This window comes from Malaya genurostris, chromosome 2 (genome assembly GCF_030247185.1).
Source record: "Malaya genurostris strain Urasoe2022 chromosome 2, Malgen_1.1, whole genome shotgun sequence".
In the NCBI taxonomy this organism is placed as follows: domain Eukaryota; kingdom Metazoa; phylum Arthropoda; class Insecta; order Diptera; family Culicidae; genus Malaya; species Malaya genurostris.
Window position 1 is genome coordinate 210,246,521 of NC_080571.1, and position 1,146,896 is coordinate 211,393,416.

The 1,146,896-nt window shown below is 37.6% G+C and overlaps 12 protein-coding genes and 1 long non-coding RNA gene across 30 annotated transcripts; 10 read left to right on the forward strand and 3 right to left on the reverse strand.

Moving 5' to 3' along the window:
* The first annotated feature begins 8,730 nt into the window (after positions 1 to 8,730).
* On the forward strand, positions 8,731 to 33,299 carry LOC131427344 (protein argonaute-3). 2 transcript variants are annotated; one of them, XM_058590442.1, is made up of 7 exons: positions 8,731 to 8,748; positions 29,560 to 30,172; positions 30,233 to 30,814; positions 30,885 to 32,073; positions 32,152 to 32,299; positions 32,375 to 32,623; positions 32,693 to 33,299. In XM_058590442.1, exons 2-7 carry the CDS (start codon positions 29,584 to 29,586, stop codon positions 32,777 to 32,779), a joined length of 2,844 nt encoding a protein of 947 aa, XP_058446425.1. In that variant the 5' UTR covers positions 8,731 to 8,748; positions 29,560 to 29,583; the 3' UTR covers positions 32,780 to 33,299. The 2 variants fall into 2 exon arrangements, with proteins under 2 accessions (XP_058446425.1, XP_058446426.1); XM_058590443.1 differs by lacking the exon at positions 8,731 to 8,748 and adding an exon at positions 28,672 to 28,811.
* A 4,340-nt stretch (positions 33,300 to 37,639) lies between these two features.
* Positions 37,640 to 38,032, forward strand: LOC131429112 (uncharacterized). Its single transcript, XM_058593159.1, has one exon. The coding sequence runs from the start codon at positions 37,640 to 37,642 to the stop codon at positions 38,030 to 38,032; it is 393 nt and encodes a 130-aa protein (XP_058449142.1).
* A 9,777-nt stretch (positions 38,033 to 47,809) lies between these two features.
* LOC131427345 (insulin receptor substrate 1) lies at positions 47,810 to 680,534 on the forward strand. 16 transcript variants are annotated; one of them, XM_058590446.1, is made up of 13 exons: positions 47,810 to 48,138; positions 48,751 to 48,931; positions 62,795 to 63,188; positions 216,047 to 216,926; positions 601,754 to 601,934; positions 607,529 to 607,654; positions 619,467 to 619,615; positions 620,462 to 621,007; positions 646,901 to 648,049; positions 662,687 to 663,023; positions 663,113 to 663,233; positions 663,615 to 663,823; positions 674,311 to 680,534. In XM_058590446.1, the coding sequence occupies exons 4-13, from the start codon at positions 216,134 to 216,136 to the stop codon at positions 677,291 to 677,293; spliced, it is 6,594 nt and encodes a 2,197-aa protein (XP_058446429.1). In that variant the 5' UTR covers positions 47,810 to 48,138; positions 48,751 to 48,931; positions 62,795 to 63,188; positions 216,047 to 216,133; the 3' UTR covers positions 677,294 to 680,534. The 16 variants fall into 16 exon arrangements, with proteins under 16 accessions (XP_058446429.1, XP_058446432.1, XP_058446438.1 ...); XM_058590449.1 differs by having other exon boundaries at positions 47,810 to 48,039; XM_058590455.1 differs by lacking the exon at positions 646,901 to 648,049 and adding an exon at positions 627,262 to 627,705 and having other exon boundaries at positions 47,810 to 48,931.
* An 11,632-nt stretch (positions 680,535 to 692,166) lies between these two features.
* LOC131427350 (MPN domain-containing protein CG4751) lies at positions 692,167 to 697,364 on the reverse strand. Its single transcript, XM_058590465.1, has 7 exons — positions 697,049 to 697,364; positions 696,865 to 696,966; positions 696,502 to 696,751; positions 696,344 to 696,446; positions 695,860 to 696,278; positions 694,314 to 695,798; positions 692,167 to 694,239 (listed from the first exon to the last, which is right to left on the reverse strand). Exons 1-7 carry the CDS (start codon positions 697,118 to 697,120, stop codon positions 692,501 to 692,503), a joined length of 4,170 nt encoding a protein of 1,389 aa, XP_058446448.1. The 5' UTR covers positions 697,121 to 697,364; the 3' UTR covers positions 692,167 to 692,500.
* Positions 697,365 to 704,111: 6,747 nt separating this feature from the next.
* On the forward strand, positions 704,112 to 705,109 carry LOC131432351 (COP9 signalosome complex subunit 8). The gene is made up of 3 exons (XM_058598565.1): positions 704,112 to 704,268; positions 704,328 to 704,398; positions 704,539 to 705,109. The coding sequence occupies exons 1-3, from the start codon at positions 704,212 to 704,214 to the stop codon at positions 704,972 to 704,974; spliced, it is 564 nt and encodes a 187-aa protein (XP_058454548.1). The 5' UTR covers positions 704,112 to 704,211; the 3' UTR covers positions 704,975 to 705,109.
* Positions 705,110 to 860,922: 155,813 nt separating this feature from the next.
* Positions 860,923 to 899,195, forward strand: LOC131427359 (uncharacterized). The gene is made up of 5 exons (XM_058590479.1): positions 860,923 to 861,276; positions 896,548 to 896,718; positions 896,785 to 897,479; positions 897,538 to 897,885; positions 897,947 to 899,195. Exons 2-5 carry the CDS (start codon positions 896,670 to 896,672, stop codon positions 898,622 to 898,624), a joined length of 1,770 nt encoding a protein of 589 aa, XP_058446462.1. The 5' UTR covers positions 860,923 to 861,276; positions 896,548 to 896,669; the 3' UTR covers positions 898,625 to 899,195.
* Positions 899,196 to 903,646: 4,451 nt separating this feature from the next.
* LOC131427360 (zinc finger and SCAN domain-containing protein 2-like) lies at positions 903,647 to 907,821 on the reverse strand. Its single transcript, XM_058590480.1, has 9 exons — positions 907,568 to 907,821; positions 906,937 to 907,511; positions 906,619 to 906,877; positions 905,365 to 905,478; positions 905,182 to 905,309; positions 904,853 to 905,120; positions 904,515 to 904,800; positions 904,304 to 904,431; positions 903,647 to 904,195 (listed from the first exon to the last, which is right to left on the reverse strand). Exons 1-9 carry the CDS (start codon positions 907,700 to 907,702, stop codon positions 903,746 to 903,748), a joined length of 2,343 nt encoding a protein of 780 aa, XP_058446463.1. The 5' UTR covers positions 907,703 to 907,821; the 3' UTR covers positions 903,647 to 903,745.
* A 4,143-nt stretch (positions 907,822 to 911,964) lies between these two features.
* Positions 911,965 to 914,639, forward strand: LOC131427361 (protein hook). 2 transcript variants are annotated; one of them, XM_058590481.1, is made up of 4 exons: positions 911,965 to 912,981; positions 913,052 to 913,609; positions 913,667 to 914,009; positions 914,133 to 914,639. In XM_058590481.1, exons 1-4 carry the CDS (start codon positions 912,118 to 912,120, stop codon positions 914,423 to 914,425), a joined length of 2,058 nt encoding a protein of 685 aa, XP_058446464.1. In that variant the 5' UTR covers positions 911,965 to 912,117; the 3' UTR covers positions 914,426 to 914,639. The 2 variants fall into 2 exon arrangements, with proteins under 2 accessions (XP_058446464.1, XP_058446465.1); XM_058590482.1 differs by having other exon boundaries at positions 913,667 to 914,023; positions 914,133 to 914,268.
* A 2-nt stretch (positions 914,640 to 914,641) lies between these two features.
* Positions 914,642 to 915,681, reverse strand: LOC131427362 (uncharacterized protein C1orf50 homolog). The gene is made up of 2 exons (XM_058590484.1): positions 914,890 to 915,681; positions 914,642 to 914,831 (listed from the first exon to the last, which is right to left on the reverse strand). The coding sequence occupies exon 1, from the start codon at positions 915,499 to 915,501 to the stop codon at positions 914,923 to 914,925; it is 579 nt and encodes a 192-aa protein (XP_058446467.1). The 5' UTR covers positions 915,502 to 915,681; the 3' UTR covers positions 914,642 to 914,831; positions 914,890 to 914,922.
* A 6,397-nt stretch (positions 915,682 to 922,078) lies between these two features.
* LOC131427363 (E3 ubiquitin-protein ligase MIB2) lies at positions 922,079 to 1,017,919 on the forward strand. The gene is made up of 6 exons (XM_058590485.1): positions 922,079 to 922,854; positions 984,937 to 985,117; positions 1,002,360 to 1,002,699; positions 1,011,746 to 1,012,047; positions 1,012,106 to 1,012,760; positions 1,015,049 to 1,017,919. The coding sequence occupies exons 2-6, from the start codon at positions 985,060 to 985,062 to the stop codon at positions 1,016,994 to 1,016,996; spliced, it is 3,303 nt and encodes a 1,100-aa protein (XP_058446468.1). The 5' UTR covers positions 922,079 to 922,854; positions 984,937 to 985,059; the 3' UTR covers positions 1,016,997 to 1,017,919.
* Positions 1,017,920 to 1,023,202: 5,283 nt separating this feature from the next.
* Positions 1,023,203 to 1,034,418, forward strand: LOC131427364 (D-3-phosphoglycerate dehydrogenase). The gene is made up of 6 exons (XM_058590486.1): positions 1,023,203 to 1,023,493; positions 1,023,553 to 1,023,603; positions 1,027,556 to 1,027,710; positions 1,033,302 to 1,033,654; positions 1,033,722 to 1,033,940; positions 1,034,016 to 1,034,418. Exons 1-6 carry the CDS (start codon positions 1,023,410 to 1,023,412, stop codon positions 1,034,150 to 1,034,152), a joined length of 999 nt encoding a protein of 332 aa, XP_058446469.1. The 5' UTR covers positions 1,023,203 to 1,023,409; the 3' UTR covers positions 1,034,153 to 1,034,418.
* Positions 1,034,419 to 1,080,855: 46,437 nt separating this feature from the next.
* LOC131432361 (uncharacterized) lies at positions 1,080,856 to 1,081,441 on the forward strand. Its single transcript, XR_009229835.1, has 2 exons — positions 1,080,856 to 1,080,908; positions 1,080,998 to 1,081,441. It is a non-coding gene; the product is annotated as an uncharacterized LOC131432361 (long non-coding RNA).
* A 21,022-nt stretch (positions 1,081,442 to 1,102,463) lies between these two features.
* LOC131427365 (guanylate cyclase 32E) lies at positions 1,102,464 to 1,143,750 on the forward strand. Its single transcript, XM_058590487.1, has 18 exons — positions 1,102,464 to 1,102,894; positions 1,109,212 to 1,109,342; positions 1,109,463 to 1,109,574; positions 1,114,255 to 1,114,437; positions 1,114,508 to 1,114,625; positions 1,114,687 to 1,114,833; positions 1,131,072 to 1,131,228; positions 1,131,294 to 1,131,384; positions 1,131,512 to 1,131,664; positions 1,131,751 to 1,132,076; positions 1,132,146 to 1,132,260; positions 1,141,229 to 1,141,298; positions 1,141,414 to 1,141,822; positions 1,141,885 to 1,142,054; positions 1,142,115 to 1,142,292; positions 1,142,353 to 1,142,493; positions 1,142,554 to 1,143,206; positions 1,143,268 to 1,143,750. Exons 1-18 carry the CDS (start codon positions 1,102,631 to 1,102,633, stop codon positions 1,143,663 to 1,143,665), a joined length of 3,816 nt encoding a protein of 1,271 aa, XP_058446470.1. The 5' UTR covers positions 1,102,464 to 1,102,630; the 3' UTR covers positions 1,143,666 to 1,143,750.
* The last annotated feature ends 3,146 nt before the right edge of the window (positions 1,143,751 to 1,146,896 follow it).

Here is a 1,146,896-nt window from a genome sequence, read left to right on the forward strand (position 1 = left end):
ATATATCGGGTTTGATTCCTGATTTGTTCAAGGATCTTCTCGGGTACGAAATTTTCTTGGATAACCCTAGATAGTAAACCGGAAATATTTTAATGTTTTCTTGTTCTCAGTTGTAGAATTTATACCTGCTGGATCAACCAGATCGTTTTATATTTAGTTAGGGTAAGGGCTCCCTAATTCATCTCATTTGTAAGGACGTTACCTTGAAAACCTTGTTCATCCACTAAAATCACTACGATTTTTTCATATTTCTGCTTAATTCGCCTTGCTCTACATTAGGAATTCATCCACATTCCGCTGAAATTAAAATAATATTAAAAATTCAGCTAAAAACACTTCTGATATTGTTACGGACCAGTTTAGTAATGCAATTATATCAGTTTAGTAATGCAATTATATCAGTTTAGTAATGCAATTATATCAGTTTAATAATTCAATTATATCAGTTATAATTAAACCACAGGGATTTATCCGATGGCCCAAAGAGTGGGTCTAGACATTGTAAAGTATTAAGAAAATAATGAACAAAATTAAACCGCTTTTCAAGCGGTTGTAGTACCTCAATAAAGCAGGTATAGATTTATGATTTGTGTGCAAGCCGAGACAAGCCGCTCTTCAAGCGGGTCTAGGGCCAAATATAAGAATTTCCACATTTAGAGCAATAAAATCTTTCCGCTCAGCTTTCGATAAGGACTAAAATATGTACACAAACATCATCGGTCTGAGCCGCGCACCAGGATGTATGAAGTAAATAATACCTTTGTAAACAAGCAGGTAAAACTAGATGCGCGCGCTGTCATAGCTAGATATCAGTGTGAGTTAGGATCCCGCAATGGGATAGAAAGGGAAAACCGAGAATGTTGCGGTTAATGTCGCGCAACATTTACATTTGTTGTAAGGAAAATACTTGTATATATAGTTAAGATTTTGTTAAAATAAATCACTTGCAATTCACTGCAGTCAGGGGGAAATTTGTTACTCATCCGAAAACAGCCCAAGTGGAATTGATTTCAAGGTGGATAGACCGCTACGAGAGCTATCCGGCTGCGAAACAATTACACTAGGCTTCATCCAGATACCCCTTAGTAACATTGGTGGCCCCAAGAGGAGCCAAGAAAAAACTGGTCTCTAACGCCAGTAACATTGGTGGCTGCAGAAAGGAATCTCTGCGGTCAATAACATTGGTGACTCTAGAAAAGAGTCTTACCAATAACATTGGTGGCTCCAGAGAGGAGCCAAGGAAAATTAGTTCCTTCCCTCAGTAACATTGGTGGCTCCAGAGAGGAGCCAGGAGAAACGAGTCTCGCCAATAACATTGGTGGCTCCAGAGAGGAGCCAAGGAAACAGTCTTCGCTCATTAACATTGGTGTTCTCCAGCGAGGACGAGAACTCACGAAGATCGAATTCACGTTATCAGCACGAAACGAAGACTTTCGTTATTAACAGATATGTTCACTACTGTGCTCCTAATTTCATCTCAAAGATTTTATATTCATCCTATCGTTGGTTCTTTATTCATCCTATCCCATGAATTAACAATGGCGACAGAAATCAAAACTAAAATATTGCACTATTACACTCCCAGGTTCAAAATGTCAGAATTTTCCTTAAAAAGGGCCTAATGCAAACTATGAGACAACACACGATATTTTTAGAAACAGTTTGGAATCATTTCTACGTTTCAAATATTTTGGATCGTTTTCGTTACCTTTCGTTTTAAATTTCAAATTTTACTGTGCAGTTAATTTGGAGAAATTAAAAAGAAACAAAAAAAAAGAATTGTTACTATTTAGGCATTAGCCCTTCTAAAAACAAAATGCAGAACCAGAGATGCCATTTATACAGATTTATCTGTATTGTATAGTTATTTGCGTTCGCATACTGATTTAAATCAGATTACAGATTTAAAACAGATTTTCTAAATTAAATACAGATTTGTAAAGGTTTATAAAAAGTGAGAAGTAAAAAATTAGACTTTTCTCTCTGAGTATCTGTTAATATTCGATTGCAGTACTTCTTTAAAAATTTATTATTCAACGGACAAACCACATGTTAAAATGGCAATCTTGTGATGAACACTGATAAACATTTATATTAAAATTTTAAACCAATTTGAACTGATTCATTTTATTAGAGAAAACAGATAGAGCAGATACTTATTTTCTATGGAAGTATCTGGCATCTCTGTGCGCAATCGATGAAACACACACTGTTAGTGTTATGGTGACGTATAGCGGAAAGAAACCAGTGCTACTAGATTTGCCACAATGGTTACTTCATTGGTATTCAACATGCTCTTTCCGGTAATATTCGAAGCCAAAACAGTTTTATTGAAATATAAATATCAAAAATATAATTAAACTAATGTCACGGATACCAAAATAATACTTGTTGATGATAATATGAAGAAGGACAACAATTTTTTTTGTAACATTATGAGAAAACTTGGCAACTTTGCGAAACCAAATGAGATGAAAACAAAGCGCAATCAAGTGAACTAAGTGAAAAAATTTCATCTCATATTCTTGAAGACTTTTATTATTTGTCGGGTAATTTTTGAAGCTTTCAATCGTTAATTAAACAAGTGGCAAGTGAACATTAATAATTATGAAGTCATCCAGCATTCAATAGTAGTGAAATTGTGCGATAGTGATCATGTTTTGAGACGAATCGATTAGTAGATATAATTATTAGACATGCCGAACTGTAAATCTTGAGACGAAAATGTGTCCTAAATTGAAAAGTGAGTTTGTTTCAAATGAAAAAAACTATCACCAAAGAATTTAAAACAATTTCTTATAACGAGAAAGTTTGACAATAGCTTGAATAATCATTTTTAAATATTCTACAGTTTGGTTCAGGTACGTTGTAAGATATTATTCATGTTCAAAGTAATGAGGTGAAGGGATGAGATGGAAATAGGAGCTCGGATGAAATAGGGAGCCGTTACCCTAACTGGTTAAAATATGTGATACAATGGGCCGTATGAATAAAGTGTAGTAAAGTCTGTTGTTTGTAGTATCTTCTCACAAACAAAGTCCACAGAGTAAAACCCGTTTGATATGAATAAAAAAATCAAGTTCGAACTTGTAGTTAATGCTACCTTCGAATTTGAGCATTTATTACATGCCGTATCGAATCGGAGCCGGAAAAGCTGTAATAAGTATGCACAAAGCAAGAAACGTACTTACTGCTGCAAAAATGCCACTTTAATAAACAAACTTTATCAGCAAACACCTCATCACTAAAACATCAGCAACCTCTGGAGCTACCTATCGATAAATTGTAGTAAATACTACATGTTCTAAAGTTGTTGTGTAGTAAAGTCTAAATATATGAAGTATGATCCACATGTAGCATTTACTACCGAAATTCAAGCATGCTACGTTTTATTCATACGGACCAATATTTATTATCATTTTTACCGTTTTCGTTTTTGAACCTACACACGGGTGACTCTGACTCTGAGTAAAACGAACACGTGGTACGCACCCTAAACAACAACTCACCCGAGCGACCCGAGAAAATTTTCAGAGCGAAACTACGCGATTGGAGTCCGATCTAGAGCGACCTCAGGTTGCTAAACCAAACACATCAAAAGTTGTTTGGGTGACTCTGGGTCAGCTCTCGGACTGATTCTGATCAATAAACAAAAACGGTATTAGATAAATCTTCCAGCCCACACCTTTATAGAGGTATGAGGCGAAACCATCATCATCATCAGTAACACGGGCGCCAGTTAATCCCTCTTGGTATGGACCAGCGAATTCCTTAGCCATTGGTGATAGACAATAGAGATGGGTAATTCACTCCTGAGCTGTTCCAATGAATCGAATCATAAAAGTGAACTGACAGCTCACAGCTCTTTTTAAAAGAACCGCAGCTCACCAGCTCACTCAGTTCGCCGCATTGTAAAGAGGGGAATAAGCTACGAGCTGAACGGATGTTCGGCTCTTGAAGAGCGAGTTCTAAATAAGAAAAAATGTTTGCACCAAGATTCGTATTACTAACATGTCTGCATATATCCATCTTTAACGGATTGAATGAGACATATTTCGTTAGAATCGGATTTTGTCGAATGAATGTTAAAATTTGCATTCTCTAATTCGATCGAATAATGCTTTTGTATGGAAAACTCGAACACGATCGAGCTACATATTCAGAATCGGGTTGATTATCAGTAAGAAATCTTACCTCTCACGGCGCAAAAAACGGGTCACAAAATTAACCATTAGTTCAATCTAAATGAGCTGATGAGCTGATACATCGAATCGATTCATTTTGGTGAGCTGATCGGTTCGAAGCTGCTCACCAATATGAGCTGTTTCGCACACTTCTATTAGACAACGACAAAAGTTTTTGGAGAGTACCTTGTAGGCGGCGTTCAGCAATGTGACTGTGCGTTAGTTGCAACAGTCAAGTTTATCACCTTTTTCGTAGATAGGATATACCACCCTTTTCATCCATTCCATCGGTTGAATCTCCTCCCCCCAAATCTTAGAAATCATCCAGTGCAGCGCCTGTCTGTATCGTTGTTCGTACGGTGTTGCAGCATCATCATCCTTTGGTGTATTTTTTTCTTCGACCTACTGCTGCCATTCGCCGTCAAACCAGTCAATTCCTCGATTCGATAACCTCGTACTTAGTACGGTTGCGGCAGTGCTAACCATATGGCGGACCTTATATTCCCCTTCAAGAGTCGCCGTGCCAATGCTCTCTTTCGTTGGTAGAACTAGCTCCAACTGATGAGCGTTTTCCTCGACGGTACAATCGCTACTTGAAATTGAGTCTCGGCGTTCGTGTTCGACTAGTGTTGATTACCGTCAATAGTTTTGAATGCATACAGATCGCGACAAAGTAGTGGTCTGAATCAATATTTGTACTGAGGCAGGTGTGGACATTAAATTTGGTTTACCGTATGTTGATCTCCAGGTGGGCTCTTTGCGGGCGAAGTAGGTGCTTCGGACTACCATTCTTCGGGAAGTAGCAAAGTTCACACACCGTTAAAAATTGTCGTTTTGAGCCTTATGCAGGCTCTCCAGCCCGATTACAGGTGTTTACATAGCATCCCGGTCTACCTGAGCATTCATGTCTCCCCGTAGGTAGCTATCGTAGGTTCGTTCTAGATGCGCGTGAAATGCTTACTTTTCTTCATTAGGTCTCGTCTCATGTGAGTAGTGTACGTTGATGATGCTGTAATTGAAGAAATGGCCTTTTATCTTCAACACAAACATCCTATCGATGATTGAATTCCATCCGACTACGCGCTGACGCATCTCGCCCAACACTATGAAGCCTAGTACACTAAAAGTACCACCGCTCTGGTAGAAGGTAGTCGCTTGATTCCACTGCTCTAAACCTTCTTTCCCGTCCAACAATGTTCCAGAGGGGCTACGACACCGAATTTGCGAATTTTCAATTCATCGTGCAATATTTCATCGCACACTGGGAAACCAAGAGATTTACATATTCATGTGCATGAGGTAGGGGCTATGAAATATAAAACGCAATTATTATGTTTTTTATTGAATTTAATGTCCTATGATTTTACGATGTTACAATACTTCATGTTAAACATTTATATTTATTTATTTACATTTATATTTTTCTTTGTTTGCCATTTTATTTTTTGCAGAATGCAAATACTCTTGATCTATCTTCCGAGCCTATAAAATTATAGCCAATATTTTTCCGAATAATTATTATTGGATTTGAGGGTGTTCAATTTCCACTCTTGAGACTATATTTTTTGTGATATGAACGAACGGTAAAAACTAACTATTGTAATTAGGCTAGATTCGTTTTTCAGAATGTCTGCTAATTTTATCCAATTTTTGAGATTCACTGGTAGGCTTTGATTTTTATAATAGTACAGTGAATAGGTCTCCGTTCAATGTTGGGAATTCTTACGTAGAATGTTTTTGATAAAAGTGCTATCATTTTTGATTCAGCGTCAACTAATCGGATTCCACCTCTATCTTAATCCAAGCTATTCCCGGTTCGTTTCGCATATGTAACAGTTCAACAAGAATTGTCCTTTCACAGACTTTGGCCCTTATTACCGTTCTTACTTCCACTTTCACTTCACTCACATGTCACTTCACTTGATTTTACCTATTACCAGTATCACGCTCAATAATCACTGTATTTAAAAAAAACATTTTTTCCAACAAAATTTGGGTTATTTGATATTCATAATAACAACAAGCTCATCTGAATAATTACTTTTTTACTTATATAGATCAGATCTACGATGCAAAGAGCATTTGTCGATACTTAAACACAAATAATTTTTCGTGCACGTATGTTTGTATAATTTGCTGTAGCTCACAGCAAAGGTCTCGGAGGCATTTAATAACTTTGAAAATTTTAGTGTTATCGCCATAGAAGAATCTGCATTCCGGTGGTAACAGTTAGAGAAAGTCGTTCATGAGTATTGACAACAGTAGCGGCTCAAGAATGCTGCCTTGCGGAACTCCAGACAGGTATTCTCAACTTCTGAAGTAGAGGAACCGATTTTTACACTGACTGTACGATTTATCTCCACACTCATCGATGAAACTACCAAACTTGCATTCTCGAAAGAAGTATTCCGTGATTCCCTCGGTCGAATTCTGCTTTAAGATCCATGTGCGCTGCATCGATTTGCCATCAAGAGTCCATGGTCTGCACACATCTAGAAGTAAAGAACATAAGCTTCTACAACTGGTAAACAGAAAATCATTCACAATAATTCAAACAACTTTGAGCAACGTTGATCACCTCTCTCTTCGAGCTGGTAAAAGATAGGAGTACTTAAATGGAGAGGGAAGCTTACATTTTTGGGTTTCGCTAGTGGATAACTGAGAGCATATGCATAACGCTTCAGCACAGATGAGGAAATACCGTAGGGTCCTGCAGTGAACGACGGTTTCAATTTGTGCAATCCTACTACGATCATCTTTCCGGTTGTAACTGCTTCGTCTATTTCAATCAGTGTAGCAGAGCTTACGTTAAACTTACGCTTGAAATGATTGGAAAATAAATCACACTTTTCCTTATCATTGTGGTCCGTTTCTTGGGTTAAAAACCTAAAACCTTTTTGAACTGACGAGATACCAGATGCGTTTGGTTTTTTTTTGTGCAGAGATTCATTCCAATGCGTCTTATATAGCAACTATATAGAAATAGGTTGTACCGGCGATACTATTTGGTTGCTGGCATCATTTTCAAATAATAAATCTAACAGACAGATCATTTTGGTTCAGGCAAACGCCATCGTAAACCGGGCAGATTATAATCACCGAACAGTAAAGCAGGAGCATGACGATTTAAACTGAATGATATCGAACTCAAGGAGTCTATCTGCTCATTGATACTTATCGAATCGGTTGTACGATCAGAAGATAGTAGGATCCTGGTGGCTTTGAATCATCATTCCATGATATATATTTCGCTTTTCATCGTAGCAGTTGTGATGCAGGGATGCGAAATCTTTCCGCAGTCCCAAATAGCTTGCCAGACCATAGCTTTCTTACCAAATTGTTCGTCTTTATTCGATATCTCGGACTTGTTCAATACTTGCCCTTCCCGGTTTCATAGTCCATGATTACACAGTTTGAATTCCTAGCAAACATTGCATCGTACAACTTTCGAACTGTGGGCCTGGCCGATGCATTTCGATGTTTCGAACTGCGTTCCGACTGCTTCTGCTTCTCATATGATCTGAAGTTCAAACGAAGATCATTTAACTTCGAAGGGTCAATATTTTTAGCCACACCCCGAACTGATCAGCGTCCTTTTTCTGTGTCAGCATCTTAAGTATACATTTATCCAAACAATGTTAAGTAGGACATTTTTTCGATCCGTTTTCGATCTATCCTCTACGGTGTTATCTTCACCGAACTTCCTGATCGCTCTTCGCACGGCTTGCTCATGGACTACTTATATTTTTGCTATCCGTTTTAGTGACGCTCTGGGTTTTGTGCAACATTTGTGCACAATATTTCGACATTGTTGTTAACGGATTTCCAATGCGTCCATACTTTCTGGGACAGTCTTTAGACTTCAAATTCACACATAAATGCAATTAAATTTATGATAGAAATTCCGATTCGGGCTCTGATAGAAAAAACTGCTGTAATTTGAATGAAGAAACTCATTAATATAATACCTACCTCCTTAAAATCTATTCAAGCCTTTCCGGATCGGTTCCGCGCACGAATGTCAATATTCTCCCACACGTTTCACTTCGAGTATTCACACTTGTCTGGCACCGTTTTGTGTCGGTACTGAACCGGACAAGTGTGAATACACGCATTGAAACGTGTGAAAGAATATTGGCGTCCGCGCACGGAACTGTGCCGGACCAAAAGGATACTTCTAATCGACAATTACCCCACTGCTTTGCAACCAGGCAACTGCTATTTTCCACAATTTTCTACCTCATTCCATTATCAGGCTCTAGGACAATCATGAGTGTCTAGCTATTGTTTCGTACTCTATTGTTCTTGAGGCCCGTGGTATTCTTCGACTTACAATCAACTGCCTGAAATCAGTCCACTTTTGAAATCCTATTGCTTCTTTAGTTCAATACCAACAGTTCACACGTACAGGTCGTTGACATTTGAAGGCGCGAATAATTTCTGAAGAATTTAGTGGTGTTTAAAAGTGATTACTGTATTATTCCAAGCTTTGTAGCTTTGAAAGCTGCCTATGCCTTTGTGCTGAAACACGCGCAATCAATTAAAGAATTGAAAGGAATACTGTGTAAGTACTACTGAAACTACTGTAAGTACTATTGGTGTGATTAAAAGGAAACCAAATGTGTTTGATTTTGTTTAGTCGCCATTTTGGATTTCGGCATTATTTCTTCATCAATGCAGGAGTTCAAGAAATTCAGTTGTTTTTTTTAGCTATACTAAAATATGCAGTTTTAGCGTATCAAGCATATTGTAAACAACATATGAAACCGAAAACAGATATTTTCATTTTAAATGTGTCTTCGTTCATTGTAAAATCGATTATGTGATACACACTATTGAAGCGACGACAAGTATCCATTGGATTATTTTGACCGTATTGTGTGCGAGGAATCAAGTCCATTTTCCGCAATAATCTTCCCGGAATATAGAGATAGAGTTTCTTCAAAAGCATGGGGAAATCGATGTTATTTGGAAGCAAGTTGAATACAAAGCCGTCGAAAGACTGACATCCATTCTGGTGTCCGATGGCTTCACCGCTGCCAGACATACACCTCAAACGATACAACCGTATCCACCAGGATTTCCCCTCATCGATTCCACGATGTAAAATACCTGGTGATCACGTTTTTCTATGTGTTAGTGCGGTTGTCATTTTATTTTGGAATAACAGAGAGACGTGAAGAAGAAAACACATAAACAAATGACGTTTCGGGAGTTGCTTTTATGAAAATATTTAGAGTTGGTTCTGTTTGCGAAAATATTGACAGTGAAATGCGGTGTTTTGTTCCGGGATGTTTCAATCGTTTTCATCACCTGCATTTGAAATGCCACCCACAGCACAATCACTCCATTATTCATAATAACTGTAATAGATACCACAGTGCGATCCGCCAAATCCTTCCTCCAACGAAATGAACAGAATCGGATGTGTGTAAAATTTTCTATATTTCGACGTTACCTTGCAAGTCCTTGAAGAAAAAATGTCCAGATTTTCAATTCGTGCCAAAGATTCGCCAGGCTGCGCGACAACTGGAATAACTTAGAAGTGAAATCCCGATCTGAAATGGTCGTTTGTTTATGTTTACATGCTTGAATCCCGGCGCGCCATACTTAATTTCGTGAGAAAATTACCAACACAACCAAAACTGTCTTATTACGCCACCAGTGTATTTTACGTCGTGCATCGATTCTGAGGAAGACATGGCTGCTATCCACGCTCTTTGAACATAACTCATGGTTTGAGTTGCGATTACTCAAATTCATAAACTGGAACAATATGTCAAAATTTGAGTATGGATTTGAGTAAAATAAACTCATTGCCATGAGTTCTCTCACATTTGAGTGAAAAAATACTTCTTGCAGTTCAGTGCGTTTTCATTCTCGGAATATTCTTATCGAAATAAAGAATGCAAGAATACGTCGTTTTTCATTGCCGTTTCTAGATCCGGTTTTGAGAATATGAATCAACGTCAATCATAGATGTTTTGTGGTTTCAATTATGCTTAGTGAAAATCGCAGGATAAGGATACCAAAATAATTCAACTTTGACTCCAAACCGTTCAAAAGGAAACGGGTTTGAATCACTATTTTGCGCATTCAAAAGAAAGAAGAATAACTTTGTATATGAAATTAACGAAGAAAAATTTCTTCATTTGAGAACAAGGAACTCAAATTTTGAACAAAATATTTTTGTCTTATTTTGAGTAAAAATTACTCAAGTTTTGACAATTTCGTCCCTTAACGCAAAAATGAGTAAATAGGTGGTAACTCAAGTTTAGAGTACGTGCACTTTTTATGAATTTAAGTGATGTGTCACTCAATTTTGAGTTATGTTCAATGAGAGTGTACACCACCTATCTACACGGAACCGCAAATCAACCTAATTTTAAGTACATTCCACCCAATTTGGGGGTTTTCGTTCAATAAACTAATTTTAGGTAAAGTGGCTCTAGGTAGTTTTCGTAAGACACGTGCAAAAAAAATCTTAAAGATGGGTTATATTTACTCTACAGTTGAGTCGTATTGACTCAATTTCAAGTTAATACGGTTTACTTAATTTTAGCTTATTGAACGAAACTCTCGCTGTTGGGTGGTTTTGCTCTTTGTATTTTGACAACAATTGAAGGAGTGAATGAAAGGAAGTACTCAAAATTAAGTAAAAAGAAGTCAAATAATAGGTAGTTTTTATTTTTCGTGTACTCATTTTTGAGTTAAGAGTCGAAGCTGTCAAAATTTGAATGTTTTTCACTCATAATAAGAAAAGAATATTTTTTCAAAATTTGGTAAGTTTAACTCAAAATTTAAGTTCTTTGCACTAAAAAATAAAGATTTTTTTCTTCGTTAATGTTTATATACATGGATTTCAAGTTAATGTCATTTTTCTTTCTTTTAAATGGAAATCGCAAAAAAAATATTCAAAACTATTTACTTTGGATCGGTTTGGATTTACTTTCGACGTTTCATTTAGCATAATTAAAACCACGAAATTCCAACTATGATTGATGATTTCTGGATTCAAAAACCGGATCTTGAAACTGCAATGAAAAACGACGTATTCTTGCATTCCTAAATTCGATTAGAATATTCCGATAATGAAAACGCACTGAACTGCAAGAAGCATTTTTTTCACTCAAATGTTTGAAAACTGAACGCTTGCTCTAATGTATGAACAAATGCGAAAGAACTCATGGTCTGAGTAAATTTTACTCAAATCTATAATCAAACTTTGACATATTGTTCCTGTTTATAAATTTGAGTAATCGCAACTCAAATCATGAGTTATGTCCAAAGGGCGTGTATCTACCCTACATTGAGTACAATGAGTGTTACGCAATTTGGGGTAAATATGCTTTTCGTAAAATTTTAGTAGAACTTATTATCTTTTGTTAACATTTGTAAATATGTGGAAAGTACGAAATATTATTCAACCCAATGATGTTTAAATAAATTGATCCAAAAACTTTTGAAAAATAACTACGTTTTATTGCAATCCCCTCATGCAATAGGTTTAATTCAATGTTTTTTTTTCAAACATGTATCCGTAACAGTCTTGCTTCTCTCAGTATCAATCCACCAAGCAACCACAAACGGGAAGTTGGAAATCTGTTCATATTTCAAACGTATTTTCATTGCATAATGTAAAAATGCATTTTAATGTATTTCACTTTCCAGCTAGAGCCTGACACGACTCGCTGTCTATAACACTTTTAATTCCATCCATCCGAAAAAACTTGAAAACGTCGGGTGGCGCGGTTAAGTTACTTTGACTCATAAGATTTTAAATTCTACTCATTTTAGACATCTGTTCGCAATGGCCCTTATTACCGGTATAACTACACGATTAAAACCAACCCGAATAAAAAATATTGTAGAAAAACGATACGATTTGCTGTTACAAAACCTCCCACAATTTTGCTTTGATCATTGAGAATTATTTTAATGTATTGTTACACACTATTCAATTAATTTTGAATATGCTTTTTACAATAGAATGTATAGGTTGTTAAGTATCGTAACAATTCAAATCATAAAATTTTCTCATACATGTTTTCTTGGAAAACCATCAAATGTACAGTTTTGCATATTGTTTGAAACACCACGTGTACAATAACTTCAATTGTAGAATCGTAGAAACAATATATTGAATCGTTGGAAATGAAAAAAATTTTGTCAAGATACAATAAAATGTATTGTAACCCATATATCTAATTGTGAATCAATTATTTATGCTAGAAAGTCAATGGTTTATTTTTAACGGGACAAGATTTCCAACCATTTAGTATATTGTTTCTACGATTGTACAATTGAACTTATTGTACACGTGGTGTTTCAAACGATATGAAAACTTTACTTTTGATTGTTTTCCAAGAAAACATGCATGAGAAAATTTTATGATTTGAATCGTTACGATACTTAACAACCTATACATTCTATTGTAAAAGGCATGTTCACAATTAATTGAATAGTGTATAACAATACATTAAAATATTTTTCAATGGTCGAAGCAGTGTTGCGAAAATATCAAATAATCAAATCTCACCGCTGCAGAAAATCATGCGCGATTTTCGACAGCGATTATCACTATCTACAATATCAATGATAATTGTGATCACTCGAAGTGAGTATGGAAAATATCACACCCCGTCCAATATCACCATAGTGATGTTTCGTAAACTCACACATGATTATAAATTATCATCATTGAAAATCATTCTCACAATTATCAGCCATGCAAAGATTTTCACTATCACATGGTGATATTCAATGAGGTGAGTGAAGTTTTGAAAATCAATTTCAACCAAATCTTATCATGCAGTATGATTATTTTTGGAATGGGTGGTGTCGAATCTCGATGTCTGAAGTAATTTGAAATTGTTGATAGTGAAATTCGGTTCGTAAAAATTCATCTAAACCCATGGCAATATGGATATTTTTGAAACGGGTATGATGAGTAGATGTTAAATATCGATGTCTGGAGTCATTTTGAAATCCAAGATGGCGGCTCTCGGATCATGAAAATTCATCTGAAACCATGCAATATGGGTATTTTTGGAACGGGTACGATGAGTAGATGTTGAATATTGGTGTCTGAAGTGATTTTGAAATCCAAGATGGCGGCTTTCGGTTCATGAAAATTCATCTGAAACCATGCAATATGGGTATTTTTGAAACGGGTACGATGAGTAGATGTTGAATATGGGTGTCTGGAGTCATTTTGAAATCCAACATGGTGGCTCTCGGTTCATGAAAATTCAACTAAACCCATGCAATATGGGTATTTTTGGAACGGGTATGATGAGTAGATTTTTTTTTTTTCATAAATACGTTTATTTCTTAAGGCAGTTTACATAAGTTTTTCTTCGCCGTAGCATCACTTTTACATAATATTCTTATCCTAATTTAATTCTAACATAGTCACAACGTTTTAAATTTATTAAAACATATTCTCTTATAGCTTAAATATCATCTTAGGTAACTCGTCATTAATTATGAAATCTACTCGGATATATTATTTGAACCAAACGATTACCTTCTATAAATTATAAAATAAGCTGTTTTTTTTGACATTTTGTTGATAATTTCATAAACTGTTTCGAGTTTGTGTGTATCATTACATAATTTTTATTCTAATTTAGCTATTGGATGAACTCATGGACGCAGCTGGGATCAGAGCTAAGTCTTAAAAGGGGCCTTTATTAAATTGAAACTCCAATTTTCTTTATGAAATGATAAATAAGTTTCATGTATGAAAGGTCACGACAAGCAAGAATGTCTCGAACTGGGATATTGGATAGTCTACCTTGGGTACGCAAAGAATTTATTAGTTGAGATCTGACATCACGATACTCCACGCATGTCCAAACGACATGATCAATATCCCGATAACCTTCGCCACAAGCACAATGATTAGTCTCGGAGAGCCCAATTCGAAGGAGATGTGCATCTAACGTGTAGTGATTGGACATGAGTCTGGACATCACACGAATGAAATCCCTACTCACATCCAGTCCCCTGAACCATGCCTTTGTCGATATATTCGGAATAATTGAGTGCATCCACCGACCCAGATCATCTCTATCCCAAGAAGCTTGCCAGCTGGCAAGTGTTCTTTGGCGAGACGAGCTATAGAATTCGTTGAAAGCAATCGGTCGCTCATAAATTTCACCCTCAATAGCACCACGTTTGGCTAAAATATCGGCTCTTTCATTGCCAGGAATGGAGCAATGAGCCGGGACCCAGACTATAGTGATTAGATAATTATTGTTCAATATGTCGTTCAGGCACTGTTTTATTTTGCCCAGGAAAAACGGTTCAGTCTTGCCAGTCATGTTTGAGCGAATGGCTTCAATTGCACTCAGACTATCTGTGAAGAGGAAATAATGGTTTGGAGATAATGTGACGATTACACTCAAACTATAATGAACTGCTGCTAGCTCTGCTATATAAACAGATGCAGGTTCTTGAAGCCTAAATGAGGCCGAAACATTATTGTTGAACATACCAAACCCTGTCGCTTCTTCAATTCGCGATCCGTCCGTGTAAAACATTTTCTCAGAGTCAATATGCCTGAACTTACTTGAAAATATTTTTGGGATTTCCGTCGAGCGTAGGTGATCCGGGATTCCACGCACTTCGCGCTGCATGGATGTGTCGAAAAATAAAGTTGAGTCAGGGACATTTAGGAGGCTGACATGGATAGGAATATATCTTGAAGGGTTGATTTCCTGTGACATATGGTTAAAATATACTGTCATGAATTTTGTTTGAGATCGAAGCTCGACTAGTCGTTCGAAATTATTAATTACCATGGGATTCAGCACCTCACATCTTATTAGCAGGCGTGATGAAAGCTCCCAAAATCGATCTTTTAATGGAAGAACTCCCGCCAGAACTTCAAGACTCATTGTATGTGTTGAATGCATGCAGCCTAAGGCAATTCGCAAACAACGGTACTGAATTCGCTCAAGTTTGATAATATGAGAGTTTGCAGCGGAACGAAAACAAACGCATCCATATTCCATCACTGAAAGTATCGTTGTTTGATACAATTTTATTAGATCTTGCGGATGAGCACCCCACCAAGATCCTGTTATTGTTCGAAGAAAATTTACTCTTTGTTGGCATTTCGTTATCAGATACCTAATGTGTCCTCCCCACGTGCATTTGGAATCGAACCACACCCCGAGGTATTTAAAAGTTAAAACCTGTTGGATCATTCTTCCCATCATATGGAGCTGAAGCTGCGCGGGATCATGCTTTCTTGAAAAGACGACTAACTCTGTTTTCTCCGCAGAGAATTCGATACCAAGATGAACAGCCCAAACGGACAAGTTATCTAAGGTATCTTGCAATGGTTTATGCAGATCAATAGCTTTGGGTCCAGTAACTGAAACCACGCCATCATCTGCCAATTGTCTTAGTGTACATGGGGTTACAAGACAGCTGTCAATGTCATTCACGTAAAAATTATAAAGGAGCGGACTGAGGCATGAGCCTTGCGGTAGACCCATGTAGCTAATTCTGAATGTTGTCAAATCGCCATATGAAAAATACATGCGTTTCTCTGACAAAAGGTTGTGCAAATAATTATTTATAACCGCTGGGAGTCCATGTTGGTGGAGCTTGTCTGAAAGAACATCAATGGAAACTGAATCAAATGCTCCTTTAATGTCTAAAAATACAGATGCCATTTGTTGCTTTTGAGCGAAGGCAATTTGGATGTCAGACGAAAGTAATGCAAGGCAATCATTCGTCCCTTTATTTCTACGGAAGCCAAACTGAGTATCTGACAACAAACCGTTCGTCTCGACCCAAGTGTCGAGACGTCGTAGAATAATTTTTTCGAACAATTTTCTGATGCAGGACAACATCGCAATGGGTCTATATGAGTTGTGATTGGAAGCTGGTTTCCCCGGCTTTTGAATGGCGATAACTTTCACTTGTCTCCAGTCAGGTGGAACAATATTTTGCTCAAGAAACTTGTTGAACAATTCCAACAAACGTCTTTTTGCGAGGTCGGGCAGATTCTTCACCAAGTTGAATTTAATTCTGTCCAACCCAGGAGCGTTATTGTTACAAGACAAGAGTGCTATAGAAAATTCCATCATTGAAAATGGGTTATTAATAAAACCATTATTTGGAGGAGATTCCCTTATAATGCTCTGCGTAGGAACAGAATCTGGGCAAACTTTCCTAGCAAAGTCAAATATCCATCGGTTCGAGTATTCATCACTCTCATTGCCCACGTTACGATTCCTCATTCGTCTGGCCGTGTTCCAAAGAGTGCTCATTGAGGTTTCTCTTGACAAACCTTCGACAAAATGTCTCCAATAGCTACATTTTTTGGCTCGAAGTATGCTCTTGTACTTGGTTTCTAAAGCCATAAGTTTTTCAAAATTCTGAGGAGTTCCTCCTCCCCGTTTTAGAAACGTCTTGCAAGCATTTTGTTTTGCGAGTTTAGCCTCTGAGCACTCTTTGTCCCACCAGGGGTTGGGAGGCCTTCTGTTAGTCGTTGGCCCAGGAAAGCGTTTAGTTTGGGATTGTTCTGCTGCCTCCAGAATCGAACAAATGAGGAAGTCATATTCTTCAAGTGGAGGGAGCTCTTCCATTGAATTCAAAATACTAGAGATACTACTTTGGTATTTAACCCAGTCGATATTTTTTGTCAAATCATATGGAATACTAGCTGAAGTAGCAATGCAATTGCTATTGCTAATTGAGATGATGATTGGTAAATGATCGCTACCGTGTAAATCAGGCAATATTTTCCAGGTGCAATCTAGTCGAATTGATGTTGAGCAAAGAGATAGATCTAATGCACTTGGGCGTGCAGGAGGTCTTGGGATCCGTGTCATGCTACCCATATTTAATACCGTCATGCTAAAATTGTCACAAATGTTTTGTATTAAAGATGATCTGCTATCATTGTAAACGGAACCCCACATCATTCCGTGCGAATTTAAATCCCCCAGAATCAATCGTGGAGCAGGAAGGGCTTCAACCATTTCATTAAGCTGTCGCTGTCCAACTTGTGCTTTTGGAGGAATATAAACCGAAGCTATGCAAATATCTTTGCCTTTAATGTTTATTTGGCAAGCAATAACTTCTATACTAGAAGTTGAAGGGATGTTTAATCTATAAAAGGAATAGCATTTCTTAATTCCCAAAAGCACTCCACCATACGGAGAGTCTCTATCGAGACGTATAATGTTAAAATCATTAAAATTTAAAGCTATGTTTGAAGTAAGCCATGTTTCGCATAAAGCAAATACATCACATTTTTGGCTATGCAATAAAATTTTAAATGAATCAAGTTTTGGCATGATACTTCGACAATTCCACTGCAGGACAGTGATTGTATCATTTGCGGCGGGTGATAAATTATCCATCAAAAGATACAAAACCTGAGACAATTGGCCATTGAGCTGATAACTGCTTAAAAAAATTTCTAGCTATTGGAAGGAATGCCATTATGAGGGTCTTTAAGGGTTCAGATATATTGAATGCTGAGAAAATCCATTCAACAATTTCCGAAAACTTCAGTAATCCTGTTGGTGGCTGTGAAATGGAGCCCACTGGATTATTATCTTTTTCTGTACTAGATCCTGGATTGGTTTGTGAATTTGACAAACCAGGAGGCACAGTCTTTGGTTTTGACTTTTTTTGTTTAACACGGGGATCTTTTTTTGAAGATGAAATTTTAGGTGTCTTTTTTGGTAATTTGGAAGAAGACTTCTTTCTCTTAACTGACCCTTGGGTAGTGATAAACGAATTACCTTCACTATTTTCGTCAGAGTCAGAGTCCTCTGGTTCCTCTAGATTTGAAAACCCGTTTTCGGTTTCCAAAGGGGGGACATCAATGACCGTTTTAAGCATTTCTGCATATGTGCGCTTAGACCGTGCTTTTAAAGAAAGCTTAATTTTGTCTTTGTGTACTTTAAATGCAGTGCATACTGAAATATCCTCATGAGGACTTTCTCCACAATAAATACATTTTTCAATATCCTTGTTGCAATCATTATCTTTATGAGGCCCTTCACACTTAATACATTTTGGTTTATTACTACAGTAAGTAGCTGTGTGGCCGAATTTTTTGCAGTTCGTACAATTCATTACATTTGGAACAAAAAGCCGAACAGGGAGGCGAATTTTATCGACATAGACATGGGACGGCAACGCAGACCCGGCAAATGTCACTCGAAACGAGTCTGATGGGCGATAAACTTTCTTTCCCTCTTCATGAACTACTGAGTACAGTTGTTTGCACTCCAGTATTTTCACACCCTCAAGCATAGAGTTCTTGAAACGACCAACACCATGCTTGAGTAAATCATCTACCGAAAGACTCGCTTCGGTAACAACACCGTCAATTTCGACATCTTTGGAGGGTATGTAAACTTTATACTCTTTGTTGAAATGTTCCGAAGAGACAATATCATTCGCGTGTTTCAAATTATTTACCACAACACGAATTTTATCGTTATTTACTTTTATGATCTCTTTGATTGAAGAGTATCGTGATGTCAAACCTTTATTAATTTGTAAAATGTTTAATGGCTTTGATATACGTCTAAAAAAGACTATCCAAGGCCCAGAAGAGCTCTCCTGATATTTTTTCGTTCGTGGGGGTATCGGATTCATGCTAGGATTTACGTCCATGGATTCATCCATCACATTAAAATTTTTAATCAAACTTTAAATAAAAAATGAAACCAACACTACACAGTACTCAATCAAAAGGAAAAGAAAAAACTTCTACCTTGAAATTGTTGTCTATCTCCGTTGCACTGCCGTGTAGATTCTCGTTGCTCTAGATGTTCTTGTTGGCTGCTGATTGTTGGATGTGATGCTACTGCTACCTGACATCCACACGATTTCCGATTCTCTTTTGTCTTCGCCAGCTGTAACCAGCGCAGGTCACCGGTGTATACCTGCGTGTTGTATGGCAGTGGAAAGACCGAGTTGTCTTGTCTCCTTCTTCCTTGTGCTCCGCACCGATATGCTTCTGCACCGAAGTGCCTTCGCACAGGTGTGCCTTTGCACTCTCCTGCTTCTATGTGCCTTTGCACTCTCCTTCTACGATGTGCCTTTGCACTCTCCTGCTCAGCACTTGTGGCTGTATATTGAGGCCTGGGTAGAGCTTGGGAAACGCCTTTTGTTGTTTCCTTCACCAGCTTGGCCCAGCACTAGGGCTCTCTTATGCAGCACGACTATACGTTTTAACGGCTGCTGCCAACAGGTCTCTACCTGTAGTTCAACCGTTGTCGTATTTAACGCGTGTAAACTAACCAGCGTTGTTAAACTGTACGCTTCTATACACAACCTTCTCGGTTGAACGGCTATTACTGAATGATGATGAGTAGATGTTGAATATTGATGTCTGGAGTCATTTTGAAATCCAAGATGGCGGCTTTCGGTTCATGAAAATTCATCTAAACCCATGCAATATGGGTATTTTTGGAACGGGTATGATGAGTAGATGTTGAATATTGGTGTCTGAAGTGATTTTGAAATCCAAGATGGCGGCTTTCGGTTCATGAAAATTCATCTGAAACCATGCAATATGGGTATTTTTGAAACGGGTACGATGAGTAGATGTTGAATATGGGTGTCTGGAGTCATTTTGAAATCCAACATGGTGGCTCTCGGTTCATGAAAATTCAACTAAACCCATGCAATATGGGTATTTTTGGAACGGGTATGATGAGTAGATGTTGAATATTGATGTCTGGAGTCATTTTGAAATCCAAGATGGCGGCTTTCGGTTCATGAAAATTCATCTAAACCCATGCAATATGGGTATTTTTGGAACGGGTATGATGAGTAGATGTTGAATATTGGTGTCTGAAGTGATTTTGAAATCCAAGATGGCGGCTTTCGGTTCATGAAAATTCATCTGAAACCATGCAATATGGGTATTTTTGGAACGGGTACGATGAGTAGATGTTGAATATTGGTGTCTGAAGTGATTTTGAAATCCAAGATGGCGGCTTTCGGTTCATGAAAATTCATCTGAAACCATGCAATATGGGTATTTTTGGAACGGGTACGATGAGTAGATGTTGAATATGGGTGTCTGGAGTCTTTTGAAATCCAACATGGTGGCTCTCGGTTCATGAAAATTCAACTAAACCCATGCAATATGGGTATTTTTGGAACGGGTATGATGAGTAGATGTTGAATATGGGTGTCTGGAGTCATTTTGAAATCCAACATGGTGGCTCTCGGTTCATGAAAATTCAACTAAACCCATGCAATATGGGTATTTTTGGAACGGGTATGATGAGTAGATGTTGAATATTGATGTCTGGAGTCATTTTGAAATCCAAGATGGCGGCTTTCGGTTCATGAAAATTCATCTAAACCCATGCAATATGGGTATTTTTGGAACGGGTATGATGAGTAGATGTTGAATATTGATGTCTGGAGTCATTTTGAAATCCAAGATGGCGGCTTTCGGTTCATGAAAATTCATCTAAACCCATGCAATATGGGTATTTTTGGAACGGGTATGATGAGTAGATGTTGAATATTGATGTCTGGAGTCATTTTGAAATCCAACATGGTGGCTCTCGGTTCATGAAAATTCAACTAAACCCATGCAATATGGGTATTTTTGGAACGGGTATGATGAGTAGATGTTGAATATTGATGTCTGGAGTCATTTTGAAATCCAAGATCAGCAATAAAAATATACTACGAAAGTAAGAAAATTGTTTGAAGTGATAGATTAAACATAGCAAATTTTCGAAAATATGTATAATTGGATTGTGTTAGTTTTCAATCGCCAATCATTTGGTTGACAGCAACCAATTTGATGTCAACAATTCGACTACCAGAATGCTCAACAAACGAGTTCCTTACTTTTCCCAAGCTTTAGAACAGTAGTATTGGTTCAAGTGCAATATTTGCAGAACTGTCGATGATAAATTTTTGATAGTGATTCTTAAATAAATGGCTGCTTTCGCACAATGAATTCAAATCTACAATACCGTCTCGAAGTGTTGCACTAATTTTTCAAAGAAAATTGTCCGTTTTTATTCGAAATTTGAAAAAAATTACCTCTATAAACAAACGGTAAGTAATGTCGGAAACATTACTGCAAAATCGACGTTAATGCGCAATAGCCTGCACAGTTGTCTTCTAGTAGACCTACAAGCTTATGAAATTAGAATTTAGAGATGCAGATTATAGCGACAAAATTACAAGGTTGTGTAGCAGATACTACCAATCACGGTGACGTTTAATATTTTCAATTCACACTTAATGCCATTTAATATATAGTAAATGGTTAATTGATGAGTGTTACTTGCCGCTAGATGACACTCAACTCCCGAAAAAGTTAAAACTCCGTGGTTTTCACTTCAGTTTTGGTGGGTAAAACACGGTGATAGATTGCATTCACGAGAATAAAATACCAACACCAAAAAAGAACTTCCATGCACTGTCCACCCTTCTGGCATCAGTTGTAGTTTCTTTCCTCTTTCAAATTCATCATTTCTCCGTTTTTAACAACAAAAATATTGAATGCAACACTGGAACCTGCAGAAAAATCCGACCGAAACACAGCGAAACAACGCAGAGCAACAAAGAAATACAATCGCACGCGACGAGCGTTCTACACAAACTAAGTTCAAATTTTTCGAAAAATTTTCATAAACTAGAAGTTCACATTTTGGATATCAAAATGACTCCAGACATCGATAATCGACACCTACTCATCATACCCGTTCCAAAAATACCCATATTGCATGGGTTTAGTTGAATTTTCATGAACCGAGAACCACCATGTTGGATTTCAAAATCACTTCAGACACCAATATTCAACATCTACTCATCATACCCGTTCCAAAAATACCCATATTGCATGGTTTCAGATGAATTTTCATGAACCAAGAGCCGCCATCTTCTATTTCAAAATGACTTCAGACACCAATATTCAACATCTACTCATCATATCCGTTCCAAAAATACCCATATTGCATGGTTTCAGATGAATTTTCATGAACCAAGAGCCGCCATCTTCTATTTCAAAATGACTTCAGATACCAATATTCAACATCTACTCATCATATCCGTTCCAAAAATACCCATATTGCATGGGTTTAGTTGAATTTTCATGGACCGAGAGCCACCATGTTGGATTTCAAAATGACTCCAGACATCAATATTCAACACCTACTCATCATACCCGTTCCAAAAATACCCATATTGCATGGGTTTAGTTGAATTTTCATGAACCGAGAGCCGCCATGTTGGATTTCAAAATGACTCCAGACATCAATATTCAACACCTACTCATCATACCCGTTCCAAATATACCCATATTGCATGGGTTTAGATGAATTTTCATGAACCGAAAGCCGCCATCTTGGATTTCAAAATGACTCCAGACATCAATATTCAACATCTACTCATCATACCCGTTCCAAAAATACCCATATTGCATGGGTTTAGTTGAATTTTCATGAACCGAGAACCACCATGTTGGATTTCAAAATCACTTCAGACACCAATATTCAACATCTACTCATCATACCCGTTCCAAAAATACCCATATTGCATGGTTTCAGATGAATTTTCATGAACCAAGAGCCGCCATCTTCTATTTCAAAATGACTTCAGATACCAATATTCAACATCTACTCATCATATCCGTTCCAAAAATACCCATATTGCATGGGTTTAGTTGAATTTTCATGGACCGAGAGCCACCATGTTGGATTTCAAAATGACTCCAGACATCAATATTCAACATCTACTCATCATACCCGTTCCAAAAATACCCATATTGCATGGGTTTAGTTGAATTTTCATGAACCGAGAGCCGCCATGTTGGATTTCAAAATGACTCCAGACATCAATATTCAACACCTACTCATCATACCCGTTCCAAAAATACCCATATTGCATGGGTTTAGATGAATTTTCATGAACCGAAAGCCGCCATCTTGGATTTCAAAATGACTCCAGACATCAATATTCAACATCTACTCATCATACTCGTTCCAAAAATACCCATATTGCATGGGTTTAGTTGAATTTTCATGAACCGAGAGCCGCCATGTTGGATTTCAAAATGACTCCAGACATCAATATTCAACATCTACTCATCATACCCGTTCCAAAAATACCCATATTGCATGGGTTTAGTTGAATTTTCATGAACCGAGAGCCGCCATGTTGGATTTCAAAATGACTCCAGACATCAATATTCAACACCTACTCATCATACCCGTTCCAAAAATACCCATATTGCATGGGTTTAGTTGAATTTTCATGAACCGAGAGCCGCCATGTTGGATTTCAAAATGACTCCAGACATCAATATTCAACATCTACTCATCATACCCGTTCCAAAAATACCCATATTGCATGGGTTTAGTTGAATTTTCATGAACCGAGAGCCGCCATATTGGATTTCAAAATGACTCCAGACATCAATATTCAACACCTACTCATCATACCCGTTCCAAAAATACCCATATTGCATGGGTTTAGATGAATTTTCATGAACCGAAAGCCGCCATCTTGGATTTCAAAATGACTCCAGACATCAATATTCAACATCTACTCATCATACTCGTTCCAAAAATACCCATATTGCATGGGTTTAGTTGAATTTTCATGAACCGAGAGCCGCCATGTTGGATTTCAAAATGACTCCAGACATCAATATTCAACATCTACTCATCATACCCGTTCCAAAAATACCCATATTGCATGGGTTTAGATGAATTTTCATGAACCGAAAGCCGCCATCTTGGATTTCAAAATGACTCCAGACATCAATATTCAACATCTACTCATCATACCCGTTCCAAAAATACCCATATTGCTTGGGTTTAGTTGAATTTTCATGAACCGAGAGCCGCCATGTTGGATTTCAAAATGACTCCAGACATCAATATTCAACACCTACTCATCATACCCGTTCTAAAAACACCCATATTGCATGGGTTTCGTTGAATTTTCATGAACCGAGAGCCGCCATCTTGGATTTCAAAATGACTCCAGACACCAATATTCAACACCTACTCATCATACCCGTTCCAAAAATACCCATATTGCATGGGTTTAGATGAATTTTCATGAACCGAAAGCCGCCATCTTGGATTTCAAAATGACTCCAGACATCAATATTCAACATCTACTCATCATACCCGTTCCAAAAATACCCATATTGCATGGGTTTAGTTGAATTTTCATGAACCGAGAGCCGCCATGTTGGATTTCAAAATGACTCCAGACATCAATATTCAACATCTACTCATCATACCCGTTCCAAAAATACCCATATTGCATGGGTTTAGATGAATTTTCATGAACCGAAAGCCGCCATCTTGGATTTCAAAATGACTCCAGACATCAATATTCAACATCTACTCATCATACCCGTTCCAAAAATACCCATATTGCATGGGTTTAGTTGAATTTTCATGAACCGAGAGCCGCCATGTTGGATTTCAAAATGACTCCAGACATCAATATTCAACACCTACTCATCATACCCGTTCTAAAAACACCCATATTGCATGGGTTTCGTTGAATTTTCATGAACCGAGAGCCGCCATCTTGGATTTCAAAATGACTCCAGACACCAATATTCAACACCTACTCATCATACCCGTTCCAAAAATACCCATATTGCATGGGTTTAGATGAATTTTCATGAACCGAAAGCCGCCATCTTGGATTTCAAAATGACTCCAGACATCAATATTCAACATCTACTCATCATACCCGTTCCAAAAATACCCATATTGCATGGGTTTAGTTGAATTTTCATGAACCGAGAGCCGCCATGTTGGATTTCAAAATGACTCCAGACATCAATATTCAACACCTACTCATCATACCCGTTCTAAAAACACCCATATTGCATGGGTTTCGTTGAATTTTCATGAACCGAGAGCCGCCATCTTGGATTTCAAAATGACTCCAGACACCAATATTCAACACCTACTCATCATACCCGTTCCAAAAATACCCATATTGCATGGGTTTAGTTGAATTTTCATGAACCGAGAGCCGCCATGTTGGATTTCAAAATAACTCCAGACATCGATAATCAACATCTACTCATCATACCCATTCCAAAAATACCAATATTGCATGGGTTTTGATAAAATTTTACGAACCGAAATTCACTATCATCAATTTCAAATAACTTCAGACAATGATTTTCGACACCACCCGTTCCAAAAATAATCATACTGCATGTTAAGATTTGGTTGAAATTGATTTTCAATACCACACTCACCTCACGGAATATCACCATGTGGTAGTGAAAATCGCGCATGGGTGATAATCGTGATAATGCTTTTGAATGATAATCATGTGTGAGTTTACGAAACATCGCTAAAGTGAGATTGAACGGGTGATGATTTCCCCCATACTCAGCGGTGATATTTGATGTTTTGAAAATTTCGCACACCGATATTAAGTGATAATCGTTTTCTAATATCATTCTCAGAATATCAAATGATTTTCTTCATGATGTTCGGCGATGATTTTGTAAGTGATAATCACCAACAATTATTATCGGCGATAATAACTGATTTTTGATATTTTGAGAATGATAATGCCAACACTGGGTCGAAGCAAAATTGTGGGAGGTTTTGTAACAGCAAATCGTATTGTCTTTCTACAATATTTTTTATTCGAGTTGTTATGGCATAACACTTTGGGCAAATTCACATTTACCCATATCCGTTATCTAAAATTGTGGAGATGCACTTTAGTTAATTTTTGTAGGTTTTGACCCAAAACCTGCCTGTGCAAAATCTGTGCACGTTTTCCGTTCCATAATAGCTGATCGGAATCGTTTTGGTGAGCAAAAAAAAGGTCTCGCTACTTCCAATCGCTCTGTCCGGTTCTCAGTTTTCCCTAGCAAACGCTTTCGTTTGGAGCTTATTGCCAGTCCCTGTGATCGATTTCAGAAATTTTAAAAATCTGTGCAGAAAATTGAAAATCTCTGCAGGTTTGTTAGGTTATTAGCAACGCTGTTTCATTACGTATGGGTTGATCTATTTTAGATCTACGACTAAACCATGTCAATCACCACGCTGAGATCTAGTTCTATTGAAAAGCACAAATTTGAAACAGATTTAAAACTGTCGATGAATTTGTTTCATATTAATGAATATTTGAAACACCAATAGTACACTATTTTATATTTCTTACGTGAGTGTGGGTAGCGAAATGTCAAAGTTTCGAATTACATATCAGAAATTGTCAACATAAGCAGGAAATGTTTTGCACTGAATAGTACAATATCATTTAAAAGCACTGTAGCTCACTATCATCGAGAAATTTTCTCTAGAAGTTCGTGACAAAACTTTATATCGTTTTCGAAATTATTTATTCTGTTTATTTGTTTCTGTTTTGAAACATCACAGTGAGTTGACATAACACCAATACATTCCCAAGTAACAATTTTAATATTAATAAATACTTGTAGCTGTCTTTAATGCTACATAATAAATCTTGCATTAAAACTTTAAACTCCACGAAAGCCCACTGAAAACCTCTATAAGAGCATGTTCCTGCCAAGTGGACCATTCTTCATAAGGTTTATAAAGCAAAGTGAAGAATTAGCATAAACCTGCGTTAAAACTCCAAATTCAAGAAAATTTTGGAACCAGCTTTACGATCAACATTTAATTTATTTGGATGGAATGAATTCCACCATGAATAAACTGACGTTTTGATAATATTTTTCTTGACTACGTGTGTGTCATGTCTACTTTGAATGCAATCAGTAAGAATATATTAGTTCATTTTTTAACGGTTTGAGGCTTTTTCCGAACGTAAAAACTTCATGCGCTTTTATTTTTATCGTGAATGTAAAGATAAAAATAAGAATTATAACTAATTGCCTTTAAATAAATGCGGTTTTTGCGAAAGTCTTCATGATTTATGAAAATTATTTTTGTTATTCATCGTCATTTTTATATAAAACTATTTCGTGGCGTTCAAACTTGTGCATATATTCTTAAAACGAATCATGAGTCCATCATATTTCCTCGTTTTTGCATTTCGAAATTTATTTGATGTCAATAAATGCTACGGTATAGGACATCATAATGGCGGCCACGAAATTTTTTTTAATGCAAATTACGCTTAACCCAAGAAGCAATAAATCAAATAGCCCACAACAAATGTGTCATAAATGTACTTCAGAACCCTCAAATTGGCTCTGAGTGAAACTGTCATCCAATGAACACGCACACACACAAAACTAGATTTATGAAAGAATTTTACTGACAATAATGTTTTAAAGAAAATGTTTGAAAGCATTATTAAGAGTGTTTGCATGGTTTTATTCTAGTACACATTGTTTTATTTTTAGTCCAGTTGTTAGTCTGGGTGAAAAGTTTTATAGAAGCTTTCAAAACTATGATATTACTTGTCAAAAGAGACATTTATTATAGTCGTCATAAAACAGGTAGTGATTGAAAAATCAGTTACAAAACTCCTATAAATGACAATCAAATCCATTAGGCATTCGAATTGTTACTTGGGATTAACAGATAAATGTAGAACAGATTTTGAATCTTCGCGTTGAGATCATCAGAGCAAATTCAGCACCTAGCGGTTCTATATGGAAGATTTATAATAGAACAGATACTGGAATGAACGTATCCCCAGCAAGCCGTTCTAGTTTTATTTATTCGGCCAGTTCTTCTGTCACATTTAAAACTGGTCTACGATGCCGTTCTATTTTTTGTATATTTGAAACACGAGTAAAACACTGCTGGGGCTGCCAATTTCTGGATTTTATCCAGATTTAAATATTGTAACTGACATAAATTATGCCTCTAGAACTATAGAACACTACTGAATATGCCCTCAAGCTCGAGTTTTATTTTTAACAGTTTTAAATTCGACGACAGCCTGTCATTTTAGAACACACTCTTACCAGCCGCTACCTAATTTTGGGTCAAAACCTACCCAAATTAAATAAGGTGCATCTCCTCAATAGCGGCCCTTACACGAGCATTATTGTTGTCATTTTTAATGATGACTAAGTAATGATGTATTTCAAATTTGATATAAATCTCGTCATTACTGCACCATTACACGTGCATGAAAATGATATTATTTTTTAGTAATGACATTTTTAATGACTCGTGTAAGGCCGCTAATTTTGAGTTACGAGTGATGATCTCAAAATTTAGGTGAATGTAAGTTTAGTACAAGTGTTATGCCATAACAAAGCATGCTATCCATTTTTACCGATCAACTTAAAGTTTGAGTAGATTACAATCTAATTTTGGGTAGTTTATAGAAGAGCTCGACAATGAGTGATTTCTCCTAAAAAATATAGGTAGAAATGATTTTCAGTGCAGATATCCATCACAGAGTTGCGAATGTCTTACACAATTAAACCTAGGTGGTCACCAGTGCATTCAACATCAAGGTTTGTTAGTGAGTGCTCACACTGCTCACTGAAATCGGCGCTCATCACTCACACTCGCGTACCGGCCATTCTTTTATTTGACGAATATAGTCAGTCGCTCGTTTTGCATTTCACAACTGCGTGCTGAAATTTGCATCCTCGTTTTAATAAGTTGCATCTAGTTTAGAAACCTAAACTTGTTAGAAACTCGTGTGCTTGAGCCAGTAAGTTATATCAATTAATATGTTTTTATGTAATATTTTCGACACTAGCTATTAGTAGATTACAAATTTCTGTATGTCCAGAATGCGTTCGCATTACTCGATTGAAGTCCCAAATTTCAGCGAAAAAATAATTCGAGCAGTTTGTTTACTTGTTGCAGTAGAAGCTGCCACTTGAACCGTATCAGAAAAAACTGACTGTTTCTTTATCAGCATTAAGTTGAAAAAAAAAACAATTCGTTCCGGTGTTCTGATTGTACTAGCAATTAGGAGGAAATATTGTTTTTACTCTGGAGCAAGCAGAAATGTTGGTCGGTTCGATTTACCGTCCTGTCAGTTACAAATAGAAAAAAGCAAATAAAGAATAAATTAAGGCTGGTATGCACCTGTACATTATAATCATCGAAGCAAAATCTCGAATTTTAAAAGAGAATGTGGTCTTGACATTGTAATTGTAAACTTTCAATATGTAACTTAATATTTTTCTAGTATTCTAACAACCCTATTTAATCCCATTGACTGCAATGTTCCAGTGGCGAAACTGTTCCAGTTCTCCGACCCTAACTGTTGTCAAATCCATACATTTGATAGCAGTACGGTTCGAAGTTGAGTTGGGATCACTAACAAAATCACTTAGGATTGCTTGTCCGACATAACGCATATAAAAGAAAAGTTATTTTACGGATTGTAAATTTTTGAAGTTTACATTCGTTTCAATTGATGCTTTTAAAGTTTTTTTCAAATATTTTAGGTGCTGTAGTTGAATGACGGCAGAATGTCATCTCGTCTAAATTTAGTGCGAACTTTTCTCAGTCAGTCGAGCTCATCTGGCGATGCCGATCGCTCATTGCCACTTTCGGGTGGAACCCCCAGCGAAGGGGTTGATAGCGGGTTTCAAACACGTACACCGGACAGCACTCCGACAACGCAGCGCAAAGTTATCGGGCGTGGTCAATTGACATCCGGGATAGGAACTACCATCGCTACCGGCATCGGAACGGGAACATCTTCCGAGTCCGATCAACAATCAAGCATTGCCACCGCTGCTCCATCGACTTTGGGACGGGGACGGGCTCAGTTCATTCAAGCGCTTATTCGACAACCGCTGGAATCGACACGATCGGTTGTGTCTGAAGATGCCAGTTCCGTTGTCTCGGCCAGAATTTCTACAATCGGTGGTGGACGAGGACGGTTCATTCAGCAGTTGCTAAATACGGCTCAGGATGTGTCGGGTGTGGTTACACCAACATCTAACGGGAGCAAGAAAGATTCAGATCTGTCGGAGAAAATGTCTCAGGCCACGATCAGTGCGGTAGAAACTATCGACGTGGAGAAGGCTCCTCTCGTGAAGACGGGAACAAAAGGTTAGTTTTGTGTGTTATTGTGAGTCTCAGAATCATAGCCGATGTATGAAATATTTTTAGGAACTCCTGTTCAATTGATGACCAACTACATCCGCATTGCATGTGATCCGGATCGTGGAATCTACGAGTACGAAGTTCGTTTTTCGCCTGAAGTCGATTCGAAGGCTTCCCGTGCTCGATATATCGCTCAACATGCAAATGTGATTGGCAACGCTAAAACCTTCGACGGGGTTAAACTGTACCTGCCGAAGAAACTGCCCAACGCGGATACCATTCTCTACGCGAACAATCCTGTAGACGGCCATCAAGTTACAATAAAGATTATGTATAAGCGCAAGCAAAGAATGAGCGAAAACGTTCAGTTCTACAACATTCTGTTCCAAAGGATAATGAAAGTTCTCAAGATGGTCGAAATGGCTCGTAAGAATTTTGACCCCTCGGCACCGAAGTTGATTCCTCAGCATCGGTTGGAAATTTGGCCGGGGTACGTGAGTGCGGTGGATGAATACGAAGGTGGGCTGATGTTAAATTTGGACGTTTCCCATCGCGTTCTACTCCAAACGACCGTCCTTGATCATATCAAAACTTTGGCTCGAGCAAATCCGCAGGATTACAAAAATATGTCCACAAAGTCGTTACTCGGTAAATGGTTTGATTGTAGAAGATGATGTGTTATTGTTTCTCAACTTTTTGTGGATTTTTTATTTTGTAGGTGCGGTTATCTTGACTCGTTACAATAACAAAACTTACCGCATCGATGACATTCTGTTCGATCAGAATCCAACTATGACATTCCAGGCAAGCGGCAAGGATATTTCTTACATTCAGTATTACAAGCAACAGTACAACATTGACATTCAGGATTTGAAGCAGCCGTTGTTGATTCACCGCAAGGAGCGCCGCGTGGCTGGCCAGGATAAACCACAGGAGATGATGATGTGCCTTATTCCGGAAATCTGTTACCTGACTGGGCTGACGGACGAAATGCGAAGCGATTTCAAAGTAATGCGGGACATTGCTGCCTTCACTCGGGTGTCGCCGAATCAACGTTGGAATAGTATGAAGCAATTTTGCCGAAATGTCAATGAAAACCGTGAGGCTCGAGAAATCTTGGAAGTTTGGGGACTGAAGTTGGACATGGATCCATTGATAATGCAGGGCAGATGTTTCGACGAAGAAAAGGTCATCTTCGGGAATGCTCAGATTGGTGTTGGCAGGAACGGTGATTTCAATCGTGCTGTCACCAGTAACCATATGTTACAAGTGGTTAACATTCGGAACTGGCTGCTGATCCACACGGCAAAGGATATCAAGATAGCTAGGTCTTTTATGGATTGCGTCGATCGAAGTTGCCGCCCAATGGGTATCCAGATTGTTCCGCCACAAATTGAAGTACTGAACTCCGATCGAACGGAACAGTATGTTCAAGTTTTACGCACGAAAATAAATCAGGACACGCAAATCGTGGTTATCATTTGTCCAACATCCCGAGACGATCGATACGCTGCCATTAAGCGAATCTGCTGCTCGGAGATTCCGGTGCCTTCGCAGGTCATCAATGCTCGAACGCTTAGCAATGAGGCAAAGAATCGAGCAATCGTACAGAAAATTATTCTTCAGATGAACTGCAAACTGGGAGGCACGTTGTGGAGCATTAAGATTCCGTTCAACAACGTCATGATTGCTGGCATCGATACCTATCACGATCCGAAGCAGAAGAGCAGCTCGGTATCGGCTTTCGTGGCCTCACTGAACGGTGAATACACCCGATGGTACTCGCGGGCTTGCATTCAAAATAAAAAAGAAGAGTTCATGAATGGGCTATGCGCGTCACTGGAAAAATCTTTGAAGGCATACCAGAAATTGAACTGCGTTTTACCCGCAAAGATCATCATTTTCAGGTGAATTATTATCCCTTCCCTTATTTCTTTTATATATGATTTTATTAAATCTTTTACCCAAACGTTCCTCTTTCGCAGAGATGGTGTCGGTGATGGTCAGCTGAAGATGTGCGCAGAATACGAAATACCTCAATTGCAGGAGGCTTGCAAACTACTGGCACCCGACTATTGCCCTGAGTTTGCTTTCATCGTAGTTCAAAAACGCATCAACACCCGAATGTTCCGAGTGAGTCAAATGCATTGCCCTTTGAAGAAAAATCGGCGCGATCATTGATTGCATTTTTTTTTTAATTTCCAACAGGTCGACGCATCTAACCTGGACAATCCAAACCCGGGAACGGTACTCGATCACACCGTGACCAGGCGGCATCATTTCGACTACTTCCTGGTACCGCAATCCGTCCGACAGGGCAGTGTTTCGCCGACCCATTACATCGTGGTCCACAATCAACCGGACTATTGCCCGGACATTCTGCAGCGACTCAGCTACAAACTGTGCTATTTGTACTATAACTGGCCCGGAAGTGTGCGAGTTCCAGCTTGCTGCCAGGTCAGTATCTTACTCAAGATGACGTAACTTTAGATCTTGATGTTTTATTCGTTCTTTCTTTGTTTTCAGTACGCACACAAAATGGCCTATCTGATAGGTCAATCCGTGAAACGCAATCCCGACGAGATTTTGAACGATAAGCTTTTCTACCTGTAGGAAACGAGTCCCGTTGTTTGTTTTCTCATTTTCATTTCTCATTCATCAGGAGCATTAGAGTTGATTTCCTTTTTTATCCTACGTTTTATCTGCAAAGTTATGAGATCAAATCCCATGACCATGACCATAAAGCTGACTTGTTAAGTGTCTTAGAATTTAGTGAGTAGCTTAGTATTTCACGTGAGAGAATCGATGCCAAATTTGAGAGAAACTATTTTTTTAAATCTCGTTTTGTTTGCTAATGGATCATTGAGTCGTACTATTGTATTTGAAGATTGCCTACGATCTACAAGGACTGGCTCTATTTTTTTTAAAGAAACGTTCTTCAATGATTCATTGAAGATTTTGTGAATTGCTGTTAAACAGAAAACGAAGAAATTATTGTTTTTGTTTTCATATATTGGTGTTAACTCTTTGAAATCATAACTATTATATAACCGAATCTACGAGTCCAGTGAGGTAACATCAATGCAATAAACATAGTCATGATGTCAAACAGTTGATATCATCAATCATGAAATTCTATTTTTATTTACATGTATCACTTAAATCTTAAATCACGGGTCGGTAAGTAAAACTAAAAATTATTTCTGTTGTGAATACGACTTACTTTACTATGGGGTGCCTTTTCAAAATTAGCCATATGGAAGAATGGACAGAACTTAATCGTGAATATCTCGACTTGTATTAAGGGCAGCAACATAATTCTCTCACTATTTCATCAAAAATATGATCAGGAATTTACGATAATATTTTGAACAGTGTGAGAACCAGTCATCTGACACCGGTATGTGAGCACCAGCCATTTGAAAGTACACCAATTACGTTGAGCCCCTCGCGTTTCGAGCCCCAAACACTGCGATGTTTTGATACTCATCGCGATTCTCAAATTGTGAAAATTATCTATACTTGGTGTCCCAAAACACAGTCTGCTGTATTTTTACTGAACCGACAAGTTATTGTGAGAGAGTCGACCCAAAATTCACTAATTTTCGTACACTAATGCCCCGTTTACACTTCTGCTGGCTGCCAGCATGCTGGTGTCAGTGTACTGCCCTCTGAGGAAAAAAACGTTCAACGGTGGTCCTTCGTTGGTCTAATACTTTGGATCATTGGACCACAGTTGAACGTTTTTTCCTAAGAGGGCAGTACACTGACACAAGCATGCTGGCAGCCAGCAGAAGTGTAAACGGGGCATAAACGAGGTAAACCGTAAAGCAATTGCATTACTAATTGTTTGGTTACGTTTGAATCAGCTGATTTTGAAGTTCCGATTTTTATCTCATCAAGATGGCGTCGTGACAGGGGCCCGGTGAGAACTATAAACAACTCAAAAATTAAATTGTGCCCCTTCTGCGTGGTTAATAACCTCAAACGCTCAGTTCGCAGCTCTCATTTGGACTTCAGTCGTCCGGTGGAGCAGATGGCAATGAAAGCAGGCCTTTTGCGTGGTATAAAGCCTCAAACGCTTATGTAGTGTTTTCATTTGGACTTGAATCGTCGGATGGAGCAGTCGTCAATGCTTTCATTTGGACTTCGGTCGTCAGATGGAGCAGTCGTCAATAATAAGAGCAGACCTTTCGCGTGGCATGAGGCCTCAAATCGTCGGGAGCAGCAGTCGTCAATGCTTTCATTTGGACTTCGGTCGTCAGGTGGAGCAGTCGCTAGTAATAACAGCAGACCTTTAGCGTTGTACAAAACCTCAAACGCTCCGGTCGCAGAGCCAGTTTTTCTTTCGAAGAAGATCGATTACTGTTGGTGGTCGTTTGCATTGGAGCAAAATACAACGGAAAATGGACAACAATGTGGAACATTATGCAAAATCAGCCCTTCTAATAGCTCTAAATGTTACCCAAAGAACTATAAAGATTGCTTCTTTGTAAATCGATAATTAAAATTATCAGTGTAGTGCAAATCTAAGATAATTTGATCGGTTTTTTGCAATTTTCTAAATGCTGAATTCTAAATTCAGTTCTAAATTCGCAACAGTGTTTAAAATCGTTTATATCAAATCAGTGTATAATATCTTAGAAAATTATACAATGTGGCTCTTCTGGGATGCCAGAAATTAATCTTTTACTAAAATATTGAAATCCGAAATGAAATAATCGATATCAAAATTCTCTAAGGTGCCATTCAGAAGCATAATTTTATACCCAAAGAATTAGGCGAAATTTTACTTCACTATACTGTATACGGCCCATTTTTCAACCAGTTGTAGTTTGTAGTGAAATTTCTGCAGATTTGCTATATAAAATATAGCACCGGCGCAGAAGCCATTCATTTCGAATTTGGCTGTCGTCATCGTGTTCATTATGGTGCGATCGAAGAATCTCCAAGCGAAATACTAAGCTTACTACCGCAAGCGGAAGAAGCAAGAGACTCCAACAGAACACATATCAGTTTCGCATTCATGGACAACAGGTCATCCTGGAAATAGAAGACGGAAGTCAGCGGTATCCATCGGAATTCGTCACTCTCCATCACGAACGCCTAAAACACCATAAAAGGTTCTTTTCAGAACCACCATTATTTTATGAACTGGTGATTTCGTAATATTTGTGTGTCAGAATGTTTAATGTAACTAAACTGAACTGTAGTTTAGGTGTATCGTTCCAAATTCTAATAGTGTAAAAGGGCAAAACTTGCACCGACGACACGACCAGGCACTCCAAAGAAAAATCTAAACAAAAAGTGTTCGTGAGTGATTTACCGCCAATTACCATAAATATAGCGACCCCTCGATAATCATAAAAATAATCTTCTTGAGCAACACTGTTTAAGGTGCTACGAATCGAATTACCAAGGACCGCTATAATAAATAAACAAACCATTTAAGAAAATTGTGAAACTGTGTTATAAATTTAAATTTTGTTACAACGTTCTTTGTCGATTTGTGCCGACCACAATGACCAAATCTGGCACTAGAAGTAGTACTACGACAGGAAGGTGTCGTACTACATATATCATCCACAGCTACCCATTAGCTCTATCTGTAGTGTAGTCATCAAACTCATCCATGATGACGATCACTATTTTTCGAAATATCCAGTCGAGTTTCCGAAACACATCACTTTTGCTTGATATACTGTCAACAAACCCGGAAGTTAGTACCAGTCTTCACGAAACAAAAATGAGACTTCATTGTTAAATTGTATCCGACACTCTTCACATTCGACTACTTCAATAGGTTCCAGCCGCCTTACGGTAGACTGTAGTTACAGTCTATTTTCTATTTGAGACACAAATAATCAAATTATTTGAAGACCTGTTTTCATGGGTGGCTTTCGATGTGCACTTAAAATCTATAATTCCGATCAGATCTAATATCCTAAAAAAATTAATTCCCGTGCTTTTCAAGTGTCTTTTAAATTCATCAAAGTATACACGCACTTTGCGAAGACCTCAAATCATTGAGAGTAGAAGTAGAGGAGTTTCCAGGAGGGCTGAATGATTTGGAAAAAGGGGCGAGAAAGTCATTAGAAAAGAACAAATATGTTTTCGATACTAAATTCTGATAATCGGACTGATAAAAAGATTCGAACTGATGAATTAAATGACTGCAAAACATAACACCATTTAAAAACTCATTTACATAGAAGATAGTCATTATATATCTAAGTATGGTTACGTTAAACTATTTAACAAACATCGATGAATATTGAATTGTCTGGAAGTCACTTTCAATATGTTCAAGCACCAACAAGCCTTAACGAAGACCTCTATCCGATTAAACTATTCGATAATTCCACTCAGGGCAGTTTGTTTTGTTTACATTTCCCAAATCTTCAATATGCAGTAACCAAGGTTATGGTAACTGTTATTTAAAATAAATAATCTGAACTTGTGTTGCCAGTTTCAATAGTTTTTCAGGCGATTTCGTTTTGACATTACCAGTTACTGAGGGGTAGTTAAATTTGCGATACAGTTTCGATAGCCGAGTGACAGGTCGTGTTGTCGCTTGCACAATTCACACTATCGATCAACTAATTTATATTCGGAAGTATAAAGTAAAAGTGTCAGTTTTATTCATATTCACGACATCCAGTTATGTCTCTGACATTACACACCTGTACTTTTTTATTTTTTTTCACCACTCAAGATTCTAACGGCTAAACAAAACCGGCTTATAGTTATACATTTTGTATAGATAAAACAATTGAAATATTTGTCTTATGGGGTATAGTTTATGATCTGCCCGATCCTGCGCTTTTCGAGTTGTGTGCGCACCTACCGAGAGAGAATTGAGAGTCTATCGGTGACAGTTACACAATCACTCACAGAGAGAACAACGCACCGCAGTTATATTAACCTCGAACGGAAAGAAGGACGCTTTCCTCACAAACTAAGAAATATATAAAATCAGTTTGAACTCCCGTGAACGGTTCGTTTTATTCCGTGTTCGTTTCCGAGTTGGTGACCCCGACGTGATTTTGCAAGTATCGTACAAGTGCGCATTTTCGTGATATTTCGATTCCGGTTTTCTTCGTCCCGGTCCGGTAACTTAACCTCACCTCCGTTTCAATCGGCGCGTTCCGGTACCTAATCTTCATTGTTCAACCATGTCAGAAGAGGAAAATGACACTCCCCGCACTGCCGCGGTTTCAGTAAAACTTCCAGAATTCTGGAAGACGGATCCAGAAATGTGGTGCGCACAGGCGGAAGCGCAGCTTGCTTTAGGCAACGTCACGATGAATTAAACTAAATTTTACCACATCACCGCAAAAGTGGACCATTCGGTAATCTGTCACATCGCCGAGTTGGTTACAAATCCACCACTACAGGAAAAATACAAAGCCATGAACGGTTACTGGGATCGTCCGATCTCGGTGACATGCGCCCTACAATCTTTTGTCTAAGATGCAGGAACTCGCAAACGGACTAAATGTCAACGACGGTCTCCTCAAAATGCTGTTTCTGCAACGAATGCCAGCCCATATTCGACCCATATTGACCATCAGCGAAGGAGCGTTAGCCAAGCTAGCGGAAATGGCCGAAACTCCGCAAACAGCTGCCGTATCTATGAAATCCGAGGCAAATGAAGAGATGCAAAAAATAAAGGAACAACTGGAGGTGCTCAGCACGGAATTCCGTCGATTCAAGCCTGGCCCGACTCAGGATATCGATCGTCGTCGGGGTCGATCGTCGTCACGCTCCAGAAGCGAATCAGATGTATGCTGGTACCATCGAAAGTACGGAGAACATGCAGAACGATGCAAGCAGCCGTGCAATTATAACCAACCAAAAAACTAAGTGCTTACCCACCTGAGTCGGCCGAGGTGGGCACCGTTGTTTCAAGCCGACGACTGAAATTGTATGACAGGACGAGTGGTATTCGCTATCTCATTGACACCCGCTCCGACGTCTCAATCGACGACACGACCAGGCACTCCGAAGGACAATCAGAATAAAAAGAGATCGTGAGCGATTTACCGTCAGTTACCAGAAATATTGCGACCCCTTGATAATGATAAAAATAATGTTCTTGAGCAACACTGTTTAAGTTGCTACGAACTAGTTATCTAGGAGTCCCACAATTATTTATTGTGGGACTCCTAGATAACTAGTTCGTAGCAAACCATTTGAAGAAGTTTTATAATTTTAAATTTTGTTTCATCAGCGCAAAATTTAATAAAAACTCATTAATTATTCTGAAGAAATACACAACTTAAGGACAATAAATCGACGAAAAATGCTATTGGCGGTAGAGAAAAAATATTTCAACTAAAAAAAAAAGGAAATAGTATGAACGGTTTGGAACAAATAAAGAAGTGGCGAATGAATAATGATTTTGCGAACAATTGAAATCGTTTTACTTCAGTCATTAGTCATTTGAAAAGCATAAATATAAATTCTGTATTTACACCGATGACGTGCTTCTCTGCGTCGTTTTCGCTTGATTTGGCATCACCTAACCCAGTTTCCACCCTAGCTACTGTCAAAACGATTGTTTGAAGCTAGTTTCGAACCTAGTTTTTAAGTTGTTGAACTGAAAATCGAGTCAGTTTCGAACCTGGTTTTTATATCAGGTTTGTTCGAACCCCCGTTGCTAAGTGCGAAGCCAACACAGTTTCGTGAAAATTGTTTGCTTGATGAAACTGCCCTGGGTCCGTTTCAGTTTTCTCAAGCGAAAACGACATAAGTCGTTAAAACGTAACGTGATACCGACAATACATTGAAAGTATCCAATACAATAAATATTGGCCACATACGGCAACCTGATAGCGCTGGCTCCAAAAAACATTTTTCGCATGTTCGAGACCCAGCCAGCGCTCAAGAAAGCCTCTATCTGATAAAACTGATCGATCTACGGCTCTAACAGGTGATGAAACTGGAGAACTTGCTACTAATCCATTCGAGGCAGTTAGTATTTGTTTACATTTCTCAAGTCTTCAATATGCAGTAACCAAGGTGATAATAACCGTTATTCAAAATCAATAAATCGGTAGTAACATGTGATTAGGGCATATCGCACGATAGGCCCTTGCGAATGTTACAAAATGTACTCGGCTCTACAACCTTCATTTACACAATAATCGATATAATCTCGTAGATAGAAGCCCAATCTACGATATTGTGCGCAACATGCTTGAATTTCATGTTTAAAACTTGAGTAATGAGCATTATTTTTCGTAACTTTCTAAAGGGCATATCGCACGATATGCCCTAATCACATGTTAGTACCGAAATCATTATCTTGAGTTGCCAGTTTAAATAGTTTTTCCAACGATTTCATTTTGACATTACCAGTTACTGAGGGGTAGGTCAATTTGCGATACAGTTTCGATAGACTAGTGGCAGGTCGTGTCGTCGTCTCAATCGTCCCAGCTTCAAAACGAGACAAGCAATCAACGCCGATTCCGCAGCATATTCGACCAAGTTCTTTACTACGGATCTTGGACTAAGAAGGCGTTTCACATGGAACTTTTTAGTATCAGATGTTAGCCACGCAATAATCGGAGCCGACTTCTTAGCTCACTTTGCTCCAGTCATTGACATAAAAAACCGAAACCTTATCGATCCTAAGACGAATATGCGATCTAGCGGAGAACTAACGAAAGCTGATGTTAACACCATCACCACCGTTAATTGGAATCACCCATTCCAGGCCCGTGCGCAGAGGGGGGTTTTGGGGGTTTTAACCCCCCCCATGAAGATTTTTTTTAAAATTAAGTTTCATGAACAATGGAGTACTTATTATATTAAAGTGCAAATAACTTGACAATTCATATTTTTTATCAATTTATAAACTGACATAATTTGAACTCCCCCCCTCCCCCGCTTTAATGATTCCTGCGTACGAGCCTGTCAGAATTTGTTTTACATTGTCAATATAGTGTATGAGGCGCCTTTTCGCCTTTTGGACACCCCCTCTCCCCTTGAAACCCCCCCCCCCATGGATGATTTCTGCGCACGGGCCTGACCCATTCCACGAACTCTTGAAAAAGTATCGGGAAATTACATTACCAGCCACCTTGCGAGCAAAAACAGAACATGGCGTCACACACCACATCGTAACAAAAGAACCGCCAGCTGCATCAAAAGCCAGACGAATGCACCCGGACAAACTTAGAGCAACTAAGGAGGAATTCGCCTTGATGAGCGAATTCGGAATTTGACATCCTTCTAGTAACAGCTGGGCTAGTCCACTCCACTGCGTAATGAAAAAGAACGGACATTTTAGGTTTTTTTTGTAATAAAATTTTTATTCTGGCCTTTTTGCGTAAAAGCTTTACGTCGCCGATTGGTTTACATTTTTGTTACTTAAAAATTTTTTTGCTATTGGATCTCGTTGTCACCCTTTTTCTAGGGGGAGATGAGTTTCCATTTCCATCCAACGAGGATCGGGGGTCACTTCGTCCGCGGCTTATCTCATCATCCATCCCTCGGTGTTGTGAGACTAATCATTGTGGTTATCGGAATATTGTCATGTCGTTTGGACATGCGTGGAGTATCGTGATGTCAGATCTCAACTAATAAATTCTTTCGTATTCAAGGTAGACTATCCAATGTCCCAGTTCGTGACATTCTTGCTTGTCGTGACCTTCCATACATGAAATTTCTTTATCATTTCATAAAGAAAATTGGAGTTTCAATTTAATAATGGCCCCTCTTAAGACTTAGTTCTGATTCCAGCTGCGACCATGAGTTCAACCAATAGAAATTATGTAATGATACAAACAAACTCGAAATACTTTATGAAAGTATCAACAAAATGTCTGAAAATAACAGCTTATTTTATAATTTATTGAAGTTAATCGTTTGGTTCAATTAATATTTCCGAGTAGATATCATAATTAATGGCGAATTACATAAGATGATATTTAAGTAATAAGAGGAATATGTTTTAATAAATTTAAATCGTTGTGACTATTTTAGAATTATATTAGGATAAGTATTTTATGTAAAAGTGATACTACGGCGATGAAAAACTTATGTAAACTGCCTTAAGAAATAAACGTATTTATAGTAAAAAAAAAAGGTCCTGTCAAATTTTTAGTGCTGGAGCAGCCCGCTGCAGTGATGCCATGTTACTGTGGTAAACATTCTTCTGCAAAGATCAAAACCAATGGCTAGCCAAAAATTATCATTAAGGTGAAAAGTAAGACTTTTATCGATTAAAAATGCTGGATTATTTGTTAACCATATTTTTAGCTCCTTATTTTCAAAGCATAGCGAATTCAGAATTTACACGAATTCTCGAAAAAAACTGTTCCAGCTTGTATATCTGTACACACAAACGAAAATAACTGTCAAATGTTAACCAAAAGTTAAAATTGTTCGCGAAATGGTTCATATACAAAATAATCGAAAGAAGATTTAAAAGTGCAATAATGCAATGAGATTTAATTGTTCTACTTTTCCGTGACATCAGTTCTCGATTTAGTCGGTAAGTTAATGAGACGCTGTCGAATGCATACAATTTCTGATTGCAACCGAATTCTAGTGAAATGAGAGGAAATAAATCTTACAAAAATTTCTTATGATAACCTTCTACTCGTTCCACATTATTATTATACTCGTTTATTTTAGCCACGATCTGTTTACAACACCTTCAAAACGTCCTGCAGTTTTTTTTTATGATAAGTGGAATCCTAACTGCAATCTTTTTCATAACAACATGACTTAAACTACCGATTGGACATCCTTTTTACAAAACTAAACAAATAATTGTCTTCTAAAGCTTGAAAAATATAAAAAGTCAACCGTTCTTGACAACTGGTTCTAAAGCATGCCATCAATAGTTATATCCTATAATTCATACAGCGCAGACAAACTATGTTCCATAGGCTGAAAACATTGCCCTTGGCACCCTTTGCATATGATTTAACTTCTACGTAACAAATTATGCAATACCGGACCTTCTCTTCCTGCTTTAAATACACGAGGCATAGAGAATTAATGTTGCACACGAGATCGCTTTCATCAGCGCATCACATCCTTTTGACCCAATTTGAGATGTTGGCAAGGCTCGTTTTTTTCTTAAGCACAAAGTCTACAGCGTTTTATTTTTTTTTTGCTACGAACCTTCCTCAAATTGAAGAATGTGGGTGTAGGAGGACAAGGTACAAGTTACGAGAACTCTTTTTATCGTTCTCGCAGGGTGCAAGGTAAACGCCTTACCTTCTCGACTGAAGCTGAATTGTACCCATATTATGGTTCCAAGATCAAAATTTTGTCAACGTTTACCATTCATGGGGAACTCATACAATGTCCAATTTTTTCGGCTCCGAAGTCCCGGAAGTCGAAACTATGGCCCAGCACCCTTGCTGGCGTGAAATGGGCGTTGTACGTGGAAACTTGAACGAGAACGTAAAGCTTTTTGCCGCCTCAGTCATGCTGAAAAACATTGAGGTTTAGTCAGTCTCTCTGCTCGCGCGTCACAGTCAACAGGGAAAACGTTCAGGGGAAAAGCTGCTCAGCACTCCGTTTGTCGGCCGAGGGTGTAGGGCCTCGGGACTGGGAAATGAGTTACCACGTTCTGCTTATGCACCCACACACGCGAAATCAAACATCTAATATATGTATATAAAACTGAAGAGATGTTTCACGAGTTGCCGCCATTCGGGGTTTAGAGTTATTCGCCCGTTGGACTACATACTGGAAATAAGTCAGGCCGAAAATTTGATGGTATATAGATCATAGATAATCGAAGTATCCGAAGTGGTAGCACTACTGGAGCTTTGAAGTGCCTGAAAAATGTTGCACAAAAGTGTGGAAAATCCAAGTTTCACATGTACATTGAGTATCGCTAACGCAAAGAGTGAAGGTATACAAAAGTGAGGAGCACGACGGATGCTAGATGCTCAGTGGACGGGTATATCTTAAAATTATTATCTTAAAATCTCTGAAATCGAAACCAAAATAAATGTCCGATGCTCTTTATCGCTCTATCGGGCTAATGCCTAATGTTAATTTTGTATCTATTCACTCTTAATGTAAACGTTTCTTCAAAATTAGATACAAGTTTTCGTTTCAGATATGTAATCGTGCTAATTTTAATCAGTGTATTCCAAGTCGTTGCAAGATCATTTAAAATCATTCCATAATTTTGACATTTCCAGTAGATTTTGCAAATAAGTGACTCTTCAGTATGGGATGATTGGGATGCCAAAACTCTTGTAACGCTTGTAACACCAATAGATTACCAAAAGTAACACATATAATGCTCCGTAACTCACAAAACGTATTAAAGAGTAAAGGATGTAACACCCCGTGTCCCGGGTTGACGGTTCATTGCATAGGGCACTGGTCTTACAAACCAGTTGTATGTTCGAGCCCAGACCTGGAAGGATTCGTAGTGTCAGTAGAATTGTAGCACCAGCAATGCAATGGTTCTGTACACTCTGAATTGGCTGCGAAGTCTGTTGAAACAGAAGGTCAAATTCCACTACAGGAATGTAATACCAAGGCTTTGTTTTGCTATGTAACGCCTCGTAACACTTGTACCTTTTGAAAATGTCACGTTTTGTAACACCTAAAACTTACGAAAGAGTAATACATGTAATGCTTCGCAACTCAAACTAAAACTTATTTAAAGTAACGAATGTAACGCTTCGTAAAACTTTGAACTTACCACTTCATGTAACGCTTCGTAACACTTATAACTAAGGAAAAAGTAACATATGTAACGCTCCATAATGCCTTTACCTTCAAACAATGTAGTGCATGCAACGCTTCATGACGCCCATAGCTAACAAAAAAGTAACGCAGGTTGCGCTTCGTAACACCTGTAACTTACAAAAGAGCAACGCCCCCCCCCCCCTTCTGGGTAGGTAACTTGAAGAAGCAGATAACATTTCTATCTATATATATATAAATGGATGTAAGTTTGTATGTTTGTAACGCGATAACTTCGGAACTACAGAACGGATTGCCACCAAACTTGGCACAGGTACTACTCGCATTTCAGAGATGGTTTAGGGAGCATTTCTATAGGGGAGGGAGCGTAGCAAGTGTAATTAACAGGAAGGAGTCATGAAAAAATTCATACAACTTGACGACAATCGATACGTTTTGAAGACTATAGAAACATTTTGCATACATTAGATATGACTTAACGGGGGGTGGATGTAGCAAGTGGCTTTAAAAAGGGGTTTGTAATGTTTGAAACGGCACAATTCCGAAACTATTTAACGGAACTTGGCACAGATACTTCTTGCTCTTCTGAGAAGGTCATAAGGGTATTTTAATGGGGGAGAGAGCGTAGAAAGGGTCCTTAACCTGGTCATGAAAAAATTGGTCTAATTTGACGAGAATTGATACTTATTTAGACCATAGAAACAGTTTGCATATATTAGATATGATTATATGGGTGGTGGATGTAGCAATTGTAATGTTTGTAATGTAATAACTCCGGAACTAATTAACGGATTGCTATCAAACTTGATACAGATACTTATTGCTCGTAAGAGATGGTCATAAGGGTATTTTTGTGGGGGAAGGAGCGTAGCAAGTGTTCTCAAAAGAGGGGGGGGGGGGGGGTTTGTGGTGTCAAGAGAAAATGTGTCTAATTTAACAAGAATAGATAATTTTTGAAAACCATAGAAACATTTTGCATTCCGTAGGTATGATTATGTGAGGGTTGGATGTACCTTTAAAAAGGGCGGTGTAATGTTTTTAACAGCATAACTCCAAAACTACTGAACGTATTGCAATTAAACTTGGCATAGGTACTTCTTGCTCTTTAGAGATGATCATTAGGACAAGCGTTCTTAATTTGAGGAGGCCATGTCGAAATTTATCTTATTTAAAGAGAATTGATAATTTTCTAAACCATACATACATTTGGAAATCTCAAATATGGTTCTAATGATATTTGTGGGGGTGGATATAATGAGTGCCTCTAAAAAAGGAAGTTTAATGTGAAGTTTATAGAATTTACTTTTTACTATTCAGAGGTGGTCACGACAAGCTTAGATATTCATGACAAAGGTTTATTGTAACATTTTCTTATTCGTCGTCAAACAAGATAGGGGGGCGGATTCAGACTAGGAGAAGAGGGATCTTGAAAATCAATTTTCATCTTGATTTTTTTTATAAAATAAGAGAGGGGCAAGAATGTAAAGATTGTGCTAGATAGTATTGCTATCGTTAATTTGAATTAAGTAGTACTGCTATTGTTAATTTTAATGAATTAATCGATACTTTTTGAAGAGCACAGATACTTCGTACACTACTAAGAGGTGGTCATAAGGGTTATCATGGAGGAGAGCTATAGTTCACTAACAAAAGGGGAGTTCAATATAAAATTTATTCTACGATAAACGATGCATCTTGACAAATACAGATACTACTTTTATGTCAATGTAGATTAAAAGGTTATTTTAAGGGAGAGGGAGTACAGCAAGTGCCCCAAGCATGGGAAGTGTAAGGTAAAATTGATTGAATGGCAACATAAAACTGCTCAGAGTATTACACTAAGTAAGATAACTTCGGGAATTTTGTTCGGCTTTTTGTTCCCGAAACATTTCCGAGCGAGGCCGGGTCATTCAGCTAGTTACTTATAAAATGTGTACAAACTTCATCCGCGAGAGAACAAATGCTTTTAAGAATAAAACTAATACGATTCATTTGAACGGTTCACTCAGTTGTATCATTACAAAAATAAGACCCTAGATAAATTGACAAACGTCAGTTATTACCGAAATTGATTTCGGGATAATTGTTAATAACCAATATGTGTTGAGCACAAGTTTTTACCAAATCTCGGCAAAAAGATGAGCTTTGCTGAAAAATCAGTAAATCAACTAAACGAATCTCGAAACACATAATATTGATTACTGAACAATCAGCAAAGTTGTGTGTTGCCAAACTGTCTTGGCATTATACTTTACCGAGCTCGAGAATTGGTTTTAAGTGTGTGACTAACATTTTGATTCATCTTCTAACTAAAATTCATCATAAATTAAAAAATCTGCTAACAGCTTTGTTATCTTAAACATGCTCCATTTTTCTGCGTGTACCTTGCTTGAATGTAGATTCAAGGAGATCTTTAACTAAGGTTTTATATAGACTATTTTAGCATAACTATGTCGAAGTGGCAAATTATTCAGAAATTTCATAAGATATGAATCTAAGCGAGAAATTATCAAAAGTCATGAATCATGGAACATGGAACAGCACATTTTGTTATAGGAAGACAAACACTATAAAAGGTCCTAAGTTCAAATGACAGTTTCTCTTTGTTTACTATCTCTTTCGATTATTACGGCCCTATCGGCAATTCCTATCTCTAAAACTTACCTAGAATAATGAATGAAAGAATCAACTTTCGATCTGTACTTATGAATTTGTTGAAAAATACACGAATCTGCTCTAATAATTGGAAACGAAAGTAAACAAAGAGAAACTATCATATGTACTTGGGACCTTTTCTAATGTTTATCGAGATAGGCTAGAAAACTTAGACTTTAGTCTTGTGGGATCCTTGTAATAACCCATTTAATTAGTAACATGTCTAAAGGTGTCAAAAACCCAAATAAAGCTGATTGTAAAAGGTGACAGAACAGTTCAGACAATAATTTTTTCTCACCCTGTAAAATCTACGGTATTGACATTGCAAAATTCACCTTGCTGGTGTGAATAAAACTAAGTTGCATTATTATTGTTTGAAAAAATAACTTACGTTCGCAGTAGTGCTTGTCATTTATTTTCAGCCATCTGCCACTGATTTGTTAGCACTAGCCATTCATACTTTCGATTATGTTGGGCCCCTCGCGTTTTTGGTTCCAAACACTGTAATGTTTTGAAACACTATTCGCTTCACCAATTGTGAAAATTATCTCTACATGATGTCCCAAAACGCTTTCTGTTGTATTTTAGTTGATTCTTAAGGAATCAACTCAACAATCTCAAACTTTTGTGCAACAAACAAGAATAACCGAAATATTATTGCATCACTAATTGTTTATTTACGTTGCAAGCACCTCATTTTTGTCTTTTCAAGATGGAACCAAGGACGGCCTCCTGGCTTTGTTTGGTTGAGTTATGAGAAAATAGAGTAGTATATTCCTAGAAATTTAAGCTTCCTTAGAACTTGATTATAGAAACTAGCGTAAAGGTGCGCCTTTGAAACGTTATCTATTTGCTGACAACAAACTAACCAAACAGGTTTATAATTGAGCCATTCTAATATTGCATCATCTTACCCCTTGTACGGTTTTTGTTTGCGCACTCACCGAAATCCAATGCGCACCTTGTGAATGGCGCATGAATGAAAATATTTACTCTCCTCGTGTTCCCACACAGGTATGCAAGTTGTTTCTACTGCGTATTCCTACAGTGCAGCAATGTCGTACTCATACGCAACCGGGGTCTCACCGGCACTCGTGAGTGTTTGTACGTTACATAGGTAGCATGTTTTCCCAAGGCTTGTTATGAATTCGTTCCCGTTATCTTGGCTTTCGCTTCGATTGCGAGCCGTCTTATTTTGATTCTGCGTGCACTGGTGTTGGTGTCGGTAGTTGTTTTGGCATTCGCCACCCTAGCAGTGACTGGTATTCGTGTGAGGCACTCAAAAGCCAAGATGGACGCGTTTTACTACGTAGTGAAAACTCGTACTGCTGGTGGAAATAATCAAAACACATGGTTTTTCATGTGAATTTTCGGTCAAATTGCGTTTGGTTTGCTCCAGATTCGACACCTTTGCGGCAGAATCGAGCGATTCACGTGAATTGCGACGGTTTTCAGTGAATCTATTCGTTTGTTTTGTGTTGATGGCGCATTCCGAGTGGAAAAGTGAACGAATTACGAAAAAAGTGCGGAAAGGAATTTACTGTGTGGTGTAGAATATTTTCTGCTGTGCTCTTTCCTTCTGCAGTGTTGTCAGCTCGTGCCAGTCTTGCGTGTTGTGCAATGTATGTTGAACCTTTTATTTTTTGCTTGCATCTAAGCACGATTGTTTTCAATTTCATCAGCACATTGCATATTTTGTTGTTATAAGAAGCGCATTGTACGTTTGGCATAATATATTTGTTGTCAGACGTATATCGAATATATTACAGTGTAGAACATTAAAACTAAAAAAAATGGAATAATCTAAATTTAAATGATCGGATACCTTACGATTACGCTTGTACAATCATTGCCTTCAACGAATTAAATGGTAAAAATCTATGACGGCATCACTGCAGGATGCGTTCGACCTGGTTAAATGGTTGCACGGGAGGTTCTTGTGGGCTTCGCCCTGTTTTCCGGAAATAAGTAGCGCTCTTTTGCAGCGTACTATAGGACAAATCATTCAGCAGCTTTTGTAATTCCCTGACCAAGACTGTATTACATAGTGCTAGGAGAAGGCAATTGTTGTCGATAATGGATGGTGGCATGCAGTGCTCCACAAACAGCGACTTCTGTGTGGTGTTTTTGTTTTGCTATCGCTCCGCCACCAACTTGTGCTGGCCGACGACGTCGTGTTATGCAGTGTTGTTTTGATCCAAGTATAAATGGTTATTTTTGTTTTGTTCTAACAGAATAGAGCGAGTGTCCCCGTAAAGGCGTGTTATTATTGTATTGTACTGCGAGGCAACCGAAGCAAAGTGGATAAATACGTATAATTGCGACTGATAGAGAGGTCCGGTAATACGACAGAGACTTAGTGAACAAAAATAAACTGATAACTGGTTGAATTGTTTTGAAATCGTGCAAGATAAGGTAAGAATTAGATAACTTGACAAACTGACAAATGGTTTTATGTAATACGAATGCTTGCAAAATGGATGAGAAAGGATGATATGTTTATGTTACCGAAGCTCAACACGGCGCTATCCAAACAGTTTCGTAATGAATGTGGAAAGGTTCCATTGCGACAAAATTTGGAGTTTGTGTGAGCATGTTTTGGGAAATATTTTTACTGCTATTGCTGTAAACTATGATTCAGATGCTGTTTTTGGTGTTATTGTTGGTTCGTACGAAGAAGCGAAGAAAAACTCATAGATGAAGAGTTATCACGGATCTGGGTTGTTTGTACTTCGAAATGATTACGTTTCTTATGGTGCGATTGGTGAAGTGTGTTGCGATATTAGTGTAATGATAATTTTTTTCATTGAGGTTTTTCTGAAATTTGTTGGGCAAGATCCATTTAGAAATAGTTTTGCAAAAAAAATCTAAGGCTCATACATTTTTCAACTGCAACTATATGACAGTTCGAATTCTCAAAAACTCATTACTCAGTAACTCCGAAACTGGGTGTCGTTTCCGACAAAAATCAAGATTACCCAGTGAAACTTGAATACCTTTTATCAGAGTTGAAGTTTGTGAAAATCAGATTAGCTATCTTAGACAAATCGATGACAGTTTTATTCCGGAGTTTCTTGGTCACGGCTGTCGGTGATTCTAGATCTTAAAATTGGGCCCAGTTTTGGTTTAATAAGACCCGCTTGCTAGAAAAAAATACTGACTAGTTTTAAGAAATTTGATCCTTTTTACATCCTTATGAAAATGCATTTTTTTATCACTCATCACTTTATAATACCGGAATCGACAGGCAGATTGGGTTAAAATTTGATACTAATATGAATTGCAACTAGTATAGTGTAATTTCATATGGTTTCAAAAATTTCTTCGTAACGGAAGGTAGTAAAACAGAAAGATTTCCAATCGCATTATACCATATAACCGAAAGTGAAAATAATCAGAATAAGCTCTCACTTTCAGATTGGATTCTAAAAGTTTTTCATCCAATGGTTACAAAATTCACTGCCAGCGTTTTTCCAACTACAACATCATAAAATTCAGACCAAGAAAAGTTTTGGTTTCTTTTAAATTCGATTCTAAAGAATTTTTCATTTCGTTGTGCTTCGATTTCTTTCAGGCAGAGAAATGTATTGTAAAATTAGCTCAATTTTTGTTTTACGCAACGAATTATTTTATCGAAAAAGTGACAAAAGAGAAAAATACAGTGCAAATATTGTTGCTTGAAACTAAAAAGCTAGATTTTTTATTTTTCTCAGTGGATTAGTTTTTTTCAATGAATATTGTGATAAAATTAACAAATTTTGTTGTGCAATTTCTTGACAAACAAAACCATAGTAAATTTAGCTTGCAAAATCAGTTTAAAATGAACTAGTTTTGGATAAGGATAATATTTATAGTGCTTTGAATTTGTAAACTTGGCAGTTGAAATGAATGATAAGATATACACCCTCATTCTTGTCCGTATCGACCATACGACGAACGAATAGGAATAAACTATTCTTGTTTTCACTCATATGAATGAAGGAATCGCTCCAATTCTTGTGATTAATCATATGCGAAACGCTAGAATATATTCCAGTGTAGTTTCGAACTAACCAATAAAAATTTGATCCAATTTCACCATCCACCGACGAAATCGGTAGTCTGCAAGATCGGTTGTATTCACGACTGATTTCGTAGTGTATCGTTGACTGTTCCGATATTGTAATATATTATATTTCATGATGTTATTAACAAAAAAAGATAGTGATATAAATTTAAATTAATTTTGTTACGAAAGTAGGGAATCTCGTGGGAAAAAAATTATTATTGGGATTCCGAGAACTAAAACTACAAACTAATTATTTTATCAAACTGTTGATGTCTTTATATTGAAAATCATGAATTTTCCTCTGAAATAATAATTGAAGTCAAACAATTTTACACGATGCACACAAAACATCATTTTCTTGCAAAAAATCGATTTTTTCAAGAAGGGAAGAAGAAACTTGGTGCAACGAATGTTTTTGATTTTTGAATTCATTTTCACACCGCAATCTTAACTGTAACGTTGCTACCAATAAACTGTCAAAGTTAGGATTCGATCAGTGGCGCGACATGTGTCTACAAGTTAAGCCCGTATTCGAGTGAGTTGCGCTGCGGTACACTTTGCGCATGCGGGTCGTGGTTGAAAAATTCACTGCTCCGAATGTATTATTCTCTCCACTCTGAAACTTTGCCAAGATTGAGTTAAGCATCAAAGGCTTCTGTTTTCAACTAAACAAAAAAACAAAATTAGGCCCAAGTTTGATTTTTTTTTCATTCGTTTATTATTTTTAACTTTTTTCATTAAATAAAGGTTAATTTATGGAATCGCTTATTTGAAAGCTAAGAAAAAGACGCACAATTCATATTTTGAACGAATTTTTGTATCTTTATTAGATTTTACAGTATAGGCTGTTGAAAAAAAGGCTCTTTTAGAAAATGCGAAACTTAAAAAAATCATCTCGAAAATTTCACGTACCGTATTGAAATAAAAAACGTGATTAATCCACCTAGCAGTGAGATGATACCTTTTTTATCAATCCGCATATGTTTTTTGCATGGATATTCTTCGGTGTTTTAGTTCTCATGACATTATCTTAATGACCGTCGTTTTAAGACGCAGTTTGAGATTTCAACCATTCCGACATTACAGTGTCATGTCGAAACTGCATATCGGATCGAATTTAAACGTGTTACAATCGATTGAACATTCCATGAGATGTCGGAGTAAGTTCCACTTTAGAGTTTATCTACGGTACTTCTAGAGCCAGTATTCAGGAACCAGCATAACCTAATATGATGAATGAATTGCAATAGTTTTGAATCCAACCTTGAAGCTTTTTGGGATGGTAATCTTTTATATTGGTTTGTATTTTAAAAGCTCATCACCCTGTAATTCCAGAATTGGATAAAATTCATTAATTTTGTATGGGGCTATAAATCCTTAGATTTGAATTTTTGTTTTTGAAATTCGATTTACGCTTTTTTGAGAAAACGATTGAGCTTTGAGAAACGATTCGAAAATCAGTGTAGCCGAAGTCAGTTAAATTCACCTTAGAAGCTGTATAGTTTACATTTGATTCCATATGTTTGAAGATCATAATTCAGGAACCTTGTTTGGGAGCATACGATTTTTCATATGAATCTGTGTTTGTAGAAAACGGTGGAGTCATCTCCGAAAAAATTGAGTGAAATTATTTGTCACACAAGCCATTGCTGATCTCGACGAACTGATTCGAATGTTATATGGGTGTTATGTTCTTCAAACATTTATTGATGTAAGTAGTTTAAATCAATATAATTATGGAATTGCTCCAACTCGAAAATGCTACCATCTGGTTTGTATATGTCATATTCGAACGATTATGTTGCCAAAAACGAACCGTGCTAAAATCGGTCCAAGGCAAATTGTCATGAAAAAGGATGCTGTACACAGTCTTTTTGGTACTTAGAAACGATTGTATGTCACAGTATAAAAAATCGTGTTTTACGTTGCTCCCAAGCATTGCTTTGTCATACAGCGCTCAAAATTCCTACTGATGGAATAGGGGGAAAAGTCGCTTACACAAAATATCGATATTTCCGTTAAAAGTGGACGGATTTTAACAATCTATGGCTTGTTGGATATTACCGTGCGGAATCTAAGTATGAAAAAATATTCTGTTTTCAAGGTCAAGTGTGACAGATACTGTCAAAAAATTTTGACATAAAACTTCGTATAACTCAAAAAGTAAGCATCCGATCTCAAAACCATTCAATAGCGTTCTGGGTGACGGGGAGACCTTTCATATGCGACTAGTTTGATCAAAATCGGTTCAGCCATCTCTGTGATCTCGACCTCTTAGTTGACAACACACATACACACACACACGGACATTTGTTCAGTTTGTCGAGTTGAATCGATTGGTATATGATACTCGACCATCCGGGCCTCGGAAATTTTCTCTAAAGTTTGAGCGAATTCTATACCTCTCTCGCTTTTATGGCGCAGACCATTTGGTCCATATCAGCTAATTCTATACCTATTTTTTATATATATAAAAAAAGTATAAATACGTGTCGAAATGAAATATGGAAAAAAAAATTTTGGGTGGCTGATTTTGCGTGAAATGCCCCATATAAATTTTCCGAGTGTTATATACCAATCGATTCAGCTCGACCAACTGAGCAAATGTCCGCGTGTGTGTGTGTGTGTGTGTGTGTTGTCAACAAAGAGAACGAGATCTCAGAGATGGCTGGACCGATTTTGATCTAACTAGTCGCAAATGAAAGGTCTCCCCGTCACCCAGAACGCTATTCAATGGTTTTGAGATCGAATGTTTACTTTTTGAGTTATACGAAGTTTTATGTCAAAATTTTCAGTTTTTTGACAATATCTGTCACACTTGACCTTGAAAATAGAATATTATTTTAGACTTAGATTCCGTACGGTAATAGCTATCCAACAAGCCATAGAATTCAAACCGATATACAAGATGACAATCCCGAAAAGCTTTAAAGTTGGATTCAAAACTATTGCAATTTATTCGTCATATGGCCATACGAATCGGTTTGAGTTATGCTGATTCCTGAATATCGGCTCTGAAAGTACCTTAAAGTACCGTAATGTCTAAAGTGGAACTTACTTCGACATATAATGGGATGTTCAATCGATTGTCACACTTTTAGAATCAAGTTCGATCCGATTTGCAGTTTCGATATTACAGAGTAATAAGTGATTAAAATATCATAATTGCCGCTTAAAACGACGGTCTTAAATGTAATGTCATGAGAACTAAAGCACCGAAGAATATTCATGCAAAAACACATGAGGATTGATAAAAAAAGGTTTCATCTCGCTGCTAGGTGGATTAAGCACGTTTTTCGTCAAAATGTTGATTTCGGTCTTTGCGTGCAGATTTTTCGTCTGAAAAATGCAGATTTAAATGTGGCAACCCTGCTAGTGGGATCGTTCAATTCCATAAAAAAAGGTAACCGATGGGAATGCGAGTGCGCGCCACCAAATGGGTATGTGTTGGTGGGTAGGCACTCAGCAGCAGCTTTGATAATATTAGTAGCAGCAACGCTAGTGCACCACTCACCAAGCGGACCACATTCCAGTCCAGTAGGAACGAGAGACAACATAAACAACAGACGGCAGCCAAAAACCCCTCCGACTCCTTCGAAGTTTACACACGAACGGACGCGGAAGGTTCGGTTTCTCACGAGCGAAAAAACAATGAAGCTGCAATTGAACAAACCACAGACAGGATAGATTTGCGCCTTTCCCAATGCGAAGCGTGCTGTGGTCTGTAGAAACCCTTCGGAATTGGGGCAGGGGCCGTATCGTGCCGTACGTACACATGCGATAGATAGGTATAGCGTTTGATGGACGGACGACGCACCGTCCGTGAGTTACCGAACCAAGGGACCGGACGGGGTAGCAAAAACAACAATCTGTAAATAAGATGTTATTTTTGCCTCCGACAATGGGGAAGTTGTATCGATATTTAATTGATTTGTTCTCTGTTTCCGAGCTCGAACCGATAGTTGCGAAACTCTGCGTTGAATAGCCAATTCATGTTAAATGCCTTTATGTTATGATGAGAGCAGCTGTAGAAGGACAAAGAAAAGGAAGGGTTTTGTTTTTATTTATTTACTGGATTGGAATAAAAAGTCGTATCATTACTTCTCGTTAGTCGTACCGCCAACGATGTCTGTCTGTCTGTTCGTCTGTTTGTCTGTCTCACGCACACACTCCTCCTGGTCGTCTTGAAACAAAGTAGAGAAAATACGTCAAGGGTTTGGTCTTCGATGCCGTCGTCTACCGGAATGAATGCCCGTCGTACAGCAGAACCATCGCGTGTAATGTAGCTGCAAAATAAACAGGATAGTAAACAGTAATCACCGGAGCACAACCGAATGGATGGAAGAGTTTACCATCGCACCAGAAGATTACTATTATTGTGTGCGAAGTACCATTCATAAACAGCCTATATCTGCAGCATGGTTGCATGGTTCTGCATCGTAATAGTGTGTATTGTCCGGCTACGTATGTAAATGCGCCGTACTATCAAAAATAAACACCAGAGTGAAGCCCCCGCGTCTAGTGCTCTGCTCGGAAATTACCTTTCAAATATTTCCATATTCAACTGCACAACAAACTGCATATGTTTACTGCAGTTATCACAATTCCTTGCACCTTCCATTCCGACAACTATAAATTCTACCTTCTACCTCTCACATTACAATCAATCATACATGTTTGCAGCACATTTTCACCCGCCAAACAACGTTTTGCTACAAACACAACTATATCATCTTGTGCACACCGATATAGGCTGGCACCTTCTTCATTCGTCGGTCGTCTTGTTTTTTCCGTTCTTGTTGTTGTTGTTGTTGTTGCTGTTGACTGCTGTTGGTGCTGCTGCTGCTGTTACTGCTGCAGAGCCCAGTGCAATATGTATGCATTTCCGCGGCACCGAGACCGTAAGGATTGGCAATTGCTTGCATATTTTTACGGCTTGTTTTTGTTTACTCACTCGCTTATTTGCCCTTTTGCTTTCTAACCTACCACAACTCGTCAGAGTTCTACCCCGCTCACCGCAGCACCGGTCCGTCGTTCCCGTCGTCGCTTTGCACTGACCCCAATACACCTGGCCAAGGCTACGAAAGAAGCTACGCTTTACGATTCGGCCTCGTTTTTTTGTTGTGTTGTGTTGCTCCATTTGACAGGGGCTCATTACCTCCGGTGTAGACATGTGCTTCTGTTGGTTTTATTTGTGTTGTTTAAAAAAATATTATTTGGGAACTTCGTCAGGGGAGAATAAATTCGCCTACATGAAATCGATCTGGTGTTAAGTGCCTAAAGCTTTTTTTTACTTATCGTTTACGGCTACGTTCGGAACTCATCAGCGCGTACCAGTGTAATTTGAAAGTCTAAAGTTCTCTTCAGATGATTAATACTTTTATAATTGTCCCGCGTCTTTGGTTAAAAGTATAAGGTTTTGGCTAATCTCGCAAGCCAGTTGTTGTTTTTTCAAGCTCCGATGCGGAAAGATCTGTTTATAGCAGTGAGACCATAGTGCTAGTTATGCAATTGTTCTTTGCGCTAATTTATTCAGAAAAGTCCACTAAAGACATGATTCTTAAGATCTTATTTTCCAGCAGGCGTTAAACAGGGTGGCAAATGACCGACAAAATCGGGAAAAGTCGGGAATTTGGTTTCTCTAAGAAAAACCGGGAAAAAGTTGGGAATTTTAATGCAAATCCGGGAAAAAGTTTACTACTCCTAATCTCATTATAAATAATATAGATAATTTTAATGCTTCTGCTGGATTTCTAATAAATTTCATAATAAGTATGTAAAATGGTAAAAGTAACATCAGGTAACATGTCTAATAAATTTATTAAGAAGGAGCCTTCATATTTTTAAGATGCCCCAAATTTCATTAAAATTTGTCTTCAATGTCTGCAATGTCATTGTATTTTCGAAGAAACATACAAAGTTTCAGAAAAACGAAAGGACGGTTCAATAGAACTAATTCTTTCGGTATAACTATGAAGTTTTAAACGATTCTTTAATATGAACGGTTTTGTCCATCTCTATAATACACTCCCAATTTGAACAAGTTTTCGTAAGGCCTGTTTTTCCAGATAGCTTTAAAAAGATTGGTTCAGTGGTAGTCTTGCAAAAGATTGAATAGTTCGAAAAATAATTATTTTAATTTTAATCGCAAAGCTTTAAATTTAGTTTTTTCATTATTTGGCTTTAAAATTCCTGATGATATTTTTAGCAACCTACTATACACCAACAATAATTTAATTTGATGTGAAAGCCGCGCTTAAGAGCATTATTGGGAAAAGCATGAAGTCAAAATGTGTTGATTTTTTCGAGAAAATTGCAAGAATTTGGATGCTTCATTCCTTCGTGAAATGCAAGGACCGATCACTTTTATCAACGTTGTCCAGATATGTTTCTTGTTTGAATCCCATTGTTACATCCAGTAGTATGGGGCAATCGATGTAATTATTTAGTAGGTTGAACACGAAGAGTTGTTGAAGGAGCACTCGTCTGTTTTGTAATGTAGGTGAGTTGATGAGAGCACAGAGATTCTCGTAACGAGGTAGTTGAGGACGATTTATCCAAGGTAATCTTCGAGGTGCGAATCGGACGAAGCATTTCTACACCCTTTCGATCCGATCGATATGAACACTGTGATACGGAGCCCAAATCGTAACTCCATACTCCAGAATAATGAGTACTAGAACAACTCCTTGGTGGAATACTGAACTTGCTAGACTAAGGAAACTATGCAGAAGCGCCTGGAACCACCGACGCAGGGATGGGTCGGAAGCATTCGTGTCGGCTCGAAGGGCTTACAAATTTCTCTTCGATCGTCTGAGCGAAGTGGTTGGAAAAGCCTTTGCACAAATGTCGGGTAATCATTTTTTTTGTAATAAAATTTTTATTCTGGCTTACATTTTTGTTACTTAAATTTTTTTTTTTGCTATTGGATCTCGTTGTCACCCTTTTTCTTTTCCTTCCAACGAGGATCGGGGATCCCTTCGTCCGCGGCTTATCTCATCATCCATTGCTTCATCGTCGATGTTGTGTGTGATTTCGGTTTTCTTTTCGTTGTCCTTGTTGATCGTAGTCTTGGGCTCGTTGAGAGTTGCTGTAGATGCGCCTTGTTGTACATTGGTTACAGTTGCTGGTTGGTTGGAGGGTAAGTTGTTAACTGCAGCCGGTGTACTTTGCTCTAGAGAGGATACTGATGGTTTCGTTGAAGGGGATGCTTCATTGTTGTTGGCGGCTGTCACAGGTGTACTGGGGTTGCTTGGGGTTGGTGTGGAGGAAGCACCGTTGTCCTTTGGTGTAGTTGTCTCCTTGTCCAGTTTATCACATGACTTACCGTAGTGAACAGCTTTTTGGCAATATTGACATGTGGCCATCTGATTGTCATAGGTAACAAGTGATTTGCACGGAATTCTTGTATCTTGACCGAAAATCACATAAGAAGGTATAGGCCTCTTTAAGTGTATGCGTAACAAACGTACGCCATTTAGAATACCGGGGAAAAAGTTCTTCCACTTTTCTTTTTCGATAGAGAGAATCTCTCCGTATTGGGTCATAGTTTTGCGAATATCAGAATCGGTGACGCTTGAGGGAAGATCATGCACACGCACTTCTATAGCAGTATCTTCCATATATACTGGAATGTTGTACTTGATGTTCTCGTGCTCCTTATAGTGCACATTGTTATTGTCTTTTGTGAATTGAATTGCATCCAATTCTTTATAAAACTGAATGTAAACAACATTATTCGTCTTATTGCATTGAAGTAAATGCACACGTTTAATGTCAAGATGCATTTGCTCCTTAAGCAAACCTACAAGTTCTCGTATCGAAGGTCGAATTTTGCACTGCCTGAAGTCAACAACAATTGTGTTCTTTCGTGCCGGTGGTAGCTTTTGTTCGTTTGGTTCACTCATTCCGAGGTCGTTCTTTTATACACTACACAATACTGTACTTGGATTCTTCCGTCCCGAACGTAAGCGGTTTTGGTATATCGACTGACTTGAATGAGATGTGAAAGCGAACTGAAATAATTTATTTCTCTGGCGTATAATAATGGATCCAGCCAAACATATACTCGAAGTGCACTTGCGCTCGTCTTTTTAGTCCTAAATAAGTATGTGCGAGATTCAGCGGCAGGATATCTTTATAATTTGCAGAGTCTTGTTCAAAATGTAAGCTCGCGCTCGTTCTCTTTCCAGTCATCCAGAACAATTAAGTGTCTTATTATTATTGTCGTTTATGCCCCGTATTAATATTTCCATTTTATTTAGTTTTGACACTGTTCGCTTCGTATCAAACTTTTTTTTTGTTTCTCTGGGTACGTGCCTGTTAAAGACAGTTCCAATTTAGTTAGTTGATGGTCTTAATCCATGAACATGGACTTAGCAAAGCACCTATCACAGAAGATAACACAAACTGGTGAATAAATTGTTGCTAATTAGTTACGGTAATTTTGAGTTTATTGCAAAATTTTTTTAAAATTTTTCCATGTACTTCGCTTAGTTCATATGAAGCTAACGAAACACCCCTTCAAAATAAATTTGAATACAAAATACCCAGTAAATAATTGGTCGCTAGTTAGTTGCTAATTAGTTACGGTAATTTTAAATTTGTTGCTCATTTTTTTAAGTACTTTTCTGAGTTCATATGAAGTTAACGAAATACCCCTTCTGAATAAGCTTAAAAAGAAATCGAAATCCAGTGGAGAGCAATTCCAGGAATGAGTAGACGAAAAAGTGACAAAATCAGAACCGACCTTCTCCGATTTGGATGAATCTTTGCACATGGCAACAGTATGGCAAACCATAAGTTTCGAACCGATTGAGAGGTCAATCCGACTCACGACTGATTTTTAATAAGGGCGTATGTATTTTTGCATTTCACAAAAATTGCCTTTTTCAAATCGTTGTAACTCGGAAACCGTTAATTGTACAAAAATGGCGTTCAGGAAGAAGTTGTAGGGAATAGATGGGCACTCTAAAAAAAATATTCACTGAAAAAAATCCGAAAAAGTTAAATAAAAAAAGCATGGTTTTAATTTTTTTTTGATAATTTTTATTTTAAAGCTGTTATTAAAACCTACAGATGGCTATCCCATCCGTGCCTTTTGAAAAATGAAGAAGTTACAGCTAAAACAGTTTACGGGTCTCGTTGTAATTCGGAAACCGTTCATCGTACAAAAATGGCGTCCAGGAAGAAGTTGTAGGGAATCGATTGGGCACCCTAAAAAAATTTGATTTTTTTCTCAATAATTTCAAAATGAACCAAAAAAAATCAATTAAAAAAATCAGGGTTTCGATTTTTTTTTTGATAATTTTAATTTTGAAGCTCTTATTGAAACCTACAGATTGATGGCTATCCCATCCGTGTTTTTTGAAAAATGAAGAAGTTACAGCTAAAACAATTTACAGATATATTCGAAATTTCAAGTTCTCGTTGAAAGATAATCATTTAAACAGTAGAATATTATTCTACAGGTTAAAGGCAATAGATTTTGTTAAGAGGTTTCTTTTTACGTGATTTCGTTTGTAGCTTTTTCACTAATGGGCGGACCTAACGACTATAAAAATAGCAGCATATAGAATTTTAATGTCGATTATTTCATTTTGGATTTGCATAATTCATTGAAAGAAACTATCAAAATGGGATCCGTTTCTATCATTCAGAAGGCTTCACTTGATCTTGATTACTGTGAATTCCACACAGCGAAAAGTGCATAAATCTAATCAAACAGTTCTAGATTTGCACTAAACTGAAGATTTTTACCTTCGATTTGCGAAGAAGAAATTTTAATAGTTCTTTAGAAAACTTTTAGAGCCATTAAAACGGCTGATTTTGTGTGATGCTCTCCACCGTTGTTTTTTCACCAATGTAAACGACTAGCAGCTGTGACGTAATCGCTCTTGTCGGAAGCGTAACTAGCTTTGCAAACGACACACAATACATCTCCTCGCAGTGCTGTACGGGATTCATTCCTGCCTTTCAGAAGGACCAAATTGTGGAACTCACTACGATATTAAGCACTGTTCGAAACATGTTTCTCGAACGATTTGTTGTACAGCAGCAGATATTTTGTTCTCTTCCTCAGAACGCGTTCTGATTGGCTGGTGTTGACATGGGTCAAATGAGACCGGTTTTTCAATAGTGTACTATTGAAATACTTCAATGCTGTTGCTAAACACGTTTTAGTTGAAACATTTCGATTCTATTGGTAGTTAGATTATATAAATCCTTTCACAGATCACTGAGCTATGAGCTTTCAAAATACGAGAAAGGCAAACGCGCCTTATGAATTATCCTCTTTGATACTCGTTTATACCAAACATTTCAGAAAAGTTTAATTTTGAATTATTTGAGATAATGTCACACAACTAAAAATTTTATCATAAAATTGTGATCATATTTTCGATGGCATGTAGCAAAAATTAGGTTGATTCGTTAGATATAACATGAGATATTCACGATCAAAAACTTATCACTCTCTCAGAGTGCGAAGCCAATTCAGCGGTCGATTTCTCGAAATAATGTTGTCATTGAAATGTTCTTTCAATAAGTCGATTGTTTCGGCCGCAGTATGACTAGTGGCCCCATCCTGTTGAAACCACATTTCGTTCGCATCCATCTCTTAAAGATTTGGCAACAAAAATTCATTGATCATGGTTCTGTATCGATTTTCATTCAAGGTAACGCATCGTCCTTCCTCATTTCTAAAGAAATAAGGACCGATGATTCCACCAGCCAAACAATACTGAGTAGAGACGTCACCTAACACTGTCAAAACAACTTTAAGGCAATAGAGTAATTCCTTTTGAAAAAACAAGCCTCCTAAGAAACACCCGTTATTTTGATTATTTTTTCACTGGTTTTATTGGATGCGGTCAAAAAAAAAAAAAACGTTCGCATTTAAGTAATAAAAAAAAACTCGAACTCTGTGCTCATTGCACATTTCTTTTCGAGCATTTAATTGTCATTTATTGTTACTTGTTTTGTATAAGGATCTTATTCGGGAAACGCTTAATAGCATGCAGATTTCAACTGAGGTCCTTTAAAACTATGTATGCTATCAAACCTATCAATGAAATCGATACGAGCAAAACATTTCAATTTGGGGGTCATTGGGCGTGCGAATTACTATCTAATCCAGTTCACAATGAGCTTACATCCATTTCAAGGACTTAACCGAATAGCGCTAGCGATGGTAAACGCCGGTGCTAGTTCAGAGTATCGGGTCCGAATCGCAGAGGTCATCGGCGTCGTCGCCATCGTCGTCGTCGTCGTTGTTGTTGTCATCGGCTGCTGCACCGTGGCACTGCACTTCTACTAGGCCTGATGCAGCCAGGAAGACAGTTGTACTTGCGGAAAGTGAAGTGTACCCGCTCTGCACCATTCACTCACCTCTGGGCGCTGGTTTCGGACCATTGATGCAGTTTGCTGGTGAAGTTCGTACGATGGTATTTACGCTTGCTTGTTTTCTGCTGCCGTCACCGTCGCCGTTCACAACCAGCTCGTGTGGTTTCAGTTACTGGCCGGCCATACACGGTCGCGGGGAACGTGTCGGAACTAGCAGCACACGGCGAATATTTCCACCCTTTGGGCGAAGTATTTCGATCTTCGCTGTTTACATCCATAAAACCTAATAGTTCCAGACGCCGACGGAGGATTACTGCGTCGTTAGTCGTTCGCCCTTCCATGCCCTATTCTACACACAGTGCCCTATTCTACAACCTGGGTTAAAGGGGCGGAGGGGGAGGGGGGGGGGGGTATGCTGACGGGAGGTACTAGAAGAGTGGTGTGCATTTTCGAGATTGCGAGAATCCAATTCGTTGCACGTTGGGATAGGTCGCGTGTAAACTCTCTGGCCGTGTGTAGAAATGTTTGTGGCAAAATAACAAAAAACAAAAATTGAAGAAACACACAACACCACCGTCTGCATAAAGATATCAGTTTCGGCTCTCGACCTCTCCGCGATGGATTTGGACGCATTCTCATAGGACTGACTGGCTACAGCCGGTGTTGAAATTTATGAGCCGTAGCAGCAGCGGCAGCAGAAAAAAAACTGTCTATCTTTACTCGTAATTAATATTAAATTAATTATGCATTCATGCCTTAGGGTTTGTGTTTGTTTGCGGAAAGGGAAGATTTCACCGATCGATGAGATCATAAAATAAACTGTGTCTTACCAGCATGCTATGATCATTTTCATTTGATAACAAACTGTTTTTCTGTTTTTTTTTCAGAATTGTTAAACTGCTCGTCTGTCGGTACGTCAACAGCCTTGAATATCCTGTGAATCAAACGTCGAGATTGTAATAAAAAAAACCAGCATTGAAACAAGCATCAATCGAATCGTATTAGCAAATAGCGCGTGTTGCCTCAAATAGGTTTAGAGTGTAAAGTATCAGCATTGTAGTAATTGTACTGAATCCGTGTGTAAAGTGTTTATGTTACATGGTTACAGTGTGAAGTGTTTCGTAAACTGGTCAATTGTGGTTTAACGAAAAAAAAGTGTTAAGTGTCAATTGTGTTTACATCAGTGAAATCGTACCGAGAAAAAAAAATTGTGCCAGTGAATAAAGTTTGAAGCTGGTTATTGATTGTCATTTGAAATAGTGGATAGTACAGATCTGAAAGGTGAGTTAATATTTTTCATTATTTTTTCGAAACATTTATTATTATAACATTTATCTTGACCCCGATTTCACTTTTTTTAACTTCTCAGCTAAACAAACATATTCGCATTTTGAAGGGTTAAAACGTATGTAATTGAGCTGAAAATACAGGGAAAATTGCAGCTTCCATCAATCAGTGAACAGTGGGGAAATGGAGAAAAAACGGGATGGATTTTTGGGAAGTATGGTACCTATTATCTTTCTCCAGACAGTGCCTGCCTAAATGCCGTGTGAATTACGGTGGAAAAAAATTTAACCAAGAATAGATCTACTGGGTTACTGTTTCCATGTCGTAAAAGGCGAAAATTGTTGGAGTTTCTTTTTTGCTTCAGTTATCAAATTTTTACAACGTTTCACATCTGATTACTCTATTTTACTAAATTATCTCTTCATCCAATTTCATTAAACTTACCAATTTCCGACTAGCTTCTGAGAAAAGTTTTATTTGGTATTTTTTCTTCTTCCACGTTATTGCTTAACATTCACGATTATAAATTGAATTATGAAAATCAACTATGGCGATGATCCGTAAGTTTAACAATGTGATTAACAGAGACAGCATAGATCGATGTATTGAATAAATAGTAGTAAATACTTGTTTGTTTAATAAATTAAAAAATTTTCCTCGGTAGCTGGCTGCCCAGATCAACCAAACTAAGAAATTAATCATTTTTCGCGATAAATAATAAAGTGAAAATAATCAACAACCAAGACGCGGTATCTAAATCCTACTCACTCGGTAATTTTGTAGCAGGCAGTTCCATTTAGAAAAACCTTTTTTAATCCACCCAGTGGTGTAATGATGCCTTTCTCATATTATCTATATTTTCAATAAGATCATTCTGTCAAAACATTTATATTTTCAATCTCGAATGAAATAAAAAACTTTCTTTGGGTATGAACTAACATAACCTTTTCAATTTGTAAACAGTTATGTCAATTATTTTTACATTTCGTCTTTGACTCACCAGTGCAGAGCAGTTCAAATTGAACGGCTTAGTGCTAAACTCGGCAGTTCAATTTGAACCGCTAAGCAGACGTTAAATTTTTGCTACTTACAGAACACTTTTTGTTTTGCAACGAAGTGCAATGTCTTTTCTGACGTGCCGAACGAAAACATGAGTTAGTCTCGTTTTAAACTTTTTGATCACTATTTCCGGTACTTCTGAAACCGGGAACTTGGAACCAGTGTAACCGAACTCGGTTCGCTTAGTAATTAACTAATTGAATCAGTTTTAGAGCCAAATCTAGAAGAATTTTACCCTTTTTTGCAATGACGGTGTGAAATTCAATAGCAACCTATGGGACTACGAGATTTTTTTTTCATGAGTGACATTATTTGACACAAACAGACACAGACAATTTTCACTAGTCAAATTTTCAAGTGATTGCATAAACTTTCTATATGAGAAAGGCAATAAGTGTACTTTTATAGAAAAGCATCTTTATCATGATCTTGTAATAACACTAACAAGTTGAATAAAAGAATCAGCAATTTATATTTTTTCACCTGAGAAATATAAATTTAAATGTGGCAACCCTGCATGCTATACGAAATTGAACAAAGCACGCTGCGGACGAAGCAAAGCCGCACGTTCCGACGCGTACCAGTTTTGCATCGTCATTTTGAATGACGATTTGAATGTTTTGACTCCCTGTAATTTTGGAACCGGACGTCGGATCTGGATGAAGTTGCACAATATATTTAAAGACAACTAGATGAATTTAGCAGTAAATTTTATAAAAATGTGCACCTCGTTTCGCCATCGCTTGTGAAAAAATACTCATGGAATTGCAAATTTTCACTAATCGCACTGTAATGCCGGAACCGGAAGCTGGATCTGGATCGGGACTTTTTAAAGAATTTCAAGACCTTTTATTTGCTTCTTAGTTTGTGAAATTCGGTTAAGAAATTTCCGAGAAAATTGAGTGCGTATTTTTAATAAATTTGCTCATATTTCCTAGTAATTCCGGAACCGGAAGTCGGATCCAAATGAAAATCAAGAAAATTGTGTGAGGCCATGAGACCTTTTATTTGAATCTAAGTTTTTGTAAATCGGTCACGCCATCTCTGAGAAACGTGTGCGACTATTTTTTAACTTATTTTGGTGCACATCACCCTGTAGTTCCAGAGCCGGTAATCGGATCCAAATGATACTCAGGAACTTGGGATGGGATCTAAAAAACCTTTAATTTGATTCTAAGTTTGTGAAAATCGGTTCACCATCTCTGAAAAAATTGAGTGACATTATTTGTCACATACACACAAACATACATACATACATACATACATACACAGACATTTTGTTATCTCGACGAACTGGTACGAATGGTTTTTGTGTAAAATGGTCTGAAAAAATGAATCTGTGGATTTGGGAGGACCGTACAGAATGCTATCCTGCTCATTTTACCTCAAGCTCCCCTTTTTGTACTGGCTGTATTCTCGTTTGACTATATAAGATAAATCCGGGGTATCGGCAGAAGATCATATACAGTGTTTTTTGATGTAGAAGACTTTGACAACTCTATTACATATAGTTTTAATGACCGTACAATACTCGTTGAGCTGTTTTACACCAATTCTTCTGTAATAATACTATTCAGTTGGACTTTATATGTAATTCTGAAGCATATCAAACACGACTTATCAATTTGAGTTCACATCACGAAGAAAACTCCGGTAACCCGAGTGTGTACAATCAGGGCTGGAAAAATCACCGAGAATCAAAAATTATTGATGATCTAGGATCACTGCTGATCGTACGATCACAGATCGCGTACCTAAAAAAAGCACTACTGATCTCATCGCAAGTGATTTTAGCCAAGTATAAAATCATCGTTGCGTAATCACAACTGATCTGATCTGAGGGTGATTTTAATTTTTGTATGATCATGATAATGTCAAGCCAAGATCAGTAAAGGTCGAAATTCTAAAAAAAAATTACAACTGATCCGATCGGAAGTGATTGATGTAGAAAATCGTTTTGGATGTCAAACGGTCGAACTTAAGTTATGCAGTGGTTGGTCATATCGGAATTTCATGCTTCGTGATGAATTTGAAATTTGTTCGGCAATATCGTGTGGGCGGAGTAATATCATCAATAAAAACAGCAAATAATATTAACATTTATGCTGTAATTAATAATTATTATGATGATAAGCAGAACATGTTCAACCATAAAGCATGCTATGCAGCTGATTAATTTACCCTATTTAGCTTGAATATCATACACAGAAGTAACAGGAGTGCATGATTTTACTACGCCAATTCAAACGCTGCGCCTGCTGTGTGTTTGAAACATGCCAAGTCCTGCGCTCCTGTTACTTTTTGAGTTAAATTCGTGTCCAATAGCGTTTTATTGGGTTAAATCAAAATAGTGCATGAACATCATCATCAGCGTCAACCAGCTGGAAGTAAAACAAAGTCTTTTGTCGCTATGATCACTATTTGGTGTAAAATATTTTTATTAACTAATTTTGAATTGCGTATTGCTATGGCGTAGTGAAAGTAGTCAAATGAATAATATCAATATGATTACGATCCAAACTTATTATTTTCAAAAAAACCTTCATTTAGCATTTATTTCCTTTCATCTAGTATTCATTTTATTGTGAATCAAACAACCGGTTGCGAAATCGAACACGGGGTGCATCAAACGATAACATGTGCTGAATCTACGTGAACTATGCCGAAACAAAGCCGGTATTTTTTCCAACTTTGGTGATAAGGAGTGTTGAGGAAGCATTCCCGAAAACTGCAAATCGACGATGTTCGTCAATTTGGGCATCCTCACGCATATAATTTGACACAAATTTTCGGTGTAAATGCTCTTTTAATATTCTTCACCACCCATAACTATATTCTCGAAAGATACGAAATTGAAAATTTTCCATGATTTTAGAAGTCTCATTGACACGCGTTATCCTTAGTTATAAATTCCTGTAGGATTGCTGTTGTCACTTATTTTTCACACCCCTCATCGGGGGATTAACGATTTTAGACGTCTTAGCCTTACAAATCGTTCCAGTCTCAGCGATGACTTCATCATTCGATGTAAATCTCTGTCCGGCAGGTCTCTAGGTACCAACTCTTACTTTCAAATTATCAACAAACAGTTTCTCTTCGATACCCAACATTTTTGTTTGGCTTTGAATAGCATTTGACTACCACTAAATTCTACTTACTCCCTCGACGCGATTGACATGAACAGGTTGCAAGACGAACCTTACTCTCAAGGTGAATATTTTCCATTCCCAAACTGTGGTTAAACTCAACGATCTCTACAGTCGGTATTGATGTTTTCCTTCCATCCTATCATCCACCGTATTGAGGAAAGTTTACCACCGGTGCCAGTTTTTATCGTCATTTTCATTATCATTAGACTCCGAACAGCACCTAAGTAGCGAGAAGGGATATTCTGAGGAAAAAAAGCAAAACCACGCGTTTTCTTCTACGACTACGGCGGAAAATGCGACTCTTTTTCCCGTGCAAACATATTCCCAGCGAAGGTAGTTTTAGCAAAAGAAAAATACGAAAAATCGAAGTAAAATTCGTTCCCTTCCCTTCTGTCGGTCCAACCCAACACCCACCGAATGTCTGATTTTTGCGCTACCTGTTGTGTCTATCGTATCCGGCTCCCGTTTATGAAACGGAGCTTGAAAACCCTCCTCAGGAACCAGAGCCTTTCCCGAGCCTCTGAATCTGCTTCTCATACATTCGATTTTATGTGGACCGACAGCAACACAGTGACTGTCTGTGTCATTGCCGTTCCCAGGCAACTTTGATAAAATCGTCCCTTTTTGTCCCCTCAATGGATTGAAATTACTCTGTTGAAGCGTAGAATTGTTTCTGTGAGGTTTGGTGTTCTTTTATCATTATTTTACTGGTGGACAAATCGCTGACGACTGTATCGGTTTCGGATTTTCCGGCGGTCTCGAACGGTGAACGGAACAGTTGGTGGACCAGCCTCCGAGCACTAGGAAAGTCAATTAGCTTCACTGTGTAGCTACCGGTTCGATTTTCCCCCAAGTAATACGAAGTTAATTCAACGAAAATTTTATGAACGTGGAACAATTTCAATTCGGAATCCAAGTGTTATCTTTGTGTAGCAAGACACAGTACCGAACCGTTTCCGTTCTTTCGCATTTGTCCCTGGACGGACTTGAAAAGTGCCATTCCATGTTTTCGGTCCAACACAGTGTAGTTCGTGTGCTACAGACGGTTGCCCCGGCGGGAAATCCATCCTCAGAAAACTCCCGTAACGGGAAAGTTCTCCAGAAAACCGGTAATTGACCAAAAAGAACGGTAACTTCTCGCATCATAATGCCATTCCTGGGATCAATTAATTAATACCGCTAGTAATGTCGGGTTGTTCTACACGGCTAGGTTATAGCAAAAAGGTCGTTCAAAGTTAGGATTCGGGCGTGGGGTAACTCACCGTGTTCAAAAGAAACATGGCAAATGTAGAAATTCTTTTCAAAAACGTGTTGTTTAAATTAAAGTTTGTGGATGATAGTTCTCCAAATAACTCGTTCATTAATGTCACTAGAGTAGTATCACGGTTTTGGTTAACTTCGTTTAAAGTAAACCTTACAAATTGTACAGTTAGTCGTTTGATTAGTAGGCACAGCAAAAACTGATATGAGTTACACGGCACGGAAATCAACAGTGATATGCAGTGTTGGGAAAATCATGATCAAAAATAGTTCGTTTCATTACTACTCGTGAGAAAATTTAGTTCAAGAGATTTTCTAAAACAACTCAGAAAAGGAAAAAAATCACTTCCGAGAATTTCATTTATGAAACAAGCATCCACCAAACTCTGAACTTCGAAGTTCACAAGTGATTTTTTGTGTCAGCGAAACTTGACGAGTTTTGACCTACAGAAATATTACTAAATAGATAATCGAAAGGGAGAAGAGTCCCCGATGATATTTCGATGCCAAATTTCCATTATGCTTCGGTTCGCCACCGAAGTGTTTCATGCAAGATTCAATTAACTAATTCCGATCAATAAAAATGAATCGCTGCTGAATAAATTCGCAATTTTCGATGCACGCAGAGTGACAAAATGTACAACAATATTTTTTTCACTCCTTTTCTTTTTTTTTAACGAGTAAAAAATTAACATGATGGGTTTCCATCGGGGTAGCGATGAATGGAGCGCTACTGAACGCCGCTTACAACCTAGGCTAAACAGCCATCACGCTGTGACTCTGGGCACATAAGAAATAGTTCGAACAAACCTTCCATTCCGATATTCAACTAGCCGCATAGAGATAAAGAAAAAACATCCATGCAGTGAAGAACTCATTGTGTGTGAGAATGCCGTCACAAGTAGAAAGTGACAACTTCTGGTAACTTTTCTTTTGCCGGTTCGGATAGTAAATGGTAAAAGACTTTTATCACTACTTTCCGACATACCAGAGACTTGAGTGATTCGCATTGTTCAGATGCCTGAACCTAACTCCTCTGGTAGAAGGTAAAAGTTTTCTGCTTGCTTAATGACCCTCTATCACGTCTCACCTTTTCCTCTCCCTTGAGTACTATCATTCTTTAATTTTCATTGTCAAAAATGGTCTCTGGTTAGGAGAATATCGCAAAAAGAAAAAAAATATTTTTTTCTACATTCCAAATAGCGAATATTGCGAGTAAAGGCTGTTTTAATTCCAACTAGCTGATTACACTGCACTATTTAGATTAAACTCAATAAAACGCTATTTAGCATGAATTTGCTTCATAGAAGTAACAGGAGCGCAGCATTTTGCATGTCTCAAACACACAGTAGGCGCGGCGTTTGAATGACGTGTTTGAATTGGCTTCGCGATAACTTGCCCTCCTGTTACTTCTGCGTATGATATTCAAGCTAAATTGGCTAATATTTTTCAATCAGCTGCATAACATGCTCTGTGATTGATTTTTATTAACGTTATTATCATCATTAACTATTAACCCCCCCATTTCCGTCTGTTCGAGAACCACATCAGATATATTCAATGTACAAAAATTTTTCTTGAATATTATCGAGAAGAATGTTCGTTAGTGGACTTTTCACAACTGATTTTTTGCCATGTGAAATCAATTTCAGTGAGAATCGCATTTGCAAAAAATCACTGCTGAACTTCACGATTTTCGAAATTTTTATTCTTTCACAATCCGGATCCAACTTCCGGTTCCGGAGTAACGAGGTAAAATGTAGAAAAAATGAAAAGCGCAATAAATGTTCTAGAAGATCACTGGTTCAATTTTCGCATACTAAGATTCTAATCAATGGTCTTAGAGTTCCATAGCCTAGTATTGAGTTTTATCCAGATCGCTATGAAACTTCCGGTTCCGGTGTGACTTTGGGTTATTTCTGTATCAATTCCGTTGGATTATCTCCAAAGAACGCTAATGGCATACGAGAATCAAGTGATTTGCTGACAATCAAAGTGAAAGATTCATAGTCCGAAGACTCATCTGTAGCTGTACTGCTGAGTGGCGTAGCAGTTCTGCATGAAATGTTATGCACAGCAGAGTCGAAAACGCAATATAAAACAAATAATTACTTGTACTCAAAAACCCGCGATGATAGCAAAATTGTTGTTCTAATAAAAAAAGGCGGTAAAGGTCATGTCAGAGGCATAACTGGATGACATGAATACTAATAAAACTGGCATGCTTTTTGCGGACATCCGAATATCGATGATCGCACGTACTCGTTGATTGATTGAGTGAATTTTGAAAACGAGGGCAAAACCAATAAAATCGAAAATGCAATGTTCAAATTTAAATTCATAAATTGAAAAATCCACAACAAATCGTTTTTAACCTTCTAGTATTTCCAAATTTGGAGATTAATATGACATTAATTTCAATAACTTACTTGTCAAACCCGTCTCGAAAATACAAATTGTATAGCGATTTGAATTAATATCCTTAAACCGAATTCAAGAATTAAAAAAAAAGATTATTGTTATCCACTTATCAAAACGTATCTACATTGTTTTCAGAAGGCACGAGAAATGGTAAAATATTATTCACTTATATAATGATATGACATGCACTTTAAAACCTCGAGATTTTAAGTGAACATCTTACAGCCCAAGTAGCAATCCGCAACTAGTTCTGATACGAATAAGTCCAAACTATGTTGCAACAAAAGCACGAACAAGTTTTTTTATATTTTATACTGGTTATAAACAAAAGTGACAGCATTAATTACTCATAACATCATAAATATTATTGTGGAATTCGCAAAAACAACTGCTCATTGAATAGAAACAGGAAGGTTTGTTCGGACTTAATCTAACAAACGCTACAAAGCCTGTTTACCTTGTAGTTTCGGAACCGGAAGTAGTATCCACAACAAAATTAGGAATTCCATATGAAACTGTAAGACTTTTCCTTTGAATCTATAAATTTGTGAAACTCAATTTGGCCACCTTGAAGAAAAGTGAATGATCCTTTTTGCAGTTTTTGATCACTATTTCCAATACTTCCGAAACCGGATTCAGATGACCGGAATAGCCGAAGTTAGTTCGTTTGCCAGCAACAAATATGACCTCCAAATTGGAATAGTTTTGAACCTAGTTAAACCTAGACTTACTATCTCATGCTCTATTTCGATTGAACCAATTAAACGAGATTTAACAAACGAAGCGTTTCTGTTACGTCTGCATATGTAAGTCAAGATAAACAACATGAATCAGCAGCATAAAACATGTATTAGTATTATTATTATTATTTTTATTATTATTATTATTATTATTATTATTATTATTATTATTATTATTATTATTATTATTATTATTATTATTATTATTATTATTATTATTATTATTATTATTATTATTATTATTATTATTATTATTATTATTATCATTATTATTATTATTATTATTATTATTATTATTATTATTATTATTATTATTATTATGATTATTATTATTATTATTATTATTATTATTATTATTATTATTATTATTATTATTATTATTATTATTATTATTATTATTATTATTATTATTATTATTATTATTATTATTATTATTATTATTATTATTATTATTATTATTATTATTATTATTATTATTATTATTATTATTATTATTATTATTATTATTATTATTATTATTATTATTATTATTATTATTATTATTATTATTATTATTATTATTATTATTATTATTATTATTATTATTATTATTATTATTATTATTATTATTATTATTATTATTATTATTATTATTATTATTATTATTATTATTATTATTATTATTATTATTATTATTATTATTATTATTATTATTATTATTATTATTATTATTATTATTATTATTATTATTATTATTATTATTATTATTATTATTATTATTATTATTATTATTATTATTATTATTATTATTATTATTATTATTATTATTATTATTATTATTATTATTATTATTATTATTATTATTATTATTATTATTATTATTATTATTATTATTATTATTATTATTATTATTATTATTATTATTATTATTATTATTATTATTATTATTATTATTATTATTATTATTATTATTATTATTATTATTATTATTATTATTATTATTATTATTATTATTATTATTATTATTATTATTATTATTATTATTATTATTATTATTATTATTATTATTATTATTATTATTATTATTATTATTATTATTATTATTATTATTATTATTATTATTATTATTATTATTATTATTATTATTATTATTATTATTATTATTATTATTATTATTATTATTATTATTATTATTATTATTATTATTATTATTATTATTATTATTATTATTATTATTATTATTATTATTATTATTATTATTATTATTATTATTATTATTATTATTATTATTATTATTATTATTATTATTATTATTATTATTATTATTATTATTATTATTATTATTATTATTATTATTATTATTATTATTATTATTATTATTATTATTATTATTATTATTATTATTATTATTATTATTATTATTATTATTATTATTATTATTATTATTATTATTATTATTATTATTATTATTATTATTATTATTATTATTATTATTATTATTATTATTATTATTATTATTATTATTATTATTATTATTATTATTATTATTATTATTATTATTATTATTATTATTATTATTATTATTATTATTATTATTATTATTATTATTATTATTATTATTATTATTATTATTATTATTATTATTATTATTATTATTATTATTATTATTATTATTATTATTATTATTATTATTATTATTATTATTATTATTATTATTATTATTATTATTATTATTATTATTATTATTATTATTATTATTATTATTATTATTATTATTATTATTATTATTATTATTATTATTATTATTATTATTATTATTATTATTATTATTATTATTATTATTATTATTATTATTATTATTATTATTATTATTATTATTATTATTATTATTATTATTATTATTATTATTATTATTATTATTATTATTATTATTATTATTATTATTATTATTATTATTATTATTATTATTATTATTATTATTATTATTATTATTATTATTATTATTATTATTATTATTATTATTATTATTATTATTATTATTATTATTATTATTATTATTATTATTATTATTATTATTATTGTTATTATTATTACTATTATTGACATAACTACACCACCGGCATGGTATTACTGCACTACTGTTTGTGTTCCACCGTTCCACCATGTACTGGTGTTGTACATATAAGGCGATTTGAAAACTTTGACACTCATCGCCCTTTAACTGCGGAACCGGAGATCGGATACGGATGAAATTTCACAGTAGCTTCAAAGATAATATGAGCTTTAATTCGAATCAAGATTTGTGAAAATCGGTTCAAGCATCGCAGAGAAATCGAAGTAAATTCTTTTTTTGGAGTTTTTCTTCACCACTTTGGGTGCTTCCGGAACAGGAAAAGTAGTAGTGCCGAATCAAGTTTTTATGCCCACAAACTAACAAGCTCTGCAAACTGAGAGAATTTATCAGACAGTTTTATTGGATTTGTATCTGTTTTGGATCATCGTTCGGGAAAAATACTAATGAAATTGCTAATTTTCCTTTTATCACACTTTAATTCCGGAACCGGAAGTCGGATCCGGATAAAAGGTTCTACAAATTTGTAGGAAACTATAAGACCTATCAATTGAATCTTAGTTTGTTAAAATTGGTTGAGCCGTTTCAGAGAAAATTGAGTGCACACTTTTTCTCTAATTTTCACATATTTCACATATTACCATGTAACTCCTGAACCAGAAGTCGGATCCAAATGAAATTCAATAGCAGGCTATGGGATCATAAGACCTTTTATTTGAATCTTAGTTTGTGAAAATCGGTTCAGTCATCTCTGAAAAAAGCGAGTGCATATTTTTGTCACACACACACACACACACACACACACATACAGAGAGAGATATTTACTCAGTTCGTCGAGCTGAGTCGAATATTATATGGCATTCGGCCTTCCGGGTTCCTCGGTTAAAAAGTCGGTTTTCACAGTGATTGCATACCCTTTCTATCTGAGTTAATTAAAATTGAATTTCGCTCAACAGTTTCAAAATCGTTGTAAAATTTGTACTTTGTATCAAGTTTTTTTTTTTTTTTTTTTTTTTTTTTTTTTTTTTTTTTTTAAATAACTATTTATTGGAATATGAGTTAGAATTAAATTATTAAGATTTAAATTGGGTGTTCAGCCACAAGTGGTGACTTTTCAGCCCTGTTATATATATATGATTTGGTTATTACCATGAAGACATCATTTGCTTCCGCAATTCTGAGATTTTTGTGTAGGGAAAATTCTAAACCTACTTGTATTGTGTAATGGGGAAAAGGAACTTATATACTAACTTACTAACTAATACAGAGAGCGAATCGATTCAATTGAAGATTGCATCGATTTTTGTCGGAATTTGCTTATAATATTATGTGACATTACATCTAATGGTTCTATATTTGTGAGTCTGTGTAACTCATTTGTACTAAACCAGGGAGGACGCTTCAGAATCATTTTCAGAATTTTATTCTGAATCCTTTGAAGCGTTTTCTTCCTGGTGGAACAACAGCTTGACCAAATTGGTACCGCATAAAGCATGGCTGGTCTGAAAATTTGTTTATAAATTAACAATTTGTTTTTTAGACAGAGCTTAGAATTTCTGTTTATAAGAGGATATAAACATTTAATATATTTATTACACTTTGCCTGGATTCCTTCAATGTGATCCTTGAAAGTGAGTTTTTTGTCATACGTTAAACCTAAGTATTTAGCTTGATCAGACCATGTCAATTCCAAGCCATTCAATTTGAGAATGTGATTATTGTTTGGTTTAAGAAAAGAAGCTCTTGGCTTGTGAGGAAAGATAATTAATTGCGTTTTTGCTGCATTTGGTTTAATTTTCCATTTTGACAGATAATCACTGAAAATATTTAAACTTCTTTGTAGGCGACTGCAGATCACTCTTAGATTTCTACCTGTGGCTAACAGACTTGTGTCGTCACAGAATAGCGATTTCTGACAACCAACGGGTAGATTTGGAAGATCAGAAGTGAAAATATTATACAAGATTGGAGCTACACTCGAACCCTGCGGAACACCGGCTCGTACGGGTAGCAATTCAGATTTACAATTCTGATAGCTAACCTGAAGAGTACGATCAGTTAAATAATTTTGAATCATTTTGATCAAATAAATAGGAAACTGGAAATCAGACATTTTTGCTATTAAACCTTTGTGCCAAACACTGTCGAATGCTTTTTCTATGTCTAGAAGAGCAACTCCAGTGGATAACCCAGAAGATTTATTTGATTTTATCATGTTCGTTACTCTGACAAGTTGATGAGTAGTTGAATGTTCATGACGAAATCCAAACTGCTCTGGTAAAAAAATTGAATTCTCATTTATATGAGTCATCATTCTTAACAAGATAATTTTTTCAAAAAGTTTACTGATAGAAGAAAGTAAGCTAATTGGGCGATAACTTGATGTTTCTGCTGGGTTTTTATCAGGTTTTAGGATAGGAATTACTTTAGCGTTTTTCCATCTTTTTGGGAAGTAAGCTAATGAAAAACACTTGTTGAAAATTTTAACCAGGAGTCTCAAGGCAACATCGGGAAGATTTTTAATAAGAATATTAAAAATTCCATCATTACCAGGAGCCTTCATGTTTTTGAGTTTCCTAATAATTGATTTAATTTCATCAAAATTCGTCTCAATAATGTCATCGTGTGATAACACTTGGGTTGAAATATGATCATACTTCAGTGAGACTTCATTTTCAATAGGACTCACAACGTTTAAATTAAAATTGTGGACACTCTCGAACTGCTGAGCTAGCTTTTGAGCTTTTTCACCATTTGTAAGAAGTATTTGATTTCCTTCCTTGAGAGCAGGAATTGGTTTCTGAGGTTTCTTAAGAACCTTAGAAAGTTTCCAGAAAGGTTTAGAATATGGTTTAATTTGTTCAACTTCTTTAGCGAAATTTTCATTTCGCAAAAGAGTAAATCTATGTTTAATTTCTTTTTGTAAATCCTTAACTATGTTTTTCATAGCAGGATCACGAGAACGTTGATATTGTCGTCGACGAACATTCTTCAACCGAATGAGCAGTTGAAGATTGTCATCGATGATAGGAGAATTTAATTTAGTTTGAGCTTTGGGAACTGAAAGATTTCTAGCTTCGATAATATAATGATTCAAATTATCAATTGCTGTGTCGATGTCCGCAGAATTTTCTAAAATAGTTTCATGATCCACATGATTTTCAATGTGAGATCTGTAATCCAACCAATTAGCTCTATGATAGTTGAAAATAGAACTAATTGGATTAATTATAGCTTCGTTGGAAAGTCTGAATGTTACAGGAAGATGATCTGAGTCAAAATCAGCATGAGTAATTGGTTCACTACAAATGTGACTTTGATCTGTTAGAACCAGATCAATTGTAGACGGGTTTTTCACGGAAGAGAAACAAGTAGGATTACTGGGATGAAGAACTGTAAAGTAACCATCTGAGAGTTGATTATGAAGTATTTTACCATTACTGTTATTTTGCCTACAATTCCACTGGACATGCTTAGCATTTAAGTCCCCTATTACGAAAAATTTCGATCGATATCTTGTAAGTTTTTGCAAATCGCCTTTAAAGAAATTTAATTGTTCGCCGGTGCATTGGAATGGCAAATATGCTCCAGCGATGAAATAAATTCCATGAATGGTTTCAACTTCGATTCCCAAGCTTTCAATAACTTTAGTATTGAAAGAAGGTAAAATTCGATGTTTAATTTGCCGTTGGACAAAAATGGCAACTCCACCACCAATTCCAGTAAACCTGTCAAATCGATGAACCACATAATGTGGATTACTTTTCAATTTTACATTTGGTTTAAGAAAAGTTTCTGTCACAATGGCAATATGAATTTTGTGAACTTTGAGAAAATTATAAAATTCATCTTCACTCGATTTCAAAGATCGAGCATTCCAATTTAAAATATTCAAATAATTATTTAACATCACTGTTAAATTTTAAATTCATTATAATATTATTTGCAAATTTCCATCCGATTTGAAATGCTTCAAAAAGTGATGAAGTCGAATTCATTTGGATGATCATTTGAAAAAGTTGATCTTGTAGGTAGATCATTTTATTTTCAGTTATATCGCCTAAATCGACTTCATTTAAAGAAGCGAATGGCATTGAAGGAATATTTGTAGGTAGACTGCCATTAGAAGAAGATGATTTGGCCGGTCTACCTATTAATAAATTGTTTTCGTTAGAAGAAGAACTGCAAGGCGGTCCTGTGTTTTGATTATTTACATTAGAAGAAATAGGAGATAGATTTCTACCTAATATACCAGCATAACTGACATTAGAAGAAGATGATGACGAGGTCGATCTACCTGTCAATAAATTGTTTTCGTTAGAAGACGAATTGGCAGGTGCCTTAGAAGAATTTTCAGGTATGTTCTGTAAATTTAAGGTCGTTGATTTGACTTGTTGTCTAAGCGAACGAGCGTTTAAAATTTTTTCCCTGACAGGACATTTCAAATAATTGGATTTATGATTTCCATTGCAATTTGAACATGAAAATTTATCAGTGGTTTCATTCATTGGACAAACGTCTTTCGAATGCGATTTACCACAATTCAAACACCGTATATCCATATGACAATTTTTGGTTCCATGGCCGAAGCCTTGGCAACGACGACATTGCGTTAAGTTTGCAATACGATTATGCCGTTTATAATGTTCCCAATGAATTTTAATGTGGGAAATGAAACGTACTTTTTCTAAAGTTTTCAAATTGTTTACATCACTTCGATTGAAGTGTATTAGGTAAAGTTCATGGGAAATTCCAGAGCGTGGTTTAGAAGTACCATTTGCTCTTTTTTTCATAAGTATTACTTGGGAAGGGGCAAAACCAAGCAATTCTTTTATTTCATTTTTAATTTCATCAATACTTTGATCATTTGATAATCCTTTCAAGACAGCCTTGAAGGGTCTGTCTGATTTTATATCATATGAATAAAATTTATGAAGTTTTTCGGACAAATATCGAATAAGACGTTCGTAATCTTCCAATCCATCCACCAAGACTCGACATTCTCCTCTTCGTCCGATTTGAAATGAGACTTTTACTTCCGGGAGAAAAGTAGAAAGCTCAGTACGGAATGCTTTGAAGTCGGAAATCATCACCGTCACTGGTGGCATAGATTGATGTTTCTTCCCAGAACGACAAGCGTCCATTTTGGGAATTTTTGAAGAATTTTCTTCTATGTCGCTACAATCGGATTCAGGAAGAATCTCGTAAATATTGTTAGACGGCATAGGATCAACGGAAGGGAAATCCGTCCGTTGTCTTTTATTTTTACATTCAGATTCTATAAGATCGTGAATGTTATTAGAAAAATGTTGAATACCGGATTGTGATTTATTCCGTATTGAATTATTTTTAGCCTTAGGCTTGTTGCCTTTCCGGTTGGACGCAGGCATTTTTGAAATTAATGAAATTTTAAATTAAATTAACTAGGCTAAATTAGTCTTCGATTAGACTCCTAGCTAGCCTTAAAAAAGGCTGATTAATTTCTTAGTCACTCTAATATCACTCTTTGTATCACTTAGTCACTCTAATATCACTCTTTGTATCACTTAGTTAGTGATTCAGGTAGCCTTGAAAAAGACTGAAGCCTTGAATCAATGAAACTCTAGGTAGCCAGAAAAAAATTCCAGGAGCCAAGAGCTATACGCGTGCGGTGCGAACGATTGTTCAACACCGACTGGTTTTGTATCAAGTTTGTAATTTCAAGTACTCTTCTGCCTTTTTATTGCTGATGGAGAAGTATTTTGGATTCATTTAATGTTTATAATGTCGATAGTGATTAGGTTTCAACTAGTTTACTTGAAAACAAGTTATGGAAAGATAAGTTATGGCATTACAACGTAACGATAACTTGTTCTTAGCCGACTTAGCAACTAGTATAAACTGCACTTTTTGAGTCACGCAAGTGGTTAGATGTTAGCAACAACCACTCAAATTGTTACTTGGAAATCCAGTTGTAATTCCACATGAAAATGATCTTGTTTGAATATTGTTTAGTTCATTTATAAAATGATCCATAGTTGGAATCTGCTAGATAAAATATTGGCAAAGGTTGGTTTGGCATGCCAAAGGTTTTGATCCGTAATCAATTATAAGTGCATTTGGTTATAAAATGAACATAGTTAGTGTCTGTTGTATTAGCGAACAAAAAATGTCTACAAACAACACTTCACTCAACCTGTGAAAATTTTCCATATTGCTATGAGTCGGTTTTGTACTTTGGCATTGAATTTCACCTTAATGCTTGTTCATACCAAATATTTACGAAAACATCAATTTGAGTTATTTGTGGTTATCTCATACTACTGTAAATGTTATCATAAATTGCTGATCAGATTTCCGATGATATGAAGAAAACATTATGTTGCTCCGTTAGATACAACAAGAGATATTCGCGATTAAGTTCTACTCATTCTTGTACTGGGTAAATTAAGAAAAGGCGTCCCACAGTATAGTAAGTCACATTCACGACAAAATGAAGTTTACCTTCCTATCTTTGCAATCAATTGTATGACGCAGTTATTTGTTTGAATATGACTCCTCTATGTTGACGTTGTCGAAAAAGAAAAACAAAACAATTTCAAATCTCATTTGATCTTTTCCAACAGATACGGCATTGCAGCGAATCTGCACTTTCTCCAAAGCTAAAATCCCGCCATCAGCGTAAAGATAAACTTACAGTTCGCTTTCCCCATTTGTTTCGGCAGAAGTTAACCTGCAAATGGCAACCGCAACATTTCACAAATTGAATTGAACCGACGAACGGTACTCCTTTCCTTTCCGAGTACTAAAAAAAGGATCCATTCAATTGTATGATTGGATGTGTGTGTGTATGTAAGGGAGGGGGAGACGTTCTACCTTCAAAATTACTAATTGAAAATCCGCTCTTTCGACTACCTGAAAAGCGGCAAACAGTCTCGGGTTTAGCCGAACCGCAATTGGATTCGCGTCGGACCACACTCAGCTCAGATAACCCCGACGGCAATAGTGCAGGATAATGGAGTCCTGATTTAATTTTATCGATCAAATGGAGCGTACAGCGGGGTCGTTCGTTGACTGCCGGAGGAGCATACAGCGGCACGGGGAGACGTGCGATCCCTTCTCCAAAGAATGAAATGTCGCTCGATTTTCCTCCGCATGAACAAAATTATGACCGCCCGTGCTGTTGCAGGTTTAGCTTCTGCAGGTTGACCACAGGACAGATCCGGTGTGGAACCGTCCGTGCCGAGGCGACGGTAAAGATGGTGGCAAACGTTTCAGTTTGCCACGAGTCCTAGCTCGCTAATAAGCGTTAGTTTCAATTACCATCGAGTGCCGAATGGAGTACTACTTACCTAGCGACTACCACCACCTAGCCATAGCCAAAAACCACCGCGGCAGGATTGTACTTCACGGCAGTGGAAAGCAAGCTTGACACAATGCCACACACCAAGCTGTGCTCTCTGCGGGTGTGCCTTGCAGAAGTTAGAACTGCTAGGGAGGGACCAGCGGGGCGATTATTGATTATTACATTTGAGATGATTTCTGATGATAAGTTTTCGGTGTTTCGGTTTCGTTGGGTTCCGATTCTGGTTGACGATGAATTGTTCGGTAAAAATATTTGAGCAATCAAGAGTCATATCACTTTCCTTACATACTGGAACCAGAATAACATATTGTACGTCTCAAAGAAAAGACTACATTCGATAAGGCTCGACCTCTGCGAGACCATGGTTTCCAGATTGAAGGTCAGGCAAGATTCACTCGAACATGGGTTAGCTAAGATCACTAGGCACAAGTGGACAATTTAAAAAAAAAGAAAAATACATGCACTTGCCAGTGCTCTCTTATATACAATGCTCCCGTCATCCGTCATCCGTGCTCGTTGGCAAGGCGGTCTATTATTGTATCTCGAGTTGCATCAGCTCACGGTTTATGTAAATGTATGTGATCCTGACCCAATTTCAGGCGCGTGTGTTCCTCTTATCTCGACCTGTGTGTTCAGCCTATGAAAGTTACGTACGTACCTTGATTTGCCACGTCGCTCGGTGCTCTATTGATGCACTATACCTGCACTACGAAACGATGCTGGTGGGGGTGGACTCAATTAAACATCCGCTTCTATCTGCTTCTCTCTCTCTCTATCTCTCTGCTGCCACCGTCGTAATTTGTTGTTGGTAAAACGATGGACATTTTCAGGTACTTGATTCCAGTTATGGATGTGCGGCACTCTGTAGCCAACAAGGACTTTTTCCCGATCTGTGCAGCATCCGGTGAAAAAATATTTGCAATGACTGGACCCAGAGAATTTTGTTTTACTAATATTGATTCGATTTCAAGATTTTGTTTAATGAAAGAAAAACTTCGCCGAAGCTCTCAATAAGTCAGAGTTGACTTGCGCAAGGATTCAGAAGAGAGTAAAATAAAACCAACATTTGTAATAACAAATTTAGTCAAGATTGTGTGACTCTAATCTAGGTCGAAAAATTCAGACTGAAGCAAAGAGCTTTGCAACGATGCACCGAAGTTTCACAAGACGAGAAATGGCCTCACCCAAGATTGTATTCGAAATAAATGATCACCATAACATATATTTTTTAAATCTCTCAGAGAAAAAAAATTAAAACATATTAGTTATGTTGTTGCAAAGTTGGTTTATTCAACCTTCTCAGCTGGGCTGAATTCTCCCGCCATGAACTTAATGCTACCCATGAAATCTTGTGGAACAGTTACGTCATCACTTTGGTCCAATATTTTCCAAATACATATCTTTAAATTTAATCATTTAAAATTGATGCCCGAGTTGGCGGTCCAATGCATACGACACTGGTCTCACAAGCCAGTTGTCGTATGTTCGAGCCCCGACCTGGAAGGATTCTTAGTATTAGTAGGATAGAGGCACTAGCCATGAAATAATTCTGTACGCTATGAATCGACTGCGAAGTCTGTTGAAACAGAAAGGCCAAATTTCACAAATGAAAAGTAATGCCAGGACTTTGCTTTTTCAAATTTGATCAGTATCTTACGAGGGAAACAGATTGAAAAAATGACGTGCGAATGCAACTATGTATTGAAAACCGCGAAAATGTTACCGCAAAGACGGGACTCGAACCCGTAGCTAGCTCCGGGGAAATTGTTTTGCCAATTCAAATACCCTGCATATGAAAACACATGAAGAGACATCCTAATTGACTAGAAGAACCAAGTATGCTTCACCAAGGATGGCTTTTATCGTATCAAAGAACGCTCACTGGCAACTCTTCACACGATTGAATCAGTGCCATCAAAGAGAGACGAATATCATCGCAACAACGAAAACCCGGCATGGCTCATTTAACATTGAATCGACACCAGTGCGAGAGCGATTTTCTCTCGATGACTTGTCTGTAAATCAAAGGTTAGCACGCTGCTGTGGAGATCCTCTCTGAAGCAACAAACGGCCGCTTATTCTCGTTTCGCGATCCGATTCTATACGGGCAGTTGATAATTGCGATAGAATCATTTTACTATTGCCGCTTATTCTAACTATGTGCATATAACCTTTGCATAAGTTGTGTCTATGAAAATGTCTGTGAATGCTCCACACAAGGGTTTTGAAATATTGCAACCTAGTATGAGAGTCATCAAGTTGAATTATCGATTCGATTTTCTGCGATAATTGTCAACTTGCGAGTCTGTTAATTTTTTTTAAGGACCGTGAAATACTTAGAGTATGAAATGGAGCGAAGAAATGTAGAAAAATTCTCTCACGGTTCATGCATTGAGAGACACGAGTTCTTGTAGCATCTTCTACCGGATTGAAAATATTGTATACAATGTGGAGAAATATCTAGCAGCTTCTGTCAAATTATCGGCAATTACCAACACTGTGCTTCACTTTACTTGGCCGCTACAGCATTCAATTATATGTCTATATGAACCCATCCAACAACACACACCGCATGGCAAGTATATCTTCATTCTATGCTTTGCCGTCAGATGCTGTCAGTGACGATTGTGATCTCGAACACAATATATTGAAGAACAACTGAAACCTCCGACAGACTTCTTATGATTTGTTTTTAGTCTTGTTAAGATGTGTTGTGATGCGATTTTTCTGTTGGATGGGTTTCCATAGAGATAGTACTATAATTGAATGCTGTAGCGGCCAAGTAAAGCGAAGCATGTTTGGTTCTTCTAGTCAATTAGGCTTTCTCTTCATGTGTTTTTTTCATAAGCAGGGTAGTTTAATTGGCAGAACAATTTGCCCGATTAGGAGCTAGCTACGGGTTCGAGTTCCGTCTATGCGGTATCATTTTCGCAGTTTTCATTGTTCCATTCGAATCTCTATTTTCCAATCTAATATCCTCGTTAGATACTGATTAAATTGAAAACTAGCTCAAGATGGCACTACGTCTTAACAAAACAAAAAAACAAATCATCAAATATAGTGTGCTTCTGTGGCTTAGTCGATTAACGGACGTACTTTGCAATCCAATGATTCTCGGTTCAAGTCGCGGTGGTCGCCTTCAGTATTCATTTAGCACATCTCCTTCGAATTGGGGTCTCCGAGACTAATCATTGTGCTTGTGGCGAAGGTTATCGCGATATTGATCATGTCGTTTGGACATGCGTAGAGTATCGTGATGTCAGATCTCAACTAATAAATTCTTTGCGTACCCAAGGAAGACTATTCAATGTCCCTAGTTCGAGACATTCTTGCTTGTCGTGACCTTTCCTTACGTGAAACCTCTTTATCACTTCATAAAGACAATTGGAGTTTCAATTTGATAATTGACCCTTCAAGGATTTAGTTCTGACTCCAATTGCGTCCATTAGTTCAACCAATAGCTAAATGAATAGAAATGATGTATTGATACAAACGAACTCGAAATAGTTTACTAAATTATCAACAAAATCTATAAAAATTATAGCTAATTTTATAACTTATAGCGGTTACTCGTTAAGTTCAAATAATATTCGTGAGTAGATTTAATAATAAATGACGAAATATCTGATATGATATTTAAAATAAAAGAGGAATATTTTTTATTAAATTCAAATCGTTGTGACTATATTAGAATTATCAGGTGTACAACTTTGCTTCCGCCGTTTTCCGATAGGTGGTGGCTGTTCCGGCTGAAGCTGGTTAAAATACATAGATGATAATGCCTTTAAAGTGAGTGTGTACAGTGCCTAACGAATTGTCATCGCCGTTTCAGTGACAGTTGTATTATTCACGTTTTCGTATTATTCACGCTCGAAAATGTCTGTTTATGTGCCCAATTCTCGCCATTTGCGGGAAGTTTCACTTTTCTGTTACAATTGGATGCTGCTCTGAGTAAAAGAACGTGTCGGGAGTGGTTTCAGCGTTTTAAAAATGGTGATTTCGATGTCGAAGACAAACATGGTGGTGGAAGAGAAAAAAACCTTCAAAGATGAACAACTAGAAGCATTGCTTGATGAAGATTCGTGCCAAACCCAAGAAGAGCTTGCCGAATCGTTGGAAGTTAGTCAGCAAGCCATTTCAAAACGTCTCAAGGCTCTGGGCATGATTCAGAAAGAAGGAAACTGGGTGCCGTACGAGTTGAAACCGAAGTACATCGAGCGCCGTCTATTTGTATGTGAGCAACTGCCTCAAAGATAAAATCGTAAGTGGTTTTTACAACGAATCGTAACCGGTGATAAAAAGTGGGTTCGATACGAAAATCCTAAACGCAGAAAATCATGGGAAAAGCCCGGGCATGCTACTTCGTCGAAGGCAAAACCGAATACACACGGCGCCAAGGTTATGATTTGTATTTGGTGGGATCAGCTCGGTGTGATTTACTACGAGCTCTTAAAACCGGGTAAAACCATCACAGGAGATCGCTACCGAACGCAACTGATACGCCTTAGTCGCGCGGTAAAAGAAAAGCGGCCACAATATCAAGAGCGACATGACAATGTCGTCCTCCAACACGACAATGCTCGGCCTCACGTCGCAAAAGTGGTCAAAAAGTACCTGGAAACGCTGAAATGGGAAGTCTTGCCTCACCCGCCGTATTCCCCAGATGTCGCCCCTTCTGACTTCCACCTATTCCGTTCGATGGCACACGGCCTGGCAGATCAACACTTTCAATCCTTCGAAGAATTGGAAAAATTGATTGCTTCATTTATAGCGTCAAAAGAGAACTCCTTTTTTCAAGACGGGATCCGAAAATTGTCGGAAAGATGTGAGAAAGTTGTCACTAGCGACGGGCAATACTTTGAATAATACATCTGTAAGCACTTTTTCGCAATAAAGCTTTTAATTTTGGAAAAAACGGCGGAAGCAAAGTTGTACACCTAAATGTTTCTTTCAACTTGACCGATTGTGCAGTGCACGAGGTGCACATGAGGACGAAACGCCACTGCTTCAGTCATAATTTTTAAAACCCATGTACTATTAAATTGCTATATTTTGGAATATTGCAGCCTGATATGGAACCCATATAATATTATTCACGATGAACGCATTGAATCGATACAAAAACAATTTCTTTTATATGCACTTCGTAAATCAAACTGGACAGCATTTCCTCTACCATCATATGGAGCACGTTGCATGTTCATCTATACACAAACACTTAAAGAACGCCGCAACTTTGCAATCCTTTATTTTATCAGCGACATTATTTCTCGACGCATTCAATCACCTTTATTATTATCGCAATCAAATTTTTATATATCTAGCTGTCAACTACATTCCAGGAAATTCATTTTAGAAAGACATACTAGTACAAATTATGCAAAATACAGTCCAGCCAATCGAATAATGCGCCATTACAATCAATACTGCGAACATCTCGACCTTCCTATGTCAATAAATCAAACAAAATTGGTTGGTCGTTTTTTACTTTGCTTCCAAACATAACATGCAGCTCAAAACTCGGATTGAAATAATCTATATAGCTGGTTGGATTGATTTTACCATTAGATATGAAACTTACTTATTTTTTGAAAACTGAAAATATTGACATAAAATTTTGTATTACTCATAAAGTAAAGATCAGATTTCAAAAAAATTGAGTAGCTTTTTGCACAACGAGGAGACCTTTTATTCGCGACTAGTTTGATCATAAACGGCCCTACCACGTCTAAGATATATAACTTTTTACAAAGTTTGAGCAAATTTTCTGGCTACTTTTTATATTTATAAAACGTGTCTTATCCACCTAGCAGTGAGATGATATTTTCGTTATCGATCCGCATGCTCTCTTAATCAATATTCGTTGTCACTCAAAAGTGGTAATCGATTGCAGTATTATAATAAATACGACAAAAAACTTTTAGATATAGTTTTAAATGAATTATCAATTATTAAATATGTTTATTTTCTCGAATATATGAGAGTAATATGATATTTAGTCACAATCGATTTAGTTATCAAATGTATGTGTTATCACTTTAAATTCAATGATTTTCCTGTATTTCCGAACAATTATGTTGCCAAAACGGAACCGTGCTAAAAACAAAGGGATTATTATGCTGAAGAGTACTGTATTCATTTTTTCTATTGCACAGGGACGATTGGATTGGGAATTTTGTCTGATTAATGTCAAGCGTCATTCCATCGTGTTTCGTCCAAAACCCCTATTATTGGGATTGGTCGGAAAATCACTTGCGCAAAAATATCGATATCTTCGTTAATAATCAACGAGTTCTTACAACCTATGGCTTGTTAGATTGGTATTACGATAAGGTATCCAAAGTTGTAAATCATATTTAGTAGTTTAGAGGGTATATATACAATCGCTTGTAGTCTTCTCTACAGTGCCAGTCGTTGCCTGGCTATCGTCAGCGACAGACCGCATGAAGGCTGTTTGACAGTCGGCCCTTTCACTACCAGAAGCAGATTGTTACGGAAAATCAGAACAACAGAATCGAGTTGGAACGCGATTGTTTTTAACGATTCATTAAGTGGAAAATAGATATAGAGCGAGAAGAGTAGTGTTTTTTGTCTGATTTACAGAGAAGATGTTTGGATATAAAGCACCGGTCGTGGGGCGGCTAGGATTTGAATCATTGTTCGATATACGCTTACCAACTCGTTGCTGTTGTAGAACTCTCTTTACCACAGCTCAGGGTGGCGGAAATGTTAAAGGCGTATTCAAGGATTGCATAAAAACGCAGGTTCGAATCCTGCGCCTCAGAGCGTATCTTTTTCCAAAAAATCATCTTTTCTGTGAGTTTCTCATTCAGTTGGCTTCTTCAAAATATGTTTCCCCTCATTCATAGAAAAACAGAACTTAGTTATGGCGACTTTACGGAAAACCAATTAAAAATAATAAATCGTTGATAGCATAGTTACTTCCAGGGAGACCTTTTATTTGCAACTAATTCGGTCAAAATTGGACAAACTATCTTTGAGAAACACGTTTCCTAATTTTGCGCACACAGGCACGAGTTGGATCGATTGGTATACGACACTCGGCCTCCGTGCATCGGTGAAGTTTTCCAATGTTTGAGCGAATTCTATACATATTTTATATTTTTCAAATAAGGTAAAAAATAATAAACGACATTTCCAGCAAGAATCTATAATACTGTTGGACGACAAATTCATGGAAGAAAACTCTGCCTCCAACTGTAAGAAAGATGGTGATGTGGGCATCCTGAAATTATCACTACTATTAAAATGAAATGCGTAATTGAAATGGATTAGATTCCAGAATACCATACCCCAAACCGCTCTAATAAACTTCATCAGCCCTAATGAAATTTAGTTTTTGTGTCATAATTGTTGGGCAACCGGCTGCAGAGAATGCTGGTGTGCTCAATTCGCCCACGTCACTTGTCGTCATCATGCGGAGAAATACGCACCACTTAGTCAAACTATATTTAAACATGAAACACCTTGGATTGAATCCTCTACTGTCCTGATGTGGGAATTACAATTACAATTGGCCTATAACGAAAAACTGGTTCGAGTTGTGATATAGGTAGCTCAATGGCAGAGCATTTCTCTATATATTAACAGATATATTAAACTCACATTGAGCTAAGATTTCTTATGTTAAGATTGATTCTAGAAATAATCAATTGTTTCACAAAGTATTTCATTGAATTTTATTATTCCTCCGATGTTTTCAAATTGCTGACAAGCATGTTCCATTCGAACCCACCGCGATGACGTAGTTAAATTTGGGTGGAGTAGTACTCTGCTGTCGATCACGCGGACGCTGCTTGTAATGACGCTTCTGCCAGGAAGGGAGGGTGTTTGTTTTTCACCTGTCCTCGTCGCCGCCACGCTACTACTACACACCGTCTTGGGCTAAGTGCTACTTGGTATATATGTTTTTTGTACCCGTATTACACTCACTCGGTTGGTGTGTGTGTGACCATCTATAGCATCTCGATGTTGGTAGTGCTACGTTTTTATTTTTGCTTAGCGCTCTTTCATCAAATCTCCTCTGCTTCAATAAACCGATCCGCAACCGAAGCAGACGCCAATCCCGCGCAGAAATTTTTGTTTTGACTAGACTGTTACCGTGGTGTGTGTGTACATTATGCACTGAGCCATTGGCGTTGTGGTAGTAACAACAACACTGGCTGCCCTACCGAGAACTCACTGCGGGTTGGTATGCGAGAACCAAGAGCACCTTCACCGATTTACCAACTTGCGTCTCGAATGGAATTGGCAAAGTTCAAGAGAACGAGAGTCCACTCTCCACACCGACACTCATTCATCAGCGCCAGTAACCAGCAGCAGCAGTAACAGAAAAGAGTAAGACAGAGTCGAACTTTCTGCTATCGCTTTTCATCTGTGCAAATCATCAATCACCAAACAACGAACGGAACGGATTTTGCAGCATTTCAGAACAACGCACGACACAACTCTCCCGGACCTGCTAGCGACGGCTCGGAAGCGTCATCGTAGTGGCACTAGCGACACAAACGTAAGAGCGACTTCCGGCTCAGTAATTATGAATGAATTTTACGCATTAGGTAAAATGGTTCGTCGTTTTCGCCGCCGTCGCTTGATGTATGTCGTGTGACTCGCGGGGCCGGAATCTCACACCAACTCGAGGTCGCCGTCGCCGTCGTCGTCGTCGTCGTTGTTGTTGTCGTCGATGATCATCGTCGCACTGAACCGCAGCAACCACACATCGTTGCTGGCCCGGCGGCTTTCAGATAAGTATCACTGATGAGGGCTTTCCGCGGTTAAGGTTCATTGTGGCAGTAAGAATACTGACGATCTTTGCTGAATGAGCTTGTTGAGCCAATTGGCTTGAGTCGGCTTTTGTGTACATCGTGTTTAATTGGCGACACAAAAAGTGGTGTGATCGTTGGGAGTTGCATTCCGCTGAACGAGCTCAGTGTGACCGATTTTTTTTGCGAGTTTTGTAGGGTGTATTCGAACAATAAAATAACCAAAATAATATAACAACAAAAACTGTCACTCGAATGATCAATTGAGAAACATATTCTATTGATAACCAGACGAACGCATTCAAGAATCACAGTTTTAGGGTCGAGCTCCGTCGTCCAATCCACGAAACTGCACCGCTTTTGAGCTTCCTTGGAGATGCGAAGCAATCTCGATTTAATCAAGCTACCGTACATGTTCACTGTGCACGGCCAGTGAATCTCTATTTTGATATTGCCTTCTATTTGACCCTACTCGAGAGTGTCAAAACGTGGCCAACAGTCTGTACTTTAAGAGACGATTAAGAGCTAAGATGTTTTAATAAAAATTTCACAAGATCATCTAACGTTTCCGTTAAAGGAAGTTGTCGTATGTTCGAGCCCGGATCTGGGAGGATTCCTAATATCAGTAAGATCGTAGCACCATCCATGCAATGGTTCTGTACGCTATGAGTCTGCTGCGAAGTCTGGTGAAACAGAAGTTCAAATTTCACAAAAAAAATCTAATTTCAATGCTTTGCTTTGTTGAAATCATTTTTATTAAAGGGACCAATTTGAAAAAATTTCTCGGTGAAAATAATTTTTGGTTATAGACGAATTTCGCTGCAAATCGTATTTGCAATTGGCAACATTCTCTCAATATTAGTATTCATACAAAATCAATAAAATTTTCGACTAAATTAAAAAAAAGCAATTCACTATTGAAAAAAATTTAAAACCAATTTACCGGGTTTGTTTTTGATTTTAATAAAATTTTGTCCAAAGATAGATGATTATACCCTCCCGTGGTTGATGGGCTTGACGGTATTGCAAACATCATCAGATACAATCAATTTTCGTTACAATTTGATAAAGAAATGTGTTACAGCTTTAGCTTCATTATTGAATTAAATGAATAAGTTATGGAACGACTTGTATAAGATTTTGATTGCATTACGCTCCATCATCCGGGTTTGGAGAGGCCGGTAGGGCTTAACTGAGCTCTGTTTTATGTTTCATTTTCATACTACCGGCCCTTATTACCAGTGCACTATGGTCCTAAATGGGAATTGGCGTGACAAAAATATGTTCACTATTAAATATTAGTTTTTTGTAGTTGGTGTCTTCACAAAAGTTGTTTGTAATCAAATGGCGCTCCTTTTGATTAAAAACTAGGGTGGTCCTTATTTAGATTGAAATCTGAAATCTAACTTTCTTAATTGAACTCAAAAACGATTTTGTTGTACAATAAAGTTGTAGAAAATTTTATTGGAAGCAACTTTGCTGACAAAAGCACCTCTCTAGCTCTTCATTTGATCGAGTTACATCAATTTTTCCGAGTTAAAGTAGGGTGGCTCCTGAAATATCACTTTTTTTGTTCTCACTTTTTTTGTGAATCGTTCCACCGAAAAGTCGTCGTTAGAAGAGTTGTTGAACTAATCATTGCGCACAATTTTGCTCAAACAAACTTTTTCATATGAGCTACCAGTAAAAAGTTGTGATTGTTTTTTCATCAAAAACAAGTCAAGTTTCAAATATCAATATTCATTAGATGCCAGATCGATAAAAATGTATCCTATGAATATTCCTGAAAGGTCATAATATAAGTAAAAATTTAAGAGAAAATTGGAAGGGTGTTATTTTTTAAACTTATTTAAATTAGTTTTAAAAATACCTCCAAAAACTCAAAAACATTGCATAACTCTTAAACGCCTTAACGTATCAACATACTTTCTTCAGCAAAATAATAGTATCAAATTAGTTGTACAAATCTTCCATTCATTGTACTTTCGAGAAATGAGACACACAAAAACTACAGCCGAAAATAGATTTTTTGTAAGTCAAAGCACTTCCTGAAACCCAAGAAAATCATTAGTTTGTTAAAATGAGTAGAATGTATTGAGCAAAATTGTGCGCAATGATTAGTTCAACAACTCTTCTAATGACGACTTTTCGGTGGAACGATTCACAAAAAAAGTGAGAACAAAAAAAGTGATATTTCAGGAGCCACCCTACTTTAACTCGGAAAAATTGATGTAACTCGATCAAATGAAGAGCTAGAGAGGTGCTTTTGTCAGCAAAGTTGCTCCCAATAAAATTTCCTACAACTTAATTGTACAACAAAATCGTTTTTGAGTTCAATTGAGAAAGTTAGATTTCAGATTTCAATCTAAATAAGGACCACCCTAGTAACTTTTTTGATCAAAAGGAGCGCCATTTGATTACAAACAACTTTTGTGAAGACACCAACTACAAAAAACTAATATTTAATAGTGAAAATATTTTTGTCACGCCAATTTCCCATTTCGGACCATAGTGCACTGGTAATAAGGGCCGATAGTATGAAAATGAAACATAAAACAGAGCTCAGTTGAGCTCTACCGGCCTCTCCAACCCCGGATGTTGAAGCGTAATGCAATCAAAATCTTATTCAAGTCATTCCATAACTTATTCATTTAATTCAATAATGAAGCTAAAGCTGTAACACATTTCTCTATTAAATTGTAACGAAAATTGATTGTATCTGATGATGTTTGCAATACCGTCAAGCTCATCAACCACGGGAGGGCATCACCTATCTTTGGACAAAATTTTATTAAAATCAAAAATAAACCCGGAAAATTACTTTTAAATATTTTCTAATAGTGAACTGCTTTTTTTTTAATTTGGGACAATTTCGACTGGACTTTTCGGTGGAACGTTTCACAAAAAAGTTGCAACAAAAAAGTGATTTTTCAAGAACCACCCTACTTTTACTCGAGAAAATTGATGTAACTCGATCAAATGAAGAGCTAGAGAGGTGCTTTTTTTAGCAAAGTTGCTCGCAATAAAATTTCCTACAACTTTATTGTACAACAAAATCATTTTTTGAGTTCAATCAAGAAAGTTAGATTCCAGATTTCAATCTAAATAAGGACCACCCTAGTAACTTTTTCAATCAAAAGGAGCGCCATTTGATTACAAACAACTTTTGTGAAGACACCAACTACAAAAAACGAATATTTAATAGTGAAAATATTTTTGTCACGCTAATTTCCCGTTTCGGACCACTGTGCAGTGTAAAGTGGAAATTAAATGAAGTGAACATATCCCAATTGGGTTTCACACGATAAGAGCAGATGAACGGTAAATCAAGTTCATCTTTGACGTTTATTGTTTTTTTTTGTGTACCATAGAATACAGTGGAATAAGATGTAATATAGTGAAATAGAATATAATAATACACACTGAACATGTGAGCAAACCACTGATAGCTGTCAAACGATGTTCATCCAGTTTATTTTGTAAGGATGTCTAATGGGTGGGTTGATGTGTGAGTGAAATGTAGGACGAAGTGCATGCAAGAATGGTAATAAAGGCCACCGTTTCAGCTCAGGACTAACGATCGACCAATAGTAGAGATAAAAGTAGGGTAACGGTTCCCCCTTTATCTCACCTCCATCAATCATCTCATATGCAAAAACCATTAGCTAGAGTGAGATGCGTTGTTTCTGTTCGATAGATTGACTTCAAGAGTGAGATGAAATTAGGAGCATTCGCTTCGAGTTTTCGCGTCGCTATAACAATAGTATCAAAAAATTACTTTTTCTGCGGTATCGCTTCACAAAACCGAAACAAAAATATTGTATTCGATTGTATCATAATTCATTGATTGAAAGGTAATCGGTAAAATAAAATGGCGACTCTACTAATTAGATGACTATTGGTACATTAACCCTAGTTAAAATCTATTAGAATAGAAATAGTAACTCAATGTATGTATGTAAGTGCAATATACATTGTATAAAAAAAAACAAACAAATACATGAGATGACGAGAACTGCAACTTAATTCATAAGACACAAACATGAACACACTTTACAACAATTTTATAAAGTCTGTTTGAATTAGCACAAAAGGTGCACCAAGTGGGCACCATAGCCTAGGAACGTCTGTGTGTTGATTTAAAATAGAAGCTCATAGAAACAAATCTTATCAAGGATCCAGTGTAGAATTGAAGCAAGGGACTGCTGCCACTGTGACTACTTACAAAGAAAGAAAGAAAGAATGTTGTCCAAAGATAGATGATTATGTTCCCTAGCAACCGTTTATACATATGATGTCCCCCCTCTCGAAACAGAAAACGGTTTTCCAAATCTAGAGTCAGAGGAATCTGACGCTTATGAAAATAGTGCAGGTACATCGTTTGTCACTCCTCAAGGTTCTGTTAAGAGGAAGAAGCCCTCCCCCAAATTACCAAAAAAGGGCACCTAAAATTACTCTCTAAAAAAAGATCCACGTGTTAAATCTAAAAAGCAAAATATAGAACCAAAAACTGTGCCTTCTGGTTTGTCAAATTCACAAACCAATTCAGGAACTAGCACAAAAAAGACAATAATCCAGTGGGCTCCGTTTCACAGCCACCAACAGGATTACTAAATTTTTCGGAAATTGTTAAATGGATTTTCGCAGCATTCAATATTTCTGAACCTCTAAAGACCATCATAACGGCATTCCTTCCATTAGCAAGAACTTTTTTGAAACAGTTATCAGCTCAATGGCCAGTTCTCTCAGGTTTTGTATCATTTGATGGATAATTTATCATCCGCCGCAAATGATTCAATCACTGTCCTGCAGTGGAATTGTCGAAGCATCATTGATTAATTTAAATTTTTATTGTATAGTCAAAAATGTAAATACAGGCTTTGTGCAAACATGGCTTACATCAAATATAGCTTTAAATTTTAATGACTTTAACATTATACGTCTCGATAGAGACTCTCCGTATGGTGGAGTGCTTTTATGAATTAAGAAATGTTATTCCTTTTATAGATTAAACATTCCTTCGACTTCTAGTACAGAAGTTGTTGCTTGTCAAATAAACATTAAAGGAAAGGACATTTGCATTGCTTCGGTATATTTTCCTTCAATTCGCACGAAATGTTCCGTTTACAATGATAGCAGATCATCTGTAATATATAATATTCGCGACAATTTTAGCATGACGGTATTAAATATGAATAGCATGGCACGGATCCCAAGACCTCCTGCACGTCCAAGTGCATCAGATTTATCTCTTTGCTCGACTTCAATTCGACTAGATTGCATCTGGAAAGTATTTCGTGATTTACACGGTAGCGATCAATTACCAATCATCATCTCAATTAGCAGTAACAAAGGCATTGTTAATTCAGTTAATATTCCATATGATTTGACAAAAAATATTGACTGGATTAAATTCCAAAATAATATGTCAAGTATCTTAAATTCAATGGAAGAGCTCCCTCCACTTGAATAATATGACTTCCTCGTTTGTTCGATTCTGGAGGCCGAGGAACAAGCACAAACCAAACGATTTCTTGGTCCATCGTCTAACAGAAGGCCTCCAAACCCTTGGTGGGACAAAGAGTGCTCAGATGCTAAACATGCGAAACAAAATGCTTTCAAGACGTTTTTGAAACAAGGAGGAGGAACTCCTCAGAATTTTGAAAAATTCTTGGTTTTAGAAACCAAGTACAAAAGTATACTTCGGGCCAGGAAATGTAGCTATTGGAGACATTGTGTCGAAGATTTGCCTAGAGAAACCTCAATGAGCACTCTTTGGAACACGCACGGAACCCCTCGCGATCGTGAAACAACCAAAATATTAGATGTTTTTCTGAATTTTAATGGTTAAAATTTGGTACAACTAATCGATTGTTGTTTTTTCTAAACTGTCATTTTTATTTTTCGATCAACTGAAACGATGGTTGAAAAAACAAATTTTTTTGGTTGAAAAAAAAAAAAAGATGCTGTCAGTTAGTCAAGACACACACCTTTAAAGATAAAAATATTAGTTACAAAAACCGACCTTGTTTTTGATTTAACAGTTATGTGAGTTGAAAAACAAATCGGTTTTAGTTGTTTTAGATATTACGATTAGTTATTTCAACTTAAGCAAAATTATTGATTTTGAATGATTTAAAAATATTCCTTATTGATATACGTTCTGATTTTTTTAATGAAAATTCGGTATGTTAAGATATTACCTTCCATCTATCGGTATGATAAAACCTTTCTCAGCCCTTGCTTTATATTAAATGAATTATTCATTGAAACCATTTTTATTTTTGTTTTTAATATACTGTCTTTTAGTAGTGCTGGTGTCAACGCAACTTTCTAATTGTGACCACTATATTACTTATGAACAAAAAGTCGAACCGAATGCACTGATTTTCATTTTTTGAGCCATTGCAACTTACAGTTTCAACAGATTATATGAATGAATATTAAACATTTTCAATTTAATCACTTTGTTCATACAATTTTTGTACATGACTTGAAGATAACATGATGCTCATTCATTAACATGCATTTCACGATGGAGAATCAAGTTGATTTTAAGACCAAAATTCAAACGCATACAATTCACTGGGTTCTAGTTTTGGTTAAACAAGTTTTGTTAATTGCAATATCTCTAACGGCACTACTTTATATCAATCGTTTCTTCTTGTAACACCAGAGCAGTAAAGATGTAGATAATCTATCATCACATTAATATTCTGACAACTAGTGTTATGATAAACATTAATTTACTATCATTCAAAAGTTACTCTTCACGAGTTTTACAAACGTATAATAAGCGAATTTCGTTTGCAAGAAAATTTTTAAGAAACGCGTTTGAATTTCAACTAAAGTAATGGTTGCTTTTCCATTGCGATTTTTGTTTTGTTTTGTGCTGTTTTTGACATTGGACAGCATTAAAAACAACATATTTTTCAACTACTTCAATATGTGCAAATCAAATAGCAAATTGGTTGAATCAACTAATTATTAGTTAGACGAACAACTGCAAAAATAAAAAATTGCGAGATCGTAATTTTTTGATTGGAGGGTTTTCCGTGCGGCCAGACAAATGAGGAGTCGTAACGTAGGAAATGATGGATATTTGATTTTTCGAGGAAAGTTTGTCCAGATTCTGTTCCATTATTCGGGAGTCTTCTTCAAATAATGGTTCCATTGATGGCCCCTTTTCAATGATGGAATTTTCTATAGCACTCATGTCTTGTAGCAATAACGCTCCTGGGTTGGACAGAATTAAACTCAACTTGGTGAAGAATCTGCCCGATCTTCCAAAACCAGTGATAACCGTCTCACGAACGAACGTGATATGTAAAACATGGATCAATAAGTCCCGAGACTAAAGCAGAGATGGCGCTCGTAGTAAACCAGTAACCACGTCTTTCTAGAGTACTAACCTTTTCTTGAAACGGGTCAAAATTTTAAGTCGATCCGACCAGAAACAGCTGAGTTATCGAGGTTGGAGTAAAGTCGTTTTGTAGTTTGTTTAAAAAATGGAAAAAACCGAGTTTCGTGTTTTGATAAAACATTGTTTTTTAATGGGTAAAAACACCGTGCAAGCGAAACAATGGATTGAAAAATGTTATCCGGACTCTTGTCCATCAAAAGCAACGATTTGTCGGTGGTTCGCCGAGTTTAAACGTGGTCGTACCGACACAAATGACGCGGAACGCTCGGGTAGACCTGTGGAAGCCGTTACATGGGAAAATGTGAGTGAAGTGACAAAAATTATAATGAAAGATCGTAAAGTGAAGCTCCGTGAGATTGCTGAGATGACACAGGTATCATATTGAAGTGTATTTACTATCCGTCATGAAAAATTGAACATGAAAAAGGTTTTTTCCAAGTGGGTGCCGCGATTGCTTTCGATGGAACAAAAACAGCAACGAGTCGATGATTCAGAAAGCAGTTTATTCGCAACAAAAAAGATTTGTTGCGTCGTTACGTGACCATGGACGAAACATGGATACATCACTACACTCCAGAGTCGAAGCGGCAGTCATCTGAGTGGCGCACAGCTGGCGAAAGCCGTCCGAAGCGTCCGAAAATGCAGCAGTCAGCTGGCAAAGTCATGGCGTCAGTTTTTTGGGATACGCATGGCGTGATTTTCATTGACTACCTCGAAAAAGGTAAATCGATCAACAGTGATTATTATATTGACTTACTGGTGCGTTTGAAGGTGGAAATCGCAAATAAACGACCGCACATGCAGAGAAAAAAATCCTTTTTCATCAAGACATGCACCCTGCCACAAGTCGATGAAAACAATGGCGAAATTAAACGAATTGGGCTTTGATCTGCTTCCCCACACCCCATACTCGCCAGATTTAGCACCCAGTGACTACTGCCTCTTTGCTGATCTTAAAAAAATGCTCCAGGGAAAAAGATTTGGCTCAAATGAGGAGGTCATCGCTGAAACTGAAGCTTATTTTGAAGCGAAAGATAAATTTTCTTATAAACATGGTATTGAAAAATTGGAAAAACGTTGGAACCATTGTATCACCCTAAAAGGTGATTATGTTGATAAATAAAAAAAATGTTTCCATTGTAAGTCTCGGGACTTATTGATCCATGTGTTAACTGTCCCACATTGACGCAGCTACGTATCCGGGTTTTTGGTTCTCCATACATGATTGAGTCCGTGTATGCGGAGCTAAAATTAAAGGATATTCTATCGTTTCTCACCCAATGTGGTAAGGAGCTATAGTCAGAAGGGTTCATCGTTCTTCCTGGAGTGAATGAATCCTTTCTGTATTGACCTTAATGGGTTTTAGCAGATTGTTTGGCATCCTTTATGGGGTGCCGAATTTACTTCTGCTCATTCATGTTGCGAATCGTTCTGCATTCTTCCGGGAATGCAGAATTGTGTCGCTTTTGTAAAATCTCTAAATCTTCTCGAGGGTTGGAGGATTCATTAACTGTTCATTTTTGCAGTTGCAGATCGTTTAGCATCCTTTCAGGCATGCAGAACGATTTGTTTCTGTATACTTTGTGTGTTTTCCCACCTCAAACACTTTACTATTCCTTTCCATGTTCTCTTTATCCTACCCTTCCCACCAGGAAATTGATAAGAAGCCACGGCAAGGCACAAATCTCCAAATAATTAGGGGAAAGTGCCACTTGAGCTAATCCGTTCTGATTCCTGATGTGTGTGTGTGACAAATATTGTCACTCACTTTTCTCGGAGATGGCTAAACCGATTTTTACTTTACTGAGATTCAAATGAAAGGTCTTATGGTCCGATACAAAGTTTCTGAAATTCATTTAGATCTGACTTCCGGTTCCGGAATTACTGAGTTATATGCACCAAAAATATGAAAATTATGTCTAGGAGATAGCTTAACCGATTTTCACATTGAATCATTTCAACCATTTGGATTCAACTGTAAGGTCTTAAGATGCCATAAGAATATCCCAATTTTTATTCGAATCAAACCCCTGGTTCCGGAGGTATGGTGCTTAGTGTAAAAATGTCAATTTCAACAATTTTTTTTTTCATATGTTACCTTATATTGGCTAGTGAATTTCTCTAGTTTGCAGACCGTGAGAGTCTGTAACCAAATATACTATTGATAGTCCCATAAATGATTTGCTGAATTTTATCCAATTTAGACTACCAGTACTTTTTTCCCAATAGTCAAATCGTCATAGAGAATTGTAAAAGAATTTGTAGGTCATTTTAGTTAATGGTTGAAGGAATCGAATGTCACTATGTCGATATCCAGCTTTCGATTCCGGAAGAACCGACTTCAGTAATCAAATGTGATAAAATTGAGCTCACTTCACTTTCTTACATAAGATCAATGTTAGGAAAATCATGATCAGAAAAAGTTCATTTCGCTATTACTTGTCAAAAACAAACAGTTCAAGAGATTTCCTAAAAAAAAACTAAGTGGATGTAAAAGTCACATACGATATTTTAACTCATGACACAAGCGTCTACAAATTTCTGAACCTGGAAGTTCACAAGTGATTTTTTTTTGTCCGTGAAACTTGATGACGAATTTCCGCTCATAGAAATATCGCTATGGTATTTCGATGCTGAAATTCCACTACGCTTCAGTTCAACACCGAACTGATTCGTGTACGATTTTATTGTAATATTTTCATAAATTAAAATATCTCTGCTGAATAAATTTGCAACTGAACTGCGGAACTGAATAATAATTACTGCGATATTTTCGATGCACGTCGGGTGGTCAATATGAAGATCAATATTTTTTTCCTAATTCCAAACAGTGATTATAGCGACGAAAGGTTGCTTTGATTTCAGCTGGCTTTTTAGATTAAACCCAATAAAACGCTAATAAGCATGAATTTGATTCATAGAAGTAACAGGAGCGCAGTATTGTCAGCATGTCTCGAACACACAGTAAGCGCAGTGTTTGAATTGGCATGGCGGTAGTCTGCGCTCCTGTTACTTCTGCGCACGCCATTGAAGTTGGTTAATATTTTTCAATCAGCTGCGTAATATGATTTGTGATTATTTTTATTGATGTCTTTATTAACATTCTAACCATTTTGAAGTAGTGTTGAATAAATTTCAAATACATCACCACTACTGATTCTTTTATCAATCACCCTACGCGCACTGAACATTTTCTAAAAGGTTCAGTTTTTGTTCATTTATTCATCACGTATTCTGCAAAGGGCTGAGATACGATGGCTATGAAAATTCAGTTTCCAAGAATCTTCTGTTCGAGAATCATTTTAGATATTTTTTTCGGTTCAGTGTATATCGAGTCAATACAAGTCCTTGAGTTTCGCTCTGCAATAAATCATCATTAAATAGTGTAAAGTTATCGCTTTCATCATAATCTCATTTCGCGCTTGTTTAATAATCGTGTATCTTTCGTCGTGAACTTTTGGCAACTCACTTAGTGCGCCTTTATCAGTGAAAAGAAACAGGACTGCCTACTCATATGTCGCTCGGAGAGGTTAAATCATCTACCTTGCCTGATATCTGCAATCTATTGAAAAGGCACTTCAGTAGCGTTTTCTCCTATGAAATCCTCAGCAGTTCCGAAGTATCTAAAGCGATAAACAACGTTCCTCTTCGTACCCCTGTTGGACCACACCCTACTATTACACCGACTATGATAAGTAAGGCATGCTTCAAATTAAAAAGTTCTACAAATGCAGGACCTGATGGTATTCCTTCAATAGTACTAAAAAGTGCTTGGATAGCCTCGTCTCACCACTGACAATGCTGTTCAACATGTCCCTCCAGTTGGGAACATTTCCTGACCTCTGGAAAAAATCTTACATTTTCCCGGTTTTTAAGAAAGGCAACAAATCAGATATTACAAATCACCCTGGAATAGCCTCCCTTTGTGCTGTTTCCAAGTTATTTGAAATCATTGTTCTCGACTTCATAACTCATAAGTTAAATGACTATATATCTGAAAATCAACACGGATTTATGCCTAAACGGTCAACATCTACTAACCTAGTAACTTACACATCTTTTATCATGCAATCCATGCAATCTCGTCTGCAGGTAGACGCTATCTACACTGATTTTTCAGCGGCATTTGATAAAATAAACCATCAATTAACAATTGCTAAATTTGATAGACTTGGCTTTGGTGGTTCTTTACTGAATTGGATGCATTCATATCTTACTGGTCGTGAGATGTCGGTAAAAATAGGAAACTGTACAACATCACCGTTTGCTGTGAGTTCTTGAGTACCTCAAGGAAGTCACTTAGGACCGTATATATTTTTACTCTACCTTAATGATCTGCACTTCTTACTGAAATGTTTCAAACTATCATTTGCGGATGACTTCAAACTCTACCATCTGATCAAAGAACAAGAAGATGCACACTTTTTGCAAGCTCAATTGAATACATTCGTTGAATGGTGTCACTCCAACAAGATGGTATTAAACGCCTCTAAATGCTCCGTCATATCATTTTCCCGCAGGCACTCAGTAATAAGATATGACTACAATATTTCGCAACATGTTCTTAAGCGTAAATCGTTCGTGAAAGATTTAAGAGTTATTCTTGATAATAAACTTAATTGACTACATTGACTACGTGATTTCGAAGGCATCGAAACTCTTAGGCTTCATATTTCGAATTACCAAAAAATTCTCTAATATACACTGCTTGAAAACTCTTTATTGTGCACTAGTTCGATCATCGCTTGAATATGCGGCTGTCGTTTGGTCACCTCATTTTCAAACTGATATTGATCGTATTGAAGCTGTTCAACGCAAATTCATTAGGTTTGCTCTCCGAAATCTACCATGGAGAGACCCATTAAACCTTCCAAGTTATAATGGTCGTTGCCGACTGATCGAACTGGATCCGCTGTGTATTCGTAGAAACGTCTACAAGGCTGTTTTCATCGCTGATTTAATACTATTACGTATTGATTGCCCTGATCTCCTACGATTGGTCAACTTTGACATCCATCGTCGCAATCTTCGTTCACATCCATTTTTACGAATCCCTCGTGCTAGAACTAACTACGGATATAATGAACCGTTTCTCAGTATGTGTCGTTTGTTTAACAGTTGCTCGCAGGTCTTTGATTTTCATCTCTCGCGTAATGCGATAAAACGCTTATTCAACGATTCCTTAACTATCCAGTAAATAAATGTTCACCATCTTCATTGGAAACTAATCAGATTCGCCGAAACTAACCTGTTCGTCCTCCCTCTTATTTTCTCCGTCTTCCACCATCTTTTTGTTCACTAATTAGATCTACATGCCGGTTCTAACCCCGTCGTTCGTCCACGCTCACTCACTGCTCCCTCAACCAACCTTCTTCTTCCATCTTTATATCCACTTTTCTCTTCTATCTCGCCTTTCAAGGAAGCTGCTCTGTAATGCTGTAATATTGTGTCATCAACTAGTTATAGAGTTAGTGGTTTAGCTTTAACTGTTAGTTTTAATTGTTAGTTTTAAACGTAAATGTATCTGTTGGGTCATTGTAATCTGTTGATACAAAAGATGAGGAGGTTTCATGCCTGCTGGAGAGAGAGATTGCTATATTTCATCTCCATCGGGCTTTTCCCTGCTCCCCAAAATAAATAAATAAATGTGCGAGCTTTTTTCTTAAATATTATCGAGCGAACAGTGAACTTTTCACCACTGATTTTTTTGCCATGTGAATACAGTACTGAACTTTTCTGCACTGCATATGATTGATTAGATTTTCACTAGCTGCAATTCAAATGTTAGTGTACCAATGTAGTAGTAGTGTGCTACAGAAATCTTCAAAACTCTTTTTTAAACTTTTTTTAATTTTTGGTGAATCAGGGAATTTTCACTGTAATATATAGACGAACATGAATAATACGAGAAAGGCATCATTACACCACTAGGTGGATTAAAACAGGTTTTTTCAAACGACGCTATTTATCGAAAGGCATACACATCCAAAATATAAGTGATATCCTAGCTATCTTATATTTGTGCAACATTCTGTGCATCGAAACGGAAGTGCACTGAAACACACACACACCAAACAACAGTTCCGTATGACAATCTTATTCAGCATCGTAGGTCGAGCACAAAGTAAAAAAGTAAGTAAAACAAACAAACAGCAACGCAAAAGTGCGAAAAACATACCGGAATGAGAAAAGCACCCCCCGATGGCATGGCAATGTGTAGGCAATCTTCGTAGGCTCGAAGGGCCCGAAAAATTGCGCATTAGAAAAATCCAATGTTACCATCAGGTACCAACTCGACGATAGAAACAGCAGCAGCGGCAGCATCGCCGCTCGAATCTGTTCGACCAACACGGAGCTCTCGGCTACCGACTAGGCGGCAGCAACGAACTGCCGGCCGGATCGAACGTGGCGATGACGAAACTCGTGGATGTGGCAAATTTGTGTGACGTGTGTCGTGCCTTCGCCTAGTCCTAACCGTCGATACCGGCAAAAATTGGGGGAAAGGAGATGCTGGACCGCACGGGGGACAGCGTGGGGAAGCAGTTGCGTGAGTGTGATTCTCGTGACTTGTAACGTTTTATTTTATTTCTGCGTTGGCTCAGCCGTTGGACAGTTGGTTGGAGGTTGTTTTCTAGAATGCTGACCGTTCGCTAGTTGTTGTTGTTGTTATTGTTTTTGTTGTTGTTGTTGTTGCGTTCTGGTGCCACTGTCAATCATGATTGAATGCCTTAGGAATGCGATAAACTATTCGAGCTATTTATCGAGGTGTGCAATCGTTGATCGCTGACCGACCGTTGGTCATTAGACTGCGTTGTCGGTTTTGCGTAGGATGACCGCACTGGTGAAAGGCTCAGTGGAAGCGAATGATGCTTCCTGAGACTTGAATTACCTCGGACGTAAGAATTGAGTCATTTGCAGCGAACTGTAGCGAAGTCAAGCTAAGTGAGAGTACATTTGCGTCGCGTAAAATTTGGAAAGAATGTTTTTCATTTTGAATTTTGCTTGCATTTCATTTCATTTTTGTTAGATTTTTAATGTTTGCAATTTATAGAACGGTTAGCGGAATGAGCTTCAGAGAAAAGAAAATTTAATTTAGTTCTACCATATTAACATTTCTTTACTATTTCGTCACTAATGTAACGAAATCGAAACATACACAGATACTAGTGCTCCGCTCTTTCTTAAAATTCAAATTCAAATGAAAGGTCATATGATATCATCGGCTTCTATTGAGTTGTTGCTGCTATGCTATTGAAGATCCGACTTCCGGTTCCGGATCCTATGCAGGGTGAAGTTATACAGGTATAAAATTACAAACCGTCATTCAGAGTGACAAGAAAACCAAAATATCTGGTTTAACCCACATAGTAATGTAATGATGTCTTTCTCATATAACTCATAAATATTACTAAGGAATTGTTCGAAAAACTGTTATTTGAATCTCAAATAAGAACAAAATTCTTTATTGGTTCAAATACTAGCATATCCTTTCCAATTTATAAAATTTTTAATTTGATTTTCGCTTCACTTGACTGACGGCCGGCTTCCCGAATAAACACCGAACACCATGCTCGCGATAGTTCTGCACTCATATAAACTCTCAAGTCGTGTACAAATCCGAACTTATGCAATTGTGCACGTGTTCGTTTGTACAACTGTACTGTTCACTTACATCATTTACGGACTCAAGGTTTCGATGTTCGTCTACTGCTGAACAATGATGCCGTATTATCACGGTGTTCATTCTGGAGATTAAAGGCTGAAAAGTAAGGTAAAATGATCTAAAACTTAGCTCTTTTTTAGAGAAAGCAATGTTTCAAAATTTCCAATGTTACGGCACTACTCAAGCATTCTTATGTTACTATTAATTTCGAATTTGTGAATTTGACGTGTCTTTAAATTCGAAATATGTATTTTTGCATGTATGTATGTATGTATGTGTCAAGCCACCATCAGCTCAAGGCATTACCAGTGTATGCGGGTAGGCTTACAGTAGATCCGAATTTGATTATCGGATAGCTTTCCTATAATTGCTGCTAAGAAGGCCAAAATGGGTGTTGAGGACCCGGTGCCTTCCAGCAAGAACATCCGGCCATATAATAAAGAATTTCGATATACCAGCTTAAACCCGCCTGATGGTTTGTTTGTTAGAAGGGTGCGTCTTACTCATTTCAGACCTTCAGAGAAAAACACAAAGCTTTCCCCACGTGACTCAGGTTGGCAATCCACTCCATCATCCAGCCATTCACTTGTATTATACCCTGATGCACTCCCTGGCCCTCCCCGTTTTCGATATACTTGAGCATAATAAAATATAATATAATATAATATAATATAATATAATATAATATAATACAATATAATATAATATACTATAATATAATATAATATAAATTTATAGAAAAAATTTAATATAATACAGTACAATATAATATAATATAATTCAATATAACATAATATAATATAATATATACAGAAATCAGACATCCAAGCTAGTACAAACTTCTTTAAAAAGCTGTGTAAAGCATACAAGTGAAAATCCGTTAAAAATCACCGTTGCACACGACTTTGCACGTATGAATGTCTGTTGGATATCTGTTCTCTGTGATATAACATAATATAATATAATGTAATGTAATAATATATAACATAATATAACACAGTATAATATAATATAATAAAGCACATTATAATATAACATCACACAATTATAATAATAGTAATAATAATAATAATAATAATAATAATAATAATAATAATAGTAATAATAATAATAATAATAATAATAGTAATATTAATAATAATAATAACAACAATATATAATACAATGTAATATAATTCAATTCAATATATAACAAATAATGCAACAAACAACAGAACCACATGTGGCAATATACTACCATAAATATTGCACTTTAGGATGAGCTTCAGACTACAAGCCATTTCGCACCCTCTCATTCTGCTACTAACGCAGAAGGCGATAGCACCCAGTCGACGCCATTCTATTGACCAAATGTCATCATAGACGCTCGGGGAGGCATGAGATAGGAACTTGTGAGGACTTAGTTATCTCACCATTTGACGACCATGACATCAGTTTCCGATGTATTGTAGAAAAATTACATTTTTATGCATTTCACTGATTATATTGAAGAAAATCCTAGTTTCTGTGAAACGCTCGCACTTTGGACATGACATTCTTCATTAAATTCTGCACAGTTTTTTTTAACTCCTGCATGTTTTGGGACACTGTACCTTCCTTCCGAAAGTGCCGCTTGACAATTGCCCAATACCTTTCAATTGGCCGAAGATCCGGGCAGTTCGGTGGGTTGATGTCCTTCTCCACGAATTGTACATTATTTTTTGACAACTACTGTAGAACGGAGTTGGCGTAGTGGGCTGAAGCCAAATCCGGTCAGAAGAGAGGAGAAGCCTTATGCTTTCTGTACAGTGGCAGCATTCTCTTCTTCAAACATTCTTCCTCGTACACCTTGGCGTTAATTGTGCCCTTCGTGAAGAAAATCGACGACCGCAAACCACAGGTACAAATTGCTTGCCAGACCAACACCTTCTGCCCAAACTTTTCCATCGCCACCGTGGTGTCAGCGTCGTCCAGGTCCTGGTACACCGATTTCGTATAATATTGCGGTCCGGGCAGCGCTCGAGAGTCTTCCTTGGCGTAGTTTTCGTCGTCGAGCAGGATGCATCCTTCTTTATTCTGTAGAATCCGGTTATACAGTTTCGCGCTCTTGTTTTGGCCTGAACTTGCTGTACCAGGAACTTTTTCGGCACCTTCTGTTTCTTGTACGTTTTCAGGGAGTTCCGAACTTTGATCCGTTGAATCATCCCGATGCTGGTGTTGAACTGCTTGGCCAAATCCCGCGTCGACGCCGATGGGTTTTTCCTGATGTACTCAACCACTTTTAAGTCCCTGCCGGGCTGGCTGGGACACGTTTTCCTACCGGATCGGGGCAAATCCTTCATGGAAAGGGTCTTACCGAACTTCTCGATAGTATTTTTGACACTGGTGTGGTGCACTTTCACCCGTTTTGCAATTTCGTTTTACGTGACACCACTTTCTGAGCACCAAGTGTGCAGAATTTTCAATTCCCGGAATTTTTTTGATGCCAAAAGTCTTCGAATGGCAAGCTTTGGTGTTATTTAAAAAATCTTTAAATTTTAGAAATTTTTTTAGATTTTCGAAATCGAATTTTCGAAATTGCATGAATTTTTTTCGGAATTACACAAGATATCTACGTTTCATGCAATTCTAAGACATTTGAGATTAAAAAAATCGATTTCGGAAGTTTCCAGTCCCAGAAAGCCAAACAAATGTTTGTACAGATGGTACCAAATTTCGACGTTTCATGCAATTCTAAGACTTTCGGCATCAAAATAATTTTTTCAATTTAGGAAATCTCAAAATTTTCAAAAAAACACTTTTTTTAAATGATACTAAATTTTGACATTTCATGCAATTCCAAGACGTCGAAAAAATTACGAAAAAATTGACTTTCTGGGAATTAAAAATATTTTGAGATTCTCAAAATCGAAACAACACAATTTTTACTACTCGTATCGTCTATGGGAACTACCATGTATCTGAGTATAAGAGTTGAGTTTTTAAGGAATTAGATAGATGTCGCTAGTAAACCAAAGGAACAGTTCACAGCTCCTTGTCAAAGAACGAACCCCTAAATGACCAAACCTGCATCGGCCAGAAATAGCCGAAAGCACGTTTTCGTTCGGCACGTCAGAAAAGACATTGCACTCCGTTGCAAAACAAAAAGTGTTCTGTAAATGGCAGAAACTTTACGTCTGCTCAGCGGTTCAAATTGAACTGCCGAGTTTAGCACTAAGCAGTTCAATTTGAACTGCTCTGCACTGATAAGTCATAGACGAAACGTAAAAATAATAAAAATGGTTAACATATGTGCCCTAGCACAAAATTTGGCTAACCCCTAAATGACGAATGAGCAGTTAAAAAATCAATCATAGTCAAAGCAATTATAAAAGCATTTTGGTTATGAATAAATTTAACTATTCAAAATTGCGTTCGTTCCATTCATGTATTTGGAATTTTGCGCGCCTTATTTTGGCATTGAATTTTACCTTAGTGCTTGTTCATACCAAACATTTTAGAAAACTTCAACTTTGAGTTATTTTGTGGATATCTTTTGCTACTGAAAATTCTATCATAAATTGTTGATCATATTTTCGATGGTATGTAGAAGAAATTATGTTGCTGCTTTAAATGCAACAAGAGATATTCACGATTATGTTCTACCTATTTCTGTACAGGGTAAATTTTGAAATGGCGTCCCATGATTTTTTGATTTTCAGTTTCGGGGTTGAAAATTTCACATCGTCGATCGAAGCATGATTCAAAAATCGTAGAATGTTTCGCCTTCGATTCGTCAGTGCATAACCGTTTATGTTCAACCGTTATGCCACTCAGCAGACATAAAATTTCAGCTACTTTCAGAACACCATTTTTCGTGGTCCGAAGTGTAATGTTTTAGCTGACGTTCCGACAAAACTTTCTTCTAAATTTGACTAAAAACCGGATAATGTTAGTTGATGACCATATGAATTCGACTTCGACTATATCGGTTTCCGGATTCCGAATGTGCCAGAAATAGTGGATCTCACATCGTTTTCTCAGAGATGGCCTAACCGATCAGAGAACTGTTTCAGTTTGTAGGTTATGATGAGTTAAAACAATTTATCCTACTAATTTCAATACCAATCATATTGTTTTGAGAGGAAATATCTCCCGGAATATTCTCATCGAAATCTGATTTTACCAATTTACGAAATAAAATCAAACTAAGCTTCTGATCGCTCTACCAAATGCGGCTAATGTCAGAGAAATATTCCAACGGGATGCACCTTTCCTCTTCCCTATTCTGCTACTCCGGCTAATTTCTACTGAACAACCGGACGAAAAAAAATGCTTTCCTAATTCCCATCCGGAACATGTCTGGGGCAGGGTTAGGCAAAAAACTGGTTTACTTCTAATAGCACTCATTTCTTGTCCAAAAATGGGTACAAAAATGTTCACTTCAAGTAAAGGGTGATTTTTTAAGAGCTTGAGAACTTTTTTAAACAATAAAACGCATAAAATTTGCAAAATCTCATCGGTTCTTTATTTTAAACGTTAGATTGGTACATGACATTTACTTTTTGAAGATAATTTCATTTAAATGTTGACCGCGGCTGCGTCTTAGGTGGTCCATTCGGAAAGTCCAATTTTGGGCAACTTTTTCGAGCATTTCGGCCGGAATAGCCCGAATTTCTTCGGAAATGTTGTCTTCCAAAGCTGGAATAGTTACTGGCTTATTTCTGTAGACTTTAGACTTGACGTAGCCCCACAAAAAATAGTCTAAAGGCGTCAAATCGCATGATCTTGGTGGCCAACTTACCGGTCCATTTCTTGAGATGAATTGTTCTCCGAAGTTTTCCCTCAAAATGGCCATAGAATCGCGAGCTGTGTGGCATGTAGCGCCATCTTGTTGAAACCACATGTCAACCAAGTTCAGTTCTTCCATTTTTGGCAACAAAAAGTTTGTTAGCATCGAACGATAGCGATCGCCATTCACTGTAACGTTGCGTCCAACAGCATCTTTGAAAAAATACGGTCCAATGATTCCACCAGCGTACAAACCACACCAAACAGTGCATTTTTCGGGATGCATGGGCAGTTCTTGAACGGCTTCTGGTTGCTCTTCACTCCAAATGCGGCAATTTTGCTTGTTTACGTAGCCATTCAACCAGAAATGAGCCTCATCGCTGAACAAAATTTGTCGATAAAAAAGCGGATTTTCCGAATGGACCACCTAAGACGCAGCCGCGGTCAACATTTAAATGAAATTATCTTCAAAAAGTAAATGTCATGTACCAATCTAACGTTTAAAATAAAGAACCGATGAGATTTTGCAAATTTTATGCGTTTTATTGTTTAAAAAAGTTCTCAAGCTCTTAAAAAATCACCCTTTAGAAGTACCGGCAAAAACTGACGTCGGGTCCATGGGGCTTCTAATCCGGTATAACAATTTATCTACCGACGGATGAAAGGGTATATTTAAGTGTAGCAGGCTGTACTCCTTTTTTTTTGTTGTTACTGTCTCTCACAATGACGCAAAGAACTATCAGCAATGACCACCATCCGAACCAAAAAAAAAATAAATGGTACACAGAAACGATACCTACATTATAACGCATGCGTTCATTATCTACAACTCCGCATGTACGTAATGCGTTTTAGTCGGTGTCATACACACGCGTGGGCATCGCCGGTAGCGCAACGAAGGCGGAGGTGCCGGGCGACCTCAATTCTTATGGACTGTTATGGTTGTAGCGTTTTTTTTTTTTGCAGCGGACATGAAGCAACGGTGGCTTGATGAACAAGGAAGAAGAAACAACCCCGAATGACACACATTTGCTGCAAACTGCGTCGTTTCGGCTGTACACAGAGTCTCGTAGTGCATACGGTGTTGTTATATTTATTTTCGCCTGATGCCTGGTTTTCCGTACAGTTGTCGCAACGCAACTTCATGAACCTGGGGAGAGCGGTTGTCTGTCCAGCACGGACTTGAGGGACTGTAGGCTACGTACCGTTCCGGGTACTGGTGGGTACGAATTATAGCATATAGTTAGGTATATCGCAAGAACTGGTCACCACCGGTGAACACTTTCCATGGCTGTTTTTTGTCAATAATTTGTAAATGTTAATGGGAACTTATGGGCCAGCGATAACTAACATCGCCTCCTGGTTTTTCTACTTTCGTTGATAGGATCTCACCGAAAACGGTTTATATCCGGGTATCATTTGCTCCTACAGCGGAAAAGGGATTTACCCGTTTAAGTCGTAATTTACTTTAATGTTAACTATTGTTGATTCTTGATTTTACTGTGGATTTGATTAAATTTATTGGTTGAAAAAGTCGAACATTGCTCTTTATGATCGATTTGTTGGTTCTGAAAAGAACCATTTAAAATATTTCACCGTCATTTGGCAATGTTGAGTACTTTCTCAGATTCTATAGGCATCGAAGTTAAAAATAGTCACTGTTGTCAATTGTTGGATTCCATCATCACAAAAGCATCAATATTTTACCTCTAGTATGACTTTCCAATACAGCTACTCTTGGTAGCAATAAATTGTGTAAAACCACTGATCATTTTCCGTCTAGCGCACATGAAGAAACGATCAAATTTTTCAGGTTTCATTTACACTTTTCCAGTCGGAAAGGGTGTCCCGGATGTAACTGACTACATAGAAACCTTGGTTCGAGTTCGAGAAACAAAAGCAATAGTGTTGCTAATCTATTTCCGTTGGCATGCGTTATATTATTGATTAAAAAAATGTAATGTAGGTCTCAATTTCTTACAATTGTTTAAAGTTTCATTATCTCTGGGCACTAACTCATCTCGTATGAAATCATTTACAAAGTTAACATATAGCAGGAGAAAGTGTAATAGGTTCGATCACTTTTTATTTCGAGCGATTTTTTAGGTTTTTTTTATTCGGCTTCTTTACACTTAAGTTTAACGCTGCCGTTTTACAGTAAAAAAGTACGGGTGTGTAATGTAAGAGACATAACTGGATGTCGTGAATACGAATAAAATTGACACACTTTCTTTATACTTCCGAATTCGAACTGGTAGTTGATCGATTGTGTGAATTGTGCAACTTTCTCCTTTTTCACTACTAGAATTTTAAACAATGCGCCTAGACTAAATTACAGATTAGTTACATTAAACATTCTGAAACGCAATTGAATGTAATGAAATAACTAGATAGTTCTTTATAGTAAAAATGGGCCTTAAAGTAAAATTTCGCATAATTCTTTAGGAGTATTATTATGGTTCTAAAAAGAACCGATTTGAAGAATTCTGGAATTAGGAACTGGACCTGAGCTCAAGAACTAAATTCAGAACTTAGAACAGACTCAGAATTCAGTTTGATTTTAGTTCTAGAACAACAATTTCGAAACTGAAATCAGTTCCGAAATCTTTTTCCAGAATCCAGTTCAGCACACAGGCTCTGAATTCTAAACCCGGAGCTAAGCTCTGAAACTTGAAGACGGTTTTTCGCCTCGACCATCAAAATGGGTTGTATAAAGTACAGTAAAGCAAAATTTCGCATAATTCTTTGAGAGTATTATTATGGTTCTAAAAAGAACCGAATAGAATTCTAGAATAAGGAACTGGACCTGAGTTCAAGACCTAAATTTAGAACCAAGAACAGAAGTTCTGCTTTCATTGACGACTGCTTCACCTGACGATTGAAGTCCAAATAGAGCACGACCTGAGCGTTTGAGGTTTGGTCTGCTCTCATTATTGACGACCGCTGATCCCGACGATTGATGTCCAAATGAAAGCACGACCTAAGCGTTTGAGACTTTATACCACGCAAAATGTCTGCTTTCATTGCCGACTGCTCCACCTGACGACTGAAGTCCAAATGAGAGATGTGACCTGAGCGTTTGAGGTTTTTAACCACGCAGAAGGTGCACTCTCCGAAGCTGCTGGTCCCACGGCGTCTGCTTGCATTCAACGCACAAGAAGAAATGATCAAATTTCGACCACGGCTCCCCTTTTATACGCAGTCAGTTGAAAATATGTGCCTGACTACCTCGTCGTCCTTGCGCGGAAAAGCCAAGCAAAAGTTAAGAGTTTTCCACGTTGTTTTTCAAAATTTGAGAAAACCTAATATTTGAGTTGTTTGTGGTTATCTCACAATATTATCCTAAATTCCTGATCATATTTTTGATGAAATGGTGAAAGAATTATGTTGCTGCCATTAATACAAGTCAAGATATTCACGATTAAGTTCTGCCCATTCTTCCATATGGCTAATTTTGAAAAGGCACCCCATAGTAAAGTAAGTCGTATTCACGACAAAATATTGATTTATTTGGCTAAATTTTGTTATAATTTTTTTTTCTAAGAGGAGAGGCGCTTTCACTGTTATCTAGCGAATGAAGAGAGAGCAGTGGTTCGCTATTCACATTCCCGTCTATTGGTTCAGCTTTTTGGCAATATTATCATGTGGCCATCTGATTGTCATAGGTAATAAGTGATTTGCACGGGATTCTTGTATCCTGACCGCATGTCACATAAGAAGGTATAGCCCTCTTCAAGAGCATGCTTAACAAACGTACGCCATTTAGAATACCGGGGAAAAAGTTCTTCCACTTTTCATTTTCGATAGAGAGAATCACTCCGTATCGGGACATAGTTTTACGAATATAAGGATCGATGACGCTTGAGGGAGCACTATCTTCCATATATACTGGAATGTTGTACTTAATGTTCTCGTGCTCCACATAGTGCACATTGTTATTGTCTTTTGCGAATTGAATTGCATCCAACTCTTTATAAAACTGGATGTAAACAACATTATTTGTCTTATTGTATTTAAGTAAATGCACACGTTTAATGTCAAGATACATTCGCTTCCTAAGCAAACCTTTAAGTTCTCGTATCGAAGGTCGAATTTTGCACTGCTTGAAGTTAACAATAATTGTAATAATTTTGTTCGTTCGGTTCACTCATTTTCGAGGTCGTTCTATTGTTCACTACACAATACTGTACTTGGTTTCTTCCGTCCCGAACGTAAGCGGTTTTGTTTTATCGACTAACTTGGATGAGATGTGAAAGGGATTTTTTCAGGTAAACTGATCCATAGATTTTATATATTTGTGCTTCAGTATGAACGTGAACTTAGCGAAGCATCCGTATCTGATGATAACACAAATAAATTAATAATTGGCCGCTAATTAGTTACGGTGGTTTTGAATTTGGTTCGAGCGCTTCGCTTAAATAAGCTTGAAACCTAGTTGAAAATTTGTTGCTCATTAGTTACTAATTAGTTACGGTGGTTTTTAATTTTTTACTCAAATTTTTTTTATTTTTTCGAGTGTTTCGATAAGTTAATTGAAGTTCCCAAAGCACTCGTCCTAAATAAGCGTGAAAACAAATCGAAACCCAGTGCATTATTTGTTGCTAACTAGTTTGTAACCCAATTAGTTACGGTGGTTTCGAATTTGTTGCTCATATTATTTTTGTCATTTTTTAAAGCGTTTCGCTAAGCTCATATGAAGTTAACCAAGCATCCATCTAAAATAAGTTTGAAAAATTAGTTGAAAATTTGTTGCTCATTTGTTGCTAATTAGTTACGGTGGCTTGAAATTTGTTGTCCATTTTTTCGAGTGCTTCAGTAAGTTCATATGCAGTTCCCGAAGAACCTTTCCTAAACAAGCCTGAAAACAAATCGAAACCTAGTAGTTTTTGTGTTGCTAACTAGTTACTTATTAGTTACGGTGGTTTTGAATTAGTTTGAGCGCTTCGCTAAACTAATATGAGTTGACAAAGCATCCCTCTTAAAAAAAACTTGAAAACAAATCGAAACCCTGTGAATAATTTATCGCTACTTAGTTGCTAATAAGTTATGGGATTTTTAGATTTGTTGCTCATTTTTTGTCATTTTTTTGAGTGCTTTGGTAAGTTCATTGAAGACCCAAAGCACCCGTCCTAAATAAGCATGAAAAAAAAATCGAAACCCAATGAATTATTTGTTGTCTAGTAGTTTCTAATTAGTTACGTTGGTTTTGAATTTGTTCCAGCGCTTCGCTAAGTTCATATGAAATCAACAAAGCATCCCTCATGAATAAGCTTGAAAACAAATCGAAACCTGGGAATAATTTGTCGCTACTTTGTTGCTAATTAGTTACGGTGGGTTTTAATTTGTTGCTGATTTTTTTCTTATTTTTTCGAGTGCTTTGATAAGTTCATTCAAGTTCCCGAAGAACCCCTCCTGAATAAGCATTAACACAAACAGTGTTGGTGATTGCCGAAAATTTGACAGAAGCTGCTCGATATTTATCAATATTGTATACAACATTTTCAATCCGGTAGAAGATGCTACAAGAACTCGAGTCTCTCAATGCATGAACCGCGAGAGAATTTTTCTACATTTCTTCGCTCCACTTCATACTCTGAGTATTTCACGGTCCTGAAAAAAATTACAGTCTGGTAATGATTGGTGCTGTGTGGAATATACCAAGAGAAAATCGCAAGTTGACAATTATCGCAGAAAATCGAATCGATGATTCGATTTGATGATTATCATACTAGGTTGCAATATTTCAAAACCCTTGTGTGGAGCATTCACATACATTTTCATAGACACAACTTATACAAAGGTTATATGCACATAGTTAGGATAAGCGACAATAGTAAAATGATTCTATCGCAATTATCCACTGCCCAAACAGAATCGGATCGCGAAACGAGAATAAACGAGAGAATCCCCACAGCAGCGAGCTAACCTTTGGTTCTCAGACAGGTCATCGAGAGAAATTCGCTCTCGCACTGGTGTCTTTTGTATGTTAAATGAACCATGCCGGTTTTTCGTTACTGCGATGATATCCGTCTCTCGTTGATGGCACTGATTCAATCATGTGAAGAGTTTCCAGTGAGCGTTCTTTGATACGATAAAAGCCACCCTTAAACACAAATCGAAACCCAGTGAATTATTTTTTGCTTACTAGTTGCCAATTAGTTATGGTGGTTTCGAATTTGTTGCTCATATATTTTTCTTCTTTTTTCGAGTACTACGTTAAGTTCATATGAAGTTAACAAAGCACCCCTACTGAATAAATTTGAAAAATAATTGAAACCCAGTGAATAATTTGTCTCTATTTATTTGCTAATTAGTTGCGGTAGTTTGGAATTTGTTGCTGATGTTTTGTTATTTTTTCGAGTGCTTCGCAAAGTTCATATGAAGGTACCAAAACACACCCTCCTGAATAAGCTTGACCAAAAAACGAAACCCAGATTATAATTTGTTGCTAACGAGTTGTTAATCAGTAACGGTGGTTTTGAATGTGTAGCTCATTTCTGTTTCAATTTATCTAGTACTTAACAAAAATGATATAAAGTTACGCGAAGCACGCATCCTAAATAAGTTTGAAACAAAAAATTGAAACCCAATGAATAAGTTGTTACTAATTAGGTGTGAATTTGTTGCGGTAGTTTTGAATTTCTTGCTCATTTTTTTTAATTTTTTCGGGTGCTTCGGCAAGTTCATATGAAGTTAAAGAAGCATGGGTAAATGAAGGTTACTGGAGGAGCAAATTCAATTCCAAAATATCAACAACTTGTTATCGAACTTACTCCACTCTCCCCTAATCACCTGTCAAAGTGAGAAATGTGTAAAAGAAGTCAGTTTATGGTATATGCCGTATTTTTCCTCGATCTGCAAAAATAATTTACTAACAGTTCTGCTAGCCAATATTACTAATTTTGACGTCAATTTTCGCACTGAGAGAAACAATACAATTGATGAAAATTTTAATTTTTCGTTCGGCGAACCGGGATTTGTTCCAAATAAAAACGAAATAAAAATCAACAGCAGTCTAATAGGTCCTTAAGATGTTTAACTTGAATCTAAGTTTTTAAAAATTGATTCGAACGTTTCTAACAAAAATTGATGAAATAATTTGGCGTAGTTTTTTTTCCTTTTGGGCTGAGTTCTGGGGTGTTTGGGGGGACAGACGTTCTTCGAATCTATTTATGATGCCAGACATCGTTGAATTCACGATTCCCAACATTTTTTTTCAGATGGCGCGATACAACAGATCCTTCTTTTCACATTATTCGTGCAAAACTTTTTAGCGAACGCACTGTTCTTCGGTCGCTATTTTGAAAACTTTTTCGAAAAACTGAAACTGATCCAACGCCATTAGCCATAAGATATAAATTCTAAATCTGTGAAATTCGGTTCAGTTTGTGGAAAAATTGATAGCGTTTAATTTTTATTTTGTTGAACTTATCACTCTGTAATTCTAAAGCCGGAAGCTCCTGCGTCCCTGAAAAATTTGCATAAAGAAAACCATAAAATTTTCCGAACTCATCAGACAAATGACAAAACTTCGGAAATCTGCGCAAACACAAACTACATGAAAACCGCACAAAAATGTTTGAAAATATTTCAGCTTTTATTAAAAATAAGTAAAACAGGTAGGGGAATGCGGGGCAAAGTGGGGACCCCAACGGTCCGGGATGGCGCAGTGATACACGGGAGTGACCGACAACTCACCGCTTTATCTTGCTTCCCACTTTGCTCCGCATTCTCCTGGATGAAGGCCCCTATAATTCGAAAATAGACAATACATAAATCAGGGCAAGTAGTAGAAATATCTTGAGCAACCGAAACAATTGAAGAGTAGTCAATTTAATTTACAGTTCAGTTAAGACTTGATATTTCTGTTTTCTTTACGTTTCGTCTTCGATTTGGCAGTGCTTCAACAATTGACATTGTGTTTCTAGTGCAACTGAGCAGTGCAATATTGAAAATAATCAAGCAAAAAACGCACTTGAATTTTCTTTTTCTCAAGAAAGTAAGTGTTAAGTATAAACAAATATAATCGTTCCTGTGCTCTTGTATACTTTTTTTTTCTACGAATAGAACTTTTTTTTCAGCAAAATGGAAATTTGCTTGAAAGATTGAATAAAAGAAATTGGTTCCAATGTAAGAAATTTAATTAAAACTATATCATGAATTTACACTATTGCTTTGCTTAAAAAATTGAAAATGCTTCGAACAAACTTGTGAAGCATTCACGGCTAAAGTATTGCATAATTTGAATGCATGAAATTTAATTTTAATAATTTTATTTTCAAGAGTGGCGCACTAATCGTTAATAATAGGGTGATGGTACCCCCATTCATCTCAGTTGCAATAGTCATCTCATATACAAAAACCAATATATTTTTTGTTTCGATTATAGAGGTTTTAACCTTAAGGACATTCGCCTCTTTGGGGCCAGAAAAACATTTTGACCTTATGTGCGGGGTTGGGAATTGAAGTAAGATCTACTGTCTTTATTTTAAGCGTAAGTTGAAAATAGGTGCATTCACTTCGAATTTTCGCGACGCTATATCAACGGTATTGCACAATTTTCGAACTATTTTTTCTGCGGTATTGTTTCTTAGAGCCGAAGCGAAGTTTTTGTGTTCTATTTTATCACAATTCGTTGAACGAAAGTCTAGTAATCGGCAAACTAACATGGCGAGATCTCCTAATGAGATGACTTTGGCTACAAACAAACCTATCAGTAAATGTTTGAGTTCTAAAATGTTTGCTAAAACAGTGACATGGTTTCCCTAATTATTTGTATTTTTTATCTTTTTCATTTCAGGTAATTTCTAACTAAATTGAATATTCTATACAAACTGTGAGAGGTACTTAATCAAGTAAGTATTGTTACTTCTAACAGGAAAAATTCGCCGATGCACAGGTTTTTGTCACCGATTCATACTAATATCTGTACATTCATTTGATCTGCGCGATTCAAAAGATTTGGCAACGTTAAACTATGAAATGAATCAAGTTTTCATACACGACTTTTTATGTGTCAAATTATACATAACAGCTATAGCGCACTAAACATCATCAGTTGTCGGTTACAACATATCAAAAAATAAAACAAATCGAATATACCATTTTTGAGGAAATTGATGCTTAGGTTTTATTTTCAGTACAAAATAAACAGACCAAATTTTTTTTTCGCTTAGGTCCTTCTCATAGTTAGCTCTAGAGTTAAAATGACAAACTGGTGGTGCAAATTGTCCTTTTTGGTCATGAAGAATACAAAACTGAATCGACCTTCGATTGCATATGGAATTGCTTAGTTGGGATTATTCAAAAGTTACTATGGGGTTAAGTTCGGAAAGGACAACTGGTGAGCAACTATTCGTTTCGGGAGATGTAGCCTTATAGATGACGTAACGGACAAATCGCAGTATTTTCAAAAACGCTAAATTTATTCGGAGATGCTTGTTCAGATTTCGAAAATCTTAGACGCGTTTAAAAGTTACTGTTATGTTAAATCAGTGATTCCTAAACTGGTCCCCACTGCCCACCTGTGGGCGCTAGCTTATTTTTAGTGGGCAGTAAACTCTAATTGGTCAACATGTGGGCAATATGTGTTTAACCGTCAACTGATAAAAACTATCAAGTGGAGAAGATTTTAGGTCGATTTAGAAATTTTTTTACGGTTTTTCTCCCTTTTCAGTGATGGTATAAATTTTTTAACACGCTTTACCCTATATTTCCGGATCCGGATGAAATTCAGGAATTACCACAGGACCTTACATTTGAACTTAAGTTTGTGAAAATCGGTCGCGCCATCTATGAGAAAAGTTAGAACACATATATTAATTTTTTTTGCACATTTTACCCCATAACTCCGGAACCAGAGGTTGGATCCAAATAATATTAAGGAATTTTGTATGAGACCACAAGACCTTTCATTTGAATCTAAGTTTGTGCAAATCGGTTCAGCCATCTCCGGAAAAAAATAGTGAAAAAAACTACAAGGATCAGCCACATGGGGTTGTTCGAGCCATTGATGTGGAACAAGGCAACCAAAATTTCTAATGTTCTACAATCAAAAAGTTCAATCAATCCGAACCAACACCGAACATCATTTGTCTTGATTTGCATTTGTTTTATAGCCAACGAAATTACACTAATATCCCAAATGTATGCAATTATCTTTGTATATATTTGCGATTTCAATAATTAAGCTACTCTTCGCCAAGCTTGTGTTCAAGTTTTTCATGCAAGCAGTTTTTTTAGAGTTAAGTTTCTCTACCAATCTGCGATTTCGGTTGAAGCGATAAACTTTTTCTCATTATCAATCGAGTTCATCTAATATAAATTAGAAATTAATCTTAAGCACTCAAAATTTACCCTGGGGTATTTGTCATTTTCTCAGGCGAAACGACATAACATGGAATTTCATCCGGGCTTGCATGACACAAGATCAGAGCATACCAATTAAGGGCTGAGGCCAGTGTGTTTTTAGGGCGTTTTAAAGGGTTCACGCTTCAAATCTGATTTTCTCATAAACGGTGACGAATATCAAAAACCCAACTGACAATCTCTTAGAAAATTAGTTTAGATTTTTCTGTGAAAATTTCAGAATGATTCATTGACTTTAGTGGTCGGGAAAGTCTTTTTTCTGAAGGAAGAATTGCATAGCTGAAAACGGCAACATTCAACTTGTTCATTGAATATCTCGCCTTCAAAAGGATGGATCAAAAATCTATCTCGACAATGTCTAGATAATTTAGTTTAGATGCGATTAGTGCATAAAAACATATATGTTGTCGCGATAAAAATTAAGTGAATGTTATTTTTGTAATGGTAAGTACGTTTCTATGGCGGCACCATTTTTTCTGCTCTTGTATCCTGATATCGTAACGAAACATGAGAGAGAAATAAAATCAGCTCATCAAGGCTGCCAAACAAGCGGTAGCTTTGTTGGATTTTATGTGATGTAGTCAAACTTGTAACCGAAAATATCAAAACTTTCTTGGCCACCCGGCCACATCGAGAGTCATTTTACACATTTACGAGAGAGCATGAAGAGAAATGTAATACGCACAGCGAGCGACACGGTTTTACGCTAACAACTGGCATCAGCCCTTAAAGCTTCAAATCGTTTTATGGCACGTTTTTGTCTTGCTGTCTAGCAACAACCTACCTCTAGCATGCTAGGAATAGGACTGAAACGTTAGCTTTAATTTCGCTTCTATTTATAGATTCGCGTGGTTCCAACAGCTTCGCTTTTGCATCGATTGACCAATCAGAGCGATGCTCTCTCTTTGATTCATCGCTTACTCCTTCAAAACCGTCGTCTATGGCAGGGAAATCCGGTATGCCGGAGATTTTTAGCAGACAAAATGAACATTGCTCGCTACTAATCAAAATTTCAATCATATATAAATGAAAATACGTTGGTTGATACATTCAAATCGAAACGTAGAAATATTTCCTATCAAATGATGAAATAATATTAATAATTGATACAAAATAGACTGAGCTGTAAGTGTTTAAAACCTGACCACATTTCTACGTGTACAGGGTCCGGCACTCGAAGTGTAACCAATTAAAAAGGCCATAAATTCAGTTTGGAAAATTACTTTTACTTAATTCAAAGTACAAAATGTGTAAAAATAATACAAAATTCAGAACCAATTCACTTTTGCTCGATATGACCACCTTTTGCCTTGACTTGATGACTAGAGAGAGCGAAGGAGTTGCTTCGTTTGGCCGAATGTGACTTGCAGGTATTTTGGCCCACTCGCGGACAATAACTTTTTTCAGCGTCTCGAGACTGGTGTATCTTGTAGTTCGGACTTTGCTCTCCAATATGGCCCAAAGAGAATAATCCATTGGATTCGCATCTGGTGAATTCTAGAGCCATTGTGTGGACGTGATGAAGTTCGGAACGTTGTTTTTCAGCCATTCTTGGTTCACTCGAGCTTTGTGAGACGGTGCCGAGTCCTGCTGAAACGTCCATGGTCTGCCTCCGAAATGTTTGTCTGCCCACGGCTTCAAAACAACCTCCAAAATACTTTCCCGATAATATGTCGCATTTACCTTGACGCCAGGCTCGATGAAAACGATTGGAGAGCGCCCATCTGCGGTTACAGCGGCCCAAACCATTATCTGTTGCGGGTGCTGCCTCCTGGTGGCCAATCGATGACTCAAATTCTCGTATGAACGGTCGGTCAAGTAAACCCTATCGTTTTGAGAGTTTACGAATTGCTCAATTGGAAAAATTTTCTCGTCAGAAAATACAATGTTCGGAAATTGACCGCTTTCGGCCAAATGAAGCAACTCCTTCGCTCTCTCAAGTCATCAAGCCAAGGCAAAAGGTGGTCATATCGAGCGAAAGTGAATTGATTCTGAATTTTGTATTATTTTTACACATTTTGTACTTTGAATTAAGTAAAAGTAATTTTCCAAACTGAATTTATGGCCTTTTTAATTGGTTACACTTCGAGTGCCGGACCCTGTAGTTTTTCTTGAGTTTTTGTGATTTGCACCACTATATAGAAAATAAAGATGTGTTCCACATCAAAAAAACGTTAAATACACACATACACACACAGACATTTTGCGTATTCAACGAACTGAGTCGAATAGTATATTGTACTCGGCCCTCCGGGCCTCGGTTTTAAATTCGGTTTTCACAGTGATTGCATAACCTTTCTATATGAGAAAGGCATACATTGAGAAAGTGTCAAAACAAATGCCCTACTTGATATGTTCCTCGATTTCGAGCTATATTTTCGTAAGTCGACAGTTCTGCTAGTTTTTCTATTCGATGCACGGTTGTAGAAGACATTTCCTGTTTGGACTTCCGGCGTTCGATTTCAACCATTCCTGTTGTCATTTTAATCAAAAACGATTGCTTTGCGTGCGAGTAGTTCGGATTTTTGCAATGGACGAGCAAAATTTTGACACGCTGCTACTTTTGCTTAGATGATTTTTTTCAACCGATTAAAATTCAAAATCAAACAGTAAGTATGATGTTTGAAGGAATCGAAAACGACATAGTCTACTCTAAGTACTAAGCCATTGCAACGCGATTAATTTGATTGAGACAAAGACCTTTGAGCTTCAATTTTTAACGTAAAACTTCATCCACAAATCAGTTCAATTACGAAGTCAAAGTTATTTAACGTTTGTACCAAGGAATTTGGAAATCTAAATTACCGACGATTAGTAGTTTTTTCGGATCATGTGGCGCGGATTTCGCGCGAATTTCAAGAAACATTGTTTCACATTTGTGAATAATTTGTTCAAAAAAAAAGTGCAGTTTTATGAAATTCCAAAAAATCAAAGGTGGGCGAACGTTTCAGCAATTGGTAGAATTAGCCGTCAAAACCATGATCAAATTGGACAAAACTTCGTTTTTATACTCTCCGATCTCGAGTTGGGCAAGAAAATAAACGAAGAAGAAAAGGTTAAAACGTTTATCTAATGGTGGACCCGACAGGATTCCAACCGTAACTTCGGAGATCCGCGTAAAAAAAACTTAGAATGGAAGAATTTTTTGTTTGATGCCAAATGTCCTAGGAATGCATGAAACGTCCAGATCTGTTGTAAACTCAAAAAAAATTTTTTTGTCAAAACCGATTTAGGAACTTAGAAAAAATTTGAAATTTCCGATATCGAACATTTTTTTAAGCCAATTGTCTTAGAAATGCATTAAATATCAAGATCTGGTGTAATCTGAAAATTTTGTTTTCATTGAAAAGTGTCAGAGAGTTGACTTAAAAAATTGAGATAACACCAGATCTCGACGTTTCATGCATTTCTATGACAGAGCAAGAAAACCGCGTTACTTCGGAAATTCGCTTCAAAAACCGCGTAACTTCGGAAATCCGCGTAAAAAAGCATCGTAAAAAACCATTTGCTGTTACCTCTGAAGTTCCTCGAGGAAGTCACCTTGGACCGTTTATATATTTATTGTATCTCAACGATCCAAATTTTTCTATCAAGTGTTCTAGTGACTCAGAGTTCCTATAAGAACAATTGGATAATTTAACTAATTGGTGTAACATCTACAATATGGTTTTGAAGGGGCTACCACGTTTGGCATAAAGACATTTGACATAATACCGTTTGGCATAACGCCGTTTGGCATAATGGTTCTTTGGCATAATGGTCATTTGGCATAACAGATGAACAAGCTGTTTAATAGAAGTTGTTCTAATTTACTGTAATTTTGAAAGGTCTAATGCTGCTCGCTGCTGCTCATTCGGACTCAAGTGAGGTATAGCTCCTAGCTTTGAGTAATCCGGGCAAACGCCCGAAACTAGACAGAGGTGATTCCTACTTCAGTCGCGAATCGATTGCTCCGAGCTATTGCAATTGTTACAATAAGTCATTTGGCGTCATAATCTTCTTTCCTATTTTTTCTTCGGATTTCCTATGACAGAACTAATTTTAGATATAACAAGTCCATTATTAGCATGTATCGCATATTTGACAAATGTTTTTTTTTTCGTTCCACATGTTATTGTCTCATTAGATTTCTTTTCTATAGAAGCACTAGATTAAAGAAATGTATAATTTGGATAATTGTAATCTGTTGGTGCAAAAGATGAAGGGGTTTTATGCCTACTGGAGAGCAAGTTTGACGGAAACTAATTCCAGTGGGCTTTGCCCTGCTCCAAATAGAAAAATTAAAGATGAAGAGGAAAAGAATGACGTTCAGAGTAAAATCCGACGACAAAAAAAGGTGCTGTCTCAGAAAACAAAAACTAAATAGGAGGTGATAAATAATTGAGACTGAAATTATAAAGATTAAATCAGATCATCCTGATGTAGTCTACCTTAAAATTCTTCTTATCGAGAAGGAAAAGTTTGCCGAGTAAGAAGATTTTGAAACAAAAAAAAATGTCCTCATTGAAATCTGGTTAACTTCTTAAAAAAAACTTATGCAGAGTTTTAGATTATATTCAAGTGGACTTTTAAGTTCTGCTGAACATAACAACTGTATTTTTATGGTGTAAACGCTTCGCTCGAATATCGCGCGTTTTAGTAGTAGACTTCGCGCGGATCTCGCGCGTTTTGATTTCGAAATTTTTCGTAACAACCCTGGAATTGCGCTGGTTACAACCATATTTTCTGTTTTTGGAGGGGGTTCAAAGACCAAATTCAAATGCATTATAACTTTCGGTTACATTCGGTTCCGCGAATGTTACCGAAAAAGCGACACAAGTTTTAATGTACGTTTTTGTGTATCACTCGAATCAGGTTGTGTAAAAAATTGCTGTATGAATAAAATGGTTTTAGTGAGGCTATTTGAAATGGTAAGATATTATCAAACGACTAGGTGGATAAGGAGAAGGTTTATTTCTCCTATGGTAAGAGAGGTGGTTTGAATTTCTCAAAACGGAATGACATCGCCACCCCCAGACTAGGTAGGACCGAAAGAAAACGGCATTCATTTTCGACGCGATTCCTACACATATTCTATCGGCAGATCCGCTTTAAAACATAATTTAAATACGTCACGGCCGGTTCTACCCTCGCCTGGTGGCCGCACTTAACTGTGCACGGTGGGGCACATAGACACGGTACATAAGAGCCCGTACCCTCCCTCCCTTTTGTCTACAAATCCGTTTTTATTGCGCTGCAAAATTGCAATGTTGTCCTCGGTCTGGGTTCTGATGCACCAACTTTTCATAGTGGTATTGAACTTGCACTCACATTCGCAGCTCTCGGGTGAAATTTCGTCCTGGATTTGCCTGCTGCTGGTGGTGGCACCGTATATATATATAGAGGTGTAGCACATATGTACACCAGAAGGATCGCACTGGTCCTGACCACAGACAGCAGATCTCCGTTTCGTTTCGTCGTCGTCGGTAGTAGTAGTACGTGTGCATCGTCTCACTGTCTGCTGTAACGAGGAGAGGCACCGTAATGGATTCTCGTCCTAGCACGACGAATGCGAACGAAACCATAGGAATCAGAACAACAGTGCCCAGCATTTGCGAGGATGGATCCTTTGGCATGTCGTTAGGAATTAGTTTCCCCTCGGTATTTCGTGCTAACTGGTGCATATTTCTCGGGCTTTCGATTCGATTCTAGGTTACACGTGGCGGCTATCAACTTATAAAGTACAAAAAAAACAAGTGGGTAGACAGTTTGAAATTATCCAACAACAAAAGGTAGTCAATAATCCAGATAGTGTTTGCTATAAAAGAAATAATTACAAATGAACAACCCAACAACCCTCCTCCCCTGTTCTGTCTGGGACTCGCAATCTGCCGTACATCCGCGAACATTAAAACGCAATTAAATTTTATGTCCTGACGACTATCAGGTTGTTGAATGCTGAGCCAGGACCGACGAAAGGATTCACCACTTGCGGAACCCTTGCTCGTGGTATGGTATATCATCAGCACTGACGGATTCTTCGGGCTTCGGTCTGTGAAACAGGAAAGGATTCCTGATGTTGACCTTGAGACAGCAATGACGACGACAACGACGACTAAAACGACGATGACGGCTTTGTTTGAGTTTGCTCCTATCTGTTTGCTTTTTAAGCTGCTCACGAGTGCTCACCACCGCACAATAAAATGGTTTCATGGCAGAGAAGAAGCATAAGCAACCCTAAGGAACCGAACCAAAATCGCAATTTATTGTTTGCCCATGCCCATGCCCTGCTAGCTAGCGGGACCCAGCCGGGGTAGGATACCGAGGGGAAAAGTTTGCTCTTATTGTAATTATATTTTTTCCTCGTGGCAGTGTAGCTCGATGTTTTCGAGAAATAATACAAAAAAAAAAGATAGAGAAAGCAAACACTTCTTTTGTTGTCACTAGTTTTTTTTCTGCGTCGGGAAAAAGCTCGGAAGGAGACCAAACCTAAGGGATATAACTTCCGCCTTAGTGGCGAACACTGATGAGTGCGCCGCATTCAGTTCTTTTCTTATTTTTTTTGCTTCCATTCTGTTCCGTGTGACCCCCAGCGGGCATCAAGATTTGAATAGTTTGAAATTAGGGGGATTACATTTCCATTTTCTTCTCGGTGAATGAAAAACCTTCATCGTTTTTTTTCCTCTCTATCTCCAGAGCAACTATTGTCCGTGAAAGGCGTGAAAGTATGGAAATGAAAGGCGCAGAATTGTTTCCTCACTCGGGGATCGGGGTGGGTTGTACTATTTCTGGGCTCATGGAACCAAAACAAAAGGATAGTGCTTATTTTTATCATCGATTCAGGGCCATTGTGTCGGTCGTTCGGTTCCGTAGGGTTCTGCTGTTCGGTGCCGGAAAATGCGTTTTTCTGCTCGCCGAAGATTATTGCGATGACGATTCGGCGTCGTGGGTCATTTCGCAGGAATCGACTTTTAATTAGATTATGGAGTGACGGGGACAGATTTGTGTGACAATCATCAGTTTCGGATCTTTTGTTCCGGAATCGGGATTACTCTTTAGAACAATTGAATCGTTTCCGATAATCAATCATATTTTGAATGTTTGTTTTGTTTCTGATGGCACTCGACCATTCTGAAATACTTCTCACGTGTCCAGCAGCACTTCCAATCAGTAGTTTGATGCCCAGCCCGGCTCGGCCAAGGTATCGTCGTTGTTTTTCAGTTTGTTTGTTTCTTTACGCGTCGCCCGCTAGCTACGGAGGAAATTTGCACATTAGTTGCTGTCAGAGCGCGGGTGTTCGCTCTCTGTATTACAAGTGATAAAGGCGATAATAGCTTTTGCTACATTGTAGTCAAGCAGCAGTACTATCCGTTGGCGGAATAGAAGCAAACAGTGAAGTCAGTCGACCGGACATTTTCATTCAGAAGATTGAAATTAATGGCACCCATATGAGGTATTTGTCCGGATGTTCGAAGGTAAGGTGCTATATTTGTGAACTTAACGAAAAACTACACTGATCAGCCCCATGGGGTTGTTCGAGCCATTGATGTGGAACTTCAAGGCAATCAAAATTTCTAATGATCGACATTTTCAATTATCGTCACACTTTTTAATCCGCAACTGCACGAGAGTCTGCTTAGATTGATCTTTATTAGGAACCAACACCAAACACGCGAACCCAGAATCTAGACTCTATTTGTTGTGATTTGTATATGTTTTATAGCCGACGAAATTACATCAATAGCCCAAATGTATGCAATTATATGTTGGTACATGCTTGCGATACGGATATCGATATTTGAAGACAAACACGAGAAAAGGTCCTAAGTGTAAATGAGAGTTTCTCTTTGTTTACTTTCTCTTTCGAGTATTACGGCTCAATCAGCAACTCTCCCATCTAACACTTCACATAGGACGATAGCAAAAACCATCAACTTTCGATACAAACTGTAGAATTTGTTGGAAATTACTGGAATTCACCGTAAGAATTGAAAGAGAAAGTAAACCAAGAGAAACTGTCATTTGCACTTGGGACCTATTCTAAGGAGTGTATCGATAAGTAGTTAGCAACACTCAAACAGTTATTACTCTGAAATGGCTTAATTTTTTGCAGCGTGTTTTGCGGTGACATGTTTGTTTACATGTCAATAATAGCTGCGCAATCGATTGGTTTCGGTACGGTTTATCGTTTCAATGATGAGTCGAATTGATCCGGAAACACGAAAGAAAATTCTGCCCACTTGGTGCTCAAAAAGTTTTGTCACGTACAACGAAATTTCAAAACGGGTGAAAGTGCACACCAGTGTCTAAAATATCATCGAGAAGTTCGGTAAGACCCTTTCCATGAAGGATTTGCCCCGATCCGGTAGGAAAACGGGTCCCAGCCAGCCCGGCCGTGATTTAAAAGTGGTTGAGTACATCAGGAAAAACCCATCGGCGTCGACGCGGGTTTTGGCCAAGCAGTTCAACACCAGCATCGGGATGATTCAACGGATCAAAGTTCGGAACTTCCTGAAAACGTACAAGAAACAGAAGGTGCCGATAAAGTCCCTGGTACAGCAAGTTCGGGGAAAAACAAGAGCGCGAAAACTGTATAACCGGATTCTACAGAATAAAGACGGATGCATCCTGATCGACGACGAAACCTACACCAAGACTAAAACTAACACAAAAACTAGGATTTTCTTCAATATAATCAGTGAAATGCAGAAAAATGTAATTTTTCTACAATATATCGAAAACTGATGTCGAAATATGTTTTTTTGCTTTTTTATTCAATAATCAATGTTGCTAACAACTTTTCGATACACTCCTTAATGTTCATCGAGTTTTAAGCTTCTCTTCGCCAAGCTTGTGTTCAAGTTTTGTATGCAAGCAGTTGTTTTTATAGCGTTTTACTACCATTACTACCATTCTGCGCTTCCGGTTGAAGCGATAAACTTTTTCTCATTATCAATCGAGTTCATCTTATATAAATTAGAAACTAATCTTATTCACTCAAAATTTACCCTGGGGTAGTTGCAGAGATGCCAGATCTGCAGATTTGTCTGTAAATCTGCAGATTTCGGATATAGTGCTGTAGACATTTTTTGTTGTGCATACTTTAGGAAATCGAGTTTTTCGCAGACTTTCGGTCTAAATTTACAGACTTTTTTTTACTCGCCAAGTCAGTTATGCGTGACATACTTAATAGAGAAATTACTGTCAGCAAGGCATGCTTGCTGACTGCAGATTTTCAATTTCTCAGGCCGAACGACATAACATGGAATTTCATCCGATCTTACATGACACAAGATCAAGGCATACCAATTAAAGCTTCAAATCGTTTTATGGCACTTTTTGTCTTGCTGTCTAGCAACAACCGACCTCTAGCATGCTACGCGTAGGACTGAAACGTTAGCTATATTTTGCTTATATTTATAGCTTCGCGTGCTTCCAACAGATTCACTTTTGCATCGATTGACCAATCCCTTTGATATATCGCTTACTCCTTCAAAACCGTTGACTATGGCAGGGAAATCCGGTATGCCGGAGATTTTTTGCAGACAAATAGGACACTGCTCGCTACTAATCAACATTTCAATGATACCCAATTAAAAATGCATGGCTATGAACATTCAAATCAATACGTAGAAATATTAAATCAAATCAAATGGTGACATAATATTAATAATTGATACCAAATTGACTGAGCTGTAATTGTTCAAAACCTGACCACATTTCTACGTGGTATTTTTCTTGAGTTTCTAATTTGCACCCCTATATAGAAAACAAAAAGGTGTTCCACATTGAAATATGTACATCTCAATTCGTCGACGTAATTCGTCGGGTTTGAGTTATAAGTTGGTGGTTTGTAATGTTTGTAATGAATGTCGGTAAACCTCCGTTCACGAACACTTTTTTTACGTTACCTCTTTTTACGTAACTCTTTTTACGAACCCAATCCCAAATAAGGTAAATTTTTTTACGAACCTACACAGATAAAAATATTCTGTGAATTTACATCTACTTTCATGCATATATTGAGTTTATTTTTAATGGTTAGTGTTAAGTCCAAATGTATCTGTTGGATCATTATAATCTGTTGATACATGATGATGAGGAGGTTTTATGCCTGCTGGAGAGAGAGAGATTGCTAAATTTCATCTCCTTTGGGCTTTTCCCTGCTGCAAAATAAAAAAATTAATTAAATATTTGGAGCAGGCAAATAAACATAAAATAAATTTACATTTCTGTACGTTTCAATATTATTTAGTCCAGGCAAAACTAGGCGTTAATTGAAAGATACAGTTCTATTCATTGGAAATTCAATGCAATTCAATTTAGTTTTGCATCCATGATGGTTTTCAATCAAATATACGATTCAACCCATGTCGAAATTATTCCATGTGACTATTGATTTACATGTCGTGTAAATTTCATTATTTCTTCGTAAAATGAGGTTTTTGAGCACAATGAAAACGATTTCTTGTTCATTTATATTCCATGGAAACTACTACAGTATGAGTATTTTTGGAACGGGTTTAAAGAGTAGATTCCAGAAAAAGATGTTTGAGGTATTTTGGAAATCCAAGATGACGACTTCCGGTTTATTGATATTGCTTGAAAACCCTTAAAATATGAGTATTTTCGGAACGGATTTGATTAAATGGTGACGGAAAACAATGTTTTGGTTCATTCCAAAATCTAAGATGGCACCTTCCAGTTTATTGATATTCTTTGAGTACACTTACAATATGAATATTTTTGGAACAGATTTGGTGTTTGAGATCGTTCCCAATCCAAAATAACAACTTCCGGTCTATTGATATTCCTTGAAAACCCTTACAATATGAGTATTTTTGGAACGGATTTAAAGAGTAAATTCCGGAAAATGATGTTTGAGGTATTTTGGAAATCCTAGATGGCGACTTCCGGTTTACTGATATTCCTTGAAACCCCTTAAAATATGGCTATTTTCGGAACGGATTTGATGTATACGTGTCGGAAAACAATGTTTAGGGTCGTTCCAAAATCCAAGATGGCAACTTCCGGTTCATTTTTTTTTTAACAATTTTTATTCAGGCCAATTTGCGTATAGCTTTACGTGGCCGATTTATCCATGTTTTTGTTACTTAAAATTATTTTTTTATTGTTGGATCTCGTTGTCACCCTTCTTCTAGGGGGAGAGGAGCTTCCATTTCCTTCTAGCGAAGATTGGAGGTCGTTTTGTCCGTTGCTCGTATCATCCATTGCTATATCGTTGGAGTTGTGAGCGGTTTCCGTTTCCTTGATTTCGTTGTTGATCGCCGTTTTGGGTTCATTTGCAGATGCCGTAGATGCGCTTTGTACATTGATTGCAGTTGATAATTGGTTAGATGGTGAAGGTGTTTTTGAAACAGGAGCACTGCATTCACTAGTTTCCGTTGTTGAGCGGTTGTCCTTGTTTTTGTTTGTTTTGTTTGTTTTCGCAGTTTCAGTGCAAGGTTTGCCGTAGTGTGCAGGTTGTTCACAAAACTGACATGTAACCAATTGATTTTCATACGTAATCAACGTTTTACACGGATGTATCCCGTCTTGACCACAAATGATGTAAGATGGAATTGCTTTACGTAGTTGCATACGTACCACTCTCACGCCATTCCGGATACCCGGGAAAAAATTCCGCCATACTTCCTTTTCGATGGAAAGAACTTCACCGTACTGCGACATACAACTAACCCTGGCTGGTCTGCGGGAGAAGGTCATGCACGCGTACTTCTATGGCATTGTTCACCATGTACACAGGGATTTTATATTCAACATTGTCATGATCAATACTGTGCACCCCGTTATTAACCGAAGCAAATGCAATTGCATTTGCCGTTGTTGAGCGGTTGTCCTTGTTTTTGTTTGTTTTGTTTGTTTTCGCAGTTTCAGTGCAAGGTTTGCCGTAGTGTGCAGGTTGTTCACAAAACTGACATGTAACCAATTGATTTTCATACGTAATCAACGTTTTACACGGATGTATCCCGTCTTGACCACAAATGATGTAAGATGGAATTGCTTTACGTAGTTGCATACGTACCACTCTCACGCCATTCCGGATACCCGGGAAAAAATTCCGCCATACTTCCTTTTCGATGGAAAGAACTTCACCGTACTGCGACATACAACTAACCCTGGCTGGTCTGCGGGAGAAGGTCATGCACGCGTACTTCTATGGCATTGTTCACCATGTACACAGGGATTTTATATTCAACATTGTCATGATCAATACTGTGCACCCCGTTATTAACCGAAGCAAATGCAATTGCATCTTTTTCACGTTTAAACATAATGTACACACAAATCGACGCCTTGTTGAATTGAATCTCACTAACATCATTAACGTTTAGATGCATTCGTTCCTTAAGCAAGGTTTCAATTTCGGTTGCTGCAGGTCTAACTTTGCAGCGCTTGAAATCAATACAAATTGAATTTGGCCTTGTAGGCCAAGTTTCAGGCTTTGTTAAATCGTATTTGCCCATTTCGTACACTCTATTGTTCACTGCACTTTATTGTCTTTGTTTCTGTCGTCGCGACCGTAAGAAATTTTGGACTGCGTCGGATGCGATGCGAGCACGAACTGACTTCCGGTTCATTGATATTCATTGAATACACTTACAATATGGATATTTTTGGAACATATTTAATGTACAGGGAAGCGATGTTTCGAAATCCAAGATGTGCGACTTTCGGTTTATCGAAAATCCTTGAAAACTCTTACAATATGTTTATTCTTGGAACGGAATTGATTAGTAGGAACCGGAAAATTATGTTTGGGTACGTTTCGAAATCCAAGATGGCGGCGACTTCCGGTTTATAGGTTCATTTTATAATTCGGATACATTTGAAACGGATTTGATGATTAAGTGCAAGAAAACAGTCCGTTTTTTGCAATCACTGAGTGGTAACATAAATTGGAGAATCCAAACGAATGAGAAACTCACAGTAAAGATGATTTTTTGGTAAAAGATACGCTTAGAGACAGGACTCATACCTGTGTTTTTATGCATTTCGTGCATACGCGCTACCATTTCTCCACCCTGAGCCTTGTGATAGGCACAGCTCTAACACACGACTGGGTATGGTAAAGCGTACATCGAACATGGTCTAAATCTTAGCCGCCTCACGACCGGTATCTCATAACCAACCATCTTCTCTGTTCATCAGACAACAAACACTAGTCTTCTCACTCTATACCTATTCTTTCGCTCAAGCACTGGGTAGGAGAGTATATTTATAATCACCTGCAGCCTTTTTTGTGAGGCGGCTAGGATTTAGACCATGTTCGACGTACACTGGGTTCTTTTTTATGCGGTTTCTTATTGCGTGGCTTTTTGACGTGGAAGTTACGCGATTTTTTTCACCCGGATTTCCCTAGTTGCGTGGTTTTCTTGTTTTGTCTTAGAAATGCATAAAAATTAAGAGATCTGGTGTTATCCCGGATTTTTTTAAGTCACTCTCTGACACGTAGAAAATTATCGATTTAAAAACTATGTTCAGATTACACCAGATCTCGACGTTTCATACATTTCTAAGGCATTTGGCATCAACAAAAATTTTTCCATTTTTTTTTGAAATAATAATTAAAGTCAAACAATTCAACACGATGCACACAAAACATCATTTACTAACAGAAAAAATCGAATTTTTCAACAAGGCAAGAAGAAACTCGATGCAACGAATTTTTTTTTTATTTTTGAATTCATTTTCACACCGCGATCCTAACTGAAACGTTGCTAACAATAAACTGTCAAAGCTAGGATTCGATCAGTGGCGCGACATGTGTCGACAAGTTAAGCACGTATTCGAGTGAGTTGCGCTGCGGTACACTTCGCGCGTGCGGGTCGTGATTGAAAAATTCACTGCTCCGAAAGTATTAATCTTTCCACTCTGAAACTTTGCCAAGATGGAGTTAAATCCCTGAGGCTTCTTTTTTCAACTAAAAAAAGAAAAAAAAATTAGGCCCAAGTTTGAATTTTTTAATTTGTTTTCATGAAACTAACTTTAAAGGTTGTTTTATGGAATCGCTTATTTGAAAGCTAAGAAAAAGACGCACATTTCATGTCTTGGACGAATTTTTGTATCTTTATTGGATTTTACAGTATAAAAGCTGTTGAATAAAGACTCCTTTTTTTGAAAACGCGCAACTTAAAAAATTATATCTTGAAAATTACACGCACCATATTGGAATAAAAATATACGTGTCGAATATTTTCGAGTTCTTTACCGAAAAAATAGTTAGAAGAAAAAAAAAATTTTTGGGTGGCTGATTTTGCGTGGAATGCCCTATATATATTTATCTTTGGAAGATTTCGCACGGGAGACATCTCGAATCTTCGAATATATTCCGCCACTCGGGACAATCAACTTCGGTTTTGATTCGAAACCGAAACGAGAGCACTCTCCGTTCCGGAAAAATCTCGCACGGTACCGCACAGTTTTGCACGACTCTACGAGCGCTAGAGCGCAAAAACGAAACTGTCGTCACTCGTCGTCCTCTCCGGCGAATCTAAACCATCGTCGTATCGGCGAGCTCGACCATGTAGGTATTACGTAGTTTGTTTTTATTACCACATTCTCCACACGACTCATAGTGCAAACCTGTCACCGCGCACACCGTCGGACCGTCGTCGTCGTCGTCGTCGTCGTCAGACACACGCATCTCGAACCCCCCCTCTCTCACTCTCTCTCTTTCACTCTTTCTCTCTGGCCGAGTGGAAACAGGAGACGACGACGACGACCGGCAGCGGGAAAATATTTCACATTGTATGGACCGTACGGCGCTGGCGCATACTATTCCACTACGAAACTCACGGGAACGTATTTACACACTAGTGCGCGGTTTCGCGTAGTCATCGATTCGTGGAAAATCAACACATACCGATGCACACACCGGACAGAGCGCGTAGATGCGCGCCGTTTGTTTTGATTGCCTTAACGTTCATTCCGTTGGGTGGTTGTGTGTTCGGCCTTTTTTACGATTTTCCTCCTCGGGCTGAATCTGGATCCGGAGCGATCATCACGAGCAAACAGAGCGCAAGGGGCAGAACGCGCCTCTCCGGTTAATCAATGAATTCACTCTCGCGCGGCTGCAATCGGGGCATGGCCGCAGCCCCATCATATGACAAGAGCGAAACCGATCGTTCTCTCTGGGCCGAAACCCGAGCCGGTATGCTCTCTCTCTCTTTCTCTCTCGCTCTTTCAGACTGGCGAATTGTGATCAGCGCGACGACGGTGGCCACGAAAATCTCCCGGACCCCTCTAATTCATAATAAATTTAGTTCTTGTTTTAGTTAGTTACCGTCTCTCCGACTGAAGTGAACGTATTTCTTTCGCGCGGTGCGCCTCCGTTCGCGCGTCCGTTTTCTACTCACTTTCCGGATATCCTGCTGTTGTTATTATTATTCTTATTAATATTATTATTATTGTTACGATTAATAATCTTATTTCTATTATTGCTGTTTTTCTTGTGTTATTACGGTCGTTCTTCACCATTCGCCAGCCGGTGCGAGGTGATCTGGTCGTCGGTGTTCGTTAAGTAAGAAAGCAAGCAACAACAACAGTAGCAGCAGTTGCAGAAACAAAAAAAAAAAAAAAAGAAAACAGTGATCACCATAGAGTGATTCCACGTGTGCGCGCCCCTGTTCGCCTGATTGTCGTCTGTAGCGGGCTCCTGTGGTAAGGTGCGATACACACAGAGTGGTTGAGAGACACACGGGGATTGTGAAAGGTGGTGAAATATTAGCCCACGGACAATTCCCCCGCGGTGGGGTAGTGTTTCGCAAGCAAAAGTCGCCGCCGTCGTCGTCGTAGTCGAATAGTCGTTCTCAAGTGCGGAATGTAATTGAGCGGTTCGCGCGGGTACACACGCACACGCACACATACACATCGTTTGGTTTTTTTCTTCTTCTTCCTTCAATCACTTGTGCTGCTCTGACCGCTGCCGCTGTATGCGCATCGATAGCTCGCCCATCGTCGTCGTGTCGGTCGGTGGTGGCCGTAGATTTTGGGCAATTGTGGGCCTTGAGAAGCGATGATTTTTTCGCGAATTTTCGCGAATCCGCTTTGGTCCGGTATCAGAAGAGTGCTACATGCGTAAATGGTGGTGGCCAATGCCACGAAGTATGAGCGTGATAAGTGAGCACGGAATTCAGAAGAAGTGAAAGCATGAATCGTTGGAAGATACGCACATACAGCAGGCAGACAGGCCATGCCAAGAGTAGCCGGTCTATGGTCCGGTCTCGGTGTGTATGCGTGTGTGTGTGTGATGGGGCAAGGGGACCGGCAGGCAAATTTCTGATCGAATCAGAAAGCCACGGCAGCGAATGATTGAGCAGCAGCGTGAGTTCCGCCGATTGGAAACAGAATAACAGCGGAAACTTTGCTGCTGATCTGTGTGGTTTTTTTTTCGTGTGCGGCCGAATCGGTTTGCTGCCGCGATCAAATGAACGCGCGATGTTTTGAAATGAAACTAAACAAAAAAAATAAAAAATAACAGTAACCGTGGTGCAATCATTTGGGGGAAAAATAGACCGCACATTACTCAACAATTTTTTTTTTCTAATTTGCGCTACAGAAAATAAACGAAGCACGACACAGGATAGGGTGAATCGGTTTGAAGTTTTTTGTTTCATAAAGTTTCCCAAATAGTCGAAGGTTTTCGACTGGATCGAAAGTTTGATCGTAGAAATCGATTTGCTTAAAATACTATCAAAACTGATGGCAGTTGAAAAAATTAACATGAAATAAATAAATATAAAAAATAGCTATAGCATTCGAATAAAGTTTAGAAAACTTTTCCGAGCCCGAGTGTCATATACCAATCGATTCTGTGAAATTTTGTGGAATTGACTGTCAGTGCTGTACTAAATAAAGAGGTGTGAATCTCAGAGAAGACTGGACCCATTTTTAATAACCTACTTACAAATGAAATGTCTTCCAGGAAGTACATACGCTATTCTTGTTGGCTTTAGATCAGATGGTTACTTTCCGAGTTATACTAACTTTTATTTTAAAATTTTTGCTTTTGAAATTCAAAAATTCGTTCCTATTTTAGATATCTTATCGTAATTCCAATCAAACGAGTCGTAGATCGTCACTATTCACGGTTTTGAACGAAGCACGATGAAATGACGCTTGGAATCAAACTTAGACAAAATTACAGTCAATACAGTTCTTTCTGAGTGAATGAAAGATTGAATACAATTCTCTTTAGCATAAAGTTTTGGCTCGATTTGTTTTTAGTACGGTTCTATTTTTGGCGACATAATTCATTCGACTGTGACGTGGAAATTCTGAATTAGTAGGTTTATAACTTTGCTTCCGCCGTTTTTTCCAAAATTTAAAGCTTTATTGCGAAAAAGTGCTTACAGATGTATTATTCAAAGTATTATCCGTCGCTAGCGACAACTTTCTCCCATCTTTCCGGCAATTTTCGGATCCCGGCTCGAAAAAAGGAGTCCTTTTTTGACGCTATCCATGAAGCAATCCATTTTTCCAACTCTTCGAAGGATTGAAAATGTTGATCTGCCAGGCCGTGTGCCATCGAACGGAATAGGTAGAAGCCAGAAGGGGCAACATCTGGGGAATACGGCGTGTGGGGCAAGACTTCCCATTTCAGCGTTTCCAGGTATTTTTTGACCACTTTTGCGACGTGAGGCCGAGCATTGTCATGTTGGAGGATGACTTTGCCATGTCGCTCTTGATACTGTGGCCGCTTTTCTTTTAGCGCGCGACTAAGGCGCATCAGTTGCGTTCGGTAGCGATCTCCTGTGATGGTTTCACCCGGTTTTAAGAGCTCGTAGTAAATTGTTATTCATCTTTGAAGGTTTTTTCTCTTCCACCATCATGTTTGTCTTCGACAACGAAATCACCATTTTTAAAACGTTGAAACCACTCCCGACACGTTCTTTTACTCAGAGCAGCATTACCGTAAGTTTCTGAAAGCATTCGATGTGCTTCAGTTGCATTTTTTTTTCGAATTGTAAAAGAAAAGTAAAACTTCCCCAAATGGCGAGACATTTTCGAGCGTGAATAATTCGAAAACAAAAACAACTGTCACTGAAACGGCGATGACAATTCGTTGGGCACTGTACACACTCACTTTAAAGTCATTGTCATCTATGTATTTTAACCAGCCTCAGCCGGTACAGCCACCTATCGGAAAACGGCGGAAGCAAAGTTGTACACCTGATACCTTCGAATTCAAAGTGACGAACCTATTCATTTTTATAACTCTAAAGATTGTAACTGTCTTCAGTAACAACCATTGAAAAACCGAAACTTTCATATCACTCAAATCTATTAAAGAACCTATTTTAATCCACCTAGTGGTGTAATGATGCTCTTCTCATTTTACGTATACTTTAAAAAATATCTCTAGAAGATTCTGTGAAGAAATTTTTTTCTCAATCTTGATTAAAATAACAAACTTTCTTTGGGTATAAACTAACGTAACCTTTTCAATTTGTGAACTGTTATGTCAATGAGAAGAAGAATTTTTCTTTATTTTGCATCGTCCCACTAAATGATTAAACACTTTTTACCCTATCGTTCCTGTGAGACTATAGGAACTTTTATTCGAACCTTTTTTGTGGAAATTGATCATATCATCTCTGAGAAAATTGAGTGAGTCTCGTTCTAAACTGTTTGACCACTGAAAAATATAAATTTAAATGTGGCAACCCTGAACGCTGTACGAAATTGAACAACGGAGAAAAGCCGCACGTACCGACGCGTACCAGTTTTGCATCGTCATTTTGAATGTCGATTTGTCGAATGTTTTGACACTCAACGCCCTATAATTTCGGAACCGGAAGTCGGATCAGGATGAAATTGCACAGTATATTTAAAGACAATGAGAGCTTTAATTTGAAACATGATTCGTGAAAATCGGCTTAACCGTTACTGGGAAATCGGAGTGAGTTCCGTTTTTGGAGATTTCATTCACTATTATCGGTGCTTTCGGAAGCGGACACCGAGGACTAGTACTCCCAATGTAGTTTTACATATTTACTAACTTATAAGATCTATCAACTAGATGAATTTATCAGCAAGTTTTATAAAAATGTAAAAATTTACACTAATTGCACTGTAATACCGGAACCGGAAGTCGGATCTGGATGAACTTATCGGGGACTAAGTGGAATTTTAAGGCTCCTTATTTGCTCATTTAGGGGTTAGCCAAATTTTGTGCTAGGGCACATAACCGTTGTTATTATTTTTACGTTTCGTCTTAGACTGATCAGTGCAGAGCAGTTCGAATTGAACTGCTTAGTGCTAAACTCGGCAGTTCAATTTGAACCGCTAAGCAGACGTAAAGTTTCTGCTACTTAGAGAACACTTTTTGTTTTGCAACGATGTGCAATGTCTTTTCTGACGTGCCGAACGAAAACGTGTTTTCGACTATTTCTGGCCGATGCAGGCTTGATCATTTAGGGGTTAGTCAAATTTATTGATTATTTGCTTCCTAATTAGGATTTAAGAAATTTCCGAGAAACTTGAGTGGCCATTTTTTAACAAGTTTGTACATATTTACTTGTGATTCCGAAACCGGGAGTCGGATCCAAATTAAATTTAAGAAAATTGTATGACGCTATAAGACCTTTCAATTCATATATTAAAAATTCTGCATTACCTTCGAATTCAAAGTGATAACCCATTCATTTTCATAACTAAAATGATTGTAACTGTCTTCAACTATTATAACCACTAAAAAAAACGGAATTTTCATATCACTCAAATATATTCAAAAAAATTGTGATATTTTGTGAAATTGCCCTGATTATTTGGTCCTATTTATTTTTATAAAGTAATCAATAACCAGTCTTACTAGTCACAATTTTTGAGAGAAAAAAGATTATCGAGGCAGAGAACATGTAGATCGATAAAAAAAGATATCGCAATTAGTGTTTAAGAAATTACCAATTTCCTTCAAACCAAATGCTCTCACAATATAAACTCCAGGAATTCAATGAGTCAATACCATGATTTTTTTCAAGTCTAACAGTTAATTAGATATTAATTCAGGAATTTCTGGAAGACTATAATTTTTCCATAAATCCGGAAATATTGTTTTCCTGAAGAGTTGCGAAGTAGGGGAGACCGGGGTTACACTGGGTAGCTTTTTCTTTGTTGAAATATTATTTACAGAATGGCAAGTGACCATGAGTATCGGAAAAATCGGGAAAACTCGGGAATTTGGTTTCACCGGGACAAACCGGGAAAAAGTCGGGAATTTTTGGTAAAAATCCGGGAAAATATTACTAGCTTGATTGTAAGTAACCGTTGTTAGCATCATGATTTTTTTTTTCAACAAGTGAAAAGTAGAAGACAAAACCAACTTTGCGTTTGAGCTAGGGGCTTTCAGTAGAAGGGCTGAAACAACTTATTGTCCCATACAGGTTCGGTGTTGAACATTCCATTGGAAATGGGGCTAACACCCCATATCTCGTCCAACGATTTTTAAGGGTTTAACAGCAATTTTAAATTAATCAGGAAGCATCAGAGCTTCCTTACTTGTTACCATAACAGAACAATGAACATTTTAAAAAATAAGAATTTGAATGCTTATGTTGGATTCAGTTTTAGAATAATTAATCAACACACTTGTAAAATTGATGGCAAAGTCTCAAGGTTACATCGGGAAAATTTTTAACAAAATTTCATGATTCACATTGCTTTTGATATGACCCCTGTATCCTAGCCGATTGGCTCTAAGGTGGTAATGTATAAAACTAATTGAAAGAATCATTGCTTAATTTGAAACCCTGAATGTTATTGGTATATGATCTGAATCAAAATCAGTTCACTACAAGTATTACATTGATCTGCAAGAATCAGGTCAATTGTAGAAGGATTTCTCATAGGAGATAAATTAGTTGGGCTATTTGGAAATAAAACTGACTGAACATCAGCGAAGATATCATCATGAAGAACTCGCACTTTCTGATTACTCCACGAGAGATGATGCCTAGCACTTAGAATCCTATTCGAAAAAAAAAGATCGATATCTTGTGTGTTTTACAGGTATCATGTGATTTATTTGCTCATCAACGCATCGTAATCGTAAACATCTATTGTTTACTGACCAACAAATACAATAGAACAAAAGTTGGTGTTTCAGAAGAGCCAGTCGTGGCAGCCGAACGGTTTTACTAAATCTCAGGTATATGTATATGTACATCTGATGATTTTGTATTAAATTTTATAATATGAGAATTTAATTTTTTTTTGTCTGATAGAATATTGTTAATAGTTGGTTTTATTGCTTCCACTACAATCAGATCATGACAATCTGTTCATTAGACATGTTAGCAAGCGAATTACTATGGTTGTAACAGCGTATGTCCGTATGGCAATTTGTTGTACCATGGCCGATATTATTTTAGGTTCGCTGTGCCATAATGCCGTTTATAATTTTACCGCCATACTGAGAGTTTCACTTGCACTTTCGGGAAGAACGAAGGAAGCTCTGTATAAAATGTTTTGAAGTTTCTTATTGATTTATTTTCCTTGTTTGAAATCGTTACGTGCAACCAAAACCTGTATGCTTTTCTTATATGCACTAGTAATAATGAATATTTACTATTTATGCATCGAGATATCCGCAAATGAACTTCAATACTCAATTAGCAGGTCTTTTATAATATTCTTTATTGGACATGGGATATCTGTTCAAAGCTTGAATTATTGGGATATTTAAGAAAAAAAGCTAAAAAGAGGCTGTTTGAGGCTATTCCAAAAATCGGAAAATTTCATTTTGCAAACCGGGAAAATGAAATCGGCAACTCACTTGCCACCCTGTATTTATTGCAATATGAGTAAAATTTAAATGGTTAAGATTTAAGTTGGGTGTTTAGCCACAAGTGGTGACCTAGTAGTCATATAATACACTTGATTTAGTTATTACTATTAGGGCATCATTTGCTTCCGCAATTCTGTGATTTTTTTGTAGGGAAAATTATTAACCTACTTGTGCGGAATGGGGAAAAGGAACTTATAATACAGAGAGCGAATCTGTTCAATTGAAGGTTGTATCGATTTTCGTCGGAATTTATTTATAATACTATGTGACACTACATCTAATGATTCTATATTTGTGATCTCTGTATTTGTACTAAACCAGGAAGGACTCCTTCTAAACGTTTTCTTCCTGGTGGAACAACAACTTAACGAAATTGGTACTGTGTAAATCATGGCTTTACGTCTGCTTAGCGGTTCAAATTGAATTATTTAAGTTTTTGCAGTAAGCAGTTCAATTTGAACTGCTCTGCACTGACGAGTCGAAGACGTAAAGAATAGTGAAATCGAACAATGAAAACAATTGTAAGGGTTTGGCAGCGATTTTTAGTGGATCAGAAAGCATTTATTCTGCTTTTGCTGGATTTCTGTTAAATTTCAGAATAAGTTTGCATAATATGATTGCAAATGAAATATCAGTTAACGTGTTTAATAAAATTATGAAAAATTTCTAGGAGCCTTCATATTTTTGAGTGGGCTAATAATTGTCCTAATTTCATCATAATTTGTCTCAATAATGTCATCTTGAGACAATACTTGTGTTGCAACCTTGGTATGCGCGTGTTGATGTCGACGAAGAATCAAACTTGGATCATCTCAGTCACCAGAGGTATAGATTGTTGTTGTTTTTCCAGAGCGACAAGAGTCCATTTTAAGAATTCTAGAAGGATTTTGTTCTGTTTCGCTGAAATTCGATTTTGAAAGAATATTGTATATGTTGTTAGATGGAATCGGGAGGAGAATTGTTTCTTGTTCATTTCTGACCTTAGGTATAATTGTTTTTAGACTATACTAGTTTAAAATAGTATAGGAATACTTGAGAGATGGGCAATCCGTTCACGAACAGCTCAACGAGTTATTTCTCCTCCAAGAGAGAGAGAGTGAATTTTAGTTATTTATTTAAGAATGATAGTTCTCTATATAGAAATGAAAAAAAAGTCGAATGATTGCAGGTTTGTGAAATCTGGTAGAAGTTACACACATTCGTGACCTTTGATAACATATATAAAGAGAATGATTGTTGGTAGAAATATATGCAAAAAGTACTCACTATACTTGAATCTGTAATCTGTAGCTCTCATATTATTTTCGAAGAAACGTACAAAGTTTCAGAAGAACGAAACCAAAAAGGTTGAAAACCGGGATAAAATAAATGACATATAAAAAAGAAGAACGAAGGAACGGTTCAATAGAACTAATTCTTTCGGTAGTAGTAACTTTTAAGTTTTGAGCGATTCTTTGTAATGAACGGTTTTGCCCATCTCTAGAATACACTCCTAGTTTGAATCCTAAGAGTCTTGAGAACTACTGATTTTCCAGATAGCCTTAATAAGACCTATTTAGAGGTAGTCTTACAAAATACTGAATAGCTCGGAAAATAACAATTTCAATTTTAGTTATAAGGCTTTAAATTTAATTCTTAATTATTTGGCCTTTAAATGACTGATGGTATTTCTGGCCACCTAGAAAACACTAACAATAATCTAATTTGGGGTAAAAGCTGCACTTAACAGAAATATTGAAGAGAGCATGAAGTATAAATCTTCTATTAAGCAAATCCTCATACTTAATACAGCGTTTCGTTGATAATTCTATATTGAATTCTGGGAGCGAAATTAACAAAACAGTGCTCAAAATCATATAATCGATACAAGGAGGCTGTCGAACCGAAGAAACAGTTTCTAATCAAGATTAGAGCTTATATTTTCACTCTGCAGATCTCCACCTGTTCACCCTTTTCACAACCGGAAGTCGGATCCGGATGAAAAGCGAATGGGACCACAAAAAAAAATCGGTTCAGCCATCTCTAAAAAAAAATCGATTTTCGCAGTGATTGCATAACTTATCTATATAAAAAAACCAAGAACGACTTCTTCCCATTGTTATGTGAACTTGGCATAATAAATATTTCCTATTTCTAAACCGAGATACCCAAAAAATACTCAACTCTCGATGTTCTTGTGGATATGGGATTTCTTGAAATATTCAAAAAAAAAAAAATACTGATCATAGGCGATTCAAGTCTATTCTGAAAACCGGGAATTTTTTGTCTCGTGCAATGTCAGAAACTAAAATTTGCAACATTGCTGGCTACAGACAGATGACATATATTCACTGTGTTTCTGGTTTATAACCAAAACGGAGTAAAATAAAAAAAAGGTTTGTTTAGTTTTACTGTCTTTTCCTTTTCAAGTAAAAGGACGTCTTCAATAGCTTCTAACGACGGTTGAAGGTCGATTCGTTCACTGTTTGCATTTTCAATTTTGTCTTCACCGCCCCATAGCTCACAAATGTTTTCTTATATTAAACTATTCGGAAATTTTTGCCGTGGTTAATTATCGGTTGAGTGTTCATTTAGGGGTTAGCCTATGTTTGTGCTTAGGGCACATAACCGTTTTTACTTTTCTTTACGTTTCGTCTTAGACTCGTCAGTGCAGAGCAGTTCAAATTGAACTGCTTATTGCAAACTTAAACAGTTCAACTTGAACCGCTAAGCAGACGTAAAGTTAATGCTATTTGCAAAACACTTATATATTTGGTACCGAAGTACCACGTCTTTCCTGACGTGCCGAACGAAAACGTTGTTTTCGGCTTATTCTGGCCGATGCAGGTATGGTCATTTAGGGGTTAGCCTATGTTTGTGCTTAGGGCACATAACCGTTTTTACTTTTCTTTACGTTTCGTCTTAGACTCGTCAGTGCAGAGCAGTTCAAATTGAACTGCTTATTGCAAACTTAAACAGTTCAACTTGAACCGCTAAGCAGACGTAAAGTTAATGCTATTTGCAAAACACTTATATATTTGGTTGAGTGTTGCCGGGGGCAGTTTAGTTTAACTTTGGCCCCTTTTTGCTTGGTCTATCGACTGTCATTGGTAGACGTTTGGTTGAAGATGCGGAATCATTGGCAGTATCACTACAAGAATTTTCGTTGTCGGCATGTTTCCTGAAAAATAACTATGATATGACACCATTTTGAACACAATGGAAAAAAAAGTTTCTCAATTTTTCTTTTCTCATGTTTGTGACGAATAATTACGAATCACATATTCAGTAGTTTTCCAAGAAAGACGGCTAAGAAACAAATTGAATATTCAAAAAGAAAATAAACCTTGGAACATCTTAGTAAATATTTGCGATAAAAAGAGAAAATATCAGTGATCACAGAGTGTCGCCTTGCGGCGCCTATCTAACGTGCTTTTTCCGAACCTACCATTTTTTTGTTGTCAGAAACTTCAAACTTATTCAAGATTCGAAATGATTCGCATAAACACCTCAAACAACTATTTTAGCATTGTGCAACATTCGACTCAACTCCCAACTGGTAGCACCTTCGTGAACAAACTGATAACGACCTGTTCTTCCTTCGACAGCGCCATTAATCCAATTTAACAATAACATCATAATCAAGCTGTTGGAATCCGTGAAAGGAATTCCGCTATCTGGTAATGGAAACAGTGGTGACATAGCATTTTAAACCTTTAAAAACAATATAAATCGACGTGTTTGTGAGTGTTTTGAGAAGAAAAAGAATAAAAACTCGTAATGGTTAAAAGAGAATTAATACAACTGAAGTGTTGCTGTCAGTTCTGTTTGATGACCAATCTTGGCAGCAAACTGGTCAATATTGATTTCTAAGAAGTGTACAAGAAGAACGTATGCATTATCGAAGCGTAATGTGAGTGTGTTTATGTGTTTGGTGAAAACCGAAGTGCTAAAAGTTGCATAATATATAAAAGCTGTAGAGCGTAAGCGTCCGGTTCTGCAGGACCAAAAAAGTGGTTTGCAAATTGCATACAGCCGACTTATCTGCGAATCGGAATTTCATTTCGAAGCTGTCATCGGAAACCCGCAGAAAATTGTGTTCCCTACCGCCGCACCACTCCTCGAGAATAGTCCTTTGGTGTCGGTGCTCAATTGACGAAGAAAAATCCAAGCGGAAGAAATATTAGTGCATGCGGTAGTTTGTGCGGTCCGGCAAAGAAAGTGCTATTACGTGATCAGGGTTAATAAATTGGAAGCTGAATATCCAAGGAAAACCAAATCAAGTGAAGGTCCCGGCAGGCACAAGAGTGGCCTAATTGGTTTCCCGCCCCCTCCCGCATCCGCCCTCTTGGGGCAGCGTGGTGTGTGCGTGTGTGTGTGTGTGTTGGTGCATGGTTTCCCGGGAGCTTTCTTCGGGTGGTCAAAACGAAAAACGAAAGTGGCAGTAAAATTTTATCACCGAACGACGACGGTCAACTGCTTTGCGGAGTTCACCTGGCCACCAGGACACGCGCGTGGTTCTCGACCGTGCCTCGAATCGGCGGTCCCCTTTTCGATTATATCATTTTAACATCACGTAAGTGTGTTTGCTGAAGTTGTTTCGCAGTTGCTGTTCGGTTTTTTTTTGGATTTGATTTGAACTAGGGAGCTTTTTGGGTACGGTTTGTTATTGTTTTTCCTTTTTTTTGCATAACCGGATTCGAATCTGGATTGGTAAAATTGGTGTAAGAAAAATTCTTTCTTTTGATTCATGTTTAATGGCAGCCTGGGGATCGATTTTATATTCATTGGTTGTATCGGAGAAATTTGTTTTCAGTTCAATTGTTATTCATTTAATATGTACACGGGATTCGTTTGAACACTTGTGAATATTCGGTTGTCTTTTCAATTTGACTCGACCTTTTTCTAGCTAGCATTTTATGTAAGGAGTGTATCGAAAATAAGCTTTTCTTTCAAATTGTGACAAAAACGGTATTTTATACAAACTAAAAATTGATCCTTAGTTGTACGAGGTTAAACTTGAGCATAATGAAAACCGGATGAAATTTAAGTTATTCCTTCACGAATTTTCGATCTATTGATCGAACGCTCTTCATCAAGTTCCGGACAAGTGTTGTATCGCATTTTTTGGACGCTTGAGCCCAAATTTTTTTGAACTTCTGCATGTTCCCAGCTGCCTTACCAGTCTTCTTGAAGACCGTCTTCACGATTGCCCAGTAACGTTCGATAGGTCGAAGCTGAGGGCAATTTGGTGGATTGATATTTTTCTCAACGAAATTCACACCCTTTTCCGCAAGCCAATTGAGAGTGGTTTTGGCATAGTGAGGCGACGCTAAATCCGGCCAAAACAGTGGAGGTGTACTATGCTTCTCATATAAAGGCAGCTGTCTCTTCTGGAGACACTCAGGTCGATAGATTTCTTTTTTTTATTGTTCCGGTAGTGTAAAAAATGGTTGACTTCAAACCACAGGAACATATTGCTTGCCATACCAGTACCTTTCGACCGAATTTCTCCACTTGAATCGACCTGTCCGGATCGCTCACATCCTCCTGAACGACGACAGTAAAGTATTGTGGACCAGGAAGGGTTTTTGAGTCCTCCTTTACATAAGTTTTATCGTCCATCAAAACGCATGCAGTCGGACACTGCAAAAGACGCGAATACAATTTTCGGGCCCTCGTTCGCTTCTTCTATTCCACACTTTGTTTCGAGAATTTCTGCTTCTTGTAGGTCTGCAGGTGATTTCGCCTCTTGATACGTTGGATCATTCCGACGCTCGTTCCTGTCGTTTTGGCCAAATCACGTATTGACATTGATTTGTTCTTCGTGATTAGAGATACCACTTTCTGGTCCAGTTTTGGGTTGGAAGAACCGGGTTTTCTGCCTCTTCCTGGTGGGCTCATCCAAAGAATAGTGTTCCCCAAACTTATGTATGTTGGTTTTACCACTGGCATAATAAATTCCAAACCGCTTTGCCAATTTTCGAATAGTAATATTCTTTTCACTTAGCCATGTTTCCAGAACCTTAATTTTCACTTCCTTTCCAAAACGCGACATTTTGAAAACGCAGAATTTCAACCGCACAAACAAGTGAACAAACGAAAGCTGACAGCCAATCGCATAGCATGCTGTGATCTGAGCATAAAAAAAACCATCACAAATACATGCGTACAACTCAAATGTATGTGGATAGCTTATTTTCGATACACTCCTTATTGCAACGCTATCGTTTGTTCATATTAACTAAACCGAAGCTTAAAATCGATTGGGCAAAACGAGTAAACCTAGACTGATGTGATTGGCGACCTATGGTCGTATCTCCTCGAATCATTTATGACGGCACTTTTCTTCGCTTACGACCGGAACGACTGAAATGAAGTTTATTACACAAGTTTTTTTTATGCGGTTTTTATGTGAATGTTCAAAGTTACATGTTTTTCAAATTTCAAAGTTATTCAAATATCCTTTCCTGTTGACTTCAAGTAATGTAAATTTTCACGCAAGAAGCAAGTGCATCTCGATCTGCAGGAGGTGTATTTACTTCAATCGAACCAAACTAATAATGTTGTATACATTCAATTCTGAAGGGTATCGTCCAACTACCAAAGTCACTTCTGGTGTTTTTGTCAGAAAAATTTGAACATTTCTCATGGATAGATTTACACCAGAACAATGCTTTGAAATTGTGAAAATTTATCTTGAGAACAATAGATGAATTCGCGAAATAAACAGAAAATTGTGTGACGATTTCGACGCTCATGGACGGGCCGTCGAGTGACGAACAAATTTCGCACGGATCACTCTTTATTGGACCTTAAACCATCGGCTCTCGCTAAAATATTGACATTATGAAGATTGAGATGTCTTCATCTTGGGTTTCGGAACGACCTCAAACGCAGTTCTTGTTCTACTCATTAAATACTTTCCGAAAATACTCATATTGTAAGGATTTTTATAAAATATCAATAAACCGGATGTCGCCATATTGGATTTTGAAACGACTTCAAATATCATTTTCCGGCACCGGTTGTTCACATACGTTTGGAAAATATCCGTATGATTAGGTTTTACAATAATCGTAGCAACAACAAAATTTTTTATAACTAAATCCCAAATAACGTAAACGTTTTCTACAAAGTTAGTTCCAAATAATGATTTTTTTCTACGAACTGATTTGATTCATAAACCTCTACTTTAGTTCGTAAATGGAGGTTTGGGTGTATACACTGTACAAATATTTGAAAATAAATGTAATGGAATGTCTATACTAACGTAAACAGTGACGACGGAAATCTATATGAGCTATAATTTTCCATTGAAGGTAACATCAATTTAAGAGTATTTGTTCACATATCAAAATTAAGTTTGTTTCCAATTTTCTATGCAGCAATAAATTTAGCGTTGAAAAAGCGCATTTTTATGTTTATCATCTGTATTTCTCGTCAGGATTGATTAAATTTTACATACTTCTTACGTAATTTTCAATCGCCGCTTTCAAACGGTCAGCTACTGCGACTGTATGAGTATATGCACCATTTACCTACCACGCAGATATGTGTTTCTGTAGCTCAGGCGATCCACGGACGATCTTTGCGACCCAGTAATTCTCGGTTTGAGTCTCAGTCATTACCAATATTTTTATTTTATATTTCATAGATTTTATATATGAGTGAGTGCATATTTTTGTTACATATATACACACACACACACACGCAGACATTTGTTCAGTTCACCGAGCTGAGTCGAATGGTATATGACAATCGGCCCTCCGGGCCTCGGTTCAAAAGTCGGTTTTCACAGTGAATGCATAGCCTTTCTATATGAGAAAGGTAGAAAGAATTTTTTTAACGTTTTTCTCTTTGCCGCTTTTAGTGACAGTGTAAAAATTTTTAGCAATCTTCACCCTGTCATGCAAGAATCGGATGTCGGATCCACAAAATTATTAATTTAAACCGGAGTTTGTGAAAATCGGTCAAGTTAAGTGAGTGAGATCCATTGTGGAATATATAACCACTATTTCCGATGCTTCCGGAATCAGAAACCGGGAGCCTAGATAGCCGGAATCGGTTTATTTGGATGTCTACTGGTAATGGCTACCTAATGGAGTAGTTCCGAGGCCAACTAAGATTTTTTTTTACGCTTTTCGTTACACCGCTCTTAATGATGGTTTTGAATTTTTAACACACTTTACTCTATAAATTCGGAACCGGAAGTCGGATGAAATTTGGAAGCTTTGTATGGGAGCATAAGACTTTTCATTTGAAGTTAAATTTGTTGAAATCGGTTACGCCATCTCTGAAAAAATTGCGGAAGTAATTTGAAATAGGAATTTTAATCACCCTGTAAGTCTGGAACCGGAATATGGATCGTAATTAAATTCAGAAACTTTGTATGAGATAATTATACCTTTCATTTAAATCTAATTTTGTAAGAATCGGTTCAGCCGTCTCTGGGAAAAGTAAGTGCACTTATTTTCATTTTTTTTTGCACAAATCACCCTGTGATTCCGGGACCGGAAGTGGGATTCTAATAAAAACCAGGAACTTTGTATGGCGCTACAAGACCTTTTATTCGAATCTAAGTTTGTGAAAATCGGCTCAGCCATCTCCGAGAAAAGTGAGTGAAAAAAAATGTTACATACATACATACACAAACAACATACAGACATTTTGCGTACTCGACGAACCGAGTCGAATGGTATGTGGCATTCGGCCCTTCGTGCCTCGGCTCAAAAGTCAGTGATTGCATAACTTTTCAATATGAGAAAGGCAACAACATGCCATTAGCCATACTTTTCGTCAAAAGTTTAAACATATTTTCTGACCCCAGGAATTTTTTTACGGTGTTTTATTGTATTACGAAATTTTATTTACGATTTTTGAAAAGTTCAGAACATAGAAAAATTCAATTGTTTTGATAAATTGTATGAAATAATCATGAAAAAAGTTTTTTTCTCATTTTCATACAATTATATTAAGATTATTGGTTTATTCGAAATTCGTGAAAGTTTCTTTCAAATATGTTTATTATATTTGTATTTAATTATTTTTCGCTTTTTTCATTGTTTCATTTGGAAAGTCAGTTTAATGATAAAACCTGTTTTAATTCACCTAGTGGTGTAATGATGCCTTTCTCATATCAATCATACTATCATATATAGTCCTGTGGTATTCTTCAAAATAATAATTCGATTTTAAAAAGAATAATCTTCGATTTTAAAAAGAATAACTGAAATCAGTCAAAAACCGTCTACTGATAAAAACTATCAATTGGGAAAGATTTGAGGTCGATTTGGCATTTTTTTTACGGGTTTTCGCCCTTTTCAGGAATGATATAAAATTTTTAACACATTTTACCCTATATTTCCGGATGAAAATCGGTCGCGCCATCTATGAGAAAAGTTAGAAAACATAAAATTTAATTTTTTTCACATTTTACTCCATAACTCTGGAACCCGAAATCAGATCTAAATGAAATTCAGGAACTTAGTATGGGACCTAATCAGCTTTCATTTGAAAATCGGTTCAGTCATCTCGTAATAATAGATATCAAAGATATGTAATAGATGTCAAAGATATGGAATAGTTTTTTTTTGCTTGTTCAAACCATGGATAGAAGCATTGCCTCTGCTATAAGCCAGGTACTAAATAGCAATTGATTATTAGACGTTTTACTAGAATAAAATGCTTATTTAGTAGACGCATATTCTTACATTAAAATCTGCCTAATGATATTTTCAGTTTATTCATATTTTGTAGCACACGACAACTGCCAAACTTACAAAGCAGAAAGATCCTACGACAATATAACACATGGGCTGAAAAGTCCCAGACCTAATACATAGATGGCGCTAGTTCTCACTAGGTTTTCTCGGAAATGGCTGAACCGATTTTGACAAACTTAGATTCAAATGAAAGGTCTCGTGGTCCCATACGGAATTCCTGAATTTCATCCGGATCCGACTCCCAGTTCCGTAATTATAGGGTAAAGTGTGTTCAATATTGTACACCGTCACTTAAACCGGCGAAACAAAAATCGTAAAAAAATTCTACACTGGTCTCAAAACTACACAAATCGATAGTCATTATCAGTAGGCAACTAAACAAACCGATTCCAGCTATCCTGGTTCCCGGTATCCGGTTCCGGAAGTACCGGAAATAGTGGTTATATATACCAAAATGGATCTCACTCACTTTTATCAGCGATGGTTTGACCGATTTCCACAAACTTAGATTCAAATGAAAGGTCTTTCGGTCTCATACGGAATTCCTGAATTTCATCCGGATCCGACTCCCGGCTCCGGAATTATAGGGTAAAGTGTGTTCAATATTGAACACCGTTACTTAAATTAAACCGTCACTTAAAATTTTTTTTCAGAACAATGGATCAAAACCAGTTTCGTGTTTTAATTTTACACTGCGTCTTGATGGGTAAAATACCGTTCAAGAGAAGCAATGACTTGAAAAGTGTTATGGAGACTCCGCTTCATCAGAAACAACAATAAAACGTTGGTTGATGAACAACAGAAAACATAAAAAATTCACAAGATCATTTTGAATGGTCGAAAAGAGTGTAGTTGCGTGAGTTAACTGCCATCGTAAAAATATCAGAAGAACGTGTTGGCGTTGTATTGCATGAGCATTTGACTATGAGTAAGCTCTGTTCAAAGTGGTTGCCGCGTTTGCTCACTGTTGACCTACAACGAGCACGTGTTGATGGTTCTGAGCAGTGTTGGGCCATGTTTAAACGTAGCAAACCGGAATTTCTGCGTCGATATGTGACAATGGATGAAACATGGATTCATCATTTCACTCAAAACGACCGTAATCTGAGTGGACAGCAACTGGTGAACCTCGTCCGAAGCGCCCGAAAGCACAACAATCGGCTGGAAAGGTTATGGCCTTTGTATTTTGGGATGTGCGTGGTATAATATTTATCGACTATCTTGAGAAAGGAAGTACCATTAGCAGTTAATATTATATAGCGTTATTGGAGCGTTTGGCAAAGAAAAACAACACGCCGTATCACAAGTTAATCAAAACAATGGCCAAACTATATGAATTGAACTTCGAATTGCTCTCACATCCACCGTATTCGCCAGATTTGTCTCCCAGCGACTACTGGTTGTTCGTAGACCTTAAAAAATTGCTCGCTGGTAAGAAATTTCTCACGAATGAAGAGGTTATCGTTGAAACTGACTTAAAACTTTATAACTTTTGTTTCGAAAAATCATAAATTCTTAAAATAAAGGAAGAGACTCTTCTGTTAGTAAAGGCCCTTAATAATACTTTCCCCTTTCAAGAAAAGGAATGCATTGGTATCAAAATATCGTGTGAAATAGCTGCGAAATACTAATGCTCAGTGCCTACCTTAATTAGCTTAGAAGCTTCGGTTTTATCTATGTGAATTAATTCTCAGCCAAAATATTTCGTCTCTACTTTCATTTTAAGTCGGTTGATTAGAATTATCTAATCTACCGAGAAACCCCTACCGAAGTCGAGCTTCTCGCTCTTGTCGAATCTCTGTCCCACCTTGAAGCTTTCAAGCGGACGACGATGTTTCGGCATGAAATACTCACACGTTGCGGTAACCGCACCTGCTTGCCCCCCAACCCCGTCGGATGATCAGTCCGCCACTGCCCAGCGGTGTGAGCGTGTGACCATGTGTGTGTGTGTGAAATATCGGCGATGATGAGTTCCGCCGCGTGTTGGCCGTTAGGCGAACGATAGCCTTTACCCCGTTTTTACCCGTTCTCTTCGTCTGTCTGGTGCGAAAAGAAATTGATAAATTCGAATTCGTAGCTCGCACAAAAAAATCAACACACCTTCTCTATCTCTCTCTCTCTCTCGTACCCTTGTTTTGACTGGTGGTGGCTGTCAGGTTTCAAACAAAGGCTAACATCCGTCCAACAATAACAGCAAAACCTGAAGCAGAACTATTATAAGTTTACACCGGTCATTTTCCTGTGACTATATTTTTAAAAATAGGTACGCAAATTCCTCGCATCGCGCCTGCAGACGGCGGCTATTCTTCCCACACATGCATAATGTGTATTTTTGTTTGAATGCGTCTGTGTGACTCGCGGAGTAGTTGGTGAAAGGTAGGAATGCAGCGGTGGTTTGTTTACTTCTACGGAAGACTTGTTTTTTTTTAAAAACCTGACTCGTGCAATGCCCGCCTACCTTCTTTTTTCTCTCTCTAGTTCTATATATATATCTCTCTCTCTCTCTTTATTGGTTGTCTAATCTCGCACGGTTTGCAAAAATTGTTTGATTTATCTATCTTTGAATGCAACGGGAGAAAAAAAATAAGCACGACCATGAGTTTTTGGGTAAAATTTCAAAGTGGCATAAAAAAAAATCGAAATTCAGGCCGTCGTACAAAAGTTTTTTTTTCTCGGGTGTTCGTGGAAGATATCGCGAAATTGGCTGTGTGATTGGAATTTCTCCGAAAAACCGATCCTTCGTGGATGAGACAGATCCAATTCTGAACCGTGGGTTCCGTTTTGTCAAGGCCAGCGATCGGAGAAACGACCGTTGAAGCTGGAGTTATGATCACCATTTGAATTCATCAAGGCGATATGTCAAACGCCACTGATTTTATGTTGAACGATAAACTTAACTACTGTTTGTTGTTGTTGTTTTTGGTAAATTTATTTCGCTGGGAACGTTCCATCGCCAATTACCGACTTGGGGCAATTAAATTATTATCGCAACATGATCAAAATCAACAACCTTCCGTCAAAAATGTCCATTTGCCAACCACGCTGTTCATTGCCCAATTAGTCAACACCTCGTGGCTTGTGAAATTGTTATTCTTTTTTTTGTTGTTTTGTTTTGTTCAAATTTTTGATTGTTTGAACGCCTGCTCCAGCGAAGGGTGTCGACAACCTTTCGGGATAATGGGAAAATTCAGTGTGCACTTGATTTCCTACTGTTACACGTGCGCGCCACTGCTGTTAGTTTCAACGTTCCACTCGATAAAAATTATTTTCCTTTAATTGTCGAACGATATGCTTTATGTTTGATTTCGTAGCGTCCGAAAGCTACAACCGAAAGGGTAAAAATCCGACAGCTGAGAGCAGGTAAATTTTGGGCGGGGGGTTTTCTCCAGTGTCTAGCACCCTCTCCGTCCCTCACAATATCCGAGAATGTAGTGCAACAAAAAAAATTGTGCCGTTCCAGGAACAAGGGTCATCAGCGAGATATGATGAGTTAGGACGGTGTTTCAGAGAAAGAGTAAAAAACCATAGACAAAAAAAAATTGAAATCGGTTTAGAGTTTTTTTCCGAAGCAATTCGCTTGTTGAACATATTCTTCATCGTCGCCTTTGGGATGTTACCTATAATCTTTCGAGGGGATGCGCTGCACTAGCATTGCATAGATGAGACAGAAACAGAAAAAAAACATGTTTGATATGAAGCGAACTGCGTCAAAGCTAAATAAAATTAAGGTTTAATCCGGGGCAAATAAACGACAATAATAAAAACACACTAATTTGCACTGAAAGACCGCCAAGAGAAAGTGCACGAGCTTACCATAGTTGGGCAAGATTCTGCTGATGAGAAAGTTGTCCTGCCGCTGGATCCCGCACATACTTATTTAGGACAAAAAATACGAACGCAAATGCACTTCGAGTACATGTTTGGCTGGATCCATTATTATACGCCAGAGAACAAAATGATTACCCAACAACCTGGAAGGAAGGCACATTGGGTCGGAAAGATAATGATTCCGGATTTCTGGGATTGTCATGGTGTACTTTTGGAGGACTACCTCAATGCTTGCAATTGACTAGCATGCATGAATCGAGCGATTAAAACCCGAAATCGCTGTGAAAGGGCCTTACATGGTTTACTTACCTTGCCTGACAGATATAGGCCTGGGGTGTTCTTTGCTGTATCAAGAATACGTCTCCACATAACTCGGTCCATGGCTGCTCGTCGCCAGCCATTCAAGGCACGAACGCTTCTGAGATCACCCTCCACTTGATCGATCCACCTTGCTCGCTGCGCTCCTCTTCTTGTTGTACCAGTCGGATTAGATTCAAGAACCATTTTCACATGGCTGTCGTCCGACATCCTTATGACATGCCCAGCCCATCGTAGACGTCCGATTTTAGCTGTCCGTACGATGGTACGTGGTTCTCCTAGCAGCTGTTGCGATTCGTGATTCATACACCGTCTCCACGTTCCGTCGTCCATCTGCACTCCGCCATAGATGGTCCTCAGTACCTTTCTTTCGAAAACACTGAGGGTGCGTGAGGTGTCATTATCGGCGGTCACCAGTGAGCCCAAATACACAAACTCATCAACCACCTCGATATCGTCACCGTCTATCAATATTCGTGGTGGAAGGCGTAGTGTTTCTTCTCTAAAGCCTCTATTTTGTTTTCGACGCATTCATGGCCAGTCCGATACGTCTAGCTTCAACTTTCAGTCCGATGTAGGTTTCCGTCATCTTCTCAAGGTTACGTGTCGCAATATCAATATCGTCAGCGAAGCCAAAAAGTTGTACGGACTTTCGGAAGATCGTGCCACTCGTGTCGATCCTCGCTCTTCGAATCACACCTTCCAAGGCAATATTGAACAAGATACAAGAGAGTCCATCATCTTGCCGTAGCCCTCTCCGAGATTCGAAGGGATTCGAGAGCGTCCCAGATACTCGGACGTAGCACATCACTCTATCCATCGTTGCTTTGACCAATCGCGTCAGTTTATGCGGGAAACCGTATTCGTGGATGATCTGCCATAGCTGTTCTCGATCGATTGTGTCGTATGCCGTTTTGAAGTCAATGAATAGGTGATGCGTGGGTACGTTGTATTCACGACACTTCTGGAGTACTTGTCTAATCGCGAATATGTGATCCGTAGTGGCGCGGGCTCCAGTAAATCCCGCTTGGTACGGCCCTACGAATTCCTTAGCTATTGGTGGTAGACGACGGCCAACGATTTGGAAGAGTACCTTGTAGGCGGCGTTGAGCAATGTGATTGCGCGGTAATCGCAACAATCTAACTTATCGCCCTTTTTGTAGACGGGACATACCACTCCATCTATACATTCCTGCGGCAGAATTTCCTCCTCCCAAATCTTAGAAATCATCCAGTGCATCGCTCTAGCCAGTGACTCTCCTCCATGTTTGAGCAGCTCGCCTGGTAACTGGTCTTTGCCCGCGGCTTTGTTGTTCCTCAGCTTGCCGATCTCCTCACGTATCTCCGTCAGATCAGGTGCTGGGGATCTGTCGTCGGCTGAGCGTGCACCCAGATTGATTCCTGTGTCGTTCTCTGAATCCTGTGCTTCGCCATTCAGATGCTCGTCATAGTACTGCTTCCACCTGTCGATCACCTCACGTTCGTTCGTGAGAAGGTTACCAGTGGTATCTGTGCACATTTCGGCCTGTGGCGAGAAAGCGGTTCACCTTCTCGTAGAATTTCCGTGTATCATTTGCGCGGTACAGCTGTTCCATCGCTTTGCGATCTTGGTATTCCTGGTGGCGCTTTTTCCTCCGGAAAACCGTGTTCTGTCTGTTCCGTGCCTGTCTGTATCGTTCCTCGTTCGCTCTAGACTAACTGCTGACATTCGTCGTCAAACCAGTCATTTCCTCGATTCGATAACCTAGTACCTAGAACGGTTGCAGCAGTGCTACTCACGGCGGACCTTATATTCCTCCAGCCGTCTTCAAGAGTCGCCGCGCCAAGCTGCTCTTCCGTTGGTAGCACTAACTCCAGTTGTTGCGCGTATTCCTCCGCAGTACGAATGCTACGTAGCTGCTCGAGATTGAGTCCCGGCGGTCCTGTGCGACGAGTGTTGTGCACCGTCGATAGTTTTGAGCGCATACAAACTGCAACAAGGTAATGGTCAGACTTAATGTTGGCACTGCGGTAGGGGCGGGCATTGATGACATCGGAGAAAAATCGCCCGTCGATGAGAACGTGATCGATTTGATTTTCCGTATGTTGATCAGGTGATCTCCAGGTAGCTTTGTGGATATCTTTGCGGGAGTAGAAGGTGCTTCGGACTACCATTCCTCGGGAGGCTGCACAGTCCACTCATCGTTGGCCGTTGGTGTTTGTTACCTCGTGCAGGCTCTCCAGCACGATCACAGGCCTGTACATTGCCTCCCGGCGTACCTGAGCATTCATGTCGCCGATGGCAAGTTTTACATCCCGCCGTGGACAGCTGTCGTAGGTTCATTCCAGCTGCGCGTAAAATGCTTCCTTCTCGTCATCGGGTCTTGTCTTATGTGGGCAGTGCACGTTGATGATGCTGTAATTGAAGAAACTGCCCTTGATCTTCAATACGCACATCCTATCACTGATTGGCTGCCACCCAATCACGCGCTGGCGCATCTTGCCCAACACTACAAATCCCGTTCCTAGAACGCTGGTTGTCCCACAGCTCTGGCAGAAGATAGTCGCTCGATGTCCACTTTTCCACACCTTCTGTCCCGTCCAACAAAGTTCCTGCAAAGCTACGACATCGAAGCCGCGGATTTGAATCTCATCATGCAGCATTCGGTCGTATCCTGGGAAGCCAAGCGATTAGCAGTTCCATGTGCCAAGCTTCCAATCGTAGTCCTTATTTCGTCGCGTTGGTCTTTGCCGATTATTCCGAGTCGTATTTATTGTTAGGCCTACACCAACCTCCGGTATCTCCGGAGGGCTATCGTGTCAGCACTGTTTAGAGCCCAACACTGACACAAGGACGGTAATCAACCGCCCCTTACATGGAGAACAGACGCTGTTTCGAGCCGCCCCAACATGGAGAACAGACGCTCGGGTAGGCTTGCTCTCTGTAAAGAGAAAGCAAGCCCCCCCCCTTCCCTGTCAGCATACGATCAACGTCCCACCGGGGTTGGTTACCCGATCTTTCCTATGATTACTCGCACCCCAGCCGGCACCGCGGGGAGGTATGGATAGGAGTTACTGGACAAGAGGCTATGAACCGCATTGGGGCCTGAATTGCGCATTGCCCAGTCGTTTACCAACCATGAAGCACAATTCCAATTACTTACCCATCCACCTTGTTCACCTGATTGGCCTCCTCAAACTATTATCTATTCCAAAACCTCAAGTCATCGATGTGAGTCTCCCGCAAGAGACGAGTTAGAAACGAATTACAACCGTCCGCTGGCACAATAATAAAATTTCTTTATCATTATTTATTACGTTACGGAATAAAATTCTTTTATCATTATTTATTACGTCAATACTCAAGCCCAGAACTCAAGTTGTATATGGAAACACATGGTATTTAGTTCTAAGGGCATGTGGTATATGATTCTAGAACTAAATACCATGCGTCTCCATCGGATGATGACAATTTTGTGGGGACGCATGGTTCTCCGAATGATTTATTTTTTCAAAGTCTGATATTATACCCGCTCACATTTTTTAAAAATCAGAAAAAATTGCAGCGTAACGTACTCAAAAACATTTGAACATTTTTTTCCACATGAAATACATTTTGAGAAAATTCTGAAAAAAATCAGAGAGGTTTCTAATAATTCCTAAAATATTCCTGATTTTTTTTCAATTTTTTCGCCAGAGAGGTTTTTGAAAAAATTAAATAAAATGAAAATCAGAGAAACCACCCTAACTCCACCAATCTGGAAGTTAAAGGGTTTAAATTTTGGGAAAATCATCTCCAATATAAAACCTTCCAAACAGCGTATATATTTTTTTTTCTGTTTGGAGGCAGTTTTTATATGCAACCGCGGCTACACCCTTTATCATTTTACTAAATTGATAATAATTTTTTTTCAATCGAATGAATCAACTTTGTTTCTTATTCAGTTGTTAGCTAGGGACTTCAGCTCTCCATTGATGTATATATGTCCGCATAATGTACACTTATTCAGAACTTATAAGCTTAAAAGAAAAGGGTGCCGGTAACCGAACACTCTCCCCTACATAAGCAAGCCTCAGTATCATTAATGTTTTTTTATATCTGAGGGCCCCTCCCGAAACGAAATCCTGTGTATAGGCCTGGTTAGGCATTAAGTTGAAGGTTTACCGGAGATATCATGAACGTTTCAAGTAATTTCACTAACGCATAGTTTTTTCTTTTCTTTACAGGTAAGTGTCAACAAAGGATAAATACAAATACTCGATCAGCAATTGTAAGTAGCTGCGTTACTGCCAAAATTCGGACTGATACTTTTTTTCGTCACATTCTCACTGCTAAAAAAATTATAGACAAAAAAAAACAACATTTCTACAAATAAACCTGACGAATTTCTGTGGAATTTTCATCACAGTTCACTTTCGTGTAGAACTAAATTCATGAACTGAGTTCTGTATCTGAGTTCCAAACAAGAATTTGGAATTGGACTTATATCGTCTTTGTTTCTTGAATTCAGTTCCTGAACTCTGCTCCAGAATTTTGGTTCTGGTGTAGATAGATAATCGATGGCAAAAAGTACTCAACACTTGTGAACATCGGCAAAATTGCGCAAACCGGTTCGTTTTTGAACCATTCAAATATTTCCAAAGGCGTATGCGAAGTTTTCCTCTACTCGGTATGTAAATCCACAACAAACTACTGTAACATTGTTAGTTGTAATTTTTTTGTTCCGTATTATTTAATTGTATGGTAGAATATGATTTTCACTCAATCAACTAATACGAGTGATTTACTATATTCGAAAGTGTGAAAGAATCATGTCAGTTTTATTCGTCCTTCAGCTATGTCCGCGCCACTCGCAATTTCTATTGAGCGAAGTTTTTGCGAGTTTGGTGTATTTGCCTCCTTCAGTACAAAAACATCGTTGGCTTCGTATCACTTCATCATCGGTTTAGCGTGAAGACACGATGCCAAATCCGACCAAAATTGAGTATCATCTTCGTGGAACTGAAGGAAGGGCAGCTAGTGCTTCTGGATGCATTCTATTTTATACATTTGACCGTTGATCGTGTCGGTCGTTATGTACGATTAACCACAGATCACCAGCCACACCAAGTTATCTGCTGGATGAACCACGGGGCGACTTTATCTTCTTGGCCCAGTTCCGTATCGAAAGGTTTGAATTGTGCTTGAAATAGTACACCATGTTCCTGTGCTTGTTCTCTGAACCATAACCTAGTGTACGTGGATGAATGCGCCAAGCTGTATGAGCCTTGCATATGCACTTAAAGAAGTCCTTTCTTATGTGGTCTTCGGTTAGGACGAAAGCTATCTAGTTTCAATTTATTATCTTTATTCTAGTTCCGAACAGAATCTCAAATATAATGATTAAAATGGTGTATGGTGCTTTAGCTTCAGATAAACAGAACCTCCGAAATCAATATAAAAATTCTTCTGTTCTATAGGTTTTACGAAAAAATTATCCTCAATTATCAAGCTTATGATAAATGACCATCACACTAGTTGACCCCTTTAACAGAAGACATGATGATAAAATCTGGATCTGAATGAAACACTACACACGTCTTAAGTATGGCCAATAGGGTGGAAGAAAATTTAGATTTCAACTTCACCAACTATGCAAAATTTTAGCTCGATCGGTGAAACTATATTTTCGAGGTTTAAAGTTTGTATGGAACTTAGTATGGGGAATCTGACTTTTTACAACAAAATCGACTGGAGTTCAAACTATACACTTTAAAAATCAATGCATGTGTTATTTATGTTGGAAATTAAACGAGAAATAAAACCTTCGTAGATCGCAAAACTATCCGACATATGCAGAAAAGGTTATTAAAGAAAAACCGACACATACTACTTTCTTGTTTAATTTTCAACAAAAATAACACTTGCATTGATTTTTAGAGTGTCGATTTTGTTTTGTAAAAAATCAGTTTCCCCATACTAAATTTCAAACAAACTTTATACCTTAGGTGCGAAAATATAGTTTCACTGATCGAGCTAAAATTTTGCACGGTTCTTATAACACCCAGAGGGAACACGAAAAGTTGAGTGGAACAAGAAAAAAAACCCTTTTCATCTTTTTCCCATAAAATCTCGTCCCACCCTAATGGCCAAACATTCATTCAAATTTCAAGACTAATACTCAAAAAGGGCGAATGTCTTTTTTGCATGCCTTAAATAAAAATTATCCCTATTATTTTTTGGTAAATCGGGCTTCTTTAAATAATTTTATAATATATTTATTTCCTAGTGACTATGAAAACCACATTTTGGCGTTAATCTGATTAGTGCATTTTCAAAACTTACAAATAAAACAATTTGAAGGCATTTGCTATATTACAATTTGTTTTAAGGAAAATAATCATTGGAACACTAGAATATGGTTCTAAAAATTAAATTCAACAAATTTGCTTCTAATGATTTTACTCTAAGATGTGGTTGTACTCGAGATATTTCTGCATTAATGTCCAAAGCATCATGTTTTGCTAAAATGCGTCGTAACTGGAAAAACGGTAATTGCACAAAAATGGCACCTAAGAAAAATTTGTGTTAGGCGTTCAAAACAAAATGAATCCCAAGTGGGAGCGGGTCATTTCACCGAAAATCGTTGCGCCGAATGCAATTTCGTTGGAGTTAGACCGGAGCAAGTCTGAAAACTTTAGTCAAGAGAGTAATCTGTCTCGATTTAACGCAGAGAAGCGAATTAATGCGTTGTTCTAAATATGAGATTTATTTATTTATTTGGGAGCAGGGAAAAGTCCAATAGAGCTGAAATTTACAATCTCTCTCCAGCAGGCATAAAACCTCGTCATCATTTTATATCAACAGATTTTAAAAATCCGACAGATATATTGCTTAATACTAAGGGCTTAACACTAAGTAAAATTATGCCTCCCGGCGAGGGTCAAGAGGGTTGAAGGCCGCATCCTGCTGGGTCCGCCAAGTCACGAAAACTCGGCGGGTGGCCCGCATGTCGGACATCGACGAGAGTGGCCCCCGGGGTGTGGTGAATAATATTAATCGTTTTGGACAGTTTCCGGAGAAAATTATCGATCTACATGAGATTAAGTTTTCCGGGACATTACGACATTTCAGTTTCCGTAATCTACTCTAACTTTTGTCAGAACACCCTTCCTAAATTCCATCTTGATTCGACTTTCACTGTCCGAATGTAGTACCATGAATTTGATAGTTCTACCTGAGCTGACAACTATTTTGTTTTTTTTTCAAAATTTGTATTTGTTGGAATAATCAATCTGAACAACATCTAGGATGAAAAATTTATTGTGAGCGGGTCACCTGGTACAACATTATGCCATCAAGCACAAAAATTGAAAATCGGTATTTTTCTGTATGAAAATTAAATTGTCGGTATTTTAAGAGAACATATTCTTATTTTATGGTATATGTATAGTGTACAAAAATCGGTATAAATGCCGATAAATTAGTATGGTTGGCAGCGTTGAGTTCTACAACCGGTTCATGGAAACCGATCGTGTTCCAACAAAAACAAATTTGATGCTAAGTTTGGCTTATTGCGATATGTTTATTTAAACATAGTCCTCGTGAGTCCTCGAAGGAACCATGTACAGGGTACTTCCATGGCAAAAACATCGACGTAAACTGGGGATTTGTAAATAACATTTTCATGTTATTGACATTATGCAGATGACTGTATTCAGTTAAATTTACCAACTGTATCTTACTAAAAAACTGTATGTTTAGTGTACTTTCAGTATTGTTCAATTGTATCATACACACCTGCTTTACATTGGAGTTCATTTGTCCTTTTTGATTAACTTTGATTGAATAAATTGGCCTCTGGATTAAATGGATGATTGTTTTTATGTAGCATCATCAAGCCCGTGCTGTTTCGAGGAAGACTTGATTTGCCCTAATCATTGCAAATCCAACCAACACCTGGTAATCTATTAAAAGCACAACTTTGTATTCGGCTAGCAACGAACCTAGTTCAAAATTGACAAAACGTGTTTCTTGACATTTATGCCAAGTCGATGCCTAATGATTCATTCAACTCATCGACATTCCTTCCAAACTGCGTCCAATGAAACCTACAAATGTAAGAGAAAAAAAAAATTATCAGCAACTGAAGTTAACCTCGCGCAACTGCAATAATGAAATTCAAAAATTCAAACTCATTAAATGTCATGCCCGATGAGCAACAGGAGGAATAAATCGTACGAACGAGTGTTTGATGAAGCAGCCCGCGGCGGCGCCACCGCCGTCGCCGTCGCCACTGCAAAGAGCGTGCTGGAACGCACCAATGAACAGCACGAAAGAAGACTTCTCAGAGGCATACCGGATTGGCTGAAATCAGTGCAAAGCCTTTTTTTGTTGTTGTGGCTCAAACTGAAATTTTATTAGTTGAATAATTGATTCAATATTTTTGATTGTAATCTACATTTAACATTCAATGCATTCAAGTGCTGAAATTCAGATAATAATCTAAGTTCGGTTTAGTTCAGTACTGTGATTTTTACCGTAGCGATAACTGTTAGGTGAAAAGCAAAGTTTAATTGAAAATTCAGGATGAGCCATGCCATTTCTGAAGTCGAAAAAAAAAAAAACTTTTATGCCAAAAGTCTTAGAATTGCATGAAACGTCGAGATTGAAATTGTTGATATCGAAAATTTCACTTCACTCCTTACCCATGTCCGATTTAGCTCAAATTCAGCATGGAGACTTTTTTGAAGTGCTTAAACTTTTGACCACTAGTGCTTTACGAAATTTATAAGAGAGGCAAAAAACAACGTGTTTTGTCGGTTACGTCACTTATACAATCATATCTCCGGAAACAGAAGTCGCACTAATTTGATCTTCGAACTTGATCAATGGCCTAACAATAGCTTTCAAATGGGCCTAGGCTTGGTAAAATCGGTTCAGCCATCTCCGAAAAACTTACGCGGTAAAAAAACAACGCGTTTTGTGATTAAAAATTGAAAAAAATAGATGATATAAAGAATTGCGTTTTGTAGGTTACGTCACTAATATCATCGTATCTCCGGAACCAGTAGTCACAGCCATTTGATCTTCGAACATGATCAATGGCCTAACAATATCTTTCAAATGAGCCTCGGCTTGTTAAAATCGGTTCAGCCATCTCCAATAAACTTGCGCGTTAAAAAAACAACGCGTTTTGTTGGTTACGTCAATTATACCATCATATCTCCGGAACCAAAAGTCACAGCCATTTGATGTTCGAACTAGATCGATGGCCTAATAATAGCCTACAAACGGGCCTAGACTTGTTAAAATCGGTTCAGCTATCTTCGAGAGACTTGCGCGGTAAAAAAAACAACGCGTTTTGTCGGTTGCGTCATTTTTATCATTATATCTCCGGAACCAGAAGTCGCAATAATTTGATCTTCGAAATTGATGAATGGCCTAATAGTAGCGTTTAAAAGAGCCTAAGCTTGTTAAAATCGGTTCAACCATCTTCGAGAAACCTGCGCGGTATAAAAAACAACGCGTTTTGTCGGTTACGTCATTTATATCCTCATTTCTAATATTTTTCTATAGAGATTTTAATACCTTTCTATAGAGAAAGGCAAGAACTATTCAAATAATACTGTGTCAAAGACAAGAGAAAAGCATTATCGCACCACTGGGTGGATTAGGAAGATGCTTTTTTCATCTGTCGTTTAAAATGTGCTTCTCGTTGAGTTCTGATACGGAATTTAATAAGACTTTCACTTTTCTTCAGCATTTTTTTCGATCACAGAGCAAGCAAATGTTATATTTGAATGAGAATTTTATGTTTTTCAACGAAGAGACTTTTAGTGAATGTCATACTTTGCGATCTATGTGCGAGTCAATGGTTCTATTTAATCTCCTGGCTTCCATAAACCAGATGTCGTATGCTCGAATACTGACCTGGAAAGATTTGCAGAGTCTGTAGGGCCAATACGTAACAATAACCATGAAATTTCACCAGCCCCGCCTTATTGACGGTAAACGTGCAATGACGCAAGTATTGAATGAAAACTATTTCATTCCGTTAGCATCGGCCAAGACACCAACGCACAGTGGTCCGAAACGGGAAATTAGCGTGACAAAAATATTTTCACTATTAAATTTAAGTTTTTTGTAGTTGGTGTCTTCACAAAAGTTGTTTATAATCAAATGACGCTCCTTTTGATGGAAAAAGTTACTAGGGTGGTCCTTATTTAGATTGAAATCTGAAATCTAACTCTTTAAATTGAACTCAAAAACGATTTCGTTGTACAATAAAGTTGTAGAAAATTATATTTTGAGGAACTTTGTTGAAAAAAACACCTCTGTAGCTCTTCATTCGATCGAGTTACATTAATTTTCCTTAGTAAAAGTAGGGTGGCTCCCAAAAAATCAATTTTTTTGTGAAACGTTCTATCGAAAAGTTGTCTTTAGAAGAGTTGTTGAACTAATCCTTGCGCATAATTTGGCTTAACCAAGCTTTTTCATATGAGCTACCAGTGAAAAGTTATGATTGCTTTTTCATCAAAAACTAGTCAAGCTTCAAATATCAATATTCATTATATGCCAGATCGATAAAAATGTATCCTATGCGGTTCCTAAAAAGTCATAAGTAAAAATTTAAGAGAAAATTGGAAGGGTGTTATTTTTTTAACTTATTTTTGAGTTGAATTAAGAAAATTAGATTTCAGATTACAATCTAAATGAGGGCCACGCTAGTAACTTTTTCCATCAAAGGAGCGCAATTTGATTACAAACAACTTTTGTGAAGACACCAACTACAAAAAAACTAATATTTAATAGTGAAAATATTTTTGTCACGCTAATTTCCCGTTTCGGACCATAGTGCAACGGTGGGACTGGTTGTATTATTTGCAGCTTACTATACGCTTCAAAGGATTAAAAGCGACTTTCGGTATTCAAAAGTGTGTTGGAAGCGTGTCAGTTTAATTCGTATTTGATGTCTTACAGTTATGTGTCTGACACTAAACATCCGTTTTTTTTTTGTTTCTTTTATTAGCGACTTTAACCGTGTTATTTGCCGATTAAACATCCGTCATTTTGTTCTAAAATTCGTTGGGGAAGTTGTTCTGTTTTATTTCTTTTATGTACATTCAAATTGACAAAAGGGTGTGATTAAATTTTGTTTACAACTGATAGTCGAACTTATTCTTCGGATTTTGCTAGTCCCCGAAATTTTATTCTGACAACAAGTGTCTGACATTCAAGTGTATTTATACTAAAGTTATTAGGTATGCTATGCTTAGCTCGGTTATGATCTCATTGTGATGTTCATTCTCTCAGTCGGTGAATTAATTAACAATGCAATAGTTTCTTTGTTTCTAAATATTTCTCTGACTCAAGTAAACTGTTTGAGTAGTTTAGGGCATATTCAGTAGTGTTTAAGTTCTAGATGCATAATTGATGCCAGTTACAAAATTTAAATCTGGATTTTATAACAAGAAAAACTGGCAGCCCCAGTAGTGTTTTACTGTTTCACTGTTTACTGGTGTTTCAAATATACAAAAAATAGAACGGCATCGTAGATCAGTTTTAAATTTGACAGAAGAACTGGCCGAATAAATAAAACTAGAACGGCTTGCTGGGGATACGTTTGTTCCAGTTTCTGTTCTATTATAGATCTTCCATATAGAACTTCTAGCTGCTGAATTTGCTCTTAGTATTTATATCTGTATCTATATGATGATTATGTTTCATGATTTTAAAAAGATTTCTTTCCGTGTGTTGCAAATTTTGATTTGCAGTTTTCCGATAAATGAACATCATTTATTAAATTGTCAGATTTAGAATAGTATTTGGAATATAATTGTAGTAAAGTAGATCAATCTAATGACCTTTAGAAACTTATCTCTATAACGATAATATATTGTAATTCAAGAATACATAATTCTTTTATCTCTGAATAAAAAGAAAATGCACAGATAATAATTATCATAACGAAACATAAAAGTCATCTTGGGCTACCAACATTGTGATCCTACTTCATCACTTTACCAACATTCAAAACCCGCAGCCAGTATTTCACTGGAACTCAATTTACCGACCAATATTTGGCTCATTATTTGCTGGATCTTTGTCATCGTGATCAATTGCGTTCGCTCTTTCTCTCATTCGTTCTTACTCTTTCTCTCTCTCTCTCTGTTTCGCTCTCGCTGTTCAACCAAACGCAACGCAACCAAAACAAAGCAAAGCATTTCGCGAGCACCTCGACGGCGGAGCTTCCTCGTCCAATCGAATGTTCGATGTATTGGTGCCGCAAGATGCGTTGACTTGACTTGACTTGACTCGGCTGTTTCATTTCGTTTTGCCTGTTTGCACTCACTTGCTCACTTGATTGCCGGCCGCAGTCTTCAAGGCTGTGGTCGATTTTTTCCTACTTTGTTTTTAGAATGACTATTAATTTGTTTATCAAGCAGCGGTAACCTTGCCGCCGTTCATTGACATTTTTGGCTAAATTCACGCGTTTTTTCCTTGCTTCTGCTGCTGCGTCGGCTATTCCTATACATATTGTGCTTAAGCCGGTTAAGGTTGTAGGTGTGTTTTGGCACGCCCGGTCACGAGTGCACGAACTGACTTACTGGGCTTATCAGTGGTCTAATGGTTTGTGTTTTTCCCGGTTTTTTTGTGTTATTTTTCTTTGGCTCGTTATCGTTGTGAAGCTGCGGTTCCACAGCTTCAACGGATGTGTTTTGCCAAATTTCCGAGTGGCGATTGTGTCCAAGATACAAAGCGGGTGTCACACATGCAAAAATGTGCCACTATGCGATTGGGTTTATTCGGTGCTGATTCAAGTAATTCTGGAATCTTCTGGTTTAACTAGTTTAAACCGAAATATAAACCACAATCCAAAGGTCTAGTCATATTAGATTTTGCTATATATTATGCGTGTTGTAGTTATATTTTTATCCTTCCTTTCGCGAGCTCAATTGTTTTACCTTCGCTTCCGCGATAAACAAATAGCATTAACTCATGATTCATGTGATGTTTTTTTTAACGGAAAATGGTCACGTTACCTGACGTTATAATCTTTTTTGAGTCACTGTTAATTAATTTTATGCGTTTATGCGGTTCTTCTTTCTGTTGAGTAAACAAGGAAAGAGCAATTTTCGAGTTTATCAACAGGAAATGTGACAAAATCCGAATCGCTTTGCACACACCTCTTAAAAAATTGACGGCTTTCTCAGTCAGAAATCACTGGACACACGATTTATTTCTTGAATTGTCCGACGTTTCGGTCGCTTTTGGAGACCTTTTTCAAGGGAAACTGTAAAATTATTTTTTTATTATTGTTAGAAGGTAGGTAGTAAAACTTACATAAAAACATGAAATACAAACATATTTTGAACTCACTTTAGTCTAGTCGTTTTTGACGAGTACGTTGATTGGCAGCGGTAAAAAGTTGAACTATTTTATACTGCTTTGATTGATTCACATTCTTACATCTTCAGTATGGCAATCCATTTGTTTTGCACGAATGAAGAGACTGATTCGTCTTAATATGACTGATTTTTAAAAAGAATGGATGTTTCTTTGCAAGCGCTTTTTTTCGCTTTCAATCGTTGTTACTCGGAGACCGCTGGTTGTTCAAGAATGGTTTCCACGAAAAACCGGTTGGGAATCGGAACCTAGGAACGTTACATAAAGAAATCAAAAACAAACCAAAAGCATATATTACTGTTTGTACCCTAAATCAGCAACTGATGCTCTACAATTCCAACCGTTTACCTCTGCGTAAATTATATCTCCCAGTTCGATCAACCATATCTCAGGAACAACTCGAAATTTTATATAAAATTAACACTATAGCAGTCCTTAATGAAATATTTACCACGTTAGTGATGAATTAACGAAAAACCCCGTTTACAGGCGAAGGTCCTCTTGAGACCCTTATACAAAATTTCAGAAGTTTATTTTGATTCGACTTCCGGTTCCGGATTTCCATGATGGTTAGTGTAAAAAATTCAATACATGAAGTATGTTCTTTCAACAGGGACCCTATAATAAGCAGAAATTTGCTAATAAACTTCTCTAATTTGTAGCGCTTGCTAACAGATGATCAAAAAATTTTACTTTAGCTATACCGGAAATAAAGGTCTATACCGGACTTGAAAATGGTAGTCACTTCAATTTTTCCTATTTGGCCAGACCGATTTCCACAAACGTAGATTCAAATGAAAGGGCGTGTAGTGTTCCAGATACGTTCTGCATGCTATCCAGATCCGACTTCTGGTTCCGGAATCATAAGGTGATAAATGTTGAAATTTAAATTCGTAAGTATTGCTGGGAGTTATGATCGCAAACAAATCATCCGAATTTTATTCAGTTCTGACCTCCAGTTCCTGATTCGTAGGGTGATAAATGTTTAAATTTCCAAATCGTTTTGTTTAAAGCAATGTTGCAAAAACGTGCCTAATCCACCTAGTAATGAGATGATACCGTTTTTTGTTCATCAATCCGCAGGTATTTTTTGCATGATTATTCTTCGGTTCTTTTAGTTTTCATAAAACTATTTTAATGACTTGCGTGACAGTTTGAAATTTACTGTGTAATTTCGGAACTGCAAGTCGGATCGAAAAAAGAAAATATATAAAACCATAAAATTAAATCTTTCACTCTAATCGTTTGACAATTGATTAAGCATTTTGTGAGATGTCGAAGCGAGTTTCACTTAAAAGTTTTTGGACTTTATTGACGGTACTTCCGGTTTTCAGGGATCACCATAACCCCAACCGGTTCGTATGGCCATGAATTACCATGACAAATATATATGGAATAGTTTTGAGCCTAATTCTAAAGATATTTTGGTTTCGTCATATTCTGGGACGGTTTAAATTTAAAAGAATCATCACCCTGTAATTGCACCCTGTAGATTGCATAAGTCTTTTAATTTGAATTTTTGGTTATTAAAATTGGTTGATACTTTCGGAACCGAAATTCGGATATCGGTGCAATCGAATTCAACTAAATTAACCACTGAATCAAACCATTTCATTTGATTCGAAATTTTTGAAACTCAAATCAACATTTTTGGATACCTTCAAAGATCAGAAACCGGTTTATTTATGTGAAATTGACATGTTTACACTAATCATCCTGTATCTCCTGAACCGGAAGTCGGATCTGATTGAAAAATTAAAAAGTTTCATGGGATCTTAAGACCTTTACTTTTTAATACAGGGTGCTCCAACTTTTATGTCGGTATGTAAACGCTGAATAACTTTCACATTTACCAACCGAGCGATTGCATCAGATATGTTTTGGAAACGTCACTTCAGTACAATTTCTGCCATGGCTCGCTTTACACCGAAACAACGCGCTGAAATAGTGACACTTTACATCGAAAACAGTCGTTCCATTGTGTAAACCGAACGTGCATATCGGAAAAAATATCGCGGCGACATTGACTGGTCACCCAGATCACCTGATTTAACCCCCCCGGGCTTTTTTTGTGGGGTTATCTGAAAAGCATGGTTTACGCCAATCAGCAGTTTTTTTTTTTTGAGTTCTTCATGTACTTAGTTGTATCTATGCGAAACTTTTTTTCGAAAATATTTCTTTGGATCGCTGTGTTGGAAACCTTTTCTAATCCACCTAGTGCAGTCAAAAGAACATGTATCCACAGACCTTGTTTATAGAAAAACTTACCAGAAAATGACTTTTTTCAAAGTCGTGGCTGCGTATCTCGCTTTCAAAAAACGTTTGTAACGGTTACAAAACCTCCGATATACAATAAATCTTATCATTGCAAATGGGAACATATCTCGCTTGCAGACGATCGCAGACGAGTAATTTAACCACGGTATGAAACTCTCTTTTGAAGTAGTTTTATATGTAAGTGGTCTCATCTGCACCTTTCTGCGCCTTTTGTTGATAGATAAGTTAGAATTGTGTGAAAAAAATTTGATGAATGGCTCTATTTCATTAAACTCATTGAAATTAATAATATATAAGTTTTCTTACAAAACCTGATTTCAGGACACCCTTTCCAGAAAATACATTATATCATGATTTCAACTCAAGTTACGGGAATGGTACTTTCGGAATTTTTTTTTGAAATGACTCTGTACAAGTTAGAAGTTACTTAGCCCCTATGTTGAACCTGAGCTAAAATAATATTTTTATATCACTTATCACATAAATAAAACTTCCATAAAATGGCACCTATCATTCTGAACAACTTTACTGAATATACTGTACCTCGAAAACCACGTGTTTTGAACCACTGTGTAGTGATATAATTATGCCTTTCTCACATTACTTATATTTTCAAAAACATCACTTATTTCGCTTTCACATCTCATCCAAGTCAGTCGATAGAAAAAACCGCTTACGTTCGGGACGGAAGAAACCAAGTACAGTATTGTGTAGTGAACAATAGAACGACCTCGAAGATAAGTGAACCAAACGAACAAAAGCTACCGCCGACACGAAAGAATACAATTATTGTTGACTTCAGACAGTGCAAAATTCGACCTTCGATACGAGAACTTTTAAGGTTTGCTTAAGGAGCAAATGCATCTTGACTATTGAATTCGCAAAAGACAATAACAATGTGCATTATGTGGAGCACGAAAACATTAGGTACAACATTTCAGTATATATGGCGGATAGTGCTATAGAAATGCGTGTGCATGATCTTCCCTCAAGCGTCATCGATCCTTATAACATATTCGCAAAACTATGTCTCAATGCGGAGAGATTCTCTCTATCGAAGAAGAGAAGTGGAAGAGCTTTTTCCCCGGTATTCTGAATGGCGTACGTTTGTTACGCATGCGCTTGAAGAGGCCTATACCTTCTTATGTAACTTTCGGTCATGATACAAGAATCCCGTACAAATCACTTGTTACCTATGACAATCAGATGGCCACACGTGAATATTACCAAAAAGCTGTTCACTACGGTAAGCCATGTGATAAACTGGACAAGGAGACAACTACACCAAAGGACAACCCCAAGCAACCCCAGTACACCTGTGACAGTCATCAACAACAGTGAAGCATCCCCTTAAACGAAACCATCCAACGTATCCCCTATAGAACAAAGTACACCAGCTGCAGTTAACAACTTACCATCCAACCAATCAGCAACTGCGAACAATGTACAACAAGGCGCATCTACAGCAACTAGCAACGAAATCAACAACAATACCACCGATGCGCAATGGATGACGAGACGAACCACGAACAAACTGCCCCTCAATCCTCGCAGAAGGGAAATGGAAGCTCCTCTCCCCCTAGAAAAACGGTGACAACGAGATCCAATAAAAAAAAAAAATTATCTCAAAACTAAGCTCAATCGGCCACGTAAAGCTTGTTCGCAAAAAAATGTCTTTTAAAAAATAATTTCTGTAGCAAAAAACATCACTAGAAGATTCTGTCAAGATTTTGTGTTTTCTAACTTGAATAAAATCAAAACTTTTTTTTTCATATAAACTATCATAACCTTTTCAATTCGTAAATAGTTATGTCAAGCTAATATAGATTTAAATGTGGCAACGCTATACAAAATTGAACAAAGCACGCTGTGTGCTAGGCGGTGGCGTTTTCTTCTTCCGTACCAGCACGTACCGGTTTTGTATCATTTTGTATGACAGTTTGAAAGTTTTGACACTTATCGCCCTGCAATTTCGGAACCAGAAGTCGGATCCGGATGAAATAGCACAGTATTTTTTTTTTAAAATGGGAGCTTTAATTTGAATCGTAGTTTGTGGAAATCGGCTTAACCGCTGCTGAGAAATCGAAGCGAGTTCCGTTTTTGGAGCTGTTCTTCACCATTACCGGTGCTTTCGGAAGCAGAAAGCGGAGTGACTACGAGTCTCAAAGTAGTTTTATATATCCACTAACTACCATAACAAGTCTGTCAACAAGATGAACTTAACAGTAAGTTTTACTGGAACCGAAAGTCTGGATCTGGATCAAATTTTTGGTGACTTTTTAAAGAATTTCAAGAACTTGTATTTGGCATCTTATTTTCTGAAATTCGATTACGAAATTTCCCAGAAAACTGAGTGCATAGATTTGCACCAATCACCTTGTAATCCCGGAACCGGAAGTCGGATGGAGATAAATTTAACAGCAAGCTATGGAACCATAAGACCTTTTGTTTGAAATTAAGTTTGTGAAAATCGGTTTAGCCATGTTCGAGAAAAGTAATTCTATAGTTTTCATTTCCTGTTTCTACAAAATGATCTCTGAATAGGTGAGTATCGCAAAAAGAAACAGAAGGTCAAATTCGACAAAAGGAATGCAGTATCACGGATTTGCTTTTAAATTTGCGGAACTGCTCAGGTGCAGCATGAAATGCATTTATGTAATGTAATTTACGATCCCCCGAAAACTACTCCACGGCCCTCCGGCCGAGGTCCGCGGATCATCGGGATGAAAATATCTGTTTTAATCCGATAATCGCTACACGTGAAAATAACATTTTGAATGAAAATCCTAAGCCACCATAGCCGAACCAGGGCGGGCCGGTTTGAAACGAGTTAAATGATCCTAAAAATACCACAATGAGCTAAAAGCATGTTTGTCCTCTTGATTTATACCCAACTGAGTGAATTATATTCGAGCTTTACTTGGATCCCTCGAGACAAGCCAAATACAGATTTTCCTCAGCCCTAGCGATAGCAAGCGTGCAGGGGTAGAAACACATCCTTCTGCCGAGGTGTATTCGGTTGAGTTGTCGCGCTGAATTGGAGTGAGTCAGGAGAGAGAGAGAGAGAGAGAGAGAGAGAGTAAGCACCTTCGCATTCGTCATGTAGCTTAGCATCACGGGAGATAAACGTTGTTGTTGTTGTTGTTTTTTTTTGTGTGTATGTGCTAGGTAAGCTTAGTGAAGAGTGTTGTGAATTACCAACATCACCAGCCGTTGTTTGTGCTCGAATAAGTATGTGATTATCAGTAGCAAGCAGCTGATTGCAATTTGTTTTTTTGTTTTTTTTTCTTCTAAAGTCGCCAGTAACGACCAAAGTCGGTGTCATGTGATCAGTATACGGCTTGGTTCGAGTGGACGTAATTGTGTTGTTTGGATTTGAAATGATCCTAGTTCCGAGCGAAAAAAATGTTATCACTAGATAGACTAGTATGAATGTTATCAAAATTATAAATTACAGTAGCCCCATTAAACATTTTTACTCCGTTGAATTTTGGCGCCTGTTACGGACTCGAATGGCATGAGTATTGTTTTTTCCTGCCTTAACGTGCCCACTTCAGTTCAAAATTCCTTTTGACCATCAACCAATTTAAAACGTCGAGCATTGCCGAAAGAGCCTTCCTCTGCCATGTAGGTAAGTCGTTGAAACATACCAGGCCTACCAGAGACAATGATCAGAAATGGCAATACAGCTGTCATCTAGCCCGTCAATAAGAGACCACACCTGAGTAGCGACCGCAGTAGACAATCTGGACGCTCAACTCGGCGGCAACCGCGGTCGGTATGTGATCACAATCGGTTGCAAATAACAGACATCGGCGATGATAGCGGCGACGGTGGCGTTGGTTGCAGTGCGATGAAGGTATATTTGCATAAATACCTCTCACGGCACATTTGCTTGCAGGGTGCTCCAATGGACCCGACGTCTACCGAACATAACCCAGGACGAGTTTGACAATTTGAAACCACGCACCGTGGCACATCGGCGGAAGGCCACCGTCGCTGCCATGGCTGCCGAAATAAAGTTGTTGTTTTATGTTTCACTAGCAGATGATTTGGATCATGAGCCTTTGATTGAGCGGAAGAGGAAGAGAGGGGGTAAGTTCACTCCGACGGCGGCGGTGCAGCGGCACGATATTTGGTAACTTGTTGGGTGCTCGAGGAATCTACATACGTACGAGCAGCTATAAGCGATTGTCATTGCAGACAAAACCCAACCTGTCGGGTTAATGGCTCAGACCTTTTTGTCTTTTTTTCTTAGCTGGCGAGACGACAAAGCACAAAGCTTGTTGTGCTTTTACATTTTTTTTAAGACAAACAACGGCTTGCTAGAAACCATTTATTTATCTAAATTTATGAAATTAGTTAGTAGCTCTAATTTGGCTTCTGAGAGTGAGTATCATCGAGCTTTAGATTTAAAATATGAACAATTTCATCCCGTTGTTTGAGTACTCGATATTTATTCAAAAACAACTAGAGTCTTAACAAATGGAATTCTAGAAGAAAACAGTGAAATGAATCAGCAAAGGTCATATCCGAGTGAGCATGTGTAATTTAAACCCAAGAAAATTCTTATGCTCATACCACACTTGAAAGAGTTCGAGCTGGAGACAATGTTCAACAATCAAAATTTCAACTCTTTGACTGCTATTTTGACAGAGCTAGGATAAAGACTGTCCCAGAAAGTATGGACGCACTTTGATTTCGCTGTAAATAATTCACAAGTGTTAGATATTCAAATTTTATTCGATATACATATTAGACTACAACAACAGAATATTATTCTCAACATTTGTTACTTAGCCATTGTAGACCAGCTGGTGCACCTTCTTGCCAACGTTCCTCATTAAATTCCGTACAGACTTCTTGGCGACAAGTTTTAACACTTTTTTCCAATCTTTTTCGAACTGTTGAATGATTTCGGCTGCCGAGACATGTTTCGTAAGATGTGCCTTCGTTAATGCCCAATTGGTCGATTTGGTGGATTCATGTCTTTTGGGACGAAAGTGACATTTTTGGTAGTATTCCATTCAACCGTTGATTTCGAGTAGTGGCAAAAAGTAAAATCTGGCCAGGAGACAACAGGATCCTTGTGGCTTCGAATCATGGGTAGAAGTCGTTTCCGTAAACATTCCTTGATGTATATTTCGCTGTTCATTAAAGCAGTGGTGATGAAGGGTTTCGAAATCTTACCGCAGCTGCAAATTGCTGGTCAGACCATAGCTTTATTATCAAATTTTTCGATTTCAATCGATGTCTCGGACTGGTTTAACACTTGCCCTTCTCGCACCGTATAGTATTGTGGTCCCGGCAAGGATTTGTAATCGAGTTTCACGTAGGTTTCGTCGTCCATGATTATGCAGTTCAAATTTCCAGCAAGAATCGTATTGTACAGCTTTCGAACCCTCGGGCTGATCGATGTTTCTTGTTTCGGACTACGTTTCTGCCGGTTCGAAGATTCAAACGTTCTTTAGCACGAAGAACATTTGACTTCGAAGTGCCCACTTTTTTGGCCACATCCCGAACTCCTTCCATTTTTGCTATCTTTCTCAGTGACAGTTCGCGTTCTGTGTACCATTTGTACACAATTTTTTGACGTTGTTCTGCTGAAAGTCCACGCATTTCGAAACAAACTAATGAACACTAATAAACAACTGCACAAGTGGTTAGAGAAGAGTGTAAACAACAGGACGCAGCCATAAAAATTCACAGATTCTGAACCATTGCGAAATGGCAGCACTCCATCGAAAAATTTGAAAAAAAAAATCTGGAATGTTTTCGGTCATATCGGAAAAGTTTACAATTTTTCTTTCTTACATTAACAAATTTCTAAAAATTATGAAACACATTTTTTCACACTTCCGATCTTGGTAGCACTCTGGATTTTCAAGGTAAAGAAGTTGGTCAAAGTTGGAACATACCGAGATCGATTAAATAACATTAATGTAAAAAATGAAAATTGTAATTATCTCTGCATCGATCACGGATGTATTAGTGCTTGAAATAGACAACAGGTCATCAGGTGGTTTCAAGCTTTATTATGCCTGGAATTGGTCACCAATTTGGATTATTTCAGGAATTTTCAAACAATTCCTTTCCACAGAACCTTGTTTCTTTCTTACTCTAAATTCATCACTCTCAGAACGGAAATACGATTATAAAGTACTCAATAAAATACTCATAGGATAAAAAAACTGCTAAAATTCCGTCGCACATTTCAATGATTATAACAGAACGGATACTGCCTACTGATCTGTGGAAGAAATGAAACATACTAATCAAATCTTTCATGATTGGTGGTATGTATGCAGGTACGTACACAGAGAGGGGTCCAAGGGGCTCTGGCCCCTCCGGAAATCGGACACTTTTATAGATTGTTAACAAAAGTAATGATACGAGATTATGTGTCTAGTGCTTCTTTGGATTGCACCGTGAAATTGTGGTTTCGCTGGATACCGTGGATGCATACTCAGGCAGGACTAAAAAGACAAACGCGAGCGCACTTCGGAATCATGTTTGGCTATACTGATGCAGATTCGGCTAGACTTTTGGTGTAGATTAATAATTGTTGACCAAACCTGGATCTTAATGGTTGGACGTCAGTTTTCTTGGATTGTCATGACAAAGTTTTCATGAACTACTTAGAAAAACAAAAATTATACCATAGTATTAGTGTGCATTATTGCAGCGATTAAATACCGAATACCGCTACCATTGAAACGCTACCATCTACGATTCACCTTATTCACCCAATGTAGCATCCTCGAACTATCACGATCTCCTTGCTAATTATTTGTTCCAAAATAATTATAAATCCATATGAGTTCAATTTTGAAGATACTTCCGGAACCTGAAATCGGGATCCGCCAAAGTAAGTTTGTATGACTATCAACTAATATGTCGTATAAATTGGAGTGACGAGTTCAGACGACTTTCTGTTCCTCATGAGTCCAAACAAGGGAGCCACTTTGGACCACTCATTTTCATACTATTCACGAATGATCCTAAAAATATATCGCATCACCGTAACTCCTTGTGGATTGTGGTGTTCTTCAAATGGAGAGGGTTTTGTACATATGTAACCGAAACGTCATCCAGATTATTTTTGTTGCTGCGAAGGCCTATGCCAAAGGCCTATTTGGTTTTCATCACATGCAACACTCAAGACTTCAATGATGTGTATTTTCTCTGGAATGTTTATATTGCACTAGTACGCAGTATTCTGGATTATGAAGTTACAACTTGTACCTTGTATAACAATGTTCACATCGATCGGATCGAAAGGGTACGAACGATGGAATTGCTTCGTCCTATTTGATATTCCTTCAACGGTTTTTCGTTTTCGATTCACTCGAAACGTCGCATATAATATATGATAATTTACTTGAAGTGATAATTATTTGCTATGGGAGTTCGAAAATTCTTTTGAATTCATTAATTACTTTTGAATCTGGACATAGGATTCTAAGCAACAAGAGGTAGGGGAGAGTGTTCGGTTACCGGCACTCTTTTTTCTTAAGCTTATAACTTTTGACTAAGTGTAAATTATGCGGATATGAATACATCAATGGAAAGCTAAAGTCCTTAGCTAACAACTGAATAAGGAACTAAGTTGATTCAATCGATTGAAAAAGCTTTATTATCAATGTAGTAAAGTGATAAATTTTGACCATTTCAAAAAAGGTTTTCGGTTACCGGCACCCCAAGAAATTTCGCTAAAAATGAAAAAAATTAAGTAAAAACTCGAGTCAATTCAAAGAAAAAACCGAATTTATTCTTTTAGGAAGCGTTTTGGACAAAAGTCTTCATTGTCTGATGGTGACTTCGCCTTGGCTGTCTTGGCCAATGATTTGGATGAAATTTATTGGCTTCTTAACATCTAAGCAACGTATAATTACATTTTAAAAATGTCGAATACAACTTTATTTGCGAAAATTTTGATAGCATCCGGTATAAAATCACGAAATAGATCGATTTTACCTCATAAATATTCAACTCACTCACCTTTTCGATCGATGCTTTTCAATTTATGATATTATAAAAAAAAGTTATAAAAAACTTTTGTGTTGGTTTTCACGCATTCAAAATTTGTTTTAAGCGCAGCAAAAAGTACAAGCGTCTGTTTGCTTTGGTATTCAGCACAAGTGCTGCTATTACACACACATGACATTTGTCGGAATGGCGCTATCTGCTTTCTGTCAAAAGTGACTGTGGGGTGCCGGCATCCGAACATCTTTCCCTACTAAATGCACACCAGTAATTAAATACATAATAATGGTAGATGTTTTATGTTCGATCAGAGCCTCTCCCGAAACGAAATCCTGTACTTTGGCTCAGAAAGGGGAGTTGAATCATGTCCTCTTTGTCACCTCTGGAAGCCGCAGACAGCGTGGGCAACATCGTTCAAAGTCTACACACCTAGTACTTTGATTGCATGTTATATGTAGCTCTCTCTTGAATTGCGATGTACTTTCTATGATATTCGTTACTTTCACTCAATTCCTTACTATCAGGAATCAGAACTAATTGGCTTAAATGTCACGTTCAATTTCCTGATGGGAAGGGAAGGATAAACGGAACATGAAAGGAAACTGTTTGGTTAGTGAGGTAGGAAAACAGCACCTAACAAATAGAAACAAATTGTTCTGCATCCCCGAAAGGGTGCTAAACAATCTGCAGGTGCCAAAATGCACAGTTAACAAAACCTCCAACCTCCGAGAGGATTTAGAAATTTTACAAATGCGAAACCATTCTGCATTCCCGGAAGAATGCAAAACAATTTGCAGTATGTATGAGCAGAAGTAAATTCGGCACCCCATAAAAGATACCAAACAATCTGCTAAAACCTTTTTAAGGTCAATACAGAAAGGATTCTTTCACTCCAGGAAGGACGATGAACCCCTCTGACTATAACTCCTCACCACATTGAGTGAGAAACGATAGAATATCCTTTAATTTTTGCTCCGCATACATAGACGCCACCATGTATGGAGAATCAAAAACCCGGATACGTAGTTGAGTTAATACGGGACACTTACATATCAGATGTTATGAAGTACTGTAATCGCATTCACACAAATCACATGAATAATACTCAGGACGCTGAATAGTGATAATTGAGTTTGCAATCCTTCGTTGCTAGTGTTCATTTGGGCAACATAGCCTAGTTCGTCCAGTATGGAAAGTGTAGAATTTTGTAACCCTCATCCTCGGCCAGAGTGGTCTATAAAGGGGTAGAAAAATATTGGAAAGTCGCATTTGCTCTGCAAGACTTCTTTTCCAATAGGACTCCCATCGTTCAAATCAAAATGGTGGACGCTCTCAAACTGCTGCTGAAATTTTTAGCTTTTTCGCTGTTCATTAAAAAGTATTTGTTTTGCTTTTTTGAGAGCTGAAATAAATTTTTGATGTTTCCTAAGAATCTTAGGAAATATCCAGAAAGGTTTAGAATACACTGCAGTCTATTTTACCCGAAGGATACGTACCGCACAAAACAATGCTCATAAGTGTAATTTCAGAAATCCGCTTGGCAAACCGCCTAGCTTCGGAAATCCGTATAAAAAAACCCGCAAAACTATACAAAAATTTTTTGTTGCCTGATGTCTTCAAACCCTTGCATTTCTAAGACATTTGGCTTAACAAAATAATTCTATGGCCGAGTAGATCTCAAAATAAAAAATTTAAAAATATCGAATACTGTGTCAGAAAGTTGACTTTAAAAACAATTCGGTATAACATCAGACCTCGACGTTTCGTGCATTTCTAACACCAAACAAGAAAACCGCACAATTTTGAAAATTCGCATAAAAAACACGTAACTTCGGAAAACCGCTTAAAAACTGCATAACTTCGGAAATCCGCGCGAAAAAAAACACGCTTATAAAAATACTTCAGTGTATGGTTCAATTTGTTCGACTTCTTTAGAGAAATTCTCATCTTTGTAAATACTTAACTATGTATTTCACAACAGAATCACGAGAACGGTGATATTTTCGTCGACGATCATTCTTCAAACGAATGAAAGGGTCGAAGATTGTGGTCGATTATTGAAGAATTGAATTTAGTTTGAGCTTTGGGGACTGATAGATTCCTTGCTTCAATTATGCCATAATTCAAATGATCTATTTCTATATCGACGACGGCAGAATTTTCCAAAACAATTTCATGATTTTTAATATGAGATCTGTATCCTGATCAATTAGCACGATGATACACCCAAACCTCAGTTTACGTAAACTTTTTTTACGTTACCTCTTTTTACGTAACTCTTTTTATGAACCAAATCCCAAATAACGTAAACTTATTTTATGAACCTACTTCGTAAAAAGAGGTTTTTGCATACAAGGAAGATCATTTCCAGCTCATTTACATTCCATGGGAATTACTACAGTATGGGTATTTTCGAAACGGGTTTGATGAGTACATGTTGGAAAACGATATTTGAGGTGGTTCTGAATTCCAAGATGGACTTCCGGTTTATTGGTATTTCTTGAAAACCTTTACAATATTGGAAAACGATGTTTGAGGTAGCTCTGAATTACAAAATGGCGACTTCCGGTTTAATGGTATTTCTTGAAAATCCTTACAATACGGGTATTTTCGATACGGGTTTGATGTGTAGATGTCGGAAAACGATGTTGGAGGTAGCTCTGAATTTCAAGATGGCGACTTCCGTTTATTGATATATCTTGAAAACCCTTATAATATGAGTATTTTTGGAACGGGTTTAATGAGTACAAATCGGAAAACGATGTTTGAGGTGGTTCTAAATTCCAAGATGGCGACTTCCGGTTTATTGGTATTTTTTGAAAACCCTTACCATACGGGTATTTTCGATACGGGTTTGATGTGTAGATGTCGGAAAGCGATGTTTGAGGTGGTTGTAAATTCCAAGATGGCGACTTCCGGTTTATTGGTATTTTTTGAAAACACTTACAATACAGGTATTATCTATACGGGTTTGATGTGTAGATGTCGGAAAACGATGTTTGAGGTAGCTCTGAATTCCAAGATGACGACTTCCGGTTTATTGATATATCTTGAAAACCCTTACAATACGGGTATTTTCGATACGGGTTTGATGTATAGATGTCAGAAAACGATGTTGGAGGTAGCTCTGAATTTCAAGATGGCGACCTCCGGTTTATTGATATATCTTGAAAACCCTTATAATATGAGTATTTTTGGAACGGGTTTGATGAGTACAAATCGGAAAACGATGTTTGAGGTGGTTCTAAATTCCAAGATGGCGACTTCCGGTTTATTGGTATTTTTTGAAAACCCTTACCATACGGGTATTTTCGATACGGGTTTGATGTGTAGATGTCGGAAAACGATGTTTGAGGTAGCTCTGAATTCCAAGATGACGACTTCCGGTTTATTGATATATCTTGAAAACCCTTACAATACGGGTATTTTCGATACGGGTTTGATGATTACAAATTGGAAAACGATGTTTGAGGTGGTTCTGAAATCCAAGATGGCGACTGCCGGTTTATTGGTATTTCTTGTAAATCCCATATTGTAAAGGTTTTCAAGGAATATCAATAAACCGGAAGTCGCCATCTTGGAATTCAGATTTAACTCAAACATCGTTTTCTGACATCTACTCGTCAAACCCGTTCCGAAAATACCCATATTCGGATGGTTTGTAACGAATATCGATGAATTGGAAGTCGCCATCTTGCAAATTGATGCGATTTAGAACATGTAGAACATTTTCCTGCAGATACTAATAATTTTTGTTCCATAGTTATCCATTATATCATACATATCCAATAATATACATACATAGGGAAAACTTGTTTTACGTTGAAAATTCCAAATAACGATAACTTTTTTTACGTCATAATTCGATTTACGAAGTTCCGATTATTACGTAAATGGATGTTTGGGTGTAGTTGAAAATCGAGCTAATTGAATTTCATTTGAGATCCTGAATGTCAATAATCTGAGTCAAAGTTTGCAGGTGTAATCTGTTCACTGCAAATGTGACGTTGATCAGCTGGAACCAGATCAATTGTAGAAGGGTTTCTCACAAAAGAGAAACACGTTGGGCTGTTAGGATATAAATCTCAATTGTAATCAGCAGTTGAGTTGATTATAAAGTAAGCGAACTTTCCAATCTTTTTTGCCGGCAATCCGATTTGGAATGCTTTGCAGTGAGATTATTCATTTGCTTGTTTGAAAACTATTTGTTGACCAGCGCATTAGAATAGTAAATATGCTGCAACAATGCATCGACCTTTCTTTTTCAATTGATTTTGAAACCTCTCCAGCTTCATGCAGTGCAAATTTCCTCGATTTGGCACGAAAAGATATCTAAGCTCATCGCACTATTTACCGAGGTAATAAAAGAAGTATTTTAGAAAATCCATAAATCCATGAAAAACAGTTTTACCCCGCATAGGTGAAGCTCTTCAACCAACTAAGGCTGCCGTTTTTCGAAGACGCGGAGTTGTTATCTACCCACTCCACCCGACCAAAGTTTCCAATCAGTTGCGTAGCGCTGCGCCGTGTTCCGTCCGCTCGGTCCGCCATCACGCGATAAGCGCATTTTCATCGCCAATCTCCGAATGACATGCTCGGTCAGCCGGTTAATCGTGATTCGTCCGAATAATTGCGGTGGCGCCTATCACCAACAATTGCAACAACAAACAGAAACAGCAATTTACAACTGCCACTTTACTGGGGCAGAGCTGGTTGCCGAGTGCCGCCCGGTGGATGTTGTTTTGACCGCATCACCAACCGGCGAAGTGAGCGAGTAGTGCTAGTTTTGCTTATCGCACGTAAACAACATACCGATAGCGCAAATCTGGAAGCAACTCTCGCATGTGGTAGGCGGATGTGAACGGTGCCGAGGGGAGGATCGGTGGGAAACGTGGTCGGTACTGTTCGCTATCACGACACGGTTGCGAATTTTGGGCCGGACGCACCTAGAAACCGATGATCGGTTTCAAGGCTGCTGAAGGAGCCGGCATTCTTATCAGGCCAGTTTGAAAGGTGCGAATGAACTCTCGAAATTTGTGAGCGGGTGAGTTATTTTTTATCTGATCGTGAACTTGAATGTCTAAAAATATATGCTTGATTATAGGCATCAGAAGAAAAAAGTTATAAATTCCGAGTTATGTTTGACGAAAAACAACATTCAACCGAGCTGACTCGAGATCCATTCTCATGCTTGAGTGATTGATTTCTGGCAAACAGTGGTGCTGCCACAGTTTTCTATCGTGTTTATTAGTTGACTCTTTTGTTTAGTCATCATGTGCCAGATATTCACTTGCGTCATGAGACTGAAACTGCGCACGTCAAAACGAGCATTCGTAGAGATCTAGTTTCCCCTCCCTCCTCCCTTGGCGTGCTCGACAGTCTCATTTAAGCTCGCCGACGTGTTCCGTCTGGGATCGGTGTTGTTATTGTTCAAGTCGTTGAGTTTGTTTTGTGATCGCAGAGGAATAGGATTTAATGTTTTGTAACTTTTTTTACGGTGACTCGCTTTATAAGTTATGTATTTACATATTTATTTATTCATTTGTTATTAGTTGGATTCATTTAACCAATGTTTTATATTGAGGACAAAAATAGAAGTTAGAAGATTCATGCTTCTATTCTTCTCCATTTTTGTGGTAGCAACGCTTAAAAAAACGTTTTCATCTTCACGTCCAAATTCGATTCTTTTGTTTCGAATTTAAAGGTTTCAAACATAAGGTCACATTCGCCTCACGAATCAGGAAACTTTCTGATCCTATGTTCGGGGGTTGGAAATACAGTCCAGGTGGGCTTCGAATTCGATTCTGTTTGGAAAGGAAAATTATACTACTCCGATACGCAAGCAATCTGCAAGCAAGGTAATTTTTTGATACGTTGATTAATCTGGGCAGCCGGCTACCGAAAATGTTCAGTTCACTGGTCTCGCATTCGTCCATTGATTCGATGTTGCCTTTGGTTTTCGTTGCTGGAAGCATTGTCGTCGGATATTTTTGTTTCATTTTCGTCGTTTCGCGAAATTCTCATCTTCGTAAATCCCTAAATATGTATTTTACAACAGGATCACGAGAACGGTGATATTTTCGTCGACGAACGTTCTTCAAACAAATGAGCAGTCGAAGATTGTCGTCGATGATTGAAGAATTGAGTTTAGTTTGAGTGTAGACTGATAGATTCCTTGCTTCAATTATGCCATAATTCAAATGATCTTTTTCTATATCGAGCAAAATTTTCCAAAATCATTTCATGATTTTTAATATGAGATCTGTATCCTAACCAACTAGCACTATGATAGTTGGAAATCGAACTAATTGAATTTTATTTGAGATCCTGAATGCCACTGAAAGATAATCTGAGTCAAAGTTTGCAGGTGTAATCAGTTCACTGTAAATGTGATGTTGATTAGCTGGAACCAGATTAATTATAGAAGGGTTTCTCACCGAAAAGAAACACGTTGGGCTATTTAGAAATAAAACTGAATAGTAACCAGAAATTGAGTTGATTATGCAGTAAGCAGACTTTCCAATTATTTTTTGTCGTCAATTCATTTTGCAATTTCGTGATCATATGCAGCTGTTGGTTCACTGGTCTCGCATTCGTCCATTGATTCGTTGTTGCAGGTGTTGCTTTGGTTTTCGTTGTTGGAAGCATTGTCGTCGGATATTTTGGTTTCATTTTCGTCGTTATTATTTTCCCGATTGTTTTTGTTGTTTTTAGCAACATCAGACATGCCCTAGTTCACATCGGTTGTAGTTGACGACTTATTAGAAGACCGTTTTTCATTGGTTTTCGATTGAAGTTGGAGTTGTAGTAGTAGTAGTAGTTTAGTTGTCCTTGGAAGCGAATGTTTTAAAACTTAGTTTTTCGTAAGGCTTACCAAATCGAACGGGCTTATGGCAATATTCACATCGATTTCTTCACCTTTCGCACAGACAGACACAATGTTTATATTATATATGTATCACTTTTCGGATATTGCACCAAGGTGCAATATCTTTTCTGATGTCTAGGGCGTAAACGCTCGATGACCGACAACTGGTCCTTGCCGAATATGAACTTTTCTGGGTTTTTGGTTTGTACAATAAGTTTACGCGTGAGACGTCTGAGAAGATATTGCACCTTCAAAAAATGTAACACATCTAGTGTAAACTTTGCGTCTGCTTGGCGGTTTAAATTGAACTGCTAACCGAAGATGGCAGTTCAATTTGAGCTACTTTAGGCAGCGAAACTTAAAGAAATCGAAACAAAAAATTTACCTCTTGAACAAACCGAAAACCCCTAAATGTTCAATATTCACATGTGACCAGCTGATTATTGTAGGCAACCAGCGATTTACATGGAATCATGTGACCGAAAACCGCATAAAAAGGAACCTCTCTCTAATCGCATTCTTTTAAAACCATTGCCATTCAATATGCCGGAAAAACAATTCTTCCACATTTCGTTTTCGATGAAAAATATCTCTTCGTACTACGTCAAAGCTGTTCGTACATAAACCTCTGTAGCGACTGAAGAAAGATGATGCTCTTTCACTTCTATGGTTCGATCCTCCATGATCGCTAGTTTATTGTGTTTCACGTTTTCATACTCAACATACTGCTGTTGGCAGCTGCAAATTTGACTACCTCGCACTCAGAAGAGAATTGAATGTAAATTTCACTGCTGCATTTGTTTAATTGAATCTCGCACAACTTCTCTAGATTGAGATGCGTTGGTTTCCTAGGCAAAATATAAATTTTTGCGGATTTTTTTTTCAAATTTTACGCCGTATAATGCTAATAATTGTTGTCTATTTGCATTGCAATAAACGGCTTTCGATAGTAAAAACGATTTGGCAGACGATTTGTTTTCATATTTGCCCCGATTATAGCAGCCGTTTTTAATGGCTTTTTTCGAAGGAATTTCGACTGTCTTCGGCTCGAGGTCGTGACGGTATCTTTTAAAATAAAAAATCTCGTCTGGAACATAATTATTTTATATTATTATTAAATTAGACAATTTGTAACTTATTTCATCAATCAGCGTAAAAGAATCGCACTATTTTGTAAATCCGCATAAACATAATTTCATTATTTTCTTAGTTGCTACAGACGTCGGTGCAATAAGTGTTTTGCAAATAGCGTTAACTCTACGTTAGCTCAGCGGTTTATGTTGCACCGTAAGGTGGCGTCAGCAGTTTAACATAAACTGCTGACGCACTGATAAACCGAAGGCGAAACGTAAAAATTTCACAGTTGAAAACACATCTTCGCGATATTTCACTGAAAACATTATTCTGGAAAACGTGCATAAAAATGAAAAAGACCCAGTTCTTCATGAAAAGAGCCTTTATGGAAGTGGATTCGCATCGCTTGGAAGAATATTCCAATAAAAATTTCGCAAAGAAAAATCAATCCACCTAGTGGTGTAATTATGCTTCTATGATAATCGTAAATATGTGAAATTGATGCAAATTCAAGTTTTGGTCTCTACTTGCGATATATTCGGAACTGGATCCCGTATGGGTATAAACTAACAAAATTTTCAAAAAGGTTGCGATTTTTTTATGCGATATTTCTTATGCGGTGCGTATCTCTCACATAAAAAAGACTTGAGTGTAGTTCTTTGAGTTCTTTTTACTTTTTGATGCATTCGTCAGTGGGTAGACATCAGACATTGAATTTCGTGATATTTGTAGCGGTTTGTTTCACCACCCAGCTCTCGTGGGGTTGGTATTGGATTTCCACCCCAGCTCTCGTGGGGTTGGTATTGAATTTCCATAATCACGAGCCAGACTTGAAAGTGCCAACAATAGCATTACGGCAATATTTTCCATTGGATCATCATTAGGTGCGTACGTACTCATAATGCATCATACAGTAGTAGTTTTGAAACCGTTTGGCAGATGGAGTCGGAAGAAAAGCAACGGCGTAAAATAGCTTTTCTCACACACCTTAAAAATCTGGATCGCTCTCGTCGTATTATCGGCAGGATACTGGAAAATCCACAACCTACGGTATCTCATGTTTTAAATCGAACGAACGGACTTTCAGCAGTTGGTCGAAAGGAAAAAAATGACACAAAAAAGATTTCCGCGTAAGCACAAATCTCCAGTTAATTGAGGGAACGTGCCACCTGAGGCAATTTGTTCTGATTCCTGAAAACGTTCGTGCAAGACGCAAAAAAAAAACGCGAAGGACTACATCCGTACCAAGTGCAACAGGTGCGGAATCGCAATGAACGGCAGAATACGGTGTGAAAATCTCAGATGTTGATAAAACTGCGTTTTCTTACTATTGATGACGTACGTGAAAATAGACTTACGGCAGTATCCCGGGCTCTTGTTTTTCACTGCCCATCATAAGTTTACCGTCGCAGAAGACGTTAGAATGCAGCAGACGTCAAAGTTTGCCAATAAATACATGATTTGGCAAGCAATTTGCTTATGCGGTAATCGGAGCACTCCAATTGTGATAACCGGGGACGATCAATGGGCACGCTTACATCAAGGGAAGCCTCGAAATGCGTCTACTTCTACTTCTACGGTCACACAATGATCCTACGCTTCTCTGGTTGGATTTAGCCTCCTGCCATTATCCGAAAAAATGTTTTGAATTGGGACAGGACTAATGAGGTCAACTTCGTGCCGAGGAACTTCAATTCCTCGAATGCACTGGAACAGTGGCCAATCGGAGAAGAATTGGGCGACGAACGGATGAAGATAAGAAGAAAACATGGATTTCCACACAAAAAAGTTGGCGCTGGAATGATTGCGTTGCTCTTGATGGAGATAACGTTGATGAATAAAGTTCATTTTGAACCAAAAAATCGTGTTCTCTTTGTTAGGTCCGGGACTTTTCAGCCCATGTGTTAAGTTTGATGTCCCAGAAGACTTTAGAGTGCAGAAGATTTCAAAATTTTCCAATAAATGCATGATTTGGCAAGCAATTTGTTTATGAGGTAAACGAAGCACTCCATTTGTGATGACCGGGGACGCATCTTCAATAGGCACGTTTACATCAAGGAAAGTCTCCTAATGCGTCTACTTCCACTTCTAAGGTCACACAATGATCCTACGCATCTCTGGTCGGATTTAGCCTCGTGCCATTACTCGAAAAATGTTTTGTAGTGATACAAGACTAATGAGGTCAACTTCGTGCCGAGGAACTTCAATTCCTCGAATGCACCGGAGCTGTGGCCAATTAAAAAAGAATTGGACGACGTACGGATGAAGATAAGAAGAAGACATGGATTTCCACACCAAAACGTTGGTCCAAACGTTGTAAAAGATTACAACGTTAGTTTGGACTAACAAAGACTACTGGCTGCTCGCAGACCTGAGAAAAATGCTCGCCGTTGATGAATAAAGTTAATTTTGAGCCAAAAAAAAAACAAAAACGTGTTAGGTCTGAGACTATTTAGCTTATGTGTTAAGTTTGATGACCCAGAAGACGTTAAAATGCAGAAGATTTCAAAATTTGCCAATAAATATATGATTTGGCAAGCAATTTATTAATGTGGTACATCAAGGAAAGCCTACAAATACGTCTACTTCCACTTCTGAGGTCGCACAATGATCCTTCAAGCTTCTTCGGTTGGATTCAGCGTCGTGCCATTACTCGAAAAACGTTTTGGAGTGGTACAAGACTAATGAGGTCAACTTCTTGCCGAGGAGCTGTGGCCAGTTGCAAAATATTTGGGCCATAATGACGCAGACGCTTGTCCAAATGTTGTACAAGACCTCATGAGTCAAGAGAAAGGTTCGTGCATTTGGATGTGGTATTGAAATAGAATAAAGCGAACATAGAAATAGTCAAACAATATCTTTGATTTGATTTCCTGAAGGTTTGAGGATGATCCGTTTCGGATCAATTTGAGTCCGTACACCTTTTATAACAATTTCTTAGTTAAGTAGATTGGAAATTAACGGACAATTTTTAAATCACTTCATTCGTATCTAACTGATCGTGAAATAGTATTCGTTGTTACCTCTGGCCCGGATTGACTATTCAATGCGTAGGACACCTGTCTTACAAGCCAAGCCAGAGGTCGTATGTTCGAGTCCCGACCTGGAAGGATTCTTAGTGTCAGTAGGATCGCAATACTAGTCATGCAATGATCCTGTACGCTATAAATCGGCTGCGAAGTCTGTTGAAACCGAATGGTCAAATTCCACAAAATCGAATGTAATGCCAAGACTTTGTTTGTTACCTCTCGACTTCCTCGAAGAAGTCACCCTGGACCGTTTATATTTTTACTGTATCTTAACGTTCTTAATTTTTCGATCAAATGTTTTAAACTATCGTTCGCAAATGACTTCGAATTTAATATTTTTACGTTTCGTCATTGACTCATCAGTGCATAGCAGTTCAAATTGAACTACTTTATGCAAAACTCGGCAGTTCAATTTGAATCGCTAAGCAGACGTAAAGTTTCTGCTACTTACAGAACACTTTTGTTTTGCAACGAAGTGCAATGTCTTTTCTGACGTGCCGAAAGAAAACGTGTTTTCGACTATTTCTGGCCGATGCAGGTATGCCCTAAATGCCCCTAGATGACCATACCTGCATCGACCAGAAATAGTCGAAAACACGTTTTCTTTCGGCACGTCAGAAAAGACATTGCACTTCGTTGCAAAACAAAAGTGTTCTGTAAGTAGCAGAAACTTTACGTCTGCTTAGCGATTCAAATTGAACTGCCGAGTTTTGCATAAAGCAGTTCAATTTGAACTGCTATGCACTGATGAGTCAAAGACGAAACGTAAAAATAATAAAAACGGTTAAGTGCCCTAGCACAAAATTTGGCTAACCGCTAAATAATTTCGAATTGTTCCATCGAATTTACAGATGGCACGAATTTGTTACAAAGACAGATGAATAACTTAACGAATAGGTGTAATATCAACAGAATGAATTTGAGCCCCTTCAAATGCTCGGTCATCTTTTGTAGTCGCGAACAGTCTGTACTAGTTTTAGTTACTGTAGAAAAACACAGGACACACGAGAATGGGTCATTTGGATGATTGCAATCTTTTCATTCCAAAGATGAGAAGGTTCTATGCCTGCTGGAGTGCATGTTTGACTAAAACTAATTCTAGCGGGGTTTTCCCTGCTCCAAATAGAAACAAATAGAGTGCTGCCGACTCTGAAACAATAAAAAAAGATTAAAATAATGCGTACAGTTCGTTGTTTGGGTAACGATTTCTGAAGTAACATTTTCCCGTTTGCTTCGTTTTGTTTCGTATTTTCACGTGCTGTGATCACATCGGGGTGGGGTGCCCGTATTTTTAATATTAATATCATTACAGCAGAATCAGCAATTTTTGAAATGGGATCCGATTACAAACGGAACGAAAAATGTAAAATAATTCAGCCTCATGCCATGTCAAAAGTAGTCATTAGGGTACATCATCGCCCCGGGAGGCCTCTTCTAATCCGTCCCGGGCATTAGGCCAAAACAAGCCATTGAAAGTCTAATAACTTCCAAATCAAACACCCCAACCAGATGAATCGCAGCGATATGTAAATTCTGGAAAATGTTAGCATGGATTTAAAGAGAATGAAGTGCGACTTCCGTGACTGGCTTTCACAAGCCTAGCCCGTGCTGGAATCACGGTACAAAAGCGAGCAAAGCCACCAACAACAGAATCAGCCACGCGAGAATTGAATCAGTCCAAACATCAGTCCACCCGGGGGAAGCCAGGCTCACAACCAAAGGGTTATGGACGGAGGTCTGTGATTAGGACTAAAGTTTCCGCGTTGCCGTTGAGCTCAAAAGAAAAGGTAAGGAATACAAAAATGGGGGTGAGCGAAAGAGTAAAATGCAGGAGATGCCCGTCCGTCGGTACAGTGCAGACATCAAATGAATGCCACCTGCATCCGGCCTAGTTCGGCCTCTGCCACTGTACTTCACCTTTCTCTCTCTCTCACTCTCTGTCTGTCCTTCGTATGCGCGACGAGGGTAGTGCGATGGACGCGGAATGAGGAGGTTTCTTGCACTGGGAACTTTTCGGCAAACCACCCGGAGTGGAAGGGTTCACCGGAGGTTAATTGATTGCGACTTCGCGTATGACCGACCAGCCGTTCGGTAAATAATGCTTGTACTCGAAGACAAAAAAACGGAACCGAACGCCGATGATGGGGTGAATGGCAAGGATCGGCGCAGCGGACTCTGTAATTGGTGATTGTTGATTATGTGGTATTGACTCCATGCAAATGTTGGTTTTTGGTAGGGCTGATGATTCGAGTTTAATTTTAGGACCTGACAAGTAGGCGGCGGGGCAAAACGGGAAGTTGTGCTGATGTAAAAGGTGCATGAACTGCTCGTTTCAGCTGGACTGTCGTGCGGGGTTATGTTTGTTTGGTCGAATTAGATTGTGTGATCCACAAAACTTAGCACGTTAGACAGATTTCTTCAAATTTTGTGACGGATCAATTTCTTTCGGCTAGCCACCGCCAGTCATTATAAATTTCAAGCTACAATCGAGCTACGGAACTCCAAACAACGTTCCCAGCTTCGTCGCACGGAGGCAACTTTCCGACCGGAACACGCGTGGTAACCCGAACAGAAATCAGACCGATGTTATGCCAATCAACTTCGAAACTTTACGCATCTACGGTTTGCATTATGGAAGTGTTAGTGTTCGAGCTAAGTGTCTGTTGAATGTGAAGAAAAAGGCCATCATTAGAAATCAGCCGACGAAGAAGAAGGAGCAAAACACAAAAAAAAACAGTGCGTGCGCCCGAACCCCGTCATTTGGCCTCTTGACCGGCAAAGGTCCGTTACGAATCCGGTCGAGGTACGGAGCAACAACGCCACGGTAGCCGAAAATAATTTGTGCGTTGGTGATTCGAAGGCACTGGTTTTTTTTTCGCAATGGTTGAATGGGATTTAAATGGACTAACAACCATACCACAATAAATGACTCGCAAGCCTCTGGCCTTCAGCGTCTACGGTGAAGCCCGTCGTCTAGTCGTCGACCCTGGGGGGGCCGCATCCATTTACCGCACCGCATTGAGCAATATTTTTAAGAACTGAGTCCGGCTAAGGTCAACTGGGTTCGCGTCAATACATCCGCTCCGCCGTACAGGCATCCGGAAGAGGCCCCACCGAGTTCGAGTGATGGAATTCACTGCCGCAACCATCAATTTCAATATTTGCAACGAAAGACTAGACTGAAATTGAGTCTGATGGGGTATGACCGCGAATTTTGTCAAGGCTAGGTGATCGTCGTGTGCAGCTCGATCGGTCGGTGATGGTTGTGCAAAATCGCTCCGAAACATAATCGTCTTGGTCATGCTGAGGAATGTATTTTTCCTCGGTAGGTTAAGGGGAGCTTCTCCTGTGAACGAGGTTTTTCGTTCCTTTATTTAAAAAACTGTGGGTTGTTGAATCTTTAATTTGGATGCAGTTATTATTTTATGTAAAAATATCGAATTGTTTCTGAGATATGGTTGCTCAAATTGGAGCATGTTATTCAAACTGACATGCACGATGACTAAAGAGCAGCTTCACCGATTTTCAAAAAAAAAAATTTATCGGATTTTTATTTCATATACAAATTCGAATGGAACGCAGTCGATAAAATTGTAGAAAAAAATTCACACAAACAAACAGGACAAATTTAATGAAAAAAAATGATTTTTTTTGTATTTTTTGTAAAAACCATTTCTGCGAAACAAAAACGGAGTTCAATAGAGAACTCAAAAGCAAACAAGAAACAGTTTTATTAGTTTAGATAGCAAAACAATTTCCCCGGTTAGGTTCGAGTCCGGATTCTGCGGTAACATTTTCGCGGTTTTTTATTGCATAGTTGCATTCGCATGTTATTTTTTCAATCTGTTTCCTTCGTTAGGTACTGATCAAATTTCAAACTAGCTCAAAGCGGCTCTACTTCTTAAGACCGAAAACAAATCGGTATAACAAATCCGACATCATGCTTGCCAGACGGAACAAAATGCTTGCCAGACGTTTTTAAAAATGTTTGATTTTAGAAACCAAGTACAAGAGCTTACTTCGGGCCAAGAAATGTAGTAAATGGAGACATTTTGTCGAAGGTTTGTCAAGAGAAACCTCAATGAGCACGCCCAGACGAATGAGGAATCGTAACGTGGGAAATGACAGTGAGGAATACTCGAACCGATGGATGTTTGACTTTGCTAGGAAAGTTTGCCCAGATTGCTGTTCCTACTCTGAGCATTATTCGGCAGTCTACCCCAAATAATGGTTCCATTGATAGACCCTTTTCAATTTTCTATAGCACTCTTGTCTTGTAACAATAACGCTCCTGGGTTGGACAGAATTAAATTCAACTTGGTGAAGAATCTGCCCGACCTCGCAAAAAGTCGTTTGTTGGAATTATTCAACAAGTTTCTTGAGCAAAATATTGTTCCACCTTACAGGAGGCAAGTGAAAGTTATCGCTAGAGCCAAAAGCCTGTTTCCAATCACAACTCGTATAGACCCATTGCAATGTTGTCTTGAATCAGAAAATTGTTCGAAAAAAAAAATTCTTCGACGTATCGACACTTGGGTCGAGACGAACTGCTTGTTATCAGATATTCAGTATGGTTTCGTAGAAAGAAAATGACGAATGATTGTCTTGCATTACTTTCGTCCGACATTCAAATTGCCTTCGCTCCAAAACTACAAATGGCATCTTTATTTTTAGACATTAAAGGAGCATTTGATTCAGTTTCCATTGATGTTCTTTCAGACAAGCTCCATCAACATGGACTTCCAGCGATTATAAATAATTATTTGCACCACCTTTTGTCAGAGAAATGCATGTATTTTTCACATGGCGATTTGGCAACATTCAGAATTAGCTACGTGAGTCTCCCGCAAGGCTCATGCCTCAGTCCGCTCCTTCATAATTTTTACGTGAATGACATTGACAGCTGTCTAGTAACCCCATGTACACTAAGACAATTGGCAGATGATGGCGTGGTTTCAGTTACTGGACCCAAAGCTATTGATCTGCAAAAACCATTGCAAGATACCTTAGATAACTTGTCCGTTTGGGCTGTTCATCTTGGTATCGAATTCTCTGCGGAGAAAACAGAGTTAGTCGTCTTTTCAAGAAAGCATGATCCCGCGCAGCTTCAGCTTCATATGATAGGAAGAATGATCCAACAGGTTTTGACTTTCAAATACCTCGGGGTGTGGTTTGATTCCAAATGCACGTGGGGAGGACATATTAGGTATTTGATAACAAAATGCCAACAAAGAGTAAATTTTCTTTGAACAATAACAGGATCTTGGTGGGGTGCTCATCCGGAAGATCTAATAAAATTGTATCAGACAACGATACTTTCAGTGATGGAATATGGATGCGTTTGTTTTCGTTTCGCTGCAAACTCTCATATTATCAAATTAGAACGAAATCAGCATCGTTCTTTGCGAATCGCCTTAGCCTTGAAGCTCTGGCGGGAGTTCTTCCGTTGAAAGATCGTTTTTGGGAGCATTAATGGCGACTGCTAATAAGATGTGAAGTACTGAATCCCCTGGTTATTAATATAAATAAAACAGTGCCTGAACGTCATATTGAATAATAATTATCAAATCACAAAAGTTTGGGTCCCGGCTCATTACTCCATTCCAGGCAATGAAAGAGCCGATATTTTAGCCAAATGTGGTGCTATTGAGGGTGAAATTTATGAGCGACCGATTGGTTTCAACGAACTCTATAGCACGTCTCGCCAAAGAACACTTGCCAGTTGGCAAGCTTCTTGGGAAAATGATGATCTGGGTCGGTGAATGCACTAAGTTATCCCTAAAATATCGACAAAAGAGTGGTTCAGAGGGCTGGATGTGTGTAGGGAATTCATTCGTGTGGTGTCACGTTGAATGAATTCAACAAGCGTCTTTTGAGAGTGTCAGGCAGATTTTTCATTAAGTTGAATTGAATGCTGTCCTGCTTCGGGGCTTTATTGTTACATGACAAGAGCTCTTTCAGCGAAATCGAATATTTAGCGGTTTGAAAATTCTTTGCTTTCACTGGGACTTCATTCGTGTGATTTCACGTTAGATGCAGATCTCCTTCGAATTTGACTTTCCGAGACTAATCATTGTGCTTGCGGCGAAGGTTACCGCGATATTAATCATGTCATTTGGGCATGCGTGGAGTATCGTGATGTCAGATCTCAACTAATAAATTCCTTGCGTACTCAAGGTAGACTATCCAATGTCCCAGTTCGCGACATTCTTGCTTGTCGTGACCTTCCTTACATGAAACTTATTTATCATTTCATTAAGACCATTTCAGTTCGAGTTTAATGTTTATTTTATGTTAGACTCCTTCCTTTTCCATGAGGTCAACTTTCTTACATTGAATAAAACTGATACAAACAAACCTGAAACAGTTATGAGATCATGTAAAAAATGAAAGTTTAGATTTTATGTAATTTATAATAGCAAATTGCTTGATAAAAACATTGTTTAGATTAACTAATGAATTTCGACATACTAAGATGAGATTCGAAATGTATTAGGTTTAAAGTATTGTGGATGCTATGGCGAAGGAAAATCTTGTTACGGTTGTTACGGGCGCGCGGGTTTCGCGATTTTCGCGGATTTAGCGCGGTTTCTGCTAAGGTTTTGATGCTATGGCGCGGATTTCGGGCAAATTTCTCATCACATTTGTGCATTATGTGTTCGAAAAAAAGTTCTTTTCAAATTCTTGAAGCTTTGCAAATTCCTAAAAAATAAAAAATGGGCGAACGTTTCAGCTATTGGTTGAGCTGGCCGAATTGGTGAATGATAAAACCTTGATAAAACCAAAATTTACTAGAAGGTGGTTCTAGCAAATGTTTTCTTCAGTGGACAAAATTTTTATTTTATGCTGTTCGATCTCAAGTGATACATATTGCTATTTCAACAGAGCGATCATATCTAACTGGTCATGAAATGATAGGAAAAATAGGAGACTGTACAACAGGGTCACTTTTACAGATGGGCAGTGGAGCACGTGGCCCCGGGCCCTCGATGGGACCTGCCGAGCAAAAAAAGATCATTTAGTTAGTAAGGGGCACGCAAATAAATCTTGCCCCCAGGCGTATACGTAAAAGTGGAGCTGCTGTAAAACCCCATTTGCTGTTATCTCTGGAGTTCCTCAAGAAAGTCACCTTGGACCGTTTATAATTGTATTATGTCTTAACGATCTAAATTTTTCGATCAAGTGTATAAAATTATGTTTCAAAATGGTTTTAAATGCCACTAAATGCTCCGTTATTTCTTCTATAATATTCCACAAACTGTTCTTAAACGCGCATTGTCTGTTAAGGACACGGATGTTCTTCTGGATTCCAAGTTAAATTTAAAGAGCACATAGAGCTTACTATCTCCAAAGCCTCTAAGCTATTAGGATTTGTTTTCCGCGTTACTAAAAAATTCTCTGATGTACATTGCATGTAAGCTCGGTATTGTGCTTTAGTTCGCTCAACTCTTGAATATCCAATGCATTGAAGCGATTCAACGAAAATTTGTCTGATTAGCTCTCCAACTTCTTCCATGGAGATATTCTTTAAAATTACCGAGTTACCATGACCGCTGCAAACTGATTGGTCTCGATTTATTATTTGTCAGTCGCGGTGTTTGTAAGGCTAGTTTAGTGACAGACCTACTTCAGTCCCGGATGGATTGCTCCGAACAATTGCAATTGTTACAATTTGACATTCAACGTCGTAATCTTCGATCCTATTTCTTTCTTCGGATTCCCTATGTTAGAACTAGTTATGGATATAACGAGCCCATTGCTAGTAAATGTCTCAAATCTTTCGACATTCATTTATTACGTAATGTTATCAAGAAATCTACTGTCTCATTAGATTTAGCTACTATAGAAGCAACAGATTAAAGGAATTGTGTCATTTGGATAATTTTAATATATTGATTCAAAAAATGAGGAGGGTTTATGCCTGCTGGAGAACAAGTTTGACAGAAAAGAAAGACATTCAGAGTGAACTCTGATAACAAGAGAAGGCGCTATCAAAATTGAAACTGAAATTAAAAAGAGTAAATCAGATCATGCTCATCCTGGTCTGCCTTAAAATTCTTCCTACCAAGAAGGAAATGCTTGCCGAGCAAGAAGATGTTGAATCAAAGAAATGTCTTCGCTGAAATCTGTTTAACTTTTTTCAAAATCACAATTTTAAGCATTTTTATTTTTAACGTACCATTTTCCGTACATCAGAGAGGGGTTTCTCAAAGTGACGTGTTGTATGCGGGCTTATTTATTGTGTTCATATGACAAACTTATGCAGATTTAGAAATTATATTCAAGACATGGATCAATAAGTCCCGAGACTAACAATGGAAACAACATTTTTTTGCAAATTTTTTTTTTATTCATCAACATAATCACCGTTTAGCGTGATACAATGGTTCCAACGTTTTTCCAATTTTTCAATACCATGTTTATAAAAAAATTTATCTTTCGCTTCAAAATAAGCTTGAGTTTCAGCGATGACCTCCTCATTTGAGCCAAATCTTTTTCCCTGGAGCATTTTTTTAAGATCAGCAAAGAGCCAGTAGTCACTGGGGGCTAAATCTGGCGAGTATGGGGTGTGGGGAAGCAGATCAAAGCCTAATTCGTTCAATTTCGCCATTGTTTTCATCGACTTGTGACAGGGTGCATTGTCATTGTCGAAAGCAATCGCGGCACCCACTTGGATAAAACCTTTTTCATGCTAAATTTTTCATGAAGAATAGTAAATACACTTCCATATGATATCTGTGTCATCTCAGCAATCTCACGGAGCTTCACTTTACGATCTTTCATTATAATTTTTGTCGGCGAACCACCGACAAATCGTTGCTTTTGATGGACAAGAGTCCGGATAACATTTTTCAATCCATTGTTTCGCTTGCACGGTGTTTTTACCCATTAAAAAACAATGTTTTATCAAAACACGAAACTCGGTTTTTTCCATTTTTTAAACAAACTACAAAATGACTTTAATCCAACCTCGATAACTCAGCTGTTTCTGGTCGGATCGACTTAAAATTTTGACCCGTTTCAAGCAAAGGTTGGTACTCTAGAAAGACGTGGTTTCTGGTTTACTACGAGTGCCATCTCTGCTTTAGTCTCGGGACTTATTGATCCATGTGTTAAGTGAATTCTCAAGTTTTGCGGAAAGTATAACCTGCATAAAAATAGTGGCGTAAATATCGGAATATCGCGCATTTTAGTTTTCAACTTCGCGCGTTTTGATTTTGAAATTTTTCGTAACAACCCTGTAGTTATATTGCCTTATAAAATAAACGTATTTATGAAAAAATTTCAAACTATTCCAAATGGTTCTAAGTAATGAAAATCACGTTGTATTATTTCAACAAGCGCATTTTGGCAATGTCTGGCAGATTTTTTTAAAGTTGAATTGAATTCTGTCTGGCTCCGGAGCTTTATTACTACACGACAAGAGCGCAAGTGAAAACTTTACTTTTTTGCAAAATTTGATATTCTGCGGTTAGAATATTCTTTGCTTTCATTCGTGGTATTATCATTGTAGCCGCGTTTCATTTTAACTTATAGTGCCGCGTCGTTTCTATCTTTATCAGGTGGCTCGTTTTTCCTAAACTTGATTTCCGCTATTTCCGCGTTTATTTCTTAGCACTGTTAGCAAGTGAATTACCATAATTTAAACAATGGCGATTTAGGTGTATTCTAAAAACCGGGAATTTTTATCTCTCAAACCGGTAGAAACCGGTCAAAAACCGGGATATTGAGATCGGTACTCCATTTGCCACATTGATTGAAATAAAAAATTATACCGAAGACTGCACGTCTTTGGAGGAAACAAAGAAAAATAAAAACTCTCCGATAACACATGAAGAACTAGTGCCAATGGAAAAAAAAGTTTAAGGCTAGGTAGTTTTGTAGTTTTAAAATACTTTACATTTACATACCACAATGCTTCAAGTCACGCCCTATGCTCTTTGATCGACGGTTCATTCAACCAACAACAATGAAATAAAATAAAATATTCCTTTCACTCGCGATCCTCGAGGTTGTGCATTGATTATCCGATCTGGAAACTTTTCAACAATATCTCTCTCTTTCTCTCTCGCTCTCTCGATAAACTTGCTATCATGCGAAAGCATTTTGTTTTCCCTGTGGGCCCGAAGCAAACCAACAGTTCACACTAGTTCACCGGTGAAATCCCATAAAAGTCGGTTGTTTATCGCTATCAATTACCTAAAACCTCGTTCAAACCTGGAAATTTATTCTCCGGAAAATTATTACTGCCACTACCACCACCCTCCCGGTTCATCGCACCCGAAATGACGGGCGCCAATTAGTTGTGCGCAGTTTATTTTTTAGTTGGCCGCAACCCGTCTCGTCCGTCCATCATCACCGGAACCGTCGGCTGGCCAACTGCAGGCGGACAGGTGCAGCTCCGGACAAGATGCCAGCCCAGCCAAGGAGCACTTAAAATTCAGACCACACCCCCATCACACCGAGGGTCGAGCCTAATGAACGGAACCGGCGGCCCCACACAAAAGAGAGCGGAGGGCTCAATGAGCAGAACCGAAATCATTTAATTCAATATAGTCCGACTACCGATGGCCGATGCCACTCGATGCTATTTCCGGAATCTCTACGACTGTGGAAGGACGGAGTAATGGGGTAGGGAGGGGCACGTGTTGATCTTACAGTGGAGGGGACCGTGGAAATCTTCCCAAGCGAATCTAACCACCACCACCTCACTTACTTTACGCGGTGTTTCGCGACTGTGTCTTGTGTTCGTGTCGTTCGTCGGTACGAACGGGGTGGAAGGGCACCCGAACGGCACGACATGGTTCGCGTTAACGGCCTGTTCGCAATTGGTGATAAACATTTTTAATTCGGTTATGGGTCATAAATTTTCTCTCCGTGTACTTTTGCGTCTATTAATCCGAAGAGGAAACCTCTAATCGGTGCACATCGGAATAAGTCATAAAAATGCGATTTCCTCTATATTTTAAAATATTTGCCGCGAAGTTCGACAGTGAGTCTCCGAAATAAACTAATTTTAGATGTTTCGTGACGGATTCGGCAGCCACCGCACACCACTCTATCAGTCAATTTTTTTTCTGTCTTGGAACCGTAGAGGCGTTTTATCTGCCGGAGAGCAGCGAACAACAACAAATTGCACTAAGCCGGTAGACATTTGCACGGCAAGCAAAAGGGCGGTAGCCGCGAAGAGTGGTGGAGTGGATGGTGAGGATAAAAATAAGCCGCAAACTTGATGCTGATGTTGACAAAACTGACAAACAATCCAGCGATTGCTGAGCGAGTGATTTCGGAGAGGTACCAGCACTGGAACTGGTTTTCTTCTGATAGCGGGCCGGGGTCAGCGTATTCTGGGACAAGTTTCTGGGATTGTAAACATTAATTTACATGCGGATGGATGGACGGACGGATGGATGGATGGATGGATGGACGGTTGGATGAATGACATGGTTCGTAAATTCTTATCGGTTTTCTTAATCGGATTTTTTTTCGAATGCGTATAAAAGCCTCTGCGATGTGAAGGTAAATCGGTTGGATATTCAAAAGACGTGATTCGGTTTTAATTTTTTCCAACGTCCGGCTAGTATGTACTGAATTTATTTAGGATTTTATTCAGATTTCAACAGCTTTAAGGATTAAGGATTAGGGGACTTCCATGGGCGAGTTTCACCCCCCGTTGGATCAGTACATGTTATTTAACGAACCGAATAACTGACAGTGTCTTCCCGAGACGTTCAGATTAATCAGGTATACCGTTGATCCAATCGGTACCTGGAACTGCTGCTGGATGGATTCGGAATCGAGGAAATTTAGCACACTGGAACCTCAATTTACGCGCAGAGTCGGGGGTGCGTAAATTAAATTTCGCATAAATTTTATAAAACATTGCGTAATTTCAAATTTTTCGCGGGTTTTTCAAATTTCACTTGATTTCAATGAAAATAAAATGAACAATCCTACTACGTCCGAAGCTTTAGCGCCTGAGGATCTTCTGAGTATGCTCTGAGACTATGGAAATGCATAAGAGATGTTCCAAGATCTAAGATCTACTTGGAGTATTGTCCTTAGGGACTACACTGTGTCGCAGCAAAAGCTACAACGGCTAATACATTTTTTGTTTGTGGTTCATTCTTTTTTAGCTACACATTGCTTACTTGTCTATTTAGAGCTGTTCCAGGTAGGTTCCCAGTCATCCAAGCATTCAGTAGACCGAGAATGATATGTTCGTTAATGCACTTTGTTACATTGGTAGATCTTAAGACCTGAACTCCAGATAGTTTTTGGATGGCTTAGAGAAATCAAAATCGTTCTATTGATTGCATCACGGCATCACGAATATGGACCGAGTACGATAAGTTCGCTAATGCACTTTGTTACACTGATAGATCTTAAGACCTCAACTCCAGGAAATTTTTGGATGGCCTAGAGAAATTAAAATTGTTCTATTGATCGCATGTGGCATCACGAATATGGACCGAGAATGATAAGTTTGTTAATGCACTTTGTTACATTGGTATATCTTAATGCCTGAACTCCAGATAGTTTTTGATGGCCTAGAACAATCACAACTGTTCTATTGATCGCATGTGGCATCACGAATATGGATCGAGAACGATAAGTTTGTTAATGCACTTTGTTACACTGATAGATCTTAAGGTCTGAACTCCAGGTAGTTTTTGGATGGTCTAGAGCAATCAAAATTGTTCTATTGATCGCATGTGGCATCACGAATATGGACCGAGAACGATAAGTTCGTTAATGCACTTCGTTACACTGATAGATCTTAAGGCCTGAACACCAGGTAGTATTTGGATGGTCTAGAGATTGCAATTATCCTATTGATCGCATGTGGCATCACGAATATGGACCGAGGATGATATGTTCGTTAATGCACTTTGGTATATTGGTAGATCTTAAGGCCTGAACTCCAGGTAGTTTTTGAATGACCTAGAGAAATTAAAATTGTTCTATTGATTGCATGTGGCATCACCAATATGAACCGATAATGATATGTTCGCTAATGCACTTTGTTATATTGGTAGATCTTAAGGCCTGAACTCCAGGTAGTTTTTTGATGGTCTAGAGCAATCGCAGTTGTCCTGTTGATCGCATTTCGCATCACGAATATGGACCGATAACGATAAGTTCGTTAATGCACTTTGTTGCATTGGTAGATCTTAAGGCCTGAACTCCAGGTACTTTTGGATGACCTAGAGAAATCAAAATTGTTCTATTGATCGCATGTGGCATTACGCATTTGGTCCGATAACGATAAGTTTGTTAACGCACTTTGTTACACTGGCAGATCTGAAGGCCTTAACTCTAGGAAGTTTTCGGATGGATCATCGGTTACGTTGGTAGACCTTACGGCCTTTTCCGAGAAGCTTTCTGGGATGAACAAGTTCTTCTACAGATCCTAAAGACTGTATGGATGCAACCAAAAACCACAGATTCTACAGATCCTAAAGACTGTATGGATGCAACCAAAAACCACTGCCATTTTGCGATGGTTCAGAATCTGTCAATTTTTATGGTTGCGTGCTATTGTTTACACCCTTCTCTAACCACTTGTGCAGTTGTTTATTCGTTTTCATTAGTTTGTTTCGAAATGCGTGGACTTTCAGCAGAACAACGTCGACAAATTGTGTATAAATAAACCGAAAACAGGTCGAAAAAAGGTCTTACTAACCCTCAGTTGGATAAACGTATACTGAAGGCGTTCGAGCAAAAGAAGGAGGTTTCAGTTCGGGATGTGGCCAAAAAAGTGGGCACTTCGAAGTCAAATGTTTTTCGTGCTAAAGAACGTTTGAATCTTCGAACCCATAAGAAGTAGAAACAACCAAAACGTAGTCCGAAACAAGAAGCATCGATCAGGCCGAGAGTTCGAAAGCTGTACAATACGATTCTTGCTGGAAATTTGAACTGCATAATCATGAACGATGAAACCTACGTGAAACTTGATTAAAAATGCTTGCCGGGACCACAATATTATACGGTGCAAGAAGGGCAAGTGTTAAACCGAGACATCGATTGAAGTCGAAAATTTTGGTAAGAAAGCTATGGTCTGGCAAGCAATTTGTAGCTGCGATAAGATTTCGAAACCCTTAATCACCACTTCTTCAATGAACAGTGAAATATACATCAAGGAATGTTTACAAAAACGACTTCTACCCATGATTCGAAGCCACAAGGATCCTGTTGACTTCTGGCCAGATCTTGGCCACTACTCGAAATCAACGGTAGAATGGTATACTACCAAAAATGTCACTTTCGTCCCAAAAGACATGAATGCACCGAATTGCCCACAACTTCGACCAATTGAGGAATTTTTGGGCATTAACGAAGGCACATCTTAGGAAACATGTCTCGGCAGCCAAAACCATTTAACATTTCGAAAAAAATTGGAAAAAAGTGTCAAAACTTGTCGCCAAGAAGTTTGTACGGAATTTAATGAGTAACGTTCGCAAGAAGGTGCGCCAGCTAGTCTACAATGGCTGTTGTTGTAGTCTAATATTATTAATATATCGTATAAAATTTGAATATCTAACACTTGTGAATTATTTACAGCGAAATCAAAGTGCGTCCATACTTTCTGGTACAGTCTTTATCACAGTATGTTAATTTTCTGTAAATAGTACTACGGGTACATACCGCACTCAGTAGTTATATAAAAGCGATTATTTCTTATAATTCTTGGATGCCCACGCTCTTATTTAGTTTCTTTGAATTTTGAATTCGTGTAAATTATGCTCGTGTAAATTGAGGTTTTAGTGTATAAACTCTTAACGCACTATATTGTGGTTGAAACAGAATTTTCCAAATAGATTTTGAACGGAAACATAACCTACGGCCGAACGTTGTCGTGATGAAAAATAACGGCTGGACTTATATTCTGGTCGTTTTTTTTTCTTGCCTTCAATGCCTGCTTCAAAGCGAACTAATATCGTCTGTACGAGTTTTGACCTGAAAGGGTTTTTAGTGTCATTTGCATCGTACCCGTAATCTGTCCGTGTGGGTCCGCGGGAAACTACGAAGGCCCGGCGGGTGGCCCGCATGCTGGTTTTCGACTGGAGCGGTCTTCCGTGGGCGGTGATTGTGATGTTACGGAAGAGAATAAAAAAAGGTGAATATTGTGGAAACGGGGTAAAAAGGGGATGTGGGGACAAAATGTCAGAAAACGACAGAGATCTAATTAGTTGCCATCGAGATGGTGAAGAGACAAGGAAGGGGGAACGAAAAGGTTAGTGACAAAAAAAAAGATCTTGTTAGTTCCAATGAAGATGGTGGACAAATTCATTGTTTGTTTAGTTTTTAATAGAAAGACGCTGAATAAAAAACTCAGTTTAGACAAGAAATAGTTTTTGTTTGAAAAATTGTCACTTCTTAAATCTTGCAATGTATGATCGGTTAATAATGGTTTTGTTTTGTAAATAGATTTGAAATTTTCATAATCAATATATTTTTCAGTGTAGTACTTGTTAAGGATTTTTTTTTCAGTATTGAATTGAAATTTTTATTGAAAAAATTGACTGATTTTGTGAAAATCACTAGTATAACACCTTTTATGGGATTTATCATTTTTGACAATAGATCTTTGAAAAAAAAATCGCGACGTTAGTGGCGAAATAGTGTAATTTAAAAGGGTAAAACCCGATAGAGATGAAATTTGGCAATCTCTCTCTCCAGCAGGCATAAAACTTCTTCAACTTTTGTATCAACAGATTACAATGATCCAACGGATACAATTCTGCTTAACACTTTCAATTAAAACTAAACCTATAACCATATAACTAGTTGATGACACCAAGCATTACTGGGTAGCAATATTGTTCTTGCTTAAAAGGCCAGAAAGAAAAAGAAGAGAAAAGTGGGCGTGGGCTAACAACGGGGTTAGAATCGGCAAGTAGATCTAATTAGGGATCGAATAGATGGTGAAAGACGGAGAAAGAGAGGAAAGGGCGAGCGGGTTAGGATAGACTAGTGCATCTGATTAGTTTCCAATAGAGATAAAGAAGATTTTTAAATATAGTGGAATTAATTAAATTTAATTTCTTTCGACTAACTGCTCAAAAAAGTAGTTTTTGGAATTAAAACGATTAAAAATGTTTAGCCCTTCTCGAAAGACCGTCAGCCAAAATTGATCATTTTGAAAAACCAAATTATTTCACATGTCCAGAAAGTTTCATTCAAATCAGAGAGGGTGCTGCCAACATTTGTTCGAGAAGAGTTTTCGTAACATAATAAGGGGAAGGTTTGAACCTTCAAACCTTCCCCCTCCTTCTTGCACACGCACCTCGGGCTGATCCTTGTAGTTTTTTTTTCGTGAAAACGTCAATGAAACACGACATTCTCCATTGAACTTTCGAAAAATCCAATTCAAACATAAATTTTTGTTTCTGTCGGTTTCCTATTTCTTGGCCACTTCTGAGATTTCATTAGATGTGCATTTTGGCATCTCCAGATCGTTCAGCATCCTTTCGGGGGTGCAACACGATTTGCTTTGCTCTGTTTTCCACCTCAGGCACTACACACATCCTTTCCATGTTCCTCCTATCCTTCCCTTCCCAACAGGAAAATAATGAGAAGTCATGGCTAGGATCAAATCTTTAAATATCTAGGGAGTTCATTTTAGTTGTTTTAATTTTAGTTCAGTGCTAAGACCAACCAAAAGGAATCATTTTCCAAGTCCACTTTTAGTTTAAAGCTGTTAATCAATCAATCCAACACAAACGAACTATGTTGGAAATATGTTAATTAAACTGTATCCAATTGATGCCATTGACTTTGTCGACAGACGTCGGTCTCGTCGTTCGTCTCTGAATCAATCATTTTAGTGCGATTTGTCCGGACAGACCGAACCGAAACTGGCAACTGTATTTTAGTGTTCCGATCAAAATTCAGCTCATGTAGCTGCACTATAGTTTCGAATTGAGCCCCAGTGTCTGCTCCCCCCCACACACACACACAACATCTCCCCAAACCACCCATCGTCAGATCACTCAGCTCAGCTACGAATTGTACATACATGATACTACGATATCTTCAAGTGGTGCAAAACTTTGTTTTCAATTTATTTTTACCGCAGTTGAGTTCATTTACTCATACTATCCCCGTCCGTCCGTCCGTCCCGCCATCACTAGCACTGTGGTTTAAGCTCGTCCCCTGCTTAGTTACTTAGTCGTTGCCGTTGTGTCCTGTTTGGCTTGTTTAGGACGAAGGAAAATGGCAGGGACAGTAGTTGCAAGGTGTGGTCCTTGTGTATAGCACTTTTTCAGCACCCGGATTGCACGCTTTTCACGTGAATCACTGCTACTTGTGTTTTTTTTCTTTATTTTTTTTTGCGTTGAACTAGTGACTAAAAGAGGGGGGGGCTGGGGTTGTAGCTTGTGAGTGAAGATAAAAAGACTAGTGACTGCAAATTCGTTGTTTTGGCTTGGGTTCTTGTTTTGCTACTTCTCGTGCGCCCAGCGACTTGGTGAATGAAGGTGGGTGCCTTCGACCAGATCACTCTTACCCCCCCCCCCCCCCCTCTCCCGCTTTTTTTCGCCCGCCAGGACGATCAACGTGTGGAAGCGGAGCATCGGTATCATCATCATCAACATCATCGGTGGTGGTCCATCGTTTCGTTCGTTCGTTCGCTCGCTCGGTTGTTTCGCCTTTGTTCAAAGTTGGCAAAACATTTGTTGCAACAATTATTCGGAAAAAGTTGGACCTGTTTTGCAGTGTGTCCTGAATACAGATATGTATGTCTCACCTTGTCGGGACGACGACGACGACGACGACGATGACGACGGCGGGTTCGGCGGTGGTGGTGCCAAAGGAATATTAGCTATTAGGTGCTTGGATTACGTCGGCAGCGGAGACGTGCCGAAGGTAGCTACTCTCGTTGAAGCGAACAAGTGAACTCTGAAAGAAGAAGGACTGTTGCCAACAAGGTAACGGAGGTTTCGCGACAGTCATGATGCTGTGGGATGTTGTGGTGTGCAATGTGCGGTAGTTCGGTAGGTGGTTGTTTTTTCCGAAGACTATTTCTGCGTCACAGCGGGGCAAATTTTGTTTTGCGATATCACATAAAAGACAATTTATCGTTTGAAATATACTTTTTTGGTAAAGGGCTAGGTAACATTTTTCATTTCCTAAACGATGCTTCACAATCGTTCCTGTTCCGGCGAATCCAGTGAAAAAAAGCGTTTATTTCATTTTGCGTAGTTTCGAGTACAGCCGTTAATAGATATCTCGATATATTTTACAAAATCAAGTCGAACTCCCTTGAACTGAACGAACTTTACGGCAACTCGAACCAATGTTGGCAGCCACCTTCTCAGATTTAAATGATACTGTCTAGACATGTACACTTTTTTCACAGAAAGCCATTTTAAATATATAGTTTTCTTTTCAAAAATTGATCGAAAATTCGTACAAAATTTATACAAAGAAAAATGCTGTAAGCATCGAGTCCTACACTGAAAAAAAAAAACTATTTCAAAGATTGAAAATTGATTTAAAAAGAAATCTGTATAAAATGTTCAAAACGACGTATGTAACAATGAGAGATTCTCTTTGTTTACTTTCTCTTTCGATTATTGCGAAATATTCCTGCTTTTTTCGGTAATTTCTCCAGAGCAGATTAAAAGATGATAGCTTTAGTTATTATTATCGGTAAATGATTGGAGAGAAGGATTGCTAAGAGTGCCGTAATAATCAAAAGAAAAAGTAAACAATGAGAATCTCTTATTGTTACATACGTCGTTTTGAACATTTTATACAGAAATACCCTTTTTGATTTTACTTTAATTTTGTCCCACGATAGGTAATTATGCTTCCCCTACCAACGGTTAATACATTAAGATAGGGACTTTAAAGCAGTGATTTCCAAACTATAGGGACCTATAGCCCACTAGTGGGCATTAGCTCATTTTCAGAGGGTAGTAAACTCAAAATTTTTAACCGGTGAGTCGCAAATAGTTGGCTTCAATACTTAAAAAATCTTTCTGAGGAAGGCCCTGAGTAAAATGTATTCATGACAAATTTATATAGATATGTGAGTAATATACACAGTTCGAAAAATTCTTGTGATTTTACATCTTCTAAGATGCACATAAATTCCACGCCAATTTATATTCAAGAACATGTAAAATTGTGTGACTTGAGAAATACACGACTTGAAATTGAATGACATAAAAAACAAAAAAAAATCTATAGCACCTGCGCGACTTGAACCGAGAAACATTAGATCATAAAGCAAGGCGTTTAATCGACTGAACCTCAGAAGACCAACTCTGCTAGGCTGGTAAATGGTGCATATAAATTCATTCACCTGTAAAATTCTGTGTTTCATAGCGAAAAAAAAACCATTTCAAAATTCCAAGAATCTTGCTTCCCGGTTCAGAATTTAGGTTCAGATCTAAAACTTCTGTCAGGAATTCAGACCCAGAATCTGGGCCTGGGATCAGAGCTTATGTCCAAAACACATGAAAACCTATGTATTCCTGTCAGAAGTTCAGGTCTATAACCCAGGTCCGAAATGCAAGCCTAAAATTCGGATCCCGGTTTTCGCTCAAAAAGCCAGGTCCATGTTCTGAAACTAGGTCCAGAATTCAGGTGAAAAGCCAAGCTTTAGCCTCAGGTTCAAAAACTCTGTCAGGAGCTGATCCGGGTCAGAATGTCAATAATTTTGGTCCAGAATCTGAGTCCAATTTCAGAATTCAGATGCAGACTAGAAAATCGAATCGAAGTCCCGATTTTAGGTTCAGAATTCAGATTCTGCACTCAGATCAGAAATTCATGTTTAGAGGTTAGGTCCAGGTTCTGAGTTCCAGTTATAGTACGGAATCCTGGTCTGGAATTCAGATCTTGGCTTAGAATCTATATATGTTACATCATCCAGGTCCAAATTCAGAATCCAAATAAAAAATTCTGTATCAGTTTCAGAATACAGAATCAGGACCCAAGGTCAGCATGCAGGTCCAGAACTCTGTTCCAGGAACCCTTGATTATGCTTCAAAACTTTGGCCCATCAGTCGGTGTTGAAAAGTCGTTCGCACCGCACGCGTATAGCTGTTGGCTCTTGGAATTTTTTCTGGCTACCTAGAGTTTCTTTGATTCAAGGCTTCAATCTTTTTCAAGGCTACCTGAATCACTAACAGTCTTTTTAAAGACTAACAATTAGTCAGCCTTTCTCAAGGCTATACAAATAGTGATATTCTTATATAATCAATCTTTTTCAAGACTAAGTAATTAATCAGCATTTTTTAAGTCTAGCTATTCAAAGAACTATTCTTCGAACTAATCAGTTTTATTAAGACTACCACAAAATCAGTCTATATCAAGACTTTTTCAAACCAGGAGTTTAATCAAAGACTAATTTAGCCTAGTTAATTTAATTTCAAATTTCATTCATTTCAAAAATGCCTGCGCCCAACCGGAAAGGCAACAAGCCTAAGACTAAAAATGATTCAATACGGAATAAATCACAATCCGTTATTCAACATTTTTCTAATAACATTCACGATCTTATAGAATCTGAATGTAAAAATAAAAGACAACGGACGGATTTCCCTTCCGTTGATTCTATGCCGTCTAACAATATTTACGAGATTCTTCCTGAATCCGATTGTAGCGACATAGAAGAAAATTCTTCAAAAATTTCCAAAATGGACGCTTGTCATTCTGGGAAGAAACATCAATCTATGCCACCAGTGACGGTGATGATTTCCGACTTCAAAGCATTCCGTACTGAGCTTTCTACTTTGCTCTCGGAAGTAAAAGTCTCGTTTCAAATCGGACGAAGAGGAGAATGTCGAGTCTTGGTTGATGGGTTGGAAGATTATGAACGTCTTATCCGATATTTGTCCGAGAAACTTTATAAATTTTATTCATACGATATAAAGTCAGACATACCCTTCAAGGTAAGGCTGTCTTGAAAGGCTTATCAAATGATCAAAGTACTGATGAAATTAAAAATGAACTAAACGAATTGCTTGGTTTTGCCCCTTCCCAAGTAATACTTATGAAAAAAGAGCGAATGGTACTTCTAAACCACGCTCTGGAATTTCTTATGAACTTTACCTTATACACTTCAATCGAAGTGACGTAAACAATTTGAAAACTTTAGAAAAAGTACGTTTTATTTCCCTCTTTAAAATTCATTGGGAACATTATAAACGGCATACTCGTATTGCAAACTTAACGCAATGTCGTCGTTGCCAAGGCTTCGGCCACGGAATCAAAAATTGTCATATGGATATACGGTGTTTGAATTGTCGTAAATCTCATTCGAAAGACGTTTGTCCAATGAATGAAACCACTGATAAATTTTCATGTTCAAATTGCGATGGAAATCATAAATCCAATTATTTGAAATGTTCTGTCAGGGAAAAAATTTAAAACGCTCGTTCGCTTAGACAACATACATACCTGAAATTTAAAAAACCGTTGCAAATGCCACGCCTAATTCTTCTAAGGCACTTATTTCTTCGAATTTAAAACAAAAAACAGATACGCCTTTCAATTCGTCTTCTAACGAAAACAATTTATTGCTACAAAGATCGACCTCGTCACCATCTTCTTCTAATGTCAGTTACGCTAGTGTAACAGGTAGAAATCTTCCACTTAATTCTTCTAATGTAAATAATCAAAACACAGGAAAACCTTGCAGTTCATCTTCTAACGAAAACAATTTATTAATAGGTAGATCGGCCATATCATCTTCTTCTAATGACAGTTCTAATGGCAGTCTACCTACCAATATTCCTTCAATGCCATTCGCTTCTTTAAATGAAGTCGATTTAGGCGATATAACTGAAAATAAAATGATCTACCTACAAGATCAACTTTTTCAAATGATCATCCGAATGAATTCGACTTCATCACTTTTTGAAGCATTTCAAATCGGATGGCAATTTGCAAATAATATTATAATGAATTTAAAATTTAACAGTTATGTTTAATAATTATTTGAATATTTTCAATTGGAATGCTCGATCTTTGAAAACGAGTGAATATGAATTTTATAATTTTCTCAAGGTTCACAAAATTCATATTGCCATTGTGACATAAACTTTTCTTAAACCAAATGTCAAATTGAAAAGTAATCCACATTATGCGGTTCATCGATTTGACAGATTTACTGGAATGGGTGGTGGAGTTGCCATTTTTGTCCAACGGCAAATTAAACATCGAATTTTACCTACTTTCAATACTAAAGTTATTGAAAGCTTGGGAATCGAAGTTGAAACCATTCATGGAATTTATTTCATCGCTGAAGCATATTTGCCATTCCAATGTACCGGCGAACAATTAAATTCCTTTAAAGGCGATTTGCAAAAACTCACAAGGTATCGACCGAAATTTTTCGTAATAGAAGACTTAAATGCTAAGCATGTCCAGTGGAATTGTAGGCAAAATAACAGTAATGGTAAAATACTTTATAATCAACTCTCAGCTGGTCACTTCACAGTTCTTCATCCCAGTAATCCGACTTGTTTCCCTTCCGTGAAAAACCCCTCTACAATTGATCTGGTTCTAACAGATCAAAGTCACATTTGTAGTGAACCGATTACACATGCTGACTTTGACTCAGATCATTCAGACTTTCCAACGAAGCTATAATTAATCCAATTAGTTATATATTCAACTATCATAGAGCTAATTGGTTGGATTACAAATCTTACATTAAAAATCATGTGGATCATGAAACTATTTTAGAAAATTCTGTGGACATCGACACAGCAATTGATAATTTGAATCAAGCTCAAACTAAATTAAATTCTCCTATCATCGATGACAATCTTCAACTGCTCATTCGGTTGAAGAATGTTCGTCGACGACAATATCAACGTTCTCGTGATCCTGCTATGAAAAACATAGTTAAGGATTTAAAAAAAGAAATTAAATATAGATTTACTCTTTTGCGAAATGAAAATTTCGCTAAAGAAGTTGAACAAATTAAACCATATTCTAAACCTTTCTGGAAACTTTCCAAGGTTCTTAAGAAACCTCAGAAACCAATTCCTGCTCTCAAGGAAGGAAATCAAATACTTCTTACAAATGGCGAAAAAGCTCAAAAATTTGCTCAGCAGTTTGAGAGTGTACACAATTTTAATTTGAACGTTGTGAGTCCTATTGAAAATGAAGTCTCACTGAAATATGATCATATTTCAACCCAAGTGTTATCACACGATGACATTATTGAGACGAATTTTGATGAAATTAAATCAATTATTAAGAAACTTAAAAATATGAAGGCTCCTGATAATGATGAAATTTTTAATATTCTTAATAAAAATCTTCCCGATGTTGCCTTGAGACTCCTGGTTGAAATTAAGTTAAAATAAGTTCGTTTTCCCCATTACACAATACAAGTAGGTTCAGAATTTTCCCTACACAAAAATCTCAGAATTGCGGAAGCAAATGATGTCCTCATGGTAATAACCAAATCATGTATATAATAGGGCTGAAAAGTTACCACTTGTGGCTGAACACCCAATTTAAATCTTAATAATTTAATTTTAACTCATATTCCAATACATACCTTATGATCACAAAAGAACCAGAATTTTCATTTTAAAATTCCCGCGCTTGTTCAATCGGTAAACTTTTATTCTCTCAGCGTTGGCAACACTTTTATACACATTCTGTCAAATTTTGACGCATATCGTACGATTAGTTTTTGTTGGGCTTCTATACAAAGAAGTTGAAAAATTTTCGTGTGGCGATTTTTATAATGGATGAAAATTTAGAACAACGTGCGTGCATCAAATTTTGTGTTACAAATGGATTTAAGAGTTCCGAAACGTTGAAAATGTTAGAAAAGGCCTTTGGTGAATCGTGTCTAGGAAAAACACAAGCATACGAGTGGTATAAACGCTTCAAAGGTGGTCGTACAAGCTTGGATCATGATGAAATCGCTGGCCGCCCAACAACATCTGTTACTGAGCAAAACATTGAATTCGCGAAGCAAATCGTGTTGCAAAATCGTTCTGTACCAATTAGAGAGATTGCTGTGTTGTTGGGCATCTCTTATGGATCAGCCGAACACATTTTAACTGATGTTTTGGGTTTGAAACGCGTCGCTTCTCGGCTGGTGCCAAAAAAGCTGAATTTCATTCAAAAACAGCGTCGTGTTGATGTGGCCAAAGAGATGATTTCCAACGCAGATAGTGACCCCACATTCATCGAATGCATCATAACTGGTGATGAGGTGTGGATCTATGAATAAACCGCACAACAATCGACCGAATGGCGCTTTGAAGGCGAACCGTTGTTCTAAATTTTCATCCATTATAAAAATCGCCACACGAAAATTTTTCAACTTCTTCGTATAGACGCCAAACAAAAACTAATCGTACGATATGCGTCAAAATTTTACAGAATGTGTATAAAAGTGTTGCCAACGTTGAGAGAATAAAAGTTTACCGATTGGACAAGCGCGGGAATTTTAAAATGAAAATTTCGGTTATTTTTTGATCATAGGTATATACCCGAATACAAAATCAATGAAAGTAACAAAACATGTTGTGCGGACTGTGTCACATGTTTTCTTTCTTGTATTGCTGCCATAGTATTTTCAAACACTTTTCGGATATTATCGACGCATTCTAACGAAGGATAAAAAAACTACTACTACTACTACTACTACTACTACTACTACTACTACTACTGATATCATAGTTTCACGGTTACTGATTCAACATTTTTCGATCAAAATATATAAAATCTTCGCTTGAATCGCTGTTTATAAAACTAATCAGTCTGATGTCGTTCTTGAAAATTATCATTATGATATAAAATCGTTTCATTTGTTCAGGTTTATATCTTGAGGTTGCTCGTATCCAAAATTGATCTTATAAAAAACTTTGAAATCATCATTTAAAGTATTCAAAGTGACTTTTTGTGACAAAGTCTACATGTCCGAAAAGTTTCGCTAATATCTAAGAATGTGCGTCCAACTTCGAACACGATTTGCTTTGAAATTCGTCGACCATTTCGACTACTAAACAACAACCACAGAACATTAAAAAACTTGATCGAATCTTGCTCCGTCGACAATGTCTGTCTCTCTTAGGCACTGACAATTTTGACCACACATACGGCTCCTTCGATGCCAACCTTCGAGTGGGAACCCGTCAGCCGACGTTGCCACCTGCCGTGGCGCCCAAAACTATCGCGAACACTCAGAGGTACCGCTCTGTGGTTGTGCCAAATATTTTGCAGCGATGGTCTGCCAGTTTCGAGTGGAAACTTATTTTTCGGTAATGGTGCGGTATGATTCAATTACGTTTTATTTATACTTTGTTTTTTTTTTTTGCGGCGAGCTCTCGTCTTTGGGTGCCACTTCGAGGGAGGTACCACGACGATTCAGTTTCAACCCCCGCGCGCGCTTTTGGTGCAAGAGAAGATATTTTTTCGTACTCACAGCTCGTACCACCGGCTGTTTTCGGTTCTGTTTTCAGGTCAATGACATTTTTTCTAGTTTTAAGCTCGCGCCGCGGTAGAGATGACGAAATTAGATGTGCGATGTTCTGGCAGTTTCGTACTGGTATAGTTGAGCAATCGTAATGATTTAATTTTCATTCCCGTTTTTTTTTCTTCTTCTTCCAGACCATCAAGACGTCTTCGGAAAAACCACCCTTCCGGTCACGTTGCAACAGTTCTCATGGGCCACCGTGGCGGAAAATTGCCGCCGCGATGTCCACACTCACTAGCAACGCTAACACCAACAACAATAACAACAATCTTATCATTGCCGCATCCTCACAAATCACAACAGGAACCTCATCCGGTAGCAACATTAATAACAACAATAACAACAACAACAACAACAATAACACCATCAACAACAACAACCACCACCATCACCTGGGAACGCAACCATTTGGCACAACGACGTCGTCCCATCACCAGCAGAGTGCGCTCGCGTCCGGTGTCAGCAGCGCCAAACGATTACTTCCGTTCACTCGCAGCATGTCATCCTCATCGAACGGGGGTGGTGGTGGGGGCGCCGGTGCAGGCCCAAGTGGCAGCTTCGGTATCGGCGGATTGGCAACGGGGGCTGGAGCGGCCACCGGTGGACCCTCGGCTCCCACCAGTGCACTGTCCGCTTTGATCCCCCCGGAACTGAATGTGGTCCTCCACGGTAGCCACCGGAAGCTGAAGACCAACAGGAAGAAGTACTTTGTGGTGTACGGGGACACGACAGAGAAAAGTGCCCGGTTGGAGTATTTTGACAATGAGAAAAAATTTAAACAGTCTTGGCTGAAAAGCAATTCGGTGCAGGCCAAGCGAAGCATAGTGTTGCGAAGTTGTTTCAATATCAACAAACGGCATGACACGAAGAAGCATGTGATTGCGCTGTACACCAAGGATGACTGTTTCTGTATAGTGTTTGACAGTGAGGAGGAGCTGAACCGGTGGCTGCGCACGCTGCTGTCCCTGCAGCGCGGCGAGGAGTCGGAGGGTGAACCCCCGCGACCTACTTTCGGTGAGTAAAGCGATGATTTGGCATATTTCTATTGGCACAATTTATTGTTTGGTTCGGTTTCTTCTCAAATGCCGATCTGACTTCGGAATTTCAATTCCTTTGAATGGGTATCGGCGGGAGTTTTGCTTCAGCCTTGAAAAAAATGTTCTTTCAGACAGCCTGAAATAACTAACAGAAAGCTTGTATCGGCCGTTCGTTGGTATGACATAAACGATAATGGTGATTTATTATGACATGCGTTTTTGTAATGCACTGAAGTCTTTTTTTTACGCGGGTTGATGTTTTGAAGGTTAGAAAAACGCAAAATTTAACAATTTTTTATGCCAAATGTCTTAGAAATGCATGACACGTCCACATCTGGTGTAATCTCAAAAAAATAGTTTCTCATAATAAAAAATAATCTAAAAAAATATTTTCTGTTTGGCTTAAAAACAAATCGGGATAAAACCAGATTTCGACGTTTCATGCATTTCTAAGACAAAACAAGAAAACCGGATAGCTGGAAATTCGCATAACTTCGGAAATCTGCGTAAAAAAAGCGCGTAACTCAGGAAATCTGCGTAAAAAGCGCATAGAAAAAGCGCGTAAAACAAAACCACGTAAAAAAAGCCGTGTAAAAAAAAGTACGGGTGTGTAATGTCCGAGACATAACTGGATGTCGTGAATACGAATAAAACTGACACGATTTCTTTACACTTTCGAATTCGAATTGATAGTTGATCGATTGCGTAAATTGCGAAACTTTTCCCCTTTTCACTACTAAAATTTTCAACGATTTTTGACGTCGATTATCTCATTTCGGATTTGTATATTTCATTGAAAGAAACTATCAAGATGCTGTACAGGATTCATTTCTGCCTTTTAGAAGGACCAAATTGTGGAATTCTCTACGATATTTAGCACAGTTCGAAACATTTATCTCGAACGATTTTCGCACAGCGAAAAGTGCACGACGCAAATCAAATTATTTTGGATTATCACTAAACTGATGATTTCTACCTTCGATTTGCAAAGAAGTAATCTTAATAGTTCTTTAGATAACATTTAGAGCCATTGGAACGGCTGATTTTTTTTATAATGTTGTCCACTTTTCGTTTCTTGTTTTCTTCCTCTTCAATGCAAAAACCATCAGCACGTTCAGTTGAAGATATGTGCCTGACTACCTCAAAATCGTCGTCCTTGCGCGAAAAACCCAAGCAAAAGTAAAGTTTTCCGCGTTGTTTTAAAATTTTCAGAAAACCTAATTTTTGAGTTGTTTGTGGTTATCTCACACTGTTCAAAATATTATCCTAAATTCCTGATCATATTTTTGATGAAATACTGAATTATGTTGCTGCCATTAATACAAGTCGAGATATTTACGATTAAGTTCTGCCCATTCTTCCATATGGCTAATTTTGAAAAGGCGCCCCATAGTAAAATAAGTTGTATTCACGACAAAAGAACCTATTTGAAGAATTCTGGAATTAGGAACTGGATCTGAGTTCAAGAACTAAATTCAGAACTTCGAACAGACTCAGAATTCAGTTAGAATTTAGTTCTAGAACTACAATTTCGAAACTGAAATCAGTTCCGGAATCTTTTTCCAGAATCCAGTTCAGCACACAGGCTCTGAATTCTAAACCTATATTCCGGAACTAAGCTCTGAAACTTGAAGACGATTTTTCGCCACGATCAACAAAATGGGTTGTATATAGTACAATAAAGCAAAATTTCGCATAATTCTTTGAGACTATTGTTATGGTTCTAAAAAGAACCGAATAGAAGAATTCTAGAATAAGGAACTGGACCTGAGTTCAAGAACTAAATTTAGAACCAAGAACAGACTCAGAGATCAGTTGCAATTCTAGAACTATAATTTCGAAACTGAAATCAGTTCCGGAATATAGTTCCAGAATCCAGTTTCAGCACGCAGGAGGGATTGGGGTCCACTAGGAGATTGATTGTACCTATGAGCTCTCTCCGGACTGTACCAGCCTAGATGCCGTGTGGAATCCGGCGGGAAAAAATAAACCAAGAATAGATCCACTGGGTTCCTGATTCCATGTCGAAAATGGCGACAATTGCAGGAGTTTCTTTTTCCTTTCAGTTATCAGATATTTTCAACGTTTCACTTCTGATTACTCTATTTTACTAAATTATCTCTTCATTCAACCTATTAATTTCCGTCTAGCTTCGGAGAAAAGTTTTATTTAGAATGTTTTCTACTTCCATGTTATTGATTGTCTTTCAGGATTATAAATTGAATGATAAAAATCAACTATTGCGCAAATCATAAGATAACATATATCGGTATATTGAATGCAAAGTGAAGAATTTTTCTCGGTAGCCGGCTGCCCAGATCAACCAATATAACCAATTAATAATTTTAATAAATAATTAAAATAATAAATCGGAAATAATAAAGAATCAAGACGCGTGTGAAATCTGTTGACCGTTGATTTAAAATGATTTTATAACAACTGTTTAGAATATGTCAATGCAATGAATCAACTATTTTGTCTTAATCCTATTCACTCGTTTATTTTGTATCACGTAATTTCATTTATAAAAAAATAGGGAAGTTTTTATTCTTTACGCGGTAGTATTGCAAATTTTTCTTCAGTTTCCTCGAATAAGAGCTGTGAATCAAGACTTTTCGGAACTTCAATATAGGATATTGTTGAAACGTTCACTCGGGAAGTCAGTGAGTTTAGTGGTGCATCCGAGCATCTTGAAACCGGAACATACTGAGTCGCGCGCGAATACTACCAATACTGAAATTTTTACTAACAAATATCCTTCTCCCGTGACACTTGTGGAGTGCGCAGTAGTATATACGGCCTCTAGTAACAGCAAGTGTTGAACTAACATCCCTTCCCATTCCTTAGACGATCTATGTTCGGGCCTGGCCGGCGCCGGTACTGATCAATGAATTCTTGCGTTACCAGAAGATGTACATTGAAGGATGATTTACCAGTCCCAGGTCGGATCATCTAGAAACTCCCTGTACAATTTCAGCTAATCCCGATCAGTAACGGATTAGCAACCAGGGGTGGTCGCTCAAGCTCAAGAATCCAGTTTCAGCACGCAGGCTCTGAATTCTAAACCTATATTCCGGAACTAAAATCTGAAACTTGAAGACGACTACCGAAAAGCAAATGAGAACTGCTCTCATTATTGACGACCGCTGCTCCCGACGATTGAAGTCCTAATGAATGCATGACCTAAGGCTTTATACCACGCAAAAGGTCTGCTTTCATTACCGAGTGCTCCACCTGACGACTGAAGTCCTAATGAGAGTTGTGACCTGAGCGTTTGAGGTTTTTAACCACGCAGAAGGTGCACTCTCCGAAGCTGCTGGTCCCACGACGTCTACTTGCATCCAACGCACAAGAAGAAATGATCGAATTTCGATCACGTTTCCCCTTGTATACGCAGTCAGTTGAAGATATGTGCCTGAGTACCTCAAAATCGTCGTCCTTGCGCGAAAAACCCAAGCAAAAGTAAAGTTTCCCGCGTTGTTTTAAAATATTCAGAAAACTTAATTTTTGAGTTGTTTGTGGTTATCTCACACTGTTCAAAATATTATCCTAAATTCCTGATCATATTTTTGATGAAATGGTGAAAGAATTATGCTGCTGCCATTAATACAAGTCGAGATATTCACGATTAAGTTCTGCCCATTCTTCCATATGGCTAATTTTGAAAAGGCACCCCATAGTAAAGTAAGTCGTATTCACGACAAAAACCGCGTTAGAAAAGATCTCAGTGTACTTCGTTTGAAGTACCATATTTGAATTTAATGAGTTTAAGTTGATTTGTTTTGAAGGATAAAAATTTGAATCTCTCGTTATTGTTTGGTAATGGTAATAATTTACTTCAGTATTTTACTTCCTTAAATTGTTACACTATTTTACATATTTCGTAACTGTTCTTAGAGTTTGTAATATTTCACTAAAAAAACCTGTTTTAATATACTTAGCGGTGTAATGATGCCTTTCTTATATTACTCATAACTCAAGTTTGTATATATCGACTGTTTTGGAGTTTTATCGGAAAAATGCGGCTTTCTCAATCAAATGGATATAGGCAAACGATTTGTTTATAAAATTGCCCGACATTTCGGCCGTTTTTGATGGCCTTTTTCAAGGGAAACTAAAAATATGCTTTTATTTTACAACATTGAATGGACTTTTATGGTATATGGATCATTCTTCACACCATCAAGGCATCGAAGTGTGGAAGAAAGAAAAGCACAAAAACAGCCGAATTGGAGACATCAATCATGCCCACCACGTAATTGTACCCACAAACCAATAAACTAATAATTGTCAGATTCACTGCATACACCAAACTCTGTGGCAATAGTGCTATCCGATGAAAAGTTCTTCAACGAACTTAGTTTATTTTATATATGTTACCGTAAATAGACAACAGACATCCCACCGTTGGAAATCAACGAGACTGACAATAACGATTAGACCAAAGTGAGTTTATAAAGTACATTAGAATAATCCATATACCATAAAAGTCTATTCAATGTTGTATAATAAAAGCATATTTTTAGTTTCCCTTGAAAAAGGTTATCAAAAACGGCTGAAACGTCGGGCAATTTTATAAACAAATCGTTTGCCTATATCCATTTGACTGAGAAAGCCGCATTTTTCCGATAATTACTCATAACATTATAAATATTACTGTGGAATTCTCCAAAACAACTGTTCATTGAATAGAAATAGGAAAATTTGTTAGTACTTAATCTAAAAAACTCTACAAACCTTGTTTACCCAGTAGTTCCGGAACCGAAAGTAGTGTCCACAACAAATTTAGGAATTCCGTATGAAACTGTAAGACTTTGTTTGTGATGAGGTAGGATGATTACAATTATTATTATTATTATTATTATTATTATTATTATTATTATTATTATTATTATTATTATTATTATTTTTATTATTATTATTATTATTATTATTATTATTATTATTGATATCACTACACCAACGGCATGGTCTTACCGGCAGTGAAATTTGCATATTTTTTCAAATAAACTTCAATTCATTGACATTTTTTTTATATCACTTATTTTACACCGGCTTTACATTCTTTTATTCTTTCGGTCGCACTTATCATAAAATAGCTCAAATTTTTATCAACAGCACTACCATCTTTTACCAATATCACACACTAGTAGCAGACATCCATAACCGTTTCGATTTCTTCATAGCGTATACGAAATCGAACAAAGCTCGCATCGTTAGATTTGTGTTTTCTTTTTCTTCCGGTGTTGTACATATTGCCACTCTATATGGCGATTTGAAAATTTTGACACTCATCGCTCTGTACCTGCGGAACAGGAAGTCGGATGCGGATGAAATTTCACAGTAGCTTTAAAGATAATATGAGCTATAATTCAAATCAAGATTTGTGAAAATCGGTTCAAGCATCGCAGAGAAATCGAAGTGAATTCTTTTTATTGAGTTTTTCTTCAACATTTTCGGTGCTTCCGGAACAGGAAAAGAGGGAACAAGTAGTGCCGAATTAAGTTTTTGTGTCCACAAACTAATAAGCTCTGCAAACTGGAAGAATTTATCAGTCAATTTTATGGGATATTTACCTATTTTTGACCATCGTTCGTGAAAAAATACTAATGAAATTGATAATTTTCTTCTTATCACACTTTAAGTCCGGAACTGGAGGTCGGATCCGGATAAAAGGTTCTACATTTTTTTAGGAAACTATAAGACCTTTCATTTGAATTTTAATTTGTTAAAATTGGTTGAGCCGTTTCAGAGAAAATTGGGTGCACACTTTTTCTCTAATTTTCACATATTACCATGTAACTCCGGAACAGGCCTTATGCACGCGCGCTCTTTATTTTGCGCTGAGACAAATAAATTCTCATTCTCATAAGACAACCACGCGCATGCGACGTACTTTTGCCGCTCTCAAGAGAACTCTTTGGCACATTTACGTACCGCACCAGAAACTGATGCACGCTTCGTTGTAAAGTCTCATCGCATTCTGCCAAGAGCGAGGCTCAAGCGCTCTCGTCGCATGAGATAGCGCGGCGCGCTCGCTTCATGCGATCTAGGAGTGGTTTGTACGTTATTTTCATCCTCTTCATCTCTTCCTTTAGGATAGGACACAAGTCGCACGAACCGCTCTAGGCACGAACAAATAATAATAACAGCAGCTTTTACTGTGGCTCACATAGCACACAAGCTGCGCTCATAAAAAATCTCGTGCGCTGTCTCGTGAGACCAAAGCGCACGAGTCGCGCGCAGAAGAAAATGCGATGCTCTGAAATTTCAAGCAGCACATCCCGTTTCTATGTGCCCGCTACGCGTCTCTTACTTGCTTTTGGTTTGCTCTTTGAGTCGGTGCTCACGCTCACAGGATAAATATGCGACACACACATTATCGGTGCGCTCTCGCTGTCGCATTTTTGCACGCATGAGCATTCGGAAGGCCTGCTCCGGAACCGGAAGTCGGATCCAAATCAAATTCAATAGAATCGTAGTTTGTGAAAATCGGTTCAGTTATCTCTGAGAAAAGTGAGTGCATATTTTTGCTACATACATACACTCATACACACACGGACACATACGCACAGACATTTGCTGAGTTCGTCGAGCTGAGTTGAATGGTATATGACATTCGGGCCTCTGTTAAAAAGTCGATTTTCACAGTGAGTGAGAAAGGCAAAAAGGCGCGCTCACCTCGAAAGCAATGACTCTATCATTTTTAATTATTCCTAACAGTTCAATACATGGAAAAAATACATGAAACTTAATCAAATTATAAACTGTGTATTCGAAAAAAAAAACCCGCAAACATTTTTCTCCGCGCAGCACAACTGGCTGAGCGCGAGTGAATTCAAAGAACTATATCAATTTCAATTATAGAGGTTTTAACCTTTATGTAATTCGTCTTTTCGGGCTAGAAAAACATTTTTAACCCAATGTGTTGGGTTGGGAATCGAAATCAGGTAGGCTGCATGAAAGGCATCGACGAAAGGCAATAACTTTTTTTGACATTTAACATTTGAATATTATTTTGGGCATACGGCCGCCAAGACTATTTTTCACAAAGATCATTCAGTAATGTCACGATGAATATTGGTTTCCAAAGCTTCAATCGTTGTTAGCTTATTCACATTAACCTAACATTTTCTCTGGCTTGTCGATGGCTTGGCATCAAAAAGAGTGAAGGAAGACCGAAATTTGGTAATTATGTTCGTTATGGTGGTCTCATACGGGCGACTATGTGTACCATAACATTTACGAGGTGCTCTATAAACAGTTTTATTTGATCACTGATTTTGAGAATAAATTTCCACGAAATGAAAACGTTGTTCTAGAGTTAACTTATCCATGATGATTTGCCAAACAATACTGAGTAGACACATCACTTTACACTGTCAAAACAACGTTCAGACAATAGAGAAATGTCTATTGAAGACACAAACCTCCTGAAAAAATACCTGCTAGTTACAAATTGAAATTGAATTAAAAAATTGTGTTTTTAAAAAATTCGAAAAAAAATATTTTGAAACACCCTCTCATAGAAATGGTCACCATAATGAAAATATCAAAAATATTTCGGTCAAATGTTTTTCGATGAAGAATAATTCTATCGAATATTGCAATTCTCTGAGAAATCTGTTTTTTTTTTGACAAAAGAGATTATAAAATTTCGGCTTCTGAATGCTTTTCCCTGCTCCACAAAACTAACAAAGTAAATCCCAGTTTTCTCATTATCCTATGTTCCCAAGAGCTATTTTATATATCTATTTGAATTTTTCTGGGTTGATTTCTGCCTTTCGGAGAAGGCTGAATCGATTGTAACAAAGTTAGGCTGGTTTTAAAGCCACTATTGGGTTATGAATCAAGTTCGGAGATCAAGTTGCTGTCATTTTCGAGTTTCGGAGATATATTGGTATAAGTGACGTAACCGACAAAACGCATTTTCGCTCTCCAAACAATTTTCTCGCAGTAGGTCGAATCGATTTCAACAAACTTAAGCTCGTTTGAATGCTACTATTGAGTTGTGAATCAACGAAGAACAAGTGGCTGTCACTTTCGGATCCGGAGATATATTGGTATAAGTGACATAACCGGCAAAATGTAGTGTGTTCTCTCCGTGCATTTGTTCGAAGATGGCTGAACCAATTTCAACAAAGGTAGGCACGGTTGAATTGGGTTATTGGGGTTTAAATTAAGTTCGCAGATCAAGTGGCTGTCACTTCCGGTTCCGGAGGTATATTGGTATAAGTGACGTAACCGGTAAAACGCATTCTGTTCACTTCATCTAATTTTATCGGAGATGGGTTAATCGTTTGTAACAAACTTAGGTTGGTTTTGATGCTAGTAATGGGTTGTGAATCAAATTCAAAGGTCAACTGGCTGTCACTTCTGGTTCCGGAGATATATTGGTATAAGTGACGTAACCGACAAAACGTATTTTGTCCTATTTGTCCAATTTTATCTGAGATGGCTGAATCGATTGTTACAAACTTAGGCTGGTTTTGAAGCTACTATTGGGTTATGAAGCAAGTTCGCAGATCAAGTGGCTGTCACTTTCGGTTCCGGATGCATATTGGTATAAGTGACGTAACCGACAAAAGGTATTTTTTTCTCCTTACAATTTTTTCGAAGATGGCTATACCAATTATACCAAGCAACGATGGCTTTTATCGTATCAAAGAACGCTCTCTAGCAACTCTTCAGACGATTCAATCAGTGCCATCAAAGAGAGACGGACATAATCTCAGCAACAAAAAACCGGTATTGTTCTTTTAACATAAAATGAAAACCAGGGCGAGAGCGAATTTCTCTCGATGACCTGTCTGAGAATCATAGGTTAGCACGCTGCTGTGGGCGAAGATATGTCGAAAAATTCTCTCATGGTTCATGCATTGAGAGACGCGAGTTCTTGTAGCCTCTTTTACCGGATTGAAAATGTTGTATACAATATAGAGAAATATCAAGCAGCTTCTGTCAAATTATCGGCAATCACCAACACTGATAACAAGCCTCATCTCGTTTGAAAGTAACTATAGCGTTGTGAATCAACTTCGAAGATAAAGTGGCTGTCACTTCCGATATATTGGTATAAGTGACGTAACCGACAAAACACTTTGTTTCCTCTCCGCACAACTTTCCCAAAGATGCCTTAACCAATTATAACAAACTTATGCTCGTTTGAAGGCTACTTTTGAGTTGTAGATCAAATTTGAAGAATTGGCTGTCACTTCCGTATCCTGAGATGTAATGGTATAAGTGACGTAACCATTAGGAAGAATCATTTTTTCGCCGAGCTATTTTCTTGAAAATTGCTGAACTAATTTCAACAGGGTTGAATACGTTTGAAAAATACTATTGGATTGTGAATCAGATACAAAGATCAAGTGACTGTCACTTCTGGTTCCGGAGATATAATGGTATAAGTGATGTAACCGAAAAAACGCGTTTTTTCTTTACGCCCTTTTTTTCAAACAGTAAACAATTATCTAGTTTAAATATATTATTGCTCAGTTTTTGCAATGACTGAGCGGAAACATATATTGGAGAAGCCAAATGAATGAAAAACTAACAGAAAAGATGAATTTTTGGGAAAAGATACGCTCAGAGACAGGACTCGAACCTGCGTTCTTATGCATTCCGTGCATACGCGCTACCATTTCGCCACTCTGAATCTTGTTTTAGTCACTCTAAAACGCCAGTCAGACACAATAGCGCGTACATCGAACATGGTCTACATCCTGGCCGTCACCCGACGGTTTGCTGATTCTTTCAATGATTAAAAAGATGGGTGGGTAATGTCAGAGACATAACTGGATGACGTGAATACGAATAAAACTGGCACGCTTCTTTCACACTTCCGAATATCATTTAGTTAATCGATTGTATGAATTGTTCAAGTTTTCCTCTTCTTCACTACTAGAATTTGAAACGATGTACCAACACTAAAGTACATCAGACACCACTCTCACACTCTGCAGTCAACGAAACGCATTCAAATCTACAAACATAAATACCAATTGAAAGTGAACCGAGGAAAAAAAAGTTTCTAAATAGAATCTTTCAGACTGTAAACCTTCACTAAACTGATTATATCCCTATTTTTCACTTGGAGCTGTTAGCGGAATATATTCAAACAGCTGCACTATTTTTGTACCATTAAAGTATAGTGACTTTGTGAAAGTGTAATAACGTGACAGTGAAATAGTGGAATTAAATGGTACAAAAATAGTGCAGCTGTTTGATTATATCCGCCTCCGGCTTGCATATTGGAATAGATAAGTAATTCTAATAGTCCGTTGGACATCATTTGGAGCTATTAGAAGGGCTGATTAGACATAATGTTCCCCATCGTTGTCCACTTTTCGTTGTATTTTGCTCCAATACAAACGAGCAGTAGCAGGATGACGCAATCGCTCTTGTTTGAAGCAAAACTGGCTCTGCGAACGTCCCGCAGCAGAACTGCTTCATGTGCGAATTGATTCAATACCAAAGCATGGTTTTGGTAAAGGGTTTTCTTTTTACGTGATTTCGTTTATTGCTTTTTCACCGATGGGCGGTCCCAATGGCCACACAAATGGCAACATACAAAATTTTTATGTCGATTATTTCATTTCGGATTTGCATATTTCAATTAAGGAAACTATCGAAATGTTGTTTATTACTGGCGTTCAGAAGGACCAAATTGTGGAATACTCTACGATATTTAAAACTGTTCGGAGCATTCTTCTCGAACGCGAAGCGGTCGAATGGTGGCTTTATTCGCACTCGTTTGGTGCTTTAGATTTGTACTAAACTGTTGATGATTATCTACGATTTGAAATCTTTTTAGTTTTAAGTTAACATTTGAAGCCATTAGAAGGGCTAATTTAGCATAATGTTCCCCATCGTTGTCCACTTTTCGTTGTATTTTGCTCCAATGCAAACGACCAGCAGCTGAAGGACGTAATCGATCTTCTTTGAAGAGACCACTTCTCAACACTGAACTGGTATGTTTGATAATGCAACTGGAACTGAGTTCTGGACCTGAATCAAATTTATGTCAGAAATTATCCTAAAGAAGAAAATATATTTAAATGAGACTGGTTCGAAAGGCTTTATCACACCACTAGGTGGTTTAAATATAAGTTTTCTGTGATTATATTTCCAGATGCTGGATATCGATGTCAACGGAAACGAGTCTGTTTCCATTATGGACATTATTTCGATATTGATACTTCGACACATTCAATCACAACATCAATTATTCACTGTTTCTCCGTACAAAGTCGTGAACTCTGTACGTGTTCTATATCATGAATTTATATTATTTTTATCGGCCACGTACGACCATACATTCGGGGTCTTGGAATGGAAAACAAAGCTGATTTGATTTGGTAGCACACAATCTCCCGTTCGACGTCTGAAATCGATTGTCTCCTTTTGTGCATCCCTGGAGGAATGTGTTTGTGTACGTGCTTCTCATCGGGTCAAAGATCAAACGCATCTAGCTGCTGTCCTGGCAGTCTAACGCAACCATACTTACGAAACCCTAGCAAGAATTGACGACGACCATTAAGCTGAGTAACTTTTATCGCCCTGCACATTCTAAGCTCTTGATTGCTAATCCTGAAACTATAATAGTTCGCTTTTACGACGGCATGTGTCTATGGCAATCAAACAAACCCATCAGTAGTGTCATCTTTTATGTAGTAGACAAGGGTCAGCACACACCGGGGAGGGCCATAATTTGGTCAATTGATTTTTAGTAACCACCTTTCACTGTTTGAAGCGCTCGGCCGCTGCGAGCAACAGAAGAAGCATGTCGTTCGTCTTTGTTTTATGTCTGGCACGTATCAATCCTTCGCGATTGGGGACGAACGGTGGGTGATCTAACAACGGCTGTGTCTATCGGACCGAGTACACTCTAGGACTTGTTTCTGTTTTTTTTTTTTTGGTTTTACTGCTTGTTTCGATTCATAAAACTAATTCATCACGCGGGTTCTTCTAGCATAAGTGCATCGCGTGAGGAGGAACCGTGTTGTTGGCGCCCTCCTCCTCCTCCTCCTTCTCCTCCTAATGGTTTACTACTTGTCAGTTTTAATAGGCGATAAATGATGAGATAATCCGGCTCCGTCTCTCCGGTAACCTTCCGATATCCTGTCGACCACGCGGTCGAAACCCGAACCCATTCCGGCAGTTCGGTATGGCGTGCACTGACGATGCGATGCCACGATGGTTTCCATTCCAAGGATATGCTTCCACACAACGAACAACGAAAAACCGAAATTTTATCCACCGGAGTCCGGACGAATTGAGTTGAAAAAGTGTATCGTGTTTGGGCCTAGGCCTATAGTCGGAATGACGACGCTGGCTGAGAATGGTTGGGACGGTTGGAGCATGAGGTGGCATGAGATGAATGGCGAGAAGCGCAAATTTGCGTCATCGCTAATTTCTGGGAAGGCTCAAACAAACAAGCAAACAAACAACCATTGCTGTTTTCGTGTTTCTTCTCTCGCCCCCCCTGGCTAGGATATGTTTTAAGGCTTGTTTCGTACTTTGAAATGGGTACTCGGAGGCAGCCAAGCCAACAATTGTTCACACAGATAATGGATTACGCACCAGGGCGGTTTTGAATATTTGATTTCGGTTAGACTTTTGCGTAATTTATCGATTTTAAAACAGACAATTTCAGTGTTCACGACACATCGATAGTATGGATAGGCACGGGTGTGCGCTCTCTTCCTTTCCCCACCATTACGCAATCAGCGACAGTTAGGAGCGGAAGTTCGCCCTTGAACTTGTGTCATAAAACATCCACACAATGGCTATCGTTTACTTCCAGCTGTTAAAAGTTGTCGTAAAACACAGCACCGTTCCGCTGCCACCTCCCGGTGCACATCGCGAGCTCCGGAATACATGTGACTTCCGTTTGCATCACCCACCAGTTGACAGGAGCTTCTGGCTTTTTCTCGCAAAACACGGTCTCGTCGGCAGGTTGCGAGATTCGAATTGAAGTTGATGGTAGAAGCGTTCCACGAACCGGTAGCAACTGAGAGACATTAATCAGATGCGAACACCGTGGCACGTTAATGCGCTTGCGAGTCGGGCTGACCCGGTACTTGAACGATTTTCCATACACACAAACACACACACACACGCATACACTCTGGAACAATGAACTTTTACTGTCATCGACATCGCGCCACGTTCGGAACGTGCCGAATGATACGCTTGATTACCCCACACTCCGTTCTATTTGCTGTGGAAGGGAAGAGGACTTTACGACCCGGTTGCAACATTGTTGCACCGACTGACAAAGAGCTCGATCGAAACGGTAGAGCTGAAGAGTGGATGTACGGTGCGCTTTGTTGGAATTGCGGTTATGATTGGGTATCGTGATCCAAGCAAGTTATCAAGATAGTTGATTTGATCACTGATTTGAATATTTATATTTACAGGGTGGCCCCGATTTTCAATCAAATATATACGAACCCTCGAAAACCACGTGTCACATAAAATCTATCGTTTGGATTTCTCTTCTCACTTTAAACTTGTAAAGTACAACATTGGGGTTATTTTCCAACAACGATGCTTCAAAAAATACTACCATCATTCAAATATCAAATTATAAGTAATTAAAATTCAAATGCCCACAGTTTGTGTTCGCGAATCGCATCTCATCCGACACAGTCGAAAATTGCTTACGGTCGAGACGACCGAAACAATGGCAATACAGTGTAGTGAACAATAGAGTGTACAAAATGGGCAAATACGATTTAACAAAGCCTGAAACTTGGCCTACAAAGCCAAATTCAATTTGTATTGATTTCAAGCGCTGCAAAGTTAGACCAGCAGCAACCGAAAATGAAATTTTGCTTAAGGAACGACTGCATCTAGACGTTAATAACAATAACAATCATGACAATGTTAAATATTAAATCCCTGTGAATATGCTGGACAAGTTCGTTCGGGAAAATTTGTCGCAGAACGGTAAAGTTTTTTCCATCAGAAGGGAAGTATGGGGGAATTTTTTCTCCGGTATCCGGAATGGCGTGCGAGTGGTACTGTTCTGCAACTACGTAAGGCAATTCCATCTTACATCGTTTGTGGTCAAAATGGGATACATCCGTGTAAACGAACGCTGATTACCTATGAAAATCAGCTGATTACGTGTCAGTTTTGTGAACAAACCTGCACACTACGGCAAACCTTGCACTGAAACTGCGAAAATGACATCTTCATCAAAACGATGCCGTTCAACAACGAAAACTACAGGGTCCGGCACTCGAAGTGTAACCAATTAAAAAGGCCATAAATTCAGTTTGGAAAATTACTTTTACTTAATTCAAAGTACAAAATGTGTAAAAATAATACAAAATTCAGAATCAATTCACTTTGGCTCGATATGACCACCTTTTGCCTTAACTATATCCTTGAGACGGTCAAAAAACGAATCGCAAGCTGCCCGAATGTGACTTGCAGGTATTTTGGCCCAGTCGCGGACAATAACTTTTTTCAGCGCCTCGAGACTGGTGTATCTTTTAGTTCGGACTTTGCTCTCCAAAATGGCCCAAAGAGAATAATCCATTGGATTCGCATCTGGTGAATTCGAGAGCCATTGTGTGGACGTGATGAAGTTCGGAACGTTGTTTTTCAGCCATTCTTGGTTCACTCGAGCTTTGTGAGACGGTGCCGAGTCCTGCTGAAACGTCCATGGTCTGCCACCGAAATGTTTGTCTGCCCACGGCTTCAAAGCAACCTCCAGAATACTTTCCCGATAATATGTCGCATTTACCTTGACGCCAGACTCGAAGGTCTGAAGTTGGTTACACTTCGTGTGCCGGACCCTGTAGTGAACGCAGTACTCCTGTATCACCATCAAACCAACAGCAACCGCAATTAATGTACAACAAGGCGCGTATACAGCACGCAACAACGTGACAATGATATCCAATAGTAAAAAAAATGTTTTATCTAATAAAAACATGGTTCAATCAGCCACGTAAAGCTTGTACGCGAATTGACCTGAATAAAAAAATTTTATAAACAAAAATCTCGATACTGTTCTATGAAATGGTTAATTCTCAAACTGCCGCTGTGGATGTGTAGTTTTAGGCTTTTTCAAGGTGCGTAGGGTTGGCTACGAATGCGAAACAAACAATTTTTGGAAAAACTACAAGGATCAGCCCCATGGGGTTGTTCGAGCCGTTGATGTGGAACAAGGCAACCAAAATTTCTAATGATTTACAATCAAAAAGTTCAATCAATCCGAACCAACACCGAACATCATTTGTCTTGATTTGCATTTGTATAATAACCGACGAAATTACACCATTATCCCAAATATATGCAATTATATCTTTGTACATACTTGCGATTTTGATAATTAAGCTTCTCTTCGCCAAGCTTGTGTTCAAGTTTTGTATGCAAGCAGTTATTTTTATAGCGGTTTTTCTACCATTCTGCGATTTCGGTTGAAGCGATAAACTTTTTCTCATTATCAATCGAGTTCATCTTATATAAATTAGAAATTAATCTTAAGCACTCAAAATTTACCCTGGGGTAGTTGTCAATTTCTCATGGGGAAACGACATAACATGGAATTCCGAGCTTGGATGACACAAGATCATAGTATACCTATTAAGGGCTGAGGCCAGTGTGTTTTAGGGCGTTTTAAAGGGCTATTTTCATGCTTCAAATCTGATTTTCTCAAAAACGGTGACGAATATCAAAAAACCCAACAGACAATCTCTTAGAAATTTAGTTTAGATAATTCTGTGAAAATTTTAGAATGATTGTTTGACTTTAGCGGTCGGGAAAGTCTTTTTTCTGAAGGAAGAGTTGCATAGCTGAAAACGGCAACTTTCAACTTGTTCATTGAAATCTATCCTAACAATGTCTAGATAATTTAGTTTAGATGCGATTAGTGCATAAAAACATGTATGTTGTCGCATTGAAAATAAGTGAATGTTATTTTTGTAATGGTAAGTACGTTTCTATGGCGGTACCATTTTTTTCTGCTCTTGTATCCGTAACGAAACATGAGAGAGAAATAAAATCGGCTCATCAAGGCTGCAACACAAGCGGTAGCTTTATTTGATTTTATATGATGTAGTCAAACTTGTAACCGAAAATATCAAAACTTTCTTGGCCACCCGGCCACATCGAGAGTCATTTTACACATTTACGAGAGAGAATGTAATACGCACAGCGAGCGACACGGTTTTACGCTAATAACTGGCATCAGCTAACAACGGGCATTTGAAGCTTAAACTTCAAATCGTTTTATGGCACGTTTTTGTCTTGCTGTCTAGCAACAACCTACCTCTAGCATGCTTGGAATAGGACTGAAACGTTAGCTATAATTTCGCTTCTATTTATAGATTCGCGTGCTTCCAACAGCATCGCTTTTGCATCGATTGACCAATCAGAGCGATGCTCTCTCTTTGATACATCGCTTACTCCTTCAAAATCGTCGACTATGGCAGGGAAATCTGGTATGCTGGAGATTTTTTGCAGACAAAATAGGACACTGCTAGCTAATAATCAACATTTCAATGATATACAATTCAAAATACATGGCTATGAACATCCAAATCAATACGTAGAAATATTTCCTATCAAATGATGAAATAATATTAATAATTGATACAAAACAGACTGAGCTGTAAGTGTTTAAAATCTGACCACATTTCTACGTGTAGTTTTTCTTGAGTTTCTGATTTGCACCCCTAATAAAGATGTGTTCCACATTAAGTTAAAGCCGGGTATAAATAAACGATATAAAAAAAAATGTGTTCCACATCAAAAAAAAATTCAAAGATCAATTGGATATAAAGAAAAGTCAATATTGATAGAAAAATACTAAATTTGAGCATTTCCAAGTGGCATAGGGTTGTCAGCAAACCGAAGTTACTGAATTAAAGTATTTTCAATATGCGTAGGGTTGTCTACCAATGATAATTGGTAAATTTTATGAAACTTCCATATATTATTTAGTTGTTATTTCATTCTGTAATTTATGTATTTTTTTAGAATTGGGAATTGCGTTGATAGACAACCCTACCACGTTTTCGTTTGGCACGTCACTTCGATGCAAAACAAAAGCGTTCTGCAAGGATCAGAAATTTTACGCCTGCTTAGCGGTTCAAATTGAACTACCAAGTTTTGCATTAAGCAGTTCATTTTGATGGCAGTATTTTCAAATTCAAAACAATATTCAATATTTATATTGATTTATACTGCTTGCTGGAAGAACACAACTTTTTACACCCTTATACCGTTCGAAGATGTTCGTCGAGATAAGCAAATTTGTGTGTGAAAAATAATTTCATGAATTTTTCCCGGCTTAACTGATTTTTACAAACTTAGACTTATATTAACGGTCATATGCTCTCATATAAGGTTTCTGCATTTCATTTGGATCCGACTTCCGGTTCCGGAACTACAGGATGATATATGTAGTGAAATTAAATTAATGTCACTCGTTTTGTTCGTAGATGGCTAACCCGATTTCGTCCATCTAACATTCAAATGAAAGGTCTTAAGGTTTGATAAAACTGTTTGTTTTTTAATCACATCCGACTTACGGTTCAGGAGATACAAGGTGATTGGTGTAAAAATTTTACATAGTAATTTTCGAGATTTTAAGATTCGATGACCAATTAAACTTATTTCAGTTTTACCGGTATTCGGTTTTCGATCCTGGAAGGTACCCAAAAATTTTATGTTGAACGCACTACGATTTCTCTAAGATGGCTACACTGACTTTCAAAAATTTCGAATCTAATGGAATGATTAAAAATCCATTTGAATTTGAATTTAACTGACTTCGGCTGCACCGATTTCCGAAGGTATCGGGAATAGAGAAGCTCAAAGAAGACTCAAACGAATTTAATAAACAAAAATTCAAATTAATATAAATTTATGGTCCCATTCAACATTGGTGAATTTTATCCGATTCCGACTTCCAAATTTGAAATTACATGGTTAATTAAAATTCAAACCGTCACAGAAGACGACGATACCAAAAAATCTTTAAAGTTGGGCTCAAAACTATTTCAATTTATTCGTCATACTAATCCATGAACATACGAACTATTTTTGATCACGCTGGTTTTTGAATACCATTTTTGGAAGTACCATAAATAATGACAAAAATTTCTACATCTCATGGAATGCTTAATCGATTGTCACACGTTTAGATTAAAAGGCATAATTTTAAGATTTCATACAATAGATATTTTCGATTCGTCTTGCAGTTTCAAAATTTTTATTACAAAACATTTATAACTACGATCATTAAAATAATTTCATGAAAACTAAACACAACGAAGAATATTTACGTGAAAAACACATGCTGATTGATAAAAAAAAGGTATCATCTCACTGCTAAGTGGATTAAGCTCGTTTTTTATATAGTTATGAGTTACAAGTTTTTCTAGTTTTTCTGTCAAATATTCTACAAAATCATCAACTGGTTTTGTTAAGATCTCTAGGTTGCATCTATCAGTAGTTATCTATTGTTCGAAAGATAACTCATTTTCAATCTTCTGCTCAAGTTCCTCTAACAAGCTTTCCTCAGGAATTGAAGAGGTGAGGCATTTCGTGCATTCGCGGAGATAACAATCGTTTGTTCTTGTTTGATATTCTGCTAAATCGGACAAAAACCAGATGCTTCTTTGAACTGTTTGAAATGTATTGCTTGTGCACAGTTTTGCTTGTAACAAAAATTAATCAACTTCTTTCGCCACAGTTACAAATGGCCTGCCATGCAAAGTATGATTTTGTTTCATAAATCGACTCTTTCGTGCGGAAATATTCGCTTAAGGTAAAGTTGTTAGTTTTAAAACCCATTAACGTCTTTGGTATATTTTAATGAACTATTTGAACTTATTTCAAAATCTATATATGTTTTTTTCAAAATCCACTATATACACGTAGATGGGTATAGAACAATATTTAGATGGATCAAAACAACCAGTGCTGTCAGTTCGCTTTCACATCTCATCCAAGTCAGTCGATAAAACGAAACCGCTTACGTTCGGGACGAAAGAAACCAAGAACAATAGAACGACCTCGAAAATGAGTGAACCAAACGAACAAAAGCTACCGCCGGTACGAAAGAATAAAATTATTGTTGACTTCAGGCAGTGCAAAATTCGACCTTCGATACGAGAACTTGAAGGTTTGCTTAAGGAGCAAATGCATCTTGACATTAAACGTGTGCATTTACTTCAATGCAATAAGACAAATAATGTCATCGATCCGTATTATTCGTAAAACTATGTCCCAATGCGGAGAGATTCTCTCTATCGATAAAGAAAAGTGGAAGAACTTTTCCCCGGTATTCTGAATGGCGTACGTTTGTTACGCATGCGCTTGAAGAGGCCTATACCTTCTTATGTAACTTTCGGTCAGGATACAAGAATCCCGTGCAAATCACTTGTTACCTGTGACAATCAGATGGCCACATGTCAATATTGCCAAAAAGCTGTTCATTACGGTAAGCCATGTGATAAACTAGACAAGGAGACAACCACACCAAAGGACAACGGTGCTTCCTTCACACCAACCCCAAGCAACCCCAGTACTCCTGTGACAGTCACCAACAACAGTGAAGTATCCCATCCAACGAAACCATCCAACGTAACCCCTATAGAACAAAGTACACCAGCTGCAATTCACAACTCACCATCCAACCAACCAGCAACTGCAAACAATGTACAACAAGGCGCATCTACAGCAACTAGTAACGATATCAACAACCATACCACGGCAATGGATGACGAGAAGAACCGCGAACAAATTGCCCCTCAATCCTCGCAGGAGGTTAATGGAGGATTCTTCAGTTTCTAGTGCTAATGCTATTGCTCTAGTCGAATTTATCCTTTGGTTGACGCTAGCTCTCGGAATGTTATTCGAATAATGATGTCAATTCTCAGTCTGTCGACGAATTTCTCAGACTTATTCACATAGACAAATGATGTTTTTGCTAAATTACCCGACGTTTCGGCCTTTTTCAAGGGAAATTTGGTTTGACCGTTATTGTCAATGACGTTGCTTTCCAACGGTGGGAGGTCTGTATTGTATTGTCCATGTATCGTTACAGTTACAGATAAGTCGTTACACCAAAACCTGCATAGCCATTTAAATTGGAAACACAGAAAAAATATAATTTTTTATTTCATTTCGATTATAATTTATTTTGGTATGAGGAGATATGCTACAGTATTTTTTTTAATGATATCGCGTAAATGGCCACCTTCGGCCTTGAGTACAAAATGTATCCATTTTCGGCGCTTTCCATAGTTTTGCACAATGTATCGGTCGATATGGCGGCGATTTCGCGTCGTATGTTGTCTTTGAGTTGAGTTATGGATACCTTGGATTTCAAATAGCCTCACAAAAAAGTATGGTGACGTCAAATCGGGCGACCTCGGAAGACAGTTGAAATCACCGTTCTTCGATACGACTCGTCCAGGGAACAATGGTCGTAACAAATCGATTGTTAGTCGAGTTGCATGGCATGTTGCACCGTCCTGTCGAAACTAGTAGCCATTCAAATCATTTGCATGAACAATGGGCATCACAAAATCATTTATCAAGGCTCAGTAACGATTACCATTAACAGTTTTCATTGCTCCATCACCGTCTTGGGACCAATCACCACATCAAACTGTAACTTTTTAGTCATATAGAGGCAGTTCCTCAATTACTTGGGGGTTTTCAGTGACATAGAACCGATAATTTGGTTATTAACACAAGTTTTATTTTTTGCCATTCCATTAATCTGTTATACAACACAACACCTGATCACTTGATTCAGAAGATGCAAAGTGGAGGAAAATTAATGTTGAGTTTCACCTTTTCCGACCATGATTACTTTTCATGGGAGAAAAATTATTGCCTTTGATCATAAAATTATGAATTATTTTCATGACTTCATGAGATGATAAAATTAATGGCTTCGTGACTTTTCAATCAAGCCAATGGTAACGGATTTCTTCCTTCTCATTTATTTTTTAATTCCTCCTACCTTCCGATTGTGACTTCCTACAGTCAGGATGGAATGTTTTCAGAACACTTTATGAACAGTAGATTTATGGCAAGCTTGTGGTGTGGTAGTTTTCAATTACCGTTTGTTTTTTATGTTCAATATAAACCTCATTGGAAGGTTTTTAATTGATGAAATAATTTGTATCTGGTGCGACTCATTGGAAGCCCTTTCCGACGTTAGCCATGAAATTTTCTCACGAAAAAAAAACTAAAAGCCCTCTCCAATCGAACCAAAATGTCGTAATTGTTGTTGCTTATCCCTGCTTAGCAGCATTCGGAGCATTTGCATATTTAATCATTTTATGAAAGCCGTTTGCTTCGAAACTCGAAATAACGATAGATTTTCCCATAATTACTTCGAAGCCGTAAACCCGAAACAACTCATCATGCAGCTTGCATCCACGTTGCGCCACGGATTTCTCCCTACTAACACCGATTCCGCCGAGTGGGCTTTCCCGCTATTTCAGCTAATCCAATTATGTTAGAAAATTTACAAACGCCACACCGAAATCGCTTTCGGCCAATTAGCTGACCGCGCTTCGGTTCACTTACTGGTTTGGGCAAGTGTGAAGAATTGGTTTTACTACGGTGCGCCGTTGCCGCCGGTCTCCTCTTCTCTCGGTAGCACCACCGGATCGAGCCGAAATCCAATAAAACAAAACGGTACAGAGGGACGTATCGGCCAATTCATGCACTGATAATCAGCGCACCTGGCCGATGTGATTGCTAGCAGCCAGCAGACCCCCCCCCCCCTTCCTTCTTCCTTTTTCTTTTCATTTCTCAACCACGTTGGGTGGCTTTTCGGCTGAGAGGTGAGGTATTGCCAGGTTCCAGCATTGCATTGACTGGTGGTGGCAATCCAATCTGAGAAATCTAATCCAATTCCAGGCCTGCACTAACGCCGGCCAGCTGCAGCCGTTATTGGCTTTCAATCGGGCGGTGGTATCGCTAAACCACATTAAATTGCATCTCTATAGCATCGACCGACCGACCGACCGATCGACCGACGGGCCAAACAACAATGTCGAACTCGTGCCACACACAGGCTCCCGGTCAGACCTCCAGGTCAGCATCAGATAACAGCGCTACCGAAAATAGAAGTCTTGAATAGAAGAATCCACGGTGAAAACTGGACGGTTGTGGTGAACAAAGAGAAAGAGAGAGAGAAAGAGCGAGAGTTACATACGGGGGAAGTTTCGGTAATCACTGGATCTACGTTTACAATTGTTGCAAGGGACGGTGTGATGTTTCATTTTTCGTAATTAGGTGTCATATTCGGAAATCCAACCGCAGACGCAAGGATATAAACACCGGTCACTGCAGGCTTAGCGGTGGATAAAGAGCACAATTATGTCAGTTCGATATTTGATGCTTATCGCCGAGCTCCCATATATTGGGAAGTCTCTTTCTCTCCCTCTCTCTGTCTATCTGTCTGTCAGTGTGTGTCTGTTTATGAGTTACCAAGTTTCGAGTAATAACTTCTTGAATTTCACCGTGTTAGCGTGGCAGTTTCCGGGATGATGCAATTTTGCTGCCTTACCTCATGTATCGGATAAGGTCACCACGACACGGTCCAGTGGGCCGAATGCCGCCGCCGCGCCGTGCACGGTAATTAAAATTAACGACCGTTCGATTCTGCCTTTGCGGTGCGTTATTCGTACGATGAACCCAAAATTCACCAGGACGCCGGCAGCGAAAGTGATGATTAAAGTAGTACCTTGAGTATGCAAATCAGTTGCCGGGAGGTTCGGAGCACTGGAGTTCGCGTTACTAGTCAATAACGGAACATGAACTGATTGCTTATCGGGGCCTTTCGAGAGATTGCGGGAATAATATTAGGACGCAAGTCGATGACAAAACGTCATTGACTTGACAGGTCTACCATATTGATGCACAACAATGAATTTCCGTTAACATTTGGTTTGGTCTTTAGTACAAATAATCTTTTCTATTATTTACGTTTAAAAGATTGCTAGAAACTTGAATCACTAACCAAAAATAAATTTGTCTCCTTCTATATTAACCAGGCAACAATAATTTGTTTTATACGTAGAAAAATTTCAGGGTAATGGGAGGCAAAACTTGATATCTTTTCTGGAACATGGTGCCATCTACCGAGAAAATTTGGAATTTCATTTTGAAACACTGCAAATTGAAACAATTCGAACAAATATTCACGATTCGTTTGTTTGTGAGTTCGCAATTAGAAACATTAAATTTTAATTAACAAAACTACAAGGATCAGCCTTACGAGGTTGTTTGAAATATATTGTTGTGGAACAAGGCAACCAAAATTTCTAATGATCGATATTCACAGTCAAACAGTTCAATTAATCGCCATGCTTTTGAATGTGCGATTGCACGAGAGTCTCCTTCGATAGATCTACATCCGGATTTATATGAGTTTGCAACGGACTTTTTTGCGAGAATTTTCGAAACTACACGGTTTTTTAGAGGATTTTCGAAGTAACGCGGCTTTCATGCTATTTTTTACGCAGTACGTATCCTCTGTTTGTCTTGATTCGTGTTTGTCTTGTATCGAAAGAACATCAATAGCCCAAATATATGCAATTATACGTACATGTATACTAGCGTAACAGATTTCGACATTTAAGTTTCTTTTCGTCAAGCTTGTATTCAAGTTTTGCATGCATGCAGTTATTTTATAGCGTAAAGTTCTCTACCATTACTACCTTTCTGCGATTTCGATAATTAATCGAATTCATCTTGTTTAAATTCGAAATTGAACTTGAGCACTTAAAATTTACGGTGGGATACTTGAAAATTTCTCAGGGGGAAACGACAACATTACACAAGATCAAAGCAAACCAATTAAAGCTTCAAACCGTTTTATTGCGCTTTGTGTCTTGTTGTCTAGCAGCTACCTTTCTCCGACATGTTCCACGTGATACTGAAACGTTGGCTATAATTTCGCTTATATTTATAGACTCGCGTGCTTCCCTATAGCTTCGCTTTTGCATCAATTGGCCAATCAGAGCGGTGCTTCCCAGTCGATAGATCACTTGCTCGTTCAAAATCGTCGTCTCCGTAAGGAAAATCCAGAAAGCCAGCATAGCGTCTTGGAAGAAATCCATGCTGACAAAATGGGACACTGCTCGCTATTAATCAAAATTTTCAAACATATGTAATAAAATACGTGCTTTGATGCATTCAAATCGAAACGAAGAAATAATTCAAATCAAATGGTGAAATAAAATTAATTCATTGATAATTGATACAAAATTGACTGAGCTGTAAGTGGTCAAAACCTGACCACATTTCTACGTATATTTTTCCTTGAGTTTCTAATTTGCAACCGTATATAGAAAACAAAGATGTGTTCCACATCAATATACATAGGAAACACAATATTGTTTTTGATATGTGCTTCGTTCGATAAGGCGGTGACGTTTTCTCTTTCCGTAGCAGCACTTACCCATGCGTACCGTTTTTTTTTTTATCATTTTGTATGACAGTTTGAAAGTTTTAACGCTCATCGCCCTATAATTTCGGAAACAGAAGCCGGATCTGGATGAAATTGTACAGTATCCTTTAAGGCAATTAGAGCTTTAATTTGAATCATGATTTGCGAAAATCGACTAAACTGTTGCTGAGAAATCGAAGTGAGTTCCGTTTTTGGAGCTTTTCGTCACTGTTACCGGTGCGTTCGGATGCAGAAACCAGAGACTAGTAGTCTTATATATCCCCTTACTAACAAGGTTTGCCAACTAGATGAATTTTCCAGTAAGTTTTATAAAAAAAATGCATTTCGTTTCACTGTCACTTGTGAAGAAATGCTCAAGAAAATGAAAAAAATCACTTATCGCGCTGTAATACCGAAACCGGAAGACTGATCTGGTTAAAATTTTCGGGGACTTTTCAAAGATTTTAAAAACCTTTTATTTGCATCTTGATTTGTGAAAATCGGTTTAGAAATTTCCTAGAAATTTGAGTGCGCATTTTCTCATAGTACATATTACCTTGTAACTCCGAAGCCGGATGTCGAGTATAGATAAAATTAAGACGTTTCGTTTGATCTTAAGTTTGTGAAAATCGGTTTAGCCATCTCTGAGGAAAGTGAGGGACAGTTTTTATTTCATTTTTGAGGCATAACCTTTTATCAAACCTTTTATTTGAATTGATATTATTTGTCACATACGCACAGACATTTTGTGATCTCAACGAACTGATTCGATTGGTATGTGACTCTCGGCCCTCCGTTTAAAACGTCGGTTTTCACAATTGCATAGCCTTTCTGTATGAGATTGCATAGCCTTTTTTATATGCTTTGCCCCCTGCATGGGATAAAGTGGGAAAGAGAAAACGTTTTGTTTTTTCGGCGCTCTGAACAATGAACGCAATTCCATGGGAAAACGATATAGTAACCCTTCAAAAATTTGTTATATTTTGGTACAATCGTTCTCCATCGAAAAATATTAGACCCGTATTTTATTCATCATTTGCCATTAGGGTGACCATTTCCATGTTAGGAGGGATCAGAAGATTTTTTGGAAATCTAACTTTTTTTTAAACCTTAACTTGGTAATCACTGAATCGATTTTTTGAACTTTTGGATGTGTTGTCCAGAAGTGTCAATAGTTTCTAGTTTGATGCGGGTGCGACCAATTAATGTTGTTTCAAATTAAAAGATGATTTTTTGCTCAATTGGCTTCTGGTCAAAAGAAGTGACAGCCATTTGATTTTCGATCTAGATCAATGGACCAATAGTGACTTTTAAACTAGCCTAAGCTTGTTGAAATCATTTCAGTCACCTCTAAGAAAACCTCTGATAGGTAAAAAACAACTTGTTTTGTCGGTTACATCACTTATGGCATCATATCTCCGGAACCAAAAGTCACAGATATTTGATCTTCGAACTCGATCAATAGCCCAAATGTAGCCAAACGAGCTTATGCTTGTTAAAATCAGTTGAGCCATCTCTGAGAAAATTGGGCCGTAGAAATATCTTCGAAAACTGTTTACACATACACACACTGAGACATTTTCCGATGTCGTTGAGCTAATTCGAATGGTATGTTATAACGCTGTGGGGCTCCGAGGCTCCGTTCGAAAATCGGAGTTTTTAACAATTCTAATACCTTTCTATAGAGAAAAGCATAAAAAAATATCTTTTGAACGACTTAATCATTTTTTTTTTAATTTTTGGATGGACTCTGTAAAAATGCTTGTTTTTTTTTACTTGAGCATGACCGGCCACCCCTGGTTGCTACTCCGTTGTTAATCGGGATCAGCTGACATTGCGCAGAGAAATTCTGGAAGATCAAACCTGAGGATGGCAAATCAACCTTCAATTCTCATCTGTTTTTTTCCGAAAGCCTGGTTAAAACGCTAGAAATTGTAAGACCCATTCTGAAAAACTTCAAAATTCTACCCGTCAAATTATATAAGGATGATATGCAAAATGCTAATTTATTAATTGACTGGTTGAAATGCTGCAAACGGTTTTCACGAACACAAGTTGACAATTTAAAGGTGCATTAAGGGCTTAAATACACTTCAGCAATAGGACATCAAGGCGTAATACTTGACCTATTTGAAGGGTTTTAGGTAATTTTATTGTTTCAAATGAATTATTACCTACAAACAAATTCACGCCCTCTCATTCTGCTACTAACGCAGACGGTGATACCACCCAAATCTATTGACCAAATGCCATCATAGACACACGGAGAGGCATGAGATAGGAACTCGTGAGAACTTAGTTATCTCACCTTTTGACGACCACTGGAAAAATGCTTGTATTTTCCATAAAAAGTATGAAAGCAATAAAAAGTTGAATTTTGGTTTTTATGAACGCTAATTTTATAAGTTTTTAACAAAACTTATCAAAAAATTAGCCAAGCGAAATTTTCAAGAAATTTGACTCAAAATCGAGTAATTTTATTTCGTGATTTTTTTTTACATATTATGAAAAAAAAACCTTTTTGAAAAGAATACAAAAATATAGCGCCATCTATCTAGAAACCACTAAAACCGCTGAAAACTTGTGCAATTGGATCAGAATTCGTAAAATCGCCCAAAAAAATCAATATTTTATTTTTTTCAAGTTTTTGATAGTTTTGTTCTATTTGATCATTAAAATGATTTTCTGAAAAAAAAGTTGAAATTTTTTTTATCAAATATTTTATAAAGTCATGCCATTATTTAACAAATAGACATAATTGAATGAAACTTTCACAGATCGTTGATAATACAATAAACTTGAAATTATTGTATAAAAAGCCCAAGAAACTTTTTTTTGTACTTTTTCTATTCAATTTTTTTAAACAATGGAATTTTCCAATGTACGTTGACAAATTTGCATTAGGAATAGAATAGAATGCACGTTTCGCAACACCCGTTTTGTATGAAATGCACAAAATACCCTAAAAATCGGAAAGTTAAAAAAAATCAAAAAACGTTCATGTTCGTTTTGACATGTACATGATTGACACCAAACTGAATTGACTCAACGCCACCCAGCTAACGCCTACCTGGCAATGAAAGCCCGTTTACAAAGTCTATCCATGAGTCGAAATAACTGCTGGTTTATAAGACATTAAAGCTGTCTGGTTTATCTCCATGTCCAACTTTGTCTCGGTCTCCCCTATTCATCAAATTCTGGGCCACACTTGAGCGTACTTTCTTACACACTTTCAGTCAATATTTCTTCAAATTCTTGTTGTTATTGCATAACTTTCCAATTTCCTGAAGCTTATTGTTCAAAATCTTCAAAGACTGGTTTAATTGGACGAAAATCAGACGAGTTTCACGAATTTACCTTTTTCGCCACGCAAATTACATCGTTGGCTTCGTTGGCACTCTATCATCGTTTTTTCGCAATGGCACGATGCCAGATCCGGCCAAAATCTCCGGTCACATTCGAGGCACCGGAGGTAAACGCGAAGTCATTGGTTTATGTGGATAAAACAGTCCTTGGCGAAATGACCTTTCGATGAAATGGCTTTCAGCGAAATGGCTTTCTGCGAAATGACCCTGATCCCCTGAGATCGTACATAAATGTCGAATGCCAAGAAATTAACTACGAAATAGAACAAAATTTGGCCATTTCATAATTTGGCATGTGTTTTTCTTAAATTTCAAATCAGCAAGCTCTAAAAAACACTTTTCAAAAGTAATCATTTTGTTCTGAAAGATTTCTGACCCATACTGAAGTGGTCAGCAGGTGCTTCTGGAGGCATTCTGCTTTATATGTTCGACTTCGGATGGTGCCATGATGATGGTCGTTATGTACGGTTCGCTAAATTTACCACAGCCACAGATCGCCTGCCACATCAAATACTAAAGCTTGCTTCAGATAGAATTGGAACAAAGACATTTGTCTGTATTTGAGTTATTTATTATTGAATTCAAAATCTTTTTTAATGTGGAACACATTTTTGTTTTCTATATGGGCGTGCAAACTAGAAACTCAAGAAAAATACATTTAGAAATGGGGTCAGGTTTTGAACAATTACAGCTCAGTCAATTTTATATAAATTATTAATATTATGTCACCATTTGATTGAAAATATTTCTACGTATTGATTTGAATGTTCATAGGCATGTATTTTTAATTGTGTATCATTGAAATGTTGATTAATAGCTAGCAGTGTCCTATTTTGTCTGCAAAAATCTCCGGCATACTGGATTTCCCTGCCATAGTCGACGGTTTTGAAGGAGTAAGCGATATATCAAAGGGAAAGCATTGCTCTGATTGGTCAATCGATGCTAAAGCGCAGCTACTGGAAGCACGCGAATCTATAAATATAAGCAAAATTATAGCTAACGTTTCAGTCCAATGAGAAGCATGCTAGGGGTAGGTTGTTGCTAGACAGCAAGACAAAAAGTGCCATAAAACGAATTTGAAGCTTTAATTGGTATGCTCTGATCTTGTGTCACGCAAGTTCGGATTAAATTCCATGTTATGTCGTTTCGCCTGAGAAATTGACAACTATCCCAGGGTAAATTTGGAGTGCATAAGATTAATTTCCAATTTATATAAGATAAACTCGATTGATAATAAAAAAACTCACCTCAACCGAAATCGCAGAATGGTTGTAATGGTAGAGAAACGCTATACAAATAACTGCTTGCATACAAAACTTGAACACAAGTTTGGCGAAGAGAAGCTTAAATATCGATATCCGTATCGCAAGCTTAAATATCGATATCCGTATTGTGTACAAACATATAATTGCATACATTTGGGCTATTGTTTTAATTTTGTCGGTTACAAAACAAATACAAATCACGACAAATAAAGTCTATATTCTGAGTTCGCGTGTTCGGTTTTGGTTCCTGATAAAGTTCAATCTAAGCCGACTCTCATGCATTTGCGAATTCAAAAGTGTGACGATTGATTAAACTGCTTGATTGTAGATCATTAGAAATTTTTGTTGCATTGTTCCACATCACTGGCTCGAACAACCCCATGGGGCTGATCCTTGTAGTTTTTTATACAAATGTAGCGTTTTCATCACACTTTTAAGAAAAAATACGGATAAAATTATTCGTCACGGTTTCGAAGCACTTCTCGAATTCTTCTTGTAACACGGCTCATTAGGCAGCGCACACCTTCTTCGTCCATCGTTTTAGCTATCTTATTCCACCAGGTCGTCATCTGATTGATGTCTTCGACGACCTTTCCTTTTGCCTTGAGTCTCCTCTTCATGATTGCCCAGTATTTCTCAATAGGGCAGTTGGGTGGGTTAAGGTTTTTCGGAACAAACTGGACCCCTTTCTCTGCATACCATTCTAGAACGACTTTCCTGTAATGAAAGCTTGCCAAATCTGGCCAAAACATTACGGGATGGTCGTGGGATCGAATGAACGGCAAAATCCGTTTTTGTAGACACTCTTTTTGGTATAGTTCCGATGTCATTGTCTTATTTGTAATGAAAACTTTCGTTTTTTGCCACAGCTGCAAATGCCCTGCCAAATCATAAATTTCCTTGCAAATTTGGTGGCAAAAACAAATATAAATTTGGCTGGAGCATCCCCCCGAGCCGTTGCCAAGTAAAATGTTTGACCTGGGATTAGCCCGAAGTCAGCCTTGATATAGGTTTCATCGTCCATCAGAAGACACCCGTTGAACTTGGTCAGCACCTTTTCATATAGTTTCCGAGCACGAATTTTGACCACACTATTCTGTTTTATGGTCCGATTTGGCTGTTTGCTAGCTCGATACGACTTGATTGCTTCCTGGAGTCGAGTTCTCCTCACGGTACTATGGGCAGCACCGAATTTTCTGGCCAAATCACGATCCGACAGATTAGGATTCCTCTTAATCGTCTTCAAAATCTTACCACGCAGTTTCCGGTCGACAGTTCCACTCCGACACTCTAAACTAGTTTTTTTTTTCAAAATTTGCTACTTTTTTCGGGTACCGTTTGTATAACCGTAAGAAAAATTGAAGCATACAGCTTTCTACTGTTGAAATTCGTACGCTTACTACTTCCAGAATACTTCCGGTACAGTAAAAAAAAAATCTAGCATCTCCCTTCGGAGCATGAACGTTCTTTGCCTTCGAAACAACCTACTTCTCGTGTGCGGCGGGTGCGGATTCAACGTGGGTGTATTTGTGTTTATGTATCAAATAAAACACCTATCGTTGAGAAACATCCGGTACCGACGAAACGTAGTAGAACAAACAACAACAAAAGAAAAAAACGGATCTGTAATTAGCAGGTGGGATGGCATTCGCGGAAATTCCACCCAATCGCTGGCACCGAAGATGGAAGCCGGATCTGTGCTCCGACATCGCTTATAGAGTAACTAACCACCTTCGCCATAAACTGGCTCGGAAAAGTGCATGCGTGGTGAATTGGTGGAACTGGAACAAACCCAAAGTGCCGGTGGCCCTTCACTCACCACTAATTGATTTCGATCCGCTCTAGAATAGAATGAAACCGATCTATTCTAAACCGAACTCTAAGCTATGCATTTCAATCATAGTGAATTTGAATTTTCCTAAGTAGACTGGACTACTGCTTCGACCGATCGGGGTCCCACTCCGCACCTCGGATAAGCCGGGCCGCAATGGGACAGACACCCAGTCACGTCCTTCGAGGAATTCATGTTCTTACGCATTGCGCACCGTGTTCTGCTCGCATAACCCCTCTTGTACATATTATTTAGCATCTGTACACGCATCACGCGTAGCGTTTTGACACGTAAAAAGCCGCATCGAAATGTTCTCGCTACACTCTTCACAGCTGATGTCCTCTGGAAGATTCCATTCCATTCCATTCCGTTGGCGCACGTATTTCAATTTCAAATTCTCTCTGATGTTTATTGAAGTGTCTCCAATTGGTCAGAATTATTATGGGACAAAAAGAGCAGACTACCTACGGCTACGGGTCTTGGCGGCGTCTCGACCGTTCTGACCGTTGGAAACCTGGCTAGAAACTAGTCCGACATTTCACCAAACTAACCGAAAGTGGCATGTCTTTTCAGTTAGCAGAATGCAAAGCGGCTTCCAGCGTTTTTTTGTTGTTGCTGTTGTTGTTTTCGGTTGCCTATTGAACAAACTAACGAACAGAACAATTCCACCACTGGAGCAATAAAATATATTAACAACACCAAGAACAGGAGCAAAAACTAACTTTGGGAGTTGCCAAGGGAAGGAAATTAAATGCAACTTGTCTTGCCGTCGGTTTTTTTTTGCACCCGTCCGTCGGCGGGAAGCCATTTGGGGACCAGGTTGTTGCCTGCTGCAACCGAACTGCCGGCAGCTTGTTATAGGCAAAATTAAATTTAGCAAAAGTTTTTATTCAATTTCGGTTCCAGTAGCTCTTGGCTGAATAAAGAAATAAATTTAATTGAGTGGGTTTTTATCGTGCTTCTGCCTCGCGGCCGGAAACTTGTAAGTGCATTAAATAATGGACTTTACACTGATTTAAATTTTCTCGATCTGTTTTTTTTTTTCGTGGGTTCTGGGGCGGTAGAGGAAAACTCTCCATGTTTGCTAGTGAAAATATGACAAATAATGTCGACTGTTTTCGTTTGATGTCACGACTGTTTTGTTCGCTTCTCATAATCGTGAGTCAACATGTGTAGGGGCCCCGAAAAAAAAAACGTCGACGGCGAAATGGTCACGGGACGCAAGAGTTCGGTTCCGTCGACCTTTTGCTATTTCGGGGTCGTTTCGGGAGCGAGGGTGCTATAACCTATCTGTTGAACTTGAATGGCCTTCGGTGTCGCATTTTCGGCAGTAGTAGCAGCAGCAGCAGCAGTCGACGGTTTTATCGGATTAGGTTGAGGTCGCTTTGTGTTCGTTCATTGGTGCCTTCGCGTAATGTCGAACGGTCTGTGGGTAAGGAAAGTGAAGGTAATCGAATTTTGCCACCACCTTTTCTTGTTCCATTATTATGTGGCTGGGGCTTGAAATCCTAACAAGTGGACAACTTTGAATAATTTTCAGCACGCTGATGATGAAAGTATTTACAGTTTCAAATTTACCTTTACCAATACGCCAATCAAATGTCAAAAGCTGTTGGACCTCATTCATTGCTCTTTCGGTGGGGTGGAAAAGCTATCAAGACTGTACTTAAAAATAACTCGACTGTACAAATTCTTTTGTGTATAACTTTTCATTGCATGTGTAAAAAATATTATATGTTGGGTAAAACTAATTTAGACTGTAACTTTTACATGCGCAAAATTTCGTCACAATCTGTCAAGTGTTTATCGAGATGGTTTTCAAGCACGAAGTGCTTCGACGAAAAGCTTTTGACCTGGTAGTGAAAAACATAGCCAGTCCCACAGGTGGATTGGGAATCGACAATTCCACCGAGTTTCGGGTGGAAAAATTGTCCACGAAGACCCAGACCAATCAGCGGCGAGTTGACTGAGGAAAAAAATAGAATCTCGTGTACGCAAGGAAGGTAAAGGTCCTTCTTAATTCGGGACGTGACCAAAAAAGACGAACGGGTAATGTCAGAGGCATGACTGGATGACGTGATTACGAATAAAACTGGCACCCTTCCTTCACACTTCCGACTGTCAGCTAGGTAATCGATTGTATGAATTGTACAAGCTTTCTCCTTCTTCACTACTAGAATTTGAAACGATGCACCTACACTAAAGTACGGATTAGTAACAACAAACATTCTGACATACAATTAAATATTACGAAGTAATTAATATAGTTCTTTATAATAAAAAACCTGTTTTAATCCACCTAGTAGTGTAATGATGCTTTTCTCATATTACTTATAACATCATATCTTATGTTCAAAAACAAACCGGAATTTTCATTTTAAAATTCCCGCGCTTGTCCAATCGGTAAACTTTTATTCTCTCAACGTTGGCAACACTTTTATACACATTCTGTCAAATTTTGACGCATATCGTACGATTAGTTTTTGTTTGGCGTCTATACAAAGAAGTTGAAAAATTTTCGTGTGGCGATTTTTATAATGGATGAAAATTTAGAACAACGTGCCTGCATCAAATTTTGTGTTGCAAATGGATTTAAGTGTTCCGGAACCTTGAAAATGTTAGAAAAGGCCTTTGGTGAATCGTGTCTAGGAAAAACACAGGCATACGAGTGGTATAAACGCTTCAAAGGTGGTCGTACAAGCTTGGATCATGATGAGATCCCTGGCCGCCCAACAACATCTGTTACTGAAGAAAACATTGAATCGGCGAAGCAAATCGTGTTGTAAAATCGTTCTGTGCCGATTAGAGAGATTGCTGTGTTGTTGGGCATCTCTTATGGATCAGCCGAACACATTTTAACTGATGTTTTGGGTTTGAAACGCGTCGCTTCTCGGCTGGTGCCAAAAAAGCTGAATTTCATTCAAAAACAGCGTCGTGTTGATGTGGCCAAAGAGATGATTTCCAACGCAAATAGTGACCCCACATTCATCGAATGCATCATAACTGGTGATGAGGTGTGGATCTATGAATATGACGTTTCTTCGAAAGCAGGTTTTAAAAGTCCGTGTCCATCGTCATTAAAAAACTACTGCACCAATTTTTTTTCAAATTTTGCACACCCTTTCTACATATAAAAAACCAGACCCCAACGTTTTCCTTTTCGTTGCTTGTTACTTTGGGGAGGATTAACAGCTACAAAATGGCGAATTATATATGAGAAAAATTGTAGTTTTCTCTTTGAACAACCACTAAAAATAAAAAAAAAAATTAAAAAGTCAAACAGAAAGGTTGAGGTCTAGAAAAACTTCTACTCTAACTATGCTGCGTTCATTTGTTCACTTCTGATTAATCTGCGCTGAGATACAGTGGACACCGCAACTTATGATTTTTAAGAAGCGTTCTCAAAAATACCTCTTCATCGGATCAGGGTCATGTCGCCGAAAGCCGTTTTGCCGAAAGTCATTTCGCCGAATGTCATTTCGCCGAATGGGCCACTTCGCCGAATGTCATTTCGCCGAAAGCCGTTTTGCCGAAAGCCATTTCGCCGAAAGGGTGATTTCGCCGAATGTCATTTCGCCGAATGGGCCACTTCGCCGAATGTCATTTCGCCGAAAGCCATTTCGCCGAAAGCCATTTCGCCGAAAAGGTCATTTCGCCGATTCCTCCAATTGCCTTAAAATCGTAATGGGATTCGATTTAAAATAAAGACAAATTGAAGATGATAACGTTAACGCCCGCTTTGTTGACCTACAATTGTACTTCTTGAATAAAGATTGATTCATAAACCTAAGAACGGAGCTCCCAAAGAAACTTTTTGACTACTAATCATCAAAGCAATTGCATAGGTATCTACCAAGCAAATGTATGTGGTATTTTCGGTTTACTAAATGAAAAAATATCTAATGCGGCTTCGCCACATCGATTTGATTCCTGTGCTGTCCGACCTCGCTACCGCTCGTTCGAACCTAATTAAAACAAAGAAACCTAGCTTTGAGTAGACCGGGCAAACGAGGCGGTTACAGGTTTGTATGCAAGAGGCCGCCGTTTCCGACGGCGGGTCGGTGGCCAACTCAGCCGGCGTCGTCGCCTCGGCGGCTTTATGCCGCCGAGCCATTTTGGCTTCGGTTATGTGGCTGCGCCACATCAGTTGTACAGGAGGCATAATAACACAAAAAATAATTTGATGTATTCGAAGTTACAATTTCGGCGAAATGACCCTTTCGGCGAAACGACTTTCGGCGAAATGACCTATTCGGCGAAACGACTTTCGGCGAAATGGCATTCGGCGAAACGACTTTCGGCGAAATGGCTTTCGGCGCAATGACCCGCTCCCCTCTTCATCGACTATTTCTCAATATTTTACCACGAAAAAACTACAAAATGTTTTTCGAATGATGCTTTTTATCATGCAAAACATTTGAATTTATTTTGTTGAACGAGGATTCTGGAAAAAAAATTAGCAAAAATGATGATTTTTTTCTTCGTTTAGACCCGTGCACAAAGCCTCGGCGAAAAGTGCACAAATCTAATCAAATTATTCTAGATTTGAACTGAACTGGTGATTTTTACCTTCGATTGGCAAAGTTCTTTAGATAACATTTGAAGCCATTAGGACGGCTGACTTTGTATAATGTTCCCCAACTTTGTCCACTTTCCAGTTCGCTTTCACATCTCATCCAAGTCAGTCGATAAAACAGAACCGCTTACGTTCGGGACAGAAGAAACCAAGTACAGTATTGTGTAGTGAACAGTAGAACGACCTCGAAATGAGTGAATCCAACGAACAAAAGCTACCGCCGACACGAAAGAATACAATTTTTGTTGACTTCAGGCAGTGCCAAATTCGACCTTCGATACGAGAACTTGAAGGTTTGCTAAAGGAGCAAATGCATTTTGATATTAAACGTGTGCATTTACTTCAATGCAATAAGACGAATAATGTTATTTACATCCAGTTTTATAAAGAGTTGGATGCAATTCAATTCGCAAAAGACAATAACAATGTGCATTATGTGGAGCACGAGAACATTAAGTACAACATTCCAATATATATATATGGAAGATAGTGCTATAGAAGTGCGTGTGCATGATCTTCCCTCAAGCGTCACCGACTCATATATTCGCAAAACTATGTCCCAATACGGAGAGATTCTCTCTATCGAAAAAGAACAGTGGAAAATTTTTTCCCCGGTATTCTAAATGGCGTACGTTTATTACGCATACACTTGAAGAAGGCTATACTTTCTTATGTGATTTTCGGTCAAGATACAAGAATTCCATGCAAATCACTTGTTACCTATGACAATCAGATGGCCACATGCCAATATTGCCAAAAAGCTGTTCACTACGGTAAGCCATGTGATAAACTGGACGGACAATGAGACAACTACACCAAAGGACAACGGTGCTTCCTTCACACCAACCCCAAGCAACTCCAGTACACCTGTGACAGCCACCAACAACAATGAAGCATCCTCTTCAACGAATCCATCATCATCCCCTATAGAACAAAGTACGCCAGCTGTAGTTAACAACTTACCTTCCAACCAACCAACAATTGCAACCAATGTACAACAAGGTGCATCTACAGCAACTATCAACGAGCTCAAGACTACGATCAACAAGGAAAACGAAAATAAAACGGAAATCACACACAACACCGACGATGAAGCAATGGATGATAAGATAAGCCGCGGACGAAGTGACCCCAGATCCTCGTTGGATGGAAATGGAAACTCATCTCCCCCTAGAAAAAGGGTGACAACGAGATCCAATAGCAAATTTAAGTATCAAAAATGTAAGCCAATCGCCCACGTAAAACTTTTATGCAAAAAGGCCAGAATAAAAATTTTATTATAAAAAAAAGGTGCATTTACAGCAACTATCAACGAAAAGAAGACGGAAATCGACAACAATACCATCGATGGGGCAATGGATGACGAAACGAACCACGAACGACGTGCCCCTCAATCCTCGCAGAAGGGAAATGGAAGCTCCTCTCCCCTAGAAAAAGGGTGACAACGAGATTCAACTTAAAACAAAAATATTTAAAAAATCAGCTCAATCGGCCACGTAAAGCTTATTAGCGTCCTGAATAAAAATATCTTTTATATATAAAAAAAATTGTTCACTTTCCGTTGTATTTTGCTCTAATGCAAACGACCAGCAGCATGACGACGCAATCTTTGAAGGGAAACTGGTTCAGCTAATGCAGTATTTCCGATGGCATGTAGCCAAAACTATGTTGATACGTTAGATCAACACAATTTTTGGCTTATTGATATCCTGTGAAGATCTGAAGAATTGGCTATTGAATAAACCCAGCAGCAAGACTCTTCATCATTGCATTCATTTTCAACAAATTTCTGAAAATTACGAAATTATGATAATTAAAAGTTCTGTCAGTTGTTAACAGTTGTTTCGCGTGCCATAAAATAAAACATAAAAAAAACTATCGTGCACTAATTTCACTACTTCACTGCTCGTCAGGTGTTGGGTAACGATCTACGACTACTTACTCTAAGTGATGAAACAATTAATGGAAGGCCGGTTTCTACATCGAAGTTGTTAATTTACAGGGAGGCATACCCGGTAGAGGTTTGTGCATCATCAAAAATTTAACGATCATTCGCTAACAGTCAGCATGTCGAGTATCGTGTTCGTTTGATGTCTTCCTACGGTGAAGGCCGGCCATCATCGTAACCGCCGTCGGCCTTCTCGATGTTTGCCGGGTACTTTGGGACTTTGAATCCTAGAGTAACTGGCTACAGTAGCAGCGTCGTCCAAAGCAGCAGCTATTTCGCACCAAAGTGCGACTTGTTCTGGTTTTAGGCAGAACGAGCCAACAGCTGACGAATGGAACTTTCTACCGTGTTGTTCACGTGTGGAAATCGATATGATTCATATTGATATTATGCCAAAAAAAAAACTAACAATAAAAAGTGTAAAAAGTCTAGAAAAATGCCACGCTTCGCTAGGTCTAGTGAATCACATTCAATCGAACCGGCCTCTCCGACGAGATTCAGCAAACCAAAGCCAACGCCATATGTCAAAAGTAGCTACAGCTCGCTGATCGGTCCGTGACTGGAATCCCCATAAGTACCCGGAATAGCTAAAAAAAGCCCAGTATTTACTGCTTTATTGTTATTTTATTGCTGTGCCCCTTTCCGTCCCGGCCGCGGTACCGCTCTCGCAGCCCGAGCTTAACTTCGACATTGCCGGTGGCGCTGTCCGTATCTTCGAATAAAATAAGATGGGGATTTTTATGGATGTTTCAGAAATTTATATCGAGTGCGTTTCGGAATACTTCATGCTTCATCAGCCCCTTGCCAGAAAACAAACAGCCGGCATGGCTCCAGTGTTTCGATGACAACGGCGAATGATAGTTCCGTTCTTTTTTTTTTGGTTTTTCCCCCTCTCTCTCTCTCTTGGTCTCTGGTATCTGACTTTCAAGGCCCGGCTCTCGAAAGTGATGCGCCGAACGTGCAGCCGCGGATTGCTTTCATTCGGTACGGATCCGTTTTTCACCCTTTTTTTCAATGAAGCCTACTTACGATCAAAGACATGCAAAACTACCGGACCGGATTTCATTTATCGATAACTTCCAGCGGCAGAGGATTGCGCCGAACAGTACCCCGATGACTAAAACAACTAATTCACATGGGCGAACGTGGCCACCAAAGTTGCAAATATTAATAAACTCATCAACATGATTTGCCGACGGATACGCCCCATTCAATACTTATTAGCATCGCCGCGTTGTGTGTAGCGAGAAAGATAGAGAGAGATAGAGAGAGAGGGGGAAAATTTCCACTTGAAACAAGAAGCGAACACCCGTCCGCGGCCGGGTGAGTCTTTGAACCTCGAGGGGGAGACGGGATACTCTAAATCTCAGCCGTTTGTTTTGGCCAGATATTTATTTTTTTTTAGTTTAGTTCCTTGTGCTCAACACATTTTCGTTTCGTGCCCGTGGATTCGTGGGCCGAGAGCAGCCGGGGCGTATCGTTTTACACCATGGCGTTATCTGGTTAGCAAATGTCGAGAGCTGCACTCCGATTCCGAGTGCCGGTCGCAGATGAACTGCCGGTCGCACTGCTGCCAGGATGTGGCGGGGATGGTGGAAGGTGTTTAGCGGATGACAACCTCCGCGTCGTCTGTGTCGCAGCTCGCTCAAGATGGCGAAGTACAGTCTCAAACCCAGTGGAACGGCAAGTGGAATTCCCCCCGGTCGGTTTAGTCTTGTCAGTCAGCGTTTAAGTCATTTGACAAGGGCGGCCCCGGTGGTGCTGCTGGCAGAAGGTGGTGGTAATTCGATGCCCAGATTGAAGTACTTGTCAAAAAAAATTTGATATTCTTATTCTGTCGGAGAAATTGAGCGTGTCGTTTAGTCTGTCGAGTCGACGGAAAACGAAAAGAAAAAAGAATGACGTTTGCTGGTTCAATTGGCAGAATCACATTTCCGACTCCCTGTCATTATGCCATAGTCGGTCATGAATGGGTGAAATTCTGTTTTGATGATTGGTTTTCAAAAACGATTATACTATAAAACTTTTTCTGCTTACTCGTAAGCAAAATGATAGTTTATAAAAATGACTCCGATTGTATTAACTTCCACAAATTGATGATCCTATGCAAACAAATGAATGTCATTCTACAACATAATGATTGATTCAATTACAGCCGTTTCAGGGTTTATCATTGCGGACGAAATTTTTTTGACTCATGATACTACATCTTTTTAATATCAATTCCTAAGCAAAGATTCAAGCTTAAACTAGTTTGAAATATTTCAAAATATTCACAGGGGACGCACAGTGGGGAAAAATGAACCAAAAACGCGACGATTTTTTTGGAGGCATGATACAGCTGACCACAAAGCACTTTTTTGGTGTAAAATGGTCAGTAAAATCGATTCCATGTATTTAGAAGGACCGCACGAAACGCTATCATGTTCATTTTACCCCAAGTTTCCTTTTGATACTGCATTGTATTCAAGCTTAACTATATAACATGAAACCGAAGAACTTGCAGAAGAGCGAATAGAGAGTTTCCGATGTAAAAAAGTCTAACAAATCGATTGCATATAGTTTTATTGACAACAGAAAACTCGTTGCACCGTTTTACCCCATTTCTTTTCTAGTTATAATATTCAGTTGAATTATGATCTACAATCCAAAAGCAGATCCAATGCGATCTATCAATATTCGTTCATAATACGTGCAAAACATCTGTGATCCAATAACACACAATGGGAATGACAGTACTAGTCCGTTTAACCCGTTTTACCCCAATTTATATCAAAAGTCGTATTTCTATTTAAACTTTCTCTCGCATACCGAAAGCAGGCTGATTGCGGTTGAAGAAAATCGATTGATATTACGAAGAAAGACCTGAAAATAGGATTACAAATGAATTCAATGACCGCACGAATCTTGCTATACCGTTTTACCCCAATTTATTTCAAAAGTCGTATTCCTGGTTAAACTTTCTTTCGCATACCGAAAGCAGTATGATTGCGGTTGATGTAAATCGATCGATATTACGAAGAAAGACCTGAAAATAGGATTACAAATGAATTCAATGACCGCACGAATCTTGCTATACCGTTTTACCCCAATTTATTTCATAAGTCGTATTCCTGGTTAAACTTTCTTTCGCATACCGAAAGCAGGATGATTGCGGTTGATGTAAATCGATTGATATTACGAAGAAAGACCTGAAAATATGATTACAAATTAATTCAATAACCGCACGAATCTTGTTATACCGTTTTACCCCAATTTATCCTTTAACTGAGTCTTAAGATTTTGCTCCACATTTAAAAAATAATTTCAAGTCTTTCTTCGTAATATCAATCGATTTACATCAACCGCAATCAGCCTGCTTTCGGTATGCGAAAGAAAGTTTAACCAGAAATACGACTTATGGAATAAATTGGGGTAAAACGGTATAGCATGATTCGTGCGGTCATTGAATTCATTTGTAATCCTATTTTTAGGGCTTTCTACGTAATATCAGTCGATTTTCATCAACCACAATCAGCCTGCTTTCGGTATGCGAAAGAAAGTTTAACCAGAAATACGACTTATGAAATAAATTGGGGTAAAACGGGTTAAACAGGCTAGTACTGTCTTTCCTTTGTGTTGAATTGGATAACAGATGTTTTGCACGTAATATGAACCAATATTGGTAGGTCATATTGGATCTGCTTCGGGATTTTAAATCTGAATTCAACATAAAATTATATTAGTGGGAAAATTGGGGTAAAACGATGTAGCACGTAGCATGCGATCATGAGCACTATCTGTGAATTATTATTTGAGATTATATGCGAAACATAGAACTGTCTTGTTGAACCAAAGTTGGTCCAAACACCGATCAGTAGAACACTTTTTTCTGTAAATTCATGGAAGAAGATGACTGGGGGTAAAACAGAATACAGTTGTTTGCGGTCAATCTTATTAAAAACAATCCATTTATCTAACTTATGAGCATGTCAGGAATACCTTCCGATTGGTTGAATTGAATTTTTTCCTGAGTTTCACAGTTAGTTTTCAAAGTAAATTCAGAAAAAAGAGGAATTGGAGAAAACGGGCATGATAGTGAATTTTGCGGATCTTCTAACTATCATAAATCGATTCTACAGAAAAATTTGCATAAGAAATACTCATTTTGAAAATATTTGCTTATGTTTTTATGAAATTATTAAGCAAAGTCGCGTTTTTGATGGTTTTTTCCCCACTGTGGGACGGGTAAAGAAATATGGTCAGAAAGATTCATTTGGTCCGAAGAGGCAAATGACATTGAGATTAAAACCTCTATCATCGAAAACAAAATAAAAATGTTCATGATTACTTGTGTGGCTTTTTAATTCACCTACTGAGCAACATTCACTCGAATCAAAAAGTCAATTACATTTTTATCGCCTTCAAAATAGGCTTCTTTTGAACCAATACGGACATTGCAGCGGTCTATCCAATTTTCCATACACTTGCCATAGGCCTCGGCCGCGATGGTCTTCAGTTCTTTCTGCGAATTTCTTTTTATGTCCTCGATCGACTCATGGCGCGTTCCCCGGAGTGGATATTTTAGTTTGGGGAATAGGAAAAAGTCATCGGGGGCCAAATCTGGCGAATACGGTGGTTGAGCGATGAGTTTCGTTTTTGGACAACAATTCAGTCACAATCATGAAAAAAAAAATCAGTTCTTTCGGAACGAGCTTGGTATCGACGCGTTTCATACCCAAAATGTGTTGAGTCGATCCATAAAGAATGCCAAAATCCTCTGCAGCATTTTTTATGATTCCATGGTCGAAGTTCCATAAAAAATTTCAAGCAAACTCGTTGGCAATTTTTTTTCCATATTAGAAATAGCCAGATAAATTTTTCAAACGGCTGCAAAACACATACTAAATACGGGTCAATTTCGATCAGAAGGTATTTATTTATTTATTAGGAGCAGGCAAAAACCTATGGGAACTGAAATTATGTAATCTCTTTCTCCATCAGGCATAAAACCTCCTTTTCACGGATAGAAATCCGTTACGGCAGTCATGACAGGAAAATCATGGAACCAATAATTTCAACTTCTCATGAAACCATGTTCAATAACTCTTCACCCATGAAATTTAACCATGGTTCGAAAATGCTTTACCTGAGGAATGTATTTCATTTAAAGCTCGTGACTCCAATGTTCTACCCGGATATCACTTTGAACCCTCTGCCTCAAGTGATGTGATGGATTGCTTAATAGATTAATGGTAAGACAAAAAGCAGACATTGAAAAACAAGAACTACTGAAAATGTTTACTTGATTTTGAGGCATCCTCATTTAATAATCGTTTTATTTTACCCACCGCACAGTGGGGGAAAAAACGATCAAAAATGCGACTTTGCTCAATAATTTTATAAAAACATGAGCAAATATTTTCAAAATTGGTATTTCTAATGCAAATTTTTCTGTAGAATCGATTTATGATAGTTAGAAGATCCGCAAAATTCACTAACGGGTGGCAACTAAAATGTTGGAATTTTTTCGAGTCCTGTATGCTTAACAACAAACGAGCTCAGAGAGAAAGAAGAGAGTGTATGTGTTAGCTCTCTCTCTCTCTCTCTCCTCTTTCTGCTAGTATTTTCTGTTTTGTTTATGCTTGCTCAGTTTTGCTCAAAATGTCGTCGAAACAAGAAGTATTTCGTGAGCGCCTTGTACAGTTATACGAACTGCACAGAAATCTCGGCAAAAAGTGGAAGTGGAAGTGGAAGACCAGTTAAAATTATGGACGCAAAAGGACTTCGTTTTGGTCGGATAAAACGTCATCGCATTACGCCAAAAAAACACAATCGTTCCTGAACCCATTCGATCCCATTTGTACCCCAAAACCACAACACGACAAATCTGCCTCTGTGTCGCTCAATCGAAGATTTCTTCGGGGTTTTGAGCTTCTTGGTGTACAAAAATAACTGGAGAGACACGAATTGCAAACAGTTGATTGGTAGAATCAAGAGATGCATTCGCAAAGTTGACATGAAGGCCGTACAACGCTCCTGTTCCGACATCAAACGGAAGCTTCACCGAACATCCGATTACGGACCGTTTCGAAATGTTCACTAATTTTTTTTCAACAGTGGACAACCTATCATTAATTTTTCTGACTTTACTTTGAAAACTTTTTTCTGACTTTACTTTGAAAACTAACTGTGAAACTCAGGAAAAAATTCAATTCCACCAATCGGAATTTTTAATAAGATTGACCGCAAACAACTGTATTCTGTTTTACCCCCAGTCATCTTCTTCCGTGAATTTACAGAAAAAAAAGTTCTACTGATCGGTGTTTGAGCCAATTTTGGTTAAACAAGTGTTCATGATCGCATGCTTCGTGCTACATCGTTTTACCCCAATTTTCCGACAAATATTGTTTTTATGTTGAATTCAGATTTACAATCCATGTATCATGCCTCCAAAAAAATCGTCGCGTTTTTGGTCCATTTTTTCTCACTGTGCACCGGCCGATAGAGAATTGACAACATGAAGATAATGAATCGAAAATTGACATCATAAGAGACTAAGCACGGCTAAGCTTTTTATTTGACAAACATCAATGATACATTTTGTTTGAATGTATTCTTACATATTTGATGAGACCGTTGTTGTTAGAATAATATTCCGAGAGCTAGCGTAAACCAAAGAAATAATTTGATTGTGAATTTGGGGCACCATCAAACGACAATTAGAAAAAAAAATTGTTCAACCACTTTGATTAATCTGTTTTATAGATATAATAGCACAAGCTGTATTGTTTCATCTAAATATTTGAAATAAGACGATTTTGCAAACGATGTTTTGAAAACATAAAAGGAAAAATCGATCCACGGTATGTGCAAGAATTCGACATAAAGTTTCTTTTTAAGAGGTTTGATTCACACGTGTTTTTTCTTGCAGTTCGTTTAAGTGTTTAAATTCTGAAACACAAAATCAAAACATTGAGCAATGCACGCAAATAAAAACGCCATTATAGACGTCGTCGTTTCTCAAAAACATAATATTTTAATTGTTAATGATACAGATTAAAAGAAATTTGTCGTGCTTTTCACTGTTTTGCTATTCAAATATACATCATTTGAGACATTGGTTAAAATCGCGTAAAAATACGTTCATCACACCATTCCATTTAATTCATATTTGAAATCTTCATGTTTCAAAACATAACGCCTGAATTTATGTTGCAAAAATTACCATCGTAGCAGAAACACGCCTGAAGTTCTATCCAACAACGTCAAGTGCGTTACGCTTAAATTTCAGAGAAATCAGTCCAAATGGATCATTATCCAAGGAGTTTTAATCATGGTGTATTATCATAACATGAAAATATATTATTTTCCCCAAATCATGATTCATTTTGCTCTTTTCTAGAATCGGAATTTTGCCCGTGTTATTTCACACCAACAGATCAACAATGCCCAATTGGTACATGAAATTCATATCTAAATAACAATTTAAACTTAAAACATTACTATATATAACAGGGGTGGAAGTAAGCAAAGTTTTTGATTCACAGTAAATAAAAATAGTTAGTATTATTATTTCATATCACATATTTATTGTAGATATTATAATGAATTCTGCAACGAATTATTTTTGATAAGATAAATTTTGATTTTACTTAGAATTTATAAATGTCTTCATCGTTATCAGTATTACTGTCTGATTCGGAAAAAAACATTTCAACAAAGTATGGTTCGTTTTAATGCTAATCTGTGTTCATTAAACAGGTTTGAAGTTCAAATGGCTTTCACTTACAGTTCCTGTGATGTAGTGGTATAAGTGATGTTAACGTCAGAACTGATTACCGCACAATTTTCTGTTATATAGATTATCCGATATCAATAATTTTAGGCTCGTCAAGTGAGTTTATTTCGTCGGTCGCATCGATTTTCCATGTTTCGTGATGTATTTGAAATTTATTCAGCAATACCGTCGAGGTGGAGTAATATCATCAAGAAAAACGTGCTTAATCCACCTATCAGTGAGATGATACCTTTTTTTATCAATCCGCATGTGTTTTTTTCATGAATATTCTTCGGTTTTCATGACATTATTTTAATGACCGTCGTTTTAAGTTGCAATTTGACATTTTAATCACTCATTACTCTATCTAAAAAGGTTACAATCGATTAAACTTTTCTTGATATGTCGAAGTGAGTTCCACTTTAGAATTTACGTTAATTTAAGGTACTTCCAGAGCCGGTATTCAGGAACCAGCATAAACCAAACCGATTCGTATGGCCATATGACGAATAAATTGCAATAGTTTTGAGTCCATCTTTCAAGCTTTTCGGGATTATCATCTTCTATATCGGTTTGAATTTTAAAAATTCATCCTCCTGTAATTCCAGAATCGGAAGTCAGCATTGAATAAAATTAATTAATTTTGTGTGGGACTATAAGTTTATTTTAATTTGAATTTTTTTCTGAAATTCGATTTGGCTTTATTTGAGAAAACGATTGAGCTTTGAGAAACGATTCGATACTGGAGCCGGAATTCGAAAATCGGTGTAGCCGAAGTCAGACAAATTCACCTGATTAGTTTACATTTGTTTCAATATGTTTAAAAATCAGTATAGACATCTTTGAGAAATCGTAGTACGAGTTAAATTGTTGGGTGCCTTCCGAATCGAAAACTGAATACCACTAAAACTGAAATAAGTTTATTTGGTTTTCGACTATTCAAATCAGCAAATCTTAGATGATTCTTAGATATCATTTGAATCTTAGATCGGTTCAGCCATCTACGAGGAAAATAAGTTACACAATTTTAATTTCGTTTCACATATCATCCTGTAGTTCCGGAACCAGAAGTCGGATCCAAACATAATTCAGGAACCTTGTTTAGGAGCATGCGAATTTTCATATTAATCTGAGTTTGTAGAAAACGGTTGAGTCATCTTCGAAAATAAGGTAAAAAATTGAGTGAAATTATTTGTCACATACGCATTTGCTGATCTCGACGAACTGATTCAAATGGTATATGGGTGTTTTGTTCTTCCAGCATTTATTGCTGTAAGTAATTTAAATCAATATAATTATGAAATTGTTCAGAATTCGGAAGTACTGCCATCTTTCCAATATGTCATATTCGAACGATTATGTTGCCAAAAACGAACCGTGCTAAAATTGGTCCGAGGCAAAATGTCATGAAAAATAATGCTGTTCACAGTCTTTTTGGTACTTAGAAACTATTGTATGTAACAGTATAAAAAATCGTGTTTTACGTTGCTCCCAAGCCTTTCTTTGCCATACAGCGCTCAGAACTTCTACTGCTGGAATATGGGGGAAAAATCGCTTACACAAAAAATTCGATATCTCCGTTAAAAATGGACGGATTTTAACAATCTATGGCTGGTTGGATAGCTATTACCGTGCGGAATCTAAGTCTGAAAACATATTCTGTTTTCAAGGTCAATTGTGACAGATACTGTCAAAAAACGGAAAATTTTGTCATAAAACTTCGTATAACTCAAAAAGTAAACATCCGATCTCAAAACCATTCAATAGCGTTCTGGGTGACGGGGAGACCTTTCATTTGCGACTAGTTTGATCAAAATCGGTCCAGCCATATCTGAGATCTCGACCTCTTAGTTGAAAACACACATACATACACACACACAGACATTTGCTCAGTTCGTCGAGCTGAATCGATTGGTATATGACATTCGGCCCTCCGGGCCTCGGAAATTTTTTCGAAAGTTTGAGCGAATTCTATACCTATTTTTTATATATATAAAAAAAGGTAAAACAGCTAATAATATTAACATACGATGAATAATAATTATAACTATAATAAAAACATGTCAAGCGTGCTATGGAGTTGATTAATATTACCCTATTTAGCTTGAATATCATACACAGAAGTAACAGGAGTGCAGAATTTGACTACGCCAATTCTTACGCACCATTGAAACGCTGCCTCAAATGCTGCACTCCAGTTACCTCTTTAAATCAAATTCATGTCAAATAGCGTTTCATTGGGTTTAATCTAGATGGTGCATGAGCATCATCATCAGCATCAACCAGCTATAGATAAAACAAAATCTTTTGTCGCTATAATCACTATTTGGTGAGGTATCTATTTTTACTAGTATTGCATTGCGTGTTGATATTGCGCAGCGAAAGCTGCAAAGTTAGCATCATCAATTGGATTACTATCCAATCTGATTATTTTCATAAAACCTTTATCTAGTATTCATTTTATTGCAATTAAACAACAGGTTGCGAAATAGAATACGGTTTTTATCAAAGGAGAACTTGTGTTGAAACTTCGTAAACCGTGCCGTAACGAATCCGGCATTTTTCCCAACTCTGGTGATCAAAACTGTTAAACGAGCATTCCTGAAGGTCACAAATTGACCATTTTCCCCAATTTGAGCACCCTCATGCATATAATTTGACAAAAATCATTGATGTACACACTCCTTTAATATTCCTTATCACCCATCACTAAACTTCCCAAAGATGCCAAATTTGCAATTTTCCAGTCTGACTGACACGCGTTATCCTTAGTTAAAAATGACTGCAGGATTACTGTTGTCACTCATTTTCACGCCCCTAATTGGGATCAATGATTTTAGATGTAAATCTATCGGCACTCATGTCTGATTTTGCCCGAATGTGATTTTCTTCCAAAATGCTTAAAACTGATCGAATCGTTCAGTACTTTGATTTTACAGGAAACAGTGATAATAGTAGTTCAAAATCACCGCAGATTAGTATTGGTTTGATCGATGTGATTCAAACTGATCTTAAAAAAATTAGATCAGTAGTGATCTTTATTGGGAAATATCACAATTGAATAATATATGCCTATTAAAATATTTTTCGGAATCAAAATTCATAAAAGTGTCAAAAATTACTTCAATTATCGATTTTTTCAGGTTTAAAAGATAGATTATTATAATTTAAACTACTTACGTGATTGCTATATTTAATTCGAGATCAAATTTGAATCATTTTTATGTACCACGCAAACAATTTTAAATAAATTTTAAGGTGGTGTTGAGCAAGATCGCATCAGGATTTTCAAGAAGTAGATAAATAAAACTTTAGAATGATTGAATAGTTACAGATATGTTTCCCCGCTTTTGAAAACCTAATTATTAACAATCGTGCCGTACGTCAATGGAAGTCTCAGAAAACTCAATTGCCAAAAAATGAAGGGTTTAATATTATTACAAAATTGTATGAATATTACATTGTGATCGGGGACTTGTCGGAGAGTTAATTAGCTACACCTGTCAGTCGTCCCGGGTTGGCGGTTCAATGCATAGGACGCTGGTCTTACAAGCCAGTTGTCGTATGTACGAGCCCCGACCTGGAAGGATTCTTAGTGTCAGTAGGATCCATAGTACTAGCCATGCAAGGATTCTGTACACTAAGAATCGGCTGCGAAGTCTGTTGAAACAGAAAGGCCAAATTCCACGAAAGGAATGTAATACCGAGCAATCAATAAAAAAACAATCCGTAACGTGTCTCTTATATTTTTTCAAAAACAGCAAACTACTATACAAGAGCAGTTGGAAATTCTGGCTGTGTACTGGATAATTTTGATCAGTACTTCTTGTTCCCTTCTACGGCCCTCTAACAAAACGGCCCTTTTCAGGGCCACACAAATTCTAAACAAAATATATTCGATTGTATACTTCGCATGAGCACTAATAAATATATTTGAAAATCAAAAAGAAATATAACTTTAAAATTCGAAACAAAAATCAAAAAGGCTTTTAGCATTAGTTGTATTATATTCTAAAAACAGGCAGTCCTTCTGTTAGCAAAAACATAGTTGTAAAACTGTTTTCGTCATGACTTTATTTTACACAACTAAATTGCTATTTTCAAACGTTTTTTTTCGAGAATAAGAATCAAACTTTGAGTCGACAAAACCTTCTGTCAGATACCAACAGCTTTATTGTCATCATTGCAGAACTCTACCTCTAACTGAATACATTGATTCGTCCTGTTTGTCCAAGTCAGGAACCAGCAGAACAATCCCTTTACTCGTGTCCATCCTTCCCCTCCCTTTGACTTCTAACGAAGATGGTTTATTTGCATTGCATGTAAACGACAAAAAACAACCAGAAGTCCTCCGAGAGACCGAAATTCAGTGAGTGGCTGCAAATGTTTTATTAATATCGATAGAGTTCGTGTCCCGAATGTTTCTCGGGTTTAGTACCGACAGCGGCAGTACTGCGGAAACCGCTCGGCAAAGCTAAGACGTGCTTTCCGTACATGCCTGCCACAAAGCGGTAGTGCAGTTTAACACCACCAAAACCATGCCAAACCCGACGGGAATAACGTGCAACGTGCATATTTCCCGGCACCTACTCACAAAAGAAAACCTATAATAGAACACAATAAGCAGGAAAATAAGTACGAAAACATGAAAATTGAGCATTGCGTTGTCCTTTTTTCGTCCGTCCAGAAGTGACTATAAAATGTTCAATTTCATTAGTGAAATCCTACGAGTTCCTGCACCAGGATCACCTGAAAAGACTCAACCGAATAGGATTTGAGTTCGGATTGTGGAGTTGGCACTGCTCCAATTGGGATTTTTTCGACTGTTATTACTATCTTAATATTACGTCTACAGCACAGGACAGTTTTACAAGTACGAGATTTTAACAGTCGAGAGAATTAGGGTTAAATTTTGGATGTCAATAAATTACAAAAATGTGATGTGATTTAAAATATTATTTCGAACATCGTTTTACATTCCGTGTGTAGCTTTATCATTCCGTGTGTAGCTTTATCGTTCCTTGTTTTACAGAACAAAATTTACGCCATTTTTTGCTTCAGTCTGAGAGATATTTTTGTCTCTTTTTCACGTAACATGATCGTCCCGATCGAGGGTTATGGCACAAATACAAGTTTATCTTTGGAACACGTCGTGTCAACAATGCCCCAGTCTGCCGGACAGCTGGCGTCACTAAACAAAAATCTCTGTAACGTTCTATAGAGACATCCTTCAGATGTCATCTGTCAAAAATTTCATGACGCTCGAATTATTAGTGTGTTAGTGGTGCTACTTTGGAAAATTAGGCACAATGAACAAAAGAAAATTATTATTAACAATATTCCGGGCAAACTACTACTTCGGGTACTTCGACTTTTTGTTATATTCGACCTTCTGTCGCAGTCGACCTTTTGATACATTCGACGTTTTGTGATTTTCGATATTTTGTCATTCGACTTTTTGTCGTTCGACGTTTTGTCATTCGACCTTTTGTCTTTCGACGTTTTAGTATAAAAGCGATAGTCACTTTTGATTCCGGATATGCACTGGTATAAGTGACGTAACCGATTAAACGTACTTCATTTCTTACTGCTCAATTTTATCGGAGATGGTTGAACCGATTTCAACAAACTTAGACTCGTTTGAAAGCTATTATTAGGCCATTGATCAAGTTTAAAGATTCAAATAGCTGTGACTTCTGGTTCCGATGATTTAATGGAATAAGTGACAAAACTAATTATCGATTAATTTTCTCGGATACGGATGAACCGATTTCAATAATTTTAGGCTCGTTCGTGACTAAAGACTGGAATGCGTAAAAATTGTTCAACTTCAAATCGATGTATGTTTGTTAAAAATGAAGTAAAAACACCCTGAAATGCTGCATTTGGAAGTTGAGTGTGTATATAATGGTTGCTGTGATAAGTTTAAACCATTTGTTCTCCTGTGTTTAAAATGACGTCCAAGCAAGAGGAGCAGCGTGTCAATATTTTGCTCGCGCATCAAGAAAATCCGACGTTCTCGCACTCAAAGTTGGAAAAATTTTCTGGATGTGGCCAAATCAACCGTGACCAACGTTTTAAAAGTGTTTGGGGAGCGTCTGTCGATCGCCAGGAAGCTTGGTAGCGGCGGCAATCGTAATCCGGACATGGCAGCGACGACGAACTAGGTAGAGGCGAAATATAAGCGGAATTCTAACCTCTCTATCCGGGACGTCGCTAGCAAGCTCAATGTCTCTACTGTGCAGCGGGGCGGGTTATCGACTTTTAAGAAGGTGAAGATAGCAAACCGAGATTATAAACAAAACACGTCGGCAAAGCAGCGGTCCCGAACGTTGTATACGAATATGCTCACAAAGTTCGACTGTGTCGTCATGGACGACGAAACTTATGTGAAGGCGGATTTCAAGCAGCTTCCGCTACAGGAGTTTTACACTGCATCAGGAAAAGGGAAGATGTCCGAAATTTTCAAAACCACCAAACTGTCGAAGTTCGTGAAAAATACCTCGTCTGGCAGGCCATATGTACGTGTGGTCTAAAAAGCGGCATTCTCATCACAATGGGAACCATCAACCAAGAGATCTACGTCCAGGAGTGCCTGAAAAAGCGCCTGCTACCATTCCTGAAGAAACATAATAGACCTGTGCTGTTCTGGCCGGACTTGGAAATCTGCCACTATGGGAAAAAGGCAATAGAGTGGTACGATGCGAACAACGTGGTTGCGGTACTCGAAGACCACAACCCTCCCAACAGACCAGAACTTGGTCAAACGGATTCTAAGCAAACTAATAAATCCATGGAATATGAGTAGCAGTTTAAATCTAACTGGCATTCGGCGGCGAAGAAGATCGATGAGACAAAATGTACAAAATTTAATGGAAGGAGTTAAGCGGGAGGCATAGCAGTTTGGATTTAACAAACCAAATGAATAAACAAACATTTTTTCCTCTAAATATAAGAATTGAACTATGAAAAGAAATAAAAAGAAGATTTTTTATTATGAATTGTGACTGAAAAAAACGATTTTTGTCGACCAATTTCTGCACCTTTAAAACTGGGCTATGGGTCGATTTCGAAGATAATATTGCTGTCATTTCCAGTTTCGGAGATGTAATCGTACAAGTGGCGTAATCGCCAAATTATTTTTTTTGTTATCCACTTAAAACCTCCAAACTCCTCCATTTACGAACTAAACGGGGGTTCGTAAATGGAGGTAGTTCGTAAAAAAAAGTGTACGTTATTTGGAATTTACTTCGTAAAAAAAGTTTTGTGTAATGAATGTGGAAACCCCCAATCACATGGCCATTTTCGGAATGGATGTGATAAGTGGGTGCAAGAAAATCATGTTTGGGGTCGGTTTAAAATCCAAGATGGCGACTTCCGGTTTATCGATATTCGGAACGGGATTGATGAGTAGATGACGGAAAACGATGTTTGAAGTAGTTCGAAAATCCAAGATGGCGACTTCCGGTTTATCAATATTCCTAAAAACCCTGACAATGTGGGTATTTTCGGAACGGGATTGATGAGTAGTTGACGGCAAACGATGGTTGAAGTGGTTTGTAAATGCAAGATGGCGACTTCCGGTTTGTCGATATTTCGTGAAAACCCTTACAATGTGGGTATTTTCGGAACGGGGTTGAGGAGTAGTTGACGGAAAACGATGTTTGAAGTAGTTCGGAAATCCAAGATGGCGACTTCCGGTTTATCAATATTCCTAAAAACCCTGACAATGTGGGTATTTTCGGAACGGGATTGATGAGTAGTTGACGGCAAACGATGGTTGAAGTGGTTTGTAAATTCAAGATGGCGACTTCCGGTTTGTCGATATTTCGTGAAAACCCTTACAATGTGGGTATTTTCGGAACGGGATTGATGAGTAGATGACGGCAAACGATGGTTGAAGTAGTTCGGAAATCCAAGATGGCGAGTTCCGGTTTATCTATATTCCTTAAAAAGCTTACAATGTGGATATTTTCGGAACGAGATTGATGAGTAGTTGACGGAAAACTATGTTTGAAGTGGTTCGGAAAGCCAAGATGGCGACTTCCGGTTTATCAATATTCCTTAAAACCCTTACAACGTGCGTATTTTCGGAACGGGATTGATGAGTAGTTGACGGCAAACGATGGTTGAAATGGTTTGTAAGTGCAAGATGGCGACTTCCGGTTTGGCGATATTTAGTAAAAACCCTTACAATGTGGGTATTTTCGGAACGGGATTGATGAGTAGTTGACGGAAAACGATGTTTGAAGTAGTTCGGAAATCCAAGATGGCGACTTCCGGTTTATCAATATTCCTAAAAACCCTGACAATGTGGGTATTTTCGAAACGGGATTGATGAGTAGTTGACGGCAAACGATGGTTGAAGTGGTTTGTAAATGCAAGATGGCGACTTCCGGTTTGTCGATATTTCGTGAAAACCCTTACAATGTGGGTATTTTCGGAACGGGATTGATGAGTAGATGACGGCAAACGATGGTTGAAGTAGTTCGGAAATCCAAGATAACGAGTTCCGGTTTATCTATATTCCTTAAAAACCTTACAATGTGGATATTTTCGGAACGAGATTGATGAGTAGTTGACGGAAAACTATGTTTGAAGTGGTTCGGAAATCCAAGATGGCGACTTCCGGTTTATCAATATTCCTTAAAACCCTTACAACGTGGGTATTTTCGGAACGGGATTGATGAGTAGTTGACGGCAAACGATGGTTGGAGTGGTTTGTAAATGCAAGATGGCGACTTCCGGTTTGGCGATATTTAGTAAAAACCCTTACAATGTGGGTATTTTCGGAACGGGATTGATGAGTAGTTGACGGAAAACGATGTTTGAAGTGGTTTGTAAATGCAAGATGGCGACTTCCGGTTTGTCGATATTTCGTGAAAACCCTTACAATGTGGGTATTTTCGGAACGGGATTGATGAGTAGATGACGGCAAACGATGGTTGAAGTAGTTCGGAAATCCAAGATGGCGAGTTCCGGTTTATCTATACTCCTTAAAAACCTTACAATGTGGATATTTTCGGAACGAGATTGATGAGTAGTTGACGGAAAACTGTTTGAAGTGGTTCGGAAATCCAAGATGGCGACTTCCGGTTTATCAATATTCCTTAAAACTCTTACAACGTGGGTATTTTCGGAACGGGATTGATGAGTAGTTGACGAAAACGATGTTTGAAGTAGTTCGGAAATCCAAGATGGCGACTTCCGGTTTATCAATATTCCTAAAAACCCTTACAATGTGGGTATTTTCGAAACGGGATTGATGAGTTGTTGACGGAAAACGATGTTTGAAGTAGTTTGTAAATGCAAGATGGCGACTTCCGGTTTGTCGATATTTCTTAAAAACCTTACAATGTGGGTATTTTCGGAACGGGATTGATGAGTAGATGACGGAAACCGATGTTTGAAGTAGTTCGGAAATCCAAGATGGCGACTTCCGGTTTATCAATATTCCTAAAAACCCTTACAATGTGGGTATTTTCGAAACGGGATTGATGAGTTGTTGACGGAAAACGATGTTTGAAGTAGTTTGTAAATGCAAGATGGCGACTTCCGGTTTGTCGATATTCCTAAAAACCCTTACAATGTGGGTATTTTCGGAACGGGATTGATGAGTTGTTGACGGAAAACGATGTGTGAAGTGGTTAGTTATGGTTTTAAATTTCGACATTCTAATAATTAATATTGAGTCGAAAAGGTTCTTTTATCAGGAAGAAGAGATTGCCATACTGAAGAGGTGTACATTGTTTCTTCCGATTCGGAGAAAGTCGATCCTGCTAGTTTATCTGCTATATATTTCTGGAATTGCTCATAAATGTTAGAAATTCAGTGTCATGTGGTTGTCTAACTGACTTTTACCACTAGAGCCAAATAATATCCCTTTTTCTCAATGGCTTACAAAATGTTAAATCGTATTCCGACGGACCAGTTGACATGAGATTTTGACAATGATGATGTGTCGTGATGAGAGTAACAGTACTTTTTTCGACTTTATCACGTACACTGTAACAACTGAAATTATAAAATGAAAATAAAAAAAAATTAGAGAACACGGTCATTGATTTGAAACCAAATTTTAATGTTTGTGATTGCTTCCAAATATTGGATTGAGACTTCCAGTTGTTCAATAAAATATTGAAAGCATACAATATAACTATAACAATATAAAATTATTATAGCTGTTCAGATGTCTACTTGTCATGGTCATCTCGAAAATATAGTACAATATTCAAACAATAATTATTAGCAAGAAACACCTTTGTCAGAAGCATAACATCTTTTTTGAACGATATATAATCATATCGTAATGATCGTCAAAGAATACCGATACAACTGAACTCACTATTTTGATTTTTGAAGCGCTTTCAAATTTAATTTCCCGGTATATACTCATCAAACCCGTTCCGAAAGTAACTGTATTGTGAGGGTTTTTAAGGAGTATCGTCAAACCGGAAGACGTCATCTTGGATTTCCGAACCACTTCAAACATCGTTTTCCATCTTCTACTCATCAATCCCGTTTCGAAAATACCCGAAAATACTTGATTCTAACATATCTTTAATCACATCTTTTTCTTTTAGCTACTAGTTGAAAAAAGGTTTATTTTCCGTTGCGAAACCATTATAAATACGTTAACGTATATGTGAATCGTTACTGTGAATTGATATAGCAATAACATAGATATTATAAGATTACAACATACAATTTCTTCATTGATTCAGATAGTTATCGGTTGGTTTTCCCGACGTTATGATAACGAAAATGCAAACAAAACAACCTTTGTTGGCTTGAATATGGCGAACAGAATATGGAGTCTCAAGAAGTGTATGAAACATAAATAAAACCAGGTTATTACTTTTTTCAAAACTACTTTTTGCCGAAAATAGTGAAAGGCAGAATAGTCATTTGTCATAAACACGAAGAAAATAATATAGGGATTGAATATCGATTGTGATAATATTTTTATTCTCATGATATATGAATTTAAAATGATGAGAAATCACTCTACCTGGAATAATTTTTAGGAATTCTGAACATAGCGTTATTTTTTTGTTTATTTTTTATATCTTTATAAACAGATTTTGATTAAAGACGCATAAAAAACCGTTAAGTAAAATTGAGTTCCGCTCGACAGTTTTAAAATCGTTGTGAAATTTGTACCTTGTATCAAGTTTGTGCTTTAAAGTACTCTTCTGCTTTTTTATTGATGATAGAAAAATATTCTGGATTCATTCAATGTTTATCATGTCGATGTGACTACGTTTCAACTAGTTTACTTCAAAACAAGTTATTTTCAAGTTATGAAAAGATAAGTTATTTCAGTATGGCATTACAACGTAACGACAACTTATTTTTAGCCGACTTAACAACTAGTAGAAACTGCGCTTCTTGAGTCATGCAAGTGGTTAGATATTAGTAACAATCACTCCAATATCTGGTTGCAAACTAGTCACAAACAAGCTAGTGTAACAAAAATTGTTACTTGGGAATCGCACTGTAATACCGGAACCGGAAGTCGAATCTGGATGAATTTTCGGGGACTTTTTATCGAATTTTAAGACCTTTTATTTGCTTCCTAATTTGTGAAACAAGTCGGATCCAAATGAAATTTAAGAAAACCGTATGAAGCCATAAGACCTTTCAATTGAATCTAAGTTTAAAAATCGGTTCAGCCATCTCTGAGAAACGTGTGTGACTACACGGAACGACCGAAATCAGCATTTTCGCGAAAAATTTAGTTGATTTGCTGATTTTAGTTAGTTATTTTTTGAGACAACTAAAAAATCTTACTTTTGCTAATTTAGATTTTTTATTCTCATTCCCTTAATAATAATAAAATATTTGTTGAAATGACTATTTCTTTTAGTTGAATTCACAAATTAAACGTGCTGTCATTTCTTAGCTAAGGCACATTTCATTTCCATTCAACTAATTTTTTAGTTGAATTAAAGAAATAAAATGTTGTTTTCAACCAATATGAATGGTTGAATTGGCTTCTGCAATCTGCAGCTATATGGCGCCCTGTCACCGAAACGGTAACACCGTAATGACTACTAGCCACTAGATGGCACACTACTGCGAAAAAATTTCAGACGCGGTTGTCTTTTCTATATTGGCAGGTATAAATACGATGTTGTACATAAACATACATAAACATCTTTTTGAATTTTTTTCTTCTAAATCACTGTTTTCTTCATTCTCACTGAAAACTTTTAGCACTCGGAAAACAAAAACCGAATACAAGTAGTACACCGGACGGCGCAGCTCGGAAGGTTTGAAGATACAAAAAAACTTCATCACAATTAGAGTGAAACATTCGAAATTCACTTCACTGTTCCGCGTAAAAACATTATTACGCACAATCGCTTCAAGTGCGCACAAATTCTGAATAAATACGATTTCCACTAACAGTTTACGACACTTTTACATATCGGTTTGGAAATTTAAATAAAGATATATCGAACACATGCGAAAAACATCGAAACAATTTTCAAGCAGTTTCAATAGGACTCTCCTTTTTAGCTTTTTAATGGATTGTTTTGCTTTGACACTTCTCATGAGTTTTTGGCTAATGAACTTTTTTTTTTCAATTATAGAGGTTTTAACCTTAACGTCATTCTTCGGGTCAGAAAAGCTTTCTGACCCTATGTGCGGGATTGGGGATCGAGCCCAGGTGGGCTGCGTGAAAGGCATCGACAAGCCCATCACGCTATACCCGTGCCCTGCTAATAAACTTGTTAATAATACCCATTTCAGTATTGTTTTCTTTGTGCTGTCCTTCAGTAATGATGGTGATAGATAAATAGAAACAAATTTTCTGATTTTAATAACAAAATTGGTTGTCAATGAGAATTTCGTGTTGGATTGAAATATTGCTGGTTTGTGTCCAGGATATTCACCAACTAAACACATTCTCTAAAAATAAGAGTTTTTTCAGCAAAGTAAATTGTCAATTTTAACTAATTTTATAGTTATTTTAGAAATTTGTTGTTAAAATCAACTAATTCAAAAACAGTAATACGAATTAGGCGCAGAGCTAATTTCGGTCGTTCCGTGTATTTTTTTTTCTTTTTTTTGAAGCATATCCCCCTGTAATTCCGGAATCGGAAGTCGGATCCAAATGAAACTCAAGAACCTTTGAATGGGTCCTCAAGACCTTTCATTTGAATTTAAATTTGTGAAAATCGGTTCAGCCATCTCTGAGAACATTGAGTGACATTATTTGTTACATACACACATACATACTTACACAGACACATGCACACAGAGACATTTTGTGATCGCGACGAACTGAGTCGAATGGTATATGACACTCGGCCCTCTCGTTTGTAAAGTAGGTTTTCACAGTGATTGCATAGCCTTTCTGTATGGGAAAGGCAAAAAGCAAAAAATGTATTAATGAGACTGCGTCGATGAAAGAGAAAGATATTATTGCATCATTTTGTGGATTCAGAATAGGTTTTTGAATTTTAGGTAGCAATTTTTCGGGCGAGGGTTTCCTTAAAGTGTGCTTACCAAAGGTAAACGTTTCATCCAGTTTACCGTGAAATACCCGGCAAAAATCAACGTCACTGTGGTTTCGGATGGGTAAAGTTGTTCAGCAATAATCTAAAACCGCCAAGTTGGTTAAAGTTTACCTCCGTGGACTCCTGATATCAGTTTCGGTAATGTTCAAGAACAACCGGGAAAATGTAAAATATCGTCACCACAATTAACGGGTGCCCCCAATTTACTGATGCAAACCTGATTGAAAATGTGAGGAAGATTATGTGGTCTCGAACTCGCGGGAAAACCAGTGCACGATTCAAAGCTGTTGTCATGCAAAATTCCAAACAGACGCCGTCGTCAATCGACTGCACGCATAAATTTGATTTAACTGTTGTTGTTCTGTTGCCCTCATTAATTCTTCTTGCATACAAACAGGTGCTTGAGCACGGAGTAGACATAACTTGATGCTAGTTGACTTTAGTCATGTCGATTATTCTAAAAATATCCTAATCCTCAAACCCTCATTATACAAAGCTTATCTCTCGTGTTCGATCAGTCAACAATACTTCCACACATTGCCGATGAAATATAAATAAACTGCCTCATTCAAGGTCATTCATTCCGAGAAAAAACCTCTAAGTCTAACCAGCTTTCTCCCCAGGTCCAGGCTACAGAAGCTGCTATTTGTAATGGTGATTTATTCAAAGGCGCTGTCAAAACCGCCAGTACTGACTGGAAGGAGTCAGTCAGGCACTTCGTTATGCTACCCTAAATCTAGACCGCTGGAGACCTTGAGCTGCTGTGGAACCGTTTTATATCGCAAAACCAACTGAAGCCGTCGCGCGGCGGTTAGGTGGAAGGAGCGGATCAGAATTTTCAACGCGATCGAAAATCCCATTTCTTGTTAACAGTATGACCATTTTGCCGAAGTTAATCCTCATTATCGACTGTGTTTTTCGTTGTCCTTCCCGCTCCCCCCAACCCCCTTGGTTATATTCGGCTATTTAAATTGAGTGGGTGAACGAGAAGTTTTCCCTGTTGTCATTAGCTTAAAACAAGCTAAAGGCAAGCGATGCCGAAGAAGAAGAACAAGAAGGAGAAGTAAAAAATAAAAATAAAACAATGACGACAAGACGCAATTTGCATACCAATCAGCTTTGAATACCAATTGATGAAGCGGCTGACTTACTTCGTGTTGGCTGCTATTTATCAGGAGTTTTGGAGAAGGACTTTTTTGTTGTTGTTGAATTGAAACTAAAGCAAGCAGGCATGTAATGAATAAATTTATTCACTTGTTGTTTTGATAACCTAACAAAATTAGATATTTTTATGATTTTTCTAGTCCGGGTAGAATTTCAAAAAATAAAAAAAACAAAAGAAAAATATAATTCAACCGTGATTGAATTCTGTCGGACTCCAACGGTCCCACCGAACAATCAGCCGGAAGTTTTGCAAGACTTCCGGTCCGCCGGGAGGTAAACCATCTGCAAACAATCAGGGAAAAGAAATTTCATTAAGTCTGACGCGTTCTACAGGGGCCATATCATCGTAGACGAAGTCGTCGTCGCCGTCGTCGCCGTCGTCGCCGTCGTCGCCGTCGTCGCCGTCGTCGCCGTCGTCGTTGTCGTGGCCATCGTTCAGCATTCAAATGACAGCGGAAAAGAATTTTAATTTCGCGCTTTGGGTGAAAGTTTTCTTTTCATATTTTTTTTTCACCCGAAAAGGGCAGCACGACTTTGCACAGTTCATCCTTTCGCTTTTCGTTTTTTTTCTCTCTCTCGACAACTAATTGATATTCTCGAGTGCCGTCAAATCGTACTGATCAATTGTTTATTTCTTTTCTTTTTTTTGCAGGTAAGCAATTTCGTAAAACTGCGGCAACGGTCTCCTCCACGGCGCTCGGAAGTTGGTCGGTGTCTAAGGATGAGTATTCGCCATGATTTCAGTATATGCTATACAAAAAAAGTTTGTTATTTGAATTTTCCTAAAAGCTTTCATTCGGTGATTATTCGCTGGATTCCTTCAGTTTTCTGTGTTCCCGTTCAATCATCAGTATGCAAAAGGGTTTCCACTAGACTTCAAGGTTCGGAAACTTTCCATTGTGGAAAAAAGTTTTCGTAGCCCACCGGAGACGAAAAAAAAACTCCGCGATAACTACAAAGCCGTTTATCTTCAGGCAATACATCACCACTGGGAGTGTCTCCACATCCGGTCGGTGTGGTGACAGCACACTCCTATCTTCCCGCTGAAATATGTCCTAGATTGCACTCCTTCCGTCCGATTCACCTGTTCCCTCGCTTCACGTGCCTTCGCTCGGTCTGGCCGAATATGGGAAAGTGTTTGCTTGTTTGTGGAAAAGCTTTTTCTTGTTATCTTTCGAGACAGCCGAGGTCCTGCGAACGGGGAAACGAGACCACCTTTACCAGAGGCGAAATACGACACAGACGTTTCCAGTAAATGAAAGGGGCATCTTTTGCACCCTTGCACCACTTCGTTCCGGGAGCGCAAACGCGTTCTACCAGTCAAGTGGCTATTTTTCTCGAGGCATTAGGTCTCAGTTTCACTTTCAACGTGTCTGGATTCTGAGAAAAACCGATGAAAAATGAGCTGACGTTATGAGTTGCACAGTATTAGAGTGGGAATTTGACGAAGGATGTTTATATAAGGGAAAACTGTAATAACTTAGGTATCGCTTAACCTTTTTACTGTGGCTTGTTCGCGACAAAATCTGAACAGATCAAATTTGGAATAAAACAAATTTACTGTTAGTTCAATTCGAGATGAACTTTTTTCATATAAGGAGTGGATCGATAAGTAGTTAGCAACATTAAAACAGTTATTACTCTGAAATGGCTTAATTTTTTGCAGCGTGTTTTGTGGTGACATGTTTGTTCACATGTCAATAACAGCTGCGCAATCGATTGGTTTTGGTACGGTTTATCGTTTCAATGATGAGTCGAATTGATCCGGAAACGCGAAAGAAAATTCTGCACACTTGTTGCTCAGAAAGTGGTGTCAGCAGTTCAACACCAGCATCGGGATGATTCAACGGATCAAAGTTCGGAACTCCCTGAAAACGTACAAGAAACAGAAGGTGCCGAACAAGTCCCTGGTACAGCAAGTTCAGGCCAAAACTAGAGCACGAAAACTGTATAACCGGATTCTACAGAATAAAGACGGATGCATCCTGATCGACGACGAAACCTACGTCAAGGAAGACTCTCGAGCGCTGTCCGGACCGCAATATTATACGAAATCGGTGTACCAGGACCTGGACGACGCTGACACCACGGTGGCGATGGAAAAGTTTGGGCAGAAGGTGTTGGTCTGGTAAGCAATTTGTACCTGTGGTTTGCGGTCGTCGATTTTCTTCACGAAGGGCACAATTAACGTTAAGGTGTACGAGGAAGAATGTTTGAAGAAGAGAATGCTACCACTGTACAGAAAGCATAAGGCTTCTCCTCTGTTCTGGCCGGATTTGGCTACAACCCACTACGCCAACTCCGTTCTACAGTGGTTGTCAAAAAATAATGTACAATTCGTGGAAAAGAACATCAACTCACCGAACTGCCCGGATCTTCGGCCAATTGAAAGGTATTGGGCAATTGTCAAGCGGCACTTTCGGAAGGAAGGTACAGTGTTCCAAAACATGCAGGAGTTAAAAAAAATTTGAACAGCTGCCACCAGGAAAGTCACAAAAGTAACTGTGCAGAATTTAATGAAGAATTTCAAGTTCAAAGTGCGAGCGTTTCGCAGAAACTAGGATTTTCTTCAATATAATCAGTGAAATGCATAAAAATGTAATTTTTCTACAATAACAAATCGGCTGAAAGATTCGTATCGTTTCTATGAGAGGGCGCCACTAGAATTAAATCCATACCATTTTCAGTTAGTACCAACCTTCAAAAGATACGTGTATAAATTTGACAGCTGTCTGATTATTAGTTTGTGAAATATTGTATTTTGAGTGAAGCTACTTTTGTTATTGTGAAAAAAATGGAAAAAAAGGAATTTCGTGTGTTGATGAAACACTATTTTTTGATAAAAAATAGTGCCGCCGATACAAAAAAATGGCTTGATGAGTGTTATCCAGACTCTGCACCGGGCGAAGCAACAATTCGTAAGTGGTTTGCAAAATTTCGTACTGGTCATATGAGCACCGAAGACGATGAACGCAGTGGACGTCCAAAAGAGGCTGTTACCGATGAAAACGTGAAAAAAATCCACAAAATGATTTTCAATGACCGTAAAGTGAAGTTGATCGAGATAGCTGACACCCTAAAGATATCAAAGGAACGTGTTGGACATATTATTCACGAATATTTGGATATGAGAAAGCTTTGTGCAAAATGGGTGCCGCGTGAGCTCACAATCGATCAAAAACAACAACGAATTGATGATTCTGAGCAGTGTTTGGAGCTGTTATATCGAAATAAAACCGATTTTTTTCGTCGATATATAACAATGGACGAAACATGGCTCCATCACTTCACTCCGGAGTCCAATCGACAGTCAGCTGAGTGGACTGCACGCGATGAACCGAACCCACAGCGTGGAAAGACTCAACAATCGGCCGGTAAGGTTATGGCGTCTGTATTTTGGGATTCGCATGGTATAATTTTCATCGACTAGCTTGAAAAGGGAAAAACCATCAACAGTGACTATTATATAGCGTTATTAGAGCGTTTGAAGGACGAAATTTCAAAAAACAGCCTCATTTGAAGAAGAATCCCTCATCCACCGTATTCTCCAGATTTGGCCCCCAGTGACTTTTTCCTGTTCTCAGACCTCAAGAGAATGCTCGCTGGTAAAAAAATTTAGAAGCAACGAAGAGGTAATCGCTGAAACTGAGGCCTATTTTGAGGCAAAGGACAAATCGTACTACAAAAATGGTATCGAAAAGTTGGAAGATCGCTATAATCGCTGTATCACCTCTGATGGCAATTATGTTGAATAATAAAAACGAATTTTGGCAAAAAAATATGTGTTTCTATTAAACGATACGAACTTTTCAGCCGAACTGTTATATCGAAAACTGATGTCAAAACATGTTGTGTTTTCTTTTTTATTCTATAATCAATGTTGCTTACTTCTTTTCGATACACTCCTTAATTGTGCATTATTAGTCATCTTAAAACAAATTACAGTTAGTTAGTCTTCATGCAGAAACTACGAGCTTTTGAGTTTACTCCAACCATTAGAGTCTGTGCTGACTTCTCTTCAATCGATTTAGCTGCTTTTTTGCAATATTTTCGAAATTTTTCTATAGTAGTTTGTTGTTTATATTGAGAAAGTTCTCTCTTCACGATAGCCCAATTTAGTTGAATTCGCCTCTTTCAGTACAACATGGATTTCATTTGCTTTATGTCATTGTTTGGCGCAGTGGCAAGATGGAAAATCACACCAAAATAGCGCGGAAGCTTCATGGCTGAGTAGGAATGACAACAATCGCTTCTTTAGGCGCTTTTCTCGGTATATTTACTTGTTCACTATTGTGGTCGTAATAAAGCTTTGATTTGCTCGACCACATCTGCATATTGTCTACCAAACTAAATTTTTTTTTTGGAAACTTGGCCTTTTTCTTCGATCTGAAATGCTCCTGTACGCCGTTGCGTTGTATGGCAGTACAAAAAAAAACATTCCCGGAACGATTTATTAATTTTAGTTTGACGTAAAGCCGCCATGACTAAGTTCAGTTTTTGCAATGACTGAGCGGAAATATATATTGGAGAAGCCAAGTGAAAGAAAAACTAACAGAAAAGATGAATTTTTGGAAAAAGATACGCTCAGGGACAGGACTCGAACCTGCGTTCTTATGCATTCCGTGCATACGCGCTACCATTTCGCCACTCTGATCTTGCTTTAGCCACACTAAACCTCGAAACAGACATAGTAGCAACGTACATCGAACATGGTCTACATCCTGGCCGTCACCCGACCGATACCTCACATCCAAACGATGTCCAGCCAGCGACTGGCACCATTAAAGAAGGTGACAAGCGATTATAAATACACTCTCCTACTCAATGCTTGATCGGAGAAATAGGTATAAAGCGAGAGGACTAGTGTTTGATGGACATAGAAAATGTTTGGATGTGAGGTATCGGTCGGGTGACGGCCAGGATGTAGACCATGTTCGATGTACGTTGCTACTATGTCTGTTTCGAGGTTTAGTGTGGCTAAAGCAAGATCAGAGTGGCGAAATGGTAGCGCGTATGTACGGAATGCATAAGAACGCAGGTTCGAGTCATGTCTCTGAGCGTATCTTTTTCCAAAAAATCATCTTTTCTGTTAGTTTTTCTTTCACTTGGCTTCTCCAATATATATTGCCGCTCAGTCATTGCAAAAACATTTCCGGAAGCTGCTTAAAGTCTTCCAGCTCATGAGTTTCATCGTCCATAGACGCAGGAAAACTTTTCTTCAAAAATTTGCGACGTACTGTGAAAAGAAATCGGAAGGTATGAAGTCGATCAAGGTGGAAACTCTCTCACTTCACTTCTCTCTTTTTCTCTCCTTTTTTTTCCTACATTACTATTATTCACCGCTCTCCGAGGGCAACTCTCTTTGATGTCCAGCATGCCTTGAGCTGCTTCCCGGAATGTATTTTCATACTGCCATGCAACTCAACGGTGTAGAGAAGCATTTCAGAACGTAGAAAAAGGACGAAGTTCCCACAAAAAAAATATTTGGTTTGGTAGGCAATATGCAGTTGTGGTCAAGCAAACCAAAGCTTCATCACTACCACAATGGTGAACAAGGAATTATACCGTGAAAAGCATCTTAAGGAGACGATTGTTGCTATTCCTTCGCAGCCATGACGCTTCCTCACTATTTTGGCCTGATTTGCCATCTTGTCACTATGCGAAAAATGCTTTGAAATGACATAAAGCGGATGGAATCCATGTTGTGCTGAAAGAGGCGAATCCATCGAACTGCGAGGAGTTGCGAATTATCGAGCGGTATCGGGTTCTCATGAAAAGAGAACTCTCTCAATATAAACAACAAACTACAACTAGAGAAAAAAAAATCGAAAATCTTGGACAAAAGCAGCTAAATCGGTTGCAGAGAAGTCTGCACAGACTCTAATGGCTGGAGTAAACTCGAAAGTTCGTAGTTTTTTCGTGCAGCTCAATTAAGTAACTGTAATTAGTTTTAAGATGACATTATAATAGACTATTAAGGATCAAGAGTAAACCAAGTTAACTTGTGTTGGTAATTTGTGTATCACGTAAATTTTTGTTGATACGTATGTCATAGATCTATGTATTCATATATGCAGTGCAACCAGTTTATCAAAATGGCTTGCACGATTGAGTTTCAAACAATCTTTTTTAACAATAATTTATTCTCAAGTGAATATTGAGTCTGACTTTTTGGATGAAATATCGGTTTCGATCAATTTTTTACCAACGTTTGATGGAAAATTGCTTACATTTTATGAATGAAGATTTTAATTCCCTAATAAAAAAGTTAGCAACACTGCTTCAATGCATTTGTATTAGATTGCGCTACACAAAATGAAAAAAAAAACTAAATATTTTCTGTTACAAAAGCAGGGCTGACATTATGCATCTCGAATCGAGTTGCTCGAAACGATTATTTTTGAAGTCGATTCGACTGAACTGAGGCATTACGTATCGCTTTCGACCTCGTGATCGAGATCCTAACAATGTGGTACTAGATTTCGACTGACGCTGCTCGAACTGTCATAACCAGAGATGCCATTTATACAGATTTATCTGTATTATACACATATTTACATGCGCATACAGATTTAATACAGAGTACAAATTTCTTACAGATTTCTTAAATTTAATACAGATTCATACAGATTTCACCAAAAGTATGAAGGAAAAAATTAAACTATCTATTAGTATTTGAGCTATCTATTAGTATTTGATTGCAATGACGAGATAAACGTTTAGGAATCAACGTACAAATCACTTTTTAAAATATATTTTTTTTGAGCAGATATTTAATGAAGAACACTGAAATCCACTTATATTAAAATTTGTAACTAAATTGAACTTAAAAGTTAGACAAGTCTTGGCATCGTGAAACATTATTGCCAGACTGACAGTTGTATTACCTGACTTGACGTTGCATATTAAGTTTTGGAAATCCATCTCAACTTATGAATTCAATTGTTGTTGATAGGAAAAAACTATAAAATTTCGTCGATGAATATAATATAAGATATGAAATTTAATATACCACTCTATAACCATAATCTATTGGAATAACACCTTTTAACATAATTGTATTGCAGAAATTTCATTTTATTAGCGAATACAGATAAATACAGATATTTTATACGAATCAATACAGATTTTCTATGAAAATATCTGGCATCTCTGGTCATAACATACATAGCTAAACAAACCCATAGACATTGCAATCATGAAAAAAATTAAACTGAATTATTGTTCGAGTATTTTCGATTACATTTATTCAGTTCAAGTACTGAAAAGAAGCAAACTGTTTGTAATACTGCGGTTTTAAGATGCCGCACGAAATTAACATGAACACATTTCTGAAATTTAAATCAAGAAGCAGATTCGTTTCCACTCCATTTGAAAACGTGAAGAATTTTTTCAAGCGTGTTCTTGTACACAATTTATCGATGAACTTTTGAAATTATAATTAAAAAAATTCTGTATTTACGTCATCCATATGTGTAGTTTTAATCAAAGGCTTTTAGGTTTTGCAGCTTTCTTTGTAGTATTTTATCATATTTATGAGGAGATATTGCTTTAGCTAATATACCAGGAGCAACCCATTCTTTGTAGTCTTCATTATCTATTTAGGTACTATTGAAGAGTCAAATACACGCTAATAGCACGAGATTGTGATGCTTTTGGCATATTCTAAATACTTTCAAGGTGTTTGGACAGTTAGATATATGGGTAAAAACATTATTTGCTCATTGTTATCGAGCGAATAAGCTTTTTCCTACAATCCGTTTGAGCGACGTTTTCATTCCACAGGATTCAGAAATTTTATTACAAATTACAGTTACTGGGCATAGGTTAGTTTCGACTTACTTTTGTTATTTTTAGTAAACACCACGCAGCTTTCAATTAATATGCTTTCTAAACAGTTCGACTTGTACATAATATGCAAAACACACAAAATATATATAACAATATACAAAACAATGCATTAAAATAAAGATTATCAATACTAATATGTTTATGAAAATCTAAGATGTTATCGATAACTACCTAAATAAAAAAGAAACGTATTCGAAAACTCATAGTCGATAGTAATAAGGCTTTCGACCATTTCTTATCGAGTTCAGTCGTTCACGAGCTCGATTGTTTTGGTTCCATAATGCCAAAACTTCTCGATAATCTAATACTTCTTCGAGTGAAGTCGAACGAAGCTCGATGATCGACTTCGAATCGAGAACCATAATACGAAACGTGGTCGATTCGATAAAATTTCAGTCGAATCGAGATACATAATGCCACCCCAGTTTTTGCCTTTCGCGTGTTAAATTTAAGGTTTCTATTTTGCGGGTTTACTTATAGAAGGTACGTAAATCTTTATATCGCAATAATTTCTGCAAGAAGAAATCCATATAGGAATGTGCGTGTAGCTATTCAAATGTGTTAGTGGAAGTAAGCTGAAGCTGAAATATTTTTTCTCGAGCAGTTTTAAGGAAAACGGAAAAGTTTTAGATTAAGATTTTCGCTTTTCTTGAATTGCAATTTTAAGCAGAATGAACTGATGGGTTTACTTTTTAACCATATGGAAGATTTATTGATTAAAATCAGGAAAAGAAGTGCCGGAATTTGTTTTTACACACACACATTGTTGACATTAATATGCTTTCTAAACAGTTCGACTTGTACATAATATGCAAAACACACAAAATATATATAACAATATACAAAACAATGCATTAAAATAAAGATTATCAATACTAATATGTTTATGAAAATCTAAGATGTTATCGATAACTACCTAAATAAAAAAGAAACGTATTCGAAAACTCATAGTCGATAGTAATAAGGCTTTCGACCATTTCTTATCGAGTTCAGTCGTTCACGAGCTCGATTGTTTTGGTTCCATAATGCCAAAACTTCTCGATAATCTAATACTTCTTCGAGTGAAGTCGAACGAAGCTCGATGATCGACTTCGAATCGAGAACCATAATACGAAACGTGGTCGATTCGATAAAATTTCAGTCGAATCGAGATACATAATGCCACCCCAGTTTTTGCCTTTCGCGTGTTAAATTTAAGGTTTCTATTTTGCGGGTTTACTTATAGAAGGTACGTAAATCTTTATATCGCAATAATTTCTGCAAGAAGAAATCCATATAGGAATGTGCGTGTAGCTATTCAAATGTGTTAGTGGAAGTAAGCTGAAGCTGAAATATTTTTTCTCGAGCAGTTTTAAGGAAAACGGAAAAGTTTTAGATTAAGATTTTCGCTTTTCTTGAATTGCAATTTTAAGCAGAATGAACTGATGGGTTTACTTTTTAACCATATGGAAGATTTATTGATTAAAATCAGGAAAAGAAGTGCCGGAATTTGTTTTTACACACACACATTGTTGACATTACTCATACGCTTGCAAAGAATCTTGCTCCATAAGTGAATAAAAAATGCATCTTGGATTGAACAAAGCTAATTTGTTTTATTCCAAATTTGATCTGTCCAGATTTTATCGCTTACAAACCTTCCAAACTTTCGTTTAATTTGTAGTTCAGTATAGTTCTTATTTTCAAATCTAGAGTGGTATCTCGAATCGCATTTTATGTTATTACACACTTCGAAAAAACTTTGTGATTTTACATCCTATAAGATGCACATAAATGGTGCGACGCAGTTTACGCAAATTTACGTGGGAGAACATTTAATATTGTGTCTTAAATTTCATGACATGAAATTCATTGAAAAAAATATGTATACTGATAGCAACTGCTGCGCGACTTGAACCGAGAATCACTGAATCGCACATCACGTCTGTTAATCGACTGAGCCACAGAAGCACCCATCTGTTTGACTGGTAAAAGGTGCACTTGAATGCAGGTTACAGTCGAGACCAGTAAAATTCATGCTAATCTAACATTAAGTCATTACAAATGCAATTTTCCGTCATTTGACCTATTAGGTCTTTATGAACTACATCGTATGGGGGATTAGATCACCTGTAAATTCTTTTTTTGTTTTGACGTGTAGAATAACTATACTTATTTCAACTAGAACTATAACTATAGAATGTCATTCTAATGCTAACATTCATAGCATTGCAGTCATCTTGCAGTACCTTAAATTACAAATACTGATTCTGAGCATATGTAAACTTTGTTTATGTACAATCTACCTCGCGACACAAATGACAATTACGATACAAACATAATTTTTTTTTCTACAGTTGGAGCAATATTTCGACTATGATATAATGTTAACGTATTCAACTCGTACGGTATCCAATTTCCAACCTTTTTGCCTCGACTAATTTGCCACTCCCGAAATTCGACTAAATTTTTTAACCCGAACCCACGCGTTCTCGACCCGAACCCGAAAAACAATTTTTTTACTGTATCCGAACCCGACCCGTACCAGGTTCGGGTCGGATTTCGAATTAAAATACCCGAAATCCGACCAGCTCTTCTAATAAGCACAACCCGATATATAAATATTCATCCATGTCTATCGAATCTTCTACCTCTCTGAATAACCAATTTCACGGCATCAGTTTCAGTGTGTGATGAGTCGTCGTCCTTTCGTTGGGTGCGTTAGTTATGCCTAATCTTTTACTACTTTCGTGTGAGCAGTGATAATTCGGGTTTTATAAATTATAAAAAATTGTGAATGTGATACCTCAACCTAAGACCCCATCAATCTTCCCGGAAACAACCAAATTTGGGCTAGTTTTAAATTGGCCGGGTCATGGCTTGTGATATGTAGTAGCACCTATTGGTACAGGAAAACAATGAAATAACTTGCAATCATGGTAGCATGTCGCAACGTTCACCTCCGGACTCGGAACAGGACTTGTGGACCTAGCATCATAAATCTCTGCCCTTTTATCGTTTTCTTGTGTTTTTTTCGTTTCCACACACCCCCTCCATAAAGGAAGGGGGTCTTCCCCGAAAGAGGACAGAGATTCCGAATGCAGACCCGGTAGTCAGAGTTCTGACTTCGAGAAAGCATTGTTTTTTTTTGTTTGCTTCCTTCGGATCGTTCTGTGCGGGTGGTGGTCACCATCGGCTGCGGTTGGAACTGGGGTTGTTGTGTTATTCTCACTAGGATTCAGAGCCGATTATCGTCCCAAGCAAAAGATTTATGCCCTGTAAGAAATAATGGCCAAAAAATAAAAATAAAAGTTATCCTAGAAATACGAAGAAAAAAATATATTCGAGCATGAGGAACAAATATTACTTGTGTCGTTTGTATGCCTGCAGGCTGACGAGACTCACATTTAGCTCTTTCGAGTTGTGGTAAGAATCGACGTTTTACGTAAGGAGGGGGTGGGGACCGTGATTTATTTGTAGCTTGATACAATTTGACTGGCGGGAATATACATGTTGAATCGTCGAGCTTACTGCCAGGGATTGCCTGGGATCATAATCGGATTTGGATTGCATAAAGCGATTTCGAAAACTTATTATTTGAATAAGCATTAGCTGTTTGTTGATTGATTCATCCACTCGCAGTTAATACGGGTGACTTTGAGTTGGAGTTTGCCAGTTGCGGTTATAAACTTGTTGCTTTGATTGTGGGTTTCCCAACGTAGTAATACATGAGCAAAATCCTATCACAGCCAAACAAACGTAACAGTAGTAAGTTGGAAAGAAATATTTCATTGCGAAAATTTCGTTTCAATCGCTGGCCACCGAAAATTGTTGAGATTAACATGAGAACGAAAGAGTTGTCAATTTGAAGCAATGAGACGGGCTCTCATTTTCAGCTGCAGACAAAAACTGCCAAATTTTCTCTTCAAATAAATATATTAAATAGAAGTTTTACCAAAAGAAGTAGCTGTAAGGACTAATTATGCCAGTTATACCAGTTCACAAAGGTTTCGTTAAATTTTGGTGGAATTTGGTTAGCTGCCACTAAAGCTCCGTGACACCTTGAAACCAGAGTAAATTTCATCGATCTCAACCTTTTCAACTGACCTAGAGTTCTCCCTAACGCAAAAAGTGGGTCAAAAATACGTCTATTGTTAAAAAGTTGTTTTTAAAGTGTAAAATGACGTCTCTACTCAGTATTGTTTGGCAATTTATCATGATTAGGTTAACTCCAGAACAACGCGTCTAAATGGTGGAAATTTATTTTCAAAATAAGTGTTCAATAAGAACTATTCATAGCGCAAAATTCTCTTTGGAAACCAATATTCAACTTGTCATTGCTGAAATATGCCCTCAAATGTTTGAAAACAGTTGTCGGTCCTTTATAAAAGTCATTCGGGATTCTTCAGAGATGAAAATATAAGGCAATAAAATGGCCGCTGAAATTGACGAACAGGTATTTTAGTAAAGAAGATAGTATAAGTAAAGTAAGTAAAATAAGTAAAATAAGTAAAGTAAGTAAAGTAAGTAAAGTAAGTAAAGTAAGTAAAGTAAGTAAAGTAAGTAAAGTAAGTAAAGTAAGTAAAGTAAGTAAAGTAAGTAAAGTAAGTAAAGTAAGTAAAGTAAGTAAAGTAAGTAAAGTAAGTAAAGTAAGTAAAGTAAGTAAAGTAAGTAAAGTAAGTAAAGTAAGTAAAGTAAGTAAAGTAAGTAAAGTAAGTAAAGTAAGTAAAGTAAGTAAAGTAAGTAAAGTAAGTAAAGTAAGTAAAGTAAGTAAAGTAAGTAAAGTAAGTAAAGTAAGTAAAGTAAGTAAAGTAAGTAAAGTAAGTAAAGTAAGTAAAGTAAGTAAAGTAAGTAAAGTAAGTAAAGTAAGTAAAGTAAGTAAAGTAAGTAAAGTAAGTAAAGTAAGTAAAGTAAGTAAAGTAAGTAAAGTAAGTAAAGTAAGTAAAGTAAGTAAAGTAAGTAAAGTAAGTAAAGTAAGTAAAGTAAGTAAAGTAAGTAAAGTAAGTAAAGTAAGTAAAGTAAGTAAAGTAAGTAAAGTAAGTAAAGTAAGTAAAGTAAGTAAAGTAAGTAAAGTAAGTAAAGTAAGTAAAGTAAGTAAAGTAAGTAAAGTAAGTAAAGTAAGTAAAGTAAGCAAAGTAAGTAAAGTAAGTAAAGTAAGTAAAGTAAGTAAAGTAAGTAAAGTAAGTAAAGTAAGTAAAGTAAGTAAAGTAAGTAAAGTAAGTAAAGTAAGTAAAGTAAGTAAAGTAAGTAAAGTAAGTAAAGTAAGTAAAGTAAGTAAAGTAAGTAAAGTAAGCAAAGTAAGCAAAGTAAGTAAAGTAAGTAAAGTAAGTAAAGTAAGTAAAGTGAGTAAAGTAAGTAAAGTGAGTAAAGTAAGTAAAGTAAATAAAGTAAGTAAAGTAAGTAAAGTAAATAAAGTAAGTAAAGTAAGTAAAGTAAGTAAAGTAAGTAAAGTAAGTAAAGTAAGTAAAGTAAGTAAAGTAAGTAAAGTAAGTAAAGTAAGTAAAGTAAGTAAAGTAAGTAAAGTAAGTAAAGTAAGTAAAGTAAGTAAAGTAAGTAAAGTAAGTAAAGTAAGTAAAGTAAGTAAAGTAAGTAAAGTAAGTAAAGTAAATAAAGTAAGTAAAGTAAGTAAAGTAAGTAAAGTAAGTAAAGTAAGTAAAGTAAGTAAAGTAAGTAAAGTAAGTAAAGTAAGTAAAGTAAGTAAAGTAAGTAAAGTAAGTAAAGTAAGTAAAGTAAGTAAAGTAAGTAAAGTAAGTAAAGTAAGCAAAGTAAGTAAAGTAAGTAAAGTAAGTAAAGTAAGTAAAGTAAGTAAAGTAAGTGAAGTAAGTAAAGTAAGTAAAGTAAGTAAAGTAAGTAAAGTAAGTAAAGTAAGTAAAGTAAGTAAAGTAAGTAAAGTAAGTAAAGTAAGTAAAGTAAGTAAAGTAAGTAAAGTAAGTAAAGTAAGTAAAGTAAGTAAAGTGAGTAAAGTAAGTAAAGTAAATAAAGTAAGTAAAGTAAGTAAAGTAAGTAAAGTAAGTAAAGTAAGTAAAGTAAGTAAAGTAAGTTAAGTAAGTAAAGTAAGTAAAGTAAGTAAAGTAAGTAAAGTAAGTAAAGTATGTAAAGTATGTAAAGTAAGTAAAGTAAGTAGAGTAAGTGAAGTAAGTAAAGTAAGTAAAGTAAGTAAAGTAAGTAAAGTAAGTAAAGTAAGTAAAGTAAGTAAAGTAAGTAAAGTAAGTAAAGTAAGTAAAGTAAGTAGAGTAAGTGAAGTAAGTAAAGTAAGTAAAGTAAGTAAAGTAAGTAAAGTAAGTAAAGTGAGTAAAGTAAGTAAAGTAAGTAAAGTAAGTAAAGTAAGTAAATTAAAGTAAAGTAAAGTAAAGAAGATGGAATAAGATATTTATTTCTGAAAATTCAAAAGATTTTACGGCTCATTTAGTGGTAATCTTAGCGCGGTCGATTTTACATGGTTAACAAATAAACAGAGTAATTTTTGAAAATACTTGATCTCGGTGCTATTCTTTTTCTTAGAAAAGAGCTGCTCTCATTGTTATCCAGCATGTTATGGTGGGTAATGGTCAACTAATAACACCTTTGTCCATTGGCGCAGTTGTTGACGCAGATATTGTTGTGGCCTATAGAAAAGGTAATAGAATGAATTGGTGGAAAAAGTGGCTTTTGATGCCTGGTGTTATATATTGTTCAACTCAGTTCGATTATAACCAAAAATGTCTGTTTGTGTATGTATGTGTGAGCCTTTCAAAGATTCTCTTTGCTAAATTTTCTTGGAAATGACGTAACCGATTTTAACAAATTTAGGCTCGTGCAAAACCTATTACGAAATAATGGATCAAGTTCGAATATCAATTGGCTAACACTTCCGGCTCTGGAGATATTGGTATAAATGACTTAACCGACAGAACGATTTTTTATCTGCACTCAGTTTTCTCAGGTATTGCTAAACCGATCTCAACAAGCTTAGGTTCATTTAGAAACTACCTTGGGGTTGTTAATAAAGTTCGAAGATCAATTGGTTGCCACTTCTGATTATAATGGTATAAGTGACGCAATCGACAAAACGCCTTTTTTTTCTCCGCTCAATTTTCTCGTCAATGGTTGAATTGATCTATGCAAGGTTAGACTCATTTAAACGCTACTTTTGTACTGTAAATCAAGTTCAAAAATCAGTTGGCTGTCTTTTCCGGTTATAAGTGACATATAATAGTATAAGTAACGTAACCGACAAAACGCTTTTTTTCTCCGCACAATATTTTCGGAGATGGTTATATCAATTTCAACAATCTCAAGTTCTATTGAATGCTCCTTTTGGGTTGTCGATCAAGTTCAAAATAAAATGGCTGTCATTTGTGGTATCGAACATATAGTGTAATGTGACTTAACCGGCGTTTTTTCTATTCGTACTTTTTTCCAAAAAATCTAATCCAACGAATGATCAAATTTGAATGCGTTATTGCTGATACGTTTGATTGCTGTCCAATGTGCGGCGTAAGCATTGAAGCCCATTATTGTGAGCTAACCGAATCAATTTGAATCAATTTGTGTCAAAAATCAGTCAAAATTTAAGTCCGAAATTAGCATAATGAGAAAAATTTGTTCCTAATAAGACTGATTGAATGACAAGGGAAAGATATTATTGCACTACTAGGGGGATTCAAAACAGGTTTTTCCCCTTATTGCAGTTATTTGCACAGCAGCTGGGCTTCGTTGATAGTTGATGGTATATTGGTTACAAGAGACGGTTTCGTTGATTAGATTTTTTGTTGTTATTTAATTCTATTTCAAAATTTTTTGGTGCCGTTGTAGAAGAAGTACCGTTGTTGTTAGTGTAAATGATCTTTTTGCCCAGTTTCTCGCAAAGCGTACCACTGTGAACTGGTTTTTGCCAATATTGACATGTTGCCAGTTGATGGTCGTAGGTGACAAGCGAATTACATGGAATCCTTGTGTTATGAACGAAAGTATTCTAAGGAAAGATAGCGCTCTTTAGGTGCATGCGTTACAAACGTTCGTCATTGAATATACTGACGAAAATTTTTTTCCACGCACAAATTTCTCAGCACTGCATCATGATCCTCTCATTGTAAGCGACTGAGTGGAGGTCATGCACATATATTTCTAAATCACAAACCTCTCCATGCACTGGTATCCCGGGCATCTCAATGGTAGAAGTTAATCTTATTTAGTTTGAAAATAGAGTTAGAATATCAAAAATCATAACTAAGTCTGCATGAGAAAATAGCGAAAAAATATAAAATTCTGTCATTGTAATATCAAAGCAAGAACATAAAATATTTATGAAAGACGAATTTTTCAGTTATTTGATATTCTAGCATTCAGAATAGAATAATATCATAAGCATTTTGCTTATCTGAATCAGATTCAATTTTTTCAATAGCATTTTGTTTGAAGATAGAACTTCTGGATCAATTGTAGTTAATGAAATTGGAATAACTCATCAAAAACAAAATAAGATATAATAACTAATGTTGATACTAAATAGATATTGTACAATTTCCTTATTCCTTCGATCAAGAAAATGTCAAAAATCGCTATGACAGCACAGAAACATAAAGACAAGATATGATGGTAAAATTTGTTATTATTTCGATTTTTGTTTGCTATTTACATCCACCCGGGATGTTGTACTTGATGTTGTTATGTTCCACATAGAGCATACTGTTGTTGTCTTCTGCAAATTCAATTGTTTGGTACTTTTTTTGGAATTGAATGTAGATAGCACTATCCACTTTATTCAGTTGCAGCAAATATATCTGTTTTAGATCGCGGTGTATTTGCTCTTCAAGGAAAACTTAAAATTTCTGCAATCGTCAGCGAATATAAAGATTATTGCAAAAACATATGTTGTACTGGTGTACAGAGAGGGCCACTTTAAACTGATATGTTCTGCCATTGATTTATGTCATAAAATTACATACTTTAGAATTATGTCCAAAATATGAGATATCAAGATATTCACACGTAAAATGAGTATGAAATATTTTTTTTTAATTGAAAAAAGTGTTGATTTTTAGCAGTGCACGGTTAAAAATCCATTGCCCGTACCATGATTAAAAGTCCATGAAACATGTCTTCTCATGAAATTTCATAAGCAAAATAATGGATATCATGAAAATTTTCATGAGAGATGAGAAATTTTATGATTTTGCTTATGAAATCATGAATAAGAAGACATGATTGACATGTGTCATGATTTCATGATTTAAAATCATGGCACCGTAATGGATTTTTATCCGTGTGTCAGAAAGCAAAACTTAAGGACAAAACTATTGTAAGTTTACAAAATAATATAATCACGAAGAATAACGTGCCATGTTTATTATAACCATGCACGTTAGAGTACGTTTTGTGGGATGACAGAAACGTATAAAAACTATTTTCAACAATTATTTTAAAATTGTTTTTCGTGTCGTATGCAACTAGACAAACGAATTTACTACAGGTATAGAGGCACAAAATTATCTATTCCTTCAGCAAAAAACCCCTCCTAAACCTTTTTCTTGCCATTTAGGAAGTCAGAAATACTCAAAGGAACCTGACGGTATCGGAAAGCGGGAAACGAAGGTTTATTTTCATCTAGTAGTTTTCCATCATGGAGCACTGGAGTGTCGCTCACCGCATATTTTTTTAACTCGTTTTCGGAGAGTCAGCCGTACGTTACAACTATTCGTGACAAGCAAGCCAAGTGTTTTACTTTGAATGAAAATATATATTCGTTCTGCTTCGAGTTGCTAGGAGCGCTTCTAACTGCTTGGTAATTTGAAAGCAATTGTGGTTGTAACGTAATGTCATTTTCACAGCTGGATTTTTTTTAGCACGATTTCTGAATCGGGAGCGAATTTGCTCTTCAAATTTTCAATCAATTTCATTTACTGTAGGTTGAACTCGAAAAAACTGGAAATCAAGGCTCAGGCATCTCTGAGAAAATAGAGCGGTAAAAAAATAACGCGTTTTATCGCTTACGTCACTTGTACCATTATATCTACGGAACCGGAAGTGCGAGAAATTTGATCTTCGAACTTGATCCACAGTTCAAAGGTAGCTTCCAGATGAGCCATGATTTGTTAAATCGGCTAAGTCATCGCTAAGCAAATTGAGCGGTAAAAACACAACACGTTATGCCGGTTGCGTCATTTATACCATTGTATATAGTGCCCTGCTACTCGATCTTCAAACTCAATTCACAATTCTATAGTAGCTTGCAAACGAGCTTAGGCTTGTTCAAATCGGATCTGCCATCTCTGAGAAAATTGAGCGGTTAAAGAGCAACGCGTTTTGTCGCTTACGTCACTTATACTAGTATATCTCCGGAACCCCAATCGATTGTGATTTGACATTCGAACTTGATCCCCAATTCATTAGATGCATTCAAAAAAACTAAGCTTATTGAATTCGGTTCAGCAATCTCCGAGAAAATTGAGCGGTAAAAGAACAACGCGTTTTGTCGGTTGTGTCTTAAATACCATTATATCCTCGGGTCCGGAAGTGCCAGCCATTTGATGCTTGCTTAAACATAATTCACAATTCCGTAGTGGCTTTCAAACAAATCTAGGTTTATTCAAATCGGCTCAGCCATCTCTGAGAAAACTTAGCGGTAAAAAAACAACGCATTTTGTCGCTTACGCCACTTATACCATTTTATTTCCGCAACCAGAAGTGCCAGCAATTTGATTCTCGTATGTGTTCCACAACTCAAAGGTAGCTTCCAAATGAGCCATGACTTGTTAAATCGGGTAAGTCATCTCTAAAGAAATTGAGCGGTAAAAACACAACACGTTATGTCGGTTGCGTCATTTATACCGTTATATATTGTGCCCAGCCATTCGATGTTTAAACTTGATTCACTATTCAACAGTAGTTTTCAAACAAGTCCAGGCTTGTTAAAATCGGATAAGCCATCTCTGAGAAAATTGGGCGGTAGAACCACAACGCGTTTTGTCACTTATGTCACTTATACCATTATATCTTCGGAACTGCAAGTGCCGGAAATGCGATCTTCGAACTTGATCCACAATTCAATAGAGACCTTCAAAAGAAAATAAGCTCGTTGAATTCGGTTCAGCCATCTCCGAGAAAGAGAAAATTGAGCGGTAAAAAAACAACGCGTTTTGTCACTTATGTCACTTATACCATTATATCTCCGGAACTGGAAGCGCCAACCATTTGATCCTTAAACTCAATTCACAACTCCGTAGTACCTTTCAAATAAGTCTAGACTTATTAAAATTAGCTGAGCCATCTCTGAGAAAATTGAGCGGTTAAAGTACAACACGTTTTGTCACTTACGTCACTTATACCATTATATCTCCGGAACCGGAAGTTCCAGCGATTTGATATTCAAATTTTGTCCGCAATTTAATAGAGGTTTTCAAAAAAAAGAAGCCAATTGAAATCGACTCGGTCATCGCTGAGAAAATTGAGCGTCAAAAAGCTACGCGTTCTGTCTCTTGCGTCACTTATACCATTATATCTGGAACTTGAAGCGCCTGCCATGTAATCTTCGAATTTGATAATCGATCGTATGTATGTATGTATGTATGTATCGATAAGTAGTTAGCAACATTCAAACAGTTATTACTCTGAAATGGCTTAATTTTTTGCTGCGTGTTTTGCGGTGACATGTTTGTTTACATGTCAATAACAGCTGCGCAATCGATTGGTTTCGGTACGATTTATTGTTTCAATGATGAGTCGAATTGATCCGGAAACGCGAAAGAAAATTCTGCACACTTGGTGCTTAGAAAGTGGTGTCACGTACAACGAAATTGCAAAACGTGTGAAAGTGCACCACACCAATGCCAAAATTATTATCGAGAAGTTCGGTAAGACCCTTTCCATGAAGGATTTGCCTCGATCCGGTGTGAAAACGGGTCCCAGCCAGCTCGGCCGGGACATAAAAGTGGTTGAGTACATCAGGAAAAACCCATCGGCGTCGACGCGGGATTTGGTCAAGCAGTTCAACACCAACATCGGGATGATTCAACGGATCAAAGTTCGGAATTTCCTGAAAACGTACAAGAAACAGAAGGTGCCGAAAAAGTCCCTGGTACAGCAAGTTCAGGCCAAAAAACGTGTTTAATCCACCTAGCAGTGAGATGATACCTATTTTTATCAATCCGCATGTGTTTTTTGCATGAATATTCTTCGGTGTTTAAGTTTTCATGACATTATTTTAATGACCCTCGTTTTAAGCGACAATTTGAGATTTTATTCACTCATTACTCTGTAATGTCGAAACTGCAAATCGGATCGAATTTGAATCTAGAAGTGTGATAATCGATTAAACATGCCATGATATGTAAGTTCCACTCTAGAGTTTACGGTAATTTAAGGTACTTCCAGAGCCGGTATTCAGGAACCAGCATAACCCAAACCGATTCGTATGGCCATATGACGAATAAATTACAACAGTTTTGAGTTCAACTTTGAAGCTTTTCGGGATTGTCATCTTCTATATCGGTTTGAATTTTAAAAATTCATCATCATGTAATTCGAGAACCGGAAGTCATAATTGGATAAAATAATTAATTTTTGTATATAAGTTTGTTTTAATTAAAATTTTTGTTTCTGAAATTTGATTAGGCTTTTTTTGAGAAAACGATTGAGCTTTGAGAAACGATTTTATACTGGAACCGGAATTCTAAAAGCGGTATGGCCGAAGTCAGATAAATTCACCTGAGTAGCTGTACACTTTACATTTGTTTCAAAACATTTGAAAATCAGTTAAGACATATTTGAGAGATCATAGCACGAATTAAATTTTTAGGTGCCTTCTGATCGACAACTGAATACCACTAAAACTGAAGAAAGTTAATTTTTTTATCGACTATCCAAATCTGCTAACCCGATAAACCTGATTAAATTATGTGGAATAGACATTTTTATACAATCCCCGAAACCGGAAGTTGGATCTGACTGAAAAGCAAGATGTTTTATAGAACTTTGAAACTTTTCATTTGAATCTTAGATGATTCTTAGATTTCATTTGCATCTTAGATCGGTTCAGCCATCTTCAAGAAAAATGAGTTACACAATTTTGATTTCGTTTCACATATCATTCTGTAGTTCCGAAACCAGAGGTCGGAACCAAACATAATGCAGGAACTTTGTTTGGGAGCATACGACTTTTCGTATGAATCTGAATTTGTAGAAAAGAAATTTTCCGAGAAAATTAATTGAAGTTATTTGTCACACACGCCTTTGCTGATCTCGACGAACTGATTCGAATGGTATATGGATGTTATGTTGTTCCAGCATTTATTGCTGTAAGTAGTTTAAAACAAAATAATTAAAAAAAATTATGCCATCATCTGGTTTATATATGTCATATTCGAACGATTATGTTGCCAAAAACGAGCCGTGCCAAAATCGGTCCGAGGCTAAATGTCATGAAAAAGAATGCTGTAAACAATCCTTTTGGTTCTTAGAAACAATTGTATGTAACAGTATAAAAAATCGTGTTTTCCGTTGCTCCCAAGCATTTCTTTGTCATACAGCGCTCAAAACTCCTACTGCTGGAATAGGGGGAAAAGTCGCTTACAGAAAAATTTCGATATCTCCGTTAAAAATGGACGGATTTTAACAATCTATGGCTTGTTGGATAGGTATTACCGTGCGGAATCTAAGTCTGAAAACATATTCTGTTTTCAAGGTCAATTGTGACAGATACTGTCAAAAAACTGAAAATTTTGACATAAAACTTTGTATAACTCAAAAAGTAAACATCCGATCTCAAAACCATTCAATAGCGTTTTGGGTGACGGGGAGACCTATCATTTGCGACTAGTTTGATGAAAATCGGTCCAGCCATCTCTGAGATCTCGACCTCTTAGTTGACAACACACATACGGACACACACACATACACACACACACAGACATTTGCTCAGTTCGTCGAGCTGAATCGATTGGTATATGTCATTCGGCCCTCCGGGCCTCGGAAAAATTTTCGAAAGTTTGAGCGAATTCTATACCTATTTTTTATATATATAAAAATAGGTAAAAAGAGCGCGAAAACTGTACAACCGGATTCTACAGAATAAAGACGGATGCATCCTGATCGACGACGAAACCTACGCCAAGGAAAACTCTCGAGCACTGCCCGGACCGCAATATTATACAAAATCGGTGTACCAGGACCTGGACGACGCTAACACCACAGTGGCGATGGAAAAGTTTGGGCAGAAGGTGTTTGTCAGACAAGCAATTTGTACCTGTGGTTTGCGATCGTCGATTTTCTTCATGTAGGGCACAATTAACGCCAAGGTGTACGAGGAAGAATGTTTGAAGAGAGTGCTGCAACTGTACAGAAAGCATAAGGCTCCTCCTCTGTTCTGGCCGGATTTGGCTTCAGCCCACTACGCCAACTCCGTTCTGCAGTGGTTGTCAAAAAATAATGTACAAATCGTGGAAAAGGACGTCAACCCACCGAACTGCCCGGATCTTCGGCCAATTGAAAGGTATTGGGCAATTGTCAAGCGGCACTTTCGGAAGGAAGGTACAGTGTCCCAAAACATGCAGGAGTTAAAAAAAACTGGACAGCTGCCACCAGGAAAGTCACAAAAGTAACTGTGCAGAATTTAATGAAGAATGTCAAGTCCAATGTGCGAGCGTTTCACAGAAACTAGGATTTTCTTCAATATAATCAGTGAAATGCATAAAAATGTAATTTTTCTACAATATATCGAAAACTGATGTCAAAATATGTTTTTTTTTCGATTTTATATTTCAATATTCAATGTTGCTAACTACTTTTCGATACACTCCTTAGTAGCTCTCAAATGAGCCTAGACATGTTAAAATCGGCTAAGCCATCTCTGAGAAAATTGAGCGGTAAAAAAAACAACGCTTTATGTCGGTTGCGTCATTTATACCGTTATATATAGTGCCCAGCAATTCGATTTTAAAACTTGATTCCGAATTCAAACGAGCTGAGGCTTGCTAAAATCGGTTCAGCCGTCTCTGAGAAAATTGAGCAGTTAAATAACAACGCGTTTTGTCGCTTACGTTACTTCTACTAGTATACCTCCGGAACCGGAAATGCCTGTGATTTGATCTTCGAGCTTGATCCACAATTCAATAGAGACCTTCAAAAGAAACTAAGTTTATTTATATCGGTTCAGCTATCTCCGAGACAATTGAGCGGTAAAAATTAATTGAAAACATGTAAACATCTTTGAAAAGTGCACACTTACACAGACATTTTCTGATCTCGTCGAGCTGAGTCGAACGGTATTTAACACTATGGGTATCCGGAGCTCCGTTTGAAAGTCGTTTTTTCCAGCAATTCAAACTCCTTTCTATAGAGAAAGTCGAAAATGTCTCTATGCTAAAACTCGAAAATGATTAAAAATATAGATTCTAGGTAATCGTTTATTCAAATTCGATGTATCAGGTGTACAACTTTGCTTCCGCCGTTTTTTTTTCCAAAATTAAAAGCTTTGTTGCGAAAAAGTGCTTACAGATGTATTATTCAAAGTATTGTCCGTCGCTAGCGACAACTTTCTCCCATCTTTCCGGCAATTTTCGGATCCCGGCTCGAAAAAAGGAGTCCTCTTTTGACGCTTTCTATGAAGCAATTTTTTTTTCCAACTCTTCGAAGGATTGAAAATGTTGATCTGCCAGGCCGCGTGCCATCGAACGGAATAGGTGGAAGTCAGAGGGGGCGTTATCTGGAGAATACGGCGTGTGGGGAAAGACTTCCCATTTCAGCGTTTCCAGGTACTTTTGACCACTTCTGCGACGTGAGGCCGAGCATTGTCGTGTTGGAGGTTGACTTTGTCGTGTCACTCTTGATATTGTGGCCACTTTTCTTTTAGCACGCGACTAAGGCGCATCAGTTGCGTTCGGTAGCGATCTCCTGTGATGGTCTCACCCGGTTTTAAGAGCTCGTAGTAAATCACACCGAGCTGATCCCACCAAATACAAATCATAACCTTGGCGCCGTGAATATTCGGTTTTGCCTTCGACGAAGTAGCATGCCCGGGCCTTCCTCATGATTTTCTGCGTTTAGGATTATCGTATCGAACCAACTTTTCACCACCGCTAACGATTCGATGTAAAAACCCCTTACGATTTTGTCTTTGAAGCAGTTGCTCACATACAAATAGACGGCGCTTAATGTCCCTCGGTTTCAACTAGTACGGCACCCAGTTTCCTTCTTTCTGAATCATGCCCAGGGCCTTAAGACGTTTTGAAATGGCTTGTTGACTCACTTCCAACGGTTCGGCAAGCTCTTCTTGGATTTGGCACGAATCTTCATCAAGCAATGCTTCTAGTTGTTCATCTTCGAAGGTTTTTTCTCTTTCACCACCATGTTTGTCTTCGACATCGAAATCACCATTTTTAAAACGTTGAAACCACTCCCGACACGTTCTTTTACTCAGACCAGCATCACCGTAAGTTTCTGAGAGCATTCGATGCGTTTCACTTGCATTTTTTTTCGAATTGTAACAGAAAAGTAAAACTTCCCGCAAAGGGCGAGAATTGGGCACATAAACAGACATTTTCGAGCATGAATAATACGAAAACAAGAGCAACTGTCACTGAAACGACGATGACAATTCGTTAGGCACTGTACACACTCATTTTAAAGACATTATCATCTATGTATTTTGACCAGCCTCAGCCGCTACAGCCACCTATCGGAAAACGGCGGAAGCAAAATTGTACACCTGATATCTTGAGAATGGTAGCAAACATTGCTCTACAACATTTTGATTGAAAATTAGAGAATAGTGAAATCGGTTAAGTGCCCTTGACACAAAAAACGGCTTTTAATCGAACCCCGAAATAATAAAAAAAATCGTTGTTCACTGTTTCGAACGAAACACGATAGCAAACTGACTGCGCGGTTGTTGTTAGCACTGACGGAAAAAAACTCGTTGGGGTAATTTGAATTCATGGTTAAAGGATCGGGATGAGGGTAGAACGTTATTGTGCTGCACAAAATCGCAACATAAAATATAGATTAAGTACGGTCTTTCTCTATGAGAATTGTCCTTGTATAGTAAAAAATATACTCCTTCGTTTGAGTGAACGGATCGGAAGATTGATTCAATAGATAATTCCGCTTTTGTTTTTGTCTATCCTGAAGTGATAAACTAATTGTTCCTTCGTTCCTGCCGCGTTGATTGCTGAGCTCAGAACTCGTTCATAGCTCTCCGCCTGGCGGCACGATTGAGCCGTCAACCAATCCGTTTGGCTAAGATCGGTGCCATTCGCACATACGTAGCAAAATTAATTATTTGTTGCTTTTCTTCCTGGGCTGAATTTGATGTTTCCTTCCAGCGCCATCAACGTCGACGACGGCGGTCCCCGGTTCCATCCCCGACTCATCACCACCCGTTTCCGAGATACGTGTTCCTACTCCGTTGACTCCGTTAGCTATAAACTGCCAGATTCCGTGCGGCATGCGGCGGTTCACTCGCTTCTGTGGCCGCAAAATATCAAAAGTGATGCCAGCAAATGCCACAGTCTATATTTGGCATAATTTTGGCTTGGGAAAAGCGGCAATCATTTGCATAAAACTCGTAAAATTCATTGCGTACAGAAAGGGAACTCTTTTTGATTTATCGGCTCTAAAAAAAAACTGGGAGTGTAAGGAGCGAACGAACGAACGAACGAACGAACGGTACGAACGAGTGGGCTCCGGTTGAAATATTGGATCCAATATTGAACCACCAAGTTGAGTGCATATATTAAACACTTAATGATGACTCGTTTTGCGGTGTGCCGGTGAATTTTGCTTCGCCGCTGCAAAACTGCTGCAGAACTGCTTTCTGGGCTTTGCCTTGAATCACTCGGACGGACCTTCTGGACCGCACCGCACTCGGTATGTCCCCGAGGGAAGGGAAAATCGTTGTCCATCAGCCGGCACCAACGATTCAATCCAATATGAATACAAAATGAAGCAATTGATAAAGCACGCCAATGTCGTCCGAAGCGTCGTGGCTTACCGGCGTCGTCGTCGTAAACTGGTGGGAGGAAAAATCACACACAAATCGAAAATTGTCGTTTCTTACATTTGGACGGATGTGGCCAGCGCAATCCGGGGACATTTGCAAAGACCGACGCTTTCGACATTTGTTCAATCGACGAAGCCACCTCCCATCCTTCCATTCCGGGGAAGCTGCAACTAATGGGGATCGATTTGCCTGATCCCCTCCGGGTGGTTTTTGCCCGTTGTCGTGCCCGTGCGGTAAGTTAGTTCGCGTTCCTGCCGTCCGGCACCAGAAGTGAGCCCACCAGAGCCCAACGAAAATAGAACGGTAAGATGCAGCCAGCATCCCGAAAGCGACGGTTGAAATTTATTGGCCAATAATGTCATTTTAAAGTGTACTTTATGAATTCCGGGACTGCCAGCATAAGCTGCGCCAATTTACATACTAATTTCGCTGGAGGATCTCAATTCCGATCCCGGCCGGAAGAGACATGACTGCCGTGTGTAATAGGCAATCACACACATACACACACACAAAGACCTACACATGCAGAGAATCCGTTCCATTGGGGGAACGCGACGAAATTTATTGCCCGTAAGGAATTCCGTAACTACCCCGAGTGTCATCGTTTTTTCCCTTTAAAGTTAGCGGAAGACAAACAGTTTGATTTGTTGAACACTTTTATAGTCGATAATTTGGTACCGTGCCATCTGGCAAGCTGGTACTGTACTAGGCTGGCGAAACCGGTAGCAAACGGTTGTGTGTATTGCATAATCGTTGAAATTATGGTCTACGCCACAAATCACCTGGGGTTGGGGGTGGGGAGGTGCTTCCCCGAGGTCATAAAAATACATTTAGTCAGACTGTTTAGCATAATAGTTTTGAGTCGCTTCGTAATCAATTCAGGGAATTACTTTTAATATCGAAACGTTGTCTGGAAGCCCGAATGAGTTCGGAAACTTTTACAGAAAGTTTTACGTAAACAAGCACTCAGTTCTACTTTTCTTTACGTTTCGCCTTGAATGCCGTCAGTGCATAACAGTTTCTGTTGAACTGTGATGCCATCTAGCAGTTCAACATGAACTCGTTTTTGTTTTGCACCAAAGGGCAAAAACGTCTTTACTGACGTCCCGAACGAAAACGTTGTATTCGGATTGTACTGGTCGATTCAGCTAGCGGTCATTTAGGAGTTGTGCTTGGGGTATTTCAGTCTAAGTTTATGAAAATCGATCCAACCTTCCTGATAGACATCAATGAGAGCTCCATTTCAGAGTTTCTTGCTGTTACTGTGGATGGTTTGTTTATTCAGTGTTGGAAGTTTCGCAACACACTTCGAAAAAATCTTGTGATTTTACATCTTATAAGATGCACAGAAATGGAGCTTCGCCGTTCACGCAAATTTACGTTCAAAAAGATTTCCATGAAATTCATTGAAATAAAAAAAAAGTTACTGATAGCGAAAGTGGCTACTTAAACCGAGAATCGTTGGATCACAAACTACGTCCGTTAATCGACTGAGCCACAAAAGCACACATCTGCTTGGCTGATGAGTGGTCCATATAAATTCATGCAGCTGCACTTGCTAGTCGAATTACAGGATATTACAGTCGGAACCCGTTAAATTCAGTCTCATCCAACATTGTGTCATTAAAACTGGAACTTCTGTCATTTGCCAAAATAAGTCGTAATGAATTGCATCATAGGTGAGATTAGATCACGTGCCAAATTCAATTTATACTTTTCTCATATAGAAATCATGCTATGCAATCACGGTGAAAACCAACTTTTGAACGGTGGGCCGAGTGTCATGTATATCATTCGACTCAGTTCGTCGAGATCACAAAAAGGTTGTGAGCATGTGACAAAAAATGTCACTCAATTTTCCCAGAAACGGCTGAACCGATTTTCACAAACTCAGATTCAAATGAAAGGTCTCATGGCTCCATATACTCAAATTGAATTTTATCTTGATCCGACTTCCGATTCCAGAATTACAAGGTGATTTGTGCAAATCTACCTTATGATCAAAAAAGAACCGGAATTTTATTAAAAAACGTGCTTAATCCACCTAGCAGTGAGATGATACCTTTTTTTTATCAATCCGCATGTGTTTTTTGCATGAATATTCTTCGGTGTGTCAGATTTCATGATTTCTAATGTCCGTAATGTCCGTGAACTCTGTAATGTCGAAACTGCAAATCGGCTCGAATTTGAATCTAAAAGTGTAACAATCGATTAAACATTCCATGATATGTCGAAGTAATTTTCACTTTAGAGTTAAGGGTAATTTAAGGTACTTCCAAAGCCGATATTCAGGAACCAGCATTACCCAAACCGATTCGTATGGCCATATGACGAATAAATTGCAATATTTTTGAGTCCAACTTTAAAGCTTTTCGGGATTGTCATCTTCTATATCATTCTGAATTTTAAAAATTCATCATCCTACAATTCCAGGATTGGAAGTCAGAAGTGGATAAAATTAGATTTATTTTAATTTGAACTTTTGTTTCTGAAATTCGATTTGGCTTCTTTGAGAAAACGATTCGATACTGGAACCGGAATTCGAAAATCGGTGTAGCCAAAGTCAGACAAATTCACCTGAGTAGCTGTATAGTTTACATTTGTTTCAAAATGATTGAAAATCAATGTAGATATCTTCGAGGAATCGTAGTGCGAATTAAATTTTTGGGTGCCTTCCGAAACGAAAACTGAATACAACCAAAAATGAAATAATATTATTTGGTTATCGACTACCCAAATCTGCTAACCCGATAAATCTGATTAATTTATGTGGAATAGACATTTTAATACTAATCACCCTGTATCTCTAAAACCGGAAGTTGGATCTGACTGAAAAACAAGATGTTTTATAGAATCTTGAAACTTTTCATTTGAATCTTAGATGATTCTTAGATTTCATTTGAATCTTAGATCGATTCAGCCATCTACGATAAAAATGAGTTACACAGTTTTAATTTCGTTTCACATATCATCCTGTAGTTTCGGAACCAGAGGTCGGAACCAAACATAATTCAGGACTTCCAAACAAGGTTCCTGAATTATGTTTGGTTCCGACCTCTGGTTCCGAAACTACAGGATGATATGTGAAACGAAATTAAAACTGTGTAACTCATTTTTATCGTAGATGGCTGAATCGATCTAAGATTCAAATGAAATCTAAGAATCATCTAAGATTTAAATGAAAAGTTTCAAGATTCTATAAAACATCTTGTTTTTCAGTCAGATCCAACTTCCGGTTTTAGAAACCGAAAAAAATTGAGTGAAATTATTTGTCACACGCATTTGCTGATCTCGACGAAATGATTCGAATGGTATATGGCTGTTATGTTCTTCCAGCATTCATTGCTGTAAGTAGTTTAAATCAATATAATTAGGAATTGTTTTCAACTCGAAAATTCTGCCATTATCTGGTTTACATATGGCATATTCGAATGATTATGTTGCCAAAAACGAACCGTGCTAAAATCGGTCCGAGGCAAAATATCATTCTGTACACAGTCTTTTAGGTACTTAGAAACAATTGTATGTAACAGTATAAAAATCATGTTTTATGTTGCTCCAAAGCATTTCTTTGCCAGACAGCGCTCAAAACTTCTACTGCTGGAATAGGGAATAAAGTCGCTTACACAAAAATTTCGATATCTCCGTTAAAAATGGACGGATTTTAACAATCTATGGCTTGTTGGATAGGTATTACCGTGCGGAATCTAAGTCTGAAAATATATTCTGTTTTCAAGGTCAATTGTGACAAATACTGTTAAAAAACTGAAAATTTTGACATAAAACTTCGTATAACTCAAAAAGTAAACATCCGATCTCAAAACCATTCAATAGCGTTCTGGGTGACGAAGAGACCTTTCATTTGCGACCAGTTTGATCAAAATCGGTCCAGCCATCTCTGAGATCTCGACCTCTTAGTTGACAACACACATACAGACACACACACACACAGACATTTGCTCAGTTCGTCGAGCTGAATCGATTGGTATATGACATTCGGCCCTTCGGGCCTCGGAAAATTTTTCGAAACTTTGAGCGAATTCTATACCTATTTTTTATATTTATAAAAAAAGGTAAAACGCAAAATTTCAATTTTTAATAAATTTCTTTATTATCGCCTTCAAAGTACTCTTCTCCTGCGGCATGCCAACGCTTGATCCAATATTCCATACAAGTTTTATAGGCCGCCGAAGGTATGACCTTTAGTTCACGCAGCGAATTCTCTTCTATGGTCTCAATTTGAGTCTGGGGAAGAGGAAAAAGTCACACGGGGCCATATCTGGAGAGTGCGGTGCTTGGTTGAGTTTTGGCCAAAAACTGCGACACAACCAACGCTGTGTGAGCCGGCGCATTGAATGTAATTCAGCTTTTTTGGCACCAGCCGAGAAGCGACGCGTTTCAAACCCAAAACATCAGTTAAAATGTGTTCGGCTGATCCATAAGAGATGCCCAATAACACAGCAATCTCTCTAATCGGTACAGAACGATTTTGCAACACGATTTGCTTCGCCGATTCAATGTTTTCTTCAGTAACAGATGTTGTTGGGCGACCAGGGATCTCATCATGATCCAAGCTCGTACGACCACCTTTGAAGTGTTTATACCACTCGTATTCCTGTGTTTTTCCTAGACACGATTCACCAAAGGCCTTTTCTAACATTTTCAACGTTTCGGAACACTTAAATCCATTTGCAACACAAAACGCAGTTGTTCTAAATTTTCGTCCATTATAAAAATCGCCACACGAAAATTTTTCAACTTCTTTGTATAGACGCCAAACAAAAACTAATCGTACGATATGCGTCAAAATTTGACAGAATGTGTATAAAAGTGTTGCCAACGTTGAGAGAATAAAAGTTTACCGATTGGACAAGCGCGAGAATTTGAAAATGTAAATTCTGGTTCTTTTTTGATCATAAGGTATGAGAAAATGCGCACTCAATATTTTCTGAATTCTTTTATCCAATTTCTACGAACTAAGATGCAAATAGAAGGTCTTGAAATCCATTGAGAAGTCCCCGAAAAGTCGAATTTTATTCCGATCCAACTTCAGGCTCCGGTAATACAAGGTAATATGTGCAAATATATGGAAAAATGCTCCCTCCAAATTTTTCAGAATTTTTTTTAATCGAATTCCACAAACTAAGATGCAAATAGAAAGTCTTGACATTCTTCAAAAAGTCCCCGAAAAATCGATCCAGCTCCGATTTCTGGTTTTGAAATTACACCACGAAAAGTGGAAAATTTTCTAGTTCACGAATATTTTTCCACAAGCAATGACAAAACGAGTTGTAAATTTTTATAAAACTAATTGGTAAATTCGTCTTTTTGGCAGATTTACTTTGGGACTACTAGTCCCCTGTTTCCGTTTCCGAAAACACCGATATTAGTGAAGAAAAGCTCCAAAATCGGATCTCACTTCGATTTCTCAGCAACGGTCAAACCGATTTTCACAATTAATTATTCAAATTACCTATAGCTCTTATTGTTTTAATACTCTGAATGAAATTTCATCCAGATCCAACTGCCGGCTCCAAAATTTTATATGGCGATGAGTGTCAAAACTTCTCAACCGTCATACAAAATGACGATGCAAAACCGCTACCTGTTGGTTCGGAAGAAGCAAACACCACTGCCTTTGCGAACAAAACACACAACATGCTATTTTTCTGCAATCTGCAACAGGGGATTTAAATTCTGTATTCAAAATCTGTATATGAAAATGATAAGAAATTGAATACTTTTTGGTTAGAGGTAGCGTTTTCTAATATAACTGGAAATCATTTCTTTTTACTATACACTGGGTTCTTTTTTACGTGGTTTTTTAATACAGTTTCTTTTTACGCCATTTTTTATTTGTCACACACATACATTTGCTCAGTTTGAACGTTTGAAGCCTAGAAAAATTTTGAGATTTTTGAGAGTCTTGCCTTTCTCATATACAGGGTCCGGCACTCGAAGTGTAACCAATTAAAAAGGCCATAAATTCAGTTTGGAAAATTACTTTTACTTAATTCAAAGTACAAAATGTGTAAAAATAATACAAAATTCAGAATCAATTCACATTTGCTCGATATGACCACCTTTTGCCTTGACTTGATGACTTGAGAGAGCGAAGAAGTTGCTTCGTTTGGCCGAATGTGACTTGCAGGTATTTTGGCCCACTCGCGGACAATAACTTTTTTCAGCGCCTCGAGACTGGTGTATCTTTTAGTTCGGACTTTGCGCTCCAAAATGGCACAAAGAGAATAATCCATTGGATTCGCATCTGGTGAATTCGAGAGCCATTGTGTGGACGTGATGAAGTTCGGAACGTTGTTTTTCAGCCATTCTTGGTTCACTCAAGCTTTGTGAGACGGTGCCGAGTCCTGCTGAAACGTCCATGGTCTACCACCGAAATGTTTGTCTGCCCACGGCTTCAAAGCAACCTCCAGAATATTTTCCCGATAATATGTCGCATTTACCTTGACGCCAGGCTCGATGAAAACGATTGGAGAGCGCCCATCTGCGGTTACAGCGGCCCAATTCAATTTCATGAATTTTTTTTTTCAAGCAATGGCAAAAATATGTATAAATCCTATAAAACTGATTAATAAATTCTCCTAGTTTTTGCAGAATTTTCTAGTTTGTGAGTCTATGAACTTAATTCGGTTGTACTGGTCTCCCATTCCCAGTTCCAGAAGCACCGAAAGTGGTGAAGAACAGCTCTAAAAGCGGAACTCACTTCGATTTCTATGCGATGCTTGAACCGATTTTCGCAAATCTTGATTTACATTAAAGCTTATATTGTCTCGAAAGCTACTGTGAAATTTCATCCGGATCCGACTTCCAGTTCCGCAATTACAGGGCGATGAGTGCCGAAGCTTTCAAACTGACATATAAAATGGCGATACAAAGCCGGTAAGCAACAGTACGTGCTGGCACGGAAGAGGAAAACACAACACGCCTAGCCAAAAGATGCGAACACATCTACTCACTTTCCTCTGATATAGCGTGACCGGGTTTTACCAAACATAGATTTAAACGGCTCAAACAATGGTCTTATGGTTCCATACAAAGCCTTAGAATTAACTCATTAACTCACAACTTTTGGTCTCGCAATTACAGGTGAAGAATGTTTAAAATTTTACTTCGTCACTTTAAGAGGCGAAGCAGAAACCATAAAAAGATTCCTGAACTGGGCTCGAAACTATTCCAAACATTGTTAGTAAAGACTGTCCCAGAAAGTATGGACGCACTTTGATTTCGCTGTAAATAAATGTTAGATATTCAAATTTTATTCGATATACTGATAATATTAGACTACAACAACAGAATATTATTCTCAACATTTTCTATTTAGCCATTGTAGACTAGCTGGCGCACCTTCTTGCGAACGTTCCTCATTAAATTGCGTATGGACTTCTTGGCGACAAGTTTTGACACTTTTTTCCAATATTTTTCGAACTGTTGAATGGTTTCGGCTGCCGAGACATGTTTCCTAAGATGTGCCTTCGCTTAAAGCCCAAAATTTCTCAATTGGGCGAAGTTGTGGGCAATTTGGTGGATTCATGTCTTTTGGGACGAAAGTGACATTTTTGATAGTATACCATTCTACCGTTGATTTCGAGTAGTGGCAAGGAGCAAGATCTAGCCAGAAGATAACATGAGCCTTGTGGCTTCGAATCATGGGTAGAAGTCGTTTATGTAAACATTCTTTGATGTATATTTCGCTGTTCATTGAAGCAGTGGTGATGAAGGGTTTCTAAATCTTACCGCAGCTACAAATTGCTTGCCAGACCATAGCTTTCTTACCAAATTTTTTGACTTCAATCGATGTCTCCGACTGGTTTAACACTTGCCCTTCTCGCACCGTATAATATTGTGGTCCCGGTAAGGATTGGTAATCGAGTTTCACGTAGGTTTCGTCATCTATGATTATGCAGTTCAAATTTCCAGCAAGAATTATATTGTATAGCTTTCGAACCCTCGGCCTGATCGATGCTTCTTGTTTCGGACTACGTTTTGGTTGCTTCTGCTTCTTATAGGTTCGAAGATTCAAACGTTCTTTAGCACTAAGAACATTTGACATCGAAGTGCCCCCTTTTTTGGCCACATCCCGAACTGAAACCTCCTTCAGTTGCTCGAACGCCTTCAGTGTATGTTTATCCAACTGAGGATTAGCAGGACCTTTTTTTCGAACCGTTTTCGGTTTATCCTCAAAGGTGTTATCCTGACCTAACTTCCTGATTGCATTTCGCACGGTTTTTTCACTTACTCCTTTCATTTTTGCTATCTTTCTCAGTGACAGTCCGCGTTCTGTGCACCATTTGTATACAATTTTTCGACGTAGTTCTGCTGAAAGTCCACGCATTTCGAAACAAACTAATGAAAACGAATAAACAACTGCACAAGTGATTAGAGAAGAGTGTAAACAACAGGACGCAGCCATAAAAATTGAATGCTTCTGAACCATTGCGAAATGGCAGCGGTTTTTGGTTGCGTCCATATTTTCCGGGACAGTCTATCCTATTCTGGCTATCCTGGCTCCCGATTACCGATTCTGGAAGCACCGAAAATAGTGTTGAAATACTCCAATATTAAACTCAGACTATTTGCTCAGATATGGTTAAGCGTTAAAAATTTTCTACCACCACCTAGAGCGACGAAGTGAAAGGGGGAAAATTCCGCGTAAAAAAAACAAGATCTCGTTTAAATTGTAGCTTTTTTTCCTTTCATCACTCTGTAACTCCGGAACCGGAAATCGGATACTGATGATATTTAAAAGTTTTTTCCGGTTTTGTATGACGTTCCGTTAAAATCTAAGCCGGTGAAAATCGGTTGTAGTTATCCTAGAGAAAAGTGGATGCATATTTTTTGCTTTTTCTTTATATTTTCACATGTGGCTCCAGTTCCTAAAGTCGAATCTGGATCTGGTTTCTTTTAAAACTAACTTTGTTAAAATCGATTCAACCATCTTGGACTATCTGAGTGGCCTCGGTTTAATAGTCAGTTTTCAGTCAGTGATTGCATGTCCTTCTTTATGAGAAAAGCAAAAATCTTACCTGTTTTCATTCTTACATGGGAACCGCCACCCACAGCCCAGCGGATGACTGGATCAAATCAGATTTGTTATAAAAGCAATCCGAATGACGGTACGTCTGGGAAAACGCTTCATTTTTCTACATTTTTCATTCCATTTTCGCTCGCGATCAGCGACTGCTATCCTTTGTAAATATATTTACTTTCACTGCAGATTTTTAGCGTTTTCCACTCTTCGCTCGTCGTATTTCACGATTGCAGTATCGTCCTTCGTCCATGGTTTTATTCGATTTGCCCACTTTGTTATACTTTTTTTTTCAACGTTCTACTCTTTGTAGCAATCAAGAGCAGTTTCAAACTCTGACCGAGGGTGAAAAACTGCTCTTTTGTTCGTTCATCGGCAGCTTCGAACAAAATCCGAAGATAATTCAGATCCGATTTGTGTAAATTCGAAGAAAAACACGTTCTTGACTGTCTGGAGAGATCGAGAAGAATTGATCCGGAAAAATCAAATTTTCTTCTCGGTCCCATTAGTGTTCTGCAGAGCTTTGGGATTCTGGTTTGGAAAACAGTTGAGGTTAGGAAACAATTTCTAGGTCGAATAATATTGCATGATTTCAAGCGGGCAGAAATGCAACGCTTAACTGAGAAACGAAGCAACAATCTGTAACTCAATCCCATAATTTTGAGGTAAGAAGAATTGATGGAGCTTTACTAAACGCACGCCCTAGTAATGTCTTATTTGAGGATATACAACTAGTGTGCTACCAAACGGAAGAGTAAAATATTTGGAAAACAAGAAGCGTCGCCTTAGAAAGGCCCAAAAAATTCGGTGATTTGTTGGTCGAGTCGAGTCCTTGCGGAAAGAGCTTTCCGCACCACACAAGAAAACTTGTTCCCGTACGAATCGAAACCGCGAAATATCATTTTTGCATCTTATTGTCACTGATGAAAAAAAGTAAGTTGCTTTATGATGACATTTCTAAGCTCAAAATAACATAAATCGCGCCCGGCGAGTCGGTTGAATCAAGGCAAAAAAACGGGAAATATTCGCATCAATACGATGATGCTCTGCAACGCATACCAAAGTGGTTCCGAAATGGTCAAATCATAAAAAAGAACCATTGGAACAAACCCAACCAAATCGTGAAAAAGACAACAATGTCGAATCAAATGCAAGTGCGGAAATTTTCTTCACCACAACGATCGGCCCCATTTTGTGGATCCGGCAAAAAAAAAACTATTTGGATGATACTTTCCCGGTTTTGCCGCTTCAGTCGAAGGCCACGTGTTGAAATCAGCCTTGTACGAAAAAAAATGAACGTAGAGAAAAAGCGCGTTTTGTTGGTTATGTCACTTATACCATTACATCTCCAAAATCGGAAGTGAGCTTCGAACATGATTCACGACTCGACAGTATCTCTCAAACGTGCCGAAGCTTGTTAAAATCTACAAATTTATGCTCATTTGAATGCTACTTTTGGGCTATAGATCAAAAGGGCCGGCGCCGGAGTTAGAATGGTATAAATGACGTAATCAACAAATCAAATTTTTACTCACTTCAAAATTTTCTCGAAGATGGCTGAAGCGATTCAAACAAGCTGAGGCTCGTTTGAAAGGTACATATTGTTTTGAATCAAGATTGAAGATCAATTAGCTGTCACTGTTGCTGCCGGAATTAAAATGGTATAAGTGACGTAACCGACCAAACGTGTTATTCTATCCGTCCTAAGAACAACGGTTTCAACAAACTTAGGCTCGATTGAAAGCTACTCTAGGGTTGTGCATCAAGTTCGAAGATAATTGACTGCCACTTCCAGTTCCGCTGATATAAAGGAATAAGTGACGTAACTACCAAACCAATGTTTACTCTCTCCGCTCAATTTTCTCGTAGAAGGCTGAACCGATTTCTACAACCTTTGGCTTGTTTGGAAGTTACTTTTGGGTTCTAGATCAGATTCGAAGATAAATAGGCTATCACTTTCGGTGCCGGAGCTACAATGGTATAAGTGACGTAACCGACAAAACTTTTTATTATATCCATTCTAAGATGGCTAAATTGATCTCAACTAACTTAGGCTCGTCTCGTTTGAAAGCTACTTTTGAACCTTTGATCCAGTTCGAAGCTTTCATTTTTGTCATTCAGGGGTTTTGGTGCCGCGTGGGTATCCAGTTTGTGCGAAGTGCACTTGACTTGTTTCATAGAAGACGAAACGTAAAACTATATTTTATTTTTGGTTCTGATGATATAATGGTATTAATGACGTAACTTAAGAAACGCGCTTGATTGCGTACCACTTTATTTCCTGTGGTTTAGTACTGCCAAAAAAAGACTTTAGCTGTCCAAATAAAGTTTGCTTAAAACCCTAAAAAAATCGGTCTCGTTTTCTTCTCAACTTTATATATAACCTCTCAATATCTGGAATTGCTCTTATGTAGAGTAAATTTTGCGTCTGGCTAGAGGTTAATGTTGAACTACTAAATGGCAATTATAGTCCAATTTAAGTCTGCTAATGCACTGATGACCCAAAGACGGAATAGATCTTGTTTACACCTATAGTTAGACAAACGCACAGTCATTTGTATACAATCAAGTCTCTTGTTATGCGTATCTGTATGGACTATTTACACTAATTGAATCAGTTTGCTAATTATGCGTTTTAATGGAAATTTTCAAAGTTCTGTGGTGTCCTCGTTTCGTCTGAAAAATGCGTGAAACGATGTATCTAAAAAGAATTTTTTGTTTGGAAAATATCAACTCTGGGACTTGAGATTTCCGAAATCGAATTTTTTTATGGCGATCGACTTTTTTTACAAGGTTTACGCACAGAGTTTGGACCTCGTAACAGGACTACCTCTACCTATAATTGGAACTATCCACTAAAACACCTTGGATCCTCAATCCTACCTCCCCGGAACTACCGGTAGGTATTAATTCGTGGTGAAAGGCTATCGGTGCTCAAAACACCCTTCCTGGTTTTATGCATCGCTTGGACGCCTGTATTTTTGGACCATTTAGCTCTGGATTTTGAGTCACTAGCTTATAAGTATGAGGAGTATGACTTCCGGTTCGCTGGTGCTTCGACGACCCAGGGCTGGTCTATGTCACACACAACTCGGCTAATCCCCGACGATGGATCTAGCCTACACCGACGGAAAAGTTCTCCGACGATGGAAGTTTCCCCGGGACCGACGCTTCCGAAACCCGTGAACGGTTCGAACATCAGGATGCCTGAATCGGTCCAGTGATTCCGGTTGGAGGATGACTTCCGGTTCACTGGCGCCCTGACGATCCATACCGGAGATACGTCGCAATCTACTCGTCTAATCCCCGTCGAAGGATCTAGACTACGCCGACGGAGAGTTTTCCGATGAAAGAGTTTCTCCCGACACCGAATCTCGTGTTTCGCCACACGGGACTCTCGGATGAGTGCCGAGGTCGGTTCTGTGATTCCGGTTGGAGCATGGCTTCCGGTTCACTGGCATTGCGACGACTCGACATCGGTGCTTAGGCTTCTACTTGGCTAGTCCCCGACGATGGATCTAGCCTACACCGATGGAAAAATTCCCCGACGATGGATGTTTCCCGGGGACCGATGCTTCCGATACCCGTGAACGGTTCGAACGGCACGATGCCTGAGTCGGTTCAGTTATGCCGATTGTAGGATGACATCCGGTTCACTGCCGCCCTGACGATTCATACTGGAGATACGTCGTAATCTACTCGTCTGATCCCCGTCGAAGAATCTAGACTACGCCGACGTAGAGTTCTCAGATGAAAGAGTTTCTCCCGAATCTCGTGTTTCGCCACACGGGACTCTCGAATGAGTGCCGAGGTCGGTTCTGTGATTCTGGTTGGAGCATGGCTTCCGGTTCACTGGCGCTGCGACGACTCGACATCGGTGCTTAGGCTTCTACTCGGCTAGTCCCCGACTATGGATCTAGCCTACACCGATGGAAAAACTCCTCGACGATGAATGTTTCTCCGGGATCGACGCTCCAAAAACCCGTGAACGGTTCGAATAGTAGGATGCCTGGGTCGGTCAAGTGATTCCGGTTGGAGGATGACTTCCGGTTCAATGGCGCCCTGATGATCCATACCGGAGTTACGTCGCCATCTACTCATCTAATCCTCGTCGAAGGATCTATACTACGCCGACAGAGAGCTCCCCGAAAAAAAAGTTCCTCTCGACTCCGAATCTCGTATTTTACCGCCGGTCGATCCTGTGATTCCAGTTGGAGCGTGGATTCCGGTTCACTGGTGCCGCGACGACGCGACATCGGTACTTTTACTTCTACTCGGCTAGTTCCCGACGAAGGATCTAGCCCATATCGGCGAAAATTCCCCGACGATGGCAGCTCTCTCGTAACCGTCGTTTCCGATACCCGTGAACGGATCGGTTGACAGCATGTCTGGTTCGCTCCAGTGATTCCGGTTGGAAGATGGCTTCCGGTTCACTGGCGCTTGAGGCTAGGTCACAATCTACTCGTTCAATCCCCGACGAAGGATTTCGACTAAACCGACGGAGAGTTCCTCTACAACGGAAAAACTCCTGAACCGACGCTTCTTCACTGATCCCTCTTTAGCGCGGCTGCCTTTTGTTCTGCGCTCCGATTCCGCTGCAAGATGCCCGCGATCTGGGAGGTTGCGGTCGACACTGTGGCACATCCTCTGAACTCGGTGCTCTGGTTTAGTTTCTTTGTCACATACATTCAGTAGACCATTCCTTTGTGTCGCGAAGCGGAGACAAACAAACAAGACCTGTTCTGACGGTTCAAGTTCATTTGGGCAGCCAGGGCAAGCAGGAGATGTCGCGTGGCCGAACCTGTGTAGGTATCAACTGAAACAGCCGTGGCCTGTGAGGAACTGCGTCAGGCCGAAGTTTACTTCGCCGTCGGGTCTGTCGATCCATCCGGAGGCTCTTCGAACGACCCGATGTGTCCCTTGGTTGAGCTGTTTCATTTCCTTTGTCACTCGCGTAGGGAGGCTACGTTGACAGTTCTGCTTGAATGTCTTAGCAAAGTATGAAAAATTTAGTTTTTTTTATAAAATAATATTATTTTATTTTTAGGCACACTGCTTAGGCTCTAAGATGCCAAGGGTATTTTCTAATCTTAATTAACGACTAACTTAAAACTAGAATAGTATCACTAAATTATGTCGTCTCGGATTTTCAAGAATCCAGCTTTCAGTTGGCGTTCGGCAGTGGTCGGTGAATTGTATGTTGCATGGGTCTTCCAGATGGCGCTATCTATGGCCGTTTCCTTTCGGTTCGTGTGGGTCTGCGGGAAAAATTTTGTTTTGAAAAAAAAATCGGCAAGTTTCAGAGAGTTGACATGAAAATTTTTGGAGAACACCATGCAATTCTAAGACAAAACAAGAAAACCAAATAACCTTGAAAATTCATGCAAAATAGCGAGTAACTTCGGAAATCCGCGTAAAAAAACGCTTAACTCCGGAAATCCGTGCGACTTCGGAAATCGGAAATCTTATTTATTATTATTGTCATTCTACAAAGAGGATTTCTGTCAACTCAGTTATATTAGGGTCAATGATAACAAAGATGCTAAAGGAATTACACGTCATTTTCCAAGTCTTGGATCGGTTCTTGGTTTTCCGTATTCTTAGTTTGAGTTTCCTTTTACAAAGTTTTCTACCTTTTCCACTGTTTTGAATCGGATCAAGCGGAGGCTCGTTTACGATCCTAGAAGCTCAGATTTTTTCCTATGGTGCAAATACCGCTGTATCTAAATAAGGTGTATGCACTTCAACTGAACGTAAAGAATAGTGTTTTCTACATTCGAGTTTTCATTCATTGGAATTCTCAATCTGTTTTTTTTTTCGCTCAGTCATTGTCAAAACTGAACTTAGTTATAGCGACTTCTTGTCAAACGAACTAAAAATTGATAAATCGGTTTACCTCCACGAACAAAAGTAGGTTTAGTTTTCATCGGAATGCAATCTCTTGAATATCGAAGTAGATCAAAAAAACAAATTCAATTGATTCTACTTGAAGCATAGTTCCATATGTCGAATGCAACGGTGATGCAAAGTTTCGCAAACAAAAGCATCTTTCCGCTCACATAACCTGACGGTGACTCTTGCTGCTGCTGCTGCAAGTTTCCACAGTAGATAGGGGGAAAATTCAAGTTGTAGGAATAAATCCCGGCAATGCGTGTATTTGCCCCCTCCGGCACATTATCGCTTGAACTTAAATAAATAAATAACTTTATAAGTTCTCCCAATATTGCCTATATTTACACTTGGAACAAGTTTCTCGCCGACAACAGTCTTCCTTATTTTCGAACACACTTGTTTCGTATTTCGACTATAGCGAAAGGAGAAAAAACAAATCCATCCGTGAAAGCGAAGAAAAGTTTCCATCTTATTGAATCGTTGCACGTTCCACTTTTTCCCCTCTCTCTCTCTCTCTCTCTCTCTCTCCCTCGATTGCCAAAGAATTGAAAACTGCAGCAGCATCATACGGGGCGTTTCGCCTAGTGGAGTGGCTGCGCGTGTGCAAAAAAAAAGTTCTAACTAAATTTAATATTTTCCTGGTGAATAGTTTTGTACATGTTTTATCCTCTTTTCCGTTTTTTTCCCTTTTCTGTACTCGTCGAACACAGATTCCCGACACAAGTTCCGACCTAACTTCCGTGCTCGACTAGAGAAGCACATGTCAAGAAGAACCTTTTAATTAAACTCTTATTATAGGGTAGCTTTCCCAGCCAACCGACGACCCCACGCCCGAAAGAAGAAGAAAAAAACGATCTTTAATTCACGTCTCTTAAGTCGGCCGGGTCTGGTTGGCGGAAAGTTTTTCTAACTCATGTTGCTAATTTTCGTTATTTTCTTCTCTCATTTTAGGTAAGTTTCGAATCTAATCAATGAACGACCGACCGACCGGACTTCGCAAACAGATAAATAGAGCGCGGCACATGTGGCCCTTTTGGTTCGGTCCGGCGGAGAAGTCGCAGGAGGAACGTCGGCTTGTTTTTTTTCGGTTTCGCCTTCTTGGTGCACTTCTTGTCTTCATGGTAGCCACCAGGATCGTAATTGGACCAAATGTGGTGCCTAATTGGCAAGTCGCCGCCGCCCCCCCTCGGCGACTCTCCGTGCGGGAGGCTTGCTAACCAGTCATTAATTAATTGATGGTCTCGTTAATTTCGTGTGGCGGTAAGTTGACCACTCCTCAGACAAATAGGACAGTTTCTTTTCAAGGTATCATGGTCCGACCGGGTTTAGGTTCGGAAGGCATCTTTGATTGGAGAGGTAATTTTCGACAGCATGAATACTCAATTTTTTTACTGGTTAACGAGAAAAAAACAAAAGTTTCCATAGTTTTCAATTGCTTTTTTAACAGCCAAATATTTGAATTTGAATTTGAATGACTGATATGCGAATACGGGAAATCTTTTTTATACCGCTGTATAACGTGAACTAGCTCTCTAGAAACACCATCAGCAGTAGAGTAATCCCATTACAATCCAAACGGTGGGTGGTCGGCCATCGGTTGGAACATAGCGCTGAGAAATAATCATAATTCAAAAATCCGTTCCATGCATTCGCGGCGCAAACATTTCCAGAAATTCCATTCTTTGCCACCACGAATTTCTCACGCAGTATAAATCATTGCGACACGAACAGTGTCACTTTCAAAAGCACACACACACACACACACACACACGTACACACATACGCCGAAGAGGTTGACCACAGTCGGCAGTAAGCCATGAGCTAAGCGCCAGTAAATCTTCTTCAGTGTTATTACTGCGTAGGGTGTCTCTCCTTTTCCCAATTTTGCAATCAATTTCTAATTTTAACATTTTCAACACATTCGTTCAGTTCAATTTTTAACCCCGTCCGAAACAGCGGACAAAATAAGCCAGTTACGTCTGGGACGACAGAAACAAAGAGATCAAGAAGAGTAAACGAAAACAAAGTGGGTGGGTCATGTCATAGACATAACTGGATGACGTGAATACGAATAAAACTAACACGTTTCTTCGTACTGCTAAATATCTAATATCGTTCTCATAAACTGATAGATCGTGTGAATTGTGCAAGGTTTATTCTAAAACATAAACTAATGCTCCAGGGCAGAAGAGAGTAAAAATTTATTCACCCACAGAAGTACACATGGTACGAATTACAATAATTTCAATGGAAGATAATATCAAAAAATTTTTGACAATCTAAGGAGTGTATCGAAAATAAGCTATCCACAAATTTTTCTTTCAAATTATGATAAAAAATGATATTTTATTCAAACTAAAAATTGATCCTTAATTGTGCGAAGTTAAACTTGAGTATAATGAAAACCGGATGGAATTTAACTTATTCCTTCACGAATTTTCGAACTTTTGATCGAACGCTCTTCACCAAGTTCCGGACAAGTGTTGCATCGCATTTTTTCGACGCTTGAGCCCAAATTTTTTTAAACTCCTGCATGTTCCCAGCTGCCTTACCAGTCTTCTTGAAGACCCTCTTCACGATTACCCAGTAACGTTCGATGGATCGAAGCTGAGAGCAATTTGGTGGATTGATATTTTTCTCAACGAACTTTATACCCTTTTCCGCAAGCTAATTGAGAGTGGTTTTGACATAGTGAGCCGACGCTAAATCCGGCCAAAACAGTAGAGGTGTACTATGCTTCTTGTATAAAGGTAGCAATCTCTTCTGGAGATACTCAGATCGATAGATTTCTGCATTTATAGTTCCGGTAGTGTAAAAAATGGTTGACTTCAAACCACAGGAACATATTGCTTGCCATACCAGTACTTTTCGACCGAATTTCTCCACTTGAATCGACCTGTCCGCATCGCTCATATCATCCCCAACGACGACAGTAGACTCCTTTACATAAGTCTCATCGTCCATCAAAACGCATGCATCCGGACACTGCGAAAGACGCGAGTACAATTTCAGGGTTCTCGTTGCTGCTCGCTTCTACTGTTCTAACCCTTGTTTCGAGATTTTCTGCTTCTTGTAGGTCGTCAGGTGATTCCGCCTCCTGATACGCTGGATTATTCCGACACTCGTTCCTGCTTTTTTGGCCAAATCACGTATTGACATTGATTTGTTCTTCATGATTAGAGACACCCCTTTCTGGTCCAGTTTCGGGTTGGAAAAACCGGGTTTTCTGCCTCTTCCTGGTAGCTCATCCAAAGAATAGATACTGATGGAAGAAGAAAATATCCATCAAAGTGGTAAGAACAATGCAGAAAGTTCGCCTGTTCGAATTCAAAAGAAAACATTTCGTCAGTTAGGTATTTTCCGATCTAAAAGTCAGTATATCAAGAAGAAACAGCCGCTGCCTAAGAATATAGATCAGTTACATTTATCGGCTTCTTTTACCTACGAGAACATGAGTATAAAACTTCACAACGAAGGTTGTCTAATGACAACTGAAAACAATTTTGCGGCTCAAGTGAAAATTTCACGTACATCCTTAGGGGCTGGGGTCCACTAGGAGATTGATAGTACCTATTAGCTCTCTCCGGACTGTACCAGCCTAGATGCCGTGTGGAATCCGGCGGAAAAAAATGAACCAAGAATAGATCCACTGGGTTCCTGCTTCCATGTCGTAAAAGGCAACAATTGCAGGAGTTTCTTTTTCCTTTCAGTTATCAGATATTTTCAATGTTTCATTTCTGATTACTCTATTTTACTAAATTATCTCTTCATTCAACCTGTCAATTTCCGTCTAATTTCGAAAAATAGTTTTATTTGGAATGTTTTCTTCTTCCATATTATTGATTGTCTGTCAGGATTATAAATTGAATGATAAAAAAATAAATAATCTAAAACTATTGCGCAAATCCGTTGATATTACAAAGTTAATAACAGAGATAACATATATCGATATTTTGAACACGTAGTAAAAAACACTTGATATTAATATTTCAAACAATAAATTAAGATTTTTCTCGGTTGCCGGCTGCCCAGATCAACCAATATAACCAATTAATAATTAATAAGTTATTAAAATAATAAAGCGGAAATAATAAAGAATAATAAATGATAAATAATGATTTTATAACAACTGTGTAGAATATGTCAATGCAATGAATCAATGATTTTGTCTAAATCCTATTCACTCGTTCATTTTGTAACACGTAATTTCATTTATAAAAAATAGGTAAGTTTTTATTCGTTACGCGATAGTATTGCAAATCTTTCTTCATTTTACTCGAATAAGAGCTGTGAATCAAGACTTTCCGGGACTTCAATATAGGATACTGTTGAAACGTTTACTCGGGAAATCAGTGAGTTTAGTGGTGCATCCGAGCATCTTGAAACCGGAACATACTGAGTCGCGCGCGAATACGACCAATACTGATTTTTTTACTAACAAATATCCTTCTCCCGTGACACTTGGGGAGTGCGCAGTAGTATATACGGCCTCTAGTAACAACAAGTGTTGGACTAACATCCCTTCCCATTCCTTAGACGATCTACGTTCGGGCCTGGCCGGCGCCGGTACTGATCAATGAATTCTGGGATTACCAGAAGATGTACATTGAAGGATGATTTACCAGTCCTAGGATGGATCATCTAAAAATTCCCTGTACAATTTCAGCTAATCCCGATCAGTAACGCAGTAGCAACCAGAGGTGGTCGCTCAAGCTCAAGCTCAAGCTCTTCCTGGTAGCTCATCCAAAGAATAGTGTTCCCCAAACTTATTAATGATGGTTTTAACACTGGCATGATGAATTCCAAACCGCTTCGCCAATTTTCGCATAGTAATACCCTTCTCACTTAGCCATAAGTCCAGAACCTTAATTTTCACTTCCTTTCCAATACGAGACATTTTGAAAACGCTGAATTTCAACCGCACAAACAAGTAAACAAACGAAAGCTGACAGCCAAACTCACAGCATGCTGTGATTTGACCATAAAAAAATCCATCACAAAAACATGCGTACAACACAAATGTATGTGGATAGCTTATTTTCGATACACTCCTTATTTCAAAAAGTTTTTGACTATCTATCTCCAGAACCGGAATTCGGAGACCTTCACAGTCGTAAAGTGTTTTTGCGGCAGTCAAATAGTCAGATTTAGCAATTCAAATAGTTATACAATCTTTTTTGAAAATTTCGTACTTATCTGTGACGTATTTTTTTGACGATTAGAAATTTTGACCAGCATTCACCTGATTCACTGCTCATGCAGTATTTCGATTGAGTTAATTGAACGAAAATGAAACCAAACGAAAACCTGTGCTCCTGTTACTTCTGTATAAAAAAATCCAAGTTAAATGGGTAGCAATTTAAAGTATCCAATGTGATTGGATTTTTATTTCTGTTGTTGTTATTATTATAATCATTTGTAATCACAGCCGATGAATTCGGTTATGTTTTGAAAACGTTGTAAGTTTTTGATTTATTTTCGCTCTTTCGTACACGCTATAAGGAAATGAAACAAAGCACGCTGTGTACTTCGTTCACAAAGGCGGTGGTATTTTGTTCTTCCGTACCAGCACGTAGTGGTTTCGCATCGTCATTCTGTATGACGGTTTGAAAGTTTTTACACTCATCACCCTAACAGATCGGCTGAAAAGTTCGTATCGTTTCTATGAGAGGGCGCCACTAGAATTAAATCCATACCATTTTCAGTTAGTACCAACCTTCAAAAGATACGTGTATAAATTTGACAGCTGTCTGATTATTAGTTTGTGAGATATTGCATTTTGAGTTAAGCTACTTTTGTTATTGTGAAAAAAATGGAAAAAAAGGAATTTCGTGTGTTGATGAAACACTACTTTTTGATGAAAAAAAGTGCCGCCGATACCAAAAAATGGCTTGATGAGTGTTATCCAGACTCGGCACCGGGCGAAGCAACAAATCGTAAGTGGTTTGCAAAATTTCGTACTGGTCATATGAGCACCGAAGACGATGAACGCAGTGGACGTCCAAAAGAGGCTGTTACCGATGAAAACGTGAAAAAAATCCACAAAATGATTTTCAATGATCGTAAAGTGAAGTTGATCGAGATAGCTGACACCCTTAAGATATCAAAGGAACGTGTTGGACATATTATTCACGAATATTTGGATATGAGAAAGCTTTGTGCAAAATGGGTGCCGCGTGAGCTCACAATCGATCAAAAACAACAACGAATTGATGATTCTGAGCAGTGTTTGAAGCTGTTATATTGAAATAAAACCGATTTTTCGTCGATATATAACAATGGACGAAACATGGCTCCATCACTTCACTCCGGAGTCCAATGGACAGTCAGCTGAGTGGACTGCACGCGATGAACCGAACCCAAAGCGTTTAAAGACTCAACAATCGGCCGGTAAGGTTATGGCGTCTGTATTTTGGGATTCGCATGGTATAATTTTCATCGACTACCTTGAAAAGGGAAAAACCATCAACAGTGACTGTTACTCCAAGTAACAAGAGTTCGAGATCGGTATTTCCGAAATTTTTAGCAGGCGGCCCTATATGTCCGTTCGGAGCAATAATGGGTAGATTCACTCGTTTCACGCCGAACTTTAATTTCCTAATAATAATAATTGAGTTCAATTTGAGTTTTTAATCGAGGTTATAATAATTTCTTACGTTTAGTGCCCTTACTCGTCGTTTATACAGGCAAGATTCTGATCGGTATAACGGTCGCGTACCACCTTTGATCACTAAATTAATTTATAGATTAGCATTATAATTCATGAATAGTGGTGAATATTACCTTCGCTTTTAGAGTTCAAGAGACGCACTACTCTTTTGTGAAGATTTAAATTTACGGTAATTGTAAGTGTATCTCTAAACATAGGTTATAACAAATTAGAATTATAGAAAATGCCTGAATCAATTACAAACCTCAACAAAGGAACTGCAGTATAGACTTTTTCGTAAATGAATATAAAGATTAAATTCGCGCAGCATCAAAACGTGCTTTCAACTGAGAACAATAGTCCTCTCTACTGACGATTGTTTCGTTCTTATACCTGTCTTCGCTGTGTATGACCGTTATCGTTCGCTATAAATCTAACGGGTAGACTTTCCGGGAAGGATGGCAGTGTTATCAGCTATCTGTGACGAGGGGTTCGATGACAGTGACTATTATATAGCGTTATTAGAGCGTTTGAAGGACGAAATTTCAAAAAAACAGCCTCATTTGAAGAAGAAAATAGTTTTGTTTCATCAAGACAATGCACCGTGTCACAAGTCGATGAAAACCATGCTGAAATTGAACGAATTGGGCTTCGAATTGCTCCCTTATCCACCGTATTCTCCAGATTTGGCCCCCAGTGACTTTTTCCTGTTCTCAGACCTCAAGAGAATGCTCGCTGGTAAAACATTTAGAAGCAATGAAGAGGTAATCGCTGAAACTGAGGCCTATTTTGAGGCAAAGGACAAATCGTACTACAAAAATGGTATCGAAAAGTCGGAAGATCGCTATAATCGCTGTATCGCCTCTGATGGCAATTATGTTGAATAATAAAAACGAATTTTGGCATAAAAATGTGTGTTTCTATTAAACGATACGAACTTTTCAGCCGAACTGTTATAATTTCGAACTCGGAATTCGGATCTGGATGAAATGGCACGTTATCTTTTAAGACAATGAATCTAGATTTGTGAAAATCTTCTTAACATTTGCTGAACACTTCGTTCCATTTTTGGAGTTTTTCTTCACTATTGTCGGTGCTGTTAGAACCGGAAACCGGGAACTAGTAGTCCCAAAGTAGGTTTACACATCCACCAACTAATCAGATCTGCCAACTGGAAATATTTACTAGTCAGTTTTAGAAAAATTTGCATCTAATTTCGCCGTAACATGTGAAAAAATACTCATGAAATTGTAAGTTTTTCACTTATCGCGCTGTCTTACAGCAACCGGAAGTCGGTTTCGGATCGACTTCTCGGGAGCTTTTGAAAGATTATTAAGACCTTTTATTTGCATCCTAGTTTGTGAGAATCGGTTAGAAAATTGCCGAGAATTTAAGTGCGAATTTTGTCTTAAATTTGCACATATTACCTTGCCATTCCGGAACCGAAAGTCGAATAAAGATGAACCGTTACAATTCTGGAAGCGAAACAGTAAAAGTAGCAACATTCACACAATCAACTAATAAGAACGATTATCGATACTCAGAAGTGTGTTTGAAACGTTCGAATTTTACTCGTATTCACGTTCTCCGGTTACGTCTGGGGCATTACCCACCCGCCTTTTTTAAAAAGTTTTATCTAGGTTTCACTCAGGTACAGAGTAGGATTATTCCAAAACATTTTGTCATGATTACAGTATGTTGTTTTTGGTTTCCGACTTTCAAGAAGATTATAAATTTTTATGTTTTGTCTTCGATTTGTCCTTGCCTAGCAGTCCAACCAGTTCAAAACCTACTACCTACTGGACGATTTTTACATCTTATGAGATGCACAGTTGCAGTTTACGCGAATTTACGTGCCTGAACATGCATTGTGTGATTTTAAAATTTTCATGGCATGAAATTCAATGAAATAAAAAGAAATAAAACTGATAGAGCAACTGCGGTGACTTGAACCGAGAATCATTCGATCACAAAATCCGTCCGATAATCGACTGAACCACAGAAACACGTATCTGCTTGGCTGGTAAGAGGTGCATATAAATTGATGCATTCTCACTTGCCAGTCGAAGCCAAATTACAGTCGGAAGCAGTAAAATTTTTTCCTATCCAACATGAATTCATCACAAATTGATCGTCATTTGACAAATTAGGGCCTTATTATTTGCATCGTTAGTTTAGATTACTTATAAAATTTCAATTTTTTTCGTGCAGTGGTTATTAAGGCGTTAACCACAGTTTATATTTTCTCTGTTTAATGTACAAAAAGTTAAAAATATTTGATTTGAAAATTTCCAATCTTTCTTTTGTCACTTTGAAGATGTACAATTCTGCATCACCCATATTTCTATTAAAGAGAAAGCCGGATTTTCGAAAACCATTTGGTATCGCCACGCGATGGGGCACCCTACTACGGATTCGTCGATCTCTCGGGTGTTGACTGCAGTCTCCCGGTACTCTGCCCGAACGTCAACGGGAAAACATGAAGACCAAACTGAGAAGGAAACCAAAAAAAAAAAGAAAACAATCTTGCGACGCAAACAAACAGAAAACTTAGAAAAACACTTAGAATATTAATCACGGTAATATATGGGACTTTGCATCCACTCCAACGGACTCCGTAAGAGGATTTCGAACATGACCAAAGTGGCAAACACTTCCCTAACGGAGCCCACCGTTTCACGCGCAGGCTGCTTCCCCAGGTCGGAGGTGGTAAATAAGGACGCCGAAGCGAATTTGCTCTTAACTCAATTTCTTTTTAAACTCGAGATTTATGGACGGTTACTACCGCGCCGCCCACCCGTCCCCCGGAACGATGCAACAGCATGTAATAGCATCTTGGGCTGACATTCCCAACCACCGTTCGGGGTTTCAGACTTTGAACTGATTCCAGTGGGTTCGGTGAAACCTTTTTTTTAATGAAGTTGCCTTCAATTACCCACTGTATCGCGGCATATTTTCACGGCTTTCTGCCCTCTGGAGAGTTCCGTGCTCTGTTCTGCCGTGCTCGTACGGCGCCACGGACCGGGGGCTTCCGCGAAATGACGACACACACACGCACACTCACAGATGACGAAGCTGGTTTTTATGGAGGGGTAATATGATTATTATGTTTGACATATTTTGACTGTTATGACCCGGCAAGACCCGGACGGGAGTGAAGGATGGGTGGATGGGAAGACTGTAATGTGTACATTCTGTACTTTCCCTCTGTTTTCGCTGCCTTCGGCAAGGGGGAAAAAAGTTTGTCTGTTGCTGTGCTGCCGTGATTGACGAAAATAAGGAGCGAGTTTTCGGAAGAATCTTACCGTGATGGCGTTGAAAGGGCGTTAAATTAAATAAATAAGAACATTAATTCATCTGAATGGGCTCTGAAGTTTGCTGCAGATCGCTCCTTGGGATGTGATGATTTTATGGGTTTATTATCTCATCTGTAAGAAGCAAAAAAAATTAAATTTGCGTGACTGAGAAACAAGAGTTCTATATTTTAATGGCTGATACGAATCCGGAAGGATTCGGTAGCGAACGATAAGAACACCATAAAACTGGGCTTATCGATTCCGATTTTGTCTTCCTCATGTTGACTTTCTTATTTTGAAATGTGATTTAATCGATCTAGAAACCCATGGTTCTCTTTTATTCTTTCTTTTTATCTTTTCCTTCACACAGTCTTTGACTCCCTTTTTCTTTCAATCGTTTGAAATTTTTGAAATTTTGTTTGGTTATCGCTTGAGTGCCAAACTGAAGCACGACCGAACGTGAACAGTTTCTTCGAATTTCCAAGGTAGCTCAAAGGTAGAACAGTTCCACGTATTAAAACGACGGATTCTAGGGAGGAACTTCTCTGGCTTTTCCTTAAACTGATTTTTTTCTATATTCTGATTTAACCTAAATTTGGCAAACGCATTTTTCATGACCCAAAAATTGCAACTATCATCAGCAATTCACAATTTTGACTCTAGCCTTACCTTGTAGAAGAGCCTTTGCAAAAATTCGTTTTAAATCTCAAAACCGTGTAAAGCAAAAACTTTATAATCGATTATCTCCGTGTTTTGTTGTTTTGTATCTTTATATCCTCAATTTATCGGAAGATTTGCGAAATCCGAGACACTGCTCTGCCTTTGAGCTGCCCTGGAGATACAGAGAAACCACATCTCAGAGGCAACCCGTTGAGTTAGTGAACGCGTGCGTGTGCTCTGTTCACGGTTGGTGTGGTCTATTGCAGTATTGCTGCAGTTTTGCATTCAAGTGGTGGTAAAATATTTCAAACATTTCGCACACGATACATAGAAAAGACAATCGATGGCTGTTTATTAAACACTAAACTTCGTTCGGTAATTTTTCCATCTTTTGACGAGTTTAGAACACTCGAACTACCGAACATTTCCATTCTACTGATATATCAGCACAAATATAAATATTGTGACAGCAGTGCCTTAAGGCTACCGAGGTTTGAACAGCTGGAATCGATAATCCAATTTAAGCGTGTAGAATGCCAATATTTTAGGGTCATCTCTAATTTAGTTAAGCGATAGTGGGGAAAATTTCCGAAATCGAATGTTTTGTTTATGCTAAAAGTTTGCATGAAACGTCGAGATTTAGTATCATCTCGAAAAAAATTTGTTTGAAAAGATTCGTCTCTGAAACTTGAGTTTTGAGATTTTTGAAATCGAAAAAAACATTTTTTTTTATTCCAAATGTCTTAGAATTACATGTAACGTGGAGATCTGGTGCTATCTCGAATAAAATCATGTAATTCTAAGACTTATTTATTTGATTTATTAAATTTGACATAAAAAAAAGAATCGACTGCGGAAATCTCATAATTTGTCTGTCCCAGAGCCAGAATTTTTCAAAAAAAAAAATTTTTATTTTAGTGATAACACAAAATTTCATGTTTCATGTAATTCTAAGACATTTGGTTTAAAAAAAATCGATTTCAGAAAGCTCAAAAATGTCCCAGGGTCGATTTTTTTTTAATTTTATGTTGAATATTTCATATTTCATTTTGTCCCACAGATATTTTTCGAGATGATACAAAATCTCGAATCTAGAACTTTTGGCATAAAAAAAAAAATAAATAAATAAGAAATATTCAGTATTTGTAGACCTTGTTATAAAAAGTAACTTTGTTTTACCAAAATTGATCTAGAGTTTCCGATCAACCGATTATATATAAAAATTACAAAATTAATCGAATTCTCGAACGAAAATATTTAATGAATATTCAAATTGAATCCTACACTACAGGACGATTTAAAATATTTGAAGTCGATTTACAAAACTTCTTATTCCACCTAGCAGTGTTAAAATGCCTTTCTCATGTCAATGAAACAGTCTCATTAGACCATGTTTTTCGTATTTTTTAAGGTTTCGTCTTCGACTCATCATTAGCATTAGCAGATTGTGTTGATTTGATAATGCCACCTTGCGACGTAACCGATAAATCGCATTTATACTATTCGCGCAATATTTTAAGAAAGTGAACAATGCACAGTGGTCCTAATCAATTAGAAACACGTTTTTTTTGTGCATCAGGGATTGATTGTCGAGCTTTGATGTTTTCAGAAAATTTATTGTAAAAGAAATTTCGTTTCTTTTGATATAATAAAAGATATCACTAATTCATCCAGAAGAGAGTTGAAGTTCTGAAAACATGGTAGCTCGACAATCAACTTCTGAAACACGTAAAAACTGTGTTTCTAAATGATTAGGACCACTGTGCATTGTTCACTCTCTTAAAATATTGCACGAATAGAATATCTCCCGACCCGGAGGTCTCCGCCATATGATCTTCGAATTTAAACCACAACCCAAACATTTGTCGTGAACGAACCTGAACTTGTTGAAATCGGTTCGGTCATCTCCAGGAAAATTTGTGTTTTGTTGGTTACGTCACTTATATCAGTATATCTCCGAAACTAGAAATGACAGCCAACTATACTACGAACTTAGTTCACAGCCTAAGACCCTAGCTTAAGCTTGTGAAAATCGACTTACCGATCGCCGTGAAAATTGAGCGGAGAGAAAAAAGGGGCATTTTGTCGGTTACGTCACTTATACCATTATCTTCGGAACTAGAAGTGATTGATCTTCGCACTTGATCCACAACGAAAAAGTATCTTTCAAAACATCCTAGGTTTGTGGAAATTGACTCAACCATCTTCGATAAAATTGAGTAGAGAGATGAAAATACGTTTTGTCGCTTACGTCACATACACCATTATATCTCAGGAAACAGAAACGACAGATAATTGACCTTAGAACTTGTTTAACAGTTCAACACTAGCTTTTAAATAAGCTTAAGTTTGTGAAAATTGGCTCAGTCATCCTCGATAGAAATGAGCGATGAGCAAAAACGGGTATTTTGTCGGTTACGTCACTTATACTATTATATATCCGTAGCTAGAAGTGACACCCGTTTGATCTTCGACCTTCATTCACAACCAAAGAGTTGCATTGAATTGAGTCATCTCTGAGAAAATTAAGCGTATAGAATAACATATTCACAACATTGATATGTTTTGGGAGAGTGATCAGTTTTTGATCGTGAATATCTATTGTTGTATCTAACGTATCAACATAATTTTTGCTACATGCTATCGGAAATGTGAACATCAATTTTTGATAACATTTTCAGTTGTATGACGTAATCACAAATAATTCAGAGTTCTGAAATGTTTGGTATCAACTTGTATCAAATAAGAACACTCATGACGCCTTTCTCGTACCTAGCCTGCGCAGTTCATTGAATAGTGCATCATTCCGGTTGGTTCAGGTCGAAAGCTTAGTTCCAGTTGTACTATCAAAAATTTCGTTCAGTGCGGGGCGTTTGCAGAGCCTGTTTCTCTTCAAAAAAAAAAGATTTATTGCGTCATCGTGCTGCTGGTCGTTTGCATTAGAGCAAAATACAACGAAAAGTGAACAACGATGGAGAGCATTAGGCAAAATCATTTCGTTTAATGACACTAAATGTTATCTAAAGAAGTATAACGAATGATTCTCTGCGAATCGGAGATAAAAATCATCAGTTAGCTTTGTGCATTTTTCGCAGTGCAAGATTCATACCAAACGAGTGCGAATAAAGCCAGCATTTGACTGCTTCGCGTTCGGGGAAAATGCTCCGAACAGTGTTTAATATCGTAGAAAATTCCACAATTTGGCTCTTCTGAACGCCAGAAATGAATCTCGTACAGTATTTTGATAGTTTCTTTCACTGAAATATGCTAATCTGAAATGAAAAAATGGAAATCGAAATTCTGTATGCTATTATTTTTTTCGCTCTCGATAAAAAGAATATAGAGGTAGAGATTATTTGTCGCCAATAAGTGAAACTTTAGTATAAATGAAACGTTACAATTCTGGAAGCGAAGTAGTAAAAATTGTGAAATTCACACAATGAACTAATGCGAACGATTTAATTTTTATTCGTATTCACGTCCTCTGGTTATGTCTTTGACATTACTCACCCGTCTTTTTGTACAAAACTGTCGTATATGCAATGGCATCTTAAAGAAGAGTGTCTGTTTTACTGCTCTACGTTTCGACTATTGACTTTGATCTTCATCAAGGCAAGTATCTTAAGAAGTACATCTCCTGTCAGCGGGGTTTTTCGTTCCTTTATTCTGAGCGTGGATTGAAAAAAAATTCCTATGCATCTAGAAAATGCTAAATTCAAGCAATTTTCTATCTCTATTAACCTCCCTTTTTTCATTCAAATAATATTTGAAACTTTTTCAAATGTAGTTTAATTTATGGAACAATATTGACGTCTTTGTCTATTCAGTTCATGTTTCAAAACTTCTCGAAAAGAAAATGATTTTTTTTGTGCACCTTAACAAAATTTAATTCAAGTAATCTCATTTCCATTCAGATTATTTTTTTTTTCCTTTATGGGCTAGTCTGGCCGAAGGGGATCTCATTTCCATTCAGATTATATAAAAATTGTAGTTATTTTCTGTCACAGTTGTATTAGATTTGTTTTTTGAAAAATTATTATTTTAACACTGGTTGACAACCCTATGCACCTTGAAAATGTTAAACTCTTACAGTTTTAGACCTATATCAAATTCCTTTTCGTTGGTTGACAACCTTATGCAGCTTGAAAATGCTTAAATGTTGTTCTTTTCGATCAATATTAAAGTATTTGTTATTTCAAAATATACTTGTCATTCTATTCGAACAGTTAGTTTTCGCTGATTCATCGCCTTACGCACTCCTAAAGATGTTTAAATCTGCGATTTTTTATTATTGACATTTGAGCAATTCCACTGCAATCGACAGATTTTGTTGAATTTTTATTTTTATATTATTTTATATGGCTCAAATTTCTCGTGAACGTTAGTTATGGTCAAACGATACAATTTTTATCAAAAGTTTGCCATTTTTTTTGAGAATGGACTTGAAAATTTTCAATAATATATATCTCAGAAACGATGGATTCGATTGATTTGGTTTTGTTCTGTTATGTTTGAGGTAATTATAAGGACTATGTACAAACATTTTTTGTATTTTTTGTTCGTCTAAAAAATTACACTTAAAATGAAATATCTCAAAAAACATATTTTTGATTTTTTTCATTTTTTTATATATCGCAGCTGAAGTTTTAAATAAAATGCTGTCATTTTTAAAATGGAAAATAAATATTGGAAAAAGTTAATAATATAGATTTTTTTTAATCATGAAATTTTTTTATATTTTACAACAGGACCTTTTGAAAGAACGCTAAATATCCATTAAAAAAATGTTATTCAATATTTTGCTAAATGCTACCGTTCTCAAGATACTGTGGTTTGAAAAAAATATTGGCGGTAATTTTTATTTTTGTAACGATTTTGGAATGATCTTTGAATGTTGTTAACGAGAACAGGTCATTTCGCCGAAAGTCGTTTCGCCGAATGCCATTTCGCCGAGCGCCATTTCGCCGAAAGTCGTTTTGTCAAATGTCATTTCGCCGAAAGTCGTTTCGCCGAATAGGTCATTTCGCCGAAAGGGTCATTTCGCCGAAGAAGTCATTTCGCCGAAAGAGTCATATTCATAGATCAATTTTTTTCCAGAGTACAAGAATCTTTATTCAAGAAGTACGATTGTAGGTCAAAAAACGGGCGTTAAAGTATTATCATTCATTTGTGTTTATTTTAAATCAATTCCAATTATAATATTAAGACAATTGCAGAAATCGGCAAAATGACCCGTTTGGCGAAATGGCTATCGGCGAAATGACCCTTTCGGCGAGGTGAAAGGCTTCCGAAATGACCTTGATCCGTTGTTAACATAGAAACAATTTTTTTTGAAACTGTAAATAAATTGTTATGCAAAATGTAGTATAGTACAGTTTTTTTCTCTCACAAAATTTGTTGAAAAATATTAAAAAAAAATTTCATGATTTGCAAAATTTTTTCATATTTTTAATATATGTAATATTTTCAAATATTGTTTCCTCATTTTAAAAATTTTACAGTTTTACTTTTAACTTAAACTACAACACATCGAAAAATGAAAAAAATAATAAAATACAAAAATTTTGAGATATTTTGTAATACAAATTTTTTTTAGATATTTATTTTTAAAATAAAAAAATATACATGTTTTTAGCGGTGCTAAATTTATTTACACCCGAACATCCGTTTACGAACACTTTTTATACGTCACCTCTTTTAAAGTACCTTTTTTACGAACTTTATCCCAAATAACGTAAACTTTTTTTACGAACCTACTTCGTAAAAAGAGGTTTTGGCATGCATCGAAAGCGATTTCCGACTCATTTATATTCCATGGAAACTACTTGGAATTTTTGGAACGGGTTTCAAGAGTAAATTCCGGAAAATGGTGGTTGAGGTATTCTGGAAATCCAAGATGGCGACTTCCGGTTGATTGATATTCCTTGAAAACCCCTACAATATGTGTATTTTCGGAACGGAATTGATAAGTAGATATCGGAAAACAATGTTTGAGATGGTTCTGAAATTCAAGATGGCGACTTGACGGTTTATTGAGCCTGCTTAAAACCCCTAACAATATGGGTAATTTTGAAACGGAGTTGATGAGTATTTTCGGAACGGAATTGATGAGTAGATGTCGGAAAACGATGTTACCTACCTCAAACATCATTTTCCGACATCTTCTCATCAATTCCGTTCCGAAGATACCCATATTGTTAGGGGTTTTATCTTCACATCCGTTCCGAAAACAGCCATATGTTGTGCGGTTTACACATTCATTACACAAAACTTTTTTTACGAAATGAATTCCATATAACGTAAACTATTTTTTACGAACAAACTCTTTTTACGAACCCCCGTTTAGTTTGTAAATGGAGGTTTCAATGTACACCGTTCTTATAATTAGAATTGCAGAAGATATCAAATCGATCGGACTAACCATTTCCGAAATATATATATTATTGAAAATTTTCAAGGGATTTTTTCTTAGTCCCTTCTCAAAAGTAAGGCTAGAGTAAAAATGGCAAACTGATGTTGCAAATTGGCTCTTTTGATCATAGAGAATACAAATATAAAATTTGAACCAAATCTAAAAATACAAGAAAAACCGACCTTCCATTTCGTATGGGATTGCTCATAGACGTTCCTTTTATGCAAAAATGCTATGAAATTCGACCATTTCATGAAACAGTATCGTGATGAAAACCGTCGCTAATGGAGCCGTTATGAATTTCTTCATGGAAGTTTTTTACCAGCATTGAAATTCGCCTCGAAAACAAATGGCAGCTCATCCTGTTCATCACATTCATCGTCTAATTCGAGCGTGACAGTCGCTGCTACATTCATGTAGCGCTCGGTCAAGACTGTCATGTGTGACATTCATCTGTGCGATACGCGCGACATTCATGTGTGACTGCCCGGTTACCAGGCAACATAAAAGTTTTCAGCACATGATATTGAAAGCAAATGTTTACAGTTTCAGGAAAATCACTTAAAACTGTCACGTGAAAGGAACGTTTCCAGCACATCTGGTCCCATCTATAAAAAATCACATTTGAAATTTTATTTGATTATAAATGACGCAATAACTCTGGTACCGGAACTCGGATCAAGATAAAATTTAAGAATTTTCTATGAAGTCTAAAGACCTTTTATTGAAATCTAAGTTTGTAAAAAAAAATTATAGCATATATTTTCATATTTTCGGGAAAAGTGAAAACACAAAAATGAACACTTACCTACACCTTTTCGGCGGACTGGCTTTCGGTGAAATGATTTAACTCATCTGCTTCTTGTTGAGTTTAAACAAAAAAGTTGAAACTAAGTCAAAGTGCACCATGAGGCTTTAGTTAATGGATCTATCGATTCTTACCGACCCAAATGAGGTTTATTTTACGACTGAAACATTAGTCGCATCTCTTATCTCACAGGTTCTTTCTAAGAAATTATTTTATATCTAAAAATAATATGTTTTTGTAGTCCCAGCCATCTTCGTAGTGTGCCACCCGAAAGCTTGGCTGAAACTTGATAATTATATTTATAATACCATTCAATTACCGAGCCTAAAAACAGCAACAACCATCGCAACAACGCCCTTTCACCGTCGTCGGTCCAAACCCATCCAAAGTCCATTTAAAATAATGAGCAAACATTGATCGAAAACATGGCACCCGCATCGGCGGCAACAGCAGCAGCAGCAGCAGTGACGGTTTCGCCCGAACGGGCTGGAAAGGAACCAAGGCACCGCGAGATGGAAGGAATGTGTGTGTTCAAATCGACATTCCCGTTCCCACGGTTTTTTTTGCCATGCTCGGCACGCCACTGTCTTGCATGCCGCGGACTTGCTTTCTCCTTTGGCTTGGGTGGAAAGATTTTGGCGATGAATTTTTGATCTGAAAGTGCACCAACGGACGGAGGAGGCGGGTAGCCGAGCTCTCTCTCGCTGTAATCCAAACCGACGAACTGAAGAATGAAGTATAAACTGAAACACGACACTCAATTCGAGTTGAGAGTTTACCCGCGGGACGTCCGTAGCTACCCGGTCCGTAGCTTCCCAGTACCCAGTGGTTACCCAGGTTACTTGGATTCCGCCGAGACCTGCAAGACCAAGAGTAGCACTTCCCTCCGGGCGGCTTCACAAGAAATGAAGAAAGTGTTTTCTCCTTATTCGAGCTCTCTTGTTGTAAGGGTGCTGCTACTGAGGTGCCGTTCTGAATAACCCGGATCACGTTGAGCTCTCCTCCCCTCGTGCCGATGCAGACACTGTTTCGAATTTCCGCGTTCATAAAAGTTCAACCTGGTGACAAACAGGCGTACGTTCCTGGGTGTCGGTTTCGGTTCCCTGTTCTTCCCTGTGCCTCGCACTAATAAATTCACCGAGAGTAATAAATCGCATGGAAATCAATTTGCATAGGCGCATGCTTCTTGCGCCACTCCAAATAAAGTTATATGGACTGTGTTCCACGGCGACATTCGAACACGGCAGCAGCAGTCGGATGACCTGAAGGCGGCGCGGCCGAATAAACCGATCTTAACCCCGCAGTGCTCGATTGCAATCCCATCTACACGTGGAGGAGTGTGTAGATTGTGTTGCTGTACTGTACTGTGTTGTGTCGTGCGTTCGACGCCTCACTGAACCAGTCGCCACAGAACACGACAACGGACGGACGGAAGGACGGACGGTGGAAAGCGCAAGGGAGAAAGACGCTGCGAGCAGAAAAACGAAATTGGTTCAACGCGGAATGTAATACAGTAATAGTCTTTTTATGTGCGCCGCGTGACTACTCCGCTTGAGCTCAGCCGGATGGTCGTCCGACGGGTTCGATTCGCCGTCCGCCGTCGTTCGGTTTATCAATTGAACAATTGTAAAATGGTTTAATCAACCGAACTTTGAACAATGATCGGAATGCTTTCGCTCGTTAAAGTAGCTTCTAAGCTAATAATGTTATTTGCAGGCGATATTTATCGTATGTGGAATGACGAAATGTCCTGGTAAGAGCATGGCACTAACCGTTGTCTTCTGGCCTTAGCCTCCATGTGCGGCAGCGGCGGTTCCGATGGCTTTGGGCCTATGTCCTCTTGATTAACTTCTGTTCCCTGATCCAAACAGACGTCGATTTGTAAATGAAGCATTTTCACTGCATTCAAATTCTGCCTGCAAAGAAGCTCTAAGTAACCAAAGCTCCACTATGAGCAAAAACCCTCCAAATATTGACCTTTACAAAGTGCTTGACAGTGCACTGAACGAAATTGGTCTGGTTTCTCAACCAGGCATGCATCACTACAACCCATGGCCGAAGATGATTTTTGTCCTTTTAAAATAAAATTTGTCATCAAGTCCGAACAGGGTAAGGTTGTAAAAGAAGCATTTTCACTGCTTTCTAATTTTGCTTGGTAAGGTGTTTGTAGTAATTTTTCAAACCAAAATCCACAGACAGAACTACAGTGTTGGTAGGAATGAAAACAAATTCGAAAATGTAGTACACTCTATTTCCGAATTTATAAAACATTCACTACATTTCATATCCACATGGAACTGAAAAATGAATTAATAGTTAACCTTTTTCAACTAAATTGGAACTTTTTGCCTTTAGCATTTCAATTATCGAAATAGCAAAATGTAACCTTTTTGGGTTCTATTCCAGAGTCAATATTTTGGAGAATCCCACAGTCATACAGGGTTGCGCAAAGATACCTGATACATTTAGAACCGAACAAGGGAGGGAGAAACAGAACACGACACCGGAAAGTAGAAGAATGAAGGTTTGTTTTCTTCTAGTAGTTTTCCATCATGGAGCACTGGGGTGTCGCTCATCGCGATTTTATTTATAACTCGTTTTGAAGAAATCAGTCGCAACTGTTCGTGAGTTTAAAAACCTATTTTAATCCACCTAGTGGTGTAATGATGCCTTTCTCATATTACTCATAACATCATAAATATAACCGTGAAATTCGCAAAAACAACTTTTTTTTAAATAGAAATAGGAAAATTTGTTCGGACCTAATCACACAAACTTTATTAATCCTGTTTACCCTGTAGTTCCGGCATCGCCAAGAAAAGTGAGTGAGATTCTTTTTGCAGTTTTTAATCACTATTTCCGAAACCGGATTCAGATGAACGGAATAGCCGAAGTTGGTTCGTTTGCTACCAACAAATATGACCTACAAATTGGAACAGTTTTTATCATTATTATTATTATTATTATTTTTATTATTATTATTATTATTATTATTATTATTATTATTATTATTATTATTATTATTATTATTATTATTATTATTATTATTATCATTATTATTATTATTATTATTATTATTATTATTATTATTGACTCTCTACACAACGTGTACGAAATAGAACAAAGCACGCCTTGTTCGTTTTGTGTTTTCTTCTTCTTTCGGTGTTGTACTCTACATGGCGATTTGAAAACTTTGACACTCATCGCCCTGTAACTGCGGAACCGGAAGTCGGATCCGGATGAAATTTCACAGTAGCTTTAAAGACAGTATGAACTTAAATTCAAATCAAGATTTGTGAAAATCGGTTCAAGCATCGCAGAGAAATCAAAGTGAATTTAGTTTTAGGAGTTTTTCTTCTCCACTTTCGGTGCTCTCGGAACAGGAAAAGAGGGGACCAGTAGTACCGAATTAAGTTTTCATGCCCACAAACGAACAAGTTCTGCAAACTAGAAGAATTTATCAGACAGTTCTATGGTATTTGTACCTATTTTTAACCATCGTTCGTGGAAAAATACTAATAAAATTGGAAATTTTCGACTTAACACGCTGTAGTTCCGGAACTGGAAGTCGGATCCAGATAAAATGTTCTACAAATTTGTAGGATATTATAAAACCTTTCATTTGAATCTTAGTTTGTGGAAATCGGTTGGGTTGTTCCACAGATAATTGAGTGTAAACTTTTTCTCAAATTTTTACATATTACCATATAACTCCGAAACCGGAAGTCACATTCATATGAAATTCAATAGCAAGCTATGGGACCATAATACCTTTCATTTAAATCTTCGTTTGTGAGAATCGGTTTAGCCATCTTTGAGAGAAGTACACACACACACGGACACATACACACACACGGACACATACACACACACACACACACACACACACACACACACACACACACACACACACACACACACAGAAATTTGCTCAGTTCGTCGAGCTGAGTCGAATGGTATATGACATTCGGCCCTCCGGGCCTCGGTTAAAAAGTCACAGTGATTGCATAGCCTTTCTATATGAGAAAAGCAAAAAGATTTATACGTTTTACGAAATTTTATGTTCAAATTTTCAGTAGAATTGAATGCTTGGGAGCAAAGTGAAACACGATTTTTAATACTGTTATATGTAATTGTTTCTAAGGGATCAGGGTCATTTCGCCAAAAGCCATTTCGCCGAAAGCCGTTTCGCCGAAAACCGAAAGCCGTTTCTCCGAAAGGGTTATTTCGCAGAATGACATTTCGCCGAAAGCCATTTCGCCGAAAGAGTCATTTCGCCGAATCCTGAAATCGTAATTGATTTAAATTAAATACAAATGAAAGATGATAGCGTTAACGCCCGTTTTGTTGACCTATCATTGTACTTCTTGAATAATGATTGATTGTTGTACTCTTGAATAAAGATTGATTCATGAACCTCAGAAAGTAGTTCCCAAGAAAATTTGTTGACTATTAGCTAGTAAGCATCAAAGCAATTGCATAGGTGTATCTGTCAGGCAAACGTAGGTGGTATTTTCCGTTTATTAAGTGAAAATGAAAAAATACTAATGCGGCTACGCCACATCGTTTTGGTTCATGTGCTGTCCGACCTCGTTTCCGCTCGTTCGGAACTAACTAAAGCAAAGAAACCTAGCTTTGAGTAGACCGGGCAAACGAGGCGGTTACAGGCTTGTATACATGAGGCCGCCGCTTCTGACGGCGGGTCGGCGGCCGACTCAGCTGGTGCCATCTTCGATTCTGTTATGTGGCTGCGCCACATCAGTTATACAGGAGACATTACATGCAGGAGATATGACACTTTCGGCGAAATTACCCTTTCGGCAAAATGACCCTTTCGGCGAAATGACCCTTTCGGCGAAATGACCCTTTCGGCGAAACGACTTTCGGTGAAATGGCATTCAGCGAAACGACTTTCGGCGAAATGGCTTTCGGCGATATGACCCGCTCCCGTTTCTAAGCACCGAACAGACTGTGTACAGAATCTATTTTCATGGCATTGTGCCTTGTTTCGAATTCAAAACAATTTCATGTTATATTGATTCAAGCTGCTTACAGCAATAATTTTCGGAAGAACATAACTTATTAACGCCTTATACCATTTGAATTAGTTCGTCGAGATCAGCAAATGTGTGTGTGTGTGTGTGTGTGTGTGTGTGTGATAAATAATTCCACTAAATTTTCTCGGAGATGGCTTAACCGATTTCTACAAATTTAGATTCATATGAAAGGTACTATGCTCCCATACAAGGTTCCTGGATTTCATTTGGATCCGATTTCTAGTTCCGGAACTACGAAATGATATGTGTAACGATACTAAAATAATGTGATTCATTTTTCTTGTAGCTAACAGAACCGATTTCCTCCATCTAAGATTCAAATGAAAAGACACAAGATCCAGTAGAAACTGTTTGGTTTTTAATCAGATCCGACTTCCTGTTCAGAAGACATAGGGTGATAAGTGAAAAATTGTAAATTTCACATAAATTAATCAGGTTTATCGAGTTCGCAGATTTCGATAGTCGATAACCAAGTACACTTTTTTCAGTTTTACCGGTATTCGGTTTTCGATCTCAGAAGGTACCCAAAAATTATATTTGGAACGCGCTACGATTTCTCAAAGATGGCTACACTGATTTACAAAAATTTCTTATCAAATGCAATGGTTTACAATCCTTTAAATGAATTCAACTGACTTCGGCTTCTGATTCTGGAATTACAGGATGATGTGTATTTAAAATTCAAACCATCATAGAAAAAAATTAAAATTTAAGTCGTCATTATTATAAGAACAGTATTCAAAAATGGGAATGACAGCTGATGTATAATAGGCGTCTGATTTTGCAACAGTTGAAATGGATTGGTAAATTTCTGACTAAATATTAGTTTTAACTTATAGTTTTTGTTCCTCAATCTCTAGGCAGCCGATTACCGAGAGAGCAATATGCAGTTATTTAAATTAAAGTTCAATTAGTACTAAACTGAAGTGCTATGATAATGATAAAATAAGACGTTAGTTAGCTTTTATATTTGATTATTTTCGCATTTAATGATGCACTGAAACTTCGCTCATCCTGACAATTTTTTACTTGTCTTGTCCTAATCTCCTATCTCATATCTAACTATCACAGTCAGTGCTGTAAAACTTCATTCAATTCTATTGAAATCGAATGTGTGCACGCACTAACGAGTACTCTACTGCAGTAAACTACACATTCTAACACACACCTTTCGCAGTCGCACCGAATGGGCATCATCCCGTCCTTCATTCGTTTCTCTTTCTACCGAAGCTCAGTTTAACCACCGGCAGTTTATCTCTTGAAGCAACAAAATATCTCTTACAATTGAATTGAATGAGAGAGCGTCCTTCAAGTGATGTTCATGTAAACATTCGAATTGGTTTAACATAATGGGTGAAATGTAAACTAGTCACGATAACTGAAATATCAGTTATAAAATAAACATAGATCAATTGTTCCTTTTTTCAGTTTTCATTTTTAATGTTTCGAAACACATCTCAATACATTTTATACAGTCGAAAATATCGATTTTAACTTGCTGGTGATTTTTGAAAACTCAAATGAGAACCGCTACCCTCTATTTATCATTATGTTCGAAGAGAGCTTTGTGTTATCGAGTTAATGTTTATGCATATTCATTCGCACTTGCTCACTACCCACAGGGAAGACAAGAAAGATAATGAAACAGATAGACTACTCGGCACTACAAACTGAGCAAGCAAAACTTCAAGTGGACTAGGTAATCTGCTATAACAAAAACAATCGAAGAATGTTTTCTGATAAAAGATAAAGTAGTTGGGCTTTTCGGAAATAAAACTGGTTAGAAACCAGCGAAGAATTCATTATGAATTTTAAAATTCTACAAACAATACAATTCATAACTACTTAACTTGTCAAATGACGCAATATTCCATTCGTGCAGAATTTTCCGGACTCCAAGTGTAATTTGCACTCGGCTACCGCTGAATGGATTTATATGTATCAATTATTCATCAAGCAGATATGTGTTTCTGTGATTCAGTCGGTTAACTGACGTGCATTGTGATCTAATGTTTCTCGGTTCAAGTCGCGCGGTTGATATCGATCTTCTGTTTTTTATTTCATTCGATTTCAAACCATGTAATTCAAATCACATAATTCTACATAATTTTTTTTCGATTTTACAAAAGATGTTTTCGAATTTGAATTTAATTGAATTTTTGGTTTCTATCACAACCAGAGTATGAAAATTCATCTGAATGTTTCGTTCATTGAACACTGACGGTATTGTGTTCGGTTTTCAGTGCCATCATGCCGTTCATAATTCTCCCATTGAACTTTCATTTTTTTTCCCAAGAAAGAAACTCGGAACAAAATGTACGGTTATTTTACAGAGCAGCATGCGGCCATCTTAAGATTTTTCTAAGAATTTCGTCATGTGGTGTTCAAATTCTCTTCGATTATCGTATATGTTGTTAGATGAAATCGGTTTTGCAAGAGGAAAGTTATTCATTATTGATTCATTTTCAACCTTAGGTATACCAAAAACTAATAAAACAGTCATGCGCGTTCAGTACACACCTGTAACTTTTAACCAAAGTCCCTAGATGACTAAAATAAGGATTGTGTTTCTCTTACATGCACTTGCAATAATTTTGAAAAAAATTTCAACAGAGGTGATTTGGGCCTATTTTTTACTCGCAAATTGTGAAAACTGGGAAAAACCGAAAAATTGAAATCGGCAATCCACTTGCCACCCTGAATATTTGTACGTGCACTTCAATAGTTGTTTGCCTGTGAACAATGTCGGCGATCAGTTCGGTTTTACATCTCCTCCAAGTCAGTCGATAAAACAAAACCACGCTTACGTTGGAAACAGAAGAAACCAAGTACAGTATTGTGTAGTGAACAATAGACCTCGAAAATGAGTGAACCAAACGAACAAAAGCTACCGCTGACACGAAAGAATACAATTGTTGTTGACTTCAGGCAGTGCAAAATTCGACCTTCGATACGAGAACTTGAAGGTTGTTGTCGCTCATTTGAATCACGGTAAAAAATTTAAAGTTCTAGTGATCTAAAATGGAACTGGTATCGATCGATATTCACAAACTTAGATTCAAGTTTGAATGGTGCGTTTTTGAATTCAAATTGGCGTAGCAAAATCCTGCACTCTTGTTACTGGTGTGTATGATAGTCAAGCTAAATAGGGTAATACTAATCAACTGCATTGCACGCACAAACATTGAACATGTTTTTGTTCTTATAATTTTTATTCATCGCAGCATGTATGTTAATATTATTAGCTGTTTTTATTGATGATATTACTCTACCACGACGGTATTGCTGAGTAAATTTCAAATACATTACGACGCACAGAATTTCGATGCGACCGACGAAATAAACTCACCCAACGAGCATGAAATTATTGATATCGGATAATCCATATCCAATAAAATTGAGTGATATTCAGCTTTGACGCTTACGACACTTGTACCATTATATCACCAGAATGACAGCCATTTCAACTTCAAACCTGACCTCAGAGTAGCAATAAAACGAGCCTAATCAAACAGTGATACTGATAACGATGAAGACATTTTTAAATTCTATGTAAAACCAAAATTTATCTTAGCAAAAATAATTTGTTTCAAAATTCATTATAATATCTACAATAAATATGTGATATGAAAAGATAATACTAACTATTTTTATTTACTGTGTAGCAAAAAATTTGCTTATTTCAACCTCTGCTGCAGGGCGTGAAGTTTCGATATTCTTAGCGAACAGGATTATGTCTCACGCAAGGTGGAAACTAACGTACAATCCATTCAAGCACGATTTCATCTAAAGTTCGGAGCTAAATAACGGTATAGATAACTTGGGTAAAAACTTAGGTGTAATGAGCGATTTTTTCAATTTCCAAAAAGCGCCCGGCTTAATCCCGGTCTTCCCTAAAGTAGAGTGATTGCGGAAGCAGGTGGCGTCTATGTGGGAAAGCCAAGCAGGTTTTGTGGAGAACTAAATGTGTGAGAAAAAAAAACCTATTTCATGTGGTATATCTGTTTCAGAACAATGTGGTTTTTGGTTTCCGAATATATCTTCTATTATTGATAGCAAACATTTAGCTGTACAATGAATATCCAGAATATTTGCACTGCAACGTTTATGTTTCAATTTGAAGTCGCCAGGCTGTAATACAAAACGTTTCCAGCGTCACCCGATTAGTCTTTGCATCCAATTTTCATGGGGATTTGCTACCGAATCATAAAGGCCACAAAGGCACACAGAAATCCTGTTCCAAACCGCACCGACACAGAAATGATTAATTACTCGGAACAATCTCATCAACACAAACCAATTTCGTTTCGCATCCAATTTTAAACGTCCATTCATGAATGGACTCTGAACAATAACAACAACAACAACAGAAAAAAAACACACAGTCCAACTCGCTACCGCGAATATCCGCTGGGAGTGAATCATAGTTCGTCTGCCATGTCCCATCCCCCCACAGTTTCCTCGCCGTGCCGATCAACCAACCAAGCCACGATTTGAGCCTGAGCAGCAGCCAAAGTCACACCGAATAACCCCGAGCAGACTAACAGAATCTAACGACTTCTGGTTGGGTTTGCTTGGTTTGGCCGCTGGTTGCCTTACTTTATGATCAGTTCAAAATAGACACAAGAGACTTGAGAAAATTGCTTCTCGGCTTGGCAACATTCGAGGGTCCCACCGGCAAACCGCCAGCCCGGGACCGAACTGAAAACCAACCGGAGGGTGATTTCAAAAATTATGAATGAACGAAATATGAAAGCAAAGTAATGGATCCGCACCCGCACCCGCACCCGTTTGTGTCTTAACCGTCCGCCGGTTTTTGGTGCCGCAATTCGGTTTGGAAGGGGGAGGGGGCGAGGAGGAAGGTGTTTCACGGCAATGATCTTCGCATAAGCTCCTATGGTGGTGGTGGTGGTCACTGTTCCCGGCTGGCACCCAGTCCCAGTCAGTAAGTCGACGGTAAGTTCCGGGACGGGAAAACCGCACCAGCGCGCACCGCACCGCAATTGTGATGAAGATGGAATATTAAGCTTGTGCGCGCCGAACTGAATGGAATTGCTCTGCTGAATGAATACAAATCCGGCCCGTCGCCCCCGTCGGTCGCACTGCACTGCACTGCCCACATCCCCCAGCCAGTACACAACAGCGGTGAAATGATTGGCAACGGAGATGGAAACAAATGAGTGACGTTTACGTCGTTAGACCGGCCGCACTGCTACACGCTATAGGTTTCTACGTTTACTACGTCTGTGTCGTGTTCCGCTCGGAGGACTTCAAGCCTTTTTATCAATGAAGAACATTAGTGCGCACAATGCTGAATGAGCCAGTGGCGCAGCTCCATTCCATGCGAGTTGGAAGAGGGAAGGGGGTTGGGTCCGGGTTTGAATCGAGGAGGTTACTAAGCGTCCGACCGACCCGGTAGACCATCATCTATCGGACGCGGGTTAAGGTTTGACGCGGAAAAATAATGAATGAAATCATGGGAAGAATTTGTAGCGTACGCCGTATTTGCCGTAGAGCACACTGGCTAGCCGTTTTCGGATGATGACGAGAAGCGGTAGGAGCGGCGGTGAACCAATGAATGGCATGTGACCGGCGGCTAGTCGGCCCTCCCTTCTTGTACCACATCGAGCAATGTAAACAACTTCATCCGAATTGAATATACTACGCTGAGTTTGACCCTGTGTTGCTTGTTGGGGTCAGCTGAGACATGAGAAGGTTGTCCCCGGAGGGGGGGGGGGGGGGTGGGGGGGGGGGGGGGGCGGCTCGTTTTCCATCTGCTGAGGTTGTTTCGTTGCGGTATTTGTGTACGAGGCATTCGGGTCGTTTTTATTGCGTTGCCGTGCATTTCAATTGACCCAGTATTTCCATTTCATCAAAAAATTGTTTATTTGGCAAGCAAACAGCAACAGAAGGTAGATTTTGTTTAACTATCGGAACATGATGGAACAAAATGACTCCTTAAGTGGTTCGTTCTGCCCAACAATGGGCGCCTCATCAACACTACACTACACTATGAATCCTTATATTTTTTTTTTATTTGCAATAAAAGAACCTTTGTTTTGTTTTGTTTCCGGGAAACGATTCTTGCAATGATAGGCGTATGGTTTATTCTGTTACTTCCGTAAACCACTTGCCGAACCATATTTATTCATTCGTACAATCGCAAGAACAGTACAGTCTGCTTAGAAGGCTAGAAGGTTGTCTCTGCCGGAGCGGGTTTCTGCATGAAATTCCGGTACAGTTTCCACAGCCAGAGTTTTTGGCGACTGTTTTCTGTTTATTGCTTCGGTTCGGTGCTTTTTAAACTTTATATTCGTTTTTTTTTCTTTGGCATATGTACAAAAATACCTTTGCTTTTCTTTCCCACATCTTGAAGCCATGCATTTCGCCGTTGTTTGTATTAGTTATTGACCATATTACAACTAGTATTTGCCGTCATCTATTCGGTTCAAAAATCGGATACTCCTCTATCGTCTTGATTAAATGGGACAAGGTTGGAAGTGCAACTCGTAGTTGTTTACCGATTTATACTGTTATGTGAAATTCCAGTTGCAATAATAACAAGAATTATGCTCAGAATGACAATATTCTACTCTGAAATTTGGATTTGGATTAGTGGCCTGTTCAAAAATGGTACTCATTATGGTACTTATCGATTAGCTGAGCACTATAAAAAAGGGAGTGGCAAATGCCAGAAACATAATCGGATTGATGTGAATACGAATAACATTGGCTCGCTGAAACTGAAACTGTGTCCTTATAATGCAGATATCATCTCCGTCGAACGACAAATATAGGTAAAAACACCCTTCTTAATCCACCTAGTGATGGGAAATAATAATTGATACATATAAATCCATACAGCGGCAATTGCAAATAACACTTTTTTTCCATAAGAACGTTTATTTCTTAAGGCAGTTCACATAAGTTTTTCTTCGCCGTAGCATCACTTTTACATAAAATTATTATCCTAGTATAATTCTAAAATAGTCACAACGATTTAAATTTATTAGAACATATTCCTCTTATTACTTCAATATCATCTTGGGTAATTCGTCATTTATTAAGAAATCTACTCGGAAATATTTTTTGAACTAAACGATTAACTTCTATAAATTATAAAATAAGCTGTTATTTTCAGACATTTTGTTGATATTTTCATAAACTATTTCGAGTTTGTTTGTAATTAATTTCTATTCTAATTAAACTATTGGTTGAACTCATGGACGCAGCTGGAATCAGAACTAAGTCTTAAAAGGGTCCTTTATTAAATTGAAACAACTCCAATTTTCTTTATTTTTTAGACAGAGTTTAGAATTTCAGTTTATAAGAGGATATAAACATTTAATATATTTATTACACTTTGCCTGGATTCCTTCAATGTGATCGTTGAAAGTGAGTTTTTTGTCATACGTTAAACCTAAGTATTTAGCTTGATCAGACCATGTCAATTCCAAACCATTCAATTTGAGAATGTGATTATGGTTTGGATTGAGAAAAGAAGCTCTTGGCTTATGATGAAAGATAATTATTTGCGGTTTTGCTGCATTTGATTTAATTTTCCATTTTGACAGATAATCACTGAAAATATTTCAACTTCTTTGTAGGCGACTGCAGATCACTCTTAGATTTCTACTAACAGACTTGTATCGTCACAGAATAGCAATTTCTGACAACCAACGGGTAGATTTGGAAGATCAGAAGTGAAAATGAAATGACGAAATCCAAACTGCTCTGGTAAAAAAATGAATTCTCATTTATATGAGACATCATTCTCAACAAGATAATTTTTCAAAAAGTTTACTGATAGAAGAAAGTAAGCTAATTGGTCGATAACTTGATGTTTCTGCTGGGTTTTTATCAGGTTTGAGGATAGTAATTACTTTAGCGTTTTTCCAAATTTTTGGGAAGTAAGCTAATGAAGCTAATGTTGAAAAATTTAACCAGGAGTCTCAAGGCAACATCTGGAAGATTTTTTATAAGAATATTAAAAATTCCATCATTACCAGGAGCCTTCATGTTTTTAAGTTTCCTAATAATTGATCTAATTTCATCAAAATTCGTCTCAATAACGTCATCTTGTGATAACACTTGGGTTGAAATATAATCATATTTCAGTGAGACTTCATTTTCAATAGGACTCACAACGTTCAAATTAAAATTGTGGACACTTTTGAACTGCTGAGTAAGTTTTTGAGGTTTTTCGCCATTTGTAAGAAGTTATTGATTTCCTTCCTTGAGAGCAGGAATTGGTTTCTGAGGTTTCTTGAGAACCTTGGAAAGTTTCCAGAAAGGTTTAGAATATGGTTTAATTTGTTGAACTTCTTTAGCCAAATTTTCATTTCGCAAAAAAGTAAATCTATGTTTAATTTATTTTTGTAAACCCTTAACTATGTTTTTCATAGCAGGATCACGAGAGCGTTGATATTGTCGTCGACAAACATTCTTCAACCGAATGAGCAGTTGAAGATTGTCATCGATGATAGGAAAATTTAATTTAGTTTGAGCTTTGGGAACTGAAAGATTTCTAGCTTCGATAATGTAATGATTCAAATTATAAATTGCTGTGTCGATGTCCGCAGAATTTTCTAAAATAGTTTCATGATCCACATGATTTTCAATGTGAGATCTGTAATCCAACCAATTAGCTCTATAATAGTGGAATATAACGGGTGATTTTTTAAGAGCTTGAGAACTTTTTTAAACAATAAAACGCATAAAATTTGCAAAATCTCATCGGTTCTTTATTTTAAACGTTAGATTGGTACATGACATTTACTTTTTGAAGATAATTTCATTTAAATGTTGACCGCGGCTGCGTCTTAGGTGGTCCATTCGGAAAGTCCAATTTTGGGCAACTTTTTCGAGCATTTCGGCCGGAATAGCCCGAATTTCTTCGGAAATGTTGTCTTCCAAAGCTGGAATAGTTACTGGCTTATTTCTGTAGACTTTAGACTTGACGTAGCCCCACAAAAAATAGTCTAAAGGCGTCAAATCGCATGATCTTGGTGGCCAACTTACCGGTCCATTTTTTGAGATGAATTGTTCTCCGAAGTTTTCCCTCAAAATGACCATAGAATCGCGAGCTGTGTGGCATGTAGCGCCATCTTGTTGAAACCACATGTCAACCAAGTTCAGTTCTTCCATTTTTGGCAACAAAAAGTTTGTTAGCATCGAACGATAGCGATCGCCATTCACTGTAACGTTGCGTCCAACAGCATCTTTGAAAAAATACGGTTCAATGATTCCACCAGCGTACAAACCACACCAAACAGTGCATTTTTCGGGATGCATGGGCAGTTCTTGAACGGCTTCTGGTTGCTCTTCACTCCAAATGCGGCAATTTTGCTTATTTACGTAGCCATTCAACCAGAAATGAGCCTCATCGCTGAACAAAATTTGTCGATAAAAAAGCGGATTTTCTGCCAACTTTTCTAGGGCCCATTCACTGAAAATTCGACGTTGTGGCAGATCGTTCGGCTTCATGATGAAATGTCAGAGCATACTGAGCAAATAATAATGCATGAAAATCATAACCTCAAAAAATCTGAGCAAACACTAATGCATGAAAATCCTAACCTCAAAAAAATCACCTTTTAGAACTAATTGGATTAATTAAAGCCTCGTTGGAAAGTCTGAATGTTACAGGAAGATGATCTGAGTCAAATCAGCATGTGTAATCGGTTCACTACAAATGTAAATTTGATCTGTTAGAACCATATCAATTGTCGACGGGTTTTTCACGGAAGAGAAACAAGCCGGATTACTGGGATGAAGAACTGTGAAGTAACCAGCTGAGAGTTGATTATGAAGTATTTTACCATTACTGTTATTTTGCCTACAATTCCACTGGACATGCTTAGCATTTAAGTCCCCTATTACGAAAAATTTCGATCGATATCTTGTAAGTTTTTGCAAATCGCCTTTAAAGAAATTTAATTGTTCGCCGGTACATTGGAATGACAAATATGCTCCAGCGATGAAATAAACTTCATGAATGGTTTCAACTTCGATTCCCAAGCTTTCAATAACTTTAGTACTGAAAGAAGGTAAAACTCGATGTTTCATTTGCCGTTGGACAAAAATGGCAACTCCACCACCCATTCCAGTAAACCTGTCAAATCGATGAACCACATAATGTGGATTACTTTTCAATTTGACATTTGGTTTACGAAAAGTTTCTGTCACATGAATTTTGTGCACTTTGAGAAAATTATAGAATTCATCTTCACTCGATTTTAAAGATCGAGCATTCCAATTCAAAATATTCAAATACTTATTTAACATCACTGTTAAATTTTAAATTCATTTTAATATTGTTTGCAAATTGCCATCCGATTTGAAATGCTTCAAAAAGTGTTGAAGTCGAATTCATTCGGATGATTATTTGAAAAAGTTGATCTTGTAGGTAGATCATTTTATTTTCAGTTATATCGCCTAAATCAACTTCATTTAAAGAAGCGAATGGCATTGAAGGAATATTGGTAGGTAGACTGCCGTTAGAACTGCCATTAGAAGAAGATGATATGGCCGATCTACATATTAATAAATTGTTTTCGTTAGAAGATGAACTGCAAGGCGGTCCTGTGTTTTGATTATTTACATTAGAAAAAATAGGTGGTAGATTTCTACCTGTTATACTAGCATAACTGACATTAGAAGAAGATGATGACGAGGTCGATCTACCTGTCAATAAATTGTTTTCGTTAGAAGACGAATTGGAAGGCGTACCTGTGTTTTGTTTTAAGTTCGAAGAAATAAGTGCCTTAGAAGAATTAGGCGTGGCATTTGTAACGTTTTTTTGATTTTCAGGTATGTTCTGTAAATTTAAGATCGTTGATTTGACTTGTTGTCTAAGCGAAGGAGCTGTTTTCCCTGACAGGACATTTCAAATAATTGGATTTATGATTTCCATCGCAATTTGAACATGAAAATTTATTAGTGGTTTCATTCATTGGACAAACGTCTTTCGAATGCGATTTACCACAATTCAAACATCGTATATCCATATGACAATTTTTGGTTCCATGGTCGAAGCCTTGGCAACGACGACATTGCGTTAAGTTTGCAATACCATTATGCCGTTTATAATGTTCCCAATGAAACGTACTTTTTCTAAAGTTTTCAAATTGCTTACGTCACTTCGATTGAAGTGTATTAGGTAAAGTTCATGGGAAATTCCAGAGCGTGGTTTTGAAGTACCATTCGTCCTTTTTTTTTTTTCATAAGTATTACTTGGGAAGGGGCAAAACCAAGCAATTCTTTTAGTTCATTTTTAATTTCATCAGTACTTCGACAGTCATTTGATAAGCCTTTCAAGACAGCCTTGAAGGGTTCTGTCTGATTTTATATCATATGAATCAAATTTATGAAGTTTCTCGGACAAATATCGAATAAGATGTTCGTAATCTTTCAATCCATTAACCAAGATTCGACATTCTCCTCTTCGTTCGATTTGAAATGAGACTTTTACTTCCGGGAGAAAAGTAGAAGTCTCAATCCGGAATGCTTTGAAGTCGGAAATTATCACCGTCACTGGTGGCATAGATTGATGTTTCTTCCCAGAACGACAAGCGTCCATTTTGGGAATTTTTGATGAATTTTCTTCTATGTCGCTACAATCGGATTCAGGAAGAATCTCGTAAATATTGTTAGACGGCATAGGATCAACGGAAGGGAAATCCGTCCGTTGTCTTTCATTTTCACATTCAGATTCTATAAGATCGTGAATGTTGTTAGAAAAATGTTGAATAACGGATTGTGATTTATTCCGTATTGAATTATTTTTAGCCTTAGGCTTGTTGCCTTTCCGGTTGGACGCAGGCATTTTTGAAATGAATGAAATTTGAAATCATATTAAGTAGGCTAAATTAGTCTTCGGTTAGACTCCTAGTTTGTAAAAGTTTTGATAAAGACTGATTAGTTCGAAGAATAGTTCTTTGAACAGCAAGCCTTAAAAAAGGCTGATTAATTTCCTAATCACTCTAATATCACCCTTTGTATAGCTTTGAAAAAGGCTGACTAATTGTTAGTCTTTAAAAAGACTGTTAGAGATTCAGGTAGCCTTGAAAAAGACTGAAGCCTTGAATCAATGAAACTCTAGGTAGCCAGAAAAAATTTCCAGGAGCAAAGAGCTATACGCGTGCGGTGCGAACGACTGTTCAACACCGACTGTTTTAACAGTGATTACATAGCCTTTCTATATCAGAATAACAAAAAGACTCGGGATGCGACCGAGATAAAGAGATGGTGCAACAAAATGGCCACTCAGATTACTCAACCTAGTGTCCAAAATATGATGAAAAACTTCACAATTTGCTATTTTTTCTTTGAAGTACAAAACATGACCTTCATTTTCAGTACTCAGCAGTGTTATTCCATTTACATGTGTTCGAGATAAATCATTTTGTTTTGTGTCCAGATATTAAATAAACTAAGCTTAGTGTTTTCCATTCGGTGCTATTATTGACCGAAACTATTTACTTCTTCGTTGACTTTTTTTACATATTGCGAAACAAATTCAGTTATTTGTTTAAGAGTGTTGCCGAAATCTTATTATTTGTAAATTCTGGGAGGTCCAGCCCAAATTTAATCATTTCTTTATAACACAACTCGAATCAACTTATCGTAAACCTTTTCAAAACGCTTGATACAGGACACGAACCATTCAATAATATCATTACCATCGAGTATACCGATAAACTGCATAATGATTTTGAAATTATGCAATCCTGCCGGTTCCCAACGACCGGATCCAAGTTCCATCCACCCGCACTGGGTACAAGTTTCGAACCAAGAAGCATGTCTCATTTCAGCCAGTAGCTCGTTTGCTAAGGATGTCTCATCAGACTCGTAAGTACGAATAATGTGGTCACATGTGTTCGAAGACTTGATCTCGGTGCTCTTCAAATTGACGGTAGAAGAAATGCACCAGCTGGGATTGGTGAACCGACGAGCGGTTATTTGCCATTCGAGTAATCAAAATAATGACGTACTTACAAGTCCGAAAGTCAAGCCGATTGCAGCTCTCCCACACCAACGAACGGAGTTTATTCATTATTGCTCGACCCACGGGCACATTTCGGTTCATTATTTGACTTCATCCTGTGCCAACACGACATGGAAGAATGCAATTACTTGATTTTGCTGATAAAATTTCAGTGATTCGTTTCAGGTGACATCTGACAGATTGTGCCATTAGCTTTGGTGTGTGGAATTACACTACGAATCTCCTGGTTAATTTCAGCTGGCAAGTGTCGCTTCACGTACTGTCAGGAGGGTCGTCCCCGCTGTCGTGCCGGGGACAGTTTTGTTCTCATTTTGCATTATTTTTTTCTTTTTTAAGGTACAAATTATGACCATTTTATGAACTTCCGTGAGCACCACCACTCTGGCAATTAAGTAATCATCCACGCCAGAGAGGGGGAAGTCAGTCTGGCACGAAAACCCGGTGAAAATGAATGTGCATCCGAGCGGCGTGGTCTGGAATAGAATGGAGTACAAGGGATCGCAACCATTCATATGATTGGCACGAGTTAAGCGGACATTTTCCTGTTTCCTTCCCTCTGTCTCGGGCGAACCGCGCGAACAGACGGAGCCTCGCGATGGTGATGACGATGATGTTGATAATGATCACGATGATGAGCATCACGCGCAATCATAGAGGACAACATAGTTTAACACTTAGGTGGCACCAAACCTCGGTGGCATAATTCTTAGTGGGTGTTTTCGTGACAATGGATGTGCTTCGAGGATGGTAATTACTAGCAAAGTTGACACACTAAGTACGGTCAGCGGTGGTATCGGCGCGGGGTTTTGTCTAGCGGAAATTGTACTACATTTATGGAAAAATAAAAATATATTTAATTAAATGCATCCGATGAGAAACCTATTTTCAACTAAATGAGTTCATATATGTGTTATACAATAAATACCACAAAAGTAATTTATTTTATGATACAATCGTAACTCGTTTTGGTTTGATGGTACTGAACAATAAGTTGTACTCAGTTTAAATTTGATGCAATTTCGGTAGCCGAAATACTGGTAATAATCACACCCGACGCTGATTATACTACTCACCCAAAGCATATTTCAACCAACTGAATTCGAATGAAAAAAAAAGTAGTTTTACTCAACGGTGGTGATGATATATGGATCCAAACTAGAGAAAATGTTTTTGTTTCATAATTTACCGCGGGAATTAATCTAAATACAGCATCTAAATGAATATAAATGCCCGAATGGTGGAGATAACAGCACAAACACATGCTCTTCCGGTAGATGGCCCATTCCCAGCAGAAATGTTTAGTTGATGCCATATTATTTTTACGGTGATCGTGGCAACACGAGACGGGGCGGTTTTTGCAGTATAAAATGAAAAGCACGGTAAATGTCCAAGGCAATTTAAGGAGTGTATCGAAAATAAGCTGTCCACAAACTTTTCTCTCAAATTATGATAAAAAACGATATTTTATTCAAACTAAAAATTGGTCTTCTATTGTACCAGGGTAAACTTGAGCATAATGAAAACCGGATGAAATTTACGAATTTTCCAACTTTTGATCGAACGCTCTTTATCAAGTTCTGGACAAGTGTTGCATCGCATTTTTTGGACGCTTGAGCCCAAATTTTTTTGAACTCCTGCATATTCCCAGCTTCTCGAAGACCCTCTTCACGATTGCCCAGTAACGTTCGATGGGTCGAAGCTAAGGGCAATGTGGTGAATTGATATTTTCCTCAACGAAATTTATACCCTTTTCCGCAAGCCAATTGAGAGTGGTTTTGGCATAGTGAGCCGAGGTTAAATCCGGCCAAAAATTGCCCCCAGCTTCGGCCTGGATGGGTCGAATCTGAGGGCAATTTGGTCGATTGATATTTTTCTCAACGAAATTTATACCCTTTTCCGTGAGCCATTTGAGAGTGGTTTTGGCATAGTGAGCCGACGCCAAATCCGGCCAAAAATTGCCCCCAGCTTCGGCCTGGATGGGTCGAAGCTGAGGGCAATTTTGTGGATTGATAGTTTTCTCAACAACCCTTTTCCGCAAGCCAATTGAGAGTGGTTTTGGCATAGTAAGCCGACGCTAAATCTAACCAAAACAGTGGAGGTTTACTATGCTTCTTAAAAAAAAGCAGCAATCCCTTCTGGAGACACTTAGATCGATAGATTTCTGCAGTTATAGTTCTGGTAGTGTGAAAAATGGTTAAATTCAAACCACAGGAACATATTGCTTGTCATACCAGTTCCTTTCGACCGAATTTCTCCACTTGAATCGACCTTTCCGCATCGCTCACATCCTCCCCAACGACGACAGTAAAGTATTGTGGACCTGGAAGGGTTTTTAAGTCCTCCTTTACATTTACATAAAGACTGTCCCAGAAAATATGGACGCACTTTGATTTCGCTGTAAATAATTCACAAGTGTTAGATATTCAAATTTTTTTCGATATACTGAGATTCTTAGACTACAACAACAGAATATTATTCTTTGCATTTGCTACTTAGCCATTGTAGACTGGCTGGCGCACCTTCTTGCGAACGTTCCTCATTAAATTCCGTACAGACTTCTTGGCGACAAGTTTTGACACTTTTTTCCAATCTTTTTCGAACTGTCGAATGGTTTCGGTTGCCGAGACATGTTTCCTAAGATGTGCCTTCGTTAATGCCCAAAACTCCTCAATTGGTCAAAGTTGTGCGCAATTTGGTGGATTCATATCTTTTGGGACGAAAGTGACATTTTTGGTAGTATACCATTCTACCGTAGATTTCGAGTAGTGGCAAGAAGCAAGATCTGGCCAGAAGACAACAGGATCCTTGTGGCTTCGAATCATGGGTAGAAGTCGTTTTTGTAAACATTCTTTGATGTATATTCCGCTGTTCATTGAAGCAGTGGTGATGAAGGGTTTCGAAATCTTACCGCAGCTACAAATTGCTTGCCAGACCATAGCTTTCTTACCAAATTTTTCGACTTCAATCGATGTCTCCGACTGGTTAAACACTTGCCCTTCTCGCACCGTATAATATTGTTGTCCCGGTAAGGATTTGTAATCGAGTTTCACGTAGGTTTCGTCGTCCATGATTATGCAGTTCAAATTTCCAGCAAGAATCGTATTGTACAGCTTTCGAACCCTCAGCCTGATCGATGCTTCTTATTTCGGACTACGTTTTGGTTGCTTCTGGTCACATCCCGAACTAAAACCTCCTTCTTTTGCTCGAACACCTTCAGTATACATTTATCCAACTGAGGATTAGCAGTACCTTTTTTGACCCGGATTGCTCCATTTAAACCGCACGCGTAAACCCAATCGGTGTATGTTATTTTCCTAGATTGGTACAACCTTCTTTGACATTTCTGTTGAGTTTGAGCGGGATATGTCAATTAAAGTGTGTGTTTGGCAGCATGTTTACGACACGAAAAATTTGTCTGACTATTTTTACAATGGAAAAAAAATTTTTTTGTTTCAAGTAGAATTTCGGTTACGGAATCATTAAAAAAGTTGCACAAATGTGTTGGGGAGTCTACTCTATTCGAGAACGCAAGTATTTGAGTGGCATAAGTGGCATTTAGTGAGGGTAGTGAGATCGTAGAAAATTTGCCTCATGCCGTTCTTCCTCATCCATCTCCGTTACGACGACAACATCGAAAAAGTGAAGGAAATTTACTTGAAAATCGATCTTGACATCTCTTACGGTTCGACTTAGCACATTTTCGGTAATGTTTTGGGTACGAAACGCGTCGATGCCACGCGATGTGACTGAATTTTTGGCTAAACATGAAAAATAAGTCCCACCCAGATTTGGCCCCCTGTAACTTTTTCCTATTTGCAAAATTTAAATGTCTACTCCGGGGAATGCGCCATGACTCGATCGAGGACATAAAAAGTAATTTGCTGAAGGCCATCCCAGCCGAGGCCTATGGCAAGTGTGTGGAAAATTTGATTTACCACTGGGATACCCATATTGGTTCAAAAGAAGCCTATTTTGAAGGCGATAGTAAAGAAATGTACTAAAATCTTTAAAAAAATTGTTTTAATTGTTCAGTCCGAGTCAATTTCGATGTGAATTTCATTCAGTCCGGGCCAATTTTGAAAGCGTATGTGACAAATAATGTCACTCAATTTTCTCAGAGATGGCTGAACCGATTTTCGAAAACTTAGATTCATACTACAGTTCTTATAGAATTACAAGCTAGTATGTGTCAATTAAGGAGAAAATGAGCACTCAATTTTATCGCAAATTCCTCAACCAATTTTCACAAACTAAAACCTTTTTTAATCCACCTAATAGTGGTGTAATGATGCCATTTTCATATTACTTATGTTTTCCAAAACATCACTAGAAGATTCTGTCAAGACCATCACCTTTTCGATTTGTTAACAGCTGTGTCAAGTTAATATAGATTTAAATGTGGCAACCCAGTCACGGAATCGTAAGTCGAATCTGGATCAACTTTTCGGGGATTTTTTAAAGAATTTCAAGACCTTTTTTTTTATTCAATATTATAATATAATTTTTAGGCACACTGCTTAAGCTCTAAGATGTCAAGGGTATTTACTAATCTTAATTACGACTAACTTAAAACTAGAATAGTATCATTATGTAATGTAGTATCGGGTTAGTGGATTCTCGACAATTCACCTTTCAGCAGGCGAGGTGAATTGAATATTGGATGAGGGTTTTCCAAATGGCGAATATCCATGTTGGCCGCATCCTTCGGTCCGTGTGGGTCCGCCGGAAACACCCCCAGGCTACGAAGGCCCGGCGGGTGGCCCGCATGCTGGTTTTCGACTGGAGCGGTCTAACGTGGACGATGATGGTGATGTTGCGGAAGAGAATGAAAAAAAAAGTAAATATTGTGGAAACGGGGTAAAAAGGATGTGGGAACAAAATGTCTGAAAACAATAGAGATCTAATTGACCTTTTATTTGCATTTTTGTATGTAAAAATCGGTTAAGAAATTTCAGAGAAAATTTAAATCTGAGTTGGGGAAAATCGGTCACGCCATCTCTGAGAAAAGTCATTGACAGGTTTTTTCATTTTTTGGTGCATATCACCCTGTAATTCCGGAACCGGAAGTCGGATCTTTTTTTTTAATCGGTTCCGAAATTATAGGGCGATGAGTGTCAAAACTTTCATACCGTCATACAAAATGACGATGCAATACCGGTACGCATCGGTACGTGTTGGTACGGAATAAGAAAACACCACCGCCTTCGCGAACGAAGCACTCAGCGTGCTTTGTTCAATTTCGTTTAGCGTGTACGGAAGAACGAAAGAAGAACAAATACAACCCAATGCTTCGGGACCATGCACACATTAGCACGTGTTTCCAATCGTGTTGATGAAAAAAACATTGCCGCTGCAGGCATAAATTTCTCTTACCGTTGTTTGGTTTGGTGTGGTTGATCACGGTGCTGCGTCATCGGTGCTGGGGTTGAATTAAATCATAGCCACTTTACGGTACTGTGGTAGAAAGAATGAAAGAATTTCATTGGACTGAAATTTAGTTGAAAGGGCATACATTGGGATCATATGCTTCGCTATGTATATTAAATTTCTGCAGCCGGTTGTTGACAATATTACTAGTCAATCAACACAGTCAATAATATTGACACACATGCTGTAACTACAAATGATTATATTGATAAAAATAACAAAAATAAAAAAACAATCACAAAGAATGTTTTATAATGTTATTATAAAATGTTACTCCTCATTTCACTTGAATTGCATTCACAGCAGTAACAGGAGCACAGGTTTTCGCTTAGTTGGTTTAGTTCGAAAAAGTGCATGAAAAATAAATCAACCAACTTTAATCCAAACGAAGTCTTTGTCTCTACAATCAAAATTTGTATGGAATAGTTTTTAACTGAATTTAATGTATATAAGTCAAAATGACAAATCTTCATAAAATTTACGTCATACAATTTACGACACAGATGAGCTTTCGAAGCAGACTTTTTGATCTTCCTTATAAAACCGATACACTGAAGAAGGATGCAAATAGCATTCCGAAATACGTATCTGTATTATAACGTTTGATACACTTTCGGAAAAATAGTGACTGTGAAAATAGTGACTTTGTGAGAGTGTAATGACGTGATATAACATAGTGGAATTCAACGGTACAACAACAGTACTATTAGTGAGAACATTCTACTAACAGCTCAAACAGAAATTTAGTTTTTGAACTTGTTGGTTTGGTTATTTAATGGCTGCAAAAACTTTTTACGACTGTAACGGTCACCGGGTTCCGAAAACTGAAAATAGATTGTAAAGAACTCCATCGGAACTTAAATCGAATTCTCATGAAATGCTAGTGAGAAAGGCATCATTGCATCACTAGGAGAATTAAAACACTGACTATTTTTTTACTTTTTGACCCTCTATCCAAAAAAAACACTAGATATGCGCTAACCATATAAATAGAATATTTTATGAGAAGATTTTTCGAAAAATTGAAAAACTGTTTGTTTTTTACACAACCTAATATCATATAAAATTACTATATCACAGAATTGCTACGAGTAAAAGAAGTAAATAATTGTCTGAGTCAACAAGACTCGAGAAACATTCGAGAACAAACGAAATTTATTGATTTTCAGTAATCGTTAATTGAAATTCGCTGTATCCTGAGAACAGTAGAATTTAACAACGTTTTGTTTTACACCTTTCGATTGAAAATTTTGTGTTTTTCCACAAAATCTTGTCGGAATTCTTCCAGGTCGGGACACGAACATACGACAACTGGCTTGTAAGACCAACGCCCCATGCATTGAACCACAACATATCAAATTTTGCGTATATTGATTTATTTGAATCCTAAGAAAGAAATATTTTCGAAGCTTACGTCGATGGATATCTATTGGTAAAAGCTATAAGGGCTCGGGCAGTCTATTCTTGATTGGAGGAGATCTGCCACAAAAGTATCCTTGCTGACGACGGACAGATAACGAATCGAGATCAATCAGTTTTCAACTGGCATAGTAACTTGAAAGGTTCCAAGGGTATCCCCAAGGAAGCCGACGCAAAGTGAATCGAACAAATTTTCGTTGGATTGCTTCAATGCGTTGGATATCGTTTTGGTAGTACGATGACCAGACAACCGAGGCATATTCGAGCGTAGAGTGAACTCAGGCACAATATAATGCTTTCAAGCAATGCACATCATCGAATTCTTTAGGAACGCGGAAAATGAATCCTAGTAGCTTAGAGATTTTGGAGATGGTAAAATCAATGTGCTCCTTGAAATTTAACTTAGAATCGATGTACGTTCCAGAGCAATTTGTGAAATATTATAGTCGAAACTGACGAAACTGGCTGCTTGCAACTGAAAGAGATGACGGAGATTTGGAGGTGTTCAAAATCATTCTGTAGCTATATTCTGTAATTATTCAACTGATTTTGTAGGAACTCTGCGTTAGTTGTGGGTTTGATGACATGGCATAATTCGAAGTCATCGGCGAACGATAGTTTCATGCACTTGATCGAAAAATTCGGATCGTTGAGATAAAGTAAAAATATAAACGGTCCAGCGTGACTTCCTTGAGGAACTCCAGAGGTAACAGCGAGTGGTAAGGTTGTACAGTTTCATATTTTCACTATCATTTCGCTACCAGTAAGATATGTGTGAAGACAATTCAGAACGACCTGCCAAATACTAGTCTATTTAACTTTCAGATTGTTATGCGATGACTAATCTTGTCGGAGAAATCCGTGTAGATAAAATCTACTTGAAGTCGTGATTGTAACGAACGTATGATAAAGGAAGTATAGGATACTAAATTTGTAGACGTCGAACGGTTGGTTGTGCAACCATATTAAGGTCATCGCCATTTCATTTTCTAACATGATCAATGGTCCTATAGTACGTGTCAAACGCTCCTAAGCTTGTTAAAAACGATTCAATTACCTCCGAGAAAATAGCGCGGTAAGAAAAACAACGCGTTTTATCGGTTAAGTCATTTATACCAGCATTTCTCCGAAAGTCACAGCCCTTTAATCTTCGAACTTGATCAATGGTCCAGCAAAAGCTTCCAAACGGGTCTAAGCTTGTTAAAATCGAATCAGCCGTCTCCAAGAAAATTGCGCGGGAAAAATAAACAACGCGTTTTTCGGTTACGTAACTTTTACCATTATATCTCCGGAACCAGAAGAACCAGAATGATCTTCGAACTTGATAAATGACATAATAATAGCTTTCAAACGAGCCTAGGTTTGTTAAATTAGATTCAGCCATCTCTGAGAAAATTACGCGGTCAAAAAACTCGCTGAAAGATGCACGCTCACTCACACGCATACACACACAGACATTTTCCGATATTGTCGAGCTGAGTCGATTGTTATATAACACTACGGGTCTCCTAGACTTCGTTCAAAAGTCGGTTTTCCCAGCATTTCTAATACCTTTCTCTGGAGAAAGGCAAAAAGAAACATGAGGTATCGATATTTCATCTGCGAAGTTTTGGCCAAATGGAGTGGAATTGACCTCTTCCTAGAACGGAAGGTCAGATATTTTAAGGATTGTTTTCATATTGTCAAATACTAAATTAGGTTCTCAACTGTCAAAATCAGGACCGCTCGAAGCTAGCGATTGAACAGAAATATCCAGAATTCTGTATAAAATGTTCAAAACGACGTATGTTACAATGAGAGATTCTCTTTGTTTACTTTCTCTTTCGATTATTGCGAAATATTCCTGCATTTTCCGGTCATTTCTTCAGTGCAGATTAAAAGATTATAGCTTTAGTTGTTATTATCGATAGATAATTGGTGTTAAGGATTGCTAAGAGTACCGTAATAATCGAAAAAGAAAGTAAACAAAGAGAATCTCTCATTGTAACATACGTCGTTTTGAACATTTTATACAGAATTAGCCAGAAGAAAAGTGAAGTAATGTTCCATCAGGACAACGACAAGCCACACTCGTTTCTAGAAATTTGGATCTCAACTGTCAAAATCAGGACCGCCGAAAGCTAGCGATGGAACAGAAATATCCAGAACTAGCCAAAAGAAAAGTGAAGTGATGTTCCATCAGGACAACGACAAGCCACACTTGTTTCTAGAAATTAGGATCTCAACTGTCAAAATCAGGACCGCTCAAAGCTGGCGATTGAACAGAAATGTCCAGAATTAGCCAATAAGTAATGTGGAGTAATGTTCTAACAGGACAACGACGTAAAATAAAAAAATTACCTGTTTACCATATTCTAAATAAATAGGAAGCTTAACCGGCTAAGATTGATTTAAACTCGTACCGGTAGAGATAATAGCTAAAATAGCAAGAAAAAAAAACACAACACAATCATAATCACGCACGAGGGACAAAAACCAACTTGCCAAAACTGACGTTTTCAGCAACAAGAAATAGTCAATTCCATCTTCAACCCTGTAATAGTACCGGACCTCTCTCCCTCTGCTTTGCTGCCCGATTCGATTCCATGACCGCTCTTCCAGACCACCAACAAACCCCACAATGCTCGGTATGTACCTTCACTCATACACACACACACACACACATTGTGTTTGAACAACCAATTTGGGTTTTGCCATTGCAGAGCACAGAGTTCGAGCCGTCGTCGTCGTCGTCCAACCTACCAACAACTGAACCGAACCGAACCGAACCGACCGTCCGTCCGTCTGTCCGACCATCCGACGACCGACAGGCCAACCAACGCCGGACGGGCGTAGCGAGCGAATATCCGTTCATGATGTGGGCAGCTACGCAGGCAGCTCGTAATTTGTCCGCTCGGAAGATGAAATCATTGAAACTTCCTGTTCTCGTATTTTCATTCATTATTTTGCCACCGGCGAAAGCGTTCAGTCTTTTTGCAGCAGCAATAATGGCATCGGTTCGCTGCTGCTGCTGCTGTCTCGGCATACCGAGAGAAGGCTGGAGTTGGAAAGCTGGGTGCCGCGGAACGGCCGGGAAATCGAGATGAACCTACTGGCTCTCTTGGCATGCCAAGAATAGAATGAGAAATATTCGAAGCGGAAGCGAGCTAAGAATAATACCTTGGTGTTTTTGGGTCGGTTTGTTGGCCGGCCTGGAGGGGGAAGGGGAGGAGGAGGGGGGGGTAAGCAAGTGCCTGTGGCGGTGGGCTGTAATGGACTTCTGGGAGCATAAAGTACAATCATAATCGCACAAGAAAGTTGGACGGCAGAACCGAAGTAATCATTTCGGATGTCTATTTGTTCGTCTTTTCTGAGGTTCGCCCAACAACGACGTACGGAACGAAATGATTTCTGATTTTGCACCCGCACTCAGTTTGGTGGGAATGTTTATGAATTGGCCTGTGGATTCCGGGAAAAATTCTTTTTAAATTGTACATTCTTGCAAACTCCAATCCACCCGGGGAACGATTATTGTCGGCCGATCGATTCAAAACTTAAGCTCGATTGAGTAGACGCCCCGCAGCCAGGATTTTGTCATCTTATGAAACCACTTAAAAATTTCGAAACAATTTCCACTGCGCTTTTTTGCGTCCTTGGAAATTCGTTCACATTCTTCCTCGGGCAAGTTTCCTTTCCTCTGCGTACCACTTTGCTGCCATGGCTTCCGGTCGGCCGGGCCAGGTCATGGTTCTGGGAGTACGCTTCCAAAGTTGATTTACCAAACCACATCGCTTTCGATTTATTGGTTTTGTTTTCTTGATATTTGTTCTTCTGAATATGCATTTTTTCAGCTCCATCTCCGGCAACGGTACGTGCATCTTCTGTAGCCAGGAGGAGGAGGAGGAGGAGGAGGAGATGTCTGTGGGAGGCTAGTTGCGCCTCAAGGGTGAAGTACAGTGATGCTTGGGTAATTCTCCAAGTTCCAACAGCTGCGTGACGATGGATTTGCCTCAATGCATCAATGTTTGCACTCCGGGCTAGCTTCGCATTCGGAAGTTATGATTGTTCGGCCTGTGGCGCACTTATTTTACACTTAAACCAGCATAAATGCGAGGCAAAAGCACGGAGCATAATTTTTAGGGGGGAAGATATCGTTTTCATAGCGAGTCCGGAGTTTGATCTGACACGTTTTTTTTAATTATTCCAAACTTGAGTATCACATAAAGGTAATTTCAATTTCCGTCTCTAAACCATAATCGAAAAGCAATTGCAGCTTTTTTCTATCTGAGAGGGGTTGAATTTTCCGATGCAATCAGAAGTCCTTGTTTACATATTTGTCCCATTTAAATATTAGATTCTTCAAGTCAATCCTGCACGGAACGACCGAATATTCTGGAAACAAACCAGCAATATTTCAATCCAACACGAAATTCTCATTGACAACTAATTTTGTTATTAAAATCTGAAAATTTGTTTCTATTTATCTATCACCATCATTACTGAAGGACAGCACACAGAAAACAAAAATGAAATTGGTTTTATTAACAAGTTTATTAGCCAAAAACTCATGAGAAGTGTCAAAGCAAAACAATCCATTAAAAAGCTAAAAGGGACAGTCTTGTTGAAACAAAAAGGATGTAAACTGTTAGTGGAAAGTGTATTTATACAGAATTTGTGCGCATTTGAAGCGATTGTGCGTAATAATGTTTTTACGTGGAACAGGGAAGTGAGTTTCGAATGTTGCACTCTAATTGTATATGTCAAATGATGATTTTTTGTATCTTCCAACCTTCCGGGTCACGCCGTCCGGTGTACTACTTATATTCGGTTTTTGTTTTCCGAGTGCTCAAAGTTTTCAGTGAGAGAGTCGATTTCGCGAAGTCGAATGAATTTAGATTTAGAAGAAAAATTTTCAAAAAGAAGTTTATGTTTCGCTTATGTCTTTTTCTCCAATACTACATCGTATTTGTACCTGCCAATATAGAAAAGATAATGAATTTTTTTTCGGTAGTAGTGTGCCATCTAGTGGGTAGTAGTCATTAAGGTGTTAACGTTTTTTCGGTGACAGAGTGCCATATAGCTGCAAATTGCAGAAACCAATTCAACCATTTTTGTTGGTTGAAAACAACGTTTTATTTCTCTAATTCAACTAAAAAATTAGTTGAATGGATATGAAGTGTGCCTTAGCTAAGAAATGACAGCACGTTTAATTGGTGAATTCAACTAAATAAATAGTCATCTCAACAAATATTTTATTATTAATACGGGAATTAGAATTAAAAAATCTAAATTAGCAAAAGTAAGATTTTTTTAGTTGTCTCAAAAAATAACTAACTAGAATCAGAAAATCAACTAATTTTTTCGCCAAAATGCTGATTTCGGTCTTTCCGTGTGCACCCAAGTATACCCACGTGGCAAATCACATTTTTTTCTTTGCCATATGCGATCGTTTCTTTTCTATTTCATCCTTCAAACGCTCCAATAACGCCGCTATATGATATTCACCGTTAATGGTATTGCTTTTCTCAAGATAGTCGATAAATATTACACTCCGCACATCCAAAAATACCGAAGATATAACCTTTCCAGCCGATTGTTGTGCTTTCGGATGCATTGTACAAAGTTCACCAGTTCAGTTACTGTCCACTCAGATGAGTATCCTCTTTATTCCGGAATGAAGTGATGAATCCATGTTTCATCCATTGTCACATATCGACGCAATAATTCCGGTTTGTTACGTTTAAAACGACCAATCACTGTTCCGAATCATAAACACGTTCTCGTTTTTGATCAACAGTGAGCAAACGCGGCACTCACTCTATTTTATGGTTTCTGGTGTTACCGCCTCATTTGGACGTCCACTGCGTTCTGCACCATCGGTGCCCCTACGACTTCTGATGGACCGAAGGTTCCATAACACTTTTCAATCCGGGCTTGAACTGTTTATTTTTCCCATCAAGAAGCAGTGTAAAATTAAAACACGAAATTGTTTTCGATCCATTAGCATGATAACTCACGAACTGATGAATAGAATCTCATGAATCAACTAGCAAAACTAGCGTCATCTATGTGTTAGGGCCGGAACTTTTTAGGCCATGTGTTATATTTGTTGCATCAGTTAGAAATATGTTCAAAACGGGTGGCAGAGGCAAGTGAAAAATTACTGGAACTGGATTTAAACATATATTTGATCACAGCTATGCTGTTAGTTACTAGTTGAAAATAAGTTTATTTGACGTTGCGTAAACATATGAAAACCTAAGCGTATGTGCAGATCGCTATTGTGAAATCAGATAGTGGTATCGTGATGGTAACCAAATTTCGATTTTAACATTTTTTTGTTTGCTGGTGAGAAAAAGCTGATTTGAATACTGCCCGCCAGTGTATGGAACTTAAATATAACAAAGATATACATATTTTTTAAACATGTTTTTTGAAGAAAAAAAATGAATAGTTCTTTAATATCCATTTTACTTCAATGTACTACCATCAAACCGAAGACAGCAATATACAAAACATAATAAGGAAATCGGATACAACAATAGGGTAAAGTGGGGACGGATATAGCGTTATGGGTAAGTCGCTACCTATTACGCAGCCCACCTGGATTCGATTCCCAACCCGGCACATAGGGTTAGAAACTTTTTTCTGGCCCGAAGAGGCGAATGGCCACAATGTTAAAACCTCGAAAATCGAAACAAAAATATAGGGTAAAGTGGGGAGAGATTCACACGTTTTCTTTAAATTAAAATAAAATGAACAGGAAGTAACGAACCATTACTGTGAATGTTTTTAAAAACTCTTCAAACATCAATTATTAATCCCGTATTTTATTCGGAGAAAAAAAAATGATTATCATAATATATCAAATAATATATAATATATTAGGAGAACGTGCCACTTGAGCAAATTAGTTCTGAAGACAAACAGAAAGTACTCGGTCTTGTTTAAAAAAAAACTACTGAGAATGTATTTTCGTTATTCGTTAACCATTTTTACACAATGTAGGATCGAAAATTGAGAAGAAGGAGTCTACTATCTTTCTTTGATACATTTCATGGTTGCTTCAAAAATGTTCGAGTGTCCACGGATTTAGTATTACATTAGCCTTACTTTTATTTAGGGTAAGAATTTTGCATATTGTAAATAAGAAATAAAATATTCTCCGATCAAGAGTAGGCCCTTTTTACGTCATATGTTTCATATTGAATAGGCGACATCTCTCCCATAGGTTTTGTGCGACATCTCTACCGATTTCTAGGTATGCTATGATATAGAAGATTACCTACACCTAACTATAAAAACATATTATTGAAATAAAAAGCGTCAGTATGAAAACTAGTATCAACAAACTATAGTATTCAGTGAGTGTGAATTTATGATGGGAAAATATAATTGTTGTAGACCTTTTAGCAATAATGGAAAACCTTGTTCGTTGAGGCGTCGTAAAGAAACAGATAGCATGATTGAATACTTTGCTTTCAAGCATTGCGCCATTACTGCATATTTGTGACTCATGTCGATTATATTCATTTCGACATATGTCTGTTGAAAGTGCATAGCAACTATCTTCCAGCGACAACGAGATGCCAGACTATACCGCAGTTTAATCAGCAACATCTGGAAATAATTTAGAAAAAATGGCCCTAGCTACATCGAGATATGATTTAGAAGAAATACCATCAGCAGCTTCACTTGTCTCAGCATCCACCCAACACATATTTATAAAGACATCGTGTTTCGAAAATTGTTGTATAAGTTTTTCCTCAGGAAACTGTTTTTTTTTATCATCTCTTCAACTTTCTAAAACATTCCTTGTAACTTGACGTTTTTTTAACTAAGAATTTTGAAAAAAATAATTTTATTTTCGATTTCACGAAAAAACGTAAGATTTTTTTTCAGTGTATCAGGTGTACAACTTTGCTTCCGTCGTTTTCCGATAGATGGCTGTACCGGCTGAGGCTGGTTAAAATACATAGATGATAATGCCTTTAAAGTGAGTGTGTACAGTGCCTAACGAATTGTCATCGCCGTTTCAGTGACAGTTGTTCTTGTTTTCGTATTCTTCACGCTCGAAAATGTCTGTTTATGTGCCCAATTCTTGCCATTTGCGCGAAGTTTTACTTTTCTGTTACAATTCGAAAAAAAATGCGACTGAAGCGCATCGAATGCTTTCAGAAACTTACGGTGATGCTGCTCTGAGTAAAAGAAAGTGTCGGGAGTGGTTTCAGCATGTTAAAAATGGTGATTTCGATGTCGAAGACAAACATGATGGTGGAAGAGAAAAAACCTTCAAAGATGAATAACAATATACTACGAGCTCTTAAAACCGGGTGAAACCATCACAGGAGATCGCTACCGAACGCAACTGATGCGTCTTAGTCGCGCGCTAAAAGAAAAGCGGCCACAGTATCAAGAGCGACATGACAAAGTCATCATCCAACACGACAATGCTCGGCCTCACGTCGCAAAAGTGGTCAAAAAGTACCTGGAAACGCCGAAATGGGAAGTCTTGCCCCACCCGCCGTATTCCCCAGATGTCGCCCCTTCTGACTTCCACCTATTCCGTTCGATGACACACCAGCATTCGATAATTTCCAGAAAGATGAGAGAAAGTTGTCGCTAGCGACAGACAATACTTTGAATAATGCATCTGTAAGCACTTTTTCTCAATAAAGTTTTAAATTTTGAAAAAAACGGCGGAAGGAAAGTTGTACACCTAATATATATTTTTAAAAAACTGAATTCATTATTTACAATTTCTTCTAAGACTTATTTTTTGTAGAAGCTATGGATTTTTAGTTATAATTGTTTGGAAATACTGCGACTAAAAACTTATACGCCCTTTTAATCTCTAGACCTGTAAAAAACACTTCATTTGCCATAACGAACACACATGCAAAGTTTCATGCAAATCGCAAGGGGTGCCAACAGTCAGCCGATTCCGCATGGAATTGCTCTATAGTAGACGCCGCTTAATTTCAAATGACAATAAATATCTTCTATCTGTTACAAAAAAGAGTTATATCATGTTACAAAAAAGAGTTATATCATTTCCTTCGGAAAAATGGTGACAATAGAGCAAATTGTTTTCTATGGAATTTTAAATCTTCCACTCCATGCATGCCAGGTCTTCGATGATTGTTTGGCGCGTATTTAAGTTGTGCAATGCTAGCACGCTGTAAAGGAAAATATGAATACTGAATACTATTATTAAATTCGTTTGGTGCGCAACGAACTGTTTTGTGTGGAAATTTTACTGAGCCTACTTGATCCATGTGCTTCACTATTTCGAAACACATGCTCAATTAAGTATGGGTGCGAAATAATGAACAGAATACATGTTTCCTATGTTATTCTCCGGTGTGTAAATTGTGTTTAATGTCGTGAAGTCAAATTAAAGAACTACTGTTAGGAATGAAAGGGATTACCGTGGGAAATTGTTTCATGATTCGTAGTTTTCTTGAAATTTTAGAAATATGAATCTGCGTAAGCAAAGTGAAGCTATCATCGTTAACTCAAACACCAAAACTGTTTGGCCCCCTAGCTTATTTAACAATTCCTTTTAAATTCGAATGATGTACTTTGGGTTTTTAGGTTTAAATTTTGCATACGCATTACCTATGCCCGAAAAGCAAAATTTGTATCACCAGTTGTAGTCATAAACTGTAAGTAAAAAAAAATTGAGCTTCTTGAACTTCATTAGATTAACCAAAACACAACCGTGTTACACAAATAAAATTCAATTGATGAAGTGGAAAGTGAGGTTGCGTGAGTTAGCTGACATCGTGAAGATATCAACAGAACGTGTTGGATTTATATTGCATGAGCATTTGACTATGAGCAAGCTGTGTTCAAAGTGGGTGCCGCGTTTGCTCACTGTTGACCAAAAACGAGAACGTGTTGATGATTCTGAGCCGTGTTTGACCGTGTTTTAACATAACAAACCGGAATTTTTGCGTCGGTATGTGACTATGGATGAAACATGGATTCATCACTTCATTCCGGAATCAAAAGGATCGTCATCTGAGTAGACAACGACTGGTGAGCCTCCGAGCAAAGCGTCCGGAAGCACAACAATCAGCTGTAAAGGTGTTTTGGGATGTGCGTGGTGTAATTTTTATCGACTATCTTGAGAACAGAAATACCATTAACAGTGAATATCATATAGCGTTATTGGAGCGTTTGAAGGCTGAAATTGCAAAAAAACGACCGCATATGGCAAAGAAAAAATGTTGTTTCCTCAAGACAACGCACCGTGTCACAAGTCAATCAAAACAATGACAAAACTACATGAATTGAACTTCGAATTGCTCCCACACATCCACCGTATTCGCCAGATTTGGCTCCCAGCGACTACTGGCTTTTCGCAGACCTGAAAAAATTGCTCGCCGGTAAGAAATTTTGCACGAATGAGTCGCACGATGTTCTTCGGGATAGCTATAGATATAAAAATAAGAGGAACTATTGTAGAAGGTACAGGCACAGGTAAAGAATGTACAATAATTACAGGAAACAATACAAAATAGTACACGAATAAGTGCAGAATGGACAAGAACATGTACAGAAATGAGAGAAACAAGAAAAGAAAGTGCTGGCACGAGTGTAGAGAGTGCAGGAACAGGTAAAGAAAGTGCAAATAATATTCGAACAACTACAAAAGGTACAGCAACGGATACAATCAATACAGGAACATGTACAGGAAGTTCTGAAGTGCAGGTGCAGAAAATACTGGAACAAGTACGGAAACAGGTTTAATAGCTAATGGCAAATGTTATCGAGGCAACAATTTGGACTGGCATGCAAGCAAGGACAATGTTATTTTTGAAATTCATTTACATTGTTGTTGGTGAGTCAAATCTACTTGAAAACGAATTATTTTCATGTTGCATAATAGTAGTTATTTCAGTTCGTCCTTGCAACGAAACGCCAACTACTTTTCTTATTTTTAATTGATCTCTATAATATCGCTGTTCAAAACTGCGCTTTTTGTGTCATGTAAGTGATTAGATGTTAGTCACCCAATTTTTTTGTTGCAAATTAGTCACAAAAAAGTTTCCACTTGGGTAAGGAACAAACTTGTAACTTGTCTTCTGTGTGGAGTTTCAACTAATTCAATCATTTATTTTTGCTCAGCTCATAAAGAAATAAAACGCAATCACACTGAAAACCGACTTTTGAACCAAATTTTGGATGGCTTACCATTCGACTTAGTTCGTCAAGATCGCGCATATTTTCCACTTCCGGGTTCAAATTATAGGGTGATATTACGTTCATAAAGTTTTCAACTTCGATAAATATCCGTCGAACATTTAACTGCAATGATTTTTTTATGAAAAGTGCGAATTCGAATAGTTATATTTATGGTACCTGAATCTATAGAAAATGTTAACTTAAATAAAAACTGTTAAAACGAACAATATTGCTATTACGTTTTATTATAATTAGTATTGCTTATATTTCAACCGTTATTCAATCTAAATGACAAGACTATCGTTTGCAATTATGTTATTTTTTCAGCACACATCGCACACACTTCAACAACGTTTCATTCTTCTGGTTCTGGAAAAGAAGTGTACATGTTAGAATTTTGTTTTGCACTGACTGTAATCTAGTTTGACGGACCATTTGTATTCATGAATAGCTATCCAAAAACAAAAAAAAAGAAAGCAAGAAACAGCCAAAAAATCCATTTCGCCAATCGGCAAACCGGTGCAAACTTTCTGAATCACGATGAATGTATGCTGAATAGAGATGTCAAACTTAATTTTCTGACGCTTCCCAGATTAACGCTCATTAGCATGCTACTCATTTGCAGTGGGGGAATGAATATTTGTTATCGGGAGACTGGTGCTGCTGTTATTAAGGATAAAATCACGCTTTGCGACGGGTATATTACTCCCGCCGTCGTCCCTCCCGGGCCATGGAGCTTGCTTTTGGCAGCGTTGAAGTAGGAAAAAATCTCCCACATAAATATTGGTTTCGAGAACGTGTGTGTTGTTTGTTTGGAGCAGTTTGAGTTGCTAACTTTCTGCGGCGAAGCAGTGTCAATGAATTCGGGTTCTCTCAACCGACTGGAGTGTTTCAAAAAGCACTTCTGAATACGTTGGCACGATAAATTTTCATTGATAATCGTAATTAGATTAAATGTGATGTTTTTCGGTTTTCAATTCTCCATTTTTTTTTGGATCGGAAAATCAATCGAATCGGGACAGAAAAAATTTATTTTACGTGTTGAACTTTCAACTAACTTTTGTTCATTGTCAGCAAAAGACGCGTGATAACATATAATAACTACAAGGGAGAAAGTTTAAACCAACTAACTGCGGTAGGCTTTTCCAGGTGCTCCACAATAAACAATAAAAGTACTCAAAAATGAAAAATAGGCGTACGTTCATCACACCATTTGATTTCATTTCTATTTGAAATTTAAACATAACGCCTGAATTTATGATACGTAGATTACCATCGGAGCATAAACATCCATCTAAGTAAGGTGCATTACGCTTTAATTGCAACGAAATTAGTTCGAAATGGCTCATCATCTGAGCATGGTGAATTATCATAATCAAAAAATACACTCTTTTCCTCTGATTATGACTTAATTTGCTCAAATTTAGCATCAGAATTGTTCCCGGGACGACGCTCCAATGCGCAAATCACTTGCGATATATTTTCAACTTCAGTATCGTAAAAGTCAGACTAAAAAAAGGTTTGTTTTCTTTAAACTCGGGTTCTAACTAATAATTATTTTATTTCGTTCTGTTTCAATTTCTAATCATTTTCATATATTCTGAGATCTTTTTAAGGTCGTTTTTTCATGCGATTGTTTTACGTTGCCTTTTTACACCGATTTCCGAACTCACGCGGTTTTTTCTACGTAGATTTTCGATGTTACGCGTTTTCCTATGCGAATTTTCAAAGTTATGCGGTTTTCTCTTAGATTTCGTTTTTTCTTAGAAATGCCCAAACGTCGTGATTTGGTGTTATCCCGGAAATTTCAATTCCAAAAGTCAATTTTTTCAAATAAATTTTTGTCGATGTAACACAGATCTTGATGTTTAATGAATTTTTAAAAACATTTGGCAACATAGAAAAGTTTCGGGAGCGGGTCATATCGCCGAAAGTCGTTTCGCGGAAAGGGTCATTTCGCCGAAAGGGTCATTTCGCCGAAAGGGTCATATCTCCTGCATGTTATGTCTCCTGTATAACTGATGTGGCGCAGCCTCTTGCATACAAACCTGTAACCGCCTCGTTTGCCCGGTCTACTCAAAGCTAGGTTTTTTTGCTTTAGTTAGGTCAGAACGAGCGGTAGCGAGGTCGGACAGCACATGAACCAAAACGTGGCGTAGCCGCATTACTATTCTTTCATTTTCACTTTATAAACGGAAAATACCACCTACATTTGCCTGGTAGATACACCTATGCAATTGCTTTGATGCTTACTAGCTAATAGTCAACAAGTTTTCTTGAGAACTACTTTCTGAGGTTCATGAATCAATCATTATTCTAGAAGTACAATGGTAGGTTAACAAAACGGGCGTTAACGCTATCATCTTTCGTTTGTATTTAATTTGAACAATTCTAATTACGATTTCAAAATTCGGCGAAATGACCCTTTCGGCGAAATGGCTTTCAGCGAAGTGACCCATTCGGCGAAATGTCATTCGGCAAAATAACCCTTTCGGCGAAATGACTTTTGGCGAAATGACCCTGATCTAAAAGTTTCTATGGTTTTGCGAGTTTTTAAGCGCATTTTCGAAATTACGAGGTTTTTAGCGCGGTTTTTTTAAGCTGCACGTATTCCCCGCGTAAAAAAAGACTTTAAGGTACATATTTTGAATACTGAATTACACATTCTTGTGCTGAAAAAATAAAGCAATGTTGGTTTGATAGTGATTCGTGTTTTGTGAGAAAGTTTCATTGAAAGACGAACACACACACACGTTGAAGGACGCTAATCATGTAAAAACCGTCTACTTATATACAGGAAACTGTCGTCTCTGTTAGGGGAAACAATGATAATGGCATTAAAAACAGGGTAAAATAGACATTGTTCATAAAAAATTGAAATTTCGATCGCTAATTATCTAAAAAATATAGTTTTTATCTACTCAAATCGATAGGTAGAAATATTCCCTACAATTTGAAATTTTAATCACTTAATACTCTGTAATGTCGAAACTGCAAATCGGACCGAATTTGAATCTAAAAGTGGGACCATCGATTAAACATTCCATGAGATTTCGAAGTAAGTTCCACTTTAAAGTTTTTCGTCATATTTTACGGTACTTCCAGAGCCGGTATTCAGGAACTAGAGACTGTCCCAGAAAGTATGGACGCAACCAAAAACCGCTACCATTTCGCAATGGTTAAGAACCTGTCAATTTTTATGGCTGCGTCCTGTTGTTTACACTCTTCTCTAACCACTTGTGCAGTTGTTTATTCGTTTTCATTAGTTTGTTCTGAAATACGTGGGCTTTCAGCAGAACAACGTCGAAAAATTGTGAACAAATGGTGCATAGAACGCGGACTGTCACTGAGAAAGATAGCAAAAATGGAAGGAGTAAGTGAAAAAGCCGTGCGAGTTGCAATCAGGAAGTTCGGTGAGGATAACACCTTCAGGAATCAGAACAAATTGGCTCAAATGGCACGTTCCCCTTGATATTTGGAGATTTGTGCCTTGCCATCAATTTGTTTTTAACATCATTTTCCCGATATATAAGAGGGAAGGATTGAAAGGAAATGGTAAGGGTTGGACTAGGAGGATGGGAAAAATTGACGACACAAAAACACATAAAAGCAGAAGTAAATTCTGCACCCATAAGGGATGCTGAACAATCTGCTGAGGATCACATTTAGTGGAAGCAGAAGGAAATTCTGAACCTCTACGAGGTCCCGAACAGTCTGCTGTTAATAAAACCTCCAACCCCCGAGAGGATTTAGAGATCTTACAAAAGCGACACCATTCTGCACTCCCGGAAGAATGCAGAACGACTACGAGCAGAAGTAAATTCGGTACCCCCCAGAGGATGCCAAACAATCTGCCAAACCCTATTTAAGGTGAATACAGAAGGGATTCATTCACTCCAGGAAGAACGATGAACCCTTCTGACTATAGCTCCTTACCACATTGGGTGAGAAACGAGAGAATATCCTTCAATTTTAGCTCCGCATACACAGACTCAACCATGTATGGAGAACCAAAAACCCGGATACGTAGTTGCGTCAATGCGGGACAGTTACATATCAGATGATATGAAGTACCATAATCGCATTCACACAAATCACACGAATAATACTCAGCACGTTGAATAGTAGCCATGTGATAATTGAGTTTGCAATGTCCAGTCAGAGCTCTGACCAGAACACATCAATGATACTTGGAGAAATGCAGTAGACACTTTGACATTTTCAGATCTAAATCTGGTAGAAATGCTTTTGTCTGAGCGCAAGTTTGCAAGCTGCGCCAGTAGCTGGCATGTTTGGATGCAGCCCAAGAACGTATCTTGTGCTTTATCCAACTAATTGAAAGTGGTAAAGCTGGTTCAGGACCAACGAAATCATTCGTTGCACCAGCTCTAGCCAACTCATCAGCCCATTCATTTCCAGTAATACCAGAATGGCCGGGTACCCATAAGAAGTAAACAGCATTTGAAATGCTGAGGTCTTCAATTTGAGTTCGACATGCGATCACTAGATTCGACCGTGAGTCATTCGAACTGAGTGCTTTTAAGGCTGCCTGACTGTCGGAACAAAAATAAATACGTTTACCACAGATCCTCTGCTGAAGTGCCGATTGTACTCCACACAGAATTGCGTAGATTTCTGCTTGGAACACAGTACAGTATCTACCAAGTGAATGAGACTGCTCCAGCCTATTTCACGACAGTAGATACCAGCACCAGCACGACCATTCAACAGAGAACCGTCCGTAAAACAAACTATGTGTTCATCAAGTTGTCGTTCCAGACAACCAGACAATCATTCCTAACGAAGAGGATAGCTCACTTTGAATGTTTTAAAAGGAAAACTGCATGTGAGAGTTAGGTCACTAGGAGCGAGTAAATACTCATCCCACGGAACCATTTGAGACCACAAGCGAGTGTGACTGGTAGCATATTCTAATGGGTTACTGTTCCAAAGCCCTGTAACCCTAAGACGGTATGCACAAGATAATGCTTCTTGTTTTAGGAACACATGTAGTGGTTTAATGCACAGTAGCGCCTCTAGAGCAGCAGTAGGAGTTGTCGTGAATGCTCCTGTCATCGCCATTAGGACCATCCTTTGGAGATGATTTAGCTTTGACTGAACTGTCGCGACTTCTCCTTTCTGCCACCATACAAGACATCCATATGCTAAAATTGGTCTAACGATAGTTGTGTAGATCCAATGAATATATCTGGGTTTGAGTCCCCATGATTTTCCAAAAGCTCGTCTGCATTGGCCGAAAGCCATGCAAGCTCTTTTAATCCTGAAATCAATGTGAGCAGACCAATTCAGTTTTGAGTCAAGAATAACCCCGACGTATTTAACTTGATCGACCACAGTGACCCCTGAACCAAAGAACTGCAACGGACGAGCTCCTGTAATTATCCTACGATGAGTGAAAAGCACCATTGATGTTTTGCCCGGATTTACAGATAATCCAAACCTGACAACACCATTGTTCAACAGATCGCAGGGCTTGCTGCATTAAATCAAAGAGAGTGTTAATGCTTATACCGGTCATCAATATATGATAATCGTCGGCAAAACCATAAGTCGGAAATCCAAGGTTATTAAGTTTCCTTAACAAACTATCAGCGACTAGGTTCCATAAAAGTGGGGATAGTACACCACCTTGAGGACACCCACAGACACTCAGCTTTCTAATCTCTGGCCTGCCGAAGCGATGATCAAAGAAGTTGATTGCTAAGCATTGCGTGTATCCAGTAAGGGAAAAACCCAAGATATTCCGTTCACGACTGCAATGTTTAACCTCCTGCAGCCATTCAGCTATCGGCACGGAAATACACCTTGACTTAGGAGTTCCTATTTTTGTGGCCTTTTACGACATGGAATAGGAAACCAGTGGATCAATTCTTGGTAAAAAATAATTCCGCCGGATGCCACACGGATGTTCTGAAATACGTGGGCTTTCAGCAGAACAACGTCGAAAAATTGTGAACAAATGGTGCATAGAACGCGGACTGTCACTGAGAAAGATAGCAAAAATGGAAGGAGTAAGTGAAAAAGCCGTGCGAGTTGCAATCAGGAAGTTCGGTGAGGATAACACCTTTGAGGATAAACCGAAAAAAGGTCCTGCTAACCCTCAGTTGGATAAACGTATACTGAAAGCGTTCGAGCAAAAGAAGGAGGTTTCAATATCTGTCAATTTTTATGGCCAAATATTCGGGATGTGGCCAAAAGTCGGTAATTCGATGTCAAATGTTCTTCGTGCTAAAAAACGTTTGAATCTTCGAACCTATAAAAAGCAGAAACAACCAAAACGTAGTCCGAAACAAGAAGCATCGATCAGGCCGAGGGTTCGAAAGCTGTACAATACTATTCTTGCTGGAAATTTGAACTGCATAATCATGGACGACGAAACCTTCGTGAAACTCGATTACAAATCCTTGCCGGGACCACAATATTATGCGGTGCAAGAAGTTAAACACTTGTTAAACCAGTCCGAGACATCGATTGAAGTCGAAAACTTTGGTAAGAAAGCTATGGTCTGGCAAGCAATTTGTAGCTGCGGTAAGATTTCGAAACCCTTCATCACCACTGCCTCAATGAACAGTGAAATATACATCAAGGAATGTTTACAAAAACGACTTCGACCCATGATTCGAAGCCACAAGAATCCTGTTGTCAGATCTTGCTTCTTGCCACTACTCGAAATCAACGGTAGAATGGTATACTACCAAAAATGTCACTTTCGTCCCAAAAGACATGAATCCATCAAATTGCCCACAACTTCGACCAATTGAGGAATTTTGGGCATTAACGAAGGCACATCTTAGGAAACATGTCTCGGCAGCCGAAACCATTCAACAGTTCGAAAAAGATTGAAAAAAAGTATCAAAACTTGTCGCCAAGAAGTCTGTACGGAATTGAATGAGGAACGTTCGCAAGAAGGTGCGCCAAGTAGCAAATGTTGAGAATAATATTCTGTTGTTGTAGTCTAACATTATCAGTATATCGAATAAAATTTGAATATCTAACACTTGTGAATTATTTACGGCGAAATCAAAGTGCGTCCTTACTTTCTGGGACAGTCTTTAGAATAACCCAAAATGATTTGTATGGCCATAAATCAATACGCCAAACAATTTACATCTTCTATATCGGTATGCATTTTAAAAACTCATCATCCTGTACGTCCAGAATCGGATAAAATTCACCAATTTTGTATGAGACCATAAGTCCTTTAATTTGAATCTGTGTTTTTGAAGTTCGATTAGACCTTTTTGAGAAACGATTCGATACTGGAACCGGAATTCTAAAATCGGTGTAGCCGAAATCAGTTAAATTCACCTGAGGAATGTGTAGACATCTTTGAGAAATTGTATTGCGAATTAAATTTTTGGGTATCTTCTGAATCGAAAACGGAATACTACTGACTATTCAGATCTGCCGACCCGGTAAACCTGATTAATTTATGCGAAACGGACATTTTTATACTTATCACCCTGTATCTCCTAAGCCGGAAGCCGGATCTGACTAAAAAGTAAGAAGTTTTATAGGATTTTAAGACCTCTCATTTGAATCTTAGATCTGTTCAGCCATCTTCGAAAAAATTGCGTTGCCTTATTTTAATTTCGTTTCACATATCGTTCTGTGGTTCCGCAATCAGAAGTCGGATCCAAACGTAATTCAGGAACCTTGTTTGGGAGTATACTACTTTTCAAATGAATCTAAGTTTGTAGAAAACGCTTTAGCCGCGAAAATTGAGTGAAATTATTTGTCACACACGCATATGCTGATCTCGACGAACTGAGTCGAATGGTAAATGAGAGTGGTGTTCCACCAGCATTTATTACTGTAAGTGGTTTAAATCAAAATAATTAAGGAATTACTTTCAACTTGAAATCATCTGGTTTACATGTCATATTCGAACGATTATGATGCCAAAAACGTGTCGTGCTAAAATCGGTCCGAGGCAAAATGCCATGAAAAAGTATACTGTACACTGTCCTAGTGGTACTTGGAAACAATTGTATGTAACAGTATAAAAATCTCCAAAACAGCGCTTTATCATCAAACGCGTAAAACTCATTCTGCTGGAATAAGGCGAAAAGTCGTTTACACAAAAATATCGATATCTCCGGTAAAAATGGACGGATTTTGACAATCCGTGACTTGTTGGATAGCTATTACCGTGCGGAATCTGAGTCTAGAAACATATTTTGTTTTCAAGGTCAGTTGTGACTGATATTGTCAAAAAATTTTGACATAAAATTTTGTATAACTCAAAAAATTTTGACATGAAACTTCGTATAACTCAAAAACTCATTTGCGACTGGTTCGATTAAAATCGATTTTTGTTGACAACACACATTCACACATACAGACCCACACACACAAGGGCATTTGCTCAGTTCGTTGAGCTGAATCGATTGGTATGTGGTACTCGGCCCTCCGGGCCTCGGAAAATTTTTCTAAAGTTCAAGCGAATTCTATACCTTTTTTTTATATTCATAAAAAAAGGCAAAACAACGATGTAGTCCTACGTCACAAAGAAAACGCACAGTGATTGAACTTAGTTATTTCCTATCGGTAACTCTTGGAGTGTTTTCTTTTCCATCGCCGTGCAACCCAATCGATCCAACCATCCGATATCCGGTTCATACACCCCGAACCTAATTTACTGTGCATCCCTTTGCCGTAGTAACGCAGTAACCTCGCAGGATATTACCAACAACAACAACTACAACATACTCACACTAACACACAACAGTAAACACTTTCCTTTGCGTTGTCGCACCATCGACGTCGGTTGCATACTTTATTGCGTCTTTGGCCTTGGAAACCATTTCACTTCAAAGAAAATGTCACACACTGCCCAACGCCAACGACGAGTCGAGTTGTTGATTAATATTCCCCCTCTTCGTCTTCCACCCCTTCTCTTCCACCAGCAAAAAAACCGGATGTGACAGTTACCACCGGCAGAGCGTTCGCAGTTTGTGGTAAATAGCACCATTCTTCATCCAGTTTGCCGTCGGTGGAGGTCGGGTGTCCACTCACTGGCACTGGTTAGCTAGCCGACCAAGTGTCTCATAGTTTATAAATTGAAATATCTAGGACACTACCCAGTGAGTGGTGTGCTGGGGTGTTGGATTGTTTGGTGTGCCGATTCGGTTGCTCTTTGTATTTATTGGCGAAAAGGGACTGATTTGAATATTAAGTTAACTGCCTTCGAACGCACCACCACCGAGAGCTAGGGGTGCCGTCTTTTCCACATCCCCTGGAGTGGTGGGTGTATTGATAGCACTCTCTCTCTCTCTCTCTCTCTCTCTCTATCACACGAACGGAGGACGGGTATCCGAAGACTAATGTCTGGACGTGAGGCGACACTCACTGTCAACTGACTGACAGACCGGCTGAACACCAGCACATTCGATATGCCAAGCGCCACAGCGAAATTCTTATGGTGTGAGGATTCTCGGAATCCGGACCCCGTCGTCGCTTGTTATCTATTTCACAATATGGAAATAGCTGTGAAGAAACGTTCCTGCTGCTGCTGCTGCTGCTGCCGTTGCAATGAATTGGTTCAATCTGTATGGAAATCGCATCGCTGCTTGTGTAATTTGCGACTATGGAACTGTGTTCTGGGCTGGGTCTATTTGCTGATAGTTGATAGTTTATTTTCAGACCAGTTGATAGTTGGAGGCAATCGCTTTTGTTTATTTTCTGCTGCTGTAGTTGTTCTTGTTTCTCAAGCTCATGTCTAGCATTTGCTATAACAGCTTACTGTTTCTCTCAATTGGATTGAATCTGTGGATGAGATTGGAAAATTGAATTATGATTTTGTTCGCGAACGGAACGATTCCAAGAAGATCCTAACGATATACGGTCATTTGGTTCGGATGCGTTATCTGCACACCGTGCCATTGTAAACTAAATCCAACGATTCTGCACTGTACCATGAAATCCTTTTGTTCAGCTTCTCATTTCGCATTCCTCATTTTTGCTCGAATAACTTCCAGCATAGTGCGAAACAAATTTGTACCATTTTGAGGATTGTGCGCGGAAAACTTTCTTATGCACCAAACTTTGTATTGCATGGGTAAAAATTGATGAAGTTTTTGGGAAAACTAATCTAGAGTGTAATGTTCACATTTCGTTATAATCTGTCGTCAACTCGTTATCGACATTTGTCTTCCAAGTAAGAAGTGTTACGACGAAAAAAAAACAGGCCGCGGTCATGGAAAATCCAAATCAGTCCCACAGGCGGTTTGCGAAGTAGTTGGAAATTGACAATTCGACCGTGTCCCGTCTGGTGACATCGTTCAAGGAGACCCAGTCGACCCCGCGGCGAACTGGTAGCGGAAGACATGCCAACAAAAAAAATGCTACCCCCGTGAATGCAAGGAAGTGGAAAAATTATTTCAAACACCAGGTAGGACAATTTTTCCGTGTTTATGTCTTCATGATAAGAAAAGCACCTAATCGAACCGATAAATAGCCCTCGACGGTGATGGTACAGGATGTAGTACCGCCAGCGGCTGGTGCAGCCTTATGGATCGTAATGGACGACGAAAAATACACTAAAGCAGATCTCCGGCCAGGAGGTGAATGACTGTGAAGTATTTGATTTGGCAAGCGATCTGCAGGTGCGGCAAATTCAGCAATCAATCAAGTTATGGAAAAAAAGTTTTTCGACAATATCTGTCACAACTGACCTTGAAAACAGAATATGTTTCTAGACTTAGATTCCGCACGGTAAAAGCTATCCAACCGGAGATATCGTTATTTTTGTGTAAACGACTTTTCGCCTTATTCCAGTAGTAGGATTTTTACGCGTTTGATGATAAAGCGCTGTTTCGGAGCCAAATGAAACACGATTTTTTATACTGTTACATACAATTGTTTCTAAGTACCACTAAGACTGTGTACACAGTATCCTTTTCCATGGCATTTTGCCTCGGACCGATTTTAGCACGACACGTTTTTGGCAACATAATCGTTCGAATATGACATGTAAACCAGATGATTTCAAGTTGAAAGTAATTCCTTAATTAATTTGATTTAAACCACTTACAGTAATAAATGCTGGTGAAACAGAACTCCCATTTACCATTCGACTCAGTTCGTCGAGATCAGCATATGCGTGTGTGACAAATAATTTCACTCAATTTTCTCGGAGCTGGCTAAAGCGTTTTCTAAACACTTAGATTCATATGAAAAGTAGTATACTCCCAAACAAGGTTCCTGAATTACGTTTGGATCCGACTTTTGATTGCGGAACCACAGGATGATATGTGAAAAGAAATTAAAATAAGGCAACTAATTTTTCTCGACGACGGCTGAACCGATCTAAGATTCAAATGAAATCCAAGAACCATCTATGATTCAAATGAGAGGTCCTAAAATCCTATAAAACTTCTTAATTTTTTAGTCAGATCCGGCTTCCGGCTTAGGAGATACAGGGTGATTAGTATAAAAATGTCCATTTCACATAAATTGAACAGGTTTACCGGGTCGGCAGATTTGAATAGTCAGTAGTATTCAGTGTTCGATTCAGAAGGTCCCCAAAAATTTAATTCGCACTACAATTTCTCAAAGATGTCTACACACTAACTAATTTCGGCTACACCGATTTTAGAATTCCGGTTCCAGTATCGAATCGTTTCTCAAAAAGGCCAAATCGAACTTCAAAAAACAACGATTCAAATTAAACGACTTATGGTCCCATACAAATTTGGTGAATTTTATCCGATTCTGGACTTACAGGATGATGAGTTTTTAAAATTCATACCGATATAGAAGATGTAAATTGTTTGGCGTGTTAATTTAATGCCATACGAATCATTTTGGGTTATTCTAAAGACTGTCCCAGAAAGTATGGACGCACTTTGATTTCGCTGTAAATAATTCACAAGTGTTAGATATTCAAATTTTTTTCGATATACTGATAATATTAGACTACAACAACAGAATATTATTCTCAACATTTGCTACTTAGCCATTGTAAACTACCTAGCGCACCTTCTTGCGAACGTTCCTCATTCAATTCCGTACAGACTTCTTGGCGACAAGCTTGGACACTTTTTTCCAATCTTTTTCGAACTGTTGAATGGTTTCGGCTGCCGAGACATGTTTCCTAAGATGTGCCTTCGTTTATGCCCAAAATTCCTCAATTGGTCGAAGTTGTGGGCAATTTGGTGGATTCATGTCTTTTGGGACGAAAGTGACACTTTTGGTAGTATACCATTCTACCGTTGATTTCGAGTAGTGGCAAGAAGCAAGATCTAGCCAGAATTCAACAGGATCCTTGTGGCTTCGAATCATGGGTAGAAGTCGTTTTTGTAAACATTCCTTGATGTATACTTCGCTGTTCATTGAAGCAGTGGTGATGAAGGGTTTCGAAATCTTACCGCAGCTACAAATTGCTTGCCAGACCATAGCTTTCTTACCAAATTTTTTGACTTCAATCGATGTCTTGGACTGGTGTAACACTTGCCCTTCGGGCACCGTATAATATTGTGGTCCCGGCAAGGTTTCACATTAGGTTTCGTCGTCCTTGATTATGCAGTTCAAATTTCCAGCAAGAATCGTATTGTACAGCTTTCGAGCCGTCGGCCTGATCGATGCTTCTTGTTTCGGACTACGCTTTGGTTGTTTCTGCTTCTTATAGATTCGAAGATTCAAACGTTCTTTTTGCACAAAGAACGTTTGACTTCGAATTGCCCACTTTTTTGGCCACATCCCGAACTGAAACCTCCGTCTTTTGCTCGAACGCCTTCAGTATACGTTTATCCAACTAAGGGTTAGCAGGACCTTTTTTTCGACCCGTTTTCGGTTTATCCTCAAAGGTGTTATCCTCACCGAACTTCCTGATTGCATTTCGCACGGCTTTTTCATTTACTCCTTCCATTTTTGCTATCTTTCTCAGTGACAGTCCGCGTTCTGTGCACCATTACACCAATTTTTACACAATTTTTTCGACGTTGTTCTGCTGAAAGTCCCCGCATTTCGAAACAAACTAATGAAAACGAATAAACAACTGCACAAGTGGTTAGAGGAGAGTGTAAACAACAGTACGCTGCCATAAAAATTGACAGATTCTGAACCATTGTGAAATGGCAGCGGTTTTTGGTTGCGTCCATACTTTCTGGGACAGTCTTTATCCTAATGATACATTTCCTTAAATTACATTGGTTACTACTTCACGCAGCACCATTCTTATATCTAGTACTAATACCAATACTAATACAATACAGGATCTCTCCAAGGAAGTTTACGAAGCGCGAAACGAATGAATTTATGTTGGATGGCTTCTATACGCTGAATATCATTCTGATAATAAGGTGACCAAACAACAGCTGCGTATTCGAGTGTAGAACGAACCAGAACACAATATAGCGCTTTTAGGCAATGTATATTCTCGAAACATTTCGTAACACAAAAAATAATAACTCCTAAGTCTTTAACGAACGATTCTCTTTTAAGAACGGTTTGTGAAATAGAGTAGTTGAATTTAACTACTGAGTGTTTTCGTGTGAACGACATAATTGATCATTTCGATGCGTTTATAGTAATTCTATTTACTCTGCACCAATTTGTAAAGATATCTAATTGTGACTGCAGGAATATAGTATCATTGGGCGTCAGACGTACGTAAAGACAGATTTCCGGCTGCTTCTGAGACTCCTGATTTCACTGTTCATCAAAATTTTGTTATAAAATCTCCCAGAAAAACGTTAGAAAGCAGAAGATGTCAAAGACTGACTAAAAATACATGATTTGGCAAGCAATTTGCTCATGTGGGAAGCAGGGTGCATTTCAATTGTAACAGTCGGAACGACTAACGGGCATTTATATGGAATGGAATTTTCCCCAAAAAGTTTCTACTTCCCTATTCGAGGGACATACGATGATACAACGGATTTTTGGACGGATTTAGCCTCGCACCATTACACGAAAGATGTTTTGACATGGTTCAAAGTTAATGAATTCAATTTTCTGAACGCACCGGAGCAGCGGCCAATTGAAAAGAACTAAGCCATCAAGAAGTAGGCGACTTTAACAGGTGATTTGATCCCTCATACGATGTAATGCGTAAAGACCTAATTTGTCAATAGACGGATAGTTTCATTTGTTATCACTGAATGTTAGATTAGCATGAATTTTACTGGTTTCGACTGTAATTTGCATTCTGCCAGCAGGTGCGACTGTATGCATTTAAATGCCCCTTAACCAGCCAAGCAGATGTGCGCTTCTGTGGCTCAATCGATTAACAGACGTACTTTGTCATCCAATGATTCTCGGTTCAAGTCGCGCGGCGGTCGCTATCTGGATGCATTTTTTTTTTCATTTCAGTGAATTTAATGTCATGAAATTTAAGACACAATATTGAATGTTTTTGTACGTAAATTTGCGCAAACTGCGGCGCTCCATTTATGTGCATCTAATAAGATGTTAAATCACATGGTTTTTTCGAAGTGTGGTGATTTCCACGCTCAAAAATGTTGGTCTATATGTTGTACAAAATCTTATGAATAATGTTAAAAGGATGGCTCGTGCTCGTGGATGAGGTATCGAAATTGAATGAAATGAACATAAAAAAAGTTGAATAATATTTATAATTTGATTCCCTGAAAGTTTGTAGATGATCGGTTGCATAAATAAGTTTTGCATAATATTTTCTTGTGATGCAATTTGAATCCGTGCATCCTTTATGTGAATGTGTGCGGGTATGGATTTTGCACTTGTTTTTCTTTGAGATGGCCCAATCTAAACGTAATGGTTCTTATCTAAACGTAAATCAAACTGCACTAAGATTTTGTACTAAAGTAGAATCAGACTATTTTGAAGTGATTGATGAAAACTGCCTCAGCTGATCTCGATATCAATCAGAACCGAGAACCAGAGCAAGTACCCAAAAAACCACAAACAAACAATGAATAGCAGCGTGTTGATTCTAGCGTGTTGATTCTAACGACGTACATCCCATCCGGATGCGAAACCAGTTATAGTTAGCGCCGGAGCACTTGAACAATTGTCAAGATTTGCTCGTCCCTGCCATATGTTGCCTCGTGTTGGCTGCAGTTGTAGACTCATTAGAACGTATTAAGATCAACGCCATGTGATAGTCGTGAAATCGTGTCTGTGCTGCGCTTTTCCCCCTCTCGGTTTTGTTCTGCTGGCACTCCGACCGGACCGGACCGGACCCTCCCTCGGGACCGCATCGGTTCGGATTTGCATTTGTCGGACTCGTCGGCAGGTTATGGTGGGGCGCAATGGGGATGGAGTGGAACAATTCATCCAAAAATATCCATCCCGAACTGTGTATGTTTGTTTTTGTGCCCGAAAATGCAATTAATTTCCAATCCATTGACCTGATTCCCCGATTCGTTCTGGTCAATGTTTTGTACGAATCTGGGGATTTCTGTTGTTCCGCCAGACCAGCGCAGCGCAATTGACATCGATAATTTATGAACGTTCGGGGAATCACGGCAACCTACACGGACTCCAGGCTGCAATCCGACAACCGGTTTGTGGCGAGCGTTGGGATGCTGCCGGAGACAGGGAAGTGTGAATTTTTCATGCCAGATTAGATCGTCATCATCGCGCTGTGTTGGCTGTTGGCTGCTAGCCCAGACTGACTGACAGAGGCTACGGAATTTCGCTGTCATAACGTCAAACATACGATTATGTGCATGCAGCATACTATTGGCACCGCAATCGATTTGCTGGTCGCTCGAAGATGATTGTGTGAACTAGTTACTTGCTACTCATTAGCATGTGTTTTTTTTAATTTTCTGCATTGACGGACTGATGTGGGTCGTGAAAGTTCGAAAGTTCTACGGTAAACATCGACAGTTACCAATGAAACAATATCTTATTTTTAGTGTATGATGAAAGAAATCCAGCATCCAACGAATCGTCAACTCGCAAAAAAACAGTAGCTACAACGGCAGTGCTATTTTTAAACCAGCTTTCGGACAAAGTTGTGAACAACAACGACATTGACGAATGCCGTCATTCACCAGGTGGGTATCAATCGATCGCGGTTGCAGCTCATGGAGCTTGTTGCTGTTGAACCATTTCGTAGAGCTGAAGCAGTTTTGCACCTCCGCGCATAGACAGAAGCTCTGGCTAGTGTGAACGAAGGATGACGACCATCATGATCGAGTCACCCCACCACGATTGGAAGATGACGAATGTGAGCGTTTACGACGATCATTAGTCACTTTACGGCTTGAAAACAACTTTGCCTTTGGCCGTGAAGTACGGAATCAAAACAGAATAATTGAAATGTTTTACTTTCAACCAGAGCCAAAGAGCACTGGCACACTGAGCTTACTCAGGGAAAAGGTATTTCCGTTTGGGTGAGGTTGGATTTTTGTACTCATCAGTGGGATGGGATTACTCAGCAGCAGGCCCGTACCCAGGATTTCGTTTCGGGAGGGGCCCAAAGATTAAAAATATAATGTTACTGAAAGATTAAAAATATAATGTTATTACATTATTGTCTGAGACCTTCTAAATAATTATATATCTGTTTTTGATTTCGGGAGGGGCCCGGGCCCCTTGGGCCCCCCCTCTGGGTACGTGACTGCTCAGCAGTAATGTTTCCGTTTTCCAGTAATGGTAAACCGTATAGTAAAGGTTTTACGGCTGTTTATACGGTGGTTTTTTAAGTAACAAGCTTTCAAATATATGCCAGTGAAACAGGTCGAATATTGTTCATGGTTTGCAAAAAAGTGCAATGACATAAGCTCAAATCAATGAAATAATATCAATATTAGTATGTTTCCTAATCTTTGGGATAATTTAAAACGATAGCCCTGCATTCCAGAAAACAGTGGCCTGCATTCCAGAAAACCATCAGACCTTGCATACTCCGATCTGGATGAAACTTTGTGCACGTGCTCGGTACGACAAACGATTTGTTTTGCACGAAGAGGGACAAATTCGGCTCGACATTGACTTTGAAAAAGACCAGGTGCAGGGTTGTTACGATCGCGAGGATCTCGCGAATTTAGCGCGGTTTCTTTTCAGATCTGGATGCGATGGCGCCGATTTTGCGCGAATTTATTTGAAAAAAAAAATCTGCAAATTTTTTGATTTTCGCGGATTTGGCGCGGTTTCTGCTAAGATTTTGATGCTACGGCGCGGATTTCGCGCGAATTTCAAAAAATTCCACAAAATTCTTTGCAAATTTTTGAAGCTTGTGAGTTTTATGAAATTCTAAAAAATTAAAGATGGGCGACCGTTTCAGCAATTGGTCGAGATGGCCGAATTTTCACCTTGATAAAACTAAAATTTACTAGAAGGCGGTTCTAGCCAATGTTTTCTTCAGTGGACAAAGTTTCGATTTTCGATTCGATCTCGAGTGATACAAGTTGCTATTTTAACATTTTTCGCTCAAGGATTTTGATGTCAGATGGAAGATATCGTCTCAGTGATAATACATTCAATAATGCAAAGAACGTAATAAATGGAATGCAATTCTTCAATAATATGGTAACAAATTTTGTGTATGATAAAAATCGAATTCTTAAAGCAAAATTTACACGACATGCTTACGAAGCGAAGTCTGACAATAAAAGTAACTAAGAAGTTCTGGGATTCCATTCGTGGTGATAAGAAAGTGTTCTAATAGTTTGTTGGTTCCACTATCCAACATTTTCAATTGTTCTTTGCGTTCTGGAATTTTTTCTGAAATATGGAAGAAATCCTATGTGAACAAGGGTATAACATAGTATCCAACTACCTTGAAATTGTTGCTTTGTTCGCTGTATCGAAGCTGTTTGAAATTATAGTTCTGGATTTTATAACACATAGTTGCTCTGACTACATACTACATATCAGAGACTCAGCTTGGATCCATGCCAAAGCTTTCAACTTTCCCTGCTGCGTTCGACGAAATCAGGCATCACATAACGATCTCCAAGTTAAGTAGACTGGGATTAAACGGATCATTTTTTAATTGGCTTCGATCATATCTAACTGGTAATGAAATGATAGTGAAAGTAGGAGCCTGTACAATCTCACCATGTGCTGTTACATCTGGAGTTTCTCAAGGAAGTCACATTGGACCGTTCATAATTTTATTGTATCTCAACGATCTAAATTTTTCGATCAAGTGTATGAAACTTCCGTTCGCCTATGACTTTCGTATTTCATATTTCAAAATGGTTTAAATGCCACTAAATGCTCCGTCGTCTCTTTTTGTAGCAAAAAGTCTGTATTCAAGTTCGACTATAATATGCCACAAACTGTTCTCGAACTCGCATCGTCTGTTAAGGACTTGGGTGTTCTGGAAACCAAGTTAAATTTTAAAAAGCAAACAGAGCTTTTAATTGTTACAATTTGACATTCGACGTCGTAGTTTTCCTATTTTTTTCTTCGGATTCCCTATGTTAGAACTAATTATGGATATAACGAGCTCATTGCTAGCATGTGCCGCATATTAACCAAATGTTTCAATTCTTTCGACATTCATTTATCACGTAATGTTATCAAGAAATCGTTTCTTATGTTACTGTCTCATTGGATTTAGTTACTATAGAAGAACTAGGTTTAAGAATATGTATCATTTGGATAATCTTGATCTATTTAAGCAAAAGATTAGGAGGTTTTATGCCTGCTGGAGAACAAGTTTGACAGAAACTAATTCCAGTGAACTTTTCCCTGATCCAAATAAAAGATGAAGAGAAAAAGAAAGACATTCAGAGTAAAATCTGACAACTGAAGAAGGCGCTATTGTAATTGAAACTGAAATTAAAAAGAGTGAATCAGATCATCCTGATGTGGTCTACCTTAAAGTTTTTTTTACCAAGAAGGAAGTGTTTGCCGAGCGAAAAGATGTCGAAGCAAAAAATAATATCTTCTATGAAATCTGTTTCACTTCTTTCAAAATCACAATTGTAAGCATTTTTATTTTTACTGTAACATTTTCCGTACATCAGAGAGTATTAATTAAGGATCAAGAGTAAACCAAGTTAACTTGTGTTGGTAATTTGTTTATTACGTACATTTTATTCAGTAAGTTTGTCATAGATTGATGTATGCAGTGCAACGAGTTTATTAAAGTGACTTGCAGGATTGAGTTCCAAACAATCTTTTTTAACATTAATTTATTCTCAAATGAATGTTAAGCCTGACATTTTGTATGAAATATCAGTTTTGAACAGTTTTTCACCAACGTTTGATGGAAAATTGCTTACATTTTATGAATGTAGATTTTAATTCCCTAATAAAAATAGTTGGCAACACTGCTTCAAAGCATTTGTATTTGATTGCGCTACACAAAATAAACAAAACTAAATATTTTCTGTTACAAAAGTAGTTTTCCGGAAAAATAAATAGTTTTACGACAACATGCCATTTTCATTGCCTTTCGCATGTTAAATTAAAGGTTCCTATTTTACGGGTTTACTTAAAGAAGCTACGAAAAAAAATTCCGCAAGGGGAAATCCATATAGGAATGTGTTTGTTGCTAATCAAATGTGTCAATAGACGTAAGCTGAAACTGAGATAATTTTTCTCGAGCAGTTTTAAGAAAAAACCGAAGAGTTCTAGACTAAGACACTTTTCTTGAATTGCAATTTTAAGCAGAATGAACTGATTGGTTTATTTTTCAACCATATGGAAGAATTATTGATTAAAATCAGGAAAAGAAGCGCCGGAATTTGTTTTTACGCACAATATGTTGACATTACTCATCTTGCTCCTTACCTAAGGGCATCGAAAAAGATGGAGAATAAAATCGTTTTCATGGGGTTTCTCGAAGTGACGTGCTGTATGCGGACTTATTTATTGTGTTCATATGACAAACTTATATAGATTTTTAAATTATATTTATGTGAATTTTCAAGTACTGCGTAAAGTATCACCTGCATAAAAATAGTTGTCTAACACTTCACTCGAATATCGCGCGTTTTAGTTTTCAACTTCGCGCGGATTTCGCGCGTTTTAGTTTTCGACTTCGCGCGTTTTGATTTTGAAATTTTTCGTAATAACCCTGCATGAGTTATTGATTGACTGTTTTTCTTCTGGTGAGATGCACTTTTCGTTTCTGCTTTTACATTAATCTATTTACAGCAGAGGTTAATTGATAGACCTGTTTTCTTCTGGTGAAATGAGAACACAGATAACAAAACAAAACTGCAAGTCTGAAATTCAGAACACTCGCGCGCGGATAAATCAAATTTGCTTGTTTTAGTCAAGTTTCGACCGCTTGTCGTGATTGCCACTTTGTTGAACTCGCTAGTCACGATCGGTTATCGCGTATCACGTTGGCGCTTCGGAACTGATCAGCTGTGCAACAACTCCGATTAATGGCTAGAAACTGACTCACTACTAACGGCTATTTACCGTCAACTATTTGGAACCGACTATCTTGTCTACGGGCCGACGCCCGAGACTAACGGATATTTTCCGCGCACACTCTAACTGACTGACTAACTAACTTGTAACTCTTCCCAACTATGGGTTTTAAAGTTCCTAACATTTGCTAAGGGCGCTGCATGCCCCCTTACTTACTGAGCTTGATGTTACCTGCAGGGTAAACATCAAGTCGAGTGCGATGGATTATAACATTGAGGTTTGTAGCTGGGTCACAAATTTCTGTGTTTATAATTACTATTGGCGGACTTCTTTACATATGTTTTTTGCCTTTCTCTATAGAAAGGTATTAGAATTGCTGGAAAAACCGACTTTCGAACGGAGCCTCGGAGACCCATAGTGTTATATACCATTCGACTCAGTTCGACGAGATCGGAAAATGTCTGTGTGTATGTGTGTGTGTGTGTATGTGTGTGTGTGCACTTTTAGAAGATATTTGAACGCGCTCAATTTTCTCAGAGATGGCTGAACCGATTTTAACAAACTTGGGCTCGTTTGAAAGCTACTATCGGACCATTGATCAAGTTCGAAGATCAAATGGCTGTGAGTTTTGGTTCCGGAGATATGATTGTATAAGTGACGTAACCGACAAAAAGCGTTGTATTTGAACGCGCTCAATTTTCTCAGAGATGGCTGAACCGATTTCAACATACTTGGGCTCGTTTGAAAGCTACTATCGGACCATTGATCAAGTTCGAAGATCAAATGGCTGTGACTTTTGGTTCCGGAGATATGATTGTATAAGTGACGTAACCGACAAAAAGCGTTGTATTTGAACGCGCTCAGTTTTCTCAGAGACGGCTGATCCGATTTTAACAAACTTGGGTTCGTTTGAAAGCTACTGTCGGGCCATTGATCAAGTTCGAAGATCAAATGGTTGTGACTTTTGGTTCCAGATATATGATTGTATAAGTGACGTAACCGACAAAACACGTTGATTTTTACCGCTCTTATATATATAAGGGTGCCAAAATTTTGGGATCAACTCTATTTTCGTAAAGTTCTAGTGCTCAAAAATTTAAGCACCTCGAAAAAAGCCTTCATGCAAAATTTGACCTAAATCGGACATGCTTAAGGGGTGCTGCGCGGTGGTAAAGGTTTGACAATTTTCGATCTTGAAAAAGCACCATAGGGGGGAGTACATGAAATTTCCAAAATCGAAAATTTTTTTTGATGCCAAAACTCTTAAAACTGCATAAAACATCGAAATTTAGTGTCATCTCAAAAAAAAAATTTTTTGAAAAAATCTACTTTCTGGGACTTTCATATTTTTTCTAAGTCCCAAAAAGTCGATTTTTTCAAAAAAAATTTTTTTCGAGATGACACTAAATCTCGACGTTTCATGCAATTCTCAGCCTTTTGGCATCAAAAACTTTTTTTCGATTTCGAAAATTTCATGTACTCCCCAATATGGTGATTTTTTAAGATATATGAAAATTGCACTAAGTGGACTAAGAAGGCTTTTTTTAGATTAGCATCACTGTTCTCATACAAATAGGCAACGCAAATGTTAAGCACTAGTTTGGAAAAATGATGCTGACTGTGTGACATAAAACACTGAAGCATGCTTTTGTGAACTACTCGAATCAATCTGAATCAATTAGTTTCGAAATTAGTATCCGAAATTATTTAATAAAATTATGAAATACATTTTCATGAGACTGTTATGAAAGAAGAGAAAGGCATTATCACACCACTAGGTGGATTAGGAAGGGTTTTTTTTGTTTTGTTTTCATTTTGGCTATACGCTAATCAAATTTCCTAACCTTACGGTGGTTCTCGTGTGTGTGTTCTCCTCTGACGCCATCCTGTTACATGGTATGCTTCTATTGTTACTTTATCTGTGGGGTGATCAAATGGTTACTAGTTTCGGACTCTGGGTACCGTGTCGTTTTCATTCCAAAATGGCTCGTTCTTCTGTGTTGGTGATTCGTATTAGAGCTTCTCGTTGATTAGTTACTCGCTTCATTGGGCATAGTTAAGAATTGATCGTTGTCTCATTTGCGGTTTGGGCATCTTTGGGATTAGCGCCAGTAGTAATAAGAGTTCCGAAAAAAATGTTATGAAGCTTCTTCGTTGATTAGTCATGTATTGGTATTCTGTATTGTTGCTTCTCATCAAGACTTCGTGGTTGTTTTCTTCGTAGTGTTTTTATATTCTAGAAGTAGATTCTATCTACACTGATTTCTCTGCTGCGTTCGACAAGATTATCACAATTATCACATAACAATCTCAAAGATTGACTGGGATTTACCAGGTCGTTTCTGAGTTGACTTCACTCTTAGGGGCCCTTGTCGGAACCCGCCGAGTAAAAAAGGTGGGTGGGTAATGTCAGAGACATAACTGGATGTCGTGAATACAAAAAAACACTGACACGCTCCCATCACTTCTCCGAATATCAATTAGTTGATTGATTGTATGAATTTGGCAAGCTTTCTCCTTTTTCACTAATAGAGTTTGAAGCGATGCACCTGCATTAAAGTACAGATTAGTTACATTAAACAGCTACTATTCTACAACTATATATTCCAAACTTGAAACAATTCTCTTCTAATTTGCTGTAGTTTATTTTTATTGAAGCTATGAAGCTCGAAGATATTAGATTCTTCTCGAAATTTCAATACGAGACGATTGCAATGCCCTGGCCGGAAATGTATCGACGATCTCTGGTATGCAAGAGTAATTTTAATACTAATAATAATAATAATAATAATAATAATAATAATAATAATACAAATTAATCTGTATATATGGCAACCCTGTTTCGCATGGCATATTTTCACAAGACCCTATACTAGTATAAAGATGTGTTCAACATCATCACCTTCGCTTTCGCATTGCCGTTCGTAATTAAATGTGTTAGTGACGATACAAATTATTTTAATTTCCATCTTGATGAATCTTTTGGTAATAAGAAATATTGAGATCTGAGATGGTTCTCGTGTGTGTCTTGTTACCATTTGCAACACAAAATTTGATGCACGCACGTTCTAAATTTTCATCCATTATAAAAATCGCCACACGAAAATTTTTCAACTTCTTTGTATCGACGCCAAACAAAAACTAATCGTACGATATGCGTCAAAATTTGACAGAATGTGTATAAAAGTGTTGTCAACGTTGAGAGAATAAAGGTTTACCGATTGAACAAGCGCGGGAATTTTAAAATGAAAATTTCGGTTCTCTTTTGATCATAAGGTATGATAAAGTAGGACGAACCTGCCTCTTAAAATAAGTATTTTTTGTGAAATCCGTATTAAATTCAGTAAATTTTACCAATGTATTTAAAAATCAGTAGAATACCTAAAAATCCGCATATCTAGTAAACCTGCTGACGATGAATTTTTGAATCTTCATTTGGTAACAAAAGCCAAATTAATGAGATTTTCTGACAGCCATTGGGAATAAATTTTTTTTTTTAAATAATATTCGATTGAAAACGAATATTTACCGTCCTGATCCGGAGAATATGGCGGGTGGGGCTGTGATGTACGATCTCCCATTTCAGCATGGAAACTATGTATTTTTTTAATCATTTTTGTGTCATGGGATGGAATAATGCCATGCTGAAGAGTTGATTTCATTGTGTCTTTTTTATGGTGATCGTTTTTTCTCTAGTGCATTGTTGGACTTTCTCAGGGCTATTAGGAGCTTTTAGACACATATATTAGTATTTCGGCATGCCTTTTGCAACCTTCGTTAGTATATCAGTTCTAATACTAGTATATGTGAATTTATATTCTTTAAACCCCGTTCTAAAAAAGTTATTTCTCTCAAACGCCATGTGCTCGCCATTGGTTCTGTTCAAATTCGATTCGAACAGTTTCACTAGCATTATCTTCTACTGTCTGTTCTAAACAATGAATATGCGTAGCTGTTTGAAGTGGGCACGATTACCACAATGACCAACAGAATTTGCGTAGCGTTTCAAACACCAGTTTTGCGATGATTTCATATTACCAAGAAATTTTCTTAATAAGACATTCTTACTTCCTTGTTGTTCGAATCCGGACATTGTAGCGCCAAAACGAGTTTCATGTCATGCTTCAAAAACATTAGAAGCTTGGAAAGCATCATTAAACAATCGGGAAGGGATTAAGATAGACTCCCCTCGTAGCTAAAACTGAACGCCGTACACTTATTAGGCGTTTAACCCGACCGTACGACGCTATCCGCTAACCATTCAGGTTTGCTTGGTCCGAACAAATGCCAATAATCCCACTCAATAACCAGTGCTAATTAAATTCTTCGATAAATTAAGACAAATTGACTAGCATTATTTAGCAACTTGTCAGCATAAATATGGTCAACAAATGCGGTCAGCTACGCTGTCGGTGAACCATTCTTTGGACTCCCACTTCTCCGACGACGCCTGTCCAGTTGACCACCCCTCCCCCTCCCACATTCCTTCCCGATTTCCGCACCCACATGATGGACGTAATCATGTCGGTTGGTCGGTTGTAAAAAGCTTCGGCTTCTCTCGAACCAACGAACCAACCAACCAACCAACCCACAATGGCCAACATTAGACTAGCCAATGACCAGCCAGAGTAGTCGGTTTCGTCCATCCGCCCGGCGGCCGACGGAACTATGACCTCATGCTGCGGAGCGTCATGTCGTTGTTATACGTGCTGTTAATATGGGTGGCGACAATGTGATTAAAACTGACAACGAACCACTCCGTCCTGTCGGGCTGTCCAGTCCCGGACCCAGCCGACCGAGGAGTTCGATGCAGTACATCGTGTGCCAGTGGATTTGTTCGTGTGTGTGTGTGTGTGTGTGTGCGTATGTATGCTGTGTTGCTCCCATGGATAAACCAAGCAAAGGGGTCAAATTTCTGTCGCTACCAACAAGTCAGTCTAGTTAGTAAGCAAGAAAGACTAAGACCATGTATGTAATCTAATAACAGCTTGCTCAAACGCCTTCTTTGGCACGTTCTTTCTTCCGGTTCGAGAAAAAGCGAACGCCAAGGGAACGAGAGTCTTAGTAAAGTTATTGTGCGAAAATCGAAACTGATTGGAGCAGGACCGCCGGAAGCATGCGGCAACGAACTAACAGTCTATGAAAACGGGGCTGGGTACGTTTAGGGCCGCTATTCCGAGAAAACTGTTCCGCGGTTGAGGTGTGAGGTGTGGAAGGTCGTGCTTCGAAACGCCATGCCCGAAAATTTTCCGTCGGTTTTTTTTTCTCTATGTACCAAAGCTTTAATCCCCTAGTAATTTCAGTTGTACAAACCACACTTTTGCCGTTCTTATTTTGTTTATTTTATTTCTCATATAGAAAGGATATGTAATCACATTGAAAACAGAGGTTTTTTTTTATCCCAAACGATTCATTTTATCGAATCGTACTCACAAAAGTGCAATTTATTTCCTTGGAATTTATCGAACCAATATTTTCCCATATAATATTTACCTTTCTTTATAGAAAAGATATAGAATTGCTGGAGCAAACGACTTCACCATTCGACTACACTTGACGAGATCGACAAGGAAAATGTCTGTGTTTTTTTACTGTGGGTGACTCAAAGATGACTTAACCGATTTCATCAAGATTGTAGATCAAGTTCGAAAGTCACGCGGATTTAGCGCGGTTTCTGCTCAGATTTTTTATGCGATGGCGCGGATTTCGCGCGAATTTCAAGAATAATCATTTCACATTTGTGAATGATTTGTTTGAAAAAAAGGTTCTTTGCAAATTTTGAAGCTTGTGAGTTTTATGAAACCCCAAGAAATTAAAGATGGGCGAACGTTTCAGCCATTGGACGAGCGAGCTGGCTGAATTGGTGAATTTTCACAGATTCTAGCAAATGTTTTCTTCAGTGGACAAAATTTTGATTTTATGCCGATTCCGATGTCGAGTGGGACAAATTACTACTTCAGCAGAACTGTTACCAGGAATTCCAAAAGCATTTCGATATATGTGATTGCGTTTTCCAATTCTAATGAGGGAATCGAAAGAAGATATTCGCGCTCAAAAATATTGATGTCTGATTGAAGATATCGTCTCAGTGAAAATTACTTGGAGGTTAAATGTCTGGTAAATAAACGTCAATAATAATAAGACACTACAATGATGATCGATAACAGAAAGTGCGCGAGCTTACCGTAGTTGGGCAAAACTACGTGCGGACGAGAAAGATATCTTGTCGCTGGATCCCACACATACTTATTTAAGACTGAAAAGACGAACGCAAGCGCACTTCTATTACATGTTTGGCTGGATCCATTATAATACGCCAGAGTGGGTCAGTTCGTGCTCGCATCTCACCCAACACAGTCGAACATTGTTTGCGGTCGAAGCAAAAGAAACAAAGACAATACAGTGCAGTGAACAATAAAGTGTACGGGGGACGGGTATAGCGTGATAGGATAGTCGATGCCTTTCACGCAGCCTGCCTGGGTTCGATTCCCAACCCCGCACATAGGGCCAGAAAGATTTTCTGGTCCGAAGAGGCGAATGACCTAAGATGTTAAAGCCTCTATAATTGAAACAAAAAAAAATAAAAAATAAAGTGTACGGAATGGTCAAATACAATTTAACAAAGCCTGAAACTTGGCCAACAAGACCAAATTCAATTTGTATAGATTTCAAGCGTTGCAAAGTTAGACCAGCAGCAAATGAAATTGAAATCTTACTTAAAGAACGAATGCATCTAGACGCTAATAATGTAACTGAGATTCAATTCAACAAGGCGTCTAACTGTGTGTACATTATGTTTAAACGTGAAAGCGATGCAATTGCATTCGCTTCGGTTAACAACGAGGTGCACAGTGTTGAGTGTGACAACATTAAATACAAAATCCCTGTGCACATGGTGGACAATGCCACTGAAGTACGCGTGCATGACCTCCCCCCGCAGGCCACCGATCAGTACGTTCGGAAGAATATGTCGCAGTACGGTGAAATCCTTTCCATCGAAAGGGAAGTATGGCGGAGTTTTTCCCCGGCATCCGGAATGGTGTGGGAGTTGTGCGTATGCAACTACGTAAGGCAATTCCATCTTACATCATTTGTGGTCAAAGTGGGACACATCCTTGTAAAACGCTGATTACCTATGAAAATCAGCTGGTTACATGTCAGTTTTGTGAACAACCTGCACACTACGGTAAACCTTGCACTGAAACTGCGAAAAGAATATCTTCAACCAAAGACAAGGTCAATCGCTCAACAACGAAAACTAGTGAGCGTAGTACTCCTGTTTCACCATCAAACCAACCAACAACAGCAACCAATGTACAACAAGGTGCTTCTACAGCAACGAGCTCAAGACTGCGAACAACAAGGAAAACGAAAAAAAGACGGAAATCAACAACAAAACCACCGATGCGGCAATGGAGGACGAGACGAGCCACGAACAAAGTGCCCCTCATCCCTCGCAGGAGGGAAATGGAAGCTCTTCTCCTCCTAGAAAAAGAGTGACAACGAGATCCACTTCAAAAAATTCTTTATTTAAAAAATCGGCTAATTCGACCACGTAAAGCTTGTACGCAAATAAGCCTGAATAAAAATATCTTTCAAATAAAAAAAAAATACAACGGAGAACAAAATGTTTAACCGACAAAGGACTAAAGTCATGCTTCGAAGCAGCACGTGTGCTTGGAAAGGAGACTCGATGGGTCGGAAAGATCATGATGCCGGTTTTCTATTTTTTTATATCGTTTATTTATACCTGGCTTTAACCTAATTTTGGTCGTTCGCCGGGTTTGTATCCAAAAGTGAGAGGTTGTCTATGATTATCATAGTATACTTTTGGAGGACTACCTAGCGTACATTAATGAAGGAGCGATTAAAGACTAAAATCTCTGTGAAAGGGCTTTACATGAAGCACCTAAGCATCGCTACCATGGTCGAAATCAACGGTTTAGAGTTCCAATTACTTGCCCATCCACTTTGTTCACCTGATTTGGCCTCCTCGAACTATTATCTGTTCCCAAATCTCAAGTTTAAAATTTTTCTCACACCGAAAAAGAATAGCTTGCCGAACAAGAACATGATGAAGCAAATAAATTGTCTTCGCTTAAATCTTTCAAAATAACAATTGTAAGCCATTTTATTTTGTACTGTAACATTTTCCGTACATCAGAGAGTATAAATTAACTAAGGACATCGAAAAAGATGGAGAATGAAAAATGAAATCGTTTTCATGGGGGTTTCTCAAAGTGACTTGTTGTATGCGGAGTTAGTTATTGTCTTTATATGACAAAATTATGCAGATTCTCAAGTTCTGTGCAAAATATCACCTGCATTAAAATAGTGGCGTAATGCTTCGCTCGAATATCGCGTGTTTTAGTTTTCAACTTTGCGCGGATTTCGCGCTTTTTGGTTATCGACTTCGCGCGAAATTCTCGCGTTTTGATTTTGAGATTTTTCGGAACAACCCTGCACTTTCGGTTTCGGATATTTATTACAAGAAGTGACGGTTCCGACGGCTGCTCTGCTCAATTCTATTGGAGATTGTTGAATCGATTTGAACAATCTTAGGCTTATTTTAGAGCTACTATCGGTTCATTTGAAGCTCAAATGCCAGTCGCTTCCGGTTTCGGAGATATAAACCTATAACTGACAAATACAAGCTTAAATGTTTAATTATTTATACTTTTATCTTCGAGACCGTTGTCGAGTATACGACGAAAGCGCTAAACGAATTTTAGTCAAAAATCAGCCTCTTAGGCTGAGATTATCTTAGTGAAAAAATATGTTTTAATACACGGAACGACCGAAATTAGCTCTGCGCCTAATTCGTATTACTGTTTTTGAATTAGTTGATTTGAACAACAAAATTTCCGAAATAACTATAAAATTAGTTAAAATTGAGAATTTACTTTGCTGAAAAAAACTCTTATTTTTAGAGAATGTGTTTAGTTGGCGAATATCCTGAACACAAACCAGCAATATTTCAATCCAACACTAAATTCTCATTGACAACTAATGTCGTTATTAAAAGCTGAAAATTTGTTTCTATTTATCTATCACCGTCATTACTGAAGGACAGCATAAAGAAAACAAAAATGAAATTGGTTTTATTAACAAGTTTATTAGCAAAAACTCATGAGAAGTGTCAAAGCAAAACAATCCATTAAAAAGCTAAAAGGGACAGTCTTGGTGAAACTGCTTGCAAATTGTTTAGATGTTTTTCGCATGTGTTACGATATATCCATATATAAATTTCTAAACCGATATGTAAAAATGACGTAAACTGTCAGTGGAAAGTGTATTTATTCCGAATTTGTGCGCATTTGAAGCGATTGTGGGTAATAATGTTTTTACATGGAATAGTGAAGTGAGTTTCGAATGTTGCACTCTAATTGTACACGTCAAATGATGTTTTTTGTATCTTCTAACATTTCGGGCTAACATTTTACTTGTATTCGGTTTTTGTTTTCCGAGTGCTCAAAGTTTTCAGTGAGAGAGTCGATTTCGCGAAGTCGAATGAAGAAAACAGCGATTTAGAAGAAAAATTTTCAAAAAGAAGTTTATATTTCGCTTATGTCTTTTTCTCCAATACAACATCGTGTTTACCTGCCAATATAGAAAAGACTACCGACTGAAATTTTTTTTGGTGGTAGTGTGACATCTAGTGGCTAGTAGTCATTACGGTGTTAACGTTTTTTCGGTGACAAAGCGCCATATAGCTGCAAATTGCAGAAACCAATTCAACCATGTTGGTTGAAAACAACGTTTTATTGCTCTAATTCAACTAAAAAATTAGTTGAATGGTTATGAAGTGTGCCTTAGCTAAGAAATGACAGCCCGTTTAATTGGTGAATTCAACTAAAAAATAGCCATGTCGACAAATATTTTATTATTATTAAGGGAATGAGAATTAAAAAATCTAAATTAGCAAAAGTAAGATTTTTTTAGTTGTCTCAAAAAATAACTAACTAAAATCAGAAAATCAACTAATTTTTTCGCAAAAATGCTGATTTCGGTCTTTCCGTGTAAGATTGTTTGTAAGACAATAGAAAGGCATTATCTAACTCCTAGGTGGATCAATAAGTTTTTTTTATTTTCCATTCAGATCATACTACTGATTCCGAAAGTGTGGGACGATTTGTGCAAAATATGAGTAAATGTGCTTCCAGATAGTTGAAGCGATTTTCGTAAACTTACACAGAAAAACATTTTGAAATTTACCGGTGACGTAAATCCACAATGACACAATTCGGAAGAACGTAATTCCTAAAATGATGAAATTTCACGAGAGTGATTTAAATGTACGTCAAACATACACCACTTTTCAAGCAGACGTGTAAACTTACATGTTTCAACAGTTAAAAAGCGAAACAATTTGTGTTCGATTAACTGTAAAAATGAGTCATTTTTGATGCTCTAATATGTCGGTCTCAGAAGACGTAAATATACACGATGTTTTCTAGGTGTGGTGTAGGTTAAAATGGAAGGTCTTGTAGTGTTACAGGATGTTCTTTGATTTCCATCTGTAACCGCCTTCCGGTTCCGGCATTACAAGGAAATTTGTGCAAAATATGCACTCAATTTTATTCAGAGATGGTCACACTGATATTCTTAAACACAAATTCAAATGGAAGGACTTACGACACACCAAAAAAATTAGTTTTGCAGGTGATCTAATCTCACATATGATGCAATTCATTAATTAAAGCCTGATTTGTCAAATGACGGTAAACTCCATTTGTAATGGATGTGACTGAATTTTACTGTTTCCGAATGTAATCTCAATTCGCCTAGCAAGTGCAACCGCATGAGTTTACATGCACCACCTACCAGCCAAGCATATGTGTGCTTCCGTGGTTCAGTCGATTAACGGACGTACTTTGTGTTCCAATGATTCTCAGTTCCAGTCGCGACGGTTGCTCTTGGTATTTTTTTTTTATTTCAAAGAATTTCATATGAACCTTTTAAGTCACACAATGTTACACACTCTTGCACGTAAATTTGCGTGAACATCGACGCCCCATTAAAGTGCATATTATAAGATGTAAAATCACAGGTTTTTACGAAGAATGTACAAAAAATTTCTAAAAAAATTTAGGATTTGGCTTCCGATTTCGGGTGATTAGTGTAAAAATTCACCCTTCAAGAGTGTTTTGTCTTAAGGATCCATGAAAAGCGAAGTGAATTCCATATAATTAGATAATATATTAGTTTGTGACCATTCAGACTCGATTCCGGGATTATCTGATGTACGTGAGTTGGTATTTATGTACAAAGCCACCGAGAGAAAATTCTGGCCCGGGGGACTGCAATATTACGGGTCCCTAAACATGAAAATTAAAAAAAAACATTTTGAGTATGAGAATGTCATCGTATCAAGAGATTTTTAAATACATTATTTTAACAAAATAATTCATAAGCTACATTTATTTAGATTTTTGATATTTTGTTTCGTTATGAAGAATGAAAAAAAAACATTTCGAATTTCCGGACCTGGGACGATCCGTTTTCCCTCCTCCCCTCTCAGCGATCATGCTTATGTATTTAGCTTCGGTAACACTCAGTGCTGCCCGGTGGATTTTACGTTTCCATCGTAAAGTTTGACATCTTTAACCATTACCATCTTCAGAACATTCTGTCATTTGAGCGCTATTTGTTTTGTTTGCAGTGAATTGACCATTTTACCTCAGCAAAAAAATGAAATTGAATCGTGAACATTTTCGTGCAATGATTTATTACTATTTTCGTCGTGAATTAACAAGACCAGGGTGCTTTAATCAGCTTAGTTCGACTTTTGGCAGTGTAGCACCATCCTATGCGACTGTAAAAAAACTGGTACAACGAATTCAATTGTAGTCGTTGGTTCGCTTGCCAATGAATTTAAAATAGATCGTCCAAAATCAGTTGTTTGGACAAAAAACAACGATACTGTGAAAAATCTGATAATGGAAGATCGCCACGTACCGTAAAATGGAGACAATCTTGGGCATTAGTGTAAAGAGCTTATATGTTATTTTGCACGAACATTTAGCCGTGAAAAAAATTGCCCACGTTGAATCTCACATGATTTGACAATCGCTCAAAAAAGACTCGTGTCGAATGGTGCAAAGAAATGCTGAAAAAAATTCAATCATCGTGTTTAAAATTTGTTGTTTAACGTCTACACAGGTGACGAAACATGGATTAACTCATATGAGCTCGAAACTAAACAGCAGTCGACTGTATGGGCGTTCCAAGGAGAACCAGAGCCAGCAAAAGCTGTTCGCAATCGAAGCACTTCAAAGAAAATGGTGGCTTGTTTATTCGGTATAAACGAACATATCGCTATCGTTACTTTAGAGGATCGTAAAACCACCAGTTCTGATTGGTAGACCGCCGTTTGTTTGTCAGAAGTTTTTCGTGAAAAAGGAAAACAAACGAAAAATCATTCTTCATCACGATAAGTTTAAGGCATCGGCTCAAATAACCGAATATTTGTATTTTTTTTTTAAATACTCAAAACGTCGAATTGATAGACCACCCGCCGTATATAGTCGTGATTTGGCACCTAACGACTTCTATTTGTTCCCTTCAGAGATTTGATAACAACGAGGGTTGTTACTAAAAATGATCGGAAATGATTTTTACAAACTTAGATTCTAATAAAAGATCCGTAGGTGACTGTCGAATTTCAACCGGATCTGACTTTCCGTTCCGGTATTGTTGGGTGATGGACATCATCGATACTGCGCTCAAAAGGTGGGTGCGCAATGTCAGAGACATAACTGACTGACAGGAATACGAATGAAACTGACAAGTTTCTTTCACACTTCCGAATATCAATGATCGTTCGTATTAGCTGTTTGATTGTGTGAATTTTGCAACTTTTACTGATTCGCTTTCAGAATTGTAACGGTGCATCTATACTAAAGTATGACTTATTGACGTCAAACATATTTTCCACACAAATAACACTGAAAAAATGTGATTGAAACAATTTAACAAACAATGTTATCAACGATTTGTGTTTTTGTCTTCGTTAAGACGTACAGCAGTCTTGAGCTAATTTTAAATATGATCAGTATCTAACGGGGGAAACAGATTGGAAAATTGACATGCGAATGCAATTATGTAATGGAAACCGCGAAAAGGTTCCCGCAGAGACTGGACTTGAACCCGTAGCTATCTCCTAACCGAGGAAATCGTTCTACCAATTAAACTACCCTGCAAAACACATGAAGAGATAGTCCAATTGATTTGAAAGATGAAGAGATAGTCCAATTGATTTGAAGAACCAAGCATGCTTCGCTGTACTTGGTCACCACGGCATTCACTTGCATTCCTATATCTACGGAAACAAATGCTACAGAACACACACTACACTGATCACAATTTTTTCCCCGTTCTATTTTGCCGCCAACACTGATTCGAGATTTTGTTTTTGTCTATTTTGCTACCTATCGCGACTCACATTGATGGTTGTTTTTTTCATTTTTGAAGATTTTTCAAACTCAGTGGAGTAAAATTTCACATAGTTCTTTGAGAATATTTTAATGGTTCTAAGAAGAATCGATTTGTGAAAATTAACTGATCTTTGCAACTGTTTAGTACTTTTTGCCACCGTTTATTTTTCTACACCAGAATTCTGGACAATCGGAAACTGGAACTGAATTAAAGAACTATATTCTATATAAGAAATATATAACTGATACGAATCTTTCTGTTGTAAAAGTCAGGCTCGGATTCCGGATCAAGAATTCAGTTCATAAATTTATTTCTATAATTCAGCAGCTGAACTCATTTTAAGAATCCAGGTTCCAAATTTAATTCTAGAACTTAATTTTGAACTTCAGAGCTCAGGTCTAAAGATTTGTTCCTGAATCCAGATCTAGTATTTATAATATGATTTTCGTTCCAGAATTCGTAAGTTCAAGAATGTGCTCAAGTGGCACGTTCCTCTAGTCATTTGAAGATTTGTGTCTTGCCGTGGTTTCTCATCATTTTCCTGATGAAAACGGAAGGCTAAAAGGTTCATGAAAGGGTATTGTGAAGTGGGTGAGGTGGAAAAACATCACAAAACATAAAGGAACAAACTGTTCTTCACCGCGAAAGCATGCTGAACGATCTGCAGGTGCCAAAATATACAGGTAATAATACCTCCAACCCCCGATAGGATTTGAAGATTTTACTAAAGCGACACCATTCTGCATTTCCGGAAAACAATCTGCTAAAACCTATTGAAGTCAATACAGAAAGGATTTATTCACTTCAGGAAGAACGATGAACCCCTCTGACTTTGGCTCCTTACCACATTGGATGAAAAACGATAGAATATCCTTCAATTTTAGCTTTGCATACACAGAATCAACCGTGTATGGAGAACCAAAAACCCGGATACGTTAGTTTGTGCCTGAGTGCAGATCTAGAATTCATTTAATTAATTCTACATCTGGACTCAGGAACAAAATTTTAGATCTGGGCTCCGAATCTGAACTTTGGAACTACTGAATTTAATGCATGATTTTTGTTCCAGAATTCGAAAGTTAAATTCCTGAATCCAAATTCTGGATTCGAATTCCGAACTTAAATTTAAGCCTTTGAATGTAGTTTTAAAATCAAGCCAAAAAACTAATTCCAAACATCTAGTTCCAGAATCTCGACACAGTTCCGGGGACTTAGTTTCATCTTTTGAATTTGTATTCTTGAATCAAACTCTGAAACTGAGTCCTGCAAGTAAATTTGGTCCAGAATTCAGGTGGACTAGACTCCACACGGAGAAGCCGCAGATCACAAAATTACAATATTGCAATTGTTGTTTCACACTCTGGTTGTTTCAATTGAGTATACCTTTCTACCGTTGATTTCGAGTAGTGACAAGATCTAGCCAGAAGACAACAGGATCCTTGTGGCTTCGAATCATGGGTAGAAGTCGTTTTTGTAAACATTCTTTGATGTATATTTCGCAGCAGTGGTGATGGAGGGTTTCGAAATCTTACCGCATCTACAAATTGCTTGCCAGACCATAGCTTTCTTACCAATTTTTTCGACTTCAACCGATGTTTCGGACTGGTTTAACACTTGCCCTTCTCACACCGTATAATATTGTGGTCCCGGCAAGGATTTGTAATCGAGTTTCACGTAGGTTTCGTCGTCCATGATTATGCAGTTCAAATTTCCAGCAAGAATCGTATTGTACAGCTTTCGAACCCTCGCCCTGATCGATGCTTCTTGTTTCGGACTACGTTTTGGTTGTTTCTGCTTCTTATAGGTTCGAAGATTTAAACGTTCTTTAACACGAAGAACATTTGATTTCGAAGTGCCCACTTTTTTGGCCACATTCCGAACTGAAACCTCCTTATTTTGCTCGAGCGCCTTCAGTATACGTTTATCCAACTGAGGGTTAGCAGGACCTTTTTTTCGGCCCGTTCTCGGTTTATCCTCAAAGGTGTTATCCTCACCGAACTTCCTGATTGCATTTCGCACGGCTTTTTCACTTACTCCTTCCATTTTTACTATCTTTCTCAGTGACAGTCCGCGTTCTGTGCACCATTTGTACACAATTTTTCGATGTTGTCCACGCATTTCGAAACAAACTAATGAAAACGAATAAACAATTGCACAAGTGGTTAGAGAAGAGTATAAACAACAGGACGCAGCCTTAAAAATTGACATATTCTGAACCATTGCGAAATGGCAGCGGTTTTTGGTTTCGTCCATACTTTCTGGGACAGTCTTTATGAGGTCATTTTTGGATGCGTGGTCTGATTAAAAAATCTAGGGCACTACTTTTAGGTTATTTGAAACAAAAATTGTTGCTTTAGGTGAGCATTTCGGATGTATAATCGGATTAATGACATAACCGACAGTGGGTACTTTTCCTTTTCGCACAATTTTCTCAAAATTATCATATTATTTCTGATACTCTCGGTTCCGGGAACGTTACCGAATAAGGGACATAAGCGTTGATGCAAAACAATCAAACTGAACTGAACTGGAACGAATCTACCTAGAGTTGTGTCGAAAAATTTCCTCCATGAAAAATGTGTTATTATCACACTAACAACACATGTCATTAATGCGATTATACAGCCGAAAAAGAGGGTGCTCACTAAAAGCAACAATTAACAATTAATTCTGTTGGAATGACAATCCACCTGGTGAGGTTAGGAAGAGAATTTTTTTTGTTCATAGTTTCGTTCTATCTCAGTTCAAATTCGAACTATACAAACATTTGCGGAGGTCAAAATTTAATTAAGATGTTATCCCAAGAAGCAAATACACCCTACACAAATGCCAAGCTTGTCGCAGAAGTTTAATGATCTCATAAGTACCCTTCATTTAAACAAAAAAAAACTCCTTCAATTAGGATGGTACACGCGAATCATTCCTTCTGCCATCATCATCATCATCATCATTATCTTTTAATTATGTGCTAGAAGCGAGAAAATGCTGCACTCGCTAAGACTAACTGGGATTGACGCCGACTGCAATCAAACAGTTGAATTGCAAAAGTCACTCGGTGACGGGATGCATGTGGTTAGATTTTTTTCTTTTTCACCCTCTCCCTCTCTCTCTCTGTCTTTCTTTTGTTGGCAGTCATCATTTGTTGTCATTATTATCTTCATTATCATGAACCAAAGTTGCCATCGTCGGCGTCGTCGTCGTCATCAGCTCATGGTCTGCATATGCGATGTGCCATATTTTGCAGCACGACGCGGAATGAAATGCGAAAGTTTATGCAAGTCACACTTGCCGAGCGCACAATCCAATTAAAGGAAATCTGTCGCAAAAGCGCCCCCTTCCTCGCTTCCCGCCCTCCCCTTACCCACAGACCAGAAACAGACCCTGGCCGTCGTCCTCCTCCTCCTCCTCCTCCTTTCGGTCGTCGTTGCACATTGTCTTCGGATTTGCAAGTGTTTCATTTCCAGGAAATTCGGTACTTTATTTCATTAATTATTAACACGAGTTGTACTGATTATTGTTTTTCTTTTTGTTTCTCTTTGCAGGTAAGCTCGCCCGGAATGGTGATAATTGAGTCTCTGCATTCAGGGGATGTTAAAATTCAACTTAGATGAATCAACTTTGGACGACTGTTAGCACAGAATAAGTACAAATTCTTCGGAAATTACTTCATGTAAACTATGTTGTTGAAGTTAATCATTCTGTTTCACTTCATTATGCCGAGAAAATTACTTTCCATCGTTTTGAGTTCATTTTGAAACTTTGTTTGTTTTTCTTTTCCAAGTAAGAACAATAAATTGCAAACGTTGACTGAAATATATTACACTCTAGTTGTAGGTATACGGAAAGTTTGTTGCAGTCGTTTTTACGAATTGGATATTTAGAGACATTTTAATTTGTTTAACATAGATGGTTGTGAGGAGTTTGGAAACAATATTTGCCCAAAAGTCTCTTTACGGTTAACCTTCAAAATCGATCGCTTTAGACAAACTATGCTATAATATTGATCAATATATTTTCTGAAAGATGAAAAAATGGCTGTCACTAACATGTGACGTGACGTTACCGACAAACCACTTTTCTTCGTATTCGCTCAAATTTCTGCGTCAACAATCTTATGCTCGCTCGAAAGTTACCGTTGGTTCATTGATCATATTCGATGATCAAATCAGGGGTGGGAACAAGCAAATTTTTTGATTCACAGTAAATAAAAATAGTCAGTATTATCTTTTAATATCACATGTTTCATATTATAATGAATTTTGAAACGAATGGTTTTTGATACGATAAATTTCTGTTTTACTTAGAATTTAAAAATGCCTTCAACGTTGTTCGAATCAATAAAAACGTGAACATAAATCAGTAGCTGCCAAACCGTTCTTTTAATGCATATAGTTGCTTTTAAGGAATTATTTACAAATATATACCGCGTAATTTGATTCTATCCCTAATCGTTCATGGCCTACTTTGACAAAAAAATAACCATAACTTTTTTTTCTGAAGAGATAGAAAATTTTTTTCTCCTGCAATGTTTTAGAACTGTTGAAATTTATTTACTTTGTCAAATATACCAAAAGTCTAGGTCGCACCGTTTCGGATATACAAAGCGTTTTAATGGCAACCCCCTTAAAATCGGGTTTTTTATTCGTAACTTGTTTCGAGTTATTTTATTATGTATGCTTTGTTTGGAATAATTGTAATTGTAGAAAATGTAAAATCCCATAAATCTGTTGAAGGTAGTGCATTGGTTCCTGGCAAAGTTATAAACATTTTTAATATTTTTTAAATAACAGTTCGGCTGAAAAGTTCGTATCGTTTAATAGAAACACACATTTTTTTGCCAAAATTCGTTTTTATTATTCAACATAATTGCCATCAGAGGCGATACAGCGATTATAGCGATCTTCCAACTTTTCGATACCATTTTTGTAGTACGATTGTATCATTGCTTCTAAATTTTTTACCAGCGAGCATTCTCTTGAAGTCTGAGAACAGAAAAAAGTCACTGGGGGCCAAATCTGGAGAACACGGTGGATGAGGGAGCAATTCGAAGCCCAATTCGTTCAATTTCAGCATGGTTTTCATCGACTTGTGACACGGTGCATTGTCTTGATGAAACAAAACTATTTTCTTCTTCAAATGAGGCCGTTTTTTTGAAATTTCGTCCTTCAAACGCTCTAATAACGCTATATAATAGTCACTGTTGATGGTTTTTCCCTTTTCAAGGTAGTCGATGAAAATTATACCATGCGAATCCCAAAATACAGACGCCATAACCTTACCGGCCGATTGTTGAGTCTTTCCACGCTTTGGGTTCGGTTCATCGCGTGCAGTCCACTCAGCTGACTGTCGATTGGACTCCGGAGTGAAGTGATGGAGCCATGTTTCGTCCATTGTTATATATCGAAAAAATCGATTTTATTTCGATATAACAGCTCCAAACACTGCTCAGAATCATCAATTCGTTGTTGTTTTTGATCGATTGTGAGCTCACGCGGCACCCATTTTGCACAAAGCTTTCTCATATCCAAATATTCGTGAAAAATATGTCGTGAAAAACACGTTCCTTTGATATCTTTAGGGTGTCAGCTATCTCGATCAACTTCACTTTACGGTCATTGAAAATCATTTTGTGGATTTTTTTCACGTTTTCATCGGTAACAGCCTCTTTTGGACGTTCACTGCGTTCATCGTCTTCGGTGCTCATTTGACCAGTACGAAATTTTGCAAACCACTTACGAATTGTTGCTTCGCCCGGTGCAGAGTCTGGATAACACTCATTACGCTATTTTTTGGTATAGGCGGCACTTTTTTTTCATCAAAAAGTAGTGTTTCATCAACACACGAAATTCCTTTTTTTTTTCATTTTTTTCACAATAACTAAAGTAGCTTCATTCAAAATGCAATATCTCACAAACTAATAATCAGACAGCTGTCAAATTTATACACGTATCTTTTGAAGGTTGGTACTAACTGAAAATGGTATGGATTTAATTCTAGTGGCGCCCTCTCATAGAAACGATACGAACTTTTTTCTGTTATGTGTTGAACTTTTGATAAATTTTCGAAATTTCAATAATTAAAACTTACTTTGAAAAGGCCTAATAAAATTGCATCGAGTTCCACTTAGATTTTTTCCTAATATTGTTAATTGTCAAAAAGTAAACAAAATAAAGCTTGTTTATGCGTGTTTAGGCGAAATTTTTTTACGGTTTTTCGCTCTTTTCAGTGATGGTATGAAATTTTTAACACACTTTAACCTATATTTCCTAATCCGGAAGTTGGATCCGGATGAAGTTCAGGAATTACGTATGGGACCACAGGACCTTTCATTTGAATCTAAGTTTGTGAAAATCGGTCGCGCCATCTATGAGAAAAGTTACAACACATATTTTTATTTTTTGCCAATTTTACCCCATAACTCCAGAACCGGAAGTCGGATCCAAATAATATTCAGGATGTTTATATGACACCCCAAGCCCTTTCATTTGAATCTAAGTTTGTGAAAATCGCCATCTCCGAGAAAAGTTAGTGCAAAAATACGTTACCCACACACAAACATTTTGCCTACTCGACACACTTAGTCGAATGGTATACACAACTCGGTCCTCCGGCCTCGGTTCAAAAGTCGGTTTTCACAGTGATTGCATAACCTTTCTATATGAGAAAGGCAAAACAGCTTATAATATTAACATACATGCTGCGATGAAGAATAATTATAATGATAAGAAAATCATGTCCAATCACAAAGCGCGCTATGCAGCTGATTAATATTACCGTATTTAGCACAAATATCACACACAGAAGTAACAGGAGTGCAGGATTTTGCTACGCCAATTTAAACGGACCATTCAAACGCTGCGCCAAATGCTGCTATCATAATAACTTTGTTTTGAATCTAAGTTCGTGAATATCGATCGATACCAGTTCCATTTTGGTTATAGTTTTAGACCACTATAATTTTAGATTTTTCTATCGTGCGCAAAATGAGCTTATTTCCACCTCTGGATCAAATGCTGGACGCTTCGGATTCCAGAAATATAAACGACGTTACTGACAAACTGCTCTTTTTCCATTGCCTCAAATTTCTCGGATACTATTCTCAGTATTGTCTATCGCTAGACACTACTTTTTCGCATCTTTCTGACAATCCACGTGTACCCTTTTGAAAAAATTTGACCGGTTTGCCGCTATCCATCCATTTTCATCATAATTGGAGAAGCCAAGCCTTGCTGCATCAACCGGAACAAATAATAATCGGATGGAGCAAGGTCTGGGCTATACGCCGGGTGGGGTAGAACTTTCCTTTTGAGCGTTTCTTAACTATGTTTTTACCGGTTGTGCAGCATGTTGGTGAGCATTGTTATGCTGCCAAATTACTGTGTCGTGTCTATCTGTGTATGTCAATTACAGTCCGTATAGGTAATTCAAACGTACAAGTGATGCAATAACATTCGCTTCAATTAACAACTAGGTGTACCGTGTCGAATATAAGACTAAACGTGGACTAAAAATATGTTCAGTGTATTTAGAAGAAAGTACCGAAAAAGGGGATGATATGAACCTTGGATTTCTGGATTCTGGAACTAAATATTAGATCCGAACTCCAAACATGATCTTTGGAACTGATTTCTGAACCAGAATCTAATTCCTGAATTCAGTTTTATAGATTATTTTCTGAATTCAGTTTCAGATTCTGATTTTCAAATTCAGTTTTAGAATATTTTTTGGAAGTTTCTTCCTTCAGGTTCAGAATTCTAGAACTTCTGGTTCTGTAAATGCGTTCAGTTTCATAACTCATGAACTGAATTCTTGATCTGAATTTCGAGCCAGAATTTTACGACTGAATTCGAAGTTTGTTCAATATTTCCAATTGAGTTTTTGAATTCAAAGTCAGTTCCTGAATACTGGTTCAGAATTTTGGTTCTAGTGTAGATAAATAAATAATGACAAAAAGTAGGGGAGAGTGTTCGGTTACCGGCACCCTTTTCTTTTGAGCTTATAACTTCTGACTAACTGCACATTATGCGGACATATATACATTAATGTGAAGCTGAAGTCCCTAGCCAACAACTGAATAAGAAACTAAGGTAATCAATTGATTGAAAAAACTTTATTATCAATTGAGTAAAGTGATAAATTTTAGCCATTTAAAAAAGGTGTTCGGTTATTGGCACCCCAAGAAATTCCGATGAAAATGGAAAAAAATACAAGTAAAAATTGTCATTATTCAAAGAAAAAACGGAATTTATTCTTTTCGAAGGCGAAAAGAACAACAATCTTCAATGACTGATTGTGACTTCGCCTTAAACATATTGCTCATGGTTTCATGAAAAATGTTAAAATGATTGATCCTCTAATCATGACAACCGTAACGGATTTCTTACCGTGCAGATGCTATAAAGTACCGTAATCGCATTCATACAAATCACACGAATATTATTTGCAATGAGACTGCAATAATGCTTGGAAAAACGTAGTAGACATGTCAAAATGTCAAATCAGATACAATTCTGGTAAAAATGCTTTTCTCTGAGCGCAAGTAAAGACAGTCCAAGAAAGTATGGACGCACTTTGATTTCGCTGTAAATAATTCACAAGTGTTAGATATTCAAATTTTATTCGATATACTGATACTGTTAGACTACAACAACAGAATATCATTCTCAACATTTGCTACTTAGCCATTGTAGACTAGCTGGCGCACGTTCTTGCGAACGTTCCTCATTAAATTCCGTACAGACTTCTTGGCGACAAGTTGGACTACAACAACAGAATATCATTCTCAACATTTGCTACTTAGCCATTGTAGACTAGCTGGCGCACGTTCTTGCGAACGTTCCTCATTAAATTCCGTACAGACTTCTTGGCGACAAGTTTTGACACTTTTTTCCACTCTTTTTCGAACTGTTGGATGGTTTCGGCTGCCGAGACATGTTTCCTAAGATGTGCCTTCGTTAATGCCCAAAATTCCTCAATTGGTCGAAGTTGTATGAAATTAGGTGGATTCATGTCTTTTGGGACGAAAGTGACATTTTTGGTAGTATACCATTCTACCGTTGATTTCCAGTAGTGGCAAGAAGCAAGATCTGGCCAGAAGACAACAGGATCCTTGTGGCTTCGAATCATGGGTAGAAGTCGTTTCCTTGATGTATATTTCGCTGTTCATTGAAGCAGTGATGATGAAGGGTTTCGAAATCTTACCGCAGCTACAAATTGCTTGCCAGAGCATTTTTCGACTTCAATCGATGTCTCGGACTGGTTTAACACTTGCCCTTCTCGCACCGAACCCTCGGCCTGATCGATGCTTCTTGTTTCGGACTACGTTTTGCTTGTATTTGCTTCTTATAGGTTCGAAGATTCAAACGTTCTTTAGCACTAAGAACATTTGACTTTGAAGTGCCCACTTTTTTTACCACATCCCGAACTGAAACCTCCTTCTTTTGATCGAATGCCTTCGTTATACGTTTATCCAACTGAGGGTTAGCAGGACCTTTTTTCCTACCCATTTTTGGTTTATCCTCACCGAACTTCCTGATTGCATTTCGCACGGCTTTTTCACTTACTCCTTCCATCGCATTTCGAAACAAACTAATGAAAACGAATGAACAACTGCACAAGTGGTTAGAGAAGAGTGTAAACAACAGGACGCAGCCATAAAAATTGACAGATTCTGAACCATTGCGAAACGGCAGCGGTTTTTGGTTGCGTCCACACTTTCTGGGACAGTCTTTATGCTAGCTTCACCATCAGCCCATTCATTTCCAGTAATATCAGTATGGCACAAGATTCGACCGTGAATCATTCCAACTGGGTGCCTTCAAAGCCGCCAGACTGTGCTAAGGTGTCGATTGCACATCACACAAAATCGCGTAGATTTCTGCTTGGAACGCAGTGCAGTATCCACCAAGTGAATGAAACTTCTCTAGTCTTATTTCAAGACAGTGGACACCAGTAGAAGCACGTGAATCCAACAGAGAACTGTCTTGAAATATAATTGTTACGGTCGTCGGCGGTTCTGGTTTCTAAATGGCTGTAGAGTTGCCCTTTCATGTAAAAAAATGATTATGATTGCGATAGCATCTCAACAGATTTATTTAACAAAACTGGTTTAATCTTAAACGCAATCTAATTTTAGTAGTTTCCCCAGAAAAATTCGAAAGAAATTAATTATTTAGTAAGCTATTCGTGCAATAAATTTATACCAATTCCATAATGTTTTGACGTCCCCTGGATGTTGACGCCCGAGGCGATTGCCTTACTCGCCTCACCCTAAGTACGGTACTGGTTCCTACCCACAGAGAAACCACATTTGTCTAGGTTTGTTCGTTATATCGGGTTGACTTTTTGCCAGATTTTCTATCTTATCGGTTAATGAACCCCGAATAGATCGAAGCATTGCATCCTTTTTTTAACTTTTTATATTCTATTGTTCTTCTGGAAATTTTATTACAAAAGATTTCGACTGAAAAGATTTACCTTTCACCAAATTACTAAATGAACACCAGATTTTCTCGAAAATCTTCCGAATATTACAACAACCGACAACCCTTTCATCGACTATTCACACCCACTGACGCTCCGGACAGGCATCGACCAATCCTGTCCCCGTATGGCAAAAACAAAAATCTTCTTTCGATGACCGGGAGTGTTTCGTTTTTGTTTTTCTTCTCATTTTGATATGTAAGACTTCGATGACTGCCCCGCGATGCCACGAGCTGTTTGAGCTATTAAGTCCAGCTAGCCAGTAACGACAGTCAACGACAGTCGGAGAGCAGTGATCGGCGTTGGTGAGTGGGAAGACCCGCAAATAACCGCATTCCACAGGCAAACGATGCTCTTTGGCGATACATAAATGTGAAGAAATAAATAATAAAGAAGGAAGAACAAACTGCATAACATTTGCAAACAGGCAGCAGTTCTGTTGTTCGGTGCCGGACCGATTGGGGGGGGGGGGGGGGGGGGGGGGGGGGGTTAACATTGGGAATGGGGAGGGTGGGGGTTCCGTGGGATCAAGCCAAGCGACAAAACGACAGGAGAATGCAAAATTGTCTTATTTCGCTGCTCGGTGTTTGTCCTCTCGTTCCCATCAGCAGTTTGTTTCAGGCAGCCATCCACTCGGAGCTTGGGCATCGGCGACGAACGAAGCGCATTACGAGACGAGGAAAACCGGAAAATGAGAACGGGAAATGGAATTCCAGTTACAGAAAATGCTGCGAACAGTTTCCTAGGAACTGACGAATCATTGCAAACGAAGTATGGATTGGAAATTACCCGCCACATTCGAAGTCACATTTGAATGAATAGTTTTCCGTTTCCCAAGCATCCCGAATCGCACCCACCAGCTAGCCGTGATCATTACACGACAGTGTTTTTCAAGCAACGGAAAACAAAAACTAAGAGCAAGAATCACACCAGTATTATTGACTCGTAAGCCCTGCAGTAAATCTCTACGTGTCCAATAAACTCAGTCCTCCCAGCAGCCGAAGCGAGTGAGCGCGAATTGGTGTGCATAATGTCCATATAAATGCGACATACTATAAATAAATAATAATGAAAAAGTGGAGATGCGCGGGATACCAATAAAACGATTACTGGAACGTCGCAGTAAGTCGCGGATCCATGGGCATCAACGGCCACAGAACGACGAAGGAACTCGCAGTGCAAAGTCAAAGGCGGGTGGCAGGTGGGTGGGGTAAACTGCACTGAAACGGAACAGAAATGAAATGTTGTGTAAGGAAGAATGCTTTGCAACAAAGTTGCAATTTACCGAACAAGAGCACCACCGACGAAGAAAACATGCTTTCCCAGCAGCAGTCGTGGACCGTGGCGGTCCTTTCAAGTCGACAGGATGTAGCCGACAGGCCCGAAGAATGGCACCGGGGCATTACATTATCCGTCTGGCTTTTTTTTCATCTTTTGATTAGCCTCGGTTCGACGGATGCTGGCTGCCCGAGTCCAGTTGAGTACAGCCCTGACGCGATGACGGATGTTGCTGTCGTTGTCCGTCGGTACGCCCGAGGACGCGCGCGGCTGTTTTTCGCGCTCGGTACTCGCGTCTTGTAATCATTTATGCCGATCTTGTTAGTGATCTGCAGGTTTTCTCTGGTTTCCCGTTCCCGTTGGTCGGTCGGTTGCAGCGATACCGTATTTTTTGGCTAACGACGAGTTTCGAGTTCCGAAGCTAATACGGCCAGAATTAAACTTCTTAAAAAAGGCTGTGAAACCCACCAAGAGCACGAAGAAGTTTAGCGTCAGCGGTGCGGGTTTCGTGTGTCGTTTCGCACTGTTTTAAATTTTAGATTACGTTTTAGTACTGAATCATTCTGGATGTTGCGTATCCCGCCGAGCTAATTGCGACGTTTAAGCAAACAGTGTGGTTTTAATGATTGTTGGTGAAATTCCGTTGCAAGAAAATATATAAATTGTTAGAAACACATAATGAACTTGCACTTGTAGACATTTTTCAAAGATTCATAGAGATGAGATGAGCATAAATTTGCGTCAAGCTTTAAAATACATAAAAGTTATTAACTTTCACTGATTTCTGTACAAGTTTGTATTCTTGATAAAATTGAAGTCAAATGTACTAAATTTACACTTTTAAGGATTTCTATAAGGCTGTTATAATAAGGATTGATGAAAATTTCAACTTTACTTCCGAATAAACACGTTCATCCTTACCCTCAAAAAAAAACTGCGCAAAGGTTTCGCACTTTAGGAATTATTCTTATGGAATAAGATATGAACATGTTTGTTTAAATCCATTACTTTTTACTTGAATTTGTACAAGCTCAGCTGCGTATTCGTTGAGTCTAATCTACGGTAAGCATGACTAAAAAGCTCCTCTCAAAACTAAAGTATTTTGTTCAATTTTTTTTCGATTTTTACAGAGATTTTGTTGTTTTCACCAAAATTCGCTCCAGCTCACTTCTAATTGCCTAGAATTTTTCGATTGAGCAAAGTTTTACCGAATTTAGGTGCTAGATCATGCTAGTAGCAGTATGCTAGATCAGGCCAACACAGCAGCAGCTGAACGGTAGATCAGATCAAAACATAACAGTTCGGCTGAAAAGTTCGTATCGTTTAATAGAAACACACATTTTTATGCCAAAATTCGTTTTTATTATTCAACATAATTGCCATCAGAGGCGATACAGCGATTATAGCGATCTTCCAACTTTTCGATACCATTTTTGTAGTACGATTTGTCCTTTGCCTCAAAATAGGCCTCGGTTTCAGCGATTACTTCTTCATTGCTTCTAAATATTTTACCAGCGAGCATTCTCTTGAGGTCTGAGAACAGGAAAAAGTCACTGGGGCCAACTGGAGAATACGGTGGATGAGGGAGCAATTCGAAGCCCAATTCGTTCAATTTCAGCATGGTTTTCATCGACTTGTGACACGGTGCACTGTCTTGATGAAACAAAACTTTTTTCTTCTTCAAATGAGGCCGTTTTTTTTTTCAAATTTCGTCCTTCAAACGCTCTAATAACGCTATATAATAGTCACTGTTGATGGTTTTTCCCTTTTCAAGGTAGTCGATGAAAATTATACCATGCGAATCCCAAAATACAGACGCCATAACCTTACCGGCCGATTGTTGTGTCTTTCCACGCTTTGACTGTCGATTGGACTCCGGAGTGAAGTGATGGAGCCATGTTTCGTCCATTGTTATATATCGACGAAAAAATCGGTTTTATTTCGATATAACAGCTCCAAACACTGCTCAGAATCATCAATTTGTTGTTGTTTTTGATCGATTGTGAGCTCACGCGGCACCCATTTTGCACAAAGCTTTCTCATATCCAAATATTCGTGAAAAATATGTCGTGAAAAACACGTTCCTTTGATATCTTTAGGGTGTCAGCTATCTCGATCAACTTCACTTTACGGTCATTGAAAATCATTTTGTGGATTTTTTTCACGTTTTCATCGGTAACAGCCTCTTTTGGACGCCCACTGCGTTCATCGTCTTCGGTGCTCATATGACCAGTACGAAATTTTGCAAACCACTTACGAATTGTTGCTTCGCCCGGTGCAGAGTCTGGATACCACTCATCAAGCCATTTTTTGGTATCGGCGGCACTTTTTTTCATCAAAAAGTAGTGTTTCATCAACACACGAAATTCCTTTTTTTCCATTTTTTTCACAATAACAAAAGTAGCTTCACTCAAAATGCAATATCTCACAAACTGATAATCAGACAGCTGTCAAATTTATACACGTATCTTTTGAAGGTTGGTATTAACTGAAAATGGTATGGATTTAATTCTAGTTGCGCCCTCTCATAGAAACGATACGAACTTTTCAGCCGATCTGTTAGTTGTTTCTTTGTGCTTGCCCAGGAAAGCATCAATATTAGTAGTAATATGGGCAGTGAGAATTCTTCTAGATTTATATCGGCAATATGAAAGCTGCACAACGATCAGTATACAGCTTTCTGAATGCACACTATCTAGAGGTAGGCATAATCTATGATTAATTAGGTGTGTGTGTGTGTGTGTGTGCGTGTGTGTGTGGTTTTCCTATTCCAAGCCCCACTGCACAGTGGAAAAAAATCTATGAAAACCCGCAAAGAATTCTGTACCTCATGAACTACTTGAGATAGGTCAACAAACTATAGCGTTTCTTATGTAAAAATGTTCAAGGAATTCAATGGAACGGTTTACAATGGCCGCACGAATCGCAATCCTGCTCGTTTTACCCCAAATGTACAGTAGTTTTGAGGTTTCCTATAACAATCGCTCTGTAACTTGAAAAGAAGTCGAGTGCGGTATTCTGGAATAGCTTACTTTCATGTAAAAAAAGTCTGGAGAATCGATTAGAAGAACCCACACTGGCCGCACGAAACGTTTTGATGACTATTCATCACCGAATGAGCAGTTGAAGATTGTCATCGATGATAGGAGAATTTAATTTAGTTTGAGCTTTGGGAACTGAAAGATTTCTAGCTTCGATAATGTAATGATTCAAATTATCAATTGCTGTGTCGATGTCCGCAGAATTTTCTAAAATAGTTTCATGGTCCACATGATTTTCAATGTGAGATCTGTAATCCAACCAATTAGCTCTATGATAGTTGAATATAGAACTAATTGGATTATTTAAAGCTTCGTTGGAAAGTCTGAATGTTACAGGAAAATGATCTGAGTCAAAGTCAGCATGTGTAATCAGTTCACTACAAATGTGTCTTTGATTTGTTAGAACCAGGTCAATTGTAGACGGGGTTTTCACGGAAGAGAAACAAGTCGGATTACTGGGATGAAGAACTGTGAAGTAACCAGCTGAGAGTTGATTATGAAGTATTTTACCATTACTGTTATTTTGCCTACAATTCCACTGGACATGCTTAGCATTTAAGTACCCTATTATGAAAAATTTCGGTCGATATCTTGTGAGTTTTTGCAAATCGTCTTTATAGAAATTTAATTGTCCGCCGGTGCATTGGAATGGCAAATATGAATGGTTTCAACTTCGATTCCCAAGCTTTCAATAACTTTAGTATTGAAAGAAGGTAAAATTCGATGTTTAATTTACCGTTGGACAAAAATGGCTACTCCACCACCCATTCCAGTAAACCTGTCAAATCGATGAACCACATAATGTGGATTACTTTTCAATTTGACATTTGGTTTGAGGAAAGTTGATGTCACAATGGCAATATGGAATTTGTGAACTTTGAGAAAATTTTAAAATTCATCTTCTCTCGATTTTAAAGATCGAGCATTCCAATTTAAAATATTCAAATACTTATTTAACATCACTGTTAAATTTTAAATTCATTATTATACTATTTGCAAATTGCCATCCGGTTTGAAATGCTTCAAAACGTGATAAAGTCGAATTCATTCGGATGATCATTTAAATAATTTGATCTTGTAGATAGATCGTTTTATTTTCAGTTATATCGCCTAAATCAAATTCATTTAAAGAAGCGAATGGCATTGAAGGAATGTTTGTAGGTAGACTGCCATTAGAAGAAGATGATTTGGACGATCTACCTATTAATAAATTGTTTTCGTTAGAAGTTAAACTACAAGGCGTTCCTGTGTTTTGATTATTTACAATAGAAAAATTAAGTGGTAGTTTTCTACCTGTTACCAAAGCGTAACTGTCATTAGAAGAAGATGATGACGAGGTCGATCTACCTGTCAATAAATTGCTTTCGTTTGAAGACGAACTGGAAGGCGTACCTGTTTGTTGTTTTAAATTCGAAGAAATAAGTGCCTTAGAAGAATTAGGCGTGGCATTTGTAACGGTTTTTTGATTTTCAGGCATGTTCTGTAAATTTAAGATGATTTGACTTGATTTCTAAGCGAACGAGCGTTTAAATTTTTTTTATGTATTCGGCTATATTTATGATTTCCATCGCAATTTGAGCATGAAAATTTATCAGTGGTTTCATTCATTGGACAAACGTCTTTCGAATGCGATTTACCACAATTCAAACACCGTATATCCATATGACAATTTTTGGTTCCATGGCCGAAGCCTTGGCAACGATGACATTGCGTTAAGTTTGCAATACCATTATGCCGTTTATAATGTTCCCAATGAAACGTACTTTTTCTAAAGTTTTCAAATTGCTTACGTCGCTTCGATTGAAGTGTATTAGGTAAAGTTCATGGGAAATTCCAGAGCGTAGTTTAGAAGTACCGTTCGCTTTTTTTTTCATAAGTATTACTTGGGAAGGGGCAATTCTTTCAGTTCATTTTTAGTTTCGTCAGAACTTTGATCATTTGATAAGCCTTTGAAGACAGCCTTGATGGGTCTGCCTGATTTTTTGTCATATGAATAAAATTTATAAAGTTTCTCGGACAAATATCGGATCAGACCTTCGTAATCTTCCAATCCATCAACCAAGGCTCGACATTCTCCTCTTCGTCCAATTTGAAATAAGACTTTTACTTCCGGGAGAAAAGTAGAAAGCTCAGTACGGAATGCTTTGAAGCCGGAAATCATCACCGCACTGGTGGCATAGATTGTTGTTTCTTCCCAGAACGACAAGCGTCCATTTTGGAAATTTTTGAAGAATTTTTTTTTATGTCGCTACAATCGAATTCAGGAAGAATCTCGTACATATTGTTAGACGGCATAGAATCAACGGAAGGCAAATCCGTCCGTTGTCTTTTATTTTTACATTCAGATTCTATAAGATCGTGAATGTTATTAGAAAAATGTTGAATAACGGATTGTGATTTATTCCGTATTGAATTATTTTTAGTCTTAGGCTCGTTGCCTTTCCGGTTGAACGAAGGCATTTTTGAAATGAATGAAATTTGAAATTAAATTAACTAGGCTAAATTAGTCTTCGATTAGACTCCTAGTTTGGAAAAGTCTTGATAAAGACTGATTTTGTGGTAGTCTTAATAAAGACTGATTAGTTCGAACAATAATTCTAGGCTGATTAATTTCTTAGTCTTGAAAAAGACTGATTATATTAGAATATCACTCTTTGTATAGCCTTGTGAAAGGCTGACTAATTGTTAGGTAGCCTTGAGGAAGACTGAAGCCTTAAATCAATAAAACTCTAGGTAGCCAGAAAAAAATTCCAGGAGCCAAAAGCTATACGCGTGCGGTGCGAACGACTGTTCAACACCGACTGATATAAACAATCGTTTGTATTAGTTGATGTGTTGCATGCATTTTGAAGCTGGGAATGGCTCCGAGTTCAATAGTAAAATTTAGGTTCGGAATTCAGATAAAAAATTTAGTTCTAGAATTTTGAAACTGAACTCATATGCAGTATCCAGAAATATGATAAATCGACTGTACAGGTAATTAGCCATAATTATGTATTCGGCTTAAGTGGTCTATCAAATACGAACGGCTGTTATTGCCCGACGTTTCGATCATTGGTTAGGTCTTCTTCAAGGGAAATATCGCTCCTCGTCTGAAAGTCGTATGCCCACGAACGGTTGTTTGCATAATAAAAATTTATTCTGCCACTGTTTTTTCAATAATAACGTTTGCTTTAAGCATTAGCTTTTTTAAACACTCATCTTCGAAAGCGATAATAACCAGTCCCGCCCAATGAAACAAGAAGAAACGATCGACTTTAGACCATTTATACTAGTTCAGTTTGAACATCGGGACTGATATGTGTCTGACTACCTCGAAACTGTGGACCTCAATGTTTCCAAAACTGAGAGAAAACTTAGTTTTTGTTTTATTGATGGCTATCTTACACTATTGAAAATTGAATTATATATTGCTGATAATATTCACATTTTTAAAACTTTGATTTTACATCTTATTAGATGCACATAAATGGAGCGTCGCATTTCGCGCAGATTGACGCGGAAGAACATTTAATATTGTGTCTAAAACTCCATGATATGAAATTCATTGAAATAAACAAAATAATACTGATAGCAACCGCCGCGACTTGAACCGAGAATCATTGGATCGCCAGTACATCTGTTAATCGACTGCACTACAGAAGCATGTATCTGCTTGACTGGTAAAAGGTGCATTTAAAGTCGCACCTGCTAGCAGAACACAAGTTACAGTCGAAGCAGTAAAATTCATGCTAATCTAAAATTAAATCATTACAAAAGCAATTCTCCGTCATTCGACAAATTAGATCTTTATGAATTACATCGTATAAAGGATTAAACTACCTGTGATTGTAATCTCACATATATAAAAGTAACGTCACTTAAATGTCAGTGGTTTTTTGACGTAAAAATTTGACACATGTCATCTGAACGTTGATACCATTAAAAAATGAAGTTATTTTACATCACAAACGTCACATTTTGGGTCAGTCCCGGGACTTTTTGAACGGTGTGTTAACGTGTAGTCTCTCTATATTCGTAATACAAATGCACTTAAAAAAAATTGATGATTAGACAAACTCACTCGGGCTTGCAGCATATGAATAATCTTTTGTCGCTTAGAATTTTGCGATATAAGATTTGGAAAAATCTTCTGGTAGAATGATAAGAAAGACTAGACTAAGGAAAGCCAACTGAAGAGTCTAGAATCATCGTGGCTTTCAAATGTTGAGAACTTCAGGTTATTGGCATTCCATACATAGTTGAATCTGTCTATGGTGAGCTGAAATAAAAAGATAACCGTTTTATAACCGTTTCATCCAATTAAACTCTCTCACGACGCTCCTCTTCTGTTCGAGCAACCACTAAATACTGATTACCGGCGTTGTACAGTACAATTCAAATGCAACGTTTTTTACTTAAAAGCTCCTGCTCCATCCACGTCACTGGGGTTGTAGGCGTCCGAGCGAAGGGCACTGCCGTTCTGAAAGTGCGGTGAGGAGAAACGCGAGGAACGAGGGAACCTCGTGGAAGGCAAAAACAGCCATAAATAAAAATCTGTAAACAACTCGGGAGAACGCGACGAACAGCACGCCTCAACGGCCAAGTTCAAGGTTAAAATTGCACCACCACCACCATCACCACATTCCATAGGCTGCGGTGGCTGCTTTGGTCGCTTCGGATCGTTCGGATCGTTGCCTGGTCGGTCGGTTGGTTGGTTGGTTGGCCTGATTGGTTAGAGCGTGATATGTCCACAGCCAGAGGTCGATTCTGTTGCACCGATAAATTACCTTTGTAACGGCTATTGGCCACTTTTTTTGCAGAGAGTCCACAGCGAGCTCGGACTGCGGCGGGCCGTCGATCGCCCAAAGATGTTTATCCTGTGTGGGTATTGCTTTCGAAAGGGAATATTTTCAGTGGGAAGGTTACCCGTGTTGCCAATACCGGTTTCAGGGGTCAATGGAATTTGATGCATTCGTCGGTAATCGTGGGGTTTGTATTTGCTTCTTGTGTCATTGTCAAATTAGTTGGAAAAGAAAGTAAGGCAAATTTTACTCACGGTTCTCAAAGAATATTCTACCAACTTTTTAAAATTAAACGATTTTTCATATTTTTCAAATCATTTCTTAAACTTTTGAACCAGTAATGATTTGAAGGGTATCAATCATGAATGTGACAAAGTAAAACAATCTCGTGCTAGAAATGAGCAGCTTTGCTTGTACGACTAGGGCCATATCTTTTAATTAAGATGCTGTCACTGTTTTAGAGCTACTTTCGGCTGCCCAGACGGCTATTAATTCGTTCATTTTATTTCTCCGGAGGGTGATATTAACTTCCGAAACGTAATGTCATTATCACACCGTCATGTTTTAATTATTTTTATTAGGATACTAATAGCACCTTCCAACAGACAGTTCGTCTCCCAGCTTGGCCGACCAGTGAAATAAAACGGCGTGATGGTGCAGACTTGTCTAGGGTATCGCACCAATCCTGCCATTCGAGGCCCTGCCTCGAAACGATTCCTAGTTTTCCGTAATTTCAACAAATCCGGATCACCGAGAAGAATATATCGCAAATCAGCTTTGATCGTCGTTCATAGACATTCAGGTGCTGGTCGTTGGCATTCGAGAAAAATACACCGAGAAATGAACAACAACACGGAGAAAATTATACGAAATAATAATAATTGGAGTGTTTTAAAATATATGCTTTTATAGAAATATGAAAATCTGAAATAAAATACTCAGTTTTGTGTAAATTCGTATTAAATTAATCAGTTTAGTACTAGTTTAATACTAGAGTAAATCATATCAGGAACAACTCTAGCAATAATTCCTCAATGAATTGGGCGAAGATAGTTGTTTCGAGTTCTAACAAAACACCAATTCATAATACATCAAATCAGACGCCTAAAAATTGCTACTAAAGTATAGTGATAGGGTAAGGGCTCCCTATTTCATCTCAGCTCCAATTTCCATTTCATTTCTTCACCTCATAACTTTGAACATTAATCGTACCTGAATAAAACTGTGGAACGTTTTAAAACATTTATTGTAGGTTTTGCCACACTTTCAAATTGACAAAAATAGTTAAAAAACCTTCAACGATCGCTTTTTTTTCATTTAAAATAAACTCACTTTTTGATTTAGGAACCACTTTCGTCTGAAGTTTTACAATTCATCGTGTTTCTAAATATTTACTAATCGATTCGTCTCAAAACATGATCACTATTTCACATAATTATACCACTATTCAATGTTGGATGACTTTATAATTAGTAATGTTCATTTTTCACTTGTTTATTCAACAATTAAAGGATTCTGAAATTACCTGATAAGCAATAAAAGAAATGAAAAATATGAGATGAAAATTTGCACTTAATTCGCTTGATTGCGCTTTGTTTTCATCTCATTTCGTTTCGCAAGGTTGTCAAGTTTTCTCATAATGTCAATTAAAAAAAAATATTTTTTTTTCTTTAAATTATCATCAACAAGTATTTTTTGGTGTCCGTGATATTAGTTTAATTATATCGTTGATATTTCTATATAAATAAAACTGTTTCGGATTCTATAATATTACTAAATAGAGCGTGTTTAATACTAATCAAATAACCATTGTGGCAAATCTAGTAGCACTGGTTTCTTTCCGCTATACGTCACCATAACACTGTTCAAAGTGTGTGTTTCATCGGCTGTGCACAGAGATGCCAGATATTTTCATAGAAAATATGTATCTGCTCTATCTGTTTTCGCTAATAAAATAAATCAAATTCAAATTGGTTTTAAATCTTAATATAAATGTTTATCAGTGTTCATCATCAAACATTTGCACAAAAGATTTCCATTTTAACATGTGATTTGTCCGTTGATTAATAAAATTTTAAAGAAGTACTACAATCAAATACTAATAGATACTCAGAGAGAAAAGTCTAACGTTTTACTTCTCACTTTTCATGAACCTTTACAAATCTGTATTCTTTAATTTAACGAGCGCGAACGCAAAAATCTATACAATACAGATAAATCTGAATGAATGGCATCTCTGGTTCTGCATTTTGTTTTAGAAGAGCTAATGCCTAAAATTTGTTGTTTTTTAATTTGTCCAAATTAACTGCAGAGTAAAATTTTATATTTGAAACGAAAGGTAATAAAAACGATCCAACAAATTTTAAACGTCGAAATGATTCCAAACTGTTTTTTTTTTAATATCGTGTGTTGTGTCATAGTTGGCATTAGGCCCCTTTCAAGGAAAATTCTGACATTTTGAACCTGAGAGTGTAATATTTTGGTTTTGATTGCTGTCGCCATTGCTAATTTATGGGATGAATAAAGGACCAACGATAGGATGAATATAAAACCTTTGAGATGAAATTAGGAGCACGGTAGTGAACATATAAAAAGTGTTTTTAGCTGATTTTTTAATTATTATTTTAATTTCCAAGGAATGTGAATCAATTCCCAATGTGCAGCAAGGCGAATTGAGCAGAAATATGCAAAAATCGTAGTGATTTTGGTGACTGAATCGGGTTTTTAAGGTAACGTCCTTACAAATGAGATGAAATATGGAGCCCTTACCCATTGGCAATGGCTTGTCAGGAACATTCTGGAAAACGGAATCAAAAAGATTTTCCAGCGAGTCAATTTTGCAAATGAAGGGAAAAATTTCTTAATGTTCCTTGGACATTTTCCGGTTGAATTCTCTCTTGGGAATGATAATCTTTTGTTGCATTTCTATATCATCCGTGACTCTAGTGATAAAGCTATAAGCAGCTGCGTAAACAAAATTTCGTTGCTCAAGCGGTCAACGATTAGCAGTAAAAAATTGTTTATTGCGATCAATTTATTGAGTTCAAATAACTGCATAATTGGTTAAAACAACTGAGGCATTTTTTGCTTTCATGCATACAGGTAACTTTGCTGGTATTGTGCCATTGCTCAGTTGCACGAGTGACACATCATTGAAACGTTTCATTTTCCGTTTAGGGTGTATGTCATTGCTTAAATGTAACGTTTCATTAGCCGTTTGTGGTGCGTGTCTTCGCTTTCTGTCATTGCTAAACTGCCAGCATGAAAAACAAAAAATGACAGTTTAGTTTAAACAACAATCGATTAGTTGTACCAAATTTTAACCAATCAAATTCAGAAAAACAACTAATATTTTGGTTGTTTCACGATCGCGAGGGGTTCCGTGCAAAGACGTTTTTTTTTTCAAAAATTACACCATATCTCTACGTTTCATGCATTTCATTTCAGAGTTGATTTTTTTTTTCAAAAAAAAAAATGTTTTGAGCTTTCACCAGATCGTATCATTTTTTTTACGTGGTTGGTATCCCCCGCGTAAAAAGTGTATAATATTGTAAAAGATCACAAAAAAGCTCATTTTTTCAGTGCTATTTTTGATAAAACTCGGAAAACCCTCCGAATTTTCCAGTCATTTTCACCCTGTAGATAGATAAAAGTATTTCAAAGGTCTGTATGTTTTGGTTTTGGCAAATTTTTCAAAATTACCATCGAAAATTTCCTAAAACCACCCGCGCGCATGGTACTTGGACGATGGCCTTAAACACTGTTGCGAATTTTGCGCTGCGAAAATTGCACAAAGCTAATCAAATTATCCTGAAAACTGACTCTGTGACCTGAGCGTTTGAGGCTTTACACCACGCAAAAGGTCTACTTTCATTGCCGACTGCTCCTCCTGACGACCGAAGTCAAAATGAGAGGACGACCTAAGCGTTTCAGGCTTTATAAAGGGTGATTTTTTAAGAGCTTGAGAACTTTTTTAAACAATAAAACGCATAAAATTTGCAAAATCTCATCGGTTCTTTATTTTAAACGTTAGATTGGTACATGACATTTACTTTTTGAAGATAATTTCATTTAAATGTTGACCGCGGCTGCGTCTTAGGTGGTCCATTCGGAAAGTCCAATTTTGGGCAACTTTTTCGAGCATTTCGGCCGGAATAGCCCGAATTTCTTCGGAAATGTTGTCTTCCAAAGCTGGAATAGTTACTGGCTTATTTCTGTAGACTTTAGACTTGACGTAGCCCCACAAAAAATAGTCTAAAGGCGTCAAATCGCATGATCTTGGTGGCCAACTTACCGGTCCATTTCTTGAGATGAATTGTTCTCCGAAGTTTTCCCTCAAAATGGCCATAGAATCGCGAGCTGTGTGGCATGTAGCGCCATCTTGTTGAAACCACATGTCAACCAAGTTCAGTTCTTCCATTTTTGGCAACAAAAAGTTTGTTAGCATCGAACGATAGCGATCGCCATTCACTGTAACGTTGCGTCCAACAGCATCTTTAAAAAAATACGGTCCAATGATTCCACCAGCGTACAAACCACACCAAACAGTGCATTTTTCGGGATGCATGGGCAGTTCTTGAACGGCTTCTGGTTGCTCTTCACTCCAAATGCGGCAATTTTGCTTATTTACGTAGCCATTCAACCAGAAATGAGCCTCATCGCTGAACAAAATTTGTCGATAAAAAAGTGGATTTTCCGAATGGACCACCTAAGACGCAGCCGCGGTCAACATTTAAATGAAATTATCTTCAAAAAGTAAATGTCATGTACCAATCTAACGTTTAAAATAAAGAACCGATGAGATTTTGCAAATTTTATGCGTTTTATTGTTTAAAAAAGTTCTCAAGCTCTTAAAAAATCACCTTATACTTGGTTTGTTCTTGCTGATGTTGGTGGGAGTTCCTCACTTCGACATTCTGTTTCGTCGGTAGCAATAAGAGAAATGAACAGTTTTTATTCAAAGATTACCGAAACGAAATAATTGACATCACAATTCTGTATATTTCTATTTAGAACAATAATTGTATACCCAAAGAATTATGGGAAATTTTCTTCACTATACTGTATACGGCCCATTTTTCAACCACTTGTAGTTTGTAGTTTATCATAAAGAACTATACTGGTTACTTCGTAATATTTAATTGTGTGTCAGAATGTTTAATGTAACTAATCTGTACTTTAGTTTAAGAGTATCGTTTCAAATTCTAGTAGTGAAAAAAAGGAAAGCTTGCACAATTCACACAATCAATCAACTAATTGATATTCGAAAGTATAAAGAAAGAGTGTCAGTTTTATTCGTATTCACGACATCCAGTTATGTCTCTGATATTACACACCCGTACTTTTTTATTTACTAATATATTAATGAATCGGCTTTCACCAACTCAAATTCGAATGTAACACATGGATCAATAAGTCCCGCGACTAAAGCAGAGATGGCGCTCGTAGTAAACCAGTAATCACGTCTTTCTAAAGTACTAACCTTTTCTTGAAACGGGTCAAAATTTTAAGTCGATCCGACCAGACACAGCTGAGTTATCGAGGTTGGAGTAAAGTCATTCTGTAGTTTGTTTAAAAAATGGAAAAAACCGAGTTTCGTGTTTTGATAAAACATTGTTTTTTAATGGGTAAAAACACCGTGCAAGCGAAACAATGGATTGAAAAATGTTATCCGGACTCTCATTTGTGATCCAATTTTCAGGTCTTTCTTCGTAATATCAATCGATTTTCATCAACCGCAATCAGCCTGCTTTCAGTATGCGAAAGAAAGTTTAACCAAAAATACGAATAATTAAATTAAATTACGTTAAAACGGGTTAAACAGGCTAGTACTGTCATTCCCATTGTGTTTAATTGGATCACAGATGTTTTGCACGTAATATGAACCAATATTGGTAGGTTATATTGGATCTGCTTCGGGATTATAAATCTGAACTCAACATAAAATTATATGTGTCGGAAAATTGGGGTAAAACGATGTACGTGCGAAACATAGAACTGTCTTGTTTAACCCAAATTGGTCCAAACACCGATTAGTAGAACTTTTTTTTCTGTGAATTCACGGAAGAAGATGACTGTGGATAAAACAGAATACACTTGTTTGCGGTCAATCTTATTAAAAACAATCCATTTATCTAACTTATGAGCATGTCAGGAATAGCTTCCGATTGGTGGAATTGAATTTTCTCCTGAGTTTCACAGTTAGTTTTCAAAGTAAAGTTAGAAAAAGAGGAATTGGAGCAAAACGGGCATGATAGTGAATTTTGCGGATCTTCTAACTATCATAAATCGATCCTACAGAAAAATTTGCATAAGAAATACTAATTTTGAAAATATTTGCTCATGTTTTTATAAAATTATTGAGCAAAGTCGCGTTTTTGGTCGTTTTCCCCACTGTGCAGTGCTTCAATCGTTACGGATTTATCCTTGTAGACATGAGCCTTAACATGGCCCCCACAAGAAATAGTCCAAAGGCGTTGAATCACACGATATAGGCGGCCAATTGACGGGTTCTAAACGTGAGATTAACTGTTCACCGAAGGTGGCTCTCAATTGGGATATTGTTTCGCGTGCCGTGTGGAATGTGGCACCGTCTTGTTGAAATCACATTTCAGGTATGTCCAATTCTTCCATTTTTGACGGTAGCACTCGCCATTCACAGTAACGTCGCCGCCCATCGCCGCCTTTGAAGAAGTACGGCCCGATGATGCCACCTGCCCATAATCCACACCAAACAGTGATTTTTTTGGGATGCATTGGTAGCTCTTGCAATGCCTCTGCTTGTATTCACTCCAGATGCGGTAATTTTGCTTGTTGACGTATCCATTCAACCAGAAATGAGCTTCGTCGTTGAATACAATTTTTCGATATAACAGTGGATAACCGAGCATGAATTTTGATAGTAAAATTCAATAATTTGATTTGATGATTAAATTATAGACCAAACTGAACCAGTTTAACAATGACAAAAGACACGATTCGCGTGTGATCTGTCAAAAACAGTGTTGCCAAAAAGATACTTTCGAAGCGAAAACTAACAGTGATTTTTACAATAGTCCTACGTGAACAGTCATTGGGCTGTCCCTTCTGGTTTTGCTAAGTACTTCAGCGTTACATTCTGAAAGATTCAATATTCATTTTAATTGTTATTTTCAGTATACATTAGCTGAATCACCAAACGAAACCACCTTTCACCGTCACAACCCGTAGCTGGCGCCGTATTTTTTTTTTTGCTTTTTAATTTCCAATGCACAAACGACGCTCCTGCAAACGATTCACAAACGATTACCGACTATGGATCTCAACGGGACGATTTTCTACGAATTTGTCATGTCATTGCCTAGCCTGGCCTGGCATGGCGCCTGGAAGCTTGCTTCGGCATCGCCAGCAAGTGAGCAACCGTACAGGTCGTACCATAGTCGTTCCCTGCTATCTCTCGCTCTCGGATGGGAAACCCAAAACGTGGACAGGATACGGCCCACGGTTTTGCACTTCTTGGCTCGAAATCGGTGTGAAGTAAAGAGTTTGTTTTATGCCTTCTTTCCGAGTGCAAGTTTCAGCTGCTGCTTCCACTGTTCGAGCTTGGTTTTTTTTTCAACCATGAATGTTGTTGTTGTTGTTGATGTTGTTACTATTACCATCATGTACAATCATGCATATTCACACTTACACCTCGCCAGGGACAAGCCACAGGAACCGAACGCGCTGGGTTTCTTTGGAGCCTTCGTGTTTCATCTTCTCGTGTGGCCATTAGTTTTACGGCTTGCTCTGGAGGCAGTGCTCTAGGCATTATGAACCCATTTGTTGCTATAATGTTTCGATAAATTATCATCCCTTGTCTGATTTATATAGCCGATCGGAGGTGGAAAATGTTTTCCAGGCTTGGCACGATTCCGGAAGGACGGTGGTTGTATGTTTCGCTAGGTATTTCTTCCTAGTCCTCATTCGACGGTATGCATAAGTTATGTGCTTACGGAACGGTTACTGAGATTTTCACACAATCAATTCTGTTTCATGATTTTCATGATTGTTAAGCCAAGTTCGATTATCAAATGTCTCTTCTAGCTCCGAAGGTTTAATGGTATAAGTGACGTAACCAACAAAATACACTTTTTCTCCACTCAATTTTCTCGGAAATCGTCTAAACCGATTTTGCAAGCGTTGGCTCGTTTGAAAGCTTCTGTTGGGTTGTAGATCGAGTTCGAAGATCAAATAGCTGACAATTTTTTTTCAGAAAATGACCAATGAACAAATTCAAATGTGTTATTGTTGATACTTTTGGTTTCAAGAGTGTTGTCGCATATATGACCTAAACGGTGGAAAAGGCGTTTTTTTTGGAAGAAAGAATTTTTTCTATGAGAAACAAATTAAGCATCAGCTAAAAGTCTCTTTAAGGAAAATACACTAACTGATGTGATTTCTTCTTAAGCGTGTCTGGTTGGGAAACAGTACCGATTTCGTTCAACATATTGTTAAACGCACGATAAAGTTCAATGTTGGTTGCTTGGAGTGTTACGCGTAGAATTTAAAGGCAATTGAAATATTCGAAATTGAAGCTTACTTAGGAGATGTTTGGAGCTGCTAACAGAAATTGAGTTATTCAAGAGAACAATGGCATCCGAGGCATCAAAGCCGCCTCAGTCGCTTCTTCTAAGCAGAAAATTATGCCTTTCTGTGCATACATGCAAAAAGACTCGTATTATGCGGCAGCAAAAATTAATAAAATGTCGAATATGCTCGTTGAGAAGTGAATGAAAAAGGATGAAAAATGTTGAAATCAATTTTATTGGATAAAGCAACATTACGAGTTGCCTGGTTGGAAAATTGTACCGATTTTGTTCAAAATACTTTTTGACTGTATGCTGAAAGAAACCAGTACTGTTTCCTATCCAGGCACGCTTCAATCGAACCAGCAACCGTAACATTGGTAAATTTGAAGGTAGGTTACTTGAAACCTTTCACGCAAAATCCAAACATCAAATATTTAGATAAGAGAATCTTTTTCGTCTGTGCCAGGCCATTCTCAGTGATGATTTACTAAGTGAATAATTTCGCGAGAAGAAAAGCTTATTCTTTTACCCCCAAATTTATGCTAGGTGCATTTTCAAACTTTGTTTTACGTTCCGTCTTTGACTCATCAGTGCGTAGCAGTTTATTTTGAACTGCTAGCGCTAGGCAGACTTAAAGATAATGCTATTTGCAAAACGCTTTTGCTTTTTTTTGTGGTAAAAAAGTAAGCTTTTATACCCTTGAAATCTACAAAATCTGTACGGCTAGCTAATCGAAACTTGTTTCGTCCGAGACGTCATCTGTGTAATAGCAAAAGTGTTTTGCAAAAAGTGTCTGCCTAGCGGTTTTTGTTGAGCCACCAGGTCGCGCTAGCAGTTCAACATGAACTGCTACGCACTGATGAGTCAAAGATGAAACGGGAAACGGGAAAAGTTTGTCAGTGAATAAGCCTAAGCTTTTTCGATTTTTTTTAAATCCATTTTTACCTTTCTCATATAGAAAGTTACTAGGTGTCTCATTTCTCGAAAGAACAATGTATGGAACATTTGTAGAACTAATTTGATACTATTATTTTGCTCAAGAAAGTATGTTGATACGTTAAGGCGTTTAAGAGTTATGCAATGTTTTTGATTTTTTAGGGTATTTTTAAAACTAATTTAAATAAGTTAAAAAAATAACACCCTTCAAATTTTCTCTTAACTTTTTACTTATTTTATGACCTTTCAGGAACCGCATAGGATACATTTTTATCGGTCTGGCATCTAATGAATATTGATATTTGAAGCTTGACTAGTTTTTGATGAAACAACAATCATAGCTTTTTACTGGTAGCTCATATGAAAAAGCTTGGTTGAGCCAAATTGTGTACAATGATTAGTTCAACAACTCTTCTAAAGACAACTTTTTGATAGAACGTTTCACAAAAAAGTTAGAACAAAAAAAGTGATTTTTTGGGAGTCACCCTACATTTACTCGGGAAAATTAATGTAACTCGATCAAATGAAGAGCTAGAGAGGTACTTTTTTCAACAAAGTTGCTCAAAATAAAATTTTCTACAACTTTATTGTACAACGAAGTCGTTTTTGAGTTCAATTAAGAAAGTTAGATTTCAGATTTCAATCTAAATAAGGACCACCCTAGTAACTATTTTCATCAAAAGGAGCGCCATTTGATTACAAACAACTTTTGTGAAGACACAAACAACAAAAAACTAATATTTCATAGTGAAAATATTTTTGTCACGCTAATTTCCCGTTCGGACCATAGTGTGTGCGTGTGTGTGTATGTGTGTGTATGTATGTATGTGTGTATGTGTGTGTATATGTGTGTATGTATGTAACTGAACCGATTTTCACAAGTGAAGATTCAAATGAAAGGTCTCATGGTCCCATAGCCTGCTATTGAATTTCATCTCGATCCGACTTCCGGTTCCGGAGATATAGGATGATATGTACTCAAAAAAAGGAAAAAACATGCACTCACTTTTTTCTGAAATTACTTAACCGATTTTCGCAACCGAAGCTTTAAATAAAAGGTATTATGGTCCCATAGCATGCTATTGAATTTTATTTGGATCCGACTTCCGATTCCGGAGTTATATGGTAATATGTGAAAATTTGAGAAAAAGTTTGCACTCAATTATCTCTGAAACAACTCAACTCAATCGCAAACTAAGATTCTAATGAAAGGTCTTATAGTTTTCTAAAACTTTGTAAAATATTTTATTTGGATCCGACTTCCGGTTCCGGAACTAAAGAGTGATAAGTTTAAAATTACCATGAGTTTTTTTACAAACGATGGTTAAAAACAGGTATAAATCCCATAAAACTGTCTGATAAATTTTTCTAGTTTGCAGAGCTTGTTAGTTTGTCAGCATAAAAACTTAATTCGGCACTACTGGTCCCCCCTTTTCCAGTTCCGGAAGCACCGGAAGTGGTGATGAAAAACTCCAATAATAGAACTCACTTCGATTTCTCTGCGATGCTTGAACCGAATTTCACAAATCTTGATTTGAATTAAAGCTCATATTATCTTTGAAGCTGCTGTGAAATTTTATCCGGATCGGAGTTATAGGGTAAAGTGTGTTCAATATTGTACACTGTCACATAAACCGGCGAAAAAAAACACGTAAAAAAATGTCTAAACTGGTCTCAAAACTACACAAATCGATAGCCATTATTAGTAGGCAACTAAACAAACCGATTCCGGCTATCCTGGTTCCCGGTTTCCGGTTCCGGAATCACCGGAAATAGTGGTCATATATTTAAAAATGGATCTCACTCACTTTTCTCAGCGATGGTTTGACCGATTTCCACAAACTTAGATTAAAAATGAAAGGTCTCAAGGTCCCATACGGAAATCCAGAGTTTCATCCGGATCCGAGTTATAGGGTAAAGTGTGTTCAATATTGTACACCGTCACACCGGCGAAACAAAACCTCTATTCCCCATCTTAGGGTGAAATGAAAGGTCATGAGGTCCTATCAAAATTTACTGCATATTTTCGGATACAAAAAAAAATTTAAATCGTCGTTTAACGTACGATAACGAAATAGTATAAAATCTTCAAAATTTGAATATAAACTAGTAGAGTTTGTACGTTTTGTTAGTTGGTGGCCGTACGAACCGACTTGAATTTTACCGGTTCTCGGGTTCCGGTGCTGGAAGTATATTTTGAATAGAATACCACAATATTATATATGAAAAAGGTATCATTACACCACTAGGTGGATTAAAACAGGTTTTTATTAAAAGTTTTATAAGAAGATATTAAAGTTAATATCAAACTAATTAGCAAGGGTGGCAAAAACTCGCTCATAAGATTCGATTTTTTCTATTAATCAGCTCACCTCATGATTTACGATGCAATCCGTAAAATGATGGTAAAGATGAAACTCATCGCTGATCTAAGCAAACACACTCACCTATACAGAGCACCGCTGACATCAAATTATGATGGTATTGATGGTTCTCAGTTTTGATTTCATAGCATTTAACTCTCATTCCTAGTTTTAAAAAGTGAGTACTGAGTTTGGCATCACCGTACGAGCTACACCGGTGAGTGTATGCCTAAACCACAGAGCTGCCAACACGACCCAGCTTTTCGGTTTTGTTTTTGCTGGTACTCAAAACGAGCACGTGCATTAATGTACGAAAACAAAAGTCGAATCGTAGCGTGATGTTCCGTAGCGATTGAATTTCATGTCTCGAGCTAAACACAACTGGCTACTAAAACCGAATTCGTTTTCCAGCATACGAAAACATGTCTTGAGAATTGGATTGAAATGGCATCGATTCGAACGTTGGCCGCCCATGGCAACTCTGTTGGATGGGGAATACAAGCGAGACAGTCTCACAAGAATCTGATTCAATGTGTTGATGTACAAACACATCAAATCACAACTCACAAATCGTCTCTCAGTGGGTTCTAATATTTGATGTGCACTCAGCGCTCATCTGCTGATTGCTTGACACTACGATGTTGAGACGATGTTTTCTCTACACAAATGGTTACCCAGTTACTCAACTCGCTCAGCGATGCTTCTGAAACCGATTTGCAGGTGAGCTGAACTCGGTGATGATGAAGTAGGGAGTTGATTATTGCCAGCCCTGCTAATTAGATTATGTTTCTTCTTTTCATTTCAGGTATGTCTTCAACTTCAACTTCAACTTTTCAACCTCGGAGAGATTTAATTAAGTTATTTTCCATTTGATAAGCTGAAAGTGGACTATGGTAATTGCATGTGCTGAATATCTTTGTAAGAATACGGGTGGGTATGGTTAGAGTCACTACCGGACTGACCTGCACAGGCTTACAACTGATACTCGCCATAATCTAACACCAGTAGCGGGTCAAATTGCCAAAATTTTTCTCACCAAATGAGCCATTTTGCTGAAAGTATCATTTCCCCGATTCGTTTTATCATATTTGAAAGCTCCATTTTTCTCTTCTCTCTCTGGCCGTTTAAGCAAGAACACTGTTGCTAGCCTGTAATGTCTGGTGTCATCAACTAGTTACCGGGTTATACGTTTAGTTTTAATTGTAAGTGTTAAGCCTTACTGTATCTGTTGGATCATTGTAATCTGTTAATACAAAAGACGAGGAGGTTTTATGCCTGCTGTCATCTCCATCCCAAAATAAACAAAAATAAGTAAGCGATATTACATTGAAAATTTACACAAAGCTTTCAAATGTGATCGAATAAACGCAAATGTAGAAGTAATTTTGTATGTACTAAACACAAAAAAATGCAAAGGTATTATTTAATGCAAATTTACACGCGCGTGAATACGTGCCGGTATAATTTACTAATTTTTCGAATGCTTTTTTTTTAAATGCTGCCATGATATCTCGAAAAATATTTGATCTTTTGCTTTTATCTCATACTATTACTTTGGAGAGGTCTTACAGCTACAAAATGGTGAAAAATTTAAAAAAATCAAACAAAAATGTGGAGGTCTAGAAAAAAATCTACTATAATTATGTTGCTTTGATTTTTCGACTTCTGACAATTCTGCGCTGATATATAGTGGACACCGCAAATCATGATTTCCAAAAAGCGTCCTCGAAAGTATTCCTTCACTGGCTTTTTTATCAATAATTTTCTACGAATAAAATACAAAATGTTCGTAGAGCGCTTTGCATTATGTTTTTTAGCGATAACTCAAAAACCTACCGGGTTTTCGAAAAATATCCCAAAATAGGCTTAAAAACAGTCGTCATGTTAGCTGATCCCCTTAAATTTGCTACAAAGTTTTCCAATATCTTTCAAAGTAAAGTTTGGTTTTAGCGCCCAGTTCATCCCATCACATGCATTTTTTGGGTTGCCTGGGACATTTCTTGTCAAAACTTTTACATTTACATAGTTTAATAAGATACTTTAACATAATAAAAATTTGCTTTTTTCATTGATAGTATATGACCAAATTTTGTTTTGTTCTTCTTTTATTGAATATTTGGCCTTGTTTCATAAAATCGAGTCAAAACAGACAGAATTTACTCTTTTTTATCATCGCTCTGTTTGCTGAGAAACGACTGGTCCGATTTCGACAAACTCAAGCTCGTTTGAAAGCTACTATATGGTCATTGATCGAATCCAAAGATCAATTGGTTGCCACTTCTGGTTCCGGAGACATAATGGAATAAGTGACGTATCCGAAAAAAACGCAATATTTTTTATCATTGCTCACTGTTTTCTTACCACTGTCGGCGATGGCTAAGCTGGTTTATCAAGCTTCGGTTCATTTGATAGCTTGTATCAGATTATTGATCAAGTTCGAAGAGCAAATTGCGGTTCCGGAGATATAATGTTATAAATGACGTAAACGACAAAACCGATTTGAATTATTTTAAACTCGTTCGAGTCCAATTTTGGGTTTTGGATCGAGTTCAACTTTAAAATTGTTTCGTTTCTGGCTCCGAAGAAATAATCGCACAAGTGACGTAACCGACAAAACATTTTTTTCTATTCGAATATGTAATTATTTCAAAATGTGACCTACGATCCAGTTCAAATTTATTATAGCTGAAACATTTGTTTTGGAGTATGCTTCCGAATATGTGACGTAGGCGTTGAATCATGCTTTTGTGAATTCTCAGAATCAATTGTGCGTCGCACGAATTAACCAAATTCTTAGCTTAGTTGGTAGATTATTTGCAACAGCTCGCATTCGTTTCACTGAATCATAGTCTGCTTCAAAATCCACGAAAACAGATTTTTGAAATTATTCAAGAAATCGTCACAATGTCGAAATTTACGTTGACGTTTACCGACATAGGATTTTGTCTGTATTCAATATTGCAGCATAATAACTTTTGTGCATCCAATGTTCCTCGAAACTGTCCGTAGCATTTAACCAGACGAAAACACAGTCTTTCATTGTGTTGTTCTCAAATGCATCATCATACAGCGAAAAACCAGAAAAAACATCACATCGTTTTCCGTATTTCGTGAAAGATCAAAACAAACCATTACCCGCGTTTGCCGTTGTCAATGCACCCATCCGTTCGCAAGGCTACTGCACACATACAGGACGAGCCGTCGTGGAAAACGAAGCGAAAGGGTTCGGTCTCGCACTTGCCATTCACTCGGTTTTCCGCTTTCCTCTCGCGGCTATCGTGTGAACAAAACGAAACACCCAAAGCCTAAACTTTAGCAGTAATGATCATTATGATCGGTTACCACATGCAATAATGGTATAATAGTATAGTTAGGCTTTGGGTGGGAGCATAGGACGGTGGCAGGTGGTGCGTGTAACCGAACGAACCAACTCCACTTCCACGATGACTGTGGTGGGGAGGGGATGGGGGGAGAGGTTCTCGGTCTGCGGTGACGAGGAGGCGGCACTCTGCTAAAACAACAACACAATTCAAAGCTTGGCCGGTAAACAATAACATCACTTGCCGCATAGGCAGGCAGAGGCACACACAGGGAGAAAAACAAGCTCACAAAGCACCAAAGTGCACACAAAAACAAAAACGAAAAACCGCCTCCTTTCCGTTTTGCGGTTGTATTCGGTTTTACCCTCCCACGTCAGGCGGTTCCGCATGCATTTTTGTTCCGTTCGGTTGGTGAAGTTGGTCTTTCATCAAATCGTCCAAGGAATGTGGCACCATCGGGAGGGGAGGGAAGGGAAGGGTGCTGCGGGTGCAAAATGCACATGCATAAGAAAATAAAAACAAACACAATTGCATGGAATTGATACACGGCTGAGGGAAACTCGCATCAGCAGACGGAGGAAATGCTAAACGAACCAAAGCCAATCACCGTGGCCCAGCGAAGGAAACGACGGAGCCCTCGACTGCCAAGCGGCATTCTCCGGAAAAGGTAGTAAATAAATTTAATAATGGAGTGGCGCGTTGCAACATTGTTGCAGGCAGTGAACGTGTAGTGATGGATATATCTGAACTCGATCGCAACCGTCTCGTAACCGCAGCTCTTGGCTCTTGGGTAGCCGCGGGTCCCGGATTTGGGTTCCCGGGGGTGGGGTGGGGGGTTGTTTAGAGGGCGAGAAAGGGGCAGGTGTTACTGATGGGCAATTGAATGGAACCATAAATGCAGCTCGAGAGAGAGGGATCGGGGCTCGTAATGACGAGTTTGTGGGAAGGTAGCTCATAAATTTCTCTTGACTTTGCAATTTGCCCTGTGTTGGTAAACGGGGAATTTTGCCGCCTGCCGGGAAGCGTATCATCAGTCTAGCGAATCCGTGCAAGCTTACGTATTTTGAGCACACGCGACGACTGGGAGGTTTGCGGTGGATTCCAGTTATTCGATTATAGCCGAAAACCGTCGGATTGCGTTTACGACAAAATTCTCTCGAGCTTTGCGTGATTTCTGTTACGGGTCGGTATTTTTTTTTTTTTTTGGGATTATTGAATGGCTATGAGAATAACGTTGAAATGCAATGTTACTCCGGAGGTTTCCCACATTGCGAAGCGAAGAGTTGTTGAAGGAGATCAGCTTGAGAGTAAATCTGAAATTTACTTTTTTCTGCACGTGCGAAATCTACTAAGCTCTATCTCTGGGAATGTTTAGATGAAATATTTGTGTTTTTGATTGAATCTTTTTTGTACGTCTTCGAGTTGATACTCATTTGAAACGAAAATTTGATTGTTCAGTCCACAGCTGCAAATCGCTTGCTGAATCTAACACTTTTGGAGAATTTATTAACAATTACGAAATTATATCAGGGGTTGGAATTAATGTGTTGTGTTTTTTTTTGCAAAATTCCGTGTTTTATTCATAACGTGTTGTTACAATACCGTAAAAAATCAACAGTAAAAATGGCAAAATTATGATGCAAATTGTCTCTTTTGATTGAGCCAAATCTAAAAAATACAAAAATAAAATTTTTCAAACGAAAAAATCTGTCAGCTGCGATGGAATGTCTCTTCATGTAAATTTTTTGTGGATATACGAGTTGAAAGCCCTTTTTTTACATCTAGTAAAAATTAACTTTAGCATACCATTCGCGTTGCCCCGAGAAAAAAAAATGTTTTTGCTTTTCTCATATAGAAAAGTTATGCAATCACTGTGAAAACCGACTTTTTAACCGCGACCCGGAGGGCCGAATGTTATGTACCATTCGACTCAGCTCGACGAATTGAGCAAATGTCTGTGTGTCTGTATGTGTGTGTGTGTACGTATGTGTGTATGTAACAAACACGTGCACTTGATTTTCTCGTAGATGGCTGGACCAATTTCCACAAACTTAGATTCAAATGAAAAGTCTCTTGGTCCCATATGGTGATATTGAATTTTACTCGAATCGGACTTCCGATTCGGGAGTAACGGGGTCAAATGTGCAATACAATGGTTAGAACGTGCACTCGATTTTCTCTGAGACCGATCAACCGATTTTCTTTACCTAAAATTCAAATTAAAGACCCTATAGCTCCATAGGTTGCTATTGAATTTCATCTGGATCCGACTTCCGGTTCGAGAGTTACGGGATGAAATGTGCAAAATGACCTGAAAACGTGTAATCGATTTTCTGAGAGACCGCTCATCTAATTTTCACTAGCGTAGGTTCAAATGAAAGTTCTTACAAACCCATACAACCATACCAAATTCCATCCGGATACGACTTCCGGTTCCGGAATTACAAACAAATAGGTATAAAAATAGCATTTTCGATGAAGTGTTTTTATACATAACACGGAAATTTGATCAAATACTTTCAAATAGTCGTATAATTCCTGAATTAAACAGATTTGATTAGTTGATGACCAAGTACATTGATTTTGGGTATACCGGATCTTCGTTCCAGGTTCTAGAAGTGATCGTGTACTTCAAACCGGAAATCATTCCAATTGCTTAGAAACGGCTGAACCGGTGTTCATAATCTTAGATTCTAATGAAAGTTTTTATGATCACATACAAAATTTTAGAATTTTGTTTGTATAGGACTTCCGATTCCGGAGTTATGGGATAAAATGTGCAAAATAATGAAAATATCTTTGTTAATTTTTTTTAAAGATGGCGTGACCGATTTTTACAAACTTAGATTTTAATTAAAGGTCTTATGATTATATACAGAACTTCCGAATTTCTTCTGGATCCGACTTCCGGTTTCGGTATACTAGGGTAAAGTGTGTTAAAAATTTTATACCATCACTTAAATGGGTGAAACAAACCCTTGAAAACTAGTCTCAAAACTACTCCATTCGATAGTCATTATCAAGAAACGGCCCAAAAAAACTGATTCCAGCCATAATCATAATGGTTCCCTTTTTCCGATTCCGGGGGCACCGGAGGCAGTGGTCATATTTTCCCCAAATTTTATCTCACTAACTTTTCTCAGCGATAGTTTGACCGATTTTCACAAAATTAGATTCAAATGAAAGCTCATGTGGTCCCAAAACTTGATTCGTGAATTTTATCCGGATCCGACTTCCGGTTCTGGAATTATTATCAGTCATTATCAGCAGCGATGAAACGAAGCAATTCCGGTTATTCCTTCAAGAACCGAAGAAAATTTCTTCAAAGAATACCACAGTATGGTTGATATGAGAAGTGCATCATTACACCACTGATGGATTGAAACAAGGTTTTTCGATTAAAATCATTGGAAAAAATCTGTTTGGATAAGAAAAAGCTTTTGTTAAAAAACACTTCTTTACCTTGAGAGTCCACATCTGTCAATGTATGAACAGGAACATAATCAACTATCTCGTGGCAATATTTCATCACAATCAAAAATATTTTATTTTGAAAATCGATTTAACATATTTAACACTCCAAATACCAAGCCTCGAAAAAATTTGGAACGGTAACTTTGAGCTGTCATAGCTCAGCTGTTTTTCAACGAATCTCAATAAATTTTACACCCTCGAATTTTGTGAAGTTCGTAGATTGATTCAAAAACTTTGTAGGAGATGATTGGTAAAGAAAAACCAATGAAAATTTGATTTTTCCCGTTCCAAGTTTTTTTCACGCGCCCAATATGCCCTATCTGCCTCCTATTTTCTTTCCTTTGGCATAAACGTCGCATAGAAAATATTGAATACTTCAACTTTACCGAGTCATAACTTTGTTGTTAGCCAACCGATCTTCAAAATTTGTTCACCATTGGAAAGGTACTACTTCCACAAATAAAATGCACTGAAAAAAAAACTAAAAATAGGGTTGTCTTCCCAAAGTTATAATGAAAACTGAAGATGGATGACCTAAGAAAAGGTGAGACTTTTTACAATGATCGTAAATTCGATTTTTTTTCGAAATTCAAAGCGATGACCTATATCTTTTTACACATCATTCGATTGCTAGTGATATCAGCTACAATTTTCGCTCAACTACCATTCCTGCACAATCAAGAGAAAACGTTAAAAAAATCGATGAATTTATAAATATATATGAATGTTTCATTTTTTTTCACATGTTTGTATATAACTCAAAAATTAAAGCAATGACATGTACATTTTTCTGCTCCAAAATATTGGAATCATTACCAAAACCAATTTATTGATGACCAAAATTAAATATAAGTTCAAAAAATATTAAGAAATTCGGTACCAATACTATTATTGGGAAAATTTTGCCTAACAAAATCAAATCCAAACTTTTAAATTTTATGACATATATTTTTTTATTATTTTAGTTGGAAATTATGAACAAAATTTACAAAAAACTGAAACTTGGATTTCACTGAAAATTTTAAAAATTTTGGTAAATAATCTAAAACTATAGAAATAGTTATATTTTTGTATTGGATAAAAGATCCAAACAATTTGTATGCACAAACCAAACGCAATTGATAACTACTAAAATTCTGATTTTGTTTTAGGTTTGCCGTAGAATCTCAAAAAATAGGTAAAAGATAGGAAATTTTAAAATTTCCGGGTTATATTGCATTGCACAGTGATCCGTATCCACAATTTAGGGGAACGAAAACATTTGTGTTTTGTCTTCTATTTAGTCACCGCAACTTCGTTAGATTTTGTTGTTTTTTGATACTTTTCGGTGAGAAATAAATACACCCTAATGCCGTTTTTTGTACTGCATAACGTTTCGGCTTACTATGCTTCAGCCATCGTCGGACTCATTGGAGTAGTAAAGCGTGTGGACGGTCTAGAATGAATGATCGTCCAATCGTCGGCAATGAGTGAGTGCGGAATAGAGTGAATGATGAGTGTGAATTTTTGTAAATTGCGTCCGACGATGGCTGAAGCATAGTAAGCCGAAACGTTATGCAGTACAAAAAACGGCTTTAGGGTGTATTTATTTCTCACCGAAAAGTATCAAAAAACAACAAAATCTAACGAAGTTGCGGTGACTAAATAGAAGACAAAACACAAATGTTTTCGTTCCCCTAAATTGTGGATACGGATCACTGTGCAATGCAATATAACCCGGAAATTTTAAAATTTCCTATCTTTTACCTATTTTTTGAGATTCTACGGCAAACCTAAAACAAAATCAGAATTTTAGTAGTTATCAATTGCGTTTGGTTTGTGCATACAAATTGTTTGGATCTTTTATCCAATACAAAAATATAACTATTTCTATAGTTTTAGATTATTTACCAAAATTTTTAAAATTTTCAGTGAAATCCAAGTTTCAGTTTTTTGTAAATTTTGTTCATAATTTCCAACTAAAATAATAAAAAAATATATGTCATAAAATTTAAAAGTTTTGATTTGATTTTGTTAGGCAAAATTTTCCCAATAATAGTATTGGTACCGAATTTCTTAATATTTTTTGAACTTATATTTAATTTTGGTCATCAATAAATTGTTTTTGGTAATGATTCCAATATTTTGGAGCAGAAAAATGTACATGTCATCGCTTTAATTTTTGAGTTATATACAAACATGTGAAAAAAATGAAAAATTCATATATATTTATAAATTTATCGAATTTTTAATGTTTTCTTTTGATTGTGCAGGAATGGTAGTTGAGCGAAAATTGTAGCTGGTATCACTAGCAATCGAATGATGTGTAAAAATTTAAAGGTCATCGCTTTGAATTTCGAGATATTTACGATCATTGTAAAAAGTCTCACCTTTTCTTAGGTCATCTATCTACAGTTTTCATTATACCTTTGGGTAGAGAACCCTATTTTTCGTTTTTTTCAGTGCATTTTATTTCTGGAACTAGTATCTTTCCAATGGTAAACAAATTTTGAAGATCAGTTGACTAACAACAAAGTTATGACTCTGCGAAGTTGAAGTTCTCAATATCCGATTCGCGATGCAGGTGTCGCATGAATGCAGATAGGGCACATTTTGAGCTTAAAGAAAACTTGGAACGGGAAAAATCAGATTTTCATTAGTTTTTCCTAAACGATCGTCAATAATGATATACTTAAAATAATCTACAAACTTCACAAAATTCGAGGGTATAAAATTTATCGAAATTGGTCAAGTAACAACTGAGCTATGATAGCTCAAAGTTACCGTTCCAACTTTTTTTGAGGCTTGGTGCTCCGCGTAACTTTTTTAGGCTTGGTATTAGGAGTGTTAAGCTTCTCTTCGCCAAGCTTGTGTTCAAGTTTTGTATGCAAGCAGTTATTTTTATAGCGTTAAGTTTCTCTTTCATTTTCAAATCGTTTTATGTTACTTTTGTCTTGCTGTCTAGCAACAGCCTACCTCTGGCATGCTACGCGTAGGACTGAAACGTCAGCTATAATTTCGCTTATATTTATAGATTCGCGTGCTTCCAACAACTTCGCTTTTGTATCGATTGACCAATCAGAGCGATGGTTTCCCCTTTGATATATCGCTTACTCCTTCAAAAACCGTCGTCTATGGCAGGGAAATCCGATATTCCGGAGATATTTAGCAGACAAAATAAGACACTGTTCGCTACTAATCAAAAATTCAATCATATATAATTGAAAATACGTGGCTATGATCATTCATATCAATCCGTAGTAATATTTACAATCAATTGGTGAAATAATATTACTGATTGAAACTAAACTGACTGAGCTGTAAGTGTTTAAAACCTGACCTTATTCCTACTTGTATTTACCTTGAATCTCTAATTTGCACACCTATAAAGAAAACAAAGATGTGTTCTACATAAAAAAAAACTGGACAAGAAAAAGTTCAACAGTAATCACCTACATCGTGAAAAAATTTAATCAAAATCAGAAATGCTTTATTTTGAAAATCGATTTTTAATTTTTTTTAATGTGTAGGATTCGATAATTAATTTTACCTGATTCTGTGAAAATCACTAATACAACATTTTCTTGTAGCTATCGTGATTTTTCGACAAGAACTCTTTGAAAAGAAGTGTGAGATTCTTTTCATACGACAGCCGAGATAAATTTTGAAGAAACAAAGTATGTAATGTGGCCTTTTATGACAAACCCGTCACGTCTAGAAAATTTCATACAAATCGGAGAGAGTGCTGTCAACGTTTGGTCGAACTCGAGGAAATTCGTTCAAATTAATGTGTCAATGTAATTGTAAAAAACTTGTGAAACGAGCACTAATTGATTGATATCAAAACGTCCTTTAGTGCGTCGAGACAAACCAAGAGTGGCAATACCATCGCACCCAAATATCAAATACACCAAAGTAGCTGCTTGCTTCGGCATTCTCCCTGCACCGGGACACTGGTGTTCAAGCTGATGTGCTTTTCAGCTATCAATTTGTGAACTTGATACACTTACTGGGATTGCCACTACAAACAGACTGTAGTAGTAGAAACGAACAGTGAGTATCGTGTCCAGTTCCACCGTTGCAACCAGCAGTGCACTCGTGATGTTTTCCCGAGTGCACTTTTTGCGATGCATTACTTTGCCAGCACGGCCAGTAATGGATGGAGAGCAAGACAGATGTCAGACTGGAGTCTCTCCCTGCTTCAGTTGTCCGAACTGCGGTGGCGAAAAAGTGCTGTTTGTTGTTCCGTACAAATTTGAAATGATTTTGTTTTCAACTTTTGTAATGTGAAACGAATAATTAAGTATTAGTTTATGTCTGCTCAAACTCGAACTTAACACAATTCAGACCCCGAATTCGAGATTAGGTTGGCTGTGAATATTTACAAAGGTTTACGAATTAGTTGGTTGGCATCACACCACCGTGACCGATACCATCCAACTCAATCCGGATAATTCCACAATACACTTCAATATCCCGGTACTGCTGCTGCTGCTGTTGTTCGTTGTTTATACCTAATAAAACCGTTGACTACATTGCAACGTAGAGATTACAACGCCATGCCAGTCACAATGGCCACGGGAATGCATTCCACTCCGGTACTGGCAATCCTTTCAAAATGCAAACGACGACAAGCCCTCAACCGGCGAGGCGAGTAAAACCAGATCCGACTTGCTAGATGAGTTTCTGCAAATAATTGGTGCGACTGCAAGCAAAATATGTAAATTAGTTTATAACCTAAACTCGCACCCGGCTACCGGGGAGAGGAAAAACCCACGGGGGCGGCGGTAGTTTCTGTTACTTAGCGGATAAGCGCAGCAGTGTTCATGCAAATAATAATACGGAGATCTCGATGCAAAAGGCGACAGACGGCGGAGTGCGATGAGACTAACACGGAACGACCGAGTGTGAAATAACACACTGTTTAGTACCTGATGGTTCCAACATTGTTGCTTGCTTGCTTGCTTGTTTCAGGATCGACCGACGGACGGTTGGAGAAATGTCATTCTAGCCGGTTGGATGCGGTAATCTGTGATCTGGAGTACTGCCATAGGTCTACCGGTTCCCTACCATGGTGATACAATGATCTTCACAAACGACTTACCTGAGTCCAAACGGACTACGAACGACGGAAGATTTAAAAGATTTTCGTTCCAAGATTACTACATGTACCCAATAAAACGTTTAAGCGAACGATTTCTGAAATGTGTTATGCAGCTACAGTTTTTTTTCTTTTGATTATAATGTTGTTTCCCCACACACAAAAAAAAAATCTTGACAAACGGAACTCATCGGGCATCGCACTGCGCACATATTCCCACATGCACAAGCACAAAGCAAACGAGCACTTTTAAAACCGACGATTTCATCCAATTTTGTCCCGTAAAATTTTACGACGATAGCTCGATCATCGATCGACCGATTGATCGCTTCAAATTACCTTCTGGCATCGGTGCTGCGTGCTCTCCATTTCGTGCCCGTGTTGCTGTTATTTGCACAAATAATGCTCCTTCCTCCCCCAGCGCCAATGAGTGCGCCGCATCAAAGCTCTCCCCTTCCCACTCGTCTGCTTCTGCTGCAAGCATTTCATTTCACCGGTTCCTTGTCGAACGCGCCACTCTGGAATGGCCGTTTTGCATTTTTACCACCTCCACGGTTCCGTCAGGCATCATACGGATACCAGATGATGCGTCGCGAGGCAGGTTGTGCGGTCATTATGATATAAACTGCTAGGCGGAGATGGCTGCAACCGGGAGGGGTGAGGGAAAGTAAAATACAAAAAAAAAACAGTAACCGTACACTAGCGGCATACTGATGGCGGCTATTCTGGTGGAATGTTAATTTGACTGGGAATCAGCTTTTTTTTACCTTGCGCTTTGAAAGATTCTACGTGTTTGTGTGTGTATGTGTATTGTAAAGCGTTTGGTATTAACAATTATCACTCGATGCTTTCGCTTTTTTAAAAGGTTTGAGGCAATTCCTCGTAAATTGATTCGTTTCAAGTTTGAAACATTTTGGATCCAAATTGTTGTTGATCACATTTAAAGCAGTGATTTTTTATGTTGATTGCAGTAATCGTGTATGCCGTCGTTCATAAAACCATTGTTAAATTGTACGTTTTAACATTCCTGACCAACTTTATGGAGAAACGATTTACACCGACCCCAAATTGAAAGCCAACCCAATTTTAGTTGATCGTCGATTTGACAGGTTCGCTGGATTTTCAATACTGAGGTTATCGAAAGCTTGGGAATCGAAATAAAAACCATCGGTCTTGGAATCTCCTCCATCGATCGAACTTATTTACCATTCGCCAATGCACTGGTGAACAAATAAATTCCTTGAAAGGCGATTTACAAATACTCATAAAATATCTTCGTAACTGGCGATCTTGGAGTAAAATGTTCCAATTTTATTTCCAAATAGCCCAACGTGTTTCTCTTCGGCGAGAAACCCTTCTACAACTGATCTGATCCGTACTGATCAAAGCCAATTTTGAAGCGAACCGATTACTCATGCAAACTTTGACTCAGATCATCTACCAGTAACATTCAGGATTTCAAATAAAGCAATGATTTATCCAATCAGTTCTATATTTAATTATCATAATTTAGTTTAGATAATTTAGTTTAGATGCGATTAGTACATGAAAACATATATGTTATCGCGATAAAAATAAAGTCTTGTATTTTTCTGTGAAACAAAGTCAGTTCCAATGCATCTGCCATTTTTTTCGCTTTGGTTTCCTGATAGCATTCTGGAAAAGGAGAGAGAAATAAAATTGGCTCAACAAGGTTGCCAAACACACAGACATTCAATCTCTGTGAAAGTTGAATATTTTTTCATTGTTCATTGGAATCCATGTAATGTCCAACCCATACGATAGATTAATGTGATAAAACTTCTCATCAAAATAATAAAATGTATGCTGGCAACCCGGTACAGTTTGCTCATATACGAGAGAGGACAAGAGAAATACGATGTGCAAAGGGAATTGAGCGAGCCACGTGGTCGATTTAAAACTCAACACGTGACCCTCTGTCCTTAGACCTTAAGGTGAAATTCAGTGGCACGCAAAATTTCAACCACATGAATTGAACGAATCATCGCACAAAGCGTATCGTGCAAAACCGACACATAGAAATATGGAATATATTTTCAGTGTTTGAATGCAGTGGGCTTACGACATGTTTTGTTCGCTAGTGAAACATACACTAACTAATGACTAATATAAGGAAGACACATTTGTGCATGTTGTTTAAGACGGTCAATGTGAACATTTAATTAAAAACCAAAAGGCTTTCATAATTGATTTTCTCGCCTATAGCGAAATTGTTCATACTTTGTTTCTCATCAAAATCTTCAATCAAAATCAAAAAAACACACATTTTTTTGCCAAAATTCGTTTTTATTATTCAACATAATTGCCATCAGAGGCGATACAGCGATTATAGCGATCTTCCAACTTTTCGATACCATTTTTGTAGTACGATTTGTCCTTTGCCTCAAAATAGGCCTCGGTTTCAGCGATTACCTCTTCATTGCTTCTAAATATTTTACCAGCGAGCATTCTCTTGAGGTCTGAGAACAGGAAAAAGTCACTGGGGGCCAACTGGAGAATACGGTGGATGAGGGAGCAATTCGAAGCCCAATTCGTTCAATTTCAGCATGGTTTTCATCGACTTGTGACACGGTGCACTGTCTTGATGAAACAAAACTTTTTTCTTCTTCAAATGAGGCCGTTTTTTTGAAATTTCGTCCTTCAAACGCTCTAATAACGCTATATAATAGTCACTGTTGATGGTTTTTCCCTTTTCAAGGTAGTCGATGAAAATTATACCATGCGAATCCCAAAATACAGACGCCATAACCTTACCGGCCGATTGTTGAGTCTTGCCATGCTTTGGGTTCGGTTCATCGCGTGCAGTCCACTCAGCTGACTGTCGATTGGACTCCGGAGTGAAGTGATGGAGCCATGTTTCGTCCATTGTTATATATCGACGAAAAAGATCGATTTTATTTCGATATAACAGCTCCAAACACTGCTCAGAATCATCAATTCGTTGTTGTTTTTGATCGATTGTGAGCTCACGCGGCACCCATTTTGCACAAAGCTTTCTCATATCCAAATATTCGTGAATTATATGTCCAACACGTTCCTTTGATATCTTAGGGTGTCAGCTATCTCGATCAACTTCACTTTACGGTCATTGAAAATCATTTTGTGGATTTTTTCACGTTTTCATCGGTAACAGCCTCTTTTGGACGTCCACTGCGTTCATCGTCTTCGGTGCTCATATGACCAGTACGAAATTTTGCAAACCACTAACGAATTGTTGCTTCGCCCGGTGCAGAGTCTGGATAACACTCATCAAGCCATTTTTTGGTATCGGCGGCACTTTTTTACATCAAAAAGTAGTGTTTCATCAACACACGAAATTCCTTTTTTTTTCATTTTTTTTACAATAACAAAAGTAGCTTCACTCAAAATGCAATATCTCACAAACTAATAATCAGACAGCTGTCAAATTTATACACATATCTTTTGAAGGTTGGTACTAACTGAAAATGGTATGGATTTAATTCTAGTGGCGCCCTCTCATAGAAACGATACGAACTTTTCAGCCGATCTGTTACATCACCTAGCTGATTATTGTATCATTTTATAAAAAAATATCTGAATAATATTCAAACAAGATCGTTTCTATGTGAAATTAGAACTGGCTTGTAAGATGCTCACTAAACATAACTAGTTTGTGAAGTGCATATCATATCAGTATATAAGTGGATAATAGTTTTTCATTTCTCAAACATTTTCGAAGGAATTCTGGTTACTTTTTGCCAACGCTTGGCGAGTGGATTTCAATAATTTGAATATTAGAAATCTTAAATTAGGTTTATGGATATTATTTCAATTCCCCATACAATTTGTATTCTCGAGAACAGTTTGACAAGTAAGCTATTGAAAGTGGTGTCATATTATTTCCCAAATTAAATTAAGACATTCTAGATAGCTGAAAACGATTTGTTGTGAATTTTTCAGTATATGAATGAGCTTGAAAAATGCATTTTTGATTTAATCGATCTGTTTTTTTTTTGCTTTCGTGGTGGACCTTATAATTGTTCCGTTACAATGTGACACATTGAAAGTTTGCAAAACTACACAACTAGTACGTGCGATTATCGATATTAGAAAATGTGGACAAAGCATGCCAGTTTTATTTGTTTTCATGATATCTAGCTAAGTCTCTGACATAACCCTCCCGTCTTTTTACCAAAGCAGTTTGGATTTCATCTTGAGTATTTAAGTATTCATCAATTTGTTAGAATAGTGAACATGATAAAAGCAAATTAATAGTAATCGTCTAATCATATAATATGTCACTTAAAAAGTTGGGTGACTAACTAAAAAAAACCCTTTTTTTGCCAAATATCGATTTCATTCATCAATGTAAACTTTTTCATGAGCTATTCAATCATTCCAATGTTTCTCCAACTTCCCGAAGCCGTCCTTTACTTCGAAATAGGTTTCGCATTTAGCAATTGTTCCTCATTTGAGATGAATTTCTAATCGGTGAACATTTTTTTAGATCAGCGAATTTCCACTAGTCACTGGAGGCCAGATCTGAACTATATGGTGGATGAGGAAGTAATTCGAAGGGTAGTTCGTTCAATTCAACCATCATTACTATCGACTTGTGTCCCGGGTTGGCGGTTCAATGCATAGGACGCTGGTCTTACAAGCCAGATGTCGTCTGTTCGAGCCCCGACCTGGAAGGATTCTTAGTGTCAGTATAATCCACAGTACTAGCCATGCAATGATGCTATACGCTAAGAATCGGCTGCGAAGTCTGTTGAAACAGAAAAGTCAAATTCCACGAATGTAATGTCAAGACTTTGCTTTACTATCGACTTGTTAATCGGTATATTATCTTTGTGAAATAGTGGTTTTGTTTTCGACATATAAGATCGTTTTTTCTTGATTTGTGCATTCAAATGATCCGATAACGCTTTGTAGTCTTCGTTACCGATTGTTCTTTCTTTCTCGAGATAAGCGATGAAGATTATATTATGTGCATCCCAAAATATTGATGGTTGTGCATTTGGACGCTTCGGATGTGGTTCACCGGCTGCTGTCTACTCAGATGATGATCGTTTTGATTCCGGAGTTAAGTGATGGATCCCTGTTTCATCCATTGTCACATATTGACGTAGAATATTTAATCTATGACTAGTAAATATGACCAAACACTGCTTTGAATCATCAACACGTTGTTGTTTTTTTATCACCATAATTGTAAACACAATGTCTTCTGGTATATCACGAAATTTCAATTTACCATTGGATATAAAATTTTTTTTGAACTTCTTTGATGTTCTCTGGAGTAGCCACCGCGTTTAGACGATCATAATGTTTACCATCATCGGTGTCGGGACGACCACTTTTAAATTCAGTAAACCAATAACAAATGATTCCTCAGAGTTGGGACTCGAACCCGTAGTTAGCTCATTACCGGGAAAATCGGTTTTAATTCAATTTGATTCTAGTTCAATTGGTTAAACGATTACCCCGGATAGGATAACTAGCTACGGGTTCGAATCTCGTCTCCGTGGTAGCTTTTTCACGGTTTTCATTTCATGGTTGTGTTCGCATGTCATTTTTCCAATTTGTTTATTCCAGTTTGTACGAATTTGAATGAGTTAGAACATATACAAAGACTAACTAATGGAATTAAATCTTACAGCAGCTAAATGTTTTTTTTCACCGCATGAAGTTCAAACAAAGAAAAACAAGATACCGTCGATTGCATTCGAAGGAAAAAATTACAACAAAGCACTGAACCTACGAGAAGCTACAGTTCCTATCCGGAAAGGAAGATCCAAAACACCAGCAAAGTGGTTGCCGTTTTCTCTAACTTTAAAAACTCGGGATATCAGTTACATACATACTCAAGCATCCTGATTCCCTCGAAGCGATGTACAAAGTGCATAACTGTTTCCGACCATAGAAGAACTTAAACAGTAAGAGTCTATCCTAATGTGGCTGACCAATTTATGGCCAGGGGGTCTGCACTTCCGAACATTTCGCCACCGACACGCCACCGAACAACGCACATCATACCGTCGTAAGAGCAGCACCCGAAACGATCCTTGCTCTTCTCCTTATGGAAATTAGGTAGCAGAACAGCAGCCAAATGGAATGTTGATCTTTTGTTGAATTTTGATAACATCATGCTTTTCATACACGGCATTTTCGCTCGGTTACTCCAGCCCGGCGGAGAACGAGAGCGGCAGCACTTCCGCTTTTCCTTCACGTCGGCATCCGTTTTCGCTAGCTTGATTCCTACCACGGTACTGCAATTGCGTAAAAGTTCCCATTCACCGACACGGAATGGCAAACTGCTACCTGGTTACCACGCATTTTCTGTGTGAAGATTTTTTTCATAAAATGTAATGTTCTATTCACTTAGTCATGTTTTGAATTTCAACATCCGCTTTATGCCACCGCTTCCGTCCCTCCTTAGTGGTTTATGCTGTATGAGCAATGGCCAACGCATTTGTTAAAAGCTGTGTGTGTTTTCTTCAATTGATGTATTTATTAGATACGACTAAACAAAAGTTAAAAGCTATACAAAGTCGGCTTATCATATTACATTGTCGAACATACCAATCCCAGTAGCTTCATCAATTCGCGACCCAAGTGTAGAGACGTCGAAGAACAATTTTTTGTGATGCAGGACAACATTGCAATGGGTCTATATGAGTTGTGATTGGAAGCTGGTTTCCCCGGCTTTTGAAGGGCGATAACTTTCACTTGCCTCCAGTCAGGTGGAGGATAATTTGCTCAAGCAATTTGTTGAACAATTCCAACAAACGTTTTTTTGCGAGATCGGGCAGATTCTTCACCGGGTTAAATTAAATTCTGTCCAACCCAGGAGCGTTATTGTTACATGACAAGAGTGCTATAGAAAATTCCATCTTCGAAAAGGGGCTATCAATGGAAATCGCAAAAGTTTTCCATCAATATAATATATTTGCCGTCACTCAAAAGCAAATCTTCCTGTTGATCGCTTGACTCAACCATACGCAGTTGTAATAAAATTAATGCTGACGCTAGCTGATTGAATGGGTTATTGTTAAATATTTAAATACAATTAAAATATCCTTTAATTGAAAGTACTGGACAGTTCACGGGACGGATCTGTGGAAATGATTTTTGGATCTAGTTGTTCGAAAAATAAAAGGCTCGTTTCTCCAGTCAGTTGTCGTGTATTCTAGTCCCGACGTGAGAAGATTTTTGATGCTAGTAGGATCGTAGCTCTAGCCATGCGATTCTTCTGTCTACTAGTGGAGACCGGGGCAGATTGGCCGAGTGTCTTCCATACTTTCATACTGTCGTATACGCAGTGGCGACATCTATAGTGATTTTGGTGGGGTATTTTGTCATCTATGTACCAAAATAATATCAGGTGTTTTTGTGCCGTCGTTTGTACAGGGGCACGTTTGTTCCTTTTTCGGCACTGATAAGTAAATTGCATTTTTTGTAAATGTATTTATCATAATGTCTAACCAGAATGATTACAGAAATTACAATAGTGAAACTTGATCAATCCCGGTCTCCCCTAAAAAAAGTTATGTTTCTCTACATAGGCGTTCGTTGTGATTTGGGGATGCTAACTTGTGATATAAAATCGCAAGGGTTAAGTAGGGTAACATAATACAACAAACATTATTGAAAAATTAGCCCTTCCGGTTCCTTAGTAGTCCTTCCGGTAGGGATGGTACTCGGAAGGTAAAGTATCGATACCTAGGGTATCGGGATACCAAAATTTTGAGTATCGATACAAGGTATCAAAAGGCAATGAAGTATCGATACCTGTAAGTATCAATTGATACTTGCTCAGCAATCATTTCGAAATAAATTAAATTGTCGACTGTGGCATTATTTTATGATGTACAGAAAGGCTTTTCAATAAATTTGTTGTGCCACTAGTATACGCATATTTCTTGACACACATTGCACTTCGCCTTTCGTGACTTTTGGTCCACGTCAAAGAATTTAAGCAAGCCACTTTTTGTTGGAGCCATGATGATTTCACAATTCGCTTATTTTCTCAAAAATTTTCATGTCATAAACTCTATGTCGATACACGGATATTACACTAAAAGCCAATTCCTATTGAACATTTAGGAGTTTTGTTGATTTGTGCATAAAGCACATACTATGTTTCTATTTCTTCGGCTCATCAGTGCTGAGATTGCGATTTAAATTGATTTACTAAGCGCAAGATGGCAGTTCAATTTTAACTGCTTTAAACACTGATGAGCCGAAGGCAAAACGCGACGAAATAGAAACAATTCCTATTGCTATTACGACGGGACCAGGGACGAACAGAGCGTAAATTCGTAGAGTATGGCCTTTAAGTGCATGTTTTGTTGATGGTCTTCGCTCATTTCACTCTCCTTCATTGAATTTGTGGGATGAAGAAAGATTGTCGAGAACGAATTTCAACGACGGCTAGTCCACGTCATAACAATCCATGCACGATCCCGGCGTCGAAACCGAAGAAAAAAAAAGTTCCATTGGAGACGGATATAGCGGGATGGATTAGTCGATGCCTTTCACACAGCCTACCTGGGTTCGATTTCGAACTCCGCACATAGCCTTAGAAAGTTTTTCTGGCCCAACGAGGCGAATGATCTTAAGGTTAAAGCCTCTAAAACTGAAACAAACAAAAAATCCGTTGTAATGGAAGTTGATTTTAATCCATTGCGATACTGTAAGTATCGAGACCAAAAGTATCGATACTAACAGTATCGGCCTGATGCGATATCGATACCAAAAATACTCGATTCTTGAACAAAAGTTTCGATACCTCAAAGTATCGACTCGGTATCGGACATCCCTACCTTCCGGTACTCGAAAATATGCAATGGACTAAAATTTTAAGTTGGAATTCAAATTCATTTCAGGTAATAAATAAACAGATATTAGCCACAGATAACAGACATCCAAGTAGAGATTTCAATGTGCGGAAAAAATTCAACGATCGTTTGACAAATTGATCACTAATTGGCAATTCGCCTTCGTGCAACCAAGCAATAGCTAGTGTTCTCTTGCGTACGAGCTTGCATACAATGGTAATTCATTCAGGCAAAATCGTACACATCGGTAATTTTTAACACAGTTTTACTTGTATGCTTTACACAGATTTTTCAAGGTTTGTACTAACTTGCATGATTGCTTTCTGTGTAATAGCTATGTTTTTGCAAAGTTGATACATTCAACCTCCTCTCCTTGGCAAAATGCTCGCACCTCGGACTTAACGCTACTCATCAAATCCTGTGCAACATTGGCACCGTCTTACTCACACACATTTATCCACTCTTTCTTCAAACCCTTGAAGACCTTCTCTGTTTTCCGGACTTTCCCCTTCAAACCCGATCAGAAAATCATATCAGAATTGTTATAAAATTGTAATTGAAATTGTATCAGAATTTAATCTGTGAATAGTGGAATTTATTCATACATCCAATTATGATCAAAAAAATTTTTAGTTTTGAATACTCTAGGGAATACATAATTATTTTTTCTTCCTGAGAGAAAAGGCAAATGGAATACGATTGACGGTACACAAATTTAAACCAATTAAGATACAAGAATAATATTTTACACAGAAATAATCTTAGTTATAATCTGATGCAATCGATTCAAAAGTTTGACTTAAAATCTTGATATTTTAACAACTATCCAAAACATATCAGATGCAATCGTTAGGTATTAAATGTGAAACTTATTCAGCGTTTACATACCGACATAAAAGATGGAGCACCCTGTATTTTACAAAAATCCGGTGAGTTTTACGATATTACCTCCTTCGGTACAAGAACAACAACGTTGGCATCGCACCACTCAATCATTGGTTTCACGTAAAGGCACGATGCCAAATCCAACCCAAACCAATGTGTCACCTTCGTGGGTTCGGAGGAAGAATAGCAGGCGCTACTGGAAGCATTCTTCTTTGGACGAATTTCTCGTCAACTCGAACAAATGTTGGCAGCACTATCTCAGATTTCAGTGAAACTTGCCAGACATGTAGAATTTGTCACAAAAAACACTTTTCATACTTCGTTATTTTATTATACCGTTTTTTTAATACCTGGGTTTAAACTAAGTTTGGTCGTTCGCCGGATATCTTTCGAAATTAATTCATAGTGTTTTTGTAAAGGGTCAAATTTTTTTAATCTATTTTTTCAAAAAGTTGTTGTGGAAAAACGACAAATTCTACAAAAAGTGTTGTACTACTGATTTTCACAAAATCAATCAAATTTTCAAGTAAAAAGACTGAATAAGAACCTACTGATAAGTCCTCATCGAGTACTCTACTGAAAAATTAGCTTCATAAATTTAAAAACGATTTAAAAAAAACATTTTTGATTTTGATAAAATTTTGTCCGAAGATAGGTGATTGTATTCCCTGTATGAACGGTTGCATACATTGCAAGATCTTTTTCCTTTAAAAATACCCATCTGGGCCACAATTCCATTCAAGTAAAAACTGATGTAAATTCGATTTCAAATTTTTTGGATCAATTTATTCAGTGTAAGGATCGGTAAGGAATTTTTGCAGTGTTTTTATTAAAAAAATTTTACTAACTTTGTGAAAATCACTAGAAGAACAATTTGTTGTAGGATTTGTCATTTTTCGACATTATTTTTTTGCAGGAAATCGATAAAAAATCATTTATTCCAATGACAGTCTAGATAAATTTTGGAAAAACAAAGTAAGTAAATGTTTTTTTGTGATGCAATCTTAATGTCGATAAAAGTTTCATTGTAATCTGAAAGGTTGCTGCCAAAACCGAATACAATTTGGCGCGAAATTCCTCTATTCTAATCCTATACTGCAAAAAAAAAAAACGATTTTCAAATGTTCAAAAGTCGATTCACAAAAAAAACACAATTTTTTTAAATTTCAATTAAATTTTATCCTAAGGTAGATAGGGGTAGATGGGGTAAAACGCACCCCCTAAGGAAATGTAGCTATATCTTAATTATAGAGAATAACACGAAAGAGTTTCATGCATGACTATCTTCCGTAATCATTATTTCTTTAAATTACGTACAAATACTCGCAGAATACATTGAAAAATACATGAAAACCCTTAAAAATTGTTTATTGAAATATATGCGGGGCATGACGCCCGATCGTGGAAAACATGAAAAATATACATTTTAAATTACGCGAAGTGACGATTATCTGAACATAGAGGCAGGATGATCTTAAACAACGGGTAAACATCCATCAAAACAACGGATTAAGGCTCATGACAACCACGGGGCAATATGCACCCTCATAAAGCTTCTTCTTTTTCTTTAAAGAAAGCTTTAGACTTTTCGTTGACGAAATATTTGACAGGTGGAAGATTGTTCACTATTATTCAATAAATTGATAAATTATGGATAATTTCTGTAAGCGAATTCGTGAGCATTTTGCCTCACACAATTCGGGTCGTTTTGCCCCCAAAAATATGAGACGATAAATTTGACGATTTTTCTAGAAAATTGCAAATACATCGTCTGTATTAGAACTAATTTTAGAAACCCGAATGATTGGCAAAGGAGTTCACTGGTTACAAAATTAAAATCGTCTTCCTCACCCTACAAAATTACTATGGAACGAACATCGAAAATTACTTATAACAGAGACATAAATGTTTTTTTTAAGTTTTCCGGATGTGAATGAACCATCACTATAAAAATTTTATAGTACTCTATTGTTATGGCGGACTTTCAGTTTCATTGAAATTTCAGTGAAAAAAATTGGTAACTTTTGAGAAAAGAAGAAGGTGCATTATGCCTCGAGGGTAGGTTTTACCCCATCTTCCCCTAATTACGTTCCTTGTTAATCTTCCATATGTTGTAAGATTGGCATTTGTAAAAATAAACGTTTTTTCTAACCAAAATTTTTTTTTTGCAAATCGATTTTTTTAAAGTAATTTTTTATTGAAGAACTCGATAGGGGTTTTTTTTACAAAATTTTAACTCGAAAATTTGACTGATTTGATGAAAATCACTAATACAAGTCTAGATCAATTTTGGGAAAAAGAAAATCGGCAAAATATCATTTTGTGACAAAGTGTACATGTCCAGAAAGTTTCATCCGAATCTGAGAGAGTATTGCCAACTGCAAATACGAGTTGTGTGCGAAATTAGTCTTCATATGCACGGCATGCTAAATTTGCCGCAAGCACATATCGCCTGCCATTCCCAGTACTTCTTGGCAAATAAACCGAGCTTCTTCAAACGAAACTTCTCCGGAACCACCAGGCGGGATTTGCTGACGAAAAAACTTTTGGATGGGGATCTTTCTTGGTGTGAGCTTTAATGTTCGTCTGATCATCCATTTTAATGTATTTTTGCTACAGTAATCACACAAGATTCGCTCATCGAAATTAACCCGGTCATCCCTTCCTCTTTTTCTCTATCTTTCACCATGCATTCTTCGATCACTAATTATATCTATATGCCGATTCTAAAACCGCCGTTAGTCCACGCTTCATTCCATTCGCCTACCCACTATTTTCTTCTCTCACTTTTTTAACAAGAGCACTATTACTGCCCTGTAATGGTTGGTATCATCAACTAGTTATAGGGTTATAGAGTTAGTTTTAATTGTTAGTTTTAAGTTCAAATGTATCTGTTGGATCATCGTAATCTGTTGATACAAAAGATGAGGAGGTTTCATGCCTGCAGGAGAGAGAGAAATTGGCAAATTTAATCTCCATCTCTCAAAAAAATACATAAATAAAGATACAGTCTTTTGTCCTCAAATTGCCCTATGCTGTATTGTCGTCTGGTAATTCCTCGTCTTACTTGCATTCATGGTGTAACATTTCTTAGCTTTTTTCCCGCTGTCGGTTCACCGCAGGGCCAGCTAGGTCTCCGTGAACGATTTTACCATACGGAACTCGAATTGTCGATTGTCAACTGTCTCGGGATCCATTTGTAAAACTAGTCTGAACTTTCTACGACCACACCCATAATTTTTTATCGAAGCACTTCTTACTTGAAAACCATCTCGACAGGCTTTAAGGGCCAGTGTGTTTTAGGATGTTTTAGAGGGCTATTTTCACGCTTCAAATCTGATTTTCTCAGAAACGGTGACGAATATTAAAAAAACCCACCTGACAATCTCTTAGAAAATTAGTTTAAATTATTCTGTGAAAATTTCAGAATGATTCATTGACTTTAGCGGTCGGGAAAGTCTTTCAACTTGTTAATTGAATATCTCGCCCTCAAAAGCATGAATCAAAAATCTATCCTGACAATGTCTAGATAATTTAATTTAGATGCAATTATTTCTCAAAAACATACATGTTGTCGCGATAAAAATATAGTGAATTTTATTTTTCTGAAGGTAAGTCGATTTCTATAGACGCTCCATTTTTTATGTTCCAGTTTCCTGGTAACGTAACGAAACATGAGAGAGAAATAAAATCAGCTCAGCAAGGCTGCCAAACAAGCGGTAGCTTTATTGGATGCAAACACATTTTATGCAAACTTGTAACCGAAAATATCGAAACTTTTCTGGTCACCCGGCCGATCGAGAGTTATTTTGTACATATGCGAGAGAGCATGGAGAGAAATGTAATGTAAGCCACATGGTTATACGCGACCTACTGGCATCAGCCCTGAAGCGTGTAAATATTACACTCTAAACTTGTTTTATCCAAAATTCGATAAATTTTTACCCACGCAATAAAATATTGTACACAAACGAAAGTGAGGCACCATTTTTTCGACTACAGTCTTTAAGTGCAACATTTCGGGGTCGGGTCGCCTGCGGCAACATTTTCTCCCGAGGACGAACAAAAGTCATCATTATTTTTAATGACACGATCCGTCCGTTGTCACCAGGCGTAAGCTTCCGGTTCGTCTAGCACGGAAGAGATATTATTTGATGTAACATATTTATTATGCACACATGCACATGCAAGTTCCAGCAGATGCATTTTTGAAAACGATTGTCAGATTGCAATCGAGCGGTATACGTAGGGGGGAAAACGCATTACGCACAAAGCATCTGTAGTAACTGAAGGGCATGTGCTTCATATTCCGCTCCTGACGACTGGCTGAATGATAATGCGGGAGGAGGAGGAAAGGAGAAAATAACTTGTCGCGAATGAAAATGTTCTGACTTCCGCTAAGGTTACACCGGTAAATGGAGCAGGGTCAACCTGTTTATTTTTAAACTCACATAAAAACCGATAGATCTTATCAATTATACCGATGTGTTCGAATTTATTATACAACGAACTTCTTGCAAAATAAATCTGCACAAAATTTTCATCTTGTTCGATTCTGGTTTACTACTAACAGTTATTCGTTGTGAACAGAATCGCATTGATTTTTTCCGCAAATTTATAGGTACCTCATTCAACAAGTTCCACCATTTTCTAGTCATTGAATCAATCTCCCTACGAATATCTCGATCCACTTCCGTACCCCAAAGCCGTCCTCCTATCAGCAATTCCGGTAACGAGGAAGAAAGTCCGCAAGAAAAACAAGCAAGTATCCAACATGACGGTCGACTATCGAAATCACCCACCCCCCTCCCCCACGGAACGGCCCAGAGCAGACTCGGGGCGAACTAATCCGGATGAGATCAGATTAGTATCAATGTGAAAGGTTGAGACACGGGCTAAAAAGGAAAAAAACCATAGTGCGAAAATAAATCGAGTGGGCGTTTTCCGACTAGCCGGGGGCCGCACAGAAAAACACAAAGTACGATGGTTGACGTGGGAGTGCGTGGGCGCTGCCCGCCCGATATAATCTGGAGTAAGACGCAGATGCACACGCTCATAGTCCAGTCTCCTTGTTGGTTTGGGGGGGCGGAGGGCGAACTAACGCCGTTCGAAAGCGATTGAAAACAAGCTGCTGCCGTCCGGGAAAGAAAGAAAGAAAGGATCGTAAATTTTCTCATGCGCGCAGACCATTTGTAGCGATTAGCATATTTTGTTCAACATTGTTGCAACGGATTGAGCCGTACGGGGAAATGATGACATAATTATTTATTTTAAAACCAAAAGTCAGATTTGTATAAATAGCGCGGATGCATTTTCGTTCTTCCCAACAGCTCCAGTGTTTTCAGTGCTGCGATGGTCTATAAGGATAAGAAGTCAGAAATTCAGAGATTCAAAAATCTGTGAATCAGTGGAACAATATATGCAGCCAGTAACTCGAACCGGGACCCGATTCCTGTATTAGCTGCTGATTTGCATTTTATGATTGAAAGTTGCATCGAGCGTTTCTCGTTTGGCAAAAAGATCTAACGAAAACCGAAGTCGAATCTTGCATTGAAGTGGTCCCTGTCAAGCTGTCTGGGATGATCAAATTTCATTGTCACGTCTTCGCTTTCGGTGACACCGTCATCGCATCGTTGGAGGTTGAAATCTCCATCTCTCTCTCTCTCTCTCTCTCTCTCTCTCTCTCTCTCTCTCTCTCTCCCTGGCAGCCGACCGATTTTGCCTTCTCACGCCTTAGATCTCCAAGGTAGCCGCCGAAGGTTGTCTGGCCCGGACGCGACACTGTAAACGAAATTATATTTACCTCATTTGCATGCTCTTTCGTTATAATTTTTTTTTTGTTTTCTCTTCTTGTTTTGGTGGTCCAAACTGCTCCGCATGTTTTGAACTCATTCGACCATGACCACAAAGAATCGTTGCGGGTTGCGCTCGAAACCCAATGTTTGAACATCGCACAAACGCCATCACAGCCTCAAGATACGAATTTCAACCGGATCGAGCATCAGCAGCGCAATGAAATATGTCAAACAGGGATTTATGATCGCCAGCAGTGCGCGTGTGTCTGCTTAAGCCTGGGAACGTCCATACGGGACCACCAGCTGTAAATCGGTACAATTAATCATAATTAAGTGCTGTGCCTTTGGATTAAGCTCCCACCGGGTGGAGCGAGAAAGCGGGCATTTTGCGTCGTTTTTTTGCCGTTCGTTCTGGGATCACCACCAAACTTATTGTATTCCTTCAACCAAACTCCGAATGACCACTTACCAATCGTAGCTACAGAAACTCATGTAACCAAAATGATGAGATATGAAACGCCAAAATCCTTTACGACTTTTTTTTATTTATGTGATCTTTAGTTACAGAACAATATGCTAATGACTACGATCACAAATGACATTCGGTCGAAAGCAATTTTTCACCCACTTTGATCTCTATTTTCACTAGCTCCAAATATCACATAAATTAAATCACGTAAAAAAAGTATAACTTCGGATATCCACATAAGACTCACATTGCTTCGAAAATGAGCATAACGAATTTTCATTTCACTTAATTCAAAACACGTAACTTCGGAAACAACAAATAAAAAAACCCCTTCTTAATACACCTAGTGCTTTCTTCAAAACAGTCTCATGAAAACATTTTTGCCTTTCTCATATAGAAGGTTATGCAATCACTTGAAAAACCGACTAGTGAAAAGTGTCATATACCATTCGACTCAGTTAATCGAGCTGAGCAATCTCTCTCTCTCTCTCTCTCTCTCTCTCTCTCTCTCTCTCTGTGTGTGTGTGTGTGTGTGTTTGTGTCAAATAATCTCACTAGGTTTTCTCGGAGATGGTTGAACCGATTTTGACAAACTTAGATTCAAATGAAAGGTCTCGTGGTCCCATACGGAATTCCTGAATTTCATCCGAATCCGACTTCCGGTTCCGGAATTATAGGGTAAAGTGTGTTCAATATTGTACACCGTCATTTAAACCGGCGAAACAAAAAACGTAAAAAAATTGCTAAACTGGTCTCAAAACTACACAAATCGATAGTCATTATCAGTAGGCAACTAAACAAACCGATTCCGGCTATCCTGGTTCCCTTTATCCGGTTCCGGAGAGAAGAATTTGTGTGTCATGTTAGTTGGTGGCCGTACGAACCGACTTTGATTATACCGGTTCTCGGGTTCCGGTGCCGGAAGTGCATATAATAGTGAATCCATTTCGTTTTCTTAAGGATGACGCAATCAAAGCACTGTTTTATTCTGTATGCTATACACAAACAATCTCTTGGTTTCTTTCAAAAATCGAAGAGAAAATTTTTGAATAGGATACCACTATATTATATGTACATGAGAAGGCATAAAAAAAATGAAAACAGGTTTTTATTTTTTTATTGAATAATTTGCGACACTAATTTGGGCTCATTTTTGACACCATTTGATTCAGATTGAATCGAGTAGTTCACAAAAGCATTCTTCAGTGTTTATATCACATAGTAGGCATCATTTTTCCAACCAAGCCCTTGACATTTACGTTGCCTATTTGTATGAGAAGAGTGTTGCTAATCTAAAAAAAACCCTTCCTAGTCCATTTAGTGGAATTTTCATAGATCTTGAAAAATCACCATAGGGGGGAGTACATGAAATTTCCGAAATCGAAAAAAATTTTTTGATGCCAAAAGGCTTAGAATTGCATGAAACGTCGAAATTTAGTGTCATCTCGAAAAAAATTTATTTTGAGATGACACTAAATCTCGACGTTTCATGCAATTTCGAAACTTTTGGCATCAAAAAAGTTTTCGATATTGGAAATTTCATGTACTCCCCCCTATGGTCCTTTTTCAAGATTGGAAATTTTCAAAATTTTACCGCCGGGCGACATATGTCCGATTTAGCTCAAATTCGACTCCTTTACGTATGTCCGATTTAGCTCAAATTTTGCATGAGGACTTTTTTCGAGGTGCTTAAACTTTTGAGCACTAGAGCTTTACGAAAATAGAGGTGATCCGAAAATTTTGGCATCCTTATATATATAAGAGCGGTAAAAATCAACGTGTTTTGTCAGTTACGTCAATTATACCATTATATCTCCGGAACCAAAAGTCACAGCCATTTGATCTTCGAACTTGATCAATGACCTAACAATAGCTTTAACGGGCCTAGACTTGGTAAAATCGCCATCTCCGAGAAACTTGCGCGGTAAAAATACAACACGTTTTGTCGGTTACGTCATTTATGCCATCATATCTCCGGAACCAAAAGTCTCAGCCATTTGATCTTCGAACTTGATCAATGGCCCGACAGTAGCTTTCAAACGAGACTAAGTTTGTTAGAATCGGTTCGACCGTCTCTGAGAAATTTGAGCGGTAAAAATATCTTCGAAAAGTGCACACACATACACACACAGACATTTTCCTATCTCGTCGAACTGAATCGAATGGTATATAACACTATGGGTCTCCGAGGCTCCGTTCGAAAGTCGTTTTTTTCAGCAATTCTAATACCTTTCTATAGAGAAAGGCAAAATCGCTCAATAAATTCGTATAAAAACTACGGGGATGTTTGAACTCTTGACCTAGAACTACACGAAAGCTATCCAAATCAGTGTAAATTATTGTTTTTAATATTAAGGCAACAGTTTCCTTGTGTTTTCTCATATGCGAATTTGTTTTCTATACGAAATATGCTTTCGATAAAAATGCTTTGAAAATTTTGGATGCTCCAAAAAGAACCGATTATTTTGTTGGTGATGCTGATATCAAAATCATCCAGCACGGGATAATCAGATCCTTCGGTACTCAATAGCTTTTTTTTTATTTAAAAGATATTTTTATTCAGGCCTATTTGCGTACAAGCTTTACGTGGCCGATTGAACCGATTTTTTAAACAATTTTTTTTTTTTGAGTTGGATCTCGTTGTCACCCTTTTTCTAGGGGGAGAGGAGCTTCCATTTCCCTCCTGGGGTTTGAGGGGCACTTCGTTCGTGGTTCGTCTCGTCATCCATTGCCGCATCGATGGTATTGTTGTCGATTTCCGTCTTCTTTTCGTTGCTAGTTGCTGTAGATGCGCCATGTTGTACATTGGTTGCAATTGCTGGTTGGTTGGAGGGTAAGTTGTTAACTGCAGCTAGTGTACTTTGTTCTATAGGGGATACGTTGGATGGTTTCGTTGAAGGGGATGCTTCATTGTTGTTGGTGGCTGTCACAGGTGTTCTGGGGCTGTATGGGGTCGGTGTGAAGGAAGCACCGTTGTCCTTTGGTGTAGTTGTCTCCTTGTCCAGTTTATCACATGGCTTACCGTAGTGAACTGCTTTTTGGCAATATTGACATGTGGCCATCTGATTATCATAGGTAACAAGTGATTTGCACGGAATTCTTGGACCTTGACCGAAAATCACATAAGAAGGTATAGCCTTCTTCAAATGTATGCGTAATAAATGTACGCCATTTAGATTACCGGGGAATGTTCTTCCCCTTATCTTTTTCGATAGAGAGTATCTCTCCGTATTGGGACTTAGTTTTGCGAATATATGAATCGGTGACGCTTGAGGAAACATCATGCACACGCACTTCTATAGCACTATCTTCCATATATACTGGAATGTTGTACCTAATGTTCTCGTGCTCCACATAGTGCACATTGTTATTTTCATCCAACTCTTTATAAAACTGGATGTAAACAACATTATTTGCATTGAAGTAAATGCACACGTTTAATGTCAAGATGCATTTGCTCCTTAAGGTAGCGCTTCGCCGTGGTCACGGGAGTTCGCTGCCTATCCCGGGGTTTCACGCACTTTACCCAAAATTGTTAGAAAACGGGAAAGAAAACGGAAATTCCAAGAACATACGATTCTAGATAATTAATTTTTCTATCGATTCGTATATAAATTGTGCCTGATAAACGTTTTTATCGAAAGATTTCGTGCGAGTTATAAAAATAAATGAGTTTTTCCTTATTCTTTCGCACGCACACAATGTCAACGCATGCATTGGGGTGTGCAAAATGCCACATGTGGTAGACGCTAACAACATTTCTTTTGTTTTCATTTTCCGTTCTCTCTGCGTAAACGTTGAATATAGATGAGTAGAAAATGTAAGTAAGTGTTACTACTTTGTAAAATAATTACTATTCATGTTTCAATAGAACGAGGAATCAGTAATGATTTTCATCGTTACTAGCTTTGACGCTTTGTTGAAAACGTAGCACATCCCTACATATGCGAGTTGTTTATAGCGAGAAAAGGAAAAAATAAAACAAAATGTTTAACAAAACTCGCACGAAATCTCGCGAAAGAAAAGCTTTCTAACTGATATTTTTCGCCAAATGCATAGTAAAATCATTTACCTACAATTGTATGTTTTTGATTTTTCGTGAATCGGGTTAGTATTGGAGAAATTTGCAATTTAGGGTGAAATTTCGGCGACAAAGCAAGAGGAAGCAGTGAGTTGTCTCGCTTCGACCTGACCACGGCGAAGCGCTACCTTAAGCAAACCTTCAAGTTCTCGTATCGACGGTCGAATTTTGCACTGCCTGAAGTCAACAACAATTGTATTCTTTCGTATCGGCGGTAGCTTTTGTTCGTTTGGTTCACTCATTTCGAGGTCGTTCTATTGTTCACTACACAATACTGTACTTGGTTTCTTCTGTCCCAAACGTAAGCGGTTTTGTTTTATCGACTGACTTGGATGAGATATGAAAGCGAACTGATACAAGCTTAAGGAGTGTATCAAAAAGTAGTTAGCAACATTGATTATTGAATAAAAAAGCGAAAAAAACATATTTTGATATCAGTTTTCGATATATTGTAGAAAAATTACATTTTTAGGCATTTCACTGATTATATTAAAGAAAATCCTAGTTTTTGTGAAACGCTCGCACTTTGGACTTGACATTCTTCATTAAATTCTGCACAGTTACTTTTGTGACTTTCCTGGTGGCAGCTGTCCAGTTTTTTTAACTCCTGTATGTTTGGGACACTGTACCTTCCTTCCGAAAGTGCCGCTTGACAATTGCCCAATGACTTTCAATTGGCCGAAGATCCGGGAAGTTCGGTGAGTTGATGTCCTTTTCCACGAATTGTACATTATTTTTTGACAACCACTGTAGAACGGAGTTGGCGTAGTGGGCTGAAGCCAAATCCGGCCAGAAGAGAGGAGGAGCCTTATGCTTTCTGTACAGTGGCAGCATTCTCTTCTTCAAACATTCTTCCTCGTACACCTTGGCGTTATTGTGCCCTTCGTGAAGAAAATCGACGACCGCAAACCACAGGTACAAATTGCTTGCCAGACCAACACCTTCTGTCCAAACTTTTCCATCGCCCCGTGGTGTTAGCGTCGTCCTGGTCCTGGTACACCGATTTCTTATAATATTGCGGTCCGGGTAGCGCTCTAGAGTCTTCCTTGGCGCAGGTTTCGTCGTCGATCAGGATGCATCCGTCTTTATTCTGTAGAATCCGGATATACAGTTTTCCCGCTCTTGTTTTGGCCTGAACTTGCTGTACCAGGGACTTTTTCGGCACCTTCTGTTTCTTGTACTTTTTCAGAGAGTTCCGAACTTTGATCCGTTGAATCATCCCGATGCTGGTGCTGAACTGCTTGGCCAAATCCCGCGTTGACGCCGATGGGTTTTTCCTGATGTACTCGATCAATTTTAAGACCCGGCCGGGCTGGCTGGGACCCGTTTTCCTACCGGATCGGGGCAAATCCTTCATGGAAAGGGTCTTACCGAACTTCTCGATAATGTATGATGGTTGTAACGACTGGAAGATGAGTTTATATAAGTATTGACGGCTTTCTCAGTCCCAAACTGCCCTGATCCAACATATGTTTCAACACAATCACACTTTTTATACAGCACAAGCCAAAATCATCGACAGCACCTACCGATCGTCATCTTTACCCATACTAGAGATGTACCATATTACAAACACAGCCAATACCATCAATCATCGTACCGATGTAGAAGGACTCAACACTATCTACGCAGGCATTTTACACACAATTAAAGCTACCACTAGTCGCCGAAAAAGAGTCACAACAGAGAGCAAAATGATTGTGGATTAATTTCTACGGACCGTTGTGAAGCAAGTGTACACCCAGAGAGTCGGTGACTGTTATCGACTACCAAATGCAAATCCGCGAAGCAATTAAAGCCGTTTAAAATTGTTGAACTTCTTACCGTTGGCAATCAGCGTACTCGACAAAAACGAATTGACTAAAGTGAGTTTAACATATGTTTGTAGTATTTGTATTTATGTAATTTTTTTGCATATTCTTTTTGACAATAATAAAAACACAACTTTACAGTTTCCCTTGAAAAAGGTCATCAAAAACGGCCGAAACGTCGGGCAATTTAAGAATTAAATCGTTTGCCTAGTGATTTGGGACTGAGAAAGCCGTCAATACTTATATAAACTTCTCGATAATATTTTTGACACTGGTGTGGTGCACTTTCACCCGTTTTTCAATTTCGTTGTACGTGACACCACTTTCTGAGCATCAAGTGTGCAGAATTTTCCTTCGCGTTTCCGGATCAATTCGACTCATCATTGAAACGATAAACCGTACCGAAACCAATCGATTGCGCAGCTGTTATTGACAAATCAAGCCATTTCAGAGTAATAACTGTTTGAATGTTGCTAACTACTTATCGATACACTCCTTAATTTGTCCGAACAATAACGGAGTAGCAACACACGGACTGCCTCTAATACTAATGCTACTTACTACAAATTCATTTTATATTTCATGGATTTTAAAGGATTATTCAATACAAAAATTATGTTCGTTTTGCTTCAGAGCGTCTTTCTCTCTGTGATCCTGATATTATTCTCCTTAGATATTTTCTATAGATCAAGTTCTGTACATGACATACTCAGGAAGAAAGGTCTTTTTTATCAACTTCACTAAGTCTTTGTTCTGAGTTACAAACACCACATGAGTAAATAACGAGTGGATCACAGGCATGCGAGGGGCCGCCATTTCCGACGGCGGGTCGGCGGCCGACTCGGACTACCTAAACACCACAATTCTATCCTTTTGTTGTATTCAACCATACGACATTTTGGTATCTCGTATGCCTATTCGGTACTTCGACCTGTTGTTACATTCGACCTTCTATTTCCGTCGATGTTTTGATACATTCACCGATTTCTGACTTTCGATATTCCTTTATTCGACCCTCTGTCGTTCGACGTTTTGTTATTCGACCTTTGGTCATTTGACGTTTTGGTATAAAACCGTTTTCTAATTCATCGATCATTTGATATGTATCCAACAAACATCACATAGTAACCAATTTAGTTATTTTTTTTACTAATGACACAATCGATACGTTGCTTAACTCCATTGAAGTGCTATTAGTAAACACCCAGGGGCGTAATCCTTCCTCGCTAAGGGAATTGTATTTATTCGACATGTGCTTTCTATTGGACAGATTTAAAACTGAACTGAGTCCTCTTACCACATCACGATCAAACCTCTTCTCTAATTGCTCAACCTGTTGCTGCTGTAACGTCGGACGTTTCTCGTCCGTTCCACCCGGTCCTGAAACAACGTGCAATGAAGTTGTACTACAATGTTGCGAACCAGCCGTTTGCCGAACGACTTTTCCGACCGATTCAATGATGGGCGAACACGAAACAAATCTGTTTACACTCGTGTAGTGTTTATTGTTTACTTCGAATGTTTATTGTTTCCCGCCGTTTCCCATCAATTGAGCTGCATGAATGCCCTTGATTTGCTCTCCAAAGCAAGTGTGAGAATCTGTTTGCAAATATTTAAGCTCCGTCTTGTTGCTAACAACGGTTCATTTCTGTCCGACACGTCAATCTTTAAATGGGTTGTTGAAAGCCGTAGTTTCTCCCGGCAATCAGTTCCATCGATGTTACATTTACAAAGTAGAACCATTTCGCTACTCTTATCGCCGCCGACGAAGCTCGAAATGCAACACCTAATCGAGTAACTGCATCAACTTGTACCCAGCTTGTTCCGACAAATGGCGACCCGCTGAAGTGGGCATCTTACTTCATACTTGTCACTTACGATGATGATGATGATGATGATGATAATAATCAACCGAATGCCGGCCGGCAGTATTCCGTGCAACAATGTTGCAGTTGAAGGACACCCACTATACGAGACATTTTGTTTTCTCACACTGTGTCTGTGTCGAGATAACGCTCCCGGTAGCTCGGTGCGAGACACTCAGTATATTTTTTTCTTCTCGAGTCTGTTTAGTCTACAATGATGTCGGCACAGAGTTGAGACAAAATTTAGACCACGAGTTACTACCAGTCAAATGCCATCACTTTCTTCACTCCTAGGAAATATATGAACTAAAAAATGACAACGGAATGGAATATTGAATGGGTCGATTGGTTTAGTAACTTATAGTCGAACTACTCGGTATGTTAAATGCTAATGAAACTCGCGTGTTAAGTACATTTGAAAAGTGTTTGTATGTTTGTATGTTTATCCAAGAATTCCGACTTAAGTATTAACCTTTCAATCACTGCACTCAAGAGAACAATAATAAGAGTAGATATAGAATGATATTTTATTACCAAAATCCAATAGCGAAACCGAAATTTGCAAAAAGTATCCCCGGTAGACAACGTTTTTTTTCTTCTTGAAACTATACCAATGCTTGTATTTTTCTGTCATTGAACTCCTCAAAAAAAAAAACTCATCTCCGAAGGTAACTCGGTGAAACAATGCACCGAACCAGTACACTATGTACGGTCAAGTCAAAGTCTGGACAATACTTTCCTTTTGTGCAATTTGGGCTTCCTACAGACTTCGCATCCGATGCATAGTGTACAAAATCATTGCATGGCTAGAGTACTACGATTCCACTGACACTAAGAATCCTTCCTGGTCGGGGTTCGTACAACTGGCTTGTAAGACCAGCGCCCTATGCATTAAACCACTATCCCGGGCTGTACGATCAGAAAAGTTTTAATGTGACTTCTCTACCGAACTACCTTATTTTTCAAGCGTCATTCACAACTCTTTAATCTTCTTCGATCTATTTCGCTTTTCGTTAGGTATGGCAGTTGTAATCAAAGTATAAGGTGATGGTCCAACAAGCCCGATGTCGTATGTTCAACTCCTGACCTAAGATCGTAACACTGGTCGTGCAATAGTATTGTACACTTTTGAGTCGGTTGAAACAGAAGGTCAAGTTCCACATTGGAGTTTAATACCTCGTTCTAGCTTTTGTTGTGAATACGACTTACTTTACTATAGGGCGCCTTTTCTAAAATTACCCTGTACAAGAATGGGCAGAACTTTATCGCGAATATTTCTCGATGTACTTAATCCAACAACAATTTGTGATTAAATTTTCAACAGTGTGAGATAACCATAAATAAATGAAACACAAAGTCATCCTACTGCTGGTCGTTTGCATTGGAGCAAAATACAACAAAAAATGAACAATGGGGAACATTATGCAAAATCAGCTCTTCTTATGGCTCCAAATGTTATATAAAGAACTATAAAGATTGTTTCTTTGCTTATCGGAAATTTAAATCATCAATGTTGTGCAAATATATTATAATTTGATTAACTTTGTGCAATTTTCGCAGTACGAAATTCGCAACAGTGTTTAATATCTTAGAGAACTACACAATTTGGCCCATTTGAATGCCAGAAAGTAATCCCGTACGACATTTTGATAGTATTTTTTTACTGAAATATTCAAATTCTAAATGAAATAATCGACATCAAAATTCTGTATGTTGCTATTTAGAATAATAATTGTATATCCAAAGAATTATGCGAAATTTTACTTCACTATACTGTATACGGTACATTTTTCAACCAATTGTAGTTTGTAGAAGAACTTCCTGCTGATTTGCTATATAAAATGCATAACACCGACTCAGAAGCCATTCATAGAAGGTTCTTTTCAGAACCATCATTATTTTATCGTAAAGAACTATACTGTTTATTTCGTAATATTTAATTGTATGTCAGAATGTTTTATGTAACTAATCTGTACTTTAGTTTAGGTGTATCGATTCATATTCTAGTAGTGAAAAAGAGGAAAGCTTGCGCAATTCATACAATCGATCAACTAATTAATTTCGGAAGTATAAAGAAAGAGTGTCAGTTTTATTCGTATTCAGCACACCCAGTTATGTCTCTGACATTACACACCCGAAAGTTTTTTTTATTCACAACTACTCAATCTTCTTTGCATTATTTCGCTCCAGCATTCGCGGGGTAGAGGTTTTTGCGATTTATGTTCACAATTTCTTTTTCGTTGAATATTGAGCTGTGATTTTCTTCCAAATTTGAGTAAAAAAATATGCCTAATGAAAATCAATTTTTTAACCAATGCTCGAAGGTCCGAATGTCATATACCATTCGAATAGGTTCGTCGAGATGGAAAAATGTCTGTGTGTGAATATGCAAAAATACATACATTTCTATGAAAGGTTTAGGATTTCAGCAAATAGAATTGAATTTTTTCCGAGTTCGCCTTCCAGTTCCGGAAGTACAGGGTGATAAGGAGAAGCATTTCAATTTCAGGAGCGTGTCTCTATATATGCCTCTGAATAACTACTATAATTCAATTACAAAAAAAATCAGGTATTCGGATTTCATTTCCCGGTTACCATACTTTTTACCATTTTTTATAAATATAAAAATAGGTATAGAATTCGCTGAAACTATAGAAAAATATTCCGTGACCCCGAATAATATATACCAATCGATTCAGCTTGACGAATTGAGCAAATGTTCTTTTGTGTGTCTGTATGTGTACAGGGTCCGGCACTCGAAGTATAACCAATTAAAAAGGCCATAAATTCAGTTTGGAAAATTACTTTTACTTAATTCAAAGTACAAAATGTGTAAAAATAATACGAAATTCAGAATCAATTCACTTTTGCTCGATATGATCACCTTTTGCCTTGACTTGATGACTTGAGAGAGCGAAGGAGTTGCTTCGTTTGGGCGAATGTGACTTGCAGGTATTTTGGCCCACTCGCGGACAATAACTTTTTTCAGCGCCTCGAAACTGGTGTATCTTTTAGTTCGGACTTTGCTCTCCAAAATGGCCCAAAGAGAATAATCCATTGGATTCGCATCTGGTGAATTCGAGAGCCATTGTGTGGACGTGATGAAGTTCGGAACGTTGTTTTTCAGCCATTCTTGGTTCACTCGAGCTTTGTGAGACGGTGAGTCCTGCTGAAACGTCCATGGTCTGCCACCGAAATGTTTGTCTGCCCACGGCTTCAAAGCAACCTCCAGAATACTTTCCCGATAATATGTCGCATTTACCTTGACGCCAGGCTCGATGAAAACGATTGGAGAGCGCCCATCTGCGGTTACAGCGGCCCAAACCATTATCTGTTGCGAGTGCTGCCTCCTGGTGGCCAATCGATGACTCAAATTCTCGTATGAACGGTCGGTCAAGTAAACCCTATCGTTTTGAGAGTTTACGAATTACTCAATTGGAAAAATTTTCTCGTCAGAAAATACAATGTTCGGAAATTGACCGCTTTCGGCCAAACGAAGCAACTCCTTCGCTCTCTCAAGTCATCAAGTCAAGGCAAAAGGTGGTCATATCGAGCAAAAGTGAATTGATTCTGCATTTCGTATTATTTTTACACATTTTGTACTTTGAATTAAGTAAAAGTAATTTTCCAAACTGAATTTATGGCCTTTTTAATTGGTTACACTTCGAGTGCCGGACCCTATATTGTCAACAAAGAAGCGAGATCTCAGAAATGACTGGACCTACTAGTCGCAAATAAAAGGTCTTCCCGTTGTCCTGAACGCTATTAAATGTTTTTGAGATCGCCTGTTTACTTTTTGACATATACGGAGTTTTATGTTCAAATTTTCAGTTTTTTGATAATATCTGTGACAACTGTCCTTGAAAACCAAATGTGTTCTGCGACTTGGATTTCACACGGTAATAGCTTTCCAACAAGCCATAGTTTTTTGAAATCCGTCTATTTTTAACGGAGATATCGATATTTTGGTGTATGCGACTTTTTGCCTTATTCCAGTGTTAGGAGTTTTTAGCACTGTATGACAAAACAATGCTTGGGAGCAACGTGAAACATGATTTTTTGTACTGTTATATACAATTATTTCTAAGTACCAAAAACACTTTGTGCAGCACCCTTTTTCATGACATTTACCTCGGACCGATTTTAGCACGGTTCGTTTTTGGCAACATAATCGTTCGAGTATGACATATGTAAACGAGATGATGACAAAGATGACAGCATTTTCGAGTTGAAAACAACTCCATTATATTGATTTAAACTACTTATAGCAATAAATGCTGGAAGAACCCATATACCATTCGAATAAGTTCGACGAGATCAGCAAACGCGTGTGGGACAAATAATTTCACTCATTTTTTCGGACCGTTGCCTACAAACTCAGATTCATATGAAAAGTCGTATGCTCCCAAACAAGGTTCCTGAATTTCAATAGGATCCGATTTCTGGTTCCGGAACTACAGGATGATACGTAAAAGGAATTTAAAATAATGTAACTCATTTTTCTCGTAGATTGCTGAACTGATCTAAAATTTAAATGAAATCTAAGAATCATTTAAGATCCAAATGAAAGCTCTTAAGATTCTACAAAACATCTTGTTTTTTAGTCAGATCCGACTTCCGGTTTAGGAGATACAGGGTGATTAGTAGAAAAATGTCCATTTTACATAAATTAATCAGATTTACCGGGTTCGCGAATTTGCTAGTCAATAAACAAATCAAAAGCAAAGTCTTGGCATTACAATCCTTTTGTAAAATTTGGCCTTTCTGTTTCAACAGACCTCGCTGCCGTTTCTTAGTGTACAGAATCATAGCATGGCTAGTATTATAGATTCTACTGACACTAAGAATCCTTCCAGGTCGGGGCTCGAACATACGAAAACTGGCTTGTAATACCAGCGTCATATGCATTGAACCGCTAACCCGGGACGAAAAATATAACCAAATAAACTTATTTCAATTTTAGCGGTATTCAGTTTTCGATCCGGAAGAATGTCTTCGCACTACGATGTCTACATTGATTTTCGAAAAGTTTAAATCAAATGTAAACAATACAGCTCCTTCGATGAATTGAACTGACTTCGGCTAAACCGTTTCTCGAATTCCGGTTCTGGTATCGAATGGTTTCTCAAAGCTCAATCGGTTTTTCAGAAACCGAATTTCATAAACAAAAATACAAATTCAAAGACTTATGGCCCCATACAAAATTGGTGAATTGTATCAGATTCTAGAATTACAGGATGATAAGATTTTAAAATTCAAACCGATATAGAAGATGACAATATTAAAAAGCTTCAAAGTTGAACTCAAAACTATTGAAATTTATTCTCAATATTAATGTATGGTCATACGAATCGTTTTGGGTTATGCTGGTCCCTGAATGGCGGCTCTGGAAGTACCGTAAATAATGACGGAAAACTCTAAAGTGGAACTTACTTGGACATCTCATTGAATGGTCAATCGATTGTCCCACGTTTAGATTCAAATTTTATTCTAGTTCCTACATTACAGGGTAATGAGTGATTGAAATCTCAAATAAGCGGATTGATAAAAATATTATCATCTCACTGTTAGGTGAATTAAGTACGTTTTTTACGAACTAACTCTTTTATGAACCCCCGCTTAGTTCGTAAATGGAGGTCTGTACGCAACATGCTGATCTCGTAAGCCAGTTGTTGTATGTTCAAACCTCGATGTGAAATGACTCCTTTTGTCAATAGGATCGTGACACTAGCCAATGCAATTTTTACAAATCGGCAACGAAGTTTGTGTATGTTTCCACAAGAGCAGTGGCGTCTCGTGACAAAATTTACGGGTTTTGCACTACTTATGTCACTTTTAAACGCTCTGTAAGACACTTTGTTTTTCCCAGTAATTTGAAAACTTTTAGGGGCTCACTGTCAGTCTGTGATTGATTTCAGAAATCGGTGTCATTTTTAAAATCTGTGCAGCATATTTAGAATCTACGAAACCCAGAATAATCTGTGAACCTAGCATCTCTGGAGACAGCAATTTGTTTTCAACTGCCATAAGCATAGGCCACTGAAGCCTCTCCTGAAAATGCGCATACAAGCTCTGACAGAGAGAACAACAAATCTTATAGATGAGCTAAGTAATTCCTTCTTTCTTGAATCTGTGCAGTAACTCATGTGCACGGAAAAGACACTAAGAAAGCGACAAGAGATATTCGAAATTTTCTGCTGGTTGTATATGAAATGGGTGCAGATACACGCAACTTCGGTGTACAAGGCAAAGTACTCGAATTCAGAGCGCCACGTATTGGCTACAGCAATGCGATATGAAAAGATCGTTTGGCTGTCATTAACCAGCAAGCATAAGCAGTTTATAGTAAATTTGTGCATATTGTGCTGTAGACAAAATCGCTCATTATTTTCTATTCGATACCATCCGTCCTGATTTCATTGCAAAAATATAGAATCTAGAAAAATAATTGAATGCATATGGAGATGCAGTTAATTCACTCAATTTGACCAGTTGTGCAGTGCACAAGGTGCACATGAGGACGAAACTCCACTGCACAAGAGAAACATAATATCCTGACTTTACTTTTTGCTGCTACGCTTAGTGAAGTATTTTAATTTACGTTATTTCTTTAATTGAGAAAATGGATGAGTGAAATTTACTTAGGAAACCTCTGGGATTTTGTCAAAAATCGCAGAAAATTGTAGAATTTCAATGTTCAATTTCGAAAACTTATAGTGTTGGGTTTTAAAGTATCACCTTTCCAAGAGTAATTTCAGTAAATGACATTTCGTTGAAAAGGGAAAAACAACCTAAAGAAACTCGTTCAAAATTTTACTACGATCTTTAGTTTTACGTCTGCTTAGCGGTTCAGCAGTTAGGTAATCTGTTAGGTGGCGTAACAGTTCAACGAAAACTGTTATGCACTGACGAGTCTAAGACGAATCGTAAAGGTAACTAAAAAGCGGTTATGTATCACAAACTTGGGTTAACCCCTGAATGACCAATTTTTTTTTACCAATATTTATGGGTTGATGGGATGGATGGGAAGCGGTTTTTAGTTATCCGATTTCGATTTTTTGTATTGTTAATGTTTTTATTCGGTTTTTTGACACTATAACTTTTCTAGCCGTATGTATTTCTGGGCTACTTGGCCAATAAAGTTACAGTTCATACATCGGATAAATTTTGTTGGCATTAAAAATACCTTACTTTTCACTATACGGGGCCGGGAGTCAAAACTTGACGCGTAACCTTTTTCTGTTATAATTTTGAACGCTAAAAACTGATTCTGAATAGAGCCTAATTGTTTTTTTACTGTCAGTTTCCATCTGATGCTTTTGCCAGCGGGTTTTCAGCGATATTGCTTTGTTTCAAATCAATCTCGATCTTGAACAAAACATATTCAATCGAATAACCTAAATAGAAATTATTCAAATAAAGGCTTCACCCTGCTCGATGATTTTCCACTAATTAGAAAACACACGGTACGGTGCCCATACAAGCCTTGTGCCCTTTTCGGAGCAATTACAATGCGAATGCTATCTTTCTATCTTTCTTCCGTCGTAGAGTAAATCGCTGTTCGAATTCAATGGAAATTTCAAATCTGCATCGTTTTGCCCGCGAATCGCGGATGAATATAATTCGAGTGCGACGACGGTTCGTACCACGGAAAAAAAACAGTTACCGTACCTTTTCGTGCCAGCTCGTGCCACGGACCGCTAATATTTTCTTTCCGTTTCAATGTAGATTTACGATTGCAACAATTTTGCATGAAAATGCATGATTCGTGTGGTGCGGCCAGGGACTACTCTGCGAAATAATTAATCAACTCGTGGTTTGCTCGACATTCTCTTGGCAACTTGAGTTCCCTGTTCATACCGAAGAGGAGGGGAAGGGGGGGGGGGGGGGGGAGAGTGGAGCGGAAACCAGGACGATGTTTTATTTTTATTTATTTGCTTGTTTGCCGAAATTATCGGAACGGACGGTCGGCTGGTTGGTCACCATCTTAGTGGTAAAGAAAAACACATAAATCGTGTACGGCGTAATGTGATACACGAAAGTACTTTCACTTTGATCACTTCCAAAAATATTATTATTTTTGTGTTGAGTGTCATTCTTTCAATACGTTCGAGTCAGCAAAACGCGCCCGGTATCGCCTCTGGGAGCTTTATGGGAATAGCAATTCAATAGCAATGAATAAAAGTGAGCGTAAAAACCGAAAAAAAAAACGATATTCTCGGTCGCCACAGGTGACCGGACTGCGACAAGTAATGTGTACTGGCTTGTATCGCCACAAGGATTCAAACAAATTCGGAATCAAGATCGAAATAATAATGCGCAGAAGAAGGAAGAGAAACTACGGAAAAATGTGACCTCACATTTCATACGGAGGCCGGTCCAGTGGGGTGATAATCCCGGATCACCGGAGCCAGACAGGTCAGCAAAGTGGACGGGAAACTCTCACGTCCGGGTCGGCTTGAGTATGTCACGTTTCGCTGGGAACATAAATCCGAAACTCTCCGTAGCTTTATTATAATGATGATGATGAGGATGGGTATTATATTATGTTCCGGAATAACGAGCATAATTTGTTTATTTCACAGCTTGGCTGAGATAGTTATTTGTTTGGCAGTATATCGAATTGAATCTTTTCAAATTCTACGATTTTTTTTCACAATGAAGATCATGGAAATAAATTTTATTGTTTTTGACAACGGAACAGTATTCACGGCATTTCCATGAAGAATTATTCAGATTACTTTGTATTCACTATGATTAAGACATGCGCACAGCAAAATCTGACGAGATCCGAAAAAGGGTGTGTGCTTAACAAAGACTATACCTTCGTATGTGACTTTCAGCCGGAAGACAAAGATTTTGTATAAATCGCTTGTCACCTACGATAATCAGATGACTACTTGCCAATTTTGGTAAAAAGCTGTTCACTACGGTGAGCCATGTGATAAACAGGACAAAAAGACACCTACACCTAAGGATACCTGGTACTTTCTCTACACCTCAACAATAATGGAACACTCTAATCAACGAAACCATCAGTCGTGTGTCATGCAGAACAAAGTACGCCAACTGCAGTAAGCAACGCACCCAACGTCTAGGCATATGACAGTAGTAACGATCTTCCCACTAACAACAGTGACACCGATTCAATGTACGGAAGCTTGAATAGCGAACCTCTGCTTCCCCTTCATTCACTGGATAACAATGAAAGCGCCTCTCCTCCAAGGAAGAAGATAACGAGATTCCGAAATTTAATTTTTTATCACTACAATCTAAAGGGTAAATCCGTCTAAAAAAAATTGTATAGATAAAAATGCTTGGTGCGAAAATTTTGCAATGTCATTTACTGGTTTATTTAACATTTGCTCCCTTGCCCGGGTTTGCGGTTCAATGCATAAGGCGCTAGTCCTACAATCCAGTTGTCGTTCGCTCTAACCTCAACCTGGAAGCAATATTAATGTCAACAGGATCGTAGCCCCGACCATATAATGGTTCTTTGTGCTATGAATCGGCGGCGAAGTCTCTGGAAACCGAAGGTCACATTCCACAAAGGGAATGTAATACCAAGGTTTGGCTTTGCCATTGGAAAAATGCGCGAACTGTTCTAAGCGACGAAATCTCCGTTCTAAAATGCATTATTCAAACATTCACTTTTACCGGATAGTGCGCTGAACGAATGTTCGGTAATGTTTCTCAACCAGACACGCTTCACTCGAATCCACACCCCAAAAAGTTGGTTTATCCGAGTAAATCAAACGTTTTGTCTTTCTTATGAAGAAAGTCTATACATTACTATTATGAAGAAAGTCTATACAATCAAAATCAACGTTTGCACGGAGGGCCGGAAGGCCGAGTATAATGTACCATTCGAATCAGGTTGTCGAGATCGCAAAATATCTGTGGTTGTATGTGAAAAAACATGCTCTTGATTTTTTCGGAAATGGTCAAAGTATTGCTTTCCCATTGAATTGAATTTTGAATTTTATCTGGATCTGACTTTCGGTTCCGTACAAACAATTTAAAAATATGCACTCAATTTCCTCTGAAATTACTGAAATTAACGCTCCCATAGAACGCTTTTGAATTTTATCGTCATACGGCTTCCGGTTCCGGAAATGCATGGTGTTAAGTGAAAATATTTCAATTTTAATAGTATGTTTACTTACATGGCGACATGAAAACTAATAATATTTTGGGATCCAAAATGCATTTATTTCATTATAAAAAATATTCAAAGATTAATAAAAGTATTGTCCATTGCTAGTTACTGCTTTTTCCCACCTCTCGAGCAATTTTCGAATTCCATCTCGAAAAAATGTCTCGTCTTTTGAGGTGATCCAAGTACTGCCAGATCGTACTGAATCCGTCTTACAACCAGTAATCAGAGGGAGCAATGTCAAGAGAATACGGCGGGTGCGGTAAAATGTCCCAGTTTAGCGTTTCCAAATATTTTTTCACGATTTTTGCGACATGAGTCCAAGCGTTGTCATACAGGAGAACAACTTTATCATGTCTGTGCTTGTTTGCTTGCTTTCTTCTCAAATGCACAGCTCAAACGCATCAATTTACAAACTTGGGTTCATATAAAAAGTATCACATTCTCATAGAACGCTATTATATTTTATCAGGATCCGACTTCCGGTTTCGGAATTACAGAATGATATGTGCAAACATCTTAAAAAATATTCACACATATTTCTCAGAAATGGTTAAACCGATTTAAACAACCTTAGATTTAAACGTCTTACAATCCTATAGAACGCAATTGAATTCCGGTTCCGAAATTAGGGCTTGTTCGTCACAAAAGTCCCGGGTTGGCGGTTCAATGCACAGTACGCTGGTCTTACAAGCCAGTTGTCGTATGTTCGAGCCCCGACCTGGAAGGATTCATAGTGTCAGTAGGATCCATAGTACTAGCCATGCAATGATTCTGTACACTAAGGATCGGCTGCGAAGTCTGTTGAAACAGAAAGGCCAAATTCCATGAAAGGAATGCAATGCCAAGACTTTGACTCGTGACAAAATCTTGACACCTCTAAATACGATAACTTCTGGGAACACTTCACCAACGCGTGTAATATTTCGCAGACTGATTAACCGTACATTGTGTAAAATCAATTTTTGGTTATACTGCAAGCTTTTAGATCTGAGATAACATCGAAAGAAGAGTAAGTGCGAAAAGAAATTGCGTGCGGTCGCGATGAAAGTCCGGATCTGTCGGTAAGGAAACTTGCTAAAGAGCTCCTACAAAAAAAGTTTCATGCAAACATTGTTCATAGCGTTCTTCAACGCGAATGTGAAGCAAATATTGCGGAAGAAACTAAATCTTACGGTACGTACAATGGCTAGAAAAATAAAAATATTTCCAACTTTCTTGCATACTTCCAAGCACCTTACACTTGAAGTTGTATCATGAATATTTGATGGAATTTTCCTTATGTGGCAGAAAAACCTGAATCAGCTTCCCGGAATGTCTTTTTATACTGCCACACAATAGAACGGTGTAGAGGAGCTTTTCATGACGAAGAAAAACATCATGTTTACAAAAAATATTTGGTTTGGCAAGCAATATACAGCTGTGGTAGAGCAAGCCAAAGCATCATCACTATCGGAATCACAGTAAACAAGGAAACATACCGTGAAGAATGCCTAAAGAAGCGATTATTACCATTATTACCAAACGCAGCCATGATGCTCTCTCGCTATTTTGGCCACGCTATTCGTGCCACTTGGCTAAGAATGTTTTGGAATGATATAGAGTGAATATAGTCTATGTTGTACTGAAAGAGATTAATCCTCCTAAATACCTGGAGTTACGACCAATCGATTGGTATTAGGCTCTCGTAAGGGAGAACTCTCTCAATAGAAACAACAACTTACAACAATGGAAAATTTCGAAAATCTTGGAAAAAAGCGACATAATCGTTGCAGTGGAACCCTAATGGCTGAAGTAAACTCAAAAGTTCGTAGTTTCTTCGTGCAGTCTAATCAAGTAGCTGCAATTAGTTTTAAGATGACTAAAAATGCACAATTAAATGAACGAGAAAAGCATTTTAGATAGAATTAACAGCAAATTTGTTTTATTTCAAATTCAATCCTTTCATATTTTTTCGCGAATAAGCCTTAGAGGATGATAAGTAGAAACATTTCAATGTCAAGAGTATGATTATTTACTAAACACCATGAAAACAAAAATGTTTTTTGAACTAACCATATAATTTTCAAATAGTATGTGTCTGGCTAGTTGATAGTCAAAAAATATAATTTCGAACATTTCGGACTATGGTGAAAAATTCCAAAAAAAGAATTCGCTTCATTTTCTCAGAGATGTTTAAACCGAGTTTTACAAACTTAGACTGAAATGAAAGGTATTACGGTCTCATAGATTGGTATTGAATTTAAAATCCGGATTCGATTTCCGGTTCCGAAATTTTAGGGTGAAGTGTGCTTAAAATCTCATACCGTAATTTTGAGTGACGAAGCAAGAAAAAGGAAAAATCTACAAAATTTGGCTCTAAACTGGTTACAAATTCAACAAGCTATGCTAGCTTATACCCGAACAAACTTTCTTGTTGTTATTACAAATTCCTTGAAAATTTTCTGAAGAATTTCTTAGTAATATTTATGAAAATATGAATAAATGAGAAAGGTACTGTAGGGTGTTTTTTAAGAGGCTTGTTTTTTCAACAGGGATTACTCTATTGTCTGAAACTCACGAAACTCGCGACTACTCAGTAATGTTTGGCAAATCATCATGAATTTCCAGAACAAAGCATTCAAATCGTGGAAATTTATTTTCAAAATCAGTGTTCAATTAAAACTGTTAATAGCGCAATGCTGGTGGAATCATCGGACCTTATTTCTTTAAAAATAAGGAAGAACAACGCGTTACTCTACAAAATCTGGATGTGGACGAAATGTGGTTTCAACAGGATGATGCCACCAGTCATATTGGGGCCTAACCAATCGACTTATCGAAAAAAACACTACAACGACAACATTATTTCGGGAACTTGCCCCGGTAACCAATAAGCACATACTAGTGCCGCATTATGAAAGTAAATAACCACTAATTGGCATATCAATCGCATTTGAGACTGAATTAAAGCCGACTTTGGCAAAATCTACGGTTATTCATAGATAATGTTTAATCATGGCTGGTGTGCATTCTGAAAGCAGAATTCTGATTGATTTACAACAGATGAGCTTTCAGATTGCAGATATAGAGCTATAAGCATTTTTGGTGCTCATAAAAGGCTATTTTAATGCCATTATTAGTGCTTACTGGTTACCTGGGTGACCGGTGAATACGCATACGCGTTCGTGTGATTTGCGCCAGTTGATTATTTTCTGTGGGAATGCGTGAAGTCATTGGTTTATGTGGATAAACCAGCCACAATGGATGCTTTGGAAACCAATGTTCAATGTGTCATTGCTGAAATACGCTTTCAAATGCTTGAAAAAGTGGTTGAAAATTTGACCTCCAGAATGACTTTTGTGAAAAATAGTCATGGCGGCCATATGCCCCGAAATCATATTTAAATGTCAATTGTCAAGAAATTATGTACCAAATAAAAGCAAATGCTTGTGTTTCATTTAAATTTCAAATCATTTAGATTCGCCAGATAGTGGTTTCAAAGCTCTAGAACGGTATTGCAGCTTGGTTTCTTGTAATCGTCATCTGATCGTGTTGAAACACATAAATTCTCTTTCTTGTATGTTTAGCCTCCATTTGAAATAATTAATATCATTACATTACGTCGAAATACGAGGAAAATCCTATTTTAGACAAACTATAACAAATCAATTCGCACCCTCTCATTCTGCTACTAATCAATAGCGCGGTATAATCAAATCGACAGCTTTCTATTGACCAAATGTCTATGACACGGATAGGTATAAAATAGGAGCTTGTGAGTACTTAATTATATCAGTTTTTAACTATTATATGCAAAGCAAAATCTTGGCATTACATTCCTTTTGTGGACTTTTTCCTTTCTGTTACAACTGACTTCGCAACCAATTTTGAGCGCACAGAATTATTGCATGGCTAGTACTACAATGTTACTGACTCTAAGAGTACTGGAAATGTTTTCTTCACAAATTATCAATGTGATAAATCAATTGTTAAAATTCGGCCAGTCTAACGTAACGTAAAGTAATCGGAAATAACAGATCGGCTGAAAAGTTCGTATCGTTTCTATGAGAGGGCGCCACTAGAATTAAATCCATACCATTTTCAGTTAGTACCAACCTTCAAAAGATACGTGTATAAATTTGACAGCTGTCTGATTATTAGTTTGTGAGATATTGCATTTTGAGTGAAGCTACTTTTGTTATTGTGAAAAAAATGGAAAAAAAGAAATTTCGTGTGTTGATGAAACACTACTTTTTGATGAAAAAAGTGCCGCCGATACCAAAAAATGGCTTGATGAGTGTTATCCAGACTCTGCACCGGGCGAAGCAACAATTCGTAAGTGGTTTGCAAAATTTCGTACTGGTCATATGAGCACCGAAGACGATGAACGCCGTGGACGTCCAAAAGAGGCTGTTACCGATGAAAACGAGAAAAAAATCCACAAAATGATTTTCAATGACCGTAAAGTGAAGTTGATCGAGATAGCTGACACCCTAAAGATATCAAAGGAACGTGTTGGACATATTATTCACGAATATTTGGATATGAGAAAGCTTTGTGCAAAATGGGTGCCGCGTGAGCTCACAATCGATCAAAAACAACAACGAATTGATGATTCTGAGCAGTGTTTGGAGCTGTTATATCGAAATAAAACCGATTTTTTTCGTCGATATATAACAATGGACGAAACATGGCTCCATCACTTCACTCCGGAGTCCAAACGACAGTCAGCTGAGTGGACTGCACGCGATGAACCGAACCCAAAGCGTGGAAAGACTCAACAATCGGCCGGTAAGGTTATGACGTCTGTATTTTAGGATTCGCATGGTATAATTTTCATCGACTACCTTGAAAAGGGAAAAACCATCAACAGTGCTTATTATATAGCGTTATTAGAGCATTTGAAGGAAGAAATTTTAAAAAAAACGGCCTCATTTGAAGAAGAAAAAAGTTTTGTTTCATCAAGACAATGCACCGTGTCACAAGTCGATGAAAACCATGCTGAAATTGAACGAATTGGGCTTCGAATTGCTCCCTCATCCACCGTATTCTCCAGATTTGGCCCCCAGTGACTTTTTCCTGTTTTCAGACCTCAATAGAATGCTCGCTGGTAAAAAATTTAGAAGCAATGAAGAGGTAATCGCTGAAACTGAGGCCTATTTTGAGGCAAAGGATAAATCGTACTACAAAAATGGTATCGAAAAGTTGGAAGATCGCTATAATCGCTGTATCGCCTCTGATGGCAGTTATGTTGAATAATAAAAACGAATTTTGGCAAAAAAATGTGTGTTTCTATTAAACGATACGAACTTTTCAGCCGAACTGTTATGATCAGCAATTTATGACAAAATGTTCAGTAATATGAAATAATAACAAATAACCCAAAATTATAGTTTTCTGAAATGTTTGGTTTCAACGAATATTAAAAAGAAAAACTCATGACGCATGTTTGTCTCTCGTGTCCGGACGACGGATTTGATGCAATGAGCGACATTGTACTTTCGGGTTACCAACTGGATAGGTATAAAATGCAAAAATTGACACGTTACATTCATTGTAGTAAATTGATTATTAAAGAACTTTTTGATATTTTCTTCTATTGAATTATTGTAATTCGTACCGTGCGCATTTTTAAAGCCAAGTAATCGTACTTTAGTATAGGTGCATCGTTACAATTATGGGAGTAAAAAAAATGAAACCTTGTATAATTCACACAATGTATCAACTTATGAGAACGATTTTAGATATTCAGAAGTATGAAGGTTTATTCGTATTCACGTCATCCAGTCCATGCTATTACCCACCCCCTTTTTACACAAAAATCAATTTTTAAAACGATCGGACTAGAATGTACATGAACAGGTAAAGAAAGTGCAAAAAAGTACAGTACAAAATACAGAAAGTACAGGAGCAAGCACAGAAAGCACAAAATCAAGCACAGAAATGAAACGAACAAGTACATAAAGTACTGTGAAAAAAATGCATGAACAGGTACAAAAAGCAGGGTGGCAAGTGACCACGAAAATCGAGAGAACAGGGAAAAAGTCGGGAATTTGGTTTTACCGGGAAAAAGTCGAGAATTTTAGTGCAAGTCCGGGAAAAAATTTACTAGTCCTAATCTTAGTAACGATTTTCAGCATCATGATTTTTCTGATACAACAAATGAAAAGATGAAGGCCATTTTATGTTTGAACTAGAAGTTCAGTACAAGTTTTGATACTTCTTCTTGTCCCTCACAGGTTCAATGGTACACAATCCATTGAAAATGAAGTCAACACCTCAGTAATTTTAATTCAATAAGCGCTTTCTTAGTTGGCATCAATAAAAGCACAATGAATGCTCATAATGAAAAATAAGAATAATTTGGATACATCTGCTGGATTTCTATTAAATCTTGACCTATATTAGAAAAAATTCCAAGTGCAAATGACAGTTTCTCTTTCAATTATTACTGTATTTTCTAACATTTTTTTAACAGCAGATCGAAAGTTGATAGTTTCAGTCGTTATTCTATGCAAAGTGTAAGATAGAAGGATTGCCTATAGGACCATAATAATTGAAAGAAAGAGTAAAGAAACAGGAACTGTCATTTGCACTTAGAACCTTTTCTAGTGTTTTTCTTCAAATTTCATAATAAGTATGCATAATGGTAAAAGTAACATCAGGTAACATGTTTGATAATTTTTTTAAAGAAATCTTAGGGGCCGTGTTTTTAGTTGCCAGCCAATAATTTCCCTAATTTCACTAAAATTTGTCTCAGTAATGTCAAATTGTGACAATACTTGTTTAGTAATCTTGGTATTGATTTCAATAGGATCCACAAAATCGACAAAGCTGTCGACTTTTATTTTATCCACCGTTTGCAAGAAGTATTTGATTTCCTTTTTTGACGGCTGAAATTGGTTTTTCAGAGTTCGTAAGAGTCTGTTCAGTGTCGATGATAGGAGAGTAAAATCTAGATCATCTCAGTCACTAGAGGCATAGATTGTTGTCGTTTTTCCGTTCATTTTAAGAATTCTAGAAGGATTTCGTTCTCTCGCCAAAACCCAACTCTAAAAGAATATCGCATATGTTTTTTTAGCAATAGTCTCTCGTCTTCATGTGCACCTCGTGCACTGCACAACTGGCCAAATAGGCTCTGTAAGAACTTGTATGCATACATTCAGGAGAGGCTTCAGTGCCTTATGCTTATGGCAGTTGAAAACAAATTGCTGTCTCAGTTGCAACGTCGAAACGGTTCTGATATCATATCATATAAGCAGTGCACAACTCGTAAATTTTGTCACGAGACGTGATTGGTTGTTAGAAGTAATCGGGTTTGAGGGAGGAGTGTTGTGCTTTAGTTCATTCATTTTTAATTTTTAACCTTATACTATACCAGGCTAAAAAAGTATTGGAATATACTAGAGATGGACAGTCCGCGTACGGTCCAAAAGAACTAGTTTTCCTCAAATATTAAGTGAACTGGAGTTCTTTATTGAAGAATGATAGCTCACTATTCTTCTAAATAGAATAGTCTTTCAAAACGTTTGCTGGTTTGAGGAATCTGGTAGAACTTCGCGAACTTTGAAAATGTATACAAAAGAGAATGATTATTGGTAGAACACATGCAACAAGACTTTATTATTATTGAATCTGTTAACTACAAAATATAATTTATAGCTCTCATATTATTTTCGAAGAAACATACAAAGTTTCAGAAAAACGAAAGAACGGTTCAATAGAACTAATTATTTCGGTACAACTATCAAGTTTTCAACAGTTCTTTGAAATAAACGGTTTTGCTCATTTCTAGAATACACTCCTAACTTGTATAAGTTTTAAGAAGGACTGATTTTCCAGATAGCCTTTGAAAGACTGATTCAGTGGTAGTCTTGAAAGAGATTGAATAGCTCGAAAAATAATTATTTTCTTTTAATTGTAAGACTTTAAATTTAATTTTCAAATAACTGATGATATTTCTAGAAACCTACAAAACACCACCAATAGTCACCAAATATGATGTGAAAGCTGCGCTTAAGAGCATTATTGGAAAAGCAAGAAGTTTAAATAAATTGTGTTGATTTTTCAAGAAAATTGCAATAATTTTGATGCTTCATTCCTTCGTGAAATGCATCACCGTTAGCCAGAAAAAAAATCATCATCGTTGGCCAGATATGTTTCTTGTTTTAATCCTATTGTTACTGGCGAAGTAAAAGACAAAATAAAGATGGAATACATTAGGCTGGATGGTACTTTTAGTGAGAGTTTTAATCGTAGTTCCAAGGAGATACCCGAAAAAATACTTATTTCTCAACTCTCGATGTTTTTTTGAACATGTTAAAAAAACCGGGAATTTTTAGTCTCGCGTACCGAGAAAACCGGGAAAAAACCGTGAAATTGAAATCGCTAATTCACTTGCCACCCTGAAAAAGTGCAGAATGTACAGGAATAAAAACAGAAGGTACAGTAACAAATACAGATAATACTGGAACAGATAGAGAATGCACAAGAACAGAAAGTACCCGAGCAAGTGCATAACAACTAGATAAACATAGATTAACAAGTGCGGATTTTTCTAAAATCGTAATCTATTGATTCAATAGAGAATTACCTATTGATACTATTATATAAGCAAATATGACCAGAACTCCGAACATGATATTTTTCGTTTGAGCAAACTCCTATTTCTCCCAATAAATTCTACTATAAAAATTACCGGACCATCAATTGGTTTGGAAATATTCTTCACCTTGCCATTAATTGCTCTATTTTCGTTTTTTTTTTCTCCTTCCAGGTAAGCACCTGTAAATCATTCTCGATACACTGAAGAAAAATGATACCCTTCTACCGCCAACCAGAGTCAGCCACACGCGGCGACCGATGCCGAAGTAGTTAGTAAGTCATAACCGTTGGTTGTTTACAATTGTCCCGATGATTTGTGCAAACGTGTACCCCACCCCCCTGTGCACCGTCCTCCGTCCACCATTAGAGCCTCCAGTACCCGACCGTCCCCGACTACGTACCACTACGTAACAACGTAACTGACAGACGGGGCCACCATTCTTCCGTCCGTCCGTCCGCAGTTCCAGAAGCTAGGTGGCGCTGCAGTTGGCGCTTAATTGCATCACATTGCAACTAGTGCGCAGCGAATTCCGACTGGTTGCGGCAACAATTGCAATTGCAAGCTTACTCGTGCACGCTTTTCGTTCCGGTTGACGGACAGTTGGGGTGTCGGTGGTGGTCGGTTTTCGGTGGGCGGTTGAGGCCAAGAAGCACCGCACCGCAGTTCGTCAATATTTTCCTTTTGGCTTTTATGCATCGGGGAGTCCCGCTGGGTTGGGTGGGTGGTGCTGCTTGTGATAAATGCGGCGAGGAAAGGGTCAGTCCTAATTAGTTTACCAACTGACAGACGTTTGAAGTAGTAACTGCGCCATTTCATTATCGATGCAACCCGGCGCCAACCCGGGGGGCTAGTTTGAAGTGAGTGCTTCACTTTTTAGCTTTCTTCTTCGAAAAATAAATGGTAGCTCGTTCTTTTAGCTTCTTTGAAGATCTTTGCTATTGTTCGAATTTGAATCGTTCCCGGATTGGAAAAGACATATTGATTTGTTGTATTCTTCGTATGCTACGCAACGGTTCGTTCAGTTCGTACTGTACTACTATTTTTTTCCATTTATTCATCCCTTCCGGTTGATAGCGTGTAAATCAATGTTGACATCAATGTAACTGGATCAAATTACCCATGTAGTAAGACAAACAAGATTGACGATGGTTTTGTGTATCGGATTCAGACCGATAATTGGCGGATTATCCGGCCTTGCGTCGCATTACATTATTCGATGTATTCCAGTTTTACCGCACTGTCGGATTCGAAGACTTACCATCGTGCCATCGTAGCCATCGTGGCGTTGCGTTCATTCGAACGCATTCTCGATTGTCGAGGAGAAGCCTGCAGTAGCTCTAATTAATTTTTAATTACAAATCAATACTTGTTTACCTCGGTCACATGTCGGTCTGGAGTCGGTTTGCTCAAATTGAATTTATTATCGTTGCCGTCGACGTCATCTGCACGATGAACAGCAACGTCGTGAAGTACAGTTCTGAATATTGCTTGAACAATGTGGCAAATCTTTCGACGTTTATTTCATTACTCCGGCCGGACATACAAACAAACAAACAATACTTATCCGTACCTCCTCTTCGTCATAATTCCGCCTCTTATATCGAATAATACCACAATTATCCTAGCAATATAATTAAGTCCCACAGCATGCTTCGCAGATTATCAAAGACTTGCAGAGATTCATTCTATTCGTATACATTATTAAACTTGATTCATTAGGTTTAATGATTTACGTTGAAGGAACAAAAGCCTTTATTTTTTTGTATTGTGTAACAGGAATACTTCTTTGGCATGAAAAATAGATTTACTAATAGTATTTGAATTTATTTATACTTCATCTGCATTTAATGTCATATCCCATCGGCTAAACCATCCATACGTGGGACCGAGCATTAGCTAAAGACTGTCCCAGAAAGTATGGACGCAACCAAAAACCGCTACCATTTCGCAATGGTTAAGAATCTGTCAATTTTTATGGCTGCATCCTGTTGTTTACACTCTTCTCTAACCACTTGTGCAGTTGTTTATTCGTTTTCATTAGTTTGTTTCGAAATGCGTGGACTTTCAGCAGAACAACGTCGGCGTCGAAAAATTGTATACAAATGGTGCACAGAACGCGGACTGTCACTGAGAAAGATAGCAAAAATGGAAGGAGTAAGTGAAAAAGCCGTGCGAAATGCAATCAGGAAGTTCGGTGAGGATAACACCTTTGAGGATAGACCGAAAACGGGTCGAAAAAAGGTCCTGCTAACCCTCAGTTGGATTAACGTATACTGAAGGCGTTCGAGCAAAATAAGGAGGTTTCAGTTTGGGATGTGGCCAAAAAAGTGGACACTTCGAAGTCAAATGTTCTTCGTGCTAAAGAACGTTTGAATCTTCGAACCTATAAGAAGCAGAAACAACCAAAACGTAGTCCGAAACAAGAAGCATCGATCAGGCCGAAGGTTCGAAAGCTGTACAATACGATTCTTGCTGGAAATTTGAACTGCATAATCATGGACGACGAAACCTACGTGAAACTCGATTACAAATCCTTGCCGGGACCACAATATTATACGGAGCGAGAAGGGCAAGTGTTAAACCAGTCCGAGACATCGATTGAAGTCGAAAAATTTGGTACGAAAGCTATGGTCTGGCAAGCAATTTGTAGCTGCGGTAAGATTTCGAAACCCTTCATCACCACTGCTTCAATGAACAGCGAAATATACATCAAGGAATGTTTACAAGAAGGACTTCTACCCATGATTCGAAGCCACAAGGATCCTGTTGTCTTCTGCCTAGATCTTGCTTCTCGCCACTACTCGAAATCAACGGTAGAATGGTATACTACCAAAAATGTCTCTTTCGTCCCAAAAGACATGAATCCACCAAATTGTCCACAACTTCGACCAATTGAGGAATTTTGGGCATTAACGAAGGCACATCTTAGGAAACATGTCTCGGCAGCCGAAACCATTCAACAGTTCGAAAAAGATTGGAAAAAAGTGTCAAAGCTTGTCGCCAAGAAGTCTGTACGGAATTTAATGAGGAACGTTCACAAGAAGATGCGCCAGGTAGTTTACAATGGCTAAGTATCAAATGTTGAGAATAATATTCTGTTGTTGTAGTCTAATATTATCAGTATATCGAATAAAATTATCTAACACTTGTGAATTATTTACAGCGAAATCAAAGTGCGTCCATACCCGGGTAGAAGTGATTTGCAAACCAATACCAAATTCTGTCATTAAAATCAAACATCTCAATGGTAGAAATTAACATTATTTAGTTTGAAATAAGAGTTGAAATATCAAAAATCATAACAGAGCCTGCATGAGAAAATAGCAACAAAATAATAAATTCTGTCATTGTAATATCAAACCAAGAACAAAATATTTATAGAAGATGAATTTGTTAATTATTTTATATTCTAGCATTTAGAATAGAGTAATATCTTAAGTATTTCTCTTATCTGATTCTGATGCAGTTTATTAAATGGTATTTTATTTAAAGATAAAACTACTGGGGCAATTTACATAATGAAATTGAAATAGCTCATCAATAACGAAATAAGATATTATAACTAATTTTGATGTTGAACAGATATTGTACAATGTCTTGATCCCTTGATGAAATATCACGAAAATATCAAGTATCGCTCTGACAACATAGAAACATCAAGCCAAGATATGATGGTAAAATTTGTTATTATTTTGACCTTTGTTTGCTATTTACACCTACCCGGGTACTTTCTGGGACAGTCTTTACTATTGGCTTCTGTTCATTTGACATGCCGTCCACTCATGCTCGATTGAGTAGTCGTAGTACGAGATGAGTAGGAAAGTGTTGATTTTTTCGTCCAAAGTGAGTTTTTCTATTTCCCAAATTTTAGCGCTGTAGAATTATTCCCAGGGTCAAATATCTGGTGAGTGTTTTTAGCTAACTAAGATACGCTGAATCGAATGATACTAGTTTTGTTTATGAGAACAAGTGAAAAAAATAGAGCTCGTAAACAGTAAGAGCTTGAGCTTGCTTGAGCTTGAGCGACCACCCCTGGTTGATACTCCGTTACTGATCAGGATTAGCTGAAATTGTACAGGGAGTTTCTAGATGATTCGACCTGGGAGTGGTGAATCATCCTTCAATGTACATCTTCTGGTAATCTCAGAATTCATTGATCAGTACCGGCGCCGGCCAAGCCCGAAACGTAGATAGTCTAAGGCTCTAAGGAATGGGAAGGGATGATAGTCCAACACTTGTTGTTACTAGAGGCCGTACTCCACAAGTGTCACGGGAGAAGGATATTTGTTAGTAGAAATTTCAGTATTGGTAGTATTCGCGCGCGACTCAGTATGTTCCGCTTTCAAGATGCTCGGATGCATCACTAAACTCACTGACTTCCCGTATGAAAGTTTCAACAATATCCTATATTGAAGTCCCGGGAAGTCTTGATTCACAGCAATTATTCGAGGTAACTGAAGAAAAATTTGCAATACCATCACGTAAAACTTCCCTTTATTTTATAAATGTAATTATGTGATACAAAATAAACGAGTGAATAGGATTTAGACAAAATAGTTGATTCATTGCAATGCCATATTCTAAACAGTCATTATAAAATCATTTTAAAACATCAAATAAAGGGTCAACAGATTTCACGCGAATCTTGATTCTTTATTATTTCCGCTTTATTATTTTAATTATTTATTAAAATTATTAATGGATTATATTGGTTGATCTGGGCAGCCGGCTACCGAGAAAATTATTAATTTATTGTTTGAAATATTAATATCAAGTATTTTTTACTATGTATTCTATATACCGATATATGTTATCTCTGTTATTAACTTTGTAATATCAACAGATTTGCGCAATAGTTGATTTTTATCATTCAATTTATAACCCTAAAAGACAATCAATAACATGGAAGATGAAAACATTCCAAATGAAACTTTTCTCCGAAGTTAGACGGATATTGATAGGTTGAATGTAGAGGTAATAGTAAGTAAAGTAATAGTAGGTAATAGTAAAATAGAGTGATCAAAAGTGAAACATTGAAAATATCTGATAACCGAAAAGGAAGAAGAAGCTCCTGCAATTGTCGCCTTTTACTACATGGAAGCAGGAACCCAGTGGATCTTTTCTTGGTTCATTTTTTTCCGCCGGATTCCACTCGGCATCTAGGCTGGTACTGTCCAGAGAGAGAGCTAATAAGTACTATCAATCTCCTAGTGGACCCCAGCCCCTTTTAGTAAACCCCAGTCCCTCGAATGGTACACTGGATTTTTGATATTTTAACTCTTATTCAAAGGAAATAATGATAATTGTCAGTTATTTGGTTTTAATAAGCCCGGGTTGGCGGTTCAATGCATAGGACACTGGTCTCACAAGCCAGTTGTCGTATGTTGGAGCCTCGAGCTGGAAGCATTCTTAGTGTCAGTAGGATCGTAGCACTAGCCATGCAATGATTCTGTGGGCTATTATGAATCGGCTGTGAAGTCTGTTGAAACAGAAAGGCCAAATTTCACCAAAGGAATGGTAATGCCAAGGTTTTGCTTTGGTTTTAATAATAAAATTTTCTATTGGTTAGCAAATCAGTTCTACCTGGGCTGTCCATGAGATCGGGGACTTATCGACCGACTTGTTGACCTTAATCGATACTTATGATATGCAACGATAAATGGTAATATTAATTGACTTCTCCAGAAGCTAACTTCTTAATCTCCGCATATGTATTATATTAATTACAATGTTTCTCTTTCTGCATCAAATTTAGTTTCTAATCTCAGTTTCCGTTCAACGATTGAGCGAAATAGTGACAGAAACTGGATCGACGATTGAGAGGATATGACGTTGATGTTTCAGCTCCAGTCCGAGCTTTGAATTTGTGCTGTACGTTAAGAATCTGCTGTAATGCCTGCCGTAACATTTCAGAAGAAATATACCAGCACGCTGCATCATCTTTCAAAAAAATTGTAGCTCGATATTCACCCATTAAATTCATTCCTGTCTCTTTGAATACGTAACCAACTGTAAAGTATGTATCCGCTAACGGATAATATGTACCAAAGACGATAGTGTTCACTTTGAAAATAACAAACCCTGACTAGTGTCCACTATCAATGCCACGGATAGGGTGGTTCTAAAAATAAAACTATGGAGAAACGTTCCACGTTTCGACCACCATCACTTCGGATGGTCACCCTAGTGCAGAAACTTCTATAGACAAAAGAAGAAAGCACAGCTCCACTTCCGAGTCGAGTGCCGCTGCTGCTGCTGCTGCTGACCACGATAACAAAACTGTAGCAAACATTGCGGTACTAAAGTGTACATACGACCGTACCGTTTGCATTGGAGAAAACCTGGTACGTTATTTTCTTCCGTTTGTTCCGTTGACCGGCCCCCGCACGGTTTCAATGGTCAGCCGTGCACGTGGTGGCGCTATCTTTTGCGACACATTGATGGACACTCCAAGGTCAGGTCGCATTATTGTTTACTTCACTCTGCTGGAGTTTTCCGACTTGACACGTATCTGCTTACGTTTGCAGGAGGCGTGCCTGAGCGGGGGGAAGCAAGAGATGCAGGGCGACCTTTGGTTGGCTTTAACTATCAATAGATCAATAGGAATGCAGCCGGTAGCACTGACTGATATACGGTGGATGTTTTCGAAACAGTACCAAACTAGAAAATCTTGTGCAATTGCGATAGCTAGCTTATTTCTCGTTCGGATCAAATATCCGGCGGTCCGACCCACCCGTGAATAGTTTCCCCTTTTTCTACTTATGTTGGCATATATGTATTTAAACAGACCAGAACCAGAACAGCAATCTGTGGTTTGGTTTCCCAAATGTGCACACAGTCGCCATCATAACGTCACCGAAATCGCTGAAATGCAAAGTGATGTTAACTTGATCTCGTCTGCTGATTTCGCACTACAAACAAGCGTCCGTCCATCTCTTCCCTACAATGTTGCAACGCCTGAGAAAACGTGACCACCGAGTTTTGATGATTGACGCCGACACAGACGGCGTCGTGGCCACCGTCGCCGCCGCCGCCAATTTACACACCTACTAATGTACCGGCGCAATATATGGTCGTTAATTGCTCGTGAAAATAGGACTTAGCTTGAAATTTATCTAAGTCGAATCCCGTTGCGCGGGCACTGGTTGGAGCTCGCCGAATGTTCCGATGAAACTCCCTAGCGTCAGTACGATGTGCTCTACGATAGAATCGCGGCAACCAGAAGATTCGCCGACATTTTGCTCGTACAGAAGTTTTTCCTGAAGGTGCATACGGTGGTGGTGGTGGTGGTGCGAATGCACTAGCATAAGATATGATAACGGGATTCTTGGTTTTCGGGAGGTGAACCGTACGAACTGGAACATCCCGGATCTGCAACAAAGTAGTTAATTTATGGATGCGCCTATGAATGTGCGCTAAGGTTAATTTGGCAATTGTACAGCCTATTTGAGGCTGGTAATTGATAGTACGACTGGTTGTGGAATGAACATGCAGAAATAATGGGTCCCTAGGATTTTGGCGGTTGGCAAACTGCGAAGCACTTGCTACCTTCAATCATATTTGCGGTTGGAGGTCTCCGCTGATTGGGAGAACATTTTCGGATTTTATATCATGGCTGTCAACATGCGGCCGTCGACCACTGGCAATAAATTGAACCAGTCTGTAACGGGGATTGGATGTTATTTTCTTTTTTTTTTGTGTGTGTAAACGACAGTCGTCACCGTCAGCGACATCATCACTAAATGTGTAGGGAAAACGGCCGGCCGACGACCGGTGCAACCGGCAGTAAGAGCTGTGATGGCACACATTTCACACGCAATTGCACTTGTGCCGTAGTTTGCAGAGCTTCATTAATTTTGTTTAAACCACGTAATGTCACTTCGGCTCCTCGGTACTGGCTCTCCTATGGTCTCTTTTTCGGGAGAATCCGGCAGCAACCGTTAGCTAACGGCCTCAACAACCATAGCAAAACGTGTTTTTGTGTTAACTAATCTCATTTATTTTTGCGATGTACAAAACTTTTTCGTTATGTGGCACTACATTCTTTGCTTGGCAAGCCATAGTACTCAAATGCGACAGTCTATTTCTCAACATAAAAAATGACGAGAACGAAGATAATCTGCTTAATTAGTTGGTTGTAGACAAGCTTGAAAATTTCGTTAGTTGCATGTTGAATTCATAACGAACCTGATCAGTCATGTTACGAATTAGTCTCAAAAACTACATCTCGAATGCGATTTGAAAAAGTTAACTCACAAGAATTTTAATATTCACTCACTTTTCTCCTAGATGGCTGGACCGATTTTCACAAACTTAGATTCAAACGACAAGTCTTATGATCCCATAACCTGCTATTGAATTTCATTGGGATCCGACTTCCGGTTCCGGAGTTACAGGGTAATATGTGAAAATTAAGGAAAAAATGTGCACATAATTTTCTCGGAAACGACTTAAACGATTTTCACAAACTGAGATTCAAATGAAAGGTTATATAGTTTTTTTTTAAATCTCTAAAACATTTTATTTGGATCCGACTTCCGGTTCCGAAACTTAAGCGTGATACGTGAAAATTTTTAAATTTCTTGAATATTTTTTTTTCAAAAAAACGTTGGTCTAGTTTGCAGACCTTGTTAGTTTGTGGACATGTGAACTCAATTCGGTACGACTGGTCCCCCCTTTTCCTGTTCCGGAAGCACCGGAAGTAGTGGAGCGAAACTCCAAAAGAAGAACTTACTTCGATTCCTCAGCGTCGCTTGAGCCGATTTTCCCAAATCTTGGTTTAAATTAAAGCTCACATTGTCTTAAAAACTACTGTAAAATGTCATCCGGATCCGACTTCCGATTCCGTAGTTATAGGACGATCAGTGTCAAAGCTTTCAAAACGCCATATAGAATGACAACACAACACCGGTACGTGCAACAAGGAACCGGCTGCTCGGCCATCCATGGAAGTTGACCATCAATGTCAACTTCCCTCTCTGAGCAGCCTAGATAGCCGTGTAGTGTCGGTAGCGGTTTCCCAACTGGCTAAGAATAACGCTACGGTCCACCTGTACCGGTGGTATAAGTCCACCAAACAGGTAAGCCGTGTGGCATCCGGCGGAATTATTTTCTACCAAGAATTGATCCACTGGTTTCCTGTTCCATGTCGTAAAAGGCCACAAAAATAGGAACTCCTAAGTCAAGGTGTATTTCCGTGCCGATGGCTGAATGGCTGCAGGAGGTTAAACATTGCAGTCGTGAACGGAATATCTTGGGTTTTTCCCTTACTGGATACACGCAATGCTTAGCAATCGACTTCTTTGTTCATCGCTTCGGCAAGCAGAGATTAGAAAGCTGAGTGTCTGTGGGTGTCCTCAAGGTGGTGTACTATCCCCACTTTTATGGAACCTAGTCGCTGATGGCTTGTTAAGGAAACTTAATAACCTTGGATTTCCGACTTATGGTTTTGCCGACGATTATCATATATTGATGACCGGTATAAGCATTAACACTCTCTTTGATTTAATGCAGCAAGCCCTGCGATCTGTTGAACAATGGTGTTGTCAAGTTGGATTATCTGTAAATCCGGGCAAAACATCAATGGTGCTTTTCACTCATCTTAGTACAATTACAGGAGCTCGTCCGTTGCAGTTCTTTGGTTCAGAGGTCACTGTGGTCGATCAAGTTAAATACGTCGGGGTTATTCTTGACTCAAAACTGAATTGGTCTGCTCACATTGACTTCAGGATTGAAAGAGCTTGCATGGCTTTCAGCCAATGCAGACGAGCTTTTGGAAAATCATGGGGACTCAAACCCAGATACATTGATACACAACTATTGTTAGACCAATTTTAGCATATAGATGTCTTGTATGGTGGCAGAAAGGAGAAGTCGCGACAGTTCAGTCAAAGCTAAATCATCTCCAAAGGATGGTCCTAATGGCGATGACAGGAGCATTCACGACAACTCCTAATGCTGCTCGGCGCTACTGTGTATTAAACCACTACATGTGTTCCTAAAACAAGAAGCATTATCTTGTGCATACCGTCTTAGGGTTACAGGGCTTTGGAACAGTAACCCATTAGATTATGCTACCAGTCACACTCGCTTGTGGTCTCAAATGGTTACGTGGGATGAGTATTTACTCGCTCCTAGTGACCTAACTCTCACATGCAGTTTTCCTTTTAAAACATTCAATGTGAGCTATCCTCTTCGTTAGGAATGGTTGTCTGATTGTCTGGAACGACAACTTGATGAACTCATAGTTTGTTTTACGGACGGTTCTATGTTGAATGGTCGTGCTGGTGCTGGTGTCTACTGTCGTGAAATGAGGCTGGAGCAGTCTCATTCACTTGGTAGATACTGTACTGTGTTCCAAGCAGAAATCTACGCAATTCTGTGTGGAGTACAATCGGCACTTCAGCAGAGGATCTGTGGTAAACGTATTTATTTTTGTTCCGACAGTCAGGCAGCCTTAGAAGCACTCAGTTCGAATGACTCACGGTCGAATCTAGTGATGGCATGTCGAACTCAAATTGAAGACCTCAGCATTTCAAATGCTGTTTACTTCTTATGGGTACCCGGCCATTCTGGTATTACTGGAAATGAATGGGCTGATGAGTTGGCTAGAGCTGGTGCAACGAATGATTTCGTTGGTCCTGAACCAGCTTTACCACTTTCAACTAGTTGGATAAAGCACAAGATTCGTTCTTGGGCTGCATCCAAACATGCCAGCTACTGGCGCAGCTTGCAAACTTGCGCTCAGACAAAAGCATTTCTACCAGATTTAAATCTGAAAATGTCAAAGTGTCTACTGCATTTCTCCAAGTATCATTGCAGTATTCTGGTCAGAGCTCTGACTGGACATTGCAGACTCAATTATCACAAGGCTACTATTCAACGTGCTGAGTATTATTCGTGTGATTTGTGTGAATGCGATTATGGTACTTCATACCATCTGATATGTAACTGTCCCGCATTGATGCAGCTACGTATCCGGGTTTTTGGTTCTCCATACATGGTTGAGTCTGTGTATGCGGAGCTAAAATTGAAGGATATTATCTCGTTTCTCACCCAATGTGGTAAGGAGCTATAGTCAGAAGGGTTCATCGTTCTTCCTGGAGTGAATGAATCCCTTCTGTATTCACCTTAAATAGGGTTTAGCAGATTGTTTGGCATCCTTTGGGGGGTACCGAATTTACTTCTGCTCGTACATACTGCGAGTCGTTCTGCATTCTTCCGAGAATGGTGTCGCTTTTGTGAGATCTCTAAATCCTCTCGGGGGTTGGAGGTTTTATTAACAGCAGACTGTTCAGGACCTCGTAGAGGTTCAGAATTTCCTTGTCCTTCCACTAAATGTGATCCTCAGCAGATTGTTCAGCATCCCTTAGGGGTGCAGAATTTACTTCTGCTTTTATGTGTTTTTGTGTCGTCAATTTTTCCCATCCTCCTAGTCCAACCCTTACCATTTCCTTTCAATCCTTCCCTCTTATATATCGGGAAAATGATGCTAAAAACATATTGATGGCAAGGCACAAATTTCCAAATATCAAGGGGAACGTGCCATTTGAGCCAATTTGTTCTGATTCCTGATTCCTGATACTTCGATTCCTCAGCGTCGCTTGAGCCGATTTTCCCAAATCTTGGTTTAAATTAAAGCTCACATTGTCTTAAAAACTACTGTAAAATGTCATCCGGATCCGACTTCCGATTCCGTAGTTATAGGACGATCAGTGTCAAAGCTTTCAAAACGCCATATAGAATGACAACACAACACCGGTACGTGCAACAAGGAATAAAAAAACTTTTTTTTAAATTTTTTAAATTTTTTTTAAATTTATTAAATTTTTTTTAAATTTATTACTTATAGTTCCAAAAATATCATTAGAAGATTCTGTCAAGACATTTTTTTTCAATCTTGAATATTATTATTAATATCATTTATTTTCTTGAATAAAATAAAAAAAAAACTTTCTTTGGATATGAACTAATATAATTTCAATTTGTAAATAGTTATGTCAAGTGGATAGAAATTTTCTATCTTTACACATTAAACATCAACCTATGACTATAGGAACTTTTTTTTGAGCCTAAGTTTGTGGAAATCGATCATATCATCTCTCTGAGAAAACGGTGTGAGTCTCGTTTTAGAGTTTTTGACAACTTTTTCCGGTACTTCTGGAACCAGTATAGCCGAAGTCGGTTCGTTTAGTAAGTAACTAATATAGCCTACAAATTGAATCAGTTTTAATTCAAATCTAGAAGAATTTTACCCTTTTTTGGATCGTCGCCTTCAATGACGGTGTGCAATTTTTAACATACATATGGGACTATGAGATTTTCTTTCTGACCCTATGTGCGGGGTTGGGAATCGAAACCAGGTGGGCTGCGTGAAAGGCATCGACTTACCCATTACGCTACACCCGTCCCCTTCTGAAAAATTGTTGTGGCGCAACCACATAACCGAGCTAAGATAGCTCGGCGGCACAAAGCCGCCTTACAAACCTGTAACCGCCTCGTTTGCCCGGTCTACTCAAAGCTAGGTTTGTTTGGTTTAGTTAGGTCCGAACGAGCGGTAGCGAGGTCGGACAGCATACTAACCAGAACGATGTGGCGAAGCCGCATTAGGTATTTTTTCATTTTCACATAAGTAAACGGAAAAATACCACACACACTTGTTGGTAGATACACCTGGCGTTTACGCTATCATCTTTCATTTCTCTTTATTTTAAATCAATTCCTATTACGATAGAAAAAATGCAGGATTCGGCGAAATGGCTTTCGGCGAAATGTCATTCGGCGAAATGACCCTGATCCGTCCCAAAGTATTTTTAAATATTCACTAACTAACAAGATCTGGATGAATTCAGCAGAAATTTTTATATAAATGTTCACCTCGTTACGCCATCGCTTGTGAAAAAATATTCATGAAATTAAAAATTTCGCGAGTTGCATTGTAATACTGAAACCGGAGGTCGAATCTGGATTAACTTTTTGGGGCCTTTTTAAAGAATTTCAAGACCTTTTATTTGCTTCTTAGTATGTAAAAATCGATTAAGAAATCTCCGAGAAACTTGAGTGCGCATTTTTTAATAAGTTTGGAAGTCCGGAAGTCGGATCCAAATCCAAAATTCAAGAAAATTGTATGAGGCCATAGGACTTAATTTGAATTTAAGTTTGTGAAAATCGGCTCAGCCATCTCTGAGAAACGTGTGTGACTATATTTTTCTTTTTTTAGTGAATATCACCCTCTAACTCCGGAACCGTAAATCGAATCCAAATGAAAGTTAGGAGCTTTGTAGGGGACTAAAACAAAAAATACCGTAGAATCAAGTGATGATTACAAACGAAACCTGTTTTAATCCTCCTAGTGGTGTTATGATTGAGTTAATAGGAATTCTGTGTTTTCTCTAAACGACTCGTTTAAAATTTCAAACACCGTTCTTCAGTCAATCTGTGCTCCTGTCTGCATGTTTGTATACTTGGTACAGCTCATGATTCATGTCTTTGTTAAGACCTAAAAAGTTTCAATTTGTCTGGCCTGGAACAATTTAGAGAATTCATCTTCTTAGGTACAAATTGGACTCCGTTGACTTTGTATCAGGATACCTTTGTCCGTTGTGTAATGCACTGAAGCCAAATCCACCCAATACTGTACTGAATTTTAATTGTTTTAGGATCATGGGGAAATGGGTGCCGCTGCAAGCATTCCCAAAGGTAAACACCCGCCGTCATCATATCTGCTGTCACAAATGGATTCGAAAGCATTCCACACTCACAAATTGCTTGCCAAACCGTTGCCTTTTTAACGAACTTTTCTGTGAAAATCGTCTTATTAGCGTTTTCAATACTTTGCCCGGTACGGACCATGTAGAACGTAAGATTCTTTATCCATGATAATGCATGCTGATTTTCCGTAGAGCAGTTTATCGTATAGCTTTTTGGGCCCTTTGTTTGACAGCTGCGGGTTGTTTTATAGTTCTTTTTATTTTTTTTCTGCTTTCTGAAAGTCCTCAGTTTATTTTGTGTTTCTACTCGATCGACGTACTCTTGGGGGTTTCCAGCTTTCACTACTTCTCGTGTGGCAGCACCATATTTGCGAATGAATGCTTGAACGTTTGTTTCATCCTGGTTTTAGTTCACTTGGTCAGATTTCCGTCTAAATTTTTCCTTGTCCTGGAAGGTAAACTTCTCACCATAGCTCCGAATCGCATTACAAACTGCTCCGATGCCCACACCTGTTTTTTTATGTGAATCCTAGTTTGGCGCGCCGTCTCCGATTCGTCAGTGCCGAACAGTTTGAGTTGAAATATTCTTTCACCTAGCAGTGAAACATAAACCGCTAAAGTTGAGTGCTATTTGCAAAACTCTCAATATGAAATGTTATTAATAGGTGTCCTAGCATTTATTATTACAGATAAGAGCTGACTTGGTTGTCTAGGAATGGTAACGATCGCTTCTGTAAGCATTCTTCACTGCATATTCCCTTGTTTACAGTTTCGGTAGTGATGAATCTTGCTCGACCACAGTTGCATATTGCCTACCAAACCAAATATTTTTTGGGAAGCTTTGTCTTTTTCTTCGTCCCGAAATGCTTATCTTCGACAGCATTAAAAGACTTTCCTGGAATCTACTTTAAGTCTTCCAGCACGTGAGCTCATCATCCATTATTACGCTTTTGAGATGACACTAAATCTCGACGTTTCATGCAATTCTAAGACCAATGGCATAAAAAAAATTTTCGATTTCGGAAATCTCACGTAGACCTCCCCTCTATGAGGATTTTTCAAGATCGAAAATTTTCTAACCTTTACCGCCGGGCACACCCCTTACCCATATCCGATTTTGCTACAATTTTGCATGAAGACTTTTTTCGATGTGCCTGAACTTTTGAGTACTAGCGCTTTACGATATTATAGGTGATCCCACAATTGCTTTTCGTGACGCCATCTTCGACCTAAAAGTTTATAGTATCACCAAAACAGACATAAGGTCATCAGCCTGGGAAATATTTCACGCGTTGATGAAATATTTCCAGAGGTATACGTATTTTGGATGGTGTCCAGATTTTGCCGGGAACAAGCCTTACTTGTGGCGCTATCTTTTGTATTACGCTGGAACTTTACTTCTTAGACTAATTCCAATAATTGAGAAAGTGTAAAAAAACCAGACCGGACTGCATTGAAATACAACTTTCGATCACTTATTATACTAGAACAGCAGTTTTGTTTATCTAGCAACTCGTATTGGGGTTGAAATTTATCCAATTAGGATAATGTAAGAATGATTTCGATTGGCGGTTTTGAATACTGTTTTCTGTTTTGTTAATCTCGAGCAATTATTCGTACTTTTTTTTTCCTAGTTTTCTCAGCAGTATCTGTTTAAGGAACCTCTCGCATCTTTTACCGCTGCACATTTTCTGTAATTGCCGCATTAACGATGGAGGAACCGAAGGGGAGCCAGAGCCTTAACGAGAGAAATAACGCAAATTGCTTTACAACAATTTGTACAACCAATTATAAATTTAAATTAATTATACAATGAAGAGCCATCCAGGCAAACAGTACCCATCCACCCACGGGAGATCCTTGCCGACGAGGAAGTAGGAATGTGTACTGGTTTTATCAAATGGACGGACGGAACCAGTATTTCCCGGGTCACAGATGTCTGCCTGGGCTGGTTACTTTTCAGCACCTTGGCACTTATTCTACCCTCGTCCGTTCGCTGGCTGGCTGCGCTGTCAGACGATAAAACCAACAACAACCCCTTTTTGGATCTGGCCGCACCAGAGAATAAGCCCGAAAGCGCTGCTGGTCCAAAGCTGCTTCAGACTCTTGAAATTCCTTGCCGCACTTACCACCGCCCCGGTCCCGATATGAAAGCAAAACGTTCGGTAATCATTTGGCTGGCGGTCTCTTTCTTCTTGTTTTTTTTTCTTCTCTTCACTGCTCTCTATGTGGGACCAGTGTTCCCTTATCACCATGGTTTGTCCATTGAAATAGATCGCCTTTGCAGAATCAACTTGGCTGAGTAGAGCGAAGGAAGTGAAGAATTGAGAATTCAGAAAATTTGAATAAAAATGCACTCGACAACATGCAATCTAATAGTCCTGACCGACCTGACCGAAATATGCACTCCTGCACTGGGTTTGAGCTCCGCACACTTACCACCACTCACATATGGCACAGCAGGGTTAGCAGGCATAAACTTGATGGGAATTTCGTGGGTTTATTGAATAGATATGCTTCACGATAGCAGAGGGACCGCGCACAGTGGATCTTTTTCGGGCAAAAAAAAAAGATCTGAAACGGAAAATTTCGAATGATATAACCAGAATTTTTCCATCAACATAAATATAACCTATGATTTGCTTCACTGTTTATGGATTCTACCGTTGGATAAACAGCACATTCTAGAACTACCCTTGAGGATATTATTCGGCACGGCTGGTACCCGGTCTGTTTGCATATGTTTCGATCTAATTATGATCTAATTACGTTTCCTCGTGCACTTCGGTTGCGGCACTTGGAAAGGAATTGCGGCTATGCTTCATGATGTGCCAGTTATGGTTTATTACTGACAAATGGAAGTGGAAATTTGATATATTTCAATATAATGGATTCTAATTTGCCATCCAATTTGCATAGTTCTACTCGATCCGACATCACATAGTACGCTAGTGTAGGCAGAAGTTGAATAAACTAAAATACTAGCCGACACTAACCTACCGAGTTTCGTTGGTACCAATGCAAATCGATACTGGAAAAATTACCGACCATAGAAAGTACGGTAAATAGATTGCATAGTTAGCGTATTTCTTAGCTAAAACGCGGTTGTAGATGTCCATCAATTATTTGGATGGTTTGAGTGTGATTTATTGTATTGCATTTGTAAGATTAGGGTTTCGGAGATAGACAAATTGGCTGTTGTAAATCTATATACCTAGAAATAATAAACAACCTTTTCTTAACCCACCTGGTTGTGTGAAAATGTCTTTCTCTTGTCATTTGCACAGTCTCATTTAAACATTTGTTGCTTTTCTTCAATAAGATCATTTCGGACACGAATTTAGATGCACTTTAGATTCGAATTCATTCAGATTTATTTGGGCAGCTCACGAAAGCATGCTTCAGCACAGTTGAATTTGATCGTTGATCACTTTCTGAAATGAATGGGTGGATAGCAAAAAAAATGATTTGTTGCTTACGTACAATATTGGTCTCGAACGAGCCTTAAATTATAGAAATCGGTTCATTCATAACCGAGATAAGTGAGCAATAATCAGTTTTATCGTTTACGCCACTTATGCTATTATATCAGGTGTACAACTTTGTTTCCGCCGTTTTTTTGTTCCAAAATTAAAATCTTTATTGTGAAAAAGTGCTTACAGATGTATTACCCAAAGTATTATCCGTCGCTAGTGACAACTTTCTCACATCTAGCCGGCAATTTTCGGATCCCGGCTCGAAAAAAGGAGTTCGAAGGATTGAAAATGTTGATCTGCCAGGCCGTGTGCCATCGAACGGAATAGGTGGAAGTCAGAAGGGGCGATATCTGGGAAATACGGCGGGTGGGGCAAGACTTCCCATTTCAGCGTTTCCAGGTACTTTTGACAACTTTTGCGAAGTGAGGCCGAGCATTGTCGTGTTGGAGGATGACTTTGTCATGTCGCTTCGAAGAAGTAGCATCGCCGGGCTTTCCCCATGATTTTCTGCGTTTAGGATTATCGTATCGAACCCACTTTTCACCACCGGTAACGATTCGATGTAAAAACCCCTTACAATTTCGTCTTTGAAGCAGTTGCTCACATACAAATAGACGGCGCTCGATGTCCATCGGTTTCAACTCGTACGGCACCCAGTGTCCTTCTTTCTGAGTCATGCCCAGGGCCTTGAGACGTTTTGAAATGGTTTGATGACTCACTCCCAACGATTCAGCAAACTCTTTTTGGGTTTGGTACGAATCTTCATCAAGCAATGGTTCTAGTTGTTCATCTTCGAAGGTTCCACCACCATGTTTGTCTTCGACATCGAAATCACCATTTTTAAATCGTTGAAACCACTCCCGACACGTTCTTTTACTCAGAGCAGCATCACCGTAAGTTTCTGAGAGCATTCGATGCGTTTCAGCTGCAACAAGAACAACTGTCACTGAAACGGCGATGACCATTCATTAGGCACTGTATACACTCACTTGAAAGGCATGATCATCTATGTATTTTGACCAGCCTCAGCCGGTACAGCCACCTTTCGGAAAACGGCGGAAGCAAAGTTGTACACCTGATATAACCGGAACCGTAAGTGACGGCCATTTGATCTTTGAACATAAACCACGACTCAATAGTATCTCTCAAACGAGCTTAAACTTGTTAAAATTGGTTGAACCAGCGGAGAGAAAAACAGCGAAAAAGTGTGTTTTGTCGTTTCTGCCACTTATAATAATATCTTCGGAACCTGTAGTGATATCAAACTGAACATCAAACTTGACCAACGAACACATAGTAGCATTAAAACAAGCCATAGCTTTTAGAAATTGGATTTTTTGATCACCAGAAAAATTGAACATTTAGAAAAAAACTGAGTTGTGTCGGTTACGTCACGTATGCCATTATATCTCCGGAGACGGAAATGATTGCCGCAATTTGATCGTCGAACTTGATCTATAACCTAGTAGCAGCTCTCGAACGAACTTAAGCTTGTTGAAATTGGTTCAACCATCTCCGAAAGAATTGAGCGTTAAGAAAAAAGTGGGGTTTGTCGGTTACGTCACTCTTACCGTTACATCTTGGGAACCGATCAAATGTTTGGGTTTTCCAGCAATTTTATTATCTTTCTGTAGAGAAAGGCAAAAACGCACAATGCCTGAACGTTAAGTTACGGTGACTAATCTTAAAAAATATCTTAAGACTCAAAAAACCGATCTAGATACAAGTCTTCTAGATACAAGACTCGAACCTGGATTCTAGACGTGTTTTGTTCCAAATCATCTTGGTTTTTTTTTAGTCTATTTCCCAATTTTTGCCCAATTCAAATGAAGGGTCTTATGGTACCATACAAAAATTTTGAATTTCGTTTGGATCCGACTTCCGGTTACTGAATTACAGGATGATATGCACCAAAAAAGTGAAAATAATGTCACGCACTTTTGTTCGATTTTGACGAAAACGGCTCAACTGATTACCAGAAACTTATGTCGTTTTCCATTGATTCCACTCGTTCGATGGCAGCGTTTGATCAATCACACGACACTCGGCTGCAAAAATGTTTCCAGCGAATTGATCCAAAATTTTGAATGCTCGACTGCACGAAATGATCCCAATACGAGTAAAACAATCCACGAGTGTTTCCAATAAAAAACGACCTTAGATTCAGATGTAAGGTACTACCTTTCCATCGATTTTCTTTTCCAAATCGTACTTCCGGTCCCGGAATCATAGGATGATATGTGCAAAAATTGCAAAAAAATTGTTATCTCGGAAATGGATTTTCAGCCGAATACGACTTTCGGTTTCGGAGTTACAGGGTAATAAGCAGAAAAGTTATAATTCCAGGAACGTGTTTTTGCACATGACGATGTGAAAACGAATAAAATCCTTCGAACTAACTACATAATTAAAATTTTGTACACATCTTGCTGGTTGATGATCGATTTCGGATACATCGATTCTCAGTTTCCGGTACCAAAAATAAAGATAAAAAACCTCCGTCATCCAGAGCGACGAAGCAAAACAGGAAAAAAATGTTTGACTGAAAACTGTTTCAATTTGTAGGTTACAACGGTCTCTTGCCAAACTAACTAACTTCGGCTATACTAGTTCCCAGCTCCCGGTTCCGGAAACAGTGGTCGAAAAACGTACGCTTAAATAAAAGATGCTATGGTCCGATAAACCACTATTGAACTGTATTGCCTTTCTCATATAGAAAGGCTATGCAATCACTGTGAAAATCGACTTTTTAACCGAGGCCAAAGCAAATGTCTGTGTGTGTGTGTGTGTGTGTGTGTGTGTGTGTGTGTGTGTGTGTGTTTGTGTGTGTATGTGTGTGTCTGTGTGTGTATGTGTGTGTATGTGTGTATGTAACAAAAACATGCATTCACTTTCCTCAGAGATGACTAAACCGATTTTCACAAACAAAGATTCAAATGACTGGTCTCATAGTCCCATAGCCTGCTATTGAATTTCATTCCGATCCGACTTCCGGTTCCGGAGATATAGGATGATATGTACCAAAAAAATGAAAAAAATATGCACTCACTTTTTTCAGAGATGGCTGAATCGAGTCTCACAAACTAAGATTTAAATAAAAGGTATTACGGTCCCATAGCTTGCTATTGAATTTCATTTGAATGTGACTTCCGGTTCCGGAGTTATATGGTAATATGTGAAAATTTTAGAAAAAGTTTACACAATTATCTCTGGAACAACTCAACTGACTTTTGCAAAATAAAATTCAAACGAAAGGTCTTATTATATCCTAAAAATTTGTGGAACATTTGATCAGGATTCGACTTCCGGTTTCGGAAATAAAGCGTGATTAGTGGACAGTTACCAATTTTATAAGTATTTTTCCACGAACGATGGTTAAAAACAGGTACAAATCTCATAGATCTGGCTGATAAATTCTTCTAGTTTGCAGAGCTTGTTAGTTTGTGGGCATGAACACTTAATTCGGCACTACTGGTCCCCACTTTTCCGGTTCCGAGAGACCCGAAAGTGGAGAAGAAAAACTCCTAAAACTAAATTCACTTCGATTTCTTTGCGATGCTTGAACCGATTTTCACAAATCTTGATTTGAATTAAAGTTCATACTGTATTTAAACCTACTGTGAAATTTCATCCGGATCCGACTTCCGGTTCCGCAGTTGCAGGGCGATGAGTGTCAAAGCTTTCAAATCGCCATATAGAGTGACAATTATTATGTTTATTATTATTATTATTATTATTATTATTATTATTATTATTATTATTATTATTATTATTATTATTATTATTATTATTTTTATTATTATTATTATTTTTATTTTTATTATTATTATTATTATTATTATTATTATAAAAATAATAATCCTATTACATGTTTTATGCTGTTCAGCTTGACTTACATATGCAGAAGTAACAAAAACGCAGGTTCGTTTCGTTTGTTAGATTTCGTTTAATTGGTTTAATCGAAATAGAGCATGAGATTGTAGGTATAGGTTTAACTACGTTCAAAACTGTTCCAATTTGTAGGTCATATTTGTTGGTAGCAAACGAACCAACTTCGGCTATTCCGTTTATCTGAATCCGGTTTCGGAAGAATTGGAAATAGTGATCAGAAACTGCAAAAAGGATCTTACTTACTTTTCTTGGAGATGGCCAAATCGATTTTCACAAACTTATAGGTTCAAAAGAAAAGTCTTACAGTTTCATACGGAATTGCTTAATTTGTTGGTGGATTAAAATAGGATTTTGAATCTAAATTTCTGTTCAAAAATCACAAAATGCTGTAATGCTGTAAGTTTCAAACCGCCATTTAGAGTGACGATGTAAAAAAAAAAAGCGTAAAACTCTTCCTAAATTAAACACAAAACTGTACCATTTCGTAGGTTATGCTAGTCGCAGTCCAAACAAACTTACTTACTTTTTTAAAAATCAATGAAAAGTGCTTTGAAAAATCCTACAGTAATATGAGAAAGGTACCCCAAGGAGGACTGAAACACGATTTTCGTATGTTTTTTTGGTTACGCACAGGTAATAAGGAATCCCGTGTGTGAGCTTTAGACCAACTTCTATTGAAAACTTCCCGTTGAAGTTAGTTCGCATGAAATTTAAATCATACTCTCGATCTAGCAAAAGATTTGTCGTTTTGCTGAAAGATATTTTCATGGTATACTATCCGAAACATTATAGCAAACGGAATCGAAAAAATAGATTGTTTAAATACAATAAAAATTAGTATTGTATGTAAGTTGTTGAAAAAAGAAAAAAACAATACATATTAAAGCTTATGATATCAAATTTCATTGAAAATTTAGACGAGTCTGACAGAGTGTGAAAGTTTTCATTGTGTTCAAAAAGTTTCTCGACTTTGTGTTCGAAAGTTGGAGCAAAACAACGGAAATAAGATTGCAACTCTTGAGCGTATCAATGAAACTGCACTGGAACCCCGGTAAAATCAAAGATGCTGCCTAAATTCACTTTTCACACAACGGGCACAAAATTCCGGAACCTTCGCCGTTGTCAACGAAACGCGGCATCATTTCAGTGAGCCGCCAAGATAGCAGCACGTACTACATTTTAATTCCGCACATCGGAAGTAATAAATCTGAACGAGCTGCGCATTTTCTTGCCCGTTTAGCTTTGATACGCCAAAAATTTGCTCGGAAAGTCTCCGGATTCCGCTTGCCCGGTCGGGGCTGCGAGCTGTTTTCTTCAACCGGAAGCCACCAAGCGTTACGTACTCTCTCCGAGGCAACTTGAGTTGATATATTTCGCACAATAGCTAGCCCGGCCGCTCCTTTGGAATGGCCGCACATTGGCAGAGAAAATGCAGCGCAAATAATGAGTTTATAAGCAGAACGAAAAAGGAAACACTGTGCTGCTTGGATATACTCGACCGGTCGTTTCGTCACGGATCCTGCGGGGAAAATCTGCTAACGAATCAGTGATCTGCATCTGCTGCCGGAAAACCATCTTCACTTGCTGCCATTTGAGCACTGCAGCAATGAGCAACTCTGTTGAGTTTAACACTACATCTGTGGGTTTCAATCAGGAAAATTATTCGAAACAGAATGTATTCAATTTACAATAGACTTGAATTATTTTTATTTAGGAGTTTTCACTGTTCTGTATGTCTCGCCCAAAACTCGTCTTTGGTTTAAATGAAATCACAAATAGTATGCTGCCCATACTTGCATATCAGTCCCATATGGAAAATCGGCATGTCGAGAAAAAGACGATTAAAATTTTATTTTCGAATTTTTTGATTTATTGTGCTACCTAATGCTAAATTATGGCATTATTACATGAAATATCGGTAATACACCTTTGTATTCCAATATTGCAACAAAAGAAATTATTGAAATTTACACTGAATGGGACTGATAAGCGGGTATTTTGCATATGGGACAGACATGAGTTGATATTTTTTCACATTTTACTGAACAAGCCCTCAACCTTTATTGCAATTTCTGAGAGTATATTGAGGATAGTTTGCATTCCTCAAGCTAACTCAATATTGGCGAAAATCGATATGGGGCTGATATGCGAGTATGGGCAGTATAGTATAGTAGTAAAAATCGTAGACTGTTCTACCTCGCCATATGCTACCAGGCTCTGCACTCAAGAAAGTTAACGTGAACCGTTCCTATTTTCACTGAATCTCAACAGCTTAAATTTTTCAATCAAGTGCATGGAACTATCATACACCATTTGTTTTGTTTTGCAAGGATAGACGGACCAATTCGACTCAAGACAATTTTTCGACAAAAGTGGGTCTATTTTTGCATGCACTCTCTTCCAATCGTTATAACTCGGGAACTGTAAATGGTACTAAAATTCACGAATTTTGTGCCAAATCTTATTCGAAAATGGCAGAATTAGATCTTAATTAAACTTTCTGGACATGTAAAATTTGTTACTATAAAGCCCCTTCTGCACATGGGCCAAACTATTTTTAACATTTTTTTTTTCAAATGGCTATAGTCATGACGAAAATGACGAATCTTTAAGCATTTTTAATTACAGTGACATGAACTGTCCGAAAATACACTACGCGCAGGAATGATTACAATTAATTTCTATGTTGTTTGGTGTACTTCCACTTACATGAAACGGTCAGAACATAGTTGACATAAATTGAATTGTCATTTACAATTTTCAATATAAAACCTTTCTCGTGAAATAAAGAGGATTTTTGTTTTGTGTTTTGCTGTCTTCGTTCTCAACCTTTCGGTAATAAAATTACCGAAAAAAGCAAATTTTGTTTTGTTGTTAACAATTATGGAAAAATCGACAGACATGTTCGTTAAATCAACCTTGCGACAATCGTAGCGTAAGACAACAATTGCAATATTGAAATTTTGTAATCCAAGGGTTCTCCGGGTACGATGAAAAAATGCAACTTGAGGCATACTTTCTATGGCGTATTGTTGAAATCCCCACAACCTCAATTTTTGAAATAGGTGTGTAGTATCAAGCCTAAAGCTTGAGTCAGGAACGTCCAGAGGGAGAGGGGCGAAATTCGAAATTTAAGAAATTAAAACATCTAGCATTTGAATTATTTTGTTGAGGGTTCTAACAGTTTTCGAAAAATCATTTAGTTTTTCTTTGTATTCTCCCAATAGTAAAACATTTCTAGAATGTTTTGCCAAATTTTCGTCCCTTTTGGAACAAAGCTCTGCAAGTTATGGGCCTTTTATTTCTAATCTCACACTTCAAAGAGGCAAAAACTCGGCGCATAGGCTCTAAAGTTCTGCTTCGATTAACTTGAAAATTTGACGAAAGTCTTGAAATGCTGCCAGTAATAGCTGAAACTTGATTTCGTTTGGCACGTCAGGAAGGACTTAGCACTTCAGTGCTAATCATAAATGTTTTGCAAATAGCAATAACTTTACGTCTGCCTAGCGGTTTATGTGTAACTGCAGGTGGCATAACAGTTCAACATAAACTGTTATGCACTGACGAGTCTGAGACGAAACGTAAAGATAATGATTCTTGAAATGTTTTACTACATCGAATGGAACGTCTCGGGTCTTTCACAGACGTGAATAGTTTCGAACCGTGTATATTTCTGTTGAGAACAAGCCTTTAGATGACGCAATCCCAAATTTCACGACTATCTATCAACTAGTGTTTGAATAACAACTGACCGTATCAGGCGAGTACTAGTTTTCATAATGCTAGGCAAAAGGGCGTACCAGCGTATTCATGCATAAAAGCAACGGTGAAATTGCTATGGGCCATCCCCCGTATTCTCCATACCTGGCCCCCAGCGACTATTTTCTATTTCCAAACCTGAAAAGGTTTCTACAGAGAAAGAAATTTTCGTCGAACGCTAAGATCATTGCAGAAACAAAAGCGTATTTTGAAGGCATTTACAAGTCTAGTGTATCTCTCAAGATATAGATTATACTGAAGAACACGGAAATGTTTTTCACGGTAAAAATCGACTCATAAACGCTAAAAATCGATCATAAACATACCCAGAAAAAAATTGTTTCCTTCGATTTTATAGGCAGTAAACTTCAAACGCGTTTTTATCGACGGCTCGTTTTAAAAGTCCGTGGCCAATGTCATTTAAAAACTACTTCACCAAACTTCACGTGACCATTTAAAGGCTACTTCATCAATTATTTTGAAATTTTGCATACACTTTCTACATATAAAAAACACAATTCAAATTATTCGATTTTTGTTACTTTGGGCAAGTTTAACAACTACAAAATGGCGAATTTTGTCGTGAAAAATCACAGATTCGATTTAAAACAAGAATCCAAAATTGAAATTATATTATTTTTTTCAACTGGAAACGTAGAGGTCTCGGGATATCAGAGCAAAAGGTGAAGCGCGTCAAAATTCTGCTCGTGTATCGCTAAAATCCGCACTACTCGCGCGCTAAGTTGGTGAAATGGTAGAATGGTAAAGCAACTGTCACTAATGCAACAAAAGTTGGAGAGACGTCAATATTGGCTCCAAATCGAATACCTTTTTTGATGACTTGAAATAAGGAAACAAAAACTATATATAAAAAAAATAAACTCATGAAATTGAAATTTTTTCACTTATCGCGCTGCAATTCTGGAATCGGAAGTCAGATCTAGATAAAATTCATGATATGGGACCATAAGATCTTTTCTTTTGAATCTCTGGTTGTGAAAATCGTTCAAGCCGTTTATAAGAAAAGCGAGTGACATTTTTTTTTTCATATTTTTGTTGCATATCATGCCGTATTTCCGTAACCGGAAGTCGGATCGGGATAACATTCTACAGCGATCTAAAGGGCCATAAGACCTTTCATTTAAATCTGAGTTTGTGAAAATTGGCTCAGCCATCTCTAAGAAAATCGCATGACATTATTCGTCACATATACACAGACGTTTTGTTATTTCGACCGACTGAGTCACTGAGTCACTGAGTGAAATATGACTTCCGGCCCTCCGGCCTTTGTTCAAAAGTCGGTAAAAACAATGCATCCAGAAGCGGCTGCTACCCTTCCTTCGATCCCACGGACGGGAGATTCTGTTTTGGTCGGATCTGGCATTGTGCTATTACGCGAAACCGGAGATGAAGTGGTACGAAGCCAAAGATGCTGGTTTTTTTTTTGTCGAAGGAGACAAATTCGTCAAACTCGTCAGAACTCAGTCAAATAGAAAATCTCTTGGCGTTTATGATATGCAAGCTTCGGAAAACGAGGAAGGTTAACACTCCTAATACCAAGCCTAAAAAAGTTACGCGGAGCACCAAGCCTCAAAAAAGTTGGAACGGTACCTTTGAGCTATCATAGCTCAGTTGTTACTTGACCAATTTCGATAAATTTTACACCCTCGAATTTTGTGAAGTTTGTAGATTATTTTAAGTATATCATTATTGACGATCGTTTAGGAAAAACTAATGAAAATCTGATTTTTCCCGTTCCAAGTTTTTTTTGAAGCTTAAAATGTGCCCTATCTGCATTCATGCGGCACCTGCATCGCGAATCGGATATTGAGAACCTCAACTTTATCGAGTCATAACTTTGTTGTTAGTTAACCGAGCTACAAAATTTGTTCACCATTGGAAAGGTACTACTTCCAGGAATAAATTGCACTACAAAAAACTAAAAATAGGGTTGTCTACCCAAAGCTATAATGAAAACTGTAGATAGATGACCTAAGAAAACTTTTTAAATGATCGTAAATATCTCGAACTTCAAAGCGATGACCTATATATTTTTACACATCATTCGATTGCTAGTGTATATGGATTTTTTCATTTTTTTCACATGTTTGCATATAACTAAAAAAAAATTTTTGATTCGAAATATTGGAATCATTACCAGAAACAATGTATTGACGATCAAAATTATATATCCGTTCGAAGAAGCTCAAGAAATTTGGTACAAATACAGAGAATTTCTATTATTGGGAAAATTTTGCCAAATAAAATCAAATCAAAACTTTTAAATTTTATGACATATATTTTTTTATTATCTTAGTTCGAAATTTATTATAAACAAAATTTACAAAAAAAAACTGAAACTTTTGTGGCTTAACCTTATACTTAAGAGCTATGATGTCTTCAAACAAAACATCAGTGAAAATAAGCCATATGTCGATGTACATGGTATTAGGGTGGCTCTTATTATTAAGATGATCCAAAACTTATTTTACGGATGTAATGAGATAGAGGACTGCATTCTTCGGCAAAATTGTAGATAAACTTATAGCGAGCAGCTTTGCTGAGGACACCATAGTAGTATCTGCAACGGTTTTAGTGTTACAGCTATTTTTAAAGAGCAACTTAGGGTGTTTCTCAAAAAATCAGATTTTTTGCTCTAACATTTATATTTTTCTCTTTCCTAATAGGTATCTTTAAACATCTTTTAGAGTTTGTTAAAATCAATTTTTAATGACTGGTGTATTCAGGTAGCGTTTTCTGAACCGAAGTTATGAGTTAGTTCGAAAACAGATTATTTTTAAACTGCTATATCTAACATTGAGGCAAACGAAAAAAAATCTTGTATTTGACAGAAAATATTTTCGAGCATGTTTATAAAAACATGCGGAGGAGATATTTTTTTAAAAATTTTTTAAATTATGTTCAAACATTGGGTTTTTTCATTGAAAAATGTTCGTATCATGTAAGTCATTTATTAGCTATATATGAAAATCTGGTATTTTTGTCTTCTAGAGTGTCAAATTAATTCAAGTGCATATTCGGGAAGAAATTGTTCTGCATTCTTTGGGGAATGCAGAATGATGTCGCTTTTGTAAAATCTCTAAAGCCTCTCGGTGGTTGGAGGTTTTATCAACCGCATTTTGGCACCTGCAGATCGTTCAGCATCCTTTCGAGAATGCAGGACGATTTATTTCTTTATGTGTTGTGCTGTTTTCTAACCTCACCCAATTCCCAATTCCCTTCCATGTTCCTTTTATCCTTTCCTTCCCATCAGGAAGTTGATGAGACGCTACGGCAAGGCACGAATCTCCAAATAACTAGGGGAACATGCCACTTGAGCCAATTAGTTCTGATAACGTAGGTGCAGGGTTTCATTCAGTAAAAAGCATTCAAACGAAAAGGTTGTTTTTCGAGACGAAGACAACTGTAAGCTGCAAATAGATTGGTTGGTTGGTGCTAATCGCAAAGGCTGCTGCAAAGCTAATATTCGGGGCGATTCCAGTTTCATAAGTACCTGAAATAGTGGAACTCACTTCACTGAGAAAGATGGCCTAACCGATTTGAGAACTATTTTATTTTGTAGGTTACACTAGTTCATGCACTAGCTTTCATGTTTTTCAAAAATCATACAAAACTGTTTGAAGAATACATTTTTATATAAGAATAAGAGAGATATGAGAAAGGCATCATTACACCATTAGGTGGATAAAAACAAGTTTAACTTAATTTCGTGGGATTTTTTGTGCTAAATTCAGAATTTTACTTTTTCTGAATTGTTTACTAATAGAAAATTCAAATAATTTCGAATTCTATACATTCCGAAATAATTCTAAGTTTGTGATATTCAAATTTTAATATTCTATCGATTATAATTGATGTCGTTTAGGATAGATAGCGTTGAAGATATATGTTTTTGTTCTTAATTGTTTGTAAAACAAAAATCAAGCAATAATTTTTTTTTAAATTGTAGTTTGTTTCTTTTGCCATGGGTTAGTATATGGAATTCATATAATTTTACGTTCCATTTCTTATTGTACAAGACCATTGAAATAATTCAAAATTTTTGTGTTGTCACAAAATTTATTTTAATAATAAAAAACAAATTCTACGTCTGAAATCAACACGGATTTCAATATTTTCACTTTGATTTGCAGAAACGTTGGAACGCAATATATATCAGAAATTTTGAAATTTCCTATCTTCTACCGAATTTTTGAGATTTTACGGAAAACCTAAAACAAAAAAAAACCTAATTTTAGTAGTTATCAATTCCGTTGTGCATAAAAATTGTTTAGATCTTTTGTCCAATACAAAAACATAATTATTTTTAGAGTTTATGTATATTTACCAAATTTTTTAAGATTTTCAGTGAAATCCAAGTTTAAATTTTTTTGTAAATTTTGTTCATAATAAATTTCCAACTAAAATAATGAAAAAATATGTCATAAAATTTCAAAGTTTTGATTTGTTTTTTTTTGCTAAATTTTCCCAATAATAGAGATTCTCTGTATTTGTACCAAATTTCTTGAGCTTCTTTGAACGGATATATAATTTTGATCATCAATACATTCATTTAGGGGTTAGCCAAATTTTGTGCTAGGGCACATAACCGTTTTTATTATTTTTACGTTTCGTCTTTGACTCATCAGTGCAGAGCAGTTCAAATTGAACTGCTTAGTGCTAAACTCGGCAGTTCAATTTGAACCGCTAAGCAGACGTAAAGTTTCTGCTACTTACAGAACACTTTTTGTTTGGCAACGAAGTGCAATGTCTTTTCTGACGTGCCGAACGAAAACGTGTTTTCGACTATTTCTGGCCGATGCAGGTATGGTCATTTAGGGGTTAGCCAAATTTTGTGCTAGGGCACATTGCACTTCGTTGCAAAACAAAAAGTGTTCTGCATTCGTGCCGTGACTATCGGATCGATCGGACGTAAATTCTGCTTTCTCCAATCGCGTGGTGAATTGTTTTATTCCGTTATCAAGGTCATCCCGTATTCTATTGTGTGCATCAGTGCGGTCGAGTGATAGTTCTAATTAATCCGTTCTCAAGGCCGACTGTGAGCTTGTGTAAAGCAGCACTGCGTGTGGTACCGTTAGCCAGCGCCAGCGCTGGGCGCTGCGTATATATCGTTGTACATTAGAAACAGTGATAAATATATATAGTGATAAAAAGATTGGTTTCATTGGACAGTGTAGTGAGAGACTAAAAACAAAGTGCTTTTTCCTCAAAGAGGTTTTTTGCACTTTATTGAACTGGAGTATTCACCGGTCGCCTAGGACCGGGCCTTGTCGGCCGATCACCCTTCGAGAGCTAAAGCTAAGTATTTTTTTTTCTTTTTCCCTGTTGTTCAGTACCATTAGATTTTTATTGCCCCCTAATATTTACCCGCACGGACACATTTCCGTGCCATGACAAAAGGCACAGAATTGCCTGACCTTCCCCTAGATGATCAAATGGATGCTTCTGATGGCAATAAATCTCGCATTAGAAGCTATCCCGATGGGCTTGCACTCTCGGCCGGACCGTATGCGGTTTACATCCGGACCAAAGCGAATGGTAAAAAATTGAACCTTCTAAAACTTTCTAATGACCTGTCCTCGCGATACAATACTGTACAAAAAATTGAGAAAGTACGCCCGGACAAGCTTAGGGTCTTGTTAGCCAGTGCAAAACAGGCTAATGAGATCGTTCGAAGTGAGAATTTCACGCGGGAGTATCGCGTATACGTACCAGCTCGCGAAGTCGAGATAGACGGCGTGATCACCGATCCGAGTCTGACTTGCGAGGACGTTCTTAAGCATGGGGCAGGCGGTTTTAAAAACCCCCTACTCAAGAACGTTAAGATACTGGACTGCAAGCAATTGCGTTCAGTATCGACCGCTGAGGATGGGACTAAGTCCTATATCCCATCAGACTCGTATCGGGTGACTTTCGCTGGCTCGGCTTTGCCTAATTACGTCCTCCTGGACCGAGTCCGTTTACCTGTTCGTCTTTTTGTGCCGCGGGTCATGAACTGCACCAATTGCAAACAATTGGGACATACAGCATCCCATTGTTGCAATAAATCCCGGTGTATAAAGTGTGGAGGGAGTCATGCGGATAACTCCTGCAGTGGAGACAATGAAAAGTGTCTCTACTGTAAGGAGGGGCCGCATGACCTCTCTGATTGTCCCGTGTACAAATTGCGTAAGGATAAAATGAAGCGTTCACTTAAGCAACATTCCAAACGCTCTTTTGCAGAAATGTTGAAATGTGCTACGCCACCTACCGAAAATCCTTACGCTTACTTGTCAACTGACGAGAGCGAATATGATGACCCCCTCGAAGGTACATCTTCGGCTGTCCCTCATAGCTCATCAATTAGAAAGAGAAGAAATAAATCTTCTCAAAAGCTCCCTAGTAAGGGTTCGAAGATGTCCTCTGATGGGTTCCGAAAAATTACAACAACTGGTAGTGATGGCAAAAAACCAGAGAAAAAAGCTCCAGGCCTTGGAAAATTAAATTCCGAGCAAGAATTTCCATCACTTCCTGGGACTTCAAAACCCCCGAAAGTCCCTAAAGATCAGTCAGAAAATTTACCAAATACTGGGTTTGTTAAATTCTCTGATATTGTGGACTGGATCATGTCTACTTTCAATATTTCTGAACCTCTTAAAAGCCTGATAATGGCTTTTATTCCTACAGTTAAAACATTCTTGAAGCAGTTGACTGCAAAATGGCCCCTTCTTTCAGCGATCGTATCCTTCGATGGCTAAGACACCCACCGAGGTCACGGATACAATCACTGTTATACAGTGGAATTGTAGAAGTATCATCCCAAAAATAGATCCTTTCAAATTTCTAGTAAATAATCTGAAATGTGACGCATTTGCATTGTGCGAAACTTGGCTAACTTCTGAAATACCCTTAAACTTCCACGATTTTAACATTATTCGTCTGGATCGAGATGATTCCTATGGAGGAGTACTTTTGGGGATCAAAAAGTGCGATTCTTTCTATCGCATTAACCTCCCCTCGATACCAGGTATTGAAGTTGTCGCATGTCATGTTACAATCAAAGGCAAGGACCTTTGCATTGCTTCCATCTACATTCCTCCAAGAGCCTCGGTTGGGCATCGGCGGCTCAATGATATCATAGAGCTTCTTCCCGCACCGACGTTGGTTTTAGGAGACTTTAACTCACACGGTACGGGATGGGGCTGTCTTCACGACGATAACAGATCAACTATGATCCATGATATCTGCGACAACTTCAATATGACAATCTTGAATACGGGAGAAATGACACGAATTCCTGCACCACCAGCAAGACCAAGTGCGCTAGACTTATCCCTTTGCTCGACATCGCTACGGTTGGGTTGCACGTGGAAGGTAATCCCTGATCCCCACGGTAGCGATCATCTGCCTATCGTAATTTCAATCGCCACCGGATTAAGACCATCGGAAACAATCAATGTTTCGTATGACCTCACAAGAAATATTGATTGGAATAGCTATGCGACCTCGATATCTGAGAAACTAGTAACAACACAAGAACTTCCTCCGGAGGAAGAGTACACGTTTTTGGCTGGCTTGATTCTCGACACCGCGACTCAAGCTCAGACGAAACGTGTACCCGGCGCGAAAACTAACATCCGTCCCCCCAACCCGTGGTGGGACAAAGAGTGCTCAGAATTAAACGCGGAGAGAACTGCATCATTTGTCGAGTTTAGGAAAAACGGAACACCTGATAATTTCAGAAACTACGCGGCATTAGACGCTAAAATGAAAAGCTTGATTAAAGCGAAGAAAAGCGGTTATTGGCGTCGATTCGTAGACGGATTATCGAGAGAAACATCAATGAGCACTCTTTGGAACACAGCCCGACGAATGCGCAACAAAAACACCACAAACGAAAGCGAGGAATATTCTAACCGCTGGATATTCGATTTCGCTAAAAAAGTATGTCCTGACTCTGTTCCGGAACAGACAATCATGCGCGTCGCTTCATCAAACAGAAACGAAACACCTTTTTCGATGGTCGAGTTCTCACTTGCGCTTTTATCGTGTAACAATAAATCTCCGGGGTTAGACAAAATCAAATTCAACTTGTTGAAAAATTTGCCTGACTCTGCCAAAAGGCGCTTATTGAATTTATTCAATAGGCTTCTTGAGGATAATATTGTCCCACATGACTGGAGACAAGTAAGAGTTATCGCCATTCAAAAACCAGGGAAACCTGCCTCCGATCACAATTCGTATCGGCCGATTGCTATGCTTTCCTGTATCCGGAAATTGTTCGAAAAAATGATTCTGTTTCGTCTAGACAATTGGGTCGAGACTAATGGCTTACTTTCAGATACACAATTTGGTTTCCGCAGGGGTAAAGGAACGAACGATTGTCTTGCGTTGCTCTCAACCGAAATTCAAATGGCATTTGCTCGTAAAGAACAAATGGCGTCAGTTTTCCTAGACATCAAGGGGGCTTTTGATTCAGTTTCCATAAACATCCTATCTGAGAAGTTGCATCAGCATGGTCTTTCACCAATTTTGAATAACTTTTTGTATAATCTGTTGTCCGAGAAATACATGTATTTCGCGCATGGTGATTTGTCGACAATACGATTCAGTTACATGGGTCTTCCTCAGGGCTCATGCTTAAGCCCCCTTTTATACAACTTTTACGTGAACAACATTGATGAATGTATCAACACATCTTGCACGCTAAGACAACTTGCCGACGACAGCGTTGTGTCTATTATAGGACCCAAAGCTGCCGATCTCCAAGGACCATTGCAAGATACCCTCGACAACTTGTCGACATGGGCTCTTCAAATGGGTATCGAGTTCTCTACGGAGAAAACTGAGCTGGTTGTATTTTCAAGGAAGCGAGAACCAGCACAATTACAGCTTCAACTAGGGGGTGAAACCATAGCTCAGGTCTTCACATTTAAATATCTCGGGGTCTGGTTCGACTCCAAAGGCACCTGGGGATGTCACATTAGGTATCTGAAACAAAAATGCCAACAGAGAATCAATTTTCTTCGTACAATAACCGGATCATGGTGGGGTGCCCACCCAGGAGACCTGATCAGGTTATACCAAACAACGATATTGTCCGTGATGGAATACGGATGCTTTTGCTTCCGATCCGCGGCGAACACTCATTTCATCAAGCTGGAAAGAATTCAGTATCGTTGTTTGCGTATTGCCTTAGGTTGCATGCAGTCGACTCATACGATGAGTCTTGAAGTACTGGCGGGCGTCTTACCGTTGAAAAATCGATTCTGGGATCTCTCATATCGATTGCTAATTCGATGCGACATCCTGAATCCGATGGTGATTGAAAATTTCGAAAGGCTTGTCGAGCTCAATTCTCAAACCCGTTTTATGTCCTTGTATTTTGATTACATGGCTCAGAATATTAATCCTTCTTCGTTTGTTTCCAATCGTGCTCATTTCTTGGATACTTCTGATTCTACTGTGTTTTTCGACACATCCATGAGAGAAGAAATTCGTGGAATCCCGGATCATGTGCGCCCTCAAGTGGCCCCAAATATTTTTTATAATAAATTTAGAACAGTCAACTGTGAAAAGGTGTTTTACACTGACGGTTCAAACATCAACAGGTCCACAGGCTTCGGCATCTTCAATCAAAACATCACCGCTTCGTACAAACTCAGTGATCCGGCTTCAGTCTACGTCGCAGAATTAGCTGCTATTCAGTACACCCTTGAGATCATTGAAACCTTGCCCAAAGACCATTACTTCATTGTGACGGACAGTCTAAGCTCAATAGAAGCTCTCCGGGCAATGAAGCCAGGAAAGTATCCCCCATATTTCCTGGGGAAAATACGGGAACACTTGCGAACTTTATCTGAACGGTCTTATTTAATATCGTTAGTCTGGGTCCCTTCGCATTGTTCCATTCCAGGCAATGAAAAGGCAGACTCATTGGCTAAGGTGGGCGCATTAGAAGGTGATATTTATGAAAGACCAATCTGCTTCAATGAATTTTTCAGTATCTCTCGTCAGAAAACTCTCGAAAGTTGGCAAACTTCATGGAGCAATGGCGAACTGGGACGATGGCTACATTCCATTATCCCTAGGGTATCGACGAAACCTTGGTTCAGGGGGATGAACGTGAGTCGCGATTTCATTCGTGTTATGTCGCGGCTCATGTCAAATCACTACACCTTCAACGCACATCTCCGGCGTGTTGGGCTTGCGGAGAGCGGTCTCTGCACCTGTGGCGACGGTTATCAGGACATCGAGCATGTCGTGTGGTCGTGCGTAGAGTATCGTGACGCCAGGTCGAAGCTACTGGAATCCCTTAGGGCCCGAGGTAGACCGCCTGAGGTTCCGGTTCGGGATGTGTTGGCGAGTCGGGATAGTTTATATATGCTTCTCATATACCAGTACCTTAAACACATTGATATACAAGTGTAATGTGTTATCCCTCGCTCAGAAAGTATAAACTCCACCTACAGGTTCGACACTAACATCCGCCCGATTCTCTCGATCCCCGTCCCTGTCCACCATCTTCATTGGAACTAACAAGATCTTTTTTTGTCACTAACTTTTTCGTTACCCCTTCCCTATCTCTTCACCATCTCGATGGCAACTAATTAGATCTTTATCGTTTTCAAACATTTTGTTCCCACATCCCCTTTTTACCCCGTTTCCACAATATTTACTTTTTTTTTCATTCTCTTCCGTAACATCACCATCATCGTCCACGGAAGGCCGCCCCAGTCGAAAACCAGCATGCGGGCCACCCGCCGGGCCTTCGTAGCCTGGGGGTGTTTCCCGCGGACCCACGCGGACCGAAGGATGCGGCCAACATGGATCTTCGCCAACGGCATATGGAAGACCCTCATGCGATATTCAATTCACCGGCCACTACCGATAGCTTCTCGAGAATCCGCTACCGCTACATTACATAATGATACTTTTCTAGTTTTAAGTTAGTCGTAATTAAGATTAGTAAATACCCTTGGCATCTTAGAGCTTAAGCAGTGTGCCTTAAAATTATACTATAATATTGAATAAAAAAAAAAAGTGTTCTGTAAGTAGCAGAAACTTTACGTCTGCTTAGCGGTTCAAATTGAACTGCCGAGTTTAGCACTAAGCAGTTCAATTTGAACTGCTCTGCACTGATGAGTCAAAGACGAAACGTAAAAAAATAACATCAATACATTGTTTTTGGTAATGATTGCAATATTTTGAATCAAAAAAATGTACATGTCATCGCTTTAGTTTTCTAGTTATATACAAACATGTGAAAAAAAAAAGAAAAATTCATATATATTTATAAATTCATCGATTTCTTAATGTTTATGCAGGAATAGTAGTTAAGCGAAAATTGTAGCTGTTATCACTAGCAATTGAATGATGCATAAAAATATATAGGTCATCGCTTTGAATTTCGAGATATTTACGATCATTGTAAAAAGTCTCATCTTTTCTTAGGTCATCTATCTACAGTTTTCATTATAACTTTGGGTAGACAACCTTATTTTTAGTTTTTTTCAGTGCATTTTATTTCTGGAAGTAGTACCTTTCCAATGGTGAACAAATTTTGAAGATCGGTTAACTAACAACAAAGTTATGACTCGGTGAAGTTGAAGTATTCAATATTTTCTATGCGACGTTTATGCCAAAGGAAAGAAAATAGGAGGCAGATAGGGCATATTGGGCGCGTGAAAAAAACTTGGAACGAGAAAAATCAAATTTTCATTGGTTTTCCTTTACCAATCGTCTGCTACAAATCAATCGTCTGCTTGGAATCAATCTACGAACTTCACAAAATTCGAGGGTGTAAAATTTATTGAGATTCGTTGAAAAACAGCTGAGCTATGACATCTCAAAGTTACCGTTCCAACTTTTTTTGAGGCTTGGTATTTGAAGTGTTAAAATGACAAGGATTTGAAAAAAAAATTAATGAAAGTGTGTGAGGAATATGGCGCAAGTGTATTCGGTGAAACGGAATCAACTGATACAATAATGCTGCGAATGACAACGGTAGTCAGAAGTGGACAAAGTATCGTCGAAAGAAACAAGCATGCCAAGGACGGCACACGGTTAAACATCCATTGCCGGTACCATGATTAGGAAATTATGGAAATCATGAAACATGTCTTCCTCTAGGATCATGCCTATTACTGATGATTCTATCAGCAAAATGATGAGTTATTGCTCATGAAATGAATCATTTTGCTCATAGAATCATCAGAAATAGGCATGATCCCAGAGGAAGACATGTTTTATGATTTCCATAATTTCCTAATCATGGATTTGTATCCGTGCAGATAAAATACGACTGCAGTGGAACAGTCATGCAGCGCGAATGCTGGAATGGATTCGCCGAATTTTTACAATTTCAGGAAGATGCGTTTACTGCAGAAATGCAGGGGGACGGACGAACGACGGCTCAACATAGACCGATACAAAAAAAATACAATTTATTACAATTACAACCGACGAAGGAATGTGAACCACAACGATAAACTATGTAAATTCAAGTGTATTAAGTGATCATTTGTCAAATCATTTGTGGTGATTGATAAAGTGACGCTTACAAGCCATCAATTTACCTCGCAGAGCTGTGAACAGAATCGGAATAATCTCCACAGTTGTCACCGTTTTACCTTCCATATCATATCATTATGTTGTTATTTGAAAACATGTGTATCGATAGCTACTACTACTACTACTACTACTACTCCTGCTGGGGCACGATAAAAGCATTCAGTTTATTCAAAGCGGATTTTCAAACGCACCGTATGATAACATTAATCACCACTAACAAGGAGGTCAACATATTTTTTTATGCTAAACAGTACAACCATCGTATCACACATACAACAGCTCACACGATGCGCTCTCTCCCTTCAACCATCCCGGACTGATTATCATATGGTGATTAATGGTGTACCGTCGAAGCAGCTTTGGAAGAAAAAAAAATACTATTATTTATGGAGTCCGTCATCGGAGCGCAAAAAAAACCGCACGCTTCTTATTTCCCGGGTCGGGTCCTGCACTCTTCACACCGAGCCACATTATGTATTTTTATGCCCTTCGTCCGTCGTCACGATGTAAGGATCTCGTTGTTTTTTTTTCTCAGCGCATAATGTTTGACATTTCGACGACTCAATCAAGCCATTTCTCGATACAATGTTGCAACGAATGCAGAATTGCAATCCAACAGCTTAGATTAGTCTGTGCGTCCGGTAGCCCCGTAAAACGTCACAGGTATGCAGGTATCTGGCCAAAGAAAACATTTCCCGACTGTACTGGTGCGCGTGTGTCTGTACGTGTGTGGGGCCATTATAAATTGAGGCTCGCCTCTGCAGTGGACGATAACAAATGCAAACCGGAAACGCTTTCCGATGGATCCTCGACATGCGAAACGAACTGCTTCAGCGCCCGGCCTGGCGCTCGACGTCCATCCAGGCCCCCCCGGTTCTGCAGAAAAACAATTATAATTTTGCGCTTTTTAACCCATCAAACGTCAACCGTCGTTTATTTCTAATTAGGTTCACTAATGCTGCACCTTCCAGTCAAGGCTAGGTAGGCTTACTTACCGATACTTTTGACCATGGAACAAAACAGAAATTTCGCTTCAACTCCAAGATGTCTGTCTGTAGCCACTAATTAAGCGGTGTTGATATAAATTTGCTTCCGTTCTGTCTACTCTATCTTGGAAGGAAGTGCCCACACGTCGTTATTTCTGTTTTTTTTTATATTCTTTGCTTCAAATCTAATATGCATTTTCCTCCTCCTTCTTTCGTTTCAGGTGAGTTGCGATTGCGTTACAAAACGAACGCCGTAAAGGTACGGCGGTCGACGAAATACGTGAGTGTTACTAATAAAAACAGAAAAAAACAGGTCCTCAACGTCCGGAGCCGGTCGGTGTTTCATCATAAAGTAAAACTCTTTATGGTTCTGCTGAAAAACTTATTATTCGTTTATTGGACGTAATATTTTCTCTACCACTCAAGATATTGCTCGCGCGCTCGAAACTTTTCTGTCATAAATTAGCAAATTGTCAGCACTGGCCCCGCCCAGCCCAGCCCAGTCACCACCATCCTGAAGTACGTTACGCGTTAAGTTTTTTTTTTTTGTTTTGTTTCGCCTACCGAAACTGGGCGCGATGCGATCGGAATCCGCCTATGTTACGACCCGAGACAAAGTCATAAAATGAGTTGGCTTCGTGAACCGGGGCTTTATGGCAAATCGAATTATAGAGGCCTCGGTAGTACTGAACTTGTTGTAATTGGAGCTAGATGGTAAAATTCGAAACTGATCCATCCGGCATAATTCATCTGGAGTGAATTCGCACAAAAGTTTTAGAGCAAGCCACAGATTTTTCTAAGTGCTCATATCATTCATTTTAACGCAGTAGTTTGCATTCCGTTCACAGTCGCTTTGAAATTAATTCAATGAAAGGATAGTGGCCTCGTCAATTCTTCAAACAACTTTTCATCGAATCAATTAAAAAATCAAGAAAATTACTAACATAATCTTTTCCAATTGTAAACAGTTTTTGATAGCTCACCTGGGTTCGTTTCCCGATTCCGCACATAGAGTTGGAAAGTTTGACGAGGCGAATGACCTTAAGGTTAAAACCTCTATATTCGAACATAAAATAGTTTTAATCTAAATTTAGAGAAACCTTTTCGTTTTCTGCATCGTCTCTTTAAATAACGGTTTGAAATTGTAAACACGCTTCAACCCTTTAGCTCCGGAACCGAAAGGCGTATTCGGACAACATTCAATGTTTGTGTCTCCAAGAAAATTAAGGTTGTTTCGTTTTACCTTTATCTACACACCAATTCCATGAGAAACTGATATACGATCCCTCAAAATTTCGTAATATTTATTTATTTATTTACTAGCTGAATTACCCGACGTTACTCGGAAATGTTTCGTGAAGGGAAGGCCAAAAAAATTCTCGAAATTGTCCTGCTTAGTGAAATACTCTGATTGTAGTGAAACATAACTTAGACGGAAACCCGCTTGAACAATACTCCGTTCATGTTCAGATTGTGAATGATCAGAATCTCAGATCTGACAATAATCATAATTTTCATGGTATTCTCGACAAATTAGGTCAGTTTTATATTTGAACCCTTTTGTTAGACACATTTAAAACACCTTTCTATCTATAAATACCATCTTAGTCACCTCCTAGTTTCTTATGTATATGTGCTTGTAACGTACTTCCTCGTCACATTCGATCTACAATACCTTTGGCTTCCATGACTATGAACACATGCTACTCTCTCCTCTTTATAAAAATTTTTATGACGTCATTAATTGCTCAAAATTTTCCATCTGATAATGATTATTTTATAACGAAAGGCTGTTCAGATCAATGTTGAGAATACTTATTCCCCCTCCCTCTTGTGAATATTTTTGTGAACCTCACTTAGTTGCTAGAAATATACTGTACTCGTACAGAAGTGCCAATTTTTCGTAAAACCCGATTAATTTTCCCCTTACACTTTCCATGTTCGGTGCACTTGCTACACTCCCTCATCCTTAAAAATAACCTTATTATCTATTTCGATTTAACTTCCCTTTTGTTAGTGAACTTACTACAAATCTCCTCCATGATTACCCTGAGTAGTGTAGAAAGTATCTGTGCTTTTCAAAAAATATCGATTACCACCTTTGGTACATGTACCAAACTTATTTCGTAGTTATGCTGAGACATAAATATACTCGCGTTCATAGGCAGACAAAGATTATTTTCCCTTAGTTCTTTGAATTCCCAGGCAAAATTTTACCAGATCTTTTGAAATTATTTGAAGAAAATTGCGTTGCAATCAAATTAACAACAGCAACACTATTTACTACGACCTTGAAATTCTTGCCACTCTCTTGTTTTACAAAAAATGGGAGAAAAAAATTAATTTTAAAAACCCCTTCTTCTAGTCTAAATGCCGATTCTCTTCAAAATTATATCAACTTCGTCATTGACCCTCTACTACCATGTTAAGGACACTTGCTACACACTACCCCCCCCCCCCCCCCTGAAAATGTCCTAATGAACATCTCTGAAGAGCCAGAAGTATCTGTGCCAAACATTACATCCTCTTTTTAGAGAGACGTATTACATCAACCCTACACGAATACCCTTATAGTCATATCTAAGTTGCGCAAAAAGTTTCTATGGGCTTTAAAAGGTATCGATTCTCGTCAAATTAAATAATTTTTTTCATGACCCCTGTTAAGGACACTTGCTACGCTCCCTCCTCCATAAAAATACCTTTACAACTTTCTCTGAAGAGCAAAAAGCAGCTAAGCCAAATGTGATAGCAATCCGTTCTGTAGTTTCGGAGTTATGCCGTTACATCCCCCTTTTTAAAGGCAATTGCTACATCCACCCCCATATACATATATCATATCTAAGGTACGGAAAATGTTTGCATGATCTTCTAAAATTGTCGATTCTTGTCAAATTGTTTCATAGCCTGTTAATGATACTTGCTACGCTTCCTCCCCTATAAAAATACCTTTATGGCTATTATTTTATTCATACAGCCAATTTTTACATAGCCTGTTTCGAATGATACACAAAAACGTACATTAAAACTTGCGTCGCTCGTTCGGTAACATTCGCAGAACCGAATGTAACCAAAAACAGAAAATATGGATAGAAATCATGGTTGTAATCAGTGCTGTGAAACTTCATTCAATTCAATTGAAACCGAATGTGGAACACACTGACGATCTCTCTACTGCAGTAAACTTCACACTCTGACTCACACAACATTCGCTGACGCACAGTGGTTCGAATAAATAAAAACATGGACATAAATCAGTAGCTGCCAAACCGTTCTTTTAATGCATATAGTTGCTTTTAAGAAATTATTTACAAATATATACCGCGTAATTTGATTCTATCCCTAATTGTTCATGTCCTACTTTGACGAAAAATATAACCATAAATTTTTTTCTGAAGAGATAGAAAATTTTTTCCTTCGACAAATTTTTAGAACTATTAAAAATAATTTACTTTGTCAAATATACCAAAAGTGTGGGTCGCACCGTTTCGGATATACAAAGCGTTTTTGTGGTAACCCCCTTGAAATCAGTTTTTTTATTCATAACTTGTTTCAAGTTATTTTTGTATGCATTCTTTGTTTGGAATAATAGAAGAAGAAAATATCTCATCTTTTTATTAAAGGTAGTGCATAGGTTTGTTGTTTCCTGGCAAAGTTATACAACATTTTATCTCTTTTTTACCTATGATAAAACCTTACACCGAAGCGAAATATGCAACTTTATGCAGCTGATTTTTACAAAATTTATAGGAAAAGATATGCCCAATACTATAAAAAAAAAATTCTAAGTGGAACTCGATGGAACCCTTTTTTTTAGGCAATTCCAAAGTTAGTTTTAGTTATTAAATTATGACAACCCCCTTAAAATTAGTTTTCTACTCATAACTTGTTTCAAGTAATTTTTTTTCGTATTTTGTTTGGAATAATTGCAGAAAATATAAAATTCCATAATTTTGTAGAAGGAATGCATAGGTTTATTCTTTTCTGAAAAAATTATACATCATTTTACCTATTTTTACCTGGGAAACCTTGTACCGAAGCGAAATATGCAACTTAATGCAGCAAACTTTTACAATACTTTTAGGAAATTATATTCCTAATCCAATTTATTTTATAATAAGAATATCCTGAGTACTATTCGTGTGACTCATTTTCACTATGGCCGTGCTGAAACCATGCATGATTAAGAAACGGAGGGTGTCACGCGTCTGCTTTTTCTGTAAATCACTTTTGCAGTGAGCGTAGAGATGGACAATTCGTTCCTGAGCTATTCCAGTGAATCGAATCTTTAAAAAGAGCTCACAGCAGCTCACCAGTTCACCGCACTGGTAAGCAGGGATGCCAGGTTCACAGATTAATCTGTGTTCCACAGATTTAAAAAATGGCACAGATTTTCACAGATTTCTAAAATTGGTCACAGATTTACACAGATTCTGAAATCGATCACAGATTTTTGAAATTGATCACAGTTTAGCAATAAAAATTACAGAGCGTTAGGAAATAGTGAGACCTTTTTTTACCTTTTTTTATATATATAAAAAATAGGTATAGAATTCGCTCAAACTTTCGAAAAAAATTCCGAGGCCCGGAGGGCCGAATGTCATATACCAATCGATTCAGCTCGACGAACTGAGCAAATGTCTGTGTGTGTGTGTGTGTCTGTATGTGTGTTGTCAACTAAGAGGTCGAGATCTCAGAGATGGCTGGACCGATTTTGATCAAACTAGTCGCAAATGAAAGGTCTCCCCGTCACCCAGAACGCTATTGAATGGTTTTAAGATCGGAAAGAAGAAAAGTAAACATTTTGAGTTATACGAAGTTTTATGTCAAAATTTTCAGTTTTTTTACAGTATCTGTCACAATTGACCTTGAAAACAGAATATGTTTTCAGACTTAGATTCCGCACGGTAATAGCTATCCAACAAGCTATAGATTGTTAATATCCGTCCATTTTTAACGGAGATATCGAATTTTTTGTGTAAGCGACTTTTCTCCCATATTCCAGCAGTAGAAGTTCTGAGCGCTGTATGGCAAAGAAAGGCTTGGGAGCAACGTAAAACACGATTTTTTATAATGTTACATACAATAGTTTCTAAGTACCAAAAAGACTGTGAACAGCATTATTTTTCATGACATTTTGCCTCGGACCAATTTTTGCACGGTTCGTTTTTGGCAACATAATCGTTCGAATATGACATATTGGAAACATGGTAGTACTTCCGAATTCTGAACAATTTCATAATTATATTGATTTAAACTGCTTACAGCAATATATGCTGGAAGAACAAAACACCCATATACAATTTGAATCAGTTTCGAAGATGACTCAACCGTTTTCTACAAACTCAGATTCATATGAAAATTCGTATGCTCCTAAACAAGGTTCCTGAATTATGTTTGGATCCGACTTCTGGTTCCGGAACTACAGGATGATATGTGAAATGAAATTAAAATTGTGTAACTTATTTTCCTCGTAGATGGCTGAACCGATCTAAGATTCAAATGATATCTAAGAATCATGTAAGATTTGCTGATTTGAATAGTCGACAACCAAATAAACTTATTTCAGTTTTAGTGGTATTCAGTTTTCGATTCGGAAGGCACCCAACAATTTAACTCGTACTACGATTTCTCAAAGATGTCTATACTGATTTTTAAACATATTGAAACAAATGTAAACTAATCAGGTGAATTTGTCTGACTTCGGCTACACCGATTTTCGAATTCCGGCTCCAGTATCGAATCGTTTCGCAAAGCTCAATCGTTTTCTCAAATAAAGCCAAATCGAATTTCAGAAAAAAATTCAAATTAAAATAAACCTATAGTCCCACACAAAATTAATTAATTTTTTTCAATGCTGACTTCCGATTCTGGAATTACAGGAGGATGAATTTTTAAAATTCAAACCGATATAGAAGATGATAATCCCGAAAAGCTTGAAAGTTGGACTCAAAACTATTGCAATTTATTCGTCATATGGCCATACAAATCTGTTTGGTTTATGCTGGTTCCTGAATACCGGCTCTGGAAGTACCTTAAATTACCGTAAATTCTAAAGTGGAACTCACTTCGACATATCATGAAAAGTTTAATCGATTGTAATCTTTTTAGATAGAGTAATGAGTGATTAAAATGTCAAATTGCAGCTTAAAACGACGGTCATTAAAATAATGTCATGAAAACCGAAGAGTATTCATGAAAAAAACACATGCGGATTGATAAAAAAGGTATCATCTCACTGATAGGTGGATTAAGCACGTTTTTGCTTACCAAAATGATTCCGATTAGCTATTATGGAAACGGGGAAACGTGCACAGATTTTGCACAGACAGGTTTTTGGCTTGATCACAGATTTTCTAAAAAATGACCTCGCATCCCTGCTGGTAAGGTGGAAACAAGCCACAAGCTGAACGGATTTTCGGCTCTTGAAGAGCGAGTTATAAATGAAAAGAAATGTGTTCGCTTTTCCAAATGTGTATTTATCCTTCTTTAACAGATTGAATGAGCCGTTGTCAGTAAGAAATCTCACCTCTCACTCAGTAGGCTAAGGTACATTCAGGGATGCCACTTTTGCAGATATTCTCAAATATGACATAATAATAATTCGCAAACAAGTTAGTTCGCATAGGTTTGTTCTTTGTGCATCAATTATTTCGATCATGCATATGAAAGAAAAACGGCGCTCAAAACAAACCTTCAGTTCAATTTAAATGAGCTGATGAGCTGATACATTGAATCGATTCCCTTTAGTGAGCTGATCGGTTCGGAGCTGCTCACCGGTATGAGCTGCTTCGCACATCTCTAAGTGAGCGTCGAACGATCAATATATCATCTTAAAAAACATATTTTGATTGGAAAATATTTTTCCATTTTTTCAATATGTGTTGAGCTTTTGATAATTTTTCGGATTTTCAATACTTAAAACCTACTTTGAAAAGGCCTAAAAAAATTGCATCGAGTTCCACTTAGATTTTTTATAATATTGTTAATTGTCAAAAAGTAAACAAAATAAAAATCCAAACAATTTGCTTAAGTTGCGCGTGTGAGCATAAGCATGTTTATGCGTGTTTACGCGCACTTTGTAGTAGATACTTAGGTAATATAGGTCGATTCTACGTAGATAAATCCAAAAAAAATGTTTTTAAAATAAAGTGAATATATCTCAAAAAATAAATTTTTTACACTATTTATATCTTCAGAAAAAATGTTTTTTTCTTCAAAATAAGATAGAAAAAAATTTTTTTTTTGTGAAAAAAAAATTATTTTTATTCGAAATTGGTGCTACCCGCTTAACAAAAATTAATGTGCCACTTTCAAAAGAAGCGTAATATAATCTTGTAAAACTTCTTCGAAGACATGTTAGCTCTTAAAAAATCAGTGAAAGTCAGTACAGACTTTTGACCGTCTTTTTCCAGTTTTGGACCACTGTGCGATGGTTGGTTCATTTTTTTCGGTTTTGGTACAGTACCATTATACCGCGAGAGAATATTTCGTATTATCTAACCATCTGGCAGATGGTAGTGAATACGATGAATTTCACTATAAATTGCAACCGTAGAAATACCGAACACCAAAAGAGAAATTTTGGGGGTGAACATGTATAGTCGTATGTAAAATTATTCTTTAGTCCAAATCAAATGATCTTACAATCGATCAACCAAGATCTTACAATCGATCAATAAAATTCAAGATAATAAACTTCTATAACGTAGGCGTAATTGCTCCGCTCTCCCCTAATTAGTTTATTTTTTTATCTCATAATCTCGATCTGTTAGTTACTAAAATGGTCAACTGCCTAGTAATTGATTATCTTTTCCTTCGAAATGGATGCCATATGCAAGTATTTCATCGAAACTCTAAATGGTTGGTTGATTGAAAATTCAACCTAGCAAAACACCGTTGGATCCTTCGTCAGCTACTAGAAGGCAGTTTCGATTCACCCAACCAGAAACATACAATATTTCCGATTGCAAACTAAAAATACAAACATCAAAGAACCGTCTTCCTCCCTCCACCCCCGTTTCTAGCGGTACATATAATCGGAAAAACTATTTTTATCCAAACAGCAAGGGTTACGAATCATCAGCAATATTTCATTTACTTTTCACTCGGCGGTTTCGGTCGGTTGGTCTGGTCATTGTCGTCCGCCCGCTGCGGTAAATCATATTTTTGTGCGGCACAGTCTCAAACTTAACACAAACCGTACCGCCGCAATAACGTTGATGTTGGTTGGGAAGAGAGTGTCGAAAAAAACAGCTAGGGAATCCACACCGCTTATGACATACCACGGTGCACCCGGCTTCGGTGATTCCGTCCTTCCTCGGCGGGTCACACCGAGTTGAAAGGAAATATCGAATCAGAGCTATATTTCACAGATGCGTGGTTCCGGTTTTTGACCGATTGTTTTATAGTCGATGATTGTTTTTTTTTTCGGTAGGAATTTTAGTAGGAATCGGTTTTGTGGCTTTGAATGAATGGTTTAACAAAATGTTTGTTTCCGGTAATTTTAGACACCCATGACACACTTCATTTGCCGTTAAACATGTGATATTTTGTTTCGAAACAATGATAACAATTGTGCAGAATTATCTGAAGATTGGCTTCAGTCCACTTCGCAGCGAACGCATGGTATTTGATGACAGGATGGTTCAATGGAGACGCGTTATATTTCTTCAGTCATCAGAAGAAAATAAATACAAACCCGTGAATTCTATTCCAAGCGCAAAACTACAACAATCTCAATCTCCGCACAGTTGATTACCATCACAATTTATTGACTTCTAATTGCGCAGAACTCTCAACGAGACACTATAAAATTGCTGGTCCGGAGTCAGCGGTACTATCGTTACTGTAATAAATTTCGGCACACACTCCAGGACTCCGTCGCTTTCGCATTTTCTGCACACCATAGATCCTAGTGAATAAAATATTCACGAGGCAAACTTTTTCTGCTCCATGCCAGGCGCATTCATTACAACATCGTTAATTTGGCTTGACTACACCGACAAAAAAAAAGTGGAGAAGGAAGAAGGTCCTTCGGAAACCGATGCTCCAAAAGAACAACCGAGGGTTACAACAACAGAATGGCCACTCGTCCGTGGCCTCGGCTGGCAGCCAACCAAAGCACCGAAGGCATCGACGGCATGTAATGGCCGGGATGGGGAAGTCGTAACTGTACTGGCGACAACCGCCACGAATGGCAGGCTTTGCTTCCTTAGCTTGCCCTGGTCTAAGGAAGTTTACATTTTAACAGCATCAACCGAGCGAGCGCTGCCGCAGTTAGTTTATATTTCAAGGAATTTTCCGCCATCACGGTCATCAGGTTCTTCCGATACGGTGTATGAGCTAGCGCGTTTCACACCCTTTTTTGTGTGTGCCAAACAGCAGCGCTAAATTTTATTTACTGCTCATTTCACTTAGCCGGCTCATTAATCCAGCTCCGAAAGGGGCAAAAAAGTATAATAATAAAGTGTGCGTAAATGATCTTCTTGCCCCCGGTCGCTCGGATAGGGCTCCGTTGCCGGTGACCAGGGTTTTACTGCGGTTGAATTTTACGTACCACACATACGTGTCATTCGGGATTACAGAGAGCGGTAGTTTTGAATCATTGTAAATTCTCCAACAACGAAACTTTAGTCAATTTCCACTCGATAAAGGATTTTTTAGTTTCTTCATATATTGTCGCAGACCCACACAACCATGTTAAGACATTTTCACTCTTGATTTCCTACACGAGCATTTTGTGAAAAAAAAACTTGAGGAGAAATTCTCCTGCAAATGAAATTTTTCGTTCCTTCCTATCGAGCGTGGATTGAAAAAAAAACTTTTGGTTGCCTAGTATCAATTTCAATGTATTTATGATTCTTCAATAAAAGCTGCTACAGTCTGAATTTCATGTAAAACTATCAAGTTGTTCCTGAGATATGGTTGCTTAAAGTGGGACATAATGATTTCGCAGAGGTACACTGTACTGTGCATTGTAGAGCCTCAGGGGTTGATTCTGGAACAAACAATATTAGGAGTAAATAGGGTAAAACGCACCCCTTAAGGAAATCTTTCTATACCACAACTAAAGAGAATAACACGTGAGAGTTACATGCGAGACTACCTTCCGTCACCATTATTTCTCATAATTACGAACAAATACACACCGAATGCATTGAAAGATACATGAAATATCTTATTTTTCGAAACCCTCAAAAATTGTCCATTGAAATAAATCTGTAATCTAAATATAGAGGCAGGGTGATCTTAAACAACGGGTGAACATCCATCCAAACAACGAAGCAAAACTCATTACAACGGGGCAAAATGCACCCTCACAAAGCTTCTTCTTCTTCTTAAATTGATAACCTATACATAACTAAGCATTTTGCCCCACACAATTTGGGTCATTTTGCCACTAAAACATAAGACGATAACTTTGATGATTTTGCCATATAGTTGCAAACGCATCGTCTGTATTAGAACTAATTCTAGAAAAACGAAGCAATGACAAAGATGTTTACTGGTTACTTAATTATTATCGACTTCCTCACTCTATAAAATTACTATAGAACTAACATAAAATACCTGTTTTAATCCACCTAGTGGTGTAATGATGCCTTTCTCATATCAATCATACTATCATATATAATACTGTGGTATTCTTCAAAATAATTTTCTTCGATTCTTAAAAGAATAACCGAAATCGGTTTGTTTGGCCGTCTACTGATAAAAACTATAAATTGGAAAAGATTTGAGGTCGATTTAGAATTTTATATCACCTTGCCATTCCGGAAGCGAAAGTCGGATCCAAATCATATTCAGGAATTTGGTATGCGACTATGAGACCTTTCATTTAAATCTAAGATTGTGAAAATCGGTTCAGTAATCTCTGAGAAAAGTGAGTGACATTATTTTCACATATTTGGTGCATATCACTTTGTTATTCCGGAATTGGAAGTCGGATTCAAATGAAGTTTAGGAACTATGTATGGGACCATGAGACCTTTCATTTGAATCCAAGTTTGTGAAAATCGGTTAAGCCATCTCCGAGTAAAAAGGTTGACATTATTTTCACATTTTTGGTGCATATCACCCTGTAGCTCCGGAACCGGAAGTCGGATGCTAATGAAATTCAGGAACTTTGTATGGGACCATGAGACCTTTCATTTGAATTTAAGTTTGTGAAAATCGGTTCAACCATCTCGGAGAAAAGTGAGTGACATTTTTTTCACAATTTTTGTACATCACCCTGTAGCTCCGGAACCGGAAGGCGGATCCAAATGAAATTCAGGAACTTTGTATGGGGCTATGAGACCTTTCATTTGAATCTAAGTTTGTGAAAATCGGTTAAGCCATCTCCGAGAAAAGTGAGTGACAATATTTGTCACACACACATACACACACAGACATTTGCTCAGTTCGTCGAGCTGAGTCGAATGGTATATGACATTCGGCACTCCGGGCCTCGGTTCAAAAGTCGGTTTTTGCAGTGATTGTATAGCCTTTCTATATGAGAAAGTCAAAAATACATGTAACAGAGACATAATTGGTTTTTGATTATTTTTCCAGATGTTATTGAATCATCACAACCGAAATTTTTTAGTAATCCATTGTCACGACAGTTTCATTAAAATTTCAGTGAAAAAAATTAGTAACTTCGAGAAAAGCAAGAAGTGCAGGTCTTAAAATTCTTTAGAAAGTCCCCGAAAAATTGATCCGGAACCGACTTCTGCTTCCGGAAATACAATGCGAAAAGTGAAAAATTTCCCATTACATGAGTGTTTTTTTCACAAGTGATGGTAAATTTGGATAAAGCTTTCGGGTAAATTCATCTAGTTGACAGTTCTCGTTAGTTGGCGGCAGGCCCGTACGCAGGAATCATCCATGGGGGGGGGGGGGGGGGGGTGGTTTTCAAGGGGAGAAGGAGGTGTCCAAAAGGCGAAAAGGCGCCTCATCCACTATATTGATGATGTAGAACGAATTCTGACTTGACCCCCCCCCCCCCCCCCCCCCCCGCTTCAGGCTAGGATTTAGACCGTGTTCGATGTACGCTTTACCGTACCTAGTCGTGTGTTAGAGCTGTGTCTATCACAAGGATTAGGGGGCGAAATGATAGCGCGTATGCACGGAATGCATAAGAACGCAGGTTCGAGTCCTATCTCTGAGCGTATCTTTTTCAAAAAATTAATCTTTTCTGTGAGTTTCCCACTCATTTGGCTTCTCCAATATATGTTTCCACTCAGTCATTGCTAAAACTGATTCGAGTGGTTAAAGACACTCGGTCCTTCGGGCCTAGATTGAAAAGTCGCTTTTTGTAGTGATCGCATATTTTTTCTTTATGTAAAAGGCAAAACCGTTTTCCACCATTCGCTAATTTCGTGCTTCTCGACCGAATTCAGGCATTTTTCAGAATGAGCTACGCAGCTACGTGTTGCAGCTTGTTTTTTTTATTGTAAAAGTTGCCTGATCGTGTTGAGACTCGACAAAAATTCCCCAACCGGCAAGTTTAGCCTTGCCTGCACGATGATTCTGCGCCTGGAATAGGATTATACCTAAATAGCTACTCTAACACTTCGTAGTATTATCCGAACGTAGTTGGCATATTTTTATTTATAATCGTTGCAAAAAATGTTCTATTCTTTTATTTAGGAACACAAAACCGATTTAGTTATTCTTTACGTTTCGTCTTAGACTTATCAGTGCATAACAGTTTATGTTGATCTATTATGCCACCTAGTGGTTTCTGTTCAACTGCCATATAAACTGTTATTCACTGACGAGTCTAAGAGGAAACGTCAAGAATAATCATTCTCTTCATTATTTTGTAAACATTGGGAGGCTACAGTTCGTAGTATATCAAACTATATAAATTCGAATCATGTTCAGTGCGAATAAATTAAAATTTTTCCAGAAATGTTTTCAACAGCTTGTCATTTTTTGTTTTTGCATCTCGAAAACTAGTTTCCGGACGTTCCGAATCCAAACATAGCACTTCAAACATAAACCAGCTTGGCCCAGCCCGCTTGGACCGAACACTGCGTATTACATCCGCACCTTCTCCGGACGCCTTCCGTACTGGCTGGGACCGATCCGTACTAGCGCAAAGTAGACAGCAAACAAAAATAGGCAACCGTTCTGTATTCTAGTCGCTATTCTGGCTGAAAAGAGCATCATAAGCCAACAACAAGCTGTTACTGTCATCAAAATTTATTCCACGGTTACATCATTAGTTATTCATGAGCTCACGACATTCGGTGCAGGAAGGAAACTCCGTTCCGGAAAGATGCACCCCGCTGCTGGTGGATCGTCTCGTCTTGCACGAACGGTTGCCTGATTGGTACGAGGTTATTCGCCGACACCGATACAATGGGAATAGGGAAAGTCCTGTGCTAAGAGATTTGGTGTGTTCTTCTTCTTGCAGCTTGCAACAGTTTCATTTTTTTTGGTTGGTGTGTGTTACTGTTGTTTGCTGCCAACTAGTGCCTGCTGAGCCTCGGGGAGAGTCGTCCTCGAATGTCACGAGAATCCAGCTTACATGTGTATAAATAAAAGAAATCGCTAGTAAACGCTAGTGCTTACGAGTTGGCTTACAACGAGTTGAAAACGGATAGGTCCCGCTGGCGAATTCTGCAATGCAACAAGGATTATTCCGAAGCGTGTACTTGGATCTGCCGCCTGGAACCGAACTACACTTTATCTGCACCCAGTGCACATTTAGAACAAGGATTATCCTTACCGAAGGCTAGAGCACCACTCAATCATGAGCTCGAACCCGCAACGCCTGTTTCCTAGGGTTACTCATCGTACCTAGCTGAGACACCGGAACGGAACCGCCTTGCCAGGAGCAGCTTGCACCAGTGAAAATCGGGAATATAAAAATTGTGATCGTGTGATGGGCAGACATTAAGTCAAGCAGTACGGAAGAAAAAAAAACGAAGAAGAGGCAAATGTGCTAAACGAAGGATTTTATGCTGATGGCGATACAAGAGAGGTGTAACGGCACAAAAAAGGATTATTTTCTGGTACGGGGCAACAGCAAACGAACTCATGTTTTACAGAAAGCAGCAGCACGGAAATCTCTGTCAATGTTCAATCTTTCTCCCGGGTAGGACGGGGTAGGATAGCGGACTTCTATCGGGCGACCGATCGGTTGGCAAGTACAAAAAAAGAAATACAAAACACGAAAGTAGTAAAATCATGTGAACTCATTCAACATATATTGGCTCTAGTTCAAGAAATGGAGTATGAAATGTCGCAGAGATTTGCAAGGCTTTAGGGGTTTTGAAAGCCGGACTAAAGGAAGAAACAAAAGCATCACTAATGTTTGCGTTTCCGCTTAACATGCCGGGATTAAGTGCTCTCCGGGAGGAATAATTTATTACTTTCGAGTGTATTGGTCCAGCATTAATTTTGGATACAGTTCCTCCCAAATTGGCAAACTCCACACGGGTCGGTTTGTTTTTATTTTCCAGTGCGGATTTCCAGCCGGGTCGCCGATCGTGTGCCAAACTGTTAAGTTTAACAACGGAAATTGCTTGAAAGATGGATCTTCCGTTTTGCGCAATGGTCCCTAGTTCGTAAAAGCTTTTCATGCAATTGTTTTGAGTTTGAGTTATATCCGAAAAAGCTTGAGGTGCCGGTTTCTTCTTTGTACGATTTTATAGAACAGGCATCTGATTTACTGTTGCAGCAGGATTTGAAACAGAAATTTCGTCTAAATTGTCAAATTAAATATTTCTTTAAACAGTGAAAAGCCTATGAAAAGGAGTCATAATAAATCGACATATCTTTACGACAAGGTAGAATCTCGAGCGATTAACATTATTGAAATGATAAGGTGCTCCAAAGATTTTCCGGTAAATTGTCCTACCTAAAATGTGCACGGTTTTTCAAAAAAAAAAAAGGAAAAATTACTTTTAAGCATTTTAAAACACGAAAATATGCAAAGTTCATGTGTAAATCGTGTTCAAAACGAAAGGAAAAATGGCAAAATATTTAGAAAGAAACAAGTCTAGTCATTTCCATTTCCAAAAACATGTATAAACATGTATTCCGATTCGCAAGAATAGCAACCTTTATAAGCATTTTGAATTCTAGATGATCGTAATCGATTTTCTTAATTCCATGTACATCTATGGATAAAAACTACACAAAATCTTCTAGTAAAATATGAAAAACTTTTTGTGTGGGGAATAGAATAATTGGATTTTTCTACTAATCAATCACACCCTTTAATAAAAATTAAATGTTTGCTGGATGTGAGATGTGAAAATGAAAAATGACACACTAAGGAGTGTATCGATAAGTAGTTAGAAACATTTAAACAGTTATTACTCTGAAATGGCTTAATTTTTTGCAGTGACATGTTTGTTTGTTTACATGTCAATAACAGCTGCGCAATCGATTGGTTTCGGTACGGTTTATCGTTTCAATGATGAGTCGAATTGATCCAGAAACGCGAAAGAAAATTCTGCACACTTGGTGCTCAGAAAGTGCTGTCACGTACAACGAAATTGCATAACGGGTGAAAGTGCACCACACCAGTGTCAAAAATATTATCGAGAATTTCGGTAAGACCCTTTCTATGAAGGATTTGCCTCGATCCGGTAGGAAAACGTTTCCAAGCCAGCCCGGCCGGGACTTAAAAGTGGTTGAGTACATCAGGAAAAAACCATCGGCGTCGACGCGGGATTTGGCCAAGCAGTTCAACACCAGCATCGGGATGATTCAAAGTTCAAAGTTCGGAACTCCCTGAAAACGTACAAGAAACAGAAGATGCCGAAAAAGTCCCTGGTACAGCAAGTTCAGGCCAAAACAAGAGCGCGAAAACTGTATAACCGGATTCTACAGAATAAAGACGGATGCATCCTGATCGACGACGAAACCTACGCCAAGGAAGACTCTCGAGCGCTGCTCGGACCGCAATATTATACGAAATCGGTGTACCAGAACCTGGACGACGCTGACACCACGGTGGCGATGGAAAAGTTTGGGCAGAAGGTGTTGGTCTGGCAAGCAATTTGTACCTGTGGTTTGCGGTCGTCCATTTTCTTCACGGCAAGGTGTACGAGGAAGAATGTTTGAAGAAGAGAATGCTACCACTGTACAGAAAGCATAAAGCTCCTCCTCTATTCTGGCCGGTTTTGGCTTCAGCCCACTACGCCAACTCCGTTCTACAGTGGTTGTCAAAAGATAATGTACAATTCGTGTAAAAGGACATCAACCCACCGAACTGCCCGGATCTTCGGCCAATTGAAAGATATTAGGCAATTGTCAAGCGGCACTTTCGGAAGGAAGGTACAGTGTCCCAAAACATAAGTATAGTCCTGGCATTACATTCCTTTTGTGGAATTTGGCCTTTCTGTTTCAACAGACAGGAGTTAAAACAAAACTGGACAGCTGCCACCAGGAAAGTCACAAAAGTAACTGTGCAGAATTTAATGAAGAATGTCAAGTCCAAAGTGCGAGCGTTTCACAGAAACTAGGATTTTCTTCAATACAATCAGTGAAATGCACAAAAATGTAATTTTTCTACAATATATCGAAAACTGATGTCGAAATATGTTTTTTTTTCGCTTTTTTATTCAATAATCAATGTTGCTAACTACTTTTCGATACACTCCTTAAAACATCATTCATTCGGTTTTTTTGATTTTAGAGAATAAACTTACCGATCATGATGACAAGCAACCTTTTCTTCAGCATTATCGAACTGCACCGAGTGCAAGCCGGTTCGGTACCGTTTCTAGTTCTGTGAGAGCGATTTTCTTATACGCGAACACACACATTGCAAATCAATGACGCAGGTGCAAGACGAACGCTGCATGAAATAAATTCGCAAAACACTGCAAACCGAGCAATTAACTATATATCGAGCGGATGACAAAGCGAATATTTCTCTCATCTGCTCTACATAAAGGCAGGCGTTGACTGAACGGATAAATGTAACAGAGCATACACAATTCGAAAAAAATCTTGTGATTTTACATCTTATAAAATGCACATAAATGGAGCGTCGTATTCCACACAAATTTTTATTCAAGAACATGTAAAATCGTGTGATTTGAAAATTACATGGCTTGAATTCGAACGAAATAAAAAACAAAAGTTCGTTAGCAGCAGCGCGACTTGAACCGAGAAACATTAGATCACAAGCACATCGGTTACTCGACTGAACCACAGAGCTCATATCTGTCCATTGAATAATTAACACATGTATCAATAAGTCCCGAGACTAAAGCAGAGATGGCGCTCGTAGTAAACCAGTAACCACGTCTTTCTAAAGTACTAACCTTTGCTTGAAACGGGTCAAAATTTTAAGTCGATCCGACCAGAAACAGCTGAGTTATCGAGGTTGGAGTAAAGTCGTTTTGTAGTTTGTTTAAAAAATGGAAAAACCGAGTTTCGTGTTTTGATAAAACATTGTTTTTTAATGGGTAAAAACACCGTGCAAGCGAAACAATGGATTGAAAAATGTTATCCGGACTCTTGTCCATCAAAAGCAACGATTTGTCGGTGGTTCGCCGAGTTTAAACGTGGTCGTACCGACACAAATGACGCGGAACGCTCGGGCCGTTACACCGTGAAAATGTGAGTGAAGTGACAAAAATTATAATGAAAGATCGTAAAGTGAAGCTCCGTGAGATTGCTGAGATGAAACAGATATCATATGGAAGTGTATTTACTATCCTTCATGAAAAATTGAGCATGAAAAAGATTTTTTCCAAGTGGGTGCCGCGATTGCTTTCGATGGAACAAAAACAGCAACGAGTCGATGATTCAGAAAGCAGTTTATCGAAAAAAAAAACGTTGGAACCATTGTATCACCCTAAAAGGTGATTATGTTGATGAATAAAAAACAATTTTGCAAAAAAAATGTTGTTTCCATTGTTAGTCTCGGGACTTATTGATCCATGTGTTAAATGCTCTATCAGCCGGTGGGTAAAACAACACGATTATTAAATGAACATGCTTCAGGATCAAGTAAACATTTTCAGTAGGTCTTGCTTTTCAATGTCTGCTTTTTGCTTTACCATTAATCTATTAATCTATCACATCACCTGAGGCAGAGGGTTCAAAGTGATATCCGGTAGAAAATTAAAGTTACGAGCTTTGAAAAAGATGCATTCTTCAATGAACGCATTTTCGAACCATGATTAATTTTCATGGGAGAAGAGTTATTGCTCATGATTTCATGATAAGTTAAAATGATTGGTTTCATGATTTTCTAATCATGACAGCAGTAACGGATTTCTTTCCGTGTACGCGCACTGAACATTTTCTTAAAGGTTCAGTTTTTGTTCATCGGTGCATTTATTCATCATGTATTCTGCAAAGGGGTGAGTTTTAACGACTATGAAAATTCATTTTTCAAAAATCTTCTGTTACAGAATCAAGTCCGATATATTCACTGTGCGAACATTTTTGTCTAATGTCGCCGAGCAAAATGTTCGCTAGTGAACTTTTCACAACTGAGTTTTTGCCATGTGGAATCAATTTCAGTGAAAATCGCGTTTGCAAATACCAGAACTGAGCTTTTAGCAGTGAGTTTTCTGATCGATAATGTTTTTGTCTGAAAATCATTTCTGAAAAATTTCAGTTGAGATTTTCGAAATTTTGATTTTTCATCAACACTGCTCATAATAATTTAATCGCCGAAACTAATCGTTCGCGTAAAATTCATTGATTCCACATTGCATCATTAGTAACCGAATATCTCAATTAAAATTAGTTGACTTACCGCAGGATCGTAAATTTTTCAACCATCTCTAAATGCTGTAAGCTGTCCAAACACCAACAGTACCACACATTCAAAATACCGGACGTTCGTTCGTGATACCCTTCACTGGGTCCCAAGAGAAAGAGACAAAAAAATCATTCGGAATAGCTATGCAAATGTTAGACGCATTCCCAAACACGGCCCAACAAAAAAAAACGCAAATGTTTTGTGAAGTTCAACATCACAGCTGTCACGTCACATTCGGCGGGAAGCGACACAAATTGGAAAACCGATTAACAAATTTATTCACGCATATATTTCATTGTTCTCGCTTCTTCTGCCGCCTACAGCAGCCAGCAATGTCGGGTTGTGTCATGATTCTGCGATTACCCCCGAAACCAGTCAATGCTAGGACGATATAGTTTTTCCGGCCGAGCAAATCAATTGATATTCTACTCTGTCAAGCTAAGTGAGTGGTGGCGGTGGCGGAGGCGGCGGCGGCAGCCGGAGAGGTCCGGAGTTTGGATAATAGAGGCTGTATGACAATCTCATGAATTTTTATGTCTTATCTGGTCTCTATCTTCTATCGAACCTCGTCGCTAGCACACTAAGTGCCGGTTGTAGTTCCAATTTCATTTTTGCGCGACTTCTACCAGTCCGCCGACCAGAAGCACATCGATACGGCAAAATCGTACGAGCATTCGATTACTAGCGCGGGACCCGGTTCCATGCTGGCGGGTAGGCCCTGTTCTTATCGGGTTCCGATACCGACAACCCAACGAACAACGCACGCACCGTAGCTTTCGGTAACTGCTCCAACATGTCATAGGATAACCGCGATAGGACTCATCGGAATTCGCAGTAGTGAGTCAGAAGAAAAAAAAACAATCGCCAGAGTAGTACCAGGAACAGTCGGGCCGCCGGGCACATGTTGCCGCACAGACGTTGTACGACGATCGGAAACGCTTAATAATGCATTATTGAAGCCGTATTGCGTTTTGGTTCGACCGATTGGTTTCCGATTGGGTCAGATGTGAATGTTCAACACGTTTGCTGGTGGAAAATCTGATAAGCCAAGCGGCGGCTGGTGGGGCTGCAAAATGTAACGAGATGGGCTGGGGTAAAGCTCACGATGCTTACGATGATGTCGTGTCGTCAGCGTTGTAAACGCCATTTGATTGGAATCTCGTTGTAGTTTAGAAACTATCAGATGTTAAGCTTGTAATACATATGCTGGTGCATTTGGTGCAGTAGGTAGAGATATCTTGTGAAACATGAGTCAATAGTTGAGTGCTAAGGAATTCCACCATTTTCATTTGATAAAAATCAAATTAATGGGAGATTATTTTGTGAACGAGGTTTTTCGTTCCAATATTTGGAGCTTGGGTTGAAAAAAAAATTGGGTTGCCCTATCTACATTTTTATGTAGTTAGTATTCTATTTTAGAAATTGCTTAACTTTAAATATAATGAAAAATTATTGAGTTGTTACTGAGATATGGTTGCACGTTAACTAAAGGACGGCTTGGCTGATTGAAAAAAAATTGTATCGAATTAAAGCAGTGATTCTTAAACTTTTTCGGTAGAATACCCATTTAGGATACATTTTTTTTTCTACTACCCACAAAGTAGAAAAATTTAAAATATTGGATGGATCGATTAATATTTACCTTTTTTGCGGTTCAGTTGAATTTTAAATGTAGAGAGAAATGTGCGGAATGACTAGTTTTCTTTCCAATTCTACAAAATTAAAATAACTAGTAAACGGGTTAACAGTGTCTCAAAGCCGAACCCGACCCGGACCCGATCGAAAATGAAAAGCTTTTCCTCGCACCCGACCCGAACCCGAGCATATTTTTTTTTCTAAGCCCGTAACCAATAAAAAATGAAAATCTTAACCCGAACCCGAAAACATTCGGGTATTTGGGCCCAAATTGTTGAATCCGAACCCGACCCGTACTCGTGAAAAAATTAAAAATCGTCACCCGTACCCGACCCGAACCCGATAAACATATTTTTTCTGAACCCGAACCCGACCAGTACTAGTACATTTCTCAGTTGAAGAATAAAAAAATAAAGCTTGCTTCAGATAGAATTGGAACAAAGACAATTACCTGTATTTCAGTTATTTATTATTGAATTCAAGATCTTTTTTTATACAAATGTAGCGTTTTCTTCATACTTTTAAGAAAAAATACGGATAAAATTATTCGTCAAGGTTTCGAAGGAATTTTCGAGTTTTTCCCTTAACCTTTCCCCCTTATGCGGTTTCATTAGGCGGCGCACACCTTCTTCGTCCATCGTTTTAGCTATCTTATTCCACCAGGTCGTCATCTGATTGAACTTCGATAAAGTTGTTCAGAAAGTCATTTTAAATAAATTTGCAAAAAGTACTATTCCCGTAACTTGAGTAGAATTCCAAATATAATGTATTTTCTGAAAAGGGTCTTCTTAAACCAGTTTTTGTATGCAAAATTATATACACTGAGGTCTTTTTTTATGCGGTTTTTTACGCGATTTTTTTATGCGAATTTTCCGAGTTATGCGGTTATTTTATGCGAAGTTTCAGAGTTATGCGGTTTTTTTATGCGACTTTTCAGAGTTATGCGGTTTTTTTTATGCGGTACGTAAATTCGCATAAAAAAAGACTTCAGTGTATTTTTAATTGCTATGAATTTTTCATAATTAGAAACTAAGCTTTTCATCTTCAGACACTAGGCAATTTTCTCAAATACTATATGCCACTATCATTTCCGTTTAATGAAATCGAATATTTCATGTTTTTGCCTTTCTCATATAGAAAGGTTATGCAATCACTGTGAAAACTGGCTCTTGAACCAAGGCCCGGAGGGCCGAGTGTCATATACCATTCGACTCAGTTCGTCGAGTACGCAAAATGTCTGTGTGTGTGTATGTGTGTGTGTGTATGTGCGTATGTGTGTATGTAACGTTTTTTTGCACTAACTTTTCTCGGAGATGGCTGAACCGATTTTCACAAACTTAGATACAAATTAAAGGTCTTGAGGTCCCATAAAAAATTCCTGAATATTATTTGGATCCAATTTCTGATTCGGGAGTTATGGGGTCAAATGTGCAAAAAAATGAAAATATGTTTTCTAACTTTTCTCATAGATGGCACGACCGATTTTCACAAACTTCGGTTCAAATGAAAGGTCCTGTGATCCCATACGTAATTTCTGAATTCCATGCGGATCCGACTTCCGGATCCGGAAATATAGGGTAAAGTGTGTTAAAAGTTGTATACCATCACTGAAAATGGGGAAAAACCTTAAAAAATTTTCTATGTCGACCTCAAATGTTTTCCAATTGATAGTTTTTATCAGTAGACGGTCAAACAAACCGATTTCGGTTATTCTTTTAAGAATTGAAGAAAATTATTTTGAAGAATACCACAGTATTATATATGATAGTTTGATTGATATGAGAAATGCATCATTACACCACTAGGTGGATTAAAACAGGTTTTTTGTATAATTCCAACTTGTCTATCTACAAAACGGCGTCGAAAGGGGAAGATGAGACCACTTACATATAAAACAACTTCGAAACAGCTTGAACAGGTTGAATTACTCGTCTGCAATCATCTGCAGGCAAAATTTGTTCTTTTCAAATGTCGTTGTCCTTGACCCTGAGCTAAAATAATGTTTTCTTTTTCTTTTTTGGGGGATTGAATCACATAAATAAAATTTTTATATGAAGGCACCTATCATTCTGAGCAACTTTGCTGAATATACTGTACCACGAAAACCACTTTTTAAACGTGTTATCAATCGAGACTGTAAAATTGGACTTTTGAACCTCTGTGCATCGTTGAGAGAATTGTAAATCGACAAAAAAATAAAATTTTTGCCAAATTTACAGTAGTTTTAGTAAAAATCTATTCGAAAACAAAAAATTCGTTTCAGTAGGAAACTGACAAATAAACAAAATGTTTGCTCCAAAATTAAATCCTAAGAAGTGCCAAAAAAAGTCATTTTCTTTGTTTCAAAGTTGCCAAAATGACCAGAAATAAATGTCACTCTCAGCTCCGTTTGCAAATTATGCGAACGAGATCCATGTCCAGTCAAAGATATAAGCGGAACAGTAGTTTCGAAATTGTGTTCTTTCTTTCACTTACCCTTTTAGTAATTTTCGGTTTTCATTGCAAATCGTATACTGTGCAGGTGTCGATATTCAACCGAAGCTTAGAGAATCAACAGAATGACAGAAAATGATATACAATGATTTTTACATGTTGCTGCTATAGTAGTTTGTATAAAAAAAAAATTTCGACACAAATTTGGGTAGATTTTGGACACAAATTCATTCAGGTTGATTCAGATGGTTCATAAAAGCGTGTTTCAGCGGTTACGATGCATATTCGGCAACATTCCCGAATACAAAAATATTAGCACTAATACATTTTAGCTCGTTTATTAGTTACTTTCGGAAAAATATTGTGCGGATTTAAAAATACCATTTATCAGTTACGGCACTTTCACGAATTTATCTCCGGAACTAAAATAGTGTCACCCATATGATCTTCAAACTTGATCCACAATGAATCAACAGTTGCTATCGAATACGTTGATATTGTTGAAATCGACACAGTCATCTTCGAGGTCATTAAGCGCATTGAAAAAGTGCGTTTCATCACTTATGTCATTATATCTCGAGAGCCGGATGTGACAGTTTTTGCCTTTCGGGAACAGGTATAGCGTGATGGGTAAGTCGATGCCTTTTTCACTGTCTACCTGGGATCGATCCACAACCCCGCAAGCTTTTCTGACTCGAAGAGGTGAACGACCTTAAGGGTAAAACCTCTATAATTTGAACAAAAATCTGTTTTAATCCAATCTTAATAATTTTGCACATATTTCCTTGTAACTCCGGAACCGGAAGTCTGATCCAAATGAAGTTCAGGAAAATTGAGTGACATTATTTGTCTTATACACACATCCATACATACACACACAGACATTTTGTGATCTCGACGAACTGAGTCGAATGGTATATGACACTCGGCCCTCTGGGCCTCGGTTGTAAAGTTTTTGCCTTTCTCATATAAAAAGGTTATGCAATCACTGTGAAAACCGACTTTTGAACCGAGGCCCGGAGGGCTGAGTTTCATATACCATTCGATTCAGTTCGTCGAGTGCGCAAAATGTCTGTGTGTTTATGTGCGTATGTGTGCATATGACTTTTCTCGGAGATGACTGAACAGATGTTCACAAAACTTGATTCAAATTAAATATCTTGTGGGAGAGGGGAGAAACAGAAAACGTGAAAAAATCTAAATCGGACTCAAAACTACTTCAACCGGTAATTATTATCAGTAAACGGTCAACTAAACCGATTTCGGTTATTCTCTGAAGAATCGGGGAACATTATTTGGAAGAGCACCACAATATTGAATATGGTTTTATAAGCAAGCTGTTGTACTCAAAGAATCGGAGGCGAAAACCTGTTGTAACAGACTGATCAAATTCTACAAAAGAAATGTATTATCTAGACAAAAAAAAACGGCTAAACACAATCTAGCGAATCTGGAGCTCGTGACCGATCGTTGTCGTGATGAAAAATTACGAATCTCTATCTATGAGATCAGATGTGTGTTCGTTCGAACAAATTAATTTTATTTCTTTTGATAGTTTGATCATTCGGAAGTAGTTCGTAGTGTACGACACCCTTCTTATCCCGAATTAGTCTCGGCTACTATGACCAATTCTGCAGGTGTAATACAAATAGTATTGATTTGTTGCGAAAGGTATTGGAAATATATGATTTAAAAGCTTGAGTAGTATCCAGTCTCAATTTGTTTGAACGTTATGTGCGACTAACAACTTTGATTTACGATGAGAAAGTCCAATTTGAGGGAGATCGCGTTGCATTTTTCTCCACCAGAAAGACAACAACAAAAAAAGAAACAAGCGGAATGCACTAAATTCATGTTTGGCCACTAGTAAACAACAACATCGTCGTCGCATCGAATCAAGCGCTTGCGACAGAACAGACTCCCCAAAATAAATCAACGATCATCAGGCGTAGTGCATCCTCTCAGTTCCCATCCACAGTCGCCATCACTCTTCGTTACTTCCAACCGACGTTGTACACTATTCATTGCTTTTTGGATGGGTTTAAATTTCGCGACGCGATTTTCGCCGTCTCGCGGGATCAAATTTAGAACTTGTTTACAACTTGAAAGCGAGACATGCCAAAATACCGACCATCGTAGTCGTCGTCGTCGCCACCGTGCTGATTCGATTCTGAACCATCCCGACTGACCCGGGAACGGTGCAATTTGCGGTTTTCGTTTGATTGCAACTTTTTTTCCCCCTGCTGCCCGGCGGTAGCTTCAATGCCGCGTGTGAAACTAGCGGTTCGGGTCCGTCTGCCAGAGGGAAGGACAAAAAATTAAACAAACAGAACCGCGAAATTACTAGCCGGGGATCGTAGCTGTCTTGGTTGGCGGACAGCTCATCAATGAAAAATTCCACTCAATAAACGGAACACCGCCGCTCATCGCCGACGCCTCGGCGTCGTTGACAATCCGACTTGTCCGAATGTCCGCTCGTTCAGATCATTAGCCGGTGAAATAGGTGTATAGACGAAGAGCACGGGAACTGCCGAGACGCCGTGAAACATTGCGTGCTATGCAAAATTTCACCAGACAGACAAAAAGCAAAAACGGCAACGGCAGTAACAGCAAAGTAAGGAAAACCAACCGCTACGGTTCGGTCGGCATGCATGCAACAAGTGGGTGGGAATCTCGGAACTAATTTAATTTACGCCGAATTAACTGGCCTCTTCGTCGGCAGAGCGCTCGCTCGTTCGGTGCACGACGGTGCTAAAGGAAGGATAGGATGGCTGCTCCAACAAAACACGAGCACGGCTTTGAGGGCCGGCGAAATTGTATATCATATTTCAGTCGTAGTTTCTTCCAAGTACTGCTGTTGTGGCGTTGTTGATTGAGGGGTAAAATTGTACAACCCAGCGTGGATGCTTTGGGGCAGTTGTAGTGGCGTCTTCGGTATTGTTGACTAATTAAATGCTACTACCTGCCTACTGATGAATCTGTCCGTTGGCAATCGTTTCAATTTTACTAGTGGATTTTTAACTATTCATCTGTCACACTAAAATTTTTTTGATGGGGGTGTTAAAATATTATGATTAACGGGTCGGAATTATTTCGTCGATATTCATTTCCCCGAATGTCATTTCGCTGAAAGTGTCATTCCGGCGAATCTTAAAATTATCTAAATATCATATCGAAATTAATATCAATGAAGAAAATTTTAGAAAAATAGTGTTCACGCCCGTTCTTTTAACCCAAAATCGTACCAGGTGTAGTTAATATTGCGGGCTTTTTAGGATGAAACTACATGTTGTAATTGTAATGGGCTCATCTTTACTACGTTCAAAGTAGTTACCTTCAAAAGCTAGGCATGGTTTTCATCCTTACTTCAACTCACGAATACTACGTCGAGAGAGCTGTTCATCTTTTGAAGCGATGGTGCCATTTTTCCTGAAGCCATTTTTCCACATTCTATCATAAGTAGTGAAGTGCTGCTCAGGAAGTGCGTGAGACATCGATGCAAGCTAATGATAGATGGATGGGGCCAAATCTGGAGAGTATTCTGGGAACACTGTTCAATTAAGTTTGTTGTGTTTTTAAAAGTCCGTTTTTTTTTGCAATTTAAACTGTTTTCCGCATCTTTATATGGTTCATATTTCAACTGGTGATTGACTATATGCTGTTTGAATCTGTGTGAGGTGTTATTCTTGGCCATCAATTGCATATTGGCTAGTGATTTACGTTTATTCGTGCTGTGCTTAGTGCTATTTGTACAGCTGCTGTCGCTTTGTGGTTTAAACAATAAGCTATCGTCTTGATCGAGTTCTTCGCATACTTCATCTGCTTGGTGTATAGCCTAATCAAAGGCGCTTCCCTGGATGAACATGGAGAAAAATTGTGCTAAATGCAGTCAAGTCATTACCGGTATTGATTCAGTAGTTTGCCGTGGATACTGTGGATGCTCGTTTCACATGGCATGCTCGGGAGTCTCACGTGCTCTTTTGGGGTATTTTACATCGCATCAAAAAAATCTTTTCTGGATGTGTGATGCTTGCGCTAGTTTGTTCGAGAACTCGCATCTCCGCTCTATCACGAAAGCTGCAGACGAGAAGTCGCCATTGCTATCACTCACGGAGGCAATAAACGGCTTACAGAGTGAGATAAAAGCGTTATCTAAACCGACTCCACGGACACCCAATCCATTCAATCGGCCCTGGCCATCCTTGGACAATCGTCGTCCGGCTAAAAGACCTCGTGGACTTGATATCGAACAAAAAGCTTCCGAGTGCCAATCGGGATCTAAACTTATAGGCGAGAACGTCGTTCATGTTCCAGTGTGCGAACAATCGACTGATAAGTTTTGGCTTTATTTGTCCCGTATTCGACCTGATGTCACGAATAACGAGATTTCTGCCATGGTACGAGCCAATCTCGGACTAGCACAGGACCCGGTTGTTGTTAAATTGGTTGCCAAAGGTGCTGACGTTAGCACCATGACTTTTGTCTCGTTTAAAGTCGGTCTTGATCGAGGGTTGGAGTCCGTCGCTTTAAATCCCGCAACGTGGCCACAAGGAATTTACTTTCGCGAGTTTGAGGACAAATCTACTCAAAAATTTCGAATTCCTCCTGTAGTGGACCCGTCTCCCACGCCTGCATCGCCGCAAGTGGATGCTGCTCGACAATAACTGGATGTAACACACTGGGACGCACCGTTGTTCGATTAATGGAAGCCTCCGACACCCCCGCCCCAGTCGTGCCGTCGCCGCCAGCGTTCATCAGCCGTCCCGGTCCTGTGGGCGGATGCGGTGAAGGGGGTTTCCAAACTTTTCTCCATGGCAAGTATTTATCATTTCCCAGTTATGTATGCGCTGATTCGTTCTCCGGTTCCAGTTCGATGACTTCTACTCACCGGACACTGGGACGCAATGCAGTTGGTATTATGGAAGCCTCTGATCCCCTCGCCACAGTCGTGCCATCGCAGCCAGCGCTCGTCAGCCGTCCCGGTCCAGTGTGCGAGAGCGGTGAAGAGGTCTTCCAACCCGTCGCCGCCGGCAAGTATACTAGCAACTTGCACAATTCAACAATTGACTGCCTCCCTGCTTCCAGCTCAAACTTACATAGACTACCTGCTCTTCGAAACGTTTTAAAAATTCACGTTTATTATCAGAACGCTGGCGGTATGAATTCATGCTTGGAGAACTACCGACTAGCCTGTTCGGACGACTGTTTTGATATCATCGCATTAACAGAAACTTGGCTGACCGAAAATACGCTGTCCATACAAGCATTCGATAGCAACTACGAAGTATTTCGAACCGATCGCAGCTCCCGCAATAGTAACAAAATCATCGGTGGTGGAGTTCTTGTTGCTATTCGTCGTCGTTTGAAAGCACAACTTTTGCAGAACGCTTCTGAAAACAACGTTGAGCAGGTATGTGTGAAGATCAGTTTGAGTGATAGCTCATCATTATTTCTCTGTGTGGTTTATCTTCCACCGGACCGGATACGTGACCTGTCACTGATCGATACGCATATACAATCGATAGACGAAATTACTTCCGTTCATATGCGACCTAGTGATGAAATCTTTATTATCGGTGATTTCAATTTTCCCGGCCTGAAATGGATCCCCGCTTCGGACGGTTTCCTGTATGTAGATCCGTTACATTCATCCTTCCACACTGGTATCACGAACTTGCTTGACCGATACAGTCTCAACCTGTTACGTCAAGTGAATCACGTTCAAAATGAGAATGGCAGAATACTCGACCTCTGCTTCTCGAGCCAATCCGATTGTGCACCCAGAATTATCGCAGCACCCTTTCCTCTGGTGAAATCCGTTAGACACCACCCTCCGCTCCACATTGTACTCGAATCAGATGGATCGTCGCACGACCGATATAATTCTCGCATCGTCAGCTACAATTTCAAAAAAGCCGACTACAATAGTATCATTGTTTTTCTTTCTAACTTGACCTGGAGTGAAATTCTTGACAACGACGATGTTAATCTTGCGACTCAATCCTTTTCTAACGTTATGACGTATGCAATCGATCAATACGTTCCTAAGCGAATTATTCAGCCCTCCAAACAGGCTCCGTGGCAAACCGCAGAGCTAATACGTTTGAAAAGTTCAAAAAGGACCGCATTGAAGAAATACTCGAAGAATGGCGGCTTAGTGTTTCGACAAAATTACATGCAAATAAATAAAGTATACAAAAAGACAGCCAAGCGTTGCTACTCTAACTATTTGCGCAATGTGCAAAGGAGTCTAAAGTCTGATCCAAAATCATTTTGGAAACATGTAAATGAGCTAAGAAAGGAATCGGACCTACCGACGATGTTTTACGAACAACAAACTGGTTCCTGCACGCAAGAGATAAGCGATATGTTTAAGAAAAAATTTTCCAGCGTTTTTTCTAGAGAGACCTTAAGCCCGTACCAAATCTCTCAGGCGGCTCTTAATGTTCCCATATCGAGCCAGTCTTTGAATTTAATCAATATCGACATCGACACTGTACTAACGGCAATCGTAAAACTTAAACCTTCACACTCGCCTGGACCCGACGGTATTCCGGCAGTTGTCTTGAAAAGATGTTCAAGTGCAATAGTAACTCCTTTATGCCAACTGTTTCAACTATCACTCACGACCGGAGTCTTTCCCGTTATGTGGAAATCTTCCTACATGTTTCCAGTTCACAAAAAAGGAGACAAAAAGAACATTGACAATTATCGTGGAATTACTGCCCTAAGCGCCATACCTAAATTGTTCGAATTAGTAGTTCTTAAACCAATTTTCGACCACTGTAAACAATACATCGCGGAAACTCAACACGGATTCATGCCGAAACGCTACTAATCTTTTATCTTTTACGACGTACATAATGGATGCTATGTCTAATGGCTTCCAAACGGATGCTATTTACACGGATCTCTCCGCAGCTTTTGATAAAATCAATCACGCTATCACGATCGCCAAACTGGATAGGCTGGGCTTCGGTTCCAGTATTCTTCGATGGATGCAATCGTATCTCTGCAATCGACGGCTGGCGGTCAAAATCAATGACAGCCTATCGCAGGAATTCTTTGCTTTTTCCGGAATACCTCAAGGAAGCCATCTCGGTCCACTGATTTTCCTCCTTTATTTCAACGATGTTAATTACTCACTAGAAGGCCCACGACTATCTTTTGCTGATGACTTAAAGTTATACCAAATAATCAAGAGTGCAGAGGATGCTTCATACCTTCAGCGTCAACTGACCATTTTTTCAAGGTGGTGCGAGATCAACCGAATGGCTTTAAACATTAGCAAATGCTCCATTATCACGTTCACTCGTAAGAAAGACCCTTTGCGGTTTGATTATTGCCTCCATGATGCTGCGATTGAAAGAGTTACTTGTGTCAAGGATCTTGGAGTTTATCTAGACGAACAAATGAATTACAAGCAGCATATTGGTTACATAGTTACGAAGGCTTCTCGTTGTTTGGGATTTGTTATGAGAATTGCTAAGCGCTTCACAGATATATACTGTTTAAAGTCGCTCTACTGCTCACTTGTTCGCTCAACACTCGAATACTGCTCGGTGATATGGAACCCTCACTATGTTAATGGTGTTCTTAGAATTGAGTCAATCCAACGACGTTTCGTTCGTTTCGCTCTTCGCAAATTGCCGTGGACCAACCCTCATCAGCTGCCGAGCTACGAAAGCCGTGGAATGCTTATCGGGCTCGATACTTTGCAAGTGCGTCGTGACCTGTTCCGTGCAATGCTGATTGCCGATGTCTTGACGAACAATATCGATTGCCCAGCACTTCTTAGTCAAATCAACAAAAAAGGAGACAAAAAGAGCTCTCCGCAACAACAACCTCCTCAGATTGCCTCTACGTCGTACTAACTACGGAATCAACGGTGCCATCATTGGATTGCAACGAACCTTCAACGGTGTTTCGACGGGATTCGATTTTCATTTTTCCCGCAGCCGAATAAGCGAAAATTTTTTAAATATACTTAGAAACAATCATTAGGACTTAAATTTGTCTGTTGATTAAATAAATAAATAAATAAATAAATAAATAAATATGACGGATGGATCATTCGAATTCGGAATTGATGTTCTTGTTCGCTTTCGCTGTGTTTTAGGGGGCGTTGTCGTGCTACAATTTGACTACTTTATGTCTTGTGAGGCATTCTGGTCGTAACTCGAGCAATGCTTGCTACAATTTCATCATTTGCTGTCGGCAGAAATTATTTGCGAAGCCCGTAGTACAAGACACCACCAAATGCACAGCATCATTTTTTTCCGAAGCGATGATTACCCAGAGTCGACCCATGAGTTTCGACCCATGGGTTTCTTAACATAAAGTTGTCACGATCAGAAGCCCGAGAAAGCAAAATTTCGCTCAGCGTTTTTCGCTGTCTGTTATTCAGCTCATTTGGAACTCATTTCCCAACCTTCTGAATCAGAATTAGTTTGCAAACTAACGTTTAACCTTTATTTTTGACTTTGGGTATTGCCTTCGCTCAACAATACTTACAACTTTAAATTTTCAGTTTTGACGTCAATACATCTTACTTTACTATGGTGCGCCTTTTCAAAATTCGCCTTGTAGAAGAATGAGTAGAACTTAATCGTGAATATCTCGAGCTAAACTAAACGGAACAAAATAATTCATTCTTCACACTATCCGGAATATGATCAGCAATTTATGATTATTTTTTTATCTGTGAGATAATCAAAAACAACTCACCACGCTTGATTGCCTCGGACTATGGTTTTGAGGTGGTCAGGTAAATATGTTCAAATGGACGAATATTAAAGGTGGTAAAGTGGTTGAAAATCCATCATTTTGTAGAATTTGACCTTCTATCCAAAGTAGCAATTAAAACTTGTTATAATTGGCATGTTTCACAACTGCTTCATATCGGTTATTTTTGTTAAATATGTTGGACAATTGATTCAACACATTTTGTAAGGGATGTAAAATTCATTCAACTTTTCAACTGACTGTACTTCAAGATCATTTGAGCGGTTTCAATTCCGGTTTCCACTTAGCAAATATTACTGTTGTGAAACATATGAAACAAGAAACAAACTTCGCAGTCGATTCATAGTGTACAGAACCATAGCACTACTATACTGACCATACTGACAATAAGAATCCTTCCAGGTCGGAGCTCGAACATACGACAACTGGCTTGTAAAATCAGCAACCTATGCATTGGATTGCTAAACCGGGCCTTTAGTATCGATGCACTGTTACAATTCTGGAAGCGAAGCAGTAAAAGTTGCAAATTTCACACAATCAATCAATTACTACGAACGATTATCGATACACGAATGCGCGAAATATACTCGTTAGATGTATTCGTATTTACTTCACCCAGTTATGTCTGTGACATTAGCCTCCCGCCTTTTTGTTTTTGGATGACCTTTGCGTTCTTTGTCTTTCATAATGAAATCCAACCCTTTGAATCGACTAAAATAACATTTACAAGTCGCTACCGATGGAGAATTTTCTCCGGAAGCTTCAAGAAGAATTCGATGGGATTGAGCTGCCCCCCTCAAGATGTACCTGACACCTACTTGCAATTGACAAAACCTCAATGGTGTTTTTCGAAACGTGAAGCTACTGCGAGAAAATAACGCAATAGTTTCAACGGTGAACTAATCCCTGCTTGCAGAGACATCTCCTGAGAAAATCCTGTATTATCAACTGGCATACCTGGTCTATCTGAAATACTCTCTACGTTAAATAACACAGTCTGTTCCCTGTGTTTAATTCAGAATCAATGCTCTGTTGATTGAGCTTTCCTGATTGATTTATCAGTTCCACAGAATTGAGTTTCCCGTAAAGCTAATTGACTTTGTTAACTATGAAGCATTCAAAATTGGTCTCCCTATTTACTCATAACTCTTAGTTTATTTCTATTTTTTTGCTACTTCTTGGTTCTCGTATGTAACGAGAGTCTTTCAAGGCTATGATTTACGCTGCATCATACCGATATATTAAGGTTTTGGTTTTGCTTTGTGTATTCGTAGCACTCGATCACTGCTTTGAAAAATATTTGCATGAAATAACTAAGGCTTGTTCGTGACAAAATCTGGACAGTTTAACTTTGGAACAAAGTTTTTCAACGCAAGATGCATTTTTTATTCATTCAATTGTGTCTTATTAGTCCTCTTAAAACTAATTACAGTCACTTACTAAAGCTGCATGAAGAAACTACGAACTTTTGAGTTTACTCCAGCCATTAAGGTACTCTGCAATCGATTTAGCTGCTTTTATCTTTGTTTGTTTGTATTTAGAGTTCTTTCTTCACGACAGTCCAATACCGCTCGATAGGGTGCAACTCCTGGTAGCTAGGTGGATTCGCCTCTTTCGGTACAACACGGACTCCATTCGCTTTATACCATTCCATAACATCTTTGGCATAGTGGCAAGATACCAAATCACACCAGAATAGCGAGGGAACGTCATAGCTGCGTAGAAATGATAACAATCCTTTTCTTAGGCACTCTCCACGGTATATTTCCGTGTTTATAGTTTGCGGTTGTGATGAAGCTTTGGCTTGCTTGACCACAGTTGCTTATTGCCTGGCAAACCAAATATTGTTCGGAATACTTCGCCTTTTTCTTCGTCCTGAGCAGTGTTGAGAAAGAATCGAAAATCGCGACTGAAATTATTCACAAGTGATTTTTAGACTAAATAATCATCGATGCAGAAAAGTTCAGTACTGATTTTTTGAAAATGCGATTCTCACTGAAACTGATTTCGCATAGCAAAAAATCAGTTGTGAAAAGTTCACTAGCGATCATTTTGCTCAATGATAATTAAGAACAAGGTTCGCACATTGAGTATATCTGATATGATTCTCGAACAGAAGATTTTTGAGAAATGAATTTCTATAGCCGTTGCATCTCAACCCTTTGATGTATTTGAAATTTATTCCGCACTACATCATTAATAAAAGCAGCAAATGCTGTGATTTATAATAGTTGTAATGATAATGAAAACATTAATAAAAACAATCACAAAGCATGTTATGCAGCTGATTAAAAACTATTAGCCATGTCATGCCATTTAGCTTGAATAACGTTAACAGGAGAGCAGGTCACCGCTATGCCAATTCAAACGCGCCATTCAAACACTGCGCCTACTGTGTGTTCGAGACTTGCTGACAATTTTGCGCTCCTGTTACTTCTTTTAATCTAACTTATGCTAAATAGCGTTTTATTGAGTTTAATCTAAATAGTGCAGTGTAATCAACTTACTGCAATTTACTGCCTTTGGTCGCTTTAATCACTATTTCACGGAACGACCGAAATTAGCTCTGCGTCTAATTTGTATTACTGTTTTTGAATAAGTTAATTTTAACAAAAAAATTTCCAAAATAACTATTGAATTAGTTAAATTTGAGAATTTACTTTGCTGAAGACTCTTATTTTTAGAGAATGTGTTTAGTTGGTGAATATCCTGGACACAAACCAGCAATATTTAATCCAACACGAAATTCTAATTGACAACTAATTTTGTTATTAAAATCAGAAAATTTGTTTCTATTTATCATTACTGAAGGACAGCACTAAGAAAACAAAAATGAAATTGTTTTTATTAACAAGTTTATTAGCCAAAAACTATCCATATATAAACTTCTAAACCGATATGTAAAAATGACGTAAACTTTTAGTGGAAAGTGTATTTATTCAGAATTTGTGCGCACTTGAAGCGATAGTGCGTAATAATGTTTTTACACCGAACAGTGAAGTGAGTTTCGAATGTTGCACTCTAATTGTATATGTCAAATGATGTTTTTTGTATCTTCCAACCATCCGGGCTACGCCGTCCGATGTACTACTTGTATTCGGTTTTTGTTTTTCGAGTGCTCAAAGTTTTCAGTAGGATAATCGATTTCGCGAAGTCGAATGAAGAAAACAGCGATTTAGAAGAAAAATTTTCAGAAAGAAGTTTACGTTTCGTTTATGTCTTTTTCTTCAATACAACATCGTATTTATACTTGCCAATATAGAAAAGACAACCGCGATTGAAAAATTCTTTTCGGTAGTAGTGTGCCATCTAGTGGCTAGTAGTCATTACGGTGTTAACGTTTTTTTCGGTGACAATGCGGCATATAGCTGCAAATTACAGAAGCCAATTCAACCATTTATGTTAATTGTAAACAACGTTTCATTTCTCTAATTCAACTAAAAAATTAGTTGAATGGAAATGAAGTGTGCCTTAGCTAAGAAATGACAGCACGTTTATTTGGCGAATTCATCTAAAAAAATAGCAATTTCAATAAACATTTTATTATTATTAAGGAAATGAGAATTAAAAAATCTAAATTAGCAAAAGTAAGATATTTTTAGTTGTCTCAAAAAATAACTAACTAAAATCAGAAATTCAACTAATTTTTTCGCCAAAATGCTGATTTCGGTCTTTCCGTGTTGGAATTTGGCAAAAATATGTTTACAACCCTACTTGATCATATTAACTACCCTATTTGCATCGAAAATATTGCAGTCATTATTTCTCAATTGCGGTTCAGTTGCGAATTTATTCAGTAGAGATTTTTTATTGATAAAAATATAATAATTAAATCTTTCACGAACGAATCGATGTCGAACTAGAGTGTAGCGGAAATTTAGCATCGGAGACTCATCTCACTTTCGATTATCTCTGTAGCGATATTTCTTTGGGTAAAAATTCGTCATCAAGTTTCGCTGACACAAAAAATCACTTGTGAATTTTTTGATTCACAGTTTTGGGGATGCTTGTTTCAAGCATGAAAATATCGGAAGTGATTTTTCAGTCACTGAGTTTTTTTAGAAAATATTTTCATATCAAGGCCAGATCTACTTTCTATAAACTAATAAAAATCACAATATTATTCGCTCACCAGTGCACACTTCGGTGTATTTTGGCGAAAGCACGTGAGAGCGCACACCAAAAATCTGTCTATTCGACACTGAGCACAAGCGCGCATTTCTTTTTGTGCGTTGTTCACCGGCTGTATCCTCAGTGCAGGCATGAGACTTACACGCTGGTGTATCATTAAAGTAAAATGTCATTACTGTGCCCAGCTCAGAAGTTTTTACAGTAACCTTGTCATTTGTCGTCCGGGATAGAAAAGACATCGGTTTATGCCTAATATGTAGATGGGCAGAACTGATGTGTACGCGCGACATAAGACCAAACAATTCCTATCCATCCTTGCTTAACGATGAACAGAACAAGAGGAATAAGTAGATTGGAAAATTGAAATAGTCAGAGCGAGATTTGCGATGTTTTGTCAGCAGCAGGTAGTTATGAGGTATGAAATTCAATCGGCTCGTGCTCATTATCGTGCACGTGTTTCGCTCGCTACTTAATCGAGTTGCCTTCTGGAATGTGTTCCCTCATTTGCTAGAGTAGTTTAGTATGTGGAGTAGGTATTTCATATTTTCATCTATCCTTCCTCTCGGTATGTTTCTCGTTGGCAGAGATAAAAAATAAAAATCATAGTACTGTTTGGTATAGCGTATAATATATAATAGAATCTCTCATTCTATAAATGTGAAGCGCTTGTGAAATTAAGTTTTATGTCAACAACTATTCAATATTCAAAAACTCTCAGCATTCCAGTTTACTGATGCTGTTCTGAAATCCAATCTTTCGTAGATGATGATATAGTTGCTTTGACCCGTGATTTCATCCCAATGCAATGTTGCAAATGTTCTGATACAATTTTGCAATAACATATTGCTCCGTTCGAAGATGTTTCCCCACCCAACTGGCGATGTTGCGGAATGCTGTCAGATTTCTTGCTTGCATTCAGTGCACCACAATCGATTTACCAGCTTACGTTATATCCACCTTCACGGGCACACGAGCTGTTTCCAAAATTGACTGCCGAATGCAATACAGATAACCCCGAAGCGTCGAGAAAAGCCATTCAATTCCCCAGAAAGCTGCACTTATTTTTTTTTCCTGTGGTGCAGTCTGTCTGGTGTTTCTGTTTATCTCGGGCTGCCGCAGCCTCGTTCGCTCGTCTGATTCTGCCAAGTGTCTACTTCCGACCCTCCTCAACCGTCTGTCGAAATCATATATCACTTTCTTTCGCAACATGTTGACTTCCTAGCGTCCGACACGCGACTTCATATTTTTTGCCGTCTGCTTTGAAGTTCACCCAACAGTCGGTTTTGCGAAATAAAAAGAACTTCTAAACGATTAATGATTTATTTCCCGTTCTAGTAGGGACTCTTTCCATCACTTGCTCGATGGTTTGCAACTTATTTATCTCCATTATGCCAAAGTTGGTTTTATTGCACTGACTTCATATGTCTTGTGTACTTTATGTTAAAATAATTTCAACTTCCGAACGCCGGAACGGACGTGAGGCCTTCCGAGAGTGCACTTCTGCTCGTCATATCTGACTTCGGCCACACATTCTTACAAACACATCAACAATAGTTTCTTTTATGTCCCATGAGATACTGTCTCTGTTGAATATGGTGTCCAGTTTTCTATCGCATCCTGTCCGGTTGTCCCCAGTTCCCGGCCGACAGCAGGCCTGGCGCATACGACTTTTGATACAATTTATCATTTTTAATGCTCACTTAATGGCATTTTGTGTATAAATTTAATATTATGTGCCTGAATTGTGCTCGTTTCTCGTCCGGACGCAGGACTTCAGCAGTGTCTTGTTTGCTGCTGGAAGAGATAAGTTTCCATCTGTGCCTAGCTCCTCCCATCAAACACAAGCACCGACTGCCACCCACCCGCACTCGAGGCATTCAAAAGAACTGAAGGCAGCACCCACTGCGCCATTCTCCATTCGCTCATTCATAGCACATCTTATGTTATTTTTTCATTTATTTTCTTCAATTAGATTATTTGAACTCCTTCGAAACATGATGAACAAGCCTTTGGACCATGAAAGATTGATCGCAAGGAAACTATTTTGTTAAAAAAATAGTCTTTGAAATAGTGCTTCGTCAGTTTCTATTTTGTTGATAACCTTCCAAAGATCAGAATTACGAAATCGAAAGAAGATCAAGTGCAAAAAGCAATTCTGTGCAGTCGCAGTGAAAATCCGTATCTGTCAGTAAGAAAATTTGCAACAAAGCTTGATTTTTCTGCAAGCACTGTCCATAACGTTCTTAAATCATTCGATATACGTTTGACAACAGCCAGGAAGGTTGGAAGCGAAACAAAAACGGATCTCAGGTGAAGGTGAAGAAATTATTGCAGAAGAGACCAGATCTTTCGGTACGTACGATGGTCAGAAAAAAAAGTCTCAATCTTTCGTGCATACTTTTAAGGTAAGGTATGAAATCGTTCAAGGTGAAAACTGTACAGAACCGTAATGGTTAACCAGAATGTGACCCGGCTAAAACCCGGGCTCGCAAGTTGTATCGCGAATACTTGACGAAGTTTTCCTGCGTGATAATGGACGATAAAACTCATGTGCTGGATGACTTTAAACAGCTTCCCGGAAAGTTTTTTTTATACTGCCTTGCAACGGAACGGCATAAAGAAGCATTTCAGGACGAATAAAAAAGCCTGGTTTGGCAACCAATATGCAGCTGAGGTCGAGCAAGCCAAAGAAAAGCGTTCAAGGAAATATAACGCAAAGAATGCCTGAAAAAGCGATTGCTGTCACTCCTACGCAACCAGAACGTTCCCTCGCTATTCTGGTCTGATTTTGGTATGTTGCCACTACGCCAAAGATGTTTTGGAATGATACAAAATGAATAGAGTCCATGTTGAAACCGAAAGAGGCGAATCCACCTAATCTAATCTAATCACCTAATAGTGGACAAAATCAGCTAAATCGGTTACGAAGAAGTCAGCCCCTAATGGTTGTAGTCAATTCCAAATTTCGTAGTTTCTTCATGCAGCCTATTCAAGTAACTGTAATTAGTTTCAATATGCAAATAATGCACAATAATTAAAAAAATGCATCTTTGATTGAACTAACAGAAAATTTGTTTTGTTCAAAGTTTAATCTTCCAGATTTTTTAGTGAACAAGAACAAGCTTTTAGATTTCGAATTTTCCTCTCTTCTGGTTTCTACCTTCGTACTTTTAATTTATCTCTAATCCGGCTTAGAACTACTTAGCATTCGGGGGGAGTCAAGACCTCAAAATCGGACCCGATGAAACATAATATCCTTGATGCTCTGTTCTAATCATACCGGCTGTGTGGTCACATATCGCAAGTAATATTCACAATTGGATGCATTTAACGACCCTTCACAAATTTTCTCGCCTTTCTGTTTTTCATTGTTCTTAATATTTTGCTGTTTGTTTATATTGATCATTCATTCATTTTAAATGTGGCAAATGTACATTTTTCTAACATTTCTTAAAGGCTAATTTTATGGAAATTACCGTTAATATTTTTTAAATCTTTTTTCCATCGGTTATCGGTAAAAAATAACGAAATATAAGTTTTGAGTGCTTCCTATCATTCTGTTGTGGCAAAAAACGCATAGCGTAAACCTGTTTCAATATACATACAGATGCAGTGATGCCTTTTTCGTTCCAAATTGTAAGAGCAATCGATGCACGATCTATTTTTAATCACACTTTCGGGTGTTTCTGGGACCAGAGAGACCAAAAAACTATTTGAAATTGTCTTTCATTGAAATGCAATTGTCTGTAGAATTTTGATTCGGATCGTCTGAACCTTCTGCGGTCGGTATTGTTTTGCTCTCATTAGACCAGCCTTATTGAGCGTAAACTTGTATTGACGCGTTATTTAAAGAAGACCTCTTCTTTTAACTATCGTCAATTTTGATTTATTTTGCGCCGTTTCTGCTAATCTCTTTTGCCTTGCCTTATTTAATGATTAGTGTTAGAATATGTTTGACATAAATGTGTCGTGCTTTAGTATAGGTGCACTGTTACAATTATGGAAGTGAAGAAGTGAAACTTTACGCTGTCCACAATCGATCCCAAAACAAACTATTTGAAATTGTCTTTCATTAAATGCAATTGTCTGTAGAATTCTGATTCGGATCGTCTGAACCTTCTGCGGTCGAACCTTCCATGAGATGTCGAAATAAACTCCATTTTAGAGCTTAATATGACGTATAAATTGCAATAGTTTTGAGTCCAACTTTGAAGCTTTTTTGGAGTGTCATCTTCTATATCGGTATGAATTTTAAAAACTCATCACCCTGTAATTCCAGAATCGGATAAAATTCATTAATTTTGTATGGGACCATAAATCCTTTAATTTGAATTTTTGTAGTTGAAATTCGATTTTGATTTTTTTGAGAAAACGATTGAGCTTTGAGAAACGATTCGATACTGGAACCGGAATTCTAGAATCGGTTTAGCCGATATCAGTTAAATCCACCTTAAGAGCTGTATAGTTTACATTTGATTCAAACTGTTTGAAAATCAGTGTAGACATTTTTTAAAAATCGTAGTGCGAATTAAATTGTTGAGTACCTTCCGAATCGAAAACTGAATACCGCAAAAACTGAGATAAGTTTATTTGGTTATCGACTATCCAAATCTACAAACCCGATAAACCTAATAAATTTGTGCGAAATGGACATTTTTATACTAATCACCCTGTATCTCATAAACCGAAAGTTGGATCTGACTAAAAAGCGAGATACGTTATAGGATCTTAAGACCTTTCATTTTAATCTTTTATGGTTCCTAGATTTCATTTGAATCTTAGTTCGGTTTAGCCATCTACGAGAAAAATGAGTAACACTATTTTGATTTCGTTTCACATATCATCCTGTAGTTCCTAAACCAGAAGTCGGATCCAAACATAATTCAGGAACCTTGTGTAAGAGCATACGACTATTTATATGAATATGAGTTTGTAGAAAACGGTTGAGTCATTTCCGAGAAAATTTAGCGAAATTATTTTTCACACACGCATTTGTTGATCTCGACGAACTGATTCGAATGGTAGATGGGTGTTATGTTCTTCCTGAATTTATTGCTGTAAGTAGTTTAAATAAACATAATTATGGAATTGCTTTCAACTCGAAAATGGTTTACATATGTCATACTCGAACGATTATGTTGCCAAAAACGAACCGTGCTAAAATCGGTCCGAGGCAAAATGTCATGAAAAAGGATGCTGTACACAGTCTTTTTGGTACTTGGAAACAAATGTATGTAACAGTAAAAAAAATCGTGTTTTATGTCGCGCTCAAGCATTTATTTTCCAGACAGCGCTCAAAACTTCTACTGCTGGAATAGGGAAAAAAGTCGCTTACACAAAAATTTCTATATCTCCGTTAAAAATGGACGGATTTTAACAATCTATGGTTTGTTGGATAGGTAATACCGTGCGGAATCTAAGTCTGAAAATATATTCTGTTTTCAAGGTCAATTGCGACAGATTCTGTCAAAAAACTGAAAATTTCGAAATAAAACTTCGTATAACTCAAAAAATAAACATCCGATCTCAAAATCATTCAATAGCGTTCAGGGTGACGGGGAGACCTTTCATTTACGACTAGTTTGATCTCAAAATCGGTCCAGCCATCTCTGAGATCTCGACCTCTTAGTTAACAACACACACACACACGGACATTTGCTCAATTCGTCGAGCTGAATCAATTGGTATCGCCTCGGAAAATTTTTCTAAAACTTGAGCGAATTCTATACCTATTTTTTATATTTATAAAAAAAGGTAAAAAGGTAAAAAACAGCTTAGACAGTTAAATTTTGTTGACACCAGAAGCTCAATCTTATTAAATATGAATAGACTAGAATAGAATAAAGACATGAAGCTAAATTCTGCTAAAATAGTGGTTTTCCACTATTCCGAGGCAGTATAATATAAAAGATATAATAACTGAAGATTTACCATTGAGAAAATGTAGACGATAAAGTAATTCAAATTGTTTAAGTTGATATAACGAGCATAAAAGGAATTTGATAAGTTGAAAACAAAAATATAAAAAAAAGTCTAAAAGAAAAATCAACGGTTGCCAGTTGTGGAACAACTAACACTTTTGCGTTCTTCTAAGTCAAGCAATTGATATTCCATTCGAAGAATGTAACTCAAATATTCAAGGGAGAATAAAATCTTGCTAAAAAAATCTTTTGTTACGTTAAAAACTATTTGAAATCAGAAAACTTTCTGTCAAAAATACATGAGCAAAACTTTGTTATCTTTTAGCAATTTTTTGTTATCAACAAACACGATTTTTTTTTAAGAAGATTGTGATCGTGAATAAGTTTACTATGAACATTAGAGTAAATCAGTTCGTAGTTCTATACATAATAGAAACTCTAAATAAATTTTATATCTCCAAGAGTGCCGTATCTTTTGCGGAACGGTTATCGATATTCGGAAGTGTGAAGAATGTATGTCAGTTTTATTCGTTTTCCCATCATCCAGTTATGTCTCTGATATTACCCACCCTAATTTTAAAAACCTGTTTTAATCCACCTAGTGGTGTAATACTGAACCTAAGTTTAAGAAAATCGGTCGCGCCATCTATGAGAAAAGCTAGAAAACATATTTTCATTTTTTTGCACATTTTACCCCATAACTCCGGAACCGGAAGTCGGGTCTAAACAATATTCAGGAATTTTGTATGGGACTACAAGACCTTTCATTTGAACTCAAGTTTGTGAAAATCGGTTCAGCCATCTCTGAGAAAAGTTAGTGCACTTATTTTCACATTTTTTTGCACATTTTACCCAATAATTCCGGAACCGGAAGTCGGATTCAAATAATATTCAGGAATTTTGTATGGGACCACAAAACCTTTCATTTGAATCTAAGTTTGTGAAAATCGGTTCAGCCATCTCCGAGAAAAGTTAGTGCAAAAAAAACGTTACATACACACATACGCACATACACACACATACACACACACACACACACATACACACAGACATTTTGCCTACTCGACGAACTGAGTCGAATGGTATATGACACTCGGCCCTCCGGGCCTCGGTTCAAAAGTCGGTTTTCACAGTGATTGCATAACCTTTCTATATGAGAAAGGTAAAAAAAAGATTTGGACAGTTACATTTTGTTGACACTAAAAGCTCAATCTTATTAAATAGGAATAGACTAGAATAGAATAACGGCATGAAGCTAAATTCTGCCAAAACAGTGGTTTTCCACTCTTCCGAGGCATTATAATATAAAAGATATAATAACTGAAGATTTATTATTGAAAAAATGACTTTCGGTGAAGCTCTCAATGCGTTAGCATGTGGGACGAAAATTTATGTATTTCTTGTTCGAGGAAGAAAGATTTTTCGCGTCCCGGAGTGAATCAATGTTGCGACACCGCAAAACTATCATCGGGAGTCACTGTAAAAGCAATGAAAATCGAAAACAAAATAATAATCGAAAATAATAATACAATCGAAAAATAACCTAGTAATAACCAGGTGAGATGGGCCATCCTTGGCCTTAGTCTGTCACGATAGTGACACAGCAAATAAAAAAAATGTAGACGATAAAGTAGTTCAAATTATTGAAGTTTGTATAACGAGCATAAAAGAAACATGATAAGTCGAAAACTAAAAAATATATAAAACTTCGAAAAGAAAAATTAACGGTTGCCAGTTGTGGAACAACTAACACTTTTGCGATTAATGTCAGCTTTATTCGTATTTCCATCAACCAAATATGTCTCTGATATTAGCCACCCGTCTTTAAATAAACAGATTTAGACAGCTGTATTTTGTTGACAGCCAAAAGCTCAATCTTATCAAATAGGAATAGACTTTGGGTTTTTCCCTTTAAATCTAATCGGTTTTAGAATGTTATATAATCTTTTCGGAACTCTTTCAACGTACGCTGATTTTACTCGCCGTCAGGCTCTTGTGCTATGTGTTTATCAGCTCGAGATTTTATATGGGGGATGGATAATAGAACTGAATCTGAAACAAGCGTATCGTCAGTAAGCCGTTTTAGTTAATTTTTTCGAACAGATCTAATGTCCAACTGAAAACTGGTATAAGCTGTCGCTTTATTTTTTTTTTCTATATTTGAAACACGAGTAAAATGCTGCTGAGGCTGCTAGTTTTTTTTAGATTGAAGTTTTAAACCTGTAGTAGATTATATATCTAGAACTAGAGCAATCCTGAGCATGCTTTCAGAAGCAGCTCTGTGGCGTACAATTTTGATCATGCCATCAAGGTGGCTTCATATCGCAAGTGATATTCACATCCATGCACAATTGTCGACTCCCTTTCCCCTTCCATTGTTTATTTTCCATTACACTGAGAAAAACATGAAGAAGCAGCTACCAATAGATATGGAGAAATTTAGTCTAATATTATAGTTCTTAAACATAGATAGTCTGATATCATGATTCTAAAACTGATTGAGCACCAGCCAACTTCAGTAATTCCACCCGGCCCTTCGCGAGATTATGTTGCTATATGTAAATTGTTGCTTGGCAAGGACTCAACATTTCGACTACCATTTCGTCAATTTTAGCGAAATAAAATACTCTTTATACCCTCTCCGCCGAGGATGTTATAGAGTCACTCTCACTCGCACACATACACGCTCAGCCAATAAAAATGTGAACCATCTAGAATTACCGGGAAACTGCCCTCGATCACGAAACCTTCGAACGACGGGGGGGGGGGGGGGGGGGGGGGGTTGAGTGACTGGCGCCAAATTGAAAATTGGCAAAAGAAAAATTAAACCCTAGCAGCCATAAAGTGTCCAACAGCCTTCGGGCGGTGTTTGTCACGGTCAACACAACACTGGTACTGCTGCGGCCAATACATCAATATTAGTCCCACGAGTTTTGACGCTGCCCACATGAGCCTCCAACCTCCACCCAGGGAAGGAAATTAATGTTTTCGTATGAAACCGTCATAATGCCCTGTTATTATGCGGCATAAGTGATTACCCACGCCGTGAGTGGCGCTGGCTGCCGCTGTGAAGTCTCGTGACAAACAATAGGCATGGTTGTAAGTACAAATTTGTTGGAATATCAATAGTTAATTAAAGTCAAACCAAAGCTATCGTGCTACCGATGCCGAACGGGAAATGTCTGACATTTGAGGAATAGTTTATAATTTCTTATTTGCGTTACACGGTTTCAGTGGGCATTGAGGCGGATTACTTTTTTTTGTTTGTTTGAATAAATTACGGTTGTGATTTGCAGGATTTTTTTCTACTATTTCTTTAATTACGATGTCTTTATAACTGAACAGGGCCGGAGGCTATGTTTACTTACTTAATAACTATGCAATCATTTTTCCACTAAGCATGCATATTTCCAACATGAAATTGCTCAAACTTCTTAGCTTTTGTTCCTATGCGGAAGCTACCATAATGTGATTCCAAATTCCTCTCATTCTAAAACATGTACAACTTAACCATACAAAATGTTTCATCCAACATCGCAAAGCGACTTTCGAACTTTTCCAACGGCTACAAGTCATAGGATAGTTCCACCATTAATCTTGTCGATAGTGTCGGATTATGTTTTAACTGTCACAACTTTCGATTCGCTTCAGGATCGGTTAGTTTTGCTTTGCTCCGACCGTCACGGTTTCCGGCGATGAACGTGGAATCGCACAACCGTCGCAATAAATTGCACACTGTAGAATCGATAACAAAACTTTCCTACAGAATCACAATTCACAACAAATTCAATCTTCCTGAAGGGAATTCTCAGTCTGCCGAACCTGCTCGTTAGAAGAACGAACGGTTGCTCGAGAACAGCTTGCAAAGTTTTTTTTGTTACTGTTTTACCGAAGAATTCATTTCACCATACAGGTGCCACGTTATGGAATTAAAATTTATTTAGCCAAAAGAATGTGGGATGAAATATCGAAAATCAACTTTTCATGACAGGAATATTTTTGCTATGAACTTGTGATTATGCAGTGTCATACTGAGAAAAACACACGGACGTCATACGAAATAGTTTAGCTTAGTTAGCAAGGCAAATACGAAATTATTGCAGAAAATGAATTTGAAACGCATTTTTTAGCATACAGTTTGATTAGATTGGCTTAGATTACATGACGTAACAAACACAAAGTTAAATTGAAAACACTTCTCTGCAGAAGATCTACTCAATAGTTTGCGGCAGTACTCGGCACAAACGGGGACACGACTGCTGGAAGCAAATGTGAATGAAATTAATGCAAACATTTGTTCCTGGCCTCTGGTCAAGCAAAGGACTCCACGCATAATGCCGAAATGTAGTCGATGGTGATGGTCCACTTGAAACGCATTTCGATTAAGGCAACAGTGTGATATCAAATTTCTACCATCGGCAATTCCCCCCTCCTCTAAATCACTTATTGCTGTGTTGTGACCTACACGTGCGTCGAAACCATTAACACTGTCATCAAGTCCCATCCTCTCGCGTCAAAGTCGGTTCGTAGAGTTCTAACAATTGCGACGTTTCACACACATAGCGGAAGCTCCACCCATCATAATAAACGGCAGCCACATTTCGAAAAACAATTCAATTAGGCAGCACTTTCCCCTGGCGCCACTCGAGGCAACCGGCCATAAAATGAGCTCTGAGATTCGCGAGACTACTGCGTTAATAGGCGAGATAACGAGCTAATTTTGCAGATCGCAATCGCAACTAATTGCAACATAAGCAAGTTCATACATGATGGCGCGTTCAAAAATGGCGTCTGAATTCTTCACAGCTGTCAACAAAACATGGTGTCAGAATTATACCAAGGCATTCGATTGAAAAAAATCATAACTGATGTTGTCGGCGAAACGAACCGACGATTGAATCCTGATTTACTAGAAAATGTGGCAATTAAATTATCATGGATCTATCAGATATGGGTAGCCGACTACCGAGAATAGCATTCATGAGTTTATCTCCTTTAATTTATAGTGAAAAGCTTAAGCAAACAAAAAAAGGCAAAACTATTAGTTGAAGATCGGAGGAATGGATATAAAAGAATATTACAACAATGAAGCAATTAATTCTTTGAGAAAACCCTCTTTTGAACGAAAGAAACCCTAATGAAACAGGACAACCAGATTCTTAAAACCAGACAAAATGAAAGCTAAATTTTTTTTTTCTATTGTCGGTATGAAAACAGAAACGACAATGTTTTCGACATTGGATTCTGCAAAGCTGACCTTGTCCCGAAAACATACAGTAGATAATGTCAATTTCTAATGGACTCGATCAATTAGGGTCTGAGGCCAGTGTGTTTTAGGGTGTTTTAGAGGGCTATTTTGACGCTTCAAATCTGATTTGCTCAGAAACGGTGACGAATATCAAAAAACCCTGTTTTCTTTTAGACTGTTCTGTGAAAATTTCAGAATGATTCATTGACTTTAGCGGTCGGGAAAGTCTTTTTTTCTGAAGGAAGAATTGCAAAGCTGGAAACGGCCACTTTCAACTTCAGTTTTTGCAATGACTGGGCGGAAACATATATTGGAGAAGCCAAATGAATGAAAAACTGACAGAAAAGATGATTTTTTGGAAAAAGATACGCTCAGAGACAGGACTCGAACCTGCGTTCTTATGCATTCCGTGCATACGCGCCACCAATTCGCCACTCTGAATCTTGTTTTAGTCACTCTAAAACGCCAGACAGACATAGTAGAACGTACATCGAACATGGTCTACACATCTTGGCCGTCACCCGACCGATACCTTACATTTAAACATTTTCTCTGTCCATCAAACACTAGTCTTCTCGCTTTATACCTATTTCTACGATGAAGCATTGAGTAGGAGAGTGTATTTATAATCGCTTGTCACCTTCTTTAATGGTGCCAGTCGCTGGCTGGACATCGAACATGGAGCGAAATGTAATACGCAAAGCGAGACACGTGGTCGATTCAAGTTTCTACCCGAACTACTGGCCTCAGATCGTAACATTGCTTTATAAAAGGTGTCACGAATAAAAGTTATTCAAACAATAATGGATGTAAATTGTTTAAACGATTTATTGAAAAAGAGAAACATGTTACTTTTTCCAATTCAATGCTTACAAGGCAAAGATAAAAATATTCATTCCAATCTCTTTACTAGCAAATTCGAATTGCCGAGCCTTCCTTTTAACTCCTTCCAAGAAGTTTTGCACAGCCTCCGGGGTTACATTCCTCGTTACACAACACTAGTTTGCCTTAAACTTATGACTATGAGTGACTTATGAGTTTGCCTTCGCTAATAACGTGTCTTTCTCACCTGTTTTGAGGTTAGGTTCACGATAGCAGTACTTCTCTATTAGGCGAAGCTCTTTCATGTTCATGAGGATTCATGTCTTTAGACACCACCTGGCCGTTGTTCGCGGTACACCACTCCATGGTTGAAAGCAAGATGCTAAATACAACCAAAAAAGAAAGAAAAAATAATATTACTTGTAGTAACACAGCCATCGATTTTCCAGACACTTCTGCTCATAAAATAAGTGAATGGCACTCTTCCAGCCTCAGTTTGAAAATTTGTGTCAGCTTTCCTCTTCCAGTAATCGTATAATATTCCTTCCCATGAAGTATTTCAAACCTGTCTTTACTAAGGTTTTATCATTCTGTATTACGCCATCAAACTTCGTCAGCATCTTCGTAGGGGAGAGGTGGCTATTAGTGCGCACTTAAGTTTTCTGAAGTATTACAAATAAAATATTACTTTTTTCAAGATCGTAAACACGTCTACGGAAAATTATAACCTTGCTTTACAATATTCTCAAATGAACAATTACAATTATTATGTTGTTTACGAGCATAAAAGTCACGAAATGGTCGTGGTTTGTTCCTAACAGTGCGTAAGGGTAAGGTAATAGTGCGCAGTGGTACACAATTATGTGCACAATGAATTTTCCGGAATACTGGGAATACTCGTTGATTACTTCGTTTGGGTCGAAAAACTGCGACTAACCAAGAAAGACGTGATTTTATTGGAAATAAATATAAATCTCATTCTCTAATGACCGATTTTCTACTTACGTCTTTTGTATCGATATGAAATTAACAAGGAAGATTGAATGTAGACGAATAAAGTTAATAGGACCAAATTTCAATGTTTATTGCAAGTAAATAATGGTAAACATTAACAGGAGCTCACAATGAGATGGGCACTAATATGTACCACGCATTATTACCCACCTTTCCCCTATATGGCTTTTCGATCGTACCAGGGCAGTCCGACTCGATTGTTTATTTTAAGCTTGTCGCACGCTCATAAGGAGTATATCGATCGTAGTTAGCAACATTCAAACAGTTATTACTCTGGAATGGCTTAATTTTTTGCAGCGTGTTTTGCGGTGACATGTTTGTTTACATGTCAATAACAGCTGCGCAATCGATTGGTTTCGGTACGGTTTATCGTTTCAATGATGAGTCGAATTGATCCGGAAACGCGAAAGAATATTCTGCACACTTGGTGCTCAGAAAGTGGTGTCACGCACAACGAAATTGCAAAACGGGTGAAAGTGCACCACACCAGTGTCAAAAATATCATCGAGAAGTTCGGTAAGACTCTTTCCATGAAGGATTTGCCCCGATCCGGTAGGAAAACTGGTCCCAGCCAGCCCGGCCGGGACTTAAAAGTGGTTGAGTACATCAGGAAAAACCCATCGGCGTCGACGCGGGATTTGGCCAAGCAGTTCAACACCAGCATCGGGATGATTCAACGGATCAAAGTTCGGAACTTCCTGAAAACGTACCAGAAACAGAAGGCACCGAAAAAGTCCCTGGTACAGCAATTTCAGGCCAAAACGAGAGCGCGAAAACTGTATAACCGGATTCTACAGAATAAAGACGGATGCATCCTGATCGACGACGAAACCAACGCCAAGGAAGACTCTCGAGCGCTGCTCGGACCGCAATGTTATACGAAATCGGTGTACCAGGACCTGGACGACGCTGACACCACGGTGGCGATAGAAAAGTTTGGGCAGAAGGTGTTGGTCTGGCAAGCAATTTGTATCTGTGGTTTGCGGTCGTCGATTTTTTTCACGAAGGGCACAATTAAAGCCAAGGTGTACGAGGAAGAATGTTTGAAGAAGAGAATGCTGCCACTGTACAGAAAGCATAAGGCTCCTCCTCACTTCTGGCCGGATTTGGCTTCAGCCCACTACGCCAACTCCGTTCTACAGTGGTTGACAAAAAATGATGTACAATTCGTGGAAAAGGACATCAATCCCCAGAACTGCCCGGATATTCGGCCAATTGAAAGGTATTGGGCAATTGTCAAGCGGCACTTTTGGAAGGAAGGTACAGTGTCCCAAAACATGCAGGAGTTACAAAAAAACTGGACAGCTGCCACCAGGAAAGTCACAAAAGTAACTGTGCAGAATTTAATGAAGAATATCAAGTCCAAAGTGCGAATGTTTCACAGAAACTAGGATTTTCTTCAATATAATCAGTGAAATGCATAAAAATGTAATTTTTCTACAATATATCGAAAACTGGTGTCAAAATATGTTTTTTTTTTCGCTTTTTTATTCAATAATCTATGTTACTAACTACTTTTCGATACACTCCTTAGACGACACTCCTAACTTGCATGCGAGATCTCGGTTAAGGCTCTGCTTGAATCAGCTGACCGCTATTTTCGATGATTTTGCGCTCCGGCTTCGGATTTTCCGATTTACATTTTTATAGATGCACATAAAAGGAGCGTCGTGATTCACTTACATTCACAATTCAAAACAAGAAGAGATAAATCATTTCATTAACTTCACAGTTCATTTAGATGAAGCTTACATCGATACAAACGTAAAATTTATTTTTACATGTTAATAGATGTAATATCGTATCATGTATTCTGTATTGTATTCTGCTGCCTTCTAGTAAGAAACTTGCGTAAAATCTGTGCAACGTTCGGAACGTTGTCAAAAAACATCCCACTACTGGTATGCTATTATCGTGTGAGTGTGTGTGCGTGTGTGTGTGTGTGGTTTCTGAGATTCTGATAGCATCATCAGACCACCAACGATGTGACGTACTAAACTTTAACGAGAGACCGCCTGTGTTGTGTTCGTTGTGCCGCCACAGATTAGGTACGTGGGTGATGAGATTTAGCGAAATACGGACGATTTTTCACCGAAATGTCTCTCGTAAAAGTGGGACATTTACATCTATTGCTTTGGCTCTACTATTCGTCGACAGTATTGATATTAATAGGATGCGAACTGAGCGACGGACGTTGATGCATTTGATAGCTCTGTTATTTTGATTGTCAAGCTAATCGTATGTGTTTTTTTTCTAGTAATCAGTCTTTGGGTGTTAAGTAGTTTTGATCATGACTTTGGATAATTGGAAAAAAGGCCGATTGAATTTCTTCAAATATTATAAGTTACACAACATGGTATGAAAGCCTGAAATGGAATTAACTTTATTTCATTGAAAAAAAAATTCAATTCTCCAATATGCTTTGTATCTATAACAAGTTAGAACTTACGTTCACCAAATGTCTGTATAGTGGTTCAAGCTGAACTGTTAAGTGTTGTAACAGATAATGTCGAAGTTAGCCGAGGAACTCTTAATTTGGCAAGCGATTTGCACTTGCTGAAAGCGGAGTACAATTTTCATTACCGCCAGCACTATCAGTGGACAAGTCCTTCTCCTGAAGGATCACAACGGTCCGACATTCTTTCTGGCTGGATTTGGCACGAAGGACGTGCTGGAGAGGTATAAGGCGAATGATGTCCATTTCGTACCGAAATATTCGAGACCTGAGACTTTTGAAAATAATAGAAGGATAGTACTTCAGGTAGAGCAAGAATGCGAAGATAAAGAATGGAGAAGTGAGACGTAACTGGGGTCAATTAAGCAAGCAGAAATCTTTTAGTAACTTAACTTCTACCTTCTACCAGAGGACTCGAGCTTAAGCATCTCAGAAATGCAAATCTCCCGAGTCTCTGGTATGCAGGAAAGTAATGATGAAGGTCTTTTTCCATTTACTATCCGAAATGGCAGAAATGAAAAAATGTAAAAGAAGATGTCGTGCAAAACGTTATGGCTGGGGTTTATTAAGGCCATGGTTTATGCAATCGGATTTGAAGGCGAAAAAAATTAAACGAAAGATGCCAAAACCAGCTTTAATTGTTAATTCCAGAATACTTGGCGATAATCGGATAAAAACTCGAATTTTTTAAAATGTATTTTGTATGTGCGGAATTTAAAAGGTACATCCTTCATACCGATTCCCTCAGCTATATCAATAGACATCATTTGGAAATTGGAATTGACAACTGTCTAAACCAGAAGAATTGTTGTTACATGAGAACAGAGCAAATAAAGATGTCACTTTTGATGTACGGAAATTACTAATTTGTTTCAGAATCTGGGCAAACTTTTTTTCGAACATGATATTTGGATTGGATCCATACTCACCGTGTTCTCCAGATTTGGCACCCAGTTATTTTTTCCTGTTCGCAGTTCTCCAGAAAATTTCCAAATTATTAGGGTGAAGTAATTGACAAACTGAGGCCTAATTCGAAGCAAAATACAAATCGTACTACGAAAATCGCCGTACCAAGCGGGGTTTACACGAGATAATCCTCATCCTTTACCGAGCTGTTATATCCAACCTCTTTCCTTCCACGAATTCTGCGAATAGCTCATCAATCAACATGAATGAAAGTGATTTGTTAGTGCAAACAATCCTGAAATAATTTAATTTATGAGCAGATCAACAAAACATGCACAATAAATAAATTTATAGTATCTAATCGTTCGACAAAAACAAAAAACAAATATTTTTTCTTGTTTTGAACAAAGTTATCAAATTTACAAGACAGTTAAAAAAACGCAATTTGTTCATCGATGCGATTTTTCAAGAATCAGTTTTACTAGCAGACATATTTTCGTAAATAACATATTTAATCAATTGAAAATATATCAGAACGAACATTTAGGGGCTTCAGTCACATAAGTAACTGGATTGGGCCAAATGCATCAAACAAATAATTTGTTATTAATTGTTTTACGTTTGGCCTTAGTCTTATCAGTGCACTAGCAGGTTATGTTAGACTGCTAATGCCACCACGCGGATCAACATAATTCGCAAAGCGTACGTGACGTAGCGTACAATAAGTGAGGAGATCGGCAAGCTGAGGAACAACAAAGCCTCTGGCAATGACCCGTTACCAGGCGAGCTACTCAAACATTGAGGAGAGGCACTGGCTAGAGCGCTGCACTGGATGATTTCTAAGATTTGGGAGGAAGAGATGGAGTGGAGTGCCCGTCTACAAAAAGGACGATAAGCTAGATTGTTGCAATTACCGCGCAATCACATTGCTGAACGCCGCCTACAAGGTACTCTCCCGAATCCTTTGCCGTCGTCTATCACCAATAGCTAAGGAATTCGTAGGGCCGTACCAAGCGGGGTTTACTGGAGTCCGCGCCACTACGGATCACATATTCGCGATAAGAAGTGTCGTGAATACAACGTACCCACGCATCACCTATTCATTGACTTCAAAGCGGCATACGACACAATCGATCGAGAACAGCTATGGCAGATAATGCACGAATACGGTTTCCCGGATAAACTTACGCGATTGGTCAAAGCAACGATGGATAGAAATTGACCATCTACAAAACGGTCATTAGACCGGCTGTTCTCTATGGCCACGAGACCTGGACTATGTTGGCAAAGGACCAACGCGCCCTCAGTGCTTTCGAAAAAAAGGTACTAAGGATTGTCTATGGCGGAGTGCAGATGGAAGGCGGAACGTGGAGACGGCGTATGAATCACGAATTACAACAGCTGCTAGGAGAACCACCTATCGTACGGACAGCTAAAATCGGACGTCTACGATGGGCTGAGCATGTCATAAGGATGTCGGACGACAGCCCAGTGAAAATGGTTCTTGAATCTAATCCGACTGGTACCAGAAGACGACGAGCGCAGCGAGCAAGGTGGATCGATCAAGTGGAGGGTGATCTCAGAAGCGTCCGTGCCTTGAGTGGCTGGCAACGAGCAGCCATGGACCGAGTTATGTGGAGACGTATTCTTGATACAGCAAAGGACACCCCAGGCCTATAGCTGTTAGGTGAGGTTAGTACGTAACGTCGTTGCTCTTAACAACGCACTTATTTTGCACCGAAGTTTCATCTTCGTCTTATCGGTGCATTAGCAGTTCAAGTAAAACTATCATTCCCAGCAGTTCAACTTCAATCGATAATCAGATGCAAAGCTTACTCTATTTAAGTGCCTTATTTTAGATTACTTCCTCGAAGCATGCCTTTTCTAATGTCTCGGGCGTAAACGAGTAACGACTAGATGCCTGCCAAAGGATTGAGCACAGGGTCCGCGATGAGATTGGTAGCTTAGTTGAAACTGTTCATGTACTGATAAGCCGAAGACGAAACGAGGTCTTTTTTAGACGGGAGATTCGCACCACACAAAAAAATCGCGTAATTTCGGAAATCCGTGCGAAAAATAAAAACGTAAAACAATAGAAAACTTTTTTGTTGCCAAATGTCTTCAAAAGTTCATGAAACATCGAGATCTGGTGTTATCTGGACAAAAATTTTTTTGAAAAAAAATCGACTTTGGGACTTGGAAGATGTTGTTTTTTTATTTAAAAAATATTTTATTCAGGCCTATTTGCGTACAAGCTTTACGTGGCCGATTGAGCTGAGTTTTTAGACAATTTTTTTTTTGTTTTGGATCTCGTTGTCACCCTTTTTCTAGGGAGAGAGGAGCTTCCATTTCCCTCCTGCGAGGATTGAGGGGCAGTTTGTTCGCGGGTCGTCTCGTCATCTATTGCCGCATCGGTGGTATTGTTGTCGATTTCCGTCTTCTTTTCGTTGCTAGTTGCTGTAGATGCGTCTTGTTGTACATTGTTTACAGTTGCTGGTTGGTTGGATGGTAAGCTGTTAACTGCAGCTGGTGTACTTTGTTCTATAGGGGATACGTTGGATGGTTTCTTTGAAGGAGATGCTTCACTGTTGTTGGTGACTGTCACAGGTGTACTGGGGTTGCTTAGGGTTGGTGTGAAGGAAGCACCGTTGTCCTTTGGTGTGGTTGTCTCCTTGTCCAGTTTATCACATGGCTTACCGTAGTGAACAGCTTTTTAGCAATATTGACATGTGGCCATCTGATTGTCATAGGTAACAAGTGATTTGAACGGAATTCTTGTATCTTGACCGAAAATTACATAAGAAGGTATAGGCTTCTTCAAATGTATGCGTAACAAACGTACGCCATTTAGAATACCGAGGAAAAAATTCTTCCATTTTTCTTTTTCGATAGAGAGAATCTCTCCTTATTGGGACATAGTTTTGCGAATATAAGGATCGATGACGTTTGAGGGAAGATCATGCACACGCACTTCTATAGCACTATCTTCCATATATACTGGAATGTTGTACTTAATGTTCTCGTGCTCCACATAGTGCATTTGTCTTTTGCGAATTGAATTGCATCCAACTCTTCATAAAACTGGATGTAAACAAAATTATTTTTCTTATTGCATTGAAGTAAATGCACACGTTTAATGTCAAGATGCATTTGTTCCTTAAGCAAACCTTCAAGTTCTCGTATCGAAGGTCGAATTTTGCACTGCTTGAAGTCAACAATAATTGTATTCTTTCGTGTCCTACCGCCTTTTGTTTATTTGGTTCACTCATTACGAGGTCGTTCTATTGTTCACTACACAATACTGTACTTGGTTTCTTCCGTCCCCAACGTAAGCGGTTTTGTTTTATCGACTGACATGGATGAGATGTATAAGCGAACTCCTAGAAGATGTTGTTGAGATGCCCGAAATCGAATTTTTTTTATGTCAAATGGCTTAGAAAAGCATGTAACTTGGAGATCTGGTGTAACCCCAAAAAAAATTTTTTTTTCGACACTTAATTCAAACATATTTTCAATCACAGCTATAGGGGACGGGTATAGCGTGAAGGGTAAGTCGATGCCCTTTCACGCAGCCCACCTGGGTTCGATTTCCTACCCCGCACATAGGGTCAGAAAATTTTTCTGGCCCGAAGAGGCGAATGACCTTAAGGTTAAGACCTCTATAATCGAAAAAAAATTCACAGCTATGCTGTTAGCTACTAGTTGAAAATAAGTGTTTTTGACGTTGCGAAAACAATATAAAGACCTAGGCGTATGTGTAAACCGTAACTGTGAATTGATGTTACGGTAACATAGAAATAACTAGAATTCAACATACAATATAGGCACTAATTCAGGTGTTTATTGATGAGTTTTAAAATGGGCTTGCGATGAAGTATGATAGTATAGATAGTACGGGTAATGTATCGCATCGCAGTAAGCAAATTTGCTTGAAAATAAGTTATTTTCATAATTCGTAAAGATTCCTTATTTCAGTATTTCGTTGCAACGAAACTTGTTTTTATCTTATTTTTAACTGATCACCAATAAAGCTTGCTTCAGATAGAATTGGAACAAAGAAAATTGCCTGTATTTCAGTTATTTATTATTGAATTCAAGATTCTTTTTTATACAAATGTAGCGTTTTCTTCATACTTTTAATTAAAAATACGCATGAAATTATTCGTCACGGTTTCGAAGGAATTCTCGAATTTTTCCTGTAACATGGCTCATTAGACGGCGCACACCTTCTTCGTCCATCGTTTTAGCTATCCAGGTTGTCATCTGATTGATGTCTTTGATAACCTTTCCCTTTGCCTTGAGTCTCCTTTTCATGATTGAAAAGTATTTCTCAATAGGGCGGAACTGGGGGCTGTTGGGTGGGTTAAGGTTTTTCGGAACAAACTGGCCCCCTTTTTCTGCATACCATTATTGAACGACTTTGCTGTAATGACAGCTTGCCAAATCTGACCAAAACATTACGGGATGGTCGTGGGATCGAATGAACGACAAAATTCGTTTTTGGAGACACTCTTTTTGGTATAGTGCCGATGTAATTGTCTTATTTGTAACGAAAACTTTCGTTTTTTTTGCCACAGCTGCAAATGTCCTGCCAAATGATAATTTTTTTTTGCAAATTTGTCGGTACTATGGGCAGCTCCGAATTTTCTGGCCAAATCACGGTCTGACAGATCCTCTTAATCGTCTTCAAAATCTTACCACGCAGTTTCCGGTCGACAGTTCCACTTCGACGATTGACTTGAGGCGTCAATGTTTCCTTATACCGTTTGATAACGCGCCATACGGTATTTCTGGGCAATTTCAGCTGTTTAGCTAGCCTAGATGCAGACCACAATGGACTTTCCAAATAACTGTGCACAATTTTTTCCCTTCTTCCGGCTTCCATGTTGATTGTTTACAAAGTACAGTCGATTTGCGGAATGTCAAAAATCATACGTGAAGCTGACAAGATTCCCGTCATGTGGGCGACAAGTACTTCCAAATCCGTCCACCAGGAGCGCCACAATATGAGCAAAAAATTGTTCCAATTCTAAATGAAGCAAGCTTTATGTCGTCAGTCACCAGTTCAAAATGCGCTTTTTGATTGGATGTTAGTAATAATCACTAAAACTTTTTGTTGCAAATCGGTTACAAATAAGTTACCGTAGAAAAAATTGTTGCTTGAGATGTAGATAAAATCTCTAAATGATCTCAATTTGTTAGCGGCCAGCAAATCATCACCCATTTACGTTCGAGACATCAGAAAAGACATTCGCTCTTCGACGGAATAGTCTAAAAGTCGGTAAGGAGTGTATCGAAAATATGCTATCCACAAATTTTTCTTCCGAATTATAATAAAAAGTGATATTTTATTTAAACTAAAAATTGATCTTTTATCATACGAGGTTAAACATGAGCATAATGGAAACAGGATGAAATTTAAATTATTCCTTCCTATTTTCGAACTTTTGATCGAACGCTCTTCATCAAGTTCCGGACAAGTATTGCATCGCATTTTTTGAACGCTTGAGCCCAAATTTTTTTGAACTCCTGCATGTTCCTAGCTGGATCTTGGAGACCCTCTTCATGATTGCCCAATAACGTTCGATGGGTCGAAGCTAAGGGCAATTTGATGGATTGATATTTTTCTCAACGAAATTTATACCCTTCTCCGCAAGCCAATTGAGAGTGGTTTTTGCATAGTGAGCCGACACTAAATCCGGCCGAAGCAGTGGAAGTGTACTATGCTTCTTATATAAGGGCAGCAATCTCTTCTGGAGACGCTCAGATTTCTGCATTTATAGTTCCGGTAGTACAAAAAATCGGTTGACTTCAAACCACAGGAACATATTGCTTGCCATACCAGTACCTTTCGAGTGAATTTCTCCACTTGAATCGACCTGTTTACAGTTTTAATAAAAATTGGCTTCGGCTTATCGGTTTAAAAAAAACTGCTCGATGGTAATGAAAGTTTAATTTAAACTGCTAATGCACTGATGAATAGTAGACAAAACGCGAAAGAAAAATTTATGTTCGTCTTTGAGTTCTCCGTAGCGACTCGTCTACACAGCACTAAGTATGAAATAATAAATTCGAAAATATCGTAGAATAATGTTTCGAAATATCGCACGACTGTGTCAGAAAGAGGAAGCGCATTTCGTGCCTTTTCCAGCCCCATGTGTATAAGATCAGAAAGTTTCTTTGACTCGAGAGGAATAAGATTCTATCATCGCAAGTAGTTTTGTTCGGATTGATGAACTGAGCCGAAACCATTGAAGCTGTAGCGCGATCTCCCAAATGTTTAACCGATTATTCAAAACAGTATCGGTCTCGCAATTGAGACAATTGATAACATATACGTAACATATTTAATCTTAAGCTGATAAGGAACATAATTTGAACCATTCAACATAATTATTCCCGCCGAAGTCCACTGTGAAAAGAAGCATATCCAGTCCTCCGTTGAACTCAGCGAAGTGTGTACTATTTCCGTATAATCTCGTCTGTTTCACAGCGTAATCCGTTCATTCTGTGCATACTAATCGAATGCAGCAGAAAATTACACGCAACTTTAGCATTCCGTCTTAATTAATGTTGGCAAAATTAGCTTCAAGCACCAGTTCGGGATGGTGACGGGTGCGTCCGTAAATAAGAGCGAATAAACACAGGCCACTACGGCGGGGTCTTTCGTACAAGCACAGTCATACACACACACCCAAACACATATACAGCCAAGAAAGACATCATAAACGGTGTGCGAAACAATTGCGCATTTAATTCAATTCAATTAGAGCTAATTAGATGCGATGCCCCCGAACAGTTGACTCTAGTGGAACCATCATCGGATAATATCCGCCCAGATGGACATTTCAAAGCGTGAGCGGTGCGGCACGGCCACGCTTCAATGAACTGCCGTCCGCTGTTGCATGCGATTGAATAGAACTTGTGTATAAACGACCAGGGAAGACCACAGCCACCACCACCACCACCTCCATTTATCCTTAGCGCCGAACCGAGCCGGAACGGATGTGGCAGGTTGCTTGCGGCATATTGGAAAGCGATTGTCGATTATTCTGATACCTCAATACTGATTAGTGTCAATCAAGTTCTACATTCGCTCCGATCTTCCTGGGTTGGGGCGGTGCGCCACAAAGGGTGCATTTTCGAGACGATACCATACAAGGATCATTGTTGAAGTGGATAATAAAGCCGCCGGCAAACGCGAATGCTATGGCGGGATTAGAGTTTTCGAAGCACAAGTGCAATGTACTTTGTGTATTTTACGCGCATTAGAGTGGGTGCTTTGATACCGACAGTATAATCATAGTTACCATACCGCAGCTCTTGAAGTTTGTAGGTTGTTCTCAACCCAAAATATCAGCATAAATGAATCAAGCCGAAAAAAGACGAGCTCTGCTGGTTTCAAACTACACACGAAGCAGAACGTTAAAAGAAATGTTTTTTTCTCTTCTGAAAGTTAAAACAACACCACACTCTGCCAGGTAAATAATGTCGAAAGTTGAAATCTCAAACTAACAAAAAGGCATAGGAAAAAAGATATTAAACCAGATTTATGCAAAGAATACAATAACACGAAAATAATCAGAAAAGCTCTACGAACTCGGAACATTCGGGCCAATCAGCGGCTGAAGCGACCCCGTTTATCTAAACGTTTGCTCGTTTCCATAAACTTAAAATAACTTCTCGTATGGCTTGAGTAACAAAAACACTGCTATTTCATAATCTAATAGTACCTGACTTTGGGGGAAATACTGAAATTTTACTGCCAAATATACGAAGCGATGCCACGCCCCCTCGGATGCATCGTTCGCCCGCTGGCAATTTTTTATGGGGTATAAAGATCCTACAATTGCAGGGAGTTTATTATTCCAACATCATACCATAGAATAATGTTGACTTAGTAGCGAATACTTAAGACGTACGTACTGATTATATCATGTTATGCGTGTTTTGTTTGAAGTACGTGAAAAAGGTATCTTGTTTTGTCTGAGTAGACCAATTGCTGTTAAAAAAAATTTTCAGCCGATTGGTACTCCTTTAGTTAGTAGAGATTTATTGCTCTCGAATTACGAGATTTGCTTTGACAATGGAATGGAAGCTACATAATTTGCTGCGTTCCAGTTAAAGAATAAACATTAACCGAATATTTATATCATTAGCCAAATTATGAACAAAAGGGGCTGGGGTCCACTAGGAGATTGATAGTACCTATTAGCTCTCTCCGGACAGTACCAGCCTAGATGCCGTGTGGAATCCGGCGGAAAAAAATGAACCAAGAATAGATCCACTGGGTTCCTGCTTCCATGTCGTAAAAGGCGACAATTGCAGGAGTTTCTTTTTCCTTTCAGTTATCAGATATTTTCAATGTTTCATTTCTGATTACTCTATTTTACTAAATTATCTCTTCATTCAACCTGTCAATTTCCATCTAATTTCGAACAAAAGTTTTATTTGGAATGTTTTCTTCTTCCATATTATTGATTGTCTGTCAGGATTATAAATTGAATGATAAAAAAATAAATAATCTAAAACTATTGCGCAAATCCGTTGATATTACAAAGTTAATAACAGAGATAACATATATCGATATTTTGAACACGTAGTAAAAAACACTTGATATTAATATTTCAAACAATAAATTAAGATTTTTCTCGGTAGCCGGCTGCCCAGATCAACCAATATAACCAATGAATAATTAATAAGTTATTAAAATAATAAAGTGGAAATAATAAAGAATAATAAATAATAAATAATGATTTTATAACAACTGTTTAGAATATGTCAATGCAATGAATCAATGATTTTGTCTAAATCCTATTCACTCGTTCATTTTGTAACACGTAATTTCATTTATAAAAAATAGGTAAGTTTTTATTCGTTACGCGATAGTATTGCAAATCTTTCTTCATTTTACTCGAATAAGAGCTGTGAATCAAGACTTTCCGGGACTTCAATATAGGATATTGTTGAAACGTTTACTCGGGAAATCAGTGAGTTTAGTGGTGCATCCGAGCATCTTGAAACCGGAACATACTGAGTCGCGCGCGAATACGACCAATACTGATTTTTTTACTAACAAATATCCTTCTCCCGTGACACTTGTGGAGTGCGCAGTAGTATATACGGCCTCTAGTAACAACAAGTGTTGGACTAACATCCCTTCCCATTCCTTAGACGATCTACGTTCGGGCCTGGCCGGCGCCGGTACTGATCAATGAATTCTGGGATTACCAGAAGATGTACATTGAAGGATGATTTACCAGTCCTAGGATGGATCATCTAAAAACTCCCTGTACAATTTCAGCTAATCCCGATCAGTAACGGAGTAGCAACCAGGGGTGGTCGCTCAAGCTCATTAGCCAAATTATGAACAAAGTATGTTGGCCTTTATCTCCACGGAACAACCCAGAAATCGATAAATTTGATTTCCACAACGCTTCGAAAATTATATTGTCTTTTTTTTTTTTTATTCAATATTATAGTATAATTTTAAGGCACACTGCTTAAGCTCTAAGATGCCAAGGGTATTTACTAATCTTAATTACGACTAACTTAAAACTAGAAAAGTATCATTATGTAATGTAGCGGTAGCGGATTCTCGAGAAGCTATCGGTAGTGGCCGGTGAATTGAATATCGCATGAGGGTCTTCCATATGCCGTTGGCGAAGATCCATGTTGGCCGCATCCTTCGGTCCGCGTGGGTCCGCGGGAAACACCCCCAGGCTACGAAGGCCCGGCGGGTGGCCCGCATGCTGGTTTTCGACTGGGGCGGCCTTCCGTGGACGATGATGGTGATGTTACGGAAGAGAATGAAAAAAAAAGTAAATATTGTGGAAACGGGGTAAAAAGGGGATGTGGGAACAAAATGTTTGAAAACGATAAAGATCTAATTAGTTGCCATCGAGATGGTGAAGAGATAGGGAAGGGGTAACGAAAAAGTTAGTGACAAAAAAAGATCTTGTTAGTTCCAATGAAGATGGTGGACAGGGACGGGGATCGAGAGAATCGGGCGGATGTTAGTGTCGAACCTGTAGGTGGAGTTTATACTTTCTGAGCGAGGGATAACACATTACACTTGTATATCAATGTGTTTAAGGTACTGGTATATGAGAAGCATATATAAACTATCCCGACTCGCCAACACATCCCGAACCGGAACCTCAGGCGGTCTACCTCGGGCCCTAAGGGATTCCAGTAGCTTCGACCTGGCGTCACGATACTCTACGCACGACCACACGACATGCTCGATGTCCTGATAACCGTCGCCACAGGTGCAGAGACCGCTCTCCGCAAGCCCAACACGCCGGAGATGTGCGTTGAAGGTGTAGTGATTTGACATGAGCCGCGACATAACACGAATGAAATCGCGACTCACGTTCATCCCCCTGAACCAAGGTTTCGTCGATACCCTAGGGATAATGGAATGTAGCCATCGTCCCAGTTCGCCATTGCTCCATGAAGTTTGCCAACTTTCGAGAGTTTTCTGACGAGAGATACTGAAAAATTCATTGAAGCAGATTGGTCTTTCATAAATATCACCTTCTAATGCGCCCACCTTAGCCAATGAGTCTGCCTTTTCATTGCCTGGAATGGAACAATGCGAAGGGACCCAGACTAACGATATTAAATAAGACCGTTCAGATAAAGTTCGCAAGTGTTCCCGTATTTTCCCCAGGAAATATGGGGGATACTTTCCTGGCTTCATTGCCCGGAGAGCTTCTATTGAGCTTAGACTGTCCGTCACAATGAAGTAATGGTCTTTGGGCAAGGTTTCAATGATCTCAAGGGTGTACTGAATAGCAGCTAATTCTGCGACGTAGACTGAAGCCGGATCACTGAGTTTGTACGAAGCGGTGATGTTTTGATTGAAGATGCCGAAGCCTGTGGACCTGTTGATGTTTGAACCGTCAGTGTAAAACACCTTTTCACAGTTGACTGTTCTAAATTTATTATAAAAAATATTTGGGGCCACTTGAGGGCGCACATGATCCGGGATTCCACGAATTTCTTCTCTCATGGATGTGTCGAAAAACACAGTAGAATCAGAAGTATCCAAGAAATGAGCACGATTGGAAACAAACGAAGAAGGATTAATATTCTGAGCCATGTAATCAAAATACAAGGACATAAAACGGGTTTGAGAATTGAGCTCGACAAGCCTTTCGAAATTTTCAATCACCATCGGATTCAGGATGTCGCATCGAATTAGCAATCGATATGAGAGATCCCAGAATCGATTTTTCAACGGTAAGACGCCCGCCAGTACTTCAAGACTCATCGTATGAGTCGACTGCATGCAACCTAAGGCAATACGCAAACAACGATACTGAATTCTTCCCAGCTTGATGAAATGAGTGTTCGCCGCGGATCGGAAGCAAAAGCATCCGTATTCCATCACGGACAATATCGTTGTTTGGTATAACCTGATCAGGTCTCCTGGGTGGGCACCCCACCATGATCCGGTTATTGTACGAAGAAAATTGATTCTCTGTTGGCATTTTTGTTTCAGATACCTAATGTGACATCCCCAGGTGCCTTTGGAGTCGAACCAGACCCCGAGATATTTAAATGTGAAGACCTGAGCTATGGTTTCACCCCCTAGTTGAAGCTGTAATTGTGCTGGTTCTCGCTTCCTTGAAAATACAACCAGCTCAGTTTTCTCCGTAGAGAACTCGATACCCATTTGAAGAGCCCATGTCGACAAGTTGTCGAGGGTATCTTGCAATGGTCCTTGGAGATCGGCAGCTTTGGGTCCTATAATAGACACCACGCTGTCGTCGGCAAGTTGTCTTAGCGTGCAAGATGTGTTGATACATTCATCAATGTTGTTCACGTAAAAGTTGTATAAAAGGGGGCTTAAGCATGAGCCCTGAGGAAGACCCATGTAACTGAATCGTATTGTCGACAAATCACCATGCGCGAAATACATGTATTTCTCGGACAACAGATTATACAAAAAGTTATTCAAAATTGGTGAAAGACCATGCTGATGCAACTTCTCAGATAGGATGTTTATGGAAACTGAATCAAAAGCCCCCTTGATGTCTAGGAAAACTGACGCCATTTGTTCTTTACGAGCAAATGCCATTTGAATTTCGGTTGAGAGCAACGCAAGACAATCGTTCGTTCCTTTACCCCTGCGGAAACCAAATTGTGTATCTGAAAGTAAGCCATTAGTCTCGACCCAATTGTCTAGACGAAACAGAATCATTTTTTCGAACAATTTCCGGATACAGGAAAGCATAGCAATCGGCCGATACGAATTGTGATCGGAGGCAGGTTTCCCTGGTTTTTGAATGGCGATAACTCTTACTTGTCTCCAGTCATGTGGGACAATATTATCCTCAAGAAGCCTATTGAATAAATTCAATAAGCGCCTTTTGGCAGAGTCAGGCAAATTTTTCAACAAGTTGAATTTGATTTTGTCTAACCCCGGAGATTTATTGTTACACGATAAAAGCGCAAGTGAGAACTCGACCATCGAAAAAGGTGTTTCGTTTCTGTTTGATGAAGCGACGCGCATGATTGTCTGTTCCGGAACAGAGTCAGGACATACTTTTTTAGCGAAATCGAATATCCAGCGGTTAGAATATTCCTCGCTTTCGTTTGTGGTGTTTTTGTTGCGCATTCGTCGGGCTGTGTTCCAAAGAGTGCTCATTGATGTTTCTCTCGATAATCCGTCTACGAATCGACGCCAATAACCGCTTTTCTTCGCTTTAATCAAGCTTTTCATTTTAGCGTCTAATGCCGCGTAGTTTCTGAAATTATCAGGTGTTCCGTTTTTCCTAAACTCGACAAATGATGCAGTTCTCTCCGCGTTTAATTCTGAGCACTCTTTGTCCCACCACGGGTTGGGGGGACGGATGTTAGTTTTCGCGCCGGGTACACGTTTCGTCTGAGCGTGAGTCGCGGTGTCGAGAATCAAGCCAGCCAAAAACGTGTACTCTTCCTCCGGAGGAAGTTCTTGTGTTGTTACTAGTTTCTCAGATATCGAGGTCGCATAGCTATTCCAATCAATATTTCTTGTGAGGTCATACGAAACATTGATTGTTTCCGATGGTCTTAATCCGGTGGCGATTGAAATTACGATAGGCAGATGATCGCTACCGTGGGGATCAGGGATTACCTTCCACGTGCATCCCAACCGTAGCGATGTCGAGCAAAGGGATAAGTCTAGCGCACTTGGTCTTGCTGGTGGTGCAGGAATTCGTGTCATTTCTCCCGTATTCAAGATTGTCATATTGAAGTTGTCGCAGATATCATGGATCATAGTTGATCTGTTATCGTCGTGAAGACAGCCCCATCCCGTACCGTGTGAGTTAAAGTCTCCTAAAACCAACGTCGGTGCGGGAAGAAGCTCTATGATATCATTGAGCCGCCGATGCCCAACCGAGGCTCTTGGAGGAATGTAGATGGAAGCAATGCAAAGGTCCTTGCCTTTGATTGTAACATGACATGCGACAACTTCAATACCTGGTATCGAGGGGAGGTTAATGCGATAGAAAGAATCGCACTTTTTGATCCCCAAAAGTACTCCTCCATAGGAATCATCTCGATCCAGACGAATAATGTTAAAATCGTGGAAGTTTAAGGGTATTTCAGAAGTTAGCCAAGTTTCGCACAATGCAAATGCGTCACATTTCAGATTATTTACTAGAAATTTGAAAGGATCTATTTTTGGGATGATACTTCTACCATTCCACTGTATAACAGTGATTGTATCCGTGACCTCGGTGGGTGTCTTAGCCATCGAAGGATACGATCGCTGAAAGAAGGGGCCATTTTGCAGTCAACTGCTTCAAGAATGTTTTAACTGTAGGAATAAAAGCCATTATCAGGCTTTTAAGTGGTTCAGAAATATTGAAAGTAGACATGATCCAGTCCACAATATCAGAGAATTTAACAAACCCAGTATTTGGTAAATTTTCTGACTGATCTTTAGGGACTTTCGGGGGTTTTGAAGTCCCAGGAAGTGATGGAAATTCTTGCTCGGAATTTAATTTTCCAAGGCCTGGAGCTTTTTTCTCTGGGTTTTTGCCATCACTACCAGTTGTTGTAATTTTTCGGAACCCATCAGAGGACATCTTCGAACCCTTACTAGGGAGCTTTTGAGAAGATTTATTTCTTCTCTTTCTAATTGATGAGCTATGAGGGACAGCCGAAGATGTACCTTCGAGGGGGTCATCATATTCGCTCTCGTCAGTTGACAAGTAAGCGTAAGGATTTTCGGTAGGTGGCGTAGCACATTTCAACATTTCTGCAAAAGAGCGTTTGGAATGTTGCTTAAGTGAACGCTTCATTTTATCCTTACGCAATTTGTACACGGGACAATCAGAGAGGTCATGCGGCCCCTCCTTACAGTAGAGACACTTTTCATTGTCTCCACTGCAGGAGTTATCCGCATGACTCCCTCCACACTTTATACACCGGGATTTATTGCAACAATGGGATGCTGTATGTCCCAATTGTTTGCAATTGGTGCAGTTCATGACCCGCGGCACAAAAAGACGAACAGGTAAACGGACTCGGTCCAGGAGGACGTAATTAGGCAAAGCCGAGCCAGCGAAAGTCACCCGATACGAGTCTGATGGGATATAGGACTTAGTCCCATCCTCAGCGGTCGATACTGAACGCAATTGCTTGCAGTCCAGTATCTTAACGTTCTTGAGTAGGGGGTTTTTAAAACCGCCTGCCCCATGTTTAAGAACGTCCTCGCAAGTCAGACTCGGATCGGTGATCACGCCGTCTATCTCGACTTCGCGAGCTGGTACGTATACGCGATACTCCCGCGTGAAATTCTCACTTCGAACGATCTCATTAGCCTGTTTTGCACTGGCTAACAAGACCCTAAGCTTGTCCGGGCGTACTTTCTCAATTTTTTGTACAGTATTGTATCGCGAGGACAGGTCATTAGAAAGTTTTAGAAGGTTCAATTTTTTACCATTCGCTTTGGTCCGGATGTAAACCGCATACGGTCCGGCCGAGAGTGCAAGCCCATCGGGATAGCTTCTAATGCGAGATTTATTGCCATCAGAAGCATCCATTTGATCATCTAGGGGAAGGTCAGGCAATTCTGTGCCTTTTGTCATGGCACGGAAATGTGTCCGTGCGGGTAAATATTAGGGGGCAATAAAAATCTAATGGTACTGAACAACAGGGAAAAAGAAAAAAAAAATACTTAGCTTTAGCTCTCGAAGGGTGATCGGCCGACAAGGCCCGGTCCTAGGCGACCGGTGAATACTCCAGTTCAATAAAGTGCAAAAAACCTCTTTGAGGAAAAAGCACTTTGTTTTTAGTCTCTCACTACACTGTCCAATGAAACCAATCTTTTTATCACTATATATATTTATCACTGTTTCTAATGTACAACGATATATACGCAGCGCCCAGCGCTGGCGCTGGCTAACGGTACCACACGCAGTGCTGCTTTACACAAGCTCACAGTCGGCCTTGAGAACGGATTAATTAGAACTATCACTCGACCGCACTGATGCACACAATAGAATACGGGATGACCTTGATAACGGAATAAAACAATTCACCACGCGATTGGAGAAAGCAGAATTTACGTCCGATCGATCCGATAGTCACGGCACGAATGAATTATATTGTCTTCATCAACAGGAAATTTTGTTAAAAGCATATTAACATAGATTTTATTTTTTGTTCTTAAGCCGTTCAGCATACATCTCCATACTAAAGACTGTCCCAGAAAGTATGGACGCACTTTGATTTCGCCGTAAATAATTCACAAGTGTTGATATTCAAATTTTATTCGATATACTGATAATATTAGACTACAACAACAACTGCTACTCAGCCATTGTAGACTAGCTGGCGCACCTTCTTGTGAACGTTCCTCATTAAATTCCGTACAGACTTCTTGGCGACAAGTTTTGACACTTTTTTCCAATCTGTTGCGAATTGTTGAATGGTTTCGGCTGTCGAGACATGTTTCCTAAGATGTACCTTCGTTAATGCCCAAAATTCCTCAATTGGTCGAAATTGTGGGCAATTCGGTGGATTCATGTCTTTTGGGACGAAAGTGACATTTTTGGTAGTATACCATTCTACCGTTGATTTCGAGTAGTGGCAAGAAGCAAGATCTGGCCAGAAGACAACAGGATCCTTGTGGCTTCGAATCATGGGTAGAAGTCGTTTTTGTAAACATTCCTTGATGTATATTTCGCTGTTCATTGAAGCAGTGGTGATGAAGGGTTTCGAAATCTTACCGCAGCTACAAATTGCTTGCCAGACCATAGCTTTCTTACCAAATTTTTCGACTTCAATCGATGCCTCGGACTGGTTTAACACTTGCCCTTCTCGCACCGTATAATATTGTGGTCCCGGTAAGGATTTGTAATCGAGTTTCACGTAGGTTTCGTCGTCCATGATTATGCAGTTCAAATTTCCAGCAAGAATCGTATTGTACAGCCTTTGAACCCTCGGCCTGATCGATGCTTCTTGTTTCGGACTACGCTTTGGTTGTTTCTGCTTCTTATAGGTTCGAAGATTCAAAACGTTCTTTAGCACGAAGAACATTTGACTTCGAAGTGCCCACTTTTTTGGCCACATCCCGAACTGAAACCTCTTTCTTTTGCTCGAACGCCTTCAGTATACGTTTATCCAACTGAGGGTTAGCAGGACCTTTTTTCGACCCGTTTTCGGTTTATCCTCAAAGGTGTTATCCTCACCGAACTTTCAGATTGCATTTCGCACGGCCTTTTCACTTACTCCTTCAATTTTTAAATTATTTACACCATAGTTTTTAAGAAAGAAAATTTTTAAATCGCGTACCTTCAATGGAATTCAACTAAAACCATTTAGAAGAAGCCAACGAGACTGGCCTGTGCAAAAAATGTGAAAATAAGTGCACCAATTTTTCTCGAAGATGGTTCGAACGATTTACACAAACTAAGATTCAAATGAAAGCTCTTATGGTCCTATACAAAATTCCTGAATTTTGTTAGGATCTGACTTCCGGTTCCAGAGTTACGGGGTAAAATGCGAAAAGAAATAAAAATATGTGTACAAACTTAAATTCAAATTAATGATCTCACGGTCCTTCACAAATCTTCTGAATTTCATCTGAATTGAACTTCCGGTTCCGGAATTATAAGGTGATTAGTGTAAAAGTTCCAAATTCGACTTTATTACTTGCTTTCCTCAGAGATGACATGACCGATTTTTACAAACTGAGATTTAAATGAATGATCTTATGGTCCTTCACAATATCTTCTGAATTTCATCTGAAGCCTTCTTCCGGTTCCGGAATTATAGGTTGATTAGTGTAAAAAAAATTTAAATGAATGGTCCTATACGAAACTTCTGAATTTCATTTGGACCCGACTTCCGGTTCCGGAATTATAGGGTGAAAATTTGTATACCATCACTTAGAGGGTCGAAACAAAAAAACGTTAAAAAATATAAACTGGCTTCAAAACTACTCCATTTGAAAGTCATTCTCAGTAGATGGCCAAACAAACTGATTTCGGCTATTCTGGTTTCCAGTTTCTGATTCCGGAGGCACAGGAAACAGTGGTCATATTTTCTCAAATAGATCCCGCTCACTTTTCTCAGCGATAATTGGACTGATTTTCACAAACTTAGATTTTATTGAAAAATTGTACACGGTCTTGTACGGAATTCCTGCATTTCATCCGGATCCGACTTCCGGTTCCGGAATTATAGGGTAAAGTGTGTTATAAATTTTTATACCATTACTTAAAGGGGTGAAACGATAAACGAGAAAAAATTCTAAGTCGGCCTCAAAACTACTCCAGTCGGTAGTCATCAGTAGACGGCCAACTAAACTGATTCCGGTTATTCTTTCAAGAATCGAAGAAAATTATTTTGAACAATACCACAGTGTGATAGAGTATGATTGATATGAGAAACGCATCATTGCACCGCATTTCCGCACGAAAATTTTAAAAAATTGAGATTTAATAATCGTGTCCAAATCTTTATCTATTGCTTTTTCGACTGATAAGTTTAGTATTCCGACTGTTTCAAATATTAATCTATTTTCTAATTTTTTGTCAAATTTTCAAACAAAAATATATTCATTCACCATGTCTGAAGTTTTGCATTTGCCATACTGAAATCTTGGGCAAAGTTTCGTCCAAATCGTAGCATGTCGATCCTGATTTTGCCAGCTTTTTTGCTGATAAATTCTGAAATAGCTCAAAACGTAAATTTTATTTTTCGTCGAAACATTCTCAAAATACCTTTTAACAGCTTTTTTCCGTCGGTAAGAATTGCAATTTCGGAGTCCTGCTGTTGTTGTTCAGAAGGGTCAAACTGTGAAATTCTCTACAATATTAAGCTCTGTTCGCAGTATTTTTTTCGAATGCGAAGTAGTCAAATGCTAGCTTCAAACGTACTCGTGTGGTGCAAATTTTGCACTGCGAAAATTGCACAAAGCTAAACAAATTCGTCTGGATTTGCACTGAACTGATGGTTTTAATCTCCAATTTGAAAAGAATCAATCTGTACAGTTCTTTAGATAGCAATTGGAGCCTTAAGAAGGGCTGATTTGGCGTAATGTTCCCCATCGTTGTCCACTTTTCGTTGTATATTGCTCCAATGTAAACGACCAGCAGTTGGATGACGCAATCGATCTTCTTTGAAGGGAAACTGGCTCTGCGAACGTCCCGCAATTGATTCAATGCGGCACTGAATTCTTGAGACTGAAACTGGAACTGAGATCTGGACCTGAACCAAAATTTACATAGTAGGAAAACTTCGTATAGTTCTTTGAGAATATAGTAATAGTTCTAAAAAGAACCGATTTATAGAATTCAGAAACTGGATCTGAGTTCAAGAACCAAATAGGCTCAAAATGCAGTTGTAATTTAGTTCTAGATCTAAATTCTCAATATGAAACTAAATTTAGCTTCGAAGCTCAGTTCCAGCATGCAGGTTCTGAATTCTGGAACTAAATTATGAAACAGAATTTTGAACTAAATTCTACACCTGGAATTAAGCACATTATTCAAGTGGACCAGATTAGATAAAGATTAGAACTTTAATTCCGAAATTCCGCAAAAGATCTGCTTTCATAACTGTCGACTGCTGCTCCCGACGACCAAAGTCCAAAGGAAAGCTCGACCTTTCTACCAGGTTTGTTGTAATTGATGTTTGTGGAAGAACCTTAGCACGACATCCAGTTCCATCTAACGCAATTGAACAAATGAACGATCTATCTCAAACTGTTGAATATTTAATCTCAAATTCCTGATCATATTTCCGATAGCTTGCAGAAAAAAATATGTTGTTGGGTTTGGCACAACAAAAGAATTTCAGATTGATTCTTGTACAAAGTAATTTTTTCCCATAGTAAAGCAAGTCCTATTCACAACAATAAAACCATTTTGCAAGAACCCTTACTTAAGAAATCCTAAAAAATTGAGATTTTATTAATCGTGTCCAAATCTATATCGATTGTTGCTCCGACCTAATAAGCTTAGGATTCCGACTATTTTAAAAATTGATCTAGATTGTTCGGGCGAACAGTATCTCGAAAACAGCTATATCTTTATCTGGCAAGCAGTTTGTACTGAAGTTCAAGTTCGCTCTTTGAGAAGAAAACGATTCAACATGATCATGAAAGATATCTCTATTGCACGCTAGTGGGATTTCTGTTCAATGGCGCAATCTATCTATCACTTTCGACATGTTCTATAAAACCGGTTCGATGTTCTATCGCACCTGTCAATTTTTCATTTTGTACAGGATGTTAAATAATCGAACGATTAAAATTTTAAATTCCCATAAACACAATCGGCTTTGCTGTCACCTCAAACGTACTAATTGAATTACGCTCGAAAACACACACACAAACATACAGCGATTGCGAAAGTCTACTGCCAGCACAAGAACTGAAAAACTTGGCGAACCAGGCGCCACACGAGAATCGCGTGCCGCACCGATAAAGCAGAGCGAGTGGTCAACAACGGTGAAACCAGGCGGGCGCAATAGAAAAAGAACGATGACAAAAAAAAGCACCTGTACGTAAATTCACAAAGTGAATTAAATTGCATTTTGCTTGCCATAACGGACGCTAAGTTCACTAATTGCATATTCAGTTCGCGTATCCCATTCGAAAATACTCTCCGCTACATGCACACACAATAAGTCCCGTTTCCTGAAAGGAAAGCTCTAATGAAAATTTTGCCATATCAAATAAAGTTGAATTTAGCGACCGGCGCGGGAAGAAGAAACGACTAAAAAACAACCTTTGATTTATGATGTTTTTAATTTTTCGACTGACTACTAACCGTAATTTTTTTTTTGTTCATCCATTTCTATTCCCACAGAACACGTTTGGGATGTGTTTGTTCAACGCAAAGGATTGGGCGACAGCTACGGAATACTTGGTAACTATCGGTTGTGCATCACGGACAAAACACTGTCATTGGTGCGGATAGGACCCCCAACCACAGCCACCGGAGACAGCCGCGTCGAAGTTGTCGAGTTTTCACTGGCATGGATACGAAGGTAAGTGCTTCGCATTTTTTTTCCCGATTTATCGAATCGTTTGAACGCTGAACGTATAGAGACTAGGAATAAAAAAAAACAACCGACAAACTTTCGACTGGTTTTGAAGTTTTAATAGACTTTATCGTCAGTTGACTTACGGGATTTTTAATTGGATGACGTGGTGGGTTGATTTTTTTGTTTAGTCCCGTGCACGACACTTGAATTTTCTAGTTCCTAACGATTGGGTTTAGACCCAATCAGGACTTTCCGAATAGCAATATTGATATCAGTGTGAGTGAAAACAAAATTTTAATAGGACGTTCATTGACAGAAAATAATTAAGATAAGTTATCTAGAATTCAGTTTTTTAACTTGAATGAATTTAAGGATTTTTTTTTACATTCAAATCATGCTTCTTTCTCAAGTTCAATTCATAGAGATTAGAGAAAAAAAAATTCACACTGGCATCCTTTTCAACGAATGCGATCTGCCTGGCCTCTTGTTTGGCTCATTCCATAAAGTTTAGCACGGCCTCCTCGGTATCAAACCTATCCGCTGAACGTCAATCTGCCTTTAAATGCATTTCACTGACAACGGTTTTTCGACGACGATCCATTATTTTTCTGTTGGAACTTTTGCGTGTTGACAGAATTTATGTCTTTGGATACCACCAGGACGTTTTACGTGTGGTCCTACTTCATGATTTTTTTCCGTATTGGCAAGATGCCAAATCCTAGCAAAATAGAGCGGAACAATTGGTTTTGCTTAAAAACAGTCAACCGACGATTTTTCCAGGTCGTTGTCAGTAGCACAGTGTAGTGAAGAACTACACTTGTTACACGGCCATACTTGGGGACTCGAACCAAGTGTTCGATTCCCTCAAGTAGAAGGTAAAATAGAATTCATTTCTTTCATCGGATCATGCTTATATGAGCCTGTTTAGGCTAGTTTTTCCGTCCTAGTTAATGCTTGCCGAAAAGAACCAATCGAAATCGATATAGTACACATTATGCGGCAACTAAAACCCAGACAATATATTATTGTTTTGGGTTTACCACCGCAAGCAAACTGATATAAACGGTCATCAATTTTTTTGTGGTGCATTTCATCGGACGTTTCGACCTACTAAGCTGTTTTAAGCGGCTATTTAAAAATATATATTCGAAAAGTAACCTAATTCTTAACACTAAATTTCCTGGTTGAATACGATGTAAATGTCGTTTTGAAAACCCTCAAAAATAAATAGCCTACAGTAAGAGATATTTTTTTGAAAACTTCGACTGCTTGATGTGTTCTAAAATCGCTGCCACCTTTCCTCTTCCAGTTGTCGTATAATATTCTTGTCCCGGGAGCTATTCATAGTCTGTCTTGCAGAGTATTTCCTCATTCTGTTCCACGCAATCGAATAAACGCTAACGCTAAGGCGGTTTAGGTAGAATTTCACTTCTCCAAAGTATGCTTTCAATTCAGTGTAGTTCTAGAAGAGAACACCAAAACTTCCGAATTTCAGATATACTTATATAATTCTTAAATTGCCCGACGTGTCGGCCATCAAAATCGGCCGAAACGTCGGGCAATTTAAGAAACAAATCGTTTGCCTATTGATTTGTGACCAAGAAAGGCGTCAATACTTATATAAACTCATCTTCCAGTCGTTACAACCATCATACATAACTTCAGAGATAGCTTCTTCAAATTTTGAGCAGGTTCTCCTGCAAGTTTGCTCTTTATGACGGTCCAAACCGTTTGCGTTGGTAGACTGGAAGGCTTCTTTGGGTCACTGTCCTTTTCGACGATCCAAATTAATACTTACCTTACCTAACAGCTATAGGCCTGGGGTGTCCTTTGCTGTATCAAGCATACGTCTCCACATAACTCGGTCCATGGCTGCTCGTCGCCAGCCACTCAAGGCACGGATGCTTCTGAGATCACCCTCCACTTGATCGATTCACCTTGCTCGCTGCGCTCCTCTTCTTCTTGTACCAGTCGGATTAGATTCAAGAACCATTTTCACTGGGCTGTCGTCCGACATTCTTATGACATGCCCAGCCCTTCGTAGACGTCCGATTTAACTGTCCGTTCGATAAGTGGTTCACCTAGCAGCTGTTGCAATTCGTGATTCATACGCCGTCTCCACGTTCCGTCTTCCATCTGCACTCCGCCATAGATGGTCCTCAGTACCTTTCTTTCGAAAACACTGAGGGCGCGTTGGTCCTCTGCCAACATAGTCCAGGTCTCGTGGCCATAGAGAACAACCGGTCTAATGAGCGTTTTGTAGATGGTCAATTTCGTGGGGTTTTTCTGAGTCCAAAGTACGCACGATTCCCTGCCAAAATACGCCTATGAATTTCTCTGCTGGTGTCATTATCGGCGGTCACCAGTGAGCCCAAATACACGAACTCGTCAACCACCTCGATATCGTCACCGTCTATCAATGTTCGTGGTGGGAGGCGTAGTGTTTCTTCTCTAGAGCCTCTTCCTCTCATGTATTTGGTTTTCGACGCATTTATGGTCAGTCCGATACGCCTAGCTTCAGCTTTCAGTCCGATGTAGGTTTCCGTCATCTTCTCAAGGTTACGTGTCACAATATCAATATCGTCAGCGAAGCCAAACAGTTGTACGGACTTTCGGAACAACGTGTCACTCGTGTCGATCCTCGCTCTTCGAATCACATCTTCCAGGGCAATATTGAACAAGATACAAGAAAGTCCATCGCCTTGACGTAGCCCTCTCCGAGATTCGAAGGGACTCGAGCGCGTCTCAGATACTCGGACGTAGCACATCACTCTATCCATCGTTGCTTTGACCAATCGCGTCAGTTTATCCGGGAAACCGTATTCGAGCATTATCTGCCATAGCTGTTCTCGATCGATTGTGTCGTATGCCGCTTTGAAGTCAATGAATAGGTGATGCGTGGGTACGTTGTTTTCACGACACTTCTGGAATACTTGTCTTATCGCGAATATGTGATCCGTAGTGGCGCGGGCTCCAGTAAATCCCGCTTGGTACGGCCCTACGAATTCCTTAGCTATTAGTGATAGACGACGGCAAAGGATTTGGGAGAGTAATTTGTAGGCGGCGTTGAGCAATGTGATTGCGCGGTAATTGCAACAATCTGGCTTATCGCCCTTTTTGTAGACGGGACATACCACTCCATCCATCCATTCCTGCGGTAGAATCTCCTCCTCCCAAATCCTAGAAATCATACAGTGCAGCGCTCTAACCAGTGCCTCTTCTCCATGTTTGAGCAGCTCGCCTGGCAACTGGTCATTGCCCGCGGCATTGTTGTTCCTCAGCTCTCCGATCTCCTCACTTATCTCCGACAGATCAGGGGCTGGAAATCTTTCGTCGACTGAGCGTGCACCCAGATTGATTCTTGTACCGTTCTCTGTATCTTGTGCTTCGCCATTCAGATGCTCGTCATAGTACTGCTTCCACCTGTCGATCACCTCACGTTCGTTCGTGAGAAGTTTACCACTGGTATCTCTGCACATTTCGGCCTGTGGCGTGTAGCCTCTACGTGAGCGGTTCACCTTCTCATAGAACTTCCGTGTGTCATTTGCGCGATACAGCTGTTTCATCGCTTCGCGATCTTGGTCTTCCTGGTGGCGCTTTTTCTTCCGGAAAACCGTGTTCTGTCTGTTCCGTGCCAGTCTGTTTCGTTCCTCGTTCGCTCTAGTGCGGTGTTGCAGCATCCTCGCCCTTGCTGCATTCTTCTCTTCGACCAACTGCTGACATTCGCTGTCAAACCAGTCATTTCCTTGATTCGATAACCTCGTACCTAGAACGGTTGCAGCAGTGCTACTCACGGCGGACCGGATGTTCCTCCAGCCTTCTTCAAGAGTCGCCGCGCCAAGCTGCTCTTCCGTTGGTAGCACTTGCTCCAGTTGTTGCGCGTATTCCTCTGCTGTACGAATGCTACGTAGCTGCTCGAGATTGAGTCCCGGCGTTCTTCTGCGACGGGTATTGTGCACCGTTGATAATTTTGAGCGCATACAAACCGCGACAAGGTAGTGGTCAGAATCAATATTGGCACTGCGGTAAGTGCGGACATTGATGACGTCGGAGAAGAATCGCGCGTCGATGAGAACGTGGTCGATTTGATTTTCCGTATGTTGATCAGGTGATCTCCAGTTGGCTTTGTGGATATCTTTGCGGGGAAGAAGGTGCTTCGGGCTACCATTCCTCCGGAGGCTGCAAAGTTTACGCATCGTTGGTTGTTGTCGTTTATTGCCGCGCACAGGCTCTCCAGCCCGATCACAGGCCTGTACATTGCCTCTTGGCCCTCCTTGAGCATTCATGTCGCCGATCACGAATTTTACATCGCGCCATGGGCAGCTGTCGTAGGATCGTTCCAGCCGCGCGTAAAATGCTTCCTTCTCGTCATCGGGTCTCGTCTCATGTGGGCAGTGCACGTTGATGATGCTGTAATTGAAGAAACGGCCCTTGATCTTCAATATTCACATCCTATCACTGATTGGCTGCCACCCAATCACGCGCTGGCGCATCTTGCCTAACACTACAAATCCCGTTCCTAGATCACTGGTTGTGCCACAGCTCTGGTAGAAGGTAGCCGCTCGATGCCCACTTTTCCACACCTTCTGTCCCGTCCATCAAAGTTCCTGCAATGCTACGACATCGAAGCCGCGGATTTGAAGCTCATCTTGCAGAATCCGCTCGTATCCTGGGAAGCCAAGCGATTTGCAGTTCTTGTGCCAAGCTTGTCGCCTAGGTCTTTGCTGATTATTCCGAGTCGTATTTATATCCTGATTGTACGTAACATGTGTTTTCCGGGCGGCTTGTTAGGCCTGCACCAACTTCCTGTCTCGCCGGAGTGCCATCGTGTCAGCACTGTTTAGTGTCCCACACTGACACAAGGACGGTAATCTGCCGCTCCTAAACATGGGGAACAGACGCTCGGGTAGGCTCGCTCTCTGTTAAGAGAAATCAAGCCCTTCCTTCCCTGTCAGCATACGACCAAGGTCCCACCGGGGTCGGTTACCCGATCCGTCCTATGGTTACTCGTATCCCAGCCGGCACCGCGGGAAGGTAGGGATAAGAGTTACTAGACAAGAGGCTAAGAACCACATTGGGGCCTGAATTGCGCATTGTCCAGTCGTTTAACAATAAGTAAAAAACTAACTAAGTAACTTACAACAGCGACGAATATTCATACGAAGAACACCTGCAGATTGATAAAAAAAAGGAATCATCTCACTAGGTGGATTAAGTACGTTTCTATTTTTTTTTGGTTTCGATTATAGAAGTTTTAATCTTAAAGTCATTCGATTTTTTGTGCTAGAAAAACATTCTGACTCTGTGTAAGGGGTTGGGTATCGAACCCAGGTGGGCGTGAGAGGCATCGACTTATCCATTAAGTTATATCCGTCCCCGATTAAGCACGAAACTTTTGCCACTGAAACCGGCTTTCAAGACTCCTTATAAGATCATTTGAGGTGCTGGTTCCAAGGTGAATGGATTCTAAATGGATCAAACAGTTGACAGTTGACGCTACCATTATTGCACGACAAAATTAATAGATACTCGTAGATTAATATTCTCAATGTTAACTATCTTACACTAACTTTTTCTTTCCTGATGACTCATTTCAGATGCGGTGCATCGCAGCGCTACTTCTACCTGGAGGTTGGCCGAGGTTCGAAAACCGGAGCCGGCGAAATATGGATGGAAGCACAGGATGCCGTGATAGCCCACAACATGAACACAACGATTATGAAGTAAGTGCAAATTGATAACTCTTTTCGCCTATTTTACCAGCCAATGGTTCGAAAATAGGTCCTTGTCGGTCTGCCAGTGCAAGCTGGTGATACCGAAAAAGGGGCATGGCAATTAAATTATCATTCTGGTCCGAAATGATTGTTCGGATTAAACATAACACACAACAAGCAGCTAACTGCCCACTTCGGTAGCCCAGAAAGCCAGCGTGGAAGCCAAACAAAATAATGATAATGATAATTGAGTAACAAGTAGCTTCACGCTCGAGTGTTAATACCAGATTTTCGGCAAACGTGTTCCCACCTACCTACCTGTCCCGTTCTTCCGGTGAAACCGTGACGCAGTAAACCCCGGAATGTAGTTTTAAAGCTACATTAAATGACAGACCCCCCCCCCCCCCCCTCCCATCGGTCGCCTGCCTTCGCCTTTGCAAACAAAACTGAAAACCCAGCAGCGAAACAGTTTCAACAAATTCTACAACAATAATACTTAATAGCCATTATCATAATTGAAATAGCACCGCATTGGAATGCGATGGAAGGAATCATACGCATTTCGCTGTTCGTTTGCCTAACGATTACGCGATATGCTTTTAGTTGATGAAAGCAGCTGCACTTGAGTGGAAACTCGCATCCAGCGGAAAGCGGTTAGCTTCAAAAGCGGTACTCATTGCAATAGTAAATTGTTGAGATTTTTATTCCGTTCGGAAGAACTTTTCACTGGCTCTACTACAGAATGATCAGGAATCAGACTCAGAAATCAGGAAACAGTACAAATTGGCTCAAGTGACACGACAGACTAGATTGTTTCCCTTCTCATTGGGTTCTACTGCTTTGATTTATCTAATAGAAAACGCAGGTTTAACTCGGTAGAGTTTCATTAAAATTTTAACAGCACTAAAAGTGGTCAAATGTTGAAATATTGTAGAGTGTTTTGATTAAAAATGTAATATTTCGCGGAATTTACGCGGTTTCTGCCCAGATTTTGATACGATGGCGCGGATTTCGCACGATTTTCAAGAAACATTGTTTCACATTTGTGAATGATTTGTTAGGAAAAATATTTAGCTTTATGAAACCCCAAAAAATTAAAGATGGGCGAACGTTTCAGCAATTGGTTGAGTTGGCCGAATTGATGAATTTTCACCTTGATAATACGAAAACTTACGAGGAGGCGGGTCTAGCTAATAGTTTCTTCAGTCGACAAAACTTCGATTTTATGCTCTCCGATCTCGAGTTGGGCAAGAAAAAAATACGAAAATGAAAAGGTTAAAACGTTTCTATTGCTAGACCCGACGGGCTTCCATCCGTTGTGTTGTGATAAGTTTAAAAAATAATTTTACTGAAGATTGCCCTAATTCTCGCTGTGCCTTTTACCGGTGTTAAACTTTAAACTTTTCCATTGGAACTGATATTGCATTACATTTCATTACGTGTACTGTCTTGTAATTTGTGTAACACATGTCTGAGACCTTCTAAATAATTATATATCTATTTTTGATTTAGGGAGCGGCCAGGGACTAAGTTTAGATTTTGGTTTTGAGTAGGAGAAAAAGCAAAAAATCATCTTGAAGAATATTTATTTTCAATATAAAATTAATATTTGAATACAAACTTTACACAATTTAAGTAGGAATTACTGAGGAACGTTCACAAATTTAAAATCATTTAAATTCATTTAAAAATCAAATATCAAATTATTGTTTTCAAAAGCATCTTCAGCTATGTGATATTCGAAAATATGTTTGTTACTGCTCTTTATTGAAGCATAGCATTACTCGGGTTGAAAGTTAAAAACATGATCGACAAAAGTGTTTGAAATCTTTTTTCTCAATACTACAAGCTACAAGCTACAAGCTTTACGTGGCCGATTGAGCCGATTTTTTTAATAATTTTTTTTTTGAGTTGGATCTCGTTGTCACCCTTTTTCTAGGGGGAGAGGAGCTTCCATTTCCCTCCTGCGAGGATTGAGGGGCACTTCGTTCGTGTTTCGTCTCGTCTTCCATTGCCGCATCGATGGTATTGTTGTCGATTTCCGTCTTCTTTTCGTTGCTAGTTGCTGTAGATGCACCTTGTTGTACATTGGTTGCAATTGCTGGTTGGTTGGAGGGTAAGTTGTTAACTGCAGCTGGTGTACTTTGTTCTATAGGAGATGATGATGGATTCGTTGAAGGGGATGCTTCATTGTTGTTGGTGGCTGTCACAGGTGTACTGGGGTTGCTTGGGGTTGGTGTGAAGGAAGCACCGTTGTCCTTTGGTGCAGTTGTCTCCTTGTCCAGTTTATCACATGGTTTACCGTAGTGAACAGCTTTTTGGCAATATTGACATGTGGCCATCTGATTGTCATAGGTAACAAGTGATTTGCACGGAATTCTTGTATCTTGACCGAAAATCACATAAGAAGGTATAGGCCTCTTCAAGTGTATGCGTAATAAATCCCCGTCATACCGGGGAAAAAATTCTTACACTTTTCTTTTTCGCTAGAGAGAATCTCTCCGTATTGGGACATAGTTTTGCGAATATATGAATCGGTGACGCTTGAGGGAAGATCATGCACACGCACTTCTATAGCACTATCTTCCATATATACACTAAGGTCTCTTTTTACACGGGGGTTACGTACCGTGTTAAAAAAAATCCGTGTAAAAGAAAACCGTGTTAATTGCGGAAACCGTGCAAAAAAACCGCATGGAAAATTTGACGTAATAATTCCAAAAACCGTAGATTTGATTATTTGTTTGTTTTGTTTTGGATAAAGTGCAACTTTTGATAATTTGAAGGGGAAAAAAGCTTATTTTTTTACTCCCACATTTATACAAGGTGCACATAACTGTGAAAATGTAACTGTTGTTTCATAATAAAAACGGAAATTTAAAAAACAGCCAGAGGTTACGAGAAGGGTCCAGTCATACTTGATAAAACACCAATAAACACTACAAATCAAGCTTGAGAATCAGTTCTTTTCAATTCCGAATGTGTGATGTGTAGTAAATACTAACGATCTTAACAGTCATTTTCAACTAAACTGAGTGGGAAGACATGGGTATTGGATGAAGATCTATGGACGCAGAGACAGAATTAAAAGGGAAGAATTCATAGAAATGAATATAAATCAATTTAGAAAAGGTATTACTATGTGTACCGCTCGTATATTTTTTCACGAAAAAGAGTTCATTTGGCGTAAAAATCGAGGAAATACAGTACTCTGACTTTGAAAATACAGTACATTTTACAGTACGCTTTTTTCTAAAAATAGTGAATAAAAAACAAAAGCAAATAAATTTCATCAGCATCTTACGAGGAAAACAGATTGAAAAAATGACATGCGAATACAACTATGTAATGAAAACCGCGAAAAAGCCACCGCAGAGATGGGACTCGAACCCGTAGCAAGCCAAATACGGGTAAATCGTTTTGCCTATTAAACTGCATGTGAGACACACATACAAACAGCCTAACTGACCATAAGAACCGAGCAGGTTCAGCTGTGCTCGGGCCCTACAGCGTTCATTTGTAGTCATTTCTCAATAATCCCTCCGCAAGGTGTTTCAGCCCTCAATTAGTTCGTTTTTTTGTATGTTTCACATGCAGGATAGCTTAATTGGCAAAACGATTCAGGAGGATAGGAGCTATTTTCGGATTCGAGTACCGTCTCTGCGGTAGCTTTTTCGCGGTTTTCATCACACAGTTGTATTCGCATATCATGTAAAACTTACTCAATACGGCTCTACGTCTTAACAAGACTAAACAAATCGTTCAAAGCAAGTTCATAAACTTAAATATTTTTTATTTCCTTTTTAGGGCATTTTAAAATTCGTCAAAAACTGAAAAATGTGCGAAAGTAATAATAACATTTTTGAGAAGCGGATGTTTTTGATAATGATTTTGATTTATAGTATATTTTCTTTTTGGTTGAGACATTTTTCCTTTTTTTTAATCATCAAAGTTTCGCTTGATTGTTGTGACGCGCTCTGAACAAGAATTATTAATGAAAAAAATTGTGTGTGTTGTTGTTGTGTTGTCATTCACATTCGCTACGTGTTGTTACTATTCTTGTACTGCCATAGATCGAAATTCGATGCGTTGAAGATTTAAAATTCTGTATTAAATTTTTGTGTAAAAAATACAGTACATTTCAGTGTAGAAATACAGTATAAATTAAAATACAGTAGATTTGAGGGTAAAAAACAATACACAGTATTTGAGTCGAAAATACAGTACAATACTATAAAATACAGTACGGATACGAGCGTTAACTATGTGTCATGTTGAAGCAACTCATTTCATCGGCGTCAATCATAATACTACTAGAGCTATATCATTCAAATGGGTATGAAATACTATACTGCTCGATATGATGAAGAGTTGAAGTAAATTTGACTAGTTCTTCAACGCTCCGAAATACTCGATCATATCAATGACGATGCTGACATCATACACCACAACTGAGCGGAAGGGACGTTGTCGTGTAATTTACGACAGGGGTTCAAGATCTGAAGACTGATTAATCATTTTATGGAACGACAGTCAATACTCCCGTGAATTGTTGAATGAATAATTTTAGTTAACTTTCAAACTTTAAATTGACTCTCATAATCGTTTTCTTACAGACAACCTGTTCCCTTTCTTGAAATTTTTCTCAAAAAACAAATGACTCTCATCAGAAACCGTGTTAATTGCGAAAACCGTGTAAATAAAAACCGTGTTAATTCCGGAATCCGTGTAAAAAAAGCCGTGTATAAAAAAACCGTGCGAAAAAAAACCGTGTAAAAAGAGACCTTAGTGTACTGGAATGTTGTACTTAATGTTCTCGTGCTCCACATAGTGTACATTGTTATTGGCATCCAACTCTTTATAAAACTGGATGTAAACAACATTATTTGTCTTATTGCATTGAAGTGAATGCACACGTTTAATGTCAAGATGCATTTGCTCCTTAAGCAAACCTTCAAGTTCTCGTATCAAAGATCGAATTTTGCACTGCCCGAAGTCAACAACAATTGTATTCTTTAGTGTCGGCGGTAGCTTTTGTTCGTTTGGTTCACTCATTTCGAGGTCGTTCTATTGTTCACTACACAATACTGTACTTGGTTTCTTCTGTCCCGAACGTAAGCGGTTTTGTTTTATCGACTGACTTGGATGAGATGTAAAGCCGAACTGAACAGCCAGTTGATGTTCGAACTTGATCAATGGCCCATCTCATCGACCTGTGTCAAATGGTACGGTTTGTAACACTATGGGTCTCCAAAGCTCCGTTCGGACGTCATTTCTTCCAGCATTTCTATTACCTTTCTATAGAGTTTGGTTTGTCACTTCGTAGAAAATTAATGCACACATAGTTTTCCGAAAAGTTGTTGTTTCGAAAACTGGCAAAAAGCACGAAGTGCACTAAATCTTCAATGTTCATTGATTGTTGAGAAACTTGAAGAAACATATTCTTCCTAAGATTTACTGAAATCTGGGCGCAAAAAGGGGGCATTGGACTAGCAAAGGAGCTGCCAGCGGTACGCCTTTTGAAATCGCATTAATCGTGAGATTTTCAGAACAGTGGACATTAGTGTCGAAGTTGAGTCGAATAACAAAAGGGTATCAATATCAAAATCTTCTGGGAACAGGAAGCACCCAAAACGACAGATTCACAGAACAATTTAATTCTCAACAAGCCCGACGTTTCGTCCGTTTTTGATGATTTCCCTTGAAAAAGGCCATCAAAAACGGTCGAAACGTCGGGCAGTTTAAGAAGAATTAAATCATTTGCCTAGTGATTTGGGGCCGAGAAAGCCGTCAATGCTTATATAAACTCATCTTCCAGTCGTTACAACCATCAAACGATTCACAGAACGCTTCTTCGGAGAAACACTCTCAAGGAACTTGTATGACGTTCTCCTCCAAATGCCCAACCGGTGCAATTTGGTGGATGGAAGACGAGACGCACAATACGTCAATTCCAACGCTGACCAGAGAGCAAATGTGCCTGATGATGTACGGTACATCCGAATCGGAAAATTAGGGTACAAAAGTTCCCATCCACCGAAACCATGAGAATCTTTCATTATTTTGGATAGATTTGGCACCTGCTCACTACACGTCGGGTACGTTTGAAATGCTCTGGAAGAAAAAAAGTAGATTTTGATTGAAAATGCCAAAATCCCATAACTGCACTAAACTGCATCCTATTGAGTTTAGCGGTTTCGTCGGAAATATTGAAGAGCAGCTCAACGAAAAGTTACCGAGAAAGTTGTGCTGAATCTAATGGAAGGTTTCAGGGTAAAAGTTCGAACGTTTTTCAGAAAAGAGAAGTAAATATTGAAACTCACGTGAATTCGGTCATATGTATGTTGATTCTGAATTCGTAGAAAAATGAATATTTTTCTGTGAGACACTTTCTTTAATGAATATTTCTCACCTATTCATTGCACATATAGTTGCGTATTTTGTATAAAAACAGTCGAAGATGATATATTTTGTTGAGCCATGTGACATTGCGGGCAAAAAATGATTTCAGTTCAGCATCAGCATTGTGATTCTAGTACATTATCAAATAATTACACTCTCCGTTATTACTGGTAGAGTATCTTCACTTCATAATTCACGATTGTTATTGTTATATTGAAATTAATAAAATAACCTGCACGAACTTTAGACGGAAGGATGGAGTAGTGCTGAGTGGAGGCACTGGAAAGCCATCACAATGTCACCCTCTGACGATGCTGTTATTAATTAACTTATTACGATTTAGCACCCAATATGGATTCTTTTGCCACCCCTGCATCGATTGTGATCCAATTAAAAACCGCACTTCAGTAGCACATTCAATCAGCTTTCACAACACGCACATCCTATTGAGAACACCCGAAACAAGGTCATTCCGACCAGCAGAAATCGACTCCACCCGTCACCGAGCAAGCCAACTTTGTAGCGGTGAAGACCACGACCAATGCTACATGGTGCGTAAAATGGGTTTTGCCTGCTGTCTGCCCCCCGGTAAGACCCGTCGTCGTTCGTTCACGGTACCGAAAATCCGCCAGCTTTTCATGGCTGAAATAATGACTGCGAACACGCACCGTTTCATGCTTTTACGTTATAGCCATTGTCACGGCTAGCATAATCCACCGTTCGAGTGACTTTGCTCTTTGGATTGACATGTTCGCTGCCGAGGTTGCCGGATACAGACGGGGTCGATCTTTTGGATAGATATACATTTTTTTCTTACTATTGCGAGGTACCTTTTAGCGTGTAATTATGACTAATTCGGTGGAAATGATTGCCCGCGCAAAAGACTGGAATATGACAGTCTTTTAGCACTTCATCTTACCGTTTGTTGACTTAATCAATTGCGATTATCACGGCGGATTGATCGTGAGAATGAAACCGACTTTTCGAATGGGGAATGATTTGAATTGAAGCGCCTTAGTGTGCCTTTTTTATTTTTTCCAATTGCTGTTGAATTGTGACGCGATGTCTAACGGTGAGCTTATAAGATCTGTCGTTTAATAAATTGAATTCAATTTATAGTTATATTTGGTGGTACAAAGGGTCAAAACCTCAATCATCTGCTTTCATAAAAAAATTTGATACTATTTAAACTTCGAGATAAAAATGATGATATGGTTCAAATAAATCTCATTATAACACATAGACAGAAATAAGAATTTTTGCGTCAATATATAACAATGGATGAAACATGGATTCATCTCTTCCAAAGCGTCCCGAAAGCACAACAATCGGCTGGAAAGGGTATGATCTCGGTATTTAGGGATGTGCGTGGTGTAATATTTATCGACTATCCCGAGAAAGGCAATACCATCAACAGTGAATATTATATAGCGTTATTGGAGCATTTGAAGAGCTGAAATTGCAAAGAAGTGACCGCGTATGGCAAAGAAAAACACCTTGTTTCATCAAGACAACACACCGTGTCACATGTCCATCAAAACAATGGCAAAACTACATGAATTTAACTTCGAATTTCTCCCACATCCACCATTTTCGCCAGATTTGACTCCCAGCGACTACTGGCTGTTCGCAGACCTGAAAAAAAATGCTCGCCGGTAAGAAGTTTTGCTGAAACTGAGTCCTATTTTTAGGCAAAAGATAAATCGTTCTACAAAAGTGGTATTTATATGTTAGAGCTGCGCTGGAATGATTGCGTTGTTCGTGATGGAGATTACGTTGATAAATAAAGTTAATTTTGAGCTAAACAAATTGTCAAAACAAGGCCCGGGACTTTTCAGCTCATGTGTTAAATACTACCGCTTGTGAAAAATAATCAGTATTGAAAATTTATTTCTGATTATTAAGATACAACTGAACAAAAGTAATAATGCAATAAGCATCCAATGTCTGTAACAACGAGACAATTAAATTCGCGGTTGACAGCAACAACATAATACATAATAGGCTGTCCCAGTAGTAGTCTGAGTACGAATCAAAATTAACAATACAAGCTTAGTTCTTGAGCAAATCGAATTTTATTTTATAATTTAGTACTCTATTATGCACTACTACACTTGAAAGTAACATTTCCGAGATCCATTTAATTTTACACCAAGGCACCGACAATTTTCCAATTAGTCTGAGACAGTTTTGAGGATGCATATTTTTGGGTACGAATTCTACACGCTTGTACCAAATTTTCGTGTCCTTCGCACTGATGCCAAACCCAGCCAAAATAGCGTCACTGCAAGCATTTCCGAACGTAAAAATCAGTATTTGTTGTCAGAAATGGACTCAGAAACATTCCACACTTACAAATTTCTTACCAAACCATTGCTTTTTTACCGATTTTTGCCTAAAAATTATCAACTCCTTCAATAATTGGTACAGTACGAATTGCAAAGTCTAATCATCACATACTTTGTTTGGTTTTCACTTCGTTTTCGATTTTTCTGTTTTTTTTTTCAAGTCCTCAGCAGCGCTACCAACTATACCGATTTCTTGGAATTTATACCGATTTTTGGACTCGTTACAGGAATACAGAGTTGCTCTCTTAAAATACTGATAATACAATTTTCATACAAATAAATACCAATTTTCAGTTTTTGTGTTTGATTCCATAGATTTAAATCAGGCGGAGCGGCCTAACTAAATTGATTTTAGAGTTTTAGAGATGGATATTGTACAGATTGATTTTTCCGACAAATACTAATTTTTGTAAAAAAAAAAATGGTTGGTAGCTCTGGTTGTTATCAAGAGCAGCGCTGCCAACTATACCGATTTTTGGACTCGATTCAGTAATACAGATAGGCTCTCTTAAAATTCCGATATTTTATTTTGATACAGATGAATACCGATTTTAAATTTTTTTTATTCATCAAAGATTTTGAATTTTTGTGTGTGGTTCCACGGTGGTGAACCAGGTTGTTCGATTTTTTTTTGTTCTCAAATCTTAAAACCAGTCCGCTCTCAATACATTTATCGAGGAGAAAGATGTTATACAGATTGATTTTCCGTCAAATAAATATATTTAAAAAAAATGTTGGCAGCTCTGGTCCTCACTCCATATCGTGTCTTTGTTCGGTATATCTCGATCGAAAGCACCCTTTTTACGTATGAATTGCTCGCATAATTTTCAGGCCCAGAATTGGTCCACAGGGCCGGATGTACCTCCATATTTTTCCCAGTTCATAAATATAAAATCCTCACACTACCTCCAAACCGCTTTAAGAACGGCTCCGATGCTCGGACCTTCAATTTTGCCAATTAAATCAGAGAAACTTTAGAAATAGTGCTTCTTTTGCGCACATTATCCTTGCGCTTTTTCGGGGTAATGCTTCTCATTCTGATGAAAACTGAAAACACTGGAATTTGAGAATCGCAGATTTATAAATTGAAATATGATCATAATACAGCTGTTGAAACGTCTTCTAAAAATAACAAAGACACTTCCAAATTCTGCTTTGACTTTCTGGGACACCCTATAGTACACCCAAACCTCCGTTTACGAACACTTTTTATACGTTACCTCTTTTTACGTAACTTTTTTTACGAACCGAATGCCAAATAACGTAAACTTTTATTAAGAACCTGCTTCGTAAAAAGAGGTTTTGGCATACATTGAAAGCGATTTCCGACTCATTTATACTCCATGGAAACTACTACAATATGGGTATTTTTGGAACGGGTTTAAAGAGTAGATTCCAGAAAATGATGTTCTTGGTATTTTGAAAATCCAAGATGGCGACTTCCAGTTTCTTGATATTCCTTGGAAACCCTTACAATATGGGTATTTTTGGAAAGTATTTAATAAACAGATGCCGCAAAACTATGTTTGGTGTCGTCTCGAATCCCAATATCAAATCCTCCGGTTTATCGATATACCTTAAAAACCCTTAAAACACAGAAATTTCCGGAACATATTGGATACCAATAAATGATGTTTGAGCTCGTTTCAAAATTCAACAAGGTGACCTCCGGTATTGTGTTTTCAAGGAACACCAAGTTCAAGGAATATGGCAAAAATTTAAAAAAATACTAATAAACCAGAAGTCACTGTTTTGGATTTCAGAACCACCTCAAATTTCGTTTTCCGACATCTACTTTTCAATCTCTTCCCGAAAGTACCCATATTTTAAGGGTTTTCAAGGAATATCAAGAAACCGGAAGTCGCCATCTTGAATTCCAGAACTACCTCAAACATCGTTTTCGGACATCTACTCATCAATTACGTTCCGAAGATACCCATATTGTTAGGGGTTTTAAGCAATCTCAATAACCGGCAGCCGCCATCTTGGATTTTGAAACGATCCCAAACATCATTTTCTTGCACTTACTCTTCACATCCGTTCCGAAAATAACCATATGATGAGCGGTTTCCACCTTCAATACACAAAACTTTATTACGAAGTAAATTCCAAAAAACGTGAACTTTTTTTACGAATCTAATCCCAAATAACGTAAACTTTTTTTACGAACTACCTCTTTTTACGATCCCCCGTTTAGTTCGTAAATGGAGGTTGTGGTGTATCAGATAGAGAAAAGTGAAATTCATTTGCCTTATACTAACTTATACTAACTCAAATTAATAATATTAAGCAAATCAATTCATTTTCACTGGTAGATGATTGTAGTAATAAATTTCTCTTGTGCTATGAGAAGAATACCAAATCAGTTGTTAAGTTTTCTCCGTTAGATGCGAAGGCTTTAAAAATTGTAATGATGGTTTTGGTGGTTTGAGCACAGATATCATTGTAATTACTGCGAAATAACTACTCCGGTAACCAATAAGCACATACTAATGCCGCATTATGACAGCAAATAACCGCTAATTGACATTTCAATCGCATTTGAGACTGAATTAAGGCCGACTTTGACAAAATACACGGCTATTCAAAGATAATGCTTATTTATGGCTGGTGTGCATTCTGATAGCTGAATTCTGATTGATTTACAACAAATGAGCTTTCAGATTGCAAATATAGAGCTATAAGCATTTTTAGTGCTCATAAAAGGCTATTTTAATCTCGTTATTAGTGCTTACTGGTTACCTGGGTAATAGGAGTTAAGTTGCGTGAAATGATATTAAGAATTGGTACCATTTCAACTCAGATCGAACATCTCAACAGCATGCTAGCTACTATTGCCGGCCATCCCCATCTCCAACTCACATTAAAGGATAAATGATAAATGATACTGAAGAAAGAAAATGCTTATGCTTCACCTGCTTCACAGAAGGACGACGACTCCTCCCACTTTTCTGTAGGTGTCGACGAATATCAAGTCTAGTCTAGGTCCTCTCTAAGCCTCACTACATAACACATTTCATTACAGTGAATTAAATTTCTACAACATTTTCATTGTTTTTTTTTTGTTCCAGATCCGCCAAGAGCAAGGATGGTGACAGTCTGGATCCGGTCCTGCGGGATCGTTCCTTGTCGGCCAATGCAGCCTCGAAGCCGACGCAGATTCTTGTGCGCCGCCCAACGCATACCGGTCAGAAACCGATCAACTGTTCGCCCTCTGGTGGTGAGTTGTACAAGTTCAGATCGTTCAGCCTACCTATTTACCTACAAATTATTCACACATTCACACTGTTTGTGTCCTTTCTTAAACCTTCACTTTTGTATCTCTATTATTTGATCGGCACCCACACAACTCCGTTAGGGAGGCTTAAAGTAAATTCTCACCTTTTGTTTTTTTTTATTTGTTTTTTTTTTCTTGTCCTACCAAGATTATATAAAGTCACTACTTTTTGTTAAAATTTTTTGGTTTCTAATGCAATGTTTTTCTGCGTTTTCTCACCAACCGATTCTTAGTACTCATAATTCACTGATCTGTTTTATTGCAAACTAGGTAGACAATTATTAATCCCAAGTTTTAAAAGTTTCTAATTCCAAGTAGATGATGTTGTGAAAAAGATATTTTAGTTAGTGTTACTTTATGCTATCAATTGATAGTTTAGTTTTGCCTTAGCAGTAGCGGTTTGATATTACATTACTAATTATTTTCCCCATTTTACATTGTATGTGTCTATTTGCAAAGTTCATATAGATTCGAAATAGTCATTAGTTTTGGTGATGAATCGGTCATGTTTTATTTTTCGTTTTTTTATTACTACAATTTTGTTCATGTAAATAAATTTTGTAATTGTTCTAAATTTGTGCTGAAATATTGACACAACCAGGATACGAGTTTAATTATTATTCTTTGTCTGTTTTTTTAAAATAATTTTACTCTGTAAATAAATCATGAAACGATACATTCGGGCATTCAGCCAAAAAAAAGACAATAAAAACAAACAAATAATAATACCGTCCCTAATTGGAACAGAGCCACCAAGGTTAATTAATTTAATTTTGCTGCATCTTACAGAAGATAAAAGCTCTTCACATGCATCTTACGCACAGGGTTCCGAATCCTCCTCGTCGGCTACTAGCACTAATACAGTAGTTATGGTCCCACAATATCCAAATTCCAGTCAAAATTCGAGAGTCAATCAATACCATCAAATGAATTCGGACAAGCTATGCGCATCTACCACCTCTATCCCAGCCAGTACGTGCCATCCGACTACCGGAGGAGGTCCCACGTTTGGTAGTCCTCCCGGCGGCCCCACACCCGGATCACCTCGTTCGTCCTATCCATCCCCCACACTGTCGTACTGTAAAACCTCCATCAAAAAACCCAAATTGGATCCTCCCCAGGAGGAGGAGGGCAGTGCTTCGTCCTACTCCTCATACACTTCCATCCAACAACCACCGCTGGCCAGGGTCAGTCCTCAACCCGCACAGCTAACCCAGTACACTGGAGCTCCTGTTGGTGTTGGTGTTGTTGGCACGCCATCATCCGTCAGCACTACCAGTGTGTGTAGCGGCAGCACCACCACAACCACTGAGTTTCCGTCTCCGAATGATCATGGTACGCCACTGTTTCTATCAAATATAACTCTCTTTAAGTTACGTTTTTTTCTCACCTTACTTTCATTACTTTTCATCCCGTTCAAATTTCGTTTTTTCGTTTGTTTATCAGACCTTTCCTTGTCTCTGTCATTGCCATCGGAAAATTTGCTTGGTCTTACTACAATTCGCTTTTAACATACGATCGCACTGCACGGATGAAATTTCGCAGTGTTTTCCTAACTTTCTGTACAAAAAGGGTGCTTTGGAGTGAAATGAAGTTACAGTGTCCTTCGGGTTGCAACTGCAGTTTACTTTTTTCATCCCACGATTTTATTTTTTGGCCTGGCTTCCGGCTTGAGACAATTGTAAATTTTCGCTTCCTAATGTGGATAAATAACTCACTATATGCTATACTCGATATATGCTGAAAATATGGTCTTGAGAAAGTAAACTAAAGTTGGTTTCTATGATTGTGATACGCGACAGATTCAGAACTCCGAAGAATAAATGTCTCGCAAGAGTTTCTTTACAATAGTAAGTAACCTTAGAGAAAAGCAACCAAATTGTGAATTCAAGAATCAAATGATATTACAACCAAAAATTATAAATATTAAACACTAAACATTAAACATTAAACATTAAACATTAAACATTAAACATTAAACATTAAACATTAAACATTAAACATTAAACATTAAACATTAAACATTAAACATTAAACATTAAACATTAAACATTAAACATTAAACATTAAACATTAAACATTAAACATTAAACATTAAACATTAAACATTAAACATTAAACATTAAACATTAAACATTAAACATTAAACATTAAACATTAAACATTAAACATTAAACATTAAACATTAAACATTAAACATTAAACATTAAACATTAAACATTAAACATTAAACATTAAACATTAAACATTAAACATTAAACATTAAACATTAAACATTAAACATTAAACATTAAACATTAAACATTAAACATTAAACATTAAACATTAAACATTAAACATTAAACATTAAACATTAAACATTAAACATTAAACATTAAACATTAAACATTAAACATTAAACATTAAACATTAAACATTAAACATTAAACATTAAACATTAAACATTAAACATTAAACATTAAACATTAAACATTAAACATTAAACATTAAACATTAAACATTAAACATTAAACATTAAACATTAAACATTAAACATTAAACATTAAACATTAAACATTAAACATTAAACATTAAACATTAAACATTAAACATTAAACATTAAACATTAAACATTAAACATTAAACATTAAACATTAAACATTAAACATTAAACATTAAACATTAAACATTAAACATTAAACATTAAACATTAAACATTAAACATTAAACATTAAACATTAAACATTAAACATTAAACATTAAACATTAAACATTAAACATTAAACATTAAACATTAAACATTAAACATTAAACATTAAACATTAAACATTAAACATTAAACATTAAACATTAAACATTAAACATTAAACATTAAACATTAAACATTGAACATTAAACATTAAACATTAAACATTAAACATTAAACATTAAACATTAAACATTAAACATTAAACATTAAACATTAAACATTAAACATTAAACATTAAACATTAAACATTAAACATTAAACATTAAACATTAAACATTAAACATTAAACATTAAACATTAAACATTAAACATTAAACATTAAACATTAAACATTAAACATTAAACATTAAACATTAAACATTAAACATTAAACATTAAACATTAAACATTAAACATTAAACATTAAACATTAAACTTTAAACATTAAACATTAAACATTAAACATTAAACATTAAACATTAAACAGTAAACATTAAACATTAAACATTAAACATTAAACATTAAACATTAAACATTAAACATTAAACATTAAACATTAAACATTAAAACATTAAACATTAAACATTAAACATTAAACATTAAACATTAAACATTAAACATTAAACATTAAACATTAAACATTAAACATTAAACATTAAACATTAAACATTAAACATTAAACATTAAACATTAAACATTAAACATTAAACATTAAACATTAAACATTAAACATTAAACATTAAACATTAAACATTAAACATTAAACATTAAACATTAAATATTAAACATTAAACATTAAACATTAAACATTAAACATTAAACATTAAACATTAAACATTAAACATTAAACATTAAACATTAAACATTAAACATTAAACATTAAACATTAAACATTAAACATTAAACATTGAACATTGAACATTAAACATTAAACATTAAACATTAAACATTAAACATTAAACATTAAACATTAAACATTAAACATTAAACATTAAACATTGAACATTGAACATTAAACATTGAACATTAAACATTAAACATTAAACATTGAACATTGAACATTGAACATTGAACATTGAACATTGAACATTCAACATTAAACATAAAACTTTAAACATTGAACATTAAACATTAAACACCAATTATCAAACATCAAACATAAATAGTAAACAGTAACTGGCAAATATCAAATAGTATAGTAAACACGATAAATAAATAAATAAAATTGGAAATATTAAATATCGACACCAAACAAACAAGCAAACAGCAAATGATCAAAGGCAAATTGCGAATATCAACGGTCGATAATCTAACATCAAATATGAATATAAAATATGAAAAATCGAATCAAATGTGTAATATATTATACGGAAACTAGATTGAATGTACAATAATCAATATCGTATAGTTACACCTATGCACTGTAGATCACTGTAGGAAAGGGAATAATTTCGGTCACAAGAGTTACAGGAAAGATGTGTAGAACGTACAAAAAAAAGATCAAATTCGATGCGAAGATGTGCTAACTTATATTTTTTAATTTAATTACCAGATTATGTCACAATGGTGCCGTTTTCGGCCTGATACCCATTTTTTCACTTTTCAAATTATCTAAAGATTTCTCCACTAAAAAATATGTTATGCTCAAATTACGTTCGAAAATTTGTAAAGTTTTCTTTATTTATTATCTGATTCGATCTCGAAGCAGCCGATTGCCGAGAGAGAAGTATAGAGTTTGATTCGAATGGCAGAAATATGATTCGACCAATACCGAAAATAATTGAACACTAGAATTTTAATGCCTGATCTCGGCGAAAAAACTTCCGAGATTGTAACCGCCATGTGCTCGATAATTATCCCGACAAACTATGTTCCTATGGATAATCTCGACAATGCTAAATATGATAAATGGCATCAGTTAAAATGAACAATCCCGGAGGTTGCTTTAAACAAGGTTGTTTAAACATGTATTCAAAACCGCTAATAGTAATTGTTCGATGAAAACGACAGGACTCTTCACATCACTCCAAAGCAACCGAAACCATTTTGAGTAGGCTTTCCACATTCTCCACTGTTCGTATCTCCTTTACCCATTACTACCGCCCGTGTTCACTCTGTCACTACTCGCAACCAACCATTTACTGATTCAAAGATTTCTCCACTAAAAACATATATTAAACATGTTGCTTCACCCTTATCCATATTCACACTTTACATCCTCATCCTACTGCGAGCCAGCCCCACAAGTCGCGCCTTGAGCCTGAAATAGTCATGAAAAAAAAATAATTGTTTTGATTGCAACCATATTGTTAAGGAAGTTAAATTGGATGACCGATGACATGCGATGGAAAGGGACTTTAACTTTTACTTATATTTTTATATGCTGTTATATATCTGAGCAAAAAATAACGAGCATTTCGCATAAACTGAAGCTACCAAGAGACACCTGTCTGCAGGTGCAGAATCCTGCGTTTTTATTTTGTTTGATGTTTTTTTTTCTCTTGCATGTGACGCTTGTCTTGTATGACACTTTCTCGTGAGATGTAGCATGATTTTTAATGGCGGTAATATTGCATGTTTTTTGTTAATATAATTATTTTTGTTAGCATTAGTGTAGTAAAAGCTGTAGTTTTTATGTGCGGTGATGGGAATGCTTGTCGCTTATGTTTATTACGTCTCTGTGCTGTTGCTGCAATCATTGAATGTATGTGTACATCGTAAAGCTGAACCAAAAGTATGTAGTATTTCGCTAGCGAACAATTAGTATACGAGTAGAAATAGTTCACCATTGCAAACATTACAAAATCTTCACTCATTCATTGCATTGCAATCATTTGTCACACCTGCGATGTGAGACATTGAAAACCAGCCTGCCCAGTGCCCAAATTTGCTTGATCACAAATACAGAAAAAGCTCCAATCAGAACTTTCCCGAACGCTCATCCCGTTGGGATCATCACTGGATCAATTTACATGCCATTGAGTTTGTACTGATCTAAATAAATGCCATTAGTATGCAGTAAAGCTATGAAAAAACAGAGTAAAATGTTAAAATTTTTGTCATTCCTTCTCATGTTTTCATGTAACAAAAAGCAAAGCAAAGTTTTGGGATTACATTCCTTTTGCGGAATTTGATCGATTTGTTTCAACAGACTTCGCAGCCGGTTCTTGGCGTACAGAATCATTGCATGGCTTGACACAAATAATCCTTCCTGGTCGGGGCTTGAACATACGACAACTGGTTTGTAAAACACCAAACCGAGCTTTCTTACAGAGATAATGTACGTTGTCTTACGAGGTGGTTTCTTTAAAATACAAAATAGTCACCTATTATATTAAGTTTTGTTCAAGTTTCCGGGTAAATATTTTAAATTTACCGGGTGTGCTAGTTAAAAATGCGGATTTTTTTTCAAGAGTTCACTATAGTTTGCGTAATTTTTGTGCTGTATTATCACATTCTAAAAAACCATTGCTGTTGCTGTCAATGGCAAGTCAGTGTCATATACTTTTAGCGAAGTGAACATCTCAACATTAGTTAGAAGTAATGTCGATTCATTCATTACGATTTAAAAGTAAGGATTTCAGTGTGAAAGACAAAGAACGCAAAGGTCAACCCAAAATATGTGAAGATGTCGAATAGCAAGGGTTGTAGAACGTCGATAATACCCAAATTCTGAAACGAATGGCAAAAAGGTTAAACTTTAATCGCGAAGCCACGTCGTAGGAAAGATTCAGAAGGTGAGAAAATGATTTCCACATGAGCTGAATGATATACAACAAGGAAATGTGAAAAATGGTAAGCGAAATTTTTCTTTCTCGACCCAAAACCAAAGGGTTCCTGAATCTGATCGTTACTGGTGATTAGAAATGGATTCATTTTTTAAATTCCTAGCTTTAAAAACCATGGGCCGATCCTGGTTACCAAACGACAACAGTAAAATGTAATCGTTTCGGAAAGAAAACCGTGGGATGTGGAAAAGAATAGCACTACGTGCTTCTCAAAATGATAGTATTGAATCAAGCATAGTTCTAAAAACGACCAGCCTGCTGCGCAAGGCATGAAAAAGTCATTTCGCAGCACGACAACGTCCTCGCAGGCTGCAAAAGTGTTCAATAACATCATTTCTGTACTCGGATGGGAACGTTTACCCCACCCGGAATACTTCCTAGACTTGGTCCCTTCCAATTATCGTGAATTTTCATTGATTTCTCACGCACCTGCTTAGTCACACTTCGCCAGGTTTTGAAGATGTGGTAAACTGGCTTCTCGACTGGATCGCTTCAAAAGATGAACAGTTCTTTCGATGTGGTATTCGTGAGTTGGTGGAATCATGGAAAATCATGGTTAGTTTTCGTAGACAACTACTGTGAATAATGTATCTTGAACCTATTACATGTATTTCCATTTAAAAAAATTAACATTATCAAATGGCACACCTGGTTTAACAAAAAAAAATAGACAACAAAACTTTTATCTGCCATACGAACCTTCCGTTGGAAGACAGCTTTTTCTGGTTCTCACATTGGTCATCATATTCATATTCCATCATTTTATAGAATCCTTTGATAATTGTAGAAGTACTCCATTTCTACAGTTTGCATATACTAGATAAAAAAAAGAGTACACAGTTCAAAACCTTTTGACATATCGTTCGTACACAAACCTAAAAACTGAGCCCAGATATGTTTAAATCCATTTAGCTTAAACACCATTTAAAATTGATCTTCCCTTTTTTTACATTGTGATTTGAAAACCGAGGCTTGAAAACAACGACCAACCAATATCTGTGTCTCTCTTTCTCTTTTTCCTCTGCCAACATTTCGTATTTTCGTCACATCGTAAAAAAATACAATTACTATCGAAACCAATACTCGGGCAACAGCGAATGACTTCTCGTGTGGCTCGACGGCGATGATGCTGCCCCCGTCGCCGTCGTCCTCGTTGAGTAGATTCCAACAGTACCACAACCAACCGCCACTGTCGCTACCATCGCCATCGACATCGGCGACCAGCTGCTATTCCGATTCGTCTTCTTCCTGCTGCTCGTCAAGTGCCAGCATCCAGACGGCCATTACGTCGTCTATGGTTGCGCCCCACCAGACAACCGCCGGCGGTCAGCAGCTGTACGCAATGTTGCCACCGCCTGCGCCACCACAGTCACTGATACCGGCAACACTGGCCACGGCTGGATCTCTGCTCTCGCTAGCCGCTATTTCGCGACACACTCGCGCCACCTTCGGCTGTCATTCGGCCGGGAATCCTCTGTATCTATCGACGATTCCGCTGCGTCGCTTGCGAAGCTCTCTGCGACGACATTCCGTGTCAGGTACTTGTATATTGCAACCAAACAAAACGGAAGAAAGGAGATGTCTTTCATTGAATTTGCTTTTGGTTTCTGTTTCATACAATTTGTTTTGCGCTTTTGTTAGTTTGCTATTATTGCAGTTTTTGTCGTTCGTTTGCCTAAAAATTAAACACCGAAACATGACCAATGTTTACTGGTTAGGCTACAATATTTTGTATAGCTATATTGTTTTCTATATTGAAAATAATGAAAAAGAGTATGCTTTACTTGCAGGAATACTTTCTTGCATTTTCAGCAGGTTCTACAATTTTAATGTAACAAAATCCATAGATTCATTATTCTCTGCATGATAGTAGTGTCCTTTCTACAAGTTCCTTGATATTATTGAATACGAATAAAAAACTTGTTCTGACAAAATTGGAATTACTGTTTACTGTTTCTCATTCTTTACAACAAATACAAATTTTATATACAGTAATTATCTGGATTTTTGTGTTCTGCTGTTTAGTGTTTCATAATCAAATAAAAATTTACTGTCAAAACAGAGATTTGTGACACTACGATTTTTGATTGTTTCCAAAGTTGTCAAAAACTCAAACACAATATATCATTTCATGTTGGCTCACTTGTACCACAACAGATAGAAAAACGAAACACGGTGACAAAGAAAAAAAAATCCTAATGGATCTATCCCACGAACGCTAGAAGATATAAAGTTCGAAGACTGTATTAGCACATGACAGTTATCTACGCAGAGCGGAAATATTGAGAATCCTCAATGCCCGAAGAGGAGCGAGGCAATTCACCTCAGTGTAATTTTAAGCATGTAAAAGTCTTTAACTTCACAGCCAATTTAGCAGAAGTTGACATCGAAAAGAAAACAATATGTATTTATTTTTACATATTAAAAGGTTAAATCCTCTGTCATTACCCAAGAAATTACGGTATTTTGAAATTTACGTCAACTGTAAATTTCTTCTTTTTTTTCTTCTATGAGTGTAGCCAATGGAACAATCACAATATAGTACTACTTTTATTTAAAATTTAATCCTTAAAAAGGAAGTATCTTATTAAAAGGGTTTATTGATATAGTGATTTTCACTGTCGGCTAGAAAAGATTGCGATGCGATAAGATAGCGACAAAATGACGCAAAGATAGCGAAACTGTCATTCGCATCGATTCAACCCCTTCGAGACCACAAGCCAGAAAAAAATATTTTTTAAATTGACCGTTACAATGACTAATTTTTTATTTATTATTAAGAAAACTTCAGTCATAATGAATTCATAAGATAATGCGTATGTGGCAGATTACGGCTACAACTTGCACGGATTTTTTAGGCGTGTGCTATTTATTTGACATAATGTACGATTCAGACGATCCGCCTCCTTCCGTCGCCGGAACGTCAGCTTCCGTCAAAATTAGTTTAATACTTTCTTTATCGTTCACACGCTCCGTCCATCAAGACGTTCCGTGACGGTGACGTTACGTGTGAATGGCTCCATAAGAATGCATGTAATTAATGTTGACGGTACCGGTGACGGAGATTGACTGTGACAAAAGAAGACGGATCGTCTGAATCGTACATAATGGTTATTTTGTGCTTAGTATGTTCCCTTTTCAATTATATTTTGTATTAATCGACGCCTTGGTTTTCAAAACCTCGTGCTTTATTCGATTGTGCTATTTGTCTACTCTAAAAAGTTGGTCGTTTTTGACAGATATACATTTGTTGATGCTTTCGATGAATAATGAAATAACAATTGTCGCTAAGGAATTTTACCAGTTGAAAATGCAATTGGCCTCAATCCAACAGCCGATTAATTTTTCTTTTGGCTCTAATGCTAGTTAATTTAAATACAACAGACAGCGAAGGGGTTAAAACAACTGTCCAATTTTCTGGCAGCGATGCCAGGTGAAATTTCAGGCGTCTGCGTATTAGAAATGGTCCTATGCGACCTCAATATTTAGAAGTATGACGAAAAAACCAAACGAAAACCCTACAGTAATAGCAAAAGTCATTAAAATGGTCGATTGTTTATAAACATTTCGAAAATCTGCAAAAAAGTCGGCTTAATTGCAAAGTCTGCTAACAAACGAAATTGCAAATTTACATACCAACCTGCAAACCTGGCATCAGTAGTTCTGACGCTCATTATTTCACTATCCTGCGACGATTCCGTCGCATTCTATGTCCAGCTGAAAACCACTATAGCTCATTCACATCGAACATTTATTATTTGGATTCGTTATATCCGTATGATTCTGTCCATTTAGTTTTGCACAGTATCCTCAATCGCTGTTTGATCTTTCTTCATGTGCGTTAGTCCAAAAAGTCCAAAAAGTTAGACCACCGCACAGTGGTCCCAGTCAGTGTTAGTGATTGCCGATAATTTGACAGAAGCTGCTCGATATGTTTCTATATTGTATACAACATTTTCAATCCGGTAGAAGATGCTACAAGAACTCGTGTCTCTCAATGCACGAGAGAACCGTGAGAGAATTTTTCTACATTTCTTCGCTCCACTTCATACTCTGAGTATTTCACGACCCTTGAAAAAGTTACAGTCTAATAATGTTCGATGCTGTGTGGAATTTACCAAGAGACAATCACAAGTTGACAATTCTCGCAGAAAATCGAATCGATTATTCGACTTGATGATTCTCATACAAGGTTGCAATATTTCAAAACCCTTGTGTGGAGCATTCACATACATTTTCATAGACACAACTTATACAAAGGTTATATGCACATAGTTAGAATAAGCGGCAATAGTAAAATGATTCTATCGCAATTATCCTCTACCCATACAGAATCGGATCGCGAAACGAGAATAAGCGACCGTTTGTTGCTTCAGAGAGAATCCCCAAAGCAGCGTGCTAAGCTTTGGTTCTCAGACAGGTCATCGAGAGAAATTCGCTCTCGCACTGGTGTCCATTCTATGTTAAATGAACCATGTCGGTTTTTTGTTGCTGCGATGATATCCGTCTCTCTTTGATGGCACTGATTGAATCGTGTGAAGAGTTGCTAGCAAGCGTTCTTCGATACGATAAAAGCCATGCTTGGTCTCAATCATATCAAAAACACGCGTTTTTTTGTGTGTGTGCTTCAGCGGTTGCTTGTGAAGCTTTCATGTCCTTAGAAAAATTGCTGTTAGGAAACGTTCGCTTTTTTGATAGAATTAAGGTTGTCATCAATCCACCTAGAAGTGGGTTTAAAAAAATATTTTGCCTACACTACCAGGTATTTTATGTCTTCAGAAATGTAGAACATGTATAAACAAGAAAACGTCCAAAACATAAACTCGTTAAAATGCATTGGAGACATTCAAAATCAAGTTTATTGAAAGATGGCTTTTTGGTCAAGTGTTGTTTTACAAAATATTTTAACGCAAAATAAATATTTTGTAAAGCAACACTTGACCAAAAAGCCATTTTTCAATAAATTACAACAAAGTCAAAATCAAGTTTTTCCATCATAACTTTTTTCAATGATTTTTTAAAATTTTAAAATTTTCTATGTTCACAAAATAAAGTTTCTGGACAAATTATTTTACAAATACTACTTATTCAAGTATCTATATATCGTAAATTCAAGTATCTATATATCGTAACATATGATTAGGGCATATCGCACGATAGGCCCTTGCGAAGGTTACAAAATATAATGCGCAATGCTCGGCTCTACAACCTTCATTAACACAATAATCGATATAATCTCGTAGATAGAAGTCCAATCTAAGAAATTGTGCGCAATATGCTTGAATTTTATGTTTAAAACTTGAGTAATGAGCATTATTTTTCGTAACTTTCAAAAGGGTATATCGCACGATATGCCCTAATCACATGTTAGTACCGAAATGTGGAAATATGCGGAACAAATTGAAAACAGTTTGAAAGTATGATCAAAACACCATTACAAAAATTAGTTGTCACCGCTTAAATTCACTCAAATTTATATAAAAACACAACAAATTGCCATCCACGTCAAAAAAGTGAGAAATTTTTCCAGCATTATTCATCAGTGCTGAAATCAATTTAGCATCGACTGTGCTGCGCCAAATTGTCCCATATTATATCGGATTGCTAATATATATGGGACAGTTATGCGTGGGACGGCAGCGTGGCTGTATGGTGGATCTGTTCGATCAGCCGTTCGCATCACATGAAAAGTAATTATTTTTATCGGCATTTTTCTGCTCCTTCGAATATATGTTAAATACACTCAGTATTTCCTTTTAATCCTGCTAGTGGCGTGATAATGCATTTCTCTTGTCATTCAAACAGTCTCATTGAAACATATTCATTTCGTATCGTAGGATACGTCACTTACACCATTATATATGTGAAACCGAAAAAGACCGCCATTTGATCTGTGAACTTAATTATCATCTCAAAATTACATTTCAAACGAGGCTAAGCTTGTATAAATCGGTCAAGAATATTGAGTGGAGAAAAAAATGTGTTCTGTCGGTTACGTCATTTATACCATTATATCTCCGGAACCGGTGACAGTCAATTGAGTCAATTGATTGGGCTTGGTTCACATCCCAAAATTTGTCTCCAAGCAAATTGTGCGAAGAAAAAAGAATTTAAATCTCATACTCTCACACTGGAATTTTCCAATCTTATTGAGCTTAGTCGAATGGTATATAACACTAGGGATCCCCGAAGCTCGAATCAAATGTCTGGTTTTCCTGCAATTCTATTACCTTTCTATAGAGAAAGGTAAAAACTGAATTTCTTTCGAAGTTAACTGTTTTACTTCTCCGTGTTACCTTTCAACTCAAAAAAGAAAATAATCAAAGAGAAACTGTCATTTGATTTGTTAACGATATTTTATTTCATCGAAATACGCAAACCAGCAATACAATAATAAATGGAAACTATTAATTTATTGTGATTTTGTAGATACTAGCTCCGCCCTTATTGATCAAAGTGAGTGGTGATGATATTTATAAAGAAACCGAAATCAGCATTAATACTAAATTGGATTGCACACGTAACCATATACATTATATCACTGAACATTTACAACCCTATTTGGATATTGTTAGTGTAGAGTTACATTAATCCTACATAGCTAAAACAATATAAATCGCGTTATATATTGGTTTTCAAGTGTATATTTTGAAGCAATAAAAACCTTAATCTGTTGATAAAAAGTTGATTAGTTTATTTTAAAGCTAGTCTAAATGTTTATCAATACAGCATTTGTTGGGAGTGGAGAAGTAAAATTGATTAACGACTGAAAATTTGGAGGTAGAAAATACCGGAAGTTTGAAAGTGTTCGATTTCATTTTCTGTCGTAATGAAGTTTAAAAATGTTCGATTTCATTTTCAGAAACTTGCCTTCTCCGGTGATTCGCGAAAATAAGTAAATCTTAGATCAACGATCGGCTTGACCAGCTTCGAAAACAACTTTTCCGCTGTTGTTCGATTTAATCACATGTCTTACACGTGGAGACGGATATAGCGTGATGCGTAAGTCGATAGATTTCACGCAGCACGCATGGGTTCGATTCCCACTCCGCGCACATAGAGTCAGAAAGCTTTTCTTGTCCGACGAGGCGAATACCCTTAAGGTTAGAACCTCTATAATCGAAACAACAAAAAAAGCATTGCTGACATGCTACAGCGTTTGCCAGATTTTCAAAATAAGTTTTCAACTATACGTTACTAGCTTATTATATGTATAATGAATGTGACAACACTTTGTTATAATGCAATTAGAGTGATAGAGTAAGATTCTTACTTGCGTACAAACCATGTGAATGGTAGAATAGTATCCATGAATTTTTGTTAAATAAAAAATACATTTTTTCAATATTCGAACTATGTTTTTAAAGCATTACTTAAGCACTCTTATTGCATCACGACATTTATAATCTATAGTTGAATTTATTGCCATCGTTAATGTAGATATATGCATTATAACTGCATTAATAATGCACAATCGTCCTTCGTCTGTCAAATCCTAGAATAGTCTAATAATCGCCCTTTTCACGTTTGTTATAGCATTAGAATAATGTTCGGTTATTATGTGTCGTGATTATTTGGGTATTTTGTCGATCAACTATGTACACCGGTTGTACCAATTATTTTATTCGATATTCAGCTAATTGTATCAACATTCTTCAATATCGAAGAAATTCGTTCTCTAGGATCAATAAATCAATTCCCAGGAACTGATTGTTATATAGTTTTCGGTTGAGATTTATACATTTTTTAAATCAGCAGTATTATCTAGTTATTACAGCAATCTAAAGATTCACCTCATATTTTCAAATTCCCTCCAGACAGTGACGGCTTTGATACATCAGGTTCGTTATACTCTTGGAGGATCTAATTTCTGTCATCACGTCCAAACATCTTCTCGGCCGTAAGGCTTTGCTCGTGTCCTTTGAGCATTTTCGCTATATTCAAATTCTGCGTGAAAAGCTTCTTGCACCCCAATGCTTACTATAAGAAACACTCCGAAACAATCTCTTTTACCTGATGTTTGGAAGAGTGTAGAATGAAATTGGTACAGTTTCCCAACTAGACACGCTTCACCAAAACCCACGTCAAAAGAGCTGCGTCATCGGAGAAAATCAATTCTGACAAATCGCGCTTCTCCGTCCAGCTCGAGAGTTTTTCCTTAAATGCGAATTGCTCTAAGTAGAGTTTTTGAACGTATAGAACGGTATTGCATTTTGACTTCTTAAAATTGTTCTTCTGCTCGATCTCGCAAAGAAAAGTTGATTAGGATACTTGTAATTGTACTGTAAAAAATCCCTGCTCTTTTCTTGTAGAATAGGCTGCTTTACCCAAAAAAACGCGTTCTAATGGTAAGAACTAGAAACGCTATACTAATTCAATCAAAGAACTCGACACTGTGCGAATACAATAATTAGTCACGAGTATATCGAAAGATTTCAAGAAGTTATGATTTTCACTCGTAAACCAAGATTGATAACCAAATTCCAATATATACTTTGTGAAACATTTTCCCCACGCTATCACGCAAAAACATGAAAATTGTATTTTATTTACGTTTCGTATTCGACTCATCAGTGCATTAGCAGATTATATTGAACTGCTAATGCCACTAATGCTACTAGTTTCACATAATTTGCTAATGCACTGATGAGTAGAAAAATGATACGTATACAATATATGGCATAAGTCATGTGCATTTTGCACAAATTGATTTCCCAGGAGGTACCAAAATCGCAGAATGATAATAATCTGTTGTTTCATTCTTTCGGTACCTCAGAAGCAGGGATGCCAGGTTCACAGATTAGTCTGTGTTTCACAGATTTTCAATTTTCTGCACAGATTTAAAAAAATTTACAGTACTCGCAGATTCTCACAGATTTCTGAAAATGATCACAGATTTTCACAGATTCTGGAATAAATCACAGATTTTTTAAATCGAGCACAGTTTAGCACCAAAAAGTACAGAGCGGTTGAGGAAAAAGGTACAGAGCGTGTTGGTAGTGAGACCTTTTTTTTGCTCACCAATTATTATGGTACGGAAAACGGGCACAGATTTTCACAGACAGGTTTTTGGTTTGATCACAGATTTTTGAACAAATGACCTGGCATCCCTGCTCAGGAGTACTGTGTCTTTCCTGACGTGCCCAAAGAATGAAACAACAGATTGTAATCATTTTGCGATGTTGGTACCTCCTGGGTAATCAATTTGTGCAAAGTGCACATGACTTATTTCATATATTTTTTACGTTTCGTTTTTCGACTCATCAGTGTCTTAGCAAATTATATTGAACTGTTGTTAGCATTAGTGGCATTAGCAGTTCAACAAAATCTGCTAATGCACTGGTGAGTCGAAGACGAAACGTAAAAAAATGAAATAAGTCATGGCTACTTTGCCCAAACTCTTTTCTCACGAGGTATCAAAACTCCTGAATGATGAAAATTGCGTTTTTTGACCACTTTGTGTTTGATTTTTAATTTGTTTGTACTGCTCAAATCGCTAAGCAGACAAAAAGTTTACTCTACATTTGCACCGAAGAGCAGTGTTTTTTTATGTCTTGGATGAAACAAAATGTCTATTTTTACCTTACTAACAAATAGTGGACCCTCAGGGATTTCAGTTACAATTCATAAATTTGGTTAAACTTTTATCAGTATCTAGCAAGGAAAAACAGATTGGAATAAGACTGACGAATGCTACAGCGAAATGAAAATTGGCAAAGAAGTAATCCCAGAGACTTTTGAGATCACAATCGTCAGCCAAGATCATTATGTAGATGATGACGTTGGTGTACTCCTAATGCAGCGAAAGATACATTCCAAAAAATCTCAAAATCAGAGTCTAGCAGATACAGGAAATGAGTTAGACTGGTGGCACCCGTTCTTATCTGAAAATGCTCGTACCACCAGAGCATTACTGAACAATTAGAACTTTTCTTCGTGTGGTTCGCTTGCAGAGTTGTTTGATTAGCTAAACCGATTTTCTCAAATAGAAGAAGTTACGGGTTCCAATATCGTCTCTGCGTTACCTTTTTTCGCAATTTCTCATTTCGCAATTGCACTCGTCAGTCGTTTTGTAATCTGCTTTGCTCGTTAGATACTCACGTAACATAAAACTAGCTTGAGGCGGCTCTACGCCTTGTCAAGACTAACAACAGATTGTTAACTGTTTTATGTCAAACAAGCTGACCCGTCGAACTTCGTCTCGCCTAAAATTTTTTTGTTCGAATTTATGTTTTCGGACAGCAGAATTGTCAAACGACTAAGTGCTTCACGTATGTCTCCATTGTTTTTCTGATTACCTAACCTACAATCAACGGAATGCGACACACACACGCTTTAGCTAAAAAAAGGAGTGTCACAGTCCGTTTTTAAGGAATTACTCAAACTTGAATGTTCATATGACGCAACAGAACAAACTTTGCAGAAGTTCCTTGTACAGGTTTGAAGCAGCGAAAAAGTTTCCTGGGAACATTTTCTGTTCGTTCTAGTTGCTAAAAAGTACCACGCGTACATTAAAGCTCTAATAAAGTCGATACTTTTCAGGAGCTGCGGAACTTTTGGTTGCTTGGAGAGACGACGCCTCAATTTTAATTTGATATTTATCTTACCAATTTTAACATTCTTCACAGAATATGAAACAGAAAATGGCAGTCTCAATCCATTGTGGTAATCATCTTGAACATTGATCTAATTGCCACTTATTATGTGTGCTTAGTGTAATCAAAAACATTCGAAAGTAAAATGCTAGGAAGATCTCTTATGGCGTTTTTCATTGAACACTGGTGGCGTGGATTGCTCTGGTTTTGCACTTTCGAGCAGAAATGGCAATGAAACACCGTCAGAATGTTGCATTTCTACTCGAAAGTGCAAAAGCGGAGCAATCCACCCCAACACTGTTTCTCAATGAAAAACGGCATTAGTTTGATCTTAGCGCTTCTACAGCACAATCTTTTCATTGATTCATTCAAAATTTTTCTGATTTTTCAAACTCGCGCTCACAATGATCAATATTATTCATCTGATTTCAATACACACAATTCTTCAACTGGATATCAGAATTTTTCTTCTGCCTGCAGCGGTCATACAGTCATATGCATTCTGTCATTGATTATGCATTCTGTCATTAATTTATTTACCAAGCAATAATTTTGATACCCAATTAATAACGTATGCATGAGAATTCTCCACACAAAACAATTCGTTGCGGGTCAAACAATTTATGCAACAATCTAGTATTCTTTTCTTAAACAGCCAAACACTTATGCAAATCGTCGCGCGCCAAACATCAATCGTAGATCTTGCAATCGTTGACGAATTTTTCAACGGAAAATTCCATTGTCCATACAAAACAACTTTATGGATTTGCCCCACTTTTCCTGCAAGTTTTCCTAATTTTTTTGATGCACGAACCCGGTGAGGGTAAAAACTGATCAAACAAAAAAAAAAAGAATCATGTAAATCCATCCATCCGTTCTTACGTGATGCGATTACAAAGAATGATCTCTGCATTTTTATATATAGAGATAGATAGATAGATAGATAGATAGATAGATAAAGATAGTTTTCTTATTATTTTTTAGTAAGAAGCAACATTCACTATTTTTATCAGCACCCGTCGAAAAACAATCTGGAAATTTATTTGTTTTAGTATTGTTAAGACGTAGAGCCGCCTTGAGCTAGTTTTAAATTTGATCAGTGTCTAACGGGGAAAACATGAAACGAAAAAACAATTTACCTGGTTATGAGCTAGCGACGGGTTCGAGTCCCGTCTCTGCGGTAACGTTTTCATTACATAGTTTCATTCATATGTCATTTTTCCATTCTGTTTTCCCCCTTAAACATTAATCAAATTAAAAACCTGAAGAGTTTGGTTTAAAAGCAGAAATGAAAAAAGTTAAAAAAATTACCTCAGAGATAGGACTCGAGTTCGAAATTTTCGTTCGACCACTTGAACTACTCTGGATGCGATGAAACACTACTAAGCATATTTCGAATTACTTAAAATTTTTATGTAAAGACATTCTTAAAGATAATTCCGAAAAAATATCTTGCAATTACATTTGCACCATTTCTCTATCTTTATCGCCTGCACCTTTTCTTGCATTTCATGCAAAGATAATTCTACTCATTTTTTTGCATTTCCATCGCACACTTGCAGTTTCAACGAACAGAACCGGCATTAATGCTGGTAGCTCATGTCGGATTAAATTGGGTTGCAATTAATAGAGATCATAAATTGCCTATGTGCTAAGTGCATAAAAAGTATGATTAAACTGCATGATAGGAGTCTAGAGCAACAGTCTATTTACACACCACCCGAATGATTAAGCAGTTACACATACCAACACGAACACTGTAAATATTTCGATCGAACCGCCGACAAGTGGTTCTTGAAAAAAAAACGTATGCAATGGCTTTTAACAGGTATAAATTACGTATTTAACTAGTGGTAACCTTAATTGTCGGATCCAGCTGTAGATGTTAATGGAAAGTATTTATGATACATTAGCGCAATGACTGATATCAACCGGTTAAGTGATCAAACTAAAAGCAAATACCAAACCTGCATACGGAAACTACCTTTATTAACCCAACGTAGCAGTATTCTTAGATCGATAGCGTAGACAGTGACTAATTTTTCCCTGAAAGCTAACCAACTGGTTTATTTTTTCCTAATTTAATCATCGAACGGCATCCGGAGGCGACGTTTACGAGACCGATAACGTAAGAAATATGGCACTTTTCAATTTCAATTCGTAAATACCCTAACTGCCACAACATCGATCATACGCGAACTCCGAAATTACTGTTTTTCAACATGGGCGGTCGTTTTTCCGGTTTTTTATTTCTTCACATGGGAGCGCATCTATCAATCAACAAAAGGCAGTAAATTTAATCATGGTTGTTCACAAAAGCAAAAATAAAACCGAACAAAATTATTGGAAATTATCATACAATTTACACAAACATTGTGTGTTGCAACGTTGAAGCTGCTGTTAGCAACCATATTTCTTACCGCCCCTATTGTCAAAGCAGTGATAAATTCCATCCCTTTTCTTACTTCCTACTGAGAAATTCCTAAAATGTGTAGCAGTACATCAGAATTCACATGTTTCTGAAACTTTGCACACTCAACACGACAAACCAATTATTTTTTACGAACGAAAAGACCAATCCGACTTACAATTGACTTTTATGAAGGGTGAATGATTTTTTATACAAAAATGGTGTCAAAGTAAAAATTGTAGGAAATCCAATGGTCACTCTAAAAAATATATAAACTGAATAAAATATACACGTTTGTTGAATGCATTTTCAAGAAATTCAAGAATTAAAGAATTAAAATACAAAATTGTTTGAAACTTTTACTTAAAATCCACATTTTACTATTGAGAATTAAAAAGTGAAAAAGCTACAGCTGAAATGTTTTTAAGAAATTGAATTCCTAATGAAAAACATTCATTTATTCGATAGAATATGATTCTCAAGATGCACAGTAAAGAAATTGCTCATATTGCCCTTTCTCCTACAAATAGCCGTTATCCAGATATTTGGACATGAAATTCAAAGAGCTCTATTTTCTACTGTTTAAGTGACTTTTTTTCATCTGGAGCTTAAAGTGCCCAAATATGATTTTTGTTTTATTTGTTTTAGTTTACACTGATTAAAACAACATAAAATTCAAGTATTTTATGTTGAAGTTGAAAATAAAGATACTTAAAAATATCTTTCTTATTCCCGTCTTCGTTCTATTTTCTAATTTTTGAAAAAGCATTGGAGTTTTTTTCTCATTGTACGCTGAGGTGGGGCAAAATCGACCTAGTAAATGGTTTTGGTTAGAAAATGCTTATTTAACATCGGATCAAGTCGTTCTATATACCAAGTTTAAGGTTAGGCTTCTGCGCAACTTTCTAATACATGGAAAGTGTCAGCTTCTAGATGGTTCGATACCAAATTTCATGGCAATTTATTCACTAGTGTTTGAACAACAGCTGATCGTGTTGGACGAGTTCTAGTTTTCATCAAGCTATGGACAAAGACGAGTTTCGTGTCCTGATAACACAGCAAACGGTGAAATTGAATGATTTGCGGTACGGATTGGTCCATCATCCCCCGTATTCTCCAGACCTGGCCCCCAACGATTATTATATATATAAAAAAATAATAAAAGTCTTAATGAACATAAGGTCAAGTTATAAAATCGAAGATTGCGACACTTTCTGAACAAACCTATGCGATGATTCACCAAAATCAAATAAATTTTCTATTAGGGAGAAAGTTCGAAAACACGCTGCAACAGGTTCGTTGGCTCCAAACGATGTCCGATGGAATCTTCGTTGTAGCAAACCTGTTGATCGTAGAGTTCGTTGTGAAACCCGGAAGTCGATGATCCAAGGGATTTCGCCAGGGAAGGTCTCTTAGCGCAAGCCGAATAAATCTTTTCTGAACACGCTCAATCCGCAAGTTCCAAACGAGTTGATATGGACTTCATACCAAACTGGCATTTTCCAGCAATGGTCGCACTAAGGAACAGTATAACGCCTTCAAACAATATGGATCCTTGAAACCTCTGCTGATTTTAGCTACGAATCCGAGTTGTTTCGTTGCCTTAGATATTAAAGCAGAACGAACCTGATTAAATGTGAGTTTTGCATCCAATACAACACCAAGGTCGATAACACGGTCAACTCTTGTAAGTGTTTGTCCATCAATTTTGTAGTCGAAGATTAATGGACGAAGTATTCGGTGAAATGTAATTACTTGACATTTGGCAATGCTGATCACAAGATGGTTTCGTCGACACCATGCGACAAATTCATCTAGCAGTTCTTGAAGATGGACGCAGTCCTCATAATTACGAATTACTAAGTACAGCTTCAAATCGTCGGCGTAGATCAGCTTGCATCCATAACCAAGCAGGAAAGCGGCATCGTTGAAAAACAGTGCGAACAGAAGTGGACCCATATTACTCCTGATTTATTCGTAAACGGGGATGAAACTGAGGTTCCCAATTGTACACGTAGGACTCTACCACACAAATAGAAACTCAACCATTCAACGAACTTGTGTGATGCACCAAGTCGCATCAGTTTACATAATAGAATTCGGTGGTCTATACGATCAAATGTCGCTTTTAGATCGGTGTATTCTGCATCAATTTGTACCCTTTCCTCCATAGCAAATTTATACTAACGGATCGTCCTGGCATAAATCCATGCTGATCGGTTGATATATAACTTTTTGTACGAAAAAGAACAACAGAGCTGACAACTATTACGAATAGCTTGGAGGCAGCAGATAGACTCGTAATACCACGATAATTTCTCACGTCCTTTCGATCACCGTTTTTGTAGATTGGAAACATGAACGACTGCTTCCATATCGTTGGAAATATACCTTGCTCGAACGATTTGTTGAACACGTATCATAATGGTTCGAGCAGAGCAGTTGCACAGCGAGTATAAACGACAGATGGAATTCCATCAGGTCCAGCCGAGTACGAACTCTTCAGTTTCTTTGCTGAAGCACTGATCATTTCGGGAGTGATTATGAATGTACGCAAATCCACCAAGTTTTCAGGAATGCGGCGACTTCAGCTTCGATGTTGGAGGCCACTTTCTCAGTAAACACGGAAGCGAAGAATTTAGCAAACAACTCACATGAGTCTGAGGTTGATGCAGACGTCACACCGTCAAAACAAACGTTCTGAGGAATGATTGAACATTTTCGCTTCGAATTCACAAAGTTCCAACAATTCCTGAAGTTGCTACGTAGATCCGTTTGAACTCGCATGACGTAAGCTCTATAAAAACCGGCATTCAATTTGCGGTACTCATCAATCGATTTTTTGAAATTTTGTTTTGTTTCTAAGCTCCGCCAACGATGTTGTCTGCGCTGCCAAGCATTGCGCTGGCGCTTTAAATCATGTAAACGTGATGCGGCCCAGAAATAGGTCGTTTAACAAATGGTAAATTTGTACTGAGCCAACGAGAGATAGTACTACAAAACGACGATGCCATCTCATCAACATTATCCGTTTCGCGCAGAGTTGTCCAACTATAATTCTGCAAATATTCCATCAGAGCTGAGAAGTTAATTTTTCGATAATTTAACCGCAAATGTGTGTCTCCCGAATTTGCTGCGTGTCGTGAATTATTGTCTTCAATGGGCAACGAAATTACTAAACGTGGATGGTGCGGGTCAACGGGTAGAAGCGAAGCTACACACTCGTCAACAAGCAATGAGCGGTCACAGGAACAAAACACTAGATCAAGTACCCGTCCGAGATGAATTTTCTTTTGGTTCGACTGGTGAAGATTCAAAAAATCCATGCCATCGATCAGCGCCGTACTCGCAGCGGGCAGCGAAGAAGAGTTAAAACAATGCGTGGTATCCAGTCCATAATCCCATACAATTCGAGGCTGATTAAAATCACCTCAAACAAGAATAGTTTCATCAGCAGATGCCTTACAGTTTAGTTCAATAATAGTGGAAATGTATTACTTCGACGATGTTACTCCTATCAGGAGGGATGTACACACCACATATGAACATATTTTTCCCCTTAACAGTGGCACTCGCACACACTTGTTCTAAGCATTGACCATTCACTGTTTCGATCTTTGAGCTGGCGTATTTTTGTGACACAACAATTACAACGCCCCCAAAACTTGTTTTGTTACTGTTAAGGTTACTACGGTCACAACAAAAAAGATTGAACAATGTTCCAAACAGTTGCAGAGAGTTAATGCGATCGTCAAGTCCGGTTTCAGTCAGTATTATGACATCGTAGTTACAATCGTTCGAGGCCAAAAATTTATCGTCGATTTTCGTTTTCATGCCACAAACATTTTGGTATCCATATCTATATCATAGCGTCTTCAGGATCGTCATGCTGAGACACGGGAACGTTTAATGTAGGAATCGATGAATTCATTGAATAATACCCACCTCTGGTGGAAACCCGTAGGTTCCCACCGTCATCTGCCGAACGCACTTAAACAAGCCTGCTTACATGGTCTCTGAGTTGGTGGGTTGTATTCGACGGTCGTAGTTTTTTGGCTGAGGTATAAACTCACGAAACAGCAGTCCAACAGGCTATGATGCAGGATTCAACGCTTTAATTTTCAAGTTGGGATCTAGACCAATTTTGAATGAAACGAACGACATGCCAGTGACGTCATTTAATGTGAAACAATTCTTAACAATTCTTAATTCTTAATTCACTTAATGATTACAAGTTTTTGATGATGGTAGATGAACTTAACTGAAAACTTATTCTAGTCAAAGCACATAGATTGTTTGAAAATGAGAAAATAGACTATTAGATTAATAGATTTACAGAAATTCTCATATTCTGAAGTATTTAAAGTCGCCCTCTATCTTGAAATCATGATGTATGACTTTAAAGTTGCCTAAAAGCTCAATTTTAGATGCAAAAATCCTCAAGATACAAAAATGAACAAATGAAACGATTTAATGTGTTAATACTAATAATTTATACTAAACCAGAGAAACCGCTTCAAGATAACTTTAACTTGATCAGACCATGTCAATTATGTTACATGATTTAGTTTAACTATAGTAGCTATGGGCTTATGCTGAAAGATAGTTAATTGTGTTTTTACCATATTTGATTAAAAATAATTATCTATAATTATCTTAATAACAGAATCTTGAACTTAATCCATTTAAGAACCGCTCTTTTGTTCGTAAATTGAGATTCCAGTGTTCATGACCCCGTCGATTTTTAAGCGTATACTATTGAATTAGTGTTTTCGAATCAATTCCATAAACAGATCACCGAGATTCAAGCCCTCCAAATTAGCTCCGAAAAATCTATCGCACTGTATTTTGTGTTTAATATGATTGAGCGAACACGGTATCCAGCAGATGGGAAATTGCACTGACACACCGCATACAGTGCAAAAGCGACTATCCAGTGAGCGAATGCATGTACTTTTTAATCTAGTCATTGCCTCGCTGGACGAGCTACCTGGTTTGTTCACACACCGTGTTCAGGCACCGGCTGAGGCGAAAAATGTTTCACAGCATGCATTTATAGATTCCGTTTTGTGCGAATGTTTATACTGTGCAGAACGGTGGGTCTTTTTTTTTAATACATGACGCGAATCCTTCCTATACCGACCAAAAAAGAACTGCTACTAAATGAAATGCGAGATGTGATGGAACGCTCAAAACCGTTCGCCTTGTTAGAGGAATCAAGAGGATGACATCATTATGGCATACTGTGTTTGGCTCGTGAAAATATAGGTCGATTCAAATCTGTTTTTTTATGCTTTGCTATTGAAATACTGAAACAACGTTGCCGTACAAGTTTAAGTGAAATGTTTCCGAATCGATTGGTAGTTAAATTATATAAACCTATCCACAAATGGCTGAGCTATTATCGTTTCGAAATTATGACAGAAAAAGCTTACGCGTTCAATTTTGCATTTTGTTTAATTGATATGCGGCTCCGTATAGTAAGAAGTAAGGGCTTTTTAGTGACAAAAAATTAGAATTGTCAATGCTAAATGCTCAAAGAATCCGAGTTGTCATTTTGTTAAATATGTCTTTGACGGCAAGAGGTTGTAGGCATCCTCTGACAAAGTAAATAATCGTGTCAATCTGTCAGATTATTTCAAAGACGAACGCGATATGGAATTTTAGATATCTCAGTTAAGTAAACAATAAAGGTATCAACCTTATACAGTGTCAGACGAAAGTGCACGAACTTTTTTAAGTCAAAAACCATTTATTTTAATTGTTTTTGAATACAAATGATCATTTTAATAGGTAACAAATCGACACAATTCTTGCTAACAGTCTTACACCACATAGGCATAATTTCTAGTAATATTTTCGCGCAATCCAAATCGAAATTGATTGCTTTAACTCGTGCACTAGTTTTAACGCGAATTTGTACTGTCTAATCTCACCATATGTTTTCTCACGGGTTGGCATTCATTTTTAATTTATAAGCTTCAGTCCACACCTTCGTCAAGTAACTCGGCTGTTTGAGGTCATGATTCTCTTGAAGCACCCAACTTTAAATGTAAGGCATTTTTAATACCAAAACAACATTAAAACTACACACCAATAAAATTTGAATATTACAGGTGACTTAATTTCTCATACGATGTTATTCATAAAGACCTAATTTGTCAAATGACGGAAAATTTCATTTTTAATGACTTAATGTTAGAATAGTTTGAATTTTATTGGTTTCTTGCATTCTGCTATCAGGTGCGACTGTATGAATTTAAGTGCACCTTTTACCGGCCAAACAGATGCATGCTTCTGTGACTCAGTCGATTATCAGACGAACTTGCGATCCAATGATTCTCGGTTCAAATCGCGGTGGGTTGCTACAAAATTCTTTTTTTTATTTCAATGAATTTCATGTCATGGAGTTTTAGACACAATATTAAATGTTCTTCCACGTAAATTTGCGTGAACTGCGACGTTCCATTTATGTGCATCTAATAAGATTTAAGTGTGTAGCGGTTGGATTTACCTCACTATTCAGAGATCGGATTCGCCCCACCGCGTTATTTTCATTACGTAATTAGAAAAAAAAATTGCCACCATTTTGATTATTAACACGAGTACCCTAATATTAGTTTGCGTAGTGCTTCCAATTTTCGACATCAGCTTCCCCCCACGGTTATCCTATAGTTTTTACAGCGCTCAATCGATTTCCTACAATTTCCTCTTGAACACCATTTTTGTGCAGTTAATAATTTCCGAACTACAATAACTAGAAGGAAAAACTACTCAATTTAACAATAATCTCCGATTTATAAATTTCGTGTCACAATTTAAAAAACGACTGTTTCTAGAAGAAGAGTTACTATAAGTAAATTTTTTAATTAATTTATTGAATGGTTTGTCATATTGAATTCGTGTGCAAAGTTCTCCCCTCCCAATCGGAGCAAATTGATCCTGATTTTGCTACCTTTTCTACTGTACTCTACTGTTACGTGTGCCTTTCATATCTGACTTATTCTCGACCAGTATGGGACACGACAGCGGAAGTTGTCTGATCGCTTTGACTCAGTTAAACGTCAATTGATTCCTGTGACTTCGGAAAAAAACAGTAGTTCGCTCTTCGCACTGTGGCACTGTACCAAACGAACCAACTGAAACAAATAACGATTACCAACATCGTAGATGACAGCATAACAAGTACAAATTAGTACAAAGCTACATGAACATTGCAGATCTTCTTAAAGGAGAAAAAAAACGATATTGTCGATTTGTTGACGCCATGACGACAGAGACATTGCTGCTGAGTTCGATGAAACAAAATAATTATGTTAATTGTCGAAACATAGCTGCATGAATCCCACAGCCAAACTTCAAACCAATCAAGACTGACGTCACTCAAATAAAACTGCCAGAAAAATGGAGGCCTAAAATATAATACATGGTGCATAGAAACAACAATACTAAAACAAATCATAACAATGGATTTAACAAGTGGCTAACACGATAACCCTTAAGTTCCTTGGCAGTCTACTCTAGTCTCGAAAAAGTTTCTTGTTCCATAACAGATCTATTTCCTCGATCTTTCCTTTTCACTTTCTCTCTCACTCACACACACACTCACAATCTTTTTCTCTAGGACTTCTGTCTTCATCACTAAATGTTCCTACCGAGCTGTGTCACTGTGATTGTTTTTTGTGTTCGTTTTCCATATTTTCTTTCTTTTTTATCTCTTATCCGCAGTTACATCCGCAGTGATATTCCATCAAAGAGCTTTATCATTACCAAGCGCCACCCCCATGCTAAGCCATTCTCCCCACAGTAACTCGACCTCCCATCACATGGCGGCGCAAAAGTCCTCCCAGAGCGTTCTAGGCACCAGTAGTAGCAATGTTAGTAGTAATCCCAGCACGAACGGCAAACCCGGCGGCGGAGGTGGTGGGGGGTTCTACGGTAAGAATGCAACCGGGGGGATCCTGGTCAGCTCGTTGCAGCCGGTTCACCAGCGGACCCGATCGTTGCCACTGACGGAGGAAAGTGCAATACGCGTCACAAACAACGGGCCGCCTCATCATCACCAGTATTTACCGGGCGCCAATCGCAAACATCAGCAATTGTCCAACTTATCGATGGCATCGCTTAAGTGCACCTGTCTGGCCGGACTGCCCGCCGTTGTCGTTGGGAACAGCAGCAGGACAAGCCACTATAATTTATGCCCCCTACACGGTTCTGGCAGCAATACGACAACAATATCGACTTCTGTCTCGGCGTCGTCCACTCAGCAGGACTATGAAAATATGAATAAATCATGCTCCTATCTGCCATCCATGTCCCCCCCGACGGGCCAGCTGGGTGACAACCAGCATTACTACAGCAATCACTCATTCGAAGGTAGTACCGATACTAATCCTCCCAACCCGGCAATCGCCATCCCGTCACGCAGTTCAATGGAGAGCATTATCGAAGATCAAAAATACCTTCCGATGGACATGAAGAAGCCTCTTCCTCCTACCAACCACGGCAGCAACCAGCAGCAACAGCCAGAAACGGAGGAGTCCAGAAATCAAACGCCGAATCTTCAGTTCATTAGCCGATTGCTGCGGAGCACCAACATCCAAACGATTAATAATAACAGCAAACTGGTCGCATTGAAAATGGCCACCGCAAACATCGCACCCACAATCACTAGTAATAGTAGTAGTAGTAGTGGTAGTGGTAATTGTAGTAGCTCTTGCACCAATAGCCAAAACACAACCGCGGCCTGTAGTGGAAGCTGCAACTATACATACTGCGGTAGTACCGGTGCCCCGTTGCCGTTGGTTAATTCCCCCGGTTCGCCTCCGACCACGCTGCGTCCCCGTAGTGGTCGCAATGGCGCCAACTCGAGGCGAAGTATGTATTTTGTATTGTTTTTGTTGTTGCAAATTATCCCTTTTATTTCATTATTAGTTAGTGTAATGTTTCCTTCTTTTCCCCCCAAAACCCATTTGCATTGTTTCCCTGCTATTTCCTGCACTTTCCTACCTATTTATCATATTACAAATTTGAGTAAGGGTATGTATTCACGTGTATGCTCTTAGCACGGTTACGATGTGCACAAGTAGGATTAACTTGATGTAATTTGTCTGTTGAGTGGGTTGGTTGTGCACCCCAAGCTCAGTGTGAACTGTTGTATTGTTTGTGAATGAGTGTGTATTTTGATATTTGTACGTGCTAAACAAGCGGTGCTGTGAGTATTTTTGATGTGTGAATAATTACGGGCCTCGAGTCCAAGGAGAGTCAACAACAATTACATCCATTAATCCAAATGGGGGCATAATTTCCACTCATGTTGTAATCTGTGTTAAAGATTGTCAACATTGCGTAACTCAATTAGGCGTCATTAGGCGCTGAGTATGTTGCTTTTGATAATTTGTTCATCTTATAATTCGTTCATCTTATAACGATGAGAATGATGGTCTTGCAACAGTGAAAACTATTCATATAAGGTATGAAATAAGAGGGAGGACACATCAAGTATGGTTGAAAACTAGCAACGTTTTTAATATTATCAAAAAAAAACTTAAAACTCTGATACGGGTTGAGTCCCGAGAATTCGATCTATTAACGAATAAAAAGTACGGGTGTGTAATGTCAGATACATAACTGGATGTCGTGAATACGAATAAAACTGACACTCTTTCTTTATACTTTCGAATGACAATTAGTTGATCGATTGTGTGAATCTTGCAAGCTTTCCTCTTTTTCACTACTACTTGAAACGATATTCTTAAACTAAAGTACAGGTTAGTTACATTAATCATTCTGACACTAAATTAAATATTACGATATATATAGTATAGTTCTTAATGATAAAATAATGGTGGTTCTGAAAGGAACCTTTCATTAATGGCTTCTAAGTCGGTGCTATGCATTTTATATAGCAAATCAGCAGAAAGTTGTACTACAAACTACAAGTGGTTGAAAAATGGGCCGTATACAGTATAGTGAAGAAATTTTCGCATAATTCTTTGGGTATACAATTATTGTTCTAAATAGAACTATACAGAATTTTGATGTCAATCATTTCGTTTCGGATCTAAATATTTCAATGAAAAAAGTTATCAAAATGCCGTACGAGATAAATTTCTGGCATTCAGAAGGGCCAAATTGTGTAATTCTCTAAGATATTAAACACTGATGCGAATTTTGCACTGCGAAAATTGCACAAAGCTTATCAAATTACCTAATAATTAAATTTTTACTCTGAGGTGGTAATGTTGATCTTAGTTTATTGTGCGAAATCTACCGTTTATTCAGAATAGAGCATTAAACTTGGTTTGATACCATTTTGCAAATGCCTGGAAATAACAAATAAAGTATCCAAAATAATAGTACTCGATCGCTATACATTCTAGTACTCGAGAAATCAACATTACACTGGTTTCTGTTAAAAAAATGTTGATCCGAAAAAACCTAACTTTACCCAATTTCACACATTTCTGAAGATTTTCCATGTTTAATCGTAGTTTACACTAACAAAAGTAGTAGTAATCACTTTGAAATCGATTTTCTTCTACTCCGAGTGTACTTTTATTGCTGATATCTAATTGTACTATTGAATAAACGATAAAAATGTTGCAAATCACTACTGCCGATATGAAAATTTCCGAAAGAATCCTCCTTTTATTGGTTCCATTTTTCATTGGCAGGTGTCGCTACCGGTAAATCAGCTTTGCGACAATGTGCCAAATGAGAGTTGCTACCTGAGCGTTTGAGGTTTTAACCACGCAGAAGGTGCACTCTCCGTCGCTGTTGGTTGATGATATCACTCCCTCGACGACCGGAAAGCAAATGATAAATCATTCTCACGACATCTGCTTCCATCCAACACACAAGAAGAAATGATCGATTTTCGACCACGGTTCGCCATTTATACGCATTCAGATGAAGATATGTGCCTGACTACCTCAAAATCATCGTCCTTGCGGGAAAAAGCCAAGCAAAAGTAAAGAGTTTTCCGCGTTGGTTTCAAAGTTTTAGAAAACTTCATTTTTGAGTTGTTTGTGGTTATCTCACACTGTTCAAAATAATATCCTAAATTCCTGATCATATTTTTGATGAAATGGCGAAAGAATTATGTTGCTGCCCTTAATACAAGTCGAGATATTCACGATTAAGTTCTGCCCATTGTTCCATATGACTAGTTTTGAAAAGGTACCCCATAGTAAAGTAAGTCGTATTCACGACAAAAACCAAAATTGTGGCAAAACATTCAGGCTCAAGAACTTGTATGTAATAAACCAGATTCGACCAGAATTTTCTAAAATTGTTTGGTGCATATAAAAATTGTAATTCGAGATTCACAATTTACTCTACGAAATGTATTCCAATGATTTACTTTTATCAGCACCCAATGAGAGAACAAGCTGGAAAAACGGCTGATGGATAAAATAGCAGGATTAAATTTTTGCAAAAAAAAATAAGCACAGATACGAGAATTGCCTTTTCCTATCCTATCGTTTTGTTGAATAATCTACTTTAAATGTGAGAATATTATGTTGATAACGGAGCTGGTGTACCAAATTCGGTTGTTTCCCCCTTTTATCACAAATTTTCATTTCGGCTATTTCATTCATCAGTCTGTTTTTTCAGTCTGTTCTCTTGTTGGGCACTGATAGAAGTTTTCTCAAGTAGCAAATGTAACTTATTGAAATTTCAAGATGTTCAACAATCGTTTTAGAATTGTTATTTATGTTAGAAATGTTCAGAAAGATTTCTAAATATATTAAAATTGGTTGTGTAACATATCACTGGTAAGTTTTACAATACTACCGAAAAAGTCACTGTAGAATAACTATAAGTACATCTAAAACAATTGTGCAGCAAATCACAAACTAGTTCATGTTTCACTAGCAGTTATAGAAGTTCTGCAAAAATTTTTACGTCGTCATGTAAAGAGGAAGTAACTATAACAATTATGCAACTGATGGAAAAAAATTCCAACGGCTGTCATAATTGTAACGAACATAATATTGTCGAAATTGCTATAAATCTCTTGTGGAAGAAAAATTAGCGAAATGATGCCCTCCGCAAGGCGAAAAATGATAAGCCGTGCTGAAAACCTTGCTGTAAAAAATATTTTTATGCTGAGTCCGCATAATTTTGGTTGTGTCATGAATTCTTAGGTCAGTGTGTGGAGTTTTCTTCAGTTTTAGAAAAACAATGATTCATGACATGAGAATATTATCATAAAAGTTGCAGAAATACAGCAATGAAAACAAAAATCCATCAGATAATTTGTATTCGGTTTTCATCTCGCGAAAAAAAAATAAGCAGACCTGACATCGCTTTCATAAAATATCAAAACGTAGCTTTGGGCGAATCAAAACTGTTGGTTTCCAAATTGTAATTAATTGATTAGGCAATTGATTTCTGATGAAAAGAATATCTGCTTTATTTTCTTCTATATCGACATTTCAAGGGGCATATTGCATCATTGTTGTGGGGCGTATTGTCTCTTTTTTTATTCAATAATATAATATATTTTTAGCAAACTGCTTAAGCTCTAAGATGACAAGGGTATTTTCTAATCTTAATTAACGACTAACTTAAAACTAGAATAGTATTATTAGATTATGTCGTCTCGGATTTTTGAAAATCCAGCTTCTATGGCCGCTTCCTTCGGTTCGTGTGGGTCCCGGCAGGGGGCCTGCAAACTGGTCATCGACTGGAGCGGTTTTCCGTGGGCGGTGATGTTACGGAAGAGAATGAAAAATAAAGTAAATATTGTGGAAAGCGAGGTAAACGTATTGTATCTTGTTGCGGGGCATACCACTGATTTGTTGTGAGGCATATTATACGGTTGCTGGAGCATTATGCCTACGGCAAGCGAAAAAAATGAGAATGTGGTCGTTTTGAAAAATGTGTTTATATCAATCATTGAAAATTATGTTACTCAGGCGTTTTGCAAAGAAGTACCTACATTCTCGAAGAGAATATATTAGTACATTTAGAAATAACTCAACGTTTTCTTAAGGGGGGCATATTACCACCTACTTTACCCTAAATTATTGCTCCGTTCCCTTTTCTCTTATTGTTTAGAAAACGATAAGTCGACGTTTCGGGTTATCTTATTGACTATTTCCCTTGTGGTCAGGCCCGATTTTACAATATACCGAATAAGCAGTTAGGTAACATTACTATACAAAAATATATACAAATGGGCAAAAACGATAAAAGAAATGGTTTGTTTATAATCCATTTTAGCATAATATTTTGTAAGCATTTGTAGTATTATCATGTTATAGCTTTACAGCAAAATACTGTTCAAAATTATTTGAGCGTACTCATCCAACTGTTTTATCGACAGTGTCAAAAGGGACAGGGAAAAAACATTATAAATGTTTTGCGTTACTCTTGTTTCATTCACTTAACGTTGATTTCAACTTTATCGATAAATGTAAAGCTACTAATGGATTGGATTGTATCCTAGAGAAGACCTGCCGCTTTATCCAATTGAGCTGTATTCGAGTTAGTCATGCATTTTTTGGCATAATATTTTCCACATTTGTGCCACTTAACAGAAATTACAAACATCAGTAGTTTATTGTAACGGTTTGTACTAAGTGAAAAATTATCCTCGTGTGTAATGTAGAGTTGGAAGAAAATGCACCAAAACCTTAATTTATGCGCCTTATGTATGTATATATGCATTTAGATGGGCACGTATATGTGCATATATGTATATTTATTTATACATGTATAGATTGGTAAAGTGAATGTGATTATGTATATGTATAAACATATATATATATATATATATATATATATATATATATATATATATATATATATATATATATATATATATATATATATATATATATATATATATATATATATATATATATATATATATATATATATATCTATATATCTATATATCTATATATCTATATATCTATATATCTATATATATCTATATATATATATATATATATATATATATATATATATATATATATATATATATATATATATATATATATATATATATATATATATATATATATATATATATATATATATATATATATATATATATATATATATAATGCAGAGATCATTCTTTGTAATCGCATCACGTAAGAACGGATGGACGGATTGAGATGCTTTTTTTTTGTTTGATCAGTTTTTACCCCCACCGGGTTCGTACATCAAAAAAATTAGGAAACCTTAAATGAAAAATTAAATTTTCCACTGTAAAAGTCGCCAATGATTGCTAGATCATCGATAGGTGTTTGGCGCAAAACGAGTTGCATAAGTGTTTGGCCGTCGAAGAAAAGAATACTAGATCGTTGAACGTACATTATTGATTGCCAAATGATTCAATGATGGAACTCGTATGAGTGTTCTAGCTATACCGTAAACATGATCAAAAGTTCACATACTGTTTACCAGAAGATGCATTGTGTGCAATGTAATCAGTTAGTTGTTTATTGTTGGCCATTGTAGGCGTGAGTTGAACAAATCACCTTATAAATAAAGCGATTTTTGTACGAACCAATGATAAGATGCTGCTGTTTAAATAATGAGATCAATCATAGAGGTTTGGTTTGAATTTAGCATGCTGAAGTTCGTTCGCGTCGGGTAAATTCTGGTGGATTGAAAACCATTAGTTGTGAGATTTTATGCATTGAATCGAACGATAAACTGCATACTGGTACAATCACTCCTCATCTTCACTCCTCTATAACAGAAGAGCTGCACATTATTTTCATATAAAACTTTCTGATGTAGATTCTCAGTGCCGAACTTCACCATTCATTAATTGTAGGTGGGGTACTAAACAAAATTATGTGGTGTTGACTAATGAGATGACTATTGATAAAACTATTAAACGAATGCAGTGTTCATGTAAAAGTTAATGGATACAATATTTAAAAGAATGGTAACTTGAACTTTCGAATGTCCAAGAATTACTCATTTTATCATTCGATTTTTTAACAATATCAAACTAACCATAGTACTCAAGGAGGAGTAAGGATTTGAAGATAAAGTGCGAAAAATTCGACGTGACAAGGTTCATTTAAGTAAGAAGAAGATTTCTCGCATCTAAACTTTTACCGTCTACCAGAGCAGTCGAACTTAGCGATGCGAAACATCCGAGTCTCTGATATGTTAAAAAAAAAATTTTTTTTTTGCCCACCACACTCCCCCACACCAAAAAATACATTAATACATACATTAATAGTAAAAATAAAGTTTTATCGCTAAATTGTTAATGGAAATTTTTTCCTGTGATTGTCACGCTACGAACATTCATCAAACACGATTAAATAATATCACCAGACTAGCGATATAAAAGGTGATTTTTTTGAGGTTAGGATTTTCATGCATTAGTATTTGCTCAGATTTTTTGAGGTTATGATTTTCATGCATTATTATTTGCTCAGTATGCTCTGACATTTCATCATGAATAGACTTACTAACGAGCAACGCTTGCAAATCAGTGAATGGGCCCTAGAAAAGTTGGCAGAAAATCCGCTTTTTTATCGACAAATTTTGTTCCGCGATGAGGCTCATTTCTGGTTGAATGGCTACGTAAATAAGCAAAATTGCCGCATTTGGAGTGAAGAGCAACCAGAAGCCGTTCAAGAACTGCCCATGCATCCCGAAAAATGCACTGTTTGGTGTGGTTTGTACGCTGGTGGAATCATTGGACCGTATTTTTTCAAAGATGCTGTTGGACGCAACGTTACAGTGAATGGCGATCGCTATCGTTCGATGCTAACAAACTTTTTGTTGCCAAAAATGGAAGAACTGAACTTGGTTGACATGTGGTTTCAACAAGATGGCGCTACATGCCACACAGCTCGCGATTCTATGGCCATTTTGAGGGAAAACTTCGGAGAACAATTCATCTCAAGAAATGGACCGGTAAGTTGGCCACCAAGATCATGCGATTTGACGCCTTTAGACTATTTTTTGTGGGGCTACGTCAAGTCTAAAGTCTACAGAAATAAGCCAGTAACTATTCCAGCTTTGGAAGACAACATTTCCGAAGAAATTCGGGCTATTCCGGCCGAAATGCTCGAAAAAGTTGCCCAAAATTGGACTTTCCGAATGGACCACCTAAGACGCAGCCGCGGTCAACATTTAAATGAAATTATCTTCAAAAAGTAAATGTCATGTACCAATCTAACGTTTAAAATAAAGAACCGATGAGATTTTGCAAATTTTATGCGTTTTATTGTTTAAAAAAGTTCTCAAGCTCCTAAAAAATCACCCTGTATATATTTACATATACGTGGATATATGGTCACATATATACATATAAAAGGCCCGTCAATTGAGGTTTTGGTGTACATATTTTATATATTCGACAAACTAATGATTAATCAACCGAACGTGTAGAGGTAATCCAAAAATCTGAATTGGTTAGGACTATTTATAAATGCAATATGCACAAGAAGCAATGAGTGTAATATTCACATTTAACAATGTATATTTATGATGGGTCGCTATTGATGTATTGTTGCTATATTTGGAAAAATAAAATAGATGTTAGTTTCCATAGAAGATAGTGCTACTCTGAATGTGGATTAGAATAATCCAGTTTGACTGATGCGAAATAAAACTTTTGAATTCGCTCATTTATTACAGTAGGTGTTTGGAGCATTATTAAATAATGCTATATCAAACTATACTACAACGATAATAGCCATAGTGAATTCATGTCATATGGTTCAGCAGAAGACCTTTATAATTACTTTAAACATCTACAATTTTTTGTTACTACAGCTTATTATAAAATAACCATATATACTGCAACAACAAATCATATCATCTGTGTACAATACTTCGTAGTTGGACAAAAACCGTGTTTATCATTAAATCAAACACATACCATAACAAATGAGGTTACCACAACACAAAAGATTTTTATATAATTTGAACTATACCAGTTGCCATTTTTAATTAAACGGGAAGGCATTTCTTTGATATACTAATTTTCTCAAAAGAGTCACTTTACGGACATGCCGTCGATTTGAAACGATTAAAAAAATCAAATGTAGCATTGCGAAGATCGAAAATGTTGCTTCCCGACTGCTATCAATTGATTACGTAAATAATTTCTGATACGAATAATATTTCTTTTATCTACGTTTCTTCTATATCTATATTGTTGTGGGGTATAATGTTTCTTGTTGTGGGACATATTGAATTGTTGTGGGGCATATCATACGGCTGCTGGGGCAAATGAAGAAATCAATCAAATCGCATCACTTCTAGCGAAATCATTAAAAATTATGTTCCGCAGGCGTATTGCAATGCAATACCCACATTTTGTAAGAAAATATATAAATACGTTTAGAAATATTTCAATGTTTTCTTAAGGGGATCATATTATAACACTTTATCCTATAACAATGTTGAGATGAACAAAAAACGCCGGTGTTTCCGTGATCGAGGTGTACTACGATCGATTGCAAGTATTGTGATATAACTCAGGTAACCAGTAAGCACTAATAATGGTATTAAAATAGCCTTTTATGAGCACCAAAAATGTTTATAGCTCTATATCTGCAATCTGAAAGCTCATCTGTTGTAAATCAATCAGAATTCAGCTTTCAGCATGCACACTAGCCATAAATAAGCATTATCTATGAATAGTCGTATATTTTGCCAAAGCCGGTTTTAATCGCTCGTTCCACCAGTAGACCGGTGGTCTGTTGGTCCTCGGTTGGGCCTTTCTAGACATGGTCGCGTCACACGCCCGTGACAAGATAGCGACCAACTCGTCCCCTCTCAGGCTCGCGTTGTGCTCCTCTCGTCCCCTCTCAGGCTCGCGTTGTGCTCCTCCAATTCAAGGGCAGCGCAAAACGTTTCGCGATCGAAGTTGGCTACCTTCCACGACAAAGTTTTGGGAGTATTACTCCTCCTTGTGCTTCTCGCCAATTGACCGATCGTGTAGCGAATGGCTAGATGGTCGCTATGGGTCTAGCCACCATCAACTCTCCAATTAAGATCTACGGCTAGGCGACATCAATGCCCCATTCCGCCACTGACTGGTACAGCAGTTGCTGGCCAGCTGCACAGTGATTTAGATTCAGCCGTGCTACTTGCATTTTGTTTTACTCCCTCCACTTGTTGGACAAGTAGGTCCGCCTATGACATGGTTTGTTTCCCTCTTCTTGTTCGCGCATAGCATGCAACGTGGCGTTCTTTCACATGATACGCCTTGTGCCCCTCGCCGCCGCAACGTTTGCAGAGGTTGCTCCGGTCTGGGCCTTTGCAGTCCCACGACTTATGGCCAGGTTCGAAACACCCGAAGCACATGTCAACCGCCGGCGGTTGGTAAGCGTCACTGGGCATACCGAGCATCCGACCTTTAGCCTGCCCACTTTGAGGACCTTGTTAGCATCCGTGGCCGATAGCTTGAATGTAGCTATCTGGGTGCCCTGTGGTCCATTCCTCATACGGATGGATTCCCGTGGGACATCCACACCTCCTTGCTCCTTGATGGCCATGGCCAGTTCTTCTGCGGTGGCGATTTCATCCAACCGTACTGGAGTGCAACCTCGCTACGCAGGGCTCTAACTTCGGCCGTGTCGCCCAAGACTTTTTGGGCCAACGCAATAAGCTCCGTTCCGCCCACCTGTGCTCCTTTTTTTAGCTCGAGCAGCATCTCTCCCGTTTTCGTGCGACGGATGCTGCAAACCTCTTTGCCAAGCTCGGCTAGCTTCGCCTCACTCCGCATGGTCTTGAGCACATCGGCGTACTTTTCTTTGTCGGCCTTAACCAACAAAGCCTCGCCTTTGTCCCTAGTCCTCCTCCCGGGAATGGGCCCAGCATCTTTTGGGACCCTTTTTTTCTTGGCGACCTTCACCCATGGATTCTCGCCGGGTTCGCTTACATGGCTCGGATCCGGGGGTCGAGTGCCGAGGTTTGGGTTGAGCCCCTCGCCACGTTCCTTCGCCCCATCATTACCGCCATGCACTTTACTCCTTTTGGCCTTGGGAGTCAGGCGTTTACTTCCTGGAGAATCCCTGGCGCGTTTCCGGCGCTGTTTATTCCGCTCAATCGTGAGCCGGAGCACATAGTCGACCGCCTCCTGTTTTTTATCGATATAGAAGGTGAAGGGCTCTGTTTAAGAACACTTCTTCGACTTTCCGCCACCCTCTAGCCGCATTAACAACGCCTCTTGGTTCCCCCTCCTGCGTGAATTCAATAATCGCGTCGAGTTGTTCTATGACCGCTGTCATACTCGGCTTGACTACTTCCTTCGCTTGCTCCCGGGACTCAGGCCGGTCCACTGGTTTGACATGGGCATTGCTGTCGCTCGTCCCCTCAGTTACCGCCTCGCTCTCCTCTCTCGCACCCGTTTTGGATGGCGACCTCCTCAAACCCCCTTTTGCGAAAGAGTTTATCTCCTTACTCGACGCCGATGTTGATGGTGTAGAACTCATATTTATAAGGGTCCCCCTTATGGCTACCGTCAAACCCAGCCGAAAGTAGTCGCTATCATGATCCCATGGTTACCTATGCGGTGCAGTAAGGCTATGCGAGGGTTGGCTTTACGCTCAGAGCCGGATCAGCGCAAATCAGGAAAAGGGCATCTGAACCTACTTCCACCCAGTCATCCCCACCAGGTGGCTGAAAATGAGACGGCGTGCCATAAGGCCTGCCACGGTTTTATGGGACGGAAGGCAGCTGCGGCATTAGCCTTCTCGCCATTTCGAGCCGGTTCCACCCTGCTTTACTGAAGGAGTAGACTACCGCAACTGTCAGCCCTAGCTTCTCTATATATTCCGATCTACCGTATCGTATCCATGGATGGTGTAGTAGCCAGTATACCATAGTTAGGACCTCACTGGCGTTAGTCCTAACGTGCCGAGTCGGCATTCCTGCTGGGCCTGTGCACTTTGAGCGGCACACGATCGCTTTAGTAGGAGTTGCTTACGGATACATGCAGCATTTTATAGAGGATTAGCAGAGCCCACTGCCAAACCACACCACATCCTAGGCAAGCCCTACAACTCGCGGTTGCCGGGGGAGGGGTCGTCAAGCCCTTAGACATAGTCCCTGCTGCCCCAAACTGTTCTGAGACTATGAAAATGCTTAAGAGATGTTCCACGATCCAAGAACTACTTGGAGTATTGTCCTTAGGGACTACACTGTGTCACAGCAAGAACTAAAACGGCTAATACATTTCTGTTGGTGGTTCATACTTTTAGAGCTACACATTGCTTACTTGTCTATTTATAACTGTTCCAAGTAGATTCCCAGTCGTTCCAGAACTTCAGTGAATACAGGTCTTAAGATCTATCCGAGCATTCAGCAGTCTATGTATAATTTTTGAATGCTACTCATATCCGTAGAGCTACATACTGCTTACTTATGTATTTTGATCTTTTCTCGGAACATTCCCAGTCGTCCAAGAACTACAGTGAAAACTGGTCTTAAGATCTACACGAGCATTCAGTAGTTTATGTATAATTTTCCAATGTTGTTCATAATCGTAGAGCTATATACTGCTTACTTGGGTATTTTGATGTTTTCTCGATCAAAAATTAATCTGTGGTAACACGAATATGTACCGAGAACGATAAGTTCGTTACTGCCCTTATTCTTAAGGGCTGAACTCCAGGTAAGTTTTGGATGACCTAGAGAAATCACAACTATTATATTGATCGCATGTGGTATCACGAATGTGGACCGAGAACGATAAGTTCGTTACTGCACTGTGTTACTCCAAGTAATATTTGGATGAACCAGCACTTCCTAATACTTCGTCGCAATGATTCCATAAAATGATTGATACACAAAAAAGTATAGACCACAATCAATAAACTCGCTAAAGTCATCGGTTACATTGGTAGACCTTAAGGCTTGTTCCGAGGAGATTTTGGATGAGTGATTTCTTCTACAGATCTTATCACAGTATGGCAATTTTCTGCCCTACCAGTACATGCCACACTTAATAGTCATACAAAAGTCACCCGTTAGATGATTATATACAATATCCGATTCCAAGAGAATTCTTGGATGCCAAAGATCTTATTTAGATTCTTCGAAACTAAACAATCTAGTACTACACTATTTATTTATTTATTTACAATCAATCAACAGACACAATTTGGTCCTAATGATAATTCCTAATAATATTCAGAAAATTTGTACGTATTCTGCTTCGTGACACATTAAAATCATACCCAAATGAAACGCGGTTGAACGATCTCTGTAAACCAATAATAGAACCGTTTGCGCCATAGTTGGTACGTCGTTTAGGAAGTCGAAGAAAAGCACTGTTGCGGAGAGCTCTGGGTCGCACATTAATATTAATTTCGTTGAGCAAAACGGGACAGTCGATCCTACCGTTGAATATATCTGCTATTATCAAAGCGCGTGATAATTCTCGTCGCACTTGTAATGTGTCGAGACCCATTAATAACCCGCGACTTTCATAACTAGATAGTTGATGAGGATCGGTCCACGGTAATCGGCGAAGAGCGAAGCGAACAAATCTGCGCTGTATTCCCTCAATTCTATGAGCACCGTTCAGGTAGCATGGGTTCCAAACTGCCGAGCAATATTCGAGAGTTGAACGAACAAGCGAGCAGTAAAGCGATTTTAGACAGTGTATGTCTGTAAAGTGCTTAGTTATTCTCATTAAGAATCCTAAGCTACGGGAAGCTTTAGCTACAATGTAACTGATGTGATGCTTGAATGTAAGTTGTTCATCGAGATAGACGCCAAGATCCTTAACGCTAGTAGATCTTCCAATCAAGGATCCATCCAGAAAGTATTCGACATGCAATGGCATTTTTCTCCTCGTGAACGTAATGGCCGAGCACTTGTCTGGATTTACAATCATACGGTTAACTTTACACCAATCTGCGAAGATTAACAATTGCATCTGGAGAAAGGCTGCGTCTTCTAAGTTGCGGATGATGTGATAGATCTTGACATCATCAGCAAACGATAAGCGAGGACCTTCCAAGGCAAAATTGACATCATTGAACTACAGTAAAAATATTAACGGTCCTAGATGACTTCCCTGTGGTATTCCGGATGATGCGAGGAACTCTCCGGAAGTATGATCGTCAATTTTAACTGCTAAACGACGATTCCTAAGATACGACTGCAACCAACGGAGAATGTTTGAACTGAATCCAAGTCTGTCCAACTTAGCAACCGTGATGTCGTGGTTGATTATATCGAAAGCGGAGGAAAGATCTGTGTAGATAACGTCCGTTTGTAAACCGTTAGACATTGCATCAAACACATAAGACAAAAACGATAGTAAGTTTGTGGTTGTTGAGCGGTTAGGCATGAAACCGTGTTGAGTATCGACGATATATTGCTTGCAGTGATTAAAAGTTGGTGTCAGTATAACCTTTTTTAAAAGTTGGTGTCAGTATAACCAATTTGCAGAGGGGAGCGATTACTCCACGCGAGCACTTTTTAAGAATAACTGCCGGTATTTCATCAGGGCCTGGAGAATATGAGGCTTTCATTCCTACAATTGCCGTCCGTATTGAGTCTTCGTCAATATTGATGCAGTTCAATGAGTTATTAGACAGGGGAACGTTAAGTGCTGCGGCACCAATTTGCTGCTGAGTCAGGATTTCATTTGAAAAAACCCTAGAAAACTTTTCCGCAAACATCTGGCAGATTTCCTGTGTGCACGAACCAGTACGATCTCCAAAGCTCATTGACGAGGGTAACCCGAATTCTTTCCTTTGCTCATTCACATGTTACCAGAAATACCTTGGATTTGACTTCAGTTTTCGTTGAACGTTGTTCAAGTAGTTGGCATGGCAGCGCTTAACGGTTTTCTTATACAACTGATTTATCTGCACGTAGTGATTACGCAGGGAAAATCCTCCATGTTTAGAATACCTCTTTAGAGCGGCTCTTTTTTTTAGAGCGGCGCGTAAATGAAATAAAAAATCGCGTTATTTCAAATAAAGTGCGTAAAAAAAGTCGCGTAAATTGAGGTTTTAGTGTATCCATTTTACCTTTGACAGTTGATTGTCTTAAATCATATGCTGATGGAATCTGTTTGGGAGTTTACTACACAATTTGTTCATAGAAATATGCGTTTAATACTGTACTATACAATACTGGAGAGTTGATTTGAAATTCGATGAAGACGTTGGAATACTTTCGAAACTTTTCCCTCAGAGGTATAACAAATCTAGTTTGTTACGAGAGAAAGTATCTGTCGACCATACATAACACCCAAATTTTGAAATCAAATGTGTTTCGTATGCTATACAAAACGTTCAGCTTTACCACTCTGCACTCTCGCAAAGCAATGCTACCATCCATGCTACTAACCCTCATGCGATTCAGCCTCAATTGACCATCCATTTGCAGTGCCATGGACTGAGCATTTTTATTTTCGATTTTTTTTATTTTTTGCATTCATGCTTCATATTATTTTTCGCGCTTAATGATCGTCCAAAATCTCCGTGAGAAAATGAGGTTTGTTTTTTCGCACCAATACTCAAGTTTCCGTTTCGAACTATCCCATAGGCGTCGCCATATCCCGGGAACGCTGCGACAGTCTCCCGTCACGCAACCGAACGACCAGCGAAACCAGCACACACCAGCAGCAGGTGATCGTAAACAGTGGCGTGATGCCACCCCCTAGGACGATCCCGTCGGCTAGCTTCAACCGACCGCAATCGATGGTGGTCAGCCGACAGAGTAACAGTCATAGTCCTCCGGTGCATTCTTCTCCGCTCAGTCCACCGTCCACCGGTGCATGTTCTACCGGAAGCGACGGATCCTCGCTCAGCATCGACGAAACGGACAGTTTCGTCGGTTCACTTACACCGGACGAGGGGAATGGGTTTTCCAAGGTCATTAAGTGAGTCTCTTCTTGATGCCACCGAGTTCGAACCTCTCGAATGGTTTTTCATTAATAAAACAACTTTCTTTCTGTTGCATCATTCCCAGTGCTCCTCGCTCGGGTTGCTCGATCCCAGAGGAGAACTCCGACGAGTACATTCACAACTACGGCAGAATCAACCAGAGGCAATTTACGCAATATCGGTCAATGGACGAGTTCGGTAGTCATGTAAGTATAACTGCAATGTCCTTCCCCTTTTTTACGAACCCAATTACTTACTGCTTTGGTTTTAAAATTCAAAATTTAATACTGCTACTGAGGGTTGGAAACTGGAAGTGAAAATGCTCCGAATAACATCCAGTCTTCAGCTCACTCCAGCAGATAGAGTCATTGGTAGAATTTACTATTTCCGGAATGTGTTCTATTTTTCTTTCTATTCGACGCTTCAAAATCCCGATCCGAAACGAACAACTCGACCCATACAACAACCAAAATTCAAACCACTCACAAATCCGGCTGCCCGCATGATGAATTTGCTACTACAAAAACAATCCACCAAAATCAAATCATCGACAATAATTAAAAAACATCGAAATCAAACAAATTTAGCCAAGGCATAGTAATAACTCACTATCGCTTCCAATATCTCAGGCGATCAGAAGAGGCAGTCCAGCACCGTCCGGCAACGTGGCGGGTTCCATCGACGGCAGTGGCAGCAACTACATGGACATGTACAGCCCGTGTGGTAGCTCACCGGGCGATCCTTCCGGCAACGGTGGCTACATACCGATGTCTCCAGTTGCGGACTTCCCACGAAGGTAAGTTTTTTGCATACTTTTGTTGACGACAAGTGAAAATGTGTGCCTCCTGTTGAAGGTTATTCTGAACTTTTTATTGCTACTGCTAAGCTCTTAGTGCTACACGCAGAGAAATTGAGCATGTTTAAAATAACAAAACAGTTAGTAGTTTTTGATGTGGAACACATCTTTATTTTCTATATAGGGGTGCAAATCAGAAACTCAAGGAAAAATACACGTAGAAATGTGGTCAGGGTTTAAACACTTATAGCTCAGTCTATTTTGCTTCAATTATTAATATGATGATGAAATAATCTGATTGGAAATATTTCTAAGTTTCGATTTGAATGTATCAAACCACGTATTTTCAATTATATATGATTGAAATTTTGATTAGTAGCGAGCAGTGTCCTATTTTGTCTGCTAAAAATCTCCGGCATACCGGATTTCCCTGCCATAGACGACGGTTTTGAAGGAGTAAGCGATGTATCAAAGAGAAAGCATCGCTCTGATTAGTCAATCGATGCAAAAGCGAAGCTGTTTGAAGTACGCGAATCTATAAATAGAAGCGAAATTATAGCTAACGTTTCAGTAGAGATGGGAAATATCGACAATAATCGGTTATCGATAATATCGATACTGTGCAGTCCGATATCGATATTATCGATAAATATCGATAATTTTGTCAGTCGAATGGTATGTAAAGAGCCGATTTTCAAAGTGATTACATAGCCTTCATATATGAGAAAGGCAAAAACTCCTCTTCTTAATTCTACCTATTGTTTGAGGAGAAATTACTCATTGTCGAGCTCTTCTATAAGCTACCCAAAATTAACTCACATCTTAAAATTAGCTTCCAAACAAGACTAAACTTGGTTATCATATCGACATACTTGAATATACATATATTTTCAGATCTCGTCGAGCAGAGTCGAATGGTATATAACACTTGGGGTCTCCGCAGCTACGATCAGAAATCGGTTTTCCAGCAATTTTTATATATTGTAATTTTCACTGTCGGTTAGAAAAGATTGCGATGCAATAAGATAGCAACAAAATGCCGCAAAGATAGCGAAAGTGCCATTCGCATCGATTCAATCCCTTCGAGACCACGAGCCAGAAAAAAAAATTTAAATAGACCGTTACAATGACAAATTTCTATTAGCAGAATAATTACTAAGTAAACTTCAATCATAATGAATTCATTTTGATAATGCGTATGTGATCTGCCATCGGCTAGAACTGGCACGGATTTTTAAGCGTATGTTATTTATTTGACATAATGATTATTTTGTGCTTAGTATGTTTCCTTTTCATTCATATTTTGTATTAATCGATGCCTTGATCTTCAAAACTAAACTAAACTATTACAAAAAATTGTAAAAAAATTAAACTATTACAAAAAATTGTAAATCGTCCACTCCAAAAAGTTGGTCGTCTTTGACAGATATATATATTTGTTGATGCTTTCAATGAACAATGAAATAATACTGGTCGCTAAGGATTATTACCAGTTGAAACTGTAATTGACCTCAATCCACCAGTCGAATAATTTTTCTTGTGGCTCTAATGCTAGTTAATTTCAATACAACAGACAGCGAAGAGGTTAAAACAACTGTCCAATATTCTGGCAGAGATGCCAGGACAAATTTTGTACGTCCGCGTACTAGAAATGCTCCTATGCGAGCTCAAAATTTAAAATGACGAGAAAAACCAAACAAATACCCTACAGTAATAGCAAAAGTCATTAAATTGGACGTATGTTTATAAAAACTTGGAAAATCTGCAAAAAGTCTGCTTGACTGCAAACTCTGCTAACAAACGAAATTGCAAATTTACATAGCAATCTGCAAACCTGGCATCCATGGTTCTGACGCTCATTATTTCGCTATTCTGCGACGATTCCGTCGCATTCTATGTGCAGTTGAAAACCACTATATTTCAATAGAGAACGACAAACAATTGTTGTACTATCTCAATTCTAACAGAACTATGATGTTTATTAACACATTGTGTTTGCTCGTGTACTTTTTATGGACACATGCCCAGGGAACACCAACATGTGTTCAAGCTTATTTTATAGGGTCCCAAAAATTGTTGAACTTTCTTAAAAACGAGAGCAAAATCAATATAAACTGGTTTTGTGTTTCTCAACAATGACTATTCTGTGAAATTAAGTAGAACCTAAAGTACTTTACACCCTATAGAGGATCAGTAGGGAATTAATTTTAGGTTTACTTATTTCGGAGTAATCTCTCATTCAGTATAAACTACGCAAGCGAAATAAAAACATGAAATTGTAATTCCAAATGCAACCATGGAAGCAATATCGAATATCGATATTTTTTGTCTGTGCTGTAAATTATCGATATCGTCGATTTCAAGCTTATATCGATATTATCGATAAATATCGATAAGTTTCCCATCTCTATTTCAGTCCTACGCGTAGCATGCTAGAGCTAGGTTGTTGCTAGACAGCAAGACAAAAAGTGCCATAAAACGGTTTGAAGCTTCAATTGGTATGCTCTGATCTTGTGTCATGCAAGCTCGGATGAAATACCATGTTCCATGAAATGCACAACTACTCCAGGATAAATTTTGAGTACTTAAGATTAATTTCCAATTTATATAAGATGAACTCGATTGATAATGAAAAAAAGTTTATCACTTCAACCGGAGTCGCAGAATGGTAGAGAAATTAACCGCTATAAAAATAATTGCTTTCATACAAAACTTGAACACAAGCTTGGCGTAGAAAAGCTTAAATATCGAAATCGCAAGTATGTGCAAAAATTTAATTGCATACATTTGGGATATTGGTGTAAATTCGTCGGCTATAATATAAATCAAGACAAACGATGTTCGGTGTTGGTTTCTAATCAAGATCAATCTAAGCAGACTCTCGTGCAATTGCGGATTCAAGAGTGTGACGATTGATTGAACTTTTTGATTTTAGATTATTAGAAATTTTGGTTGCATTGTTCCACATCAATGGCACGAACAACCCCATTGGGCTGATCCTTGTAGTTTTTTAAATTTGATTTATATTCATTTCAAGCTAAAATATGATTGTTACAAACCAATCTCTCCCTTCAACAAAAACAATGATCTCTGTTTGATTTGAATAAAAATTTGGACTAACCAAACCAAAAATATATTCGTTCCGGCTGAGTTCATTGTTGAAATAAACTGACTATTTTTTACATGCCAACCAAAGTTGAGTTAATGCTATCGGCAATGTCCTCGTTGATTCAATCCTGCTATACCTTCATATCAAGAAAAAACTTGGTACAATTCATGATATTATTATTATATATTATTATTATTCATTTCCTAGGGGGTTTCCAACAATTCATGTGTATGTATTGATGATTAGGTATATTTAAAAAATTTGCATAACATTGCATAACAAATTTTCTTTACAAAAAATATTTGATGCATGTTCCCTGTTTTGGTCGACCTGATGGAGCACCGAATCGTTTGGATGCTATAAAATAAAAAAAAACAGGGCTTTACAGCAGTATGTGAATAATTTTATCGTGTAGCGAAGGGAATGACGAAACGATCAAATGTCTTAAAAAATTTCAAAATTAAAAAAAATGGTTTTTCAGAAATTTTTCAGTATAAAATATAACCTTGTAAATTAGTTTAAAAGAAATCATTTTATTTCTCAAAACAAACAAAAATGTATGATGTCAACAAACAAAAGCGTTAGTTGAAATAGCTAAATTTAAGGTAATTTATTTCAACTAAAAAGTTTGTGAATTTAAAGCGCAATAATTCTTAATTTTATCTAAAGTTCGTTCATTCATAAAAAATGTTTCAACTTGAATTGTTTGTCAAGAAATTGACAGGAACGCACAAGTAAAATATTTGTTGCTTTTACCAAAATGTCGTTTGAAACAAACTAACACACTGAGTAAAACTGATTATCATGTTTTGTAGTTTCAAGCAGCAATATTTTCTATATCAAATCAGATTTTCTTTTGTCACTATTTTAACAAAAAAACCGTTGCGTGAAACCCAAATTTGGTTATATTTACAATTTTTTTCTCTGCGTGTATTTTTTCATACCCTATCTAATCTGTTTTTTCCCCTACTGTGATTCAGTTGAAGTATTCAAAACATTGAAAAATTCTTTTCTAGATACATGAAATCATATTAGATGAATTCTTTGACGTATTCGCTATCGTTAACTACAAACGAAGCAAAGTCTTGGTATTGCATTCCAGACTTAGCCACTGATTCATAGCATGAAGAACCATTGCATGGTTGGGGCTACGATAATACTGACATTAAACATTCTTCCTATATTCTAAGTGTGATATCGCCTCGAAATCATACTTCATCTTTTATAGAGATCCCTAAATCCACCATATGAAGACTTCACGTTGCAGTACTGGCCAACGCCCCATGTCTCATTCGATGGATTTGTATGCTGGCTTGGGAATCTGGTAGAAGCTCGCGAACTATGAAAATGTTTACAAAAGAGATTGATTATTGGTAGAACACATGCAACAAGCACTCACTATTATTAAATCTATTTACTACAAAATATAATATGTTGCTCTCATATTATTTTCGAAGAAACATACAAAGTTTCAGAAAAACGAATGGACGGATCAGTAGAACTAATTCTGTCGGTACAACTATTAAGTTTTCAAGGATTCTTGGAAATGAACGGTTTTCCTGATCTCTAGAATACATCCTAATCTGAATAAGTTTTAGGAAGGACTGATTTTCCAAATAGCATCAAAAAGACTGATTCAGTGGCAGTCTTGCAAAAGATTGAATAATTTAATGTGTTATCACAAGCACTGCAGGTGTATTTGAAAGAGTGTCTCCAAAAGCGGTTCCTCTTTCTGCGGAAGGCTCACGATGGTGTGACGATTTTCTGGCCGAATTTGTCATCATGCCACTTGGGTTGGTGTTCACGTTAATCAATTTCCATACGTATGGTAATATGTATACAACTACTAGAAACATTTTTGGTTATAAAGTCGTTTGTGATTTGGAAAAATATGCGTCGCGCAGAACTGGCATCAACTTGAAATCCAATCATTTTTTGGAACCGCGGGGCAAAACCGAATTTTAAACCCAAGTAGCAATCCGCAACTAGTTCTGGTACGCCTAAGTCCCAACTATGTATGTTGCAACAAGAGCACGAATATTTTTTTTATCTTATACTGGGTAAAACAAGGTTACAGCAATGTTTCTTCATAACATAAGTAGTTACGAAATAGTTATTTAGGTTTCAAATACCACATATTTTTTTTCATATTGAATTAATTTTAATTTATAAGCTATCGTTACTTAATCCAAAATCAAAGTCCTGGCATTACATTCCTTTCGTGGAATTTGGCCTTTCTGCTTCAACAGACTCCGCAGCCGATTCTAAGCGTACAGAATCATTGCATGGCTAGTGCTACGATCCTAGTGACACTAAGAGACCAGTGTCCTATGCATTGAACCGCCATTTTTTTACTTTATCCAAACATATCTTTAATCACAACTATGCTACTAGTTAAAAATAAGTTTATTTGACTACAATAGTCAGGGCCGACGAGAAAAAAACGGGCCCGGGGGATTTGAATACGGGACCCCTTCGTTCAGTGAGCAAAAAAGCAAAAACGAACGACTTTACGACTTTGGAAGATTGAACGAGCAATAAGAAAAATTTTGAAATCTTCGAATTTCCGGGCCAAAAAATCCCGGGCCCAAGGGGATCCCCCCCCCCCCCCCTTTTGCGGCCCTGTCAATAATATTAACATTTAATTTGAATTTGACCTACTGACACTATGAATCCTTCCGAGGCACGACTCGAACATACGAGATCAGGCTTGTTGGAACTGCCGACCAGGGAATTTTAATAACCAAGCCCTGTAATGAAACCTTAAAACGTTCTGCAACACGTTTCCCAAGCAAAATTATGAGTCTTTTTAATGCGATTTTTTTATGCGGTTACTTTCTACGCGACTTTTTTCCGCGGATTTTCGAAGTTACGCGTTTTTTTACGCGGATTCCCCAAGTTACGCGGTTTTCTTGTTTTGTTTTGGAAATGCATGAAACTTCGAGATCAGGTGTTATTCTGATTTTTTTTTAGGTCAACTCTTTGACACTTGTTTAAATTACACCAGATCTGGGCGTGTCATGCATTTCTAAATGTTGGGCATTAAAAAATTTTTGTTTAGTTTTGAGGTTTTTTTTACGCGGATTTCCGAAGTTGCGCAGTTTTTTTACGCGGTACGTATCTCCCGTGTAAAAAGAGACCTCAGTGCAGAAAATTTCAAACTTTGTTTTTTTAAAGGTGACGTTATTTCAAGCTACCTCAAGAATTCAGCCATATTGAATGTATTGCAGTATATGGAAATGGTCTCCAATTTGTGTCGCATTGATATTGCACTCAGTGCAGCTTTTCGATGTGTACAGCTGGATTAGTTATTTATGATGCGGCAGCGCAAGTGCACTCACCTATCAAGTTATTATAGATGCTCGCCGCTAGGTGTCCCGTGAGTTGAATTCAAATCAGTAGTGTACTTATCAGTAATAAGCAGTGTGGTAAAATTTTAAAATTTGAAAATGAAATTTATGGCCATTGACTGTCAGCATATCCCTGCTCATTTATTTGATTTTTGCTGTCATCCCAAGTAGCACACGTTATTACACTTCAATAACAGTAACTTATATGACACAAATTCATGGAACAAGTTGAAGACTTTGCAACGTGCATTATAACTGCTATGTAACCTGAAAAGCGTAAGAGGCGCAGCTTGTGCGACTTACGACGGGTTGCCAAACCACTTCTCAGTAAAGAATATTTGATTTGATTCAGCGCGCACATCAGTCACAATGAAACAGAAAATATAAGTTTGTGTCAAGTTACAATTTGTTGATGTTTTTCCCATTCAACATTTACGACCAAAAATTGGCACCCGATAATGAGAGCTAAAATCGGTGTTGAACCGTCGTTCGCACCGCATGCGTATAGCTCTTGGCTCCTGGAAAATTTTTTTGGCTACCTAGAGTTTCATTGATCAAGTCTTCAGTCTTTTTCAAGGCTACCTGAATTACTAACAGTCTTTTTAAAAACTAACAATTAGTCAGCCTTTCTCAAGGCTATACAAAAAGTGATATTCTAATGTAATCAGTCTTTTTCAAGACTAGGAAAATAATCTCCCTTTTTTAAGGCTAGCTATTCAAAGAACTATTCTTCGAACTAATCAGTCTTTATTAAGACTACCACAAAATCAGTCTTTATCAACACTTTCCCAACTAGGAGTCGAAGACTAATTTAGCCTAGTTAATTTAATTTCAAATTTCATTCATTTCATTCGTCCAACCGGAAAGGCAACAAGCCTAAGGCTAAAAATAATTCAATACGGAATAAATCACAATCCGTTATTCAACATTTTTCTAATAACATTCACGATCTTATAGAATCTGAATGTAAAAATAAAAGACAACGGACGGATTTCCCTTCCGTTGATCCTATGCCGTCTAACAATATTTACGAGATTCTTCCTGAATCCGATTGTAGCGACATAGAAGAAAATTCTTCAAAAATTCCCAAAATGGACGCTTGTCGTTCTGGGAAGAAACATCAATCTATGTCACCAGTGATGGTGATGATTTCCGACTTCAAAGCATTCCGGATTGAGCTTTCTACTTTTCTCCCGGAAGTAAAAGTCTCATTTCAAATCGGACGAAGAGGAGAATGTCGAGATGGATTGGAAAATTACGAACGTCTTATCCGATATTTGTCGGAGAAACTTCATAAATTTTATTCATATGATATAAAATCAGACAGACCCTTCAAGGCTGTCTTGAAAGGCTTATCAAATGATCAAAGTACTGATGAAATTAAAAATGAACTAAAAGAATAGCTTGGTTTTGTCCCTTCCCAAGTAAAACATATGAACAAAGAGCGAATGGTACTTCTAAACCACGCTCTGGAATTTTCCATGAACTTTACTTAATACACTTCAATCGAAGTGATGTAAACAATTTGAAAACTTTAGAAAAAGTACGTTTCATTTTCCACATTAAAATTCATTGGGAACATTATAGACGGCATAATCATATTGCAAACTTAACGCAATGTCGTCGTCGCCTTCCAAGGCTTCAACAATGGAACCAAAAATTGTCATTTGGATATACGGTGCTTGAATTGTGGTAAATCGCATTCGAAAGACGTTTGTCCAATGAATAAAACTACTGATAAATTTTCATGTTCAAATTGCGGTGGAAATCATAAATCCAAATATTTGAAATGTCCTGTCAGGGAAAAAATGTTAAACGCTCGTTCGCTTAGACAACAAGTCAAATCAACGACCTTAAATTTACAGAACATACCTGAAAATCGAAAAACCGTTACAATACCACGCCTAAATCTTCTAAGGCACTTATTTCTTCGAATTAAAAACAAAAAACAGGTACGCCTGCCAATTCCTCTTCTAACGAAAACAATTTATTGACAGGTAGATCAACCTCGTCATCATCTTCTTCTAATGACAGTTACGCTTTGGTAACAGGTAGAAAACTACCACTTAATTTTACTAATGTAAATAATCAAAACACAGGAACGCCTTGCAGTTCATCTTCTAACGAAATCAATTTATTAATAGGTAGATCGGCCAAATCATCTTCTTCTAATGGCAGTTCTAATGGCGGTCTACCTACCAATATTCTTTCAATGTCATTCGCTTCTTTAAACGAAGTCGATTTAGGCGATATAACGGAAAATAAAATGATCTACCTACAAGATCAACTTTTTCAAATGATCATCCGAATGAATTCGACTTCATCACTTTTTGAAGCATTTCAAATCGGATGGCAATTTGCAAATAATATTATAATGAATTTAAAATTTAACAGTAATGTTAAATAATTATTTGAATATTTTAAATTGGAATGGTCGATCTGTAAAATCGAGTGAAGATGAATTTTACAATTTTCTCAAAGTTCACAAAATTCATATTGCCATTGTGACAGAAACTTTTCTTAAACCAAATGTCAAATTTAAAAGCAATCCAAATTATGTGGTTCATCGATTTGACAGGTTTACTGGAATAGGTGGTGGAGTTGCCATTTTTGTCCAACGGCAAATTAAACATCGATTTTTACCTTCTTTCAATACTAAAGTTATTGAAAGCTTGGGAATCGAAGTTGAAACCATTCATGGAATTTATTTCATCGCTGGAGCATATTTGCCATTCCAATGCACCGGCGAACAATTAAATTTCTTTAAAGGCGATTTGCAAAATGCAAAATTGTTTACAAACAGTACAGCTGAACTGTCAAAATGTGTTCATCCGATTGAGGTTAGTAGTGACGGTAAAAACTCTAATTGCACTTCCGGTGGAGCTCTCAACGTGTAAGCACTAGTGCGATGAAATTTGTGTATTTCTCGCGATTTTTTACGTTCTGGAGTGAATCAGTGTTGCGACGCCGCAAAACTATCATCGGGAATCACTGTAAAAGCATTTACAATCGAATATAATATTAATCGCAAATAATAACATAATCGAACACATAACCTAACGGGCGAGATAGATCTCTATAGGTCCCAGCCCTGTCAAGTTGACACACCAGCAAATAAAAGAAAAACCCTAATTGTTTTCGCTGTTGGTAGTGAGCAAGTTCGAATGAATAGGCATGAACATCAACACGATAACCAAAATTTTCTTCAGCTAGAATTAAAAAAATGGAGGGTGGCGGTTCTCATTTAAATTTTTGATTATCACTAGCAAGTTTAAATCGATAATTTTCTACTGTTTGAAACGTAATGAGATGTGTTTCAAAGTGTTAAAAATGAAAACAGAAAGAGGAAACTATTAATTTATGCTTATTCTGTAGTTGATAATTAAGCTAGCATGACTGATTTACCTCTCTCAAACAATTGAAAGAGATATTTTGTTATTTCAAGAAATCAACTGACGGTGGTTTAACTGACTTTCGACTGAAAAAGGTTTCAATTAAATTGAATGAAGTTTTACTGGTAATGAACATCTACTGGTGGTCTTATTGATTTATCCGACATTCAATATATTGTCACATTGTTTTTCTAGATTCTAGGGTTTTTTTTTTGCCTATGGACATGCAATATCAGCGATGTGAATGTTTTCGTTTTATTCATTTATTTTTTCCATGCCTATTTTACTTACACCAACCACCAAGCCTCAAAACCAGTCGTAACGGTATTCTCAAATGGTTGTTTCTTCGTATTTAGTATTTCGTTTTTGTGTTATTTTGTGGTGGTTTGACACTTCGGATAGAGTTCGAATTTGAAATGAAGTCGGATGAGATGGTTCAGAATTATCCATGAGATCAGACACTAAAAAGTTCTAAATAATACACTTTTGGGAAGTTTTTCGTTTGGCCTAGCTACTTGTCATTTTTTATACTTTATCCAATGGAGATCACATTTTCACGTGTCCTAATTTTCATAGGAACAATAAAAAATAAATTCATCATCAACAATTTTCTTCTATATCTCTTCCTCCTTCCAGCTCGTACATGGGCAGTTCCAGTGCACATTCGCGTGCCTCCAGTTTGGCGGAAGACACCGTCGACGGTTACGTTCCTATGGCTGCTCCAAACCACACCGAAGAATACGTGGATATGGATCCGTCTCACAACAGCAGTAGCAGCCGAACGATGGCCGTTCCAACGGTCACTACGGCTGGCGGCACAGGTAACATTAGTTCGGCGGCTTCCAGCTGCAGTATCACATCCGGAACCCCTTCGACCGACATGCGCTTCTCGGAGTATCACTTGGAAAAAGTGGTGGCTCGGTTCACCCCCAGTGAAGACGACGAAGTTGATCGGCCCCTGCGTACCTACTCGGTGGGAAGTCGACTGGAGCACAACAAAAGAAAACTGCGTGTTGATATGTTGAGTTCAGAAGCGACCACGAATTCTAGGGCTCGCGCCTTCTCGGTTGGATCTCGAGCAAAAGTGCCCCGGTCAGAGTTGTACAAGGGTGCTCCGATCACTGCCCCGTTACTATCAACAGGTAGCTCCGGTAGTATGCAGGAGAGCAGTAGCAATACTGGAAGCATTACCAATTCTGCTATCGGTATCGATGTGGCTTCATCGAACCTGAGTCCTAGTGTGAGTGGCGTTAAGACGGGTAAAAAATCTTCCAGCGCTCCGGTACTAGCCATCAAACCGCATGGATCTTTCGATCCGATGGAAAACCTGATGGAGATTGATTATGGAACACATTGCCACGGTGATCAAGACGTAAGCCATATGACACCCCTGAAGTCATTGGAAGCCGATGACTATATGGAGATGACCCCTGGAAGCGGTATTCACAATGCGGGTTATGTTGAAATGAAACCTGGTCATATAATATCGTCGGGAAACGCAAGTATAGTCGAAGACAGTGACTATCTCGATATGAGACCGGGTGCGGGACCCGAAACGAATCTGTCAACGAAAAGCACAAGCTCACCTATACAGATAAACTCGCCGAAAAAATTTAACGGTGGCGGTAGCAGTAACAACAACAACAACAATAACAACAACTATCTCGAGATGTCCTCTCGATCAATGGGAACATCTTCGTCGTCTTCCTCATCAGCAACGCACCGTAGAACAAAAGTACCTTCGGAAGATTACCTGAACATGAGTCCCTTAATGATGAGTGGGGCTGGAGGCGGCGGAGGAGACAGCGGCAACGAAGATAAAATGACGCACGAAGAAGACGAAATTGTGGCCCCTAGCAGTGCACCCGAGGGCTATATGGAAATGTCGTGGAATCAGGGCAAATCCAATCTGAAGGTGGAAAACAAAAAACCCGCTTCCGATGAATACATTAACATGGATTTCACCCGTCGAGAGGTAGGTGGATCTTTGCTAGGAGCAGAATCCCGACTGAGTTCGCAGCCCATTGCAATTCAACCGGGTAATGGGAGTCGGGCATCTTCGGGAGACCTTTTGGAACCAAATATGGGCGGAGTTCCGTCGAATATTCCAAACTATCTTCCTCTAAATCCAGCCGTGGCGCAGCGTCATTTGGTAGCTGCGCAAATTGGATTTAGTCCGAAACAGAATAATTCCCGACCGAGGTGTGATTCAAGAGACAGTGGAATCGTGACACCCTCCGGTAGTCAGGCGACGATCTTTCCGTTTAGTCCTGGAAGTCCTATCAAATCGTTTACCGTCACTTCCGAACACAGTGCTGACGAACGAAAGTGCTTCATGGACGGGACGACCGGTACATTGCGGATTAGTGAGATGGAAGAGGAGAGCAATGAGTTCCTGGTTGCAGATAAGCAACAACCGCAACAGTCAAAAGATCCAGAAAGCAGTAAGTTAGAGGATCTAAGCCATAACTATGCGGAGTTGAGTATTGGTCAACAACAACAACAACAGCAACAGCAGCAAATACCTGAGAAAACTCGACCAAGTTCCTTTAGCAGTACCAAACGAACAAACCTTAGTTTGATTCTAACGACGTCTACTAATACCAGAACGACGGCCACAGTCACGACAATGAGGTCGACTACGGAGTATCCAGATTACGTCAATTGCAGTCCCATCGCAACACCTGTGACTCCGAAGCCAGCAACTCCAATGGCTCTAGACGACCAAGCTGGTGATTACGCTATAATGAACCCCGCAAGTTTGAGGAAACTCTCAAGTACTTCGCAGACGGAACTCACCTCGACTGATGTCGGTCTTCCACCTTTAACCAGAAAATCAAACCTAATCGGTTTCAGACCGATTACCTCAAGTCAAGATGAAGCACTGCTTAAAAAATGCACGGGAACTTCTCCGAAACCAGTGTTCTACCGGCAACACTCGGAACGTCGCGCCGGGCCCTCGGGATCCGAGATTTCGAATTTTGAAATGCATCACCGCACTAGCAACTCACGCCCGAACAGCGTCAACAGTGAAAAAATAAGCAGCAAATGTCTACCATCATCGGCCGGATCAACGCGTCCGAACTCGGCCAACAGCGACAGACTTCCTACCATATCTGCTACCTCATCATCCGCTTCCTCTACATCAACGCTGTGTGAAAGCAAAAACCAGAGTCCAACCGCATCGAATGCCATGCTTGCTGGTGTTGGTGCCATGACAGCTTCCACTGTGCGACCGGAATCTGTTGCCTCGCACTCGGATTCGCACATCATCTCACGGCCTCCGTCGGTCAGTTCGGAGCGTGAACTACACTACGCAAGTCTTGATCTTCCACCGTGTAGCACAAATCCTACCGCTGCATCGGTTGCAGCTATGAATCGAATGGAAGTGGATTCCGAAGCTGGTGTAGCTTCGTCGGCTCCGGGTCGCCATGGGGGATCTGAATCGCTGAACTCTAGCCCTAGTCCAAACTCCGGATGTACCTCGCAACAACAGACTGGTTCTGCCTTCACCTATGCTCAAATCGATTTTGTCCGCTCGATTGCGCAGGCACAACAACAGCAACAACAACAACAACAACAGCAGCAGCAGTCGTCAACCAAGAGTGGCCAACAGTAAATGTAAGAGAGCACATCGCGACATTCACACAGGTACAATGATACTGCCAATCCGAAACAACAGAGAGCCCCTCCTTTGAATGTAAGTATAGCAGTTAAGTTCTGTGCCCCTCCAACGATGAGCAAGAAGAAAAAAAAACGATGTAAATATAAACACACACCCATAAACAAACACATACACAAAGTAGGCACCGAGTGCTCGGTGAACGGACACCCAACTTTCGGATTAGGGAAGTTCATTGTTACCTTAGTTTCGTTATGTGTCGAAGCACCTGTCTGTGGCGTTTGGACCGCAAAAGACGCCGTAACCCCCAAGCCGTAATGTCAAAAAGGGTCTTGCGTTTATTCTCCGGCATTTTCCTTCGCTAGAGAACCAAACAAGAGAAACAACCTCTCTGTTTTAAGTTAGTTGGTAAGCATGTAAACGGATAAAAGAAAGAAAAAATATTCCAAAAATAGTGTAATACAAAACAAAGCCCAACACAAAACGAAACGAAAACAGAAACAGAAGAAACCTTGAGATATAATATGAAAATTCAAATGCCAAAATAAGCTTTACTTGATTTTCTTGTTCTTTTTTTTCTTTCGTTTACTTTCATCAGATGATAAGAATGGGAAAATTAGTTACACACGACTATTTATTAAGAAACACACACACACATACACTTGAAGATAAAACAAGCCTAGTGAGTAAGTAAATTAATTGCAGAAGGTAAGCAGTAAGTTTAGTCTAAATATAGAAAGGGAAAAAAACAACTATAGAAAACTTTATTTTTTATTATGAAAAATCAACTTTTTAGCCCGTAAGAGGATAGATTTAGTCGGAAAAGTATAACTTATACATATTTAAGTTTAAGGGAAAAATAAGAAATGAAATGAAAAATATCTACTATATATACTAATGTAAGCAAAAAAACAGTAGCAAGATAGGGTCAAAACCTCTAAACTATTCATATTCATATATACACAGAAAATGCAGAAATACATCAAAATATGCAAAACACATATAAAAAAAACAATATCTGCGAATCGTTGAAACAGAAGATCGAAAAATAAGCTAAAGGAATCAACTCTAGGGATACGTTTAAGTATAGAGCCGAAACGATCCTGCGTGTAGCTCGCAAAACAATAACCCCTCGCGTGAGAAAAAATTAGAAGTAAAGTCTGTATTTTTATGTACATTTATACCATACTGCTCTGGCGAATATGGAAGAAGAAGAAAAAAAACGATGCGCAAACTACTGTGGGACTTGCCGATGGTTCCGGACAAACAAACAAACAAACAAAAACCACGGTCAGCAGACGGTGTTTTAAAAATTCGAGTGAAAATCGTAAGGCTGGAATGGCAATATTTTTTTCGTTTTTTTACATTTAATGGGAGTTTTGTTTCCGCCAAGTTAACCCCTACTTTGTAGTCATACGACGATTTTGATTTGCTATACCAGATTATGTAAGTGTGTATTCGTTCTTTTCAATAATTTGTTTGTCGCACGGTTAAATCGGCTATGGAGAAAGAGTCATTCCAAAAGCCACCTAGACCAAAAGGGGCTCCGTTTATAATACTGTTTTGACCTCAAAGCAGCAGTGATTCCCAAAGTGGTCCGCACCTCCTACCACTGGGTGATAACATTCGAATCATAATTGAGCGGGGAGACATGTTCAAAGAATGGTAATTATTTTTTGCGAAGAAAACAAAATGAATGGAACGTGCTACAAAAAAAATGGATTGTAAATCAAAGGATTGTCCTTTTGTTATGCGTGACCGTAGTCCCGGGTTGGCGGTTCAATGCATAGAACGCTGGTCTTACAAGCCAGTTGTCGTATGTTCGAGCCCCGACCTGGAAGGATTCTTAGTGTCAGTAGGATCCATAGTACTAGCCATGCAATGATTCTGTACACTAAGAATCGGCTGCGAAGTCTGTTGAAACAGAAAGGCCAAATTCCACCAAAGGAATAGAATGCCAAGACTTTGCTTTGACCGAAGTTTGAATTTTAATTACTATTTTCGTAGACATTTTCTGTTCCATCCTAGGAAAATTTTTACGTTTTCCGATTATTGTTTCATGGTTTTACACCAGGTAATTAGCTGATTTAAAAAATCCGGTGTTTATTTGAAAGCTCTTAATTATGCACGATTGTTTTATTGATTTGTGTAAATTAAAATATTTTACATTCTCCTAGAATCCTGGAGAGTATTCAAACTCAGCTTTTTTATTGAGGAAAATCATTATATTAGTGGTTTTTCAAACTTATCAGCAATTCATCAATGAGATATTCATGGACTTTCGATTTCGATATGCAAAATTTGCAGTTTTGGTGACTGAATTTTGTACAGTTCAAGATTTTTAAGGCTAAATCGAGTCGGTTTGTCTTCGATATTCTATTCGTTGGTGGAGAGGAAGTATCTCATCCAGCGAGGCTTGGCTCACTCATTTGTCATCGCAGTTTTTGCTTTCGTCATTGGAGTTTTGCTACCTCATGATTAACCGGTTTGTGCAAAGTGCTTATCATTATTTTACTTACTTTTACGTTTCGTCTTGGACTCGTCAGTAGCTGTTCATGTTGAAACACCGCTAACGCCAAAGTGCGGTTTCACATGAACTACGAAGCAGACGTAAAGTTATTGCTATTTTCAACTATTCAATTTTTACACATTGCGGAGCAAACAATAAGTGTGTTGCAAATAGCAATAACTTTACGTCTGCTTAGTAGTTTATGTTAAACTCCTCTTTGGCGTTAGCAGTGTTTCAACATAAACAGCTACTGACGAGTCTAAGACGAAACGTAAAAGTAAGTAAAATAATGATGAGCAGTTTGCACAAACCAGTTAATCGTGAGGTAGCAAAACTCCAATGACGAATTAAAAAACTGCGATGACAAATAAATGGACGAAGGCGCGATTAGCGAACCAGTGAATGTTGAACCACAGATAACAAATATACAGGCTCACATATGAACTGTGTGTGAAATGTTTCTCAATCAAAATCGTGTGAAATGTTTTTTCGAATATGTTTTCGTCTGATATTTTTTGTTAGTGTCATTGTTATCCCTGAGAAACGTACCTTGTTGTAGTATTTTAGTGTTGGCATTTTTTGTCACTGAAGTGCTGGAATTGCTTGAAACTAGGTAGAAGTTATTTTCTCTGATTACTCGCAAAGGTTGCCGAAGTGGGTAGGTTTTTGACAGTGCTATTTTCGACCAATTACCTCTTCAAGCGCATACGTAATACACGAATGCCTTCGCGTGCACCAGGTACAAATATCTTCTTAATGGAAAGATCGTCGTATTGCGCCATTAGTATATGAATAGACTCTTCTCTTAATCTCTTAAGTAACAGGGAAGATCGGACACGCACTCGTCAATGGCTTTGTGCTCTGCCTTCGCCGGTATGTTAGATTTGACATTGTCGAACATTATTATTTTCCGCCACGAATTTGGTCATCTCCGCCTCGACAAAAAAAACATGTATATTACATCATACGTTTTGTTTAACTGCAGCTCTTGTACCGTTTTTAAGTCGAGACACATTTTTTTACTTCCACTAGGTTCCAATTTCGCTTACTAAAGATCTAAAACTGCTCTTTCTGAATAACAAAAACCAGTTTTGGTGATTGCCGATAATTTGTCAGAAGCTGCTCGATATTTATCTATATTCTATACAACATTTTTAATCCGGTAGAAGATGCTACAAGAACTCGTATCTCTCAATACATGAACCGTGAGAGAATTTTTCTACATTTCATACTCTGAGTATTTCACGGCCCCTTAAAAAATACAGTCTGATAATAATTGATGCTGTGTGCAATTTACCAAGAGAGAATCGCAAGTTGACAATTATCGCAGAAAATCGAATCGATTATTCGACTTGATGATTCTCATACATGGTTGCAATATTTCAAAACCCTTGTGTGGAGTATTCACATATATTTTCATAGACACAACTTATACAAAGATTATATGCACATAGTTAGAATAAGCGGCAATAGTAAAATGATTCTATCGCAATTATCGACTGCCCGTATAGAATCGTATCGCGAAACGAGAATAAGCGACCGTTTGTTGCTTCAGAGAGAATCCCCACAACAGCGTGCTAACCTTTGATTCTCAGACAAGTCATCGAGAGAACCTCGCTCTCACACTGGTGTCCATTCTATGTTAAATGAACCATGCCGGTTTTTTGTTGCTGCGATGATATCCGTCTCTCTTTGATGGCACTGATTGAATCGTGTGAAGAGTTGCTAGTAAGCGTTTTTTGATACGATAAAAGCCATCCCTGACAATTACAATTGATCTTGGTCGATCAATCAGCCGTGCCGTAGCTTTTCGATCCTTGAGGTTTGATCATCTTGAGATCGTCTTATGGTTGTAATTTGTTTTTACCACCGAGACCGTGGTGGAACATCTGCTTTAATCAAGTCACGTAATGAAATTATCTGAATGCCAATATGAACTTGGAACTAATTATTTACTTCCTATTCACTTTTTGGATTTATTCAGCTGCTGAATGTAATAGTTCATTTAGGTTTTAATCTTTGATAGGTCAAAGTGTGTCTCAAAAAATTCTAGGGAGAAACTTATGTCAAACTGTTTCTGAGTACCAGATCTCAAAATGAACTCCGCTGCTTTGCTAATACAAAGCAAGTCGTAGAGCAAGAGTTCAATGCCCCGCTTAAAGCAATCGCGTTATAATTCACTGTATCAGAAAGCTTTTCCTTCTAAATCTCTACATTGTTCATCATTCTCTCTTGTCAAACGGATCATTTTCATTGACCATTTTGATTGGGATGTCGTCCGGTATTCGGACGACATGCTCAGTCCACTATAGCTAGCCAATTCTCTTATCTACTTTTCTTTCATTGCGCACATCCCATGTCCGGACCAGAACCAAACGACATTCAATCTTGGATTGCAATTCTCTAGTCTCTCTGCACTCCCACCGCACGCGCATTCTCCTCGATTGCACACATCCAGCTTTCGGGAGGTTTGCCTCTCAGTCGACGTCTTTTGGCAGGTACTCTAATAAGCTGGTGACTGATATCTCTCCTGACATTCTTGTTACATGTCCAGCCTAATGTAAACTGTTGTGATGTATCAGCCTTTCGAATTCAGCATGTTTGGCAAAGCAAAGCCTTGGTATTACATTCCTGTAGTGGAATTTGACCTTCTGTTTCAACAGACTTCGCAGCCGATTCAGAGTTTACAGAATAGAGATGGGCAAAACAGTTCATTTCAAAGAACCGTTCAGTGTTGCAGAGTTCTATTAGAAAAACTAGTTCTCGAGAGCCGTTCGTTCGTTCTCTTGTTTCGTGAATGACAATAACCGAGACACCGTTCGCTTCGGAGTCTCGAAAAAGATTGAGCGACCAAAAAAGGTCCACGACTTTGAACTAAAGAACTACCGTTCTCAAAAAAAGAGCTATTGGTCATTCCTTCTTTCAAAAGAACTAGTTCTTTTGAGCCGTTCGCGAACGAATTGCCCATCTCTAGTACAGAACCATTGCATGGCTGGTGCTACGTTTCTACTGACACTACGAATTCTCCATGTTCAAATATGATTCATGCGTTTGCTCCATTTTCAATGCCGAGTACTCGAAACTTTGTTTCCTTCCATGACTGCATGCTTCTTGACTGCAAAACGTAACAAGGAGTACCAACGTCTTTTTAAAAGCAAATTTTGAACATATCTGCAAGCTAGAGAATTTCAGCTGACTACAAAGGACATCAACAAAGAAATTGCACTTGTATTGTTTATTTTCAGCACAGTCAATTCGACGTAAACATTTCAAAAGGCCTAAAAGCTATTGACAGATTCTCTTTGTTTACTTCCTTGTGTCGACTATATCTGCATTCTTACACAAATATTTGTTAAATATCTGGTATTGTAAGAAAAATGGAAACATTATCTTTCATTTTACACAAATATTTTGTAAGTAAACGTGAAAATTGAGGAGTAATTAACAGAAGAGAAGTAAGCAAAGAGTAACTCTCATTAGTTTTTGTGACCTTATTAAATGTTCACGTCGAGTTTTTCATATATTATCTAACGGCGGTTAAATTCTGGTTTATTGTAGTTTACACGCTCTTTAATCATAATTCATTATATGAGTTGCGATTATTCAAATTCATAAACTGGAACAATATGACCAAATTTTATTGTGGATTTGAGTGAAATTTACTCAAGCCATGAGATCTCTTGCATTTAATCATACGTTAGAGTAAGTTTTGGAATATATGAATGAAAATAATACTTCAACAGCGTTTTGTAGTTAAATGCGTTTTCACTGACAATCAAGTTTTAGAAGAAATCGCTCATTGTCGAACTTTTCTATGATCTACCCAAAGCTAGGCGGGTGAAAAAATTTGGACTCCACCCAAGTTTTAAGTAAATAATCGATTACTCTTTTTGAGTTCATAATGGATAGGTACTGAATCATTATCTACTCAAACTTTGACTTGATCGTAAAAAATAGGTGGTGAGTATTCCCAAAGTTGCCATGACAACACTTTGGGAGCTCGTATTGTTCACCGACCGAATTGTTTTTGTTTCTATCGTTCCGATCGTAGGCGATCTACTTTGTCGACTGTGTCGGCCGCGGTATGAAAGCTAACAGATGGTCCACCAGTGGTTCTCCAGTGCCTCCATCACACCTGCATCGTCCATAATTACAGACTTCCAGTAAGAGCAAGATCGGCAACAGGCTTTACAACCTGCAACCTTTTCCAGTTTCCCGTAATTATTCTCACTCTTACCATCACTTTACCGCCGTTCGTACTACATGTCCAGCTCACGATAATCACTAGTTTATGGCGCTTCCGAAGTCTTGTTAACCTTAATTTGATTTAATTACATGTAATTTGCCGTATAAAATGTAACCTTTTGTTCTACGTTGTACTGAATTATTTCGGAAAACTCATAACATGAGTCATGTCTACGCTGATATAGGAACTTCATAGCAACATTCGTCACTGTAAATTATCGTCTTTTCCAGTTAAAAAAATGTCAGAAAACAGGTATCATACTTTGAAACGAGAAAAATAATGCCACAACACCAGCCTTAGGAAACTCTTGATGTTTCATTCAAAAAAGTAACATCTTTCTAGTTTGGATCGCAATTTGAATTTAACTAATCTATATTTCTTATTGTAATCATTTTGTTATCTCCTTTTCCTTTCTTTTTTTATTTTATACTGATGCAGATTTTCCACGTTGAAGATTTAGTTGTTTAAATGTGAAAAACAAACGCTTATGATTATTCAATCATCTCTCGTTTTCTGTTCGGTTTTGCGAATAGCGTGTTTCTGTTTTTGTTTTTTTTTCAATCCTTGTTCAAGTTTAATTTAATTTTCGTTTGGTTTCGTTTATCGCGAACAAAAAACTGTGTTGCGCTAAACACACTCTTCCTTAATAATGTGCATCGTTTATAGAATAAATTTCAATTAATAGCACAGTCGTTTTATTAGTTCCGGTACAGCAGCACAGGCATGAGCACGTGCTCTGTGCTTTTCCTCTAAGATGAAAATAACAATCGCAGTAATATTGAAAAAATATTGTTGATAGAAGCTCATTAAATTAATTTCTCAACCCTTCGCCTTCGTTTTTTGAATGTATTCATTCTACGTTAACTGATTGCTCATTTCATCTAATATAAAAACACGTTGATAGAAAAAAAACATCTAAAAACCCACGTTATTGCTTGTCTGACTTGACTTGGTTCGAATGGGCTGAAGCTAAGAAGCATAAAAACTTGTAAATGATCCCATTCATAAAAAAAACCGAGTGCAGCACCCGCCCTGTTGATTTACTTTTTTTATGGGGCAAAATCTGTACAGACTAAACCCACGATATATGAAACGATGAAAAAACATCGCAAAAAAAAGAAAATCTATCATTTCATTCGGAACTCAGCAAGCGAGTCTCTTTATGCGGAACGAGAAAAAGTGTGCAAAACTAAATGAATAAACAAACATGAGACAGTAGGCTAATTTTAGGCAAATTTTTGGTACATTATTCGGACATACTAAAAGTGAAGATTTCCCAACAATGAAAATTAAAATCCAAAAATAAATCTTAGATCAAATGTTTGTGTCAATCTGAATTGACCATAAAAAGTAGAGATAAAAAAAGTTAGTCTTAAGAGCCTATCTCGATTGAAGGAAGAAAAAAAAACAGATGAAATGTGTGTTGGTAAGATTATTTCACAGCTTTTATTTTTGGCATAATGGAATGTGTTTACACAAGTGGAAGAACTAAGCATCAGCAAGAACAGAAACATGTTGTGCAGAATCCTTACTAGGATTAAGCACAACGATGGCATTTTTATGGCGTATGCAGAACAGCGGAGGAAACTTTATTCCGACAGCTACATAAAACATGAGAAAAGAACACTTAAACACTAAATTTAAATAAAATTTAAAAAACACAAGAAGAGAATTAAACCGGAAACACTGTGTTCAATTTACGACTCTGAATTCATACATTGATATTGATCAGCTTTACTTTTTATTGTAAAAGAAGATAAAATAAAAGAAAATGCAAAATATATTACAGAGAAAGGTGTTCTATTTCGTTTGTCCGTAAAAGTATCACCTCTTACCCGCTTGTGAGGCGAAAGCCTGGCCGGAATGCCTGCAATCAAAATTGCGCCATTCTCTCGCCGTACGTATCTTGCTTATTTCGCTCTTCCTACAGCAATCCACAAGACTTGTGATAATGCCATTTATTCTTAGATCATTTACATTCCTACTTTAAATGACGACAATTCACTGCATAGAGTAGCGCAGCCGATTCGTGGAGTTCGGAAAACACCTTCTAAATGTATCGGTCATACAAATTTACTTTGGCTATACTGGTTTCGGATTCAGGTTCCGGAAGTAGTGATCTGGAATTCCAAAACTCAACTCACATCAATTTCTCAGAGATAAATTAACGTTTAAGTACAGATAATAGCACGAGGAATGTGAGGCCATTTCAGAGCGATCTCGCTCTTCATTCGCTTCATTAATGCACGCTAATGCTGGTTTCTTTTCTGATTTACCAGATCAATAATCTGAAGAACTTCAACGAACGGTTATTAGATCTCGCTCTCACGAATGATCCCCTGTTCTTCGATTTACTTGAACCTCCCATGCCGCTCATGAAAGTTGACCGCCACCACATTTCTTTTGTGCTTCATCTGCATTCCATAGTACCTCGTGCATCAGACTTGGATGAAACGACTTTTGATTTCAATCGGGCCGATTACTCAAAGTTGAATGAGTTGATATCTGAGATAGAATGGACCGAAATTATTCGCGGTGATGCAATCGATGACGCCGTTTCATCCTTCTACACAAAATTGTTCGAAATTATTTCGCATAACGTGCAAATTAAGCTACGCTCTTCTCAAAAGCAATACAATCAGCCCTGGTGGAACGCTGAGCTCCAGAATCTACGAAACCGGTTAAGGAAGGTAAAATCGTTACTTTAAAACTAAGTGTGAATGGCATAATGCAGAGTCACGTGAACAAAAGGTCCGGCACTCGAAGTGTAACCAACTTCAGACCGCTCGCGCAGCTGACGCACGGGCATCAGCTCTCTAGAAATTTGGCCGAAAGCGGTCAATTTTCGAACATTGTATTTTCTGACGAGAAAATTTTTCCAATTGAGCAATTCGTAAACTCTCAAAACGATAGGGTTTGCTTGACCGACCGTTCATACGAGAATTTGAGTCATCGATTGGCCACCAGGAGGCAGCACCCGCAACAGATAATGGTTTGGGCCGCTGTAATCGCAGATGGGCGCTCTCCAATCGTCAAGGTAAATGCGACATATTATCGGGAAAGTATTCTGGAGGTTGCTTTGAAGCCGTGGGCAGACAAACATTTCGGTGGCAGACCATGGACGTTTCAGCAGGACTCGGCACCGTCTCACAAAGCTCGAGTGAACCAAGAATGGCTGAAAAACAACGTTCCGAACTTCATCACAATGGCTCTCGAATTCACCAGATGCGAATCCAATGGATTATTCTCTTTGGGCCATTTTGGAGAGCAAAGTCCGAACTAAAAGATACACCAGTCTCGAGACGCTGAAAAAAGATATTGTCCGCGAGTGGGCCAAAATACACCTGCAAGTCACATTCGGGCAGCTTGCGATTCGTTTTTTGACCGTCTCAAGGCCATAGTCAAGGCAAAAGGTGATCATATCGAGCAAAAGTGAATTGATTCTGAATTTTGTATTATTTTTACACATTTTGTACTTTGAATTAAGTAAAAGTAATTTTCCAAACTGAATTTATGGCCTTTTTAATTGGTTACACTTCGAGTGCCGGACCCTGTAGAGCGTCAATACAACTCTTTACGCGTGACTTCGGTTCGTAACTACATACAGCGCATCGAGAATAATGTGAAGGTCAATCCGAAGACTTTTTTGATGTATATCACCAGTCGCAAAAAATCGAAAGGTATACCAATTAACGTTCGTTATAATGGTGAATCAGCCGATACATCACTGGGTACTGCAAACCTATTCTCGTCGTTTTTTCAAAGTGTGCTAAGTAATAACTCACCACCCTTGACAGAATCGTACTTGAGCGGTCTACCCCATTACAATCTCAACATACCACGTATAGTTTTCAGTCAACAAGAAGTTATCCGAAGAATGCTGTCTATCGATGATTCAAAAGGTGCAGGCCCTGACGGATTACCACCTTTCTTTATCAGAAATTGCGCAGAATCTCTTGCTACCCCGGTTTCTCTGACTTTCAACCGATCTCTCAGTGACTGCGTCTTCCCGACTGCATGGAAAACTACATCAATAACTCCGATTCACAAAAGTGGTAACATTCACGATGTAAGTAATTACCGATCGATTCCAATTCTCAGCTGCCTACCAAAAATACTCGAAAGCATGTTGCATGATATCCTGTACGAGTCAGTGCATTGCTGAAGAACAACACGGGTTTGTAAGAAAACGTTCGACTACAACAAATCTTATGTGCTACGTTTCTAATTTGATCGATCACATGAAGAGTGGACGACAAGTCGACGCTATTTACTTCGACTTGTCCAAAGCTTTCGACAGAGTCCCTCACCGTTTTGTCGTCGAGAAATTAAATAGACTTGGATTCCCGGATTGGCTGACACGGTGGATTTGGACATACTTAACTGGACGCAGTGCTTTCGTGCGCATCGGACATACAATATCTTCTCATTTCGAAATATCTTCAGGTGTTCCTCAAGGAAGCCATCTTGGTCCACTGCTTTTTGTTCTTTTTATCAACGACCTCTGCAAAGTAATAAAATCTTCTGAATTGCTGTATGCAGATGATCTGAAATATTTCGCTGTATAGAATCTAACTTGGAATGTTACGTCCTTCAATCTGACATCGACTCACTCATTGCCTGGTGCAACATAAATGGTATGGAGGTTAACTACCGGAAATGTAACGTCGTAACTTTCTCTCGTTTGCGTTCTTCGATTGCTTTCGACTATGAAATCTCATCTCTGACCATCGAACGAGTTTCCGTTATAAAGGATCTCGGCGTTTAATTGTATAGCAAATTGAGATTTTCGGAGCACGTTGCACTAACCGCCGCTAAGGCTTTCTCGATTCTGGGTTTTATTCGTCGAAATACATACGCCTTTGAAGATGTGTACTGTCTAAAAACTCTGTATTGTTCAGTCGTCCGCAGCATCTTAGAACATGCTGCACCAGTATGGTCACCGTATCACAGCGTACACATCAAGAGAATTGAGAGCGTGCAAAGGTGTTTTATACGCTACGCTTTACGTCTGTTACCTTGGACCGATCCAGTTCATTTTCCTTCCTACGAAGATCGTTGTCATCTTATCCAACTGCCAACACTGGAAAGCAGAAGAAAAACCTTGCAGCGTCTTCTATTTTTCGACATATTAAGCAACACCATTGACTGCGCAGTACTACTGGAGAAATTACAATTTCATGCTCTACTGAGACGAACCCGTCGTACGGAACTCTTTCGATTTACAACTCACCGTACCCAATATGGACAAAACAACCCACTGGATGTTTGTTGCTGTTTATTCAATGATGTTTATGACAATTTTGATTTTAATGTGTCTAAAAATGTGTTTAGATTAAGAATTAGTACGTAAGAGACTGTGCGATGTAACTTATCGAAGACCATATATAAATATAAATATAAAGATTTGAGGTAGTCCTCCAAAAACATACTATGCCGATCCCAGAAAACCGAAGTTGTGATTTTTCGGTCCCATTGAAACGCGCTTCGAAACATTCATGCTGATTTCAATTTATTTTCGAGTAATCATTCTGTTCTCTGACGTATAGTAATGGATTCAGTCAAACATGTACTCGAAGTGCGCTTGCGTTCGTCTTTCTAGCCCTAAATAAGTATGTACCGTTTCAAGCGGCAGGATATCTTTCTCATCTGCAAAACCTTGCTTATCTAAAGCATGCTCGCGCACTTTCTTTTTCCGGGCGTCCAGGCATTTGTATTTATATTATTATCATTTATTTTACCCCGGTTTCATCCTCCATTTTTAATGTGGTTTTGACTGTGTTTTGCTGCGTAAGACCTGCCGCTGCGTGCTTTATCCGCAGTGGAGTTTTGACCATCACGTAACTCTCAAAACCTCTATTTCACGGTGTAATCTACAGGATCAACAGCCCCATAATTTTTCTCAAACTGATTTCAGATTTCGGGATGGGTCAGGGACCCTCGCCCTTCCCCCTGTCGGGAACGTGGCTGTCGGTAACAATTAAAATTTTGAAACCGTTGAATCGTGTGAAATAAAATTTAAATTTACTAAATACTCTCATATCAAGAAAAGAATTAACGATTCATTCATGGATAGAATAGAACAATTAATTCACTTGAACAATATTTATGCTCATTTCCCTTCAAAATTAAATACAAGTTTCCGTTTTGTCAAGATAAAGCTTGCTTCAGATAGAATTGGAACAAAGACAATTTCCTGTATTTCAGTTATTTATTACTGAATTCAAGATCTTTTTTATACCAATGTTGCGTTTTCTTCATACTTTTAAGAAAAAATACGAATAAAATTATTCGTCACGGTTTCGAAGGAATTTTCGAACTTTTCCTGTAACACGGCTTATTAGGCGGCGCACACCTTCTTCGTCCATCATTTTAGCTATCTTATTCCACCAGGTCGTCATCTGATTGATGTCTTTGACAACCTTTCCCTTTGCCTTGAGTCTCCTCTTCATGATTGCCCAGTATTTCTCAATAGTGCGGAACTGGGGGCAGTTGGGTGGGTTAAGGTTTTTCGAAACAAACTGGACCCCTTTTTCTGCATACCATTCTTGAACGACTTTGCTGTAATGACAGCTTGCCAAATCTGGCCAAAACATCACGGGATGGTCGTGGGATCGAATGAACGGCAAAATTCGTTCTTGGAGACACTCTTTTTGGTATAGTTCCGATGTCATTGTCTTATTTGTAACGAAAACTTTCGTTTTTTTTGCCACAGCTGCAAATGCCCTGCCAAATCAAAAATTTTCGGCAAAAACAAATTTAAATTTGGCTGGAACATCCCCCCGAGCCATTGTCAAGTAAAATTTTTGACCTGGGATTTGCCCGAAGTCAACCTTGACATAGGTTTCATTGTCCAACTTGGTCAGAACCTGGTCATATAGTTTCCGAGCACGAATTTTGACCACACTATTCTGTTTTATGGTCCGATTTGGCTGTTTGCTAGCTCGATACTACTCGATTCCTTCCCGGAGTCGAGTTCTCCTCACGGTTCGACAGATTAGGATTCCTCTTAATCGTCTTCAAACTCTTACCACGCAATTTCCGGTCGTCAGTTCGACTCCGACGATCGGCTTGAGGCTTCCGAATCGTCGTCAATGTTTCCTTATACCGTTTGATAACGCGCCATACGGTATTTCTGGGCAATTTCAGCTGTTTAGCTAGCCTAGATGCAGACCACAATGGACTTTCCAAATAACTGTGCACAATTTTTTCCCTTCTTCCGGCTTCCATGTTGATTGTTTACAAAGTACAGTCGATTTGCGGAATGTCAAAAATCATACGTAAAGCTGACAAAATTCCCGACACGTGGGCGCCAAGAACTTCCATATCCGTCCACCAAGAGCGCCACTATATGAACAAAAGTTCGTTCCAATTCTAAATGAAGCAAACTTTATGTCATTGTGCTAATTTTGATTAGTGTATTCCATGTCGTTGTAGGATCATTTCAAATCATTTCATAATTTTAACATTTCTAGTAGATTTTGCAAATTGCCAAAAGTAACACATATAACGCTTCGTAACATACGGAAGAGTAACGGATGTAACACCTTGTAACACATATAACGTTTTGTAACACCTAAACCTTACTTTAAAAGTTACGCATGAACGATTTGTAACACCTATAACTTACAAAAGAGTAACGCATGTAATGCTTCGTAGCACCTAAAATTTATTAAATGTAACGAATGTACTGTTTCGTAACGCCATCATAATGCCTGTAATTCCCAAAACCTAACGCACGTAGCGCCTACAACCCACAAAAAAACTAATGCGTGTTACGGTTCGTAACGCCAAAAATTTATACATGTCACATTTAGTAATGCCTGTAACTTACAAAAAGTAACGCTTTGTAATGCCTGTGACTTACAAAAGGTAACGCTTCGTAGCGCCTAAAACTTACCAAAAAGTAACGCATCGTAACGCTTGTAACTTACAAACGAGTAATGCTTGTAACACTTCGTAACGTCTATAACTCATAAAAAGTAACGCATGTAAGTTGTAGCAAAGAATTTCTAAAAAATCCCCTCGACCGTAGTAACATCAGAACCGAGTAATCTCAATATTTTCACCATATAGGTACATGCATTCTCTGATCACACATAATACAATATCGTATCTGTTTATTTCTAATACTTTTATTGTAGTCGCTATGGATAGATAATGAATGGTTAAAGTTAAACTGAATTGCATTTGTTTTGCTGCTGATTAGTACTATTTATCAGCTACGAAAATTGTGGATCCACCTTCCATTTTTTGTTTTGTTAAATTTCCGTGAAAATGGAATATAAAAATGCTAACTGATGATGGTGGTTTCAGTGTTTCTTCTTACCATTGCTACATTTAGCGAGCCGTTTCACAAAGGTTCAAACGATAAAAAAAATAATTTAATTCTGACAATTTATTCTGTTAAAAAATATCCTTTCGATATTTAACCGTCGAATCGAGTCGTCTAGGGGTCCAAACTGTCGGATGACATTTTCGGCATTTTACTGGGTGGAGCCGCGACCAGATCGGCAATCGAAGAGAATTCCATGCGCTTCTTGTACGGAGGCAAAATTTGTGACGTTGCGGACGGTGTCGGCGGAGTGTGCTGATTCGCTTGTAAAGCTGACATATCAACCGGTGGTGTTTGGGGTGCTTTCCGGGACAAGTCCGCTGCACCCAGTGGCGAGGAAGCAGCCAGAGGAACACTGGATACGGCAAGATCTACTGCGCTAAAGTTGTATTTTGGTCCCAGAGAGGGACTGTCGCGGCTAGCGGACTTGGTTGGTGTGGATCGTGCACCGGGCGAAGCTGCGATCGGGGGCGGAGTTTCAATTTTGCTCGATGATGACGTAGATGAAGAGGACGATTTCGGCGGTTTCATCATCATTGAGTTGAATGCGTCCTGCTGGAGTTTCAGTAGTGAAGCCGAAGGCGCCAGATACATATTGTTTGCTTCGAGTGTAGCTTTAGCTAGTGGATCCGGAATTTCAAATTTATCAGACTGGAAAAGAGCGGACATTTCCGGCAATTTGACCGATGAAAAATTCGGAAACATTGAAAGATAGTCCAAACTTTGTTTTGCTGCTGCCGCCGCAGCTGCGGTTGACGTTGTGCTGGAATTTGCCGATGATGTTGAAGCTGAACTCACACCTCCAAAAAGCATACTCAAATCGGAAGCCATTTTCCCTTGTCCATAGAGCAGCGCGTTCATGTCAGCCGCACTGGTTCCACCAACGGCTGAGGTGAACAAGCTATTCAACATTTCGGCTGGATTCGACGATGCATTTGTTGTACTACGATCGGCTGTGTTTTTGTTTTTATCGGCTTTGTTAGATTTATTGGAGGATGATCTCTGAACAGGTTCGAAAAGTGCCGACAGATTGCTGGCGGAAAGATAGGGATTCATGGCGGCTGCAGCGGCTGCCGCTGCATTTGCATTATCTCTTTCTCTTTCTCGCTCACGTTCGCGTTCCCGTTCCCGTTCCCTTTCCCGTTCTCTTTCCTTCTCACGACCTCTTTCCTCTTTAGCAGCAGCATTCCGGCTAGCTTTACTGCTTCCTTCGCCTGCACCAATGTTAGAACCAACGCCAGAAGTTCCTTGAAGGAACGTGGCAAAATCCAACGTGTTGTTGGACAATGATTGCGCTTTCAATAATACCTGTATGTCGTCCAAGTTACCCGAATTTAAAATCTGTTGAATCTCCGGAACTTTCTGGGACTGATCGGCCAGCAAATTAATATCCGCAGCCGTTGGCATAGGCGGTAAATATGAATCGGTGGAGAAAATTGTTCTTAATTTGGAAATTAAATCACTGGCAGAATCCTTCTTATTGCTGCTACCGACGTTGCTGTTGCTGTTGTTGGTGTTGCTGTTGTTGGTGGCCCCACTCGAGCTTCCTTTGGAGGAAGGTTTTTTTATGATCGATATTTCGCTCCCTAGACTGCCCAGAGCTTGAGCCTGCTGGAGCAACATTTGTGAGTATTCGGGTGATTTCATTAAGTCTGCCAGTTTGTTCTGATCCGATTTACTCATGAAATCCGCGTAGTCCATTAGGGAATGATGCTGTTGTTGTTGCTGTTGCTGCAGCAGATTTTGTTGAGCTTGTTGGAGTTGCTGTTGAACTGATTGCTGATGTTGCTGCTGTTGTTGTTGAGATTTCGTTCGAGACTTGCTTGAGGAACGACTGGATTTTCCACCGGAACCTGAAACGACAGATAGTTTTGGTATCACCACTTTCAAAACACAAGTCAAATCAATGTCTAAATCATGAACTTACCGCCCGTTCCTCCTGCAACTAACGAGCCTGGACCGGTGGACGGTTGTCCAGTTAGTCCAGACATTCCTGCCAACGGGTTGGCATACTGGGACTGCATCAATAAGCTTAGATTGCCCTTTTCAAGCTGTTGCATGAATTCTTTCATGTTGGGAATGGCAGGCAATCCGGAAGAATTGGTAGCTACTGCCGCAGACGATGGGGCTGTGGTGGAGGTCATTGTAGCCGACCCAGTGGTTACGGTTGACGTTTGACCGGACTTCGAAGTCATACTTCTGTTGAGACTATGCAGAAGAGTTTCGTTTATCTGCGAGTTGGAGATTCCGGAAGCAGCCGCCACTTGTGCGAGGGCATTAAGAGCCGATAATCCATATTCGTCCCGTTTGGTATTCTGGAACAGAGAGGCATAATCCTGCGATAGAAGATTCGGCGGAATGGAACTGCCTAATGAAGCGAACGTCGCGGCATAAAGATCATGAATGTTGGAAACGTTGCCACCCATGTTGCCAATCAACGAGCTCAAGGTAGGACTGTTTCGATTGCCCGTCCCAAGAATATCACCAATCGATAATTTACCTGGACTGGGAGCTGGTGAATTTCTTGTACGGCTACGACAGGACGACGTATCGGATTTGGCAGGAGAAGGACTTGCACGAACTGGAATCTCGAATTTTGCGGGACTTGCTGAGTTCGACGGAATCGTGATGGGGCTGTCTCTAGGAGACGTGTTCGTAGTTATCGATCCACCGTGATTGTTAATGCTGTTGGCATTGCCTGAAGTACTGTTATTATTATTATTACTGCTATTCTGGTTGAGATTCGGTGGCAGCACAACGAGTGAGCTGGAAAGGGGCGAAGGTGTCATGTTCAAACCGGATGGGCGTTTTAATTGAGCTTGTAGGCTAGGAACGGCAAGTGAGGGTATTTTTACATCATCATCCTTTAGTGAAATGACATCAGAATCACCCATTTCTGAAATCCTTTCAAAATCGTCCTCATGTTTTCCCTCCGAAGAAATACCGCCGTCTTCGGTCTGTGTTAAATTCACAACAGTCTGTGCCGATAGTGGTTCCGGTAGTTTAGGGATGCTGATTGGTGCCGACGAAGGAGGAGGAGGAGGAGGTTCCGGTATGATCACTATTTCTTCGTGGTCCAATCCCAACAGTTCACGGATCCAGTTCCAAAAATGTCCATTGGTTGAGTCCAGAGGAAACTTAGATTGCAAAGTTTTTTTCAGTTTTTCAATATAGGTAATATCATTTTTATAAACCGATTGGAAGTTGATCAGTTCCCGTTTGAATTGCTTGTAGTAATCGACGGTGAGCATCATTTCCTCCTTGATTTCTTCGGAAAGAGTTTCATCGGGGACCAACGAGTAGGACATCAGCATGGGGCGACCATACTCGGCCGGACGATTCTCTGGTGGAGGCAGTACCCAAAAGGACATAATGCTGGATTCTGTCGACATGTCATCATCGTTGTAAGGGGCTGCAAATTTGGGATTGTTGTAATTTAGGAACATGCTTCAGATATGATTTATTCTACTTACAGCAAATAAATCCAACGCATGGAGTGTAAGACGCTTCAGTGGGACCTCGCATTTTAATTTGATATTCCAGCTGGGCATCACAATCTCTTAGCGTAGGCTGTACCGGAAAGCGCGGATGCGAATGATACCAACCTACTAAGTGGAGACTTTTCTTGACCATAAGTTTTTGTATCTGCAGCTCGCACATCGCTGCCTTATCTCGATCGAAGCGCGAATTTCGGCACGGAAATGCATGCGTGATTGAAAGATTGTGTGCATTGATGTCCCATGTTCCACCAAGATATCCGCAAACTTCGTTGTTTGTCAGATGACAGTGGAAATCCATCAACAGGATGGTAGAGGTAGTAACCGTCACCAAAAATGGTTGCATTTTACCAATTGACGTAAATGGAATCGATTCAATCAATGTATTTGCATCACTATTTTTGGTTAACGAAAACGTTATTTTCTTCATATATTCATTATTTTCAGTTTCAATACTTACTGCAAAATGTTGCGATTGCTAACCGTATTATGCTGCATCACATTTCTTCGCACAGGCGGTGGCTCCATTGCTGTTTTGTCTTCCTCAATTTCCTCTACAATGTCTGATAACATACAAAATCACAATCTATTCAATTTAAAACGCAATCAAACAAATACCTTCATTCGTGATCGTTTCATCTTTGTGATCTTTCTCCTTGAGCAACTGTTTCCGATGGTATGCCGCCTTGTAGGCATCCAATTTCCGACCTTTATACTTCACCGATGCCCATCCACAACCAGATTTTTTGTCCGGATTTATGATACGTTTACAGTAGATAGCCCAAGCACTGGGCGAACAGAAGATTGTTTCGGTTTCGTGTGATTTTATTTTTCCATCCGGTAATAAGTCTCCAATAAACTTTTGCCCCTAAAAGACATCAACACGAATTTTTATCTTGATCGATAGCAACCAATTAAAGAAAAAAAAGTTTCTTCCGAATCGTCAAAATTATTTGCGGTAACTCTTTTTTTTGCACTTACCAAATACTCTATGCTCATAGCAGCTTTTCCCGGTTGAAGAACATTAGCTCCTAATAACATCTGCAACGTGACCGTTTTCCCGGGAAAGTACCGGTCACCGTCCTACATAGAACATTGAATTAAAAAAAAAAGATCAATAAAATATTCATGCAACTCCACCCGCACAGGCGGCCATAATACAAACATCATCGATAAACTCATCCGTAATGTCACTTTCGTCATGGTGGGACTCCTCTTCGCTGGCTTTTGTTGACATTTTCAAAGTAAATTTCCGCCGCTAAAACACTAGAAAGCTAAGGATTTACAAGGGAAACACAAACATCGAGTACTTATTCTGTTAGTGGCACTAATTTTCACCAGTTACTACGGAATGTTAACTTAAAATAGTTGAATGAAAATTTGTTATCACGGCAACGACAACCAAACGGCAGAGGCATGAAAAAATGTTCCCCACTGAATGCTCAAGCCCTATTTCATTGACATTTAGCCGTTTTATGCTCCCTTTCCATTGTAACAAAAGCCATGAATGAAATTTGTGCACGGCGGCTGGAATGATGGAAAACGAAATGGGCGGCCGAAAACATGTACATACAGAGTTGGATTCTGCGTAGGGTAAGAGAGATGCTTTGTAACGTTCTAGACAGTATAATTATCAGAGATAAACTCAAGATGGAGTAGTCGGTGATCTTGTATCTATCAGCGAATTACTACCCCTCGATGATTCCGGTTCACTGTCAAAAGTCAAAGCCTTGAATTTTAACTATTCATTCGACCTTATGTTACTGAGCAAAGCTTAGTTTGTTTATTATGTAAATATTATCCCAAATACAGTTAATGTCTACATTTTTCTCACTCCAAAAATAATCTAACGATTGTATGGTTTTTATTTCGTTTTCTAAAATAAATATTTATTAGAATATGAGTTAAAATTAAATGCCCTATTATTAGGTAAGGAAAATTGTAAACCTACTTGTATTGTGTAATGGGGGAAAAGGAAATTATATACTAGCTTACTAACTAATACAGAGAAAGACGACGAAACTTAGAAATAATAAAAATACAGAGAGTTAATCGATTCAATTGAAGATTGCATCGATTTTTATCGGAATTTTCTGATAATATTATGTGACATTACATCTAATGGTTCTATATTTGTGAGTCTGTGTAACTTATGTCTACAACATCGATGATTGTATGGTATTTTTTTGTATATTAGGGCATTCCATCTCGGTTTCGTATTTCGCCGAGGATAATCACAACATTCTCTTTGAACGGTGTGTTTTCCTCTTCATTCAGAAATTGACTATGTATATGAACCGAACATGAAGTATGAATCCTACATCACTCTGACACTATCTGTTTAGTTGAATATGGTGCAAGGAACAAATGTTTCTATTTATGTATTAGAAATCAAAACTGATGAAACTTAATTGTTCCCAGAATGTTTAACTGGGAATACCTTTGCTGAGAAATAAAATTAACAGCTGAATGAAATATCTTTTAAAGAAAGAGGTCTACAAACAACATTTACATTTGATTATCAGAGTACTTACTTTATTTTGAACTAAAAGAATGAAACAAAAATTTCAATAGTTACAGTAGAAATTTTTCTAGACCCAAACGTTCCTGTTTGACTTTTTTAAATTTTTTTATATTTTTGGTGGTTGTTTAAAGCCAAAATATCGATTTTTCACAAAAAATCCACCACCAAACAATGAAAACGAGAACGTTGGGGTTTAGTAATTTACAGTAGAAATTGTGTGCAATATTTTAAAAAATTGGGAGTCTTTGAATGACGATGGACACGGACTTTTAAAACCTCCTTTCGAGTAAAACGCGTTTAAAATGTATTGTCCATGAAATCGAAGGAAACAATTTATTTTTTTTTAAAAAACGCGTAGAGTCTAACATTTTCGTAAAATCATAGTTTTTCTTTGCATTTTGTTATAATAAAACATTCCAAGAATATTTTGTCAAATTTTCAAGTCATTCGAAGCAGAACTCTTAGACCTATCGCCGAACTCTTGCTTTTTTGCAGTATGAGATAAGGAAAGATAAAGCACAGACTAACAGACAGGACACTCAAATTAGATTCTTCAATCATTTTAACGGTCATTTCGAATATTCCTTTATTTGGGACAGTACTCACATGTGTCATGATGGCGCCACGTTACCCTATCAAAAACATCCTGTCTGTCATCTATGCTGTGTTTATTTTTTTCATTTACCAACAGAGTTGCCATTCATGCAGAATTACCTGTATTGTATTGATTTGTATACGTCCATGCAGAATTATGCCTACTTCTCATCCTCCAACGCAATACAAAATCGAACCCGTTTTGTTACAATATTCACTTGCTTCTGGTCTGCCGCCACTTAATTTCGGGTGAAAACTACCAACACAATAAAAAATAGTATAGATGAACAACGTTGAGTCAAATAAATGGTTACCTTCCAACATCGCGAAAAAATTAAATATATTATCAACGTAATTTATTGTGACGATTCATTTTCAAAAATTTTGATGAAATCAGGCATCCCTGCAAGCAGCTGATCAGTGTTGACAAACGAGGGGAAACCAACTAGTAAAAAAACTTACGTAACACAAGGGGTGTACCGATAGTAAATAGTTCGCGCAGTACAATATAGGTGGAACTAGTGCATCTCGAAAAATTATTTTCATAAGAATTTACTCATACTGTCATGTCTGTTAGTCTGTGGATGAAGGCCCATAACATCCAGAGTTTTTTTTTCCGATTGGCTTGAAAATGTGACTAGTAAATTTTTCCAAAGATCCGTTATTGGATTGTTTCAAGCAGCTTCGATGATTTGATCGTTTTAAATTCTGGAAGATGTTATTTTCTTAGATTTTTGATTATTTGTTCGCAGTTGGTTTTTTTAGTTCCATTGATTCCAATCGTCGATTACATATACGTTGCAGTCTTCGTTTGTCCTCTCTCTCTCTCTCTCTCTCTCTCTCTCTCTCTCTCTCTCTCTCTCTCTCTCTCTCTCTCTCTCTCTCTCTCTCTCTATCTGTAGTTCCTCTTATTATTGATATAATATTCGCAAATTTAGTTCTACAAAATGTAAACAGCATAAGATTGCATTTCATTCAACGAAAATTGTTATAGACTTCCCTTTCGGTAAACAGAATTTGTCTGGTATCTTATTCATAATTTGGTTGAAATTCATCAAATGAGTGTTTCTTTCTAGGGTATAGAACTTTTCACTATCGTAACTAAGATGAACGTAACATTCAATCCAAGACAAAGGCGAACTACATTTTCGTCACTATCTAGAAATTCAATTTCTTGCGTGCCGAGCACTGTATTATCGCAATCACTGGTAGATACCGTTGTTACGGAATTTGTTTTAAGTCTGTAATGAAATGAAAAACTTCTTTTATGACAACGCTTGATTATTATAGAAAATGTTCCTTATTATATTATTTTTGAGTGCATTCTATACCCACCCTTTGGAAGGAACATTGGGATTCTTGAAACTGGATATCAGGAAATTTCTTGAACAAATCTTTTTGAAGTGATTTGCTGTAAAAAGTAACTAAGGCGAGTTACGAAATGTGGTCCATATATCAGCGCTTTAAATACTTATGGAAAGTTGCATAGATAAGTAATAATTGATATTGCATGATTACTCACAGTTTTGAATTGTCAGGAGTTTTAAAAATGGTACTGAATCCCTTTGTCGGCTTTTACAGCCGTTACCAACACAATGTTTTGCAATTTCCATTTTTTGTTAGTTTTATTTGTAAGTAATGAATAAATTTTCATGGATACTAGCATTATCATTGAACCTTACAGACTGAGGGGTCAATCAACAGATATTCTGAAACAGTTCATCGGTTCACGAACCGTTATCCAAAATGCTTCATAGGCTTTTATGATACTTCGTAATCTTGAGTTTATCTTTGATAATTATTGCCAATTCATCAAATTACGCCACAATCGCTTGTTAAATTTCAAACTAAAAATAATACAGTATGTCTTTATTATAATACAATCTACATTATTGAAGTCAATATTGCGAGAGCCTTTTGAACAATTACCATCATTAAATTTTACGATCTGGTAATGTGAGTCTGGGTTAGACAACTTGTAAAAAACTACACTATAATAATGATTAATAAAGCAATTTTTTCCCTAATATAGAGAATAGTTTCTTAAAACTTACAATCTAAACTAATGTATTGTTAGTATTATCAATTGTACGCAAACTACCACAGCGAAGAAAAACTTATGTATATTGCCTATGAAATAAACGTATTTATGGAAAAAAATTGTACACAAACATACATTTTACTGTTTCATAATTTTTTCGAAATGACTTGTTCAGAAAAATATAATCATGTGTGGTGGAACAAATTACCCCCAGGTGTGGGAGGTGTGTTACGTATTGGTATTTTACGGAAATTTTGAAATCCTACATTAGATTATACTAGAATAATATTTTATCACCACTCAATTCTACTATATCACGTCACTATATACATTCACGATGTGCATATTAATCGTCACAATCAGAGATGTCCATCTCCTCTGTGTGACGAAGAGCAAGAAAAATTTCTTTCACATATATACACCACTGTTGTATAAAGTGTGCATGCATCATAAGTGCGTTTGTTTATTTCCTTTTCCCTCCTCCACTGAATCGCACCGAAGTGCTAGAGCAGAGCTAATAAATTCTCTGAGGTGGATGCAGATACTTTCACCGGTAAGCACTCTGGTGTGTAGTTTGCGTAGAAGGAGCGTGGGGCACTTAAAATCAGCAAAATAAAACATTTTATCGTTAAATTTTCGGTTTTCATTGATAATTTTTCATAGCAAGGCCAGATCTACTCTCTATTAATTGAAGTTCACAGAAGTGTTCGCTCACCATCACGCGCCAGTGATCACTTGGGTGTATTTAGACGAGAGCACGTGAGAGCGATTCGTGATAAGAAAATGTTATTCTCTCGCACTAGCTTCTTTCACATCACATCTGTCTAATGGACACTGAGAAGAAGTGCGCTTTCCTCTTTGTGTGGAGCCCAGTAAATATATCCGCAGTGTATAATTGAAACCTGTGCCCTGGTGTATCACTATAGTGAAATGCCATCTCTGATCACAATACAGATACTTGTGCTCTATACTCTGAACCCCCGATCTGGATTTGTTATTCAATATGCACTCTAACAAGATTGAGCAGACACGTATTAAACATTTGGGGTTTGAATCACTCTATCAGAAACGACCGATCGACAACATCACAAGCTAGAATTAACTGCGAATCATGAAACAGATTATTTTAAAGAAAACATTCAACTCGACCGAACACAAATTTGTTGATAGGCTGTCAATCATTTCTCGTGATGAAGATTTGTACCATAAACACAGACTAACAGACAGGACACTCAAATTAGATTCTTCAATCATTTTAACGGTCATTTCGAATATTCCTTTATTTGGGACAGTACTCACATGTGTCATGATGGCGCCACGTTACTCTATCAAAACATCCTGTCTGTCATCTAGACTGTGTTTTTTTTTCATTTACTAACAGAGTTGTCATTCATACAGAATTACCTGTAATGTATTGATTTGTATACGTCCATGCGAATTTCATGCAGGATACAGATTTAATACATATTGCCAAAACTATATACATAATTGGGCCTACTTCTCATCCTCCAACGCAATAAAAAATCGAACCCGTTTTGTTACATCATTTACTTGCTTCTGGTCTGCCGTCACTTAATTTCGAGTGAAAACTACCAACACAATAAAAAATAGTCTAGATGAACAACGTATAGTCAAATAAATGGTTACCTTCCAACATCGAGAAAAAGTTAAATATATTGTCAACGTAATCCAATAATTTATTGTGATGAAATCAGACATCCCTGCAAGCAGCTGATCAGTGTTGACAAACGAGGGGAAACCAACTAGTAAAAAACTTTTACATAACACAAGGGGTGTACAGATAGTAAATAGTTCGCGCAGTACAATATAGGTGGAACTAGTGCATCACCAGAAATTATTTTTATAGGAATTTACTCATACTGTCATGTCTGTTAGTTTGTGCCATAAATATAGAGATTCATGTGAATATACAATCTTTCATTAGCAGTAATAAATATGATAAATGATAGGTATACCCAAGAATTTCGTTGTTGTTAGTCTATAAATATTAGACTAACTTCTTATTTGAAATTAGAATTAATTCAATGCTGTTATCACAGACTAACAGACATGACAGTATGAGTAAATTCTTATAAAAATAATTTTTCGTGATGCACTAGTTCCACCTATATTGTACTGCGAACTATTTACTATCTGTACACCCCTTGTGTTATGTAATAGTTTTTTTACTAGTTGGTTTCCCCTCGTTTGTCAACACCGATCAGCTGTTTGCAGGGATGCCTGATTTCATCAAAATATTTGAAAATTAATCGTCACAATAAATTATTGGATTACGTTAACAATATATTTAACTTTTCGCGATGTTGGAAGGTAACCATTTATTTGACTCAACGTTGTTCATCTAGACTATTTTTTATTGGCCCTTATTCTGAATAACGACGTATTGATTTTTCGATTGAATGTGGTTCGATCGAATTATAGCTACCTTTGATTTTGCTAGCGTTATTGGGAATACGAATGAAATACGAGCGAAAAAACGATACGACGTTATTCACAATAAGGGCGATTGTATTGGTAGTTTTCACCCGGAATTAAGTGGCGGCAGACCAGAAGCAAGTAAATGATGTAACAAAACGGGTTCGATTTTTTATTGCGTTGGAGGATGAGAAGAAGGCACAATTATGTATATTGTTTTGGCAATATGTATTAAATCTGTATCCTGCATGAAATTCGCATGGACGTATACAAATCAATACATTACAGGTAATTCTGTATGAATGGCAACTCTGTTGGTAAATGAAAAAAATAAACCCAGTCTAGATGACAGACAGGATGTTTTTGATAGGGTAACGTGGCGCCATCATGACACATGTGAGTACTGTCCCAAATAAAGGAATTTTCGAAATGACCGTTAAAATGATTGAAGAATCTGATTTGAGTGTCCTGTCTGTTAGTCTGTGCTGTTATCTCCGAGCTCATTCTCCTCGGATTAAGTAATGATTGTTTCATTTAACCCTGGGCTTACATCTCTATGGCGAGAGTGTAACTGAAAATTCATTTTCACCTGTTCCTTCTAAACGTCAAAATATCTTAAAAGAAAAACAAAAACAAATTAGGAAGCTGCACCAGATCAGTCAGCTAGCAGACAATTTTTTTTATTGTTTGTCGAATTAGCGAGAAACTGTTGTGTTTTTCTAGTTACTTAATCATGTTTTCGGAAAAAATTCGACAGCTAACGTTATTGTTGGAGAAACAAGAACTAGAGGTAAGTGAACCATCATCGAATTTGGTCGATTTAGCTACATCACTTACTGAATCTTGCAGGCGCCCAACGGGATTGTATCAGTTCAACTATACTCAGAACTTTTCGCGGCATATCTGTACCGGAACGATCTGTAAGTTTTTTTTCATTTGAATAAAGTTGTTTATGTTAAAACATCTGTAGCACCACAAACCGAATGCCAATTCGTGATAAAAATAAATCATGTTTTGAACAAATGATTTTTTATGGGCTGATATGTATAATATATTTTAGCTGCAATGCTCGGTTCCTATGGAAACGAATACCAACGAGTGTGAAAACTGGTCACGCCGAATTGGAGCAGATGTACAAAGTCTACCAGTGCCTGTGGAACAACGACACGGCCGGTTTCTACAAGGTTATCAATCATGATTGGACGAAGCACGTATCGGAATTGATGTTTGAACTTAAAGACAAAATACAACAGGAAACAATTAACTTGATTGGTCGAGCATACAGTTCAATTTTTGAAAATGTATTCGCCGAAATGACAAACCAAACTCCGGACATGATAGATGAACTATGTAAAAACCAGAATTGGGAAATTATTGACGGTCCTCATCCGAGGTTGATACTGCCGAAGCATCCAGCTGCTGATAAACCACTTGTAGTCAGTTCAGAAGATCAGTTGCAGAAATTGACTGATTTTGTTTCGTTTTTGGAGAACTAGTAGATCGTTGCTACAAATGCAAGTAGTGGCCGTCAAACCTCATTTTGCTGTACGATTGAATTTTGAGCTATTTAGATGTAAGTTTCTGTAAATTGATCAGTTCGAAATAAAGTATGCCACTGGTGCAAAATGTTAGCTGTTGGTGTTATGTTGCTTGAATTTTTAATTCAGTTTATAAAAATTATGCAGTTATTGAAGAAAATGTGGTCCTCGTCGGTGCGGATTCCCATCTGAGACATAACGCATGAGGGGAAAATGTGAAAATTTGTGCATTCTGTCATGTTCTGGACTGATTTTAATAAACTGTTGTCAATCTTTACAAAAATGTATGAGTAACGATGGATATTAACGACGGCAATATTAAATTATAATTAAAACTGCTACAACATTTGCAATAATTCTATGATTTGTATGTGGTATCACGAACATGGACCGTGTACAAGATTCTTGTTAGTTCACTTGGTTACGCTGGTAGATCTAATGGCATATACTCTAGGTAGTTTTGGGGTGAACCAGCACATCCTCATAATGATTCCAATAATTGAATGTGATACCACGAGTGTGAACCACAAAAAGAAACTCGTTAATGTCATCGATTACCACGGGTTGGCGGTTCAATACATCGGACACTGGTTTTACAAGCCAGTGTTTGTATGTTCGCTGTTCTAAAATATATAAAAAACATGGGCGATCACCAAAAACTGTTGATTTAATGTGCGATTTGGTGATCGCACATATGTTTTTATATATTTTAGAACAGTGAAGAAAGGTTTTTTATTATGTAAACAACCGTTCGTGGGCATACGATTTTTAGACGAGGAACGATAAGATAGTAAGTTAACACACAGTTTTAATGTTTTTATAATATCTTTTATAACTTACAGTTTTCCTTGAAAAAGACCATAACCAGTGGTCGAAACGTCGGGCAGTATATAACAGCCGTTCTTCTTTAACAGACCGCTTAAGCCGAAACCATAATTATTGCAAAATATCTGAACGGTCGATTCATAATTTTTTATCTTTAACACTATTTCTGTATATAAGAGTTCTAAACTGGACGCAAAACTACACAAATCGATAGCCATTATCAGTAGGCAGCTAAAGAAACCGATTCCAGTTATCCTGGTTCCCGGTTTTCGATTTACGATGGGATATAATAGTCTTATACTCAACAATGGATATCACTCACTTTTCTCAGAGATGGCAGATCCGATATTCCCAATCTTTGGTTCAAATGAAAGATTTTGAACGTTAATAACTCGGTCATTTGTTGATGGATTGTTATAATTTAACAACCAATCGATTCGGAAACTTCTAACTTAAACATGTATGACGACGTCGTTTCAGTATTTCAATAGCATACTATTGAAAAAATGGTTGGAATCGACCTATGTTTTCATCCACCAATCCCTGTTGTACAAAATGACGTCAACTTCTTGTTCGGCATAGGAGGCTTTGCGTCATGCATAAAAAACACCGCATCGTTCTGCGTAGTATGAAGAGAAATCTATAAATATAGGCTGCACAATATTTCTTTGCCTAGTTGATGTTTGACTGTGGATGAAAAAAGTAGCTCGTCCAGTGAGCTGATGACTGAATTGTAGGGTAACAGAGGTATTTTGGTCACTTCATATATTTTGGCCCACCTTACAACTTTAATCGATGTTAAGTTACCCATTTTTTTTTTTTTTTTAAATAATTATTTATTGGAATATGAGTTAAAATTAAATTATTAAGATTTAAATTGGGTGTTCAGCCACAAGTGGTGACTTTTCAGCCCTGTTATATATATATATATATATATATATATATGATTTGGTTATTACCATGAAGACATCATTTGCTTCCGCAATTCTGAGATTTTTGTGTGGGGAAAATTCTAAACCTACTTGTATTGTGTAATGGGGAAAAGGACCTTAAGTTACCCATGTTGCATCGATTTGAAGCTAATCACATTAAATTACCTATTGCGGAAGGGTTTTTCATAGATATTACGACATTTGGTGGATATTTTTACAAAGTGGGCCAAAATAAAATCAATTCTAAAGTGGGCCAAAATACCTCTGTTACCCTATATGTGTTCACTTGCTGGATTGTCGCTTTTGCATTATGCGTTGGTGAAGTTTCCTGTTGTCTGCGCAACACCGTGTTCGCTTGAGTATCTTATATATCATCTAGATATTGAAGAACCGAATCAGTGTGTTTACCGATTATTTCGAAAGAATCGGTAAACACACTGATTCGGCTGATCCCATGTATTTAGCAAATTTTTGGTCGATTTTACCATTAAAAATGCCTATTATGAGATAACGACATTTGAACATTTCAATTGCATCCCATTGAAAAATTGGTTTGAATTGAGTATTTTATTTTGGTTCTCTGGTAACTATCAGGCCAATTTAGAATTATCGGTGATTGATTTTTTGGATCTAATTTGCAGCGCTTGTTCCTTGATGATTTGTTAATGGATTTTCCAAATTTAAAGGATTCCAAAGGTTCAATATTGTAAACTTAAAAATGTTTTAATTTGCCAACGGATCGGTTTGCATACTTAAATCTCAATTCCCTTACGAACAAAACGTGACAATGTGACTGAACAAGTTGTTGTCCCACCAGGAATTAAACGCTTCAAATGATTCAAAATTAAATTCTGAAACTTATCTAAAAGCGGCCTCCTCGGTTTAGTAGTATAAATGAGTTCCACAGGCTCACATATACAGTACAATTAGATGCAATATCGTATAGTTTCAAAGATAAACTCAAGTTGAGCTTACCTGCGATTTCACATGTATCGTTTGAATAGGAATCCTCGTAGAATTTGGTTAACCGCCAGTTTCAGTTTAATTATTATTTGCTTCAAAACAATAAGCGTCTGATGACTACACGCGTTGTAACTATGACAATGTTCATTCATGTGTTAATAACAATAACAATAACATAATATGAACAAAATTTCGGAATTTTGTTGCGTACCCATTCCGTATATTACTAATATGCCAAAGCGAAAATCAATGTAAGTAACTAAATATTCTATGCGGATTGTTTCACATGTTTTCTTCCTCGTATTGTTGCCATATTATTTACCGACACTTTCCGAAGATTATCGACGATTTTGAAGAAGGATTAATAAAATACCTGAGTGTAAACTCCAACACAACATTTTTGGTTGAAATATATAAAATCTTCTCTTGGATCGATTAACTGTTTATAAAATTAATAAGTTTGTACGTTTCTCGAAAATTATTGTCATAAAATAAAAGAGTTTTATTTGTTCAGGTTCAAATCTTTAGGTTGTTTGTATCTCAAATTGAGCTTTCAAGTAACTTTGAATTCATCATAATTGACTTCTAGTTAAACGACGTTTTTCAAAAATTTGTGGAAATTGAATAGAATCAATTATCAAGAATGAATATAATTGTCAATTTTATCATTCGCTAACAATCTAAGCGCTTAAACTAGACCAAGTTTGTAATTAGTCAAGTTTTTAGTTTAGTGTATCATCATCATTATCATCTTTATTTCCGTATTTATTATGGGAACCCTAGAAACATTTCATTTTAATGTTATTGTGCTCGGTCGTGTCTTGAATACAACCCAACTCCAAGCTAGGATTAATTCAAACTCAAGCTTAACGAAACTCAAACTCGATATAATGCATATGGTTATTTGGATAGTGATACATTTTTTTTGCTCTCCAAAATTACTCTGTTCAGCTATTATGGTACGGGAAACGTGCACAGATTTTACACAGACAGGTTTTTGGCTTGATCACAGATTTTTGAAAATATCACCTGGCATCCCTGCCGCGAACAATTCAAAAATGGCTTTCAAACGAAACTGAGCTTGTTCAAACCGGTTCAGGCATTTCCGACAAAAGTGAGCGGTATAATAATCGTTGAAAAGTGTACACACACATCCATATACACACTGACATTATCCGATCTCGCCGAACTGAGTCGAATGGTATATAACACTATGGATTTTCGAGACTCAGCTCGAAAGTCGGGTTTCCAAGCAATTCTATTGTCTTTCTATAGAGAAAGGCAAAAATGTAAAACGGGCTGCTTAGAATACTGTTTGCGAGCTTTGTAAGCTGTTTAAGCCAAATCACTCCCTTTTATCCAGATTTCTCAAAAGTAGGATTTTAATCAAACTCGACCATTCGAATTACTCAAAACCCACTTAGACTAAACAATTCGTATTTTCCTGTCATAATGTGTGTCTATCGGATAGATTTCAGGTTGATCATAATGATACTAAATGAAGCTTCAACTTTGTTCATTTCCCAGATTGATTTCGCACAGAAACGGCATTTTAAGATTCGTTGGAATTTGAAATTCTTCTGAACGCTTCTAGTGTAACCTTGATTTATTTTTACGCAAATGTCAAATCCAGAATTTCAGCCAAAAGAACTTGGGTAAAAGCAGGAGAGGGTTGTGAGAGTGGACGGTCAGTAATGATTTCTGATGCTTTACCATACGATGGCTACATTACCAGAGAGTATCGAGCACGAACATCTCGAGTTTTGCCATTTTTCATGAGCTATTCAACAGAAGCGGTTGTGATCCATGGCCACAGGAAGACACGTCGCACGATGCCGCAGGGCGTTTGAGCAGAACGTTTCGTTCGTTTATGCGTTGAGCATTAGAGCAAATTACGGACTGATTAATTGCTGCAGCACCTTGTTTGCGAGAAATATTTTTTCACTGTGGGCCTCACATACTCGATGTATTGACGAAAATATGAATACACTGGAATTACAAAGTATTCTTCCAACGTTTTTAATCCTTAATTATTATTATTTCATGAGCAACAGAAACAAGAAACGATCGAATTCTCTTATTAATTTTAATTTGATGTCGTCGTTTTAGAAATAAGTATGTAATAATACAAAATTTTAAACATCTGAATCACTCTAATGCACACCGCGGTCTCAAAATTCCCAGAGCGGTGTCGGTTTTCGATACGCGCGTGTATATAATTTTGTCCAAGAGTTAGACCGACACTTCTCATTATGTGATTGAAAATGCATAGCTTCTTGCACTAACAAGTGTCCGACCATTTGCGATATATATATTTTTTTTCGTTGGACCTGAAGTGTGAGCGCAGCAATTTATTTAAAGTTTCATTTTAAAAATCACATATTACCGCATAATTACCATCGATCGTGCTGCACTTTTTCAGGTTCTTGTATTTTGCGGCACCTTTTCGATGGCTTTTTAACTCTAACGACATGTTTGTGCCGCTGGCCGTACGACCAGACACAATACGTACGTCAACCGAGAGTGTAAATCAGAAGAAAACGACGATTGACTGCTTCGAATTTTCACTTTTGCGCCTTCTGATTCTAACATGATTAACAAGTTGCCGGTTGTAACTTCTGGGCTGGTGGGTAATTAATCATAAAGACGGGCTTGTTTTCGAATCCCTTTCTACATAGTTTCAATCTTTCAACCGTTTCGTTCAAAGCTCTTGGAAACATCGCGAGGATGGAACAGGTATTAACTACTATTTTCATCGCTTCCTATCGAGTAAAATGCCATCATTGATTCATTTACTCGTAAATCGTAATTTCTGGAGATTGGTTACTCCCATTTCCTTCGAGTGCACTCGGAAAAGCATAGCTTTGCGGCATTTCGCGTAATGGAGGAATGGAAATCAATTTATTGCTTGCTAATAAGGGAAGGATGAGGCGTGAATTCGAGAAGCTGTGAGAATTGTGACTCTTGACAATGTTACTTCTTTGTACAATGATTTAAATTTTTTTTTTGCATAATTCTTACATTATTTTAAGAGCATGTTTAAATTTTTATTGAGTAAAATCATTTTAATATCGTATTGGAATTGATTTGAAATAAAGACAAACGAAAGATGATAGTGTTCTGTTGACCTTCAATCCAGGGTTACCAGATATACGGATTTTTCAGTATTCTACTGATTTTCAAGTACATTGGAAAAAATTACTGAATTTCATACAGATTTTGCAAAAAATACTGATTTTATACAGATTTTTAAGAAAGTCGTTGTTTTTCCACCAATGTAATATTACAGATAGTTTTTCCTGCTTTATAATGTCATGATAGAGGAACGTGATCAATCGGCTCGGACCGATTCCGGCCGACAAATCTCATTAGGTTGAATCATTGAAAACCTGCGCAAGTTGAACTCAGTTGAGCTGAGCTGAAAATGATGATACTTGGAAGAAGCAAATCATTTTCACTGTGCAAACCCACCCACTCAAAACTTTTCATTACATGTTTAATAACGATACCGGCTGTACCACTAAGGAAGGTACTCGTTGTTTCTAGAGACCGCAGGTACTGCATCTCCACGAGTATCACATCAATGGGAGAAGATCTGGAATATGTCTTGATAAACAAAACGATCTCAATAGAAAATACGGTGTACGGAACGACAAACTTCTAGAACTAGTAAAACTACAGCCAGTAGGCTGTCAGGAGATCTGGCACATCATTCATCTGTCAATTTTTTTACTTTTGTCTATACGTAATTCATAGTAATTCGTAATATATCGAAGATCGAACTATTGTAGAACCAAAAATTAACATAAAGCGCGATGAAAAACTATTTTGAAACCTACTCTCAAACCAATATATTTAAATAAGTTTATCTGGGAAGCTGGCTGCCGGAAAAAATCCTTGGTTTTTCTTGTAGTACTGTGAAGTATGACGAGTAATCGAACTGAAGGTCTATAATCTGTTATCAAGAGTGAAATGATTAATCAGATCAAATATTTACGGTTTTATTTAATCATCATATCATAAAGGCAGTGAGGTAGATTTATTTCATTCCTAATATAGTAATTTTAATAAATTTTCGCGTGGGATGTTTTTTATTAATCAAATTGTAAAACTGAAGATTAGAAATAATATGTAAAAAGAAAATTAACTTAGTAAAATAGTTCAATTCTTAGATACTAAAAGAAATCGATAAAAAAAAGTTCTCTCGAAAAATTAAGAATACATATTTTATAACACGTATGTCGAATAAAGGGAAAGTCTAATAGAAACTACCAAATTGAAACACTAAGAAACCCTGGTAGTCAAAATTGGGAAATTAAAATCTCCTGCAAATGTGGCATTTCGAAGTATAAAACTGCGCTAAATATTCTCACATATTTCTCTACATCACAATAAGTTCGTCCAATCGAATTTTTTTAATTCATTGTCATTTATTTTAGTTACATTCTCGACAAACCAGCGAATCCTGCTCAAACTAACTAATTCGTTTTTCCTTATTACATTGGTATTTCATTGAGAGATCCCTAGTTGGTCATATAAACACTAAACCAAGCATCAAAACAGCCTGTTAAGTTAGAAAAAGTATGGACTCGATTGGCGCCATTCGGTGGATACGTGTTCCCTTACAATGTCATCACTTCCGCGTACATACGACAGCAAATATGCAGTTGATGATAAAATACCAACACAATTTTAGTTAGCAATGAGATATGAACTGATGGAAAATGATAGCATTGCTGACAAATCGCGACTTGAAAAAAGAAATGGCGACAAGAGACACGGACGAAGAGAGCTCATCACCACTTCTGCGCAAGTTGAAGCTTTGTGTATTCCTCTCATTCAATACACTCATGCTTCTTATTTTCCTTCAATTGCTCTCTTCTCTCGAAAGATTGTTGCAGCTTTCATATATTAATGATTAAGGTGCCAATATTTCAGGGTCATCTCTGATTTCGTTAAGCGGTTGTGCTCAAAAGTTTAATTTTGAAATTAGAGCTGAGTCGGGTATGGGTAAGAGGAACCGTTCGGTGGTTTGAAAAGGTTGGGGTTGGTGGAGGGGGCTGGGGATGTACATGAAATTTCCGGAATGGAAAAAAAAAGTTTTTTGATGCCTAAAGTCTTAGAATTGAATGAAACGTCGAGATTTAGTGTCATTCCGAAAAACATTTTTTTAATCGGCTTTCTGGAACTTATTTTAAGATCTCCAAAATCGAAAACAAAAAAATATTTGATGCCAAATACCTTACAATTATCTGAAACGTCGAGATATAGTGTCATTTCGCAATTTTTTGTTGTCTTGGAAAAATTCGACTCGATGGGAGTTGAAAAAGTTTAAAAGTTTCCGAAATCGACATTATTGTTTGTTGTCGGTTACCCTAGCATTGCATAAAATTCTCATAACATCAGATCTCCACGTTTAATGCAATTCTAAGAGTTTCGGCATACAAACATTCGAGAAATCATAAAAATTTTCCAAGTCTCAGAGTCGAGATTAAAAAAAACGAGATAATACAAAATATTGACGTTTCATATAATTATAAGACATTTGGCTGATGAAACTTCATTTTTCGACAGGGATGTTTTTTCCTTTTGTATTCAGGCACTTCGATAAGTGCAGTAAAGATAGATAATTTAATCTGGAATAATTTTTGTTTCTTATTAAATAATAAAAAAAAAACCGTTTGAACACCAAAAACTCGTTCTTACACCAAAAAAAAAAATCAATGTAAAATAAGTTATACGGATTTATACTGATTTTTTTCCTCTATTATCACCCCGATACTAGATGGAATACGGAAATTCAGCGCGCACGATCTGGCATCACTGCTTCAATCGTGCTCCTGAAATATCTCATATTCAAAGTAACGCGGTTAAGTTGATTTCCCCGCGTTTAATCCAGAAAAACTACTCTCTTGATTAAACTTTTCAGATTAATTCATCATTCTTAGACCAGAATTCTTTGAGTAGACCGGGCAGATAGGGCGATTACAGGTTTATATGCGACAGGCCGCCGCTACCAACTCAGCCGGCGTCGCCTCGGTGGCTTTGTATAGCCGAGCCTTATAGGTTTTGGTTATGTGGCTGCGCCACATAAATTATCTAGAGGACCTCAAAACAAATAAATACATTTGATGAATAGCTAGAATTTGTAGTAATTACCCTTTCGGCGGAATGCGTTTTCGGCGAAATGTCGTTTTTGACGAAAATATCTTGTCTGTGAAACAACTTTTGACGAAATGGCATTTGGCGTAATGGTTTTCGGTAAAATGACCGGCTCCCGATCAGATAACAGCTTTTGGTCTACCGGAGAAAATTTCATCGATAATTCATTTAGAATTTTGAAAAGAGAACGCATATTTTTTTTCATACACAAATGAAAAAAAATATGCGTTCTCTTTTCAAAATTTATTAAAGTAAGGGCTCCCTATTTCATCTCATTTGTAGGGACGTTACCTTAAAAACCTGATTTAGCCACCAAAATCACCACGATTTTTTCATATTTCTGCTTAATTCGCCTTGCTCCACATTATGAATCGATTCCCATTCCTTTAAAATTAAAATAATAATTAAAAATTCATTTAAAAACACTTCTGATATGTTCACTACTGTGCTCCTAATTTCATATCAAAGGTTTTGTATTCACCCTATCGTTGGTCCTTTATTCATCTCATAAATTAGCAATGGCGACAGCCAAGGATGGCTTTTATCGTATCAAAGAACGCTCGCTAGCAACTCTTCACACGATTCAATCAGTGCCATCAAAGAGATACGGATATCATCGCAACAACAAAAACCCGGCATGGGTAGAATAACATAGAATAGACACCAGTGCGAGAGCGAATTTGTCTCGATGACATTTCTGAGAATAAAAGGTTAGCACGCTGCTGTGGGGATTCTCTCTGAAGCAACAAACGGTCGCTTATTCTCGATTCGCGATCCGATTCTGTATGGGCAGTGGATAATCGCGATAGAATCATTTTACTATTGCCGCTTATTCTAACTATGTGCGTATAACCTTTGTGTAAGTTGTGTCTATGAAAATGTATGTGAATGTTCCACAAAAAGGTTTTAAAATATTGCAACCTAGTATGAGAATCATCAAGTCGAATCATCGATTCGATTTTCTGCGATAATTGTCAACTTGCGATTCTCTCTTGGTAGATTCCACACAGCACCAATCATTATCAGACTGTAATTTTTTTTAAGGGCCGTGAAATACTCAGAGTATGAAGTGGAGCGAATAAATGTAGAAAAATTCTCTCACGTTTCATGCATTGAGAGACACGATTTCGGCATCTTCTACCGGATTGAAAATGCAATATAGCCGCTTCTGTCAAATTTTCGGCAATCACCAACACTGGCGACAGCAATCAAAACCAAAATATTGCACTATTACACTCTCAGGTTCAAAATGTCAGAATTTTCCTTAAAAAGGGCTTAATTCCAACTATGACACAACGCACGATATTTAAAAAAAAACAGTTTGGAATCATTTCGACGTTTAAAATTTTTTGGATCGTTTTTATTATCTTTCGTTTCAAGTTTACAATTTTACTTTGCAGTTACTTTGGAGAATTAAAAAATAAACAAAAAAAGAATTGTTAATATTTAGACATTAGCCCTTCTAAAAATAAAATGTAGAACCAGAGATGCCATTCATACAGATTTATCTGTATTGACTAGATTTTTGCGTTCGCGTTCGTTCAATCAGATTACAAATTTTCTAAATTTAATACAGATTTGTAAAGGTTCATAAAAAGTGAGAAGAAAAACGTTAGACTTTTCTCTCTGAGTATCTATTAGTATTTGATTATAGTACTTCTTTAAAAGTTTATTAATCAACAGACAAATCACATGTTAAAATGGAAATCTTTTGTGCAAATGTTTGATGATGAACACTGATAAACATTTATATTAAAATTTAAAACTAATCTGAATTTGATTTGAACTTGAATTTGATTTATTTTATTAGTGAAAACAGATAGAGCAGATACATATTTTCTATGAAAATATCTGGCATCTCTGTGCACAGCCGATGAAACACACACATTTAACAGTGTTATGGTGACGTATAGCGGAAAGAAACCAGTGCTACTAGATTTGCCACAATGGTTATTTGATTAGTATTTAACACGCTCTATTTGGTAATATTAGAATCCGAAACAGTTTTATTTATATATGAATATAAATGATATAATTAAACTAATATCACGGATACCAAAAAACACTTGTCGATGATAATTTAAAGAAGAAAAAAAAATTTTTTTTTAACATTATGAGAAAACTTGGCAACCTTGCGATGCGAAATGAGATGAAAACAAAGCGCAATCAAGTGAATTAAGTACAAATTTTCATCTCATATTTTCCATTGCTTTTATTGCTTATCAGTTAATTTCAGAAGTCTTTAATCGTTGAATAAACAAGTGGAAAGTGAACATCGCTAACTATAAAGTCATCCAACATTGAATAGTGGTGTAATTTTGTGAAATAGTGATCATGTTTTGATACGAATCGATTAGTAAATATTCAGAAATATGATTAATTGTAAAACTTCAGACGAAAGTGGTTCCTAAATCAAAAAGTGAGTTTATTTTAAATGAAAAAAGCGATCGTTGAAGGTTTTTCAACTATTTTTTTCAATTGGAAAGTGTGCAAAACCTAAAATAAATGTTTTAAAACGTTTCACAGTTTTGTTCAGGTACGTTTAAAAATATGATTAATGTTCGAAGTTATGAGGTGAAGAAATGAGATGGAATTTGGAGCTGAGATGAAATAGGGAGCCCTTACCCTATAATTTCTTCAAATGTTACGACAATGCAATTCCTGTTTTCAAATCTGGTGACCGTTGAGTCCGTTGTAGTCCTATATCTACTTTGTCTGTCTTCAACAAAATATTTGAAAAACTTATAGTCACTAAACTTATCGAATTCTTAACCAAACATAATATCCTCTATAAATTCCAATATGGTCTCAGAAAAGGTTCTAGTACACATATCGCTATAATTAAATTAGTTGACGAAATTATGAACGAGATCGATAATAAAAATATAGTTGATGCCTTATTTCTAGACATCAAAAAAGTTTTAGACACATTAGATTATAATATACTTTTGGAAAAACTCGATTGCTATGATATCAGGGGCATTACTAATTCAATTATCCGTAGTTACTTGACTAATGGAAAACAATTTGTATCCATTGAAAATGACAGCAGCAACCTTGCTTCAATAAACATTGGTGTTCCACAAGGAAGTCATATTGGACCACTATTGTTTCTGTTATATATTAATGACATAGGTAATGTACAGCTTAAAGGAACTCCACGACTATTCGCTTACGACACAGCTCTAATTTATCCTGACAGTGACATCAATGCTATTATTAACTCGATGGATACTGATTTCCGAATTATTGATCAATGTTTTAATGCGTTTTAGTTCATCAATTTATTATCATTGAATGCTACAAAGATTTAGTATATGATTTTCCGTTCCACAAGGAAAACCATACCAACGCATAGTCATCCCTAGCTCGGACACAATATTATTGAAAAAGTCTACTGTTTCAAGTATCTGGGCATATATTTTGACCCCACATTAACCTGGACTCATTACATAAAGTTTGCTTCAAAACACGTGGCGTCCTACTGCGATGTTTTATGGAGAGTCAAGTCATTTGTTCCGCAGCGTTCTCTGTTTCAATTTTATTTCGCATATTCATTCGCAGCTCAACTACTTGGTATCGGTGTGGGGACGAGCCGCTAGCTATTATCTGAAAAAACTCCAAACTCTACAAAACAGATACCTAAAAATCATTCTCAATAAACCCTTACTGTTCCCGAGCTTTTTGTTATACTCTGATAGTAACCATAATATTTTACCAATAACATTACTGTTCATCCATGATAATCTGTAAAACTCCACAGTTCACCATAATCTACAGTTTTCGAATAACACGCCGTAGTAACAATTTGTTTCGTGTTCGAGCAGTTACAAGCCTTGGTCAAAGCCGGATTCTTCTTCCACCTGATTTACAAGGAATAAAATACCGTGCCAAATTTGCGGCTAGACTAAAGTACCATTTTAAGCACAGACTGAACGAGATATTTAGCTAATGAAGTTTTTTATTTTATAAAGTATTTATCGTCAACAGTAATTCATTTTAATAAATAATTACCTAATATATTTGTACTTCCCTTCCAACATAACGTATTAAATAAATTGTGGATTCTTTAAGAGGAAAACTTTTCCCCTTGGAATCCACTTTTTGTTAATAATAAATTACATTATTTCCAAACCATTATTTTCTCTTCACAAACGCTGCTGGCAAAAATGAGCCGTTTCTCTGGTCAAAATAAAACAGTACCTGAACGACGTATTGAATAATAATTATCAAATCGCTATAGGCTGGATCTCGGCTCATTGCTCCATCCCAGGCAATGAGAGAGCCGATACTTTAGCCAAATGTGGTGCAACATTCTTGCTTGTCGTGACCTTCATACATGAAACTTCTTCATCGTTTAATAAATACAATTGGAGTTTGAATTTAATAATTGACCCTTTTAATACTTAGTTCTGACTTCAACTGTGTCCATTAGTTAGCTAAATTTGAATAGAAATGATGTAATGATACAAACAAACTCGAAATAGTTTATGAAATTATTTACAAAATGTATAAAAATAACTGCTTATTTCATAATTTATAGTAGTTAATCGTTTGGTTCAAATAATATTCTTGAGCAGATTTAATAATAAATGACGAAATATCTAATAGGGGAGACCGAGGCTAGTTGGCCGAGTTTTCGTTTCGGAATTTCTGTACTCATTCTGTTTAGATTTTTAGATAAACGATTTACGCTGTCTTGAAGATATATCTTTTAAGCACATTTGTGAATTTTTTCATAACTCTAGAAAAATCAGGGGAAAAGTTATTAACAATCAATCACATCAAAAGGAAAACGTTTATTAGTGGAAACAACTCAGATCAATTGGAATCATGAGAGGAGAGAGAAAAACAAGAGAGAATCGAGCAGATATCACTCCTCATAAGAAAACTGTAGTTACTCGTAGTAAGTAACATGTATGAGGAAATAATAATATCGAGCGAATAGTAATATGTACAAGAATATTAATTAACTATGAATACAACACTTATAATCATCAACATTAGCGTAACATTTAAGTTCACTCAGAAAAAAGTTTGCATTTCACGAATGCACTAAATTTACAACTCGGCCTACCAACCCTGCACAAAACTCGGCCAACCTACCCCAATCGATGTTTCCGAAAACAATCACGATTTACACTAACAGAAATAAAAGAACACAGGAATCCATCATACCATTTTTTAGGGTTTTTAATGCACTTTCCAGCGGTACAATGTTTTTGGAGTACGGATGATAATTGATTCGCGTTACGCATATTGAGCTCAAGCTTGAGCGACCACCCTTGGTTGCTATACCGTTACTGATCGGGATTAGCTGAAATTGCACAGGGAATTTCTAGATGATCCGACCTGTTACTGGTAAGTCATCCTTCAGTGTACATCTTCTTTTATCACCAGAATTCATTGATCAGTACCAGCGCCGGCCAGACCCGAACGAAGATCGTCTAAGGAATGGGAAGGGATGTTAGTCCAACACTTGTTGTTACTAGAGGCCGTAAATACTACTGCACAGTGTCAAGGGAGAAGGATATTTGTAAATTTCTGTCATGGTAGTATTCGCGTGCGACATACTAGTTCCGGTTTCAAGATACTCGGATGCACCACCTAACTCAATGACTTTCCGAGTGAACTTTTCATCAATATCCGATACTGAAGTCCCGGAAAGTCTTGAGTCACAGTTCTTATTCGTGAAGGAAAATTTGAAATACTATCGCGTAACGAATAAAAACTTCCCTATTTTTTCTAAATGGAATTACCTGCTACAAAACAAACGAGTGAATAAGATTTAGTCGAAATTGTTGATTCATTGTAGGACATATTTTTAAATTGTTTATAAAATCATTTTCTTTTTCTTCTTCTTTTCTAGTTGGCGTCACCTCACTTGATATGACGCCGATTTGATGGCTCAGCAACTAAGGCTATATTGCCAGTTAATTTTCGTTTATAGTCCAATTTCGTTTATAGTCACTTGACTACAAGCGAAAATCTCGCTGTGTGGCTGCGTCGAATCGACAAAGTACGGATGAAAATCCTTTTTTTCTTGCGACATACTCGAATTTTCTCCGGACTAACACGATGCAATTTGCTCACCCGTTGAGAGTTTCACCGGAAGTGTAAAATCATTTTAAATCACCAAACAAAGGTCAACAGATTTCACGCGCGACTTGATTGTTTATTTTTTCTGCTTTATTATTTTAATTATTTCTCAAAATTATTAATTGATTATATTGGTTGATCTGGGCAGCCGGCTACCGAGATTAAATTATTAATTTATCAAACAAACAAGTATTTTCTACTATTTATTCACCCAAGTAGCAATTATAACTTGTTAAAATTGACATGTTTCACAAATGCTACAGTACGGTTATTTTTGTTGGATATGTTAGACAAGTGATTCCACGTGTTTTTATTACAAATGTGAAAATCATTCATAGTACTGCTTGTGAAACCAACTCAAAAACCTGAAAGGATTATGTTCCAGATCGGTTTTATTAACTGACTGTACAATACGTTCATTTAAACAGTTTCATTTCCAGATTTATCTCAATAAATATTACTGTTGTGAAACATGCCAGACAAAAAACTTGTTGCACATCATACAATCAAAGTGCGCTTTTCTAATCACACAATCATTGCGGAAAGTATTAAGAAATCCAATACAAGAACAATGTTTGCTACTTGGCAATATAGGTATATGTTATTAACTTTGTAATATTAAAGGTTTTGAGCATTAATGATTTTTATCAATCAATTTATAATAATAAAAGACAAGCAATAACATGGAAGAAGAAATATACCACATAAATGAAAATAAGTTGAATGAAGAGACAATTTAGTAAAATAGAGCAATCAGAAGTAAAACGTTGGAAATATTTGAGAACTGAAAGGAAAAAAACTCCTGCTATTGTCGCCTTTTACGACATGGAAGCAGGAACCCAGTGAATCTATTCTTGGCTCATTTTCCACACGGCATCTAGACTATCCGGAGAGAGATAATAGGTACTATCAATCTCCTAGTGGACCTCAGCCCTGTAAAAAATCTCATTTACTCATAGCAAAACAAAAGTCGTTTGATGCTATTATGCCGATTGAAAAATTACAAAGAAAAGTTTATAAGTATATACAAATATTTTCTGGATTTGTTCGAGTTAAAGTAACGACTCCACGATTCCCGCACAGAAGGAATCATCAATGATTACAAATAATTATAGTTTGAGAATATTCCATAATAAGTTCCCTAGATCGCGGAAAAGTCAACTGTTTAATTAATATAGTAAATAGCCATAGCGACCACATTGTACGGAGGTACTGAGTTAGTGCCAGTACAATAAGAAATGGAGCATACTATCCGTGTAGCCAAGAGTGAAAGTATTGAAATACAGTAGAAAGAAATTGCGAAAAGCATCACTTAGCTTGTAATCCTTAATCCAGAAGTGGCCACAGGGGCTGGCTCTCGTCGATTTTATGAAGAGGAAAAGGCACAACTGTGTGTATTTTTTTTTAACCAACGGCACTTTTCACTTATAGCGTCTGATCACAACGCACAGTTTGTCAGATATTGGCACCATTTACTGAATACAATAGAAAACAAAATTTTTACTGTAAATTATACGAAAAAATGACACGCGAGATTTTTTTTCCAACCGCTCTAGCGCACAGCCTACTCTCTTCATTACTGTTCGCTCTCATGATCGATAATTTTTTCGCGTTACGCATATTACTGTACAAAAACCTAAATTTACTCAAAAGTGCCAAAAAAAGAACAAACGACGACACAAAAACACCTGAAATTACGTCGGTACATGGGTGGCCTAATACTCCACCAAAATCACAACAGATGTCGCCTTTGCGCATAATAGCCTTTTCATAAAAGCCACTCGGCCAACCTGCCCCTTCAGCCAACTAGCCCCGGTCTCCCCTATGATATTTAAAAAATAAGAGTATATATTAAAATTATATTAGGGTAAAAATTCTATGTAAAAGTGATGTGAATACGGTAAAACTGTATGTAAATTGCCTTAAGAAATGAACGTACTAATTGCACATCGAAGCATGATTAAAAAGAATCTCAGCGGACTTTGTATCAAAATAACATTTCGATGTCAACATTTTATAAGGGCATATAAACCAATGAGAGTTTCTCTCATTGTTGTTGACGTCGATTTGTAAAACAAAAAATGCTAAATCGCTCGATTTGGTACCACCAGACTATTCGCAAACCTCAAAAGATTGCGCATCAATAAAACATTCAGACAACATAAGACTGAATTTTTTTTAATATCTGTAGTTTTAGAGTAGATTTCTAACGTGTCATAGAGTTCCCCCTTAATGCTAATTGCTCTCAAAACTGGCCATGACATTCACTGACAAAAGCATACGAAGCGGATAGTAATTCCAAAGATAAATAATAAAGACATGTACGTGCTTATAAATATTTTTGAAAAATGTGATTCGTTCCCGGTACCTTCTGAAATGACCGCACTCACCGCTTGGTGGAGCGCGAGATTAATTGCATTGTTATCATTTTAACAAAAGTGTGCCATAAAATCTCAATATATACAAATGAGCTACCGAATCGAAAGGGTTCTCACGGTTTGACATTTGCATTATGAATGAATGAAGGGAACTCAGCAGTGCAATCAATTTATCACTATTGGTGCCAGTTTCACGGAGGACCGTAGATGTGCATCAAAAAAAGATCGTGACTGTCATGTCTGGAAATTCGTTTATGGTAATTCCCTAATCTTTCTGTGGCGTATTTTGTAAAACTAATCAAAAATCAACATTAAACCGTTGTAATCATTACATGGTACACCATCTGATTTGGATCAATGAAAAGATTGAATAACATTGCAGCCAGATCGTCGGATCGTTCAGAACAGGAAGAAGTCGCTTTTGAAGACTTCTTCCAAATACACCTTTTCATTTATGATGTTTGCGGCAACGAATATAGAAATAAGAATATCTTGACGAACTTCGACATCTTCTGTGCTCGGAGGTTCTCGAAAACATCACACTTACCCTTAGTAGTCATTATTCTATTTATCGTTACAATTTGGAGAGTTTTGAGTCTTAAATCTTTATTCTTTTAATCTTGCCACATTTTAGCAACATGTTGAACTGAGACGTTCGGTTTCCATTCAAAGGCGAATAGTGCGGAACCAATCGTTTGATTGTCAAATCTATTTAATCGCATCGTTGATCCATATGGCGCATTCTGTTTGCAAAACAGTATCTATTCCGTTGCAAAAGAAACTTTTCATAAGATTCATGAATAATTTAAACTTCTGATCATTCAAGAAGTACGTGAGTACGAATAAGATCACATCTCACTATTCACTATTCAGCTAGTTTAGGTATTTTTTCATAACCAAATGTTGATGAACTATATGTTTGGCCGTTTAATTCCACTGAAGAAGGATGTAAATAACATTCCGAAATACGTATCTGTATTATAACGTTTGATACACTTTCGTGAAAATAGTGACTTTCAGAGAGTGTAATGACGTGGCATAGTGGAAGTAAACGGTACAACAACAGTACTATTAGTGAGAATATTCTACTAATAGCTCAAACAGAAATTTAGTATATGTTTGACCTTTATGTAAATTTAAATTCCAATTTCATGTCGTACGGATTCTATCACAATGTTTTGTTGCTGTTGTTGCGATTTGTAAGTCCCTCAAGCTGACCCATAGATGGGACCAACATGGAATGGTGACCCTCTCCCTCTGGTGAACTCTAGCAGCCACCCTGCGGTGAGGCAAACATGTGGCACCATAACATGGCGAGAGAAAAAATAAATATTTTTCCGGGTGGCTGACGATGAGTGTACTGGCGATGGTTTCGGTTCTGGCACGTGTATGTCGTTGTTGAATTGCCGGCTGCAGTAATCCGGGAGTGCGGTTAACTCCATCAGCGACTGGCAGGACCGACACGAGCGATAGATATATATGTATACGAAAAAGAGGGATGCGGATTCGCTTTTTTTCGCAACTGAAGTGTACGGTAGCAAATTTAAAGCAGGTGTTGTCCCCTCACAGAGGCTGGTTGCTTTAAGATTTCGTAGTAAGCTTCGCCAATATGAAAAGTGGTTTTGTAGGAATTGATCGATTGTTTTTTCTTATGTTCGATGATTGATTACGTAATGCATTTATATTGGACAAAATATATTCCTTTTGTTGAAGTAAGCTGCAGGATTGTATTTTTAGGGATGTAAAGCATAATTCGTTTAGATATGGAAGGATAACAGTTTGTGAGCAAAAAATATTAAAAATCTCTTTCCATTCACTTGAAGGATTTACAACACTGCCACCAAGATAAACACTTACAGTTCAGTAGAATAACAGTTGAAAATGAAACGGGTACTTCAAGGGGAACATGAAATTAGTTGAACACTTACAACTGGCGGTATCTAAGTTCCTCTTTGAAGTGTATTATATCGTTTAAATCACGTGCACACTCGTTTAATGTTACTCTAAAGTAAATACAATTTCACTCACTTTCGATAAAAAGAGAACTACTATATAGTTAGTAAAGTTAGATTTACTCGCTTTCGATGCGAATATTTACTCTGTGCTAGAAAAGGAAAAAATATCTTGATTGATTAACTTAATGAACTTGAACCTATGTTTATAAAATTAAATATTTATTTACATTCTATAAACAGGCACAATATGGTCCTGATGATAATTACTAATAATATTTAAACATGATCAAACATATTTACATTTTTGTCGAACAACCTTCGACGGAACACAATGACACTTTAAAACGATCTTTGAATATTCGACGACAACCTTTAATTCAAACTTTCCACAATTTGTCCACGTTTTCAAAGCATATCGTAAAGTTTGTTGTCAATTTAGAAACAGTGTAGAAGTTACTCAGTTTTCTAAATCAATATTACTCACTGTTTGCCATTTAAACTAAATAAGCAAAAGTGAGTACAAATTGGTCATTCGAGATTACAGTTGTGCGGTTCGTTGCGATAGTTTGAATATAAGTCAAATAGAGTCACTATGGAAGGTTTGCATGCTCTCATGAAAAATCTGTGACTCAACTGTTTCAAGATCATTAAAAGGCTCTAGAACAGGTTGACTTTGAATCAATAGCGCAAGCAAGGAAGGAAATCGGAAGTAACTTTCAAATAAATGAGGGGTACCTTAAACGAGAAAAAATAGATCATGAAAATAAATCATCTGCTTTGAAAACAAATCATCATGAATTTGGTTGATTTAAAACAAAAGGAAATATTCAGCACCAAGAAGAAAAACCTGTTTTAATCCACCTAGTGGTGTAATGATACCTTTCTCATATCAATCAAACTATCATATATAATACTGTGGTATTCTTCAAAATTATTTTTCTTCGATTCTTAAAAGAATAACCGAAATCGGTTTGTTTGACCGTCTACTGATAAAAACCATCAAATTGGAAAAGATTTGAGGTCGATTTAGAAAAATTTTTAAGGTTTTTCCTCATTTTCAGTGATGGTGTACAATTTTTAACACACTTTACCCTATATTTTCGGATCCGGAAGTCGGATCCGCATGAAATTTAGGAATAACGCATCGGACCACAGGACCTTTCATTTGAACCTAAGTTTGTGAAAATCGGTCGCGCCATCTATGAGAAAAGTTATAACACATATTTTCTTTTTTTTTGCACATTTTACCCCATAATTCCGGAACCGGAAGTCGGATCCAAATAATATTCAGGAATTTTGTATGGGACCACAAGACCTTTCATTTGAATCTAAGTTTGTGAAAATCGGTTCAGCCATCTCCGAGAAAAGTTAGTGCAAAAAAACGTTACATACACACATACGCACATACACACACACACACATACACACACACACACATACACACACACAGACATTTTGCGTACTCGACGAACTGAGTCGAATGGTATATGACACTCGGCCCTCCGGGCCTCGGTTCAAAAGTCGGTTTTCACAGTGATTGCATAACCTTTCTATATGAGAAAGGCAAAAATACACTAAATCGAAAACATCGTTGAAAATATCCGATTCTCAAAAACAAACTGTATTTTCTTTGTAAAAAATGTTTGAAAATTATTTCGTGTATTTTTTTTGTACATATTGAACTAAAAATTACCTCATAAAAGGAAATAATAAAAAACTATTTAGATTATTAAAATAAATCATCCGATAACTTTTCGCTTTTGTTTGTATTCACTATTGTTAGATAAAATGTGTACTGACAAATGTACTGCTTTTTCAATGTCGATGTACTATTTTTTTTTGTTTTTTTTTTTCGCAAAATGTACTGTTTTTTGGCATTAAAAATGCCTTACTCTTCACTATACGGGGCCGGGTGTCAATTAAAAGTTTCAAAAATAGCCGCGTAACCTTTTTGTGTCATAATTTTGAACGTTAATAACTCGGTCATTTGTTGATGGATTGTTATAATTTAACAACCAATCGATTCGGAAACTTTTAACTTAAACATGTATGACGACGTCGTTTGAGTATTTCAATAGCATACTATTGAAAAAATGATTGAAATCGACCTATGTTTTCATCCACCAATCCCTGTTGTACAAAATGACGTCAACTTCTTGTTCGGCATAGGAGGCTTTGCGTCATGCATAAAAAACACCGCATCGTTCTGCGTAGTATGAAGAGAAATCTATAAATATAGGCTGCACAATATTTCTTTGCCTAGTTGATGTTTGACTGCGAATGAAACAAGTAGCTCGTCCAGTGAGCTGATGACTGGATTGTATATGCGTTCACTTGCTGGATTGTCGCCTTTGCATTATGCGTTGGTGAAATTTCCTGTTGTCTGCAACACCGTGTTCGCTTGAGTATCTTATATATCATCTAGCTATTGAAGAACCCAATCAGCGTGGTTATCGGTTCTTTTGAAATATCCCATGTATTTATCAAATTGTTGGTCGATTTTACCATTAAAAATGCCTTACACTTCGCTTCCCGAGGCTGGGTGTTAAATTAAAACATGCAAAACTAATCGCGTAACATTTTTCTGTCATAATTTTGAACGTTTATAACTCAGTCAGTTGTTGATGGATTTGTATAATTCAACAACCAATCGATTCGGAAACATTTAACTTAAACTTATGAGATAACGTCATTTGAATATTTCAATTGCATTCCATCGAAAAATTTATTCGAATTGAGTATTTTATTTTGGTTCTCTGGTAACTATCAGGCTAATTTAGTATTAACGGCACTAGATCTAATTCGGATCTAATTTGCAGCGCTTGTTCCTCGATGATTTGTTAATGGATTTCCCTCATTTAAATGATTCCAAAGCTTCAATATTGTAAGCTTAAAAATGTTTTAATTTGTCAACGGATCGGTTTGCATACTTAAATCTCCAAAACAAAACGGTGGCGCGAAAATGGATTCAGTATAAAGTTGTGTTATGATGATAATCATAGATACTTCTTCTTCATTATATGTGACTGAACAAGTTGTTGTCCCACCAGTAATTAAACGCTTCAAAAGATTCAAAATTAAATTCTGAAACTTATCTAAAAGCGGCCTCCTCGGTTTAGTAGTATAAATGAGTTCCACAGGCTCACATATACAGTACAATTAGATGCAATATCATATAGTATCAAAGATAAACTAAAGGTAAGTTTACTTGCGATTTTAAATGATCAAAATTGAATATAATTAATTATCAAGAAAGAATCTAATTGTCAATTTTATCATTCGCTAACAATCTAAGCACCTCAACTAGGGCAAGTTTGTAATTAGTCAATTGAAAAAGTTTTTAGTTTAGTGTATCATCATCATTATCATCTTTATTTTTGTATTTATTTTGAAGACTCTAGAAACGTTCCATTTTTAATGTTATTGTGCTCGGTCGTGTCTTGAATACAACCCTCTAATTTTTTTGTCAAAAAGAAAACAAGCGTTATTTATGCAGTAATTGTTTAAGTTTTTTGATATATTTCTCACTTAAGGTAAATTTTTTTTACTCATATCCACAATATAAAGAGTTATTATGAAAACCTTACATGATTGTTATTCTTAATAAATATAAAGAGTGTCACAATCAAAAATTGGTCGAACAAAAACCAAAGACTTATTCAGGATAAAGAAAAAAATAAACTTTGCTTCCTTAAAAGTGAGTGCGATTTGTCGGGCCTTTCGTTCAGCTCCTTTCATAAAGTTTAGCATAGCCTCCTTGGTTACTTTCCTCGCCGCACAATGCGTTGAGCTGTATCTCGCTGATAATCGTGTTTCGTGTTTTTTTGAGGTTCTACTCGATGATGGCCTAATAATTTTCTGTAAAGCAGAGGTTTTGCGAGAATAGAGTTAATGGCGTTGGGCACCACCTGGACGTTCGTTGCGGCATACCACTTCATACCCTTTTGCGTAACATTTACGCTTTGCTCCTCTTGGTTCACAGCTGAACAGAGATGCCAGGTAAAAATTTCAAACATATTCCAACAGGGTTGAAAAAGTCTGTGAACTCGAAAAAGAAGTCTGCGGACTCAAGTTCTGAATAAAGAATGGAACACGGAATTGCTTTAGCGAGCAAAAATATGCCCACGACGATTTTAAAAGTCTGTAAATGTTGTTCGAATTTTCTTGATTTTCAAAAGTTTGCAACAAAAACAAAACCAAATCTGTAGACCTGGCATCTCTTTACACAATCTCACAGTAGACTTGATGCTACACACATCTATTAACACTCCGAATACCTAGGGGGTAAAAAGTTACGCGGATTACCAAGGGTACGATGAAAAGTGGGAACGCTAATTTTGACTGACTATATCTTACCCATTTTTGGATCGATTTCAAAACTGTTTTTACCATTAGAAAGATAAATTCATTCGGAATAAAATCCATTTGAAACGATGGAAAACCGAATATTCTATTTAAAGTTATTATAAAAAGTTCCAACTAAAGTCTGTTGTAAAAAGTGGAAACGCTTACTTTGTCTAGTCATAACTCAGCTGTTAGAAGTCCGATTTTGTAAAATTTGTTTATTATTAGACAGATACGTCTATCACAACATAAGGGAGAGCTGGCATCACTGGGAGTGTGATGCGGTGTCCTGGTGCTGCCCTCAAAAAAGTATAATTTCAATGTGTTGTTTGATACGTATGTACCTAGTTAAAAATTTTGTTGAAATAGTTATATTGAGAGACAGTGCATGTGTGGCAAGTGTGTGTTTAGTAGTGAGAGTGCTATTCATTGAATAATATTGATCCGCGAAACTAAAGATGCTCAAGCGGCGGAAACTGAGAATTTACCGCCTCAAAATTTAACGATGTTAACCTGTTAACCGATCGAAGCGCCGTCTGCATGTCATTGTCGGTGTTGTCGGATTTCTATGAAATATGTGAAAGTTTGAAGGTCGATTGTGTCATTCAAACTGAAGGTCTAGGGTTGGTCTGCAGCGGACCCATTCGCGAGTGTTTTTATTTTATTCTTTCAGTGGTCGTGTTTCATCTCGCGTTGCTGACAGCAGAGCGAGCTAGAGAAAAGGGATACTGGTGAGATCGTTCCTTGGAGATATTTTATATTTTTCTAACTTATTATATTTCTCCTGAGTATCGAAAATCAGGTTTTGTTGAGATCATATTGTTTACCAAAACATATCCAGATCTCTTTCCCTCCCTACTAACAAATCTCCTATCCCGTGATGCTCGTGGAGATACAGTGGTACCCGCGGTTTCTAGAAGCAACGAGTATCGGACTAACATTCCTTGCTTTCCCTCAGTAGCACAGCCTTTTATCGTAGCCAGCGTCGTTATTGATCATTTAATAAAAAGTTAGGAGTGAGTGGGTATGTACAGTGAAAATGATTTGCTTCTCCCAAGTTTCGTTTTTTTGGTTCATTGTACATTTCCACTTATTCGGTCAATCACGAAGTGCAACTACGGGCGATCTACTTCAGCTCAGCTCAGCCCAGCTCAGACAGATACGTCTATGACAACATAAATGGAACAGAAAATTTTACAATTACACTTTGTTAATGAAAGTTATGATCAAAAACGTAACCAAAAGTCCAAGCATAAATTATCGAAAGCTTCGTATTTTCGACATATCTCTAAATTCAAAGCGACGACATATGCATTTTTATATACAAATAGATTGCATTGGACATCAGCTATATGTTTTAGAAGAAATCAATTTAAACTTGACTGAAAATGTCTCAAAAAATTTGATATTCTCACAGAAATTTTAGAATATTAGAAGTATGCTAAATACAGCAAAGCAGTTTTGTGAACCAATCGATTGAATTTGATACCAACTATAATGTGCGGGAAAAAATACAAGGAATGAACAGGTTTTTTACCACGGAAGACACACATCTCTTAAGCAAGGAATGAACAGGATTTTTACCACACGGGCCGAAGGATGCGGTCAACGTAGATATTTAAGATATTTACCAACGCCATCTGGAAGACTCTCATGCTACACTGAAAATAATTTTCACGCTAGCATCATGTGCAAAGCATTTGATCTATCACTACTTGTAGAACATATAAAATTTATGAAAATATACATTTAATAAAATGAGTTTTTATTTAGCAAAACTCATGCTACATTTATCTGAAATGCACATCAAAACAATAAGATATATCGTTACCTCAGGATTCTACACGAAATTCATGTGAATGTCACATTGTTTTCCACCAAGATTTCACTAGAAACACAGTTGACCGAATCAAGTATACATTTGTGCTGCACTCATTTCCACTAGAAAATGAAGTGTTTAACACACGTAGTTCGATTCAATAGCAAAACACATCACATCTAAAGGAAAAACACATCAAAGCTAAGTGAAAAATAATCTTATCTCGCATCTTAGTGAATTTGCACATGAAATCTCAAAACAAATCGCTTTGGTTATGCATTGAAATGAAAAAGCTTATTAAATTGAAGTGCTGAATCGTTCGTGCAAATTTTTATCAGTGTATGTTCAATTCACCGGCCACTGCCGATCGCCAGCTGAAAGGTAGATTTTCGAAAATCTGCGAACCCGATACGACATTACCTAATAATATTATTCTAGTTTCAAGTTTGTCGTTAATTAAGATTAGAAAATACCCTTGGTATCTTAGAGCTTAAGAAGTGTGCCTAAAATTATATTAAATTATTGAATAAAAACCTGTTTTAATCCACCTAGTGGTGTAATGATGCCTTTCTCATATCAATCATACTATCATATATAATACTGTGGTATTCTTCAAAATAATTTTCTTCGATTCTTAAACCGAAATCGGTTTGTTTGACCGTCTACTGATAAAAACTATTAATTGGAAAAGATATGAGGTCGGTTTAAATTTTTTTTAATGTTTTTCCCCATTTTCAGTGATGGTATAGAATTTTTAACCCACTTTACTCTATATTTCCGGATCTGGAAGTCGGATCCGCGTGATATTCAGGAATTACGCATGGGACCACAGGACCTTTCATTTGAACCTAAGTTTGTGAAAATCGGTCGCGCCATCTATGAGAAAAGTTAGAACACATATTTTCTTTTTTTGCACATTTTACCCCATAACCCCCGAACCGGAAGTCGGATCCAAATAATATTCAGGAATTTTGTATGTAAAATTAAACTGTTTTTTTGCACTAACTTTTCTCGGAAATGGCTGAACCGATTATCACAAACTTAGATTCAAATGAAAGGTCTTGTGGTCTCATAAAAAATTCCTGAATATTTTTTTGATTAGACTTCCTTCCGGAGTTATGGGGTAAAATGTGCAAAAAAATTAAAATATGTGTCTAACTTTTCTCATAGATGGCGCGACCGATTTTCACAAACTTCAAATGAAAGGTCCGTAATTACTGAATTTCATCCGGATCCGGAAATATAGGGTAAAGTGTGTTAAAAATTTTATACCATCACTGAAGGGCGAAAAACCGTAAAAAGTTTTCTAAATCGGCCTCTAATCACAGACTAACAGACATGACAGTATGAGTAAATTCTTATAAAAATAATTTTTCGTGATGCACTAGTTCCACCTATATTGTACTGCGCGAACTATTTACTATCGGTACACCCCTTGTGTGACGTAAAAGTTTTTCTACTAGTTGGTTTCCCCTCGTTTGTCAACACCGATCAGCTGCTTGCAGGGATGCCTGATTTCATCAAAATTTTTGAAAATGAATCGTCACAATAAATTTTTGGATTACGTTGATAATATATTTAACTTTTTCGCGATGTTGGAAGGTAACCATTTATTTGACTCAACGTAGTTCATCTAGACTATTTTTTATTGTGTTGGTAATTTTCACCCAAAATTAAGTGGCGGCAGACCAGAAGCAAGTAAATATTGTAACAAAACGGGTTCGATTTTGTATTGCGTTGGAGGATGAGAAGTAGGCATAATTCTGTATATAGTTTTGGCAATATGTATTAAATTTGTATCCTGCATGAAATTCGCATGGACGTATACAAATCAATACATTACAGGTAATTCTGTATGAATGGCAACTCTGTTGGTAAATGAAAAAAATAAACACAGTCTAGATGACAGACAGGATGTTTTGATAGGGTAACGTGGCGCCGTCATGACACATGTGAGTACTGTCCCAAATAAAGGAATATTCGAAATGACCGTTAAAATGATTGAAGAATCTAATTTGAGTGTCCTGTCTGTTAGTCTGTGCTCTAATCTTCTCCAATTGATAGTTTTTATCAGTAGACGGTCAAACAAACCGATTTCGGTTATACTTTTAAGAATCGAAGAAAATTATTTTGAAGAATACCACAGTATTATATATTTTAGTATGATTGATATGAGAAAGACATCATTACACCACTAGGTGGAATAAAACAGGTTTTTATTGTAACATCCTTTATCAACCAAACTTTTGCTTAACTGTCATCGTTTCAACCAAGAATCAAATCATGTACATAACATATATTTTGAAACATTTGGTGCCTAATATTTTCTAAGTCGAACTGATATTCAGGATTGGTGAAAAAAATATGGAAAATCAGGCCATTGCACGTGGTTGGAGTCGCATCTCCTTTACCAGGTGTCAGCGAGAAACGATCAGTAAGTCAATTAATAGGTATTTTTATCAAAACTAAAAATAAAATTAAATCGAATTTGCGGTCTGTACTTCAGAATAATTTGTTTGCTGATCTAATACTACGTTCACCGACTTATCGATATGATTTTGGGGATCTATTGGAGTCTACAATAGCTGAGCTTTCGTAAGGGGAGGGATGGGGCTGGGGGGTAGGGTCTAAACGATGAAAAAATCATAATTTTTTCCAGAATTATCGGTCAACAAAATAAATTTAAATGTTTTGCATGATAAAAAGTATTATTCAAACAACATTTTGTAATGTTTTCTTGGAAAAATATTGGGAAATAAGTCGGTGAAGAGGGATTTTTGAGGACGCTTCTTAAAAATCATGATTTGTGGTGTCCACTGTATCTCAGCGCAGACTAATCAGAAGTTGTCAACGTAGCAGAGATGCCAGGTATATCTATATAGGTATTCAAATATCTACAGACAGGGTCTGTAAATCTGAAAAAAATCTGCAGTCAGCAAGTATGTCTTGCTGGCAGCAATTTCTCTATAAAGTATGACACGCAAAACTGACTTGGCGAGCAAAAAAAAAAAGATCGCGGAAATTTCCAAGGTCTGTAAATATAGACGAAAGTCTGCGAGAATTTCAAAAGTCTGCGAGAATTTCAAAAATCTGCAAAAGTCTGCACAACAAAAAATGTCCGCAGCAATATACCCCAAATCTGCAGATTTACAGACAAATCTGCAGACCTGGCATCTCTGCAACGTAGTATTTGTTTCTTTTCTGTTTTTTCTTTCTTTTTGCAAGTGCAACGCAGGCAAAGACATCATATTAACAAGATATCCAGCTCTCACATTTCCCGAACAAATCATTGGCAACATCCTTTTTTGTGAGCATGGTACCCTCATCGAATCTCGTACATAGAAGTAGAGGAAGGAAATATCAAATTCGTGCGCGCCAAATTAGCAGCACTGCGCGCCTATACAATTGACATGATATGTTGAATGTGATACCGTACGATGGTGTTGCTGAACTGAAGATAGATTTCGCTCCAAACTGACAGGGTCTGATGCAGGTCAACTCTTTGTCTACTTGTCATACACTTTTTTGCGAGCAGAGATGCCAGATATTTTCATAGAAAATCTGTATTGCTTTGTATATGTATTTATCTGTATTCTCTAATCAAATAAAATTTTTGAAAAGTTTGTACTAGCTTGGATGTCTGTTCTGTATGAGCATGTAAAAATCTGTATAATACAGATAAATCTGTATAAATGGCATCTCTGTTTGCGAGCTCGAATGACAGATACACTTCAAACAAGATTAGGCAAAACTAGGTTGGATTACCTTAAAATTACCCAAACTTATCTAGACTAGTTGGGATTAAATGAGATTAGAGAAGATTATTTTGGAATGAAATGAGTTTATTAGTATGAGATTGTCTAGAGTTTAGAATCATTTGCCCCTTGGCAGTTTTAGTTTCGTGTTATTGTTGTAATATGAAGAACAAATACAAAATGTTGAAAAAATATAATTTTTTTTGTAACATTTTTGTATTCCTTACTGTATACTCCTAATTGGTTCAAATCTATATCACAATATTTCACGCTCAATAAGCAATGATTTGATTATAACAAACCCTTCGAGCCTCGGTCTGTGTCCTTTCCCTGTGCGACAGAGAGTGAACTAAATCTACCAAATGCTAAACCATGCAAACGGAAAAAAAGTCTCTGTTAATCATTCCACCACACGGCACGACCGCTGGGTCAAACGTGAGAGGGTGATTTTTCACAACAAAATATTTGCGTGGGTCCGTTTAGTTCCATCCATTTACCGATGGCCGAGCACTTTTTTTTTCGATGGTACCACTTGAATGGTGGAACCTGAGCGGTCTACTAGAAGTGCTATCCGATTCATTGGGCTTAATCGATAGCGCAGTCTGTATGTGTTTAACAGTGAGGGAGATGGGTATTTGCCGAAACGGGTCTATATTGTCCAGGCAGGAATGGTGTCAGTCGGCGGATTGAGTTTTTCTGGCAGGAAACCCTGTGGCGTGCTGTTGGCAGCATCGGCATTGGCGGCGTCAGTCCATGTGGTAAATCAGGTTTAAAACACGAATGGAAAATATTATTTTTGCGATGCGTTAGTGTTTTTGTACCCTTTTGCAGGGCTTATCAAGTTTTCAATTTTTATGCAATATTTCATTCTGCAGTATCACGGGACATGGGGTTATCGGAAATGTGGAGAGCAAAGGGATACTGGATTGATTTTTCCAGCAATTTTGCGGGTTTGGTAGAGATCCATCGAGTGGTTGGTGCTCGATGATTTCAATTCAAATTTTAATGGTTGGCTGTGTGATGCAGTATGTCTATATCGGTGCAATTATACGGGCCAGAGACGACTTCACTTATCACAGTACTCCAGTGCAAACTGATTTATAAAAGAGCTTGTAAACTGCCAACTTGAATTGAAGGTATTGCATTCAAATTGGCTTCACATAACTGCAGAAATTATTCCAATTTTTCGAATAGACGACAACATCTAGCATCTAGCATGAATGATAAAATAAAGTAATGTATTTCTAATTTGAAATCAACATCAATTTCCGAGCGGAATTCGTGAAGCTTATTTAGAGATTTATCTTAAACGCCAATACTACACCTCAAGAACTTATCAACCGATACCCTACGATTTGGAAAAGTTTCTAACAATAGAATCTAATCGAAGGCTAATAGTTAAACAACAATGGCTTTTGTTATAACAACAAAAAGCGAAGACAGATAATAGTTCAAGGGAATAAAGGTGGTAGGGGAAGTAAATGATAGCGATGTTCGTGTGTTCCGGAGCATTGTCTTGTAAATCCGAATAAGTCAACAACAAGTATACCATGATCATCCAAGAAAAACAACACGAGGATCTTAGCGACCCAATGTGCCTCCCTAGGTCACTTTGGAGGATTTGTACACGTTTCAGTTCATTGCCGACCACTCAGGTTCTCTGGCGTGTAAGGTAGGATCCAGGTTTCATCAATATACACCCAAACCTCCATTGACGTACCTTATATATGTATATATGTATTAATATACGTAAGCATGTGTGCAAATATTTATATTTCTTAATACATATTGGTGAAGTAAAAGCGATCATTTATATGTAAGGGAGAGTGTTCGGTTACCGGCACCCTTTTATTGTAGGCTCATGACTTCTGACTTAGTGCACATTATGCGGACATCTATGCATCAATGGAGAGCTTAAGGTCTGAGGACAAAGGGCCACGTGTTGTGTTTTAAATCGACCACGTGGCTCGCTCAATTCCCTTTGCGCATCGTATTTCTCTTATACTCTCTCGTATATGAGCTAACTGTACCGGGTTTCCAGCATACATTTTATTTTTGTCGTGAATACGACTTACTTTACTATGGGGCGCCTTTTCAAAATTTACCCGCTGAGAGAGTGATAAGTTTTTGATCGTGAATATCTCCTATATTTTATTTCACATATACCAAATTTGCAAAAAAATTGCTTCTTTTCTGAGTGTATTGTATTAACATGTTAAATAATTGAACTCAATACTATATCAAGTGGTGATCGCTTGGAGTAGTGTGTTATGCTCAGGCACCAATCATACACTTATTCCTCATAAATGACATTTGAGCATATTCGTTTCCATTCTAAAGCACAACACGAAGCTGATCATTCCGGTTTTTGCAGACACAACACCGTTTGTGCTGATCGACTCACCCTCGAAATACGCGTCTCACTAACAAAAAATACAACCTGTTGCTACAAATGGTTATTACAACTTTTAGACTTATCGCGAATGCGAATAGTAACTATAAAACGAGATTTTGCGTTAAACTCAAATTTAGAGTAGGAGTTACTCAATATCATGATAACTACTCAATTTTTGACGTTTCCATGTATTATTTGAAAATGAGTAACTAGTACTCAAACTTTGAGTAACTTTTTCTAAGCGTGTACAATATTGAAATGCCATGCGAAACAGGGTTGCCATATGTACAGATTAATCTGTATTATTATTATTATTATTATTATTATTATTATTAAAATTACTCTTGCATACCGAAGATCGTCGATACATTTCAGACCAGGACATTGCAATTGTCTAGTACTGAAATTTCGTGAAGAATTAGATATCTTCGAACTTCATAGCTTCAATAAAAATAAACAACAAATTTGTCGTACCTAGCCTCCAATATTAGCAAATTAAAAAGGAATTGTTTCAAGTTTCGAATATATAGTTGTAGAATAGTAGCTGTGGAATGTAACTAATCTGTACTTTAATGTAGGTGCATCGCTTAAAACTCTATTAGTGAAAAAGGGGAAAGCTTGCACAATTCATACAATCAATCAACTGACTGATATTCGGAAAAGTGATAGGAGCGTGCCAGTTTTTTTCGTATTCACGACATCCAGTTATGTCTCTGACATTACCCACCCGTCTTTTTTTTGATGAGAAATTTTATCACATTAATCTATCGTATGGATTGGACATTACATGGATTACAATGAACAATGGAAAAATATTCAACTTTCACAAAGATTGAATGTCTGTGTGTTTGGCAGCCTTTTCGAGCAAATTTTATTTCGCTCTCCTTTTTCAGAATGCTATCAGGAAACCAAAGCGAAAAAATGGTGGATGCATTGAAACTGACTTTGTTTCACAGAAAAATACAAGACTTTATTTTTATCGCGATAACATATATGTTTTTATGTACTAATCGCATCTAAACTAAATTATCTAGACTTTGTCACGGTAGATTTATGATACAAGCCTTCAAAGCCGAGATATTCGATGAACAAGTAGAGGTATGCATTTCCGAGCGTTCCAATTTTCAGCAGTTCTTCAGTCAGAAAAAAATACTACACGACCGCTAAACTCAATGAATCATTCTGAAAATTTCACAGAATATTCTCAACTAAATTTCGAAGACATTGTCAGGTGAGTTTTTCTATATTCTGCACCGTTTCCAAGAAAATTTAATTTGAAACGGAAAAATAGCAAAAACCCTACCACTTTACGGTACTGTCCTCAGCCCTTAAGTCCTTAGCTAACAACTGATTAAGAAACTAAGTTGATTCATTTGATTAAAAAAAATTATTATCAATTTAGTACAACGATAAATTTTGGTCATTTCAAAAAAGGTGTTCAACAAATAAGACCATTGAAAATTCTCTGCGTTCTTTTAATGTTTAAATACTGATCAGCATACAGCGGGCTTTATAGGATGGGAGAGGAAGTTTTGTCCAACCTAATTTACGAAATTCAAATAATAAAAATGGTTTTTGAACTGATTCAATTCGATCTTCTCATGTGATTAAGTAAGGTGTCCAAACTAAGCTACTTACCTTACCTTACCTTACCTAACAGCTATAGGCCTGGGGTGTCCTTTGCTGTATCAAGCGTACGTCTCCACATAATTCGGTCCATGGCTGCTCGTCGCCAGCCACTCAAGGCACGGATGCTTCTGAGATCACCCTCCACTTGATCGATCCACCTTGCTCGCTGCTCTTCTCTTCTTCTTGTACCAGTCGGATTAGATTCAAGAACCATTTTCACTGGGCTGTTCGACATCCTTATGGCATGCCCAGCCCACCGTAGACGTCCGGTTTTAGCTGTCCGTACGATAGGTGGTTCTCCTAGCAGCTGTTGTAATTCGTGATTCATACGCCGTCTCCACGTTCCGTCTTCCATCTGCACTCTGCCATAGATCGTCCTCAGTACTTTTCTTTCGAAAACAGTGAGGGCGCGTTGGTCCTCTGCCAGCATAGTCCAGGTCTCGTGGCCATAGAGAACAACCGGTCTAATGAGCGTTTTGTAGATGGTCAATTTCGTGCGGTGGCGTACTTTTCTCGATCGGAGGGTTTTTCTGAGTCCAAAGTACGCACGATTCCCTGCCAAAATACGTCAATGAATTTCTCTGCTGGTGTCATTATCGGCGGTCACCAGTGAGCCCAAATATACGAACTCGTCAATCACCTCGATATCGTCACCGTCTATCAATATTCGTGGTGGGAGGCGTAGTGTTTCTTCTCTAGAGTCTCTTCCTCTCATGTATTTTGTTTTCGACGAATTTTTGGCCAGTCCGATACGCCTTGCTTCAGCTTTCAGTCCGTTGTAGGTTTTCGTCATCTTCTCAAGGTTACGTGTCACAATATCAATACCGTCAGCGAAGCCAATAAGTTGTACGGACTTTCGGAAGATCGTGCCACCCGTGTCGATCCTCGCTCTTCGAATCACACCTTCCAGGGCAATATTGAACAAGATACAAGAAAGTCCATCATCTTGACGTAGCCCTCTCCGAGATTCGAAGGGACTTGAGAGCGTCCCAGATACTCGGACGTATGGACATCACTCTATCCATCGTTGCTTTGACCAATCGCGTCAGTTTATCCGGGAAACCGTATTCGTGCATGATCTGCCATAGCTGTTCTCGATCGATTGTGTCGTATGCCGCTTTGAAGTCAATGATAGGTGAAGCGTCTGGAGTACTTGTCTTATCGCGAATATGTGATCCGTAGTGGCGCGGGCTCCAGTAAATCCCGCCTGGTACGGCCCTACGAATTCCTTAGCTATTGGTGATAGACGACGGCAAATGATTTGGGAGAGTACCTTGTAGGCGGCGTTCAGCAATGTGATTGCGTTGGTTGGTAAACGACTGGACAATGCGCAATTCAGGCCCCAATGTGGTTCTTAGCCTCTTGTACAGTAACTCCTATCCCTACCTCCCCGCGACCGGCTGGGGTACGAGTAACCATAGCAAAGATCGGGTAACCAACCCCGGTGGGACCTTGGTCGTATGCTGACAGGGAAGGGGGGGCTTAGCTTCTCTTTACAGAGAGCGAGCCTACCCGAGCGTCTGTTCCCCATGTTGGGGCGGCTCGAAATAGTCTGTTTTCCATGTTAGGAGCGGCTGATTACCGTCCTTGTGTCAGTGTGGGACTCTAAACAGTGCTGACACGATGGCCCCCCGGCGGGACAGGAGGTTGGTGCAGGCCTAACAAGCCGCCCGGAAAACACATGTTACGTACGATCAAGAAAGAAATACGACTCGGAATAATCGGCAAAGACCTACGCGACGAACTAAGGACTACGATTGGAAGCTTGGCACATGGAACTGCAAATCGCTTGGCTTCCCAGGATACGACCGAATGCTGCATGATGAGCTTCAAATCCGCGGCTTCGATGTCGTAGCACTGCAGGAACTTTGTTGGACGGGACAGAAGGTGTGGAAAAGTGGGCATCGAGCGGCTACCTTCTACCAGAGCTGTGGCACAACCAACGTTCTAGGAACTGGATTTGTAGTGTTGGGCAAGATGCGCCAGCGCGTGATTGGGTGGCAGCCAATCAGTGATAGAATGTGCGTATTGAAGATCGAGGGCCGTTTCTTCAATTACAGCATCATCAACGTGCACTGCCCACATGAGACGAGACCCGATGACGAGAAGGAAGCATTCTACGCGCAGCTGGAACAAACCTACGACAGCTGTCCACGGCGGGATGTAAAACTCGTCATCGGCGACATGAATGCTCAGGTAGGCTGGGAGGCAATGTACAGGCCCATGATCGGGCTGGAGAGCCTGCACGCGGTAACAAACGACAATGGTCAACGATGCGTAAACTTTGCAGCCTCCCGAGGAATGGTAGTTCGAAGCACCTTCTTCCCCCGCAAAGATATCCACAAAGCCACCTGGAGATCACCACAGAATGAGAGGTGATCTCCAGGTGGCCGTGGAGATCAACACGGAAAATCAAATCGACCACGTTCTCATCGACGGGCGATTCTTCTCCGACGTCATCAATGTCCGCACTTACCGCAGTGCCAATATTGATTCTGACCACTACCTTGTCGCGGTTTGTATACTCTCAAAACGCCGGGACTCAATCTCGAGCAGCTACGTAGCATTCGTACAGCAGAGGAATACGCGCAACAACTGCAGCTAGTGCTACCAACGGAAGAGCAGCTTGGCGCGGCGACTCTTGAAGACGGCTGGAGGAACATAAGGTCCGCCGTGAGTAGCACTGCTGCAACCGTTCTAGGTACGAGGTTATCGAATCGAGGAAATGACTGGTTTGACTGGTTTGGTCAGCAGTTGGTCGAAGAGAAGAATGCAGCAAGGGCGAGAATGCTGCAACACCGCACTAGAGCGAACGTGGAACGATACAGACAGGCGCGAATCAGACAGAACACGGTTTTCCGGAAGAAAAAGCGTCACCAGGAAGACCAAGATCGCGAAGCGATGGAACAGCTGTACCGCGCAAATGACACACGGAAGTTCCATGAGAAGGTGAACCGCTCACGTAGAGGCTACACGCCACAGGCCGAAATGTGCAGAGATACCAGTGGTAACCTTCTCACGAACGAACGTGAGGTGATCGACAGGTGGAAGCAGTACTATGACGAGCATCTGAATGGCGAAGCATAAGATACAGAGAACGGTACAGGAATCAATCTGGGTGCACGCTCAGCCGACGACAAATTCCCAGCCCCTGATCTGTCGGAGATAAGTGAGGAGATCGGCAAGCTGAGGAACAACAAAGCCGCGGGCAATGACCAGTTACCAGGCGAGCTGCCCAAACATGGAGGAGAGGTACTGGCTAGAGCGCTGCACTGGATGATCTCTAAGATTTGGGAGGAGGAGATTCTACCGCAGAAATGGATGGATGGAGTGGCATGTCCTGTCTACAAAAAGGGCGATAAGCTCGACTGTTGCAATTATCTCAACAAGCAGGTATGTGATATTTTGTGTGTATATGCACAAATTATGCACAAGCTAAGATTCATATGACCTCCGGTTCCGGAATTATACTCTGATTTCAAGAAAAATTTCAATTCCGAACACTGAAAAAAAACGATCAAAATCATTTGAACTAGACATTTTTTTGTCGTGAATACCTAAGACAAGACCTGACAACTGGCTTCTTATTCTTCCTTCCGAATCATCCTTCTCGTCATTTTCGCCCTGTGGAATAAATACCAACGTATCGGCTACAGTGTAGCCATATTCACAGATTTTTTAACAACTCTGCTAGGAAAAAAATATTTATTTATAGACTCGGTTTTTGATTTGAAATAAACATGAAAATTGTTTTGGTGAATGCATTTCTTTATTATAAAAAAAATGCTTAAAAACAATTAATTGAGCTTTGATGACAAAACACGAACTATCTCATGTTGAACGCAAAATCGAATCCATTGTTGACGTATTACCGGATCTTTTGGAAACCGGAAAAAGTCAGGCTTGGATAGAAATGCTTAGTGCGACCACAGTGTGGAACACAACAGTTCATTCTTCTCGTAAAATTATACACACTTTCGAGTTTACACTAATTTAACAAATCTTTTTTGGTTACAATTTAATTCACTAAAAAGAAGAACGACTTGATGCTTATTTTAATTACACAGTGCTGCCACTATAAACATTTATTACAAATGAGATTGAAAAAAAGTGAAACATTCTCCGAAAATTTTCATTTTCATTGATGAGCTAAAATTATACATTTTAATAAACTTGTTTTCTGATTATCTTTATACCTGGCATCATTGCTCGCGTACCCTGCAAAAGTTTTTTCTTTTCACAATGTGCAGTTAGCAACATCAAAATCAGCCAATCAGAAACTGGTCCATTTTGGAACAAAAGCAGCCCCCCCAGATGTCAGGTCTTGTCTTAGGTGAATACGACTTACTTTACTATGGGGCGTCTTTTCAAAATTAGCCATGTGGAAGAATGGGCAGAACTTAATCGTGAATATCTCGACTTGTATTAATTGCAGCAACATAATTCTTTCACTATTTCATCAAAAATATGATCAGGAATTTAGGATAATATTTTGAACACTGTGGGATAACCATAAACGAATCAAAAATTAAGTTTTCTGAAAATTTTTAAACAACGCAGAAAACTGTTTACTTTTGCTTGGGTTTTTCGCGCAAGGACGACGATTTTGAGGTAGTCAGGCACATATCTTCAACTGAATGTTATAAAAGGGGAACCGTGGTCGAAAATCGTTCATTTCTTCTTGTGCTTTGGATGAAAGCAGACGTCGGGGCGAGAAAACGTATTCAAACAGCGGCAAAGGAGAGCGCCACCTTCTGCGTGGTTAAAAACCTCAAGCGATTGCATCAGCTGCTGATGGTTTGCATTGGAGAGAAAGAAAACAAAGAAACGAAAAGTGGACAACATTATATAAAATCAGGCGTTCTTATGGCTCTAAATGTTATCTAAAGAACTATTGAGATTACTTCTTTGAAATCGAAGGTAGAAATCATCAGTTTAGTGAAAATTCAAAATAATTTGATTTGCTTCTTTTGTACTTTTCGCTTTGCGAAAATCGTTCGAGATAAATGTTCCGAACTGTGCTAAATATAGTAGAGAATTCCACAATTTGGGCCTTCTAAAAGGCAGAAATGAATCCTGTACAGCATCTTGATAGTTTCTTTCAATGAAATATGCAAATCCGAAATAAGATAATCGACGTCAAAAATCGTTGAAAATTTTAGCAATGAAAAGGGGGAAAGTTTCGCAATTCACACAATCGACCAACTATCAATTCGATTTCGTAAGGCTCAAATAAGGATTTCGATGTATTTGAAAATAGGCGAAAAAGTAATAGAAAAAAAAGTAAAAACTTAAACTAACAGCAAAGATCTTAAATTTTGAGTTGAACTCACGTAAATATTCAAAGTAATATTTTTTCATATTTTGAAAAAAAAATTACTCAAATTTCGATAGCTCAAAAATGAATAGATGATGGTGCTGATTGAAAGATATAGTTTTAGTTTTTATTCTTTGCAGATAGTTAGCGAGATGAATTGCTAGGAGTACCGTAATAATCGAAAGAGGAAGCAAACAGAGATAATCTGTCATTTGTATTTAGGTCGTAATGAAAATTCTATACAGATTTCAAATCGTGTCAATTAGATAGATCAGATAGATAGTTTTTTTGTTTCGATTATAAAGGCCATTCACCTCTTCGGCCCACAAAAATTTTCTGACTCTATGTGCGGGGGGTTGGGAATCGAACCCAAGCGAGCAGCGTGCAAGGCATCGACTTACCCATCACGCTACTCCCGTCCCCAGAGATTGATATTCTTTTTATATGTATAAATTTTAACTCTTGTACCACCTTATTTCTAATGCTTACTAGATACTACGTTGTATAAGATATCAATGAATAGTATAGGCCAGCTGTAACTGTTTTGAGAATTGGATGCGAAATAGCTCACGCATTTACATGATCTCAACTTCATTCAGTTCAATCCTCATGAATGTGTATTATTCAATTATTCAGCTTTGGGCTCATGAGATATGTTTATACACCTTACACCTGTATATCATTAGGCAACATATCATCACTAATCAGTTAAAATTCGCTTAGTTCCACGTCAAATTGTGCTTCTCGGAACCTGCGTAACGTGTCTGCACAAAGTTAAGTGTGCGTTTTTCATTCTGCTTGTTCGGCAGCCCCGGTTATCAATTTCAGCAGCCTAATGATTCCTAATTGGATGCCGCAAGGTATAACCTGTTTAAATGCGGCGATTCTTTTAGAAGGACGCAAGAATTTTTAACGGCCGCAAGTTTGTAATTTGGTTCCGCACAAACTGCAAGAGTGAGGTTTTTTTTCCAGTCACCGGCTGGATCAATTTATTCAAATATTTTTTTTTCAACTTTGTCGTTTGCCTGTGATTGACGAGTGAAACGTTTTTTTGCCAATACTGGTTAAACACGCAATTTCAAATTAATTCTTCTCGAGTAACTTAAGGTTCCGAAATAGTTTTCAAAACGGGAGACCAATCGACAATTACCTTTTTATATTTTTACAGAAAAATGGAAGAAAAACCATGATTTGCTTTAGTAAGCAACGACCTGAAAACCATTTCTCTGGTCACAGAAAACCTCACGACAAGGAATACACAATACTTGCCGCCTGAGCTTATGTCATGTGAGTACTGTCTGCCGCAAATTCATACTTTTCCATAGTACATATGCATCTTTGAATCAGAGTCCACAAGGGAACTGCTGTAAATGTTGTCTGGTTCGGGTTTTCCACCGCTCTGGAAATGACACTTGCACTGTACGTTACTGGATGTTGGTATTATTGCTTCTTCTTCGTCTGCAAATGTAGTGCATGCTAGAGATGTGCGAAACAGCTCATATTGGTGAGCAGCTCCGAACCGATCAGCTCACCAAAATGAATCGATTCGATGTATCAGCTCATCAGCTCATTTAGTTTGAACTGATAATTTATTTTGTGACCGGTTTTGCTTGTGCCGTGAGAGGTAAGAGTTCTTAATGATAATGTTTCATTTAATCCGTTGAAGAAGGATAGATACTGGCATGGAAGAAATAACGAAACTTGGTGCAAACATTTCTTCTCGAAGATGCGTTCAGCTCGCATCTTTTTCCTCGCCTCCCAATGCGGCGAACTGGGTAGCAAATGACTGAGCTGGTGAGCTGCGGTCTTTTTAAAAAGAGCTGTGAGCTGTCAGCTCACTTTTATGATTCGATTCATTGGAACAGCTCAGGAGCGAGTTGCCCATCTCTAGTGCATGCTCCCCATTTGTATTTTTACTCGGCATCATCGAGCGTGGCTCAAATATAGACGTAAAAGCAAACCTTCTAAATGCACATCGGTGCTGCTTTGGTCGAGTTCTGCCGAGGACAAGGGTGTAGGAAAATAAGGGTAGAGCGTTACTCTTTTCTGGTACCCACATAAATTCGCCAGCCGCATGCCATCTACCCAACCAGCCCATCAGCAGTGCTTGATCATAAGACTTCCTTTTTCATCATTATCATACTACAAGCGGTATGATGATGACGATGATGGAACAAATAGGCAGAGCAAAGTGCCGGTGTCATGCTCGCGGGATGTCAGAATGTTGGTTAAAATAAGCGTCAGCGTTTCCTGGTTCCTCTGTTGAGTAGGGTTGATCAGGATCTTTGGAAAGCTTATCCCACGTGGACAAGAAAATGTAAAAGTATAAAAAGTGGTCAGGTTTTAAACAATTTAAGCTCTAACGCTTGGAAATATTTCCTTGCATTTTTATTCATTCATTTTTTAAACTTGGGCAAATAACCTAAGAGATAAAGCAAAAAGCAAAAAAGCTTGAAACATCTTAGCCGTACCGCTAAGATGTACGTGCTGTTCGATTTCGCTACCGTTCGTTGAACCTGACTAAGGTACATGTACATTGCTTTGAGTAAAACGATCAAACGAAGATCACAGACTAACAGACAGGACACTCAAATTAGATTCTTCAATCATTTTAACGGTCATTTCGAATATTCCTTTATTTGGGACAGTACTCACATGTGTCATGATGGCGCCACGTTACCCTATCAAAAACATCCTGTCTGTCATCTAGACTGTGTTTATTTTTTCATTTACCAACAGAGTTGCCATTCATACAGAATTTCCTGTAATGTATTGATTTGTTTACGTCCATGCGAATTTCATGCAGGATACATATTTAATACATATTGCCAAAACTATATACATAATTGTGCCTACTTCTCATCCTCCAACGGAATACAAAATCGAACCCGTTTTGTTACAATATTTACTTGCTTCTGGTCTGCCGCCACTTAATTTCGGGTGAAAACTACCAACACAATAAAAAATAGTCTTGATGAACAACGTTGAGTCAAATAAATGGTTATCTTCTCGAAAAAGTTAAATGTATTATCAACGTAATCCAATAATTTATTGTGTCGATTCATTCTCAAATATGTTGATGAAATCAGGCATCCCTGCAAGCAGCTGATCGGTGTTGACAAACGAGGGGAAACCAACTAGTAAAAAAAACTTGTACATAACACAAGGGGTGTACAGATAGTAAATAGTTCGCGCAGTACAATATAGGTGGAACTAGTGCATCACGAAAAATTATTTTTAAAAGAATTTACTCATACTGTCATGTCTGTTAGTCTGTGCGAAGATTTGAGAAACACACGCAATCAAGCCCCGAAGTTTGAGGGACAGTTTGCTAACCGGTCACATCTACGCACATTACTCCGTCGTACGATTGTTTTTAGTGTTGTCCAAAACGTCATTTTGGGACTTTTTATCTTTAACAGTAATCTTTAGTAAACAGCTGTAGTAATGAACATCTTTGCAAAAGCTACAGTTGTTGATTTGATACATAAAGACTTTTTATGTACTAAGTACATGTTGCGAATTATGAACAGTTATCATTGTTTTTGGTGATAGATTGCTGCTAGGTAGTAGCACTTTCCGTAGCGAACGGGTTGTTCACATAACTGATACGTCATTAGTTTTGGATGAATCAAATTTCTCCGTATTGGAACATACCACTTCGAAATAAATTCGGTCCTGCTTCTGGAGGTAGATCATGCACACGCATTTCTATTGCACTATCCTCTAAGTACATCGGTATGTTAGACTTCACGTTTTCATGCACTACATAGTGTTTGTTGTTGCTGTCAGCTGCAAATTAAAATCACCTCAACATTTTTCTTTAAGTAGTGAATGTTCAGTTGGTTCACGATAATAAATGAACGGTAAACCAGTCTTGATAGCTGAAATTTGTCAATCTCATAAGGATACGTCTCAATTCATACCAAAAGTTCTAAAATGATCTGTTCACACTTACTGGCGATAAGTAACATATAAACTCAAATGAGAACCACCACCTTTTGTTTATTACCAGGTCGGAATAATATTCTCCCATTGAGTTCATACCTATTCATTCGAACTTGTTCACTGTCGGATGAGATAGTGAATTAGATAGATTCGATTGACGATGTATCCAGTAAATCTCGTTCGAGTATAACCACAAAAATAAATTGGATAAATCGAAATACACTGACAGTGAAACGCCACCAATTTTTTCCATCTAAATATTTTCATGTGAAAATTAAATTGTACCGTACTGCTTGGGACTCGAAGTAGAAGTAGAGTTTAATTCTAGGTTCTGATCATGCTTATATGAGCCTGTCTCGACTTTTGAATCTTAGTTTATAGAAATCGGTTGAGCCGTTTCAGAGAAAAATGAGTGCACACTTTCTCTCTAATTTTCACATATTACCATGTAACTCCGGAACCGGAAGTCGGATCTAAATAAAATTCAATAGCAGGGTATGGGACTGTTAGTCCTTTTATTTAAATCTAAGTTTGTGAAAATCGTTGAAGCCATATCTGAACAAAGTGAGTACATATTTTTTTCCATTTTTTTGGTACATATCATCCTATATCTCCGGAACTGGAAGTTGGATCGGAATGAAATTCAACAGCAGGCTATGGGACCATGAGACCTTTCATTTGAATCTTAGTTTGTGAAAATCGGCTCAGTCGTCTCCGAGAAGAGTGAGTGCATATTTTTGTTACATACATACACACATACACACACACGGACGGACACACACACAGACATTTGTTCAGTTCGTCGAGCTGAGTCGAATGGTATATGACATTCGGCACTCCGGGCGTCGGTTAAAAAGTCAGTTTTTACAGTGATTGCATAGCCTTTCTATATGAGAAAGGCAAAAAACTAATTAGGAACCACACTGAAATAAAAATCTTATTTATATTCATTAGATTTGTCATATGATTCGTATGCATCGTATAATCCGTAGAAGTCATATCGAAATTTGTAATCCTAATCGTAACCATGATGAAATTAATGAGAATATTATATATAATTTATTGTAAAACGTAATAGAACTTATTCCATTACGCAGATGATATTTCATAAAATTCATATAAATAAAATATGCACTTAAAAGCTAAAATTCATATAAATAAAATATGCACTTAAATCATTTTGAAATTTATTAGAATATCATATACAATTTCTTCGCGTTTCGCCTTCGGCTCATCAGTGCTTAAAGCGGTTCAAATCGAACTGTTAGGCGGAGGAGGTGGTTCATTTTGAACTGCTTTAAGCACTGATGAGCCGAAGGCTAAACGCGAAGAATTCAAAATGAATTATGTATTTTTTGTACAAACCAAAAAAAATGATCATATACAAGTTATGCGAAAAGTCGATGAAACTTATTCCAATATAATTTTAATATTCAATAGATTTGTCATGTGGATGAACATGAGCACTAAGGATATGTTTTACAATTCATTGAACATTTATTTTGTAGTTCCGGGGTTACACTGTAGTCATCTCGGGTGCTGAAACATGTTCCATGGAGTGGTTTTTTGAGTCGACTGAATAGGAAAAAGTCACAGAGAGACAAATCAGGTGAATTCGGTAGTTGCTGAATGGTATTCGTTTCGTTTTTAGCCAAATGTTCACGGATAACGATGACATTGTGTGACGGTGCGTTACCGTGGTGCAAGATCCACGAGTTGTTTGCTCACAAATTTGGTCTTTTTCGGTGAATTACTTCACGGAAACGTCTCATAACATCCAAATAATACTCCTCGTTGACGGTCTGGCCTTGTGGAAAGAATTCATGATACACAACACCCTTGTAATCAGGCTCGTACCCAGGATGTCATTTCGGGAGGGACCCAAAGATTAAAAAGTAATATTACTGAAGATTGCTTATGTATCTAATTCTCGGTGTGCCTTTTACGGCTGTTTTAAACATATACTTTAAACTTTTCCACTGGAACTAGAGTATCACGTACGTGACTGCTAGAAATCAATTAAAAGTATGAGCATCGTCTTCTTTTACGACTGAAAACGACTCACGGTCACTACTGAAACGTTCGTGCCACTGATAAACGATTGTTTTCTTCGGGTATCGTTGCCGAAACACTCTTCTAACATTTTCAATATTGTCGCACCATTGAAACCGTTTTTACGCAAAATTTAAAGCAACCTCGTTGTTGCAAATTTGACTACATTTTGAAAATTGTACTAAATCGAGGACACGCACAATCGCAGATGTACTCAGTACAGCGTAACTTTTACATATATCCAGGTATCAATGATAGATGTGGTAATCTAAAAAAATAAATCTAATCAGATGACTGAGAGCGCCATACGTTGGTGATTTCGGGAACTTTTTCAACAAAGTTTTATGTCCATATAATGACTGCTATGAAACAATTAATACAAGGCTGTGCAAAGGAGCCTGACACATTTTGTTTTTCTGTTACATTGGAAACAAACAAGGGAGCGAGAAATCAAACACGGCATCGCAAAGTAGAAGAATGAAGGTTTTCGTTTAGTTGTTTTCCATCATGGAGCACTGGAGTGTTGCTCATCGCGTTTTTAATTTATAATTAGTTTTTGAAGAATCAGTCGTATGTTACAACTATTCATGAATTTAAAATCCATTTAAAATTATAACCGAAAACGCCGGTGCCGTCGCGTCATACTGTAAAGCTGAGGGTGAAAAATTTTATAATAACAAATCTGTGAAAAAAATAAAACCTCCGGCTCACGGCTGAACTGTCCGGGCACCAGAGAAGGTTGAACGAGTTTTATCCGCTCTTGTGAAGAGTCCCGCGCGCACGGATAAGACAACTGCCAAGCTTGTATAGCAGAAAGATCCTAGGAGAAGATAGTGTTAGTGATAAATCTTTTGTTTAGAAAAGTCTTGAAAGCTTACAAAAGAAAGGGTCGCTTTATAATACTTTTTAATTTTGTCCAATTTTCCGCACCACTAAGCATTTCTTACGAATTAAACGTCTCTATCCTTATAACACAGCACAGCGGTAAAAGTTCTGCAAATCCTTGCTGTTGCACTCCGTCTGCTTTCAATCGCACTTGGTGTTGAGCCACCATCCCCGAAATGTGCCTCTACTGATATATGTCATATATGGACCTGATCACAACTATGACGATAACGATTTCTTATTTGAATTCAAAGATGCAATCTCGATCACAAATATCCGCACTCTCAGCAATGGAAATGATAAGAAGTACTTAACTTCATTTAAACAAATTACGATATCTAGCGACTAATTCCAAATTCCACTCGAACACGTCTATCGTCCTGGTTTTAAATTTGAAAAAAAATTATTAATTACTTGTAATTGAAAAATATTTCATACTAAAATGAGTTTTTGAAACAAAGCCGTAACTATATGGTTGGCGCTGATAGTCAATAATGATGTTTTACACTGATAGATTGCGATGATAGTCAATGGTATTCAAACCACAATCCAAAAAAAAATTGCATTTTACAGGTGACTTAATCCGTCATACGATGTAATTCATAAAGACCTAATTTGTCAAATGACGGAAAATTTTATTTGTAATGACTTAATGCTAGATGAGCTTGAATTTTACTGGTTTCGACTGTAACTTGCGTTCTGCTAGCAGGTGCGACTGTATGAATTTAAATGCACCTTTTACCAGCCAAGCAGATGCATGCTTCTGTGGCTCAGTCGATTAACAGACGTACTTGCGATCCAATGATTCTTGGTTTCAAGTAACGGCGGTTGCTATCAGTATTCTATTTTTTTATTTCAATTAATTTCATGTCACGGAGTTTTAGACACAATGTTAAATGTTCTTCCACGTAAATTTGCGTAAGCTGCGACGCTCCATTTATGTGCATCTAATAAGATGTAAAATCACAGGATTTTTTAAGTGTGCAGACAAACTGCAAAAGATTTGGTTAACCTAAAATTTGTATAAGTGCGCCGATGCTTGTTCCAAAATTTGTCACACCTATCCAAGGAAATTGAAGGTTCGAAGAATAATTTGTTTCACAATTCAAATCAGATTTAGAAAATTTGTTAAAAATTCACCTATGTTTATAAAATGATTATACTTTTGATGTGTTGATCAATAAATAAGATGTTCACAAACTAAAAAAAACTATTGTTTCTGTGGTATTGCTTATTAGAGAGGATATTGTATTGATTATATCACAACTCGTTAATTGAAAGTCGAGTAATTCGCATTTTGTGTATTTTGGCGATTTATTGTTCGTTTAAGGGTTTTGGTTACCCAACTAACCAGTTTGTGCTAAGTGCACAAGATTTATTGCATGTATAAGCTTCAGTACAGGGAAACCGTAAGAGTGCTAAATACTAATTTTCGATCGGGTGCTTCGTTTCATCAAGTTTAAATATACCTGACTAGTCTGGTATCTAGCCAGCCACTGATTTAACCACATGTCAAAGTTTCAGCAAATGTGGATCCGTTCGCATTATACTTCACCACTCGAATTAAAGAGCAAGAATTCTCTAAGCCTTTGAGCATACAACACAGCACAGCACAGCCGGTGTGACGAATGAGGGATCCAGATAGGAGGGGTCCGACATAGCTAACCCGGTCGCGTATGTATTTTATCAAGGCAGCCACACGAACTAGGCACATTTATATCTACTACACTCAGGCAGTCGTCGCCTTCGGTATCCGTGGCCGGAAAAGCGACGAGGATCCGCTAGAAGCCAAAGTTCGTGCATTGTAACTTAGCTCTCCTTTCTCCCGTAACCCGTAACCTCTTGCGGTGAGCTGGCAAAGGATGAAGTGTGAGGATCCCAGAAGGCTCAACACAAACGGCAACTGTGAGATTCAGGATCTAGTCGGAACATGGAACGAGCGCTACGATGCTCAGTAAAGGCAACCCGTCCAATAAAAAAAAAGGCAGAAGCATAAAACGAATGAAATGGCACGGACTCCGGTTCCTCGCTTGTCTCCTCACAAGCCGTGTTGAGGTTGAAGGCGAGAAAATAGCTTCTGTGCTCTACCCATCCGCACGAAGACCGGCATACTGTTCCAAGTTCCAAAATGTATCGTGAGGTGGAACCGGGTGCATGGTGAAGTGAAAATACCTACGGCTGCTGTTTTTCCTCTTCATTCTCGAGTACGTGTGCTTCTGCACACACCACACGGTCCTGAGATGTCGTTTCCCGACGGCCGGCCTTTCTTCCGTCAGCTGCTAAAAGCTGACTGCCGACTCGGTGCGGCCAGGTTTTTTGCTTCAATTTCATTGCTTTGCGCTGACACGCTTATGGTTTCCGTTTCCAGTACTGAAAAATCTTTTTGGTCAAACACAATTTAATTGTTTTGAGCTAGTAACAAAGTCTGGATATCTGTTTCGAATTTGCACAAACACAAGCATAAAATATCAAATATTCCTGACTTGGCTTACATAATAATATTTTAGTTATTTTCATATCAATTGAATACAAAATTAAAAAGGTGGGTGGGTAATGTCACTGACATAACTGGAGAACGTGAATACAAATAAAACGAGCATGCTTCTTTCAAATGGGTTTTCCTAATTGTTTCCAAAACTTTTGTAAAACTTAATTTTTAAGTTATTTATAGTTATCTCACACTGTTGAAAATTTTGTCATAGATTGCTGATAATATGGAGCATGGAGAAAAATTATGTTGTTGCATTTAGTACTACTTGGGATATTCACGATTAAAAAGTAAGACGCATTCACGTTAAAATCTTGCTAACCGAAAAAATAGTTCAATAATTAGAAAAACATTAACTAATATTTGATTCTTGAGTGTTATTCCAAAGCAGTCTTGAACAAAAGGACATTTGCAAAGGCGAATTTTCAAGAAGGGTGTGAAATGTAAAATTATAAAACCCACTGTTTTATTTATTTTTTGTTTTCTATCTTTTTATAAAGGTAGAAAACAATAATTGACCTTAAAAGTTTTCACAGTCAAACATCCTCACCAAAAAATTCAATGCAACGGAGGTACCAACAAGGTGTATTTCTTAACAATATTCATTAGCTTCTGGGCTAGTCCATAGTTGATCATATGAGCTCTAAACAAAGCATACATACAGATTGGCGTCACCCGGTGGATATGCGTTTTCTTTCAATGTCATCATCGAATTCATTTTCAGACGACTTTTAATGTGTATTGGAAAACTAAATTATTTATTTATTTTTAAGTTAGTAGAACAAGCAGTCTTCCCATGAACATCGACACTTTTGTGCCTGTGCACGAAATTTCAAGCATGTATCCAACCTCAAACTTACTGTGAGTCCATGTTCAAGTTCATCCCGAGTACCATACACGAACGAACACAGTACGTATATTGGTTCGAATTTCCGTGCATGTGCCTCCCTTAAGAAAATATTTAGATATTTCTAAATGTGCTGATATATTTTCTTCGAGAATGTAGGTATTTGTTTGCAATACGTCTGAGGAACATAATTTTCAATGATTTCAGTAGAAATGATGAGCATTGATTGATACAAACACATTTTCCAAAACGACCTCATTCTCAGTCTTTTCACTTGCCGTAGGAATAATGCCCCGGCAACCGTATAGGGGATAGATGGGTAATTAATTATTTATTGTCTAAAAACGCGTTTTTCGAGAAAGTACGTTTTAAAGTGCGTGTCCATTGTCATTTAAAAACTATTTTTACTAGTTATTTTCAAAATTTGCACACACTTTCAACATATTAAATACCCAACTCCAACGCTTTCTTTTACGTTTTTCGTTACTTTGGGGAGGCTTTACACAAAATAATGAGTTTATTCGTGGAAAATCGCAATTTTAACTTTAAACAACCAACAAAATTTCTAAAAACTAAAAAAAATATCAAATAAAAACGTAGGTGTCTAGAGAAACGTCTACTTCAACTATGTTACAGCAAGTTTGAAGAACAAGTGGCTCTCAGTTCCGGTGCAGGAGATACACTAGTATAAGTGACGCAATCGACAAAACGCAAGTCAGTTTGAAAGTTACTATTGAATAAGATATAATGGTATAAGTGACGAAAACAGACAAAACGCGTTATTTTTATCCGCCTTTTTTACCTTTTTTTATATACATAAAAATAGGTGTAGAATTCGCTCAAACTTTGAAAAATTTTCCGAGGCCCGGAGGGCCGAGTGTCATATACCAATCGATTCAGCTCGATGAAAGATTTTACAAACATAGATACAAATGAATTATGGTCACATAAGTTGATATAAAACTTGTCCAGACCCGGCTTCCTGTTCCGCCATTACAACTGTTTTCAAATAGTAACACTTACTGGGTTGTTACGAAAAAATTCAAATTCAAAACGCGCGAAGTCGAAAACTAGGGTCTTCTCCTGTTCTCAGATTTTACTCTGAATGTCTTTCTTTTCCTCCTCCTCTTTTATTATTTTAATTGGATCAGGGAAAAGCCCACTGGAGTTAGTTTCTGTCAAACTTGTTATCCAGCAGACATAAAACCTCCTCATCATTTGCATCTATAGATCAAAATCATCCCAATGATACATTTCCTTAAATTTAGTGCTTCTATAGTAACGAAATCTAATGAGACAGTAACACAAGAAACGATTTCTTGATAACATTACGTGATAAATGAAAGTCGAAAGAATTGAAACATTTGTTAAATATGCGGCACGTGTTAGCAATAGGCTCGTTATATTCATAATTAACATAGTTCTAACATAGGGAATTCGAAGAAAGGAATATGATCGAAGATTACGGCGTCGAATGTCAAATTGTAACAATTGCAATTTGCTCGGAGCAATCCATCCGCGACTGAAGTAGGTCTGCCACAAAACTAGCCTTACAAACATCGCGACTGACAAATAATAAATCGAGGCTAATCAGTTTGCAGCGGTCATGGTAACTCGGTAAGTTTAAAGGATATCTCCATGGAAGACGTCGGAGAGCGAATCGAACAAATTTGCATTGAATCGCTTCAATCGCTTCGCCTGCGTTGGATTTCGTTTTGGTAATAAGGTGAGTTGAGCGAACTAAAGCGCAATACAGAGCATACAAACAATAATACAATTTAAAACTGGTATACACTGCCGTTCTTTTTTTTCTATATTTGAACCACAGATAAAACGCTGCTGGGGCTGTCAGTTTATTTTGTTATAATTTCTAGATTTAAATTTTGTAACTGACATAAATTATGCATCTAGAACTAGAACACTCCTGAATATGCCCTAATATTATAGAGGCTTTGGAGATAGTAAGCTCTATGTGCTCTTTAAAATTTAACTTGGAATCCAGAAGAACACTCAGGTCCTTAACAGATGATGCGCATTTGAGACTTTTTTAAAACTAAAACAGATAACGGAGCATTTAGTGGCTTCTAAAACTATTTTGAAATATGAAATATGAATGTCATCGGCGAACGATCGTTTCATACACTTGTTCGAAAAATTTAGATCGTTGAGATACAATAAAATTATAAATGGTCCTAGGTGAAATGATCAAAAGTTTAAAAAATAGGTATAGAATTCACTCAAACTTTAGACAAATTTTCGTAACCCGAAGGGCCAAGTGCCATATACCAATCGATTCAGCTCAACGAACTGAATGTCCGTTTGTGTGTTGTCAACGAAAAGTTCGAGATCTCAAAGATGACTGGACCGATTTTGTTCAAACTAATCGCAAATGAAAAGTCTCTCGTCGCCCTGAACGCTATTGATGTGTACTTTTTGAGTTATTCGAAGTTTTATGTCAAAATTTTCATTTTTTTTCAATTGTCCTTGTAAACAAAATATGTTTTCAGACATAGATTTCGTACGGTAATAGCTATCCAACAAGCTTTAGATTGTTAAAATCCATTCATTTTTATCGGGAATATCGATAATTTCGTGTAATTTTCGCCTTATTCCAGTAGTGGAGTGAAACACAATTTTCAATACTGTTTTAAGCAATTGTTTCTTAGCACCTAAAAGACAGAGCACCCTTTTTCATGTCGTTTCAATTCTAGCACGGTTCGTTTTTGACAATTTAATCATTTGAACATGTATAAGAAAGATGGCAGTACTTTCAAATGCAAAACAATATTCATTTATATTGATTTATACTGCTTGCAGCAATAATTAGGAAGAACGCAACTTCTTACACCCTTATACAATTCGAAGAAGTTCGTCAAGGTAAGCAAATTTGTGTGTGAAAAATAAATTCAATAATTTTTCTTGGACATGGTTTAACTGATTTCTACAAACTTAGACTCATATAAACAGTCCTGTGCTCCCATATAAAATTTTTGAACATCAATTGGATCCGACTTCTGGTTCCGGAACTACAGGATGATATATGTAATGAAATGAAAATGTCACTAATTTTGCTCGTAGATGGCTGAGCCGATTTGAGATTCACGAACTATTTTAGGTTAGGCCGGTCTCTGAACACCGTTTCTGGAAGTACCATAAATAATGACAAAAACATTAAAGTGGAACTTACTCCTACATCTCATGAAATGCTTAATCGGTTGTCACACGTTCAGATTAAAAGGAATAATTTTAAGGTTTTATACAATTTCTATCTTCGATTTGTCTTACAGTTCCAAAATTACAAGGTCAAAGTGATTGAAATTTCAAATTGTCGTTTAAAACGACGGTCATTAAAATAATGTTATGAAAACTAAAAACATCCAAGAATATTCACGCAAAAAACACATTCGGATTGATAAAACAGGGACTATCTCACTGCTAGGTGGATTAAGCAGGTTTTTATTTAAAGAAAGTAACTAATGATCAAGTTCAATTATTATTGCTGATACGTTTGATTTCGAGAATGTTTTCGGCTATGTGACGTAAGCGTTGTGTAACGTTCTTTAAACTAATCGAAACGTGTCAGATATCATCCCAACGAAATAAAATGTTTTGAGACGGTTTGAACGACAAGAGAAAGACATTATCACATCACTAGGAGGATTATGAAGTGTTTTTTTCATCAAAAACCTATAATAAAACACACAAAATTGTATCGAATCCATTGTTTTGACCATGTCAAGACTAGCCTCACTAAAATCACTGTAGCTCGTGGACCGAATATCAGAATGTCATGAAAGTTTGACACGTGTCTTCTGAACAAACTCACGAAAAATTCACCAAGTTTCAGTTATTCGTGTTATAAATATAAATGGGCTCCAGTTGATACTTTCTGTCAGTAGTTCGAATATGGAAACATCCGGGAATTTTCTTGTTTTCAGGTAACCTCTTTTTAGGATCTAGTAAATGGGACTATTGACAATTAAGAGAAAACTGTCAAAAAAAAGGAAAAAAATTGATATACGCTGTTTGTAAGGGTTTATATTGGAGATGATATTCCCAAAATTTTAACTTTAACTTGGTGGAGTTAGGGTGGTTCTTCTGATTTTCATTTTATTTAAATTTTCCAAAAACCTCTTTAACAAAAAAATTGGAAAAAACCAGGAATATTTCTGATATTTTTCAGAATTTTTAAAAATGTATTTCATGTGAAAAAAAATGTTCGAAATTTTCGTTTTTTTTAATCGCACTTACAATTTTGGTACCACTCTAGATATTACATCAAAAATAATCGTTTTTGAGTACAATACGCTATAATTTTTTTCAGATTTTAAAATATGTGGATGTGGGTCATCAGACTTTTAAAAAAATCATTCGGAAAACCATGCGTCCCCATGAAATTGTCATCATCCGATGGAGACGCATGGTATTTAGTTCTAAAATCAAGTCCCTTGGGTCTTCGGGACTTGATTTTAGAACATATTAATTCGCATCGTCAATTTTCTATACAAACAACATGCTCTTTTAAACTTAATATTTTCTGTTTTTTGCTATTTCCTAAAGAGGACCCCTTTATTAAACAGTTTCCGAAAATCGTATTGTTTTATTGCTTTAATCGAAATATGTATTAACTAAGAATGAATGAGAAACTGAGCTATGTATAAAAATTGAACTTCAAATGCTTTCGAAAATATAGTTCATCGAATTTACTTGCACTTAGTGGTCTTTTTCTGGTGTTTCGTGGAGTACTTTTCTCAAGCCCGCTTCTTATGTATCTAGAAGTCGTCTCCATACAGCTCAGATTATGACCACTCTTTGCCTCCATTTGATCGATCAACCTGGTTCACTATGCTTCTCTTTTTCTTGAGCCTTACGAATCACATTCTAGAACCATTTTCAAATGGTTACCTTCTATTATCCTGATGACATGTCCTGCCGATCGTAGCTGTCAAATTTCAGCTGTACGTACGCTGTTGAAAAATGAATGAATACACGAATTCATGAACCACCACGATCGTCGCCGCGCACCATTATTCGAGTGGGAAGGTGTTATATTTTAAAGCGGAATGAATGAGAGGGAAATACATTTTGTTTCGACGAATTTACTGTCAGTCCGATCCCAGTTAGATTATTCTGTCTTTATGAGCTTAAGCCGTTTGAAATTAGTTGTCTTGTTGAGCAATTTCAGGCAACTTGGTTATTCATACCATGTGATACAGAACGTCAATGAACATTTTACTTTAATACTGATAGTTTTTCAGATTTCGATTGGTTTCGTATTTTCTTTGATTTTGCGATTGGTATCTAGGAATACTTTTTTTCAGAAAAAGAACTATAATTTAATTGTCTTTTAGAATATTTACTAAATATAGTTATTATTTGATTTGAATACAATAAATGTAAAATAACTTATCAGTTCATAAATGAAAACTTTAAACCGTATATTAAAATTTAAATATTTGTCAATTCATTAGTTCTGATTTATGTTTCTCTTGCTGGTCCACATGTGATATATGATTTTAGAACTAAACACCATACGTCTCCATCGGATAACAATTTGATGGAGACGAAAATTTTGAATTTTTTTGTTCACATGAAATATATTTTGAAAAATTCTGAAAAAATTAGAAAACTTTCACAGAATTTCTAAAATAATCCTGATTTTTTTCAATTATTTTACTAAAGTGGTTTTTGAAAAATTTAAATAAAATGAAAATCAGAAAAACCACCCTAAATCCACCAATATGGCAGTTAAAGGGTTGAAATTTTGGGAAAATCATCTCCAATATAAACCCTTTCAAACAGCGTATATCATTTTTTTCTGTTTGGGGCAGTTTTTATATGCAAACCCGGTTACACCCTTTCGACTCCTAGTGTAGCACCGAGAAATAACCTTATTTTGCAATATACCTTATGATCAAAAAAGAACCGGAATTTTCATTTTAAAATTCCCGCGCTTGTCCAATCGGTAAACTTTTATTCTCTCAACATTGGCAACACTTTTATACACATTCTGTCAAATTTTGACGCATATCGTACGATTAGTTTTTGTTTGGCGTCTATACAAAGAAGTTGAAAAATTTTCGTGTGGCGATTTTTATAATAAATGAAAATTTAGAACAACGGCTCGCCTTCGAAGCGCCATTCGGTCGATTGTTGTGCGGTTTCGACGTCATATTCATAGATCCACACCTCATTACCAGTTATGATGCATTCGATGAATGTGGGGTCACTATCTGCGTTGGAAATCATCTCTTTGGCCACATCAACACGACGCTGTTTTTGAATGAAATTCAGCTTTTTTGGCACCAGCCGAGAAGCAACGCGTTTCAAACCCAAAACATCAGTTAAAATGTGTTCGGCTGATCCATAAGAGATGCTCAACAACACAGCAATCTCTCTAATCGGTACAGAACGATTTTGCAACAAGATTTGCTTCGCCGATTCAATGTTTTCTTCAGTAACAGATGCTGTTGGGCGGCCAGGGATCTCATCATGATCCAAGCTTGTACGACCACCTTTGAAGCGTTTATACCACTCGTATGCCTGTGCTTTTCCTAGCCACGATTCACCATTCTAACATTTTCAACGTTTCGGAACACTTAAATCCATTTGCAACACAAAATTTGATGCACACACGTTGTTCTAAATTTTCATCCATTATAAAAATCGCCACACGAAAATTTTTCAACTTCTTTGTATAGACGCCAAACAAAAACTAATCGTACGATATGCGTCAAAATTTGACAGAATGTGTATAAAAGTGTTGCCAACGTTGAGAGAATAAAAGTTTAACGATTGGACAAGCGCGGGAATTTTAAAATCAAAATTACGGTTCTTTTTTGATCATAAGGTATACTTTCTAATTGTAGAAATATACTCGATCAATCAGATGAACCACAAATTCTGGGAAATAGACGAGACATTAAAAAAAACAACTAATTATTGCCAATGTTACGAATTTTTAGACTCTAGCTCTAAAAATTCTGACAGGAATTTTTTGCTCACACACTAATATTAGTACAAAAGAAGACATACACTAGAAAAGGTCCTAAGTGCAAATGACAGTTTCTCTTTGTTTACTCTCTCTATTTTGATTAGTACTTGTCTATCGGCAATCCCTCTCTCTCTAACACTTAGAATGATGACTGAAACCATCAACATTTTATCTGCACTTATGAATTTGTTGAAAAATACAGGAATAATAAGGAATTGAAAGAGAAATTAAAGTGAAGAAAGAGAAACTGTCATTTGCACTTGGGACCTTTTCTAATGTTTATCAAGAAATGCAATATGCCGTGCACATCAGGGAAGCCAGGTTAAATTTCTAAGCAGGTTTTAAAAAGTATGTGCTATTAAATTATTGCAGTTACAATTGGAAAAATTATCGCATTTTATCGTGCAAAATGAAAGCTAAATGATCTAAAGACGTAAATTTCCAAAATGTCCATTTAACATTTGATAATGAGTACAATCCTTGAATATCTACGGCGTCAATCAGAAATCTTTAAATTCAGGTATAAATCTGCATAAGTGGCATCACTAGTTTTCATATACCGGACTTATTTGTATGTGTGTACTGCGGGAAACGGCCTGTGCAAATATTTATCTCGCAGGAGTCTAATCAAGTATGAAATGCGCAATAAGAAAAATAGTCAAACTGAGTTGAACATGGTTTTTGCAACTTTAATATATCCATTAATTATGTTCTCAATAACAAGCAGCTTAAACTCGAAACGAAAGGGTACATTTTGAATAGAATTTACCAAGCATATCTGCAAAGATCTCAATGTCAGTCTCCATCTCTGATAGTATTTCTAACATTTATGGATTTATTCACGTTTGCAGTTCCGTTTAGGATAGGAATTGCCAACCACATCTGATATGTCACTTACTCAATATTGGCGTCTTTGATAGGGAAAGTCCGTAAAAGAGCTCAGTCTTAGATTTACAGCCGGTGAAATGAGACGCTGTCCGATGCTAATTGAAGTGTCAATCTCCTATCATTAAAAGTGTGTCTCTTAAAGATAGAAAATCCGTCTAGCAAAAATTTGCTTTCTAAATCGAGTGTTATATACCATTCGACTCAGTTAGTCGATGTTAATACATAATGGGAACGTTTATTTTTTATAAACTATTGAAAAGAAAACTTGAAATTTTTCCACTCTGAGGAGGATTCCGGCGAGAGTTGAACACGAGTATAGACTCCTTGCGATGAGTGATAGTGAGAATAACGCTTTCTTCACAACCTTTTTCAGTTCAGCTTGTTTGACGATATTTTAATCTCCTGTATCAATCAAAACGCGAAGTAGAATACCCTGGCTCTAACATTCACAAATTTTGTACAAAGCTACATTTGAAAGAAATTGACCAAGTTGATAGTCAATTTTTTTTTTCAATCAATTACCTGTTATCTGCTAAATTTTAGACTTCGACTAATTGATTGTTTTGAGGAAATAATATCATCAAATAATGATTCCTTGTGTTTTTGTACAAAGCATCATCAGAATTCAATCGATTAGGCAGCTACCAAAATTTCCAAGAGCGGAAATATTTTTTTTTGTGAATCGTTGCTGACCAACAGAAGTTGAATTAGGTTGAACATAAACAACAAAAAAAAATATGAAGGAATTCATCCGGAGTTCTATCAAGCTCACAAAACAAAAAAAAACTTTCCAGTGTGCTCTGCGTCCTCCGGCAGAGTTGTTGTTCGCTTCAAAGCATCGAGTGCGGGTGGCACACGGTGCGGTAGCAGCAATAGCAAAACCAGCACAAGCAGACAAGTCAGGGTGCTTGACGCCTGCTTACGAAGCGGATGACATACCAGTCTCTCCGGGCGTGCTGCCCATTCCAGCTACCGTCACTATGGCTCACGGCACCGTGGCTGTGCTGGCCGAAGGTAGTTAGGTGGCTCACCGGTGGATGAAAAACAACAACCGCCCACCGCCCATTATAAAGCAGAGGCACGATCCTGTGGTATTGGGATGGTTATATACGGAAAACCATGGAAGACAACACTGTCACTGTGCAGCGACTCTTTAGGGGCATGCTTCGAACCTTTCCCTTATTTGTGAAACATTTTCTAAATTGGATGAATGACGAACTTATTCCGGTCAGAATATTTTCGAAGCATTCGATTTTTCATGGCACGGTATCTCACTGTCTAATGTATAAATGAGAAATATTTGTTATTATGCAAAACTGATTTGTTTCAGAACGATTCCTTTTTTCAGAAATCTTAGTAAACTTTTGGACCTGGTGGGCTATCTCTAGGTACTGAATCTGCACCATACTACGGAAAATCTACAGCTGGATCGAGTTCAACTTAACATTACGGAAAATACCCCTTCCGTCCGACGGTATTTCCGTAAATGTACAGTGGAACCTACTGAAAGCTGCTATACTGGTAAAAGGCCGTTGGCAAGATATGTTTCAAGGTGGAGAACAGCAAAATCCCAAAGGTAACCTTCATGACTAGGAGCAAAAACCGAGATGCCAGTTATGGTTTCATAAACGATACCATCGACGGAAAGCAGTGTAGGCCTTCTCGCATTTGCGGAAAACAGAATCATACTGAGCTGTTCTGTATCTCTTTCAACAGTACGATTATGGTTAGTGCAAAGGTAGTGACCTAAGTGCCATCGTTTAGGAAGTGAGCGAAAATTTATTGTATGGATAAATACAAGACGGACACTATTGCGTTGAACGATGTCTAGCGACGTTTGCTCGCGAAGTTTTAATCGTTGAATCCCACCAGAATGTACAAAATTGTTACTGGATATTTAAGGCGAATTTTCAACGGATTTATAATACCTTTAATTGGAATTTGATATTAGCAAACAGTGATAATCCGGATATACACTGGTACTTACATGGCCAAGCTCATAAATAATTAAAGTTGTACAGCAAAGGAAAATGCTGCTGGATATAGAACAAGTGAACTTAGTAAAATAAAAGAAAAGAAACAAATCAAAAAGTTATTTGGGGGTTTGGCTAAAAGCTGTTTATGTGCTTTGGGCACATAACCGCTTTCATCATTCTTCACGTTTCATCTTCGACTCGTCAGTGCACAGCAGTTCAAATTGAACTGCTTACTGCAAAAACTTAAACAGCACAAAAACGGCTTCTAGCCAAACTCCCAAATAACCAAAATCTGTGGTCGGACAGTTTAGTCGCCTATTCGTTTCGCTCGGGACGTCAGAAAAGACATTGCTCTTCAGCGCAATATAAAAAAGTGTTTCGCAAATAGCGTTAACTTTACGTCTACTTAGCGGTTCAAACTGAACTGAACTTTTGCAGTAAGCAGTTCAATTTGAACTGCTCTGCACTGACAAGTCGAAGACGAAACGTAAAGAATAATAAAATCAAAAAAGCTAATGGAAATATACATGTGCAGTTTTTTTCTGAATGCCATCATGGTTATCTGAATCCAGTATTTAACATTATTTCGTCTTGAACATATTAAAAGGTAAAAAACAATCAGGAATTCGGAACTTTGGGAAACAGCTGCGAAAAATTTCATCCAGATCGGAGCGCTTGATTTCAAATGATAGCAGTCCGTAGCGCTGCGCTGAATTGATATATGTTGCACAATATGAGTATTGAAAGATGGTACCTTCAAACGGCTAAACTAAAGTTTTGCTTTGATAATTTTGGTCAATTTATATAAGCTTGGGTGCACCGAGCGTAGATAAATTGACCAAATAATGTCAGTAGAATCGAAGCACCAGCCATGCACTGGTTCTGTACACTCTAAATCGGCTGCGAAGTCTGTTGAAACAGAAGGTCAAATTCCACTACAGGAATGTAATACCAAGGCTTTGCTTTTTGGGTGCACCAATTCCTGGGAATTATCAACTTTATGGGTTATAAACCACACCGGTACGTACATGTGCAGGTAATGATAAAGAAAGCACAACACCGCGATTTCATACACGGGGTAAAGAAAGCGGTACTCGATTCCAAAACACACAATTGTACACTAGTTTTCAACCGTGTTAAAAAAATAGAATCATGGTACAGGTACGAAAGTCTGTTATCATTGTTTGGTTTTGATCGTAAACGGAACAGCGATTGAGAAAAATTATGACAGAAGGAATGAAAGAATTTCAATGAGTTAATTTGGTCAGTCGCAACAGAATTCCTCGCTTCGTGATGGAAATAATATCAACAAATGTGCTATAATTAATAATAATTATAATGATTAGACAAAAATGTTCAATCGCGAAGCATGTTATGCAGCTGATTATTTACTCTATTTAGCTTGAATATCATACACAGAAGCAACAGGAGTGCAGGATTCTGCTACGCCAAATCGAACTAGCCATTCAAACGCTGCCCGCCTGCTGTGTTTGAAACATGTCGAACATGCTCCTGTTACTTCTATAAATTAAATGCTTGTCAAATAACGTTTTATTGGGATTACTCAAAATAGTGCATGAACATCATCATCAGCATCAACCAGCTGGAAATAAAACAAAGTCTTTTGTCGCTATAATCACTATTTGATGTGAATAAGGTGATAAGGAGTGTTAAAAAAGTATTCCCAAAAGTTAAAATTTACGATTTTCCCCAATTTGAGCACCCTCATGCATAAAAATTGACACAAATTATTGATGTACATGCTACTTTAATGTTAATTGTAATTTTCCGTGATTTTAAAACTCTCATTGATACGTTATAAATTTCTGTAGGACTACTGTTGTCTCCAATTTTCAAACCCGTCATCGAGGGATCAACGATTTTAGACGTAAATTAATCGGCACTCATGTCAATTCTTCCAGAATGATTATAGCTAATCGCATCATCAAATGATTGATCTTACATGAATCCAGAATCATTTTAGCCCAAAATCACTACCGGTTTTGAGTGACTGAAGATCAGTACCGATTTTGATCGATGTGTATTAAAGATCACTGATCAACTGATCCTAAATAGATCAGATCAGTTTTTATTGAGAAAGATCACAAACGCTCTTCTTAGGCAGGAATTTCGATTTGACAATTTTTTATCTTGATTTTGATGATTGTTTTTTAATGGGTGAAAACACCGTGCAAGCGAAACAATGGATTGAAAAATGTTATCCGGACTCTTGTCCATCAAAAGCAAAGATTTGTCGGTGGTTCGCCGAGTTTAAACGTGGTCGAACCGACACAAATGACGCGGAACGCTCGGGTAGACCTGTGGAAGCCGTTACACCGGAAAATGTGAGTGAAGTGACGAAAATTATAATAAAAGATCGTAAAGTGAAGCTCCGTGAGATTGCTGAGATGACACAGATATCATATGGAAGTGTATTTACTATCCTTCATGAAAAATTGAGCATGAAAAAGGTTTTTTCCAAGTGAAAACAATGGTGAAATTGAACGAATTGGGCTTTGATCTGCTGGTATTGAAAAATTGGAAAAACGTTGGAAGCATTGTATCACCCTAAAAGGTGATTATGTTGATGAATTAAAAAAAAATTCTGCAAAAAAAATGTTGTTTCCATTGTTAGTCTCGGGACTTATTGATCCATGTGTTAATGTTACACCCAAACCTCCATTTACGTAACTTATATATGTATATATGTATCAATATACGTACGCATGTGTGCAAATATTTGTATTTATTAATACATATAAATATTAGTGAAGTAAAAGCGATTATTTATATGTATAAATATATACACATATACGCAAACGAGTGAGTGTGTAAGCATACATACATACATATATAAGGTTCGTAAATGGAGGTTTGGGTGTATATGTGTTCAATTCAATGAAGAATACAAACCAATTGAATTCTCTAAACACAACGACATTATGCACTATATAGAGCATGAGAGCATTAGGTACTACGCGATTTGTTATATAAGTGCGTGTGCATGATCTACCATCCCCGATGTTTATATTTGTTAGACAATGTCGGAAAGGTTCTTTCCATTTGAAAGAAAGTGTGGAATATATTTTTTTGCATACTAATTGGTATGCACACCTCAAACCGATTCTCGAGCTCGGCATATTGAAATACCGAATTAGATCGGCAACACGACATTTTGCTGATTGTTCAGTAATCCACGTGATTTTTTCCGAAATTCTTTGAAGTAATAGGCTGATATCTCAGTAAAGCGCGTACTTTTGTCGAAGTTTGGCATAATATTATGCTGAACTTGTCAGTAAACAACAAATATACCGAAATCAGCAAATCCGAGATTTCGAACAGTGAGATAGTTTTTACTGAAACTCGGTGAGACACTTGTCATCTAATTTCTCTTTTCGATTTTGCAAAGCACCACGTCGCCATTGCTCGTGAAACTGGAAAACATATAAATTGGAAGAAGGAAAAAGATTTTTATATTTCGTGTCGAGATAAGTGGAATAAAAAGCTTTGCAGATTTAATTATCAATATATTATATTTTTAATTATTAATATCTACTAGGCGTTGAGCACTAGACAACAATATCTTTAGGCGTGATGTTTTTTGTGTGTGCTTGATTCAAATGAACATAATAAAACACCCTCTTTCTCCAACCTTTGATTTTGTGACTTTTTTTTCATACACTAATAAAGAAAAATCCATTCCACGTTCGATTACTGATAATTAGGAAATTCATGATTTAATCCAGATCGCTTTTACCGAACTAACAGTGAAATTTCTGCTGACTAGTTCGGCTATAATTGACAGTTAATAAATTAAGGATTGCCAAGACTCTCAGTAATTATACTTTTTGCCGAGATGATTATCGAGCACTCGGATGTGCAAATCTCGATATATTTTTGCTGAGATTCAGCAATAAAATTTAAGTGTGTGCGTTTGCAACGCATGCGCTTAAAGAAGTCTACACCTTCTTATGCATCTTCAGGTCTTTACTCGTGGTGTTCATGTAAATCGCTGGTCGCTTACGACAATCAACTGACCATATGTCAATTTTGTCCTCTAGGCCAAACATTACAAGTAACGAGTCAAGAAGACATATACAAGAATAACCGCACCTAATAATCTCCAGTACTATAACGGTCATTAGCAGTTTTATACGGACCCCTGTCATCCCTAATACTAATCAGACAGACCTTAACATATAATAGACACCAATTAAACCATAATTTGCAATAAATATACAACAAGGTAAGGACATGTTCAGGAGTATTCCAGTTCCATTTAAATCTCAAAACTATAACAAGAAAAACTGGCAGCCCCAGCAGCGTTTAACTCTTGTTTTAAAAATACAAAAAAGGCAGCATAACATATACATAGTTTTGAATTTGACAGTAGAATTACAAGAATAAATAAAACTAAAACGATTTGCTGGAGATATGTAGTTCCAGTTTTAGTTGTAGATCGCCCATATAAAACTTCCAGCTGCTGAATTTGCTCTAAGTCTGGTACAGATAACATCGAACTCAACGACTGAAGAAATATCACTAAGACAGGAATCCTCCAAAATTATATTGCCAACAGCATCAACAATAGCTATGCCGAATTCATGGACGAATGCATGAATAATGTATTATTACACCCCCACTATTTCTACCGGGAGGTGTCAAAAGGCATCTTTCAATTTTCAACTTAACACAATGCCCTAAGTTTAAAAATATCTATACAATTTTTTACTTTCCGTATGATAATTATTCAAATAATTTAGCGATGTCGTTTTTCTCCAGCTCATCCTGGTTTTCAAAACCTAAAAAGGTATTCTTTTGACAACCTAAGGATTTCACAACAGAGTGCAAAATAGTACTTATGCTAAGTACTTTGTTCATATGAGACAGAAATGATATAATGTTATCATGTTACAATATTTGAAACCTTCGTAATAACAATAGGAAAAGAGATGGTAGTATTTGTCTAATTATTGACTTTGAAATGTTGTTCAGGTTTTCTTCATATGAACTATTCGCCGCGTTCGAAAACCTATTTCATCTCATTCGACCACCTATACCACCGAAACAGCATTCTATAAATACAAGTTGAATAATGCGCCACACCATTCCCATTCCAGTGGACTGGTAATCCAGGCAGAACCTTATGTCACATCATTCAGTGACGTGACAAAAAGTGAGCAAAAAGGCAAACGACACCACACCGGTTTCCTTCAACAAATGCTTGACATCCGGCTTTCGATGGTTGGCAATTCCGTAGCTCAGCTTCGTGATCTTGAACTTCCTTTCGTTCAGGGTTTTATAGAGGGTTGAATCGAAGAACTTTTAATATTGCTTATGACTTATAACGAACTGTACATGACAGTTCAATCGTCAACCTTCGAAAACATTTTATTAATACCGCTGACAGACATGTGATTTCCGTACAATGATTTCTGAACAACGTTGTACGCGTACAACGATGAGGTGACAGACATGTTTTGCGCACAGAATGAATGTACTGTGAAACGCAAAAACTCAAAATTTAGCTTAATTTCTCAGCTCCGATGATCGATGATATAGAAACCAAAAATTTTTGTGGTTTGAAGATTATTACTAGCAACTAATTTATGACAGATATAATCTTGTCTCTCTGTCTTAGCTATTAAACTATTCGTGTGTGAGTGTTCATTGGATGACAGTGTCGATTCATCTACCGTAACATTCACTGATAAAAATAAAAAACAAACATAAATATAGAATGGAGGAAATATGAAAGGCTTTTAGAACTAATTTTCGGAACACGAGCACTATTTTTTTGCAACGACGCTGATTTCTACCAAAATGGTGATGAATCACTAAATTTTATTTGTAAATCTTACCGACTTTTGCCAAATCCGCATGAATTTCAAGGTGTTCAGTCATAATTCCTTTTTCACCCGCATATTCAGGATAAAAATAAGAGCGCATAAACTATTAAGATTGAGTCTCAAAATAGTAAATAAATCTAAGATATTATGTAACCATCAGAAACGGCATGGCACACACATATTTCAGAAAAATTCTGTCAACGTAACAGTTTATTCATCACGAAATTTTCATAAAAAGGATTATGTTCATCATAAAACTGAATTTAAAACCTTCTTGAATTTTAAATCATTCCGAAATAGATTTGACATAGGTTTGATGCTATTATATAATAGCAAAGTGCTTCAGAAATCTGATGAAAAACGGTCTACTACACTGGAATATAATCTGATAATGGTTTTATTAGGATTTTGAGAAGTTTAAAGAAGTTACTCACACTGAAAGACATGATTCGATGTTCTCTCTATTCATACCCCAAAATAAGACTCTTTCTAAACAATTTAAAAACAAGTTTTCTTTCCATCGAACGGCATTCAACCCGATGACACAAGACGAAGTAATAAGAAGATTTAGAGTTTCCAGAAGTGAATATAGGGGACCAATGTTATAAATGGAATTTCGATAGGTCATCAAGAAACAGGATGATTACGCAATTGGTTTATTCATGTATTGGATATTTATCGTTTATTATTACTACATGTGCATTCAAAATATGAATCATTATGTTTTTAAATCCATTTCAACAATAATCTTACTTGTTATTGAATAGAAAACAATTACTCAATAGTGCTGATTTTTTGAACAAATATGAATAAATTGCTTTCTTTATTTGTATTTCAAAACTTCACCTAATTAATGAATATTTCTTGGTTTGACTGCTTTTTGAAAATATGCTACAAAGTATATAAGTTTTATGCTGCTTGTTAGCATTTTACCGAGATTTTTTTCAAAATATGACGATGGTTGTTTATTATTTGATGCTCAGAAGAAGGAAATACTGTTTCATGAGTTCACCATCGCTCGCCAATGGCGCTGGTAGCAGTAAACAGTGATGTGATTTTGCGCTGTACAACGATGAATGACCGTAGTACGGAAATCACCGTTGTATCATGATGCTCGCGTGATACCACCGTGATTCAGGGTGACAGACATGTGATTTCATGGTGTACAGTGATACCGATATCACATGTCTGTCATATGCATAACCAAGGACGGAAAAAATCAATCATCACCCTGAATACACACGATCATCTTTCACTATGCATCATAGTTCCATTGCGTACTCAATAATACATAACAGAGTCACTCAAACTCGTTCGGTATCATACTGCGTGCGATGGCGGAGAATAAGAGAATTGAAAATCGCAAAATTTTGAAACACGAACCCAATTGCCAATGCATGAGTTAAAGAGTGCCAGCGAACATCATCGGAAGCGATTATGTTCGTTCGTAAAAATGAACCAACTGTTCGTGTGCAATCGAAAATCCGAACGATTGACAAGTGTGACTGGATATATTCAGCAGGAGTTAGATCGAAACGATCTGTTGTAGGGTAGGGCGGAAAAAAAACTGGCTATGGCAAGATTGCATGATGAGTTCGGTCGGCTGAATATAAGTTTTTGCTTGAAGGGCAATGTGCATTATGATGATCGTTACATTGCCAGTTATGTTAACATGTTACAAGTTTGATGTGCTTTTCTAGTCAGAGTTAATTAGGTCTTTTAAGACAAATAAGATGAGATTGTTAGTTGACGAATGAGGAAATCAATTAGTTCCAACTCTAACAAATTTGTCCGCCGATCATCGACTTCACTTCGGAATGATTTTCAAGTAAAGTAGAGCTTCATCATTGTAATTGAACAGTTCGAATGATTCCAGCAATCTGTTGAAACGGCCAGTGCGCTTATGCATAAGGTTTCACATAATCCGTGTTATTGCAAGGCATGCTGATTCGGTCCACCTAGTGGTGTGATGGTGCATTTCATATAAGTTTGTTTTGGAAATCTGGACATAATCATAACTGTATCTTCATGTAAAACCTCTCAATAGGCATAATATTCCAAAGCAGTTGTTCCCTTTGTTGCTTGCTCAATCTTCTCAAGCAACAGTTTATGCATTTCTGTTAATCATATCAATCAATGCATATTCTGACTCATTTCAGGAAGATCAAACAAGTGACACTGGGAAAACCTTCCTTCGAAAAATCTTCATACCACCAGTGTTTGCATTATAATGTTAACGAAATGTTTTTGATTTCCTGAGATTGATATTGGGTGCTGATCAATGCTGCACAATTATCACCTAGTCCACCTCCGCTAAGTATGGGGAAAATTTCTTTCCTTTCAATATCACTACAGTAATATTATTTAAATACACACATGATTATGAATGATCATTCTCACTATTATCAGCCATGCAGCGATTTGCACTAGCAGATGATGATATTCAGATGTCGGAAGTCCAGTACGCAATAGCAATATGCGCAATAGGATACAACGAAAAAACAATACATTCTGAATATTGATTATAGAGACAAAGGACTTTGTTTTAATTCTAGGGTTGATTAAATCTCATGGTCTAAGTAACTTTATTGCCCTTATTAAACGCTATTTAGCATGAATTTTGTGTATAGAAGTAACAAGAGTGCAAATATTTGTGCGCAGCACTTGAACCAGCCCTCTACTGGGAAGCCTGTTGGCTACGATAACACTTGCTACAGCACTCTTCCACCGGGCTGGTTTGAGCGCTTGTTTGTGTTCGCTCTAGCCAAGTTCTCCGCTCCTGTTACTTCGGTGTATGAAATGCAAGCAATAGTGACAAATTTTTTTAAACCTGCATAAAAAATGTACCTGCAATTTACTCTGCATGAAACATGCTTCGTGATTGAAGTTATAATTGTCATTATAATTGTTTTTAATCACAGAGTGGCATATTAAGATCAGATTTAAATTGATTTTCAATACACCACCCACCATATTGAATTTCAGCATTTTCAGTGAGAATCTTTGCATGACTGATAATAGTGAGAATGTTTTTGAATGATTATGATTTTATTATCACGTTCGAGTTTATGGATCATCACTTCTTGTCAAGTACTGATACATTTTTGAGTTTCATTGAATTCTTGAATGATTACGACATTCTATTCAGTTTAGTTTTCGAAGTTTTCGATAAAAAGACACTGAAATAAATTAGTTTGAATAGGAAAAAGTTTGATTGGAAAACTTTATTTCCTTAGTCATATTATAAAAAAATTATTTCCCCATTACCCAATCACCAGACTGGTGATACACGATCACCTTCTGTGATTTCTAAATTTCTGGTGATCACCGCTTGATCACCGTACGTGATTCCTCCTCTGATACCCCAGAGGACAAATTTAGTTTCACATAAACAACACCATAATTGACATATTAGACGAAAATTGGGAACTACTCTATGTTCATCGAATTTTAATTTATTGGGTGCTGATGGGACTAACATACACCAAGCGGTTATATTAATAATTTTAGACTATAAAAAATCACGATTCAGGGTTTTAGATACAAGGAATAATATTGTTAACAGAATGTTTCCGCTGATTTGTAAACAAGAACAGTTGAAATGTTTATTATTTTGGATAGCGCATGCGTTATTATAAAGAATTATTTCTATTTTTTTTCGATATGTGTTATATTTATATTACCTCCCACTCAATATCTGTTAGTAGCTTTCAAACGGGATGCTTGCGGAAATCGGTTCAACCATTTCTGAAAAATGGGACTCGGAGGATCCGTTTGAAAGTCGGATTTTGCAGCAATTCTTTTACCTCTCTATAGGGAAAAGCAAAATATCCAGTTTGGTCCAGTAGTTTTATTGTTATCGTGTGTTCCCTAACGGTTTCGAGAAAACGCGCAAAGGGAATATCTCCGAAAGAATTGTAAGACTGATTTTCCAATTTTGCATTCATGATTTCTTATAATTATTTATCGATTGAAGCAAACATTGTTCATTCATTTTTTTGCTCTCTTGTAATATGCTGTTACAAAAGTTGAAAATATAATGTGCATAGAAAATAGGTTTTCAGTTGAAAATGTTAGTTCCTTTCGGCAACTGTCAAGCCTCTACTGAAATATAGCAAATCGAGATACTACAATCACCTGAAAATAAGGTATCATAAATTTTCTAGGTGAGCGGGCCACTAGAAACAACATCGTGAAAACGGCAAATAATGTCGCTTTAATTTAGAAAATAACAACTTTTTTCACATATTTGCAGCATGAATCAAAAATGCACTTAAACTTCCCGTCGGCTCGTGAAATCACCCCACGGATACGATTATTTTGCGCCTGCCTTCATTATACTCCAGAGCGTTAAAAGAATGGATCGTCTTGAATCACGATTCAAAATACTTGCAAATATTCGGATTGCCGAGCGAGTTAACTCATCATTGGTTCGGATTAAAACCGAACATGTACTCGGCAGAATTCAAATGGCAGCGCTCCATAACGATTGAAAGAGAGAAGAAATGCGAGAGAATTAGCTATTGCGCCTCGCCGATCGGGAGTTACTTGAGGCAATCGGGTGTTCGGCAGAAGCACACTTATGAACGAATAAAATCGAGTGACTCGCATCAGGTAGAAACGTGTCTATGAGTGCTAGCCGAGTGAAAATAGATACGATTATTCCCTTCCTTGTGCATAACATACATGTCTGCTCGTCTCGTAAAAAAATATTACTTTTCTTGTAGGTTGAAGTCGTTGAAAAATCTTTGAATCATTACATTATCGAAGCTAGAAATCTTTCAGTTCCCAAAGCTCAAACTAAATTAAATTCTCCTATCATCGATGACAATCTTCAACTGCTCATTCGGTTAAAGATTGTTCGTCGACGACAATATCAACGTTCTCGTGATCCTGCTATGAAAAACATAGTTAATGAATTACAAAAAGAAATTGAACATAGATTTACTCTTTTGCGAAATGAAAATTTCGCTAAAGAAGTTGAACAAATTAAACCATATTCTAAACCTTTCTGGAAACTTTCTAAGGTTCTTAAGAAACTTCAGAAACCACTTCCTGCTCTCAAGGAAGGAAATCAAATAATTCTTACAAATGGCGAAAAAGCTCAAAAACTTGCTCAACAATTCGAGAGTGTACACAATTTTAATTTGAACGTTGTGAGTTCTATTGAAAATTAAGTCTCACTGAAATATGATCATATTTCAACCCAAGTGTTATCACAGGATGACATTATTGAGACGATTTTGATGAAATCAAATCAATTATTAGGAAACTTAAAAACATGAAGGCTCCTGGTAATGATAGAATTTTTAATATTCTTATTAAAAATCTTCCCGATGTTGCCTTGAGACTCCTGGTTAAAGTTTTCAACAAGTGTTTTTCATTAGCTTACTTCCCAAAAAGATGGAAAAACGCTTAAGTAATTCCTATCCTGAAACCTGATAAAAATCCAGCAGAAACATCAAGTTATCGACCAATTAGCTTACTTTCTTCTATCAGCAAACTTTTTGAAAAAATTATCTTGTTGAGAATGATGTCTCATATAAATGAGAATTCAATTTTTTTACCAGAGCAGTTTGGATTTCGTCATGAACATTCAACTACTCATCAACTTGTCAGAGTAACGAACATGATAAAATCAAATAAATCTTCTAAGTTATCCACTGGAGTTGCTCTTCTAGACATAGAAGAAGCATTTGACAGTGTTTGGCACAAAGGTTTAATAGCAAAAATGTCTGATTTCCAGATTTTTATTTATTTGAACAAAATGATTCATAATTATTTAATTGATCGTACTCTTCAGGTTAGCTATCAGAATTGTAAATCTAAATTGCTACCCGTACGAGCCGGTGTTCCGCAGGGTTCGAGGGTAGCTCCAATCTTGTATAATATTTTCACTTCTGATCTTTCAAATCTACCCGTTGGTTGTCAGAAATCGCTATTCTGTGACGACACAAGTTAGCCACAGGTAGAAATCTAAGAGTGATCTGCAGTCGCCTACAAAGAAGTTTAAATATTTTCAGTGATTATCTGTCAAAATGGAAAATTAAACCACATGCAGCAAAAACGCAATTAATTATCTTTCCTCATAAGCCAAGAGCTGCTTTTCTTAAACCAAACAATAATCACATTCTGTGACATGTGTTCTCAAATTGAATGGCTTGGAATTGACCTGGTCTGATCAAGCTAAATACTTAACGCATGACAACAAACTCACTTTCAAGGATCACATTGAAGGAATCCAGGCAAAGTGTAATAAATATATTAAATGTTTATATCCTTTTATAAACAGAAATTCTAAGCTCTGTCTAAAAAACAAATTGTTAAGTTATAAACAAATTTTCAGACCAGCCATGCTTTATGCAGTACCAATTTGGTCAAGTTGTTGTTCCACTAAGAAGAAAACGCTTCAAAGGATTCAGAATAAAATTCTGAAAATGATTTTGAAGCGTCCTCCCTGGTTTAGTACAAATGAGTTACACAGACTCAGAAATATAGAACCATTAGATGTAATGTCACATAATATTATAAGCAAATTCGCTCTCTGTATTAGTTAGTAAGTTAGTATATAAATTCCTTTTCCCCATTACACAATACAAGTAGGTTTAGAATTTTCGCTACACAAAAATCTCAGAATTGCGGACCACTTGTGGCTGAACACTCAATTTAAATCTTAATAATTTTATTTTAACTCATATTCCATTAAATAGTTATTTAAAAAACAAAAACAAAACTATAACGGTAGCGTAAACAAGTTTTTAATATGACATTAGAACTGTTCGAATATATGAAACTAAAACGGCTAGCTGACGGAACCTGTGTTTAAGTTTAAGTTTTATTATTGATCTACTAACTGAAATCTCTTGCAACCACAATTAAAGTCAGTTCGGTTAATTATTGTTCAGTTTGATCTGTTTTTTCAATCATCATTTTCAAAATAACTCCACTTTCTGCTTGGGTATGTTGAAAATATTTAGAAATATGTAATCACAAAAAAACTCTCCTTGGTAGATTAGTTGAACTGAAATTCCACTTGTTTTTCCTTAGAGACTTTCGTAGAAAAAAAACTGCCACTGCCAATAAACCACAACTGGGTTCGGTTCGAAAGGAAGCAAGGATACGAAAGAAAAACTGCGCCAATTTTTCTCACCCACCCACTTACCGTACCATCGAAAAGCCGCATTCATGCCAGGAAAGGCCAGAGATTTTTCTTCTTTTAGTAAAATTTATGGTGGATGAAACTAAGGGTGTATCTGACCCGGTAAAAGGTGCCGAAAGCAACAACAAAAATCTCCACCCACCGTGTCTGTATTTCAAAACAAAAAAAAAGGGCAACAAGCAAAAAAAAATATACCCACCATACGGACGGCACAAAGAAGCGAAACGACCCAAAAGTCTCTACGGTTTGGCGAAAAGCTGCCACGTGCTGTTACTCCGGGGCTTCTGTGCTGAAGGAACGAAAAGTGTTTGTCTGCTGCCATCATCACTGACGTTGTTTTCCCTTGCCTATGCTCCCTAGCGAGACACTCTTTCCACTGCCATCCCGAAGGAAAACCACATCAAACTTTGGCTAAGAACCCTGCCACAGTCGCCTTTGTCTCCGCTCTGTCAGTGACAAGACCGACCCAATCTCGTCCCACCTGCCCACTCATCAACAGCTTAACAGGCTAAGATCACTTCGTCGTAGTCGTCAGTCGGTTCACATCATCCTTCCTTATGATGGCTGATAGTCGAGCGAGAGTTGAGCTGGTCCGTGTGCTACTTTAGACGGCAGGACACGAGCTCTTCCTCCCATTACGCCCCACATCACTAGACGGTCGTTCGGTCGGTCGGTCGGTCGTCAGGACCCAACCCACGGTCGCACACTTTATCCTTTGCGGCAAAAAGGCACCGTACGAAGCGGAAAAGGAAGATAAGTTGCAGCCTGGTGGGAAGAAAACAAACTCAACTGAAAAGAAACCGTGCTGAACCGTACCGCCGGCAAGCCTGAGCTTTGGTGATTCGTTTCCCAAAGCACAGCACGGATGCGGCTTTCTAGCAGTACCTGGGAAATCACATTGCGTTAAAGCTGTGGTTAGAAAATACTGATGAATTGAGGTTTTGAGAAGTGAAACATTTTTTTCCGATCGAAGTTTTATTTTATATAGTGGGAACGAATTGCCACAACTATTATTAACAGTATAATTATCTATTTTGACGGAAGACACAACTCGATTTGTAAAAAGTTTTAGTATTTATTTTCAGATAATCGAATACGAAAAGTAAACACATTTGAAAATTCTCGAAATATTGCTAAATTTCCCCTCCGTTTATTATCCACGGTTGTTTTCATAAAAAATAATTAGAGTGTCTTAACGTTTAAAGTTTAAAAATAGACGAATTTAGCACCAAATCGTGTTCGGAGTTGGCAGCACCCTCTCAGATTTGAAACAAACCTTCTAAACATGTAGACTTTGTTGCAAAATGCCACATTGCATAGCTTTTGTTTTTCCACAATTGATCTAGTCTTAATTACCACCATTTTCACCAAGATTTTTTCAATAGTTATAGTCGAAAAACGATAAATCTTACCAGAAAAGGTGTTGTATTAGTAATAATCACAAAAGCAATCAAATTTTCGAATAAAAAATCGAAAAAATACTAGTCGAATCATGCACTAAAAAATTTAATGATTTAACAAATTGGAAATCAAATTACAAAAAGCACATTTTTTTATTTGAATGAAATGTTGTACTCAGGTAGAGTTTCATGTTCCCTACCAAGCGTCAATATTTCAAAGGATATTTTTAGGGGATAACCCAGTCTTAATCCTGTGTTGTAACGATGCCTTTGTAATATCTCTAATATTCATATATAAATGTGTGGTATTATTCAAAAACAATTTCACTGATTCTTGAAATTCTCGGTTTGTGAGTGATAACCATTCATGACTATATGACTACAATCTCCGGCCATTAAACGGAAATTGAGAACTTGAGAACTAGGAAAGCCGAAATTAGTTTGTTTGACCGTCTACTGACACTGACTCACGGAACGACCGAAATTAGCTCTGCGCCTAATTCGTATTACTGTTTTTGAATTAGTTGATTTTAACAACAAAATTTCCAAAACAACTATAAAATTAGTTAAAATTGAGAATTTACTTTGCTGAAAAAACTCTTAGTTTTAGAGAATGTGTTTAGTTGGTGAATATCCTGGACTCAAACCAGCAATATTTCAATCCAACACGAAATTCTCATTGACAACTAATTTTGTTATTAAAATCAGAAAATTTGTTTCTATTTATCTATCACCATAGTTACTGAAGGACAGCACAAAAAACCAAAACTGAAATGGGTATTATTAACAAGTTTATTAGCCAAAAACTCATGAGAAGTGTCAAAGCAAAACAATCCATTAAAAAGCTAAAAAGGACAGTCTTATTGAAACTGCTTGTTTGATGTTTTTCGCATGTGTTCGATATATCTTTATTTAAATTTCTAAACCGATATGTAAAAATGTCGTAAACTGTTAGTGGAAATCGTATTTATTCAGAATTTGTGCGCACTTGAAGCGATTGTGCGTAATAATGTTTTTACGCGGAACAGTGAAGTGAATTTCGAATGTTTCACTCTAATTGTGATGAAGTTTTTTTGTATCTTCAAACCTTCCGAGCTGCGCCGTCCGGTGTACTATTTGTATTCGGTTTTTGTTTTCCGAGTGCTCAAAGTTTTCAGTGAGAATGAAGAAACAGTGATTTAGAAGAAAAAAAATTCAAAAAGATGTTTACGTTTCGTTTATGTCTTTTTCTCCAACACAACATCGTATTTATACCTGCCAATATAGAAAAGACAACCGCGTCTGAATTTTTTTCGGCAGTAGTGTGCCATCTAGTGGCTAGTAGTCATTAAGGTGTTACCGTTTCGGTGACAGGGCGCCATATAGCTGCAGATTGCAGAAGCCAATTCAACCATTCATATTGGTTGAAAACAACATTATATTTCTTTAATTCAACTAAAAAATTAGTTCACTGGATATGAAGTGTGCCTTAGCTAAGAAATGACAGTACGTTTAATTTGTGAATTCAACTAAAAAAAATAGTCATTTCAACAAATATTTTATTATTATTAAGGGAATGAGAATAAAAAATCTAAATCAGCAAAAGTAAGATTTTTTTAGTTGTCTCAAAAAATAACTAACTAAAATCAGCAAATCAACTAAATTTTTCGCGAAAATGCTGATTTCGGTCGTTCCGTGTACCAATTGAAGCAGTTTCGAGGCAAGTTTAGATTTGTTTAACATTTTTTTCTTTTCGCTCCAAGTCAAACACACAGACATTACTCGACGAATTGTGTCGAATATTACAGGACACTTTGCTCTCCGGGCAAATTTCTACTAGTCGATTATTCAAGTGATTGTAACAGTTCGGCTGAAAAGTTCGTATCGTTTAATAGAAACACACATTTTTTTGCCAAAATTCGTTTTTATTATTCAACATAATTGACATCAGAGGCGATACAGCGATTATAGCGATCTTTCAACATTTCGATACCATTTTTGTAGTACGATTTGTCCTTTGCCTCAAAATAGGCCTCAGTTTCAGCGATTACCTCTTCATTGCTTCTAAATATTTTACCAGCGAGCATTCTCTTGAGGTCTGAGAACAGGAAAAAGTTACTGGGGGCCAAATCTGAAGAATACGGTGGATGAGGGAGCAATTCGTTCAATTTCAGCATGGTTTTTCGTTGTTGTTTTTGATCGATTGTGAGCTCACGCGGCACCCATTTTGCACAAAGCTTTCTCATATCCAAATATTCGTGAATAATATGTCCAACACGTTCCTTTGATATCTTTAGGGTGTCAGCTATCTCGATCAACTTCACTTTACGGTCATTGAAAATCATTTTGTGGATTTTTTTCACGTTTTCATCGGTAACAGCCTCTTTTGGACGTCCACTGCGTTCATCGTCTTCGGTGCTCATATGACCAGTACGAAATTTTGCAAACCACTTACGAATTGTTGCTTCGCCCGGTACAGAGTCTGGATAACACTTATCAAGCCATTTTTTGGTAACGGCAGCACTTTTTTTCATCAAAAAGTAGTGTTTCATCAACATACGAAATTCCTTTTTTTCCATTTTTTCACAATAATAAAAGTAGCTTCACTCAAAATGCAATATCTCACAAACTAATAATCAGACAGCTGTCAAATTTATACACGTATCTTTTGAAGGTTGGTACTAACTGAAAATGGTATGGATTTAATTTTAGTGGCGCCCTCTCATAGAAACGATACGAACTTTTCAGCCGATCTGTTATCACCTAAAAAAAATATTCCATTCTGAATATTGATTATACAGACAATGACTTTGTTTTAATTCAAGCTGATTGATTTACATTTCGATTAAACAAATTGAACGAGTGAAATTCTGCGCTCGTGTTACTTTTGTATATGAAATTTATACTATATAGGGCAATATTTTTAAACCTGTAGCATATAATACGCTTTATTATTACTATTATCATTAAAATTAAACCGATGCATGTCATTTCAAAAAAACTTTAATCTCTTGTGAGGCAAGCGAAAATCTGCTGCGCATTAGCCGGTGTCGGTTTAGTAGTATTTTCTTCTTCCGTACCAGCGCATATACGTAACGATGCGCTTTATATGAAGATTTGAAATTTTCGGCACCATAACCCTGTAATTACGGAACCGGATGTCGGATCCGAATGAAATTCAAGAATTCCGTATGGAATCATAAGACCTTTCATTTGAAACTAATTTTGCGAAAATAGGTCAAGTCATCGCTGAGAAAAGGGAGTTTGATTTTAGAATTTGTGAACAATATCAATTGTCGATTGTGGTATAGTCGAAGTCGATTTGCTTGACCATTAACTAACAAGTCACTCTGTATAACTGTTTTAAACTTTCAACACTTTTGTAATTCCGGAACCGAAAGTCGGATGAAATTCGGGAGTTTTGCATGGGACCGATTCCTTTGAATCTAAGTTTGATGAAATCTCAGAGAAAAGTGAAAAAGGAATTAAACTTAATTATAAAGCTCAGGAACTTTGTATGGGATAATTATACCTTTCATTTGAACCTTAGTTTGTGAAGATCGGTTCAGTCATCTTTGAGAAAAGTTAGTGCACTTATGTTCATTTTTTTGCACATATCACATTAAAATTCCAGAATCAGATCCGAATAAAATCCATGAGCTTTGTGTGCGACTACAAGACCTTTCATTTGAATCTAAGTTTTCCAAACAAACACCTTTTCATATGCAGTACTGATACTTTATGCTTATAAATTTTCATAAAAATAAAAACTTCGATTTTTTTGCAGAATTTTCCATTTCTTGACAAATAATAAATACTAAAGACAGTCTTGATCAAGTTTGGAGATAAACAGTAAACAAAGTGGCCATTTGTGACAAATTCTTCATTTTCAGATAGTTTCATTGGAATCGGAGAGGATGCTGCAAACATTTGTTCGAGTTGGCGCGAGATTGAATACATCGTGATAGCATAAATGTTACAAGTGAAAATCATGGCTTAGGAAATTATACCTTAGGTTTATTTCTTTACTATCACCTTTAAAATAGGCTCCTTTTGAACCAACACAGGCATTTCAGCCGTCGATCCAATTTTCCATACACTTACCATAGGCCTCGGCCGGGATGGCCTTCAGTTCCTTCAGCGAATTGCTTTTCATGTCCTCGATCTAGTCATGGTGCGTTCCCCGGAGTGGATATTTTAGTTTTGGAATTCGGAGAAAGTCACAGGGTGCCAAATCTGGCGAATACGGTGCCTGAGCGATGACTTTCGTTTCGTGTTTGGCCAAAAATTCTGTCACAAACGCCCAAGTAGTACTTCTTATTGACCGTTTGGCCCGTCAGAACGAATTTATGGTAAAGAAGGTGGACGGGGGAGCAGCATGAGGCAAATTCTTTACGATTCCGTATTCGAAATTCCGTTTAAAACCCAACATTTCAAGCGAACTCGTTGTTCAATTTTTTCCCATATTGAAAATATTTAGACAAATTTTTCGTGTCGTAATCAAACAGCTATCAAACGCACTTAACAGCAATGTCAAAGAAGGTTGTACAAACGTAACAAAAAAAAATTGGTTTAAATGAACCAGTACGGGTCAATTTTGATCAGAAGATAGAAATCATCATATAAGCATCTTAAAATTATGAACTTTACAAGTGATTCCACACGGAACGACCGAAATTAGCTCTGCGCCTAATTCGTATTACTGTTTTTGAATTAGTTGATTTTAACAACAAAATTTCCAAAATAACTATAAAATTAGTTGAAATTTAGAATTTACTGTGCTGAAAAAAACTCTTATTATTAGAGAATGTGTTTAGTTGGCGAATATTCTGGACACAAACCAGCAATATTTCAATCCAACACGAAATTCTCATTGACAACTAATTTCGTTATTAAAATCAGAAACTTTGATTCTATTTATCTATCACCGTCATTACTGAAGGACAACAGTGTCAAAGCAAAACAATCCATTAAAAAGCTAAAAGGGACAGTCTTGTTGAAACTGCTCGCAAATTGTTTAGATGTTTTTCGCATGTGTTACGATATATCCATATATAAATTTCTAAACCGATATGTAAAAATGACGTAAACTGTTAGTGGAAAGTGTATTTATTCAGAATTTGTGCGCAGTTGAAGTGATTGTGGGTAATAATGTTTTTACGCGAAACAGTGAAGTGAGTTTCGAATGTTGCACTCTAATTGTACACGTCAAATGATGTTTTTTTTGTATCTTCTCATTCCGGGTTACGCCGTCCGGTGTACTACTTGTATTCGGTTTTTGTTTTCCGAGTGCTCAAAGTTTTCAGTGAAAGAGTCGATTTCGCGAAGTCGAATGAAGAAAACAGCGATTTAGAAGTAAAATTTTTCAAAAAGAAGTTTATGTTTCGCTTATGTCTTTTTCTCCAATACAACATCGTATTTATACCTGCAAATATAGAAAAGATAACCGCGATTTTTTCGGTAGTAGTGTGCCATCTAGTGGCTAGTAGTCATTACGGTGTTAACGAGCGCCATATAGCTGCTAATTGCAGAAACCAATTCAACCAGTTGTGTTGGTTGAAAACAACGTTTTTTTTCTCTAATTCAACTAAAAAATTAGTTGAATGGGTATGAAGCGTGCCTTAGCTAAGAAATGACAGCACGTTTAATTGGTGAATTCAACTAAAAAAAATAGCCATTTCAACAAATATTTTATTATTATTAAGAGAATTAGAATTAAAAAATCTAAATTAGCAAAAGTAAGATTTTTTTAGTTGTCTCAAAAAATAACTAACTAAAATCAGAAAATCAACTAATTTTTTCGCCAAAATGCTAATTTCGGTCTTTCCGTGCATTGCTCATATGACACAATTCAGAAAGACGTAATTGTCAATCAGTCAACAGATATTCACATCCAAATGATACATTAATTAATTATAATTAAATGCAAGGTACACTCACAAACTAACATAATATACATTGCACTCACAAACTTAAATACAAACATACGAATTATAAGTAATGTCATTCTTAGGTCAAGTTCTTAAAAAATACTATAAATGAGCGTCTGAGAGTAGTACGAGACAGATTAAAATCAAATATAGTATAACAACGATTAAAAATACGAATCATGCTCGATACAAGTCCGTTCTTCGCATAATTCGTTCTAGCGAACTGGGGGACAAGAAATGGGTTATTCCGAAGAGTTCTGCGTCTAATATTTATATCGAGTTGTCCGAGAAGGCTGGAGCAGTCGATGTTTCCCAGAATTAAATCGGAAACAAACATTACTTTCGAAACATTGCGTCAATCACTAAGCATTTCGAGTCCAATTAAATTACATCTAAGTTCGTATCTGGGAAGGCTACGGGGATCTCTCCAAGGTAGCCGACGGACGAATTTATGCGGCACAGCTTCAATGCGTTGTACCCCCTTATGGTAATAAGGAACGAGGGCAATATACGAGGTCTGTTCAAAAAGTACCCGGAATTCTCATTTTTCTAAAAAAATATTTATTTATTCGTCTACATCTATATGGTCTTCTTCAAAGTAACCCCCCCTAGATATAATACACTTATGTCAGCGTTTTTTCCAGTCTTCGAAACACTGATAGTCACTTTTTGTAATGCTCTGTAGCACTCTCAGCGATTCTGCTTTTATCTCTTCAATCGATGAAAAACGCTGTCCTTTCATGGGTCTCTTCAACTTTGGGAACAGGAAAAAATCACACGGAGCGATATCTGGTGAATAAGGAGGTTGGGGCATGATTAAACTCTTGTTTTTAGCCAAAAAATTACGAATAATTCAGCAGTTTTGGAACGAATTTTGCTGCCACTCGTTTCATGCCCAAAACATTTGAAAAAATATGATGACATGAGCCAACTGATATGCCAACTTCATCAGCAACTTCTCTAATAGTGATTCGGCGATCATCCATAATCATTTTTTCCACTTTTCCCACATTTTCATCGATTATTGACGTGCTGGGTCGACCAGAGCGTTCGTCGTCTTCAACGTCTTCGCGGCCATCTTGGAAACGCTTATACCACTCGTAAACACTTGTTTTTTTTTCATAGCAGACTCACCGTAGGCTCTCTGTAATATTTCGCACACTTGGTTACACTTTATTTCATTTTTCACGCAAATTACAAATTCTTTGACTCTTCAATTCTTCCATTGTTTAAACTAACAAAAATCGCCGAGCTAAAAAAACACGTCTGCACCAGCCGCTACAAGACAGAATGTAAACAATGAACACAGCTGAAAATGTCACCATACATTAGGGACATATGTACCAACACAATAAAAAAAATTTTTGACCACCGGACTCTCCAGATGCGCGCAATTAAAAAATTCCGGGAACTTTTTGAACAGACCTCGTATAACGCTTCCAAGCAGTGTATGTTACTGAATGTTTTCGTCATTCGGAAGATGAATCCGAGTTGTTTGGATGCCTAGAAACGATATATGATACATGATCGCAAAAAGTTAATTTGCTATCAAGTAGGACTCCTAGATCTTTAATACAGCTTACTCTATTTAATTCGGTCCCAAGAATAGTTGAAAATTATTGGTTTTCTTTTGCGACTGAATGTTATGATAGAACACTTTGAAGCATTTAGAACCATCATGTTGACCTGACACCAATTTCCGAAAATATCAAGTTGTTGTTGAAGAAATTTAGCATCGCTTTGGCTATCAATTTTTAAAAAACAGTTTGAAGTCGTCTGCGTACGAGAGCTTCAAGCACTTCAGGGAAAGATTAACGTCGTTGATGTAAAGCAGGAATAGAAGAGGTCCAAGGTGACTACCTTGTGGCACACCAGAGGTAATGGAAAACGAATTAGAAACAGTGTCACCAATTTTTACCGACATTTTGCGGTCAACGAGATAGGACTTTATCCAGTCTAAAAATCTACCATGGAATCCAAGGCGGTTGAGTTTCGCTAGAGCGATATCATGATTGATCTTGTCGAAAGCAGCTTATAAATCGGTATAGATAGAGTCAGTTTGATGACCCTTCTCCATCTCAGAAATGATGTGCGATGTGTAACAAATGAGATTTGTGTTTGTCGAACGCTTAGGAACGAAACCATGTTGGTCGGTAGATATGTACTGTGAGCTACAACGGTGCAAGAAATCCATGACAATCAGCTCAAACAACTTAGAAGGTGCACTTGATGACGCAATACCACGATAGTTGGAGATTATATGTTTATCGCCTTTCTTGTGAACGGGGAATAATAGCGAAGTTTTCCAGATGTCTGGAAAAATGCCTGATGACAGCGAGCTATCGAAAACGTTGGCCAATGGAGTTGCGATACTGGGAGCACATTTTTTTAACACAATTGACGGGATACCATCAGGGCCAGGATTCGAAGAGCATTTAAGACGCTTGCTCGCTTCGATCACATCATCAATCGATATATGTTAGTGTTTGGAGAGCCGACAGATGAAAAGCAAGGTACATTATTAGCGGCTTCAGCAATGGAATCGATGTCGAGTTTCTCGTCGCAGAAAACGCTGCTGAAGTGATCACGGAAAAGACTACAAATACTATCAGTTGATTTTGCTTCAATATCGCCGTTTACCATAGTTTTCGGCAGCCCACTTTCCTTTCTCTGTTCGTTAATATATTTCCAGAAAGCTTTCGGGTTGTTCTTTAGATTATCCTGTGTTTTCTGTTGGTAAGCTTCAAGTAACTGTTTATTCAGACGTTTGTATGTGCTATTTATCGCCACATATCGTGAATGAAGGTAATCAGTTCTATTTTTCGAATATTTCCTCAGGGCGGAATATATACTGTTCAAAAGCGCTGTATTGCACTTTGGTCCGATCTACTCTCGAGTAGCTTGCGGTTGGTTAGGTACCGCACTATCAAAACGACATCCAACGTATTGTATCTATCCAACGCAATTTCGTTCGCTTTGTACTTCGTCGTACTTTGTACTTCCTTGGGACGAGGGTATTGAACGACAATTCAGTAAATCACCGTTAACTGTATAATTGTTGGTAATTATCAACTATTTCGAACCCAAAATTTGAAAACATCAGTCGAGTCCGGATCAAATTCAACAATAACAGCAGTATCTCAAAGAATCGCATCGATGAAAACAAATGGTAGTCGGAAGGGGCCAAGTCTGGTGAATACGGCGACTAAGGTTGATGTCAGAGTGAGTGCGGAACGCAGACCGAAGCGAAGCGATTCAATGTACTGTTTTTGAATCGCATTAACTCTGACAGGTTTGCTTTGATCAAATGAAGCTAGTTCGCACGCGCGTCTTGACGCTTCGCGTGATGCATACACTCTGACAGCAACCTAAGGAGCTCTCAGCCAAGTTTTTTTTTATTGTATCCTGAACCGGATGGCTTTGTTTACAGTTGCATTGTCATAAACAAACTTACTTTGGCCCTTTCTGGTCGTTTTTCGATTAATTCATGGTTGAAACTGATTATTCGTTGTCTATAGCTATTAGTATCAACAGTTTCTCCAGGATTTCTTGACGAATCGATATGGTATTGCAATCGATGTTAATGGTTATTTCGGACTTGGGTTAGTTTTTTTTTTTTCGTTTTTTCATTATACATCGTCAGAAACAATTCGATGTTAAACTGATTTTCATTCGTGCCTTTGAAGTAAAGTTTTAAAAGTGTTTTTTTCGGTTTTCCATCCGCCTTTCATTCAATTCATGTGACACCAATTTTTCGTACTTTTGGATTAATCCCATAGTTTTTGTATATTAAATATGCTTTGCAGATGTCATACCGACCAAACAAAAGAAAATTAAGGCTCGTTCACACGAAATGTTCTTAATCGACACTTTTGTATTCTAACACTCACTTCATACCGGTATACCTGGTATACATACTTAACTCAACAGCTCAAATCTTGCTTGATGATTTTCTCATTTACCGTTTCATCACATTTTCATTTTTCAACAAATGTTTATCGGTGCTGATATATTAAAATATTAAAGATATTCGGTACTCCGGCTGTTCCAAACTCGTTAAAAGATGCCAAAACTACCGCCCGAAGTTGAGTGTGTAGTTACAAATAAACCATATAATTGTACAGGTCCATTAAGTTTACATAAGATTTTGATAACTTTGACAGCTTCACTATCGTTGAATCACAGACTTAAGGTCAATTCATACATTTCCGATCCGGTTCAGTACCGGCACAGTTTAGTGCAAGTTGTTTCACTCGTTGCAATGATTGAGTATTGAATCAACTAAGATATCAGGATAAATTTTTGCACTTTATAATGAAACCCAACTTTTCATTCTTGGTTCCATCTTATACCATGGTCGTATCGTTAGCTTAGAGCGAACCCTAGACCTAGACATTCATCGGACCAACGGATGACTTCCGTTGGAGGTTTTTTTGTTCTTACAGGAATTGTTGGTAATGGTAGATATTGGCATAAAACGATCATATTTGGAATCATATTTGAAGTAAACATTAAAAATTTATATCTGTTCTGTTGTTTTGCACTTTACTGCATACGACGTCTAGCGACTTCTACTGAAATGTTCGGTAATCTTGACATTTCCAGATTACATTCTTGTTCGGTAAACTAATTTTTGCCGAACGCTGTTGAAATTTCGGTAAAAATAGTAACGAAATCAGCAATGTATTGTCAGCTAGAGCGAAGATTGAGGTTTTCGTGTAATAGAAAACGTTTCATAAAAAAAATTCCTTTATTTGGGACAGAATATATTGCGCAAAAAATCGAGTTGTGTACCAATTTATAACAGAAAATTATTTTTTTTTAAATTACCATTTTAATTTGCTCTATTACTAATATATTCGAAACACCGGAAGAGCCAATGAAATTGCCCATAGTGCCACAAAATCAGACCGTTCAGTGCCACGCTACAGTGACATTGCCTGGAGGGAGGTGGATGTTTCAGTAGCAGTAAAAAATATTGACGCGATGAAATGGCTTCGTCCGCGCGTGCTGACTTCAGTGGCAAAACGAGCAGGTTGGATTGGGCATGAGGAAAAGGATCGAGATGGCCAGTGGGAAAAAAAACTCAAACTTCATCCTTTTATAACACCCAACGACGACGACGATGGCTACGACGACGACGAGGACGACGACGACGACGTCGACCCAATGCATTGTGGTTCAGACCACACTCCACAATATTCCAAACCGACCTAGCAGAGCACAACTTTCGGCTTTCGGCAAGGAAACAGAACAGACCGGGGACTGTGGAAATAAAGGTTAAAGTATTTTCATGTCGTGGAGGGGTTGTGTTGATGATTCGGGTTTGATCTCCCCTTTCCCTTCCAATGTCAGCCTGCACTGCTGAAGAAAAGTCCATTGCCTTGGGGTCACGTGGAGGATTTGGTAGTCGTTTGGTCAAATAACATCTCTAGCTTGGAAGCAATATAGTTTTGCTTGCCTCCTGGCAGCAAATGGTAGAATCATGATACAGAGCCGACAATAAAATGGGAACGGGATTGGTTTTGGGTACCGAAAAAAAAATAAAATTATTGCTGAAAGAACGGATCCGAATGAATCTCGAGAGACTGACAGGAAACTGCACAAACCAACGGGGTTAGTCCTTCGCCGTAATCCTTCTGCTGTTCACATAGTTGACGTTTCCCATACAGCAGGCGTAATTCACGGTAGATTTTTTTCGGGCTGAGCGATAATTGGATTAATCCAACAGCATGCGAACGGAAAAAAACTGGACAACGCTTGATCCTTCCACCCTTAAATATTTACGGTTGTGTTTCTTGAATGTTTCTAGTAATGTCACAAACAGAATTTCCTACGATTGAAACATGCATTCGAAAAATTTAAGGACCTAATTGATTGTAATTGTTATGAGTGAATTATGCACATTAGTTATAATATTGAGTCACCTTTGCTGTCATTGAGCTATTGTAGGATGCAAAGGGTGAATGATTTCAAACGAAATAATCAAGAATGGAATCCATCAACAATAAAACCAAAAAATATTTTATTTCTTCAATGCCGCGTGAGAGATGTGCGTCTAACATGGACCGTAGGATAGACATCTGCAAGAACGTCATATGAATGATATACTGACTTACATCTATCTTCTTTGTCAAAGTTTCAGGAATATTTCAGCTTGGTCATCATCCCATACGATTTTTAGTTCATAAATTTTGCCAATCGAGAAATGTCCTTTGACGAGAGACATTGTTTAACTCAAAGAAGACAGGTAGTATCTAAGAAATTTTTCCAATAAAGTGCTCTAAATTTTTATTATTATCTAAAGTTTATATTGTCGGATAAAACATCTCAACCATAATCAAAGCTACAGAAAAAATGTACTTGGAATGGCTTATGGTTATTAATACTCATAGCAGCTACAATGTTTTGCCTTGTCGAAGTAAATCAACTAACAAACCTGTATATTGGAATACTTTGAAAGATTTTCTAATTGTATCACCTATTGAAACTACGGTTTACAGTCTTCCATACTCATCTGTCATACTGGAACCGGATGTCGGATTTATTAGTCACCTATGAAAGAATAAAACGTTCCATTTGTGTCCAAGTTATTAAAAATCGGCTCTGCCATTTCTGAGATATAAAAATTAGATAAATTTTGAAGTTTTTGGGGACGATTGCCGACGAAACCATAAACTGGCGAACAGTATAGCTGAAGAGAGTACGTTTGGTCATTAACAGATCTGCACAATTGAAGAATTTATTAACTAGTTTTTAAGTTTTCAGACATCGGGATCTGAATCTTTTTACGGGATCGTCACTCTATATCGCTAGACTCGGTGGTTAGACACGGATTAAATTCAAGAATATTGAATGCAGCTGAAAGGCCTTCCGTTTGAATCTAATACTAGAGAGTGCATTTTTTTTCTTTTGTTTTGCTCATATCACCCTGTATCTCCGGAACTGGAAGTCAGATCCAGATAGAATTCAGGAATTTTATTTGGGTTCATAACACCTTTCATTTTAATCTGCACTCTTAGAAAAAAATGTGTAAATTTACGTCTTCAGACACCGACATATTCGAGCTTAAAAATTGAAACATTTTTACACTTGATTTAATACAATATTCTTGCATTTTGATTCATTTTTGGGTATGTGTGAGTGTGTATTTCCAACCAATCCCAAACCCCACTATCTGGCAGCGGTTGTCAGAAAAAAAAAAAGATGTTTCCCTGTGTTTTGTTTATTCATGCAAATTACTTTAGTCCAGAACTCAGGAAAGTGTTAACTCAATCGAATTACGATGACCCATTTCGTATACAAAGCAAATCGTGTTCCGAAGTCATCATCATCATCATCATCATCATTATCATCCAAAACATCAAATGGATTCAAAAATTACTAGAAGAATTTTCGGTCCCATGCTAATGGCAGCGATCAACGAGTTGAATACTTTATGTGTATGTTATAGTTTTGTACATACGATTAACATTTTCCGATTTTACTAATACTCCAGTTATGCAAATTAATGTTATGCAATGTCCTATTTTTACCAATCGTATCCAAATCTATAGATTCAGTCTTCTGAATAGTTTATCTATAGACTCTCCAACATAAAACACTAATAATAAAAATTCAATAAATATTTGTACCCAAACAGTTACTGTTACCCATAAAACATATTTTGCTTTATGCATCGAATTATTTAAGGATGAGATGAAAAAAGGTAATCTATGTGTTTTTACGTTTCGTCTTCGACTCATCAGTGCATCAGCAGATTATGTTGAATTGCTGATGCAAACCCCCGGATCAACACATAATCTGCTGATGCACTGATGAGTCGAAGACGAAACGTAAAAACACGAAATAAGTCATGTTCACTTTGCACAAACCCACGAGGTACCAAACCCCTAAATGATGCTAATCTATGAATAATGCAAGGAAATCAAAACAAGTGGACTAAAAAGATTTAAACACGCTACAGCAATAGAACGTCAAGCCGAAATACTTGACCTATTTGAATCACTTTAAATTTTTTTTGCATATCAAATACCCTCTGATGTCATCATAAACTCACGGGGAACATGAAAACATGAACATGAGATAGAAACATGTGAGCACTTAGTTATCTCACCTTTTGATGACCTGTTTCTGCGTTAAACGCTGAGTATGTTTGAAAGCACTTTAGGCCATTCTTGTAAAATTCAGTCATCTAACGATTTTCGTTTTCACAATTTGAATCGTACGTGGATTTACACCACTTGTATCACTTTCATCGTTTTTGTGATAATCGTCTACATCTTCCCATATCTTCGAAACTGAAAGTCGGATTCGGATAAGATTCAGAAATATTATATGTGATTTCGATCCGGATCTTTCATTTAAATCTAAGTTTATGAAAATCGGTTTAGCAATCTCCTAGAAAAGTGAGTGTAAATTTTCCATTCAATTTGCACATATCACTATGAAACTTCGGAACCGGAAGTCGGGTTCAAATAAAACTCTGAAACTTTATATCGGACCATAAGACCTATCGTTTGAATCTAGTTTCAAATATTCGTTACATTCTCAAAAACACAGACATTTTCTGCTCTCGACGAGCTGAGTCAAATGTTATATGACATTCGGTTCATACGTCGGTTTTACATATGAACTTTTACATATGAACTTTTCCATATGGAATAGACAAAAAGAAAAAAATTGTGACACGTATGTTTTATATGATGATGGAAACATAAATCTGACTGAAGGCCGTAATTAGGAGAATTTGACTTTGTAAACAGTCCAGTTCACCTAATTACCGCCTAATTGCGTCGAAACCCAAATATATCAGTGGAAGAGGCTCCAAAGAACGAACTCTCTTTCTCCTACCTCTTATATTGATAGACCGTAACTACTGACTATATTGGGATGATTTGTTTTAAGTTTTTTTAAGAACTAGTTTTAAAATTTTCATCACTGTCAAGGAGGACAGATATATGAATGAAACTGCGGAAATATAAAAAAAATGTTCGACTAAAGTATCGATGAAGGTTTTTCTAGATAGATCCTCAACCAAATAAGGTTTGGCTAAAGTGATGTACTTTTTCACGATATAAAAACTACTATAATTCTGTATTTCTGAATATGATTTCCAAAATTCCATTGAAGGAAACTTTTCATTATGAAGAATGACTGGCAAATAAAACTTATTTCAACTGATAAAAAAGGTTGTGTTACAAGCAATGGGCTCCAGCTACAAACGTTTTATTTTTCTGTTCGGTGTGACGACTCAATGTTATTATCATGTGCAAAAATGTGATCGCTACTGGCCAGAAGCACCATACGGTTCTTCCTTGTATGTGTGTATGTGTGTATTCGTTCGGATGAACGAATCATTATATTAAGCGAAGCGTCAGCATCGGAATCATCGAACGATGACGTTATCTCCATCGGTGCCGGTGTCTACCTCGTCGCGTCCTTTCACTAGGATCCTTTCGTCCGTCCATGCGTAGAGCACATCACATCATATCGTATCCCATTTCGAAACAATATTCTAGCTATTTGACCCCCCATAATTAACTAAACGCTTACATTTAACCATCTCCCACAACTCGAACCATGTAGCGGACCAGACACAACGGTGAAAATGGCGACGCCAATGCAGGTTCAGGCTGTACACTGATGCTGGTTCCACTCCAGCCAGCTGGAAGATGATTCGGTTGCAGCCGCACCGTACCGTGCTAAAGTCCTACGACAATCCTTGCATGATATTCCGCCCTATCCACACCAACGGATGAGTAACGAAGGCAGCACACGATACATTCTGCTACAACCAGCTGGAAAAATGATCAGTTACTCTTCACGTACCTTACTTAGTCCTACATGGGTGTTTGCTTCAGTTTCTGGCTGATGGCCAGCAAGGCTTTTCAACCGAGATGGACACGGTAAAATCTAGTTTGCTGTCCATTAAATCAATGAAGGTGATAAAATAGTTTTTATGTACATTTTCTGCAAACTATTAGATGAAAATTTTAAGCTCATCCGTTCGTTAGCTTGTGGTTCTGCCACGCAAGAAAAAAAATCGGGTTTCTTCACATTTCATGGCCCGGGTTGGCAGTTCAATGCATAGGGCACCGGTCTTTCAAACCAGTTGTCGTATGTTCGAGCCCTGACCTGGAAGGATTCGTAGTGTCAGTAGAATCATAGCACCAGCCATGCAATGGTTTTGTACACTCTGAATCGACTGCGAAGTCTGTTGAAACAGAAGGTCAAATTCCGCTACAGGAATGTAATACCAAGGCTTTGCTTTTTCTTCACGTTTCGCCTTCGGCTCATAAGTGCTTAAAGCTTCAGATTAAACTGCCATCTCCGCCTAACAGTTCAATTTGAACAGCTAAGCAGAGGCAAAGTTTACATTGTTTATGTAACGACTTTTTGGATATCGCGTCTGCTTAGCGGTTCAATTTGAACTGTTAGGCGGAGACGGCAGTTGAATTTGAAGCTGATGAACCGAAGGCGAAACGTAGTGCTTTTTTGTAAAAACCAAAAACTCCTTAATGATCAAAATAAATTGATTTAGTACTGAGAAATTATTGCGATTTGCAGAGTAAATCAAACTTGACAGCATTTCTTTTTCCATATGAAGCAAGCTGCATACTGACCAATATACACACACACACACTTAAAGAACGCCACAATCCTACAAAGCTTTATTTTTTAAGGGGCCATTGTTGCATGACGCAAAAGCAATTTTCTTCGTTGTCGTTGAGCGAAAATTCAAACAAAAAATATCAGTTTGTTTGGTTCGTCTCTCTAAAAAAACGTGCTCAATCCACCATGAAGTGAGATGATACCTTTTTACATCAATCCGCTTGTATTTTTTGCATGAATATTCTTTGGTGTTTTAGTTTTCAAGACTCTATTCTAGTGACCGTCGTTTTAAGCGGCAATTTGAGATTCTAACCAGTTATTACCCTGTAATGTCGAAACTGCAAATCGGATCGAATTTGAATCTCAACGTATGACAATCCTTTGAACATTCCATGATAAGTTGAAGTAAGTTCCACTTTAGAGTTTTTCGTCATTGTTTGCGGTAATTCCCGAGCTGTATTTAGGAACCAGCATAACCCAAAACAATTCGTATGACCATAAATTAATATGACGAATAAATTGCAATAGTTTGAAGCTTTTTTGGATTGTTATTTTCTATATCGGTTTGAATTTTAAAAACTCATCACTCTGTCATTCCAGAATCGGAAGTCAGAATTGGAATAAAAATTTATTATTTTGTATGGGACCATGAATCCTTAAATTTGAATTTTTGTTTTTGAAATTCGAGTTGGCCTTTTTTGAGAAAACGTTGGAAAGAGCAAGGATGCAGAAATACATAGAAATTTAGAAAAAGATGAATAAAAATAAGAAACAATTCCGAATATAACAGTACAAAACGTTATGAAAGTGTGAAGTAAAAGTGTCAAGATTTTTACCAAACAGCTTCTTAAAATTGATCGAACGTATGCCATTGGTGCATAAAGCATGTTATTAAACTCCCATGAAAAGTTTCACCTAAATCATGAGAGTTTATAGTGAATTAACTGTGTCGCAATGATTTCGTGGTCACCCTGTACTTTGAATAGCTGAATCTGGCTATGTATGGCGAACCTAGCAAAGTTATTACATTAATTTTGTGGAATTTGATCATGCTGTTTCAATTTTAATAAACATCGCAGCTAATTCTGAACGTACAGTACAGTGCTACGAGACTATTAACACTAAATACCCTTCCGAGCCGGGCTCAAACACACGACAACTAACTGGTAAGACCAGCGCCTATGCACTCAACTGTCAACCCAGTACAAGGCCAACATAAATGTTGTCACAGGATTGAGAAGATCCCGGAAATGGTGACAAAATTTTTGTTAGTATATATTCACACAGGTTTCTCTGGAATGAGTATTTGCGATCAAATATCTGCGAACAGCTCCGTACGAAATATTTAAACCTTTTTGGTCAATTTTTATGCACCTTCGCGCAACGTTGATGTCGGCTTCTCAAAAAACAGGTCAAAAATCACATTTTCGTCTTTTTCCGACAATACACCGACAGAACCACTATTTGAAAAGTCGTCAAAATTTTTAACCTCTTTAAAACGATTCACCCACTTCCTCACAAACTGTTTCGAATTTTGCATGTTTTTCGTCGCGGCAGTTTGGGTCCAAAACGACCTTTCGGGTGCGAGCACTCAAAACAGCTTCAAAGCGTGAAACGTACGCGGCACTCATTTTGAAAAAATGCTGAGATCGAATTCTAAACAATAGTCAGCTGATTTATTCTCGTATTTCATGAAGAACACTACTGCCCTGTGTGGTCAAAAATAATCACACCATTCCACTTAACCGATCACGAGTAATCATGACCTCGATGTAACAGACTGTATTTTAAAGCATATTCATTCTAAATTGGGGATCAACTCGAAAATTTATTATTATTTTAGAAAATTTAGAATTAAAATTCATCCATGTCGAATACAAAATATTAAAAATTTCTTAAACTTAAATTAAACAAAAGATTTAAAGGAAATTGGAAGGATTCGTAGTGTCAGTTCACATTTACCATGTGAGCATTTAGGGCAGGGAGCATCAGAGCATCATCATACGAATTGAGGACTGGACAAAGGATCGTGGATAGCCAGCACGAGTCACTTAAAGAAACTTGTTTCCTTCTAAAGGTCTGATATGAGTTTGACACGCCCTTTTCAATCTAACTATCAGGCGGGTTATAGCACGTATAGCGAAGTTATTGATCGCTAAGCTGAATGTTATTGTTGGAAGAGAGTCTTGCATTTCCGGGACATACGCGTGTCTTCGGCTTACGGATCCACTCAAATCTTTTTGTCTTCCCTTCAGCAACTACAATAATGTGAAGGCTACGGTAAGTCTACCCACATTCCTTGGTAAATCCTGGCACATATCGATAGTCCCACTACAAAAGGGCCTAACTGCAAATGAGAGCCTCTCTTTGTTAACTTTGCTCTTTTGGATCATTACGGAGCCAATACTGAAATTTATTGAAAGTTTCTAATATAATTCGAAAGCTTGTGGTTTTACCTTGGAAGAGTAAAGCGTCAAATATAAAATCAATTACCGAATCGTGTTTGAAAAAGACAAACAAAGAGAGAAACTGTCATTTGAAGCTAGGCCCTTTTTTCGTGGGAATTTCTATATATATTAAGATTTAAACATTTGTTTATAAAATCTTAAGGTGATAATTTTTTGAAATTTTGCAGTCATTTCCTTGCACTGAGTACACAGAACAATACATGGTGCGCTATCTAGACAAGACCTATTTAAATGTTCAATAACACCATTTTGCAGCCGATTTTGGAAAATGAACAAGATTTATTCAGAGTATACAATGCCATTAGACACACAAAAAGCGGCCATTTTTGTGCATATTTTATTGCATTTGACAACATTTCTTGCGTAATAGCAGAAATATACGAGGTTTGTTCAAAAGTATCGTGAGTATTGGTACACTCAGAAAAATATTACAGTAACCGCAACCTGTTCCTCATGGTCATTTGAACTATGCACTCAAATAATAGTAACGACCACGATATCAGATTATTTACCATCTGTATTGTAATAAGCACTAGAACAAAAAATCTACTACTTGGCTATACTATTTCTCTTTGTGACTCTTCTGGCATGGTAATTCTGACAATCATTGAAATAAGAACAAAAAATTCCGAATAAGAACAAAAAAACGACAATTACAAGTAAGGTGAAATTGAACTTTCAACTACCATAAAGTTGAGAAGTGATATAGTTATGACTACCATGTAAGTAAGTTCTTCTTCAGAATATAGAAATGTTACCATGAATAAACATAGAGTTGTTGGATAGAGATTGTCAAGGTTGCACTATACATATTGTTCATATCAACATAATTTATGTCAGTCGGTGTTGAACAGTCGTTCGCACCGCACGCGTATAGCTCTTGGCTCCTGGAATTTTTTTTTCTGGCTACCTAGAGTTTCATTGATTCAAGGCTTCAGTCTTTTTCAAGGCTACCTGAATCACTAACTAAGTGATACAAAGAGTGATATTAGAGTGACTAAGTGATACAAAGAGTGATATTAGAGTGACTAAGAAATTAATCAGCCTTTTTTAAGGCTAGCTAGGAGTCTAATCGAAGACTAATTTAGCCTAGTTAATTTAATTTAAAATTTCATTAATTTCAAAAATGCCTGCGTCCAACCGGAAAGGCAACAAACCTAAGGCTAAAAATAATTCAATACGGAATAAATCACAATCCGTTATTCAACATTTTTCTAATAACATTCACGATCTTATAGAATCTGAATGTAAAAATAAAAGACAACGGACGGATTTCCCTTCCGTTGATCCTATGCCGTCTAACAATATTTACGAGATTCTTCCTGAATCCGATTGTAGCGACATAGAAGAAAATTCTTCAAAAATTCCCAAAATGGACGCTTGTCGTTCTGGGAAGAAACATCAATCTATGCCACCAGTGACGGTGATGATTTCCGACTTCAAAGCATTCCGTACTGAGCTTTCTACTTTTCTCCCGGAAGTAAAAGTCTCATTTCAAATCGGACGAAGAGGAGAATGTCGAGTCTTGGTGGATGGATTGGAAGATTACGAACGTCTTATTCGATATTTGTCCGAGAAACTTCATAAATTTTATTCATATGATATAAAATCAGACAGACCCTTCAAGGCTGTCTTGAAAGGATTATCAAATGATCAAAGTATTGATGAAATTAAAAATGAACTAAAAGAATTGCTTGGTTTTGCCCCTTCCCAAGTAATACTTATGAAAAAAAGAGCGAATGGTACTTCTAAACCACGCTCTGGAATTTCCCATGAACTTTACCTAATACATTTCAATCGAAGTGATGTAAACAATTTGAAAACTTTAGAAAAAGTACGTTTCATTTCCCACATTAAAATTCATTGGGAACATTATAAACGGCATAATCGTATTGCTAACTTAACGCAATGTCGTCGTTGCCAAGGCTTCGGTCATGGAACCAAAAATTGTCATATGGATATACGGTGTTTGAATTGTGGTAAATCGCATTCGAAAGACGTTTGTCCAATGAATGAAACCACTGATAAATTTTCATGTTCAAATTGCAATGGAAATCATAAATCCAATTATTTGAAATGTCCTGTCAGGGAAAAAATTTTAAACGCTCGTTCGCTTAGACAACAAGTCAAATCAACGACCTTAAATTTACAGAATATACCTGAAAATTCTTCTAAGGCACCTGCCAATTCGTCTTCTAACGAAAACAATTTATTGACAGGTAGATCGACCTCGTCATCATCTTCTTCTAATGTCAGTTATGCTGGTATATTAGGTAGAAATCTATCTCCTATTTCTTCTAACGTAAATAATCAAAACACAGGACCGCCTTGCAGTTCTTCTTCTAACGAAAACAATTTATTAATAGGTAGACCGGCCAAATCATCTTCTTCTAATGGCAGTCTACCTACAAATATTCCTTCAATGCCATTCGCTTCTTTAAATGAAGTCGATTTAGGCGATATAACTGAAAATAAAATGATCTACCTACAAGATCAACTTTTTCAAATGATCATCCAAATGAATTCGACTTCATCACTTTTTGAAGCATCTCAGATCGGATGGAAATTTGCAAATAATATTATAATGAATTTAAAATTTAACAGTGATGTTAAATAATTATTTGAATATTTTAAATTGGAATGCTCGATCTTTGAAATCGAGTGAAGATGAATTTTATAATTTTCTCAAAGTTCACAAAATTCATATTGCCATTGTGACAGAAACTTTTCTTAAACCAAATGTAAAATTGAAAAGTAATCCACATTATGTGGTTCATCGATTTGACAGGTTTACTGGAATTGGTGGTGGAGTTGCCATTTTTGTCCAACGGCAAATTAAACATCGAATTTTACCTTCTTTCAATACTAAAGTTATTGAAAGCTTGGGAATCGAAGTTGAAACCATTCATGGAATTTATTTCATCGCTGGAGCATATTTGCCATTCCAATGCACCGGCGAACAATTAAATTTCTTTAAAGGCGATTTGCAAAAACTTACAAGATATCGATCGAAATTTTTCCTAATAGGGGACTTAAATGCTAAGCATGTCCAGTGGAATTGTAGGCAAAATAACAGTAATGGTAAAATACTTCATAATCAACTCTCAGCTGGTTACTTTACAGTTCTTCATCCCAGTAATCCTACTTGTTTCTCTTCCGTGAAAAACCCGTCTACAATTGATCTGGTTCTAACAGATCAAAGTCACATTTGTAGTGAACCGATTACTCATGCTGATTTTGACTCAGATCATCTTCCTGTAACATTCAGACTTTCCAACGAAGCTATAATTAATCCAATTAGTTCTATTTTCAACTATCATAGAGCTAATTGGGTGGATTACAGATCTCACATTGAAAATCATGTGGATCATGAAACTATTTTAGAAAATTCTGCGGACATCGACACAGCAATTGATAATTTGAATCATTATATTATCGAAGCTAGAAATCTTTCAGTTCCCAAAGCTCAAACTAAATTAAATTCTCCTATCATCGATGACAATCTTCAACTGCTCATTCGGTTGAAGAATGTTCGTCGACGACAATATCAACGTTCTCGTGATCCTGCTATGAAAAACATAGTTAAGGATTTACAAAAAGAAATTAAACATAGATTTACTCTTTTGCGAAATGAAAATTTCGCTAAAGAAGTTGAACAAATTAAACCATATTCTAAACCTTTCTGGAAACTTTCTAAGGTTCTTAAGAAACCTCAGAAACCAATTCCTGCTCTCAAGAAAGGAAATCAAATACTTCTTACAAATGGTGAAAAAGCTCAAAAGCTAGCTCAGCAGTTCGAGAGTGTCCACAATTTTAATTTAAACGTTGTGAGTCCTATTGAAAATGAAGTCTCACTGAAGTATGATCATATTTCAACCCAAGTGTTATCACAGGATGACATTATTGAGACGATTTTGATGAAATCAAATCAATTATTAGGAAACTTAAAAACATGAAGGCTCCTGGTAATGATAGAATTTTTAATATTCTTATTAAAAATCTTCCCGATGTTGCCTTGAGACTCCTGGTTAAAGTTTTCAACAAGTGTTTTTCATTAGCTTACTTCCCAAAAAGATGGAAAAACGCTAAAGTAATTCCTATCCTAAAACCTGATAAAAACCCAGCAGAAACATCAAGTTATCGCCCAATTAGCTTACTTTCTTCTATCAGTAAACTTTTTGAAAAAATTATCTTGTTAAGAATGATGACTCATATAAATGAGAATTCAATTTTTTTACCAGAGCAGTTTGGATTTCGTCATGAACATTCAACTTGTCAGAGTAACGAACATGATAAAAGCAAATAAATCTTCTGGGTTATCCACTGGAGTTGCTCTTCTAGACATAGAAAAAGCATTCGACAGTGTTTGGCACAAAGGTTTAATAGCAAAAATGTCTGATTTCCAGTTTCCTATTTATTTGATCAAAATGATTCAAAATTATTTAACTGATCGTACTCTTCAGGTTAGCTATCAGAATTGTAAATCTGAATTGCTACCCGTACGAGCCGGTGTTCCGCAGGGTTCGAGTGTAGCTCCAATCTTGTATAATATTTTCACTTCTGATCTTCCAAATCTACCCGTTGGTTGTCAGAAATCGCTATTCTGTGACGACACAAGTCTGTTAGCCACAGGTAGAAATCTAAGAGTGATCTACAGTCGCCTACAAAGAAGTTTAAATATTTTCAGTGATTATCTGTCAAAATGGAAAATTAAACCAAATGCAGCAAAAACGCAATTAATTATCTTTCCTCACAAGCCAAGAGCTTCTTTTCTAAAACCAAACAATAATCACATTCTCAAATTGAATGGCTTGGAATTGACATGGTCTGATCAAGCTAAATACTTAGGTTTAACGTATGACAAAAAACTCACTTTCAAGGATCACATTGAAGGAATCCAGGCAAAGTGTAATAAATATATTAAATGTTTATATCCTCTTATAAACAGAAATTCTAAGCTCTGTCTAAAAAACAAATTGTTAATTTATAAACAAATTTTCAGACCAGCCATGCTTTATGCGGTACCAATTTGGTCAAGCTGTTGTTCCACCAGGAAGAAAACGCTTCAAAGGATTCAGAATAAAATTCTGAAAATGATTCTGAAGCGTCCTCCCTGGTTTAGTACAAATGAGTTACACAGACTCACAAATATAGAACCATTAGATGTAATGTCACATAATATTATAAGCAAATTCCGACAAAAATCGATGCAATCTTCAATTGAATCGATTCGCTCTCTGTATTAATTAGTAAGTTAGTATATAAGTTCCTTTTCCCCATTACACAATACAAGTAGGTTTTGAATTTTCCCTACACAAAAATCTCAGAATTGCGGAAGCAAATGATGTCTTCATGGTAATAACCAAATCATATATATATATATATATATATATATATATATATATATATATATATATATATATATATATATATATATATATATATATATATATATATATATATATATATATATATATATATATATATATATATATATATATATATATATATATATATATATATATATATATATATATATATATATATATATATATATATATATATATATATATATATATATATATATATATATATATATATATATATATATATATATATATATATATATAACAGGGCTGAAAAGTCACCACTTGTGGCTGAACACCCAATTTAAATCTTAATAATTTAATTTTAACTCATATTCCAATAAATAGTTATTTAAAAAAAAAAAAATAAAAAAAATAAAAAAAAAAAAAAATAAAAAAAAAAACATAATTTATGTATAGAAAGAACATCGTCTGTATGGTGTTTTTCAACCGACTATGTACTTACTCAGCACGACTATACAAATTGTCAATTAACGCGTCTGCTTTTTTTAGTGTCACATAAAGCTTCATAACAGCGGCAGATTTCATATTCCAACGACGAAATTGCGATGTCTTGTGTAAGTGTTTAATTTTGTAATAGTGCGCAGTTGTGCTTCAGCATTGGTATCGCAGGTGAGTAAATTTCGTAAGAAATAATGATTAAGGAAAAATTGTTACAAATTGTTACAAAACATGGAGAACTCGATTCGGAGCATGTTAAACACTTGGCACATGTCGTATTCGATCGATACATCGCCAATAATGAATATCTCTAGCGGATATGGAAGCTTTTTCGGAAATAATATCCAGACATTTTTTTAATGTGTTTTCCGTTAAGTTTCTGTGTAAATACTTCTATTAATAATTTTTATAGAACGATTTTTCTACCCTTTTATAGGAACTGTATTATTCCCCAAGAAATTCGCTGGTAAAAAACCCTTCTGGTTTATTACATGATCGATTTCATAACAAGAAGGAAACATTAAAACGTTAAAGAGAGCAACGAGATGGTGATTTTGAATGTCTACGAGCGATCAAAAAATAAACTGTGAAGGTAAATTTATCATCATAAAATAGTTGAAAGTAACGAATATTCGAAGTCAAAATCAATTACTAGAAGTCGCTTGATTCATTGCTGAAAAAAATTGGCTCAGAATCAGGTTTTTCATCAAGCTGAAGAAAAACTATGAATGATTTTTTTAAATGTTATAGATAATGTTTATATACAATGTTAAATTAGTGTATAAACGTATTAGGAAAATAAAGCAGGTTTTAATGTATTCTTGTTATTCTTGCATCGAAATTTTAAATAATACAACTTTTGAACGTTTTCGCATGTTCGAATGATCTTCACCATTGTCAAATTAACTATAATTCCGTTTTTCGAAAGAACCAGAAGTGAAATGTTGAAAATACCATGGCACTAGTTGAAACAATAAGTACAATGTAAAAATATGTGCTATCATGGTTATGCTAAACATTCCAATTGTAGTAGTTATTCATACGATATACAGTTCAACATTACTATTCTAGAGCCAAAACCATTCATAGTAAAAGTGAGTTTGCATATTGTAAATATCATCTGATTTTATTGTGTGCTGAAAATCACCATACTCGTATGGTTAAATTAACCTCCCATAGGGTAGCTGTTACCATATTATTTTTCTGAGTGTAGTGTTATGTCCGTCCGGCCATTTTGAACGTTCTGTCAATTTTTGCCAGCTATTGTGCGTTGACGTATTTCAGCTTGTCTTCGATTTTCGTCTATCCAAAACAAAAGAATTTGTATTAAATTTTTGTGTAAAGGACATGTGATTCTGGTAGAAATGATTAAAATTGATAATTCCTTAAATTGATTGGTATAAATCCATTTTCGAAAGCGACCACATTTTCAGTTTTTCGTTTGTTTGATATATAATGCACCAGCAGCCGTAAAATACGCCTCAGTACAATACAAATCAGTGGTATGCCCCACCACAAGAGACATTATTCCTCAGAACAATGATGCATTCTGCTTCTTGAAATGTCATAATAGAAAAAAAACAGAATAAGAAACATTATTAAATTATTTAATATATGTTATTCACATAATCTACTAGTTGCATTCGGGAAGCAACACTTTCGATTCGCCCAACGCTACATTTTGATTCAAGAAACTGTTATAAATTTTTTAAACAATATTTAAAATCGAAGCATACTGTTGAATGGAGGGTGGGACATAATATCCGTAGAGTGACTGTTATGAGAAAATTAGTATATCAAAGAAATGGCTTTGTTTAATTGCTGGTTTATAGCGAAAATAGAGGCATTAGCACTACTAAAAGTTAATTACTAAGAAGCAACCGACCATTAGACGTTTTATACAGATAAAATGCTCTTTTAGTCGACGCAAAATCTTACATCGAAAAGCTGCTTAGGGGCTGTCCATAAAAGACGTCACGCTTTTTTGACGATTTTTGACTCCCCATCCCCCCTTTGTCACAAATTGTTACAGAAGCAAAGACCCCCCACCCCCCCTATGTCACATGTCACGAATTCAAAATAAATAAAATTCATCTCAATACATTCTCAATATGTATGACAAACCACACAAATATGAGGGAAAAATCGATTTATTACATGCTGTCATTAGATTGAAAAATATCCCTAAAACTACAAAATCATCGGAATTATTTTATTAATATCAATTATATAAATTAACAAAAGTATTTGGTTGGAATTGATGAAACATTAAAATCATCTTTTTTTTTTTTTTTTTTTTTTTTAATAACTATTTATTGGAATATGAGTTAAAATTAAATTATTAAGATTTAAATTGGGTGTTCAGCCACAAGTGGTGACTTTTCAGCCCTGTTATATATATATGATTTGGTTATTACCATGAAGACATCATTTGCTTCCGCAATTCTGAGATTTTTGTGTAGGGAAAATTCTAAACCTACTTGTATTGTGTAATGGGGAAAAGGAACTTATATACTAACTTACTAACTAATACAGAGAGCGAATCGATTCAATTGAAGATTGCATCGATTTTTGTCGGAATTTGCTTATAATATTATGTGACATTACATCTAATGGTTCTATATTTGTGAGTCTGTGTAACTCATTTGTACTAAACCAGGGAGGACGCTTCAGAATCATTTTCAGAATTTTATTCTGAATCCTTTGAAGCGTTTTCTTCCTGGTGGAACAACAGCTTGACCAAATTGGTACCGCATAAAGCATGGCTGGTCTGAAAATTTGTTTATAAATTAACAATTTGTTTTTTAGACAGAGCTTAGAATTTCTGTTTATAAGAGGATATAAACATTTAATATATTTATTACACTTTGCCTGGATTCCTTCAATGTGATCCTTGAAAGTGAGTTTTTTGTCATACGTTAAACCTAAGTATTTAGCTTGATCAGACCATGTCAATTCCAAGCCATTCAATTTGAGAATGTGATTATTGTTTGGTTTTAGAAAAGAAGCTCTTGGCTTGTGAGGAAAGATAATTAATTGCGTTTTTGCTGCATGTGGTTTAATTTTCCATTTTGACAGATAATCACTGAAAATATTTAAACTTCTTTGTAGGCGACTGCAGATCACTCTTAGATTTCTACCTGTGGCTAACTTGTGTCGTCACAGAATAGCGATTTCTGACAACCAACGGGTAGATTTGAAAGATCAGAAGTGAAAATATTATACAAGATTGGAGCTACCCTCGAACCCTGCGGAACACCGGCTCGTACGGGTAGCAATTCAGATTTACTATTCTGATAGCTAACCTGAAGAGTACGATCAGTTAAATAATTTTGAATCATTTTGATCAAATAAATAGGAAACTGGAAATCAGACATTTTTGCTATTAAACCTTTGTGCCAAACACTGTCGAATGCTTTTTCTATGTCTAGAAAAGCAACTCCAGTGGATAACCCAGAAGATTTATTTGATTTTATCATGTTCGTTACTCTGACAAGTTGAATGTTCATGACGAAATCCAAACTGCTCTGGTAAAAAAATTGAATTCTCATTTATATGAGTCATCATTCTTAACAAGATAATTTTTTCAAAAAGTTTACTGATAGAAGAAAGTAAGCTAATTGGGCGATAACTTGATGTTTCTGCTGGGTTTTTATCAGGTTTTAGGATAGGAATTACTTTAGCGTTTTTCCATCTTTTTGGGAAGTAAGCTAATGAAAAACACTTGTTGAAAATTTTAACCAGGAGTCTCAAGGCAACATCGGGAAGATTTTTAATAAGAATATTAAAAATTCCATCATTACCAGGAGCCTTCATGTTTTTGAGTTTCCTAATAATTGATTTAATTTCATCAAAATTCGTCTCAATAATGTCATCGTGTGATAACACTTGGGTTGAAATATGATCATACTTCAGTGAGACTTCATTTTCAATAGGACTCACAACGTTTAAATTAAAATTGTGGACACTCTCGAACTGCTGAGCAAGTTTTTGAGCTTTTTCACCATTTGTAAGAAGTATTTGATTTCCTTCCTTGAGAGCAGGAATTGGTTTCTGAGGTTTCTTAAGAACCTTAGAAAGTTTCCAGAAAGGTTTAGAATATGGTTTAATTTGTTCAACTTCTTTAGCGAAATTTTCATTTCGCAAAAGAGTAAATCTATGTTTAATTTCGTTTTGTAAATCCTTAACTATGTTTTTCATAGCAGGATCACGAGAACGTTGATATTGTCGTCGACGAACATTCTTCAACCGAATGAGCAGTTGAAGATTGTCATCGATGATAGGAGAATTTAATTTAGTTTGAGCTTTGGGAACTGAAAGATTTCTAGCTTCGATAATATAATGATTCAAATTATCAATTGCTGTGTCGATGTCCGCAGAATTTTCTAAAATAGTTTCATGATCCACATGATTTTCAATGTGAGATCTGTAATCCAACCAATTAGCTCTATGATAGTTTAAAATAGAACTAATTGGATTAATTATAGCTTCGTTGGAAAGTCTGAATGTTACAGGAAGATGATCTGAGTCAAAATCAGCATGAGTAATCGGTTCACTACAAATGTGACTTTGATCTGTTAGAACCAGATCAATTGTAGACGGGTTTTTCACGGAAGAGAAACAAGTAGGATTACTGGGATGAAGAACTGTAAAGTAACCAGCTGAGAGTTGATTATGAAGCATTTTACCATTACTGTTATTTTGCCTACAATTCCACTGGACATGCTTAGCATTTAAGTCCCCTATTACGAAAAATTTCGATCGATATCTCGTAAGTTTTTGCAAATCGCCTTTAAAGAAATTTAATTGTTCGCCGGTGCATTGGAATGGCAAATATGCTCCAGCGATGAAATAAATTCCATGAATGGTTTCAACTTCGATTCCCAAGCTTTCAATAACTTTAGTATTGAAAGAAGGTAAAATTCGATGTTTAATTTGCCGTTGGACAAAAATGGCAACTCCACCACCAATTCCAGTAAACCTGTCAAATCGATGAACCACATAATGTGGATTACTTTTCAATTTTACATTTGGTTTAAGAAAAGTTTCTGTCACAATGGCAATATGAATTTTGTGAACTTTGAGAAAATTATAAAATTCATCTTCACTCGATTTCAAAGATCGAGCATTCCAATTTAAAATATTCAAATAATTATTTAACATCACTGTTAAATTTTAAATTCATTATAATATTATTTGCAAATTTCCATCCGATTTGAAATGCTTCAAAAAGTGATGAAGTCGAATTCATTTGGATGATCATTTGAAAAAGTTGATCTTGTAGGTAGATCATTTTATTTTCAGTTATATCGCCTAAATCGACTTCATTTAAAGAAGCGAATGGCATTGAAGGAATATTTGTAGGTAGACTGCCATTAGAAGAAGGTGATTTGGCCGGTCTACCTATTAATAAATTGTTTTCGTTAGAATTATTTACATTAGAAGAAATAGGTGGTAGTTTTCTACCTAATATACCAGCATAACTGACATTAGAAGAAGATGATGACGAGGTCGATCTACCTGTCAATAAATTGTTTTCGTTAGAAGACGAATTGGCAGGTGCCTTAGAAGAATTTTCAGGTATATTCTGTAAATTTAAGGTCGTTGATTTGACTTGTTGTCTAAGCGAACGAGCGTTTAAAATTTTTTCCCTGACAGGACATTTCAAATAATTGGATTTATGATTTCCATTGCAATTTGAACATGCAAATTTATCAGTGGTTTCATTCATTGGACAAACGTCTTTCGAATGCGATTTACCACAATTCAAACACCGTATATCCATATGACAATTTTTGGTTCCATGACCGAAGCCTTGGCAACGACGACATTGCGTTAAGTTAGCAATACGATTATGCCGTTTATAATGTTCCCAATGAATTTTAATGTGGGAAATGAAACGTACTTTTTCTAAAGTTTTCAAATTGTTTACATCACTTCGATTGAAGTGTATTAGGTAAAGTTCATGGGAAATTCCAGAGCGTGGTTTAGAAGTACCATTCGCTCTTTTTTTCATAAGTATTACTTGGGAAGGGGCAAAACCAAGCAATTCTTTTAGTTCATTTTTAATTTCATCAATACTTTGATCATTTGATAATCCTTTCAAGACAGCCTTGAAGGGTCTGTCTGATTTTATATCATATGAATAAAATTTATGAAGTTTTTCGGACAAATATCGAATAAGACGTTCGTAATCTTCCAATCCATCCACCAAGACTCGACATTCTCCTCTTCGTCCGATTTGAAATGAGACTTTTACTTCCGGGAGAAAAGTAGAAAGCTCAGTACGGAATGCTTTGAAGTCGGAAATCATCACCGTCACTGGTGGCATAGATTGATGTTTCTTCCCAGAACGACAAGCGTCCATTTTGGGAATTTTTGAAGAATTTTCTTCTATGTCGCTACAATCGGATTCAGGAAGAATCTCGTAAATATTGTTAGACGGCATAGGATCAACGGAAGGGAAATCCGTCCGTTGTCTTTTATTTTTACATTTAGATTCTATAAGATCGTGAATGTTATTAGAAAAATGTTGAATAACGGATTGTGATTCATTCCGTATTGAATTATTTTTAGCCTTAGGCTTGTTGCCTTTCCGGTTGGACGCAGGCATTTTTGAAATTAATGAAATTTTAAATTAAATTAACTAGGCTAAATTAGTCTTCGATTAGACTCCTAGCTAGCCTTAAAAAAGGCTGATTAATTTCTTAGTCACTCTAATATCACTCTTTGTATCACTTATTCACTCTAATATCACTCTTTGTATCACTTAGTCACTTAGTTAGTGATTCAGGTAGCCTTGAAAAAGACTGAAGCCTTGAATCAATGAAACTCTAGGTAGCCAGAAAAAAATTCCAGGAGCCAAGAGCTATACGCGTGCGGTGCGAACGACTGTTCAACACCGACTGACATTAAAATCATCTGTTTTATTCCTCCTAGGGGTACACAGATATCCCAAGTAACATTTTTAATATTAATAAATACTTGTAGCTATCTTCAATGCTACATAATAAATCTTGCATTAAAACTTCAAGCTCAACGAAAGCCTACTGAAAACCTCTATAAGAGTATGTTCCTGCCAAGTGGACCATTCTTCATAAGGTTTATAAAGCAAAGTGAAGAATCATCATAAAGCTGCGTTAAAACTTCAAATTCAAGAAAATTTTGAAACCAGCAACATTAAATTTATTTGGATGGAATAAATTCCACTATGAATAAACTGTCGTTTTGGTAATAATTTTCTTGATTATATGTGTGTCATATCTGCTTTGAATGCAATCAGTAACAATTTATAGAATTTTATTTACAAGTTTGAGGCTTTTACCGAACGTAAAAACTTCATGCGCTTTTATTTTTATCGTAAATGTATGGATAAAAATAAGAATTATAACTAATCGCCTTGAAATAAATACGGTTTTTGCAAAAGTCTCCATGATTTATGAATATTATTTTCTGTGATGTATCATCATTTTTTGTATAAAACTATTTCGTGGCGATAAAACTTGTGCATACGTTTCGAAAATGAATCATAAAAGTCCATCATACTTCCTCGTTTTTGCATTTTGAAGTTTATTTGATGTCAATAAAGGCTACGGCAAAGAACATCATAATGACGGTCATGAAATTTTCTTTAATGCAAATTACACTTAATCTAAGAAGCAATAAATCAAATAGCCCACAACAGGAGTGTCTAAAATGTACTTTAAAACCCTCAAATTGGCTCTGAGTGAAACTGTCATTCAATGAACACGCACACACACAAATCTAGATTTATGAAAGAATTTTACTGACAATAATGTTTTAAAGAAAATTTTCTAAAGCAATATTAAGAGCGTTTGCATGGTTTTATTCTAGTACAAATTGATTTATTTTTAGTCCAGTTGTTAGTCTAGGTAAAAGGTTTTATAGAAGCTTTAAAAACTATGATATTACTTGTCAAAAGCGACACTTATTATAATTGTTATAAAACAAGTAGTGATTGAACAATCAATTACAAAGCTCCTATAAATTATAATCAAAACCATAAGGCATTCGAATTGCTACTTGGGATATTATTGTTTTAGGTAAAGAATAATATTTCCTTAGTGTAGCATACAGGGCTGAGAAAATAAAGACCAAAATCTCATCAAAACGAGATCACTGCCGGAGAATCTCTTCATTATCAGTTGATCAAAGAAATTTAAATCACATAGATCAATATCGGTACTGATATTCCGTCACACAATGGGTAGTGATTTTGAGCTAAAATGATTCTTGATTTATGTAAGTTCAATCATTGGATGATTCGATAAGCTTTGATGTTGGTGGAGGAAAATCACATATGATCAAGATAAGACATGACATGATCTACGTCTAAAATCGTTGATCTCCCGCCCTTTTTCAAATGGAGTACAATTGAATAAACTGGATCAGAATCAGATAAGAGAAATTCTTATGATATACTATTATCAATGCTAGAAAATCAAATTACTGAAAAAATTGTCAGTGTATAACTTAAGTTAAACCGTTCGAAGGCATCTTTTTCTTTTTTACTCATATTAGGCAAAATTTATTAATTTCGCTAATTTACTCGCTCCTCCGTGCACTTTTGCTAATCACAACAGAAATGATTTCCTGCATCACTCCTTTCCGAATTTACAAGAAGAAGCTTTTACATCAACAAATACACGTTTTCCTATAGAATGTAAACGTTTATTGTGGAGATTTTTTCAGGAAATATGGCAAAGCAGTAATATAATTAGGTATTACAAAAATGCGCTCATTGAAAATATTGGACGTCACATTCCAAAAACCTCCCCCCTCCCCCCTGTCGCAAAAGGTCACGTTTTATGAAACACCCCCCTCCCCCTTGCGGCGTGACGTCTTTTATGGACAGCCCCTTAATGACATTTTCATTTTTTCATACTTTTCAGCACACAACAGCTACCAAACTTGCATAGCAGAAAGGTCCTACAGAAAGTTAGTGTTAGTGAAAAAACTTCAGTTTAAAAATATCTTAAAAAAGGAAGGTGGCGTTTTAAGAAGAAACCGCCAGAGAAGTTTTCTGAAGATCTAAATATATCGATTGGTTCGTGCTATTCGACTTTTATCAATAGTTTGGGCATTGAGTTGGCTATTAAGTTGACATCTTGAATGTTATCATCAGAAAAGGATGACCCATATTACCATTCTCTCTTAAAATTTAGCAATTAATTGATATTTCGCATTCTACGAACGCCTGTATTCATTGAAAAATTCAAAATTATGATTTTTTTATGTCACTTTTAAAGTAACATTAACAAATGAGTGCGTTCAATGACAGTATCCGTGTTTTGATAATTCGACATGATATCCCGAATATCATGCCGAATAGGTGATATGCGTTGACACCGAATTTTATGGGATCTCAAGTGATGCGGTACGTGATATCATTGGATATCAAGTATATCCGCATAAAACTTTTGAGCGATTGTTTTCAATTAACATATTCAATATACACTACGCGAAAATCAATCGAAAACTAAAGTAGCAAAGTCTGACGTATCAGAATCCCGCTGATTTGTCAAAATCGACTTAAAAAAGGGCGGATTTATTTAAATATGCCCTGTCTAGTTGATGCGCCCTGTAGGTATATACGAAAATACAACTGTATAAATGTTTTAAAGAGAAATTTATTTTTATAATTTCTGCATCATATTTAAAGCCTTGCTAAGTTGTGATTTAGATTCTTTCGAATTTGCTAAACCAATAAAAATAAAGAATAAAAATTGCAGCAACAGAATTATAAAATTTAGAGATTTTATATATTTTTACCTTTTTGTATTTGAAGTCTGGTAAGATCTGTTTGGCTATTTACTAGTTTCCAAACGTCAAAGTCTACGGGTTTTCAAATCTAGAGGAACCAGAGGACTCTGACTCTGACGAAAATAGTGAAGGTAATTCGTTTATCACTACCCAAGGGTCAGTTAAGAGAAAGAAGTCTTCCTCCAAATTACCAAAAAAGACACCTAAAATTTCATCTTCAAAAAAAGATCCCCGTGTTAAACAAAAAAAGTCAAAACCAAAGACTGTGCCTCCTGGTTTGTCAAATTCACAAACCAATCCAGGATCTAGTACAGAAAAAGATAATAATCCAGTGGGCTCCATTTCACAGCCACCAACAGGATTACTGAAGTTTTCGGAAATTGTTGAATGGATTTTCTCAGCATTCAATATATCTGAACCCTTAAAGACCCTCATAATGGCATTCCTTCCAATAGCTAGAACCTTTTTGAAGCAGTTATCAGCTCAATGGCCAATTGTCTCAGGTTTTGTATCTTTTGATGGATAATTTATCACCCGTCGCAAATGATACAATCACTGTCCTGCAGTGGAATTGTCGAAGCATCATGCCAAAACTTGATTCATTTAAAATATTATTGCATAGTCAAAAATGTGATGTATTTGCTTTATGCGAAACATGGCTTACTTCAAACATAGCTTTAAATTTTAATGATTTTAACATTATACGTCTCGATAGAGATTCTCCGTATGGTGGAGTGCTTTTGGGAATTAAGAAATGCTATTCCTTTTATAGATTAAACATCCCTTCAACTTCTAGTATAGAAGTTGTTGCTTGCCAAATAAACATTAAAGGCAAAGATATTTGCATAGCTTCGGTTTATATTCCTCCAAAAGCACAAGTTGGACAGCAACAGCTTAATGAAATGGTTGAAGCCCTTCCTGCACCACGATTGATTCTGGGGGATTTAAATTCGCACGGTATTATGTGGGGTTCCGTTTACAATGATAGCAGATCATCTTTAATACAAAACATTTGTGACAATTTTAGCATGACGGTATTAAATATGGGTAGCATGACACGGATCCCAAGACCTCCGGCACGCCCAAGTGCATTAGATCTATCTCTTTGCTCAACATCAATTCGACTAGATTGCACCTGGAAAATACTGCCTGATTTACACGGTAGCGATCATTTACCAATCATCATCTCAATCAGCAGTAGCAATTGCATTGCTACTTCCGCTAGTATTCCATATGATTTGACAAAAAATATCGACTGGATTAAATACCAAAGTAGTATCTCTAGTATTTTGAATTCAATGGAAGAGCTCCCTCCACTTGAAGAATATGACTTCCTCATTTGTTCGATTCTGGAGGCAGCAGAACAATCCCAAACTAAACGCTTTCCTGGGCCAACGACTAACAGAAGGCCTCCCAACCCCTGGTGGGACAAAGAGTGCTCAGAGGCTAAACTCGCAAAACAAAATGCTTGCAAGACGTTTCTAAAACGGGGAGGAGGAACTCCTCAGAATTTTGAAAAACTTATGGTTCTAGAAACCAAGTACAAGAGCATACTTCGAGCCAAAAAATGTAGCTATTGGAGACATTTTGTCGAAGGTTTGTCAAGAGATACCTCAATGAGCACTCTTTGGAACACGGCCAGACGAATGAGGAATCGTAACGTGGGCAATGAGAGTGATGAATACTCGAACCGATGGATATTTGACTTTGCTAGGAAAGTTTGCCCAGATTCTGTTCCTACGCAGAGCATTATACGGGAATCTCCTCCAAATAATGGTTTTATTAATAACCCATTTTCAATGATGGAATTTTCTATAGCACTCTTGTCTTGTAACAATAACGCTCCAGGGTTGGACAGAATTAAATTCAACTTGGTGAAGAATCTGCCCAACCTCGCAAAAAGACGTTTGTTGGAATTGTTCAACAAGTTTCTTGAGCAAAATATTGTTCCACCTGACTGGAGACAAGTGAAAGTTATCGCCATTCAAAAACCGGGGAAACCAGCTTCCAATCACAACTCATATAGACCCATTGCGATGTTGTCCTGCATCAGAAAATTGTTCGAAAAAATTATTCTACGACGTCTCGACACTTGGGTCGAGACGAACGGTTTGTTGTCAGATACTCAGTTTGGCTTCCGTAGAAATAAAGGGACGAATGATTGCCTTGCATTACTTTCGTCTGACATCCAAATTGCCTTCGCTCAAAAGCAACAAATGGCATCTGTATTTTTAGACATTAAAGGAGCATTTGATTCAGTTTCCATTGATGTTCTTTCAGACAAGCTTCACCAAAATGGACTCCCAGCGGTTATAAATAATTATTTGCACAACCTTTTGTCAGAGAAACACATGCATTTTCCACATGGCGATTTGGCAACACTCAGAAATAGTTACATGGGTCTCCCGCAAGGCTCATGCCTCAGTCCGCTCCTCTATAATTTTTACGTAAATTCTCTGCGGAGAAAACAGAGTTAGTCGTCTTTTCAAGAAAGCATGATCCCGCGCAGCTTCAGCTTCATATGATGGGAAGAATGATCCAACAGGTTTTGACTTTCAAATACCTTGGGGTGTGGTTTGATTCCAAATGCACGTGGGGAGGACACATTAGGTTTCTGATAACAAAATGCCAACAAAGAGTAAATTTTCTTCGAACAATAACAGGATCTTGGTGGGGTGCTCATCCGGAAGATCTAATAAAATTGTATCAGACAACGATACTTTCAGTGATGGAATATGGATGCGTTTGCTTTCGTTCCGCTGCAAACTCTCATATTATCAAACTGGAGCGAATTCAGTATCGTTGTTTGCGAATTGCTTTAGGGTGCATGCATTCGACACATACAATGAGTCTTGAAGTTCTGGCGGGAGTTCTTCCATTAAAAGATCGATTTTGGGAGCTTTCATCACGCCTGCTAATAAGATGTGAGGTGCTGAATCCCATGGTAATTAATAATTTCGAACGACTAGTCGAGCTTCGATCTCAAACAAAATTCATGACAGTATATTTTAACCATATGTCACAGGAAATCAACCCTTCAAGATATATTCCTATCCGTGTCAGCCTCCTAAATGTCCCTGACTCAACTTTATTTTTCGATACATCCATGCAGCGCGAAGTGCGTGGAATCCCGGATCATCTACGTTCGACGGAAATCCCAAAAATATTTTCAAGTAAGTTCAGGCATATTGACTCTGAGAAAATGTTTTACACGGACGGATCGCGGATTGAAGAAGCGACAGGGTTTGGTATGTTCAACAATAATGTTTCGGCCTCATTTAGGCTCCAAGAACCTGCATCTGTTTATATAGCAGAGCTAGCAGCAGTTCAATATAGTTTGAGTGTAATCGTCACATTAATTCCAAACCATTATTTCCTCTTCACAGATAGTCTGAGTGCAATTGAAGCCATTCGCTCAAACATGTCTGGCAAGACTGAACCGTTTTTCCTGGGCAAAATAAAACAGTGCCTGAACGACATATTGAACAATAATTATCTAATCACTATAGTCTGGGTCCCGGCTCATTGCTCCATTCCTGGCAATGAAAGAGCCGATATTTTAGCCAAACGTGGTGCTATTGAGGGTGAAATTTATGAGAGACCAATTGCTTTCAACGAATTCTATAGCTCGTCTCGCCAAAGAACACTTGCCAGCTGGCAAGCTTCTTGGGATAAAGATGATCTGGGTCGGTGGATGCACTCAATTATTCCGAAAATATCGACAAAGGCATGGTTCAGGGGACTGGATGTGAGTAAAGATTTCATTCGTGTGATGTCCAGACTCATGTCCAATCACTACACGTTAGATGCACATCTCCTTCGAATTGGGCTCTCCGAGACTAATCATTGTGCTTGCGGAGAAGGTTATCGGGATATTGATCATGTCGTTTGGACATGCGTGGAGTATCGTGATGTCAGATCTCAACTAATAAATTCTTTGCGTACCCAAGGTAGACTATCCAATATCCCAGTTCGAGACATTCTTGCTTGTCGTGACCTTTCATACATGAAACTTATTTATCATTTCATAAAGAAAACTGGAGTTTCAATTTAATAAAGGCCCCTTTCAAGACTTAGTTCTGATCCCAGCTGCGTCCATGAGTTCAACCAATAGCTAAATTAGAATAAAAATAATGTAATGATACAAACAAACTCGAAACAGCTTATGAAATTATTAACAAAATGTCTGAAAATAATAGCTTATTTTATAACTTATAGAAGTTAATCGTTTGGTTCAAATAATATTTCCGAGTAGATTTCATAATTAATGACGAGTTACCTAAGATGATATTTAAGTAATAAGAGAATATGTTTTAATAAATGCAAAACGTTGTGACTATGTTAGAATTAAATTAGGATAAGAATATTATGTAAAAGTGATGCTACGGCGAAGAAAAACTTATGTAAACTGCCTTAAGAAATAAACGTATTAATGAAAAAAAAAAAAAAAACGTCAAAGTTTATTCTTTTGGTGGAATTTGAAATTCCAGACTCTGATCAGGGCTCAGACATACGAACAATGGAATGTAAGTACGTGATTTGGTCTTTCTCATATAGATGTCCTTGCCATTTTGCGACACACTTTGGAAGAAACTATTCCACAATATTCTAATCTAATCTATGTTGTTCGCTAGACATTGCACAAATTAAACAGATGTAAATGTATGTAAAACCCAAGAATAAGCATTAGTGTAAGGATTGCATGAAAAAACGCCCTCTAAAAAGCATGTTTTGATTTGATCACAAAAAATTACAAATTTGTATAAATAATAATCAAAATAGCTCAATTTATACCTGCTCCCTAGCTTACCAAGTTATACAGTGCTCAGTGCCATCCAACAAACTTACTACAAGGGGTTGCAGTGTGGGTGTTAAATCACCACCCCTTCCCACAACTAGCAAGCCATTTGGCACTTTGCTAAACCGACCAGCCTTATGCCGTACACGCATCCGCTGCCGGCGAAAGCTTCCTCTTGTCATCGTCGCGTCGTCGTTGAAGTCGTCATCATCCATCGTACGTACCGGTCGTCGGTTTTCTGCCGTATATCCTGCTGCTGCTGCTGCTGCTACTACTACTACCCTTATTGGTGTTATTTTTCTCCGTTCCCAGTTCAAGTACCATCAACAACTCAACCGAGCCAACCTACACAGTTCTATCGTGCCGGTGTTTGGGGAGAGTGGGTGCCAGGGACAGGGAAGACCAGAGCGCAAACAAACATAGTCATAGAATACTTTGTAAAGTGTACCAGAGGCAAGCCAGAGCGTAAAAGCACAAGTGCGGTGCTGTGTCTGACCTAAACTTCCACCCCCATACTCGGTGGTGCCAATTCCGTCGTTTTCCGCAACATACAAACCAGATCAGGACTTTTTCTTCCCACCAGGCAATACTGTATAGAGATATGTATATAGGTTTGCAGAGCCAGTGCTCTGGGAACATCAGACTGGTATAATACACTATCCTTGTGTGTCAGTTCTCTCGTGTGAATTTCATCCTCCAGCCAAAGCCGACCATCCGACCGTCAGAGTCATCATCCTGTTCCATCCTTTCTCAAACAACCCAGAAGGTATTGCAGCCAGCAACATCCACATTGCATTGAAGTATGATTGCACAGTTGCGCTAAGTCCTGTTTCATGCCCCCAGCTGCCTTTGTCCAATGCAACCTCGTAGTCCAGGACCCTTCTTGAGCTCTGTGGTAACACAGTTCACGTCGATGGCAGCCGGCAGCGACCGTATCACTCCGAGATACGAAAAGTACGCTTTGACAGCCTGAAAGTTTGAAATTGCCACTCCACCCGTTCTCGGTGGCCGGTACACATGGTGACATCCGACCAACCAACCAACCAACCAACCTACCAACCTACCAAATGATGACGACGCCGACGAACGCGAAGAACGTTGATGCGAGCATGATGATCCAACGACGAGATTTGCTACAGCATGATTTCATCATTTGCACCATTGCAACATTGTCGGGTCCCGAAAGGCCGGAGGATGACTGCTTTTCCGCTCGGTTCAAGTACGTCAGGTTTTCATTCAATATGCGACGTGGTGGCAATTTTTGCTGCCCATCTTCACTAGTGCTCCGGGGCAAAAGTTTGGGGACAGATGACTCTTTATTGGACAGCGAAACGAAAACCCTTCTAATATGTACTACTCCGATTAGTAATGATAAAATAAGCTCTAACGTGAAATTTACGAAAGCTTTGTTCAACCAGTTTGAAGGAGTGTTTGAAATCAATTTATCTGGCGCTGAAAATGCCTTAATTATCGATTTGGTACTCGAAATTAGAATGAAGTTCAGTTTCTGTAGGGATTAGATTTCAGGAAACATTTTATATAAGAATTGGAAATTTCAGCATATTTGTTTTTAAATAATGAAAATTGAAAATCAGTATCTATTAAATTAGATGATCAATTTATAATGGTGGTCCGTCCGTTTTAGATACGTTTGACCTTTCGACCCATTTGATTTCATATTAGGAGCTCTGCTAAGCTCTTCGATAACATGTAGCTTTATTTTAAAAAAGGCGGTTGGGTAATGTCACAGACATAACTGGAGGATGTGAATACGAATAAAACTTACGTGCTTCTTTCGCACTTCCGAATATAGTTAATCGTTCGTATTAGTTCATTGTGTGTAATTTTTACTGTTTCTCCTCCAGAATTGTAAAGGTGCATCTACACAGTGCGTTCATTAAGTTTCGAGGCACGAATCATTTCTCAGTAGACATATGTTTCCACTCAGTCATTGCAAAACTGAGCTTAGCTATGGCGACTTTACGTCAAGCCAACTAAAAATTAATAAATCGTTAAATTACGGTTTGATTTTCCGCAACAATCTGCTTCTGGTAGGAAAAGGCAAACTATCAAACAGCCTGCAGTACCAGATAATTGATGTTGAAACTGAGATTAAAGTCTTTATTGAAGACTATTTGATTGTTTCGCTACATATAATAAACGTTTTGATTGAATTTATAATAAATCTAGTATTAAAAAGTGATAGGAAATAAAATTGAAATATCGATATCAATATTCAGGTATGTTTAAGAATCCACAAAAAATTTCAAGTCAAAAATTAGGTGTGCGATTGAGCTTCACTTTTTTTGTCCAGCTTCGCAAGGACAATTCATTTTCGAGGCGCAAAAATGATTTTATTTTCAACGTAATCGAAAGCCCTCAATAATCACTGGATTCAGAACAAAAACAAACACTTGAAACTGCTAACCAGACCGTCTTTACAATACACAAGAATCAAATATACCCAAAAAATTAGAAAATTAAAAAAAAATCAGTAGAAAACGTACACCTTTTGACACGAATATGAATGACGCCAAACTGAATTGATTTAGCCTCATCCAGCTAATCGTTGGTTTAGAAGATATTTAAGCTGTTCGGTTTAACCTGTGTCCGGACTGGCCCCGGTCTCCCCTAGAGTCACCATGATTTGGATGAATTGTTGCACACATTCTTAGCAAGTTTGGCAAGTCAAATCTTTTGCACGGATGACAAGACCAATTCGAATGTATTTCTGCACGCTTTTTCTTCAAATTGTTGTTACTCGGAAACTGTTAATTATACGAAAATTGCATCCAAGCAAAAGTTGTAGGAAATAGATTGGGCATTCTAAAATATGTATTAAAAAACCTGTTTTTATTCATCTAGTGGTGTAATGCTGCCTTTGTTATATTATTCATTTTCTCCTATATATGACAGCAGGAATTTCCCGAAATGCTATAATTTGAAAAAAGTTTAGAAAAGAGTTTTGAAGATTTATATTCCATAATGCTACTACATTGATACACTACATTTGGATTAAACGTAGTGAAATTATATTTTATCATAAGCGAAAAAATTAAGTCAACTTTGTTTTATCACGTTTGATTACTCTATTCGGTACCCTCAGAATCGAAAGCTGGATATCGGCATAGTGACATCGTTCAACCATACATTAATAAGACCAACAAATGTTTTTAAGATTCTCTATGGCGATTTGAATTTTGAAAAAAATGTACCGGTATTCGGACTCGGATAAAATTCAGCAAATGGTTTTCAATTTCAATGGTTTACTTGGTTACAAACTCTAATGATATGCAAACTAGAGAAATTCACTAGACAATATAAAAAGGTATGAGAAAAAATTGAAATTGATATTTTACACTAAGCGCCCCACTAACTCCGGAACCAGGGGTTTGATCCGAAAGAAAATTAGAATATTATCACTCAGCCATCTCCGAGATAAGTGAGTGACATTATTTTCACTGTTTTGGTGCATATAACCTTATAATACCGGAACCGGAAGTCGGATCCAAATGAAATTCTGAAAATTTGTATGGAACCTTTCATTTGAATCTAAGTTTGTAAAAATCGATTCAGCCATCTCCGAGAAAAGTGAGTAACAATATTTGTCACACACAGACGTTTGTTCAGTTCGTCGAGATGAGTCGAATGGTATATGACATTCGGCCCCCGGGCCTTGGTTCAACAGTTGGTTTTCATAGTGAAAAGGAACACATACATTCACACGAACACTCACACAGACATTTTCGCATCTCTTTCAGCTGTGTCGAATGGTATACAACACTGTGGGTCTTCGGAGCTCCAATCTAAAGCCGGTTTCATCCAGCGATTTTATTTCTTTTCTACAGAGAAAAGCAAAAATTGCAATAGCATGCAGATTTTTTCGCTGTATTTCATGTATTTTACTGTAAAACTCCCTCCTGGACACTATTTCCGTATAATTAACAGATTCCGAGTTACAATTATTTGAAGTAAAAACGCAAAGGTAAACAAACACTGTTGAATTTCATGTCTAAATAACAGCTATTTCTTGGAGTAAGACCATTATAGAAAAATTTATTGCTTTTAATCTGTGAAACCGTGTTCTTGTATGTAAATGACTATAAATAAAATCTTGAAGTCTTGAAAATGCCGATAATAGTAGTTACTTCTTCGTTTTTGAACTAATCGCAGTGATATTAAGTGATAGTTTTAATATCAAGCTTAAAATGAAAAAAAAGAAAAACAAGAGTATAAAACGAAAAAAAATACAGAAAAACCCTATAAGACCGTTGAACCATTCATTTGAGTCTAAGTTTGTGAAAATTAACTCAGTGGTCTCTGAGAAAATGCAATAAGTTCCGATTTTTAGTTTTTTACTATTATTTCCGGTACTTCCGGAACCCGGAACTTGTTAAGTTACTAAAAGATTTCTGCAAGATGAAATGAACCTTGTCACATCTCACCTTCTATAACTTTACATGAAGAAAATCACTCAAAATCTTTCGACATAGGACTACGTTTTTTTTATTCAATAATATAACATAATTTTAAGGCACACTGCTTAAGCTCTAAGATGCCAAGGGTATTTTCTAATCGTAATTAACGACTGACTTAAAACTAGAATAGTATCATTAAAAAAAGTCGTATCGGGGTCGCGGATTCTCGAAAATTCAACTTTTAGGTGGTGATCAGCAGTGGCCGGTGAATTGAATATAGCATGAGAGTCTTCCAGATGGCGGTGGTAAATATCTATGTTGGCCGCATCATTCGGTCCGTGTGGGTCCGCGGGAAACAACCCCAGGCTACGAAGACCTGGCGGGTGGCCCGCAGCCTGGTCATCGACTGGAGCGGGAATGGAGAATGAGAAAGTTAGTGACAAAAAAAAAAAAGATCTTGTTAGTTCCAATAAAGATGGTGGACAGGGACGAAGATCGAGAGAATCGGGCGGATGACAACGTTTTTGTTTTCTATACCGGTGTGCGAATTCAAAATACTGAGAACCGTGCAAACAGTGCTCAGGTTTTGAACATCTATATCTCAATCATTTTTAATTAATTTTCCATATCATTACATAAAAGGCATTAAAAATATTTCTACACGTCGATTGGAGTTGGTGAATTTATATCTATAAAATCATATTTCAGATAATTGGTGATAGAAACTTCAGTTAGTAACGAAAATCTTTGTCATGGTTTCTTCTAACAAATACATACAAGTTCACGGCTTCCATTAAATTTCTGCGTTTCAATGAGTGTGTTCGCTTTTAAGAAAATCACTCATACAAACCAAGATTCTGTATCAAATCAACTAGAACTCTGTGTGGTTCAGAAAAGAAGTAAAAGTTGCTAACACATTGTTCAAACAGTCCAGGAACTAACCAGAAAAACATAATTTCTTGTGCAGTCATATTTTTTATTCATCAACATTATCATCTTCAAATGACATGCAATACTTTATTAATTTTTCAATACCATCCTTATAGAATGATTTGTCACTGGTCTCGGCTTCCTTTGCGGCGATGACTGTCTTATTCGAGCCAAATATTTTTCTTCGGCGTGTCTTTTTCTGATCCGCAAAGGACAAGCAGTCGCTGGGGGCTAGGTAATTGTGAATAAGGTGGATGAGGAAACAGATCGCAGCCCGATTCGTTTATTTTTTTCATTGACTTATGGCACGGTGCATTGTCTTGGTTAACGGTGAATCACTTTTAATGGTATTTTCCTGTTCAAGATAGTCGATGTTAATTATACATCGAACGTCTGAAAAACTTTTGCCATGATTGTTCCAGCTACCTGTAACGTTTTAAGATGGCTTTCCCAGTCTGAATGCTGGTATGACTCCGGATAAAAATGTGGATCCACCATGTTTCGTCCACTGTTTCATACCAACGCATTTCATTTTATTGCGGCAAGCTTTATCGATTATGAGCGGCCGTGTTCGAGATCCGTTTGGTGATGATTTTTATATGTTTAGATTTTCGTTCAAGATCGTAGAAAAACTTTCAGTTCATGTGCTAACGATCTCAGCATATCTAATCTCACGAACTTTGATTTTGCGTTCATACATCACGTTTATCAAAACTTGCTGAATTTTTTTCCGGTTGACTGCTTCATTTAGCAACGTTCAAAATCAAAATACCACAAACCATCATTTTTAATGGATCCTAGTGGGGAAAACATTTCTCAAGCTGGGTTTGTGCGTTTTTCCCTTTAAAAAGTAATGTTTTAGCAACACACGGAATTCGTTATTTCCATTTTTCATACATGAATTAGTAACGTCACTTATATGTCGATAGATTCAGTGTTCGTCGTGCTATTGATGTTAAATGTTCTTTGAAGATTGGTACTTTGAATTGAAAACAAATATTGGTAGTGATTTTGAAACCAGGTTAAATCTTAGAAGCGAAATTTTGTTTTAAAATTTAGTACCGAAAACTCTTTAAACTTCTAATTCACGCGTTTCATGAAAAGTTTTATAGAATCAATATTTTATTTAAAAAAACGACTAAAGTGCAGAGTGATAAATATAAGGATAAATATCATTTCCATTAGAATAGAGAAATACTTCAAAATAGTGGGTCGTTCTCCGCTGTATGAAAAATTACCCACCTGGGTTTAACATGTTTCACCGGCCCTGCATTGAATTTTAGTTTCTTTAAATACTAAAGTTAATGAAAGCTTGGGAATCGAAATTGAACCCATTCATGGAATTTATTTTATCGCTGGAGCATATTTGCCATTCCAATTGATCTGGTTCTAACAGATCAAAGCCACATTTGTTGTGAACCGATTACACATGCTGACTTTGACTCAGATCATCTTCCTGTAACATTCAAACTTTCTAGCGAAGCTATAATGAATCCAATTCGTTCTATATTCAACTATCATAGAGCTAATTGGTTTGAATACAGATCTCACATTGAAAATCCTGTTTATCATGAAATTATTTTAGAAAATTCTGCGGACAACGAAACAGCAATAGATATTTTAAATCATTACATTATCGAAGCTAGAAATATTTTAGTTCCCAAAGCTCAAACAAAATAAATTCTCCTATCGTCGCTGACAAACTTCAACTGTTCATTATCATATTTCAATCCAACTGTTTTTACAAGATGGCATGACTAAGACGAATTGTGATGAAATTCAGTCAATCTTTAGGAAACTTGAAAACATGAAGGCTCCTGTTAATGATGAAACCTTCAATATTCCTTTTAAAAATCTTCTCGATGTTTCCATAATTCTTGGTTAAAACTTTCAACAACAAATTCCGATTCTAGAAATGAGCAAAACGAGTCATGATTTGGAGAAAATAATAAATTTTCATGTTATGATAATACACCATGATTAAAACTTCTCGAATCATGATCCATTTGGACTGATTTCGCTGAAATTTAAACGTAACGCACTTGACGTTGTGGGTTATAACTTCAGGCGTGTTTCTGTTACGATGGTAATTTATACATCATAAATTCAGGCCTTATGTTTAAAAATATGAAGATTTCAAATATGAATTAAATGGAAGGTGTGTGATGAACACATTTTTTACGCGATTTTAACTAATGTCTCAAATGATGTAGATTTGAATAGCAAAACAGTGAAAAGCACGACGAACTTCTTTTAATCAGAATCAATTACATTTAAAGTATCATGTTTTTGAAAGTCGACGACGTCTCAAATAACGTGTTTACTTGCGTTCATTGTTCCAGTTTTGATTTTGTGTTTCAGAATTCAACGAACACTTCAACGAACTGCATGAAAAAACACGTGTGAATAAAACCTCTTAAATAAAAACTCTATGTCGAATTCTTGCAAATACCGCGAATTGATTTTACCATTAATGTTCGCAACATTTTTCAAAATTCTTATTTAAAATATTTAGGTGAATCAATACAGCTTGTGTTGTTAAATCTATGAAACAAATTAATCAAAGTGGTTGAACAAAACAATCTTTCTAATTTTCGTTAGATGGTTTTCCAAATTCACAATCGAATTTATTTTTTGGTTTACGCTAGCTCTCGGAATATTAATCTAGCAACAACGGTGACATCAAATACGTACGAATACATTCAAATAAAATGTAACATTGATGTTTGTCAAATGAAAAGCGTAGCCGTGCTTAATCGCTTATGATGTCAATTTTTCAGTCGGTGGGTAAAACAACACGATTATTGAATGAATATGCTTCAGGATCAAGTAACCATTTTCAGTAGGTCTTGCTTTTCAATGTCTGCTTTTTGCCTTATCATTAATCTATTAAGCAATCTATCACATCCTTTGAGGCAGAGGGTTAAAAGTGATATCCGAGTAGAAAATTGGAGCAAGATTCTGTGAATGAAAAAGATGTCCTGCCGCTGGATGCCGCACTTGCATACTCAGGACTAAAAAGATGAACGCAAGCACACTTTGGATGCATGTCCGCCTATGCTGATGATGATGGTGTCGGTTGGTTACTGTTGACGAAGTCTAGATCCATTATTATACGCCAGAGAACAGAATGATTATTCGACAATAGACTGAAATTGGCACGAGTAATCCGAAGGAGGCTAAATTTGGCGGAATGGTTACGAGGTCAGTTCTTTGGGGTTGTTACTTTTCGTGGACTACCTCGGTAAAAGCAAAACACCTTCGACAGCAAGCAAAAATGTGCATTATTGGAGCTTTCGAAAATCGGTTTTTCGAGACAATGTGCAGATACACAAGAGCATAGTGTGAGCTTCATTTTGGAGTTCTGACCGCTACCTCCGAAACCAGATTCTATGAAACCATAAGACCTTCCATTAGAATCCATTCTTACAATTGTGCAAATCGTCCTAGTCATCTCCGTTTTGGAGTTTTTCACCGTTATTAAGAAGATTTTTCTGTTGTTACATCGTCACTCCCAATGACGAATTAAAATTTTTATTCTCATCACCCTGTATATCCAGACCAGAGATGCAAAGTAAAAATTTCAAATATATTCATGCAGGGTTCAAAAGTCTGTAAACTTGAAAAAAAAGTCTGCTGACTCCAAATTTTCTTCAAAGAATGATGCGCGGAATAGGTATAGCGAACAAAAAAAAGGTCGCGGCAATTTAAAAAATCTGTAAATATTTACAAACGTTTACAAAAAATGTGATTTTTAAAAGTCTACAAAAAAGTCTGCAACTGAAACATGTCTTCCGCTTATTTTATTATTTTAATCTGCAGGTCTGGCATCTGCAGGTCCGGCATTTGCAAACTAGAAGAGCTTGCTGAATAGTTTCAAAATATTTGTTCCGTTTTACATCATGACCTATAAGAACACACCCTTGAAATTAAAAGTTTTAATACTCATCACTCTGTTTTTCTGGAACCAGATGTCAAACCCGAACTATGGGACTATATGATAAAAGAAATGTAAAAAAATCAATCCCTTTCCTTTGACGCATAGAACTTCTTGCTTCAATCCCTCATTCTCCAATTACTGATTACTTGCACTCACTCTTCAAAAAAAAGAATCATCAGTTAGATGCATTATTTCTTATTTGTGGGCCCCTCCCAAAACGAAATTCTGGGTACGGGCCTGACTCATATACATGAGAATTAAATTTTTTTTACCAGAGCAGTTTGGGTTTCTTCATTAACATTCAACTACTCATTAACTTGTAAGAGTAACGAACATGATAAAAGCAAATTGATCTTCTGGGTTATCCACTGGAGTTGCTCTTCTAGACATAGAAAAGGCATTCGACAGTGTTTGGCATAAAAGTTTAATAGCAAAAATGTCCGACTTCCAGTTTCTTGATTCAAATGATTCAAAATTATTTAACTGATCGTACTCTCCAGGTTAGCTATCAGAATTGTAAATCTGAATAACTACCCGTACGAGCAGGTGTACCGCAGGGTTCTAGCGTAGCTCCAATCTTGTATAATATTTTCGTTTCTGATCTGCCAAATCTACCCAAGCAAAATACTTGGGTTTAACGTATGAAAAAAAAAATTTACTTTCACGATTCACATCGAAGGAATCCAGACAAAGTGTAATAAATATATTAAATATTTATGTTCTTTTATAAACAGAAATTCTAAGCTCTGTCTAAAGAGCAAATTATGAATTTATAAACAAATGTTCAGACCAGCCATGCTTTTTGCAGTACCAATGTGGTCAAGTTGTTGTTCCACCAGGAAAAAAACACTTCAAAGGATTCAGAATAAAATTCTGAAAATGATTTTGAAGCGTCCCCACTGGTTTAGTACAAATGAGTTACACAGCCTCACAAATATAGAACCATTAGATGTAATGTCACATAATATTATAAGCAAATTCTGACAAAAATAGATGCAATCTTCAATTGAATCGATTCGCTCTCTGTATTAGTTAGTAAGTAGCAATTTAAGATCCTTTTCCCCGTTACATAACACAAGTAGGTTTAAAATTTTCCCTACACAAAAATCACAGAATTGCGGAAGCGAAAGATGTCTTAATAGTAATAACCATATCATGTACTATACAATAGGGCTGAAAGTCACCACTTGTGGCTCATATTTCAATAAATATTACAATTAAAAACGTGATTAAGCCAGGTGGATTAATAATACCTTTTTTTATCAATCCGCATATGTTCTTTGTATGGATATTATTAGGTGTTTTAGTTCTCATGACATTATTTTTATAATCGTCGTTTTAAACGACAAATTGCGATTTTAATCACTCATTACCCTGTAATGTCGAAACTGCAAATCGTATCGAATTTCAATCTTTTTGTGTGACAATCGATTGAATGTTCCATGATATGTCGAAGTAAATTCCACTTTAGAGTTTTTCGTCATTATTTATGGTACTTCCAGAGCATTCTCAGGAACTAGCATAACCCAAAATGATTCGAATGGCCAAAAATTAATACGCCAAACGATTTACATCTTCTATATCGGTATGAATTTTAAAAATTCATCATATGTAATTCCAGAATCGGATAAAATTTTTTATGGGACCTTAAGTCCTTAAATTAACTTTTTGTTTTTTTAAAGTTCGGTTTGGCCTTTTTGAGAAAAATGATTGAGCTTTGAGAAACGATTCGATACTGGAACCGGAATTCTCAAAATCGGTGTAGCCGGAATCAGTTAAATTCACCTGAGGAGTGTGTAGACATCTTTGAGAAATTGCAGTGCGAATTAAAATTTGGGGGTACATTCCGAATCCAAAAACCAATACCGCTTAAACTGGAATAAATTTATCTGGTAATCGACTATCCAAATCTGCAAACCCGATAAACCTGATTAATTTATGTGAAATGGACATTTTTATACTAATCACCCTGTATCTCCTAAACCAGAAGTCGGATCTGATTAAAAAGTAAGATGTTTTATAGGATTTTAGGACCTCTCATTTGAATCATAGATGATTCTTAGATTTCATTTCGGTTCAGCCATCTACGAAAAAAATTAATTGCGTTATTTTATTTTCGTTTCACATATTATCCTGTGGTTCCGCAATCAGAAGTCGGATTCAAACGTTATTCAGGAATCTTGTTTGGGAGTATATAACTTTTCATATGAATCTGAGTTTGTAGAAAACGGTTTAACCATCTCCGAGTAAATTGACTGAAATAATTTGTCACACACGTATTTGCTGACCTCGACGAACTGACTCGTATGGTATATGGAAGTCATGTTCTTCCAGCATTTATTGCTGTAAGTAGTTTAAATCAATATAATTATAGAATTACTTCCAACTCGAAAATGCTGATATCATCTGGTTTACATATGCCATATTCGAACGATTATGTTGCCAAAAACGAACTGTGCTGAAATCTGTCAGAGGTAACTTGTCATGAAAAAGAATGCCGTACACAGTCTTTTTGGTACTTAGAAACAATTGTATGTAACAGTATAAAAATTCGTGTTTCACGTTGCTCCCAAGCATTGCTTTGTCATACAGCGCTCAAAACTCCTGCACGGAAAGACCGAAATCAGCATTTTGGCGAAAAAATTAGTTGATTTTCTGATTTTAGTTAGTTATTTTTTGAGACAACTAAAAAAGTCTTACTTTTGCTAATATAGGTTTTTTATTTCTGATTCCCTTAGTAATAAAAAAATATTTGTTGAAATGGCTATTTTTTTAGTTGAATTCACCAATTCAACGTGCTGTCATTTCTTAGCTAAGGCACACTTCATTTCCATTGAACTAATTTTTTAGTTGAATTAGAGAAATAAAACGTTGTTTTCAACCAACATAAATGGTTGAATTGGCTTCGGCAATTTGCAGCTATGTGGCGCACTGTCACCGAAAAACGTTAACACCGTAATGACTACTAGCCACTAGATGGCACACTACTACCGAAAAATATTTCAGTCGCGGTAGTCTTTTCTATATTGGCAGGTATAAATACGATGTTGTATTGGAGAAAAAGACATAAGCGAAACATAAACTTCTTTTTGAAAATTTTTCTTCTAAATCGCTGCTTTCTTCATTCGACTTCGCGAAATCGACTCTCTCACTGAAAACTTTGAACACTCGGAAAACAAAAACCGAATACAAGTAATACACCAGACGGTGTCGCCCGGAAGGTTGGAAGATACAAAAAACATCATTTGACATAAACAATTAGAGTGCAACATTCGAAACTTACTTCACTGTTCCGCGTAAAAACATTACATTACGCACAATCGTTTCAAATGCGCACAAATTCTGAATAAATGCACTTGTCACTAAGAGTTTACGTCATTTTTACAACTCGGTTTAGAAATTTATATATCGATATATCGTAACACATGCGAAAAACATCTAAACAATTCGCAAGCAGTTTCAACAAGACTGTCCTTTTTAGCTTTTTAATGGTTTGTTTTGCTTTGACACTTCTCATGAGATTTTGGCTAATAAACTTGTTAATAAAACCCATTTCATTTTTGTTTTCTTTGTGCTGTCCTTCAGTAATGACGGTGATAGATAAATAGTAACAAATTTTCTGATTTTGAAAACAAAATTAGTTGTCAATGAGAATTTCGTGTTGGATTGAAATATTGCTGGTTTGTGGCCAGGATATTCGCCAACTATACTCTTTCTCTAAAAATAAGAGTTTATTTTAGCAAAGTAAATTCTCAATTTTAACTAATTTTATAGTTATTTTGAAAATTTTGTTGTTAAAATCAACTAATTCAAAAACAGTAATACGAATTAGGCGCAGAGCTAATTTCGGGCGTTCCGTGTGCGGCTGGAATAGGGGGAAAAGTCGCTTATACAAAAATGTCGATATCTCCGTTGAAGATGGACGGATTTTAACAATCTATGGCTCGTTGGATAGCTATTACAGTGTGGAATCTAAGTATAGAAACATATTCTCTTTTCAAGGTCAAGTGTGACAGATAATGTCAAAAAACTAAAAATTTTGACATAAAACATAATTCGTATAATTCAAAAAGTAAACATCCAATTTCAAAACCTTCAAAAACCTTTCATTTGCGACTAGTTTGATCAAAATCGGTCCAGCCATCTCTGAGATCTCGACCTCTTAGTTGACAACACACATACAGACACACAGACATTTGTTCAGTTCGTCGAGCTGAATCGATTGGTATATGACATTCGGCCCTCCGGGCCTCGGAAAATTTTTCTAAAGTTTGAGCAAATTCTATACCTATTATTTATATATATAAAAAAAAGGTAAAAAGACATACGACTAGTTGATAAAATTTCGCCGTTAATTCCGAAATTGGAAGTCGTATTCAAATGAAATTCTGTAGAGTTTTATGAGATTGTCAGACATTTTATTTGAACTTAAGGTTGTGAAACTTGATCGAGCGGTCTCGAATAAAAACGAGTGCACCTTTTTTATAACTTTCTGCGCATTTTACCCCGTAGCTTCGGAACCGGAAGTCGAATACGAATTAAGTTCAATAGCAAGCTACAGGACTGTAGGGCCTTTTATATGAATCTGAGTTGACGAAAATCGTTTAAGCGTTCTCTGAGAAAATAGGGTGCACATATTTGTTTTGATTGTTTATCCCATTACACCCGAACCGGAAGTTCGATTTCCGAATAAAATTTAATAGCTTGCTATGGGACCAAGTGACCTGCCCTACCGTTTTATAGAGCGGTAGGGAAAATGATCCACCCTTAAGCCAAATTATTCCCTTTTACCGGAACTTTTGATTACTTGGATTTCTGAACTCGACGAACTAAGTTGAGTGTTATGTGACACTCTGCATCACCAGCTTTGATTTGAAATTTGATTTTAACAGTGATTGCACAGCTTTTTCAAATAAAACTGTAAAAAATCTACGGCAACTGACGAAGTGTCAAGGAATTTTAAACGAGGCATTAGATATAGTACTTCATAATACAATAATTACTTATTACCAAAAATGAGACTACTCTGGAAGAATCACCATTACCGTATCCTTTGGTTCAAATTCATCTATGATAAGCCAGTATAGTATAAAAATAAAATCATTCTGTTTTATGAGCGGACACAGTTCCTCTATCACTCTCTGTATGTGCCATAAGTTTTTCTCCTGGCAGTCGTCAAGTGTCCTCTGGGCAAGTGCTATAAAGCGCTCACCGCACAAAACTATACATCGGTCGCCTGGTGGTGATACAGTTGAACCGTGGCTGCTTGGATTGACAGGCAGCAATCCTCAACCTGCATGTTAGTTTGGGATCCGGTTCAATTACCAAGTAGAAAGCGATAAACCCAAATCAATGGGAAATTTCCGACGACTAGGACACAATTTTTTCAACCCTTATTAGATAGAAATCAATACATTAAATTGAATTTATTAAATTACATAAGAACACTACTGGCTTAGCACATGTGTTTTCAAATAATAAGCACTATTTTTTTTAGAAGAGTGTTTTCCATGTTGTACCGTTCTTATTGTTTGCTTGGTGTTCATTCCTAATGTATTGTTAAAAGTGTATTTAGCAAACTTTCGTTAACGGAACGTGTTCTTTTCGACACATTGTTTGAATAAGAACAAAATCGTTTTTCTAACCCAAAATTACTGTTCGCAGAAAACTTAAACGCACGACAGTTCCCAAATTAATATTATTTATCAACTATAGTTTTCAAGTTTTAGTATTGCGATAAACTAACAATAACCGAGTAATGTAAATTTCCAGAGTTTTGATAAACCATAAATTTTTAAATGATAATAATTTTTCGGGCTAAAGTTTAGACTAGCAGATCATTCTTCGCTATCCCGCTTTTGGTTGACAACCACTGGTACGAGATTATAAGTGCACACATGAAGCCACAGCACACAGATATGTATGCGATGCCAGAGGCAGAAACGAGCATCGGCGCTTTCAAAGGCCGTCCGGGTCTAAGTCCTTCTTTTCGACGACGTCGTTTATAGTTCCCTGGCCCCAACTTCCGACCACACCGCATACCTCCTGGTGTAGCACTTCCGTCCGACGTTGTTTCTTGTCCGTCGGTGCCACTCTAGCGTCCGCAGTTGGATGGAGATGAAGCATGGCACAGCACGCGATTCCCGGCTGACTATTATACACGCTCTTCATTGCCCGAACAGCCTGGTGGTCGGTTGCACTGAGGAGCCAGCTCAGTGTTATTTTGATATATATCTAGAGGCATACCGCCACACGTACGTTGATGGTGCTGCAAAAGTGTTGCCATGCTCGGGATAGCCCGAGGAGGATGACAACAAGTCATAGTTTTCTCCAATTTTATGATGATTCTCCGTTTTTTAAGTCATTCACTCGTCTAAGAGCTTTGGCACGATTTGAAGTGGTTGAAAAATTACACGCGCAAGTGAACGCGCAGGTATACAGAGTGTGCTAGGCCTCAGCTTTGAACGCTTTCTTACCAAACCACGGTTTTGTAAAACTGTTGCCATGATATTTTGAAAACTAATTGATTGTTTCTGCTGAAAATAATACAGGATCTTTAGTGCATGTACAACTACAAGTGGAACTAAAAATATAAAGAATACTTTGTTACATTTTTCAACACTTATATACACACTAATATTTTATTGCTGAATCTTGTAGGAAAGATTGCCGAGGAAAGCACTGTTGGGTAAACGGAAACTGTCTCAAACAATATAAATAATTATGGTCATTTAGGGGTTTTCCCGTTTGTGCTTAGGATATTTCTTTACGTTTCGTATTTGACTCATCAGTGCAAAGCAGTTCAAATTGAGCTGCCTAATGCAAAACCTAGCAGTTCAATTTGAACCGCTAAGCAGACGTAAAGTTTCTGCTTTTTACACGTGGCACTTCGGTGCCAAATGAAGAGTGTTCTGTAAAAAGCAATATGGTCCTTGAATTGCATAATCAATTAATTACAATTGGAAATCAACATTTTTTACCCTTCCAACGCAACATTTTGTTTTAAAAACCGTTATAAATATTTTAAAAAAATTTAAATCGAAGCATACTGTTGAATCGAAGGTTGGGCATAATGTCCGTTGAGTGACTGTTATGAGAAAATGCGTATTTCAAAGAAATGGCTTTATTTCTCTGGATTTTTGTACAGTGAATAGAGACTTTAGCACTGCTAAAAGTAAATTACTAAGTAGCAATCGACCATTAGATGCTATAACACGGCTAAAATGCTTGTTTAGTCGAATTAAAACCTTACATCAAAAAGCTGCCTAATGATATTTTAAGTTTTTTCATATTTCCCAGCAAATGAAAACTGCCAAACTTGCATAGCAGAAAGATCTTACGAAAAGATATTGTTAGTAATAAAACTTTTGTTTCGAAAAGTCTTAAATACTTAAAAAATGAAGGGGGCCCGTTTTGGTGCTTTATAATACTTTCCCCTATGTTTTGACTTTAAATATTGTTTTATAGATGTGTACAAAATGTAGCGTTGTGAGTATCGAAAATGTTGCTTCCCGATTGCTGTTAGTTGACTAGGCAAATAATGCAAATGATTCTTTTTCTGTTTTTCTTTTTTATACTTTTCTTCTATATCGACATTTCAATATTGGCTTTTTGTTGTGGAATCAAGAATCAGAACAAATTGGCTCAAATGGCACGTTCCCCTCGATATTTGGAGATTTGTGCCTTGCCATCAATATGTTTTTTGCTTCATTTTCCCGATATATAAGAGGGAAGGATTGTAAGGAAATGGTAAGGGTTGGACTAGGAGGATGGGAAAAATTGACGACACAAAAACACATAAAAACAGAAGAAAATTCTGCACCCCTAAAGGATGTTGAACAATCTGCTGGGGATCACATTTAGTGGAAGCAGAAGTCAATTTTGAACCTCTACGAGGTCCCGAACAGTCTGCTGTTAATAAAAGTTCCAACCCCCGAGAGGATTTAGAGATCTTACAAAAGCGACACCATTCTGCACTCTCGGAAGAATGCAGAACGATTCGCAGTATGTACGAGCAGAAGTAAATTCGGTACCGCCTAAAGGATGCCAAACAATCTGCTGAAACCTATTTAAGGTGATTACAGAAAGGATTCATTCACTTCAGGAAGTACGATGAACCCTTCTGACTATAGCTCCGAGAGAGTATCCTTTAATGTTAGCTCCGCATACACAGACTCAACCATGTATGGAGAACCAAAAACCCGGATACGTAGCTGCGTCAATGCGGGACAGTTACATATCAGATGATATGAAGTACCATAATCGCATTCACACAAATCACACGAATAATACTCAGCACGTTGAATAGTAGCCATGTGATAATTGAGTTTGCAATGTCCAGTCAGAGCTCTGACCAGAATACTGCAATGATGCTTGGAGAAATGCAGTAGACACTTTGACATTTTCAGATTTAAATCTGGTAGAAATGCTTTTGTCTGAGCGCAAGTTTGCAAGCTGCGCCAGTAGCTGGCATGTTTGGATGCAGACCAAGAACGAATCTTGTGCTTTATCCAACTAGTTGAAAGTGGTAAAGCTGGTTCAGGACCAACGAAATCATTTGTTGCACCAGCTCTAGCCAACTCATCAGCCCATTCATTTCCAGTAATACCAGAATGGCCGGGTACCCATAAGAAGTAAACAGCATTTGAAATGCTGAGGTCTTCAATTTGAGTTCGACATGCGATCACTAGATTCGACCGTGAGTCATTCGAACTGAGTGCTTTTAAGGCTGCCTGACTGTCGGAACAAAAATAAATTCGTTTACCACAGATCTTCTGCTGAAGTGCCGATTGTACTCCACACAGAATCGCGTAGATTTCTGCTTGCACCACAGTACAGTATCTACCAAGTGAATGAGACTGTTCCAGCCTCATTTCACGACAGTAGACACCAGCACTAGCACGACCATTCAACAGAGAACCGTCCGTATAACAAACTATGTGTTCATCAAGTTGTCGTTCCAAATAACCAGACAACCATTCCTCACGAAGAGGATAGCTCACATTGAATGTTTTGAAAGGAAAACTGCATGTGAGAGTTAGGTCACTAGGAGCGAGTAAATACTCATCCCAGGTAACCATTTGAGACCATAAGCGAGTGTGGCTGGTAGCATAATCTAATGGGTTACTGTTCCAAAGCCATGTAACCTTAAGACGGTATGCACAAGATAATGCTTCTTGTTTTAGGAACACATGTAGTGGTTTAATGCACAGTAGCGCCTCTAGAGCAGTACTAGTAGTTGTCGTGAATGCTCCTGTCATCGTCATTAGGACTTTGGAGATGATTTAGCTTTGACTGAACTGTCGCGACTTCTCCTTTCTGCCACCATCCAAGACATATGCTAAAATTGGTTTAACAATAGTTGTGTAGATCCAATGAATATATCTGGGTTTGAGTCCCCATGATTTTCCAAAAGCTCGTCTGCATTGGCCGAAAGCCATGCAAGCTCTTTTAATCCTGAAGTCAATGTGAGCAGACCAAATCAGTTTTAAATCAAGAATAACCCCGACGTATTTAACTTGATCGACCACAGTGACCTCTGAACCGAAGAACTGTAACGGACGAGCTCCTGTGATGAAAAGCACCATTGATGTCTTGCCCGGATTTACAGATAACTCAACCTGACAACACCATTATTGAACAGATCGCAGGGCTTGCTGCATTAAATCAAAGAGAGTGTTAATGCTTATACCGGGCAGCAATATATGATAATCGTCGGCAAAACCATAAGTCGGAAAGCCAAGGTTATTAAGTTTCCTTAACAAACCATCAGCGACTAGGTTCCATAAAAGTGGGGATAGTACACCACCATGAGGACACCCACAGAAACTCAGCTTTCTAATCTCTGCTTGCCGAAGCGATGAACGAAGAAGTCGATTACTAAGCATTGCGTGTATCCAATTTTTGATACTTGAAGGAATGCCATGACCACGGGCTGCTTCCAGAATTGAATTAAAAGACACGTTATCAAAGGCACCTTCAATATCTAGCAAAACTCCCAAGCAAGATTGCTTTTGTGAGAAAGCTTTTCCAATGTTGTACACAACATCATGTAACAGGGTTAGTGATCTACTATGCGTTCCACTGTTTTAAGAAGAAATGAGCTAAGACTGATAGGCCTGAAACTCTTCGCTTCCTCATAAGTGTCGCGACCGCCTTTGGGAATAAATTTAACAATTATTTCCTGCCAGGCTCTTGAAATATATCCTATCGCAAGACTAAAAGTAAGTATTTTCTTCAAAACATGTTTTAAATGTTCATACCCTTTCTGCAGTAACACTGGAAAAACTCCATCCTTTCCAGGAGACTTGTACGGAGCAAAACTCTCAACTGCCCATTTGACCGATTCAATCGTCACAACGCTTCGAGCAAGGGCCCAAGAATCGTAACTACCTGAAAAAGTCTCGGGAAGAGCTGTCGGTGATGGATTCATACATCCTTGAAAGTGAGTGTTAAAAATATAGTGAAGTACATCACCTTCATCAGACAAGTGTTCACCATCTGAAGTTCTTAAGAAACTGTCATTAAAGTCCTTAGACTTCGAAAGTAACTTATTTAATCTGCTAGCCTCGTTGAGACTAGAGACATTTGTGCAGAGGCTTTTCCAACCACTTCGCTCAGACGATCGAAGAGCATTTTTGTAAGCCCTTAGAGCCGACACGAATGCCTCCGACCCATCTCTGCGTCGGTGGTTCCAAGCTCTTCTGCTTAGTTTCTTTAGTCTAGCAAGTTCACCATTCCACCAAGGAGTTCCTCTGGTAGCTCGCACAATCCGAAGTGGACAAGTCTCTTCATATGCTGCAACTATGAGTGAGTTTGCCTCGTCGACAACATTTTCCAAATCAATTGGGGTTTCAATTGTTGGTTGGTATCCGTAAAATCTAGTCGCCAAACCGTCTTCATAGAGGTTCCAGTTTGTAGATTTAGGATTACGATTTGTGATAATATCAAATTTAACGTTTGAATGATCAAAGAAGATGTACTTAGGTAAGGTTCGAGCTCATCGGAGACGAGCCAATTCACCAACTCATGCGCAATTCTATCAGAGCAGAGAGTTACGTCCAAAACCTCCTCTCTTCCAGATCTCGCAAAAGTTGGACGATTTCCTGCATTGACTATGTGCAGATTTGTACTGCTCACAAATTCCATCATATCAGAGCCTCTCGAATTTATATCTGTGCTACCCCAAATGATATGGTGAGCATTTATGTCACTGCCGATTATAAGCGGTAAATCACTTTTGCAGCAGTATGATACAACCTTTTTGAAGTCATCGATTGGCAATTTTTCCTGTCTATGCCATCAATAGTCATATCAACTGTGACAGCACAAATATCCCGAGGTGTGAGCTCCAATATGAGAGAAACATCGAGAGCACTATTTGCAATTATGCATCCTCGAGGCATTTCACGTGGATTTGTCATACCGTTCTTGTTGAAGGCAACAAAGACTGGGTTTAACAATTTTCCAACGTAGAAGTTTCCCTTTTGGAAATATGGTTCATGAACCAAAGCTATATAAGCTTTACCTTCTTGCAGAAGTCTGGATAGATTTATAGTTGCTGTACGTTTATGCTGGAGATTGATTTGTGCTACTCTAACCATTATCAATTAGATTAATGAACACTCCATCTCCAGCACTTATTGTACAGCAACTAGAAGAAACCAAATATATTAGCTTATAATCGCCTATAGCGAACCATGTAAGGATTTTTTTAAATGGTTCAATAATTTAAATCCCAAGAGTTGAGAAGAACGGAGTCGTCCACTGTGCCAGAGCTTCGCTTAACACAGTAAGGGAAAACCCCAAGATATTCCGTTCACGACTGCATTATTTAACCTCCTGCAGCCATTCAGTCATCGGCACGGAAATACACCTTGACTTAGGAGTTCCTATTTCTGTGGCCTTTTACAACATGGAACAGGAAACCAGTGGATCAATTCTTGACAAAAAATAATTCCGCCGGATGCCACACGACTTACCTGTTTTGTGGACTTATACCACCGGTACAGGTGGACCGTAGTGTTTATCTTAGCCAGTTGGGAAACCGCTACCGACACTACCCGGCTATCTAGGCTGCTCAGAGAGGGAAGTTGACATTGATGGTCAACTTCCATGGATGGCCGAGCAGCCTGAAAAAGGTTGTGGAACCTAATAATTACACTAACACTTATTCAACGATTTATTCAATGCATTGGACTTAAAATACAAAACCTTACTTCTTTCATTTTTTCTACACGCTATCGAAGTTATGACTTTCGCGAATGTTGGTTCGGAGGTGTTTATACGACATATTATTTCCAACATTTCATTGCAAAAACTGTAATGTAATTCCTTGGGAGATGGATGAATAGACTCCAAACTGTGTTAATAGAAAAATTCTAGTCGTAACTTTTTCAAACAGGTTTCCAAGAAATTCCTAGATTTCAAAAAAAATATTGAAGGTTCAATTTCCCATGTAGGTGAAATAAATGAATTTTCACAGTCGTATAGTCGCTTTTAACACATTTGAAAGATATATTCGTTACCGTTAAAGCTTCATAATTTCATTTAGTTATTTGCTTCTCCGGAAAAGTGGTCTGATTTTCGAAAAAATAATTATTTCGGAGATCGATCCCTAAACGTGGCTGTCACAGCAATTGAAAGTTTCTTCTTGACTAGAAACGGTTTCAATCATCTCCGAAAAAGAAGAGAAAAAAAAATAACACATACACTCATTCCAACATTTTGCGATCTCGAGTAAATAATTCAAAATGGTTCATGACACTCGCGCACCTCCCTCTCTTCAGACATCGATTCAAAAGTCGGGTTTCGCAGTGAGTGACCTTTTCTATGAGAGAGGAAAAAAACTCTATCACAACGAAATTAGATTTTTAGTAATACCTCAACTTTCATAAGTCACCCATTATATCTTTTGTGGATTTTTGTACAGATTTCCATTAATTATTATTCTTTTGTCGTGAATACGACTTACTTCACTAAGGCGCCCCGCCTTTTCAAAATGTACCTTCTAAGAGAGTGATAAGTTTTTGATCGTGAATATCTCTTGTTGTATCTAACGAATCAACATAATTTTTGCTACATGCCATCGGAAATATGATCACAATTTTATGATGTGTGACATAATCTCAAATAATTCAAAATTAAACTTTTCTGAAATGTTTGGTATAAACGAATATCAAAGATAACAATTCATAAGGCGTGTTTGTCTATCTCACATTTTCAAAGCTTAATATCGTAGTGAGTTCCACAATTTAGTCCTTCTGAAAGGCAGGAATGAATCCCGTACAGCATCCTGATAGTTTCTTTCAATGAAATGCAAATCCAAAATAAAATAATCGACATTAAAATTCTGTATGCGGCTATTTTTATAGCCGTTAGAAACCTCTTACCAAAAATTGGATCAGTTTGGATTCTATAGCCACTGCGAGCAGATGTATTGTGTGTCGTTTGCAAAGCTAGTTTCGCTTCCGACAAGATCGATTACGTCACAGCTGCTAGTCGTTCGTATTGGTGAAAAAACAACGAAAAGGGGACAATGGTGGAGAGCATCACACAAAATCAGCAGTTCTAATGGTTCTAAAAGTTTTCTAAAGAACTATTAGGATTCCTTCTTCGCAAATCGAAGATAAATATTCTCAGTTTAGTGTAAATCTAGAACAATTTGCTTAGATTTGTGCACTTTTCGCTGTGTGAAATTCACAATAATCGAGATCAAGTGAAGCCTTCTTTGTTTTTGTGAAAAATGTGAAAAAGGGGAATGCTTGCATAATTTATACAATTGATCAACTAATTGATATTCGAAAGTGTTAAAGAACATGTCAGTTGTTTTCGTATTCACGACATCCAGTTATGTCTCTGACATTACCGACCAGCCTTTTTTTAATGTTATTTAATTTCACCCTTGGTTTTAACCATTAATGGCCATTCGCAGGGGGTTAATTATTATATTTGAGAAAATCTTGATGATATTTTCAATAAAAACTATTGCATTTCCAAATATCCGCATGTTAAATTTGAGTTTTTAAGACACGATTAACGATTTCATTATTTATCTGAAATTTTTTCATCTTACTTTCTCACACTGCACATTAAAATTTTGAATCATCAAGATTTCAACAAATATTTTTGAGCATTTTGAAAGTTGGCCATTATTTAAAGGTATTGTAATAGATACTAGTTGACTTAAGCTAACCTTAATATGTTTAATCATGTCTTGGTTCTAGTGCCAAAAGAATATTAAAAAAATAAAAACAATTCGTTTTCGTGATTCAGACGCGAAACAGTAAAGTTTAATAAAATCCAAGAACGACAGAGAATAGCAGAAAAAATATCGCTTAGCTGGCAACACATCCAACCAACATGTTTTGATGACGGTCGGCACCGAAGCCCTGCTCTGGGAAAAGGAAAAGTTTATGCCGAGTGCTGCTGCTATTACTGATGTTGTTTGGCGCACAGTCGACCGGGCCGGTAAGCATCACGCTTCTGCTTGTGATGGTAGGTGGGTGGGTTTTTGGTTGGCCGGTTGGTTGTTGGGTGGTTTTTGCTGGCTCACTTGTTTTCCACTGAGTTGTGTGCACGGCCGTCGATGGGGGAATGGGCAAAACGCCAACAGAGAGTACGGTGTCGTTTGTCTGGTATGGCAAGCAGGCGGCCTCGACAGGGAGCCTGAACCCAGTAGCAGCATGATAATCGCCTTCGTTTGCTTGCTCCTGGCAGTGGCACCGCCACACTTTACCAGCTTCTACGAGTGTCGATGTGGTGTGGGTGATTCCGAGCTGTGAAGAGAGCACAAATGTGTCGTGCAGAAGAAGCAAGTCCTGAACCTTACGGACCGGTTACGGTTGGGATTGTTTCTAGGAAAAGACGTGGCACGTGCGGGTGCGGATAGCACGAAACGAGAAGCACAAACAGCAGCCGTGGGTATTTTCACTTCCCCTTTCGTATGCTCAATCTCCATCCGACCCCTTCAAGAGCCTTTCCGGAACGGAGGAGCGAGCATCACGTCGTCCTTCATTGAAGATTTTCTCGCTCTTTGCCTTTAGCACGCCTTGCCCCACCTTTCAGCACACCCTGGTAAAAAAAGAGTACCATCATAACGTTTCGTTCGTTTTCGCTTTTGCCTTTTTTTTATTGGAGGTGATTTTCCTTTTCCACGCGCCTCGTGCCCACTTAGGACCTTTCCGCTCGTTACGTCTGACACTGAGCTCTACTGTCGACACCGGGCTCATATCCCTCCAGAGTGAAGCTGCACGAAAAGTTTGTGAAGTCCTCCCGGTTACCACCCACTCTGACTTGAAGCTGTCGTACGGTAGGTATAAGTGAAGATAAAAAAAAAACCTGAACCGAACGGTATGGGAGTCATGGGATGAGTCACATTGCGAAAATTTTGCACCGAGCTGCTTCAGCAAAAATGTGGGAAGGTAGTTGCGGTTGACTTGATAAAATAAGTCGTCCTATAGCTTGTCGTTGTCGTTCTGCACGAGGTGAGGCAACATCCTTATGCGTCTGGATTCTTTCCTTGTTCATCCGTTAGCTGGCAGGCAGCACCGGGCAGACTGTGACTGAGGGTGCGATCTGGGTGGAAAACTTCAACAGTGGCAGTACCAGCGGTTGCCTGATTATTAGCTGCGATGACGACGACGGTGGCAGCGATGATGGCTTGCGATAGCGCCTCGGGGCAACAGAATGCTCGCGTAACGGTAAGGCGCGTGCTTGTAATTATAATGGAAAAGTGAGATTTCTGTTTTTGTTTTTATTGTTTGTCGAGGTTCGGGTGAACTTTTTATGCTTCCAGTCCGTTGCAGATTGTTATAGAAGTATCCGAGTCCCTTGTTTGAATTCGCACACTTTTAAGATTCAGAATTCTGCCGGCCCATCTCAAACCCCGGCAATTATGCGTAGATCTGTGATGCAACCTAATTACCCGGGTGACAAACTTCCAAAATAAAGCACTATGGCGATTCTAGTAGTTCCAATAGAGGAATTGAGAAACCTATAGTCTTTGAAATTCATATTTAAATTTGAACATATTGGTCGAAAGTATGAACGACCGTGATTTGGACAGACTAGATTTAAAAATTGCCCCTACTATCGAGATACCTGCTCCTTGGCCTTCTACCTGACTGGTACATCCTTTTCCGAATGTAGATGGCAACTTAAAAGTACCCAAAGGATGATGAGCCCACAGGATAACGCGGTACAGTAGCTGGGTGGTTTGCCACGGTTCCGACATTGTCGTCGTCGTCACTTCGATGTGGCACAGTTTAGCCACAGTCGGAAGAGAAGAATTTCCTGTGCGAGCGCAAGCTGATGATAGCTCAAGCTTCGTTTAGGACACATGCCACCTCCACCGGGCTGATATATGCGGCAAGCTGTGTAACTTTTGTGCGCTTATGGTGTGCTCTGATCATTCCTGCTCGGTCGACGTTGCTTCTTCTGTCTGTTAAGTTTACTTCGTCGTTTTTTCCGGATTTCCCACAACCACCACCGACAGACGAGCTGTTCGTACTTTTCCCAAGAGAAACCCCCTTTCCAGTGGTGGCTGCATTTAAATTCCCTAGGATCGAACTACTGCCAGCTGGCTCCAGGATTGTGTCATACCCAACGGGTATGGGAGGTCATGTAGGTTTTACGGATTTTGTTTTTGCATTTTGTTTTATACATACTTCTCCGTTTGCCATTTCAGCTTCTTCTGGGTAACTGTTCCTTCCTGTCTCTAGTAATTCAGCGTCTGGAGCGCAGCGGCGCCGTTTGAGTGGAACATAAAAGGTAGGGTTGTGAGCGAGGTTAAGGGTGTATTCACCTGGCAAGAATCATACACAACCAGGAAGGTATCTATCACTCGAAGTACACCTATACGTTATTTCCTCACTTTACATTACCCGAGTACTATTGTTCACAGGTGTACTAGCGGTGAATTTAACGGTAAAATGTGGTCGGGAATCATTTAACTCAGAAAAGTCGATAATTACAATTTTCAAAATATAAATATTTCTAAAAAACAACCACACATATTTTCTTGTCAAACCCTTTTACTTTACTTAACAAAACAAATAAAACTAGCATATGAAGCTTTCCTTTGCTGTAGCCTAACATCCGAAAAGCCGCATGTTCCCAATCCCCGACGTTGATAACAAAGCAGCTCCGTTGTTTAAATACCGCTCTCAACAATTTTAACACAGCATCGTATAGTTCGTCATATTTCCTAGCTTGAAACTTCGAAAAAAAAAGTCATGCTCTCAGTGACTTGTATAATTAAAGCATTCCAAATGCAGCATTGAAATGTACCTGAAAATCAAAGCAGAGCGGATCCACAGGGAGCTCACGTTGACCACACCTTTCTAATTGTGAAAAACTAAGTGCTTCGAAAACATTCACTGAATGACTTAGATCGTAGCTTGTTGGTCGTTCACTTCCTGTTAAACTTATGTCGTTTTCGCTTGATGCCAAACCTAACCCAGTTTCCACTCTAACTGCTGTCAAATCGTTTGTTTGAAGCCACAGTTTCGAACCTAGTTTCAACGTTGTAGAACTGAAAATCGAGTCAGTTTCGAACCTGGTTTTTATATCAGGTTTGCTCCAACCATCGTTGCTAAGCGCGAAACCAAAACAGTTTCGTGAAAAGTGTTTGTTTGATGAAACTACCCTGGGTCAGTTTCAGTTTTCTCAAGCGAAAACGACATTAAAAATAGCGAATCATATAGTCATTAAAAACATTAAAAATAGCGAATCATATAAATCTATTTGTACTGTTGAATAAACGATAAAAATATTGCAAATCACTACTGCCGGTATGAAAATTTCCGAAAGAATCCTTTCTTGGTTCCATTTTTCATTGTCAGGTGTCGCTACCGGTAAATCAGCTTTGTGACAATGTGCCAATCGTGTTATTCAAGCTGAAAATCTAAAATTGGTCTGCAGCAAACCCATCTGCGAGTGTTTATTTTATTTTATTTTTTCAGTAGTCGTGTTCCGCCTCGCATTGTAAACAGCAATGCGAATAACGGGTGGCAACTAAAATTTTGGAATTACTTTCTCAAGTTGTCAAAAAAAGACAAGCATACTTGGAGAAGATCTGATTTATTGAAATTAAAGATACATTGTCCATTGTTTAAAAAAAAATTAGTGAACATTTGAAAACGGTCCGTAATCGGATGTTCGGCGAAGCTTCCGTTTGATGTCGGAACAGGAGCGTTGTACGGCCTTCATGTCAACTTTGCGAATGCATCTCTTGATTCTACCAATCAACTGTTAGCAATTCCTGGCTCTCCAGTTATTTTTGTACACCAAGGAGCTCAAAACCCCGAAGAAATCTTCGATTGGGCGACACTGAGGTAGATTTATCGGGTTGTGGATTTTGGGTACAAATGAGATCGAATGGGTATTCAGGAACGATTGTGTTTTTTGGCGCAATGCGATGACGCTTTATCCGGCCAAAACACGTATTGTCCATCAGCATGATGTTTTTGAAAAAAACGGGATCAAAACTTTCTGCAAACATTCGTTCTGGTACACATCTTGATTGATTGCCAACCCAGATGGCTTGAACCATGGCTTAGAAATGCCTTCCTCGGAAATGACAATGTACAGCATCACTTTCTGTTCAAACTTATGTTTAAACTTATATTTTATGTTCGAATGTACAGTAGAACTATCCGTTGAATAGTATCGATCGTTTGCGGGAATCTGCGTCTTCGAAATAGGGAAGTAACTTTCGTCGCCCAAAAACAAAACTTTTTCCTTATTCCGAGTCTTTTCAATGTTTTGCAGATGTACTTTGCTCAGTGAATCCTTGTTGTTGAAGTCACGAGAAAGAGTCCTTTTGCGTCCATAATTTTTGCTGGTCTTCCACTACCTTCCTTACGAGCAGTTGTTGGACATCTTAGGATATCGTACACTGTCGAAGCCGCAACATTTTTGCTTTTAAAATTTTATACCGTATACTATTTGCAGACTTTTCTGTGCAGTTCGTAGAATGCGCTCGCGAAATACTTCTTGTTTCGACGGCATTTTGAGCGCAACTGAGCAAGCATGAACAAAACAAAAAATACTAGCAGAAAGAGGAGAAAGAAAGCTAACACATACACACTCTAAGTACTTTCTGAGCTCGTTCGTTGTTGAGCATGCAGGCCTCGAAAAAATTCCAAAATTTTAGTTGCCACCCGTTAGGAGGAAAAGGATCTTCACTTATAACGCCTTATTATGTTTTTCCTGGGTATCGAAAATCAGCTTTTGTTGAGATCATAATGCTTACCAAAACATATCCGGATCTCTTTCCCTCCCTACTAACACGTCTCCTGTCCCGTGGTGATACAGTGGTACCCGCGGTCTCTAGAAACAACGAGTATTGGACTAACATTCCTTTCTTTTCCTCAGCATCACAGCCTTTGGTCGTAGCCGGCGTTGTTATTGATCATTTTATGAAAAGTTAAAAGTAAGTGGGTATGTACAGTAAAAATGATTTGCTTGTCCCTTCATTTCATTTTCTTTGTTCATTGAACATTTTCACTTATTCGGTCAATCACGAAGCGCAACTACGGGCGATCTACTTCAACTCAGCTCAGCTCTGTCGGATGTGCCTCAAGATAGCAACCTATATTTCCTGGGGAAAATACGGGAACATTTGAGAACTTTATCTGAACGGTCTTATTTAATATCGTTAGTCTGGGTCCCTTCGCATTGTTCCATTCCGGGCAATGAAAAGGCAGACTTATTGGCTAAAGTGGGCGCATTGGAAGGTGATATTTATGAAAGACCATTCTGCTTCAATGAATTTTTCAGTATTTCTCGTCAGAAAACTCTCGAAAGTTGGCAAACTTCATGGACGAATGACGAACTGGGACGATGGCTACACTCCATTATCCCTAAGGTATCGACGAAACCTTGGTTCATGGGGATGAACGTGAGTCGTGATTTCATTCGCGTTATGTCACGGCTCATGTCAAATCACTATACATTCAACGCACATCTCCGGCGTATCGGGATCGTGGAGAACGGGCTCTGCACCTGTGGCGACGGTTATCAGGACATCGAGCATGTCGTGTGGTCGTGCGTAGAGTATCGCGACGCCAGGTCGAAGCTACTGGAATCCCTCAGGGCCCGAGGTAGACCGCCTGAAGTTCCGGTTCGGGATGTGTTGGCGAGTCGGGATAGCTCATATATGCTTCTGATATACGAGTTTCTCAAACACATTAATATACAAGTGTAATCTGTTACATCTGGCTTAGAAAGTTCCTCCTATTTATCGACGTTGTTTCAACTGTGGCTAAGAATAATCTTCACCTACAGGTTCGACACTAACTTCCGCCGATTATCCCGATTCCTCATCTGTCCACCATCTTCATCGGAACTAACAAGATCTTTGTGCTGTCACTAACCTTTTCGCTTTCCCCCTCCTCGTCTCTTCACCATCTCGATGTCAACTAATTAGATCTCTGTCGTTTTAGTCAATTCATTCCCATATCCCCTTTTTACTCCGTTTTCCGCAATATTTACTTCGCTATTTTTTTTTCTCATTTTCTTCTGTAACAACACCATCATCGCCCACGGAAACTTACCAACAGCATGCGGGCCACCCGCCGGGTATTCGTAACCTGGGGGTGTTTCCCGCGGACCCACACGGACCGAAGAATGCGGCCAACATGAACATTCACCAACGCCATATGGAAGACTCTCATGAAATATTCAATTCACCGGCCACTGCCGATCACCAGCTGAAAGCTGGATCTGCCAAAGTCAACCATTGCGACCCAAATATGACATTACTCAATGATACAACCCTAGTTTTAAGTTAGTCGTAAATTAAAATTAGTAAAAGCCCTTGGCATCTTAGAGCTTAAGCAGTGTGCCTTAAACATTATATTCTTGAATAAAAAAAAAAAAAATCACCGGAAGACCGCTCCAGTCAATGACCAGTATGCGGGCCACCCGCCGGGCCTTCGTAGCCTGGGGGTGTTTCCCGCGGACCCACACGGACCGAAGGATGCGGCCAACATGGATATTCGCCATTTGGAAGACCCTCACCCAATATTCAATTCACCTCGCCTGCTGGAAGCTGAATTGTCGAGAATCCGCTACCCCGATACTACATTACATAATGATACTATTCTAGTTTTAAGTTAGTCGTAATTAAGATTAGTAAATACCCTTGGCATCTTAGAGCTTAAGCAGTGTGCCTTAATATTATAATATATTATTGAATAAAAAAAAAAAAAAAGGTAGCAACCTAGGATCTATGCTATTTTCTTTGTTCTGCAACGATATCTGTTTCGTCAGGATGTGAGCTTATTTATGCAAACGACCTGAAACAGTTTCTTATCATTCGATATGAAGAGGGCAGCATTGTCATACAGCGACAACTTGATTTTTTCAGCGACTGGTCTACGCGCAATCGATTAGTATCTGAAAATACTCTGGTAATTCATTCACACGCAGAAAAGAATAAACTTTACCATTGTCCGATCTGTTCTGAAAACTTCATCTGTATATTAGTGTCCTTACGCAGATTGGAATACACGAATACAAGTCAAGTTCCGTTATACCAAAAATCATTAGATGCACAAATCTCCAAATAACTAGGGGAACGTGCCACTTGAGCCAATTAGTTCTGGTTCCTGATTCTGCATTTGAAAGAAAATAACACTAAGCTACCATAAAAAAAAACTTGTTTCAATCCACCTAGTGGTGTAATGATGCCTTTCTCATATCTCACATATTCTCATATATAAATGTGATGTATTCCACAAAATAATATTCTTTGATTCCTAAAAAAAAACAAAAAGTATTGTTCATAAACTAGTGTAACCTACTGAGTTAGGTCATATCTGAAGAAACGAAGTGACTTGCACTATTGCAGGTACTTTCGAAACCGGAATCCGGGAACCGGTATAATCGAAGTCGGGTCGAGAAAAGGGACTGGGATCCATTTTTGAGTCTATTGGTACAATTTTCGGTCGTAAATCGAAAACCGGGAACCAGGAAGGTCGAAAGTAAATTGTTTGGCCGGCTAATGGCAATGACTACTGATTGGAAGGTGAGTTTAGAAATAATTTTACGTGTTTTACTTCACCGCTTTTAGTGACGGTATACAAATTTTAACAAGCTTCACCCTGTAACTCCGGAACCGGAAGTCGGATCCGGACAAAATTCAGGAATTCAATATGGAACTATAAGACCTTCCATTTTAACCTGAGTTTGTGCAAATCGGTCAAGCCATCGCTGAGACAAATGAGTGAGATCCATTTTGGAATATATAACCACTATTTCCGTTGCTTCCGGAATCGGAAAACTGGAACCAAGATAGCCGAAATCGATTTGTTTAATTGTCTGTTGGCCAGATTAGAAATAGACTTACGTTTTTTGTTTCGCCGCTTTAAGTGACGGTATCCAATTTTTAACACATTTTACTCTATAATTCCTAACCTAAGATTGTTAAAATCGGTTTCACCATCTCTGAGAAAAGTAATTTGAAATTTTCACACTAATCACCCTGTAATTTTGAAACCGGAAGTCGGATCCAAATAAAATTCTGGAGCTTTGTATGGGGAAATTTGAATCTATGTTTCTTCTGTTTCAACAGACTTCGCAGGACGGATATTTCTTCAGTCAATGACAATAATAATAATAATACATAAAATAGTAGTTTAGTTTTTGAAGCTATCTACGTAATGAAGTTTTTGCGGCCTATCTGAGTTAACGCCTGAGTATAGGTACTATGGATTTTTTTTTTCCGAATATAGAGGTTTAAACTTAAGGTCATTTGCCTCTTGCGTTACATGCATTAATTTTAAGTAAGTTATAAACATTACGAAACGTTACTTGCGTTACTTTTCTATACGTTATAGGCGTTACGAAGCGTTACATGCGTCACCTTTTGTGAATCATAGGCGTTACGAAGCGTTGCATGCGTTACTTTTTAGTAAGTTATAGGCGTTACGGAGCGTTATGAAGCATTACTTTTTCGTAAGTTGAAGGCGTTACGAAGCGTTACATGCGTTACTTTTTTGTAGATTATAGGCGTTAAAAAGCGATACATGCGTTACTTTTTTATGAGTTATGGCGTTACGAAGCGTTACATGCGTTACTTAAATAAGTTATAGCTTTACGAAGTTTTACATACGTTACTCTATTGTAAGTTATAAGCGTTACAAATCGTTACATGCGTAACTTTTTTGTAAGTTTTAAGTGTTGCAAAACGTTGCATGTGTTACATTTTCAAAAGGTACAAGAGTTACGAGGTGTTGGCCCCTCTCGAAATCAGAAACAGAAACGAAAAAAAAAGATTGACGAATATTATGGGGATGTTGATCCTGTAGATTACACCGTGAGATAGAGGTTTTTAGAGTTACGTGATGGTCAAAACTCCACTGCCGATAAAGCATGTAGCGGCCAACGAAGCAGAAGAGTCCAAACCATCTTAAGTTAAGCAAAATTCTTCGGATGAGAAAGATATCCTGCCGCTGGATTCCGCACATACTTATTAAGGGTTAGAAAGACGAACGCAAGCGCACTTGGAGATCATGTTTGGTTGAATACATTATTATACACCAGAGAACAGAATGATTACCCGACCATAGACTGAAGTCACCATGATTGTTTCAAAGCGCCCGAGTGCTTCGATGGGCGTCTTAATGGGACCGAAAGATTACAATATCGGTTCTCTGGGATCCATGATTAAAATCAACGGTTTAGGTTTCAATTATTTGGGCATCACCCTCGTTCACCTGATTTGGCTTACTCGTACTATTACCTGTGCTCAAACGTTAATTTACCTCTGAGAAATTTTGTGAGTTTCATTTTGGAACTTCAGACCACTACTTCCGGAATCAGAATCCGAAACCAGTATAGCCAAAGTAAATTTGTATGACCATCTGCTAATATGACCTATAAATTTAGAGAATGTGTTCCGTTGAATATTTCATGATGACAGTCCCTGTGGAAAAGTGTTAAGTTTAAGCACCGGTAAAAAGCACACCGAGGATTAGGTACATAAGTAATAATCAGTAACATTACTTTTTTATCTGAGGGCCCCTCCCAAACGATATCCTGATATGGACCTGGCAGAAAATCTATATTTTTTCTCTTTCTCCATAATTATTCGATTGCAAATGCTCGTAGGGGGAATGATCCAAGAAGTAGGAATAGCAGAATAGTTTCAGAAAGCATTACAATGAAAAGGTGTATAAATATTTAAGTAACTAAAAATAGTATAAAATATTCGAATATTGACGAAACATTTCACGAACATGTTTGTAGATACTAATACTACAAAACAATAACACTTAGCGAAAAATCGATTACCTCGTCAAAAATGGAGGGGGCAAATGATTTTTTATTCAACTAAATTTTGTTTTATTTAAAAGATTTTTATTCAGGCCTATTTGCGTACAAGCTTTACGTGGCCGATTGAGCCGATTTTTTAAATATTTTTTTTTGAGTTGGATCTCGTTGTCAACCTTTTTCTAGGGGGAGAGGAGCTTCAATTTCCCTCCTGCGAGGATTGAGGGACACTTCGTTCGTGGTTCGTCTCGTCATCCATTGCCGCATCGATGGTATTGTTGTTGATTTCGTTGCTAGTTGCTGTAGATGAGCCTTGTTGTACATTGTTGGCAGTTGCTGGTTGGTTGGATGGTAAGTTGTTAACTGCAGCTAATGTACTTTGTTCTATAGGGGATACGTTGGATGCTTCACTGTTGTTAGTGACTATTATAGGTGTATTGGGGTTGCTTTGGGTTGGTGTGAAGGAAGCACCGTTGTCCTTTGGTGTAGTTGTCTCCTTGTCCAGTTTATCACATGGCTTACCGTAGTAAAGAACTTTTTGGCAATATTGACATGTGGCCATCTGATTGTCATAGGTAACAAGTGATTTCCACGGAATTCTTGTATCTTGACCGAAAATCACATAAGAAGGTAGAGGCCTCTTCAAGTGTATGCGTAATAAACGTACGCCATTCAGAATACCGGGGAAAAAATTCTTCCACTTTTCTTTTTAGATAGAGAGAATCTCTCCGTATTGGGACATAGTTTTACGAATATAAGGATCGATGACGCTTGAGGGAAGATCATGCACACGCACTTCTATAGCACTATCTTCCATATATACTGGAATGTTGTACTTAATATTCTCGTGCTCCACATTGTGCACATTGTTATTGTCTTTTGCGAATTGAATTGCATCCAACTCTTTATAAAACAGGATGTAAACAACATTATTTGTCTTATTGCATTGAAGCAAATGCACACGTTTAATGTCAAGATGCATTTGCTCCTTAAGCAAACCTTCAAGTTCTCGTATCGAAGGTCGAATTTTGCACTGCCTGAAGTCAACAACAATTGTATTCTTTCGTGTCGGCGGTAGCCTTTGTTCGTTTGGTTCACTCATTTCGAGGTCGTTCTATTGAACGTAAGCGGGTTTGTTTTATCGACTTACTTGGATGAGATGTGAAACCGAACTGAGAAAAACACGTTTTTCACGACTCTATGTTATATAACTGGCATGTACGACAACAAATGAAACAAATATCACTCAATAAAGGACTCAAAACAAACAAAATACATATAACATTGTTCATTCCCAAATTAACTTCTGGGGCTCTAGAACGCCAACTATTAACCTCTGCGAAAATAACATATTTCACTTTGAGCAATCATATCTCGCACACCAAAATTATTTACTGTAACAAATTCAGTAGAAATTTTTTTTTGCTGTAAATAGAGTGATAAGTAATGAATGCCAAAGCGTTCATTAATTACACACTTAAATTTTATTGTTGAATGTCGGTAAAAAAAATGCCGAGATTTGCACAGCCGAGTGCTCGGTAATCGTCTTGCGCGAAATATATAACTACCGAGAATCTCGGCAAGCCTAAGTTTAATAACTGTCAATTATTCCCGAACTTGTCAGCAGAAATTTTACTGGTAGCTCGGAAAACGCGATCAGGATTGAATTATGAGTAGCCGAGTCATCAATAATTCAACGTAGAAAGGATTTTCTTTATTATTATTTGAAATAAATATTATAAAAGCTAAGGTTGGAGAAAGGGGGTGTTTTATTATTGTTCATTTGTATCTAATATATAAAAAAGCATAACAAAAAGCGATTAAAGAAAGCCAATTGTTTCTAGTGCTCCACAATACCTCTCCTTGGAAATAAGCAGATTATTAGAAATATATTTAAAAAAATCGCTGTGATTTTACATCTTATTACATGCACATAAATGATGCGTCGCAGTTTACGCAAATTTACGTCGAAGAACATTTAATATTGTGTCTAAAACTCCATGACATGAAATTCATTGAACAAAAACAAAAAAGAATACTGATAGCAACCGACGCGACTTGAACCGAGAATCATTGGAACGCAAGTACGTCTGGTAATCGACTGAGCCATAGAAGCATGCATCTGCTCGGCCGGTAAAAGGTGCATTTAAATTCATACAGTCGCACTTGCTAGCAGAACGCAAGTTACAGTCGAAACCAGTAAAATTCAAGCTCATCTAACATTAAGTCATTACAAATACAATTTTCTGTCATGTGACAAATTAGGTCTTTATGAATTACATCGTATGAGGGATTAAGTCAACTGTAAAATTCAATTTTTTTGGAGTGTATATATGCAACGCAGACCCTGTCAGCTTGAAGCGAAACCAATCTTCAGTTCAGCAACGCCATCGCACGGCTTCACATTCAACATATCATGTCAATTGTTTGGGTGCGCAGTGCTGCTATTTTGGCGCGCACGAATTTAACATTTCTCTCCCTTACTTCTATGTACGAGATTCGATGCAGACTCGCCTGAGGGCGCCATGCTCGCAAAAAAAGATGTTGCCAATGATTTATTCGGGAAATGTTAGAGCTGGATATCTTGTTAATATAATGTCTTTGATGCAATGTAGCTTAAATGAATTTAGAGTTTGAGAAAAAAATTTCAATTTCGTCAAACTGAGGACTCGGCCACTGCACGATCTTGCTGTTATTTGCTTCGGCAACCAGACTGATTTGGTGAACTTTTGATTTGAAATTTAAAAATTTGAATTCATGTCGTAAAATGAAGTGTGCTGTTAAATTTTGCAAAGAATCGTTTTGATAGAAAAAAAAACAAAAAATCGTTTTGATACCACTGCTCTTTTTTCAATTTTCCTTAAAATTCAAAACTTAAGATAGGAGATAAATGGGTAAAATATTGTAAACTTCTTTCCGGCGAATTAACAGAAAATTTTAGGCTGCACTATAATTATCAACATGTTTCATATATTGCTTTCGAGCTTGAGCTTGAGCGACCACTGATCGGGATTAGCTGAAATTGTACACTAAATTTCTAGATGATCCGACCTGGGACTGGGACAATATCCGATATTGAAGTCTTGATTCACAGTTCTTATTTATGAAAACTGAAGGAAAATTTGAAATACTATCTCGTAACGAATAAAAACTTTATTATTTTTAACTTTAACTTTAAATGGAATTACCTGCTACAAAATTAACGAATGAATAGAATTACACAAAATAGTTGATTCATTGTAGTGACATATTCTATAAATTATATCATTTTAAATTACCAAACAAAGGTCAACAGACTTAACGCGCATCTTTATTGTTTATTATTTCCACTATATTATTAATTATTTATCAAATAAACAAGTTTCTATGTTATCTCTGTTATTCAAATTGTAATGGATCTTCGCAATAGTTGATTTTTATCATTCAATTTATAATCGTGAAAATCAAGCAATAACACGGAAGAAGAAAATATACTAAAATAAATGATTATCAGAAGCTAGCCGGAAATTTATAATTTAAATAAAGTTTATTGAAGAGATAACTTAGTAAAATAGAGAAATCATATGTAAAACGTTGGAAACATCTGATAACTGAAAAGAAAAAGAAACTCGTGCAATTGTCGCCTTTTACGACATGGAAGCAGGAATCCAGTGGATATATTATTGGCTCATTTTTTCCCGGATTCTACACGGCATTTAGGCTGGTATTGTCCGGAGAAAGATAATAGATACTATCAATCTCATAGTGGGCCCCAGCACCTATGTTTTATAGATTGCTTCCGAAAGAGGAAAAGTAATTCTTCCAAAAGCTACGTGTTTAAGAATTTTTGGTTCAATAGGCACGTGCCTTGAGCCATGTTACTTGATTATCAAAACATTCAAATTCAAATGAATTTGACTTTTGCTAAGGAAAATCATTTCATTTATCATTAATTAAATTGCTTTGGCCAGTTTTTGCTCTGATAACAATACTCCTCTTGAATTTTGTTCGATTAGTTCAACGTTTGACGGTTCATTTGGTTCCCTTTCGCTTTCTCTCTGCGTGTCTTCGATTATAACAGTGCCTCTAGCACAGATGTTTTGAATAAAATAGCCTATCCATGAACGCACTTCCGGTGAATCTCTAGTGTGTGAAAATTCGAGCATTTCGCGAGAACAAAAGAATTTTTATCCATACTTTGGCGGCTCGATATAGCCACACAGCGAGATTTTCGCTTATAGTCCAGTGAAAAGAAAGTTCATTGGACTAAAAACGATAATTCACTGGCAATATAGCCTAAGTTGCTGTGGCATCAATCGGCGTCATCTCAAGTGAGTTGACGCCAAGCTCAAGGAAGAAGAAAAAGAACCATGAACGGAATTGAATGTGAAATAAAAAATAACACTTTCGGCCATTTAACACTGGAGCAAACAAAAATCGAAGGAGAGTTTCAGAATGATGTAATAATATTAAGCAAAGCCTTGGTATTACATTCCTGTAGTGGATTTCGAGACTTCGCAGCCGATTCAAAGTGTACAGAATTACCATTGAATGGCTGGACACTACGAATTCTTCCAGGTCGGGGCTCGAACATACGACAACTGGTTTGTAAGACCAGTGCCCTATGCATTGAACCGCCCACCCGTGACATCACGTAATGTAATATTTATCATGTAGTATTCTTATGTAATTTCACGATTAAACAAAAAACACTTTTCATATGTTTGTGTACATAACTTTTTCGACGCATTTACAATTCAAAATAATGACCCACGTAAAGGGAAAATTTGTTTAATCACGCGAATTTATATTATATATAATTACTCTAATAACAAACTGAACCGGCAAATGTTTTGCGTTACAAACATTTACTGAAAACACATGAAAACTATAGAAACTGAAAAATTATACAGCCAAAAATATGTCTTATCGTACAAATATTTTATTTTTCCCACTATTCACATTATATTAGTACATACACCTATCAGATGTTACGCAATCATTAACTTTATGTTCCTTAGATTACAAGAAATACGAAACGAATGTACGATTTTCCATAGAATTACAAAGTTACATGTGTGGTAGAAGTGAAACTCAAAGAGGGTACGAGAAACTTGGCGAGAAATATGTCAAGTTGTTCCACGGTTGGTCCAGAATTGATTTTCGGTTCGCGGCTTCTTTCAAATATATTGTAATTTTTACTGACGGTTAACAAAGATTGCGATGCGACAAGATAGCGACAAAATGCCACAAAGATAGCGAAACTGGCATTCGCATCGATTCAACCTCTTCGGGACCACAAGCCAGATTTTTTTTTAATTGACCACTAAATGACAAATGTTTTCAAACCCAGAATAATTATACAAAGATACTTTGTATCAATCGACGTATTTGTCTTCAAAACCTCGTGCTTCGCTCGAAACGTTATCAATATTAACTATAAAAAACTACTAAATTGTAAATCGTATGCTCTAACAATTCAGTCGTCTTTGACAGATACATATTTGTTGATGCTTTTAGTGAACAAACAAAAAAATCTTGTCGTTAGAGAATATTACCTTTTAAATCTGTAATTTCCTTTAATCCATCAGACGATTTATTTCTCTATTTGCTTTAATGTTAGGGTAAGGGCTCCCTATTTCATCTCATTTGTAAGGACGTTACCTTAAAAAGCCATCAAAATCACTACGATTTTTCATATGTCTGCTTAATTCGCCTAAAAACACTTCTGATATGTTCACTACTGTGCTCCTAATTTCATCTCAAAGGTTTTGTATTCATCCTATCATTGGTTCATTTATTCATCCCATAAATTAGCAATGGCGACAGCAATCAAAACCAAAATATTGCACTATTACACTCTCGGGTTCAAAATGTCAGAATATTCCTTAAAAAGGGCCTAATGCCAACTATGACACAACACACGATATTTAAAAAAACAGCTTGGAATCATTTCGACGTTTAAAATTTTTTGAATCGTTTTATTACTTTTCGTTTCAAATTTAAAATTTTACTCTGCAGTTAATTTGGAGAACTTAAAAAAAAACAAAAAAAGAATTGCTACTATTTAGGCTACTATTTGCTACTATTTCTAAAAACAAAATGTAGAACCAGAGATGCCATTCATACAGATTTATCTGTATTGTATAGATTTTTTCGTCCGCGTTCCTTAAATCAGATTACAGATTTTTTAAATTTAATACAGATTTGTAAAGGTTCATAAAAAGTGAGAAGTAAAACGTTAGACTTTTCTCTCTGAGTATCTATTAGTATTTGATTACAGCACTTCTTTAAAAGCTTATTAATCAACGGACAAATCACATGTTAAAATGGAAATCTTTTGTGCAAATGTTTGATGATGAACACTGATAAACATTTATATTAAAATTTCAAACCAATTTGAATTTGATTTGAATTTGAATTTGATTCATTTTATTAGTGAAAACAGATAGAGCAGATACATATTTTCTATGAAAATATCTGGCATCTCTGTGCACAGCCGATGAAACACACACAATTAACAGTGTTATGGTGACGTATAGCGGAGAGAAACCTGTGCTACTAGATTTGCCACAATGGTTATTTGATTAGTATTTAATTCGCTCTATTTGGTAATATTAGAATCCGAAACAGTTTTATTTATATATAAATATCAATGATATAATTAAACTAATGTCACGGACACCAAAAAATACTTGTTGATGATAATTTAAAGAAGAAAAAAAATTTTTTTTTATTTAACATTAAACTTGGCAACCTTGCGATACGAAATGAGATGGAAACAAAGCGTAATCAAGTGAATTAAGTGCAAATTTTCATCTAATATTTTTCATTGCTTTTATTGCTTATCATGTAATTTCAGAAGTCTTTAATCGTTCAATAAACAAGTGGAAAGTGAACATTACTAACTATAAAGTCATCCAACATTGAATAGTGGTGTAATTATGTGAAATAGTGATCATGTTTTGAGACGAATCGATTAGTAAATATTCAGAAACATGATGAATTGTAAAACTTCAGACGAAAGTGGTTCCTAAATCAAAAAGTGAGTTTATTTTAAATGAAAAAAGCGATCGTTGAAGGTTTTTTAACTATTTTTTTTTCAATTGGAAAGTGTGGCAAAACCTAGAATAAATGTTTTAAACCGTTCCACAATTTTGTTCAGGTACGTTTAAAGATATGATTAATGTTCAAAGTTATGAGGTGAAGGAATGAGATGGAAATTGGAGCTGAGATGAAATAGAGAGCCCTTACCCTATATCAAACAACAATGTACAGCAACTTCAATACAACAGACAGCGAAGGGGTTAAAACAACTGTCCAACTCCTGGCAGATATGCCAGGTAAAATTTTCACGTGTACTAGAAATACTCCAATGCAAGTGTTAATTTTTTTAAGTATGACGAGGAAAAACAAACAACATAATATTAAAACTTACATTACATGCAAATCTGCAACCTGGCACCTCATTATTTCGCTATAATGCGGCGATTCCGTCGCACTCTATGCCCGCTGAAAACTACAATAATTATTTTGAAACAAAATGAATCATTTTATCTAGGACAGGACCTGAAAATTGTTAATCCACTTCGAGAACAATTTTCGGACCTGCTCGTAATTGGTTGTAATTGACATAAGCAAGTATAAGTTGTTGAAATTAATATTACTGCAGGGTGGTAGAAAAAGTGTCAGTATCGTCGGTAACAAAGTAGTTTGAAATTGCATATTTTGTTTTTTCAGATCATCTTTTTAAAATTATTAATTTCAATAGGATTTATGTTCAATTTGTTTTTAAGTCCAGTCAATGTGGAAAGTATTCGAGTACATTTAACAATCACTGGATGATACAAAGAGAAAGCCTGATATCACGAAGTGTGGTAAGTGGTATCTTTGGATGCTTCTATTTTTTTTTTGGTTTCAATTATAGAGGCTTTAACATTAATGTCATTCGCCTCTTCGGGCCAGAAAAACTTTCTGACCCTATGTGCGGGGTTGGGAATCGAACCCAGGCAGGCTGCGTGAAAGGCATCGACTTACCCATCACGCTATACTCGTCCCCATGCTTCTATTTGTTGGATGCTTCTATTTGTTAGTATTTCTCTCAAATTAAATAATTTCGATACTTTAGTTAATAAAGCTGCAAAAATTTAGTACCCAAAAATGTGTTTTAGTGAAATTTTATTAAATTGTTACAACTAAACGTTTTCTTAAAAAACAAGCACCTGATCAAAATTATTTCAGAGCTATATTTTTGACTGGTATAACATTTGTCCAAGTGTTTTCAAATGATAAATAAACGCATGTTATAAGGGGAGAAGCTTTTCAAAATGAATAATTATCTCTACTGGCAACAGTGATCGCGAGGCATGTATTATTTATAACAGGGAGCAACCGGAATAAGAAGAGACATATTTTTTGGAAAAAGAAGCCAGTTGTATGGTCCTGTCCTAGCATGTTATAACAAGCTTCCGTCAAAACATTCCAGATCTGACAACTAGGAGCGCTACAATAAAATGAATAGTGTGTCCAGATATGAAATGACTTAAGCTTCAAGAGCAGTTGTTTTCTTCAAATTGAAATTAGTTTTGTGTTTTTTTAAGACGAATTCACTCTATCATTTACCTTTTAAAGCGTAATAGTTGTAAGTTACACTGCTGTCTTTGACAAGTATAACAGTTTTAATATTTTGTGAAATACTTCCACTATAAAAAAATTATTCAGGTGTGGACAGTAACATTTTCGCCCAAAATTGTTTATCTGTTCCATGTTTTTCATGACCAGGCAGCAATTATTATAGCTCATAAGGCTCAAGTGACTAGTTTATTTGAAACATTGGTATTTTCGTATTTGTATTGTTTTGAATGAAAACTTCGATACAGCAATGCGTTATGTTTTCGAATATCAGGATTTTGAAACATGAGAATCTAAATAACATCAAACAAACATTTTGGGCCACCTGATCAACATATACCATCCATAGGGAGTAACATTGAATCCCCAAAATGCAAATCAAGTTTGTTCAGCATTTGGTGTAAAGTTTTCAGTATTTCCAGCTGCTCGATCTAACAACCTTATATTTAGGGTTAGCCCTCACCCCAGTGATATCAGAAAAAAGGAAAGTCACACATAAAGCTCCACTGAGCGGCTAACGAACAAAACCTACTCCCCCTCCCGAAAGGAACACAACGCAAGGAAAGCATGGAATGAGCCATATCGTCCAGTTTTCGTAGTCCCACTGGATACGTTTCGATTTCCCACCGTTACATTCGGTTTCTCGCTTACATTGTCCGAGAACGGGGTTTCCATGTTTCGACTAAAATCTAAAAGAATGTATCCACAGTGTTTATCAGCGTCAATTTTTAACTAGTCCGGTACCACCACACGATAATCGTCCCTTCTATCCCCCATCCACGACCACCCGTCAAAGATAGCTAGCGCGGCTTCGAGAGTTAGGTTACGAAATTGTATTATAAAATCATCAGCACCAACCGCCTCCTATCTCATTCCAGTGTTGATCCCCCTTAAAACCGGCAAATCCAAATCAACCGCGCGTGCCATCTGAACATTACACCACGCGTGAAATCCTTCTTCCTGCCATGCTGGCTGCCTGCTCTGTATCTATCAGTCATCACCGCCGTCGTCAGCCCCGTTCCGGAATGCCGAACAGCTCGAACCGGGTGGCGGTGGAAGGGTGCCTGGTGTGAGGACCTTTTTGGCCTCTCCTACGTACAGGTCCTGTCTGATAATCGCTTTGGCACTCTCTCGCGTAACATAAATTTTCTCTCGGTTGCGCGTGCCAATTTCTCATTTTTCTCTGCCTGACCGACAGACCAGCCATCCAGCCACCCAACGAGTCGTGCAATTCGAAGGATTTCCTGACTGCCGTTTGCCAGCCAACTGGAAGCGTGGCACAATAACAGACGGCAGTCTGTGGCACGACGTCGGAACGTTCGCACGCTCTCCCTGGAAGTTGTTGAACCGGGCGCGAAGTTCTACTATACTGAATCATTCTGAGTACAAAACACGTGTGTGAATAACTGTTATCCTCACCACAAGAAAGGACTGGTGAACTGGTGTAAATTGTGGTCACCGCAAGGAAGTACAAACAAGATTTAGTGGTTTCTGTGTGTTACGTTCCAGTGTGACAGAGAAGCTGAATCCTGGGATAAAACATTCTTACAAGGATACTAAATCAACAAAAACAACAACAACAAGAAAAACACATAGCATCGGGCATCGAGTCGGTGTGAAAAAGGTAGATTTTCTTTAATCCTTTATTCCGTTCCGAATACCATCGCTCTGACCCGTCGGTTCAATCCATAAAGAAGAATGGCAAAGCCAGCCAGTAATCCTTCGAACCATAAAAAGAAAATGAGCGTAAAATCATAACCTTTCCGACACCCGTCACTCACATCGTAATCCTTCGGTCCGTCGGTTGGTGGCAGCGCACTTTGTTCAAGTCCCATCCTGTGACCGCGCTGACTGGCTGGCCATATCCGTTCGACCACTTGAAGCAATCAGTCACCGACCGCAACCCGCCCACACGTGCACCTCTGTGTAGTTTCCCGTCCGATTCCACCCACCACCCACACTGTCGGTGTTCTGTCTGTTGCCTTTAGTGGTTACCCTTCTGGGCGTCATTGGTAGCTAGCAGGCAGCTAGCAGTAGTAACTCTTCACATTGACGACGGCAATGACTCGACCCACCAATCTACGCGCGGCAATCCAGTTCAGGCAAAATACATGAAATAAAATTTACAAGTTCATGGTTCGGTTATTTGTCATCTGCTCCTTCTGGTCGGACTCGGTTTCGGTCTGGCCGTGTTCTGATGGGGAATCGTCGTGCCTCGCTGTGAACCGAGAGATTCGGTGCGCCAGCGACCGTCATCGTCAAAGTTTTATTGCGGTGCTATGCTAAAGATTTCGGCGATGGCATGATGATGCGTGATGGGAGTGTGTGCTTGGCGGATACCACATTTCCCCTTCCAATTTACCCCCCGGACCGACAATTGTTCAGGATACGTCGTGTTTGCAGTGATGGCTCTAGCTGGATGTGGGTGGCGTCGACAGCCTTATGCTGTAAGCTAACACCCTGAGCGGAGAATCTTTTTATGGCGCTTCTCACGCTAGTTGGAATTGCGACACGTAATTCTTGATCTTGTCGAAAAGCGGACAATGGTTTCCGCTTCTCTACGGGTGAGCCGCACTGTACCGGGTTTGTCCTCGAGGAATAGGGATGAACTCACTTCCGCCGGTAAGATTGCTAATACAATGGTGGTTGATTCCCGACTGTCGTAGTTAGAAGTTCAAACGTTGCTGATTGGCGCTGAACTTTTTCGATGTCAGACCTTATGTTTGATTGATTTACCAAAACGACAATTATGTAAGCGTTCATTAATTACCTCCAATATTTCGGTTTCCTTAATCTTATGATATAATGAGTTCTCAAGCACAATGTCTGCTAGACTGCACACTAAACTTCATTCGGTAATTCATTTCTCTCTTTGGCGAGTTTTGAGCAGCCGAACTACCGAACTTTTTCATCAGCACAAATAAACGTTAGTTGATAGCGGTACCCTAAGGTTCTACTTACAATCTCAGGAAAACATTCATTGTTAAAAAAAGCAAAAGCAGTTTCCTCGTTAAGAAAAAAAAACACCGGTTTGTTCGGTACATTTTTCTAAACAAACTGATGTTTTTTTCTTGACGATTCATCAAGCAATAGCGGAGGAAACTGCTTTCGCGTTTTTCACCAATGGCTTCTTTTCTGAGATTGTAAGTAAAACGCTGTGATAAAACGTTGTTTATACCGAAAAAATTAGCTACCGAGGCTTGAACAGCTAAATCAGTAATCCATTTTAAGTGTGTAGTTTATAAGCTGGGCATTGACACATAATTAATGAATTCAATTAAGCAACATTTTGTATTAGGTAATAAACTTTGGCTGAATTTTGTATCTAACCTTTTGCAAGTAATTGACACAGTTTATTTGAACCAACCAATTGAAATTGTGAAAATCGTGAAAAAGCTCTAATAATACAAATTAACCTTATAATATTTATTTATCGTTAAGCTGTGAATAACTTAACTTAATTCCATCTGATTATCAAGGTGACGATGCTCCTCCGTCGGTAAAATTCCATTCAATTCGTTTGTAGCTTCACTTCGGAACTATTGTTAAACATTAAATTTTACCTTATTTTTTGTTTGTTTCGATTATAGAGCTGAGCAAATCCAAAAATAGGTAGCAAGTCATCAGGCTTCACATACTGCCATCGGGATGAAAGTTTATCCCCGTTTTCAGTATAACAAACCCTGTTTCGCACGTATGGAGAGACCAATTCGATTCCAGACTGTTTTTTCTAAAGAGCGGATGTATTTTGTCACGCGCTTCTTTCAAATTATTGTACCTCGAAAACTTCACATAAGTTGTATGAAAACAATAAGAAATTCTTGATAAATATACCCTGAAAAAAATCGAATATTTTTTAAGACTGTGCGCGAAGAACTACAACTTTTTGTTAAAATCCTTTAGTGGAGGAGTCGTTAACTACATTGTTAAATACAACCCTGTACGAGAGCATGGTTGTTTTTAACGTTTCGTTATTTTCTAATACTGAAAAAATGTTACCAAAAAGTGCAAGTGGTCCTATACAAAGTTCCTTAATTTCAAATGAATCCGACTTCTGGTTCCAAAATTATAGGATGCACCAAAAAAATAAAAATCATCGCGAAGGCTGAAAGGATTGAAACTAAGGTACCATTTCAAATAAAAGGCCCTAAGGTCTCATACAAGGCTCCTGAATTTCATAAATGCACTAAAAATATTAAAATAATATCACTTACTTTGCTCAAAGAATATTGAACCGATTTTCATAAACTCAAATTCACATGGAAGCATTTTTAGTTCATATAATAACGGGTTTTTTTGTCGTGAATACTTACTTACTTTTTTGTCGTGAATACTTAATACTTACTTTAGGTTTTTTTTTGTACTGAATACTTAATACTTACGACTTACTTTACCTTAGTAAAGTAAGTCGTAAGTATTAAGCCTTTTCAAAATTTACCCTGTAAAAACGTGCTTAATCCACCTAGCAGTGAGATGATACCTTTTTTTTATCAATCCGCATGTGTTTTTTGCATGAATATTCTTCGGTGTTTCAGTTCTCATGACATTATTTCTATGTCCATCGAATTAAGCGGCAATTTGAGATTTTATTCACTCATTACTTTGTAATATCGAGACTGCAAATCGGATCGAATTTGAATCTAAAAGCGTGACAATTGATTCCATGATATGTCGGAGTAAGTTCCACTTAGGGTTTACGGTAATTCAAGGTACTTCCAGGGCCGGTATTCAGGAACTAGCATAACCCAAACCGATTCGTATGGTCATATGACGAATAAATTGCAATAGTTCTGAGTCCAACATTTAAGCTTTTCGGGATTGTCATTTTCTATATCGGTTTGAATTTTGCAAATTCATCATCTTGTAATTCCAGAATCGGAAGTCAGAATTGGATAATATTAATTAATTTTGTCTTTGTAGATCTGGCTTTTCTTTTAGAAAACGATTGAGCTTTGAGAAACGATTCGATACTGGAACCGGAATTCGAAAATCGGTGTAGCCGAAGTCAGATAAATTCACCTGAGTAGCTGTATAGTTTACATTTGTTTCAAAATGTTTGAAAATTAGTATAAACATCTTTGAGAAATCGTAGTGCGTATTAAATCCGAATCGAAAACTGAATACCACTAAAACTGAAATAAGTTTATTTGGTTATCGACTATCCAAATCTGCAAACCCGATAAACCTGATTAATTTATGTGAAATAGACATTTTTATACTAATCATCCTGTATCATCTAAACCGGAAGTTGGATCTGACTGAAAAGCAAGATGTTTTACAGGATCTTAAAACTTTTCATTTGAATTTGAGATCGGTTCAGCCATATACGAGAAAAATGGGTTCACAATTTTATATATCATATATCATCCTGTAGTTTCGGAACCAGAAATCGGATCCAAACATAATTTAGGAACATTGTTTAGGAGCATACGACTTTTCATATGAATCTGAGTTTGTAGAAAACGGTTGAGCTCCGAAAAAAATTAAGTAAAATTATTTGTCACACACGCATTTGCCGATCTCGACGAACTTATTCGAATGGTATATGGTTGTTATGTTCTTCCAGCATTTATTGCTGTAAGTAGTTTAAATCAATATAATTATGGAATTGCTTTCAACTGGAAAATGCTGCCATCATTTGGTTTACCAATGTCATATTCGAACAATTATGTTGCTAAAAACGAACCGTGCTAAAATTGGTCCAAGTAAAATGTCATGAAAAAGAATGCTTTACACAGTCTTTTTGGTATTTAGAAACAATTGTATGTAACAGTATAAAAAATCCTGTTTCACGTTGCTCCCAAGCATTGCTTTGACATACAGCGCTCAAAAGTCCTACTGCTGGAATAGGGTAAAAAGTCGCTTACATAAAAATATCGATATCTCCGTTAAAAATGGACGGATTTTACCAATCTATGGCTTGTTGGCAGGCGCGTAGCCAGAGAAAATATTCGGGGGGGGTTTTAGAACATGGTGATAAATCAACACATGTACAATTTATATCACAATGTTTCCCATGGGTTATAATTTTTTGTTTCGGGGGGGGTTTGAACCCCTAAACCCCCCCCCCCCTGTGTACGCGCCTGCTTGTTGGATAGCTATTACCGTGCGGAATCTAAGCCTGGGAACATATTCTGTTTTCAAGATCAAATGTGACAGATACTGTCAAAAACTGAAAATTTTGACATAAAACTTCGTGTAACTCAAAAAGTAAACATCCGATCTCAAAACCATTCAATAGCGTTCTGGGTCCTTTTATTTGCGACTAGTTTGATCAAAATCGGTCCAGCCATCTCTGAGATCTCGACCTCTTAGTTGACAACACACATACAGACACACACACACACACACCACACACACACACACACACACACACACACACACACACACACACACACACACACACACACACACACACACACACACGGACATTTGCTCAGTTCGTCGAGCTGAATCGATTGGTATATGACACTCGGCCCTCCGGGTCTCGGAAAAATTTTCTAAAGTTTGAGCGAATTATACACCTATTTTTTTATATTTATAAAAAAAGGTAAAAAATGGGTAGAACTGGATCATGAAAGTCTCTTATTGTACTTAACCCAACATATTTTTTTCTCTAGGCTATAGGAAATATGATCAACAATTAGTGATAAACTTAGGTGTATGAAATTACTAGAAATATCGCAAAATTATAGTTTCCTTAAATGCTTGTTATCAACGAGTATAAAGGAGAAATTCGCATGATGCCTGGCGCATTTCTGGTTGAATAGAGATAGATTAATGTACTGTTTGGTACGGTCTATGGGCTGGTGGAATCATCGGTCCTCGGTATTTGAATATGAGGAAGGACGGCGCGTTACCGTGAATGGAAATCGATACAGAACCATGATCAATGAATTTCTGTTGCCAAGTCTTCAAGATATGCATGGGGACGAAATGTGGTTTCAACAGGATGGTGCCACTTGTCATACTGCGGCCGAAACAATCGACTTATTGAAGAACATTTAAACGACAACATTGTTTCGAGAAATGAACCGGCGTACTGGCCTCCGTGATCGTGTGATTTGACGCCACTCGATTATTTTTGTGGGGATACTTCAAGTTATTGGTTTATATGAATAAACCAGGAACCTTTGTGAAAAATAGTCGTGGCGGCCATATGCCCGAAATCATATTTAAATGTTAAATGGCAAGAAATTATCTACCAAAAGAAAAAAAGCTTGGTCATTTCATAATTTGGCATGTGTTTTATTTTAAATTTCAAATCAGCAAGCTCTTAAGAAAATCACCTTTACCACTTTAGATCCCCATACAAGATCTCTAAATTTCATCCGGATCCGATTACCGGTTGCGAAATTACAGGGTGATGTGGTTTATTAAATATAACTAATGTCATCCTTTTTCCTCTACGATGGCTCAACTGACTTCCATCATCTCAGATTCAATTGAGAGGTCTTAAAATGCCATAAGAATGTTTCGATTTTTATTCAGATCCAGCATCCGGTTCCAGAGGTTCAGGGTGCACAGTGTAAAATGTCAATTTCAAGGGACAAATTGGAGAGAAGTAATTTCTAGACAAAACGTAAAGAGTAGTAATTTCAATAGTAGTTATTTCCATAAATAACCATCTGATTAGTAACGAATTCTTTAAATTGGCTGATACATTTCTCTAGTACACAGATCCTGAGACCATATAAAACTCATATAAGATTTTTTTTAAATCAAATTCAAATAAAAGGTTGGTCGGAGCCGAAAGGTGCAGAAAATTCAGAAATTCTTTTAAATTGAGCTCAAAACTGTTTCAGTTTTTTGTTTATAATCGTTGATGGTTGAATGAACAGAATTTCACTATACCGGTATCCCGTTTTCGGTTTACGAAGTCCCGGAAATAGTGAGCAATTTGAAGCTCACTTCATTTTCTCATATATTATTGAATCGATTTAATATGAGAATGTCATCATAACACCACCAGGTGGATTGAAACAAGTTTTAAATATTTTTATTTTGAATTTGACGTAAATTTGATTAGTGTCTTCTCAAAAATTAAAAAGTTCAAGCTAAAACTAATATAAACCCATTTGTCAAACTTTCATTTTTTCATGTAAAATAATCATTTAAGCACCAGAATATGATTCTAGAGCTGAAGAGCAACAGGTTTATCTGTAGTTACTTTTTTTCTTGACTTAACCTTTCTTGATATATTTTGACATGAAATCGTAGGTACGAAGATTATCGTTAAATTACGCCATTCCAACATGTCTATTCATGCAAGAAAAGATATTCTAAATGATATATACAGTTTTCTAACACTTAAAAAACTGTGCACTTGAACAAAAATCTGAATTTCACATCTAAAAATCTCGAGAACGATTACTTCTTGTAAAAAGATTACTCTGAGCGAAATTTATTGCTTATGATCAGTAGAATCATATTCTCGTGTGTAAACGATTATTTTTCATAAAAAAAACGTGAAGCTTTACAAATACCAGAATGTTTCGGCTGTTACTCCTCCTTTGCTGTCAAAGAGGTCGAGATATTAGAGATGGCTAGGCCAATTTTTATCAAACTTCAACAACTAGCGCTATTTTTTATGGTATTTTGAAACGTTTCGATTTCAGTACGGTCCATTTTAGACAACATAATCGTTCTAATATGACATAGTATGATTTTAAAGAGGGCAATATTTTCGAATACGAAACATTTTTTCAACTTGATGGGTTTAAACTGTAAACTATAGTTTTTTTGTTTCGATTATATAGGTTTTAACCTTAAGGTCATTCGCCTCTTCTGAGCCTATGTGCGGGATTGGGAATCGAACCCAGGTGGGCTCGTGAAAGGCACCGACTTACCCATTACGGTATACCCGTCCCCTAAACTATAGTTGTTGGGAGAACAGAATTTCATACACTCAATTTAATTTTTATTCGACTTTTTTCGCACGGTTCTTCAATATATCATTATTGGTAACATCTTAAAGCTATGATCAATAACCATAATTGTTGAATCAAAATACCATGTTAAACATTGTTGGTATAAAAAAACCGTGACAATAATCGTGTTGTTTTCAGAAACCGCGCAATCTTTTTCCGAAACTATGCGAATTTTTTGTAATTTTTCTCGTAACAACACGAACTTTTTTCGAGATTTATTTTAAATAATACGGATTTATCGTGCTCGGTATGTATTTCCAGAGTAAAAATGGAGATGGGTGTACTATTTGATGTTTGATAATATGTTCTGCGTTCACAAAATTTCTTGGGAGGTGTAAAAATGTTCAGTCACTAAATGTATCTGAAAAATATGGCAATGTATAAATTGCAAAAAATTAGTAGCATACCATAAGACATGAAACATTCCAGAATTTACTCAACTGTTTGATTTTGATAACATCACATTTATTGAATCTTTGTAATTCATTTGAAACCGTATGACACAATTGGACATTGATATAATCTCACTGTTAGGTGGATGAGGCACGTATTTGAGAAGAAACAAACAAAATTTACATCAAATGTTGATATTAAAAACAAGTTTAAAACAAAAATATAGTAAACAATTTAAAGTTGCCTTTAATAAAAAAATTTACAATTACACTTTTTGGTCACCACTACTATTTCCCTATCACGTCCCACTTTTGCTATTAGAAAAAATGAAACTTTCACTTGACGTAAGTTCAAGCATGCCGAAACATTTGGGTTTTGACAGAGTACATGTTTAACATGTACGAAAAAAATATTGCGTCTGTTTCGATGTCAACTTCAGCTAATTTAGCTGTGAAGTTATTGATATGATTCATTTTTACTTACTTTGAGATGTAAATTCAAGTGAATTGCGACGCTCCTTTTATGTGCATCTATTAAAAAGTAAATTTACATGATTTTGCAAAGTGTTTAAGTATAACAATTGTTACAATACAGATATGTATTTCGTTATCTCTAGTGTATCAAGTGAAAGAGTACTGTCGTGCCACTGAAAAAGTATAATTAAATTGTGACTAAATTGTGTAATTTTAAATAAATTTTACTAACTGCTGTAAATACAAATTAAAGATTTAATTGAATTTTATCAGTTAATTTTCGGATTTTTGGAAAAGTATTACAATTTTTTTTTCTTCAGTGTTCATTTTTATAGTGTTCCTATCGATTCCCTACAAATTATTTGATTCAACTACAAGCTAAACACAGAAAAGATGGTCAAAATTTATCGCCGTGGATTTTTGAGGTCAGTTGAGAAAATGTTTAGGAGTAATCACAAAAATTAAGATCATCAAGCGTATACGAATCTCCAACTCAATGTAAAAAAATGTAACTCAATAACTTTCAGTAGGAAAAATGAAACTATACCTATAAACATACATCTAGGAAATCAACTTGTAGAAAAATGTAAAATTGTAAGAGATTTAGGCGTAATCTTAGACTCCAAGCTCACTTTTGTGGAACACTACAATACCATAATCAATAAAGCTAATAGCATGCTGGGCTTTATTAAACGCTTCAGTCATAACTTTCAGGACCCATACACAATTAAATTATTATACACTACATATGTCAGACCTATTTTGGAATATTGCAGCCTAGTATGGAATCCATACAATATTATTCACGAAGAACGCATCGAATCTATTCAAAAACAATTTCTTTTATATGCACTTCGTAAATTAAACTGGACAGCATTTCCTCTACCATCATATGAAGCACGCTGCATGCTCATCAATATTCAAACACTTAAAGAACGCCGCGACTTTGCAATGCTTTATTTTATCAGCGACATTATTTCTCAACGCATTCAATCAGCTCCATTATTATCGCAATTAAATTTTTATATACCTAGCCGTCAATTACGTTCCAGGAAATTATTTTTAGAAAAACAAGCTAGAACAAATTATGCAAAATTCAGTCCAGTCAATCGAATAATGCGCCATTACAATCAATACTGTGAACATCTTGACCTTACTATGTCTAAAAATCAAATAAAATCTCAGCTTTGTCGTAGAAATAATGCGTAGTATGTAAGTGAACATTGTAAACAATTTATATGTAGTCTACATTTGCTTGACGAAATAAATAAATAAATAAATAGAATCCCATACACTGAAGTCACCTGACGAAGACATGAAGAGAAGAAAATAACATCACAACAAAGATCAGACCTTCACCAACTCCACATGTAATACCGATTGAAAATGTGTGAGGGAATATGAAGCACCAAATCGCGGGAAAACCAATGAACGATTTACTGGAAAGTAGACCTCTCACGGTACAATCGTCGATCATGTCGCAGGAAAGAATCGAAATAAACGCGTGCACTTTCTTTTGACACAGACTGTATTCCAAAGATCGTAATGATATAAAATTTCTCATATAACTTAAATCTTCCTCCCAGCTAGGTTTTGGGTCACCAAACGGATTTTAATATGCCATACACCTCCAAAGCATCTATAATGATTGTCGGTTGAAATTATTAGATGAAATGGCGCTTCCAGCAAAATGACCCTTTTGTCAAGCTGAGCTCCTGTAAAATGTCTTGTTCGACTAAACAACTTTCGACCTCTCGTTGAAAATCATTATATCTGAACAATCAGAAATGAAATGACTGGTCAAACTTATACCACAGACTAACAGACAAGACACTCAAATTAGATTCTTCGATCATTTTAACAATCATTTCGAATATTCCTTTAGTTAGGACAGTACTCGCATATGTCATGATGTCGCCACGTTACCCAATAAAAAACATCCTGTCTGTCATCTAGACTGTGTTTATTTTTTTCATTTACCAACAGAGCTGCCATTCATACAGAATTACCTGTAATGTATTGATTTGTATATGTCCATGCGAATTTCATGCAGGATACAGATTTAAGACATATTGCCAAAACTATATACATATTTGTGCCTACTTCTCATCCTCCAACGCAATACAAAATCGAACCCGTTTTGTTACAATATTTACTTGCTTCTGGTCTACCGCCACTTAATTTCGGGTGAAAATTACCAACACAATAAAAAATAATTTAGATGAGCAAAGTTGAGAAAAATAAATGGTTGCCTTCCAACATCGCTAAAAAAGTTAAATATATTATCAACGTAATCCAATAATTTATTGTGACAATTCATTTTCAAATATTATGATGAAATCAGGCATCCCTGCATGCAGCAGATCGATGTTGACAAACGAGGGGAAACCAACTAGTAAAAAAACTTTTACATAACACAAGAGGTGTACCGATAGTAAATAGTTCGCGCAGGTGGAACTAGTGCTCCACGAAAAATTATTTGTATAAGAATTTACTCATACTGTCATGGCTGTTAGTCTGTGCATTACATTCCAAACGTAACATGTGTTCGGGAAGTTTTTGGAGTATTTGCTATATACGCCATTAGAAACAAAAACATTCTTCTTCTTCTTTCTGTTTGGCGTCACCTCACTTGAGATGACGTGTGGCTACGTCGAGTCGCCAAAGTACGGATAAAAATTCTTTCTTTCTCGCGAAATACACACCGTACTGACACGATTCAATGTGCTCACCCCTTGAGAGATTCACAGGAAGTAGAAAAACAAAAACATCAAATCGAAAGTTTTTCATAGTGGTATTTATTTTTATTCATGAACTACCAAAAAAAATACATTTAGGGTATATTCATAAGTGTTCTAGTTTTAGATGCATAACCTTTGTTTTTTTTTAAATTTAAATTTGGAAATTATAACAAAAAAAACAGACTAGCAGCCCCAGCAGTGAACTAAAAGAGTGAATTCGATTTTCTCAGAGATCGCTCATCCAATTTTAACAGGCTTAGGTGATTTTAGATATACCGGATCTTTGTCTCCGGTTCCAGAAGTACCGGAAAAGTGCTGGTGTGCTCCAAAACTAAAAACAGACAAATCAGAAACGGCTGGACCGATCAAACTCATATTTAAATGAAAAGTATTATCTTTTCATAAGTTAATGTAGAATTCCGGCTTCCGGTTCCAAAAGTATATGGAATTGTAACATGACAAGTAGAGCGACCCGAACAGATGCACATAACGAAATCATAACACAAGTATATCAACAGTTGATACGTATAACAATTTGTGTTATTTTGAGATGTTTAACAAATGAAAACAGTTCAAAGTTAAAATTTATGATTACAATATAATAACAAAATCAGTTATATTTTATTTTCATTTGCAAGACTCATGATGAAGTTCATTAATTGAAAAAAAAATGAGTTCTTCCGTTGCTTTATATCGAAAAATAATGATCTGAATTTCAAAAAACTAAAAGAAGAAATCAGATCACTACATAAATTATTCATTTAATAAAAAAATCATTCAACAATTTTGGATTGAAACGATGCTGAAAGTTAGCTGTGATATAGTTTTTCTGTGTTGAATTTGCCATCTAATTTTTTACAACTATTGTTATAATTTTCTGCTTTCGGACTTCTGTAGTTATATCAAATTCAATAAAAGTTGTGATTGTATCATCGTTCCAAAATCTGTTACGAATTTGTTCCCGCTAGAGTCTTTTTTGTTATGATTTTTGTTGTTTTAACAGCTTACCAGCCAAAAATATTTTATAATTTGTTACAAAATATTACTGAAATAACTTACTCCAGTTGTTATAATTTTGTTATTACCATCTTATCGGGGATGATGCAAAAAAAAACGTTCTCAAAATTGTTTCAATTCATAGGTTATGCTGGTTGCTGGGCAAACGAACCGATTCCAGCTCCCGATTCCGGAAGTACCGGAAGTAGTGGTCAAAAACTCAAAAGCGGAACTCTCTTCATTTTCTCAAAGACAGCTGAGTCGATTTTCTCGAACTTAAACTCCAATAAAAGTCTTTAAAAAAAGACTGCTTTTGACTTTTGTTCCGATTTGACTTCCGGTTCCGGGACAACAAGGTGAGATGTGTATAAAAATTCATACCGGATTCCAATTAACTTAGGTCACAACTATTAAAAATTTGAAAAGCTATGCTAGTGTAAAAATTTGAAAAGCTATGCTAGTGTATGCTCAAACGAACTTTTTTGTTCTAATTCAATATTCAAAGAAAAGTTTTTGAAGAATTCTTTAGTAATATTAATGAAAACCTGATTTATATAAGAAATACATCATAGCACCACTAGGTGGATTAAAACAGTTTTTTAGTGTCACATCTTAGCTGCCTACATTTTCTTGTTAGACATTATTTTCATACAATTACCAGTATTCGAGATACTACAACGATTTGAAGAAAATGTGAGCAAAAAAACATTCAGCATTTTGAAAAATCAATCTTGAGTCGAAATTGTCTCTCCATCCATACTAAAGGAGAGGGCAAAGTTTGATCTAAGGAGTGTATCGAAAATAAGCTTTCCACAAATTTTTCTTTCAAATTATGATAAAAAACGATATTTTATTCAAACTTAAAAATTAATCCTTTATTGTACAAAATTAAACTTGAGTATAATGAAAACCGGATGAAATTTAAGTTATTCCTTCACGAGTTTTGGCACTTTTGATTGAACGCTCTTCATCAAGTTCCGGACAAATATTGCATCGCATTTTTTGGACGCTTGAGCCCAAATTTTTTTGAACTCCTGCGTGTTTCCAGCTGCCTTACCAGTCTTCTTTAAGACCCTCTTCATGATTGCCCAAGAACGTTCGATGGGTCGAAGCTGAGGGCAATTTGGTGGATTGATATTTTTTTCAGCGAAATTTATACCCTTTTCCGCAAGCCAATTGAGAGTGGTTTTGGCATAGTGAGCCGACGCTAAATCCGGCCAAAACAATGGAAGTGTACTATGATTCTTATATGAAGGCAGCAATCTCTTCTGGAGACACTCAGATCGATAGATTTCTGCATTTATAGTTCCTGTAGTGTAAAAATGGTTGACTACAAACCACAGGAACATATTGCTTGCCATACCAGCACCTTTCGACCGAATTTCTCCACTTGAATCGTCTTGTACGCATCGCTCACATCGACTCACACGACAGTAAAGTATTGTGGACCTGGAAGGGTTTTTGAGTCCTCCTTTACATAAGTCTCATCGTCCATCGAAACGCATGCATCCGGACACTGCAAAAGACGCGAATACAATTTCCGGGCCCTTGTTGCTGCTCGCTTCTTCTGTTCTACACTTTGTTTCGAGATTTTCTGCTTCTTGTAGGTGATTTCGCCTCTTGGTACGCTGGACCATTCGTGATTTCGCCTCTTAGTACGCTGGATCATTCCGACACTCGTTCCTACTTTTTTGGCCAAATCACGTATTGACATTGATTTGTTCTTCATGATTAGAGGTACCACGTTCTGTGTCCAGAACCTTTTTTTTTACTTCCTTTTCAATACGCGACATTCTGAAAACGCAGAATTTCAACCGCACAAACAAGTAAACAAACGAAAGCTGACAGCCAAACGCACAGCATGCTGTGATGTGAGCATTAAAACCATCACAAATACATGCGTACAACACAAATGTATGTAGAGGTTATTTTCGATACACTCCTTATATCGGATCTTAACTTTTCCACCTGTTTTGTTGTTTATTTCTGGAATAATTTCGGAGTAAAATGTCTATCACAGGTATTTGAAGCCTTCCATTATCATATTACTAAACCCAATTGATCGAAAAGTCGTCACTTCAACAAAAAAAATGTTTCGAAGCATGGGTTTTTCCACAAACCTTACAAGGCAAGTAATTATTCGATGCTGTTTTGATTTATTAAAACAAACCATTTTTGCATCTCCTAGATTTGTGCTAGTTTATTTCGTTCCGGAAGATTTAAATCGTAATCTGCCACTTCTGATCGTCCTACCAGAGATCAGCAGTTGTACATAAATAATATTATGATACAGTCATTTATACCATAACTCGATTCTTGCGATTCCAATAACAAGTAGGTTTAATAAGGACTTTAATCAATTAAGCTTGATGTTCAGAGAAAAAACGGCTGAAAATCACTCCGTAAGCAGGCTGATTTCAATTTTCTCCGCTCTACTTTCTTCGTGAATGGATATAACCTTGTTCTTCAAAACACATTGAAGCTATCTGGAACACGTCTTTTGATCGGAAATCTACACTGAAAACTTCTTCAATTCAAACTTGATATGAGAATGAATTAATTCGTTCAGTCAGGTGCGGTGGAATTCATTCTACTTTTCGGTAGTTAGAAAGCAGGGTTACCTTTGTTCTTCGAGTTAGAAACGGTTTTCATAGTCGCTAGGTATCAACAACATTTCTATGAATAAAGATTCAACACGAGAGTTAATGTTCCAAACAAATATTCCAATGGAACTGTTTTACGATGAAAGTAGATCTAGTGAATGTTTAGTCGGCTTGAAATATTTTCATGAATTACTTTAAAAGTATTTTACATATTTCGAGGTAATTTTCGTAAAAAAGTACAAAACAATTTTAATCCTCTGCCACCAAATGTTCAAATAGTATAGCGTTTGCGAAAAATTACGAATGTTTAATACGAGTACAAAATGAGTGATTTGTATTAGCTCGATATTCTGGTTCTCTTATCAAGTAATGATGTTGCTTGTATATTCACGTATTAGTTTTTATTGTAGCTAATAAACTAACCAGAAAAACTTTGATGTTAAAAAAAACAAACTAAGATCAAAATATTACGAAAGCTAGTTGATCTTAGTTCTGCTTGTTAATAATTTAACACTAAGCAGCAACGATAATGAAATTGGAAGGCCCTTTTTATATTACTAACATGTAAAAAAACAGCTCTAATTTATCCGATTCTGTCGTTCTGACAGACATACCAAAAGCAATGGAAAATTTGTCATAATTATATGCGTCTAGAAATAAAAACGAAAATTGCAGTCGAAAACACCAGCCAGGATCAGAGAACCATTGGCAGCACGCGTACCGTATAATTTCCACCGGCGATAACACAGTTACCTACCTACCACAGTGACCGCCCGGCACGAAACAGCACCAGTAGCGGCAGTCAACGAAGAAAAATGACAAATAGGTGCCTTTCTGGTTGGAAAAACTCCTGCGGCAATTTTCGTTTCCCTTTCCACACCTCGCTTTTTTCAATCGACGAGTGGAACGCCCGTCCACGCCTCGACACCACGGATAGAATGCACGTGTACATGTATAAGCTGTGCGGTGTAACAACTTGGTGTACCAACCAACAGCCAGAACCCAGAACGCAGTCAGACAGACAAACCTACGAAGGCAAAACACCAGTGAGTGGAATCGCTGGTGAGGAATAGGGCACCGGGGCCAACGAAAAATTGTGGAAGGAAAAAAATACATGATTTACCGTCATCGAGTGAGCATTTGAAATTCGGCGACAACACTATTTAGGATTCTCATAATAACTTATAAATGCCTCGACTGTACAAACGATGGTAGATATATGATTCAGTGAAGTATAAACCTTCAACTGCTATACTATTTTTCGTCTAACAAATTATTTTTTTTCGCACCGTTGTGCCAGTCTTTACCAACGTGCCGAACAAAAACGTTGTTTTCGGTTTATACTGGCCGATTCAGATATGTTGATTTTTGGGTTAGCCTATGTTTGTGCTTAGGGCACATAACCGTTTTAAATTTTCTGTACGTTTCGTTAACTTTAAGTCTGCTTAGCGGTTCAAATTGTACTGTTTAAATTTTGTGCAGTAAGCAGTTCAATTTGAACTGCTCTGCACCGACGAGTCTAAGACGAAACGTAAAGAAAATTATTTCTTTTAGTCAATTGAAATCAAAAAGGCGTCTGGATAATGTAACAGATGTAACTGGAGGAATGCGAATAAAACCGACGTACTTCTCTCACACTTCCGAATATAAATATTAGTTGATTGAGTGAATTTTGTAACTTTTACGGATCCTTTGGGAACATTTCAGTGGTTCTAGAAAGAACCATTAATTTATCTACAACAGAATCAAAATTCTGAACCAGGATTCGGGAATCGAAACTAAATTCAAAATTTAAATTCGAAATATAGAACAGACTCAAAGTTCAGTTGCACAGTTTTGGTTCGGAACCCAGAATTCAGGTCATGAATTTAGTATTAGAATAATAAAACTGAGCTCAAAACCTACTTTCTGCTTCTTGTAGGTGATTTCGCCTCTTGGTACGCTGGACCATTCGTGATTTCGCCTCTTAGTACGCTGGATCATTCCGACACTCGTTCCTACTTTTTTGGCCAAATCACGTATTGACATTGATTTGTTCTTCATGATTAGAGGTACCACGTTCTGTGTCCAGAACCTTTTTTTTTACTTCCTTTTCAATACGCGACATTCTGAAAACGCAGAATTTCAACCGCACAAACAAGTAAACAAACGAAAGCTGACAGCCAAACGCACAGCATGCTGTGATGTGAGCATTAAAACCATCACAAATACATGCGTACAACACAAATGTATGTAGAGGTTATTTTCGATACACTCCTTATATCGGATCTTAACTTTTCCACCTGTTTTGTTGTTTATTTCTGGAATAATTTCGGAGTAAAATGTCTATCACAGGTATTTGAAGCCTTCCATTATCATATTACTAAACCCAATTGATCGAAAAGTCGTCACTTCAACAAAAAAAATGTTTCGAAGCATGGGTTTTTCCACAAACCTTACAAGGCAAGTAATTATTCGATGCTGTTTTGATTTATTAAAACAAACCATTTTTGCATCTCCTAGATTTGTGCTAGTTTATTTCGTTCCGGAAGATTTAAATCGTAATCTGCCACTTCTGATCGTCCTACCAGAGATCAGCAGTTGTACATAAATAATATTATGATACAGTCATTTATACCATAACTCGATTCTTGCGATTCCAATAACAAGTAGGTTTAATAAGGACTTTAATCAATTAAGCTTGATGTTCAGAGAAAAAACGGCTGAAAATCACTCCGTAAGCAGGCTGATTTCAATTTTCTCCGCTCTACTTTCTTCGTGAATGGATATAACCTTGTTCTTCAAAACACATTGAAGCTATCTGGAACACGTCTTTTGATCGGAAATCTACACTGAAAACTTCTTCAATTCAAACTTGATATGAGAATGAATTAATTCGTTCAGTCAGGTGCGGTGGAATTCATTCTACTTTTCGGTAGTTAGAAAGCAGGGTTACCTTTGTTCTTCGAGTTAGAAACGGTTTTCATAGTCGCTAGGTATCAACAACATTTCTATGAATAAAGATTCAACACGAGAGTTAATGTTCCAAACAAATATTCCAATGGAACTGTTTTACGATGAAAGTAGATCTAGTGAATGTTTAGTCGGCTTGAAATATTTTCATGAATTACTTTAAAAGTATTTTACATATTTCGAGGTAATTTTCGTAAAAAAGTACAAAACAATTTTAATCCTCTGCCACCAAATGTTCAAATAGTATAGCGTTTGCGAAAAATTACGAATGTTTAATACGAGTACAAAATGAGTGATTTGTATTAGCTCGATATTCTGGTTCTCTTATCAAGTAATGATGTTGCTTGTATATTCACGTATTAGTTTTTATTGTAGCTAATAAACTAACCAGAAAAACTTTGATGTTAAAAAAAACAAACTAAGATCAAAATATTACGAAAGCTAGTTGATCTTAGTTCTGCTTGTTAATAATTTAACACTAAGCAGCAACGATAATGAAATTGGAAGGCCCTTTTTATATTACTAACATGTAAAAAAACAGCTCTAATTTATCCGATTCTGTCGTTCTGACAGACATACCAAAAGCAATGGAAAATTTGTCATAATTATATGCGTCTAGAAATAAAAACGAAAATTGCAGTCGAAAACACCAGCCAGGATCAGAGAACCATTGGCAGCACGCGTACCGTATAATTTCCACCGGCGATAACACAGTTACCTACCTACCACAGTGACCGCCCGGCACGAAACAGCACCAGTAGCGGCAGTCAACGAAGAAAAATGACAAATAGGTGCCTTTCTGGTTGGAAAAACTCCTGCGGCAATTTTCGTTTCCCTTTCCACACCTCGCTTTTTTCAATCGACGAGTGGAACGCCCGTCCACGCCTCGACACCACGGATAGAATGCACGTGTACATGTATAAGCTGTGCGGTGTAACAACTTGGTGTACCAACCAACAGCCAGAACCCAGAACGCAGTCAGACAGACAAACCTACGAAGGCAAAACACCAGTGAGTGGAATCGCTGGTGAGGAATAGGGCACCGGGGCCAACGAAAAATTGTGGAAGGAAAAAAATACATGATTTACCGTCATCGAGTGAGCATTTGAAATTCGGCGACAACACTATTTAGGATTCTCATAATAACTTATAAATGCCTCGACTGTACAAACGATGGTAGATATATGATTCAGTGAAGTATAAACCTTCAACTGCTATACTATTTTTCGTCTAACAAATTATTTTTTTTCGCACCGTTGTGCCAGTCTTTACCAACGTGCCGAACAAAAACGTTGTTTTCGGTTTATACTGGCCGATTCAGATATGTTGATTTTTGGGTTAGCCTATGTTTGTGCTTAGGGCACATAACCGTTTTAAATTTTCTGTACGTTTCGTTAACTTTAAGTCTGCTTAGCGGTTCAAATTGTACTGTTTAAATTTTGTGCAGTAAGCAGTTCAATTTGAACTGCTCTGCACCGACGAGTCTAAGACGAAACGTAAAGAAAATTATTTCTTTTAGTCAATTGAAATCAAAAAGGCGTCTGGATAATGTAACAGATGTAACTGGAGGAATGCGAATAAAACCGACGTACTTCTCTCACACTTCCGAATATAAATATTAGTTGATTGAGTGAATTTTGTAACTTTTACGGATCCTTTGGGAACATTTCAGTGGTTCTAGAAAGAACCATTAATTTATCTACAACAGAATCAAAATTCTGAACCAGGATTCGGGAATCGAAACTAAATTCAAAATTTAAATTCGAAATATAGAACAGACTCAAAGTTCAGTTGCACAGTTTTGGTTCGGAACCCAGAATTCAGGTCATGAATTTAGTATTAGAATAATAAAACTGAGCTCAAAACCTACTTTCGAATTAGGTTCAGAACTTTAGTTCCGAACCTGAACTGAATTCAGTTCAAAAATCTAGTTCAAGAATCCAAGTTCCGGATTTTTTTTCCAGCATGCTGTTTCTGAATTCTAGAAATAAATTCTAAAACTGAACTCAGAATTCAAATTCAAATTCCGAACATATATTAAAGAACTAGATTAAGTTCTAAAATCTAGTTAAGAAAGCAATTCTCGAATCTAGAATAAGCATTCAGTCATAGTTTCAATTTCTGAACCTGTAATCTGAAACTAAATTTGGAAAACAACTCGAAACCTGAAATTGAGTAGTGAATTCAGGTGGACCAGAATCCAGATTCTGAAATCAGGTCCGAAATTCAGTTTTTAAGTTTTGTTTCAGAGTTCAGTTCCCGAATTCAGATCCAATATTCAGAAGCTGAATGCAATGACTAATAATCTGTTGTTTATTCTGATGGTTGAGAAAGCACCTGTTCAACACGTCGCCGAAAAGCAAATGAGAGGCGCTGAAATGCATTCCACGGAGCAGTTTTTTGAGTCGACCGAATAAGAAAAAGTTGCTGGGAGCCAAATCAGGTGAATTCGGTGGTTGCTGAATGGTATTCATTTTGTTTTTTTCCCAATGTTCACGGATAACGATGACATTGTGTGACGGTGGGTTATCGTGGTGCAAAATCTACGAGTTATTTGCCAACAAATCTGATCTTTTTCGACGAATTGTTTCACGCAAACGTGTCATAACGCCCAAATAATACTCACTGTTGACAGTTTGGCCTTGTCGAAGGAATTCATGATACACAACATCCTTGTAATCAATGAAATCTGTGAGCTTCGGCTTCTGTTTCGACTGAAAACTTTCTCTCTTCACCAGTCACAGGCTCACGGCCACTTCTGCAACGTTCGTGTCACTGATGAACGACTGTTTGCTCCAGAGTATCGTTTCCGAAACACTCTTCTAACATTTGCAATGTCGTTGCACCATTGAAACCATTTTTAATGCAAAATTTAATGCAAAGTCATTGTTGCAAATTCAATTCCATTTTGAAAATTGTACAAAATCGGGGACACACACAGTGTAACTTTTACAAATGTATTAAGCTGAAAATTTGATAGAATATCAATGGCAAAATCTAATCGGGTGACTGAGAGCGCCACACGGTGGCGATTCCAGGAACTTTTTGTTACAGGTAGTATTTGCATGACTACCTCAAAACCGTCGTCGGGGGTACGAGAAAGGCCATCACATGTTTGATGACCACATGAGTTTTCCTCATTGTTTAAAAAACAATGAGAAAACCGATTTTTTTAGTTTTTTCATGGTTACCGCAAACTGTTGAAAACATAGTTATGAATTGTTGATCACAGTTTTGATGACATGGATAAGGAATTATTTTTTTGCTTTAAGTACAACTCGAGATGTTCACGATTAAGTTCTACCTAATGTTGCACATATTCTTCGTGTAACTAGTTCATTCATCCATCTTCAGTGCGAACATTCCTATATTACTCACACTCGCCTCGAATAACGTTCAACTATTCAGTCCCCTAAAAGAGAGAAGGATGAAAATGAACAAGCAATAATCGTGGAGAACACGAATCTACTAATACAGTTTTCGTTGCTGGCATACATCGTGCATGTTCGTTTTATACATTCGTTCATTTCAAGGATGGCTTTCATTGTATCAAAGAACGATCACTGGCAACTCTTCAACGATTGAATCAGTGCCATCAAAGAGAGACGGAAATCATCGAAACAACAAAAACCCGGCATGGCTCATTCAACATAGAATCGACACCAGTGCGAGAGCGAATTTCTCTCGATGACATTTCTGAGAATCAAAGGTTAGCACGCTGCTGTGGGGATCTTCTCTGAAGCAACAAGCGGTCGCTTATTCTCGTTTCGCGATCCGATTCTATACAGGCAGTTGATAATTGCTATAGAATCATTTTACTATTGCTGCTTATTCTAACTATGTGCATATAAACTTTGTATAAGTTGTGTCTACGAAAATGTCTGTGAATGCTCCACACAAGGGTTTTGAAATATTGCAACCTAGTATGAGAAACATCAAGTTGAACCATCGATTCGATTTTCTGCGATAATTGTCAACTTGCGATTCTCTCTTGGGAAATTCCACACAGCAACGATCATTATCAGACTGTAATTTTTTTTAAGGGCGTGAAATACTCTGAGTATGAAGTGGAGCGAAGAAATGTAGCAAAATTCATGCATTGAGAGACTCGAGTTCTTGTAGCATCTTCTACCGGATTGAAAATGTTGTATACAATATAGATAGCAATATAGCAGCTTCTGTCAAATTTTCGGCAATCACCAACACTGGTTCATTTGCTTTACTCCTCGAATTAGTTCGAATAGCGTCACGATGATTGTTGGATTCCATTCTTTGCGAAGCATTCTTCATCTAATAAATTTTCGTTAATTAAGATTAGGAAATACCCTTGGCATCTTAGAGCTTAAGCAGTGTGCCTAAAAATATATATTATACTATTGAATAAAAAAAAATCTAATAAATTTGTCATATCTCGTGAGGTAGCGGCAATGGGGGAGTGCCGGGATATGATTCATCACACACACACACATAATACTATGGTACTGATACTAAGGAAAACGTCTTAATTTCCTTGTTTCAAAGACAGCACGAACGATCATCGCGAAGTAGGTTTTGACGATGATCGCTGCATGAATATTCGTTCCACATTCGCGTTAAGTCATTCGGGGGTTTGTTCAATGCAAATAAAAACTGTGTAGAAAAAGCGTTCATGCCAGCACCGATGTAGCATCGGCTTCGTTCGTTCCCGAATATACGAACAAGTCCGAATACCAGAGCGGTTATCGAACAAAGGCGAGGGAAAACGAACGATGATCGTTGACGTTCGATATTCGAGCAATATTGGTTCTACCTATTCTTCCACCGAGCAAATTTGGAAAAGGCGCCCCGTAGTAAAAAAAAAACTACTACTATGCAAACTTTGTATTTCTCAAGTAATCTACATTGTATATTCATCAGAACAATATTTTGCTTCCTGGTGATTTAAAAGATATGAAAACAATAGTCATAAATTACGAATGTGTGTTAATGGGAAATAATGAAAAATAAAATTCAATCTAGTAATTCAGAACATGTTGAATGTTTCACTCCTGGGTGAATTTTCAAAACTTCACACTTCGAAAGCAAAAGCAAAAGTTGCAAAAGATATTCAAGATTTGATTTGCTAATAACTTTTACTCTTTTTAATTTTTTTCAATTCTCTCACTGAACGAATTGAAAAAGATGTCCATAACTCGTTTATTTCGTAAACGTTGTAAAAATAGTGAAAAATTAGGAACAAATACAAAATATAAAAATTAATGAATTATAAATATATCCTTTTGCGCGCTTACTAGCTTTAGTCTATGCAAAGACATCATATTAACAAGATATCCAGCTCTCATCTTTCCCGAACAAATAATTGGCAACATCCTTTTTTGCGAGCATGGTGCCCTCAGGCGAGTCTGCATCGAATCTCGTACATAGAAGTATGGGGGAGAGAAATGTCAAATTCGTGCGCGCCAAAACAGCAGCACTGCGCACCCATACAATTGACATGATATGTTGAATGTGATGCCGTGCGATGGCGTTGCTGAACTGAAGATTGAGATCGCTCCAAGCTGACAGGGTCTGGTATATGATAATCCATGAGACACATCGGGTGCGCGGAGCGCCATCTACGTCAAGAGAATGAAACTACACCCAGTGTTATTCAAAAGGTCCTTCACACCGTATTGCTCTTTTCCTCCAATTGGTAAAATACAGCGAATCACTCAACAAAGTACGACCTCAAACAGGGCTGCCGGCTGGCATGAGAGAAGCCCCTGCTGATGACCTAAAGAAAGAACTAAAGCAGTGTTAAATTATTTTAAAGCAATGAATCTGTTCGACAACATTTGGTTTGTAGAAAATGAATTAAACTTATATTTTTTGCGACGGACCTTAATGACAAAAGTTAAGTTAGTTAAGTTAGTCTCTTTTTGCGCGGGGGATACGCACCGCGTAAAAAGAACCGCGCAAAAAAACCGCGTAACTTCGGAAATCCGCGTAAAAAAAACTTCCAAACTAAAGAAATAAAAAGTTTGATGCCAAATATCTTAGAAATGCATGAAACGTCCAGATCTGGTGCAATAAAAAAAAATTTTTTTTTGTGAAAATCGACTTTGGGACATAGAAAAATTTTGAGAATCGAAATTTTTTGTTTATGCCGAAAAAAACCGCTCAACCTTGGAAATCCGCGTAACTTTGGAAATCCGCGTAAAAAGAAACCGCATTAAAAAAACCGCGTAAAAAGAGACCCCAGTGTATGTAAAACAATTTTTTGCATTTGGCACACAATAAGTTTAAGCTTTTATTGTATAGTCTGTGTTCTGTGAAAGTTTCATTCAAATATGTTTATTTGGTAAAGAACGAAATGATATACATGCAAAATTGACGAAAAATTCCATATGATAACAACTTTCAGAAATTTTTTTCATTGGTTTTTTTTTAAAGTCATCATATTTATCAAATAGGGTAACGATACCCCCATTCATTTCAGCTCCAGTAGCTATCTCATATACGAAAACCATTAGGTAGAGTGAAATCTGCTGTCGCTGTTCGATAGATTCACTTTAAGACTAAGATGAACTTAGGTACATTCGCTTCGGGGTTTCGCGTCGCTAGGGGAAAAAATTAAAATATTACCTTTTTCATGATCGTAAACACGTCTACGGAAACTTAAAACCTATCTTTACCATATTCTCCAATGAACTATTAGGTGTACAACTTTGCTTCCGCCGTTTTTTCCAAAATTTAAAGCTTTATTGCGAAAAAGTGCTTAGAGATGTATGTTATGATTCAAAGTATTGTCCGTCGCTAGCGACAACTTTCTCCCATCTTTCCGGAAATTGTCGGATTCCGGCTCGAAAAAAGGAGTCCTTTTTTGACGCTATCCATGAAGCAATCCATTTTTCCAACTCTTCGAAGGATTGAAAATATTGATCTGCCAGGCCGTGTGCCATCAAACGGAATAGGTGGAAGTCAGAAAGGGCGACATCTGGAGAATACGGCGTGTGGGGCAAGACTTCCCATTTCAGCGTTTCCAGGTACTTTTTGACCACTTTTGCGACGTGAGGCCGAGCATTGTCGTGTTGAAGGATGACATTGTCATGTCGCTCTTGATACTGTGGCCGCTTTTCTTTTAGCGCGCGTCTAAGGTGCATCTGTTGCGTTCAGTAGCGATCTCCTGTGATGGTTTCAACCGGTTTTAAGAGCTCGTAGTAAATTGTTATTCATCTCTGAAGGTTTTTTCTCTTCCACCATCATGTTTGTCTTCGACATCGAAATCACCATTTTTAAAGCGTTGAAACCACTCCCGACACGTTTTTTTACTCAGAGCAGCATCACCTTAAGTTTCTGAAAGCATTCGATACGGTTCAGTTGCGTTTTTTTCGAATTGTAACAGAAAAGTAAAACTTCCCGCAAATGTCGAGAATTGGGCACATAAACAGACATTTTCGAGCGTGAATAATACAAAAACAAGAACAACTGTCACTGAAACGGCGATGACAATTCGTTAGGCACTGTACACACTCACTTTAAAGGCATTATCATCTATGTATTTTGACCAGCCTCAGCCGGTACAGCCACCTATCGGAAAACGGCGGAAGCAAAGTTGTACACCTGATATTACAATAATTATGTTGCCTAGGAGCATGAAAACCTCTAAATGGTCCTGTTCCGTTCCTAATACGGTAAGGTAAAGTAAGATAATAGTACGCAGTAATACACAAGTATGTACACAATTAATTTCTCGTACTACTCGAATACTTCGTTTGGGTCGAAAAACTGTTACTAAACCAAGAGACCCGTGATTCTATTATAAACAAATATAAAGTTTATTTTCTAATGTAAATTTTATGTTTACGTTTGTCGTATTGATATGAAATTAACAGGGAGGTTTCTTTGTAGCCGAATGAAGTTAATAGTGCCAAATCTCAATTTTTATTGCAAGTAAATATTGGTAAATTGATATGTACCGCGCACTATTACTCATCTTTCTCTTATAACAGTATTAATGCGCAATTTTCGAACTTATTTTCTCCGATATTGCTAGATTCTGATTTTATCACAATTTGTTGATTGAAAGTCGAGTAATCGGCAAAATAACATAGCGACCTAACTGATGAGATTACTGTTAGTACAATAGCCTTAGAATTAAATTATAGATTTGCCGAATTTTGACACTAACACAAATAGTTTTGAAATCTGCGAACAAAACTCATAATTTAGGAAATTAATCTCAAAACCGCAAACAATATTCTATAATCGCAAACCGCGGAAACGAGTTTTTTTGCTGTTTCATATTTCTTTATGGCAATCTGTATGTTTAAAGTATTGTTATTGATAATTATTTCTATTTATTATTTTTGAAATTATGATTACTTTAATAACTATTTGTTTTTTTTTTTTTGTTTAATACAGTTGACACAGTGAATATTTTCATGTGGTAAAATTTACGCCATGAAACGGTAATCATCCCCAATCCTCTGCACGAGTCACATAGCAGAAGAGCCAACGCCACATTTGCCTGGCAGTGGGCGTTGGTGGCGACGGTAGTAGTGGTGGTGATGGTGATGTGACGGGAGGTACTGGATAGTTATAGGCGTCCTGCTGTGCTGTATGTCGAGTATTCTTCGTTTTCCCAACCAACGTCCTCGACCTCCCCTGCTTTAACTTCCCAACAGACTTTCCTGTGTCTGTCACAGGTGGTGGTTTTGGTTCTTTTTTTCCATTTCCACACCGGAGTGGGAAATGGGGTTTCGGAATCCGCCCGCAGAACAGTAGCAACTGGCAGGCAGGCGGCACGCGAACAACAGCGAGCAAGAGTGAAATATGCGGTGCCGTAAATCAGAGAAGCGAACCGAAAGGAAGAGCGGTTTGGCGCCACTTCCTCTGCACGCTGCTTTGTCGCCCTACTCCCAAGCTTCGGGAAAGGAGGGTGCTTTTGGGAAAGTTTGTGGAATTCTGGCATACTGGTGAATTGTGTGACGCTGTAGTCAGCAGTCAGTGGGGTCGAACCGGAAAGGTCACGGTGGAAGGCGGTAATGGTTACGTTTGGTTTGGATTGGCATGGCGCGTGCACGAAAACGATTACCAGGAATGTGCCGAGAGCCGGCGACGACGACGACGACGACGACTACGACGTCAACTGCCAATGTTGTTTGAGGCGCAGTGAGTGGGTGGGCAGACCCCGAACGAACGTCTAAATGGGTAGGTTAGTTGGTCCTATGGGGGTTTTGGTGAACAGTGGCAGCAGCACGAGGTGATGATTCAGATAAGTGGCAGCGTGGCGTGCGTGCGTGCAAACCAGAGTCAACTGCGAGTGAGCGAATCATAATGCTTTCCACCGGTTGTTTTTGATGGTTGGTCGGGTCGGGTGGCATCACGCCTGGTGTGGCGATGATGATGGCAATGATGGTGGTGTCGTTTGAGGGTGGTATATTTTTTATGCATGACACCTCGCTCGCGCACATTTTTTATTCTTTGGTGAACCTTTGGCACTGGCTTCCACGGTAGGACAAATGTGAATGCACGCCACAGACGGTTATCGTGTGAATAGAGATACCATTTGGGAGTTTATTGGAAGCACCTCTACCGCGTCGCATTGGCAGCGCTGGATTTGAGGGATAATTTTGTTGTGGCAGTTATCGGTGGTGCGTACCTAAACTTTTGCGCACGGTTTGTCACATGTCGCCAATTAGTGCTGGTTTGCGGTGGTGGTCCTGAAAGTAGGATATTAACAAGCGAATCAAGAATTTGATGTATCTTATTGATACTTTCCTGTTGACAGTATTAGATTTGTGGCAAATTGAAAACGTCGTAATATTGAATCTTTATTTTGAAATTCATGCTTTAGAGACGGCAAAACACAATTAGTGGAAGCGTTACAACTTCTGTAACAGCATGAACAAATCGAAAGAAATGGAGGTGATTCCACTGTACTGATTGAACCAGTCGGTGCAGTCTGAAGCTATTTTTGCAGCAAATATCTGACATATACTTACGACAGTACATTTTTATCTAGACGTAAGAGAAATTTATCAATTCAAATAAAAATAATTTCTCAAAAGAATAATAGATGAATTGGGTACAAAACAGATGAACAGAAAAAAACAAGAGATGAATTGGGTGTCCCGGGTAGGCAGTTCAATGCATAGGGCACTGGTCTTACAAACTAGTTGTATGTTCGAGCCCCGACCTGGAAGGATTCGTAGTGTCAGTAGTCTGTTGTAACAGAAGGTAAAATTCCACCACAGAAATGTAATGCCAAGGCTTTGCTTTTTGGGTACAAAACACGATTTGACACAAAATAACACATTCAGTTGAAGTTAGCTTGAGAAAGTATCAGGTGTACAACTTTGCTTCCGCCGTTTTCCGATAGGTGGCTGTACCGGCTGAGGCTGGTCAAAATACATAGATGATAATGCCTTTGAAGTGAGTGTGTACAGTGCCTAACGAATTGTCATCGCCGTTTCAGTGACAGTTGTTCTTGTTTTCGTATTATTCACGATCGAAAATGTCTGTTTATGTGCCCAATTCTCGCCATTTGCGGGAAGTTTTACTTTTCTGTTATAATTCGAAAAAAAATGCAGCTGAAGCGCATCGAATGCTCTCAGAAACTTACGGTGATGCTGCTCTGAGTAAAAGAACGTGTCGGGAGTGGTTTCAACGTTTTAAAAATGGTGATTTGGATGTCGAAGACAAACATGGTGGTGGAAGAGAAAAAACCTTCAAAGATGAACAACTAGAAGCATTGCTTGATGAAGATTCGTGCCAAACCCAAAAGAGCTTGCCGAATCGTTGGTAGTGAGTCAGCAAGCTATTTCAAAACGTCTCAAGACCCTGGGCATAATTCAGAGAGAAGGAAACTGGGTGCCGTACGAGTTGAAACCGAGGGACATCGAGTGCATGTGAGCAACTGCTTCAAAAACAAAATCGTAAGGGCTTTTATACATCGAATCGTAACTGGTGATGAAAAGTGGGTAAACGATAATCCTAAACGCAGAAAATCATGGGGTAAGCCCGGGCATACTATTTCGTCGGAGGCAAAACCGAATATTCACGGCCTCAAGGTTATGATTTGTATTTGGTGGGATCAGCTCGGTGTGATTTACTACGAGCTCTTAAAACCGGGTGAAACCATCACAGGAGATCGTTACCGAACGCAACTGATGCGCCTTAGTCGCGCGCTAAAAGAAAAGCGGCCACAATATCAAGAGCGACATGACAAAGTCATCCTCCAACACGACAATGCTTGGCCTCACGTCGCAAAAGTGGTCAAAAAGTACCTGGAAACGCTGAAATGGGAAGTCTTACCCGACACGCCGTATTCCTCAGATGTCGCCCCTTCTGACTTCCTCCTATTCCGTTCGGTGGCACACGTTACTGTCAGAGCTACCCAAAATCGCAATTCCTCTCAGTCTTTTGCTACACTGAAAAAAAGAATTGCGTATGAATGATCTTTGGAAATAACTTTGCGTCTGGTGGATTATTTTATCCGATTCTTGTAAGAATAATTATTTTGCAGGTCGACACCAAAATCGCAACTGTCACAGCAATTGAAAGATTCTCAGTTCTAGCAAATTTTAAATTTTCGGTTTCTCCAAAGAAATTTTATTACTAGTTTTATGATACGAATTAAAACGCAGAATTGAGCTTTGTTTGGAGTCCATGTCGTTTTGAATCGAGTGTTGGAATAAACTCGTAGCGTTTTTCGAAAAATGACGTTAGCCAACTACTGCTAGTCGTTCATACAAAAGTAAACATTCTAGATAAATAAAGTAAAATAAATAAATATACTAATGTAGTGCATCTTTGTCAGTTAATAACGATGTACAATACTTTGAATAACGGTACTGTAATTATCTACTCACACTGAAACCGGAAACTTTGCTGAAAAACACTAGGAATTCAAATTTTGTTTCCGTTTCGTCTTCGACTCATCAGTGCATAGCAGTTCAAATTAAACTGCTTAATGCAATACTCGGCAGTTTAATTTGAACCAACCGCTAAGCAGACGTAAAGTTTTTGCTATTTGCAGAACACTTTTTGTTTAGCACCGAAGTGCCATGTCTAAATTGACGTACCGAACGAAGACGGATTTTCGACTTTAACTGGCTGATTCAGGTTTGGTCATTCAGGAGTTAGTTTAATTTTGTGCTTAAGGCACATAACCGTTTTCAATTTTGTTTACGTTTCATCTTCGACTGATCTGTGCATAGTAGTTCAAATTGAACTGTCGAGTTTTGCATTAAGCAGTTGAATTTGAACTGCTATGCACTGACGAGTCGAAGACGAAACGTAAACAAAATTAAAAACGGTTATGTGCCCCTGAATGGTCATTCAGATTGATTCGGCTAGATAACAAAAGTATGCTTCAGCGCTTTCGACAACATTTTTCAAACCGAATATATATTGAAAATAATACATTTGAACTGTGCTATTTATCGGTTGCGTCACTTACACGATTATATTTCCTGGGCCGAAATAGTTACTCATATAATCATCGAATTTGATCAAATTTGATAATTTAATAGTTAAGCTTGTTGAAATCGGTTGAACCATCTTCGAGAAAAGTAAGCGTATAAGAACAAAAGTGCGATTTGTCGCTTACATCGCTTCAACGATCATATCCCCGTAACCGGAAGTATCAGCTATTTGATCTTCGAACTTGATTCACAATCCAGTAGTAGCTTTCAAATGAACCTAAGCTGAGCGTAAAGAATAAATATTTGAAAAGTACACACATAGACATTCCTTGATCTCGTCGAGCTGAGTCGAATGATATATAATTTTAAAGATCTCCAAGGTTTCGGGTTTTCCAGCTATTCTATTACCTTTCTATAGAGAAAAGCAATATATTTACCATCCCAACAACGTTATTTCGTTTTTTTGTGAAATGTTAGATAGGATCCTCTGAAATGTTCATGTTGAATCGACAGCGTGTGAAAACATCCAATATTTCTACTGCCGGGTTATGAAAAAATCAACCGAAACCATTGATTATTTAAGGGTTATCTTATGTTTGTGGTTAGGGCACATAACCGTTATTACTTTTCTTTACGTTCCGTCTTAGACTCGTCAGTGCATAACTGTTTATGCTGAACTACTATGCCACCTAGCTGTCCAACATAAACCGCTAGGCAGACGTAAAGTTAATACCTGAATACTTGAATAGGCCAGTACAAGCAGTAAACAACCGGCACGTTGATAAAGACGTGGCACTTGGGTTCAAAATAAAAGATATATGTTTTGAGAACAGCATTAACTTAACGTCTGCTTAGCGGTTTATGTTGGTCTGCTAGGTGGCATAACAGCATAAACTGTTATGCCCTGATGACTCTAAGACGAAACGTACAGATTACTTTTCAGTTGATAGGGTCAAGACAAGAAACAACAATTGCTATGTTGCAGTGTTTCGATTGATAATTGTCGAATACGAATACGTTCTAACCAGTCACGTACCCAGAGGGGGGCCCGAGGGGCCCTGGCCCCTCCCGAAATCAAAAACAGATGTATAATTTTTTAGAAGGTCTCAGGCATGTCTTACAGAAATAACAAAACTGTAAACCTAAAGAAATGTAATACAATATCAGTTCCAGTGGAAAAGTTTAAATTGTCTGTTAAAAACACTCGTAAAAGGCACACCGAGAATTAAGTACATCAGCAATCTTCAGTAACATTATTTTTTTTATCTTTGGGCCCCTCCCGAAACGAAATCCTGGGTACGGGCCTGGTTCTAACCTTAAGGTTATTCAGCCGTGAAGCTCTTTTTTTCCATATTTTCATAACATGTGAAGTGCTACTCAGCAAGCGCGTGAGGTTTCGATAAAATAAACAAATGATAGTCGGAAGGAGCTCTTTCTGAAGAGTATAATTGTGTGAGTGGGCAAAATTTCCTATCTGAATACAGAAATTATGTTTTTTATTACTTTGCTGGGTGTGTGTGAGGGTGTTGCCTTGTGGCAAAATCATTTTCTTACGTCTTGTAGAGCGTTCTGGTGATTTTTCAAGTAAATCTCGATTCAATTTCATCATGTACTGTCGGAGGTGATTGATATTTCCATTATTAGTTAGTACAAGATATCTTTTTGATCCTACCAAATACACAGCATCGATTCCTTCCCGAAGCGATTAAGTTTTGCAGTTTTCATGGTTGGCTAGGGTCGATTTTTGGCGCTTGAGATCCTTAAAGTATTGAATGTTGCATGCCGAGAAAGCAAGTTCTCACCTTTCCTATTCAGCTCACGAGGATCTCATTTTTCTATCCTGAATATTGCCCAGGACGTACAGACGAACTAACCTCTTGGCCATTTGATTTTGAGTATGGGTGTTGTCATCGACAATCTTTTCAATTCGGCATACTTAATTTTTTTTTGGTGGACCTGTGCGTTCTTTGTCCTTCACGCTGAGATCCCCACTTATAAATCGTTTAAACCTACGATCACCAGTTGCAACCGGTGGAGCATGTTCCCCGAAAACTTCAACAAGAATTCGATGAGATTTAACAGCATTTTTTTTACAAAATTATGTAATGAATCAACACTTCAACATCAAACCTCCAAAACTGCGCACGGGCCTGCTTGGGAGCAACGTGAAACATGATTTTTAATACTGTTGTTTGAAATTGTTTCTCGTTTTTGGCAACATAATCGTTCGAATATGACACATGTATTAGAAAGATAATAGTATTTTCGAATTCAAAACAATTTTATATTTATATTGATTTAAACTGCTTACAGCAATAATTGCTGGAAGAACTTAACTTCTTGCTCCCATATACCATTCGGAGTTCGTCGAGATCAGCAAATATGTCTGTGACAAATCATTTCACTTAATTTTCTCGAAGATGGCTGAATCTATTTTTTCAAACTTACGCTAGTGATATTTTTGGATATATAAGTAATATGAGAAAGCTTCATTACACCACTGGGTGGAGACGCTCTGAGCAAAAATTAATAATGAAAAACTTGTTATGAAAAGGAAAGAAAGTCATGAACAACTCACCGTTTTAAATTTGCATATTCCGAGAACATCATATTAACAAGATATCAAAGACATCATATTAACAAGATAGTCAGCTCTCCCATTCCCCGAACAAATCATTGGCAACATCCTTTTTTGAAAGTATGACACCCTCAGGTGAGTCTGCATCGAATCTCGTACATAGAAGTAGGGGAGAGAAATGTCACATTCGTGCGCGCCTAAATAGCAGCACTACGCACCCATATAATTGACATGATATGTTGAATGTGATGCCGTGCGATGGCGTTGCTAAATTGAAAATTGATTTCGCTCCAAGCTGACAGAGTCTGCATATTCAAAATTCGTTACATGTCACCACTGTTTTTTGACGTTTTGTATTGCGGTAAGGATTGATTGTATTCATCATTATAAAGTGGGTATGTTTTGCCACCAATTAATGTCATTCTGTTAAAAAAAATTTTCGAAGCACGTTTTCATGAATTTTCGTGGTAATATGACAACTACAAAAAATATTTACTCCAAAGCAGCTTTAAGTTCCACAATTATTGAAAACAACTTTCCAACTGTTTAAAACAGAGATGCCATTTATACAGATTTATCTGTATTATACAGATTTTTACATACGCATACAGATTTAATACAGAGTACAGATTTTATACAGTTTTTCTAAATTTTATACAGATTTATACAGATGTTACAAAAAGTAAGAAAAAAATTAAACTATTCCGCCTGAGCTATCTATTAGTTTCTATTTCTTCGCGTTTCGTCTTTGGCTTTTCAATGCTTAAAGTAGCTTAACTGAACTGCCATCTCGCGCCTATCAGTTCAAATTATACCGCTAAGCATACACAAAGTTTGCACCATTCATGCAACCCTCAAATAATATTACACAAGTGCCATATTATTGCTGAAGACTCAGGCGTAAACGAGTGACGGCTTATATTGGCCGTCGCAAAATGTGAACATTTAAGGGTTATGTTGGTTTGTGAAAAAGCGCATATTTTGTTTCTATTTCTTCGCGTTTCGCCTTCGATGAGTCAGTGCTTAGAGCATTTCACAGTTTTTGCAGAGACCAACAAAACCCCTAAATGTATCTATTAGTATTTGATTGCAGTGACGAGATAAAAATTTATTAATTAACGGACAAATAACACATTGAAATGGAGATCTTTCATGCAGATGATGAGAGCTAAAATACATTTATAATTTGGAACCAATTTGAACTGATATTCTAGTCATGACATAATGAAACTTTGTCAGTCTGAGAGTTGTATGACTTGACTTGACGTTGAATATTGGGCGTTGGGTTCCAAGTCAACTTATGAAGTCAACATTTTCAGACTATTTAATTTCGTCAATGAATTCTGAGCGCGGCAATGACTTACGAAAATGTGAAGAATGAATGCTCAATAAATCTGTTATTATTTGATTGTAGAAATTTCATTTTATTAGTGAATACAAATAAATACAGATTTTCTGGAGTTCATTCATCGTCGTAGTCTGCGTTATCACCCCTTTTTAAGATTACCTTCCGCCAGAACAAACTATGGATTCAATTAACCATTTATTAGTATGTGTCGTTTGTTCGTTAACATTTATAATGTCTTCGATTTTCATGTATCTCGAAATGTAATCAATCGTCAATGTAATCGTCCCGGGTTGGTGGTTCAATGCATAGGACGCTGGTCTTACAAGCCAGTTGTTGTATGTTCGAACCCCGACCTGGAAGGATTCTTAGTGTCAGTAGGATCCATAGTACTAGCCATGCAATGATTCTGTACACTAAGAATCGGATGCGAAGTCTGTTGAAACAGAAAGGCCAAATTCCACAAAAGGAATGTAATGCCAGGACTTTGCTTTGCGAAATGTAATGTAGTTTTAAAATCAAAGATTGGTACAAAGATGAGGAGGTTTTATGCCTGCTGGAAACAGAGGCTTAAACAATTTCAACTCCAGCGGGCTTTTCCCTGCTCCACATACATGCATACATACATTATTGTATTTCCGTTCAACCCCCACTCCGTCTCTCCAGCATCTCCATTGGAAACTAACTCGATTCGCTCGCCGAAATTAACACGGTCGTCTCTTCTTCTTTCTCTCTCGATGCTGATTCTAAACCCGTCGTTTTTTCTGCCTTCCACCATCTTTTTGGATACTAATTAGATCTTCCTACCGATTCTAACACAATTGCTAGCCCACGCTCGTCTACCACCTTCTCCACCAACCCTTGTATACTATTCCCACTTTTTTCTACTCTCTCACCTTTTAAGCAAGAGTACTATTACTGCCATGTAAGGCTTGGTGTCATCAACTAGTTATAGGGTTATAGATTTAGTTTTAATTGTTAATTTCAATTGTTAGTGTTAAATCCAAATGTATCTGTTGGATCATTGTAATCTGTTGATACAAATAATGAGAAGGTTTTATACCTGCTGGAGAGAGAGATTACCAAATTTCATCTCCATCGGGCTTTTCCCTGCTCCAAAATAAAAAAAAGTTGATCGACTTAATCGAGTGCCAAAGGGCCATTGTATCGATTCCTGCCAATTCGTTTGAAGAAGATATAATAAAATTCAAGTTCTCAAAAGTTCCGCGTGTACTTTTAAGCAGCAAGGAAGTGAATGTTTTAAAAAATTGTGGAACTTTTGGTTTCTTGGGGCATTTGTTTAATAAAAAAATAAAATTCAAGAAGCTCAAGCTTAGCATTTGTTAAATACGTTTTGACAAATATATCACTATTGACACAATTTTTGACGAATAGTTTAACATCTTTACAAATGTATGTTTGATGATAGTATCGTTTTGAAAGAACCTAGAAAGCATTTGTATCTACATCTATTTTGTATATTCTACCGTTACAGACAAACTCAAAATTCTCTCAACTGTAGGAAGTAAACAGATGAATGTTTTTACAAACGTGCGCCCTGGCTCTCCCATCGTACATTAGATTTTTCGTTTTATTATTATCATCGTTCAGCATACAATGACTGCAAAGAAGGATAAAGACTACAAGGGGCACAAACACGGAAGCGGTGAGTTTAATATAGAAAAAATGAATGCTGTCAAGTTTGCTAATCCAGTACAATCGATTTAAACAGAACTCAGTGCAACAGCCTTATCTTCAAAGTTAGACGGTCACCTTCAAAACGGTAACTCATCCGCAAGCATCATCACATCTCAGGACCCGCTCAAGCGCACAAACAAACCACTCATGGAGAAACGCAGACGAGCACGCATCAATCAAAGTCTTGCCATCCTTAAAGCGCTCATACTGGAATCAACGGTGAAGACCAAAACCGGCGATGGCCAAACAAAACATTCCAAGCTGGAGAAAGCCGATATCCTGGAGTTAACCGTGCGACATTTTCAACGTCATCGAAATCTGGACAATCCTGCTGTGGATAAGTATCGTGCAGGATACACAGATTGTGCTAGGGAAGTGGCCAGATATTTAGCAACTCCAGAGCCACCTCCATTACCCAGTGTACCGACTCTGACCGATGCCGGTTCGAAAGCGCGATTATTACGTCACCTAGATAACTGTATTGCTGAAATTGATACTGAGATTTGCCCAAACATTCTACCCAATGGCAAAGTTTCGGATGTTACCAAAGTCGAGAACATTTATGAGAATCATAATGTGTTGAAAAAAACAAAAGACATACTGGATTACAGTGGACAAGATTCAAATCCGTTGGACTTCAGTAAAACCAATCGAGAGATCGGAAGATCACCATTTGCCTACCGAAGCCCAACAGCGGATCTTGCACTACTGACACCAACACCTAAAGTAGTAAGTATTGTAGCATGCAGCATTGGAAATTAATCTGTTATAACCGTATTGTTTGTAGCATAATCAGGATGAAAACAATAATCGTGGAAGCCACAGAAAAAGCTTACACTCCCCTCAACCTATGGTACCTCATCATCTAGATGATGCAGGTCATGGAACTGATTTAGTTGCACAACCAGGAACCAGTTCGAGTCTTTCACCGTTCTCTAGTCACGTATCTTTAAATAAAATGATCATGAACCAACAACAAAAACTCATCGATATGTCGAGTTTGAAGAGGATGGATCCGGCATCCATCAAACAAGAACCAGGTACTTTACCGAATGGCTTCACCTCTAATTCTCCTGCTATACCATCCCCAACGCCATCAACTGGAAATATGGAATCGGATAAGGAGATCTCCAATGTAAGCAATCGAATATGTTTCAAAGATTTCGATGCATTATAAAAATTTTGTTTCTTTCCAGCACTCGGAACATGTTCCTGCACTACCCTACCCTCCGCAAGTACGAATAAACGAGAGTCAAATGGCACTGCTGATTCCGGACCACTATATCCAACTGGCAACTGCTCTCGGTTTGAATACCCAGCCGATGATAGAACATCCGAACGCCCATTCTGCAACGGATTTTGAAACATTGATCGAACAAAACCGACGACAGTCGGCCCTGCATGAGAAAATGACGGCCGACATACTTGCAAATCTTCACACACTTCCGGAGAACGTCGACGAAAACTACTGGGAATTGTATAAGAAATCTCTGGGAATTCCCGACTCTATCAGCAAAATGACCCTAGAAGACGTTCGAGCATTAATGGCAAGATCGACTCACAAAACATCCACTCCACCTCCAGCAGTCAGTAAAATGGAGGTCGACGAGATGATAGAGAGAAAACCGGATCCGGTTGCCGATATCGAAGATGCAGAAAATGATTTGTCCAACCACAGTGTTAAAAAAGAATTAATTCACGGCAGTCCAATTGCTTCTACCTCGCGCGATACGCTGGAAGAGAAGCATAGACAGCATACGGAACCAGCTGTAGCTCCTGGAAATTCATATGAAAACATATCCTCCAATGAGGAAACTTCACATGAACATCATAACGACGGATCTAGCGATGACAGCATGTGGCGACCTTGGTAGAGTGCAAATTAAACGGTAGTAAATTGTAAATATAATCTTAATATGTGCAATATTTTGACAAGTCGACTTAGCATGTAGAGACGCGGCAACCTCAAAGCTTTACACACCCTTAATCATCGGTATCATACTTAAATCATAGAACACGCGAGTCGATTACATGCTATATTGTAGACGTGTGCCAATTCGTAACATGCATAACATTTCCACCAGTGGCATAGAAGAGTGTGAATAGCCATGCTTGTAGGATCTCCAACATTGCTTTTAGAAAACTCATTTGATTCATACCATAAGCTTCGATTACAATTAACATGTAGAAGACTTCAAAGAAGATATTAAAACAAACGAGAACAGTGTAATCTTGAATTAAACTCTACACGTCACCAAACCAAAAACCGCAAACGTTCACATCAATTTAAAATTGATATAGGTTCACAAATATTGTTGTTTAATGTGTCAGAAATAGTACCTTCAGCGGCTAACGATTGAAAATACTATAAACATAAACACAGCAATTCTTCGCAAAGCGCTAAATGGTCGAGTGAAAAATAAAAGCATGCGGAAAAATGTTGAATTTTGTAGTTTCATTTCAAACTAAATTGATGATTTTCAAGCCCCGAACCACAAAAATTCTTAGTGCACTAAGAATCGGACTATACTTTGCTCGGATTGATGAGAAGAGGAAAAAGGATTAAAACAGGCGGATGGATAATGTCAGAGTCATAACTGGAGGACGTGTATACGAACAAAACTGATAAGCTTCCTTCACACGAATATCAAAAATCGTTCGTATTAGTAATCAATCAACTAATACTTACCTTACCTAACAGGTATAGACCTGGGGTGTCAATTTCGTGCGGTGGCGTACTTTCCCAAGTAGCAATTCGCAACTAGTTCTGATACGACAAAGTCCAAACTATGTTGAAACAAGAGCACGAATATGTTTTTTATGTTATACTGGTTAAAACATGGTGACAGCAATGTTTCATCATAACATAACTAGTTACGAAATAGTTATTTAGGTTTTCAATCATAACATCTTTGTGTCATATTGAATTAAATATAATTTATAAGCTATCGTTACTTAATCCAAACATATCTTTAATCACAACTATGCTTCTAGCTACTAGTTGAAAATAAGTTTGTTAGACTTCAATTGTAGCAACCCGTAACTAGTTTTGATACCACTTAGCCCAATTTTGTTGCAACAAGAGCACGAACATGTTTTTTATGTTATACTGGTTAAAACAAGGTGACAGCAGTGTTTCTTTATAACATAAACATTGAACTAACTATCATTTGTAAGTTATCGTTATTGGATTCTAACATATCTTTAATCACAGTTATGTTTTTAGCTACTAGTTGAAAAAAGGTTTATTTTCCGTTGTGAAACCATTATAAATACGTTAACGTATATGTGAATCGTTACTGTGAATTGATATAGCAATAACTTAGATATTATAAGATTATAACATAATTTCTTCATTGAATCAGATAGTTATCGGTAGGTTTTCCCAACGTTATGATAACGAAAATGCAAACAAAATAACCTTTTTTGGCCTGAATATTGCGAACACAATATGGAGTCTCAAGAAGTGTATGAAACGTAAATAAAACCAGGATATTACTTTTTTCAAAACTACTTTTTGCCGAAAATAGTGAAAGGCAGAATAGTCATTTTTGTTCTATGCACTGTCATAAACACGAAGAAAATAATATAGGGATTAAACATCGATTGTGATAATATTATAATTCTCATGATATATGAATTTAAAATGATGAGAAATCACTCTACTTGGAATAATTTTGAGCATTCTGACCATAGGGTTATTTTGTTGTTTATTTTTTATATCTTTATAAACAGATTTTGATTGAAGGCGCATAAAAAACAGTTGAGTAAAATTGAATTCCGCTCGGCATTTTTTGGATCGTTGTGAAATTTGTACCTTGTATCAAGTTTGTGATTTAAAGTACTCTTCTGCTTTTTTATTGATGATAGAAAGGTATTCTGGATTCATTCAATGTTTATAATGTCGATGGTGACTAAGTTTCAACTAGTTTACTTGAAAACAAGTTATTTTCAAGTTATGAAAAGATAAGTTATTTCAGTATGGCATTACAACGTAACGACAACTTATTTTTAGCCGACTTAACAACTAGTAGAAACTGCGCTTTTAGAGTCATGCAAGTGGTTAGATGTTAGTAACAATCACTCAAATATCTGGTTGCAAACTAGTCACAAACAAGCTAGCGAAACAAAAATTGTTACTTGGGTTTTCTCGATCGGAGGGTTTTTCTGAGTCCAAAGTACGCACGATTCCCTGCCAAAATGCGTCTCTGAATTTCTCTGCTGGTGTCATTATCGGCGGTCACCAGTGAGCCCAAATACACGAACTCGTCAACCACCTCGATATCTTCACCGTCTATCAATATTCGTGGTGGGAGGCGTAGTGTTTCTTCTCTAGGGCCTCTTCCTCTCATGTATTTAGTTTTCGACGCATTTATGGCCAGTCCAATACGCCTAGCTTCAGCTTTCAGTCCGATGTAGGTCTCCTTCATCTTCTCAAGGTAACGTGTCACAATATCAATATCGTCAGCGAAGCCAAAAAGTTGTTTTCGGAAGATCGTGCCACTCGTGTCGATCCTCTCTCTTCGAATCACACCTTCCAAGGCAATATTGAACAAGATACAAGAAAGTCCATCACCTTGGCGACTCCTGTCCGAGATTCGAAGGGACTCGAGAGCGTCCCAGATACTCGGACGTAGCACATCACTCTATCCATCGTTGCTTTGACCAATCGCGTCAGTTTATCCGGGAAACCGCATTCGTGCATTATCTGCCATGGCTGTGATGCGTGGGTACGTTGGATTCACGACACTTCTGGAGAACTTGTCTTATCACGAATATGTGATCCGTAGTGGCGCGGGCTCCAGTCAATCCCGCTCGGTACGGTCCTACGAATTCCTTAGCTATTGGTGATAGATAGGGAATCTGTCGTCGGCTGAGCGTGCACCCAGATTGATTCCTGTACTGTTCTCTGTATCTTGTGCTTCGCATTTCAGATGCTCGTCATAGTACTGTTTCCACCTGTCGATCACCTCACGTTCGTTCGTGAGAAGGTTACCACTGGTATATCTGCACATTTGTGGCCTGTGGCGTGTAACCTCTACGTAGGCGGTTCACCTTCTCATAGAACTTCCGTGTGTCATTTGCGCGGTACAGCTGTTCCATCGCTGCGCGATCTTGGTCTTCCTGGTGGCGATTTTTCTTCCGGAAAACCGTGTTCTGTCTGTTCCGCGCCTGTCTGTATCGTTCCTCGTTCGCTCTAGTGCAGTGTTGCAGCATCCTCGCCCTTGCTGCATTCTTCTCTTCGACCAACTGCTGACATTCGCCGTCAAACCAGTCATTTCCTCGATTCGATAACCTCGTACCTAGAACGGCGGACCTTATGTTCCTCCAGCCGTCTTCAAGAGTCGCCGCGCCAAGCTACTCTTCCGTTGGTAGCACTAGCTCCAGTTGTTGTGCGTATTTCTCTGCGGTACGAATGCTACGTAGCTGCTCGAGATTGAGTCCCGGCGTTCCTGTGCGACGAGTATTGTGCACCGTCGATAGTTTTGAGCGCATACGAACCGCGACAAGGTAGTGGTCACAATCAATATTGGCACTGCGGTAAGTGCGGACATTGATGACGTCGGAGAAGAATCGCCCGTCGATGAGAACGTGATCGATTTGATTTTCCGTATGTTGGTCAGGTGATCTCCAGGTGGCTTTGTGAATATCTTTGCGGGGGAAGAAGGTGCTTCGAACTACCATTCCTCGGGAGGCTGCAAAGTTTACGCATCGTTGACCGTTGTCGTTTGTTACCGCGTGCAGGCTCTACAGCCCGATCCTGGGCCTGTACATTGCCTCCCAGCCTACCTGAGCATTCATGTCGCCGATGACGAGTTTTACATCCCGCCGTGGACAGCTGTCGTAGGTCTGTTCCATCTGCGCGTAGAATGCTTCCTTCTCGTCTCATGTGGGCAGTGCACGTTGATGATGCTGTAATTGAAGAAACGGCCCTCGATCTTCAATACGCACATGCTATCACTGATTGACTGCCACCCAATCACACGCTGGCGCATCTTGCCCAACACTACATATCCCGTTCATAGAACGCTGATTGCCCCACAGTTCTGGTAGAAGGTAGCCGCTCGATGCCCACTTTTCCACACCTTCTGTCCCGTCCAACAAAGTTCCTGCAGTGCTACGACATCGAAGCCGCGGATTTGAAGCTCATCATGCAGCATTCGGTCTTATCCTGGGAAGCCAAGCGATTTGCAGTTCCATGTGCCAAGCTTCCAATCATAGTCTTTATTTCGTCGCGTAGGCCTTGCCGATTATTCCGAGTCGTATTTGTATCCTGATTATTCGTAACAAGTGTTTTCCGGGCGGCTTGTTAAGCCTGCACCAACCTCCTGTCTCGCCGGAGGGCCATCGTGTCAGCACTGTTTAGAGTCCCTCATTGACACAAGGACAGTAATCAGCCGCTCCTAACATGGAGAACAGACGCTGTTTCGAGCCGCCCCAACAAGGGGAACAGACGCTCGGGTAAGCTCGCTATCTGTAAATAGAAGGCAAGCACCCCCCTTCCCTGTCAGCATACGACCAAGGTCCCACCGGGGTTGGTTACCCGATCTTTCCTATGGTTACTCGTACCCCAGCCGGTACCGCGGAGAGGTAGGGATAGGAGTTACTGGACAAGAGGTTAAGAACCACACTGAATTGCGCATTGTCCAGTCGTTTACCAACCCTAACTCTACTATTTACTATTAAAATATCATTTACCTCCACAATAATTTTTGTTATTGAAAACTTATAAACTTAATTTTAGTTTAAGGACAAAGGTTAGGCTACATAGCTCTATTATGCTCTAATAGCTTAACATTATTTACCCAATTGCCACAGAATTTAGATTACCATACGGTTTAAAACCTATCATTTGATATACGAGTTGTCATCCGATACATAAACGAAACACAAGATCGATTTTAGATAGCAACTTTATTGCTAGTATTAAAACGGTTGCATTTAAAAGCACAATCTTCGTAGAAACGCACCACAACCCAAGTCATACGTTTCGCTCACTGATTGCACATGTCAACCTTAGGCTGTTGGTAGGGATTGGGGAAACCCGGAACCATGTTGCCCGGGAAGGCTCCGAACTGATGCCGATGTGTCATCAGATCAACTGGACTGTTTGGCACCGAGTCAGACATTCTGCTCAGATCGTGATGCGGAGACGGTGGAATGCTGTGGCCACTTTCAATACCGCTAGCAATCACATTGCCACTGGGCATCGATTGAGCAACCGAGTAGGTGGCACTGGTATTATGGTACGATTGCGGAACCGAATGAGCCACCGCACTCGACGAAACCGGCACTGGTGGCGGTGGTAGCTCCCTCTGCGGAGCGGCTTGGACTGCAGCCTGAGGACGAACACATATCGATGGCTGATAGGGCGCCATCAGTTTGGTAATGTCAAAATTTTGTCCACACGTGTTACGCTTTTGATGCGTCTTGAGATCATTTTTCTGGATAAGACATTTTGAACGAAAACCAAAAATTAGTGAAAAGAATAAGGTAGAGTCTAGTTTACGACATGAAGGATCAAATTATCTGTTTAACACTATAGCACATACCTGAGCGTAAGCGCGCCCACAGGGACAAGCGTAAGGTTTTTCTCCTGTATGGGTTCGGATGTGAATTCTGAGTTTGTCTCTTCTAGCAAATCCACGCCCACAAGTAGCACACTCGTATGGTTTTTCTCCTATAATTTGTAAAATAAGTAGTAAACAATTCATTGAAAAAAAAACTCTGCATCTATCAGGAATCAATTATAATTAATCCTACCTGTATGCCTTCTCATGTGCATAACCAAATCTGCCTTCCGTGGATATCCTTTGCCACATACCGAACAGGAGCATATCGCTTGACCGTTATGACGACGCATATGGACTGTTAGATTGCTGGAAGATCCGCAGTTTCGTCCGCATATACTGCATAGGTAGATCTTCTTAGGTGGGGAATCCGGATCCGTCTTGATTTGTTTCGAGTGCTCCGGTCCATGAGTTTTCATATGATTGGTGTAATTGGATTTATATTTCATTTTCTTGCCGCACACTTCGCACTCAAACTCCTGAAAAGCATTGCAAATAAGTATAAAATTGGTTTACCCCTTCAAACAGTACCTCTTCCGGCTTCTGAACTTTCTCCTTCATATGAGTTTGAAGATGCCGGTTCATGTACTTTGTCGTAGGAAAATCTTTACCACAATGCGCACATAGGAATGTGCGATCATTTTGATGAATTTTTTGATGATCTTTGTATTTATCCAATCGCCGGAATTGTTTCTTGCACTCCGGACAGCTCCAGATTTTCTCCGTGTGTAATTTCATGTGATTTGTCAGCTGTTCAAAGGTCATGTAATTTTTCTTGCAAGTCGCACAGTGGTGAACTCTAAAAGAAACAATACTTCCTATAAAACTATCTGCTAACGATACGACACCAGATTACCTACCTTGCAACGGACTCATCCAGAGGAATATGCTCACTCTCGAGATGAAATTTGACGTGTACCATCCTCTCAAACGTTTCACCACACACCGGACAATCCTTAGGAGCGTCGGGGTTCAATTGATATGAGCTCTAAAATGAGGTAATTCTTTAGTCACGACCAAGAATTGCGGTTAGAATAAATCACCTTGACTTTTTCGTCCTTATCTGATAAATTGATATCTTCATCGTCTTCGTCTTCTTTTTCATCTTCTGCTGGATCATATTCGCTATCGCTAGAATCATCTGATTTGCCTTTGTTCTGCATGCAGAAATAGCAAAGTTAGAATAGATACATTTTTTCTCTTAAACAACATTGTACTAAGAAAAACTCGATAACAAAACGTCGAATCGTGATCTCTGCCGGAGAAAGATCACTTGTGATTTTGTCTGCAATGATTAGATCATTATGTGATCAGCTAATCGTTAATCATTGAATCGTATCTGCAAGAATCATCACTGTGTGAAGCATACAAGAGAAAATTCGTTAAAAATCACAGTTGCGTACGATTTTGCGCACATGAATTACCATGGTAAGACATTTCGAATGCAAGTGCCCAGAAGTAATAATTGCGCTGTTCGAAGCGCCTCTGTAGGCGAATTGTTACTTGGTTAACAAATGCCAGGTAAATTTTTTACACAAATTGAAGTCTGTTCTCTGTGTTATCCTCACCAAAACAAATTACTGAATTAATCATGTCAGACCGAAACAACATTGATTTTATAGACTTTGATTCTCCGATGTTCATTATTATGATGGTAAGCAGTTCGTGGCCGTAACAATTTAGTTATTTCACAGGCAACAGACATCCACGGATCGATATCAATGTGTGCATGAAATTTAACGTTTGTTTGGCAGTGATCGTCAAGTAACATTTCGCCTATAGAGGCGCTTCGAGCTGCTGTGGAGTCACTTGAGCTCTTGTGTTCGAGCTTGCATACAATGATAATTCATGCGTGCAAAGTCGTTCACAACACTGGCTTTTTTCAAAACTCTGTCTCTGACTTAAAAATTTATATAAATTTGTTCGAGCCTAAGGAAATTTAGACCGTAAACAAGAAAAAAAAAAAAGCTCTCACCAACTATTGTCTAGAGGCCAAAATGCAAAAGTGTCTGTCGACGTGAGAAAAATCTAGCATTTGCCAGATAAACAGATAAATCTGGAAACCTGGAAACGCTGCTTGTATGCTTTACAAAATTTCTACAAAAAAAAATTTGCACTAGCTTAAACGTCTGTTCTCTGTGATTATTCTTCGCTTGATAATAATTACCAGTAATTAAAGCAGTAGTAATTTTTTGATGCATAAGATCAATAATTTCATGATCAACCGCGATCTTTGATCTTTAATGATGTCAGTTATCGACGGTTTTCTCAGCTCTGAAAGGAAGTGACAAATTTACCTCCGTTTCTCCTTTCTTTTTGTGCATTTTCATGTGATTAGAAATGTACTTGTGCGAGGTGAAATCCTTCTCGCAGATATCACACTTGTAGTGCCGTTCGTTCGCATGCATCCTCAAATGATCAATGAATTTTCCTTTTTTCTTCATCTCTTTTCCACACATTGGACAGACCCACTCATTCCGAGGGTGAAAGTTGAGATGAATTTTCAGAAGTTCATAGTTTGAGTAGGCCTTTGGACAATAGAAGCACCGTCTAATTCTGTAATATAACAGTTTGCGTAATACTCATCGCACAATAAAACTATATATTTAAATTACTTGTCTTCCGTAGCGGTTTTGTCGTCCGCATGATCGCTTCTCATGTGAAACTTAATGTGCGATTTATTTGTAAACCTTTCCTTGCATATCGTACAACCGTGAGTTTCAGCTTTTAACTTTTTCGCAATCAACGGCTCATCATCAGAGTCATCCACGTTGGCTTTACGAGTTCGGCGCCTTCGAATGCGTCGATTAATCTTGTCTTTCTCATCATCATAATAATTTTCATCACCGGGATCTTCATCATCATCGTTGTCCTCGTCTTCGCCACTATCGGTATCGTTATCATCGACAATTTCAAAATCGTTACCTCCTTCATCGGACTTGTCACTGGCTGATTCATCGATTTCACATTTGATAAATTCTGGACCCAATGGTAAGCCTTCGCTATCATCTCCAAGCAGCCCTGCTTCCTGCTTCAGAAAGTTCTGTTTGTGATCTTCGCAACCATCGGAAATATATTCTCTCAACGTTCGGTCCGATTGTAGGCACCGTTCTTTGAACTCCACTATATTGCCTGCGTAAGACATACACTCAGGACAAATTTGTTTTGGCAAGTCATCACTTTCAAGTACCTGGATAACAAATAAATTGATCAATTGATCACAGGATATATACAATTGCCTTTTACCTCTACTTTCGAAAGTAATTTAACCAGTTCGGGAATGTCTTGCGGATGACCAAAGATGGACTGCAAACCATCACTGCTCTTCATACAAATTCTACACACCTGATCGAAGCAAATAAAGTTCGGTTTATAATCCATAATGAACCGGCTTTTTAAAATTTTTTAATCTCTTGAAAACAGCGGAATAATGCTTTGTTGATAGACATTTTGCGTGAAGAAAGTTAAATTATTCAACCCAGACGCGTCCATGTTTTTGTTTATTCTGTCACTAAACTGAACAAGTTTTCAGTGTTGCCAATATACCAAATATTTCAAACTTAATTTCTAGGCAATCATTTCATAAAGGAGCAGTTGCAGAATTAATTTCGATTAATTCTTTTCTGTGCCTCGATAGATACAAGTCGCCAACGACAACAAATGAAAGGCAATAAAATGAAGTAAGGAATAGACTTACCTTACCAAGCAGCTGTTCTTTGATGTATCAAGCATAACTTGGTCCATGGCTGCTCGTCGCCAGCCACTCAAGGCACGAATGCTTTGTAGATAGCCATTCACTTGATCGATCCACCTTGCTCGCTGCGCTCCTCTTCTTCTTGGTCCAGCCGGATTAGATTCAAGAACCGTTTTCACTGGACTGTCATTCGACATCCTAATGACATAGGGAAAAGAACGCATTCAAAATTGTAAGCTAGTAATGAGTAACTCATATTATCTAGCAATACAAAATGTAAAAGTCAATCCTGTTCGAAACGCAATCGTAACTCACAGACGGCCTACTTGTTTCAAAAATCATATATTTTTGTTTCAGGCAAAACGTTCTTGCTTAGTCCAACTTATACACTTTTTTCCGCTGAATCCCATCAAAATAAATAAAAAATAAAGATCTGTAGGAGCGATAAATTCAGCAAGCCGTACACAATGACCGGTACCGTAAACGGACAAATACATGTTCAAAATTTGATGAGTAGAATGAGTAGAAGTTCAAGGTGCAAGAATTTACTCTACACATCAAAAACAGATGTTCGAGCTCGGCATAATTAATTGCTGAATTAGAGCGACAACATGACATTTTACAGGTTGTTCTTTTTCGAGATTCGTTAAAGTAATATGCTGATATTTGGCAAAGCGCGTTCTTTTGCAAAGTTTGGCATAGTATTTTTGGCGAGATGTAGAATAGTGAATTAGCTTTTACTGAAACTCGGTGAGACACTTGTAATGTTATGTCTCTTTACTGTTCTACATAACACCTCGTCGCCATTGCTGTATATATATATATATATATATATATATATATATATATATATATATATATATATATATATATATATATATATATATATATATATATATATATATATATATATATATATATATATATATATATATATATATATATATATATATATATATATATATATATATATATATATATATATATATACATTTATTAATATCTGCTTATTTTCAGGTATAGGCGTTGAGGAGCATATAAACAATTGTCTTTAGCCGTGATTATTTCTTAGGGGGTTTGCTTTACTGTTTTGTATGTTGAATGAAAATGACCAATAAAACACCGTCTCTCTCCAACATTAGCATCGGTGATATTTATTTAATATAATAACAAAAAAATCCTTTCTTCGTTCGATTACTGATAACTCAGCAATTCATGATTCTATCCTGATCACCTATGCCGAGCCAACAGCAACATTTCTGCACAAGTTCAGAAATAATTGACAGCTAACAAATTTAGGATTCCAGGAATCACAGTAATTGTATCTTTAGCAAAGAAGATTACCACTCGACTGTGCAAATCTCGGTACTTTTTGCCAAGATTCAGCTAAATAAAATTTAAGTGTGATTGGCCTACTTTCACTACGCCATCTTGATGAGATCAAAATAGAAACTTCTAAAAAATTTTAGAGATTCTTGAGTTGTCGGGTTACTTTAAATACAGCAGATAGTGTTTTGGGACATCAAGTGGTAATAATTTTCACAATGTCACCCTGTTAGCTAGTATGGAATTAGATTAGGAATTCTATTTGGTTTTCAAATGGATTTCGGATCTGTTGCAACAACCGATTTTGAACCAATTGGAGTCGTAATCGGTTGTTGCATCTAAAGCAGTGTCATTACGATCCAGTAAAGTTTTACAAATTCACAGCACAGACTAACAGACATGACAGTATGAGTAAATTCTTATAAAAATAATTTTTCGTGATGCACTAGTTCCACCTATATTGTACTGCGCGAACTATTTACTATCGGTACACCCCTTGTGATATGTAAAAGTTTTTTTACTGGTTGGTTCCCCCTCGTTTGTCAACACCGATCAGCTGCTTCCAGGGATGCTTGATTTCATCACAATATTTGAAATAGAATCGTCACAATAAATTATTGGATTACGTTGATAATATATTTAACTTTTTTAGCAATGTTGGAAGGTCACCATTATTTTTTCTCAACGTTGTTCATCTAGACTATTTTTGATTGTATTGCGTTGAAGGATGAGAAGTAGGCACAATTCTGTATATAGTTTTGGCAATATGTATTAAATCTGTATCCTGCATGAAATCCGCATGGACGTATACAAATCAATATTAGAGGTAATTCTGTATGAATGGCAACTCTGGTGGTAAATAAAAAAAATAAACACAGTCTAGATGACAGACAGGATGTTTTTGATAGGGTACCGTGGCGCCATCATGCCATATGCGAGTACTGTCCAAAATAAAGGAATATTCGAAATGACCGTTAAAATGATTAAAGAATCTAATTTGAGTGTCCTGTCTGTTAGTCTGTGGTGTCATTACGATCCAGTGAGGTTTTACAGGTTCACAGTTTAATCTGTGTTTCACAGTGATCACAGACTGGTAATAAGCATTTAAAAGTTTTCAATTTGCAGTGAAAAACACAAAGAAACAATATTTGCGACAGAGCGCTAGAATGTGTCGCGACATTTTTTTGCTCACGAAAATGGCACGCATTTGCAATGTTTTTATGCGAAGTAGGCACAAATTTTGCACAGACTGATTTTTGGATCGAATACAGATTTTAAAAAACGATCTGGTATCCTTAATAAAGCCGAGGGCTTAGGGAGCCATTGGTTTACTATTCAGTCCAACGTCCACCGTTTTCATTGTTTCGAAATCCCAGTTGCAGTCATCATCGTTGAAAGGTTCCCGTCGTATTTTCGTTTTATTCACAATGATAGCAGTTGGAGGTTCATTTAATGAACAAAACTTGTCATATTGAACGGTTTGCTGACAATCAAGATTTACACAATTTCGTAGAATTTGGTAATTGATTACCGAATTTTCAACAGCTGAACGTTCGGTAAATGAGTTGATTGCAGGTTTCAGGTAATGTAATTTTTTTCACGGTTGCTATTTTTTCATACATTCCTTTGATAGTTTATTTGGAAAAATAAAAATAAAACAATAAATCTTAACTTTACAATAATCTGGGCGATTAGAATCCCGGTCATGTTCTTAGCAAATTATTTTCTAGGAAGAAGCCTGAAAATTTGAATCCTGAATTAGAACTAACTAATAATTCCAATGAAGCGTTCACCACATCTAGAGCTGATTCTGTACTCCCTAAAAAAATTGTCTAAATCTTCAAACAATTAGGGTAACAGAGGTATTTTGGCCTACTTTAGTAAAAATATCCACCAAACGTTGTAATATCTTTGAAAAACCCTTCGGCAATTGGTAATTGATTGATGCAACATGGGTTGCTTAACATCAGGTAAATCCATAAAGTTTGTTAAGTGGGCCAAAATATATGAAATGACCAAAATACCTCTGTTACCCTACTACAATAACTCACTTGTAAATCACGTAATGAAATCAACGCCGTTTGACAGAAAATTTTACTTGATTATCTAATTTACCCAAGTTCAACGATTAACAGTTGATTTTACTATATCTTCGTTATTCTTTTACCGTACTCGGCAACTGTTAGGGTGTAGTTTTATCTACAGAACTCGATAAAACAGTTTGTGTGAAGTGGATCATTCAATTATAATTCCCATGAATTTGAAATTAAATTACATTTAATCGGTTAGATCCGATGATTACCAAAGGTAATCGGGAAACGAATTACCGAACATTCAAATTAAATCTTAGTGTGTGTGAAAATCCAAATAAAATTAGAACCGTTGTCTCAGCATATCCTAAATTAGACTGAAATGAGTTGTAGTTTTATTATAATCAAGTTACTTATTTGAAAATAACTAGCGAAATCGTTTACAGTCTTACAATTAATGGAACCTTGGTGGAAACTTATTCTTGTCGCAAAAATTGGATTCGTTCTGTACTCGTAAGCTTTCTGTGGTGATGCATCAAGTTTTCGATCAATGTGAGCTTTTTACATAGATTTGACACATCCACAGCATAAAATTGTAAACAGAAGGGTCGAGAGTGATTTTCACAGTACAGTTTTTCGTTTTCTGTGGCAAAGCAGAAACATTTTTTGTTTCTTGCGTTTTCTACGCGATTCGCAAACCAATAAGTGCAGTTCCGTTAGTTTTGTTTCGTGTGCAGTTGTGCGGAATGGAAAGTGACAAGATGGAAATTTATGAATCGCTAATACGCTGGCTAGGTGTACTCCAACTAACCGCTGCTCACGAAAATGTCCAGCAGTTGAGTGATGGCGTAGCGCTAGCCCAAGCACTGAATTTAATCGCTCCGGAAATATTCAGCGAAGGTTGGCTAAGCAAAATAAAAGTTGACGTTGGTCAGAATTGGAGACTGAAAGTGAGCAATCTGAAGAAAATAATAGATGGAGTGTATGTGTACTATCAGGATATTTTGAGCTTGAACCTTTCCGAGGAGCTTCGACCGGATGCAATGAAAATTGCAGAAAAATGTGACGGCTTTGAGCTGGGTAGACTTTTGCAACTTATTCTGGGGTGTGCGGTGAACTGTTTAGAAAAGCAAAAGTATATTACTCAAATAATGGAACTGGAGGAATCTTTGCAACAGAATATTATGGCAGCTCTACAAGACATTGAGCATGTATGGCAAGGAGCTTCACCTTCTCGGAACTCAATTAATGCCCTTAGTTTGGATGTTAAGACGCTCCAGGAAGATCGTGACAGTTTGGCTCAAAAATGTCATGAAACCAATAAAAAAATGCTTATTTTGATCGAGGAAAAATCTCTTCTTCAGCAAGAACTCAACAGAATGCAAGCTCTTTTGCAGCGGTACGAAAATCCCAACCTCATCGGAGATGATGGTACCTCACTAGGGCCTATCCAGCTCGGATCGTCTCGATATAACGATCTGAGAAAGGTCGTCGATAGTTTGAAGGACGAATTATTGCAGGCTGAGACGGCACGGGACGATTTGAAGATGAAATCGGTGATGCAGGAGAGAGAAATTTCAGAACAGCAGACCAAGATTGATGAGTTGCACGTAAGTATAGCTTTAACTAAGCAAAGCAAATAATAGTAACGATTCTCATTCTCGACCTCTGTTCATGTAGTCAGCCACGGCAGAAATTGCCCAACTGAAAGACGAAATTGACATTTTGAAGGAAGCCAACGATAAGCTGAAAATTTGTGAAACTCAGTTGCAAACATACAAGAAAAAGTTAGAAGACTATAATGACCTTAAAAAACAAATTAAAATGCTAGAAGAACGGAGCGCAGAATATCTGAAGCAAAATCTTGACTACGAAGAGGAAGCCAAAAAATATTCCGGCCTGAAAGGTCAAGTGGAACTGTATAAGAAAGAAATCCAAGACTTACACGCCAAGTTAGATTCGGAAATGAGCAAGACACTTCGAATCGAGTTCGACTTTACCCAATTGCAAACCAAGTTATCAGCTGTACAACGTGAGAAGGATAATTTGCTTAGTGAAAGAGATGTCCTGCGGGAAACTTGCGATGAATTGAAGTGTGGTCAAGTGACGGAGGACTCGGAAAGTGGGAACACCATGTCGAAGGAGTTACATTCCAGTGATGTACGAGATCGAATAGAACGTTTGGAAAAAGAAAATAAAGCTCTTAGAGAGGGGCAAGGCGGACAGACGGCCCTAGCGGTAAATGAACTGTTTTCATTTATCCAAACCCTAGCCATTGATTAGGTATTTTTACAGCAACTTCTTGACGATGCTAACCAGCGTAATGAGAAATTACGGGACCAGCTGAAGGCTGCTAATCAACGTGTTTTACTACTAAGCCACAATCACAGTGACGATATCAGTGCTAAAAGTGATATGGACATCCAGTTGAAACAGGCACTAGAACTTAACGAACAGCGTTCTTCGCAGATAGATGAAGCACAATCACAAATGACTCAGTTACACACCAAAATTGCTAGCCTGGAAGCGGCATTGACAGCAAAAGAACAGGATCTTCTTGCGGCTGATACACGCTATAAAAAGTGCGTGGAAAAGGCAAAAGAGGTCATAAAGACTCTCGATCCGCGGGCTGTTAATGGTAAGGTCCTTTAGGTTTGTATGGTTTTCTAATACTAATGCTGATAACATAGCTTTAGTAGTAGTTGGATGCAGTAGAATCCAAAATGACCATGCATACATGAAAATCTATCTTGTTTTACAGAAGCTTTACTCTTGGAAAAGCCACAGGACTCGGAAGGCTCTTCATCCTCGACGGCAGCTAGCGGAGGTGATGCATCTACTTTGACAGCTGCGTCTAATTCCTTGCGGTCTCCAATGGGAGCTCAGGAAGAGCAGCTAATCACAACTGCTTTCTACCGCCTTGGAATGACCTGTCAACGTGAAGCTGTTGATTCACGACTAGCACTGCTTAGTGGGCCTGGCCAGAGTTTCCTTTCCCGACAGCGCACACCAGCTCCACGAAAACCTATGAATATGACATTCGCCAAAAAATAAAAAGAAGTAATATAATAGGCGTTCGCTGAAAGTGCCTTATCAGAATTGTATTGCGAATGACGTAGTTTAATAAGTGGCGATAGCTACATCGTACTGTAGTTTTTATATATATTTTGCACGACACTATGTTTATTATTCAACCGTTCTATCAAATATTTATTTGACTTTTCTAAATTGTAAAAAAATAATTCGTAGGAATTACGAAATAATAAATGCAATTCTTTTAAGACTACTGCTTCTTATATTTTTTTAATACATTATAAATTATTCCCAAAACTGGATGCGCGTGAAATAAACTTTTGTAAAACATTAAGTCGTGAGGCGTATTTCATTATGTTGATATTGAATTCTAAACAGCACATTATTCGTCTCTCGCTGTATACAATCGAAAGTTGGAGGCAAATTCCTAAAACAATATCTAGTAGAGCTATTGTTTATTTTTTATTCTATAAAAAACAATGTACATGGATAAGAATTTAACTTCATAAGCTGTCTAATCATGTCTCCATTGCTTCCTCTTTAATTCCTCCGATTGACAGCACATTTTTGTTTTCTCCTGTCGTTTTCAACAGATTTCTAGCCCATTTAAGATTGTTGCTGACTTCCTGCAAGTTTTCAATGGTCGTCCATGACTGATCATGCTCCAGGCGGTAGCTTCCCACAAAGGTGTGCTTACAACCGTCCACTCCCCATTCCTCCGGTGACAGCATGCTGAAGAATGTCTGTCCTGATTCTCGCCGATATAAGTGATAAATATGTCCAGGTATTTTTTTGAAATTACACGCAGCATGGTGTAAATTTTCAGCTGCGTTCGTTTCTTCAAGTATTTTCCGTGCCTGTTCCTGTAGAAACCGTACCTGTTCTGCTATGACCAACAGTTTGGCACATGCATTATTTTTGACTTGTATATCCGCTGCTTGGATCTCTTTGGCCAGTTCTACGATGTCTTCTGCTTCTCTACGGCCACTCCGATACATACTTACAATCTGCGTTCCGTTTGGGGTAGGATTTCGTTCAACGAGAGTAACTTTGGCCATTGCTTCCTGGTATTCTTCAGGAGATGACATTCTTTTCATAGTGGTATGTTTTGTTCCACAAATGAGCTCACGCAATAAACTATTTTAAGAAGGAGCAAAGCAGTTTTGACCACTACAGAAAAATCACTATTTATCATGAAAATTTCTTAACGATTAGTTTTTTGTTTATATTTATCTAGAATCATAATATTATCGAATTATGTCGGCTTATGTTTAAACACACTAAATTAAAAATGCTTATTATCGATGGTTTTGCACTGCGAGGCACTGTGTCCTATAGGGGTGTGTTGAAAGGATTCTATTTAAATGGTATATAGCGGCCCTTACACGATCATTAAAAGTGTCATTACTAAGTAATGACACTTCTGCTCAAACGCTCGTCATTACTGCATTACTGTACATCATTACTTTTTAGCATTACACGTTCATTATTAATGATGAGTATTTGTAACTACTCCAGCAATAGCAATAGCAATATTTTTATTTTCGTTTAGCTGAAAATAAATTTGATTTGCCATTGAAACGTTAAGGTTAATGAAATATTAACAATTTAAATCTACACTTTGTCATTTTTTCGCGTATAGTTCTGAAGATATTCAGCACTTCCACCAAAAAAATAAGAAGAAGAAATAATGTTGGTAATGATGGAAAATCCGGAATTCCATCATTACTCGTGTCATTACTGAACTCGTAGACCTTACACGATCATTAAAAGTGCCATTACTTTTTAGTAATGACACTTTTAATGATCGTGTAAGGGCCGCTTATGATAAATCATGGACTATTCCATCTTGAGTTTATCTTTGGTAATAGTACTGTAGTTGAGCAACCCGTGACACCGAAAAAGCCCCCGTAAAAAAATATACCATTAATTTTACAACATAAACAATTAATTCACATTTAGATCTATTGGTTACAATACATTTTATTGTATCTTGACAAGATTTTTTTCATTTCCAACGATTCAATATATTGTTTCTTCGATTCCACAGTTGAATTTATTGTACACGTGGTGTTTCAAACGATATGCAAACTGTACATTTAATTGTTTTACAAGAAAACATGCATGAAAAATTTGTATGATTTGAATTGTTACGATACTTAACAACCTATACATTCGATTGTAAAAAGCATGTTCACAATTAATTGAATAGTGTATAACAATTCATTAAAATATTTTTCAATGGTCAAAGCAAAATTGTGGAGGGTTTTGTAACAGCTAATCGTATTGTTTTTCTACAATATTTTTTATTCGGGCCGTCTGGTATAGAAAGGGTGCTTAAATGCTGATAAAAAGCATTTGCAAATTTGCCTGCTCATTTAACACAACCACACCCGCATAGCGTTTTGGCTACCTGGGCCACCAGACGGCTACAAAAATTGATTCAGTGACGGTTGTCAAATCCAATTTGACAAAACAAAGTCGCCTGTATCTAAGTTAGCCGAGCGTTTTCATCTTCTAACCTTCGCTGAAAATGTCAAAGATTTCAATGTGGAAAAATCCTGGTGGATACGGTTGTATCGTTTGAGTTGTATATCTGGCAGCGGTGAGGCAGTCGGTCACCAGAATGTCTGCCAGCCATATTTTTCCCGCTGGCAGCGTTTAGTCAGCCATCTGGCAGCCATGCGTATGCGGGCAGTAGCTAATGGAGAAAAAAAGTACACAAGTTTCTCACTTGAAGCGCTGTCAGTGTCACCGTACAGTGTGAAATCTAGGTTTACTTAATTTATGGTTCTAGTCAACTCGACTAGAATTGGTTTCGGAAATTGAGTGTTGCCCGGCCTCCTGCTACGACGTCATCTTGATGAGATCTAAATCGGAACTTCAAAATCAGCTGATTGCAACGTAAATAAACGATCAGCAATGCAATCGTTTTATGGGTTACCTTGTTTATTGTAATAAACACGAAAATTAGAGATATTTGGAACTTGCCAATTTACCTAAAATACAACAGATACTGTTTTGGTACATCAAGGGGAGGTAGTTTTCACAATTTGAGAGTCGCGATTAGTGTCAAAACATCGCACTGTTTGGAGCCCGAAACGCGAGGGGCTCATCGTAATCGGTGTACTTTCAAATGGCTGGTGCTAACATACCGGTGTCAGATGGCTGGTATTGCCCTATCCACGTGTGAATGTGTGGCTATTTTCAGTAGCTTACGAAACGATATCTGCTTTTTTCTAGTTACCGATGTTTTTACAGATATTACTGTACAACTGAACAAATTTTAATATATTTTGATTTGGGTTTGGAAGGAATAAAAAGCAAAGGCAAAACAGCAATAAAACAAGATTACACATGATTGATTTTAATCTAAAGAATACGTGAACCATTTTGCGGTCAATTTTAACTTTTGGTTGAAATCTGACACTTTAGTGGTTATTTTGTGTCGAGTAGTTCTTCTTTCTTTGTTTGATTGGAAAGGTTACAATGACCATACATCCAGCGGGTTCGTTTATTGTCACATGGACTTTACTATTTTTGTGTACCGATGGTATCTCGCGGCGTCGCAGACGAACTACTTCAGCACGAAAAAACTTTCTTTCCTTCTCGCGAATTACTCTAACGCACTATCCGCGAATCAACGTGCTTACACGTTGAGAGCACCACCGGAAGTGGTGTCGAGTAGTTGAATTTAACTAAAACTGCGGCCTATTTCAAAGTTTGACGGATGGAAAGCTTTGTAGGTTTATTTTGCACAGGAAATAATTTTTACTAAAGAATTGATATTAGAATTTTCTTGGCAAGACTTTTTCAGTGTCGGAAAATAACCATTGATCTGCCAAAAATAACCATGCTTTCGAGCAGGGTTATTTCTGACAACATCAAAATAACCGCTCGAGCGACGACACGACCAGACACTCCGAACAAAAAGCTAAACGAAATGTGATTCCACTCCAGTTACTACAATGATGTAAGACCCCTTGTTATTGATGGAAAAAATATTTCCAGCAACGCTTTTTTGGTTGCTACGAACTCGTTACCCAGGAAACTTCCTTGCAACTCAAATAAACAAAAACAAACCGCTTCGCATTTCGTACCAATATCGTAATACTACTAAGTAAAATCCTGCGTGGAATAATCAAGGATTGTATACTTTTTGTTCATTAGTGCTCACTTATTACGTTGGATTCGATCATGCAAGAAATCGCACAAAGTACGTGCGATCAACAGACGACGTATCGTCAACGTATCGTGAGATGTACCCAGACATAAAATTTTTCATCTAAGCGTCATCTAAGCGTTCTTTTATGGGCAAAGCGCTGGAACTAAGCTTAAAATGCATACGGCCACCTGTGCGAATTGGGTAACCTTTGATATGCTCGAATAACCAAAGCCGCAGAAACTCAGGAATCAAGACTCATTTAGAAAGATAGAACCCTATAGCATCCAGAATGATACAGTACGACAACTAATGCGGAAATGATTTTCACATTCTCACGGACATCGAAATGTAATATTGTGCAAAGACAAAAATATTTGACATGTAGGACTACAGCGGGAAAACGGGTCTCATATAAATGGGAAACAGAGCTAAAGAGCTGGATACAAACATTAAACAAGAAAATGAAGACTGAAAGGTACCGTCGCTTCGGAGTCAAACTATCTCGTCGTAGATCTCCGTCTTAAACGCCCTTATTCTGAATAACGACGTATTCATTTTTCGATCGAATGTGGTTCGATCGAACCATAGCTACCTTTGATTTTGCTAGCGTTATGGGGAATACAAATGAAATACGAGGGAAAAAACGATACGACGTTATTCAGAATAAGGGCGAAAATCGTGCCTGGCGGTTCTTCATCTGATTATATACGATTGCTATCCATCACGGAATGAACACTACGACTATCTGCGTATGTTAATTCATAGTATAGTAAAGATATGTTCTTCGGGAGACTTTAGAAATTCAAGTTTTTTTTTGTTTTACGATAGTGATAAAATTTACTCTTTTAGCATAACCTCGCTGTTGAATGAATATCTAGCGATAGAAATATATTCCAAAATAACTAAAAATAAATGCTTTCTTAGAACTGTTTTCGAAATATATGGGAGCGATTTCACGCGCTTAATCATCGTGTGAAATCTGCTCCGTTCACTTCTACACAGTCACGTTATCCAAATGCTTTGAAAACTCCTTTCCAGCATTTAAAATATTCTTGGTGAGCAAGATTAGACCAACTGTTCAAATCGAAGTACTTGATCTACAACGGAAAGGAAAATAAGAGTAGCGTCTTAGCAATATTATGATTCGAAGCTAGTACCTGCGCAAATACCATTTTTATATTTTTCTCCATGCTGTAAATTCTTCTTTCTATTTCGGGGTTTACTGGGCGAATTAAACAGTATTTCGGCATCCGTAATAACCAATCAACCGTTGTTCTTCTGGTTCGCACAAATCGCGTTCGATTTATTTAGGGACAAATTATATTTTGTAAATAAACTACACGTAACCAAGGTTCTGGTAACTATTATTCAAAATCAACAGATTTCGTCCTTTGTTGCCAGTTTCAATAATTTTCCAATCAATTTCGTTTTGACATTACCAGTTACTGAGGGGTACTTAAATTTACGATACAGTTTTTATAGGCGAGTGGCAGGTCGTGTCGTCGGCTCGAGTGTCAGATTTCAAACAAAAGTTAAAATTAACCGCGAAATGGTTCACAGCCTTTGTTGCCTACTGATAATGGTTATCGATTAGTGTAGTTTTGAATCCAGTTTAAAACATTTTTTGCGTATTTTGTTTCGCCAGTTTAGTGACGGTGTACAATATTTAACCCACTTTACTCTATAACTCCGGAACCGGAAGTCGGATCCGGATGAAATTCTGAAATATCCGTAACGTTTCATTTTAATCAAATTGTTAAAATAGGTTCAGCTATCTCTGAGCAATACACACACACACACACATACACACACACATATATATATATATATATATATATATATATATATATATATATATATATATATATATATATATATATATATATATATATATATATATATATATATATATATATATATATATATCTGTCACAGAGAACCAAATTTTTAGAGTAAACGATTTACAATTTTTTATATTAGTTTATTTTTATAGTTAAAACCGTTAATGTTTCGTATATACCAGAAGGTTTTGAAAAATAAGACATCGATTAATGCAAAGTGTAATTATTCTGATACAAAAGAAGGTGAGTGAGGAAATGTCATGTACATAATTGAAGGACGTGAATACGAATCTTTGTCTGTGATAAAAACAAGCACGAACTCAGGCAAAATTCAGAGAAGAAGAAAACAAGTTGACAATTCAGTTCGCTCCCTCTTACAAAAAACGTTAGATCATTGGTCCAATGAACGTCCAATCAATCGTTCAACAGGAGGCCAACACGGGACCTTCGTTTGCCGATTTTTAAACAGACCGTTGAACTGAATGTCTTTTTTTCGTTTAACAAACCCGGCAGACAGTGGTCCATCGTTGAGCCATTTTTAATATGAGGAGTTGGAGCCCCGTTGAACTAGTTTTACTGGAGAATTTCTGAAGTTTTTTCTACTTATTTGTTTGAACTAACATTACAAACCTGTACAATTCTTCTACTTCACGTAGAATAACTACAAATTTTCTTCCTATATGAAGGTAACATATAGTTTTGACACTATTTTTACAAGAGAAAAAACAACGAACCGACCCAGCAAGCTGAACGAATATTTCGTCGATCAACGACCAACAAAATTGAACCGCAACGTCTGCAGGGATCTGTGTATAAACGAGTTTATAATAATCGATGCATAGCAAGCCATGACTACTACGGTGGGTACAGCTGCGCTTGAATATTCCAAGGATTCAACTACTACCACCATTTCGATACGGGCGTCTACACAGGTAAGAAGTGTTTCGGCATATCTCTTGGGGACTCCTTTTCGGTGAATATTAAGACATTCACAGGATCATCAGCAGAATTTCAAGTGTCATTCTTTCATCGATGTATTGAAAATCTGTGACGCTTGGTTATAAAGAGTGACTAAAATATGACAAATCGAAGTGATTACATCCCATAACTTCTTTGGAAAGCAAAACTAATACAAATTCGAGCACCAACAGGTAAAAGTCATTGTTAAACCTTTTTCTGTCATTTTAGATTCCCAAAGCTTCGGTTGAATACTGACACTGCATACCATGGGATTTCCACTGAAAACCGTAAATGGCTGAAAGGGCAAATGAAAGAAAGAACACGATTTTGAAACCACTGTTCCGCTTATGCCATTGACTGGACATCGATTTCCTTCTCATAGTTTGCAAGCGAAGTTGAGAGTGACATTAATTTCTCGTCATTATCATCTATTTTGAGTTAATTAAAATGACTTATATCAGCCCTGGAGTTCATAATAAATCTCACATGGGATCCAGAATTGAAGTTTTTCACCCACTCGGATTTGCTTTGAAATTCATTCCGAACTGGAATAGAGACATGAAAAATTTAGTGTGTATAGTGCTTGAAATCGAGTTGTCATGTTTTCGAGCTGTTTGCTGTCATTTACGATACGTCAAACATAACGAAGAAATGGTGGGGAAAATGCGGAAAAGAATCACTTGCTGAAAGCTCTCGGCACATAGTGTAGTATGTGTAAAACTGTGTCTGTTTTACGCTATTACGATGACGGTGACCGACACGAGAGCAAATTCGCAGAGTGGTTGTGCACAGTGAACTGCAGGACTACGACGGCTACGCTACGAATTTCACGATTTGAGTTGATTCAGTGGTGCATGGTGGAAAATAGTTGGCTGCCTATTTCTGCACAGTTATCATTGTTGTCAATTGTGTTGTGGATTAGTGGGTGTTTTTTTTTTGTTCTAAACGCTGGTGCTTGTTTACCGAACGGAGAAACCAGACAAAGCCACTTTTCCCTCACTGAGGTTGATGGGAATCATCAGCCAGTGACGGAGACACATACGGCACACACAAAAATACACCGATGTGAAAAGAGAAGTACGAGAACGTGAAGAAGCACAAAAAAGGTTCGAGAAAAGCAAATGAATGAAAATAGTTTCAGCTAAATAAGGAAGAATTTCGTCAATCACTAGATATCGTGTTTAGAAAATTCTAGCTAAATTATCGCTTTGATTTACCGGTTTGGAATACCTGAAATAGCGACGTAGTTTGTACGAGTTCGTAAAGTGTTGCATAGAAAAAGAATATAAGAAAAAATCTACTCCAGGTTTTGTTATTTAAAATATCCATATAGGAGGTGGATTATTTTTGTTGAGTGGTATTTTCAATGTAAAACATTGGAGCAACACCGTAGTACAAGTAGTGGCTAGCACTGTCAGGAATACAATTTTAAACTGGACTAGGAGGAGCCAGAATACTGAGATTTTCGATTCGGGCAAATTATGGTGAGTAACAAGAAAAAAGTTCATCATTAGGACTAAAAATATTCAGTAAATTTGTTTGCTCTGCAGGGGAATTCAATAATACTCGCTCAATAGGAAGCATGAAATAGCATTTCCATGGCTACCTGTTTGCACATTTCCTATTCCATTGGTTGGTATGAAAAAAAATAAAACCAAAAAAATCAGGTCTACAGATTTCCTGGTATTGTTTTTCAGTAGCAATTTTTGTTTCGCTCTAATACTACATTAATTACAAATTTTGTTGCAATTTTTTATTATTCTATGTTTTGTTCACGAATGCAATACAACATCCAAGTAATGTAGGTTTCTTTGATAGTATTAGTAGAAGTACAAATGCACACAGCAGACTGTGACTGACAATTTCAGAGAATGATTTAAGTAAGGGTAGCACTTAAGTTTTATAAGGCAGCGCTATTCAACAGCGAAAGGCAGCTGAAAAGTAATAGATAAAAATACTGATTTGATGACTCAACGCTCCATCCGTTTGTTTGTGCACAGTGCACAGTGCAGTCCGGGAACCGCATGCTGGTGCTAATTCACAGGGCGTTGAAGCTTTTTTTTATCCACATGATAAAATTAACCGGTATGACCGAATGAAATAAGCCTGAACTAATTATTGTAAGCGAAATGTTGTTTTGTTTGTGTTGGAGCTCTGGTTCTATTGTTGTTGAGTTGGTGGTTTAATGCATAGGGCAATGGTTTCACAAACCGACAAGTTGTTGTCGTATGTTCGAGTCATGGTAATGAAAGATTTTTTGTGTCAGTTTGATCGTAGCACAAGTCATGAAATGGTTCTGTATGACAATAATCGGTGGCAAAATCTATTGAAACAAAATGAATCGACGAACAAACCGCCACCAAAACGAAAAAATATTGAGAGATTTTTCTTTCTTTCTTCACGGTTAGATTCTTTCCTTTGAAAATGAAAAAAATAATATTTTTTTCCTTGTATCCTCAATGGCGTGTGTTTGTTACGCATGTGTTTGAGGAGGGTATAAACTTTCGGTCAGTACACAAGAATTCCGTGTCACATACGACCATCAGGTGGTTACACGTCGACATTGTCAAGAAGCCGCTCAATTTTCATTTGAAGAAAGGCGAGTGGGTAATGTCAGAAACATTACCGGATTGACGTGACTACGAGTAATTTCCTCTAATTGAATGCTGATGAAACGAACAATAAAATATCGTCCTGAAGTTGTCAAAATGTACCAAACCAATACAAAAAAAAATGCACGAACGTAAACCAACTGAATATTGGTTTCATTTGCACTCGTTTGGTGCGAAGTGTGCATTTCAAACACTTCAATAAACTTATTATTTCCACTTCCGATTTGCATATTTCAAAAGTTTAATAATTCTTATAGCTCTTTTACAAACTTTCATAGCCCTTTTCGGTGTATTTTGTTTCAATGCAAATAACAAAAAGCTGATGCTGATGCTTAAAATATTTCACGCATTTTCAATGAAAGAATCCAATCCAACATCCTCTTATTCGTTTTTTTACTGTTTTGTTCGTAAATGACTGCATCCAAAACAAACGAAGAGAGAGCATTTTCGTCTGTCATTGGAAAAGAAGAGAGTATATTTTCCAACGTCACTCGTTACTCTATGACAAGACGAAACCAAACTAACGTCTGCAGGGAGAATCAGTAAAATTTTAATTCTCATTCTTTCATCGACATATTTCAAATCGCTGAGTGTCTAAAATATGATAAATCAATGAAATTACTCTCCAGAAAATTTCCAATTTGGAAACCAAAACTACTGTACAAATCATTGTAAATCGTATTCTGTCATTATCGATTCTCAAAGCTTCGGTTGAATATCGACACTGCACAGTAAACGATTTTCACTGAAAACCGAAAATAACTGACAGGGCAAATGAAAGAAAGAACACACTTTTTAAACTACTGTATCGCTTTTGTCGTTGACTGGGCATGAATCTCGTTTGCAAGTGGAGCTGAGAGTGACATTTATCTTTCGTCATTTCCGTCTATTTTGAGACAACGAAAACGACTTTTTTTTAAATCTGTCTGGAACTGAGTTCTAAACCTGAAACTATATTCAGGAACTGAATTCTGAACACTGGCACTGGAACAGAGTTCTGGACCTGAGCTAACCGAAACAAGGTGCTTAAAATGCACTTGCTTTACTTCCTGCTCACTATGCGGTGTCCAATACGAACAAATCTTTTTGATAGCCAAATATTCATGCAGCATTGAATGTATAGAAATGGAATAAAGGCACAGGTAGGCGCGAGTTTTACGGTAAGTCTGAGTTCTGAGTACACATACCGTTCAGAATACTCAACTAAACGATGCAGATATCATATTTGGTGTATTGAAATAAGTGTTACTATATTTCGAAAATTATCGTCTCTCGGATAGCCGATCCTCTGGGTAGCCGGCTATCGAGAATGCTTTCAAGTTTGATTATTTAAGGCCATCGTCTAAGTACCATGCGCGCGGGTGGTTTTAGGAAATTTTCGATGGAAATTTCGAAAAATTTGACAAAACCAAAAACATACAGACCTTTGAAATACTTTTATCTATCTACAGGGTGAAAATGACTGGAAAATTCGGAGGATTTTACGAGTCTTATCAAAAATAGCGCTGAAAAAATGAGCTTTTTTTGTAATTTTTCACAATTATTTGAAAAAATAATTCGATGGAATGAATTTTTTGTTTTCAAAAAAAACCTCATGCTGGCAACAAGGATCACATTCGAAAACATTTTTGGAAAACCTTTTCACGCTTTTCATGGAAAATCAACGAATTTCATACAACCGATTTCGTGGAAATTTTTGAAATTCGTGGATTTTCTATGAAAAGCGTGAAAAGGTTTTCCAAAAATGTGTCCGAATGTAATCTGTGTATCCATAATAAAGTTTATTTAAAAAAAAAAGTTTATGTCATCGCTTTATTTTTCCAGATAATTGTGAAAGATCACAAAAACACTCATTTTTCAGAGCTATTTTTGATAAGACTCGGAAAATCCTCCGAATTTTCCAGCCATTTTCACCCTGTAGATAGATAAATGTATTTCAAAGGTCTGTATGTTTTTGGTTTTGGCAAATTTTTCGAAATTTCCATCGAAAATTTCCTAAAACCACCCGCGCGCATGGTACTTGGACGATGGCCTTAATGTATGCACCTTTCGTTGGAAACTGAGCGAACGAAATGATTTTTCGATCGTCAAACAGAGATAGGGATTTGTGAACGGTGTTTCACCACAGTGACGACCACTAGATTATTTAGTCTATCACAAAGCGATCAACTGGAATGCGAAATACCAATATTTTCAGATGTTGCAGCTAATCACTATTAGCCTTAAAAAAAGAGTGATTTTTACGACTATTTTTGTTCGGAATAATAAATCCAAGATAGAATGGCCAGTAATATTTCAGGTACCATTTGAAGATCGCCGGGGATTTTCATTTCCCCAGTTTAAAAATTAGCACAGCTTCAAACGGATTTTTTTTCACAGATCCTACACAGTGCCAGTTAATATTCTCCACCGAAACTATTGGGCCATATTTTTTGCTGTAAAATCATTGCTGTTTTGCCAATTGCAATTTAGTTTCATGTACATTTAGTGAAGTGAACATATCGAGATTCTTGCCAAGTAAGAAGCATTTGCGGGAAGTGTTTGATTTAAAAAAAAAACATCTATCACCTATATCTTTGTACTAAATATGCCGTTTTAATTCTTTGTTTAATGCTTTTATGATCAACTATATTATATTATATAGTTATATAGTTTGACAAGGTCTCGGATTCTTCGAATGAGCTCAGTTAAAAACTTTTTAACTTTCAAATACTATATGTTAAAAAACTAACATTTTGTTAGCAATCTACCAATACATTTCGATTATTTCCAATCAGACACTTATAATAAATAAGCTGTCATTTCCATTTTTGTAGATTGTTCTCATGAAATAATTGCCCTTGATATCCTACAAATTTGAACTGTACCTGACGTAAGTCACTTCAAAATAAAAATATTCGTCGTCGTAAATCGGTATGTTAATAAATAATATATATAATCTATTCGTATTGATGTCGGTTACACATAAGCGTTCAGGTTGCGACCATCGTGTGTAGCTTTTCAAATAATTAGATCGTATTACCTACCAAAATCAAATTTGCCTAAATTATCGGTTCTCTCGTTGTCTGGAATGGAGCAATGAGCTGGAACTCATAATATAGTGATTTTATAATTATTATTCAATGTGTCGTTCAGGTATTGTCTTATTTTACCCAAGAAAAACGGTGATAAAATTTCAATAGATCTTCCGGATGAGCACCCCACCAAGATTCTGTTATTGTTCGAAGAAAATTTTCTCTTTATTGGCATTTTGTTATCAGATACCTAATGTGTCCTTCCCACTTGCATTTGGAATCAAACCACACCCCGAGGTATGCGAAGGTCAAAACCTGTTGGATCATTCTTCCCATCGTATGAAGTTGAAGCTGCGCGGGATCATGCTTTCTTGAAAAGACGACCAGCTCTGTTTTCTCTGCAGAGAATTCGATACCCAGATGAACAGCCCAAACGGACAAGTTATCTAAGGTATCTTGCAATGGTTTTTGCAGATCAATAGCTTTGGGTCCAGTAACTGAAACCACGCCATCATCTGCCAATCGTCTTAGTGTACATGGGATTACAAGACAGCTGTCAATTCATTCACGTAAAAATTATAGAGGAGCGGACTGAGGCATGAGCCTTGCGGAAGACCCATATAGCTAATTTTGAATGTTATCAAATCGCCATGTGAAAAATGCATGCACTTCTCTAACAAAAGGTTGTGCAAATAATTATTTATAACTACATGTTGGTGATGCTTGCCTGAAAGACATCAATGGGAACTGAATTAAATTCTCCTTTAATGTCTAAAAATACAGATGCCATTTGTTGTTTTTGAACGAAAGTAATTCAGCTGTCAGACGAAAGCAGTACAAGGCAATCATTCGTTCCTTTATTTCTACGGAAGCCAAACTGAGCATCTGACAAGCCGTTCATCTCAACCCCAGTGTCGAGATACAGGACAATATTTCGATGGGTTCATATGAGTTATGATTAGAAGCTGGTTTCCCCTGCTTTCGAATGGCAACAACTTTCACTTTTTTTCAGTCAGGTGGAACAACATTTTGCTCAAAAAACTTGTTGAACAATTCCAACAAGCGTCTTTTTGCTAGGTCCGGCAGATTCTTCATCAAGTTTAATTTAATTCTGTTCCACACAGGAGCGTTATTGTTACAAAACAAGAGTGCTATAGAAAATTCCATCATTGAAAAGGGGCTATCAATGAAACCATTATTAGGCAGATTCCGGAATAATATTTTGTGTAGGAACAGAATCTGGGCAAACTTTCCTAGTAAAGTCAAATATCCATTGGTTCGAGTTTTCCTCACTCTCATCGCCCACGGTTCCTAATTCGTATGGCCGTGTTCCAAAGAGTGCTCATTGAGGTTTCGGTTGACAAACTTTCGACGAAATGTTTCCAATAGCTACTTTCATTGCCCATAGTATGATCTTGTATTTGGTCTCTAAAATCTATTTTTTTTCAAAATTCTGAGCAGTTCCCCCTCCCCGTTTTATAAACGTCTCGCAAGCATTTTGTTTCGCATGTTTAGCATCGGAGCACTCTTTGTGCCACCAGGCCTTCTGTTAGTCGTAGGACCAAGAAATCGTTGGGTTTGGACCTTTCCTCCGGCCTCCAGAATCGAACAAACGAGGAAGTGATATTCTTCAAGCGGAGGGAGATTTTCTGTTAAATTTAGGAGACTTGAGATATTACTTTGGTATTTAAACCAGTCAATATTTTTTGTCAAATCATAAGGAAAATTAACTGAATTAGAAACGCAATTGCTACTGCCAATTGAGATAAGATGATTGGTAAACCGTGTAAATCAGGAAATATTCTCGAGGTGCAATCTAGTCAAATTGATGTCGAGCAAAGGGATAAATCTAATGCATTTGGACGTGTAGGAGGTTTTAGAGGAGGTCGTGTCATGCTGTCCATATGTAATACTGTTATGTTCAAGTTGTCCCAAATATTATATATTAAAGAGGATCTATTATCATTGTGGAGGGAGCCCCAAGTGTTCCCGTGCGAAATTGCAAATCACGGCGATAAGCGGATCTTTTATTTTTTCTTGATATATGTGTGAATTTGTTAAGTATGCTTTCAGAATAGTGTGAAAACATTATTTATTTACGGTAATCAGATACAAACGAGAAGCAAAATACTTTCTTCATATTATTCATCATTAAGATCAGAAAAACAATATAATGCTTCTTTGTCTCACTCCGTTGACGGAATATTCTGCACTGATAAAAATCGACACGTTGGAACGAAGTGTTTTTCACTTAATTTCGCCGCATTCGTCTCGACACGTGAAATGCAAGTGTAAGTCTCTTAAAATCTTACTCAAATGAAATTATGTTGAATTCTATTGGTAATACACTTCAATTCCACCCACCAAACAGCAGATAAATACCAAATGTATGACTTTTAGTATTCATTTCGCTTGACATTTACAGTCGAATTGTCATATAAGTGCATATGAACTGATGGAAAAGCCTAATTCTAATATAGCGCATATTAATTTGAAATTGAAATGTCATCATTTAAATATAAGATTCTTAAAAATGTGCTAAACATGGTTTATTCAAGTTTATTTATTCACATATGTTATATAATGTCTAATTTTATTTTTCACCAATTTTCACAACCTTGAAAGAATTGAACGATTTTGATTCCATTAGATGAAAACACAAACATTTTATGAGTCATGAAAATAAAAAAACAATTCTGGTGAACTTTTGAAAGGTGCATCAACTATTGACGGTTCAATCACTCCCACAAAGATTCTTGTAGCCATTTTCCGCAATTGTCAGAAAATCTAAGGACTATTGACAAAACATATGTACATCAATACAGCGACACTTCAAACTGACATGTTATGGCATTGATCTATGTCATAAAGTTACACACTTTAATCTTATGTTCGAAACATTCGATATAAACATGTCTGCACTTAAGATTAAAATGTGATGATATTTTATTGAATCATACAACGACGCATTTTATTTTTATGCGTTAATTTAAATTTTAAAGCACAAATGAAGCGTACTTGGAATGTTAGTCAGTCTAGAACTTAACATAAAATGTATTTAGAGAAACACATTTAAAAAAAGTATCGATTTTTAGCAGTGTGGATACATTTCTATCTTCCGGTGATGTTCGAAAAACATTGATGATGGTAGAAATTTTTCGGGAATGTCTCATTTTTTTGTAACTGAATTCGTTCTACTGCCTACCAAACTAAAAAAAATGAATAAAAAATCCTATGTTAACCGATTTAGCGTTTTCTTGCAGTTGACTTGAGTTTAAAATACTTACTTGCTCTTTCAGTCGTAGACCACGCAGGTCTCTGCTGTATACATGAGGCGTCTCCATTCAACTCGGTTCATGGCTGTTCGCCGAAAGCCTCGGTAGCTGCGATGGGTCCGCAGGTCGTCCTCAATTTGATCGATCCATCTTGCCCGCTGCGAGCCTCTTCTTATACCGGTCGGATCATTATCGAGAATCATTTTAACAGGGTTGTTCTCCGACATTCTAACAACATGCCCGGCCCACCCTAACCGCCCAACCTAGGCCGTTTGGACGAGGGTTGGTCCTCCCAGCAACTGGTGCAGCTCATGGTTCATTCGCCTTCTCCACGTACCGTCTTCCATCCGCACTCCGCCGAAGATGGTTCGCAACACCTTCCATTCAAGAACACCTAGTGCGCGTTGATCCTCCGCAAGCATTGTCCAGGACTCATGCCCGTAGAGGATAACCGGTCTAATCAGCGTTTTGTAGATAGTTAACTTCGTACGACGGCGAATTTTGCTTGATCGAAGCGTCCTGCGTAGTCCAAAGTAAGCACGATTTTCTGACAATATGCGCTTCTGAATTTCTCTGCTGGTGTCATTATCGGCAGTCACCAGTGAGCCCAAGTACATGAACTCGTCGACCATTTCGATTTAATCACCACCAATCAGAACTCGTAAGGGGTGGCTGACGTTATCTTCTCTCGACCCCCTGCCTTTCATGTACTTTGTCTTTGACACATTGATGTCTAGTCCGATCCGCTTGGGCTCAGCTTTTAGTCCGATGTACGTATCTTCCATCTTCTCTAAGTTGCGTGCTATAATATCAATATCATCAGCGAAACCAAGTAGCTGGACGGACTTTCTGAAAATCGTGCCACTCGTGTCTATCCTCGCTCTTCTTATCACACCCTCCAAAGCAATGTTGAATAGCAGACACGAAAGGCCATCACCTTGCCGTAGCCCTCTGCCAGTTTCGAAGGGACTCGAGTTTATCCCCGATACTCGAACAACGCACATCACTCGATCCATCGTAGCCTTGACCAATCGTATCAGCTTGTCCGGGAGTCCGTAGTCGTGCATGATTCTCCATAGCTGTTCTCGATCGATTGTGTCGTAGGCTGATTTGAAATCGATGAATAAGTGATGTGTGGGCACATTGTATTCGCGGCACTTTTGCAACACCTGGCGCATGGCGTACACGTCCCACGAATTCGTTTGCAATCGGTGAAAGTCGACGGCATAAGATTTGGGAGAGTACCTTGTAGGCGGCGTTCAGCAGAGTTATCGCGCGGTAATTGCAGCAATCCAGCTTATCGCCCTGTTTGTAGATGGGACACACGATTCCTTCCATCCATTCCTCCGGTAAAATCTCGTCCTCCCAGATCTTGGTAACGACCCAGTGCAGTGATTTCACTAGTGCATTACCACCGTGTTTTAGTTGCTCGCTTGGTAGTTGGTCAACGCCAGTGGCCTTATTATTTTTCAACCGGCTCACAACCTCCTCCACTTCTTGTAGGTCTGGGACCGGCAGTCTATCGTCCTCCGCACACGTTCCCAAGTTCGTTACCGCGCCGCTACTTTCGTATTCCGCTACATCGCCATTGAGGTGCTCGTCGAAATACTGCCGCCACCTCTCGATCACCTCACTGTCATTCATGAGAAAATCCCCGTTGGTGTCCTTGCACATATCGGCCTGTGGCACATGGCCTCTGCGCGTACGGTTCACCTTCTCGTAGAACTTCCTTGTGTCATTAGCACGGAACAGCTGTTCCATCACTTCGCGATCTCGGTCTTCCTGTTGGCACTTTTTTCTACGGGATACCGAGCTTAGTCTGTTCCGCGCCTGTCTGTATCGCTCCTCGTTTGCTCTCGTCCGGTGTTGCAGCTTGCTCGCCCAAGCTGCATTCTTCTCGGCCACTAACTGTTCACATTCGTCGTCGAACCAGTCGTTTTTTACATTCGGAGCCGCCGTACCTAGCGTTGCTGATGCAGTGCTACCTATGGCAGAACGGATGTCTTTCCAGCCATCTTCAAGAGTAGCTGCACCAAGCTGCTCTTCCGTTGGTAGTGCCACAGCCAACTACTGCGCGTAATCTTGGGCTACTCCAGCATCCCGGAGCCGCGCGATGTTAAACCGCGACGTTCGGTTTCGACGTTGGGTAGCCCCCGTCGAAAGTTTTGAGCGCATGCACACCGAAACCAAGTAGTGGTCCGAATCTATATTCGCACTGCGGTAGGTGCGAACATTGTTGATGTCCGAGAAAAAACGTGGTCGATTTGGTTTTCGGTCTGTCGGTCAGGTGATCTCCAGGTAGTTTTGTGGATATCCTTGCGGGGAAAGAAGGTGCTTCTGACTACCATTCCTCGGGAGGCCGCATAGTTGACACACCGTTGGCCGTTGTTATTCGATGCGGCATGCAGGCTGTTCGGCCCGATTACCGGTCGGTACATTGCCTTCCTTCCTACCTGGGCATTCATGTCACCGATGACAATTTTTACGTCTCTGCGTGGGCAGCCGTCATAGGCTTGTTCCAGCTGCACGTAGAACGCTTCTTTCTCGTCATCGGGTCTCCCTTCATGTGGGCAGTGCACGTTGATAATGCTGTAATTGAAAAAACGGCCTTTAATTCTCAACTTACACATCCTAGCGTTGATCGGCTGCCACCCAATCACTCGCTGACGCATCTTACCCAGCACTATAAAGCCAGTTCCCAGCTCGTTCGTTGTGCCACAGCTTTGGTAGAAGGTAGCCGCTCGATGTCCACTTTTCCACACCTTCTGTCCCATCCAACAAAGCTCCTGCAGCGCTACGACGTCGAAGCTGCGAGGATTTAGTTCGTCGTGTATTATCCTGTCGCAGCCTGCGAAACTTAGCGACTTGCAGTTCCATGTTCCAAGTTTCCAATCGTAGTCCTTATTTCGTCGCGTGGGTCTATGCCGATTGTTCCGGGTTGTATTCTCTCCTGTATTATTCGTAATAAATGTTTTATGAGCGGCTTATTAGGCCTATGCCGACCCCCTGTCTCGCCGGAGGATCATCGCGCTTGCTCTGTTTAACGTCCCAACTAGCACTAGGACGATCCCGTTGGTGGGGTTGCCACCTTGGATTTAGCTGGACGGGATGCAGCATTTCATACTCAGCCGCTGGATACTAAAGAGACCCCCTTCCCTGTCAGCATACGACCAAGATCCCACCGGGGTTGGTTACCCGATCTTTCCTATGGTTGCTCGTGCCACAGCCGGCACCGCGGGGAGGTAGGGTTAGGAGTTACTGGACAAGAGGCTAAGAGCCACACTGGGGCCTGAATTACGCATTGTCCATACGTTTACCAATCAGTTTAAAATGTAACTACTTTAAATAAAGATATTATCGAGTAAACATTGGGTAAAAAAGTAAGACAACAGAGACTCAACCAAATCTTACATCATTTGTCTGCTGTCACTTAAGTAAAATTTGAACCATACTGGCCGTGCGCAGTCAGATCATATACCAAATTCTTACCTACTTAGTTATGTTTCATCAAATCCGCAGTAGTTCAGTTGGCAAAACGATTCTCCCGGATCAGAAAAGGTTGTGAATTAATAACTGTCTCTGAGAGTTTGTATTGTCAGTTCTCGTATTTCGTCCACGTGTGTACCGCTTGTAACAGCCGGAAAACGACGCACAATGAGTTGTGATTAGAATAAATACATTCTACTCATTTTAACAAACTAATGATTTTCTTACCTTTCAGGAAGTGCTGTGATTTACACAAAGCTTACGGATTTAATGATTGCTGATAAGAGTAATAATGACATTTTACAGTGTATCATTAAAGAATTTCCGAATGCTGAAGGCACTTCAATACTCAAGCAGATCATTTTGATGAAGTCAATTGATTGATCAAATAGCTGGAATAAGATAAACGTCGACGAATTTCAAAGTTACACTGAGAAAATAGCGTCGTATGTATCGTTGTATGGCTGGTATCCACTATCACCAACTGCTCATAAATTGTTGGTACACGGAGCCACGATAATTACACACTTCGAAAAAATCTTATGATTTTATATTTTATAGAGAATGTATCGAAAATAAGCTATCCACATACATTTGTGTTGTGCGCATGTATTTGTGATGGTTTTTTATACTCAGATCACAGCATGCTTTCGTTTGTTTACATGTTTGTGCGGTTGAAATTCTGCGTTTTCAAAATGTGCGGTTGAAATTCTGCGTTTTCAAAAATATCTCTAATCATGAAGAACAAATCAGTGTCAATACGTGATTTGGCCAAAAAAGCAAGAACGAATGTCGGAATGATTAAGCGTTTCAAGAGGCGAAATCACCTGAAGACATACAAGAAACAGAAAATCTCGAAACAAAGTGTAGAACAGAATAAGCGAGCAGCAACAAGGGTCCGGAAATTGTATTCGCGTCTTTTGCAGTGTCCGGATGTATGCGCTTTGATGGACGATGAGACTTATGTAAAGGAGGACTCAAAAACCCTTCCAGGTCCACTATACTTTACTGTCGTCGTTGGGGAGGATGTGTGCGATGCGAACAGGTCGATTCAAGTGGAGAAATTCGGTCGAAAGGTACTGGTATGGCAAGCAATATGTTCCTGTGATTTGAAGCTAACCATTTTTTACACTAGCGGAAATATAAATGCAGAGATCTAGTCTCTCCAGAAGCGATTTCTCCCTTTATATAAGAAGCGTAGTACACCTCCACTGTTTTGGCCGGATTTAGCGTCGGCTCACTATGCCAAAACCACTCTCTATTTACTTTGCGGAAGAGAGTATAATTTTCGTTGAGAAATATTAAAATCCGCCAAACTGCCATCAGCTTCGACCCATCGAACATTACTGGGCAATCGTGAAGAGGGTCTTCAAGAAGACTGGTAAGGCAGCTGGGAACATGCAGGAGCTCAAAAAAATTTGGGCTCATGCGTCAAAAAATACGATGCAACACTTGTCCGGAACTTGATGAAGAGCGTTCGATCAAAAGTGCCAAAATTCGTGAAGGAATAACTTAAATTTCATCCGGTTTTCATTATACGCAAGTTTAACCTTGTACAATAAAGGATCAATTTACGTTTTTAGTTTGAATAAAATATCGTTTTTTATCAAAATTTGAAAGAAAATTTTGTGGATAGCTTATATTCGATACACTCCTTAAGATGCACATAAATGGATATGATATTCATTAAAGTAGAAATATACCGATGCCGAGTGCGGTGACTTGAACCGAGAATCATTGGATCACAAAATACGTCCGTTAATCGACTGAGCCACAGAAACAGTCATCTGACTGGAAATTTTATTCGGAACCAATAAAATTAAGTCTCATCAAACTTTAATTCAGCACAAATGAAATATTCCGTCATTTAATAAATTAAGTCCCAATGATATGCATCATATGTGGGATTAGATCACCTGTGAAATTCAAAATTTTTGGTGTGTAGGCACACGAATTTACCTATTGGTATGGTTAGTGAAGAAGCTCAGGGGACTCGAAATAAAAGTATCCGGAACATCAAAGAGCACCATGTTAGAAAATTCAGCATAATCATGAATATCGAAGCTGTTTTTAGAAGGCTGCTGTTAACTTCAAACCCTATGTTGGCATTGTAGAACAAACAAAATAGGAGAAGTTCAAAAGACTTACCCGAACAAGAAAAATATTTAGTTTTAGATAATAATTAAAATAGTTCATTGTTGTATTTATTCAATACATACCAAACCGCCATCAACTGTTTTTCTATGTTTTATTTTAAATGTTATCGATACGATCATTGCGATCACGGAATCAAAATCAATTGAATCAGTTATTTTGGTAATAAATTTGTTAAAATTGTTCAGCAAAAAATAGTAGTTTTTGTGTGTCACAGTTCTCGAATGGACACCCGATTAGATGGTAATAACAGAATGATAACAACTTAAGTAATTTGTTTCAGAAATATTTTGTAACAAATTTTGAAATATTTTTGGCTGGTAAGCTGTTAAAATAACAAAAATCATAACAAAAAAGACTTTAGCGGGAACAAGATCGTGACAGATTTTGAATCGTTTGTATAACAATTATTATTGAATTTGATATAACTACAGAAGTCCGAAAGCAGAAATTTATAACAATACACTGAGGTCTTTTTTTATGCGGCCTTTTTTTATGCGGTTTTTTTTACGCGACTTTTTTTATGCGAATTTTCAGAGTTATGCGGTTTTTTTTTATGCGAAGTTTCAGAGTTATGCGGTTTTTTTTATGCGGATTTTCAGAGTTATGCGGTTTGCCCTTCTGCGGTCTTTTTTATGCGAAGTTTCAGAGTTATGCGGTTTTTTTTATGCGAATTTTCAGAGTTATGCGGTTTTTTTTATGCGAATTTTCAGAGTTATGCGGTTTTTTTTATGCGGTTTTTTTATGCGGTACGTAAATTCGCATAAAAAAAGACTTCAGTGTAGTTGTAATGAATTAGATAGCTAATTTAACACAGAAAAACTATATCACTAAAAATGAATAATTTATTTAGTGATCTGGTTTCTTCTTTTAGTTCTATGAAATTCTGATCATTATATTTCGATATGAACCAACGGAAGAACTCATTTTTTCAATTAATGAATTATATCATGAGTCTTTCAAACGAAAATAAAACATCATAACTGATTTTAGCATTCTATTGTTATCATAAGATTTAACTTTCAACTGTTTTCATTTGTTGAATATCTCAAAATAACACAAATTATTATACATATCAATTGTTTATATACTTGTGTTATGATTTTGTTATGTGCATCTGATCGGGCAACGTATGGAACACTTGTAGGGCTAATTTGATACTATTATTTTGCTAAAGGAAGTATGTTGATACGTTAAGGCGTTTATGACTTTTTCGATTTTTTGTAAGGCAATTTGAACAATAATTTAAATGAGTTGAAGTTTCTCTTAATTTTTTACTTATTCTATGACCTTTTGGGAATCGCATAGGATACATTCTTATCGATCTGGCATCTAATGAATATTGATATTTGAAGGTTGACTAGATTTTGATCTGAAAAAAACAATCATAACTTTTTACTGGTAGCTCAAATGAAAAACCTTAGTTCAGCAAAATTGTGCACAATACTTAGTTCAACAACTCTTTTTCAGACAACTTTTCCATAAAACGTTTCACAAAAAAAAATACAACAAAAAAAAAAGATTTTTTAGGAGCCACCCTACTTTTACCCGGGAAAATTGATGTATCTCGATCAAATGATAAAATAAGCCAAATTGTTCAAAATAAAATTTCCTACAACTTTGCTGTACAATAAAATTGTTTTTGAGATCAATTAAGAAAGTTAGATTTCAGATTTCAATCTAAATAGGGACCACCCTAGTAGCTTTTTGCATGAAAAGGAGCGTCAGTTAATCACAAAAAAAATGTGAAGACACCAACTACAAAAAACTAATGTTTAATAGTGAGAATATTTTGGTCACGCTAATTCCCCGTTATGTACCACTGTGCACCAGCGATGCCAGATAGTAGTAGTGTCATTTCCGTAGATTGGCATCACGGAAGCTCTCTTGGTGAAAACCTTTTTTTTTTGCTCGCCAGACAAAACTGGTTTCCGTAGTTCTCCGTTGATAAATTTTAATTTCCGTAGAAAAACTCCAATTTCCGTAGATTTTGTCTACGGATCCGTAGATCTGTAGAAAATGTTCGAATCCGTAGATGTACGGAGATTGCCGTAGATCTGACATCGCTGCTGTGCACTGGTGGGCTGTAGGGATTACTGTTCTAGAAGTAGCTGTTCTCGAGATATTTACACATGATTAAGAATATCAATATTCGACTATATAAAAAAACTACTATTTCGCCACTGCCGGATCAACATAATCCGTTAATGCTTTCATGAGCCAAAGGTGAACCGAAAAAAACAATCTGCCATAATCACTTTAGCACAAATCGGTTCACATGATGTAAATTTTTTTTTCAAAGTGTGAAAGACGTACGTGAAAGCATACTTTCGGCAGCTTCCGAGGCTCCCGTTTTTCACCGCTTGATGTACCAGAAGAAAGCAGAAGATGTTAAAGTTTGCAAGAAAAACACATGTTTTGGCAAGCAATTCTCTCTTGTGGAAAGCAGAGCATTCCAGTTGTGATAGCCGGGAAGATCAACGAGCAGGTATGAATACAGCAGAGCATGTCTTCAAAAGCGCTTATTTCCACCTCTAAGGTCACGCAACGGCGTTAGGCTTTTCTACCGGATTTAGCTTCGTCCCATCACTCGAAAGATATTTTGAAGTGGTACTATTTTCGTGAGCACAAACGTTTGACATGGACGTACGATCTTTTTCGACGATACCACGTTGCTCATTTTCTGTGAACACAGTCACCGTTTGTGGTCGTAGATCTTTAGCCCAATCGCTACTGGCAAAAACCACTAGTCTACACAACCCCGTGCGCATTTTCATGCTTTAGTGGTCTCCAAGGTATAAATACGTATAAATAAATAAAGAAAAATTGTGATTTCCGGCGGAACTGCTCTTATGTGATATGCCAAAATGGAACTTTAGCCAAACCGAACCGTAGAGAAACATTGTGTCAAAACCAAACATTGTATGTGACCTACGTCAACATGAAATTTCGGAGTGTAAACGGGATATCCTACTGGTTTTTGCATGTTTTTTTTTGTTCGGTGGTATGTTTCATAGCAAAGCATTCAACCGAACGCATTTCAAAACGGATGGAGCAGGTTTTACAAATGCATAATCATCGTAACGTACTATCGTCGCATCGCAGCAGCGAAAAAAAAAATCATCGCTTCAAGAAAAAAAAAAATGAAATACGAGAGAACAGATCTGCACAAATAAATTCATTAAGTAGCGAGGGAGGTTTTCTCGAATGGAACGGTAACGCACACCAACCGTGAACAACACACTACACAGTCAACAGCCAGTAGATGATGGCACTACAGTGAGGCAAAGTATAAACTGCACTTCACTCATTCGCACGGTTTCCTGGCAGTTGGAGAATGATAGCGGAAAGGGTGTCTTTTCTGTGGTCGGCTTCGTGAGTCATAACATTCGAAGGAAGGAAAATGTATGTATGACATCTAGGGTGTTTGCTGCAGCATCGGTCCTTCGGATCGAGTTACGTCTGGCTAGACTAAACTAGGACCTAGACTAGACTTATCCTGTAATCTGAGCAATGACCCTTGGTAAACGCTGAGTGCCTCGGTTTAATCGAGCTTTTGGATTTTTCGCATCTATTCGCCGTCATCTGATGCCGCTACACTTTCAAGAGATGTTTTTTTTTCTTGCACCACTCATTTTACGATTTTTTATGATCTTTTGAAAAGTTACAAATTGCAGGCGAAAAATTTGCTCGAGTTTTTCCGGGCCTTACACGTGTATTCCCCCATCCTTTTTGCGCCTCTTGTGCGACCGCAAATGGATTCCTTGAATAGTAGCACCCATTTCAATATTTACGCTTCTTTCAGCCCAAGGCGGTGGGTGTGGGGTGGGAAAACGCGGGAACAGTAACCGGCGAAATGGGTTTCCGTTGAGCGCCTCTTACCTTGATGATCAACAAAGTCGTAGTTTCAAAGGATTTACCTGCTTTTGAATGGCGCGCACCATACACGTGGCAACATATCGTGCGGTTTTGTAGCGCGGCAATTTCATCCCACGACACGACAGTGCCGCTGAATTGTTGTTCGACATGCAGATTGAAACTGAGGATGGAAAAATCTTATTCTCCTGTCGACGCTGGTAGATGAATTTAACTGAAAAATGAAATTCAATTAAGAAATATAAACAAAAACTAACTAAGGAGTTCACTACAAACCTGAGAACTAGAGGAATTTATTCACTATTTTTTTGAAAACTATTGAATTTGAAGTCTTCTCGCCTTTCTCTATAGAAAGGTATTAAAATTGCTGGAAAACCGACTATCGAACGGATTCTCGGAGACCCAGAGTGTTATATACCAATCGACTCGCCTCGACGAGATCAGAAAATGTCTATGTGTGTGTATGTATGTGCATCTTTTACCAATTTTTTTAACGCGCTCTTTGTTCAGAGATGGCTTAACCGATTTCAACAAGCGTAACTGATTTTCATTATCTGACGGTGACTTCGCCTTGGCTCTCTTGGTCGATGATTTGGATGGTGGCGCCTTTGGTGTTGATTTGGTCGGTCTTCCATCGGCTTCGCGGCATTGAATACGTTACTGCAGTCGAATGTTTTGGCTTGTTATCCACTAAGCAACGTTTAATGTCATTAATCAGTGCATAAAAGTTCTTTTTCCGTGACCTTGAAAGTTTTTACTTATGTTAACAACTAATATTGACTGATGTATTGAAAATGTTGATTTGTCCACGTGTTGCGTATCACCAGTGATGACAGTTAACACAATAAATAAAGCTAGCAAAAATAAAAAAATCGCGCCAATGTTAAAAAATCTGAAAATTCTGACGAATGTCTGCAAACAATATAAGTTTCAAAAGTCTGTAAAAGGTCTTCAGACGAAAAAAGGCTTGCAGGTTTACTACGAAATTTGATAATTTACAGACAAATTTGCAGATTAGGCTAATCTGCATATCACTGACAATGTTTCACGATTAATCGAAAGAAATGGGGTGTCGGTAACCGAAATCGGCAGACATTTTTAAAATCACAAAAAAAAACTTTTGTTGCGAATATTTTGATAGCATCCGCTATTAAGTCACGAAAAAAGATCGATTTCACTTCATAAATATTCAATACACTCACCTTTCCGATTGATGCTCTTCAATTTATGATACTATAAAAAAAGTCAGAAAAAACTTGTATTGATTTTCACGTAACTAAAATTTGTTTTGAGCGCAGCAAAACGTACAAGCGTATGTTTGCTTCGGTATTCGGCACAAAAGGAACTCGCTGCTATTACTTACACACATGACATTTGTCGGAATGACGCTATCTACTGTCTGTCAAAAGTTGCGGTGGGGTGCCGGCAACCGAACACCTTCCCCTAAATAAATTCCAATCAGTTTTACTATATTCAAAAATCTTTGCTAAAGCGTAAAATGAATGAAATTAGTCATGTGCACTACTTTAGCACATGATGTTCCAAAATCCCCAAATAAGTAAAACATGATTTTTTCCAAAGTGTGAATGACGTACGTGAAAGCAGATTTTCGGCAGCTTGCGAGGCTCCTGTTTTTTACCGATCATCATAGATTTGATATATCAGAAGAAAGCAGAAGATGTTGAAGTTTGCCAACAAAAACATACGATTTGGCAAGCAATTTTCTCTTGTGGAAAGCAGAGCATTCCATTTGTGACAGCCGGGAAGATCAACGAGCAGGTATGAATAAATAATTGTTTATTTCCACCTATTATGCCACGCAACGGTCCTACCCAAGTAGCAAACATTGTTCTAGCATTGTATTTCTTCACTCTTCTCGCAACGATTGTGCGATTGAAAAGAAACAGTTTGCTTGTATGATGTGCAACAGGTTTCTTGTTTGATATGTTTCATAGCAGTAATATTTGTTAAGTAGGAACCGGAAATGAAACTGCTCAAATGAACTTATTGTAGAATCAGTCACATAAACAGGATGTGGAAGCTAATACTTTTAGGTTTTTGATTTGTAAGATGAATGATTTTCACATTTGTTACAAAAACATGTAAAATCATTTGTCAAACATATCCAACATGAATAACCGTTCAGTAGCCAATTTTAACAAGTTTCAATTGCTACTTGGGTAGCCATTTCTACCGGATTTAGCCTCGTACTATTACTCGAAAGATATTTTGAAGTGGTATAAGAATAATGAGATTATCATAACTAATTTCACTGGTTTTAAGTTTCGTCTTCAACTTGTCAGTAAATAACAGTCGAACATCAACCGCAAAGCAGGTAACATAAGTTATTATACAATGAGGAGTCCAACATGGAACGTAAAACTGAATTGATAAATACACATATGAGAAAAGGCACATCTTGAACGCCGACACCGAAGCTGAATTTGAAATTACTTTCAAAATTTGCTGAGGAAAATTGAACAAGTAATCTACAGTTCACCACTACTATAAGGTTTGGTAAAGTTGCTACTGTAAAACATGAAAATCATCTCAGTGAGTAACTTCAAATTAAAGTTGTAACACGTTACTGAATATGTCGTGTGACTAACTAAGAAAAATACATTTTTTCTCAAAAATCGATTTTGTTCATCAATTCAAGAGCAATATAATACTTGTCTGACTTCTCGATGCCCTACTTGAAGATGGATTTGGGCCTGATTCCATATTAAAGTGATGGGTCCATGTTTCATCCATTGTCACATATCGACGTAAACAATGCTCCATCTTTTATGTCGGTATGTAAACACTGAATAACTTTCACATTTACCAACCGAGCGATTGCATCAGATATGTTTTGGAAACTTCAATTCAGTACAATTTTTTTCACACCGAACCAACGCGTTAAAATCGTGAAAACAGTAAAGTAAATAATGCTAAAAGGCACCATCTGACAATACTATTGATTTAACCCTCCCGGACTTCTTTTTGTGGGGTTATCTTAAAAGAAAGGCTTACGCCAAACAGCCTCAAACTTTTGACGAACTCAAGGCAAACATTCGTGCTGAAATTGACGCTTTAGCACCCGATATATTTGAAAAGGTAATGGCAAACACAGAAAAAGGAGTCATTTTATAATTGCTAATAAAGGTGGCCACTTAATTGATATTGTTTTCAAAAACTAGTTCAAAACAATTGTAAGAAACCAAACTGAATAAAAATACATGAGTTATTGAGATGGGTTGTTTTTTTTCTCAAAGATATTAAATGTTTTCATATCGACATAAAAGATGGAGCACCCTTTATAAACATGGCCAAACACTGTTCTGAATCATGTGAATGTCGTACTCACTTTGAAAAGAGATGTTTCATTGTCAAATTTTCATGCTACATTGTAAAAACACTGCCTGATTCTAATATTCTGACAGTCTCAGCTATCTCACACAATTTCAATTTACGATTAGATATAACCAATTTGTTGACTTTTTTATGTTTTACCTTTCTCATATAGAAAGGCTATGCAAACGCTGTGAAAGTCGACTTTACAACCGAGGCCCGGTGGGCCGAGTTTCATATACCATTCGACTCAGTTCGTCGAGATTACAAAATATCTGTGTGTGTATGTATGTGTGTATGAGACAAATAATGTCATTCGATTTTTTATGGTCCATTATTCTGCTATTAAATTATTGTTAATTCGGATCGGGATTTCTGGTTCCGGAATTACAGGGTGGTAAGCACTAAAAAAAGGAAAAAAAAGTTGGCTTAGATTTTAATGAAAGGTCTAAGGTTCCATACAAAGTTCCTGAATTTCATTTGGATCCGGTTTCTGGTTCCGGAATTTCAAGGAAATGTGTGAAAATTTATGAAAAAATACACACTCGATTTTCTCGGGAATTTCTTAACCGATTTTTACAAACTAAGAAGCAAATAAAATGTTTTGAACCTGGTTAAAAAGTCCCCGAAAAGTTGATTCAGACCCGACTTCCGGTTGCGGTATTACAGTGCGACTAGTGAAAATTTTCAATTTCATGAGTATTTTTCCACAAGCGATAGCGAAACGAGGTGCAAATTTTTATAAAACTTACTGCCAAATTTATCTAGTTGTTAGTGAATATATAAAACTACTTTGGGACTACTAGTTCCGCTTCCGCTTCCGAAAGCACCGATAATAGAGAGAAGGCTCCGAAAACGGAACTCATTTCGATTTCTCAGCAACAGTTAATCCAATTTTCACCAATTATGATTCAAATTAAAGCTCTTATTGTCTTAAAAGATACGGTGCAATTTCATCCAGATCCGCCTTCCGCGAAACTATAGGGCAATGGTGTCAAAACATGCAAATCGTCATTAAAAATGGCGATGCAAAACTGGTACGTGCGGTACGGGAGAAGAAAACACCAACGGTTTTGATCCGTTCGCAGCGTGCTTTGTTCTATTTCGTATAGCGTGCAGGGTTGCCACATTTAAATCTATATTTTTCAGGTGAAAAATATGTAATATTGTAAATCTTTTATTCAATTTGTACCTACAAGTCGATATTATCACAAAATCATGATAACGATGCTTTTCTATGAAAGTACACTTATTGCCTTTCCCATATAGAAAGTTTATGCAATCACTTTGAAAAATTGACTAGTGAAAATTGAACCGGAAGCTCATAGGTTGTTATCGAATATCATCATGCTTTCATGAGGGTAAAAGGGGGTTTAAAATTGCAGACCGTCATTTAGAGCGACGATGCAAAAATGGGTATAATTCTTTTAGGTTTGGCTCAAAACTGATTTAATTTGTAGGCTATATTAGTTACTTACTAAACGAACCGACTTTGTATAGCCGGTTCCAGAAGTACTGAAAATAATGGTCAAAACTCTAAAACGAGAATCACTTAATTTTCTCAGAGTTGATTTGACAGATTTCAACAAACTAAGGCTAAAATGAAAGTTAGCTGTTTAATTTCATCCGGGTCCGACTTCCGGTTCCAGAGCTATAAAGTAAAATGTGTTTAATCATTCAGTGCGACGATGCAAAAGAAAGAAAAATTCTTATTAACTTGATATAACAAATTGATAAGGTTATGTTATTTAGGGGTTAGCCAAATTTTGTGCTAGGGCACATAACCGCTTTTATTATTTTCACGTTTCGTCTTTGATTCATCAGCGCAGAGCAGTTCAAATTGAACTGCTTAGTGCTAAACTCGGCAGTTCAATTTGAACCGCTAAGCAGACGTAAAGTTTTTGCTACTTACAGAACACTTTTTGTTTTGCAACGGAGTGCAATATCTTTTCTGACATGCCGAACGAAAACGTGTTTTCGGCTATTTCTGGCCGATGCAGGTTTAGCGCTAAGCAGTTAAATTTGAACTGCTCTGCACTGATGAGTCAAAGACGAAACGTAAAAATAATAAGTTCAAACCCAAAAAAAAGTTTCTTATTTTCTTCAAGATTGAAAAAAAACTTTATAGAATCTTCTAGTTATATTTTTGAAAATATAAGTAATATGAGAAAGGAATCATTACACCACTAGGTGGATTAAAAAAGGTCTAACCATCTCAATTGGACGACCAGAACGTTCACCATCATCGGTGTCTGTTTAAATTCAGCAAACCAAATGGTAAATGGTTCTTTTCGATGGAGCAGACTAAAGCCATTGCTGAACTTGAACTGGTTTTTTCCACAAGAAGCAAAGATAAATTAACTCGAAATTGTTTTGAAAATTACAAAAGTAGTTTAACTCAAATGGCGGTCATTTTTTCAAATTAATCGAAATTTGATGAAATTTCCCACAGTCTTTTGAAAGTTGATACTTTATAAACGTCACATGAATTTGACAATGTTAGTGCCATCTGTGAGTCAATCACACAACTTATTGAGTGATTTTTTAGTGTCATGGAAACAAAAAGTTCGATTTAGTGGTCTACGACAACAATCGGATGTCGTCGAATAACATTCAACATTTTAATTTCTTTCACATTTCGCCTTCGGCTCATCAGAACAACAGAAAAGACATTGCACTTCGGCACAAACACAAATGCAAGTGTAAATAGCAATGACCTCACGTCTACTTAGCAGTTTATCGTAATCTGCTAATGTACTGACGAGCCGAAGACGAAACGTAAAAGAAATTAAACTTGAGCACAATCCGGTATCTATGGGAAATTAAAACCCTTCAAATGATTTCACATTTGTTGATTTACCCTTCAACAAGTTCACTGTGATGGATCCTTCTGGTAGAGGTGAGAGCAAGCTTTTTGAATAGTTGAATCACTTTCGGCGAGACTATCAAAATGTAAGCACATCCAAAGGATTTTCTTCCGTGCCCCGTGTTGTGACCCCGGCATCGATAGTGAAAGTACATTCCATAGGGCGATAAACGAAAATTACCTGGCAATCTTGTAGCAGTACTACCAACCGGCATCATCTTAAATGAGGTGACATCACTAAAAAAAAAACAAAAAAGAAGAAGATTATTCTATTCGATGGTTTTCAACTTGGCTTATTATTTCAACTTGGATGTTTATTTCACTGGTCGTTTTTCAAGAACGAAAACAAACAGTTCCGGTTCCGTGCCAGCAAGCAAATGAGGATTTTTCGCTTCCTCTCTCTCTCTCCCTACACACACATTCATCGTAGCTGTTCATATGCATCGAAGCGTTTTCTATGAAGGAACCCTTAGATCGACATATTCATTTCCATGTGTCGATTTCAAGGTGTTTCAGCGCCTCGGTTGTTTGCTTTTCTGCAGTAGCCTGATCACATGGGTGGAACGGATTCTGGAGATTTCGCGCGCCCATTCGGAGGAAACGAGAATGGCCCCATCTCCGGTGTCTGCCGGTGCCGTGGCAAGCTTGGCTGGAGTGGCGAAATATTTTCTTGCATCAGCGTTGAAATATGAAAATGTGTTGCTCCACTCGGGACTGACACGGGGTTGCACGCACTGAATGCTGTCTGCCGAACCGCACCGCAGGGGGAAGTTAATAAATTTTTCCACGCTGAGAAGCGCAGTAAACCGCAGTCAAAAGTGTTGATTTTAAGACACATTTATGGTTTGGTTTGTGCGATTCGCTGCGCTCCGTTAGACACGAGATAGTGTTGTTTGCTTGTTTTTTGTTTTCAAATTTTCTCTTGTGACCTCCAGTAACATACCTGGCTGGTGGAAATGGTTTTTTAAAATAATATTCCTCAATGAAATACTTTCAGTCTTAGATTTCTTCATTCTCAGTGCTACTGGTTGGAAACTGATTGCAGAATAATGAAAAGTTCACGTATTTTGATTCTTATATTTTTTTTAATTTTTAAACATATTTTCATGTCAACCCTCCGATTTGAGATGATCATGAATAAAGAACTGATAATGAGATGATAATTGTATTGAAAAGTTATTTATAAAAAGTGTAGGGGAGTGTAGGAAACATTAGTGTCATCTCTCATTATCAGACATCGATCCATACGAAACTTCTGCCACCGTACTATTTCTGCTTCAGTTCATTTTTTCATTAGCACACACCTGAAGCGACGTCTTTTTGCGTTCTCTGCGATAGTCAAGTGTTTTCTTTTAAAATTTGGTTCTGTGACTATTTGGTAAATCACGACTTGAGCGGGGAATGTGGAACCATTTCTCTGGTAGATACTTTATCTCTTAGCCTCGTAAATTGTTTTCCAAGTGAAATAAATTAGCCGCAAAAAGTTGACAAAGTAGCAGAACGGAGGCAACACGATTCATTGCAACGAGTGCAGTTGAGTTGCTGACTTGCAGTTGAGATTTTAATCCAATTTAGAAGATTTTTTGTGTGTGCGGTTTTGCATCGTCGTTTCCAACTACGGTTTAAAATTTTAAAGACATGTCATCCGGTTCCTATGGTACTGAAAGATAGATTTTTTTTTCCATAAATACGTTTATTTCTTAAGGCAGTTTACATAAGTTTTTCTTCGCCGTAGCATCACTTTTACATAATATTCTTATCCTAATTTAATTCTAACATAGTCACAACGTTTTGCATTTATTAAAACATATTCTCTTATTACTTAAATATCATCTTAGGTAACTCGTCATTAATTATGAAATCTACTCGGAAATATTATTTGAACCAAACGATTAACTTCTATAAATTATAAAATAAGCTGTTATTTTCAGACATTTTGTTAATAATTTCATAAACTGTTTCGAGTTTGTTTGTATCATTACATTATTTTTATTCTAATTTAGCTATTGGTTGAACTCATGGACGCAGCTGGGATCAGAACTAAGTCTTGAAAGGGGCCTTTATTAAATTGAAACTCCAGTTTTCTTTATGAAATGATAAATAAGTTTCATGTATGAAAGGTCACGACAAGCAAGAATGTCTCGAACTGGGATATTGGATAGTCTACCTTGGGTACGCAAAGAATTTATTAGTTGAGATCTGACATCACGATACTTCACGCATGTCCAAACGACATGATCAATATCTCGATAACCTTCGCCACAAGCACAATGATTAGTCTCGGAGAGCCCAATTCGAAGGAGATGTGCATCTAACGTGTAGTGATTGGACATGAGTCTGGACATCACACGAATGAAATCTCTACTCACATCCAGTCCCCTGAACCATGCCTTTGTCGATATTTTCGGAATAATTGAGTGCATCCACCGACCCAGATCATCTTTATCCCAAGAAGCTTGCCAGCTGGCAAGTGTTCTTTGGCGAGACGAGCTATAGAATTCGTTGAAAGCAATTGGTCTCTCTTAAATTTCACCCTCAATAGCACCACGTTTGGCTAAAATATCGGCTCTTTCATTGCCAGGAATGGAGCAATGAGCCGGGACCCAGACTATAGTGATTAGATAATTATTGTTCAATATGTCGTTCAGGCACTGTTTTATTTTGCCCAGGAAAAACGGTTCAGTCTTGCCAGTCATGTTTGAGCGAATGGCTTCAATTGCACTCAGACTATCTGTGAAGAGGAAATAATGGTTTGGAATTAATGTGACGATTACACTCAAACTATAATGAACTGCTGCTAGCTCTGCTATATAAACAGATGCAGGTTCTTGAAGCCTAAATGAGGCCGAAACATTATTGTTGAACATACCAAACCCTGTCGCTTCTTCAATTCGCGATCCGTCCGTGTAAAACATTTTCTCAGAGTCAATATGCCTGAACTTACATGAAAATATTTTTGGGATTTCCGTCGAACGTAGATGATCCGGGATTCCACGCACTTCGCGCTGCATGGATGTATCGAAAAATAAAGTTGAGTCAGGGACATTTAGGAGGCTGACACGGATAGGAATATATCTTGAAGGGTTGATTTCCTGTGACATATGGTTAAAATATACTGTCATGAATTTTGTTTGAGATCGAAGCTCGACTAGTCGTTCGAAATTATTAATTACCATGGGATTCAGCACCTCACATCTTATTAGCAAGCGTGATGAAAGCTCCCAAAATCGATCTTTTAATGGAAGAACTCCCGCCAGAACTTCAAGACTCATTGTATGTGTCGAATGCATGCACCCTAAAGCAATTCGCAAACAACGATACTGAATTCGCTCCAGTTTGATAATATGAGAGTTTGCAGCGGAACGAAAGCAAACGCATCCATATTCCATCACTGAAAGTATCGTTGTCTGATACAATTTTATTAGATCTTCCGGATGAGCACCCCACCAAGATCCTGTTATTGTTCGAAGAAAATTTACTCTTTGTTGGCATTTTGTTATCAGAAACCTAATGTGTCCTCTCCACGTGCATTTGGAATCAAACCACACCCCAAGGTATTTGAAAGTCAAAACCTGTTGGATCATTCTTCCCATCATATGAAGCTGAAGCTGCGCGGGATCATGCTTTCTTGAAAAGACGACCAGCTCTGTTTTCTCCGCAGAGAATTCGATACCAAGATGAACAGTCCAATCGGACAAGTTATCTAAGGTATCTTGCAATGGTTTATGCAGATCAATAGCTTTGGGTCCAGTAACTGAAACCACGCCATCATCTGCCAATTGTCTTAGTGTACATGGGGTTACTAGACAGCTGTCAATGTCATTTACGTAAAAATTATAGAGGAGCGGACTGAGGCATGAGCCTTGCGGGAGACCCATGTAACTATTTCTGAGTGTTGCCAAATCGCCATGTGAAAAATGCATGTGTTTCTCTGACAAAAGGTTGTGCAAATAATTATTTATAACCGCTGGGAGTCCATTTTGGTGAAGCTTGTCTGAAAGAACATCAATGGAAACTGAATCAAATGCTTCTTTAATGTCTAAAAATACAGATGCCATTTGTTGCTTTTGAGCGAAGGCAATTTGGATGTCAGACGAAAGTAATGCAAGGCAATCATTCGTCCCTTTATTTCTACGGAAGCCAAACTGAGTATCTGACAACAAACCGTTCGTCTCGACCCAAGTGTCGAGACGTCGTAGAATAATTTTTTCGAACAATTTTCTGATGCAGGACAACATCGCAATGGGTCTATATGAGTTGTGATTGGAAGCTGGTTTCCCCGGTTTTTGAATGGCGATAACTTTCACTTGTCTCCAGTCAGGTGGAACAATATTTTGCTCAAGAAACTTGTTGAACAATTCCAACAAACGTCTTTTTGCGAGGTTGGGCAGATTCTTCACCAAGTTGAATTTAATTCTGTCCAACCCTGGAGCGTTATTGTTACAAGACAAGAGTGCTATAGAAAATTCCATCATTGAAAATGGGTTATTAATAAAACCATTATTTGGAGGAGATTCCCGTATAATGCTCTGCGTAGGAACAGAATCTGGGCAAACTTTCCTAGCAAAGTCAAATATCCATCGGTTCGAGTATTCATCACTCTCATTGCCCACGTTACGATTCCTCATTCGTCTGGCCGTGTTCCAAAGAGTGCTCATTGAGGTATCTCTTGACAAACCTTCGACAAAATGTCTCCAATAGCTACATTTTTTGGCTCGAAGTATGCTCTTGTACTTGGTTTCTAAAACCATAAGTTTTTCAAAATTCTGAGGAGTTCCTCCTCCCCGTTTTAGAAACGTCTTGCAAGCATTTTGTTTTGCGAGTTTAGCCTCTGAGCACTCTTTGTCCCACCAGGGGTTGGGAGGCCTTCTGTTAGTCGTTGGCCCAGGAAAGCGTTTAGTTTGGGATTGTTCTGCTGCCTCCAGAATCGAACAAATGAGGAAGTCATATTCTTCAAGTGGAGGGAGCTCTTCCATTGAATTCAAAATACTAGAGATACTACTTTGGTATTTAATCCAGTCGATATTTTTTGTCAAATCATATGGAATACTAGCGGAAGTAGCAATGCAATTGCTACTGCTAATTGAGATGATGATTGGTAAATGATCGCTACCGTGTAAATCAGGCAGTATTTTCCAGGTGCAATCTAGTCGAATTGATGTTGAGCAAAGAGATAGATCTAATGCACTTGGGCGTGCCGGAGGTCTTGGGATCCGTGTCATGCTACCCATATTTAATACCGTCATGCTAAAATTGTCACAAATGTTTTGTATTAAAGATGATCTGCTATCATTGTAAACGGAACCCCACATAATACCGTGCGAATTTAAATCCCCCAGAATCAATCGTGGTGCAGGAAGGGCTTCAACCATTTCATTAAGCTGATGCTGTCCAACTTGTGCTTTTGGAGGAATATAAACCGAAGCTATGCAAATATCTTTGCCTTTAATGTTTATTTGGCAAGCAACAACTTCTATACTAGAAGTTGAAGGGATGTTTAATCTATAAAAGGAATAGCATTTCTTAATTCCCAAAAGCACTCCACCATACGGAGAGTCTCTATCGAGACGTATAATGTTAAAATCATTAAAATTTAAAGCTATGTTTGAAGTAAGCCATGTTTCGCATAAAGCAAATACATCACATTTTTGACTATGCAATAATATTTTAAATGAATCAAGTTTTGGCATGATGCTTCGACAATTCCACTGCAGGACAGTGATTGTATCATTTGCGACGGGTGATAAATTATCCATCAAAAAATACAAAACCTGAGACAATTGGCCATTGAGCTGATAACTGCTTCAAAAAGGTTCTAGCTATTGGAAGGAATGCCATTATGAGGGTCTTTAAGGGTTCAGATATATTGAATGCTGAGAAAATCCATTCAACAATTTCCGAAAACTTCAGTAATCCTGTTGGTGGCTGTGAAATGGAGCCCACTGGATTATTATCTTTTTCTGTACTAGATCCTGGATTGGTTTGTGAATTTGACAAACCAGGAGGCACAGTCTTTGGTTTTGACTTTTTTTGTTTAACACGGGGATCTTTTTTTGAAGATGAAATTTTAGGTGTCTTTTTTGGTAATTTGGAGGAAGACTTCTTTCTCTTAACTGACCCTTGGGTAGTGATAAACGAATTACCTTCACTATTTTCGTCAGAGTCAGAGTCCTCTGGTTCCTCTAGATTTGAAAACCCGTTTTCGGTTTCCAAAGGGGGGACATCAATGACCGTTTTAAGCATTTCTGCATATGTGCGCTTAGACCGTGCTTTTAAAGAAAGCTTAATTTTGTCTTTGTGCACTTTAAATGCAGTGCATACTGAAATATCATCATGAGGACTATTCCCACAATAAATACATTTTTCAATTTCCTTGTTGCAATCATTATCTTTATGAGGCCCTTCACACTTAATACATTTTGGTTTATTACTACAGTAAGTAGCTGTGTGGCCGAATTTTTTGCAGTTCGTACAATTCATTACATTTGGAACAAAAAGCCGAACAGAGAGGCGAATTTTATCGACATAGACATGGGACGGCAACGCAGACCCGGGAAATGTCACTCGAAACGAGTCTGATGGGCGATAAACTTTTTTTTCCTCTTCATGAACTACTGAGTACAGTTGTTTGCACTCCAGTATTTTCACACCCTCAAGCATAGAGTTCTTGAAACGACCAACACCATGCTTGAGTAAATCATCTACCGAAAGACTCGCTTCGGTAACAACACCGTCAATTTCGACATCTTTGGAGGGTATGTAAACTTTATACTCTTTATTGAAATGTTCCGAAGAGACAATATCATTCGCGTGTTTCAAATTATTTACCACAACACGAATTTTATCGTTATTTACTTTTATGATCTCTTTGATTGAAGAGTATCGTGATGTCAAACCTTTATTAATTTGAAAAATGTTTAATGGCTTTGATATACGTCTAAAAAAGACTATCCAAGGCCCAGAAGAGCTCTCCTGATATTTTTTCGTTCGTGGGGGTATCGGATTCATGCTAGGATTTACGTCCATGGATTCATCCATTACATTAAAATTTTTAACTAAACTTTAAAATAAAATTTGAAACCAACACTACACAGTACTCAATCAAAAGGAAAAGAAAAAACTTCTACCTTGAAATTGTTGTCTATCTCCGTTGCACTGCCGTGTAGATCCTCGTTGCTCTAGATGTTCTTGTTGGATGTATCTGGACGTTGATACAATGCTGAAGCTCACTGTAGCGATAGAATATGATGTGATGCTACTGCTACCTAACATCCAGCACCACTCGAATTCCGATTTGCTTTCGTCTTCGCCAGCTGTAACCAGCGCAGGTCACCGGTGTATACCTGCGTGTTGTATGGCAGTGGAAAGACCGAGTTGTCTTGTCTCCTTCTTCCTAGTGCTCCGCACCGATATGCTTCTGCACCGAAGTGCCTTCGCACCGGTGTGCCTTTGCACTCTCCTGCTTCTATGTGCCTTTGCACTCTTCCTCTTCGATGTGCCTTTGCACTCTCCTGCTCAGCACTTGTGGCTGTATATTGCGGCCTGGGAAACGCCCTTTGTTGTTTCCTTCACCAGCTTGGCCCAGCACTAGGGCTCTCTTATGCAGCACGACTATACGTTTTAACGGCTGCTGCCAACAGGTCTCTACCTGTAGTTCAACCGTTGTCGTATTTAACGCGTGTAAACCAACCAGCGTTATTAAACTGTACGCTTCTATACACAACCTTCTCGGTTGAACGGCTATTACTGAATGTACTGAAAGATAGATGGCGATAGAATTCAACAGCTTTCATTTGAATTTAAGTTTAAAAAATCGGTCCAAGCCATATTTGAGAAATACGATGTGAGTTTTTGACAACTATTTCTGATAATTCCGGAACCTGAATCGGGAGCAGCGATGCCAGTTCTAAGGGTTAATCCGCATTACTTCTTTTCCATTTTTGGCATACCCTATTGAAAATGTAATGCCTCCTTTGCCACCGATCACTCATTTTTGGAAGTCTGCCTTTATGGATTGAAGCAGCTAGCTGTTTGTCTGTTGTAAATGTACGAGTATAAGTACCATATCTACGGATTTGACCTCAGGTAAATATGGCATTACTGATCCGAAAACCGATATATCCACTGTTACTAACTAACATGACCTACAAAACCGATTCATCTTGAGCCCAGTTAAGTATTATATGAACATTTAGGGGTTTTCGGTTTGAGCTTTGCTACTCCGTTACTGATCGAGATTAGCTGAAATTGTACAGGGAATTTCTAGATGATCCAACCTAGGACTGGTAAGTCATCCTTCAATGTACATCTTCTGGTAACCCCAGAATTCATAGATCAGTACCGGCACCGGCCAGGCCCGAACGTAGATCGTCTAAGGAATGGAGAGGGATGTTAGTCCAACACTTGTTGTTACTAGAGGCCGTATATACTACTGCGCACTCCACAAGTGTCACGGGAGAAGGATCAGAACAAATTGGCTCAAATGGCACGTTCCCCTTGATATTTGGAGATTTGTGCCTCCGGTTTCAAGATGCTCGGATGCACCACTAAACTCACTGACTTCCCGAGTGAACGTTTCAACAATATCATATATTGAAGTCCCGGGAAGTCTTGATTCACAGCTCTTATTCGAAGAAACTGAAGAAAAATTTGCAATACTATCGCGTAAGGAATAAAAACTTCCCTATTTTTTATAAATGAAATTACATGATACAAAATAAACGAGTGAATAGGATTTAGACAAAATAGTAGTGACATATTCTCAAAATTTTTATAAAATCATTTTAAAGCACCAAGCAAAGGTCCACAGATTTTACGCGCGACTGGATTTTTTTTTATTTCCGCTTTATTATTTTAATTATTTATTTAAATTAATAATTTATTATATTAGTTGATCTGGGTAGCCGGCTACCGAGAGAAAATTATTAATTTATCAAGTATTTTTTACTTTTTATTCAATATACCGATATATGCTATCTCTGTTATTAGCTTTGTAATATTAACGAATTTGCACAATAGTTGATTTTTATCATTCAATTTATAATCTTGAAAGACAAGCAATAACATAGAAGAAGAAAACATATCAAATAAAACTTCTATCCAAAGCTAATCGCGAATTGATAAGTTGATTGAAGTGATAATTTAGTAAAATAGAGTAATCAGAAGTGAAACGCTGAAAATATCTAATAACTGAAAGGAAAAAGGAACTCCTGCAATTGTCGTCTTTTACGACATGGAAGCAGGAACCCAGTGGATCTATTCTTGGCTCATTTTTTCCCGCCGGATTCCACACGGCATCTAGGCTGGTATACTGTCCGGAGAAAGATAATAGGTAGTATCAATCTCCTAGTGGACCCCAGCTTTTGAACATTTAGGGGTTTTCGGTTTGTACAAAAAGCACATATTTAATTTCTTCGCGTTTCGCCTTCGGATCATCAGTGCTTAGTTTAAATTGAACCGCCATCTCCGTCTAACAGTTTAATTTGAACCGCAAAGCAGACGCAAAGTTCACACAATTTATGTGACCCTTCAAGAAGAAATCGAAACTCAATACGTACCTTTTGTACAAACCAAAAACCCCTAAATGTTCAAATTCTGCGGCGGACAGTAGTCGGTCGTCACTCGTTTCCGTGAGAGACGTCACACAAATAGTGTGAACTTTGCGTCTGCTTAGCGGTTCAAATTGAACTGTTAGGCGGAGATGGTGGTTCAATTTGAACTGATTTAAGCATTGATGAGCCGAAGGCGAAACGCGAAGCAATCGAGAATTATAACAATTTTCGTCGGGACTTAAGTTTGTGAAAATCGCTTTTGGAGAAAAGTAAGTGAGTTTCATTTTGGAGTTTTGGATTATTATCACTGGTACTTCATGGTCGGTTCGTATGATCGTCAACTAACATGGCCTAATTGGATTACAAACTTCGGATAAACCCTGTAATTTTACATCTTATTAGATGCACATAGATAGAGCACCGCAGTTCACGCAAATGTACAGGGTGATTTTTTAAGAGCTTGAGAACTTTTTTAAACAATAAAACGCATAAAATTTGCAAAATCTCATCGGTTCTTTATTTTAAACGTTAGATTGGTACATGACATTTACTTTTTGAAGATAATTTCATTTAAATGTTGACCGCGGCTGCGTCTTAGGTGGTCCATTCGGAAAGTCCAATTTTGGGCAACTTTTTCGAGCATTTCGGCCGGAATAGCCCGAATTTCTTCGGAAATGTTGTCTTCCAAAGCTGGAATAGTTACTGGCTTATTTCTGTAGACTTTAGACTTGACGTAGCCCCACAAAAAATAGTCTAAAGGCGTCAAATCGCATGATCTTGGTGGCCAACTTACCGGTCCATTTCTTGAGATGAATTGTTCTCCGAAGTTTTCCCTCAAAATGGCCATAGAATCGCGAGCTGTGTGGCATGTAGCGCCATCTTGTTGAAACCACATGTCAACCAAGTTCAGTTCTTCCATTTTTGGCAACAAAAAGTTTGTTAGCATCGAACGATAGCGATCGCCATTCACTGTAACGTTGCGTCCAACAGCATCTTTGAAAAAATACGGTCCAATGATTCCACCAGCGTACAAACCACACCAAACAGTGCATTTTTCGGGATGCATGGGCAGTTCTTGAACGGCTTCTGGTTGCTCTTCACTCCAAATGCGGCAATTTTGCTTATTTACGTAGCCATTCAACCAGAAATGAGCCTCATCGCTGAACAAAATTTGTCGATAAAAAAGCGGATTTTCTGCCAACTTTTCTAGGGCCCATTCACTGAAAATTCGACGTTGTGGCAGATCATTCGGCTTCAGTTCTTGCAGGAGCTGTATTTTATACGGTTTTACACCAAGATCTTTGCGTAAAATCTTCCATGTGGTCGAATAACACAAACCCAATTGCTGCGAACGGCGACGAATAGACATTTCACGGTCTTCAGCAACACTCTCAGAAACAGACGCAATATTCTCTTCTGTACGCACTGTACGCATTCGTGTGGTTGGTTTAATGTCCAATAAAGTAAACTGAGTGCGAAACTTGGTCACAATCGCATTAATTGTTTGCTCACTTGGTCGATTATGTAGACCATAAATCGGGCGTAAAGCGCGAAACACATTTCGAACCGAACACTGATTTTGGTAATAAAATTCAATGATTTGCAAGCGTTGCTCGTTAGTAAGTCTATTCATGATGAAATGTCAGAGCATACTGAGCAAATAATAATGCATGAAAATCATAACCTCAAAAAATCTGAGCAAATACTAATGCATGAAAATCCTAACCTCAAAAAAATCACCTTTTACATGGAAGAACATTTAATATTATTTCCAAAATTTCATGAAATGCGATTCATTGAAATAAAAAAAAAAGAATACTGATTGCGACCACCGCACTTGAACCGAGAATCATTGGATCGCAAAGTATGTCTGTTAATCGACTGAGCCACAGAAGCACACATCTGCTTGGCTGGTAAAAGGTGCATTTTAATTCATACAGTCGCACCTGCTAGTAGAACGCAAGTTACAGTCGAAACCAGTAAAAATCAAGCTAATCTAACATTAACTCATCACAAACATTTTTTTCCATCATTTGACAAATTAGGTCTTTATGAATTACATCGTATTAGGGGTTAAGTCACCTGTAAAAATCAAATATTGTGTGTAGATTTTAGTCCAATTTATTTGTCATATTTTTACATTTCGTCATCGACTCTTTAGTGCATTAGCAGTTAATGTTGAACTGCCAACGCCATGTCGCAGTTCAACATAATCCGCGAAGCAGACGTAATGTTAATGCTATTTGCAAAACACTTATAAATCTTTCCTGATGAGTCGTAGACGAAATTTAAAAATGTGCAATTAGTGATGTGCACTTCGCTCAAACTGGGTATCCAATTGACCACTATCTGATAACGACCAGAAAGTGGTCATATGTTTTTTCGTTCGGCACGCCCGAAAACCGGAAACTCCCAAATAACAATTTTATGATTTTGACGCTCTAAACGACGGTTTGAAATGTCTTAAAACCAGTGTTGGTGATTGCCGAAAATTTGACAGAAGCTGCTCGATATTTATCAATATTGTATACAACATTTTCAATCCGGTAGAAGATGCTACAAGAACTCGAGTCTCTCAATGCATGAACCGTGAGAGAATTCTTCTACATTTCTTCGCTCCACTTCATACTCTGAGTATTCACGTCCCTTAAAAAAATACAGTCTGATAATGATTGGTGCTGTGTGGAATTTACCAAGAGAGAATCGCAAGTTGACAATCATCGCAGAAAATCGAATCGATGATTCGACTTGATGATTCTCATACTAGGTTGCAATATTTCAAAACACTTGTGTGGAGCATTCACATACATGTTCATAGACACAACTTATACAAAGGTTATATGCACATATTTAGAATAAGCGGCAATAGTAAAATGATTCTATCGTAATTATCCACAGACCATACAGAATCGGATCGCGAAACGAGAATAAGCGACCGTTCGTTGCTTCAGAGAGAATCCCCACAGCAGCGAACTGACCTTTGATTCTCAGGCAGGTCATCGAGAGAAATTCGCTCTCGCACGGGTGTCTATTCTATGTTAAATGGACCATGCCGGTTTTTTGTTGCTGCGATGATATCCGTCTCTCTTTGATGGCACTGATTGAATCGTGTGAAGAGTTGCTAGTGAGCGTTCTTTGATACGATAAAAGCCATCCTTGCTCAAAACTCATCATCCTGTAGTTTCGGAACCGGAAGTCGGATCCGCATAAAATTTAGAAATTCCGATTGGAACTGTAGAACATTTCATTTGGAGCTAAGTTTGTAAAAATCGGTTTATTATTTTCATTTTGCTGCACATTTCCCTCGTTAGTTCCGAAACCGGAAGTCGGATCTAGATGTCATTTGGGGGTTTGGAACCTCTTGGGTTCCACTTTGTGCTAAAGTGAACATGACTAAATTGAATTATTTACGTTTCGCATTCAGCTCATCAGTGCATTAGCAGATTATGTTGATCTACTAATGCCACCTCGCGGGTCAACATAATCCGCTAAGCAGGCGTAAAGTCGTTGCTACTTACAACGCACTAGATGGATGTCAAAAATTCTCAACGATATCGGAGAAAATTGAGTACATATTTTTGTTACACATACAGACATTTTGTGATCTCGACTAACTGTTTAGAAACATATATGGGCACAACATTCATGTCTCGGCAGGTGTTTTGAATTGTTCCAAGGCAACCAGCGGAATGCAAAACGAATAAATTTGCGTTGTTTCGATTCGATCCAATTAACACCATTGAGGTAGGAACGATTCCATACCACTGAGCAATACTGAAGAACTGAGCGCACCAAATAACAGTGCACAGGTTTTAGGCAATAAACATCCGTAACATTTTCGGTTGTTCTCACTACAAATCCTAAGCATCGGGAAGTTATGCGAAAGTGTGAAAGTTCGAAGATCAATTTTTTTTCTCCGCTCAATTATCTCGGAGAAGGCTGGAAAGATTTCAACAATTCTAGGCTCGTTTAAAAGCGACTATTAGAGCATTGGTCAAATTGAAAGATCAAATTGCAGATACTTCAGATAAGTGACTCTGCCGGCAAATCTCCTGTTTTTTTCAAATTTTTTTTTTCTAAAAACTAGAAATTTTATTTGGGAATAAACTAACATAATTTTTTCAATTTGTAAACAGTTATGAGTAAAATATAGAAGAATTACGATAACGATATTTTCGTTCTAAGTGACGGTTTGAAATTTTAATTAAACATCGTTCTCTAGTTCCGGAAACGGAAGTCGGATCCGGACAAAGTCTCAGTTTGTGAATATCAGCCGTCTCTTAGAAAATGAATCGAGTTCCATTTTTAAATTTTTGATCACTATTTCCGGTACTTCCGGAACCGGGAAATGTGAACCGGTAAAGCTCATGTCGGTTCATATAACCAGCAACTAACATAGCCTACAAATTGAAATAGCTTTGATCCAAAGTTAGAAGAATCTTTCCTTTTTTACATTGTCGCTCTAAAAAATGGTTTTTAATTTTTAACACACATCTACCTGTAACTCCAGAACCGGAAGTCGGATTCGGATGAAATTCAATAGCAACCTATGGGACCATAAGATCTTTCATTTTAGCCTAAGCTTGTGAAGATCAGTGAAGCCATTTCAGAGAGCAACGAGTGACATTGTTTGACAGTATATAATGAATAGATTTTTGATAGGAAGTAGGTATACTCTTGAAGAAGCAGTATGATCTTGGTTCAAAAACCATTTGTTGGGGGTACCTCAAGAAGATAGGAAAAAATGTTTTGAAAGTTGGTTCAAGCTTATGCAAAAGAGTACTGATCATCTAGGGCAGTATTTTGAAAAACAATGCAACCATTTCCGATCAAATGTTATACAGTTTTAATTTTTAGGCTAAATACAATACAAATAAGTAATAACCATCGCAGAGCGAATATTAAGTTTCTCTCTCGTAAGGACAGCACGCGTATAACTGGAAATATTTATAGGTTTTCATCGTACTGCCGACTGTCAGAAGTTTGATAATTTTTGGAAAATAATCATTTTCAGCAGGAAATACATATCAACACAAAACACGAAAAAACTCTAATGCATTCTCGGTAGCCGGCTACCCAGAGCAATAAACACATGGTAATATTAGGATAGTTACTAACAAGCTACCCCTTCCTATGATACATGTGGAAATGCAGAAGATTCCTGGATCTTTCTTCTCAAGTAAATTTTGCATTCGGACGTGTTGCTTGAAAACATAAATTTTTGCAATCTCTATTGACCGCAATCCACGGCAGAGTAGCAACACACGGGCGATCTCTAATGCTAATGCTAAGTTTGAAATAATTTTATTTCAAAAAGCCATTAGATTTATGTATGAAAATATGAGGATTATGAGAAAGGTATTATTACTACACTAGGTGGATTAAAACAGGTTTAGTTTTCTTTGTGTCAACAATCCAATGCTCTTAGAATATCGTCTTTCCACATTCTTTTATTTTTAACATTATATTTGGTGTCTTCTTGAGACGATTCATTGCATTTATTTAAGTATATAAATTAACTAAGCTAAATTAGTCTTGGAGAAGTCTCAAAATGATTAATTTAGTGGTATTGTTGAAAAGGATTGAAAGGAGGTCATATTCGGAGAATGGTGTTAAAACTTTCAAACCGTCATACACGTGCTGGCACCTAAGAAGAAAACACCACCGCCTTTGGGAATAAAAATTCATTCACAAAACATGTATCTTAAGCTATTTGCAAAGTAATACTACCCAGGAGAAGAACAGGAGCACATGTTTTCGTTTGGTTTCATTTTCGTGCAATTGACTCAATCGAAATGGTGCATGAGAAGTAAATCAACCTACTTGAATTCAAACTTAGTCTTTGTCTCTATAATCAACATTTGAATGGAATAGTTTTTTTCGCTGAACTTATTATACGTTGGTCAAAATGTCAAAACTTACATCACAGATAAGTACGATATTTTCAATGTAGATTTTACAGCCTTCAGTTTTTGCAATGACTGAGTGGAAACATATATTGGAGCAGCCAAATAAATGAAAAACTTTCTTTTTTTGGAAAAAGATACGCTCAGAGACAGGACTCAAACCTGCGTTCTTATGCATTCCTTGCATACGTGCTATCATTTCGCCACCCTAAACCTTGTGATAGACACAGCTCTAAAACACGACTAAAGCGTACATCGAACATGGTCTACATCCTAGCCGTCTCACGACCGGTACCATACATCCAAACATCTTCTCTGTTCATCAAACACTAGGCTTCTCGCTTTATATCTATTTTCCGCTCAAGCACTGAGTAGGAGACCTACGACTGTGACGGTTTTTTTGCTCGTCGAAGATCTTTGCGTATTTCCGGATTTGGTTCACCTTTTTTTTTTGCTCTCCGAAGATCTTTGCGTATTTCCGGATTTTTGTTTTTTATTCACTAATCCAAAGATGGGGGCGCCATATTTCCTCGGTACGCCACTGGGTACCAGCCAACACATTTTCACTATCAATGAAGTTTTGAACATAAAAGGCATTTTGGAGCCTCTCCAAAATGGTAAAAAATATTGAAGAGATTTTTCTTGTATGCCAACATACATTATTTCACAAAAAATAGAAATACGCAATCCAAGTTCTGTTCTATTTAATTCTAGTCATTTAACTATTTCCAATGCTTTACTCTACGTTCACGAATGAAAAAAATAACGAATGATGCCAAACATAAGAACATCGTATAAGATACTATTATGCCCACCCGAGTTAAACAGGCATATTGGTGAGGCACAGAACAGGTCTGTGAAATCACAATTTCTGGTCTAGTTCAATCAGTCCTAGTTTGCCTAGTTTCGATCTTGCAAGATATTTGTCATCGTTCAACTCTATCTCAAATTATACCTCATTTTCCAAATGACCTACCGCTTCACCCGGAAGAACGTGTACCACTTATCCATTCATGCAAGGACCACTTTCATCACATCGCCTTTCCGTATCAAACATACTTGAGTCGCCTGACTCACCTCCGTTCGACTTCTATGCTCAAGATGTGTACTGACTGACTGACATTATGCCTTCCTTTCCCTTCCCCGGGGGGCGACTGACGGTTCAGATGGAATAGTGCTTCACTCGATAGGACCTGTTGCACAATGCATGCACATACATACATACATACACACATACATACATACATAGTCGCATAGTACACTCACTCGCCGATGATGCAGCTCATCGGCCTTCTTGCCTCAGCATGCATGTGGGAAGTGAGTAGAACTTTGTTGATAAGAAACTTATTTCGCCGATGGGGCTGAATGAAAGTAACAGCATTGTTCGTGTGTGCGGCTTCTATGTAGCTGGCATCACATTATGAATGAATTTCTTTTGGCCGGGCACGACCGCAACCTGCGTGACCACCGGAAACTCCCACTTTTTACTTGACATACTCTCCGACTCGACAACGAGCGTTACTAATGGGCTGGGATGCTGGGAAGTTGGGACACCGTTCACGTTTTTTTATTGTTAAAAGTTCTTTGAGTTCAATAGAATAGACCCTGTTCTACGGTACCTGAACCTATTACCGTTCAAGTGGACATATTCAGGCAGTGTTGTTAGAACAAAGAAAAAAAAAACAATTATCATGATCTAACACGCTTATTGCAACATACACCCAGTTTCGCACGGATTCAAGCGTCAATTGCGGTTTCCAGCACTTGCCTCACCTCAACCCGGCTGAAATGGGTATCCGATAATCAGACTGATTGTGATCAATTGGTGTCCATCCATCGACGGGCGAGAGGCAAGTGGGAAGAGAAGAGGAGCATCGAAGTTCGAACTCAATTAAGGTAATTGATACGCCAAAGCAGGTGCTGGTTCGTGAAGCGGCAAGAGCGCCGTGTGATCGTATCATTGCAATAATTGTGCTCTTTCTGGATGTAAAATTGATGTGGGGCAAACTACGTCGAGTGTTTACGAAGCTTACTTTATGAGATAATAGAGTTGAAGGTCGTCGGTATCGTATCTGAAGTAGAAATTGGGACATCCCAAGCGCTACGTCTGTGTTGGTTGCATTGTGGAATTGCAGTAACCGCCCTAACCTGATAAGTGCGCCGCCCGTCTTTCGAACGTCGGAGGGCGAGTTTACCTTGTCCATCTGTCCATCATCCGCTACATACATTAAATATCAATTAGAGGTAAACTACTAAACATGGAAGCTCTGTTGTTTTTTGTAACATATTGAACGGAATTATGTTAGTCCCGATGTTGAGTGTTGGTAATTTCGTAGCAGTGAAGGTGATTTAAAAAAGCATTTTTTTGCCTGGAGTTCCTGTTAATCTTTTTACCTTTTTACCATTTTTTATAAATATAAAAAATAGGTATAGAATTCGCTCAAACTTTAGAAAAAATTTCCGAGGCCCGGAGGGCCGAATGTCATATACCAATCGATTCAGCTCGACGAACTGAGCAATTGTCCGTGTGTGTGTCTGTAAGTGTGTTGTCAACTAAGAGGTCGAGATCTCAGAGATGGCTGGACCGATTTTGATCAAACCAGTCGCAAATGAAAGGTCTCCCCGTCACCCTGAACGCTATTGAATGTTTTTGAGATCGGATGTTTACTTTTTGAGTTATACGAAGTTTCATGTCAAAATTTTTGTTTTTTGACAGTATCTCTCACAATTGACCTTGAAAATAGAATATATTTTTAGACTTAGATTCCGAACGGTAATACCTATCCAACAAGCCATAGATTGTTAAAATCCGTCCATTTTTAACGGAGATATCGAAATTTTTGTGTAGGCGTCTTTTTGCCCTATTCCAGCAGTAGAAGTTTTGAGCGCTGTCTGGCAAAGAAATGGTTGGGAGCAACATTAAACACGATTTTTTATACTGTTACATACATTTGTTTCTAAGTACCCGAAAGACTGTGTACAGCATGATATTTTGCCACGGACCGATTTTAGCACGGTTCGTTTTTGGCAACATAATCGTTCAAATATGCCAAATGTAAACCAGATGATGGCAGAATTGTCGAGTTAAAAGCAATTCCATAATTATATTGACTTAAACTACTTACAGCAATAAATGCTGGAAGAACATAACAACCATATACCATTCGAATCAGTTCGTCGAGATCAGCAAATGCATGTGTGACAAATAGTTTCACTCAATTTTTTTCGGAGATGACTCAACCGTTTTCTACAAACTCAGGTTCATATGAAAAGCCGTATACTCCCAAACAAGGTTCCTGAATTATGTTTGGTTCCGATTTTTGGTTCCGGAACTACAAGATGATATGTGAAACGAAATTAAAACTGTGTAACTCATTTTTCTCGTAGATGGCTGAACCGATCTAAGATTCAAATAAAACCTTAAAATCATCTAGGATTCAAATGAAAAGCTTTAAGATTCTATAAGACATCTTGTTTTTCAGTCAGATCCAACTTCCGGTTTCGGAGATATAGGGTGATTAGTATAAAAATGTATATTTCACATAAATTAATCAGGTTTATCGGGTTAGCAGATTTTGATAGTCGATAACCAAATAAACTTATTTCATTTTTGTTTGTATTCAGTTTTCGTTTCGGAAAGCACCCAATGGGTTATGCTGGTTTCTGAATACCGGCTCTGGAAGTACTTTAAATTACCCTAAACTCTAAAACGGAAATTACTTCGACATACCATGGAATGTTTAATCGATTGTTACACTTTTAGATTCAAATTCGATCCGATTTGCAGTTTCGACATTACCGAGTAATGAGTGATTAAAATCTCAAATTGCAACTTAAAACGACGGACATTAGAATAATGTCATGAAAACTGAAACACCGAAGAATATTCATGCAAAAAACACATGCGGATTGATATAAAAAGGTATCATTTCACTGTTAGGTGGATTAAGCACGTTTTTTTATAAATATAAAAAATAGATGTTGAATTCGCTCAAACTTTAGAAAATTTTTCCGAGTCCCGGAGGGTGAATTTCTTATACCAATTGATCCAGCTCGACGAACTGAGCGAACTGTGTGTTATTGACAAAGATGTCGAAATCTCAGAGATGACTGAAACGATTTTGATCAAACTAGTCGCAAATGAAAAGTCTCCCCGTCGCTCTTAACGCTATAGAATGTTTTTGAGATAGGATTTTCACTTTTTGAGTTATACAAAGATTTAAAATTTCCAAGACTTAGGTTTTATACGGTAATAGATTTCCAACAAGCCATAGTTTGTTAAAATCCGCTCATTTTTAACGGAGATATCTATATTTTTGTGTAAACGACTTTTTCCCCTATTCCAATAGCCGTATGACTGCTTGGGAGCATCGTGAAACACGATGTTTAATACTGTTACATGCAATTGTTTCTGAGTACCAAAAAGACAGTGACAGAAACATAATCGTTCGAATATGGCATATGAAAACCAGATGAGGGCAAAGATGGTAGTATTTTCGAGTTGAAAACAATGCCATCATTATATTGGTTTAAACTACTTACAACAATAAATGCTAGATGAACATAACACCCATATATTATTCGAATCAGTTCGTCGAGTGACAAATAATTTTACTCAGTTTTCTCGGAGATTACTCAACCGTTTTCTACAAACTCAGATTCACATGAAAAGTCGTATACTCGCAAACAAGGTTCCTGAATTTCATTCGGATCCGACTTCTGGTTCCGGAACTACAGGATGATATGTGAAACGGAATTAAAAAATGTAACTGATTTTACTCGTAGATGGCTGAACCGGTCTAAAATTCAAATGAAATCTAAGATCCATCAAAGATTCAATCGAAAGGTCTAAAGATCCTATAAAACAACTTGCTTTTCAATCAGATCCGACTTTCGGCTTAGGAGATACAGAGTGGTACAGCTCAATCGTTTTCTCAAAAAAGGCCAAATCGAATTTCATAAACAAAAATTGAAATTAAAAGACTTATGATCCCATTCAAAATTGGTGAATTTTATCCGAATCCAACTTCCGAGTCTGGAATTACAGGGTGATGAGTTTTAAAAATTCAAATCGATATGGAAGATGACAATACCAAAAAGTTTCAGAATTGGACTCAAAACTATTGCAATTTATTCGTCAAACTAATTCATAGACATACTAACCGTTTTGGGTTATGGTGATTTCTGAATATCGGCTTTGGAAGTACCGTAAATAATGAAGAAAAACACTAAAGTGGAACTTACTTCGACATCTCATGGAGTGTTCAATCGATTGTCACACGTTCAGATTCAGATTCGATTCGATTTGCAGTTCCGACATTTCAGAGTAATGAGTGATAAAAAACTCAAACTGTTACTAAAAACGACGGTCATTCAATTGATACCATGAGAACTAAAACACCGAAGAATATTCATGAAAAAACTCATGCGGATTGATAAATAAAAACCTGTTTTAATCCACCTAGTGGTGTAATGATGCCTTCCTCATATCAATCATACTATCATATATACTACTGTGGTATTCTTCAAAATAATTTTCTTCGATTCTTGAAAGAATAACCGAATTCGGTTTTTTTGACTGTCTGCTGATAAAAACTATCAATTGGAGAAGATTTGAGGTCAATTTAGAAAACTTTTTACGGTTTTTCATCCTTTTCAGTGATGGTATAAAATTTTTAACACACTTTATCCTATAATTCCGGATCCGGAAGTCGGATCCGGATGCAATTCAGGAATTACGTATGGGACCACAGGATCTTTCATTTGAACCTAAGTTTGTGATAATCGGTCGCGCCATCTATAAGAAAAAATAGTGTACTTAATTTCACAATTTTTTGCACATTTTACCCCATAATTTATTCAGGAATTTTGTATGGGACTACGAGACCTTTCATTTGAATCTAAGTTTGTGAAAATCGGTTCAGCCATATCTGAGAAAAGTTAGTGTATTTAATTTCAATTTTTTTGCACATTTTACCCCATAATTCCGGAACCGGAATTCGGATCCAAATAATATTCAGGAATTTTGTATCGGACCACAAGACCTTTCATTTGAAGTTGGTGAAAATCGGTTCAGTCATCTTCGAGAAAAGTTAGTGCAAAAAAACGTTACATACACACATACGCACACAGACATTTTACGTACTCGACGAACTGAGTCGAAAGTCGGTTTTCACAGTGATTGAATTAATTTTTTTATATGAGAAAGGCAAAAAGGTATCATTTCACTGTTAGATGGATTAAACACGTTTTCAGCTGCTAATCACTTAAAAGACGAGTTCATGCTTTCTTCATTTCTTCTACATTCTTTACTGCTTTAGGTTGTTTTAGAAGGTGCTCCTTTATAATAGCCCAGTATTTTTCTATTGGGTGCAGTTTCTGAGTGTTTCGGCACGGCGTTCGTATACACACAAAAAATAAATTTTACAGGTGATTTAATCCCACATACAAAGCAATTCATAAGGACCAAATTTATCAAATGACGAAAAATTCCGTTCGTAATAAACTAAGGGCAAATTAGACTGAATAATCCAATGATTCTTGGTTCAAGTCACCGCTGTCTATGACTATCAGTATATTTTGTTATTTCAATAAATTTCATGGTATAGAATTTTCCACTCACACGATATTACGTGATTTTGTATGTAACTTTATGTAAACTGCAAGGCTCTATTTATGTGCATCTTATAAGATGTAAAATCACATGTTTTTTCGAAATGTGCATTGTGGCATAGTTCCAAATTTACTCATAATCGTCGTACCATCACGAGCCTTCAGGACGTTCCCTTCCATTGCATAGATATTTTTGTTGAGGTACCGAAGCTTTTGGTTTCTATTTGGTTACCAGCATCGAAGGGAGGAGTACATGAAATTCCCGATATCAAAAATGTTTTTTGATGTTAGACTTCTTAGAAATGTATGAACTGTGTTATCTTAAGAAAAGTGTTTGAAAAAAAAGTCGACTCTAGCACATAAGTACTAGTAGTCCCACTCGATCAAAATTTTTGTTTTATTTCCGAGATGATACGAAATCTTGACGTTTCAGACATTTCTAAGACATCTGGTTTTAAATAAATTTTCGTAATATTTTTCCCCTATGGTGATTTTCCGATTTCGGATCACGAAAAACTTTGATTGTCGTATGGGTCTCGAGTTGACTCTAATTTTGCCTAGGAACTTTTTTTGGTGTGCTAAAGCTTCCGTGCACTATCAGTTTGTGAAATTCGATTATCACCTTTTTCTCATTCAATCGATTTGCACCAGGCGCGTATACAGGGGGGGTGTTACAGAGGTTCGAAACCCCTTCGAAAATTTAAAAAGTTATATCAAAATTCCTCTCTTCAACTATCTCAGTAAATTATAAAATGAATCATTTTCAACAAACGATTTTATAACCAAAAAATTTTCGAGTAATTATATACATATTTTACGTATGAAAATTGATCAACATGTTAGGAGCTAAATTTTAAAAACTGTTTTGCAAGTCTGCATATCGATTTCTATTGAGCTATTAGGTGGCATAACAGTTCAATGTATTTGTTTATTTAGAGCAGGGAAAAGTCCGGTGGAGTTAGTTTCTGTCAAACTTGCTCTCCAACAGGCATAAAACCTCCTCATCTTTAGCATCAACAGATTACAATCATCCAAATGATACATTTCACTTAAATATAGCATTTCTAAACTAACTAAAACTAATTAGATAGTAACCCTAGGAACAATTTCTTGATAACGTTTCGTGATAGATTAAAGTCGAATGAATTGGAACAGTGGTTGAATATTCGGCACATGCTGGCAAAAGGCTCGTTATTCCCGTAATTAGTTCTAGCATAGGGGGTCCTAAGAAAAGAATAGTTTCTAAGATTACGGCAATCGATATCTATTTGTAAAAGTTGTAAGAGCTCGGAGCAGTCTATTCTTGATTGGAGGAGATCAGCCACAAAGGTAGCCTTGCTGACGTCGCGACGGGCAGATAACAAATCGAGGTCAATCAGTTTGCATCTGGCGTGGTAACTTGGGAGGTTCCAAGGGTTTCTCCAAAAAAGCCGACGCAGAGCAAATCGAACAAATTTCCGTTGAATTGCTTCGATGCGTTGGATATCGTTTTGGTAGTACGGTGACCAGATAACCGAGGCGTATTCGAGCGTAGAGCGAACTAAGGCACAATATAATGCTTTCAAGCAATGTACGTCATCGAATTCTTTAGTAACGCGGAAAATGAATTCTAGCAGCTTGGAGGCTTTGGAGATAGTAAACTCAAAGTGTTCCTTGAAATTTAACTTAGAGTCCAGGAGGACACCAAGGTCCTTTACAGACGATGTACGGTCCAGAACAATTTGTGAAATATTAGAGTCGAAACTGACTATAGACTGTTTGCGATTGAATGTGATGACGGAGCATTTGGAGGCGTTCAAAACCATTCTGTTGATATTACACCAGTTAGTCAAATTATTCAACTACTCTTGTAGGAACTCTGCGTCAGCTGTGGATTTGATGACATGAAATAATTTGAAGTCATCGGCGAACGATAGTTCCATGCACTTGATCGAAAAATTTTGGTCATTGAGATAAAGTAAAAATATAAACGGTCCAAGGTGATTGCCTTGAGGAACTCCAGAGGTAACGGCGAATGGTAAGGTTTTACAGTCTCCTATTTTCACTATCATTTCGCGACCAGTAAGATATGAGTGAAGCCAATTCAGAAATGACCCATTAAATCCTAGTCTATTTACCTTTGAGATTGTTATTTGATGATTAATCGGTGTAGATAGAATCTACCTGTAGTCGTTATTGTAACGAACGTATGACTGTTTGTTATACACTGATGAGACGAAGACGAAGTCGAGTTGATTATATCAGCGTATCAGCGCCGCTTTTACATTTTCATGGGCCCGGGGTCAAGATTTATCTGTGTGGCCCTAACTAACTAAATGACCTTTTTTTGTTCGGTTGGTTCCGTCAAGGCCCCCCTAAGACCATGGGTCCGGTACGTATAATGTTTAGATTCTAGAGTCATGAGCCCTATCAAATAAATTAATAAACAATAGGAAATACGATTTTTAAATTTTTAGTTGGTTTGACGTAAAGTTACCATAACTAAGTTCAGTGTTGCAAAGACTGAGTGAAAACATATATTGAAGACGCCAAATGGATGAGAAACTCGATGCTGCTGTGTCTACCACAGTTCAGGGTAGTAAAAATGGTAAAACGCGTATGCACGGATTGCATAAGAATGCAGGTTCGAGTCCTGCATCTGAGCGTTTCTTTTTCCAAAAAATCATCTTTTCTGTGAGTTTCTCATTCATTTGGCTATCTTTCAAATCTTATTTCTAATTGCTAAATAGATATTTCTTTGAAGCAAGTAAAGTTCCAACGTCAGTTTTTTTTGTAATAATCTACGAGTTTCGAATGAAATACATTCCGCTAATAAAGGATTTTCCAAACAGTACTAGATTTTCATTAGAAAAGAGTTTTTGCTTGTGAATTGGATGTTTTGGATCATAAAATTATGAATAATAGATACGATTTCGTGAGACGATAAATTAACTTCATGATTTTTCAAATCTTGACTACGATAGCGAATTTGTTTGCATGCATAAACCATAATATAAGGAGAACATTTATTTAATGTTTTCAATTTAGGATAGATTTATCGTTTCGATCGTCTGTTTTTCCGCATCAATAAGAACGAACAACCTCATAGTGCTGTCCCTGCTGTAGTTTTTTACTCAGATTTTTGTTTTCGTTTATTTGTATATTGTAATAAATTAAAAAAAAAAACAATGCAAGTTCTATGATCCACTGCACAATGTTTATAATTTAATAACAACTTCGTGTCTACCGACCGTAAACAGCAGCATTTGTGTACAAACGTTGCATGAGCATAACTGTGCCTGATGGCTTATAAACTACGAACAAATAAAAGCCCCAAACAACATACCAAAATGTACCGCGGAATAATGTTTGACGCCAACGAGCCTGTAATGGTTTTGTTTTTCACACTCTATTCTAATAAAAAGTGATTTCGTTTGCTGTTACCTCGTCACAATAGTGTATACGAAGTCATACCTAGGGTGGTTCAGTAAGTATAAGTAAAGTAGGTGTGCAAATTACTATTCGCTAACGGTAAATGTCGCGCATTATTGTGTTTGTGCGAGACTGGCTAACGGTATATGAATGTCAGTAGTAATTAGAGCGTTGACGTTTTGGATGCGTAGTAGGTCGTAGTAAGATTTTTTCTCCTTCATAATTCTGGCAGATAGTTACACTTGAAGTTGAGTCTTCAATTTAGATGGATGAGGATTCTTGTTTTTTTTCTTTCGTGAGCTACCCTTGAGTGCACAGACTGCGACGTGACGTGCGTGCACGTGGCATCCATGAACAGTTACACTTCGACGGTGATGATGTTCACTTGTATAATGCAGCACCATTTTGCCTGCGGTTGTCTTTTGCAGGCAAGGTGCGAGGGTCGTTGCTTTTTGGAGCACAAAGTGTGTGTGTGTGTGTGTGTATGTATTTTCAATAAACAAACGCATTAGGGCTGTGGTTTTCGTAAAAGTCTCGTAATTTGCGTGAGTTTGTGGTGTGTGGTTAATAGGCTGGTAAATTATTCAATAACTACAATACAGTACTGCCACGACGATCTGGACTTTGTGATAATGTAATTAATGATTGCGTATTCTCGGTCAAACGAGATACAGACAATAAATCTAACTACTACTAGATTATCGGGTTTAAAGGTGGATTTGCTGTACATCCTTGTTCTAATTGATTTACCATTGTAATCGTTTTTGTCTTTGGATCTTTAAGTTCATTCTATTTGTTAGCATATATTGGATTATGCATTGTTCCACAATGTTCTTGTGCTGAATTGGCAAATCCAATCGGTACTATTATGTGCGTGAAAACCTTATTTAATCCACCTAGTGGTGTGATGATGCCTTTCTCATATAACTTATATTTTCAAAAATACCACTTAAAAATTCTGTCAAGCATAATTGTTTTCAAACTTGAATCAATTTAGAGACTTTCTTTGGGTATAAACTAACAGAAACTTTTCAATTTGTAAACAGTTATGTCAAAATAATAATAATTCTTAATCTTGCATAGTCGCACTATTACGGTTTGAAGTTTTAAACACACTTCATCTTATAGTTCCGGATTCGTTTCATTTGAGCCTAAGTGTGTGAAAATCGGTCAAGCCAACTCCGAGAAAAATGAGTGACATTATTTGACACATACTCACACACACACATTACTCAGCTCGATTAACTGTGTCGAAGCCCTTCCGGGCCAATTTTCACTAGTCAGTTGTTTTTCAAGTGATTGTGTAAACTTTCTATATGAGAAAGGAAATAAGTATACTTTTATACAAGGTTGCTGATCCTATCAATGAGACATTACTCGTGAACTATTCTTTTCACCGGCGATGCTCTACCCGTGCGGCGAGCAGTTTGTATATATTCCGTGTCTGCTTTATTCATTCTTTCCTTCCACTCAGAGAATTGAACCGCTTGGCAAAGCAAGCAAGCATCTTATATGCACTCTGTTGACTCACAGTGAGTTCGTTTCGAAGCATTTAGGTAGAAAGCTATTCGGTGGTGCTGATGACTCGCGTTGAGTCGAATTTTCTACTCACGGAGATTCGTTCTCTGCGACGTATGGCGGTACAACTGAATGACCGCCCAGGATAAAATTTTATTCCTGTATAAAGCTTATAAGAAAGATGTCGAATCTTTTTGAATTGTCTTCACTGCACATTTCTTCGGTGTTTGCTATACTTCAATCGTGATTTGTAGCGTTAGGGACAACTTTGATACCTGCCAGAATATGTTATTGATTAATCATCAAACTGTAAAGGGTTATTAATGGAGCGTTTTTGTGTGTCGTAAATATGTAACTTCCACTCCTATTCCGTAGTTCTATAATAAATTCATTTTGTGTTTCGATCGAGTTCGACTTTTCCAAACAAATTATACCTCATTCGAAATGCCAGATTGGTATTTTTCATTCGGTCGAATGTAGGGTTGTTTATTATGCCTGAGAAGTAATAGTCCCAAGTTTTTGTCAATTATTATTGTTTCTCATGATCGTGAAACTATTTATATACCGATTACAAAGCCATTCGACGATCGTTTCCTTAATAATTATAAACATATGTGATGATTGCTTTTAATTTCATGTTAATCATTCATAATAAACTAATAGTATTTGTATTGACTTCGAGACAAGTTGTGTCGAACCAACTCAACTACCAAAAAGATTGAGACCAACTTTGATGATAAACACTATCAGTTCGTACAAATACTAGAAGAACCATAAACACCAAATAATTCCGTCACATTCAATATACAGGGCGTTAGAGCTACAATATAATAGAAACTAAAACCGAAATAGAACTTCTATAATTTTGTATAAGGCACTAATTTGGAGGCCAACATAAGATTTTACTGAAGAATGATATTTCTATTATTATCAAATACAAACAAACTCTCTACAGTTACTTGTTGGAAACTGTGCCATGGATAATCGTGCAATGAAGACCTTCCGCAGTTTCCAATAACGAAATAAATATCTAAAAATCAAGTACCATACAATCAAACACAACAAAATTATCTGTCTCGTGACATTAGTGACGTTAAATAAAGTGGAATTAAATGCATATTTTTTTTCTTGATCCTATATTCTCCTACTATCTCCTGGTTATGTGATAACAGAATTATATTTCATTTGGACTCTTTGTATGTGATCCTTGAAGTATTCACGTAAAAATTTTTTTGCTCAACATAGTTTTAAGGTAAATAATACAATGAGTAGTTTCAAAACTGAATGTGTGATATGAGTAACAAAAATTCTAAATCGCACTATCTGACAAATCGATAAACCACGCGGATTGTGTTATTTTTCAAATTGAAATCGTTTCCTCTGTAATATGAATATTGTAAAATGTTATGAAATTGAATTTACAATTTCTTCTAGCGGAGGTTCTTTTAAAAAAAAAGCTAAACTGATCACTTCGGGAGTCAATTGTAGAACATTTTATTTTCAATACATTTTTGGCACCAATATCAGATTGTAATCTTAATTTGATTTCAGCTCATCAATTTCTCAACTGATATCACATTACGTTATTATTTTGCTGTTTTCTTTTGGAAAAAAAAACTTACGAGGCAATAGTTTTGTGAAACTCCAAAAATGATAATATTAAATGCAAAAATTAAATGAATGCATTAAAATAGGACTAAGTTAATAAGGCGATACAAAAATGCAAAAGTAAATTTCAATGGAACATCTATTCCTCCAATTTTATGTTGCGTTTTACAAAATGCTTCGACATCCTGTGGCAGTTGGCCGGAACCACAACCGTGATTCTCAATTTAAAAGTCTTAATTTCCTGATCGTAGTACAGTTATTCTAATCGATAATTTGCGTAGATGTATGGTAGAAGATGCTGAATGAGTATTTAGTTAGTAATGACTATTTCTTTGTTAGCCATTCTTCTTAATTGCTTTGATTTTTGCAGAGCAAGCAGTTACATGGCGTCTCAGTAGGTTAAATTGTGTTTAATATAATAAAAACATGAGAAAATAAATCATCCCTGGAATTAAAAGATTAGACTTGCCTCTATAATCAATATTCAGAATATATTTTTGTCACTCTATTTGCATTGCATATTGATATTGCGTATTGGACTTGATCATTTATGATCATATGTGATTTTAAAAAAATATCACTGTAGATATTTCAGTCCATTTTCAAAATCATAAATAAAATAAATATCAAACCAACCCGAAAGAGAATCAAAAGTGTTGCTACAGTTATATGTGGAAAATAATTCCTTTTATTTTATTTCTTATATAAGCCATATAAACTGCAAAATTTTCACTTTACAAAAGTGATTGTCCTCAGGTGATTCAACTCCAGCTTTTTTAAAATCTATCTGCCATTACTTGCCGCAAAATTTCAACAGCACGGAGTACGAACGTGAGAATAGTATTCGGTGAAATCTGAATAAACTGTTTTCATTAGTTTTATTGCAGTAGGAAGTACTTTAGCATACGATTTTAAACGACGTTTTGAAGTGGACTATCAGTTTTATTTGTCAGTTTAATTTTTATCCAACCCAATCGTTTCGCCATCTTCCAATGATAAGTAATGATATTACGTTTAAAGTTTTCCAAGCTAATTTGTGATGTTCAACGCACACTTTTTATCAGGGCAATATCTATGAGACAATTAAACTAAGCAAAATAAAAAATTGCTTCCATCGCATCGCTAATTTTTGTCTTCAATTTTTTTCGTACACTTGCATTCATGATTGCTGGCATTTTGACTCGCAGTGAGTCAAAAATTGACTCAATGTAAGCGCTATTCGTGCCTGATGATACCTGCTCTTGAAATGGTAGAGAATGGCTCACGGCGGAATAGCAACAAGCATGAAAAAGCAAAATCTCTTCTCTCTTGCGAGTCGCTCAGGCAGTCACATATTAAGCATAGCTTTTGCCTCGTCCGGCATTACATGCTTTGCTGTCTCCGTTCTTGAATCGTTCGCAGGCGATGAACGTTAATGAGTTGCGTGAGGCGAATTTCAGCAACCCTAAAAGGAATAGAAGCGTTATCATGATTTTGTGATAATACTAACAAATTGAACAAAAAAGAGAATATCAAGAATGGTAAAAACTACAAATGATTCCATCTGCTAATCACGGTTTATATATATTAACTTTTGTTGGAATTATTTTAGCGTAATTCTTTGTTTTCTAAAATTTCTTCTGATAATGTATGGTATAAAAACGAAATGATTGCAATTACATTACAATAAACGCTTTCACTAAACAAAAAGTAGCTAACGTTTTCCTTTCGTTGCGCTTTAATTTCTTGTTTTACTCATGAAAATAACAATTTTCCACTTGTCGCACTGTAATACCAGAACTGGAAGTCAGATCTGGATCAACTTTTTGGGAGTTTTGAAATATTTTCAAGACCTTTTATTTCTATCTTAGATTGTGAAAATCGCTTGAGATATATTCGAGAAAATTGAGTGCGCGTTTTACCTTTTTTATATATATAAAAAATAGAATTCGCTCAAACTTTGGAAAAAATGTGTGTGTGTGTTGTCAACAGAGGCCGAGATCTCAGATATGCCTGGACCGATTTTGATCAAACTAGTCGCATATGAAAAGTCCCCGCGTTACCCAGAACGCTATTGAATGGTTTTGAGATCGGATGTTTATTTTTTGAGTTATACGAATTTTTTTGTTAAAATTTTCAGCTTTTTTTTGTCAATATCTGTCACGTTTGACCTTGAAAACAGAAAACAGTTTCCAAACTTCGCACGGTAATACCTATCCAACGAGCCGTAGATTATATCGACATTTTTGTGTAAGCGACTTTTCGCCTTATTCCAGTAGTAGGAGTTTTGAGCGCTGTATGACAAAGCAATGCTTAGAAGCAACGTGAGACACGATTTTTTATACTGTTACACACAATTGTTTCTAAGTACCAAAAAGACTGTGTACAGCATCCTTTCTCATGACATTATGCTTCGGACCGCATTTAGCACGGTTCGTTTTTGGCAACATAATCATTCGAATATGACATATGATGGCAGCATTTTCCACTTGAGAACAATTCCATAATTATATTGATTTAAACTACTTACAGCAATAAATGTTGGAAGAACATAACACCCATATACCATTCGAATCAGTTCGTCGAGATCAGCAAATGCGTATGTGATAAATAATTTCACTCAATTTTCTCGGAGATGACTCAACCGTGTTCTACAAACTCGGGTTCATATGAAAAGTCGTATGCTCCTAAAAAGGGTTCCTGAATTATGTTTGGATCCAATTTCTGGTTCCGAAACTACAGGATGATATGTGAAACGAAACAAAAATTGTGTAACTCATTTTTCTCGTAGATGGCTGAACCGATCTAAGATTCAAATGAAATTTTAGAATAACCTAAGATTCAAATTCTTAAAATTAAAATTCAAACCGATATAAAAAATGACAATACCAAAAAGCTTCAAAGTTGAATTCAAAGTTATTGAAATTTATTCGTCATATCAATTTATGGCCATACGAATCGTTTTCGGATATGCTGGTTCCTGAATACCGGTTCTGGAAGTAAATAATAATGGCGAAAAACTCTAAAGTGGAACTTACTTCGACATATCATGGAAAGTTCAATCGATTATTACTCGTTTAGATTCAAATTCGATTCGATTTGCAGTTTCGACATCACAGGGTAATGAGTGAATAGAACTTTAAATTGCCGCTTGATAACAATATAATATAAATATAATTATGGAATTGTTCTCAATTGGAAAATGCTGCCATTTCGACATCACAGGGTAATTATCACATACGCATTTGCTGATCTCGACGAACTGATTCGAATGGTATATGGGTGTTATGTTCTTCCAACATTTATTGCTGTAAGTAGTTTAAATCAATATAATTATGGAATTGTTCTCAATTGGAAAATGCTGCCATTTCGACATCACAGGGTAATGAGTGAATAGAACTTTAAATTGCCGCTTGAAACGACGGTCATTAAAATATTAATGTCATGAGAACTAAAACACCGAAAAATATTCATGCATGCGGATGATAAAAAAAAGGTATAATCTCACTGCTAGGTTGATTAAGCACGTTTTTTCTCATAGATTTGCACATATTACCTTGTAAATCCGAAACCGGAACTCTTATAAAAATGAAATTCAATAGTGACTTATGGGACCTTCGTTTGAATCTAAGTTTTTGAAATTCGGTCACGCCATCTCTAAGAAAAGCAAGTGAAAGTTTTTTTTATTTTATTGGTGCATATTACTCTGTAATTCCGAAACCGGAAGTTGAATCGAGTTAACATTTAAAAGCGATATGGTACCTTTTATTTTAATCTGAATTTGTGAAAATCGGTTCAGCCATCTCTGAGACAATTGAGTGACATTATTTGTCACGTACACACAGACATACATACATACACACAGCCATTTTGTGATCTTGACGAACTGAATCGAATGGTATAAGCCACTGAACCGGATACTGAAACTGAACCGAATGGCTAAAGTTCAACCTCGGGAGTTATATAGAGATGTTCTCACCAGTTTCCTAAGACGCTTACTGATGGACAACGAAACGTATTCAAAAAAGAACTTTAAATAGCTTCCCGGAAAAATTTTTTTATGTGAACACGGCTCGAGAAGTTCGCAAAAATATCGTGATTTGCAGCTGTGGATGAAACACTTAAATTTTCGTTAGGAAATGAGTTCGTAGCACTACAACATAGGCAATGTACCATTTAAAGGATGAACATTTGAACGTTGAAAATGTTATAAAAGGCCTTTGGTGAATCGTGTCTAGGGAAAACACAGGCATACGAGTGATATAAACGCTTCAAAGGTGGTCGTACAAGCTTGGATCATGATGAGATCCCTGGCTGCCCAAAAACATCTGTTACTAAAGAAAACATTGAATCGGCGAAGCCAATCGTGTTGCAAAATTGTTCTGTACCGATTAGAGAGATTGCTGTGTTGTTGAGCATCTCTTATGGATCAGCCGAACATACTCTTATGGATGGAGCCGGCTGGTTCCAAAAAAGCTGAATTTCAGTCAAAAACAGCGTCGTGTTGATGTGGCCAAAGAGATGATTTCCAACGCAGATAGTGACCCCACATTCATCGAATGCATCATAACTGGTGATGAGGTGTGGATCTATGAATATGATGTCGAAACCGCACAACAATCGACCTTATTTTATCTCCGCAGAATTTCTCGGAGATTGCTGACCCGATTTTAGCAAGCTTAGGCTACTTTGAAAGCTACTCTTCGGTTGAGAATAAAGTTCGAAGATCAACCAGCTGTCCCTTTCGGTTCCGGAGATATAGTAGTATAAGTGACGTAACCGACAAAACAGATTTTTTTCTTTCCACTCAAGTTTGTGCTACTATTTTACGGATATTTCCGTTTCCGAAGATAACTTCGTATAAGTGACGTACCCGACAAATCGTTTTATTTTATCTGCACATTTTTTAAGAAAGTAACTAACAATTAAGTTCAAATGTACTATTACTGATACTTTTGGCATTTGTGAACTAACCGAAAAAAATAACTCGATTTTGTGCTAGCCATTATCCTATTAAAAAAAAAAGTTGTAATGGGACTGTTTGAATGATAATAGAAATTTTCGAATTTATGCTGTTTGTTCATGGTAGAGTGGGGCTTTTGTTAGCCCAGTAATTATATGAAAGTTTATCGTGAAACAAATAGCACCATAGGAAAGCTTAGCTCTTGAGCTATTGAAATTCATCATAGCTTGCAAATTACAAATTCAACAACCATTTCACGGAGAATTACGATGAATCAGAAAAACGGCGGGCGAGGCGACTTTTTTAGGTTGTTTTTTTTTGCAACAGAAAATCCTTCAATACACTATGATGCTTTTATTCTCCATTGAGCAGGAAATTATACTTGAAAGCAAAAAAAAAAAGTCACACGCAAGACAAAAGTTGAAAAGGAAAAATTGTTCTCGCTTGTTAATGAGCATGCTGAGCACTGATTTCTTGAACTGAATTCTGAAACTCAATTTCTATGCTAGACTCTGGAACTGAATTTTGAACCTGAACTCGGGAACTGAATTCTGAAACTGAGATCTAGAACTGAATTCTGGATCTGGATTGTTGAACTGATCACTAAACTTGTGTTCTGGATTCTATTTTTGGAACTAAATTTTGAAACTTAGTTCGAGGCCAGGATGCTACAATTTAAATGAAATTTAAATTTGAATCCTAGCTCCAAAATTCACTTCAAGAATGCATATTCGGAAGTTTAAAAAAACTTCAGAATCTAGTTCCGGAATTCAACTTTTGGATCCAGACTGTAGACCTGCGTTCTGGAACTGAAATCTAAACCAACTCTGATATACATATTAGAACTGAATTTTGAAAATAGAGTTGAATTTTGGAATTGAAGTCTAGTCCGAACCTTAATTTCTTTTCCAGAATTCAGTTTCAAAATTCATATTCGAATTTATACCTCGAAATAACCGAAAAACACTTTAATCCTCAACTAGTGGGCCTATTGTAATGTTCTTTTTTGTATATGAGATATCTGTTTAAAGCTTGAATTAAAGGATTATTAAAATATATTAGATCGGCGAGAGATTTTTCCTTAATAACACTGGTTTTTAGAAACTGCGTTACCTAGAAAACTAACATTTGGGCAAAAAGTTCCGGTCAACCCAATCTACATCACGTCGTGGAAGATTTCCGTGTATTTTAAAAACAAATTCCGTGTATTTTAAATTCAGTTGGCTCCTCCGAACAAAAAATGCTTTAGTGTATAAATATAATTTTAGTTAAATAAATTTTTAATAGTCGTCGCAGTATGCAGACAGTCAAGTTCCATATACACCCAAACCTCCATTTACGAACCTTATATATGTATGTATGTATGCTTACACACTCACTCGTTTGCGTATATGTGTATTTATTTATACATATAAATGATCGCTTTTACTTCACCAATATTTATATGTATTAAGAAATACAAATATTTGCACACATGCGCACGTATATTAATACATATATACATATATAAGTTACGTAAATGGAGGTTTGGGTGTATAGTATTTGGTTTTACCGGCTTTCCTTTCATACTGTTAACAGAGATGGGCACAGGCAAGACGTTCTCCATTCACGCAGCCCACCAGTATTCGATTTCCCACTCAATTTTTTTTCAGACTCACAAGACTAAAATCTGTTAGTAATACTAATTGTGCTTCCAGTTAAAAGCAAATTAATCCCGCATAGTGCATCACTGAAGAGATAAAATCAAATATTTTCGATCAAGTTTTACAATTGATATCAATTGCTTGTCTAATTTTTGATACAAAGATGATTTACGTTGGCTTTATCTGACGGTACATCATCTTTGTGATAAAAAAAACCCATTTCGTAAAGATGAGTCAGTATAACATGATGGAGAGATAATGTGAACAGTAGATTTGGACAATGTCGAGCTCAATTCGATAACGACGAATGTAGTAGGCGACAGTCGTCTGTTTACTCACGTGTTATCATTGATTTCAATTCGCCTTATCAGTTCGATTTGGTTACTGCTTTGCGTAAACAACCTATTATCAGACAGTGGCTTATCTGTTACGCTGTCTTACGAGTTAGTCATTCATAGATTTGGTGTTTGGTTTTGAGCGTATGCTATCATAATATATTATTCGGTGTGTTTACCTTGTTATTTCGGTGTTCATTTGATTTCTGTGATGTTATAAATTTGTTAAACGTGTGTTTATTTTTCGCGATTCAACTAATGTGTTCTTGGAAGGCTTCTGCTTGCTCGAAATAATAATTGGCAGCCAATCAGTACTCGAGAAGAAAATGACTTTGTGCCGTTACCACTATTACATCGAAGTTCAAAGAAGACGCACGAATTTACGTAGCTGCGCACACTTGACAATAAACTCAAAACAGAAAATTAATAACAAATACAGTTAGGATCTGAATCAAATTATTTCCAGTGTTTTTTTGCGTTAACTATTCATTATAGCAAAGCAAAATACAAGTAAGTTGTCTCAATTTTGATATGTCATTACACAGATGTATAGCAATAATGGCTATATAATGTCCTGAACACATTTTACAGACTAAAAAAAATTTATACAAGAATGAATTACTGTTGACAGTTTGTGAAACCAGCAATACATTAAGGAACTACATTAATAAAATATCTCGCTCTGTCTATGCTTAAAATGACGTTTCAGTCTAGCCCCGAATAAGGCACGGCTGGATGTTCTTTGTATATCAAGTGGAAGCGCGTTTTATTTTATTGGACTAATAAAAAAACATCCTTCTTTGACCAATGTTGGTGACTGCTCGAACGCGAAGCAAGTTGTTACTACGACGTGTAGTTCGAGAGTGAGTTAAAGTTGGAAACTGTAAATTATGGTGAGTTGTGGGATTGTGCAGGTTATCATGAACGAACAGTAATGTTTTGAACATCACATAAGTATGCTAGAGGTCAGTGCCCCCAAAATACCGCAGTGGGATGTCACATGTTTTTCAACGTTGGGTCAAAATATATACCCAAATATTTGAAAAATTTCACATTTTCAATAATATAATTTTCCAATTTAGGATGACGATGGATTGGTATTATTTTTCTTATAGACCAAAAAATCATATATTCAGTTTTTATGAGATTTAAGGACAATAAATTTGAACTAAAATGCTTAAATCGCTTTTCATTGAGCTTATAATAGTATTTATGTCATTGTTAGGGTAAAATAGAGCTGTGTCGTAGGCAAATAACCGCGGAGTTTCCGTGATTTTCAGTCAATAATATACAAAAGATGGCAGCAAGATTGCTACAGTCACCCTCGATGGACACGGATTGTTTTATGTTTGTCAAGTAGCTATTGATAATAGAGTTAGCGATGCCCCTGATGCCGTAGCACTGAAGTTTGTCCAAGAGGGTACTGTGATCAAAAGTGTCAAACGCTTTTTTGAGATGTAAGAAAATATGGATTTATATTGATAAGACTTATAAAAAATCATCGGGATTCGTAATAATAGGAACCATCCTCTTTAATAGAAACATGTAGCAGATATCAAATTGAACTTGCAGTATTGTAATATTCTGTTAGGGAACTTAACTTTCTATTTCAACTTCAACTTTTGCATCAACATGCTTTACTACTAAGGAACAGAAAGTTTTACATCTTCGATTATTTATTTGAACTTTAGTATTACTTTTAAGAAGGGGCCCAAGCAAACTTTCCTTCGAAATGTTCAGGAAAATTTATTACCTTATAATTTATTTTTATTATTTTTGCTTGAAAAAAAAATGTCCTCAAACTAAATTTTCTCAAAGGAGTTTTTTGTACAAGGATTTATTATTTTACAATATTATGTGAAGTTTTGAAAACTGTAGAAAATGTTTTTATGTTTTGCAAATTGTTTATCGTAAAGGGATCTGTCACTTGGGTTACATGCTGGAAGGTCCACGTATTCATGTGATCATTCGTCGGTGTATTTAGTTTTAATGTATTTAGCTTGATTAATGGCTGAATACCCGGTAAATTTGTACAAGTGGAACTGCCATCAATATTAATATGCATCATATCACAGTCCCGGTATTTAACTTCAACTGCTTTGTTCCTCCGAGCTTGATGGTAGAGAGTTCCATGGATTGTATCATGATTGATGTCGATTTGCGATTATGTTTTTTTAATGAATTAGGCTAAATGACTTTTATTACTGTACCAACATTCTAGATTTTGGTTTACTCACCTGCTCATGTCAGCTAGTAAGCCCAGTTTTGTGGTAATTAGACGGTACAGGAAAATCGCATGGCTTGAACCCTATATCATATTGACTTTGAGAATCCATTCAGTTCGGGGCTGAAAGATGGTTTATTAGATCAGGCCTTATGCTCTGAACCGCCTACACCAGGTCGATTGTATAGAGTGCACAATGTTTCAGAAAACGATGACTCTGGTAGAAGTACGCTGGTTCGTACAGTTCGAAACAGCTATATTATTTTAAAGAAGTATGTGCCAATTATTTATCAAACAAAGGGGCAGCTCGTTTCTGTTAAATGCAACTATTCCACTTGAACATGTTTCGTGTTCCAAGCCATTGCCATGGATATAGTGCAGCCATTAGAGCTATTTTTTTCTGAAATGATAATTGCGTTCACGAAAAAAATAACTAAAACGATGTTGCGTGCATATCAACAGCCGCCAACACCGGTAATAATGAAAAAAATGAGCTATCTACTAAATTCCACTCGATTGAAAGTGAAATCTCATTCGACCGTTTTATTAGTAATTGCTTTGGGCTGGTGGTGATACGTCGGATCCCCTTTTGTTAACAGAGCTTGAATCGTATGCGATAGTTATACATAAAGGAATCCGTTTATTGGTCTGTTGCGACTGACCACCACATCAGTATTGCTTCGGACTAAGAGCTAAGAGCTGCCTGGGAATATGGTATTATGTGGCTGGACAATATCATCAATAGGGACAGTAATTATGGACGGGCGCCGTAGGGTTTATTATGTTTTGCGCTCTTTGAATGAGAATTCACATTTTTTCGATCCTTTGGCATTTCTATGTCGAGCTGTTATGAGAGGAGATGAGTGTCATTTCGTAGGTTTTTAGAGGTCGAGCGAAAAAAAATTGTTGCTGGTTGTTTTTTTTTTGGAAAGGGACTTACGTACATCTATTCTTACGAAATTATGTCCCTTTCTAAAAAAACCTATCAAATTATGTTATTGAAACTGTCTTAGTTAATAAAATCTATCAGCAACAAGTTACTGAAATTAAATTTAATGCGTTCAATCAAGTGGACGAGTTAGTAGAAGATCACTTACCCGCAAAATCAATTTGATTACATACTATCCTTAACAATATCCACCGTCCAACACATAAACTAGTGATGTTTCAACATTTTCTTTGTCTGTTCATCTTTTGCAGATTGTTCGGAAGAGACGAATCATCACTTGAAGTGAGCAGTGCAGTGTGCCGTCATCTAGTGAATCCCCACGAGGGACAGACAGTGTTTACACTGGGCCAGAAAGAAAGCAGGCAGCAGCCATAATGCTGGCACCAGGAATCCGTGTCGTACGTGGACCTAACTGGATCTGGCAAAATCAAGGTACTTGCGGCAATGGAAATACTGCGTGCTGTGTATACATTATCAAACACTCGATGTCGATGAGCAAGGATACTGGCCCGACACAGTCGTGTACTTCCACATAATGAAATAATAATGCAAACGAAGAAGGGACCATGTCACAGCGTAGGGTGTCCCTTGTTTTTTTTTTGTTTTTGATGAATTCAGGGTGGTGGAGATAGCCGAAGAGATCGAGTTACAGCTTGGTAAATCAGAAACGGGAACTTCTAACTTGTGCTACATCATGGTGCGCGTTGTGCTTTGTATCAGTCGGTGCGTCATGGGACCGTGACTGTGCGACAGAAAGCGAGAAACAATTTGTTACGATAGGGAGGAAACGGGAAACGAAAATTAAATCCCCCTCAGAGAGAGAGTCATCGACCTGGATGAACAAGCGGCAGGCAGAAGCGGAAGCATCTGCACCATATGTTTAATGTGTCATACCATGTGGCTCTGTAAACACACACTGGACAGTTACTTCTCACATCGGCATTGGATTTCCAATGCCGGCGAAAGCTAGAAGTTAGGATACAGCGATTTGAAATGATTTCGGTATTACAAGGCCATTGCTATGAAAGCTATATTAAATCGCCTCCATTCTAGGATTAACTCCCGTATTTTTCCTATGTGACGAAAGAAACAGTCGCGCAATATTGTCTGTCGGGTACGAAAACAAATCTGGATTGCAGAAAAGCTTTTCTTAACTTATCATCATCATCATCATCATCATCATCACTGCGGTGAAGTGCGAAAAAACGCTTCAAAGAGCAATTCGTTGCGGTGAAACTGAACATGGAACTAAAGCCAACAATTGTGGTATTGTCTTTGGAAAGGTATCAAGCTTCGCATTAGAGTTCTTTTTTGTTTCACTTCTGTACTTTCCCATGCAAAGGAAAACCTATCCCGGCCCATAGCACTAACGGCTTGCTTATAGATGCGAGATTATGCGGAAATGTAGCTAGACATGGTACGGAAATAGCACATTCCTAGTAATTGTGTGGCATATTTTCCGTCACGTGAACGTTATACAAATGCGATAATTGTAACGATCCTGGTTGGTTTTATTTTTGACAGTTTGGTCCTGTATCAAAATGCAATTGGACACATTCGACAACAGATCGATATTGACTATTTCTGGACAAATGAGTTGATTGTCCCTGCATGTTGTTGGAAGTGATACGGGAAAGAGTGTTACAGATAGGAAACAGAAGAATGATTTTCAACAATGTTGGCAGCAATTCAGATGTAAACGTGTTACATATCATTTATTCTGAACAAAAATTGTTATAACGATAATCATATTTTGAGGTAGGATTACGTTTTTGTTTTCTATGTAGTGGGCCAAATACAAAATTCGGAAATTAAAACCGTACAAACAGTGGTCAGATTTGAAACATCTGTAGCTCCATCAATTTCAAGCCGGTTTTCGATATCATTACGCCTACTGCTCGGAAATTTTTCTACGCATCGATTCGCGTACACTGAAGTTTTTCTTGACGCGTTTTTGTCATTCGACTCAGTTCGTCGAGTACGCAAAATGTCTGTGTGTGTGTGTTCTCGGAGATGGCTGAACCGATTTTCATAAACTTAGATTCAAATGAAAGGTCTTGCGGTCCCATATAAAATTTGTGAATATTATTAGGATTCGATTTCCGGTTCCGGAGTTATGGGGTAAAATGTGCAAAAATTGTGAAAATAAGTGCACCAACCTTTTTCGGAGATGACTTAACCGATTTTCATAAAATTATATTCAAATGAAAGCTCTTCAGGTCCCATACTAAATTCCTGAATTTCATGTGAATCTGACATACCACAGTATTTTATATGATAGCATAATTGATATGAGGGCATCATTACACCACAAGGTGGATTGGAACAGGATTTTTATACGGTTTCTCTTCACGTGGATTTCCGAGATTACGTCGTTTTTAAAGATTTTCCGAAGTTACGTGGTTTTTTTCGTGGATTACCGAAGTTACGCGTATTTCCCAAGTTTTGCGTTTTTACGCGGATTTCCAAAGGTACGCGGGTTTCCGGAATTACGTGTTTTTTTTTCTACGCGAATTTCCGAAGTTGTACTTTTTTTCTTTACTGATTTCTGTTTTTGCCTTTTTCATATAGAAAGGCTATGCAATCACTGTGAAAACCGACTTATTAACCGAGGCCTGGAGGACCGAATGTCATATACCATTCGACTCAGCTCGACGAACTGAGCAAATGTCTGTGCATGTGTGTCCGTCCATGTGTGTGTATGTGTGTATGTAACAGATCGGCTGAAAAGTTCGTATCGTTTCTATGAGAGGGCGCCACTAGAAATAAATCCATACCATTTTCAGTTAGTACCAACCTTCAAAAGATACGTGTATAAATTTGACAGCTGTCTAATTATTAGTTTGTGAGATATTGCATTTTGAGTGAAGCTACTTTTGTTATTTCGTGTGTTGATGAAACATTACTTTTTGATGAAAAAAAGTGCCGCCGATACCAAAAAAATGGCTTGATGAGTGTTATCCAGATTCTGCACCGGGCGAAGCAACAATTCGTAAGTGGTTTGCAAAATTTCGTACTGGTCATATGAGCACCGAAGACGATGAACGCAGTGGACGTCCAAAAGAGGCTGTTACCGATGAAAACGTGAAAAAAATCCACAAAATGATTTTCAATGACCGTAAAGTGAAGTTGATCGAGATAGCTGACACCCTAAAGATATCAAAGGAACGTGTTGGACATATTATTCACGAATATTTGGATATGAGAAAGCTTTGTGCAGAATGGGTGCCGCGTGAGCTCACAATCGATCAAAAACAACAACGAATTGATGATTCTGAGCAGTGTTTGGAGCTGTTATATCGAAATAAAACCGATTTTTTTCGTCGATATATAACAGGCAAAAATGGTATCGAAAAGTTGGAAGATCGCTATAATCGCTGTATCGCCTCTGATGGCAATTATGTTGAATAATAAAAACGAATTTTGGCAAAAAAATGTGTGTTTCTATTAAACGATACGAACTTTTCAGCCGAACTGTTATGTTGGTTACATCTGTATATTGATAAATAAAATAGATGTGACCAGTGTTGGTGATTGCCGAAAATTTGACAGAAGCTGCTCGATATTAATCAATATTGTATACAACATTTTCAATCCGGTCCACTTCATACTCTGAGTATTTCACGGCCCTTAAAAAAATTACAGTCTGATAATGATTGGTGCTGTGTGGAATTTACCAAGAGAGTATCGCAAGTTGACAATTATCGCAGAAAATCGAAGCGATGATTCGACTTGATGATTCTCATACATGGTTGCAATATTTCAAAACCCTCGTGTGGAGCATTCACATACATTTTCATAGACACAACTTATACAAAGGTTATATGCACATAGTTAGGATAAGCGGCAATAGTAAAATGATTTTATCGCAATTATCCACAGAGCATACAGAATCGGATCGCGAAACGAAAATTAGCGACTGTTTGTTGCTTCAGAGAGAATCCCCACAGCAGCGAGCTAACCTTTGATTCTCAGACAAGTCATCGAGAGAAATTCGCTCTCGCACTTGTGTCGATTCTATGTTAAATGAACCATGCCGGTTTTTTGTTGCTGCGATAATATCTGTCTCTTATTGATGGCACTGATTGAATCGTGTGAAGAGTTGCTAGTGAGCGTTCTTTGATACGATAAAGGACATCTTTGGATGTGACTAGATTTTGCTGCTCGCATATCTTAGATGTCTACCAGTTTTAAATGTCATTTATGTCATCAAGAAATGATCCAGAACTCAAAAACGATGTCGAAATGGTGTTTATTCGAATCAGGAATCAGAATAAAATGGCTCAAACGGCACGTTCCCCGTGTTATTCAGTCAGTACGTGTCCCATCGATGAAAAAAGATAATCAGAAGGTGTCTGGTCTGGTGAGTTTGGAGAGTATGATAGGAGCAACCCAATTAAGCGTAAAAATTGTTTCTTTGACCTGTTTGGCTGAATGGGTGACGAGTTAATAGGTATATATAATATGATGATCAGCTTTACCATGAACATAAACTTATCAATTCACCTAATTGATGAGTAATTAGTTGCGAATTAGTTGCGGTAGTTTCCATTTTTTTTTTGCTTTTTTTAGTACTTCGCCAAGTTCATATGAAGTTAACGTTAACTTCATATGAGCTTAGCGAAGCACTCAAAAAAAGAAAAAAAAATCGACAACAAATTCAAAACCACTGTCACTAATTAGCAATAAACTATCCACTGAGTTTCAATTTGTTTTCAAGCTTATTTAGAAGGAGTGTTTCGCTGACTTCATATGAACTTACCGTAGTGCTCGAAAACAAAATTAAGCATCAAATTCAAAATTACCGTAACTCATAAGCAACTGTTTTTAAGCTTATACTCGAAAAAATAAGGAAAGTTGAGCAAACAAATTTAAAGTTACCGCAACTAATTTGTATCATATTATGCACTGTGCTTCGATTTGTTTTCAAACTTATTTAGGAGGGGTGTGGCGTTAACTTCATCTGATTTTAGCGAAGTACTAAAAAAAATTGAGCAGCAAATTCAAAATCACCCTAACTTAGTAGCAACTATTTTGGATTAGAAGAAGTGTTTCGTAAACTTTATATGTACTTAGCGAAGTACTGCAGAAAAAAAAATTGAGCAACAAATGCAAAGTTACCGCAACTAATTTGTATCAAATTATCCACTGAGTTTCGATTTGGTTTCAAACCTATTTGAGGGGAATGCTGCGTTAACTTCATCTGATTTTAGCGAAGTACTCAAAAAAAAGAGCAGTAAATTCAAAATGACCGTAACTTATTAGCAACTAATTTGCAACAAATTATCCACTGGGTTTCAATTTGTTTTTAAGCTTATTTAGAAGGAGTGTTTCGTAAACTTCATATAAACTTGGCGAAGTATTCGAAAAAAAAAATTGAGAAACAAATTCAAATTTACCTTAACTAATTACCTTAGCTTATTTAGTTGGGGTGCTTCATTAACTTCACATGAACTTAGCGAAATACTCGAGAAAATAAGGCAAATTGAGCAAACAAATTCAAAGTTATCACAACTAATTTGCATCAAATTATCCACTGGGCTTTGAGGGGGGTGCTGCGTTAACTTCATCTGATTTTAGCGAAATACTCAGAAAAAAATGAACAGCAAATTTAAAATCACCGTAACTTATCAGCAACTAATTTACAACAAATTACCCACTGGATTTTGAATTTTTTGATGCCAAAAGTCTTAGAATTGCCGGATACGTCGAGATTTAGTGCTATCTCGAAAAATTTGTGACTCAAATCTCAAAATTCCCTGAAGTCGATATTTTAATTTTTTGCCTTTCTCATATAGAAATGAAAGGTCTTGAGGTCCCATAAAAAATTCTTGAACATTTTTTGGATCCGACTTCCGGTTCGGGAGTTATGGGGTAAAATGTGCAAAAAAAGAAAATATGTGTTCTAACTTTTCTCATAGATAGCGCGACCGATTTTCACAAACTTAGGTTCAAATGAAAGGTGGCCCCATATGTAATTCCTGAATTTCATGCGGATCCGACTTCCGGATCCGGAAATATAGGGTAAAGTGGGTTAAAAATTGTATACCATCACTAAAAATGGGGAAAAACCTTAAACAAAATTCTAAATCGACCTCAAATCTTTTTCAATTGATAGTTTTTATCAGTAGACGGTCAAACAAACCGATTTCGGTTATTTTTTCAAGAATCGCAGAGAATTATTTTGAAGAATACCACAGTATTATATATGATAGTATGATTGATATGAGAAAGGCATCATTACACCACTAGGTGGATTAAAACAGGTTTTTTTTCGAGATAACACTAAATCTCGACATTGCATGCAATTTTAGGACTTTCTATGGTTTCAATATCGGAAATTTTCAAACCTTTACCGCCGGGCAGCACCCCTTACCCATGTCCAATTTAGCTCCAATTTTACATGGGGACTTTTTTCGAGGTGCTTGCACTTTTGAGCACTAGTGCTTTACAAAATTAAAGGGGATCTCAAAATATTGGCTTATATATAATAGCGTTAAAAAACTACGTGTTTTGTCGTTTACGTCACTTATACCATCATATCTCCAGAAACAGAAGTCGCAGTCATTTGATCTTCGAACTTGATCAATACCCCAATAGTAGTTTTCAAACGAGCCTAAGCTTGTTAAAATCGGTTCAGCCATCTCCGAGAAACTTGCGTGGTAAAAAAAACATCTCGTTTTGTCGGTTACGTCACTTACATAATCATATCTCCGAAACTTGATCAATGGCCTAACAATAGCTTTCAAATGGGTCTAGACTTGTTAAAATCGGTTCAGCCATCTCCGAGAAATTTGCGCGGTAAAAGAAACAAGTTTTGTCGGTTACGTCACTTATACCATTATATCTCCGGAACCAGACGTCACAGCTATTTGATCCTTGAACTTGATCAATGGCCAGACAATAGCTTTTGAACAAGTCTAAGTTTGTTAACAGCGGTTCAGCTACCTCTGAGAAAATTGAGCGGTAAAATGTCTTCGATTTCTGATTTCAACAAAGCACTGAAAAAATTTAGCAACAAATTCAAAATCATCGTAACTATTTGGCAACTTATTAGCAACAAATTATCCACTGGTTTTCGATTTGTTTTTAGGTTTATTTAGGAGGGGTGTTTCGTCAATTCTTAATGAACTTAGCGAAGTTCTAGAAAAAAACTCGAAATTACCGCAACAAACTAGCAATGAAATTCTTCACCGTTATCATCGGCGATAGGTGCTTCGCTAAGTTCATGTTCATAGTTTTACTCGGAGTAAAGTAAATTGTTAGAACAGCGCTTATATTTCCATATTTACGTTCTATCGTTATCGTATTTTGCTTCAAAATTATTGTGTTTGTTTCACTGTGATCTTAAAAATGGCCAAGGGTTCATCCTTGACAATTCAGCCTTACTGCCTCCATGAATTTGTCCTTATGTCTGTGTTATTTCAATTGTCTGTGTTATTTGAATTGTTATTGTCTTGTTATTCGAATTGTCAAATAAATTGAAGTTAGCAGTAACGGTAAAAAACCTAATTAGATGTCGCCTGTTGTCTCTTGAATCTGGATGTTTCGGAGTGGTATATGGGAAGAGAATGACAGTTTGAATTAAATGTATTTCGCAAGTAACTAAGACAGAGGCCGTGATTAGGTTTCATGGTTTTTTTGCTTATATGAAAGTTAACTTTGATTATAAGATCACGAACATTGGTCATGATTTGACGAGAAGACAGAACAATTTGTTTCATGAATTTTTAATCGTGGTGGCGGTCACAGATTTATTTTCGAGTGCTTATAATTAAAATTTACGTTTCTGTGACCCGTTTTTTACCAAATGCATTCTACAGGAATCGAATGTGAATTTCGTATTCAATCCATTTCTGGAAATCCCGCGGTAATATGTCATGTCCTTGTATCATGCCGGAAAACTGTGATGGCATAACTGTTGCTGTTTTTTTTTGTTTTTAAAATACTAGTGATTTATGTACTCAGCGTTTGAATGTCTGCGCCGCGGCTTTACGTGCTGGTTTTCATAATAGCAGACAGCATCGTTGTAAAGAAACCATTAAAAAATCAATAGTGGCATTGCGGATGTTTTCACTCGTTTGCGATTCAGCTGCGACGAAGTGTCCATTCGCTAGTGTACATTCGTAGGCTTAGAGTGAAGTAGAAATTAGTAAGCATTGAATGAGGATAGCTTTAGGCTCCACATCGTAGGTATCTTGCCATCATTATATCTCAGCTCTGAGGCTTAAGTTCGCCAACCATTCGGCTTTATGCTGAACAAAAACTAATGGCTTCTTGTGAACGTTGTGTGTAGCGTCGTATGTGGGATTATATTTCAATGTTATAACGAATTACAACAAAATAGGTTAAACCGATTACGTACATTACGATCCCGCATCGTGTACCACACTGTACCTCAGCACCGTAAACAAATTCCTCGAAATCTCGAGATGTCATTTACCCGAAATTTCCCAATTTCGATTTCGATAGCTACTGCTGCCCTCGTCTACAAATAGCGGAAGAAGCGCGCCTGTTACATGTTTAACGCACATGTTGGTGAAGCTATTTTGACTGATTGTTTTATATGTCGAATTGGCGGCTAGGGTTCCTGAAGGATGGTACTACCCTTTCTTTTTGGCTAAAGGAAATTTAATCTATCGGAGCATGAGACATCAGCGAGCTCGGCAATGGAACTGTTTGTCTGTGTGTGATTAGGTGTGTAGGAAGCAACGTCGCGTACGACAGCGACAAAGTGGCGAGAAGCTAAAGACAGACAGTGTGTGACGTCTCTAAAAATAGTGATGAAAAATCGTATTTTTAACACATCCTAAAGGGCGCGTGCCATCGGAAATGTTTCATTTTTTGTCCTCTTCTTTTGAAATATGTACGCTTGACGATTCTTTATTCCCGGTTGCGGCACACGTTGCTGCGGGGAAAATGAGAGAAATTACTGTGATTTTTATGTCAACCGCATGTGTGTGACATGTAATCGCTCAATGTTTGGATTAGATTGGAAAGTGAAGTTCGCGTGAGGACACAATATTGTCGCGGCATTGGCTTGTATTGTGCATGAGTGTATGCGTTTTGTGTACTCGAATACGTGCGTAGTCAGCATATGGTGAATCCTCGAAGGAATAAATAAAGCAGAGGGAAATCAAATCTCGATCTCAACTGGCCAGACGATGAGAACAAATAAAAATAAAGTGATCTACAAAGGAGTAAGGTTTGGAAAAAAAATTATATAGGGGAAGGTAGAGTTAGCAGGGCTTCTTAGTTCCAACAAACATACTTTATGTTTTTTTTTAACTAAAATTGTTAGCTGTATTTGTTTGATTTTATTCTTGAATAAAGGTTTCACAAACTTTCTGATTGTTTATCATATAAATAGGCATTACACATATAAAAAGGTTATGTAATCACTGTGAAAACTGACTTTTGAGAGTCATGTACCATTCGACTCATTGAGATTACAAAATTTTTGTTTGTGTATGTGTTTTTGTGCGTTTACTTTTCTCGAACATGATAGGGACTATATCAACGAACTTAGCTTGAAACGAAAGACTTTTTGGTCCCATGTAAAATTCAGGAATTTCTTCAGGATCCGGCTTTCAGTTCCGGATTAAGAGAATGATTATTGCTTAAAAAGGCAGGTGGGTATTGCCAGAGACATAAGTGGATTGACGTGAATTCCGGATAAAAACATTTGTTTTGGAAGAACCGGTTGAGTTTTTGTCCGGCTTTTGCATACAAAGTTTTTTTTGTCCGGTTTTTGTTATTAATGTTTTTATCCGGTTTTGCAATCAAAAATATTTTAACAAGTTTTTCAAACTTAGTTGTATCTATCCCATATGTATGTCTTATTAGTTTATGGCCAAACAAAATGGTTTTGGCTATACCGAGTTTCCGTTTTCGCAAGTACCGAGAATAATGGTTAAACACTCCTTAAAAATGGAGTTCATTCCGTTTTCTCTGTAACAACTGATCCGATTAACACAAGCTTAGGCTCACATAAAAGGTCATATGATCTAATATGTTACTATAAAACTTTATCGGAATCCACCTTCCGCACGGATATAAATCCATTGCCGGTACCTTGATTAAGAAATCATGCAAAATCATGAAACATTACTTCTCATGAGACCATGCCTATTACTGATGATTTTGTAAGCAAATATCATAAAAAATTTCATGATTGAAGTCATTTTTCTCACAATATCATTAATAATAGGTATGATCTCATGAGAAGACACGTTTCATGATTTTCATAAATACATAATTTCAGACGTATCAAAAATGGTTGTCAAAAAAAACTCACTTCGATTTTTTAGGGATAGTTTAACTGGTTTCGCAAATTGAATCAAAGGTATTAAGCTCCAATAGGTTGCTACAAAATTTTAAACGAATCCGACTTGCGGTTCTGGAATTATAGAATTCAAATTTTGTTTTTAAATGACGATGCAAAATACGTAAACATGTCTTAGGAACTGTTCTAATATATATAGGCCGACTATAACCAAACAAATTTACTCCGATACCGAATAATTGTGGTGCAATAATTTGAAAAGGAAACTTTCATCAATATCTAAACTTACTGGCAATGAGGAAGGCATCATTATACCACATTTCCTTTTATTATAATTCAAATTTTCACATTTACAATGAATGTCTACCATTAGCCGACCATTGGAAAGCTTCGATTTTTAATGGTTTAATGGTTAAGGTTGCTTGTATCAAAATTTATTCAGAAATATTATAGTGCATGTTTCGTTTAGTATAAACAATCTGTTTATTTACCGCTTTTCGGATGTGCAATGGAAGCAAGTTTCTGAATTTCAGTTCTGCTTTACTACAGACAGCTGATTTCATACCTCAGAATTCGTGAAACACATCCCTAATCTAAACTTCTATAAATGACAAAAAAATAAAGCACTCCAATATGTATTCTGTGCATACTCATAGTCAAGTAGTTCGATTTGTAAATAAGTTTCCCAGATAGGGATTAGTTGCGGATTCATGCCGATTTCGCAAACTTCAATTTCTTCTGTTTCTTTTATCAGTCTTTTTCAGTATGTTTTTCGTTAGATATTTATAAAAACTCTATTTTTTAAGTGTCAAGCATATTCTTTTCGATCAGCTAGCATATGTGTACCGTAGCAGATCATTTCGTCGGAAGACGTTTCGCCGACAGTCATTTTCAATGACCGGTCAAATGTGGTGCAAACCTGCAATTGCCTGGTTTTCTCGGTCTACTCAAAGCCAGTTTTTATGCTAATAGCTATCCTGCAAGTCATAGATTGTTGAAATCCGTCCATTTTTAACGAAGATAGTGGAGTTTTTGTCTAACCGACTTTTCCACGCATTCTAGTAGTAGGAGTTTTGAGCACACGATTTTTGATACATTGTATAATACATGTTTCGATTTTAGCACGGTTTGTTTTTGGCAACATAATCGTTCGAATATGACATATGTATTAGAAAGATGGTATTATTTTCGTATTAAAAACAATTTCATAATTATAATAATTAAATTGCCTACATCAATAATTGCTCGAAGCACATAACTTCTTGTACTTATATATCATTCGAATCAGTTCGTCGATAAAAAATAATACTCAATTTCCTCGAAGAATGCTAAACCGAGTTCTATAAATTTCATAAGAAAAATCCTATGCTTCCATACAAAGTCCCTGAATTTCATTTGGATCCGACTTCTGGCTCCGGAACTACAAGATGATATGTGTAACGAAACAGCCATGAATCGAGTTAAATGGAGACGCCTCCTGTATACAGCAGAGTCCCGCGTGGTCTACGACTGAAAGAGTAGGGTAGTAAATGTGTAACGAAATTAAAATTAAATCACTAATTTTCTCCATCTTAGATTCAAATGAAAGGTCTTAAAATTCAATCAGAACCGACTTCCGGTTCAGGAGATACAGGGTGCTTAGAGTAGAAATGTCAATTTTACACAAATTAATCGGGTTTTTCGGATTTTCAGATTTCGATAGTCGATGACTAAATAAACTTATTTCAGTTTCACTGCCATTCGGTTTTTGATTCCGGAAGATACCCAAAACTTTGTTTGAAACGCACTACGATTTTCCAAAGATTTCGACTTCCGGTTCCAAATTTATCTGGGAAATTCTCACAAAAAGGCAAAACCGAATTTCATGAACAAAAATTCTAATTAAAAGACTTATGGTCTCAAATGCAATATGGTTATACAAAATTGGAGAATTTTATCCGACTTCGACTTCCGATCCTGGAATTAAAGGGTGAAAAAATTCAAACTGATAAATAAATTGACGATATCAAAAATCGTAAGAAATTGTTGGGCTCAAAACTATTCCAATTTGTTCTTCATGTTAATTCAATGCCATGCGAAGCGTTTTGTATTATGTTGGTCCTTAAATAACCGGTATTTAGGATATCGGAAGTAACATAAATAATTACCAAAAACTCAAAAGTGGAACTCGTTACAACATCTCATGGAAAGCTTGCATTTGCAAATCGTATGCCACTGAAGTTTCAAAACATCACTTGAAATTAGGCTCGAAGTTGTTTTAATATTTCATTATATTAGTTGATGGTTAAACAAACTGAATTCCATTATACCCGCCCCCAGTTTTCGGTTCCCGAATTACCGGGATCTTCCAAGATCTTTAAGATGGAGCTCCCTGCTATGGTATTATACAAAACGAATGTTTTAAACAGGCTCCCACTTTTTAAAGTTGTAACGTTTTACCGTTATTTATATACATATAAAATAAGTAGAGAATTTGCTCAAACGTTGGAAAACTTTCGCGAGGCTAGGAGGACCGAGTATCGTTTGTCAATCGAATCAGCTCGACAAATTGAGCAAACGTTTGGGTGTGCCTGTATGTGTGTACAGAACAACCCTCCGTTTGACACATTTTTATACCTTCGGTCTGACAGATGGGGCTGGCCTGACCTATATAACACATGGGCTTAAAAGTCCCCGGCCTAACACATAGATGGCGCTAGTTTTATTGCAGGCACCTTTTTCCAGTTAATACTAACATTTAAAAGACAGCTGTTAGAATTTCATGATATTCTGCTCATTAGTTTGTGAGTTGTTGTGCTAAGAATGACGCTACTTTTGTATCAAAAACAATTTCGTGTTTTAATTTTACATTGCTTCTTGATGGGAAAAAATAACGTTCAGGCGAAGCAATGACACGAAAAGTGTTATGGATACTCCGCTCCATCAGAAACAACAAAACGTTGGTTTGCTGACTTCAAACGTGGTCGTAGAGACACCGATAATGCAGAACGCAGTGGACGTTCAAATGAGGCGGTAACATCAGAAAACATAAAAAAATATCCACAAAATCGTGCTGCGTTTGCTCACTATTGACTAAAAACGAGAACGTATTGATAATTCCGGGCAGTGTTTGGCCATGTTTAAACGTAACAAACCGGAATTTTTGCGTCGATATGTGACAATGGATGAAACATGGATTCATCACATCATTCCGGAATCAAAACGATCATCATCTGAGTGGACAGCAACTGGTGAAGCTCGTCCAAAGCGCCCGAAAGCACCAACCATCAGGAAAGGTTATCGCCTCAGTATTTTGGGATGTGCGTGATGTAATATTTATTGACTATCTTGAGAAAGGAAATACCATCAACAGTGAATATTATATAGCGGTATTGGAACGTTTGAAGGATGAAACTACAAAGAAACGATCGCATATGGCAAAGAAAAAAATTGTGTTTCATCAAGACAACGCACCTGGTCACAAGTCAATCAAAACAAAGACAAAACTACATGAATTGAAATTCGAATTGCTCCCACATCCACCGTATTCGCCAGATTTGGCTCCCAGTGACAACTGGCTATTCGCCGACCTGAAAAGAATACTCGCCGGTAAGAAATTTCGCACGAATGAAGGTTATCGCTGAAACTGAGGCCTATTTTGAGGCGAAAGATAAATCGTTCTGCAAAATTGGCATTTAAATGTTAGAGCGGCGCTGGAATGATTGCGTTGCTCTAGATGGAGATTACGTTGATGGATAAAGTTACTTTCTCTTTTTTAGGTCCTGGATGGATTTTTCTGTAAATTAAAGGTGTATTTGAATTCATTCCTTCCAAACCAGAAATATATTTTCTGCATAGTTCGTGAGCCAATATTGGATGGAACCTCAATTCGATAGATACATTTTTAATATATTAACACTAGATTTACGGACCGAGCCAATTTGACTCATAAAACATATGTTCGTTCCCAAAAATCTGTTTCAAAACAAGAGTTTATATATAAACAATATTTTACATGATTGTTTTGATAGTATACATTTAATTTAAATTGATTTGGAACTTTTTCTTTGAAAAAAACTTCAACTTTCTTGTGTAAGTCAAATTGGCTCACTCCAGTAGAAAAGGTATATAACCAAAATCCGTATATCTAGTGTTGAGTTAAGGGTTGAAACGAAAAAATTATGGCTGAACTCATCTGTCAGACGGCGGATCAATGTAAAACTAATTCGAAAATATGTCCAAATATTTTTGACCTATACATTATCGTTCTTCCCAACCACAATTTGAAAGGAATAAAATTTTAAGATGCTAGAAATTTTTCAAAGATATGATATAAGCCAGAAATTTTTGTTATCAGGTGTACAACTTTGCTTTCGCCGTTTTTCGATAGGTGGCTGTACCAGCTGAGGCTGGTCAAAATACATAGATGATAATGCATTTAAAGTGAGTGTGTACAGTGCCTAACGAATTGTCATCGCCGTTTCAGTGACAGTTGTTCTTGTTTTCGTATTATTCACGCTCGAAAATGTCTGTTTATGTGCCCAATTCTCGCCATTTGCGAGAAGTTTTACTTTTCTGTTACAATTCGAAAAAAAATGCAGCTGAAGCGCATCGAATGCTCTCAGAAATTTACGGTGATACTGCTCTGAGTAAAAGAACGTGTCGAGAATGGATTCAACGTTTTAAAAATGGTGATTTCGATGTCGAAGACAAACATGGTGGTGAAAGAGAAAAAACCTTCAAAGATGAACAACTAGAATCATTGCTTGATGAAGATTCGTGCCAAACCCAAGAAGAGCTTGCCGAATCGTTGGGAGTGAGTCAGCAAGCCATTTCAAAACGTCTCAAGGCCCTGGACATGATTCAGAAAGAAGGAAACTGGATGCCGTACGAGTTGAAACCGAGAGACATCGAGCGCCGTCTATTTGTATGTGAGCAACTACTTGAAAGACAAAATCGTAAGGGGTCGACTCGTAACCGGTGATGAAAAGTGGGTTCGATACGATAATCCTAAACGCAGAAAATCATGGGGAAAGCCCGGACATGCTAATTCGTCGAAGGCAAAACCGAGTATTCACAGCGTCAAGGTTATGATTAGTATTTGGTGGGATCAGCTCGGTGTGATTTACTACGAGCTCTTAAAACCGGGTGAAACCATCACAGGAGATCGCTACCGAACGCAATTAATGCGCCTTAGTCGCGCTCTAAAAGAAAAGTGGCCACAATATCAAGAGCGACATGACAAAGTCATCCTCCAACACGACAACGCTCGGCATCACGTCGCAAAAGTGGTCAAAAAGTATCTGGAAACGCTGAAATGGGAAGTCTTGCCCCACCCGCTATATTCCCCAGATGTCGCCCATTTTGACTTCCACCTATTCCGCTCGATGGCACACGGCCTGACAGATCAACATTTTCAATCCTTCGAAGAGTTGGAAAAATGGATTGCTTCATGGATAGCGTCAAAAGAGGACTCCTTTTTTCGAACCGGGATCCGAAAATTGCCGGAAAGATGGGGGAAAGTTGTCGCTAGCGACGGACAATACTTTGAATAATACATCTGTGAGCATTTTTTCGCAATAAAGCTTTTAATTTTGGAAAAAAACGGCGGAAGCAAAGTTGTACACTGATGATAATAATCAAACTAAATGCCGAATTATGAAAATTTATTTGAAAACTAACAACACCGAGCAATATTAATGCCAAAACACATGCGGATTGATGAAATAAGGTATTATGTCAAGAACCTTTTTAGATCAGAATGAGCAAAAATTAGGTAGAGCATCACATGAATCTGTGCGATGCGGCTAAACCGTATTAGTCCATTTTTCACTTGCGTCCGGTTAACCGATAAGTGCTGAAAAATCTAACCTATTCCAACAGACCAAGAATCTCCCTCGAAGGTGTTTAGGCGTTTATTTAGGATTCTTCATACATGATTTAGTGCGAGATTACGTAGTCCACGAGTGTAACGTTAACTCTCCGTCGGAACCACTGAAATTCTCCTAAATTGACATCTTTTAAGGGTTTTCGTTTTACCAGGTTCACACAAAATTAGTTTCATTGGCCAAGGTAAATCCGATGGAGCGTGAACGAGGTTTGACTGGAAGAATTTATCGGGTTGATCATTCTCAATTTTTAGAGTAAGACAAGGTTAAACGAATTTACCCTTTTCGACGAAATGACTCTATGAATACATCTATTACAACTCGTTTCACAATTAACTCATATCTTATCATTTCTTTACGTTTCGTCTTAGACTCGTCAGTGCAGAGCAGTTCAAATTGAACTGCTTAATGCAAAAATTCGGCAGTTCAATTTGAACCGCTAAACAGACGTAAAGTTAACACTATTTGCGAAACACTCTAATGTCTAATCTGACGTCCCGACGGAAAACGCAATTGAACTGTTCTGCACTGACGAGTCTAAGACGAAATGTGAAGAAATGATAAAATTGGTAATGTGCGCTTACAGCACAAAAAAAAGCCTAAATTAACAATTCATAGCTTGTTTTGTACACATGCTCATAAAAGTGACGTTTACTTTGAATTTCAATTTTTCACGTTTCTGGTGCAATTATTGTCTTCAGATCAAGAAACAACAACTGCAATGCTACAACTTTGTGATGGGGAAGTTCTCCGTGCAGTGTATTATCAGGATTTGCTTAGTAATCTAATTTTATTGCTAACTTTGAAAACATATTCGTTCTAACTAATAATTTAACGATTCTAATTACTAGGTCTTGTCTCACGGAATCCAAAGCTAGCGCTCTCTTAATTGCGTGCGTACATGGAAAACCTGAACCATGCAACAATAGAGCAATGTATCGATAAATCACAGAGACCAGCTCCCCTATTACAGCATAAGCTGCACCGTCGACAAGGTCTCAGAAAAGAAGTATAGGAAGTATTGCTCTTTTTTTCACCTAGTCCTCATATGCACACACCAATAAACAACGCTAACATGCGAGGGTGCCGCTAGTACCGATCATGCTACAAAGACCACGAAGTCTGTACACAGACGCGTCACTGCCGCCAATGTTGAAACTGTTTTTTTTTCGTTGTTGGAAAGGAAATGATTTCCCCAATGCATCACAGACCCGACCTGGCCCAGACCGAGTTCGTTCACTTTGTGGTATCGAGAGAATGGTCTCCGTAGCTCCGAAGAATGATTTTAAGAAGATTTTAATCTAGTCTGTGCCGTAGAGCGAATCGGTTGCGCATCGCTGTCGGCTTTTCCATTGCTCGCAGTTTTTTCGGAGTTTTTTTTTCTCACTTCTGTTTGGTGGTAAATCTTTTGCTCGCTACAATAAATATATATGTGTTTCTGTTTCAAATGATTATTATTTGAAGTGTGATGAAGTGTGAATCATCTAGTAACGGAATTGAATTTCTCTAACCTTGGTTCTAGATGGCGGCGAAGGACACGTCGGAACGCTCTGCGAAGTAGGTCGTTCCGGGTCGACACATTCACCGGAGAAAACGGTTGTAGTGAACTGGGACTCCGGCCATCGGACCAATTACCGGGTAGGTTACCAGAAGCAGTACGATCTGATTGTGGTGGATAACGCGCAAATCGGGGTGAAACATCCGAACATCATCTGCGACGGCTGTACCAAACCGGGCATCGCCGGAATTAGGTTTCGCTGTGCGGATTGTTCCAACTATGACTTATGTGCCACATGCTACGGGAACGACGTACACGATTTAGAGCACTCGTTCATTCGTTACCAGACGTCGAATTCGGTCGGGTAAGTAAATTTTGTTGTTTTGCGTCTTTTTCATCCAAATAAGGTGTATGTCGTTAGTGTACAATGGCGTGACTCAAACTCCCATAAGATTATCTCAGCTTCATGTTAAAGTGATCTTTCTTCATAATTATTATCGTAATTTGCCAAACTTCTTCTGCAATGGTTGAGAATTATCAATTGTTATGGGTAAACATAATTTAAAATAAGAATATTTCATGTTCCATTAACAACAAATTCTTTGGATTTAATGAGATATCGATCCCTCCTTTTTAAAGGTTTCTATCACAACTTTCGGTCTTTCAGAACCGGAAAATAAGGGAGCCGAAAAAGTTTGTGTGATCATTAACTAATAAAACATAGATTGAAATAGTTTTGGGAACAGTTTTTGGATTTTCGTACCAATTTTGCCTCGTTAAGTTTACAACGCACAGTGGTCCAAAAGCGCAATTTAAATCTCTTAATTGATAACTCATTAAAAACGTGGTTTTCGAGGTACAGTATCTTCAGAAAAGTTGCTCAGAATGATAGACGCCATCTTTTGGCAAATTTTATTTATATAATTAATCCCCCTAAAAGTGAGATAAAGTTTTTATTTTAGCTCAGGGCCAACATAGGGGCTAAGTTACTTCGACAAAGTTATGCAGAAAGTTATTTCAAACAAGTTTGCTGAAGGTACTATTCCCGTAACTTGAGTGTAGTTCATGATATAATGTATTTTCTGAAAAGGGTGTCCAAAAACCAGTTTTTGTAAAACTTATATGTTTTCAATTTATATGAGTTTTTCATGTTATACAAAGTTTTTCATCATTAAGGGGGCTGGGGTCCACTAGGAGATTGATAGTACTTATTAGCTCTCTCCGGACAGTACCAGCCTAGATGCCGTGTGGAATCCGGCGGAAAAAAAATGAACCAAGAATAGATCCACTGGATTCCTGCTTCCATGTCGTAAAAGGGGATAATTGCAGGAGTTTCTTTTTCCTTTCAGTTATCAGATATTTTCAATGTTTCATTGCTCTATTTTACTATATTATCTCTTCTTTCAATCTATCAATTTCCGTCTAGCTTCGGAGAAAAGTTTAATTTGGAATGTTCTCTTCTTCCATGTTATTGATTGTCTTCTGCGTAAATCCGTTGATATTACAAAGTTAATAACAGAGATAGCATATATCGGTATATTGAATGCATAGTAAAAAAATACTCGATATTAATATTTCAAACAATAAATTAATATTTTTCTCGGTAGCCGGCTGCCCAGATCAACGAATATAACCAATTGATAATTTTAATAAATAATTAAAATAATAAAGCGGAAATAATAAAGAATCTAGACGCGAGTGAAATCTGTTGATCTTCATTTGGTGATTTAAAATGATTTTATAACAACTGTTTAGAATATGTCGATGCAATGAATCAACTATTTTGTCTAAATCCTATTCACTCGTTTATTTTGTATCACGTAATTTGATTTATACAAAAAATAAGGAAGTTTTCATTCTTTACGCGATAGTATTGCAAATTTTTCTTCAGTTTCATCGAATAAAAGCTGTGAATCAATACTTCCCGGGACTTCAATATAGGATATTGTTGAAACGTTCACTCGGGAAGTCAGCGAGTTCAGTGGTGCATCCGAGCATCTTGAAACCGGAACATACTGAGTCGCGCGCGAATAATAACAATACTGAAATTTTTACTAACAAATATCCTTCTTCCGTGACACTTGTGGAGTGCGCAGTAGTATATAGGGCCTCTAGTAACAACAAGTGTTGGACTAACATCCCTTCCCATTCCTTAGACGATCTACGTTCGGGCCTGGCCGGCGCCGGTACTGATCAATGAATTCTGGGGTTACCAGAAGATGTACATTGAAGGATGATTTACCAGTCCCAGGTCGAATCATCTAGAAATTCCCTGTACAATTTCAGCTAATCCCGATCAGTAACGGAGTAGCAACCAGGGGTGGTCGCTCAAGCTCAAGCTCAAGCTATACAAAGTTTTTCATCATTAAAAACTACACAACTTTCTCAAACATACTATGCTGCTATCCTTTACAGTTTAATGAAGCAGAGCAATTTTTCATTTTTACTATGGTACTTGCCACAAAATATGATTTTTTTTGTGCACATTGAAGTCTATAAATTGAATAGTTTAGTAACTGTTTTGTCATGACTTTTAAAAAAGCCAGCATCAAATCGAGTTAAGTTATGTCATCTTCTGGTAGAAAAAAGTATTATCAAAACTCGTTTCAAGAAACGTCGGACAGTAACTTTCAAAAAACGTCTGTAATTATTACTAAACTTTTCTAGACTTCGATGTCCATAAAAACCTTTCATTGTGAGAGTTTCCATGGTAACGAATATATACTGAAATCTGATCTGATATACAATGAACCTAATCATTGCAAATGTCAAGGACAATGATATTTGGAAAGAACATATCTCGCCTGCAGACGATCGCAGACGAGTAATTCAACCACGGTAGGACAGCTCTTTTGAAGTAGTTTAATATGTAAGTAGTCTCATCTGCACCTTCCTGCGCCTTTTGATTAGAGACAAGTTAGAATTTTATTAAAAAAAAACATAAAAAATTGCTCTATTTCATTAAACTGAAATGATAGCAGCATAGTATGTTTGAGAAAGTTGTGTAGTTTTTAATGACGAAAAACTTTGTATAACATGAAAAACTCATATAAATTTAAAATATATATGTTTTCTTACAAAAACTGGTTTTTGGATACCCCTCAGAAAATACATTATATCATGAATTACACTCAAGTTACGGAAATAGTACCTTCAGCAAACTTGTTTGAAATAACTTTCTGCACAACTTTGTCGAAGTAACTTAGCCCTAAGGTTGGCCTTGAGCTAAAATAAAATTTTTATCTCACTTTTAGGGGGATTAATCACATAAATAAAATTTGCCAAAAGATGGCGTCTATCATTCTGAGCAACTTTTTTGAAGATACTGTACCTCAAAAACCACGATCCTATGAGTTATCAATTAAGAGCGTGAAATTGCGCCTTTGAACCACTGTGCAACGACTTTACGTCTTTACGAACAAACTAAAAATTAATAAATCGTTTCAAACACTCATCAAACAATCTCAAGAGTTTTCAAACCACATCAGCCAATTAACTCATCATATCTTTTATTTGGTTGAAGCCTGAAAAATCCATTCCGGAGTTCTTTGATCACCACTTTCGGTATATCCAAAGAGGTGAATTGGTAATCAGCCAATGAGACCCGCGTCTTGTCTAAGTTTGTGAAAATCTTTTGAGCCTTACTTTGTGAAAATCGGTTTAGTTTGTGATGAGCAGTTCCAGAAATGCTTAGCAAGTCATAAGAATTCACAACCTCCGATTCGAATGAAATTTTGCACACGTTTTTAGTATGACCAAATATTCATTTTGCACGGATGCGGAGACCAATTCGTCACAGGACACATTTTTAAAAACGACGTATGTATTTTTGATGCTACTTCTAGGAAATGAAAAAAATGTACACTGTGAAAAAAAAGCTGGAAAACTTTGTTCAAAAATTAATAAACAAACCAAAAAACTAAAATAAAAAAACTTCTTATATTTTCTTGAATAATTTTATTTTAAACCATAACTTAAAGCTTACATTTAGGTGCAAATTGAAAAATGACGAAGTTACAACTAAAACAATTTACCGACATTTGAAAAACTTCAAATTTCTGATAATCGATTTCCTACAACTTCTTCTTGGACATCATGATTTGAAGAAAGTACTTGCAAAATACATACGCCCTTTTTAGAAATCAGTCTTGCAGGGTGGCAAGTGACCGGGAAAATCGGGAAAACCGGGAAAAAGTCGGGAATTTGATTTCACCGGTAAAAACCGGGAAAAAGTCGGGAATTTTAGTGAAAAACCGAGAAAAATATTACTAACTCACCTATGCGTAACAGTTGTTAGAATAATGATTTTTTTTTCAACAATTGAAAAGAAGGAGACAATACCCAGATTTGCGTTTGAGCGAAATGTTCTGTACAAGTATTGAAATAACTTATTGTCGATTGGAAATTGGGCCAACACCCCATGTCTCGTCCAACGATTTTTAGAGGCTTGCAGACAGTTTTAAATCAAACAGGAAGCATCAGAGTGTTTTTAGTTGTTATCAACAACAATAAACTCATTTTGGAAAATGAGGCTAACTTGGATGCTTCTGTTGGATTTTTGTTAAATTTTTAAATAAGTATTCAACACATATGCAAAATTTATGGCAAAATCTCAATGTAACATAGGGAAAATTTTTAACAAAATTATTGAACATTTTTAAGAGCCTTCATGTTTTTAAGTTCCTTATATTTCTGTTAGATGTCAAAAGGACTCGCAAAATAGGAAGAGTTGTCGACTTTGATCTTATTCACCGATTACAGGAAGTATTTGAGTTCCTTTTTTGAGAGTTTAAACTGGTTTCTGAGGAATTATATAAGGCTTTATCTATATTTCCCAAAACAATTTTAGGGTTCACATTCGATAGTGTTCTAGTCGATTAGTTCTAAGCTATATAACTAATTGAACTAATCATTGCTTAATTCGAAACCCTGAATGTTATTGATTGATCTGCTAGAATCAGATCAATTGTAGAAAGATTCCTCGTAGAAGATAAATTAATTAATCTATTTTAAATAAAACTGGTTTAAAACCAGCGGATAGTTCATCATGAAGAAATCGTACTTCCTGATTATTTTTTTGATTCCTCTACGAGCATTTAGAATCCTATTATAGATCGATATATTGTGCATTTTAACAGTTATCATTCGATTTATTTGGCCATCTACGCATTGAAATCGTAAACATTGTTTATTGACTGACAGATACATTAGAAAAAAAATGATGTTTTAAAAGAGCAAGCCGTGGCAGCCGAACGATTTTCCGAAATCTTAGGTACATCTAATGATTTTAAATTCAATTCTATTACTTAAATATTTAAAATTTTTGATCTGACAGGACTTTGTTAATAGTTTGTTTTCATCACAATCACAGCATGATAATTCATCTGAGGGTATCGTTCATTGAACAGATTGATTCGCTGTGCCATCATCAGTGTTTGTGATTGCCGATAATTTGGCAGAAAGTGGCTCGATATTTCTCTACATTGTATACAACATTTTCAATCCGGTAGAAGATGCTACAAGAACTCGAGTCTCTCGATCAGAGCTTAAAATTGTCACGCATTCTCAATGAAAGAAACCATTCCAGCAGTCTCATTTTCAATGTTTTACTGTCTCATTCGTAAATGACCGACACCAGAACAAATGAAGAGAGACGAAGCATTTTCGTTTCTCATCGAAAAAATTAGAGAGCATGATTGCCAACGTCACTCTTTCCTCTGTGACAAGACGAAACCATACTAACGTCTTCAGGTAGCAACAGCAGAATTTCAATTCTCATTCTTTCATCGATGTATTGAAAATATGTGACGCTTGGCTATAAAAAGCGACTAAAATATGGCAAATCGAAGTAATTACATCTCAGAACTTCTTTGGAAACCAAAACTACTACAAATTCTAGCACCAACAGTTAAAACTTATTGCGAAACCTTTTTCTGTCGTTTTCAATTCTCACAGCTTTGGTTGAATATCGACACTGCATACTATGGGATTTTCACTGAAAACTGCAAATGACTGAAAGGGCAAATGAAAGAAAAAACACAATTTTGAAACTACTGTTCCGCTTATGTCATTGACTGGACATGGATTTCGTTCTCAGCGTTTGCAAGCGAAGCTGAGAGTGACAGTAATTTCTTGTCATTTTCGTCTATTTTTCAGTCAATGAAAATGACTTTTTTTTAGCTCTGCTCTCGATGCATGAACCGCGAGAGAATTTTTCTACATTTCTTCGCTCCACTTCATAACACTCTGAGTATTTCTCGGCCCTTAACAAAATATATACAGTCCGGCAATGATCGGCGCTGTGAGGAATTTACCAAGAGAGAATCGCAAATTAATAATTATCGCAGATAATTTGACTTGATGATTCTCATACTAGGTTAAAATATACAATATTTCAAAACCCTGGTCTGGAGCATTCACAGCTATTTTTATAGATACAACTTATTCAAAGGTTATATGCACATAGTTAGAATAAGCGGCAATAGTAAAATGATTCTATCGCAATTATCAACTGCCCGTATAGAATCAGGTCGCAAAACGAGAATAAGCGACCGTTTGTTGCTTCAGAGAGAATCCCCACAGCAGTGTGCTAACCCGTGATGCTCAGACAGCTCATCGAGAGAAATTCGCTCTCGCACTGGTGTCTATTCTATGTTAAATGAATTGTGCCGGTTTTTTGTTGCTGCGATGATATCCGTCTCTCTTTTATGGCACTGATTCAATCGTGTGAAGAGTTGCTAGTGAGCATTCTTTGATACGATAAAAGCCATCCTTGATTTTAGCGTTGTGGATAGGATTCTAGCTGTTGTTTGCGATCTATTGCTCCAAAAAGTTTAGACTGAACGACATATTGTTTCACTGTTGGGTGCAGTACTGTTCCGATAGTTTCGACGATTTTCATGAATGTATGTCAATACTGGGTTAAAAAGCTTCTGTATCATTTTGATTGTCAACTGTATTGATGAATTTCCGCGGGTAAACCATACAAATCATTTTGAACTTCCAGTGACTGAAGGCGTTAGAATACTGCTGGTCACAGAAAATAGATTCAAAAAACTTTCCTCCATGTTTTGTGAAATCGAAAAATAACTGATTTTCGGGACAGTTGATTTTTATCATTCAACTTATAATCTTGAAAGACAAAAATTAACATGGAAGAATTACCAAACAAAACTTTTATCAGAAGCTAGAAAGAAATAGATATAAACCAATTTTGTCGTCAAATTATGAAAAATTGGCGCCGTTTTACGATATGGAATCAGTAACCCATTGGATTTATTCTTGGTTAGGTTATTTTTCCACACGACATCTAGGCTGATTCTGCTCGGAGAAAGATAATAACGTTTGTATTGAAAAATTAACTTTTTTCGGATGGTGGTAAAAAATAGCTAAGACAGATAATTGCCTCTGATAAATTTCCGATGGAAGGTAATTATTTAAGCTTACTTGCAGAAAAATTCTACCCTTTTGGCAGTTAACCGGATGAAAACATGCGTGTAGGCACGTTTTTGAGTTCTTTTTTCCTTTGATATATCAGCTGCTTATGTAGTATGATATCAGATGTAACCATTCGTTGTAAGTAAAAACTAAAGATTGACGAATGAATATTCGCTTCGTGTTTTTCGTGTTTTTCAAAGAAATACAAAGACATAACGATATACTTTTGAAAGGGAGTTTTTTATTAAATGAGTTTTGAATCATAGATTCAATAGAAGAATTCGGTACTCTGCATGTCAAGCAAATCTGTCAATAACGTCATCAATAGAACGACGCTTCGACGTTTCTACTGAGACAGCAATTTGTTTTTTACTGCCATAAGCATAAGCCACTGAAGGTTCTCCTGAAGATGTACATACAAGATACTTGAAATTTTATGTTGGATGTATATGAAATGTGTGTACTCGAGCTTAGAGCGCCAAGTATTGGCTACATTCGTGGGATGGGGACAAAATGACTCATTATTTCATGTTCGGTACCATCCGACCTTCTTTCATCGAATAAATAGAGCCTGAGCTTGAGCGATCAGCCTTGGTTGCTACTCCGTTACTGATCGGGATTAGCTGAAATTGTACAGAGAATTTCTAGATGATCCTACCTGAAACTGGTTCATTGATTCATTGAAGTGATATACTAATTTTTTTTATAAAATCATTTCAAATCACCAAACAAAGGTCAACAGATTTCACGCGTGACTTGATTGTTTATTATTTCCGCTTTATTATTTCAATCATTTTTTAAAATTTTTGGTTAGCCTGGGCAGCCGGCTACCGAGAAAAAAATAATTTAATAAACAAACTTTTTTTTTCTTATTTATTCAATTATCCGATATATGTTATCTTTATCATTAACGTTGTAATATTAACGAAGTTGCGCAATAGTGGCTTTGTATCATTAAATTTACAGACTTGAAAGACAAGCTTTAACGTGGAAGAAGAAAACATACCAAATAAAACTTTTCTCCGAAGGTAGCCCCAAATTGATGACTTAAATGAAGAGATAATTTAGTAAAATAGAGTAATTAGAAGAGAAACGTTGAAAATATGTAATAAATGAAAGAAAAAAGAAACTACTGCCATTGTCGCCTTCTACGACATGGAAGCAGGAATCCAGTAGATCTATTCTTGGCTCATTTTTTCCGCCGGATTCCACATCGCATTTTTTATCATGTTATACCTTTCTCTTCTCTGTTTATAGGTAACAATATTCCTAAAGAAAAATAAAAGTGATCCTATTAGGCATATGTTATCTTAATGGCAATCACATAACCAAATAGATTCAAAAGTCATTCACCTATCACCCTATAATCATCGAATCGATGTAAATTTAAATCATGATCTGATAATAACGTATACAAAAAGTAAGTAATTTCTGTGATCACTCAAATCCAGCAGTCTTTTATCTTGTTCCCCTTCATTCAATCATCGCTCTAATGACCATTGTGTCATTCCAGTGCTCCCTCTTGACTTGGGAAATTCCTTCCATGATTCATAAACTCGCCAAATCCGCGAATCGCCCAGTTGAAACGCGTTTGCTGCGATAAACATCCGGCTCATTGCTGACCACTGAAGAAGAAAGTTTGTTTCCCTTTTCAGTTTCGGCTGTGTGGAGAGTCTGATCAACGATCCTGCGTCTTACGAGCTGTTGAACAATTTTGTAGTCACTGTTAATGCGCCAAGTCTGTTTGTTAGTGAAGGTGTTGTTAAGCTTCGCATCGCTGCCCATCTAGTCGTTTTCATTTTCCACAAACTGCTTGGCGAAAAGTTTGCGCCTTTGAACAAGGGTTTCTCTTTTGTAAAAGATCGATTTCGGATAAGGCGCAGAGAAATTCATTTTTTTTCTTTTTCATGTATGATATGGACGATGTGTTTCATTGATGTATGATCTGTTTTTTATAATCTCTTATCTACTAGTGTTTGCGTTCCGCCACGTAAGGAAGCTATCAAAGTACAGCTGAAAGGTATTTTCGTTGGAGCACGGGTTGTACGTGGACCGGACTGGGAGTGGAACAACCAGGACGGAGGACCAACCAAGACCGGGCGGGTTATGGAAATTCGTGGCTGGGACAACGAATCGTGTCGAAGCGTAGCGAATGTATCTTGGGCATCAGGGTCGACGAACGTGTATCGATTAGGACACAAAGGTAACGTGGATTTACGGTACGTGCAGCCAGCAGTTGGAGGATATTATTATAAGGACCATATGCCGGTTTTAGGTGAGCTAGGTTTTTTTCTGATATGAAATTGTTGTAATCATTCGTTTGTTTTTCGCAGGTCAACCAGAAGAGCAGCAACCGGTATCTCCCCCGGTTCGCTCGCATTTCAATGTTGGTGATCGCGTTCAGGTTGCCATTCCGGAGGCAAGATTGATGGCACTGCAACAGGGCCACGGTGGATGGAATCCACGAATGGCCGAATATCTGGCGAAGATTGGCATTGTTCATAGAATCACGGACAAGGGTGATATTCGAGTGCAGTACGAAGGTTGCGCTAACCGGTGGACGTTTCATCCGGCGGCGCTCATTAGGATTTATAGTTTTGCTGTAGGAGACATTGTTACCTTCATCACGGATGCTGCGAAGATGCAGCAGCTGCAGAAAGGTCACGGCGAGTGGGTGGAGACGATGCACAATGTGCTGGGAAAGTCGGGTAAAGTGATCAAAATTTACGGTGATGGTGATTTGCGAGTGCAACAGTGTGACGACGACCTAGCGTGGACGGTCAATCCAAAGTGTGTGAAGCTAGAGCGGTCGCTGATATCACAGGCGACGGCTACCGAACGGTCCAACAGTATGATGGATTTGAGTAACCAGCGTACGAATGAGCATCACATGACGCCACTGTCCGGACTGTCCGGGACGTCAGCTGCCGATCGCCTGGTGCGTGAAGCTGCTCAAGGAAATATGGATTTCGTGCAGAATTATCTCAGGTAGGTCGATCGTTAAAAACCAGTGGTTTCCAACCTTCCTAAACCTAGTTCTCCACGGACCCCCACGTTTAAAGTTAGTTTAGTATGCTAGAAACACTCTATTTCTAAAAAAATATAAACATAGTATCAACGGAACACTGAAACACAAGTTTAAAAAACGACATGACCATTAAAACCATAATTATATTGAATTTGAGGCTATACAACAACACGTACTGCTAGAAATAATTGCTGTCACCAAAAAGTTAAGGTTAGCAATGCCGAAATAATCGCTAGTTAAAAAAAAGCTAGATGGCGGACCCTGTATGTTCGTATAATGTAGATTTCGACGTTCTAGCTCTCCTTTCCGCTTAGTTTGTTTTTTCATTTGGGTATTTTTCTTGAAGAGTTGAATACAATTGTTTGAACCTTAAAAACCTGTTTTAATCCACCTAGTGGTGCTATAATACCTATCACATATAACTCGTTTTCATTAGTATTACAAAGGAACTCTTCAAAAGACTTTACTTTGAATAGTGAATAAAGACGAAAATGTTTGTTTGGGCATACATTAGCATAACCTTTTCAATTTTTAACAGTTTTGATACATGTTAAAGGATTTCTTCGTGTTTTGCTCTAAATGATGGTATGAAATTTTAAACACATCTCATCATGTTGCTTCGGAACCGGAAGTGAGTTGCGAACAAAGGTAAAAAGCAGTATATTTTTATGGACGTTGGCCCTTTTATTTGAGTCTAAGTTTGTAAAAATCGACTCATCTGTTTTTGAGAAAATGAAGAGTTCGGTTTTTGAGCTTTCGATCACTATTTCTGGTGCGTCCGGAACCGGGAATTGGGAACCGGTATAGCTAAAAAAATTTAGAAGAACTTTTACGTTTTTATCGCATTATCGTTCTATATGACAGGTAGCAATTTCATACACACTACCCTGTATTACCGGAACCGGAAGCCATATCTGGATGAAATTCTACATCAACTTATGGAAACATGATACTTTTCATCTTCCGATGTACTTCCGAAACCTGGAACGATGATCCGGTATACCTAAAATCATGTATTTGTTCATCAACTAATCATAATCTGCCTGATTGAAGAATTAAACGGCTATTTGAATGTATTTGGTTTGATTTTTCTGTGTCATGTATGAGAATTTTTTTATACTTAACAGCCTGTAAATCCGGAACCGGAAGTCGTATTCGGATGAAATTCGGTAGGCTTATATGGAATTGTAAGACCTTTTATTTGCACTAAAGCTTGTGAAAATTGGATAAGCGGTCTCAGAGAAACTCGAGTGAACTTTTTTAATTCACTTGGCACATTTTACCCCGTAACTCTGGAACCGGATGACAGATCTAGATAAAACTCAATAACAACCTATGGGATTATAAGGCCCTTTCTTTGAATTCATTTAATGTAGTATGTACATTTAATGATTTTGAATTGAATTTTATTGGATGAGAATCTAATAATCAATAATATGAATTATTGGTTTCGTTCATTGAACAGACGTCACATGTTTGCGAACGAATTACCACAATTTTAACAGCGTATGTTCATATAACAATTTGTTGTACCATGGCCGAAGCCTTGATAATAAATTGAGATAGTGTGTTAGCTTGGCAGTGCCATCATGCCGTTTATATTTTTCCCATCGAATTGAAATTTTCACTTTCACTTCTGGTAGGAACGAAGGAAGCTCATTTCGAAATGCTCTGAAATAGCAGGCATATATTGTTGTTGGTTTTTCAGAGCAATAAGCGTCAAATTTAGGAATTTTGTTTTGTGTCGTTAAAATTAGATTTTGTTAGAATATCGTATATGTTGTTAGATGGAATCGGTTTTACGGGAGGAGGGTTGTTTCTTGTTAATTCATAATTAACCTTAGGTACATAAAAAAATAATAAAAACAGTGGAATTAGAGAAGATACTCAAACAGGGAAGAAGTTATCGGGAAATCAAATCAGGAGTAATTTCGTTACACTTACGTGTCGTGAAATTTTGAAAATGCGCCCAGCTGAGCATAGTAAAGAAAGATATAGTCCAACGTCAAAACGCTCACTTCAATTCAATGCGTGCACCTGGTATTTCGCCTAATGTGAATTAACTAATGGTGAATTAACTATCCGCTCAGTTGATATGCGGCTTGCTTATCCTCCTAGATGTCATATTCTGGGTTCTCTGTTAACATCAGTTACGATATACCCACAGAATTTGCAATGCGAATAGCCGAACATTACTCTAAAATAACACATCATTAATTCTGTTTTTTTTATCTTCTTCTCCTTTCAGTGCCAACTTGGAGGAAGTAGATTGCGTAAGCGGTGGTAAGACCTGCCTGCAGGTGGCCGCCCACCAAGGTCACATAGAATTGGTCAAATATTTGCTTTCGATCGGTGCCAACGTCAACGTGGTGGATAAGGAAGGTGATTCGACGCTGCATTATGCGGCGTTCGGAAATCAGCCGGATGTAATGCGAGTTCTGCTCCAGCATAATGCCAATATCGATGTGCTGAACTCGTCACACTGTTCGGCGTTACACATTTCCGCCCACAAGAAGCCACCGTACTGTGTGAAAGTGCTGCTCGAGTTTGGGGCGAATGTGAACGTGCAGGATGCGTACGGGGATACGGCACTGCACGATGCAATTGGCAAGGAAAATACTGAAGTCGTGGATCTGCTGTGTAACTGCCCCACGCTAGATCTAACGATCAGAAACAAAAGAGGTTTCAATGCACTGCATCATGCTTCGCTGAAGGGAAATATTCATGCTGCAAGGAACATTATTCGATTGGCGCGGCAGCTGGTTAATGTACGAAAAGATGATGGGTTTTCAGCACTTCACTTAGCAGCACTTAATGGGCATTCAAAAGTGGTTGAGGTTTTGGTGAAAGAAGGACAGGCAGATATCAACATTAGAAATAATAGGAGACAGACACCGTTCTTGCTGGCAGTGTCACAGGGACATACGGCGGCCATTGAAAAATTGGTTGAACTAAAGTGTGACATTGCGGCGAAGGATGAGGATGGTGACAATGCGATGCATTTGTGCATCATAAAGAAAGCAAATCTTTTACAGGACGTATCAAAATCGGATTCACCCAAAATTTCTGAAATGTATAAATCGTTGGCCCCACTCGGAAATGAGAATCGATTGATGTATGCGTTGCTGTGCTTTCTAGCAAAGGAAGGCTGTCCAGTGGACATGAATTATAAAGGAGCTCGAGTACTGGAGTGGATACCTAGTCAACAAATAAAGGATATTATTATTGGTTACGAGAGAAGCAGAATCGCTAGAGAGAAAGCTTCCACTGCTCCATCGGCTACGGATCGATCTTTGAACAACTCTCAAGAAGAAGAGGAAGAAGATGTGCCAGTGAATCAGATGCAGTCGAATTTAGAGGCAATGTCGCTTGCTGGCAACAATCTGGACGAAAATGAAGGCAATAATCTGATGTCCGAAGGAGCGGCAAGTCCCGGTACAAGTGGTCTAGGGCAATCGAATCCGCCGACACCGGCACGAAGAAATCGTGGGCATAATCGCGAAACTGCCATCGCAACCCCTCCACCTGTTCCAAGTCATACACCGAATGTAGTTGCGCAGGATGATGATTCTAAGCGAATGAACATCGAAACTGCCGTGACCAGTGAACCACAACTATCTGGTCCCAGTGCACCCTTAGATAGTCCAGCACGTTTCCAATCACCAAATCGAGCCTTATCGCCTACAGTAGCAGGTACACCGGAATCCGGCGGAAGTTCGAATAAGCATATCAGCCGGCGACAATACTTGGATAAAAATCCAAACCCTTCTCCGGTAGTCGTCCCATCTAGCAGTCCACCGAGTATCAGTAGCATCCCTCAGGAATGTATAGTTTGTAACGAACAGCTTTTACTGATCGTATTCGAACCCTGCCAGCATCAGATTTCCTGTGAAGAGTGTGGATTACGAATGAAAAAATGTCTCTCGTGTGGTTTGTGCATCGAACGACGCCTGACCGTTGGAGGAAAACATTTGTTCAATCCAAAGGACGCCCGATTGCCGTCTGCCGATCGTTTACGGTACCTTGAAAGTAAAATAATGGAAATCGAGGAAACCCACTGTTGTAGTATCTGCATGGAGCGTCGCCGTAACGTGGCATTCCTGTGCGGACACGGAGCCTGCTCGAAGTGTGCTGAACCGCTCAAAATTTGTCATATGTGCCGGAAAACCATCACGAAGAAAATCAATCTCTATTGAATATTACATTGTTCACAACAGCCCTCTTCAAGTTAGGTCGCGAAGTTACCAAAAAATACGAAATTACAAGATATTTACCGTTTCTTCTCCGTTCCGAAACTTTGTGCTTCAGTGTAGTCACTCCGTCTTCAAGTCAAAAACCTCTTTTTATAGTAGATAGTATTGTCAAAAGAAATGTTTCCCTTTCTACTACCAGCGTATAACTTCTTCCTTCTTGTAAATAAGCCGTATCACAGGTTTACTAAGAGTATTTATGTGCATGTTCTTCCAAATTACTACAAAGAAAAGAAAAACGAAAATAAAAAGTCAAGGGTGGTACTTTAGTGGCTGTTCAGAAGTCAAAGTTGTTTCGCTTTCGCCGATAATTGGCACAGTACAGTAAAAGATGATAGAATCGAACCGCATTCTAAATGGCAGAAGATTTTTTTCTCTGCCTTATTAAATTAGCCATCCGCGTATTCGTTGCATAGACCATTGCAAGCTAGCTGGAAATGCTTTACTCGGTAAACAACCCACCCCAGACCAACACTTTTGTACCAAACCCGCGTGCACTGTGTTCTGCCATTATGTGACTGTTTTCCTGTTTCTAGTTAACTGTTTTATTTATTATTTGATAATCAACGGCAGTTGAAGTTTTTGTCTATTTTGTACACTGAAGGAATCCATTGTCATTGTTTTCGCACGTATTTTTTTTTATAAAAATAATATAAACACAAGAGCTGAACGAACAACAAATTCTACTTGAAATATACGTTTTTAATATATATTGTATATCAAAATACACGCGAATACATTACCAAATTCGATTGTTATAAAAATCATGAAGAAAATGTGAAGAAGTTGTTTGTACGCACACAAGACATGAAGCATACACACATTAATAAACTGATATTTATTTCATTGTATATCACAAATAACAAGAAGTTGTTTCATTTATTTCCCTTTGCTTGGGTCATAAGAAGCAATATTAATGGAAAAATAAAGAGAAATACCTCCGTTATAGTGACACGAAAGTTCGATGTGATTGCGTAGAAACCCCCGTGATCTTCAGCCTTTGGACTGCTTTGCGGTTACTGACTACGAGCACTTCTGTCTTGTGATTTGCAGCTTCACTCCATTTATCCATCTTTCGACAGTGTCGTCAGTGATGGATTCGGATACCAGTATTTCGACTTCATCGGTTGATTCGCCAGATACCGCTAAGACAACGTCGTCTGCAAACCCACCGATAATGACGCCTGCCGGTAGCTTCAGTGTTAACAAACCGTTGTACATTGCGTTACAGAGCGTTGGGCCAAGTATTGATCCCTGTGGAACACCTGATGTCACTCTAAACGACCTCTGCCTTACGTTGGTTTCGTACACAAGGACTCTCTACGCATATTGTGTGTGTGTGTTTTTTTCAATTTTTTGTACGCATTAATCTGTAATTTCGACAATAAACCCAATTTGCTACTATTTTGATTCATTGTTTCTCATGTGATTTTGCTCACGATATACTTCCTGGATCAAAAAGGTCCCGAAATCACCACCCTGTGGCGCTCTCAGCCACTCGATCAGAGTTTATTTTTTATTTTATTGCCGCATCTGTCATTGATATTCTATCAAAATTTTCAGCTTGATACCTGGTCATTTGTAAAAGTTACTGTGTTGAGTGCATGCTCTGATGGCTCTGATGGCCATACCGAAAACTAATGTCGTTTTCGCTTGAGAAAACTGAAACTGACTCAGGGTAGTTTCCTCAAACAAACACTTTTCACGAAACTGTGTTGGTTACGCACTTAGCAACGGCGATTTGAGCAAACCTGATATAAAAACCAAGTTCGAAACTGACTCGATTTTCAGTTCAACAACGTTGAAACTAGGTTTGAAACTAGCTTCAAACAAACGGCTTGACAGCAGTTAGAGTGGAAACTGGGTTAGGTTTGGCATCAATCGAAAACGACATAAATATGAAAAAAATGTTTCGAGGATTGGATCAAGCGCTGGCATAAGTGTGTTGCAGTCGATGTGGAGTACTTTGAAGGGGACAATATCGATTTTGATGAATAATCTTGTATTTGTATTTTCTGAATAAATTCCGGGAACTTTTTGATCAAGGCAGTATACCAGCAATCCCACCGTGTGTATCTCACACCTGTACTGTACGAAACAGCGCACACGAGGTATAAAGAAAATGTCGAAAATTTCGCTTTGAATCGTTAAAATTTCGGTGATTTATTGTTTTGAGCCTCAAAATCATATTTAAAAAAATCGCTTCAAATACTGTTTTATAATTTTTAAAACATCCCCGTATAATGGTATAGTCACCAATCATAGTTTTCTAAAACCAAATACGCATACCAAAGCAAAAATTGAAAATTCCAAGCATACTTAGTTATTGTAAATTCAAGTACGAAAATTTAAATGTTTTTAGTTTTTCGAAAATCGATCCAGTTTTTTGGTGAAATTCACAACACGCGCATTCCACTGAATTTCACCTTAAAGTCGGTGCCCCTCATAACCTCATAACTCGTTTGAAATTTGGAACTCTATTTGTGTACATTGTTAACGAGGTAATGCTGGAGAGTTTTTTTTCCAAATTTGTTAATAATTCATAAATTCACCGATTTTTATCGCAACAAATATCATACCATAAACTAACTATACTAGATATTGATATGCATTCATGGATATTGTTTGGGTTATACATGGAATAGTTAATTACGCTGATCAAATGGCACTTTCACATGCGGGTGGAAACATTGTTATTCTTATGTGTAGTAACGATCCAGATGAGTTTCAGTTAAAAAGTTATTTTTATCTTTCATGTGTAGTCACAATCTCGTTTTTCAATACGGTACAAGTGAAATCAAGTTCTGGTTTGAGTTATGGCAACTACTAATTTTTCCTCATTATTTCTGTTCCCAACTTTCTGTTCTTCCGAATGAATACAACCCTGACATATTAAAAAAGTAAGGTTGTCTTATTTTCCTTCACACCTAAGACCTTCACACCTTCTTTCGTCGTGAAACCACCCACCTGCTATGGAAGCTGGTTCCTGAAACCGACGCATTTTGTTTTGGTGGCGTTGTTGTCAACAATATGTTAAGAGCTACCGGGGTGCGTGAAACTAACCAAACTATTATTTCATAAAGTCAAACAAATCGTCACTACTTAGAATCAAAATTCAAGGCATCAATATTGACAACTAGATAATGCGATCGTCAATAATGAAGAAGAAACAAGAAACGTTATTGATCGACTTGCCGGGAACTGGATTGGACTTCATGGATTCCTTTCCGCAGTGGTTTTTTTGTGAACGGAATTGTTTTTGCGGAAAGTGTAAAAACATGTTATGTTTATCAATGCTAATGATTGAATCTTGTGGAACAACGATCAACGTAAAGTAAACGATCTGTTGTTTATTTTATTTCTAAAGAAAAGCTGAAAACAAATTCGCTTATAAACATTCGCTGATTCATCCCAACAGAATAAATGCTAATTCTCGATTAATGTTAGCAAAATATATTAACTACATGACTAATCGATAGATAATAATCTGAAATTGAATATTTTAATGGCATTTTACGCTCCAGTTTCACTAAATTTATGTCAAAGATTGCGTATAGAAATATTATTTTAGCCTATTGAATTGTTCCATAGTAGTTTTAAGGTAAAAAGCTCTCATTTATCCTCGTTTGGATCTCGGAAATTACGATTGCGGAGATTACCACGAAAGTAAAAGTGCGAGTGAGTCTTTTTCAATGCTTTTCAAAATTCGGTACTGGAATAGTACATTTTAAGAGATCCTCCTGCTATAGTATAGTATAAATCTCTAACATTATTGTTAAAAGTAATAACTGATCCTTTTCCTGAACTGAAAATATTGTGATTGTTTAAATACACAATAATTTCGATGTTATTAGTAATAAAAATGAATCGTTCTAGATTTCAAATGAAAGCAGTTCGTGGCACGCTGGTTCCATCCATAGGAAAATAGCGAGCAAAACTTTTTGAAAAATACATTTGCGCTGACCATGATATCTTAAAAACTGTTTAACTTGTTTTTAGTTTTTTTTCAGAATTTTAAGCAACAAAAAGATCGATTTTCTAGTTAAAAAGATTTTTTTTACCTGTGAAACCGAATCGTTGAAACACACCACAATTTAATAGTTCCATAGTTTTTCTAAAGTAAAAAGCTCTCATTCCGCCTTGTTTGGATTTCGGAAATTACCATTGCAGAGATTCCCACGGAGTTAAAAGTGCAAGTGAGTCTTTTTCAATGCTTTTCAAAATTCGGTACAGGAACAGTACATGTTTAGAGATCCTCCTGCTTAAGAGAATTTATGTTTTGTTCTCAAGTTTTGTTAACTTTGTTATTCTTAAGATCAACAAAGTCCTACTTCACGTGATTAGAAATAATAATAAATTTTTCACGTAACTAGAAATAATGGTAGATGATAGTTTCGTTGATGACAGTGTTTACTTATTGTTACAGAGCTTCTGTTTTGAAAAACTTGCGTTAGGTTGGGCTCGGTGATGAAGTAGCTCGATACACTATGAGTGTCATAGTGTTCCATAGTGAACGGTTTACTGATATGAATTCACACGAGGCTTGCTGGTTTTTCTAGTCGACCAGCGGTCTACATGCTTACCTCCCGTCGTAATCGAAGATTACATAAGAAGGAATTGGTTTCTTTATGCGCAAGCGTTTGTGTAAATCTCACTTACTGTATCGGGTTACCTTACATAATCTATGATTGCAAAAAGTCATATTTGTGTAATATTATTGTGACTGAAGAGCTGCAAAACTGCTTTCTGCACCAGACTTCGCGACACGTTCTTAGTCCTACACGGAAGCACAAACCTACCAAATTTTAAGTATTTTCCTTGGTTCCGTTCATAGGGTTCTATAAGGCCAACGCAAAAATGTACTTTTTGACTTTCACTCAATTTTAGATTGAATTCGATTTACTTTATTATAGTTTATTGAACGAATCTCTTGCCGTTGGGTGATTCACAACATTTCAAAACTAAGTGAAAAGTAGCAGGATAATTGATACTCTTTAATTGCTGTGTATGTACTAAGTATTACACCATCCAGCAAAATGAGTCATTAATGCTGTGTGAATTGAATTTCGTGATTTGGAAGTTTGTTTGTTAAAAATTATTTTCAACTTTAAGTTTTAAAAATCACACGTTTTTTAGCAAGAACTCAGATAAATGATTTATTGGACGTTGTATCGTAACGATTCGTAATACGTATCTGTCCAGAATAAATAATAGAATCAATAGATTATATTAGATTTTTACTAACAAAGTATTATATTAAGACATCGGTGGAAATGTTGAAAACTTGATCACTTAACTGTGCACTTTCTTCTTTGTTTTTGAATATTTAACGAATATAAAAAACGAAGACTTAGTTCATTTCGTCATTTTAGAATGAAGTAAAAGAATTTATTCTGACAAATAGATGAAAGCTACAGAAAGCAGACCGGAATACTAGTATTTGTATCTATCACTATTTTGCGACATTAGTTCGAAAAAGTGTAGTAATTTCAACATGGTAAATAATTTTTCTTTAAAGCGATTCATTTCCGTTCTAAAAAGTTTGACAGAAGTTAGGGTTATAACGGTTGTGTGGCATCAAGAGAAAACGGCATAAATTTACATTTCTTCGTTTTGTCTTCGTTTTTACGACTCATTCTATTGTTTTCCTAATAGACACTCGTATCGGGAAAAATGATTGTAATTGATTGGTTCATTATTATTATTTGAATCTTTGTTCATGTAAATACAAATTAGAAATAGTGTACAAAATTGATCTGTTTTTAATTTTAAGATGTTCCTTAGTTCATCACGTTCCTGGTGAACATAATATAGTGAATACGTCAGTTATATTAACACAAATGATCATACTAGCAAAGGTTGTGGGGCAGAGATGATCTTAAAAATTATACGAAACCCTGATAATGCATGTAACTGTTGACAAGAGAAGATAACGCAACGACCGAAGTGATAGTGAAATTGAAAACAAATGACGAAGAGAATAAACACGTAAACAACGGGATGGTCTAGGGTTAACAATTTCATGTATATGTATTTGTGGAAGAGTCCAAGTGATCGTCACTTGTGTTGTAACCTTATCCCTTTCATACTGCAGTTGCAGCATCTACAGCTACATGCAGTGTAAGTGCATTTGCTGTATACTGAAGTACCTGTTTAATGATCGACCGGTTCCTAGTTCTACAAGCATAGCGGGTTTATATGCGATGGGGACAGAAAGCTGATGAGGTTCCTTAGTTTCGTTGAAATTGATAGTAGCAAACTTGGTGCACATAGAAGTGGTTGTTCTGTGAACTTAACTCGAACGAATCTTAATTGAAGTGACAGTTTTTCCTAGAAGTATTGTGATCTGGCCTCCAAAAATGCCTGTGCAGATTAAAAATGTGCTCGTGTGCGATGCAGTAGATAATGCATGCGTGAAATTGCTGCAAGATCATGGAATCAATGTCAGTTGGGATTCCATTCATGTTGATATGATTGTGATAACTTTCTTTTGTGATCCTAGGTCGACTACAAATTGAAACTCACCAAGGAACAGTTGGTGAAGGAAGTGAAGGTAATATTTGTTCTTGATTTTATTTTCGGAAATTTTAATTGGTATTTGGTGGAAGTGGGATTTAGTAAGTTTATAATTTGATGGTTTTATTTCTGTGTAATTTTTTCAATTTTCTGTTCAAAAACGATTCGATGAAAGTTATTGATAACAATAATATTATTATTATCATACTTATATACTCTTCGGTTCGATCAAAGTAAAATTCAATAGTCCTAGAGTTCCTTTTTCAAGTTTTTTTTATGGAACCGGAAACCAGTGATCGGTAGAGTCCCTGTTATAGTGAGTTACGCGGAGAGAAAGTTCGTCAAACTGGGGTTCCGGCCACTGCACGATCTTTCTGTTATTTATTTTGGAAACCTGTCTAATTTGATGAACTTCAAATGGAATCAAAAACTTGAATTTGTGTCAGTATTCGGTTTGATTTTCTATAAAAGTGAAAAATCCATTTACTTTGAAGATCATATTTTGTTCACTTTTAATGCAGGTGTTCTTGTCACAGAAGAAATAGAACAGTTACAATCGGTATTATCATTCGGTATAACCAGCCACAAGCTGAGTGGTTTCATTCACTTCATATATATTATTCTTAGAAGACCCAACCAAATGACCACCAGCTGTGGGCTGAATCCTCACTGAATACGTTTACCCAGCTAAAATCGATATAAAAAAAATTAAATCACCCTAGTTTAAGTAATTATAAGAAAATGCCCTTATGGCATCTTAGAGCTAACAACGCAACGTGCCTTAATAAACTTATCTTTAAAAATATTTTAGGAAAAAGTATATTTCCTATACTTTTTCCTAATAACTCCAGAATAGAACTCCAAATGCAAAGCCTTAGTATTACATTTCATTGCTTGAATTTTACCTTCTCGTTCAATAGGCAGTCAATTCATAGCAACCAATTTGCAGATCGTCGGAACGAAATTCGTTGGTATCAACGTTGGTACTGACGTTCACTTATTGAGTCATAACCGAAAACATTACATCCTAGCTTGCCTAGTATTATTTTGGCATTTGAAATGCCTTACTCTTTACTATGCGTGGTCAGATGTCAATTAGCCGCATTTGATTTTTTATCATAATTTTGAACGCTAATAACTCAGTGATCTGTGGATGGATTTATATAATTTAACTACCAATCGATTCTGAAACATTTAACTTAAACATGTATGCCAATGTCGTTTCAGTATTTCAATAGCAAACTATTTAAAAATTTGTTAGAATCGACCAATGTTTTACTAACCAATCACGGCTGGGAAAATGATGTCATCCTATTAATATTTCGATCGTTGGTCTGCACCTAGAATAGGTAGGTTTTACGTCATGCAAGAAAAAGTATCTTTCTCTTCTGCATCGCATGAACGTTCGCACAAAAGGGAATCTCTGAATATGTGCCATTTTACAATTTTAACTTTAATCGACAGGCAGCCGCGAACTAAACAGGTAGTTTGTCGCTCGCTGGATGCTTACTTTTTGGGTGTGTCATATAATTCCATCTGTTGCACACAGTGTTTCCTTGAGTATATTGAATATGTTGATTTTACGGAAACTAGCAGGCCAATTTAGAGCTTTAGTTTTTTATCTAATTTGAAGCGCTTGTATTTCGGTAAGTTGTTGATGGATTTTCCACATTTAACATGAGTGCAGTGCTGCGTTGCATGCCAAATATGTGTTCGTTTGTGTGGGTGTTCACCGCATTTGATTCACCGGTGATCGATTGGGTTGCTAGGGTTACCACTACCACCATGTTAACTTCTCTCGGCGGGATTGTTGGATGAGTTGTTGAGGGGAATTGAAACTGAACACAAGTGAAACTGTTGACGATTGGAAACGTCTTAATGCTCAACACGGAAATTCGAATTGAATTACATTTTTTTTTTTGGATTGTCACTAGTTCAAACCAATGTTTCAAAAATATGAGGGCGGCCCGGGGAAAACGCTTTACTTTTAGAGTAAGCTCAGAGCTTACCGTAATTTTAAACGCTTCTCATTAGGTGATTTGAAGATGGAATTATATTGTTTCTCGATGAACATTAGATTAGGTTGCGCAACGGAAGCCAAAGGTCACAAAATAAAAACAAAAAATCTTATTATGAATACTTCTCGAACGCAGTTGACAGTAATGGTTCTCATATTTCGCTTCGTGTCGACTGTTAAACTCCATCTAAATGTTGGAGCGCAGAGTTCGGACACTGATAGAGGACTAACGACCATCATTTAGCGAAAAAAATTGGACATGTCACTCATTTTCGTTCAAACTATAGGAAAGGATATTGCACCTCGGTTCGATATTTCTGAAGAGTTACATAAATAGTTTAAACTTTACGTCTGCTTAGCGGTTTAAATTGAGCTGCTAAGTGGCAATTGAAGTTCAATTCGAACTAATTTAAGCATTGATAAACCGAAAGCGAAGCTTGAAAAAAAAATAATGTGACTTTCTTTACTATTCTTTACGTTTCGTCCTCGACTCGTCAGTGCAGAGCAGTTCAAATTGAACTGCTTAGTGCAAACTTAAACAGTTCAATTTGAACCGCTAATCAGACGCAAAGTTAACGCTACTTGCGAAACACTCAAATTGCATCGAATGTCTTTACTGACTTTCTTGTCAACCCCATATTTTGGATTGTAACATGAAACTATAAATGCTTCGATTAGGTAGGGAACTTGACGTAGTTCTAAACGGGAGCGGGTCATATCGCCGAAAGCCATTTCGCCGAAAGTCGTTTCGCCGAATGCCATTTCGCCGAAAGTCGTTTCGCCGAAAGGGTCATTTCGCCGAAAGGGTCATTTCGCCGAAAGGGTCGTTTCGCCGAAAGGGTCATTTCGCCGAAAGGGTCATATCTCCTGCATGTTATGTCTCCTGCATAACTGATGTGGCGCAGCCACATAACCGAAGCCAAGATGGCTCGGCGGCACAAAGCCGCCGAGCCGACGCCAGCTGAGTCGGCCGCCGACCCGCCGTCGGAAGCGGCGGCCTCTTGCATACAAACCTGTAACCGCCTCGTTTGCCCGGTCTACTCAAAGCTAGGTTTCTTTGCTTTAGTTAGGTCCGAACGAGCGGTAGCGAGGTCGGACAGCACATGATCCAAAACGATGTGGCGTAGCCGCATTAGTTGTTTTTTCATTTTCACTTAATAAACGGAAAATACCACCTACATTTGCCTGGTAGATACACCTATGCAATTGCTTTGGTGCTTACTAGCTAATAGTCAACAAGTTTTCTTGGGAACTACTTTCTGAGGATCATGAATCAATCTTTATTCAAGAAGTACAATGGTAGGTCAACAAAACGGGCGTTAACGCTATCATCTTTTGTTTTGTCTATAATTAAAATTAATTCTAATTACGATTTCAGGATTCGGCGAAATGACCCTTTCGGCGAAATGGCTTTCGGCGAAATGGCATTCGGCGAAGTGACCCATTCGGCGAAATGACATTCGGCGAAATAACCCTTTCGGCGAAATGACTTTCGGCGAAACGGCTTTCGGCGAAATGGCTTTTGGCGAAATAACCCTGATCCGTTCTAAACAAACAGTTTTTTTCTTTCTTGTGCAATAAATAACTCATTTATAACGCAACCTAGAACAGCACGAATGCGACCGAATCCGTCGTTATAGGAGAACTGAGAAATAAAATTTAGAATACTTGAATTTTAGTGAAAAAAAGTTCCAAGATAAATTTTGATTGGGCTATAATATTTGCCGCGCAATATCAAAATATACCTCTAGCCGACAAGCTGAACGTGCTTATTTTCCTCAGTTTGACAAATCGATAGTTCCGGCACAAATCGCGTCACAGATAGAAAGGGGTGTTTAGTTTTCCTCGGTGATGGTTTCGAGTAGAAAAAACGCGACGATGATGGAAATGCTTCTGCTCCATTCTTATGAATCGATGATCGTCTCGTTATATCTTGGTGATAATGTTTTTATTGCTTTTTCATCTCCCTCAGGGCTATGACGCACTCATCGTACGCTCGGACACTAAAATAACAGCCGAAATATTGGACGCGGGCGCTGGTCAGCTGAAGGCAGTGGGCCGGGCAGGAGCTGGCGTTGACAACATTGATATCGGGGCCGCCACAAGGAATAATGTTCTGGTCTTGAAGTAAGTTGCTGTTGTTGTTGTTGTTGTTGCACGATTGTATGATTGATTGTGTGTTTATACATATTAACTTGTCATTTCTATTCGAACAAAAATCCTAAATTGATCATTCCTTTCAGTTCTGATGTTAAGCTTGATATGATTAAAGTACACATCTTATAATAAATCTTACAAGTTATTCTTTTATTTGAACGTCACAGTAGAAATAAATGCGTTGTAAAATTTATGTAATGTGCTAACTAACTAACTAACTGACAAACAAGAGTGTATTGTATTCAGTTTCCTAGCCAATCGACTTTGAAACAATTCAATCGAATTAGACATAGAAACAATTGATATTTTTTAATTAGGTTTATAGTTGAACCAATTTTTTCAAATAATGGAATTTTTGATTGTTGTCAAACTGAATTCTTCCTGAATTAATGAAATTCAACTTAATAAAGAATTATCCTGACCCCGCCAAAAGTTACAAGAGCATAATATTGTTTCCGATGACTGGAAACAGTAGAAAGTTATCGTCATAAACTGAATCGCTCAATGAGTTATTATTTTAGTACAAAAAAAATATCATCATCGTTTTTCTATTATGAATATTTGAATACGATGCTAAAGCTTGCTTCATTTAGAATTGGAACAAACTTTTGCTCATATTGTGGCGCTCCTGGTGGACGGATTTGGAAGCTCTTGGCGCCCACGTGTCGGGAATTTTGTCAGCTTCACGTATGATTTTTGACATTCCGAAAATCGACTGTACTTTGTAAACAATCAACATGGAAGCCGAAAGAAGGAAAAAAAAATTGTGCACAGTTATTTGGAAAATCCATTGTGGTCTGCATCTAGGCTAGCTAAACAGCTGAAATTGCCCAGAAATACCGTATGGCGCGTTATCAAACGGTATAAGGAAACATTGACGACGATTCGGAAGCCTCAAGCCGATCGTCGGAGTCGAACTGACGACCGGAAATTGCGTGGTAAGAGTTTGAAGACGATTAAGAGGAATCCTAATCTGTCGGACCGTGATTTGGCCAGAAAATTCGGTGCTGCCCATAGTACCGTGAGGAGAACTCGACTCCGGGAAGGAATCAAGTCGTATCGAGCTAGCAAACAGCCAAATCGGACCATGAAACAGAATAGTGTGGTCAAAATTCGTGCTCGGAAACTATATGACCAGGTGCTGACCAAGTTCAACGGGTGTTTTCTGACGGACGATGAAACCTGTGTCAAGGCTGACTTCGGTCAAATCCCAGGTCAAAAATTTTACTTGGCAACGGCTCGGGGGGATGTTCCAGCCAAATTTAAATTTGTTTTTGCCGACAAATTTGCAAGAAAATTTATGATTTGGCCGGGCATTTGCAGCTGCGGCAAAAAAACGAAAGTTTTCGTTACAAATAAGACAATGACATCGGAACTATACCAAAAAGAGTGTCTCCAAAAACGAATTTTGCCGTTCATTCGATCCCACGACCATCCTGTAATGTTTTGGCCAGATTTGGCAAGCTCTCATTACAGCAAAGCCGTTTAAGAATGGTATGCAGAGAAAGTGGTCCAGTTTGTTCCGAAAAATCTTAACCAACTCAACTGCCCCCAGTTCCGCCCTATTGAGAAATACTGGGCAATCATGAAGAGGAGACTCAAGGCAAAGGGAAACGTTGTCAAAGACATCAATCAGATGACGACCTGGTGGAATAAGATAGCTAAAACGATGGACGAAGAAGGTGTGCGCCGCCTACTGAGCCGTGTTACAGGAAAAATTCGAGAATTCCTTCAAAACCGTGACGAATAATTTTATCCGTATTTTTTCTTAAAAGTATGAAGAAAACGCTACATTTGTATAAAAAAAGATCTTGAATACAATAATAAATAACTGAAATACAGGCAATTGTCTTTGATCCAATTCTATTTGAAGCAAGCTTTAATACAATATTTTGTTGACTTTTGATCTATTCACGTTTTGGGTGAAACTAGTTCAATGTGTAATTTCTTCATTGTGCAAATGACAAGTAGTTTTGCAATAGTTGCGAACATGGCGCAAACAGTTCTGAAAGAGATGTGGTGAACATATACAGTTGAGTAAAGCTTCCAGAACGCATCGAATCGCAATGAACGGCAGAATACGATAGGGAAATCACATGCGCAGAAGCCCTACACTCAGATGTGGACAAACCTTCCAGGACTCCTGTTTTTCTCACCGTAAGTTTGTTGTCCTAGAAGACGTTAGGAAGCAAAAGATGCCAGAGGTGGCCAAAAAATACATGATTTAGCAAGCGGATCAGTCCATTTGTGACAGATTTTTTTTCAATAACTATTTATTGGAATATGAGTTAAAATTAAATTATTAGGATTTAAATTGGGTGTTCAGCCACAAGTGGTGACTTTTCAACCCTATTATATGTATGATTTGGTTGTTACCATGAGGACATCATTTCCTTCCGCAATTCTGAGATTTTTGTGTAGGGAAAATTCTAAACCTACTTGTATTGTGTAATGGGGAAAAGGAACTTATATACTAACTTACTAACTAATACAGAGAGCGAATCGATTCAATTGAAGTTGCATCGATTTTTGTCGGAATTTGCTTATAATATTATGTGACATTACATCTAATGGTTCTATATTTGTGAGTCTGTGTAACTCATTTTCACTAAACCAGGGAGGACGCTTCAAAATCATTTTCAGAATTTTATTCTGAATCCTTTGAAGCGTTTTCTTCCTGGTGAAACAACAACTTGACCAAATTGGTACTGCATAAAGCATGGCTGGTCTGAAAATTTGTTTATAAATTAACAATTTGTTTTTTAGACAGAGCTTAGAATTTCTGTTTATAAGAGGATATAAACATTTAATATATTTATTACACTTTGCCTGGATTCCTTCAATGTGATTCTTGAAAGTGAGTTTTTTGTCATACGTTAAACCTAAGTATTTAGCTTGATCAGACCATGTCAATTCCAAGCCATTCAATTTGAGAATGTGATTATTGTTTGGTATTAATTGCGTTTTTGCTGCATTTGGTTTAATTTTCCATTTTGACAGATAATCACTGAAAATATTTAAACTTCTTTGTAGGCGACTTCAGATCACTCTTAGATTTCTACCTGTGGCTAACAGACTTGTATTCAATGAACAGTTGTTTTTGCGAATTCCACAGCAATATTTATGATGTTATGAGTAATATGAGAAAGGCTTCATTTCACCCCTAGGTGGATTAAAACAGGTTTTCTTAAATATGGGTTCTAAAGACTATTTCAGTTCGTTGTGCTTCGATTTCTTATCATTTGCGAGACTCGCGTGGTCTACGACTAAAAGAGTAAGAGTAAGTATACAGATTTTCAATACAGAATTTTGATTTCTCGATAGCAGATTTACAAATTTTTCTGCTGAAAAATGCTGATTTAAATGTGACAACTCTGGTGAAAAATTGTATAATTTCGAAATGAAAACCCACGAAAGGACACAATTGTTGCTGGGTTCAGGTGGTGCTGATTTCAACGAGAACTTGATCTTAAACGATCGCATTGGTTTCAACTGAACAAAACAAATAATGTTGTAATCATTCAGTTTTGTAGGGAGTTGGAAGCAATTCAATTCACTAGATACAATAACAACTTGCAGTATGTGCAGCATGGAAACATCAAGTACAACATATCAGTTTATGTAGAAGAAAATACTAGAGAAGTGCATGATCTCATGATCTTCCTTAAGCCGATAGGTTTGCAAAAGTTTTTCTCCGGTATTATGTATGGCGTACGATTGTTTTGCATGAGCTTAAAGAAGGCTACATCTTTTTATGTGACTTTCGGTCGGGACACAAGGATTCCATGTAAATTCCATGTTGCTTCCTCTTGTACCTAAGTCAGCGGTTCAGAATATAAAGCACTAATCTAACGACCAAGATTTCGTAGGTTCGAGTTCTGGCTTGGAAGGATTTTTAGTCATGCAGTAGTCCTGTACACTCACGCGTCGGCTGCGAAGTTTATTGAAACAAAAAGTCAAGCTTCGCATCGGAATGTACTATCCTGACTTTGCTTTTGCTCCCCCTTTATTCGATGGATAACAATCTTCACCAGGGGAGAAGATAACAAGATCAAATGTTAAATGGCCACGTTAAGCCTAAGGGCTAATGAACCGAAAAAAACGTTATGAAAAGTTAAAAAACAAAGTCCATGATGAAGAGCGGCCTAGTATTTATGCTAACTAAGGCCAAAACACTGTCTTGGCAGGTGAATTCCCTTACCTAGGATGCACTCCTGTCTACACAACTTGACCAATCTTTCAATCAACTGATTCAACTCACTGAAAATGAGCTTTAATGTAGAGGGGTTCAGCAGGCTAATACAGTGGTTAGGATAAAACGGTGATTACTTTTCTGTTTTTATATTACTGTAAGATTTATATTTTCTAATGATGATAACGTCTCAGAGCAGCATCAAATTAAGTTGTAAAGGGTGATTTTTTAAGAGCTTGAGAACTTTTTTAAACAATAAAACGCATAAAATTTGCAAAATCTCATCGGTTCTTTATTTTAAACGTTAGATTGGTACATGACATTTACTTTTTGAAGATAATTTCATTTAAATGTTGACCGCGGCTGCGTCTTAGGTGGTCCATTCGGAAAGTCCAATTTTGGGCAACTTTTTCGAGCATTTCGGCCGGAATAGCCCGAATTTCTTCGGAAATGTTGTCTTCCAAAGCTGGAATAGTTACTGGCTTATTTCTGTAGACTTTAGACTTGACGTAGCCCCACAAAAAATAGTCTAAAGGCGTCAAATCGCATGATCTTGGTGGCCAACTTACCGGTCCATTTCTTGAGATGAATTGTTCTCCAAAGTTTTCCCTCAAAATGGCCATAGAATCGCGAGCTGTGTGGCATGTAGCGCCATCTTGTTGAAACCACATGTCTACCAAGTTCAGTTCTTCCATTTTTGGCAACAAAAAGTTTGTTAGCATCGAACGATAGCGATCGCCATTCACTGTAACGTTGCGTCCAACAGCATCTTTGAAAAAATACGGTCCAATGATTCCACCAGCGTACAAACCACACCAAACAGTGCATTTTTCGGGATGCATGGGCAGTTCTTGAACGGCTTCTGGTTGTTCTTCACTCCAAATGCGGCAATTTTGCTTATTTACGTAGCCATTCAACCAGAAATGAGCCTCATCGCTGAACAAAATTTGTCGATAAAAAAGCGGATTTTCCGAATGGACCACCTAAGACGCAGCCGCGGTCAACATTTAAATGAAATTATCTTCAAAAAGTAAATGTCATGTACCAATCTAACGTTTAAAATAAAGAACCGATGAGATTTTGCAAATTTTATGCGTTTTATTGTTTAAAAAAGTTCTCAAGCTCTTAAAAAATCACCCTTTACATTTTGAAGAGATGATGTATCAGCTGTTCCGTTTATAGCGATGCGATTGTTGCATATACAAGTATCTTATTGTTGATGCAATGGATTTTTGAATTATTTCCATCGACCTGCTTGTTCTTTTCCACACACGAGGCACTAAAAATAGATCCACATTTCGTCATAATGTATCGAAAATAACCAAACATATCCTTACCGTTATCACCATTTTGTTTACTTCGTCAACAGCACCCCCGGCGGAAATTCAATCTCGGCCTGTGAGCTGACATGCTTCTTGATAGGAGCTTTGGCTAGACCGATTTGTCCGGCGGCTGGCAGCATGAAGGAGGGTCGCTGGGACCGTAAGCTTTACTCGGGTAGCGAGCTTTATGGTAAAACACTTGCAATTCTGGGTCTCGGGCGAATTGGGCGGGAGGTCGGCATACGAATGAAGGCATTTGGAATGCGCGTCATTGGATTCGATCCTATTACCACGCTGGAGGAAGCCAAATCGGCCGGCATCGAAAAGATGGAACTAGAACAGATATGGCCACTGGCTGATTATATTACCGTGCACACACCGTTGATTCCGGCTACAAAGGGTGCGTAGCGGCATGATTGCGGTCGATAAAAATAGTTTCATATGTTTATAAGCATTTTCGATTATAGATCTCATTTCGGCGACAACGTTGGCCAAGTGTCAACGAGGCGTTCGGGTGATCAACGTGGCACGCGGTGGAATCGTGGACGAGGTCGCACTTTTGAATGCGCTTGAAAGTGGACAGTGTGGTGGAGCTGCAGTCGACGTGTATCCAGAGGAGCCGCCGAAATCGGAAACCACTAAAAAATTAATCAATCATGCGAAGGTTGTTGCCACTCCTCATCTCGGTGTGTATCAAGTTTTATTCTTATACCGTAATAGAAATTGATGTTTCCTTTTTTATTTAAACGCAATTCAAACAGGAGCAAGTACGTCAGAAGCCCAGGTGCGTGTCGCAGTGGAAGTGGCTGAACAATTCATCGCCTTGACGGGTACTTCAGAACTTTACAAGCAGTATGCCGGTGTTGTCAATAGGGAAATTTTGAAGAATGTGTTTTAAATTAAATTGCTAGCAGTTATTTCGGTCCATGTCACTCAAGCAGAAAATTGAATTAACTCGTCGATGACAATATTTTTAGTGATTATATGATTATAATCTTATCTTTTCGATTGAGAGATTGAACGTGGTCCACAAAAAACAGTATACTAATCATCAGGAGAGTTATGATTTTGGAGAATTGATTATTAATATTGATACCAGAAAGTTTGGAAGACAAACTTTTGACTGATGACATCAATTATAATAAAATCATATAAACTCAAAAATATTATTTTTAATAGAACACTTCTCTTCCCTGAATTCCGTTCTGATTAAACAATGAAGCTATTATTTCGCTCCGAAACTTAGATCTAGATGTAACTGTATTCTGAGAGCAAATTCAGCAGTTGAAAATTAGAATTGAAACTGGAACAAACGTATTCCCAGCAGGCTGTCTTAGTTTTATTTATTAGCACAGTTCTACAACGGTATACGCTCTCTTTTTATATTTTTCTCTTTTTATATTTGAAACATGAGTAAAACGCGGTTAAGGCTGAGACTAGTTTTGATATAATTTCCAAATTCAAATTTTACAACTGACATAAATTGTGTATCTAAAACTAAAACACTTCTCAACAAGCTCTTACTTTCGTTATATCGTATAACTAGATGATTCTGTCAAATTTAGTCCAAATTCCACTGGATTACGTGAAAGACATATAAATTTGCAAGACTTTTTGATTGCGAAAATACACGATTATAAAACAACGTAGGCTTACTGGAGAAAAGGAGAGGTTTCTGAAATTTCTACATCCTTCATCTACATTGCCGAGAATTTGACCGACTAATTTTCGGTAATCATTTCGATAAAATGTCAGAGATTCTTGAAATTATCAGCAGAAAATGTGACAAAATCAGGATCGATTTGCTACGATTTTGACATCTTCAGTATGATATTAGAGATGATTTAACTTGATTGAGAGATCGATTCGACTCAAGACTGTCATCAAAAAGAAGGAATGTGCACACTTATCGTTTACAGTGTTGCCATATTTATAGAGTTTTTAAGAATTTTTTATGTTGAGAAAATTTATCTTCTTCTAATGTCAGTTATGGTAGTATAACAGGTAGAAATCTACCACCTAATTCTTCTAATGTAAATAATCAAAACACAGGACCCCCTTGCAGTTCATCTTCTAACGAAAACAATTTATTAATAGGTAGATCGGAAATATCGTCTTCTTCTAATAGCAGTTCTAATGGCAGTCTACCTACAAATATTTCTTCAATGCCATTCGCTTCTTTAAATGAAGTTGATTTAGGCGATATAACTGAAAATAAAATGATGTACCATCTTGTAGGTAACTTTTTCAAATGATCATCCGAATGAATTTGATTTCATCACTTTTTGAAGCATTTCAAATCGGATGCCAATTTGCAAATAATATTATAACGAATTTAAAATTTAACAGTGATGTTAAATAATTATTTGAATATTTTAAATTGGAATGCTCGATCTTTGAAATCGAGTGAAGATGAATTTTATAATTTTCTCAATGTTCACAAAATTCATATTGCCATTGTGACAGAAACTTTTCTTAAACCAAATGTCAAATTGAAAAGTAATCCACATTATGTGGTTCATCGATTTGACAGGTTTACTGGAATGGGTGGTGGAGTTGCCATTTTTGTCCAACGGTAAATTAAACATCGAATATTACCTTCTTTCAATACTAAAGTTATTGAATGCTTGGGAATCGAAGTAGAAACCATTCATGGAATTTATTTCATCGCTGGAGCATATTTGCCATTCCAATGCACCGGCGAACAATTAAATTTCTTTAAAGGCGATTTGCAAAAACTAACAAGATATCGACCGAATTTTTTCGTAATAGAGGACTTAAATGCTAAGCATGTCCAGTGGAATTGTAGGCAAAATAACAGTAATGGTAAAATACTTCATAATCAACTCTCTGCTGGTTACTTCACAGTTCTTCATCCCAGTAATCCGACTTGTTTCTCTTCCATGAAAACCCCGTCTACAATTGATCTGGTTCTAACGAATCAAAGTCACATTTGTAGTGAACCGATTACACATGCTGACTCTGAGTCAAAGTCATCATCTTCCTGTAACATTCAGACTTTCCAACGAAGCTTTAATTAATCCAATTAGTTCTATATTCAGTTATCATAGAGCTAATTGGTTGGATTACAGATCTCACATTGAAAATCATGTGGATCATGAAACTATTTTAGAAAGTACTGCGGACATCGACACAGAAATTGATAATTTGAATCATTACATTATCGAAGCTAGAAACCTTTCAGTTCCCAAAGCTCAAACTAAATTAAATTCTCCTATCATCGATGATAATCTTCAACTGCTCATTCGGTTGAAGAATGTTCGTCGACGACAATATCAACGTTCTCGTGATATTGTCGAAATGAAAATTTCGCTAAAAAAGTTGAAGAAATTAAACCATATTCTAAACCTTTCTGGAAACTTTGTAAGGTTCTTAAGAAACCTCAGGAACCAATTCCTGCTCTCGAGGAAGGAAATCAAATACTTCTTACAAATGGCGAAAAAGCTCAAAAACTTGCTCAGCAGTTCGAGAGTGTCCACAATTTTAATTTGAACGTTGTGAGTCCTATTGAAAATGAAGTCTCACTGAAATATGATCATATTTCAACCCAAGTGTTATCACAAGTTGACATTATTGAGACGAGTTTTTATGAATATTTGATTAAATTTGTTTTTTGATTTTCTCTATACTTGGCATGATTGCTCGCATTAATATCAGCCAATCAGAAATTGGTCCTTTCTAACATAAAATTGGAACTAAAGCAGACCCCCAGTTGTCAGGTTTTGCCTTAGTGCCGAACAGACAGTAAACTTTTTGCAGACAATTTCGGTAATTACTAACGTTTGTCAAATTTGAGATTGCAATACTTCGCAATTTCATCTTTTGCCGAGATGATTACCGAGTACTTGGCGATGAAAATTTCGGCAATTATTTTGCCGAGATTCAGCGAAAAAAAAGTGTGTATGTTTGCGTGAAAATTTCGTCAAGTCATTATAACTTGAAAACTGTTATTAGCAGAAATATTGTGGTATAAAGGAAGAAGTTGGAAATCGATTTGAAACTCAAATATTCTACACACTGAAAAAGGTGAAACACTTTTTCAAGAATTTAAAAACTGAATTATCCTGTTTCGAAATATTTAGACATGAAATAAATAAATCTTATGACGATGTTGTATACAATGTAGAGAAATATCGAGCCGCTCTCTGCCAAATTATCGGCAAGCACCAACACTGACGGCAACATTAAGTGTCAAACATATAAATGAAAAGTTTTGAGAAAAATTGTTGCTAGAATCTTCGTCAATTGATTGCTACTGATTTAATCTGGCTTTAAACTACATATTTAAGAGATTGTAAAATGTAAGTGTTTTCATATAAATTCCCGAAGAATTTTTCAAAACCCCCTAGTGACTGTTTCGTTTTGTTTACTTATTTTTTTGCTAATTACTATATATTTCCCATGGAACGAAATTGTAAACGGTAATGGAATACTGGTTACTTCTAATATTCCGATATGATTATGATATGAAAAAAATATGAAAATTTAAATAAAAAAATATCAGGGTTTCGATTTTTTTTTGATAATTTTTATTCCAAAGCTCTTATTAAAACCGACAGATTGATGGTTATCCCATCCGAGCCTTTTGAAAAATGAAGAAGTTACAGCTAAAACACTTTACAGATATATTCGAAATTTCAAGTTCCCCTTGAAAGATAATCATTTAAACAGTAGAATATTATTCTACAGGTTGAAAGCAATACATTTGTTCATGATATCCTTTCTTCTAAAAGTAGCTGGTCTTAAGATACTTGGATAATTAATTATAACACCATATTTATAACTTGCTATAACTACAATTATTACATGTATATACACGAATAATTCTTAATTATATTTAAGGTTTTAAGTTTTTGAAAATTGTATGAGTACTACGTGCATCGTTATCGAATACAGTCTTGTGACGATTGTGGTTTCTGAAATCGAAACGAAAGAATGGTATTTCTCTGTGCCTGGAATCATTTTGCTATCCTTATAAACACTACTCTACTCTGTCACACCCCGTTCATATTCTTTTAGTGACATGTAACAAAAAGATATTGTTGTGAATGCATCTCATTCATATAATTGTTTTGCAGTTGTGATTGGGTGTTCATGTAGTTTAGCCAAGCTTTTACGTCGTGCCATTCGTTTTAAATTATCCCCGAGTGCATCACATGGTCCTTTACCATAAGAGGTTGCAAAAAGTGCCACTCAGCATCAATATTATACATTGATTTAAATTTACAGAGACTTACAATTTTTTTTTCTGTTTTTGTGCTGCGAGGCAGCTCCGTCAGACATAAATATTGCTTTTATGAATTTGAATTTTGTCTTTCAAAAATGACATTAAGTGTGAAATAAACCCTTAAACCGCGATGACGATGGTATCGATGGTTTTTGAAATTATTGAGAAAAAATCAAATTTTTTTTCAGTGTATATTTTTTTAGAGTGTCCTATTGATTCTCTACAACTTCTTCCTGGACGTCATTTTTGTACGTTTAACGATTTCCGAATTACAACGAGAAGAACTTGATCATTTGCATGCACCCGTAAACTGTTTTAGCTATAACTTCTTCATTTTACAAAAGGCACGGATGGGATAGCCATCAATCTGTAGGTTTTAATAATTTTTTTAGAGTGCCCAATCGATTCCCTACAACTTCTTCCTGACCGCCATTTTTGTACAACTAACGGTTTCCGAGTTACAACGATTTGAAAAAGGCAGTTTTTGTGAAATGCAAAAATACATACGCCCTTTTTAAAAATCAGTCGTGAGTCGTATTGAACTCTCCATCGGTTCAAAACTTATGCTTTGCCATACTGAAGCCATGTGTAAAGTTTCATACAAATCGGAGAAGGTCGATTCTGATTTTGTCACTTTTTGTTCTACTCATTTCTGGAATTGCTCACTAGCAACTTAACATAAACTGCTACGCACTGATGAGTCAAAGACGAAAAGTAAAATCAAAAACATATATTCCATCTAGTGGTGTGATAATGCCGTTCTCTTCCATCGAGACAGTCTCATTAAAATATTTTTTTGTGTGTTTTTATTGAGAAAATTGCTGACACTAATTTGGGCTCATTTCTACATAAATGTTTTGTAGGTTACGCTACTTAAACCATCATATCTTCCGAATCAGAAGTCACAGTAGTTTGATCTTCGAACTTGATCAATAGCTCAACAGTAGCTTTCAAACGATCCTAATTTTGTTGAAATCGGTTCAGTAATCTCTGAGAAAATTGAGCGGTAAATAAATTCGTTGAAAGATGCACGCACATAAACACAGACATTTTCAGATCTAGTCGAGCTGTGTCGAATGGTATATAACATTATGGGTCTCCGAGGCTCCGTTCGAATGTCGGTTTTCCAGCAATACTATTCACGCACGACAAGAATTTTTGTCAGTCCTCGAAACTAATTTATCATGTTTTTTGAAATCTAATTGAAGGCTTTTCAATAACAAATTGTCATGCATTCAATATGAAAACGTATTCTACATGATACTTAAGTCTAAAACTTGTTGAAATCCAAAATTTTTCATAAGTTTACATGTGTTTTTCTGACAATTGAATTGTAAGTGTCAAACCAATTGCATAATAATTGTAATACATTTGGTTGATGGAAGTTAAGTGCAATGTCTATAGGATTTAACAAGATTCCACTTAAATATGTGAATTAGAAAATGAATTTGAAGTGATTTGATTCAAATGTCGAGTCATATACGGCGATACAACAACAATTCGAAAAAATTACATCAAGTACCTAATTGGAAGTAATAAACTAGTTTTCGTAGTAACGGGTGCCAACTAAAATTTTGGAATTTTTTCGAGGCCTGTATGCTCAACAACAAACGAGCTCAGAAAGAACTAAGAGTGTGTATGTGTTAACTCTCTTTCTCCTCTTTCTGCCAGTATTTTCTGTTTTGTTCATGCTTACTCAGTTTTGCTCAAAATGCCGTCGAAACAAAAAGTATTTCACGAGCGCATTGTACAGTTCAACGAACTGCACAGAAATCTCGGCAAATAGTATACGGTACAACATTTTAAAAGCAAAAATGTTTACAATATCCTAAGATGCCCAACAACTGCTCATAAGGAAGGTAGTGGCAGACCAGCCAAAATTATGGACGCAAAAGGACTTCGTTCTCTTTCTCGTGCCTTCAACAACAAGGATTCACTGAGTCAAAGGGATGCCGCAAAATAGTTCAACTGTTCTCACCAGTACATCTGCAAAACATTGAAAAGGCTCGTAATAAAGTACCGAAAGAAGACACGAGCCCCGGGATATACTGACGCACAGATTTCAACGCTGAATTCCCAATACCGCTGGTTGATGGAAAATTTTTCCGGAAAAAGTTTTGTTTTGGACGACGAAAGTTACTTCCCTCTTTCGAAGACGCAGATTCCCGCAAACGATCGATACTATTCAACGGATAGTTCTACTGTACATCCGAACATAAAATATTAGTTCAAACATAAGTTTGAACAGAAAGTGATGCTGTACATTGTCATTTCCGAGAAAGGCTTTTCTAAGTCATGGTTCAAGCCATCTGGGTTGGCAATCAATCAAGGTGTGTGTGAACGAATGTTTGTAGAAAGTTTTGATCCCATTTTTTCAAAAACATCATGCTGATGGACAATACGTGTTTTGGCCGGATAAAGCGTCATCGCATTGCTCCAAAAAATACAATCGTCCCTGAATACCCATTCGATCCCATTTGTACCCAAAAACCACAACCCGATAAATCTACCTCAGTGTCGCCTAATCGAAGATTAGGGGTTTTGAGCTCCTTGGTGTACAAAAATAACTGGAGAGTCACGAATTGTTAACAGTTGATTGGTAGAATCAAGAGATGCATTCGCAAAGTTGACATGAAGGCCGTACAACGCTCCTGTTCCGACATCAAACGAAAGCTTCGCCGAGCATCCGATTACGGACCGTTTTCAAATGTTCACTAATTTTTTTTCAACAATGAACAATGTATCTTTAATTTCAACAAATCAGATCTTCTCCAAGTATGTTTGTCTTTTTTTGACAGCTCGAGAAAGAAATTCCAAAGTTTTAGTTGCCACCCGTTATAAAGGAGATAAAATGGGTGAGGTTTTCAATCAATTCAAAAAGCAGTTTTGAAGAAGGGAAGTTGATAATTAGCTTCCTTCAAACAAAGAAAAACTTTCTATTTGATCTTTGCACTCAAAGATCTAACCAATCCGAACCAGTCTGAGAAAATGCAAAGAAACGGTAGAAACGATGGACGTAAAGAACAAATTTGGGACCGTTTTTGACAGTTCAATCGAAATCATAACAATGTCTCCGCTGATCTCTGGTTGTAGGGTTATTCGTCAAACTGTCCTTGAGTCCGCTCAACTGAGACATCTGATCAATTTTTTGAAGGATCCCTTAGAGCACTAGGTGAAGAAGTGTCGAAATCCTAGTAATTCCTAACTTTTCCCAATTCAATAATAATCAGGCAATTCCAGAAGAAAAAATATTGAAAGAGTATTCTATTCTACCCAAAAAGCTCAATTTCCAAAACGATGCCGTACCGGAGAATATTCCTTCATTAAATAATTTGATAGAAACCTGAACGCACCTTTCCTTCATTGACACCTGACATAAAATTTTAAACGTATTTCCTAGCCGAGTGCGAACCTGTCAAATCGTTCGGCTGTGTGTTGATAAATGTTCTCCCGGAAAGAGCTGCCCGCATACGCATGGCTGCCAGACGGCTGACTAAACGCTGCCAGCTGGGAAAATATAGCTGGCAGACATTCTGGTGACCGACTGCCTCACCGCTGGCAGTTATACAACTCAAACGATACAACCGTATCCACCAGGATTTTTCCACATTGAAATCTTTGACATTTTCAGCGAAGGTGAGAAGATGAAAACGCTCGGCTAACTTAGATACAGGCGACATTGTTTTGTCAAATAGGATTTGACAACCGTCACTGAATCAATTTTGGTAGCCGTCTGGTGGCCATGGCTGCCCAGGTAACCAAAACGCTATGCGGGTGCTCCTTTACATCGGTCAGAAACGATACGATTGTGATGAATCACAGGAACCGTTGAAATCTTTTCCTTTATGATTAATGCTATCCTTGTGATTTTCCAGAGTGAAAACTCGAATGGCATTTTACTTTCCGAATCGTAGTTATTTCAACGTGACTCAAGATGCCTGACGCCATGGACCAGTAGGCAAGAGCAAGGAAGGCAAATTGCGGTGAAATTAAAGTAATCTTCGAAATTTGAAAACGCTAGGCTATCATTCGTTAGGGCTATCGTATGATGAAAATCTTACTTCCTGGGATCGCACAGAAGGAAACATAACGGAAAGACAAATAATCTTTTCAAATGTTTATTTTTTTCATATAAACAGGAGCTCCATGTCGGAAATTGAACTTAGAACAGATGTAATATAATAATCTATTGCTATGCTTCGACAAAATTTGTTTTGTGAAGTGTTGCATGATGATGTGTTCAGTGGAATTGAAAAGGAGGTGGGCACTTTATGTAACGCTACAAATTACCAGTTTTTTTTATTTTATTACACATAAACAGGGGAAGTCAGGAAACATCCGATTAGGATATCCGTAGATGTTTGTTTGAGGGTAATAAGAAACATTTTATTAAATAAAAATCATTCAAAATGGTTAACATTTTAAGCATCTACCGAGGTTGGATTTCAAAAAGTTGTCTTCTCGTTTTTTTTATAAAAGCTCATCAATTTGAAATAACAGGAATTAGATTTCAAAACTGTGTCATACTTTAGAAACGAACGGTTCCGTTTTTACCAGACCGAGAAGGACCTCTGCTTGGTGCTTAGGGCCCAGAGGGAAAGCCCCAGGGGCCCTGGCACCTCCCGAAATCCCGAAATTTGATACATATTATTGGGCTGTTTGTCGTGAAGATTACATCGTTAGGTTAAGGTCTTAAGAGTTTCGTGATGGTCGAAACTACACCGCCGATAAAGCACCCACTACCTCAAAACTACATAAAATGGACGTTAAAACCGGGATAATATAAAAGACAATAATAATAATACAAAAAATTTCACTGGATCACGGGAAAGAGAAAGTGTGCGAGCATGACATAGTTGGGCAAGATTCTGCAGATGAGAAACATATCCAGCGGCTGGTTCCCCCACGTACTTCTTTAGGACTGAAAAGAAAAACGCAAACGCTCTTCGAATTCATGTTTGGTTGGATCCATTATTATACGTCAGAGAACAGAATGATTACCCGACAATGGCCTGAAGGCGGCACGAGTGCTTCGAGCGACACGAGTCATTGTCATAGTATTCTTTTGGAGGACTACCTTAAAACAGAATAAATGCGTAAATAATAAAAGTATTAGTGTGCATTAATGGAGCGATTGAAAACCGAAATCACTGTGAATTGACCTTAAATGAAGCACTCGAATATCACTATTATGGTTAAGATCACCTTGTTCGCCTGATTTGGCTTCCTCGTACTGTTATCGGTTCCAAAACTTCAAGTCATTTTTGAGAAATTGATGTGATAAATATTGAATAATTGACTTCTCAGAATCTATCGCATCATCACAAGTCTTGTGGATTGTTGTGCTCTAGAAATGGACATTTAGAAGGTCTCAGCCATGTGTGTGTGTGGCAGAAATGGCATTTGGCCAGAGGACCAAATGCTGGTCTTTTACGGTTAGACGACCGTTAAGTACTCCAACTGCCGGATATGCCGCTTGTTGATGTTATAGCAGTAACAAAAGGTTCTGCGGTGAAGTGAAGAAAAGCATTCTTCCATTAGCAATTAACATCAGCGATACTACCAAATTGTTTTTTTCTTTCTCATATAGAAAGGCTACGCAATCACTGTGAAAACTGACTTTTGAAGCGGAGGGCCGAATGTCATATACGATTCGACTCAGCTCGACGAACTGATGACGAAACGAGATGCAAATTTTTATAAAATTTACTGGTAAATTCATCTAATTGGCCGACCTTGTTAGTTAGTGGATATATAAATCTGATTTGGGACTACTATTCCCCGGTTTCCGCTCTCGAACGCATCGGTAATAGCGGTAACTTTTGAACCGTCGTACAAAATTATGCAAAATCGGTACGCAACGGTACGTGCTGGTACGAAAGAAGAAAACGCCACCGTTTAGCACATAGCGTATTTTGTTCAATTTTGTATAGCGTGCAAGGTTGTCACAATTAATCTATATTAACTTGACATAACTGTTTACAATTTGAAAAGGTTATAGTAGTTTATACCCAAACAAAGTTTTTCAATTTAATTCAAATTTGAAAAATAAATCTTGACAGAATCTTATAGCGTTTTCGAAAATATAACTAATATGAGAAAGGCATCAGGCGGGGAATAAACTCGAAACTGATAACAAGTGGGCAATGAGTTGCAAATAGTAGGCTTCGATACTTAAAAAATCTTTCTGAGAAAGGCCCTGAGTAAAATATATTCATGACAAATTTATATAATCACTATATATCATTGCGAAAAACAATTCCATTTCAATCTACCAATTGCAAAAATGATGTGATTAGTGCATCATTCTATTCTTGTGAGATTTGTAAGAAAGAAAACGAAAGTGAGAAGATGAAAATTGAAATACTGTTACGACCAAGAATTGGTCAAATAAGAATGAGTGTAAATAGTTTCAATGTTTCATTAGAAATTCATATCATGTCTATATTCCAAACTCAACATACAGAATAACAAATGTTAGAAATTCAGACCCAGAATCCTGCTTCCCGGTTCAGAATTTTGGTTCAGATCTAACATTTTGGTCAGAAATTCAGACTCAGAATCTAGGCCTTGAATCGGAACTTATGTCCAAAACACACGAAAACCTATATATTCCTGTCAGGAGTTCAGGTCCTATAACCCAGGTTCAAAATGCAGGTCTAAAATTTCGATCCCGATTTTCGTTCAAGAATTCTGAAACTAGCTTCAGAATGCAAGTCCGGAATTCAGGTGAAGAGTCAAGGTTCAAGATCTAGTTACAGGTTTAAAAACTCTTTGAGGAGCTGATCCGGGATCAGAATTCTAACCAATTCTTATCAAAAATATTGTTTGGAATTCTGAATCCAGATCCAAAATCCTGCTCAAGATTTAAACCCGAAATCTTCATCGAGAGTTCAAGTAATCAGGTTCAGGTCTAGAATCCAAATCCATGTTCCCCAAGTAGCAAATGTAACTTATTGAACTTTCAAGATGTTTCACAATTGATTTAGAAATGTTATTTATGTTAGATATATTTAGGCTGTCAACCATTTCGAGGTTAATTTTAACTTTTGGTTAAAATCTGACACTTGAGTGGTTATTTGGTGTCGAGTAGTTAAATTTGACTAAAACTGTGGCCCATTTCAAAATTTGACGAACGGAAAGTTATTTGGGTTTATTTTCCACTGGAAATAATTTCAACTAAAGTTTTAGTATTAGAATTTTCATTGTGAAATTTTTTTCAGTGTTGAAAAATAACTATCGATCTGTCAAAAATAACCATGCTCTCGAGCAGGGTTATTTTTGACAGCATCAAATTAACCACTCGAGTGTCAGATTTTAACCAAAAGTTAAAATTAATCGCGAAATGGTTCACAGCCTTAGAAATATATATTAAAATTGGTAGTGCAACTTATCACTGTTAAGTTTCACAATACTACCGAAAAAATCAATGTAGAACAACTTTAAGTACATCTAAAACAATTGTGCAGTAAATCACCAACTTGTTAATGTTTCACTAGAAGCTCTACAAAAAATTTCACATCGTCATGTAAAACGGGAGTCACTATAACAATTGTGCAACTTATCATAAAATTTCCAAACGGCTGTCATAATTGTACCGGGCATAATATACGTCGAAATTGCTATAAATCTCTTATGGAAGAAAAATTAGTGAAATGATTGATGCTCTCCGCAAGGCAAAAAATGCTAAGCCGACTTGATAACCTTGCTGTAAAAAATATATTTCTGCAGAGTCCGCATTGTTTTGGCTGCCTCATGAATTCTCAGATCAGTGTGCGCAGTTTTATTCAGTTTTAGAAAAACATTGATATAAAATTCAAAACTTGCAAAAAGTTGTGAAAGATGTTTGAATTGAACGCAAAACTTGCAGACATGAGATTATTATCATAAAAGTTTCAGGAATACAGCGTTTTATACGCAATGAAAACAAAAATCAATCAGATAATTTGTATTCATCTCGCGAAAAAAAAATGCAGACCTGACATCACTTTTTAGAGATATTGAACGAAAAGTTAATTTCTTCATAGTTACTCCCATAGTTATATATTACCGCTTGTGCAACTTGTTTTTGCAACTCCAGCACATGGGATCACCAAAATAATACCTACAGTGCGTATCACAAAAGTCGGGCCCTCTAAGATAAATGACTATACTGTATTGTTGTTTAATTCAACTAGAAGATAAAAACTGATAAAAAACAAAACATAGAGAATTTCTTTCCGAAATATTAACATGTTAATGTTTCCTGTTATTTAGATAATACGTTGGGTGAACCATTTTCTATTCAACTCACTGTTACAATCGATGCCATATTGGAAAATATTCAAGAAAAAATCATTTCGGCATTTTTCAGATTTAATTACACATTAGTTTGATCAAAATCGTCTGAGAATTTCAAAGAATGTTTGAATACACGTATTTTAAACACCATTCAGAAGATTCTCATTGAAAATAATAGACTGTTATTTTCAAAGAAATTTGTGTACAATCATCAAAACACGATAATTCTAAGGCACTTGAAAATTTCGGGCGTACGAATACATGTTTCACCATAAAAATGCATTTCGTTGTCGATTTTTCATTTACAAAAACACAAAAGATTAATTCTAAAATATATGCATTATCATTTTTCATGTGCAGATTATTTTACAAGATCCATGTTTGTGTTGAGAGAAGTTGTATTGAAAATCAAATGTGAAACTTATTTATTAGAAATTATGTTTGTTATGTTTTTGTAAACGTCATTCCATTTCTTGTTTACATTACGTAGTAGATTGCACGATTTTCACAATTGTTTTTTCGCTGATTTTATTACTGCCTTTGTGATGGGATCGACGCATGAGTTTTTGTATCAGTTGCACAATCATTGTGAATAAATGTTCGTAATAACAGATGAACTAGCAAGTATGTTGTACAACACAGGAAAATTGCGCTTTTTCCATAACACAACAGTTACTATAATAGTGATATAAACTAACTTGATAAATTGCACAATCAGTAGAAATATACAGTACAGCAACTTAACATGCTATTTGGGTCAGTATCCAAGTGTAGATTTCTGCCTCAGACTCAGAATCTCTGTCAGAATTCTGGTTCAAAAACCATGTCCAGATTCAGTATTCAGATCCAGACACCTTGTCGGATATCCAACTTCAAGGTCCTGGTTCAGAATCCTGGTCTAGGTTAAGAATCTCTGTCAATAATTTAGTTTCAAGTTTAGAATGGAGGAATCCTAGAGAACTCAGGTCCAGAATCTAATTCAGGCTCACAGATCAAGTGCAAAATCGGTTTAGTTTCGAAAACTCTGTCAGAAATTCATAAAATATAATTCTGGCACAGAATCCAGGTCCAGAATCTAGGTTAAGGTCTCTGTTAGGAGTTCAGATTCACAATCTAACTCCTGACCTGAAACCCAAACCCATGTTCCGAATATAAGTACTGAATTCTGCTTCAAGTTCAGAGTCCATATTCGAATAAAGAAACTTTGCCCACGAAAAAAAGAAGAAAAAATCATAACAGCAAATTACCTGTATGGTTCAAATCACAACTAAAACATTTGAAAAATAGAAAACAAAAAGCACACAAAACTTACAAACAAGAAAAAAGTGACGCTCATCTTCAAAATTACTTAAACCTATGCAAACAACTCAAAATAGCCATTAACACAGCACATGAAGAATATAACCGCAAAATTGAAAACGAAATAAAGACTTGCCCTAAGAACTTTTTTAACTACACAAAAACTAAACTAAAAAGCAACAATTTTCCATCTCAAATGCACCTCGACGAACATGTAGGGCAAAAAAGTACAGAAATCTGCAATCAACTTGCAAATTTTTTTCACGAAGTATATACATCTTATTCAGAAACTGACCGTGACCGTGAATACTTTTCTTCAAGGATGGCTTTTATCGTATCAAAGAACGTTCACTGGCAACTCTTCACACGATTCAATCAGTGCCATCAAAGAGAGACGGATATCATCGCAGCAACAAAAAACCGACATGGTTCATTTAACATAGAATAGGCACCAGTGCGAAAGCGAATTTCTCTCGATGACATTTCTGAGAATCAAAGGTTAGCACGCTGTTGTGGGGATCCTCTCTGAAGCAACAAACGGTCGCTTATTCTCGTTTCGTGATCCGATTCTATACAGGCAGTTGACAATTGCGATAGAATCATTTTACTATTGCCGCTTATTCTAACTATGTGCATATATCCTTTGTATAAGTTGTGTCTATGAAAATGTCTGTGAATGCTCCACACAAGGGTTTTGAAATATTGCAACCTAGTATGAGAATCATCAAGTTGAATCATCGATTCGATTTTCTGCGATAATTGTCAACTTGCGATTCTCTCTTGGGAAATTACACACAGCAACGATCATTATCAGACTGTAAATTTTTTTTAAGGGCGTGAAATACTTAGAGTATGAAGTGGAGCGAAGAAATGTAGCAAAATTCTCTCACGGTTCATGCATTGAGAGACTCGAGTTCTTGTAGCATCTTCTACCGGATTGAAAATGTTGTATACAATATAGATAGCAATATAGCAGCTTCTGTCAAATTTTCGGCAATCACCAACACTGCTTTTCTTTCATACCTGCATTATCCAACTCCATCTCTGTAAACTATCTATCAGAACATGACATCTCGACAGCACTGAAAAACTTAGACGACTCAAAAGGGCCTGGACCAGACAGAATACCACCAATATTTAAAAAAAATCTTGCTGAAGAACTTACACTACCACTACAACTACTTTTGAACTTATCACTTAATAAATGTACTTTTCCTAAAGCATGGAAATCTTCCTTTCTTGTACCAATATTTAAATCTGGTGCAAAATTTAACATTCGGAACTACCGTGGAATAGCCATTATCTCATGCATTCCAAAATTATTTGAAAAAATTGTAAACGAAAAACTTTTTCATCAACTTAAAAATGTAATAACAAACAAACAACAGGCCGCTCAACTACAACAAATTTCTTAGAATTCATGACATTCACTTTGAATGCAATGGACGCTGGCAACTATGTAGAAACTCTTTACACTGACTTTAGCAAAGCTTTCGACCGTATTGACATACCATTACTTTTACACAAACTACAAAAATATGGCATAGAACAAACTCTTCTGGAATGGTTCAAATCATACTTAACGAATCGTTTACAGTTAGTCCGCTTCCAAAACATACTGTCTGAATCAATTAATGTAACTCCTGGCGTACCTCAGGGTTCTCACTTAGGGCCTCTCCTTTTCATTTTACATATAAACGACATTTCCTTCATACTCAAAAATCTGAAAGTGCTTATATATGCAGACGAAATAAAACTCTTCACGGAAATTAAAAATATCAACGACGCTGTAATATTATAGAACGAAATCAAATCTATTCCACATTTGGTGCTGCGAAAGTCTACTCCAACTCAATGTAAAAAATGTAGCTCAATAACTCTCAGTAGGAAAAATGAAACTATATCTACAAACATACATCTAGGAAATCAACTTGTAGAAAAATGTGAAATTGTACGAGATTTAGGCGTAATCTTAGACTCCAAGCTCACTTTTGTGGATTTTATTTTATCAACGACGTAATTTCTCAACGCATTCAATCACCTTCTTTATTATCGCAATTAAATTTTTATACACCTAGCCGTCAATTACGAACCAGGAAATTATTTTTAGAAAGAAACACTAGAACAAATCATGCAAAATATAGCCCAATCAATCGAATAATGCGTCACTACAATCAATATTCCGAACATCTTGACCTTGGTATGTCCAAAAATGAAATGAAATCCCAGCTTAGTCGTAGAAATAATGCGTAGTATCTAAGTAAAAATTGTAAACCATTTATATGTAGTCTACATTTGCTTGACGAAAAAAAAAAATTTATAAAAAAATCTCTTTCAAGAATTCGGGTTTAGATTCAGTATTCTGATCCAGAAACCTTGTTCGATAGTTCAAGTTCAGTTCATTGTTTTCCACATACGTCACAAGAAAACACGCCTAATGCAGAATAAAATGCAAAAACTGGCATCATAAGTTTTCAGAGACAGTTATAAATCCGTCCGCAAACTTCTCCAATCCGGTGAAATCGCTCTGCCAACTGAACTACTGTGGATGTTATGATCAACAACGCAGAAGACTAGAAAAGAACTTGGTATTTGATCTGACTGGGCACGGTCGGTTGAGCTCACATTTTAGTTGATCCCCTGTGATCCAATTTCGCACTCAAAAACTTCACTCTTCTACCAGTCGATCTCACATTATTTCTTCGGTTGAGCAATGGTATGCGAGGTTTTGTTGTTGTTTTGCTTACCCAATGTTTGAACGACAGGGGAAGCAAATTATTTTTTGTATTATTTTAAATCTCGTGTTAACTACTTGGTGGGCAGTGGAACGAATAATATATTTAAAATGGGAATTCGAGCAAAAAAGTTTGGGAAACTCTGATTTATACAAACGAACGCACGTTTAGCTTACCAGGCAGATACATAAAAACCGTAAAATTGATATTTACAACAACTACAATTATATTACCAATTTCGTAATGTGTTGCTTTACAGTAAGTAGTAGCTATATTTACAGGATAGAAAACCTTTTACCGGGTTCAGCATAATTTAATGCGCCATCATATTGAGTATCATAATTATATTTAATACGAAATACATAGATAGAATTGAAAGGATACTTTTTTTGAATCTGGATTTTAGTTTGTGGTAGAATTACGGCAACTGTCGCTTGCTCGCTAAAAAAGTGCGGAAGGATGATACTTACAAGTGATACATTCATGACAATTGAAGACCATTCTCGACAGTTTTTGTTCTGAACAGCAACACTGTGCCTTGCGAAACTAATTCGACAGGAAGTAATCAAGGTGAGGAGAACGATTGCGCCCAATTTACTGCACGCTTGTGGCGTAGGGATTCTCTTCCGCACTCTGCCAACAAAGTCAGCTCATTCAGAAAATTCCTACCACGTGCTTTTCCAGAGAGCTGCGGGAGAGTGATGACGGAAAAACATCCTGAGAGCAGGCCTCGTTGTAACGCTACCATTTTCCGTCCCATGCTGGTTTGTATATAACTGAAATTTACTGTCGGAAAATCTTCCGCTATATAAAGCAACAAGTAACGGGAGTTGTATCCTCAGTATTTTGTCGGATACAGTTCGAGTTCGATCGGAGCGGTAATGACTACGGACGATCCGGTAAAATAAGCTATCTGGGTGGTGCCTTCTCGAATTGGGAACGATGCTAGTGTGAATCAATCGGATCAGTTGTTTGTTTTACTTGGCCCAAACGAAAGTGAAAGGATGTCCGGTTGACTGGGATGTTCATTATCAATATTTTCGATTGATGACGGCAAAGGCAATTGGATACTTATTCGGCCGGATCTGAACGCAGTGCGATAATATCATTAGTTGTGAGTGTTTCCGGATTAATTTTCGGTATTCTGATCGGTTCTGATGATACACCTACTTACCCGGCAGGGTTGAATCTCTAATATGCAAGAATAATGAACAAATTTATTATTGATAAAGATCGAAAGGAAGACTACTTGATTCGGATCCAAAGAGAAAAGTGGATGTACAGCTTCAAGTGAATTATTTAATGATGTGCATATTGATGATTAAATGAAGACTACGATTAGGATGTAGACCCAAAGTGACCCAATAATGCCTGAAGATGGTTGTGTTGTTTTATACCATGGCGGTCGAAATTAAAACATCTGGTATTCAACAGTGCTATATAAATCGTATCTTTTGAAAAGGATAGCTTGGTAATTATCCTGCATTTAAGGCTGAATCGATTTTGGTGGTCATTCTACCCAAAGTGTTTAGGCTGAAAAATAATGGTTAATCGTGAAGTTATGCCAATACACTCGAAAACAGAATGCACCCGAAAACGAAGAATTCACCGCGATGCTGAATGCTTATGGATAAGTTGAGCAAATAACTTTTTTTATTAGTCATTAATCTGTGATAATAAAATTGTTACATCACGTGGGAGTTGTTATTCGAGTGCCGTACTGTTCGCGGGCACGGTGCAAAGCCTAAACATTTTTACGCGGCGATGTGAGATAAATTTTGGATGAATATAAGCTTGTGGAGTGAATGAAATGCATAGAAATCGCTAACTGACTAAGGAAATCGTTCAAAGTTTTGAAAAATACTGTGATTAAATTTTATAGATTTCAACATTATTTATTTCTTTGATTAAGTTGTGTATGGGAAGAACTTTTCTCACGCATTTTCTTTCCAAAAAAAGAACTTAAGTTTTGAATAACTTTTTGGAACACTTCGATAGTGATAGATTCTCTATATTTTCAATACTTCAAGTTATTCTATGACTTGCGTGACATTTTTCATTCATTCATTTATTTCACACGGTTTAAGATCATTAACGCTGAACCGAGTCGATTTATCATATAACATTTTAGTAAGAAAAATAATTTTTACTGGTTTTGGCTATTACTCGTTTTTACAGGGGAAAAGCGTTCTCATTACTACCCAGTGAGGATTGGATGGCCCTTAGATCGCATCTTCACATTTATTCGTCGTCGTTATGGTTGTTTTTTTAGTGTAGTCGAAGGTTTCGTTTTGGGACTTTTTTGTCTTCTTATTAGTACGACTCGAGGTGTGCAGCTCATGCTTCAGTAGATGAATACTGTTTATCTTCGATTGTAGAATAGTTTTCGTCTGCGGAAACAGACATATTGGATTCACTAGTTGCGGATGTAGGACGGTTATCTTTGTTTTTGGTCAACACTCCAAATACCAGGGGGTAAAAAATTACTCGGACTACCAAGGGTATCATGAGAAGTGGGAACGCTAATTTTGACTGACTATTTTTGGACCGATTTGAATTTTGTTTTTACCATTAGAAAGATAAATTCATTCGGAATAAATACATTTTTTCTCCCGGATCATCTACGTTCGACGGAAATTCCAAAAATATTTTCAAGTAAGTTCAGGCATATTGACTCTGAGAAAATGTTTTACACGGACGGATCGCGAATTGAAGAAGCGACAGGGTTTGGTATGTTCAACAATAATGTTTCGGCCTCATTTAGGCTTCAAGAACCTGCATCTGTTTATATAGCAGAGCTAGCAGCAGTTCATTATAGTTTGAGTGTAATCGTCACATTAATTCCAAACCATTATTTCCTCTTCACAGATAGTCTGAGTGCAATTGAAGCCATTCGCTCAAACATGACTGGCAAGACTGAACCGTTTTTCCTGGGCAAAATAAAACAGTGCCTGAACGACATATTGAACAATAATTATCTAATCACTATAGTCTGGGTCCCGGCTCATTGCTCCATTCCTGGCAATGAAAGAGCCGATATTTTAGCCAAACGTGGTGCTATTGAGGGTGAAATTTATGAGAGACCAATTGCTTTCAACGAATTCTATAGCTCGTCTCGCCAAAGAACACTTGCCAGCTGGCAAGCTTCTTGGGATAAAGATGATCTGGGTCGGTGGATGCACTCAATTATTCCGAAAATATCGACAAAGGCATGGTTCAGGGGACTGGATGTGAGTAGAGATTTCATTCGTGTGATGTCCAGACTCATGTCCAATCACTACACGTTAGATGCACATCTCCTTCGAATTGGGCTCTCCGAGACTAATCATTGTGCTTGTGGCGAAGGTTATCGAGATATTGATCATGTCGTTTGGACATGCGTGGAGTATCGTGATGTCAGATCTCAACTAATAAATTCTTTGCGTACCCAAGGTAGACTATCCAATATCCCAGTTCGAGACATTCTTGCTTGTCGTGACCTTTCATACATGAAACTTATTTATCATTTCATAAAGAAAACTGGAGTTTCAATTTAATAAAGGCCCCTTTCAAGACTTAGTTCTGATCCCAGCTGCGTCCATGAGTTCAACCAATAGCTAAATTAGAATAAAAATAATGTAATGATACAAACAAACTCGAAACAGTTTATGAAATTATTAACAAAATGTCTGAAAATAACAGCTTATTTTATAGTTTATAGAAGTTAATCGTTTGGTTCAAATAATATTTCCGAGTAGATTTCATAATTAATGACGAGTTACCTAAGATGATATTTAAGTAATAAGAGAATATGTTTTAATAAATGCAAAACGTTGTGACTATGTTAGAATTAAATTAGGATAAGAATATTATGTAAAAGTGATGCTACGGCGAAGAAAAACTTATGTAAACTGCCTTAAGAAATAAACGTATTTATGAAAAAAAAAAAATCATTTTTGAAACGATGGAAAATCGAATATTCTATTCAAAGTTTTTAAAAAATAGTTCCAATAAAAGTCGGTTGAAAAAATGTGGAAACGCTTACTTTGGTTGGCCATATCTCAGCTGTTAGAAGTCCGATTTTGAAAATTTGTTTATCATTAGACAGATACATAAATCACAACATAAATGGAACAGAAAATTTTTCAATTACACTTTGTTAATGAAAGTTTTGATCAAAAACGTAACCAAAAGACCAAGCATAAATTATCGAAAATTTCGTATTTTCGACATATCTTCAAACTCAAAGTCGCTTTGAGTTTGACGATATGTCGAAAATACGAAATTGTCGTCGCGACATATGCATTTTATATACCAATAGATTGCATTTGATATCAGCTATATGTTTAAGAAGAAATCAGTTTTAACTTTACTGAAAATGTCTCAAAAAATTCGATATTTTCACAGAAGTTTTAAAATTTAGAAGTAGTCCAAGAATGCTAAATACAGCTAACCATTTTTGTACACCAATCGATTGAATTTGATATCAGCTATAATGTACGGGAAAAAATAGTTTCAAATTTACACTAATGAAAATCCAAAAATTAGATATTTCACAGAAATTTTAAAATAAAATAAAATTAAACCTGTTTGACACTTGGCATGAAATACATATCAATCACCAATCGATTGAATATTGCTTCACTTGAATTTTTTACAGGAAATTCTATCATATTTATTAAAAATCTCAAGAAATTATGCATTTTTACAGAAATTTTTTAATTTTAGAGTTTAATGTGAGTTAGCTAAGCACGCATTGTTCGTGAACCAACCGACTAAATTTACTTTCAGCTAAAACTTCAAAACTGACTGACTTTTTGGATGTTTCTATTCAACCACTCCAAACATCGTTTTCCGACATCTACTTATCAATCCCATTCCGAAAATACTCATATTGTAAGGGTTTTTAAGGAGTATCAAAAAATAGAAGGCGCCATCTTGAATTTCAGAACCACCTCAAACATCGTTTTCCGACATCTACTCATCAATCCCGTTCTTAAAAAACCCACATTGTAAGAGTTTTCGAGGAATATCAGGAAACCGAAAGTCGCCATCTTGGATTTTAGATCCACCACGAACATAATTTTCCGAAATCTACTCTTTAAACCCGTTCCAAAAATATCCATATTGTAGTAATTTCCATGGAATACAAATGAGCCGGAAATCGCTTTCGATGTATGCCAAAACCTCTTTTTACGAAGTAGGTCCGTAAAAAAAGTTTACGTTATTTGGGATTTGGTTCGTAAAAAAAGTAACGTAAAAAGAGTAACGTATAAAAAGTGCTCGTAAACGGAGCTTTGGGTGTACGTTTGTTTTATTTTCAGTTCTATTATAGATCTACCATACAAATCTTCTAGCTACTAAATTTGCTGTTAGGCAGCACGTACACAGAAAGAGAATATTAAACTTACACGACATGTAAACCGATAGTATTATGAAATACACATCAGTTGAAACGAAAATCTGATTTAAGACCATGATTGATATAAAATTACATTAAGATTAATATACTTTTTCATTGAACAAGAATGTATAATTACAAACCGCTTAGTTTTGTAATGTAACTTTCCATTCAATTGCCTGCTCCAAATATGTGCATGAAAATAAAAGTAAATTCACAAAATATTTTTATCTGTGTAGAGCGTTCGTTTTATTGTGTTTACAACAACATTCACCAGAAGATAATAGTAATAGTAAATAATAATTTTCTGATAATAACGTAGGGAGTTCCGGTGAATCTCTCAACAAGCGAGCACGTTGAATTGTGTTGGTGTGGTGAAAATTCGAGTATTTCGCGAGATAGAAAGAATTTTTATCCGTATTTTGGCGTCTCGATAAAGCGAGATTTTCGCTTGTAGTCCAGTAAAAAGAAAATCCATTGGACTATAAACGAAAATTAACTGGTAATATATCCTAAGTTGCATTGCTATCAATCGGCGTCATCTCAAGTGAGGTGACGCCAACCAGGAAGAAGAAGAAGAAGAAGAAAAAGAAGAGAATAACGTTGGCTCATTTTGTTCCATAGGGTTTGCTGTCTTTTAATGTTCTTTATTCATTCTGTCGCCACTTTACCGATGATACAGTGAATGAGTATTGCTATACACAGAAAATAAATTATGAATTTTACAGGTGACATAATTCTACAAACGATACATCTCATAACTACTTAACTTTTCAAATGATGCACAAATTTTACTCGCACAGAATTTTGCAGGCTCCGAGTGTAATTTGCATTCGGCTACCAAGTGCCGTTATATTGTATTGATCTACTAGCTGAATTACCCGGCGTTGCTCGAAAATGTATCGTGATGGGAAGGCCGAAAAAATTCTCGAAGTTGTACTGCTCAGTGAAATACTCTGATTGTAATGAAACACTTAGACGACAATCCGATTGAATAAAACTTCGTTCATGTTCAGATTGCGAATAATCAGTGTGCCATCTCAGATGTCACAATAGTCATAATTTCCATGGTATTCTCGACAAATTGGGTCAGTTTTATATTTGAACCCTTTTGTTAGGAACATTTAAAAAAACCTTTCCTTCTATAAATACCTTCAAGATAATTCCCGAGTTTCATTGTATGATCTCGTCAGTTCAGATAAATTTTGTGAATACTTATTCCCTCTCCCTCTCCCTCACTTAATTACTCGAAATATACTGAAATCGTAAAGAAGTACCAATTTTTCGTAAAACCCAATTAATTTTTCCTTACACTTTCCATGTTCGGGACACTTGCTACACTCCTTCCCCCTCAAAATTTGATTTTGATTTTACTTCCTTTTTGTCAGTGCACTTATTACAGATCTCCTCCATAATTAACCTGAGTAGTGTAGAAAGTATCTGAGCTTTGGTACATGTGCCAAACTTGGTGGTGATTCGTTAAGTTGTTTCGTAGTTATGCTGAGACTTAAATACACTCGAGTTCATAGGCAGATCAAGATTATTTTCCCTTAGTTCTTTGAATATACCGGCAAAATGGAACCAGATCCTTTGAAATTATTTGAAAAAAATTGCGTTGCATTCGAATTAACACTAGCAATACTATCTACTACGACCTTCACATTCTTGCCACTCTCTTGTTTTACAAAAATCGGGAGATGAAAATTTATTTTCAAAAACCCCTCCTTCAAGAGAGAACCGACTCTCATCAAATTATATAAATTTCTTCATTGACCCCCTCCCCGCATGTTAAGGACACTACTGGGAGGGAGCCCACCATAAAAATATTCTCATAACCATCTCTGAAGAGCAAGAAGTACAGATGTCAAGTTTGATAACAATCCGTTAAGTAGTTTCGTATTTATGCCATTACAAACATTTCACTAGTACTAGTATAAAGATGTGTTCTATATCAATACGTTCATTTTCGCATTGCGTGAGTCGTAATTGAATGTGTTAGTGACGGTGCAAACATTGTCTACTTCCATTTTGGTCAATCTGGTGCTTTTTTACGAAAGAGAAAATACAACTAGTTCTTTATGATGATCTGTAGCACTGAAAAGTGCTTTGAATTGTCACGATCAACAGGATCTGCATTTAGATCCGAGATGGTTCTTTGCGTGTACACTGATGACTTCAGCCCGATGTTACTCTCGTGTGTGTTTTCCTTCTGTAACCGTTGCTCACAAAATGGTAGAAAAAGTGGCAAATTTAGCTTTTTATATCGCTGGAACAGCACATATTTTGTTCTCTTCCTTAGAACGCGTTTTGATTGGCTGATGCTGAAATGTATCAAATCAGACAGGTTTTTCAATAGTGTACTATTGAAAAATTTCAATGTTGTTACAATATATGTTCAAGTTGAAAAATATCGAATCTATTGGTAATTAGATTATATAAATCCTTCCACAGATCACTGAACTATGAGCTTTCAAAATACGAGAGAGACAAACAATCGTCATATGTTTTCCTCTTCTATACTCGTTGATACCGAAACATTTCAAAAAAGTTTAATCTTGAACTATTTGAGATTACGTCACACAAGTTTTATCATAAAATTGTGGTCATATTTTCGACGGCATGTAGAAAAAATAATTTTGATACGTTTGATGCAACAAGAGATATTCATGATCAAAAACTTACCACTTCTCAGGGGGTAAATTTTGAAAAGGCGCCCCAAAGTAAGGTAAGTCGTATTCACGACAAAAATGGGAAGGAATATTTGTCAAACATTGTATCAATCTCAGTGCATTTGTTTGAAATCTATAATCAATAACAATTCTGTGTCTAATAAACGTTTATTTACAGTTTGTGATTCGAGGATGAAATATTACTATTATTTGATTATAATTATAATTACAAAGCGAGTATAAATCTTTACTTAACGATTTATCTCTGATTTGTTCAAAATAAAAAAAAATACCATTTAAACCTGGTAGTGAAAAGAATAAATGAAATAGTTTTTCATCAACGGAAGCTGAAATCCCAAAGAATTCTTATTATCAAGCGCAACTTCGACATGCACACAATAAACTTCCTGGTTGCCCAACGATTTGGGAATAGTTTCTAAAGTGGAAACATATTTCATTAATTTGACATGCCTCGTAAATTAGTACAAATAGTTGGCTTAAAGTTGGACCGACTCATATCGTTGTTTAGTTGACCGAGTTTCATATTTAAATATATTCAAATATATTTCAACCACTGCAACTGATCCAATCCAATCCTGATGACCTAGAAAACGAAGTTTACGAAAAATCAATTTGTTGAATTCTTACTGTTGGGAGTAGTTGGATTGACTGAGTTAACCATGGGGCAAATTATTCTTCGCAGTGGTAGTAGGCAAACTGATATTCGCACTTGTATGTCGCATTTATGCAGAATGGAATTGCATATCATACTTTCATCAGATAAGAATTGTTTCATGTTGCACATGGTCGATAAGGCAAACATTTTTTTTCTAAAATACGTATCAATATCATATTCTTAAAGCTATATCATGGTCAATAACAAAAGTTTTATCTGATGGCCGTTTATAGCGTTAAAGCACCTATATTCATCTCGTTTCCTCCATTAACCCTATCTTTTACAGACGTGGTTTAGAGTTAGATCAGTTCGAAGAGTTTCATCACACGAAAGTATGCAAAATGGTGAAAATTTTGAATTTTGAGTAGAACACAAACAGTAAATTAATGAGCTTATATATGTGAAACAAATTGCATCACCATGATTCTTGTGAAAAATTGTCATAATCCGTCCCTCCATGGCTTCGATTTTTAAAACAGCTGCTCGGCTAGTCTGAGACAATGTAACTCGGGGGTTCCAGTGATTATTAGGCTTTTTGCATAAACATTATCTTATTATTCAGGGGTTAGCCAAACAAATTTTGTTTTTCTTTACTTCTCGTCTTCGACTCGTCAGTGCATAGCAGTCAATGTTGAACTGTTTTGCAACCTTGCAACAAAAACCGCTAAACAGATGAGTTCGCAGTTAGGTGGTATAACTGTTTAACGTAACCGGTTATACACTGACTAGTCGAAGACAAAACGTAAAAAAAACTAAATTTGCTAGGTTCGCTTAGCACAAAATAATGCTAACCCCTGAACAATGTAATGATGTTTTTACAAAAACTGCCGGGTAATCGATGGAACCCCCAAACTACATTGGCTCAGACTAGACATGCAGTTCCAAAAATCTGTGCCATGGAGAAACGGATTTTGAATATTGTGATAATTTTTTCAAACAAGAGTTATGGTGATGAAAGTTACAAAATTCATTTTTTTCATAATGTTTATTTTATTCGGCTCCTTTACACTTAAGCTTAACGCGGCCGTTATACAATATTGTTTTTTTGCTTGATCTCGTTGTTATTTGAAGGAAAGGCGCTTTCATTGCTATTCAACGAATGAAGGGGAAGCACTGTTGTTGGCGGAAAAATTGCTCCTTTTTCCCAGGCTTTAGGTAAGATGTTAGCTGCAGCTGGTTCTTCAGAAGATACTAATGGTTTCGTTGAGGAGGATGTTTCATTGTTGTTGATAGCTGTCTCCAATGTACTGGGGTTTTTTGGGGTTGCTGTGGAGGAAGCGCTGTTGTCCTTTGGTGGAGATGTCTTCTTGTCCAGTTCATCACATGGCTTACCGCAGTGAACAGCTTTTTGGTAATATTGACATATAGCTATCTGATTGTAATAGGTAACAAGAAATTTGGACGGAATCCTTGTATTTTGGCTGAAAATCATATAAGAATGTATAGCCTTCTTCAAGAGCGTGCGTAACAAACGTACGCCGTTTAGAATACTGGGGTAAAAGTTCTTCCTCAGTTTTTTTTCGATGAAAAGAATCTCTCCGTATTATGACATATGGATTACAGATGCTTGAGGGTAGCTCATGCTCACGCACTTCTAAAGCACTATCTTCAATAACAGTTCGGCTGAAAAGTTCGTATCGTTTAATAGAAACACACATTTTTTTGCCAAAATTCGTTTTTATTATTCAACATAATTGCCATCAGAGGCGATACAGCGATTATAGCGATCTTCCAACTTTTCGATACCATTTTTGTAGTACGATTTGTCCTTTGTCTCAAAATAGGCCTCAGTTTCAGCGATTACCTCTTCATTGCTTCTAAATTTTTTACCAGCGAGCATTCTCTTGAGGTCTGAGAACAGGAAAAAGTCACTAGGGGCCAAATCTGGAGAATACGGTGGATGAGGGAGCAATTCGAAGCCCAATTCGTTCAATTTCAGCATGGTTTTCATCGACTTGTGACACGGTGCATTGTCTTGATGAAACAAAACTTTTTTCTTCTTCAAATGAGGCCGTTTTTTTGAAATTTCGTCCTTCAAACGCTCTAATAACGCTATATAATAGTCACTGTTGATGGTTTTTCCCTTTTCAAGGTAGTCGATGAAAATTATACCATGCGAATCCCAAAATACAGACGCCATAACGTTACCGGCCGATTGCTGAGTCTTTCCACGCTTTGGGTTCGGTTCATCGCGTGCAGTCCACTCAGCTGACTGTCGATTGGACTCCGGAGTGAAGTGATGGAGCCATGTTTCGTCCATTGTTATATATCGACGAAAAAAATCGGTTTTTCTCGATATAACAGCTCCAAACACTGCTCAGAATCATCGATTCGTTGTTGTTTTTGATCGATTGTGAGCTCACGTGGCACCCATTTTGCACAAAGCTTTCTCATATCCAAATATTCGTGAATAATATGTCCAACACGTTCCTTTGATATCTTTAGGGTGTCAGCTATCTCGATCAACTTCACTTTACGGTCATTGAAAATCATTTTGTGGATTTTTTTCACGTTTTCATCGGTAACAGCCTCTTTTGGACGTCCACTGCGTTTATCGTCTTCGGTGCTCGTATGACCAGTACGAAATTTTGCAAACCACTTAAGAATTGTTGCTTCGCCCGGTGCAGAGTCTGGATAACACTCATCAAGCCATTTTTTGGTATCGGCGGCACTTTTTTTCATCAAAAAGTAGTGTTTCATCAACACACGAAATTCCTTTTTTTCCATTTTTTTCACAATAACAAAAGTAGCTTCACTCAAAATGCAATATCTCACAAACTAATAATCAGACAGCTGTCAAATTTATACACGTATCTTTTGAAGGTTGGTACTAACTGCAAATGGTATGGATTTAATTCTAGTGGCGCCCTCTCATAGAAACGATACGAACTTTTCAGCCGATCTGTTATATACTGGTATGTTGTACTTGATGTTTTCATGCTCCACATAGTGCACATTGTTATTGTCTTTAGCTAATTGAATTGCATCCAATTTTTTATAAAACTGGATGTAAACAACATTATTTGTCTTGTTGCAGCATTGAAGTAAATTTAGACGTTTAATATCAAGATGCAATTGCTCCTCAAGCGAGTCTTCAAGTTCTCATATCGAAGGTCGAATTTGGCACTGCCTGAAGTCCACAACAATTGTATTCTTTTGTAGTGGCGGCGGTAGCTTTTGTTCGTTTGGTTAATTCATTTCGAGATCGTTCTATTGTCCATTACACAATACTGTACTTGGTTTCTTCTGTCCCGATCGTAAGCGGTTTTGTTTGATCGACTGACTTGAATGAGATGTAAAAGCGAACTGGCAAAATGAAATTGAATTCTATTTGGTTTACATAAAATCAATGAGACAAACTTTTTGAAATATTTTCTTGACATATTGCTTTTTAAAGCCGAAGCGAATATATTTAATACGATTTCATCCCAATTCGTTGATTGGAAGTCGAGTAACCCGCAAAATTAAGTAGTGACACTACTCATGAGATGGCTGTAGGTAGAATAGGCCCATATTTATGATAATGAACCTGCAGTATGGATATCCGGATATTTCTGAAATATTTGCTATCTCTATCGATTGAGCCATAATTGTGCCTTACGTGACGTAAACGATGTCACTAATACAATTCATTCTGTGCAACTTATCATTTGAATTTGTGACCATAGATTATGATAATAGCCTTCAAAACAGCCCAAGTTTGTTGTAGTTTTAAGAAGCAGAGGTGTTCGTAATGATCCAGTTGAATTTGTAACAGATCACAGTTGGGTTTGTTTGTTTTGAGTCTTCCAAACTTGATCAAGTTTGTTGATGGAATAGTCTTTTATTCTTCAAATTTGATATATGATAATAGCTTCCAAATGACCCTAACATCCTTAATAGAGTATGTCATCTCCGAGAAAATCCGTGACCGAAAGTGTCCGTTGTTTGCACCCACACAGATACATTTTCTGATCTCTTCGAACCAGTGCGGTAAAATTTCATTTTCAATCGAATAATATAAGATGAAAATTAAATTTATGGCCATTGACCGTCAGCATATCCCTTCTAATTCATTCATTTGACTTTTGCTGCCACTTTCAAGTGAAGCTCCCAGAATTCACCGTCAGTTGAATAATCGTACCTAGTCATTTGAAGTTTTGCTTGCTCAGTTTCAAGTGCCAAGTAGTCTAGCTGCTTCATTGTCTTCGCTCTTGGTAGTAAGCAATTTCGAACGAATAGAATTATAAATAGAGTAAAGTGTTAAAAATGAAAACTTAAGGAGGAAACAATTAATTTATGTGTATTCTGTGATTAATGTTTCAGCTATCTGATTAGGCTTTCATCTATTATCTTGAACCAATTCGAATGTTTACATGAACCTCATTTGAAGGCCGCTCTCACACTATTGAAAGAGATATTTTGTTACTTCATGAGATCAACTGACGGTGGTTAAACTGAGCCTCGATTGAAGAGAAACGAGTGATGAACTGAATGCTGCTCGTTCGGGCCGTCAGCAAACTTTGTGTGTGTCAGCGAGTGAAGTTTACTGCAGTGGAGAGATCGTCAATGTGTTCCACATTCAGTTTCAATTGAATTGAATGAAATTTTACTGCACTGCTTCGAACTGATTCGAATGGTACAGAGCTGTTAGAGTCTTCGGAGTTCTGATCAAATGATAATTTTTCCATCAACTCTTTACCCTTTCTTTATATAAAGTCAGAAAAGAACCATTTTCTCTACTGAAAAACTTTTACAAATGAGTTATCAGATTTCATCAAACTTACGTCTAAAAGAAACGCATTTTTAAGAATCCTTCAAACGGTAACGAACAATGTTTCTTTGTAACAATAGAAAGATTAAAACAAGTTCATGGTGTCGAAATGGGGAAGGAGGGTGGAGATGAAAAATTTTATACACTTCTCAATACGAGGTTTCGGGATTGGTGACTAATTGTGATAAGGGAATGGGAGGAATTTAAACGAGACACAATTTATGTCTGAGGCTTAAACAAATTGTCCGCTGGAGGATATGGAAAATTATTTCAACTGCGAGAATATCATGCGAGCGTCATTCAACTCTGATTGTTCTGTGCTCTGTGTTGATTCGAATAGCTTTTCAAATTTCCTATGTTAGAGAACAATTGAATAATTCGTAACTCCGGAACTGAACGTTGAATCCGGATAAAACACAATGTGGGATGCAGGATAAAAAGACTTTTGATTTGAGTTAAAGCTTTCATTTGAGTGGTTCAGTCATCTTTTTTGACACACGTTATTATGCTTTTATCGTCACGTCATGAATCAACTAACATTCATCCATGACTGGACATGAATCATGAATCAACTAACATTCATCCATGACTTGGACTGTTAACAGCAATTTGTTAAAATTTTGTTGTCGCTCAAATGCTTTTAAAGTTAATGACGAATTCAGTAGTTAGTTCTTCTCAAAGTTCAAATCTTTTCGAAGTTGTTAGAGTTTCCACCACAAGCGAGTGATTGGCCGGTGCCGGGGCAAAGTGGAAAATAAAGTTTGTCTGTAATTGATCAACGTCCAAACTCAACAGGTAGAACAAAGTTCTTACTAATACTCGTTAATTTTGTGGCAACAATTGCTACTGAAGTGAATCGTGTAGATTGATGTGAGTTCATTTTCATTATTGACTATCATTTTTACGCAAACACGAAAACATGGACGATGGTGCTGCTGAAGTAAAATGTCAAAACGAGATACACGGGGAGCGTATAAAAAAGCCGAAAACAAGCCAGATACTGCAGTCTTTCGAATTCCTGCTAATTGTTGCTTCAGGCATTTTGTGGGTGTATCCCTGGGTACAGTTCGGAAATGTATTTACATTACTGTTAAAAACGAACCGAGATGATTTTATTATACGGTGCTGGAGCTGAGCAGATGACATCGAAGCACATGTGTACATTCAATTGGTCAATCAATAAACATCTTCACCGTTCTGTCAAACAAGGTATCACATGACCGGAAAAATCTGTATCCATTTCGGAAAGCCTGTTTCAGACCAGCTCATGACTGGTTGGAATTATCATAAGTACGGACTAGAGATATTGAAATAAATTTTACTAAACTAACTGAAGTAAATTTTAGTAATAGGGTGGGACCAAACTCCGTGATATCTAAGTCAAACGGTTGATCTGAGTTGTTTGATGTATTCACGACTCTTACTTAACGTAGTATGAAGATTCTTTTGAAGTGTCTAACCACGTTCCGAAACTCACTATAAATACACCAAAAGTCAAACTTTTCCATCTGAAACCTATTTTCTGGTGTCTTCTTGGTGATCTCATTGTATGCAATTTACAACTCAGATAAACTATTATAGCACAATACAAGAAAGTCAAATCATATTACGTCCACTAGCAGCAGTGCTGCTAGATATATTAAGGAGTGAGCCATTGTTCGGACCTTCACTGAAAGGTAAACTTACATTTACCAAAATTTTGAGATCATCACTCGTTACCTAAAATGAGGGGAAATGCACTTTAGTTGATTTTGGGTAGGTTCTGACCCAAAATTAGGTAGCGGCTGGTACGAGTGTTGTGTCGGTTTTCCTTTAATAACTTTTTATAGAATAGTCGGATTGTTTCGTGAATTTCGAAAGTTTTCTGCCTCGTTAAATTTCCTTCAAAAATAACACATGCTCTGATAAAATACTCTCCAGACGATTTTGTTTTTGTAAAAAGTCAGTTTGCTCATACTAAATCCAATACAAAACTTGAACGTCGGGTGCGAAAATATAGTTTCGCCGATCGGGCTAGAATTTAGCTTAGTTTCTATGGGACACAAAAAGAACCCGAAAGTTCGGCGAAGCGAGAAAATAAACTTTATCATTTTTCCCATACAATCTTGCCCACCCTAATGAGTATCGTAGTCCAGAGATGGATCCCTTAAGAGTACCATTACCCGAAATATCGTAGTTGAAAATGTAGCGATCCTCTTAGAAAAACCCTTCTTAATCCACCTAGTGGTGTGATAATGCCTTTCTCTTCTTTCATAACAGTCTCATGAAAATATGTTTCATACTTTTATTAAATAATTTTGGATACTAATTTTGACACCAATTGATTCAGATTGATTCGAGTAGTTAACAAAAGCATGCCTTAGTGTTTATGTCACACAGTCAGAATCATTTTTCCAAACTAGTGCTCGACATTTCCGTTGCCTATTTGTAATCAGTGATGCTAATTTAAAAAAAGCCTTCTTAGTCCACTTAGTGGAATTTTCATATATCATATAAAATTTTTCTAAGTCCCAGAAAGTTGATTTTTTCTTTTACCGGCTGCTCGGCCATCCATGGAAGTTGACCATCAATGTTAACTTCCCTCTCTGAGCAGCCTAGATAGCCGTGTAGTGTCGGTAGCGGTTTCCCAACTGCTAAGAATAACGCTACGGTCCACCTGTACCGGTGGTATAAGTCCACCAAACAGGTAAGCCGTGTGGCATCCGGCGGAATTATTTTTTACCAAGAATTGATCCACTGGTTTCCTATTCCATGTCGTAAAAGGCCACAAAAATAGGAACTCCTAAGTCAAGGTGTATTTCCGTGCCGATGGATGAATGGCTGCAGGAGGTTAAACATTGCAGTCGTGAACGGAATATCTTGGGTTTTTCCCTTACTGGATACACGCAATGCTTAGCAATCAACTTCTTTGATCATCGCTTCGGCAGGCCAGAGATTAGAAAGCTGAGTGTCTGTGGGTGTCCTCAAGGTGGTGTACTATCCCCACTTTTATGGAACCTAGTCGCTGATAGTTTGTTAAGGAAACTTAATAACCTTGGATTTCCGACTTATGGTTTTGCCGACGATTATCATATATTGATGACCGGTATAAGCATTAACACTCTCTTTGATTTAATGCAGCAAGCCCTGCGATCTGTTGAACAATGGTGTTGTCAGGTTTGGATTATCTGTAAATCCGGGCAAAACATCAATGGTGCTTTTCACTCATCGTAGGATAATTACAGGAGCTCGTCCGTTGCAGTTCTTTGGTTCAGGGGTCACTGTGGTCGATCAAGTTAAATACGTCGGGGTTATTCTTGACTCAAAACTGAATTGGTCTGCTCACATTGATTTCAGGATTAAAAGAGCTTGCATGGCTTTCGGCCAATGCAGACGAGCTTTTGGAAAATCATGGGGACTCAAACCCAGATATATTCATTGGATCTACACAACTATCGTTAGACCAATTTTAGCATATGGATGTCTTGTATGGTGGCAGAAAGGAGAAGTCGCGACAGTTCAGTCAAAGCTAAATCATCTCCAAAGGATGGTCCTAATGGCGATGACAGGAGCATTCACGACAACTCCTACTGCTGCTCTAGAGGCGCTACTGTGCATTAAACCACTACATGTGTTCCTAAAACAAGAAGCATTATCTTGTGCATACCGTCTTAGGGTTACAGGGCTTTGGAACAGTAACCCATTAGAATATGGTACCAGTCACACTCGCTTGTGGTCTCAAATGGTTCCGTGGGATGAGTATTTACTCGCTCCTAGTGACCTAACTCTCACATGCAGTTTTCCTTTTAAAACATTCAATGTGAGCTATCCTCTTCGTTAGGAATGATTGTCTGGTTGTCTGGAACGACAACTTGATGAACACATAGTTTGTTTTACGGACGGTTCTCTGTTGAATTGTCGTGCTGGTGCTGGTGTCTACTGTCGTGAAATAGGTTGAAGCAGTCTCATTCACTTGGTAGATACTGTACTGTGTTCCAAGCAGAAATCTACGCGATTCTGTGTGGAGTACAATCGGCAATTCAGCAGAGGATCTGTGGTAAACGAATTTATTTTTGTTCCGACAGTCAGGCAGCCTTAAAAGCACTCAGTTCGAATGACTCACGGTCGAATCTAGTGATCGCATGTCGAACTCAAATTGAAGACCTCAGCATTTCAAATGCTGTTTACTTCTTATGGGTACCCGGCCATTCTGGTATTACTGGAAATGAATGGGCTGATGAGTTGGCTAGAGCTGGTGCAACGAATGATTTCGTTGGTCTTGAACCAGCTTTACCACTTTCAACTAGTTGGATAAAGCACAAGATACGTTCTTGGGCTGCATCCAAACATGCCAGCTACTGGCGCAGCTTGCAAACTTGTGCTCAGACAAAAGCATTTCTACCAGATTTAAATCTGAAAATGTCAAAGTGTCTACTGCATTTCTCCAAGTATCATTGAAGTATTCTGGTCAGAGCTCTGACATTGCACATTGCAAACTCAATTATCACATGGCTACTATTCAACGTGCTGAGTATTATTCGTGTGATTTGTGTAAATGCGATTATGGTACTTCATATCATCTGATATGTAACTGCCCCGTATTGACGCAGCTACGTATCCGGGTTTTTGGTTCTCCATACATGGTTGAGTCTGTGTATGCGGAGCTAAAATTGAAGGATATTCTCTCGTTTCTCACCCAATGTGGTAAGGAGCTTTAGTCAGAAGGGTTCATTGTTCTTCCTGGAGTGAATGAATCCCTTCTGTATACACCTTAAATAGGGTTTAGCAGATTGTTTGGCATCCTTTGGGGGGTACCGAATTTACTTCTGCTCGTACATACTGCGAGTCGTTCTGCATTCTTCCGGGAGTGCAGAATGGTGTCGCTTTTGTAAGATCTCTAAATCCTCTCGGGGGTTGGAGGTTTTATTAACAGCAGACTGTTCGGGACCTCGTAGAGGTTCAGAATTTCCTTCTGCTTCCACTAAATGTGATCCTCAGCAGATTGTTCAGCATCCCTTAGGGGTGCAGAATTTACTTCTGCTTTTATGTGTTTTTGTGTCGTCAATTTTTCCCATCCTCCTAGTCTAACCCTTTCCATTTCCTTTCAATCCTTCCCTCTTATATATCGGGAAAATGATGCTAAAAACATATTGATGGCAAGGCACAAATCTCCAAATATCAAGGGGAACGTGCCATTTGAGCCAATTTGTTCTGATTCCTGATTCCTGATAGAAAAACCCTTCTTAATCCACCTAGTGGTGTGATAATGCCTTTCTCTTCTTTCATAACAGTCTCATGAAAATATGTTTCATACTTTTATTAAATAATTTTGGATACTAATTTTGACACCAATTGATTCAGATTGATTCGAGTAGTTAACAAAAGCATGCCTTAGTGTTTATGTCACACAGTCAGAATCATTTTTCCAAACTAGTGCTCGACATTTCCGTTGCCTATTTGTAATCAGTGATGCTAATTTAAAAAAAGCCTTCTTAGTCCACTTAGTGGAATTTTCATATATCATATAAAATTTTTCTAAGTCCCAGAAAGTTGATTTTTTCAAAAAAAATTTTTTTGAGATGATACTAAATTTCGATATTTCATGCAGTTTTAAGAGTTTCGGCATCAAAAAAAATTTCGATTTTGGAAATTTCATGTACTCCCCTCTATGGTGCTTTTTCAAGATCGAAAATTGTCAAACCTTTACCACCAGGCATCACCCATTATACATGTCCGATTCAGGTCAAATTTTGCATGAAGGCTTTTTTCGAGGTGCTTAAACTTTTGAGCACTAGAACTTAACGAAAATAGAGGTGATCCCAAAATTTTGGCACCCTTATATATATATATATATATATATATATATATATATATATATATATATATATATATATATATATATATATATATATATATATATATATATATATATATATATATATATATATATATAAGAGCGGTAAAAATCAACGTGTTTTGTCGGTTACTTCACTTATACCATCATATATCTGGAATCAAAAGTCACAGCCACTTGATCTTCGAACTTGATCAATGGCCCGACAGTAGCTTTCAAACGAGTGCAAGTTTGTTAAAATCGGTTCAGCCATCTCTGAGAAAATTGAGCGCATTCTAATATCTTCGAAAAGTGCACACACATACACACACACATACACACACACACACAGACATTTTCCGATCTCGACGAACTGAGTCGAATGGTATATAACACTATGGGTCTCCGAGGCTCCGTTCGAAAGTCGGTTTTTTCAGCAATTCTAATACCTTTCTATAGAGAAAGGCAAAAACGTTCAACGGTGGTACTTCATTGGTCCAACACGTTGGATCATTGGTCCAATGAAAGTTAAATCAATCGTTCAACGGGAAGCCAACACGGGACCTTCGTTTGCCGATTTTGAAACAGACCGTTGAACCGAATGCCATTTTTTTCGTTTAACAAACCCGGCAGACAGAGGTTCATTGTTGAGCCATTTTTAACATGAGGAGTTGGAGCCCCGTTGGACTAGTTTTACTACAGAATTTCTGAAGTTTTTTCCACTTAGTTGTTTAAACTAACACTACATACCTGCACAATACTTCTACTTCACGTAGAATAACAACAAATTTTCTTTCTATGTAAAGGTAACACTTAATTTTCACACTATTATTGCAAGAGAAAAAACAACAACAAACCGTTCTAGCAAATTGAACGAAAATTTCGTGCAATATGTCGTTCAACAAGCGCTCAAAGACCAACAAAATAGAACGGTCTGCTGAGAGGGGAGTGGAATGAACAAAATAAGGTTGTCACTTATGCTGTGAAAGCATGTCCCGACGATGTCAGACTAAATTGATGCTGGAAGAGATTGAATTTTCATTTGCATCAAATAGCGACGATCAATTAGACAATGATTTTTTGATATATCTGTTGTTGTTGTTATTTAACAGTGACTGCGCTCTTATGTAACAGTTTGTATGTAAAATATATTTGATGATATAGGTAAATATATCAGGTTTTGTTTCAAGTAATTGGATTGGTATTTTGCGGGAATAGCACTGTCATATATTTTCTTCACTTCATAGATGGTGTATGGTGTATTACCATAATTATCAGATGCAAAATAAATGAAATTCATGGAAGCAGTTTTGATCACGTTGACCATTTCTTAATCTACCATAAACTTCGAGAGAAGTTATAGTTTCTCGTGATTTCAAAGTAATTCTTATTCAGCTTAATCATCATTATTTTGCACTTAGTTTTATAACCCGTCGGTAAAAGTATGCGCTGATAAAACTTACTAGATAAAACTTTATAGTAAGAATATTCAGTTTTGTTATCGTTGAGCTGAACTGAAACCAACTTGAAATTGATTGAATATGAATTACGGGTTGTTTTTTTCTCTCCCAAGAGTGTGTTTGACAAATATCCATGAGTACGGGCTATCCAATTGCTTTCTGCACCACAACGGTAAAGAGGTTGTTTTTCTTTCGTTTCCGTGGAGCATCCTATCTCTATTAAACTCGTATTTGTATGAAGAAGGAAACTATAAAGAATAATTTACCTCACTATCTTTACGTTTCGTCTTAGACTCGTCAGTGCAGAGCAGTTCAAATTGAACTGCTTACTGCGAACTTAAACAGTTCAATTTGAACCGCTAAGCAGACGTAAAGTTATTGCTATTTGCAACACACTTGTAATAAGCACCGAAGTGCTAAGTCTTTCCTGACGTGCCGAACGAAAACAAGTTTCGACTAATACTGGCCGATTCAGATGGTCATTTAGGGGTTAACCTTATTTTGTGCTAGGGCACATAACCAATTTCACTATCTTTACGTTTCGTCTTAGACTCGTCAGTGCAGAGCAGTTCAAATTGAACTGCTTACTGCGAACTTAAACAGTTCAATTTGAACCGCTAAGCAGACGTAAAGTTATTGCTATTTGCAACACACTTGTAATAAGCACCGAAGTGCTAAGTCTTTCCTGACGTGCCGAACGAAAACAAGTTTCGACTAATATTGGCCGATTCAGATGGTCATTTAGGGGTTAACCTTATTTTGTGCTAGGGCACATAACCAATTTCACTATCTTTACGTTTCGTCTTAGACTCGTCAGTGCAGAGCAGTTCAAATTGAACTGCTTACTGCGAACTTAAACAGTTCAATTTGAACCGCTAAGCAGACGTAAAGTTATTGCTATTTGCAACACACTTGTAATAAGCACCGAAGTGCTAAGTCTTTCCTGACGTGCCGAACGAAAACAAGTTTCGACTAATACTGGCCGATTCAGATGGTCATTTAGGGGTTAACCTTATTTTGTGCTAGGGCACATAACCAATTTCACTATCTTTACGTTTCGTCTTAGACTCGTCAGTGCAGAGCAGTTCAAATTGAACTGCTTACTGCGAACTTAAACAGTTCAATTTGAACCGCTAAGCAGACGTAAAGTTATTGCTATTTGCAACACACTTGTAATAAGCACCGAAGTGCTAAGTCTTTCCTGACGTGCCGAACGAAAACAAGTTTCGACTAATACTGGCCGATTCAGATGGTCATTTAGGGGTTAACCTTATTTTGTGCTAGGGCACATAACCAATTTCACTATCTTTACGTTTCGTCTTAGAATCGGCCAGTATTAGTCGAAACTTGTTTTCGTTCGGCACGTCAGGAAAGACTTAGCACTTCGGTGCTTATTACAAGTGTGTTGCAAATAGCAATAACTTTACGTCTGCTTAGCGGTTCAAATTGAACTGTTTAAGTTCGCAGTAAGCAGTTCAATTTGAACTGCTCTGCACTGACGAGTCTAAGACGAAACGTAAAGATAGTGAAATTGGTTATGTGCCCTAGCACAAAATAAGGTTAACCCCTAAATGACCATCTGAATCGGCCAGTATTAGTCGAAACTTGTTTTCGTTCGGCACGTCAGGAAAGACTTAGCACTTCGGTGCTTATTACAAGTGTGTTGCAAATAGCAATAACTTTACGTCTGCTTAGCGGTTCAAATTGAACTGTTTAAGTTCGCAGTAAGCAGTTCAATTTGAACTGCTCTGCACTGACGAGTCTAAGACGAAACGTAAAGATAGTGAAATTGGTTATGTGCCCTAGCACAAAATAAGGTTAACCCCTAAATGACCATCTGAATCGGCCAGTATTAGTCGAAACTTGTTTTCGTTCGGCACGTCAGGAAAGACTTAGCACTTCGGTGCTTATTACAAGTGTGTTGCAAATAGCAATAACTTTACGTCTGCTTAGCGGTTCAAATTGAACTGTTTAAGTTCGCAGTAAGCAGTTCAATTTGAACTGCTCTGCACTGACGAGTCTAAGACGAAACGTAAAGATAGTGAAATTGGTTATGTGCCCTAGCACAAAATAAGGTTAACCCCTAAATAATTTACCTGTTGTTGGGACCCGTACATATTTATGGGAGAAAAATGACCACGTGGATACCGCTTTCGAAAGAGAAAAACAAGGCACCAAAAGTTCTAGCAGGATGGCATCGGTTTTAGATTTGAATCAGGAGAGTTTAAAACATCTCGGTACACCTGCTTTTGTCTTCCGTTCTTAGGTTAAAGTTAGGAATTGACACATGACAATGAGCTTTCGAATAGTTGATTTTACTTTCTGTTGATTGCTTTTAAAACTAAACTAGAGATGAAAAGAAGCCCACAACACACATTGGAGATAGGTTGGATTTAAATGTCATCGGGGTTTTGGCAGAAGGAAATTGTGTGGAATCCTAGATATGTAGGTATGAACAATATTAATGTTGTTCTCTTCAAGTAGCTTTACAGGTTTGCACCGGGCTTTTCATGTTTATAGTAACTTTAACTTGGATAAATATTTTGATTTCTTCGATTGATTGCATGCTACGCAATATCATTATACCTTCAATCATAGGTTGGTAATAGATTGTAAAATCTATTTTCAATACCTACGTACATTTTTAAATTGTAGATCACAATATTGAAAGATGTTTTATGCGACTTAATTTATCATCATTTGTTGATCATATTTCGGGAAAAAAATTCAATGTTACTTAAGCTGCTTATCGATCATTAAGACTTGCAAAGCGGAGCAATTCGGTGCTTACAAGGTTTTCCCAACCACTGTGGTTTGAATTATAATGTCTTTGGACGATTCATTACAACAGAAAACAGAAAATAATAAATTATAAAAATACACAATTTGAATAAAATATGAAATATCAATATTTTAGTTATAGGGTTGTCAAGCCCTTAATGACCTCAGGTCCTCCATTCATTCATTGCATTAACTTTAAAGATAATATGGAAATTGGAAATTGCTCATGGATAAATAATCCATGATATCGATTCATAAGGGGGAAATCCATAAAAAATCGATTTTTGATTTATTGTTTTAACCAATTCATATGTTGTCCGAGAACATTATTTCAATGTCTCGGAGTTATACGCCATGCCATCCCGTTAAACGTACATAAGCTTTGAAGCGCGTTTTCACGAAACCGTTCGTTCACGCGATAAAAATAAAACTACTGGACTTTTTTTATTTTGTAAAACATTGTACAGAGAAGTGCGTGAAACTCTAATACGTATAAAAAATGATTATAATATTTGATTTCAAGAAAAACAAGAATTCACCTTATTTTTCTTGTATATATGTTTCTATGTTTATATGAAGCTAAGTATTAAACATTCACATAGTATCGGAGGTTCGCGTACTTCAGACAATTTGATACATTATTTGAATTTAACAAGCTTCAATTTCGAAACATACCGTGTGGACGAAGAGCGGACTTTTTTAAAACCTGTCTTGGAAGATGTTCGATAAGTACGCCATTTTGAATAGCTTTTATATAAGGAAACTTGTTTTTCTTATTCTCAATCGTGTATCTACAGATGCTTTAAAAGGAATTTTCCTACTTCCATCGGTTTCTGTACAGTAAACTAACGAAAATGGACAATATTTTCTACCGTTTTATGGAGTGCTTCCCTTAAGATCGAAGCAAATATATTGACACCGATTAGGGAAAGATGGGGTAATACGCACCACTTAAGTAAAGGAGTATAATTCTTAATTAACGAAAACAAAATGTGAAAGTTTCATAAAATGGCTATCTTCAGTCACCATCATTTCTCATAATTATGAACAAATACTCTAAGTACTCATTGAAGAAATACATGAAATATCTCATCTTTAAAAACGTTTATAAATTTTCCTTTGAAATATGTGTGGGGCAAAGCGCCCGATTGTGAAAACCATGAAAAATATACATTTTAAATTACGCGAAGTCATAGGCACGGCAACAACGAGACAAAATGCACCTTCATAAAGCTTCCCCGTAGAATATCCTTCCGCTAATCCCACCGACTTAGTAGGGTATCGTCGGTAAAATTGGTAGACGGATCCATCGATTAATTGACCATTTGTTGCACAGGCATTTATGGGAGTTTAACATTGGCGTTTACCGATGCGACAGCTGGTTTGGTAAAGAGACTTAATCTTGTGCAAATCGGTCAAGATGGTGCGACTTGATAGGTGTATTAGTCGGTAGTTTAAAAATACTTTGTATTAAAACAGCCAAATAATATGCCTGCAAAACACATTCGAATGTATTTCACAACTTAGTCGCAAAACTAATCGTTTTTCAAGAGCCCGATTTCGTCGGTCAACTGGTCCTTTTAAGAACTGTCAAATTTTCTACGCGGGGTTAGTCTTTTCGTGGAAGAAGTACTTTCTAGATGTAGAACTGTTTACTATTATTTCTTAAATTGAAAACTTATGAATAACTTGTGTGAGTGAATTCCTCAGTATTTTACCACATACAGTCTGTTACATAAGGGCGTGCTCACTGTTGTGAGAAAATGAAAAGACTCAACATGACAATGCTTTTGAATATTGTTTTATTAGATCAAAAATTAGTGTGCAAATACAATAATAGCAATTCCATTCCCCTTCAGCGTTAATAATGGCTTGACACCTTCGAGGCATACTTTGAGCGAGATTCTTCTGAAAACGACCTTCACATTTGTGAATTCGGCGAACAAGCTGTTTCAAACTGTGTGGTCGATTTTTTCCCAAGCTTCATCTACATTTAAGCCCAAATGTTCTCAATTGGATTGGAACGGGCGACTGAGAGGGCCAATCCAAGGTCACGACACCATTTTGCTCCTTTGCCCATTCAAGACGTTTTTGCACATGTTTTTCACTCAACGTCGGTTTTTGCAAAATACTTCGAAATTTCAAATTATTTGCGATCAAATGTCTTCGAACAGTTCCGTACGATATATTTAAACCCTTTTCGGTCAATTTTGAAGCACCTTCACGTAAAGTTAATGTCGGATTTCTCAAAAACAGGTCACAAATCACTTTCTCGTCTTTTTCCGACAATACACCGACAGAGCCGCGATTTGGAGAGTCGTCGACATTTTTCACCTTAAAACGATTCACCAACTCACTCACAATCTGTTTCGACTTTTTCATGTATTTCGCCGCAGCAGCTCGGGTCATTTTGGGACCTTTCGGGTGCGAGCACAAAAAAACTGCTTCGAATCGCGTAGCGTACGCGGCACTTATTTTGGAAAAATGCTGAAATCGAATTGTGAACAATAATCAGCTGATTTATTCTCACATTGCATCAAGGACACTACTGCCCGCAGTGTAAAAAGGAAAAAAAACACACCATTCCACTTTACCGATCGCGAGTAAACGTAACCACGCTCTTATATAACAGACTGTACAATTCGAGTAATTTTGCCCCCATAAATATGAGACGACATCTTCGACGATTGTTCAATTTAATTGCAAATACATATCTGTTTAAGAACTGAAATTAGATAAGCGAAGGATTGGTACAGAAATTCACAGACATTTTCATAACTCTAGAAAATTGCTATGGAACGAGCACCAAAAATTACATATAGCAACGACATAATACGTATTTGTTCATTTTTCTAGATATGAATAATCTATAGCTACCAAAATTTTATAATTATATCTTGTTATGATGGGCTCCAATAAAATTTCTATGCAAAAATTTGTTAACTTCGGCAATTTCCACAGTAACCGGATTTAGTTATGGTTATTTATCTATACAATGAATTTATCACACATTTTCTTTACTATCTACTATTTCTTCACAACTATGGCCCTAGGGATGTTTAATGTGATTAGCTTCAAATTGATGTAACATGGGTTATTTAACATCGATTAAATTCATAATGCTCAAAATATATACCTCACCTTACCTAACAGCTATATGCCTGGGGTGTCCTTTGCTGTATCAAGAATACGTCTGCACATAACTCGGTCCATGGTTGCTCGTCGCCAGCCACTCAAGGCACGGATGCTTCTGAGATCACCCTCCACTTAATCGATCCACCTTGCTCGCTGCGCTCCCCTTCTTCTTGTACCAGTCGGATTAGATTCAAGAACCATTTTCACTGGGCTTTCGTCCGACATCCTTATGACATGCCCAGCCCACCGTAGACGTCCGATTTTAGCTGTTCGGGTGGTTCTCCTAGCAGCTGTTGCAATTCGTGATTCATACGCCGTCTCCACGTTCCGTCTTCCATCTGCACTCCGCCATAGATGGTCCTCAGTACCTTTCTTTCGAAAACACTGAGGGCGCGTTGGTCCTCTGCCAACCTAGTCCAGGTCTCGTGGCCATAGAGAACAACCGGTCTAATTAGCGTTTTGTAGATGGTCAATTTCGTGCGGTGGCGTACTTTTCTCGATCGGAGGGTTTTTCTGAGTCCAAAGTATGCACGATTCCCTGCCAAAATACGTCTCTGTATTTCTCTGCTGGTGTCATTATCGGCGGTCACCAGTGAGCCCAAATACACGAACTCGTCAACCACCTCGATATCGTCACCGTCTATCAATATTCTCTAGAGCCTCTTCCTCTCATGTATTTTGTTTTCGACGCATTTATGGCCAGTCCGATAAGACTAGCTTCAGCTTTCCATAATCTTGTCAAGGTTACGTGTCACAATATCAATATTGTCAGCGAAGCCAAAAAGTTGTACGGACTTTCGGAAGATCGTGCCACTCGTGTCGATCCTCGCTCTTCGAATCACACCTTCCAAGGCAATATTGAACAAGATACAGGAAAGTCCATCACCTTGACGTAGCCCTCTCCGAGATTCTGTAACCGTTACCTCTATTCCAAAATGCAGTATAAAACTTGGTGATTTTTGCGCCACTCTCGCGGATACCGAGAGATCACCAGTCGCGTTTAGTTGCCCGACTATGTTGTTTTAGCATGAGATTCCTCAGGGGAATTAGCTCGAACGGTTACTAAGTTACGTTTAACAAAACTAGAAAAACTTCTAAATTCAAATTCGCCAAAATACCACCTTGTCACAATAACCAATCGTTCACACTTTTCCGGTACCTGCAACAAATAATCGACTCGAGAACAAAATACCAAAGTGGAGAAAAACCAACGGAAGTAAGAGTGAGTTCTTACAAAAGGATTCTGCTCAAAGGCAACGGAAACTAGAAAACGTAAATTTTAAACTTATATTTTTCATTCCACTCGGTATATTATAAACGGACGTTCAGGTAGGACAATTGTTTTATACGACGGCAAGAAAACGTTTACATGGCCATGAAACTTGGTGACATACCTGCGCAGGTTTTTAGCAGCAACGATGGCGACGGAAACAGCTCCAAAGCCGACTCTAGGGGTCGGCGATGCCGGCTGGCGGGTAAAGATGGCGTGACCAGTGATGGCGACTCATGTGCGTATGGCCGAACTAAAGGTGCGGAGTGTGGTTCGGCTGGACGGAAGACTTCCGATTTTTCTCGACAAGAGCTTCTGCAACGCTAGGAAGCCGTGCAGACCCGGGAGTATCCGCAGTAGTGGCCAACGTACCCTAGAAGGACCTCACGTACTAAGATTCCGCATCGATCCTTGCCACGATGAAATGAAACCTCTACTTTGGATTTAGCAAATCGGTACGCAATTGACCACGTATCTCGATCGCCAGCTCTTGGAAACGGCCACAGAATGTAACGAAACGGCCCGAATACGCGCGATATTTGGTTATCGCCGTGAAAACTTTGCAAACGTAAACCCACTAAACTCCGTTTGACTGCCTTGGCGGCGGGCCTTGAACGACACTCGAGCTCTAATCACTACACGCATACAACATTCCTTCCGAACGGCGTCACTCCGACGAACGATTTCAGCCCGTACAAAAACGCCCGTTGGACGAGCGCTGCTGTCCAACATGAACGTAATTAATTTAGGATTCGCGAAATAAATATATTTTTATCATTTACTTTTTTTACTTATAAGTTCTATGCACACTTGAACAGAATTCACTTGTTTTTCAATTACGGTATTATAAACCGGAAATTTAAAAAATCTAACAGAAAAAAAAAATTACTAAACTAAAACTTACACACTCTTTTTTTCAAATTTAATATTACCTCTAACTACAATTAGCTAAAACTCAAGCAAATATAATTTCAGAAAAACCACTATACACTTTTGGTGAACTTCTGTTCTCCAGCCGATACGTCTGCGAAATGGACGAGTGTGAATTTCTTTTCATCCAAGAAACCTCGGATCTTTTGTGACGATTTAGCGGGTTATTTGTAACATGGCAGCGCCCATGCTAAGGCGGCAAATTTATTTGGTATGGCGAAAATATTTGCCCTACTTTAGTCAACCCCTCGAATTTCATACTACCGACATCTGGAAGCGATTAGACTCACTAGCAACATAATTACATAAACTTTTTTCATGTAGATATTCCATTTTTATAGCAACGTGGTAATTTATAGCTGCTGTAGCTAGGACACATTCGTTGTAAAACATTTTATAATACGAATGAGTTAAACTAATCAATTTTCGATTACTAATTTTTCTAAATTCCATTTTTATAGCAATATGATAATTTATAGCTGCTGTAGCTATGACACATTTGTTATGAAACATTTCATAATACGAATGAGTAAAATTAATCAATTTTCGATTACCGAATTTTGCTAAATTCCATTTTTACCGCAAAATTGTAAAATATGTTACATCACTCCACTCAAGTTTATGAAAATTTGATCAATGGAAAATTGATCAAATTTTCATAACCCTAACCTTACTCAACATTAAAAATTTTAGTAATGAAAACTAAAGTTCTCGTACCCGTATAAACATTATTTGTGTAAGCCATTTATGCAGGTTAATATTTTGTAGTAAATCATTGGAGTGTTTACCAACTATAATCCAATATTTCTGAAGACGTACAAAATTAACGGAACGTAACCCAGATTTTTGCAGCGTTTGCATTATATCAGAAATTATCTGACCAACTACTGAACGTTGCAAGAAATTTGAAAAATTTTGCCTCGAATCAATCACATCAATATTCTTACTGACTCATTCATTGATTTTCAGCACTTTAACGAAAACGGAGACGTAATTTATAAATTACAATAACATGTGTTTTACATTCTCAAAATTATTCTATTTGAAATATTTCGTAAGCACCTGTACTATAATTTATAGCATATATTAAATTACACCATAAATATTACTGCATAAATGGCAACACTGGCGATTCTGACAGTTATACGAAAGCTTGTTTACTTCTAAGTTATCAAAATGGATAGTGTTGTGAACGTCGTACGGAAAAATTCGTTCGGAAGTGCAAGGTAATTTAATTGAACTCTTTCCTAATATTATCAAACCGTTATACGTATTTTATTAAATATATTTTTCACTGATAAATTCTTTATTTCAGGACTCTAATCTACTGAGGACTAAAGCAAATTAGGAATCCAGCGGATGACGGTTGCCATCTTTGTCGTATGCTGACAGTTGAGCATACAATGTTTTATTTTGGTGCTGCGGGTGCTGCAGCTTTCACGGAGAGTACTCTGTGTTCTAAAATATTAACAATTACTAATCATTTTTGTTTTTTTGTTTCAGGTGATCATATATGTATTTATTTTTAATTTCGTTTATTTGTAATTTTTTTTAGGTGAGCTATTGGAAAAGACAGCTGCAAGATTTTACGTAGAATAGCCCGGATCTACGTTTTTATTTATATATATATAGGACTAACTATTATTAACCTAGATTAAGTAGCTATAGTTTGTAACGGTAGGAACTAAAATCTCGCTTGTAAACTAACTCGTTAGGAGGCTTAACCAGGAGTAGGTAGTAAATTTGCAGCGATATTTAAGTTATTACTCGTTTCTCTTGTCTAGTTTCTTAGGTTGATCTGTTCCGCATTCTTTTCCTTGAATTCGTTTTTTTAACCTGTTTTTAATTTTAAAATTTGTCACTCCGAAGAAGGTTCATAGCTTTTAATCCTCCTCGACTAGAATTTCTTTAAAAATGAGGCGTGGAAAATGCCGATTGGCTTTCCCGATAAATCCTCCAGTTCATAACTGTCACCTAGAACAGTTTTTACTTTGGCCTCTGTAAATTTTGGTGCCAGTTTGGCGCAAAAGTCTTTCCCTTTATCAGACAGAAAGGTGCTTTTCTTGAGTACTTTTTCCCCAAGCTGATATTTCGGTGCTTTCGCGTTAGATCTCAGGTTGTAGTACTTCGCCTGTTTCTCATATGCTTCCTTTAAATTTTTCTTTACTTGGTCGTAGAGATTTTCTTTATCTTCTTCTGAAAGGCCATGCTCTTGTTTTGAATTATTCATGCTTTCTATTGTTTTATATTCTCGTCCATTTGATATCATATTTCGTCCGAATGTAAGAAAATAGGGAGTATATTTGGTAGAATCATGGATAGAATTCCTTATTGCACATGCAATGTTTTGGATATTGTCTGCCCATGTTTTATGATTATTTTTTATGGTTGCCCTAATTGCGGTGGTAATAACTCTATTTACCCTTTCAGAGTTATTCACTTGTGGGTGATAAGATGGGGTTAGCCAATGCGTTATTCCATAGGTTGATAGGAGGTCTCCAAATATTTTAGATGTAAATTGGCTACCATTATCCGTTAGCACTATTTCTGGTGCTCCAAATAATAAAAATATGGATTGTTCCAAAAATTGGACCAAGGAACTAGCAGTTGCTTGCCTAAACGGTTGTGCTAGGATGAACTTCGTGAATACATCCGTCACTACAAGTAGGCATGTACTTCTTGCCTTTCCAGATGCTGGAAAAGGGCCTAAATAATCAAGGGTTATAAATTGCCAGGGATGGTCGCAATGCTTCTTTTGAGAGCCCATAGGTGGAGTTGCATTGATGTTATTATTTTTTGATATTTTGCATGGTAAACAAGATTGGCAAAAAAATTTCGTATCTTGGGCCATTTTTGGCCAATAAACTTTCTGTTTCAATTTCGCAATTGTTTTTTCATATCCTAGGTGGGCTGGTTCATGATCAGCTTTAATTAATTGTACTCTTTCGTTTAACGGTGGATAGTACTTCCAGCAAAATCGTTTATCTTGAATTTTCGCCATATCCGGAACATGTTTATAGATCTTTCCTCCGATGACCTTAAAGTCTTTATATTTATCTGCAAATTTTGTTATTTTATTGCATAGATCAGTATAATCTTCGTCAACTATTTGAATAGTTTCTATTCGAGATAAACAGTCTGCAAGAATATTATCTTTCCCTCTCCTATACTGTATGACAAAATCATAGGATTGGAGTTTCAACGCCCAACGGAGTAAACGAGAATTTCCGTTGGCTGCTGTAATTGAAAATAACCACGTTATGCTTTTGGCATCCGTGATTACCGTGAAGGTGGTCCCTTCTATATAGTGCCTGAAATTTTCGATCGCGAGAAGAACTGCAAGGCATTCTTTCTCGGTTGCTGCATATTTGCGCTGAGTACTTGATAATTTCTTGCTGAAATACCCGATAATTCTTTTTCCTTCTGGAAATTCTTGTAACAGTGCTGCCCCTACTGCAAGGTGGGATGCATCGGTTTCGATTATAAAAGGTTGATCGTAACGTGGGTTTGCCAGCACCGGTGAAGATGTTAGCACAGATTTTAGTTCGCTGAGGGCATTATCGGCCTCTTCAGTCCACTTGAATTTTTTTGTTTTTTTCAAAAGATCTGTTATTGGAGCTGTAACGTGGCTATAATTTTTTATCAATTTTTGGTAGAAACCCATTAAACCCATCAGTCGTCTCACATCACGAATCGTTTTTGGACGAGAGTAGTTTAGTATTGGTTCCAATTTACTGCTATCTATGGCAAGCCCATTTTCAGTTAACAAGTAACCTAAATACCGAATTTTTTTCCTACAAAAGCGACTTTTTTCAACCGAAATTGTTAAACAAGCCTTTTGCAACCGCTTAGCAACTTCTTGAAGCAGACGAAAATGCTCCTCTAGCGTTTCCGTGGCCACCACTATGTCATCTAGGTAGATGAACACATAGGGTTCCAAATCGAATCCTATTGCTTTATTCATTAATCTGTTCATAGTAAACGGAGCATTTTTGAGTCCAAATGGGACTACTTTGAATCGAAATAGTCCTTTAGGAGTTCGAAACGCTGTGAGATTTCTTGAACTTTCCTTCAATGGTATTTGAAAATACGCATCCTTTAGGTCAATTATGCTAAAGTATTTAGCTTTTTGCAGCCTATGAAAAATTTCATTCATGTTTCGCATGGGATAAGCGTCTTTTTTCGTAATGGAATTTATTCTTCGAGAGTCTAAACAAACTCTAATTTTCCCACTTGGTTTCTTTACTGGAACCAAAGGGCTAGCGAACTCACTCGTGCATTCTTCGATGACATCGAGTTGTTCATAACGCTTTAATTCCTCTTCAATTTTCTCCCATATACGCGGTGAATATCGGTACATCGGCAAATCTCTCATTTTTCCTCCGTCACTAACTTCAATTTCGTGTTCAATTAAAGTCGTTCTTCCTAATTTTGATTCACTAGTCAGTGGAAATAACTTGATCGTGTCTTTAAGTTGCCTTTTTTGTACCTCAGTAAGTTCGTGTTCTGTTTCAATAGTCTCGATTATTTCTTCTGGATTGCTGGGAAGTTCTAAAGACGGTACGTCGAGTGAATCATCCTCTTCTGGCTGAGATGGATGCCAAAGTTTCTGTTCCTGTTCCGTGAGGTCCAGTGAACTTATTTCAAAATGTATCTCTTTTTCTACAAATCCTTGTTCTATCCAATGTTCTGTCGAAAGATGGCTTATCAATGGCTGTCTTGCACAGTCTATACTTCCCAGATCTATTTGTACGTTATTTTCGGTCATAACTGGACGTATTTGAAATGCGTTCCAGAAATCCATTCCCAAAATAAGAGGTTTTGAAAGTTTTGGTACAATTATAGTTGGGATAATTTTGGTTATTCCCGCGAATAAATATGGAATATTGGCGTAGCCAACACATGTATGTTCCGTGTTATCGGCTGTATTGATTGTCACATTAGCTTTAAATAATTTAAACCCGTGAATTTCCAACAGTTTCGTTGAATTCAGTACGCTTATACTGGCCCCTGAGTCTAACAAGGCGATTATCTCTGTTCCTAGAACTGAGACGCGAATTTTTGGACATAAATTTGGGTTGACTCTAATCATCAACGTTTCTTGTGTAATATTAGTTTGTGATGGAGTCGTTTCGTTTGGAACCGTAATCGGTTGCGAGATGCTATGGTTCCCTTTTAAACACCCCGCTTTCAGTTTAACGGTTGCTGTTGTTTAGGTGCTGGATGGTTGCGCTCGCACGTTCTTGTAGTTCTCCCAAGGTTTCCGCACGCATAGCAAAAAACTTTTTTGGGCTCTGAACATGCACGCCAAATATGTCCAGGTTTTTGGCAATTCCAACATTTGGATACTACGGTTTCAGAGATTTTTGTAATCTGTGATGTACTTGGTTTATATGTTTCCCTATTTTCTCTAGGCTTTCGCTGTATAACATTTACAGAAATTTCCTCTGATGATGAATACTCATCATCGGAGCAGGTTTCAACACTTAAAGCGTGAACCTCATTTCTAGCGTTGTAGCTTGATCGGTATAAGTTAGGATCATTTGCATCTATTCTATGATTGAGATCCAATAAATGATCTAAATCATATACGTTGATTGTAGCTAGTTTCGAGCGATAGTGAGGGCGCATATTTTCCCACACTATTTCAAAAATTGTTCGTGAAGAGTGTGGTTTCTTTAAGCATTGGTTGAGTTTTTCAATCTCAGTCACAAATGCAACAAACGTTTCTCCTTTCTTCTGTTTCAATTCTCTCAATTGACTACGAATTCCACGGTCGCGGTTAGGGTTACCGAATCTAAACCGAATTTCACTTTCGAATCTCCGCCAAGACGTACAGACGTGTTCTCGCGTGAACCACCAATCGCTTGCTTCCCCCTTTAATTTATAGTGAATTTTATCCAAAAGTTCGTGCTCGTCGACCCTCTCGTGCTTGGCCAATTTTTTGACGCGATTCAAAAAATCTTCTATTTGCATAGACCGATTATCGCCCGAGAAATATGTGTCCCAATTTTCGACTTTCGAACGCCCGTTTCTATTCCGTTCGCGGCGAGTTCTTCCGTACTCTTCCGATGACGAAGACCTGTGCCTGCTAAGGTAGTATCTTCGCCCTTTATCTCGCGATCTGTCTCTGCTGGACCTGAATGGTTTTCTTCCATTTCGACCATGTCTTCGATTTGTACTTCGATCACTACTTTCACCCGACGAAGATACCGTATACCGATAACGGTAATTACTACGCTCTCTACTTTGCTTTCTTCGACGGTTTTTTTCCATTTCTTTATAACTAGAAGTAGTTTCTTCCCCCTCGCTTTGGTACTTTGACCCACGTGTGTGTTCTCTTCTACCTCTGGAACGTTCTACCGATGATGTGTCAGATCGTTTTCTACTTCGTCTTTGCCAACTATCAAGTCGTTGATTACGCCTGGATGAACGAAGGAGTTCTCGAGATTGTTTTGAATCTTTAGACTCGGTTTTATTCCCTATACTAAGTTTTGAAAACGGTACCTCGGGTATTTCCGACGATTTTATGTTTTCCTTTGGAATCGCACCCGTGCTGCGTTTATCATACTTGTTTGACTTACTGACCTTCCGATCAGTATCCGTTACGATTTCGCGTTTGTTGGACGTTTCTCGCGGTTCAGGATCTGTTTCTTCGGCAGAACAGTCCGGATCGTATGTTACCCTTTGGTTAAACGCGCGTAAAATACCCTCTACCTTCATGCAATATTTTGTTTTTAATTGAATTTGTTCTTCGGTGTTTGCTTCTGATGATGCTATTCGTATGAGGACGTGACGAAGTCGAGAAATATCTGCGTAGTCAAATTGCTTTTTTAATCTGGCTAACGTTTGTTCAATCTTTCCCTCCATCTCTTTTATCTCCTCTTCTATCGCTAAATGCGAAACAAATTTACGAGGTTCTCTTCGTTCCTCTTTATAAACTCTACGTAACTCTCTTTTCTTATCATCTTTTTTTGCCCTTTCGTCAACAAATAGCTGACGTAACGCGATTTCAAAATCTAATTCCTCATCATCCAAATGATCAGGATTCGGTAATATATACCATCTACCCATTTTATATCTCTAAATATTTAATATATTCTAAAAAAAAAGAATTTAAAAAAAATATATGTGTGTTGAAAATCCAATGCACTTATTCTAGCACTTAATAATATGAACGGTAATCGGTAAAAAAAAATTCAAAAAAATCAATTCAATATTGATTCAAAAAATCAATTCAATATTAATGTATAATAGAACAAAATAAAATGGTGTAACTTCAAAAACCAAATCAAATTTATGCCTGTTTTATGAACAAAGTTTCTGTTTTTATTTAAACCGTGACCCAAAACGCTATATAGATTTTTTTTGCGTTGGGCGCCAATGTAACCGTTACCTCTATTCCAAAATGCAGTATAAAACTTGGTGATTTTTGCGCCACTCTCGCGGATACCGAGAGATCACCAGTCGCGTTTAGTTGCCCGACTATGTTGTTTTAGCATGAGATTCCTCAGGGGAATTAGCTCGAACGGTTACTAAGTTACGTTTAACAAAACTAGAAAAACTTCTAAATTCAAATTCGCCAAAATACCACCTTGTCACAATAACCAATCGTTCACACTTTTCCGGTACCTGCAACAAATAATCGACTCGAGAACAAAATACCAAAGTGGAGAAAAACCAACGGAAGTAAGAGTGAGTTCTTACAAAAGGATTCTGCTCAAAGGCAACGGAAACTAGAAAACGTAAATTTTAAACTTATATTTTTCATTCCACTCGGTATATTATAAACGGACGTTCAGGTAGGACAATTGTTTTATACGACGGCAAGAAAACGTTTACATGGCCATGAAACTTGGTGACATACCTGCGCAGGTTTTTAGCAGCAACGATGGCGACGGAAACAGCTCCAAAGCCGACTCTAGGGGTCGGCGATGCCGGCTGGCGGGTAAAGATGGCGTGACCAGTGATGGCGACTCATGTGCGTATGGCCGAACTAAAGGTGCGGAGTGTGGTTCGGCTGGACGGAAGACTTCCGATTTTTCTCGACAAGAGCTTCTGCAACGCTAGGAAGCCGTGCAGACCCGGGAGTATCCGCAGTAGTGGCCAACGTACCCTAGAAGGACCTCACGTACTAAGATTCCGCATCGATCCTTGCCACGATGAAATGAAACCTCTACTTTGGATTTAGCAAATCGGTACGCAATTGACCACGTATCTCGATCGCCAGCTCTTGGAAACGGCCACAGAATGTAACGAAACGGCCCGAATACGCGCGATATTTGGTTATCGCCGTGAAAACTTTGCAAACGTAAACCCACTAAACTCCGTTTGACTGCCTTGGCGGCGGGCCTTGAACGACACTCGAGCTCTAATCACTACACGCATACAACATTCCTTCCGAACGGCGTCACTCCGACGAACGATTTCAGCCCGTACAAAAACGCCCGTTGGACGAGCGCTGCTGTCCAACATGAACGTAATTAATTTAGGATTCGCGAAATAAATATATTTTTATCATTTACCTTTTTTACTTATAAGTTCTTTGCACACTTGAACAGAATTCACTTGTTTTTCAATTACGGTATTATAAACCGGAAATTTAAAAAATCTAACAGAAAAAAAAAATTACTAAACTAAAACTTACACACTCTTTTTTTCAAATTTAATATTACCTCTAACTACAATTAGCTAAAACTCAAGCAAATAAAATTTCAGAAAAACCACTATACACTTTTGGTGAACTTCTGTTCTCCAGCCGATACGTCTGCGAAATGGACGAGTGTGAATTTCTTTTCATCCAAGAAACCTCGGATCTTTTGTGACGATTTAGCGGGTTATTTGTAACATGGCAGCGCCCATGCTAAGGCGGCAAATTTATTTGGTATGGCGAAAATATTTGCCCTACTTTAGTCAACCCCTCGAATTTCATACTACCGACATCTGGAAGCGATTAGACTCACTAGCAACATAATTACATAAACTTTTTTCATGTAGATATTCCATTTTTATAGCAACGTGGTAATTTATAGCTGCTGTAGCTAGGACACATTCGTTGTAAAACATTTTATAATACGAATGAGTTAAACTAATCAATTTTCGATTACTAATTTTTCTAAATTCCATTTTTATAGCAATATGATAATTTATAGCTGCTGTAGCTATGACACATTTGTTATGAAACATTTCATAATACGAATGAGTAAAATTAATCAATTTTCGATTACCGAATTTTGCTAAATTCCATTTTTACCGCAAAATTGTAAAATATGTTACAATTCGAAGGGACTCGAGAGCGTCCCAGATACTCGGACGTAGCACATCACTCTATCCATCGTTGCTTTGACCAATCGCATCAGTTTATCCGGGAAACCGTATTCGTGCATTATCTGCCATAGCTGTTCTCGTTCGATTGTGTCGTATGCCGCTTTGAAGTCAATGAATAGGTGATGCGTGGGTACGTTGTATTCACGACACTTCTGGAGTACTTGTCTTATCGCGAATATGTGATCCGTAGTGGCGCGGGCTCCAGTAAATCCCGCTTGGTACGGCTCTACGAATTCCTTAGCTATTGGTGATAGACGACGGCAAAGGATTTGGGAGAGTACCTTGTAGGCGGCGTTCAGCAATGTGATTTCCCGGTAATTGCAACAGTCGAGCTTATCGCCCTTTTTGTAGACGGGACATACCACTCCATCCATCCATTCCTGCGGTAGAATCTCCTCCTCCCAAATCCTAGAAATCATCCAGTGCAGCACTCTAGCCAGTGCCTCTCCTCCATGTTTGAGCAGCTCTCCTGGCAACTGGTCATTGCCCGCGGCTTTGTTGTTCCTCGGCTTGCCGATTTCCTCACTTATCTCCGACAGATCAGGGGCTGGGAATCTGTCGTCGGCTGAGCGTGCACTCAGATTGATTCGTGTACCGTTCTCTGTATCTTGTGCTTCGCCATTCAGATGCTCGTCATAGTACTGCTTCCACCTGTCGATCACCTCACGTTCGTTCGTGAGAAGGTTACCACTGGTATCTCTGCACATGTCGGCCTGTGGCGTGTAGCCTCTACGAGAGCGGTTCACCTTCTCATAGAACTTCCGTGTGTCATTTGCGCGGTACAGCTGTTCCATCGCTTCGCGATCTTGGTCTTTCTGGTGGCGCTTTTTCCTCCGAAAAACCGTGTTCTGTCTGCGGTGTTGCAGCATCCTCGCCCATGCTGCATTCTTCTCTTCGACCAACTGCTGGCATTCGCCGTCAAACCAGTCATTTCCTCGATTCGATAACCTCGTGCCTAGTACGGTTGAAGCAGTGCTACTCACGGCGGATCTTATATTCCTCCAGCCGTCTTCAAGAGTCGCCATGCCAAGCTGCTCTTCCGTTGGTAGCACTTGCTCCAGATGTTGCGCGTATTCCTCTGCAGTACGGACGCTACGTAGCTGCTCGAGATTGAATCCCGGCGTTCCTGTGCGACGAGTATTGTGCACCGTCGATAGTTTTGAGCGCATACAAACCGCGACAAGGTAGTGGTCTGAATCAATGTTGGCACTGCGGTAGGTGCGGACATTGATGACGTCGGAAAAGAATCGCCCGTCGATGAGAACGTGGTCGATTTGATTTCCCGTATTCATTACATAAAACTTATTTTACGAAGTAAATTCCACAACTATTTTCACCAAAATTTAAAATACCCAATGGGTAAAAAATTACAGTCATTTGAAAGTAATGCAGTTTGAGGTCACACACTTTTTTTCCAAAAAAAAGTACACGCATTGTGCCGTCAGTGTCTTCGTACAGTGCTAAAAGTGATTTGGACAACTTTTCGCTTGCGTTCGGCTAACGGAAATGTACTGTAAAAAATTGAACTCCCACGCAAAGGCTTTGTGGCTTTCGAAATAAGTCAACTAAGTCAACTAGCTTTCCTTGGATTCTGAAAATCATTACCTAATCTGGGAAAAATCAATCAAGAGAGTATTCTTTCTAAAAGAAAAACAGGGGAGAATGTCTTCATTCTTGAAATAAGCAAAAGGTCAGGTGTACAACTTTGGGTCAACAAAACTTGTAATATCTTTTATTTATTGTTTATTGAAACCTATTCCTATACGATTTCAATAGAATTATATGATGAAAACGGCTTTCGGTGAAATGATCTCGCAAAGTTCTATAAGAAGGTCTACTCGCGTAGAGGCCACGTACCACAAGGCCATTATGTGCAACGACAACAACGGGAATTCTCACCAACGACTGCGAGGAGATCAGAAAGTTCTGACAGCATTCCTTCGAACATCTTAACATTGATGTGGTGGCAAACGAAGGTGACGGTGCGGTGACAAACTAGAGAGCATGGATTATTATGAGGACGAGATTGTACCGGCGTAATGGATGAAAGCAGTTGTGTGCCCCATGTAGACAAAGGATGATAAGCTTGAACAACAGCGAGATCACTCTGTTGAACGCCGCCTACAGAGTGCTCTCCCAAATCCTTTAATATCGATTTTCACCGATTGCAAATGAATTCTTGGGACTTTATCTGACAGGATTCATGAACTAACGTGCTACCATGAGCTAGGTGTCAGGTGTTACAAAAGTGCCCTCACTCCAATGAGGTACAAACAGGTGGTGAAGATCCCAAGGCTTGCTGGTGTTGGTAATCCAAGCTTTTAAAAATATTTCGGAAGTGCTTCGGTATATATGAATATATGATAAGCATACTTTGATCCAATGGAAACTAAGCTATTTCAACTTTTTCAACTACTGACGAATGCCGATAATGACACCAGCAGATTATTTTAGGGACGCATCTTGTCAGGTACTCGAGATCGAAGTTCGCCGTCGTACGAAGCTAGTTATCTGCAGTACTCTGATAAGACCAGTAATCCTCTGAGTCCTGGACAATACTCGAGGAGGAATAACGCGTTTTAATGGTATAAAACATGAGCGGGTGAGATTTTATTTTACTTCCTTGCTATCCTTCATCCTTACATAAATCAGGTCAGTTTGATGAAGAGAAAAAATATTTATCCCATGCATCATAACAACGAGACTAATATGTTTACAAAGTGTATATTTACGTAGCAACAGTTTTCATCAGTGTTTCATTCATTAGATTAAATTATCTTCATTCAAAGATATTGACAGACACAAATTGTGATTTGTTACGGTTGTATGCAACCTAAACGAAGCATTAATTGCTAGCACAAGTAAAACTTTACAGTCACGGATAGCATGTTTAATCTCCATTCCTTTCTATTCATACATTTGCAAACAACTTTAATTAACCTTTAATTATCGGCCGTTTTCATTTTACGTCTACGTCTTTGGAAAGCAAAATTTTGACTATAAACCGATGCACAGTGGGCCAAAACTGGAAAAAGACGGTTAAAAGTATGTACTGACTTTCACTGATTTTTAACAGCTAACGTGTCTTCGAAGAAGTTTTACAAGATTATATAACGCTTCTTTTGAACCCAATTAGGTAATCAATGTTACCTAATAAAGCATTACAATATGTCACTTAGTCGCATTGCGTTCGATAAATCAGTATCAGTCGCGCTATCGTCCGAGTTTTCTGTGTCGCTAATTTCTTGCTATTTTTAGCATATCAATTGCTTCCAGTGACAATTCCTTTAGAGCTTTCAAATTAATATAGTGTGTAACAAGATAATAATGTATATAGATTTTTACTATACATGCTATGCATGTATGCAAATATATGGAAGATATTTCTAACCGATTTCCGAGGAGGAGTAGAACCAGCGACTACCAGTCTGGACGCGCGTAAACACGCATAAAGACACTCATGCTTGCACGCGCAACTTAAGCAAATTGTTGCGATTTTTATTTTGTTTACTTTTTGACAATTAACAAGATTAAAAAAAAATCTAAGTGGAACTCGATGCAATTTTTATAGGCCTTTTGAAGGTTAGTTTTAATTATTGAACATCCGAAAAATTAGCAAAAGTTCAACACATATTTAAAAAATGGAAAAATGTTTTCTAAACAAAATATGATAAAGAAATGTAAATGTACATACCTTTACGAAGAGATTTCATGTTTAGACGTGTAAATAAATTGTGTTAACGCGAAGTAACACGATTTTTAAGACGATATGTCGATCGTGCGACGCTCACTGCAAAAGTGAGTTACAGAAATAGAAGACGCCCTCCGTTTCTTAACCATTCATGGTTTCAGCAAGGCCGTAGTGAAAATGAGTCACACGAACAGTACTCAAGATATTCTCATTGGAAAATAAATTGGATTAGGAATATGTTTTCCTATAAGTATTGTAAAAGTTTGCTGCATTATGTTGCATGTTTCGCTTTGGTACAAGGTTTCCTAGGTAAAAACGTGCTAAATCCACCTAGCAGTGAGATGATACATTTTTTTATCAATCCGCATGAGTTCGACTACTTCGACGTTTTAGTTCTCATGGCATTATTCTAATGACCGTCGTTTTAAGCGGCAATTTGAGATTTCACAATCCCTCATTACTCTGTAATGTCTAAACTGCATCGAATTTGAATCTAAAAGTGTTATAATCGTTTGAACATTCCATGATATGTCGAAGTAAGTTCCACTTTAAAGTTTACGGTTATTTTAGCTGCTTCCACAGCCGGTATTCAGGAACCAGCATAACTCAAATCGATGGCCATATGACTAATGAATTGCAGTACTTTTGAGTCCAACTTTAAAGCTTTTCGGGATTGTCATCTTCTATATCGGTTTGAATTTTAAAAATTGATCATCCTATAATTCCAGGATCGGTAGTCAGAATTTCATAAAATAAATTAATTTTGTCTTTGTCGATTTGGCTTTTTGTGAAAACGATTGAGCTTTGAGAAACGATTCGATGCTGGAACCGGAATTCGAAAATCGGGGTAGCCGAAATCAGATAAATTCACCTGAGTAGCTGTATCGTTTACATTTGTTTCAAAATGTTTGAAAATCAGTGTAGATCTTTGAGAAATCGTTGTGCGAATTAAATCCGAATCGAAAACTGAATACCACTAAAACTGAAATAAGTTTATTTGGTTATCGACTATCCAAATCAGCAAACCAGATAAACCTGATTAATTTGTGTGAAATAGACATAGACTATTCACCCTGTATCTCCGAAACCGAAAGTTGGATTTGACTGGAAAGCAAGATGTTTTACAGAATCCTAAAACTTTTCATTCAAATCTTAGATCGGTTCAGCTATCTACGGGAAAAATGAGTTACACAATTTTAATTTAGTTTTACAAAACATCACATATAGTTCCGGAACCAGAAGTGGGATCCAAACGTAAATCAGGAACCTTGTTTGGGACCATACGACTTTTCATATGAATCTGAGTTTGCAGAAAAGAGATTTTCCGAGAAAATTGAGTGAAATTATTTGTCACACACGCATTTGCTTATCTCGACGAACTGATTCGAATGGTATATGGGTCTTATGTTCTTCTTCTAGCATTTATAGCTGTAAGTAGTTTAAAACAATATAATTATGGAATAGATTTCAATTCGAAAACTCTGCCATCATTTGGTTTTCATATGGCATATTCGAACGATTATGTTGCCAAAAACGAACCGTGCCAATATCGGTCCGAGGCAAAATGCCATGAAAAAGGATGCTGCACACAGTTTTTTTGGTACTTAGAAACAATTGTATGTAACAGTATAAAAAATCGTGTTTCACGTTGCTCCCAAGCATTGCTTTGTCATACAATGCACAAAACTTCTACTGCTGGAATAGGGAGAAATGTAGCTTACATTAAAATGTCGATATCTCCGTTGAAAATGGACGGATTTTAACAATCTATGGCTTGTAGGATAGCTATTATCATGCGGAATCTAAGTCTGGAAACATATTCTGTTTTCAATGTCAAGTGTGACAGATACTGTCAAAAAACTGACATAAAACTTCGTATAACTCAAAAAGTAAACGATCTCAAAACCATTCAATAGCGTTCTGGGTGACGGGGAGACCTTCCATTTGCGACTAGTTTGATCAAAATCGGTAAAGCCACCTCTGTGATCTCGACCTCTTTGTTGACAACACACATACAGACCCACACACAGACGGACATTCGTTCCTCCGGGCCTCGGAAAATTTTTCTAAAGTTTGAGCGATTTCTATACCTATTTTTTATATATATAAAAAACAGGTAAAAAGGTAAAATGATGGATGTATAACTTTTCCAGAAAAGAATAAACCTATGCATTACCTTCTACAAAATTATTGGATTTTATATTTTTTCAATTATGATTAGAAAATTAGTTTTAAGGGGTTGCCATAATTCAATAACTGAAACTAACTTTGAAAAGGTCTGAAAAAAGTTTTATCGAGTTTCTCTTAGATTTTTTTTATAGTATTACGCATATCTTTTTCTATAAATTTTGTGAAAATGCGCTGCATAAAGTTGTATATTTCGCTTCGGTGCAAGGTTTTATCACAGATAAAAATAGGTTAAATGTTGTATAACTTTGTCAGGAAAGAACAAACCTATGCACTACCTTCAACCAAAATATGGGATTTTTCATTGTCTACAATTATTCCAAACATTCAGTAAAAACCATTCAAGCGAAGAGGTTGTGTTTCGATTGTACTGGCTCGTGAGTTAACGGCTGCTACCGAGACAATTCTAAGCTTCAGGTAGTTAAACTGCCCATAGCAAACGCAATATTCGGGGCGTTTCCCGACTGGAAAGCTAGCAACGAAGGCCATCCCGTTCATACGCACAGAGGTGTAGAGACACAGAGGTGCGAGAGCATAGAAGTGACGAGTCACAGAGGTGCCATCGCATAAAGGTGCGAAGACGAAGGGGTGCAAAGGCACAGAGGTGCTAAAGCAACCCAGTGCTGATCTACCAGGTACCAGAATTTGTACGCTGCGTAGGATCAAAAGAGACGGCATATATCGCGAGGTGCTACACTGCAAGCATCGCATTTGATCGCCACCAAGAGCAAAAGCACTGTACCTGGGGTCAGGTACAGCAAGTGCAGTGGTGTTCACAACGACGGCAGAGCAACTGAGATAGCAGTAAACGACAGAAGACTGCCAATTGGAAACAGCAAAAGACTGCCAATTGGAAATCGTTGGAAGAGCTTCACGTCGTTCTTCACGATAAAGGAACAGAGACATCAGCTACAAGGTAGATTTAATTTAATTTATTTTTTATTTCTTATATCTGAAATTTTACTAAACATAAGTTTTTATTTTGGTATTATTAATTTACAAAAAAAATTTAATGTAATGGATGATCTCATGGAAGATCATCCGAATCCGATTCCGGATACTAGTAAAAGTTTAAATACTCCGAGGGCTAAACATTATCCACAGGGTACCACTGGGCCATGGATAGTCTATCTTCGAAAAAAAGAAAAGATTTTAAACTTGATGCAAATTACAAAGGATTTGACATCACATTTCTCTGAAGTTAAAGAAATCTGTAAGGTTAATAGAGATAAAATTCGAGTTGTAGTTAACGACTTGAAACAGGCAAACGATATTGTAACCTGTAAATTATTTGCTATTGAATATCGAGTTTACATTCCATCGAAGGAGGTAGAAATTGACGGTGTTGTGACTGAAGCAAGTCTGACAGCAGATGATTTACTTAAAAATGGAGTTGGCCGTTTTAAAAACTCCATGCTTGAGGGAGTTAAGATACTCGAGTGCAAACAATTGTACTCAGCATCTATTGTCGATGGAAAAAAGTCTTATCGTCCCTCAGATTCGTTTCGCGTAACATTTGCCGGATCTGCATTGCCTAGCCATGTCTATATCGATAAAATTCGTCTTCCTGTTCGGCTTTTCGTACCGCATGTTATGAATTGCACGAACTGTAAAAAATTCGGACATACAGCTACTTACTGTAGTAATAAGTCCAAATGTATCAAATGTCAAGGGCCTCATAAGGATAATCTTTGCGATAAAGATGTTGAAAAATGTGTTTATTGTGGGGAAAGCCCTCATGATGATCTTTCAGTGTGCGCTGCATTTAAGCTGCGTAAAAACAAAATGAAGCTTTCTTTAAAAGCACGGTCTAAGCGCACATATGCAGAAATGCTCAAAACGGTCATACATGTCTCCCCTTTGGAAACCGAAAACGGTTTTTCAAATCTTGCGGAGCCAGAGGAATCTGACTCTGACGGAAATAGTGAAGATACCTCGTTTGTCACTCCTCAAGGGTCTGTTAAGAGGAGATTAACAAACCACAAAATACCAAAAAAGACACCTAAAATTATACCTTCAAAAAAAGATCCCCGTGTTAAAGCTAAAAAGCCAAATTTAAAACCAAAAACTGTGCCTCCTGGTTTGTCAAATTCACAAACCAATCCAGGAACTAGCTCAAGAAAAGACAATAATCCAGTGGGCTCCATTTCACATTCACCAACAGGATTACTGAAATTTTCGGAAATTGTAGAATGGATTTTCGCTGCATTCAATATTTCTGAACCTCTAAAGACCATCATAACAGCATTCCTTCCAATAGCTAGAACTTTTTTGAAACAGTTATCAGCTCAATGGCCAGCTCTTTCAGGTTTTGTATCATTTGATGGATAATTTATCATCCGCCGCAAATGATTCAATCACTGTCCTGCAGTGGAATTGTCGAAGCATCATGCCAAAACTTGATTCATTTAAAGTTTTGTTGCATAGTCAAAAATGTGATGTATTTGCTTTGTGCGAAACATGGCTTACATCAAACATAGCCTTAAATTTTAATGACTTTAACATTATACGTCTCGACAGAGACTCCCCGTATGGTGGAGTGCTCTTAGGAATTAAGAAATGTTATTCCTTTTATAGATTAAACATTCCTTCGACTTCTAGTATAGAAGTTGTTGCTTGTCAAATAAACATTAAAGGAAAGGACATTTGCATTGCTTCGGTATATATTCCTCCAAGAGCTCAAGTTGGACAACGACAGCTTAATGAAATTGTCGAAGCCCTTCCTGCTCCACGTTTGATTTTAGGAGATTTCAATTCGCACGGAATGATGTGGGGTTCCGTTTACAATGATAGCAGATCATCTCTAATATATAATATTTGCGACAATTTTAGCATGACGGTACTAAATATGGGTAGCATGACACGGATCCCAAGACCTCCTGCACGTCCAAGTGCATTAGATTTATCTCTTTGTTCGACTTCAATTCGACTAGATTGCACCTGGAAAGTATTTCCTGATTTACATGGTAGCGATCATTTACCAATCATCATCTCAATTAGCAGTAACAAAGGCATTGCTAATTCAGTTAATATTCCATATGATTTGACAAAAAATATTGACTGGATTAAATACCAAAGTAATATTTCAAGTGTCTTAACTTCAATGGAAGAGCTTCCCCCACTTGAAGAATATGACTTCCTCGTTTGTTCGATTCTGGAGGCCGCAGAACAAGCCCAAACCAAACGATTTCTTGGTCCATCGTCTAACAGAAGACCTCCAAATCCTTGGTGGGACAAAGAGTGCTCAGATGCTAAACACGCGAAACAAAATGCTTTCAAGACGTTTTTAAAACGAGGAGGAGGAACTCCTCAGAATTTTGAAAAATTCTTGGTTTTAGAAACCAAGTACAAGAACATACTTCGGGTTAAGAAATGCAGCTATTGGAGACATTTTGTGGAAGGTTTGTCAAGAGAAACCTCAATGAGCACTCTTTGGAATACGGCCAGACGAATGAGGAATCGTAACGTAGGAAATGAGAGTGAGGAGTACTCGAATCGATGGATATTTGATTTTGCGAGGAAAGTTTGTCCAGATTCCGTTCCTACGCATAGCATTGTTAGGGAGTCTTCTTCAAATGATGATTCCATTGATAGCCCCTTTTCAATGATGGAATTTTCCATAGCACTCATGTCTTGTAACAATAACGCTCCTGGATTGGACAGAATTAAATTCAACTTGGTGAAGAATCTGCCCGACCTCGCAAAAAGACGTTTGTTGGAATTGTTCAACAAGTTTCTTGAGCAAAATATTGTTCCACCTGACTGGAGACAAGTGAAAGTTATCGCCATTCAAAAGCCGGGGAAACCAGCTTCCAATCACAACTCATATAGACCCATTGCGATGTTGTCCTGCATCAGAAAATTGTTCGAAAAAATTATTCTACGACGTCTCGACACTTGGGTCGAGACGAACGGTTTGTTGTCAGATACTCAGTTTGGCTTCCGTAGAAATAAAGGGACGAATGATTGCCTTGCATTACTTTCGTCTGACATCCAAATTGCCTTCGCTCAAAAGCAACAAATGGCATCTGTATTTTTAGACATTAAAGGAGCATTTGATTCAGTTTCCATTGATGTTCTTTCAGACAAGCTCCACCAACATGGACTCCCAGCGGTTATAAATAATTATTTGCACAACCTTTTGTCAGAGAAACGCATGCATTTTTCACATGGCGATTTGGCAACAATCAGAATTAGCTACATGGGTCTCCCGCAAGGCTCATGCCTCAGTCCGCTCCTCTATAATTTTTACGTGAATGACATTGACAGCTGTCTAGTAACCCCATGTACACTAAGACAATTGGCAGATGATGGCGTGGTTTCAGTTACTGGATCCAAAGCTATTGATCTGCAAAAACCATTGCAAGATACCTTAGATAAATTGTCCGTTTGGGCTGTTCATCTTGGTATCGAATTCTCTGCGGAGAAAACAGAGCTGGTCGTCTTTTCAAAAAAGCATGATCCCGCGCAACTTCAGCTTCATATGATGGGAAGAATAATCGAACAGGTTTTGACTTTCAAATACCTCGGGGTGTGGTTTGATTCCAAATGCACGTGGGGAGGACACATTAGGTATCTGATAACGAAATGCCAACAAAGAGTAAATTTTCTTCGAACAATAACAGGGTCTTGGTGGGGTGCTCATCCGCAAGATCTAATAAAATTGTATCAGACAACGATACTTTCAGTGATGGAATATGGATGCGTTTGTTTTCGTTCCGCTGCAAATTCTCATATTATCAAACTTGAGCGAATTCAGTACCGTTGTTTGCGAATTGCTTTAGGCTGCATGCATTCGACACATACAATGAGTCTTGAAGTTCTGGCGGGAGTTCTTCCATTAAAAGATCGATTTTGGGAGCTTTCATCACGCCTGCTAATAAGATGTGATGTGCTGAATCCCATGGTAATTAATAATTTCGAACGACTAGTCGAGCTTCGATCTCAAACAAAATTCATGACAGTATATTTTAACCATATGTCACAGGAAATCAACCCTTCAAGATATATTCCTATCCGTGTCAGCCTCCTAAATGTACCTGACTCAACTTTATTTTTCGACACATCCATGCAGCGCGAAGTGCGTGGAATCCCGGACCACCTACGCTCTATGGAAATCCCAAAAATATTTTCAAGTAAGTTCAGGCATATTAACTCTGAGAAAATGTTTTACACGGACGGATCGCGAATGGAAGAAGCGACAGGGTTTGGTATGTTCAACAATAATGTTTCGGCCTCATTCAAGCTTCAAGAACCTGCATCTGTTTATATAGCAGAGTTAGCAGCAGTTCATTATAGCTTGAATGTAATCGTCACATTATCTCCAAACCATTATTTCCTCTTCACAGATAGTCTGAGTGCAATTGAAGCCATTCGCTCAAACGCTGCTGGCAAAAATGAACCGTTTTTCTTGGGTAAAATAAAACAGTGTCTGAACGACATATTGAATAATAATTATCTAATCACAATAGTTTGGGTTCCGGCTCATTGCTCCATTCCAGGCAATGAAAGAGCCGATATTTTAGCCAAACGTGGTGCTATTGAGGGTGAAATTTATGAGAGACCGATTGCTTTCAACGAATTCTATAGCGCGTCTCGCCAAAGAACACTTGCCAGCTGGCAAGCTTCTTGGGATAAAGATGATCTGGGTCGGTGGATGCACTCAATTATTCCTAAAATATCGACAAAGGCATGGTTCAGGGGACTGGATGTGAGTAGAGATTTCATTCGTGTGATGTCCAGACTCATGTCCAATCACTACACGTTAGATGCACATCTCCTTCGAATTGGACTTTCCGAGACTAATCATTGTGCTTGCGGCGAAGGTTACCGCGATATTGACCATGTTGTTTGGACATGCGTGGAGTTTCGTGATGTCAGATCTCAACTAATAAATTCCTTGCGTACCCAAGGTAGACTATCCAATGTCCCAGTTCGCGACATTCTTGCTTGTCGTGACCTTCCATACATGAAACTTCTTTATCATTTCATTAAATCCATTGGAGTTCCAATTTAAATTTTATTTTATGTTAAACTGTTTTCTCTTCCATGAGTTCAACCAATAGCCAACTATAGGATATTGAATATAAGTGGTGAACTGATACAAACAATCCTGAAATAGTTATAAGATCATGTACAAAATAAATGTATTTTATTTAATGTAATTAAAATAGCAACTCGCTTGATAAAAACAGTGTTTAGATTAACTAATGAGTACCAACATACTAATATGATATTCGAAATGTATTAGGTTTAAACTACTATGTATTGTGGATGCCACGGCGAAGAAAAACTTATGTATATTGCCTATGAAATAAACGTATTTATGAAAAAAAAAAAAAAATTATTCCAAACAAAGTATGCATAACAAAATAACTCGGAACAAGTTATGAATAAAAAACTGGGGGCCATGCCATAAAAACGCTTTGTATATCTGAAACGGTGCGACCTATACCTATATACCTTTTGATATATTTGACAAAGCAAATTATTTTCAATAGTTCCAAAACTTTGTAGAAGAAAATAAAATTCTATCTCTTTAGAAAAAAAAGTGATGGTTACATTTTTTGTCAAAGTAGGTCATGCACAATTAGGGATAGAATCAAATTACGCGGTATATATTTGTAAATAATTTCTTAAATGCAACTATATGCATTAAAAGAACGGTTTGGCAGCTACTGATTTATGTCCACGTTTATTTTTTATTCGAACCACTGTGCGATGGTCACATGATGTCATCTTGATGGGTGCCTATAAATTTATTTGATTAAGCTTTGATATTTTCGTACGTTCTTGATACTAGACCAAACTGAATGTTCCATTCGGCAGCCGGTATATATGCCTATGGTATATAAGTAATAATTTACACACCTCATACTGTTTGCTATATGGAAGATTGATGAAGAGTCTTACTCTTATTTCTCATTATTTTTATTTCGTTTGATTCAGTATGTAGCGTGTGTTGCTTTCATAAATTATTTCGCTATGTTTAGTTAGATTATAATAGTGGTCCGATGAAATGAAAATAATTATTCTGGATGATACAATCTCTTACCAATAGATTAGCTTAGATGGGTGGGCGTTATCTTGGCCATTACGTTTTATTTGGTTCTGTCTAGTTTTCGTTCCAATGAGTTTCGTGTTTTCATAAATTTCGAAGGATACATGAAATTTTCAAATCACGTCGAAATCTTTTATCCTTCATCCTTTGATTTTATTAATCGTTTGCGGTTCTGATGACCTTTTTATCGCAGTGGCGTACTAACAAATCAAAAACATTCACAGTTCAAAAGTCTAGTTTGGTAGGAAGTTTAAACCATTCGTTTTCGTTACGCGACGCCTTCTGAATAGCACAGGATATTACATGGGTACAATGAACGAGAATGTCAGCCATTAGAGAACCATTAGTGTGACGGGTCGAAAATACAGCAGATTGCGTGATTATTGCCATCTTGACTGATGTATCTAATCTGTTAAGGTTTAAAAGTTCTCGTGGGTGCGTTCCACTCTTAGAGTGAAGGAAAATGGAAGCACAGGCTCATTGAAGATGGTCAAATTCTAATGAATCGTACCGAAGGCGATTGATGCTCCGGGATTATTTTGATTGACACTAATTTCACTGTTTCCTTAATTAGTTATCTAAGATCAACCGTAATCTCCATATCGAACGTTTGTGTCGACATACTTCGCAACAAGTAATAAACTTACATCGAGAATTTCATAGCACCATTCGAAATAAAGGCAATGGTGCAGAGCAATCAAAAGGTCTATAATCTCCGGATCTTGCTGTTCGTCGCTGCTCGGATGTCCTGTCTACAGATGTCAATTGGAGCCTCGTTCAGTCTTTTCCGGCAGCCCCATGCTGCCACATGTGATTGCGTGAATGTTGGCGTGCTTAGCAATAATAGCTGGAGTATATCTACTAATGAAAAGACTGAACATTCCGCGTTTGCTGCCAAGCAGAATGAGGTGCATATAGGATTCCTCGCTGGATATGTGCACTCGAAGGTAGGTAATATGATAAATTGCTGTGTTATTTGCATGACTTATTCAATGTGTAAATGTTGTTGATTTAAACATTTTTGCACTGATTCAGTGCCATTATTGGACGGCTAGGGAACGTTCATAAACCACGAAGAACCTTTTTTTACTTTCTGAACGCCATCCTTCGCCCGTCTTTCGTCATTCTTCGAAGACATTTGAAGTTTGTTTTTGAAATACCTTCCTTCTCGTCGTCTAAATTTTCTTGTGAACTTTTCATTTTTATTACATTTTCCTTATCATATTCGAGAAACTCATTTGTTGATGAAATCAACTTGTACGATTGAAAACTATTTTCGGTGACAAGTTGCATAACTACGTCTTCAATCATCGAGAGCTTAAAATGAATTCCATAGTTTACCTGCGGGAATTCAGGTTTGATCGAAATATTTGAATATTCTGGCAAATTTTTTTCTTCTCGATTCGACAAAATACAAAGTACAGTATCTGATTCGGGGCAAAGGTATCATCATCAACAGCATTAGCAGTTAGTGTTGAGATATTATCGCTATCTGAAGATATCTAGCTCTCACATTTCCCAACAAATCATTGGCAACATCATTTTTTGGCACCCTCAGGCGAGTCCGCATCCTATCTCGTACATAGGGGAAGGGGAGAGAAATGTCAAATTCGTGCGCGCCAAAATAGTAGCACTGTGCACGTATACAATTGACATGATATGTTGAATGTGATGCCGTGCGATGGCGTTGCTGAACTGAAGATTGATTTCGCTCCAAGCTGATAGGGTCTGACAAAACGCTAAGCTGACGTAAGGCGTATTTTACAAATTACGTCACGCTTTTTAGTGGGGGGAGGGATCTTCAAATATTATGAAAAATACAACATATACGATTTAACAAAACGTTACGTCACGAAAGTTTAATGTTGACTTGAATTTTTCGATTTCTATATGTGACCAAGTTTACGCGAATGGTGCTTATGTATGAAAACTAATTTTCGAGAAAAACGTGAACTTCAAAGAGCGCTTGCGTTATCTCACAGAAAATGAAATGAAAAAACTTCCTATAATAGTTCTGATAAAAATACGTCTATGATAGTGATAGTAAAATAAACGAGAATCTTGATTTTCAATCATATCTTTGAGTTCATTGTGATATTAATGCGAGTTTCAACACACAATAGATTGTGTTTAATGTAATTTAAAACTTTACGAACTATTTTGTATTTACTAGACCATATTTAAAAAACTGCACGGAACGACCGAAATTAGCTCTGCGCCTAATTCGTATTACTGTTTTTGAATTAGTTGATTTTAACAACAAAATTTCCAAAATAACTATAAAATTAGTTAAAATTGAAAATTTATTTGCTGAAAAAAACTCTTATTTTTAGAGAATGTGTTTAGTTGGCGATTATTCTGGACACAAACCAGCAATATTTCAATCCAACACGAAATTCTCATTGACAACTAATTTTGTTTTTAAAATCAGAAAATTTGTTTCTATTTATCTATCACCAGTTTATTAGCCACAAAATTCACGAGAAGTGTCAAAACAAAACAATCCATTAAAAAGCTAAAAGGGACAGTCTTGCTGAAACTGCTTGCAAATTGTTTAGATGTTTTACGCATGTGTTACGATATATCCATATATAAATTTCTAAACCGGTATGTAAAAATTACGTAAACTGTTAGTGGAACATGTATTTATTCATTTATTTGTGCGCATTTGAAGCGATTGTGCGTAATAATGTTTTTACGCGGAACAGTGAATTGAGTTTCGAATGTTGCACTCTAATTATACATGTCAAATGATGTTTTCTGTATCTTCCAACCTTCCGGGCCACGCCGTTCGATGTACTACTTGTATTCGGTTTTTATTTTCCGAGTGCTCAAAGTTTTCAGTGAGAGAGTCGATTTCGCGAAGTCGAATGAAGAAAGCAGCGATTTAGAAGAAAAATGTTCAAAAAGAAGTTTATGTTTCGCTTATGTCTTTCTCTCCAATACAACATCGTATTTATACCTGCCAATATAGAAAAGACAACCGCGACTGAAATTTTTTTCGGTAGTAGTGTGCCATCTTGTGGCTAGTAGTCATTACGGTGTTAGCGTTATTTCAACGACAGAGCGCAATATGGCTGCAAATTGCAGAAACCAATTCACCAACCGTTGGTTGAAAACAACGTTTTATTTCTCTAATTCAACTTAAAAATTAGTTGAATGGATATGAAGTGCGCCTTAGCTAAGAAATGACAATTGGTGAATTCAACTAAAAAAAAAAGCCTTTTCAATGAATATTTTATTATTATCAAGGAAATTAGAATTAAAAAATCTAAATTAGCAAAAGTAAGATTTTTTTAGTTGTCTCAAAAAATAACTAACTAAAATCAGAAAATCAACTAATTTTTTCGCCAAAATGCTGATATCGGTCTTTCCGTGCGGTCATTTCAGTATATAAGCAGGAGTCGGTTTGAATTCCTTTTAATGTAGAACTCACATTGTTGTTCCGAAGATGACAGTTTGAGTTTAACAAAATTATAATAAAATGAGAAATGCCTCAGGGGGGCTAGTCCGGATACGTACACTCAAAATAATAATTACTTAGTCATTATAATTACTTAGTATTCAAATGCAAAAACATATGACTATTTTCCATAATACTTTATACGTAATAGTTGCCTTTTCCATTTATAACAGTCGTGTGTCCCACATAATAAAAAATATTGTTGGCAATACGTACGTTTTATGTGAATTTCACTCAGCTATTATTGATATATCACGTGTGAAATCCATATGAAATCCATATATTATTCATCTGAAATTCATTTAACTTTCATGTATATTTCCAATGGTAATCAAATGCTCATCTATTGATTTATTATCAGTATGGCTGGTATTTATTAAATGAAAATGATTTTACGTTTCCTTTATATGTAACATATATTTAAAATGGAAGTTTATCTTATTTTTTTAATAATAAATATATAAGCTAAATTGATAACTATAATGACTGGCATATTGTAGCGTCCATATGAAAGTTGTGTTCCGTTGCCTATATGAAACGAAAAAGTCGCAGTTGTATTGTTCGCAGTTCAAACTATATCAATCCTAAATATGCGAGCACTTTCCTCTTCGTTTCATATTTTCACAGCTTACAATCACGTAATTTATATTTGCTTCACACATGAAATCTGCTTACGTGCTTCACACATAAGGCGTAAGTGCTGTACACTTAAAAGTGATCGAGGATTTGATTAAAAATTATAAATTAACATATAAATATTACATGATGCATATGAATATGTGGAAAATAAAATTATTATTGCGTCTGGAGAATGAATTGCTTGCTCGGGGCTTAACCGGACAAACAAAGTGGGGCCTAATCCGGCACATAATTTCCAACTTGAAATTTTAATAGACTCTTGAACCATATCATATTATGTTGATATCTATTGCTTAATTCTACTTCTTATCACTTATTAAAACTAGATTCACTATAAATTTAATCCAAACGTTCTTTGTATATAGAGAAACAATCAAGTAGTCTTTAATAAAGACTCTAAAGTCAGTTTCAACATCAATTATTTGGTACTGCAGCGTTTGATGTTTTGAGACAATACCTATATTCTCAGCTAACAGGATTGTGTCTCACGCAAGGTTTAAGCCAACAGGCAATTCCTCTTCACCTATGCGGCGAATTTTTTTTATTGTTGTATTTGTACAATGATGCTTTTCAGTTTATTTATTTATGAAATAGCCCACTAGAGTTAAGATAATCAAACTCGCTCTCCAAAAGGCATAAAACCTCCTCATCTTTTGCGTCAACAGATTACAATCATCCAAATGATACATTTTCCTTAAATCTAGTTCTATAGAAAATAAAACACTCATTTGAATCCAAGTTTGTAAAACTCGGTTACGCCATCTTTAAGTAAAGTGAGTATATAATTTAAAAATTGTAATTTTCACACTAATCACCCTATAATTCCGGAACCGGAATCAGGATCAAGATGAAATTCAAAAATTTTCGATGGGAACATAAAACCTTTCATTTTAATTTATGTCTGTAAAAATCGATTCAGCCAACTCCGAGAAAAGTGAGTACATATATTTTTATATTTTTGTACATGCACAAAGTCAGACCAAACAAAATTCAGGAATTTTGTATGAAATTTAAATGAATCGAAGTTTATGGAATTCGGTTTTGCCATCTCCCAGAAAAGTTGGTGCACTTATTTTCAAATTTTTTTGTACATTTCACCCCATAATTCCGGAATCGTAAGTCGGATCCAAAGAATGTTTAGGAATTTTGTATGGGACCACAAGACCTTTCATTTGAATCTTATGTCGTTTTTCATTGATTATTTTGAGTCTAAGTTTATGAAAGTTTATGTCTTCTTAATTTATGGAAACACAACACTTTTATTTAAATCTAGTGCCGTTTTTCATTGAAAAACACTGGTGGCGTGGATTGCTCTGGCTTTGCACTTTCGAGCAGAAATAGCAATGAAACAACGTCAGAATGTTGCATTTCTGCTCGAAAGTGCAAAACCAGAGCAATGTACGCCACCAGTGTTTTCAATGAAAAACGGCATAAATTTACGTGATTTCCTATTTAAAGCACACGAACACTTTTCCGGAATCAAAAACGATAATCCGGTACGAATTGTACGACTATTTGAATGTATTTGGCTCTATTTCGTACCCGGATGAAATTGGGTATAGTTTTTATAAGATTGTATTACCTTTTATTTAAATCTTATGCCAATTTTCATTGAAAAACACTGGTGGCACATTCGAGCAGAAATGCAATATTTTGACGGTGTTTCATTGCCATTTCTGCTCGAAAGTGCAAAACCAGAGCAATCCACGCCACCAGTGTTTTTCAATTGAAAACGCTATTAGTTTGTGAAAATCGGATGAAGGATCTCTGAGAGAAATGAGTGCACTTTTCAAGTTCATTATTCACATTTCACCCTGTAACTCCGGAACCGAAAGTCGGATCGATATGTAATTTGATAACAGGCTGTAAGACTATAAGGCCTTTCGTTTGAATCAGAGTTGAAGACAATTCGAGGAAATCGTGAGTATTTTTTTCATTCTTTGTTACTCCCAAACTGGAATTTCGATCCGAGTAAAATTGAGCAACAAACTATGAAAATAAGAGATTTTTCATTTGAGTCTAAGTTTGTGAAAATTGGTCTTGCCATCCCCGAGAAAATCAAGTGCACATATTTGTTACCTACACAGATACATACACACATACATTTTGCGTACTCGACGGAACTGAAATCGACGAACTGAGTCAAATTGTATATGACACTCGGCTCTCCAGGCTTCGGTTCAAAATTCGGGTTTTGCGTATTCTTTTTATATGAGAAAGACAAAACGTTCTTCTAAAGAGAAATTGTTCCTGTCCAAGCAGATATTTTTTCAGTTTTTAATATCAAATTTTGTCTATTCAGTCACAGAAATTACTCTTATGAATCGATAAATCCAATTGAACTGATTTATCACCTTAAAAATGTCTCTGTGCAAAATTTGAGCTTAATCGGATATATGGGTAAGTGGTGCAGCCCGGCTTAAAGTTTAAAAATTTTCGAACTTGAAAAATCACCATAGCCTCCATTGCATTGCTACCATGTAATTTTTAAACATATGGCTTCAACATTTTTTTTCGATTTCGGAAATCCAAAAGCCCCACTAGATCTCGACGTTTCATGCTTAAGACATTTGAAATCGAAAAAAAACTTCGATCTCGAAAATTCATGTACCAACCAATCCCTCCTATAGTGAGTTTTAAATATCGAAAATTTTCAAACTTTAACCGCCGGGCGGTGAAGGGAAGGTATGAGGTATGAGATGGGGACTTGTGGTATGGTATGAGGTATGAGGTATGAGATGGACACTTAGTTATCTAACCTTTTGGCGACCCATAGTTGAATCTAAAGTTAAAGCATATACCGTCGCGTGTCACTCAATGTACAATGTGAAGACTTCTGGTAGCACTAATAGAACCAGAAGTCATAACTAATGCAAAAAATAGTTACAAACACAGCAAATCTTTCTGGGCCAACGCTGATAGTCGTTGGTAAGATTGCCTAATACGCTACTTCCGACTTCACACTTTCTTTCTTATATCTCATCTGTAATTCGGTATAACTATGGATAATGAAAAAAGGTTCACACAGATTTGAAGTTATCTGAAAATAGTATGATCTGTAATTTGGATTCTGTGTTGGCTTGATAGTCTAATGTTTGCATGCCGCTACCTATAGTTGAACGCTGCCTATATCATTCTAATGTACGAAAGTATTCTTCATAGGTAATCTTAGGTGCATTGGTGCTGGCCATCGAAAACATTAACAACGATAGCTCGCTGCTTCCTGGAAAAACGGTAAAGCTGAAACCCGTCGATATTGGGGCTCAGAAATCATTGAAAGCATATCCGATCCGGTAAGTAGACATACGAAGAAGTAGAATTAACGTTCGTAGATAATTTACACTGTTCCATGAACGGTCCGTGAACTGTCGTGACTCGTGAGCTATGATTGAGATATTTGTTACCCTTGCTAGTAAAATGACCGAAATGCGTGACGAGGGAATAGCAGCGTTCATAGGACCGGATGAAACATGTACGACGGAAGCGTTGGTGGCCTCTGCTTGGAATATTCCAATGATCTCATATGTGAGTATTGAATTAGCCAACACAAGATAATTTAGAAATAGGTAACAAGTCATCGCTATGGCAAACCATTTGTATTGCGGTAGAAAGACCAATTCGATTCAGGATTGATCTTTAAAAAGAACAAAACGTAATGTAACTTTTCATACACTTTCTTAACTGTGTTGCAACGCGGAAACCATGAATTGCACAAGTATTATGTACAACATGAAGTTGCAGAAAATTGATTGCAGTGTATTCGAACAAAATCGATGATTCTACCCGTGAGATGGTTCTTTCCATAAATACGTTTATTTCATAGGCATTATACATAAGTTTTTCTACGCCGTGGCATCCACAATGTATTAAACCTAATACATTTCGAATATCATATAAGTATGTTTATATGCATTAGTTTATCCAATCACTGTTTTTATCAAGCGAGTTGATATTATAAATTACATTAAATTAAATACATTTATTTTTGTAGGTATCAGTTCATCACTTTTATTTAATATAAGTTAGCTGGCTATTGGTTGAACTCATGGAAGAGAAAACAGTCTAACATAGAATAAAATTAAAATTGGAACTCCAATGGACTTATTGAAATTATAAAGAAGTTTCATGTAAGGAAGGTCACGACAAGCAAGAATGTCGCGAACTGGGACATTGGATTGTCAACCTTGGGTACGCAAAGAATTTATTAGTTGAGATCTGACATCGCGATACTCCACGCATGTTCAAATGACATGATCAATATCGCGATAACCTTCGCCACAAGTACAATGATTAGTTTCGGAAAAGTCCAATTCGAAGGAGATGTGCATCTAACGTGTAGTGATTGGACATGAGTCTGGACATCACGCGAATGAAATCCCTACACACATCCAGTCCCCTGAACCATGCCTTTGTCGATATTTTAGGAATAATTGAGTGCATCCACCGACCCAGATCATCTTTATCCCAAGAAGCTTGCCAGCTGGCAAGTGTTTTTTGGCGAGTCGCGCTATAGAATTCGTTGAAAGCTATCGGTCGCTCATAAATTTCATCTTCAATAGCACCACGTTTGGCAAAACTATCGGCTCTTTCATTGCCTGGAACCGAGCAATGAGCCGGGACCCAAACTATTGTTATCTGCTAATTATTATTCAATATGACGTTCAGGCACTGTTTTATTTTGCCCAAGAAAAACGGTTCATTTTTTCCAGCAGGGTTTGAGCGAATGGATTCAATTGCACTCAGACTATCTGTGAAGAGCAAATAATGGTTTGGAGATAATGTGACGATTACACTCAAACTATAATGAACTGCTGCTAATTCTGCTATATAAACAGATGCAGGTTCTTGAAGCCTAAATGAAGCCGAAACATTATTGTTGAACATACCAAACCCAGTAGCCTCTTCAATTCGTGATCCGTCCGTGTAAAATATTTTCTCAGAGTCAATATGCCTGAACTTACTTGTACATATTTTTGGGATTTCCATCGATACAATGATACAATTTTATTAGATCTTCCGGATGAGCACCCCACCAAGATCTAGATATTGTTCGAAGAAAATTTACTTCTTGTTGGCATTTTGTTACCAGATACCTAATGTGCCTCCCCACGTGCATTTGGAATCACACCACACCACGAGGTATTTGAAAGTCAAAACCTGTTGGATCATCCTTCCCATCATATGAAGCTGAAGCTGCGCGGGATCATGCTTTCTTGAAAAGACGACCAGCTCTGATATCTCCGCAGAGAATTAGATACTCAGATGAACAGCCCAAATGGACAAAGTTCTCTAAGGTATCTTGCAATGGTTTTTCCAGATCAATAGCTTTGGGTCCAGTAACTGTACATGGGGTTACTAGACAGCTGTCAATGTCATTCACGTAAAAATTATAGTGGAGCGGACTGAGGCACGAGCCTTGCGGGAGACCCATGTAGCTAATTCTGAATGTTGCCAAATCGCCATGTGAAAAATATATGCATTTCTCTGACAAAAGGTTGAACAAATTATTATTTATAATCGTTGGAAGTCCATGCTGATGGAACTTGTCTGAAAGAACATCAATGGAAACTGAATAATATGCTCATTTAATGTCTAAAAATACAGATGCCATTTGTTGTTTTTGTGCGAAGGCAATTTGGATGTCAGACGAAAGTAATGCAAGGCAATTATTCGTCCCTTTATTTCTACGGAAGCCAAACTGAGTATCTGACAACAAACCGTTCGTCTCGACCCAAGTGTCGAGACGTCGAAGAATAATTTTTTCGAACAATTTTCTGATGCAAGACAACATTGCAACATTGGGTCTATATGAGTTGTGATTGGAGGCTGGTGTCCCCGGCTTTTGAATGGCGATAACTTTCACTTGCCTCCAGTTATATAGTGGAACAATATTTTGCTCACGAAACTTGTTGAACAATTACAACAAACGTCTTTTTGCAAGGTCGGGCAGATTCTTCACCAAGTTGAATTTAATTCTGTCTAACCCAGGAGCGTTATTGTTACAAGACTTGAGTACTATGGAAAATTCCATTATTGAAAAGGGGCTATCAATGGAACCATTATTTGGAGAAGACTCCCTAATAATACTATGCGCAGGAACAGAATCTGGACAAACTTTACTCGCAAAATCAAATATCCATCGATTCGAGTGTTCCTCACTCTCATTTCCTACGTTACGATTCCTCATTCGTCTGGCCGTATTCCAAAGAGTGCTCATTGAGGTTTCTCTTGACAAACCTTCGACAAAATGTCTCCAATGGTTAAATTTCTTGGCCCGAAGTATGCTCTTGTACTTGGTTTCTAATGTCAAAATTCTGAGGAGTTCCTCCTCCTCGTTTTAAAAACTTCTTGAAAGCATTTTGTTTCGCGTGCTTAGCATCTGAGCACTCTTCGTCCCACCAAGGGTTTGGAGGCCTTCTGTTAGACGATGGACCAAGAAATCGTTTGGTTTGGGCTTGTTCTGCGGCCTCCAGAATCGACCAAACGAGGAAGTCATATTCTTCAAGTGGAGGGAGCTCTTTCATTGAAGTTAAGACACTTGAAATATTACTTTGGTATTTAATCAAGTCAATATTTTTTGTCAAATCATAAGGAATATTAATTGAATTAGCAATGCCTTTGTTAATGCTAATTGAGATGATGATTGGTAAATGATCGCTACCGTGTAAATCAGGAAATACTTTCCAGGTGCAATCTAGTCGAATTGAAGCCGAGCAAAGAGATAAATCTAATGCACTTGGACGTGCAGGAGGTCTTGGGATCCGTGTCATGCTACCCATATTTAGTACCGTCATGCTAAAATTGTCGCAAATATTATATATTAGAGATGATCTGCTATCATTGTAAACGGAACCCCACATCATTCCGTGCGAATTGAAATCTCCCAGAATCAATCGTGGAGCAGGGAGGGCTTCGACCATTTCATTAAGCTGTCGTTGTATAACTTGAGCTCTTGGAGAAATATATACCTAAGCAATGCAAATGTCCTTGCTTTAGTGTTTATTTGACAAGCAACAACTTCTATACTAGAAGTCGAAGGAATGTTTAATCTATAAAACGAATAGCTTTTCTTAAATCCTAAAAGTACTCCACCATACGGAGAGTCTCTATCGAGACGTATAATGTTGAAGTCATTAAAATTTAAGGCTATGTTTGATGTAAGCCATGTTTCGCACAAAGCAAATACATCACATTTTTGACTATGCAACAAAACTTTAAATTAATCAAGTTTTGGCATGATGCTTCGACAATTTCACTGCAGGACAGTGATTGGATCATTTGCGTCGGATGATAAATTATCCATCAAATGATACAAAACCTGAGAGAACTGGCCAATGAGCTGATAACATTTTCAATAAAGTTCTTGCTATTGGAAGGAATGCCGTTATGATGGTCTTTAGAGGTTCAGAAATATTGAATGTTGCGGAAATCGCTTCTACAATTTCCGAAAACTTCAGTTATCCCGATGGTGGCTGTGAAACGGGGCCCACTGGATTGTTGTCTTTCCTTGTGCTAGTTCCTGGATTGGTTTGTGAATTTGACAAACCAGGAGGCACAGTTTTTGGTTTTTCAGATTTCTCCCCGTGAGATGGTTATCGCATTACATTTCCTAACATTCATTGTCATGTCGGTTTTGTTACTAATGTAAAGCATAACAATTACTAAGGCTTGCTTAGATTCTGTAAGTTTGAAGATTATCTGCATACATGACTTTAAGTGACTACAAGTCAGTGAAAAGATCATTCACGAACAGCACGAAAAAAGGAGTCTGCGGTATTTTCTTTGAGGTACACCCGATGTAACTTTGAAGAACTCAGAGAGTACATTTCCGACTCCTACAGAGAAAAGTATTAATCATTGTTTGATGTTAGGCAGGTATATTTTTTGGAATTCTCATCAATTTCCTGCAACTTATTTTTAGACACTATTTTAAATCAGTTAACAGTTTCCTAGTTACAGCGATTTGAAAAAAGTTCATGCAAAAGAATAGGTTCTGTTGAAGAATTAAGCTTGAGTCGAATAGGTCTCCTAATCCTAACAAAAAGTATGGTTTACTAAACTAAAGACGTGCACAATTTTTCCTCCAATTCGGAGCAAGTAGATTCTTATTTTTCCTTCTTTTCTGCTTTTAATTTTTGAAATTTGTTCATAGTATTTCAAATATCAAATAATTTACTTTCAAATGATTTACAACATTTTTTTCAGAAATGTGCCGACGCAGCTGTTTCTGATAAAACTGTCTACAGCAGTTTTGCTAGAACTTTGCCTCCAGCAACGAAAGTTTCGAAGAGTGTGGTCTCCTTGCTACTAGCCAACAATTGGTACTGTTTCACAATAGTGGCTGGCAAACATCCTGCCTGGAGTATGGAAATAGCGAACGCTATTACGGTGAGACTTTCCCATTAGATCAAAAAGATTAATTTTTCGCATCATTAATCAATTTCACCTAAACCGATAGGTTCAAGCTGAAACTAATAACCTGACTGTCAATCACTTCCGAGAATACTCCGATTACATTCCGTCGAAAATTTATAAACTGCAAAACATAGTGGATGAGACATATCAGACAACGAGAAGTGCGATTGCTTTGCATTCTTAAACGAACGTGAGTAATCATTTTGCTTTATTTCATAACAGTTTACATATTTGTTGGAGAATATATCGAAATGGTAGATTTCGTGCGTTGTATGCAGAACCGCAACCTGCTAAGCAGCGGAGACTACATGGTCATATCGATTGATGATGAAATATATGATTCTGGAACGAAACGCAATATTTATCAAGGTGAGTTTGAAATTCAATGACTTGGAAATTGAGATAACTAAACTATCTGCAAAGGGCACTATATTTGTATTCCTTATGTATGGTAACCGACTGTTCAATGGGCAGTAGTTCAATATAAACCACGAAAACGAACGCAGTTATTAGTATTAATTATACTATTAATAAATTTCCGGTAGACGGCATTCTATGTTTTGAGTTACTGTAGGTGAAACATCAGTGTCAGGCGCGTATACAGGTTGGTGTTTTGGGGTTCAAACCTTCTCCGAAAAATGTTATATCAAAACTCTTCTTTATAAAAATTAAAATCAATTATAACATGAATAATTTTCAACAAACTACTTTATAACAAAGCATTTTTCAAAAAATGATACACATATTTCCACACGTATGGAAATCGATCAATACTTTCGGGGCAATTCGTAGGCAACAATTTTGCACCAGTTTACTTTTCCGAGCAGCAAGCGTTCAAACCAAAGTTTACGAAACCGTTTCATTGATCAGACTTTCAGGGCAAAACACTGGCAGCGTTTTGGCTACCTGGGCAGCCATGGCCACCAGACGGCTACCAAAATTGATTCAGCGACGGTTGTCAAATCCAATTTGACAAAACAAAGTCATCTGTATCTAAGTTAGCCGAGCGTTTTCATCTTTCCACCTTCGCTGAAAATGTCGAAGATTTCAATGTGGAAAAATCCTGGTGGATACGGTTGTATCGTTTGAGTTGTATATCTGTCAGCGGTGAGGCAGTCGGTCACCAGAATGTCTGCCAGCCATATTTTTTCCAGCTGGCAGCGTTTAGTTAGCCATCTGGCAGCCATGCGTATGCGGGCGTGCGAGTGGAATCAATGAAAAACGACATAAGAATCTTTCAATCAGTTTGTTATCGTGCGCAGTGCAGTAAAACTTCATTCAATTCAATTGAAACTGAATGTGGAACACATTGGCGATCTCTCCACTGCAGTAAACTTCACTCTCTGACACACACAATGTTTGCTGACGGCCCGAACGAGCAGCATTCAGTTCATCACTCGTTTCTCTTCAATCGAGGCTCAGTTTAATTACCGTCAGTTGATCTCTTGAAGTAACAAAATATCTCTTTCAATAGTGTGAGAGCGGCCTTCAAATGAGGTTCATGTAAACATTCGAATTGGTTCAAGATAATAGATGAAAGACTAATCAGATAGCTGAAATGTCAATCACAGAATACACATAAATTAATTGTTTCCTCCTTCAGTTTTCATTTTTAATTCTTTACTCCATTTATAATTCTATTCGTTCGAATCTGCTTACTACCAAGAGCGAAGACAATGAAGCAGCTAGACTACTTGGCACTTGAAACTGAGCAAGCAAAACTTCAAATGACTAGGTACGATTATTCAACTGACGGTGAATTCTGGGAGCTTCACTTGAAAATGGCAGCAAAAGTCAAATGAATTAGTAGGGATATGCTGACGGTCAGCGGCCATAAATTTCATTTTCACCTTATATTATTCGATTGAAAATGAAATTTTACCGCACTGATCGTGCGTCAAAGATGTCGGCGTCCGAACCAAATTTTGAGCAGCATATACGCCATGCATTGCTTTTCATGTTCAATCAGGTATCCGCGAGCTTCCGCGCGTTTGTCCTTTCTCCCCTAATAATTTAGTCCTTTCTCCCCTAATAATTTATTGAGTTTCGCAAGTTTGCCCCTGTTGGTCGGCAGCGGCTGGTGGGTTGGATCTTACATGGAATTGTCCAGATGACGTGGGTGCTTCGATGATGGCCGGATATCGGAGAAAATAGTTATTTATCTTAATTTTTGTCCTTTTGTGTACTCATAGCAGTGAAAGTAATTCTACACACTTCACATCCAAAAGCATGCAAACATTAATCATTTACAGCTTAATGAGCTGAATTTTTAAAGCGAAACAGACACAAAACTTAAAATTACACGTTAATGGATGTAATATTCTTTCATCACTCAAGAAAATACGACAACCTCAAATTTACGTCATACGTAAATTTTATTCATTCTAATAGTGTATAGTAACGATGTTCCTTGAGATAATGATGGGATTTACCTTACTAAATATAAAAGTGGCAGGTGCTTATTTGTTGTGACGGAATGTGATTGATATTGTTTCTCACAGGATTGAGTACATGTCACTTATCTCGAATATATAGAGACTGCAATAGATAGGGGAGACCGGGGTTTGTTGGCCGAGTGTTTTTTTTTTTCTGAATAGGATATTGTGCGCAGTGGCGACATCTATAATGATTTTGGTGGAGCATTAGGTTACCCACGTATCGACGTAGTTTCAGGTGTTTTTGTGTTGTCGTTTGTGCAGGAGCATGATTTTTCTTTTTTCGGCACTGATGCGTAAATTTCTGTTTTTGTAAAGTAGTACGTAATAGTAATGACAAATCGGTTTCCAATAGAACCTTACTTTTATTTATTTTGAGCGTGATTGTTCTCGAAAACATTCATTTGGTCAGGTTGGCCGAGTTTTGTGCGGGGTTGGTTGGCCGAGTTGTAATTTTAGCTTATAGCAAAGTGCACTTGGATATTTATGAAATGTTATCCTAGTTTTGGACGGAATTGGATATTATGCTTATATTGACGATATATTGAAAAATATACTTAAGAAACAAGTAATGGAAATAAATCAAAATTATGTCAAATTGTCAAAGGAAAAGATGATGATGATGAATCAAATGCCATCAAAACTTTTAGCATTTAGAGTTCCTTACAGGACAGAATGACCCAACCCCGAACAAAACTCGTCCATCAGTATAGAATCTGCTGCAGATGTAGCCATTCTGAAAATGACAGACCTCTCCCCAAGGCAAGTATGCGAACTGATTCGGAGGAGCCCCGAGTAGATGTGAATAGCAAACAAAGAACAAAATAATGACAAATTTCACCATCATATTTTGTTTTGATGTTACTGTGCTGTCATAGCGATACTTGATATTTTCTTGATATTTCATCAAAGGATTAAAGGAATAGTACGATGTCTATTAAGCATTAAAATAAGTCATTAAATCTTATTTAGTAATTGATGAGATATTTCAATTTAATTAAGTACAATTGATCCCGTAGTTCTATCTTCAAATAAAATACAATTGAATAAACTGGATCAGAATCAGATGAATAAACTTTGAATAAACTGGATCAGAATACTTATGATATTATTCTTTTCCGGGTACTAGATAATCCAATAGCTGAATATTCGTCTTTTATAAATATTTTGTTCTTGTTTTGATATTACAATGACAGAATTTGATACTCTGTTGCTTTTTTCTCATACAGACAAATAAGGTTTTTTATATTTCAACTCTTATTTCAAACTAAATAATTTTAATTTCTACCATTGAGATGTTCGGTTTTAATAATAAAATTTACTATTGGTTTGCCAATCACTTCTACCCGGGGCGTCTAAATTTTATCAATAAATGTTGGTGGAGGAAAAGATAGTCGTGAAGCTGAAAATGCTCACTAATGCTTCCGAAACTAAGTCCAGAATAGTTAAAAAGACTCAAAAATGAGGAAGAGAATTTTTTTACGTACCTTCATAATAATTCTGAATGTTATGCGGCTTTCCGTTTTTTTCAATTACAGGTTGACGCATGCGAATTGCACGAAAATTGTGGAGCCTGTTAAAAAAGTCACCTATCAAAGGGTTGCAAGTCTCAACTTTATTTAAAAAATTCTTGATTTACAGTTTGATGACTGTACATTTTTCATACAATCGTATAAGTGCCAATAAAGTGACAAAAGAGAAAGGTATTTTTTTAGATCTATTTAGGTTGCTGAACAAATGTTGAGAGTACCAATTAATTCGGTCCGTTTTTTGTCCACTAGATACTACTTTTTCTTACCTCTTAGACAATTTTTGAATTCCATCTCGAAAAAATATCTCGTCTTTTGAGGTGATCCAAGTTTGAATCCAATGTTCGATTTCTGCGAAAAAAGTTAACCGATGACCTGCCAGATCGTGCTGCATCCGTCGGAAAAAAACAGTAGGGGAAAGTCTTATAAAGCGCCCCTGCTAGCCAAAATGCCCCCTTTCCTTTCTTAAGCGTTGGAGACTTTTCTGAACCAAAGTTTTATCACTAACACTATCTTTTCGTAGGATCTTTCTGCTATGCAAGTTTGGTGGTTGTCGTTTGCGGGAAAGTATGAGAAAACTAAAAATTTCATTTGGCAGCTTTTCGATGTAAGGTTTTGCTTCGACTAAATAGATGTTTTATTCGCCATTTCTTTGACATACTGATTATCTTAAAACAGTAACTTTATGGACATTTCAAGAAGCATAATGAATAATTGTTGTGGGATAAAATGTCTTTTGTTGTGTGTCATGCCACTGATTTGTTTTTTTTTTTCATAAATACGTTTATTTCTTAAGGCAGTTTACATAAGTTTTTCTTCGCCGTAGCATCACTTTTACATAATATTCTTATCCTAATTTAATTCTAACATAGTCACAACGTTTTGCATTTATTAAAACATATTCTCTTATTACTTAAATATCATCTTAGGTAACTCGTCATTAATTATGAAATCTACTCGGACATATTATTTGAACCAAACGATTAACTTCTATTAATTATAAAATAAGCTGTTATTTTCAGACATTTTGTTAATAATTTCATAAACTGTTTCGAGTTTGTTTGTATCATTACATTATTTTTATTCTAATTTAGCTATTGGTTGAACTCATGGACGCAGCTGGGATCAGAACTAAGTCTTGAAAGGGGCCTTTATTAAATTGAAACTCCAGTTTTCTTTATGAAATGATAAATAAGTTTCATGTATGAAAGGTCACGACAAGCAAGAATGTCTCGAACTGGGATATTGGATAGTCTACCTTGGGTACGCAAAGAATTTATTAGTTGAGATCTGACATCACGATACTCCACGCATGTCCAAACGACATGATCAATATCTCGATAACCTTCGCCACAAGCACAATGATTAGTCTCGGAGAGCCCAATTCGAAGGAGATGTGCATCTAACGTGTAGTGATTGGACATGAGTCTGGACATCACACGAATGAAATCTCTACTCACATCCAGTCCCCTGAACCATGCCTTTGTCGATATTTTCGGAATAATTGAGTGCATCCACCGACCCAGATCATCTTTATCCCAAGAAGCTTGCCAGCTGGCAAGTGTTCTTTGGCGAGACGAGCTATAGAATTCGTTGGAAGCAATTGGTCTCTCATAAATTTCACCCTCAATAGCACCACGTTTGGCTAAAATATCGGCTCTTTCATTGCCAGGAATGGAGCAATGAGCCGGGACCCAGACTATAGTGATTAGATAATTATTGTTCAATATGTCGTTCAGGCACTGTTTTATTTTGCCCAGGAAAAACGGTTCAGTCTTGCCAGTCATGTTTGAGCGAATGGCTTCAATTGCACTCAGACTATCTGTGAAGAGGAAATAATGGTTTGGAATTAATGTGACGATTACACTCAAACTATAATGAACTGCTGCTAGCTCTGCTATATAAACAGATGCAGGTTCTTGAAGCCTAAATGAGGCCGAAACATTATTGTTGAACATACCAAACCCTGTCGCTTCTTCAATTCGCGATCCGTCCGTGTAAAACATTTTCTCAGAGTCAATATGCCTGAACTTACTTGAAAATATTTTTGGGATTTCCGTCGAACGTAGATGATCCGGGATTCCACGCACTTCGCGCTGCATGGATGTATCGAAAAATAAAGTTGAGTCAGGGACATTTAGGAGGCTGACACGGATAGGAATATATCTTGAAGGGTTGATTTCCTGTGACATATGGTTAAAATATACTGTCATGAATTTTGTTTGAGATCGAAGCTCGACTAGTCGTTCGAAATTATTAATTACCATGGGATTCAGCACCTCACATCTTATTAGCAGGCGTGATGAAAGCTCCCAAAATCGATCTTTTAATGGAAGAACTCCCGCCAGAACTTCAAGACTCATTGTATGTGTCGAATGCATGCACCCTAAAGCAATTCGCAAACAACGATACTGAATTCGCTCCAGTTTGATAATATGAGAGTTTGCAGCGGAACGAAAGCAAACGCATCCATATTCCATCACTGAAAGTATCGTTGTCTGATACAATTTTATTAGATCTTCCGGATGAGAACCCCACCAAGATCCTGTTATTGTTCGAAGAAAATTTACTCTTTGTTGGCATTTCGTTATCAGATACCTAATGTGTCCTCCCCACGTGCATTTGGAATCGAACCACACCCCGAGGTATTTAAAAGTTAAAACCTGTTGGATCATTCTTCCCATCATATGGAGCTGAAGCTGCGCGGGATCATGCTTTCTTGAAAAGACGACTAACTCTGTTTTCTCCGCAGAGAATTCGATACCAAGATGAACAGCCCAATCGGACAAGTTATCTAAGGTATCTTGCAATGGTTTATGCAGATCAATAGTTTTGGGTCCAGTAACTGAAACCACGCCATCATCTGTCAATTGTCTTAGTGTACATGGGGTTACTAGACAGCTGTCAATGTCATTTACGTAAAAATTATAGAGGAGCGGACTGAGACATGAGCCTTGCGGGAGACCCATGTAACTATTTCTGAGTGTTGCCAAATCGCCATGTGAAAAATGCATGTGTTTCTCTGACAAAAGGTTGTGCAAATAATTATTTATAACCGCTGGGAGTCCATTTTGGTGAAGCTTGTCTGAAAGAACATCAATGGAAACTGAATCAAATGCTCCTTTAATGTCTAAAAATACAGATGCCATTTGTTGCTTTTGAGCGAAGGCAATTTGGATGTCAGACGAAAGTAATGCAAGGCAATCATTCGTCCCTTTATTTCTACGGAAGCCAAACTGAGTATCTGACAACAAACCGTTCGTCTCGACCCAAGTGTCGAGACGTCGTAGAATAATTTTTTCGAACAATTTTCTGATGCAGGACAACATCGCAATGGGTCTATATGAGTTGTGATTGGAAGCTGGTTTCCCCGGTTTTTGAATGGCGATAACTTTCACTTGTCTCCAGTCAGGTGGAACAATATTTTGCTCAAGAAACTTGTTGAACAATTCCAACAAACGTCTTTTTGCGAGGTTGGGCAGATTCTTCACCAAGTTGAATTTAATTCTGTCCAACCCTGGAGCGTTATTGTTACAAGACAAGAGTGCTATAGAAAATTCCATCATTGAAAATGGGTTATTAATAAAACCATTATTTGGAGAAGATTCCCGTATAATGCTCTGCGTAGGAACAGAATCTGTGCAAACTTTCCTAGCAAAGTCAAATATCCATCGGTTCGAGTATTCATCACTCTCATTGCCCACGTTACGATTCCTCATTCGTCTGGCCGTGTTCCAAAGAGTGCTCATTGAGGTATCTCTTGACAAACCTTCGACAAAATGTCTCCAATAGCTACATTTTTTGGCTCGAAGTATGCTCTTGTACTTGGTTTCTAAAACCATAAGTTTTTCAAAATTCTGAGGAGTTCCTCCTCCCCGTTTTAGAAACGTCTTGCAAGCATTTTGTTTTGCGAGTTTAGCCTCTGAGCACTCTTTGTCCCACCAGGGGTTGGGAGGCCTTCTATTAGTCGTTGGCCCAGGAAAGCGTTTAGTTTGGGATTGTTCTGCTGCCTCCAGAATCGAACAAATGAGGAAGTCATATTCTTCAAGTGGAGGGAGCTCTTCCATTGAATTCAAAATACTAGAGATACTACTTTGGTATTTAATCCAGTCGATATTTTTTGTCAAATCATATGGAATACTAGCGGAAGTAGCAATGCAATTGCTACTGCTAATTGAGATGATGATTGGTAAATGATCGCTACCGTGTAAATCAGGCAGTATTTTCCAGGTGCAATCTAGTCGAATTGATGTTGAGCAAAGAGATAGATCTAATGCACTTGGGCGTGCCGGAGGTCTTGGGATCCGTGTCATGCTACCCATATTTAATACCGTCATGCTAAAATTGTCACAAATGTTTTGTATTAAAGATGATCTGCTATCATTGTAAACGGAACCCCACATAATACCGTGCGAATTTAAATCCCCCAGAATCAATCGTGGTGCAGGAAGGGCTTCAACCATTTCGTTAAGCTGTTGCTGTCCAACTTGTGCTTTTGGAGGAATATAAACCGAAGCCATGCAAATATCTTTGCCTTTAATGTTTATTTGGCAAGCAACAACTTCTATACTAGAAGTTGAAGGGATGTTTAATCTATAAAAGGAATAGCATTTCTTAATTCCCAAAAGCACTCCACCATACGGAGAGTCTCTATCGAGACGTATAATGTTAAAATCATTAAAATTTAAAGCTATGTTTGAAGTAAGCCATGTTTCGCATAAAGCAAATACATCACATTTTTGACTATGCAATAATATTTTAAATGAATCAAGTTTTGGCATGATGCTTCGACAATTCCACTGCAGGACAGTGATTGTATCATTTGCGACGGGTGATAAATTATCCATCAAAAGATACAAAACCTGAGACAATTGGCCATTGAGCTGATAACTGCTTCAAAAAGGTTCTAGCTATTGGAAGGAATGCCATTATGAGGGTCTTTAAGGGTTCAGATATATTGAATGCTGAGAAAATCCATTCAACAATTTCCGAAAACTTCAGTAATCCTGTTGGTGGCTGTGAAATGGAGCCCACTGGATTATTATCTTTTTCTGTACTAGATCCTGGATTGGTTTGTGAATTTGACAAACCAGGAGGCACAGTCTTTGGTTTTGACTTTTTTTGTTTAACACGGGGATCTTTTTTTGAAGATGAAATTTTAGGTGTCTTTTTTGGTAATTTGGAGGAAGACTTCTTTCTCTTAACTGACCCTTGGGTAGTGATAAACGAATTACCTTCACTATTTTCGTCAGAGTCAGAGTCCTCTGGTTCCTCTAGATTTGAAAACCCGTTTTCGGTTTCCAAAGGGGGGACATCAATGACCGTTTTAAGCATTTCTGCATATGTGCGCTTAGACCGTGCTTTTAAAGAAAGCTTAATTTTGTCTTTGTGCACTTTAAATGCAGTGCATACTGAAATATCATCATGAGGACTATTCCCACAATAAATACATTTTTCAATTTCCTTGTTGCAATCATTATCTTTATGAGGCCCTTCACACTTAATACATTTTGGTTTATTACTACAGTAAGTAGCTGTGTGGCCGAATTTTTTGCAGTTCGTACAATTCATTACATTTGGAACAAAAAGCCGAACAGGGAGGCGAATTTTATCGACATAGACATGGGACGGCAACGCAGACCCGGCAAATGTCACTCGAAACGAGTCTGATGGGCGATAAACTTTTTTTCCCTCTTCATAAACTACTGAGTACAGTTGTTTGCACTCCAGTATTTTCACACCCTCAAGCATAGAGTTCTTGAAACGACCAACACCATGCTTGAGTAAATCATCTACCGAAAGACTCGCTTCGGTAACAACACCGTCAATTTCGACATCTTTGGAGGGTATGTAAACTTTATACTCTTTATTGAAATGTTCTGAAGAGACAATATCATTCGCGTGTTTCAAATTATTTACCACAACACGAATTTTATCGTTATTTACTTTTATGATCTCTTTGATTGAAGAGAATCGTGATGTCAAACCTTTATTAATTTGAAAAATGTTTAATGGCTTTGATATACGTCTAAAAAAGACTATCCAAGGCCCAGAAGAGCTCTCCTGATATTTTTTCGTTCGTGGGGGTATCGGATTCATGCTAGGATTTACGTCCATGGATTCATCCATTACATTAAAATTTTTAACTAAACTTTAAAATAAAATTTGAAACCAACACTACACAGTACTCAATCAAAAGGAAAAGAAAAAACTTCTACCTTGAAATTGTTGTCTATCTCCGTTGCACTGCCGTGTAGATCCTCGTTGCTCTAGATGTTCTTGTTGGATGTATCTGGACGTTGATACAATGCTGAAGCTCACTGTAGCGATAGAATATGATGTGATGCTACTGCTACCTGACATCCAGCACCACTCGAATTCCGATTTGCTTTCGTCTTCGCCAGCTGTAACCAGCGCAGGTCACCGGTGTATACCTGCGTGTTGTATGGCAGTGGAGAGACCGAGTTGTCTTGTCTCCTTCTTCCTTGTGCTCCGCACCGATATGCTTCTGCACCGAAGTGCCTTCGCACCGGTGTGCCTTTGCACTCTCCTGCTTCTATGTGCCTTTGCACTCTTCCTCTTCGATGTGCCTTTGCACTCTTCTGCTCAGCACTTGTGGCTGTATATTGCGGCCTGGGTAGAGTTTGGGAAACGCCCTTTGTTGTTTCCTTCACCAGCTTGGCCCAGCACTAGGGCTCTCTTATGCAGCACGACTATACGTTTTAACGGCTGCTGCCAACAGGTCTCTACCTGTAGTTCAACCGTTGTCGTATTTAACGCGTGTAAACCAACCAGCGTTATTAAACTGTACGCTTCTATACACAACCTTCTCGGTTGAACGGCTATTACTGAATGACTGATTTGTTGTTAGACTTATTTTACGGCTGCTGGGGCATTATGTCTGAGGCGAGCGAAAAAAATAAGAATGAGGCCACTTTGGAAAATGTGTTTATATCAATCAATTCTCATCTTTTCTATTGGAGTCATTGAAAATTATGCTCCTCATCCGTATTGCAATGAAATACTTACATTCTCGAGGAAAATATATCAATACACTTGGAAATATCTCAATGTGTTCTTAAGGGGGGGCATATTATAACACTTTACCCTAATCAGAAGGATCAATATCAGGAGAGCGTTTCCAAATATTTTTTTACGACTTTCGCGATATGAGGCCGAGCGTTGTCATGCAGGAGAGTAACTTTATCATGCATTTGCTTGTATTCCGGCCGTTCCATATTTCTCATTTGGTTCTGGAATTCTGTTTCAGTTCCTGAATCCAGAATATTGGTTCTGGTGTGGATAAATGAATGATGACAAAACGTACTCAACAGTTGTAAACATTGGATGAATTCCGCAAATCGGTTCTTTTAAGATCCATGAAAATATTCCCGGGGGAAGGGTATAGCTTGATGGATTAGTCAGTGCCTATCACGCAGCCCGCCTGGGTTCGATTTCCAATACCACCTAAAGGGTCCGAAAGCTTTTCTGGCTCGAAGAGGCAAAGGTTGCCTTAAGGTTAAAACCTCTATATATTTTTGTCGTCAATAAGTCGTATTTTAGTATGGATGAGCCGTTACAATAAATTCGTTGCAAAATTCATACAATCAACTAATACGATTGATAATCTATATTTAGAATTGTGAAAGAAGCATGTCAGTTCTATTCGTTCACGTCGTCCAGTTATGACTGTGACATTACCCATTCGTCTTTTTTTCGTTACTTTTAGAAAAAGCGATGAGATTGTTTGCTCCAAGAGGGCATTTTACTCCATCTCTCCTTACTAGAAGTCAAGACGCCAAACTATACTAAAGATTTACATATCATAGTATGTTTTGTTTTGAGTAACTGATTCGGTATTCGCAACGATACAGAAAATACCACGTAGAAAGCTTTTTTTGGCTTGAATATGACGAATACATTACGGAGTCGCAAGAAGTGCATGGAAGTTATAAATTTGTTTTAATTCACCTGGTGGAGTAATGACGCCTTTCGCATATCAAAAATATTCTCATATATAATATTATGAGGGTTTTCAAAATAATTTTCCTTGCTTCCTGAAAGAAAATAAAAAAGTCCGTTAGACCATCTCTGAGAAAACGAAGTTTGTTCCACTTTTGCATGTTGCTTCCGGAACTGGTATTATCAAAGTCGGTTCGTATGACCATAATCTGACATGACTTACAAACTCTATTAGTGTTTAGTCAAATTTATATTATCTTCTACGATTTCGATATCCTGTCTCTTTAAACGACGGTTTGACATTGTATACACTTATCATCGTGTAATTCCGGAGTCGAAAGTCGCATGCGAAGAAAACTCAGCAGTTTTGTATGGGACCATAACAGCTTTCATTTGAATCTATGATTGTAAAAATCGGTCAAGCTCAGAGCTGCAAATTGTCAGTCATGTCAAATGACCTTGACAGACTGACTAAAATCATCGTCAACTATAATCGGTACGGTCAAAGTGTCAAATGAGATACTCGATAGTTCCATGACCAAGTAGAAGTATACTCAGTCAAAGGCAGACGACTTTTTTGTTTTCTCTGTCATTCTCCTATTCCCTGTTGAAGTAAAAAAGAATCCATGAGAGTACTAACATATACATAAATTGATAAAGTTTATTGTTCTTTGCAAAAAGTAATCGAGCTTCGGAGTTTATTGGTGTAAATGAATTTAATTCAATGTTCATGGTGCTTGATTAATATTTAGTCACCTCGTAATCAAGCAGTGACAGGAGAAATGAAGATAATATCAATCGCATCGGCAATCAATGAGCGTCCTGGTGAGTATAATATCAAGAGAATTTAAGTTATGACAGATCGGCTCTCAGACGCTCAATATATGATGATTGGTAGAACCTGGTTGGCAGCAGTTCAGTGACATGAGCTTCCCAATCTTCGTCGTGCAAAGTTGCTAGTTGATAGTAACATTTAGTAGCTCTGGTCAAGCTACCTCAGAGAAAATATGTAAGTTTACGATTCCTCCCCTTGGCGAACGACCGAAAAGGTTAAAGCCAAGGTAAAATAATCGATATAAAATAAACTGTTAACGATGCTTCCGAAATCGGAAACCCGGAACCAGAACAGCCGGAATCGGTTTGATTGACCGGCTACAGACGTTGACTACCAATTGGAATAGTTTTGAGTTCAGTTTAGAATTTCGCTTCGTCGCTTTTAGTGACGCTATAATATTTTTAACATCCTTCACCCGGTACTTCGGGAATCACAGATCGGATCCGGATAAAATTCAGGTTTTTTGTATTTGATTACAATAATTACAATAATTTTCTATTGAATCTAAGTTTATGAAAATCGGGTCAAGCATCTCTAAGAAGAATGAGTGGGTTTTATTTCGAAATATATGATATATTTTTTCCCCATTGATTTGTTTGGTCGCCTTCTGATAATGACTTTTTTAAACTAATATTTAACGTGTTTTGCTTGGTCGCTTTAAGTAACGGTATAAATTTTTTAACAAACCTAACCCAGTAATTCCGGAACCCGAAGTTCGATCCTGATGAAATTCAAAAGTTTTCCTTTGATTCATTTGAACCTGTTTGTAAAAATCATTTCAGCCATCTATGAGAAAAGTGAATGCACAAAAAGGTTACATACATATATTCACACATATATACACAAAAATTAGATCATTTGGGCCTCGGTTCGAAATTCGATTTTCACAGTGATTCTATAACCTTCCTATACGAGGTTTGTTACTTATGTATTTAGTATAAAAACTAAAACAGTATTATATTTGATCGGAAATGGTTTCATTGTTTTTCAAAATGTTCTTCTAGATGATTAATACATTTTTGCATACTATTAAACAAATTTTTATAGCATTTTTTCCACTCTTCTTGAGCCCAAAACATGGTTTTTGACAGCTTCTTTAGGAGTATTGAATTGCTCTCCACGCAGTGTATTCTTCACGGAAGGGAACAAATAGAAGTCGTTAGGTGCCAAATCAGAACTGTACGGCGGGTTTTCGTCGTTTTGGGTGATTGAGTCGATGAGTGAGAGTTTGCATTATCGTGATGAAGAATGATTTTGCGTCTTTCGTCATGTAAAACTTCTGGCAAACACAGAAAAAAATAAATTGTGATATCACCTCAAAATCGCTGCACATCATTGTTTAAGTAGATTGTTGTAATATAGCACACCTATGAGCCTTATTGAAACGACGTATGAGTATTGATGTGATTAAGGAGATGTACTGTACTTATTGTAATGTAGCACGACGTAATGAAAAATTGCGTGACGGCAATCGATGTGACCACAAACAATGTGATTTAAAACAACGTAATTGCAAACGATGTATTTCGTGAATATAGGTATTATTATGAACCTATTTTAAACATTTACAAAAACATAAAATGTGGGATTTTATATGGAAACAAAACATATAAGGTAGGTTAAAGTAATAACAAAAACGTATTTTATTTTTTGTTTCAATTACAGATTTTCTTTTGATTTAACATTTGTCGTTTTTCGCTTATTTTATCAATAGTGATCGGACCATGTGTTGCTGTTGCCCTAAAGTTGCTTTCGATCAAGGTACTCGATCACAGATGTTAGCTTAAAAAAATAAAGTTGAATGAACTCTAAAGTTTTGGAGAGCACTTGAAGCACTGGTGGCGTAGATTGCTCTGGTTTTGCATTTTCGAGCATAAATGCAATATTCTGACGGTGTTTCATTGCCATTTGATTTATTGAAAGAAAAAACATCGAACTCTGATACCGGCGCTGGAAATAGAGGTTATACTAAGAAAAATTAGTAGGAATAATTTTCTGAACATTAAATCCGTGGCAGTTATAGCGTTTATGATATTCTTCATTACAAAATATTTCATAATACTTACCAAGAAAACGAAAAAATCTTGTAAGTTTTCCCTGAACTTACGAACTTAGCTCTTAGCTCATGGGCTGTTTACACTTCAGCTGGCTGCCAGCATGCTGGTGTCAGTGTACTGCCCTCTTAGGAAAAAACGTTCAACGGTGGTCCAATGATTGAACGTATTGGACCAACGAAGGACCACCGTTGAACGTTTTTTTCCTAAGAGGGCAGTACACTGACACCAGCATGCTGGCAGCCAGCAGAAGTGTAAACGCTATATCTCGAATGGCCCACAAAGTTTGACACAAACAGCATTGCACTAGGGAAAAACGCTTTAATTTATTAATGCGCGCAATAGTGTAATATCACACCATTTTTGGGGGAAGTATAGATGTGCATTAATTTCAACGTTGTAATAAATCCAAGCGTGTAATAACACGCATTTCATAGGTCAGAATTTTACGCGAACAGAATTAAATCGACGTTCTCATGCTTGATATTACATTATCTGATGAAAATTGTTTACTATATAACTTCGATTGTGATATTATGTCGATTTGCATACAAGATTCAAACAATTTGATGTTTATAAATTCAGTACGTTGTTTTGTTGTAATAATAGAAAATTAGGGTATTATCACTTATGAAAAAATGCAGTATTGTATCCAATTAACATTACGTCTTTATTTCAAGCACATTAGTAGAAATTACATCAAGGATTGTTACAACTTTTTTTGCTGTGTACCAATCAGAATTGACGGTCTTACGACCCTCTAAAACAACGGTAGCGATATGCACGTTTATACCGAAAAAAAAAAACATTGTTTTCTTTGAAGTGCTTCGAGCGCTAACAACTTTTGTTCGATTTGGTTCTCCTTGGAACACCCATACAGTCGATTGCTGTTTAGTTTCGGGCTCATATGAGTAAATGCATGTTTCGTCACCTGTGTAGATGTTATACACCAAATTTGAACAACAACGATAACCAATCGAGTCTGCCCAAGGCTGCCTCCATTTCACGGTACATCACATTGCGATCTTCCATTATCAGATTTTTCACAGCATCGATGTTTTCTGGCAAAACATCTGATTTTGGACGATCGTCTTTGAATTCATCGACAAGCGATCTACGACCACAATTGAATTCGTTATAGCAGTTTTTTACAGTCGCATAGGATGGAGCTACCTGCCAAAAGTCGAAATAAGTTGATTGAAGCACTTTCATCTTGATAATCCACGACTAAAATCGTAATATATCATTGCACGAAAATGTTCACGAATCAATTCCAGTTTTTGCTAAGGTAAAATTTTCAACTCACTGTAAAAAAAAACAAATACCGCTGAAATGACGGAATATTCTGAAGATGGTAATGGTTAAAAATTTCAAACTTTATTATAGAAACGTCAAATCCACCAGCAACACTTAGTGTTGCCAAGGCTGAATACATAAGTAAAAATCACGCGTTTTTTTAGAACGGCCAATAAGCCACCTGTCAACTTCCACTTTCGAAAGAAATTGCAAGCGAGCTATGAAAGATAGAGTATTAAATTAAACACCATACGAAAGAGAAAACTTTTCTCTGCCGTTTACTATTATGACTTACTCTCAGCGAGTGCCGAGTAATTCGGAATTACTCTTCAAAGTGAATGTTGATGAATGGCTTATTGGCCGTTCTCAAAAAATGGCGTGAAATCTACGTATGAGAAAGGCAATATGCAGGTTAATGAATCATGATTTGTGTTGGAACACAAAATGTATTTTGAAATATTATTTACGGAAAATTAAAACGCATTTTTGTTTTCAGAATACTCTGATTTCTATCAAAAATATATTGGAAGTGCGAAGCAAAAATTCCCAAATCGAAAAAGGTACAGCTACAAAGATATCCAGGAGAGGTTGCAGGAGGCATTTTTATCTGTGCTCAGAATTTCTCCGCTTTTCCCGCTGAATCCGCAGTACAAGTAAGAGAATGAAATGTTGTCCACGTATATAAACTTTTTAAAACTTACTACTTTCATAATGGCAGAAAATTGTGCCATCGAATAAAATGGTATGCACGACAGGAACCGTTTCATGTGCCACTTCCAACAAATCCGAAGATATTTCAAGAGATACAGGTATGTGACGATGTTACACGGAAGGAACTTTACTTCCGAACGATTTGTTTCGATAAAAGCAACAATAATTAATATGAAAATGTAGAGCAAACCGTTCAATCTTACTCCCATTTTGCCGCTCGCTTAGGTGCCGATACACGCAGCTCACCTCTACGATGCGGTGTTGATCTACGCTCGGGCAGCGACCGAAGTCATCCAAGGCGGAGGAGATTTTCGAGACGGAAGACAGATTATGCGCCATATTTTCAGTCGCTCATATCATTCGATACAAGGATTCGATGTGAGTGCATAATTCACAACACCGCTAGCACCGTATGTGACATTCATACATTTTTTATCATTCCACTGTCTGTACCCGGGACACAGGTATACATCGACGGGAACGGAGATGCGGAGGGTAATTTTTCTGTCATAGCACTACAGATAGACGAGAAAGTTAACAACTCACTCAACAAGTCCATGCAACCGGTGGGGATGTTCGTGTACAGCAGCAACAGCACCCATCTGCCAGAATTTAAATATTTGAGCTCAACAAAACCGATCATGTGGGTAAAAGGGCGGCCTCCGTTGGCCGAACCGCCTTGCGGATTTCACAACGAAAAATGTCGTCCGAAGACCCGGGATTGGCGATACATCACAGGAATCACGGTGGCTGTCCTGTTCATCACCATACTGGCCGTCATACTTTTCAAGTAGTATAAGACTTAAGACGTTGACTGATGGATTGGCTGACTGATTGGTGGGTTCGTTTTCATTTTCAGACATTATCGATACGAGCAGACCTTGGCGTGTCTTCTGTGGAAAGTGGAGATGAAGGACGTAACCATTATAAATTCCCCGGATATGCTGTATTGTAATGAGTCAAAGAAGAAATTGGTATGTTTTTTTCACATATTTCCATTCAGTAGCATTCAAATGATATGTACCGGCTTCGTAGCAGTTTCTCCGAAAATTTTCCGAAAACATCCTATTGTTAGTTGGTTAAACGCCAACTATACTTAACAAATTAATATTCAAGAATGTGTCTGAATAAACTACACTATATAAAAATACAAAATGTGGATATAGAACAAAATTCAAAATTACTCAAGGGTTGAGCTTTCACGTGACACCATATAGCTTGATACCGAAATCTGGGAACCGGTATAGTAGAATTCGGTACAATCAGAGCTAATATGACCTACACACTGAGCCCAATATAGATGATTTTTTACGTTTTTTGCATCGTTATTCTAAACTAGAGTACCTATAACCAGAGTGACGACGTCTCAACCGTAATGTTGGCAACAAATCAAAACGTTTGATCCGCAATGTTGGCAGTTTCGTTAGCTTTCCATTGTATTTGACAGGTCGTTTGCTCGTTTGGAACAAAGCTGTCATTCCAAACGAACAGTTGTCGTCACTCTGGTTATAGTCACTCTACTCTAAACCAGAGCTGCTAAATGTCTTTATCAACTTGCACGACGAAGATTGGAAAACTTATGTCACTGGACGGCTGCCAACCAGGCTCTACCCTAGGACAGGACCAGACAACTGGCTTCTTTTTCCAGAAAAATATTTCTCTTCTTATTCCGGTTGCTCCCTGCTGTAAATAATAAATGCCTCGGGATCACTGTTGCCAGTAGAGATAATTATTCATTCTGAAAACTTTCTCCCCTTATTGCCCCGTTTACACTTCTGCTGGCTGCCAGCATGCTGGTGCCAGTGTACTGCCCTCTTAGGAAAAAACGTTCAACTGTGGTCCAATGATCCAACGTATTGGACCAACGAAAGACCACCGTTGAACGTTTTTATCCTAAGAGGGCAGTACACTGGCACCAGCATGCTGGCAACCAGCAATAGTGTAAACGCTACATATAACATGCAATTATTTATCATTTGAAAACACTTAGACAAATGTTATATCGGTCAAAAATATAGCTCTGGATTCATTTTGATCAAATGTTTGTTTTGAAGAAAACGTTTAGTTGAAACAGCTTAATAATTTTTTTCTAAAACACTCAATTTTGGGTAATTAATTTTTGCATCTTTATTAACTAAAGTAGGTATTCAACATATTCTATTTGAGCAAAATAATAACATACAGAAGTATCCAAAGATTCGGTGCTATTCTCAACCAACATCATCAATATTCTCGTCCATATCACACTTCGTGATTTCAGGCTTTCTCTTTGCATCATCCAGTGATTGTTAAATGTACTCGTATACTTTCCGCATTGACAGGACTTAAAAACAAATTGAACCTAAATCCTATTGAAATTAATAATTTTGAAAAGATGACCCGAAAAATAAAATATCCAATATCAAGCTACATTGTTACCGACGATACTGACAACACTGCAGTAATATTGATTTCAACAACATGTACTTGCTTATGTCAATTTCAACCAATCACAAGCTGGTCCGAAATTGGTCCTAAAAGTGGATTAACAATTGTTAGGTCCTGTCCTAGGCTCTACCAATCATCTTATATTGAGTGTCTGAGAGCCGATCTGTCATAACTTAAATTCTCTTGATATTACACTCACCAGTACGCTCATTGATTGCCGATGCGATTGATATTATCTTCATTTTTCCTGTCACTGTTTGATTACGATGTGACTAAATATTAATCAAGCAGCATAAACCTTGAATTACATTTACATCAATAAATTCCGAGGTCCGATAAAATTTTGCGAAGAACAATGAACTTTATCAATTTATGTTCATGTTAGTACTCTCATGGATTCTTCAACAGGGAATAGGAGAATAAGAGAGGAAACAAAAAAGTCGTCTGTCTTTGACTGAGTATACTTCTACTTGGTCATAGAACTATCGAGTATGTTATTTGACAGACACTTTCTCCGTACCGATTACAGTTGACAATGATTTTAGTCAGTCTATCAAGGTCATTTGACATGACTGGCAATTTGCAGCTCTGCTCTAAAAAACGGGTTGAAAGTTGAATCAGGATAAAATTCAGAATGTGCTTATAGTACTCTAAAATTTTTCATTTCATTCTAAGTTTAGGAAATTCGGCTCATTAATCTCTGAGAAATTGAAGTGATATCCAACTGAAGTGAGAATAATTAGCTATCTACTAACAAGGCCCTAGAGCTCTACTCTATTTCTTCTGAAAACAAACACTAGATATGGACATTTTTACACTTGGAACCTTGTAATCCCGGAACCGAAAGTGGGATCCAAATAAACATTCAGAAATTCTCGAGAGGGTCTTGAGACCATCCAAGAAGTTTGTGAAAATTGGTTCAGCCATCTCTGAGAAAAGGTAATGTTAATATTTTCGATTTTTCGCACACAATTCCGGAACCGGCTGTCGGATCGGAATAAAATTCAGGAATCTTGTATGGGGTTACTAAACCTTTCATTTGAATCTAAGCGTGTTAAATTCGACCCTTACTTGATTGAGAATACACAGTTTGCACGCGTATCCGGCCCGGATCCGTTTTCCCCTGATCTGACCTCGATAAAAAATAAAAACCGTTGCCAACACCCGGGCCGAGCTCGACAGTCTATTTTCAAACCCGAACTTGATCCGAGCCAGTCGCGATCATTTTCGGGTTTTAATACCCGCAACCTTCAAGATGCATTTTTTATTCATTTACTGGTGCATTATTAGTCATCTTAAAACTAATTACAGTTAATTAGGCTCTTTTCACTAGATCTAATACCGATCGATAGAGTGCAACTCCTGGTAGTTAGGTGGATTCGCCTCTTTCTGTACAACATGGACTCCATTCGCTTTATTCCATTTCAAAACATATTTGGTGTAGTGACAAGACGCCAAAAATACCAGAATAGCGAGGGAGCGTCATGGCTGCGTAGAAATGGTAAAAAGCGTCTTTATGCATTCTTCACGGTTTACTTCCTTGTTTACCGTTTCAGTAGTGATGAAACTTTGTATTGTTCGACCACAGCTGCATATTGTTTGCCCAACTAAATACTTTTTGGGAAACTTGTCCTTATTTTCATCCTGAAATGATCCTCTATGCCGATCTGTTGCATGGCAGTATAAAAAGACATCCCAGAAAAGCTGTTTAAAGTCCTCCATCACATAAATTTCATCGTCAATTAGGTTAAAATTATTTCTTTCCAGTAGTTTGGGGCAATTGATGTTTTCATTCAGTAGGTCGAACACGAATAGTTGTTGAAGGAGTATTCGTCTGTTTTGTAAAGTAGGTTGGTTGATGAGAGCTTAGAGATTCTCGTAACGAGGTAGTTGAGTACGATTTATCCAAGGTAGTCTTCGAAGTGCGAATCGGACGAAGCACTTCAGCACCCTTTCGATCCGATCGATGTGAACACTGTGATACGGAGCCCAAATTGTAACTCCATACTCCAGAATACTGCGTACTAGTGCGATGTAAACTGTTTTGAGGCAGTACACGTCGTTGAAGTTTTGAGTGTTTCGTTTGATTAGTCCCAATCTTGCAATCGAGAATAATGCCTCGCCATCGAAAATAATGCCCAAGTCTTTAATAGACGAAACTCGTTCAACTGGAGCCATCATCATTGAGTATTCGAAAATAATTGGAGACTGTGCCCGTGAGAAAGTTATCACATTACATTTCTTAACGTTTACTGTCATGCCGTTTCTGTCACACCAATCCAGGATTCGGTCAATATCCATTTGTAGAGCACAGCAATCCACAAGGCTTGTAATGATGCGATACATTTTGAGATCGTCAGCATACATTACTTTAAATGACGACAATGCACTGTAAAGATCGTTCACGAATAACACGAGAAGAAGTAGTCCGAGATGGCTCCCTTGAGGTACACCCGAAGTAACGTGAAACGAATCCGAGAGTGCAGATCCGATTCTTACGAAGGCATTACGATCCGTGAGATATGATAGAATTTGTTTCCAATTGGTTAACCAATCATGGAATCCACCACGTCTCAATTTTTCCAAAGTCAAGTTTGTCGATCAATAAAGAAGCGTAGCTCATTAAATTGGTGGTAGTAGACCGCTTTTTGACGAACCCATGCTGATCAGTGGCGATAATGTGCTTTGGGGGTAAAGAACATCCAACACCATGCGTTCGAATACATGTGGTAAACAGCTTAGAATAGAAATTCCTGTATAATTGGTAACATCGTGCACGTTTCCAGTTTTGTGAACATTCCTGTTCACTCCTTATTAGAGCTCCTGTTCATTCCTTATTAGAGCTTCTTTCCACTTCGCTGGAAAATAGTGCTCAGCAAGTGAGCGGTTGAAAAGCAGAGATGCAGGTAGAGAAGAAGAACATTCCTTCACGAACGTCGGAGGTAACCCGTCAGATCCTGGCTCTTTCGATCCATCGACTTGTCGTAGATTGTTGTACACCTCACGTTCAGTAAAAGCAGTAGCAGGAATACGTCAAAGAATACGTCGGCAAACTACTCAGGTACGATTCTGACAAAGGCGGTGAATTATTACTAAGCACGCTTTGAAAGAATGACGAGAATAGGTTGGCTGAATCCGAAACTGTCGACGAAGATTGGTGACGATAGTGGACACTGACAGGAATTCCACGGGAAGAAGTTTTATTCCGCCGATGAGACCAAAATTGTTTCGGGTCAGCCTTCAAATTGATCTCCATCCGTGAAACGTACAGCCGAAAACACGATGCGTTGAAGACATTTATATTTTTCTAAAGAGTGTTCCAGAAATTATGGACGCACTTTGATTACGCTGTAAATAATTCACAAGTGTTAGATATTCAAATTTTATTCGATATACTGATAATATTAGACTACAACAACAGAATATTATTCTCAACATTTGCTACTTCGCCATTGTAGACTAGCGGGCGCACCTTCTTGCGAACGTTCCTCATTAAATTCCGTACAGACTTCTTGGCGACAAGTTTTGACACTTTTTTCCAATCTTTTTCGTACTGTTAATTGATTTCAGCTGCCGAGACATGTTTCCTAAGATGTGCCTTCGATAATGCTCAAAATTCCTCAATTGGTTAAAGTTGTGGGCAATTTTGTGGATTCATGTCTTTTGGGACGAAAATGACATTTTTGGTAGTATACCATTCTATCGCTGATTTCGAGTAGTGGCAAGAAGCAAGATTTGGCCAGATGACAACAGGATCCTCGTGGCTTCGAATCATGGGTAGAAGTCGTTTTTGTAAACATTCCTTGATGTATATTTCGCTGTTCATTGAAGCTGTGGTGATGAAGGGTTTCGAAATCTTACTTCAGCTACAAATTGATGGCAGACCATAGCTTTCTTACCAAATTTTTCGGCTTCAATCGATTGTCTCGGACTGGTTTAACCCGTTTTCGGTTTCCTGATTTGACTTCCTGATTGCATTTCGCACGGCTTTTTCACTTACTCCTTCCATTTTTGCTATCTTTCTCAGTGACAGTCCGCGTTCTGTGCACCATTTGTACACAATTTTTCGACGTTGTTCTGCTGAAAGTCCACGCATTTCGAAACAAACTAATGAAAACGAATAAACAACTGCACAAGTGGTTAGCGAAGAGTGTAAACAACAGGACGCAGCCATAAAAATTGACAGATTCTGAACCATTGCAAAATGGCAGCGGTTTGTGGTTGCGTCCTGGAACAGTCTTACTATGACGTACTATGACATCTGGTTTCTTCTGTAATATTTGATTATCGTGTTGCGCCCTTCTGGTGGTTCCTGAGATCCCTTTTTGTTTCGCTCCCAGCCTTCCTGGTTGTTGTCAAACGTGTATCGAAAGATTTAAGAACGTTATGGAAGTGCATGCTGGAAAACCAGTTACTGATTTTCATTGCGACCGAACACAATTGCTTTTTGCATTTGCTCTTCTTTCAACGTCATCTTCGATCTAAAAACTTATCACCAGAAAATGATTTTACACAATTAACAGGTGTAATTTCGTAAACGTCGGTTAAAAGTATTTTGAAAATATTTTCAGTATGAACCAATACATTCCAAAAAAACTAATCACATCACATATATTTGCAATTTTAACGACTCGTGTTTCTTATGACTAGGGAAAGCAAGTTAAATTTCGCCTCCACTAAAATAAAACCCTTTCTTCATGATACATTTTTGATGCATGACAATTCTCCGGGAAACCCTCTGCAAAGTAAATTTCAACAGTTAGTTTTAGGACTGGAATAAAAAAAATTGTGACATCCACCTCGATCGCAATACAACCAAATTATTGAATGTTTTTTTTAATTCGACTACTAACTCTGACAACTGACTCGTTTAAATTTAAACTGGTATTTTTTTTATATTTAAAGCAAGTCAAGTCAAGTTGAATTTTACTTGATCAGTATGATAAAAATCAAATCATCAAGCAACTGGGTTGAAACAATGTTAATGTTGATTCTGAAATTGGCATAAGTTGAATGTTAAAAGCGATTTAGTTGTGTCAACCAAATAATTTTTCTAATTTAATCCAAGTTCGGCGCAGAATCGGTTATTACTTATTGAATTTACCTCGCACTTGAAATACACTGAGTTAAAGAACCTAAAAACAGTTTTAAAATTGTTTTACGTTGCGCATTCAGCTCAACAGTGCATTAGCAGATTATGTTGGACTGCAAATGCCACCTCGTTTGCAATTTGCGGCCATAAAGTCGTAAATTTGTTTTTGTATGAGACGCCAGGATAAAAAAAAGTGCGTTGCAAATAGCAATGACTTTACGTCTGGTTAGAGGATTATGTTGATGGGCGAGGTGCCATTAGCAGTCCAACATAATCTGTTAAAGCACTGATGAGCTGAATGCGAAACGTAAAACAATTAAAAACAGTCATGTGCACTCTAGCACAAACCGATACATTTGAGGTACTAAGACAAAAATGAGCTTTAAAATATCTATGAAAATAGATTTAGTAATGTTTAACACTGTTGAAACATATGAGAACTGGGGCAGAAAACAAATGTGGATTACTTAATTGGTAGGATGAATATCGATTGTTGACATTGACAGTCAAAATTTCCGGTTCGTGTTTGAAATTTTTCATTTAATTGAGTTGTGACAATTTAGTTCTTTAGTCAAAGTCTTGGCATTACATTCCTTTTGTGGAATTTGGCCTTTCTGTTTGAACAGACTCCGTAGCCGATTATTAGCGTACAAGATCCACGATCCTACTGACACTATTAATCCTTCCAGGTCGGGGCTCGAACATATGGCAACTGGCTTGTAAGGCCAGCGTCGTATGCATTGAACCGCCATCCCGGGTAAATTTGATTCTTTGGTGACGTTTAATCACTGCTTCGAAAATGGGCTTGACACGTTGATGTTTCAACCAAAGAGATTTCTATTTTCTTGTTGAATGTTTTCTTTTTGAGGCAATCGACAGCATGTGAAAACAACAAGTGTTTTACTTTTCTGATTAATATAAAATGTTAGTTGAATCAATAATTTATATACATGACAGGAAACAACAAATGAAATATTGCATTTTTGTGGTTGATGGGTTCTCCGTGCACAAACTTTCCAGATACAAATGGTAGATTAATTTCTGGAAACATTAAAATCTTCTGATCAATTTTGAAGAAAAGATCCGGTAAGCGAAAGTGTATCGGTTATCATTTTGAAACGATTTTATTAGCGGTTCACTTTATAAAATGTCACATCGCACCGATTCGCAAATGTAACCATGCGTTATTAAGTTGAGTTACATCTATTGAAAAACGTTTTCTTCGTGACTGTAGCATTCAGAATAGCCTCAAACATACCAATACTAATTCTGGATATCAATTTTAGCCATAACGTCTTGTTTAAAATCTAACATATGTATATATGTAATTAAAATTTAAATTCATTCTACTAGTCAAATGAAATGATGACTAAGATCCCACACCAGGTAAAATAGATTTGCGTTAAATTGTCAATACGGTTCGTATTAAGTACAATTCAGACGATCTGTTACCTTCCGTCTCCATCAACCTCTGTCACCGTCACCGTTACCGTCAAATGAATACATTCTTATTGAGACATTCACAGAAAAACGTCACCGTCATGGAACGTCTTGACGGTGGAAGTATTAAACTAATATCCGCAAAGAATGCTAAACTAATTTTGACGGACGCTGATGTTCCGGGGACGGTGACGGAAGGAGATGGACCGTCTGAATCGTACTTTATTGACCCTACAACCAGAGATTAGTGGAGACATTATAATGATTTTATTTGGACTATCAACAGCGTTTTCAATTGCCTTGTTGCTCGTTGTTCATCATCATCGGGGAGTTTAATACATTTAACGTTGAGATTTCTAATATTTCTTTTCGTTACAACGAACGAAGAGACTCATTGGTTGGCTTTTGATCTCCAAGATCGTTTGCGTAAAGTACAGTCATCAACTTAGTATTTTTCAAACCGGAATTTAGATTTCTCGGTTGATTTTTCATTAGGGCGTATAAGCAAGTGACAGTTTCTCTTTAATCACTCTCTCTTTCGATTATTGTGATGTGATTAAAAAGATTTTTTTTGATATCACTATTCTGTTTGAAAGTCGAAAGTTACGGGTATCATTTCATGCAAAGAGTTGAGTGATAAACGTGGAAACCGCTTGGTAATTAATAGAAGAGAAAGTAAACAAAGAGAAACTGTCACTTGCTTATATGTCCTTTTGAAAAATTAACCGAGATTTAGCAGACACTTTTAAGGTCGATTCACACATTTCCGATCCGATTCAGTGCCAGCACAGTTTCGTGCACGGACGCAAATATTTTTTAACGCGATTCAATGCGCCTGTTGCATATTTCCGGCTATTTACCGGGTAAAAAGAATCCAAATTTTGAACGGTCCATTTCGAAAGTTATAACCTTTGATTGTTACTGTTGGGAAGGCAATTTTCAGAATAAAGTTTCATATTTTATATGCCTTCCGGATATGACAGACACAGGTCTGCAGACAAAGTATACTTACAGCAGGAGGAGATTCAACAAAACGTGCCTTTACAAATATTGGTAAGTTTCTTGGACCTTCGAGTTTAAAATATCCATAGTTCAATTACCTAAACATGATTTAATTAATTTACCAATGGTGATCAGATTTTATAATCCAAATGTTTTTTTTTTACAGGTCTGTACCGAGGAAATATAGTTGCTATTAAGTATTTACACAAGCGATCGGTAGATATCACTAGAACTATACGCAAGGAACTGAAACAGATGCGTGAACTGCGTCATGAGAACTTGATTACGTTCATCGGTGCCTCGGTGGATTCGGGCGCTGTTGCCATACTGACTAGCTATTGTGCACGTGGCAGTTTGGAAGATGTTCTAGGCAACGAGGACCTATCGCTGGATCACATGTTTATTTCCTCGTTAGTTAGTGACATTATGAGGGGACTTATATATTTACATGATAGCGATATAGGATCTCATGGACATTTGAGATCTAGTAAAATATTAATAGATTCGCGCTGGGTTGCTCAAATATCCGATTTTGGATTGCATGAGTTCAAATCTGCTCAAGAGGAACCTAATAAGTAATATCCGTGTATTTCAAATATGCAAAAAATTTTCGTCATTTCCCTTCCGTACTTAACAGATTTGAAAAAGAACTTCGACGATGTCTTTGGAAGTCACCGGAAATCCTTCGTAATCCACTTACTCCTTCCAAAGGTACGCAAAAGGGAGATGTTTATTCATTTGGAATAATCCTCTATGAAATAATGGGTCGCAAAGGGCCTTGGGGAGATATATCTCTAGGAAGTCAAGGTAAAATATCGTGATAAAATAAAGTACCACCTCATCCGATCGAAGACTAACATATTTCAGACATTATTGCAAGGGTAATATCACCCCAGAACTATGGAATATTCCGACCTCCTTTACGAGTACTTGATGCTCCGGAATACGTAATCCAGTGTTTACAAGCTTGTTGGGAGGAAGATCCTGAAGATCGACCAGACATTCGGTTAATACGGGTCAAGTTAAAACCAATGCAAGCAGGACTGTAAGTAGTATACATGCTTTTCATTTTCAAAGACCACATTATTCCAACATTCTTGAACAGAAAACCGAACATTTTCGATAACATGTTAGCGATTATGGAAAAGTATGCCTACAATTTGGAAGGAATCGTGCAGGAACGTACCAATCAACTTACTGAGGAGAAGAAAAAAACCGAGTCTTTGCTGCTGCGAATGTTACCCAAGTATATCCATTAAATGACGACGAAGTTGCTGCATATCTTAAGACAAGGCTCTAATTTCAGAACTGTTGCTGAGTCGTTAATGCGTGGTGAACGCGTCGAAGCAGAATGTTTTGATTGTGTGACAATCTTTTTCAGTGATCTGGTTGGTTTCACCGAATTGTGCGCACAAAGTACTCCTCTAGAAGTGGTGGAAATGTTAAACGATCTCTACACGTGTTGTGATTTCATAATTTCAAGCTACGATGTGTACAAGGTGGAGACGATTGGCGATGCTTATATGGTTGTTTCCGGTTTGCCGATTCGAAACGGAGATCAACATGCCGGAGAGATCGCCTCGCTAGCTTTGCATATGCTGAAGTCTATTTCGAATTTGGAAATTCGTCACCGCCCAGGGGAGTTCATTCAAATCCGCATCGGAATACATTCCGGACAATGCGTAGCTGGAGTGGTCGGACTGAAGATGCCTAGATATTGTCTCTTTGGGGATACCGTCAATACGGCATCTCGAATGGAGAGTACAGGGGAACCTCTCAAAATCCACACTTCATCGGTGACGTACAATTTGCTGAAAAAAATGGGTGGCTTCAAATTTGAAGAGCGTGGCATCATCAAAGTGAAGGGTAAAGGAGATATGAGAACATTTTGGCTGGTCGGAGAGGATGATCAGAAAAAAATTGATCGTTTTGCTTCTAACAATGCAATGACCAATTTATGTAAGTATAATACTTTATTACTGTTTCAGCAAACAATTTACCGCGTCCCATCATATTGCAGCATTATCCTTTATTCCGGATTTAATACAAACTCCTGGTCAGTCACAGTTCAACTTAGCTGATTCGATTCGTCAACTTGTTACACTTGAAAGTAAAGCATATCGACCTCATCACAGTTGTAGCAATCAGGAGCTTCCAGCGCAAAACATTCCTGCTAACCTGGGATGCTATATTTGCCATAAACGTAAGATTTGCCAACGCCCACCAGTAATTCATGATGTATCCCAAAAAATTTCCTCTAACGGAGAGCTACAGGAAAGCCAATCCAATTATATTGACGATACTGTTTGCACCTGTCGCCGACAGCATTGTCTTCTAGATTATTATAACGATAACCTCATGACAGTAAGAACCATCCGAGAGCCTAGGTCGGCTCCTCTGATAACATTTATGCAGTAAACGAAAGAAATAATTGTATAACAGTTTTAAACTAAGCGGTTTCAATGGAACAGTCACAGGACGCAAGACTATAAATGTGTTTTTGGATGTGATTTTATGATGTAAATAAATGTGTATTGAAAAAAAATTTTAAATGGATTTTAAGGATAAACAATGAAGCAATAGTTTGTTAAGAGAGTTCAGAATACAAGTAGCTGATATTGCAAGCCAGATGTCGTATGTTCACCTCCCGATCTAGAAGTATTCTTAGCGTCAGTAAGATCGTGTCACTAGCTATGCAAAAGTCCTATATCGACTCGGCTACGAAGTCTGTTGAATCGAAATCCTAGTTTCACTTGCTCAATATAGACAATTTGAAAACCTTTCAAATTCACGTCACGGCTTCATTGCCTAATATAGATTAAAAGTTAGATAAAATAAAAATGATCAGATGATATCGGTGCACAAATTTTACTCGTTGATTGTTTTGCCTTTTCATCCTGATTCGTTCATTTCGAACCACGAGACAAAAAACAACCCAGTTAACGATTCCAAATCAGACGCAACACCCGATTCCGAACCGATCCGAGTCAAAACCGGTAGTTGCATCTGATTCCATTTCCATTTGAAAATCATTAAGAAATCCGAATCAAATTCCAGACGAGCAAAGGTTTTATATTTTTTCTCATGAATCGAACACCACAGATAACATATATACAGGCTCGAACAAAATTTTTCAAAATCCCGTGTAAATTTCAAATTTGCTATACGTTGGAAACACTACTGCCACCTACTCGACTGTTCGCCGCGATCTTTCAAAACGTTTCACTACATTCCGGAACGATAACAAAATACTCCTGTCTGTTATAGAAATATTCCAACTACAGCAATTTTAACACTTATCGCATGATTTCCCTAAGTGTTAAAGACAACTTCATTTCCATGGCGCATAAATCACACGAGAATTCGATCGGAATAAAACAAAAACAATCTTGTCATTTTAACCAACAGCAAAACAAAACTTCACGCTAGAGTGAATGTTGCACCCAAAATTGTGGCTCATGTGACAGCGGCACCCGAATCGTGGAGGCACATCGTGTCGATCGTGGTGACATCAGCAAGTGTTCGCCACGCTGATTGAACAAATTTTACACACAGTTCATATGTGAGCCTGTATATCTGTTATCTGTGCGAATACTAAAAATATACATACAAAAGTGCACAAAAATTTAGTTAAAAATCGCTCTTTAATGATTCAGTAACTTTCTGTGGCATTTTTGATTAATATTTATGAAGAAATCGTAAGATGAAATGTAAAATTCGAAGAAGTGAAGTTGGTGCTGTTTTTGTATCTGGGAAATTCTGAGTTCTTATGGTTGGATGACAGATTAAATGATAAATAATGATCAAAGCTTATTTTTTTCGTCTATTTGCTCATGTTTTTTCACATAAATCGAATCTCTATGTGAGCTGATGAATTCAAATTGCATCAACACGTGAAGGATCATTTTTTAAATTCATATTAGTAAGGTTTTACGATCTGCACTCGTTCAAACTTAAGTAAATTGAAAAAAATGATCCAGAACCCAATATTCACTGCGTTGGTCAAGTGGCGTGCTTTGAACTAAGCAAAGGTTTTATATTTTTTCTCAAGAGTCGAATATTAACAAATAACATACAAAAGTATACAAAAATTTGGTAAACAATTGACATTTCAACTTGGAAGAAGTGAGGTTGATGCTGTGAAAATCTTAGTTCTTATGGTTGGATGTACAGATGCAATGATAAATAATGACCAAATTTCTACTCTTTATTTGTACGCGCAGAGAAATTGAGTGTGTTTAAAACAGCCAGAAAATTTTCGAATTTATGTTCATTTCTAGCTAGATTATGATTGCTACAAACCAATTTTTCCTTTCAACATCAACAATGATCTCTGTTTGATTTGAATCAAAATTTTGGTCTAACCAAACGAAAAATATATTTGTTCCAGCTGAGTTTATTATTGAAATAAACCAACTATTTACTACATGTCAACTAAAGTTGAGTTAATGTTATCGGCAATGTCCTTGTTGATTCAATCCTGCTATATCTTTATATTAAGAAAAAAAAGGTTCAATTTAATGATACAATTATGTTTACTGTTTTAGTGAGCCGTAATAGTTTTATTTTTTATAAACCATAGCCATTTTTTCCTGTGCGAATAAACCAAGGCATTTTGTCTGCCGCGGATAAAGTTTGTTCCCGTTTCTTAAGTAAAATTTTGTCGGCTACTTCCATTCACTAGGGGGTTTTCAACAATTCAAGAGTATTTATAGATAATTAGGAATATTTTTGAAAATTGCATCACACATTTTTTATACAAAAATATTTGAAGCAGGATCTCTCTCTTGACTGGACTGATGGAGCACCGAATTGTTGAATGCTAGAAAAAGTTTTAAAAACAGGGCTTGATTATGGTATGTGAACATTTCGATCGTTCAAGGATAAAACTGCTAAATAAATTTGAAAATAGAAATAATTGCTTTTTAGGGATTTTAAATCGCATATAATTCAAAATAAAAGTAGTTTCAAAAATTACTTTGTAAATTAGTTTGAAAGAAATCATGTTATTCGTAATACAAACAAAAATGTATGACTATAACAAACAAAAGCGTTTGTTGAAATAACTAAATTTAAGGCATTTTTTTCAACTAAAAATTTAATGTAAATTTTAAACGCTACAACTATTAACTTTATCTGAAGTTCGTTCATTTATAACCAATTTTTCAAATTGAATTTACTGTGAAATTGTTTGTCAAGAATTTGACAAGAACGCACAAGTAAAATATTTGTTATTTCTATCAAAATATTGATTGAAACAAATTAAGCCACTTAAAAATATGATTCACATGTTTTATAATTTCAAGCACTAATATTTGTTATATCAAACCAGATTTCCTTTTGTCACTATTTTAATAAAAAAAATTGTTGCCTGAAACCTAAATTTAGATATTGTTAAAATATTTTTCTCTGCGTGTAAGAGTAAAAGCAACAACAAACTGTTCCTGCAAACTGGACGATTTTTTCGCGTAATATGCCGTTCAACGAGTGTTCAACGACCAACAAAATATAATCGCTTGCTGAGTGGAATCTCAGATCAAGAACTTATTTTTCTTATTTTGATGTTTCTTGTTAAGTTTGTCCGCTTCTATCGCAAATTGTTTAAAACTCTGTCTGCCGATTTGCCAATTTGAAGTATGACTGCCGATT

What these genes read in the sequence shown, in the direction of transcription:
- LOC131427365 (XM_058590487.1), top strand. Translation starts at nt 1,102,631, where the DNA reads ATGGTGCAGAGCAATCAAAAGGTCTATAATCTCCGGATCTTGCTGTTC. An exon ending in ACGTGCCTTTACAAATATTG is followed by an intron (nt 1,141,299 to 1,141,413) that starts GTAAGTTTCTTG and finishes TTTTTTTTACAG; the next exon opens with GTCTGTACCGAGGAAATATA. An exon ending in AAACCAATGCAAGCAGGACT is followed by an intron (nt 1,142,293 to 1,142,352) that starts GTAAGTAGTATA and finishes ATTCTTGAACAG; the next exon opens with AAAACCGAACATTTTCGATA.
- LOC131427344 (XM_058590442.1), top strand. Translation starts at nt 29,584, where the DNA reads ATGTCATCTCGTCTAAATTTAGTGCGAACTTTTCTCAGTCAGTCGAGC. An exon ending in CGTGAAGACGGGAACAAAAG is followed by an intron (nt 30,173 to 30,232) that starts GTTAGTTTTGTG and finishes AAATATTTTTAG; the next exon opens with GAACTCCTGTTCAATTGATG. An exon ending in GCAAAGATCATCATTTTCAG is followed by an intron (nt 32,074 to 32,151) that starts GTGAATTATTAT and finishes CCTCTTTCGCAG; the next exon opens with AGATGGTGTCGGTGATGGTC.
- LOC131427362 (XM_058590484.1), bottom strand. Translation starts at nt 915,501, where the DNA reads ATGAAAAGAATGTCATCTCCTGAAGAATACCAGGAAGCAATGGCCAAA.
- LOC131427345 (XM_058590444.1), top strand. Translation starts at nt 216,134, where the DNA reads ATGTCCACACTCACTAGCAACGCTAACACCAACAACAATAACAACAAT. An exon ending in ACCCCCGCGACCTACTTTCG is followed by an intron (nt 216,927 to 601,753) that starts GTGAGTAAAGCG and finishes CTATTCCCACAG; the next exon opens with AACACGTTTGGGATGTGTTT. An exon ending in ATGAACACAACGATTATGAA is followed by an intron (nt 607,655 to 619,466) that starts GTAAGTGCAAAT and finishes TTTTTGTTCCAG; the next exon opens with ATCCGCCAAGAGCAAGGATG.
- LOC131427350 (XM_058590465.1), bottom strand. Translation starts at nt 697,120, where the DNA reads ATGTCAACAAAAGCCAGCGAAGAGGAGTCCCACCATGACGAAAGTGAC. An exon ending in TGAAACGATCACGAATGAAG is followed by an intron (nt 696,447 to 696,501) that starts GTATTTGTTTGA and finishes GTATGTTATCAG; the next exon opens with ACATTGTAGAGGAAATTGAG. An exon ending in ATGCGTTGGATTTATTTGCT is followed by an intron (nt 695,799 to 695,859) that starts GTAAGTAGAATA and finishes CCAAATTTGCAG; the next exon opens with CCCCTTACAACGATGATGAC.
- LOC131429112 (XM_058593159.1), top strand. Translation starts at nt 37,640, where the DNA reads ATGCAGGAACTCGCAAACGGACTAAATGTCAACGACGGTCTCCTCAAA.
- LOC131427360 (XM_058590480.1), bottom strand. Translation starts at nt 907,702, where the DNA reads ATGGATTATAAACCGAACTTTATTTGCTTCGATCAGGTGTGTAGAATT. An exon ending in GCACATGAGAAGGCATACAG is followed by an intron (nt 904,432 to 904,514) that starts GTAGGATTAATT and finishes TACAAATTATAG; the next exon opens with GAGAAAAACCATACGAGTGT. An exon ending in GTGGGCGCGCTTACGCTCAG is followed by an intron (nt 904,196 to 904,303) that starts GTATGTGCTATA and finishes TGTCTTATCCAG; the next exon opens with AAAAATGATCTCAAGACGCA.
- LOC131427361 (XM_058590481.1), top strand. Translation starts at nt 912,118, where the DNA reads ATGGAAAGTGACAAGATGGAAATTTATGAATCGCTAATACGCTGGCTA. An exon ending in CCAAGATTGATGAGTTGCAC is followed by an intron (nt 912,982 to 913,051) that starts GTAAGTATAGCT and finishes CTGTTCATGTAG; the next exon opens with TCAGCCACGGCAGAAATTGC. An exon ending in CGATCCGCGGGCTGTTAATG is followed by an intron (nt 914,010 to 914,132) that starts GTAAGGTCCTTT and finishes CTTGTTTTACAG; the next exon opens with AAGCTTTACTCTTGGAAAAG.
- LOC131427359 (XM_058590479.1), top strand. Translation starts at nt 896,670, where the DNA reads ATGACTGCAAAGAAGGATAAAGACTACAAGGGGCACAAACACGGAAGC. An exon ending in TGACACCAACACCTAAAGTA is followed by an intron (nt 897,480 to 897,537) that starts GTAAGTATTGTA and finishes TATTGTTTGTAG; the next exon opens with CATAATCAGGATGAAAACAA. An exon ending in CGGATAAGGAGATCTCCAAT is followed by an intron (nt 897,886 to 897,946) that starts GTAAGCAATCGA and finishes GTTTCTTTCCAG; the next exon opens with CACTCGGAACATGTTCCTGC.
- LOC131427363 (XM_058590485.1), top strand. Translation starts at nt 985,060, where the DNA reads ATGCTGGCACCAGGAATCCGTGTCGTACGTGGACCTAACTGGATCTGG. An exon ending in CTGGATCTGGCAAAATCAAG is followed by an intron (nt 985,118 to 1,002,359) that starts GTACTTGCGGCA and finishes CCTTGGTTCTAG; the next exon opens with ATGGCGGCGAAGGACACGTC. An exon ending in GGACCATATGCCGGTTTTAG is followed by an intron (nt 1,012,048 to 1,012,105) that starts GTGAGCTAGGTT and finishes TGTTTTTCGCAG; the next exon opens with GTCAACCAGAAGAGCAGCAA.
- LOC131427364 (XM_058590486.1), top strand. Translation starts at nt 1,023,410, where the DNA reads ATGCCTGTGCAGATTAAAAATGTGCTCGTGTGCGATGCAGTAGATAAT. An exon ending in AGTTGGTGAAGGAAGTGAAG is followed by an intron (nt 1,023,604 to 1,027,555) that starts GTAATATTTGTT and finishes CATCTCCCTCAG; the next exon opens with GGCTATGACGCACTCATCGT. An exon ending in AATAATGTTCTGGTCTTGAA is followed by an intron (nt 1,027,711 to 1,033,301) that starts GTAAGTTGCTGT and finishes CTTCGTCAACAG; the next exon opens with CACCCCCGGCGGAAATTCAA.
- LOC131432351 (XM_058598565.1), top strand. Translation starts at nt 704,212, where the DNA reads ATGTTTTCGGAAAAAATTCGACAGCTAACGTTATTGTTGGAGAAACAA. An exon ending in TGGAGAAACAAGAACTAGAG is followed by an intron (nt 704,269 to 704,327) that starts GTAAGTGAACCA and finishes TGAATCTTGCAG; the next exon opens with GCGCCCAACGGGATTGTATC. An exon ending in TATCTGTACCGGAACGATCT is followed by an intron (nt 704,399 to 704,538) that starts GTAAGTTTTTTT and finishes AATATATTTTAG; the next exon opens with CTGCAATGCTCGGTTCCTAT.